The 1153433-nt window shown below is 36.7% G+C and overlaps 26 protein-coding genes, 1 non-coding gene and 3 pseudogenes across 58 annotated transcripts; 14 read left to right on the top strand and 16 right to left on the bottom strand.

The window, feature by feature from the left end:
- Positions 1-4626: 4626 nt before the first annotated feature.
- On the bottom strand, positions 4627-81339 carry LOC126778734 (neurofibromin-like). Its single transcript, XM_050502356.1, has 64 exons — positions 81055-81339; positions 80507-80650; positions 75661-75847; positions 74981-75102; positions 74196-74295; positions 73795-73895; positions 72579-72728; positions 72058-72157; positions 70602-70744; positions 69683-69876; positions 69242-69350; positions 68917-69075; positions 68563-68756; positions 67927-68110; positions 67228-67414; positions 66427-66526; positions 62522-62612; positions 62084-62298; positions 61952-62017; positions 61269-61440; positions 60678-60820; positions 60126-60234; positions 59699-59805; positions 57710-57826; positions 52597-52751; positions 51507-51670; positions 50837-50989; positions 48968-49146; positions 48401-48536; positions 47652-47742; positions 47172-47346; positions 46857-47040; positions 46332-46384; positions 46049-46249; positions 45390-45512; positions 44953-45091; positions 44338-44502; positions 43608-43709; positions 43174-43311; positions 42556-42736; positions 42104-42210; positions 41553-41629; positions 40684-40886; positions 39409-39512; positions 38098-38334; positions 37753-37839; positions 37104-37275; positions 35936-36074; positions 25837-26055; positions 24626-24705; positions 24147-24280; positions 23100-23240; positions 22472-22551; positions 20932-21107; positions 20749-20861; positions 13611-13694; positions 12615-12719; positions 11561-11690; positions 10555-10630; positions 9363-9450; positions 8677-8775; positions 7931-8104; positions 6970-7023; positions 4627-6815 (listed from the first exon to the last, which is right to left on the bottom strand). Exons 1-63 carry the CDS (start codon positions 81112-81114, stop codon positions 6979-6981), a joined length of 8463 nt encoding a protein of 2820 aa, XP_050358313.1. The 5' UTR covers positions 81115-81339; the 3' UTR covers positions 4627-6815; positions 6970-6978.
- A 7945-nt stretch (positions 81340-89284) lies between these two features.
- LOC126778733 (cytochrome b-like) lies at positions 89285-91477 on the top strand (annotated as a pseudogene).
- A 208-nt stretch (positions 91478-91685) lies between these two features.
- Positions 91686-92669, bottom strand: LOC126778909 (NADH-ubiquinone oxidoreductase chain 1-like; annotated as a pseudogene).
- Positions 92670-92762: 93 nt separating this feature from the next.
- LOC126778947 (cytochrome c oxidase subunit 2-like) lies at positions 92763-93361 on the top strand (annotated as a pseudogene).
- A 105825-nt stretch (positions 93362-199186) lies between these two features.
- LOC126778732 (uncharacterized) lies at positions 199187-204745 on the top strand. The gene is made up of 4 exons (XM_050502354.1): positions 199187-199946; positions 200029-201194; positions 201751-201886; positions 204699-204745. The coding sequence occupies exons 1-4, from the start codon at positions 199187-199189 to the stop codon at positions 204743-204745; spliced, it is 2109 nt and encodes a 702-aa protein (XP_050358311.1).
- A 2292-nt stretch (positions 204746-207037) lies between these two features.
- LOC126778731 (fatty acyl-CoA reductase wat-like) lies at positions 207038-288737 on the bottom strand. Its single transcript, XM_050502353.1, has 11 exons — positions 288672-288737; positions 288000-288122; positions 287470-287594; positions 286385-286543; positions 286059-286168; positions 284797-284864; positions 283793-283858; positions 283664-283733; positions 283013-283193; positions 207193-207510; positions 207038-207068 (listed from the first exon to the last, which is right to left on the bottom strand). The coding sequence occupies exons 1-11, from the start codon at positions 288735-288737 to the stop codon at positions 207038-207040; spliced, it is 1317 nt and encodes a 438-aa protein (XP_050358310.1).
- A 3348-nt stretch (positions 288738-292085) lies between these two features.
- LOC126778942 (fatty acyl-CoA reductase wat-like) lies at positions 292086-572742 on the top strand. Its single transcript, XM_050502696.1, has 6 exons — positions 292086-292121; positions 387250-387374; positions 388303-388461; positions 388678-388787; positions 389978-390045; positions 572576-572742. Exons 3-6 carry the CDS (start codon positions 388406-388408, stop codon positions 572651-572653), a joined length of 312 nt encoding a protein of 103 aa, XP_050358653.1. The 5' UTR covers positions 292086-292121; positions 387250-387374; positions 388303-388405; the 3' UTR covers positions 572654-572742.
- On the bottom strand, positions 475068-551626 carry LOC126778769 (neurofibromin-like). Of its 3 annotated transcripts, none has more exons than XM_050502400.1 (63): positions 551362-551625; positions 550814-550957; positions 546420-546606; positions 545729-545850; positions 544952-545051; positions 544551-544651; positions 543335-543484; positions 542814-542913; positions 541337-541479; positions 540400-540593; positions 539959-540067; positions 539633-539791; positions 539279-539472; positions 538643-538826; positions 537944-538130; positions 537143-537242; positions 533257-533347; positions 532967-533033; positions 532687-532735; positions 532004-532175; positions 531413-531555; positions 530861-530969; positions 530434-530540; positions 528447-528563; positions 523333-523487; positions 522243-522406; positions 521569-521721; positions 519707-519885; positions 519140-519275; positions 518391-518481; positions 517911-518085; positions 517596-517779; positions 517071-517123; positions 516788-516988; positions 516129-516251; positions 515672-515810; positions 515057-515221; positions 514327-514428; positions 513893-514030; positions 513277-513457; positions 512825-512931; positions 512274-512350; positions 511404-511606; positions 510129-510232; positions 508472-508558; positions 507822-507993; positions 506654-506792; positions 496553-496771; positions 495342-495421; positions 494863-494996; positions 493816-493956; positions 493189-493268; positions 491648-491823; positions 491465-491577; positions 484483-484566; positions 483487-483591; positions 482433-482562; positions 481427-481502; positions 480236-480323; positions 479550-479648; positions 478804-478977; positions 477843-477896; positions 475068-477688 (listed from the first exon to the last, which is right to left on the bottom strand). In XM_050502400.1, exons 1-62 carry the CDS (start codon positions 551419-551421, stop codon positions 477852-477854), a joined length of 8061 nt encoding a protein of 2686 aa, XP_050358357.1. In that variant the 5' UTR covers positions 551422-551625; the 3' UTR covers positions 475068-477688; positions 477843-477851. The 3 variants fall into 3 exon arrangements, with proteins under 3 accessions (XP_050358357.1, XP_050358358.1, XP_050358359.1); XM_050502401.1 differs by having other exon boundaries at positions 475068-476033; XM_050502402.1 differs by lacking the exons at positions 475068-477688; positions 477843-477896; positions 478804-478977; ... (4 more) ...; positions 483487-483591; positions 491648-491823 and having other exon boundaries at positions 484486-484566; positions 551362-551626.
- On the top strand, positions 554005-603014 carry LOC126778846 (fatty acyl-CoA reductase wat-like). 6 transcript variants are annotated; one of them, XM_050502554.1, is made up of 11 exons: positions 554005-554101; positions 594970-595144; positions 596483-596573; positions 596972-597094; positions 597419-597543; positions 597846-598004; positions 598255-598364; positions 599355-599422; positions 600360-600552; positions 601024-601204; positions 602561-603014. In XM_050502554.1, exons 2-11 carry the CDS (start codon positions 594975-594977, stop codon positions 602946-602948), a joined length of 1608 nt encoding a protein of 535 aa, XP_050358511.1. In that variant the 5' UTR covers positions 554005-554101; positions 594970-594974; the 3' UTR covers positions 602949-603014. The 6 variants fall into 6 exon arrangements, 3 of the variants coding, with proteins under 3 accessions (XP_050358511.1, XP_050358513.1, XP_050358512.1); XM_050502556.1 differs by lacking the exon at positions 554005-554101 and adding an exon at positions 593063-593121; XM_050502555.1 differs by lacking the exon at positions 554005-554101 and adding an exon at positions 593832-593904.
- A 1401-nt stretch (positions 603015-604415) lies between these two features.
- On the top strand, positions 604416-607091 carry LOC126778943 (gamma-secretase subunit pen-2). The gene is made up of 3 exons (XM_050502697.1): positions 604416-604578; positions 605587-605691; positions 606126-607091. The coding sequence occupies exons 1-3, from the start codon at positions 604518-604520 to the stop codon at positions 606263-606265; spliced, it is 306 nt and encodes a 101-aa protein (XP_050358654.1). The 5' UTR covers positions 604416-604517; the 3' UTR covers positions 606266-607091.
- Positions 607092-612569: 5478 nt separating this feature from the next.
- LOC126778841 (glucose-6-phosphate exchanger SLC37A2) lies at positions 612570-630240 on the bottom strand. 2 transcript variants are annotated; one of them, XM_050502544.1, is made up of 14 exons: positions 629778-630240; positions 626003-626172; positions 624822-624902; positions 624149-624282; positions 623517-623649; positions 623043-623191; positions 622526-622591; positions 620616-620660; positions 617120-617309; positions 615791-615939; positions 615304-615427; positions 615022-615099; positions 613795-613903; positions 612570-613508 (listed from the first exon to the last, which is right to left on the bottom strand). In XM_050502544.1, exons 1-14 carry the CDS (start codon positions 629903-629905, stop codon positions 613433-613435), a joined length of 1632 nt encoding a protein of 543 aa, XP_050358501.1. In that variant the 5' UTR covers positions 629906-630240; the 3' UTR covers positions 612570-613432. The 2 variants fall into 2 exon arrangements, with proteins under 2 accessions (XP_050358501.1, XP_050358502.1); XM_050502545.1 differs by lacking the exon at positions 620616-620660.
- Positions 614636-614707, top strand: Trnae-uuc (transfer RNA glutamic acid (anticodon UUC)). Its single transcript has one exon. It is a non-coding gene; the product is annotated as a tRNA-Glu (tRNA).
- Positions 630241-630714: 474 nt separating the features above from the next.
- Positions 630715-636319, top strand: LOC126778729 (uncharacterized). Its single transcript, XM_050502351.1, has 8 exons — positions 630715-630772; positions 631180-631324; positions 631436-631455; positions 631686-631843; positions 632852-632911; positions 633183-633241; positions 633922-633963; positions 636197-636319. Exons 1-8 carry the CDS (start codon positions 630761-630763, stop codon positions 636259-636261), a joined length of 561 nt encoding a protein of 186 aa, XP_050358308.1. The 5' UTR covers positions 630715-630760; the 3' UTR covers positions 636262-636319.
- Positions 636320-638654: 2335 nt separating this feature from the next.
- On the bottom strand, positions 638655-649625 carry LOC126778835 (tRNA pseudouridine synthase Pus10). Its single transcript, XM_050502536.1, has 12 exons — positions 649428-649625; positions 648912-649243; positions 647652-647761; positions 646860-646999; positions 645894-645995; positions 645316-645434; positions 644226-644339; positions 642773-642875; positions 642242-642348; positions 640228-640318; positions 639377-639563; positions 638655-638942 (listed from the first exon to the last, which is right to left on the bottom strand). The coding sequence occupies exons 1-12, from the start codon at positions 649548-649550 to the stop codon at positions 638758-638760; spliced, it is 1713 nt and encodes a 570-aa protein (XP_050358493.1). The 5' UTR covers positions 649551-649625; the 3' UTR covers positions 638655-638757.
- Positions 649626-650087: 462 nt separating this feature from the next.
- On the top strand, positions 650088-661477 carry LOC126778871 (sorting and assembly machinery component 50 homolog). The gene is made up of 13 exons (XM_050502605.1): positions 650088-650244; positions 651181-651291; positions 651892-652014; positions 652745-652840; positions 653138-653222; positions 654901-655030; positions 655673-655778; positions 656364-656451; positions 657604-657785; positions 658327-658479; positions 658753-658873; positions 660182-660359; positions 660930-661477. Exons 1-13 carry the CDS (start codon positions 650224-650226, stop codon positions 660931-660933), a joined length of 1398 nt encoding a protein of 465 aa, XP_050358562.1. The 5' UTR covers positions 650088-650223; the 3' UTR covers positions 660934-661477.
- A 488-nt stretch (positions 661478-661965) lies between these two features.
- LOC126778927 (NADH dehydrogenase [ubiquinone] 1 alpha subcomplex assembly factor 3) lies at positions 661966-666842 on the bottom strand. The gene is made up of 6 exons (XM_050502681.1): positions 666678-666842; positions 666246-666345; positions 665455-665513; positions 664669-664762; positions 663595-663731; positions 661966-663402 (listed from the first exon to the last, which is right to left on the bottom strand). Exons 1-6 carry the CDS (start codon positions 666737-666739, stop codon positions 663294-663296), a joined length of 561 nt encoding a protein of 186 aa, XP_050358638.1. The 5' UTR covers positions 666740-666842; the 3' UTR covers positions 661966-663293.
- A 330-nt stretch (positions 666843-667172) lies between these two features.
- On the top strand, positions 667173-681843 carry LOC126778913 (uncharacterized). 2 transcript variants are annotated; one of them, XM_050502668.1, is made up of 7 exons: positions 667173-667509; positions 669382-669577; positions 675763-675898; positions 676622-676724; positions 677220-677336; positions 679611-679730; positions 680103-681843. In XM_050502668.1, exons 2-7 carry the CDS (start codon positions 669393-669395, stop codon positions 680228-680230), a joined length of 789 nt encoding a protein of 262 aa, XP_050358625.1. In that variant the 5' UTR covers positions 667173-667509; positions 669382-669392; the 3' UTR covers positions 680231-681843. The 2 variants fall into 2 exon arrangements, with proteins under 2 accessions (XP_050358625.1, XP_050358624.1); XM_050502667.1 differs by having other exon boundaries at positions 667173-667547.
- Positions 681844-683064: 1221 nt separating this feature from the next.
- On the bottom strand, positions 683065-744766 carry LOC126778790 (multidrug resistance protein homolog 49-like). 2 transcript variants are annotated; one of them, XM_050502454.1, is made up of 28 exons: positions 744692-744766; positions 744501-744594; positions 707059-707252; positions 705413-705557; positions 704421-704521; positions 703684-703855; positions 703021-703145; positions 702641-702836; positions 701714-701938; positions 698188-698374; positions 697105-697247; positions 695947-696096; positions 695651-695709; positions 694980-695114; positions 694286-694413; positions 693703-693797; positions 693211-693372; positions 692622-692804; positions 692214-692304; positions 691163-691275; positions 690759-690888; positions 690079-690271; positions 689051-689213; positions 688459-688653; positions 687554-687763; positions 686518-686664; positions 686227-686335; positions 683065-684663 (listed from the first exon to the last, which is right to left on the bottom strand). In XM_050502454.1, the coding sequence occupies exons 2-28, from the start codon at positions 744591-744593 to the stop codon at positions 684563-684565; spliced, it is 3945 nt and encodes a 1314-aa protein (XP_050358411.1). In that variant the 5' UTR covers position 744594; positions 744692-744766; the 3' UTR covers positions 683065-684562. The 2 variants fall into 2 exon arrangements, with proteins under 2 accessions (XP_050358411.1, XP_050358410.1); XM_050502453.1 differs by having other exon boundaries at positions 744501-744766.
- Positions 744767-751058: 6292 nt separating this feature from the next.
- Positions 751059-752821, bottom strand: LOC126778938 (uncharacterized). The gene is made up of 2 exons (XM_050502692.1): positions 752634-752821; positions 751059-751403 (listed from the first exon to the last, which is right to left on the bottom strand). Exons 1-2 carry the CDS (start codon positions 752707-752709, stop codon positions 751153-751155), a joined length of 327 nt encoding a protein of 108 aa, XP_050358649.1. The 5' UTR covers positions 752710-752821; the 3' UTR covers positions 751059-751152.
- Positions 752822-758117: 5296 nt separating this feature from the next.
- On the bottom strand, positions 758118-824777 carry LOC126778791 (copper-transporting ATPase 1). Of its 4 annotated transcripts, none has more exons than XM_050502456.1 (31): positions 824485-824777; positions 824127-824178; positions 820673-820709; positions 785022-785139; positions 783836-783963; positions 783103-783233; positions 781838-782008; positions 780915-780994; positions 780358-780463; positions 779978-780138; positions 779484-779584; positions 778481-778609; positions 777993-778173; positions 776668-776765; positions 775911-776046; positions 775017-775157; positions 774575-774683; positions 774188-774347; positions 773944-774043; positions 772979-773179; positions 772348-772504; positions 771661-771814; positions 770300-770423; positions 769692-769827; positions 768914-769056; positions 768137-768229; positions 767909-768019; positions 767383-767532; positions 766641-766711; positions 765832-765972; positions 758118-760441 (listed from the first exon to the last, which is right to left on the bottom strand). In XM_050502456.1, exons 2-31 carry the CDS (start codon positions 824137-824139, stop codon positions 760324-760326), a joined length of 3699 nt encoding a protein of 1232 aa, XP_050358413.1. In that variant the 5' UTR covers positions 824140-824178; positions 824485-824777; the 3' UTR covers positions 758118-760323. The 4 variants fall into 4 exon arrangements, with proteins under 4 accessions (XP_050358413.1, XP_050358412.1, XP_050358416.1 ...); XM_050502457.1 differs by lacking the exons at positions 820673-820709; positions 824127-824178; positions 824485-824777 and adding exons at positions 763146-763184; positions 804946-805085; positions 816526-816702 and having other exon boundaries at positions 760308-760441; XM_050502455.1 differs by lacking the exons at positions 820673-820709; positions 824127-824178; positions 824485-824777 and adding exons at positions 804946-805085; positions 816526-816702.
- Positions 824778-825238: 461 nt separating this feature from the next.
- Positions 825239-830009, top strand: LOC126778936 (glia maturation factor beta). The gene is made up of 4 exons (XM_050502690.1): positions 825239-825449; positions 825745-825854; positions 827689-827776; positions 828708-830009. The coding sequence occupies exons 1-4, from the start codon at positions 825342-825344 to the stop codon at positions 828825-828827; spliced, it is 426 nt and encodes a 141-aa protein (XP_050358647.1). The 5' UTR covers positions 825239-825341; the 3' UTR covers positions 828828-830009.
- A 1621-nt stretch (positions 830010-831630) lies between these two features.
- On the bottom strand, positions 831631-842507 carry LOC126778920 (uncharacterized). The gene is made up of 6 exons (XM_050502674.1): positions 842380-842507; positions 836426-836526; positions 835626-835723; positions 834949-835124; positions 834253-834419; positions 831631-833491 (listed from the first exon to the last, which is right to left on the bottom strand). The coding sequence occupies exons 2-6, from the start codon at positions 836512-836514 to the stop codon at positions 833296-833298; spliced, it is 726 nt and encodes a 241-aa protein (XP_050358631.1). The 5' UTR covers positions 836515-836526; positions 842380-842507; the 3' UTR covers positions 831631-833295.
- A 10512-nt stretch (positions 842508-853019) lies between these two features.
- LOC126778796 (tau-tubulin kinase homolog Asator) lies at positions 853020-927043 on the top strand. Of its 4 annotated transcripts, none has more exons than XM_050502468.1 (31): positions 853020-853151; positions 886301-886571; positions 898624-898718; positions 899609-899691; positions 900431-900492; positions 900954-901092; positions 901749-901899; positions 903401-903542; positions 905277-905349; positions 906224-906353; positions 907615-907754; positions 909256-909453; positions 909728-909808; positions 910503-910640; positions 911499-911579; positions 911990-912077; positions 913220-913330; positions 914385-914453; positions 915868-915956; positions 916533-916634; positions 917152-917340; positions 918114-918261; positions 919128-919288; positions 919938-920058; positions 920924-921020; positions 921778-921852; positions 923606-923666; positions 924137-924281; positions 924791-924902; positions 925078-925304; positions 925657-927043. In XM_050502468.1, the coding sequence occupies exons 2-31, from the start codon at positions 886516-886518 to the stop codon at positions 925674-925676; spliced, it is 3384 nt and encodes a 1127-aa protein (XP_050358425.1). In that variant the 5' UTR covers positions 853020-853151; positions 886301-886515; the 3' UTR covers positions 925677-927043. The 4 variants fall into 4 exon arrangements, with proteins under 4 accessions (XP_050358425.1, XP_050358423.1, XP_050358426.1 ...); XM_050502466.1 differs by having other exon boundaries at positions 921775-921852; XM_050502467.1 differs by having other exon boundaries at positions 853060-853155; positions 921775-921852.
- An 8153-nt stretch (positions 927044-935196) lies between these two features.
- LOC126778839 (zinc finger protein 888-like) lies at positions 935197-940378 on the bottom strand. Of its 4 annotated transcripts, none has more exons than XM_050502542.1 (3): positions 940308-940378; positions 938744-938908; positions 935197-938488 (listed from the first exon to the last, which is right to left on the bottom strand). In XM_050502542.1, the coding sequence occupies exons 2-3, from the start codon at positions 938899-938901 to the stop codon at positions 937000-937002; spliced, it is 1647 nt and encodes a 548-aa protein (XP_050358499.1). In that variant the 5' UTR covers positions 938902-938908; positions 940308-940378; the 3' UTR covers positions 935197-936999. The 4 variants fall into 4 exon arrangements, with proteins under 4 accessions (XP_050358499.1, XP_050358498.1, XP_050358497.1 ...); XM_050502541.1 differs by having other exon boundaries at positions 939956-940372; XM_050502540.1 differs by lacking the exon at positions 940308-940378 and adding an exon at positions 939372-939481 and having other exon boundaries at positions 935197-938485.
- Positions 940379-940981: 603 nt separating this feature from the next.
- Positions 940982-949971, top strand: LOC126778892 (acidic fibroblast growth factor intracellular-binding protein). The gene is made up of 11 exons (XM_050502641.1): positions 940982-941175; positions 941337-941433; positions 942467-942568; positions 943329-943410; positions 943786-943931; positions 945259-945358; positions 946678-946805; positions 947519-947587; positions 948527-948613; positions 949162-949260; positions 949697-949971. Exons 1-11 carry the CDS (start codon positions 941091-941093, stop codon positions 949773-949775), a joined length of 1074 nt encoding a protein of 357 aa, XP_050358598.1. The 5' UTR covers positions 940982-941090; the 3' UTR covers positions 949776-949971.
- Positions 949972-951722: 1751 nt separating this feature from the next.
- On the bottom strand, positions 951723-978952 carry LOC126778866 (choline/ethanolamine kinase). Of its 7 annotated transcripts, none has more exons than XR_007670241.1 (10): positions 978034-978293; positions 967820-967941; positions 963583-963742; positions 962801-962953; positions 962051-962236; positions 961361-961490; positions 960362-960672; positions 958572-958606; positions 957943-958135; positions 957525-957661 (listed from the first exon to the last, which is right to left on the bottom strand). XR_007670241.1 is itself a non-coding variant. In XM_050502597.1 (9 exons), exons 1-9 carry the CDS (start codon positions 978825-978827, stop codon positions 954969-954971), a joined length of 1374 nt encoding a protein of 457 aa, XP_050358554.1. In that variant the 5' UTR covers positions 978828-978952; the 3' UTR covers positions 951723-954968. The 7 variants fall into 7 exon arrangements, 4 of the variants coding, with proteins under 4 accessions (XP_050358554.1, XP_050358553.1, XP_050358555.1 ...); XR_007670242.1 differs by having other exon boundaries at positions 958572-958600; XM_050502597.1 differs by lacking the exons at positions 957943-958135; positions 958572-958606; positions 978034-978293 and adding exons at positions 951723-955079; positions 978819-978952 and having other exon boundaries at positions 957470-957661.
- A 16194-nt stretch (positions 978953-995146) lies between these two features.
- On the bottom strand, positions 995147-1048663 carry LOC126778781 (uncharacterized). Of its 7 annotated transcripts, none has more exons than XM_050502426.1 (14): positions 1048568-1048663; positions 1033548-1034698; positions 1019813-1021112; positions 1019008-1019138; positions 1015841-1016007; positions 1015212-1015330; positions 1014277-1014350; positions 1013340-1013537; positions 1006056-1006213; positions 1005322-1005608; positions 998911-999074; positions 997390-997468; positions 995922-996572; positions 995147-995840 (listed from the first exon to the last, which is right to left on the bottom strand). In XM_050502426.1, exons 2-14 carry the CDS (start codon positions 1034688-1034690, stop codon positions 995668-995670), a joined length of 4644 nt encoding a protein of 1547 aa, XP_050358383.1. In that variant the 5' UTR covers positions 1034691-1034698; positions 1048568-1048663; the 3' UTR covers positions 995147-995667. The 7 variants fall into 7 exon arrangements, with proteins under 7 accessions (XP_050358383.1, XP_050358384.1, XP_050358385.1 ...); XM_050502427.1 differs by having other exon boundaries at positions 995147-996074; positions 996210-996572; XM_050502428.1 differs by having other exon boundaries at positions 995147-996572; positions 1019813-1020274; positions 1020467-1021112.
- Positions 1048664-1107704: 59041 nt separating this feature from the next.
- Positions 1107705-1120369, bottom strand: LOC126778873 (DNA-binding protein Ets97D). Its single transcript, XM_050502608.1, has 11 exons — positions 1120019-1120369; positions 1118071-1118169; positions 1117357-1117484; positions 1116373-1116526; positions 1115704-1115845; positions 1114932-1115057; positions 1114358-1114431; positions 1112781-1112863; positions 1111376-1111514; positions 1110441-1110594; positions 1107705-1109588 (listed from the first exon to the last, which is right to left on the bottom strand). The coding sequence occupies exons 1-11, from the start codon at positions 1120164-1120166 to the stop codon at positions 1109465-1109467; spliced, it is 1371 nt and encodes a 456-aa protein (XP_050358565.1). The 5' UTR covers positions 1120167-1120369; the 3' UTR covers positions 1107705-1109464.
- Positions 1120370-1125786: 5417 nt separating this feature from the next.
- LOC126778728 (uncharacterized) lies at positions 1125787-1131369 on the bottom strand. The gene is made up of 7 exons (XM_050502350.1): positions 1131087-1131369; positions 1130440-1130571; positions 1129362-1129511; positions 1127732-1127803; positions 1126920-1127144; positions 1126244-1126383; positions 1125787-1125906 (listed from the first exon to the last, which is right to left on the bottom strand). The coding sequence occupies exons 1-7, from the start codon at positions 1131148-1131150 to the stop codon at positions 1125787-1125789; spliced, it is 903 nt and encodes a 300-aa protein (XP_050358307.1). The 5' UTR covers positions 1131151-1131369.
- Positions 1131370-1134020: 2651 nt separating this feature from the next.
- On the top strand, positions 1134021-1146471 carry LOC126778905 (zinc transporter ZIP9). The gene is made up of 6 exons (XM_050502659.1): positions 1134021-1134308; positions 1137274-1137460; positions 1139628-1139738; positions 1140924-1141062; positions 1142771-1142889; positions 1144015-1146471. Exons 1-6 carry the CDS (start codon positions 1134213-1134215, stop codon positions 1144233-1144235), a joined length of 873 nt encoding a protein of 290 aa, XP_050358616.1. The 5' UTR covers positions 1134021-1134212; the 3' UTR covers positions 1144236-1146471.
- Positions 1146472-1153433: the final 6962 nt, after the last annotated feature.

The following is a 1153433-nucleotide window of genomic DNA, read 5'->3' as shown; positions in this document are numbered from 1 at the left end:
GGGACATGTGGCAAGCCGCTGTACTGCAGGAACTGGCTCCCGCGGTGGCAACACCAGTGCTAGTACATCGGCCGAGCGTCGTGTCGACCTGTGCGTAGTAGAACCTCCTACTGGATACCTTCAACATCGCGGTGAGTCTTATGTTTTTCACTATGATTCTAGTGCTGAGTGTTCATTAATAAAGGAAAGTTTGGCTACGAAGTTTAGCGGAAAACGTAGTTGTAATATTGTTTCGTTAACTGGTATTGGCCAAAGCAGTGTAAAATCAACAGACCAAATTTTAGCTAAAGTTATGATTAATGAGCACTCATTAGAATTGTTGTTACATGTTTTACCTGATATTTATTTACGCAGTGACATAATGATTGGTCGTGAAATTTTGAATTTAGGATTTTCGATTGTGATGACGAGTACTAGCTTTCAATTGTTAAAAAATAATGTTGTTAATAGCTGCACTATCCAAAACTCTTGGCCTGATTTTAAATGTATCGATACAGATATACCCTTTGAACATAGATCACAACTTTTAAAGATATTAAATCGTTATTCGAAATATTTTGTAACCGGTATGCCTACTACACGCGTCATGACAGGTGAATTAGAGATACGGTTAAAGGATCCGAGCAAAACGGTTCAAAGACGTCCTTATAGGTTATCGGTTGAGGAACGTAACGTTATGCGAAATAAAGTTGACGAACTTTTACAGGCAAATATAATTAGGCCAAGCTGTTCGCCTTTTGCTAGCCCAGCTTTGTTAGTTAAAAAACAGGACGGGTCCGACAGGATGTGTATTGACTGCCGGGAACTGAATGAAAATACCATTTCTGATAGATATCCCTTCCCCATCATTACTGATTTAATATCGCGTTTACAAGGAGCCAAATTCTTTACTAAACTCGATTGTGCTAGTGGATTCCATTTAATTCCATGCCATGAGGAGTCGATAGAGCGTACGGCCTTCGTAACTCCTGATGGTCAATATGAATTTCTGACTATGCCTTTTGGTTTGAAGAATGCTATAACTGTATTTCAAAGAGCTATCGTAAATGCATTAGGAAACTTGGCACGTGATTACGTCATTGTTTACGTTGATGACGTCATGATTCAGGCTGAATCGGAAGAACAGGGACTTGACAGACTTAATACCGTCCTTGAAGTTCTCACCAAGTCCGGGTTTTCTTTAAATTCTAAAAAATGCTCTTTTCTTAAATCTAAAATTGAGTTCTTAGGCTCTGAGGTAGAAAACGGTAATGTTAGACCAAATAAGCGAAAAATAGAATCACTCACTGCTTTACCACCTCCTGAAACCGTTACGCAATTAAGGCAATTCATAGGATTAGCTTCTTATTTTCGACAATTTGTTGCACAGTTTGCATGTTTAATGGCTCCACTTTATAGATTAACATCCCTCAAAGGCAATTTCATTTGGAAACCTGAGCATGAAGAAATCAGAAAAAAGTAATTTCAATATTGACTAATGAACCGATTTTAAAAATCTTTAGTCCTAGTCTTCCTGTAGAACTTCATACAGACGCAAGTTCAGAGGGGTACGGCGCTATTTTATTTCAAATTCATAACAATAAACGTCATGTCATAGCTTATTTTAGCAAACGTACATCTCCCGCGGAATCACGATACCATTCTTACGAATTGGAAACACTCGCTGTCGTAAATGCTATCAAACATTTTAGACAATACTTGCATGGACGTAAATTTTTGGTAGTGACGGACTGTAATTCATTAAAGTCTTCCCAACGTAAAGTGGATTTGACGCCTAGAGTGCATATGTGGTGGTCCTATCTTCAATGTTTTGACTTCGATGTCGAATATAGACCGGGCAAACACATGGCACATGCTGACTTTTTGTCTCGAAACCCTTTACCATCGTCATCGAACAATAGTCGCCCTTGTAGTAAAGTAGAGCACAAGCGAGTAAATATAGTCGAGCTCTCTTCAAATTGGTTAGCCGCTGAACAGCAGCAAGATAGCGAAATAATCAAAATTAACGATGATATGAATAACGGTAGGTTGGAAGATAGTTCAGCCAATACATATGTCCTTAGATCCGGTATTCTGCACAGAAAGGTACAACGTAACGGTAGGACACGGTGTCTTCCGATTGTACCACATGCATTGAAATAGTCGGTCATAAATAACATTCATGATTCCCTTATTCACCTTGGGTGGGAGAAAACGCTCGAGAAAGCGTATGATCATTATTGGTTCGAGGGAATGTCGCGCTATGTAAAACGGTTTGTAGATAGCTGTGTAACATGTAAGGTAGCTAAATCTCGATCAGGTAAAATACAAGCCGAACTTCACCCCATACCTAAGGTTACGTCGCCCTGGCATACTATTCACATCGACGCCACAGGCAAACTTAGCGAGAAAAATGATGTAAAAGAGTACGCTTTTGTTGTAATTGATGCCTTCACAAAATTCGTTTTATTATATCACACTGCTAATATTGACACAAAAAGTAGTATTCAAGGGGTAACAAATAGTGTAGCACTTTTTGGAACACCCACTCGTATCATCGCTGACCAAGAGAGGTGTTTTGCGAGCAAAGAATTTCGGGAATTTTGTGATAGCAAAAATATAAACCTTCATTTAATTGCCACCGGCTCTTCTCGTGCGAACGGGCAGGTTGAAAGAGTCATGAGCGTACTGAAGTCGATGCTTACGGCAGTAGAGATTAACTCTGAAAAATCGTGGCAGGATTCATTAGGAGACGTGCAATTAGCTCTCAATTGTACTATCAATAGGGTTACTAAATGCTCACCACTCGAGCTTATGATCGGTAGGGTAGCCAGGCCACTGTCATTGATGACCAGCGAGGTACAAAATGACGAAATGTCCATTGATTTAGACGCACTAAGAGAAAGCGCAGCTAACAATATAGGAAAATCGGCTGAATATGATAGGGAAAGGTTTAATAGTACAAAGGCAAAGCTTAATAAATTTACAGTAGGCGAGTTTGTATTAATTGAAAACGAAGAAAGAAATCAAACCAAATTAGACCCTAAATTCAAGGGCCCATTTAGGATAATAGAAGTTTTGGATGGTAACCGCTACCTGTTGAAGGCTTTGAATTCCAAACGAACCTATAAGTACGCGCATGGTAGGGTTAGGAAAATGCCAGGAGCTAAAGTAGTCATTGATTTAAATGAAAAATGTGATTTACCGATATGTGATACTGAAAAAGTTTCAGAACCTTCAACTGACATTGCTGCAAGTACTCTAGAAGAATGACTGTTGATTTGAGAGTCACAGAGATGACTGTTGATTTGAGAGTCACAGGGATGACTGTTGATTTGAGAGTCACAGGGATGACTGTTGATTTGAGAGTCACAGGGATGACTGTTGATTTGTGAGTCACAGGGATGACTATCATTGAACACTTGTAGTCACAGGGTTGACTTAAGTGTACGTGCGTATGTGTCGATTTCACAGTCACAGGGATGATTTAGTTACTGTGTACATGAATTGTACGGGGAGAACTTGCAGCAGTAGTCAATCACTTATTTTCGTTTGTGTAATCTTTCAATGTTGTTATAGAATTTGTGTTTAGAATAAAAATTATTTGATGACACAAGACTTTTATTTCAGTTATTTTAGTAGAGTGGTCAGATATGGCCGAGCGTGAATGATACTGTGCGGTATTTGCTTTTGTTCCAGATTAACACACGAGGACGCGTGTAACAGAGGATGGCCGTGTCGCATCCGGGTCAATAGTTCGGAATATCAACGATACACAAACGTCAATGTGACGTGTACAGAGCCTAGATTGGAGAGGGTAAACTTTAATAAAAGAACGTGCACTCATTATTCGAGGATTCATTACGGTACTATCGGTTGAATAAGCAAAACTAGCCTAGGAACTGTACTGTGTATATTGAAAAGTATTTAGAGTCAAGTTGTGTTGTGATTTACCTACACTGTGTAATAAAAATTACTTTGGAACATACGAAGTATTTATTTCTTGCCCGGATCCCTGCTGACGCCCCACAATGAGCGACCGTGAAGATAACGACTCTCCGATATATATGTATTCCACAAACTATAACTATAAATATGGCACACAAACCTTAATATTACACTATGATATAAGTAAATAATTAAGCGTTACATGAATCTGTTTATATAGTAACTCGCGTCTGTATTCAACTACTTAAAATATGTTCCTTATACTATGTCCTGGGTTTATTTTTTTTTTAATTTTTTTTTTTTTTTTTTTAATTTATTTTTTTATTTAGTTCACAAAACTGACTACAACTATACAATCGACAATGACATACAATAATACATTTAACTGAAAATATTTACAATTGAGTCTTCTCGATGTGGACATTACATGCTTATATGAGGGCTTAAAAGCAAAAAAAAAAATTACATTAACACACACACACACATTACAGTAATTACAGCGTAACATTAGAACAAACATAAGAAAACTTAGAAAAACTATCACCTATAAAATAAAAATAAATAACTAAAAAGCAAAACAGAATTAAACTAAACTAAAAAGTAATTAAATAATATAAAAATAGAACTAAAAATTAACCCTTTTGTGTAAACATTTTCTTTTTAATGGCCCTGATATTATCGTTAAAGATATCTATAGTATCTCTAAAACAGTTAGCAAAAGATAGCATTCTATACAGCGGATTGCTTCTTGTATGAGGCAAACAAAACGTCTTGCGATTCTGTAAGCGGCTACCGTCACGAGGCACTGCGACTGCGTGCATCAATTAGGCCATTTATTAATTTAGACAAAAAAATCACATCTGCAACCCTTCGACGCTCCTTGAGTGACCTCACATTATAATGAGTAAGACGAGATTCGTATGAAAACAGTTGGCTACATCTAAAGTCCGTGTACGATAGGTGGTACAGAGTGAACTTGGTATCCTGGACTCCAAACAGTGCCACAATACTCAAGGATACTACGTACAATACTATTGAACACAAGAATTGACAAGTTATGGTCCTTAAATATTTTCATTTGCCTAAAAACTAGACCGGATATCTTAGATGCCTTCCAAAATCTTTCCACATACGGATAAAATAGATATAGGCCTATAGTTTGTAATATCTTTTGAATTTCCGGACTTATGTATCGGAGTTACTTGAGCAATTTTCCATTTAGCTGGAAATATACCTGTTTGCAAAGAACAATTATAAATAAGTGTTAGTGGTGCAACCAATTGTTTAGCGCATTTTTTCAGGAATATCGGAGCTAGATAATCTGGGCCCCTTAAGGGACCCCTTAAGTGGATCTAAGGTAGAGAGTTGTTTGAAAACTTCATCTTCAGTAAGCTTACAATTATTAAATGGTGCATAAGAATTCCGAAATTGAGTTCGATTGTTCAAAATTAATGTCGAAGAACTATTTACTACCTCATAATTTGTGCTTTCTATTTATACCGATGCGAAATATTTAGCAAAAGCGTTGCATATATCTTTCCCTCCCTTCACTACGTGGTCATCTAGAGACATTTCGTTTGGTATACGTTTAGTGGCATTTTTTCTTTGTTGTTTAAAAAAGTTCCAAAAATATGTTCGGGTCATTTCGAATACTATCAGCTACGCGTTCTTTAAAACTATCATAGCATTTTTTAATCATCATTGTGCAACGTTTTAAAAGAAAACAAAACCTAACTGCACCTAAGTGTTATGGGCAAAATATATATCGATGTATGGATGCTTGTCTAGATTTTGTGTTTATAGAAATGTATATGTGCCGTGTGCACACATGTGTAATTATATTCAGGCGCTCTGTGACCCAGGTGTTAATCGGACGTCGAATTTAATTGAAGTTTAAGGTAAGGAAGGTATAATTGGTGACCCCTTTGGTGAACCCCGACGTGATCTCATATAACATGACCAGCTCAAGCAGTTCAGAAGCAGGAGCACAGGACACTTACTTTAACGCCTGTTCACACGGCCGATATATATAAAAATAAATTTACTTCATCCAGCATGAAAACAATAATATATATATAAATTCAAGTGAAACAATAATGGGCTCGGCTTGTTGCCGATTCGATCAACATTGATAATCGATTCCAATGACGTCAGAGTGACAGATAAACAAACAACTATTGACCTTGAATCGGCGTGACGTCATTGGTCGAAATCTAAAATACGTGTGAGAACTAAAACAAGGATTAAAGATAAATAAAGAGCTTTGACATTACATGGATATGACGTCATTGGTCGAGATATAAATAATCAATTAAGTCGTATTTAATCATTATGGATTCGCGAATAAATCATTTGGAATGTCGATGAAGTTTGTAACGGAACTAGTTGAACTTGAAATTGAAAAAAAGAGAAGTGCTACTGTGTATTTACTGTAATTATATCGGTATTAAATACATTTTGCGCGTAAATTTAGTAATTAACTAATAGCATATTAATTATTATTATATATAACGCTGTGTCCCGGTGCTAGAAGGGCCTATATCAATAACCTTTTCTTTTGTTATATATGTAAATAGAAACGAGGATTAGATGTTCTTTGTTCAATATAACATAACCCTTTTGTATAGTACTGTTGGTATGAACAATATGAACTTTATGCCGTGTTGCAAATTAATTTTATTATTTTTAAACGATTTAGCAAATGATATTTACATTTGAATCAAAAATATACTTTAGGCCTTTTAGCAATAGGGCACAGAATGCTTTGTTCCTTTCCTCGATTCATTGTTTTTTTACGTTTGTGGATATTTGCACCATTTTTTTTAAGGTCTTTGTTTTTTATATTATTAATTTTCGTTTGCAGTTTTTTCTGCAATTGCCAACGCGTCCTGTAAATTACATAATACTTATAAATAAACACTTTAATGAACAAACTTAATTATTTCGATAAAAACATTACATACATAGTAATTTGTTTATATATTTTATATTATAAAATAATTGATTTTCTTAATAATATTTGACACAGTTTTTGATACTTACATTATTAAACTACGACTCTTGATCTGGACAGAATATTGTAGGTTGGCGATTACCCTGGAAAAATTAAGAAATCGGTTATGTTAGATGTGAACGTGGAAATAAGATACAGAAAGAAAATAAGGCGTGTGCGTGTGTGCGTGTTTGTTTGTATACGTTGTGTATGTGTGTGTGTAGAAACAAGTTTGTAGTAGTGTACGCGTTGAAGCGTGCAACTGTTTCGAAAAATGTGTTTATACTAGAAACGGAATAGCTTCAGTCTTAATAAAGTTAAATCATTTCTAGGTATACTGGCACAAGCCAAGCCGCTGCCACCAGCGGTATGCAAACGTCGCGTTTGGCACTAGAAGTCGGCAGATTAGGACGGTATGCGCGATTACTACGCGTCAGTTCCTTGGAAGGAACGTTGTTTCAATGGGAATGACCCGACTGCCAGCGCCGCTGCTGTCGCTGATGAGATTCTGTTAGGGATGGAATACTACATTCCTCACTCAGATCTCATCAGCAAGGGTACGCGTAACCTAAGCAGGCGGCATATCGCGCGTGGATCAGTGGCTGCGTTAGTGGGTTTTACTGGTGGTAGAGCTTTGTGCAAGCTCGTCCGGGTAGGTACCACACACTCATCAGATATTCTACCGCAAAACAGCAGTACTTGGTATTGTTATGTTCCGGTTTGAAGGGTGAGTGAGCCAGTGTAATTATAGGCACCTACCGGTGGTAGCGCTTGACGATTCATAATTACTCGTAGAAGTCTATTTGAATAAAGATATTTTGATTTGATTATGTATGTAATAATGTATGTATGTTTGTATGCCTCGTTGGTCTAGTGGCTAGATGTAAGGCCGCAGTTCAAATCTCAAGTCAATAATAAGTTATTGGGTTTTTCTATCGAAAGAGATTGGCCGCCGTGGCCGAAACCGAGGACCTTATATGTATGTATGCACGTATGCAGGTATGTATTTACCCGGAAACCACTGGTCGAGGTCGTGCAGGTCGAGTGGCGCTCAGGTCGGTCGAGTCGATCGGGTCGGTCGGGGTCGGGGGGCGGTTGCCGCACGCAGTCGTCATCCGGGAGACAGGTTTGCACCATCATCCTCAGGCAGAACACGAGCTTGCTGCTCACCACCGTGCACTGGTTCTAGGGGGTACAGTCGATAGTGAGTGCGCACGAATTCTACTGCCTATAATATATTTTCCATAATACCAGGAAATTAAAAAAAAAACAAATATTTTTTGTTAATAAGCCTTTTTGTTATTTTTTTACCTGTGCAATGAATATATTTATTATTAGTAGACTTGATGTCACAAAAGACACGTGAACAAACATTGATTTCAATTCATAACGACAAAATCTAAATTTTTATATCGCAGACAGGAGATTGCAGATTGTAGCAACCTATTGAGTTGTAATTTAACTGCAATTCTTATATGCTATATAAACATCATCCGCTGCTAGAGATTTGGTCTCTACGAAATTGCGCCAACCCTCTCGGTTCTCCGCCTTCCAGTCCAGCACCTTCTTCAGATCCACGTGGTTAAAGGACGCTTTACATTATGATTGCCGATCCTAGGCGTCGTCTGATCCAATAGCCATCGGTCCTTCGACATACGTGACCAGGGTACTGCCACTTTAATGTACTAGTCATGCCAGCTATATTTTTAACACCGGCTCTTCTTCAAGTAATTTATTTTCTGATTTCAAGGACATACCTTGGTGAAGGGCCCCGCGAACCTCCAGAGGCCTCCGAAGCCGCAACTCTGCATGTAGTGCAGCTGCTGCTGACTCGCGTCCTCCGACGCTATCATATTCTGAAAGTTGTTTCAAAATCAAAATGTATTCAAGTAGACTATTAAGAGTGCTTTTAAGTCCATGTTACAATATAGAACCGAAAAGAATCGGCAAGATACTCGGTAGTTTCTTTTAGAGATTATACACGCACGCAGAAACAGAATCACAGTTAACCCTGCAGTCTCACCCACCTTACATCTCAGGGAGGAGGGGATGGCTCAAAAACAGCTCTGCATGGGAACGTGTTCCCGTTGCAGGTTAAGCTGAGCCACCTCCTTAGGCATTCATTTAATTTTATTTTGATGTTCCTTATTACGTGTGGCAATAAAAATTTATATTATTATTAGTTACTCTTTTCTTTTCTTCTTTTCACTGGTGGTAGGGCTTTGTGCATGCTCGTCTGGGTAGTTACCACCCACTCATCAGACATTCTACCGCAAAACAGCAGTACTTGGTATTGTTGTCTTCCGGCTTAAAGGGTGAGTGAGCCAGTGTAATTACAGACACAAGGGACTTAACATCTTAGCTCCCAAAGTTGGTGGCGCATTGGCGATTTAAGTGATGGTTAACATATCTTACAATGCCAATGCCAAAAAAAAATTATTACCTGTATGATGCTCTGTACCGCGCTCAGAATCACTTGATCGTGGCAATGCATTAGAACATGGTTGATCTTCATATCCAGGAGACTGTGGCTGTAATGATAATTAAAAATATCGATGACTCGTCTGATTATGATGGACCATGGTAGTCAATGGTACCCTACTCATCAGCGGACGTGAATAAAGTCATAGCGATTATCAATTTCATTTATAGAAATAACCAAATTGTTTGTAAACAATATGTATTCTTTTTATCATGTATTCAAAAATTTTATGTATTTTTTAATGACTTTTTTTGAATCAAATTTAAAAAAGTCCCTCTCGATTCCCACCCGACGCAAAGCCCATAACACAGGCCACATTTCCACGCTGTATGGTAATGGACAACCTTTGTGCCAAGTAAGACCCGGAGCGACTCAAAGTCAAAAATCAAAAATCTTATTCAATATAGAAGCGTTACACATACTTATTGATTGTCATAAATCTACCACCGGTTCGGAAATAAGCACCTCAGACCTGAGAAGAACCGGCGAAAGAAACTCAGCGGTTTTTTTTTCTGTCATATCCCCCCTCTAAGGCGACAGACAATCTCCCTGATAAAAGTAATTTTATGTATTGTATTGAATAATTTAGACCAAGTCACTTTGACGATTGCTGAACACACTTCATCTAGCACAGCTGTTATTCTACAGATTCATGACTAAAATTCGAATACTCCATTCATTTTTATAGGGTCGGTTTTATTTCTTCACATATATTATAAAAGCGAAAGGGAGTTTGTTTGTTACGTTATCACGTGTTACCTTTTTTTTTAACGCTGGAAAAACACATTACGCGTTTCCCCCACGGGAACAGTGGGGGGTACGTGGGGCCCGCCGGTGTCCAAGGCACCGAGTGCGCCCCGAACATCGGAATAGCCACTAAAAAACCAGCGGTACCCTTTCCGTCTTAACGAGGAGCGCCACGGAATCGTTTTTGCATGCTACCGTGACGCTGAGAGCGTCAGACCTATCACGTCTTACCTACTCAACCGAACATCATGAAATTTTACATACGAAATATCAGGGATATAGAAAAGTATATAACGTACTTAAGATTTGTCCAGTTATGGGTCATCAACGAGCTGTTATGTTATATATAAATACAGAGGTCATAATAATGGTTATATATAAATACTTAATAAAAATAAATACTTACATGACGGGAAACACTTTCGGGAACACCACTGAGCCCTCCGCCAGGTACTGGTACAGTATCCTTATTTCATCTTCATCTATATACAAGATAAATATACATGTATACTGTATGTAATGAGTGTAATGACTGCCTCTTCGTCTAGTGGCTAGCTATAACGCCACAGATCGCGAGATCCTGGGTTCAAATCCGACATCTAATCCGGTCGGGCCGATAAAAAAGTTATCGAGTTTTTCTGTTAAAGATTCTCAGTAGCGGCTCAGAGTCTGGAAGTTGGAAGTACACTTCCGTGCCTCGGAAAGCAGGTAAAGTTGTTGGTCATGTACTTGAACTGAAGTACATGACCAACAACTTTACCTGCAACTTGAAGTGAAGAAATAGAGTGCATCTGTGTTTGAATGTATATACATTGTGTGTATATATTAATGCGTTATTACAATCAAACATATATAAATCAGTATAAAAATCGTCATACATTCATCCACATATCGGTGCAATTGCTAACCTTGAGAGCAAATAACCGAACACATTCAGACAACAACACATGGGAGCTATTTAAAGCACTGCTAACGCCATCTATTGAACCGAACGAGAAATATTTTTTGTTATACAAGTAATGTTTTGTCACTAATATAATATAAATTATAAATAAAATGCGCTAGCGCGATTTAAAACACTATTAACGCCATCTGTTGTTTTCGATACGTACTAAAACTACAAACTTTATAACTTAAGACGGATAAACGGTTTCACACCGACTGTCTCTTTCTGTAATAATGTGACTTTCGAAAGAGAAGGACAAAACATTGTGCCAAAAATTACTTGAATTCCTTATCTTTCATTTTATTTTTTGACAATTAAATCATATATGTAAATTAAAAACTAATTCATTTCTCCACATCTTGTCTCGAAATCAATTATTACTAAATCGTTTATTTATTAACACGCTTATTTATTATCTATGGTATTCTGTGTTGAGTATTATTCCTTATTTATTATTATTTATTACCTGTGGTATATTTAACCAGTGTGGCGAGAACGGTCAAGACGAGCGCCTGCGTGGTGAAGTCGCAGAGCACGGACGGGTCTAGCAGCGAGTTGCATTCCGGACTGCTAGACTCTTTGTCTTGAGATGATTGCTAGCAAGGAAAAAAAAACATAAATACATGTATCGTCGAAAATATATACACTTATATATTGAAACTGGAATACAACGATATTATTTTTGTTTGATGGTACATAATATGATGAGTGAGTGGTAGACAAACCACCCGGTAGTACCCGGTGGTACCCGGAGAGGTAGACAAAGGCCTACCAAGTAAAAGTTATTGGGTTTTTCTGTCGATTCAGGAAACCCACTGGCGAAAGCGGGTTCCACGGTGGTCATGCGAGGGCAAAAACCCCTTAAAATCGCGCTATTGCGGATTTCCAATCGTATCGGATTATGAGAGTTAGAAATAGTGTGCACTTGTGTTTGTGCACACACATGCTAACTGTAATATCACTTGTGCAACTTTAAAATACTACAACATACAACTTTGAATATAATACATGTTGTGATATATATGTCAGAGATAATAAATTTAAGCGGGTATACGACGTCACTCATTAGAATAGCAACACCACACGACGTGATGTATGTCATGTAGGTTGGTATGAGACCCCTATATATAAGATGCCTATTTTATTATGTAGCCGACTGATGGAAATATAAAATATAAAGGAGTATGTCAGCAGCTCGTGTGATCGTTTGTCTAGCGACCCCGCGGTCTCTTGGTCTCTCGCTCTCAGGACAGCGCCAGCGCCGGACGGGCGCACTGACTGATTTAATAAAATCAACATATTGGACGACAATGGCGGCCATTAAAATGTCATATACTATATTTTATTTTCGATTTTACATAATTCTTACGTCTTCAAATATATTATAATATATTTTTTTCATAGATATGTGATATTGAAGTTATTCATGATACCCCGGGCAGAGGTGGTTCTATTATACCCCATACGAACAGTTCCCATTATAATCTTAAAACAAAAAAAATTAGCTGCATAATAGTCACCTTCGTAGCGGCATCCGGGCAATCGCTATCGCCAGACTTGGTGGACGAAGGGCGTTCAGTCTCGTCCGTGCTGCCGGGAGAACCACGACCGTCATCGTCTACCGGCTAGAAGATATTGGTGAAGTTATTGATTATATTTGTGGGTGCATAGGTACTCATGAGAATTTTTGTGTAAACATGTAAGCTCTTGTACTGATCTCACGCACACGTTAACACACTTACAATGACAAATCTCACGCTGACGTCATCTGACGCTCGAAATCTTACGCTCACTCGTTTAACACTCGAAGTCTCAGTTTGTATCAAGTATACAGTGTATATTTGATGTGTAAATATCTTAGCACCTCGGGCTAAGATATTTACACATCAAATATAGTAACGAGTTAAAAGAATAGAAAAAAGCGGGTTGACTTCTATAGAGGGCAAAAACACCTATTTGGTTTACTGAATAGCTTATTATAAAACGTTACAATATAATCTCAGGTTTTTCATTACGATTTCAAGTGTTTGTTTACACTCCTCGTCTCTTAAGGAGAAAGTTTTGGATTTATTCCTCGATGTTACTCCAGTGCCCGTGTAACACATATGGTACTATTTTATCCTACACAATCCCACCCTCACGATATTTTCTTATGATGTGATCTATCACAGGGTCTTTCGATCTCTAGATCGAAAGACCCTGACACTGGCTTTAAGACCTCCTCATTCCGAAGCGGTTAGAGTAAAATTATATTATTCTGGGCTTGGTGGTCACCCTCGGCTGGTGGTGCCGGTGCCTTGTTGGCCTGGGCATAAATCTGGGGTAGATACTCCAGATATTTTAATCCGCGAACTTTGGATAACAAGTGATCTGGCAATTTAGGCATCTCTATAAATCTATGTTGATTTCATTCAAGTATTTAGCACTTTTGAATAGTCATTTTAGATTATATTCAAGTAAAGCTACAACCGGTTCGGAATGTTCTACAAAAATAGGACCAGAATAGGCCAACTCACGTCGAGTCCGCTGTCAATTTCCAAGTCCCTCGCGGCGTCCCCGGTCGCACCGTGCTGCACACTGTGAGCACGACCTTCGCTATCCTGCGTTTCAAAATGGTTATTTATAATTTGAACGATATGGTTGCTTGGTACGAATTAAAGGCAAAATTTCGATACAACTTGGTTTAATATATTATTTTGTCTTACTTTTGCCCATCCATTTGCCCATTTTGAAAAGATTTCGTAGATCAGCGGTTTTGGGGACATGACATTACTAGGTACGGGCTTTGTGCCCGTCTGGGTTTGTACCACCCACTCTTCAAACATTCTACCACTAATCAGCAATAATTAGTATCGTTGTCTTCCGGTTTCAACGGTGAGTGTGCCAGTATAACTAGTCACAAGGGACACAACATCTTAGTTCCCAAGATTGGTAAAATTTAATAAGCAGGTAGCAGTTAATATTTTTTACTTTATCGAGGCCCATTTGTCCTTCCGCTAAAGAGCATATACTCTAAACAGAAAAAACCAAGTCGTTGACGACATTTTGACTTAAAATCGTAACACGAACAAACGTGGATCCAAAATTTGTGCGTATCGTGTTATTTACAGTGCCAAGTGTTATTGATAATTATCTGTAGCGTGGATAGAGCTTTGAAACTTTCAATACAAGATCTTAGTTGAGCTGAAAAAAACTGCTGTTCTAATATCGGAAATTAACAAAGTAAATATATGTTGATAACACTATTATTACGAAATGTAAAAGAAATTCGTTCGCGAATAAAATTGTCTTCAATCATTCAATATCATAATTCTGGTTCCACGTTTCATAAATTTAACTAAAATATTCGCTAGTGGGGAAATTGATAAATACCTAGCTATGGATTTACTTTTCAGATATAAGCGAATTTCGCTAAGAGCGAATGTTTTGTAGTTATCTTAGTCTATGGTTTTGGCTTTTATATTATGGGTATAGAAAATATTGTTGTTACCATTTCGCATTTAGAAAAGCACCATCCCTTTGTATATAGAACAATGGGTAGGTAAATAAAGCTATAAGTAAAACTAGTAAGGACAGCATTATCGATTATATCTGAAAGGTTTTAAGGCTTCGTGTACATGGACGCGCCTACCGCTTGTACATTGTATGACTATCAATGATACTTAACCAGCCGTTTACATGAGCAAATCCTTTGACTTATTAAAAGCGACACTGTCTTTTCGGTTTATTGGCCAGTATGGCTAGGCTGCAAGCTTCACGTCCTGAGTAGTACCCCGAGTCGGATCAATGAAAATTTAATTGTGCTTTTTTTGTTCGCTCAAAGTTGGTAGTGTTGACACTTATGCCTCGAGAAGTACGTAAATCAATTGCTCCTGTCCCTGAACTATCAAACTGTGGCGTCCACCACATGTGCATCCCACTAACATACATACTTACACACATATTATAAACATACATAAACACACGTCCAAACAAACATACTACACAACACATTCCAACTCAACATAGAATATTGGATTGACGACACAACGGACGATCGAACGTACACAGTGGACAACCCGCATTGCTTATCTCCGTTGTGACGTCGTCCTTTGTTCTGTGTTGAGGCCCCGCCTACCGGTGCAAGCGCATTGGAGCGACGGATCTTTTATATTGGCTACGAATGATCCTACCAACGTTTACGACTTACGCATTATTCATTATTCTACCACCGTCATAACCGTTACTTGCGCTTCAAAATAATTCGCTTTGTGTTTAAGTATTGTGCTCGTGTTTATGTGTACATATGTGATCTTCTATGCCTGTATAACGTTATTTCTTCTGTGTGCATATATTGTGTGTATAACGTGTATATAATATACACGTTTATGGACCATCCGCGTGAGTTTCATTTCTTATTATAATATTCTCACAGACCCTAACACACGCATCACTCACCCATAACTGGTGACCCCGAGCTGTAATTTTTAAAGAACACCATGAGCGAAAGCAGCGATTCTGCTAAGTCATGCACTTCACAAAATGGCGGTCATAACGTGACCAAGCGAAAACCACGCCCTATGCAGCGCGTTAATACTGACGGCGAACGCTCTGGAACTTTTAACGCCGGTCTTCGACTACCATCTTTTTACCCTGATGACCCGGAAGTCTGGTTCGCACAAGTCGAGGCTCTATTCGCGAACGCCGGAATTACTGGTGACTCCACCAAGTTCAATTACGTCATCGGCAACCTCGACCACCAATATTCGCGCGAGGTCAAGGATATTTTACTGGCTCCACCTGCTGCTGATAAATACAATAAATTAAAAACCGAGCTAATCAAGCGACTTTCGGCTTCTCAAGAGCGTAAGGTGAAACAGCTTCTCATGCATGAAGACCTTGGAGATAGAAAGCCATCCCAATTCCTGCGTCATCTCCAGAACCTCGCGGGCCAGAACGTGCCTGAGGACTTTCTCCGTACCATCTGGTGCAGTCGCCTGCCCGGAAACATCCAGACCCTTCTCGCATCACAGCCTCATAGCCCACTAGAGACCCTTGCAGACTTGGCCGACAGAGTGCAAGATATAGCATCCCCACCGCACCACATTGCTGCGACATCTGCGCATGGACCCAGTTTACAGTCCATGGCTGGTGAGATCGCCGAATTGCGGAGAATGGTTAAGGATCTGACCCTTGAGCTTGGCAGACGACCCCGCTCGAGGACTCGACATCAGCGCCGTGACAGAAGTGGATCATCCAGACGTTCCGAGTCCAGCTATCGGAAGTATCCGATATGCTGGTATCACCAACGGTTTAGGGACGGCGCAACGAAGTGCATAAAGCCGTGTGACTTTTCGAAGGCGGGAAACTCTCAAAGCAGTCGGTAATGACGACTACCGATTGTTCCAGCCCAACACCAGGTCGTCTATTCGTCACTGACCGCCGGACCAAGAACGAGTTCCTTATCGACACGGGCAGTGACCTGTGCGTATTTCCTCGGGCCCAACACAACCAGTGCAAGCAGACTGGCTATCAACTGTCGGCGGCTAACGGCAGTGTCATCAACACGTATGGTTTTGTTAATTTTAATTTAGATCTAGGCTTACGCAGGGATTTTCCTTGGCGCTTTATTGTTGCGGATGTAACCAAAGCTATCATAGGTGTAGACTTTCTTTGTAAATACAATTTATCTGTAGACGTAAAAAATAAGCGCCTAGTAGACAATATCACCTCACTTACTTCAATTGCTGAGCTTTACTACAATAAAGATACTTGCAATGCTTTTTCTGTAAAGGTCATGACTGGTGAATCTCGATACCATTCTATTCTGTCGCAATACCAAAGATTAATCCGACCATCCGGTATGCCTTGCACACCTAGGCATAACACCGTACACCATATACGCACCACACCTGGACCTCCCATATCTTGCACTCCCCGCAGGTTAGCTCCCGATAAGCTCACCATAGCTAAGCGCGAATTCGAGATTATGCTGAGCAACGGCACTGCACGTCCTTCAGACAGTCCATGGTCGTCGCCATTACATTTAGCTCCGAAGAAGGACAACGGATGGCGACCTTGCGGGGACTACCGCAAGCTCAACGCGAGGACAATTCCGGACATGTACCCCATCCGACATTCCACGATTTCGCGCATAATATATCAGGTTGTACAATTTTTTCTACAATCGACTTGGTTAAAGCTTACAACCAAGTGCCGGTTAGTGAAGATGACATCCCAAAAACTGCCATTACAACCCCGTTTGGTTTGTTCGAGTTCCCATTCATGACCTTTGGTCTCAGGAACGCAGGCCAAACGTTTCAAAGGTTGGTTGACGAGATGACTCGCGGGTTAGATTTTGTTTACCCTTACCTGGATGACTTCCTAGTTTTCTCCAAAAGTCAGGCCGAACACGAGAAGCATCTGCATCAACTGTTCGGGAGAATGCGAGACTACGGCATGCTGGTCAACTCAGCCAAGTGTGTCTTCGGTGCCGAGGAGGTAACGTTTTTAGGTTACAGAATTTCGGCAGCTGGTACCAAGCCCTTATACTCTAAGGTAGACGCCATCAAGCAATTCCCAGTACCTAAAACTGTCCAACAGCTGAGACGTTACCTAGGTATGTTGAATTTTTACAGGCGATTTATACCTCAGGCTGCTAAAATCCAACAGCCCCTCCACGCCTTACTCACTGGTTCAGTGAAGGGCTCCCACCCAGTCCATATATCTGGCGAAGCTCTCGCAGCATTTAACCAGAGTAAGGAGAGTCTTTGTGATGCCACTTTACTTGCACACCCAGATATCCAGGCCAAACTAGCTCTCGTCACAGATGCGTCTGACCAGGCTATGGGGGCAGTCTTGCAGCAACACAAAGATGGGATTTGGCAACCGCTAGCATTTTTCTCACGGAAACTGAGTCCGGCACAGCAAAAGTATTCCCTTCTTCCTTCCTTTCCTTCTTCTTGCTATCTACGAGGGAATCAAACACTTTCGCCACATGCTAGAGGCGCGACATTTCACAGTCTATACTGACCACAAGCCATTGCTTTACGCCTTCCACGAGAGGAAAAGTAGCAGCTCCCCTCGTCAGTATAGACACCTGGATTTCATAGCGCAGTTCACCACAGACATTCAGCATATATCTGGCAAAGATAATGTTGTTGCTGATGCCTTGTCCCGGGTGGACGCACTACAGAGCCCTGTCGCCATTGAAACACTCGCCAAATCCCAAATCAACGACCCTGAATTAACACTTCTACTCGGTGGTGAATCTTCACTCCGCCTCTAGAAGAAGACAATTGACGGTAGCCTAATGTCACTATACTGTGACGTAAGCACCCCTATGCCGAGACCATTCGTGACTAAATCACTTAGGCGTCAAGTCTTCGACAGTCTGCACTGCCTTAGTCACCCTGGTGCTAATGCGACTGCCAAACTTGTATCGCAGCGATACGTGTGGCCAGGTGTGCGGAAAGACTGCCGCGAATGGTCACGGAAGTGCCTGGATTGCCAACGTGCCAAGGTCACAAGACATGTGACAGCACCATTAGGCACCTTCGAATTACCACGAGCCAGGTTCACTCAAATTCACATTGACCTAGTGGGACCTCTTCCGCCATCTGAAGGTTTCAAATATTGCCTCACAGCTGTAGACCGTTTTACTAGATGGCCTGAGGCGATACCTATCGCAGACATAACAGCTGAGACGGTTGGCAAGGCACTGCTGTCGGGATGGATATCCCGTTTTGGCTGTCCGACAGACATCGTTACCGACCGCGGACGTCAGTTCGAGTCCGCTCTGTTTAACTGCCTGTCCAAGATAGCCGGGTTTCATCATCGACGAACCACCGCCTACCACCCCGCATGCAATGGTCTTGTAGAGCGATTTCATCGACAGCTGAAATCATCGATCATGTGCCATGCCGATAGCCATTGGACCGAATCGCTACCTCTGGTCCTCCTTGGCATGCGCAGTTGCATCAAAGAAGATCTCAACTCTTCATCCGCGGAGCTCGTATATGGCGAACCTCTTCGCCTCCCCGGAGAATTTTTCAATTCCTGTGTAGACGGTACCAAGGACCTTTCCGACTTCACCGCTCGCCTGCACAGGATAGTTAATGATCTCCGACCCTCTCCAGCCTCACGTCACGCGAATAATAAAGTCTTCGTATTTAAAGACCTCGCTTCCTCCACCCACGTATTACTCAGGGAAGACGCGGTGCGGGGATCTTTACAACCACCATACACCGGCCCTTATAAGGTTGTACAAAGCGGAGACAAAGTCTTTAGAATACTAGTCAAGGGTAAACAGGTCTCCGTCTCCATCGACCGTCTAAAACCAGCGTACATGGCCACAGAACCCGCCACAAGCATCGAAGTCCAGCACGGCAACATCAGCCAAGCTAAAGATGCTGTGTGCCCCGATGTCCGAGCAACTCGCTCGGGTCGAAAGGTCCGATTCCCGGATTTTTACCGTCCGTAGGGACGCTCTCTGATGTGGCGTCCACCACATGTGCATCCCACTAACATACATACTTACACACATATTATAAACATACATAAACACACATCCAAACAAACTGTCTACACAACACATTCCAACTCAACATAGAATATTGGATTGACGACACAACGGACGATCGAACGTACACAGTGGACAACCGCATTGCTTATCTCCGTTGTGATGTCGTCCTTTGTTCTGTGTTGAGGCCCCGCCTACCGGTGCAAGCGCATTGGAGCGTCGGATCTTTTATATTGGCTACTAATGATCCTACCAACGTTTACGACTTACGCATTATTCATTATTCTACCACCGTCATAACCGTTACTTGCGCTTCAAAATAATTCGCTTTGTGTTTAAGTATTGTGTTCGTGTTTATGTGTACATATGTGATCGTCTATGCCTGTATAACGTTATTTCTTCTGTGTGCATATATTGTGTGTATAACGTGTATATAATATACACGTTTATGGACCATCCGCGTGAGTTTCATTTCTTATTATAATATTCTCACAGACCCTAACACACGCATCACTCACCCATAAAACTAAGTCAGTCATCAAACAGATTTGAGAGTGAGGAGTAATAATAAAAATAATAATAATGTAACGAGTAAAGTGAAGTAAGGAGCAGGTTTTGGAGAGGAGGCGCTGGTGTATGTAGGTGTTAAAATTTTGGCTGGTAGAGGAGAGGTGGAGAGAGTTGATGGGGATTGCGTGGGGATATTAATGCTCGGGGTGGAATCATCCATTACGCAATTTAAATTGTTGATATATTTCCAATATAAAAAAAATAAAGGGATTTGTAGTGTCTACACAATGTTTTAAGTCCACATTTGGATATACGAACACAGTTGGCTATCGAAAGGTGCTCCATGTGTGCGTTCTTGGTATGCGCGTTCCATTCAAATATGAACTTTAAGTAAATTGTTGATACTTTAATTTCCTTTACCACGTGTAAAACATGCTGCAGTGTGATCGAATCGTACACAAGTTCTTTGACCTTCTACACTTCGATAAAAGGATAGCAATATAATAAGAAGTCTCCGAACGGACGAAGGGAGGAGAATCGTGAGCTCTGAAACTTGGGAAAGACTCGAGGACAGAAGGCAAAAGTCGGGTCCAGTAGTGGGCTGTGATCGATTTAAAAATGACGCAATAAACATCGTTACATACCCGACGGCGTTCAACGGCGGGACAGTAGTGGTCGCAATTATCCGGCAACCATTTCGGCAGCGAGCGCTCGACGGGACACCGCGACCGGACCTCCTCGCTGACGCACACCAGCGCTGTAACATACGATAAGTCAAAAGTTAAAGAACGTTCGAAGAGAAGCGGCGGTGTACTGCAGTGCGGTACCCGTGAGGTAGGCGACGGTGCGCGTGGTGAGCTGGAACTTGTCGCGGGCGGGGCGCGCGGCGAGGGCGAGCAGCGCGGACAGCACGCGGCACGCGCGCGACACCGTGCCGCCCGCCGGGTGGCGGAACCCCTTGATGAGGTGGCCCACCAGCGCGAAGTGGAAGTTGGAGCGGAAGCTGGCGGGATTGAACACGTCGGCGCGGGTTTTTTAATAGAATCGCGGCATTCGTTGCTTTATTATTATTATTATTTTACAGATAACCCAAACACATTACATGTAACGTGGATTTGATTCTCTTAATTTATTAGCACCGAAAAATAATGCTTAATCTACATAAATCTATACAAATAACTACAATTGAAAAATCTGTCTGTGATTTGAAAATACCTGCCCCTTTTAAATTTAATATGGCTATTTTCGAGTTACCGAAACCAAAACATTCATTTATTTTTATTTGTCTGTGTGTCTGCACAAATAAAATGTGCAAATAAATGTGTCTGTTAGTCTGGGATAATCTTTGAAACGGCTAAAAATTGCATCCCGGATTTGCCAGTGAGCCAGTAACTACAGACGCATGACATATAACATCTTAATTTCCGAGGTTGGCAGCGCATTGGTAATAGAAAGATCGTTTAAAAATTTTTAAATAGCTATTTTTTATGGGCGTTGGTGACCACTTACCACCAAGTGGCCTATTTGCCAGTCCGCCTACTTATTATATACATATATAAAAAGGAAAGACCGGAAACGTTGTCCGCCTGTGTAAATACAAATCGTGCAGCGCCCTCTATTGTACAACGTTCACTCGTATTTTTACACGAATATATGTGGCAACTTTCATAGTGATTGACAAAAGGATCTTGGATTTATATAATAAAGAAATATTTTATACGCCATGGGTGAGTCTCATATTGGTAAACAGGCTTGGTACTGTTGTGTAATAAATATCATTAAATCGATTCCTGGCATTGAAAATTTTTATGACCCTCCCTCAATCTTTAGAAATAAGTTTTTTAATTATGATAAAATGCATGATTAGTTTTAATTAATATTTTTTATAATTTAAATTATTATTATGATATCTCTTATTTATTTTTTACTGATTTTTATTATAATTTTTCATTTATGAATCTGGAAGTGCTATTTATACTTGTAATTGATATGCATATTATTGTTTTAAAAGTTCATTTATAAATGTTTTGTATGTATGTTGAAAGTGTGTATTTACAAATAAATACATAAAATAAATATATAGAAATATGTATTTAAGAATAATAAGGGCACAGTATGATCATACAAGCGAAACTCCACTAATTTCAAAGGGCACTTTAAACGTTGAATATGAATCACATAAAAAGTTACAAATTATAATGAAATTCCTGATTTCTGAGCTAGGCTCAAAGACCTGTATTACAGAAATCAGTGTCCTCTCATATTTTAGTGACATATCGTTCTATGTAAATAAAAAATAAATGATTATTTAATTATTTCTTACTGTATACTAAATGGGTTCGATTATATGTTTAACAATGTACTCACCTCAGTCCGACGGCGTGATCGAGTGGCTCGAAGTGCCATTCGAGGGGCTTCCGTGTTTCCATCAACACATCCTCCAATGTCTGTTGAACACAAATGATTAAATGTCATGAACGCATCTCTGCGGCTTGCAGCTTCAATTTATATGAGCTAATGTATACGGTTCTACAGCAGGATCCCAGAAAGCGTACGAAATGCTTCTGTTAATAGTATAAAAAAAATTAAACGAACGCTTGTTTACAAAAGTTTATTATACAATTAGTGAATTTATAGTTGTGGGAATGAAACGATCACCTGCTGGCTATTTTTTATACTGAAAGTTCGTAAACGAGACTTGATAAAATAACCCGCCGAGTTTCTTTCGCCGGATCTTCTCAAGTCAGTATATTTATTTTTCGAACCGGAAGTAGTTTCTAATTTGACTAACAATAAGTAGGTGTAATCTATGTTGAACAAAGTAATCAAAAGATTTGATTTTTCTGTTATATTTTCTCTTATGGTAAGTTGGTGGTGGTTAATATTTCTTTCAGCGCCAATATCTATAGCGGTGGTGACCACTTACCAGCCGATGGCTCATTTGTCAGACTGCCAGAATATTTGAACGTAAAATAATAATAACTGCTTCACGTACTTTATTATCAAAAGCTCCTTGCGAGTCCAGGGTGTGTAAATTCTGTTCCATCAGGGCGAGACCGGCCGCGTATAGCGTCGGGTCGTCCAACTGTAGAACGGATAACGCGACCCAGAACAGCGCTTTGTGGATTGGTGATTCCTGTTGGGATAAAATATGACCAATGTATATAGAGAACCGAGATCGCCAGTGGCTGGAACTCGTGAATAGTAACGGGAGATTACCGGTTCAAGAAAATCATGGCTTCATGAAATTGTGGCAACTCGTGTCCAATAAGCCCTCTCGAGAGGAGGGAATGTACCCATCAGTGGGACGTTTACTGGCTGTTAATTACTTATTAGGTAATTATTAAGTGGTAGGATTGGTCAACATTATGCAAGCTTTAAGCAAGTTTGGTTTTGAAAGGAGAGGGAGCCATAATATCTTAGATTCCATTGTAAATAAATGGTTCATACTTCTTAATAGTCCTTTAGGGACATTAACTTTTTTCGATTAATATACGTAGTTACGATGTATTTTTATTTTTTTATAGAATAGGAAGGTGGACGAGCATATGGGCCACCTGATGGTAAGTGGTCACCAAACGCCCTTAGACATTGGCATTGTAAGAAATGTCAACCATCGCTTATAGCCAATGCGCCACCAATCTTGGGAACTAAGATTTTATGTCCCTTGTGCCTGTAATTACACTGGCTTATTAATAATAATTATTATTATTAATTACATGTATGTCGGTAGATGGCACTAGTAGTAAAACGCGCTGGATAAATCCTCAGTCAGAATTATAAAATGTTTTGTTATATAATTTTATTGTTTTTCAATACAGTTCTTTATTTCAAGTGGTGTTTGATTACTCATAGGCGGTTAATAGGTAACCAAACTTTTTTATATGATCTTGAGCGTATCCATGAAACCTGACATACTGATGCAAACCATAAGAAACGCACTTATCCAAATCCATCAACCATGAACTTTAAATATAGTTTAAGACTTCGCTAGATTAACTACGAGTCTATCCATACTATTAACTATCCACAAATATCTTACTGGGTGTAACAGTGGCTGCAGTCTCGTCAGGCACATGATGATGGCCTCCAGCAGCGCCACATCGTTGAACGACTCCAATGCCTTCGCGAGCATGCGCAGGAGTTGCTTCATATCGTCATTTGTTACGTGCTTACCTGTAACATCGGAAGGAATCAGCAAACTAGCAAAGATATACTTTACTGATTCTAATTGTGAATACACATTTTTTTTCTCATTCAGCAGTAGCTGGTACATGGTTCACTTTGTGGTGGTGGCTTTGTGCAAGCCGGTAGGGGCAGATACCACCCACTCATCACATATACTACCTTCAAACAGCAATACTTTGTTGTGTTTCGGTGTTTAAAAGCTGAGTGTCCAGTGATTTAAATACACTAGAGACATAACATCTCCAATCATAAATAATATTAAGTTATAAGATAAAATAAAATATCTTTTTGCTCCCCCTGTGTATAGATCATAGATTACTTTTCTAGACTTACTGATACATCCGAACACGATCAACGCACGCGGCTGAAGCGCCGGGTTGTAGCAAAACGCAAAGTTCTTCACTAAAGATGTCCTGCAAGCAAAGTGTTCATCAAAATCTTGACCGTTTCATACCTACGCGCAATTTTTCAAAAAAAGAAACATGACAATGCGTTTTTACATGTAGTTTCTACTATATTTAAGTAAGCTCGTAATCACGGCTATTGTAATTGCGTGGAACGGAACGACCGGTAGATTTGTAACATATAAACCGATGGTCATTAAAATTATTGATAATTAAAGAGAGTCGATGAATCATTATGGCATAAAATAAATAAAAACATATAATAGTTTCGTTTTTTTCATAAATATATTTTGCTTATTATTATTATAATAATATATGGCAGCGAATTATAGAGTATACGCTCCACACGTGGGTGCATGTAGAAAGCGATGGCAAAGATATGACGGCATCGTGCCGGTAGCCGTCACGGCTTACTCTGCCGAAACACTATTAGATATTACATTAAGAAGGAATGATCAGCTCAATGATGTATTTTTAATTAAATCATAAAGTTGTTGAAGAGGAAGGCGTGGTTGGCGTGGTTGGTCGATACTTGCCTTTCACGCTAAGGTTGTGGGTTCGATTCCCACCCAGGAAAGATATTTGTGTGCATGAACATGTCTGTTTGTCCTGAGTATTTATTTATTTATTTATTTAGTGTACAGGAAACAAACAGTGAAATAATTACAATAAAATAAAAAATATAAAACAATTCTTAAACCAAAACAGTTTCCATTTATAAATTAATCATAAGTAATTACAAAACAAGACATTTTTTATATTTAATAGGTGCATGAAATTATATAATTTATTTATATAATTTAATTTAATATAAATTTAATTTTTAAATCAAGAAAACATAATTTAATAATAAATAATCAAATTATAATTAATTAATTAAAAATGCATGAGTAAATTAAGGCTCTTCAGAGTATAATATTTCTTTTACTTGCAGTTTGAATTTTTTAAGGGTATGGGTGTAATTATCTATATAAGAATGTATTTACAAAAGAAAAGTATATATGTAGTATATCAGTTGTATGGTTACCATAGTACGAGAGCTCTGCTTAGTTTGGGATCAGATGGCCGTGTGTGAATAATGTCCCAGAATATTATTATAATTAGTTACTGTTAACTAAGATATATACATATTCCACTCACCACGTGTTCAACCAGTCACAGTTCGGTATATCCTTCATACACGTCTCCATGACCTCGAGCAACGCGTCTGCGATGATCTCCAACGACTGTAGTGGAAGACATTCGCGGTCAGACTGCGAGCCGCCCGGCTGAGCCCCTGTGAGGGCACCCACTAGACCTCCGGATGCTGAAGGCGCTCCACAACTCAATTCCGAGCAAGTGTACGAATGCTCCGAGTACCTGATTTGTTTAAATAAAATATTAATTATACGATTAACGATTGCTATATTCAATTATCCCTTACGATTGTACGATCGGTGGTATTGGTGGTATTTGAGGCGTTACTCATATTACTCGTTACTCGTACTTAAGGATCAGAAGGCTACGAATGTCGAATACTAGAGTAACTGTATGAAGACAAGTAATAAAAAAATGGAAATGAAAATTAAAAACAATTTTAGTACCATTAGCAAAACAATATTTTTTTAATATCGTAATTTAATTTATTGATTTAAATTTATTTAACACAAATTATCTTAATATAAACGTTTTACATAACAATAAAACGGTTATTATGTGCCGAAAGAAAACACAGCATCGCATTTTGAAGAAGCAGTGTCGACTCACCTTTATTGTTGTACTTACTCTCGTGTGTCTCGACCCGAATCCATAGATGTTCATCCTCTACCTTATTTGAAATATCTATGGTCATATCTCACCGCAAGGCGTGAACCGGCCTGTCAAAGTCATTGGAGTATTCACCAGGAAAAACATTCCTGCGATGCTGTGTTTTCTTTCGGCACATAATAACCGTTTTATTGTTATGTAAAACGTTTATATTATGTGCCTTGTAGAAAACACAGCATCGCATTATGAAGACGACGTGTTTGATATCTGCTGGTGACAAATAACACACACGCAATGTTGAATTAGACTTTAAACATTAAATTACTAATATGTTTAAACCATAGACCTAAGAATAAAAAATTTAAAAAACTTAAGATTAATCTAAAATTCTTTATTCTGTAAAAATAACTTCTATTATAAAAATGAATAATTAATTGCCATTCTCCTGCAATTGACATTAAATTGACCAAACATAAAAGTTTTTATTTATATACCTATTATTCTGCAATTTGAGATATATAAAAGAAAATATTTTATACACTATATTTAAACCCGAATGGGTTTAATAAAATGCAACAGAAAATAATAAAATAAATGAGTATTATACTGCAATTAGAAATAAAAAACAGAAGTATAAATTATAACATATTAGTGTAGTGTAGTATATAAGCAGATGACACATGGTATTGAGGGGCAGTAATAAATTTATCTTCAAACCATAAACATTCACTTTATTTACCTAGTCCCGTCCTTACAATACGCCCCCGAGGCACAATATAAACAAAATAACAAAAAACTTAATAAACTCTTAAATAATTGAAAATAATTATAAATATTAATTATTAACAAACTAATCCTATTCTCTTAATATATAGTATTTATGAGATCAATATAATCACAATGAAGTCATCACATTAAATTATTTTAAAGTAATCAAATAAATTATAGTCAAATTCGCGTTCCTGTGTATCAATCTCTCGGCAATAATGCTTTCTTAGGGTATCAATAGCTTTCCAGTTACCTCTTTCTAAAATTTCTTCTACAGGTCTATTTTCTAGCCAAGCTAGAGAAGCTATTGCTGATCGACATGAACCTGGTGAGGCATCAATTCCTGTATCCTTTAGAACAGAACGCACCCATCCTCCTATCACAGTCCCAGAAGCTGATTTTGGAATACCTCTTATTGTGATAAACAGATGATCTATATCTTCTGTCCGTCTACTTTCAGTTGCTTGAATTAAAAGACGTATCCATCGAACTGGGCATAAATTAATTTCCTGATTAGGTAGAAGTCTCCAACCAGACTGGCGTCTGGATCCATTATCAGTTTTAGCTCCGAATACAGGCCAAAAACAAATCTCTTGCCCCTTGTCGATGAAGTGATGTTTAGATAATCTTAATAATGTCAAATCATGTAATCCGCGCCCTGATGTTAAAAGTAAAATTGTTGCAGTTTTTCTTGCAATATCGAATAATGAGTCAGCCTTGGGGTTATTTTTAAGCCATTCTATCACTTGTCTAGCATCCCAAATTGGTGGTTTAAATGATGGTGGTTTAGAATTGTTGATGGCCTTCAAAACTTATTTCACCATAAAGTCAGAAGATATAGTACAACTTTGCCCACAAAATGTTGCCACTGCTGATTTATGAACCAACATAGTACTATATGCTAAACCTTCCTTTAAAAAAGTATCTGCAAGAAATTGAGCTACGTCTTCTGGTCTGGGTTATTTGGGGTCTAATCTACTAGCATTACACCAAGCTAACCATCTCTTAATAGCTGGTTCATATGTGTCAAGAGTAGATCGACGCCAACTCCTTTTAATGAGGTCTTTTTCGGCCTGAGACCATGTGGCTATCTTGTCCGCCCATCCCCAATTTTCCAAACCTTCAGAACTAGCTGGTCTATCTGTGGAGGTGGACGCCCTGTTGTCAGGTCCACCAAAACCTTGTGTAAGTTGGGCACTGTCATGGGCTCGTCCAGAGCTCGTGCCTGAAGATCTGCCTTCCAAAAGGGTTGGTCCCAATCCGGGGCTACTAGTAGGTAGGTGCCTCTCGCCCTGTTCAGATGAGAAAGTACCCTTGGTATTAGATTTGGGGGAGAAAATAACCAGCCACAGCTGAGGTACCCAGAAACCTGACATTGTCATCCTGTTCAGGACCGCACCCCAACCGATGTCTGAAGCGTCGGTAGTCAAAAAATGCGATACGGATATCGAGTGAATGGGGGTTGTTAGATAAACGGCTCCGAGCCACCACTGTAAATCCGTCATCGCCCTCCGCGGGAAGATTAACTTTGTTTTTGGCAGATTGCGAGGGAATTGTCTTAAAAAGATCTGTAGGTGCCGACTGTGAAGTCTCCCCCTCGATATCACGAAGCATGCAAAGTTTAACTGCACTAGCAGGCATTGTAGTTGCCGTAGATTGCAAGCTTTCTTGGTTAACAGGTTTGTTAAGGTAGTAGAAATTGATGTCTGCTTCTTGGTCGGAAGAGACATGATATTCCGCTCTGTATCCCAATTTATGCCTAGAATGTCCAGGGACCTCACTGGAGTCAACGTTGACTTCGTGTAATTGATTTTCCATCCTAGGGACTCCAAAAGCTCCACAACCTCCGCGGTCTGTGATGCCAACTTGGAAGGGTCCTGGTGTACCAAGAGAAAATCGTCTAGGTACACCACAACTCGCATCCCTCTCTTGCGTAGAGCCTCCGCGACCCAGCAAGTGACTGCTGAGAAAAGCCGGGGTGCTGATGCTAGGCCGAATGGTAGTGAGGTCATTTGAAGCATTTCCTGTTTGTAAAACAGGCGCAGAAATGGTCTGTGGGAGGCAGTAATAGGTAGATGGAAGTAAGCCTGTGATATGTCGGCTTTTACCAACCAATCGCCTGGTTGAAGGAATTCTGGTATGGTGGCATGGCTGATAAATTGAAAATGTTTTGTTTTCACAAATCTGTTTAGCTGGCGTAGGTCGAAGATGGGTCTGAAGCCACCATCGCTTTTCTTTACTAGAAATACCCGGGAGAAGAAACCGGGAGTCAAAGAAACTGGTCTTTCTAAAATTCCAAGACTCTTTAACTCCTCGATTTGTAAAGTCATTTGTACAGACGGTTTTGTAGCATACTACTGTTGTAGGGTATACTAAGGGAGGTCTTTGAACAAAGGGTATCCGAGACCCCGATATTACTTTCAGAATAAAAGATGTTGCTCCGAGCTCCTCCCACTTTTTCCTGAAATCTCTTAATTGCCCCCCTCGGAACCCCTGCTTGGCGTCACTGTCTCGCTTGATCAAAGGTACGAAAGGAGGATTTTTTACCTCTACCTTTACCTTTGCCTCTGGTCTTATACTCATTACCTTGAAAATTAAGATTCCTCCGAGCAGCCTCATATCTAGGTTTCTTTGGGACAGAGCCAGAAAATGAGCTAGGAGTTTGGGGCTGAGTGAGAAGGGTTTTTTCTCTTAAATGTTGTTGTTGAATTTTTTTCTGTTAACACCAATTTAACCATTGCTGCGGGCCACTAAAATTCTGAATTAAAGTATTTAATCTAACTTGATCAAATAAACAAGTTTCTGAAGGAGGAATATTTCTAAGTGCAAGCTGTATGCACTTGTTAGGTACCTCTTTAATTAGCTTCTCCCTTCTAGTTTCTATACACTCAGCCCGCTTACCACATACAATTTGTAATATGTCCTCAGAGTTTTTAAAAAATGATGTTCCTTTACCAACTGCAGAGACAATCTTCTCTAAAAGGGTTGATGCTTTTAATTCTTCCGGGGATTTAAAAGCCCAGTCAACTACTGACTACAAACCACTACGAAGTAAATCATTACTCTCAAACATTGCATTTGATAAGGCAGCCATAACATTCTCAGTGCCTACTAAATAATCCTTTGTTTTACTGAGGTGGCACAATTAATCATTTATTGCTAAGCTAGTAAAGCCAGGTGTGGCAGAAAAAGATTGTAATGACTTAGAGTATCTAACATTACACCAGGTTGGTAAGCCAAAATTTTGTAGTAGCTTTATTTTGTCAACGCTCTCCGGAAGAGCTGGTTTTATTAACTTCGTTGCATCAATATCAATCGCTACCTGGCCTAAATTAAGAAATGTGTCCGTAGCCTGAGGAAGAATTAAAAATGACTCGTTTGAACACTGATTATTTGACACTTGTGATTGTTTTGATTGGTTATTATGAGATCCGCCGAGACTTATTGAACTTGAGAATATAGATGTTAGATAAAAATCCTACCTGATTGATAAGCGCCTTCAAGCGAGGGTCCTCTTTAGAATCTCTTCTTTTGAAAGAGGGCCTTTCACTCTCCGTCAGAGAAGAACTTGCAGACGAATCTGAGTTTTTTTTTTTTTTTTTTATATCGCCGGGAGGGCAAATGACTCTACTCCACCTGATGGTAAGTGGTAGTAGAGTCCAAACGCGACGACGGCCAGTACAGACGGGGAAAACGTTCTGCACTAGCCGCCTTCGCCTTGCCGGCCCGCAAGATGCCTCTTCACGCCTCGTTTGAAGGAACCCGGGTTGTAAGAGGAGGGGAATACGTGAGCTGGTAAGGAATTCCATTTTTTGGAAGTGCGACAAAGAAAGGAGTTGCCAAATTTCTTTGTTCGCGATGGAATTGATGTCACAGTTAGGCGGTGACATCGAGAACCAGCCCGCGTGGACTTAAGAAGGAAGGGGGAAGCAGGAATTAGAGAGAATAATTCCTCAGAGCACTCGCCGTGATACAGTCGATAGAAAGCGCTCAGTGCTGCTATCTCACGACGCAATTGTAAAGGTTCAAGGGTGTTTGTGACCTTTACGTCGCCAATAATGCGTACGGCACGTCGCTGCAACCGGTCCAAGGCCTCAAGTAGGTACTTAGCGGAGCCATCCCAAAGGTGCGAGCAATATTCCACGCAAGACCGTACCTGTGTTTTGTACAGCAGGCACAGTTGTTGTGGCGTGAAAAAGCGCCGCACCTTGTTCAGAACTCCGAGTTTCCGTGAAGCTGTTTTTATAACAGCCTCGATGTAATCCCTTGGACTAAGGTCGCAGCGAACGTCAATCCCCAGCATGGCGATTTTGCTTTGCATCACCAGCGGAGTACCACAGAGGGAGGGAAGAGGGGAAAATGTTGACTTTTTCGCCGTGAGAGCGCATACCTGTGTTTTCTTGGCATTAAACTCAACAAGATTATCAGAGCCCCATTTGGCGATGAGATCTAACGTCCTATCGAGTTCAATGACAAGATTCTCCCGCCTCTCCTCAGTTTCCGCCCGCCCAGCCACTGCGCGTCCGTGGTATCCACCATGCACTGTACTATCATCTGCATAGCAATGTATGTTCCCAAGGGAGAGCATATCATTGATATGCAAAAGAAAGAGTGTGGGAGATAGCACAGATCCCTGGGGGACCCCAGCATTCACTACATAGAATTGTGAAGCGCAACCATCTACTAAAACACGAAGGCTACGCTTGTGTAGGAAGCTGGCAATCCAGGTGCATAGCTGAGCAGGCAGACCATATGCCGGTAGCTTGGAGAGAAGACTTCTGTGCCAGACCCTGTCGAAAGCCTTGGAGATATCGAGGCTGACAGCCAACGATTCTCCATGCTTGTCGATAGCTTCACCCCAGAGGTGTGTTACGTACGCTAGAAGATCACCTGTGGACCGTTTTGGTCGAAAACCGTACTGACGATCATTAATTAGACAGTGATCTTCTAGGTAATGGATCAGTTGGTTGTTTAAAATCCGTTCCATCACCTTACAAAGTACTGAGGTGATAGCTATTGGCCGATAATTTGCCGGGTCAGACCGATCCCCTTTTTTGGGAACCGCTTGCACATTAGCTCTTCTCCAAGCCTCCGGCACACTTCCCGAAGAGAGAGAAAGTTGGAACAGGCGCGTTAACACAGGAGACAGCTCCGCTGCGCACTTCTTCAGCACTATGGCTGGTATTCCATCGGGACCGCTAGCTTTCCGTACATCAAGTGATTGCAGCTCCGCACGCACATCACGTTGCCTGATTTTAATGTCAGGCATCGTATGGCCACATGCAGGTATTGTAGGTGGCAGTGCACTACAATCATCGATGACGGAATTGTCGGCAAAGAGTTTAGCCAGGAGATCAGCTTGCTCTTGCGGACTGTGAGCTAGCGATCCGTCCGGATTTCTGAGCGGTGGCAGCGAAGGTTGGCAGAAATTGTTTTGCACAGACTTGGTCAGACGCCAGAAGCTACGGGAGCCCCTAGGATGCGAAACAAGGTCATGACCAATCTGTACAATGCGCTGTGCATCCGCTCTCGTGTATGCCTTTCTACAGGACTTGGAATTTTTATTATAGTTTGCTTTCAGTGAGTCAATGTTAGATGCCCCGCTAATGCAGCCGTTGATCCACTTGCGATATGCCGCCTGCTTAGCTGATACAGCATCGGCAACTTCACGAGTGAACCAACGGTTACGCGTACTCCTACTGACGAGATCTGAGCTAGGAATGTAGTATTCCATTCCCAGCATGATCTCGCCAGCAACAGCAGCGGCACTAGCTGTCGGGTCATTCCCACTGAAGCAACGTTCCTTCCAAGGGACCGACGCATAGTAATCGCGCATACCGTCCCAATCCGCCGACTTATAGTGCCAAACGCGACGTTTGCATACCGCTAGTGGCGGCAGTTTGGCCTGTGGCACTCTGGTAGAAATAAGGCTGTGATCCGAAGAGCCAAGAGGAGCCTGAACCACAACCTGATATTCCACCGGGTGAGAAGTCAGCAGAAGGTCCAGTAGAGAAGGTGCTTGCCCATCAATGTCTGGGATCCTGGTGGGCTGATCAACCAGTTGGGTCGTCATTTGTGAGAGCAAAAGCATGAGCAGTCCTTCCAGCATGGTCAGTTTTGAGGGATTTCAACCAGGATTCGTGGTGAGCATTAAAGTCCCCCAAAAACACCAATTCCGCGTTAGGAAATTGCTCTTGCGCAGCATCTGCCACCCGACTAAGATGGTCAAATAGTCGGCTTGTCTCCAAGTCACCATTGTGGGATCTGTAGAGGCACACGTAGACTCGGCTCTGACGAACCAGGTCCACACGTACCACCAACATGGAGAAGGAGGGGTCCTCCAAGCAGCGCAGTCGGTGACAGCAAACATCCGTCCTGACGAACAAGCATACTCCGGCTTTCGCTTTGAAGGATTCTTCAAGCGTGTAGCCGGGATAATTAAGGTAGCTGGTATCGGCAGGACGGAGTATTTGTGTCTCCGTGAGAAACAACATTGCTGGCCGTGCTGTCTCGAGATGGTGGTGGACAGCGTTGAGGTTAGTGTGGAGTCCTCGGATGTTAGAGAACTCGACCTCAAACAGCGAGGGTATGGTGGGGGTGAGCACCGCTGTACGACCGTTATTTCTTTTTTGTTGCGCCATTTGGGAGAAATTAAATGGAAAAGAGACGTGAAGCGAGCGATGTATTGCCACGATAGGGATGGGCAAAGTGTGGAGGCGTGTTTCCCCAAGTGGTTGCCAAAAGGAAAAATACACTGACCCGCCGGACGGAAGGGCCCCCGAACCCCCCCGGAAGTGGCCGCCGGGACCCCACCTACCGGTCACCAACCGGCACGACGGTCCACCCCGAGATTATGCGTGGCCTGGTGGGGCAGCCTCACGAGCTGGTTAGGCACGCTCGGGCCCCTGTACTATGCCACGGGCGGCCAGCGGAACAGCCGTTTCTTCGGGTCTCCCTGACCGGCAGGTCAATACAGTTTCCCCCGGCATTGGTTCAACAGCCGTCTCCAACCGGACCAACACCCATCGCGGCAATACTCGCTCGGGCTCTGGCTGTACGCTGGCTGACCTCGAAACGCGGCTGCAAGCCACTTCACGAGTTTTTCACCATGCGTACGGTGGTAACAAGCCAGGCGGATGTTAGCATCCTACCACCAGTAAAGTCCGACCCGTCTTCGTTAGTAATCACAACGTTCGGTTCGTTTTCGTTCATTTTATAACTTAAAAGTTATTAAAAATTTCAAATCGTACATAACTTGGCGGCGAGTAACACACGCAATGACTTTGACAGGCCGGTTCCCGCCTTGCGGTGAGATATGACCATAGATATTTCAAATAAGGTAGAGGATGAACATCTATGGATTCGGGTTAAGACACACGAGAGTAAGTACAACAATAAAGATGAGTCGACACTGCTTCTTCGTAATGCGATGCTGTGTTTTCTACAAGGCACATAATAAATGATAATGTTCGTTTCTTGACGAACATAACAATACGTACTCATAAAACAAATATAATAAATATAAAAATAAATAAAAACAGAGTACCGTTAACAAAATATACATATTATTATTTTAATATCCAACAACGGAGTATATGTATAATATACCCGCTACGCAATCACAAGGTGCCACCCTGTTCCTTCATCAGCCGTCGCTCTGTATTCTAACTCTACGTTACTAGTTACGTTAGCTACAGTCGGAAGGCCGAAAAAGAACCAAAAACTATTATAAAACTAATTTAATAAATTAAAGTTAATTTTACAATTAAATGTACAACCTACTCGATGTAAGCTTTATAATATAATAATGGTGAGAACGTTATAATAAAGAAACTTATTTCTAAATTGCAATTTAGGATTCCCGATAAATGCACATTATCGTTTGGTTCGAGGGAAATCTACGTCAGCTATCTTCCTGGAGCAGCTTCGCGTAACTAGTTCCTATGTTAATTTGTTGAGTAACTGTAACAGCCTGTTAATGTCCCACTGCTGGGCTAAGGCCTCCTCTCCCTTTTAGAGGAGAAGGTTTAGAGCTTATTCCACCACGCTGCTCCAATTCGGGTTTGTAGAATACACATTTTTTTTTTTTTTTTTTATATTCGCCGGGAGGGCAAATGACTCTACTCCACCTGATGGTAAGTGGTAGTAGAGTCCAAACGCGACGACGGCCAGTACAGACGGGAAAAACGTTCTGCACTAGCCGCCTTCGCCTTGCCGGCCCGCAAGATGCCTCTTCACGCCTCGTTTGAAGGAACCCGAAAACATGTGACATAATTTCAATGAAATTAGACACACGCAGGTTTCCTCACGATGTTTTCCTTCACCGTCAAGCGCGAGATGAATTATAATCACAAATTAAGCACATGAAAATTCAGTGGTGCTTGCCCGGGTTTGAACCCACGATCATCGGTAAGATTCACGTGTTCTAACCACTAGGCCATTTCATAACTTTCTTGTCATTTTTTTAATTGTGTTTAGTCATTGTATTATGTGCTTCATGTGGTCTCCTATAATTGAAGAAGCACAAATTTTAAAACACTATTCCACGATGTATTGTACACGTGAGTGTATCCTTTGTTGGAGATCCTTAATAAATAAATAAATGAGAGCATCAGCTGATGAAGCGCTTGACAGCATAAGTGAGCGTTATTCGTAGTATATCTCGCTTTCAAATCGCCTATAGATGTTTTAAATAAAAAGTTGTTAGTATAAGTCAGTTGTTTACCATTCTGCAGTGTGTCTGTTGTAGGGACTTCTGAACGCGGTCACGGCAGCTGACTTCACTTTAGATATACCGAACATTTGGTAGAATTTCGGCAAAGCGAACTCGTCCAATGATAACATTAAGACTCGCCGCGTCTCCTCTGTGAAATAAACATTTCACAATACATAAATACTTTTAATGCACGAATCATAAATGATAAATTTCGAGAAAGTTCCACGATTGACTCTGATGTCGAACATTCTCGAACTAATAGAACCTTGACCTTGGAATCTCTTGTTGTTCAAGCACAGCGGGTTTACAACTTACCACAGGCTACAACAAAGCTTTGATTTTCTTATTATTATATAATATTGCCAAATGCTGCCAAATGCCAAATGCAACCTTCGTCAAGTCCTCAAGTCGTCTATACCGCAATGTTTGAAGACGAAAGTCTTCAACCATGCGTCTTACCTGCCATGACATACGGTGCCGAAACGTGGACACTAACTGCGGGACTAGTCCACAAATTCAAAGTCGCTCAGCGTGCTATGGAGCGAGCTATGCTCGGAGTATCTTTGAAGGATAAGATCAGAAATGAGATTATCTGGAAAAGAACCGGAGTCACCGACATAGCTTGCAAAATTAGCAGGCTGAAGTGGCAGTGGGCTGGTCACGTATGTCGTAGGACCGATGGCCGTTGGAGCAGACGAGTCCTAGAGTGGAGACCGCGAATCGGCAAGCGCAGCGTAGGGCGCCCTCCAGCCAGGTGGACCGACGACCTTAAGAAGGTGGCGGGCACCAACTGGATGCGGAAGGCGGAGGACAGGGAGCTTTGGCGCACCTTGGGAGAGGCCTATGTTCAGCAGTGGACAACGATTGGCTGTTGATTGATTGATTGATATAATATTGTGTTATTAGTTACGTCATTTCAAAAATATTTAACTGTAAAATCTAAAATAATCGTTAAATAGTTTGTCTGCTAAAGGATATTACAAAACCGATGACTTTTTAGATTATTGCACGCTTTGACACTGAAACGATCGCCTTCAGACCATTGCAAATGAAAAATATAATTCTGCTATTGTATAATACCTATAACTGTAAAATATGACAAAAAAGTCTTAGCTTAGAGAACTTAGATTCTTTCGCCGGTTCTTCTAAGATTTGCGGTGTTTATTTCGGCACTCACCCGAGAAGCTGGGCGAGTTGCAGGTGCAGAGCGAGTGTATGATGTTGATGACGAGCCCGTGCGTGGCGGCGCGCATGGACACGGTGCCCGAGCACACGAGGAACGTCACCGTGTGGAACAGGTCCGGCAGGTGGCTCGCCACGTCCAGGCAGTTGTTGAAGGACAGCATCAGCTGGGCGGCAACACAAACCACTTCACATCACCAGGCTCGGCTTTTTATTCAATTGTATATTGTAAAATGACAATCAAATACTTGAATCATATATATTTTGGTAACATTCGTTTTTAATCTGTTATTTAATAAAAAAATATGACACGAATGTTTTTTTTTATAGACAAGAAACAAAAATGGACTTTACCCGAGTTTGTCTTGATAAATAAAAAATAAACAGAATATATTATCTACATATAAACATGCAAAGACCAGTTCAATAGCTTTTTCTCCTTTGTTAGTCAACGATTTTGTTGACAAGTTTTAGTGTTATCAGTAAAAATATTCGAATAATACATTTTCATAGATTTCTCCTCAAACTTTGAAAAATGTCTATGGTCGTATTTCGACCACTGGGCGGACACTGGTTACTTAATCAAGACGTCTTTTGGTTGAAGGTGGACGCAAAATTTGGTTCTGGTCTAGGATTGGACTTACCAAGAATCTAGCGAGGATGGCAATATCATCACACATTATATGTTGTTTCAGCTTCGCCGTCGACGATTGGCAAGTCTTAACTATAACCTATTAAAAAATATTATTAGAAACTTGAAATTATTCGAATTTAATCGTGCATTTATTGAAGCAATGTGTGCTAAATGAAAATTATAAGAGAATTTTTTTAGTGCAACGTATATGTAACGTTTCTGACGCAAAAACGTTTCAAATAGGTCTTGTACTGAATTGATGTGTTTGTACGTTGTAAGAAAATAAAAAAAATAAAATTGTCAAAAAAACAATAAAAAAATAAAAGTATTAAAAAAAATAAAAAAAAAAACTCACTGGGTTTGGACAGAGCCTGCAGGATGATAGGTGTTCGTACATGTCAAGGGTCGCAGAGATGGTCAATTGCATAATCCGCGCGCGATCAGAATGGGATCCGACTTTTTGGAAATAGAATACGTCTCCACCGCCAGCGGTGACGTCAGACATCGGCAAACTCGCGTCGATGCTCGCGAGACGTTGATACTTGTTTATTAGTATGGATTTTTGCTCAGGAGATTTATAATAATAGTACGATTATTTTAGTAATTTGATATAATGGGTCAGAGTCAATCACGCGAAATTATTCTGGCAGTTCAACATACATATAGACCAATATATACATGGTTATCAATACCCCTTCTTGCTCCTTCGCTGTCATTTTGGTTAGAGTTTGACAAAGGTCCATCCCATTCTCATAGAGCGCGGCTTATAATTATATAGTTAATGTTTATGCTATTGAATAAATCAAAATCGAATCCCTTTATTCATTAAAGACAGCGTTATTTAAGTTAAAGTATTATTTTTAATTTGGCAACAGATAAAATTTGATAGTTTTCTGTGATCTTGTTGTAAGACCGTAGGCATAGCCCTGCAAGAGTTGACTCTATGCAGTCATAACAGTTTATATTTCACTTTATATTACATACATAATACATTTATATTTATATATTTTCGTATGTATTTGAATAATCTGTGTTTTATATAAAAAAAAATTTATACACAAGTACAAACTCCCTACACCTTGGCCAAGCCATGTTGTCAGGTAGAGAATTTGTTTTAAGCCTGTCTTCAGCAAGATTATATACTTCGTGTTGTGCGATCAAATATATTAATATATAATACATACATGCTGTACTTTCTATAGTAAAAGGATCATTATTTCATTTGATCAATGGCATAAATATGAACAATCGCAATTTACCGCCTCGGGGACCCTCGATTGTTAACTCCCTCACCTTAAAACCTTTAAATCTTTAGGCAACCGTCGCAAGCGTGTTTGGGAAGAGACTGACTCCTGCTGAGCCTTTGCAAAGTTACAGAAACAGCCTGTAAATGTCCCACTGCTGGGCTAAGGTCTTCTCTCCTATTTGAGGAGAAGGTTTGGAGCTTATTCTTGCTTTGCAATGTTAGTCTCAGTTTTATCCCATGTAAAGTAGGGGTGTAACAGTACGCATGTCATCCGAGCGAACTCGCGAGTTATCTCATGCGGGTTGTAATTACGAAAAAACTATTATAGTATAAAAAATGTTTAAAAAATTAAATAAATTAAAAAAAAATAAAGAAAACAAATATGTATTCTATTTTCAAATAGTTAAAATAATGACTCACATTACACATTCTGACGATAACTTTCTTAGATACGAGCTGAACGTTCGCGGAGGCCAAGGCCACCACCGTATCCGCCATTATCTCGACCACTGGAGATCCGAGACCTAAAAACACCTTTGATTATTTGTGAACTCGTAGACAAACTCCTCAGAAGGTACTAGAAGGTACAGAAAAAGCTTTGAATATTGCCAACATTGTTGTGATGACGGATTTACGTTACAGCGGTCATACTATCAGAGACTAACAATATTAACAATATTATTAGTGCACGTTTCTGCGCACACACTACTCTCGACGACATCCGGGAAGCCGAGGTCACGTGCGCTAGCTGCGCACACGCGTAACTTGAGAACTTCTTAATAACCAAATTAATTTTATTGGTCATACCGGGGTTTGAACCCAGCATTTACAGCTCTAAAGCTTTTTAAAAAGCTAGTTCATAGACCAATGCGGTTATATATATAAATAAACACAGAGTAATTAATACTGTTTGAATGTTATTTTTAATTTTAAAAAAAGATAGACATTCTATGTCCAGTAATAATATATTTTATTATTATATTTCACAGTGGTTCATCAACCACTGTGAAATATTTTAAAATATATTAAAAATTAAAAATGTATGCAGCGTTAATTACAATAAAATGAATAATTTAGATATCTCGAAATAATCGACTGTTATTAGAGTTATTCGAGTCTATAGTCTATCCAAACCACAGAAGGAGTAAAGACAAATAAACAAGTTTAACCTTGAATTGACGCCATAACCGTACCGTAACAGCCTGTGAATGTCCCACTGCTGGGCTAAAGGCCTCCTCTCCTCTTTTTGAGGAGAAGGTTTGGAGCTTATTCCACCACGCTGCTCCAATGCGGGATGGTGGAATACACATGTGGCAGAATTTCAGTGAAATTGGACACATGCAGGTTTCCTCACGATGTTATCCTTCACCGTAAAGCACAAGATGAATTATAATCACAAATTAAGCACATGGAAATTCAGTGGTGCTTGTCCGGATTTGAACCCATGATCATCGGTTAAGATTCACGCGTTCTTACCACTGGGCCATCTCGGTACTTAACGCGATATCATTGGTCAAGCTCTTGAATTATCTATGACATTCATTATAGAGATTTAAAATGACGTTTTGAATGTCGGCGAAGTTGCTTTTAATTAAAAATCGATATTAGTAATTTTGGACTTTTCGTCGGTCTAATCCAACTTTGGTAAACTTGGCTTTTACACCATTTAACTATCAGCTCGTTCGTTATACACACCAGAGTTGACGCTTTGCTGTATGAAGCTGTCCAGCACCGTATCGATCAGTTCGGGCACCTGGCCGATGGAGACCCAGATCTTAGCCTGCACCGAGGGGTACATTTCTGTCTCCTCAATGGTTAGAGTGATCAGTTTTTCTAAAATTTGTATGTAATGGTCTACTCGCTTTTGATGCCATGGGTTATCGGACGGCTTGCAAAATCTAAAAATAAATACATGACTGAGTAATTTCCTACCTTTTGGGTGTTATTGACGGACTTAAGTGTTATTAATAAATACATTTTAGTAAGTAGACTAGACCGGGAGCTTTGGCGCACCTTGGGAGAGGCCTATGTTCAGCAGTGGACGATGACTGGCTGTTGATTGGTTGATTGAATAAGAGTGTTTTTTTATAACATGTTTACGTTATAAAAAATCATTCTTATATATCCAATTTTGGTTTTGGTTGGTAGATACTTGCCTTTCACGCCGAAGGTTGTGGGTTCGATTCCCACCCAGTACAGACATTTGTGTGCATGAACATGTATGTTTGTCCTGAGTCTGGGTGTAATTATTTATTTATTTATTAAAGGTTTGCTAGCGGACGTTACATACATTATATCTTAATAAATTTTGTACTAAAACTAGGAACATTTGTTGTACACCCATTTGAAAGCAAACACTGCATGTATAGAGTTCTTGCGCCGATTACATTTCTATAAAAGTATTTGAGTGCTTGACTAATAAGTGACAATAATTATATATCAAAAAAAAAAAAAAAAAACGAAAAGAGACGACGTTTGTAAAGCTACGTAACGAGTATTATATTAATATAAAGTAAAGTGTGAAATATATAGTGAGGTGCGAGTGAAAGTGATAATTAACTTACCTGGCTAAGTTAGCCAACCAAGGCGTCATGTATTCTAGGCACAAATGTTTCAGCTCAATGGTCAATACTCGGAAACCCTGAAAATATAAATAAAACCGTTAGGGTTACGTTAAAATTATAATTAATCTATTTCATTATATGCGTTTATATTTGTATGTAGTTTTTCATTCTCATAGTTACGCTTCTATCATATGATGCTTGAAAGAGATCGCTGTACGAATAGGAAACTGCGCAGGAGACATCACAATGCTTAACCGTAAAACAAACACAGGCGCGCACTATCTACTCTCCAGGCAATGAGGCAATTAATAAAAATATGATAATTTATAATGACAATATCCTCCAAACAAGACAAAAAAAACCCAATACATTATTTTTTAATAGTTTTACACTCCGAAGGAATTTAGAAATAACACCAGAAGTATAATTCCACAATTACATTTATTATATATTTCAAGCTCCAATCAACACGCGTACTTTCCAACCAAAAGGATGACTCACGATTGGCTGACGGTCAACGTAACGTAACAATATATTTCCAATATGTTTACCCGTATACATTCCTCCAGGAACCTGAGGGTCAGGTGCGGTTCGTTGTGAGCGAGTTTCTCGCTGACCGACTTTATGAAGATCGTGTTGTTGAAAGGAGTGCAGAGTCCTGTTCAAATTATTATATCATTAAATAAATTATATAATCTATATACGGACGGTGGTAGGGATTCTTTTATGCCCGTCTGGGTAAGTAACTTTCTCTCGTTTCATATTAGTACTCATACTGAATATTGTTGTATTCCGGTTTAAGCAGTGAGTGTAATTACAGGTACAATATTGACGTTAGTAGAATTGTTGATATTTTTTACAGTGCCAGTGTCTACGGGTAAAGATGACCAGTTACCAACAAGCATATTTGCTCGTCTGCCTTCCTGAAATAATTTAAGAAAAAATAATGCGAACTTTGATTTACGTTTAAGTGGTAAATAACATCGCCTCGCGCTGGACTCACCCGAAGTGTCCAGCAGCTGCCCCTCGATCTTGAGGTGGAAGGTGGCGATGAGCGCGCACAGCTGGTTGTAGGCGGCCGTCCGCAGCGTGGGGTCGCTGGAGCCGAGGTTCAGCAGCGCCATGTTCAGCAGCGAACACGGGACGTCCTTGGGCCGGATATACTGGTGGACCGGCATCGAGTTCTGGCACATCAAGACATAGCCAAATTAGAATTTTTTATTTTATAATGCTACATAATATATCCGAACATTGAAATCAATTTTAAATACAAATTTATTTACTAAATCTTATTAATACAGATTTTTAATTTTTTATGCAAAGTGCTTACAACTATTATGATAAACGTTTCCAAGTGACATAACATCTTAGTCCCCAAGATTGGTGGCGCAATGGCGGTGTTAGAAACGGTTAAAATTTATTACGGTCACCACCGCCCATAGGTATAGAGACCTATGGGCGGTGGTGACCAACTAACACCAGGAGCCCCTTTGCCTATTCGCTTCACTAACTAAAAATCAATTAACAATGATACTAAAACGAAATAAAATGATCTTATAAATTATCAATAGACCCTAAAATAAAGACATATATATAGTAATAAATCACACAAGTGACTTACAGGCTGACTCAGCTCCCATCTGTTCCGGATATGTATGATGGACTGCACGATGTTGTCACAGTCGTAGTGGATGAAGCTCAGAGGGGTCGACTCGTTGATGATGGACAGCGAGAACTGGTTTTCGTCCACGAGACACACCTGTAATTCAGAACATTTTCATTAGTGGAAGGACCTTGTGCGAACCCTACTCGTCAAATATTCTACCATGACAAATTTATTACGTTTCTATTTTATTTGCATTTTTATACTAAAAAAATTGACCTTGGATTGACATAAGCGAGAGTGCACTTTGATTTGCGCACATACTTGCGCACTATAATCTGATTGGCCATTTTCTGTCATGTATAGTTACCAAGACCAAAACCCGATCAGACGAAAATCAATCAAAGTATTATCTTCTTTACTACATTCTTAGTTATGATGGAAACACTCACCTCGTCAATCTCCGAAGCGTAGTAAACGTCGTTCAAGAGAACTGGCAAACCCAACACTTTCGTCTTCTCCGCTGACGTTATTTGAAGAGCCGTAGGTCCCACCTATTGATGACACATTTTTGGGTAGAACATTTTATTGCATTTATGATATAAACTTATTTTTAACGGGGAATTATGTATGATTATAAACTTTTTTAATTGCCAGCTTAAATAATAATTAAATAAATCTAAACATATTATAAAATTGTAGTTGATCGCTGTCTGTACATGGAAGATATTTGAGTAAAACTATTATCGGGGGTCTTTATCAACTATTGCGTCGAACCAACAATTGTTACAATTTTTTTTCCGTGCGTTTGTGCACGCTAATCTTCAAAACGGCTTTACGGATTTGAGTGCGGTTTTTACTAATGTATTGTGGCTAACTTCACTTAAATGCTATCAAATAACTGTTCAGTTACATTGGGTGAAACTTTAGCTAATATCAAACGTAAATAAAACTAAAAATGTTGTATATACTGAAATATTATAAGTCCGCTTATAGTTATTTCTTTAAGTTATACGCGGGTGGAAACCGCAGGCACAGCTAGTAAATACGACATCTTTATAGCAGCGGGTATGTGGCAATCTATACTTTTAGTAATGATATATATAATTAATTAAATATATTAATATCGAGTGAGACTTTAAAGGCTTCTTTGTCCAAAAATGTATATCATTATGTGCATACCTTTATGGCAACTTTGGTGTCTTTGTGCGACAATTTCAAAGCATTATTGAAGACCTTCAGATTTTCTTCCAAGTCCAAAATCGCTCCTGGTAACTTCTGCTGTTCCGGATCAACGTAATCGCTGAGGCGACTGTGGTTATCTATGAATATGAGCTTTCTATTGCCCTGGAGAGAAAACGAGATATACTTTATTAAGAATTGCCACTATACATCTTATTATTTATATAAAAAAGGTAAGTGGAACATTTTAAATTTAAAAAAAAGGCCTCGATTTTTTTTTCACAATGTTTGTACAATATATTTTTAAATGGACTACAATTGAGTGTAATGTTTGCTTACACTTCTGCTCTAAAACGCACTTTTCCCGGTTCTTTAAATTATTCAAAAGGCATTCAATGGCGTTAAAATATTTGAGTTAACATTTTTTTATATGTATGTATATATAAAATAGGTAGGTATAATCACGCAGTAAGAAATATGAGCCTTCTTTTTCACCAACTAAGATGTTATATCCCTTGTGAATATTGTATTGTATCGTTAGATCAGTGAGTTGACTTATGCCAACACCAGATGTCCAGTTGTGGTGTCGCCCTGCTTACGTGAGTAGTGACATACCCTGAGCGGCGCCAGGATGGACTCGTAGAACTTGGTGTACTCCCGCACCCAGCTGTTGCAGTTGTAGATGTAGCAAGCGTGCGCGTTGGAGTACGCCACCTTGGGGAGCACGCTGAACCACTTCTGCAGGAAGTCCGTCCTGTAATATAGAACAATGGACATTACTTCAATAACGCATAAGATTCTAATTTATAGTGCAAGATGTTCTCACAATTTTTTCACATAAAATCTTAAATCACAGTAAAAGCACACACACACACATACACACACATACACACACACACACACACACGCACACACGCACACACGCGCGCACGCACACAGTGACTCATATATCGCACCGAGCACTAATAAAGATATCTCAAAGAGACAAAACTTAAACAATAATCGATGAGTCACAATAATACACAGAACAGATAAATGTCTATCAAGCTCACCTGAACCGGTTATCCGAGTTCGTCTGTGTGAAGTCGACGATCAACTCGAACGGTTGCTGGCAGAACGGCTTCAGGGTTATAATCACGTGGTATATGAGCAAGTCCGCATTTGTTTCACTAATCCTGTAAAAATGACAAAAAAATATACTATTTTTTGTATTATTTCATATTTTCGATTAAATACGAGTTGAAAACTTAATAGTTATTCTTTTTTCTTTGATTATCTACTGACTTGCCTACGAAGTCTGTCTTTGTGTGTTTGTTTATAATAATACATTATAATCTCACTCTTTCAACGACGAATAACAATACGTTTTGGCAAATAGAAGTCTATAAGTCTACGTAGGTATGTATGTGACGCGTGACGTTCGCGTTTGTCTAACTATTCACTTTGCTTATTGAAATATCTATAGTAACATTATAAATGTAAAAGTAACTATGTCTTCCTGTTACGCTTTCAAGGCTAAGATACTGAATCGATTTTGATAAAATTTGGTACAAAGCAAGCTTAAGCCTCAAGGAATTATCCCCTAATGCACGGGCGAGTACTATTACTATATATATTACTCGTATATGTTACCTGGGTTGTTTGTTATGTTGTGTAGGTATGTTAGGTGATTTAAAATAAATTTTGAAATTAAAATAAATATACAACTTACTTGTATCTCCTAGAAATGAAATAGAAGATCGGGTTCCCGATCTTGCTGGTGCCGGCCTGGTAGAAGATATTTAAACTCTTTATGCTCTTATATTCTTCTGTCTGGTGCATATTGTGCTTGACTATAAACTCCTCGAAGTTCGTTGACGACATGTCAATGGAAGACCAGCGCGCGTACGACGAGAACAGAAGACGTGAAGCGCTGCGAGTTGAGTTTATATTAGAAAATGTGCCAAGGTCACATTGCTTAGTGGAGTTTTGTGATTTATCAAAGATTAACTTACGATTCCACAGGCTTATGTTTAGGTGGTCCCAAACAGGCGAGAAGTGTTGCCATCTGTAAATAAAAAAAATTATATTTTAAGGCGTAAAATACTGTTGGACAATCCTCAGAAGACACACACGTACATACTCAACGTACATAGTATACACGCACATGTTTATATATTAAAATGAAATGAGTAATCATACACAAGACTATTTTGATTGGTTAAAATTAGTGAATAAAAACGAATACCATAAAACGAACCATTAAAACGAATCTTTTTTTTTACATATTTGCCGGGAGGGCAAATGACTCTACTCCACCTGATGGTAAGTGGTAGTAGAGTCCATACGCGACGACGGCCAGTACAGTCGGGAAGAATGTTCTGCACTAGCCGCCTTCGCCTTGCCGGCCCGCAAGATGCCTCTTCAGGCCTCGTTCAAGGAAGATCGCTGAATATTTTGACGGATCGGTATTTTCGCTGTGAGAATGTCGCCTAAATTGTCTTTATATACCATTCATACTCAAAGTATTTAAACCTCACCTTGTCGAAGGGTCGCCGCCCGACGTCGTTGTGGTCACGGCTGCAGGACAGGTAGTCTCCGATCTTCTCCTGGTGGTTCCACAGCAGGCGATGCAGCGCCACCACGTTGACGTCGCTGATGAAGGATAGGTTGTGCCAGGTCTGGTCCACCGTCTCGCAGTCCGATGCTATCTCTATGAAGAACCTGTAAATATCTTACGTATTAAAGTTACAGTTACGTTTGGACACCGTATCTCATGTCAGGTAAGAAGGTTTTCTGACAGCCAATGGGCTGACAGGAAACATTGTCTCAAATTAATCAAACAATTCTCTTACTTTCGTCCAGCTTCAAAGTGTTCCCTCAGGAAATCGTTGAAGGGCAACATATGTTGCTCCTTGGAGAACTCCATGTGGTTCGCGATGTTCTGCAGAATCTTCGACATGAGCATGAGCCCTCTCTTGATGTGAGGTGGAATGGGTTTTTTCACTATTCCCATCTCCTGAGGGGACACTGGAAGCGAAAAGATTGGTTTTAGGCCTATAGCTATTTTTTTTTTAATTCAAAATAGGTAGATAGACTGGCAAATGGATGTCAACTGGTGGTCACCACTATCCATAGACGTTGTCAATACACAACTAACCTAAGTAAAAAAAAAAAACGTTATATCCGATTGTCCGTGTAGTTACACTGGCTCACTCATACTTTAAACAGGAACTCAACATTCCAATCCCTTCACCAAGCTGCTCATACACAGTACATATATTCACTGACATTTGGGTTACAACCATTAATGACACTGCGATTGTTAAACTCACCTATGGCTGGATTTATGTACCGTAAGAATAAAACGGTACCAACCGCTCCCACACTTGTCTGCGGAAACTGGACGAATCTCTTGCTTAGGACCTGGAAATTTAATTAAAGTTGATTAACATCAAGTATGTCCTACGGCTTCTCAGGCAAATTATCTGAAGTAATTGTTTTTAGTCCAAATATAAAAAGTACAAATGTTGACCAATCTTTTTCAGTAATCTATTCTTAAAAGTAAGTAACAGCCTATGAATATCCCACTGCTGGGCTAAGGCCTCCTCTCCTTTTTGAGGAAAAGGTCGGAGCTTATACACGGTGGTCCATTGCGGGTTGGTGGAATACACATGTGGTAGAATTTCAGTTAATTAAGACTCATGCAGGTTTCCTCACGAAGTTTTCCTTCACGCTCAACGGATGAGATGAATTATAAACACAAATTAAGCACATGAACATCCAGTGGTGATTGTCTAGGTTTGAACGCGTTCTAACCTCTAGAGCACTTCGGCTTAAATATATAAATAAATATATAGTAGACTAGTTTTCGCCTGCATTTTAAGAGGGGGAAGGGGGGAGAAGTTTGTTAACTGTTTCGGATAACCTTTTCTGTACCATCTGTCGATATGTATGCAAAATTTCATGATATTAGTTATTACGTAACAAACAAAACATAGATATATACAGTTGCCTGTTGATAATCAATGGTGTTCCAGGGACATACCCAAAAAAAACCTTGATTCAAGTAAGTCATTCATACCTGGTACAAGCAATGACACATGCTCCGCAGCTGCGAAGGGAATTTATCGGCGGAACCGATGATCCTCTCGAAGACCTCGTGTGTCAGGTTTCGGAGATTGTTCCTGTTGATTTCTATGTCGTGGGTCGGGTCCAGCCTGCATTGGATAAACGGCATGTATAAGTCCGAGCTCATATTTCTGCCATTGGTATAAGCTATTTATGATATAGTTCTCGTGGTTTGCAGCGTATTGACGGTATGAGAAACAGATTATATTCTTTACAGTGCTTCTACTTAATTGTCACCCATACATTACACATTCTAGCACCAAAGCGCAATACTTAGTATTGTCGTATTCAGTGTTAAGGGTAAGTGAGCCAGTGTAAATACAAAAGGGACATAATAATAATTTCATACAGTGCCAATGTCTATGGGCGGTGGTGACCACTTACCATCAGGTGGCTCGATTGCCAGTCATCCAAACTGTACTAAATAAACAAAAAATTACGACCAGGTTGCCTTGCAATAATAAAATTAAAGGTAAAAAAATTTGAACCATATTATTTTATTGTAAGCATATGCTCTCACCTAGCGGGGTCGACTTCGAAGCTCAAACTAGCGTTACAATCCGCCTGGTCCAGCAGCGCTGTTATCAGCGGCTCCAGTAAGCTCTGGAGGTATCCGTAGCCGTATATTTTGAAACAGAAGGCCATAATTTTGCTGCCCAGCGAATTCCCCCTGAATAACGTTTGCATGCAGTCCGAGACCTAAAAAATAATTTTACATAATTATTTGTTTTTTTGTTATAAAATAAACAAAATAAAAACGAATATCGAAGCTTATATACTCGTATATAGAAAAACAACAATTTGTATATATGGCAAGTATCTAATTATAATATATTGCATAATTATTATTCTATATATTGGTTCTTTGACATTATTTTTAATTATTTAATTCCAGTAAATAATCTTGTATATAAATAAAAATGGTTGTATGTTTGTTCTATTGCGTTCATAAACAATTGCCCAATAAAAAAAATGTTAAAATGTTTGTTCTGTAAAAAAAAAAAATAGAAATGTTCTTTGTTTTTGTCCTTCAATATAAACGTTTTATGTAGAACATTATTCTACCCGTGCGAAACCGGGGTAGCTAATATTAATATACCAATCAATAACGTCACCATAATGGATTAACTTTAAGACAAATATGTCAGAGAAAGATAGGAACAGACTTTTCATCGCCCCTGCCCTCTATCCACCAACGTGGCAGTTGTTGATAATTACAACACGCAAGATGGCGCTAGTAGGGTCGCCTTGGAACTACATCGCATTTATATCTATACATATAAACATAGTTCCTCTATTACTCGTGAAGAACATAGGTGGCACCACTTGTATTTTAAATGACGCTAATGTTGTGTTCAACGAGAAATATATAAAGCCCGGACCTCGAAATGTACCTCGTACCTTAGAATGTCCTAAAAACATTTGTTACATGAAGAACGTTTCATGGAAATTATTTTTGGGATTCATCACACGAATTGTGTATGATGAATTCGATATACTGTTGAATTAAGTTACGTAGACGAAATATGATCAATTCTATTCGTCTATTGCCGTACCGTAACAGCCTGCGAATGTCCCACTGCTGGGCTAAAGGCCTCCTCTCCTCTATTTGAGGAAAGGTTTGGAGCTTATTCCACCACGCTGCTCCAATGCGGTTTGGTGGTATACACATGTGGCAGAATTTCAGTGAAATTAGACACAAGCAGGTTTCCTCACGATGTATTCCTTCACCGTAAAGCACGAGATGAACTATAATCACAAATTAAGCACATGAAAATTCAGTGGTGCTTGCCCGGGCTTGAACCCACGATCATCGGTTAAGATTCACGCGTTCTTACCACTGGGCCATCTCGGCTTTTTTTTCGTCTATTGCGTTATATTAAATATCATGTAAATTAAATGAAAATTTTGCTGCGTGACGTACGTGTGTAACCGGATATGCCCTTGGAACGGATAGATACGACGAGATGCAACATAGATCCTATGTGTGTTTACTGGTGGTAGGGCTTTGTGCAAGCTCGTCTGGGTAGGTACCACCCACTCATCAGATATTCTACCGCAAAACAGCAATACTTGATATTGTTGTGTTCCGGTTTGAAGGGTGAGTGAGCCAGTGTAATTACAGGCACAAGGGACATAAAATCTTAGTTCCCAAGGTTGGTGGCGCATTGGCTATAAGCGATAGTTGACATTTCTTACAATGCCAATGTCTAAGAGCGTTTGGTGACCACTTACCATCAGGTGGCCCATATGCTCGTCCACCTTCCTATTCTATAAAAAAAAAAAAAAAACATATAACTCAGGCGTAAGTGACTTATCAAAAAAAAGGTTGGTCAAATATGAGCCAAGGCATTGAGACCAGAGAATTTGTATAGTAAGGGTCACTCACCGCACAGACCTCGACCTCCCGGTAGAAGATGTTCCAGAGCAGCGGCGCCAGCAGGTGCTTGGCGTCGAACAGCGACACCAGCACGCGCGCCAGCTCGTCCATCTGAGCGGAGCCCACCACGCTCGCCAGCGCCATAGCGATCGGCAGCTCACCCTGGAAATTTGCCACATTTTTATTATTTTTAATTTGCTGTTTAAATGCATTACAACAGCATACCTAAATTATCACAATAAAAACTGAGCCAGTGACAAAACCAAATGTATGGCTGTCGTTTGTTGACTAAAACTATTTATTTATTTATTTATTTATTTATTTATTTGTAATAGCACACTTACAACATACACATAAAGCATTGAAAAAATAATTTATAAAGCAATAATAGTATATCTAATGTGCATCTCAATTACAAGTGTACATAGCACTTGCAGATTCAATCTAACCAAATTCAAATTAAAAGTAACAAAAAATCATCAGTAATTTTTAAAAAAGGTCAAAATTAAATAATGTCATTGTTTCAATCATAATTAAAACTATTCGTTTTATTTTCCCATCCTAACGACATTGTTTACTTACTATGGGTAACATTACGTATTAAAATGCCTCGGTCTTAGCCCAGCAGTGGGACATGTACAGCCTGTTACTGTAAGTACCTTGGAATCGCTCCACCCACCTTAACCGATATCATGGTGACGAGCTGAACGAGCTGCTCGAAGCGGTCCGCCAGAACGGTCTCTGCCAGGGTGTCTGCTGTGAACTCTGTGCCTTGCTGCAGGATCTTTGTCGAAACTTCCATGAATGCAGCTCGCATTTGTAAATCGCGATGGTAACACAAATCTGTTTAACAAATTGCAAAATTCGAAGGATCAGTCATTGAATCAATGTGGTGTGATACCCATTACCGCAACAAGCAGAAACGGTGTTTGGAGGGGAAAATCGAGCAAAATTTCTTGCTTGCGCTATTGTTAGACTTTACTATTGCTAGATGATTGTCCTGTAAAGGCAGTCGTAAATATATTGTTAGCGTTTATCTGTGAGCCGAGATTGCCCAGTGGTAAGAACGCGTGAATCTTAACCGATGATCGTGGGTTCAAGCCCGGGCAAGCCTCACTGAATTTTCATGTGCTTAATTTGTGATTATAATTCATCTCGTGCTTTACGGTGAAGGAAAACAACGTGAAGAAACCTGCATTTGTCTAATTTCACTGAAATTCTGCCACATGTGTATTCCACCAACCCGCATTGGAGCAGCGTGGTGGAAAAAGCTTCAAACCTTCTCCTCAAAAAGAGGAGAGGCCTTTAGCCCAGCAGTGGGACAATCACAGGCTGTTAAGGTTTATCTGTGGACAAAAGCTCTGGCAGCATACACGTTGCAGCTGTCAAGGACGCGGTTACCATGGTAACTGTTATTTGTTATTTCGAATTTACCTGGTGGTAGGGCTTTGAGCAAGCCCGCCTGGGTGGGTACCACCCACTCATCAGATGTTGTGCCACTAAGCAGCAATACTTATTATTGTTGCGTTCCAGTCAGTCAGTGTAATTATAATTAATTATTAATAAGAGTCAGTGTAATTACAAACATAAGGGCATAATATCTCAGTTCCCAAAGTTCCCAAGGTTGATAGCGCATTGGCGATGTAAGGAATGTTTATTATTTCTTACCTCGCCAATGTCTATGGGCGATAGTGACAATTTATCATCAGGTGGCCCTTTACCTCGTCCGACTACTCATAATATTAAAAAAAAATGTTATTCTCACTTACCAATACTATGCGTGAGTCCGAATTTGATATTCTCGGAGAGTAAGTTGGACATGGCCTGGATGGTCGCGTTCCTCAAGGTCGCCAGACGTCCCGGGCCCTCCGTCAGCTCGACCTCGTTGCAATCGTTCAGTAAGTTCAAGAATAGAGTGAAATACCTGGAAATAATAATTATATAACTTACCGCGAAAAGTGATATATAACAAAGAACATATACTAGAAGACCATTTATTTATTACTACCGCTTCTCGTAGTTTCGCTCGCCTCATAATTTAATAAAAATTAAAGATTATTTAAAATTTTACGAAGTATTTTTTTTTTCTCTGTGTGTATTTGCAATCAGCCCCAAGGCTTTGAGCAAATTTGTTCAGTGATGCTGTCATGCGGAGTGGCTTCCCATTGGAAGCGTCTACTCATCTGCTGCCCAGAGCTACTGCCGGTCTTTTAGCTCTAGGATATGATGACGTTTTAGTCGTCTCACATACTGGTCCATGGTGAGTTGGCGAGCGAGTTCGTTTGGGTGATGGATTAACCGGTCTTTGTATTTAGCTGCCAAACTCCGAATTTCCTCTTTGATTGTTCTCATTTCAAGGTGCTCGTGAACTTCCTTGTTGGTTATGTACCATGGTACTTTTGCAATTGTCCTTATGATCTTGTTCTGTTGACGTTGGAGTATATTTATGTTGGAATCGCTTGCGCTGCCCCATAGTTACAGACCGTATGTCCAAATGGGTTTTAGGATGACTTTATATATAAGGAGTTTGTTGTCCAAAGAGAGTCTGGAGTTCCTTCCTAGCATCCAGTATAGGCTGTTGTACTTTAGCTGAAGCTCCTGTTTTTTCCATTTAATGTGATGCCTCCAGGTTAATCTACGATCAATGTGTAAGCCAAGATATCTTACATGATCACTGCTGGGTAGAGTACATTGGCCCAACTTTACAGGTGGACAGTCTCCTTTTCTAAGGGTGAATGTCACCTGTACTGATTTGGTAGCACTAGACTTTATTTTCCATTTTTGGAGCCATTCGATTACTTTGTTCAGGCCCTTTTGCAAGTTCTCTGATGCCAGTTTTGGGTCTTTATTACTTACTAATATTGCGGTGTCGTCTGCGAATGTAGCTGTGGTTATCCCTGGCGTTAGCGGTAGGTCAGCAGTGTGCAACATGTAGAGCATGGGGCCCAGGACAGATCATTGTGGCACCCCGGCATCAATCTCTTGGAACTTAGAAGTTGCGTCACCTTCTTTCACATAAAATATGCGATCCTCGAGGTAAGATTTGAATATGGGAAAGTATGAGTGGGATATATTCTGCTTGATCTTACATAGTAGGCCTTTGTGCCAGACCTTGTCAAATGCCTGCTGAATATCCAAAAACGCTGACGAGCAATATTCTCTTTGTTCTAAGGACTTTCTTATGACGTCACATACTCTGTGGGCTTGCTCCACTGTGTCATGGCGTTCTCTAAACCCAAATTGGTGATCTGGTATCGCTTTGCGTTCCAATAGTCTAGGCATAATTCTGCGAAGTATTGTCTTTTCCAGTACCTTGGATAGAATAGGCAACAGACTGATTGGTCGATAGGACGTTTCTTCAGTCATTAATTTGCCGGCCTTGTAAGTCATGATGATTTCTGAGACTTTCCACGCACTCGGGAAATACCCTATTCGTAACATAGCGTTGAAAATAATGGCGATGAAGACAATTGCCTTTCTCGGTAGTTCCAGCAGTACTTCTTTAGTTATCAGGTCGTAACCTGGTGCACTTTTATTGTCTAATCGTTTCATCGTTTTTATGACTTCCGCGGGCGACACAGGTCTAGGGGGAAGGTCCATCTGAAAGTCTTGTTTTAGAATATGATCAACATATTCTTCTGATGAGTTGTCGGGTGTTGCATTCGGTTTGAAAACACTTGTTAGATGATAAGCAAACAAGTCCGCTTTGTCCTGGCTTGTTCTAGTCCAGTCGTTTCCCTTTTTTATTGGAGTTTTTGGTAAGTTAGGTCTGTCACAAGAACGGGTGATTTTCCAGAGCGAGCAGTTGTTGGTTTTAGTCGCAGTTAACGACTCCAACTTTGCTTGCATTGTTAAATCATTGGCATTATTTATAGCTTCCTTCAATTCTACAATGGCTTTGTTAAGGGCGGCCTTGTCTTGCGGATGACGGCTTAGCTGCCAGACTCTGCGTAATCTGCGTTTTTCTTGGATCATGATCTTTATTTCCAATGGTATGTTTGTGGGCTGATTCTTATATTTAATGGCAGGCGTGCTTCTCCACGCGGCAACTTGTATGAGATTAGTAAATTGCACTACTGCTGTTTCAATTTCCTCTGCTTTTTTGAGTCTTATATTTAGATTGAGGTTTTCTTTAATGTGTTCCCTGAAGGAGGGCCAATCAGCATGCTGGTTGTATAATATTGTAGGTCTCTCGACTTCAATTATTGTTGAGCTGATAGTTAATAAGACTGGGGTGTGATCAGATGACCCATCAGAGCATTACTCGATCTTCATGTACTGCTTGTCCTTTTGTTACGAAGAAGTCAAGTGTGTCCGGGGTTCGATTATGATCGGCTGGCCAGTAGGTAGGTTCTGTTGGGGCAATTATACTTAAATGATTAATATCGACGCTCAACTTTAGTTGTCTTCCCCTAGTTGTATTTAGTCTTGAACCCCAGTGGACGTGTTTGGAGTTCCAGTCACCTCCTGCTATGAAGCGATTGCCTAGATTTGAGAAGAAGTCAGAAAACAGATCGGAATTTATTCGATGTTTTGGTGGACAGTATACAGCTGAGACATTAAAATATCCACACCTGTCTTGTATTGCGACTGTAGTTGCCTGCAATTGATCGGTTTTATATTCAGGCAGTAGATGGTGATTTATTTTGTCCCGAATAATTATAGCAGATCCAGCATGACCTGTGCCGTCAGGGTGATTTGTAGTATATGTCTGGAACCCTTTGATTTTGACATTAGTTTTGTCTGTGCAGTGTGCTTCGGATATTAGGACTATGTCTATTTTGTGCTCGGCTATTAGTAGCTCGAGCTCATCTTTATTGGGTGAGAGTCCATTTATGTTCCAAGTCGCCAGTCTTAGCCCGAGGCCTTTTAACCTTGTAGTTTGGTTATGAGTGTAGTCATGAGGCTCATTAGAGTACTCATTTGTTGTAAGATAAGGTCAAATTTCTCGTTTTGTTTGGTGAGGAGAGTTTCTAATACTGTTAGGTTTTGTTTTTCATTAGGTATGACGTTTTCTGTGGTCACTTTGTCTGGCGCGCTTCTAACAGCTTTGGCGTAAGAATATGGTTCATTTTCTTTCTTCAATGGAGGAATGGAGAAAGATTGTTGGGCAGTATTTTTTGGAAGGTTTATATCTCGAATCATGTTGTCTTTTGCAATAGAACGTCTATCAACTCTTCGGTGACCGTATTTGTTGATTTTCCTGGCAAGTATTTCTCTGTACACCACACAACCCTTGTAGTTTGCCGGGTGGGAGCCTTGGTACAGTGCACATTGGGTAGGTGTATTTCTATCACGCTTTGGGCAGTCTGAAGTTTTATGTGCCTGCGCGCATTTCACGCAGCGGAACGGTCTCATGCAGTAATTCTTTGTGTGTCCATATTGCTGACACCTCTGGCACTGTACAATTGAATTTTTTTTCTTGGGATCCTCTATGGTTACCGATTGATGGTAGATGTATTTGATTTCTTTAGCTGCCTTGTTGTTCTGGCTAGGTAGGAGATTTACAAAGAATGTTGAGGTTGGTTTTTTCTCAGGACCATATCTAGAGTTAATAATTTCCCCGACAACAGTGTTTCCAGTTTTTTCGATTTCTTCCTTTATCTCACTTTTAGGTGTTGTGTGGTGAAGATTCCGGATAACAATACGGCATAGTCGTTCTTCCTTTTTGTTGAATGTGTGACCAATTAAGCCACTTTCGCGGAATTTGGTGATGATTCTTTTGTAGGCCTGTATCTAGAGTGTTGATTCTCATTTGGTTTCTGTTTGTAATCCGATATGTGAATGAACTTTTATCTGCAACAGTTTCCACGAGTTCAGTTAATTTATTGACATCTTCTATGCCATACAATATTATGGGTGGAGGCTTGATAGGTTTTTTCTCAACTGGTTTCTTGGTTACAGTGGGTTCGTCTGTTAGTTCAAATGGTAATTGACTGAACATGTTGCTGGTGGTTATATGCTCTGGGGAGTCACTGACTTTTTTTCGTTTCGGATTTCTAGTGCCTGGTACTCTCTGCCATGATGGGGAGCATATAGTGCCTTGCAGGCTTGGTGTATTTTGTGTAGCCGTATCGCTCGGTAGTTCTGCCAAGGCTTGGGAACTTTCTGGGGGTTTACTTCCCAGGGAATTGCTTCTAGGCCTGGTGATAATCAGACTTCGGTGTAAGACCTGCTGAGTAAGCTTTTTGCTGCCAGTAGCATTCACTTTAATGGAAGCCTGGTCGCCTACTTCCATCAAGTCTTCGGTAGCCAATTTCACACTCTCCAGCCCGGATACCAGAGAGCGCCGGGGGTTAGCCGGATCGCATGACATACAATCTTTCTCAATATTTGACATTTCCATAAAAAAGAGGGGGGTTTGGGAGAAAATACACATACTACTTTCCCAAGGCAGTATTGCAGCTATTTTAGGGGGCATTTAACTTTCCTAGGCCGGCTGTGGCCTATACAGGTTAATTGACCGCCGCCTGTGGCTCGGCGTTGAAGCTCGTTTGGCACCGCCCGGGGGATACGTGTAGGGTGGCCTAGGACAGGTGGTAATTCCTACGGACGCGAGCAACTCCGTCCCCCTTTACGAAGTATGACGAATTAATTAATAATGGTAATCATGGGTCACAGACATTGGCACACTGTATGAAATATTAATCCATCTCGTACACCGCAAATTCGTTACCAACCTTAAAAATTAAGATTCTATGTTCCTTGTATCTGTGGCTACTGGCTACTGTGACTACCTTTCAAAGCTGTATTGCTGATTTGCGGTAGAATATTTTATGAGTGAGAGGTACAAGCCATAAACCATTGAGTAAGTGTATTTATTACATAACTAAACATTATATAAAATGCATAAATAAAAAATATCTGCCATGTAAATCTCACTTCAAGAAAAGCTGGCTATTGGTCTCCATGAGGTCTCCACGGTCGGACATCTTGGGCTGCAGCGGCAGACCTTTAAGCAGCGCCGCCACGGTCTCCATGCAGGCCTGGTCCAGCTCCCTGGAAATATAATACCTGATCACACTGTTGAGGATGACTACCAAACCGCTGGTGGTACAGTGCATTTAGATCGCAAGACTGAATTAGTAGTCATTTGGAGAAACATAAAAATAATGTTTTTTTTTTTGTGAATCAATCAAAGATACAGTATGTGTGGGTACCCTATGCTCTTTATTGTATCCCTGACAACGTATATACAAAATCTCATGATGATCGGTTGAATAGTTACTACTACTACATTAGTACACAAACAAACACACTCACTTTCGCATTGATAATATTAGTTATGTTTAGGATATAATACAATTTATCTTATAAGATCACACAATGTGGATCACACATGTATGGAATGAGAAATATATATATATATATATCCTATTCCAAGAATTAAATTTCATCTTGTTAATTTATGTACCATAGTACATGTACCATAATACTGGTTGTAAAATACGCCATTAGGCATGCCTAATGGCGTATGATGGCGCTCATTCAATATGTCACATTCCTAAATCTATCTACGCGCGCTATCTAGTTATTCGATACCCCATACCCCATACCCAGTAGGGTATATTTAATGTGGAACAATACCAATATTCATCAAATAAAACATAATTATGTCAAATGTGAATAATGGAAAGCACTTCCTAAATTTCATTTACCATTTGAAAAACAGAGTTACAAAGTTAAATTTAAAATAATTATTATTAAATACAATTGGTTATTAACGTAGACAGAGAAACTTACACAAGAAAGAGAACGAAAATTACGTTACAAATGGTTTAGACAGAGATAGAATTATCAAATCTTTTGTCCCTTATCGCGTGACCAGTTTTGGTGTTTGTTTCGCTACTCAAGTAGCGAAACAAACTTGACAATTGGTGCGTTCATTGTGTTTTTTATTTAATTTTCGCTTATTTTTATGTTAGAAAACGATTCTAATCCAGTGAAAAGGCCGAGAAACAATCCTTATATCGAAGGTTCATTGTCGTATTGTTTCATGTTAAAGCGACAGCATAAAGAAAATTGCCGGCGTGTGTTTTCACGCGTAAGTAAGACTATTTTGTCCCTAATTATAATTTCTCAGTGATGTGTATTTATGCCATAGCATGACGGAACCTTATATTGCATTAAAATCCTAAAGATAATAGTATTTTCCAGATTTTATCATTAATAACCTATAATTATTTATCATGTAAGTGCTGCCAGTATCAGCTAAAAAAATGTCCCAATTTTCGATAAAAAATATCGACTCGTCGACAATGTAAACAAATAAATACGGAGTCCAATAATAACCTAAAGTGCTTCGTTATATGTAAATATGTTATTTTAATTTATTCGTTCTCCTATTTATAATTTCCTAACGACAATATCATTTAACATTCTTCATTAATTTATAATATTATTAGATTCCGAGTCAAGAGGTTAACATAGAAATATATGTGGCAACCATCCTTTATTAATAATTTTATTGAATGTTTTAGATTTCAACATCTGAGGAGAATGCTAATCCAGTACCATATAAAGATGCTGAAGTACTATTGATAACGGAAACAAAAACAAACATTGCAACGGTTTTTGGGTGTAGTTGGAAACCAAAAAAATATTTTAATTACAAAAATGTATAATAAACACTAAAAAGTAAAATTTAATAACCTTATTTTGTTTTAATTAAATCCTGAAAATTATTTATCTCCCAAAACAGGGAATGCAGTTACTATGGCAACATTATACGCACACATTGACAAACTATCTCTGTTTCAATCGCGGTTTCACGGCCCCTTGGTCTATTTGCTTCTCTGTCTACGGTTATTAAATTTATCGTCCAAGTGAATTTAATTGATGGTTTTAATTAAACAAAGCTGTATGTACTACCTGGTAATGGAGGAAGCGTCCGCTCTCAGGGGCGGTGCGATTTGATGGGAGGTCCCGAGGACCCAGTCTGTGACGTACTCCACCATTTTATTGCGGAACTTCATCTCCTGGATGAAACGTTTGACGATGGAATTATTAACTGTACTGTGTTTTTAAAGGTACAGGTTAAGGTACCGTCCATTCATCAGATATTCTACCGTCAAACAGCAATACTTAGTATCGTTGCGTTTCGGTTTTAAGGGTGAGTAGGCCAGTGTAACTACAGGCACAAGGGACATTACATCTTAGTTCCCAAGGTTGGCGCATTGGCTATATAAGGTACGGTTGATATTTTTTTCGGCGCCAATGTCTATGCGCGGTTGTGACCACTACCATAAGATCATAAAAGGGGCCATTTAACAATCGGATGACTAATTTTTTAAATTACCTGTCTGACAGCTAGGTCATCTCTCCGCCTCATCATTGCGTCAACGACTTGGCAGAGCTTCGTCTTGATATGTACGGACTGCACCGTCATGTCTAGGTGATGGACGTATCTACGGAACAGTATATGTATTATTATAGGCTCGGTCAGTGGTCGAATTATTATAGAAAAGTTGAAGAAGACATACAGGAATTTGAACGTTTTCTTACGGACCAAAGCCGGTGGTCCCACGCTTGAACTCTCCAATTCGGTCGTGTTAGATTACCATTCCATCGAATTATGAGTGTGTTTGCGCACACAGCTTCCACCAACCCGCATTGGAGCAGCGTGGTGGAATAAGCTCCAAACCTTCTCCTCAAAAAGAGGAGAGGAGTCCTTTAGCCCAGCAGTGTGACATTCACAGGCTGTTACGGTTGCGCACACAGCACTAGATGTTTTACATATGTATATATATATGTATATACTCGTTCGTTTTCTTTATTTGAACACACTCATCTCTGGGACCATTTCAAGCGGGTGAAATCGCGCGAAATACATAACTATAAATATAATTACCTAACAATATCTAACATCAATCCTTCGATGGAAGTAGTGCTAAAATGTTCACAGGGCTGGTCGTTCTTCTTATTATCCAATATACTTTTCATTATGAATATCGTATGTTCGACGAATTGCGTGTTTATATCTGTTAGCATCACCTATAAGTATAATTAATATATTAAAGTATATAATACGTGTATCTAGAACGCAGATCATGTATTGTACCTTGGATTTATTTGTGTTTGTGATAAGTTATCTCGGGCTGGAAAGTTTTAAAATAAACTTGGAAACCTTTTTCTATAGGTTTCCTATAGATTTTGAGTTTGATTAGACTTTTTTTACTGGCTCTACAAGAAATATATACCACTCTATATACTGTCAATTCGCCACCAACCATCACATCTAAGATGTATTGTTAAGTTCCTTAGATTGGTGGTTTGTAAAAGCATTGGGTATGTTAGGGGTTGTTGATATGATATGATTCTAACAGTTCCAATGTCTATGGGCAATGGTAACCACTCTCCAAGGCTCATTTGCCAGGATGTCTACCTATTTTATATTAAAAAATATATTAATTGTGAGAAAGAATCAAAATGAATATCATACCTGTTGTTGCTGATCGAAGAAGTAGTCGACTGTTACTCTTATATAATCGAATAGTATCGGGTACAGTGCCGGAGACATTTCGTTGTCGACCAATTCCTTGAAGTGACTCTGTATTTGGGCGCCGAAGCGTTCCTTACTGTAGAGTAGTAATCTCAATAGCTGGCCAATGAATCTATAAAAATAAATACCATATTATAAAACAAAGTCCTCCCGTCGCGTCCGTCTGTATGAACGCGATAAATGCAAAAACGCTACGGTTTTCACCAATGGACGGAGTGATTCTTTTTTTTTATATAAAATAGGAAGGTGGACGTGCATATGGGCCACCTGAAGATAAGTGGTCACCAACGCCCATATACATTGGCATGTAAGAAATGTTAACCATCCCTTACATCACCAATGCGCCACCAACCTTGGGAACTAAGATTTTATGTCCCTTGTGCCTGTAATCACGCTGGCTCACTCACCCTTCAAACCGGAACACAACAATACCAAGTACTGCTGTTGGGCGGTACCTACCCAGACGAGCTTGCACAAAGCTCTACCACCAGTAGATTCACGACGAAGGTTTAAGTGTATAATTCATTATTTTTTTGTTTGAATTGGCAAGAAATATGACGACGTCTGTGTAGGAAGTAAAAACTACAACATTGAATTAAAAAAATATATATAATTAAACTTACTGTCTGACTTCTGTGCAAATGTTTGCTAAAACATTATACTTTCTGGTATCTGAAATAGAAATGATACTCTTTAAATTTTATTTTATGTTCAATTCAACTGCACCATTCTTTTATAATAATTATTATTCGGACTTCTTTGCTATCGCTCCTTTGTTCGATTTACTTTTGACAAGGTTCCATCCCACTCTGATAACGTCATACAAAATAATACAATGATAAATAAACAAATCAATGTTCTCATCGTGAGTGTGCAATTGAGACCACACGGGGGCCGGCTTACGTTGAAGACAAACTCCACCGAGAGCGCACAGGAACGAGGTCATGTTCGCCCATTCCTGGATTTGCATCTAAAAGAGAAAATAGTGTTTTTTTTAATCGTTATAGATTAAATACTAACGTCCGTTTGAACGTGATAACTTCTTCGTAATCTAAATGTAGGCAATATACATTTATTTATAAAAAGAAAAATACTAAGTTGAAGTAAATGAGTTCAGGTGTCGCTAAGCCAGTGGTCAGTGTGCCCCCACTGTCCCCGTGGGGAAAGGCAGTAACAAAGAACCGCGCCCGCACCTCCCCGTCGTGGTCGCTGTGCGGCGGCTCGGGCGGCTCGTCGCCCGCCACGCCCTTCGGGTACTTCTGCAGCAGCTTGCACAGCGAGCACCTGCGCACGAGCGTAAGTTTACACTGCGACTGCACCGACGCGGACCGCCTGTGCCGGTGCGGGTCTGTGCGGGTCTGTGCGAGTCTATGGGTGTATGAGCACGATACTTCCAATATTTATAATGAAAACTAAATAGAATCGCTAACTAGTGTCTCTATTTGATCCAAGTTTATAATATAATTATTTAGCAAAACGCATGGGTACGTGTAAACCAAAAGTTTGATTGTCTTTACTTCTTCTACCATAGGAATGAGCTATAAAACAAACTTTAGACAAACGTTTAAAAAACGTTTATTTCTTTTTTGAAAAGAGTTTCTTCAATACTCATTTTGGATAAAATATAAACATAATGCACAAAAACAAAAATGAATAATTTTAATCGTTTTGCCAACGGTACATAGAGGCTTAACGCCTTATCATTACAAAAATTCTCACAACAAATTTTAACAGTACTTCAAGATCATATTGCTAGTTCGTATCGTAACAAACACTATGAGTACATACATACGTGTTGGACGAGACATTGGGACAGGTTTCAAATTCAGTTGCATCATTTGACCCTTATCAAACATTAAATAAAAGCATTAAAAATGTACAATAATGATGATTTCCTCCTAACCGATTTCATACTATTCTGAAGGAGACAAGCCAACTTTTTTTTTCTTTTTTTTTCTCGCTGAAAAACACATTTATGTGTTTCCCCCACGTGAGGTGGGGGGGTATGTGGGACTCGCCGGCGCTGAAGGCGCCTGAATAACCACTAAAAAACCAGCGGTACCCACTCCGTCTTGTCGGGGGACGTCACGGGATCGCTTGCGCATACTACCGTGCCGTCCCGACGGTTGGCCCGCTTCTGCGGGCCTCCAAATCCTAGGGGGTACTCGGGGTACAGAGACCCCTGGCCCCGGCGACACTCACGGCGGGAGGAGAAGATGCGCATAGCGCCGACGTCTTCTCCCCGGTCTCCTTCGGCGAAGCGGGTCAGCGGAGGCACTCTCCTCGCGCTCCCGCTCCGCGGCCTCCTTCTGCGACATGACATTTTCGCAGAAGGAGACCATCTCCATCCAGCACCTTTCGCTACCAACCATGGCATTTATCACGCTCGGCAGCGAAAGGTCTCTGCCGATTAAAGTCGTCAGGGAAAGGCGCTGAGGCCCCCAAGCGACACACTCCATCAGAGTGCGGCATGCCGTGTCCGTAGGCGCACCACACTCGTGGCAGGAGGGCGTTTCCTCCCGCCTGACTATTCCGTGCAGGTACTTACCGAAGCACCCATGTCCAGTAAGCACCTGAGTCAGTCTGAAGGTCAGTGTGCCGCCTTTTCTCGTTACCCAGCGACTCAAGTGGGGACGGATCGCCTCCACTGTCGCCAGGCCTGCTGATGGGGACCTCAGATCCTCCTCTCACCTGCGAATCAGGGCTTGCTGGGCGAGAGTCGATGAGCTTCGGGCCAAGTTGGACAAAATGCTGCCCGAAGCTCCATCTTCCGTCCAGGGTCAGGCCCAGATACTTCATGTGGGCCTGCACCTTAATCACCGTCCCCTGGACGGTGATACACGCCCCTCGAGGGCGGCCTCGACGTGGACCGTGGAATAAGAGAGCCTTCGTTTTTGAGATAGAGACCCTCAAGCCCAACATTCCTATGCGGTCCACTGTGAGCGACGTACCGACTTCGGCCAGGCGAGCCGCCTCCTGAAAATTCCGCCCTGTCGCCGTGATGAGAGTGTCGTCCGTATAGCACAACACCCCCATTCTGGGAAGGACGGATGTCCGCAAGAGCCAGTCGAAGCCAACGTTCCACAGAATTGGGCCAAGAACTGACCCCTGTGGAACGCCACAGCCTAAGCGACGCCGGACAAGACGCCCATCGCACCCCTCCTAGAGGACTACCCGGTCCTGGAGGTATGCCCCCAACAGCCTCCTGAGATAGGGAGGCACCCCGTGGTATCGGAGTGCCTCCCCCAATAGTCTCGAAAGAAAGACTATTGAAGACGTTCGCAACATCTATCGATACTGCCAGAACTACGTCCCCTCGGGCCACCGCATCCGTGGTCCGGGTTTTCAGGGCGTCCAGGGCGTCGATAGTTGATCGACCCGCCCTGAACCCGTACTGAGCCTCTGACAGACCCGGCCCCACCTTGTCGAGGTGCTGAATAAGACGGGCAGCGAGAATTTTTTCGAAGAATTTGCCTGTATGCCGAGGAAGAATCTGGCGGTCGACCTTGCTTTGGAAACAGGACCAACTTTGCCTCTTTCCAAGGCTTCGGAAACTGCCCGCTGCACAGACATTGGTCGAACAGCTCCCGAAGCCTTACGCCTAGGTATTCCAGAGCGTCACATAGAACACGCCCTGGAATCCCGTCTGGGCCCGGCGCAGTGTTTTTGGCCCTCAAGCAGTCGAAGGCCACCTCCATCTCCAGCTCCGTGATCAGTGGTGGAGCCACTGTGTCGTCAATCATGGAGCGAGGGACCATCTGTGGAGGGACATGCTCACCTGGATGGGGGAAGAGTTCCCCGACCAGGCGCAGGAGGAGATCCGGCGACATTGTCTCTGTGCGTAATTTTCCACGCACACCGCGGAACGGACGCCCTCAGGGGTCCCGGTTCAGGCCTGCCAGTAGTTCTTCCCTAGCTTTCTCCTTGGCCTGACTTATCGCCAGCTGTAGGTCTTTTTTCAGCTGACGATAAGCGGCCAATAGCTGTCCCTCCAAGCCCGCATCAAAGCCGTTGCGCCTCCTACAACGGAAGTAAGCCCTTCGCGCCCGGCTGCACGTCGCCCGAAGCTCTGCTATTACGGGCGACCACCAATACACCTGCCGGCGCGGAGCTCTGCGCTGGAACCTAGGCATGGCAGCATCGCAGACCTCTTTGAGGGCACTGCGCATGTGGCCCGCTAGCTCTTCTGCACTGGTGCCCTCCCATCTTCCTGTGGAACCCCACCGCTGTAAGATGGCAGCCTCCCTGGCCAGCTCACGATCTAGCTGGCTAAGAGACCACCTCGGAAGCGTGGTTGGCACCCTTGAGGGTTCCACCGACCTGCGAGAGGTAGAGATCTCAAACCGGATGTACCTGTGGTCCGACAGAGTCTCCACCTCCTCCTCTACTCTCCAATTCAACACTCTGCGTGCTACAACATATGTGGCGAAAGAGAGATCCACCACGGACCCCCCCTGTTGCCGCACGCACGTGTAAACCTGCCCCCTGTTGAGTAGGGACAGGCCGGAGAGTAGTGCCCACGCCTGAATGGCCCTTCCTCGCGGATTCGTGGCAGGGTTGCCCCAGGCACGTGATTTGGCATTGAAGTCGCCCAAGACCAGTATCGGCCTCAGTGACTGCCTGGTCACCGCAGCTCTGATTGAGCCAAGATAAATTTCGAAATCCGCCAGGCCGCGGTTGGGAGAGAAGTACGTACCCACAACAACGAATTCTCTCCACGAGACTAGCCAACTGCGTGAAACATAATTTTTCTTTTTTTACACTTAATAGGCAAGCGTTTGACCGTTGACTTGCCTAGTCTTAAGCATCGACACGGTCTAAGATGTAGCAAGCGTGAATGCGCAAATACCGGTGCACTCTCTATACCCTCTATCTCATAATCTGATGGGACAGCAATCCGACACGACCGGGAAGAGTATCAAGCTTTACGTACCTTCCGAGGCATTTCCGGGGAGTTCATTGTCAGGTTATTTTTTATTGGCTTTTAACAGGGGTTTGAATCCAGTCTCTAGCGATTTGAGGCCTTATGATCTAGCCTTTAAACAAACGAGGTAGCCCAAGTGTATAAAAGCCCAAGTGTATAAAATGGTGTACTCACCAACGTATAAACGTCTCCTCCCAGGCAGGCTGAACACCGTTCACGCAATGTTCTATCTTCCTCAGCAATGCCATTATACGTTTTTGAAGAGCTGCTGAACCTAAATCATAGTGTTATATTAGTAATTGATATGGAATATTCTAGAATTAAATTTTACTATTATAGAAAAGAGATGGCAAGTACTGGCAAGTTTTCATTAGTTTAATTTGTGTTTATAATCCATCTCGTGCACGGTGGTGAGTAATGGAATAACGATGTATTAGAAGTTCCAAAACTTCTATGTTTATATTAATAATACTAGCTTTCTGGCCCGGCTCCACGCGTGTACAATAAGGGTCTATATAAACTGACAAGAGCTGATGCCAAGTGGTCACATAATTGGTTGCTAACAATTCTTGGAAACTACGGTGTCATGTCTCTTACTGTGAATGTTTTTGTAAAAGCATCCTCTGGCCATGTCCTGACTGGCTGCTTGTAAATTGATATTTTTTTTATTGAAGATGCCGACAGTACCTTATGACCTTCGTCATTCAGATATTTAAGCCACGCCCAACTTTTGTTTATGATAATTGTTTTAGATAATTTCATTTATACAGAAAATCGAGAATCGAAAGCTATAATATAAATGATATCATATATATAATATCATATGATATTCATTACTAATATCAGTCTAATAACTAACGAGTACCACTTTTCGTAAATATTTCTGGTACTCAATCAATTTTTTATAATTCAAATATGACGTTGAGTATACATTAAGTTATTTGTGTAGGTGCAAATAGCAGTGGGGGGGCGCACCGGTGGTGAGCACGGTGGAGGTGTGCGCGATCTCCTGGAACACGGCGTAGTTGGGCAGCAGCGTGTGCGCCGACACGTCGTCCGAGCCGCAGCGCGTGTCGGCCTCCTGGCACAGCAGCGCGAAGCACGACATGGCCACCAGCACCTCCTCCGTGTCGACGGACCACAGGCACATGAAGAACACCACCTGCGACGAGCGCCAGCGCGAATAAACGTGAGGCAGTATTTCATCCTACATTTGCAGGTATCCTGCACTGTATTATCTGTGGTTACATACATATTCTTAATTCAGATGTGTTTTAATATGTCGGATGCGAGTGCATCTGTTTGCTTAGACACAGATTAAAACAGAGTATAGCGATTTTTTTTTATATATAAAATAGGAAGGCGGACGAGCATATGGGCCACCTGATGGTAAGTGGTCACCGAGGCCCTTAGACAATGGCATTGTAAGAAATGTAAACCATCGCTTACATAGCCAATGCGCCACCAACCTTGGGAACTAAGATTGTATATCCCTCGTGCCTGTAATTACACTGGCTCACTCACCCTTCAACCTGGAACACAACAAAATCAAGTACTGCTGTTTTTCGGTGAATATCTGGTGAGTGGGTTGTACCTACCCAGACTAGCTTGCACAAAATCCTACCACCAGTACTACATCAGATTATCTACTCAGAATATTTAATTCCAACTTACCTCCAACTGAATATGCGCCGGTTTGCATAACAGTATCTGTGAGCCGACGTTGGCGTACTCCTTGTGCTTGGCGAGGAACTCGTTCCGGCATGTCAGCACGTCGCGCAGCCAACGCAGCACTTCGCGATAGTTCCCGATCTGTCGCTGGATCAGCTTCTGACTTATGTTGTACAGAACTTGCGAGCTGGAGTGAGGAAATTATATTGGTATAGTAGTAATACGTAACAGTAGTACTGTTTAACAGCACGTAAATATCCCCCCGCTGGGCCCAAGACATCTTAAGTTTTAAAGATTATTTAATTACGGCACTACGTAAAACTACAAAGTATATTATATCCAACTCCATGCAATTCGCTAATAATTCTGTTATATTATGCATTACAAACATTTCTTGATTAATATATATTTATTTATTTCACTTCCATAGCTCCGATAACAACTTCACCAATATTCAAATTTTTACACGAATTCGCATACAATGACTGATTATTTTGATCTCCACCAATGGTACCATTTTAAGTCAAGGTCAAAATTGTTCATTTCATCTTCACTCCTACCATAGGAGTCAGCTATAGGTGATGTTGATCCAGACTGGCTAGATTCTTAATTAGACAAAACATGACCGGTTATTCTTACCTGAAATCCCAGAAAGTGTCGACCGGCGCTTCAGGGTTCCACATGTGCACCCTATCCGGCCTGTGCAGGGCGAGCAGCGCGTCCATCGCCTCCTGGGATATCTCCTCCATCCCGGTGTGATGAACAAGTGATACGAGCCCGTTGATCAGTTCCATAGTAGACGATTGGATCTCTATCCCCGTACGGCTGCGATTCTATTGGAAATTAAAGTAAAAAAATATTAGTAAGCACAGATAAGATGCGCGTGCGCCTCTAAAGAGATAATCGCAAATTCAAGGTCAAGTTAAGGAACCAGGCAACAAGTCTTCTTATACAGGATTATATGATTCTGAAATGACTCAAGAAATAACTTACACTCAACATGAGCATGGGATCAGCGTGAACTAGTTTCACCAGCAGTAGGAGCAGGTTCCTATACGCTGTCATCTCTTCTGACTTGTTGAATTTCGATTGAACTTCCTTAGACTTTAGTGATAATGATATCATTCGTAATGGCGTGTGGACTTTATAGGCCTGAAAATAGAAAAAAAGCTTTTATTAATTATATTTGAGTGTACTATTATGGTAGTGTTTTTTTTTAATATATTGATTTAAGCCTTGGTCAGACCACTATATACTTCGTTGCTAATTAATTTTATAACAGTAAGAAATATATATTTATTTGATTTTTATATAATACCTGCGATGCTTTATTCAACGTGTCCGTAAACATTGCCCGTAGTTCCGCAGCTCTCGAGTAGAGCAGCTCAATTTGCGGCCACCACGGCAATCGAGGCTGTTTGATTATCCTGAAAACATTTCATCAAAATTATTGAATCGATACTTGTATAACTATCGTTTAAATTACGATTCACATTAACACTACATGTGAAAAAGGAAATTGAATTGTCTACGCAATATATAAAGTCAATATTTGCATGGAACGCTTGCATGCCGCGGCATACGATTGCTGACTGTATTCGGATATCCGAATGTGGACTTTAACTATTGTATATAGACTCTAATTTCCTTTACCACGTGTAAAATATAAGTCATTGACATTGCAAGAAATATTAACCATTCCTTGCAAGAATCAACGGTAGTCGGCAAGAAACAGGAATAAGAGATCAGTAGAACTCACCTGAGTAGCGAGTCGACGATGACGTAGTGGTAGGAGATGTTGGTGACGAGGTTCAGGCACACCTTGAGCGTGTCGTTGGAGTGCGGCGTGATGCGGAACAGCGACACGAAGCAGTCCGTCAGCAGGTCCAGCTCCGAGTACCCGGGGCACGGCGCGCCGCGAGCGTACGGCTTGTTGGGGTTGAACAGCAGCGACTGCGGGAGGCGCCGTGACATACATACATGCATACATACATACATACATGCATACATACATGCGTTCATAGCGGAGGCACATGGGCTGTCTGGAGGAAGTGGTCCCACCGCCCATAGACATCGGTGCCGTAAGAAATATTAACTATTCCTCAAATTGTCAATGCACCAACCTTGGGAACCAAGACGTTATGTCCCTTGTGCCTACTTTGCTCACTCACTCACATTTCATATCTGAACACAACAATATTAAGCATTGCTCTGACTATTTACAATAATGCTGTTTACAGGCGGCAGAGTAACCAACGCAGACGGACTTGCACTTGGTCCTGTGGCCAAGTACAATACCTACATATTAAGTTACTGTTTGAATAATAATATTAACTTGCATTTTAATAAATTACCATGATCAGTCAGGTCAGTCCAGACCGATTTCGGCCTCGGCGGCCAATCTCATGAGAGATTAGCCAACTACGCAGGAGATATTATAGTGCACAAGTGTGTGCGCAAACACAGGTGCACTCTCTATTCCCTAACTCTTATAATCCGATAGGGCGGCAAATCCAACACCATCAGTTCAAGCGCAGGACCAACAGCTTTACGTGCTTTTCGAGGCATGGGAGCGTACATACTTTCAACTTCCAGATTTCCAGGCCTTATATCTAGCCACTAGACCAAAGACGCAGTACACCATTATCATATATAGCGTGTAACAAACATTGACTTACCTTAAGGTCATTAATGACGGATTTGACGAGCACGAAGGTAACGTTGCCGGAGTCAGCTATGTTCAGGTAAGTCGAGGCCTTGCAGAGCTTAACGCACGTCACTATTGCTGCTTCTGTCATCTGCTTCGAATTGTTTTGGGGGCCTGAATATGAACACACATTTTACTTTAAACGAGTGAATATTTCATTGTTTGCTTAGAAATTAGAAAGTCGAGATGGCCCAGTGAATTTTAACCGATGATCGTGGGTTCAAACCCGAGCAAGCACCTCTGAATTTTCATGTGCTTACTTTCTGTTTATAATTCATCTCGTGCTTTTCGGTGAAAACATCGTGAGGAAACCTGCATGTGTCTAATTTCATCGAAATTAGACACATGCAGGTAGCAGCAGGACAATTAGAGTAGTGTATTCCACCAACCCGCATTGGAACAGCGTGGTGGAATAAGCTCCAAACCTTCTTCTCAAAAAGGGGGGGGGGCCTTAGCCGAGCAGTGGGACATTTACAGGCTGTTACTTACTTACTTTGCTTAGAAAATATCGGAAGGTACATTTGCTTGTACATTAAAGTGATAAATAAAAACAAATGTTTTTATTATTTTGAATAAATTGAAATGAAGCGATTGAATTAATTATTACTATATTTTATTAATTCAATTGCGGACAACGAGCGTATAAATTGAAAACAATTTTTATATAAAACATATAATATAAAAATGCTTATTAGGTTGTAACAATATGTTATGTAATCTTTATATGGTAAACAATATCTGTCTATCTATCTATGGCTATTTGAAAGTTACCAAAACTCTCATTCCCTTAGACAACCGCTTCTACCTAATAATTTAAATATGTATAATTCGAATAGGCACGTACGTCGAAATTGATTTTGCAGGATTTACGACACAATCCGAAATCCACGTTGGCGAAGGCACGGGTTGAGTTAGTAAGAAATAAATTAATAGATATCTGATATGCTTTCTTGTTGCTGAATTAACATTTATTACTGCAGGTTGTTAAGGCGATAACTTCTAATGACGGTAGCATGCGCAAAGCGATCCCGTGGCGCTCCTCGTTAAGACGGAAAGGGTACCACTGGTTTTTTAATGGATATTCCGATGTTCGGAGCGTATTCGACGCCTTGGACACCGGCGAGCCCCACATACCCCCCCCCCCCCCCCCATACCCGTGGGGCAAGCGCGTAATGCGATTTTCCAACGTTAAAAAAAGACGGTAGCTTCTGGTGGTCACCACGGAGGATGCGAATGGGACCAAAATCTCTTTTAGTCTGTTCTTACTACGCATGCAATTTCTTACAATGCGATGGGGCATTGAATGTAAATCTCATAAACTGGCTCCACGCCCACAATTTAGATATATTTAGAAGATTTTTCGTACGTGAAAATTTGAATGCGTTAATTCTTGGAGAAAGTAAAAGTGTGACTTTTCATAAACTCACTAAGTCCGCGCTTAACAGTGTCTACGAAGTGCTTCTTCTTCGTGTGTCGCGGACTGCACGGCGCCCCGCTGTCAGCGTTCACTATTTCTTCCAGAACTTTCTAGAAATACAAAATAAACAATAACATCCCGCTACAATAAATGTATCTCACAAATTCTAGTGACTATTACTTTATAAATCACTAAAAACTGATATTATTATATATTATTTATTTTTTTATTTTGACCTCTTGGGCTTATGTTATCCCCACTCCTAACATATTAATTATGGGTCAGTAAGAATGTTGGAAATTTCATTGATTTGAGTAATTTATATAATATATGTATATAAATTTGCGCGTGTGACAATAATAAACAATTATATTTAAATTGATCTCAATCGAAGTAAATAGTTATAATAATTTGTATTATATAAATCAAGTGTGTGCAAAATTTCAGCACAATCGGTTGTGTGGAAGTGATTTTAAAATTAATTAAATGTACAAGCGTGTATTGAAATACAAACTCTATTGCTCTACATACAGGATTCAAAATCAATAACATAATCTGCAGCGGCCACATCGCCACCCTCGACTTCTTGTTGTCCGAGAAACTATCTTGTAGGATGTCGAAGAGTGTGGCGCAGCAGTTACTTAATTCATCATTAGGCCGGCATTGGACTTCTGCGAATTCCTGCAACATAAAATAATATGTATGTTTTAAAACTGTCAGTAGAAAAAGGTCGTATAACACTTGCTTTTTTTTAATAGCTCTTTACTATATACAGCGCACGTACTCACGCTCACATAAGCATTGACATCATATTTGTTCCATTTTATATTTTTTTTTATTTCTTACTTCTCACTTTATACATTTATTTTTCTTTTTTGTTCATATAAACAGGAGTGGAGGCCTGGTGTCTTGTAGAACAGTTTATCTATTGCAAGCACCAGTATTCACACTATTTAGCTGGTATTTAAATGTTTTATGGCAATTGTTAACTTTTTGCAAAGAAATAAATAAAATATTATTATTATTATAGTTCCACAGCTGGGAAATGATCTCTTAGAATTCTCTTTGATTTGCAATTGATTCTATTGGTCGCAGGTTAAGATTGTGAGGACCTGCATATGAAATGAGATGAAATGTCCAAGTACAAGCCCACATTAGAGAAACGAGTAAACACCAACATTTCTGCATAAAATGAGAGGAAGCTTTATCCCAGTAGTGGGGCATTTACTATTAGACAACTTGCTTTTTATATAAATGATTAACTTAACTATTTACTTGATTTTACTTTATTTTTTTATAGTATAGGTTGGCGAACGATCATATGGGCCACCTGATGGTAAGTGGTCACCAACGACCATAGACATTCCCATTGTAAGAAATGTTAACCATCGCTTACATCGTCAATGCGCCACCAACCTTGGGAACTAAGATGTTATGTTCCTTGTGCCTGTAATTACACTGGCTCACTCACCTTTTAAATCGGAACACAACAATAACAAGTACTACTGTTTTGCGGTAGAATATCTGATGAGTGGGTGGTACCTACCCAGACGGGCTTGCAAAAAGCCCTACCACCAGTTTATAATTGCTTTTAAATATTAAAGCTTTATAATAAATACTATTTTTGCAAATTATATCATTCATTTTTAGGGAAACAGACAATGTGATGACACTTATAGCATATTAATGTAAAATAATGAGACATCAGTTAAGTTTCCACAGATAATTATACAATATATAATCTAACCTGCGGGTATGTGTCCATCCAATTCCAGACAGCTTTCTCCAGCGACACAACGAGTACTATACGCGCTGATTTTCTTAACAATTTAAACTTTTGAATAGATTCTGAAATACAATAATGATTTTAAAACATACATATATACGACCTTATATAAAAAGTTATAGTTAGACACTGATTTCTCTCTTTCTGACATTATCGATTTGACATTCGAAAGAAGAAGACACAGCATTGCTTAATTAATCTATTGGTCTTACAACGTTTATAGGGGAGGCCGATAAAATATACTTAAAAAACTATATAAATTCAATGATAACTAATAATTTAAATTTCTTTCTGACAATCGAGAAATATATGGCAACATTTGGTATTGATATATTTGATATTACTTATATTTACCGACTCACCTGTCAAAAGTCGTATAAGCCTCAATATGTCAACATTGACGTGCTGTATCAGCTCTATATCAGTGTAATCGGGGTTTTCTTCTGAGCTAGATGCTAATTCCTAGAAAAAAAAAACGTCAGAACTGTTTCACACAAACGTTACATACAAAACGCCGAGTGGATTTTATTGCCCCCCCTATTACATATAAATTATTATTATTATTTGTTTATTTAAGTAGGACCACCAACAGTATACAATTACACATGAAAAAACAATAATATTACACGTTGAAATTAATATGTTAAATGATCTACTAATTAAAGATAGTCTCAGCATGCACTAAACAATAAATATTATTTACTTATTTAATTTAAAACTTTTTTGACCACCACAATATGTAGTTGGAACAAAAGGCGAACTTAATGCCTCAAGGCATTCTCTGCCAGTCACCCTTTAGACTAAGCAGAAATCCGTGAAGACGGTAATTAGTTATCAAAAACATACATACATACAAATATATTATCAACAAAATAAATACAGAGCTATAATATATATAGTAAAAAAAAATTTTTTTATATTAAATTTGATACAAGCATTAAGAATTGAAATATAAATATATCTAGGCCGACGGACAGATGGGCCACCTGATGGTACGTGGTGACCACCGCTCATACACATTGGTGCCTTAAGAAATATTGACTATTTCTTAAACTGAAGTAAGTTTAAGAAATAGTGCCATTGGATTAGGCTATATAACATACACCTCGAACAAAAACCAGTAGTTTTAAGGCAATACAATACGAACCTGTAATCGTGCGCTTATCTTATTGAAAACTGCATTGAAAAAATTGAGACTGAGAGCGAATAGTACTTTACTCGCTAATTGCCTGAGGAGGGTGCTGTTGACATTGCTCTCGTTTCGGAGATCTGAAACAATTACAATTTCTTATTGACCTGATAATAATAATGAAAATAATTTTCGGCCAGGAGGACATTATTATTTTTGGACACTATTTATATTTTATTATTATTTATATTCCGCAGGACATATACAAGTGCACGCTCTATTCTATCACCCTCATAATCCGATGGGAAGGCAACGCGACACGACAGGATAGAGTTCAAGCGCAGGACCAACGGTTTTACGTGCTTTCCGAGACAGGAGTGTACGCACTTCCAACTTCCAGACTCCGGGCTGCTACTGAGAATCTTCGACGGAATAACCTAATAACTTTTTACTGGCCCGACCTGGGATTTGAACTCAGGACCTCGCAATGTGCGGCCTTATAGCTAGCCACTAGGCACTGGGCAGAGGACGCTGTATAAGACTCGCTTTATCGCAAACTAGGCAAGCAAACTTCGTTTTAGATTCACGTCTTCCAGCCTGAGCCTCAACTTTAATCCATACTTAACGTCAGTTCCATCAATTCTTTCAAAGAAATTGGGGTTAATGGAAGGTATTGGTTATATCTGAATTCAACTTACCAATAAATTGGCAAACTTCTCGCAATAAGATCTTAACGTTCATCGCTTCCTCGTATTTCGCCGTGTCCTTGGGCTGAGAGCTGAGGCATATCTCTAGTGTGTCTAAGACTATTACTAAACTATCATGGTAACCCTTCTCCAGCTCCGTTTGAGGCCGGTTGACGCATGTAGTGGTCGTTGGTTGATGCTGAAAAGAAAACAGGAGGATCGAATAGTTTTACCTGTAAAATACGTTTACTTGTGCTAGGGCTTTGCGCAAGCTCGTCTGGGTAGGTACCACCCAATCATCTGATATTCTACCGCAAAACAGCGGTACTTGGTATTGTTGTATTTCGGGTTGAAGGGTGAGTGAGCCAGTGTAATTACAGGCACAAGGAACATAACATCTTAGTTCCCAAGGTTGGTGGCGCATTGGCGATGTAGCCGATGGTTAACATCTTAAAATGCCAATGTCTGAGGGCGTTGGTGACCACTTACCATCAGGAGGCCCATATGCTCGTCCGCCTTCCTATACTATATAAAAAAAACGTAAATAACGATTCTTATCAAACGCGCCGCATTGAATCGCTGTGCATTTGTAATTGTACAAGGGAAATTGAAGTATCTACGCAGTATTTAAAGTCCATATTCGCGTACCAAGGAACAAAGTCATCTGCAATCGTATGCGCATCCCATGCAAATAAGTATGAACTTTAATAAAAAATATGAATTACATAACGGCGGTTGGCGTGGTTGGTAGATAATTGTCATTCACGCCGAAGGTTATGGGTTCGATTCCCACCCAGGACAGACATTTGTGTGCATGAACATGTCTGTTTGCCCTGAGTCTGGGTGTAATTATCTATATAAGTATGTATTTACAAAAGAAAAGTAGTATATAAAGTATATCAGTTGTCTGGTTTCCATAGTACAAGCTCTGCTTAGTTTGGGATCAGATGGCCGTGTGTGAATAATGTTCCAGGATATTATTATTATAATACAATAGTTCTGTGTTACCTAAATGTGAGATGACGTTCATCTAAACTTTAGACATCTTATATATCAAATGTTTGTTGGTGTATTATTGTTATTATTCGAATTTAGTCTTTGTATATATACACCTATACACTATTAACGTATTGATTGCTTCGTTGGTTTAGTGGATTGAGGTAAGGCCGAAGACCCGGAGGTCCTGGGTTCAATTCGAAGGTCGGGCCAATAAAAAGTTATTGGGTTATTCTGTCAGAAAATTCTTAGTAGCAGCCCAGAGTCTGGAAGTTTGAAGTGTGTTCACTCCCGTGCCTCGGAAAGCACGTAAAACCGTTGGTCCTGCGCCTGAACTCTTTCCGGCAATCCGACAGATTGCCGTTCCATCGGATTAGGGAGAGAGTTAGGGAATAGAGTGCACTTGTGTTTGCGCACACTTTTGCACTATAATATCTCCTGCGTAGTTGGCTAATCTCTCTTGAGATTGGCCGCCGTGACCGAAATCGGTCTGGAAGACATTATTATTATTATTAACGTATTAATACGTCAACGAGTAACCGACACAGACCTTTGAACTCTAATCTAGATTAATTAACAATGAACTAATTTATACACGGCTTGCGATATTCCAGTTGTAGGATCAGCGAGGATACTGTTTTAGGCCCCCCGCAATAGTTACCTAAACTTTTTTTTATGTTACAGGTAGACGGACGTAAATGGGCCACCTGATGTTAAGTGATCACCACCGATATAGACATTTTTGGAAGACAGATTTATTAATTCCGAATGACATGGCAAGCAATGTTTGAAAATTCCATCTTTTGCAGCATTGCATGGACTTCTATGGGTATATGAGACAAATCAACTGGGATATCGCATATTTATTTTAAGGAGGGAGAGAAAATATCCGTGTTCCTCGAAATGTCGAGTTAGGTCGAGCCACTTGGTGCAATATACTACTCCAATGCAGGTTGGTGGAATATACATGTGGCAAAACTTCAGTGAAATTAGACACATGTAGGTTTCCTCACGATGTTTTCCTTGACCGTCGAGCGCGAGATGAATTATAAACACAAATTAAGCACATGAAAATTCAGTGGTGCTCGCCCGGGTTTGAATCTACGATCATCGGTTAAGATTTATGCGTTCTAACCACTAGGCCATCTCGGCTTAGTCAGAGTAAATATTAAGAAATCTGTTGAAATTGGAGCAGCGTGGTGGAATAAGTTCCAAACCTTCACAAAATGGAGAGGAGGCCTTAGCCCAGCAGTGGGACATTAACAGGCTGTTACTGTACTCTGACTTGACATTTAATATTAGCTTGGAGATCAAAAAACACTACGCCAATAATAGTAACTATCTTTTGAGCCATCGAGTATACATTACAGAAGAGGAGATAGGATACCTAACACCCACACAGATTGGAAGGGCCACTCTCACACGCAGTCAACGCGGGACGAAAATTATTCATTTAACGGATCCACGGATATCGGTGTAAACGCGTATTTAATTGTCGAATGATGCAAATGATAAATAATATATTTATGGAGATAATAAAAAAAACGTTTTGAGGATTAAATATGTTGAACGTCTGGCGTCTGACATAAATAGGGCGCGCTGCGGTGATCCCCGCCGGTGTGACGTTGCTGAAACTAGCCGACAGATAACATTCTTGAGCCTAAACTTTTCTACGAGACTGTACTACTTTGTACCTTATATAACGTTTAAGCGCATTGACTTAGAAACTTGAAATTTTGTATGCTAGTCAATAAAAGATACCTAAAAGTGATAGTGACCACAAAATAAGGCGCAGAAATTTTAAACATCGTTTTTTTTACATTTTCTGACGTAAAGGGAGCGCGGTCTGTTGATCATGGCTTACATGCATATAACTCTTGAAAGCGTTGACTTATAAACTTGAAATTTTGTATGCTTGTTAATTAAAGGCATCCAAAAGAAATAGTAATCACAAAAATGGGGCGCAGAAATTTTAAACATAGTGGTTTTACATTTTCTGACGTAAAGGGAGAGCGGTTTATTGATCATGGCAAATAAGCCTAGAACTCTTGAACGCATTGGCTTAGAAACTTTAAATTTTGTATATTATTTAAATGAATATACTACAGCACCTCTAAAGACACTTCTTCGTAGCAAAGAGAAATTACCAGAAAATATTAGGATCTTCTCGGACCAAACTTCCACACAACAAAGATATCTGAAGAATCTTCAAGAGGAACTCGTCGTCAAAAAGATGGAGAAAGCGAGCTTACTATAAAATATATAAAAGGGATGCCGGCAATAGTAAAGTCTCCACCAAAAAACTCCAGAAATTAACGAACGCAATTGCTGCCAATACGTATCAAGTTATTACCAATTATGATGAACTTCTCACAAGCAAGTCACGTCTTACTTTTTTCTATCTCAATGCACGGAGCATCCGCAAACGAGGTAATTTCGACGAACTTAAATGCATCTTGCGAACCCTACCTATCACGACACATATAATCTTAATAACGGAAACGTGGATAGCCCCTGACGAACAAGCGCAACGACTTAAAATCGACAACTACACGCACTATTATAATTACAGGACTGATTCAAAAAGAGGTAGTGTATCAGCTTACATTCATAAGAATATAAAACTACTTATATCCATAAGTAATTATTGCCTCCTGGTAAATATAAAGTTAACTTGGTAACCAAATCGATTCAATATAGGAAGACCTTTTATTACTATAAAGATTTATTATAAAAAAAAAAAACAAAAAGGATGTACAACCTAGTTAACACACAAACAACAAATTTGTGCACCTCCAAAACTCTATATAGATGGTAAATTTGTAACTAATCTTGTGGAAGTTTGTCAAAAATTTAATGATTAGTTTCCCACAATAGGGACCAAATTAGCAAATGAAATACCAAAGGCATTTCATGACCGCCCCTCTTTTGCCTTACCAAAGCCACTAACTAACGCAATTCACAATCTTTCAGATTTCAGCCAAAACTCAGTTACTGAAATCTTAAAAATATATATTTTTTTTTTTTATAGAATAGGAAGGCGGACGAGCATATGGGCCACCTGATGCCAAGTGGTCACCAAACGCCCTTAGACATTGGCATTGTAAGAAATGTTAACCATCGCTTACATCACCAATGGGACACCAACCTTGGGAACTAAGATGTTATGTCCCTTGTGCCTGTAATTACACTGGCTCACTCACCCTTCAAACCGGAACACAACAATACCAAGTACTGCTGTTTTGCGGTAGAATATCTGATGAGTGGGTGGTACCTACCCAGACGAGCTTGCACAAAGCTCTACCACCAGTAACTTAAATTACTACCTACTACCACCAGTAAGTACTACCACCAGTAAGTAAACTGATAATCTCGATGCAAACTGTAGTACTGGTATAGATGGAATCAACACTAAAGCAATAAAATGTACTAAAAATATAATAGCTAGCCTTTGAGAATGCTTTAATGGAAACAATTCAAAAAAATTATATGTACATAGCACAAACTCCTCAACTAATGCTATTGTCAAGGATTTTATGGATTTAACCGGCCTATCACAAATAAACAAAGTTAATAATGTTTTTGGAAAAGTTTTAGATCTAGTTTTTACTTACTATAGTTGGTGGTACTTATCTAGATGGGCTTGCACAAACCACCCTGTATATTATTATACACCACCACCACGCCCTACCATCGTGTATATTATTATACCTATTATATTTTTTTTTAAGGTAGTTAGGCGGATGAGCCGGCCAATATAAATAAAACTTATACCAGCTTTAAATTAAGACTTAATCAAGTTATTAGTATTATTGACATTACATGTTTTTGTAAATAAATATATAATTTGATTAATACATACCAATTCATTGACTCTCTGCAATATTTTTGTTAAGCCAGCAATCACCAAAGAGAAGCGATGCCGACTTATCTGAACTAAACATGCTTTGCACTGTTCTTCATTTATACGAGAATGGAGGTTCTGAGCCCCCGTTTTGTATGGTAGCTGCAATTTGTTTTTGTTCTTTTAATATAATAAAAAAAAATAGAATTTTCCTTTACAAAAACTACAATTAATATACAAGTAATACTGTCGAATGATTTTAATATTATAAATAAATAATAAAAGAAGATTATTTAAACGTAAAGGCTATAGTTCAAAACGATATATTTAAAAAGTAGCTGCAAATCCGGTAAAAAAAAATTAATGTTGAGAAATTTTGCGTAGGCGTAGAAGTATCGTATTTAAATTGACGAAATCAAAAGTGAATAAAGCAATTGTATGTTTAAAATACGTACGTACTGAAGGGAAATAAAATATGTTAATAAATATTTAGTTAAATACATTTGTTACGAAAATTGGGTGGGTCGAGATAAATAAATTAAAAGATGTAATATTTTAATAGTTACTTGTTCTTCGAATCGGGCAATGAGCGAATTAGCCCATTCTCCAGGTTTCTGCGTTCCCATTTTGTTTGTTTTAAATGTATTTTCAATGAAAATAATTAATAAGCTAGTAGTTTGTGCGATCCATTTTTGTGCTTCGAATTTCGATCGATCAATAAAATATTTCGGTGTGGCCAGGCTTCAAAACCTATCCACCAAAAAAATCGAGATTTGACGGAGATTTTTTTTCCTGCCTGGCGTCTGATACAAAAAGAATTTAACTACTAGATTGATCATTAATGGAATAAATTATACTTCAGTCCCCAATATAATATTCTTATATATAGTAAGTAGATTTACTTTTATTATTTTATTTAAAATGTATTTCAAATTAACGTGAAGTTTAAAATTACCGTATTACAATATTATTAGTATTACAAAAAGACCAAGGGGCCATGAAACCGCGACTGAGACGCGCAAATTGACAAACTAATTGATAGTTTGTTTGTTTGTTGCGTATAATGTTGCCATAGTAACTGCATTCCCTGTTTTGGGAGATAAATAATTTTTAGGATTTAATTAAAACGGAATGAGATTATTAAATTTTACTTTTTAATATTTATTATAAAAAATTTTAATTAAAATTTTTTTTGTCTGCCAACTACACCCAAAAACCATTGCATTGTTTGTTTTTGTTTCCGTTATCAATTGTACTTCAGGATCTTTATATGGTACTGGATTAGCATTCTAATCAGATGTTGAAATCTAAAACACACAATTAAATTATTAATAAAGGATGGTTGTCACATATATTTCTATGTTAACCTCTTGACTCGGAATCTAATAATATTATAAATTCATGAAGAATGTTAAATGATATTGTCGTTAGGAAATTATAAATAGGAGAACGAATAAATTAAAATAACATATTTACATATAACGAAGCACTTTAGGTTATTATTGGACTCCGTATTTATTTGTTTACATTGTCGACGAGTTGATATTTTTTATCGAAAATTTTTTAGCTGACGCTGGCAGCACTAACATGATAAATAATTATAGGTTATGAATGATAAAAACTGGAAAATCCTATTATCTTTAGGATTTTAATGCAATATAAGGTTCCGTCGTGCTATGGCATAAATAAACATCACTGAGAAACTATATTTAGGGACAAAATAGTCGTACTTACACGTGAAAACACACGCCGGCAATTTTCTTCTTGATATCGCTTCAACATGAAATAATACGACAATGCGTTATTGTATAACATTCGATATTATATAAGGATTGTTTCTCGGCCTTTTCACTGAATTAGAATCGTTTTCTAACATAAAAATTAGCGAAAATTGAATAATAAACACTATGAACGCACCAACTGTCAAGTTTGTTTCGCTACTTGAGTAGCGAAATATATATATATTTTTTTTTTTTCTCATTCCATACTTGTGTGATCCACATTGTGTGATCTTATAAGATAAATTGTATTATATCCTAAACATAACTAATATTATCAATGCGAAAGTGAGTTTGTTTGTTTGTGTACTAATGTAGTAGTATTAACTATTCAACCGATCATCATGAGATTTTGTATAAACACCAAAACTGGTTACGTGATAAGGGACAAAAGATTTGATATTCTATCTCTGTCTAAACCATTTGTAACGTTATTTTCGTTCTCTTTCTTATGTAAGTGAGAAGGAAATCGTCATTGCGTCTATTAGTTTCTCGGTCTACGAAAATTACATTCAAAAGACGATTATTGTGTAGTACATATATTAATACTCTACTAACCAGTAGAATATTAATTTTAATGGTTTACTCGTAAGTAGAACATTTCATTGATTATGAATAAAATAGAAAATATAATTAGCTGAAAACAAATATTCTAATTTTTATTTTTCATATAAATAACTGCTTACCTAATAAACTAAAAACTTTATTTAAACATTTAAAATATTAATGGTTATTTTTCATAAAAAATTTTTTAAGTCAACTTACTAGAAAAGTAATTAAAGCTAACCATTGCAAATTATGTTTAACTTAGAAGCGTAAATAGCATAATATAAAAAATGGAATATAACTATATTTAAGTACTTAAAAATTAAAAAAAACGCACCGAACCCACAATCTTTTTTTTTGTTAAGCTTAACTAGCTATGATAGATATATTTTTATGAGTACCAACATAAATCTTATAAAGTGCCATAACAATTTACAATATTGACAATTTGATTATTTGACATAGCATGACAAATGACAATTGATTATTTGACAATTTGTTTTGTGATTGTCGTTAAGTGTCGCCGATTTGCTTAAACAAATTAATATTTACTTCAATTGTGTTAGTATCAACCGAGGAATAAACTTAACAATACCTTCCTAAACCAATATGATGGTAAGTTGTTAAAATTCTTATTGTTTTATTTTTTATTTTTACTTATACCGGGGGGCGTATCCTAATAGGATTCCAACAATATTTTTACGCTAAAATTCTTTCAGTAAGAATATTTTGCAAACAACTTTTCATATTTCGGTCGGAAAGGTATTTGTAATGATATGAAAACAGAAATGAATGAAACAAAACCTGTTCCATTGTTAGTTATAAAAACAATATATGAAAATTAAGAAGCATAAGTAGTATATGTAATTATATTTGTATATTTACAATATAATTCTTCAGTTAATCTAAGTTTATGAACTATTTAAGACTACTGTAGTGTTATATGAATTTGGTTCAAGCATATCTATAGCCAATTCTAATTAATATTACATTTATATAAACTGCACATCAATGATTGACATGTACAGACTATGTAAAAATGAATTGTATTTAATTTTTTTTTCTTATAGAATAGGTAGGTGGACGATCATATGGGCCATCTGATGGTAAGTGGTCACCAATGCCCATAGACATTGGCATTGTAAGAAATGTAAACCATCACTTACATCATCAATGCGCCACCGACCTTGGGAACTAAGATGTTATGTCCCTTGTGCCTGTAATTGCACTGGCTTACTTGTACCAACTACTGCTGTTTGGTGGTATAATATCTGATGAGTGGGTGGTACCTACCTAAACATGCTTGTACAAAGCCCTACCACCATAAAATTAATAGATTACAATATTTAAACAAAACATTAAATATTGCATTCTAAGTATCAGAATCTTGCAATTAATGTAAACAATTATTTCCCATTGTTGATGGGGCTCTAATGGTGTTTCATAGTTGCAATTTCTATGGTAAAAATGAGATAATATCAACTAGTTATTTTACAGTTCTATTATAAGTATTTATTTCCACTAACTATGATAATGTAATATTTCCAGGATTGTGTAGAAGAAAGCAACCATGATCCCCTGTCGGTGCCCATATCGACACCCTCCAGCGGTGACATCAAACCGGAAAAGAAGAAACCGAATGAGAATGTGTCTCTAGCTGATAATAGCTTATTGGTTGGTATGATATTGTATATATATATATAAGTCTGATATTTGTCAGTTAAACAGTCGAATGATAGTGTGGTTAATAAATCTCGAATTTTAATTTCATAAATGCGGCATTTATATTTATAATTCAATTTGTGATCAGTGGTGAAGAATCAAATTGTGATGTATGAATCATGTCTGCCACATGTGTATTCACCAGCCCCTTGGATCAGCATGGTGGAATCCAAACCACCCCATGAGAAGAGGCTCATTTATAATTATTTTGTATAAGAAGTGGAACATTATATAGAAGTACCATATATTTCCGAATATTATTTAATTCTCAGACAATTCACGCTCGTATGCATGATAACGTTTCAGATGTAGCGGACGCTCATATCAAAGTTAGTCCTGCATCACTCAGCTAGCGACGAGGGAACAGCCTTCCACGGAGTGGTTCCTCACGCGAGCGGCCGAGACCTTTGACAAGTGCAGGGTATGTACATTGTGCTTTTGGTGGTTTATATATAAATTGAGAAAATATGTTTAAAATATATATTTACAATTTGACAAGCCGGTTGGCGTGGTTGCCTTTCACGCCGAAGGTTGTGGGTTTGATTCCCGCCCAGGCCAGGCATTTGTGTGCATGAACATGTCTGTTTGTTCTGGGTCTCAAATCAACAGTCAATCGTTGTCCACTGCTGAACATAGGCCTCTCCCAAGGTGCGCCAAAGCTCCCTGTCCTCCGCCTTCCGCATCCAGTTGGTGCCCGCCACCTTCTTAAGGTCGTCGGTCCACCTGGCTGGAGGGCGCCCTACGCTGCGCTTGCCGATTTGCGGTCTCCACTCTAGTACTCGTCTGCTCCAACGGCCATCGGTCCTACGACATACGTGACCAGCCCACTGCCACTTCAGCCTGCTAATTTTGCAAGCTATGTCGGTGACTCCGGTTCTTTTCCGGATAATCTCATTTCTGATACTCCGAGCATAGCTCGCTCCATAGCACGCTGAGCGACTTTGAATTTGTGGACTAGTCCCGCAGTTAGTGTCCACGTTTCGGCACCGTATGTCATGGCAGGTAAGACGCATTGGTTGAAGACTTTCGTCTTCAAACATTGCGGTATAGACGACTTGAGGACTTGACGAAGGTTGCCAAATGCTGCCCATCCCAAGCGAATTCTTCAATCGACTTCCTTCTCGAAGTTGTTCCTACCGACTTGTATTATCTATCCTAGGTAGGTATATTCACTAACAACTTCGAGAGGTTTCCCCTCGACGTATATCGGTCCCAGCACGACATGCCTATTGAACATGACTTTGGTCTTCTCCAGGTTCATACCGAGACCGACACATCGGGAAGACTCGCCTAGGCTACGCAGCATTTCGGTGAGTTGTTCCAGCGACTGCGATGTGGTCCACGGTGCTGTAGCCTGATCGAAAGCCGGCTTGCTCTGGGGGCTGGAACTCGTCAAGTCGTCTGGCGAGACGGTTCGTGACGACTCTTGAGAACAGCTTATACACGTGACTCAGGAGGGAGATTGTTCTGTAGTTTTTCAAGAGGGTTTTATCACCTTTCTTGAAAAACAGTACCACCTCACTCCCGCTCCACGTTTCTGGGGTCTTGCCATGTTGAATGACGGAATTAAAGAGGCTTGCTAGCTCTTTCAGGACCGGAGTCCCGCCTGCCTTAAGCAACTCTGTTGTGATTCCGTCATCTCCCGGAGCTTTGTTGTTTTTAAGCTGTTCTAGAGCCGCCCTAATCTCGCCTTGGTCAACGACCGGGAGCTCTTCGGAGTAATAGCGCGTAAGACGGGCGCGCTGGTCATCAATACTGATTCCCACGGGTTTATCCGATCTTGAAGAGAACAACTGCCCATAAAACATCTCTACTTCTCCGACAATCTCAGGCCTAGAGGTAACGACCCCACCATTTTCAGTTTTAAGTTTTGTCAGATGCGGCCTCCCAAACTTGCGAGCGAACACTTTCGATCCCCGATTTTGCTCGATCGCAGCCTTGATGGCACGGGTATTGGAGCGTCGGAGATCGTGTCGCGTCAGCGTTTTTATAGTTCGATTTAAGGCCTTATCTGATAAAAACGATGGTAGTTCTCGTCGTTTTCTCATGAGCTCGAGTGTCTCAGCAGACAGTTTTGGTGCGTTGTTTCTTCTCTGTGGCGGAAAACACTTGCGGGATGTGTTTTGCAGTATTTTGACCAGCGTGTCGGTTTTCTCATCAATGCTGCTTACGGTTTCCAACGCGGTGAATTGATTTTGAAGTTCCATTTGGAACTTTTCAGAGCCTTGAGCAGCTTGGAGCATGGTAGGTCGGAGAGTAGACCTTATCATTCTCGATCTTTCGGCTTTGAAGTCGATATTTAGAGTGCCTCGAACCAAGCGGTGATCACTTCCGGTATTAAACCGGACACTGAAACATCTCTAAATATGTGCCTTTTATTCGAAATTATAAAGTCTATCTCGTTCCTTCTCACGTTATCGGGGCTTCGCCAGGTCCACCTCCTCTGAGGCTTCTTTTGAAAGAAAGAATTCATCAAAAAGAGCCCCTGCGCTTCGAGAAAGTTTACCAGCATTTGCCCCCTGTGATTTCTGCAGCCCAAGCCGTAAGGTCCGACTTTCGATTCACCGCTATCTTGTACTCCCACTTTAGCATTAAAGTCTCCCATAACAACATTGTAGTGGGCCCTCGAGGTGTCGTTGAGGGCCTTTGCGATGTCCTCGTACATCGCTTCGACCACATCATCAGAGTATGTCGAACTTGGCGCATATACCTGTACGACCTTCAGGGAGTACCTGTCGGAAAGTTTTAGGACAAGGTACGCTACCCGGTTCGACACACTACTGATTTCCACAATGCTGCTAATGAGATCCTTTTTGACTAGAAAACCGACACCACCCTGGGAGAGGTTATCACCTTCGCGGAAGTAGAGTAAGTTACCAGACTCTAGTTATCGTGTCCTCCCCCTGTCTTCGGACTTCAGATAACCCCAGTATATGCCAGTTTATATGACTTAACTCTACTTCTAATTCCATATATACCATAATAATTCCATATATTCCATATAAACCATATATTCCATATAAACCATATATTAAGAGGAGATTTTAAGGACAAGATTGCCTTATGGATTGCAAGGCTGAAAGTAAGTGGTCCAAGCGGATCCCCCTGCTGTGCACCAACTTGGGAAAGTATTAGGGAATTCTCGAAGAAGAGCTTAGAAGGGAACTGATAGACCTGTTAAAGAAATGGATAAAGAGAAGGAATGTTTCTACTGACCTCTTCAAGGAGTACGTCCCTTTCCACTGAGTTGAACGCGTTCTTAAGATCTAATTTTATCACTACACAATCTGCGTTCCCTGGTTCTGCTACAAATGTACGTGTTGCGTGTATTGCTCCCTCACACCCCATTTGGGTTCCGAACCCCAACTAGTGCGGCTGGAGGTATTTGGCCATATCCTCTCTAATAGCACGACACCCTAGCTTAGCCACTAAACGACGAAAGATGCTCCCCATTGCAATTGGTCTAATGCCCCCATCTTTTTTTGACAGCGCGCACAGACTCGCCCCGTACATATATGGACAAACTTCCGGATTTAATTGCCCACTAAGAAGGAAGTTACACAAATCAACCAAAGATTCAAGCAAATGTTGCCCGTTGTCCCCTGCAAAATTCGTGATCAGCTCTTTTAAATGAACTGGTTGTTCCATTGGTCTCAATACACCTTCTTATAATGTCGCACAGTCTACCGGCCGCTAGGTTCCTCACTCCCTTAGGAACATGCCTTAACACCCTTACAGATCTCCTGAGTGAAGCTAGACCATCAAGGACATTGATAGGAGGCTGTGAACCCAGAGATGGTGCACTTATACCGTCGTCGTCGGGTTGATGGGACTGCTGCGCGCTAGCGGTCCCGACAGGGAAACGAGCCACATCCTTATGTTTATGCCCTTTATGTATTTTAAGCCCATGCGAGTTAAACGTTCGCGCCGAACTGGGGCAATGAGGACATGTTAACCTTAGAAAACTCATGTTTTACAATATTATAATAATATCATTGATTTTGAATGTGAAAATTACATTTTAAAATATTAAATTAAAAAATAATATATATATATAATGAAATTATTAAAATGTCAAACAAAGTTTTGAAATTTTAAACTGTTTGTGTTCCGCTCGGGTTGAACTCTTTCCAGTTGAATAAACGCAGCACTAGGTGGCATTGTGAAATTTAGCAATTGAATCTTTAAGCTCTTGATGATTCGTTGGGTAGTTTATAAAGTTCTGTTCAGGCCACCCACACATTTATTATCACTCCTTTATAACAACACCAATTGTACTTATTAATTTAATTCCTTCACCTCCCCTCGTCTTCACGTGTGGTTCAACTGTTCGTTTTCATGTCATTAGGAAGGTCAAAGGTTTAGCGATTTAATTATCAATTTTTGATTTTGTTAAGTCTTCGTCACGTCATATGTATATTTGAACGTCCCTTTTTGTCGTCATCTCTGGGTAATCCGTTTGGATAACATTATCACAAATGAATTACACATATATATGTATTTTTAACACAACAATAATTGATAATACGCACTTATATAATTTTATTATATAAGTGCAAATCCAAATATATATATATATATATATATATATATATATATATATATATATATATATATATATAGATGTAGATTTGGATATATATAGATTATTTTAAGATATATATCGTAGACTAATTTTTGTTAGTAAAGAATAAATAAATGAATAAGATTAAGTAGCTATCAATAATCTTTTCAGAAAATCGAAGGTCGAATGACTTCGGACCAGGATTTGAAGTTGGCTGACACGCTCCGGTATTACATGCGGGACGCGCACGCAGCCAAGGCCGTGCTCGTGCAGAGACTGAGGTGGGAGACTCGGATACTTTTGTTTATTTCAACGAATAAGACATTACGTCTCAGCTCCTATGGTTGGTGGCGCTTTGATGATATAAGGGATGATTTAGATATCTTACAGTGCCGATGTCTATTGGCGGTGACAACGTCCTTACGAGAGTCCTACCAGTCTTTACGAGAGTCCGATTTAAAATTGGATTTAAAATTTTTCTTTTTTCTAAGTTGTAAAATAGATAGTAAATAAGAAATGAATAATATATTACGCCTATATTTATTTGTTTTAGGTGTCTATGAAGTCATATGAAGCAGCCAATAGGAATCTAGAAAGAGCGACGGCCAAAAATAAGGATGTCCACGCTGTAAGTATTTTTTAACAGATAAAATAAACTTAACACATCCCTGTACACACATAAATACACACTACATTACAATAATATTCGAGCACTGTCACATACGTAAAATAAGTTTTTTTTTTTAACAAAAATTTAAGGGTTCACAGATAAGCGAAGACCAAGTTCATACAACATTAATATATATGTGGGGACAAGCTAAATATTTAACTTAAATACAAAATTACATATCAGATTTAAGAGAGTGTGAGAGAGACCATGAAAATTGACACATATAGAATTTTTTATTGTGAGAGAGTTCGGTCCTCCTGGCTGGCCTAGGCCAGTCAAGGTACGGGCCTCGGGGTTGCCCCCCCTACCCGGGCTGCTCCTCCTCGACGGTCTTGACCGTCGCGTCATTTCATTCTGGCCCAAAGGGCCAGGGTCTCAGTGACCCAAAGGCTGTCTATAATTTTTATTGTGATTTTTATATTACTAACAATGCTGTATCTCGCCGCTAGATGGCGCTGCGACACGTCAATTTGTATATCGTTTGATCGCCATGACAAATTATATATCACTTGTCTTTATGATACGTAATAAATGATAATTTTTTTTAACTATATATTATACAGCTAATATTGATATAGCAATTTATAGAGTAAATTACATTTGCCGAAATTGAAATTATGGTTGACTAATTCGAACTTTACATGCTAACGGAGAATCATTTTTCTTTATTTATATTTATTTACATATTGGACGAGGAATTTATTATGACTCATTTAACTTAAAATATACTTGAATAGTAGGAGTTATTATTTTATTTTTATTAATAGCTACAGCATTTATAAGCTATGTATTACCTTGAGGTCAAATATCTTTTTGAGGTGCAAACAGTAATTACTAATTTACTATTATCCGCAATCCCATATTTAGGAACTTTATTAGTAAATTGAATTTGAGGAGTATTTGCTGTAGAAAATGCCACTTTAATTCGATTTTATACTTTTCATTTTTTATTTCCTTTTATTATTTTACTATTAACTATAATCCATTTATTATTTTTACATCAAACAGGATCAAATAACCCATTAGGGATTAATAGAAATTTAGATAAAATTCCTTTTCATCCATTTTTACATTTAATGACTTAATTGGATTTATTATTTTTATTTTAATATTAACTCCATTATCTTTAATTAATCCTTATTTACTAGGAGATCCAGATAATTTTATTCCAGCTCATCCATTAATTACCCCAATCCATATTCAACCTGAATGATATTTTATATTTACTTATGCAATTTTACGATCTATTCCTAATAAATTAAGGAGAGTAATTGCTTTAGTAATATCAATTTTAATTTTAATCATTTTACCTTTTACATTTAATAAAAAAATTCAAGGAATTCCGTAACAGCCTGTGAATGTCCCACTGCTGGGCTAAAGACCTCCTCTCCCTTTTTGAGGAGAAGGTTTTGGAGCTTATTCAACCACGCTACTCCAATGCGGGTTGGTAGAATACACATGTGGCAGAATTTCAGTGAAATTAGACACATGCAGGTTTCTTCACGATATTTTCCTTTACCGTAAAGCACGACATGAATTATAATCACAAATTAAGCACATGAAAATTCAGGGCAATTTTACCACGCATTCTTACCACTGGGCCATCTAGGCTCTCAAGGAACTCAATTTTATCCTATTAATCAAATATTATTTTGATTTTTAATTTCAATTATTATTGTATTAACTTGAATTGGAGCACGATCAGTTGAAGCTCCTTATATTATTACAGGACAAATATTAACTATTTTATATATTTTCATATTTTATTATTAATCCAATTTTAAATAAATTTTGAGATATTTTTTTTTAAATTAATTAATGAGCTTGTTAACTAAGCATTTGTTTTGAAAACTTAAGAAAAAATAATTATTCTATTAATTGATTAAATTATACTAAAATGATTTAATAGCCTAAAAATATTTTTAAGCCTATATATAATATTAAAAAATTTAAATAAATAGGTGAATATATTTTTCAACATAAATATATTAATTTATCATAACGATAACGAGGTAAAGTTCCCCGAACCCAAATAAATAAAAAGATATAAAAACTATTTTTACATAAAAATAAAGATAAATCATAACCCCTAAAATATAAATAATAATAAATAATAATCTTTTAAATAAAGTTCTAGAATACTCAGCTAAAAAAATTATAGCAAATCCACCTCTTCTATATTCAATATTAAATCCAGAAACTAATTCTCTTTCACCTTCAGCAAAATCATAGGGAGTTCAATTAGTTTCTGCTGTTAAAGAAGATATAAAACATAATCTTAAAGGTATTATTATAAAAATAAATCAAATTAAAATCTATAATTAAAGTAATTTTTGACATTATAATTTAAGTTATTCTTACTTTATAAGAAATAATAATGAATAATTTGAATTACAAGTTCAACCAGCAATTTTCAAAGTATAAACACCAATTCTTGTACAACATAAAAAAAATACCTAAATTAAACGAAATTATATTAAATATATAAGGAATTACTATCCAAATTATTAAAGATAAAATAAATCTTATAATAGGAGTAAAATAACAAACTAAATAATTAGAATAATTAAAATAAACTGATCTTTAGAAAATAATTTAATTGCATCACAAAAAGGCTGTAATAAACCTATATAACCTATACAACCTATCTTAATAGGTCCTTTTCGAATTTGAATATAACCTAAAACTTTACGCTCCAATAAAGTTAAAAAAGCAACCGCTATTATTACCCCAATAACTAATACATTATTTATATTAATATTCATTTAATTGAAATTGTTTCAAATATTTGATCCTTTCGTATTAAAATATTTATTTTTATTATAGAAAGAAACCGACCTGGCTTACACCGGTTTGAACTAAGATCATGTAAGATTTTAATGATCGAACAGATCAAAATTTTAAGTTATCCCTAAGGTAATAAGGTAAGGTAAGAAATGACAACTTGATCTAACTTTAATTATCGAAATAGAGCTTCCCCATTAATAAAACAAATTATTTTTCTTCAAGATCATACTCTTATTACTTTTTATTTTAATTACCGTTATAGTATCATACTTAATATTAAATTTATTTTTTAATTCATACATTAATCGATTATTATTAGAAGGACAAATAATTGAATTAATTTGAACTATTTTACCAGCAATTACTTTAATTTTTATCGCTCTACCATCTCTTCTTAATAACCCTTTAATTACATTAAAATCCATTGGACACCAATGATACTGAAGTTCTGAATATTCAGATTTTAATAATATCGAATTTGATTCATATATAATGAATTCAAGAGAAAATATTAATAATTTTCGATTATTAGATGTAGATAATCGAATTACTTTACCAATAAATAATCAAATTCGTATTTTAATTACAGCAACCGATGTAATTCATTTATGAACTGTTCCATCATAAGGAATTAAATTTGATGCTAATCCTGGTCGATTAAATCAAACTAGATTTTCCATTAATCGACCAGAATTTTTTATGGACAATGCTCAGAAATTTGTGGTGCTAATCATAGTTTAATACCCATTGTAATTGAAAGAATCTCAATTAAAAATTTTATTAATAGAATTAATAATTATCATTAGATAACTGAAAGCAGGTATTGGTCTCTTAAGCCACTTTATGGTAACCTAGCGCTTACCACTAATGAAAGAATTAGTTACATTATAACACAAATATATCAAATTTAAATCATTACATCATCAATCAATCATTAATAAATATTCTTTATGTTTTTTTTATATGTTAATTAATTTTTTATAATTTTTTTTTATGAATAATATAGTTATTTTTTTTAGAGTGGGAGATTATTTCTTTTAATTCAATAAATATTGTGATTTCAATTTTATTGGGTTGAATATCTTTGTTATTTATAATATTTGTTTCTTTAATTTCTTCTTCTGTTATTTTTAATAGAAAGAGATATATAAGTTTTCCTATAATTTTATTAATTATTAGACCTAATATAATTAGAATTTTTTTTAGGTTGGGATGGTTTAGGATTAGTTTCTTTGTCATGAGAAGGCCGACCGCCTCGCAACGCGGATGCGTGAAGTCCTCACGGAGTTTAGGATAGCTCGCCCAATGAAAACGGGCAAGCTTAGAGTCTTGGATCTCGACGATGCCGCGACACCAACAGAAGTCGCGTCGGCTGTTGTAGATGCGGGAGGATGTTCGGCGGAGAACGTTAACGTTGGTGAAATCCGTCGAACATCCATGTTGCTTGGCGTCGTCTGGGTTCGATGCCCTCTCTCCGCCATGGTTAAAGTCACGGCGGCGGGTCGCATTTTCCACACTGGATGGTCGCTGGGGCTTCGAGGAGCACTTCGAGCGCCTAGCCCCCCGGATCGAGATGGTAGTGGGTGACATGCACAGACTGCTGCCTAATCTCGAGGGACCGAGGGAGGAAGTTCGCCGTCTCTATGCCGGTGTCGTGCGATCGATGGCCCTCTACGGGGCACCCGTTTGGTGTCACAGACTATCGGGCGTCCGCCGCTGCAGGACTAAGATCCAAAGTTCGCAGCGGAGAGTGGCCATTCGCTAGTGCGGGGATATGTAACGAAATCAGTGCATGTAACTGTAGTGTTTTGCATTTTCCTAGCTTGTGAGTTTGTTTTTGAATTAGACTTGAATGCATCGTAGTGTGTCATATTACTTTGTTCTGTTGTTTTTAAATGTTCATTATCTGTGTCTTCCGTTAGTGTGTGTGTATAATGTAATTCATCTGCTACTTGTTGTTTAATCAGTGTTAATCTATCTTGTTTAATATATTTATTATTGCCCTTCGTTGATCCGCTAATCTTTGCTCTGTAATGTGTGTAAACTCTGGGTATAAGTTTATAAACTCTTCATACAAACGTTTTCTATAAGCGGTCTTATTAGTCTCTAATTGTGTTATTTTCAAATAAATCCTAATAATTGCTTCATTGCATTCATTTGTCCATTTCATACGTTTTCCTGTTAGTGTGTTAAGGGATGTTTTAAGATTTGTGGCGTTTTGTTGTATCTGAGTTTGGATTACTTGTAATTCTGTTCTAACTTCATCGTAAATCTGATCAATGGTTTCTTGTGATAATAATTTCTTTTGTATAATAGCTCTACGTTGGTCACCAATTCTCTGTCTGCTTACTTCCATATGTGGATATTTATCTATAAATTTTATATGTAATGAAGAAAGATATGAATTTGTGTCTGATTCTAAATTTGTAAGATATAGGTAGGTACGTAGGATGAACTTATTCATTTCCATACTCCACTTTTTACGTTTTTTTACACCACTGGCGGTGGGCACAGGTTCACTGACAAAATTTGTCTCCTGTGCAACATCTGCCAGTTGAGCACCGGTTAGTGATGAATTTGGTGAAGATGCATACAAAATTGGTGATGAAGAGGGTATTAATGGGAATAAAGATTTGGAGGATGAATTAGAAGTCTGCGTGGACTCTTCTTCTAACGATGGCACGTTAGCCTGTATATATTTTTTTGTTTTGGACCTAGTTATCATATTATTTCCACAAGTAGCTAGGGACATAAAAGTCAATCACAGCAGAGCCCTGCATTCACTGTGATAAGGGTAAATTAAATTAGAGGTCCCCTTGTCTCTAAAGTTCGCATACTAACGACTAAGCACCCCCTTAGTCATGGAGCCCTCGGCGTACGCTGTTCCACCTTGGCTTGGGTTGTATCTCTCTTGGTCTGTCTTCTCATCTTAGGCCAATCCAACATGAGTAGCTCTATTGGCATAGCCCTAAGAATCATTGAAGCGCACAAGCCCCACCATGTCGGCAACGTAAAGATACGTCGGTGGGGATATTATTATTATATAACATCTCAGTTCCTAAGTTTAGTGACACATTAAAATTGTAAGGATTGGTTAATATCTCTTACAGCAGGCAATGTCCATGGGCGTTGGTGATGTCTCACCATCAGCTGATCCATTTACGTGCCTACCATTTTTTGTTTACGTTGTACTATTTGCCTTTACTAAATAAACGTTTCTTGTTTCTCAATTATTCAGGTAACGACAGTTCACAAGGCGAATATAATGAAGCTCTCTGATGGCCTGTTCCTAGAAACCTCGCGTTGGCTCGCACAGGAGTACCCAGAGATTGAACACAACGACATGATTATCGACAACTGTTGTATGCAACTTGTTGCTAGGTAAGATTATAAAATAATATATAATACATTTAGCATACAGAAGTGAAACCGATTTTATAAAAACCTCGAATTGGTCTTTTTAAATATTGATATAAATAACTCACTAAATTACTTCGAACACATTCAACAAATCACAAGTCGCGCCGATAATGAATTAATTACCTCACTCTTTTGTCCCCAAACAAAATGGCGGTTTTAAATTAGCGTGCGTTTTTTTAGCGCTGTTGTAGAGATCAACTATTCTTATAACATATATATACATACATACATATCAGCAGTGAATCTTAACTGAAGGCTGTGGGCTTAATCCGAGCTCCGCTGGGCTTTATCTCCTGCTCATCTGTGAAGGAAAACCTACATGACTCTGATGATATTCTGTCAAATGTGTCACATCCAATAACATGCATTGGATTAGCATAGTGGCATAAGCTGACACACACAACACAGCATAATCATTTCAACTATCCAGCTTTAGTGTAATTACAGGCACGAGGGGTTATCTTAGTTCCCAAGGTTGGTGGCGCATTGGCTATGTAAGCGATGGTTGACATTTCTTACAATGCCATTGTCTAAAGGCGTTTGGGTACCACTACCCATTAGGTGGCCCATATGCTCGTCCGCCTTCCTATTCTATAAAAAAAATCCTAGCACCAAGAAGAGGTGTAGCCACTAAACCACATTAGAGCAGCATGTGACATTAACTAACTTTATATTTTTTGTTCTTTTGAATCTTTCCAGGCACAGCGATAGCTGACAAGAATGTCGCGAACCCAATAGCTATGATTAACGCTTCCATCGATATGCTAGAACACCTCGGTCACCACTTCCATGCTGACCTGATAAGACGAGCTGTTAATAAGACAATCAACGTTGACAAGGTCCTCACCTCGAACGTGGGTGGTACAGCCTCATCGACGGAAGTGGTCAACCACATTATGGGTAATATTGGACGTTGCTAAGTATTTAATTGGTGTTTATCATGATAATTTATATTACATTTGGATTTTAAGTTTTAGAAGGAAATGACCAAATGTCTCTTCGTTCAATGCATAAATCAAATTGGATTATATTCAATAAATTTTATACATAAAAAGTAAATGTTTTAAGATTTCTGAACTGTAATATATATATATATATATACTAAAAAGGATTTATTATCATGATAATTATTATTATTTAATTGGCTTCCCCTGTTTTCTAAATACCCCGTAGCTAGTATCTATCGCAGAAATCAGTTATTATTGATAAAAATAAATTGAGAAGGAACTAATTGTTACATTTCTTTTTAAAATTTTAATTTATAAATGTAAATTTGATTTCAAAGAATGGATTTATAAAAAAAACAATATGTCAATTATGATTTTAAAAATGGAACCAATTTAAAAATTTAATGTAAAAACAGATGCACAATTAATTTTAATAACAGTTTCCTGATGATTAATATAATATATAAGGTTTATTCGGATATGAGCGAAATTCTCTAATACCAAAGCGATTGTCTTAAGCGATATTTCGCTAAACATTGTATTTAATTGTACATTATATGAACACTCAAATTTACTATTTATGACGTAATTAATGTTGCCATTAACCTTCTCCTCAAAAAGAGGAGAGGAGGCCTTTAGCCCAGCAGTGGGACATTCACAGGCTGTTACGGAATGTTGCCATTATCATATGATTAAATATATGAACGCAATCATATTGATTGGTGATATGTCGGTAGGATAACCGCTTACATTTGAATCGTATCGGATCGGCTGTCGATTAATATCGCTTATCTGAACCTACCTTTATATTGACATATTTACACTTCACTAAGACTATAATTTTTGCTAAATCATATTGAAAAATGGTCTTATAAGTGTAAATAAATGAATTTATTGTGTTATTTAAAATTTCAACCAAATAACTAGATATTTTTTTATTCTGTAATAATGTTATAGTTGCCAATTGTAGTCTGTCCGATTGGTATTTATTATCTGTCATTGTTGATAGTTTTCGTTGTTTAACCATATATTATATAAAAGCTTTTTAAAGTCGATAAGTAATTGCAGTAGAATTGAAATTGAGATTTTGATATTTTTTTTTATTAAATTGTATATTTAATGAATCGCACTCTTTCTAGCGCCGTTTAAATCATTAATTTTTTTTATTTTATTTATTTATTTTATTTGGGAAACAAACAGTAACATAATACACAAATATATGATTGAAAAAGATAATACAGATACCAATTAAGTTTCCACTTACAAATAATACAGAATTAGAGCAATTTGAATACAATGATATGAATTTAATTAAATATATTAATTAACTAATCTAACCTAATATAAAATCTGAAGAGAAAAGCATTTAATTAAAATAAAATAATGTTAACAATAATAAATTAATAAAAATACATCAAATTACATCCTCTTTAAAAGTAACTCTAATTACGATTATCTAAAACATTTTTAATTAATTTTCTAAAATAATTTAGTGAGGTTACAAATAAGTCAATAGTTCCTACAAGATCGGAATATAAAACTGTTTTGTGTGAATTTGGTTCTTGTAGTAGGTACATCAAATAGACACTGGTGGCGAGAACTTAGTCTGGGACATTTAAAATTTATGTTGTATAAAAGGTAAGGGGAGTCAACTAGATTCCTTATAACTTTAAATAAGAAAACCTGATCTCTCAATATGCGTCTGTCGGCCAAAGGTGATAAATTATAGGAACAAGAATAGGAAGCACTTTGTTGTACTTTAAACTCAAGGTGTTTAACAAATTTTGTTTGAACTTTCTCTAACTTGTCAGTGTAGATATTATATTGAGGATTCCAGATTACGGACCCATACTCGAGAATTGAGCGAACATATGCATTATATAAAATAATTAAAGTTTCCAAGCCTCTGAAGTCTTTGCCAATCCTGAGTACAAATCCAAGCACCCGATAAGCCTTTGCAACAGCATGGTTGATATGTGCATTAAATGTGAGTTTAATGTACTTCATTTTACAATATGTATTATAATTAGACGAATTTTGTATATATTATCTGTAATTTTAAGTGTGATTTTTTTTCTGTGCAAAAATATGTCGTAACAAAGTTACCCGAGTATTCTGTTAAATATTTAATTTACATTGTAAACAAATAAATACGAAAAATTTAGACGGTCGTTTTATTATTGTTTTCGTATTTTCGAATTTTTTCAATAGATTTTTATATAAATTCGATAAGTGTGTATTTGCCATAATAAAAGTAAAACATTGGGCGTCTTTCGGAGACTATTGCGTCGCTATCGCTAAGCTTAGGGTATATAATTGCACGCGTTTTTTTACAAGCTTTTTTTTAATTTCACTTGTTAGTATTTTTTTTTTTTTTTTTATATCGCCGGGAGGGCAAATGACTCTACTCCACCTGATGGTAAGTGGTAGTAGAGTCCAAACGCGACGACGGCCAGTACAGACGGGAAAAACGTTCTGCACTAGCCGCCTTCGCCTTGCCGGCCCGCAAGATGCCTCTTCACGCCTCGTTTGAAGGAACCCGGGTTGTAAGAGGAGGGGAATACGTGAGCTGGTAAGGAATTCCATTTTTTGGAAGTGCGACAAAGAAAGGAGTTGCCAAATTTCTTTGTTCGCGATGGAATTGATGTCACAGTTAGGCGGTGACATCGAGAACCAGCCCGCGTGGACTTAAGAAGGAAGGGGGAAGCAGGAATTAGAGAGAATAATTCCTCAGAGCACTCGCCGTGATACAGTCGATAGAAAGCGCTCAGTGCTGCTATCTCACGACGCAATTGTAAAGGTTCAAGGGTGTTTGTGACCTTTACGTCGCCAATAATGCGTACGGCACGTCGCTGCAACCGGTCCAAGGCCTCAAGTAGGTACTTAGCGGAGCCATCCCAAAGGTGCGAGCAATATTCCACGCAAGACCGTACCTGTGTTTTGTACAGCAGGCACAGTTGTTGTGGCGTGAAAAAGCGCCGCACCTTGTTCAGAACTCCGAGTTTCCGTGAAGCTGTTTTTATAACAGCCTCGATGTAATCCCTTGGACTAAGGTCGCAGCGAACGTCAATCCCCAGCATGGCGATTTTGCTTTGCATCACCAGCGGAGTACCACAGAGGGAGGGAAGAGGGGAAAATGTTGACTTTTTCGCCGTGAGAGCGCATACCTGTGTTTTCTTGGCATTAAACTCAACAAGATTATCAGAGCCCCATTTGGCGATGAGATCTAACGTCCTATCGAGTTCAATGACAAGATTCTCCCGCCTCTCCTCAGTTTCCGCCCGCCCAGCCACTGCGCGTCCGTGGTATCCACCATGCACTGTACTATCATCTGCATAGCAATGTATGTTCCCAAGGGAGAGCATATCATTGATATGCAAAAGAAAGAGTGTGGGAGATAGCACAGATCCCTGGGGGACCCCAGCATTCACTACATAGAATTGTGAAGCGCAACCATCTACTAAAACACGAAGGCTACGCTTGTGTAGGAAGCTGGCAATCCAGGTGCATAGCTGAGCAGGCAGACCATATGCCGGTAGCTTGGAGAGAAGACTTCTGTGCCAGACCCTGTCGAAAGCCTTGGAGATATCGAGGCTGACAGCCAACGATTCTCCACGCTTGTCGATAGCTTCACCCCAGAGGTGTGTTACGTACGCTAGAAGATCACCTGTGGACCGTTTTGGTCGAAAACCGTACTGACGATCATTAATTAGACAGTGATCTTCTAGGTAATGGATCAGTTGGTTGTTTAAAATCCGTTCCATCACCTTACAAAGTACTGAGGTGATAGCTATTGGCCGATAATTTGCCGGGTCAGACCGATCCCCTTTTTTGGGAACCGCTTGCACATTAGCTCTTCTCCAAGCCTCCGGCACACTTCCCGAAGAGAGAGAAAGTTGGAACAGGCGCGTTAACACAGGAGACAGCTCCGCTGCGCACTTCTTCAGCACTATGGCTGGTATTCCATCGGGACCGCTAGCTTTCCGTACATCAAGTGATTGCAGCTCCGCACGCACATCACGTTGCCTGATTTTAATGTCAGGCATCGTATGGCCACATGCAGGTATTGTAGGTGGCAGTGCACTACAATCATCGATGACGGAATTGTCGGCAAAGAGTTTAGCCAGGAGATCAGCTTGCTCTTGCGGACTGTGAGCTAGCGATCCGTCCGGATTTCTGAGCGGTGGCAGCGAAGGTTGGCAGAAATTGTTTTGCACAGACTTGGTCAGACGCCAGAAGCTACGGGAGCCCCTAGGATGCGAAACAAGGTCATGACCAATCTGTACAATGCGCTGTGCATCCGCTCTCGTGTATGCCTTTCTACAGGACTTGGAATTTTTATTATAGTTTGCTTTCAGTGAGTCAATGTTAGATGCCCCGCTAATGCAGCCGTTGATCCACTTGCGATATGCCGCCTGCTTAGCTGATACAGCATCGGCACATTCACGAGTGAACCAACGGTTACGCGTACTCCTACTGACGAGATCTGAGCTAGGAATGTAGTATTCCATTCCCAGCATGATCTCGCCAGCAACAGCAGCGGCACTAGCTGTCGGGTCATTCCCACTGAAGCAACGTTCCTTCCAAGGGACCGACGCATAGTAATCGCGCATACCGTCCCAATCCGCCGACTTATAGTGCCAAACGCGACGTTTGCATACCGCTAGTGGCGGCAGCTTGGCCTGTGGCACTCTGGTAGAAATAAGGCTGTGATCCGAAGAGCCAAGAGGAGCCTGAACCACAACCTGATATTCCACCGGGTGAGAAGTCAGCAGAAGGTCCAGTAGAGAAGGTGCTTGCCCATCAATGTCTGGGATCCTGGTGGGCTGATCAACCAGTTGGGTCAAGTCATGTGTGAGAGCAAAAGCATGAGCAGTCCTTCCAGCATGGTCAGTTTTGAGGGATTTCAACCAGGATTCGTGGTGAGCATTAAAGTCCCCCAAAAACACCAATTCCGCGTTAGGAAATTGCTCTTGCGCAGCATCTGCCACCCGACTAAGATGGTCAAATAGTCGGCTTGTCTCCAAGTCACCATTGTGGGATCTGTAGAGGCACACGTAGACTCGGCTCTGACGAACCAGGTCCACACGTACCACCAACATGGAGAAGGAGGGGTCCTCCAAGCAGCGCAGTCGGTGACAGCAAACATCCGTCCTGACGAACAAGCATACTCCGGCTTTCGCTTTGAAGGATTCTTCAAGCGTGTAGCCGGGATAATTAAGGTAGCTGGTATCGGCAGGACGGAGTATTTGTGTCTCCGTGAGAAACAACATTGCTGGCCGTGCTGTCTCGAGATGGTGGTGGACAGCGTTGAGGTTAGTGTGGAGTCCTCGGATGTTAGAGAACTCGACCTCAAACAGCGAGGGTATGGTGGGGGTGAGCACCGCTGTACGACCGTTATTTCTTTTTTGTTGCGCCATTTGGGAGAAATTAAATGGAAAAGAGACGTGAAGCGAGCGATGTATTGCCACGATAGGGATGGGCAAAGTGTGGAGGCGTGTTTCCCCAAGTGGTTGCCAAAAGGAAAAATACACTGACCCGCCGGACGGAAGGGCCCCCGAACCCCCCCGGAAGTGGCCGCCGGGACCCCACCTACCGGTCACCAACCGGCACGACGGTCCACCCCGAGATTATGCGTGGCCTGGTGGGGCAGCCTCACGAGCTGGTTAGGCACGCTCGGGCCCCTGTACTATGCCACGGGCGGCCAGCGGAACAGCCGTTTCTTCGGGTCTCCCTGGCCGGCAGGTCAATACAGTTTCCCCCGGCATTGGTTCAACAGCCGTCTCCAACCGGACCAACACCCATCGCGGCAATACTCGCTCGGGCTCTGGCTGTACGCTGGCTGACCTCGAAACGCGGCTGCAAGCCACTTCACGAGTTTTTCACCATGCGTACGGTGGTAACAAGCCAGGCGGATGTTAGCATCCTACCACCAGGTGAGCAGATGGTCGCTCAGATATCCCTTAGTCGCCTCTTACGACACCCATGGGAAAGAGAGGGGCAGTGAAATGTATTCTTTCTCCGTCACTGCACGGATAAAGTATAGTCCAAGATAATAGTATGTGTGACTCGCGCTAACTAAATTTTAAGCTAGTTCCAGACAAGCGATTGGACGTAACCTTGCAAACACCTTTTTTAATTTTAATATCTTTTAAATATATATTTAAAAATCTATTGAAATAAGCGAGTTATAACCGCTTCTGTAGTTATAATTTTTTTTGTTCTTGTTACAATTGTTTTTAATTGTATAAGATTTGATAAAATAGTCGATTGTAAATAAATATAATAAATAGTGTGATGGTAAGTATTCACCTCTTATTATTATCTATCATTCTATCATATCATTCATCTCTTATTATCTATTATTTTTCCTCCCCTTCTTTACCGTAGTAAAGAAGGGGAGGAAGGGAAAGAAACCTTCCCCCACAGCTTTTGTACCCACTGCAGCTGCGCCAATGGAGCCAATAGCACCTCAAGCTCCGAAACCGAAGTTGGCTACCCCTCGCACGGCTGCAGTGGTAACATTGCAGCCGGAGGCGCAAGTAAAGGGTGTCACGTACGCCCACGTCCTGGAGCGAGCCGAGCAGGGTGTAAAGCTTCAGGACCTCGGTATCTGTGGCGGACTTAAAGTCCGTCGTTCTGCGACGGGTGCCAGAGTCCTGGAGCTGCCTAGGGCCCAGTCGGACCAAGCAGAAAAGCTTGCCGAGAAGCTCCGCACTGTTTTGGATGGGGTGGCTAACGTTGTCCGCCCTACAATGAAGGTGGACTTAAGGGTGACGGGCCTAGACGACTCCGTCACTAGGGAAAAGTTAATCGCCGCTGTCGCTCGTGAGGGGAGTTGCCCCGTTGAGGCAATTAAGTGCGGAAAGATGTCACGCGGACCCGGATACATGGGTATGGCTCGTGTGACATGTCCGATAGCGGTGGCGAAAAAACTGTCTGACAGCTGTTGTCTTCTGGTTACACGTTTTGGAGCAGCGTCCTTTGCGCTGCTTCAAGTGCATGGGTCTTGGCCACACCAAGGCACTCTGCCCATCTAGGGCTGAACGTGCGGGACTTTGCTTCCGGTGCGGCGTCGATGGCCACAAATCGGTGGGCTGCACGGGGAAGCTGCGCTGCGCAGTGTGCGCGGACGCAGGAAAGCCCTCCGGGCACATGATGGGGTCGAGGGAGTGCATCCCACCCATCACGAAGGGTAAGGTGGTCTTAGGCACACAGACCACCTCCAATGTCGGACGGCACCAGGACGAGGAGGAAGCTGCAATGTCGTCATGCAGAACTCAGCTTCCTTCAGACGAACCTAAACCACTGCGCCGGGGCTCAAGACCTACTGCTGCAGTCCATGGCGGAGTGGGAGATCGACCTGGCTGTGGCCTGCGAGCCCTACTACGTCCCTCCCCTACCTCATTGGGCAGGCGACTTGGACGACACCGTGGCGGTCCTCACTCGCAACGGAACAGGTCCTCCCCTCTCACTCATTGAGAGGGGCTCGGGCTACGTAGTGGCGGAGTGGGGAGAGTACGTAGTTGTGGGAACGTACTTCTCCCCTAACCGCAGCTTGGTAGAGTTCGAGACATATCTTGGATCGCTCAGAGCTGCGGTGGCCAGACAGTCGATGAAACCTATTCTGGTTCTCGGCGACTTAAACGCGAAGTCACGCGCCTGGGGCAACCCCGCCACGAACCTGCGAGGAAGGGCTGTCCAAGTGTGGGCACTACTCTCCGGCCTATCCCTACTGAACAAGGGGCAGGCTCACACCTGCATGCGCCATAACGGGGGGTCCGTGGTGGACGTCTCCTTCGCCACACCTGTCGTAGCACGCAGAGTGTCGGAATGGAGGGTAGAGGAAGAGGTGGAGACTCTGTCGGACCACCGTTACATCCGATTCGAGATGTCTACCTCTCGCAGGCTGGCGGAACTTCAGAGGGTGCCGACCACTTTGCCGAGGTGGTCTCTTGGCCAGTTAGACCGCGAGCTAGTCAAGGAGGCCGCCATTGTGCAACGGTGGGGTTCCGCGGGACGGAGGGAGGGTGCCAGCGTGGAAGAGCTGGCGGGCCGCATTAGCCGTGCCCTCAAAGAGGTCTGCGATGCGGCCATGCCGAGGACCCGTCGCAGAGCCCAGCGCCGGCATGTGTACTGGTGGTCGCCCGAAATAGCCGAGCTTCGGGCGACGTGCAATCGGGCGCGGCGGGCCTACGTCCGCTGTCGAAGACGCAACGGCCTCGATGTGGACCTGGAGGGACAGCTTTTGGCGGCTTACCGCCAGCTAAAAAAGGACTGGAGCTAAAAAAGGACTGGAGGGAAGAGCTGCTGGTGAGCCTCAACCGAAACCCATGGGGGCGAGCATATCGAGGGTTTCGCAGAAAATTCCGCACCCAAACTACCCCCGTGACGGAGACGCTGCCGCCGGAGCTCGTTCTGCGCCTGGTCGGGGAACTGTTTCCCCACCCGGGCGAGTTTGTCCCTCCACAGATGGTCCCTCGCTCTGTGATAGAAGACCTAGTGGCCCCACCATTGATCACGGAGCGAGAAATGGAGATGGCCCTCGGCCGCTTGAGGACCAAAAACACGGCGCCGGGTCCGGACGGTGTTCTGTGCGATGCCCTGGAATACCTAGGTACAAGGCTTCGGGAGCTGTTCAACGAATGTCTGCGCAGCGGGCAGTTTCCGAAGCCTTGGAAGCAAGGGAAGTTGGTGCTCTTGCCAAAAGAGGGGCGGGCACCAGGCTCCTCTTCGGCATATAGGCCGATAGTGCTGCTGAACGAGACGGGCAAATTGTTTGAGAAGATTCTTGCAGCTCGTCTCGTTCAACACCTTAACCAGGCCGGTCCGGGTCTCTCGGAGGCTCAGTTCGGGTTCAGGGCGGGCCGTTCAACGATCGACGCCTTGAACGCCCTGAAGACTCGGACCACGGAAGCAGTGGCCCAGGGGCAAGTGGTCCTGGCGGTGTCGTTAGACGTTGCAAACAGTCTCCCATTCGAGACGATCACAGAGGCACTCCGATACCAAGGGGTGCCGATCTATCTGAGGAGACTGTTGGAGGCGTACCTCCAGGACAGGGAGGTCGTATGGGCAGGAGGCGACGGAAAGTTGGTGCGGAGTCGGGTAGGCTGCGGCGTTCCACAGGGGTCGGTCCTCGGCCCAATTCTGTGGAACGTCGGTTTTGATTGGCTTCTGAAGGCACCCGTCCTTCCCGGTAGGGGGGTGTTCTGTTACGCGGACGACACCCTCATTACCGCGACGGGACGGGACTTTGGGGAGGCGGCCCGCCTGGCCGAAGTTGGAACAACTTTGACCGTGGACCAAATGGAAATGCTGGGCCTGAGAGTCTCCATATCCAAAACGGAGGCTCTCCTCTTCCACGGTCCACGGAGAGGCCCTCGGGAGGCAAGTATCACCGTCCACGACGGACGGTGATCAAGGTGCAGGCCCAGATGAAGTATCTGGGCTTGATCCTGGACGGGCGATGGAGCTTCAGACAGCACTTCGTGCAACTCGGCCCGAAGCTCATCAACACAGCTGCCGCCTTGGGTCGCCTCCTACCCAACGTGGGAGGACCGGGATCGCTATGTCGGCGCCTCTATGCTGGTGTAGTGCGGTAGATGGCACTGTACGGTGCCCCGATATGGGTCGATGCGCTCACTGCTCGCAACCGGGCCCTCCTGCGAAGGCCACAGAGGGTCATAGCGGTAAGAGCGATAAGAGGGTATCGTACGGTGTCTTGGACTGCGGCGACGCTCCTCGCGGGCGATCCGCCCTGGGAACTCCAGGCGGAGGTACTCGCAGAGGTGTATCGCTTCCGGGCCGAGGCGAGAGACCGCGGCGACCGTCCAGGGTCGGCGGATGTTGGGCGGATCAGGGCTCTAGCCCAGCAAGCCCTGATAGCCCGATGGGAGGAAGATCTGAGGTCCCCCACAGCGGGCCTGGCGACAGTGGAGGCGGTACGTCCCCACTTAAATCGCTGGCTCAAAAGAAAACGAGGCACGCTCTCGTTTAGGTTAACGCAGGTACTTACCGGACACGGCTGCTTCGGTAAGTACCTGCACAAGATAGCACGGCGGGAAATGTCACCTTCCTGCCACGAGTGTGGTGCGCCAACCGACACGGCGCAACACACCCTGACGGAGTGTGTCGCGTGGGGGCCCCAGAGGCTTTCTCTGGCGGCAGTTGTCGGCGGAGACCTCTCCTTGCCGAGCATCATCAACGCGATGCTCGGAAGCGATGAGTGTTGGTCGGAAATGGTCTCCTTCTGTGAAAATTTAATGTCGCAGAAGGAGGTCATTCTTTCTTCTCTCCAGTCTTCTTCCGCCGAAGAAGACTGGAGAGAAGAATGAGGCGCTATGCGCACCTTCTCCCTCCGCCGCAATAGGCGTCGCTGGGACTAGGGGGTTCTCAGTACCCTGGTAATCCCCATAGAGAATGGCGGCCTGCATACGCAGGCCACCCGTCAGAGCGTCGCGGTAGCATGCGCAAGCGATCCCGTGGCGCTCCTCGTTATGACGGAAAGGGTACCGCTGGTTTTTTAGTGGGTATTCCGTTGTTCGGGGCGCTCTCGGCGCCTCGGACATCGGTGAGCCCCACTACCCCCCCACTGTTCCCGTGGGGGAAACGCGTAATGCGTTTTTCCAGCGTAAAAAAAAAAAAGTATTCACCTCTTGAGTTATATTGGCAATATGCTACCAAATGACTGCTTCGTTGGTATAGTGGCTAGATATGCCGCACACCCCGAGGTCTAACCCCAGGTAAGGCTGATAAAAAGTTACTGGACTTTATGTCGATAAATCTCAGTAGCAGCCCGGAGTCTAGAAGTTGAAATTGTGTACACTCCCGTGCCTCGAAAAGCACGTAAAGCCGTTGGATCTGCGCCTGAACTCTTTCCGGTCGTGTCGGATTGTCGTCCCATCGTATTATGAGAGTGAGGGAATAGAGAGTGCACCTGTGTTTGTGCACACACTTGTGTCCTATAAAATGTCCCGCGCAGTTGGCTAATCTCTCTTAAGACCAATAAGAAAGTATATTATGTGTTCCATGAGCCGCTTAGTATAGGACCGTTTGAAACTGCGATATATGGCAGTGTAGCGTCAGAAGAACAATGATAAAAAAAATATTTTTTTTTGAAACTTGGATTTGGTATTCGTTGATGTTCATACAGGACTTTGTAACCTCCATTACACGTCTGAATAGGGTTAGTATTTTTTTGTGAGATTGGTATGCGTTTTTAGAACAGGACCCTAAATAAAAAATTACAACTGGAATTAAAAAAAGTCCTATGTCAACCACATGAAATTAAATAAAATTTTTACTAGATTTAGACTTAGCAGTTTTGTGCAAACCCGTCTGGGTACCAAATAGCAATACTTATTATTATTGTGTTACAGGTTCAAGTATGAGTGAGCCAGTGTAACTACGTACACAAGGGACATAACATCTTAGTTACCAACGCGGCGCATTTGCGACTTAAAGAAAGGTTATTGCTTCTTACAGTGCCAATATCTATATGGCGGTGGTGACCACTTACCGTCCGGTGCCAATTATATCTACTTCAAACACTCCCTTACAAGTCTTACAGATAAATAAAGCAATGGCTTTACCGATGCAAAGCTACACCTGTTTGACCCTTTCGTGTATTTAGTTTATATGTGTGAAGAGTTCGAGCGTCAGATGACGTCAGCGTAAGATTTGTTATTGTGAGTGTGTTAATGTGTGCGTGAGATCGGTACACGAGCTCGCATGCTTACACATCAACTCTCGTGTACCTTGGCACTCCCACTATTTTTATTTTTTTATTTCTCTAGATAAAGTAAATCCCGGCTTAAATAGTTCAAATTAAACCCGATTTTCTCCAATTTTAAGATAGTGACGTAAAATTCTTAAGTTAATCTAGTAATAGTTTTAATTAAAGTACTTTTTTTTCTATTTCCAGCCAACATTATACCCGTCGTTAAAGAAAGGGAAGCTATCGTATTATAAGCTATAAATTTTTTATCTGTTTTTGTTAAATGTATGGAAAATATTTTAATTTAGTTTAGTTTTAATGAAAATTGGTGGTTAATATATGGTGACTTCATAGACCATTAATATTCTGTGACGTCATAGTATTTTTGTTTTGTTTATTTAACTATCGACTATTTACGTATAGTCACAGAGTTATGATGGCTAGACCCCACTCACACGTAGCCTTGTGACGTTCTGTCAATACTATATAATCAAAGATATTAAGATGACACCATAGACAATTAAAAATTAAAATATAAATTTGGTACTTTTATATACATGTATGGACTATAATCTAACTTCTAGAAGTCAACAAGTGTTGGGATTATAACATATAAATTATATATTATCTATGTGATTTTTAAAGAACTGCCTCTTTTTAAATTAATATGGCTATTTGTGAGTTACAAGCTATTTAAATATTTTATGTGTATAATTCAAATACGCATTGTGAAAGATGAAATGCAGATTTTGAAGAATTTTCGTCACAAACTGAATTCCAAGATGGCGAGGCCGCAGCTTCTGCTAGTATGTAATAAATCCATATAAATCTGACGATCCGGTTGGCGTGATTAGTGGACGCTTGCCTTTCACGCCGAAGGTTGTGGGTTCGATTCCCACCCAGGACAAATATTTTTGCGCATGAACATGTCTGTTTGTCCTGAGTCTGGGTGTAATTATATATACAAGTATGTATTTACAAAAGTTGTAGTATATCAGTTGTCTGGTTTCCATAGTACAAGTTCTGCTTAATTTGGGATCAGTTGACCGTGTGTGAAAAATGTTTCAGGATATTATTATTATATAAATCTTTATAGAGCTATTCTGGATGGAGAAATTCGTAACTCACCGCAGAATATCGTGAAATGTCAGGTATACGACATCCTGTTATAATAATAATAATTTAAGTTATCCCTGTTAAAAGGGAAATATAAAAAATAGATTTAAAAAAATATATATTTTATTTATTTCTTCACAAAAAGTTTACAAATTGACATTTAACATTTAAATATCAATTATAAACGTGAAGACTGGTGCTTGCAATAGATAAGCTGTTGTACAAGACACCAGGCCGCCACTCCCGTTTATATGAATGAAACAATGAAAGAAAAATAAATGTATAAAGTAAGAAGTAAGAAATAATAAAAATAAAAAATGGAACAAATATGATGTCCATGGTTATGTATGCGTGCACGCAAGTATATGTGTGTGTGTTGAATTTTTTTTTTATTAATGTGTAAATTTGTTTATTTTTTCAATCTTGTTGAACGACTCCACCGATTGTCATTTATTAGATTTTGCATACACATTGTCACGGGTATGACATATAGAAAAGGACGTAGGGTATCAACACCTACCAGAACCGCCCCCCCCCCCTCCCTATTCGGGCGGAAACTATTTGGCTATAATGATTATAACATTTAATTAAGCGTGTCCTACACGAGTGACGTACGTAGTGTCTTTTTAAAGAATAGTGTAGCTCTGTATTCGGTTATTATATAATTACGTATTTGTAGTCGTTCTTATGTAATAGTGTTTTATTATATTATGTATTAAATGTTTATCATTCATGTTGTTTTATTTATTATTATATTATTTATTATATTGGGTTGGTGAAATACACATGTGACAGAATTTCAGTGAAATTAGACACATGCAGGTTTCCTCACGACGTTTTCCTTCACTGTCAAGTGCGAGATGAATTATAAACACAAATTAAGCATATGAAAATCAGTGGTGCTTGCCTGAGTTCCAACCCTTGATCATCGGTTAAGATTCTAACCACTGGGCCATCTCGGCGACAAATGTTGACATATCCCTAACAAATAGTTTTTGTCTTACATTACTTTATATTTAACGATCATATATTTTACGGTCCAGTGGACATACTTGTGGCAAATTACAATTGAAATCTTTATCAATTAATAAGATTTATTCGCTTATTTGGTCTTGCAAAATCGAGACCAAATACTGTGGATGCCATAAAAACAGAGTTTTCACATGACCATGTATCGCAAAGTACCAATTTAAAATAATACAAATAAATACTTACAAAACATGACAACAACAAAATATATAAACTTAATGACAGCCGACGTCAGTTTAAATAACCCGTACAAGTACAATGGGAGTGCTACATAATGTACTATTCTCAACACCGACTGCTTCCATAAGGCGTAACTTCTGTTCTCCATGTCCTTTTTTACGATATATTTTAGAACTCCGTAACACCAAACTAAAACGAATTCCTTCATGTCTACAGATAAAATATCACAATTGTATATTACTTTGTCAGTTTCCGATAACTTGTTGTGTAGACTCTAGAGTGTTCGCGTCGTGGAAGTTCCATTCATTGTTTGTGAAATACGCTAACGCCGACGAAAGGGATCGCACCAAATTGTGTACCTTAAATAACCTGAAAATTAAAAAAAAAAACACATAATCTAAAATCGTTCCCCTAATTTGTATGACGCAATCGCTCCCTTTTTGGTCTAGTGGTTAGCTTTTAAGATTCCAAAAGTATTTCTTGGGTTTTTCTGTCGAGAACTTCGCTTCACTTCTAATAGTTTGGAGTTAGCAGTGTGTACACTCCTGTATATAAATTTCGCTCTGCGTCTGAATGATTTCCGTTCGGATTTGCCGTCCCATCGGCTTATCACTCATAAGCCGATGGCACTTTGCGTACACATGCCTTTACTTTAATATGTTCTGCTCAGTTGGCTAGTCCAACAAAATGTCCGTGTGGCCGAAATCATTCAAGAAACCATCAACAACAAAGGATCAAGTGATTTTTTTTTTATCAATTTGGCTCTATGTTTAAAGTCTTACAAACGTATTAACAATACCTTGCTTTTTGTCCAATCAACAAACAGCATCCATCAATTATAACAGCAGGAATGTAATGTAATATTAATGTTAGTATTAAGTAGAGAAACTTATATGGGGTAGCAAATGTGCCGCAGTACCATAATGCTTTTGTAGGTACAAGAGCCCTTGATTCATTTTTCATAATATTCACGAGTTCCCCTGTAATGCGGATATTATATTTTATACGATTTGGCTCAATTTTTTTTTATTATGTAGGCAGGTGGACGAGCATCTGGGACTTGGATGGAGCACTTACCTGATGGTAAGTGGTTATCACCGCTCATAGACATTGGCGATGTAAGAAATAATAACCATTCCTTACATCGCCAATGCGCTACCAACCTTGGGAACTGAGATATTCGCTCTGTCAGTTATATCATTATAATATTTATATTGCTTACAAAAACTCAAATAAAATAAAATCTTAAGTACAAATATTTCTAGCATGAGTAAATCATGACAAAACATACGTACAACGCCTAGAGATACTCCAAGAATTACCTAAAAATTTAAAAGTAGTATAACGATAGAACTTGCAATCAACTTCGGGCTCTAGGGAGTAGACGTGAAGAAGGAGGGAGAAGGTAAATGAGGAGAATTCCTTGTAATTTCATTACCATTTTGGTAAACAATTTCTCAATATCTCAACATTTTTCGACATTTTTATATTACATAATATTTCGTTTTCGTAACGGTAGAAGTTAGCTCATCGGCTCTTCTCCAATATGAGTTTTATAATAGGATTAATTTTATAGTAATTACGGCTGCTCACACAATGAAATCCAATGATCAATTCAAGGTTAAAGTTTATTATAATTCCTGCCATTGGAATAGACTTGAGCGTGGCCACATGTCTATGGTACGGAGCCGACCGCCGTGTAACGGCACGCTGCCGCGCCGGGAGACGGAGATATTAACACATGCGAACTAAGCAACAGCAATAAATTGCGGTGCACCGTACACGGCACCGCGTTGCGGCACGACGCCGCGCCGTACTGTAGACATGGGGCCACGCCCTTAAGGTAGTTTCTGCAATTATTTTGTTGTGATTTCTTGGCTTTCTTATTGTTACGCATATTTTACCGATTGCTGGTCGAGAGATACAAATAGGCAAGCCTTCTCCCATGACTCTGATGAGCTCTTCAGCGACTGCTTTTGTGATTGCATAACTATTTGCCCATTGATCCATAAATCTTAAAAATGAAAAATAAAAATATGAATACTTATTATATTGATATATTTTATTTCACCATGGAAATCCTATAAGCTATATCTTTAACAAATTGGCAATGAGCATAACGACTAACGCTGATATTTAATAAATCGTTTCTTAAATATTGTAACCAGACATAAATCGAAGCGACGTTAGACTATCGAAAGTGCTAAATAGAAGATGGAAAATACTTTTTGATACATTTGGACGCAGTAAATAGTAATTTTATACGATCTTGTACTCACGGTTCGATCATGGCATCAAGTTTATCATCATCCACACATTCAGCGAGTTGTATCATTGTTTGTTGGTATAGGACTCTGGTAAAAATCCTCTTTAACATCTCCTTTAATACGATTCTTTATGGCGTGGGAGTACGCTGTAGAGACGTGGACAACCGATCTACGAACATAGGTAATAATAAAAAAAATGTAATAATTGCAGCACAAAGTTATATTATAGTTTTTTATAAGACGAATTGACGAATTAAAGAAGTAGTTAAAAGCTCCTTCCTCAGTTTTGAAATTAATTATATTCAAAGTGATTTTAATTTTATTAGGTACATTTTCGATTTTGTTATTTATGTTCCAGAGAAATGACTCAATGAATAATTTGAAGTAAGCACTAATTCTAATATTTATTGAAAGGGTTAGTACAATTACTTTGTTTAACATTATAAAGTATATAATAGTATAAATATTAACTAACTTTAAGTGTTTGCAAACTTGAGCTAATTTAAGCATCTCTCTGCAACGTGAAATATTACGTTGACCTGAAATAATAGTATAAAATTAAACAAATAAAAATGTTGTATTATAACGGTTGGGTTGAAACATTTCTGTCCAACGCGGTCCATTTCACCTCTTACTCTGCGTTAAAGAAAAAAATATTTAGGAAACCTGCATATGTCAAAGCCACATATGCTTCTACCAACCAATGGTGCAGTAACCCTCAATCCTTATCCTCAAAAGGAGAGGAGATTTAAGAGCCTTAGATAAACAGTGTGAGATTCACAGGCTGTTAAGCCTTAATATTAACATGAAATGTACCCGTCCAAATATTCTTTATTTATTCAACAAAAAATGTCATCGTTACCTCATCACTCAGCCTCGCCCAAGTCTTCACATCAATACCGAGGTTATCTTCGCTAGAATCGCCTTCAACAATCTCGAGTTTATTAACAAAGTTCGGTTGTTCCATAAAAAGTTCCTCGAAAAGCTGAAATGAAAATATTTTACATAATAAATATAAAAAATACTTTTTATTGACACGAAGAAGCAGTTCCTAGGGATCAAGCATATAATTAGCCGCGAGACCAAAGAAGCATTCAATACATTCATAAATTACTGTGATTATGAAAAGAAATAACATCCAATTAAAATAATCAATAGTAGCTGTTATTTGTATCTGTTTAATCTTAAAAGCTGTCATTTCTGAGATCATACTTACAGTAGCTTCTGAAAAAGTTTCAGGGATGGAGGCGTTATGATAGCTGTTAGTTAGCTTATGTACTAAGACAAGGTATAAGCTGTCCCAATTATAAATTTTAACCAATTCCATCTCGCTGTTTTAGCACAATTGAGTAACAAACAAAATATTGTTAAATTAATAAATTAGATTGCAACATACCGGATCCTCTAAACCAGCTTTAAGCCTTTCTTGAACAGCTTTCCCCTTCTTAACTCGAGCAACATGTAGACTTTTGTAACAGACGATCTAATAATAAAAACGTCACATTTTAATTACAAATAAATAGGACCGTATTCCTCTCAGAATAAGAGCAAATTTGCCTCTAATGATGACATTATATAAATATAAAATTGACAAACTGGTGAATTCGTTGCTACGTTTCCAAAAATATCAGTTAGTTGGTGCTAGATGTCTTAAATAATAAGTTAGTTTATAAACTCTAGTCTGTCTGTCCTAATAGTCACAAAACGTAACAGAGAAAGTCGAGTAGACCCGGTGAAGTCGGACCCAACCTTCCTTAAATAAAAAAATAAGGCTTAAATGGCTTGACAGTTTTTGATATAACGCCATATACTACGTGAGAAGGGTGAAAGGTTTTTGCCGAATAACTTTGTCATAATTAGCACGTAAGTTAAACAAATTTATTTATTTTGGACAACCAACAATAGATACATTAGACAGGCACAGGACAGGCAGGATTTTTTGACAAATGTTCTACTAATTATAGGTAATCACATCATTCGTAAAAACATTACATTATACATAGTTATTAAATAAAGTTTTTAGTTAAAAATTACAAGTCCATAAAAATACAAATACATTAACATCATTAAAATTATTAAAAATATTTTGAAATTATTATTAAATTTACAATTGAATATTTATATAAACTTACATATTAATTTAGAGAAAAAAAAATGAGAACAAAAGAAAAACAAATCAATTTTAAAGAACAAAAAAACAAAAAAAAAATGTCAATTCTATATAAGTTAGTGAATAATAAGTAAAATTGGGTCGATTGAAAGACAGTTCAAAGAGGGCAACTATTTATGAAATTCAAAACGTTGCGTTTGAACTGAGACAGGCTATTATGGAAAATATCCAAACATATGAACGATGATAGGTACCAATATAATCTACTTACTTTTGTTATATAAATTAAGATCACATTGCTATTTACTATTTCATGTTGATGTCAATATTCAATTATATATTCGTTTACGTCAATTAGTAGTTTTTTTAATGTTAATTTAGCCTATAATTGGTATAGATTTTGTAACACTATTTTTATATGCTGAATAAGAAAATATATTTCTAAATATATAACGTTGAAGTCTTAATGAAATAAATAAATATGACAAAAGTCATATAAAGTAATAATTATACACAGCGATTATTTTAAATTGAGCAATTCCGGCAATTTGAACGATTTCTGGGAAACTGTTATAAAAACGTTATTGGCTCACTGAAGAGTTACTGAATCAAATCAGTACCATTAAAATAAATAGACGAAATACTTAAAAGAAAAGAAAAAGAAATCAAAACTCTAAATACCTAAGGATTTTCTCGATCATGTGTTTTCCAATAAATCCTGACCCACCAATAACAAAGACCACAACGTTGTCGTAAAACTTCTGCACGGAAGAGTCTCCGCTTGAAATTGCCTTCTTAATTGCGTCATTCGTTGCTCGCGCTTCTTCTTGTATAGCTTCGATGCTCCTCATCTTGTCTATACAATAAAATGAGAAAATATTTATAAATACTGCATAATTAAGGGAATCGAACGAGTGATGCCGAGATGTTAGACGTTAAGAACGCCTGAATTTTAACCGCTGATATCGGGTTACCCAGCCAAGCATCACTGAATTTTTTTATGATTAATTTGTTTTTATAATTTATCTCGTGCTCGGCGGTGAAGGAAAACATCGTGAGGAAACCTGTATGTATCTTATTTCAATGAAATTCTACCACATGTGTATCCTGTGGCATATCAACCCGAATTAGGGCAGCGTGGTGAAACAAGCTGCAAACGCTCTCCTCACGATGTTTTCTTTCACCGTCAAGCACGAGATGAATTATAAACACAAATTAAGCACATGAAAATTCAGTGGTGCTTGCCGGGTTTGAACCCACGAGCATCGGTTAAGATTCACGCGTTCTAAACACTAAGCCATCTCGGCTATTTTCTTAGATAAATTTATTTTATTCTACGTAATTGATAAATATTATTTAAAGTTATTTAAATTAAGTCAAGTCTACAGTTCTGAAAGGCATTTTGAAGTCGATTTTGCTTTTATAAAAAAAATTCTAACCAATATTGAGGCAAACGGGGTACTGAATGAGAAACTTACCTTGCGGATTCGATCCTCGAAGCTAAATAACGAATGCAATTGACGTTAACAATAAAACGAATATATTTTTCATTTCCTTTTATATCAGTAAAATACGAGGCAAGTTTAAGTTTACATATCAATATAATGTTCCGTGAGATTTTAAATCAACAAAAACCCAATACATTACAATACACCCAATCTTTCATGTTATTACATGAAAGATTTTGTACATCTGCGAAAACTGGATTTATTATGAATATGTCATATTAAAAAAGTATTTAACTTTCCAAATATCTTTGATAAGATCGAAGAAGAAGTGAGTACTTAAATAAGCAAGACAATCGGACAATTTCAGCCACGGCGGCCAATCTCAAAAGAGATTAGTCAACTACGAAGGAGATATTATAGTGCACAAGTTTGTGCGCAAACACAGGTGCACTTTCTATTCCCTTACTCTCATAATTCGATGGGATGGCATTACGACATGACCGGAAAGAGTTCAAGCGCAGGACCAACGGCTTTACGTGCTTTCCGGGCAAGCGAATGTATATACACTTGAAACTTCCAGACTCCGGGCTGCTACTTAGAGACAGAAAAACTCAATAACTTTTTATTGGCCCGACCTGGGGTATATGGACCTGGGCTATGGGGAATCCAGGACCTCCGCGTCTGCGGCCTTATTTGTGACTACAAAATTAATATATAAATAGACCAACGAGGCTTTTAATCAATCTCTATAAAAATGCTTAAATAAAAAAAGACGCAAGTCAAATCTCCGAATCACCATTTTGTTTCTGGTTCTCAAACGATAAGTAGGTTATGTCGCGATTTGTGATTTGTTAAAATTTAAAATATATACTTTATTCATAGAGACTGTCGCAACTTTTGACTCGTCATTTTACAATTTTAATTTTATAATAAAGCTCTCTCTCCACTAATCTAATCTGATTAAGATTACCTCCTTCCCGACGTCGCGCCCTTAGGACACGCATATTCTAAGCCCTTGTGGACTCCCTACATCCAGCTGAGTATCTTAAAGACTTCATCTTTCTTCCAGATAATCAGAATTTCGATTACACTGGAAAATATATTCTTAAATTTGTACCGAGATGCCTAGCGGATGTGAAACATTGAAATTAACGGTCTTTGAAAGAATTTTAATTAAGCAAACGCATTAAATGGGTCATAAAATTAATATATATTTCTTATTAAATTATAATAATATATTAGGAACGAAGTGAGTATGAGTATACATATATGCGTAACGCACACACAAGAGATTAGAGAGTGGTGGTGGAGAGTGGACATGAGGCAAGAAAGCAGTTTTAATTAATGACATTCAAGAAAATTGTAATACGTATGTAATATGCAGTACTTGAATTGAAGGGGTAGTTAGCCAGTGTAATTACAGGCACAAGGGACATAACATCTTAGTTCCCAAGGTTGGTGGTGCATTGGCCATGTAAACGATGGTTAACATTTCTTACAACGCCAATGTCTATGGCCGTTGGTGACCACTTACCATCAGGTGGCCCATATGCTCGTCCGCCTTCCTATACTATAAAAAAAAATTAAATCACACGGAACATTATCTTAAATGTTAATCATAAACTTGCCAGGCTATATTTATCAACGTCACTTGCATTCAGTATCTAGATTCGAGAATTGAGTTCGATATTGTTCGGTCGACATAAACTAAATAACTACAAATAATATCGGAAAGTTATATATATATGGATTTTATCAGAAATTAAATTCGTCGTTTTCCAAGATTATATTAACGTTAAACTCACTAGTTACTAATTTGATTTTCTCGCGCGATACGTAAATTAATATTATTATAATCTTTGTATTTATATATATTTCTTTGTGATTACATAAAACTAAACATAAGTACTAGAAACTGTTGTCTAGAATGTTAACGTACATAATGCTCATTTGAATTGCAAATAAAATGTTTAAATTTAAATTGGATGGAAATAGAAATATGACCCAATGTCATTTCAAAGCATACGTGTTTAATAAAACTAGATTTTCATTACATAAAAAACTTCCGTTAACGTATTTATTATAGTTAGCGTTCCGTTACTAGCAATAAGTCAAATAAATTTTATTATATCAGTGGCGCACTTAGGAGGCAAGCGACTCGTAAGCCGTGACGGCAAACGGCGTGTCGCTCTCCTATACAGTCACTTCATGCCCCCTCTCCCCCGCTACCTTCTACTTCCTTGTGTTGAAATAATCGTATCAACTAAAAAGAGAACCAGAAAAAAATCTAAAACTATAATATATGTATATAATCTTTCAAAAGTCAGATGGCCCGAAAGAAATTTAACCAAAAGACGTACTTTCTTCTCGCTTGAAAAACGCCTTTCGCGTGTCCCCCATGAAGTGGGGGAGGGGTGGTCGTAAAACTCGAGCGTCACGGAATAGCTTGCGCCTCGACGGTTGGCCTCAAAAGCAAAGCGAGTCAGTTGAGGCACTCTCCTCGTGCACCTGGCCCGCAGCCTCCTTCGGCGACATGACGTTTCGAAGGAGACCATCCTCTTACAACACCTCTCGCTACCCAGCATATCTCCGCCCCTAACAATCTATGTCTGTTGTGAAAGCATTCTCCTACCTAGACGATAATATATATATATAACATTGTATTGTGTTTTGCTATTTCAAATGTGACGGAACATTGTTTTCATAATTAAACTTAAACTTGCCTTTAACTATATCGATATAAAAGGGGGCAAAAAATAAATTCGGTTTATTGTTAACGTCTCTCGCTTTCTAATTTCGAGAATCAAGTGCGACGTCGTTGGAAAGGTAAGAATGATATCCATTATTCTGTATTTGGCTAAATATTGATTAAAAGAAACGTTATGTTGGAACCGACTTCAACAACCTGCAGGGACCCTATAGACTTGACTTTTCCTTTGGACTCATTTCGAGAAAAAAACCGCGAAATAATTTTGTAACCATACACGGTGTCGCGGACCATTTAAGTTGAATCAATGGAATATCAGGGACCATGTCTGCGGTTGAGGCTTTATAGTCCAATATGAGAACGGCAACATCTTCTACACTTTGTGCACTTGTTTTTGCAACATGGCATTAATTCTTATGAAAAATATCGTGATTAGATCATAGACAGTTTTAAGTACCTTTTTATAGTTTTGTGATATTTCAACAGGTAGTTTGAAAACACTCGTACTTAAGCATTTGTTTTCGATTTGTAAATAAAGTTTATAGGTTAGGTAGGTATTTCATTACGTCGCCTCATATATTTTATTCTCATTGTTTTGTTAAATTTATAATTAGTTAGTTGCTTCATAATAAGTACTTTTTTTTAATTCACAAATTTAACTTTAAGTTTTAAGAGGATACAATTTCCTGGGAAGGTATCGTTTGCAGTCACAGTAAATAAATCACAGAGACAGAAAATCAAGTATGTCGGAATAGGGACTAATGTTTTTCTCATGGCCAATTTTACAGCTAGTTATTATACAGTTAGTTATTATATCATAAATATTTTTGTCATATTATTGTTTTAGACAAGATGAGGATCATCGAAGCTATTCAAGAAGAAGCGCGAGCAACGAATGACGCAATTAAGAAGGCAATTTCAAGCGGAGACTCTTCAGTCCAAAAGTTTTACGACAACGCTGTGGTCTTTGTTACTGGCGGGTCAGGATTTGTTGGCAAACACATGATCGAGAAAATCTTTAGGTATTTAGAGTTTTAATTTCTTTTTTTGAATAATTCTATTTGTTTTAATGGTACTGCATAGTAAGGTCCTCCAGATCGATTTCGGCCACAACAGCCTAAAGAGAGATTAGCTAACTGCGCAGGAGATATTATAGTGCACTAGTGTGTGCGCAAACATAGGTGCACTCTCTATCTCTAGCTCTCATAATCCGATGGGAAGGCTATCCGACATAACCGGAAAGAGTTCAGGCGCTAGTCGTTCAGAAAGAGGTTTCCGAGGTACGGGCGTGTACACACTTCATAACCCCGGGCTGCGGACTGAAAATTTTCTAACAGAAAAACCAAATAATTTTTTACCAATAAAAATCCCAGGTCAAGTTGGCCCGATTGAACAAAGGACCTCCAGGTCAGCGGTCTTATATCTAGCCAGTAGACCAACGAGGCAGTCAACCTGCATAGTACAGTACATATATATAGTAACTTATTTGTGGGGCAATGACGGTTTTAGAACAGGATCCCTGCCTCTGTTGCTTGGCAATAAAATAAATGCCATTCATTCGTCAACTTTATACAATATGTAATGTTTGCAAAGTTTGCCCTTATCCTGAGAGCAATTATTTTTTTCATTAGATCATCTAATGTTAGAAAAGTCTACATGTTGCTCCGAGTAAAGAAGGGAAAAGCTGTCCAAGAAAGACTTAAAGCTGTTTTGGATGATCCGGTATGTTGCGATGCGAATATGAATAGATATTATAAATGTTAAAGTTTGTGTGTTTGTTATTCAATTACGGACAAAATCAGCTTGACGGATTTGGTTATAATTTGGAATAGCCTGCTATAACACACCCCCTCACCGTCTCACGAGGCGAAGCAGTGGGAAAAAACTAGTGTTAGTATAATCTCAGATCAGCATTGCTTAAAAGCAACATGCTGCGGAAAATTTGAAGCATGTCTTTTGGAGTTTGTGTAATTTAGACACACATACACACACATGCAAGAGAAACAGAAACACAGATAATCAGAGAGCCTCTGCTTGCTGTAAAGGTTTTAGTAGCACACTGAGCCCATTAATTTAATTTTAGTTTTAATTTTATTATAGTGATCCTTATTATGTGCGGCCGTAAATAGTTTTATTTTTATTAATAAATACGAATATAGACTATTAAGAGACTAGACACAGAGACTAATAAAACTCTGCTATTCAAGCTAGCCACTTGACTAACGACGCAGAAGACAATAGTATTTATTACGTAAAATGTTTTCATTTTAGCTTTTCGAAGAACTACTTAAGGAACAGCCAAACTTTGTTAACAAACTCGAGATTGTAGAAGGTGATTCTAGCGAAGATAACCTGGGTATTGATGATAAGACCTGGGCGAGGCTGAGTGATGAGGTAACGAGCGATTTTACTAAGGTTCTCTATCAGTCAGCCAATAACGTGAATTCCATGGACCATGGTAAAAAATCTAACTAATAGGCTAAGGTATCTTCGTTTTGAGGAAATGGTTAGGACCTTACTCTACCACACTACTCCAGGGTTGGTACACATGTAGCTCTGACACACGTAGGTTTCCTCAGATGGTTTTCTTTACCGGCTAGCACGATATTAATAGCAACGTGTTGTGCAAAAATGTGCCAACTGAAACAATATATATTATTTTAAAGACATTCCATAGTGTTATGTGACAACGTTCCTGTCTGTAAAAATGGATTCCACTTTAAAATCTTAATCACTTTTATTGGTATGTCTGTGTCAATTGTAGATTAATAACTGTTAATTTTTTTATTATTATTTCAGGTCAACATAATTTTTCACGTTGCAGCGTCCGTAAATTTTCGCGAATCTCTTAAAATAGCGACTTTCACCAACATTAAAGGGACCAGAGAGATTCTAAAATTAGCTAAGGCTTGCAAGCATTTAAAGTTAGTATTTAATATAATATTTTTATATTATTATCTACTCTATAATTTTCACACTTGAGTCGCTTGGGTCGCTGGGTGGAATGGAATCACGGCATACTCACATTCAGGGTGACGTAGATACTTACCATACACGCATTGCTTCGGTAGCTACCTGCACCGGATAGCGAGGCGGGAGGTGACACCCTCCTGCTACGAGAGCGGCCCGCCTTCGGACACAGCGCGTCACACCCTGATTGAGTGTGCCACATGAGGGCCTCTGCACCATTCCCTGGCGGCCATTGTAGGCAGAGACCTCTCGCTGACGAGCGTGATAAACGTCATGATCGGTAGCGAGAGGTGCTGGAAGGAGATGGTCTCTTTCTGCGAATATGTCATGTCGCAGAAGAAGGCCGCGGAGCGGGAGCGTGAGAAAACGTTGGCGCTATTCACAACTTCTCCTCCCGCCGTAAGTGGCCACCGCCGGGGCTAGGGGTCTCTGTACCCCACAATACTAAGTATTGCTGCTTAGTGGCAGAATATCTGATAAGTGAGTGGGGGAGTACTACTCCACCCAGACGGGCCTGTACAAAGCCCTACCATCAGGTCATGTAAATGACTTATCATTTATTGTCGTTATTATTGGTTTTATGGCTGAAATTAAATATGTTTATAACATGAACAAATAATGAATGGACGAACGTTTGTGCGCTAAAGCTTTTAAATAATAGCACATTTATATAGCACATGCGAGAGGATTGAAATTGCGATTCAACGAGCAAATGCCCCGTTATTTTTGCTACCACGCTTCATTATTTCTACAGTAGCTATTTTTTATTTGAATATACGCATTTTATTTATGTACCAAATGTAAATAATTGTAATGTAAATACATGTTTTATTTTTGCATTGCAATTATTTAATTCCTATATTTATTTAATTATTACCTATGCTCCTAGATCGGTTGTCCACGTTTCTACAGCGTACTCCCACGCCACAAAGGATCGTATTAAAGGAGATGTTAAAGATGATTTCTACCAGAGTCCAATACCTCCTGAAACAATGATACAACTCGCTAAAAGTGTGGGTGACGATAAACTTGATGCCATGATCGAACCGTGAGTATATGATCGCACAAAATTGCTATTTGCTGTGGTCATATGTATCAAAAATACTGTGTCCCATTTTCTATTGATCGTAAATGACTAGCTTCAGCTCGGTTAAATTAAAACGCGTTTATATTATAAGTTGGGCATGACCTTCCAATTAAAGGTTTGTTTTGATGTTTCATAAATAATAGAACAACTATTTACATTTTTATTTTCACTTTTAAGATTTATGGATCAATGGCCAAATAGTTATGCAATCACAAAAGCAGTCGCTGAAGAGCTCGTCAGAGTCATGGGAGAAGGCTTGCCTATTTGCATCGTTCGACCAGCAATCGGTAAAATATGCGTAACAATAAGAAAGCCAAGTAATCACAACAAAAGAATTGCAGAAACTACCTTAAGGGCATGGCCCCATGTCTACAGTACGGCGCGGCGTCGTGCCGCAACGCGGTGCCGTGTACGGTGCACCGCAATTTATTGCTGTTGCTTAGTTCGCATGTGTTAATATCTCCGTCTTCCGGCGCGGCAGCGTGCCGTTACACGGCGGTCGGCTCTGTACCATAGACATGTGGCCACGCTCAAGTCTATTCCAATGGCAGGAGTTAAAATAAACATTGACCATGAATTGATCATTTGACATCATTGGCCAAGATCTAAGATTATCTGCGGTATTCATTATGGATAAATGACGTTTTGAATATAAGCGTTGTTATCAGAACTTTCGAATTAAAATAGATATAAACAGTTCCCTAAAATCGTGTTGTTTTATACATAAAAATGTATTAATAAATAACTGATTACAGTACATAATATAGTAGAACAATTATCAAATCGCATGAAGTATATAAATCTAAATTTTTATACTCCTGACATTGGAATATTGTAAACGAAATACTCATAGTGGATAAGAAGCATATTTCGTAATTATCATCACAATATACATATATTTCCGAATGTTTATTCAAATAGTTCAGCGATTGCTTTCTGTTATCTTTAGCCTTTATAATTACTGATAACGAACTTAACAACAACGTTATTTACCAAAGCTTGTTGCATTCCACATATTACTGGGATTTGATTAAATTATTTGATCAGCGTTTGAAGCTTCTATTTCATTAGTTATCCTGTATTATCCGATAGGAAATACGATACATTCCTTGTAAGAGGTTAAAGAATATCGTATATACACTCAATTTAGTCGTATATACTAGTTTTCAAGTTAAAACGTACATCTGTACATCATGAATCATACGGAATTTGTTTTATTGTTTTGTGGTTTTCTAATACGCAAAAGCAGAGAATTTTAATGAACATAATTAATTTGGTAAAATATGACTTAATTCTTAGTTATTTGCTCATATTTTACCTCATATATGCAATCAGGCAATCGGCATAGACTCTACTAACACAAACAACTAGCGTACTGCCAAATATGTTTATATACTAACTCTTCATTTATCACAGACAATTAATTATTTAATATTTTACTAACCAAATATTCCTAACAAAAACATGCCTTTTTCTTCCAGTGGTATCTGCGTACAGGGAACCAAAGCTTGGATGGGTTGACGTTAAAAATGCGTATGGACCAAGCGGGGTGAGCAGCCACCGTTTATATATACTAACAGTCTTATAATTAAAGCTTATATTAGATTAGATCTGATGTGCCAAAAACAAATCTATATAAATAGATGTTGGTGCATCTTGTTGAAATTAATAGACTTCGACACCGTTTTAATGGTCACTTAAAAATTGCATGTACATGTATTTTTCATTGAGAGAGAGAGCTGGTTCCTCTTGACTGGCCTAGGCCAGTCTGGGTACCGGCCTCGGAGTTGCCCCATAACCCGGACTGTTCCTCACCGGCAAGTTGTCTTGCCATTTAATAAAATTTAATTTAATTTATTGTAATTTTATTGAGAAAGTTCCTATATTATACATTGTTATAACACGCCGCTAGATTGCACCCATTTCTGATCAATACGCTTAACTTATGTCCACATCGATTTTCTAGATAATAGTCGGTTGCTGATATTTTATCTCAACTTCAATTTTTCCTCAAAATATTTAAGACCAATCTTTTTTACCAATTCTGAGAATAAGTTTTATTAACGATGGATTTCCCCAATTTGCCTCCTCCACCCATGAAAGCCTATTAGTGATAACGATCACATCTGCCCTGCGAAGCCCAAAAATATATGCCTAGAAGTTCTATCATTATTCTACTTATTTAATTTTACTAGGTGGTAGGACTTTGTGTAAGCCCGTCTGGGTAGGTACCACCCACTCATCAGATATTCTACCGCTAAATATCGACTTAGTATTGTTGCGTTTCAGTGTGAATGGTGAGTGAGCCAGTCTATTCACACGGGACATAATATCATAACATCTTGGTCCCAAGGTTGGTGGCGCATTGGCGATGTAAGGAATGGTTAATATCGCCAATGTCTATGGGCGTTGGTGACCACTTTTCATAAGGTGACCTATTTGCCCGTTCGTCTACCTACGACATAAAAAAAATAACTATTTTTCAGATAATACTTGGACTTGGACTAGGCGTTATACGGACTTTATTGGCTGATAACATAAAAATCGACTTTGTACCCGTGGATATCGTCACCAATACAATGATAACTGCAGCGTTGGAGACACACGACAGATATATAGCAGGAAACCAACAGCCAATTATTTATACAGTTAGTGGCAAAAGAAATCCACTGACTTTCTGTGAGTATTTTAGGAAAACGAATTATATCGCAATAATGAATGACGACTTGTTGCTATTTTTTTTTTCTTTTATTAAATTTTGTAATCAAATTTTTAACTGTGTAAATTTTGTAAGACCATGTTTAAAATTAACTTAAAAATACCTATTAAAATTGATAACACTTATTATTATATATTTACTGGTGGTAGGGCTCTGTGCATGCTCGTCTGGGTTTTTCTTCTTCTGCCGCAAAACAGCAGTACTTGGTAGTGTTGTGTTCCGGTTTGAAGAGTGAGTGAGCCAGAGTAATTACAGGCAGAAGGGACATAACATCTTAGTTCCCAAGGTTGGTGGCGAATTGACGATGTAAGGAATGATTAATATTTCTTACATCGCCAATGTCAATGGGCGGTAGTGACCACTTAACATCAGGGGGCCCATTTCCTCGTCCGCCTACCTATAACATAAAAAGAGTACTTTCCATATTACAGGGGAACTTGTGGATGTCGTGAATAATGAAGGAAGAGCTCTTATACCAACAAAAGCATTATGGTATTGTGGCGCATTTATTACCCCATACAAGTTTCTGTACTTAATACTAACACTGATATTACATTACATTCCTGCTGCTATAATTGATGGATGCTGTTTGTTGGTTGGACAAAAAGCAAGGTATTATTATTACTAATGTACGAGTGTCATTCTTATAATAAAAAAGACTCGATGAAGAAAAAATCCGTTGACGCTATGATTTTCTTCTTGACCGATTTTGTTAGTGATATATAAAATCTTTAAAAATTAGCAAATTATCTATGATCTTTTTATCTTTTTACTGGTGGTAGGGCTTTGTGCAAGCTCGTCTGGGTAGGTACCACCCACTCATCAGATATTCTACCGCAAAACAGCAATACTTGATATTGTTGTGTTCCGGTTTGAAGGGTGAGTGAGCCAGTGTAATTACAGGCACAAGGGACATAAAATCTTAGTTCCCAAGGTTGGCTGCGCATTGGCTATAAGCGATGGTTGACATTTTTTACAATGCCAATGTCTAAGGGCGTTTGGTGACCACTTACCATCAGGTGGTCCATATGCTCGTCCACCTTCCTATTCTATAAAAAAAAAAAGATCTCTGTGAGGAATATGTCAAAAGTATAAAAAATTTAAATTGTCTATGGTCTCATTCCAATATCGTTGATTACAGTCCACCACAAGGCTACGTGTGAGTAGGGTCTATGTCAGTCACAATTATCACGTAAATAATATATAGTGGAATAAAAAAAAAACAAAAAAACTAATAGTATCAAGCCGAGATGGCCCAGAGTAAAAATGCGTGAATCTTAACCGATGACCGTGGGTTCAAACCAGAGCAAGCTCCACTGAATTTTCATGTGTTTAATTTGTAATAAAAATTCATCTCGTGCTTTACGGTGAAGAAAAACATCGTGATGAAACCTGCATGTGCCTAATTTCACTGAAATTCTGCCACATGTGTATTCCACCAACCTGCATTGGAGCAGCCTTGTGGAATAAGCTCCAAACCTTCTCCTCAAAAAGGGAGAGGAGGCCTTAGCGCAGTAGTGGGACATTCACATGGTGCTACCATACCACCATACCAATAGTAAGAATAATAGCGTTAAAAAAATGTCTACGTTTAAGTAGTCAATGCCTAGTCTAGTGGATAGTTAAATAAACAAAACAAAGAACATACTATACCTATGTGCTTTGTTTTACCAAGCATATATAGTACAATAATAGTCTCCTATGTATCACTGTTCATACGGACACAAACATAAACAATATACAAATATTTCTTACTATTTTCATTTATTTGTAATTGAAGTCATAGATTATTGAGATTATTGTAAATCCTTGTTGCAAAGTATAATTGTTGTCTTTTTATACGTATGTACGAGTACAGTATTATTACGTATTATATCATATAAATTAGGAGAATGATGTTAAATATGTTTTTTAATTTTTAGGTTATTAAAGGTATACAATTTGGTGCAATCACTTTCTTCGGTTTTGACAATTTACAAAAACAATGAATGGAACTTCCACGACGCGAACACTCTGAGTCTACACAACAAGTTATCGGAAACTGACAAAGTAATATACAATTGTGATATTTCATCTGTAGACATGAAGGAATTCGTTTTAGTTTGGTCTTACGGAGTTGTAAAATATATCGTAAGAGAAGACATGGAGAACAGAAGTTACGCCTTATGGAAGCAGTCGGTGTTGAGAGTTGTACATTATATAGTACTCCCATTGTACTTGTACGGGTTATTTAAATTGACGTCGACTATTATTATATTTACATATTTTGTTATTGTTGTATTTTGTAAATACCTACTTGCATTATTTTAAATTGTAACTTGATGATACATGGTGTTGTGAAAATTGCGTGAAAAATAAAAAATCTGTCCCTCTGAAATTCTTGTTATGAAGATTTCGAACCAGTTAAAAAATAATAATTATCTATGGGATCATCGTACCTACCTATTTTTTTTCATAAGTCGTCTCGTAGACTAAGAAACAAATCTCTGTCTACGAGTCTCTACATTTGACAGTGCACCACTGTCACTGATTTAAAATGGACATATTGTCAAATTTAATAGCTGCTGCAATAGATACGTAATATAATACCTTTGAGAATCCTTAATTCCCATCCAACTATTGCTCCAGATATTATGAAATAAATAGTATCATAGTAAGTATACTTTGTGTTCTTCCAGTGTTTACTTAATTACGAAAAAGTACTGAAGTATCATCCTCTAAAATTGTTACCCAAGGGCAGAATAGAAAAAAGAAAATAAACTATTGTCGGATAATTTCGATATCGATATATCACGTAGAACATAATTATTATAAAATAGTCTGAAATATATTGTAAATTTATTGATACAAAATTAAAATTAAACACATATTGTCTACATTTTAACGTTACCTATTATTTTATTAGTTAAACACGTCGAAACAACAACAATGAGAGCTTGTGGAACCGAACCAAAAAACTAATAATAGAGTCTGCTTCGATCTCTGGATCTTCAGCTGCAACATACAAGCGACAGCACTGGATGTCAGATAATACCTTAAAACTTGTCGAACGGAGACGCACGCTAAAGTCAACAGGTGCAGGCGTTAGTGACTTAAACAAACTGTCAGCACAAATTCAAGCAGGTTGCAGAAAGGATTATAATGAAAAATGCAAAATCTTTGCAAAATATGGAATCTTTGACAGTGAATTATTTGATGCTCGATATAATGTTTATCGTAACGACCGTGATTACGAGCAGTTAGAAATGACAAAGGGAGGTGGTACTCTGATAGCGGCCCGTCGTGAAATTGATGTTGATGTGAGAAATGTTCAGTTGCCTAATTTTCCTAGTGCTGAAGTCACTTATATAAAAATTATAACTAAACGCGGTATTATTAGGAAAATTCTGCATCTTTTTTGTTGTTACTGTCCACAGAATAATTCTCAAACGGATTCACAGCTTAATTTTTTTGAATTTATATCTGATTTGATTATAGAAAATTCACAAGATGATATAATTATTACAGGTGATTTAAATATACGAGATGCTGTTTGGTCATTAAATAATAATAATTCAATTTATATTTTAAATCCCTCGGAATGTCTCCTTGTACATCAAATATTTGTTTTTATGAATTTTACTGGATTACAACAATTAAATTATATTCTTAACTTAAATAACAGGCTCTTAGACTTAGTACTTTCCAATCTGAATTGTAACATATCTCGTGTGGACCCTTTATCAGAACCTGAAGATGAACATCATCCTTCCCTTTGTATTAAAGTTGATATGAATACCATTGAGCGAAATTTAAATCCACCTATTCGTGTTGTACGTCGCTTTCACAGCGCTGATTATGATAAAATTAATTTTGAATTAGCTAAAGTCAACTGGCAACACGAATTTAAAAACAAAGATATTAGTCAAGCAGTTGATACGTTCTATCTTATCGTAAATCACATTATAGAGACATTTGTCCCGTCTAAGTGTATAAATGAGATCAATAAATATCCACGCTGGTTTACGCGACCCTTGATAAAATTAATTAATAAAAAATTAAAATTCCACAAAAAATGGAAAATTTATGGCCAACAAAACGATTATAACAAGTTCTCTGAATTACGACTACAATCAAAAAACTTAGAAGAAACGTGTTATAATGAGTTTCTGGAACGAGCAGAGAATAATATTCGTTTTAGCTCAAAACAGTTTTGGTCCTATATATATATAGATATATATAAAGACTAAAAAAGGTCATACATCTGTACCTAATGTAATGTATTTTAACTTTCAAGTTGGATACAGTGGACACGATATAGCAAATATGTTTAATTCTTATTTTCATTCAGTTTTTGAGGATAATAGTGGAAATCAAACAATGGATCACTATTCTACTAGCGCAAATCAGACTATCATCAGCTCTATCGAGATTGTTGACAAAAAAGTAGAACGATATTTATCGAACATAGATACATCCAAGGGTTATGGTCCAGATGGAATACATCCCATTTTCTTAAAAAACTGCAGTAAAGTGTTATGTGTGCCTTTAACAATGCTTTTCAAAAAATCATTGGACAATGGATTATTACCAACTATTTGGAAAAAAATCTTTAATTACGCCGATTTATAAGTCTGGAAATAAAAACGATATAAAAAACTATCGCGGTATTTCTAAATTATCAGTTATTCCAAAACTTTTTGAAAAGATTGTCTATGATACGATATTTCCATTATTAAGGCCTCTACTTACCTGTAACCAACATGGTTTTATTAATAAGCGATCCACTGAGTCCAATCTGTGTGAGTTCTTGCATACAGTATTGAGTGCTATGGAAGTTGGTTTCCAGGTAGATGTCGTATACACTGATTACTCGAAAGCATTTGATAAGATATCGCACAATTTGTTATTACAAAAACTTAACAACATCGGTATACATGGTGACCTTCTACGTTGGCTTACATCTTATCTCCGCGAAAGATCTCAAGCCGTTGCTATTAAAGGATATACGTCTAGTTTTATTCCTGTAACATCGGGTGTACCACAAGGTTCTCACCTTGGCCCTTTACTTTTTAACATTTTTATTAATGACGTAACTAATTGTTTCAAAAATTCTCAAGTTTTATTATACGCTGATGACACTAAAATTTTTAAGATAATAAAAAATAATCAAGACTGTTTTCATTTACAAGAGGATTTAAATAAATTAGGACAATATTGCATTGCTAATAATTTGCAGCTTAATGTTGACAAGTGCTGTGTAATTACATTTTCGAAAAAAAAAGAACAAATAATTTTTGACTATTCCATATTTAATACTAAATTAAAAAGGGTAACCGAGGTGAGAGACCTTGGGGTACAACTAGACAACAAACTTATATTCGATAAGCATATTGAGGAAATAGTGATGAAGTCGTATAAAATGCTTGGATTTATCTTTCGGCAAGGGGCAGATTTTAAAAATATTCATATCTTTGTAATTTTGTACAATGCTTTCGTTAGATCACATTTAGAGTATGCGTCAACTGTTTGGAATCCACAATATGCAAAATATGTCAACTTAATTGAAAATATACAAAACAAATTTATCAGGAGGTTGCGATACAAATTTACTTTTCCTGACTCTGTTTTTATGCCACTTGAAGAACGTAGAGAACAAAGAGACCAAATGTTTCTTTACAAAATATTAAATAATTTAATTGATTCTCCATATCTGCTCAGTGAGATTTTATTTAGGTGTCCTCGTTTTAACGCTCGCTCTCAGGATACTTTTTCAATACCCATTTATAAAACTAATTATTTCAAAAATTCTTTTATTCTAAGATCTTGTAATAGTCATAATAGAAAATACAACCACATTGATCTGTTTAAAAATAGTTTAAGTAAATTTTATAATCTTGTGAAAAATACTTATTAGTAATTACCCATAACCATATTTACGTTAAAATTTTACTTTGTCATAAATAGTTATATTTTATGTAACATCAAAATTAGTCCACTTCCCTGTTAAAACAGTAGTGGAAACTTAACTGGCATAAGTGTTAAAATATGATTATTATATTAAGTTGTAATATACGATATGCTGTATGTTTCCCTAATAAATAAATAAATAAATAAATAAATGTCAGGAAATCGATGCTCATGCAAATAGACATGAGTCTAGAGATCTCTACCATAAAATTCGATCCATCACAAAGACACTTCCTTCCAAGTCCTGGGCCATTGAAGATAGTAATGGTAGAGTAGTCAATGAGCTAAACCATATAACTGACGTTTGGAAGAGATATTGCCAGTCCTTGTTCCAGGACAACCAGTCGAAAAACTTTCCTGATACAGAGCCCGATTCTTCGATCGGAAGTAAAAACCGCCATTATGCATCTAAAGAAGGGGAAAGCCACAGGAAGAGATGCTATACCGATCGAAACTATAAGATCCTTAGGGGACATAGGTGTCAATATCTTCCTCAACATATGCAACAAGATATGGTATTCAGGAACATGGCCAACAGAATGGTCTCACACGGTTTTCGTTCCTTTGCACAAGAAGGGTTCAACTAAGAAGTGTAGCAACTACCGCCTTATAGCCCTCATATCTCATGCTGGTAAAATCCTGCTACACATAATCAATGAACGACTGAAGAACTTTCTGTCCAAAGAAATTGCACCAGAACAAGCCGGTTTTGTAAAAGGAAGGGGTACACGTGAGCAGATCCTCATTGTTCGCCAGATAATAGAGAAGGCACGAGAGTTTAACAAGCTTACTTATATTTGCTTTGTTGACTTCTCAAAGGCATTTGACTCAGTAAAATGGCCCAAGCTATGTAGGGTGTTACTGGACATGGGTACACCGAAACACTTAGTTTATCTTCTTAGGCGTTTTTACGAAGATGGGACTGCATCCGTGCGGGCGGTGATGTTTTATCTGAAGACTTTCATCCCAGCGCTGGAGTCCGCCAAGGATGCATAATATCACCGCTCTTGTTCAATGCTTACACAGAACTGGTAATGCGCATTGCGCTTGAGGACTGGAGTGACGGTATTGCAGTTGGTGGGCGCAAGATTACAAATTTGCGCTATGCCAACGACACGACCTTGTTTGCGTCTGACGCAGTTCAGATGGAAGAAATCCATCAGAGACATCTGGATTCTGAAGGTTTCGATCCGTACTTAAAAATTTATCTTTAAACCTTTTTAAAATTAAAATTAAACACATAACAAATAGAGAAAGAATACATTTCACTGCCCCTCTCTTTCTCATGAGTGTCGTAAGAGGCGACTAAGGGATATCTGAGCGACCATCTGCTCATCTGGTGGTAGGATGCTAACATCCGCCTGGCTTGTTACCACCGTACGCATGGTGAAAAACTCGTAAAGTGGCTCGACTCGTAAAGCCAGTGCCCGAGCGAGTATTGCAGCGATGGGTGTTGGTCCAGTGGAGACGGCTGTTGAACCAATGCCGGGGGAAACTGTATTGACCTGCCGGACAGGGAGACCTGAAGAAACGGCTGTTCCGCTGGCCGCCCGTGGCATAGTACAGGGGCCCGAGCGTGCCTAACCAGCTCGCGAGGCTGCCCCACCAGGCCACGCATAATCTCGGGGTGGACCGTCGTGCCGGTTGGTGACCGGAAGGTGGGGTCGCGGCGGCCACTTCCGAGGGGGGGGGGGGGTCGGGGGCCCTTCCGTCCGGAGGATCAGTATATTTTCCCTTTTGGCGACCATTTGGGGAAACACGCCTCCATACTTTGCCCACACCTATCGTGGCAATACGTCGCTTGCTTCACGTCTCTTTTCCTTATTTTTCGAAATGGTAGCGCAACTAAGAAATAACGGTCGTTCAGCGGTGCACACTCCCACCATACTCACGCTGTTTGAGGTCGAGTTCTCTAACATCCGAGGACTCCACGCTAACCTCAACGCTGTCCACCACCATCTCGAGACAGCACGGCCAGCAATGTTGTTTCTCACGGAGACGCAAATATTCCGCCCTGCCGACACCAGCTACCTTAACTATCTCGGCTACATGCTTGAAGAATCTTTCAAAGCGAAAGCCGGAGTATGCTTGTTCGTCAGGGCGGATGTTTGTTGTCACCGATTGTGCTGCTTGGAGGACCCCTCCTTCTCCATGTTGGTGGTACGTGTGGACCTGGTTCGTCAGAGTCGAGTCTACGTGTGGCTCTACAGATCCCACAGTGGTGACTTGGAGACAAGCCGATTATTTGACCATCTTAGTTGGGTGGCAGATGCTGCGCAAGAGCTGTCTCCTGTGTTAACGCGCCTGTTCCAACTTTCTCTCTCTTCGGGATGTGTGGAGACTTGGAGAAGAGCTAATATGCAAGCGGTTCCTAAAAAAGGGGATCTGTCTGACCCGGCAAATTATCAACCAATAGCTATCACCTCAGTACTTTGTAAGGTGATGGAACGGATTCTAAACAACCAACTGATCCATTACCTAGAAGATTACTGTCTAATTAATGATCTTCAGTACGGGTTTCGACCAAAACGGTCCACAGGTGATCTCCTAGCGTACGTAACACACCTCTGGGGTGAAGGTATCGACAAGCATAGAGAATCGTTGGCTGTCAGCCTCGATATTTCCAAGGCTTTCGACAGAGTCTGGCACAGAAGTCTTCTCTCCAAGCTACCGGCATATGGTCTGCCTGCTCAGCTATGCACCTGGATTGCCAGCTTCCTACACAAGCGTAGCCTTCGTGTTTTAGTAGATGGTTGCGCTTCACAATTCTATGTAGTGAATGCTGGGGTCCCCCAGGGATCTGTGCTATCTCCCACACTCTTTCTTTTGCATATCAATGATATGCTCTCTCTTGGGAACATACATTGCTATGCAGACGATAGTACAGTGCATGGTGGATACCACGGACGCGCAGTGGCTGGGCGGGCGGAAACTGAGGAGAGGCGGGAGAATCTTGTCATTGAACTCGATAGGACGTTAGAGCTCATCGCCAAATGGGGTTCTGATAATCTTGTTGAGTTTAATGCCAAGAAAACACAGGCTCTCACTGCAAAAAAGTCACCATTTTACCCTCATCCCTCCCTCTGTGGCACACCGCTGATGATACAAAGCAAAATCGCTATGCTGGGGATGGACGTTCGCTGCGACCTTAGTCCAAGGGATTACATCGAGGCTATTATAAAAACAGCTTCACGGAAACTCGGAGTTCTGAACAAGGTGCAGCGTTTTTCACGCCACAACAACTGTGTCTGTTATACAAAACACAGGTACGGTCTTGCGTTGAATATTGCTCGCACCTTTGGCTCCGCTAAGTACCTACTGGAGGCCTTGGACCGGTTGCAGCGACGTGCAGTACGCATTATTGCTATTTTTGGAATTCAACCTTTAGATTAATGTAGACCGATTTTTAAAGTTAGCAAAATCTTAACACTAGCCGGATTGTATATAATGGATGTAGTCATGTTTGTAAAAAAATATCCAAATTTATTCGAAAAAGCAGGTGATAGAAGAAGACTTGGATTAATAAATCCTACTAGGTTATTGATACCATCTCGCCACTGTGCTCTCTTCCGAAAAAATTCCTACATAATGTGCATCAAAATATTTAATAATATACCAAAAAGCTTAAGGGATATTACCGTTAAGGTTAGTAAGGTCTAAGCTTAAAAAATGGTTAATAGATAAAAAAAATTACTATATAAAGGAATATTTCGAAAAAACAAATTATTCAATGTTTACTGCAAAAAACAAAAAGATAAAAGCCTACACTGAACCTACTATTAATTCCGAACAGATAAATAAAAAGACGTCGGAAAAATATCTTGGTTTGATACTCGACAATAAGCTGACATGGGAACCACACATCCAAAAAATCATATCAAAATTATCATCGTTGACCAGAGCTCTTCGTGGTGTAGCGCGATGTTTACCGCGAAAAGTAAAATATCTGATATATAACTCATTGGTGAAACCACATTCGATTACTCAATTGAGATCTGGGGGACTGCGGCGAAAGTACACCCCAAGAAAATACAAACCGCTCAAAATAAGTTGATTAAAGTGTTATTTAACTGCAACTTCCTAACATCATCTGAAAAAAATTATAAAAATACTAAAATAGTAAATATCGCACAAACATATGCCTATAAAACGTGCTTTCAGCTCGAACTCCAAAACCGATTCGATTGCCTAGCAGACTGCGAGGAGGTGGACACATACAACGACAGGTTTGTGGAAATTGTCCGTACGGCTGGGTCTAAGACCTTCAAGACAAGCCGTACAAAAGGAACCAAAAACATCTCTGTCTCTACCCTACGGCATATGGAGGAAAAGGCTGAAGGTTAAACCCGCCATGTAGTTTCAAAAGGCCTTCGATACGTTCGCATTTGGTCTCATAGAACTTATCTCGAGCAGTTCGAATTTTTCTAGCAATGAGCTTATCCAATTCGTCGTACCTCTTTGGGTCTGCGGTTTTATGTGTTCGGCGTTCATCCATTAATTTCAGGATCTCCTCAGTCATCCATTGCTGTTTCTTGACTAGATGGTCAGGCTGCAGATAAGTCCGACAAATATTGCTGACCGTATCCTTGAGTATTGACCGCGTTGTCAAAGATGTTGATGGGCAGGTCATGTGCTCGTTAGCCCATTCGTTTATAGCATTTGAAACTCTTGCTTTAACTATGGATTCTTTCAACATATTTAAATCTGTGCGAAAATTTTGTTTTTGCTGAGCCAATTTTTTAAATTTACAGTGTAGTGTTGCTGCGACAGGATTATGATCAGACTTTATATCTGCTCCCGGTTATGTAACACAGTCCTTGATTGAATTTCGAAATCTTTTGTTGACCAATACAAAATCTATTTGATTACGAACTATGTTATCAGCTGCATGTTGTGGCGAGGTCCAGGTGTACAAACGACGAGGATGAAGCTTAAAGAGGGTATTTGCTAGCATAAATCCTTTCTCTTGGCAGAACTCTATTAAAGTATCACCTCTTTCATTTCTGGTTCCTAATCCATAATCCCCTGTCACCCCTGGTACAGACATGGAACCAACCTTAGCGTTGAAGTCGCCCATTATTACATTTAAATAATGTTTTTTGGTATATTGCAAGAGAGTTTCAACTTGACCATAGAACTCCTCAATTTCAGTCAAAGGCCGAATTACACTCTGGAGGAAACGTGAAATTGTATGAATTAGTGTTATTTTCATTATACGCAGTTTCAGTTACGGCAAGCTGCCTCCCTATACTAGAAAATTAATTATTTACAGAGTCTATGCTATTATTTATATTATTGTTAGGACTTAAAAGATTTTCAGCTGACGTTTTCTGTTTTGTATAATCTATAATTGATTTGATTGCATTCCAAGATTCTTTATTAGTTTTTGCATTACATAAAAGCGTTTTCTCAGTTTCTTTTAAGCTTTCTCAACAGAGAGTTACAAAAGTTCCGGTATCGCTTATATGTAACCTCGAGCATTACGTTATTTGGTTCATTTTTGTGTAGTTTATCTCTATTCCAGAACTAGACAGTATATCAACAAACCTTGATGCTGTTTCATTAGCATCGCAAGAGGGAGTGATAAAAGAGAAGTCTACTGTCTCTTACTACTTAATGCAGGCATCAAAATTAATTCTTTGTAAGAGGTTGGTTTTTTAGACTTAGAAGGGGCGAGGTCAATGCTGAGCAGTACTGAGGCATGGTAGAATCAACTACAAATACTGATGCTCGAAATACTGTTTTTAGCATAATATGGTCTAGACAGTTGTGCAACCTAGTAGGATATGTGTGCCCAGGCAATAGTTCCAGTTCAGCGGTTACATTTAGGTAAGCTGCACAGTTCCTATCAATAGAACAGGCTTTAATATCTATGTTTATATCTCCGGCAACTATCAAGTTATTTCTCGGGTTAATAAGACGAATAATATTATCAATAGAGTTTAAAAAAACTGTCTGTGCATTGTATGGACGGGGATCTATAAATAGCCAAAATGAATATGTCTGGTTCAATTTTAATAAGTAAAAAGTTGCCTCCTATTGCTTCGGGTTCCGTTATAGAACATTTTATGTCTTTTTTCACGTATATGACTATACCATCGTTTTGATTAAGGCAATTACTCGAGTAATAATAATCATAGTTAGCAATAATAGGATTAGGTTTGTGACTATTTAACCAGCATTCCGTTAATATTATAATGTCACTGTCAAACTTGAAGCGCGACAACTGAAGTGTTAAATGATCGAAATTTTTATATATACTACGAATATTTTGACAAAACATCTTAAGATAACCAGCAGAACCTATATTTAATAAGTTGCATGTTTCTGTATCACATAAATACGCAGATGCTACATTAATGTTATCTATATCCGTTGAGATAATATCATTTGAATCAATCATTGGAAATGACAGGTATTAATTTGGTACAAAATAGAATGTTAAAGAATACATGCTTTGTAAGAACTAGGAATGCTAATTGTAATAAATCTGTATTGAGATTGCTATTTGTGAAACATATTATTGTGTGTATGTGTATAAAAGTTAGTCGAGGTACATGTGAGTGAAATATGTGTACTGATACTTTGTGGAACAGTATATATAAAATAAAAACAGAGGGGTTGTTACAGTGACATAATGTGATGAGTAAATTAAGCTTAACATTAAAAAGGCATATCAAACGTAACAGATAATTAATTGCAAAGGGCAAACAACCAGGGCCAGATAGTATATACGATAGGTATTCGGGGTCAACTTTTCAGAAAGGAAGACTGGTTTGGCAGGTCCATCTAATTTCAGGTGGGTCGTGTTGAGTTTTTACTTTCCTTATGCCTATTATTAAACTGTCGAGTGCCTTTAATCATATTTATATATAAACAAACATAGTCTTTTCAAAGGTGGCGCTGCTAATAGAATTCAAATCGAATTAAGTTTAACTTATTGCATTAAATAATTAAATTTGACTCAGAATAATGATATTGTTTCTAAAGGATTTTATTTTGAATGTTGTCAAAGTAATTTAAACCCTTTAACAATAAATTAAAAATTAAAAGTGTCTTTAAAAGTTTCAAACAATCAAAACAGAGTCTACTATAAATTAAATATTGTTATAATAGCTAGATAAATAATAGTTTTTTTGAGGCTGAGCTGAGTTATGATTATACTATCATTTCTCTGATTATACTGTCAATAGTAAACACTCGAATTATGTCTATATTGAATGTATGTAATGTATGTATACTTGAATTAATTTACATGATTTTTTCATTTATTTTTCAAGATGGCATTATTTGCACTTCTTCCATATAATTGCGATGAAGACACAATATAGTCCCGTGTAAATTAAAATGATAACAAAAAAACAATGTACAAAGGTTGGGGAAGAAGAGACCCGGGGAGGAACGAAGTCCTTTGCGATATTTTTTCGTGTGCGAATGGACTTCAGGAACAGCCTTGCTACTGGATAAGTGCCGATGAGCAAACCGTTCAATTGTGACATGCTCACACGCACATTTTCGTTATTTTGCTTTGCTCTATTATTACGCATGCTTGATGCTTTATTAGTTCGTCGGCTCAAATGGGCCCCCTTGCGTCTTGCTGGCATTTTTAACTGTAACACATACATACAAATAGACCAAATCTTCAATCTTTTAGTATTTTACCAACCTTTTCAATATCATAAAACTTGTTTGTATTTCTTATCGATTAAATAAATCGTTAAATATTTTGCAAATTTTTAAATGTCAAAACGACGCGACGCTTCTCGTGAATGACGTAGACGAAAGCTTGAGGTAATGAGGTTCACTAAAAGTAATTATTTTGATATTGTTCATACAAAAATACTAAAATAGTGATTACAAAATGGGATGATGGGTTAGGAGGGTGAAAATTTGGGGTTAGGTTCAAATCCTAGGTCAGGCTAATAAAAAGTTATTGGGTTTTTCTATATAAAATTCTCAGGAGCAGCCCGGAGTCTGGAAGTTGGAAGTGTGTAGACTCCCGTGTCTCGGAAAGCACGTAAGGCCGTTGTTTCTGCACCTGAACTCTTTCCGGTTGTGTCCGATTGGTCCCATCGGATTATGAGAGTTCGGGAATATACTGCACCTGTGTTTGCGCACTATAATATCCTGCGCAGTTGGCTCATCTCTCTTGAGATTGGCCGCTGTGGTAGAACTCGCTCCGGAGGACATTTTTGTTATCGTGTTTCGTCATGTCCGACTTTGTATATAAGTGACTGTCTTTATTGTTTCAGTTAGCTGTGACATATGCTCCTTAATCATCCTATGTGATCTTACGTGATCCTTAAACACCTGCTCAGAGAATTACTTGAAATTAAAATTTAACATGACGAGTGTGCCGCACATATACTTCAATTTCGATTGAAACATAACCTATCATATAATCTTAACATCTTTATTTTTCTTTATATACGTTTATGACCTCACGTCCTTTCAATGGCTAATTACTATACAAAGCAATGTTAAATTCTCGTTACATACTTATTACCATTTTCGGTAAGGAAATTTAAAATATTTATAATATTTAGGGTTGAGTTCTAAATGTAATATATATAAGTCATATAGGATTCTGTTTTATATTATTTCCTAGGGGGCAAGACCCACTCGAAAACCCGTAAATAATTTCCATTTATCATGTTATGTTGCTCATGTTGAGAATGAATAATAAATAAGGTATATTGATCTGTACAATATTTTAATATGATAAAATAGACTGACCGAAAACTTAGTGTAAATTAATTTACATATAGTATAGTAACAGCCTGTGAATGCCCCACTGCTGGGCTAAGGTCTCCTCTCCATTTTTGAGGAGAAGGTATGGAGCTTATTCCACCACGCTGCACCAATGCGGGTTGGTAGAATACACATGTGGCAGAATTTCAATGAAATTAGACACATGCAGGTTTCCTCACGACGTTTTCCTTCACGGTTAAGCACGAGATGAATTATAAACACAAATTAAGCACATGAAAATTCAGTGGTGCTTGCCCGGGTTTGAACCCACGATCATCGGTTAAGATTCATGCATTCTTACCACTGGGCCATCTCAGCTATATAGAATAAATAAATTTAATTGAACATAATATTATAATTATGATTATTAAAAGCCTGCGTGAATAAATGCCTCAAAATTTGTTAGACGTATATATAATTTTTAGTAAATATATAAAATAAAAAAATATGTCATTGTCAATACAACACTATAATATGTTTTGTACTAAACAGCAGTACTTGGTATTGTTGTGTTCCGGTTTGAAGGGGTAGTGAGCCAGTGTAATTACAGGCACAAGGGACATAACATCTTAGTTCACAAGGTTGGTATCGCATTGGTGATGTAAGCGATGGTTAACGTTTCTTACAATGCCAATGTCTATGGGCGTTGGTGGCCACTTACCATCAGGTGGCCCATATGCTCGTCCGCCTTCTTATTCTATAAAAAAAATCACACGGAACATTATCTTAAATGTTAATCATAAACTTTATTTATATAAAAGGTAAGGCATATTTGATTTATTGCAATCAACGTCACTTTCAGTCATAATCTAGATTCGAGAATTGAGTTCGATATCGTTCGGTCGACTTAAACTAAATAACTACAAATAATATCGGAAATATATATTAAAAAAGGATTTTATTAAAACTTAAATTCGTCATTTTCCAAGATTATATTAATATTAAAATTCCGAGAAGAACTGACAACAAACTCACTAGTTACTAATTTGATTCCCTAGCACGATACTTAAATTAATATTAATCTTTGTATTTATATATATTTCTTTGTGATTGCATAAAATTAAACATAAGTACTATTATATCAATGTTATAAAATAATAGCAAAACAAGCGTGAAATTAAATTGTGACGAAAAACCTTTAAGTCTAGAATGTTAGTGTACATAATGCTCATTTGAATTGCACATAAAATATTTAAATTAAAATCGGATGGAAATAGAAATACGACCCAATGTCATTTCAAAGCATACAGTATTTAATAAAACTAGATTTTCATTACATACCTATAAAAACTTCCGTTAACATATTTATTATAGTTAGCGTTCCGTTACTAGCAATAAGTCAAATAGTTTGTTTTATATAATTGGCGCACTTGGGAGGCAAGACCGACTCGTAAGCCGTGACGGCAAACGGCGTGTCGCTCTCCTATACAGTCACTTCATGCCCCCTCTCCCCCGCTACCCTTTACTTCCTTGTGTTGAAATAATCGTCTCAACTTAAAAGAGAACCAGAAAAAATTCTAAAACTATTATATATATATATATAATCTTTCAAAAGTCAGATAGATGATCCGAAAGAAATTTAACCAATAGAAGTACTTTTTTCTCGCTTGAAAAACGCCTATTGCGTGTCGCCCATGAAGTGTGGGGGGCAGCGGAGTGCGGTGTGGAACTCGAGCGTCACTGAATAGTTTGCGTATGCGCCTTGCGTATATGGTTGGCCTCAACCTCGGTCTTCTTCAGCGAAGTGAGACAGTGGAGGCACTCTATACATTTCATCTACTATTTTATTGCAAATTCTCTAAGAACATATATTCATTAATTTTCATTGATAATGGTGTATTCCACGAACCCGCATTGGACAAGTGTGGTGGAATAACCTTCTAGAAAAGGAGAGGCCTTAGCTCAGCAGAAAGACACTCACAGGCTGTTACTGTACTGTACTGTAATTTTCATATAGGATACAATATGATGATGAAAATTAGTAACTACGAAATTTGTTGTCGAATCTTCTCCGAGTTTTAACATTGATATAATCATGGAAAATGACAAATTTTATTTCTGATAAAAGCCTACTTAAATAAATACTTTTACTGATTCCGATATTTATATACTCGTATATATTGTATTGTGTTTTGGTCTATTTTAAATCTCACGGAACATTGTTTTCATAATTAAATTTAAACTTGCCTTGAACTATATCGATATAAAAGGAGGCAAAAATATATTCGGTTTATTGTTAACGTCTGTCGCATTCTAATTTCTACTAATTTCGTGAATCAAGTTCGACATCTTTTTGGTCGTCTTTAATGCTAAAGTGGGAGTACAAGACAGCGGTGAATCGAAAGTCGGACCTTACGGCTTGGGCTGCAGAAATCACAGGGGGCAAATGCTGGTAAACTTTCTCGAAGCGCAGGGGCTCTTTTTGATGAATTCTTTTTTTCAAAAGAAGCCTCAGAAGGGGTGGACCTGACGAAGCCCCGATAACGTGACAAGGAACGAGATAGACTTTATCATTTCGAATAAAAGGCACATATTTAGAGATGTTTCAGTGATCAACAGGTTTAATACCGGAAGTGATCACCGCTTGGTTCGAGGCACTCTAAATATCGACTTCAAAGCCGAAAGATCGAGAAAGACGAGGTCTACTCTCCGACCTACCATGCTCCAAACTGCTCAAGGCTCCGAAAAGTTCCAAATGGAACTTCAAAATCAATTCACTGCGTTGGAAACCGTAAGCAGCATTGATGAGAAAACCGACACGCTGGTCAAAATACTGCAAAACACATCCCGCAAGTGTTTTCCGCCACAGAGAAGAGACAACGCACCAAAACTCTCTGCTGAGACACTCGAGCTCATGAGAAAACGACGAGAACTACCATCGTTTTTGTCATATAAGGCCTTAAACCGAACAACAAAAACGCGGACGCGACGCGATCTCCGATGCTCCAATACCCGTGCCATCAAGGCTGCGATTGAGCAAAATCGGGGATCGAAAGTGTTCGCTCGCAAGTTTGGGAGGCCGAGTCTGACAAAACTTAAAACTGAAAATGGTGGGGTCGTTACCTCTAGGCCTGAGATTGTCGGAGAAGTAGAGAGGTTTTATGGGCAGTTGTTCTCTTCAAGATCGGATAAACCCGTGGGAATCAGTATTGATGACCAGCGCGCCCCTCTTATGCGCCATTACTCCGAGGAGCTCCCGGTCGTTGACCAAGGCGAGATTAGGGCGGCTCTAGAACAGCTTAAAACAACAAAGCTCCGGGAGATGACGGAATCACAACAGAGTTGCTTACGGCAGGCGGGACTCCGGTCCTGAAAGAGCTAGCAAGACTCTTTAATTCCGTCATCCAACATGGCAAGACCCCGGAAACGTGGAGTGGGAGTGTGGTGGTACTGTTTTTCAAGAAAGGTGATAAAACCCTCTTGAAAAACTACAGACCAATCTCCCTCCTGAGTCACGTGTATAAGCTGTTCTCAAGAGTCGTCACGAACCGTCTCGCCAGACGACTTGACGAGTTCCAGCCCCCAGAGCAAGCCGGTCTTCGATCAGGCTACAGCACCGTGGACCACATCCATACTGTTCGGCAGATTGTGCAGAAGACCGAAGAGTACAATCAGCCGCTGTGTATGGAATTTGTGGACTACAAGAAAGCCTTCGACTCCATCGAAACCTGGGCAGTGCTCGACTCATTGCAGAGATGTCATATCGACTGGAGATATATCGAGGTACTGAGATGTCTGTACAATGCTGCTACAATGACTGTCCACATCCAAGACTGTAAGACGAAGGCGATCCAACTGCGCAGAGGGGTGAGACCGGGGGGGTGTAATATCCCCGAAACTGTTCACCAACGCGTTGGAAGACGTTTTCAAGACGCTGGATTGGACTGGGTATGGAGTTAATGTAAACGGCGAGTACATCTCACACCTTCGATTTGCCGATGATATCGTCATCATAGCAGAGTCGCTGGAACAACTCACCGAAATGCTGCGTAGCCTAGGCGAGTCTTCCCGGTGTGTCGGTCTCGGTATGAACTTGGACAAGACCAAGGTCATGTTCAATAGGCATGTCGTGCCGGGAACGATATACGTCGAGGGGAAACCTCTCGAAGTTGTTAGTGAATATACCTACCTAGGACAGATAATACAAGTCGGTAGGAACAACTTAGAGAAGGAAGCCGATCGAAGAATTCGCTTGGGATGGGCAGCATTTGGCAACCTTCGTCAAGTCCTCAAGTCGTCTATACCGCAATGTTTGAAGACGAAAGTCTTCAACCAATGCGTCTTACCTGCCATGACATACGGTGCCGAAACGTGGACACTAACTGCGGGACTAGTCCACAAATTCAAAGTCGCTCAGCGTGCTATGGAGCGAGCTATGCTCGGAGTATCTTTGAAGGATAAGATCAGAAATGAAAAGAATCGGAGTCACCGACAAAGCTTGCAAAATTAGTAGGCTGAAGTGGCAGTGGGCTGGTTACGTATATCGTAGGACCGATGGTCGTTGGAGCAGACGAGTCCTAGAGTGGAGACCGCGAATCGGCAAGCGCAGCGTAGGGCGCCCTCCAGCCAGGTGGACCGATGACCTTAAAAAGGTGGCGGGCACCAACTGGATGCGGAAGGCGGAGGACAGGGAGCTTTGGCGCACCTTGGGAGAGGCCTATGTTCAGCAGTGGACACTGATTGGCTGTTGATTGATTGATTGATGGAAAAGCCACCGTGTTGTAATCTATTGAGTGATATTTCTATTAGACGGTTTTTTCATATACAACACGTCAATTTAATTAGAAATAAATTATTACCAAGGACATTTTGTTTCAATAAAATTCATTTTTGCAGTTTTTTTTTGGTTGCATAGTTTAAGAGATAATTTAAAATATCAAATACGCGAGACAATTTTATTAATGTTCGGCCAATCGATCACAAGTAAAATGTTTACAGCCCAACGAAGTGGGCACGGGTCAGCTAGTAAGTAACATACAAAATAAACTGGAGGCGATCGTTTCATTCCCAAGGTGTGCAAAGTACAAACTAATCAAAGATAAATTATAGACACACAACACACGAGTCTTGCGATGTTATCACACAGTAATGTGTATATATAAGTCTACACTAATCTACACTAGTATATAAAGGGGAAGAGTTTATTCGTTTGATCTCGCTAATCTCAGGAACTACTAGTTCGAATTGTTTTTTTTTTCAGTTGGATAGCCTATTTATCGAGAAAGGTTTTAGGTTATATAACATCACGCTGCAATCAATACGAGCGGAACATCAATGAAAAATGTTGCAAAAATGGGAATTTATACCTTTTGAGAGCTTCCGTTGCACGCGCTGTGTAAACGGCTAAAGTTACATGACAATCATGTGTGACGAAATTGTTCCTCTTAAAAAGTTCTAAAAGAAGTACGCGATAGCATGTGTCTATCTTTTGAGGTTGACTCCCTATAATCTATAATCAAGGGACATACAATCTTAGTTCCCAAGGTTGGTGGCGCATTGGCTATAAGCGATGGTTGACATTTCTTACAATGCCAATGTCTAAGGGCGTTTGGTGACCACTTACCATCAGGTGGCCCATATGCTCGTCCACCTTCCTATTCTACAAAAAAAAAAAAAAACTTTTTGTATTGTATGCAATTTGTTCTAAAATAATGCATTATTTTTTCGTTTTTATAAACATGGCATTAATTATAATAATAATAATAAATAATCTTTATTGACATTAAAAGTTACAAATTATAATGAAGTTCCTGATTTCTGAGCTAGGCTCCTGTATTACAGAAATTAATTCTTATGAAAAATATCGTGATAAGATCATACAGTTTTTAGTACCTTTTTATAGTTTTGAGATATTTCAACAGGTAGTTAATAGATGGTTTGAAAACACTCGTACTTAAGCATTTGTTTTCGGTTTGTAAATTAAAGTTTGTAGGTTAGGTAGGTATTTCGTTTCGTCGCCGCATATAATTTTTTCTCATTGTTTTGTGAAATTTATAATTAGTCGGTTACTTGATAATATGTACTTTCTTTGTAAATACCCAAATTTAACTTTCAGTTTTAAAAGGTTACAATACCCTGGGAAGGTGTCGTTTGCAGTCAAAGTAAATAAGCACAGAGAAAGAAATTTAAGTATGTCGGAATAATTTTAAAGGACTGATGTTTTTTTCATGGCCAATTGTATGTTGTCCTATCGGTTATATAAATAAACCAATAAATACTAACATCCCATGAAAAAAAAATCGTAAAAATATCGTAAATAATCAAATATTATAAGTGATTTCTTTAAGTTATACGCGGGTAATAAATTGTTTTGTCATATTATTGTTTTAGACAAGATGAGGAGCATCGAAGATATTCAAGAAGAAGCGCAAGCAACGAATGACGCAATTAAGAAGGCAATTTCCAGCGGAGACTCTTCCGTGCAGAAGTTTTACGACAACGCTGTGGTCTTTGTCACTGGCGGGTCAGGATTAGTTGGCAAACACATGATCGAGAAAATCTTTAGGTATTTAGAGTTTTAATTTATTTTTAAAGAATGTCTATAAAGAATTATATTTGATTTAATGGTACTGTATCGTAAGGTCCTCCACATCGATTTCGGCCCCAGCGGCCAATCTCAAGAAAGATTAGCTAACTGCGCAGGAGATATTATAGTGCACTAGTGTGTGCGTAAACACAGGTGCACTCTCTATTCCCTAGCTTTCATGATCCGATAGGACGGCTGTTCACTACTATTACGCGTTTTGTTAAATTAAACCACACTTTACTTGAGGAGAAGACACGCTTTATTAAAAAATAAATTTGACACTATTATTTTTAAATGTACAATGTCAGTCTACAGCTTCTGACATATATAATGTATTTAGTATAAGAACTCCTTAGAATAATTATTTTACACAAATTACTATTAGACACCGGCAATCCGACACGACCGGAAAGAGTTTAGGTGCAGGACTAACGGCTTTACGTGCTTTCCGAGGTACGGGAGCAAATACACTTCCAACTTTCAGACTCCGGGCTGCTACTTAGAATTTTCTGACAGAAAAACCCAATAACTTTTTACCCATAAAAATTCCAGGTCGGGTTGGCCCGACCTGGAATAAGGGCTATGGCCGGAGTTTCTCTGCGAGATCGAATCAGAAATGATGAAATCCGCAGGCGAACCAAAGTAACCGACATAGCCCGAAGAATTGCTAAATTGAAGTGGCAGTGGGCGGGGCACATTGCTCGCAGAACCGACGGTCGCTGGGGCAGAAAGGTTCTCGAGTGAGAAAGTTACCCCATACAAGTTTCTGTACTTAATATTAACATTGATTTTACATTACATTCCTGCTACTATAATTGATGGATGCTGTTTGTTGGTTGGACAAAAAGCAAGGTATTACTATTACTTTTGTAAGAGTGCCGTACTATAAACAATGAAATTCTGCTTTATGTAAAGAAAAACGCTCGACGCTATCTTGTTGATGGTTTCTTGAATGATTTGGGCCACACGGACATTTTGTGGGACTAGCCAACTTAGCAGAACATATTAAAGTAAAGGCATGTGTACGCAAAGTGCCATCGGCTTATGAGTGATAAGCCGATGGGACGGCAAATCCGAACTTAAATCATTCAGACGCAGAGCAAAATTTATATACAGGAGTGTACACACTGCTAACTCCAAACTATTAGAAGTGAAGCGAAGTTCTCGACAGAAAAACCCAAGAAATACTTTTGGAATCTTAAAAGCTAACCACTAGACCAAAAAGGGAGCGATTGCGTCATACCAATTAGGAGAACGATTTTAGATAATGTGTTTTTTTTTTAATTTTCAGGTTATTTAAGGTACACAATTTGGTGCGATCGCTTTCGTCGGCGTTAGCGTATTTCACAAACAATGAATGGAACTTCCACGACGCGAACACTCTGAGTCTACACAACAAGTTATCGGAAACTGACAAAGTAATATACAATTGTGATATTTCATCTGTAGACATGAAGTAATTCGTTTTAGTTTGGTGTTACGGAGTTGTAAAATATATCGTAAAAGAAGACATGGAGAACAGAAGTTACGCCTTATGGAAGCAGTCGGTGTTGAGAATAGTACATTATATAGTACTCCCATTGTACTTGTACGGGTTATTTAAACTGACGTCGGCTGTCATTAAGTTTATATATTTTGTTGTTGTCAGTACTTATTTGTATTATTTTAAATTGGTACTTTGCGATACATGGTCATGTGTAAACTCTGTCGAACTGTTTTTATGGCATCCTCAGTATTTCGTCTCGATTTTGCAAAACCAAATAAGCGAATAAAACTTATTAATTGATAAAGATTTCAATTGTAATTTGCCACAAGTATGTCCACTGGATCGTAAAATATATGATCGTTAAATATAAAGTAATGTAAGACAAAAACTATTTGTTAGGGATGTGTCAACATTTGTCGCCGAGATGGCCCAGTGGTTAGAATCTTAACCGATGATCAAGGGTTGGAACCCAGGCAAACACCACTGATTTTCTTATGCTTAATTTGTGTTTATAATTCATCTCGCACTTGACGGTGAAGGAAAACATCGTGAGGAAACCTGCATGTGTCTAATTTCACTGAAATTCTGCCACATGTGTATTTCACCAACCCAATATAATAAATAATATAAAAATAAATAAAACAACATGAATGATAAACATTTAATACATAATATAATAAAACACTATTACATAAGAACGACTACAAATACGTAATTATATAATAATCGAATACAGAGCTACACTATTCTTTTAAAAGACACTACGTACGTCACTCGTGTAGGACACGCTTAATTAAATGTTATAATTTTTTTTAAATCTATTTTTTATATTTCCCTTTTAACAGGGATAACTTAATTTATTATTATTATAACAGGATGTCGTATACCTGACATTTCACGATATTCTGCGGTGAGTTACGAATTTCTCCAACCAGAATAGCTCTATAAAGATTTATATAATAATAATAATAATAAAATCCTGGGACAATTTTCACACACGGCCATCTGATCCCAAAATAAGCAGAGATTGTACTATGGAAACCAATTGTCTATATATATTTATATTAATTTTCTAAGAAGTTGTTAATATATGGTATATTAACCACCAACTTTCATTAAAACTAAAGTAAATTAAAATAATTTAAATATTTTCCATACATTTAACAAAAACAGATATATTTTTTTAAAAATTCAAAATTTATAGCTTATAATACGATAGCTTTCCTTTCTTTAGCGACGGGTATAATGTTGGTTGGAAATAGAAAAAAAGTACTTTAATTAAAACTATTACTAGTTTAACTTAAGAATTTATGTCACCATCTTTAAATTGGGGAAAATCGTGTTTAATTTGATCTTAATAAGCTGGGGTTTACTTTATCTACAGAAATAAAAAAAATGGTAGGAGTGACAAGGTACACGAAAATTTATGTGTAAACACGCGACCTTGTGTACCGATCTCACGCACATCACACATCTTACACTGACGTCATCTAACGCTCGAAAACTTACGCTGACGTCATCTAACGCTCGAACTCTTCACACATCAAAACTAAATACATGAAAGGGCCAAAAAGGTGTAGCTTTGCATCGATAAAGCCATTGCATTATTTAACAGAATTACAAGTAAGCGAGTGTGTTTGAAGTAGGTAGGTATAATTGCCACCTGATGGTAAGTGGTCACCACCGCCATATAGATATTGGCACTGTAAGAAACAATAACCTTTCTCTAAGTCGCAAATGCGCCGCGTTGGTAACTAAGATGTTATGTCCCTTGTGTACGTAGTTACACTGGCTCACTCATACTTGAACTTGTAACACAATAATAATAATTATTGCTACTTGGCACCTACCCATACGGGTTTGCACAAAGCTGCTAAGTCTTAATCTAGTAAAAATTTTATTTAATTTCATGTGGTTGACATAGGACTTTTTTTTTAATTCCAGTTGAAAAATTTTAAGCGTTATTTAGGATCCTGTTCTAAAAACGCATACCAATCCCACAAAAAAATACTGACCCTATTCAGAAGTGTAATAGAGGTTATAAAGTCCTGTATGAACATCAACGAATACCAAATACAAGTTTCAAAAAAATATATAATTTTTTATCATTGTACTTCTGACGCTACACTGCCGTATATCGCAGTTTCAAACGGTCCTTTACTAAGCGGCTCATGGAACACATAATACACTTTCTTATTGATCTTAAGAGAGATAAGCCAACTGAGCGAAACTTATTATAGGACACAAGTGTGTGCACAAACACAGGTGCACTCTCTATTCTCTCACTCTCATAATCCGATGGGACGACAATCCGACACGACCGGAAAGAGTTCAGGCGCAGATCCAACGGCTTTACGTGCTTTCCGAGGCACGGGAGTGTACACAATTCCAACTTCTAGACTCCGAGCTGCTACTGAGATTTTTTGACATAAAGTCCAGTAACTTTTTATCAGCTTAACCTGGGTCTGCGGCATATCTAGCCACTGTATCAACGAGGCAGTCATTTGGTGCTACCAATATTGCCAATATAACTTAAGAGGTGAACACTTACCATCACACTATTTATTATATCTATTTACAATCGACTATTTTATCAAGTCATACAATTAAAAACAATTCTAACAAAAAAAAATATAACTACAGAAGCGGTTATAACTCGCTTATAGCTTTTCGTTTATTTCAATAGATTTTTAAATATATATGTAAAAGATATTAAAAGTAACAAAAGTGTTTGGAAGGTTACGTCCAATCGCTTGTCTGGAACTAGCTTAAAATTTAGTTAGGCATGAGCCACATATACTAACAAGTGAAATTAAAAAAAAGCTTGTAAAAAGAACGCGTGCAATTATATACTCTAAGCTTAGCGATAGCGACGCAATAGTCCACGAAAGACGCCCAATGTTTTACTTAATTATGGCAAATACACACTTATCGAATTTATATAAAAATCTATTGAAATAATACGAAAATACGTCAACAATAATAAAACGACCGTCTTAATTTTTCGTATTTATTTGTTTACAAACTAAAATAAATATTTAACAGAATACTCGGGTAACTTTGTTACGACATATTTTTGCACAGAAAAAAAATCACACTTAAAATTAAAGATAATATATACAAAATTCGTCTAATTTTAATACTCATTGTATAATGAAGTACATTAATGATTTAAACGGCGCTAGAAAGAGTCCGATTCATTAAATATACAATTTAATAAAAAAAAAAACAAAATCTGAATTTCAATTCTACTGCAATTACTTGTCGACTTTAAAAAGCTTTTATATAATCTATGGTTAAACAACGAAAACTATAAATACTAATCGGACAGACTACAGTTGGCGACTATAACATTATTACAGATTAAAAAAAACTAGTTATTTGGTTGAAATTTAAAATAATACTATAAATTCATTTATTTACACTTGTAAGACCATTTTTCAATATGATTTAGCAAAAATTAAAGTCTTAGTGAAGTGTAAATATGTCAATATAAAGGTAGGTTCAGATAAGCGATGTTAATCGACAGCCGCTCGGATACGATTCAGATGTAAGCGGTTAACATATCACTAATCAATATGATTGCGTTCATATATGTAATCATATGATACTGGCAACAATAATTACATCATAAAAATAAATACACTTATCTGTATTCACATTTAATTGCCAGTGTTGACAAATGTTTTTTTTTCAATTATGTGATCCAAAATGTTATATATATCCCATAAGTTTGTAGTTGGACTCACTAAAATGACCATTTGCCAATTCTTTATGTAATTTTAATCCAGGTTTCTTTTTCTTTCCTTGAGTCTCTCTCATAAACGTCCCATAGTTGTAAATTTGAGTTAGTTGTAAATACAATATTTAGCGAAATATCGCTTAAACAATCGCTATGGTATTAGCGAATGTCACTCATATCTGAATATACCTTATATATTATATAACTACAGATAAATTAAAATAGCAACAATGTACTGGCAACAACAAATAATTACTACAGATAATACCATTTATTTGTAAACAAATAAGGTTTTATATAAATTACTTAATCATCAGAAAACTGTTATTAAAATTAATTGTGCATCTGTTTTTACATTAAATTGGTTCCATTTTTAAAATCATAATTGACATATTGTTTGTTTTTTATAAATCCATTCTTTGAAATCAAATTTACATTTATAAATTAAAATTTTAAAAAGAAATGTAACAATTAGTTCCTTCTCAATTTATTTTTATCAATAATAACTGATTTCTGCGATAGATACTAAATACTAGCTACGGGATATTTAGAAAACAGGAGCAGCCAATTAAATAATAATAATTATCATGATAATAAATTCTTTTTAGTATATAATTATTTTTATATATAACAGTTCAGAAATATTAGAACATTTACTTTTTATATATAAAATTTATTGAATATAATCCAATTTGATTTATGCATTGAACGAAGAGTTAATTTCCTTATAATCCGTTGGGCATTTCCTTATAAAACTTAAAATCCAAATGTAATATAAATTATCATGATAATTACCAATTAAATATTTAGCAACGTCCAATATTACCCATAATGTTGTTGACCACTTCCGTCGATGAGGCTGTACCACCCACGTCCGAGGTGAGGACCTTGTCAACGTTGATTGTCTTATTAACAGCTCGTCTTATCAGGTCAGCATGGAAGTGGTGACCGAGGTGTTCTAGCATATCGATGGAAGCGTTAATCATAGCTATTGGGTTCGCGACATTCTTGCCAGCTATCGCTGTGCCTGGAAAGATTCAAAAGAACAAAAAAAATAAAGTTAGTTAATGTCACATGCTGCTCTAATGTGGTTTAGTGGCTACACCTCTTCTTGGTGCTAGGATTTTTTTTTTATAGAATAGGAAGGCGGACGAGCATATGCGTCACCTGATGGTAAGTGGTCACCAAACGCCCTTAGACAATGGCATTGTAAGAAATGTCAACCATCGCTTACATAGCCAATGCGCCACCAACCTTGGGAACTAAGATATTATACCTCTCGTGCCTGTAATTACACTGGCTCACTCACCCTTCAAACCGGAACACAACAATAACAAGTACTGCTGTTTTGTAGTAGAATATCTGATGAGTGGATGGTACCTACCCAGACGAGCTTGCACAAAGCCCTGCACCAGTAAAGCAATTGGTCTAGCCCGTCTTGGTAAGTACCACCAATTCATCTGATAACCTAATGCTAAACAGCGTTACTTAGTATCGTTGTGTTCCAATTTGAAGGGTGAGTGAGCCTATGTAACAGGCACAAGAAACATAACATCTTATCTCAAGGTTGTTGGCGCAATGGCGTTGTATGGAATGGTTAACATTTCTTACAGCAATAATATCTTCAATATGAGCGGTGGTTACCATCAAGTGACCCTATCTTTTCAATACCCACAGTACTGAACTATACGGAAAGACAGATTATAATATTATAAGGATCTATAGCTATCAATATTGTTAACCGCACTTTCCTTATTCCAAAACGCCGAGAAGATATTATGACAAACGTCATCAGGGTTCGAATTAAATCGCACTCACCAGTGTTTCTGGTGCCGGGCTCGAACACAGCATAGTGGTCACCATAGTTCCTGCCGGAGAGCAGGCCGGCGCCACCGAACAGGCCACACACGACGTTCGATACGATCGAACCATACAAGTTTGTCATGAGCATCACGTCGAACTGATGAGGTTTGAAAGTATATTATTATCATTTTAAAACAATGAGGATGCGATGTGTCCTCAACTATTTCAAAGCTGGATAGTTGAAATTATTGTGCTGTGTTGTGTGTGTGAGCTTATGCCACTATGCTAATCCAATGCATGTTATTGGATGTGACACATTTGACAGAATATCATCAGAGTCATGTAGGTTTTCCTTCACAGATGAGCAGGAGATAAAGCCCAGCGGAGCTCGGATTAAGCCCACAGCCTTCAGTTAAGATTCACTGCTGATATGTATGTATATATGTGTTATAAGAATAGTTGATCTCTACAACAGCGCTAAAAAACGCACGCTAATTTAAAACCGCCATTTTGTTTGGGGACAAAAGAGTGTGGTAAATAATTCATCATTGGCGCGACTTGTGATTTGTTGAATGTGTTCGAAGTAATTTAGTGAGTTATTTATATCAATATTTAAAAAGACCAATTCGAGGTTTTTATAAAATCAGTTTCACTTCTGTATGCTAAATGTATTATATATTATTTTATAATCTTACCTAGCAACAAGTTGCATACAACAGTTGTCGATAATCATGTCGTTGTGTTCAATCTCTGGATACTCCTGTACGAGCCAACGCGAGGTTTCTAGGAACAGGCCATCAGAGAGCTTCATCATATTCGCTTTGTGAACTGTCGTTACCTGAATAATTGAGAAACAAGAAACGTTTATTTAGTAAAGGCAAATAGTACAACGTAAACAAAAAATGGTAGGCACGTAAATGGATCAGCTGATGGTGAGACATCACCAACGCCCATGGACATTGCCTGCTGTAAGAGATATTAATCAATCCTTACAATTTTAATGTGTCACTAAACTTAGGAACTGAGATGTTATATAATAATAATATCCCCACCGACGTATCTTTACGTTGCCGACGTGGTGGGGCTTGTGCGCTTCAATGATTCTTAGGGCTATGCCAATAGAGCTACTCATGTTGGATTGGCCTAAGATGAGAAGACAGACCAAGAGAGATACAACCCAAGCCAAGGTGGAACAGCGTACGCCGAGGGCTCCATGACTAATGGGGTGCTTAGTCGTTAGTATGCGAACTTTAGAGACAAGGGGACCTCTAATTTAATTTACCCTTATCACAGTGAATGCAGGGCTCTGCTGTGATTGACTTTTATGTCCCTAGCTACTTGTGGAAATAATATGATAACTAGGTCCAAAACTAAAAAATATATACAGGCGAACGTGCCATTGTTAGAAGAAGAGTCCACGCAGACTTCTAATTCATCCTCCAAATCTTTATTCCCATTAATACCCTCTTCATCACCAATTTTGTATGCATCTTCACCAAATTCATCACCAACCGGTGCTCAACTGGCAGATGTTGCACAGGAGACAAATTTTGTCAGTGAACCTGTCCCACCACCAGTGGTGTAAAAAAACGTAAAAAGTGGAGTATGGAAATGAATAAGTTCATCCTACGTACCTACCTATATCTTATAAATTTAGAATCAGACACAAATTCGTATCTTTCTTCATTACATATAAAATTTATAGATAAATATCCACATATGGAAGTAAGCAGACAGAGAATTGCTGACCGACGTAGGGCTATTATATTATATTATATTATACAAAAGAAATTATTATCACAAGAAACCATTGATCAGATTTACGATGAAGTTAGATCAGAATTGCAAGTAATCCAAACTCAGTTACAACAAAACGCTACAAATCTTAAAACATCCCTTAACACACTAACAGGAAAACGTATGAAATGGAAAAATGAATGCAATGAAGCAATTATTAGGATTTATTTCAAAATAACACAATTAGAGACTAATAAGACCGCTTATAGAAAACGTTTGTATGAAGAGTTTATAAACTTATACCCAGAGTTTACACACATTACAGAGCAAAGATTAGCGGATCAACGAAGGGCAATAATAAATAATAAATATATTAAACAAGATAGATTAACACTGATTAAACAACAAGTAGCAGATGAAATACATTATACACACACACTAACGGAAGACACAGATAATGAACATTTACAAACAACAGAACAAAGTAATATGACATACTACGATGCATTCAAGTCTAATTCAAAAACAAACTCACAAGCTAAGAAAATGCAAAACACTACAGTTACATGCACTGATTCCGTTACATCAACCCCTATCGATGAACAAAACATAGAGAGTATCACCCACGATCATGATATGGAGCACCTCAACAACACGCAATCAATGCTTAATACTACCTTAGAAGTAAACACTGAAATAGAGAACACATTCGTACATGCTCTAGAACAATTTCGTGATACTGAACCAACTAGCAGACCATACATACATTCCTAAACAAAGGACTTCTAAAGAGTTTTCATTAATAATGAAATACATAGATACGATGATAGTGACAAAATTTGTAAACACTGATACTGATTTTATCATTCTACAGACAATAATTTACTGTGCCGCATGGACAGCTACTAAATGTAATGGAGCAAGAATGACATTCTCAACACAAAACAACCATCAAAACAAATCATTTAGAAAACCTAGCTGGCAAAGAAGATAAGAAAATAAAATAAAGAAATTGCGAGTCAATATAGGCAGGTTAACGCAATTTATTAGAGGAAATAGAAACCGAAAAGTAGTAGCTGCAGTAGAACTCATAAAGACACAATATCAATCATACGCACAATATGAAAATACAAACACGCATATAGAACACTTCTTAGATACCTTAAAATAGAAACTCAATGCAGCAGCAGCAGCAGACTGTGAACTCACAACCTTCGGCATAAACAGCAAGTATCTACCAACCACGCCAACCGGCCCGTCGAATATATAGATTCGAGTATATATAGATATAACTGTATATGATTGTTCCATGACATTTTTTGGCTGTTAAAAATACTAACTTTTAAGAGTTTCTTGCCGGTTCTTCTCGCTGAAAATTACGTTCTGAACCGGTGGTAGTTTTATATTAAAATTGTTTAATGACGATTCAAACGTGCTTCTCGAGCTTCTTGAATAAAGCATATTTTGACTTTGACCTTGACGAAGCAACAAAAAAGAGCCTTAGTTATCTTTAGGTCTTTATATTGTAAGGTTCACTCATTCATACTCACATACTGGTGACTGTGAACTCATTTACGAAGTTTGATTTCATAGAGACTTAAATGTGATAAAAGTATGAGGAAACTAGTTGTGCCCGTGGTTTCTCCCGCGTATTACGTAAAGAAATCACTAAAAGCAGACTAATAATATTTTAGTATAGGTATACAACATTTTTAGTTTTATTTTCGAAGGATATTAATATTTATTGGTTATTACCCGGATCTAGAAAGGACAACATAAGGTTGGCCTTGAAGAAACAGCATTCCCTTGAATCTATTCCGACATTTATTATTTAAACTTAGATAATTCTGAGGTCAGAATTACCTAAGTTTAAATAATTGTTTCTCAATACATAATGTTTTGCTAAAATTTTTATTATTATTATTATTTTCATTATTTTAATTTTTATTACTATTAATTAAATAAATTCATTTTTTTCAGTAACCTGTACCTAACTAACATTTGCACAAAAACATTATTCTACAATGTAATGTAATCGTAAGTTTGTATACTTTATTGGAGATTCTTTAAAAATAAATAAATATATGTAATACACATTTCTTTTGTTTTTCGATACTATACATTTAACTAGCTATCCTACACGTATAGGATAAATTGTTGCACGGAAGTCTGTGATTTTAAAGTAAGAAGCATGAAATGTCATTCTGGTTAGAAAAAGTATATTAAGGTGTTCTTTTTCATCAGGAAACTTCCAATGATGCTTGTAGTTTCACTTAATATATTTTATTGTGACCTAAATGGGTTGACCCAAAATTTATTTTAAACATGATCATATGCACAATTTTTTCCAAAATATTCAGGTTAAACAAAACTATTTAACTAACAAAACTTTATTTTTCTACACTAATATAATAAGGCTTAAGAGTTTGTTTGGTCTAACGCGCTAAGCTCAGCAACTTCTGCCCTAAAGCCATTAGCCCATTTATCGAAGAAAGTTTTAGTCTACATACATCACGCTACGACCAATAGGAGTGGAGCACAATTAAAAATGTTGCAAAAACAAGAAAATGTATACACTTTAAGAGCTTGCGTTGCGTGCGCTGCGTAAACAGTTACACTCTTGAAAGAAAAAAATTAAATGAAGTTGTTCTAAAAAAAAACTGCGATAACATACGTCTATCTTTTAAGGTTAACTTACCTTTTCTATAGTAATCAGGATTGTTTAAAAATAATACATTATTTGCGATGTCAGTTTAATAAACCTAGCATTAATCCTTACGAAATATACCGAGGTAAAATTATAGACAGTTTTTAGTACTTTTATAGTTTTGAAATATTTCAACAGCTGGTTAAGTAACTTGTTTAAATATACAAATTTAAATTTCAGTTTTAATATACTCAGTTTAAATAGACACAATTTTCTGTGAAAATTGAAGGGACATTCAAATATGTTGGAATAGATTCAAGGGAATGCTGTTTCTTCAAGGCCAACCTTATGTTGTCCTTTCTAGATACGGGTAATAACCAATAAATATTAATATCCTTCGAAAATAAAACTAAAAATGTTGTATACCTATACTAAAATATTATTAGTCTGCTTTTAGTGATTTCTTTACGTAATACGCGGGAGAAACCACGGGCACAACTAGTTTCCTCATACTTTTATCACATTTAAGTCTCTATGAAATCAAACTTCGTAAATGAGTTCACAGTCACCAGTATGTGAGTATGAATGAGTGAACCTTACAATATAAAGACCTAAAGATAACTAAGGCTCTTTTTTGTTGCTTCGTCAAGGTCAAAGTCAAAATATACTTTATTCAAGAAGCTCGAGAAGCACGTTTGAATCGTCATTAAACAATTTTAATATAAAACTACCACCGGTTCAGAACGTAATTTTCACCGAGAAGAACCGGCAAGAAACTCTTAAAAGTTAGTATTTTTAACAGCCAAAAAATGTCATGGAACAATCATATGCAGTTATATCTATATATACTCGAATCTATATATTCGACGGGCCGGTTGGCGTGGTTGGTAGATACTTGCTTTTCATGCCGAAGGTTGTGAGTTCGATTACCACCCAGGACAGACATTCGTGTGTATGAACATGTCTGTTTCATTATGTATTTACAAAAGAAAAGTAGAATATGTAGTATAACAGTTGTCTGGTTTCGATAGTACAAGGTCTGCTAGTTTGAGATCAGATGGCCGTATGTGAATAATGCCCCAGGATATTATTATTATTATACAGTACAAACATCAACGAAAACATACTCCGTGCTCTTCTGTCATTTATATATATACAGTATTGCCTTTTTTATTAAAAAAATACCGTGAATTTTAATTTTATTTGGAAATATTATATTAATGATTACATTGGAAAATATATGTTGCTTAGTAACCACAGCGGTTCAATATTTCAGTAGCGTATTAAAGATTACGCGCCAGGGCGCAATAAAAAACACCCATAAGAATTAAGGATTAACAGACAAACATATACCATATATTCTACCGCCAAACATCAATACTTAATATTGTTGTGTTCCGGCTTAAAGGGTGAGGTAACCAGTGTTATTGTACACAATAACAGTAATTATCGTTCACATTTTTTTTCTGATCTATATGATGGTTTTTAAATAAAATTATTATTATTAATAATTACAGGCACAAGACATAACATCATAGCACCCAAGGTCGATTGCGCATTGATGATGTAACCTAATATTATGGTTTAAGACATTTATTTCTCAAAAAAGAATACAATTCACTTAATATGAGAAATACACGTTATTAATATAAGTAGATACAAAAATTATGGAACAAGTGGGTATTAGTAATTTCTTAATCTAGTTTGTTATAATTTAACATTGTCGTAGGTGGGTAAAAGAAAAAAGTAAGGATACTATTACGTACCGTTTACATGGCAAGTCCACGGCTATTACATATGATTTTTATTTATTTCTATTGTAAATACTATTACAAATTTATGCAGTGGGAACTTCGTTGCCTATTTGCAGATTGATTTTACAAAATACGTACTTTTGCAGCGTTAACTGCCGTCGTTAGTCAGCATCCCAAAGATGGAGGATGAGGTAGATGCAAGATGTAGTAGTACTCAGACTACCACATGTTGCATCTACCTCATGACCCGCCACTCCATCCCGTGTTCGAGAAGGCACCACCAACGCACCTTACTTGCGAAGGTTGACAGCGGCTGTCAGGTAACTAGAGAATGAAATAAATAGAAAAAGAAATCAACCTCATTTTTTTCAATATCATATAGCATAGTTCATTCGATTAAGTAACTTTTTCATCATCTCATCTCATAGAATACTTGCAAAAGTCATATCATTTTGAAGTGAAAATTCTTAGGAACATAGTTACATGAGAGAGAAGAAAGATATGACGTCGAAAGTGAGAGATTGTATATATTCTAAGTTTCAATTCTGTCACGTGCATTTTTTTATATACGATTAATGAATCATTCCAGGCATTTCATTTCATATATTCATTTCATAATGGAACGCTGTTCAATGAACAGTTTCAGGTAAAGGAAACAGTTTATTTTGTTTGAAAAGGCACATCATCAGTACATATGTAAAATACTTGATAATTCGAAACAATTAAGAAATATATATACTGGTGGTAGAGCTTTGTACAAGCTCGTCTGGGTAGGTACCACCCACTCATCAGATATTCTACCGCAAAACAGCAGTGCTTGGAATTGTTGTGTTCCGGTTTCAAGGGTGATCGAGCCAGTGTAATATAATATAAATAACAGGCACAAGGGACATAACATCTTAGTTCGCAAGGTTGGTGGCGCATTGGTGATGTAAGCGATGGTTAACATTTCTTACAATGCCAATCTCTATGGGTGATGGTGACCACGTACCATCAGGTGGTTCATATGCTCGTCAGCCATCCTATTCTATAAAAAAATGATATATGTACCAATTCTAGGCAACTAACCGTCTCCGCTAGACAAAAACTATTTGTAATAGATATATTTTTTTAACTGAATTTGGTTGTTAGTTTAACTAAAAAATTACCAAGAAATATATTCTAAAAAAAAAAACAATAAAACCAAATTTATTATTAAAGCTCTAGTAGTACATCGTTACTTTAATACGAATATTTACGGTCTTACTTATAAATGTTGCTCAGCGGGTAATTACATTAACAATGTTGTCTTCTTCATTCGAATATCAAAAGAATAATGATAGAAAGAGATAAAGCATTGTTTAACTAAACAGCCGCTAATTTACTAGGTACCTATCAATATACATATAACAGTATGTTTCTTATTCAGGTTTGTGATCATTTCTACAACGTCCGCGGTTCTCCTTACGAAGATTTGTGATACACGTTTTAGTATATGTACCGCCGAAGCGAGTACATTTGTGATACACGTGTGATCCTTGTTAAATTTAATTTAATTAAAATGAAATAATAATCTCGAATAGAAAATCATTTAGGAAACTATTCCCATTCGGTTCTAAGATTAAATTACAATGATTCCAATTTTAAAAATAAAATCACAAGTATGTGTGTGCTTATTGCAACTTTTTAAACCACTTCTAACGAACATATTATTTAGCTGAAGATTTACGGACACTCGACTATACGATGCAGTCATTTTTTCATATTTATAGATAGTCTGTGAAAGTTGGTTTAATGTTTAATTTCCCCAGCACCGACTCTCTAGATAGACATATTTTATACATTAAATATTTACATTATGTTTATATTATATGATTAATCATTTTAGGTTATTTAGCCTGTATTTAGGGAGACTATTGATTATTTTGATTATAAATAAAATAGGTACTTAAATTTGAAAAAAAGAACAATCTAATACAAAAGAAAGTATTTCAAAATATTTTATTTTAAAAGTTTTACTCAATAATTTATTTTATGACAATTTATATAATGTTAACAACAATATAGACTAACTCCGGGGCAACTGTTAGTGCAGCGATTCAAGAATTTAATTAAAATGTATTTTTAGGCTGTATAATATTTTCCTTTTTCATTCTAATAACCAGGCCCATAAAAACATACTTCTGAGCAAGTTCTTTCACACGTCTGTGGGTCACTATAATCTCCTATATTCTGCTCGTATTCCTGCTCTTTTAAACTAGTTCTAGCTAGATTAATCGCGTCTACTATCTTCGTCTCTTCTAATGCTATATATATCGCTTCATTAATTGTCCTCAAAAGGAGATAATTTCTGAAATGCTTTTGTTTTAATCCGAGAATTTGTTTATTTCTTAAATATCCATAAACGTTCCTTTCTGAGTCAGCTGTAATTAATGAATAATGATTAAAAATATCCACAAGAAATGCGGTTTGGTAGAATACGTATGTAGCAGAATTTCAGTGAAATTTGAATGTTTTTCCTCACCGTCAAGCACAATATGAATTATAAACACAAAATAAGCACATGAGAAGTTAGGAGTGCTTGCCCGGGTTTGATCCCACGATTATCGGTTAAGATTCACGCGTTCTAACCACTAGGCCAAAACATTGGCAGCATATTTTTAATAATGAAGCTAGCTAACTAATAAGGACATTGTATAAAGATCATATGACCACTGACCCATCTCGACTATTATCATTTCGGTATTAAGATTTAAGCTTTTTTCGGTATTAAGATTAAGATTTAAGCTAACAAAAAATATGACAAATTTCAAAAAATATTTGTTTTTTTTTTTACTTTTTATTGTTTTTATAATAAACGTAATTGATCACTCCTCAATAATACATACTAATAATTAAAAGATTAAATCTACCTCACCATCGATATAACTGCCACCCACAATCAGATACACAGTCACGCTTAACAATGAACTTGTTCTGCAAAACATTTTACAAATAAATTACAACATAAAATGTGTTATAACCGCAAACGTCGTAAAGGTAAAGTGTTCTAAATATTACAAACGCGTAAACAATTGATAATGGTTCCAATTATATATATATATATATATATATATATATATATATATATATATATATATATATATATATATATATATATATATGTCAGAGATAATAAATTTAAGCGGGAATACGACGTCACTTATTAGAATAGCAACACCACACAACGTGATGTATGTGATGATGATATGTGTCTTGTAGGTTGGTCGGTTGTCAGACGTCAAGTGTGAAAAATATAAGACTGGTGCCTATTTTATTATGTAGCCGACTGATGGAAATATAAAATATAAAGGAATATGTCAGTAGCGCGTGTAATCATTTTGTCGAGCGACCCCCTTGGTCTCTTGGTCTCTTGCTCTCAGGACTGCGCCAGCGCCGGACGTGCGCACTGACTGATTTAATAAATCCAAAAATTTAATAAATTATTGGACGACAATTGCGGCCATTAAATGTCAATCCATTTGAATCCGCGACATATATATATATATACGTATATAAACAACTCATTATTATTAGAATTCAGTGGATCACTTAGTGGTTTAAAACCCAGTGTGGGTATCACCCACTTATGGCATGTTCTACCGCCTACAATACCGAATGAGTGAGATAGTGTACAGACACAAGGGATGTCACATAGTTCCTAAGATTGGTGACGCATTGGTGACGTAAGGGATTGTGAATATTTCGTACAATACCAATGTTTTTGGGCGGTGGGGACCACTAACCATCAGGTGGACCATATGTTCGTCCGCCTACATATTCTTTAAAAAAAACTTAAATATGTCTATTTAATTTTTAATTAATGATAAATAACTTGAACACGACGTTCAAAAATAACTTATTAATTTATAACGACATATTTAAAAAATATGTTCGGAAATCCTTATTACATCCTTACATAAATAACATAAAACGTAGCTAACCGTTAATGTTGTAGTTTTTAAAACATCAACTTTTTTTCTGCTGACAGTATATTTTGCATTTATAAGAACAAAACTTGAAATAGGCATGTATAATACTCACGCTCATACGCAAGCACGAATTATCAATAAAAAGAAACAGTTCGATTAATTCAAAACGATTTATCATCGATAAATATCGACAGTAAATCAAACATTGACAGTAAATCAAATGATATACTGTCAATAAGGACAATAATAAACAATTAATTAGTAAACTTTTCTTTTTCCCATTAGTTACACACACGTTCGTATCATTCAATTGAGCACAATTTAATTCACTTTCAGAAACTGAAGGTTGAGCAGTAACAGATTCCGTATTTCTAACACCAGTACGTCCGCCATTTTGTTCAATCATGTCTAATCTTGCAAAAATTACGTCTAACGAGCGTTGTAGCTTTTCCGTTTTAGAACGCTTTTTACGCGACCTATGCACCACCGGTGCCCGTGACCTTGTTCGTGAACGGGGTTTATCACTATCACTGGACTTGTCACAAGAATTTCGGCGAGTTCGGCTACGAGAACGAAGACGCCGCGGTCTACTCGACATATTAAAACAAACACTGGTGCAAAACACGATACGTGTCAAGAATTACAAGGATAGGAACCAGAAGTGGATTTTAAAATAACGGAAATTAAAAGTTAAATAAAGAAACAAAGGAATTAAATTAGTAACGGAAAATGACTGTTTAACATTAACAGAGAAATATACCACTACGACACAGCTTAGGTGGGTGAAATTAGAGTTCCAATCTTCAGGAACAAAAAGAGGCCCATCATGGCGAGAGGGGTTCTTTTATAGCCCGGTGCCCCTTTGTTGCCGGTCTTTTTGACTGACTACAATATAATAATTTTGTACTAAATACTATTGTTAAGTATTTATGTAATTTGAACGCCAAGTTTATAACTTTGTAAAGTTTTGATTTGAAGTCTTAATTGTATTGTCGCAAATAATTAATATTTGGGACATGCTATATGCTAGCTATGACGGATGGAGATGATAAAATGACTTTAAAACCTTCTACTTCTAATGACTTAGTAGACTTGTCGACAGACTTGCAACAATTCTTTAATAAAACTTTATCTATGAGCAATTATAAACAACCTCGGGTTTATAGGTTCTTATATTCTAATAATTGGTCATGGATTGTGTTCATCTGGTATATTTTGTTTATCTAATATTAATTATGAACGAATTAATAGACGAAGTTTATTTTTAAATATAGTAATAATAACTTTTATACCTTCTATAAGTATATGATGATTTTATTTATATCTTCCAATATAGCAGCTCCTCCATCTTTGAATTTACTTGGTTTAATAAATAGTTTAGTAAGATGATCTTGGTTAAGAATATTTATGTTAATAGGAATTTCATTTTTTAGTGCAGCGTGCCTGGCCAAGTTACTTTCGTTTCATATCGAATCTCTTTCTACAATGGTTAGCGCCTCAGCGTAAGCGAATTTATAAAACAATAAGTGGTAGCCAAATTGACACGAGTAAGTCGATCGCTCACTCTACAATGAACTTAGAAAAAACCTACACTTTAGTCTATGGTGAGTGTTCCTACAAACGTCAAACTAACGTCAAAGTCGCAAATGTGTAGTTTGTGCGCGGGCTGAACTTTTGGTTTGAATTGAAGTTGGAAAAATATTTGTATTAAGTGATAAAATAGTAAGTAAATGAAATAGGGTTCTAGGTTCAGCACTATATATTAGAATGTAATAATTATATGTATTATTCAATATGTGATCCAGTAACGATCAGTATTGTTTCATAGGATTAAGTTATATTGTATATTAAGTATGATTCAATATCTGCATCCAGTATCGGGCAGTATTGTATCTTGGGATTACGTTAAATATAATATTTAGTAATTAATTAAAGTGTTAGTAGAAACTTTGGTTTTTCTCAAATCCTCCGGCTATCGTAAACGTAATTTACATCAAAACATAGCCGGGTTATTAAATAAACTAGATTTGATTGAATTGTATTTAAATGAATTATAAAATAGCTATTTTCATGTCGATGCACTTTGTTTTACTGAAACGTTTATTAAAGAAGGTGAGGAACACAATATTAGTCTACGTAACTATAATATAGCATCAACTTATTGTAGAAAACTGGAAAAGCGTGGGGGAGTCTGTATACTATTAAATAAAAACTTAGAATGCAAACTAATACAACTATGCCGTGATATGTCAACAGAAAAAATATTTGAATGCTGTGGTGTAGATATACCTCTCCTGAAATATCAAATTATTTGCTTATACAGAACACCTAACTCAAACATAAATATATTCTTTAATAAACTTAACTCATTTTTAAGTAGGCTTACCAAACAAGATAAAAAATCTATAATTTTGGCAGGTGATTTTAACATTGATGTATTAAAAAACAATAAAATCACAGAAGAATTTAAAAACATTCTATTAGAATATAATCTTAGATTAAGCATAAATGAGCCAACACGACAAAAATCTTGCATAGATAATATTGCAACGAATATTACCAAAGCTGAAACAATCTCGAAACAGTCTAATCTTTCAGATCATGATACATGCCAAATAATACAAATATCTTTAAACAATCCAATTCAAAAAAATAATTCCTGGTACATATTTAGACGCAACAATTATTGTAAAGAAAATATTCAAAAATTCATTACAAAGTATGGCTTGGTCGGAAGTTTTTGAAGCAGATGATAATTTGAACTTAGCTTTTAATAATTTCCATGAAATATTTAGCATGTTTTACTTTCTCTGCTTTCCCTTACAAAAAATTAAAAATTAATTCTAACGTTGCAAAATTAAAATGGATAACAAAGGATATTAGGAATTCTTGAATATATAAAAGAAAGTTAAGATTCTTATCCTATAAATAAAAATCAGCAGGTCTAAAAAAGACATATGATAGTTATTCTAAAATACTAAAATCATGCATCAATTGTTCAAAAACTAAAAATAATAATTAATTACTACAAACTGCAAATAACAAAAGTAAAGCGACATGGGACATAACAAAAAATAAAAAATATTGTAAAAATTTTTGTATGAATTTACCGACATTATCTTTAATAACAAGAAAATTGATGACGCATTGGAAATCGCAAAAAATATTTAATGAGCACTTTATAGATATCACAAAAAATAGAAATTTAGCAAATAATAAACCAAAGTATTCTTTTGCAATAAACGACGTTAGTGCTAGCATATTCTTGTATCCAACATCAAATGTGGAATTAGTGAATATAATAGGTAAACTCAAAAACTCTTAATCTGTAGACTATGACTAGAATAGTGAATATATATATAATATAGTCGAATCAGTGTTGTCTTGGGTAGAATCAAATGATTTATGCGCCAACATATCAAAAACGCGATTTGTCCAATTTTCAAATTTTAAAACAAAAAAATAAAACTAAAAATTGGTTATTGTGGAAAACAATGATGTAAAATTCCTTGGTGTAAAATTGGATCATCATTGTGATTGGAAACTGCATATAAGTAATCTTACTTCTAGAATAAATAAGTTTGTATATGCTCTTCGCAAACTACAACGTACTGTTGGCAAAAATGCTGCTCTCACTGCATATTATGGATATGCTGTTTCTTTATTAAATTATGGCTTAATTTTATGGGACAATTCTACTAATTTTAATAATGTTTTTATCTGTCATAAAAAGTGTGTACAGGCAATTTTTGGAATTCAACCTTTAGATTAATGTAGACCGATTTTTAAAGTTAACAAAATCTTAACACTAGCCGGATTGTATATAATGGATGTAGTCATGTTAGTAAAAAAATATCCACATTTATTCAAAAAAGCAGGTGAAAGAAGCAAGCTTGGATTAAGAGATCCTACTAGGTTATTGATACTACGTTGCCACTATGCTCTTTCAAAAAAATTCCTACATAATGTGCATCAAAATATTTAATAATATACCAAAAAGCTTAAAAGAGTTACCATTAAAGTTACTCAGGTCTAAACTTAAAAAATGGTTAATAGATAAAAAAAAAATATGAATATTTAAAAATCCAAGAATGTATTGAATGAATGAATAATTAATGAATTTGATGATTCATTCAACATTAGTAAATGGATAATTTTGGGTAACTTTATTTTTTATTAAGTTAGAAATATCAGTGTTTACAAAAACTTTATCCCCAAAGTATGGTTAACTAGGGATGCTTTTAATATAAGTGAATTAATTTCCTTGTCGGTTCTCGATAGAATCTACATTTCAAACCGGTTTTTAACCATAACGATTTGACATTTAAGGATGTCTAGCCTTTTTTTTTTTCGCTGGAAAAACGCACTGACGCGTTTCTCCCACTTGAAGTGGGGGGGTATGTGGGGCTCGCCGCCGCTGAAGGCGCCGGAATACCCACCAAAAAACCAGCGATACCCACACCGTCTTTTCGGGGGACGCCACGGGATCACTTGCGCATACTACCGTGACGTCCCGACGGTTGGCCCGCCTCTGCAGGCCTCCAAATTCTAAGGGGTTCTCGGGTTACAGACATCCCCTAGCCCCGGCGACATTTACGGCGGGAGGAGAAGGTTTGCATAGCGCCGACATCTTCTGCCCGGTCTTCTTCGGCGAAGCGGGTCAGCGGAAGCACTGTTCTCACGCTCCCGCTCCGCGGCCTCCTTCTGCGACATGACGTTTTCGCAGAAAGAGACCATCTCCTTCCAGCCCCTCTCGCTACCGATCATGGCGTTTATCACGCTCAGCAGCGAGAGGTCTCCGCCTACAATGGCCGCCAGGTAATGGCGCTGAGGCCACCATGCAGCACACTCAATCAGGGTGTGACGCGCCGTGTCCGAAGGCGCGCCGCACTCGTGGCAGGAGGGAGTGACCTCCCGCCTCGCTATCCGGTGCAGATACCTACCGAAGCAACCGTGCCCGGTAAGTACCTGCGTCAGCCTGAATGTGAGTGTGCCGTGACTCCGTTCCACCCAGCGACTCAAGTGGGGACGGACCGCCTCCACTGTCGCCAGGCCTGCCGAGGGGGACCCCAGGTCCTCCTCCCACCTGCGAAGCAAGGCTCGCTGGGCTAGAGCCCTGACTCGCTCCACCTCCGCCAATCCTGGACGGTCGCCACTCGACCTCGCTTCCACCCGGAACCGGTACACTTCCGCAAGCACCTCTCCCTGGAGTTCCCAAGGCGGATCGCTCGCGAGAGGTGTCGCTGCCGTCCATGACACTGTACGGTAACCACGTATCGCTCTCACCGCTATGACTCTCTGTGGTCTCCGAAGAAGAGCCTTGTTACGAGCAGTGAGAGCGTCCACCCAGATGGGTGCACCGTACAGTGCCATGGAGCGCACCACACCAGCGTATATTCGCCGGCAAGGTGTTTCCGGCCCTCCTACGTTGGGTAGAAGGCGGCCCAAGGTGGCAGCGGCGTTGATGAGCTTCAGGCTGAGTTGGACAAAATGCTGCCCGAAGCTCCATCTTCCATCCAGAATCAGGCCTAGATACTGGGCCAGATTCTGGGCCTGCACCTTAATCACCGTTCCCTGGACGGTGATAGACGCTCCTCGAGGGGGACCTCGACGTGGACCGTGGAGTAGGAGAGCCTCCGTTTTTGTTACAGAGACCCTCAAACCCAGCATCCTGATTCGATCCATCGTGAGCGACACTCCGACCTCAGCCAGGCGGGCTGCCTCCTGAAAAGTATGTCCCGTCGCCGTGATGAGGGTGTCGTCCGCGTAGCACAGCACCCCCATCCCGGGAAGGACGGGTGCCCGCAGGAGCCAGTCAAAGCCAACGTTCCACAAGATTGGGCCGAGAACCGACCCCTGTGGAACGCCGCAGCCTACTCGACAGCAGCCTTCTGAGATAGGAAGGCACCCCGTGATATCGAAGCGCCTCCCTTATTGTCCGGAAAGGAAAACTATTGATGGCGTTCGTCACGTCCAGCGATACCGCAAGGACCACGTCCCCTCGGGCTACCGCCTCCATGGTCCGGGTCTTCAGGGTGTTCCGGGCGTCGATAGTTGATCGACCCGCCCTGAACCCGAACTGAGCCTCTGAAAGACCCGGTCCCACCTCCTCGAGGTGCTGAACAAGACGGGCAGCGACAATCTTCTCGAAGAGTTTGCCCGTCTCATTCAGCAGCACAATTGGCCTGTATGCCGAGGAAGAGTTTAGTGGGCGCCCCTCCTTCGGCAACAGGACCAACTTTCCTTCCTTCCACAGCTTCGGAAACTGCCCACTAGAAAGACACTTGTCGAACAGTTCCCGAAGCCTCCCTCCTAGGTGTTCCAGGGCGTCACGCAGAACACGCCCTGGAACCCCGTCCAGACCCGGCGCTGTTCTGGCCCTCAGTCGATCAAGGGCCATCTCCATCTCTCGCTCCATGATATTTGGTGGAGACATATTATCATCTGTCATGGAGCGATGGGCCATACTTGATGGGACGTGCTCGCTTGGGTTAGGAAATAATTCCCCAACCTGGCGCAGGAGGAGATCCGGCGGTAGCGTTTCCGTAACAGGAGCGCCGTGTGTACGGAACTTCCCTCGCACACCAAGATACGGGCGCCCGCACGGGTCCCTGTTCAGGCCCACCAGAAGCTCCTCCCTTGCTCTCTGCTTGGCATAACTTATCGCCTGCTGCAGCTCCTTTTTCAACTGGCGATAAGCGGCCCACAGCCGTCCCTCCAAGTCCGTGTCGAGGCCGTTGCGCCTGCGACAACGGACGTATGCTCTCCGCGCCCGGTTACATGTCGCCCGCAGCTCTGCTATTTCGAGCGACCACCAGTACACCTGACAGCGCGGTACCCTCTGCCGGGTCCTCGGCATGGCCGCATCGCACACCTCCTTTAGAGCACTGCGCATGCTGCCCGCCATCTCTTCGACGCTAGCACCCTCCCTCCATCCCGCGGAAACCCACCGCTGCACGATGGCGGCCTCCTTGACCAGGTCCTTGAGCTGGCCAAGAGACCACCTCGGAAGCGTGGTTGGCACCCTCAGTGGTCTCGCTGGCCTGCAGGAGTTGGAGATCTCAAATCGGATGTATCTATGGTCCGACAGAGTCTCCACCTCTTCCTCTACCCTCCAGTCCCTCACTCTGCGTGCTGCAACAGGGGTGGCGAACGATAGGTCCACCACAGATGCCCCCTGCTGCCGCACGCAGGTGTGCACCTGCCCCCTGTTAAGTAGAGACAGGCTGGAGAGTAGGGCCCACACCTGGACGGCCCTCCCTCGCGGATTCGAGGCAGGGTTTCCCCAGGCACGTGATTTTGCGTTAAAGTCGCCGAGAACCATTGTCGGTTTCGGCGACTGCCTGGACACCGCAGCTCTGACAGAGCCAAGAAAGATTTCGAACTCCGCCAGGCCCCGGTTAGGGGAGAAGTACGTTCCCACAACTATGTACTCACCTCACCCCGCCACTACGTAGCCCGAGCCCCTCTCAATGAGTGAGAGGGGGGGACCCGTTCCGCTCCGAGTGAGGATCGCCACGGTGCCATCCAAATCCCCTACCCAGTGAGGTAGGGAAGGGATGAAATAGGGCTCGCAGACCACAGCCAGGTCAATTTGCCACTCCGCTGTAGTGTAATATGTAATATAAGTAGTATGTAAGTCAGATGGCGTATAAATATTAAGATCGTTGCACTAATTAGTCATTAATAAATCATCTTCTACCAAATACACTCGTTTCAATAACATAAGTCCCCTCATGGCGACCCTGCCATATTTGGGGCGCGCGACGCGAATTTGATCGCAGTATAGTGTTGCAGCTCCAAAATCGGACGATGAGTTGAAGAATTGGATATAAGTTCAAATTAAAGCAATATGTAGAAATTTAAGTTTATTCTTCGTTACTGTTTTACTAAAAAAAAAAAAAAAAATCTAACTATGCCGATTCAGTGTCGAGAAAGAAACAGTATTTGTAAATCAAAACGCCGCAGGCTCGAACCAGGCACAAGTTGAAGAAATACGAATGCATCTGTCTACAATCAGCATAGTTTTATTGGTTATTTGTGTGCTACTGGGCATTGCAGCACTGTACTTTATTTATAAAAAGTACAAAAAATGCCATAAAAATTGGATATCGGATGAGATCACGCAAAACAACTTAAGACGGTCATTCACCCGCGCAAGAGACATACCCAACCAGTAGAGAAGTGACGGCATTAGAATTACGAAGAAAGTGCGTGAAAACCAGGTGTTTATATTTAATATTAATAAAAAGTGCGTGAGTGTTTTGTAAAGTGATCCAATAACATTTCAGAAATAAACTTTGAACTATTAAAATGACTATTTATAAACTTTAAGGTGATTTTTTTTAACGAATTAGTGTAGAATCTAGTAAAATAAATGTATCCTATTAATATTATTTAATCGATTAAGTATGTATAATGTAAACAAAGAGTTTCATATTGCAATGTATCAGGTCGTAGCATCTACCATGGTAACTACTCGTAAGTGAGTTAATATACTTGGTATGTATTTCTTTTATAAATATGTTGTTATAAGGGAATGGAAGAAGATTTAGTTAAATGTTTAGATGAACTTAAATTGATAAGAAAATATTTAATTAAGAAGGGAAAGTTAAGATATCAAGGTAATGTTATAAAAAATAAGTTAGCGGAAACTGAGAAAATATTTGAGAAAAGTTCGAATATAATCCAATGTATCGCATTAAGAATGTAAAAAATAAAGTACTCGATCTAGTGTTTTTTAATGGTGAATCGTTAACGGTTACAGTAGATAATGCCCCTAAAGAATTAACTCGCATTGATCCACTACACCCACCCCTTAATATTGATATTGTCGTAACACACAATTTGCAGGAAAACTTGAGGTTTAATCAATATATCAAAAAATATAATTTCGCTAAGGCCAATTTTGTAGCTATAAATGAATTTCTTAAAAGTATAGACTGGAGTGAAAAATTTGCAGAGCTTCATGATATTAACACAATGGTTGATTACCTATATACGAAGATATATAATTCTATAGAACTTTACACGCCGAATTTCAAAAGAACAAAATCATTAAAATATCCACCTTGGTTCAACAAAACTCTAATAAAGAGAATAAGAGAAAAGGAAAAACTAAGATTGAAATTTAAAAAATACAAAAATGCTATGGATGGTTTGTCACTTACGCTCTTAGAAAAACGATGCGATAGACTATCTATTGAGTGTTATAATTCTTATCTTAACTTTGCAGAAGAAAAGATTACATCCAACAGTAAATTTTTCTGGTCATATATGAAAAGCAAACGCGAAAAAAATGTTAACACCTATCCAACATTAATGAAAAATGATGAAACTGTAGCGTCTGATGGCTTAGCAATTTGTAACCTATTTGCGTCACAGTTCTCTTCGCTGTATGAAGAAAACGAGAGCAAGTACGATATTGACAAAATACTGCGAACCATGGATGCTACAGTCAGTTGCAATAATAGCCTACCTTTGATCCAGCTTGATGAATCCGAAGTCATTAATAAATTAAAGAATTTAGATATAAATAGGGGTGCTGGATCTGACAATATTCCGCCTAATTTTATTATAAACTGTGCCCAAAGTCTTGCTGTACCACTAACAATTATTTTTAACAAAGCATTAGTCACCGGAATATTTCCTTCTAAGTGGAAAACTGCGAAAGTAGTCCCTATTTTCAAAAGTGGAGAAAAAAATTATGTAAAAAACTATAGGCCTATTTCAATCCTTTCTATCTTTGGTAAGGTGTTGGAGTCTCTAATATATCCATATATTTACAGTCATGTTAAATGTTTTCTTAGTACCCACCAGCATGGCTTCATAGCCGGTAGATCTACATGCACAAATCTAATAAATTACTCCGAAATCTTATTTGAATCTGTTGATAGGAACAAGAGAGTGGATGTTATCTACACAGACTTAAGTAAAGCATTTGACCTGGTTCCATGTTCAGTACTAGTCTTGAAGTTGTCCAATTATGGTATTGTCGGATCTTTACTGAGATTTCTAGCATCATATCTTACAGAAAGACATTTTTATGTTGTTGCCGGTGGTTATGAATCGGTTGAATGCGATGTAAAATCTGGAGTCCCACAAGGGTCACACCTGGGTCCACTGCTCTACAATATATTCATAAACGATCTGCCTAATTGTTTTAAATATTCTACACCATTTCTGTATGCTGACGATGTCAAACTTCTTAAAATGATTGAAGAACCAAATGACACTATTCTTTTACAAGATGATCTGACAAGATTATACCATTGGTGTAATGATAACGGCATGAGACTTAATTCAGTAAAATGTTCATGGATATCATTCACCAGGAGTTTAAAAGAATTTCAAACGAATTATTACATAGCTGGTGCCCCTATTAAATCTGTGGACAGAATTTCAGACCTGGGAGTAATCTTCGACAAAAAACTAACTTCATACCTCATATTGATGGTGTAATTAGCCGTGCCTCGAAAATGTTGGGTTTTGTAATAAGAAATGGAAGATTATTTCGAAATCCTAGAACAAAAATTATTTTATTTAATAGCTTAGTCAGGAGTATACTGGAATACGGAAGCGTTGTTTGGAGGCCACATTATGCAACACACTGCCTAAGACTTGAGAGGATACAGAAACGTTTTCTTTATCATCTTACTTTCTCGTTAGGTAAAGGGAAAATACTTCCTTCTTACAAAAAAAGATTGGAATTTTTCAAAATTCTTTCACTAAGTGATCGGAGGGATTTGTTGGATTTAAAATTTCTTTATAAAACACTTAACAACAACTATGATAACTCGTTTTTGATATCAAAAATTAAATTGAATGTTCCCATTAGATATCCACGTAAACCAATAACACCATTAGTAAGACCTTTCCGCAAAACTGTTTTAGGAAGCTAATTCACCTGTATCTCGCTTATGTGGGATTTTGAATGAGCACAGTGCTGTTTTAGTTAAAAAAATATTGTCAAAATTGTCAGCTAACTAATTTATTTTGTTTATATTTGTGTTTTATTATTTTACTATTATTGTTAATTCTTGTCATTTTTAACCTTGATTTACTAACAATTAATTATTTGTAAGTTTGTCATCTCCAACTTTATCTTTGCAAGTGGTATTCACCTTAATAGGTAATGCATTTAGTTTTAAGTTGTATTAAAATTGTATACCTTTGTACGTGTTGATGTATTTACCACTGGTGAATCTTAAATAAATAAATAAATAAATAAAATGTATTACTTCTAAAGAAATAAAGCCTAAGTCTCTTACATTCATTGCTTCAATAAGCGATGAAATAAAGTCATACCACTGACAAATTATCAATTTATGTTCTAAGCCTGCATGTCATATGAGTAGTAGTGACAGTGACAGCGAAACGTGTTCGAATCCTGAACTAAAAATGGAGTTAGATTTGAAAACAGCATGTAGTTTAATTCCTGTTATGAATAATAACGAAAACAGCATTAAAGGTATCATTGACTCTATAGAAATGTATTTGGATATGTTGTCATCATCGGGTCAAAAATTACTAATTACATTTGTTTTAAAAAGTAGGCTGTCACAGAATGCTAAATTACGAATGTTACCTGAATACAGTTCTACAAAAGACTTAATTAAGGATTTAAAAAACAAATTATTGGTAAAGAAAAGTCCTACCGCAATACAATCACGGCTACAAACTGTATCTCAAGGATATCGCACTATAGAACAGTTTGGAACCGAGATAGAGAACTTATTTGCAGATTTAATGATAGCTCAGGCAGACGGCGATGCTGAAAAATACGAAATTTTAAAACCTATTAATGAGCGATTCGCAATACAACGTTTTTCTGACGGTCTAAGAAATTCAAGACTAAGTACGATTATTGCAGCACGCAACTACAAACACCTAAACGAGGCGATTCAAGCTGCGAAAGATGAAGAGCTGTCAGCTGCATCTTAGTCGCGAGGTGAGGGTGTCATGCATTTCTCCACTCGTGGAAGAGGTAAGTCACATTCTCATTTTAATTCCCATACTAGACCACAGATTCGCGGCCAAAGATCATATTTACCACAAAATAATGCAGGTAAGCCAAATAATTCCAGTTATTTTAATAATCGAAGAAATTTTAATAATTATCCACGCGGCCAAACATATTATCATGGTAGACCTAAATTTCATAAATTGAATCGCGGACGAGATTCGAACGAGAATCCATCGAGTTCGATATCTTGTGGTAGTGGCAATAGAAACAGAGTATTTTATTCAGAAAAACTTGAACAAAATCAATCCGTAAACGCAGATAATAATAGTGAAATGCAGTTTTTTCGTGTTGAAACATAACATTTTGGCATTAAATGGCAAAGCCAAATATTTATCATTTTTTATTAACAATAGGAAATATTTTTGGTTAGTAGATACAGGAGCATCTGTAATAAAGAAACAGGCATTACCCAGTAACAGTAAAGTAATTAGAGACGAAACTACATATCATAAATGGTATTGGAGGTTAATTCAGTCCATAGGTTAAACTGATATCATCTTATTTCATCGTGATCAACAGTTTTATGTTGACTTTAGTATAAGGCTACATGTTTTCAATAACTTACCTTTAAAGGCTGACGGTATTTTAGGTTTAGATTTTCTGTGTCGCTACGTATCAAGTATCAACTTTGATAACAATTCCATTACCTTAAACAAATATGGAATGGAATGTTCCTTACCACTTTATGATTCGTTGAATTATTCTAATGAAAGTTTACTTATACCTGCGCGTTGTGAATCATTTCATTACTTACTTTTGGATAATGATTCGGAAAATGACTTTGTTATCCACAGTCAGCAATTAGCTGATAACGTTTTCCTTGCAGGTTGTATCAGTAGGATACGAAATAACAGATTACTTGTTAAAATTTTGATTTTTTTTTTTTTTATAGAATAGGAAGAGGACGAGCATATGGGCCACCTGATGGTAAGTGGTTACCAACGCTCTTAGACATTAGCATTGTAAGAAATGTCAACCATCGCTTACATATCCAATGCGCCACCAACCTTGGGAACTAAGATTTTATGTCCCTTGTGCCTGTAATTACACTGGCTCACTCACCCTTCAAACCGGAACACAACGATATCAAGTATTGCTGTTTTGCGGTAGAATATCTGATGAGTGGGTGATGATGACCAATGAACATGATGTTACTTTGCCAATGTTTCAACCGGAAATATATTCGATTCAAGATTATGAGTTATGCGACTTTAGGTCAACTGCTTATGACTTAAATAGGGCTAAAGCTTTATTAAACATTTTAAATTTAAATCACCTCAATACAGAGGAGCGCAAATCCATTCAGGATATATGTGCAAAGTATTCAGATGTTTTCTTTTTGCCAGGCGATAAATTAAATACTACCAATATTTATCAACAATCAATAGCTTTGAAACCAAATACGAGTCCGATATATGTTAAGCAGTATAGATTACCCCATTCTTTAAAAAATGAAGTTAATAATCAAATTACAGAAATGCTTAAGAATGACATTATAGAAGAAGCTAAGAGCGAGTGGTCAAGTCCAATTTTGTTAGTACCGAAAAAAAGTGATAGTGATAAAAAGTGGAGACTTGTTATCGACTATCGGAAACTTAATGACTGCATTGTGGACGATAAGTTCCCTTTGCCAAATATAAATGAAATTTTAGACTCTCTCTGTGGTTCTATCTATTTCTCACACTTAGATCTTAATCAAAGTTACTATCAGGTAGAGTTAGATAAACGAAGTAGGGGGAATACACGGCTTTTACGACAAACACTGGTCAATACCAAATGAAAAGATTACCAATGGGTCCTAAGACTAGTCCTAGCGCTTTTAGCAGAGCCATGTCAGTTGCAATGTCAGGGTTAACATTTGATAAGTGTTTTGTTTATTTAGATGATTTAGTTGTATTTGGAAAAAATTTGAGCGTACATAATCAAAATTTGATTGACGTTATGGAAAGGCTAAGAAAAGTTAATTTAAAATTAAATCCCAAGAAATGTAATTTTTTGAAGAAAGAAATTCTTTATCTAGGACATTTAGTTTCAAAAGATGGAGTTTTTAGAACCTGACCCTGCAAAAATCGAAATCCTACAAAAATATCCCATACCTACTAATACTGACGAAGTTAAAAGGTTCGTAGCGTTTTGTAATTATTATCGAAAATTTATCAAAAATTTTGCCGAAATAACATATTTAAATAAATTAACGAGAAAATATGAACGATTTGTTTGGACTGAAGAGTGTCAAAAAAGTTTCGAAAAATTAAAACAGTCTTTGACAATTCCCCCAGTATTAGAATTTCCCGATTTTTCAGAAAATAATGAATTCGTCATTCAAACTGACGCTTCAGGTACAGCAATTGGCGCTGTTTTGTGTAATCAAAATATGAAACCGGTAGCTTTTGCAAGCAGACCTCTTAATAAAGCCGAAACAAACTACCCCACTATTCAAAAAGAGTTACTTGCTATAGTGTGGGCAGTAAAATACTTTAGACCATATGTATACGGTAGATCTTTTACGATTATGACAGACCATAAACCTTTATTATATCTATTCTCAATGAAAGACCCCTCAAGTAGACTTCTTAAGTTTAGGTTAGCACTAGAAGAATACGACTTTAAAATTATATATGTAAAAGGTAAGGATAATAGCGTAGCGGACGCTTTGTCTAGAATTAGCATAACATCGGACACTTTAAAACAAATGAACGAAGAAATATTGTTAGTTATGACTAGAGGCCAAAAGAGGCGTTTAGAAAATAAAGTAGAGCAGGATAATACAATTAAAATTAGTAAACCTAACGAATCGTGGCCTGATCAACCACGAGTAGTTGAGGTACTAAAGATACCAAATGATTCAGTGGAAATGACTTTTATAAATAATGAGGAGTTAAATAAATTGAAAAATAATGATAATTTATACGAAGAGAAAGAATGTTTTATTTATAGTCTACGTAGAAAAATATTATATATTAATCTTAACTTTAGGGCACAATTTACGCGAGCCGAATTTGTGACTAAGTTAGGAGAATTTTGTAAAACTAGAAAAATAAATGAACTATGCATAGTAAAGAATAATGAAATTGAAAATATCATAAAAGAATTGTTAAAAGAAATGAAAGAACGTAAGGACTGGAGTGGTCCACGTATCTATGTTCTAAGAGGAGTTAAAAGAATATATGATGGGGAAGAAAGAAAATACATATTACATGACTTTCATTTACTACCCACCGCAGGTCATGCAGGTGTGCGTAGAATGACAAATAATATTAAAAGAAAATTTTACTGGCCAGGCTTGGATAAAGATGTTAAAACATTTTTTAGCAAGTGTGTTCAGTGTCAAAAAATGAAACATAGTAGGTATGTCAAGGCGCCCATGGAAATAACTACAACGGCTTCACATGCTTTTGAAAAGATCTATCTTGACGTCGTAGGACCTTTGCAAAAGGACATTGAAGACAATTGCTACATTTTAACACTTCAATGTGAATTGACTAAGTTCGTAGAGGCCTATCCTCTAAAAAATAAAGACACGGTAAGTATAGCAAAAGCATTAGTTAATAATTTTATATTAAGGTTCGGGATACCAAACACCATAGCTACAGATCGTGGGACAGAGTTTGTATCTACTGTAATGGAACAGGTAGGTAAAATTTTAAATATACAAAAATTGACTTCTACAGCTTATCACCACCAATCTATCGGTGCACTTGAAAATTCGCATAAAAATTTAGGTGCTTTCTTACGCATTCAGTGTGATGGTCAGAAAGACACCTGGAGTCAATGGTTATCTTTTTGGTGTTTTAGTTTTAATAATACTGTTCACACAGAAACGAAATACACACCATTCGAGCTAGTTTTTGGTAGACCTAGTGTAATACCTTGTAAAGTAAGTCAATATATTGAACCATTATATAACCCAGATAATTATGCTTTAGATCTTAAGTTTAAGTTACAAGTAGCGCAGCAAGATGCTCGTGAAAATTTAATTTTAAGCAAACAAAATCGTATATGTAATTACGATAAAAATACAAATAATGTAACTTATACAAATGGACAACTAATTTTAATTAAAAATGAAACGGCAAATAAACTGGACACACAGTGGATTAGACCATTTGTAATTTTAGAAGATTTAGGACTAAATGTAAAAATTTTAAAATGTAATAAGCCTTATATTGTCCATAAAAATAGAACTAAACCATTTAAAACCTAAATTCAATTATTATGTACCTATTCCTAAAAAAAAAAAAATTGTATCAAAACATTTTTTTTTTCAATTCACCCCCCGAGGTGTAGTGTAATAAGTAGTATGTAAGTCAGATGGCGTATAAATATTAAGATCGTTGCACTAATTAGTCATTAATAAATCATCTTCTACCAAATACACTCGTTTCAATAACATAAGTCCCCTCACCGCCATGGACTGCAGTAGCAGGTCCTGAGCCCCGGCACAGTGGTTGACATTCGCCTGAAGAAAGCTTAGCTTGTCTTTCATGATGACATGGCAGCTTCCTCCTCAGCTTGGCGCCGTCCGACGTTATCAGTGGTCTGGGTGTCTAAGACCATTTTTCCTTTTGTGATCGGTGGGTTACACTCCCCTGACCCCGTTACGTGCCTGAAAGGCCTACCGGCATCTGTGCATACAGCGCAGCACAACTTTCCGGTGCAGGTATCTGCCTTGTGGCCTTCGACACCACACCGGTAACAAAGTCCCCCTCGTTCCGCCTTAGATGGGCAGAGCGCCTTAGTGTGACCAAGGCCCATGCATTTGAAGCAGCGCAAAGGGCGCTGCTCCAGCATGCACACCTTGGCCGAGCTCCACCCAACCAGGAAGCGACCAGCTTCGAACAGCCTTTTCGCTGCTGTAATGGGGCACGTCACCCGGACCATCCCCATATAACCGGGACCACGTTGCATATCCCTACAGCTAACCTCCTCTAGGGAGCAGTCCCCTGCGCGTGCTACTGCGGCCACCACCTTCTCTTTTGTGACGGAGTCATCGAGACCCGTCATCTTGAGGTCCACCCGCTTCACAGGCCGCACAACGTTGGCCACTCCATCCAGCACAGTGCGGAGCTTCACGGCTAGCTTCTCCGCCTGCTCTGTTTGTGCCTTCGGGAGTTCCAAGACCCTGGCTCCCGTTGCCGACCTTCTGACCTTGAGTCCACCGCAGATCCCTAGATCCTGGAGCTTAACGCCTTGCTCGGCCCGCTCCAGGATGTGGGCGTAAGTCACGCCCTTTTCCTGCGCCTCCGGCTTCAATGTGACGATTACTGCAGCCGTGCGAGGTGCTGCCAGCTTAGGTTTGACCACCTGTAGCACCTTGGACACTGTCGGTGTGGCTGAGGCGGTGACTTCTGCCGGAGTAGCAGTCTTCTTCCCCTTCTTTCCCTTTTTAACCACTGTGGACCAGGACGTCTCCTGGACCACTTGTGGCGGAATCCTTTTCGGCACAATCATAGCGCTCGATGGGGCAACGATCGATGCCTGCGTGGCGGCTGGAGTCACCCGCTTAGGTGCCGGTGCGGGTTTCAGCAGAGGGGCCAGGTGGACCGCCTGTGCGTAGGTTGGTGCTGTATTCTGCATCACAACAGGCCTTTCATCCGCCGCTAGAGGTGGACGAAGAATCTTTGCAGGGGGGAGGCGCTCCTCAATCCCTGCTAGCCGAGCGTTAAGCATAACCCCGATTGATGAAATAATCGAGGCTTTGAGCTCCTCCACAACCTGCGAGTCACTTAAATTACTCGCCGACCCATTTGCTGCTGCGTTAAACTCGCGGCGATGGGCCTTCAGTTCTGACCTAAGGCCCTCTAATTCCTTACGAAGACGCTTATTGTCGGCGCGAAGCCGACGGGTTTCCTCCGCCTCGGTTCTTAAAGCCAGAGCATCCACAATGCTCTGAAGAGAAACTGCCGATTCCTTCAACTTCTTGATGAAGCCACCTATCAAATTGCTGGACTTCTGGGCAACCTCCAGAATAAGTGCCGCATTGCGGCTGATACCTCAGTGTCGACATCCATTGCCGAAAACAACAAACAAAAATCGAAATCGAACGACGCAAAAAAAAAAAACAACCAACTATAACAAAAAACAAGGTCTATAAAGACCTAATTCAAAACAACAAAACCAATCAATACGCGAAACAAAAGTCCATATACCAAGCAAGAATGTCCATATGTGTCGCATTAGAGATAACAAAACCAGTTTACAAAGCCAGATGTCGTTTATTCATCAATTCGAACAATCTTATCGCAGTAAAAAACACAACCACGCTCAACGACGTCCGAAAGGCGAATCTAAGGATGTCTACCTATTTTAAATAAAGTAAATGTATATTTTATTATTAATTATGTAACTATGCACTTAAATGTATAAACTTAAGTAAATCATTTCATTTAATTAATTATTGTTAATATTAAACTAATTTTTATTTTATATACCTATCATTTTATACATATATTAATATAATTATTTTAATGAACAATTGGTATGATCTATGAATATTTTTGCGTGCCTATCGTGGGCGAAATGTATGAGATGAGAGATTCTTATAAAGAAATCAGAACATCTGTAAAACTATGTTTCATGCAAATAAATTACGATTATTATTATTATTATTTCTATTAAACTTTTAAAGTTTCTCTTCTTTCGAAGGGTTTAAACCTAAAACGCGGGCTGCAGACAAGCGTTATAAAGTGGATGATGATATAAACTTTCGGGTGATACGGCAGGTGTTAAGGATTACGGCTTTTTGAAGTATATGGAGGATATATGTTGGCATTTGTAAGGTGTTCAGACTTTCTGTCAAGGATTTTGGCACGATACCTGTGGATGATAGGACTATTGGGACTATGTTTACTGTTTGTGCTTTCCATTGCGTTTTGCCAACATTTGTTTTTGTGTACTTATGATATGTTCGTTTACTTGAGTGTTTTTGTCATGTAGGTTTAATGGTGTAAGCTTTTTGTTTATTTCTGTTGCGTGTCTATGTAGAGGTGAGTGTTCGGATTTATCATGGAAGTATGCTCTGAGTGAGAGTATCTGCTTATTGTGTAAATTTTGTATGTCGATTAATCCCCTTCCTCCTTCTTTGCGTGGTAGTGTGAGCCTTTGAATTAAAGATTTTGGATGATGTTTCCTATATTTAGTGAAGTGAGTGTTTATAGTTGGCTGCAATTTTTTTATGTCACTTTTTGACCATTGTATTATTCCGAAAGAGTACGTAAGTAAGGGTATGGCAAATGTGTTAATAGCTTTTTTTGTGTTTTTAGAGTTAAGGTGTGTCTTTAATACGAGATTTAATCGGTGCAAGAATTTTGTAAGCAGTTCTTGTTTTGTCGTAGTTTGTAGTATATGCCTAGATTGTTTAAAACCAAGGTATTTATATGTGCTTAGTTCATCCATTGGTTCAATTTGTTCACCAGTTTCGAGTGTGTAGCTATCATTAAGGATTTTTCCTTTCGAGATTGACAGAATTTTGCACTTGTCGACTCCGAATTTCATATGAATATCTTTTGAGAACTGTTCCGTAATGCTTGCTTACTCAAGCAGCGTGTTTTTGTCAGTGGCGTAAAGTTTTATATCATCCATGTACATGAGGTGTGATAAGTTATATTGGGTGTTATTACCGTAAAGTGTGAATCCTGTATGGGTTTTATTTAACAAGAGTGAAAGAGGATTTAAGGCCAAGCAAAACCAGAGGGGGCTTAGAGCGTCTCCTTGAAAAATTCCTCGTTCGATACGGATTGGTTCAGTAGTTAGAGATTTCATGGACGATTGTTTTATTTTTAATACAGTTTGCCAGTTTTGCATCGAATTTTGAAGAAATGATATGAGGGTTGGGTTTATTTTATACAATTTTAAGACATACAATAACCAGCTATGCGGGACTGAATCAAAGGTTTTTTGATAATCAATAAACATAGTATGGATATCTTTTTTTAGATTTTACTGCACTAATTAAAATGATTGCATCAAAAGTAATCTGCTCCTTACAACCTTGGCTATTTTTTCTACACCGCTTTTGCTGTTATCCGGACGTTACCTTGATATCCGGCTGGATAGCACGCTTTGGATGCCCTACTGCTATAATCACTGACAGAGGACGACAATTTGAATCTGCGCTTTTCAAGCATCTCTCTGAAATGGTTGGTTTTGAACATAAGAAAACTACTGCTTATCACCCTGCATGCAATGGCATGGTTGAGAGATTTCACCGCCAATTAAAAGCCACCATTGTCTGTCATGAAAACTCAAATTGGACAGAATCACTTCCATTGGTGTTGCTGGGAATCCGAAATGCCATTAAAGAAGATATTCAAGCATCTTCGGCAGAAATGGTATATGGCGAGACGCTTAGATTACCTGGAGAGCTTTTTCAACCATCCACGAATAAGTCTGACGACATAACCGATTTTATGGCACGAGTTCGGATTATTGCGAAGAACCTTCAACCGCAACCAGCTTCCAGGCACTGTAAGAAATCTATCTTCATATTCAAAGATCTTGCAACGACTAGTCATGTGTACCTCAGAGAAGATGCTAACAGAGGAGCACTCCAACTGGCTTATACTGGCCCACATGAAGTACTGGCAAGGAACGACAAAGTCTTCAAAATACTTGTCCGAGGAAAACCTACCTCTGTAACAATAGAAAGACTGAAGTCTGCATACATGCTAACCGACGACGACGATCCAAGGGATATACCTCTTCGGAGGAAGAGTAGCAGGAGTGCTACTCCACCTGAAATAAAAAATCATGATGATAAAATTAAAGATAAGGAAAATAATAACAAAAAGACACGATCGGGCAGAACAGTACACATACCTGATTATTATCGCCCGTAGGACGGTCTCTGGAGGGGAGTGGTGTGGCGAACGCGACACTTACCAGATCCCTACAACCTATGTACATATAACTATACTATATATACTATAATACTTTATATACTTATATAAATTATATAATAAATACATATTATATATTATAACATATACATGTAATACACAATATAAATATTTACACTTTAAAATCATATAAATAATTAAAATATAATATAATAATTTATGTAATGTCGGAAGGCAGTTGCCGCGCGATCGTATAATAGAAATGTCTATTCTTTGATTATATACCGTTACTTTGAACAAAGAAACGTAAGCGCATCGGCTCAGCAGTCGGCCGCCTTCCGCCAACCAGTCGAATCCTAGATCTCGTACTGAACGCACGTCGCTTCTCTCTTGTAATTTGCTACACGATTTTGCACCTTAAGTCTTTGTAATAAATATCCAAAGACGCATTTAGACGCATTTATTACCATTCCATACTCCCGAAGCTTTTGAAACAGACTTCGTAAGTGATGTTGATGTGTTTCTTCATCAGGGGAAAATATGAGGAAATCGTCTAGGTATGCGTAGACAAAGTCTAAGCCTCTGGTCATTTCGTCAACAAAACGCTGGAAGGTCTGGCCGGCGTTTCTGAGTCCAAAGGTCATATATGGGAACTCATAAAGACCAAACGGTGTTGTGATGGCCGTCTTTGCAATGTCCTCAGAGAATACTGGAATCTGGTTAAATGCTTTCACGAGATCGATTTTGGAGAAAACACGACAACCCGATATGTTATGCGTGAAATCGTGAATATTCCGAATCGGATAGCGGTCAGGAATTGTTCTTGCATTAAGCATCCGATAATCACCGCATGGACGCCATCCACTTTCCTTCTTTGGGGCAAGATGCAAAGGTGATGCCCATGGACTCTCTGATGGTCGAGCTGTTCCATTTTTAATCATAGCTGCAAACTCTTCCTTGGCTATGAGCAATTTATCTGGAGCCAAGCGACGTGGCGAGCAAGATACTGGGGGTCCAGGTGTAGTCCTGATATGATGGACAGTGTTATGGTTAACAACCTTCTCGTTTCCAGCAGGACGTGTGATCTCCGGAAATTGAGGTAGCAATATATGGTAGTTTGAATCACCGAGCAATGTCTTCACTGAAGAAATCGTGCTGGATGATGATACTGATTCTGCTGAAGTCGTCAGGGTTGTGGTGCTATCGATGAGACGCTGGTTACGGCAGTCGACTATAAGACCATAATATGACAAGAAGTCGACGCCAATTATAGCCTTAGTGACATCTGCCACTATAAATCGCCATGTGTAGTCTCGACGCAGGCCAAGATTCAGCTCAAGGTGAGCAAAGCCGTATATTGAAATAGAAGTCCCATTCGCGGCATAGAGTTGGTAGTTGGTCGGAGATCTTCTTTCACGTAGTGCTGTGCGAGGGAAGACGCAGAGATCGCTCCCTGTATCAACGAGAAACTGCATCTTCGATTTTCGATCCGTTACGAAAAGGCGACCAGATATGTTATGGCTATCGGATGTCGCCATTACCGATTGCCTTGGTAGTTTTCCGACTTAAAATCGCATGGTTTCACACATTTATTGGCATTCTTTCCGTGTTTATTGTGATACCAACATAATGGAAATTTTCTGTAGTTAGACTGTGATCTCATTTGTACTGTCGGGCTACGTCGTCTTCTTGATCTCGATCTTGGTCTGTGACTGCGAGCAGAGAGAGCTTTTACTTGCTTTGTGAGCTCATCTATTTGTTTCGCCATCGAATCAATGGTTGGCTGGGGAGCAGATGTTGCAGCGACTTGAGGTGTGCACGGCACCAATTCATGTAAGCTGTCGGCTAAGTCAGCCAAAGCTTGAAGGTCATAAGTCTTCTGAGCCACAATAATTGGTTGAAGAGCAGTAGGCAGACGACTTATCCAAATAGTTTTAATAAAATCGTCTGGAACTGATGGACCTGCCAATCTTTGCAGGTGCCGGAGAAACTGAGATGGTCTCCGATCTCCTAACTCTTCGTGAACGAGTAATTGTTTTACCTCTTTCTCGCGCGAGGCTGACAGACGCTTGATAAATTCAGTTTTAAGTCGTTCGTACTTCCCTGTCTTGGGTGGTGAAATAATTATATCCTTCACTTCTGCTGCGTAACGGTGTTCCAATGTCGAAGTAACGTAATAAAATTTTGTATCGTCGTCAGTGATTCTCGACAACACAAATTTTGCCTTCCAGTTGTGTAAACCAAACTGCAGGTTCTTCTGCCCAGAACGGTGGTGGTCGCACTCCGACTCGAAATATGTCGGTCGTGTCGTGAGGTGTAAATGGTCGTCGTGACTCGGCATTTACGTTCGAGTTACCTCCATTTTGTGGTTCCATTTTATTCCACCAAATAATCTAGTGTTCCTTACTTGTGCTGGTTAACTAATGCTCTTCGTTTTCAGCTTCTTTGTTTTCAGCGGGGTCACCAATTGCGGCTAATATATTATGTTTAGTTAAATGATTGTATATTTCTTCACTTATGCAAGCTGATAAAATTTTATATATGGTTTGTAAGAAAGTTATTGGTCGGTATTTATCTGGATTTGTGTTATCATGTTTATCTTTAGGTACTAAGTATGTGATTCCATGTGTTATATATTTCGGTAGTAAATGTGGTGATTGAATGAATGTAAAGTACTTATGTATGTATGAGTGTATGCTACTAAATTTCTTGTACCAATAGTTGTGAATATTGTCTGAGCCTGGAGATTTCCAATTGTGTATTCGTTTGATGACATTTATAAATTTTTCTATTGGTATGAATTTGAACTCCATCTCTGGAATATGTATAGTTGTTTCGTTATCCCAGTCTGCAAGTTCATTATGTTCTATGGGGTTTTCCCATGTCTTAGCCCAGAATTGTCGAAATATTTCAGGGGTAGGTATTTCTAGATTTTGCTCATTATCTTTGCATTAGATAATAAATTTCTATAGAAGATTTTTTCATTGTTAGCAAATGTTTTGTTTTCTATTTTACGGGCAGTACACCTCAAATATCTCTTAAGTCTACTGCTGCTGCTGCTGCATTGAGTTTCTATTTTAAGGTATCTAAGAAGTGTTCTATATGCGTGTTTGTATTTTCATATTGTGCGTATGATTGATATTGTGTCTTTATGAGTTCTACTGCAGCTACTACTTTTCGGTTTCTATTTCCTCTAATAAATTGCGTTAACCTGCCTATATTGACTCGAAATTTCCTTATTTTATTTCCTTATCTTCTTTGCCAGCTAGGTTTTCTAAATGATTTGTTTTGATGGTTGTTTTGTGTTGAGAATGTCATCCTTGCATTTCTAAATAATTTGTTTTGATGGTTGTTTTGTCTTGAGAATGTCATTCTTGCTCCATTACATTTAGCAGCTGTCCATGCGGCACAGTAAATTATTGTCTGTAGAATGATAAAATCAGTATCAGTGTTTACAAATTTTGTCAGTATTATCGTATCTATGTATTTCATTAACAATGAAAACTTTTTAGAAGTCCTTTGTTTTTTTTTTTATATGCGCCGGTATGGCAAATGACTCTACTCCACCTGATGGTAAGTGGTAGTAGAGTCCAAACGCGACGACGGCCAGTACAGTCGGGAAGAATGTTCTGTACTAGCCGTCCCCGCCTTGCCGGCCCGCAAGATGCCTCTTCACGCCTCGTTTGAAGGAACCTGGGTTGTAAGAGGAGGGGAACACGTGAGCTGGTAAGAAATTCCATTTTTTGGTAGTGCGACAAAGAAAGGAGTTGCCAAATTTCTTTGTGCGCGATGGAATTGATGTCACAGTTAGGCGGTGACATCGAGAACCAGTTCGCGTGGACTTAAGAAGGAAGGGGGAAGCAGGAATTAGAGAGAATAATTCCTCAGAGCACTCGCCGTGATACAGTCGATAGAAAGCGCTCAGTGCTGCTATCTCACGACGCAATTGTAAAGGTTCAAGGGTGTTTGTGACCTTTACGTTGCCAATAATGCGTACTGCACGTCGCTGCAACCGGTCCAAGGCCTCCAGTAGGTACTTAGCGGAGCCATCCCAAAGGTGCGAGCAATATTCAACGCAAGACCATACCTGTGTTTTGTATAACAGGCACAGTTGTTGTGGCGTGAAAAAACGCCGCACCTTGTTCAGAACTCCGAGTTTCCGTGAAGCTGTTTTTATAATAGCCTCGATGTAATCCCTTGGACTAAGGTCGCAGCGAACGTCCATCCCCAGCATGGCGATTTTGCTTTGTATCATCAGCGGTGTGTCACAGAGGGAGGGATGAGGGTAAAATGGTGACTTTTTCGCTGTGATAGCGCATACCTGTGTTTTCTTGGCATTAAACTCAACAAGATTATCAGAACCCCATTTGGCGATGAGCTCTAACGTCCTATCGAGTTCAATGACAAGATTCTCCCGCCTCTTCTAAGTTTCCGCCCGCCCAGCTACTGCACGTCTGTGGTATCCACCATGCACTGTACTATCATCTGCATAGCAATGTATGTTCCCAAGGGAGAGCATATCATTGATATGCAAACGAAAGAGTGTCGGAGATAGCACAGATCCCTGGGGGACCCCAGCATTCACTACACAGAATTGTGAAGCGCAACCATCTACTAAAACACGAAGGCTACGCTTGTGTAGGAAGCTGGCAATCCAGGTGCATAGCTGAGCAGGCAGACCATATGCCGGCAGCTTGGAGAGAAGACTTCTGTGCCATACCCTGTCGAAAGCCTTGGAGATATCGAGGCTGACAGCCAACGATTCTCCATGCTTGTCGATAGCTTCACCCCAGAGGTGTGTTACGTACGCTAGAAGATCACCTGTGGACCGTTTTAGTCGAAACCCGTACTGACGATCATTAATCAGACAGTGATCTTCTAGGTAATGGATCAGTTGGTTGTTTAAAATCCGTTCCATCACCTTACAAAGTACTGAGGTGATAGCTATTGGTCGATAATTTGCGGGGTCAGACCGATCCCCTTTTTTGGGAACCGCTTGCACATTAGCTCTTCTCCAAGCTTCCGGCACACATCCCGAAGAGAGAGAAAGTTGGAACAGGCGCGTTAACACAGGAGACAGCTCCGCCGCGCACTTCTTCAGCACAATGGCTGGTATTCCATCGGGACCGCTAGCTTTCCGTATATCAAGTGATTGCAGCTCCGCACGCACATCACTTTGCCTGATTTTGATGTCAGGCAGGCCCTTCGTTGATCCGCTAATCTTTGCTCTGTAATGTGTGTAAACTCTGGGTATAAGTTTATAAACTCTTCATACAAACGTTTTCTATAAGCGGTCTTATTAGTCTCTAATTGTGTTATTTTGAAATAAATCCTAATAATTGCTTCATTGCATTCATTTGTCCATTTCATACGTTTTCCTGTTAGTGTGTTAAGATTTCCTGTTAGGATGTTTTAAGATTTGTAGCGTTTTGTTGTAACTGAGTTTGGATTACTTGCAATTCTGATCTAACTTCATCGTAAATCTGATCAATGGTTTCTTGTGATAATAATTTCTTTTGTATAATATAATATAATATAATAGCTCTACGTTGGTCAGCAATTCTCTGTCTGCTTACTTCCATATGTGGATATTTATTCATTTATTTAGTGTACAGGAAACAAACAGTGAAATAATTACAATAAAATAAAAAATATAAAACAATTCTTAAACCAAAACAGTTTCCATTTATAAATTAATCATAAGTAATTACAAAACATTTTTTATATTTAATAGGTGCATGAAATTATATAATTCATTTATATAATTTAATTTAATATAAATTTAACTTTTAAATCAAGAAAACATAATTTAATAATAAATAATCAAATTATAATTAATTAATTAAAAATGCATAAGTAAATTAAGGCTCTTCAGAGTATAATATTTCTTTTACTTGCAGTTTGAATTTTTTAAGGGAGAGATGAAATATATCACATTCAATAAATGTTTTATTGTACTGTTTAGATGATCTATTAATAAATGCATTTGCTGCACATTTAGTCTTTGTCAATGGAAAATCAAAAATAGATTTGTTGCGACTACCAGGGCGAGGACACTTGATATTTATTTTAGAAAGGAGATAAGGGGAATCAAATATGTTGTGGATCAATTTATATAAAAACACCATATCACGTTCAAGTCGTCTCTGTTCAGTTGTCGGTATCCTTTCTATTTGATTCAAATTATTTATAGACGAAAATTTTAAATATTTTAAAAACTTTTCCTGAATATTTTCGATGAATTCTATATATTTACTATACTGTGGATTCCAGACAGTGCAAGCGTATTCTAGAATAGGTCTCAAAAATGATTTATATAAAAGAGCAAAAGTTGAAACACGCTTAAACTCTCTGGAAATCCTCAGCACAAATCCTAGCATACGAAACGCTTTAGAAGTTATGGAATTTATGTGTTCATCGAAAAGAAGTTTAGAATCGAGTGTTATTCCAAGATCTTTGACCACTGATACACGTTTTATATCATCTTCCTTAAATTGGTAGTTGTAAATGATCACTTTTCTTTTTCTGGTATATGTTATACAATTACATTTCTTTATATTCAAAAACAGCGAATTGGTAGTACAATAATCGCTAAGTAAGTTCAAATCTTTTTGCAGACTAATACAATCATCAACACTCTTAATAATTTTATAAGTTTTTGTATCATCAGCATATAATAGAAATTTAGAAGATGCAAATACCGAAACAACATCATTTATATATATATATATTAAAAAACAGTGGTCCAAGATGTGAGCCTTGAGGGACTCCAGATGGAACGGGTAGAAAAGATGAGCAACATCCTTTCACAGTCACGGCTTGACTTCTATTCAATAAATATGACTTGATCCATCTAAGGAGGTCACCATGTACACCGATGAACTCCATTTTTGCTATTGAGATATAATGAGAGATTTTGTCAAACGCTTTGGAGTAATCGGTGTACACAACGTCCACCTGATATCCTTTGTCCATTGCAGTCAAAACATAGACAGTGAATTCACACAAATTAGTTTCAGTTGATTTCTTGTTAATAAATCCATGCTGCTGGTCAATAATTATGGGACGTATGCTTGGAAAGATTTTGTCATAAATTATACGTTACGTTATTATCTCCCTTTTTAAAAATAGGCACAACATAAGACTGTTTCCAAATTGAAGGCATAGTACATGTATGAAGGGAAATACAAAACAATAAATGTAAAGGAATAGATATAGTCATATAGCATTTACTTAGAAAAAGAGGTGGTATACCGTCGGGTCCGCTACCTTTTTTAATATTTAAGGTTTTCAAATACTTACGAACATCAGCAAGTGAAATATCAACAGATGACAAATTAATTGTATTAGCATATCCACTATTATTTTGACTGTTACAGGAAAAATTGTTAAGATGTGTACTATGTTCAAAGGATGTATAGAAATATTCATTAAATAGATTGCTTATTTGCTGACCGTCACTTGTTGAGATATCGTTATAATATAGCCGCTTAGGTATGTCATTTGTATTCTGTTTGTTCTTGACAAATGTCCAAAAACACTTAAGAGTTTCTCAAAATATTATTTTCCGCAAAATCAAGATAGTTATCGTAGCATGTCTTTTCAACCCTTTTTTGTCTATCACGAAGTAATTTAAAAGTACTGTAATCACTGTAATTATCATACATTTTCCATTTTTTGTGATATTTTAGTTTTTCTTTAATAATTTTAATAAGTGCAGGAGAATACCACGCTGGATACTTACTAAGATCAACAACCACTTTAGAAGGAATATTCATTGTAATTATATCATTGATTATGTAATAGAATTTCTCAACGGATGTGTCAATATCATAGTAATCAGAAATAACCGACCAATCAATGTTAGCCAATAATTCATTAATTATTTTATAGTCAGCTTTATGAAAAAGTTTAACAATACGAGGAGGGCTAAGAAAGCTACTAATGTTAATATCTATTAACATAATATCCAACGTGGGATGGTGTAAATCTTCCTTTACTAAAGGTGTTTCACAGCGCATAACCCTACAATTTGAGTTACTGAAGACAAGGTCTAATTGGCGATTATTGATGTTTGAAACTAAGTTATATTGGGAAAAGTTATTTAAGGACATGAAGGAAGACATTGCATTGACCATTGAGTTTCCAATATTCTCACAGAGCTCAGCGGATGTGGACGAAGGAGACCAAATAGCACTGGGAACATTAAAATCACCAACTATTAAAAATATATCTTTCGGATTCAATATCACTAATTCAGAGATACGTTCATAAAAGTTCAACTGATCTTGAAATTGTGAATCCGACTGAGGAAAATAACAACAAAAAAATCTACAATTAACGGGCTTACCTTTTGTCCTTAAAGCTACGCATAATGAAAAAACGTCACAGGAAACAATATCGTTTGACGGCAAAAAGACAGGGTCTTTAACAACGAGTCCGTTACGCACCGCAATCATGACATCGCCTCCCATTTTATCGTTACGTTCATTGTAGTTACGATCACATCTATAGACCGAGTAGCGACTATCAAAAATTTCTGAGTCAAAAATTCCAGGTAATAACCACGTTTCAGTTAGACAAATTATGTCATGTTCACAATTTAATATATTTGAAAAAAACTCAGAAGTTTTTGTTCTGAGACCTCGCACGTTTTGGTACAAAATCGCTATTTTGGATACCATTGCGAAATAAGTAATTTATAAATCATATAAGACTTAAGAATTATACTAAATACATTTAAACTGACCATTTCATCTAAATTAATTATAATAATTCTCCTTTCCAAAATTATACAAATAGAATAAACCTTAAACAGATTTAGCAGTTTCATCTCCCTCTCAAAGCCTAATAAAATTACAATTAAATAGAAAAGCCAACATAATTTTAGTAAATTTATAAAGAAGCCACCAAACGTACTTATATATATGTTGGATAAATTAATTGCGCGTATTACAATTTTTTTAAATCACATTCGTTAAGTATATGAATAACAGGGCTAGTGTCAGTTTTTCTAGCCATAATAGAACAGTTTTTTACCCAAATATACGTATATTTTTTATCACGAGCTATTTCTTTTGTTTTACGAAGAAGCGCCTTATTAGCACTTGTTAGATGATCGTTAAAGTAAACACGATTAGTATTTCCCACGTAGTAGCGTAGTATTTTTTTCAGAAGACGTACTCTTATCAGTTTTTTGCTTGGACCGCTTTGTGACATTGCGAATTGGGGTATCAGATTTGTTGTCCCGAGAATTATTTGAGGTACACGATGAACACCGCCAGGAGAGTCTAAGATCATCGTCCGATTTTAGTTCTTGATCTTTTAGCTGTAGCATACAAGCTACAAGGAATTCCCTTTCGCAAGATGTACATACAATAGGATCTTCAGCATCATTTATTGATTTGCTACAGCAGGCGAACTCCATATTATTACTTCGTAAACAAAAAAAAAAAATAGATGCGCACAAGTGAGATTTGAACCTGTGTCGACTGCGTATGCGGTGCGTTCGAAACCTCTGTTCCAACAACTGTTTAAGTTGACCTGGCAAAAATAGTTATCAGTTTTGTACGTTGTTTATGTGTGGTCAATGACCTATCGGTTGCGGTATGTTTTTTTCAATATGAAGCTCATTAACGTCTTGACGCACGAAGTAGATCACGATGCACTTGACCAACGTTAAACATATGTAAATCACTTTTATATTTACAAAGTTATTGTTGAAAACTATTATATTTTGACAAATAATATTAAAGCACCAATAGTTAATACGTCTTGTCGCTATGTAACAAACAGCGCAACTGTTTATTTTTTTATTAATTTATCTATAAATTTTATATGTAATGAAGAAAGATATGAATTTGTGTCTGATTCTAAATTTGTAAGATATAGGTAGGTACGTAGGATGAACTTATTCATTTCCATACTCCACTTTTTACGTTTTTTTACGCCACTGGTGGTGGGCACAGGTTCACTGACAAAATTTGTCTCCTGTGCAACATCTGCCAGTTGAGCACCGGTTGGTGATGAATTTGGTGAAGATGCATACAAAATTGGTGATGAAGAGGGTATTAATGGGAATAAAGATTTGGAGGATGAATTAGAAGTCTGCGTGGACTCTTCTTCTAACAATGGCACGTTCGCCTGTATATATTTTTTAGTTTTGGACCTAGTTATCATATTATTTCCACAAGTAGCTAGGGACATAAAAGTCAATCACAGCAGAGCCCTGCATTCACTGTGATAAGGGTAAATTAAATTAGAGGTCCCCTTGTCTCTAAAGTTCGCATACTAACGACTTAGCACCCCCTTAGTCATGGAGCCCTCGGCGTACGCTGTTCCACCTTGGCTTGGGTTGTATCTCTCTTGGTCTGTCTTCTCATCTTAGGCCAATCCAACATGAGTAGCTCTATTGGCATAGCCCTAAGAATCATTGAAGCGCACAAGCCCCACCATGTCGGCAACGTAAAGATACGTCGGTGGGGATATTATTATTATATAACATCTCAGTTCCTAAGTTTAGTGACACATTAAAATTGTAAGGATTGGTTAATATATGTTACAGCAGGCAATGTCCATGGGCGTTGGTGATGTCTCACCTCACTCTCTCATCAGCTGATCCATTTACGTGCCTACCATTTTTACTAAATAAACGTTTCTTGTTTCTCAATTATTCAGGTAGCGACAGTTCACAAGGCGAATATAATGAAGCTCTCTGATGGCCTGTTCCTAGAAACCTCGCGTTGGCTCGCACAGGAGTACCCAGAGATTGAACACAACGACATTATTATCGACAACTGTTGTATGCAACTTGTTGCTAGGTAAGATTATAAAATAATATATAATACATTTAGCATACAGAAGTGAAACCGATTTTATAAAAACCTCGAATTGGTCTTTTTAAATATTGATATAAATAACTCACTAAATTACTTCGAACACATTCAACAAATCATTATTGGCGTATTAATTCATTATTGGCGTGACTTGATCACGCCAATAATGAATTAATTACCTCACTCTTTTGTCCCCAAACAAAATGGCGGTTTTAAATTAGCGTGCGTTTTTTTAGCGCTGTTGTAGAGATCAACTATTCTTATAACATATATATACATACATATCAGCAGTGAATCTTAACTGAAGGCTGTGGGCTTAATCCGAGCTCCGCTGGGCTTTATCTCCTGCTCATCTGTGAAGGAAAACCTACATGACTCTGATGATATTCTGTCAAATGTGTCACATCCAATAACATGCATTGGATTAGCATAGTGGCATAAGCTCACACACACAACACAGCATAATCATTTCAACTATCCAGCTTTAGTGTAATTACAGGCACGAGGGTTTATCTTAGTTCCCAAGGTTGGTGGCGCATTGGCTATGTAAGCGATGGTTGACATTTCTTACAATGCCATTGTCTAAAGGCGTTTGGTTACCACTACCCATTAGGTGGCCCATATGCTCGTCCGCTTTCCTATTCTATAAAAAAAAAATCCTAGCACCAAGAAGAGGTGTAGCCACTAAACCACATTAGAGCAGCATGTGACATTAACTAACTTTATATTTTTTGTTATTTTGAATCTTTCCAGGCACAGCGATAGCTGACAAGAATGTCGCGAACCCAATAGCTATGATTAACGCTTCCATCGATATGCTAGAACACCTCGGTCACCACTTCCATGCTGACCTGATAAGACGAGCTGTTAATAAGACAATCAACGTTGACAAGGTCCTCACCTCGGACGTGGGTGGTACAGCCTCATCGACGGAAGTGGTCAACCACATTATGGGTAATATTGGACGTTGCTAAGTATTTAATTGGTGTTTATCATGATAATTTATATTACATTTGGATTTTAAGTTTTAGAAGGAAATGACCAAATGTCTCTTCGTTCAATGCATAAATCAAATTGGATTATATTCAATAAATTTTATACATAAAAAGTAAATGTTTTAAGATTTCTGAACTGTAATATATATATATATATATATATATATATATATATATATATATATACTAAAAAGGTTTTATTATCATGATAATTATTATTATTTAATTGGCTTCCCCTGTTTTCTAAATACCCCGTAGCTAGTATCTATCACAGAAATCAGTTATTATTGATAAAAATAAATTGAGAAGGAACTAATTGTTACATTTCTTTTTAAAATTTTAATTTATAAATGTAAATTTAATTTCAAAGAATGGATTTATAAAAAAAACAATATGTCAATTATGATTTTAAAAATGGAACCAATTTAAAAATTTAATGTAAAAACAGATGCACAATTAATTTTAATAACAGTTTCCTGATGATTAATATAATATATAAGGTTTATTCAGATATGAGCGAAATTCTCTAATACCAAAGCGATTGTCTTAAGCGATATTTCGCTAAACATTGTATTTAGTATGTACATTATATGAACATATATATATAGTATGTACATTATATGAACACTCAAATTTACTATTTATGACGTAATTAATGTTGCCATTATCATATGATTAAATAAATGAACGCAATCATATTGATTAGTGATATGTTAACCGCTTACATCTGAATCGTATCCGAGCGGCTGTCGATTAACATCGCTTATCTGAACCTACCTTTATATTGACATATTTACACTTCACTAAGACTTTAATTTTTGCTAAATCATATTGAAAAATGGTCTTACAAGTGTAAATAAATGAATTTATAGTATTATTTTAAATTTCAACCAAATAACTAGTTTTTTTTAATCTGTAATAATGTTATAGTCGCAAACTGTAGTCTGTCCGATTAGTATTTATAGTTTTCGTTGTTTAACCATAGATTATATAAAAGCTTTTTAAAGTCGATAAGTAATTGCAGTAGAATTGAAATTGATATTTTATTTTTTTTATTAAATTGTATATTTAATGAATCGGACTCTTTCTAGCGCCGTTTAAATCATTAATGTACTTCATTTTACAATATGTATTATAATTAGACGAATTTTGTATATATTATCTGTAATTTTAAGTGTGATTTTTTTTTCTGTGCAAAAATATGTCGTAACAAAGTTACCCGAGTATTCTGTTAAATATTTATTTTAGTTTGTAAACAAATAAATACGAAAAATTTAGACAGTCGTTTTATTATTGTTGTCGTATTTTCGTATTTTTTCAATAGATTTTTATATAAATTCGATAAGTGTGTATTTGCCGTAATTAAAGTAAAACATTGGGCGTCTTTCGGGGACTATTGCGTCGCTATCGCTAAGCTTAGGGTATATAATTGCACGCGTTTTTTTACAAGCTTTTTTTTAATTTCACTTGTTAGTATGTGTGACTCGCGCTAACTAAGTTTTAAGCTAGTTCCAGACAAGCGATTGGACGTAACCTTGCAAACACCTTTTTTAATTTTAATATCTTTTAAATATATATTTAAAAATCTATTGAAATAAGCGAGTTATAACCGCTTCTGTAGTTATATTTTTTTTTGTTCTTGTTACAATTGTTTTTAATTGTATAAGATTTGATAAAATAGTCGATTGTAAATAAATATAATAAATAGTGTGATGGTAAGTATTCACCTCTTATTATTATCTATCATTCTATCATATCATTCATCTCTTATTATCTATTCTTTTATTATTATTATTATTTTTCTTTACCGTAGTAAAGAAGGGTAGGAAGGGAAAGAAACCTTCCCCCACAGCTTTTGTACCCACTGCAGCTGCGCCAATGGAGCCAATAGCACCTCAAGCTCCGAAACCGAAGTTGGCTACCCCTCGCACGGCTGCAGTGGTAACATTGCAGCCGGAGGCGCAAGTAAAGGGTGTCACGTACGCCCACGTCCTGGAGCGAGCCGAGCAGGGTGTAAAGCTTCAGGACCTCGGTATCTGTGGCGGACTTAAAGTCCGTCGTTCTGCGACGGGTGCCAGAGTCCTGGAGCTGCCTAGGGCCCAGTCGGACCAAGCAGAAAAGCTTGCCGAGAAGCTCCGCACTGTTTTGGATGGGGTGGCTAACGTTGTCCGCCATACAATGAAGGTGGACTTAAGGGTGACGGGCCTAGACGACTCCGTCACTAGGGAAAAGTTAATCGCCGCTGTCGCTCGTGAGGGGAGTTGCCCCGTTGAGGCGATTAAGTGCGGAGAGATGTCACGCGGACCCGGATACATGGGTATGGCTCGTGTGACATGTCCGATAGCGGTGGCGAAAAAACTGTCTGACAGCGGTTGTCTTCTGGTTGGATGGAGTTCAGCCAGGGTACACGTTTTGGAGCAGCGTCCTTTGCGCTGCTTCAAGTGCATGGGTCTTGGTCACACCAAGGCACTCTGCCCATCTAGGGCTGAACGTGCGGGACTTTGCTTCCGGTGCGGCGTCGATGGCCTCAAATCGGTGGGCTGCACGGGGAAGCTGCGCTGCGCAGTGTGCGCGGACGCTGGAAAGCCCTCCGGGCACATGATGGGGTCGAGGGAGTGCATCCCACCCATCACGAAGGGTAAGGTGGTCTTAGGCACACAGACCACCTCCAATGTCGGACGGCACCAGGCCGAGAAGGAAGCTGCAATGTCGTCATGCAGAAATCAGCTTCCTTCAGACGAACCTAAACCACTGCGCCGGGGCTCAAGACCTACTGCTGCAGTCCATGGCGGAGTGGGAGATCGACCTGGCTGTGGCCTGCGAGCCCTACTACGTCCTTCCCCTACCTCATTGGGCAGGTGACTTGGACGACACCGTGGCGGTCCTCACTCGCAACGGAACAGGTCCTCCCCTCTCACTCATTGAGAGGGGCTCGGGCTACGTAGTGGCGGAGTGGGGAGAGTACGTAGTTGTGGGAACGTACTTCTCCCCTAACCGCAGCTTGGTAGAGTTCGAGACATATCTTGGATCGCTCAGAGCTGCGGTGGCCAGACAGTCGATGAAACCTATTCTGGTTCTCGGCGACTTAAACGCGAAGTCACGCGCCTGGGGCAACCCCGCCACGAACCTGCGAGGAAGGGCTGTCCAAGTGTGGGCACTACTCTCCGGCCTATCCCTACTGAACAAGGGGCAGGCTCACACCTGCGTGCGCCATAACGGGGGGTCCGTGGTGGACGTCTCCTTCGCCACACCTGTCGTAGCACGCAGAGTGTCGGAATGGAGGGTAGAGGAAGAGGTGGAGACTCTGTCGGACCACCGTTACATCCAATTCGAGATCTCTACCACTCGCAGGCTGGCGGAACTCCAGAGGGTGCCGACCACTTTGCCGAGGTGGTCTCTTGGCCAGTTAGACCGCGAGCTAGTCAAGGAGGCCGCCATTGTGCAACGGTGGGGTTCCGCGGGACGGAGGGAGGGTGCCAGCGTGGAAGAGCTGGCGGGCCGCATTAGCCGTGCCCTCAAAGAGGTCTGCGATGCGGCCATGCCGAGGACCCGTCGCAGAGCCCAGCGCCGGCATGTGTACTGGTGGTCGCCCGAAATAGCCGAGCTTCGGGCGACGTGCAATCGGGCGCGGCGGGCCTACGTCCGCTGTCGAAGACGCAACGGCCTCGATGTGGACCTGGAGGGACAGCTTTTGGCGGCTTACCGCCAGCTAAAAAAGGACCTGCAGCTGGCAATAAGTCGGGCCAAAGAGAAGGCGAGGGAAGAGCTGCTGGTGAGCCTCAACCGAAACCCATGGGGGCGAGCATATCGAGGGTTTCGCAGAAAATTCCGCACCCAAACTACCCCCGTGACGGAGACGCTGCCGCCGGAGCTCGTTCTGCGCCTGGTCGGGGAACTGTTTCCCCACCCAGGCGAGTTTGTCCCTCCACAGATGGTCCCTCGCTCTGTGATAGAAGACCTAGTGGCCCCACCATTGATCACGGAGCGAGAAATGGAGATAGCCCTCGGCCGCTTGAGGACCAAAAACACGGCGCCGGGTCCGGACGGTGTTCTGTGCGATGCCCTGGAATACCTAGGTACAAGGCTTCGGGAGCTGTTCAACGAATGTCTGCGCAGCGGGCAGTTTCCGAAGCCTTGGAAGCAAGGGAAGTTGGTGCTCTTGCCAAAAGAGGGGCGGGCACCAGGCTCCTCTTCGGCATATAGGCCGATAGTGCTGCTGAACGAGACGGGCAAATTGTTTGAGAAGATTCTTGCAGCTCGTCTCGTTCAACACCTCAACCAGGCCGGTCCGGGTCTCTCGGAGGCTCAGTTCGGGTTCAGGGCGGGCCGTTCAACGATCGACGCCTTGAACGCCCTGAAGACTCGGACCACGGAAGCAGTGGCCCAGGGGCAAGTGGTCCTGGCGGTTAGACGTTGCAAACGCCTTTAACAGTCTCCAACAGTTTAATATTCGAGACGAGCACAGAGGCTCTCCGATACCAAGGGGTGCCGATCTATCTGAGGAGACTGTTGGAGGCGTACCTCCAGGACAGGGAGGTCGTATGGGCAGGAGGCGACGGAAAGTTGGTCCGGCGTCGGGTAGGCTGCGGCGTTCCACAGGGGTCGGTCCTCGGCCCAATTCTGTGGAACGTCGGTTTTGATTGGCTTCTGAAGGCACCCGTCCTTCCCGGTAGGGGGGTGTTCTGGTACGCGGACGACACCCTCATTACCGCGACGGGACGGGACTTTGGGGAGGCGGCCCGCCTGGCCGAAGTTGGAACAACTTTGACCGTGGACCGAATGGAAATGCTGGGCCTGAGAGTCTCCATATCCAAAACGGAGGCTCTCCTCTTCCACGGTCCACGGAGAGGCCCCCCTCGGGGGGCAAGTATCACCGTCCACGACGGACGGTGATCAAGGTGCAGGCCCAGATGAAGTATCTGGGCTTGATCCTGGACGGGCGATGGAGCTTCAGACAGCACTTCGTGCAACTCGGCCCGAAGCTCATCAACACAGCTGCCGCCTTGGGTCGCCTCCTACCCAACGTGGGAGGACCGGGATCGCTATGTCGGCGCCTCTATGCTGGCGTAGTGCGGTCGATGGCACTGTACGGTGCCCCGATATGGGTCGATGCGCTCACTGCTCACAACCGGGCCCTCCTGCGAAGGCCACAGAGGGTCATAGCGGTAAGAGCGATAAGAGGGTATCGTACGGTGTCTTGGACTGCGGCGACGCTCCTCGCGGGCGATCTGCCCTGGGAACTCCAGGCGGAGGTACTCGCAGAGGTGTACCGCTTCCGGGCCGAGGCGAGAGACCGCGGCGACCGTCCAGGGTCGGCTGATGTTAGGCGGATCAGGGCTCTAGCCCAGCAAGCCCTGATAGCCCGATGGGAGGAAGATCTGAGGTCCCCCACAGCGGGCCTGGCGACAGTGGAGGCGGTACGTCCCCACTTAAATCGCTGGCTCAAAAGAAAACGAGGCACGCTCTCGTTTAGGTTAACGCAGGTACTTACCGGACACGGCTGCTTCGGTAAGTACCTGCACAAGATAGCACGGCGGGAAATGTCACCTTCCTGCCACGAGTGTGGTGCGCCAACCGACACGGCGCAACACACCCTGACGGAGTGTGTCGCGTGGGGGCCCCAGAGGCTTTCTCTGGCGGCAGTTGTCGGCGGAGACCTCTCCTTGCCGAGCATCATCAACGCGATGCTCGGAAGCGATGAGTGTTGGTCGGAAATGGTCTCCTTCTGTGAAAATGTAATGTCGCAGAAGGAGGTCATTCTTTCTTCTCTCCAGTCTTCTTCGGCGGAAGAAGAAGAATGAGGCGCTATGCGCACCTTCTCCCTCCGCCGCAATAGGCGTCGCTGGGACTAGGGGGTTCTCAGTACCCTGGTAATCCCCATAGAGAATGGCTCCCTGCATACGCAGACCACCCGTCAGAGCGTCGCGGTAGCATGCGCAAGCGATCCCGTGGCGCTCCTCGTTATGACGGAAAGGGTACCGCTGGTTTTTTAGTGGGTATTCCGTTGTTCGGGGCGCTCTCGGCGCCTCGGACATCGGCGAGCCCCACTACCCCCCCACTGTTCCCGTGGGGGAAACGCGTAATGCGTTTTTCCAGCGTAAAAAAAAAAAGTATTCACCTCTTGAGTTATATTGGCAATATGCTACCAAATGACTGCCTCGTTGGTATAGTGGCTAGATATGCCGCACACCCCGAGGTCTAACCTCAGGTAAGGCTGATAAAAAGTTACTGGACTTTATGTCGATAAATCTCAGTAGCAGCCCGGAGTCTAGAAGTTGAAATTGTGTACACTCCCGTGCCTCGGAAAGCACGTAAAGCCGTTGGATCTGCGCCTGAACTCTTTCCGGTCGTGTCGGATTGTCGTCCCATCGTATTATGAGAGTGAGGGAATAGAGAGTGCACCTGTGTTTGTGCACACACTTGTGTCCTATAAAATGTCCCGCGCAGTTGGCTAATCTCTCTTAAGATCAATAAGAAAGTATATTATGTGTTCCATGAGCCGCTTAGTATAGGACCGTTTGAAACTGCGATATATGGCAGTGTAGCGTCAGAAGAACAATGATAAAAAAAAATTTTTTTTTTTTGAAACTTCGATTTGGTATTCGTTGATGTTCATACAGGACTTTGTAACCTCCATTACACGTCTGAATAGGGTTAGTATTTTTTTGTGAGATTGGTATGCGTTTTTAGAACAGGACCCTAAATAAAAAATTACAACTGGAATTAAAAAAAGTCCTATGTCAACCACATGAAATTAAATAAAATTTTTACTAGATTTAGACTTAGCACTTTTGTGCAAACCCGTCTGGGTACCAAATAGCAATACTTATTATTATTGTGTTACAGGTTCAAGTATGAGTGAGCCAGTGTAACTACGTACACAAGGGACATAACATCTTAGTTACCAACGCGGCGCATTTGCGACTTAAAGAAAGGTTATTGCTTCTTACAGTGCCAATATCTATATGGCGGTGGTGACCACTTACCGTCCGGTGGCAATTATATCTACTTCAAACACTCGCTTACAAGTCTTTCAGATAAATAAAGCAATGGCTTTACCGATGCAAAGCTACACCTGTTTGACCCTTTCGTGTATTTAGTTTATATGTGTGAAGAGTTCGAGCGTCAGATGACGTCTGCGTAAGATTTGTTATTGTGAGTGTGTTAATGTGTGCGTGAGATCGGTACACGAGCACGCATGCTTACACATCAACTCTCGTGTACCTTGGCACTCCCACTATTTTTATTTTTTTATTTCTCTAGATAAAGTAAATCCCGGCTTAAATAGTTCAAATTAAACCCGATTTTCTCCAATTTTAAGATAGTGACGTAAAATTCTTAAGTTAATCTAGTAATAGTTTTAATTAAAGTACTTTTTTTCTATTTCCAGCCAACATTATACCCGTCGCTAAAGAAAGGGAAGCTATCGTATTATAAGCTATAAATTTTTTATCTGTTTTTGTTAAATGTATGGAAAATATTTAAATTTAGTTTAGTTTTAATGAAAATTGGTGGTTAATATATGGTGACTTCATAGACCATTAATATTCTGTGACGTCATAGTATTTTTGTTTTGTTTATTTAACTATCGACTATTTACGTATAGTCACAGAGTTATGATGGCTAGACCCCACTCACACGTAGCCTTGTGACGTTCTGTCAATACTATATAATCAAAGATATTAAGATGACACCATAGACAATTAAAAATAAAAATATAAATTTGGTACTTTTATATACATATGTATGTATGGACTATAATCTAACTTCTAGAAGTCAACAAGTGTTGGGATTATAACATAAAAATTATATATTATCTATGTGATTTTTAAAGAACTGCCTCTTTTTAAATTAATATGGCTATTTGTGAGTTACAAGCTATTTAAATATTTTATGTGTATAATTCAAATACGCATTGTGAAAGATGAAATGCAGATTTTGAAGAATTTTCGTCACAAACTGAATTCCAAGATGGCGAGGCCGCAGCTTCTGCTAGTATATAATAAATCCATATAAATCTGACGATCCGGTTGGCGTGATTAGTGGACGCTTGCCTTTCACGCCGAAGGTTGTGGGTTCGATTCCCACCCAGTACAAATATTTTTGCGCATGAACATGTCTGTTTGTCCTGAGTCTGGGTGTAATTATATATACAAGTATGTATTTACAAAAGTTGTAGTATATCAGTTGTCTGGTTTCCATAGTACAAGTTCTGCTTAATTTGGGATCAGTTGACCGTGTGTGAAAAATGTTTCAGGATATTATTATTATATAAATCTTTATAGAGCTATTCTGGATGGAGAAATTCGTAACTCACCGCAGAATATCGTGAAATGTCAGGTATACGACATCCTGTTATAATAATAATAATTTAAGTTATCCCTGTTAAAAGGGAAATATAAAAGATAGATTTAAAAAAATATATATTTTATTTATTTCTTCACAAAAAGTTTACAAATTGACATTTAACATTTAAATATCAATTATAAACGTGAAGACTGGTGCTTGCAATAGATAAGCTGTTCTACAAGACACCAGGCCGCCACTCCCGTTTATATGAATGAAACAATGAAAGAAAAATAAATGTATAAAGTAAGAAGTAAGAAATAATAAAAATAAAAAATGGAACAAATATGATGTCCATGGTTATGTATGCGTGCACGCAAGTATATGTGTGTGTGTTGAATTTTTTTTTTATTAATGTGTAAATTTGTTTATTTTTTCAAGCTTGTTGAACGACTCCACCGATTGTCATTTATTAGATTTTGCATACACGTTATCACGGGTATGACATATAGAAAAGGACGTAGGGTATCAACACCTACCAGAACCGCCCCCCCCCTCCCTATTCGGGCGGAAACTATTTGGCTATAATGATTATAACATTTAATTAAGCGTGTCCTACACGAGTGACGTACGTAGTGTCTTTTTAAAGAATAGTGTAGCTCTGTATTCGGTTATTATATAATTACGTATTTGTAGTCGTTCTTATGTAATAGAAAAAGCCGAGATGGCCCAGTGGTAAGAACGCGTGAATCTTAACCGATGATCGTGGGTTGAAACCCGGGCAAGCACCACTGAATTTGCATGTGCTTAATTTGTGATTATAATTCATCTCGTGCTTTACGGTGAAGGAAAACATCGTGAGGAAACCTGCATGTGTCTAATTTCACTGAAATTCTGCCACATGTGAATTCTACCAACCCGCATTGGAGCAGCGTGGTGGAATAAGCTCCAAACCTTCTCATCAAAAAGAGGAGAGGAGGCCTTTAGCCCAGCAGTGGGACATTCACAGGCTGTTACGGATACGGATTATGTAATAGTGTTTTATTATATTATGTATTAAATGTTTATCATTCATGTTGTTTTATTTATTATTATATTATTTATTATATTGGGTTGGTGAAATACACATGTGACAGAATTTCAGTGAAATTAGACACATGCAGGTTTCCTCACGACGTTTTCCTTCACTGTCAAGTGCGAGATGAATTATAAACACAAATTAAGCATATGAAAATCAGTGGTGCTTGCCTGAGTTCCAACCCTTGATCATCGGTTAAGATTCTAACCACTGGGCCATCTCGGCGACAAATGTTGACATATCCCTAACAAATAGTTTTTGTCTTACATTACTTTATATTTAACGATCATATATTTTACGGTCCAGTGGACATACTTGTGGCAAATTACAATCGAAATCTTTATCAATTAATAAGATTTATTCGCTTATTTGGTCTTGCAAAATCGGGACCAAATACTGTGGATGCCATAAAACAGAGTTTTCACATGACCATGTATCGCAAAGTACCAATTTAAAATAATACAAATAAGTACTTACAAAACATGACAACAACAAAATATATAAACTAATGACAGCCGACGTCAGTTTAAATAACCCGTACAAGTACAATGGGAGTACTATATAATGTACTATTCTCAACACCGACTGCTTCCATAAGGCGTAACTTCTGTTCTCCATGTCTTCTTTTACGATATATTTTACAACTCCGTAACACCAAACTAAAACGAATTCCTTCATGTCTACAGATGAAATATCACAATTGTATATTACTTTGTCAGTTTCCGATAACTTGTTGTGTAGACTCAGAGTGTTCGCGTCGTGGAAGTTCCATTCATTGTTTGTGAAATACGCTAACGCCGACGAAAGGGATTGCACCAAATTGTGTACCTTAAATAACCTGAAAATTAAAAAAAAAACACATTATCTAAAATCGTTCCCCTAATTTGTATGACACAATCGCTCCGTTTTTGGTCTAGTGGTTAGCTTTTAAGATTCCAAAAGTATTTCTTGGGTTTTTCTGTCGAGAACTTCGCTTCACTTCTAATAGTTTGGAATTAGCAGTGTGTACACTCCTGTATATAAATTTCGCTCTGCGTCTGAATGATTTCCGTTCGGATTTGCCGTCCCATCGGCTTATCACTCATAAGCCGATGGCACTTTGCGTACACATGCCTTTACTTTAATATGTTCTGCTCAGTTGGCTAGTCCAACAAAATGTCCGTGTGGCCGAAATCATTCAAGAAACCATCAACAACAAAGGATCAAGCGATTTTTTTTTTATCAATTTGGCTCTATGTTTAAAGTCTTACAAACGTATTAATAATACCTTGCTTTTTGTCCAATCAACAAACAGCATCCATCAATTATAACAGCAGGAATGTAATGTAATATCAATGTTAGTATTAAGTAGAGAAACTTATATGGGGTATCAAATGTGCCGCAGTACCATAATGCTTTTGTAGGTACAAGAGCCCTTGATTCATTTTTCATAATATTCACGAGTTCCCCTGTAATGCGGATATTATATTTTATACGATTTGGCTCAATTTTTTTTTTATTATGTAGGCAGGTGGACGAGCATCTGGGACTTGGATGGAGCACTTACCTGATGATAAGTGGTTATCACCGCTCATAGACATTGGCGATGTAAGAAATAATAACTATTCCTTACATCGCCAATGCGCTACCAACCTTGGGAACTGAGATATTCGGTCTGTCAGTTATATCATTATAAAATTTATATTGCTTACAAAAACTCAAATAAAATAAAATCTTAAGTACAAATATTTCTAGCATGAGTAAATCATAGCAGTTCTACATAACTTTCAAAATTGGGGATAAAAAATATGTTACAGATCACAAAGATTTGGTACTTAGAATAAATCCTTATAACACGAAAATAATTATTTCGAAGGCAATTCGCTTCATACAATACTTACCGAAAGTCAGTGGATTTCTTTTGCCACTAACTGTATAAACCATTAGCTGTTGGTTTCCTGCTATAGATCTGTCGTGGGTCTCCACCGCTGCAGTTATCATAGTATTGGTTACGATATCCACAGGTACGAAATCGATTTTTATTTTCAAATTATTCCAAAACACACGTACAACGCCTAGAGATACTCCAAGAATTACCTAAAAATTTAAAAGTAGTATAACGATAGAACTTGCAATCAACTTCGGGCTCTAGGAAGTAGACGTGAAGAAGGAGGGAGAAGGTAAATGAGGAGAATTCCTTGTAATTTCATTACCAGTTTGGTAAACACTTTCTCAATATCTCAACATTTTTCGACATTTTTATATTACATAATATTTCGTTTTCGTAACGGTAGAAGTTAGCTCATCGGCTCTTCTCCAATATGAGTTTTATAATAGGATTAATTTTATAGTAATTACGGCTGCTCACACAATGAAATCCAATGATCAATTCAAGGTCAAAGTTTATTTTAATTCCTGCCATTGGAATAGACTTGAGCGTGGCCACATGTCTATGGTACGGAGCCGACCGCCGTGTAACGGCACGCTGCCGCGCCGGGAGACGGAGATATTAACACATGCAAACTAAGCAACAGCAATAAATTGCGGTGCACCGTACACGGCACCGCGTTGCGGCACGACGCCGCGCCGTACTGTAGACATGGGGCCACGCCCTTAAGGTAGTTTCTGCAATTATTTTGTTGTGATTTCTTGGCTTTCTTATTGTTACGCATATTTTACCGATTGCTGGTCGAGAGATACAAATAGGCAAGCCTTCTCCCATGACTCTGACGAGCTCTTCAGCGACTGCTTTTGTGATTGCATAACTATTTGCCCATTGATCCATAAATCTTAAAAATGAAAAATAAAAATATGAATACTTATTATATTGATATATTTTATTTCACCATGGAAATCCTATAAGCTATATCTTTAACAAATTGGCAATGAGCATAACGACTAAGCTGATATTTAATAAATCGTTTCTTAAATATTGTAACCAGACATAAATCGAAACGACGTTAGACTATCGAAAGTGCTAAATAGAAGATGGAAAATACTTTTTGATACATTTGGACGCAGTAAATAGTAATTTTATACGATCTTATACTCACGGTTCGATCATGGCATCAAGTTTATCATCATCCACACATTCAGCGAGTTGTATCATTGTTTGTTGGTATAGGACTCTGGTAAAAATCCTCTTTAACATCTCCTTTAATACGATTCTTTATGGCGTGGGAGTACGCTGTAGAGACGTGGACAACCGATCTACGAACATAGGTAATAATAAAAAAAATGTAATAATTGCAGCACAAAGTTATATTATAAATTTTTATAAGACGAATTGACGAATTAAAGAAGTAGTTAAAAGCTCCTTCCTCAGTTTTGAAATTAATTATATTCAAAGTGATTTTAATTTTATTAGGTACAATTTCGATTTTGTTATTTATGTTCCAGAGAAATGACTCAATGAATAATTTGAAGTAAGCACTAATTCTAATATTTATTGAAAGGGTTAGTACAATTACTTTGTTTAACATTATAAAGTATATAATAGTATAAATATTAACTAACTTTAAGTGTTTGCAAACTTGAGCTAATTTAAGCATCTCTCTGCAACGTGAAATATTACGTTGACCTGAAATAATAGTATAAAATTAAACAAATAAAAACGTTATATTATAACGCTTGGGTTGGAACATTTCTGACCAACGCGGTCCATTTCACCTCTTACTCTGCGTTAAAGAAAAAAATATTTAGGAAACCTGCATATGTCAAAGCCACATATGCTTCTACCAACCAATGGTGCAGTAACCCTCAATCCTTATCCTCAAAAGGAGAGGAGATTTAAGAGCCTTAGTTAAACAGTGTGAGATTCACAGGCTGTTAAGCCTTAATATTAACATGAAATGTACCCGTCCAAATATTCTTTATTTATTCATCAAAAAATGTCATCGTTACCTCATCACTCAGCCTCGCCCAAGTCTTCACATCAATACCGAGTTTATCTTCGCTAGAATCGCCTTCAACAATCTCGAGTTTGTTAACAAAGTTCGGTTGTTCCATAAAAAGTTCCTCGAAAAGCTGAAATTAAAATATTTTACATAATAAATATAAAAAATACATTTTTAAAAATATAAATGAGAAAATATTTATAAATACTGCATAATATTAAGGGAATCGAACGAGTGATGCCGAGATGTTAGACGTTAAGAACGCCTGAATTTTAACCGCTGATATCGGGTTACCCAGCCAAGCATCACTGAATTTTTTTATGATTAATTTGTTTTTATAATTTATCTCGTGCTCGGCGGTGAAGGAAAACATCGTGAGGAAACTTGTATGTGTCTTATTTCAATGAAATTCTACCACATGTGTATTCTACCAACCCGCATTGGAGCAGCGTGGTGGAATAAGCTCCAAACCTTCTCCTCAAAAGGGAGAGGAGGCCTTAGCCCAGCAGTGGGACATTAACAGGCTGTTACTGTACTGTAAATAATATTTATCGATTACGTAGAATAAAATAAATTTATCGAAGAAAATAGCCGAGATGGCCTAGTGGTAAGAACGCGTGAATCTTAACCGATGATCGTGGGTTCAAACCCGGGCAAGCACCACTGAATTTTCATGTGCTTAATTTGTGTTTATAATTCATCTCGTGCTTAACGGTGAAGGAAAACATCGTGAGGAATAATATTATAATAAATTTAATATTATTTAAAGTTGTTTAAATTAAATCAAGTCTACAGTTCCGAAAGGCATTTTGAAGTCGATTTTGCTTTTATAAAAAAAAATCTAACCAATATTTAGGCAAACAGGGTACTGAATGAGAAACTTACCTTACGGATTCGATCCTCGAAGCTAAATAACGAATGCAATTGACGTTAACAATAAAACGAATATATTTTTCATTTCCTTTTATATCAGTAAAATACGAGGCAAGTTTAAGTTTACATATCAATATAATGTTCCGTGAGATTTTAAATCAACAAAAACCCAATACATTACAATACACCCAATCTTTCATGTTATTACATGAAAGATTTTGTACATCTGCGAAAACTGGATTTATTATGAATATGTCATATTAAAAAAGTATTTAACTTTCCAAATATCTTTGATAAGATCGAAGAAGAAGTGAGTACTTAAATAAGCAAGACAATCGGACAATTTCAGCCATGGCGGCCAATCTCAAAAGAGATTAGTCAACTACGAAGGAGATATTATAGTGCACAAGTTTGTGCGCAAACACAGGTGCACTTTCTATTCCCTTACTCTCATAATTCGATGGGATGGCATTACGACATGACCGGAAAGAGTTCAAGCGCAGGACCAACGGCTTTACGTGCTTTCCGGGCACGGGAGTGTGTACACTTGAAACTTCCAGACTCCGGGCTGCTACTTAGAGACAGAAAAACTCAATAACTTTTTATTGGCCCGACCTGGGGTATATGGACCTGGGCTATGGGTAATCCAGGACCTCCGCATCTGCGGCCTTATTTGTGACTACAAAATTAATATATAAATAGACCAACGAGGCTGTTAATCAATCTCTATAAAAATGCTTAAATAAAAAAAGACGCAAGTCAAATCTCCGAATCCCATTTTGTTTCTGGTTCTCAAACGATAAGTAGGTTATGTCGCGATTTGTGATTTGTTAAAATTTAAAATATATACTTTATTCATAGAGACTGTCGCAACTTTTGACTCGTCATTTTACAATTTTAATTTTATAATAAAGCTCTCTCTCCACTAATCTAATCTGATTAAGATTACCTCCTTCCCGACGTCGCGCCCTTAGGACACGCATATTCTAAGCCCTTGTGGACTCCCTACATCCAGCTGAGTATCTTAAAGACTTCATCTTTCTTCCAGATAATCAGAATTTCGATTACACTGGAAAATATATTCTTAAATTTGTACCGAGATGCCTAGCGGATGTGAAACATTGAAATTAACGGTCTTTGAAAGAATTTTAATTAAGCAAACGCATTAAATGGGTCATAAAATTAATATATATTTCTTATTAAATTATAATAATATATTAGGAACGAAGTGAGTATGAGTATACATATATGCGTAACGCACACACAAGAGATTAGAGAGTGGTGGTGGAGAGTGGACATGAGGCAAGAAAGCAGTTTTAATTAATGACATTCAAGAAAATTGTAATACGTATGTAATATGCAGTACTTGAATTGAAGGGGTAGTTAGCCAGTGTAATTACAGGCACAAGGGACATAACATCTTAGTTCCCAAGGTTGGTGGTGCATTGGCCATGTAAACGATGGTTAACATTTCTTACAACGCCAATGTCTATGGCCGTTGGTGACCACTTACCATCAGGTGGCCCATATGCTCGTCCGCCTTCCTATACTATAAAAAAAATTTAAATCACACGGAACATTATCTTAAATGTTAATCATAAACTTGCCAGACTATATTTATCAACGTCACTTGCATTCAGTATCTAGATTCGAGAATTGAGTTCGATATCGTTCGGTCGACATAAACTAAATAACTACAAATAATATCGGAAAGTTATATATATATATATATATATATATATATATATATATATATGGATTTTATCAGAAATTAAATTCGTCGTTTTCCAAGATTATATTAACGTTAAACTCACTAGTTACTAATTTGATTTTCTCGCGCGATACGTAAATTAATATTATTATAATCTTTGTATTTATATATATTTCTTTGTGATTACATAAAACTAAACATAAGTACTAGAAACTGTTGTCCAGAATGTTAACGTACATAATGCTCATTTGAATTGCAAATAAAATGTTTAAATTTAAATTGGATGGAAATAGAAATATGACCCAATGTCATTTCAAAGCATACGTGTTTAATAAAACTAGATTTTCATTACATAAAAAACTTCCGTTAACGTATTTATTATAGTTAGCGTTCCGTTACTAGCAATAAGTCAAATAAATTTTTTTATATCAGTGGCGCACTTAGGAGGCAAGCGACTCGTAAGTCGTGACGGCAAACGGCGTGTCGCTCTCCTATACAGTCACTTCATGCCCCCTCTCCCCCGCTACCCTCTACTTCCTTGTGTTGAAATAATCGTATCAACTAAAAAGAGAACCAGAAAAAAATCTAAAACTATAATATATGTATATAATCTTTCAAAAGTCAGATGGCCCGAAAGAAATTTAACCAAAAGACGTACTTTCTTCTCGCTTAAAAACGCCTTTCGCGTGTCCCCCATGAAGTGGGGGAGGGGTGGTCGTAAAACTCGAGCGTCATGGAATAGCTTGCGCCTCGACGGTTGGCCTCCTACCCGGTCTTTTTCAGCAAAGCGAGTCAGTTGAGGCACTCTCCTCGTGCACCTGGCCCGCAGCCTCCTTCGGCGACATGACGTTTCGAAGGAGACCATCCTCTTACAACACCTCTCGCTACCCAGCATATCTCCGCCCCTAACAATCTATGTCTGTTGTGAAAGCATTCTCCTACCTAGACGATAATATATATATATATATAACATTGTATTGTGTTTTGCTATTTCAAATGTGACGGAACATTGTTTTCATAATTAAACTTAAACTTGCCTTTAACTATATCGATATAAAAGGGGGCAAAAAATAAATTCGGTTTATTGTTAACGTCTCTCGCTTTCTAATTTCGAGAATCAAGTGCGACGTCGTTGGAAAGGTAAGAATGATATCCATTATTCTGTATTTGGCTAAATATTGATTAAAAGAAACGTTATGTTGGAACCGACTTCAACAACCTGCAGGGACCCTATAGACTTGACTTTTCCTTTGGACTCATTTCGAGAAAAAAACCGCGAAATAATTTTGTAACCATACACGGTGTCGCGGACCATTTAAGTTGAATCAATGGAATATCAGGGACCATGTCTGCGGTTGAGGCTTTATAGTCCAATATGAGAACGGCAACATCTTCTACACTTTGTGCGCTTGTTTTTGCAACATGGCATTAATTCTTATGAAAAATATCGTGATTAGATCATAGACAGTTTTAAGTACCTTTTTATAGTTTTGTGATATTTCAACAGGTAGTTAATAGGTAGTTTGAAAACACTCGTACTTAAGCATTTGTTTTCGATTTGTAAATAATTTTGTAAATAAAGTTTATAGGTTAGGTAGGTATTTCATTACGTCGCCTCATATATTTTATTCTCATTGTTTTGTTAAATTTATAATTAGTTAGTTACTTCATAATAAGTACTTTTTTTTAATTCACAAATTTAACTTTAAGTTTTAAGAGGATACAATTTCCTGGGAAGGTATCGTTTGCAGTCACAGTAAATAAATCACAGAGACAGAAAATCAAGTATGTCGGAATAGGGACTAATGTTTTTCTCATGGCCAATTTTACAGCTAGTTATTATACAGTTAGTTATTATATCATAAATATTTTTGTCATATTATTGTTTTAGACAAGATGAGGATCATCGAAGCTATTCAAGAAGAAGCGCGAGCAACGAATGACGCAATTAAGAAGGCAATTTCAAGCGGAGACTCTTCAGTCCAAAAGTTTTACGACAACGCTGTGGTCTTTGTTACTGGCGGGTCAGGATTTGTTGGCAAACACATGATCGAGAAAATCTTTAGGTATTTAGAGTTTTAATTTCTTTTTTTGAATAATTCTATTTGTTTTAATGGTACTGCATAGTAAGGTCCTCCAGATCGATTTCGGCCACAACAGCCTAAAGAGAGATTAGCTAACTGCGCAGGAGATATTATAGTGCACAAGTGTGTGCGCAAACATAGGTGCACTCTCTATCTCTAGCTCTCATAATCCGATGGGAAGGCTATCCGACATAACCGGAAAGAGTTCAGGCGCTAGTCGTTCAGAAAGAGGTTTCCGAGGTACGGGCGTGTACACACTTCATAACCCCGGGCTGCGGACTGAAAATTTTCTAACAGAAAAACCAAATAATTTTTTACCAATAAAAATCCCAGGTCAAGTTGGCCCGATTGAACAAAGGACCTCCAGGTCAGCGGTCTTATATCTAGCCAGTAGACCAACGAGGCAGTCAACCTGCATAGTACAGTACATATATATAGTAACTTATTTGTGGGGCAATGACGGTTTTAGAACAGGATCCCTGCCTCTGTTGCTTGGCAATAAAATAAATGCCATTCATTCGTCAACTTTATACAATATGTAATGTTTGCAAAGTTTGCCCTTATCCTGAGAGCAATTATTTTTTTCATTAGATCATCTAATGTTAGAAAAGTCTACATGTTGCTCCGAGTAAAGAAGGGGAAAGCTGTCCAAGAAAGACTTAAAGCTGTTTTGGATGATCCGGTATGTTGCGATGCGAATATGAATAGATATTATAAATGTTAAAGTTTGTATGTTTGTTATTCAATTACGGACAAAATCAGCTTGACGGATTTGGTTATAATTTGGAATAGCCTGCTATTGCTAACACACCCCCTCACCGTCTCACGAGGCGAAGCAGTGGGAAAAAACTAGTGTTAGTATAATCTCAGATCAGCATTGCTTAAAAGCAACATGCTGCGGAAAATTTGAAGCATGTCTTTTGGAGTTTGTGTAATTTAGACACACATACACACACATGCAAGAGAAACAGAAACACAGATAATCAGAGAGCCTCTGCTTGCTGTAAAGGTTTTAGTAGCACACTGAGCCCATTAATTTAATTTTAGTTTTAATTTTATTATAGTGATCCTTATTATGTGCGGCCGTAAATAGTTTTATTTTTATTAATAAATACGAATATAGACTATTAAGAGACTAGACACAGAGACTAATAAAACTCTGCTATTCAAGCTAGCCACTTGACTAACGACGCAGAAGACAATAGTATTTATTACGTAAAATGTTTTCATTTTAGCTTTTCGAAGAACTACTTAAGGAACAGCCAAACTTTTAACAAACTCGAGATTGTAGAAGGTGATTCTAGCGAAGATAACCTGGGTATTGATGATAAGACCTGGGCGAGGCTGAGTGATGAGGTAACGAGCGATTTTACTAAGGTTCTCTATCAGTCAGCCAATAACGTGAATTCCATGGACCATGGTAAAAAATCTAACTAATAGGCTAAGGTATCTTCGTTTTGAGGAAATGGTTAGGACCTTACTCTACCACACTACTCCAGGGTTGGTACACATGTAGCTCTGACACACGTAGGTTTCCTCAGATGGTTTTCTTTACCGGCTAGCACGATATTAATAGCAACGTGTTGTGCAGAAATGTGCCAACTGAAACAATATATATTATTTTAAAGACATTCCATAGTGTTATGTGACAACGTTCCTGTCTGTAAAAATGGATTCCACTTTAAAATCTTAATCACTTTTATTGGTATGTCTGTGTCAATTGTAGATTAATAACTGTTTATTTTTTTATTATTATTTCAGGTCAACATAATTTTTCACGTTGCAGCGTCCGTAAATTTTCGCGAATCTCTTAAAATAGCGACTTTCACCAACATTAAAGGGACCAGAGAGATTCTAAAATTAGCTAAGGCTTGCAAGCATTTAAAGTTAGTATTTAATATAATATTTTTATATTATTATCTACTCTATAATTTTCACACTTGAGTCGCTGGGTGGAATGGAATCACGGCATACTCACATTCAGGGTGACGTAGATACTTACCATACACGCATTGCTTCGGTAGCTACCTGCACCGGATAGCGAGGCGGGAGGTGACACCCTCCTGCTACGAGAGCGGCCCGCCTTCGGACACAGCGCGTCACACCCTGATTGAGTGTGCCACATGAGGGCCTCTGCACCATTCCCTGGCGGCCATTGTAGGCGGAGACCTCTCGCTGACGAGCGTGATAAACGTCATGATCGGTAGCGAGAGGTGCTGGAAGGAGATGGTCTCTTTCTGCGAATATGTCATGTCGCAGAAGGAGGCCGCGGAGCGGGAGCGTGAGAAAACGTTGGCGCTATTCACAACTTCTCCTCCCGCCGTAAGTGGCCACCGCCGGGGCTAGGGGTCTCTGTACCCCACAATACTAAGTATTGCTGCTTAGTGGCAGAATATCTGATAAGTGAGTGGGGGAGTACTACTCCACCCAGACGGGCCTGTACAAAGCCCTACCATCAGGTCATGTAAATGACTTATCATTTATTGTCGTTATTATTGGTTTTATGGCTGAAATTAAATATGTTTATAACATGAACAAATAATGAATGGACGAACGTTTGTGCGCTAAAGCTTTTAAATAATAGCACATTTATATAGCACATGCGAGAGGATTAAAATTGCGATTCAACGAGCAAATGCCCCGTTATTTTTGCTACCACGCCGTCATTATTTCTACAGTAGCTATTTTTTATTTGAATATACGCATTTTATTTATGTACTAAATGTAAATAATTGTAATGTAAATACATGTTTTATTTTTTGCATTGCAATTATTTAATTCCCATATTTATTTAATTATTACCTATGCTCCTAGATCGGTTGTCCACGTTTCTACAGCGTACTCCCACGCCACAAAGGATCGTATTAAAGGAGATGTTAAAGATGATTTCTACCAGAGTCCAATACCTCCTGAAACAATGATACAACTCGCTAAAAGTGTGGGTGACGATAAACTTGATGCCATGATCGAACCGTGAGTATATGATCGCACAAAATTGCTATTTGCTGTGGTCATATGTATCAAAAATACTGTGTCCCATTTTCTATTGATCGTAAATGACTAGCTTCAGCTCGGTTAAATTAAAACGCGTTTATATTATAAGTTGGGCATGACCTTCCAATTAAAGGTTTGTTTTGATGTTTCATAAATAATAGAACAACTATTTACATTTTTATTTTCACTTTTAAGATTTATGGATCAATGGCCAAATAGTTATGCAATCACAAAAGCAGTCGCTGAAGAGCTCGTCAGAGTCATGGGAGAAGGCTTGCCTATTTGCATCGTTCGACCAGCAATCGGTAAAATATGCGTAACAATAAGAAAGCCAAGTAATCACAACAAAAGAATTGCAGAAACTACCTTAAGGGCATGGCCCCATGTCTACAGTACGGCGCGGCGTCGTGCCGCAACGCGGTGCCGTGTACGGTGCACCGCAATTTATTGCTGTTGCTTAGTTCGCATGTGTTAATATCTCCGTCTTCCGGCGCGGCAGCGTGCCGTTACACGGCGGTCGGCTCTGTACCATAGACATGTGGCCACGCTCAAGTCTATTCCAATGGCAGGAGGTAAAATAAACATTGACCATGAATTGATCATTTGACATCATTGGCCAAGATCTAAGATTATCTGCGGTATTCATTATGGATAAATGACGTTTTGAATATAAGCGTTGTTATCAGAACTTTCGAATTAAAATAGATATAAGCAGTTGTCTGGAATAGTGTTGTTTTATACATAAAAATATATTAATAAATAACTGATTACAGTACATAATATAGTAGAACAATTATCAAATCGCATGAAGTATATAAATCTAAATTTTTATACTCCTGACATTGGAATATTGTAAACGAAATACTCATAGTGGATAAGAAGCATATTTCGTAATTATCATCACAATATATATTTCCGAATGTTTATTCAAATAGTTCAGCGATTGCTTTCTGTTATCTTTAGCCTTTATAATTACTGATAACGAACTTAACAACAACGTTATTTACCAAAGCTGGTTGCATTCCACATATTACTGGGATTTGATTAAATTATTTGATCAGCGTTTGAAGCTTCTGTTTCATTAGTTATCCTGTATTATCCGATAGGAAATACGATACATTCCTTGTAAGAGGTTAAAGAATATCGTATATACACTCAATTTAGTCGTATATACTAGTTTTCAAGTTAAAACGTACATCTGTACATCATGAATCATACGGAATTTGTTTTATTGTTTTGTGGTTTTCTAATACGCAAAAGCAGAGAATTTTAATTAACATAATTAATTTGGTAAAATATGACTTAATTCTTAGTTATTTGCTCATATTTTACCTCATATATGCAATCAGGCAATCGGCATAGACTCTACTAACACAAACAACTAGCGTACTGCCAAATATGTTTATATACTAACTCTTCATTTATCACAGACAATTAATTATTTAATATTTTACTAACCAAATATTCCTAACAAAAACATGCCTTTTTCTTCCAGTGGTATCTGCGTACAGGGAACCAAAGCTTGGATGGGTTGACGTTAAAAATGCGTATGGACCAAGCGGGGTGAGCAGCCACCGTTTATATATACTAACAGTCTTATAATTAAAGCTTATATTAGATTAGATCTGATGTGCCAAAAACAAATCTATATAAATAGATGTTGGTGCATCTTGTTGAAATTAATAGACTTCGACACCGTTTTAATGGTCACTTAAAAATTGCATGTACATGTATTTTTCATTGAGAGAGAGAGCTGGTTCCTCCTGACTGGCCTAGGCCAGTCTGGGTACCGGCCTCGGAGTTGCCCCATAACCCGGACTGTTCCTCACCGGCAAGTTGTCTTGCCATTTAATAAAATTTAATTTAATTTATTGTAATTTTATTGAGAAAGTTCCTATATTATACATTGTTATAACACGCCGCTAGATTGCACCCATTTCTGATCAATACGCTTAACTTATGTCCACATCGATTTTCTAGATAATAGTCGGTTGCTGATATTTTATCTCAACTTCAATTTTTCCTCAAAATATTTAAGACCAATCTTTTTTACCAATTCTGAGAATAAGTTTTATTAACGATGGATTTCCCCAATTTGCCTCCTCCACCCATGAAAGCCTATTAGTGATAACGATCACATCTGCCCTGCGAAGCCAAAAAATATATGCCTAGAAGTTCTATCATTATTCTACTTATTTAATTTTACTAGGTGGTAGGACTTTGTGTAAGCCCGTCTGGATAGGTACCACCCACTCATCAGATATTCTACCGCTAAATATCGACTTAGTATTGTTGCGTTTCAGTGTGAATGGTGAGTGAGCCAGTCTATTCACACGGGACATAATATCATAACATCTTGGTCCCAAGGTTGGTGGCGCATTGGCGATGTAAGGAATGGTTAATATCGCCAATGTCTATGGGCGTTGGTGACCACTTTTCATAAGGTGACCTATTTGCCCGTTCGTCTACCTACGACATAAAAAAAATAACTATTTTTCAGATAATACTTGGACTTGGACTAGGCGTTATACGGACTTTATTGGCTGATAACATAAAAATCGACTTTGTACCCGTGGATATCGTCACCAATACAATGATAACTGCAGCGTTGGAGACACACGACAGATATATAGCAGGAAACCAACAGCCAATTATTTATACAGTTAGTGGCAAAAGAAATCCACTGACTTTCTGTGAGTATTTTAGGAAAACGAATTATATCGCAATAATGAATGACGACTTGTTGCTATTTTTTTTTCTTTTATTAAATTTTGTAATCAAATTTTTAACTGTGTAAATTTTGTAAGACCATGTTTAAAATTAACTTAAAAATACCTATTAAAATTGATAACACTTATTATTATATATTTACTGGTGGTAGGGCTCTGTGCATGCTCGTCTGGGTTTTTCTTCTTCTGCCGCAAAACAGCAGTACTTGGTAGTGTTGTGTTCCGGTTTGAAGAGTGAGTGAGCCAGAGTAATTACAGGCAGAAGGGACATAACATCTTAGTTCCCAAGGTTGGTGGCGAATTGACGATGTAAGGAATGATTAATATTTCTTACATCGCCAATGTCAATGGGCGGTAGTGACCACTTAACATCAGGGGGCCCATTTCCTCGTCCGCCTACCTATAACATAAAAAGAGTACTTTCCATATTACAGGGGAACTTGTGGATGTCGTGAATAATGAAGGAAGAGCTCTTATACCAACAAAAGCATTATGGTATTGTGGCGCATTTATTACCCCATACAAGTTTCTGTACTTAATACTAACACTGATATTACATTACATTCCTGCTGCTATAATTGATGGATGCTGTTTGTTGGTTGGACAAAAAGCAAGGTATTATTATTACTAATGTACGAGTGTCATTCTTATAATAAAAAAGACTCGATGAAGAAAAAATCCGTTGACGCTATGATTTTCTTCTTGACCGATTTTGTTAGTGATATATAAAATCTTTAAAAATTAGCAAATTATCTATGATCTTTTTATCTTTTTACTGGTGGTAGGGCTTTGTGCAAGCTCGTCTGGGTAGGTACCACCCACTCATCAGATATTCTACCGCAAAACAGCAATACTTGATATTGTTGTGTTCCGGTTTGAAGGGTGAGTGAGCCAGTGTAATTACAGGCACAAGGGACATAAAATCTTAGTTCCCAAGGTTGGCTGCGCATTGGCTATAAGCGATGGTTGACATTTTTTACAATGCCAATGTCTAAGGGCGTTTGGTGACCACTTACCATCAGGTGGTCCATATGCTCGTCCACCTTCCTATTCTATAAAAAAAAAAAGATCTCTGTGAGGAATATGTCAAAAGTATAAAAAATTTAAATTGTCTATGGTCTCATTCCAATATCGTTGATTACAGTCCACCACAAGGCTACGTGTGAGTAGGGTCTATGTCAGTCACAATTATCACGTAAATAATATATAGTGGAATAAAAAAAAAAAACAAAAAAACTAATAGTATCAAGCCGAGATGGCCCAGAGTAAAAATGCATGAATCTTAACCGATGACCGTGGGTTCAAACCAGAGCAAGCACCACTGAATTTTCATGTGTTTAATTTGTAATAAAAATTCATGTCGTGCTTTACGGTGAAGAAAAACATCGTGATGAAACCTGCATGTGCCTAATTTCACTGAAATTCTGCCACATGTTTATTCCACCAACCTGCATTGGAGCAGCCTTGTGGAATAAGCTCCAAACCTTCTCCTCAAAAAGGGAGAGGAGGCCTTAGCGCAGTAGTGGGACATTCACATGGTGCTACCATACCACCATACCAATAGTAAGAATAATAGCGTTAAAAAAATGTCTACGTTTAAGTAGTCAATGCCTAGTCTAGTGGATAGTTAAATAAACAAAACAAAGAACATACTATACCTATGTGCTTTGTTTTACCAAGCATATATAGTACAATAATAGTCTCCTATGTATCACTGTTCATACGGACACAAACATAAACAATATACAAATATTTCTTACTATTTTCATTTATTTGTAATTGAAGTCATAGATTATTGAGATTATTGTAAATCCTTGTTGCAAAGTATAATTGTTGTCTTTTTATACGTATGTACGAGTACAGTATTATTACGTATTATATCATATAAATTAGGAGAATGATGTTAAATGATATGTTTTTTAATTTTTAGGTTAATTAAGGTATACAATTTGGTGCAATCACTTTCTTCGGTTTTGACAATTTACAAAAACAATGAATGGAACTTCCACGACGCGAACACTTTGAGTCTACACAACAAGTTATCGGAAACTGACAAAGTAATATACAATTGTGATATTTCATCTGTAGACATGAAGGAATTCGTTTTAGTTTGGTCTTACGGAGTTGTAAAATATATCGTAAAAGAAGACATGGAGAACAGAAGTTACGCCTTATGGAAGCAGTCGGTGTTGAGAGTTGTACATTATATAGTACTCCCATTGTACTTGTACGGGTTATTTAAATTGACGTCGACTGTTATTATATTTACATATTTTGTTATTGTTGTATTTTGTAAATACCTACTTGCATTATTTTAAATTGTAACTTGATGATACATGGTGTTGTGAAAATTGTGTGAAAAATAAAAAATCTGTCCCTCTGAAATTCTTGTTATGAAGATTTCGAACCAGTTAAAAAATAATAATTATCTATGGGATCATCGTACCTACCTATTTTTTTTCATAAGTCGTCTCGTAGACTAAGAAACAAATCTCTGTCTACGAGTCTCTACATTTGACAGTGCACCACTGTCACTGATTTAAAATGGACATATTGTCAAATTTAATAGCTGCTGCAATAGATACGTAATATAATACCTTTGAGAATCCTTAATTCCCATCCAACTATTGCTCCAGATATTATGAAATAAATAGTATCATAGTAAGTATACTTTGTGTTCTTCCAGTGTTTACTTAATTACGAAAAAGTACTGAAGTATCATCCTCTAAAATTGTTACCCAAGGGAAGAATAGAAAAAAGAAAATAAACTATTGTCGGATAATTTCGATATCGATATATCACGTAGAACATAATTATTATAAAATAGTCTGAAATATATTGTAAATTTATTGATACAAAATTAGAATTAAACACATATTGTCTACATTTTAACGTTACCTATTATTTTATTAGTTAAACACGTCGAAACAACAACAATGAGAGCTTGTGGAACCGAACCAAAAAACTAATAATAGAGTCTGCTTCGATCTCTGGATCTTCAGCTGCAACATACAAGCGACAGCACTGGATGTCAGATAATACCTTAAAATTTTTCGAACGGAGACGCACGCTAAAGTCAACAGGTGCAGGCGTTAATGACTTAAACAAACTGTCGGCACAAATTCAAGCAGGTTGCAGAAAGGATTATAATGAAAAATGCAAAATCTTTGCAAAATATGTCAGGAAATCGATGCTCATGCAAATAGACATGAGTCTAGAGATCTCTACCATAAAATTCGATCCATCACAAAGACACTTCCTTCCAAGACCTGGGCCATTGAAGATAGTAATGGTAGAGTAGTCAATGAGCTAAACCATATAACTGACGTTTGGAAGAGATATTGCCAGTCCTTGTTCCAGGACAACCAGTCGAAAAACTTTCCTGATACAGAGCCCGGAAATAAAAACCAAGAGCCAGACATTCTTCGATCGGAAGTAAAAGCCGCCATTATGCATCTAAAGAAGGGGAAAGCCACAGGAAGAGATGCTATACCGATCGAAACTATAAGATCCTTAGGCGACATAGGTGTCAATATCTTCCACAACATATGCAACAAGATATGGTATTCAGGAACATGGCCAACAGAATGGTCTCACACGGTTTTCGTTCCTTTGCACAAGAAGGGTTCAACTAAGAAGTGTAGCAACTACCGCCTTATAGCCCTCATATCTCATGCTAGTAAAATCCTGCTACACATAATCAATGAACGACTGAAGAACTTTCTGTCCAAAGAAATAGCACTAGAACAAGCTGGTTTTGTAAAAGGAAGGGGTACACGTGAGCAGATCCTCATTGTTCGCCAGATAATAGAGAAGGCACGAGAGTTTAACAAGCCTACTTATATTTTCTTTGTTGACTTCTCAAAGGCATTTGACTCAGTAAAATGGCCCAAGCTATATAGGGTGTTACTGGACATGGGTACACCGAAACACTTAGTTCATCTTCTTAGGCGTTTTTACGAAGATGGGACTGCATCCGTGCGGGCGGTGATGTTTTATCTGAAGACTTTCATCCCAGCGCTGGAGTCCGCCAAGGATGCATAATATCACCGCTCTTGTTCAATGCTTACACAGAACTGGTAATGCGCATTGCGCTTGAGGACTGGAGTGACAGTGTTGCAGTTGGTGGGCGCAAGATTACAAATTTGCGCTATGCCGACGACACGACCTTGTTTGCGTCTGACGCACTGAAGAAACGGCTGTTCCGCTGGCCGCCCGTGGCATAGTACAGGGGCCCGAGCGTGCCTAACCAGCTCGCGAGGCTGCCCCACCAGGCCACGCATAATCTCGGGGTGGACCGTCGTGCCGGTTGGTGACCGGAAGGTGGGGTCCCGGCGGCCACTTCCGGGGGGGGGTTCGGGGGCCCTTCCGTCCGGAGGATCAGTATATTTTCCCTTTTGGCAACCATTTGGGGCAACACGCCTCCATACTTTGCCCATCCCTATCGTGGCAATACGTCGCTCGCTTCACGTCTCTTTTCCTTATTTTTCGAAATGGTAGCGCAACTAAGACATAACGGTCGTTCAGCGGTGCACACTCCCACCATACTCACGCTGTTTGAGGTCGAGTTCTCTAACATCCGAGGACTCCACGCTAACCTCAACGCTGTCCACCACCATCTCGAAACAGCACGGCCAGCAATGTTTCTCACGGAGACGCAAATACTCCGCCCTGCCGACACCAGCTACCTTAACTATCCCGGCTACATGCTTGAAGAATCTTTCAAAGCGAAAGCCGGAGTATGCTTGTTCGTCAGGGCGGATGTTTGTTGTCACCGATTGCGCTGCTTGGAGGACCCCTCCTTCTCCATGTTGGTGGTACGTGTGGACCTGGTTCGTCAGAGTCGAGTCTACGTGTGCCTCTACAGATCCCACAATGGTGACTTGGAGACAAGCCGATTATTTGACCATCTTAGTCGGGTGGCAGATGCTGCGCAAGAGCAGTTTCCTAACGCGGAATTGGTGTTTTTGGGGGATTTTAATGCTCACCATGAATCATGGTTGAAATCCCTCAAAACTGATCATGCTGGAAGAACTGCTCATGCTTTTGCTCTCACACACGACTTGACCCAACTGGTTGATCAGACCACCAGGATCCCAGACATTGATGGGCAAGCGCCTTCTCTACTGGATCTTCTGCTGACTTCTCACTCGGTGGAATATCAGGTTGTGGTTCAAGCTCCACTTGGTTCTTCGGATCACGGTCTTATTACCAAAAGTGCCACAGACCAAGCTGCCGCCATCAGCGGTATGCAAACGTCGCGTTTGGCAGTATAAGTCGGCAGATTGGGATGGTATGCGCGATTACTATGCGTCAGTCCCTTGGAAGGAACGTTGCTTCAGTGGGAATGACCCGACAGCTAGTGCCGCTGCTGTTGCTGATGAGATCATGTTAGGAATGGAATACTACATTCTAGCTCAGATCTCATCAGTAGGGGTAGGCGTAACCGTTGGTTCACTCGTGAATATGCCGACGCTGTATCATCTAAGCGGGCGGAATATCGCACCTGCGTTAGCGGGGTATCTAACATTGACTCACTGAAAGCAAACTACAATAAAAATTCCAAGTCCTGTAGGAAGGCATACACGAGAGCGGATGCACAGCGCATTGTACAGATTGGTCATGACCTTATTTCGCATCCTAGGGGCTCCCTTGGCTGGCTTCTGGCGTCTGACCAAGTCTGTGCAAAACATTTCGGCCAACCTTCGTTGCCACCGCTCAGAAATCCGGACGGATCGCTAGCTCACAGTCCGCAGGAGAAAGCCGATCTCCTGGCTAAACTCTTTGCCGACAACTCCGTGATCGATGATTGTAGTGCGCTGCCACCAACAATACCTTCATGTGGCCACACGATGCCTGACATCAAAATCAGGCAACGTGATGTGCGTGCGGAGCTGCAATCATTTGATATACGGAAAGCTAGCGGTCCCGATGGAATACCAGCCATAGTGCTGAAGAAGTGCGCGGCGGAGCTGTCTCCTGTGTTAACGCGCCTGTTCCAACTTTCTCTCTCTTCGGGATGTGTGCCGGAGGCTTGGAGAAGAGCTAATGTGCAAGCGGTTCCCAAAAAGGGGATCGGTCTGACCCGGCAAATTATCGACCAATAGCTATTACCTCAATACTTTGTAAGGTGATGGAACGGATTCTAAACAACCAACTGATCCATTACCTAGAAGATCACTGTCTAATTAATGATCGTCAGTACCGGTTTCGACCAAAACGGTCCACAGGTGATCTTCTAGCGTACGTAACACACCTCTGGGGTGAAGTTATCGACAAGCATGGAGAATCGTTGGCTGTCAGCCTCGATATCTCCAAGGCTTTCGACAAGGTGTGGCACAGAAGTCTTCTTTCCAAGCTGCCGGCATATGGTCTGCCTGCTCAGCTATGCACCTGGATTGCCAGCTTCCTACACAAGCGTAGCCTTCGTGTTTTAGTTGATGGTTGCGCTTCACAATTCTATGTAGTAAATGCTGGGGTCCCCCAGGGATCTGTGCTATCTCCCACACTCTTTCTTTTGCATATCAATGATATGCTCTCTCTTGGGAACATACATTGCTATGCAGACGATAGTACAGTGCATGGTGGATACCACGGACGCGTAGTGGCTGGGCGAGCGGAAATTGAGGAGAGGCGGAAGGATCTTGTCATTGAACTCGATAGGACGTTAGAGCTCATCGCCAAATGGGGTTCTGATAATCTTGTTGAGTTTAATGCCAAGAAAACACAGGTATGCGCTCTCACAGCGAAAAAGTCACCATTTTACCCTCATCCCTCCCTCTGTGGCACACCACTGATGATACAAAGCAAAATCGCCATGCTGGGGATGGACGTTCGCTGCGACCTTAGTCCAAGGGATTACATCGAGGCTATTATAAAAACAGTTTCACGGAAACTCGGAGTTCTGAACAAGGTGCGGCGTTTTTTCACGCCACAACAACTGTGCCTGTTATACAAAACACAGGTACGGTCTTGCATTGAATATTGCTCGCACCTTTGGGATGGCTCCGCTAAGTACCTACTGGAGGCCTTGGACCGGTTGCAGTGACGTGCAGTACGCATTATTGGCGACGTAAAGGTCACAAACACCCTTGAACCTTTACAATTGCGTCGCGAGATAGCAGCACTGAGCGCTTTCTATCGACAGTATCACGGCGAGTGCTCTGAGGAATTATTCTCTCTAATTCCTGCTTCCCCCTTCCTTCTTAAGTCCACGCGAGCTGGTTCTCGATGTCACCGCCTAACTGTGACATCAATTCCATCGCGCACAAAGAATTTTGGCAACTCCTTTCTTTGTCGCACTTCCAAAAAATGGAATTCCTTACCAGCTCACGTGTTCCCCTCCTCTTACAACCCGGGCTCCTTCAAACGAGGCGTGTAGAGGCATCTTGCGGGCCGGCAAGGCGGGGACGGCTAGTACAGAGCATTCTTCCCGACTGTACTGACCGACGTCGCGTTTAGACTCTACTACCACTTACCATCAGGTGGAGTAGAGTCATTTGCCATCCCGGCGCATATAAAATATATATATATATATATTTATATTTTATGTGCGCCGAAATAATATATATATATATTAATAATAATATATATATTATTAATAATAATAAAAATATATAATATATATATATATATTATATATATATATATATATATATAATATATATTATATATATATATATATATATATATATATATATATATATATATATATATATATATATATATATATATATATATATATATATATATATATATATATATTTATTATATATATATATATATATATATATATATATATATATTTTATTATATATATTTTTTATTCAAATTTTTCCAATATATGTTGAAAATAAAATAACTGGAGATCGCCAAGAATGACCTCACGGCCAGGATCGATTTGTACGAGATAAGTTCCAATCATAGACGTTTTTGTTATATCGTTTCCACACTTGTAGGATTACTTCCTTATCTCTTGAATATATTATCCAACGAGTAGCAGAAAGACATTGTACTTTAATTTTTTCTATAAGAACAACGCGTTGATGACATTGCGTTAGATTACTGTAAAACTGCATTAACTCTTCCATACACGTTATCGCTGAGTAGGGTACGATATTATGTTCAGTGCATATGTACTGGTTATCGCTGAGAATTTCTTGAAACGGAGACGCGACCGGCAAGTATTTTGAACCTTTCACCATAAGGAAGGGATATTCGGGAATAATGATAAAAGTTTCATTTTTAACTTGATCCAAAATAGATAATGAATACATTTTATAATAATTAAATACATTATTATCAGTAAGAGGGACTTCCATAATAAATGTTATCTGGTTTCCTTTTACATACGCTTTAACAGACAATGTTCGTTCTATCTTAGTCATATTACTTTCAGTAACAGGATATATTAAACTATGAAATTTTTCTATAGAAGTAAATATACATATAAAACAATTCGGTTGTATTAATTATAGATTGATGTAGCACAGAAATTTTACTAAAAGCTAAAGCTGTTTCCATCTCATCGAGAGTTATATATATTGAACGGAAGTTATTAATGAACATGCTATACATACCCAAAACATAAGTGGAATATATTGCATTTTCTTCTTTGGTTGCTTTGTCCTTCAACATTAGTTCTACGCGTTTTAAACGTTCGTTAATGATTAAAGAATTGTTATATAAATTTTCTGTACTATTAATAGAATAGTCCAACTTTTTGGAAACCAGTGTAATTTTGTTATCAAGTAAATTTTGTTTGCCGTTAAATTTATTAATAAAATGATCATAGCGAAGCGCGTCTTCGTGTTCTAAGTTACCAGTTATTGATTTTATAATAGAACACAATGGGTTAAGCAAACCTCTACGAAATCTTTTAGTTGGTAAAATTTGTTTTACTTTTTCTATAGTTATGTCTTTTAAGTAGAGTTTCCTTTTCATCGACATTTACAGCTATAGAAGCATTGTCGTCTGATCCTATTGCATTTAATTTAATACGGGAAAGAACATCTGCATTTGTATTCTGTTTACCTTTTTTATAAATTACTTCAAAGTCATATTCTTGTAAACGTAACCGCCACCGGGTTAACTTACTATATGGCTCCTTAAGAGAATATAAACAAGCTTATGGACGGTGATCAGTGTAAATTGTAAACTTTCGGCCATATAAGTATGGTCGGAAATGTTTTATCGCCCAAACTATTCCTAACAGCTCACGCTCAATTGTACTGTAACGTGACTCAGAGTCACTAAGGGTTCTACTACTACTGGCATAAGCAATAGGATGGTCACTACGCCTTTTCGTAGGAATTCTGATTTATCAAGTTGTACTTTTAAATTTGTAGTACGTAATCTATCAAAAAACTATTCTAAGGCTTTTAATATGTTCTTCTAAGCTAGCTGAAAATATAATTATATCGTCAAGATATACCATGCAATGTATACCCTGTAAACCTTTGAGAACGCTATCCATCGCCCTTTGAAACGTCGCGGGGGCGGTTTTTAAACCAAATGGCATTCTTAAGAACTCAAAATGGCCTGATTGAGTACTAAAAGCGGTTTTTTGTCGCGCTTATACACGCTTTTACCTAATTTATCAAATAAGTCTGTAATATTCGGAAGAGAGTATTTGTCATCAATAGTTATTTCATTCAGTCGTCGGTAGTCTACAACCATTCTATACTTTACTTCCGCAGAGGCATCCATTTTCTTGGGAACAAGATGAACGGGGGCACTCCATGGCGAGTAAGATTCCTGAATTACGTTATTATCAATAAGTCTCTACCTGTCTTTTGATCTCTTCCGTTTGTGTAGGGGCTTGTCTATAGGGCATAATATATATAGGATCCTCATTGCGCGTTCTAATAAAATTCAAAGTCAAAGGCAATTCGCAATAGAAAATATCTTTATATTCTTTACAAAGAGAAAATATTTTTCTCTTCTTCGTTCATGTGATCTAACCTTAACTTATTAGATTTTTTAATAATAATTGATTTTCTCCGAATTCTCTTCCATTTTTCATACCATTAATTGACCTTGCCCTCGATTTTTTCATACTTTGATACCTTGAATGGGGATTTAATAGTCAATGTCATGGATTCGTTTAAGGTATTTTGAATGACTGTTTTTGGATAACCATTAACACATTTTACTATCACACTTTACTATCACACTTGGCATTCTCACGCCCTTACAAAATTCAGTAAAATTAATTATTGCATCACCGGAATGCTGATTTGTTGGTAAGGATACCCTTAATTCAGAACGCGGTGGAAGTTCAAGAATATATTCTTTGTCATTATATATTATAGGAATCATTGATAAATTTGTTTTCAATATTCGTTCGATCGTTACCAATCAATCCATCATATTTTACATCTACGTCATACACATAAATTCAAATGGTTCATATGAAATAAAATTGTTGAAATAGTAATATGCCTTTTCAGGGCTAATGAAAGAACGCGTACTTCCAGTATCTATCATAAATTTCGCATCTATTTCTGCGTTATATATATGGTAGTTTTAGGTGTTTTTCGCAAGTTAACTCTATCGGTTCCGTAGATTTGAGGCTAGTATTGAAAAATTTTCTACCTTATTTTCATTATCAAGGTTACTAGAATTTTTTTTGGTAATGTTTTCGTCTGTCTCTTCATTGTAATATGTTATGTTATTATAGTTATGTTCATAGGGCTTATTTTCTGAAATGTAGAGGTCGGGGTCATAATAATTTTCATTGTCATAGTAATTGTAGTCATATGCACATGTCTCATTAATAGAGAAAGTCGGTTTATTTTGCACTACGGTTCTCATTCTGTCCTGTTCCGTCGTGATGTAAGTTAGGCCTATAACCAAATTGTGTTTGGGGTCTATAATTATTACTATTAAAAGGTGGACGGTAAGCTAACTGTTGCATAGGTCGGTGTCCGTATTGAGGATTAATTCTAGGCTAGGCTATTTTTTAATGATTTTATTTTTTGAGGGCTATTTTTGGAATTCAACCTTTAGATTAATGTAGACCGATTTTTAAAGTTAGCAAAATCTTAACACTAGCCGGATTGTATATAATGGATGTAGTCATGTTTGTAAAAAAATATCCAAATTTATTCGAAAAAGCAGGTGATAGAAGCAGACTTGGATTAATAAATCCTACTAGGTTATTGATACCATCTCGCCACTGTGCTCTCTTCCGAAAAAATTCCTACATAATGTGCATCAAAATATTTAATAATATACCAAAAAGCTTAAGGGATATTACCGTTAAGGTTAGTAAGGTCTAAGCTTAAAAAATGGTTAATAGATAAAAAAAAATACTATATAAATGAATATTTCGAAAAAACAAATTATTCAATATTTACTGCAAAAAACAAAAAGATAAAAGCCTACACTGAACCTACTAATAATTCCGAACAGATAAATAAAAAGACGTCGGAAAAATATCTTGGTTTGATACTCGACAATAAGCTGACATGGGAACCACACATCCAAAAAATCATATCAAAATTATCATCGTTGACCAGAGCTCTTCGTGGTGTAGCGCGATGTTTACCGCGAAAAGTAAAATATCTGATATATAACTCATTGGTGAAACCTCATTCGATTACTTAATTGAGATCTGGGGGACTGCGGCGAAAGTACACCTTAAGAAAATACAAACCACTCAAAATAAATTGATTAAAGTGTTATTTAACTGCAACTTCCTAACATCATCTGAAAAAAATTATAAAAATACTAAAATAGTAAATATCGCACAAACATATGCCTATAAAACGTGCTTTCAGCTCGAACTCCAAAACCGATTCGATTGCCTAGCAGACTGCGAGGAGGTGGACACATACAACGACAGGTTTGTGGAAATTGTCCGTACGGCTGGGTCTAAGACCTTCAAGACCAGCCGTACAAAAGGAACCAAAAACATCTCTGTCTCTACCCTACGGCATATGGAGGAAAAGGCTGAAGGTTAAACCCGCCATGTAGTTTCAAAAGGCCTTCGATACGTTCGCATTTGGTCTCATAGAACTTATCTCGAGCAGTTCGAATTTTTCTAGCAATGAGCTTATCCAATTCATCGTACCTCTTTGGGTCTGCGGTTTTATGTGTTCGGCGTTCATCCATTAATTTCAGGATCTCCTCAGTCATCCATTGCTGTTTCTTGACTAGATGGTCAGGCTGCAGATAAGTCCGACAAATATTGCTGACCGTATCCTTGAGTATTGACCGCGTTGTCAAAGATGTTGATGGGCAGGTCATGTGCTCGTTAGCCCATTCGTTTATAGCATTTGAAACTCTTGCTTTAACTATGGATTCTTTCAACATATTTAAATCTGTGCGAAAATTTTGTTTTTGCTGAGCCAATTTTTTAAATTTACAGTGTAGTGTTGCTGCGACAGGATTATGATCAGACTTTATATCTGCTCCCGGTTATGTAACACAGTCCTTGATTGAATTTCGAAATCTTTTGTTGACCAATACAAAATCTATTTGATTACGAACTATGTTATCAGCTGCATGTTGTGGCGAGGTCCAGGTGTACAAACGACGAGGATGAAGCTTAAAGAGGGTATTTGCTAGCATAAATCCTTTCTCTTGGCAGAACTCTATTAAAGTATCACCTCTTTCATTTCTGGTTCCTAATCCGTAATCCCCTGTCACCCCTGGTACAGACATGGAACCAACCTTAGCGTTGAAGTCACCCATTATTACATTTAAATCATGTTTTTTGGTATATTGCAAGAGAGTTTCAACTTGACCATAGAACTCCTCAATTTCAGTCAAAGGCCGAATTACACTCTGGAGGAAACGTGAAATTGTATGAATTAGTGTTATTTTCATTATACGCAGTTGCAGTTACGGCAAGCTGCCTCCCTATACTAGAAAATTAATTATTTACAGAGTCTATGCTATTATTTATATTATTGTTATGACTTAAAAGATTTTCAGCTGACGTTTTCTGTTTTGTATAATCTATAATTGATTTGATTGCATTCCAAGATTCTTTATTAGTTTTTGCATTACATAAAAGCGTTTTCTCAAAGTTTCTTTTAAGCTTTCTCAACAGAGAGTTACAAAAGTTCCGGTATCGCTTATATGTAACCTCGAGAATTACGTTATTTGGTTCATTTTTGTGTAGTTTATCTCTATTCCGGATACAACGTAGAAGTCCAGTGGTTATCCATGGTTTAAGTGGTTTTTTTTACTAGGTATACGGCTAATTTCAGAGTTCCGCTTAACAGAACTAGACAGTATATCAACAAACCTTGATGCTGTTTCATTAGCATCGCAAGAGGGAGTGATAAAAGAGAAGTCTACTGTCTCTTACTACTTAATGCAGGCATCAAAATTAATTCTTCGTAAGAGGTTGGTTTTTAGACTTAAAGGGGGCGAGGTCAATGTTGAGCAGTACTGAGGCATGGTCCGTTATGGTAGAATCAACTACAAATACTGATGCTCGAAATACTGTTTTTAGCATAATATGGTCTAGACAGTTGTGCAACCTAGTAAGATGTGATGTGTGTGCCCAGGCAATAGTTCCAGTTCAGCGGTTACATTTAGGTAAGCTGCACAGTTCCTATCAATAGAACAGGCTTTAATATCTATGTTTATATCTCCGGCAACTATCAAGTTATTTCTCGGGTTAATAAGACGAATAATATTATCAATAGAGTTTAAAAAACTGTCTGTGCATTGTATGGACGGGGATCTATAAATAGCCAAAATGAATATGTCTGGTTCAGTTTTAATAAGTAAAAAGTTGCCTCCTATTGCTTCGGGTTCCGTTTTCGACATTTTATGTCTTTTTTCACGTATATGACTATACCATCGTTTTGATTAAGGCAATTACTCGAGTAATAATAATCATAGTTAGCAATAATAGGATTAGGTTTGTGACTATTTAACCAGCATTCCGTTAATATTATAATGTCACTGTCAAACTTGAAGCGCGACAACTGAAGTGTTAAATGATCGAAATTTTTATATATACTACGAATATTTTGACAAAACATCTTAAGATAACCAGCAGAACCTATATTTAATAAGTTGCATGTTTCTGTATCACATAAATACGCAGATGCTACATTAATGTTATCTATATCCGTTGAGATAATATCATTTGAATCAATCATTGGAAATGACAGGTATTAATTTGGTACAAAATAGAATGTTAAAGAATACATGCTTTGTAAGAACTAGGAATGCTAATTGTAATAAATCTGTATTGAGATTGCTATTTGTGAAACATATTATTGTGTGTATGTGTATAAAAGTTAGTCGAGGTACATGTGAGTGAAATATGTGTACTGATACTTTGTGGAACAGTATATATAAAATAAAAACAGAGGGGTTGTTACAGTGACATAATGTGATGAGTAAATTAAGCTTAACATTAAAAAGGCATATCAAACGTAACAGATAATTAATTGCAAAGGGCAAACAACCAGGGCCAGATAGTATATACGATAGGTATTCGGGGTCAACTTTTCAGAAAGGAAGACTGGTTTGGCAGGTCCATCTAATTTCAGGTGGGTCGTGTTGAGTTTTTACTTTCCTTATGCCTATTATTAAACTGTCGAGTGCCTTTAATCATATTTATATATAAACAAACATAGTCTTTTCAAAGGTGGCGCTGCTAATAGAATTCAAATCGAATTAAGTTTAACTTATTGCATTAAATAATTAAATTTGACTCAGAATAATGATATTGTTTCTAAAGGATTTTATTTTGAATGTTGTCAAAGTAATTTAAACCCTTTAACAATAAATTAAAAATTAAAAGTGTCTTTAAAAGTTTCAAACAATCAAAACAGAGTCTACTATAAATTAAATATTGTTATAATAGCTAGATAAATAATAGTTTTTTTGAGGCTGAGCTGAGTTATGATTATACTATCATTTCTCTGATTATACTGTCAATAGTAAACACTCGAATTATGTCTATATTGAATGTATGTAATGTATGTATACTTGAATTAATTTACATGATTTTTTCATTTATTTTTCAAGATGGCATTATTTGCACTTCTTCCATATAATTGCGATGAAGACACAATATAGTCCCGTGTAAATTAAAATGATAACAAAAAAACAATGTACAAAGGTTGGGGAAGAAGAGACCCGGGGAGGAACGAAGTCCTTTGCGATATTTTTTCGTGTGCGAATGGACTTCAGGAACAGCCTTGCTACTGGATAAGTGCCGATGAGCAAACCGTTCAATTGTGACATGCTCACACGCACATTTTCGTTATTTTGCTTTGCTCTATTATTACGCATGCTTGATGCTTTATTAGTTCGTCGGCTCAAATGGGCCCCCTTGCGTCTTGCTGGCATTTTTAACTGTAACACATACATACAAATAGACCAAATCTTCAATCTTTGAGTATTTTACCAACCTTTTCAATATCATAAAACTTGTTTGTATTTCTTATCGATTAAATAAATCGTTAAATATTTTGCAAATTTTTAAATGTCAAAACGACGCGACGCTTCTCGTGAATGACGTAGACGAAAGCTTGAGGTAATGAGGTTCACTAAAAGTAATTATTTTGATATTGTTCATACAAAAATACTAAAATAGTGATTACAAAATGGGATGATGGGTTAGGAGGGTGAAAATTTGGGGTTAGGTTCAAATCCTAGGTCAGGCTAATAAAAAGTTATTGGGTGTTTCTATATAAAATTCTCAGGAGCAGCCCGGAGTCTGGAAGTTGGAAGTGTGTAGACTCCCGTGTCTCGGAAAGCACGTAAGGCCGTTGTTTCTGCACCTGAACTCTTTCCGGTTGTGTCCGATTGGTCCCATCGGATTATGAGAGTTCGGGAATATACTGCACCTGTGTTTGCGCACTATAATATCCTGCGCAGTTGGCTCATCTCTCTTGAGATTGGCCGCTGTGGTAGAACTCGCTCCGGAGGACATTTTTGTTATCGTGTTTCGTCATGTCCGACTTTGTATATAAGTGACTGTCTTTATTGTTTCAGTTAGCTGTGACATATGCTCCTTAATCATCCTATGTGATCTTACGTGATCCTTAAACACCTGCTCAGAGAATTACTTGAAATTAAAATTTAACATGACGAGTGTGCCGCGCATATACTTCAATTTCGATTGAAACATAACCTATCATATAATCTTAACATCTTTATTTTTCTTTATATACGTTTATGACCTCACGTCCTTTCAATGGCTAATTACTATACAAAGCAATGTTAAATTCTCGTTACATACTTATTACCATTTTCGGTAAGGAAATTTAAAATATTTATAATATTTAGGGTTGAGTCCTAAATGTAATATATATAAGTCATATAGGATTCTGTTTTATATTATTTCCTTGGGGGCAAGACCCACTCGAAAACCCGTAAATAATTTCCATTTATCATGTTATGTTGCTCATGTTGAGAATGAATAATAAATAAGGTATATTGATCTGTACAATATTTTAATATGATAAAATAGACTGACCGAAAACTTAGTGTAAATTAATTTACATATAGTATAGTAACAGCCTGTGAATGCCCCACTGCTGGACTAAGGTCTCCTCTCCATTTTTGAGGAGAAGGTATGGAGCTTATTCCACCACGCTGCACCAATGCGGGTTGGTAGAATACACATGTGGCAGAATTTCAATGAAATTAGACACATGCAGGTTTCCTCACGACGTTTTCCTTCACCGTTAAGCACGAGATGAATTATAAACACAAATTAAGCACATGAAAATTCAGTGATGCTTGCCCGGGTTTGAACCCACGATCATCGGTTAAGATTCATGCATTCTTACCACTGGGCCATCTCAGCTATATAGAATAAATAAATTTAATTGAACATAATATTATAATTATGATTATTAAAAGCCTGCGTGAATAAATGCCTCAAAATTTGTATATATAATTTTTAGTAAATATATAAAATAAAAAAATATGTCATTGTCAACACAACACTATAATATGTTTTGTACTAAACAGCAGTACTTGGTATTGTTGTGTTCCGGTTTGAAGGGGTAGTGAGCCAGTGTAATTACAGGCACAAGGGACATAACATCTTAGTTCACAAGGTTGGTATTGCATTGGTGATGTGAGCGATGGTTAACGTTTCTTACAATGCCAATGTCTATGGGCGTTGGTGACCACTTACCATCAGGTGGCCCATATGCTCGTCCGCCTTCCTATTCTATAAAAAAAATCACACGGAACATTATCTTAAATGTTAATCATAAACTTTATTTATATAAAAGGTAAGGCATATTTGATTTATTGCAATCAACGTCACTTTCAGTCATAATCTAGATTCGAGAATTGAGTTCGATATCGTTCGGTCGACTTAAACTAAATAACTACAAATAATATCGGAAATATATATTAAAAAAGGATTTTATTAAAACTTAAATTCGTCATTTTCCAAGATTATATTAATATTAAAATTCCGAGAAGAACTGACAACAAACTCACTAGTTACTAATTTGATTCCCTAGCACGATACCTAAATTAATATTAATCTTTGTATTTATATATATTTCTTTGTGATTGCATAAAATTAAACATAAGTACTATTATATCAATGTTATAAAATAATAGCAAAACAAGCGTGAAATTAAATTGTGACGAAAAACCTTTAAGTCTAGAATGCTAGTGTACATAATGCTCATTTGAATTGCACATAAAATATTTAAATTAAAATCGGATGGAAATAGAAATACGACCCAATGTCATTTCAAAGCATACAGTATTTAATAAAACTAGATTTTCATTACATACCTATAAAAACTTCCGTTAACATATTTATTATAGTTAGCGTTCCGTTACTAGCAATAAGTCAAATAGTTTGTTTTATATAATTGGCGCACTTGGGAGGCAAGACCGACTCGTAAGCCGTGACGGCAAACGGCGTGTCGCTCTCCTATACAGTCACTTCATGCCCCCTCTCCCCCGCTACCCTTTACTTCCTTGTGTTGAAATAATCGTCTCAACTTAAAAGAGAACCAGAAAAAATTCTAAAACTATTATATATATATATAATCTTTCAAAAGTCAGATAGATGATCCGAAAGAAATTTAACCAATAGAAGTACTTTTTTCTCGCTTGAAAAACGCCTATTGCGTGTCGCCCATGAAGTGTGGGGGGCAGCGGAGTGCGGTGTGGAACTCGAGCGTCACTGAATAGTTTGCGTATGCGCCTTGCGTATATGGTTGGCCTCAACCTCGGTCTTCTTCAGCGTAGTGAGACAGTGGAGGCACTCTATACATTTCATCTACTATTTTATTGCAAATTCTCTAAGAACATATATTCATTAATTTTCATTGATAATGGTGTATTCCACGAACCCGCATTGGACAAGTGTGGTGGAATAACCTTCTAGAAAAGGAGAGGCCTTAGCTCAGCAGAAAGACACTCACAGGCTGTTACTGTACTGTACTGTAATTTTCATATAGGATACAATATGATGATGAAAATTAGTAACTACGAAATTTGTTGTCGAATCTTCTCCGAGTTTTAACATTGATATAATCATGGAAAATGACAAATTTTATTTCTGATAAAAGCCTACTTAAATAAATACTTTTACTGATTCCGATATTTATATACTCGTATATATTGTATTGTGTTTTGGTCTATTTTAAATCTCACGGAACATTGTTTTCATAATTAAATTTAAACTTGCCTTGAACTATATCGATATAAAAGGAGGCAAAAATATATTCGGTTTATTGTTAACGTCTGTCGCATTCTAATTTCTACTAATTTCGTGAATCAAGTTCGACATCTTTTTGCTCGTCTTTAATGCTAAAGTGGGAGTACAAGACAGCGGTGAATCGAAAGTCGGACCTTACGGCTTGGGCTGCAGAAATCACAGGGGGCAAATGCTGGTAAACTTTCTCGAAGCGCAGGGGCTCTTTTTGATGAATTCTTTTTTTCAAAAGAAGCCTCAGAAGAGGTGGACCTGGCGAAGCCCCGATAACGTGACAAGGAACGAGATAGACTTTATCATTTCGAATAAAAGGCACATATTTAGAGATGTTTCAGTGATCAACAGGTTTAATACCGTAAGTGATCACCGCTTGGTTCGAGGCACTCTAAATATCGACTTCAAAGCCGAAAGATCGAGAAAGACGAGGTCTACTCTCCGACCTACCATGCTCCAAACTGCTCAAGGCTCCGAAAAGTTCCAAATGGAACTTCAAAATCAATTCACTGCGTTGGAAACCGTAAGCAGCATTGATGAGAAAACCGACACGCTGGTCAAAATACTGCAAAACACATCCCGCAAGTGTTTTCCGCCACAGAGAAGAGACAACGCACCAAAACTCTCTGCTGAGACACTCGAGCTCATGAGAAAACGACGAGAACTACCATCGTTTTTGTCATATAAGGCCTTAAACCGAACAACAAAAACGCGGACGCGACGCGATCTCCGATGCTCCAATACCCGTGCCATCAAGGCTGCGATTGAGCAAAATCGGGGATCGAAAGTGTTCGCTCGCAAGTTTGGGAGGCCGCGTCTGACAAAACTTAAAACTGAAAATGGTGGGGTCGTTACCTCTAGGCCTGAGATTGTCGGAGAAGTAGAGAGGTTTTATGGGCAGTTGTTCTCTTCAAGATCGGATAAACCCGTGGGAATCAGTATTGATGACCAGCGCGCCCCTCTTATGCGCCATTACTCCGAGGAGCTCCCGGTCGTTGACCAAGGCGAGATTAGGGCGGCTCTAGAACAGCTTAAAACAACAAAGCTCCGGGAGATGACGGAATCACAACAGAGTTGCTTACGGCTGGCGGGACTCCGGTCCTGAAAGAGCTAGCAAGACTCTTTAATTCCGTCATCCAACATGGCAAGACCCCGGAAACGTGGAGTGGGAGTGTGGTGGTACTGTTTTTCAAGAAAGGTGATAAAACCCTCTTGAAAAACTACAGACCAATCTCCCTCCTGAGTCACGTGTATAAGCTGTTCTCAAGAGTCGTCACGAACCGTCTCGCCAGACGACTTGACGAGTTCCAGCCCCCAGAGCAAGCCGGTCTTCGATCAGGCTACAGCACCGTGGACCACATCCATACTGTTCGGCAGATTGTGCAGAAGACCGAAGAGTACAATCAGCCGCTGTGTATGGAATTTGTGGACTACAATAAAGCCTTCGACTCCATCGAAACCTGGGCAGTGCTCGACTCATTGCAGAGATGTCATATCGACTGGAGATATATCGAGGTACTGAGATGTCTGTACAATGCTGCTACAATGACTGTCCACATCCAAGACTGTAAGACGAAGGCGATCCAACTGCGCAGAGGGGTGAGACAGGGGGGTGTAATATCCCCGAAACTGTTCACCAACGCGTTGGAAGACGTTTTCAAGACGCTGGATTGGACTGGGTATGGAGTTAATGTAAACGGCGAGTACATCTCACACCTTCGATTTGCCGATGATATCGTCATCATAGCAGAGTCGCTGGAACAACTCACCGAAATGCTGCGTAGCCTAGGCGAGTCTTCCCGGTGTGTCGGTCTCGGTATGAACTTGGACAAGACCAAGGTCATGTTCAATAGGCATGTCGTGCCGGGACCGATATACGTCGAGGGGAAACCTCTCGAAGTTGTTAGTGAATATACCTAGGACAGATAATACAAGTCGGTAGGAACAACTTAGAGAAGGAAGCCGATCGAAGAATTCGCTTGGGATGGGCAGCATTTGGCAACCTTCGTCAAGTCCTCAAGTCGTCTATACCGCAATGTTTGAAGACGAAAGTCTTCAACCAATGCGTCTTACCTGCCATGACATACGGTGCCGAAACGTGGACACTAACTGCGGGACTAGTCCACAAATTCAAAGTCGCTCAGCGTGCTATGGAGCGAGCTATGCTCGGAGTATCTTTGAAGGATAAGATCAGAAATGAAAAGAACCGGAGTCACCGACAAAGCTTGCAAAATTAGTAGGCTGAAGTGGCAGTGGGCTGGTCACGTATATCGTAGGACCGATGGTCGTTGGAGCAGACGAGTCCTAGAGTGGAGACCGCGAATCGGCAAGCGCAGCGTAGGGCGCCCTCCAGCCAGGTGGACCGATGACCTTAAAAAGGTGGCGGGCACCAACTGGATGCGGAAGGCGGAGGACAGGGAGCTTTGGCGCACCTTGGGAGAGGCCTATGTTCAGCAGTGGACACTGATTGGCTGTTGATTGATTGATTGATGGAAAAGCCACCGTGTTGTAATCTATTGAGTGATATTTCTATTAGACGGTTTTTTCATATACAACACGTCAATTTAATTAGAAATAAATTATTACCAAGGACATTTTGTTTCAATAAAATTCATTTTTGCAGTTTTTTTTTGGTTGCATAGTTTAAGAGATAATTTAAAATATCAAATACGCGAGACAATTTTATTAATGTTCGGCCAATCGATCACAAGTAAAATGTTTACAGCCCAACGAAGTGGGCACGGGTCAGCTAGTAAGTAACATACAAAATAAACTGGAGGCGATCGTTTCATTCCCAAGGTGTGCAAAGTACAAACTAATCAAAGATAAATTATAGACACACAACACACGAGTCTTGCGATGTTATCACACAGTAATGTGTATATATAAGTCTATACTAATCTACACTAGTTTATAAAGGGGAAGAGTTTATTCGTTTGATCCCGCTAATCTCAGGAACTACTAGTTCGAATTGTTTTTTTTTTCAGTTGGATAGCCTATTTATCGAGAAAGGTTTTAGGTTATATAACATCACGCTGCAATCAATACGAGCGGAACATCAATGAAAAATGTTGCAAAAATGGGAATTTATACCTTTTGAGAGCTTCCGTTGCACGCGCTGTGTAAACGGTTAAAGTTACATGACAATCATGTGTGACGAAATTGTTCCTCTTAAAAAGTTCTAAAAGAAGTACGCGATAGCATGTGTCTATCTTTTGAGGTTGACTCACTATAATCTATAATCAAGGGACATAAAATCTTAGTTCCCAAGGTTGGTGGCGCATTGGCTATAAGCGATGGTTGACATTTCTTACAATGCCAATGTCTAAGGGCGTTTGGTGACCACTTACCATCAGGTGGCCCATATGCTCGTCCACCTTCCTATTCTATAAAAAAAAAAAAAAACTTTTTGTATTGTATGCAATTTGTTCTAAAATAATGCATTACTTTTTCGTTTTTATAAACATGGCATTAATTATAATAATAATAATAAATAATCTTTATTGACATTAAAAGTTACAAATTATAATGAAGTTCCTGATTTCTGAGCTAGGCTCCTGTATTACAGAAATTAATTCTTATGAAAAATATCGTGATAAGATCATACAGTTTTTAGTACCTTTTTATAGTTTTGAGATATTTCAACAGGTAGTTAATAGATGGTTTGAAAACACTCGTACTTAAGCATTTGTTTTCGGTTTGTAAATTAAAGTTTGTAGGTTAGGTAGGTATTTCGTTTCGTCGCCGCATATAATTTTTTCTCATTGTTTTGTGAAATTTATAATTAGTCGGTTACTTGATAATATGTACTTTCTTTGTAAATACCCAAATTTAACTTTCAGTTTTAAAAGGTTACAATACCCTGGGAAGGTGTCGTTTGCAGTCAAAGTAAATAAGCACAGAGAAAGAAATTTAAGTATGTCGGAATAATTTTAAAGGACTGATGTTTTTTTCATGGCTAATTGTATATTGTCCTATCGGTTATATAAATAAACCAATAAATACTAACATCCCATGAAAAAAAAAATCGTAAAAATATCGTAAATAATCAAATATTATAAGTGATTTCTTTAAGTTATACGCGGGTAATAAATTGTTTTGTCATATTATTGTTTTAGACAAGATGAGGAGCATCGAAGATATTCAAGAAGAAGCGCAAGCAACGAATGACGCAATTAAGAAGGCAATTTCCAGCGGAGACTCTTCCGTGCAGAAGTTTTACGACAACGCTGTGGTCTTTGTCACTGGCGGGTCAGCATTTGTTGGCAAACACATGATCGAGAAAATCTTTAGGTATTTAGAGTTTTAATTTATTTTTAAAGAATGTCTATAAAGAATTATATTTGATTTAATGGTACTGTATCGTAAGGTCCTCCACATCGATTTCGGCCCCAGCGGCCAATCTCAAGAAAGATTAGCTAACTGCGCAGGAGATATTATAGTGCACTAGTGTGTGCGTAAACACAGGTGCACTCTCTATTCCCTAGCTTTCATGATCCGATAGGACGGCTGTTCACTACTATTACGCGTTTTGTTAAATTAAACCACACTTTACTTGAGGAGAAGACACGCTTTATTAAAAAATAAATTTGACACTATTATTTTTAAATGTACAATGTCAGTCTACAGCTTCTGACATATATAATGTATTTAGTATAAGAACTCCTTAGAATAATTATTTTACACACATTACTGTTAGACACCGGCAATCCGACACGACCGGAAAGAGTTTAGGTGCAGGACTAACGGCTTTACGTGCTTTCCGAGGTACGGGAGCAAATACACTTCCAACTTTCAGACTCCGGGCTGCTACTTAGAATTTTCTGACAGAAAAACCCAATAACTTTTTACCCATAAAAATTCCAGGTCGGGTTGGCCCGACCTGGAATAAGGGCTATGCTCGGAGTTTCTCTGCGAGATCGAATCAGAAATGATGAAATCCGCAGGCGAACCAAAGTAACCGACATAGCCCGAAGAATTGCTAAATTGAAGTGGCAGTGGGCGGGGCACATTGCTCGCAGAACCGACGGTCGCTGGGGCAGAAAGGTTCTCGAGTGAGAAAGTTACCCCATACAAGTTTCTGTACTTAATATTAACATTGATTTTACATTACATTCCTGCTACTATAATTGATGGATGCTGTTTGTTGGTTGGACAAAAAGCAAGGTATTACTATTACTTTTGTAAGAGTGCCGTACTATAAACAATGAAATTCTGCTTTATGTAAAGAAAAACGCTCGACGCTATCTTGTTGATGGTTTCTTGAATGATTTGGGCCACACGGACATTTTGTGGGACTAGCCAACTTAGCAGAACATATTAAAGTAAAGGCATGTGTACGCAAAGTGCCATCGGCTTATGAGTGATAAGCCGATGGGACGGCAAATCCGAACTTAAATCATTCAGACGCAGAGCAAAATTTATATACAGGAGTGTACACACTGCTAACTCCAAACTATTAGAAGTGAAGCGAAGTTCTCGACAGAAAAACCCAAGAAATACTTTTGGAATCTTAAAAGCTAACCACTAGACCAAAAAGGAAGCGATTGCGTCATACCAATTAGGAGAACGATTTTAGATAATGTGTTTTTTTTTTTAATTTTCAGGTTATTTAAGGTACACAATTTGGTGCGATCCCTTTCGTCGGCGTTAGCGTATTTCACAAACAATGAATGGAACTTCCACGACGCGAACACTCTGAGTCTACACAACAAGTTATCGGAAACTGACAAAGTAATATACAATTGTGATATTTCATCTGTAGACATGAAGGAATTCGTTTTAGTTTGGTGTTACGGAGTTCTAAAATATATCGTAAAAGAAGACATGGAGAACAGAAGTTACGCCTTATGGGAGCAGTCGGTGTTGAGAATAGTACATTATATAGTACTCCCATTGTACTTGTACGGGTTATTTAAACTGACGTCGGCTGTCATTAAGTTTATATATTTTTTGTTGTCAGTACTTATTTGTATTATTTTAAATTGGTACTTTGCGATACATGGTCATGTGTAAACTCTGTCGAACTGTTTTTATGGCATCCTCAGTATTTCGTCTCGATTTTGCAAAACCAAATAAGCGAATAAATCTTATTAATTGATAAAGATTTCAATTGTAATTTGCCACAAGTATGTCCACTGGATCGTAAAATATATGATCGTTAAATATAAAGTAATGTAAGACAAAAACAATTTGTTAGGAATGTGTCAACATTTGTCGCCGAGATGGCCCAGTGGTTAGAATCTTAACCGATGATCAAGGGTTGGAACCCAGGCAAACACCACTGATTTTCTTATGCTTAATTTGTGTTTATAATTCATCTCGCACTTGACGGTGAAGGAAAACATCGTGAGGAAACCTGCATGTGTCTAATTTCACTGAAATTCTGCCACATGTGTATTTCACCAACCCAATATAATAAATAATATAAAAATAAATAAAACAACATGAATGATAAACATTTAATACATAATATAATAAAACACTATTACATAAGAACGACTACAAATACGTAATTATATAATAATCGAATACAGAGCTACACTATTCTTTTAAAAGACACTACGTACGTCACTCGTGTAGGACACGCTTAATTAAATGTTATAATTTTTTTTAAATCTATTTTTTATATTTCCCTTTTAACAGGGATAACTTAATTTATTATTATTATAACAGGATGTCGTATACCTGACATTTCACGATATTCTGCGGTGAGTTACGAATTTCTCCAACCAGAATAGCTCTATAAAGATTTATATAATAATAATAATAATAAAATCCTGGGACAATTTTCACACACGGCCATCTGATCCCAAAATAAACAGAGATTGTACTATGGAAACCAATTGTCTATATATATTTATATTAATTTTCTAAGAAGTTGTTAATATATGGTATATTAACCACCAACTTTCATTAAAACTAAAGTAAATTAAAATAATTTAAATATTTTCCATACATTTAACAAAAACAGATAAATTTTTTTAAAAATTCAAAATTTATAGCTTATAATACGATAGCTTTCCTTTCTTTAGCGACGGGTATAATGTTGGTTGGAAATAGAAAAAAAGTACTTTAATTAAAACTATTACTAGTTTAACTTAAGAATTTATGTCACCATCTTTAAATTGGGGAAAATCGTGTTTAATTTGATCTTAATAAGCTGGGGTTTACTTTATCTACAGAAATAAAAAAAATGGTAGGAGTGACAAGGTACACGAAAATTTATGTGTAAACACGCGACCTTGTGTACCGATCTCACGCACATCACACATCTTACACTGACGTCATCTGACGCTCGAAAACTTACGCTGACGTCATCTAACGCTCGAACTCTTCACACATCAAAACTAAATACATGAAAGGGCCAAAAAGGTGTAGCTTTGCATCGAAAAAGCCATTGCATTATTTAACAGAATTACTTGTAAGCAAGTGTGTTTGAAGTAGGTAGGTATAATTGCCACCTGATGGTAAGTGGTCACCACCGCCATATAGATATTGGCACTGTAAGAAACAATAACCTTTCTTTAAGTCGCAAATGCGCCGCGTTGGTAACTAAGATGTTATGTCCCTTGTGTACGTAGTTACACTGGCTCACTCATACTTGAACTTGTAACACAATAACAATAATTATTGCTACTTGGCACCTACCCATACGGGTTTGCACAAAGCTGCTAAGTCTTAATCTAGTAAAAATTTTATTTAATTTCATGTGGTTGACATAGGACTTTTTTTAATTCCAGTTGAAAATTTTTAAGCGTTATTTAGGATCCTGTTCTAAAAACGCATACCAATCCCACAAAAAAATACTGACTCTATTGAAGTGTAATAGAGGTTATAAAGTCCTGTATGAACATCAACGAATAGCAAATACAAGTTTCAAAAAAATATATAATTTTTTATCATTGTTCTTCTGACGCTACACTGCCGTATATCGCAGTTTCAAACGGTCCTTTACTAAACGGCTCCTGGAACACATAATACACTTTCTTATTGATCTTAAGAGAGATTAGCCAACTGAGCGAAACTTATTATAGGACACAAGTGTGTGCACAAACACAGGTGCACTCTCTATTCTCTCACTCTCATAATCCGATGGGACGACAATCCGACACGACCGGAAAGAGTTCAGGCGCAGATCCAACGGCTTTACGTGCTTTACGAGGCACGGGAGTGTACACAATTCCAACTTCTAGACTCCGGGCTGCTACTGAGATTTTTTGACATAAAGTCCAGTAACTTTTTATCAGCTTAACCTGGGTCTGCGGCATATCTAGCCACTGTATCAACGAGGCAGTCATTTGGTGCTACCAATATTGCCAATATAACTTAAGAGGTGAACACTTACCATCACACTATTTATTATATTTATTTACAATCGACTATTTTATCAAATCTTATACAATTAAAAACAATTGTAACAAGAACAAAAAAAAATTATAACTACAGAAGCGGTTATAACTCGCTTATAGCTTTTCGTTTATTTCAAAAGATTTTTAAATATATATGTAAAAGATATTAAAAGTAACAAAAGTGTTTGGAAGGTTACGTCCAATCGCTTGTCTGGAACTAGCTTAAAATTTAGTTAGGCATGAGCCACACATATTAACAAGTGAAATTAAAAAAAAGCTTGTAAAAAGAACGCGTGCAATTATATACTCTAAGCTTAGCGATAGCGACGCAATAGTCCACGAAAGACGCCCAATGTTTTACTTAATTATGGCAAATACACACTTATCGAATTTATATAAAAATCTATTGAAATAATACGAAAATACGTCAACAATAATAAAACGACCGTCTTAATTTTTCGTATTTATTTGTTTACAAACTAAAATAAATATTTAACAGAATACTCGGGTAACTTTGTTACGACATATTTTTGCACAGAAAAAAAATCACACTTAAAATTAAAGATAATATATACAAAATTCGTCTAATTTTAATACTCATTGTATAATGAAGTACATTAATGATTTAAACGGCGCTAGAAAGAGTCCGATTCATTAAATATACAATTTAATAAAAAAAAAAACAAAATCTGAATTTCAATTCTACTGCAATTACTTGTCGACTTTAAAAAGTTTTTATATAATCTATGGTTAAACAACGAAAACTATAAATACTAATCGGACAGACTACAGTTGGCGACTATAACATTATTACAGATTAAAAAAAACTAGTTATTTGGTTGAAATTTAAAATAATACTATAAATTCATTTATTTACACTTGTAAGACCATTTTTCAATATGATTTAGCAAAAATTAAAGTCTTCGTGAAGTGTAAATATGTCAATATAAAGGTAGGTTCAGATAAGCGATGTTAATCGACAGCCGCTCGGATACGATTCAGATGTAAGCGGTTAACATATCACTAATCAATATGATTGCGTTCATATATGTAATCATATGATACTGGCAACAATAATTACATCATAAAAATAAATACACTTATCTGTATTCACATTTAATTGCCAGTGTTGACAAATGTTTTTTTTTTCAATTATGTGATCCAAAATGTTATATATATCCCATAAGTTTGTAGTTGGACTCACTAAAATGACCATTTGCCAATTCTTTATGTAATTTTAATCCAGGTTTCCCTGAATAGCTAGGCAAATTAGTGCTAGGCCTTGAACACAATAGCCTATGGGGTCAAAATCGACCTTGAGTCTCTCTCGTAAACGTCCCATAGTTGTAAATTTGAGTTAGTTGTAAATACAATATTTAGCGAAATATCACTTAAACAATCGCTATGGTATTAGCGAATGTCACTCATATCTGAATATACCTTATATATTATACAACTACAGATAAATTAAAATAGCAACGATGTACTGGCAACAACAAATAATTACTACAGATAATACCATTTATTTGTAAACAAATAAGGTTTTATATAAATTACTTAATCATCAGGAAACTGTTATTAAAATTAATTGTGCATCTGTTTTTACATTAAATTGGTTCCATTTTTAAAATCATAATTGACATATTGTTTGTTTTTTGTAAATCCATTCTTTGAAATCAAATTTACATTTATAAATTAAAATTTTAAAAAGAAATGTAACAATTAGTTCCTTCTCAATTTATTTTTATCAATAATAACTGATTTCTGCGATAGATACTAGATACTAGCTACGGGGTATTTAGAAAACAGGGGCAGCCAATTAAATAATAATAATTATCATGATAATAAATTCTTTTTAGTATATAATTATTTTTATATATAACAGTTCAGAAATCATAGAACATTTACTTTTTATATATAAAATTTATTGAATATAATCCAATTTGATTTATGCATTGAACGAAGAGTTAAGCCGTTGGGCGTTTCCTTATAAAACTTAAAATCCAAATGTATTATAAATTATCATGATAATTACCGATTAAATATTTAGCAACGTCCAATATTACCCATAATGTTGTTGACCACTTCCGTCGATGAGGCTGTACCACCCACGTCCGAGGTGAGGACCTTGTCAACGTTGATTGTCTTATTAACAGCTCGTCTTATCAGGTCAGCATGGAAGTGGTGACCGAGGTGTTCTAGCATATCGATGGAAGCGTTAATCATAGCTATTGGGTTCGCGACATTCTTGCCAGCTATCGCTGTGCCTGGAAAGATTCAAAAGAACAAAAAATATAAAGTTAGTTAATGTCAAATGCTGCTCTAATGTGGTTTAGTGGCTACACCTCTTCTTGGTGCTAGGATTTTTTTTTATAGAATAGGAAGGCGGAATATCATCAGAGTCATGTAGGTTTTCCTTCACAGATGAGCAGGAGATAAAGCCCAGCGGAGCTCGGATTAAGCCCACAGCCTTCAGTTAAGATTCACTGCTGATATGTATGTATATATATGTTATAAGAATAGTTGATCTCTACAACAGCGCTAAAAAAACGCACGCTAATTTAAAACCGCCATTTTGTTTGGGGACAAAAGAGTGAGGTAAATTATTCATCATTGGCGCGACTTGTGATTTGTTGAATGTGTTCGAAGTAATTTAGTGAGTTATTTATATCAATATTTAAAAAGACCAATTCGAGGTTTTTATAAAATCAGTTTCACTTCTGTATGCTACATGTATTATATATTATTTTATAATCTTACCTAGCAACAAGTTGCATACAACAGTTGTCGATAATCATGTCGTTGTGTTCAATCTCTGGATACTCCTGTGCGAGCCAACGCGAGGTTTCTAGGAACAGGCCATCAGAGAGCTTCATCATATTCGCCTTGTGAACTGTCGTTACCTGAATAATTGAGAAACAAGAAACGTTTATTTAGTAAAGGCAAATAGTACAACGTAAACAAAAAATGGTAGGCACGTAAATGGATCAGCTGATGGTGAAACATCACCAACGCCCATGGACATTGCCTGCTGTAAGAGATATTAATCAATCCTTACAATTTTAATGTGTCACTAAGCTTAGGAACTGAGATGTTATGTAATAATAATATCCCCACCGACGTATCTTTACGTTGCCGACGTGGTGGGGCTTGTGCGCTTCAATGATTCTTAGGGCTATGCCAATAGAGCTACTCATGTTGGATTGGCCTAAGATGAGAAGACAGACCAAGAGAGATACAACCCAAGCCAAGGTGGAACAGCGTACGCCGAGGGCTCCATGACTAAGGGGGTGCTTAGTCGTTAGTATGCGAACTTTAGAGACAAGGGGACCTCTAATTTAATTTACCCTTATCACAGTGAATGCAGGGCTCTGCTGTGATTGACTTTTATGTCCCTAGCTACTTGTGGAAATAATATGATAACTAGGTCCAAAACAAAAAAATATATACAGGCTAACGTGCCATCGTTAGAAGAAGAGTCCACGCAGACTTCTAATTCATCCTCCAAATCTTTATTCCCATTAATACCCTCTTCATCACCAATTTTGTATGCATCTTCACCAAATTCATCACTAACCGGTGCTCAACTGGCAGATGTTGCACAGGAGACAAATTTTGTCAGTGAACCTGTGCCCACCGCCAGTGGTGTAAAAAAACGTAAAAAGTGGAGTATGGAAATGAATAAGTTCATCCTACGTACCTACCTATATCTTACAAATTTAGAATCAGACACAAATTCATATCTTTCTTCATTACATATAAAATTTATAGATAAATATCCACATATGGAAGTAAGCAGACAGAGAATTGCTGACTGACGTAGAGCTATTATATTATATTATATTATACAAAAGAAATTATTATCACAAGAAACCATTGATCAGATTTACGATGAAGTTAGATCAGAATTGCAAGTAATCCAAACTCAGTTACAACAAAACGCTACAAATCTTAAAACATCCCTTAACACACTAACAGGAAAACGTATGAAATGGACAAATGAATGCAATGAAGCAATTATTAGTATTTATTTCAAAATGACACAATTAGAGACTAATAAGACCGCTTATAGAAAACGTTTGTATGAAGAGTTTATAAACTTATACCCAGAGTTTACACACATTACAGAGCAAAGATTAGCGGATCAACGAAGGGCAATAATAAATAATAAATATATTAAACAAGATAGATTAACACTGATTAAACAACAAGTAGCAGATGAAATACTATAATGTATTTCATACACTAACGGAAGACACAGATAATGAACATTTACAAACAACAGAACAAAGTGATATGACACACTACGATGCATTCAATTCTAATTCAAAAACAAACTCACAAGCTAAGAAAATGCAAAACACTACAGTTACATGCACTGATTCCGTTATATCAACCCCTATTGATGAACAAAACATAGAAAGTATCACCCACGATCATGATATGGAGCACCTCAACAACACGCAATCAATGCTTAATACTACCTTAGAAGTAAACACTGAAATAGAGAACACATTCGTACATGCTCTAGAACATTTTCGTGATACTGAACCAACTAGCAGACCATACATTCCTAAACAAATGACTTCTAAAAAGTTTTCATTAATAATGAAATACATACGATGATACTGACAAAATTTGTAAACACTGATACTGATTTTATCATTCTACAGACAATAATTTACTGTGCCGCATGGACAGCTGCTAAATGTAACGGAGCAAGAATGACATTCTCAACACAAAACAACCATCAAAACAAATCATTTAGAAAACCTAGCTGGCAAAGAAGATAGGAAAATAAAATAAATCTACATACATCACGCTACGACCAATAGGAGTGGAGCACAATTAAAAATGTTGCAAAAACAAGAAAATGTATACACTTTAAGAGCTTGCGTTGCGTGCGCTGCGTAAACAGTTACACTCTTGAAAGAAAAAAATTAAATGAAGTTGCTCTAAAAAAAAACTGCGATAACATACGTCTATCTTTTAAGGTTAACTTACCTTTTCTATAGTAATCAGGATTGTTTAAAAATAATACATTATTTGCGATGTCAGTTTAATAAACCTAGCATTAATCCTTACGAAATATACCGAGGTAAAATTATAGACAGTTTTTAGTACTTTTATAGTTTTGAAATATTTCAACAGCTGGTTAAGTAACTTGTTTAAATATACAAATTTAAATTTCAGTTTTAATATACTCAGTTTAAATAGACACAATTTTCTGTGAAAATTGAAGGGACATTCAAATATGTCGGAATAGATTCAAGGGAATGCTGTTTCTTCAAGGCCAACTTTATGTTGTCCTTTCTAGATCCGGGTAATAACCAATAAATATTAATATCCTTCGAAAATAAAACTAAAAATGTTGTGTACCTATACTAAAATATTATTAGTCTGCTTTTAGTGATTTCTTTACGTAATACGCGGGAGAAACCGCGGGCACAACTAGTTTCCTCATACTTTTATCACATTTAAGTCTCTATGAAAACGAACTTCGTAAATGAGTTCACAGTCACCAGTATGTGAGTATGAATGAGTGAACCTTACAATATAAAGACCTAAAGATAACTAATCTCTTAAGGCTCTTTTTTGTTGCTTCGTCAAGGTCAAAATCAAAATATACTTTATTCAAGAAGCTCGAGAAGCACGTTTGAATCGTCATTAAACAATTTTAATATAAAACTACCACCGGTTCAGAACGTAATTTTCACCGAGAAGAACCGGCAAGAAACTCTTAAAAGTTAGTATTTTTAACAGCCAAAAAATGTCATGGAACAATCATATACAGTTATATCTATATATACTAGAATCTATATATTCGACGGGCCGGTTGGCGTGGTTGGTAGATACTTGCTGTTTATGCCGAAGGTTGTGAGTTCGATTACCACCCAGGACAGACATTCGTGTGTATGAACATGTCTGTTTCATTATGTATTTACAAAAGAAAAGTAGTATATGTAGTATAACAGTTGTCTGGTTTCGATAGTACAAGCTCTGCTAGTTTGAGATCAGATGGCCGTATGTGAATAATGCCCCAGGATATTATTATTATTATACAGTACAAACATCAACGAAAACTTACTCCGTGCTCTTCTGTCATTTATATATATACAGTATTGCCTTTTTTATTAAAAAAATACCGTGAATTTTAATTTTATTTGGAAATATTATATTAATGATTACATTGGAAAATATATGTTGCTTAGTAACCACAGCGGTTCAATATTTCAGTAGCGTATTAAAGATTACGCGCCAGGGCGCAATAAAAAACACCCATAAGAATTAAGGATTAACAGACAAACATATACCATATATTCTACCGCCAAACATCAATACTTAATATTGTTGTGTTCCGGCTTAAAGGGTGAGGTAACCAGTGTTATTGTACACAATAGCAGTAATTATCGTTCACATTTTTTTTCTGATCTATATGATGGTTTTTAAATAAAATTATTATTATTAATAATTACAGGCACAAGACATAACATCATAGCACCCAAGGTCGATTGCGCATTGATGATGTAACCTTATATTATGGTTTAAGACATTTATTTCTCAAAAAAGAATACAATTCACTTAATATGAGAAATACACGTTATTAATATAAGTAGATACAAAAATTATGGAACAAGTGGGTATTAGTAATTTCTTAATCTAGTTTGTTATAATTTAACATTGTCGTAGGTGGGTAAAAGAAAAAAGTAAGGATACTATTACGTACCGTTTACATGGCAAGTCCACGGCTATTACATATGATTTTTATTTATTTCTATTGTAAACACTATTACAAATCTATGCAGTGGGAACTTCGTTGCCTTTTTGCAGATTGATTTTACAAAATACGTACTTTTGCAGCGTTAACTGCCGTCGTTAGTCAGCATCCCAAAGATGGAGGATGAGGTAGATGCAAGATGTGGTAATACTCAGACTACCACATGTTGCTTCTACCTCATGACCCGCCACTCCATCCCGTGTTCGAGAAGGCACCACCAACGCACCTTACTTGCGAAGGTTGACAGCGGCTGTCAGGTAACTAGAGAATGAAATAAATAGAAAAAGAAATCAACCTCATTTTTTTCAATATCATATAGCATAGTTCATTCGATTAAGTAACTTTTTCATCATCTCATCTCATAGAATACTTGCAAAAGTCATATCATTTTGAAGTGAAAATTCTTAGGAACATAGTTACATGAGAGAGAAGAAAGATATGACGTCGAAAGTGAGAGATTATATATATTCTAAGTTTCAATTCTGTCACGTGCATTTTTTTTATATACGATTAATGAATCATTCCAGGCATTTCATTTCATATATTCATTTCATAATGGAACGCTGTTCAATGAACAGTTTCAGGTAAAGGAAACAGTTTATTTTGTTTGAAAAGGCACATCATCAGTACATATGTAAAATACTTGATAATTCGAAACAATTAAGAAATATATATACTGGTGGTAGAGCTTTGTACAAGCTCGTCTGGGTAGGTACCACCCACTCATCAGATATTCTACCGCAAAACAGCAGTGCTTGGAATTGTTGTGTTCCGGTTTCAAGGGTGATTGAGCCAGTGTAATATAATATAAATAACAGGCACAAGGGACATAACATCTTAGTTCGCAAGGTTGGTGGCGCATTGGTGATGTAAGCGATGATTAACATTTCTTACAATGCCAATCTCTATGGGTGATGGTGACCACGTACCATCAGGTGGTTCATATGCTCGTCAGCCATCCTATTCTATAAAAAAAATGATATATGTACCAATTCTAGGCAACTAACTGTCTCCGCTAGACAAAAACTAATTGTAATAGATATATTTTTTTAACTGAATTTGGTTGTTAGTTTAACTAAAAAATTACCAAGAAATATATTCTAAAAAAAAACAATAAAACCAAATTTATTATTAAAGCTCTAGTAGTACATCGTTACTTTAATACGAATATTTACGGTCTTACTTATAAATGTTGCTCAGCGGGTAATTACATTAACAATGTTGTCTTCTTCATTCGAATATCAAAAGAATAATGATAGAAAGAGATAAAGCATTGTTTAACTAAACAGCCGCTAATTTACTAGGTACCTATCAATATACATATAACAGTATGTTTCTTATTCAGGTTTGTGATCATTTCTACAACGTCCGCGGTTCTCCTTACGAAGATTTGTGATACACATTTTAGTATATGTACCGCCGAAGCGAGTACATTTGTGATACACGTGTGATCCTTGTTAAATTTAATTTAATTAAAATGAAATAATAATCTCGAATAGAAAATCATTTAGGAAACTATTCCCATTCGATTCTAAGATTAAATTACAAGGATTCCAATTTTAAAAATAAAATCACAAGTATGTGTGTGCTTATTGCAACTTTTTAAACCACTTCTAACGAACATATTATTTAGCTGAAGATTTACGGACACTCGACTATACGATGCAGTCACTTTTTCATATTTATAGATAGTCTGTGAAAGTTGGTTTAATGTTTAATTTCCCCAGCACCGACTCTCTAGATAGACATATTTTATACATTAAATATTTACATTATGTTTATATTATATGATTAATCATTTTAGGTTATTTAGCCTGTATTTAGGGAGACTATTGATTATTTTGATTATAAATAAAATAGGTACTTAAATTTGAAAAAAAGAACAATCTAATACAAAAGAAAGTATTTCAAAATATTTTATTTTAAAAGTTTTACTCAATAATTTATTTTATGACAATTTATATAATGTTAACAACAATATAGACTAACTCCGGGGCAACTGTTAGTGCAGCGATTCAAGAATTTAATTAAAATGTATTTTTAGGCTGTATAATATTTTCCTTTTTCATTCTAATAACCAGGCCCATAAAAACATACTTCTGAGCAAGTTCTTTCACACGTCTGTGGGTCACTATAATCTCCTATATTCTGCTCGTATTCCTGCTCTTTTAAACTAGTTCTAGCTAGATTAATCGCGTCTACTATCTTCGTCTCTTCTAATGCTATATATATCGCTTCATTAATTGTCCTCAAAAGGAGATAATTTCTGAAATTCTTTTGTTTTAATCCGAGAATTTGTTTATTTCTTAAATATCCATAAACGTTCCTTTCTGAGTCAGCTGTAATTAATGAATAATGATTAAAAATATCCACAAGAAATGCGGTTTGGTAGAATACGTATGTAGCAGAATTTCAGTGAAATTTGAATGTTTTTCCTCACCGTCAAGCACAATATGAATTATAAACACAAAATAAGCACATGAGAAGTTAGGAGTGCTTGCCCGGGTTTGATCCCACGATCATCGGTTAAGATTCACGCGTTCTAACCACTAGGCCAAAACATTGGCAGCATATTTTTAATAATGAAGCTAGCTAACTAATAAGGACATTGTATAAAGATCATATGACCACTGACCCATCTCGACTATTATCATTTCGGTATTAAGATTTAAGCTCATCACGGGATCCAATATGTCACCACTGTGTCTGTTATTACACTGGCTCAACGAGTTATTTGACAATAGATTAATCGTGATCGATTCGATCCAATATCCCAGTCTACCAGCATAAAGTCCTAGCAACGGTTAAAGGAATTGATTTCAAGAAATTAAAATAATCAGTCATTTATGGTCAAACTGAAATGCATTTGATGACATTTATTAATTAAAGACATTTTATATAGTAGTTATAAGCAAAAACAAAAACGGATTTCGTTATATAACAGTTTTATTCGTTTTCTATTTGTGCATTCACTAATTAAATGAACCGAATAAATCTATTCGCAAGCTTTATTTGAATTGTCACCGATAATTTATAATAAACCAACACTATCACACACGACACAGTATTTGTATCCGAACATCACTAAAAGTATTCACAAAATAAGAATTTAAACGTTGATGCTCATTTCTATAAACAAATTACCCCCTTATATTAACTTATATTAAAATAGGCTAATAACAGTTCGCACGATACTTCTTAGTAGTGCAGTCGTGTTTTTTGTAGTTGTCTTTGAAGAAGATTTAATAGAAATTCGTGTGTATGCGAAAGACATAATGCCTAAACAATTTTAATTAGCAAAACTACTAAAGAAAGAAAATATATTAAACATATCTCGAATAAAATATATAAGCCCGTATGAAATTTTAATTCAATTTGAAGAAGACAGTGCAAAAAAATTAATGTCATGTAATAACTTAATAGAAATAGGATGGAGAATGCACAATAGATATGAAGTAGGAATATTATATCGTTTCATAAAGAATGTAGAAATTGAGTTAAGCGAAGAATATATCAAAGAAAATATTACTAGTGACAGAGATTTACTATCTGTAAAACGATTGATGCGGAGAAATGGCGAATCGGACTGGTTAACGAGTGAAGCAGTTCGATTAGGATTAAAGATTCATCTTTACCCCCATATATATTTATATATATATATATATATATATATATATATATATATATATATATATGCTTATATGATATGTCCTAAGTGTGGATCTAATCATGCTAACTGTGAGTTAATAAATCTTAAATGTGTTAATTGTTTAGGATCTCATCTACCATTGAGCAGGGATTACCCTATATTCAGAAAAGAAAGAAAAATACGTGAAATCATGACTGAATTTAATTGTACGTATAAAAAGGCTTTAGAAATATCGCTCAGAGTATAAAAGGGCAGCTAGGTGCATTCCGTCAGTTTTTAGCATAAGAGAAAATTCATATTGCTGCTGTATGTGAAACGTCGCTAGACTCAGAAACGAACCTTACAATTAATAAATATATCAATTATCGAGTGGATAGACAAGAGAAGGCGTTGCAGTTCTTACTCATCGTTCTGTTAAAGCTCAAATGATACATTTAAATTCTAGACCTAATTTAGGCATTGAAATAATTTTTGTAAAAATGTATAATTGTTCACATATTAATAATATAATTGTAGTATACTGTCCTTCCTCCGTAAGAACTAGTCAGAGTGATTGGGACCATTTATTTTCTTTAGTTGATAAAAACACACTAATTCTGGGAGTTCAAAATTGGTCTAATAGGGTTGATCAACGAGGTATTCAAATATATAAATCTATATTAGATAGTAATTTTGCAACATTAAACGATTCATCGCCAACTCGTGTTAGACTGGTTAACGGCATTCTACAAGAGTCTTCTCCGGATATATCAATAGTATTATCTAACGTGTTTGAGAAATTTCATTGGAAAGTGACTAATGAGACATCAGGAAGTGATCACCTTATTATCAAAATGACAACTGTTATTAACCCCATATTAACCTCTTAAAAAACGAAATTTTAAAAAAGCGAACTGGCCATGTTATCGGGAATATCTTGATCGCATATTCTCCGACCTAAGATTACCAAAAAATCCTCAACAGGCTTACGTATTTTTTATATCATATTTAAATGAAGCAGCGGATACGTATATTCCAAATAGTTACATAAATCAAAATCCAACACGTAATTTTACCCCGAAACCATATTGGAATAGTAAATTATCAAAATTAGTTGCAGAACGTCGACTGTCTCTTACTAACTTTAGAAAAAAACCCACCAGCAAGTAATCTCGATGTTCTACAAAAAAAAAATATCTCAACTACAAAAATTCGAAAAGCTGATTCTATTTCGTGGCATAAATATTGTTCGTCATTGAATCAAACTTCTTCCTCAACTGAATTGTGGCAACGTATGCGTTGGATTAAAAGCTATAGAACTACAAAGTCATATATTGTTTTTTATTTTATTTTTTATATTCGCCGTGAGGGCAAATGACTCTACTCCACCTGATGGTAAGTGGTAGTAGAGTCCAAACGCGACGACGGTCAGTACAGACGGGAAAAACGTTCTGCACTAGCCGCTTTCGCCTTGCCGGCCCGCAAGATGCCGCTTCACGCCTCGTTTGAAGGAACCCGGGTTGTAAGAGGAGGGGAAGACGTGAGCTGGTAAGGAATTCCATTTTTCGGAAGTGCGACAAAGAAAGGAGTTACCAAATTTCTTTGTTCGCGATGGAATTGATGAACAACTGACTCACGATGTTTTAAAATCCTTAACCCCCGATTATGTTTTGCCACTCAAGCCCTATTTTGATATTCACAACAGCAGTTTAAAAATTCCTATCTCTATGCAAGAGATTTTATTAGCTATTAAGGCTACTGACACGGCTCCTGGTTGTGATGGTATATCATACACAATGTTAAAAAATTTACCAGAAAAAGGTATTCTCATTTTGCGCTATTTAATGAATTTCGTATTTTTAACAGACTCCAAGAGTGCTCTTCAGCATTTGACTAAATGACCACCAGTTATCGGGGTATTTCAATAGCCTACACTATCCTAGATCAAATTGATAAATTAAATAAAACCACAAAATCTGTGTCTTTTCAGTAGATACCATCACATATTGAAATAACTGGCAATGAGATAGCGGACCAACTGGCATTAAACTCAATTGCGTATTTACTTTAAAAACTACGTTAACTATTGATAAATGTATAACTTTTATGACATTTTCTAACAGCAATGAGGCGAAAATATTATACAAATTAACCAACAAATGTTTACAATTAAGGAAATAAGTGTATTGTATAACTAACAGCGTCATAGTCACAAATGGTGACTGATCTCTTAAAAAAAAGGCGAATAAGGCAACGCTTATATTAAAATACTAGCTAATCTGTTTAGCTTCACACGATAAGAAGAAAAAAGTATTACGGATAGGATTGGCGTAAAGTCCGTTCTTAATGAGCGTCTACGTCAAAGAGTAAATATGACAAATTTCAAAAAATATTTGTTTTTTTTTTTTTACTTTTTATTGTTTTTATAATAAACGTAATTGATCACTCCTCAATAATACATACTTATAATTAAAAGATTAAATCTACCTCACCATCGATATAACTGCCACCCACAATCAGATACACAGTCACGCTTAACAATGAACTTGTTCTGTAAAACATTTTACAAATAAATTACAACATAAAATGTGTTATAACCGCAAACGTCGTAAAGGTAAAGTGTTCTAAATATTACAAACGCGTAAACAATTGATAATGGTTCCAATTATAATATATATATATATATATATATGTCAGAGATAATAAATTTAAGCGGGAATACGACGTCACTTATTAGAATAGCAACACCACACAACGTGATGTATGTGATGATGATATGTGTCTTGTAGGTTGGTCGGTTGTCAGACGTCAAGTGTGAAAAATATAAGACTGGTGCCTATTTTATTATGTAGCCGACTGATGGAAATATAAAATATAAAGGAATATGTCAGTAGCGCGTGTAATCATTTTGTCGAGCGACCCCCTTGGTCTCTTGGTCTCTTGCTCTCAGGACTGCGCCAGCGCCGGACGTGCGCACTGACTGATTTAATAAATCCAAAAATTTAATAAATTATTGGACGACAATTGCGGCCATTAAATGGCGATCCATTTGAATCCGCGACATATATATATATATATACGTATATAAACAACTCATTATTATTAGAATTCAGTGGATCACTTAGTGGTTTAAAACCCAGTGTGGGTATCACCCACTTATGGCATGTTCTACCGCCTAAATACCGAATGAGTGAGATAGTGTACAGACACAAGGGATGTCACATAGTTCCTAAGATTGGTGACGCATTGGTGACGTAAGGGATTGTGAATATTTCGTACAATACCAATGTTTTTAGGCGGTGGGGACCACTAACCATCAGGTGGACCATATGTTCGTCCGCCTACATATTCTTTAAAAAAAACTTAAATATGTCTATTTAATTTTTAATTAATGATAAATAACTTGAACACGACGTTCAAAAATAACTTATTAATTTATAACGACATATTTAAAAAATATGTTCGGAAATCCTTATTACATCCTTACATAAATAACATAAAACGTAGCTAACCGTTAACGTTGTAGTTTTTAAAACAACAACTTTTTTCTGCTGACAGTATATTTTGCATTTATAAGAACAAAACTGGAAATATGCATGCATAATACTCACGCTCATACGCAAGCACGAATTATCAATAAAAAAAAACAGTTCGATTAATTCAAAACGATTTATCATCGATAAATATCGACAGTAAATCAAACATTGACAGTAAATCAAATGATATACTGTCAATAAGGACAATAGTAAACAATTAATTAGTAAACTTTTCTTTTTCCCATTAGTTACACACACGTTCGTATCATTCAATTGAGCACAATTTAATTCACTTTCAGAAACTGAAGGTTGAGCAGTAACAGATTCCGTATTTCTAACACCAGTACGTCCGCCATTTTGTTCAATCATGTCTAATCTTGCAAAAATTACGTCTAACGAGCGTTGTAGCTTTTCCGTTTTAGAACGCTTTTTACGCGACCTATGCACCACCGGTGCCCGTGACCTTGTTCGTGAACGGGGTTTATCACTATCACTGGACTTGTCACAAGAATTTCGGCGAGTTCGGCTACGAGAACGAAGACACCGCGGTCTACTCGACATATTAAAACAAACACTGGTGCAAAACACGATACGTGTCAAGAATTACAAGGATAGGAACCAGAAGTGGATTTTAAAATAACGGAAATTAAAAGTTAAATAAAGAAACAAAGGAATTAAATTAGTAACGGAAAATGACTGTTTAACATTAACAGAGAAATATACCACTACGACACAGCTTAGGTGGGTGAAATTAGAGTTCCAATCTTCAGGAACAAAAAGAGGCCCATCATGGCGAGAGGGGTTCTTTTATAGCCCGGTGCCCCTTTGTTGCCGGTCTTTTCGACTGACTCTACAATATAATAATTTTGTACTAAATACTATTGTTAAGTATTTATGTAATTTGAACGCCAAGTTTATAACTTTGTAAAGTTTTGATTTGAAGTCTTAATTGTATTGTCGCAAATAATTAATATTTGGGACATGCTATATGCTAGCTATGACGGATGGAGATGATAAAATGACTTTAAAACCTTCTACTTCTAATGACTTAGTAGACTTGTCGACAGACTTGCCACAATTCTTTAATAAAACTTTATCTATGAGCAATTATAAACAACCTCGGGTTTATAGGTTCTTATATTCTAATAATTGGTCATGGATTGTGTTCATCTGGTATATTTTGTTTATCTAATATTAATTATGAACGAATTAATAGACGAAGTTTATTTTTAAATATAGTAATAATAACTTTTATACCTTCTATAAGTATATGATGATTTTATTTATATCTTCCAATATAGCAGCTCCTCCATCTTTGAATTTACTTGGTTTAATAAAAAGTTTAGTAAGATGATCTTGGTTAAGAATATTTATGTTAATAGGAATTTCATTTTTAGTGCAGCGTGCCTAGCCAAGTTACTTTCGTTTCATATCGAATCTCTTTCTACAATGGTTAGCGCCTCAGCGTAAGCGAATTTAGAAAACGATAAGTGGTAGCCAAATTGACACGAGTAAGTCGATCGCTCACTCTACAATGTACTTAGAAAAAACCTACACTTTAGTCTATGGTGAGTGTTCCTACAAACGTCAAACTAACGTCAAAGTCGCAAATGTGTAGTTTGTGCGCGGGCTGAACTTTTGGTTTGAATTGAAGTTGGAAAAATATTTGTATTAAGTGATAAAATAGTAAGTAAATGAAATAGGGTTCTAGGTTCAGCACTATATATTAGAATGGCATAATTATATGTATTATTCAATATGTGATCCAGTAACGATCAGTATTGTTTCATAGGATTAAGTTATATTGTATATTAAGTATGATTCAATATCTGCATCCAGCATCGGGCAGTATTGTATCTTGGGATTAAGTTAAATATAATATTTAGTAATTAATTAAAGTGTTAGTAGAAACTTTGGTTTTTCTCAAATCCTCCGGCTATCGTAAACGTAATTTACATCAAAACATAGCCGGGCTATTAAATAAACTAGATTTGATTGAATTATATTTAAATGAATTATAAAATAGCTATTTTCATGTCGATGCACTTTGTTTTACTGAAACGTTTATTAAAGAAGGTGAGGAACACAATATTAGTCTACGTAACTATAATATAGCATCAACTTATTGTAGAAAACTGGAAAAGCGTGGGGGAGTCTGTATACTATTAAATAAAAACTTAGAATGCAAACTAATACAACTATGCCGTGATATGTCAACAGAAAAAATATTTGAATGCTGTGGTGTAGATATACCTCTCCTGAAATATCAAATTATTTGCTTATACAGAACACCTAACTCAAACATAAATATATTCTTTAATAAACTTAACTCATTTTTAAGTAGGCTTACCAAACAAGATAAAAAATCTATAATTTTGGCAGGTGATTTTAACATTGATGTATTAAAAAACAATAAAATCACAGAAGAATTTAAAAACATTCTATTAGAATATAATCTTAGATTAAGCATAAATGAGCCAACACGACAAAAATCTTGCATAGATAATATTGCAACGAATATTACCAAAGCTGAAACAATCTCGAAACAGTCTAATCTTTCAGATCATGATACATGCCAAATAATACAAATATCTTTAAACAATCCAATTCAAAAAAATAATTCCTGGTACATATTTAGACGCAACAATTATTGTAAAGAAAATATTCAAAAATTCATTACAAAGTATGGCTTGGTCGGAAGTTTTTGAAGCAGATGATAATTTGAACTTAGCTTTTAATAATTTCCATGAAATATTTAGCATGTTTTACTTTCTCTGCTTTCCCTTACAAAAAATTAAAAATTAATTCTAACGTTGCAAAATTAAAATGGATAACAAAGGATATTAGGAATTCTTGAATATATAAAAGAAAGTTAAGATTCTTATCCTATAAATAAAAATCAGCAGGTCTAAAAAAGACATATGATAGTTATTCTAAAATACTAAAATCATGCATCAATTGTTCAAAAACTAAAGATAATAATAAATATATACAAACTGCAAATAACAAAAGTAAAGCGACATGGGACATAACAAAAAATAAAAAATATTGTAAAAATATTTGTATGAATTTACCGACATTATCTTTAATAACAAGAAAATTGATGACGCATTGGAAATCGCAAAAAATATTTAATGAGCACTTTATAGATATCACAAAAAATAGAAATTTAGCAAATAATAAACCAAAGCATTCTTTTGCAATAAACGACGTTAGTGCTAGCATATTCTTGTATCCAACATCAAATGTGGAATTAGTGAATATAATAGGTAAACTCAAAAACTCTTAATCTGTAGACTATGACTAGAATAGTGAATATATATATAATATAGTCGAATCAGTGTTGTCTTGGGTAGAATCAAATGATTTATGCGCCAACATATCAAAAACGCGATTTGTCCAATTTTCAAATTTTAAAACAAAAAAATAAAACTAAAAATTGGTTATTGTGGAAAACAATGATGTAAAATTCCTTGGTGTAAAATTGGATCATCATTGTGATTGGAAACTGCATATAAGTAATCTTACTTCTAGAATAAATAAGTTTGTATATGCTCTTCGCAAACTACAACGTACTGTTGGCAAAAATGCTGCTCTCACTGCATATTATGGATATGCTGTTTCTTTATTAAATTATGGCTTAATTTTATGGGACAATTCTACTAATTTTAATAACGTTTTTATCTGTCAGAAAAAGTGTGTACAGGCAATTTTTGGAATTCAACCTTTAGATTAATGTAGACCGATTTTTAAAGTTAACAAAATCTTAACACTAGCCGGATTGTATATAATGGATGTAGTCATGTTAGTAAAAAAATATCCACATTTATTCGAAAAAGCAGGTGAAAGAAGCAAGCTTGGATTAAGAGATCCTACTAGGTTATTGATACTACGTTGCCACTGTGCTCTTTCAAAAAAATTCCTACATAATGTGCATCAAAATATTTAATAATATACCAAAAAGCTTAAAAGAGTTACCATTAAAGTTACTCAGGTCTAAACTTAAAAAATGGTTAATAGATAAAAAAAAATTATGAATATTTAAAAATCCAAGAATGTATTGAATGAATGAATAATTAATGAATTTGATGATTCATTCAACATTAGTAAATGGATAATTTTGGGTAACTTTATTTTTTATTAAGTTAGAAATATCAGTGTTTACAAAAACTTTATCCCCAAAGTATGGTTAACTAGGGATGCTTTTAATATAAGTGAATTAATTTCCTTGTCGGTTCTCGATCGAAAATACAGTCTTAAGGGCGAAAGTTAGAGCTCATAAAGTCTCCGTTATACCTAATGCAGTTGATGCCTATACCTTTACACCAGACCCAAGCCAAAGAGACCCAAATGTCATAACCATTGTTATAATTTCAAGATTAGTTTATAGAAAAGGTGTGGATCTAATGGCTGCTGTCATTGCTGCATTGTGTCCAAAATATCCTAATATCAGGTTTATAGTTGGAGGTGATGGTCCAAAAATGTGGTTACTACAAGAAGTAAGAGAGCAAAAAGGTTTTCAACATTGTGTTACATTGCTAGGTAGTCTTAAGCATTCGGAATTCGGAAGTTAGGGATGTTTTAGTCAAAGGTGACATTTTTTTAAACACTTCTTTAACTGAGGCTTATTGTATGGCAATTGTGGAAGCAGCGTCATGTGGATTAAAAGTTGTGTCGACAAAAGTAGGGGGTATACCTGAGGTCTTACCTCAAAACATGATATACTTAACAGAACCTGATGTAACAAGCATTGTAGAAGGAATAGAAATGGCTATGAAAGATTTAAAGGATGGCAAAATTTTATGTCCCTATGAATGTAATAATTTGCCGTGGAGTACCGGCTTAGAATAGTACTCCCCCAATCTCATCCCGTGGGTGTCGTAAGAGGCGACTGAGGGACGGGGAAAAGGGGGGATGGGCATGGGGCGCGGTGAATTGATTTTGAAGTTCCATTTGGAACTTTTCGGAGCCTTGAGCAGCTTGGAGCATGGTAGGTCGGAGAGTAGACCTCATCATTCTCGATCTTTCGGCTTTTAAGTTGATATTTAGAGTGCCTCGAACCAAGCGGTGATCACTTCCGGTATTAAACCTGTTGATCACTGAAACATCTCTAAATATGTGCCTTTTATTCGAAATGATAAAGTCTATCTCGTTCCTTGTCACGTTATCGGGGCTTCGCCAGGTCCACCTCCTCTGAGGCTTCTTTTGAAAGAAAGAATTCATCAAAAAAAGCCCCTGCGCTTCGAGAAAGTTTACCAGCATTTGCCCCCTGTGATTTCTGCAGCCCAAGCCGTAAGGTCCGACTTTCGATTCACCGCTATCTTGTACTCCCACTTTAGCATTAAAGTCTCCCATAACAACATTGTAGTGGGCCTTCGAGGTGTCGTTGAGGGCCTTTGCGATGTCCTCGTACATCGCTTCGAACACATCATCAGAGTATGTCGAAGTTTGCGCATATACCTGTACGACCTTCAGGGAGTACCTGTCGGAAAGTTTTAGGACAAGGTACGCTACCCAGTTCGACACACTACTGATTTCCACAATGCTGTTAATGAGATCCTTTTTGACTAGAAAACCAACACCACCCTGGGAGAGGTTATCACCTTCGCGGAAGTAGAGTAAGTTACCGGACTCTAGAGTTATCGTGTCCTCCCCCTGTCTTCGGACTTCAGATAACCCCAGTATATGCCAGTTTATATGACTTAACTCTACTTCTAATTCGGCGAGGTGATGGTCCAGCCTCATCGAGCGTCCATTATACGTTGCCATGTTCAGTCGTTTTATACGGTAGCCTGCCGTGAACCGGTGATTCTTAGCACCCCCTGCCCTGCCGATACCGCGACCGCTACCTTGGTCGGGCCTAGCGGGCTTGCCGGTAACTGGGGGCCTTTTTTTGGGCGCATCTGCCATTAATGGAGGGGTTTGCCCATACTCGCCGCGCTGGGCAGGCGTGTTGGCGAGCGCAGTAGGGGGGGTAAGATGTTTATGGGAGGGAAGGCATCTGTGCATACAGCGCAGCACAACTTTCCGGTGCAGGTATCTGTCTTGTGGCCTTCGACACCACACCGGTAACAAAGTCCCCCTCGTTCCGCCTAAGATGGGCAGAGCGCCTTAGTGTGACCAAGGCCCATGCATTTGAAGCAGCGCAAAGGGCGCTGCTCCAGCACGCACACCTTGACCGAGCTCCACCCAACCAGGAAGCGACCAGCTTCGGACAGCCTTTTCGCTGCTGTAATGGGGCACGTCACCCGGACCATCCCCATATAACCGGGACCACGTTGCATATCCCTACAGCTAACCTCCTCTAGGGAGCAGTCCCCTGCGCGTGCTACTGCGGCCACCACCTTCTCTTTTGTGACGGAGTCATCGAGACCCGTCATCTTGAGGTCCACCCGCTTCACAGGCCGCACAACGTTGGCCACTCCATCCAGCACAGTGCGGAGCTTCACGGCTAGCTTCTCCGCCTGCTCTGTTTGTGCCTTCGGGAGTTCCAAGACCCTGGCTCCCGTTGCCGACCTTCTGACCTTGAGTCCACCGCAGATCCCTAGATCCTGGAGCTTAACGCCTTGCTCGGCCCGCTCCAGGATGTGGGCGTAAGTCACGCCCTTTTCCTGCGCCTCCGGCTTCAATGTGACGATTACTGCAGCCGTGCGAGGTGCTGCCAGCTTAGGTTTGACCACCTGTAGCACCTTGGACACTGTCGGTGTGGCTGAGGCGGTGACTTCTGCCGGAGTAGCAGTCTTCTTCCCCTTCTTTCCCTTTTTAACCACTGTGGACCAGGACGTCTCCTGGACCACTTGTGGCGGAATCCTTTTCGGCACAATCATAGCGCTCGATGGGGCAACGATCGATGCCTGCGTGGCGGCTGGAGTCACCCGCTTAGGTGCCGGTGCGGGTTTCAGCAGAGGGGCCAGGTGGACCGCCTGTGCGTAGGTTGGTGCTGTATTCTGCATCACAACAGGCCTTTTATCCGCCGCTAGAGGTGGACGAAGAATCTTTGCAGGGGGGAGGCGCTCCTCAATCCCTGCTAGCCGAGCGTTAAGCATAACCCCGATTGACGAAATAATCGAGGCTTTGAGCTCCTCCACAACCTGCGAGTCACTTAAATTACTTGCCGACCCATTTGCTGCTGCGTTAAACTCGCGGCGATGGGCCTTCAGTTCTGACCTAAGGCCCTCTAATTCCTTACGAAGACGGTTATTGTCGGCGCGAAGCCGACGGGTTTCCTCCGCCTCGGTTCTTAAAGCCAGAGCATCCACAATGCTCTGAAGAGAAGCTGCCGATTCCTTCAACTTCTTGATGAAGCCACCTATCAAATTGCGGCTGATACCTCAGTGTCGACATCCATTGCCGAAAACAACAAACAAAAATCGAAATCGAACGACGCAAAAAAAAAAAAAAACAACCAACTATAACAAAAAACAAGGTCTATAAAGACCTAATTCAAAACAACAAAACCAATCAATACGCGAAACAAAAGTCCATATACCAAGCAAGAATGTCCATATGTGTCGCATTAGAGATAACAAAACCAGTTTACAAAGCCAGATGTCGTTTATTCATCAATTCGAACAATCTTATCGCAGAAAAAAACACAACCACGCTCAACGACGTCCGAAAGGCGAATCTAAGGATGTCTACCTATTTTAAATAAAGTAAATGTATATTTTATTATTAATTATGTAACTATGCACTTAAATGTATAAACTTAAGTAAATCATTTCATTTAATTAATTATTGTTAATATTAAACTAATTTTTATTTTATATACCTATCATTTTATACATATATTAATATAATTATTTTAATGAACAATTGGTATGATCTATGAATATTTTTGCGTGCCTATCGTGGGCGAAATGTATGAGATGAGAGATTCTTATAAAGAAATCAGAACATCTGTAAAACTATGTTTCATGCAAATAAATTACGATTATTATTATTATTATTTCTATTAAACTTTTAAAGTTTCTCTTCTTTCGAAGGGTTTAAACCTAAAACGCGGGCTGCAGACAAGCGTTATAAAGTGGATGATGATATAAACTTTCGGGTGATACGGCAGGTGTTAAGGATTACGGCTTTTTGAAGTATATGGAGGATATATGTTGGCATTTGTAAGGTGTTCAGACTTTCTGTCAAGGATTTTGGCACGATAGCTGTGGATGATAGGACTATTGGGACTATGTTTACTGTTTGTGCTTTCCATTGCGTTTTGCCAACATTTGTTTTTGTGTACTTATGATATGTTCGTTTACTTGAATGTTTTTGTCATGTAGGTTTAATGGTGTAAGCTTTTTGTTTATTTCTGTTGCGTGTCTATGTAGAGGTGAGTGCTCGGATTTATCATGGAAGTATGCTCTGAGTGAGAGTATCTGCTTATTGTGTAAATTTTGTATGTCTATTAATCCCCTTCCTCCTTCTTTGCGTGGTAGTGTGAGCCTTTGAATTAAAGATTTTGGATGATGTTTCCTATATTTAGTGAAGTGAGTGTTTATAGTTGGCTGCAATTTTTTTATGTCACTTTTTGACCATTGTATTATTCCGAAAGAGTACGTAAGTAAGGGTATGGCAAATGTGTTAATAGCTTTTATTGTGTTTTTAGAGTTAAGGTGTGTCTTTAATACGAGATTTAATCGGTGCAAGAATTTTGTAAGCAGTTCTTGTTTTGTCGTAGTTTGTAGTATATGCCTAGATTGTTTAAAACCAAGGTATTTATATGTGCTTAGTTCATCCATTGGTTCAATTTGTTCACCAGTTTCGAGTGTGTAGCTATCATTAAGGATTTTTCCTTTCGAGATTGACAGAATTTTGCACTTTTCGACTCCGAATTTCATATGAATATCTTTTGAGAACTGTTCCGTAATGCTTGCTTACTCAAGCAGCGTGTTTTTGTCAGTGGCGTAAAGTTTTATATTATCCATGTACATGAGGTGTGATAAGTTATATTGGGTGTTATTACCGTAAAGTGTGAATCCTGTATGGGTTTTATTTAACAAGAGTGAAAGAGGAAAGGTTTTAGTTTTAGTTTTTTTTTATTTAAGGCCAAGCAAAACCAGAGGGGGCTTAGAGCGTCTCCTTGAAAAATTCCTCGTTCGATACGGATTGGTTCAGTAGTTAGAGATTTCATGGACGATTGTTTTATTTTTAATACAGTTTGCCAGTTTTGCATCGAATTTTGAAGAAATGATATGAGGGTTGGGTTTATTTTATACAATTTTAAGACATACAATAACCAGCTATGCGGGACTGAATCAAAGGTTTTTTGATAATCAATAAACATAGTATGGATATCTTTTTTTGATTTTACCGCACTAATTAAAATGATTGCATCAAAAGTAAGCTGCTCCTTACAACCTTGGCTATTTTTTCTACACCGCTTTTGCTGTTCGGCTAATATATTATGTTTAGTTAAATGATTGTATATTTCTTCACTTATGCAAGCTGATAAAATTTTATATATGGTTTGTAAGAAAGTTATTGGTCGGTATTTATCTGGATTTGTGTTATCATGTTTATCTTTAGGTACTAAGTATGTGATTCCATGTGTTATATATTTCGGTAGTAAATGTGGTGATTGAATGAATGTAAAGTACTTATGTATGTATGAGTGTATGCTACTAAATTTCTTGTACCAATAGTTGTGAATATTGTCTGAGCCTGGGGATTTCCAATTGTGTATTCGTTTGATGACATTTATAAATTTTTCTATTGGTATGAATTTGAACTCCATCTCTGGAATATGTATAGTTATTTCGTTATCCCAGTCTGCAAGTTCATTATGTTCTATGGGGTTTTCCCATGTCTTAGCCCAGAATTGTCGAAATATTTCAGGGGTAGGTATTTCTAGATTTTGCTCATTATCTTTGCATTAGATAATAAATTTCTATAGAAGATTTTTTCATTGTTAGCAAATGTTTTGTTTTCTATTTTACGGGCAGTACACCTCAAATATCTCTTAAGTCTACTGCTGCTGCTGCTGCATTGAGTTTCTATTTTAAGGTATCTAAGAAGTGTTCTATATGCGTGTTTGTATTTTCATATTGTGCGTATGATTGATATTGTGTCTTTATGAGTTCTACTGCAGCTACTACTTTTCGGTTTTTATTTCCTCTAATAAATTGCGTTAACCTGCCTATATTGACTCGAAATTTACTTACTTTATTTTCTTATCTTCTTTGCCAGCTAGGTTTTCTAAATGATTTGTTTTGATGGTTGTTTTGTGTTGAGAATGTCATCCTTGCATTTCTAAATAATTTGTTTTGATGGTTGTTTTGTCTTGAGAATGTCATTCTTGCTCCATTACATTTAGCAGCTGTCCATGCGGCACAGTAAATTATTGTCTGTAGAATGATAAAATCAGTATCAGTGTTTACAAATTTTGTCAGTATCATCGTATCTATGTATTTCATTAATAATGAAAACTTTTTAGAAGTCCTTTGTTTTTTTTTTTATATGCGCCGGGATGGCAAATGACTCTACTCCACCTGATGGTAAGTGGTAGTAGAGTCTAAACGCGACGTCGGCCAGTACAGTCGGGAAGAATGCTCTGTACTAGCCGTCCCCGCCTTGCCGGCCCGCAAGATGCCTCTACACGCCTCGTTTGAAGGAGCCCGGGTTGTAAGAGGAGGGGAACACGTGAGCTGGTAAGGAATTCCATTTTTTGGAAGTGCGACAAAGAAAGGAGTTGCCAAATTTCTTTGTGCGCGATGGAATTGATGTCACAGTTAGGCGGTGACATCGAGAACCAGCTCGCGTGGACTTAAGAAGGAAGGGGGAAGCAGGAATTAGAGAGAATAATTCCTCAGAGCACTCGCCGTGATACTGTCGATAGAAAGCGCTCAGTGCTGCTATCTCGCGACGCAATTGTAAAGGTTCAAGGGTGTTTGTGACCTTTACGTCGCCAATAACGCGTACTGCACGTCACTGCAACCGGTCCAAGGCCTCCAGTAGGTACTTAGCGGAGCCATCCCAAAGGTGCGAGCAATATTCAATGCAAGACCGTACCTGTGTTTTGTATAACAGGCACAGTTGTTGTGGCGTGAAAAAACGCCGCACCTTGTTCAGAACTCCGAGTTTCCGTGAAGCTGTTTTTATAATAGCCTCGATGTAATCCCTTGGACTAAGGTCGCAGCGAACGTCCATCCCCAGCATGGCGATTTTGCTTTGTATCATCAGCGGTGTGCCAAAGAGGGAGGGATGAGGGTAAAATGGTGACTTTTTCGCTGTGAGAGCGCATACCTGTGTTTTCTTGGCATTAAACTCAACAAGATTATCAGAACCCCATTTGGCGATGAGCTCTAACGTCCTATCGAGTTCAATGACAAGATCCTTCCGCCTCTCCTCAATTTCCGCTCGCCCAGCCACTACGCGTCCGTGGTATCCACCATGCACTGTACTATCGTCTGCATAGCAATGTATGTTCCCAAGAGAGAGCATATCATTGATATGCAAAAGAAAGAGTGTGGGAGATAGCACAGATCCCTGGGGGACCCCAGCATTTACTACATAGAATTGTGAAGCGCAACCATCAACTAAAACACGAAGGCTACGCTTGTGTAGGAAGCTGGCAATCCAGGTGCATAGCTGAGCAGGCAGACCATATGCCGGCAGCTTGGAGAGAAGACTTCTGTGCCAGACCCTGTCGAAAGCCTTGGAGATATCGAGGCTGACAGCCAACGATTCTCCATGCTTGTCGATAGCTTCACCCCAGAGGTGTGTTACGTACGCTAGAAGATCACCTGTGGACCGTTTTGGTCGAAACCCGTACTGACGATCATTAATTAGACAGTGATCTTCTAGGTAATGGATCAGTTGGTTGTTTAGAATCCGTTCCATCACCTTACAAAGTATTGAGGTAATAGCTATTGGTCGATAATTTGCCGGGTCAGACCGATCCCCTTTTTTGGGAACCGCTTGCACATTAGCTCTTCTCCAAGCCTCCGGCACACATCCCGAAGAGAGAGAAAGTTGGAACAGGCGCGTTAACACAGGAGACAGCTCCGCCGCGCACTTCTTCAGCACTATGGCTGGTATTCCATCGGGACCGCTAGCTTTCCGTATATCAAATGATTGCAGCTCCGCACGCACATCACGTTGCCTGATTTTGATGTCAGGCATCGTGTGGCCACATGAAGGTATTGTTGGTGGCAGCGCACTACAATCATCGATCACGGAGTTGTCGGCAAAGAGTTTAGCCAGGAGATCGGCTTTCTCCTGCGGACTGTGAGCTAGCGATCCGTCCGGATTTCTGAGCGGTGGCAGCGAAGGTTGGCCGAAATGTTTTGCACAGACTTGGTCAGACGCCAGAAGCTACGGGAGCCCCTAGGATGCGAAATAAGGTCATGACCAATCTGTACAATGCGCTGTGCATCCGCTCTCGTGTATGCCTTCCTACAGGACTTGGAATTTTTATTGTAGTTTGCTTTCAGTGAGTCAATGTTAGATACCCCGCTAACGCAGGTGCGATATTCCGCCTGCTTAGATGATACAGCGTCGGCATATTCACGAGTGAACCAACGGTTACGCCTACCCCTACTGATGAGATCTGAGCTAGGAATGTAGTATTCCATTCCTAACATGATCTCATCAGCAACAGCAGCGGCACTAGCTATCGGGTCATTCCCACTGAAGCAACGTTCCTTCCAAGGGACTGACGCATAGTAATCGCGCATACCATCCCAATCTGCCGACTTATACTGCCAAACGCGACGTTTGCATACCGCTGATGGCGGCAGCTTGGTCTGTGGCACTTTGGTAGATATAAGACCGTGATCCGAAGAACCAAGTGGAGCTTGAACCACAACCTGATATTCCACCGAGTGAGAAGTCAGCAGAAGATCCAGTAGAGAAGGCGCTTGCCCATCAATGTCTGGGATCCTGGTGGTCTGATCAACCAGTTGGGTCAAGTCGTGTGTGAGAGCAAAAGCATGAGCAGTTCTTCCAGCATGATCAGTTTTGAGGGATTTCAACCATGATTCATGGTGAGCATTAAAATCCCCCAAAAACACCAATTCCGCGTTAGGAAACTGCTCTTGCGCAGCATCTGCCACCCGACTAAGATGGTCAAATAATCGGCTTGTCTCCAAGTCACCATTGTGGGATCTGTAGAGGCACACGTAGACTCGACTCTGACGAACCAGGTCCACACGTACCACCAACATGGAGAAGGAGGGGTCCTCCAAGCAGCGCAATCGGTGACAACAAACATCCGCCCTGACGAACAAGCATACTCCGGCTTTCGCTTTGAAAGATTCTTCAAGCATGTAGCCGGGATAGTTAAGGTAGCTGGTGTCGGCAGGGCGGAGTATTTGCGTCTCCGTGAGAAACATTGCTGGCCGTGCTGTCTCGAGATGGTGGTGGACAGCGTTGAGGTTAGCGTGGAGTCCTCGGATGTTAGAGAACTCGACCTCAAACAGCGTGAGTATGGTGGGAGTGTGCACCGCTGAACGACCGTTATTTCTTAGTTGCGCTACCATTTCGAAAAATAAGGAAAAGAGACGTGAAGCGAGCGACGTATTGCCACGATAGGGATGGGCAAAGTATGGAGGCGTGTTGCCCCAAATGGTTGCCAAAAGGGAAAATATACTGATCCTCCGGACGGAAGGGCCCCCGAACCCCCCCCGGAAGTGGCCGCCGGGACCCCACCTTCCGGTCACCAACCGGCACGACGGTCTACCCCGAGATTATGCGTGGCCTGGTGGGGCAGCCTCGCAAGCTGGTTAGGCACGCTCGGGCCCCTGTACTATGCCACGGGCGGCCAGCGGAACAGCCGTTTCTTCAGTGCGTCAGACGCAAACAAGGTCGTGTCGTCGGCATAGCGCAAATTTGTAATCTTGCGCCCACCAACTGCAACACTGTCACTCCAGTCCTCAAGCGCAATGCGCATTACCAGTTCTGTGTAGGCATTGAACAAGACTGGTGGTAGGGCTTTGTGCAAGCTCGTCTGGGTAGGTACCACCCACTCATCAGATATTCTACCGCAAAACAGCTATACTTGATATTGTTGTGTTCCGGTTTGAAGGGTGAGTGAGCCAGTGTAATTACAGGCACAAGGGACATAAAATCTTAGTTCCCAAGGTTGGTGGCGCATTGGATATGTAAGCGATGGTTGACATTTCTTACAATGCCAATGTCTAAGAGCGTTGGTGACCACTTACCATCAGGTGGCCCATATGCTCGTCCGCCTTCCTATTCTATAAAAAAAAAAAAAAAGAGCGGTGATATTATGCATCCTTGGCGGACTCCAGCGCTGGGATGAAAGTCTTCAGATAAAACATCACCGCCCGCACGGATGCAGTCCCATCTTCGTAAAAACGCCTAAGAAGATGAACTAAGTGTTTCGGTGTACCCATGTCCAGTAACACCCTACATAGCTTGGGCCATTTTACTGAGTCAAATGCCTTTGAGAAGTCAACAAAGCAAATATAAGTAGGCTTGTTAAACTCTCGTGCCTTCTCTATTATCTGGCGAACAATGAGGATCTGCTCACGTGTACCCCTTCCTTTTACAAAACCAGCTTGTTCTGGTGCTATTTCTTTGGACAGAAAGTTCTTCAGTCGTTCATTGATTATGTGTAGCAGGATTTTACTAGCATGAGATATGAGGGCTATAAGGCGGTAGTTGCTACACTTCTTAGTTGAACCCTTCTTGTGCAAAGGAACGAAAACCGTATGAGACAATTCTGTTGGCCATGTTCCTGAATACCATATCTTGTTGCATATGTTGTGGAAGATATTGACACCTATGTCGCCTAAGGATCTTATAGTTTCGATCGGTATAGCATCTCTTCCTGTGGCTTTCCCCTTCTTTAGAAGCATAATGGCGGCTTTTACTTCCGATCGAAGAATGTCTGGCTCTTGGTTTTTATTTCCGGGCTCTGTATCAGGAAAGTTTTTCGACTGGTTGTCCTGGAACAAGGACTGGCAATATCTCTTCCAAACGTCAGTTATATGGTTTAGCTCATTGACTACTCTACCATTACTATCTTCAATGGCCCAGGTCTTGGAAGGAAGTGTCTTTGTGATGGATCTAATTTTATGGTAGAGATCTCTAGACTCATGTCTATTTGCATGAGCATCGATTTCCTGACATATTTTGCAAAGATTTTGCATTTTTCATTATAATCCTTTCTGCAACCTGCTTGAATTTGTGCCGACAGTTTGTTTAAGTCATTAACGCCTGCACCTGTTGACTTTAGCGTGCGTCTCCGTTCGACAAGTTTTAAGGTATTATCTGACATCCAGTGCTGTCGCTTGTATGTTGCAGCTGAAGATCCAGAGATCGAAGCAGACTCTATTATTAGTTTTTTGGTTCGGTTCCACAAGCTCTCATTGTTGTTGTTTCGACGTGTTTAACTAATAAAATAATAGGTAACGTTAAAATGTAGACAATATGTGTTTAATTCTAATTTTGTATCAATAAATTTACAATATATTTCAGACTATTTTATAATAATTATGTTCTACGTGATATATCGATATCGAAATTATCCGACAATAGTTTATTTTCTTTTTTCTATTCTTCCCTTGGGTAACAATTTTAGAGGATGATACTTCAGTACTTTTTCGTAATTAAGTAAACACTGGAAGAACACAAAGTATACTTACTATGATACTATTTATTTCATAATATCTGGAGCAATAGTTGGATGGGAATTAAGGATTCTCAAAGGTATTATATTACGTATCTATTGCAGCAGCTATTAAATTTGACAATATGTCCATTTTAAATCAGTGACAGTGGTGCACTGTCAAATGTAGAGACTCGTAGACAGAGATTTGTTTCTTAGTCTACGAGACGACTTATGAAAAAAGTAGGTAGGTACGATGATCCCATAGATAATTATTATTTTTTAACTGGTTCGAAATCTTCATAACAAGAATTTCAGAGGGACAGATTTTTTATTTTTCACACAATTTTCACAACACCATGTATCATCAAGTTACAATTTAAAATAATGCAAGTAGGTATTTACAAAATACAACAATAACAAAATATGTAAATATAATAACAGTCGACGTCAATTTAAATAACCCGTACAAGTACAATGGGAATACTATATAATGTACAACTCTCAACACCGACTGTTTCCGTAAGGCGTAACTTCTGTTCTCCATATCGTCTTTTACGATATATTTTATAACTCCGTAACACCAAACTAAAACGAATTCCTTCATGTCTACAGACGAAATATCACAATTGTATATTACTTTGTCAGTTTCCGATAACTTGTTGTGTAGACTCAGAGTGTTCGCGTCGTGGAAGTTCCATTCATTGTTTTTGTAAATTGTCAAAACCGAAGAAAGTGATTGCACCAAATTGTATACCTTTTTTTTTTTTTTTTATATCGCCGGGAGGGCAAATGACTCTACTCCACCTGATGGTAAGTGGTAGTAGAGTCCAAACGCGACGACGGCCAGTACAGACGGGAAAAACGTTCTGCACTAGCCGCCATCGCCTTGCCGGCCCGCAAGATGCCTCTTCACGCCTCGTTTGAAGGAACCCGGGTTGTAAGAGGAGGGGAACACGTGAGCTGGTAAGGAATTCCATTTTTTGGAAGTGCGACAAAGAAAGGAGTTGCCAAATTTCTTTGTTCGCGATGGAATTGATGTCACAGTAAGGCGGTGACATCGAGAACCAGCTCGCGTGGACTTAAGAAGGAAGGGGGAAGCAGGAATTAGAGAGAATAATTCCTCAGAGCACTCGCCGTGATACAGTCGATAGAAAGCGCTCAGTGCTGCTATCTCACGACGCAATTGTAAAGGTTCAAGGGTGTTTGTGACCTTTACGTCGCCAATAATGCGTACGGCACGTCGCTGCAACCGGTCCAAGGCCTCAAGTAGGTACTTAGCGGAGCCATCCCAAAGGTGCGAGCAATATTCCACGCAAGACCGTACCTGTGTTTTGTACAGCAGGCACAGTTGTTGTGGCGTGAAAAAGCGCCGCACCTTGTTCAGAACTCTGAGTTTCCGTGAAGCTGTTTTTATAACAGCCTCGATGTAATCCCTTGGACTAAGGTCGCAGCGAACGTCAATCCCCAGCATGGCGATTTTGCTTTGCATCACCAGCGGAGTACCACAGAGGGAGGGAAGAGGGGAAAATGTTGACTTTTTCGCCGTGAGAGCGCATACCTGTGTTTTCTTGGCATTAAACTCAACAAGATTATCAGAGCCCCATTTGGCGATGAGCTCTAACGTCCTATCGAGTTCAATGACAAGATTCTCCCGCCTCTCCTCAGTTTCCGTCCGCCCAGCCACTGCGCGTCCGTGGTATCCACCATGCACTGTACTATCATCTGCATAGCAATGTATGTTCCCAAGGGAGAGCATATCATTGATATGCAAAAGAAAGAGTGTGGGAGATAGCACAGATCCCTGGGGGCCCCAGCATTCACTACATAGAATTGTGAAGCGCAACCATCAACTAAAACACGAAGGCTACGCTTGTGTAGGAAGCTGGCAATCCAGGTGCATAGCTGAGCAGGCAGACCATATGCCGGCAGCTTGGAGAGAAGACTTCTGTGCCAGACCCTGTCGAAAGCCTTGGAGATATCGAGGCTGACAGCCAACGATTCTCCATGCTTGTCGATAGCTTCACCCCAGAGGTGCGTTACGTACGCTAGAAGATCACCTGTGGACCGTTTTGGTCGAAACCCGTATTGACGATCATTAATTAAAGAGTGATCTTCTAGGTAATGGATCAGTTGGTTGTTTAAAATCCGTTCCATCACCTTACAAAGTACTGAGGTGATAGCTATTGGCCGATAATTTGCCGGGTCAGACCGATCCCCTTTTTTGGGAACCGCTTGCACATTAGCTCTTCTCCAAGCCTCCGGCACACTTCCCGAAGAGAGAGAAAGTTGGAACAGGCGCGTTAACATAGGAGACAGCTCCGCTGCGCACTTCTTCAGCACTATGGCTGGTATTCCATCGGGACCGCTAGCTTTCCGTACATCAAGTGATTGCAGCTCCGCACGCACATCACGTTGCCTGATTTTAATGTCAGGCATCGTATGGCCACATGCAGGTATTGTAGGTGGCAGTGCACTACAATCATCGATGACGGAATAGTCGGCAAAGAGTTTAGCCAGGAGATCAGCTTGCTCTTGCGGACTGTGAGCTAGCGATCCGTCCGGATTTCTGAGCGGTGGCAGCGAAGGTTGGCAGAAATTGTTTTGCACAGACTTGGTCAGACGCCAGAAGCTACGGGAGCCCCTAGGATGCGAAACAAGGTCATGACCAATCTGTACAATGCGCTGTGCATCCGCTCTCGTGTATGCCTTTCTACAGGACTTGGAATTTTTATTATAGTTTGCTTTCAGTGAGTCAATGTTAGATGCCCCGCTAATACAGCCGTTGATCCACTTGCGATATGCCGCCTGCTTAGATGATACAGCATCGGCACATTCACGAGTGAACCAACGGTTACGCGTACTCCTACTGACGAGATCTGAGCTAGGAATGTAGTATTCCATTCCCAGCATGATCTCGCCAGCAACAGCAGCGGCACTAGCTGTCGGGTCATTCCCACTGAAGCAACGTTCCTTCCAAGGGACCGACGCATAGTAATCGCGCATACCGTCCCAATCCGCCGACTTATAGTGCCAAACGCGACGTTTGCATACCGCTAGTGGCGGCAGCTTGGCCTGTGGCACTCTGGTAGAAATAAGGCTGTGATCCGAAGAGCCAAGAGGAGCCTGAACCACAACCTGATATTCCACCGGGTGAGAAGTCAGCAGAAGGTCCAGTAGAGAAGGTGCTTGCCCATCAATGTCTGGGATCCTGGTGGGCTGATCAACCAGTTGGGTCAAGTCATGTGTGAGAGCAAAAGCATGAGCAGTCCTTCCAGCATGGTCAGTTTTGAGGGATTTCAACCAGGATTCGTGGTGAGCATTAAAGTCCCCTAAAAACACCAATTCCGCGTTAGGAAATTGCTCTTGCGCAGCATCTGCCACCCGACTAAGATGGTCAAATAGTCGGCTTGTCTCCAAGTCACCATTGTGGGATCTGTAGAGGCACACGTAGACTCGGCTCTGACGAACCAGGTCCACACGTACCACCAACATGGAGAAGGAGGGGTCCTCCAAGCAGCGCAGTCGGTGACAGCAAACATCCGTCCTGACGAACAAGCATACTCCGGCTTTCGCTTTGAAGGATTCTTCAAGCGTGTAGCCGGGATAATTAAGGTAGCTGGTAAATGCAGGACGGAGTATTTGTGTCTCCGTGAGAAACAACATTGCTGGCCGTGCTGTCTCGAGATGGTGGTGGACAGCGTTGAGGTTAGTGTGGAGTCCTCGGATGTTAGAGAACTCGACCTCAAACAGCGAGGGTATGGTGGGGGTGAGCACCGCTGTACGACCGTTATTTCTTTTTTGTTGCGCCATTTGGGAGAAATTAAATGGAAAAGAGACGTGAAGCGAGCGATGTATTGCCACGATAGGGATGGGCAAAGTGTGGAGGCGTGTTTCCCCAAGTGGTTGCCAAAAGGAAAAATACACTGACCCGCCGGACGGAAGGGCCCCCGAACCCCCCCGGAAGTGGCCGCCGGGACCCCACCTACCGGTCACCAACCGGCACGACGGTCCACCCCGAGATTATGCGTGGCCTGGTGGGGCAGCCTCACGAGCTGGTTAGGCACGCTCGGGCCCCTGTACTATGCCACGGGCGGCCAGCGGAACAGCCGTTTCTTCGGGTCTCCCTGACCGGCAGGTCAATACAGTTTCCCCCGGCATTGGTTCAACAGCCGTCTCCAACCGGACCAACACCTATCGCGACAATACTCGCTCGCTTAATAACCTAAAAATTAAAAAACATATCAAACATTTAAAATCATTCTCCTAATTTATATGATATAATACGTAATAGTACTGTACTCGTACATACGTATAAAAAGACAACAATTATACTTTGCAACAAGGATTTACAATAATCTCAATAATCTATGACTTCAATTACAAATAAATGAAAATAGTAAGAAATATTTGTATATTGTTTATGTTTGTGTCCGTATGAACAGTGATACATAGGAGACTATTATTGTACTATATATGCTTGGTAAAACAAAGCACATAGGTATAGTATGTTCTTTGTTTTGTTTATTTAACTATCCACTAGACTAGGCATTGACTACTTAAACGTAGACATTTTTTTAACGCTATTATTGTTACTATTGGTATGGTGGTATGGTAACAGCCTGTGAATGTCCCACTGCGCTAAGGCCTCCTCTCCCTTTTTGAAGAGAAGGTTTGGAGCTTATTCCACAAGGCTGCTCCAATGCAGGTTGGTGGAATACACATGTGGCAGAATTTCAGTGAAATTAGGCACATGCAGGTTTCATCACGATGTTTTTCTTCACCGTAAAGCACGAGATGAATTTTTATTACAAATTAAACACATGAAAATTCAGTGGTGCTTGCTCTGGTTTGAACCCACGGTCATCGGTTAAGATTCACGCATTTTTACTCTGGGCCATCTCGGCTTGATACTATTAGTTTTTTTGTTTTTTTTTTTTTATTCCACTATATATTATTTACGTGATAATTGTGACTGACATAGACCCTACTCACACGTAGCCTTGTGGTGGACTGTAATCAACGATATTGGAATGAGACCATAGACAATTTAAATTTTTTATACTTTTGACATATTCCTCACAGAGATCTTTTTTTTTATAAAATAGGAAGGTGGACGAGCATATGGACCACCTGATGGTAAGTGGTCACCAAACGCCCTTAGACATTGGCATTGTAAGAAATGTCAACCATCGCTTATAGCCAATGCGCAGCCAACCTTGGGAACTAAGATTTTATGTCCCTTGTGCCTGTAATTACACTGGCTCACTCACCCTTCAAACCGGAACACAACAATATCAAGTATTGCTGTTTTGCGGTAGAATATCTGATGAGTGGGTGGTACCTACCCAGACGAGCTTGCACAAAGCCCTACCACCAGTAAAAAGATAAAAAGATCATAGATAATTTGCTAATTTTTAAAGATTTTATATATCACTAACAAAATCGGTCAAGAAGAAAATCATAGCGTCAACGGATTTTTTCTTCATCGAGTCTTTTTTATTATAAGAATGACACTCGTACATTAGTAATAATAATACCTTGCTTTTTGTCCAACCAACAAACAGCATCCATCAATTATAGCAGCAGGAATGTAATGTAATATCAGTGTTAGTATTAAGTACAGAAACTTGTATGGGGTAATAAATGCGCCACAATACCATAATGCTTTTGTTGGTATAAGAGCTCTTCCTTCATTATTCACGACATCCACAAGTTCCCCTGTAATATGGAAAGTACTCTTTTTATGTTATAGGTAGGCGGACGAGGAAATGGGCCCCCTGATGTTAAGTGGTCACTACCGCCCATTGACATTGGCGATGTAAGAAATATTAATCATTCCTTACATCGTCAATTCGCCGCCAACCTTGGGAACTAAGATGTTATGTCCCTTCTGCCTGTAATTACTCTGGCTCACTCACTCTTCAAACCGGAACACAACACTACCAAGTACTGCTGTTTTGCGGCAGAAGAAGAAAAACCCAGACGAGCATGCACAGAGCCCTACCACCAGTAAATATATAATAATAAGTGTTATCAATTTTAATAGGTATTTTTAAGTTAATTTTAAACATGGTCTTACAAAATTTACACAGTTAAAAATTTGATTACAAAATTTAATAAAAGAAAAAAAAATAGCAACAAGTCGTCATTCATTATTGCGATATAATTCGTTTTCCTAAAATACTCACAGAAAGTCAGTGGATTTCTTTTGCCACTAACTGTATAAATAATTGGCTGTTGGTTTCCTGCTATATATATCTGTCGTGTGTCTCCAACGCTGCAGTTATCATTGTATTGGTGACGATATCCACGGGTACAAAGTCGATTTTTATGTTGTCAGCCAATAAAGTCCGTATAACGCCTAGTCCAAGTCCAAGTATTATCTGAAAAATAGTTATTTTTTTTATGTCGTAGGTAGACGAACGGGCAAATAGGTCACCTTATGAAAAGTGGTCACCAACGCCCATAGACATTGGCGATATTAACCATTCCTTACATCGCCAATGCGCCACCAACCTTGGGACCAAGATGTTATGATATTATGTCCCGTGTGAATAGACTGGCTCACTCACCATTCACACTGAAACGCAACAATACTAAGTCGATATTTAGCGGTAGAATATCTGATGAGTGGGTGGTACCTACCCGGACGGGCTTACACAAAGTCCTACCACCTAGTAAAATTAAATAAGTAGAATAATGATAGAACTTCTAGGCATATATTTTTGGGCTTCGCAGGGCAGATGTAATCGTTATCACTAATAGGCTTTCATGGGTGGAGGAGGCAAATTGGGGAAATCCATCGTTAATAAAACTTATTCTCAGATCGGGTAAAAAAGATTCGTCTTAAATATTTTGAGGAAAAATTGAAGTTGAGATAAAATATCAGCAACCGACTATTATCTAGAAAATCGATGTGGACATAAGTTAAGCGTATTGATCAGAAATGGGTGCAATCTAGCGGCGTGTTATAACAATGTATAATATAGGAACTTTCTCAATAAAATTACAATAAATAAAATTAAATTTTATTAAATGGCAAGACAACTTGCCGGTGAGGAACAGTCCGGGTTATGGGGCAACTCTGAGGCCGGTACCCAGACTGGCCTAGGCCAGTCAGGAGGAACCAGCTCTCTCTCTCAATGAAAAATACATGTACATGCAATTTTTTAAGTGACCATTAAAACGGTGTCGAAGTCTATTAATTTCAACAAGATGCACCAACATCTATTTATATAGATTTGTTTTTGGCACATCAGATCTAATCTAATATAAGCTTTAATTATAAGACTGTTAGTATATATAAACGGTGGCTGCTCACCCCGCTTGGTCCATACGCATTTTTAACGTCAACCCATCCAAGCTTTGGTTCCCTGTACGCAGATACCACTGGAAGAAAAAGGCATGTTTTTGTTAGGAATATTTGGTTAGTAAAATATTAAATAATTAATTGTCTGTGATAAATGAAGAGTTAGTATATAAACATATTTGGCAGTACGCTAGTTGTTTGTGTTAGTAGAGTCTATGCCGATTGCCTGATTGCATATATGAGGTAAAATATGAGCAAATAACTAAGAATTAAGTCATATTTTACCAAATTAATTATGTTAATTAAAATTCTCTGCTTTTGCGTATTAGAAAACCACAAAACAATAAAACAAATTCCGTATAATTCATGATGTACAGATGTACGTTTTAACTTGAAAACTAGTATATACGACTAAATTGAGTGTATATACGATATTCTTTAACCTCTTACAAGGAATGTATCGTATTTCTTATCGGATAATACAGGATAACTAATGAAACAGAAGCTTCAAACGCTGATCAAATAATTTAATCAAATCCCAGTAATATGTGGAATGCAACAAGCTTTGGTAAATAACGTTGTTGTTAAGTTCGTTATCAGTAATTATAAAGGCTAAAGATAACAGAAAGCAATCGCTGAACTATTTGAATAAACATTCGGAAATATATGTATATTGTGATGATAATTACGAAATATGCTTCTTATCCACTATGAGTATTTCGTTTACAATATTCCAATGTCAGGAGTATAAAAATTTAGATTTATATACTTCATGCGATTTGATAATTGTTCTACTATATTATGTACTGTAATCAGTTATTTATTAATACATTTTTATGTATAAAACAACACGATTTTAGGGAACTGTTTATATCTATTTTAATTCGAAAGTTCTGATAACAACGCTTATATTCAAAACGTCATTTATCCATAATGAATACCGCAGATAATCTTAGATCTTGGCCAATGATGTCAAATGATCAATTCATGGTCAATGTTTATTTTACCTCCTGCCATTGGAATAGACTTGAGCGTGGCCACATGTCTATGGTACAGAGCCGACCGCCGTGTAACGGCACGCTGCCGCGCCGGAAGACGGAGATATTAACACATGCGAACTAAGCAACAGCAATAAATTGCGGTGCACCGTACATGGCACCGCGTTGCGGCACGACGCCGCGCCGTACTGTAGACATGGGGCCATGCCCTTAAGGTAGTTTCTGCAATTCTTTTGTTGTGATTACTTGGCTTTCTTATTGTTACGCATATTTTACCGATTGCTGGTCGAACGATGCAAATAGGCAAGCCTTCTCCCATGACTCTGACGAGCTCTTCAGCGACTGCTTTTGTGATTGCATAACTATTTGGCCATTGATCCATAAATCTTAAAAGTGAAAATAAAAATGTAAATAGTTGTTGTATTATTTATGAAACATCAAAACAAACCTTTAATTGGAAGGTCATGCCCAACTTATAATATAAACGCGTTTTAATTTAACCGAGCTGAAGCTAGTCATTTACGATCAATAGAAAATGGGACACAGTATTTTTGATACATATGACCACAGCAAATAGCAATTTTGTGCGATCATATACTCACGGTTCGATCATGGCATCAAGTTTATCGTCACCCACACTTTTAGCGAGTTGTATCATTGTTTCAGGAGGTATTGGACTCTGGTAGAAATCATCTTTAACATCTCCTTTAATACGATCCTTTGTGGCGTGGGAGTACGCTGTAGAAACGTGGACAACCGATCTAGGAGCATAGGTAATAATTAAATAAATATAGGAATTAAATAATTGCAATGCAAAAATAAAACATGTATTTACATTACAATTATTTACATTTGGTACATAAATAAAATGCGTATATTCAAATAAAAAATAGCTACTGTAGAAATAATGAAGCGTGGTAGCAAAAATAACGGGGCATTTGCTCGTTGAATCGCAATTTCAATCCTCTCGCATGTGCTATATAAATGTGCTATTATTTAAAAGCTTTAGCGCACAAACGTTCGTCCATTCATTATTTGTTCATGTTATAAACATATTTAATTTCAGCCATAAAACCAATAATAACGACAATAAATGATAAGTCATTTACATGACCTGATGGTAGGGCTTTGTACAGGCCCGTCTGGGTGGAGTAGTACTCCCCCACTCACTTATCAGATATTCTGCCACTAAGCAGCAATACTTAGTATTGTGGGGTACAGAGACCCCTAGCCCCGGCGGTGGCCACTTACGGCGGGAGGAGAAGTTGTGAATAGCGCCAACGTTTTCTCACGCTCCCGCTTCGCGGCCTTCTTCTGCGACATGACATATTCGCAGAAAGAGACCATCTCCTTCCAGCACCTCTCGCTACCGATCATGACGTTTATCACGCTCGTCAGCGAGAGGTCTCCGCCTACAATGGCCGCCAGGGAATGGTGCAGAGGCCCTCATGTGGCACACTCAATCAGGGTGTGACGCGCTGTGTCCGAAGGCGGGCCGCTCTCGTAGCAGGAGGGTGTCACCTCCCGCCTCGCTATCCGGTGCAGGTAGCTACCGAAGCAATGCGTGTATGGTAAGTATCTACGTCACCCTGAATGTGAGTATGCCGTGATTCCATTCCACCCAGCGACTCAAGTGTGAAAATTATAGAGTAGATAATAATATAAAAATATTATATTAAATACTAACTTTAAATGCTTGCAAGCCTTAGCTAATTTTAGAATCTCTCTGGTCCCTTTAATGTTGGTGAAAGTCGCTATTTTAAGAGATTCGCGAAAATTTACGGACGCTGCAACGTGAAAAATTATGTTGACCTGAAATAATAATAAAAAAATTAACAGTTATTAATCTACAATTGACACAGACATACCAATAAAAGTGATTAAGATTTTAAAGTGGAATCCATTTTTACAGACAGGAACGTTGTCACATAACACTATGGAATGTCTTTAAAATAATATATATTGTTTCAGTTGGCACATTTTTGCACAACACGTTGCTATTAATATCGTGCTAGCCGGTAAAGAAAACCATCTGAGGAAACCTACGTGTGTCAGAGCTACATGTGTACCAACCCTGGAGTAGTGTGGTAGAGTAAGGTCCTAACCATTTCCTCAAAACGAAGATACCTTAGCCTATTAGTTAGATTTTTTACCATGGTCCATGGAATTCACGTTATTGGCTGACTGATAGAGAACCTTAGTAAAATCGCTCGTTACCTCATCACTCAGCCTCGCCCAGGTCTTATCATCAATACCCAGGTTATCTTCGCTAGAATCACCTTCTACAATCTCGAGTTTGTTAACAAAGTTTGGCTGTTCCTTAAGTAGTTCTTCGAAAAGCTAAAATGAAAACATTTTACGTAATAAATACTATTGTCTTCTGCGTCGTTAGTCAAGTGGCTAGCTTGAATAGCAGAGTTTTATTAGTCTCTGTGTCTAGTCTCTTAATAGTCTATATTCGTATTTATTAATAAAAATAAAACTATTTACGGCCGCACATAATAAGGATCACTATAATAAAATTAAAACTAAAATTAAATTAATGGGCTCAGTGTGCTACTAAAACCTTTACAGCAAGCAGAGGCTCTCTGATTATCTGTGTTTCTGTTTCTCTTGCATGTGTGTGTATGTGTGTCTAAATTACACAAACTCCAAAAGACATGCTTCAAATTTTCCGCAGCATGTTGCTTTTAAGCAATGCTGATCTGAGATTATACTAACACTAGTTTTTTCCCACTGCTTCGCCTCGTGAGACGGTGAGGGGGTGTGTTATAGCAGGCTATTCCAAATTATAACCAAATCCGTCAAGCTGATTTTGTCCGTAATTGAATAACAAACACACAAACTTTAACATTTATAATATCTATTCATATTCGCATCGCAACATACCGGATCATCCAAAACAGCTTTAAGTCTTTCTTGGACAGCTTTTCCCTTCTTTACTCGGAGCAACATGTAGACTTTTCTAACATTAGATGATCTAATGAAAAAAATAATTGCTCTCAGGATAAGGGCAAACTTTGCAAACATTACATATTGTATAAAGTTGACGAATGAATGGCATTTATTTTATTGCCAAGCAACAGAGGCAGGGATCCTGTTCTAAAACCGTCATTGCCCCACAAATAAGTTACTATATATATGTACTGTACTATGCAGGTTGACTGCCTCGTTGGTCTACTGGCTAGATATAAGACCGCTGACCTGGAGGTCCTTTGTTCAATCGGGCCAACTTGACCTGGGATTTTTATTGGTAAAAAATTATTTGGTTTTTCTGTTAGAAAATTTTCAGTCCGCAGCCCGGGGTTATGAAGTGTGTACACGCCCGTACCTCGGAAACCTCTTTCTGAACGACTAGCGCCTGAACTCTTTCCGGTTATGTCGGATAGCCTTCCCATCGGATTATGAGAGCTAGAGATAGAGAGTGCACCTATGTTTGCGCACACACTTGTGCACTATAATATCTCCTGCGCAGTTAGCTAATCTCTCTTTAGGCTGTTGTGGCCGAAATCGATCTGGAGGACCTTACTATGCAGTACCATTAAAACAAATAGAATTATTCAAAAAAAGAAATTAAAACTCTAAATACCTAAAGATTTTCTCGATCATGTGTTTGCCAACAAATCCTGACCCGCCAGTAACAAAGACCACAGCGTTGTCGTAAAACTTTTGGACTGAAGAGTCTCCGCTTGAAATTGCCTTCTTAATTGCGTCATTCGTTGCTCGCGCTTCTTCTTGAATAGCTTCGATGCTCCTCATCTTGTCTAAAACAATAATATGACAAAAATATTTATGATATAATAACTAACTGTATAATAACTAGCTGTAAAATTAGCCATGAGAAAAACATTAGTCCCTATTCCAACATACTTGAATTTCTGTCTCTGTGATTTATTTACTGTGACTGCAAACGATACCTTCCCAGGAAATTGTATCCTCTTAAAACTTAAAGTTAAATTTGTGAATTAAAAAAAGTACTTATTATGAAGTAACTAACTAATTATAAATTTAACAAAACAATGAGAATAAAATATATGAGGCGGACGAGCATATGGGCCACCTGATGGTAAGTGGTCACCAACGGCCATAGACATTGGCGTTGTAAGAAATGTTAACCATCGTTTACATGGCCAATGCGCCACCAACCTTGGGAACTAAGATGTTATGTCCCTTGTGCCTGTAATTACACTGGCTAACTACCCCTTCAATTCAAGTACTGCATATTACATACGTATTACAATTTTCTTGAATGTCATTAATTAAAACTGCTTTCTTGCCTCATGTCCACTCTCCACCACCACTCTCTAATCTCTTGTGTGTGCGTTACGCATATATGTATACTCATACTCACTTCGTTCCTAATATATTATTATAATTTAATAAGAAATATATATTAATTTTATGACCCATTTAATGCGTTTGCTTAATTAAAATTCTTTCAAAGACCGTTAATTTCAATGTTTCACATCCGCTAGGCATCTCGGTACAAATTTAAGAAAATATTTTCCAGTGTAATCGAAATTCTGATTATCTGGAAGAAAGATGAAGTCTTTAAGATACTCAGCTGGATGTTGGGAGTCCACAAGGGCTTAGAATATGCGTGTCCTAAGGGCGCGACGTCGGGAAGGAGGTAATCTTAGTCAGATTAGATTAGTGGAGAGAGAGCTTTATTATAAAATTAAAATTGTAAAATGACGAGTCAAAAGTTGCGACAGTCTCTATGAATAAAGTATATATTTTAAATTTTAACAAATCACAAATCGCGACATAACCTACTTATCGTTTGAGAACCAGAAACAAAATGGTGATTCGGAGATTTGACTTGCGTCTTTTTTTATTTAAGCATTTTTATAGAGATTGATTAACAGCCTCGTTGGTCTATTTATATATTAATTTTGTAGTCACAAATAAGGCCGCAGACGCGGAGGTCCTGGATTACCCATAGCCCAGGTCCATATACCCCAGGTCGGGCCAATAAAAAGTTATTGAGTTTTTCTGTCTCTAAGTAGCAGCCCGGAGTCTGGAAGTTTCAAGTGTATACACTCCCGTGCCCGGAAAGCACGTAAAGCCGTTGGTCCTGCGCTTGAACTCTTTCCGGTCATGTCGTAATGCCATCCCATCGAATTATGAGAGTAAGGGAATAGAAAGTGCACCTGTGTTTGCGCACAAACTTGTGCACTATAATATCTCCTTCGTAGTTGACTAATCTCTTTTGAGATTGGCCGCCATGGCTGAAATTGTCCGATTGTCTTGCTTATTTAAGTACTCACTTCTTCTTCGATCTTATCAAAGATATTTGGAAAGTTAAATACTTTTTTAATATGACATATTCATAATAAATCCAGTTTTCGCAGATGTACAAAATCTTTCATGTAATAACATGAAAGATTGGGTGTATTGTAATGTATTGGGTTTTTGTTGATTTAAAATCTCACGGAACATTATATTGATATGTAAACTTAAACTTGCCTCGTATTTTACTGATATAAAAGGAAATGAAAAATATATTCGTTTTATTGTTAACGTCAATTGCATTCGTTATTTAGCTTCGAGGATCGAATCCGTAAGGTAAGTTTCTCATTCAGTACCCTGTTTGCCTAAATATTGGTTAGATTTTTTTTTATAAAAGCAAAATCGACTTCAAAATGCCTTTCGGAACTGTAGACTTGATTTAATTTATCGATTACGTAGAATAAAATAAATTTATCTAAGAAAATAGCCGAGATGGCTTAGTGGTTAGAACGCGTGAATCTTAACCGATGCTCGTGGCTTCAAACCCGGGCAAGCACCACTGAATTTTCATGTGCTTAATTTGTGTTTATAATTCATCTCGTGCTTGACGGCGAAAGAAAACATCGTGAGGAGAGCGTTTGGAGCTTGTTTCACCACGCTGCCCTAATTCGGGTTGATATGCCACAGGATCCACATGTGGTAGAATTTCATTGAAATAAGACACATACAGGTTTCCTCACGATGTTTTCCTTCACCGCCGAGCACGAGATAAATTATAAAAACAAATTAATCATAAAAAAATTCAGTGATGCTAGGCTGGGTAACCCGATATCAGCGGTTAAAATTCAGGCGTTCTTAACGTCTAACATCTCGGCATCACTCGTTCGATTCCCTTAATATTATGCAGTATTTATAAATATTTTCTCATTTATATTTTTAAAAATGTATTTTTTATATTTATTATGTAAAATATTTTAATTTCAGCTTTTCGAGGAACTTTTTATGGAACAACCGAACTTTGTTAACAAACTCGAGATTGTTGAAGGCGATTCTAGCGAAGATAAACTCGGTATTGATGTGAAGACTTGGGCGAGGCTGAGTGATGAGGTAACGATGACATTTTTTGATGAATAAATAAAGTATATTTGGACGGGTACATTTCATGTTAATATTAAGGCTTAACAGCCTGTGAATCTCACACTGTTTAACTAAGGCTCTTAAATCTCCTCTCCTTTTGAGGATAAGGATTGAGGGTTACTGCACCATTGGTTGGTAGAAGCATATGTGGCTTTGACATATGCAGGTTTCCTAAATATTTTTTTCTTTAACGCAGAGTAAGAGGTGAAATGGACCGCGTTGGACAGAAATGTTTCAACCCAACCGTTATAATACAACATTTTTATTTGTTTAATTTTATACTATTATTTCAGGTCAACGTAATATTTCACGTTGCAGAGAGATGCTTAAATTAGCTCAAGTTTGCAAACACTTAAAGTTAGTTAATATTTATACTATTATATACTTTATAATGTTAAACAAAGTAATTGTACTAACCCTTTCAATAAATATTAGAATTAGTGCTTACTTCAAATTATTCATTGAGTCATTTCTCTGGAACATAAATAACAAAATCGAAAATGTACCTAATAAAATTAAAATCACTTTGAATATAATTAATTTCAAAACTGAGGAAGGAGCTTTTAACTACTTCTTTAATTCGTCAATTCGTCTTATAAAAAACTATAATATAACTTTGTGCTGCAATTATTACATTTTTTTTATTATTACCTATGTTCGTAGATCGGTTGTCCACGTCTCTACAGCGTACTCCCACGCCATAAAGAATTGTATTAAAGGAGATGTTAAAGAGGATTTTTACCAGAGTCCTATACCAACAAACAATGATACAACTCGCAGAATGTGTGGATGATGATAAACTTGATGCCATGATCGAACCGTGAGTACAAGATCGTATAAAATTACTATTTACTGCGTCCAAATGTATCAAAAAGTATTTTCCATCTTCTATTTAGCACTTTCGATAGTCTAACGTCGTTTCGATTTATGTCTGGTTACAATATTTAAGAAACGATTTATTAAATATCAGCGTTAGTCGTTATGCTCATTGCCAATTTGGCAAAAGGCAAAGATATAGCTTATAGGATTTCCATGGTGAAATAAAATATATCAATATAATAAGTATTCATATTTTTATTTTTCATTTTTAAGATTTATGGATCAATGGGCAAATAGTTATGCAATCACAAAAGCAGTCGCTGAAGAGCTCGTCAGAGTCATGGGAGAAGGCTTGCCTATTTGTATCTCTCGACCAGCAATCGGTAAAATATGCGTAACAATAAGAAAGCCAAGAAATCACAACAAAATAATTGCAGAAACTACCTTAAGGGCGTGGCCCCATGTCTACAGTACGGCGCGGCGTCGTGCCGCAACGCGGTGCCGTGTACGGTGCACCGCAATTTATTGCTGTTGCTTAGTTTGCATGTGTTAATATCTCCGTCCTCCGGCGCGGCAGCGTGCCGTTACACGGCGGTCGGCTCCGTACCATAGACATGTGGCCACGCTCAAGTCTATTCCAATGGCAGGAATTAAAATAAACTTTGACCTTGAATTGATCATTGGATTTCATTCTGTGAGCAGCCGTAATTACCATAAAATTAATCCTATTATAAAACTCATATTGGAGAAGAGCCGATGAGCTAACTTCTACCGTTACGAAAACGAAATATTATGTAATATAAAAATGTCGAAAAATGTTGAGATATTGAGAAATTGTTTACCAAACTGGTAATGAAATTACAAGGAATTCTCCTCATTTACCTTCTCCCTCCTTCTTCACGTCTACTGCCTAGAGCCCGAAGTTGATTGCAAGTTCTATCGTTACACTACTTTTAAATTTTTAGGTAATTCTTGGAGTATCTCTAGGCGTTGTACGTGTGTTTTGGAATAATTTGAAAATAAAATCGATTTCGTACCTGTGGATATCGTAACCAATACAATGATAACTGCAGCGGTGGAGACCCACGACAGATCTATAGCAGGAAACCAACAGCCAATTGTTTATACAGTTAGTGGCAAAAGAAATCCACTGATTTTCGGTAAGTATTGTATGAAGCGAATTGCCCAATAATTATTTTCGTGTTATAAGGATTTCTTCTAAGTACCAAATCTTTGTGATCTGTAACATATTTTTTATCCCCAATTTTGAAAGTTATATAGAACTGCTATGATTTACTCATGCTAGAAATATTTGTACTTAAGATTTTATTTTATTTGAGTTTTTGTAAGCAATATAAATTTTATAATGATATAACTGACAGACCGAATATCTCAGTTCCCAAGGTTGGTAGCGCATTGGCGATAATAGGAATGGTTATTATTTCTTACATCGCCAATGTCTATGAGCGGTGATAACCACTTACCATCAGGTAAGTGCTCCATCCAAGTCCCAGATGCTCGTCCACCTGCCTACATAATAAAAAAAAATTAAGCCAAATCGTATAAAATATAATATTCGCATTACAGGGGAACTCGTGAATATTATGAAAAATGAATCAAGGGCTCTTGTACCTACAAAAGCATTATGGTACTGCGGCACATTTGATACCCCATATAAGTTTCTCTACTTAATACTAACATTGATATTACACTACATTCCTGCTGTTATAATTGATGGATGCTGTTTGTTGATTGGACAAAAAGCAAGGTATTGTTAATACGTTTGTAAGACTTTAAACATAGAGCCAAATTGATAAAAAAAAATCACTTGATCCTTTGTTGTTGATGGTTTCTTGAATGATTTCGGCCTTACGGACATTTTGTTGGACTAGCCAACTGAGCAGAACATATTAAAGTAAAGGCATGTGTACGCAAAGTGCCATCGGCTTATGAGTGATAAGCCGATGGGACGGCAAATCCGAACGGAAATCATTCAGACGCAGAGCGAAATTTATATACAGGAGTGTACACACTGCTAACTCCAAGCTATTAGAAGTGAAGCGAAGTTCTCGACAGAAAAACCCAAGAAATACTTTTGGAATCTTAAAAGCTAACCACTAGACCAAAAAGGGAGCGATTGCGTCATACAAATTAGGGGAACGATTTTAGATTGTGTTTTTTTTTAATTTTCAGGTTATTTAAGGTACACAATTTGGTGCGATCCCTTTCACAAACAATGAATGGAACTTCCACGACGCGAACACTCTGAGTCTACACAACAAGTTATCGGAAACTGACAAAGTAATATACAATTGTGATATTTCATCTGTAGACATGAAGGAATTCGTTTTAGTTTGGTGTTACGGAGTTCTAAAATATATCGTAAAAAAGGACATGGAGAACAGAAGTTACGCCTTATGGAAGCAGTCGGTGTTGAGAATAGTACATTATGTAGCACTCCCATTGTACTTGTACGGGTTATTTAAACTGACGTCGGCTGTCATTAAGTTTATATATTTTGTTGTTGTCATGTTTTGTAAGTATTTATTTGTATTATTTTAAATTGGTACTTTGCGATACATGGTCATGTGAAAACTCTGTTTTTATGGCATCCACAGTATTTGGTCTCGATTTTGCAAGACCAAATAAGCGAATAAATCTTATTAATTGATAAAGATTTCAATTGTAATTTGCCACAAGTATGTCCACTGGACCGTAAAATATATGATCGTTAAATATAAAGTAATGTAAGACAAAAACTATTTGTTAGGGATATGTCAACATTTGTCGCCGAGATGGCCCAGTGGTTAGAATCTTAACCGATGATCAAGGGTTGGAACTCAGGCAAGCACCACTGATTTTCATATGCTTAATTTGTGTTTATAATTCATCTCGCACTTGACAGTGAAGGAAAACGTCGTGAGGAAACCTGCATGTGTCTAATTTCACTGAAATTCTGTCACATGTGTATTTCACCAACCCAATATAATAAATAATATAATAATAAATAAAACAACATGAATGATAAACATTTAATACATAATATAATAAAACACTATTACATAAGAACGACTACAAATACGTAATTATATAATAACCGAATACAGAGCTACACTATTCTTTAAAAAGACACTACGTACGTCACTCGTGTAGGACACGCTTAATTAAATGTTATAATCATTATAGCCAAATAGTTTCCGCCCGAATAGGGAGGGGGGGGGCGGTTCTGGTAGGTGTTGATACCCTACGTCCTTTTCTATATGTCATACCCGTGATAACGTGTATGCAAAATCTAATAAATGACAATCGGTGGAGTCGTTCAACAAGCTTGAAAAAATAAACAAATTTACACATTAATAAAGAAAAAATTCAACACACACACATATACTTGCGTGCACGCATACATAACCATGGACATCATATTTGTTCCATTTTTTATTTTTATTATTTCTTACTTCTTACTTTATACATTTATTTTTCTTTCATTGTTTCATTCATATAAACGGGAGTGGCGGCCTGGTGTCTTGTAGAACAGCTTATCTATTGCAAGCACCAGTCTTCACGTTTATAATTGATATTTAAATGTTAAATGTCAATTTGTAAACTTTTTGTGAAGAAATAAATAAAATATATATTTTTTTAAATCTATTTTTTATATTTCCCTTTTAACAGGGATAACTTAAATTATTATTATTATAACAGGATGTCGTATACCTGACATTTCACGATATTCTGCGGTGAGTTACTCCATCTCAAATTTCTCCATCCAGAATAGCTCTATAAAGATTTATATAATAATAATATCCTGAAACATTTTTCACACACGGTCAACTGATCCCAAATTAAGCAGAACTTGTACTATGGAAACCAGACAACTGATATACTACAACTTTTGTAAATACATACTTGTATATATAATTACACCCAGACTCAGGACAAACAGACATGTTCATGCGCAAAAATATTTGTCCTGGGTGGGAATCGAACCCACAACCTTCGGCGTGAAAGGCAAGCGTCCACTAATCACGCCAACCGGATCGTCAGATTTATATGGATTTATTATATACTAGCAGAAGCTGCGGCCTCGCCATCTTGGAATTCAGTTTGTGACGAAAATTCTTCAAAATCTGCATTTCATCTTTCACAATGCGTATTTGAATTATACACATAAAATATTTAAATAGCTTGTAACTCACAAATAGCCATATTAATTTAAAAAGAGGCAGTTCTTTAAAAATCGCATAGATAATATATAATTTTTATGTTATAATCCCAACACTTGTTGACTTCTAGAAGTTAGATTATAGTCCATACATGTATATAAAAGTACCAAATTTATATTTATATTTTTAATTGTCTATGGTGTCATCTTAATATCTTTGTTTATATAGTATTGACAGAACGTCACAAGGCTACGTGTGAGTGGGGTCTAGCCATCATAACTCTGTGACTATACGTAAATAGTCGATAGTTAAATAAACAAAACAAAAATACTATGACGTCACAGAATATTAATGGTCTATGAAGTCACCATATATTAACCACCAATTTTCATTAAAACTAAACTAAATTTAAATATTTTCCATACATTTAACAAAAACAGATAAAAAATTTATAGCTTATAATACGATAGCTTCCCTTTCTTTAGCGACGGGTATAATGTTGGCTGGAAATAGAAAAAAAGTACTTTAATTAAAACTATTACTAGATTAACTTAAGAATTTTACGTCACTATCTTAAAATTGGAGAAAATCGGGCTTAATTTGAACTATTTAAGCCGGGATTTACTTTAACTAGAGAAATAAAAAAATAAAAATAGTGGGAGTGCCAAGGTACACGAGAGTTGATGTGTAAGCATGCGAGCTCGTGTACCGATCTCACGCACACATTAACACACTCACAATAACAAATCTTACGCTGACGTCATCTGACGCTCGAACTCTTCACACATATAAACTAAATACACGAAAGGGTCAAACAGGTGTAGCTTTGCATCGGTAAAGCCATTGCTTTATTTACCTGTAAGACTTGTAAGCGAGTGTTTGAAGTAGATATAATTGCCACCGGACGGTAAGTGGTCACCACCGCCATATAGATATTGGCACTGTAAGAAGCAATAACCTTTCTTTAAGTCGCAAATGCGCCGCGTTGGTAACTAAGATGTTATGTCCCTTGTGTACGTAGTTACACTGGCTCACTCATACTTGAACCTGTAACACAATAATAATAAGTATTGATATTTGGTACCCAGACGGGTTTGCACAAAACTGCTAAGTCTAAATCTAGTAAAAATTTTATTTAATTTCATGTGGTTGACATAGGACTTTTTTTAATTCCAGTTGTAATTTTTTATTTAGGGTCCTGTTCTAAAAACGCATACCAATCTCACAAAAAAATACTAACCCTATTCAGACGTGTAATGGAGGTTACAAAGTCCTGTACGAACATCAACGAATACCAAATCCAAGTTTCAAAAATATATATAATTTTTTATCATTGTTCTTCTGACGCTACACTGCCGTATATCGCAGTTTCAAACGGTCCTACTAAGCGGTAGTACTAAGCGGCTCATGGAACACATAATACACTTTCATATTGATCTTAAGAGAGATTAGCCAACTGCGCGGGACATTTTATAGGACACAAGTGTGTGCACAAACACAGGTGCACTCTCTATTCCCTCACTCTCATAATCCGATGGGACGACAATCCAACACGACCGGAAAGAGTTCAGGCGCAGATCCAACGGCTTTACGTGCTTTCCGAGGCACGGGAGTGTTCACAATTCCAACTTCTAGACTCCGGGCTGCTACTGAGATTTTTCGACATAAAGTCCAGTAACTTTTTATCAGCCTTACCTGGGGTTAGACCTCGGGGTCTGCGGCATATCTAGCCACTATACCAACGAGGCAGTCATTTGGTAGCATATTGCCAATATAACTCAAGAGGTGAATACTTACCATCACACTATTTATTATATTTATTTACAATCGACTATTTTATCAAGTCATACAATTAAAAACAATTGTAACAAGAACAAAAAAAAATTATAACTACAGAAGCGGTTATAACTCGCTTATAGCTTTTCGTTTATTTCAATAGATTTTTAAATATATATGTATAGATATTAAAAGTAACAAAGGTGTTTGCAAGGTTACGTCCAATCGCTTGTCTGGAACTAGCTTAAAATTTAGTTAGGCGCGAGTCACACATACTAACAAGTGAAATTAAAAAAAAGCTTTGTAAAAAAACGCGTGCAATTACATATATACCCTAAGCTTAGCGATAGCGACGCAATAGTCCCCGAAAGACGCCCAATGTTTTACTTTAATTACGGCAAATACACACTTATCGAATTTATATAAAAATCTATTGAAAAAATACGAAAATACGACAACAATAATAAAACGACCGTCTAAATTTTTCGTATTTATTTGTTTACAAACTAAAATAAATATTTAACAGAATACTCGGGTAACTTTGTTACGACATATTTTTGCACAGAAAAAAAAATCACACTTAAAATTACAGATAATATATACAAAATTCGTCTAATTATAATACATATTGTACAATGAAGTACATTAATGATTTAAACGGCGCTAGAAAGAGTCCGATTCATTAAATATACAATTTAATAAAAAAAATAAAATCTCAATTTCAATTCTACTGCAATTACTTATCGACTTTAAAAAGCTTTTATATAATCTATGGTTAAACAACGAAAACTATAAATACTAATCGGACAGACTACAGTTGGCGACTATAACATTATTACAGATTAAAAAAAACTAGTTATTTGGTTGAAATTTAAAATAATACTATAAATTCATTTATTTACACTTGTAAGACCATTTTTCAATATGATTTAGCAAAAATTAAAGTCTTAGTGAAGTGTAAATATGTCAATATAAAGGTAGGTTCAGATAAGCGATATTAATCGACAGCCGATCCGATACGATTCAGATGTAAGCGGTTATCCTAGCGACATATCACCAATCAATATGATTGCGTTCATGTATTTAATCATATGATAATGGCAACATTAATTACGTCATAAATAGTAAATTTGAGTGTTCATATAATGTACATACTAAATACAATGTTTAGCGAAATATCGCTTAAGACAATCGCTTTGGTATTAGAGAATTTCGCTCATATCTGAATAAACCTTATATATTATATTAATCATCAGGAAACTGTTATTAAAATTAATTGTGCATCTGTTTTTACATTAAATTTTTAAATTGGTTCCATTTTTAAAATCATAATTGACATATTGTTTTTTTTATAAATCCATTCTTTGAAATCAAATTTACATTTATAAATTAAAATTTTAAAAAGAAAAGTAACAATTAGTTCCTTCTCAATTTATTTTTATCAATAATAACTGATTTCTGCGATAGATACTAGCTACGGGGTATTTAGAAAACAGGGGAAGCCAATTAAATAATAATAATTATCATGATAATAAATCCTTTTTAGTATATATATATATATATATATATATATATATATATATATATATATATATATATATATATATATATTACAGTTCAGAAATATTAAAACATTTACTTTTTATGTATAAAATTTATTGAATATAATCCAATTTGATTTATGCATTGAACGAAGAGACATTTGGTCATTTCCTTCTAAAACTTAAAATCCAAATGTAATATAAATTATCATGATAAATACCAATTAAATACTTAGCAACGTCCAATATTACCCATAATGTTGTTGACCACTTCCGTCGATGAGGCTGTACCACCCACGTCCGAGGTGAGGACCTTGTCAACGTTGATTGTCTTATTAACAGCTCTTCTTATCAGGTCAGCATGGAAGTGGTGACCGAGATGTTCTAGCATATCGATGGAAGCGTTAATCATAGCTATTGGGTTCGCGACATTCTTGTCAGCTATCGCTATGCCACCATATGGGCCACCTAATGGGTAGTGGTAACCAAACGCCTTTAGACAATGGCATTGTAAGATATGTCAACCATCGCTTACATAGCCAATGCGCCACCAACCTTGGGAACTAAGATAACCCCTCGTGCCTGTAATTATACTAAAGCTGGATAGTTGAAATGATTATGCTGTGTTGTGTGTGTGAGCTTATGCCACTATGCTAATCCAATGCATGTTATTGGATGTGACACATTTGACAGAATATCATCAGAGTCATGTAGGTTTTCCTTCACAGATGAGCAGGAGATAAAGCCCAGCGGAGCTCGGATTAAGCCCACAGCCTTCAGTTAAGATTCACTGCTGATATGTATGTATGTATATATATGTTATAAGAATAGTTGATCTCTACAACAGCGCTAAAAAAACGCACGCTAATTTAAAACCGCCATTTTGTTTGGGGACAAAAGAGTGAGGTAATTAATTCATTATTGGCGCGACTTGTGATTTGTTGAATGTGTTCGAAGTAATTTAGTGAGTTATTTATATCAATATTTAAAAAGACCAATTCGAGGTTTTTATAAAATCGGTTTCACTTCTGTATGCTAAATGTATTATATATTATTTTATAATCTTACCTAGCAACAAGTTGCATACAACAATTGTCGATAATCATGCCGTTGTGTTCAATCTCTGGGTACTCCTGTGCGAGCCAACGCGAGGTTTCTAGGAACAGGCCATCAGAGAGCTTCATTATATTCGCCTTGTGAACTGTCGTTACCTGAATAATTGAGAAACAAGAAACGTTTATTTAGTAAAGGCAAATAGTACAACGTAAACAAAAAATGGTAGGCACGTAAATGGATTAGCTGATGGTGAGACATCACCAACGCCCATGGACATTGCCTGCTGTAACATATATTAACCAATCCTTACAATTTTAATGTGTCACTAAACTTAGGAACTGAGATGTTATATAATAATAATATCCCCACCGACGTATCTTTACGTTGCCGACATGGTGGGGCTTGTGCGCTTCAATGATTCTTAGGGTTATGCCAATAGAGCTACTCATGTTGGATTGGCCTAAGATGAGAAGACAGACCAAGAGAGATACAACCCAAGCCAAGGTGGAACAGCGTACGCCGAGGGCTCCATGACTAAGGGGGTGCTTAGTCGTTAGTATGCGAACCTTAGAGACAAGGGGACCTCTAATTTAATTTACCCTTATCACAGTGAATGCAGGGCTCTGCTGTGATTGACTTTTATGTCCCTAGCTACTTGTGGAAATAATATGATAACTAGGTCCAAAACTAAAAAATATATACAGGCGAACGTGCCATTGTTAGAAGAAGAGTCCACGCAGACTTCTAATTCATCCTCCAAATCTTTATTCCCATTAATACCCTCTTCATCACCAATTTTGTATACATCTTCATCAAATTCATCATCAACCGGTGCTCAACTGGCAGATGCTGCGCAGAAGACAAATTTTGTCAGTGAACCTGTGCCCACCACAAGGTGGCGTAAAAAAACGTAAAAAGTGGAGTATGGAAATGAATAAGTTCATCCTACGTACCTACCTATATCTTAAAAATTTAGAATCAGACACAAATTCATATCTTTCTTCATTACATATAAAATTTATAGATAAATTAATAAAAAAATAAACAGTTGCGCTGTTTGTTACATAGCGACAAGACGTATTAACTATTGGTGCTTTAATATTATTTGCCAAAATATAATAGTTTTCAACAATAACTTTGTAAAAATAAAAGTGATTTACATATGTTTAACGTTGGTCAAGTGCATCGTGATCTACTTCGTGCGTCAAGACGTTAATGAGCTTCATATTGAAAAAACATACCGCAACCGATAGGTCATTGACCACACATAAACAACGTACAAAACTGATAACTATTTTTGCCCGGTCAACTTAAACAGTTGTTGGAACAGAGGTTTCGAACGCACCGCATACGCAGTCGACACAGGTTCAAATCTCACTTGTGCGCATCGTTACATTTTTTTTTTTTTTTTTGGTTACGAAGTAATAATATGGAGTTCGCCTGCTGTAGCAAATCAATAAATGATGCTGAAGATCCTATTGTATGTACATCTTGCGATAGGGAATTCCACGTAGCTTGTATGCTACAGCTAAAAGATCAAGAACTAAAACCGGACGATGATCTTAGACTCTCCTGGCGGTGTTCATCGTGTACCTCAAATAATTCTCGGGACAACAAATCTGATACCCCAATTCGCAATGTCACAAAGCGGTCCAAGCAAAAAACTGATAAGAGTACGTCTTCTGAAAAAAATACACATAAGGTAAATCTCACTGCGCTACAAATATCAAGAGATGAAATTCGAAATATTATTAAATCTGAGTTTAAAGTGGCTTTTTCTGAATTTCAAAATATCCTTGAGGATGTTAAAAAGGAAATTTTGTCACTCCAAAACTCTGTGAAATTATTAAGTGATACTCATGATGCGATTCTTAAGAGACTAGAAACAGCCGAGAATGGGATAAAAAAGTGTGATGCATTATATTCCGATGTAAAAAACTGCCAATTATCTATGATAAACCTCCAAAATGAAATTAATAATAAAGAACAATGGTCCAGGCGTTCTAATGTTGAGATTATTGGCCTTCCCGAATCCAAAAACGAAAATTTAATGGCAACAATGAATAAGTTATCGGAACTGGTGGATCACTCAGCTTACAGTCATTCGGACATCGATTTTATAACCCGCGTGGTCCCTAAAAACAATGATTCTAAAAAACCAAGACCCGTAATTATTCGATTTTTGTCTAGATGGAAGAAGGATGATTTCCTTGCTAGATTACGAGCAAAGAAGAATATCAGGGCTTGCGACCTTGGCTACGTGGGAAATACTAATCGCGTTTACTTTAACGATCATCTAATAAGTGCTAATAAGGCGCTTCTTCGTAAAACAAAAGAAATAGCTCGCGATAAAAAATATACGTATATTTGGGTAAAAAACTGTTCTATTATGGCTAGAAAAACTGACACTAGCCCTGTTATTCATATACTTGACGAATGTGATTTAAAAAAATTGTAATACGCGCAATTAATTTATCCAACATATTATATATAAGTACGTTTGGTGGCTTCTTTATAAATTTACTAAAATTATGTTGGCTTTTCTATTTAATTGTAATTTTATTAGGCTTTGAGAGAGAGATGAAACTGCTAAATCTGTTTAAGGTTTATTCTATTTGTATAATTTTGGAAAGGAGAATTATTATAATTAATTTAGATGAAATGGTCAGTTTAAATGTATTTAGTATAATTCTTAAGTCTTATATGATTTATAAATTACTTATTTCGAAATGGTATCCAAAATAGCGATTTTGTACAACTATTGGTACAAGAAATTTAGTAGCATACACTCATACATACATAAGTACTTTACATTCATTCAATCACCACATTTACTACCGAAATATATAACACATGGAATCACATACTTAGTACCTAAAGATAAACATGATAACACAAATCCAGATAAATACCGACCAATAACTTTCTTACAAACCATATATAAAATTTTATCAGCTTGCATAAGTGAAGAAATATACAATCATTTAACTAAACATAATATATTAGCCGCAATTGGTGACCCCGCTGAAAACAAAGAAGCTGAAAACGAAGAGCATTAGTTAACCAGCACAAGTAAGGAACACTAGATTATTTGGTGGAATAAAATGGAACCACAAAATGGAGGTAACTCGAACGTAAATGCCGAGTCACGACGACCATTTACACCTCACGACACGACCGACATATTTCGAGTCGGAGTGCGACCACCACCGTTCTGGGCAGAAGAACCTGCAGTTTGGTTTTCACAACTGGAAGGCAAAATTTGTGTTGTCGAGAATCACTGACGACGATACAAAATTTTATTACGTTACTTCGACATTGGAACACCGTTACGCAGCAGAAGTGAAGGATATAATTATTTCACCACCCAAGACAGGGAAGTACGAACGACTTAAAACTGAATTAATCAAGCGTCTGTCAGCCTCGCGCGAGAAAGAGGTAAAACAATTACTCGTTCACGAAGAGTTAGGAGATCGGAGACCATCTCAGTTTCTCCGGCACCTGCAAAGATTGGCAAGTCCATCAGTTCCAGACGATTTTATTAAAACTATTTGGATAAGTCGTCTGCCTACTGCTCTTCAACCAATTATTGTGGCTCAGAAGACTTATGACCTTCAAGCTTTGGCTGACTTAGCCGACAGCTTACATGAATTGGTGCCGTGCACACCTCAAGTCGCTGCAACATCTGCTCCCCAGCCAACCATTGATTCGATGGCGAAACAAATAGATGAGCTCACAAAGCAAGTAAAAGCTCTCTCTGCTCGCAGTCACAGACCAAGATCGAGATCAAGAAGACGACGTAGCCCGACAGTACAAATGAGATCACAGTCTAACTACAGAAAATTTCCATTATGTTGGTATCACAATAAACACGGAAAGAATGCCAATAAATGTGTGAAACCATGCGATTTTAAGTCAGAAAACTACCAAGGCAATCGGTAATGGCGACATTCGATAGCCATAACATATCTGGTCGCCTTTTCGTAACGGATCGAAAATCGAAGATGCAGTTTCTCGTTGATACAGGGAGAGATCTCTGCGTCTTCCCTCGCACAGCACTACGTGAAAGAAGATCTCCGACCAACTACCAACATTATGCCGCGAATGGGACTTCTATTTCAACATACGGCTTTGCTCACCTTGAGCTGAATCTTGGCCTGCGTCGAGACTACACATGGCGATTTATAGTGGCAGATGTCACTAAGGCTATAATTGGCGTCGACTTCTTGTCATATTATGGTCTTATAGTCGACTGCCGTAACCAGCGTCTCATCGATAGCACCACAACCCTGACGACTTCAGCAGAATCAGTATCATCATCCAGCACTATTTCTTCAGTGAAGACATTGCTCGGTGATTCAAACTACCATATATTGCTACGTCAATTTCCGGAGATCACACGTCCTGCTGGAAACGAGAAGGTTGTTAACCATAACACTGTCCATCATATCAGGACTACACCTGGACCCCCAGTATCTTGCTCGCCACGTCGCTTGGCTCCGGATAAATTGCTCATAGCCAAGGAAGAGTTTGCAGCTATGATTAAAAATGGAACAGCTCGACCATCAGAGAGTCCATGGGCATCACCTTTGCATCTTGCCCCAAAGAAGGAAAGTGGATGGCGTCCATGCGGTGATTATCGGATGCTTAATGCAAGAACAATTCCTGACCGCTATCCGATTCGGAATATTCACGATTTCACGCATAACATATCGGGTTGTCGTGTTTTCTCCAAAATCGATCTCGTGAAAGCATTTAACCAGATTCCAGTATTCTCTGAGGACATCACAACACCGTTTGGTCTTTATGAGTTCCCATATATGACCTTTGGACTCAGAAACGCCGGCCAGACCTTCCAGCGTTTTGTTGACGAAATGACCAGAGGCTTAGACTTTGTCTACGCATACCTAGACGATTTCCTCATATTTTCCCCTGATGAAGAAACACATCAACATCACTTACGAAGTCTGTTTCAAAAGCTTCGGGAGTATGGGATGGTAATAAATGCGTCTAAATGCGTCTTTGGATATTTATTACAAAGACTTAAGGTGCAAAATCGTGTAGCAAATTACAAGAGAGAAGCGACGTGCGTTCAGTACGAGATCTAGGATTCGACTGGTTGGCGGAAGGCGGCCGACTGCTGAGCCGATGCGCTTACGTTTCTTTGTTCAAAGTAACGGTATATAATCAAAGAATAGACATTTCTATTATACGATCGCCCGGCAACTGCCTTCCGACATTACATAAATTATTATATTATATTTTAATTATTTATATGATTTTAAAGTGTAAATATTTATATTGTGTATTACATGTATATGTTATAATATATAATATGTATTTATTATATAATTTATATAAGTATATAAAGTATTATAGTATATATAGTATAGTTATATGTACATAGGTTGTAGGGATCTGGTAAGTGTCGCGTTCGCCACACCACTCCCCTCCAGAGACCGTCCTACGGGCGATAATAATCAGGTATGTGTACTGTTCTGCCCGATCGTGTTTTTTTGTTATTATTTTCCTTATCTTTAATTTTATCATCATGATTTTTTATTTCAGGTGGAGTAGCAGGAGGAAGAGGTATATCCCTTGGATCGTCGTCGTCGGTAAGCATGTATGCAGGCTTCAGTCTTTCTATTGTTACAGAGGTAGGTTTTCCTCGGACAAGTATTTTGAAGACTTTGTCGTTCCTTGCCAGTACTTCATGTGGGCCAGTATAAGCCAGTTGGAGTGCTCCTCTGTTAGCATCTTCTCTGAGGTACACATGACTAGTCGTTGCAAGATCTTTGAATATGAAGATAGATTTCTTACAGTGCCTGAAAGCTGGTTGCGGTTGAAGGTTCTTTGCAATAATCCGAAGTCGTGCCATAAAATCGGTTATGTCGTCAGACTTATTCGTGGATGGTTGAAAAAGCTCTCCAGGTAATCTAAGCGTCTCGCCATATACCATTTCTGCCGAAGATGCTTGAATATCTTCTTTAATGGCATTTCGGATTCCCAGCAACACCAATGGAAGTGATTCTGTCCAATTTGAGTTTTCATGACAGACAATGGCGGCTTTTAATTGGCGGTGAAATCTCTCAACCATGCCATTGCATGCAGGGTGATAAGCAGTAGTTTTCTTATGTTCAAAACCAACCATTTCAGAGAGGTGCTTGAAAAGCGCAGATTCAAATTATCGTCCTCTGTCAGTGATTATAGCAGTAGGGCATCCAAAGCGTGCTATCCAGCCGGATATCAAGGTAACGTCCGGATAACAGCAAAAGCGGTGTAGAAAAAATAGCCAAGGTTGTAAGGAGCAGATTACTTTTGATGCAATCATTTTAATTAGTGCGGTAAAATCAAAAAAAGATATCCATACTATGTTTATTGATTATCAAAAAACCTTTGATTCAGTCCCGCATAGCTGGTTATTGTATGTCTTAAAGTTGTATAAAATAAACCCAACCCTCATATCATTTCTTCAAAATTCGATGCAAAACTGGCAAACTGTATTAAAAATAAAACAATCGTCCATGAAATCTCTAACTACTGAACCAATCCGTATCGAACGAGGAATTTTTCAAGGAGACGCTCTAAGCCCCCTCTGGTTTTGCTTGGCCTTAAATCCTCTTTCACTCTTGTTAAATAAAACCCATACAGGATTCACACTTTACGGTAATAACACCCAATATAACTTATCACACCTCATGTACATGGATGATATAAAACTTTACGCCACTGACAAAAACACGCTGCTTGAGTAAGCAAGCATAACGGAACAGTTCTCAAAAGATATTCATATGAAATTCGGAGTCGACAAGTGCAAAATTCTGTCAATCTCGAAAGGAAAATTCCTTAATGATAGCTACACACTCGAAACTGGTGAACAAATTGAACCAATGGATGAACTAAGCACATATAAATACCTTGGTTTTAAACAATCTAGGCATATACTACAAACTACGACAAAACAAGAACTGCTTACAAAATTCTTGCACCGATTAAATTTAATTAATACGAGATTAAAGACACACCTTAACTCTAAAAACACAAAAAAAGCTATTAACACATTTGCCATACCCTTACTTACGTACTCTTTCGGAATAATACAATGGTCAAAAAGTGACATAAAAAAATTGCAGCCAACTATAAACACTCACTTCACTAAAGATAGGAAACATCATCCAAAATCTTTAATTCAAAGGCTCACACTACCACGCAAAGAAGCCTCCTTCTTTGCGTGGATTAATAGACATACAAAATTTACACAATAAGCAGATACTCTCACTCAGAGCATACTTCCATGATAAATCCGAACACTCACCTCTACATAGACACGCAACAGAAATAAACAAAAAGCTTACACCATTAAACCTACATGACAAAAACACTCAAGTAAACGAACATATCATAAGTACACAAAAACAAATGTTGGCAAAACGCAATGGAAAGCACAAACAGTAAACATAGTCCCAATAGTCCTATCATCCACAGGTATCGTGCCAAAATCCTTGACAGAAAGTCTGAACACCTTACAAATGCCAACATATATCCTCCATATACTTTAAAAAGCCGTAATCCTTAACACCTGCCGTATCACCCGAAAGTTTATATCATCATCCACTTTATAACGCTTGTCTGCAGCCCGCGTTTTAGGTTTAAACCTTTCGAAAGAAGAGAAACTTTAAAAGTTTAATAGAAATAATAATAATAATAATCGTAATTTATTTGCATGAAACATAGTTTTACAGATGTTCTGATTTCTTTATAAGAATCTCTCATCTCATACATTTCGCCCACGATAGGCACGCAAAAATATTCATAGATCATACCAATTGTTCATTAAAATAATTATATTAATATATGTATAAAATGATAGGTATATAAAATAAAAATTAGTTTAATATTAACAATAATTAATTAAATGAAATGATTTACTTAAGTTTATACATTTAAGTGCATAGTTACATAATTAATAATAAAATATACATTTATTTAAAATAGGTAGACATCCTTAGATTCGCCTTTCGGACGTCGTTGAGCGTGGTTGTGTTTTTTACTGCGATAAGATTGTTCGAATTGATGAATAAACGACATCTGGCTTTGTAAACTGGTTTTGTTATCTCTAATGCGACACATATGGACATTCTTGCTTGGTATATGGACTTTTGTTTCGCGTATTGATTGGTTTTGTTGTTTTGAATTAGGTCTTTATAGACCTTGTTTTTTGTTATAGTTGGTTGTTTTTTTTTTTTTGCGTCGTTCGATTTCGATTTTTGTTTGTTGTTTTCGGCAATGGATGTCGACACTGAGGTATCAGCCGCAATGCGGCACTTATTCTGGAGGTTGCCCAGAAGTCCAGCAATTTGATAGGTGGCTTCATCAAGAAGTTGAAGGAATCGGCAGCTTCTCTTCAGAGCATTGTGGATGCTCTGGCTTTAAGAACCGAGGCGGAGGAAACCTGTCGGCTTCGCGCCGACAATAAGCGTCTTCGTAAGGAATTAGAGGGCCTTAGGTCAGAAATGAAGGCCCATCGCCGCGAGTTTAACGCAGCAGCAAATGGGTCGGCGAGTAATTTAAGTGACTCGCAGGTTGTGGAGGAGCTCAAAGCCTCGATTATTTCGTCAATCGGGGTTATGCTTAACGCTCGGCTAGCAGGGATTGAGGAGCGCCTCCCCCCTGCAAAGATTCTTCGTCCACCTCTAGCGGCGGATAAAAGGCCTGTTGTGATGCAGAATACAGCACCAACCTACGCACAGGCGGTCCACCTGGCCCCTCTGCTGAAACCCGCACCGGCACCTAAGCGGGTGACTCCAGCCGCCACGCAGGCATCGATCGTTGCCCCATCGAGCGCTATGATTGTGCCGAAAAGGATTCCGCCACAAGTGGTCCAGGAGACGTCCTGGTCCACAGTGGTTAAAAAGGGAAAGAAGGGGAAGAAGACTGCTACTCCGGCAGTAGCGGTGGTCAAACCTAAGCTGGCAGCACCTCGCACGGCTGCAGTAATCGTCACATTGAAGCCGGAGGCGCAGGAAAAGGGCGTGACTTACGCCCACATCCTGGAGCGGGCCGAGCAAGGCGTTAAGCTCCAGGATCTAGGGATCTGCGGTGGACTCAAGGTCAGAAGGTCGGCAACGGGAGCCAGGGTCTTGGAACTCCCGAAGGCACAAACAGAGCAGGCGGAGAAGCTAGCCGTGAAGCTCCGCACTGTGCTGGATGGAGTGGCCAACGTTGTGCGGCCTGTGAAGCGGGTGGACCTCAAGATGACGGGTCTCGATGACTCCGTCACAAAAGAGAAGGTGGTGGCCGCAGTAGCACGCGCAGGGGACTGCTCCCTAGAGGAGGTTAGGTGTAGGGATATGCAACGTGGTCCCGGTTATATGGGGATGGTCCGGGTGACGTGCCCCATTACAGCAGCGAAAAGGCTGTCCGAAGCTGGTCGCTTCCTGGTTGGGTGGAGCTCGGCCAAGGTGTGCGTGCTGGAGCAGCGCCCTTTGCGCTGCTTCAAATGCATGGGCCTTGGTCACACTAAGGCGCTCTGCCCATCTAAGGCGGAACGAGGGGGACTTTGTTACCGGTGTGGTGTCGAAGGCCACAAGGCAGATACCTGCACCGGAAAGTTGTGCTCCGCTGTATGCACAGATGCCGGTAGGCCTTTCAGGCACGTAACGGGGTCAGGGGAGTGTAACCCACCGATCACAAAAGGAAAAATGGTCTTAGACACCCAGACCACTGATAACGTCGGACGGCGCCAAGCTGAGGAGGAAGCTGCCATGTCATCATGAAAGACAAGCTAAGCTTTCTTCAGGCGAATGTCAACCACTGTGCCGGGGCTCAGGACCTGCTACTGCAGTCCATGGCGGTGAGGGGACTTATGTTATTGAAACGAGTGTATTTGGTAGAAGATGATTTATTAATGACTAATTAGTGCAACGATCTTAATATTTATACGCCATCTGACTTACATACTACTTATTACACTACACCTCGGGGGGTGAATTGAAAAAAAAATGTTTTGATACAATTTTTTTTTTTTTAGGAATTGGTACATAATAATTGAATTTAGGTTTTAAATGGTTTAGTTCTATTTTTATGGACAATATAAGGCTTATTACATTTTAAAATTTTTACATTTAGTCCTAAATCTTCTAAAATTACAAATGGTCTAATCCACTGTGTGTCCAGTTTATTTGCCGTTTCATTTTTAATTAAAATTAGTTGTCCATTTGTATAAGTTACATTATTTGTATATTTATCGTAATTACATTTACGATTTTGTTTGCTTAAAATTAAATTTTCACGAGCATCTTGCTGCGCTACTTGTAACTTAAACTTAAGATCTAAAGCATAATTATCTGGGTTATATAATGGTTCAATATATTGACTTACTTTACAAGGTATTACACTAGGTCTACCAAAAACTAGCTCGAATGGTGTGTATTTCGTTTCTGTGTGAACAATATTATTAAAACTAAAACACCAAAAAGATAACCATTGACTCCAGGTGTCTTTCTGACCATCACACTGAATGCGTAAGAAAGCACCTAAATTTTTATGCGAATTTTCAAGTGCACCGATAGATTGGTGGTGATAAGCTGTAGAAGTCAATTTTTGTATATTTAAAATTTTACCTACCTGTTCCATTACAGTAGATACAAACTCTGTCCCACGATCTGTAGCTATGGTGTTTGGTATCCCGAACCTTAATATAAAATTATTAACTAATGCTTTTGCTATACTTACCGTGTCTTTATTTTTTAGAGGATAGGCCTCTACGAACTTAGTCAATTCACATTGAAGTGTTAAAATGTAGCAATTGTCTTCAATGTCCTTTTGCAAAGGTCCTACGACGTCAAGATAGATCTTTTCAAAAGCATGTGAAGCCGTTGTAGTTATTTCCATGGGCGCCTTGACATACCTACTATGTTTCATTTTTTGACACTGAACGCACTTGCTAAAAAATGTTTTAACATCTTTATCCAAGCCTGGCCAGTAAAATTTTCTTTTAATATTATTTGTCATTCTACGCACACCTGCATGACCTGCGGTATTTTCTTTCTTCCCCATCATATATTCTTTTAACTCCTCTTAGAACATAGATACGTGGACCACTCCAGTCCTTACGTTCTTTCATTTCTTTTAACAATTCTTTTATGATATTTTCAATTTCATTATTCTTTACTATGCATAGTTCATTTATTTTTCTAGTTTTACAAAATTCTCCTAACTTAGTCACAAATTCGGCTCGCGTAAATTGTGCCCTAAAGTTAAGATTAATATATAATATTTTTCTACGTAGACTATAAATAAAACATTCTTTCTCTTCGTATACATTATCATTATTTTTCAATTTATTTAACTCCTCATTATTTATAAAAGTCATTTCCACTGAATCATTTGGTATCTTTAGTACCTCAACTACTCGTGGTTGATCAGGCCACGATTCGTTAGGTTTACTAATATTAATTGTATTATCCTGCTCTACTTTATTTTCTAAACGCCTCTTTTGGCCTCTAGTCATAACTAACAATATTTCTTCGTTCATTTGTTTTAAAGTGTCCGATGTTATGCTAATTCTAGACAAAGCGTCCGCTACGCTATTATCCTTACCTTTTACATATATAATTTTAAAGTCGTATTCTTCTAGTGCTAATCTAAACTTAAGAAGTCTACTTGAGGGGTCTTTCATTGAGAATAGATATAATAAAGGTCTATGGTCTGTCATAATCGTAAAAGATCTACCGTATACATATGGTCTAAAGTATTTTACTGCCCACACTATAGCAAGTAACTCTTTTTAAATAGTGGGGTAGTTTGTTTCGGCTTTATTAAGAGGTCTGCTTGCAAAAGCTACCGGTTTCATATTTTGATTACACAAAACAGCGCCAATTGCTGTACCTGAAGCGTCAGTTTGAATGACGAATTCATTATTTTCTGAAAAATCGGGAAATTCTAATACTGGGGGACTTGTCAAATACTGTTTTAATTTTTCGAAACTTTTTTGACACTCTTCAGTCCAAACAAATCGTTCATATTTTCTCGTTAATTTATTTAAGGGATATGTTATTTCGGCAAAATTTTTGATAAATTTTCGATAATAATTACAAAACGCTACGAACCTTTTAACTTCGTCAGTATTAGTAGGTATGGGATATTTTTGTAGGATTTCGATTTTTGCAGGGTCAGGTTCTAAAAACTCCATCTTTTGAAACTAAATGTCCTAAATAAAGAATTTCTTTCTTCAAAAAATTACATTTCTTGGGATTTAATTTTAAATTAACTTTTCTTAGCCTTTCCATAACGTCAATCAAATTTTGATTATGTACGCTCAAATTTTTTCCAAATACAACTAAATCATCTAAATAAACAAAACACTTATCAAATGTTAACCCTGACATTGCAACTGACATGGCTCTGCTAAAAGCGCTAGGACTAGTCTTAAGACCCATTGGTAATCTTTTCATTTGGTATTGACCAGTGTTTGTCGTAAAAGCCGTGTATTCCCCCTACTTCGTTTATCTAACTCTACCTGATAGTAACTTTGATTAAGATCTAAGTGTGAGAAATAGATAGAACCACAGAGAGAGTCTAAAATTTCATTTATATTTGGCAAAGGGAACTTATCGTCCACAATGCAGTCATTAAGTTTCCGATAGTCGATAACAAGTCTCCACTTTTTATCACTATCACTTTTTTTCGGTACTAACAAAATTGGACTTGACCACTCGCTCTTAGCTTCTTCTATAATGTCATTCTTAAGCATTTCTGTAATTTGATTATTAACTTCATTTTTTAAAGAATGGGGTAATCTATACTGCTTAACATATATCGGACTCGTATTTGGTTTCAAAGCTATTGATTGTTGATAAATATTGGTAGTATTTAATTTATCGCCTGGCAAAAAGAAAACATCTGAATACTTTGCACATATATCCTGAATGGATTTGCGCTCCTCTGTATTGAGGTGATTTAAATTTAAAATGTTTAATAAAGCTTTAGCCCTATTTAAGTCATAAGCAGTTGACCTAAAGTCGCATAACTCATAATCTTGAATCGAATATATTTCCGGTTGAAACATTGGCAAAGTAATATCATGTTCATTGGTCATCATCACCCACTCATCAGATATTCTACCGCAAAACAGCAATACTTGATATTGTTGTGTTCCGGTTTGAAGGGTGAGTGAGCCAGTGTAATTACAGGCACAAGGGACATAAAATCTTAGTTCCCAAGGTTGGTGGCGCATTGGATATGTAAGCGATGGTTGACATTTCTTACAATGCTAATGTCTAAGAGCGTTGGTGACCACTTACCATCAGGTGGCCCATATGCTTGTCCTCTTCCTATTCTATAAAAAAAAAAAAAAATTAAAATTTTAACAAGTAATCTGTTATTTCGTATCCTACTGATACAACCTGCAAGGAAAACGTTATCAGCTAATTGCTGACTGTGGATAACAAAGTCATTTTCCGAATCATTATCCAAAAGTAAGTAATGAAATGATTCACAACGCGCAGGTATAAGTAAACTTTCATTAGAATAATTCAACGAATCATAAAGTGGTAAGGAACATTCCATTCCATATTTGTTTAAGGTAATGGAATTGTTATCAAAGTTGAGACTTGATACGTAGCGACACAGAAAATCTAAACCTAAAATACCGTCAGCCTTTAAAGGTAAGTTATTGAAAACATGTAGCCTTATACTAAAGTCAACATGAAACTGTTGATCACGATGAAATAAGATGATATCAGTTTAACCTATGGACTGAATTTTACCTCCAATACCATTTATGATATGTAGTTTCGTCTCTAATTACTTTACTGTTACTGGGTAATGCCTGTTTCTTTATTACAGATAATGATGCTCCTGTATCTACTAACCAAAAATATTTCCTATTGTTAATAAAAATGATAAATATTTGGCTTTGCCATTTAATGCCAAAATGTTATGTTTCAACACGAAAAAACTGCATTTCACTATTATTATCTGCGTTTACGGATTGATTTTGTTCAAGTTTTTCTGAATAAAATACTCTGTTTCTATTGCCACTACCACAAGATATCGAACTCGATGGATTCTCGTTCGAATCTCGTCCGCGATTCAATTTATGAAATTTAGGTCTACCATGATAATATGTTTGGCCGCGTGGATAATTATTAAAATTTCTTCGATTATTAAAATAACTGGAATTATTTGGCTTACCTGCGTTATTTTGTGGTAAATATGATCTTTGGCCACGAATCTGTGGTCTAGTATGGGAATTAAAATGAGAATGTGACTTACCTCTTCCACGAGTGGAGAAATGCATGACATCCTCACCTCGCGACTAAGATGCAGCTGACAGCTCTTCATCTTTCGCAGCTTGAATCGCCTCGTTTAGGTGTTTGTAGTTGCGTGCTGCAATAATCGTACTTAGTCTTGAATTTCTTAGACCGTCAGAAAAACGTTGTATTGCGAATCGCTCATTAATAGGTTTTAAAATTTCGTATTTTTCAGCATCGCCGTCTGCCTGAGCTATCATTAAATCTGCAAATAAGTTCTCTATCTCGGTTCCAAACTGTTCTATAGTGCGATATCCTTGAGATACAGTTTGTAGCCGTGATTGTATTGCGGTAGGACTTTTCTTTACCAATAATTTGTTTTTTAAATCCTTAATTAAGTCTTTTGTAGAACTGTATTCAGGTAACATTCGTAATTTAGCATTCTGTGACAGCCTACTTTTTAAAACAAATGTAATTAGTAATTTTTGACCCGATGATGACAACATATCCAAATACATTTCTATAGAGTCAATGATACCTTTAATGCTGTTTTCGTTATTATTCATAACAGGAATTAAACTACATGCTGTTTTCAAATCTAACTCCATTTTTAGTTCAGGATTCGAACACGTTTCGCTGTCACTGTCACTACTACTCATATGACATGCAGGCTTAGAACATAAATTGATAATTTGTGAGTGGTATGACTTTATTTCATCGCTTATTGAAGCAATGAATGTAAGAGACTTAGGCTTTATTTCTTTAGAAGTAATACATTTTATTTATTTATTTATTTATTTAAGATTCACCAGTGGTAAATACATCAACACGTACAAAGGTATACAATTTTAATACAACTTAAAACTAAATGCATTACCTATTAAGGTGAATACCACTTGCAAAGATAAAGTTGGAGATGACAAACTTACAAATAATTAATTGTTAGTAAATCAAGGTTAAAAATGACAAGAATTAACAATAATAGTAAAATAATAAAACACAAATATAAACAAAATAAATTAGTTAGCTGACAATTTTGACAATATTTTTTTAACTAAAACAGCACTGTGCTCATTCAAAATCCCACATAAGCGAGATACAGGTGAATTGCTTCCTAAAACAGTTTTGCGGAAAGGTCTTACTAATGGTGTTATTGGTTTACGTGGATATCTAATGGGAACATTCAATTTAATTTTTGATATCAAAAACGAGTTATCATAGTTGTTGTTAAGTGTTTTATAAAGAAATTTTAAATCAAACAAATCCCTCCGATCACTTAGTGAAAGAATTTTGAAAAATTCCAATCTTTTTTTGTAAGAAGGAAGTATTTTCCCTTTACCTAACGAGAAAGTAAGATGATAAAGAAAACGTTTCTGTTCTCACTTTTGAAAATAGGGACTACTTTCGCAGTTTTCCACTTAGAAGGAAATATTCCGGTGACTAATGCTTTGTTAAAAATAATTGTTAGTGGTACAGCAAGACTTTGGGCACAGTTTATAATAAAATCAGGCGGAATATTGTCAGATCCAGCACCCCTATTTATATCTAAATTCTTTAATTTATTAATGACTTCGGATTCATCAAGCTGGATCAAAGGTAGGCTATTATTGCAACTGACTGTAGCATCCATGGTTCGCAGTATTTTGTCAATATCGTACTTGCTCTCGTTTTCTTCATACAGCGAAGAGAACTGTGACGCAAATAGGTTACAAATTGCTAAGCCATCAGACGCTACAGTTTCATCATTTTTCATTAATGTTGGATAGGTGTTAACATTTTTTTCGCGTTTGCTTTTCATATATGACCAGAAAAATTTACTGTTGGATGTAATCTTTTCTTCTGCAAAGTTAAGATAAGAATTATAACACTCAATAGATAGTCTATCGCATCGTTTTTCTAAGAGCGTAAGTGACAAACCATCCATAGCATTTTTGTATTTTTTAAATTTCAATCTTAGTTTTTCCTTTTCTCTTATTCTCTTTATTAGAGTTTTGTTGAACCAAGGTGGATATTTTAATGATTTTGTTCTTTTGAAATTCGGCGTGTAAAGTTCTATAGAATTATATATCTTCGTATATAGGTAATCAACCATTGTGTTAATATCATGAAGCTCTGCAAATTTTTCACTCCAGTCTATACTTTTAAGAAATTCATTTATAGCTACAAAATTGGCCTTAGCGAAATTATATTTTTTGATATCTTGATTAAACCTCAAGTTTTCCTGCAAATTGTGTGTTACGACAATATCAATATTAAGGGGTGGGTGTAGTGGATCAATGCGAGTTAATTCTTTAGGGGCATTATCTACTGTAACCGTTAACGATTCACCATTAAAAAACACTAGATCGAGTACTTTATTTTTTTTCATTCTTAATGCGATACATTGGATTATATTCGAACTTTTCTCAAATATTTTCTCAGTTTCCGCTAACTTATTTTTTATAACATTACCTTGATATCTTAACTTTCCCTTCTTAATTAAATATTTTCTTATCAATTTAAGTTCATCTAAACATTTAATTAAATCTTCTTCCATTCCCTTATAACAACATATTTATAAAAGAAATACATACCAAGTATATTAACTCACTTACGAGTAGTTACCATGGTAGGGGCTACGACCTGATACATTGCAATATGAAACTCTTTGTTTACATTATACATACTTAATCGATTAAATAATATTAATAGGATACATTTATTTTACTAGATTCTACACTAATTCGTTAAAAAAAAATCACCTTAAAGTTTATAAATAGTCATTTTAATAGTTCAAAGTTTATTTCTGAAATGTTATTGGATCACTTTACAAAACACTCACGCACTTTTTATTAATATTAAATATAAACACCTGGTTTTCACGCACTTTCTTCGTAATTCTAATGCCGTCACTTCTCTACTGGTTGGGTATGTCTCTTGCGCGGGTGAATGACCGTCTTAAGTTGTTTTGCGTGATCTCATCCGATATCCAATTTTTATGGCATTTTTTGTACTTTTTATAAATAAAGTACAGTGCTGCAATGCCCAGTAGCACACAAATAACCAATAAAACTATGCTGATTGTAGACAGATGCATTCGTATTTCTTCAACTTGTGCCTGGTTCGAGCCTGCGGCGTTTTGATTTACAAATACTGTTTCTTTCTCGACACTGAATCGGCATAGTTAGATTTTTTTTTTTTTTAGTAAAACAGTAACGAAGAATAAACTTAAATTTCTACATATTGCTTTAATTTGAACTTATATCCAATTCTTCAACTCATCGTCCGATTTTGGAGATGCACACTATACTGCGATCAAATTCGCGTCGCGCGCCCCAAATATGGCAGGGTCGCCATGAGGGGACTTATGTTATTGAAACGAGTGTATTTGGTAGAAGATGATTTATTAATGACTAATTAGTGCAACGATCTTAATATTTATACGCCATCTGACTTACATACTACTTATTACACTACAGCGGAGTGGCAAATTGACCTGGCTGTGGTCTGCGAGCCCTATTTCATCCCTTCCCTACCTCACTGGGTAGGGGATTTGGATGGCACCGTGGCGATCCTCACTCGGAGCGGAACGGGTCCCCCCCTCTCACTCATTGAGAGGGGCTCGGGCTACGTAGTGGCGGGGTGAGGTGAGTACATAGTTGTGGGAACGTACTTCTCCCCTAACCGGGGCCTGGCGGAGTTCGAAATCTTTCTTGGCTCTGTCAGAGCTGCGGTGTCCAGGCAGTCGCCGAAACCGACAATGGTTCTCGGCGACTTTAACGCAAAATCACGTGCCTGGGGAAACCCTGCCTCGAATCCGCGAGGGAGGGCCGTCCAGGTGTGGGCCCTACTCTTCAGCCTGTCTCTACTTAACAGGGGGCAGGTGCACACCTGCGTGCGGCAGCAGGGGGCATCTGTGGTGGACCTATCGTTCGCCACCCCTGTTGCAGCACGCAGAGTGAGGGACTGGAGGGTAGAGGAAGAGGGGGAGACTCTGTCGGACCATAGATACATCCGATTTGAGATCTCCAACTCCTGCAGGCCAGCGAGACCACTGAGGGTGCCAACCACGCTTCCGAGGTGGTCTCTTGGCCAGCTAAATCGTGAGCTGGTCAAGGAGGCCGCCATCGTGCAGCGGTGGGTTTCCGCGGGATGGAGGGAGGGTGCTAGCGTCGAAGAGATGGCGGGCAGCATGCGCAGTGCTCTAAAGGAGGTGTGCGATGCGGCCATGCCGAGGACCCGGCACAGGGTACCGCGCTGTCAGGTGTACTGGTGGTCGCTCAAAATAGCAGAGCTGCGGGCGACATGTAACCGGGCGCGGAGAGCATACGTCCGTTGTCGCAGGCGCAACGGCCTCGACACGGACTTGGAGGGACGGCTGTGGGCCGCTTATCGCCAGTTGAAAAAGGAGCTGCAGCAGGCGATAAGTTGTGCCAAGCAGAGAGCAAGGGAGGAGCTTCTGGTGGGCCTGAACAGGGACCCGTGCGGGCGCCCGTATCTTGGTGTGCGAGGGAAGTTCCGTACACACGGCGCTCCTGTTACGGAAACGCTACCGCCGGATCTCCTCCTGCGCCAGGTTGGGGAATTATTTCCTAACCCAAGCGAGCACGTCCCATCAAGTATGGCCCATCGCTCCATGACAGATGATAATATGTCTCCACCAAATATCATGGAGCGAGAGATGGAGATGGCCCTATATCGACTGAGGGCCAGAACAGCGCCGGGTCTGGACGGGGTTCCAGGGCGTGTTCTGCGTGACGCCCTGGAACACCTAGGAGGGAGGCTTCGGGAACTGTTCGACAAGTGTCTTTCTAGTGGGCAGTTTCCGAAGCTGTGGAAGGAAGGAAAGTTGGTCCTGTTGCCGAAGGAGGGGCGCCCACTAAGCTCTTCCTCGGCATACAGGCCAATTGTGCTGCTGAATGAGACGGGCAAACTCTTCGAGAAGATTGTCGCTGCCTGTCTTGTTCAGCACCTCGAGGAGGTGGGACCGGGTCTTTCAGAGGCTCAGTTCGGGTTCAGGGCGGGTCGATCAACTATCGACGCCCGGAACACCCTGAAGACCCGGACCATGGAGGCGGTAGCCCGAGGGGACGTGGTCCTGGCGGTATCGCTGGACGTGACGAACGCCATCAATAGTTTTCCTTTCGGGACAATAAGGGAGGCGCTTCGATATCACGGGGTGCCTTCCTATCTCAGAAGGCTGCTGTCGAGTAGGCTGCGGCGTTCCACAGGGGTCGGTTCTCGGCCCAATCTTGTGGAACGTTGGCTTTGACTAGCTCCTGCGGGCACCCGTCCTTCCCGGGATGGGGGTGCTGTGCTACGCGGACGACACCCTCATCACGGCGACGGGACATACTTTTCAGGAGGCAGCCCGCCTGGCTGAGGTCGGAGTGTCGCTCACGATGGATCGAATCAGGATGCTGGGCTTGAGGGTCTCTGTAACAAAAACGGAGGCTCTCCTACTCCACGGTCCACGTCGAGGTCCGCCTCGAGGAGCGTCTATCACCGTCCAGGGAACGGTGATTAAGGTGCAGGCCCAGAATCTGGCCCAGTATCTAGGCCTGATTCTGGATGGAAGATGGAGCTTCGGGCAGCATTTTGTCCAACTCAGCCTGAAGCTCATCAACGCCGCTGCCGCCTTGGGCCGCCTTCTACCCAACGTAGGAGGGCAGGAAACACCTTGCCGGCGAATATACGCTGGTGTGGTGCGCTCCATGGCGCTGTACGGTGCACCCATCTGGGTGGACGCTCTCACTGCTCGTAACAAGGCTCTTCTTCGGAGATCACAGAGAGTCATAGCGGTGAGAGCGATACGTGGTTACCGTACAGTGTCATGGACGGCAGCGACACCTCTCGCGAGCGATCCGCCTTGGGAACTCCAGGGAGAGGTGCTTGCGGAAGTGTACCGGTTCCGGGTGGAAGCGAGGTCGAGTGGCGACCGTCCAGGATTGGCGGAGGTGGAGCGAGTCAGGGCTCTAGCCTAGCGAGCCTTGATTCGCAGGTGGGAGGAGGACCTGGGGTCCCCCTCGGCAGGCCTGGCGACAGTGGAGGCGGTCCGTCCCCACTTGAGTCGCTGGGTGGAACGGAGTCACGGCACACTCACATTCAGGCTGACGCAGGTACTTACCGGGCACGGTTGCTTCGGTAGGTATCTGCACCGGATAGCGAGGCGGGAGGTCACTCCCTCCTGCCACAAGTGCGGCGCGCCTTCGGACACGGCGCGTCACACCCTGATTGAGTGTGGTGCATGGGGGCCTCAGCGCCATTACCTGGCGGCCATTGTAGGCGGAGACCTCTCGCTGCTGAGCGTGATAAACGCCATGATCGGTAGCGAGAGGGGCTGGAAGGAGATGGTCTCTTTCTGCGAAAACGTCATGTCGCAGAAGGAGGCCGCGGAGCGGGAGCGTGAGAACAGTGCTTCCGCTGACCCGCTTCGCCGAAGAAGACCGGGCAGAAGATGTCGGCGCTATGCAAACCTTCTCCTCCCGCCGTAAATGTCGCCGGGGCTAGGGGATGTCTGTAACCCGAGAACCCCTTAGAATTTGGAGGCCTGCAGAGGCGGGCCAACCGTCGGGACGTCACGGTAGTATGCGCAAGTGATCCCGTGGCGTCCCCCGAAAAGACGGTGTGGGTATCGCTGGTTTTTTGGTGGGTATTCCGGCGCCTTCAGCGGCGGCGAGTCCCACATGGGGTATGTGGGACATTTGGACAAAAACGCACTGACGCGTTTCTCCCACTTCAAGTGGGAGAAACGCGTCAGTGCGTTTTTCCAGCGAAAAAAAAAAAGGTAGACATCCTTAAATGTCAAATCGTTATGGTTAAAAACCGGTTTGAAATGTAGATTCTATCGAGAACCGACAAGGAAATTAATTCACTTATATTAAAAGCATCCCTAGTTAACCATACTTTGGGGATAAAGTTTTTGTAAACACTGATATTTCTAACTTAATAAAAAATAAAGTTACCCAAAATTACCCATTTACTAATGTTGAATGAATCATCAAATTCATTAATTATTCATTCATTCAATACATTCTTGGATTTTTAAATATTCATAATTTTTTTTTATCTATTAACCATTTTTTAAGTTTAGACCTGAGTAACTTTAATGGTAACTCTTTTAAGCTTTTTGGTATATTATTAAATATTTTGATGCACATTATGTAGGAATTTTTTTGAAAGAGCACAGTGGCAACGTATTATCAATAACCTAGTAGGATCTCTTAATCCAAGCTTGCTTCTTTCACCTGCTTTTTCGAATAAATGTGGATATTTTTTTACTAACATGACTACATCCATTATATACAATCCGGCTAGTGTTAAGATTTTGTTAACTTTAAAAATCGGTCTACATTAATCTAAAGGTTGAATTCCAAAAATTGCCTGTACACACTTTTTCTGACAGATAAAAACATTATTAAAATTAGTAGAATTGTCCCATAAAATTAAGCCATAATTTAATAAAGAAACAGCATATCCATAATATGCAGTGAGAGCAGCATTTTTGCCAACAGTACGTTGTAGTTTGCGAAGAGCATATACAAACTTATTTATTCTAGAAGTAAGATTACTTATATGCAGTTTCCAATCACAATGATGATCCAATTTTACACCAAGGAATTTTACATCATTGTTTTCCACAATAACCAATTTTTAGTTTAATTTTTTTGTTTTAAAATTTGAAAATTGGACAAATCGCGTTTTTGATATGTTGGCGCATAAATCATTTGATTCTACCCAAGACAACACTGATTCGACTATATTATATATATATTCACTATTCTAGTCATAGTCTACAGATTAAGAGTTTTTGAGTTTACCTATTATATTCACTAATTCCACATTTGATGTTGGATACAAGAATATGCTAGCACTAACGTCGTTTATTGCAAAAGAATACTTTGGTTTATTATTTGCTAAATTTCTATTTTTTGTGATATCTATAAAGTGCTCATTAAATATTTTTTGCGATTTCCAATGCGTCATCAATTTTCTTGTTATTAAAGATAATGTCGGTAAATTCATACAAATATTTTTACAATATTTTTTATTTTTTGTTATGTCCCATGTCTTTTGTTATTTGCAGTTTGTATATATTTATTATTATCTTTAGTTTTTGAACAATTGATGCATGATTTTAGTATTTTAGAATAACTATCATATGTCTTTTTTAGACCTGCTGATTTTTATTTATAGGATAAGAATCTTAACTTTCCTTTATATATTCAAGAATTCCTAATATCCTGTTATCCATTTTAATTTTGCAACGTTAGAATTAATTTTTATTTTTTTGTAAGGGAAAGCAGAAAAAGTAAAACATGCTAAATATTTCATAGAAATTATTAAAAGCTAAGTTCAAATTATCATCTGCTTCAAAAACCTCCGACCAAGCCATACTTTGTAATGAATTTTTGAATATTTTTTTTACAATAATTGTTGCGTCTAAATATGTACCAGGAATTATTTTTTTTGAATTGGATTGTTTAAAGATATTTGTATTATTTGGCACGTATCATGATCTGAAAGATAAGACTGTTTCGAGATTGTTTCAGTTTTGGTAATATTCGTTGCAATATTATCTATGCAAGATTTTTGTCGTGTTGGCTCATTTATGCTTAATCTAAGATTATATTCTAATATAATGTTTTTAAATTCTTCTGTGATTTTATTGTTTTTTAATACATCAATGTTAAAATCACCTGCCAAAATTATAGATTTTTTATCTTGTTTGGTAAGCCTACTTAAAAATGAGTTAAGTTTATTAAAGAATATATTTATGTTTGAGTTAGGTGTTCTGTATAAGCAAATAATTTGATATTTCAGGAGAGGTATATCTACACCACAGCATTCAAATATTTTTTCTGTTGACATATCACGGCATAGTTGTATTAGTTTGCATTCTAAGTTTTTATTTAATAGTATACAGACTCCCCCACGCTTTTCCAGTTTTCTACAATAAGTTGATGCTATATTATAGTTACGTAGACTAATATTGTGTTCCTCACCTTCTTTAATAAACGTTTCAGTAAAACAAAGTGCATCGACATGAAAATAGCTATTTTATAATTCATTTAAATACAATTCAATCAAATCTAGTTTATTTAATAACCCGGCTATGTTTTGATGTAAATTACGTTTACGATAGCCGGAGGATTTGAGAAAAACCAAAGTTTCTACTAACACTTTAATTAATTACTAAATATTATATTTAACTTAATCCCAAGATACAATACTGCCCGATGCTGGATGCAGATATTGAATCATACTTAATATACAATATAACTTAATCCTATGAAACAATACTGATCGTTACTGGATCACATATTGAATAATACATATAATTATGCCATTCTAATATATAGTGCTAAACCTAGAACCCTATTTCATTTACTTACTATTTTATCACTTAATACAAATATTTTTCCAACTTCAATTCAAACCAAAAGTTCAGCCCGCGCACAAACTACACATTTGCGACTTTGACGTTAGTTTGACGTTTGTAGGAACACTCACCATAGACTAAAGTGTAGGTTTTTTCTAAGTTCATTGTAGAGTGAGCGATCGACTTACTCGTGTCAATTTGGCTACCACTTATTGTTTTATAAATTCGCTTACGCTGAGGCGCTAACCATTGTAGAAAGAGATTCGATATGAAACGAAAGTAACTTGGCCAGGCACGCTGCACTAAAAAATGAAATTCCTATTAACATAAATATTCTTAACCAAGATCATCTTACTAAACTTTTTATTAAACCAAGTAAATTCAAAGATGGAGGAGCTGCTATATTGGAAGATATAAATAAAATCATCATATACTTATAGAAGGTATAAAAGTTATTATTACTATATTTAAAAATAAATTTCGTCTATTAATTCGTTCATAATTAATATTAGATAAACAAAATAAACCAGATGAACACAATCCATGACCAATTATTAGAATATAAGAACCTATAAACCCGAGGTTGTTTATAATTGCTCATAGATAAAGTTTTATTAAAGAATTGTTGCAAGTCTGTCGACAAGTCTACTAAGTCATTAGAAGTAGAAGGTTTTAAAGTCATTTTATCATCTCCATCCGTCATAGCTAGCATATAGCATGTCCCAAATATTAATTATTTGCGACAATACAATTAAGACTTCAAATCAAAACTTTACAAAGTTATAAACTTGGCGTTCAAATTACATAAATACTTAACAATAGTATTTAGTACAAAATTATTATATTGTAGAGTCAGTCGAAAAGACCGGCAACAAAGGGGCACCGGGCTATAAAAGAACCCCTCTCGCCATGATGGGCCTCTTTTTGTTCCTGAAGATTGGAACTCTAATTTCACCCACCTAAGCTGTGTCGTAGTGGTATATTTCTCTGTTAATGTTAAACAGTCATTTTCCGTTACTAATTTAATTCCTTTGTTTCTTTATTTAACTTTTAATTTCCGTTATTTTAAAATCCACTTCTGGTTCCTATCCTTGTAATTCTTGACACGTATCGTGTTTTGCACCAGTGTTTGTTTTAATATGGCGAGTAGACCGCGGCGTCTTCGTTCTCGTAGCCGAACTCGCCGAAATTCTTGTGACAAGTCCAGTGATAGTGATAAACCCCGTTCACGAACAAGGTCACGGGCACCGGTGGTGCATAGGTCGCGTAAAAAGCGTTCTAAAACGGAAAAGCTACAACGCTCGTTAGACGTAATTTTTGCAAGATTAGACATGATTGAACAAAATGGCGGACGTACTGGTGTTAGAAATACGGAATCTGTTACTGCTCAACCTTCAGTTTCTGAAAGTGAATTAAATTGTGCTCAATTGAATGATACGAACGTGTGTGTAACTAATGGGAAAAAGAAAAGTTTACTAATTAATTGTTTACTATTGTCCTTATTGACAGTATATCATTTGATTTACTGTCAATGTTTGATTTACTGTCGATATTTATCGATGATAAATCGTTTTGAATTAATCGAACTGTTTTTTTTTTATTGATAATTCGTGCTTGCGTATGAGCGTGAGTATTATACATGCATATTTCAAGTTTTGTTCTTATAAATGCAAAATATACTGTCAGCAGAAAAAAAGTTGTTGTTTTAAAAACTACAACGTTAACGGTTAGCTACGTTTTATGTTATTTATGTAAGGATGTAATAAGGATTTCCGAACATATTTTTTAAATATGTCGTTATAAATTAATAAGTTATTTTTGAACGTCGTGTTCAAGTTATTTATCATTAATTAAAAATTAAATAGACATATTTAAGTTTTTTTTAAAGAATATGTAGGCGGACGAACATATGGTCCACCTGATGGTTAGTGGTCCCCACCGCCCAAAAACATTGGTATTGTACGAAATATTCACAATCCCTTACGTCACCAATGCGTCACCAATCTTAGGAACTATGTGACATCCCTTGTGTCTGTACACTATCTCACTCATTCGGTATTGTAGGCGGTAGAACATGCCATAAGTGGGTGATACCCACACTGGGTTTTAAACCACTAAGTGATCCACTGAATTCTAATAATAATGAGTTGTTTATATACGTATATATATATATATATATATATATGTCGCGGATTCAAATGGATTGCCATTTAATGGCCGCAATTGTCGTCCAATAATTTATTAAATTTTTGGATTTATTAAATCAGTCAGTGCGCACGTCCGGCGCTGGCGCAGTCCTGAGAGCAAGAGACCAAGAGACCAAGGGGGTCGCTCGACAAAATGATTACACGCGCTACTGACATACATATTCCTTTATATTTTATATTTCCATCAGTCGGCTACATAATAAAATAGGCACCAGTCTTATATTTTTCACACTTGACGTCTGACAACCGACCAACCTACAAGACACATATCATCATCACATACATCACGTTGTGTGGTGTTGCTATTCTAATAAGTGACGTCGTATTCCCGCTTAAATTTATTATCTCTGACATATATATATATATATATATATATTATAATTGGAACCATTATCAATTGTTTACGCGTTTGTAATATTTAGAACACTTTACCTTTACGACGTTTGCGGTTATAACACATTTTATGTATCTGATTGTGGGTGGCAGTTATATCGATGGTGAGGTAGATTTAATCTTTTAATTATTAGTATGTATTATTGAGGAGTGATCAATTACGTTTATTATAAAAACAATAAAAAGTAAAAAAAAAAACAAATATTTTTTGAAATTTGTCATATTTACTCTTTGACGTAGACGCTCATTAAGAACGGACTTTACGCCAATCCTATCCGTAATACTTTTTTCTTCTTATCGTGTGAAGCTAAACAGATTAGCTAGTATTTTAATATAAGCGTTGCCTTATTCGCCTTTTTTTTAAGAGATCAGTCACCATTTGTGACTATGACGCTGTTAGTTATACAATACACTTATTTCCTTAATTGTAAACATTTGTTGGTTAATTTGTATAATATTTTCGCCTCATTGCTGTTAGAAAATGTCATAAAAGTTATACATTTATCAATAGTTAACGTAGTTTTTAAAGTAAATACGCAATTGAGTTTAATGCCAGTTGGTCCGCTATCTCATTGCCAGTTATTTCAACATGTGATGGTATCTACTGAAAAGACACAGATTTTGTGGTTTTATTTAATTTATCAATTTTATCTAGGATAGTGTAGGCTATTGAAATACCCCGATAACTGGTGGTCATTTAGTCAAATGCTGAAGAGCACTCTTGGAGTCTGTTAAAAATACGAAATTCATTAAATAGCGCAAAATGAGAATACCTTTTTCTGGTAAATTTTTTAACATTGTGTATGATATACCATCACAACCAGGAGCCGTGTCAGTAGCCTTAATAGCTAATAAAATCTCTTGCATAGAGATAGGAATTTTTAAACTGCTGTTGTGAATATCAAAATAGGGCTTGGGTGGCAAAACATAATCGGGGGTTAAGGATTTTAAAACATCGTGAGTCAGTTGTTCATCAATTCCATCGCGAACAAAGAAATTTGGTAACTCCTTTCTTTGTCGCACTTCCGGATTTGGAAAATGGAATTCCTTACCAGCTCACGTCTTCCCCTCCTCTTACAACCCGGGTTCCTTCAAACGAGGCGTGAAGCGGCATCTTGCGGGCCGGCAAGGCGAAAGCGGCTAGTGCAGAACGTTTTTCCCGTCTGTACTGACCGTCGTCGCGTTTGGACTCTACTACCACTTACCATCAGGTGGAGTAGAGTCATTTGCCCTCACGGCGAATATAAAAAATAAAATAAAAAACAATATATGACTTTGTAGTTCTATAGCTTTTAATCCAACGCATACGTTGCCACAATTCAGTTGAGGAAGAAGTTTGATTCAATGACGAACAATATTTATGCCACGAAATAGAATCAGCTTTTCGAATTTTTGTAGTTGAGATATTTTTTTTTTGTAGAACATCGAGATTACTTGCTGGTGGGTTTTTTTCTAAAGTTAGTAAGAGACAGTCGACGTTCTGCAACTAATTTTGATAATTTACTATTCCAATATGGTTTCGGGGTAAAATTACGTGTTGGATTTTGATTTATGTAACTATTTGGAATATACGTATCCGCTGCTTCATTTAAATATGATATAAAAAATACGTAAGCCTGTTGAGGATTTTTTGGTAATCTTAGGTCGGAGAATATGCGATCAAGATATTCCCGATAACATGGCCAGTTCGCTTTTTTAAAATTTCGTTTTTTAAGAGGTTAATATGGGGTTAATAACAGTTGTCATTTTGATAATAAGGTGATCACTTCCTGATGTCTCATTAGTCACTTTCCAATGAAATTTCTCAAACACGTTAGATAATACTATTGATATATCCGGAGAAGACTCTTGTAGAATGCCGTTAACCAGTCTAACACGAGTTGGCGATGAATCGTTTAATGTTGCAAAATTACTATCTAATATAGATTTGTATATTTGAATACCTCGTTGATCAACCCTATTAGACCAATTTTGAACTCCCAGAATTAGTGTGTTTTTATCAACTAAAGAAAATAAATGGTCCCAATCACTCTGACTAGTTCTTACGGAGGAAGGACAGTATACTACAATTATATTATTAATATGTGAACAATTATACATTTTTACAAAAATTATTTCAATGCCTAAATTAGGTCTAGAATTTAAATGTATCATTTGAGCTTTAACAGAACGATGAGTAAGAACTGCAACGCCTTCTCTTGTCTATCCACTCGATAATTGATATATTTATTAATTGTAAGGTTCGTTTCTGAGTCTAGCGACGTTTCACATACAGCAGCAATATGAATTTTCTCTTATGCTAAAAACTGACGGAATGCACCTAGCTGCCCTTTTATACTCTGAGCGATATTTCTAAAGCCTTTTTATACGTACAATTAAATTCAGTCATGATTTCACGTATTTTTCTTTCTTTTCTGAATATAGGGTAATCCCTGCTCAATGGTAGATGAGATCCTAAACAATTAACACATTTAAGATTTATTAACTCACAGTTAGCATGATTAGATCCACATTTAGGACATATCATATATATATATATATATATATATATATATATATATATATGGGGGTAAAGATGAATCTTTAATCCTAATCGAACTGCTTCACTCGTTAACCAGTCCGATTCGCCATTTCTCCGCATCAATCGTTTTACAGATAGTAAATCTCTGTCACTAGTAATATTTTCTTTGATATATTCTTCGCTTAACTCAATTTCTACATTCTTTATGAAACCATATAATATTCCTACTTCATATCTATTGTGCATTCTCCATCCTATTTCTATTAAGTTATTACATGACATTAATTTTTTTGCACTGTCTTCTTCAAATTGAATTAAAATTTCATACGGGCTTATATATTTTATTCGAGATATGTTTAATATATTTTCTTTCTTTAGTAGTTTTGCTAATTAAAATTGTTTAGGCATTATGTCTTTCGCATACACACGAATTTCTATTAAATCTTCTTCAAAGACAACTACAAAAAACACGACTGCACTACTAAGAAGTATCGTGCGAACTGTTATTAGCCTATTTTAATATAAGTTAATATAAGGGGGTAATTTGTTTATAGAAATGAGCATCAACGTTTAAATTCTTATTTTGTGAATACTTTTAGTGATGTTCAGATACAAATACTGTGTCGTGTGTGATAGTGTTGGTTTATTATAAATTATCGGTGACAATTCAAATAAAGCTTGCGAATAGATTTATTCGGTTCATTTAATTAGTGAATGCACAAATAGAAAACGAATAAAACTGATATATAACGAAATCCGTTTTTGTTTTTGCTTATAACTACTATATAAAATGTCTTTAATTAATAAATGTCATCAAATGCATTTCAGTTTGACCATAAATGACTGATTATTTTAATTTCTTGAAATCAATTCCTTTAACCGTTGCTAGGACTTTATGCTGGTAGACTGGGATATTGGATCGAATCGATCACGATTAATCTATTGTCAAATAACTCGTTGAGCCAGTGTAATAACAGACACAGTGGTGACATATTGGATCCCGTGATGAGCTTAAATCTTAATACCGAAATGATAATAGTCGAGATGGGTCAGTGGTCATATGATCTTTATACAATGTCCTTATTAGTTAGCTAGCTTCATTATTAAAAATATGCTGCCAATGTTTTGGCCTTGTGGTTAGAACGCGTGAATCTTAACCGATGATCGTGGGATCAAACCCGGGCAAGCACTCCTAACTTCTCATGTGCTTATTTTGTGTTTATAATTCATATTGTGCTTGACGGTGAGGAAAAACATTCAAATTTCACTGAAATTCTGCTACATACGTATTCTACCAAACCGCATTTCTTGTGGATATTTTTAATCATTATTCATTAATTACAGCTGACTCAGAAAGGAACGTTTATGGATATTTAAGAAATAAACAAATTCTCGGATTAAAACAAAAGAATTTCAGAAATTATCTCCTTTTGAGGACAATTAATGAAGCGATATATATAGCATTAGAAGAGACGAAGATAGTAGACGCGATTAATCTAGCTAGAACTAGTTTAAAAGAGCAGGAATACGAGCAGAATATAGGAGATTATAGTGACCCACAGACGTGTGAAAGAACTTGCTCAGAAGTATGTTTTTATGGGCCTGGTTATTAGAATGAAAAAGGAAAATATTATACAGCCTAAAAATACATTTTAATTAAATTCTTGAATCGCTGCACTAACAGTTGCCCCGGAGTTAGTCTATATTGTTGTTAACATTATATAAATTGTCATAAAATAAATTATTGAGTAAAACTTTTAAAATAAAATATTTTGAAACACTTTCTTTTGTATTAGATTGTTCTTTTTTTCAAATTTAAGTACCTATTTTATTTATAATCAAAATAATCAATAGTCTCCCTAAATACAGGCTAAATAACCTAAAATGATTAATCATATAATATAAACATAATGTAAATATTTAATGTATAAAATATGTCTATCTAGAGAGTCAATCAATCAATCAACAGCCAATCGTTGTCCACTGCTGAACATAGGCCTCTCCCAAGGTGCGCCAAAGCTCCCTGTCCTCCGCCTTCCGCATCCAGTTGGTGCCCGCCACCTTTTTAAGGTCATCGGTCCACCTGGCTGGAGGGCGCCCTACGCTGCGCTTGCCGATTCGCGGTCTCCACTCTAGGACTCGTCTGCTCCAACGGCCATCGGTCCTACGACATACGTGACCAGCCCACTGCCACTTCAGCCTGCTAATTTTGCAAGCTATGTCGGTGACTCCGGTTCTTTTCCGGATAATCTCATTTCTGATCTTATCCTTCAAAGATACTCCGAGCATAGCTCGCTCCATAGCACGCTGAGCGACTTTGAATTTGTGGACTAGTCCCGCAGTTAGTGTCCACGTTTCGGCACCGTATGTCATGGCAGGTAAGACGCATTGGTTGAAGACTTTCGTCTTCAAACATTGCGGTATAGACGACTTGAGGACTTGCCGAAGGTTGCCAAATGCTGCCCATCCCAAGCGAATTCTTCGATCGGCTTCCTTCTCGAAGTTGTTCCTACCGATTTGTATAATCTGTCCTAGGTAGGTATATTCACTAACAACTTCGAGAGGTTTCCCCTCGACGTATATCGGTCCCGGCACGACATGCCTATTGAACATGACCTTGGTCTTGTCCAAGTTCATGCCGAGACCGACACACCGGGAAGACTCGCCTAGGCTACGCAGCATTTCGGTGAGTTGTTCCAGCGACTCTGCTATGATGACGATATCGTCGGCAAATCGAAGGTGTGAGATGTACTCGCCGTTTACATTGACTCCATACCTAGTCCAATCCAGCGTTTTGAAAACGTCTTCCAACGCGTTGGTGAACAGTTTCGGGGATATTACATCCCCCTGTCTCACCCCTCTGCGCAATTGGATCGCCTTCGTCTTACAGTCCTGGATGTGGACAGTCATTGTAGCGGCGTTGTACAGACATCTCAGTACCTCGATATATCTCCAATCGATATGACATCTCTGCAATGAGTCGAGCACTGCCCAGGTTTCGATGGAGTCGAAGGCTTTCTCGTAGTCCACAAATGCCATACACAGCGGCTGATTGTACTCTTCGGTCTTCTGCACAATCTGCCGAACAGTATGGATGTGGGCCACGGTGCTGTAGCCTGATCGAAAGCCGGCTTGCTCTGGGGGCTGGAACTCGTCAAGTCGTCTGGCGAGACGGTTCGTGACGACTCTTGAGAACAGCTTATACACGTGACTCAGGAGGGAGATTGGTCTGTAGTTTTTCAAGAGGGTTTTATCACCTTTCTTGAAAAACAGTACCACCTCACTCCCGCTCCACGTTTCCGGGGTCTTGCCATGTTGGATGACGGAATTAAAGAGGCTTGCTAGCTCTTTCAGGACCGGAGTCCCGCCTGCCGTAAGCAACTCTGTTGTGATTCCGTCATCTCCCGGAGATTTGTTGTTTTTAAGCTGTTCTAGAGCCGCCCTAATCTCTCCTTGGTCAACGACCGGAAGCTCCTCGGAGTAATGGCGCATAAGAGGGGCGCGCTGGTCATCAATACTGATTCCCATGGGTTTATCCGATCTTGAAGAGAACAACTGCCCATAAAACCTCTCTACTTCTCCGATAATCTCAGGCCTAGAGGTAACGACCCCACCATTTTCAGTTTTAAGTTTTGTCAAACGCGGCCTCCCAAACTTGCGAGCGAACACTTTCGATCCCCGATTTTGCTCAATCGCAGCCTTGATGGCACGGGTATTGGAGCGTCGGAGATCGCGTCGCGTCAGCGTTTTTATTGTTCGGTTTAAGGCCTTATCTGACAAAAACGATGGTAGTTCTCGTCGTTTTCTCATGAGCTCGAGTGTCTCAGCAGAGAGTTTTGGTGCGTTGTCTCTTCTCTGTGGCGGAAAACACTTGCGGGATGTGTTTTGCAGTATTTTGACCAGCGTGTCGGTTCTCTCATCAATGCTGCTTATGGTTTCCAACGCGGTGAATTGATTTTGAAGTTCCATTTGGAACTTTTCGGAGCCTTGAGCAGCTTGGAGCATGGTAGGTCGGAGAGTAGACCTCATCATTCTCGATCTTTCGGCTTTTAAGTTGATATTTAGAGTGCCTCGAACCAAGCGGTGATCACTTCCGGTATTAAACCTGTTGATCACTGAAACATCTCTAAATATGTGCCTTTTATTCGAGATGATAAAGTCTATCTCGTTCCTTGTCACGTTATCGGGGCTTCGCCAGGTCCACCTCCTCTGAGGCTTCTTTTGAAAGAAAGAATTCATCAAAAAAAGCCCCTGCGCTTCGAGAAAGTTTACCAGCATTTGCCCCCTGTGATTTCTGCAGCCCAAGCCGTAAGGTCCGACTTTCGATTCACCGCTATCTTGTACTCCCACTTTAGCATTAAAGTCTCCCATAACAACATTGTAGTGGGCCCTCGAGGTGTCGTTGAGGGCCTTTGCGATGTCCTCGTACATCGCTTCGACCACATCATCAGAGTATGTCGAAGTTGGCGCATATACCTGTACGACCTTCAGGGAGTACCTGTCGGAAAGTTTTAGGACAAGGTACGCTACCCGGTTCGACACACTACTGATTTCCACAATGCTGCTAATGAGATCCTTTTTGACTAGAAAACCGACACCACCCTGGGAGAGGTTATCACCTTCGCGGAAGTAGAGTAAGTTACCGGACTCTAGAGTTATCGTGTCCTCCCCCTGTCTTCGGACTTCAGATAACCCCAGTATATGCCAGTTTATATGACTTAACTCTACTTCTAATTCGGCGAGGTGATGGTCCAGCCTCATCGAGCGTCCATTATACGTTGCCATGTTCAGTCGTTTTATACGGTAGCCTGCCGTGAACCGGTGATTCTTAGCACCCCCTGTCCTGCCGATACCGCGACCGCCACCTTGGTCGGGCCTAGCGGGCTTGCCGATAACTGGGGGCCTTTTTTTGGGCGCATCTGCCATTAATGGAGGGGTTTGCCCATACTCGCCGCGCTGGGCAGGCGTGTTGGCGAGCGCAGTAGGGGGGTAAGATGTTTATGGGAGGGGGGACGCTGCTGCCCATCCCCCCTTTTCCCCGTCCCTCAGTCGCCTCTTACGACACCCACGGGATGAGATTGGGGGAGTACTATTCTAAGCCGGTACTCCACGGTATCTAGAGAGTCGGTGCTGGGGAAATTAAACATTAAACCAACTTTCACAGACTATCTATAAATATGAAAAAGTGACTGCATCGTATAGTCGAGTGTCCGTAAATCTTCAGCTAAATAATATGTTCGTTAGAAGTGGTTTAAAAAGTTGCAATAAGCACACACATACTTGTGATTTTATTTTTAAAATTGGAATCCTTGTAATTTAATCTTAGAATCGAATGGGAATAGTTTCCTAAATGATTTTCTATTCGAGATTATTATTTCATTTTAATTAAATTAAATTTAACAAGGATCACACGTGTATCACAAATGTACTCGCTTCGGCGGTACATATACTAAAATGTGTATCACAAATCTTCGTAAGGAGAACCGCGGACGTTGTAGAAATGATCACAAACCTGAATAAGAAACATACTGTTATATGTATATTGATAGGTACCTAGTAAATTAGCGGCTGTTTAGTTAAACAATGCTTTATCTCTTTCTATCATTATTCTTTTGATATTCGAATGAAGAAGACAACATTGTTAATGTAATTACCAGCTGAGCAACATTTATAAGTAAGACCGTAAATATTCGTATTAAAGTAACGATGTACTACTAGAGCTTTAATAATAAATTTGGTTTTATTGTTTTTTTTTAGAATATATTTCTTGGTAATTTTTTAGTTAAACTAACAACCAAATTCAGTTAAAAAAATATATCTATTACAATTAGTTTTTGTCTAGCGGAGACGGTTAGTTGCCTAGAATTGGTACATATATCATTTTTTTTATAGAATAGGATGGCTGACGAGCATATGAACCACCTGATGGTACGTGGTCACCATCACCCATAGAGATTGGCATTGTAAGAAATGTTAACCATCGCTTACATCACCAATGCGCCACCAACCTTGCGAACTAAGATGTTATGTCCCTTGTGCCTGTTATTTATATTATATTACACTGGCTCAATCACCCTTGAAACCGGAACACAACAATTCCAAGCACTGCTGTTTTGCGGTAGAATATCTGATGAGTGGGTGGTACCTACCCAGACGAGCTTGTACAAAGCTCTACCACCAGTATATATATTTCTTAATTGTTTCGAATTATCAAGTATTTTACATATGTACTGATGATGTGCCTTTTCAAACAAAATAAACTGTTTTCTTTACCTGAAACTGTTCATTGAACAGCGTTCCATTATGAAATGAATATATGAAATGAAATGCCTGGAATGATTCATTAATCGTATATAAAAAAAATGCACGTGACAGAATTGAAACTTAGAATATATATAATCTCTCACTTTCGACGTCATATCTTTCTTCTCTCTCATGTAACTATGTTCCTAAGAATTTTCACTTCAAAATGATATGACTTTTGCAAGTATTCTATGAGATGAGATGATGAAAAAGTTACTTAATCGAATGAACTATGCTATATGATATTGAAAAAAATGAGGTTGATTTCTTTTTCTATTTATTTCATTCTCTAGTTACCTGACAGCCGCTGTCAACCTTCGCAAGTAAGGTGCGTTGGTGGTGCCTTCTCGAACACGGGATGGAGTGGCGGGTCATGAGGTAGATGCAACATGTGGTAGTCTGAGTATTACCACATCTTGCATCTACCTCATCCTCCATCTTTGGGATGCTGACTAACGACGGCAGTTAACGCTGCAAAAGTACGTATTTTGTAAAATCAATCTGCAAATAGGCAACGAAGTTCCCACTGCATAGATTTGTAATAGTGTTTACAATAGAAATAAATAAAAATCATATGTAATAGCCGTGGACTTGCCATGTAAACGGTACGTAATAGTATCCTTACTTTTTTCTTTTACCCACCTACGACAATGTTAAATTATAACAAACTAGATTAAGAAATTACTAATACCCACTTGTTCCATAATTTTTGTATCTACTTATATTAATAACGTGTATTTCTCATATTAAGTGAATTGTATTCTTTTTTGAGAAATAAATGTCTTAAACCATAATATTAGGTTACATCATCAATGCGCAATCGACCTTGGGTGCTATGATGTTATGTCTTGTGCCTGTAATTATTAATAATAATAATTTTATTTAAAAACCATCATATAGATCAGAAAAAAAATGTGAACGATAATTACTGCTATTGTGTACAATAACACTGGTTACCTCACCCTTTAAGCCGGAACACAACAATATTAAGTATTGATGTTTGGCGGTAGAATATATGGTATATGTTTGTCTGTTAATCCTTAATTCTTATGGGTGTTTTTTATTGCGCCCTGGCGCGTAATCTTTAATACGCTACTGAAATATTGAACCGCTGTGGTTACTAAGCAACATATATTTTCCAATGTAATCATTAATATAATATTTCCAAATAAAATTAAAATTCACGGTATTTTTTTAATAAAAAAGACAATACTGTATATATATAAATAACAGAAGAGCACGGAGTAAGTTTTCGTTGATGTTTGTACTGTATAATAATAATAATATCCTGGGGCATTATTCACATACGGCCATCTGATCTCAAACTAGCAGAGCTTGTACTATCGAAACCAACAACTGTTATACTACATATACTACTTTTCTTTTGTAAATACATAATGAAACAGACATGTTCATACACACGAATGTCTGTCCTGGGTGGTAATCGAACTCACAACCTTCGGCATGAAAAGCAAGTATCTACCAACCACGCCAACCGGCCCGTCGAATATATAGATTCTAGTATATATAGATATAACTGTATATGATTGTTCCATGACATTTTTTGGCTGTTAAAAATACTAACTTTTAAGAGTTTCTTGCCGGTTCTTCTCGGTGAAAATTACGTTCTGAACCGGTGGTAGTTTTATATTAAAATTGTTTAATGACCATTCAAACGTGCTTCTCGAGCTTCTTGAATAAAGTATATTTTGACTTTGACCTTGACGAAGCAACAAAAAAGAGCCTTAGTTATCTTTAGGTCTTTATATTGTAAGGTTCACTCATTCATACTGATATACTGGTGACTGTGAACTCATTTACGAAGTTCGTTTTCATAGAGACTTAAATGTGATAAAAGTATGAGGAAACTAGTTGTGCCCGCGGTTTCACCCGCGTATTACGTAAAGAAATCACTAAAAGCAGACTAATAATATTTTAGTATAGGTATACAACATTTTTAGTTTTATTTTCGAAGGATATTAATATTTATTGGTTATTACCCGGATCTAGAAAGGACAACATAAGGTTGGCCTTGAAGAAACAGCATTCCCTTGAATCTATTCCAACATATTTGAATGTCCCTTCAATTTTCACAGAAAATTGTGTCTATTTAAACTGAGTATATTAAAACTGAAATTTAAATTTGTATTTTTAAACAAGTTACAGTGCTCTTAAAGTGTATACATTTTCTTGTTTTTGCAACATTTTTAATTGTGCTCCACTCCTATTGGTCGTAGCGTGATGTATGTAGACTAAAACTTTCCTCGATAAATGGGCTAATGGCTTTAGGGCAGAAGTTGCTGAGCTTAGCGCGTTAGACCAAACAAACTCTTAAGCCTTATTATATTAGTGTAGAAAAATAAAGTTTTGTTAGTTAAATAGTTTTGTTTAACCTGAATATTTTGGAAAAAATTGTGCATATGATCATGTTTAAAATAAATTTTGGGTCAACCCATTTAGGTCACAATAAAATATATTAAGTGAAACTACAAGCATCATTGGAAGTTTCCTGATGAAAAAGAACACCTTAATATACTTTTTCTAACCAGAATGACATTTCATGCTTCTTACTTTAAAATCACAGACTTCCGTGCAACAATTTATCCTATACGTGTAGGACAGCTAGTTAAATGTATAGTATCGAAAAACAAAAGAAATGTGTATTACATATATTTATTTATTTTTAAAGAATCTCCAATAAAGTATACAAACTTACGATTACATTACATTGTAGAATAATGTTTTTGTGCAAATGTTAGTTAGGTACAGGTTACTGAAAAAAATGAATTTATTTAATTAATAGTAATAAAAATTAAAATAATGAAAATAATAATAATAATAAAAAAATTAGCAAAACATTATGTATTGAGAAACAATTATTTAAACTTAGGTAATTCTGACCTCAGAATTATCTAAGTTTAAATAATAAATGTCGGAATAGATTCAAGGGAATGCTGTTTCTTCAAGGCCAACCTTATGTTGTCCTTTCTAGATCCGGGTAATAACCAATAAATATTAATATCCTTCGAAAATAAAACTAAAAATGTTGTATACCTATACTAAAATATTATTAGTCTGCTTTTAGTGATTTCTTTACGTAATACGCGGGAGAAACCGCGGGCACAACTAGTTTCCTCATACTTTTATCACATTTAAGTCTCTATGAAAACGAACTTCGTAAATGAGTTCACAGTCACCAGTATATCAGTATGAATGAGTGAACCTTACAATATAAAGACCTAAAGATAACTAATCTCTTAAGGCTCTTTTTTGTTGCTTCGTCAAGGTCAAAATCAAAATATACTTTATTCAAGAAGCTCGAGAAGCACGTTTGAATCGTCATTAAACAATTTTAATATAAAACTACCACCGGTTCAGAACGTAATTTTCACCGAGAAGAACCGGCAAGAAACTCTTAAAAGTTAGTATTTTTAACAGCCAAAAAATGTCATGGAACAATCATATACAGTTATATCTATATATACTAGAATCTATATATTCGACGGGCCGGTTGGCGTGGTTGGTAGATACTTGCTGTTTATGCCGAAGGTTGTGAGTTCACAGTCTGCTGCTGCTGCATTGAGTTTCTATTTTAAGGTATCTAAGAAGTGTTCTATATGCGTGTTTGTATTTTCATATTGTGCGTATGATTGATATTGTGTCTTTATGAGTTCTACTGCAGCTACTACTTTTCGGTTTCTATTTCCTCTAATAAATTGTGTTAACCTGCCTATATTGACTCGCAATTTCCTTATTTTATTTTCTTATTTTCTTTGCCAGCTAGGTTTTCTAAATGATTTGTTTTGATGGCTGTTTTGTGTTGAGAATGTCATTCTTGCTCCGTTACATTTAGCAGCTGTCCATGCGGCACAGTAAATTATTGTCTGTAGAATGATAAAATCAGTATCAGTGTTTACAAATTTTGTCAGTATCATCGTATCTATGTATTTCATTATTAATGAAAACTCTTTAGAAGTCCTTTGTTTAGGAATGTATGGTCTGCTAGTTGGTTCAGTATCACGAAATTGTTCTAGAGCATGTACGAATGTGTTCTCTATTTCAGTGTTTACTTCTAAGGTAGTATTAAGCATTGATTGCGTGTTGTTGAGGTGCTCCATATCATGATCGTGGGTGATACTTTCTATGTTTTGTTCATCGATAGGGGTTGATGTAACGGAATCAGTGCATGTAACTGTAGTGTTTTGCATTTTCTTAGCTTGTGAGTTTGTTTTTGAATTAGACTTGAATGCATCGTAGTATGTCATATTACTTTGTTCTGTTGTTTGTAAATGTTCATTATCTGTGTCTTCCGTTGGTGTGTGTGTATAATGTATTTCATCTGCTACTTGTTGTTTAATCAGTGTTAATCTATCTTGTTTAATATATTTATTATTTTTTATTGCCCTTCGTTGATCCGCTAATCTTTGCTCTGTAATGTGTGTAAACTCTGGGTATAAGTTTATAAACTCTTCATACAAACGTTTTCTATAAGCGGTCTTATTAGTCTCTAATTGTGTTATTTTGAAATAAATCCTAATAATTGCTTCATTGCATTCATTTGTCCATTTCATACGTTTTCCTGTTAGTGTGTTAAGATTTCCTGTTAGGATGTTTTAAGATTTGTAGCGTTTTGTTGTAACTGAGTTTGGATTACTTGCAATTCTGATCTAACTTCATCGTAAATCTGATCAATGGTTTCTTGTGATAATAATTTCTTTTGTATAATATAATATAATATAATAGCTCTACGTCGGTCAGCAATTCTCTGTCTGCTTACTTCCATATGTGAATATTTATCTATAAATTTTATATGTAATGAAGAAAGATACGAATTAGTGTCTGATTCTAAATTTGTAAGATATAGGTAGGTACGTAGGATGAACTTATTCATTTCCATACTCCACTTTTTACGTTTTTTACACCACTGGTGGTGGGACAGGTTCACTGACAAAATTTGTCTCCTGTGCAACATCTGCCAGTTGAGCACCGGTTGGTGATGAATTTGGTGAAGATGCATACAAAATTGGTGATGAAGAGGGTATTGATGGGAATAAAGATTTGGAGGATGAATTAGAAGTCTGCAAGGACTCTTCTTCTAACGATGGCACGTTCGCCTGTATATATTTTTTAGTTTTGGACCTAGTTATCATATTATTTCCACAAGTAGCTAGGGACATAAAAGTCAATCACAGCAGAGCCCTGCATTCACTGTGATAAGGGTAAATTAAATTAGAGGTCCCCTTGTCTCTAAAGTTCGCATACTAACGACTAAGCACCCCTTTAGTCATGGAGCCCTCGGCGTACGCTGTTCCACCTTGGCTTGGGTTGTATTTCTCTTGGTCTGTCTTCTCATCTTAGGCCAATCCAACATGAGTAGCTCTATTGGCATAGCCCTAAGAATCATTGAAGCGCACAAGCCCCACCATGTCGGCAACGTAAAGATACGTCGGAGGGGATATTATTATTATATAACATCTCAGTTCCTAAGTTTAGTGACACATTAAAATTGTAAGGATTGGTTAATATCTCTTACAGCAGGCAATGTCCATGGGCGTTGGTGATGTCTGATCTAAATGGATCGTGCCTACCATTTTTTGTTTACGTTGTACTATTTGCCTTTACTAAATAAACGTTTCTTGTTTCTCAATTATTCAGATAACGACAGTTCACAAGGCGAATATAATGAAGCTCTCTGATGGCCTGTTCCTAGAAACCTCGCGTTGGCTCGCACAGGAGTACCCAGAGATTGAACACAACGACATGATTATCGACAACTGTTGTATGCAACTTGTTGCTAGGTAAGATTATAAAATAATATATAATACATTTAGCATACAGAAGTGAAACTGATTTTATAAAAACCTCGAATTGGTCTTTTTAAATATTGATATAAATAACTCACTAAATTATTTCGAACACATTCAACAAATCACAAGTCGCGCCAATGATGAATTATTTACCTCACTCTTTTGTCCCCAAACAAAATGGCGGTTTTAAATTAGCGTGCGTTTTTTTAGCGCTGTTGTAGAGATCAACTATTCTTATAACATATATATACATACATATCAGCAGTGAATCTTAACTGAAGGCTGTGGGCTTAATCCGAGCTCCGCTGGGCTTTATCTCCTGCTCATCTGTGAAGGAAAACCTATATGACTCTGATGATATTCTGTCAAATGTGTCACATCCAATAACATGCATTGGATTAGCATAGTGGCATAAGCTCACACACACAACACAGCACAATAATTTCAACTATCCAGCTTTGAAATAGTTGAGGACACATCTCATCCTCATTGTTTTAAAATGATAATAATATACTTTCAAACCTCATCAGTTCGACGTGATTCTCATGACAAACTTGTATGGTTCGATCGTATCGAACGTCGTGTGTGGCCTATTCGGTGGCGCCGGCCTGCTCTCCGGCAGGAACTATGGTGACCACTATGCTGTGTTCGAGCCCGGCACCAGAAACACTGGTGAGTGCGATTTAATTCGAACCCTGATGACGTTTGTCATAATATCTTCTCGGCGTTTTGGAATAAGGAAAGTGCGGTTAACAATATTGATAGCTATAGATCCTTATAATATTATAATCTGTCTTTCCGTATAGTTCAGTACTGTGGGTATTGAAAAGATAGGGTCACTTGATGGTAACCACCACTCATATTGAAGATATTATTGCTGTAAGAAATGTTAACCATTCCATACAACGCCATTGCGCCAACAACCTTGAGATAAGATGTTATGTTTCTTGTGCCTGTTACATAGGCTCACTCACCCTTCAAATTGGAACACAACGATACTAAGTAACGCTGTTTAGCATTAGGTTATCAGATGAATTGGTGGTACTTACCAAGACGGGCTAGACCAATTGCTTTACTGGTGCAGGGCTTTGTGCAAGCTCGTCTGGGTAGGTACCATCCACTCATCAGATATTCTACTACAAAACAGCAGTACTTGTTATTGTTGTGTTCCGGTTTGAAGGGTGAGTGAGCCAGTGTAATTACAGGCACGAGGGGTATAATATCTTAGTTCACAAGGTTGGTGGCGCATTGGCTATGTAAGCGATGGTTGACATTTCTTACAATGCCATTGTCTAAGGGCGTTTGGTGACCACTTACCATCAGGTGACGCATATGCTCGTCCGCCTTCCTATTCTATAAAAAAAAAAATCCTAGCATCAAGAAGAGGTGTAGCCACTAAACCACATTAAAGCAGCATGTGACATTAACTAACTTTATTTTTTTTTGTTCTTTTGAATCTTTCCAGGCACAGCGATAGCTGGCAAGATTGTCGCGAACCCAATAGCTATGATTAACGCTTCCATCGATATGCTAGAACACCTCGGTCACCACTTCCATGCTGACCTGATAAGACGAGCTGTTAATAAGATAATCAACGTTGACAAGGTCCTCACCTCGGACGTGGGTGGTACAGCCTCATCGACGGAAGTGGTCAACAACATTATGGGTAATATTGAACGTTGCTAAATATTTAATTGGTAATTATCATGATAATTTATATTACATTTGGATTTTAAGTTTTATAAGGAAATGCCCAACGGCTTAACTCTTCGTTCAATGCATAAATCAAATTGGATTATATTCAATAAATTTTATATATAAAAAGTAAATGTTCTAAGATTTCTGAACTGTTATATATAAAAATAATTATATACTAAAAATAATTTATTATCATGATAATTATTATTATTTAATTGGCTGCCCCTGTTTTCTAAATATCCCGTAGCTAGTATTTAGTATCTATCGCAGAAATCAATTATTATTGATAAAAATAAATTGAGAAGGAACTAATTGTTACATTTCTTTTTAAAATTTTAATTTATAAATGTAAATTTGATTTCAAAGAATGGATTTATAAAAAACAAAATATGTCAATTATGATTTTAAAAATGGAACCAATTTAATGTAAAAACAGATGCACAATTAATTTTAATAACAGTTTCCTGATGATTAAGTAATTTATATAAAACCTTATTTGTTTACAAATAAATGGTATTATCTGTAGTAATTATTTGTTATTGCCAGTACATTGTTGCTATTTTAATTTATCTGTAGTTATATAATATATAAGGTATATTCAGATATGAGTGACATTCGCTAATACCATAGCGATTGTTTAAGCGATATTTCGCTAAATATTGTATTTACAACTAACTCAAATTTACAACTATGGGACGTTTATGAGAGAGACTCAAGGTCGATTTTGACCCCATACGCTATTGTGTTCAAGGCCTAGCACTAATTTGCCTAGCTATTCAAGGAAACCTGGATTAAAATTACATAAAGAATTTGCAAATGGTCATTTTAGTGAGTCCAACTACAAACTTATGGGATATTTATAACATTTTGGATCACATAATTGCGATCAATTAAAGCTATAAGCGAGTTATAACCGCTTCTGTAGTTATATATTTTTTTTTGTTAGAATTGTTTTTAATTGTATAAGACTTGATAAAATAGTCGATTGTAAATAAATATAATAAATAGTGTGATGGTAAGTGTTCACCTCTTAAGTTATATTGGCAATATTGGTAGCACCAAATGACTGCCTCGTTGATACAGTGGCTAGATATGCCGCAGACCCAGGTTAAGCTGATAAAAAGTTACTGGACTTTATGTCAAAAAATCTCAGTAGCAGCCCGGAGTCTAGAAGTTGGAATTGTGTACACTCCCGTGCCTCGGAAAGCACGTAAAGCCGTTGGATCTGCGCCTGAACTCTTTCCGGTCGTGTCGGCTTATCGTCCCATCGGATTATGAGAGTGAGAGAATAGAGAGTGCACCTGTGTTTGTGCACACACTTGTGTCCTATAATAAGTTTCGCTCAGTTGGCTAATCTCTCTTAAGATCAATAAGAAAGTGTATTATGTGTTCCAGGAGCCGTTTAGTAAAGGACCGTTTGAAACTGCGATATACGGCAGTGTAGCGTCAGAAGAACAATGATAAAAAATTATATATTTTTTTGAAACTTATATTTGCTATTCGTTGATGTTCATACAGGACTTTATAACCTCTATTACACTTCTGAATAGGGTCAGTATTTTTTTGTGGGATTGGTATGCGTTTTTAGAACAGGATCCTAAATAACGCTTAAAAATTTTCAACTGGAATTAAAAAAAAGTCCTATGTCAACCACATGACATTAAATAAAATTTTTACTAGATTAAGACTTAGCAGCTTTGTGCAAACCCGTATGGGTAGGTGCCAAGTAGCAATAATTATTGTTATTGTGTTACAAGTTCAAGTATGAGTGAGCCAGTGTAACTACGTACACAAGGGACATAACATCTTAGTTACCAACGCTGCGCATTTGCGACTTAAAGAAAGGTTATTGTTTCTTACAGTGCCAATATCTATATGGCGGTGGTGACCACTTACCATCAGGTGGCAATTATACCTACCTACTTCAAACACACTCGCTTACAAGTAATTCTGTTAAATAATGCAATGGCTTTTCCGATTCAAAGCTACACCTTTTTGTCCCTTTCATGTATTTAGTTTTGATGTGTGAAGAGTTCGAGCGTTAGATGACGTCCGCGTAAGTTTTCGAGCGTCAGATGACGTCAGTGTAAGATGTGTGATGTGCGTGAGATCGGTACACAAGGTCGCGTGTTTACACATAAATTTTCGTGTACCTTGTCACTCCTACCATTTTATTTATTTCTGTAGATAAAGTAAACCCCAGCTTATTAAGATCAAATTAAACACGATTTTCCCCAATTTAAAGATGGTGACATAAATTCTTAAGTTAAACTAGTAATAGTTTTAATTAAAGTACTTTTTTTCTATTTCCAGCCAACATTATACCCGTCGCTAAAGAAAGGGAAGCTATAGTATTATAAGCTATAAATTTTGAATTTTTAAAAAAATTTATCTGTTTTTGTTAAATGTATGGAAAATATTTAAATTATTTTAATTTACTTTAGTTTTAATGAAAGTTGGTGGTTAATATACCATATATTAACAACTTCTTAGAAAATTAATATAATTATATATAGACAATTTGGTACTTCTATATACGTATATGGACTATAATCAAAAAAGAAAAAAGAAAAATAGTATATGTAGTATATCCGTTGTCTGGTTTCCATAGTACAATCTCCACGCTTATTTTGGAATCAGATGGCCGTGTGTGAAAATTGTCCCAGGATTTTATTATTATTATTATTATTATTATTATTATATAAATCTTTATAGAGCTATTCTGGATGGAGAAATTCGTAACTCACCGCAGAATATCGTGAAATGTCAGGTATACGACATCCTGTTATAATAATAATAAATTAAGTTATCCCTGTTAAAAGGGAAATATAAAAAATAGATTTAAAAAAAATTATAACATTTAATTAAGCGTGTCCTACACGAGTGACGTACGTAGTGTCTTTTAAAAGAATAGTGTAGCTCTGTATTCGGTTATTATATAATTACGTATTTGTAGTCGTTCTTATGTAATAGTGTTTTATTATATTATGTATTAAATGTTTATCATTTATGTTGTTTTATTTATTTTTATATTATTTATTATATTGGGTTGGTGAAATACATATATGGCAGTGAAATTAGACACATGCAGGTTTCCTCACGATGTTTTCCTTCACCGTCAAGTGCGAGATGAATTATAAACACAAATTAAGCATATGAAAATCAGTGGTGCTTGCCTGGGTTCCAACCCTTGATCATCGGTTAAGATTCTAACCACTGGGCCATCTCGGCGACAAATGTTGACATATCCCTAACAAATAGTTTTTGTCTTACATTACTTTATATTTAACGATCATATATTTTACGATCCAGTGGACATACTTGTGGAAAATTACAATTGAAATCTTTATCAATTAATAAGATTTATTCGCTTATTTGGTCTTGCAAAATCGGGACCAAATACTGTGGATGCCATAAAACAGAGTTTTCACATGACCATGTATCGCAAAGTACCAATTTAAAATAATACAAATAAGTACTTACAAAACATGACAACAACAAAATATATAAACTTAATGACAGCCGACGTCAGTTTAAATAACCCGTACAAGTACAATGGGAGTACTATATAATGTACTATTCTCAACACCGACTGCTTCCATAAGGCGTAACTTCTGTTCTCCATGTCTTCTTTTACGATATAGTTTACAACTCCGTAACACCAAACTAAAACGAATTCCTTCATGTCTACAGATGAAATATCACAATTGTATATTACTTTGTCAGTTTCCGGTAACTTGTTGTGTAGACTCAGAGTGTTCGCGTCGTGGAAGTTCCATTCATTGTTTGTGAAATACGCTAACGCCGACGAAAGGGATCGTACCAAATTGTGTACCTTAAATAACCTGCAAATTAAAAAAAAAAACACATTATCTAAAATCGTTCTCCTAATTGGTATGACGCAATCGCTCCCTTTTTGGTCTAGTGGTTAGCTTTTAAGATTCCAAAAGTATTTCTTGGGTTTTTCTGTCGAGTACTTCGCTTCACTTCTAATAGTTTGGAGTTAGCAGTGTGTACACTCCTGTATATAAATTTTGCTCTGCGTCTAAATGATTTCCTTTCGGATTTGCCGTCCCATCGGCTTATCACTCATAAGCCGATGGCACTTTGCGTACACATGCCTTTACTTTAATATGTTCTGCTCAGTTGGCTAGTCCCACAAAATTTCCGTGTGGCCGAAATCATTCAAGAAACCATCAACAAGATAGCGTCGAGCGTTTTTCTTTACTTAAAGCAGAATTTCATTGTTTATAGTACGGCACTCTTACAAAAGTAATAGTAATACCTTACTTTTTGTCCAACCAACAAACAGCATCCATCAATTATAGTAGCAGGAATGTAATGTAAAATCAATGTTAATATTAAGTACAGAAACTTGTATGGGGTAACTTTCTCACTCGAGAACCTTTCTGCCCCAGCGACCGTCGGTTCTGCGAGCAATGTGCCCCGCCCACTGCCACTTCAATTTAGCAATTCTTCGGGCTATGTCGGTTACTTTGGTTCGCTTGCGGATTTCATCATTTCTGATTCGATCTCGCAGAGAAACTCCGAGCATAGCCCTTATTCCAGGTTGGGCCAACCCGACCTGGAATTTTTATGGGTAAAAAGTTATTGGGTTTTTCTGTCAGAAAATTCTAAGTAGCAGCCCGGAGTCTGAAAGTTGGAAGTGTATTTGCTCCCGTACCTCGGAAAGCACGTAAAGCCGTTGGTCCTGCACCTGAACTCTTTCCGGTCGTTTCGGATTGCCGTCCTATTGGATCATGAGAGTTAGGAAATAGAGAGTGCGCCTGTGTTTACGCACACACTAGTTCTCCTGCGCAGTTAGCTAATCTCTCTTGAGATTGGCCGCTGGGGCCGAAATCGATGTGGAGGACCTTACGATACAGTACCATTAAATCAAATATAATTCTTTAAAGACATTCTTTAAAAATAAATTAAAACTCTAAATACCTAAAGATTTTCTCGATCATGTGTTTGCCAACAAATCCTGACCCGTCAGTGACAAAGACCACAGCGCTGTCGTAAAACTTCTGCACGGAAGAGTCTTCGCTGGAAATTGCCTTCTTAATTGCGTCATTCGTTGCTCGCGCTTCTTCTTGAATATCTTCGATGCACCTCATCTTGTCTAAAACAATAATATGACAAAACAATTTATTACCCGCGTATAACTTAAAGAAATCACTTATAATATTTGATTATTTACGATATTTTTACGATTTTTTTTTTTCATGGCAGTTAGTTTCATGTTAGTATTTATTGGTTTATTTATATAACCGATAGGACAACATACAATTGGCCATGAAAAAAACATCAGTCCCTTAAAATTATTCCGACATACTTAAATTTCTTTCTCTGTGTTTATTTACTTTGACTGCAAACGACACCTTCCCAGGGTATTGTAACCTTTTAAAACTGAAAGTTAAATTTGGGTATTTAAAAAAAAGTACATATTATCAAGTAACCGACTAATTATAAATTTCAAAAAACAATGAGAAAAAATTATATGCGGCGACGAAACGAAATACCTACCTAACCTACAAACTTTAATTTACAAACCGAAAACAAATGCTTAAGTACGAGTGTTTTCAAACCATCTATTAACTACCTGTTGAAATATCTCAAAACTATAAAAAGGTACTAAAAACTGTATGATCTTATCACGATATTTTTCATAAGAATTAATTTCTGTAATACATGAGCCTAGCTCAGAAATCAGGAACTTCATTATAATTTGTAACTTTTAATGTCAATAAAGATTATTTATTATTATTATTATAATAATTAATGCCATGTTTATAAAAACAAAAAAATAAAGCATTATTTTAGAACAAATTGCATACAATACAAAAAGTTTTTTTTTTTTTTATAGAATAGGAAGGCGGACGAGCATATGGGCCACCTGATGGTAAGTGGTCACCAAACGCCCTTAGACATTGGCATTGTAAGAAATGTCAACCATCGCTTATAGCCAATGCGCCACCAACCTTGGGAACTAAGATTTTATGTCCCTTGATTATAGATTATAGTGAGTCAACCTCAAAAGATAGACACATGCTATCGCGTACTTCTTTTAGAACTTTTTAAGAGGAACAATTTCGTCACACATGATTGTCATGTAACTTTAACCGTTTACACAGCGCGTGCAACGGAAGCTCTCAAAAGGTATAAATTCCCATTTTTGCAACATTTTTCATTGATGTTCCGCTCGTATTGATTGTAGCGTGATGTTATATAACCTAAAACCTTTCTCGATAAATAGGCTATCCAACTGAAAAAAAAAAAAAACAATTCGAACTAGTAGTTCCTGAGATTAGCGGGATCAAACGAATAAACTCTTCCCCTTTATATACTAGTGTAGATTAGTGTAGACTTATATATACACATTACTGTGTGATAACATCGCAAGACTCGTGTGTTGTGTGTCTATAATTTATCTTTGATTAGTTTGTACTTTGCACACCTTGGGAATGAAACGATCGCCTCCAGTTTATTTTGTATGTTACTTACTAGCTGACCCGTGCCCACTTCGTTGGGCTGTAAACATTTTACTTGTGATCGATTGGCCGAACATTAATAAAATTGTCTCGCGTATTTGATATTTTAAATTATCTCTTAAACTATGCAACCAAAAAAAAACTGCAAAAATGAATTTTATTGAAACAAAATGTCCTTGGTAATAATTTATTTCTAATTAAATTGACGTGTTGTATATGAAAAAACCGTCTAATAGAAATATCACTCAATAGATAACAACACGGTGGCTTTTCCATCAATCAATCAATCAACAGCCAATCATTGTCCACTGCTGAACATAGGCCTCTCCCAAGGTGCGCCAAAGCTCCCTGTCCTCCGCCTTCCGCATCCAGTTGGTGCCCGCCACCTTTTTAAGGTCATCGGTCCACCTGGCTGGAGGGCGCCCTACGCTGCGCTTGCCGATTCGCGGTCTCCACTCTAGGACTCGTCTGCTCCAACGACCATCGGTCCTACGATATACGTGACCAGCCCACTGCCACTTCAGCCTACTAATTTTGCAAGCTTTGTCGGTGACTCCGGTTCTTTTCATTTCTGATCTTATCCTTCAAAGATACTCCGAGCATAGCTCGCTCCATAGCACGCTGAGCGACTTTGAATTTGTGGACTAGTCCCGCAGTTAGTGTCCACGTTTCGGCACCGTATGTCATGGCAGGTAAGACGCATTGGTTGAAGACTTTCGTCTTCAAAAATTGCGGTATAGACGACTTGAGGACTTGACGAAGGTTGCCAAATGCTGCCCATCCCAAGCGAATTCTTCGATCGGCTTCCTTCTCGAAGTTGTTCCTACCGACTTTTATTATCTGTCCTAGGTAGGTATATTCACTAACAACTTCGAGAGGTTTCCCCTCGACGTATATCGTTCCCGGCACGACTTGCCTATTGAACATGACCTTGGTCTTGTCCAAGTTCATACCGAGACCGACACACCGGGAAGACTCGCCTAGGCTACGCAGCATTTCGGTGAGTTGTTCCAGCGACTCTGCTATGATGACGATATCATCGGCAAATCGAAGGTGTGAGATGTACTCGCCGTTTACATTAACTCCATACCCAGTCCAATCCAGCGTCTTGAAAACGTCTTCCAACGCGTTGGTGAACAGTTTCGGGGATATTACACCCCCCTGTCTCACCCCTCTGCGCAGTTGGATCGCCTTCGTCTTACAGTCTTGGATGTGGACAGTCATTGTAGCAGCATTGTACAGACATCTCAGTACCTCGATATATCTCCAGTCGATATGACATCTCTGCAACGAGTCGAGCACTGCCCAGGTTTCGATGGAGTCGAAGGCTTTCTTGTAGTCCACAAATTCCATACACAGCGGCTGATTGTACTCTTCGGTCTTCTGCACAATCTGCCGAACAGTATGGATGTGGTCCACGGTGCTGTAGCCTGATCGAAGACCGGCTTGCTCTGGGGGCTGGAACTCGTCAAGTCGTCTGGCGAGACGGTTCGTGACGACTCTTGAGAACAGCTTATACACGTGACTCAGGAGGGAGATTGGTCTGTAGTTTTTCAAGAGGGTTTTATCAACTTTCTTGAAAAACAGTACCACCACACTCCCACTCCACGTTTCCGGGGTCTTGCCATGTTGGATGACGGAATTAAAGAGTCTTGCTAGCTCTTTCAGGACCGGAGTCCCGCCTGCCGTAAGCAACTCTGTTGTGATTCCGTCATCTCCCGGAGCTTTGTTGTTTTAAGCTGTTCTAGAGCCGCCCTAATCTCGCCTTGGTCAACGACCGGGAGCTCCTCGGAGTAATGGCGCATAAGAGGGGCGCGCTGGTCATCAATACTGATTCCCACGGGTTTATCCGATCTTGAAGAGAACAACTGCCCATAAAACCTCTCTACTTCTCCGACAATCTCAGGCCTAGAGGTAACGACCCCACCATTTTCAGTTTTAAGTTTTGTCAGACGCGGCCTCCCAAACTTGCGAGCGAACACTTTCGATCCCCGATTTTGCTCAATCGCAGCCTTGATGGCACGGGTATTGGAGCATCGGAGATCGCGTCGCGTCAGCGTTTTTGTTGTTCGGTTTAAGGCCTTATATGACAAAAACGATGGTAGTTCTCGTCGTTTTCTCATGAGCTCGAGTGTCTCAGCAGAGAGTTTTGGTGCGTTGTCTCTTCTCTGTGGCGGAAAACACTTGCGGGATGTGTTTTGCAATATTTTGACCAGCGTGTCGGTTTTCTCATCAATGCTGCTTACGGTTTCCAACGCAGTGAATTGATTTTGAAGTTCCATTTGGAACTTTTCGGAGCCTTGAGCAGTTTGGAGCATGGTAGGTCGGAGAGTAGACCTCGTCTTTCTCGATCTTTCGGCTTTGAAGTCGATATTTAGAGTGCCTCGAACCAAGCGGTGATCACTTCCGGTATTAAACCTGTTGATCACTGAAACATCTTTAAATATGTGCCTTTTATTCGAAATGATAAAGTCTATCTCGTTCCTTGTCACGTTATCGGGGCTTCGCCAGGTCCACCTCTTCTGAAGCTTCTTTTGAAAAAAAGAATTCATCAAAAAGAGCCCCTGCGCTTCGAGAAAGTTTACCAGCATTTGCCCCCTGTGATTTCTGCAGCCCAAGCCGTAAGGTCCGACTTTCGATTCACCGCTGTCTTGTACTCCCACTTTAGCATTAAAGACGAGCAAAAAGATGTCGAACTTGATTCACGAAATTAGTAGAAACTAGAATGCGACAGACGTTAACAATAAACCGAATATATTTTTGCCTCCTTTTATATCGATATAGTTCAAGGCAAGTTTAAATTTAATTATGAAAACAATGTTCCGTGAGATTTAAAATAGACCAAAACACAATACAATATATACGAGTATATAAATATCGGAATCAGTAAAAGTATTTATTTAAGTAGGCTTTTATCAGAAATAAAATTTGTCATTTTCCATGATTATATCAATGTTAAAACTCGGAGAAGATTCGACAACAAATTTCGTAGTTACTAATTTTCATCATCATATTGTATCCTATATGAAAATTACAGTACAGTACAGTAACAGCCTGTGAGTGTCTTTCTGCTGAGCTAAGGCCTCTCCTTTTCTAGAAGGTTATTCCACCACACTTGTCCAATGCGGGTTGGTGGAATACACCATTATCAGTGAAAATTAATGAATATATGTTCTTAGAGAATTTGCAATAAAATAGTAGATGAAATGTATAGAGTGCCTCCACTGTCTCACTTCGCTGAAGAAGACCGAGGTTGAGGCCAACCATATACGCAAGGCGCATACGCAAACTATTCAGTGACGCTCGAGTTCCACACCGCACTCCGCTGCCCCCCACACTTCATGGGCGACACGCAATAGGCGTTTTTCAAGCGAGAAAAAAGTACTTCTATTGGTTAAATTTCTTTCGGATCATCTATCTGACTTTTGAAAGATTATATATATATAATAGTTTTAGAATTTTTTCTGGTTCTCTTTTAAGTTGAGACGATTATTTCAACACAAGGAAGTAGAGGGTAGCGGGGGAGAGGGGGCATGAAGTGACTGTATAGGAGAGCGACACGCCGTTTGCCGTCACGGCTTACGAGTCGGTCTTGCCTCCCAAGTGCGCCAATTATATAAAACAAACTATTTGACTTATTGCTAGTAACGGAACGCTAACTATAATAAATATGTTAACGGAAGTTTTTATAGGTATGTAATGAAAATCTAGTTTTATTAAATACTGTATGCTTTGAAATGACATTGGGTCGTATTTCTATTTTCATCCGATTTTAATTTAAATATTTTATGTGCAATTCAAATGAGCATTATGTACACTAACATTCTAAACTTAAAGGTTTTTCGTCACAATTTAATTTCACGCTTGTTTTGCTATTATTTTATAACATTGATATAATAGTACTTATGTTTAATTTTATGCAATCACAAAGAAATATATATAAATACAAAGATTAATATTAATTTAGGTATCGTGCTAGGGAATCAAATTAGTAACTAGTGAGTTTGTTGTCAGTTCTTCTCGGAATTTTAATATTAATATAATCTTGGAAAATGACGAATTTAAGTTTTAATAAAATCCTTTTTTAATATATATTTCCGATATTATTTGTAGTTATTTAGTTTAGTCGACCAAACGATATCGAACTCAATTCTCGAATCTAGATTATGACTGAAAGTGACGTTGATTGCAATAAATCAAATATGCCTTACCTTTTATATAAATAAAGTTTATGATTAACATTTAAGATAATGTTCCGTGTGATTTTTTTTATAGAATAGGAAGGCGGACGAGCATATGGGCCACCTGATGGTAAGTGGTCACCAACGCCCATAGACATTGGCATTGTAAGAAACGTTAACCATCGCTTACATCACCAATGCGATACCAACCTTGTGAACTAAGATGTTATGTCCCTTGTGCCTGTAATTACACTGGCTCACTACCCCTTCAAACCGGAACACAACAATACCAAGTACTGCTGTTTAGTACAAAACATATTATAGTGTTGTGTTGACAATGACATATTTTTTTATTTTATATATTTACTAAAAATTATATATACGTCTAACAAATTTTGAGGTATTTATTCACGCAGGCTTTTAATAATCATAATTATAATATTATGTTCAATTAAATTTATTTATTCTATATAGCTGAGATGGCCCAGTGGTAAGAATGCATGAATCTTAACCGATGATCGTGGGTTCAAACCCGGGCAAGCACCACTGAATTTTCATGTGCTTAATTTGTGTTTATAATTCATCTCGTGCTTAACGGTGAAGGAAAACGTCGTGAGGAAACCTGCATGTGTCTAATTTCATTGAAATTCTGCCACATGTGTATTCTACCAACCCGCATTGGTGCAGCGTGGTGGAATAAGCTCCATACCTTCTTCTCAAAAATGGAGAGGAGACCTTAGCCCAGCAGTGGGGCATTCACAGGCTGTTACTATACTATATGTAAATTAATTTACACTAAGTTTTCGGTCAGTCTATTTTATCATATTAAAATATTGTACAGATCAATATACCTTATTTATTATTCATTCTCAACATGAGCAACATAACATGATAAATGGAAATTATTTACGGGTTTTCGAGTGGGTCTTGCCCCCTAGGAAATAATATAAAACAGAATCCTATATGACTTATATATATTACATTTAGAACTCAACCCTAAATATTATAAATATTTTAAATTTCCTTACCGAAAATGGTAATAAGTATGTAACGAGAATTTAACATTGCTTTGTATAGTAATTAGCCATTGAAAGGACGTGAGGTCATAAACGTATATAAAGAAAAATAAAGATGTTAAGATTATATGATAGGTTATGTTTCAATCGAAATTGAAGTATATGCGCGGCACACTCGTCATGTTAAATTTTAATTTCAAGTAATTCTCTGAGCAGGTGTTTAAGGATCACGTAAGATCACATAGGATGATTAAGGAGCATATGTCACAGCTAACTGAAACAATAAAGACAGTCACTTATATACAAAGTCGGACATGACGAAACACGATAACAAAAATGTCTTCCGGAGCGAGTTCTACCACAGCGGCCAATCTCAAGAGAGATGAGCCAACTGCGCAGGATATTATAGTGCGCAAACACAGGTGCAGTATATTCCCGAACTCTCATAATCCGATGGGACCAATCGGACACAACCGGAAAGAGTTCAGGTGCAGAAACAACGGCCTTACGTGCTTTCCGAGACACGGGAGTCTACACACTTCCAACTTCCAGACTCCGGGCTGCTCCTGAGAATTTTATATAGAAAAACCCAATAACTTTTTATTAGCCTGACCTAGGATTTGAACCTAACCCCAAATTTTCACCCTCCTAACCCATCATCCCATTTTGTAATCACTATTTTAGTATTTTTGTATGAACAATATCAAAATAATTACTTTTAGTGAACCTCATTACCTCAAGCTTTCGTCTACGTCATTCACGAGAAGCGTCGCGTCGTTTTGACATTTAAAAATTTGCAAAATATTTAACGATTTATTTAATCGATAAGAAATACAAACAAGTTTTATGATATTGAAAAGGTTGGTAAAATACTAAAAGATTGAAGATTTGGTCTATTTGTATGTATGTGTTACAGTTAAAAATGCCAGCAAGACGCAAGGGGGCCCATTTGAGCCGACGAACTAATAAAGCATCAAGCATGCGTAATAATAGAGCAAAGCAAAATAACGAAAATGTGCGTGTGAGCATGTCACAATTGAACGGTTTGCTCATCGGCACTTATCCAGTAGCAAGGCTGTTCCTGAAGTCCATTCGCACACGAAAAAATATCGCAAAGGACTTCGTTCCTCCCCGGGTCTCTTCTTCCCCAACCTTTGTACATTGTTTTTTTGTTATCATTTTAATTTACACGGGACTATATTGTGTCTTCATCGCAATTATATGGAAGAAGTGCAAATAATGCCATCTTGAAAAATAAATGAAAAAATCATGTAAATTAATTCAAGTATACATACATTACATACATTCAATATAGACATAATTCGAGTGTTTACTATTGACAGTATAATCAGAGAAATGATAGTATAATCATAACTCAGCTCAGCCTCAAAAAAACTATTATTTATCTAGCTATTATAACAATATTTAATTTATAGTAGACTCTGTTTTGATTGTTTGAAACTTTTAAAGACACTTTTAATTTTTAATTTATTGTTAAAGGGCTTAAATTACTTTGACAACATTCAAAATAAAATCCTTTAGAAACAATATCATTATTCTGAGTCAAATTTAATTATTTAATGCAATAAGTTAAACTTAATTTGATTTGAATTCTATTAGCAGCGCCAGCTTTGAAAAGACTGTTTGTTTATATATAAATATGATTAAAGGCACTTGACAGTTTAATAATAGGCATAAGGAAAATAAATTCAACACGACCCACCTGAAATTAGATGGACCTGCCAAACCAGTCTTCCTTTCTAAAAAGTTGACCCCGAATACCTATCGTATATACTATCTGGCCCTGGTTGTTTGCCCTTTGCAATTAATTATCTGTTACGTTTGATATGCCTTTTTAATGTTAAGCTTAATTTACTCATCAAATTATGTCACTGTAACAACCCCTCTGTTTTTATTTTATATATACTGTTCCACAAAGTATCAGTACACATATTTCACTCACATGTACCTCGACTAACTTTTATACACATACACACAATAATATGTTTCACAAATAGCAATCTCAATACAGATTTATTACAATTAGCATTCCTAGTTCTTACAAAGCATGTATTCTTTAACATTCTATTTTGTACCAAATTAATACCTGTCATTTGCAATGATTGATTCAAATGATATTATCTCAACGGATATAGATAACATTAATGTAGCATCTGCGTATTTATGTGATACAGAAACATGCAACTTATTAAATATAGTCAAAATATTCGTAGTATATATAAAAATTTCGATCATTTAACACTTCAGTTGTCGCGCTTCAAGTTTGACAGTGACATTATAATATTAACGGAATGCTGGTTAAATAGTCACAAACCTAATCCTATTATTGCTAACTATGATTATTATTACTCGAGTAATTGCCTTAATCAAAACGATGGTATCATATACGTGAAAAAAGACATAAAATGTTCTATAACGGAACCCGAAGCAATAGGAGGCAACTTTTTACTTATTAAAACTGAACCAGACATATTCATTTTGGCTATTTATAGATCCCCGTCCATACAATGCACAGACAGTTTTTTAAACTCTATTGATAATATTATTCGTCTTATTAACCCGAGAAATAACTTGATAGTTGCCGGAGATATAAACATAGATATTAAAGCCTGTTCTATTGATAGGAACTGTGCAGCTTACCTAAATGTAACCGCTGAACTGGAACTATTGCCTGGGCACACATATCCTACTAGGTTGCACAACTGTCTAGACCATATTATGCTAAAAACAGTATTTCGAGCATCAGTATTTGTAGTTGATTCTACCATGCCTCAGTACTGCTCAGCATTGACCTCGCCCTCGCCCATAGACTTAGAAGTCTAAAAAACCAACCTCTTACAAAGAATTAATTTTGATGCCTGCATTAAGTAGTAAGAGACAGTAGACTTCTCTTTTATCACTCCCTCTTGCGATGCTAATGAAACAGCATCAAGGTTTGTTGATATACTGTCTAGTTCTGTTAAGCGGAACTCTGAAATTAGCCGTATACCTAGTAAAAAAAAAACACTTAAACCATGGATAACCACTGGACTTCTACGTTGTATCCGGAATAGAGATAAACTACACAAAAATGAACCAAATAACGTAATTCTCGAGGTTACATATAAGCGATACCGGAACTTTTGTAACTCTCTGTTGAGAAAGCTTAAAAGAAACTTTGAGAAAACGCTTTTATGTAATGCAAAAACTAATAAAGAATCTTGGAATGCAATCAAATCAATTATAGATTATACAAAACAGAAAACGTCAGCTGAAACTCTTTTAAGTCCTAACAATAATATAAATAATAGCATAGACTCTGTAAATAATTAATTTTCTAGTATAGGGAGGCAGCTTGCCGTAACTGCAACTGCGTATAATGAAAATAACACTAATTCATACAATTTCACGTTTCCTCCAGAGTGTAATTCGGCCTTTGACTGAAATTGAGGAGTTCTATGGTCAAGTTGAAACTCTCTTGCAATATACCAAAAAACATGATTTAAATGTAATAATGGGCGACTTCAACGCTAAGGTTGGTTCCATGTCTGTACCAGGGGTGACAGGGGATTACGGATTAGGAACCAGAAATGAAAGAGGTGATACTTTAATAGAGTTCTGCCAAGAGAAAGGATTTATGCTAGCAAATACCCTCTTTAAGCTTCATCCTCGTCGTTTGTACACCTGGACCTCGCCACAACATGCAGCTGATAACATAGTTCGTAATCAAATAGATTTTGTATTGGTCAACAAAAGATTTCGAAATTCAATCAAGGACTGTGTTACATAACCGGGAGCAGATATAAAGTCTGATCATAATCCTGTCGCAGCAACACTACACTGTAAATTTAAAAAATTGGCTCAGCAAAAACAAAATTTTCGCACAGATTTAAATATGTTGAAAGAATCCATAGTTAAAGCAAGAGTTTCAAATGCTATAAACGAATGGGCTAACGAGGACATGACCTGCCCATCAACATCTTTGACAACGCGGTCAATACTCAAGGATACGGTCAGCAATATTTGTCGGACTTATCTGCAGCCTGACCATCTAGTCAAGAAGCAGCAATGGATGACTGAGGAGATCCTGAAATTAATGGATGAACGCCGAACACATAAAACCGCAGACCCAAAGAGGTACGACGAATTGGATAAGCTCATTGCTAGAAAAATTCGAACTGCTCGAGATAAGTTCTATGAGACCAAATACGAACGTATCGAAGGCCTTTTGAAACTACATGGCGGGTTTAACCTTCAGCCTTTTCCTCCATATGCCGTAGGGTAGAGACAGAGATGTTTTTGGTTCCTTTTGTACGGCTGGTCTTGAAGGTCTTAGACCCAGCCGTACGGACAATTTCCACAAACCTGTCGTTGTATGTGTCCACCTCCTCGCAGTCTGCTAGGCAATCGAATCGGTTTTGGAGTTCGAGCTGAAAGCACGTTTTATAGGCATATGTTTGTGCGATATTTACTATTTTAGTATTTTTATAATTTTTTTCAGATGATGTTAGGAAGTTGCAGTTAAATAACACTTTAATCAATTTATTTTGAGCGGTTTGTATTTTCTTAAGGTGTACTTTCGCCGCAGTCCCCCAGATCTCAATTGAGTAATCGAATGTGGTTTCACCAATGAGTTATATATCAGATATTTTACTTTTCGCGGTAAACATCGCGCTACACCACGAAGAGCTCTGGTCAACGATGATAATTTTGATATGATTTTTTGGATGTGTGGTTCCCATGTCAGCTTATTGTCGAGTATCAAACCAAGATATTTTTCCGACGTCTTTTTATTTATCTGTTCGGAATTAATAGTAGGTTCAGTGTAGGCTTTTATCTTTTTGTTTTTTGCAGTAAACATTGAATAATTTGTTTTTTCGAAATATTCATTTATATAGTAATTTTTTTTATCTATTAACCATTTTTTAAGCTTAGACCTTACTAACCTTAACGGTAATATCCCTTAAGCTATTTGGTATATTATTAAATATTTTGATGCACATTATGTAGGAATTTTTTTCGGAAGAGAGCACAGTGGCGAGATGGTATCAATAACCTAGTAGGATTTATTAATCCAAGTCTGCTTCTATCACCTGCTTTTTCGAATAAATTTGGATATTTTTTTACAAACATGACTACATCCATTATATACAATCCGGCTAGTGTTAAGATTTTGCTAACTTTAAAAATCGGTCTACATTAATCTAAAGGTTGAATTCCAAAAATAGCCCTCAAAAAATAAAATCATTAAAAAATAGCCTGGCTTAGAATTAATCCTCAATACGGACACCGACCTATGCAACAGTTAGCTTACCGTCCACCTTTTAATAGTAATAATTATAGACCCCAAACACAATTTGGTTATAGGCCTAACTTAAATCACGACGGAACAGGACAGAATGAGAACCGTAGTGCAAAATAAACCAACTTTCTCTATTAATGACACATATGCATATGACTACAATTACTATGACAATCAATGCTGCTATCTCGCGACACAATTGTATAGGTTCAAGGGTGTTTGTGACCTTTACGTCGCCAATAATGCGTACTGCACGTCGCTGCAACCGGTCCAAGGCCTCTAGTAGGTACTTAGCGGAGCCATCCCAAAGGTGCGAGCAATATTCAACGCAAGACCATACCTGTGTTTTGTATAACAGGCACAGTTGTTGTGGCGTGAAAAAACGCCGCACCTTGTTCAGAACTCCGAGTTTCCGTGAAGCTGTTTTTATAATAGCCTCGATGTAATCCCTTGGACTAAGGTCGCAGCGAACGTCCATCCCCAGCATGGCGATTTTGCTTTGTATCATCAGCGGTGTGCCACAGAGGGAGGGATGAGGGTAAAATGGTGACTTTTTCGCTGTGATAGCGCATACCTGTGTTTTCTTGGCATTAAACTCAACAAGATTATCAGAACCCCATTTGGCGATGAGCTCTAACGTCCTATCGAGTTCAATGACAAGATTCTCCCGCCTCTCCTAAGTTTCCGCCCGCCCAGCTACTGCGCGTCTGTGGTATCCACCATGCACTGTACTATCATCTGCATAGCAATGTATGTTCCCAAGGGAGAGCATATCATTGATATGCAAACGAAAGAGTGTCGGAGATAGCACAGATCCCTGGGGGACCCCAGCATTCACTACATAGAATTGTGAAGCGCAACCATCTACTAAAACACGAAGGCTACGCTTGTGTAGGAAGCTGGCAATCCAGGTGCATAGCTGAGCAGGCAGACCATATGCCGGCAGCTTGGAGAGAAGACTTCTGTGCCATACCCTGTCGAAAGCCTTGGAGATATCGAGGCTGACAGCCAACGATTCTCCATGCTTGTCGATAGCTTCACCCCAGAGGTGTGTTACGTACGCTAGAAGATCACCTGTGGACCGTTTTGGTCGAAACCCGTACTGACGATCATTAATCAGACAGTGATCTTCTAGGTAATGGATCAGTTGGTTGTTTAAAATCCGTTCCATCACCTTACAAAGTACTGAGGTGATAGCTATTGGTCGATAATTTGCCGGGTCAGACCGATCCCCTTTTTTGGGAACCGCTTGCACATTAGCTCTTCTCCAAGCTCCCGGCACACATCCCGAAGAGAGAGAAAGTTGGAACAGGCGCGTTAACACAGGAGACAGCTCCGCCGCGCACTTCTTCAGCACAATGGCTGATATTCCATCGGGACCGCTAGCTTTCCGTATATCAAGTGATTGCAGCTCCGCACGCACATCACTTTGCCTGATTTTGATGTCAGGCAGGCCCTTCGTTGATCCGCTAATCTTTGCTCTGTAATGTGTGTAAACTCTGGGTATAAGTTTATAAACTCTTCATACAAACGTTTTCTATAAGCGGTCTTATTAGTCTCTAATTGTGTTATTTTGAAATAAATCCTAATAATTGCTTCATTGCATTCATTTGTCCATTTCATACGTTTTCCTGTTAGTGTGTTAAGATTTCCTGTTAGGATGTTTTAAGATTTGTAGCGTTTTGTTGTAACTGAGTTTGGATTACTTGCAATTCTGATCTAACTTCATCGTAAATCTGATCAATGGTTTCTTGTGGTAATAATTTCTTTTGTATAATATAATATAATATAATAGCTCTACGTTGGTCAGCAATTCTCTGTCTGCTTACTTCCATATGTGGATATTTATTTATTTATTTATTTAGTGTACAGGAAACAAACAGTGAAATAATTACAATAAAATAAAAAATATAAAACAATTCTTAAACCAAAACAGTTTCCATTTATAAATTAATCATAAGTAATTACAAAACAAGACATTTTTTATATTTAATAGGTGCATGAAATTATATAATTCATTTATATAATTTAATTTAATATAAATTTAATTTTTAAATCAATAAAACATAATTTAATAATAAATAATCAAATTATAATTAATTAATTAAAAATGCATGAGTAAATTAAGACTCTTCAGAGTATAACATTTCTTTTACTTGCAGTTTGAATTTTTTAAGGGAGAGATGAAATATATCACATTCAATAAATGTTTTATTGTACTGTTTAGATGATCTATTAATAAGTGCATTTGCTGCACATTTAGTCTTTGTCAATGGAAAATCAAAAATAGATTTGTTGCGACTACCAGGGCGAGGACACTTGATATTTATTTTAGAAAGGAGATAAGGGGAATCAAATATGTTGTGGATCAATTTATATAAAAACACCATATCACGTTCAAGTCGTCTCTGTTCAGTTGTCGGTATCCTTTCTACTTGATTCAAATTATTTATAGACGAAAATTTTAAATATTTTAAAAACTTTTCCTGAATATTTTCGATGAATTCTATATATTTACTATACTGTGGATTCCAGACAGTGCAAGCGTATTCTAGAATAGGTCTCACAAATGATTTATATAAAAGAGCAAAAGTTGAAACACGCTTAAACTCTCTGGAAATCCTCAGCACAAATCCTAGCATACGAAACGCTTTAGAAGTTATGGAATTTATGTGTTCATCGAAAAGAAGTTTAGAATCGAGTGTTATTCCAAGATCTTTGACCACTGATACACGTTTTATATCATCTTCCTTAAATCGGTAGTTGTAAATGATCACTTTTCTTTTTCTGGTATATGTTATACAATTACATTTCTTTGTATTCAAAAACAGCGAATTGGTAGTACAATAATCGCTAAGTAAGTTCAAATCTTTTTGCAGACTAATACAATCATCAACACTCTTAATAATTTTATAAGTTTTTGTATCATCAGCATATAATAGAAATTTAGAAGATGCAAATACCGAAACAACATCATTTATATATATATTAAAAAACAGTGGTCCAAGATATGAGCCTTGAGGGCCTCCAGATGGAACGGGTAGAAAAGATGAGCAACATCCTTTCACAGTCACGGCTTGACTTCTATTCAATAAATATGACTTGATCCATCTAAGGAGGTCACCATGTACACCGATGAACTCCATTTTTGCTATTGAGATAGAATGAGAGATTTTGTCAAACGCTTTGGAGTAATCGGTGTACACAACGTCCACCTGATATCCTTTGTCCATTGCAGTCAAAACATAGTCAGTGAATTCACACAAATTAGTTTCAGTTGATTTCTTGTTAATAAATCCATGCTGCTGGTCAATAATTATGGGACGTATGCTTGGAAAGATTTTGTCATAAATTATACGTTCAAAAAGTTTTGGAATTGAACTTAATTTCGAAATAGGACGATAATTTTTGATATCATGTCTATCTCCCTTTTTAAAAATAGGCACAACATAAGACTGTTTCCAAATTGAAGGCATAGTACATGTATGAAGGGAAATACAAAACTATAAATGTAAAGGAATAGATATAGTCATATAGCATTTACTTAGAAAAAGAGGTGGTATACCGTCGGGTCCGCTACCTTTTTTAATATTTAAGGTTTTCAAATACTTACGAACATCAGCAAGTGAAATATCAACAGATGACAAATTAATTGTATTAGCATATCCACTATTATTTTGACTGTTACAGGAAAAATTGTTAAGATGTGTACTATGTTCAAAGGATGTATAGAAATATTCATTAAATAGATTGCTTATTTGCTGACCGTCACTTGTTGAGATATCGTTATAATATAGCCGCTCAGATATGTCGTTTGTATTCTGTTTGGTCTTGACAAATGTCCAAAAACACTTAGAGTTTCTCAAAATATTATTTTCCGCAAAATCAAGATAGTTATCGTAGCATGTCTTTTCAACCCTTTTTTGTCTATCACGAAGTAATTTAAAAGTACTGTAATCACTGTAATTATCATACATTTTCCATTTTTTGTGATATTTTAGTTTTTCTTTAATAATTTTAATAACTGCAGGAGAATACCACGCTGGATACTTACTAAGATCAACAACCACTTTAGAAGGAATATTCATTGTAATTATATCATTGATTATGTAATAGAATTTCTCAACGGATGTGTCAATATCATAGTAATCAGAAATAACCGACCAATCAATGTTAGCCAATAATTCATTAATTATTTTATAGTCAGCTTTATGAAAAAGTTTAACAATACGAGGAGGGCTAAGAAAGCTACTAATGTTAATATCTATTAACATAATATCCAACGTGGGATGGTGTAAATCTTCCTTTACTAAAGGTGTTTCACAGCGCATAACCCTACAATTTGAGTTACTGAAGACAAGGTCTAATTGGCGATTATTGTTGTTTGAGACTAAGTTATATTGGGAAAAGTTATTTAAGGACATGAAGGAAGACATTGCATTGACCATTGAGTTTCCAATATTCTCACAGAGCTCAGCGGATGTGGACGAAGGAGACCAAATAGCACTGGGAACATTAAAATCACCAACTATTAAAAATATATCTTTCGGATTCAATATCACTAATTCAGAGATACGTTCATAAAAGTTCAACTGATCTTGAAATTGTGAATACGACTGAGGAAAATAACAACAAAAAAATCTACAATTAACGGGCTTACCTTTTGTCCTTAAAGCTACGCATAATGAAAAAACGTCACAGGAAACAATATCGTTTGACGGCAAAAAGACAGGGTCTTTAACAACGAGTCCGTTACGCACCGCAATCATGACACCGCCTCCCATTTTATCGTTTTTGTAGCGACTATCAAAAATTTCTGAATCAAAAATTCCAGGTAAAAACCACGTTTCAGTTAGACAAATTATGTCATGTTCACAATTTAATATATTTGAAAAAAACTCAGAAGTTTTTGTTCTGAGACCTCGCACGTTTTGGTACAAAATCGCTTTTTTGGATACCATTGCGAAATAAGTAATTTATAAATCATATAAGACTTAAGAATTATACTAAATACATTTAAACTGACCATTTCATCTAAATTAATTATAATAATTCTCCTTTCCAAAATTATACAAATAGAATAAACGTTAAACAGATTTAGCAGTTTCATCTCTCTCTCAAAGCCTAATAAAATTACAATTAAATAGAAAAGCCAACATAATTTTAGTAAATTTATAAAGAAGCCACCAAACGTACTTATATATAATATGTTGGATAAATTAATTGCGCGTATTACAATTTTTTTAAATCACATTCGTTAAGTATATGAATAACAGGGCTAGTGTCAGTTTTTCTAGCCATAATAGAACAGTTTTTTACCCAAATATACGTATATTTTTTATCGCGAGCTATTTCATTTGTTTTACGAAGAAGCGCCTTATTAGCACTTGTTAGGTGATCGTTAAAGTAAACACGATTAGTATTTCCCACGTAGCCAAGGTCGCAAGCCCTGATATTCTTCTTTGCTCGTAATCTAGCAAGGAAATCATCCTTCTTCCATCTAGACAAAAATCGAATAATTACGGGTCTTGGTTTTTTAGAAGCATTGTTTTTAGGGACCACGCGGGTTATAAAATCGATGTCCGAATGACTGTAAGCTGAGTGATCCACCAGTTCCGATAACTTATTCATTGTTGTCATTAAATTTTCGTTTTTGAATTCGGGAAGGCCAATAATCTCAACATTAGAACGCCTGGACCATTGTTCCTTATTATTAATTTCATTTTGGAGGCTTATCATAGATAATTGGCAGTTTTTTACATCGGAATATAATGCATCACACTTTTTTATCCCATTCTCGGCTGTTTCTAGTCTCTTAAGAATCGCATCATGAGTATCACTTAAAAATTTCACAGAGTTTTGGAGTGACAAAATTTCCTTTTTAACATCCTCAAGGATATTTTGAAATCCAGAAAAAGCCTCTTTAAACTCAGATCTAATAACATTTCGAATTTCATCTCTTGATATTTGTAGCGCAGTGAGATTTACCTTATGTGTATTTCTTTCAGAAGACGTACTCTTATCAGTTTTTTGCTTGGACCGCTTTGTGACATTGCGAATTGGGGTATCAGATTTGTTGTCCCGAGAATTATTTGAGGTACACGATGAACACCGCCAGGAGAGTCTAAGATCATCGTCCGGTTTTAGTTCTTGATCTTTTAGCTGTAGCATACAAGCTACATGGAATTCCCTATCGCAAGATGTACATACAATAGGATCTTCAGCATCATTTATTGATTTGCTACAGCAGGCGAACTCCATATTATTACTTCGTAACCAAAAAAAAAAAAAATAGATGCGCACAAGTGAGATTTGAACCTGTGTCGACTGCGTATGCGGTGCGTTCGAAACCTCTGTTCCAACAACTGTTTAAGTTGACCGGGCAAAAATAGTTATCAGTTTTGTACGTTGTTTATGTGTGGTCAATGACCTATCGGTTGCGGTATGTTTTTTCAATATGAAGCTCATTAACGTCTTGACGCACGAAGTAGATCACGATGCACTTGACGAACGTTAAACATATGTAAATCACTTTTATATTTACAAAGTTATTGTTGAAAACTATTATATTTTGGCAAATAATATTAAAGCACCAATAGTTAATACGTCTTGTCGCTATGTAACAAACAGCGCAACTGTTTATTTTTTTATTAATTTATCTATAAATTTTATATGTAATGAAGAAAGATATGAATTTGTGTCTGATTCTAAATTTGTAAGATATAGGTAGGTACGTAGGATGAACTTATTCATTTCCATACTCCACTTTTTACGTTTTTTTACGCCACTGGTGGTGGGCACAGGTTCACTGACAAAACTTGTCTCCTGCGCAGCATCTGCCAGTTGAGCACCGGTTGATGATGAATTTGGTGAAGATGTATACAAAATTGGTGATGAAGAGGGTATTAATGGGAATAAAGATTTGGAGGATGAATTAGAAGTCTGCGTGGACTCTTCTTCTAACAATGGCACGTTCGCCTGTATATATTTTTTAGTTTTGGACCTAGTTATCATATTATTTCCACAAGTGACTAGGGACATAAAAGTCAATCACAGCAGAGCCCTGCATTCACTGTGATAAGGGTAAATTAAATTAGAGGTCCCCTTGTCTCTAAGGTTCGCATACTAACGACTAAGCAGCCCCTTAGTCATGGAGCCCTCGGCGTACGCTGTTCCACCTTGGCTTGGGTTGTATCTCTCTTGGTCTGTCTTCTCATCTTAGGCCAATCCAACATGAGTAGCTCTATTGGCATAGCCCTAAGAATCATTGAAGCGCACAAGCCCCACCATGTCGGCAACGTAAAGATACGTCGGTGGGGATATTATTATTATATAACATCTCAGTTCCTAAGTTTAGTGACACATTAAAATTGTAAGGATTGGTTAATATATGTTACAGCAGGCAATGTCCATGGGCGTTGGTGATGTCTCACCATCAGCTGATCCATTTACGTGCCTACCATTTTTTGTTTACGTTGTACTATTTGCCTTTACTAAATAAACGTTTCTTGTTTCTCAATTATTCAGATAACGACAGTTCACAAGGCGAATATAATGAAGCTCTCTGATGGCCTGTTCCTAGAAACCTCGCGTTGGCTCGCACAGGAGTACCCAGAGATTGAACACAACGACATGATTATCGACAACTGTTGTATGCAACTTGTTGCTAGGTAAGATTATAAAATAATATATAATACATTTAGCATACAGAAGTGAAACCGATTTTATAAAAACCTCGAATTGGTCTTTTTAAATATTGATATAAATAACTCACTAAATTACTTCGAACACATTCAACAAATCACAAGTCGCGCCAATAATGAATTAATTACCTCACTCTTTTGTCCCCAAACAAAATGGCAGTTTTAAATTAGCGTGTGTTTTTTAAGCGCTGTTGTAGAGATCAACTATTCTTATAACATATATATACATACATATCAGCAGTGAATCTTAACTGAAGGCTGTGGGCTTAATCCGAGCTCCGCTGGGCTTTATCTCCTGCTCATCTGTGAAGGAAAACCTACATGACTCTGATGATATTCTGTCAAATGTGTCACATCCAATAACATGCATTGGATTAGCATAGTGGCATAAGCTCACACACACAACACAGCATAGTCATTTCAACTATCCAGCTTTAGTGTAATTACAGGCACGAGGGGTTATCTTAGTTCCCAAGGTTGGTGGCGCATTGGCTATGTAAGCGATGGTTGACATTTCTTACAATGCCATTGTCTAAAGGCGTTTGGTTACCACACCCCATTAGGTGGCCCATATGCTCGTCCGCTTTCCTATTCTATAAAAAAAAATCCTAGCACCAAGAAGAGGTGTAGCCACTAAACCACATTAGAGCAGCATGTGACATTAACTAACTTTATATTTTTTGTTCTTTTGAATCTTTCCAGGCACAGCGATAGCTGACAAGAATTTCGCGAACCCAATAGCTATGATTAACGCTTCCATCGATATGCTAGAACACCTCGGTCACCACTTCCATGCTGACCTGATAAGACGAGCTGTTAATAAGACAATCAACGTTGACAAGGTCCTCACCTCGGACGTGGGTGGTACAGCCTCATCGACGGAAGTGGTCAACCACATTATGGGTAATATTGGACGTTGCTAAGTATTTAATTGGTGTTTATCATGATAATTTATATTACATTTGGATTTTAAGTTTTAGAAGGAAATGACCAAATGTCTCTTCGTTCAATGCATAAATCAAATTGGATTATATTCAATAAATTTTATACATAAAAAGTAAATGTTTTAAGATTTCTGAACTGTAATATATATATATACTAAAAAGGATTTATTATCATGATAATTATTATTATTTAATTGGCTTCCCCTGTTTTCTAAATACCCCGTAGCTAGTATCTACGCAGAAATCAGTTATTATTGATAAAAATAAATTGAGAAGGAACTAATTGTTACATTTCTTTTTAAAATTTTAATTTATAAATGTAAATTTGATTTCAAAGAATGGATTTATAAAAAAAACAATATGTCAATTATGATTTTAAAAATGGAACCAATTTAAAAATTTAATGTAAAAACAGATGCACAATTAATTTTAATAACAGTTTCCTGATGATTAATATAATATATAAGGTTTATTCAGATATGAGCGAAATTATCTAATGCCAAAGCGATTGTCTTAAGCGATATTTCGCTAAACATTTTATTTAGTATGTACATTATATGAACATATATATATAGTATGTACATTATATGAACACTCAAATTTACTATTTATGACGTAATTAATGTTGCCATTATCATATGATTAAATAAATGAACGCAATCATATTGATTAGTGATATGTTAACCGCTTACATCTGAATCGTATCCGAGCGGCTGTCGATTAACATCGCTTATCTGAACCTACCTTTATATTGACATATTTACACTTCACTAAGACTTTAATTTTTGCTAAGTCATATTGAAAAATGGTCTTACAAGTGTAAATAAATGAATTTATAGTATTATTTTAAATTTCAACCAAATAACTAGTTTTTTTTAATCTGTAATAATGTTATAGTCGCCAACTGTAGTCTGTCCGATTAGTATTTATAGTTTTCGTTGTTTAACCATAGATTATATAAAAGCTTTTTAAAGTCGATAAGTAATTGCAGTAGAATTGAAATTGAGATTTTATTTTTTTTATTAAATTGTATATTTAATGAATCGGACTCTTTCTAGCGCCGTTTAAATCATTAATGTACTTCATTTTACAATATGTATTATAATTAGACGAATTTTGTATATATTATCTGTAATTTTAAGTGTGATTTTTTTTTCTGTGCAAAAATATGTCGTAACAAAGTTACCCGAGTATTCTGTTAAATATTTATTTTAGTTTGTAAACAAATAAATACGAAAAATTTAGACGGTCGTTTTATTATTGTTGTCGTATTTTCGTATTTTTTCAATAGATTTTTATATAAATTCGATAAGTGTGTATTTGCCGTAATTAAAGTAAAACATTGGGCGTCTTTCGGGGACTATTGCGTCGCTATCGCTAAGCTTAGGGTATAGATGTAATTGCACGCGTTTTTTTACAAAGCTTTTTTTTAATTTCACTTGTTAGTATGTGTGACTCGCGCCTAACTAAATTTTAAGCTAGTTCCAGACAAGCGATTGGACGTAACCTTGCAAACACCTTTGTTACTTTTAATATCTTTTACATATATATCTAAAAATCTATTGAAATAAACGAAAAGCTATAAGCGAGTTATAACCGCTTCTGTAGTTATAATTTTTTTTTTGTTACAATTGTTTTTAATTGTATGACTTGATAAAATAGTCGATTGTAAATAAATATAATAAATAGTGTGATGGTAAGTGTTCACCTCTTGAGTTATATTGGCAGTATGCTACCAAATGACTGCCTCGTTGGTATAGTGGCTAGATATGCCGCAGCCCCCGAGGTCTAACCCCAGGTAAGGCTGATAAAAAGTTACTGGACTTTATGTCGATAAATCTCAGTAGCAGCCCGGAGTCTAGAAAATGGAATTGTGTACACTCCCGTGCCTCGGAAAGCACGTAAAGCCGTTGGATCTGCACCTGAACTCTTTCCGGTCGTGTCGGATTGTCGTCCCATCGGATTATGAGAGTGAGGGAATAGAGAGTGCACCTGTGTTTGTGCATACACTTGTGTCCTATAAAATGTCCCGCGCAGTTGGCTAATCTCTTAAGATCAATAAGAAAGTATATTATGTGTTCCATGAGCCGCTTAGTATAGGACCGTTTGAAACTGCGATATATGGCAGTGTAGCGTCAGAAGAACAATGATAAAAAAATTTTTTTTTTATGAAACTTAGATTTGGTATTCGTTGATGTTCATACAGGACTTTGTAACCTCCATTACACGTCTGAATAGGGTTAGTATTTTTTTGTGAGATTGGTATGCGTTTTTAGAACAGGACCCTAAATAAAAAATTACAACTGGAATTAAAAAAAGTCCTATGTCAACCACATGAAATTAAATAAAATTTTTACTAGATTTAGACTTAGCAGTTTTGTGCAAACCCGTCTGGGTACCAAATATCAATACTTATTATTATTGTGTTACAGGTTCAAGTATGAGTGAGCCAGTGTAACTACGTACACAAGGGACATAACATCTTAGTTACCAACGCGGCGCATTTGCGACTTAAAGAAAGGTTATTGCTTCTTACAGTGCCAATATCTATATGGCGGTGGTGACCACTTACCGTCCGGTGGCAATTATATCTACTTCAAACACTCGCTTACAAGTCTTTCAGATAAATAAAGCAATGGCTTTACCGATGCAAAGCTACACCTGTTTGACCCTTTCGTGTATTTAGTTTATATGTGTGAAGAGTTCGAGCGTCAGATGACGTCAGCGTAAGATTTGTTATTGTGAGTGTGTTAATGTGTGCGTGAGATCGGTACACGAGCTCGCATGCTTACACATCAACTCTCGTGTACCTTGGCACTCCCACTATTTTTATTTTTTTATTTCTCTAGATAAAGTAAATCCCGGCTTAAATAGTTCAAATTAAACCCGATTTTCTCCAATTTTAAGATAGTGACGTAAAATTCTTAAGTTAATCTAGTAATAGTTTTAATTAAAGTACTTTTTTTTCTATTTCCAGCCAACATTATACCCGTCGCTAAAGAAAGGGAAGCTATCGTATTATAAGCTATAAATTTTTTATCTGTTTTTGTTAAATGTATGGAAAATATTTAAATTTAGTTTAGTTTTAATGAAAATTGGTGGTTAATATATGGTGACTTCATAGACCATTAATATTCTGTGACGTCATAGTATTTTTGTTTTGTTTATTTAACTATCGACTATTTACGTATAGTCACAGAGTTATGATGGCTAGACCCCACTCACACGTAGCCTTGTGACGTTCTGTCAATACTATATAATCAAAGATATTAAGATGACACCATAGACAATTAAAAATAAAAATATAAATTTGGTACTTTTATATACATGTATGGACTATAATCTAACTTCTAGAAGTCAACAAGTGTTGGGATTATAACATAAAAATTATATATTATCTATGTGATTTTTAAAGAACTGCCTCTTTTTAAATTAATATGGCTATTTGTGAGTTACAAGCTATTTAAATATTTTATGTGTATAATTCAAATACGCATTGTGAAAGATGAAATGCAGATTTTGAAGAATTTTCGTCACAAACTGAATTCCAAGATGGCGAGGCCGCAGCTTCTGCTAGTATATAATAAATCCATATAAATCTGACGATCCAGTTGGCGTGATTAGTGGACGCTTGCCTTTCACGCCGAAGGTTGTGGGTTCGATTCCCACCCAGGACAAATATTTTTGCGCATGAACATGTCTGTTTGTCCTGAGTCTGGGTGTAATTATATATACAAGTATGTATTTACAAAAGTTGTAGTATATCAGTTGTCTGGTTTCCATAGTACAAGTTCTGCTTAATTTGGGATCAGTTGACCGTGTGTGAAAAATGTTTCAGGATATTATTATTATATAAATCTTTATAGAGCTATCCTGGATGGAGAAATTCGTAACTCACCGCAGAATATCGTGAAATGTCAGGTATACGACATCCTGTTATAATAATAATAATTTAAGTTATCCCTGTTAAAAGGGAAATATAAAAAATAGATTTAAAAAAATATATATTTTATTTATTTCTTCACAAAAAGTTTACAAATTGACATTTAACATTTAAATATCAATTATAAACGTGAAGACTGGTGCTTGCAATAGATAAGCTGTTCTACAAGACACCAGGCCGCCACTCCCGTTTATATAAGATTAATGAAAATCTTTAAAGATCCAAGCTTGACAATATTAGTTTTCAATAGTATAATAAGGAGTATCCTAGAATATTGTTCAGTTGCTTGGAGTCCTGGGTATGAGGTGCACTCTGATAGAATAGAACGTGTACAAAAACGTTTTCTATATTACTTAGCGTACACAGATCTAAATGCTAAGAATTTTAACTCTTACGATGCACGCCTAATTAATTATAAAGTGCAAACTCTTAAATATAGAAGAGAAGCTGCTGACTTTCTTTTTTTATACAAATTATTGCACGGATATATTGATGCACCTGATCTACTTGCTAAAATTAGTTTCTACATTCCGCGTCAAGGTAGCCGTTTACAAAATCGTAAAATATTTAGCCTACCTGATGTCAAATCAAATCTTGGTCAACATTCGCCAATTTACCGTATTTGCTCGCTTGCGAATTGTAGTCGTCAACACCTAGATGTCTTTAGTGAATCTGTTGGTTCCCTTAAGAATAAACTTAAAACAAAATCACATTAGTTTATGTAATAATTAAATAATTAACTAGTTAGTAATTGCACAAGTACTGTTCTTGTTAAATAAGTTTTTTTAAAGCATGCTAGGTTTACATCCAGAAGACTGCAACTTATTAACACTCTGTTTAGCGTAGATTTTATTTTGTATGCACTAGTTGTAAGTCAGTTTTGTAAACTTAAATAAAAAAAAAAAAAAAAATATGAATGAAACAATGAAAGAAAAATAAATGTATAAAGTAAGAAGTAAGAAATAATAAAAATAAAAAATGGAACAAATATGATGTCCATGGTTATGTATGCGTGCACGCAAGTATATGTGTGTGTGTTGAATTTTTTTTTTATTAATGTGTAAATTTGTTTATTTTTTCAAGCTTGTTGAACGACTCCACCGATTGTCATTTATTAGATTTTGCATACACGTTGTCACGGGTATGACATATAGAAAAGGATGTAGGGTATCAACACCTACCAGAACCGCCCCCCCCCCTCCCTATTCGGGCGGAAACTATTTGGCTATAATGATTATAACATTTAATTAAGCGTGTCCTACACGAGTGACGTACGTAGTGTCTTTTTAAAGAATAGTGTAGCTCTGTATTCGGTTATTATATAATTACGTATTTGAAGAACGATTTGAAACGTGAAGAACGACTGTTCTTATGTAATAGTGTTTTATTATATTATGTATTAAATGTTTATCATTCATGTTGTTTTATTTATTATTATATTATTTATTATATTGGGTTGGTGAAATACACATGTGGCAGAATTTCAGTAAAATTAGACACATGCAGGTTTCCTCACGACGTTTTCCTTCACTGTCAAGAGCGAGATGAATTATAAACACAAATTAAGCATATGAAAATCAGTGCTGCTTGCCTGAGTTCCAACCCTTGATCATCGGTTAAGATTCTAACCACTGGGCCATCTCGGCGACAAATGTTGACATATCCCTAACAAATAGTTTTTGTCTTACATTACTTTATATTTAACGATCATATATTTTACGGTCCAGTGGACATACTTGTGGCAAATTACAATTGAAATCTTTATCAATTAATAAGATTTATTCGCTTATTTGGTCTTGCAAAATCGAGACCAAATACTGTGGATGCCATAAAAACAGAGTTTTCACATGACCATGTATCGCAAAGTACCAATTTAAAATAATACAAATAAGTACTTACAAAACATGACAACAACAAAATATATAAACTTAATGACAGCCGACGTCAGTTTAAATAACCCGTACAAGTTTTTTTTTTTTTTTTATAGAATAGGAAGGCGGACGAGCATATGGGCCACCTGATGGTAAGTGGTCACCAACGCTCTTAGACATTGGCATTGTAAGAAATGTCAACCATCGCTTACATATCCAATGCGCCACCAACCTTGGGAACTAAGATTTTATGTCCCTTGTGCCTGTAATTACACTGGCTCACTCACCCTTCAAACCGGAACACAACAATATCAAGTATTGCTGTTTTGCGGTAGAATATCTGATGAGTGGGTGGTACCTACCCAGACGAGCTTGCACAAAGCCCTACCACCAGTAATAGTAAGTACAATGGGAGTACTATATAATGTACTATTCTCAACACCGACTGCTTCCATAAGGCGTAACTTCTGTTCTCCATGTCTTCTTTCACGATATATTTTATAACTCCGTAACACCAAACTAAAACTAATTCCTTCATGTCTACAGATGAAATATCACAATTGTATATTACTTTGTCAGTTTCCGATAACTTGTTGTGTAGACTCAGAGTGTTCGCGTCGTGGAAGTTCCATTCATTGTTTGTGAAATACGCTAACGCCGACGAAAGGGATCGCACCAAATTGTGTACCTTAAATAACCTGAAAATTAAAAAAAAAAAACACATTATCTAAAATCGTTCTCCTAATTGGTATGACGCAATCGCTCCCTTTTTGGTCTAGTGGTTAGCTTTTAAGATTCCAAAAGTATTTCTTGGGTTTTTCTGTCGAGAACTTCGCTTCACTTCTAATAGTTTGGAGTTAGCAGTGTGTACACTCCTGTATATAAATTTCGCTCTGCGTCTGAATGATTTCCGTTCGGATTTGCCGTCCCATCGGCTTATCACTCATAAGCCGATGGCACTTTGCGTACACATGCCTTTACTTTAATATGTTCTGCTCAGTTGGCTAGTCCAACAAAATGTCCGTGTGGCCGAAATCATTCAAGAAACCATCAACAACAAAGGATCAAGTGATTTTTTTTTTATCAATTTGGCTCTATGTTTAAAGTCTTACAAACGTATTAACAATACCTTGCTTTTTGTCCAATCAACAAACAGCATCCATCAATTATAACAGCAGGAATGTAATGTAATATCAATGTTAGTATTAAGTAGAGAAACTTATATGGGGTAGCAAATGTGCCGCAGTACCATAATGCTTTTGTAGGTACAAGAGCCCTTGATTCATTTTTCATAATATTCACGAGTTCCCCTGTAATGCGGATATTATATTTTATACGATTTGGCTCAATTTTTTTTTATTATGTAGGCAGGTGGACGAGCATCTGGGACTTGGATGGAGCACTTACCTGATGGTAAGTGGTTATCACCGCTCATAGACATTGGCGATGTAAGAAATAATAACCATTCCTTACATCGCCAATGCGCTACCAACCTTGGGAACTGAGATATTCGCTCTGTCAGTTATATCATTATAATATTTATATTGCTTACAAAAACTCAAATAAAATAAAATCTTAAGTACAAATATTTCTAGCATGAGTAAATCATGACAAAACACACGTACAACGCCTAGAGATACTCCAAGAATTACCTAAAAATTTAAAAGTAGTATAACGATAGAACTTGCAATCAACTTCGGGCTCTAGGGAGTAGACGTGAAGAAGGAGGGAGAAGGTAAATGAGGAGAATTCCTTGTAATTTCATTACCAGTTTGGTAAACAATTTCTCAATATCTCAACATTTTTCGACATTTTTATATTACATAATATTTCGTTTTCGTAACGGTAGAAGTTAGCTCATCGGCTCTTCTCCAATATGAGTTTTATAATAGGATTAATTTTATAGTAATTACGGCTGCTCACACAATGAAATCCAATGATCAATTCAAGGTCAAAGTTTATTTTAATTCCTGCCATTGGAATAGACTTGAGCGTGGCCACATGTCTATGGTACGGAGCCGACCGCCGTGTAACGGCACGCTGCCGCGCCGGGAGACGGAGATATTAACACATGCGAACTAAGCAACAGCAATAAATTGCGGTGCACCGTACACGGCACCGCGTTGCGGCACGACGCCGCGCCGTACTGTAGACATGGGGCCACGCCCTTAAAGTAGTTTCTGCAATTATTTTGTTGTGATTTCTTGGCTTTCTTATTGTTACGCATATTTTACCGATTGCTGGTCGAGAGATACAAATAGGCAAGCCTTCTCCCATGACTCTGACGAGCTCTTCAGCGACTGCTTTTGTGATTGCATAACTATTTGCCCATTGATCCATAAATCTTAAAAATGAAAAATAAAAATATGAATACTTATTATATTGATATATTTTATTTCACCATGGAAATCCTATAAGCTATATCTTTGCCTTTTGCCAAATTGGCAATGAGCATAACGACTAACGCTGATATTTAATAAATCGTTTCTTAAATATTGTAACCAGACATAAATCGAAACGACGTTAGACTATCGAAAGTGCTAAATAGAAGATGGAAAATACTTTTTGATACATTTGGACGCAGTAAATAGTAATTTTATACGATCTTGTACTCACGGTTCGATCATGGCATCAAGTTTATCATCATCCACACATTCAGCGAGTTGTATCATTGTTTGTTGGTATAGGACTCTGGTAAAAATCCTCTTTAACATCTCCTTTAATACGATTCTTTATGGCGTGGGAGTACGCTGTAGAGACGTGGACAACCGATCTACGAACATAGGTAATAATAAAAAAAATGTAATAATTGCAGCACAAAGTTATATTATAGTTTTTTATAAGACGAATTGACGAATTAAAGAAGTAGTTAAAAGCTCCTTCCTCAGTTTTGAAATTAATTATATTCAAAGTGATTTTAATTTTATTAGGTACATTTTCGATTTTGTTATTTATGTTCCAGAGAAATGACTCAATGAATAATTTGAAGTAAGCACTAATTCTAATATTTATTGAAAGGGTTAGTACAATTACTTTGTTTAACATTATAAAGTATATAATAGTATAAATATTAACTAACTTTAAGTGTTTGCAAACTTGAGCTAATTTAAGCATCTCTCTGCAACGTGAAATATTACGTTGACCTGAAATAATAGTATAAAATTAAACAAATAAAAATGTTGTATTATAACGGTTGGGTTGAAACATTTCTGTCCAACGCGGTCCATTTCACCTCTTACTCTGCGTTAAAGAAAAAAATATTTAGGAAACCTGCATATGTCAAAGCCACATATGCTTCTACCAACCAATAGTGCAGTAACCCTCAATCCTTATCCTCAAAAGGAGAGGAGATTTAAGAGCCTTAGATAAACAGTGTGAGATTCACAGGCTGTTAAGCCTTAATATTAACATGAAATGTACCCGTCCAAATATTCTTTATTTATTCAACAAAAAATGTCATCGTTACCTCATCACTCAGCCTCGCCCAAGTCTTCACATCAATACCGAGGTTATCTTCGCTAGAATCGCCTTCAACAATCTCGAGTTTATTAACAAAGTTCGGTTGTTCCATAAAAAGTTCCTCGAAAAGCTGAAATGAAAATATTTTACATAATAAATATAAAAAATACTTTTTATTGACACGAAGAAGCAGTTCCTAGGGATCAAGCATATAATTAGCCGCGAGACCAAAGAAGCATTCAATACATTCATAAATTACTGTGATTATGAAAAGAAATAACATCCAATTAAAATAATCAATAGTAGCTGTTATTTGTATCTGTTTAATCTTAAAAGCTGTCATTTCTGAGATCATACTTACAGTAGCTTCTGAAAAAGTTTCAGGGATGGAGGCGTTATGATAGCTGTTAGTTAGCTTATGTACTAAGACAAGGTATAAGCTGTCCCAATTATAAATTTTAACCAATTCCATCTCGCTGTTTTAGCACAATTGAGTAACAAACAAAATATTGTTAAATTAATAAATTAGATTGCAACATACCGGATCCTCTAAACCAGCTTTAAGCCTTTCTTGAACAGCTTTCCCCTTCTTAACTCGAGCAACATGTAGACTTTTGTAACAGACGATCTAATAATAAAAACGTCACATTTTAATTACAAATAAATAGGACCGTATTCCTCTCAGAATAAGAGCAAATTTGCCTCTAATGATGACATTATATAAATATAAAATTGACAAACTGGTGAATTCGTTGCTACGTTTCCAAAAATATCAGTTAGTTGGTGCTAGATGTCTTAAATAATAAGTTAGTTTATAAACTCTAGTCTGTCTGTCCTAATAGTCACAAAACGTAACAGAGAAAGTCGAGTAGAACCGGTGAAGTCGGACCCAACCTTCCTTAAATAAAAAAATAAGGCTTAAATGGCTTGACAGTTTTTGATATAACGCCATATGCTACGTGAGAAGGGTGAAAGGTTTTTGCCGAATAACTTTGTCATAATTAGCACGTAAGTTAAACAAATTTATTTATTTTGGACAACCAACAATAGATACATTAGACAGGCACTTAAATAGAGGTTTAAAAGATTTTTTGACAAATGTTCTACTAATTATAGGTAATCACATCATTCGTAAAAACATTACATTATACATAGTCATTAAATAAAGTTTTTAGTTAAAAATTACAAGTCCATAAAAATACAAATACATTAACATCATTAAAATTATTAAAAATATTTTGAAATTATTATTAAATTTACGATTGAATATTTATATAAACTTACATATTAATTTAGAGAAAAAAAAATGAGAACAAAAGAAAAACAAATCAATTTTAAAGAACAAAAAAACAAAAAAAAAATGTCAATTCTATATAAGTTAGTGAATAATAAGTAAAATTGGGTCGATTGAAAGACAGTTCAAAGAGGGCAACTATTTATGAAATTCAAAACGTTGCGTTTGAACTGAGACAGGCTATTATGGAAAATATCCAAACATATGAACGATGATAGGTACCAATATAATCTACTTACTTTTGTTATATAAATTAAGATCACATTGCTATTTACTATTTCATGTTAATGTCAATATTCAATTATATATTCGTTTACGTCAATTAGTAGTTTTTTTAATGTTAATTTAGCCTATAATTGGTATAGATTTTGTAACACTATTTTTATATGCTGAATAAGAAAATATATTTCTAAATATATAACGTTGAAGTCTTAATGAAATAAATAAATATGACAAAAGTCATATCAAGTAATAATTATACACAGCGATTATTTTAAATTGAGCAATTCCGGCAATTTGAACGATTTCTGGGAAACTGTTATAAAAACGTTATTGGCTCACTGAAGAGTTACTGAATCAAATCAGTACCATTAAAATAAATAGACGAAATACTTAAAAGAAAAGAAAAAGAAATCAAAACTCTAAATACCTAAGGATTTTCTCGATCATGTGTTTTCCAATAAATCCTGACCCACCAATAACAAAGACCACAACGTTGTCGTAAAACTTCTGCACGGAAGAGTCTCCGCTTGAAATTGCCTTCTTAATTGCGTCATTCGTTGCTCGCGCTTCTTCTTGTATAGCTTCGATGCTCCTCATCTTGTCTATACAATAAAATGAGAAAATATTTATAAATACTGCATAATTAAGGGAATCGAACGAGTGATGCCGAGATGTTAAACGTTAAGAACGCCTGAATTTTAACCGCTGATATCGGGTTACCCAGCCAAGCATCACTGAATTTTTTTATGATTAATTTGTTTTTATAATTTATCTCGTGCTCGGCGGTGAAGGAAAACATCGTGAGGAAACCTGTATGTATCTTATTTCAATGAAATTCTACCACATGTGTATCCTGTGGCATATCAACCCGAATTAGGGCAGCGTGGTGAAACAAGTTCCAAACGCTCTCCTCACGATGTTTTCTTTCACCGTCAAGCACGAGATGAATTATAAACACAAATTAAGCACATGAAAATTCAGTGGTGCTTGCCGGGTTTGAACCCACGAGCATCGGTTAAGATTCACGCGTTCTAAACACTAAGCCATCTCGGCTATTTTCTTAGATAAATTTATTTTATTCTACGTAATTGATAAATATTATTTAAAGTTATTTAAATTAAATCAAGTCTACAGTTCCGAAAGGCATTTTGAAGTCGATTTTGCTTTTATAAAAAAAATTCTAACCAATATTGAGGCAAACGGGGTACTGAATGAGAAACTTACCTTACGGATTCGATCCTCGAAGCTAAATAACGAATGCAATTGACGTTAACAATAACACGAATATATTTTTCATTTCCTTTTATATCAGTAAAATACGAGGCAAGTTTAAGTTTACATATCAATATAATGTTCCGTGAGATTTTAAATCAACAAAAACCCAATACATTACAATACACCCAATCTTTCATGTTATTACATGAAAGATTTTGTACATCTGCGAAAACTGGATTTATTATGAATATGTCATATTAAAAAAGTATTTAACTTTCCAAATATCTTTGATAAGATCGAAGAAGAAGTGAGTACTTAAATAAGCAAGACAATCGGACAATTTCAGCCACGGCGGCCAATCTCAAAAGAGATTAGTCAACTACGAAGGAGATATTATAGTGCACAAGTTTGTGCGCAAACACAGGTGCACTTTCTATTCCCTTACTCTCATAATTCGATGGGATGGCATTACGACATGACCGGAAAGAGTTCAAGCGCAGGACCAACGGCTTTACGTGCTTTCCGGGCACGGGAGTGTATACACTTGAAACTTCCAGACTCCGGGCTGCTACTTAGAGACAGAAAAACTCAATAACTTTTTATTGGCCCGACCTGGGGTATATGGACCTGGGCTATGGGTAATCCAGGACCTCCGCGTCTGCGGCCTTATTTGTGACTACAAAATTAATATATAAATAGACCAACGAGGCTGTTAATCAATCTCTATAAAAATGCTTAAATAAAAAAAGACGCAAGTCAAATCTCCGAATCACCATTTTGTTTCTGGTTCTCAAACGATAAGTAGGTTATGTCGCGATTTATGATTTGTTAAAATTTAAAATATATACTTTATTCATAGAGACTGTCGCAACTTTTGACTCGTCATTTTACAATTTTAATTTTATAATAAAGCTCTCTCTCCACTAATCTAATCTGACTAAGATTACCTCCTTCCCGACGTCGCGCCCTTAGGACACGCATATTCTAAGCCCTTGTGGACTCCCAACATCCAGCTGAGTATCTTAAAGACTTCATCTTTCTTCCAGATAATCAGAATTTCGATTACACTGGAAAATATATTCTTAAATTTGTACCGAGATGCCTAGCGGATGTGAAACATTGAAATTAACGGTCTTTGAAAGAATTTTAATTAAGCAAACGCATTAAATGGGTCATAAAATTAATATATATTTCTTATTAAATTATAATAATATATTAGGAACGAAGTGAGTATGAGTATACATATATGCGTAACGCACACACAAGAGATTAGAGAGTGGTGGTGGAGAGTGGACATGAGGCAAGAAAGCAGTTTTAATTAATGACATTCAAGAAAATTGTAATACGTATGTAATATGCAGTACTTGAATTGAAGGGGTAGTTAGCCAGTGTAATTACAGGCACAAGGGACATAACATCTTAGTTCCCAAGGTTGGTGGTGCATTGGCCATGTAAACGATGGTTAACATTTCTTACAACGCCAATGTCTATGGCCGTTGGTGACCACTTACCATCAGGTGGCCCATATGCTCGTCCGCCTTCCTATACTATAAAAAAAATTTAAATCACACGGAACATTATCTTAAATGTTAATCATAAACTTGCCAGGCTATATTTATCAACGTCACTTGCATTCAGTATCTAGATTCGAGAATTGAGTTCGATATCGTTCGGTCGACATAAACTAAATAACTACAAATAATATCGGAAAGTTATATATATATATATATATATATATATATATATATATATATGGATTTTATCAGAAATTAAATTCGTCGTTTTCCAAGATTATATTAACGTTAAACTCACTAGTTACTAATTTGATTTTCTCGCGCGATACGTAAATTAATATTATTATAATCTTTGTATTTATATATATTTCTTTGTGATTACATAAAACTAAACATAAGTACTAGAAACTGTTGTCCAGAATGTTAACGTACATAATGCTCATTTGAATTGCAAATAAAATGTTTAAATTTAAATTGGATGGAAATAGAAATATGACCCAATGTCATTTCAAAGCATACGTGTTTAATAAAACTAGATTTTCATTACATAAAAAACTTCCGTTAACGTATTTATTATAGTTAGCGTTCCGTTACTAGCAATAAGTCAAATAAATTTTATTATATCAGTGGCGCACTTAGGAGGCAAGCGACTCGTAAGTCGTGACGGCAAACGGCGTGTCGCTCTCCTATACAGTCACTTCATGCCCCCTCTCCCCCGCTACCCTCTACTTCCTTGTGTTGAAATAATCGTATCAACTAAAAAGAGAACCAGAAAAAAATCTAAAACTATAATATATGTATATAATCTTTCAAAAGTCAGATGGCCCGAAAGAAATTTAACCAAAAGACGTACTTTCTTCTCGCTTAAAAACGCCTTTCGCGTGTCCCCCATGAAGTGGGGGAGGGGTGGTCGTAAAACTCGAGCGTCACGGAATAGCTTGCGCCTCGACGGTTGGCCTCCTACCCGGTCTTTTTCAGCAAAGCGAGTCAGTTGAGGCACTCTCCTCGTGCACCTGGCCCGCAGCCTCCTTCGGCGACATGACGTTTCGAAGGAGACCATCCTCTTACAACACCTCTCGCTACCCAGCATATCTCCGCCCCTAACAATCTATGTCTGTTGTGAAAGCATTCTCCTACCTAGACGATAATATATATATATATAACATTGTATTGTGTTTTGCTATTTCAAATGTGACGGAACATTGTTTTCATAATTAAACTTAAACTTGCCTTTAACTATATCGATATAAAAGGGGGCAAAAAATAAATTCGGTTTATTGTTAACGTCTCTCGCTTTCTAATTTCGAGAATCAAGTGCGACGTCGTTGGAAAGGTAAGAATGATATCCATTATTCTGTATTTGGCTAAATATTGATTAAAAGAAACGTTATGTTGGAACCGACTTCAACAACCTGCAGGGACCCTATAGACTTGACTTTTCCTTTGGACTCATTTCGAGAAAAAAACCGCGAAATAATTTTGTAACCATACACGGTGTCGCGGACCATTTAAGTTGAATCAATGGAATATCAGGGACCATGTCTGCGGTTGAGGCTTTATAGTCCAATATGAGAACGGCAACATCTTCTACACTTTGTGCGCTTGTTTTTGCAACATGGCATTAATTCTTATGAAAAATATCGTGATTAGATCATAGACAGTTTTAAGTACCTTTTTATAGTTTTGTGATATTTCAACAGGTAGTTAATAGGTAGTTTGAAAACACTCGTACTTAAGCATTTGTTTTCGATTTGTAAATAATTTTGTAAATAAAGTTTATAGGTTAGGTAGGTATTTCATTACGTCGCCTCATATATTTTATTCTCATTGTTTTGTTAAATTTATAATTAGTTAGTTACTTCATAATAAGTACTTTTTTTTAATTCACAAATTTAACTTTAAGTTTTAAGAGGATACAATTTCCTGGGAAGGTATCGTTTGCAGTCACAGTAAATAAATCACAGAGACAGAAAATCAAGTATGTCGGAATAGGGACTAATGTTTTTCTCATGGCCAATTTTACAGCTAGTTATTATACAGTTAGTTATTATATCATAAATATTTTTGTCATATTATTGTTTTAGACAAGATGAGGATCATCGAAGCTATTCAAGAAGAAGCGCGAGCAACGAATGACGCAATTAAGAAGGCAATTTCAAGCGGAGACTCTTCAGTCCAAAAGTTTTACGACAACGCTGTGGTCTTTGTTACTGGCGGGTCAGGATTTGTTGGCAAACACATGATCGAGAAAATCTTTAGGTATTTAGAGTTTTAATTTCTTTTTTTGAATAATTCTATTTGTTTTAATGGTACTGCATAGTAAGGTCCTCCAGATCGATTTCGGCCACAACAGCCTAAAGAGAGATTAGCTAACTGCGCAGGAGATATTATAGTGCACAAGTGTGTGCGCAAACATAGGTGCACTCTCTATCTCTAGCTCTCATAATCCGATGGGAAGGCTATCCGACATAACCGGAAAGAGTTCAGGCGCTAGTCGTTCAGAAAGAGGTTTCCGAGGTACGGGCGTGTACACACTTCATAACCCCGGGCTGCGGACTGAAAATTTTCTAACAGAAAAACCAAATAATTTTTTACCAATAAAAATCCCAGGTCAAGTTGGCCCGATTGAACAAAGGACCTCCAGGTCAGCGGTCTTATATCTAGCCAGTAGACCAACGAGGCAGTCAACCTGCATAGTACAGTACATATATATAGTAACTTATTTGTGGGGCAATGACGGTTTTAGAACAGGATCCCTGCCTCTGTTGCTTGGCAATAAAATAAATGCCATTCATTCGTCAACTTTATACAATATGTAATGTTTGCAAAGTTTGCCCTTATCCTGAGAGCAATTATTTTTTTCATTAGATCATCTAATGTTAGAAAAGTCTACATGTTGCTCCGAGTAAAGAAGGGGAAAGCTGTCCAAGAAAGACTTAAAGCTGTTTTGGATGATCCGGTATGTTGCGATGCGAATATGAATAGATATTATAAATGTTAAAGTTTGTATGTTTGTTATTCAATTACGGACAAAATCAGCTTGACGGATTTGGTTATAATTTGGAATAGCCTGCTATTGCTAACACACCCCCTCACCGTCTCACGAGGCGAAGCAGTGGGAAAAAACTAGTGTTAGTATAATCTCAGATCAGCATTGCTTAAAAGCAACATGCTGCGGAAAATTTGAAGCATGTCTTTTGGAGTTTGTGTAATTTAGACACACATACACACACATGCAAGAGAAACAGAAACACAGATAATCAGAGAGCCTCTGCTTGCTGTAAAGGTTTTAGTAGCACACTGAGCCCATTAATTTAATTTTAGTTTTAATTTTATTATAGTGATCCTTATTATGTGCGGCCGTAAATAGTTTTATTTTTATTAATAAATACGAATATAGACTATTAAGAGACTAGACACAGAGACTAATAAAACTCTGCTATTCAAGCTAGCCACTTGACTAACGACGCAGAAGACAATAGTATTTATTACGTAAAATGTTTTCATTTTAGCTTTTCGAAGAACTACTTAAGGAACAGCCAAACTTTGTTAACAAACTCGAGATTGTAGAAGGTGATTCTAGCGAAGATAACCTGGGTATTGATGATAAGACCTGGGCGAGGCTGAGTGATGAGGTAACGAGCGATTTTACTAAGGTTCTCTATCAGTCAGCCAATAACGTGAATTCCATGGACCATGGTAAAAAATCTAACTAATAGGCTAAGGTATCTTCGTTTTGAGGAAATGGTTAGGACCTTACTCTACCACACTACTCCAGGGTTGGTACACATGTAGCTCTGACACACGTAGGTTTCCTCAGATGGTTTTCTTTACCGGCTAGCACGATATTAATAGCAACGTGTTGTGCAGAAATGTGCCAACTGAAACAATATATATTATTTTAAAGACATTCCATAGTGTTATGTGACAACGTTCCTGTCTGTAAAAATGGATTCCACTTTAAAATCTTAATCACTTTTATTGGTATGTCTGTGTCAATTGTAGATTAATAACTGTTTATTTTTTTATTATTATTTCAGGTCAACATAATTTTTCACGTTGCAGCGTCCGTAAATTTTCGCGAATCTCTTAAAATAGCGACTTTCACCAACATTAAAGGGACCAGAGAGATTCTAAAATTAGCTAAGGCTTGCAAGCATTTAAAGTTAGTATTTAATATAATATTTTTATATTATTATCTACTCTATAATTTTCACACTTGAGTCGCTGGGTGGAATGGAATCACGGCATACTCACATTCAGGGTGACGTAGATACTTACCATACACGCATTGCTTCGGTAGCTACCTGCACCGGATAGCGAGGCGGGAGGTGACACCCTCCTGCTACGAGAGCGGCCCGCCTTCGGACACAGCGCGTCACACCCTGATTGAGTGTGCCACATGAGGGCCTCTGCACCATTCCCTGGCGGCCATTGTAGGCGGAGACCTCTCGCTGACGAGCGTGATAAACGTCATGATCGGTAGCGAGAGGTGCTGGAAGGAGATGGTCTCTTTCTGCGAATATGTCATGTCGCAGAAGGAGGCCGCGGAGCGGGAGCGTGAGAAAACGTTGGCGCTATTCACAACTTCTCCTCCCGCCGTAAGTGGCCACCGCCGGGGCTAGGGGTCTCTGTACCCCACAATACTAAGTATTGCTGCTTAGTGGCAGAATATCTGATAAGTGAGTGGGGGAGTACTACTCCACCCAGACGGGCCTGTACAAAGCCCTACCATCAGGTCATGTAAATGACTTATCATTTATTGTCGTTATTATTGGTTTTATGGCTGAAATTAAATATGTTTATAACATGAACAAATAATGAATGGACGAACGTTTGTGCGCTAAAGCTTTTAAATAATAGCACATTTATATAGCACATGCGAGAGGATTAAAATTGCGATTCAACGAGCAAATGCCCCGTTATTTTTGCTACCACGCCGTCATTATTTCTACAGTAGCTATTTTTTATTTGAATATACGCATTTTATTTATGTACTAAATGTAAATAATTGTAATGTAAATACATGTTTTATTTTTTGCATTGCAATTATTTAATTCCCATATTTATTTAATTATTACCTATGCTCCTAGATCGGTTGTCCACGTTTCTACAGCGTACTCCCACGCCACAAAGGATCGTATTAAAGGAGATGTTAAAGATGATTTCTACCAGAGTCCAATACCTCCTGAAACAATGATACAACTCGCTAAAAGTGTGGGTGACGATAAACTTGATGCCATGATCGAACCGTGAGTATATGATCGCACAAAATTGCTATTTGCTGTGGTCATATGTATCAAAAATACTGTGTCCCATTTTCTATTGATCGTAAATGACTAGCTTCAGCTCGGTTAAATTAAAACGCGTTTATATTATAAGTTGGGCATGACCTTCCAATTAAAGGTTTGTTTTGATGTTTCATAAATAATAGAACAACTATTTACATTTTTATTTTCACTTTTAAGATTTATGGATCAATGGCCAAATAGTTATGCAATCACAAAAGCAGTCGCTGAAGAGCTCGTCAGAGTCATGGGAGAAGGCTTGCCTATTTGCATCGTTCGACCAGCAATCGGTAAAATATGCGTAACAATAAGAAAGCCAAGTAATCACAACAAAAGAATTGCAGAAACTACCTTAAGGGCATGGCCCCATGTCTACAGTACGGCGCGGCGTCGTGCCGCAACGCGGTGCCGTGTACGGTGCACCGCAATTTATTGCTGTTGCTTAGTTCGCATGTGTTAATATCTCCGTCTTCCGGCGCGGCAGCGTGCCGTTACACGGCGGTCGGCTCTGTACCATAGACATGTGGCCACGCTCAAGTCTATTCCAATGGCAGGAGGTAAAATAAACATTGACCATGAATTGATCATTTGACATCATTGGCCAAGATCTAAGATTATCTGCGGTATTCATTATGGATAAATGACGTTTTGAATATAAGCGTTGTTATCAGAACTTTCGAATTAAAATAGATATAAGCAGTTGTCTGGAATAGTGTTGTTTTATACATAAAAATGTATTAATAAATAACTGATTACAGTACATAATATAGTAGAACAATTATCAAATCGCATGAAGTATATAAATCTAAATTTTTATACTCCTGACATTGGAATATTGTAAACGAAATACTCATAGTGGATAAGAAGCATATTTCGTAATTATCATCACAATATATATTTCCGAATGTTTATTCAAATAGTTCAGCGATTGCTTTCTGTTATCTTTAGCCTTTATAATTACTGATAACGAACTTAACAACAACGTTATTTACCAAAGCTGGTTGCATTCCACATATTACTGGGATTTGATTAAATTATTTGATCAGCGTTTGAAGCTTCTGTTTCATTAGTTATCCTGTATTATCCGATAGGAAATACGATACATTCCTTGTAAGAGGTTAAAGAATATCGTATATACACTCAATTTAGTCGTATATACTAGTTTTCAAGTTAAAACGTACATCTGTACATCATGAATCATACGGAATTTGTTTTATTGTTTTGTGGTTTTCTAATACGCAAAAGCAGAGAATTTTAATTAACATAATTAATTTGGTAAAATATGACTTAATTCTTAGTTATTTGCTCATATTTTACCTCATATATGCAATCAGGCAATCGGCATAGACTCTACTAACACAAACAACTAGCGTACTGCCAAATATGTTTATATACTAACTCTTCATTTATCACAGACAATTAATTATTTAATATTTTACTAACCAAATATTCCTAACAAAAACATGCCTTTTTCTTCCAGTGGTATCTGCGTACAGGGAACCAAAGCTTGGATGGGTTGACGTTAAAAATGCGTATGGACCAAGCGGGGTGAGCAGCCACCGTTTATATATACTAACAGTCTTATAATTAAAGCTTATATTAGATTAGATCTGATGTGCCAAAAACAAATCTATATAAATAGATGTTGGTGCATCTTGTTGAAATTAATAGACTTCGACACCGTTTTAATGGTCACTTAAAAATTGCATGTACATGTATTTTTCATTGAGAGAGAGAGCTGGTTCCTCCTGACTGGCCTAGGCCAGTCTGGGTACCGGCCTCGGAGTTGCCCCATAACCCGGACTGTTCCTCACCGGCAAGTTGTCTTGCCATTTAATAAAATTTAATTTAATTTATTGTAATTTTATTGAGAAAGTTCCTATATTATACATTGTTATAACACGCCGCTAGATTGCACCCATTTCTGATCAATACGCTTAACTTATGTCCACATCGATTTTCTAGATAATAGTCGGTTGCTGATATTTTATCTCAACTTCAATTTTTCCTCAAAATATTTAAGACCAATCTTTTTTACCAATTCTGAGAATAAGTTTTATTAACGATGGATTTCCCCAATTTGCCTCCTCCACCCATGAAAGCCTATTAGTGATAACGATCACATCTGCCCTGCGAAGCCAAAAAATATATGCCTAGAAGTTCTATCATTATTCTACTTATTTAATTTTACTAGGTGGTAGGACTTTGTGTAAGCCCGTCTGGATAGGTACCACCCACTCATCAGATATTCTACCGCTAAATATCGACTTAGTATTGTTGCGTTTCAGTGTGAATGGTGAGTGAGCCAGTCTATTCACACGGGACATAATATCATAACATCTTGGTCCCAAGGTTGGTGGCGCATTGGCGATGTAAGGAATGGTTAATATCGCCAATGTCTATGGGCGTTGGTGACCACTTTTCATAAGGTGACCTATTTGCCCGTTCGTCTACCTACGACATAAAAAAAATAACTATTTTTCAGATAATACTTGGACTTGGACTAGGCGTTATACGGACTTTATTGGCTGATAACATAAAAATCGACTTTGTACCCGTGGATATCGTCACCAATACAATGATAACTGCAGCGTTGGAGACACACGACAGATATATAGCAGGAAACCAACAGCCAATTATTTATACAGTTAGTGGCAAAAGAAATCCACTGACTTTCTGTGAGTATTTTAGGAAAACGAATTATATCGCAATAATGAATGACGACTTGTTGCTATTTTTTTTTCTTTTATTAAATTTTGTAATCAAATTTTTAACTGTGTAAATTTTGTAAGACCATGTTTAAAATTAACTTAAAAATACCTATTAAAATTGATAACACTTATTATTATATATTTACTGGTGGTAGGGCTCTGTGCATGCTCGTCTGGGTTTTTCTTCTTCTGCCGCAAAACAGCAGTACTTGGTAGTGTTGTGTTCCGGTTTGAAGAGTGAGTGAGCCAGAGTAATTACAGGCAGAAGGGACATAACATCTTAGTTCCCAAGGTTGGTGGCGAATTGACGATGTAAGGAATGATTAATATTTCTTACATCGCCAATGTCAATGGGCGGTAGTGACCACTTAACATCAGGGGGCCCATTTCCTCGTCCGCCTACCTATAACATAAAAAGAGTACTTTCCATATTACAGGGGAACTTGTGGATGTCGTGAATAATGAAGGAAGAGCTCTTATACCAACAAAAGCATTATGGTATTGTGGCGCATTTATTACCCCATACAAGTTTCTGTACTTAATACTAACACTGATATTACATTACATTCCTGCTGCTATAATTGATGGATGCTGTTTGTTGGTTGGACAAAAAGCAAGGTATTATTATTACTAATGTACGAGTGTCATTCTTATAATAAAAAAGACTCGATGAAGAAAAAATCCGTTGACGCTATGATTTTCTTCTTGACCGATTTTGTTAGTGATATATAAAATCTTTAAAAATTAGCAAATTATCTATGATCTTTTTATCTTTTTACTGGTGGTAGGGCTTTGTGCAAGCTCGTCTGGGTAGGTACCACCCACTCATCAGATATTCTACCGCAAAACAGCAATACTTGATATTGTTGTGTTCCGGTTTGAAGGGTGAGTGAGCCAGTGTAATTACAGGCACAAGGGACATAAAATCTTAGTTCCCAAGGTTGGCTGCGCATTGGCTATAAGCGATGGTTGACATTTTTTACAATGCCAATGTCTAAGGGCGTTTGGTGACCACTTACCATCAGGTGGTCCATATGCTCGTCCACCTTCCTATTCTATAAAAAAAAAAAGATCTCTGTGAGGAATATGTCAAAAGTATAAAAAATTTAAATTGTCTATGGTCTCATTCCAATATCGTTGATTACAGTCCACCACAAGGCTACGTGTGAGTAGGGTCTATGTCAGTCACAATTATCACGTAAATAATATATAGTGGAATAAAAAAAAAAAACAAAAAAACTAATAGTATCAAGCCGAGATGGCCCAGAGTAAAAATGCATGAATCTTAACCGATGACCGTGGGTTCAAACCAGAGCAAGCACCACTGAATTTTCATGTGTTTAATTTGTAATAAAAATTCATGTCGTGCTTTACGGTGAAGAAAAACATCGTGATGAAACCTGCATGTGCCTAATTTCACTGAAATTCTGCCACATGTTTATTCCACCAACCTGCATTGGAGCAGCCTTGTGGAATAAGCTCCAAACCTTCTCCTCAAAAAGGGAGAGGAGGCCTTAGCGCAGTAGTGGGACATTCACATGGTGCTACCATACCACCATACCAATAGTAAGAATAATAGCGTTAAAAAAATGTCTACGTTTAAGTAGTCAATGCCTAGTCTAGTGGATAGTTAAATAAACAAAACAAAGAACATACTATACCTATGTGCTTTGTTTTACCAAGCATATATAGTACAATAATAGTCTCCTATGTATCACTGTTCATACGGACACAAACATAAACAATATACAAATATTTCTTACTATTTTCATTTATTTGTAATTGAAGTCATAGATTATTGAGATTATTGTAAATCCTTGTTGCAAAGTATAATTGTTGTCTTTTTATACGTATGTACGAGTACAGTATTATTACGTATTATATCATATAAATTAGGAGAATGATGTTAAATGATATGTTTTTTAATTTTTAGGTTAATTAAGGTATACAATTTGGTGCAATCACTTTCTTCGGTTTTGACAATTTACAAAAACAATGAATGGAACTTCCACGACGCGAACACTTTGAGTCTACACAACAAGTTATCGGAAACTGACAAAGTAATATACAATTGTGATATTTCATCTGTAGACATGAAGGAATTCGTTTTAGTTTGGTCTTACGGAGTTGTAAAATATATCGTAAAAGAAGACATGGAGAACAGAAGTTACGCCTTATGGAAGCAGTCGGTGTTGAGAGTTGTACATTATATAGTACTCCCATTGTACTTGTACGGGTTATTTAAATTGACGTCGACTGTTATTATATTTACATATTTTGTTATTGTTGTATTTTGTAAATACCTACTTGCATTATTTTAAATTGTAACTTGATGATACATGGTGTTGTGAAAATTGTGTGAAAAATAAAAAATCTGTCCCTCTGAAATTCTTGTTATGAAGATTTCGAACCAGTTAAAAAATAATAATTATCTATGGGATCATCGTACCTACCTATTTTTTTTCATAAGTCGTCTCGTAGACTAAGAAACAAATCTCTGTCTACGAGTCTCTACATTTGACAGTGCACCACTGTCACTGATTTAAAATGGACATATTGTCAAATTTAATAGCTGCTGCAATAGATACGTAATATAATACCTTTGAGAATCCTTAATTCCCATCCAACTATTGCTCCAGATATTATGAAATAAATAGTATCATAGTAAGTATACTTTGTGTTCTTCCAGTGTTTACTTAATTACGAAAAAGTACTGAAGTATCATCCTCTAAAATTGTTACCCAAGGGAAGAATAGAAAAAAGAAAATAAACTATTGTCGGATAATTTCGATATCGATATATCACGTAGAACATAATTATTATAAAATAGTCTGAAATATATTGTAAATTTATTGATACAAAATTAAAATTAAACACATATTGTCTACATTTTAACGTTACCTATTATTTTATTAGTTAAACACGTCGAAACAACAACAATGAGAGCTTGTGGAACCGAACCAAAAAACTAATAATAGAGTCTGCTTCGATCTCTGGATCTTCAGCTGCAACATACAAGCGACAGCACTGGATGTCAGATAATACCTTAAAATTTTTCGAACGGAGACGCACGCTAAAGTCAACAGGTGCAGGCGTTAATGACTTAAACAAACTGTCGGCACAAATTCAAGCAGGTTGCAGAAAGGATTATAATGAAAAATGCAAAATCTTTGCAAAATATGTCAGGAAATCGATGCTCATGCAAATAGACATGAGTCTAGAGATCTCTACCATAAAATTCGATCCATCACAAAGACACTTCCTTCCAAGATCTGGGCCATTGAAGATAGTAATGGTAGAGTAGTCAATGAGCTAAACCATATAACTGACGTTTGGAAGAGATATTGCCAGTCCTTGTTCCAGGACAACCAGTCGAAAAACTTTCCTGATACAGAGCCCGGAAATAAAAACCAAGAGCCAGACATTCTTCGATCGGAAGTAAAAGCCGCCATTATGCATCTAAAGAAGGGGAAAGCCACAGGAAGAGATGCTATACCGATCGAAACTATAAGATCTTTAGGCGACATAGGTGTCAATATCTTCCACAACATATGCAACAAGATATGGTATTCAGGAACATGGCCAACAGAATGGTCTCACACGGTTTTCGTTCCTTTGCACAAGAAGGGTTCAACTAAGAAGTGTAGCAACTACCGCCTTATAGCCCTCATATCTCATGCTAGTAAAATCCTGCTACACATAATCAATGAACGACTGAAGAACTTTCTGTCCAAAGAAATAGCACTAGAACAAGCTGGTTTTGTAAAAGGAAGGGGTACACGTGAGCAGATCCTCATTGTTCGCCAGATAATAGAGAAGGCACGAGAGTTTAACAAGCCTACTTATATTTTCTTTGTTGACTTCTCAAAGGCATTTGACTCAGTAAAATGGCCCAAGCTATATAGGGTGTTACTGGACATGGGTACACCGAAACACTTAGTTCATCTTCTTAGGCGTTTTTACGAAGATGGGACTGCATCCGTGCGGGCGGTGATGTTTTATCTGAAGACTTTCATCCCAGCGCTGGAGTCCGCCAAGGATGCATAATATCACCGCTCTTGTTCAATGCTTACACAGAACTGGTAATGCGCATTGCGCTTGAGGACTGGAGTGACAGTGTTGCAGTTGGTGGGCGCAAGATTACAAATTTGCGCTATGCCGACGACACGACCTTGTTTGCGTCTGACGCACTGAAGAAACGGCTGTTCCGCTGGCCGCCCGTGGCATAGTACAGGGGCCCGAGCGTGCCTAACCAGCTCGCGAGGCTGCCCCACCAGGCCACGCATAATCTCGGGGTGGACCGTCGTGCCGGTTGGTGACCGGAAGGTGGGGTCCCGGCGGCCACTTCCGGGGGGGGGTTCGGGGGCCCTTCCGTCCGGAGGATCAGTATATTTTCCCTTTTGGCAACCATTTGGGGCAACACGCCTCCATACTTTGCCCATCCCTATCGTGGCAATACGTCGCTCGCTTCACGTCTCTTTTCCTTATTTTTCGAAATGGTAGCGCAACTAAGACATAACGGTCGTTCAGCGGTGCACACTCCCACCATACTCACGCTGTTTGAGGTCGAGTTCTCTAACATCCGAGGACTCCACGCTAACCTCAACGCTGTCCACCACCATCTCGAAACAGCACGGCCAGCAATGTTTCTCACGGAGACGCAAATACTCCGCCCTGCCGACACCAGCTACCTTAACTATCCCGGCTACATGCTTGAAGAATCTTTCAAAGCGAAAGCCGGAGTATGCTTGTTCGTCAGGGCGGATGTTTGTTGTCACCGATTGCGCTGCTTGGAGGACCCCTCCTTCTCCATGTTGGTGGTACGTGTGGACCTGGTTCGTCAGAGTCGAGTCTACGTGTGCCTCTACAGATCCCACAATGGTGACTTGGAGACAAGCCGATTATTTGACCATCTTAGTCGGGTGGCAGATGCTGCGCAAGAGCAGTTTCCTAACGCGGAATTGGTGTTTTTGGGGGATTTTAATGCTCACCATGAATCATGGTTGAAATCCCTCAAAACTGATCATGCTGGAAGAACTGCTCATGCTTTTGCTCTCACACACGACTTGACCCAACTGGTTGATCAGACCACCAGGATCCCAGACATTGATGGGCAAGCGCCTTCTCTACTGGATCTTCTGCTGACTTCTCACTCGGTGGAATATCAGGTTGTGGTTCAAGCTCCACTTGGTTCTTCGGATCACGGTCTTATTACCAAAAGTGCCACAGACCAAGCTGCCGCCATCAGCGGTATGCAAACGTCGCGTTTGGCAGTATAAGTCGGCAGATTGGGATGGTATGCGCGATTACTATGCGTCAGTCCCTTGGAAGGAACGTTGCTTCAGTGGGAATGACCCGACAGCTAGTGCCGCTGCTGTTGCTGATGAGATCATGTTAGGAATGGAATACTACATTCTAGCTCAGATCTCATCAGTAGGGGTAGGCGTAACCGTTGGTTCACTCGTGAATATGCCGACGCTGTATCATCTAAGCGGGCGGAATATCGCACCTGCGTTAGCGGGGTATCTAACATTGACTCACTGAAAGCAAACTACAATAAAAATTCCAAGTCCTGTAGGAAGGCATACACGAGAGCGGATGCACAGCGCATTGTACAGATTGGTCATGACCTTATTTCGCATCCTAGGGGCTCCCTTGGCTGGCTTCTGGCGTCTGACCAAGTCTGTGCAAAACATTTCGGCCAACCTTCGTTGCCACCGCTCAGAAATCCGGACGGATCGCTAGCTCACAGTCCGCAGGAGAAAGCCGATCTCCTGGCTAAACTCTTTGCCGACAACTCCGTGATCGATGATTGTAGTGCGCTGCCACCAACAATACCTTCATGTGGCCACACGATGCCTGACATCAAAATCAGGCAACGTGATGTGCGTGCGGAGCTGCAATCATTTGATATACGGAAAGCTAGCGGTCCCGATGGAATACCAGCCATAGTGCTGAAGAAGTGCGCGGCGGAGCTGTCTCCTGTGTTAACGCGCCTGTTCCAACTTTCTCTCTCTTCGGGATGTGTGCCGGAGGCTTGGAGAAGAGCTAATGTGCAAGCGGTTCCCAAAAAGGGGATCGGTCTGACCCGGCAAATTATCGACCAATAGCTATTACCTCAATACTTTGTAAGGTGATGGAACGGATTCTAAACAACCAACTGATCCATTACCTAGAAGATCACTGTCTAATTAATGATCGTCAGTACCGGTTTCGACCAAAACGGTCCACAGGTGATCTTCTAGCGTACGTAACACACCTCTGGGGTGAAGCTATCGACAAGCATGGAGAATCGTTGGCTGTCAGCCTCGATATCTCCAAGGCTTTCGACAAGGTGTGGCACAGAAGTCTTCTTTCCAAGCTGCCGGCATATGGTCTGCCTGCTCAGCTATGCACCTGGATTGCCAGCTTCCTACACAAGCGTAGCCTTCGTGTTTTAGTTGATGGTTGCGCTTCACAATTCTATGTAGTAAATGCTGGGGTCCCCCAGGGATCTGTGCTATCTCCCACACTCTTTCTTTTGCATATCAATGATATGCTCTCTCTTGGGAACATACATTGCTATGCAGACGATAGTACAGTGCATGGTGGATACCACGGACGCGTAGTGGCTGGGCGAGCGGAAATTGAGGAGAGGCGGAAGGATCTTGTCATTGAACTCGATAGGACGTTAGAGCTCATCGCCAAATGGGGTTCTGATAATCTTGTTGAGTTTAATGCCAAGAAAACACAGGTATGCGCTCTCACAGCGAAAAAGTCACCATTTTACCCTCATCCCTCCCTCTGTGGCACACCACTGATGATACAAAGCAAAATCGCCATGCTGGGGATGGACGTTCGCTGCGACCTTAGTCCAAGGGATTACATCGAGGCTATTATAAAAACAGTTTCACGGAAACTCGGAGTTCTGAACAAGGTGCGGCGTTTTTTCACGCCACAACAACTGTGCCTGTTATACAAAACACAGGTACGGTCTTGCATTGAATATTGCTCGCACCTTTGGGATGGCTCCGCTAAGTACCTACTGGAGGCCTTGGACCGGTTGCAGTGACGTGCAGTACGCATTATTGGCGACGTAAAGGTCACAAACACCCTTGAACCTTTACAATTGCGTCGCGAGATAGCAGCACTGAGCGCTTTCTATCGACAGTATCACGGCGAGTGCTCTGAGGAATTATTCTCTCTAATTCCTGCTTCCCCCTTCCTTCTTAAGTCCACGCGAGCTGGTTCTCGATGTCACCGCCTAACTGTGACATCAATTCCATCGCGCACAAAGAATTTTGGCAACTCCTTTCTTTGTCGCACTTCCAAAAAATGGAATTCCTTACCAGCTCACGTGTTCCCCTCCTCTTACAACCCGGGCTCCTTCAAACGAGGCGTGTAGAGGCATCTTGCGGGCCGGCAAGGCGGGGACGGCTAGTACAGAGCATTCTTCCCGACTGTACTGGCCGACGTCGCGTTTAGACTCTACTACCACTTACCATCAGGTGGAGTAGAGTCATTTGCCATCCCGGCGCATATAAAATATATATATATATATATTTATATTTTATGTGCGCCGAAATAATATATATATATTAATAATAATATATATATTATTAATAATAATAAAAATATATAATATATATATATATATATTATATATATATATATATATATATATATATATATATATATATATATATATTTATTATATATATATATATATATATATATATATATATTTTATTATATATATTTTTTATTCAAATTTTTCCAATATATGTTGAAAATAAAATAACTGGAGATCGCCAAGAATGACCTCACGGCCAGGATCGATTTGTACGAGATAAGTTCCAATCATAGACGTTTTTGTTATATCGTTTCCACACTTGTAGGATTACTTCCTTATCTCTTGAATATATTATCCAACGAGTAGCAGAAAGACATTGTACTTTAATTTTTTCTATAAGAACAACGCGTTGATGACATTGCGTTAGATTACTGTAAAACTGCATTAACTCTTCCATACACGTTATCGCTGAGTAGGGTACGATATTATGTTCAGTGCATATGTACTGGTTATCGCTGAGAATTTCTTGAAACGGAGACGCGACCGGCAAGTATTTTGAACCTTTCACCATAAGGAAGGGATATTCGGGAATAATGATAAAAGTTTCATTTTTAACTTGATCCAAAATAGATAATGAATACATTTTATAATAATTAAATACATTATTATCAGTAAGAGGGACTTCCATAATAAATGTTATCTGGTTTCCTTTTACATACGCTTTAACAGACAATGTTCGTTCTATCTTAGTCATATTACTTTCAGTAACAGGATATATTAAACTATGAAATTTTTCTATAGAAGTAAATATACATATAAAACAATTCGGTTGTATTAATTATAGATTGATGTAGCACAGAAATTTTACTAAAAGCTAAAGCTGTTTCCATCTCATCGAGAGTTATATATATTGAACGGAAGTTATTAATGAACATGCTATACATACCCAAAACATAAGTGGAATATATTGCATTTTCTTCTTTGGTTGCTTTGTCCTTCAACATTAGTTCTACGCGTTTTAAACGTTCGTTAATGATTAAAGAATTGTTATATAAATTTTCTGTACTATTAATAGAATAGTCCAACTTTTTGGAAACCAGTGTAATTTTGTTATCAAGTAAATTTTGTTTGCCGTTAAATTTATTAATAAAATGATCATAGCGAAGCGCGTCTTCGTGTTCTAAGTTACCAGTTATTGATTTTATAATAGAACACAATGGGTTAAGCAAACCTCTACGAAATCTTTTAGTTGGTAAAATTTGTTTTACTTTTTCTATAGTTATGTCTTTTAAGTAGAGTTTCCTTTTCATCGACATTTACAGCTATAGAAGCATTGTCGTCTGATCCTATTGCATTTAATTTAATACGGGAAAGAACATCTGCATTTGTATTCTGTTTACCTTTTTTATAAATTACTTCAAAGTCATATTCTTGTAAACGTAACCGCCACCGGGTTAACTTACTATATGGCTCCTTAAGAGAATATAAACAAGCTTATGGACGGTGATCAGTGTAAATTGTAAACTTTCGGCCATATAAGTATGGTCGGAAATGTTTTATCGCCCAAACTATTCCTAACAGCTCACGCTCAATTGTACTGTAACGTGACTCAGAGTCACTAAGGGTTCTACTACTACTGGCATAAGCAATAGGATGGTCACTACGCCTTTTCGTAGGAATTCTGATTTATCAAGTTGTACTTTTAAATTTGTAGTACGTAATCTATCAAAAAACTATTCTAAGGCTTTTAATATGTTCTTCTAAGCTAGCTGAAAATATAATTATATCGTCAAGATATACCATGCAATGTATACCCTGTAAACCTTTGAGAACGCTATCCATCGCCCTTTGAAACGTCGCGGGGGCGGTTTTTAAACCAAATGGCATTCTTAAGAACTCAAAATGGCCTGATTGAGTACTAAAAGCGGTTTTTTGTCGCGCTTATACACGCTTTTACCTAATTTATCAAATAAGTCTGTAATATTCGGAAGAGAGTATTTGTCATCAATAGTTATTTCATTCAGTCGTCGGTAGTCTACAACCATTCTATACTTTACTTCCGCAGAGGCATCCATTTTCTTGGGAACAAGATGAACGGGGGCACTCCATGGCGAGTAAGATTCCTGAATTACGTTATTATCAATAAGTCTCTACCTGTCTTTTGATCTCTTCCGTTTGTGTAGGGGCTTGTCTATAGGGCATAATATATATAGGATCCTCATTGCGCGTTCTAATAAAATTCAAAGTCAAAGGCAATTCGCAATAGAAAATATCTTTATATTCTTTACAAAGAGAAAATATTTTTCTCTTCTTCGTTCATGTGATCTAACCTTAACTTATTAGATTTTTTAATAATAATTGATTTTCTCCGAATTCTCTTCCATTTTTCATACCATTAATTGACCTTGCCCTCGATTTTTTCATACTTTGATACCTTGAATGGGGATTTAATAGTCAATGTCATGGATTCGTTTAAGGTATTTTGAATGACTGTTTTTGGATAACCATTAACACATTTTACTATCACACTTTACTATCACACTTGGCATTCTCACGCCCTTACAAAATTCAGTAAAATTAATTATTGCATCACCGGAATGCTGATTTGTTGGTAAGGATACCCTTAATTCAGAACGCGGTGGAAGTTCAAGAATATATTCTTTGTCATTATATATTATAGGAATCATTGATAAATTTGTTTTCAATATTCGTTCGATCGTTACCAATCAATCCATCATATTTTACATCTACGTCATACACATAAATTCAAATGGTTCATATGAAATAAAATTGTTGAAATAGTAATATGCCTTTTCAGGGCTAATGAAAGAACGCGTACTTCCAGTATCTATCATAAATTTCGCATCTATTTCTGCGTTATATATATGGTAGTTTTAGGTGTTTTTCGCAAGTTAACTCTATCGGTTCCGTAGATTTGAGGCTAGTATTGAAAAATTTTCTACCTTATTTTCATTATCAAGGTTACTAGAATTTTTTTTGGTAATGTTTTCGTCTGTCTCTTCATTGTAATATGTTATGTTATTATAGTTATGTTCATAGGGCTTATTTTCTGAAATGTAGAGGTCGGGGTCATAATAATTTTCATTGTCATAGTAATTGTAGTCATATGCACATGTCTCATTAATAGAGAAAGTCGGTTTATTTTGCACTACGGTTCTCATTCTGTCCTGTTCCGTCGTGATGTAAGTTAGGCCTATAACCAAATTGTGTTTGGGGTCTATAATTATTACTATTAAAAGGTGGACGGTAAGCTAACTGTTGCATAGGTCGGTGTCCGTATTGAGGATTAATTCTAGGCTAGGCTATTTTTTAATGATTTTATTTTTTGAGGGCTATTTTTGGAATTCAACCTTTAGATTAATGTAGACCGATTTTTAAAGTTAGCAAAATCTTAACACTAGCCGGATTGTATATAATGGATGTAGTCATGTTTGTAAAAAAATATCCAAATTTATTCGAAAAAGCAGGTGATAGAAGCAGACTTGGATTAATAAATCCTACTAGGTTATTGATACCATCTCGCCACTGTGCTCTCTTCCGAAAAAATTCCTACATAATGTGCATCAAAATATTTAATAATATACCAAAAAGCTTAAGGGATATTACCGTTAAGGTTAGTAAGGTCTAAGCTTAAAAAATGGTTAATAGATAAAAAAAAATACTATATAAATGAATATTTCGAAAAAACAAATTATTCAATATTTACTGCAAAAAACAAAAAGATAAAAGCCTACACTGAACCTACTAATAATTCCGAACAGATAAATAAAAAGACGTCGGAAAAATATCTTGGTTTGATACTCGACAATAAGCTGACATGGGAACCACACATCCAAAAAATCATATCAAAATTATCATCGTTGACCAGAGCTCTTCGTGGTGTAGCGCGATGTTTACCGCGAAAAGTAAAATATCTGATATATAACTCATTGGTGAAACCTCATTCGATTACTTAATTGAGATCTGGGGGACTGCGGCGAAAGTACACCTTAAGAAAATACAAACCACTCAAAATAAATTGATTAAAGTGTTATTTAACTGCAACTTCCTAACATCATCTGAAAAAAATTATAAAAATACTAAAATAGTAAATATCGCACAAACATATGCCTATAAAACGTGCTTTCAGCTCGAAATCCAAAACCGATTCGATTGCCTAGCAGACTGCGAGGAGGTGGACACATACAACGACAGGTTTGTGGAAATTGTCCGTACGGCTGGGTCTAAGACCTTCAAGACCAGCCGTACAAAAGGAACCAAAAACATCTCTGTCTCTACCCTACGGCATATGGAGGAAAAGGCTGAAGGTTAAACCCGCCATGTAGTTTCAAAAGGCCTTCGATACGTTCGCATTTGGTCTCATAGAACTTATCTCGAGCAGTTCGAATTTTTCTAGCAATGAGCTTATCCAATTCATCGTACCTCTTTGGGTCTGCGGTTTTATGTGTTCGGCGTTCATCCATTAATTTCAGGATCTCCTCAGTCATCCATTGCTGTTTCTTGACTAGATGGTCAGGCTGCAGATAAGTCCGACAAATATTGCTGACCGTATCCTTGAGTATTGACCGCGTTGTCAAAGATGTTGATGGGCAGGTCATGTGCTCGTTAGCCCATTCGTTTATAGCATTTGAAACTCTTGCTTTAACTATGGATTCTTTCAACATATTTAAATCTGTGCGAAAATTTTGTTTTTGCTGAGCCAATTTTTTAAATTTACAGTGTAGTGTTGCTGCGACAGGATTATGATCAGACTTTATATCTGCTCCCGGTTATGTAACACAGTCCTTGATTGAATTTCGAAATCTTTTGTTGACCAATACAAAATCTATTTGATTACGAACTATGTTATCAGCTGCATGTTGTGGCGAGGTCCAGGTGTACAAACGACGAGGATGAAGCTTAAAGAGGGTATTTGCTAGCATAAATCCTTTCTCTTGGCAGAACTCTATTAAAGTATCACCTCTTTCATTTCTGGTTCCTAATCCGTAATCCCCTGTCACCCCTGGTACAGACATGGAACCAACCTTAGCGTTGAAGTCACCCATTATTACATTTAAATCATGTTTTTTGGTATATTGCAAGAGAGTTTCAACTTGACCATAGAACTCCTCAATTTCAGTCAAAGGCCGAATTACACTCTGGAGGAAACGTGAAATTGTATGAATTAGTGTTATTTTCATTATACGCAGTTGCAGTTACGGCAAGCTGCCTCCCTATACTAGAAAATTAATTATTTACAGAGTCTATGCTATTATTTATATTATTGTTATGACTTAAAAGATTTTCAGCTGACGTTTTCTGTTTTGTATAATCTATAATTGATTTGATTGCATTCCAAGATTCTTTATTAGTTTTTGCATTACATAAAAGCGTTTTCTCAAAGTTTCTTTTAAGCTTTCTCAACAGAGAGTTACAAAAGTTCCGGTATCGCTTATATGTAACCTCGAGAATTACGTTATTTGGTTCATTTTTGTGTAGTTTATCTCTATTCCGGATACAACGTAGAAGTCCAGTGGTTATCCATGGTTTAAGTGGTTTTTTTTTACTAGGTATACGGCTAATTTCAGAGTTCCGCTTAACAGAACTAGACAGTATATCAACAAACCTTGATGCTGTTTCATTAGCATCGCAAGAGGGAGTGATAAAAGAGAAGTCTACTGTCTCTTACTACTTAATGCAGGCATCAAAATTAATTCTTCGTAAGAGGTTGGTTTTTAGACTTAAAGGGGGCGAGGTCAATGTTGAGCAGTACTGAGGCATGGTCCGTTATGGTAGAATCAACTACAAATACTGATGCTCGAAATACTGTTTTTAGCATAATATGGTCTAGACAGTTGTGCAACCTAGTAAGATGTGATGTGTGTGCCCAGGCAATAGTTCCAGTTCAGCGGTTACATTTAGGTAAGCTGCACAGTTCCTATCAATAGAACAGGCTTTAATATCTATGTTTATATCTCCGGCAACTATCAAGTTATTTCTCGGGTTAATAAGACGAATAATATTATCAATAGAGTTTAAAAAACTGTCTGTGCATTGTATGGACGGGGATCTATAAATAGCCAAAATGAATATGTCTGGTTCAGTTTTAATAAGTAAAAAGTTGCCTCCTATTGCTTCGGGTTCCGTTTTCGACATTTTATGTCTTTTTTCACGTATATGACTATACCATCGTTTTGATTAAGGCAATTACTCGAGTAATAATAATCATAGTTAGCAATAATAGGATTAGGTTTGTGACTATTTAACCAGCATTCCGTTAATATTATAATGTCACTGTCAAACTTGAAGCGCGACAACTGAAGTGTTAAATGATCGAAATTTTTATATATACTACGAATATTTTGACAAAACATCTTAAGATAACCAGCAGAACCTATATTTAATAAGTTGCATGTTTCTGTATCACATAAATACGCAGATGCTACATTAATGTTATCTATATCCGTTGAGATAATATCATTTGAATCAATCATTGGAAATGACAGGTATTAATTTGGTACAAAATAGAATGTTAAAGAATACATGCTTTGTAAGAACTAGGAATGCTAATTGTAATAAATCTGTATTGAGATTGCTATTTGTGAAACATATTATTGTGTGTATGTGTATAAAAGTTAGTCGAGGTACATGTGAGTGAAATATGTGTACTGATACTTTGTGGAACAGTATATATAAAATAAAAACAGAGGGGTTGTTACAGTGACATAATGTGATGAGTAAATTAAGCTTAACATTAAAAAGGCATATCAAACGTAACAGATAATTAATTGCAAAGGGCAAACAACCAGGGCCAGATAGTATATACGATAGGTATTCGGGGTCAACTTTTCAGAAAGGAAGACTGGTTTGGCAGGTCCATCTAATTTCAGGTGGGTCGTGTTGAGTTTTTACTTTCCTTATGCCTATTATTAAACTGTCGAGTGCCTTTAATCATATTTATATATAAACAAACATAGTCTTTTCAAAGGTGGCGCTGCTAATAGAATTCAAATCGAATTAAGTTTAACTTATTGCATTAAATAATTAAATTTGACTCAGAATAATGATATTGTTTCTAAAGGATTTTATTTTGAATGTTGTCAAAGTAATTTAAACCCTTTAACAATAAATTAAAAATTAAAAGTGTCTTTAAAAGTTTCAAACAATCAAAACAGAGTCTACTATAAATTAAATATTGTTATAATAGCTAGATAAATAATAGTTTTTTTGAGGCTGAGCTGAGTTATGATTATACTATCATTTCTCTGATTATACTGTCAATAGTAAACACTCGAATTATGTCTATATTGAATGTATGTAATGTATGTATACTTGAATTAATTTACATGATTTTTTCATTTATTTTTCAAGATGGCATTATTTGCACTTCTTCCATATAATTGCGATGAAGACACAATATAGTCCCGTGTAAATTAAAATGATAACAAAAAAACAATGTACAAAGGTTGGGGAAGAAGAGACCCGGGGAGGAACGAAGTCCTTTGCGATATTTTTTCGTGTGCGAATGGACTTCAGGAACAGCCTTGCTACTGGATAAGTGCCGATGAGCAAACCGTTCAATTGTGACATGCTCACACGCACATTTTCGTTATTTTGCTTTGCTCTATTATTACGCATGCTTGATGCTTTATTAGTTCGTCGGCTCAAATGGGCCCCCTTGCGTCTTGCTGGCATTTTTAACTGTAACACATACATACAAATAGACCAAATCTTCAATCTTTTAGTATTTTACCAACCTTTTCAATATCATAAAACTTGTTTGTATTTCTTATCGATTAAATAAATCGTTAAATATTTTGCAAATTTTTAAATGTCAAAACGACGCGACGCTTCTCGTGAATGACGTAGACGAAAGCTTGAGGTAATGAGGTTCACTAAAAGTAATTATTTTGATATTGTTCATACAAAAATACTAAAATAGTGATTACAAAATGGGATGATGGGTTAGGAGGGTGAAAATTTGGGGTTAGGTTCAAATCCTAGGTCAGGCTAATAAAAAGTTATTGGGTTTTTCTATATAAAATTCTCAGGAGCAGCCCGGAGTCTGGAAGTTGGAAGTGTGTAGACTCCCGTGTCTCGGAAAGCACGTAAGGCCGTTGTTTCTGCACCTGAACTCTTTCCGGTTGTGTCCGATTGGTCCCATCGGATTATGAGAGTTCGGGAATATACTGCACCTGTGTTTGCGCACTATAATATCCTGCGCAGTTGGCTCATCTCTCTTGAGATTGGCCGCTGTGGTAGAACTCGATCCGGAGGACATTTTTGTTATCGTGTTTCGTCATGTCCGACTTTGTATATAAGTGACTGTCTTTATTGTTTCAGTTAGCTGTGACATATGCTCCTTAATCATCCTATGTGATCTTACGTGATCCTTAAACCCCTGCTCAGAGAATTACTTGAAATTAAAATTCAACATGACGAGTGTGCCGCGCATATATTTCAAGTTCGATTGAAACATAACCTATCATATAATTTTTACATCTTTATTTTTCTTTATGATAATAAATATAATTATTTAATATACGTTTATGACTTCACGTCCTTTCAATGGCTAATTACCATACAAAGCAATGTTAAATTCTCGTTACATACTTATTACCATTTTCGGTAAGGAAATTTAAAATATTTATAATATTTAGGGTTGAGTTCTAAATGTAATATATATAAGTCATATAGGATTCTGTTTTATATTATTTCCTTGGGGGCAAGACCCACTCGAAAACCCGTAAATAATTTCCATTTATCATGTTATGTTGCTCATGTTGAGAATGAATAATAAATAAGGTATATTGATCTGTACAATATTTTAATATGATAAAATAGACTGACCGAAAACTTAGTGTAAATTAATTTACATATAGTATAGTAACAGCCTGTGAATGCCCCACTGCTGGGCTAAGGTCTCCTGTCCATTTTTGAGGAGAAGGTATGGAGCTTATTCCACCACGCTGCTCCAATGCGAGTTGGTAGAATACACATGTGGCAGAATTTCAGTGAAATTAGACACATGCAGGTTTTCTCACGATGTTTTCCTTCACCATAAAGCACGAGATGAATTATAATCACAAATTAAGCACATGAAAACTCAGTGGTGCTTGCCCGGGTTTGAACCCACGATCATCGGTTAAGATTCATGCATTCTTACCACTGGGCCATCTCAGCTATATAGAATAAATAAATTTAATTGAACATAATATTATAATTATGATTATTAAAAGCCTGCGTGAATAAATGCCTCAAAATTTGTATATATAATTTTTAGTAAATATATAAAATAAAAAAATATGTCATTGTCAACACAACACTATAATATGTTTTGTACTAAACAGCAGTACTTGGTATTGTTGTGTTCCGGTTTGAAGGGGTAGTGAGCCAGTGTAATTACAGGCACAAGGGACATAACATCTTAGTTCACAAGGTTGGTATCGCATTGGTGATGTAAGCGATGGTTAACGTTTCTTACAATGCCAATGTCTATGGGCGTTGGTGACCACTTACCATCAGGTGGCCCATATGCTCGTCCGCCTTCCTATTCTATAAAAAAAATCACACGGAACATTATCTTAAATGTTAATCATAAACTTGCCAGACTTTATTTATATAAAAGGTAAGGCATATTTGATTTATTGCAATCAACGTCACTTTCAGTCATAATCTAGATTCGAGAATTGAGTTCGATATCGTTCGGTCGACTTAAACTAAATAACTACAAATAATATCGGAAATATATATTAAAAAAGGATTTTATTAAAACTTAAATTCGTCATTTTCCAAGATTATATTAATATTAAAATTCCGAGAAGAACTGACAACAAACTCACTAGTTACTAATTTGATTCCCTAGCACGATACCTAAATTAATATTAATCTTTGTATTTATATATATTTCTTTGTGATTGCATAAAATTAAACATAAGTACTATTATATCAATGTTATAAAATAATAGCAAAACAAGCGTGAAATTAAATTGTGACGAAAAACCTTTAAGTCTAGAATGTTAGTGTACATAATGCTCATTTGAATTGCACATAAAATATTTAAATTAAAATCGGATGGAAATAGAAATACGACCCAATGTCATTTCAAAGCATACAGTATTTAATAAAACTAGATTTTCAATACATACCTATAAAAACTTCCGTTAACATATTTATTATAGTTAGCGTTCCGTTACTAATAATCAATGGTCCTCCTGGCTGGCCTAGGCCAGTCTGGGTACGGGCCTCGGGGTTGCCCCCCCTACCCGGGATGGTCCTCCCCGACGGTTCATCCGTCGTGTCAATCCGTTTAGGCCCATAGGGCCAGGGTCGTTGTGACCCAGCGGCTGTCCTTCTTCATCGGTAATCTTTTGTTCACTAGTAATGTCTTCCTACCGTGTCTCCAGATCGTCGTCGTCCTCTTCACCGATGCCCGCATCGGCGCTGATGGTCGGCGACAATAGGAGCTCACGAGGTAACGGACGCCCCTCAGGTGGTCTGGCATGAAGCGGTGCTATACCGTGGAGGTGTACGCTCGCACTGCTATCTGCCTTAGCAAATAGCGAGCGAGCGAGCTTGCGGACGAACTCCTCCACGGTGGGCGTCCTGGTGTCTCGATGGATGACATCATTTCTGACGTACCTCGGAGCTCCTACAATCAAGCGTAGGCATCGGTTCTGTTGGATCTGAATCCTCCGCTTCTGGTACGCTGAGCAGAGTGCGTACCAGGCGGGGGCCGCATACGTCAGGCGTGAGCGAACGTAGGCACCGTAGACCCTCAGTCTGGTCTTCAATGGAAGCCGCGACGTGAAGAGGGTGTGCAGCTTAGACCGGGCAGCCGCGGCATGACTCACCACCTTGTTAACGGTGGGTATCATGCGCAGCCTGCGGTCCAAGTGACACCCCAAGTAGCAGACTGAGGTCTGCCATCCCACGTCCTGGCCTCGAAAGGTGAGCCGACGCATCGGCATATCAGCACCGACAAGCAGAGCGGCCGTCTTATCAACGTTGACAGCCATCCTCCACTTGTCTAGCCAATCCGGTATCAGATCCAACACACGTTGCATCCTGTTTATTGCGACGATCTGGTGGTAGGACGACGAAAAGAATGCGCTGTCGTCCGCGTACAGGGCCAGCATCACATCCTCTTCACCCTCACGCAGATGGTCGCGGAGGGTAGGGATGTCGTCCGTGTACACCGCGTATAGACGCGGTGACAGGCAGCTACCCTGGGGTACTCCGGCTCGAATGGGGCGCGGCTGAGAATCCGCGCCTTCCACCGAGACATAGAAGCTTCGGCCTTCCAAAAACGACGCCACTACTCGCACATACGCGAGAGGCGCCGAAGTGTTCAAGAGCTTAGCCAGGAGTCCGGCATGCCACACCCGGTCGAAGGCCTTCTCCATGTCGAGAAAGACCCCGACGGTGGGATGCCCTTTGTTTCGCTCACTGGCTAAGTGGCTAAGAACTCTCGCCAGCTGGAGCGTCGTTGAGTGGTCGCTGCGGAATCCGAACTGCTCCTCGCGCAGGGGCAGGTGAGGCGCGAGTCTCCGCAGCAACAGACGCTCGAACAGCTTGGCGATATGCGAGAGTAGCGTGATAGGCCGATAGCTTGCCGGGAAGCGACGATCCTTCCCGGGTTTAGGGAGGGCGATAACCTTCCCTCTCTTCCACGCCTCGGGGAAGTGTCCGGTCCGGAGTATCCCGTTAAAAGCACTCGCGAGCGCTACGAGGCAGTTGTTGGGTAGCTGCATCAACGCGGCGTTGGTAATTCCGTCGGGGCCTGGCGCCTTCCTCTTCGGTAATCGGAAGACGGCCTTCCGCAGCTCGGACAGAGAGATATAATCGTCTCCCTGGAGCGGCGGGATTGGGGCCGACAGGAATACCTCCACTTGCCTCTGGATCGCCGCGTGATGATGGACGACATCGATCTATGATAAGTCCGGTGGGTTGGGGGTGAATTGACCCTCCAAGTGTTCCGCCAGGATCTCTGCTCTGTCGCTGGCGGAATATCTTCTGTTACCCGCTCGATCTAGGAGCGGGTAGACAGGCGAGTCATGTCCGGTAAGCTGTTTGCAGAGGTGGTACAGCGTAGTGTCGTGCTCGGATGCTCGATCGATGGTGGCCTCCCAGTAGTCATCCTCGAGAGCCACGAGCGCACGCGACACTTCCTCTGCAATCCTATTGAGGTCACGCTTCACCCTCGGGCAGCGTGTTCGCACCCACAGTCGGCGAAGAACTCGTTTCTTCCTCAGCTTCGCTCGGAGCGAGCTCGGCAGCTGGTCCTGACGACTTCTCGGCGTGCTTCCTTGAGAGGTGGCTGCTTCTTTGGCTTTCTGGATCGCCTCAGAAATTTTAGAAGCAGCTCCTTCCACATCTTCAGTCGTCGCGATCGGGACCGTGAGCTCAAACTCCGAGAGCTCTGAGGAGTAGCGCCCCCAGTCGACCCGCAAACGAGGGGAGCGGGGCACTGTGAAGTCGCGCTGGAGGGCGATTGTGACCACAATCGGCAGGTGCTGTGTGTTGAGGTCGTAGTTCACCTCAACATCGATGGGTGCATCTAGTCGGTGGCGCAGCACGATGTTCAGGACGTCCGGCTGGTACGTAGGGTTAGTCGGTATGTGGGTCGGCGCTCCTGGACCCAACACACCGTAACCCTGTCGTTCGCTATCCTCGAGCAGGTGCCTACCCGCCTGGGTGATGACGCGCGAGCCCCAAGCGTGGTGCTTCGCGTTCAGATCACCCACGATCAGTGTAGGCATCGGCGAGTCGATAAGCGATTGGACATCGGTGCTGCAGAAAACCTGTCCGGGTGGCTTGTAGGCGGCATACAGCAGCAGCTCCGTCTCACCAGCATGCACACGCACCCCCTGCGTACGTAGGCTCACAAAAGGTGCATGTGCAAGTTCTTCGTGTATGATATCCCTCCTCACCAGGGCTGCAGTTCCTCTGAATGGGCAGCCCCGGGGAGAGACTTCATCTCGCCGATACACGAAGAAGTTCGGGATTCGGCGCTCGATTTCGGCCGAGAGCTTCGTCTCGCCCAGGAGGATTACGTGAATATCCTGCGACTGGGCGAGTAGGGTCAGCTCCCGGATATGGCCACGTATGCCACCTGGGTTCCAATATAGTATTCTCAGCTGGAATTAAGCTTCGCAAGAGCGGCTATTCCAGCTGAGATGGCAGGTATTATGTCCTGGCCTTGTGTATAGGCGACCAGGATCGCTGTCAGTGCCTCCATGAAGACCCGGACGATGATGGTGGTGTCCGGGCCTTTCGCACTGGCCGAGGTTGTCATCTGCACAGGGGGAGGCACTTCTTGCCTCACCACCGGCCGCGTGGCGGCAGCCGGAGCGGACTTTGGCTCCGTCGCTGCCTTCCTGGGCTGCGGCGTCGATGCCGCCGCAGGCTCAGTCCTGGGTGGCCTAGCTGCCCTCTTCCTTTTCCTCTTTCTGCTAGGCGCCTTTATAGGTTGGTCCCTGGCCGTCGGCTGGTTGGCTGGAGGCGCCAGAGTTGTTGGGGGCGCAAGCTTGGCTCGCACCTCCGTGGCTTTCTTCACAGGAGGTGGCTGCTTCGTTCGCTGGTCGACTACTATCGTCGCTTTGGGTTCTGCGACGATAGGGCGACCGACCACCTGCTTAGGTGCTACCGGGGGGACACGCTCCCTGTCCCCCTTTGGCTGTGCTCTCGGTACGTTCGGGCGAGGGGCGGGCACGTTAATGCCCCTCCTTCGTGCTTCTTTCTTAAAGACCGGGCACCTCTGGTCCTTTGCTGTGTGCGCCTTAGCACAGTTTGCGCACGTCGGTGGTTCTGGCAAAGGTCTCGGGCAGTCCCGTGCCAGGTGTTCGCCGGCGCAGCGAACACACTTTTGTTGCCTGTGGCAATTGGCCGAGGAGTGGCCAAATGCCTGGCAGCGGTGACACTCTCCAGGCCTCAATCAGCAGGCCGGGCATGCACAGGAGCTCAGTAGTCTTATATAGTGATGTGAGCTCCTGCTCCTTCAGGTGCACCAGCTGGACGAAGTAGGTGCACCCATGTCGACCTCTTCCGCCTGGGATCGCCTTCGCGCTCTGCGCAGGGAACCCTAAACTGTGCAGGGCGGCGATCACCTCTTCCGGGGGTGTGTCGAGTGGCAGCCTCCTAATGGCCACCTTGGTTGGCAGTTCCGCGGCTGGGCTATAGCAGAACCAGGATATAGTCTTATCCTGGTTCATAGCCTCAGTCAGATGGCGCTGGATGACCCGAAATTCCTCCGCGGATCCGGGCAAGAAGCGCACTCCCTTTCCTAAAGGGCGTGCGTTCGGGGCGTGTCCTAATTTATTCTTTAGCACCTCGAAGTGCCTCGTCCAGTTCGGTAAACGTTCCGTTACTAGCAATAAGTCAAATAGTTTGTTTTATATAATTGGCGCACTTGGGAGGCAAGACCGACTCGTAAGCCGTGACGGCAAACGGCGTGTCGCTCTCCTATACAGTCACTTCATGCCCCCTCTCCCCCGCTACCCTCTACTTCCTTGTGTTGAAATAATCGTCTCAACTTAAAAGAGAACCAGAAAAAATTCTAAAACTATTATATATATATATAATCTTTCAAAAGTCAGATAGATGATCCGAAAGAAATTTAACCAATAGAAGTACTTTTTTCTCGCTTGAAAAACGCCTATTGCGTGTCGCCCATGAAGTGTGGGGGGCAGCGGAGTGCGGTGTGGAACTCGAGCGTCACTGAATAGTTTGCGTATGCGCCTTGCGTATATGGTTGGCCTCAACCTCGGTCTTCTTCAGCGAAGTGAGACAGTGGAGACACTCTATACATTTCATCTACTATTTTATTGCAAATTCTCTAAGAACATATATTCATTAATTTTCACTGATAATGGTGTATTCCACCAACCCGCATTGGACAAGTGTGGTGGAATAACCTTCTAGAAAAGGCGAGGCCTTAGCTCAGCAGAAAGACACTCACAGGCTGTTACTGTACTGTACTGTAATTTTCATATAGGATACAATATGATGATGAAAATTAGTAACTACGAAGTTTGTTGTCGAATCTTCTCCGAGTTTTAACATTGATATAATCATGGAAAATGACAAATTTTATTTCTGATAAAAGCCTACTTAAATAAATACTTTTACTGATTCCGATATTTATATACTCGTATATATTGTATTGTGTTTTGGTCTATTTTAAATCTCACGGAACATTGTTTTCATAATTAAATTTTAACTTGCCTTGAACTATATCGATATAAAAGGAGGCAAAAATATATTCGGTTTATTGTTAACGTCTGTCGCATTCTAATTTCTACTAATTTCGTGAATCAAGTTCGACATCGCTGGAAAGGTAAGAATTATATCTTTTATTCTGTGTTTGTCTAAATATTGATTAAAAGAAACGTTATGTTGGACCGACTTCAACAACAATCTCTGCAGGTCCCTGTAGACTTGACTTTTCCTTTAGACTCATTTCAAGAAAAGAAACCCGAAATAATTTTGTAACCATACACGGCTTCGCAGACGATTTAAGTTGAATCAATGGAATATCAAAGACCATGTCTGCGGTTGAGGCTTTATAGGCCAATACGAGAACGGCAATATCTTCTACACTTTGTGCACTTGTGTTTACTGGTGGTAGAGATTTGTGCAAGCTCGTCTGGGTAGGAACCACCCCCTCATCAGATATTCTACCGCAAAACTGCAATATTATTGGTATTGTTGTGTTCCGATTTGAAGGATGAGTGAGCCAGTGTAATTACAGGCACAAGGAACATAACATCTTAGTTCCCAAGGTGGGTGGCGCATTGGCGATGTAAGCGATGGTTAACATTTCTTACAATAGCAATGTCTATTCTATAAAAAAAAATACTACACGTCGCTATTACCAGAGTATAGCTGGCTATACCAGGCTATATATTGACCCGAAAAATGAAAATACTTTTTCGTGGAAGTAGGATTTGCAAAGTTAGTCGGAAAAAAACGGTCGACCGAATACGTTTCTTACAAACGCTGCCTTAACGATTAGAGATATATGATTGAGTTCTTGAGAAAAGTTGTAGAGCTTAATAATGCCTACAAAAAAGTCCGTGACGGTATATATCTAACTTTTATATTTAAGTCACAAAAAGTAGTTTTTTATATTAAAAAAATAATTGAAGTTCACGTTTATTGGTCATTTTATCAAGAATTATGATAATATGACCGGTAAACGAGACCTAACAACTTATTATTCTTATCGAAATAAGTAAACTTATCGTCTCAAGTGCTTAAAACAAAAGACTTTTCCCTTTTACTGCATATAATTTGGACCAATTGTTAAGGAGACAATACGACATAAGTATGGAAAAGCCGTGAAAATGCCGTGGAGTACCGGCTTAGAATAGTACTCCTCCAATCTCATCCCGTGGGTATCGTAAGAGGCGACTGAGGGACGGGGAAAAGGGGGGATGGGCAGCAGCGTCCCCCCCCCCATAAACATCTTACCCCTACTGCGCACGCCAATACGCCTGCCCAGCGCGGCGAGTATGGGCAAACCCTCCTTAATGGCAGATGCACCCAAAAAAAGGCCCCCAGTTACCGGTAAGCCCGCTAGGCCCGACCAAGGTAGCAGTCGCGGTATCGGCAGGGCAGGGGGTACTAAGAATCACCGGTTTACGGCAGGCTACCATATAAAACGACTTCACATGGCAACGTACAATGGACGCTCGATGAGGCTGGACCATCACCTCGCCGAATTAGAAGTAGAGTTAAGTTATATAAACTGGCATATACTGGGGTTATCTAAAGTCCGAAGACAGGGGGAGGACACGATAACTCTAGAGTCCGGTAACTTACTCTACTTCCGCGAAGGTGATAACCTCTTCCAGGGTGGTGTCGGTTTTCTAATCAAAAAGGATCTCAATAGCAGCATTGTGGAAATCAGTAGTGTGTCGAACCGGGTAGCGTACCTTGTCCTAAAACTTTCCGACAGGTACTCCCTGAAGGTCGTACAGGTATATGCGCCAACTTCGACATACTCTGATGATGTGGTCAAATCGATGTACGAGGACATCGCAAAGGCCCTCAACGACACCTCGAAGGCCCACTACAATGTTGTTATGGAAGACTTTAATGCTAAAGTGGGAGTACAAGACAGCGGTGAATCGAAAATCGGACCTTACGGCTTGGGCTGCAGAAATCACAGGGGGCAAATGCTGGTAAACTTTCTCGAAGCGCAGGGGCTCTTTTTTATGAATTCTTTTTTTCAAAAGAAGCCTCAGAGGAGGTGGACCTGGCGAAGCCCCGATAACGTGACAAGGAACGAGATAGACTTTATCATTTCGAATAAAAGGCACATATTTAGAGATGTTTCAGTGATCAACAGGTTTAATACCGGAAGTGATCATCGCTTGGTTCGAGGCACTCTAAATATCGACTTCAAAGCCGAAAGATCGAGAAAGACGAGGTCTACTCTCCGACCTACCATTTTTTTTTTTTTTATATGTCCGGGATGGCAAATGACTCTACTCCACCTGATGGTAAGTGGTAGTAGAGTCCAAACACGACGACGGCCTGTACAGTCGGGAAGAATGTTCTGTACTAGCCGTCACCGCCTTGCCGGCCCGCAAGATGCCTCTTCACGCCTCGTTTGAAGGAACCCGGGTTGTAAGAGGAGGGGAACACGTGAGCTGGTAAGGAATTCCATTTTTTGGTAGTGCGACAAAGAAAGGAGTTGCCAAATTTCTTTGTGCGCGATGGAATTGATGTCACAGTTAGGCGGTGACATCGAGAACCAGTTCGCGTGGACTTAAGAAGGAAGGGGGAAGCAGGAATTAGAGAGAATAATTCCTCAGAGCACTCGCCGTGATACAGTCGATAGAAAGCGCTCAGTGCTGCTATCTCGCGACGCAATTGTAAAGGTTCAAGGGTGTTTGTGACCTTTACGTCGCCAATAATGCGTACTGCACGTCGCTGCAACCGGTCCAAGGCCTCCAGTAGGTACTTAGCGGAGCCATCCCAAAGGTGCGAGCAATATTCAACGCAAGACCGTACCTGTGTTTTGTATAACAGGTACAGTTGTTGTGGCGTGAAAAAACGCCGCACCTTGTTCAGAACTCCGAGTTTCCGTGAAGCTGTTTTTATAATAGCCTCGATGTAATCCCTTGGACTAAGGTCGCAGCGAACGTCCATCCCCAGCATGGCGATTTTGCTTTGTATCATCAGCGGTGTGCCACAGAGGGAGGGATGAGGGTAAAATGGTGACTTTTTTGCAGTGAGAGCGCATACCTGTGTTTTCTTGGCATTAAACTCAACAAGATTATCAGAACCCCATTTGGCGATGAGCTCTAACGTCCTATCGAGTTCAATGACAAGATTCTCCCACCTCTCCTCAGTTTCCGCCCGCCCAGCCACTGCGCGTCCGTGGTATCCACCATGCACTGTACTATCATCTGCATAGCAATGTATGTTCCCAAGGGAGAGCATATCATTGATATGCAAAAGAAAGAGTGTGGGAGATAGCACAGATCCCTGGGGGACCCCAGCATTCACTACATAGAATTGAGAAGCGCAACTATCTATTAAAACACGAAGGCTACGCTTGTGTAGGAAGCTGGCAATCCAGGTGCATAGCTGAGCAGGCAGACCATATGCCGGTAACTTGGAGAGAAGACTTCTGTGCCAGACCCTGTCGAAAGTCTTAGAGATATCGAGGCTGACAGCCAACGATACTCCATGCTTGTCGATAGCTTCACCCCAGAGGTGTGTTACGTACGCTAGAAGATCACCTGTGGACCGTTTTGGTCGAAACCCGTACTGACGATCATTAATTAGACAGTGATCTTCTAGGTAATGGATCAGTTGGTTGTTTAGAATCCGTTCCATCACCTTACAAAGTACTGAGGTGATAGCTATTGGCCGATAATTTGCCCGGTCAGACCGATCCCCTTTTTTGGGAACCGCTTGCACATTAGCTCTTCTCCAAGCCCCCGGCACACATCCCGAAGAGAGAGAAAGTTGGAACAGGCGCCTTAACACAGGAGACAGCTCCGCCGCGCACTTCTTCAGCACAATGGCTGGTATTCCATCAGGACCGTTAGCTTTCCGTATATCAAGTGATTGCAGCTCCGCACGCACATCACGTTGCCTAATTTTGATGTCAGGCATCGTGTGGCCACATGAAGGTATTGTTGGTGGCTGCGCACTACAATCATCGATCACAGAGTTGTCGGCAAAGAGCTTAGCCAGGAGGTCAGCTTTCTCCTGCGGACTGTGAGATAGCGATCCGTCCGGATTTCTGAGCGGTGGCAGCGAAGGTTAGCAGAAATTGTTTTGCACAGACTTGGTCAGACGCCAGAAGCTACGGGAGCCCCTAGGATGCGAAATAAGGTCATGACCAATCTGTACAATGCGCTGTGCATCCGCTCTCGTGTATGCCTTCCTACAGGACTTGGAATTTTTATTGTAGTTTGCTTTCAGTGAGTCAATGTTAGATGCCCCGCTAATGCAGCCGTTGATCCACGCGCGATATGCCGCCTGCTTAGATGATACAGCGTCGGCACATTCACGAGTGAACCAACGGTTACGCGTGCCCTTATTGATGAGATCTGAGCTAGGAATGTAGTATTCCATTCCTAACATGATCTCATCAGCAACAGCAGCGGCACTAGCTGTCGGGTCATTCCCACTGAAGCAACGTTCCTTCCAAGGGACTGACGCATAGTAATCGCGCATACCGTCCAATCTGCCGACTTATAGTGCCAAACGCGACGTTTGCATACCGCTGATGGCGGCAGCTTGGCCTGTGGCACTTTGGTAGATATAAGGCCGTGATCCGAAGAACCAAGTGGAGCTTGAACCACAACCTGATATTCCACCGGGTGAGAAGTCAGCAGAAGATCCAGTAGAGAAGGCGCTTGCCCATCAATGCCTGGGATCCTGGTGGGCTGATCAACCAGTTGGGTCAAGTCGTGTGTGAGAGCAAAAGCATGAGCAGTTCTTCCAGCATGGTCAGTTTTGAGGGATTTCAACCATGATTCATGGTGAGCATTAAAATCCCCCAAAAACACCAATTCCGCGTTAGGAAACTGCTCTTGCGCAGCATCTGCCACCCGACTAAGATGGTCAAATAATTGGCTTGTCTCCAACTCACCATTGTGGGATCTGTAGAGCCACACGTAGACTCGACTCTGACGAACCAGGTCCACACGTACCACCAACATGGAGAAGGAGGGGTCCTCCAAACAGCGCAATCGGTGACAACAAACATCCGCCCTGACGAACAAGCATACTCCGGCTTTCGCTTTAAAAGATTCTTCAAGCATGTAGCCGGGATAGTTAAGGTAGCTGGTGTCGGCAGGGCGGAGTATTTGCGTCTCCGTGAGAAACAACATTGCTGGCCGTGCTGTCTCGAGATGGTGGTGGACAGCGTTGAGGTTAGCGTGGAGTCCTCGGATGTTAGAGAACTCGACCTCAAACAGCGTGGGTATGGTGGGGGTGTGCACCGCTGAACGACCGTTATTTCTTAGTTGCGCTACCATTTGGAAAATTAAAGAAAAGAGACGTGAAGCGAGCGACGTATTGCCACGATAGGGGACGGAAGGGCCCCCGACCCCCCCCGGAAGTGGCCGCCGGGACCCCACCTTCCGGTCACCAACCGGCACGACGGTCCACCCCGAGATTATGCGTGGCCTGGTGGGGCAGCCTCGCGAGCTGGTTAGGCACGCTCGGGCCCCTGTACTATGCCACGGGCGGCCAGCGGAACAGCCGTTTCTTCAGGTCTCCCTGTCCAGCAGGTCAATACAGTTTCCCCCGGCATTGGTTCAACAGCCGTCTCCACTGGACCAACTCCCATCGCGGCAATACTCGCTCGGGCTACCATGCTCCAAACTGCTCAAGGCTCCGAAAAGTTCCAAATGGAACTTCAAAATCAATTCACTGCGTTGGAAACCGTAAGCAGCATTGATGAGAAAACCGACACGCTGGTCAAAATACTGCAAAACACATCCCGCAAGTGTTTTCCGCCACAGAGAAGAGACAACGCACCAAAACTCTCTGCTGAGACACTCGAGCTCATGAGAAAACGACGAGAACTACCATCGTTTTTGTCATATAAGGCCTTAAACCGAACAACAAAAACGCTGACGCGACGCGATCTCCGATGCTCCAATACCCGTGCCATCAAGGCTGCGATTGAGCAAAATCGGGGATCGAAAGTGTTCGCTCGCAAGCTTGGGAGGCCGCGTCTGACAAAACTTAAAACTGAAAATGGTGGGGTCGTTACCTCTAGGCCTGAGATTGTCGGAGAAGTAAAGAGGTTGACTCACTATAATCTATAATCAAGGGACATAAAATCTTAGTTCCCAAGGTTGGTGGCGCATTGGCTACAAGCGATGGTTGACATTTCTTACAATGCCAATGTCTAAGGGCGTTTGGTGACCACTTACCATCAGGTGGCCCATATGCTCGTCCACCTTCCTATTCTATAAAAAAAAAAACATTTTGTATTGTATGCAATTTGTTCTAAAATAATGCATTATTTTTTCGTTTTTATAAACATGGCATTAATTATTATAATAATAATAATAAATAATCTTTATTGACATTAAAAGTTACAAATTATAATGAAGTTCCTGATTTCTGAGCTAGGCTCCTGTATTACAGAAATTAATTCTTATGAAAAATATCGTGATAAGATCATACAGTTTTTAGTACCTTTTTATAGTTTTGAGATATTTCAACAGGTAGTTAATAGATGGTTTGAAAACACTCATACTTAAGCATTTGTTTTCGGTTTGTAAATTAAAGTTTGTAGGTTAGGTAGGTATTTCGTTTCGTCGCCGCATATAATTTTTTCTCATTGTTTTGTGAAATTTATAATTAGTCGGTTACTTGATAATATGTACTTTTTTTTTAAATACCCAAATTTAACTTTCAGTTTTAAAAGGTTACAATACCCTGGGAAGGTGTCGTTTGCAGTCAAAGTAAATTAGCACAGAGAAGGAAATTTAAGTATGTCGGAATAATTTTAAGGGACTGATGTTTTTTTCATGGCCAATTGTATGTTGTCCTATCGGTTATATAAATAAACCAATAAATACTAACATTCCATGAAAAAAAAAATCGTAAATAATCAAATATTATAAGTGATTTCTTTAAGTTATAAGCGGGTAATAAATTGTTTTGTCATATTATTGTTTTAGACAAGATGAGGAGCATCGAAGACATTCAAGAAGAAGCGCGAGCAACGAATACTGGTGGTAGGGCTTTGTGCAAGCTCGTCTGGGTAGGTACCACCCACTCATCAGATATTCTACCGCAAAACAGCAATACTTGATATTGTTGTGTTCCGGTTTGAAGGGTGAGTGAGCCAGTGTAATTACAGGCACAAGGGACATAAAATCTTAGTTCCCAAGGTTGGTGGCGCATTGGATATGTAAGCGATGGTTGACATTTCTTACAATGCTAATGTCTAAGAGCGTTGGTGACCACTTACCATCAGGTGGCCCATATGCTCGTCCGCCTTCCTATTCTATAAAAAAAAAAAAAGAATGACGCAATTAAGAAGGCAATTTCCAGCGGAGACTCTTCCGTGCAGAAGTTTTACGACAACGCTGTGGTCTTTGTCACTGACGGGTCAGGATTTGTTGGCAAACACATGATCGAGAAAATCTTTAGGTATTTAGAGTTTTAATTTATTTTTAAAGAATGTCTTTAAAGAATTATATTTGATTTAATGGTACTGTATCGTAAGGTCCTCCACGTCGATTTTGGCCCCAGCGGCTAATCTCAAGACAGATTAGCTAACTGCGCAGGAGATATTATAGTGCACTAGTGTGTGCGTAAACACAGGCGCACTCTCTATTCCCTAGCTTTCATGATCCGATAGGACGGCTGTTCACTACTATTACGCGTTTTGTTAAATTAAACCACACTTTACTTGAGGAGAAGACACGCTTTATTAAAAAATAAATTTGACACTATTATTTTTAAATGTACAATGTCAGTCTACAGCTTCTGACATATATAATGTATTTAGTATAAGAACTCCTTAGAATAATTATTTTACACACATTACTATTAGACACCGGCAATCCGACACGACCGGAAAGAGTTTAGGTGCAGGACTAAAGGCTTTACGTGCTTTCCGAGGTACGGGAGCAAATACACTTCCAACTTTCAGACTCCGACCGACCGACAGACTAAATTTCAGGCTGCTACTTGGAATTTTCTGACAGAAAAACCCAATAACTTTTTACCCATAAAAATTCCAGGTCGGGTTGGCCCGACCTGGAATAAGGGCTATGCTCGGAGTTTCTCTGCGAGATCGAATCAGAAATGATGAAATCCGCAGGCGAACCAAAGTAACCGACATAGCCCGAAGAATTGCTAAATTGAAGTGGCAGTGGGCGGGGCACATTGCTCGCAGAACCGACGGTCGCTGGGGCAGAAAGGTTCTCGAGTGAGAAAGTTACCCCATACAAGTTTCTGTACTTAATATTAACATTGATTTTACATTACATTCCTGCTACTATAATTGATGGATGCTGTTTGTTGGTTGGACAAAAAGTAAGGTATTACTATTACTTTTGTAAGAGTGCCGTACTATAAACAATGAAATTCTGCTTTATGTAAAGAAAAACGCTCGACGCTATCTTGTTGATGGTTTCTTGAATGATTTGGGCCACACGGACATTTTGTGGGACTAGCCAACTGAGCAGAACATATTAAAGTAAAGGCATGTGTACGCAAAGTGCCATCGGCTTATGAGTGATAAGCCGATGGGACGGCAAATCCGAACGGAAATCATTCAGACGCAGAGCGAAATTTATATACAGGAGTGTACACACTGCTAACTCCAAACTATTAGAAGTGAAGCGAAGTTCTCGACAGAAAAACCCAAGAAATACTTTTGGAATCTTAAAAGCTAACCACTAGACCAAAAAGGGAGCGATTGCGTAATACCAATTAGGACGATTTTAGATAATGTGTTTTTTTTTAATTTTCAGGTTTCTGTTTTCTGGTAGGTGTTGATACCCTACGTCCTTTTCTATATGTCATACCCGTGACAACGTGTATGCAAAATCTAATAAATGACAATGGGTGGAGTCGTTCAACAAGCTTGAAAAAATAAACAAATTTACACATTAATAAAAAAAAAGTTCAACACACACACTTATACTTGCGTGCACGCATACATAACCATGGACATCATATTTGTTCCATTTTTTATTTTTATTATTTCTTACTTCTTACTTTATACATTTATTTTTCTTTCATTGTTCATATAAACGGGAGTGGCGGCCTGGTGTCTTGTAGAACAGCTTATCTATTGCAAGCACCAGTCTTCACGTTTATAATTGATATTTAAATGTTAAATGTCAATTTGTAAACTTTTTGTGAAGAAATAAATAAAATATATTTTTTTTAAATCTATTTTTTATATTTCCCTTTTAACAGGGATAACTTAATTTATTATTATTATAACAGGATGTCGTATACCTGACATTTCACGATATTCTGCGGTGACTTACGAATTTCTCCATCCAGAATAGCTCTATAAAGATTTATATAATAATAATAATAATAAAATCCTGGGACAATTTTCACACACGGCCATCTGATCCCAAAATAAGCAGAGATTGTACTATGGAGACCAGACAACGGATATACTACATATACTATTTTTCTTTTTTCTTTTTTGATTATAGTCCATATACGTATATAGAAGTACCAAATTGTCTATATATAATTATATTAATTTTCTAAGAAGTTGTTAATATATGGTATATTAACCACCAACTTTCATTAAAACTAAAGTAAATTAAAATAATTTATATATTTTCCATACATTTAACAAAAATAGATAATTTTTTTTAAAAATTCAAAATTTATAGCTTATAATACGATAGCTTCCCTTTCTTTAGCGACGGGTATAATGTTGGCTGGAAATAGAAAAAAAGCACTTTAATTAAAACTTTTACTAGATTAACTTAAGAATTTATGTCACCATCTTTAAGTTGGGGAAAATCGTGTTTAATTTGATCTTAATAAGCTGGGGTTTACTTTATCTACAGAAATAAAAAAAATGGTAGGAGTGACAAGGTACACGAAAATTTATGTGTAAACACGCGACCTTGTGTACCGATCTCACGCACATCACACATCTTACACTGACGTCATCTGACGCTCGAAAACTTACGCTGACGTCATCTAACGCTCGAACTCTTCACACATCAAAACTAAATACATGAAAGGGCCAAAACGGTGTAGCTTTGCATCGGAAAAGCCATTGCATTATTTAACAGAATTACTTGTAAGCGAGTGTGTTTGAAGTAGGTAGGTATAATTGCCACCTGATGGTAAGTGGTGACCACCGCCATATAGATATTGGCACTGTAAGAAACAATAACCTTTCTTTAAGTCGCAAATGCGCCGCGTTGGTAACTAAGATGTTATGTCCCTTGTGTACGTAGTTACACTGGCTCACTCATACTTGAACTTGTAACACAATAATAATAATTATTGCTACTTGGCACCTACCCATACGGGTTTGCACAAAGCTGCTAAGTCTTAATCTAGTAAAAATTTTATTTAATTTCATGTGGTTGACATAGGACTTTTTTTTAATTCCAGTTGAAAATTTTTAAGCGTTATTTAGGATCCTGTTCTAAAAACGCATACCAATCCCACAAAAAAATACTGACCCTATTTAGAAGAGTAATAGAGGTTATAAAGTCCTGTATGAACATCAACGAATAGCAAATACAAGTTTCAAAAAAATATATAATTTTTTATCATTGTTCTTCTGACGCTACACTGCCGTATATCGCAGTTTCAAACGGTCCTTTACTAAGCGGCTCATGGAACACATAATACACTTTCTTATTGATCTTAAGAGAGATAAGCCAACTGAGCGAAACTTATTATAGGACACAAGTGTGCGCACAAACACAGGTGCACTCTCTACTCTCTCACTCTCATAATCCGATGGGACGACAATCCGACACGACCGGAAAGAGTTCAGGCGCAGATCCAACGGCTTTACGTGCTTTCCGAGGCACGGGAGTGTACACAATTACAACTTCTAGACTCCGAGCTGCTACTGAGATTTTTTGACATAAAGTCCAGTAACTTTTTATCAGCTTAACCTGGGTCTGCGGCATATCTAGCCACTGTATCAACGAGGCAGTCATTTGGTGCTACCAATATTGCCAATATAACTTAAGAGGTGAACACTTACCATCACACTATTTATTATATCTATTTACAATCGACTATTTTATCACGTCATACAATTAAAAACAATTCTAACAAAAAAAAAAATATAACTACAGAAGCGGTTATAACTCGCTTATAGCTTTTCGTTTATTTCAATAGATTTTTAAATATATATGTAAAAGATATTAAAAGTAACAAAAGTGTTTGGAAGGTTACGTCCAATCGCTTGTCTGGAACTAGCTTAAAATTTAGTTAGGCATGAGCCACACATACTAACAAGTGAAATTAAAAAAAAGCTTGTAAAAAGAACGCGTGCAATTATATACTCTAAGCTTAACGATAGCGACGCAATAGTCTCCGAAAGACGCCCAATGTTTTACTTTAATTATGGCAAATACATACTTATCGAATTTATATAAAAATCTATTGAAATAATACGAAAATACGTCAACAATAATAAAACGACCGTCTAAATTTTTCGTATTTATTTGTTTACAAACTAAAATAAATATTTAACAGAATACTCGGGTAACTTGGTTACGATATATTTTTGCACAGAAAAAAAAATCACACTTAAAATTACAGATAATATATACAAAATTCGTCTAATTTTAATACTCATTGTATAATGAAGTACATTAATGATTTAAACGGCGCTAGAAAGAGTCCGATTCATTAAATATACAATTTAATAAAAAAAAATATCAAAATCTCAATTTCAATTCTACTGCAATTACTTGTCGACTTTAAAAAGCTTTTATATAATCTATGGTAAAATAACGAAATTAATCAACAATGACAGATAATAAATACTAATCGGACAGACTACAGTTGGCGACTATAACATTATTACAGATTAAAAAAAAACTAGTTATTTGGTTGAAATTTAAAATAATACTATAAATTCATTTATTTACACTTGAAAGACCATTTTTCAATATGATTTAGCAAAAATTAAAGTCTTAGTGAAGTGTAAATATGTCAATATAAAGGTAGGTTCAGATAAGCGATGTTAATCGACAGCCGCTCGGATACGATTCAGATGTAAGCGGTTAACATATCACTAATCAATATGATTGCGTTCATATATGTAATCATATGATACTGGCAACAATAATTACATCATAAAAATAAATACACTTATCTGTATTCACATTTAATTGCCAGTGTTCACAAATGTTTTTTTTTTCAATTATGTGATCCAAAATGTTATATATATCCCATAAGTTTGTAGTTGGACTCACTAAAATGACCATTTGCCAATTCTTTATGTAATTTTAATCCAGGTTTCCCTGAATAGCTAGGCAAATTAGTGCTAGGCCTTAAACACAATAGCCTATGGGGTCAAAATCGACCTTGAGTCTCTCTCATAAACGTCCCATAGTTGTAAATTTGAGTTAGTTGTAAATACAATATTTAGCGAAATATCGCTTAAACAATCGCTATGGTATTAGCGAATGTCACTCATATCTGAATATACCTTATATATTATATAACTACAGATAAATTAAAATAGGAACAATGTACTGGCAACAATAAATAATTACTACAGATAATACCATTTATTTGTAAACAAATAAGGTTTTATATAAATTACTTAATCATCAGGAAACTGTTATTAAAATTAATTGTGCATCTGTTTTTAAATAAAATTGGTTCCATTTTTAAAATCATAATTGATATATTGTTTTTTTTTTATAAATCCATTCTTTGAAATCAAATTTACATTTATAAATTAAAATTTTAAAAAGAAATGTAACAATTAGTTCCTTCTCAATTTATTTTTATCAATAATAACTGATTTCTGCGATAGATACTAGATACTAGCTACGGGGTATTTAGAAAACAGGGGCAGCCAATTAAATAATAATAATTATCATGATAATAAATTCTTTTTAGTATATAATTATTTTTATATATAACAGTTCAGAAATCATAGAACATTTACTTTTTATATATAAAATTTATTGAATATAATCCAATTTGATTTATGCATTGAACGAAGTGTTAAGCCGTTGGGCATTTCCTTATAAAACTTAAAATCCAAATGTAATATAAATTATCATGATAATTACCAAATAAATATTTAGCAACGTCCAATATTACCCATAATGTTGTTGACCACTTCCGTCGATGAGGCTGTACCACCCACGTCCGAGGTGAGGACCTTGTCAACGTTGATTGTCTTATTAACAGCTCGTCTTATCAGGTCAGCATGGAAGTGGTGACCGAGGTGTTCTAGCATATCGATGGAAGCGTTAATCATAGCTATTGGGTTCGCGACATTCTTGCCAGCTATCGCTGTGCCTGGAAAGATTCAAAAGAACAAAAAATATAAAGTTAGTTAATGTCACATGCTGCTCTAATGTGGTTTAGTGGCTACACCTCTTCTTGGTGCTAGGATTTTTTTTTATAGAATAGGAAGGCGGACGAGCATATGCGTCACCTGATGGTATGTGGTCACCAAACGCCCTTAGACAATGGCATTGTAAGAAATGTCAACCATCGCTTACATAGCCAATGCGCCACCAACCTTGGGAACTAAGATATTATACCCCTCGTGCCTGTAATTACACTGCCTCACTCACCCTTCAAACCGGAACACAACAATAACAAGTACTGCTGTTTTGCAGTAGAATATCTGATGAGTGGGTGGTACCTACCCAGACGAGCTTGCACAAAGCCTTGCACCAGTAAAGCAATTGGTCTAGCCCGCCTTGGTAAGTACCACCAATTCATCTGATAACCTAATGCTAAACAGCGTTATTTAGTATCGTTGTGTTCCAATTTGAAGGGTGAGTGAGCCTATGTAACAGGCGCAAGAAACATAACATCTTATCTCAAGGTTGGTGGCGCAATGGCGATGTATGGAATGGTTAATATTTCTTACAGCAATAATATCTTCAATATGAGCGGTGGTTACCATCAAGTGACCCTATCATTTCAATACCCACAGTACTGAACTATACGGAAAGACAGACTATAATATTATGAGGATCTATAGCTATCAATATTGTTAACCGCACTTTCCTTATTCCAAAACGCCGAGAAGATATTATGACAAACGTCATCAGGGTTCGAATGAAATCGCACTCACCAGTGTTTCTGGTGCCGGGCCTGTGTTCGAACAGCATAGTGGTCACCATAGTTCCTGCCGGAGAGCAGGCCGGCGCCACCGAGCAGGCCACACACGACGTTCGATACGATCGAACCATACAAGTTTGTCATGAGCATCACGTCGAACTGATGAGGTTTGAAAGTATATTATTATCATTTTAAAACAATGACGATGAGATGTGTCCTCAACTATTTCAAAGCTGGATAGTTGAAATTATTGTGCTGTGTTGTGTGTGTGAGCTTATGCCACTATGCTAATCCAATGCATGTTATTGGATGTGACACATTTGACAGAATATCATCAGAGTCATGTAGGTTTTCCTTCACAGATGAGCAGGAGATAAAGCCCAGCGGAGCTCGGATTAAGCCCACAGCCTTCAGTTAAGACACTGCTGATATGTATGTATATATATGTTATAAGAATAGTTGATCTCTATAACAGCGCTAAAAAAACGCACGCTAATTTAAAAACGCCATTTTGTTTGGGGACAAAAGAGTGAGGTAAATAATTCATCATTGGCGCGACTTGTGATTTGTTGAATGTGTTCGAAGTAATTTAGTGAGTTATTTATATCAATATTTAAAAAGACCAATTCGAGGTTTTTATAAAATCAGTTTCACTTCTGTATGCTAAATGTATTATATATTATTTTATAATCTTACCTAGCAACAAGTTGCATACAACAGTTGTCGATAATCATGTCGTTGTGTTCAATCTCTGGATACTCCTGTGCGAGCCAACGCGAGGTTTCTAGGAACAGGCCATCAGAGAGCTTCATCATATTCGCCTTGTGAACTGTCGTTACCTGAATAATTGAGAAACAAGAAACGTGAGACATCACCAACGCCCATGGACATTGCCTGCTGTAAGAGATATTAATCAATCCTTACAATTTTAATGTGTCACTAAGCTTAGGAACTGAGATGTTATGTAATAATAATATCCCCACCGACGTATCTTTACGTTGCCGACGTGGTGGGGCTTGTGCGCTTCAATGATTCTTAGGGCTATGCCAATAGAGCTACTCATGTTGGATTGGCCTAAGATGAGAAGACAGACCAAGAGAGATACAACCCAAGCCAAGGTGGAACAGCGTACGCCGAGGGCTCCATGACTAAGGGGGTGCTTAGTCGTTAGTATGCGAACTTTAGAGACAAGGGGACCTCTAATTTAATTTACCCTTATCACAGTGAATGCAGGGCTCTGCTGTGATTGACTTTTATGTCCCTAGCTACTTGTGGAAATAATATGATAACTAGGTCCAAAACTAAAAAATATATACAGGCGAACGTGCCATCGTTAGAAGAAGAGTCCACGCAGACTTCTAATTCATCCTCCAAATCTTTATTCCCATTAATACCCTCTTCATCACCAATTTTGTATGCATCTTCACCAAATTCATCACTAACCGGTGCTCAACTGGCAGATGTTGCACAGGAGACAAATTTTGTCAGTGAACCTGTGCCCACCACCAGTGGTGTAAAAAAACGTAAAAAGTGGAGTATGGAAATGAATAAGTTCATCCTACGTACCTACCTATATCTTACAAATTTAGAATCAGACACAAATTCATATCTTTCTTCATTACATATAAAATTTATAGATAAATATCCACATATGAAAGTAAGCAGACAGAGAATTGCTGACCGACGTAGAGCTATTATATTATATTATACAAAAGAAATTATTATCACAAGAAACCATTGATCAGATTTACGATGAAGTTAGATCAGAATTGCAAGTAATCCAAACTCAGTTACAACAAAACGCTACAAATCTTAAAACATCCCTTAACACACTAACAGGAAAACGTACGAAATGGACAAATGAATGCAATGAAGCAATTATTAGGATTTATTTCAAAATAACACAATTAGAGACTAATAAGACCGCTTATAGAAAACGTTTGTATGAAGAGTTTATAAACTTATACCCAGAGTTTACACACATTACAGAGCAAAGATTAGCGGATCAACGAAGGGCAATAATAAATAATAAATATATTAAACAAGATAGATTAACACTGATTAAACAACAAGTAGCAGATGAAATACATTATACACACACACTAACGACACAGATAATGAACATTTACAAACAACAGAACAAAGTAATATGACACACTACGATGCATTCAAGTCTAATTCAAAAACAAACTCACAAGCTAAGAAAATGCAAAACACTACAGTTACATGCACTGATTCCGTTACATCAGCCCCTATCGATGAACAAAACATAGAATGTATCATCCACGATCATGATATGGAGCACCTCAACAACACGCAATCAATGCTTAATACTACCTTAGAAGTAAACACTGAAATAGAGAACACATTCGTACATGCTCTAGAACATTTTCGTGATACTGAACCAACTAGCAGACCATACATTCCTAAACAAAGGACTTCTAAAAAGTTTTCATTAATAATGAAATACATACGATGATACTGACAAAATTTGTAAACACTGATACTGATTTTATCATTCTACAGACAATAATTTACTGTGCCGCATGGACAGCTGCTAAATGTAACGGAGCAAGAATGACATTCTCAACACAAAACAATCATCAAAACAAATCATTTAGAAAACCTAGCTGGCAAAGAAGATAGGAAAATAAAATAAATCTACATATATCACGCTACGACCAATAGGAGTGGAGCACAATTAAAAATGTTGCAAAAACAAGAAAATGTATACACTTTAAGAGCTTGAGTTGCGTGCGTTGCGTAAACAGTTACATTCTTGAAAGAAAAAAATTAAATAAAGTTATTCTAAAAAAAAAACTGCGATAGCATACGTCTATCTTTTAAGGTTAACTTACCTTTTCTATAGTAATCAAGATTGTTTAAAAATAATACATTATTTGCGATGTCAGTTTAATAAACCTAGCATTAATCCTTACGAAATATACCGAGGTAAAATTATAGATAGTTTTTAGTACTTTTATAGTTTTGAAATATTTCAACAGCTGGTTAAGTAACTTGTTTAAAATACAAATTTAAATTTCAGTTTTAATATACTCAGTTTAAATAGACACAATTTTCTGTGAAAATTGAAGGGACATTCAAATATGTCGGAATAGATTCAAGGGAATGCTGTTTCTTCAAGACCAATCTTATGTTGTCCTTTCTAGATCCGGGTAATAACCAATAAATATTAATATCCTTCGAAAATAAAACTAAAAATGTTGTATACCTATACTAAAATATTATTAGTCTGCTTTTAGTGATTTCTTTACGTAATACGCGGGTGAAACCGCGGGCGTAACTAGTTTCCTCATACTTTTATCACATTTATGTCTCTATGAAAACGAACTTCGTAAATGAGTTCACAGTCACCAGTATGTGAGTATGAATGAGTGAACCTTACAATATAAAGACCTAAAGATAACTAAGGCTCTTTTTTGTTGCTTCGTCAAGGTCAAAATCAAAATATACTTTATTCAAGAAGCTCGAGAAGCACGTTTGAATGGTCATTAAACAATTTTAATATAAAACTACCACCGGTTCAGAACGTAATTTTCACCGAGAAGAACCGGCAAGAAACTCTTAAATGTTAGTATTTTTAACAGCCAAAAAATGTCATGGAACAATCATATGCAGTTATATCTATATATACTCGAATCTATATATTCGACGGGCCGGTTGGCGTGGTTGGTAGATACTTGCTTTTCATGCCGAAGGTTGTGAGTTCGATTACCACCCAGGACAGACATTCGTGTGTATGAACATGTCTGTTTCATTATGTATTTACAAAAGAAAAGTAGAATATGTAGTATAACAGTTGTCTGGTTTCGATAGTACAAGGTCTGCTAGTTTGAGATCAGATGGCCGTATGTGAATAATGCCCCAGGATATTATTATTATTATACAGTACAAACATCAACGAAAACTTACTCCGTGCTCTTCTGTCATTTATATATATACAGTATTGCCTTTTTTATTAAAAAAATACCGTGAATTTTAATTTTATTTGGAAATATTATATTAATGATTACATTGGAAAATATATGTTGCTTAGTAACCACAGCGGTTCAATATTTCAGTAGCGTATTAAAGATTACGCGCCAGGGCGCAATAAAAAACACCCATAAGAATTAAGGATTAACAGACAAACATATACCATATATTCTACCGCCAAACATCAATACTTAATATTGTTGTGTTCCGGCTTAAAGGGTGAGGTAACCAGTGTTATTGTACACAATAGCAGTAATTATCGTTCACATTTTTTTTCTGATCTGATATGATGGTTTTTAAATAAAATTATTATTATTAATAATTACAGGCACAAGACATAACATCATAGCACCCAAGGTCGATTGCGCATTGATGATGTAACCTAATATTATGGTTTAAGACATTTATTTCTCAAAAAAGAATACAATTCACTTAATATGAGAAATACACGTTATTAATATAAGTAGATACAAAAATTATGGAACAAGTGGGTATTAGTAATTTCTTAATCTAGTTTGTTATAATTTAACATTGTCGTAGGTGGGTAAAAGAAAAAAGTAAGGATACTATTACGTACCGTTTACATGGCAAGTCCACGGCTATTACATATGATTTTTATTTATTTCTATTGTAAACACTATTACAAATCTATGCAGTGGGAACTTCGTTGCCTATTTGCAGATTGATTTTACAAAATACGTACTTTTGCAGCGTTAACTGCCGTCGTTAGTCAGCATCCCAAAGATGGAGGATGAGGTAGATGCAAGATGTGGTAATACTCAGACTACCACATGTTGCATCTACCTCATGACCCGCCACTCCATCCCGTGTTCGAGAAGGCACCACCAACGCACCTTACTTGCGAAGGTTGACAGCGGCTGTCAGGTAACTAGAGAATGAAATAAATAGAAAAAGAAATCAACCTCATTTTTTTCAATATCATATAGCATAGTTCATTCGATTAAGTAACTTTTTCATCATCTCATCTCATAGAATACTTGCAAAAGTCATATCATTTTGAAGTGAAAATTCTTAGGAACATAGTTACATGAGAGAGAAGAAAGATATGACGTCGAAAGTGAGAGATTATATATATTCTAAGTTTCAATTCTGTCACGTGCATTTTTTTTATATACGATTAATGAATCATTCCAGGCATTTCATTTCATATATTCATTTCATAATGGAACGCTGTTCAATGAACAGTTTCAGGTAAAGAAAACAGTTTATTTTGTTTGAAAAGGCACATCATCAGTACATATGTAAAATACTTGATAATTCGAAACAATTAAGAAATATATATACTGGTGGTAGAGCTTTGTACAAGCTCGTCTGGGTAGGTACCACCCACTCATCAGATATTCTACCGCAAAACAGCAGTGCTTGGAATTGTTGTGTTCCGGTTTCAAGGGTGATTGAGCCAGTGTAATATAATATAAATAACAGGCACAAGGGACATAACATCTTAGTTCGCAAGGTTGGTGGCGCATTGGTGATGTAAGCGATGATTAACATTTCTTACAATGCCAATCTCTATGGGTGATGGTGACCACGTACCATCAGGTGGTTCATATGCTCGTCAGCCATCCTATTCTATAAAAAAAATTATATATGTACCAATTCTAGGCAACTAACTGTCTCCGCTAGACAAAAACTAATTGTAATAGATATATTTTTTTAACTGAATTTGGTTGTTAGTTTAACTAAAAAATTACCAAGAAATATATTCTAAAAAAAAACAATAAAACCAAATTTATTATTAAAGCTCTAGTAGTACATCGTTACTTTAATACGAATATTTACGGTCTTACTTATAAATGTTGCTCAGCGGGTAATTACATTAACAATGTTGTCTTCTTCATTCGAATATCAAAAGAATAATGATAGAAAGAGATAAATTGTTTAACTAAACAGCCGCTAATTTACTAGGTACCTATCAATATACATATAACAGTATGTTTCTTATTTAGGTTTGTGATCATTTCTACAACGTCCGCGGTTCTCCTTACGAAGATTTGTGATACACATTTTAGTATATGTACCGCCGAAGCGAGTACATTTGTGATACACGTGTGATCCTTGTTAAATTTAATTTAATTAAAATGAAATAATAATCTCGAATAGAAAATCATTTAGGAAACTATTCCCATTCGATTCTAAGATTAAATTACAAGGATTCCAATTTTAAAAATAAAATCACAAGTATGTGTGTGCTTATTGCAACTTTTTAAACCACTTCTAACGAACATATTATTTAGCTGAAGATTTACGGACACTCGACTATACGATGCAGTCACTTTTTCATATTTATAGATAGTCTGTGAAAGTTGGTTTAATGTTTAATTTCCCCAGCACCGACTCTCTAGATAGACATATTTTATACATTAAATATTTACATTATGTTTATATTATATGATTAATCATTTTAGGTTATTTAGCCTGTATTTAGGGAGACTATTGATTATTTTGATTATAAATAAAATAGGTACTTAAATTTGAAAAAAAGAACAATCTAATACAAAAGAAAGTATTTCAAAATATTTTATTTTAAAAGTTTTACTCAATAATTTATTTTATGACAATTTATATAATGTTAACAACAATATAGACTAACTCCGGGGCAACTGTTAGTGCAGCGATTCAAGAATTTAATTAAAATGTATTTTTAGGCTGTATAATATTTTCCTTTTTCATTCTAATAACCAGGCCCATAAAAACATACTTCTGAGCAAGTTCTTTCACACGTCTATGGGTCACTATAATCTCCTATATTCTGCTCGTATTCCTGCTCTTTTAAACTAGTTCTAGCTAGATTAATCGCGTCTACTATCTTCGTCTCTTCTAATGCTATATATATCGCTTCATTAATTGTCCTCAAAAGGAGATAATTTCTGAAATTCTTTTGTTTTAATCCGAGAATTTGTTTATTTCTTAAATATCCATAAACGTTCCTTTCTGAGTCAGCTGTAATTAATGAATAATGATTAAAAATATCCACAAGAAATGCGGTTTGGTAGAATACGTATGTAGCAGAATTTCAGTGAAATTTGAATGTTTTTCCTCACCGTCAAGCACAATATGAATTATAAACACAAAATAAGCACATGAGAAGTTAGGAGTGCTTGCCCGGGTTTGATCCCACGATTATCGGTTAAGATTCACGCGTTCTAACCACTAGGCCAAAACATTGGCAGCATATTTTTAATAATGAAGCTAGCTAACTAATAAGGACATTGTATAAAGATCATATGACCACTGACCCATCTCGACTATTATCATTTCGGTATTAAGATTTAAGCTTTTTTCGGTATTAAGATTAAGATTTAAGCTAACAAAAAATATGACAAATTTCAAAAAATATTTGTTTTTTTTTTTACTTTTTATTGTTTTTATAATAAACGTAATTGATCACTCCTCAATAATACATACTAATAATTAAAAGATTAAATCTACCTCACCATCGATATAACTGCCACCCACAATCAGATACACAGTCACGCTTAACAATGAACTTGTTCTGCAAAACATTTTACAAATAAATTACAACATAAAATGTGTTATAACCGCAAACGTCGTAAAGGTAAAGTGTTCTAAATATTACAAACGCGTAAACAATTGATAATGGTTCCAATTATATATATATATATGTCAGAGATAATAAATTTAAGCGGGAATACGACGTCACTTATTAGAATAGCAACACCACACAACGTGATGTATGTGATGATGATATGTGTCTTGTAGGTTGGTCGGTTGTCAGACGTCAAGTGTGAAAAATATAAGACTGGTGCCTATTTTATTATGTAGCCGACTGATGGAAATATAAAATATAAAGGAATATGTCAGTAGCGCGTGTAATCATTTTGTCGAGCGACCCCCTTGGTCTCTTGGTCTCTTGCTCTCAGGACTGCGCCAGCGCCGGACGTGCGCACTGACTGATTTAATAAATCCAAAAATTTAATAAATTATTGGACGACAATTGCGGCCATTAAATGGCAATCCATTTGAATCCGCGACATATATATATATATATATATATATATATATATATATATACGTATATAAACAACTCATTATTATTAGAATTCAGTGGATCACTTAGTGGTTAAAAACCCAGTGTGGGTATCACCCACTTATGGCATGTTCTACCGCCTACAATACCGAATGAGTGAGATAGTGTACAGACACAAGGGATGTCACATAGTTCCTAAGATTGGTGACGCATTGGTGACGTAAGGGATTGTGAATATTTCGTACAATACCAATGTTTTTGGGCGGTGGGGACCACTAACCATCAGGTGGACCATATGTTCGTCCGCCTACATATTCTTTAAAAAAAACTTAAATATGTCTATTTAATTTTTAATTAATGATAAATAACTTGAACACGACGTTCAAAAATAACTTATTAATTTATAACGACATATTTAAAAAATATGTTCGGAAATCCTTATTACATCCTTACATAAATAACATAAAACGTAGCTAACCGTTAATGTTGTAGTTTTTAAAACATCAACTTTTTTTCTGCTGACAGTATATTTTGCATTTATAAGAACAAAACTTGAAATAGGCATGTATAATACTCACGCTCATACGCAAGCACGAATTATCAATAAAAAGAAACAGTTCGATTAATTCAAAACGATTTATCATCGATAAATATCGACAGTAAATCAAACATTGACAGTAAATCAAATGATATACTGTCAATAAGGACAATAATAAACAATTAATTAGTAAACTTTTCTTTTTCCCATTAGTTACACACACGTTCGTATCATTCAATTGAGCACAATTTAATTCACTTTCAGAAACTGAAGGTTGAGCAGTAACAGATTCCGTATTTCTAACACCAGTACGTCCGCCATTTTGTTCAATCATGTCTAATCTTGCAAAAATTACGTCTAACGAGCGTTGTAGCTTTTCCGTTTTAGAACGCTTTTTACGCGACCTATGCACCACCGGTGCCCGTGACCTTGTTCGTGAACGGGGTTTATCACTATCACTGGACTTGTCACAAGAATTTCGGCGAGTTCGGCTACGAGAACGAAGACGCCGCGGTCTACTCGACATATTAAAACAAACACTGGTGCAAAACACGATACGTGTCAAGAATTACAAGGATAGGAACCAGAAGTGGATTTTAAAATAACGGAAATTAAAAGTTAAATAAAGAAACAAAGGAATTAAATTAGTAACGGAAAATGACTGTTTAACATTAACAGAGAAATATACCACTACGACACAGCTTAGGTGGGTGAAATTAGAGTTCCAATCTTCAGGAACAAAAAGAGGCCCATCATGGCGAGAGGGGTTCTTTTATAGCCCGGTGCCCCTTTGTTGCCGGTCTTTTTGACTGACTCTACAATATAATAATTTTGTACTAAATACTATTGTTAAGTATTTATGTAATTTGAACGCCAAGTTTATAACTTTGTAAAGTTTTGATTTGAAGTCTTAATTGTATTGTCGCAAATAATTAATATTTGGGACATGCTATATGCTAGCTATGACGGATGGAGATGATAAAATGACTTTAAAACCTTCTACTTCTAATGACTTAGTAGACTTGTCGACAGACTTGCAACAATTCTTTAATAAAACTTTATCTATGAGCAATTATAAACAACCTCGGGTTTATAGGTTCTTATATTCTAATAATTGGTCATGGATTGTGTTCATCTGGTATATTTTGTTTATCTAATATTAATTATGAACGAATTAATAGACGAAGTTTATTTTTAAATATAGTAATAATAACTTTTATACCTTCTATAAGTATATGATGATTTTATTTATATCTTCCAATATAGCAGCTCCTCCATCTTTGAATTTACTTGGTTTAATAAATAGTTTAGTAAGATGATCTTGGTTAAGAATATTTATGTTAATAGGAATTTCATTTTTTAGTGCAGCGTGCCTGGCCAAGTTACTTTCGTTTCATATCGAATCTCTTTCTACAATGGTTAGCGCCTCAGCGTAAGCGAATTTAGAAAACGATAAGTGGTAGCCAAATTGACACGAGTAAGTCGATCGCTCACTCTACAATGTACTTAGAAAAAACCTACACTTTAGTCTATGGTGAGCGTTCCTACAAACGTCAAACTAACGTCAAAGTCGCAAATGTGTAGTTTGTGCGCGGGCTGAACTTTTGGTTTGAATTGAAGTTGGAAAAATATTTGTATTAAGTGATAAAATAGTAATTAATGAAATAGGGTTCTAGGTTCAGCACTATATATTAGAATGTAATAATTATATGTATTATTCAATATGTGATCCAGTAACGATCAGTATTGTTTCATAGGATTAAGTTATATATATTAAGTATGATTCAATATCTGCATCCAGCATCGGGCAGTATTGTATCTTGGGATTAAGTTAAATATAATATTTAGTAATTAATTAAAGTGTTAGTAGAAACTTTGGTTTTTCTCAAATCCTCCGGCTATCGTAAACGTAATTTACATCAAAACATAGCCGGGCTATTAAATAAACTAGATTTGATTGAATTGTATTTAAATGAATTATAAAATAGCTATTTTCATGTCGATGCACTTTGTTTTACTGAAACGTTTATTAAAGAAGGTGAGGAACACAATATTAGTCTACGTAACTATAATATAGCATCAACTTATTGTAGAAAACTGGAAAAGCGTGGGGGAGTCTGTATACTATTAAATAAAAACTTAGAATGCAAACTAATACAACTATGCCGTGATATGTCAACAGAAAAAATATTTGAATGCTGTGGTGTAGATATACCTCTCCTGAAATAACAAATTATTTGCTTATACAGAACACCTAACTCAAACATAAATATATTCTTTAATAAACTTAACTCATTTTTAAGTAGGCTTACCAAACAAGATAAAAAATCTATAATTTTGGCAGGTGATTTTAACATTGATGTATTAAAAAACAATAAAATCACAGAAGAATTTAAAAACATTCTATTAGAATATAATCTTAGATTAAGCATAAATGAGCCAACACGACAAAAATCTTGCATAGATAATATTGCAACGAATATTACCAAAGCTGAAACAATCTCGAAACAGTCTAATCTTTCAGATCATGATACATGCCAAATAATACAAATATCTTTAAACAATCCAATTCAAAAAAATAATTCCTGGTACATATTTAGACACAACAATTATTGTAAAGAAAATATTCAAAAATTCATTACAAAGTATGGCTTGGTCGGAAGTTTTTGAAGCAGATGATAATTTGAACTTAGCTTTTAATAATTTCCATGAAATATTTAGCATGTTTTACTTTCTCTGCTTTCCCTTACAAAAAATTAAAAATTAATTCTAACGTTGCAAAATTAAAATGGATAACAAAGGATATTAGGAATTCTTGAATATATAAAAGAAAGTTAAGATTCTTATCCTATAAATAAAAATCAGCAGGTCTAAAAAAGACATATGATAGTTATTCTAAAATACTAAAATCATGCATCAATTGTTCAAAAACTAAAGATAATAATAAATATATACAAACTGCAAATAACAAAAGTAAAGCGACATGGGACATAACAAAAAATAAAAAATATTGTAAAAATATTTGTATGAATTTACCGACATTATCTTTAATAACAAGAAAATTGATGACGCATTGGAAATCGCAAAAAATATTTAATGAGCACTTTATAGATATCACAAAAAATAGAAATTTAGCAAATAATAAACCAAAGCATTCTTTTGTAAATAAACGACGTTAGTGCTAGCATATTCTTGTATCCAACATCAAATGTGGAATTAGTGAATATAATAGGTAAACTCAAAAACTCTTAATCTGTAGACTATGACTAGAATAGTGAATATATATATAATATAGTCGAATCAGTGTTGTCTTGGGTAGAATCAAATGATTTATGCGCCAACATATCAAAAACGCGATTTGTCCAATTTTCAAATTTTAAAACAAAAAAATAAAACTAAAAATTGGTTATTGTGGAAAACAATGATGTAAAATTCCTTGGTGTAAAATTGGATCATCATTGTGATTGGAAACTGCATATAAGTAATCTTACTTCTAGAATAAATAAGTTTGTATATGCTCTTCGCAAACTACAACGTACTGTTGGCAAAAATGCTGCTCTCACTGCATATTATGGATATGCTGTTTCTTTATTAAATTATGGCTTAATTTTATGGGACAATTCTACTAATTTTAATAATGTTTTTATCTGTCAGAAAAAGTGTGTACAGGCAATTTTTGGAATTCAACCTTTAGATTAATGTAGACCGATTTTTAAAGTTAACAAAATCTTAACACTAGCCGGATTGTATATAATGGATGTAGTCATGTTAGTAAAAAAATATCCACATTTATTCGAAAAAGCAGGTGAAAGAAGCAAGCTTGGATTAAGAGATCCTACTAGGTTATTGATACTACGTTGCCACTGTGCTCTTTCAAAAAAATTCCTACATAATGTGCATCAAAATATTTAATAATATACCAAAAAGCTTAAAAGAGTTACCATTAAAGTTACTCAGGTCTAAACTTAAAAAATGGTTAATAGATAAAAAAAAATTATGAATATTTAAAAATCCAAGAATGTATTGAATGAATGAATAATTAATGAATTTGATGATTCATTCAACATTAGTAAATGGATAATTTTGGGTAACTTTATTTTTTATTAAGTTAGAAATATCAGTGTTTACAAAAACTTTATCCCCAAAGTATGGTTAACTAGGGATGCTTTTAATATAAGTGAATTAATTTCTTTGTCGGTTCTCGATCGAAAATACAGTCTTAAGGGCGAAAGTTAGAGCTCATAAAGTCTCCGTTATACCTAATGCAGTTGATGCCTATACCTTTACACCAGACCCAAGCCAAAGAGACCCAAATGTCATAACCATTGTTATAATTTCAAGATTAGTTTATAGAAAAGGTGTGGATCTAATGGCTGCTGTCATTGCTGCATTGTGTCCAAAATATCCTAATATCAGGTTTATAGTTGGAGGTGATGGTCCAAAAATGTGGTTACTACAAGAAGTAAGAGAGCAAAAAGGTTTTCAACATTGTGTTACATTGCTAGGTAGTCTTAAGCATTCGGAAGTTAGGGATGTTTTAGTCAAAGGTGACATTTTTTTAAACACTTCTTTAACTGAGGCTTATTGTATGGCAATTGTGGAAGCAGCGTCATGTGGATTAAAAGTTGTGTCGACAAAAGTAGGGGGTATACCTGAGGTCTTACCTCAAAACATGATATACTTAACAGAACCTGATGTAACAAGCATTGTAGAAGGAATATAAATGGCTATGAAAGATTTAAAGGATGGCAAAATTTTATGTCCCTATGAATGTAATAATTTGCCGTGGAGTACCGGCTTAGAATAGTCCTCCCCCAATCTCATCCCGTGGGTGTCGTAAGAGGCGACTGAGGGACGGGGAAAAGGGGGGATGGGCATGGGGCGCGGTGAATTGATTTTGAAGTTCCATTTGGAACTTTTCGGAGCCTTGAGCAGCTTGGAGCATGGTAGGTCGGAGAGTAGACCTCATCATTCTCGATCTTTCGGCTTTTAAGTTGATATTTAGAGTGCCTCGAACCAAGCGGTGATCACTTCCGGTATTAAACCTGTTGATCACTGAAACATCTCTAAATATGTGCCTTTTATTCGAAATGATAAAGTCTATCTCGTTCCTTGTCACGTTATCGGGGCTTCGCCAGGTCCACCTCCTCTGAGGCTTCTTTTGAAAGAAAGAATTCATCAAAAAAAGCCCCTGCGCTTCGAGAAAGTTTACCAGCATTTGCCCCCTGTGATTTCTGCAGCCCAAGCCGTAAGGTCCGACTTTCGATTCACCGCTATCTTGTACTCCCACTTTAGCATTAAAGTCTCCCATAACAACATTGTAGTGGGCCTTCGAGGTGTCATTGAGGGCCTTTGCGATGTCCTCGTACATCGCTTCGAACACATCATCAGAGTATGTCGAAGTTGGCACATATACCTGTACAACCTTCAGGGAGTACCTGTCGGAAAGTTTTAGGACAAGGTACGCTACCCGGTTCGACACACTACTGATTTCCATAATGCTGCTAATGAGATCCTTTTTGACTAGAAAACCGAAACCACCCTGGGAGCGGTTATCACCTTCGCGGAAGTAGAGTAAGTTACCGGACTCTAGAGTTATCGTGTCCTCCCCCTGTCTTCGGACTTCAGATAACCCCAGTATATGCCAGTTTATATGACTTAACTCTACTTCTAATTCGGCGAGGTGATGGTCCAGCCTCATCGAGCGTCCATTATACGTTGCCATGTTCAGTCGTTTTATACGGTAGCCTGCCGTGAACCGGTGATTCTTAGCACCCCCTGCCCTGCCGATACCGCGACCGCTACCTTGGTCGGGCCTAGCGGGCTTGCCGGTAACTGGGGGCCTTTTTTTGGGCGCATCTGCCATTAATGGAGGGGTTTGCCCATACTCGCCGCGCTGGGCAGTCGTGTTGGCGAGCGCAGTAGGGGGGGTAAGATGTTTATGGGAGGGAAGGCATCTGTGCATACAGCGCAGCACAACTTTCCGGTGCAGGTATCTGCCTTGTGGCCTTCGACACCACACCGGTAACAAAGTCCCCCTCGTTCCGCCTTAGATGGGCAGAGCGCCTTAGTGTGACCAAGGCCCATGCATTTGAAGCAGCGCAAAGGGCGCTGCTCCAGCACGCACACCTTGGCCGAGCTCCACCCAACCAGGAAGCGACCAGCTTCGGACAGCCTTTTCGCTGCTGTAATGGGGCACGTCACCCGGACCATCCCCATATAACCGGGACCACGTTGCATATCCCTACAGCTAACCTCCTCTAGGGAGCAGTCCCCTGCGCGTGCTACTGCGGCCACCACCTTCTCTTTTGTGACGGAGTCATCGAGACCCGTCATCTTGAGGTCCACCCGCTTCACAGGCCGCACAACGTTGGCCACTCCATCCAGCACAGTGCGGAGCTTCACGGCTAGCTTCTCCGCGTGCTCTGTTTGTGCCTTCGGGAGTTCCAAGACCCTGGCTCCCGTTGCCGACCTTCTGACCTTGAGTCCACCGCAGATCCCTAGATCCTGGAGCTTAACGCCTTGCTCGGCCCGCTCCAGGATGTGGGCGTAAGTCACGCCCTTTTCCTGCGCCTCCGGCTTCAATGTGACGATTACTGCAGCCGTGCGAGGTGCTGCCAGCTTAGGTTTGACCACCTGTAGCACCTTGGACACTGTCGGTGTGGCTGAGGCGGTGACTTCTGCCGGAGTAGCAGTCTTCTTCCCCTTCTTTCCCTTTTTAACCACTGTGGACCAGGACGTCTCCTGGACCACTTGTGGCGGAATCCTTTTCGGCACAATCATAGCGCTCGATGGGGCAACGATCGATGCCTGCGTGGCGGCTGGAGTCACCCGCTTAGGTGCCGGTGCGGGTTTCAGCAGAGGGGCCAGGTGGACCGCATGTGCGTAGGTTGGTGCTGTATTCTGCATCACAACAGGCCTTTTATCCGCCGCTAGAGGTGGACGAAGAATGTTTGCAGGGGGGAGGCGCTCCTCAATCCCTGCTAGCCGAGCGTTAAGCATAACCTCGATTGACGAAATAATCGAGGCTTTGAGCTCCTCCACAACCTGCGAGTCACTTAAATTACTCGCCGACCCATTTGCTGCTGCGTTAAACTCGCGGCGATGGGCCTTCAGTTCTGACCTAAGGCCCTCTTATTCCTTACAAGACGGTTATTGTCGGCGCGAAGCCGACGGGTTTCCTCCGCCTCGGTTCTTAAAGCCAGAGCATCCACAATGCTCTGAAGAGAAGCTGCCGATTCCTTCAACTTCTTGATGAAGCCACCTATCAAATTGCTGGACTTCTGGGCAACCTCCAGAATAAGTGCCGCATTGCGGCTGATACCTCAGTGTCGACATCCATTGCCGAAAACAACAAACAAAAATCGAAATCGAACGACGCAAAAAAAAAAAACAACCAACTTTAACAAAAAACAAGGTCTATAAAGACCTAATTCAAAACAACAAAACCAATCAATACGCGAAACAAAAGTCCATATACCAAGCAAGAATGTCCATATGTGTCGCATTAGAGATAACAAAACCAGTTTACAAAGCCAGATGTCGTTTATTCATCAATTCGAACAATCTTATCGCAGTAAAAAACACAACCACGCTCAACGACGTCCGAAAGGCGAATCTGAGGATGTCTACCTATTTTAAATAAAGTAAATGTATATTTTATTATTAATTATGTAACTATGCACTTAAATGTATAAACTTAAGTAAATCATTTCATTTAATTAATTATTGTTAATATTAAACTAATTTTTATTTTATATACCTATCATTTTATACATATATTAATATAATTATTTTAATGAACAATTGGTATGATCTATGAATATTTTTGCGTGCCTATCGTGGGCGAAATGTATGAGATGAGAGATTCTTATAAAGAAATCAGAACATCTGTAAAACTATGTTTCATGCAAATAAATTACGATTATTATTATTATTATTTCTATTAAACTTTTAAAGTTTCTCTTCTTTCGAAGGGTTTAAACCTAAAACGCGGGCTGCAGACAAGCGTTATAAAGTGGATGATGATATAAACTTTCGGGTGATACGGCAGGTGTTAAGGATTACGGCTTTTTGAAGTATATGGAGGATATATGTTGGCATTTGTAAGTTGTTCAGACTTTCTGTCAAGGATTTTAGCACGATAGCTGTGGATGATAGGACTATTGGGACTATGTTTACTGTTTGTGCTTTCCATTGCGTTTTGCCAACATTTGTTTTTGTGTACTTATGATATGTTCGTTTACTTGAATGTTTTTGTCATGTAGGTTTAATGGTGTAAGCTTTTTCTTTATTTCTGTTGCGTGTCTATGTAGAGGTGAGTGTTCGGATTTATCATGGAAGTATGCTCTGAGTGAGAGTATCTGCTTATTGTGTAAATTTTGTATGTCTATTAATCCCCTTCCTCCTTCTTTGCGTGGTAGTGTGAGCCTTTGAATTAAAGATTTTGGATGATGTTTCCTATATTTAGTGAAGTGAGTGTTTATAGTTGGCTGCAATTTTTTTATGTCACTTTTTGACCATTGTATTATTCCGAAAGAGTCCGTAAGTAAGGGTATGGCAAATGTGTTAATAGCTTTTATTGTGTTTTTAGAGTTAAGGTGTGTCTTTAATACGAGATTTAATCGGTGCAAGAATTTTGTAAGCAGTTCTTGTTTTGTCGTAGTTTGTAGTATATGCCTAGATTGTTTAAAACCAAGGTATTTATATGTGCTTAGTTCATCCATTGGTTCAATTTGTTCACCAGTTTCGAGTGTGTAGCTATCATTAAGGATTTTTCCTTTCGAGATTGACAGAATTTTGCACTTGTCGACTCCGAATTTCATATGAATATCTTTTGAGAACTGTTCCGTAATGCTTGTTTACTCAAGCAGCGTGTTTTTAGTGGCGTAAAGTTTTATATCATCCATGTACATGAGGTGTGATAAGTTATATTGGGTGTTATTACCGTAAAGTGTGAATCCTGTATGGGTTTTATTTAACAAGAGTGAAAGAGGATTTAAGGCCAAGCAAAACCAGAGGGGGCTTAGAGCGTCTCCTTGAAAAATTCCTCGTTCGATACGGATTGGTTCAGTAGTTAGAGATTTCATGGACGATTGTTTTATTTTTAATACAGTTTGCCAGTTTTGTATCGAATTTTGAAGAAATGATATGAGGGTTGGGTTTATTTTATACAATTTTAAGACATACAATAACCAGCTATGCGGGACTGAATCAAAGGTTTTTTTGATAATCAATAAACATAGTATGGATATCTTTTTTTGATTTTACCGCACTAATTAAAATGATTGCATCAAAAGTAAGCTGCTCCTTACAACCTTGGATATTTTTTCTACACCGCTTTTGCTGTTCGGCTAATATATTATGTTTAGTTAAATGATTGTATATTTCTTCACTTATGCAAGCTGATAAAATTTTATATATGGTTTGTAAGAAAGTTATTGGTCGGTATTTATCTGGATTTGTGTTATCATGTTTATCTTTAGGTACTAAGTATGTGATTCCATGTGTTATATATTTCGGTAGTAAATGTGGTGATTGAATGAATGTAAAGTACTTATGTATGTATGAGTGTATGCTACTAAATTTCTTGTACCAATAGTTGTGAATATTGTCTGAGCCTGGGGATTTCCAATTGTGTATTCGTTTGATGACATTTATAAATTTTTCTATTGGTATGAATTTGAACTCCATCTCTGGAATATGTATAGTTGTTTCGTTATCCCAGTCTGCAAGTTCATTATGTTCTATGGGGTTTTCCCATGTCTTAGCCCAGAATTGTCGAAATATTTCAGGGGTAGGTATTTCTAGATTTTGCTCATTATCTTTGCATTAGATAATAAATTTCTATAGAAGATTTTTTCATTGTTAGCAAATGTTTTGTTTTCTATTTTACAGGCAGTACACCTCAAATATCTCTTAAGTCTACTGCTGCTGCTGCTGCATTGAGTTTCTATTTTAAGGTATCTAAGAAGTGTTCTATATGCGTGTTTGTATTTTCATATTGTGCGTATGATTGATATTGTGTCTTTACGAGTTCTACTGCAGCTACTACTTTTCGGTTTTTATTTCCTCTAATAAATTGCGTTAACCTGCCTATATTGACTCGAAATTTCCTTATTTTATTTTCTTATCTTCTTTGCCAGCTAGGTTTTCTAAATGATTTATTTTGATGGTTGTTTTGTGTTGAGAATGTCATCCTTGCATTTCTAAATAATTTGTTTTGATGGTTGTTTTGTCTTGAGAATGTCATTCTTGCTCCATTACATTTAGCAGCTGTCCATGCGGCACAGTAAATTATTGTCTGTAGAATGATAAAATCAGTATCAGTGTTTACAAATTTTGTCAGTATCATCGTATCTATGTATTTCATTAATAATGAAAACTTTTTAGAAGTAGTTTGTTTTTTTTTTTTTATATGCGCCGGTATGGCAAATGACTCTACTCCACCTGATGGTAAGTGGTAGTAGAGTCCAAACGCGACGACGGCCAGTACAGTCGGGAAGAATGTTCTGTACTAGCCGTCCCCGCCTTGCCGGCCCGCAAGATGCCTCTTCACGCCTCGTTTGAAGGAACCTGGGTTGTAAGAGGAGGGGAACACGTGAGCTGGTAAGAAATTCCATTTTTTGGTAGTGCGACAAAGAAAGGAGTTGCCAAATTTCTTTGTGCGCGATGGAATTGATGTCACAGTTAGGCGGTGACATCGAGAACCAGTTCGCGTGGACTTAAGAAGGAAGGGGGAAGCAGGAATTAGAGAGAATAATTCCTCAGAGCACTCGCCGTGATACAGTCGATAGAAAGCGCTCAGTGCTGCTATCTCGCGACGCAATTGTAAAGGTTCAAGGGTGTTTGTTACCTTTACGTTGCCAATAATGCGTACTGCACGTCGCTGCAACCGGTCCAAGGCCTCCAGTAGGTACTTAGCGGAGCCATCCCAAAGGTGCGAGCAATATTCAACGCAAGACCATACCTGTGTTTTGTATAACAGGCACAGTTGTTGTGGCGTGAAAAAACGCCGCACCTTGTTCAGAACTCCGAGTTTCCGTGAAGCTGTTTTTATAATAGCCTCGATGTAATCCCTTGGACTAAGGTCGCAGCGAACGTCCATCCCCAGCATGGCGATTTTGCTTTGTATCATCAACGGTGTGTCACAGAGGGAGGGATGAGGGTAAAATGGTGACTTTTTCGCTGTGATAGCGCATACCTGTGTTTTCTTGGCATTAAACTCAACAAGATTATCAGAACCCCATTTGGCGATGAGCTCTAACGTCCTATCGAGTTCAATGACAAGATTCTCCCGCCTCTTCTAAGTTTCCGCCCGCCCAGCTACTGCACGTCTGTGGTATCCACCATGCACTGTACTATCATCTGCATAGCAATGTATGTTCCCAAGGGAGAGCATATCATTGATATGCAAACGAAAGAGTGTCGGAGATAGCACAGATCCCTGGGGGACCCCAGCATTCACTACACAGAATTGTGAAGCGCAACCATCTACTAAAACACGAAGGCTACGCTTGTGTAGGAAGCTGGCAATCCAGGTGCATAGCTGAGCAGGCAGACCATATGCCGGCAGCTTGGAGAGAAGACTTCTGTGCCATACCCTGTCGAAAGCCTTGGAGATATCGAGGCTGACAGCCAACGATTCTCCATGCTTGTCGATAGCTTCACCCCAGAGGTGTGTTACGTACGCTAGAAGATCACCTGTGGACCGTTTTGGTCGAAACCCGTACTGACGATCATTAATCAGACAGTGATCTTCTAGGTAATGGATCAGTTGGTTGTTTAAAATCCGTTCCATCACCTTACAAAGTACTGAGGTGATAGCTATTGGTCGATAATTTGCCGGGTCAGACCGATCCCCTTTTTTGGGAACCGCTTGCACATTAGCTCTTCTCCAAGCTTCCGGCACACATCCCGAAGAGAGAGAAAGTTGGAACAGGCGCGTTAACACAGGAGACAGCTCCGCCGCGCACTTCTTCAGCACAATGGCTGGTATTCCGTCGGGACCGCTAGCTTTCCGTATATCAAGTGATTGCAGCTCCGCACGCACATCACTTTGCCTGATTTTGATGTCAGGCAGGCCCTTCGTTGATCCGCTAATCTTTGCTCTGTAATGTGTGTAAACTCTGGGTATAAGTTTATAAACTCTTCATACAAACGTTTTCTATAAGCGGTCTTATTAGTCTCTAATTGTGTTATTTTGAAATAAATCCTAATAATTGCTTCATTGCATTCATTTGTCCATTTCATACGTTTTCCTATTAGTGTGTTAAGATTTCCTGTTAGGATGTTTTAAGATTTGTAGCGTTTTGTTGTAACTGAGTTTGGATTACTTGCAATTCTGATCTAACTTCATCGTAAATCTGATCAATGGTTTCTTGTGATAATAATTTCTTTTGTATAATATAATATAATATAATAGCTCTACGTTGGTCAGCAATTCTCTGTCTGCTTACTTCCATATGTGGATATTTATTTATTTATTTAGTGTACAGGAAACAAACAGTGAAATAATTACAATAAAATAAAAAATATAAAACAATTCTTAAACCAAAACAGTTTCCATTTATAAATTAATCATAAGTAATTACAAAACATTTTTTATATTTAATAGGTGCATGAAATTATATAATTCATTTATATAATTTAATTTAATATAAATTTAACTTTTAAATCAAGAAAACATAATTTAATAATAAATAATCAAATTATAATTAATTAATTAAAAATGCATAAGTAAATTAAGGCTCTTCAGAGTATAATATTTCTTTTACTTGCAGTTTGAATTTTTTAAGGGAGAAATGAAATATATCACATTCAATAAATGTTTTATTGTACTGTTTAGATGATCTATTAATAAATGCATTTGCTGCACATTTAGTCTTTGTCAATGGAAAATCAAAAATAGATTTGTTGCGACTACCAGGGCGAGGACACTTGATATTTATTTTAGAAAGGAGATAAGGGGAATCAAATATGTTGTGGATCAATTTATATAAAAACACCATATCACGTTCAAGACGTCTCTGTTCAGTTGTCGGTATCCTTTCTATTTGATTCAAATTATTTATAGACGAAAATTTTAAATATTTTAAAAACTTTTCCTGAATATTTTCGATGAATTCTATATATTTACTATACTGTGGGTTCCAGACAGTGCAAGCGTATTCTAGAATAGGTCTCACAAATGATTTATATAAAAGAGCAAAAGTTGAAACACGCTTAAACTCTCTGGAAATCCTCAGCACAAATCCTAGCATACGAAACGCTTTAGAAGTTATGGAATTTATGTGTTCATCGAAAAGAAGTTTAGAATCGAGTGTTATTCCAAGATCTTTGACCACTGATACACGTTTTATATCATCTTCCTTAAATCGGTAGTTGTAAATGATCACTTTTCTTTTTCTGGTATATGTTATACAATTACATTTCTTTATATTCAAAAACAGCGAATTGGTAGTACAATAATCGCTAAGTAAGTTCAAATCTTTTTGCAGACTAATACAATCATCAACACTCTTAATAATTTTATAAGTTTTTGTATCATCAGCATATAATAGAAATTTAGAAGATGCAAATACCGAAACAACATCATTTATATATATATATTAAAAAACAGTGGTCCAAGATGTGAGCCTTGAGGGACTCCAGATGGAACGGGTAGAAAAGATGAGCAACATCCTTTCACAGTCACGGCTTGACTTCTATTCAATAAATATGACTTGATCCATCTAAGGAGGTCACCATGTACACCGATGAACTCCATTTTTGCTATTGAGATAGAATGAGAGATTTTGTCAAACGCTTTGGAGTAATCGGTGTACACAACGTCCACCTGATATCCTTTGTCCATTGCAGTCAAAACATAGACAGTGAATTCACACAAATTAGTTTCAGTTGATTTCTTGTTAATAAATCCATGCTGCTGGTCAATAATTATGGGACGTATACTTGGAAAGATTTTGTCATAAATTATACGTTCAAAAAGTTTTGGAATTGAACTTAATTTCGAAATAGGACGATAATTTTTGATATCATGTCTATCTCCCTTTTTAAAAATAGGCACAACATAAGACTGTTTCCAAATTGAAGGCATAGTACATGTATGAAGGGAAATACAAAACAATAAATGTAAAGGAATAGATATAGTCATATAGCGTTTACTTAGAAAAAGAGGTGGTATACCGTCGGGTCCGCTACCTTTTTTAATATTTAAGGTTTTGAAATACTTACGAACATCAGCAAGTGAAATATCAACAGATGACAAATTAATTGTATTAGCATATCCACTATTATTTTGACTGTTACAGGAAAAATTGTTAAGATGTGTACTATGTTCAAAGGATGTATAGAAATATTCATTAAATAGATTGCTCATTTGCTGACCGTCACTTGTTGAGATATCGTTATAATATAGCCGCTCAGGTATGTCATTTGTATTCTGTTCGGTCTTGACAAATGTCCAAAAACACTTAAGAGTTTCTCAAAATATTATTTTCCGCAAAATCAAGATAGTTATCGTAGCATGTCTTTTCAACCCTTTTTTGTCTATCACGAAGTAATTTAAAAGTACTGTAATCACTGTAATTATCATACATTTTCCATTTTTTGTGATATTTTAGTTTTTCTTTAATAATTTTAATAAGTGCAGGAGAATACCACGCTGGATACTTACTAAGATCAACAACCACTTTAGAAGGAATATTCATTGTAATTATATCATTGATTATGTAATAGAATTTCTCAACGGATGTGTCAATATCATAGTAATCAGAAATAACCGACCAATCAATGTTAGCCAATAATTCATTAATTATTTTATAGTCAGCTTTATGAAAAAGTTTAACAATACGAGGAGGGCTAAGAAAGCTACTAATGTTAATATCTATTAACATAATATCCAACGTGGGATGGTGTAAATCTTCCTTTACTAAAGGTGTTTCACAGCGCATAACCCTACAATTTGAGTTACTGAAGACAAGGTCTAATTGGCGATTATTGATGTTTGAGACTAAGTTATACTGGGAAAAGTTATTTAAGGACATGAAGGAAGACATTGCATTGACCATTGAGTTTCCAATATTCTCATAGAGCTCAGCGGATGTGGACGAAGGAGACCAAATAGCACTAGGAACATTAAAATCACCAACTATTAAAAATATATCTTTCGGATTCAATATCACTAATTCAGAGATACGTTCATAAAAGTTCAACTGATCTTGAAATTGTGAATCCGACTGAGGAAAATAACAACAAAAAAATCTACAATTAACGGGCTTACCTTTTGTCCTTAAAGCTACGCATAATGAAAAAACGTCACAGGAAACGATATCGTTTGACGGCAAAAAGACAGGGTCTTTAACAACGAGTCCGTTACGCACCGCAATCATGACACCGCCTCCCATTTTATCGTTACGTTCATTGTAGTTACGATCAGATCTATAGACCGAGTAGCGACTATCAAAAATTTCTGAATCAAAAATTCCAGGTAAATAACCACGTTTCAGTTAGACAAATTATGTCATGTTCACAATTTAATATATTTGAAAAAAACTCAGAAGTTTTTGTTCTGAGACCTCGCACGTTTTGGTACAAAATCGCTATTTTGGATACCATTGCGAAATAAATAATTTATAAATCATATAAGACTTAAGAATTATACTAAATACATTTAAACTGACCATTTCATCTAAATTAATTATAATAATTCTCCTTTCCAAAATTATACAAATAGAATAAACCTTAAACAGATTTAGCAGTTTCATCTCTCTCTCAAAGCCTAATAAAATTACAATTAAATAGAAAAGCCAACATAATTTTAGTAAATTTATAAAGAAGCCACCAAATGTACTTACATATAATATGTTGGATAAATTAATTGCGCGTATTACAATTTTTTTAAATCACATTCGTTAAGTATATGAATAACAGGGCTAGTGTGTAATATACGTATATTTTTTATCGCGAGCTATTTCTTTTGTTTTACGAAGAAGCGCCTTATTAGCACTTGTTAGATGATCGTTAAAGTAAACACGATTAGTATTTCCCACGTAGCCAAGGTCGCAAGCCCTGATATTCTTCTTTGCTCGTAATCTAGCAAGGAAATCATTCTTCTTCCATCTGGACAAAAATCGAATAATTACGGGTCTTGGTTTTTTAGAAGCATTGTTTTTAGGGACCACGCGGGTTATAAAATCGATGTCCGAATGACTGTAAGCTGAGTGATCCACCAGTTCCGATAACTTATTCATTGTTGTCATTAAATTTTCGTTTTTGGATTCGGGAAGGCCAATAATCTCAACATTAGAACGCCTGGACCATTGTTCTTTATTATTAATTTCATTTTGGAGGTTTATCATAGATAATTGGCAGTTTTTTACATCGGAATATAATGCATCACACTTTTTTATCCCATTCTCGGCTGTTTCTAGTCTCTTAAGAATCGCATCATGAGTATCACTTAAAAATTTCACAGAGTCTTGGAGTGACAAAATTTCCTTTTTAACATCCTCAAGGATATTTTGAAATCCAGAAAAAGCCTCTTTAAACTCAGATTTAATAATATTTCGAATTTCATCCCTTGATATTTGTAGAGCAGTGAGATTTACCTTATGTGTATTTTTTTCAGAAGACGTACTCTTATCAGTTTTTTGCTTGGACCGCTTTGTGACATTGCGAATTGGGGTATCAGATTTGTTGTCCCGAGAATTATTTGAGGTACACGATGAACACCGCCAGGAGAGTCTAAGATCATCGTCCGGTTTTAGTTCTTGATCTTTTAGCTGTAGCATACAAGCTACATGGAATTCCCTATCGCAAAATGTACATACAATAGGATCTTCAGCATCATTTATTGATTTGCTACAGCAGGCGAACTCCATATTATTACTTCGTAACCAAAAAAAAAAAAAAAAATAGATACGCACAAGTGAGATTTGAACCTGTGTCGACTGCGTATGCGGTGCGTTCGAAACCTCTGTTCCAACAACTGTTTAAGTTGACCGGGCAAAAATAGTTATCAGTTTTGTACGTTGTTTATGTGTGGTCAATGACCTATCGGTTGCGGTATGTTTTTTCAATATGAAGCTCATTAACGTCTTGACGCACGAAGTAGATCACGATGCACTTGACCAACGTTAAACATATGTAAATCACTTTTATATTTACAAAGTTATTGTTGAAAACTATTATATTTTGGCAAATAATATTAAAGCACCAATAGTTAATACGTCTTGTCGCTATGTAACAAACAGCGCAACTGTTTATTTTTTTATTAATTTATCTATAAATTTTATATGTAATGAAGAAAGATATGAATTTGTGTCTGATTCTAAATTTGTAAGATATAGGTAGGTACGTAGGATGAACTTATTCATTTCCATACTCCACTTTTTACGTTTTTTTACGCCACCTTGTGGTGGGCACAGGTTCACTGACAAAATTTGTCTCCTGCGCAGCATCTGCCATTTGAGCACCGGTTGATGATGAATTTGGTGAAGATGTATACAAAATTGGTGATGAAGAGGGTATTAATGGGAATAAAGATTTGGAGGATGAATTAGAAGTCTGCGTGGACTCTTCTTCTAACAATGGCACGTTCGCCTGTATATATTTTTTAGTTTTGGACCTAGTTATCATATTATTTCCACAAGTGGCTAGGGACATAAAAGTCAATCACAGCAGAGCCCTGCATTCACTGTGATAAGGGTAAATTAAATTAGAGGTCCCCTTGTCTCTAAAGTTCGCATACTAACGACTAAGTACCCCCTTAGTCATGGAGCCCTCGGCGTACGCTGTTCCACCTTGGCTTGGGTTGTATCTCTCTTAGTCTGTCTTCTCATCTTAGGCCAATCCAACATGAGTAGCACTATTGGCATAGCCCTAAGAATCATTGAAGCGCACAAGCCCCACCATGTCGGCAACGTAAAGATACGTCGGTGGGGATATTATTATTATATAACATCTCAGTTCCTAAGTTTAGTGACACATTAAAATTGTAAGGATTGGTTAATATATGTTACAGCAGGCAATGTCCATGGGCGTTGGTGATGTCTCACCATCAGCTGATCCATTTACGTGCCTACCATTTTTTGTTTACGTTGTACTATTTGCCTTTACTAAATAAACGTTTCTTGTTTCTCAATAATTCAGGTAACGACAGTTCACAAGGCGAATATAATGAAGCTCTCTGATGGCCTGTTCCTAGAAACCTCGCGTTGGCTCGCACAGGAGTACCCAGAGATTGAACACAACGACATGATTATCGACAACTGTTGTATGCAACTTGTTGCTAGGTAAGATTATAAAATAATATATAATACATTTAGCATACAGAAGTGAAACCGATTTTATAAAAACCTCGAATTGGTCTTTTTAAATATTGATATAAATTACTTCGAACACATTCAACAAATCACAAGTCGCGCCAATAATGAATTAATTACCTCACTCTTTTGTCCCCAAACAAAATGGCGGTTTTAAATTAGCGTGCGTTTTTTTAGCGCTGTTGTAGAGATCAACTATTCTTATAACATATATATACATACATATCAGCAGTGAATCTTAACTGAAGGCTGTGGGCTTAATCCGAGCTCCGCTGGGCTTTATCTCCTGCTCATCTGTGAAGGAAAACCTACATGACTCTGATGATATTCTGTCAAATGTGTCACATCCAATAACATGCATTGGATTAGCATAGTGGCATAAGCTCACACACACAACACAGCATAATCATTTCAACTATCCAGCTTTAGTGTAATTACAGGCACGAGGGGTTATCTTAGTTCCCAAGGTTGGTGGCGCATTGGCTATGTAAGCGATGGTTGACATTTCTTACAATGCCATTGTCTAAAGGCGTTTGGTTACCACTACCCATTAGGTGGCCCATATGCTCGTCCGCTTTCCTATTCTATAAAAAAAAATCCTAGCACCAAGAAGAGGTGTAGCCACTAAACCACATTAGAGCAGCATGTGACATTAACTAACTTTATATTTTTTGTTCTTTTGAATCTTTCCAGGCACAGCGATAGCTGACAAGAATTTCGCGAACCCAATAGCTATGATTAACGCTTCCATCGATATGCTAGAACACCTCGGTCACCACTTCCATGCTGACCTGATAAGACGAGCTGTTAATAAGACAATCAACGTTGACAAGGTCCTCACCTCGGACGTGGGTGGTACAGCCTCATCGACGGAAGTGGTCAACCACATTATGGGTAATATTGGACGTTGCTAAGTATTTAATTGGTGTTTATCATGATAATTTATATTACATTTGGATTTTAAGTTTTAGAAGGAAATGACCAAATGTCTCTTCGTTCAATGCATAAATCAAATAGGATTATATTCAATAAATTTTATACATAAAAAGTAAATGTTTTAAGATTTCTGAACTGTAATATCACAATATCATAATATAATATATATGTAATATATAATATAATATATATATACTAAAAAGGATTTATTATCATGATAATTATTATTATTTAATTGGCTTCCCCTGTTTTCTAAATACCCCGTAGCTAGTATCTATCGCAGAAATCAGTTATTATTGATAAAAATAAATTGAGAAGGAACTAATTGTTACATTTCTTTTTAAAATTTTAATTTATAAATGTAGATTTGATTTCAAAGAATGGATTTATAAAAAAAACAATATGTCAATTATGATTTTAAAAATGGAATCAATTTAAAAATTTAATGTAAAAACAGATGCACAATTAATTTTAATAACAGTTTCCTGATGATTAATATAATATATAAGGTTTATTCAGATATGAGCGAATTTCTCTAATACCAAAGCGATTGTCTTAAGCGATATTTCGCTAAACATTGTATTTAGTATGTACATTATATGAACATATATATATAGTATGTACATTATATGAACACTCAAATTTACTATTTATGACGTAATTAATGTTGCCATTATCATATGATTAAATAAATGAACGCAATCATATTGATTAGTGATATGTTAACCGCTTACATCTGAATCGTATCCGAGCGGCTGTCGATTAACATCGCTTATCTGAACCTACCTTTATATTGACATATTTACACTTCACGAAGACTAATTTTTGCTAAATCATATTGAAAAATGGTCTTACAAGTGTAAATAAATGAATTTATAGTATTATTTTAAATTTCAACCAAATAACTAGTTTTTTTTTAATCTGTAATAATGTTATAGTCGCCAACTGTAGTCTGTCCGATTAGTATTTATAGTTTTCGTTGTTTAACCATAGATTATATAAAAGCTTTTTAAAGTCGATAAGTAATTGCAGTAGAATTGAAATTGAGATTTAGTTTTTTTTTACTAAATTGTATATTTAATGAATCAGACTCTTTCTAGCGCCGTTTAAATCATTAATGTACTTCATTTTACAATATGTATTATAATTAGACGAATTTTGTATATATTATCTGTAATTTTAAGTGTGATTTTTTTTTCTGTGCAAAAATATGTCGTAACAAAGTTACCCGAGTATTCTGTTAAATATTTATTTTAGTTTGTAAACAAATAAATACGAAAAATTTAGACGGTCGTTTTATTATTGTTGTCGTATTTTCGTATTATTTCAATAGATTTTTATATAAATTCGATAAGTGTGTATTTGCCATAATTAAGTAAAACATTGGGCGTCTTTCGTGGACTATTGCGTCGCTATCGCTAAGCTTAGAGTATATAATTGCACGCGTTCTTTTTACAAGCTTTTTTTTAATTTCACTTGTTAATATGTGTGGCTCATGCCTAACTAAATTTTAAGCTAGTTCCAGACAAGCGATTGGACGTAACCTTCCAAACACTTTTGTTACTTTTAATATCTTTTACATATATATTTAAAAATCTTTTGAAATAAACGAAAAGCTATAAGCGAGTTATAACCGCTTCTGTAGTTATAATTTTTTTTTGTTCTTGTTACAATTGTTTTTAATTGTATGACTTGATAAAATAGTCGGTTGTAAATAAATATAATAAATAGTGTGATGGTAAGTATTCACCTCTTGAGTTATATTGGCAATATGCTACCAAATGACTGCCTCGTTGGTATAGTGGCTAGATATGCCGCAGACCCCGAGGTCTAACCCCAGGTAAGGCTGATAAAAAGTTACTGGACTTTATGTCGAAAAATCTCAGTAGCAGCCCGGAGTCTAGAAGTTGGAATTGTGAACACTCCCGTGCCTCGGAAAGCACGTAAAGCCGTTGGATCTGCGCCTGAACTCTTTCCGGTCGTGTCGGATTGTCGTCCCATCGGATTATGAGAGTGAGGGAATAGAGAGTGCACCTGTGTTTGTGCACACACTTGTGTCCTATAAAATGTCCCGCGCAGTTGGCTAATAAAAAATTACAACTGGAATTAAATTAAAAAAAGTCCTATGTCAACCACATGAAATTAAATAAAATTTTTACTTTTAGACTTAGCAGTTTTGTGCAAACCCGTCTGGGTACCAAATAGCAATACTTATTATTATTGTGTTACAGGTTCAAGTATGAGTGAGCCAGTGTAACTACGTACACAAGGGACATAACATCTTAGTTACCAACGCGGCGCATTTGCGACTTAAAGAAAGGTTATTGCTTCTTACAGTGCCAATATCTATATGGCGGTGGTGACCACTTACCGTCCGGTGGCGATTATATCTACTTCAAACACTCGCTTACAAGTCTTTCAGATAAATAAAGCAATGGCTTTACCGATGCAAAGCTACACCTGTTTGACCCTTTCGGGTATTTAGTTTATATGTGTGAAGAGTTCGAGCGTCAGATGACGTCAGCGTAAGATTTGTTATTGTGAGTGTGTTAATGCGTGCGTGAGATCGGTACACGAGCTCGCATGCTTACACATCAACTCTCGTGTACCTTGGCACTCCCACTATTTTTATTTTTTTTATTTCTCTAGATAAAGTAAATCCCGGCTTAAATAGTTCAAATTAAACCCGATTTTCTCCAATTTTAAGATAGTGACGTAAAATTCTTAAGTTAATCTAGTAATAGTTTTAATTAAAGTACTTTTTTTCTATTTCCAGCCAACATTATACCCGTCGCTAAAGAAAGGGAAGCTATCGTATTATAAGCTATAAATTTTTTATCTGTTTTTGTTAAATGTATGGAAAATATTTAAATTTAGTTTAGTTTTAATGAAAATTGGTGGTTAATATATGGTGACTTCATAGACCATTAATATTCTGTGACGTCATAGTATTTTTGTTTTGTTTATTTAACTATCGACTATACGTGTATGGACTATGATCTAACTTCTAGAAGTCAACAAGTGTTGGGATTATAACATAAAAATTATATATTATCTATGTGATTTTTAAAGAACTGCCTCTTTTTAAATTAATATGGCTATTTGTGAGTTACAAGCTATTTAAATATTTTATGTGTATAATTCAAATACGCATTGTGAAAGATGAAATGCAGATTTTGAAGAATTTTCGTCACAAACTGAATTCCAAGATGGCGAGGCCGCAGCTTCTGCTAGTATATAATAAATCCATATAAATCTGACGATCCGGTTGGCGTGATGAGTGGATGCTTGCCTTTCACGCCGAAGGTTGTGGGTTCGATTCCCACCCAGGATAAATATTTTTGCGCATGAACATGTCTGTTTGTCCTGAGTCTGGGTGTAATTATATATACAAGTATGTATTTACAAAAGTTGTAGTATATCAGTTGTCTGGTTTCCATAGTACAAGTTCTGCTTAATTTGGGATCAGTTGACCGTGTGTGAAAAATGTCCCAGGATATTATTATTATATAAATCTTTATAGAGCTATTCTGGATGGAGAAATTCGTAACTCACCGCAGAATATCGTGAAATGTCAGGTATACGACATCCTGTTATAATAATAATAATTTAAGTTATCCCTGTTAAAAGGGAAATATAAAATATAGATTAAAAAAAAATATATTTTATTTATTTTTTCACAAAAAGTTTCCAAATTGACATTTAACATTTAAATATCAATTACAAACGTGAAGACTGGTGCTTGCAATAGATAAGCTGTTCTACAAGACACCAGGCCGCCACTCCCGTTTAATGAATGAAACAATGAAAGAAAAATAAATGTATAAAGTAAGAAGTAAGAAATAATAAAAATAAAAAATGGAACAAATATGATGTCCATGGTTATGTATGCGTGCACGCAAGTATAAGTGTGTGTGTTGAACTTTTTTTTTATTAATGTGTAAATTTGTTTATTTTTTCAAGCTTGTTGAACGACTCCACCCATTGTCATTTATTAGATTTTGCATACACATTGTCACGGGTATGAAATATAGAAAAGGACGTAGGGTATCAACACCTACCAGAAAACACATATTCGGGCAATTGAAATCTTTATCAATTAATAAGATTTATTCGCTTATTTGGTCTTGCAAAATCGAGACCAAATACTGTGGATGCCATAAAAACAGACTTTTCACATGACCATGTATCGCAAAGTACCAATTTAAAATAATACAAATAAGTACTTACAAAACATGACAACAACAAAATATATAAACTTAATGACAGCCGACGTCAGTTTAAATAACCCGTACAAGTACAATGGGAGTACTACATAATGTACTATTCTCAACACCGACTGCTTCCATAAGGCGTAACTTCTGTTCTCCATATCGTCTTTTACGATATATTTTATAACTCCGTAACACCAAAAACGAATTCCTTCATGTCTACACATGAAATATCACAATTGTAGATTACTTTGTCAGTTTCCGATAACTTGTTGTGTAGACTCAGAGTGTTCGCGTCGTGGAAGTTCCATTCATTGTTTGTGAAATACGCTAACGCCAACGAAAGGGATCGCACCAAATTGTGTACCTTAAATAACCTGAAAATAAAAAAAAAAACACATTATCTAAAATCGTTCTCCTAATTGGTATGACGGAATGGTTCCCTTTTTGATCTAGTGGTTAGCTTTTAAGATTCCAAAAGTATTTCTTGGGTTTTTCTGTCGAACTTCGCTTCACTTCTAATAGTTTGGAGTTAGCAGTGTGTACACTCCTGTATATCAAAAGTTTCGCTCTGCGTCTGAATGATTTCCGTTCGGATTTGCCGTCCCATGAGTGCCGTCCTTATGAGTGCACTTTGCGTACACATGCCTTTACTTTAAAATGTTCTGCTCAGTTGGCTAGTCCAACAAAATGTCCGTGTGGCCGAAATCATTCAAGAAACCATCAACAACAAAGGATCAAGCGATTGTTTTTATCAATTTGGCTCTATGTTTAAAGTCTTACAAACGTATTAACAATACCTTGCTTTTTGTCCAATCAACAAACAGCATCCATCAATTATAACAGCAGGAATGTAATGTAATATCAATGTTAGTATTAAGTAGAGAAACTTATATGGGGTAGCAAATGTGCCGCAGTACCATAATGCTTTTGTAGGTACGAGAGCCCTTGATTCATTTTTCATAATATCTACGGGTTCCCCTGTAATGCGGATATTATATTTTATACGATTTGGCTCAATTTTTTTTTATTATGTAGGCAGGTGCACGAGCATCTGGGACACCTGATGGTAAGTGGTTACCACCGCTCATAGACATTGGCGATGTAAGAAATAATAACCACTCCTTATATCGCTAATGCTCTACCAACCTTGATATTATATTTTATACGATTTTGTTCAATTATGTAGGCAGGTGCACGAGCATCTGGGACACCTGATGGTAAGTGGTTACCACCGCTCATAGACATTGGCGATGTAAGAAATAATAACCATTCCTTATATCGCTAATGCTCTACCAACCTTGGGAACTGAGATATTCCGTCTGTCAGTTATATCATTATAAATTTGATATTGCTTACAAAACCTCAAATTAAATAAAATCTTAAGTACAAATATTTCTAGCAAGAGTAAATCATAGCAGTTCTACATTACTTTCAAAATTGGGGATGAAAAATATGTTACAGATCACAAAGATTTGGTAACACGAAAATAATTATTGGGCAATTCGCTTCATACAATACTTACCGAAATTCAGTGGATTTCTTTTGCCACTAACTGTATAAACAATTGGCTGTTGGTTTCCTGCTATAGATCTGTCGTGTGTCTCCACCGCTGCAGTTATCATTGTATTGGTCACAATATCCACAGGTACGAAATCGATTTTTATTTTCGAATTAGCCCAAAAAACACGTACAACGCCTAGAGATACTCCAAGAATTACCTAAAAATTTAACAGTAGTATAACGATAGAACTTGCAATCAACTTCGGGCTCTAGGGAGTAGACGTGAAGAAGGAGGGAGAAGGTAAATGAGAAGAATTCCTTGTAATTTCATTATCAGTTTGGTAAACAATTTCTCAATATATCAACATTTTCATATTACATAAGATTTCGTTTTCGTAACGGTAGAAGTTGGCTCATCGGCTCTTCTCCAATATGAGTTTTATAATAGGATTAATTTTATATTAATGACGGCTGCATCCGAGAGTTGGCTCCCTGTACGCAGATATCACTAGAAGAAAAATCATATTACTGTTAGGATTATGCCAATAAGAGTAGTAGTTGTCCGGGGGTTTACCGTAGTTGTAGATATAACGAAGAGTTAGTATTCTTCTAAGCTTTGACTAATTCCACATGTATGTGAGGCAAATATCTTATCGACTTGGAGTAGAGAAAAAACAAACAAAATTAAATATTCCATGCTCATAGCTATCTATATCTATATTATACACGCACATCCGTCATATTATGTACTACAAATTGTTCTTGATTACAATATTTTATGCATCCACTTAACTACCTATATCAACTTAAATTCCAAAGTTCAGATAACAACGCTAATATTTAAAATGTCATTTATCTCGAATCTATAATTAATACCATAGATAATCTTAGATTTTTTATTTTTATTTTAATAAATAGGATTATTGAACAGCCAACGGTGTATACAATTTTGTTTCTTATTCTTAGTACAATCTTAAATATAAAAATTGTATACTTCACTTATTGGCTAACTTAACATGCATAGGAAGATCTCCGCCAATTATGTCCAATGATCAATTCATGGTCAAAGTTTGTTTTAATAATAAATATATAATTTAAAAAATATTTTTACAAATATAAAATTGAATTAGAAATACTACATTTGAGGAGGAAAAATTTGCTTGGTCGACTTTAATCTGTTTCAATATAATTACTTTTTGTTAACTACTACTAACAAAAACATATATATAATGTTGTTAGTCAAAATAATTTTTATGTTCTAATTGTTATTGTTATTATAGGTGCACTGTTTTTAAATTTTATAATAGACTATACAAATATGTATTGATTTGTTAAGATAAGAAATATTAATAATAGGTTATGTTGTTAATTGTACAAAAACGGACTGAATTATTAGTTATGCTCAAAGGTAATATAAATTAATACTAAAATAAAATAATTGTTATTAAGCAAAATGTGTATTAATTATGGCTGATTCCACAATAAAATTCTCATTTCCTTCATGAATCATTTCAGGAAATTGTAGATCCTCGACACTATTTAAGGCAGTGTCCTCTTCAAACATATTGTCTTGCCTAGAAAGTGCTATGTTGTGAAGCACTGCATATGCCACAATAATAGGTGGAGTATTTTGTATATTTAAGCCTAGTCCGACATGTAGGCAAGGAAATCTCCGTTTAAGCACACCAAAAAGCCGTTCAATAGTAATAGGTTTCTTGATTAAATTTGAGCTTTATTGTATGATTCTTCAGCCAGTGTAGATGGATTTAATACAGGGGTTAGCAAATAATGACATGTCAATGACATATGCATACGAACTTTCTTTCTTTTTTTCTTTCTTTCTTAACGACTAATCGACATATTATTCTGCAGCACCGATCCTGCTGTTGATTTCTGCATTCAATTCGCACTTAGATGTAACAGTGCTCCCCAAGTAACGAAACTGATCGACCTGCTTTAGTACGTCATCTCCAAGTTTGATGACCAGTGTTTTACGGCCGTGGATATCCAAAGACATTACTTCTGTCTTTTTGACACTGATCTTTAGGCAAAACTTGCGGCAGGACACATGAAACTCGGATATGAGCTTTTGCAGGCCATCTGGGGATTCTGCCACAAAACATAAGTCATCCGCATAAGTGATCTCAGTAAACATTGCGTGAGATATTTTTGTTCGGGCCATTAACCTGGCTAAATTGAAAAGGCTGCCATCAGTGCGGAAATGGATGCGAACTCCCGCGGGAGTCTTCTGTAGGAGATCGCTACAATTGCAAAGTACAGGGCAAACAGGGGAAAAAGTCCGACTGTTCACCGTCAATAGTGACGCAGCTCCTCATTCCGTCATGCAGTAGTCTCACTAGTCGCACAAACTTCTCCGTGCATCTCAATTTTCCTAGAACAGTCCAAAGAGCTTCACAAGGCACGCTATCAAATGCCTTCTCAAGTTCGACAAAGCAAAGAAAGATACATGTTACGACCCTGCTCTCTGCTTTTCTCTAGCCGTTGACGCACTGAGAAGATAGCCTCACATGTACCCGGTCATGTCGGAAGCCAAACTGGGTTTCAGGCAGAATCTTTTCCGAAAGTTCTGTAAGGTGGTTTAAAAGAATTCTGGCGAGGACTTTTCCGGGGACCGATAATAGTGAAATACCGCGGAAGGAGTTGCAGTCAGAACGGTCCCCCTTTCCCTTATACAGTGCCCTGATGATAGATGCTTTGAACGTATCAGGGACTTGTTCTTTTTCCCAAATATGGGTTAAAAGTTCCCATAGAACCGAATGTAACTTATCACCACCGTATTTGAGTAGTTCTCCCGGTATGAAGTCTATGCCAACCGCGCGCTTATTCTGTTGTTATCTGATGGCTGAAACAACCCCATCACGTGACAGCGGCTCATCCAGCTTGATAAAAGTAGGGAGCTGAGGTAAGGAATAAATTTATTCCAGATTAAATGTTCGGTCTACATTGAGCAGAAAGTTAAAGCGTTCTGCCCAACGCCTGAGTACTTCCTCCCTGCTTTTAAGAAGCCCATCGCCAGATGCTGGACGAAGTGGCACTTTTCACAAGCGGAATGTACCGAGCAACCTTCGAACCTCACTGTAGAACTCTCCTAGCTGATTAGTGTCTGCAAGCCACTGCACTTGTCGCGCTATGTCCCGCCACCTTAATCTCTCGAGATAGCTTTCGCAGCTCCACGTCACCTTGCTTGATCCCCACTACGCCTTGGCCTGGCTGTGTTCTGCTACGCACCTGTAAAAAACGCCAATGCTTGTCAATTGCCTCAGTAAGGACTCCGTCATTCTCATCATACCAATCCTCGTTCTTGCAGACTTTTAGACCTGTAGTAGCAGTAGCAGTATCTAATATTTGAGAAGACAGAGAACCCCAATCAGCTTCAACATCACCGGTTCTTTCATTTGATATAAGTGCGCTGGTCAAGGCTTCAGCATATTTCTTCTTAGTTTCGAAATCTTGTATGCAGGTTTCGCTCTTTCGGATCTTCGGGAACGAAGAAGACGGAGATTTAGCTTAGTGACTACAAACCCAGTGGTCGGTCCAACAGTGGGAACCGCACATGACGCGGGTGGTTTGGACTTCGGAGATATCTTTTTGGCGCACGATAGCGTAATCAATCAAATGCCAGTGTTTGGATCTTGGATGCATCCATGTAGTTTAGTGCTTGGCTGAAAGTCTGAACATTTTGAACATTCGTGATCGCTAGGTTTAATTGTGCTTTTAAATCTAAAATGTATTTTTAAGAATACTCAAATAAGTTCTGATTTGATTTCACTCCCCAGTTTAACTACAGGCATAAGGGACATAACATCTTAGTTTCCAAGGCTTCTCGACGGTTTTGGGTTTGCAGTTACCACTTACCACCAGGTGGCTCATTTATTTAGCATTTAATTGACATTGACAGGTGGTAAATAAAAAACAAATTTATATTTTATTTACAATATTTATTAAGGACCAAATAAGACATATCGGCTAATTTGTACTGTACGTATAAAAAGTTTCATTTAAACAATGAATTTTTTATCATCGATTTAAAATACATAAAATATTTATTTACAACTGATCCACTTCTTTCTGTTTAACAATTTATAATATATTTTCTCTAAAAAAAAATGTTAATTTCTAAAAAATATTGTATTCATATATGTAGGTCGAATATTTTAGACCAAATATTTGAAGCTATTTAAATATTTATAATGTTTCATCATGTATATGTCATAATAGAGAAACGATTTATAAATGGCGGCCGATCTCATGCTATTACGGTTAGAAAAACAACCCAAATATTTTAATGATGATAAATAGCTTACTTTTTGTATTTCAAGTGCGATAATTAGTATCGTCATTGTTATATATAGAGAATATTTTTTAACAAAAGCTTACCTAATAACCGCCTACAAGAAATCAAACACCACTTGAAACAAAGAATTGTGATAATGACACTTTATTTTTAATGAGTGTTATGCTGTTGGCCCTCCTGGCCTTTACAGCGTCCTCCATCTTGAATTTGAACCGTCTCGGGCTACGAGATCGCACTTCGGCTCAGAACGTAGTCGGTGGGATGGTGGGAAACGAAGCACCGTACTTAAAGCCACGAGCGGTGTCGTGACGTCACTACTCGTTTCCGCCGGCGAAAACAGGGTAAGTATGTGGTGTGGTCTAATTGGGGTTTGGCCAGCGCGATTACGAAAAGCACAATGTACTAGTGATGCCATCTACCGACAAACATCATAACTACTTACATTAATCGAACAAATGCACTGTCTGTAATTAACTTCATTATTTTCTTTTATAAACGAATACACTATTTGTAATAAATTTATTTGTATATATTTTTTTTCAATAACGCCTAACTCAACCTATAACTCATTATACACAAAAAATACATATTAATATACATTTTTCTATTTTTTTATTTATAATTTGTCAAAGGACGATTGTAGAGTATTACTCTTATTATTTTATTTTTAATCCAGATTATTATAATTATTTAAACTCTCTTCTTTCTTCTCTATTTATTCTAACTCTAATAAATTTAGTATTAATAATAATATGTAGTTTAAAAACTACACCTTTTATTTTGCTGACCGTACTAACATAAGAACATTCCGCCATTTTTAAACCTTTTCTCCTTTTGTGGCAATAGCCACGCGTTGAAAAGAAATTAACAGCTATTGCACCGAGTAATAAATTCTATGTATTTATGTATAATTAATATTTCTATGTAACTAAAAAAAGCTGTAAGTAAATAAGCATTTTTTATATAGTTATTCTTTATATAAGCTTTATATGACTATTATTTATTCAGTCCATATAGTTTGAGGTGGTACGGTGGGAAAATCGCGTTAGTATAATATTTAATCAAATTTGCTGTCAGCTAATAGATTTGCACAATTTATAATTAACGGCCTTATAAACGTCGTTTAGCGGCTGTTTCTGACATCAATGATTTGTAATTAGAAAGAAAGAGACGGAATTGTTTAACTAATAACCCGCTAAACAAATTTATAAGGCCCTAAAGTAATCCACACTAATATTATACACAAGAATTATAATGTATTTCAGGCAATTTAAAATAACAACGTCTTAATCGCTAAGAGTTTTAAAAGTCAAAATTTTACAAAGATAATTTATAAAATATCGAAAATTAAATGATTTGTGTGCTAGTTTTTTTCCTTATTTAATTATAATATCGCGATTTGTATGGAATAAAAACATCGCCATCTAGTGACAATAATCGGAATTCCACACAAATCGCGTTTAACATAAAAACGAATGAATAATTAAAAAAACTAGCACCTGACATAGCTATTATAAAAGCATCGTTTAATTTAATGTCATATAATATAAAAATATAATTATTCATTGATGCTGTTAAAACGTGAGTGTTAGCGACAAAATCGCTAAAATATAGAAACTAAGTTTTCGAATGTTGTCGAGCATTATTCAATAAATAGCAACACTTAGGAAGCGTTCACATGTAACGTAAAGTCAGCTGGACCACTTTGAGCCTCTATTGTGAAAGTACAGCCTATTTTAACCACCAGAGGAATAAACCCAAATAAACGACTTTGTCACCGATATCAATTGACGCGAGATCTCGAATAATCTATGATATTCACTATGGATTCACAAAAAATGGCGTTTTCAATGTCCGCGAAGTTGTAATCGGTACTTCGAAAGTTAAATTAATGTGGTTATAACTAGTTAAGTGGAATAGTGTTGTGTTATAAATAACGGTAAATTAATCAAGAGCTGTTTGTAGTGAGTAACACAGCAGAACTATTAGAAAATTACATGCAATTTGTAAATCTACGTTTGTTTAACTTTGCTACTACTCCGATTGGAATAAGATATAGAGACATTGCACTCACACAGCGTTAGCTGATCGGCTTTTTGACGAGCGGTTCTGCTAGCCAATCAGAGTCCGCGGCGTAATGGCGTAGTACTACAATAGACAAAGCAGTACTGCACACAGCGTAGTTGTGTTATATCGTTTGGCGTGAACGAAAAATTTAATAGTAACGGCGTAATGCTCGCTCACAGTCTGGCTGGCTTTACAATAGCTGTGAACGCTCGCTTAATATTAATTTGGTATTAGAATATAAAAATTAAATCACGTCCGTCCGTTGAAAGAATGCGTTCGTGACGTTTGTCAGTTGGTAATAACCTTGAATGCATTACAATAGACAGTTGACATAAGCTTGCAACATCGCAAATTTGATTTAAAAGCAACAAAATTATAACGTCTAGTCTAAGTTGCTACATTTTAAAATGATATTTTTTATAGACGATGATCTGGAGGTAAGTGATCACCACCGCCCATTGGCATTGTATAAAATATTAAGCATCCCTTACAACGTCAATGCACCGTCAATCTTAGGAACAAAATACTGCAGTTTTGCGGAAGAATATGTGATGATGTGATGATGGGTGGTACCACCAAACTAGATATGCTAACGCTAAACAGCAACACTTTGTGTTGTTGCGTTCCAATTTCAAAGGTGAGTAAGCCAGTGTAACTACAGGCACAAAGGAAATATCGGCTTGGGTTCCAAACCTAGTAGAGCATTGGCGATGTAAGGAATGTTTAATATTTCTTAAATAGCAAATATCAATGGACGGTGGTGACCACTTACCATTAATTGACCCGTTTTCTCGTCCTCCTATCTATAACAAAAAAACCTACCCAGGCGGACTTGCAAAAAACCTACCACCTAGTAAATAAGTACAATATTATTTGTTAGTGGTCTAATAATATCGATTGTAAGACATATAAGAAATGCTTCGCCTCTTCAAAGTTGGTCCATTCGATCCGTGACCTGTCACGAACGCATCCTTTCTGAAGCCGGATATTAGACTACATAACGTACTCAAGCCATATAATCATGGCATACAATTTTAATTCATTTTAACTACAAGAAAAATCTTATATTTTTTTTTTTTTTTTATAGAATAGGAAGGCGGACGAGCATATGGGCCACCTGATGGTAAGTGGTCACCAACGCTCTTAGACATTAGCATTGTAAGAAATGTCAACCATCGCTTACATATCCAATGCGCCACCAACCTTGGGAACTAAGATTTTATGTCCCTTGTGCCTGTAATTACACTGGCTCACTCACCCTTCAAACCGGAACACAACAATACCAAGTATTGCTGTTTTGCGGTAGAATATCTGATGAGTGGGTGGTACCTACCCAGACGAGCTTGCACAAAGCCCTACCACCAGTGAAATAATATATAGAATATTTCCCTATAAAATACACGATGTTTTTCATAACTATATATAATTTATATAATATTATTAGCCCTAATGAGAATAATTTGTGGAAAACATATATGAATATGCATGTTCCGAACATGTTCCGTTTTTCTAACCGTACTTCCCATTTTTTTTTTATTGATAACACTAAAGTTCGGCGATATCTTCCAAAAAAAAAGAGAAAAACAATTGATAGAGAAGGTAAATTTCCTAATATTCCCTGGTGGTAGTCGGTGGAGATCTCTCGTTGCCGAGCGTGATTAACTCCATATTCGCCTAGGAGTTGTGGTTGAAAATGGTCTTTTTTTGCGAGTGTCATGTCGCATGAAAGAAAGCGATCCGATGACGCCCCCCGAACAAACGGAGAGGGAACTGCTGCTGGAATTCCAGCGCCGTTGAGTACCTTCAGTCCCACATACCCACCTTCATATGGGGGAAACGCGTAAATGCATTTATCTAATGAAAAAAAAAATACCTAAAGATACTAAACTTGCTTATTTACATATATATGTCGCATCCGGGTCAATAGTTCGGAATATCAACGATACACAAACGTCAAAGTGACGTGTACAGAGCCTAGATTGGAGAGGGTAAACGTTAATAAAAGAACGTGCACTCTGTATTCGAGGATTCATTACGGTACTATCGGTTGAATAAGCAACACTAGCCTAGGAACTGTACTGTGTATATTGAAAAGTATTTAGAGTCAAGTTGTGTTGTGATTTACCTACACTGTGTAATAAAAATTATCTGGAACATACGAAGTATTTATTTCTCGCCCGGATCCCTGCTGACGCCCCACAATGAGCGACCGTGAAGATAACGAGTCTCCGATATCAGAAGTGGGATCTCGACGGGCTGAGAAACCGCTAAATCATGAAGAATTATGGCGACAACTTATTGAAAAACAGAACCAAAATATGATGGCGCTGATCTCTACGCTACGACCGCATGAATCAAGTCGTCGCTTCACTCTACCGGAATTCAACCCTGATAAAGAAGAAAGTGACGCGAGATCTTGGTGTGCAACAGCGGATATTTGTTTCGAAGACAACTTACATAGTGAAAAACTCATTAACTTACATAGTGAAAAATTAAAAGACAACGAGTCATTAGCTGCATGCGCGAGTCGGATTATTACCTCATTGATGAGCCGTTGGAAAGATTGCACCAAAGAACAGATCGCCGTAGCAACCGCCCTAGCGCACATTTCTCAACACGACTCACGATTACAACGCCTTGCTTTTACAACGGAAATTACTTCCTGCCAGCAAGTACAAAAAGAATTGCAGGCTTTCTCGTATCAAAAGCGAAAAGCTCCTGCAGCAGAGGCGTTGTCAACAACGGATAGCAAGCGAGCAAAATTTTACAAGCAGCCTACATTAAAGTGTTTTGGCTGTGGGAAATTGGGTCACCGGCAGGCTGAGTGTAGATCGAAGCCCAAAAACTACAAGCCAAAATCTCCTGTGAAGACTGACGTGGCTTCCACTTCTCATCGTGTAGAAAAATCAACGAGCATCAGATGTTTCAAGTGTGGAGTATTGGGACATGTGGCAAGCCGCTGTACTGCAGGAACTGGCTCCCGCGGTGGCAACACCAGTGCTAGTACATCGGCCGAGCGTCGTGTCGACCTGTGCGTAGTAGAACCTCCTACTGGATACCTTCAACATCGCGGTGAGTCTTATGTTTTTCACTATGATTCTAGTGCTGAGTGTTCATTAATAAAGGAAAGTTTGGCTACGAAGTTTAGCGGAAAACGTAGTTGTAATATTGTTTCGTTAACTGGTATTGGCCAAAGCAGTGTAAAATCAACAGACCAAATTTTAGCTAAAGTTATGATTAATGAGCACTCATTAGAATTGTTGTTACATGTTTTACCTGATATTTATTTACGCAGTGACATAATGATTGGTCGTGAAATTTTGAATTTAGGATTTTCGATTGTGATGACGAGTACTAGCTTTCAATTGTTAAAAAATAATGTTGTTAATAGCTGCACTATCCAAAACTCTTGGCCTGATTTTAAATGTATCGATACAGATATACCCTTTGAACATAGATCACAACTTTTAAAGATATTAAATCGTTATTCGAAATATTTTGTAACCGGTATGCCTACTACACGCGTCATGACAGGTGAATTAGAGATACGGTTAAAGGATCCGAGCAAAACGGTTCAAAGACGTCCTTATAGGTTATCGGTTGAGGAACGTAACGTTATGCGAAATAAAGTTGACGAACTTTTACAGGCAAATATAATTAGGCCAAGCTGTTCGCCTTTTGCTAGCCCAGCTTTGTTAGTTAAAAAACAGGACGGGTCCGACAGGATGTGTATTGACTGCCGGGAACTGAATGAAAATACCATTTCTGATAGATATCCCTTCCCCATCATTACTGATTTAATATCGCGTTTACAAGGAGCCAAATTCTTTACTAAACTCGATTGTGCTAGTGGATTCCATTTAATTCCATGCCATGAGGAGTCGATAGAGCGTACGGCCTTCGTAACTCCTGATGGTCAATATGAATTTCTGACTATGCCTTTTGGTTTGAAGAATGCTATAACTGTATTTCAAAGAGCTATCGTAAATGCATTAGGAAACTTGGCACGTGATTACGTCATTGTTTACGTTGATGACGTCATGATTCAGGCTGAATCGGAAGAACAGGGACTTGACAGACTTAATACCGTCCTTGAAGTTCTCACCAAGTCCGGGTTTTCTTTAAATTCTAAAAAATGCTCTTTTCTTAAATCTAAAATTGAGTTCTTAGGCTCTGAGGTAGAAAACGGTAATGTTAGACCAAATAAGCGAAAAATAGAATCACTCACTGCTTTACCACCTCCTGAAACCGTTACGCAATTAAGGCAATTCATAGGATTAGCTTCTTATTTTCGACAATTTGTTGCACAGTTTGCGTGTTTAATGGCTCCACTTTATAGATTAACATCCCTCAAAGGCAATTTCATTTGGAAACCTGAGCATGAAGAAATCAGAAAAAAGTAATTTCAATATTGACTAATGAACCGATTTTAAAAATCTTTAGTCCTAGTCTCCCTGTAGAACTTCATACAGACGCAAGTTCAGAGGGGTACGGCGCTATTTTATTTCAAATTCATAACAATAAACGTCATGTCATAGCTTATTTTAGCAAACGTACATCTCCCGCGGAATCACGATACCATTCTTACGAATTGGAAACACTCGCTGTCGTAAATGCTATCAAACATTTTAGACAATACTTGCATGGACGTAAATTTTTGGTAGTGACGGACTGTAATTCATTAAAGTCTTCCCAACGTAAAGTGGATTTGACGCCTAGAGTGCATATGTGGTGGTCCTATCTTCAATGTTTTGACTTCGATGTCGAATATAGACCGGGCAAACACATGGCACATGCTGACTTTTTGTCTCGAAACCCTTTACCATCGTCATCGAACAATAGTCGCCCTTGTAGTAAAGTAGAGTACAAGCGAGTAAATATAGTCGAGCTCTCTTCAAATTGGTTAGCCGCTGAACAGCAGCAAGATAGCGAAATAATCAAAATTAACGATGATATGAATAACGGTAGGTTGGAAGATAGTTCAGCCAATACATATGTCCTTAGATCCGGTATTCTGCACAGAAAGGTACAACGTAACGGTAGGACACGGTGTCTTCCGATTGTACCACATGCATTGAAATAGTCGGTCATAAATAACATTCATGATTCCCTTATTCACCTTGGGTGGGAGAAAACGCTCGAGAAAGCGTATGATCATTATTGGTTCGAGGGAATGTCGCGCTATGTAAAACGGTTTGTAGATAGCTGTGTAACATGTAAGGTAGCTAAATCTCGATCAGGTAAAATACAAGCCGAACTTCACCCCATACCTAAGGTTACGTCGCCCTGGCATACTATTCACATCGACGCCACAGGCAAACTTAGCGAGAAAAATGATGTAAAAGAGTACGCTTTTGTTGTAATTGATGCCTTCACAAAATTCGTTTTATTATATCACACTGCTAATATTGACACAAAAAGTAGTATTCAAGGGGTAACAATTAGTGTAGCACTTTTTGGAACACCCACTCGTATCATCGCTGACCAAGGGAGGTGTTTTGCGAGCAAAGAATTTCGGGAATTTTGTGATAGCAAAAATATAAACCTTCATTTAATTGCCACCGGCTCTTCTCGTGCGAACGGGCAGGTTGAAAGAGTCATGAGCGTACTGCAGTCGATGCTTACGGCAGTAGAGATTAACTCTGAAAAATCGTGGCAGGATTCATTAGGAGACGTGCAATTAGCTCTCAATTGTACTATCAATAGGGTTACTAAGTGCTCACCACTCGAGCTTATGATCGGTAGGGTAGCCAGGCCACTGTCATTGATGACCAGCGAGGTACAAAATGACGAAATGTCCATTGATTTAGACGCACTAAGAGAAAGCGCAGCTAACAATATAGGAAAATCGGCTGAATATGATAGGGAAAGGTTTAATAGTACAAAGGCAAAGCTTAATAAATTTACAGTAGGCGAGTTTGTATTAATTGAAAACGAAGAAAGAAATCAAACCAAATTAGACCCTAAATTCAAGGGCCCATTTAAGATAATAGAAGTTTTGGATGGTAACCGCTACCTGTTGAAGGCTTTGAATTCCAAACGAACCTATAAGTACGCGCATGGTAGGGTTAGGAAAATGCCAGGAGCTAAAGTAGTCATTGATTTAAATGAAAAATGTGATTTACCGATATGTGATACTGAAAAAGTTTCAGAACCTTCAACTGACATTGCTGCAAGTACTCTAGAAGAATGACTGTTGATTTGAGAGTCACAGAGATGACTGTTGATTTGAGAGTCACAGGGATGACTGTTGATTTGAGAGTCACAGGGATGACTGTTGATTTGAGAGTCACAGGGATGACTGTTGATTTGTGAGTCACAGGGATGACTATCATTGAACACTTGTAGTCACAGGGTTGACTTAAGTGTACGTGCGTATGTGTCGATTTCACAGTCACAGGGATGATTTAGTTACTGTGTACATGAATTGTACGGGGAGAACTTGCAGCAGTAGTCAATCACTTATTTTCGTTTGTGTAATCTTTCAATGTTGTTATAGAATTTGTGTTTAGAATAAAAATTATTTGATGACACAAGACTTTTATTTCAGTTATTTTAGTAGAGTGGTCAGATATGGCCGAGCGTGAATGATACTGTGCGGTATTTGCTTTTGTTCCAGATTAACACACGAGGACGCGTGTAACAGAGGATGGCCGTGTCGCATCCGGGTCAATAGTTCGGAATATCAACGATACACAAACGTCAATGTGACGTGTACAGAGCCTAGATTGGAGAGGGTAAACTTTAATAAAAGAACGTGCACTCATTATTCGAGGATTCATTACGGTACTATCGGTTGAATAAGCAAAACTAGCCTAGGAACTGTACTGTGTATATTGAAAAGTATTTAGAGTCAAGTTGTGTTGTGATTTACCTACACTGTGTAATAAAAATTACTTTGGAACATACGAAGTATTTATTTCTTGCCCGGATCCCTGCTGACGCCCCACAATGAGCGACCGTGAAGATAACGACTCTCCGATATATATGTATTCCACAAACTATAACTATAAATATGGCACACAAACCTTAATATTACACTATGATATAAGTAAATAATTAAGCGTTACATGAATCTGTTTATATAGTAACTCGCGTCTGTATTCAACTACTTAAAATATGTTCCTTATACTATGTCCTGGGTTTATTTTTTTTTTATTTTTTTTTTTTTTAATTTATTTTTTTATTTAGTTCACAAAACTGACTACAACTATACAATCGACAATGACATACAATAATACATTTAACTGAAAATATTTACAATTGAGTCTTCTCGATGTGGACATTACATGCTTATATGAGGGCTTAAAAGCAAAAAAAAAAATTACATTAACACACACACACACACATTACAGTAATTACAGCGTAACATTAGAACAAACATAAGAAAACTTATAAAAACTATCACCTATAAAATAAAAATAAATAACTAAAAAGCAAAACAGAATTAAACTAAACTAAAAAGTAACTAAATAATATAAAAATAGAACTAAAAATTAACCCTTTTGTGTGGACATTTTCTTTTTAATGGCCCTGATATTATCGTTAAAGATATCTATAGTATCTCTAAAACAGTTAGCAAAAGATAGCATTCTATACAGCGGATTGCTTCTTGTATGAGGCAAACAAAACGTCTTGCGATTCTGTAAGCGGCTACCGTCACGAGGCACTGCGACTGCGTGCATCAATTAGGCCATTTATTAATTTAGACAAAAAAATCACATCTGCAACCCTTCGACGCTCCTTGAGTGACCTCACATTATAATGAGTAAGACGAGATTCGTATGAAAACAGTTGGCTACATCTAAAGTCCGTGTACGATAGGTGGTACAGAGTGAACTTGGTATCCTGGACTCCAAACAGTGCCACAATACTCAAGGATACTACGTACAATACTATTGAACACAAGAATTGACAAGTTATGGTCTTTAAATATTTTCATTTGCCTAAAAACTAGACCGGATATCTTAGATGCCTTCCAAAATCTTTCCACATACGGATAAAATAGATATAGGCCTATAGTTTGTAATATCTTTTGAATTTCCGGACTTATGTATCGGAGTTACTTGAGCAATTTTCCATTTAGCTGGAAATATACCTGTTTGCAAAGAACGATTATAAATAAGTGTTAGTGGTGCAACCAATTGTTTAGCGCATTTTTTCAGGAATATCGGAGCTAGATAATCTGGGCCCCCTTAAGGGACCCCTTAAGTGGATCTAAGGTAGAGAGTTGTTTAAAAACTTCATCTTCAGTAAGCTTACAATTATTAAATGGTGCATAAGAATTCCGAAATTGAGTTCGATTGTTCAAAATTAATGTCGATGAACTATTTACTCCCTCATAATTTGTGCTTTCTATTTATACCGATGCGAAATATTTAGCAAAAGCGTTGCATATATCTTTCCCTCCCTTCACTACGTGGTCATCTAGAGACATTTCGTTTGGTATACGTTTAGTGCCATTTTTTCTTTGTTGTTTAAAAAAGTTCCAAAAATATGTTCGGGTCATTTCGAATACTATCAGCTACGCGTTCTTTAAAACTATCATAGCATTTTTTAATCATCATTGTGCAACGTTTTAAAAGAAAACAAAACCTAACTGCACCTAAGTGTTATGGGCAAAATATATATCGATGTATGGATGCTTGTCTAGATTTTGTGTTTATAGAAATGTATATGTGCCGTGTGCACACATGTGTAATTATATTCAGGCGCTCTGTGACCCAGGTGTTAATCGGACGTCGAATTTAATTGAAGTTTAAGGTAAGGAAAAGGTATAATTGGTGACCCCTTTGGTGAACCCCGACGTGATCTCATATAACATGACCAGCTCAAGCAGTTCAGAAGCAGGAGCACAGGACACTTACTTTAACGCCTGTTCACACGGCCGATATATATAAAAATAAATTTACTTCATCCAGCATGAAAACAATAATATATATATAAATTCAAGTGAAACAATAATGGGCTCGGCTTGTTGCCGATTCGATCAACATTGATAATCGATTCCAATGACGTCAGAGTGACAGATAAACAAACAACTATTGACCTTGAATCGGCGTGACGTCATTGGTCGAAATCTAAAATACGTGTGAGAACTAAAACAAGGATTAAAGATAAATAAAGAGCTTTGACATTACATGGATATGACGTCATTGGTCGAGATATAAATAATCAATTAAGTCGTATTTAATCATTATGGATTCGCGAATAAATCATTTGGAATGTCGATGAAGTTTGTAACGGAACTAGTTGAACTTGAAATTGAAAAAAAGAGAAGTGCTACTGTGTATTTACTGTAATTATATCGGTATTAAATACATTTTGCGCGTAAATTTAGTAATTAACTAATAGCATATTAATTATTATTATATATAACGCTGTGTCCCGGTGCTAGAAGGGCCTATATCAATAACCTTTTCTTTTGTTATATATGTAAATAGAAACGAGGATTAGATGTTCTTTGTTCAATATAACATAACCCTTTTGTATAGTACTGTTGGTATGAACAATATGAACTTTATGCCGTGTTGCAAATTAATTTTATTATTTTTAAACGATTTAGCAAATGATATTTACATTTGAATCAAAAATATACTTTAGGCCTTTTAGCAATAGGGCACAGAATGCTTTGTTCCTTTCCTCGATTCATTGTTTTTTTACGTTTGTGGATATTTGCACCATTTTTTTTAAGGTATGGGTTTGGTATTATTAATTTTCGTTTGCAGTTTTTTCTGCAATTGCCAACGCGTCCTGTAAATTACATAATACTTATAAATAAACACTTTAATGAACAAACTTAATTATTTCGATAAAAACATTACATACATAGTAATTTGTTTATATATTTTATATTATAAAATAATTGATTTTCTTAATAATATTTGACACAGTTTTTGATACTTACATTATTAAACTACGACTCTTGATCTGGACAGAATATTGTAGGTTGGCGATTACCCTGGAAAAATTAAGAAATCGGTTATGTTAGATGTGAACGTGGAAATAAGATACAGAAAGAAAATAAGGCGTGTGCGTGTGTGCGTGTTTGTTTGTATACGTTGTGTATGTGTGTGTGTAGAAACAAGTTTGTAGTAGTGTACGCGTTGAAGCGTGCAACTGTTTCGAAAAATGTGTTTATACTAGAAACGGAATAGCTTCAGTCTTAATAAAGTTAAATCATTTCTAGGTATACTGGCACAAGCCAAGCCGCTGCCACCAGCGGTATGCAAACGTCGCGTTTGGCACTAGAAGTCGGCAGATTAGGACGGTATGCGCGATTACTACGCGTCAGTTCCTTGGAAGGAACGTTGTTTCAATGGGAATGACCCGACTGCCAGCGCCGCTGCTGTCGCTGATGAGATTCTGTTAGGGATGGAATACTACATTCCTCACTCAGATCTCATCAGCAAGGGTACGCGTAACCTAAGCAGGCGGCATATCGCGCGTGGATCAGTGGCTGCGTTAGTGGGTTTTACTGGTGGTAGAGCTTTGTGCAAGCTCGTCCGGGTAGGTACCACACACTCATCAGATATTCTACCGCAAAACAGCAGTACTTGGTATTGTTATGTTCCGGTTTGAAGGGTGAGTGAGCCAGTGTAATTATAGGCACCTACCGGTGGTAGCGCTTGACGATTCATAATTACTCGTAGAAGTCTATTTGAATAAAGATATTTTGATTTGATTATGTATGTAATAATGTATGTATGTTTGTATGCCTCGTTGGTCTAGTGGCTAGATGTAAGGCCGCAGTTCAAATCTCAAGTCAATAATAAGTTATTGGGTTTTTCTATCGAAAGAGATTGGCCGCCGTGGCCGAAACCGAGGACCTTATATGTATGTATGCACGTATGCAGGTATGTATTTACCCGGAAACCACTGGTCGAGGTCGTGCAGGTCGAGTGGCGCTCAGGTCGGTCGAGTCGATCGGGTCGGTCGGGGTCGGGGGGCGGTTGCCGCACGCAGTCGTCATCCGGGAGACAGGTTTGCACCATCATCCTCAGGCAGAACACGAGCTTGCTGCTCACCACCGTGCACTGGTTCTAGGGGGTACAGTCGATAGTGAGTGCGCACGAATTCTACTGCCTATAATATATTTTCCATAATACCAGGAAATTAAAAAAAAAACAAATATTTTTTGTTAATAAGCCTTTTTGTTATTTTTTTACCTGTGCAATGAATATATTTATTATTAGTAGACTTGATGTCACAAAAGACACGTGAACAAACATTGATTTCAATTCATAACGACAAAATCTAAATTTTTATATCGCAGACAGGAGATTGCAGATTGTAGCAACCTATTGAGTTGTAATTTAACTGCAATTCTTATATGCTATATAAACATCATCCGCTGCTAGAGATTTGGTCTCTACGAAATTGCGCCAACACTCTCGGTTCTCCGCCTTCCAGTCCAGCACCTTCTTCAGATCCACGTGATTAAAGGACGCTTTACATTATGATTGCCGATCCTAGGCGTCGTCTGATCCAATAGCCATCGGTCCTTCGACATACGTGACCAGGGTACTGCCACTTTAATGTACTAGTCATGCCAGCTATATTTTTAACACCGGCTCTTCTTCAAGTAATTTATTTTCTGATTTCAAGGACATACCTTGGTGAAGGGCCCCGCGAACCTCCAGAGGCCTCCGAAGCCGCAACTCTGCATGTAGTGCAGCTGCTGCTGACTCGCGTCCTCCGACGCTATCATATTCTGAAAGTTGTTTCAAAATCAAAATGTATTCAAGTAGACTATTAAGAGTGCTTTTAAGTCCATGTTACAATATAGAACCGAAAAGAATCGGCAAGATACTCGGTAGTTTCTTTTAGAGATTATACACGCACGCAGAAACAGAATCACAGTTAACCCTGCAGTCTCACCCACCTTACATCTCAGGGAGGAGGGGATGGCTCAAAAACAGCTCTGCATGGGAACGTGTTCCCGTTGCAGGTTAAGCTGAGCCACCTCCTTAGGCATTCATTTAATTTTATTTTGATGTTCCTTATTACGTGTGGCAATAAAAATTTATATTATTATTAGTTACTCTTTTCTTTTCTTCTTTTCACTGGTGGTAGGGCTTTGTGCAAGCTCGTCTGGGTAGTTACCACCCACTCATCAGACATTCTACCGCAAAACAGCAGTACTTGGTATTGTTGTCTTCCGGCTTAAAGGGTGAGTGAGCCAGTGTAATTACAGGCACAAGGGACTTAACATCTTAGCTCCCAAAGTTGGTGGCGCATTGGCGATTTAAGTGATGGTTAACATATCTTACAATGCCAATGCCAAAAAAAAATTATTACCTGTATGATGCTCTGTACCGCGCTCAGAATCACTTGATCGTGGCAATGCATTAGAACATGGTTGATCTTCATATCCAGGAGACTGTGGCTGTAATGATAATTAAAAATATCGATGACTCGTCTGATTATGATGGACCATGGTAGTTAATGGTACCCTACTCATCAGCGGACGTGAATAAAGTCATAGCGATTATCAATTTCATTTATAGAAATAACCAAATTGTTTGTAAACAATATGTATTCTTTTTATCATGTATTCAAAAATTTTATGTATTTTTTAATGACTTTTTTTGAATCAAATTTAAAAAAGTCCCTCTCGATTCCCACCCGACGCAAAGCCCATAACACAGGCCACATTTCCACGCTGTATGGTAATGGACAACCTTTGTGCCAAGTAAGACCCGGAGCGACTCAAAGTCAAAAATCAAAAATCTTATTCAATATAGAAGCGTTACACATACTTATTGATTGTCATAAATCTACCACCGGTTCGGAAATAAGCACCTCAGACCTGAGAAGAACCGGCGAAAGAAACTCAGCGGTTTTTTTTCTGTCAAATCCCCCCTCTAAGGCGACAGACAATCTCCCTGGTAAAAGTAATTTTATGAATTGTATTGAATAATTTAGACCAAGTCACTTTGACGATTGCTGAACACACTTCATCTAGCACAGCTGTTATTCTACAGATTCATGACTAAAATTCGAATACTTCATTCATTTTTATAGGGTCGGTTTTATTTCTTCACATATATTATAAAAGCGAAAGGGAGTTTGTTTGTTACGTTATCACGTGTTACCTTTTTTTTTAACGCTGGAAAAACACATTACGCGTTTCCCCCACGGGAACAGTGGGGGGTACGTGGGGCCCGCCGGTGTCCAAGGCACCGAGTGCGCCCCGAACATCGGAATAGCCACTAAAAAACCAGCGGTACCCTTTCCGTCTTAACGAGGAGCGCCACGGAATCGTTTTTGCATGCTACCGTGACGCTGAGAGCGTCAGACCTATCACGTCTTACCTACTCAACCGAACATCATGAAATTTTACATACGAAATATCAGGGATATAGAAAAGTATATAACGTACTTAAGATTTGTTCAGTTATGGGTCATCAACGAGCTGTTATGTTATATATAAATACAGAGGTCATAATAATGGTTATATATAAATACTTAATAAAAATAAATACTTACATGACGGGAAACACTTTCGGGAACACCACTGAGCCCTCCGCCAGGTACTGGTACAGTATCCTTATTTCATCTTCATCTATATACAAGATAAATATACATGTATACTGTATGTAATGAGTGTAATGACTGCCTCTTCGTCTAGTGGCTAGCTATAACGCCACAGATCGCGAGATCCTGGGTTCAAATCCGACATCTAATCCGGTCGGGCCGATAAAAAAGTTATCGAGTTTTTCTGTTAAAGATTCTCAGTAGCGGCTCAGAGTCTGGAAGTTGGAAGTACACTTCCGTGCCTCGGAAAGCAGGTAAAGTTGTTGGTCATGTACTTGAACTGAAGTACATGACCAACAACTTTACCTGCAACTTGAAGTGAAGAAATAGAGTGCATCTGTGTTTGAATGTATATACATTGTGTGTATATATTAATGCGTTATTACAATCAAACATATATAAATCAGTATAAAAATCGTCATACATTCATCCACATATCGGTGCAATTGCTAACCTTGAGAGCAAATAACCGAACACATTCAGACAACAACACATGGGAGCTATTTAAAGCACTGCTAACGCCATCTATTGAACCGAACGAGAAATATTTTTTGTTATACAAGTAATGTTTTGTCACTAATATAATATAAATTATAAATAAAATGCGCTAGCGCGATTTAAAACACTATTAACGCCATCTGTTGTTTTCGATACGTACTAAAACTACAAACTTTATAACTTAAGACGGATAAACGGTTTCACACCGACTGTCTCTTTCTGTAATAATGTGACTTTCGAAAGAGAAGGACAAAACATTGTGCCAAAAATTACTTGAATTCCTTATCTTTCATTTTATTTTTTGACAATTAAATCATATATGTAAATTAAAAACTAATTCATTTCTCCACATCTTGTCTCGAAATCAATTATTACTAAATCGTTTATTTATTAACACGCTTATTTATTATCTATGGTATTCTGTGTTGAGTATTATTCCTTATTTATTATTATTTATTACCTGTGGTATATTTAACCAGTGTGGCGAGAACGGTCAAGACGAGCGCCTGCGTGGTGAAGTCGCAGAGCACGGACGGGTCTAGCAGCGAGTTGCATTCCGGACTGCTAGACTCTTTGTCTTGAGATGATTGCTAGCAAGGAAAAAAAAACATAAATACATGTATCGTCGAAAATATATACACTTATATATTGAAACTGGAATACAACGATATTATTTTTGTTTGATGGTACATAATATGATGAGTGAGTGGTAGACAAACCACCCGGTAGTACCCGGTGGTACCCGGAGAGGTAGACAAAGGCCTACCAAGTAAAAGTTATTGGGTTTTTCTGTCGATTCAGGAAACCCACTGGCGAAAGCGGGTTCCACGGTGGTCATGCGAGGGCAAAAACCCCTTAAAATCGCGCTATTGCGGATTTCCAATCGTATCGGATTATGAGAGTTAGAAATAGTGTGCACTTGTGTTTGTGCACACACATGCTAACTGTAATATCACTTGTGCAACTTTAAAATACTACAACATACAACTTTGAATATAATACATGTTGTGATATATATGTCAGAGATAATAAATTTAAGCGGGTATACGACGTCACTCATTAGAATAGCAACACCACACGACGTGATGTATGTCATGTAGGTTGGTATGAGACCCCTATATATAAGATGCCTATTTTATTATGTAGCCGACTGATGGAAATATAAAATATAAAGGAGTATGTCAGCAGCTCGTGTGATCGTTTGTCTAGCGACCCCGCGGTCTCTTGGTCTCTCGCTCTCAGGACAGCGCCAGCGCCGGACGGGCGCACTGACTGATTTAATAAAATCAACATATTGGACGACAATGGCGGCCATTAAAATGTCATATACTATATTTTATTTTCGATTTTACATAATTCTTACGTCTTCAAATATATTATAATATATTTTTTTCATAGATATGTGATATTGAAGTTATTCATGATACCCCGGGCAGAGGTGGTTCTATTATACCCCATACGAACAGTTCCCATTATAATCTTAAAACAAAAAAAATTAGCTGCATAATAGTCACCTTCGTAGCGGCATCCGGGCAATCGCTATCGCCAGACTTGGTGGACGAAGGGCGTTCAGTCTCGTCCGTGCTGCCGGGAGAACCACGACCGTCATCGTCTACCGGCTAGAAGATATTGGTGAAGTTATTGATTATATTTGTGGGTGCATAGGTACTCATGAGAATTTTTGTGTAAACATGTAAGCTCTTGTACTGATCTCACGCACACGTTAACACACTTACAATGACAAATCTCACGCTGACGTCATCTGACGCTCGAAATCTTACGCTCACTCGTTTGACACTCGAAGTCTCAGTTTGTATCAAGTATACAGTGTATATTTGATGTGTAAATATCTTAGCACCTCGGGCTAAGATATTTACACATCAAATATAGTAACGAGTTAAAAGAATAGAAAAAAGCGGGTTGACTTCTATAGAGGGCAAAAACACCTATTTGGTTTACTGAATAGCTTATTATAAAACGTTACAATATAATCTCAGGTTTTTCATTACGATTTCAAGTGTTTGTTTACACTCCTCGTCTCTTAAGGAGAAAGTTTTGGATTTATTCCTCGATGTTACTCCAGTGCCCGTGTAACACATATGGTACTATTTTATCCTACACAATCCCACCCTCACGATATTTTCTTATGATGTGATCTATCACAGGGTCTTTCGATCTCTAGATCGAAAGACCCTGACACTGGCTTTAAGACCTCCTCATTCCGAAGCGGTTAGAGTAAAATTATATTATTCTGGGCTTGGTGGTCACCCTCGGCTGGTGGTGCCGGTGCCTTGTTGGCCTGGGCATAAATCTGGGGTAGATACTCCAGATATTTTAATCCGCGAACTTTGGATAACAAGTGATCTGGCAATTTAGGCATCTCTATAAATCTATGTTGATTTCATTCAAGTATTTAGCACTTTTGAATAGTCATTTTAGATTATATTCAAGTAAAGCTACAACCGGTTCGGAATGTTCTACAAAAATAGGACCAGAATAGGACAACTCACGTCGAGTCCGCTGTCAATTTCCAAGTCCCTCGCGGCGTCCCCGGTCGCACCGTGCTGCACACTGTGAGCACGACCTTCGCTATCCTGCGTTTCAAAATGGTTATTTATAATTTGAACGATATGGTTGCTTGGTACGAATTAAAGGCAAAATTTCGATACAACTTGGTTTAATATATTATTTTGTCTTACTTTTGCCCATCCATTTGCCCATTTTGAAAAGATTTCGTAGATCAGCGGTTTTGGGGACATGACATTACTAGGTACGGGCTTTGTGCCCGTCTGGGTTTGTACCACCCACTCTTCAAACATTCTACCACTAATCAGCAATAATTAGTATCGTTGTCTTCCGGTTTCAACGGTGAGTGTGCCAGTATAACTAGTCACAAGGGACACAACATCTTAGTTCCCAAGATTGGTAAAATTTAATAAGCAGGTAGCAGTTAATATTTTTTACTTTATCGAGGCCCATTTGTCCTTCCGCTAAAGAGCATATACTCTAAACAGAAAAAACCAAGTCGTTGACGACATTTTGACTTAAAATCGTAACACGAACAAACGTGGATCCAAAATTTGTGCGTATCGTGTTATTTACAGTGCCAAGTGTTATTGATAATTATCTGTAGCGTGGATAGAGCTTTGAAACTTTCAATACAAGATCTTAGTTGAGCTGAAAAAAACTGCTGTTCTAATATCGGAAATTAACAAAGTAAATATATGTTGATAACACTATTATTACGAAATGTAAAAGAAATTCGTTCGCGAATAAAATTGTCTTCAATCATTCAATATCATAATTCTGGTTCCACGTTTCATAAATTTAACTAAAATATTCGCTAGTGGGGAAATTGATAAATACCTAGCTATGGATTTACTTTTCAGATATAAGCGAATTTCGCTAAGAGCGAATGTTTTGTAGTTATCTTAGTCTATGGTTTTGGCTTTTATATTATGGGTATAGAAAATATTGTTGTTACCATTTCGCATTTAGAAAAGCACCATCCCTTTGTATATAGAACAATGGGTAGGTAAATAAAGCTATAAGTAAAACTAGTAAGGACAGCATTATCGATTATATCTGAAAGGTTTTAAGGCTTCGTGTACATGGACGCGCCTACCGCTTGTACATTGTATGACTATCAATGATACTTAACCAGCCGTTTACATGAGCAAATCCTTTGACTTATTAAAAGCGACACTGTCTTTTCGGTTTATTGGCCAGTATGGCTAGGCTGCAAGCTTCACGTCCTGAGTAGTACCCCGAGTCGGATCAATGAAAATTTAATTGTGCTTTTTTTGTTCGCTCAAAGTTGGTAGTGTTGACACTTATGCCTCGAGAAGTACGTAAATCAATTGCTCCTGTCCCTGAACTATCAAACTGTGGCGTCCACCACATGTGCATCCCACTAACATACATACTTACACACATATTATAAACATACATAAACACACGTCCAAACAAACATACTACACAACACATTCCAACTCAACATAGAATATTGGATTGACGACACAACGGACGATCGAACGTACACAGTGGACAACCCGCATTGCTTATCTCCGTTGTGATGTCGTCCTTTGTTCTGTGTTGAGGCCCCGCCTACCGGTGCAAGCGCATTGGAGCGACGGATCTTTTATATTGGCTACGAATGATCCTACCAACGTTTACGACTTACGCATTATTCATTATTCTACCACCGTCATAACCGTTACTTGCGCTTCAAAAATAATTCGCTTTGTGTTTAAGTATTGTGCTCGTGTTTATGTGTACATATGTGATCTTCTATGCCTGTATAACGTTATTTCTTCTGTGTGCATATATTGTGTGTATAACGTGTATATAATATACACGTTTATGGACCATCCGCGTGAGTTTCATTTCTTATTATAATATTCTCACAGACCCTAACACACGCATCACTCACCCATAACTGGTGACCCCGAGCTGTAATTTTTAAAGAACACCATGAGCGAAAGCAGCGATTCTGCTAAGTCATGCACTTCACAAAATGGCGGTCATAACGTGACCAAGCGAAAACCACGCCCTATGCAGCGCGTTAATACTGACGGCGAACGCTCTGGAACTTTTAACGCCGGTCTTCGACTACCATCTTTTTACCCTGATGACCCGGAAGTCTGGTTCGCACAAGTCGAGGCTCTATTCGCGAACGCCGGAATTACTGGTGACTCCACCAAGTTCAATTACGTCATCGGCAACCTCGACCACCAATATTCGCGCGAGGTCAAGGATATTTTACTGGCTCCACCTGCTGCTGATAAATACAATAAATTAAAAACCGAGCTAATCAAGCGACTTTCGGCTTCTCAAGAGCGTAAGGTGAAACAGCTTCTCATGCATGAAGACCTTGGAGATAGAAAGCCATCCCAATTCCTGCGTCATCTCCAGAACCTCGCGGGCCAGAACGTGCCTGAGGACTTTCTCCGTACCATCTGGTGCAGTCGCCTGCCCGGAAACATCCAGACCCTTCTCGCATCACAGCCTCATAGCCCACTAGAGACCCTTGCAGACTTGGCCGACAGAGTGCAAGATATAGCATCCCCACCGCACCACATTGCTGCGACATCTGCGCATGGACCCAGTTTACAGTCCATGGCTGGTGAGATCGCCGAATTGCGGAGAATGGTTAAGGATCTGACCCTTGAGCTTGGCAGACGACCCCGCTCGAGGACTCGACATCAGCGCCGTGACAGAAGTGGATCATCCAGACGTTCCGAGTCCAGCTATCGGAAGTATCCGATATGCTGGTATCACCAACGGTTTAGGGACGGCGCAACGAAGTGCATAAAGCCGTGTGACTTTTCGAAGGCGGGAAACTCTCAAAGCAGTCGGTAATGACGACTACCGATTGCTCCAACCCAACACCAGGTCGTCTATTCGTCACTGACCGCCGGACCAAGAACGAGTTCCTTATCGACACGGGCAGTGACCTGTGCGTATTTCCTCGGGCCCAACACAACCAGTGCAAGCAGACTGGCTATCAACTGTCGGCGGCTAACGGCAGTGTCATCAACACGTATGGTTTTGTTAATTTTAATTTAGATCTAGGCTTACGCAGGGATTTTCCTTGGCGCTTTATTGTTGCGGATGTAACCAAAGCTATCATAGGTGTAGACTTTCTTTGTAAATACAATTTATCTGTAGACGTAAAAAATAAGCGCCTAGTAGACAATATCACCTCACTTACTTCAATTGCTGAGCTTTACTACAATAAAGATACTTGCAATGCTTTTTCTGTAAAGGTCATGACTGGTGAATCTCGATACCATTCTATTCTGTCGCAATACCAAAGATTAATCCGACCATCCGGTATGCCTTGCACACCTAGGCATAACACCGTACACCATATACGCACCACACCTGGACCTCCCATATCTTGCACTCCCCGCAGGTTAGCTCCCGATAAGCTCACCATAGCTAAGCGCGAATTCGAGATTATGCTGAGCAACGGCACTGCACGTCCTTCAGACAGTCCATGGTCGTCGCCATTACATTTAGCTCCGAAGAAGGACAACGGATGGCGACCTTGCGGGGACTACCGCAAGCTCAACGCGAGGACAATTCCGGACATGTACCCCATCCGACATTCCACGATTTCGCGCATAATATATCAGGTTGTACAATTTTTTCTACAATCGACTTGGTTAAAGCTTACAACCAAGTGCCGGTTAGTGAAGATGACATCCCAAAAACTGCCATTACAACCCCGTTTGGTTTGTTCGAGTTCCCATTCATGACCTTTGGTCTCAGGAACGCAGGCCAAACGTTTCAAAGGTTGGTTGACGAGATGACTCGCGGGTTAGATTTTGTTTACCCTTACCTGGATGACTTCCTGGTTTTCTCCAAAAGTCAGGCCGAACACGAGAAGCATCTGCATCAACTGTTCGGGAGAATGCGAGACTACGGCATGCTGGTCAACTCAGCCAAGTGTGTCTTCGGTGCCGAGGAGGTAACGTTTTTAGGTTACAGAATTTCGGCAGCTGGTACCAAGCCCTTATACTCTAAGGTAGACGCCATCAAGCAATTCCCAGTACCTAAAACCGTCCAACAGCTGAGACGTTACCTAGGTATGTTGAATTTTTACAGGCGATTTATACCTCAGGCTGCTAAAATCCAACAGCCCCTCCACGCCTTACTCACTGGTTCAGTGAAGGGCTCCCACCCAGTCCATATATCTGGCGAAGCTCTCGCAGCATTTAACCAGAGTAAGGAGAGTCTTTGTGATGCCACTTTACTTGCACACCCAGATATCCAGGCCAAACTAGCTCTCGTCACAGATGCGTCTGACCAGGCTATGGGGGCAGTCTTGCAGCAACACAAAGATGGGATTTGGCAACCGCTAGCATTTTTTCTCACGGAAACTGAGTCCGGCACAGCAAAAGTATTCCCTTCTTCCTTCCTTTCCTTCTTCTTGCTATCTACGAGGGAATCAAACACTTTCGCCACATGCTAGAGGCGCGACATTTCACAGTCTATACTGACCACAAGCCATTGCTTTACGCCTTCCACGAGAGGAAAAGTAGCAGCTCCCCTCGTCAGTATAGACACCTGGATTTCATAGCGCAGTTCACCACAGACATTCAGCATATATCTGGCAAAGATAATGTTGTTGCTGATGCCTTGTCCCGGGTGGACGCACTACAGAGCCCTGTCGCCATTGAAACACTCGCCAAATCCCAAATCAACGACCCTGAATTAACACTTCTACTCGGTGGTGAATCTTCACTCCGCCTCTAGAAGAAGACAATTGACGGTAGCCTAATGTCACTATACTGTGACGTAAGCACCCCTATGCCGAGACCATTCGTGACTAAATCACTTAGGCGTCAAGTCTTCGACAGTCTGCACTGCCTTAGTCACCCTGGTGCTAATGCGACTGCCAAACTTGTATCGCAGCGATACGTGTGGCCAGGTGTGCGGAAAGACTGCCGCGAATGGTCACGGAAGTGCCTGGATTGCCAACGTGCCAAGGTCACAAGACATGTGACAGCACCATTAGGCACCTTCGAATTACCACGAGCCAGGTTCACTCAAATTCACATTGACCTAGTGGGACCTCTTCCGCCATCTGAAGGTTTCAAATATTGCCTCACAGCTGTAGACCGTTTTACTAGATGGCCTGAGGCGATACCTATCGCAGACATAACAGCTGAGACGGTTGGCAAGGCACTGCTGTCGGGATGGATATCCCGTTTTGGCTGTCCGACAGACATCGTTACCGACCGCGGACGTCAGTTCGAGTCCGCTCTGTTTAACTGCCTGTCCAAGATAGCCGGGTTTCATCATCGACGAACCACCGCCTACCACCCCGCATGCAATGGTCTTGTAGAGCGATTTCATCGACAGCTGAAATCATCGATCATGTGCCATGCCGATAGCCATTGGACCGAATCGCTACCTCTGGTCCTCCTTGGCATGCGCAGTTGCATCAAAGAAGATCTCAACTCTTCATCCGCGGAGCTCGTATATGGCGAACCTCTTCGCCTCCCCGGAGAATTTTTCAATTCCTGTGTAGACGGTACCAAGGACCTTTCCGACTTCACCGCTCGCCTGCACAGGATAGTTAATGATCTCCGACCCTCTCCAGCCTCACGTCACGCGAATAATAAAGTCTTCGTATTTAAAGACCTCGCTTCCTCCACCCACGTATTACTCAGGGAAGACGCGGTGCGGGGATCTTTACAACCACCATACACCGGCCCTTATAAGGTTGTACAAAGCGGAGACAAAGTCTTTAGAATCCTAGTCAAGGGTAAACAGGTCTCCGTCTCCATCGACCGTCTAAAACCAGCGTACATGGCCACAGAACCCGCCACAAGCATCGAAGTCCAGCACGGCAACATCAGCCAAGCTAAAGATGCTGTGTGCCCCGATGTCCGAGCAACTCGCTCGGGTCGAAAGGTCCGATTCCCGGATTTTTACCGTCCGTAGGGACGCTCTCTGGGGGGAAGTGATGTGGCGTCCACCACATGTGCATCCCACTAACATACATACTTACACACATATTATAAACATACATAAACACACATCCAAACAAACTGTCTACACAACACATTCCAACTCAACATAGAATATTGGATTGACGACACAACGGACGATCGAACGTACACAGTGGACAACCGCACTGCTTATCTCCGTTGTGACGTCGTCCTTTGTTCTGTGTTGAGGCCCCGCCTACCGGTGCAAGCGCATTGGAGCGACGGATCTTTTATATTGGCTACGAATGATCCTACCAACGTTTACGACTTACGCATTATTCATTATTCTACCACCGTCATAACCGTTACTTGCGCTTCAAAAATAATTCGCTTTGTGTTTAAGTATTGTGCTCGTGTTTATGTGTACATATGTGATCTTCTATGCCTGTATAACGTTATTTCTTCTGTGTGCATATATTGTGTGTATAACGTGTATATAATATACACGTTTATGGACCATCCGCGTGAGTTTCATTTCTTATTATAATATTCTCACAGACCCTAACACACGCATCACTCACCCATAAAACTAAGTCAGTCATCAAACAGATTTGAGAGTGAGGAGTAATAATAAAAATAATAATAATGTAACGAGTAAAGTGAAGTAAGGAGCAGGTTTTGGAGAGGAGGCGCTGGTGTATGTAGGTGTTAAAATTTTGGCTGGTAGAGGAGAGGTGGAGAGAGTTGATGGGGATTGCGTGGGGATATTAATGCTCGGGGTGGAATCATCCATTACGCAATTTAAATTCTTGATATATTTCCAATATAAAAAAAATAAAGGGATTTGTAGTGTCTACACAATGTTTTAAGTCCACATTTGGATATACGAACACAGTTGGCTATCGAAAGGTGCTCCATGTGTGCGTTCTTGGTATGCGCGTTCGTGAGCTCTGAAACTTGGGAAAGACTCGAGGACAGAAGGCAAAAGTCGGGTCCAGTAGTGGGCTGTGATCGATTTAAAAATGACGCAATAAACATCGTCACATACCCGACGGCGTTCAACGGCGGGACAGTAGTGGTCGCAATTATCCGGCAACCATTTCGGCAGCGAGCGCTCGACGGGACACCGCGACCGGACCTCCTCGCTGACGCACACCAGCGCTGTAACATACGATAAGTCAAAAGTTAAAGAACGTTCGAAGAGAAGCGGCGGTGTACTGCAGTGCGGTACCCGTGAGGTAGGCGACGGTGCGCGTGGTGAGCTGGAACTTGTCGCGGGCGGGGCGCGCGGCGAGGGCGAGCAGCGCGGACAGCACGCGGCACGCGCGCGACACCGTGCCGCCCGCCGGGTGGCGGAACCCCTTGATGAGGTGGCCCACCAGCGCGAAGTGGAAGTTGGAGCGGAAGCTGGCGGGATTGAACACGTCGGCGCGGGTTTTTTAATAGAATCGCGGCATTCGTTGCTTTATTATTATTATTATTTTACAGATAACCCAAACACATTACATGTAACGTGGATTTGATTCTCTTAATTTATTAGCACCGAAAAATAATGCTTAATCTACATAAATCTATACAAATAACTACAATTGAAAAATCTGTCTGTGATTTGAAAATACCTGCCCCTTTTAAATTTAATATGGCTATTTTCGAGTTACCGAAACCAAAACATTCATTTATTTTTATTTGTCTGTGTGTCTGCACAAATAAAATGTGCAAATAAATGTGTCTGTTAGTCTGGGATAATCTTTGAAACGGCTAAAAATTGCATCCCGGATTTGCCAGTGAGCCAGTAACTACAGACGCATGACATATAACATCTTAATTTCCGAGGTTGGCAGCGCATTGGTAATAGAAAGATCGTTTAAAATTTTTTAAATAGCTATTTTTTATGGGCGTTGGTGACCACTTACCACCAAGTGGCCTATTTGCCAGTCCGCCTACTTATTATATACATATATAAAAAGGAAAGACCGGAAAACGTTGTCCGCCTGTGTAAATACAAATCGTGCAGCGCCCTCTATTGTACAACGTTCACTCGTATTTTTACACGAATATATGTGGCAACTTTCATAGTGATTGACAAAAGGATCTTGGATTTATATAATAAAAAAATATTTTATACGCCATGCGTGAGTCTCATATTGGTAAACAGGCTTGGTACTGTTGTGTAATAAATATCATTAAATCGATTCCTGGCATTGAAAATTTTTATGACCCTCCCTCAATCTTTAGAAATAAGTTTTTTAATTATGATAAAATGCATGATTAGTTTTAATTAATATTTTTTATAATTTAAATTATTATTATGATATCTCTTATTTATTTTTTACTGATTTTTATTATAATTTTTCATTTATGAATCTGGAAGTGCTATTTATACTTGTAATTGATATGCATATTATTGTTTTAAAAGTTCATTTATAAATGTTTTGTATGTATGTTGAAAGTGTGTATTTACAAATAAATACATAAAATAAATATATAGAAATATGTATTTAAGAATAATAAGGGCACAGTATGATCATACAAGCGAAACTCCACTAATTTCAAAGGGCACTTTAAACGTTGAATATGAATCACATAAAAAGTTACAAATTATAATGAAATTCCTGATTTCTGAGCTAGGCTCAAAGACCTGTATTACAGAAATCAGTGTCCTCTCATATTTTAGTGACATATCGTTCTATGTAAATAAAAAATAAATGATTATTTAATTATTTCTTACTGTATACTAAATGGGTTCGATTATATGTTTAACAATGTACTCACCTCAGTCCGACGGCGTGATCGAGTGGCTCGAAGTGCCATTCGAGGGGCTTCCGTGTTTCCATCAACACATCCTCCAATGTCTGTTGAACACAAATGATTAAATGTCATGAACGCATCTCTGCGGCTTGCAGCTTCAATTTATATGAGCTAATGTATACGGTTCTACAGCAGGATCCCAGAAAGCGTACGAAATGCTTCTGTTAATAGTATAAAAAAATTAAACGAACGCTTGTTTACAAAAGTTTATTATACAATTAGTGAATTTATAGTTGTGGGAATGAAACGATCGCCTGCTGGCTATTTTTTATACTGAAAGTTCGTAAACGAGACTTGATAAAATAACCCGCCGAGTTTCTTTCGCCGGATCTTCTCAAGTCAGTATATTTATTTTTAGAACCGGAAGTAGTTTCTAATTTGACTAACAATAAGTAGGTGTAGTCTATGTTGAACAAAGTAATCAAAAGATTTGATTTTTCTGTTATATTTTCTCTTATGGTAAGTTGGTGGTGGTTAATATTTCTTTCAGCGCCAATATCTATAGCGGTGGTGACCACTTACCAGCCGATGGCTCATTTGTCAGACTGCCAGAATATTTGAACGTAAAATAATAATAACTGCTTCACGTACTTTATTATCAAAAGCTCCTTGCGAGTCCAGGGTGTGTAAATTCTGTTCCATCAGGGCGAGACCGGCCGCGTATAGCGTCGGGTCGTCCAACTGTAGAACGGATAACGCGACCCAGAACAGCGCTTTGTGGATTGGTGATTCCTGTTGGGATAAAATATGACCAATGTATATAGAGAACCGAGATCGCCAGTGGCTGGAACTCGTGAATAGTAACGGGAGATTACCGGTTCAAGAAAATCATGGCTTCATGAAATTGTGGCAACTCGTGTCCAATAAGCCCTCTCGAGAGGAGGGAATGTACCCATCAGTGGGACGTTTACTGGCTGTTAATTACTTATTAGGTAATTATTAAGTGGTAGGATTGGTCAACATTATGCAAGCTTTAAGCAAGTTTGGTTTTGAAAGGAGAGGGAGCCATAATATCTTAGATTCCATTGTAAATAAATGGTTCATACTTCTTAATAGTCCTTTAGGGACATTAACTTTTTTCGATTAATATACGTAGTTACGATGTATTTTTATTTTTTTATAGAATAGGAAGGTGGACGAGCATATGGGCCACCTGATGGTAAGTGGTCACCAAACGCCCTTAGACATTGGCATTGTAAGAAATGTCAACCATCGCTTATAGCCAATGCGCCACCAATCTTGGGAACTAAGATTTTATGTCCCTTGTGCCTGTAATTACACTGGCTTATTAATAATAATTATTATTATTAATTACATGTATGTCGGTAGATGGCACTAGTAGTAAAACGCGCTGGATAAATCCTCAGTCAGAATTATAAAATGTTTTGTTATATAATTTTATTGTTTTTCAATACAGTTCTTTATTTCAAGTGGTGTTTGATTACTCATAGGCGGTTAATAGGTAACCAAACTTTTTTATATGATCTTGAGCGTATCCATGAAACCTGACATACTGATGCAAACCATAAGAAACGCACTTATCCAAATCCATCAACCATGAACTTTAAATATAGTTTAAGACTTCGCTAGATTAACTACGAGTCTATCCATACTATTAACTATCCACAAATATCTTACTGGGTGTAACAGTGGCTGCAGTCTCGTCAGGCACATGATGATGGCCTCCAGCAGCGCCACATCGTTGAACGACTCCAATGCCTTCGCGAGCATGCGCAGGAGTTGCTTCATATCGTCATTTGTTACGTGCTTACCTGTAACATCGGAAGGAATCAGCAAACTAGCAAAGATATACTTTACTGATTCTAATTGTGAATACACATTTTTTTTCTCATTCAGCAGTAGCTGGTACATGGTTCACTTTGTGGTGGTGGCTTTGTGCAAGCCGGTAGGGGCAGATACCACCCACTCATCACATATACTACCTTCAAACAGCAATACTTTGTTGTGTTTCGGTGTTTAAAAGCTGAGTGTCCAGTGATTTAAATACACTAGAGACATAACATCTCCAATCATAAATAATATTAAGTTATAAGATAAAATAAAATATCTTTTTGCTCCCCCTGTGTATAGATCATAGATTACTTTTCTAGACTTACTGATACATCCGAACACGATCAACGCACGCGGCTGAAGCGCCGGGTTGTAGCAAAACGCAAAGTTCTTCACTAAAGATGTCCTGCAAGCAAAGTGTTCATCAAAATCTTGACCGTTTCATACCTACGCGCAATTTTTCAAAAAAAGAAACATGACAATGCGTTTTTACATGTAGTTTCTACTATATTTAAGTAAGCTCGTAATCACGGCTATTGTAATTGCGTGGAACGGAACGACCGGTAGATTTGTAACATATAAACCGATGGTCATTAAAATTATTGATAATTAAAGAGAGTCGATGAATCATTATGGCATAAAATAAATAAAAACATATAATAGTTTCGTTTTTTTCATAAATATATTTTGCTTATTATTATTATAATAATATATGGCAGCGAATTATAGAGTATACGCTCCACACGTGGGTGCATGTAGAAAGCGATGGCAAAGATATGACGGCATCGTGCCGGTAGCCGTCACGGCTTACTCTGCCGAAACACTATTAGATATTACATTAAGAAGGAATGATCAGCTCAATGATGTATTTTTAATTAAATCATAAAGTTGTTGAAGAGGAAGGCGTGGTTGGCGTGGTTGGTCGATACTTGCCTTTCACGCTAAGGTTGTGGGTTCGATTCCCACCCAGGAAAGATATTTGTGTGCATGAACATGTCTGTTTGTCCTGAGTATTTATTTATTTATTTATTTAGTGTACAGGAAACAAACAGTGAAATAATTACAATAAAATAAAAAATATAAAACAATTCTTAAACCAAAACAGTTTCCATTTATAAATTAATCATAAGTAATTACAAAACAAGACATTTTTTATATTTAATAGGTGCATGAAATTATATAATTTATTTATATAATTTAATTTAATATAAATTTAATTTTTAAATCAAGAAAACATAATTTAATAATAAATAATCAAATTATAATTAATTAATTAAAAATGCATGAGTAAATTAAGGCTCTTCAGAGTATAATATTTCTTTTACTTGCAGTTTGAATTTTTTAAGGGTATGGGTGTAATTATCTATATAAGAATGTATTTACAAAAGAAAAGTATATATGTAGTATATCAGTTGTATGGTTACCATAGTACGAGAGCTCTGCTTAGTTTGGGATCAGATGGCCGTGTGTGAATAATGTCCCAGAATATTATTATAATTAGTTACTGTTAACTAAGATATATACATATTCCACTCACCACGTGTTCAACCAGTCACAGTTCGGTATATCCTTCATACACGTCTCCATGACCTCGAGCAACGCGTCTGCGATGATCTCCAACGACTGTAGTGGAAGACATTCGCGGTCAGACTGCGAGCCGCCCGGCTGAGCCCCTGTGAGGGCACCCACTAGACCTCCGGATGCTGAAGGCGCTCCACAACTCAATTCCGAGCAAGTGTACGAATGCTCCGAGTACCTGATTTGTTTAAATAAAATATTAATTATACGATTAACGATTGCTATATTCAATTATCCCTTACGATTGTACGATCGGTGGTATTGGTGGTATTTGAGGCGTTACTCATATTACTCGTTACTCGTACTTAAGGATCAGAAGGCTACGAATGTCGAATACTAGAGTAACTGTATGAAGACAAGTAATAAAAAAATGGAAATGAAAATTAAAAACAATTTTAGTACCATTAGCAAAACAATATTTTTTTAATATCGTAATTTAATTTATTGATTTAAATTTATTTAACACAAATTATCTTAATATAAACGTTTTACATAACAATAAAACGGTTATTATGTGCCGAAAGAAAACACAGCATCGCATTTTGAAGAAGCAGTGTCGACTCACCTTTATTGTTGTACTTACTCTCGTGTGTCTCGACCCGAATCCATAGATGTTCATCCTCTACCTTATTTGAAATATCTATGGTCATATCTCACCGCAAGGCGTGAACCGGCCTGTCAAAGTCATTGGAGTATTCACCAGGAAAAACATTCCTGCGATGCTGTGTTTTCTTTCGGCACATAATAACCGTTTTATTGTTATGTAAAACGTTTATATTATGTGCCTTGTAGAAAACACAGCATCGCATTATGAAGACGACGTGTTTGATATCTGCTGGTGACAAATAACACACACGCAATGTTGAATTAGACTTTAAACATTAAATTACTAATATGTTTAAACCATAGACCTAAGAATAAAAAATTTAAAAAACTTAAGATTAATCTAAAATTCTTTATTCTGTAAAAATAACTTCTATTATAAAAATGAATAATTAATTGCCATTCTCCTGCAATTGACATTAAATTGACCAAACATAAAAGTTTTTATTTATATACCTATTATTCTGCAATTTGAGATATATAAAAGAAAATATTTTATACACTATATTTAAACCCGAATGGGTTTAATAAAATGCAACAGAAAATAATAAAATAAATGAGTATTATACTGCAATTAGAAATAAAAAACAGAAGTATAAATTATAACATATTAGTGTAGTGTAGTATATAAGCAGATGACACATGGTATTGAGGGGCAGTAATAAATTTATCTTCAAACCATAAACATTCACTTTATTTACCTAGTCCCGTCCTTACAATACGCCCCCGAGGCACAATATAAACAAAATAACAAAAAACTTAATAAACTCTTAAATAATTGAAAATAATTATAAATATTAATTATTAACAAACTAATCCTATTCTCTTAATATATAGTATTTATGAGATCAATATAATCACAATGAAGTCATCACATTAAATTATTTTAAAGTAATCAAATAAATTATAGTCAAATTCGCGTTCCTGTGTATCAATCTCTCGGCAATAATGCTTTCTTAGGGTATCAATAGCTTTCCAGTTACCTCTTTCTAAAATTTCTTCTACAGGTCTATTTTCTAGCCAAGCTAGAGAAGCTATTGCTGATCGACATGAACCTGGTGAGGCATCAATTCCTGTATCCTTTAGAACAGAACGCACCCATCCTCCTATCACAGTCCCAGAAGCTGATTTTGGAATACCTCTTATTGTGATAAACAGATGATCTATATCTTCTGTCCGTCTACTTTCAGTTGCTTGAATTAAAAGACGTATCCATCGAACTGGGCATAAATTAATTTCCTGATTAGGTAGAAGTCTCCAACCAGACTGGCGTCTGGATCCATTATCAGTTTTAGCTCCGAATACAGGCCAAAAACAAATCTCTTGCCCCTTGTCGATGAAGTGATGTTTAGATAATCTTAATAATGTCAAATCATGTAATCTGCGCCCTGATGTTAAAAGTAAAATTGTTGCAGTTTTTCTTGCAATATCGAATAATGAGTCAGCCTTGGGGTTATTTTTAAGCCATTCTATCACTTGTCTAGCATCCCAAATTGGTGGTTTAAATGATGGTGGTTTAGAATTGTTGATGGCCTTCAAAACTTATTTCACCATAAAGTCAGAAGATATAGTACAACTTTGCCCACAAAATGTTGCCACTGCTGATTTATGAACCAACATAGTACTATATGCTAAACCTTCCTTTAAAAAAGTATCTGCAAGAAATTGAGCTACGTCTTCTGGTCTGGGTTATTTGGGGTCTAATCTACTAGCATTACACCAAGCTAACCATCTCTTAATAGCTGGTTCATATGTGTCAAGAGTAGATCGACGCCAACTCCTTTTAATGAGGTCTTTTTCGGCCTGAGACCATGTGGCTATCTTGTCCGCCCATCCCCAATTTTCCAAACCTTCAGAACTAGCTGGTCTATCTGTGGAGGTGGACGCCCTGTTGTCAGGTCCACCAAAACCTTGTGTAAGTTGGGCACTGTCATGGGCTCGTCCAGAGCTCGTGCCTGAAGATCTGCCTTCCAAAAGGGTTGGTCCCAATCCGGGGCTACTAGTAGGTAGGTGCCTCTCGCCCTGTTCAGATGAGAAAGTACCCTTGGTATTAGATTTGGGGGAGAAAATAACCAGCCACAGCTGAGGTACCCAGAAACCTGACATTGTCATCCTGTTCAGGACCGCACCCCAACCGATGTCTGAAGCGTCGGTAGTCAAAAAATGCGATACGGATATCGAGTGAATGGGGGTTGTTAGATAAACGGCTCCGAGCCACCACTGTAAATCCGTCATCGCCCTCCGCGGGAAGATTAACTTTGTTTTTGGCAGATTGCGAGGGAATTGTCTTAAAAAGATCTGTAGGTGCCGACTGTGAAGTCTCCCCCTCGATATCACGAAGCATGCAAAGTTTAACTGCACTAGCAGGCATTGTAGTTGCCGTAGATTGCAAGCTTTCTTGGTTAACAGGTTTGTTAAGGTAGTAGAAATTGATGTCTGCTTCTTGGTCGGAAGAGACATGATATTCCGCTCTGTATCCCAATTTATGCCTAGAATGTCCAGGGACCTCACTGGAGTCAACGTTGACTTCGTGTAATTGATTTTCCATCCTAGGGACTCCAAAAGCTCCACAACCTCCGCGGTCTGTGATGCCAACTTGGAAGGGTCCTGGTGTACCAAGAGAAAATCGTCTAGGTACACCACAACTCGCATCCCTCTCTTGCGTAGAGCCTCCGCGACCCAGCAAGTGACTGCTGAGAAAAGCCGGGGTGCTGATGCTAGGCCGAATGGTAGTGAGGTCATTTGAAGCATTTCCTGTTTGTAAAACAGGCGCAGAAATGGTCTGTGGGAGGCAGTAATAGGTAGATGGAAGTAAGCCTGTGATATGTCGGCTTTTACCAACCAATCGCCTGGTTGAAGGAATTCTGGTATGGTGGCATGGCTGATAAATTGAAAATGTTTTGTTTTCACAAATCTGTTTAGCTGGCGTAGGTCGAAGATGGGTCTGAAGCCACCATCGCTTTTCTTTACTAGAAATACCCGGGAGAAGAAACCGGGAGTCAAAGAAACTGGTCTTTCTAAAATTCCAAGACTCTTTAACTCCTCGATTTGTAAAGTCATTTGTACAGACGGTTTTGTAGCATACTACTGTTGTAGGGTATACTAAGGGAGGTCTTTGAACAAAGGGTATCCGAGACCCCGATATTACTTTCAGAATAAAAGATGTTGCTCCGAGCTCCTCCCACTTTTTCCTGAAATCTCTTAATTGCCCCCCTCGGAACCCCTGCTTGGCGTCACTGTCTCGCTTGATCAAAGGTACGAAAGGAGGATTTTTTACCTCTACCTTTACCTTTGCCTCTGGTCTTATACTCATTACCTTGAAAATTAAGATTCCTCCGAGCAGCCTCATATCTAGGTTTCTTTGGGACAGAGCCAGAAAATGAGCTAGGAGTTTGGGGCTGAGTGAGAAGGGTTTTTTCTCTTAAATGTTGTTGTTGAATTTTTTTCTGTTAACACCAATTTAACCATTGCTGCGGGCCACTAAAATTCTGAATTAAAGTATTTAATCTAACTTGATCAAATAAACAAGTTTCTGAAGGAGGAATATTTCTAAGTGCAAGCTGTATGCACTTGTTAGGTACCTCTTTAATTAGCTTCTCCCTTCTAGTTTCTATACACTCAGCCCGCTTACCACATACAATTTGTAATATGTCCTCAGAGTTTTTAAAAAATGATGTTCCTTTACCAACTGCAGAGACAATCTTCTCTAAAAGGGTTGATGCTTTTAATTCTTCCGGGGATTTAAAAGCCCAGTCAACTACTGACTACAAACCACTACGAAGTAAATCATTACTCTCAAACATTGCATTTGATAAGGCAGCCATAACATTCTCAGTGCCTACTAAATAATCCTTTGTTTTACTGAGGTGGCACAATTAATCATTTATTGCTAAGCTAGTAAAGCCAGGTGTGGCAGCAAAAGATTGTAATGACTTAGAGTATCTAACATTACACCAGGTTGGTAAGCCAAAATTTTGTAGTAGCTTTATTTTGTCAACGCTCTCCGGAAGAGCTGGTTTTATTAACTTCGTTGCATCAATATCAATCGCTACCTGGCCTAAATTAAGAAATGTGTCCGTAGCCTGAGGAAGAATTAAAAATGACTCGTTTGAACACTGATTATTTGACACTTGTGATTGTTTTGATTGGTTATTATGAGATCCGCCGAGACTTATTGAACTTGAGAATATAGATGTTAGATAAAAATCCTACCTGATTGATAAGCGCCTTCAAGCGAGGGTCCTCTTTAGAATCTCTTCTTTTGAAAGAGGGCCTTTCACTCTCCGTCAGAGAAGAACTTGCAGACGAATCTGAGTTTTTTTTTTTTTTTTTTATATCGCCGGGAGGGCAAATGACTCTACTCCACCTGATGGTAAGTGGTAGTAGAGTCCAAACGCGACGACGGCCAGTACAGACGGGGAAAACGTTCTGCACTAGCCGCCTTCGCCTTGCCGGCCCGCAAGATGCCTCTTCACGCCTCGTTTGAAGGAACCCGGGTTGTAAGAGGAGGGGAATACGTGAGCTGGTAAGGAATTCCATTTTTTGGAAGTGCGACAAAGAAAGGAGTTGCCAAATTTCTTTGTTCGCGATGGAATTGATGTCACAGTTAGGCGGTGACATCGAGAACCAGCCCGCGTGGACTTAAGAAGGAAGGGGGAAGCAGGAATTAGAGAGAATAATTCCTCAGAGCACTCGCCGTGATACAGTCGATAGAAAGCGCTCAGTGCTGCTATCTCACGACGCAATTGTAAAGGTTCAAGGGTGTTTGTGACCTTTACGTCGCCAATAATGCGTACGGCACGTCGCTGCAACCGGTCCAAGGCCTCAAGTAGGTACTTAGCGGAGCCATCCCAAAGGTGCGAGCAATATTCCACGCAAGACCGTACCTGTGTTTTGTACAGCAGGCACAGTTGTTGTGGCGTGAAAAAGCGCCGCACCTTGTTCAGAACTCCGAGTTTCCGTGAAGCTGTTTTTATAACAGCCTCGATGTAATCCCTTGGACTAAGGTCGCAGCGAACGTCAATCCCCAGCATGGCGATTTTGCTTTGCATCACCAGCGGAGTACCACAGAGGGAGGGAAGAGGGGAAAATGTTGACTTTTTCGCCGTGAGAGCGCATACCTGTGTTTTCTTGGCATTAAACTCAACAAGATTATCAGAGCCCCATTTGGCGATGAGATCTAACGTCCTATCGAGTTCAATGACAAGATTCTCCCGCCTCTCCTCAGTTTCCGCCCGCCCAGCCACTGCGCGTCCGTGGTATCCACCATGCACTGTACTATCATCTGCATAGCAATGTATGTTCCCAAGGGAGAGCATATCATTGATATGCAAAAGAAAGAGTGTGGGAGATAGCACAGATCCCTGGGGGACCCCAGCATTCACTACATAGAATTGTGAAGCGCAACCATCTACTAAAACACGAAGGCTACGCTTGTGTAGGAAGCTGGCAATCCAGGTGCATAGCTGAGCAGGCAGACCATATGCCGGTAGCTTGGAGAGAAGACTTCTGTGCCAGACCCTGTCGAAAGCCTTGGAGATATCGAGGCTGACAGCCAACGATTCTCCATGCTTGTCGATAGCTTCACCCCAGAGGTGTGTTACGTACGCTAGAAGATCACCTGTGGACCGTTTTGGTCGAAAACCGTACTGACGATCATTAATTAGACAGTGATCTTCTAGGTAATGGATCAGTTGGTTGTTTAAAATCCGTTCCATCACCTTACAAAGTACTGAGGTGATAGCTATTGGCCGATAATTTGCCGGGTCAGACCGATCCCCTTTTTTGGGAACCGCTTGCACATTAGCTCTTCTCCAAGCCTCCGGCACACATCCCGAAGAGAGAGAAAGTTGGAACAGGTGCGTTAACACAGGAGACAGCTCCGCTGCGCACTTCTTCAGCACAATGGCTGGTATTCCATCGGGACCGCTAGCTTTCCGTATATCGAGTGATTGCAGCTCCGCACGCACATCACGTTGCCTGATTTTGATGTCAGGCATCGTGTGGCCACATGAAGGTATTGTTGGTGGCTGCGCACTACAATCATCGATCACAGAGTTGTCGGCAAAGAGTTTAGCCAGGAGGTCGGCTTTCTCCTGCGGACTGTGAGCTAGCGATCCGTCCGGATTTCTGAGCGGTGGCAGCGAAGGTTGGCAGAAATTGTTTTGCACAGACTTGGTCAGACGCCAGAAGCTACGGGAGCCCCTAGGATGCGAAACAAGGTCATGACCAATCTGTACAATGCGCTGTGCATCCGCTCTCGTGTATGCCTTTCTACAGGACTTGGAATTTTTATTATAGTTTGCTTTCAGTGAGTCAATGTTAGATGCCCCGCTAATGCAGCCGTTGATCCACTTGCGATATGCCGCCTGCTTAGCTGATACAGCATCGGCAACTTCACGAGTGAACCAACGGTTACGCGTACTCCTACTGACGAGATCTGAGCTAGGAATGTAGTATTCCATTCCCAGCATGATCTCGCCAGCAACAGCAGCGGCACTAGCTGTCGGGTCATTCCCACTGAAGCAACGTTCCTTCCAAGGGACCGACGCATAGTAATCGCGCATACCGTCCCAATCCGCCGACTTATAGTGCCAAACGCGACGTTTGCATACCGCTAGTGGCGGCAGTTTGGCCTGTGGCACTCTGGTAGAAATAAGGCTGTGATCCGAAGAGCCAAGAGGAGCCTGAACCACAACCTGATATTCCACCGGGTGAGAAGTCAGCAGAAGGTCCAGTAGAGAAGGTGCTTGCCCATCAATGTCTGGGATCCTGGTGGGCTGATCAACCAGTTGGGTCAAGTCATTTGTGAGAGCAAAAGCATGAGCAGTCCTTCCAGCATGGTCAGTTTTGAGGGATTTCAACCAGGATTCGTGGTGAGCATTAAAGTCCCCCAAAAACACCAATTCCGCGTTAGGAAATTGCTCTTGCGCAGCATCTGCCACCCGACTAAGATGGTCAAATAGTCGGCTTGTCTCCAAGTCACCATTGTGGGATCTGTAGAGGCACACGTAGACTCGGCTCTGACGAACCAGGTCCACACGTACCACCAACATGGAGAAGGAGGGGTCCTCCAAGCAGCGCAGTCGGTGACAGCAAACATCCGTCCTGACGAACAAGCATACTCCGGCTTTCGCTTTGAAGGATTCTTCAAGCGTGTAGCCGGGATAATTAAGGTAGCTGGTATCGGCAGGACGGAGTATTTGTGTCTCCGTGAGAAACAACATTGCTGGCCGTGCTGTCTCGAGATGGTGGTGGACAGCGTTGAGGTTAGTGTGGAGTCCTCGGATGTTAGAGAACTCGACCTCAAACAGCGAGGGTATGGTGGGGGTGAGCACCGCTGTACGACCGTTATTTCTTTTTTGTTGCGCCATTTGGGAGAAATTAAATGGAAAAGAGACGTGAAGCGAGCGATGTATTGCCACGATAGGGATGGGCAAAGTGTGGAGGCGTGTTTCCCCAAGTGGTTGCCAAAAGGAAAAATACACTGACCCGCCGGACGGAAGGGCCCCCGAACCCCCCCGGAAGTGGCCGCCGGGACCCCACCTACCGGTCACCAACCGGCACGACGGTCCACCCCGAGATTATGCGTGGCCTGGTGGGGCAGCCTCACGAGCTGGATAGGCACGCTCGGGCCCCTGTACTATGCCACGGGCGGCCAGCGGAACAGCCGTTTCTTCGGGTCTCCCTGACCGGCAGGTCAATACAGTTTCCCCCGGCATTGGTTCAACAGCCGTCTCCAACCGGACCAACACCCATCGCGGCAATACTCGCTCGGGCTCTGGCTGTACGCTGGCTGACCTCGAAACGCGGCTGCAAGCCACTTCACGAGTTTTTCACCATGCGTACGGTGGTAACAAGCCAGGCGGATGTTAGCATCCTACCACCAGTAAAGTCCGACCCGTCTTCGTTAGTAATCACAACGTTCGGTTCGTTTTCGTTCATTTTATAACTTAAAAGTTATTAAAAATTTCAAATCGTACATAACTTGGCGGCGAGTAACACACGCAATGACTTTGACAGGCCGGTTCCCGCCTTGCGGTGAGATATGCCCATAGATATTTCAAATAAGGTAGAGGATGAACATCTATGGATTCGGGTTAAGACACACGAGAGTAAGTACAACAATAAAGATGAGTCGACACTGCTTCTTCGTAATGCGATGCTGTGTTTTCTACAAGGCACATAATAAATGATAATGTTCGTTTCTTGACGAACATAACAAAACGTACTCATAAAACAAATATAATAAATATAAAAATAAATAAAAACAGAGTACCGTTAACAAAATATACATATTATTATTTTAATATCCAACAACGGAGTATATGTATAATATACCCGCTACGCAATCACAAGGTGCCACCCTGTTCCTTCATCAGCCGTCGCTCTGTATTCTAACTCTACGTTACTAGTTACGTTAGCTACAGTCGGAAGGCCGAAAAAGAACCAAAAACTATTATAAAACTAATTTAATAAATTAAAGTTAATTTTACAATTAAATGTACAACCTACTCGATGTAAGCTTTATAATATAATAATGGTGAGAACGTTATAATAAAGAAACTTATTTCTAAATTGCAATTTAGGATTCCCGATAAATGCACATTATCGTTTGGTTCGAGGGAAATCTACGTCAGCTATCTTCCTGGAGCAGCTTTGCGTAACTAGTTCCTATGTTAATTTGTTGAGTAACTGTAACAGCCTGTTAATGTCCCACTGCTGGGCTAAGGCCTCCTCTCCCTTTTAGAGGAGAAGGTTTAGAGCTTATTCCACCACGCTGCTCCAATTCGGGTTTGTAGAATACACATTTTTTTTTTTTTTTTTTATATTCGCCGGGAGGGCAAATGACTCTACTCCACCTGATGGTAAGTGGTAGTAGAGTCCAAACGCGACGACGGCCAGTACAGACGGGAAAAACGTTCTGCACTAGCCGCCTTCGCCTTGCCGGCCCGCAAGATGCCTCTTCACGCCTCGTTTGAAGGAACCCGAAAACATGTGACATAATTTCAATGAAATTAGACACACGCAGGTTTCCTTACGATGTTTTCCTTCACCGTCAAGCGCGAGATGAATTATAATCACAAATTAAGCACATGAAAATTCAGTGGTGCTTGCCCGGGTTTGAACCCACGATCATCGGTAAGATTCACGTGTTCTAACCACTAGGCCATTTCATAACTTTCTTGTCATTTTTTTAATTGTGTTTAGTCATTGTATTATGTGCTTCATGTGGTCTCCTATAATTGAAGAAGCACAAATTTTAAAACACTATTCCACGATGTATTGTACACGTGAGTGTATCCTTTGTTGGAGATCCTTAATAAATAAATAAATGAGAGCATCAGCTGATGAAGCGCTTGACAGCATAAGTGAGCGTTATTCGTAGTATATCTCGCTTTCAAATCGCCTATAGATGTTTTAAATAAAAAGTTGTTAGTATAAGTCAGTTGTTTACCATTCTGCAGTGTGTCTGTTGTAGGGACTTCTGAACGCGGTCACGGCAGCTGACTTCACTTTAGATATACCGAACATTTGGTAGAATTTCGGCAAAGCGAACTCGTCCAATGATAACATTAAGACTCGCCGCGTCTCCTCTGTGAAATAAACATTTCACAATACATAAATACTTTTAATGCACGAATCATAAATGATAAATTTCGAGAAAGTTCCACGATTGACTCTGATGTCGAACATTCTCGAACTAATAGAACCTTGACCTTGGAATCTCTTGTTGTTCAAGCACAGCGGGTTTACAACTTACCACAGGCTACAACAAAGCTTTGATTTTCTTATTATTATATAATATTGCCAAATGCTGCCAAATGCCAAATGCAACCTTCGTCAAGTCCTCAAGTCGTCTATACCGCAATGTTTGAAGACGAAAGTCTTCAACCATGCGTCTTACCTGCCATGACATACGGTGCCGAAACGTGGACACTAACTGCGGGACTAGTCCACAAATTCAAAGTCGCTCAGCGTGCTATGGAGCGAGCTATGCTCGGAGTATCTTTGAAGGATAAGATCAGAAATGAGATTATCTGGAAAAGAACCGGAGTCACCGACATAGCTTGCAAAATTAGCAGGCTGAAGTGGCAGTGGGCTGGTCACGTATGTCGTAGGACCGATGGCCGTTGGAGCAGACGAGTCCTAGAGTGGAGACCGCGAATCGGCAAGCGCAGCGTAGGGCGCCCTCCAGCCAGGTGGACCGACGACCTTAAGAAGGTGGCGGGCACCAACTGGATGCGGAAGGCGGAGGACAGGGAGCTTTGGCGCACCTTGGGAGAGGCCTATGTTCAGCAGTGGACAACGATTGGCTGTTGATTGATTGATTGATATAATATTGTGTTATTAGTTACGTCATTTCAAAAATATTTAACTGTAAAATCTAAAATAATCGTTAAATAGTTTGTCTGCTAAAGGATATTACAAAACCGATGACTTTTTAGATTATTGCACGCTTTGACACTGAAACGATCGCCTTCAGACCATTGCAAATGAAAAATATAATTCTGCTATTGTATAATACCTATAACTGTAAAATATGACAAAAAAGTCTTAGCTTAGAGAACTTAGATTCTTTCGCCGGTTCTTCTAAGATTTGCGGTGTTTATTTCGGCACTCACCCGAGAAGCTGGGCGAGTTGCAGGTGCAGAGCGAGTGTATGATGTTGATGACGAGCCCGTGCGTGGCGGCGCGCATGGACACGGTGCCCGAGCACACGAGGAACGTCACCGTGTGGAACAGGTCCGGCAGGTGGCTCGCCACGTCCAGGCAGTTGTTGAAGGACAGCATCAGCTGGGCGGCAACACAAACCACTTCACATCACCAGGCTCGGCTTTTTATTCAATTGTATATTGTAAAATGACAATCAAATACTTGAATCATATATATTTTGGTAACATTCGTTTTTAATCTGTTATTTAATAAAAAAATATGACACGAATGTTTTTTTTTTATAGACAAGAAACAAAAATGGACTTTACCCGAGTTTGTCTTGATAAATAAAAAATAAACAGAATATATTATCTACATATAAACATGCAAAGACCAGTTCAATAGCTTTTTCTCCTTTGTTAGTCAACGATTTTGTTGACAAGTTTTAGTGTTATCAGTAAAAATATTCGAATAATACATTTTCATAGATTTCTCCTCAAACTTTGAAAAATGTCTATGGTCGTATTTCGACCACTGGGCGGACACTGGTTACTTAATCAAGACGTCTTTTGGTTGAAGGTGGACGCAAAATTTGGTTCTGGTCTAGGATTGGACTTACCAAGAATCTAGCGAGGATGGCAATATCATCACACATTATATGTTGTTTCAGCTTCGCCGTCGACGATTGGCAAGTCTTAACTATAACCTATTAAAAAATATTATTAGAAACTTGAAATTATTCGAATTTAATCGTGCATTTATTGAAGCAATGTGTGCTAAATGAAAATTATAAGAGAATTTTTTTAGTGCAACGTATATGTAACGTTTCTGACGCAAAAACGTTTCAACTAGGTCTTGTACTGAATTGATGTGTTTGTACGTTGTAAGAAAATAAAAAAAATAAAATTGTCAAAAAAACAATAAAAAAATAAAAGTATTAAAAAAAATAAAAAAAAAAAACTCACTGGGTTTGGACAGAGCCTGCAGGATGATAGGTGTTCGTACATGTCAAGGGTCGCAGAGATGGTCAATTGCATAATCCGCGCGCGATCAGAATGGGATCCGACTTTTTGGAAATAGAATACGTCTCCACCGCCAGCGGTGACGTCAGACATCGGCAAACTCGCGTCGATGCTCGCGAGACGTTGATACTTGTTTATTAGTATGGATTTTTGCTCAGGAGATTTATAATAATAGTACGATTATTTTAGTAATTTGATATAATGGGTCAGAGTCAATCACGCGAAATTATTCTGGCAGTTCAACATACATATAGACCAATATATACATGGTTATCAATACCCCTTCTTGCTCCTTCGCTGTCATTTTGGTTAGAGTTTGACAAAGGTCCATCCCATTCTCATAGAGCGCGGCTTATAATTATATAGTTAATGTTTATGCTATTGAATAAATCAAAATCGAATCCCTTTATTCATTAAAGACAGCGTTATTTAAGTTAAAGTATTATTTTTAATTTGGCAACAGATAAAATTTGATAGTTTTCTGTGATCTTGTTGTAAGACCGTAGGCATAGCCCTGCAAGAGTTGACTCTATGCAGTCATAACAGTTTATATTTCACTTTATATTACATACATAATACATTTATATTTATATATTTTCGTATGTATTTGAATAATCTGTGTTTTATATAAAAAAAAATTTATACACAAGTACAAACTCCCTACACCTTGGCCAAGCCATGTTGTCGGGTAGAGAATTTGTTTTAAGCCTGTCTTCAGCAAGATTATATACTTCGTGTTGTGCGATCAAATATATTAATATATAATACATACATGCTGTACTTTCTATAGTAAAAGGATCATTATTTCATTTGATCAATGGCATAAATATGAACAATCGCAATTTACCGCCTCGGGGACCCTCGATTGTTAACTCCCTCACCTTAAAACCTTTAAATCTTTAGGCAACCGTCGCAAGCGTGTTTGGGAAGAGACTGACTCCTGCTGAGCCTTTGCAAAGTTACAGAAACAGCCTATAAATGTCCCACTGCTGGGCTAAGGTCTTCTCTCCTATTTGAGGAGAAGGTTTGGAGCTTATTCTTGCTTTGCAATGTTAGTCTCAGTTTTATCCCATGTAAAGTAGGGGTGTAACAGTACGCATGTCATCCGAGCGAACTCGCGAGTTATCTCATGCGGGTTGTAATTACGAAAAAACTATTATAGTATAAAAAATGTTTAAAAAATTAAATAAATTAAAAAAAAATAAAGAAAACAAATATGTATTCTATTTTCAAATAGTTAAAATAATGACTCACATTACACATTCTGACGATAACTTTCTTAGATACGAGCTGAACGTTCGCGGAGGCCAAGGCCACCACCGTATCCGCCATTATCTCGACCACTGGAGATCCGAGACCTAAAAACACCTTTGATTATTTGTGAACTCGTAGACAAACTCCTCAGAAGGTACTAGAAGGTACAGAAAAAGCTTTGAATATTGCCAACATTGTTGTGATGACGGATTTACGTTACAGCGGTCATACTATCAGAGACTAACAATATTAACAATATTATTAGTGCACGTTTCTGCGCACACACTACTCTCGACGACATCCGGGAAGCCGAGGTCACGTGCGCTAGCTGCGCACACGCGTAACTTGAGAACTTCTTAATAACCAAATTAATTTTATTGGTCATACCGGGGTTTGAACCCAGCATTTACAGCTCTAAAGCTTTTTAAAAAGCTAGTTCATAGACCAATGCGGTTATATATATAAATAAACACAGAGTAATTAATACTGTTTGAATGTTATTTTTAATTTTAAAAAAAGATAGACATTCTATGTCCAGTAATAATATATTTTATTATTATATTTCACAGTGGTTCATCAACCACTGTGAAATATTTTAAAATATATTAAAAATTAAAAATGTATGCAGCGTTAATTACAATAAAATGAATAATTTAGATATCTCGAAATAATCGACTGTTATTAGAGTTATTCGAGTCTATAGTCTATCCAAACCACAGAAGGAGTAAAGACAAATAAACAAGTTTAACCTTGAATTGACGCCATAACCGTACCGTAACAGCCTGTGAATGTCCCACTGCTGGGCTAAAGGCCTCCTCTCCTCTTTTTGAGGAGAAGGTTTGGAGCTTATTCCACCACGCTGCTCCAATGCGGGATGGTGGAATACACATGTGGCAGAATTTCAGTGAAATTGGACACATGCAGGTTTCCTCACGATGTTATCCTTCACCGTAAAGCACAAGATGAATTATAATCACAAATTAAGCACATGGAAATTCAGTGGTGCTTGTCCGGATTTGAACCCATGATCATCGGTTAAGATTCACGCGTTCTTACCACTGGGTCATCTCGGTACTTAACGCGATATCATTGGTCAAGCTCTTGAATTATCTATGACATTCATTATAGAGATTTAAAATGACGTTTTGAATGTCGGCGAAGTTGCTTTTAATTAAAAATCGATATTAGTAATTTTGGACTTTTCGTCGGTCTAATCCAACTTTGGTAAACTTGGCTTTTACACCATTTAACTATCAGCTCGTTCGTTATACACACCAGAGTTGACGCTTTGCTGTATGAAGCTGTCCAGCACCGTATCGATCAGTTCGGGCACCTGGCCGATGGAGACCCAGATCTTAGCCTGCACCGAGGGGTACATTTCTGTCTCCTCAATGGTTAGAGTGATCAGTTTTTCTAAAATTTGTATGTAATGGTCTACTCGCTTTTGATGCCATGGGTTATCGGACGGCTTGCAAAATCTAAAAATAAATACATGACTGAGTAATTTCCTACCTTTTGGGTGTTATTGACGGACTTAAGTGTTATTAATAAATACATTTTAGTAAGTAGACTAGACCGGGAGCTTTGGCGCACCTTGGGAGAGGCCTATGTTCAGCAGTGGACGATGACTGGCTGTTGATTGGTTGATTGAATAAGAGTGTTTTTTTATAACATGTTTACGTTATAAAAAATCATTCTTATATATCCAATTTTGGTTTTGGTTGGTAGATACTTGCCTTTCACGCCGAAGGTTGTGGGTTCGATTCCCACCCAGTACAGACATTTGTGTGCATGAACATGTATGTTTGTCCTGAGTCTGGGTGTAATTATTTATTTATTTATTAAAGGTTTGCTAGCGGACGTTACATACATTATATCTTAATAAATTTTGTACTAAAACTAGGAACATTTGTTGTACACCCATTTGAAAGCAAACACTGCATGTATAGAGTTCTTGCGCCGATTACATTTCTATAAAAGTATTTGAGTGCTTGACTAATAAGTCACAATAATTATATATCAAAAAAAAAAAAAAAAAAACGAAAAGAGACGACGTTTGTAAAGCTACGTAACGAGTATTATATTAATATAAAGTAAAGTGTGAAATATATAGTGAGGTGCGAGTGAAAGTGATAATTAACTTACCTGGCTAAGTTAGCCAACCAAGGCGTCATGTATTCTAGGCACAAATGTTTCAGCTCAATGGTCAATACTCGGAAACCCTGAAAATATAAATAAAACCGTTAGGGTTACGTTAAAATTATAATTAATCTATTTCATTATATGCGTTTATATTTGTATGTAGTTTTTCATTCTCATAGTTACGCTTCTATCATATGATGCTTGAAAGAGATCGCTGTACGAATAGGAAACTGCGCAGGAGACATCACAATGCTTAACCGTAAAACAAACACAGGCGCGCACTATCTACTCTCCAGGCAATGAGGCAATTAATAAAAATATGATAATTTATAATGACAATATCCTCCAAACAAGACAAAAAAAACCCAATACATTATTTTTTAATAGTTTTACACTCCGAAGGAATTTAGAAATAACACCAGAAGTATAATTCCACAATTACATTTATTATATATTTCAAGCTCCAATCAACACGCGTACTTTCCAACCAAAAGGATGACTCACGATTGGCTGACGGTCAACGTAACGTAACAATATATTTCCAATATGTTTACCCGTATACATTCCTCCAGGAACCTGAGGGTCAGGTGCGGTTCGTTGTGAGCGAGTTTCTCGCTGACCGACTTTATGAAGATCGTGTTGTTGAAAGGAGTGCAGAGTCCTGTTCAAATTATTATATCATTAAATAAATTATATAATCTATATACGGACGGTGGTAGGGATTCTTTTATGCCCGTCTGGGTAAGTAACTTTCTCTCGTTTCATATTAGTACTCATACTGAATATTGTTGTATTCCGGTTTAAGCAGTGAGTGTAATTACAGGTACAATATTGACGTTAGTAGAATTGTTGATATTTTTTACAGTGCCAGTGTCTACGGGTAAAGATGACCAGTTACCAACAAGCATATTTGCTCGTCTGCCTTCCTGAAATAATTTAAGAAAAAATAATGCGAACTTTGATTTACGTTTAAGTGGTAAATAACATCGCCTCGCGCTGGACTCACCCGAAGTGTCCAGCAGCTGCCCCTCGATCTTGAGGTGGAAGGTGGCGATGAGCGCGCACAGCTGGTTGTAGGCGGCCGTCCGCAGCGTGGGGTCGCTGGAGCCGAGGTTCAGCAGCGCCATGTTCAGCAGCGAACACGGGACGTCCTTGGGCCGGATATACTGGTGGACCGGCATCGAGTTCTGGCACATCAAGACATAGCCAAATTAGAATTTTTTATTTTATAATGCTACATAATATATCCGAACATTGAAATCAATTTTAAATACAAATTTATTTACTAAATCTTATTAATACAGATTTTTAATTTTTTATGCAAAGTGCTTACAACTATTATGATAAACGTTTCCAAGTGACATAACATCTTAGTCCCCAAGATTGGTGGCGCAATGGCGGTGTTAGAAACGGTTAAAATTTATTACGGTCACCACCGCCCATAGGTATAGACCTATGGGCGGTGGTGACCAACTAACACCAGGAGCCCCTTTGCCTATTCGCTTCACTAACTAAAAATCAATTAACAATGATACTAAAACGAAATAAAATGATCTTATAAATTATCAATAGACCCTAAAATAAAGACATATATATAGTAATAAATCACACAAGTGACTTACAGGCTGACTCAGCTCCCATCTGTTCCGGATATGTATGATGGACTGCACGATGTTGTCACAGTCGTAGTGGATGAAGCTCAGAGGGGTCGACTCGTTGATGATGGACAGCGAGAACTGGTTTTCGTCCACGAGACACACCTGTAATTCAGAACATTTTCATTAGTGGAAGGACCTTGTGCGAACCCTACTCGTCAAATATTCTACCATGACAAATTTATTACGTTTCTATTTTATTTGCATTTTTATACTAAAAAAATTGACCTTGGATTGACATAAGCGAGAGTGCACTTTGATTTGCGCACATACTTGCGCACTATAATCTGATTGGCCATTTTCTGTCATGTATAGTTACCAAGACCAAAACCCGATCAGACGAAAATCAATCAAAGTATTATCTTCTTTACTACATTCTTAGTTATGATGGAAACACTCACCTCGTCAATCTCCGAAGCGTAGTAAACGTCGTTCAAGAGAACTGGCAAACCCAACACTTTCGTCTTCTCCGCTGACGTTATTTGAAGAGCCGTAGGTCCCACCTATTGATGACACATTTTTGGGTAGAACATTTTATTGCATTTATGATATAAACTTATTTTTAACGGGGAATTATGTATGATTATAAACTTTTTTAATTGCCAGCTTAAATAATAATTAAATAAATCTAAACATATTATAAAATTGTAGTTGATCGCTGTCTGTACATGGAAGATATTTGAGTAAAACTATTATCGGGGGTCTTTATCAACTATTGCGTCGAACCAACAATTGTTACAATTTTTTTTCCGTGCGTTTGTGCACGCTAATCTTCAAAACGGCTTTACGGATTTGAGTGCGGTTTTTACTAATGTATTGTGGCTAACTTCACTTAAATGCTATCAAATAACTGTTCAGTTACATTGGGTGAAACTTTAGCTAATATCAAACGTAAATAAAACTAAAAATGTTGTATATACTGAAATATTATAAGTCCGCTTATAGTTATTTCTTTAAGTTATACGCGGGTGGAAACCGCAGGCACAGCTAGTAAATACGACATCTTTATAGCAGCGGGTATGTGGCAATCTATACTTTTAGTAATGATATATATAATTAATTAAATATATTAATATCGAGTGCGACTTTAAAGGCTTCTTTGTCCAAAAATGTATATCATTATGTGCATACCTTTATGGCAACTTTGGTGTCTTTGTGCGACAATTTCACAGCATTATTGAAGACCTTTAGATTTTCTTCCAAGTCCAAAATCGCTCCTGGTAACTTCTGCTGTTCCGGATCAACGTAATCGCTGAGGCGACTGTGGTTATCTATGAATATGAGCTTTCTATTGCCCTGGAGAGAAAACGAGATATACTTTATTAAGAATTGCCACTATACATCTTATTATTTATATAAAAAAGGTAAGTGGAACATTTTAAATTTAAAAAAAAGGCCTCGATTTTTTTTTCACAATGTTTGTACAATATATTTTTAAATGGACTACAATTGAGTGTAATGTTTGCTTACACTTCTGCTCTAAAACGCACTTTTCCCGGTTCTTTAAATTATTCAAAAGGCATTCAATGGCGTTAAAATATTTGAGTTAACATTTTTTTATATGTATGTATATATAAAATAGGTAGGTATAATCACGCAGTAAGAAATATGAGCCTTCTTTTTCACCAACTAAGATGTTATATCCCTTGTGAATATTGTATTGTATCGTTAGATCAGTGAGTTGACTTATGCCAACACCAGATGTCCAGTTGTGGTGTCGCCCTGCTTACGTGAGTAGTGACATACCCTGAGCGGCGCCAGGATGGACTCGTAGAACTTGGTGTACTCCCGCACCCAGCTGTTGCAGTTGTAGATGTAGCAAGCGTGCGCGTTGGAGTACGCCACCTTGGGGAGCACGCTGAACCACTTCTGCAGGAAGTCCGTCCTGTAATATAGAACAATGGACATTACTTCAATAACGCATAAGATTCTAATTTATAGTGCAAGATGTTCTCACAATTTTTTCACATAAAATCTTAAATCACAGTAAAAGCACACACACACACATACACACACATACACACACACACACACACACACACACACACACACACGCACACACGCGCGCACACACGCGCGCACGCACACAGTGACTCATATATCGCACCGAGCACTAATAAAGATATCTCAAAGAGACAAAACTTAAACAATAATCGATGAGTCACAATAATACACAGAACAGATAAATGTCTATCAAGCTCACCTGAACCGGTTATCCGAGTTCGTCTGTGTGAAGTCGACGATCAACTCGAACGGTTGCTGGCAGAACGGCTTCAGGGTTATAATCACGTGGTATATGAGCAAGTCCGCATTTGTTTCACTAATCCTGTAAAAATGACAAAAAAATATACTATTTTTTGTATTATTTCATATTTTCGATTAAATACGAGTTGAAAACTTAATAGTTATTCTTTTTTCTTTGATTATCTACTGACTTGCCTACGAAGTCTGTCTTTGTGTGTTTGTTTATAATAATACATTATAATCTCACTCTTTCAACGACGAATAACAATACGTTTTGGCAAATAGAAGTCTATAAGTCTACGTAGGTATGTATGTGACGCGTGACGTTCGCGTTTGTCTAACTATTCACTTTGCTTATTGAAATATCTATAGTAACATTATAAATGTAAAAGTAACTATGTCTTCCTGTTACGCTTTCAAGGCTAAGATACTGAATCGATTTTGATAAAATTTGGTACAAAGCAAGCTTAAGCCTCAAGGAATTATCCCCTAATGCACGGGCGAGTACTATTACTATATATATTACTCGTATATGTTACCTGGGTTGTTTGTTATGTTGTGTAGGTATGTTAGGTGATTTAAAATAAATTTTGAAATTAAAATAAATATACAACTTACTTGTATCTCCTAGAAATGAAATAGAAGATCGGGTTCCCGATCTTGCTGGTGCCGGCCTGGTAGAAGATATTTAAACTCTTTATGCTCTTATATTCTTCTGTCTGGTGCATATTGTGCTTGACTATAAACTCCTCGAAGTTCGTTGACGACATGTCAATGGAAGACCAGCGCGCGTACGACGAGAACAGAAGACGTGAAGCGCTGCGAGTTGAGTTTATATTAGAAAATGTGCCAAGGTCACATTGCTTAGTGGAGTTTTGTGATTTATCAAAGATTAACTTACGATTCCACAGGCTTATGTTTAGGTGGTCCCAAACAGGCGAGAAGTGTTGCCATCTGTAAATAAAAAAAATTATATTTTAAGGCGTAAAATACTGTTGGACAATCCTCAGAAGACACACACGTACATACTCAACGTACATAGTATACACGCACATGTTTATATATTAAAATGAAATGAGTAATCATACACAAGACTATTTTGATTGGTTAAAATTAGTGAATAAAAACGAATACCATAAAACGGACCATTAAAACGAATCTTTTTTTTTACATATTTGCCGGGAGGGCAAATGACTCTACTCCACCTGATGGTAAGTGGTAGTAGAGTCCATACGCGACGACGGCCAGTACAGTCGGGAAGAATGTTCTGCACTAGCCGCCTTCGCCTTGCCGGCCCGCAAGATGCCTCTTCACGCCTCGTTCAAGGAAGATCGCTGAATATTTTGACGGATCGGTATTTTCGCTGTGAGAATGTCGCCTAAATTGTCTTTATATACCATTCATACTCAAAGTATTTAAACCTCACCTTGTCGAAGGGTCGCCGCCCGACGTCGTTGTGGTCACGGCTGCAGGACAGGTAGTCTCCGATCTTCTCCTGGTGGTTCCACAGCAGGCGATGCAGCGCCACCACGTTGACGTCGCTGATGAAGGATAGGTTGTGCCAGGTCTGGTCCACCGTCTCGCAGTCCGATGCTATCTCTATGAAGAACCTGTAAATATCTTACGTATTAAAGTTACAGTTACGTTTGGACACCGTATCTCATGTCAGGTAAGAAGGTTTTCTGACAGCTAATGGGCTGACAGGAAACATTGTCTCAAATTAATCAAACAATTCTCTTACTTGCGTCCAGCTTCAAAGTGTTCCCTCAGGAAATCGTTGAAGGGCAACATATGTTGCTCCTTGGAGAACTCCATGTGGTTCGCGATGTTCTGTAGAATCTTCGACATGAGCATGAGCCCTCTCTTGATGTGAGGTGGAATGGGTTTTTTCACTATTCCCATCTCCTGAGGGGACACTGGAAGCGAAAAGATTGGTTTTAGGCCTATAGCTATTTTTTTTTTAATTCAAAATAGGTAGATAGACTGGCAAATGGATGTCAACTGGTGGTCACCACTATCCATAGACGTTGTCAATACACAACTAACCTAAGTAAAAAAAAAAAACGTTATATCCGATTGTCCGTGTAGTTACACTGGCTCACTCATACTTTAAACAGGAACTCAACATTCCAATCCCTTCACCAAGCTGCTCATACACAGTACATATATTCACTGACATTTGGGTTACAACCATTAATGACACTGCGATTGTTAAACTCACCTATGGCTGGATTTATGTACCGTAAGAATAAAACGGTACCAACCGCTCCCACACTTGTCTGCGGAAACTGGACGAATCTCTTGCTTAGGACCTGGAAATTTAATTAAAGTTGATTAACATCAAGTATGTCCTACGGCTTCTCAGGCAAATTATCTGAAGTAATTGTTTTTAGTCCAAATATAAAAAGTACAAATGTTGACCAATCTTTTTCAGTAATCTATTCTTAAAAGTAAGTAACAGCCTATGAATATCCCACTGCTGGGCTAAGGCCTCCTCTCCTTTTTGAGGAAAAGTTCGGAGCTTATACACGGTGGTCCATTGCGGGTTGGTGGAATACACATGTGGCAGAATTTCAGTTAATTAAGACTCATGCAGGTTTCCTCACGAAGTTTTCCTTCACGCTCAACGGATGAGATGAATTATAAACACAAATTAAGCACATGAACATCCAGTGGTGATTGTCTAGGTTTGAACGCGTTCTAACCTCTAGAGCACTTCGGCTTAAATATATAAATAAATATATAGTAGACTAGTTTTCGCCTGCATTTTAAGAGGGGGAAGGGGGGAGAAGTTTGTTAACTGTTTCGGATAACCTTTTCTGTACCATCTGTCGATATGTATGCAAAATTTCATGATATTAGTTATTACGTAACAAACAAAACATAGATATATACAGTTGCCTGTTGATAATCAATGGTGTTCCAGGGACATACCCAAAAAAAACCTTGATTCAAGTAAGTCATTCATACCTGGTACAAGCAATGACACATGCTCCGCAGCTGCGAAGGGAATTTATCGGCGGAACCGATGATCCTCTCGAAGACCTCGTGTGTCAGGTTTCGGAGATTGTTCCTGTTGATTTCTATGTCGTGGGTCGGGTCCAGCCTGCATTGGATAAACGGCATGTATAAGTCCGAGCTCATATTTCTGCCATTGGTATAAGCTATTTATGATATAGTTCTCGTGGTTTGCAGCGTATTGACGGTATGAGAAACAGATTATATTCTTTACAGTGCTTCTACTTAATTGTCACCCATACATTACACATTCTAGCACCAAAGCGCAATACTTAGTATTGTCGTATTCAGTGTTAAGGGTAAGTGAGCCAGTGTAAATACAAAAGGGACATAATAATAATTTCATACAGTGCCAATGTCTATGGGCGGTGGTGACCACTTACCATCAGGTGGCTCGATTGCCAGTCATCCAAACTGTACTAAATAAACAAAAAATTACGACCAGGTTGCCTTGCAATAATAAAATTAAAGGTAAAAAAATTTGAACCATATTATTTTATTGTAAGCATATGCTCTCACCTAGCGGGGTCGACTTCGAAGCTCAAACTAGCGTTACAATTCGCCTGGTCCAGCAGCGCTGTTATCAGCGGCTCCAGTAAGCTCTGGAGGTATCCGTAGCCGTATATTTTGAAACAGAAGGCCATAATTTTGCTGCCCAGCGAATTCCCCCTGAATAACGTTTGCATGCAGTCCGAGACCTAAAAAATAATTTTACATAATTCTTTGTTTTTTTGTTATAAAATAAACAAAATAAAAACGAATATCGAAGCTTATATACTCGTATATAGAAAAACAACAATTTGTATATATGGCAAGTATCTAATTATAATATATTGCATAATTATTATTCTATATATTGGTTCTTTGACATTATTTTTAATTATTTAATTCCAGTAAATAATCTTGTATATAAATAAAAATGGTTGTATGTTTGTTCTATTGCGTTCATAAACAATTGCCCAATAAAAAAAATGTTAAAATGTTTGTTCTGTAAAAAAAAAAAAATAGAAATGTTCTTTGTTTTTGTCCTTCAATATAAACGTTTTATGTAGAACATTATTCTACCCGTGCGAAACCGGGGTAGCTAATATTAATATACCAATCAATAACGTCACCATAATGGATTAACTTTAAGACAAATATGTCAGAGAAAGATAGGAACAGACTTTTCATCGCCCCTGCCCTCTATCCACCAACGTGGCAGTTGTTGATAATTACAACACGCAAGATGGCGCTAGTAGGGTCGCCTTGGAACTACATCGCATTTATATCTATACATATAAACATAGTTCCTCTATTACTCGTGAAGAACATAGGTGGCACCACTTGTATTTTAAATGACGCTAATGTTGTGTTCAACGAGAAATATATAAAGCCCGGACCTCGAAATGTACCTCGTACCTTAGAATGTCCTAAAAACATTTGTTACATGAAGAACGTTTCATGGAAATTATTTTTGGGATTCATCACACGAATTGTGTATGATGAATTCGATATACTGTTGAATTAAGTTACGTAGACGAAATATGATCAATTCTATTCGTCTATTGCCGTACCGTAACAGCCTGCGAATGTCCCACTGCTGGGCTAAAGGCCTCCTCTCCTCTATTTGAGGAAAGGTTTGGAGCTTATTCCACCACGCTGCTCCAATGCGGTTTGGTGTTATACACATGTGGCAGAATTTCAGTGAAATTAGACACAAGCAGGTTTCCTCACGATGTATTCCTTCACCGTAAAGCACGAGATGAACTATAATCACAAATTAAGCACATGAAAATTCAGTGGTGCTTGCCCGGGCTTGAACCCACGATCATCGGTTAAGATTCACGCGTTCTTACCACTGGGCCATCTCGGCTTTTTTTTCGTCTATTGCGTTATATTAAATATCATGTAAATTAAAATGAAAATTTTGCTGCGTGACGTACGTGTGTAACCGGATATGCCCTTGGAACGGATAGATACGACGAGATGCAACATAGATCCTATGTGTGTTTACTGGTGGTAGGGCTTTGTGCAAGCTCGTCTGGGTAGGTACCACCCACTCATCAGATATTCTACCGCAAAACAGCAATACTTGATATTGTTGTGTTCCGGTTTGAAGGGTGAGTGAGCCAGTGTAATTACAGGCACAAGGGACATAAAATCTTAGTTCCCAAGGTTGGTGGCGCATTGGCTATAAGCGATGGTTGACATTTCCTACAATGCCAATGTCTAAGAGCGTTTGGTGACCACTTACCATCAGGTGGCCCATATGCTCGTCCACCTTCCTATTCTATAAAAAAAAAAAAAACATATAACTCAGGCGTAAGTGACTTATCAAAAAAAAGGTTGGTCAAATATGAGCCAGAGACCAGAGAATTTGTATAGTAAGGGTCACTCACCGCACAGACCTCGACCTCCCGGTAGAAGATGTTCCAGAGCAGCGGCGCCAGCAGGTGCTTGGCGTCGAACAGCGACACCAGCACGCGCGCCAGCTCGTCCATCTGAGCGGAGCCCACCACGCTCGCCAGCGCCATAGCGATCGGCAGCTCACCCTGGAAATTTGCCACATTTTTATTATTTTTAATTTGCTGTTTAAATGCATTACAACAGCATACCTAAATTATCACAATAAAAACTGAGCCAGTGACAAAACCAAACGTATGGCTGTCGTTTGTTGACTAAAACTATTTATTTATTTATTTATTTATTTATTTATTTATTTGTAATAGCGCACTTACAACATACACATAAAGCATTGAAAAAATAATTTATAAAGCAATAATAGTATATCTAATGTGCATCTCAATTACAAGTGTACATAGCACTTGCAGATTCAATCTAACCAAATTCAAATTAAAAGTAACAAAAAATCATCAGTAATTTTTAAAAAAGGTCAAAATTAAATAATGTCATTGTTTCAATCATAATTAAAACTATTCGTTTTATTTTCCCATCCTAACGACATTGTTTACTTACTATGGGTAACATTACGTATTAAAATGCCTCGGTCTTAGCCCAGCAGTGGGACATGTACAGCCTGTTACTGTAAGTACCTTGGAATCGCTCCACCCACCTTAACCGATATCATGGTGACGAGCTGAACGAGCTGCTCGAAGCGGTCCGCCAGAACGGTCTCTGCCAGGGTGTCTGCTGTGAACTCTGTGCCTTGCTGCAGGATCTTTGTCGAAACTTCCATGAATGCAGCTCGCATTTGTAAATCGCGATGGTAACACAAATCTGTTTAACAAATTGCAAAATTCGAAGGATCAGTCATTGAATCAATGTGGTGTGATACCCATTACCGCAACAAGCAGAAACGGTGTTTGGAGGGGAAAATCGAGCAAAATTTCTTGCTTGCGCTATTGTTAGACTTTACTATTGCTAGATGATTGTCCTGTAAAGGCAGTCGTAAATATATTGTTAGCGTTTATCTGTGAGCCGAGATTGCCCAGTGGTAAGAACGCGTGAATCTTAACCGATGATCGTGGGTTCAAGCCCGGGCAAGCCTCACTGAATTTTCATGTGCTTAATTTGTGATTATAATTCATCTCGTGCTTTACGGTGAAGGAAAACAACGTGAAGAAACCTGCATTTGTCTAATTTCACTGAAATTCTGCCACATGTGTATTCCACCAACCCGCATTGGAGCAGCGTGGTGGAAAAAGCTTCAAACCTTCTCCTCAAAAAGAGGAGAGGCCTTTAGCCCAGCAGTGGGACAATCACAGGCTGTTAAGGTTTATCTGTGGACAAAAGCTCTGGCAGCATACACGTTGCAGCTGTCAAGGACGCGGTTACCATGGTAACTGTTATTTGTTATTTCGAATTTACCTGGTGGTAGGGCTTTGAGCAAGCCCGCCTGGGTGGGTACCACCCACTCATCAGATGTTGTGCCACTAAGCAGCAATACTTATTATTGTTGCGTTCCAGTCAGTCAGTGTAATTATAATTAATTATTAATAAGAGTCAGTGTAATTACAAACATAAGGGCATAATATCTCAGTTCCCAAAGTTCCCAAGGTTGATAGCGCATTGGCGATGTAAGGAATGTTTATTATTTCTTACCTCGCCAATGTCTATGGGCGATAGTGACAATTTATCATCAGGTGGCCCTTTACCTCGTCCGACTACTCATAATATTAAAAAAAAATGTTATTCTCACTTACCAATACTATGCGTGAGTCCGAATTCGATATTCTCGGAGAGTAAGTTGGACATGGCCTGGATGGTCGCGTTCCTCAAGGTCGCCAGACGTCCCGGGCCCTCCGTCAGCTCGACCTCGTTGCAATCGTTCAGTAAGTTCAAGAATAGAGTGAAATACCTGGAAATAATAATTAAATAACTTACCGCGAAAAGTGATATATAACAAAGAACATATACTAGAAGACCATTTATTTATTACTACCGCTTCTCGTAGTTTCGCTCGCCTCATAATTTAATAAAAATTAAAGATTATTTAAAATTTTACGAAGTATTTTTTTTTTTCTCTGTGTGTATTTGCTATCAGCCCCAAGGCTTTGAGCAAATTTGTTCAGTGATGCTGTCATGCGGAGTGGCTTCCCATTGGAAGCGTCTACTCATCTGCTGCCCAGAGCTACTGCCGGTCTTTTAGCTCTAGGATATGATGACGTTTTAGTCGTCTCACATACTGGTCCATGGTGAGTTGGCGAGCGAGTTCGTTTGGGTGATGGATTAACCGGTCTTTGTATTTAGCTGCCAAACTCCGAATTTCCTCTTTGATTGTTCTCATTTCAAGGTGCTCGTGAACTTCCTTGTTGGTTATGTACCATGGTACTTTTGCAATTGTCCTTATGATCTTGTTCTGTTGACGTTGGAGTATATTTATGTTGGAATCGCTTGCGCTGCCCCATAGTTACAGACCGTATGTCCAAATGGGTTTTAGGATGACTTTATATATAAGGAGTTTGTTGTCCAAAGAGAGTCTGGAGTTCCTTCCTAGCATCCAGTATAGGCTGTTGTACTTTAGCTGAAGCTCCTGTTTTTTCCATTTAATGTGATGCCTCCAGGTTAATCTACGATCAATGTGTAAGCCAAGATATCTTACATGATCACTGCTGGGTAGAGTACATTGGCCCAACTTTACAGGTGGACAGTCTCCTTTTCTAAGGGTGAATGTCACCTGTACTGATTTGGTAGCACTAGCCTTTATTTTCCATTTTTGGAGCCATTCGATTACTTTGTTCAGGCCCTTTTGCAAGTTCTCTGATGCCAGTTTTGGGTCTTTATTACTTACTAATATTGCGGTGTCGTCTGCGAATGTAGCTGTGGTTATCCCTGGCGTTAGCGGTAGGTCAGCAGTGTGCAACATGTAGAGCATGGGGCCCAGGACAGATCATTGTGGCACCCCGGCATCAATCTCTTGGAACTTAGAAGTTGCGTCACCTTCTTTCACATAAAATATGCGATCCTCGAGGTAAGATTTGAATATGGGAAAGTATGAGTGGGATATATTCTGCTTGATCTTACATAGTAGGCCTTTGTGCCAGACCTTGTCAAATGCCTGCTGAATATCCAAAAACGCTGACGAGCAATATTCTCTTTGTTCTAAGGACTTTCTTATGACGTCACATACTCTGTGGGCTTGCTCCACTGTGTCATGGCGTTCTCTAAACCCAAATTGGTGATCTGGTATCGCTTTGCGTTCCAATAGTCTAGGCATAATTCTGCGAAGTATTGTCTTTTCCAGTACCTTGGATAGAATAGGCAACAGACTGATTGGTCGATAGGACGTTTCTTCAGTCATTAATTTGCCGGCCTTGTAAGTCATGATGATTTCTGAGACTTTCCACGCACTCGGGAAATACCCTATTCGTAACATAGCGTTGAAAATAATGGCGATGAAGACAATTGCCTTTCTCGGTAGTTCCAGCAGTACTTCTTTAGTTATCAGGTCGTAACCTGGTGCACTTTTATTGTCTAATCGTTTCATCGTTTTTATGACTTCCGCGGGCGACACAGGTCTAGGGGGAAGGTCCATCTGAAAGTCTTGTTTTAGAATATGATCAACATATTCTTCTGATGAGTTGTCGGGTGTTGCATTCGGTTTGAAAACACTTGTTAGATGATAAGCAAACAAGTCCGCTTTGTCCTGGCTTGTTCTAGTCCAGTCGTTTCCCTTTTTTATTGGAGTTTTTGGTAAGTTAGGTCTGTCACAAGAACGGGTGATTTTCCAGAGCGAGCAGTTGTTGGTTTTAGTCGCAGTTAACGACTCCAACTTTGCTTGCATTGTTAAATCATTGGCATTATTTATAGCTTCCTTCAATTCTACAATGGCTTTGTTAAGGGCGGCCTTGTTTTGCGGATGACGGCTTAGCTGCCAGACTCTGCGTAATCTGCGTTTTTCTTGGATCATGATCTTTATTTCCAATGGTATGTTTGTGGGCTGATTCTTATATTTAATGGCAGGCGTGCTTCTCCACGCGGCAACTTGTATGAGATTAGTAAATTGCACTACTGCTGTTTCAATTTCCTCTGCTTTTTTGAGTCTTATATTTAGATTGAGGTTTTCTTTAATGTGTTCCCTGAAGGAGGGCCAATCAGTATGCTGGTTGTATAATATTGTAGGTCTCTCGACTTCAATTATTGTTGAGCTGATAGTTAATAAGACTGGGGTGTGATCAGATGACCCATCAGAGCATTACTCGATCTTCATGTACTGCTTGTCCTTTTGTTACGAAGAAGTCAAGTGTGTCCGGGGTTCGATTATGATCGGCTGGCCAGTAGGTAGGTTCTGTTGGGGCAATTATACTTAAATGATTAATATCGACGCTCAACTTTAGTTGTCTTCCCCTAGTTGTATTTAGTCTTGAACCCCAGTGGACGTGTTTGGAGTTCCAGTCACCTCCTGCTATGAAGCGATTGCCTAGATTTGAGAAGAAGTCAGAAAACAGATCGGAATTTATTCGATGTTTTGGTGGACAGTATACAGCTGAGACATTAAAATATCCACACCTGTCTTGTATTGCGACTGTAGTTGCCTGCAATTGATCGGTTTTATATTCAGGCAGTAGATGGTGATTTATTTTGTCCCGAATAATTATAGCAGATCCAGCATGACCTGTGCCGTCAGGGTGATTTGTAGTATATGTCTGGAACCCTTTGATTTTGACATTAGTTTTGTCTGTGCAGTGTGCTTCGGATATTAGGACTATGTCTATTTTGTGCTCGGCTATTAGTAGCTCGAGCTCATCTTTATTGGGTGAGAGTCCATTTATGTTCCAAGTCGCCAGTCTTAGCCCGAGGCCTTTTAACCTTGTAGTTTGGTTATGAGTGTAGTCATGAGGCTCATTAGAGTACTCATTTGTTGTAAGATAAGGTCAAATTTCTCGTTTTGTTTGGTGAGGAGAGTTTCTAATACTGTTAGGTTTTGTTTTTCATTAGGTATGACGTTTTCTGTGGTCACTTTGTCTGGCGCGCTTCTAACAGCTTTGGCGTAAGAATATGGTTCATTTTCTTTCTTCAATGGAGGAATGGAGAAAGATTGTTGGGCAGTATTTTTTGGAAGGTTTATATCTCGAATCATGTTGTCTTTTGCAATAGAACGTCTATCAACTCTTCGGTGACCGTATTTGTTGATTTTCCTGGCAAGTATTTCTCTGTACACCACACAACCCTTGTAGTTTGCCGGGTGGGAGCCTTGGTACAGTGCACATTGGGTAGGTGTATTTCTATCACGCTTTGGGCAGTCTGAAGTTTTATGTGCCTGCGCGCATTTCACGCAGCGGAACGGTCTCATGCAGTAATTCTTTGTGTGTCCATATTGCTGACACCTCTGGCACTGTACAATTGAATTTTTTTTCTTGGGATCCTCTATGGTTACCGATTGATGGTAGATGTATTTGATTTCTTTAGCTGCCTTGTTGTTCTGGCTAGGTAGGAGATTTACAAAGAATGTTGAGGTTGGTTTTTTCTCAGGACCATATCTAGAGTTAATAATTTCCCCGACAACAGTGTTTCCAGTTTTTTCGATTTCTTCCTTTATCTCACTTTTAGGTGTTGTGTGGTGAAGATTCCGGATAACAATACGGCATAGTCGTTCTTCCTTTTTGTTGAATGTGTGACCAATTAAGCCACTTTCGCGGAATTTGGTGATGATTCTTTTGTAGGCCTGTATCTAGAGTGTTGATTCTCATTTGGTTTCTGTTTGTAATCCGATATGTGAATGAACTTTTATCTGCAACAGTTTCCACGAGTTCAGTTAATTTATTGACATCTTCTATGCCATACAATATTATGGGTGGAGGCTTGATAGGTTTTTTCTCAACTGGTTTCTTGGTTACAGTGGGTTCGTCTGTTAGTTCAAATGGTAATTGACTGAACATGTTGCTGGTGGTTATATGCTCTGGGGAGTCACTGACTTTTTTTCGTTTCGGATTTCTAGTGCCTGGTACTCTCTGCCATGATGGGGAGCATATAGTGCCTTGCAGGCTTGGTGTATTTTGTGTAGCCGTATCGCTCGGTAGTTCTGCCAAGGCTTGGGAACTTTCTGGGGGTTTACTTCCCAGGGAATTGCTTCTAGGCCTGGTGATAATCAGACTTCGGTGTAAGACCTGCTGAGTAAGCTTTTTGCTGCCAGTAGCATTCACTTTAATGGAAGCCTGGTCGCCTACTTCCATCAAGTCTTCGGTAGCCAATTTCACACTCTCCAGCCCGGATACCAGAGAGCGCCGGGGGTTAGCCGGATCGCATGACATACAATCTTTCTCAATATTTGACATTTCCATAAAAAAGAGGGGGGTTTGGGAGAAAATACACATACTACTTTCCCAAGGCAGTATTGCAGCTATTTTAGGGGGCATTTAACTTTCCTAGGCCGGCTGAGGCCTATACAGGTTAATTGACCGCCGCCTGTGGCTCGGCGTTGAAGCTCGTTTGGCACCGCCCGGGGGATACGTGTAGGGTGGCCTAGGACAGGTGGTAATTCCTACGGACGCGAGCAACTCCGTCCCCCTTTACGAAGTATGACGAATTAATTAATAATGGTAATCATGGGTCACAGACATTGGCACACTGTATGAAATATTAATCCATCTCGTACACCGCAAATTCGTTACCAACCTTAAAAATTAAGATTCTATGTTCCTTGTATCTGTGGCTACTGGCTACTGTGACTACCTTTCAAAGCTGTATTGCTGATTTGCGGTAGAATATTTTATGAGTGAGAGGTACAAGCCATAAACCATTGAGTAAGTGTATTTATTACATAACTAAACATTATATAAAATGCATAAATAAAAAATATCTGCCATGTAAATCTCACTTCAAGAAAAGCTGGCTATTGGTCTCCATGAGGTCTCCACGGTCGGACATCTTGGGCTGCAGCGGCAGACCTTTAAGCAGCGCCGCCACGGTCTCCATGCAGGCCTGGTCCAGCTCCCTGGAAATATAATACCTGATCACACTGTTGAGGATGACTACCAAACCGCTGGTGGTACAGTGCATTTAGATCGCAAGACTGAATTAGTAGTCATTTGGAGAAACATAAAAATAATGTTTTTTTTTTTGTGAATCAATCAAAGATACAGTATGTGTGGGTACCCTATGCTCTTTATTGTATCCCTGACAACGTATATACAAAATCTCATGATGATCGGTTGAATAGTTACTACTACTACATTAGTACACAAACAAACACACTCACTTTCGCATTGATAATATTAGTTATGTTTAGGATATAATACAATTTATCTTATAAGATCACACAATGTGGATCACACATGTATGGAATGAGAAATATATATATATATATCCTATTCCAAGAATTAAATTTCATCTTGTTAATTTATGTACCATAGTACATGTACCATAATACTGGTTGTAAAATACGCCATTAGGCATGCCTAATGGCGTATGATGGCGCTCATTCAATATGTCACATTCCTAAATCTATCTACGCGCGCTATCTAGTTATTCGATACCCCATACCCCATACCCAGTAGGGTATATTTAATGTGGAACAATACCAATATTCATCAAATAAAACATAATTATGTCAAATGTGAATAATGGAAAGCACTTCCTAAATTTCATTTACCATTTGAAAAACAGAGTTACAAAGTTAAATTTAAAATAATTATTATTAAATACAATTGGTTATTAACGTAGACAGAGAAACTTACACAAGAAAGAGAACGAAAATTACGTTACAAATGGTTTAGACAGAGATAGAATTATCAAATCTTTTGCCCCTTATCGCGTGACCAGTTTTGGTGTTTGTTTCGCTACTCAAGTAGCGAAACAAACTTGACAATTGGTGCGTTCATTGTGTTTTTTATTTAATTTTCGCTTATTTTTATGTTAGAAAACGATTCTAATCCAGTGAAAAGGCCGAGAAACAATCCTTATATCGAAGGTTCATTGTCGTATTGTTTCATGTTAAAGCGACAGCATAAAGAAAATTGCCGGCGTGTGTTTTCACGCGTAAGTAAGACTATTTTGTCCCTAATTATAATTTCTCAGTGATGTGTATTTATGCCATAGCATGACGGAACCTTATATTGCATTAAAATCCTAAAGATAATAGTATTTTCCAGATTTTATCATTAATAACCTATAATTATTTATCATGTAAGTGCTGCCAGTATCAGCTAAAAAAATGTCCCAATTTTCGATAAAAAATATCGACTCGTCGACAATGTAAACAAATAAATACGGAGTCCAATAATAACCTAAAGTGCTTCGTTATATGTAAATATGTTATTTTAATTTATTCGTTCTCCTATTTATAATTTCCTAACGACAATATCATTTAACATTCTTCATTAATTTATAATATTATTAGATTCCGAGTCAAGAGGTTAACATAGAAATATATGTGGCAACCATCCTTTATTAATAATTTTATTGAATGTTTTAGATTTCAACATCTGAGGAGAATGCTAATCCAGTACCATATAAAGATGCTGAAGTACTATTGATAACGGAAACAAAAACAAACATTGCAACGGTTTTTGGGTGTAGTTGGAAACCAAAAAAATATTTTAATTACAAAAATGTATAATAAACACTAAAAAGTAAAATTTAATAACCTTATTTTGTTTTAATTAAATCCTGAAAATTATTTATCTCCCAAAACAGGGAATGCAGTTACTATGGCAACATTATACGCACACATTGACAAACTATCTCTGTTTCAATCGCGGTTTCACGGCCCCTTGGTCTATTTGCTTCTCTGTCTACGGTTATTAAATTTATCGGCCAAGTGAATTTAATTGATGGTTTTAATTAAACAAAGCTGTATGTACTACCTGGTAATGGAGGAAGCGTCCGCTTTCAGGGGCGGTGCGATTTGATGAGAGGTCCCGAGGACCCAGTCTGTGAGGTACTCCACCATTTTATTGCGGAACTTCATCTCCTGGATGAAACGTTTGACGATGGAATTATTAACTGTACTGTGTTTTTAAAGGTACAGGTTAAGGTACCGTCCATTCATCAGATATTCTACCGTCAAACAGCAATACTTAGTATCGTTGCGTTTCGGTTTTAAGGGTGAGTAGGCCAGTGTAACTACAGGCACAAGGGACATTACATCTTAGTTCCCAAGGTTGGCGCATTGGCTATATAAGGTACGGTTGATATTTTTTTCGGCGCCAATGTCTATGCGCGGTTGTGACCACTACCATAAGATCATAAAAGGGGCCATTTAACAATCGGATGACTAATTTTTTAAATTACCTGTCTGACAGCTAGGTCATCTCTCCGCCTCATCATTGCGTCAACGATTTGGCAGAGCTTCGTCTTGATATGTACGGACTGCACCGTCATGTCTAGGTGATGGACGTATCTACGGAACAGTATATGTATTATTATAGGCTCGGTCAGTGGTCGAATTATTATAGAAAAGTTGAAGAAGACATACAGGAATTTGAACGTTTTCTTACGGACCAAAGCCGGTGGTCCCACGCTTGAACTCTCCAATTCGGTCGTGTTAGATTACCATTCCATCGAATTATGAGTGTGTTTGCGCACACAGCTTCCACCAACCCGCATTGGAGCAGCGTGGTGGAATAAGCTCCAAACCTTCTCCTCAAAAAGAGGAGAGGAGTCCTTTAGCCCAGCAGTGTGACATTCACAGGCTGTTACGGTTGCGCACACAGCACTAGATGTTTTACATATGTATATATATATGTATATACTCGTTCGTTTTCTTTATTTGAACACACTCATCTCTGGGACCATTTCAAGCGGGTGAAATCGCGCGAAATACATAACTATAAATATAATTACCTAACAATATCTAACATCAATCCTTCGATGGAAGTAGTGCTAAAATGTTCACAGGGCTGGTCGTTCTTCTTATTATCCAATATACTTTTCATTATGAATATCGTATGTTCGACGAATTGCGTGTTTATATCTGTTAGCATCACCTATAAGTATAATTAATATATTAAAGTATATAATACGTGTATCTAGAACGCAGATCATGTATTGTACCTTGGATTTATTTGTGTTTGTGATAAGTTATCTCGGGCTGGAAAGTTTTAAAATAAACTTGGAAACCTTTTTCTATAGGTTTCCTATAGATTTTGAGTTTGATTAGACTTTTTTTACTGGCTCTACAAGAAATATATACCACTCTATATACTGTCAATTCGCCACCAACCATCACATCTAAGATGTATTGTTAAGTTCCTTAGATTGGTGGTTTGTAAAAGCATTGGGTATGTTAGGGGTTGTTGATATGATATGATTCTAACAGTTCCAATGTCTATGGGCAATGGTAACCACTCTCCAAGGCTCATTTGCCAGGATGTCTACCTATTTTATATTAAAAAATATATTAATTGTGAGAAAGAATCAAAATGAATATCATACCTGTTGTTGCTGATCGAAGAAGTAGTCGACTGTTACTTTTATATAATTGAATAGTATCGGGTACAGTGCCGGAGACATTTCGTTGTCGACCAATTCCTTGAAGTGACTCTGTATTTGGGCGCCGAAGCGTTCCTTACTGTAGAGTAGTAATCTCAATAGCTGGCCAATGAATCTATAAAAATAAATACCATATTATAAAACAAAGTCCTCCCGTCGCGTCCGTCTGTATGAACGCGATAAATGCAAAAACGCTACGGTTTTCACCAATGGACGGAGTGATTCTTTTTTTTTATATAAAATAGGAAGGTGGACGTGCATATGGGCCACCTGAAGATAAGTGGTCACCAACGCCCATATACATTGGCATGTAAGAAATGTTAACCATCCCTTACATCACCAATGCGCCACCAACCTTGGGAACTAAGATTTTATGTCCCTTGTGCCTGTAATCACGCTGGCTCACTCACCCTTCAAACCGGAACACAACAATACCAAGTACTGCTGTTGGGCGGTACCTACCCAGACGAGCTTGCACAAAGCTCTACCACCAGTAGATTCACGACGAAGGTTTAAGTGTATAATTCATTATTTTTTTGTTTGAATTGGCAAGAAATATGACGACGTCTGTGTAGGAAGTAAAAACTACAACATTGAATTAAAAAAATATATATAATTAAACTTACTGTCTGACTTCTGTGTAAATGTTTGCTAAAACATTATACTTTCTGGTATCTGAAATAGAAATGATACTCTTTAAATTTTATTTTATGTTCAATTCAACTGCACCATTCTTTTATAATAATTATTATTCGGACTTCTTTGCTATCGCTCCTTTGTTCGATTTACTTTTGACAAGGTTCCATCCCACTCTGATAACGTCATACAAAATAATACAATGATAAATAAACAAATCAATGTTCTCATCGTGAGTGTGCAATTGAGACCACACGGGGGCCGGCTTACGTTGAAAAAAAACTCCACCGAGAGCGCACAGGAACGAGGTCATGTTCGCCCATTCCTGGATTTGCATCTAAAAGAGAAAATAGTGTTTTTTTTAATCGTTATAGATTAAATACTAACGTCCGTTTGAACGTGATAACTTCTTCGTAATCTAAATGTAGGCAATATACATTTATTTATAAAAAGAAAAATACTAAGTTGAAGTAAATGAGTTCAGGTGTCGCTAAGCCAGTGGTCAGTGTGCCCCCACTGTCCCCGTGGGGAAAGGCAGTAACAAAGAACCGCGCCCGCACCTCCCCGTCGTGGTCGCTGTGCGGCGGCTCGGGCGGCTCGTCGCCCGCCACGCCCTTCGGGTACTTCTGCAGCAGCTTGCACAGCGAGCACCTGCGCACGAGCGTAAGTTTACACTGCGACTGCACCGACGCGGACCGCCTGTGCCGGTGCGGGTCTGTGCGGGTCTGTGCGAGTCTATGGGTGTATGAGCACGATACTTCCAATATTTATAATGAAAACTAAATAGAATCGCTAACTAGTGTCTCTATTTGATCCAAGTTTATAATATAATTATTTAGCAAAACGCATGGGTACGTGTAAACCAAAAGTTTGATTGTCTTTACTTCTTCTACCATAGGAATGAGCTATAAAACAAACTTTAGACAAACGTTTAAAAAACGTTTATTTCTTTTTTGAAAAGAGTTTCTTCAATACTCATTTTGGATAAAATATAAACATAATGCACAAAAACAAAAATGAATAATTTTAATCGTTTTGCCAACGGTACATAGAGGCTTAACGCCTTATCATTACAAAAATTCTCACAACAAATTTTAACAGTACTTCAAGATCATATTGCTAGTTCGTATCGTAACAAACACTATGAGTACATACATACGTGTTGGACGAGACATTGGGACAGGTTTCAAATTCAGTTGCATCATTTGACCCTTATCAAACATTAAATAAAAGCATTAAAAATGTACAATAATGATGATTTCCTCCTAACCGATTTCATACTATTCTGAAGGAGACAAGCCAACTTTTTTTTTCTTTTTTTTTCTCGCTGAAAAACACATTTATGTGTTTCCCCCACGTGAGGTGGGGGGGTATGTGGGACTCGCCGGCGCTGAAGGCGCCTGAATAACCACTAAAAAACCAGCGGTACGTCACGGGATCGCTTGCGCATACTACCGTGCCGTCCCGACGGTTGGCCCGCATCTGCGGGCCTCCAAATCCTAGGGGGTACTCGGGATACAGAGACCCCTGGCCCCAGCGACACTCACGGCGGGAGGAGAAGATGCGCATAGCGCCGACGTCTTCTCCCCGGTCTCCTTCGGCGAAGCGGGTCAGCGGAGGCACTCTCCTCGCGCTCCCGCTCCGCGGCCTCCTTCTGCGACATGACATTTTCGCAGAAGGAGACCATCTCCATCCAGCACCTTTCGCTACCAACCATGGCATTTATCACGCTCGGCAGCGAAAGGTCTCTGCCGATTAAAGTCGCCAGGGAAAGGCGCTGAGGCCCCCAAGCGACACACTCCATCAGAGTGCGGCATGCCGTGTCCGTAGGCGCACCACACTCGTGGCAGGAGGGCGTTTCCTCCCGCCTGACTATTCCGTGCAGGTACTTACCGAAGCACCCATGTCCAGTAAGCACCTGAGTCAGTCTGAAGGTCAGTGTGCCGCCTTTTCTCGTTACCCAGCGACTCAAGTGGGGACGGATCGCCTCCACTGTCGCCAGGCCTGCTGATGGGGACCTCAGATCCTCCTCTCACCTGCGAATCAGGGCTTGCTGGGCGAGAGTCGATGAGCTTCGGGCCAAGTTGGACAAAACGCTGCCCGAAGCTCCATCTTCCGTCCAGGGTCAGGCCCAGATACTTCATGTGGGCCTGCACCTTAATCACCGTCCCCTGGACGGTGATACACGCCCCTCGAGGGCGGCCTCGACGTGGACCGTGGAATAAGAGAGCCTTCGTTTTTGAGATAGAGACCCTCAAGCCCAACATTCCTATGCGGTCCACTGTGAGCGACGTACCGACTTCGGCCAGGCGAGCCGCCTCCTGAAAATTCCGCCCTGTCGCCGTGATGAGAGTGTCGTCCGTATAGCACAACACCCCCATTCTGGGAAGGACGGATGTCCGCAAGAGCCAGTCGAGGCCAACGTTCCACAGAATTGGGCCAAGAACTGACCCCTGTGGAACGCCACAGCCTAAGCGACGCCGGACAAGACGTCCATCGCACCCCTCCTAGAGGACTACCCGGTCCTGGAGGTATGCCCCCAACAGCCTCCTGAGATAGGGAGGCACCCCGTGGTATCGGAGTGCCTCCCCCAATAGTCTCGAAAGAAAGACTATTGAAGACGTTCGCAACATCTATCGATACTGCCAGAACTACGTCCCCTCGGGCCACCGCATCCGTGGTCCGGGTTTTCAGGGCGTCCAGGGCGTCGATAGTTGATCGACCCGCCCTGAACCCGTACTGAGCCTCTGACAGACCCGGCCCCACCTTGTCGAGGTGCTGAATAAGACGGGCAGCGAGAATTTTTTCGAAGAATTTGCCTGTATGCCGAGGAAGAATCTGGCGGTCGACCTTGCTTTGGAAACAGGACCAACTTTGCCTCTTTCCAAGGCTTCGGAAACTGCCCGCTGCACAGACATTGGTCGAACAGCTCCCGAAGCCTTACGCCTAGGTATTCCAGAGCGTCACATAGAACACGCCCTGGAATCCCGTCTGGGCCCGGCGCAGTGTTTTTGGCCCTCAAGCAGTCGAAGGCCACCTCCATCTCCAGCTCCGTGATCAGTGGTGGAGCCACTGTGTCGTCAATCATGGAGCGAGGGACCATCTGTGGAGGGACATGCTCACCTGGATGGGGGAAGAGTTCCCCGACCAGGCGCAGGAGGAGATCCGGCGACATTGTCTCTGTGCGTAATTTTCCACGCACACCGCGGAACGGACGCCCTCAGGGGTCCCGGTTCAGGCCTGCCAGTAGTTCTTCCCTAGCTTTCTCCTTGGCCTGACTTATCGCCAGCTGTAGGTCTTTTTTCAGCTGACGATAAGCGGCCAATAGCTGTCCCTCCAAGCCCGCATCAAAGCCGTTGCGCCTCCTACAACGGAAGTAAGCCCTTCGCGCCCGGCTGCACGTCGCCCGAAGCTCTGCTATTACGGGCGACCACCAATACACCTGCCGGCGCGGAGCTCTGCGCTGGAACCTAGGCATGGCAGCATCGCAGACCTCTTTGAGGGCACTGCGCATGTGGCCCGCTAGCTCTTCTGCACTGGTGCCCTCCCATCTTCCTGTGGAACCCCACCGCTGTAAGATGGCAGCCTCCCTGGCCAGCTCACGATCTAGCTGGCTAAGAGACCACCTCGGAAGCGTGGTTGGCACCCTTGAGGGTTCCACCGACCTGCGAGAGGTAGAGATCTCAAACCGGATGTACCTGTGGTCCGACAGAGTCTCCACCTCCTCCTCTACTCTCCAATTCAACACTCTGCGTGCTACAACATATGTGGCGAAAGAGAGATCCACCACGGACCCCCCCTGTTGCCGCACGCACGTGTAAACCTGCCCCCTGTTGAGTAGGGACAGGCCGGAGAGTAGTGCCCACGCCTGAATGGCCCTTCCTCGCGGATTCGTGGCAGGGTTGCCCCAGGCACGTGATTTGGCATTGAAGTCGCCCAAGACCAGTATCGGCCTCAGTGACTGCCTGGTCACCGCAGCTCTGATTGAGCCAAGATAAATTTCGAAATCCGCCAGGCCGCGGTTGGGAGAGAAGTACGTACCCACAACAACGAATTCTCTCCACGAGACTAGCCAACTGCGTGAAACATAATTTTTCTTTTTTTACACTTAATAGGCAAGCGTTTGACCGTTGACTTGCCTAGTCTTAAGCATCGACACGGTCTAAAGTCCACACGCCATTACGAATGCGCAAATACCGGTGCACTCTCTATACCCTCTATCTCATAATCTGATGGGACAGCAATCCGACACGACCGGGAAGAGTATCAAGCTTTACGTACCTTCCGAGGCATTTCCGGGGAGTTCATTGTCAGGTTATTTTTTATTGGCTTTTAACAGGGGTTTGAATCCAGTCTCTAGCGATTTGAGGCCTTATGATCTAGCCTTTAAACAAACGAGGTAGCCCAAGTGTATAAAAGCCCAAGTGTATAAAATGGTGTACTCACCAACGTATAAACGTCTCCTCCCAGGCAGGCTGAACACCGTTCACGCAATGTTCTATCTTCCTCAGCAATGCCATTATACGTTTTTGAAGAGCTGCTGAACCTAAATCATAGTGTTATATTAGTAATTGATATGGAATATTCTAGAATTAAATTTTACTATTATAGAAAAGAGATGGCAAGTACTGGCAAGTTTTCATTAGTTTAATTTGTGTTTATAATCCATCTCGTGCACGGTGGTGAGTAATGGAATAACGATGTATTAGAAGTTCCAAAACTTCTATGTTTATATTAATAATACTAGCTTTCTGGCCCGGCTCCACGCGTGTACAATAAGGGTCTATATAAACTGACAAGAGCTGATGCCAAGTGGTCACATAATTGGTTGCTAACAATTCTTGGAAACTACGGTGTCATGTCTCTTACTGTGAATGTTTTTGTAAAAGCATCCTCTGGCCATGTCCTGACTGGCTGCTTGTAAATTGATATTTTTTTTATTGAAGATGCCGACAGTACCTTATGACCTTCGTCATTCAGATATTTAAGCCACGCCCAACTTTTGTTTATGATAATTGTTTTAGATAATTTCATTTATACAGAAAATCGAGAATCGAAAGCTATAATATAAATGATATCATATATATAATATCATATGATATTCATTACTAATATCAGTCTAATAACTAACGAGTACCACTTTTCGTAAATATTTCTGGTACTCAATCAATTTTTTATAATTCAAATATGACGTTGAGTATACATTAAGTTATTTGTGTAGGTGCAAATAGCAGTGGGGGGGCGCACCGGTGGTGAGCACGGTGGAGGTGTGCGCGATCTCCTGGAACACGGCGTAGTTGGGCAGCAGCGTGTGCGCCGACACGTCGTCCGAGCCGCAGCGCGTGTCGGCCTCCTGGCACAGCAGCGCGAAGCACGACATGGCCACCAGCACCTCCTCCGTGTCGACGGACCACAGGCACATGAAGAACACCACCTGCGACGAGCGCCAGCGCGAATAAACGTGAGGCAGTATTTCATCCTACATTTGCAGGTATCCTGCACTGTATTATCTGTGGTTACATACATATTCTTAATTCAGATGTGTTTTAATATGTCGGATGCGAGTGCATCTGTTTGCTTAGACACAGATTAAAACAGAGTATAGCGATTTTTTTTTATATATAAAATAGGAAGGCGGACGAGCATATGGGCCACCTGATGGTAAGTGGTCACCGAGGCCCTTAGACAATGGCATTGTAAGAAATGTAAACCATCGCTTACATAGCCAATGCGCCACCAACCTTGGGAACTAAGATTGTATATCCCTCGTGCCTGTAATTACACTGGCTCACTCACCCTTCAACCTGGAACACAACAAAATCAAGTACTGCTGTTTTTCGGTGAATATCTGGTGAGTGGGTTGTACCTACCCAGACTAGCTTGCACAAAATCCTACCACCAGTACTACATCAGATTATCTACTCAGAATATTTAATTCCAACTTACCTCCAACTGAATATGCGCCGGTTTGCATAACAGTATCTGTGAGCCGACGTTGGCGTACTCCTTGTGCTTGGCGAGGAACTCGTTCCGGCATGTCAGCACGTCGCGCAGCCAACGCAGCACTTCGCGATAGTTCCCGATCTGTCGCTGGATCAGCTTCTGACTTATGTTGTACAGAACTTGCGAGCTGGAGTGAGGAAATTATATTGGTATAGTAGTAATACGTAACAGTAGTACTGTTTAACAGCACGTAAATATCCCCCCGCTGGGCCCAAGACATCTTAAGTTTTAAAGATTATTTAATTACGGCACTACGTAAAACTACAAAGTATATTATATCCAACTCCATGCAATTCGCTAATAATTCTGTTATATTATGCATTACAAACATTTCTTAATTAATGTATATTTATTTATTTCACTTCCATAGCTCCGATAACAACTTCACCAATATTCAAATTTTTACACGAATTAGCATACAATGACTGATTATTTTGATCTCCACCAATGGTACCATTTTAAGTCAAGGTCAAACTTGTTCATTTCATCTTCACTCCTACCATAGGAGTCAGCTATAGGTGATGTTGATCCAGACTGGCTAGATTCTTAATTAGACAAAACATGACCGGTTATTCTTACCTGAAATCCCAGAAAGTGTCGACCGGCGCTTCAGGGTTCCACATGTGCACCCTATCCGGCCTGTGCAGGGCGAGCAGCGCGTCCATCGCCTCCTGGGATATCTCCTCCATCCCGGTGTGATGAACAAGTGATACGAGCCCGTTGATCAGTTCCATAGTAGACGATTGGATCTCTATCCCCGTACGGCTGCGATTCTATTGGAAATTAAAGTAAAAAAATATTAGTAAGCACAGATAAGATGCGCGTGCGCCTCTAAAGAGATAATCGCAAATTCAAGGTCAAGTTAAGGAACCAGGCAACAAGTCTTCTTATACAGGATTATATGATTCTGAAATGACTCAAGAAATAACTTACACTCAACATGAGCATGGGATCAGCGTGAACTAGTTTCACCAGCAGTAGGAGCAGGTTCCTATACGCTGTCATCTCTTCTGACTTGTTGAATTTCGATTGAACTTCCTTAGACTTTAGTGATAATGATATCATTCGTAATGGCGTGTGGACTTTATAGGCCTGAAAATAGAAAAAAAGCTTTTATTAATTATATTTGAGTGTACTTATTATGGTAGTGTTTTTTTTTAATATATTGATTTAAGCCTTGGTCAGACCACTATATACTTCGTTGCTAATTAATTTTATAACAGTAAGAAATATATATTTATTTGATTTTTATATAATACCTGCGATGCTTTATTCAACGTGTCCGTAAACATTGCCCGTAGTTCCGCAGCTCTCGAGTAGAGCAGCTCAATTTGCGGCCACCACGGCAATCGAGGCTGTTTGATTATCCTGAAAACATTTCATCAAAATTATTGAATCGATACTTGTATAACTATCGTTTAAATTACGATTCACATTAACACTACATGTGAAAAAGGAAATTGAATTGTCTACGCAATATATAAAGTCAATATTTGCATGGAACGCTTGCATGCCGCGGCATACGATTGCTGACTGTATTCGGATATCCGAATGTGGACTTTAACTATTGTATATAGACTCTAATTTCCTTTACCACGTGTAAAATATAAGTCATTGACATTGCAAGAAATATTAACCATTCCTTGCAAGAATCAACGGTAGTCGGCAAGAAACAGGAATAAGAGATCAGTAGAACTCACCTGAGTAGCGAGTCGACGATGACGTAGTGGTAGGAGATGTTGGTGACGAGGTTCAGGCACACCTTGAGCGTGTCGTTGGAGTGCGGCGTGATGCGGAACAGCGACACGAAGCAGTCCGTCAGCAGGTCCAGCTCCGAGTACCCGGGGCACGGCGCGCCGCGAGCGTACGGCTTGTTGGGGTTGAACAGCAGCGACTGCGGGAGGCGCCGTGACATACATACATGCATACATACATACATACATGCATACATACATGCGTTCATAGCGGAGGCACATGGGCTGTCTGGAGGAAGTGGTCCCACCGCCCATAGACATCGGTGCCGTAAGAAATATTAACCATTCCTCAAATTGTCAATGCACCAACCTTGGGAACCAAGACGTTATGTCCCTTGTGCCTACTTTGCTCACTCACTCACATTTCATATCTGAACACAACAATATTAAGCATTGCTCTGACTATTTACAATAATGCTGTTTACAGGCGGCAGAGTAACCAACGCAGACGGACTTGCACTTGGTCCTGTGGCCAAGTACAATACCTACATATTAAGTTACTGTTTGAATAATAATATTAACTTGCATTTTCAACCATCGAATATAAGTAATAAATTACCATGATCAGTCAGGTCAGTCCAGACCGATTTCGGCCTCGGCGGCCAATCTCATGAGAGATTAGCCAACTACGCAGGAGATATTATAGTGCACAAGTGTGTGCGCAAACACAGGTGCACTCTCTATTCCCTAACTCTTATAATCCGATAGGGCGGCAAATCCAACACCATCAGTTCAAGCGCAGGACCAACAGCTTTACGTGCTTTTCGAGGCATGGGAGCGTACATACTTTCAACTTCCAGATTTCCAGGCCTTATATCTAGCCACTAGACCAAAGACGCAGTACACCATTATCATATATAGCGTGTAACAAACATTGACTTACCTTAAGGTCATTAATGACGGATTTGACGAGCACGAAGGTAACGTTGCCGGAGTCAGCTATGTTCAGGTAAGTCGAGGCCTTGCAGAGCTTAACGCACGTCACTATTGCTGCTTCTGTCATCTGCTTCGAATTGTTTTGGGGGCCTGAATATGAACACACATTTTACTTTAAACGAGTGAATATTTCATTGTTTGCTTAGAAATTAGAAAGTCGAGATGGCCCAGTGGTAAGAACGCGTGAATTTTAACCGATGATCGTGGGTTCAAACCCGAGCAAGCACCTCTGAATTTTCATGTGCTTACTTTCTGTTTATAATTCATCTCGTGCTTTTCGGTGAAGGAAAACATCGTGAGGAAACCTGCATGTGTCTAATTTCATCGAAATTAGACACATGCAGGTAGCAGCAGGACGATTAGAGTAGTGTATTCCACCAACCCGCATTGGAACAGCGTGGTGGAATAAGCTCCAAACTTTCTCCTCAAAAAGCGGGGGGAGGCCTTAGCCGAGCAGTGGGACATTTGCAGGCTGTTACTTACTTACTTTGCTTAGAAAATATCGGAAGGTACATTTGCTTGTACATTAAAGTGATAAATAAAAACAAATGTTTTTATTATTTTGAATAAATTGAAATGAAGCGATTGAATTAATTATTACTATATTTTATTAATTCAATTGCGGACAACAAGCGTATAAATTGAAAACAATTTTTATATAAAACATATAATATAAAAATGCTTATTAGGTTGTAACGATATGTTATGTAATTTTTATATGGTAAACAATAAAGTATATTCTATCTATCTATGGCTATTTGAAAGTTACCGAAACTCTCATTCCCTTAGACAACCGCTTCTACCTAATAATTTAAATATGTATAATTCGAATAGGCACGTACGTCGAAATTGTTTTTGCAGGATTTACGACACAATCCGAAATCCACGTTGGCGAAGCCACGGGTTGAGTTAGTAAGAAATAAATTAATAGATATCTGATATGCTTTCTTGTTGCTGAATTAACATTTATTACTGCAGGTTGTTAAGGCGATAACTTCTAATGACGGTAGCATGCGAAAGCGATCCCGTGGCGCTCCTCGTTAAGACGGAAAGGGTACCACTGGTTTTTTAATGGATATTCCGATGTTCGGAGCGTACTCGACGCCTTGGACACCGGCGAGCCCCACATACCCCCCCCCCCCCCACTATACCCGTGGGGCAAGCGCGTAATGCGATTTTCCAACGTTAAAAAAAGACGGTAGCTTCTGGTGGTCACCACGGAGGATGCTATTGGGACCAAAATCTCTTTTAGTCTGTTCTTACTACGCATGCAATTTCTTACAATGCAATGGGGCATTGAATGTAAATCTCATAAACCGGCTCCACGCCCACAATTTAGATATATTTAGAAGATTTTTCGTACGTGAAAATTTGAATGCGTTAATTCTTGGAGAAAGTAAAAGTGTGACTTTTCATAAACTCACTAAGTCCGCGCTTAACAGTGTCTACGAAGTGCTTCTTCTTCGTGTGTCGCGGACTGCACGGCGCCCCGCTGTCAGCGTTCACTATTTCTTCCAGAACTTTCTAGAAATACAAAATAAACAATAACATCCCGCTACAATAAATGTATCTCACAAATTCTAGTGACTATTACTTTATAAATCACTAAAAACTGATATTATTATATATTATTTATTTTTTTATTTTGACCTGTTGGGCTTATGTTATCCCTACTCCTAACATATTAATTATGGGTCAGTAAGAATGTTAGAAATTTCATTGATTTGAGTAATTTATATAATATATGTATATAAATTTGCGCGTGTGACAATAATAAACAATTATATTTAAATTGATCTCAATCGAAGTAAATAGTTATAATAATTTGTATTATATAAATCAAGTGTGTGCAAAATTTCAGCACAATCGGTTGTGTGGAAGTGGTTTTAAAATTAATTAAATGTACAAGCGTGTATTGAAATACAAACTCTATTGCTATACATACAGGATTCAAAATCAATAACATAATCTGCAGCGGCCACATCGCCACCCTCGACTTCTTGTTGTCCGAGAAACTATCTTGTAGGATGTCGAAGAGTGTGGCGCAGCATTTACTTAATTCATCATTAGGCCGGCATTGGACTTCTGCGAATTCCTGCAACATAAAATAATATGTATGTTTTAAAACTGACAGTAGAAAAGGGTCGTATAACACTTGCTTTTTTTTAATAGCTCTTTACTATATACAGCGCACGTACTCACGCTCACATAAGCATGGACATCATATTTGTTCCATTTTATATTTTTTTTTATTTCTTACTTCTCACTTTATACATTTATTTTTCTTTTTTGTTCATATAAACAGGAGTGGAGGCCTGGTGTCTTGTAGAACAGTTTATCTATTGCAAGCACCAGTATTCACACTATTTAGCTGGTATTTAAATGTTTTATGGCAATTGTTAACTTTTTGCAAAGAAATAAATAAAATATTATTATTATTATAGTTCCACAGCTGGGAAATGATCTCTTAGAATTCTCTTTGATTTGCAATTGATTCTATTGGTCGCAGGTTAAGATTGTGAGGACCTGCATATGAAATGAGATGAAATGTCCAAGTACAAGCCCACATTAGAGAAACGAGTAAACACCAACATTTCTGCATAAAATGAGAGGAAGCTTTATCCCAGTAGTGGGGCATTTACTGTTAGACAACTTGCTTTTTATATAAATAATTAACTTAACTATTTACTTGATTTTACTTTATTTTTTTATAGTATAGGTTGGCGAACGATCATATGGGCCACCTGATGGTAAGTGGTCACCAACGACCATAGACATTCCCATTGTAAGAAATGTTAACCATCGCTTACATCGTCAATGCGCCACCAACCTTGGGAACTAAGATGTTATGTTCCTTGTGCCTGTAATTACACTGGCTCACTCACCTTTTAAACCGGAACACAACAATAACAAGTACTACTGTTTTGCGGTAGAATATCTGATGAGTGGGTGGTACCTACCGAGACGGGCTTGCAAAACGCCCTACCACCAGTTTATAATTGCTTTTAAATATTAAAGCTTTATAATAAATACTATTTTTGCAAATTATATCATTCATTTTTAGGGAAACAGACAATGTGATGACACTTATAGCATATTAATGTAAAATAATAAGACATCAGTTAAGTTTCCACAGATAATTATACAATATATAATCTAACCTGCGGGTATGTGTCCATCCAATTCCAGACAGCTTTCTCCAGCGACACAACGAGTACTATACGCGCTGATTTTCTTAACAATTTAAACTTTTGAATAGATTCTGAAATACAATAATGATTTTAAAACATACATATATACGACCTTATATAAAAAGTTATAGTTAGACACTGATTTCTCTCTTTCTGACATTATCGATTTGACATTCGAAAGAAGAAGACACAGCATTGCTTAATTAATCTATTGGTCTTACAACGTTTATAGGGGAGGCCGATAAAATATACTTAAAAAACTATATAAATTCAATGATAACTAATAATTTAAATTTCTTTCTGACAATCGGGAAATATATGGCAACATTTGGTATTGATATATTTGATATTACTTATATTTACCGACTCACCTGTCAAAAGTCGTATAAGCCTCAATATGTCAACATTGACGTGCTGTATCAGCTCTATATCAGTGTAATCGGGGTTTTCTTCTGAGCTAGATGCTAATTCCTAGAAGAAAAAAAAAACGTCAGAACTGTTTCACACAAACGTTACATACAAAACGCCGAGTGGATTTTATTGCCCCCCCTATTACATATAAATTATTATTATTATTTGTTTATTTAAGTAGGACCACCAACAGTATACAATTACACATGAAAAAACAATAATATTACACGTTGAAATTAATATGTTAAATGATCTACTAATTAAAGATAGTCTCAGCATGCACTAAACAATAAATATTATTTACTTATTTAATTTAAAACTTTTTTGACCACCACAATATGTAGTTGGAACAAAAGGCGAACTTAATGCCTCAAGGCATTCTCTGCCAGTCACCCTTTAGACTAAGCAGAAATCCGTGAAGACGGTAATTAGTTATCAAAAATATACATACATACAAATATAATATCAACAAAATAAATACAGAGCTATAATATATATAGTAAAAAAAATTTTTTTTACATTAAATTTGATACAAGCATTAAGAATTGAAATATAAATATATCTAGGCCGACGGACAGATGGGCCACCTGATGGTACGTGGTGACCACCGCTCATACACATTGGTGCCTTAAGAAATATTGACTATTTCTTAAACTTACTCCACCTGCCATTGGATTAGGCTATATAACATACACCTCGAACAAAAACCAGTAGTTTTAAGGCAATACAATACGAACCTGTAATCGTGCGCTTATCTTATTGAAAACTGCATTGAAAAAATTGAGACTGAGAGCGAATAGTACTTTACTCGCTAATTGCCTGAGGAGGGTGCTGTTGACATTGCTCTCGTTTCGGAGATCTGAAACAATTACAATTTCTTATTGACCTGATAATAATAATGAAAATAATTTTCGGCCAGGAGGACATTATTATTTTTGGACACTATTTATATTTTATTATTATTTATATTCCGCAGGACATATACAAGTGCACGCTCTATTCTATCACCCTCATAATCCGATGGGAAGGCAACGCGACACGACAGGATAGAGTTCAAGCGCAGGACCAACGGTTTTACGTGCTTTCCGAGACAGGAGTGTACGCACTTCCAACTTCCAGACTCCGGGCTGCTACTGAGAATCTTCGACGGAATAACCTAATAACTTTTTACTGGCCCGACCTGGGATTGGGATGGGATTTGAACTCAGGACCTCGCGATGTGCGGCCTTATAGCTAGCCACTAGGCACTGGGCAGAGGACGCTGTATAAGACTCGCTTTATCGCAAACTAGGCAAGCAAACTTCGTTTTAGATTCACGTCTTCCAGCCTGAGCCTCAACTTTAATCCATACTTACCGTCAGTTCCATCAATTCTTTCAAAGAAATTGGGGTTAATGGAAGGTATTGGTTATATCTGAATTCAACTTACCAATAAATTGGCAAACTTCTCGCAATAAGATCTTAACGTTCATCGCTTCCTCGTACTTCGCCGTGTCCTTGGGCTGAGAGCTGAGGCATATCTCTAGTGTATCTAAGACTATTACTAAACTATCATGGTAACCCTTCTCCAGCTCCGTTTGAGGTCGGTTGACGCATGTAGTGGTCGTTGGTTGATGCTGAAAAGAAAACAGGAGGATCGAATAGTTTTACCTGTAAAATACGTTTACTAGTGCTAGGGCTTTGCGCAAGCTCGTCTGGGTAGGTACCACCCAATCATCTGATATTCTACCGCAAAACAGCGGTACTTGGTATTGTTGTATTTCGGGTTGAAGGGTGAGTGAGCCAGTGTAATTACAGGCACAAGGAACATAACATCTTAGTTCCCAAGGTTGGTGGCGCATTGGCGATGTAGGCGATGGTTAACATCTTAAAATGCCAATGTCTGAGGGCGTTGGTGACCACTTACCATCAGGAGGCCCATATGCTCGTCCGCCTTCCTATACTATATAAAAAAACGTAAATAACGATTCTTATCAAACGCGCCGCATTGAATCGCTGTGCATTTGTAATTGTACAAGGGAAATTGAAGTATCTACGCAGTATTTAAAGTCCATATTCGCGTACCAAGGAACACAGTCATCTGCAATCGTATGCGCATCCCATGCAAATAAGTATGAACTTTAATAAAAATATGAATTACATAACGACGGTTGGCGTGGTTGGTAGATACTTGTCATTCACGCCGAAGGTTATGGGTTCGATTCCCACCCAGGACAGACATTTGTGTGCATGAACATGTCTGTTTGCCCTGAGTCTGGGTGTAATTATTTATATAAGTATGTATTTACAAAAGAAAAGTAGTATATATAGTATATCAGTTGTCTGGTTTCCATAGTACAAGCTCTGTTTAGTTTGGGATCAGATGGCCGTGTGTGAATAATGTTCCAGGATATTATTATTATAATACAATAGTTCTGTGTTACCTAAATGTGAGATGACGTTCATCTAAACTTTAGACATCTTATATATCAAATGTTTGTTGGTGTATTATTGTTATTATTCGAATTTAGTCTTTGTATATATACACCTATACACTATTAACGTATTGATTGCTTCGTTGGTTTAGTGGATTGAGGTAAGGCCGAAGACCCGGAGGTCCTGGGTTCAATTCGAAGGTCGGGCCAATAAAAAGATACTGGGTTATTCTGTCAGAAAATTCTTAGTAGCAGCCTGGAGTCTGGAAGTTTGAAGTGTGTTCACTCCCGTGCCTCGGAAAGCACGTAAAACCGTTGGTCCTGCGCCTGAACTCTTTCCGGCAATCCGACAGATTGCCGTTCCATCGGATTAGGGAGAGAGTTAGGGAATAGAGTGCACTTGTGTTTGCGCACACTTTTGCACTATAATATCTATTGCGTAGTTGGCTAATCTCTCTTGAGATTGGCCGCCGTGACCGAAATCGGTCTGGAGGACATTATTATTATTATTAACGTATTAATACGTCAACGAGTAACCGACACAGACCTTTGAACTCTAATCTAGATTAATTAACAATGAACTAATTTATACACGGCTTGCGACATTCCAGTTGTAGGATCAGCGAGGATACTGTTTTAGGCCCCCCGCAATAGTTACCTAAACTTTTTTTATGTTACAGGTAGACGGACGTAAATGGGCCACCTGATGTTAAGTGATCACCACCGATATAGACATTTTTGGAAGACAGATTTATTAATTCCGAATGACATGGCAAGCAATGTTTGAAAATTCCATCTTTTGCAGCATTGCATGGACTTCTATGGGTATATGAGACAAATCAACTGGGATATCGCATATTTATTTTAAGGAGGGAGAGAAAATATCCGTGTTCCTCGAAATGTCGAGTTAGGTCGAGCCACTTGGTGCAATATACTACTGCAATGCAGGTTGGTGGAATATACATGTGGCAAAACTTCAGTGAAATTAGACACATGTAGGTTTCCTCACGATGTTTTCCTTGACCATCGAGCGCGAGATGAATTATAAACACAAATTAAGCACATGAAAATTCAGTGGTGCTCGCCCGGGTTTGAACCTACGATCATCGATTAAGATTTATGCGTTCTAACCACTAGGCCATCTCGGCTTAGTCAGAGTAAATATTAAGAAATCTGTTGAAATTGGAGCAGCGTGGTGGAATAAGTTCCAAACCTTCACAAAATGGAGAGGAGGCCTTAGCCCAGCAGTGGGACATTAACAGGCTGTTACTGTACTCTGACTTGACATTTAATATTAGCTTGGAGATCAAAAAACACTACGCCAATAATAGTAACTATCTTTTGAGCCATCAAGTATACATTACAGAAGAGGAGATAGGATACCTAACACCCACACAGATTGGAAGGGCCACTCTCACACGCAGTCAACGCGGGACGAAAATTATTCATTTAACGGATCCACGGATATCGGTGTAAACGCGTATTTAATTGTCGAATGATGCAAATGATAAATAATATATTTATGGAGATAATAAAAAAAACGTTTTGAGGATTAAATATGTTGAACGTCTGGCGTCTGACATAAATAAGGCGCGCTGCGGTGATCCCCGCCAGTGTGACGTTGCTGAAACTAGCCGACAGATAACATTCCTGAGCCTAAACTTTTCTACGAGACTGTACTACTTTGTACCTTATATAACGTTTAAACGCATTGACTTAGAAATTTGAAATTTTGAAACATAGTGGCGTAAAGGGAGAGCGGTTTATTGATCATGGCACATAAGCCTAGAACTCTTGAACGCATTGGCTTAGAAACTTTAAATTTTGTATATTATTTAAATGAATATACTACAGCACCTCTAAAGACACTTCTTCGTAGCAAAGAGAAATTACCAGAAAATATTAGGATCTTCTCGGACCAAACTTCCACACAACAAAGATATCTGAAGAATCTTCAAGAGGAACTCGTCGTCAAAAAGATGGAGAAAGCGAGCTTACTATAAAATATATAAAAGGGATGACACGACACATATAATCTTAATAACGGAAACGTGGATAGCCCCTGACGAACAAGCGCAACGACTTAAAATCGACAACTACACGCACTATTATAATTACAGGACTGATTCAAAAAGAGGTAGTGTATCAGCTTACATTCATAAGAATATAAAACTACTTATATCCATAAGTAATTATTGCCTCCTGGTAAATATAAAGTTAACCTGGTAGCCAAATCGATTCAATATAGGAAGACCTTTTATTACTATAAAGAATTTATTGTAAAAAAAAAACAAAAAGGATGTACAACCTAGTTAACACACAAACAACAAATTTGTGCTCCTCCAAAACTCTATATAGATGGTAAATTTGTAACTAATCTTGTGGAAGTTTGTCAAAAATTTAATGATTAGTTTCCCACAATAGGGACCAAATTAGCAAATGAAATACCAAAGGCATTTCATGACCGCCCCTCTTTTGCCTTACCAAAGCCACTAACTGACGCAATTCACAATCTTTCAGATTTCAGCCAAAACTCAGTTACTGAAATCTTAAAAATATTTTTTTTTTTTTTTTATAGAATAGGAAGGCGGACGAGCATATGGGCCACCTGATGCCAAGTGGTCACCAAACGCCCTTAGACATTGGCATTGTAAGAAATGTTAACCATCGCTTACATCACCAATGCGCCACCAACCTTGGGAACTAAGATGTTATGTCCCTTGTGCCTGTAATTACACTGGCTCACTCACCCTTCAAAACGGAACACAACAATACCAAGTACTGCTGTTTTGCGGTAGAATATCTGATGAGTGGGTGGTACCTACCCAGACGAGCTTGCACAAAGCTCTACCACCAGTAACTTAAATTACTACCTACTACCACCAGTAAGTACTACCACCAGTAAGTAAACTGATAATCTCGATGCAAACTGTAGTACTGGTATAGATGGAATCAACACTAAAGCAATAAAATGTACTAAAAATATAATAGCTAGCCTTTGAGAATGCTTTAATGGAAACAATTCAAAAAAATTATATGTACATAGCACAAACTCCTCAACTAATGGTATTGTCAAGGATTTTATGGATTTAACCGGCCTATCACAAATAAACAAAGTTAATAATGTTTATGGAAAAGTTTTAGACCTAGATTTTACTTACTATAGTTGGTGGTACTTATCTAGACGGGCTTGCACAAACCACCCTGTATATTATTATACACCACCACCACGCCCTACCATCGTGTATATTATTATACCTATTATATTTTTTTTTAAAGTAGTTAGGCGGATGAGCCGGCCAATATAAATAAAACTTATACCAGCTTTAAATTAAGACTTAATCAAGTTATTAGTATTATTGACATTACATGTTTTTGTAAATAAATATATAATTTGATTAATACATACCAATTCATTGACTCTCTGCAATATTTTTGTTAAGCCAGCAATCACCAAAGAGAAGCGATGCAGACTTATCTGAACTAAACATGCTTTGCACTGTTCTTCATTTATACGAGAATGGAGGTTCTGAGCCCCAGTTTTGTATGGTAGCTGCAATTTGTTTTTGTTCTTTTAATATAATAAAAAAAAATAGAATTTTCCTTTACAAAAACTACAATTAATATACAAGTAATACTGTCGAATGATTTTAATATTATAAATAAATAATAAAAGAAGATTATTTAAACGTAAAGGTTATAATTCAAAACGATATATTTAAAAAGTAGCTGCAAATCCCGTAAAAAAAAATCAATGTTGAGAAATTTTGCGTAGGCGTAGAAGTATCGTATTTAAATTGACGAAATCAAAAGTGAATAAAGCAATTGTATGTTTAAAATACGTACGTACTGAAGGGAAATAAAATATGTTAATAAATATTTAGTTAAATACATTTGTTACGAAAATTGGGTGGGTCGAGATAAATAAATTAAAAGATGTAATATTTTAATAGTTACTTGTTCTTCGAATCGGGCAATGAGCGAATTAGCCCATTCTCCAGGTTTCTGCGTTCCCATTTTGTTTGTTTTAAATGTATTTTCAATGAAAATAATTAATAAGCTAGTAGTTTGTGCGATCCATTTTTGTGCTTCGAATTTCGATCGATCAATAAAATATTTCGGTGTGGCCAGGCTTCAGTACCTATCCACCAAAAAAATCGAGATTTGACGGAGATTTTTTTTCCTGCCTGGCGTTTGATACAAAAATAATTTAACTACTAGATTGATCATTAATGGAATAAATTATACTTCAGTCCCCAATATAATATTCTTATATATAGTAAGTAGATTTACTTTTATTATTTTATTTAAAATGTATTTCAAATTAACGTGAAGTTTAAAATTACCGTATACAAAAAGACCAAGGGGCCATGAAACCGCGACTGAGACGCGCAAATTGACAAACTAAGTGATAGTTTGTTTGTTTGTTGCGTATAATGTTGCCATAGTAACTGCATTCCCTGTTTTGGGAGATAAATAATTTTTAGGATTTAATTAAAACGGAATGAGATTATTAAATTTTACTTTTTAATATTTATTATAAAAAAATTTAATTAAAATTTTTTTTGTCTGCCAACTACACCCAAAAACCATTGCATTGTTTGTTTTTGTTTCCGTTATCAATTGTACTTCAGGATATTTATATGGTACTGGATTAGCATTCTAATCAGATGTTGAAATCTAAAACACAATTAAATTATTAATAAAGGATGGTTGCCACATATATTTCTATGTTAACCTCTTGACTCGGAATCTAATAATATTATAAATTCATGAAGAATGTTAAATGATATTGTCGTTAGGAAATTATAAATAGGAGAACGAATAAATTAAAATAACATATTTACATATAACGAAGCACTTTAGGTTATTATTGGACTCCGTATTTATTTGTTTACATTGTCGAAGAGTTGATATTTTTTATCGAAAATTTTTTAGCTGACACTGGCAGCACTAACATGATAAATAATTATAGGTTTGTTAAGAAATAATCGCAAGACCTCCCCGAACATCGAGCGCTACCAAGAAATACCATACCGTGAGAAATAATCACACCATGCATTCCTTGAAGCTAGCACCTGTTGCCAGCGTCGCTGCTTTGTTTCGCAAGACCTCCCGAACATCGAGTGCTACCAAGAATTACCATACCGTGGGGACCATTCAGTGATTCACCGATTTCGTTATAAATATGTAATTCAGACTACAGATCTTCACTTTTTGTTCTGATATCGAACAGACTGTCACGTATTAGAAATTAGAAATAATTAATTGTTAAATTTAATTACTTAAATAAACGTATAAGTTAAATTCGTTCGGTTTCATTCTGCATCCTCAACGGCAGCCCTACGTAATTGGTTATGAATGATAAAAACTGGAAAATCCTATTATCTTTAGGATTTTAATGCAATATAAGGTTCCGTCGTGCTATGGCATAAATAAACATCACTGAGAAACTATATTTAGGGACAAAATAGTCGTACTTACGCGTGAAAACACACGCCGGCAATTTTCTTCTTGATATCGCTTCAACATGAAATAATACGACAATGCATTATTGTATAACATTCGATATTATATAAGGATTGTTTCTCGGCCTTTTCACTGAATTAGAATCGTTTTCTAACATAAAAATAAGCGAAAATTGAATAATAAACACTATGAACGCATCAACTGTCAAGTTTGTATGTATATATATTTCGCTACTTGAGTAGCGAAATATATATATATCTTTCTCATTCCATACTTGTGTGATCCACATTGTGTGATCTTATAAGATAAATTGTATTATATCCTAAACATAACCAATATTATCAATGTGAAAGTGAGTTTGTTTGTTTGTGTACTAATGTAGTAGTATTAACTTTTCAACCGATCATCATGAGATTTTGTATAAACACCAAAACTGGTTACGTGATAAGGGACAAAAGATTTAATAATTTTATCTCTGTCTAAACCATTTGTAACGTTATTTTCGTTCTCTTTCTTGTGTAAGTTAGAAGGAAATCGTCATTGCGTCTATTAGTTTCTATAGTTACGAAAATTACATTCAAAAGACGATTATTGTGTAGTACATATATTAATATTCTACTAACCAGTAGAATATTAATTTTAAGTGTTTACTCGTAAGTAGAACATTTCATTGATTATGAATAAAATAGAAAATATAATTAGCTGAAAACAAATATTCTAATTTTTTATAATTAATCTAAATAATTGCTTACCATAAACTAAAAAACTTTATTTAAACATATAAAATATTAATGGTTATTTTTCATAAAAAGTTTTTTAAGTCAACTTACTAGAAAAGTAATTAAAGCTAACCATTGCAAATTATGTTTAACTTAGAAGCGTAAATAGCATAATATAAAAAATGGATTATAACTATATTTAAGTACTTAAAAATTTAAAAAAACGCACCGAACCCACAATCTTTTTTTTTTTGTTAAGTTTAACTAGCTATGATAGATATATTTTTATGAGTACCAACATTAATCTTATAAAGTGCCATAACAATTTACAATATTGACAATTTGATTATTTGACATAGCATGACAAATGACAATTGATTATTTGACAATTTGTTTTGTGATTGTCGTTAAGTGTCGCCGATTTGTTTAAACAAATTAATATTTAATTCAATTGTGTTAGTATCAACTGAGGAATAAACTTAACAATACCTTCCTAAACCAATATGATGGTAAGTTGTTAAAATTCTTATTGTTTTATTTTTTATTTTTACTTATACCGGGGGCGTATCCTATTAGATTCCAACAATATTTTTACGCTATAAATCTTTCAGTAAGAATATTTTGCAAACAACTTTTCATATTTCGGTCGGAAAGGTATTTGTAATGATATGAAAACAGAAATGAATGGTGAAAGAAGTTTTTACCGGGATTAGAAATCGTGACGTGGAGTTAGTGTTTTTTTTGTTTTGTGTTAACGCGATAGTTTACGCTATCAGTAATTACTTCAAGGCGATAAAGGATTATTAGTTTGAGAATAATTCTGATGTATTTAGTCATGAATATATTAAAAATATATATATTTTGTATTAAAAAAAAAAAAAAAACTGAAAGTAGTTTTTATACAATATAATTAAGTCAAGTCAAAATGAAACAAAAGCTGTTCCATTGTTAGTTATAAAAACAATATATGAAAATTAAGAAGCATAAGTAGTATATGTAATTATATTTGTATATTTACAACATAATTCTTCAGTTAATCTAAGTTTAAGAACTATTTAAGACTACTGTAGTGTTATATGAATTTGGTTCAAGCATATCTGTAGCCAATTCTAATTAATATTACATTTATATAAACTGTACATCATTGTTTGACAAGTACAGACTATGTAAAAGTGAATTTTATATCATTTTTTTTTTCTTATAGAATTTCTTATAGAAACGCCCATAAACATTGGCATTGTAAGAAATGTAAACCATCACTTACATCACCAATGCGCCACCAACCTTGGAAACTAAGATGTTATGTCCCTTGTGCATGTAATTGCACTGGCTTACTTGTACCAACTACTGCTGTTTGGTAGTAGAATAACTGATGAGTGGGTAGTACCTACCTAAACATGTTTGTACAAAGCCCTACCACCATAAAATTAATAGATTACAATATTTAAACAAAACATTAAATATTGCATGCTAAGTATCAGAAATTGGCTAATTCTACTTTATATGTTCAAGATCTTTGTAAGCCCACTTACACAATAAAGAATATTTGAATTTGATAATTTGTGAGGTACATAATGTAACTTTGTAAGTTGGAATCTTGCAATTAATGTAAACAATTATTTCCCATTGTTGACGGGGCTCTGATGGTGTTTCATAGTTGCAATTTCTATGGTAAAAATGAGTTAATATCAACTAGTTATTTTACAGTTCTATTATAAGTATTTATTTCCACTAACTATGATAATGTAATATTTCCAGGATTGTGTAGAAGAAAGCAACCATGATCCCCTGTTGGTGCCCATATCAACACCCTCCAGCGGTGACATCAAACCGGAAAAGAAGAAACCGAATGAGAATGTCTCTCAGCTGATGCTGATAATAGCTTATTGGTTGGTATGATATTGTATATATATATATAAGTCTGATATCTGTCAGTTAAACAGTCGAATGATAGTGTGGTTAATAAATCTCGAATTTTAATTTCATAAATGCGGCATTTATATTTATAATTCAATTTGTGATCGGTGCTGAAGAATCACATTGTGATGTATGAATCATGTCTGCAACATGTGTATTCACCAGCCCCTTGGATCAGCATGGTGGAATCCAAACCACCCCATGAGAAGAGGCTCATTTATAATTATTTTGTATAAGAAGTGGAACATTAATTATATAGAAGTAAATAATCATAAAATAACGAACTTAAGGACATTTCATCAAGACATGTAACAAACAATTCAAATTAGTTACTTCTGCCTTTAAAATAACAAATGCCACAGTAACTGAACGCAATAAGTTGGATAAACAAAAGGTTTCCGTGACAGCTACGATATACGATTGTCCACAAATAATCTCTATATATAAATATATATAAATATATTTTATTATTTTTGTTTTTAGGTTTATATTTCCGACACTCTAAGCAAAAAGGAAAAAGTAAAATTCACTGTACACATGAAGACAACGCTACCGGAGTTCAAAAGGCGGAGTATTTCGTTGTGAGACAGCACGAGGAGTTTTATTTATTTATATACTCTTTATTGCACACCAATATAGACAAAAATAATAGGAGTAAAACAAAAACAAAGAAAAGAAAAATGTACAATAGGCGGCCTTATCGCTAAAACAGCGATCTCATCCAGGCAACCTTTGGTAGAGGAGAGAGATAGGATGGTAGGGGTGTACAAATTATTTAATACATAAAAAAAAAATAGATACAATATATATATGTATATATACGATACATAAATAAATATTCCATAAATATATAATTATATAATAATATAATATACATACACATTATAAATATATACATTTACATACTATAGATACTTACATAATAAATAAAATATTTAATTGCAGTATTTCTTCATGAAGCAAGATAGTGCTCTTTTATCATTTTTTTAAAAAAAGTAATAGTTGGTGCACGTCTTGCTTCTAGTGGAAGAGAGTTCCAAAGACGAATTGAATGGACTGTAAATGAGTCACTATAAAAAGATGTTGTATGAGGTGGTATTTTTAAAATCAAATTCTCTTCAGAACGAAGATTATGGCTATGTGAAGAACTAAGAAATTGAAAACGTTCTTTTAGATATGAAGGAGAAGACGGATTGAACAGAATACAGTACAGAAGTTGAAGGATGTGAGTATTCCTGCGAAACCGGATTGCGAGTTTGTCTGGCTGCATGACAGATACGAGGAGAATGAAGAGTATGCTGGTTATAATTTGAGTTTTATTTATCTGTGGTTTTTTACGTTTTGAATTTAATACCGGTAGGTGGACTGACAAATGACACTGTAAGGAAAATGAATTCATACAACGTCAACGTGACCACCGACCATGGTAACTTAGGTGTTATGTCCTTAATGCCCGTAGTCACACTGGCTCACTCACCCTTCACACTGGAACATAAAAATACAGTGTCGTTATTCAATGGATACAGACGCTTGCCCAGCAATATAAAGTGGTGAGCAAATATCACTGAATTTTCATGCACTTATATATATATATATATATATTTGAGTTTATAATTTATCGCTTAATCGTCGCTGAAGGAAAACATTGTGAGGAAACCTGTGTCGGATTGTAGTAGTGTAGTGGAATAAACTCCAAACCTCCTCCTCAAAAGGAAAGGAGGTCTTTGTTCAACAGCAAGACATTTACAGGCTTGCAGGTGAATAGGTCACCTTCACTCATAGACACTGGCACTGATAGCGGGGAAATACCGGGATTATCCAGTGGCGGACATAGGCATTGCACAAAATCCTAGATATACGAGGTATTTTTATTTTATATTGAATAGGAAGGCGGACGAGCATAGGGGCCACCTGATGGTAAGTGGCCACCAACGCCCATAGACATTGGCATTGTAAGAAATGTTAACCATCGCTTACATCACCAATGCGCCACCAACCTTGGGAACTAAGATGTTATGTCCCTTGTGCCTGTAATTACACTGGCTCAGTCACCCTTCAAACCGGAACACAACAACACCAAGTACTGCTGTTTTGCGGTAGAATATCTGATGAGTGGGTGGTACCTACCCAGACGAGCTTGCACAAAGCTTTACCATCAGTAGTTAGTGTTGAAATAATTCTCGTAATAAATGTACAGGTCCGGTCGATGACCATGACGACGGACGAGATCTACCTCGGGGCGATGGTGAGGGATTTGAACGACTTCTTCGAGCAGGAGACGGCGTTCTTGCAGGAGTACTATTCGCATTTGAAGGAGGCCGTCGCCAAGGTCGACAGGATGACCTCCAAACATAAGGGTGAGTACTCACCGTAACAAAACATTTCGATAGAATCAGTGAAGGACCATCAGAAGTAAACTTGCAATACCAAGTTTACGACTACACAAATTAAATAAGGAGAATTCAAGCTCCCGGACGGGCAAATAAAAAGTTTTTTTTTGTCGAAAATCCTCAGTAGCAATCTGGAATCTGGAAATTTGTACCGTGCCTCGGAAAGCACGTAAAGTTGGTCCTGCACCTGAACCGTTTCCATTCGTCTCGGATTACCGTACCGAGTAGGTGAATAAATAGTGCATCTGTCTTATGTACACACTTGAGCACTATAATATCTCCTGCGCAGTTGACTAATCTCTCTTGAGATTGACCGCCGTAGCCGAAATCTGTCATATCGCCATCATCATCATCATTAACCATATATTTCCGAATATTATTCAATTCTCAGACAATTCAGAAAGCCGAGATGGCCCCAGTGGTAAGAACGCGGGAATCCTAACCGATGATCGTTTTTTAACTTATATTTTTTAACTTTACAAATTTTAAAATACAATACAGTAATAAAAAATAATTACATTTTTTTTTTAGATAATAATATTTATCAATAACAATTTTAAAATTTAATTTAATTTAAATAGTTTTTTAACATTATATTTAATATTTTATTATTATAATTAAGTAATAAGTAGCTATCAATAATCTTTTCAGAAAATCGAAGGTCGAATGACTTCGGACCAGGATTTGAAGTTGGCGGACACGCTCCGGTATTACATGCGGGACGCGCACGCAGCCAAGGCCGTGCTCGTGCGGAGACTGAGGTGGGAGACTCGGATACTTTTGTTTATTTCAACGAATAAGACATTACGTCTCAGCTCCTATGGTTGGTGGCGCTTTGATGATATAAGGGACGATTTAGATATCTTACAGTGCCGATGTCTATTGGCGGTGACAATGTCCTTACGAGAGTCCTACCAGTCTTTACGAGACTCCGATTTAAAATTGGATTTAAAATTTTTCTTTTTTTTAAGTTGTAAAATAGATAGTAAATAACAAATGAATAATATATATATAGGCCTCTGCATCTTTGACAGATGATTTAAGCGGCATCGCGAAGGCACTTGCGTTCATGACTGAAAAGACCAATGCGAGAGAGGATCCTCCGGCCGCACTTCCGACAAGTGTATGCGCCCCCAGATGGGCGGGGGTTTGAAGCCCGCTCATAACGCCTAGTGCGTTTTTCTTTTAGTAATTTAAACCAGTCATTGTCATGCTTTGATTGACCTTCGTGAGTAAGGCGTCGCCACTTGGCACGGTCCTCTGCCAGTTCCTCCCATCGATTGCTAGGGATGTTAAACGCAACCATATCACGCTTAGCGCAATCTTTGTAACGGAGCATAGGCCGCCCAACAGACCTCTTTGCATCCACAACCTCTCCCAGTAGTATTCGCCTTGGAAGACGGGTCTGCTCCATTCGATGCACGTGTCCCAGCCACCGTAACCGTTTTTTTTTGAGAGTGGCCATGATGCTAGGCAGCTGTGCCTCGCCTAGAACAGACTCTTTTGTCACGCGATCCTGCCATGTGATGCCCAGAATGTTCCGAAGACAACGCAAGTGAAATGTGTTTAGTCGGCGTTCTTGTTTTGCGTACGTTGTCCACGTTTCTGCTCCATACAAGAGTGTGCTTAGGACACATGATTGGTAAACAAGCATTTTCGTTTTTACCGTAAGGTGTCTGTTATCCCAAGCCCTTGAACAGAGCCTCCCGAACGTAGAGGCTGCTTTGCCGATGCGGAAGTCGATCTCTGCATCAAGCGAGAGATTGCTCGACAAATGCGACCCAAGGTAGCAAAATTTGTTAACCACCTGTAAAGGTGCGCCGTTAAGCAAGATGACTGGTTGCTCTAAACATCCTTGCGCTAAAATAACGGACTTCTTGCAGTTTATGGACACTGAAAAGAGGTCGCACGCTCTGGCAAATTTGTCCATTAGACTCTGAAGTTCAGCTTGGTCATGAGCAACGAAGGCAGCGTCGTCAGCGAAGAGGAGACTATCTACAAATAGGTCCTCCATGTAGCGTTTGGACTTGAGCATTAAGATGTTGTACAGCCTACCATCGGTTCGCGTGTGTAAGTGGACGCCTTGCTGTTCATCTCCAAAAGCAACCTTCAGAAGCACTGAGAAGAATATTCCGAACAAGGTGGGGGCCAGTGCACAACCTTGACGAACACCACGGCGTACGTCGAATGGCGTGGATGCGTTGCCATTGTGTAGGACGGTGACTTCCATACCTTCGTGGAACGATTGCACTATCCTTAGGAGTTTTGGGGGGCATCCAATTCTGACAAGAACCGAGTACAACCCCTCTCTGCTCACGTAGTCAAAATCCTTATTTAGGTCTACAAATGCAATGACTAGGGGGGTATGTTGCTCCCTACACTTTTCTTGTAGCTGTCTGAGTGAAAATATCATGTCGACAGTTGACCGTTGGGACCTAAAACCACATTGTGCCTCAGGGTATACGCGGTCGGCGAGCCTTTGTAGTTTGCCTAAAATGGCCCTGGCAAAGGCTTTACCGACGATGCTAAGAAGAGATATTCCGCGGTAACAGTTGCAGTCGCCACGATCGCCTTTGCCTTTATAAAGAGTGACGATGTTAGCATCTCGCATATCCTGAGGGACGTAGTTTTCTTCCCAGCACTTAGCCAGGTGGTTATGAAGGATGGGCAAGAGGCACTCAAGCTTGACGACTTCGGTGACAACATCGTCTTTTCCGGGGCTCTTTCCGCATTTGAGCTTCTTGACGGCCAGATAAAGTTCCTCTACTGTGGGTGCAACGTCTAGCTCGTGCCAAGTTGCCAGATTCGGGACAAGCTCCATTGCTTCTGGCTGAATATCCACTGGGCACGAGTAGAGCCCCTTGAAGTATTCTACCCATCTTGCCATCTGACGGGTGCTGTCTGTTATAACAGAACCGTCGGTTTCCTTGAGAGGTGCCGTCTTTTTTGGAGTAGGTCCAAGAGCTCTTTTGATGCCCGCGTACACCCCGCCAATATCCCCCGCGATTGCGCACGCTTGGATGCTTTGGCAAAGCTCTGTCCAATACGCATTTACAAAGAAGCGCGTGCTACGCTGGAGTGAGGCTTTTGCCTTCGTGAGATCTTTACGCGTCGCATCGCAAGGGTTAAGGCGAAAATTTAAAGCGGCTTGGCGTTTCGAGTCAATCAAGGGAAGTAAGTGCTCCTCGTTTTCTTGAAACCAGTCGTAAGATTTTGCCTTTTGATAGCCAAAAATCTTGCCTGCAGTGTCAGTGAGAAGAGACTTGACTTTTTCCCATTCGACTCGCGCTGATGCCGTACTATCCCAAGTTGCAACTTCTTCGCGGACGAGTTCCCCAAATGACTCCACTACTTCCATGTCACGAGTCTTGAAAAGATTTATCTTTTTTCGACCGGGTGGCTTGGAAGAATGGACTCTTCTAGGGACAAGTCGAACTTTAGTAGCAACGAGGCTGTGATCGGTGTCACAATCGGCACTGTGAAACGCCCGCGTGTGGAGCGTTTCCCGTAGATCCCTCCTTCTTGTAAGAGCAAGGTCTAATTGGTGCCAGTGTTTAGATCGAGGGTGCATCCACGAGACTTTCCGCATCATTTTGCCTTTAAAAAAGGTGTTGGTAACACACAGCTGGTGCCTTGAGCAAAACTCCAACAGTCGTTGTCCGTTGTCGTTAAGCTTGCCTATGCCGTGTGCACCGAGGCATTCAGGCCAGGCTGATGTGCCCTGACCGACGCGGGCATTAAAGTCACCCAAAATATGCAGTCTGTCAGTTGGATTCACCCTGCGCACTGTCTCATCGAGCTGGCCGTAAAATAGATCCTTGGTCTCAAGTTTTGAACTAAGCGTCGGTGCGTAAGCGGAAATTAGCGTGACAAAGCCGCTTTTTGTGTTTAGACGCAAGACCATAATCCGCTCAGAAACGCCTTCTATGGCGTTGATGAGATGGTTTCGAACCGCGAAACCTACACCGTGCTCTCGTGTTTCCAAGGAACTCTTGCCCTTCCAGTAAAAAGTATAGTTAGCTTCACGCAAAGACCCTTCGTCTTCAGTTCTGGTCTCTTGTAAGGCTACAATATCGATATTGAGCCTTTTGAGCTCCACGTCGATACTGTAAGTTTTGCGCAGTTTTTGGGCGCAATCGGAGCTTCCGTAGGTGTTCGGGAAGCCTGTCCTCATCGTTCGGACATTCCATGTCGCAAAGCGCATGTAAGCAGCGTTGGTGTGGGTTTTGAGATTTTTGTTTCTTTGAGCAGGTGGTTAATGTCACAGCGTCAACGTCTAGCTGTAAGGCTTGTGTTCCGTTCACCCAGGCGGAACAAGTTAACGCTGAGGCGGATCAGTACCTTATTGATCGGGGGCTGCCCGACTTAAAGCAGGCGGTAACTGATCAATGGATCTACGATGGATCCTCCTACTGTCAAGAGTGGCCCCTGGCGTCCGCACTTACGCCTATTCGTGCTGACTTATAACCGGTGACTGCCACTCTCCGTGTTGTTTTCCACCTGCAAGACAGGTGAGCGAAGTGTCCTCTCCGTGGATGCTGCTACGCCTGGGCCAGGCGACTTTATGGCAACACGGGCTTGCCCAGTACCCATGCCACCCTCTCCTCCTCCCCAGCAGGATCCGCAGGAATGACGAGTCAATACGTGTGGTGCTGGTTTGGCCGCAGGTGACTGGCTTACGCCTAAACGGAGGCACCGCTCCGGGTTTAATATTAGTTTTCCTTCTTCTTTGGCGTGACGCTGGGATAATTTTGGGAAACAACGTATCAAGGAGAGGGGTGAGGATACTGTGATCACGGAAGATACAGGAATGTGACACTGGTAGCTAGAGCAGTCCGGGGTCGCGTACCCGTAGTGATTCCACCCAGCTATCGGACAGATAACTGGTAGATCCACCCTCTGGACAAATTAAATTATGTAGAATTTAAATATCTTGCCATATTAGCCTGAAATTGAAACCCAAATATACACCTTTAACACATTTAATTAAGACTATAGTCATTTTTTGCATTTATAGATTTTTTTAAGTTTTGATTTATCGTAATTATACTACAATATAGCATACTAATATTTTATTATCAATTAGAGTATACGTAAGTGAGTAACAACTTTTTTTTTGCACGTTTAGTTAGTCTATAATTGGTATTCACTTTGTAACACTACTGTTATATACGGATTAAAAAAAAAAAAACGTATTTCGTATAAATTTGGCTTGGTAATAAATTAATAGAAATATAAATTATAATTTAAAAAAAAAACATCAAAAATCTAATTTGATACGTTTTGTTAAAAACTCTAACAATGCAAACAATTTCACCTTTTTTTTTTAATAAGATATATCTTAGTCGTGATTTTCCTTCATTTTCTTCTTAATTGCCAGTAACTTCTTGAACTGATTTATCAAATAATCAGGGGGCAATTTCGGGTATTCCGCCTTGAAGGATCCAGGGCCAACTTCCACAAACGGATAAGCGCTTAACCGTCTATTTCCTGAAAACATTGTATCTTCATTATGATTCCTTAATTCTTTCTGAAACAACATGATTATATGCATATTATAAATTGAAACTCAAATAAACTTAATTATATAATTGTACGAGTCGGTTGGATTTGACGAGCCGGTTGGCGTGGTTGGTAGAACACTTGCCTTTCACGCCGAAGGTTGTGGGTTCGTTTCCCACCCAGGACAGATATTTGTGTGCATGAACATGTCTGTTTTTCCTGAGTCTGGGTGTAATTATCTATAGAAGTATGTATTTACAAAAAAAAAGTAGTATATGTAGTATATCAGTTGTCTGGTTTCCATAGCACAAGCTTTGTACAAGCTTAATTTGGGATCAGATGGCCGTGTGTGAAAAATGTCCCAGGATATATTATATTAGCATATGATCATAAAGAGTAGCGTTTGGTTCTTTGCAATAGAGTCTACACTACAACAGAACATACATGAAAAATCTTGTAAAATAAAGATTCAAATTAGCTTATTAGAATACAACCTATTTAGATTTTTTTATATGGTATACAATAAGTGTTACAGGCACAGTTATATAACAACTTATAAACATATGTTTAATTGTATCCCAGCTTAGCACGGTTCAAATAACGGTCAATAATATAGTCATAAATAAATATAGGTACATAAACATAGGTCATAAATAAAATGTCTTTATGTATAATTACAACTAAATATATCAATTAATTTTGGCTTTGTACGAGCCCGGTAGGTACGTATCACACACTCCATGAATAACATATTACGCCTATATTTATTTGTTTTAGGTGTCTAGCCGCATATGAAGCAGCCAATAGGAATCTAGAAAGAGCGACGGCCAAAATAAGGATGTCTACGCTGTAAGTATTTTTTAACAGATAAAATAAACTTAACACATCCCTGTACACACATAAATACACACTACATTACAATAATATTCGAGCACTGTCACATACGTAGAATAAGTTTTTTTTTTTTAACAAAATTTTAGGGTTCACAGATAAGCGAAGACCAAGTTCATACAACATTAATATATATGTGGGGACAAGCTAAATATTTAACTTAAATACAAAATTACATATCAGATTTAAGAGAGTGTGAGAGAGACCATGAAAATTGACACATATAGAATTTTTTATTGTGAGAGAGTGGTAGGATGCTAATCTGGTGGTAGGATGCTAACATCCGCCTGGCTTGTTACCACCGTACGCATGGTGAAAAACTCGTGAAGTGGCTTGCAGCTGCGTTTCGAGGTCAGCCAGCGTACAGCCAGAGCCCGAGCAAGTATTGCCACGATGGGTGTTGGTCCAATTGGAGACGGCTGTTGAACCAATGCCGGGGGAAACTGTATTGACCTGCCGGTCAGGGAGACCCGAAGAAACGGCTGTTCCGCTGGCCGCCCGTGGCATAGTACAGGGGCCCGAGCGTGCCTAACCAGCTCGTGAGGCTGCCCCACCAGGCCACGCATAATCTCGGGGTGGACCGTCGTGCCGGTCTCTAATTCCTGCTTCCCCCTTCCTTCTTAAGTCCACGCGAGCTGGTTCTCGATGTCACCGCCTTACTGTGACATCAATTCCATCGCGAACAAAGAAATTTGGCAACTCCTTTCTTTGTCGCCCTTCAAAAAAATGGAATTCCTTACCAGCTCACGTGTTCCCCTCCTCTTACAACCCGGGTTCCTTCAAACGAGGCGTGAAGAGACATCTTGCGGGCCGGCAAGGCGATGGCGGCTAGTGCAGAACGTTTTTCCCGTCTGTACTGGCCGTCGTCGCGTTTGGACTCTACTACCACTTACCATCAGGTGGAGTAGTCATTTGCCCTCCCGGCAAATATAAAAAAAAAAAAAAAGAGTTCGGTCCTCCTGGCTGGCCTAGGCCAGTCAAGGTACGGGCCTCGGGGTTGCCCCCCCTACCCGGGCTGCTCCTCCTCGACGGTCTTGACCGTCGCGTCATTTCATTCTGGCCCAAAGGGCCAGGGTCTCAGTGACCCAAAGGCTGTCTATAATTTTTATTGTGATTTTTATATTACTAACAATGCTGTATCTCGCCGCTAGATGGCGCTGCGACACGTCAATTTGTATATCGTTTGATCGCCATGACAAATTATATATCACTTGTCTTTATGATACGTAATAAATGATAATTTTTAACTATATATTATACAGCTAATTCAAAGTCGCTCGGCGTGCTATGGAGCGAGCTATGCTCGGAGTATCTTTGAAGGATAAGATCAGAAATGAGATTATCCGGAAAAGAACCGGAGTCACCGACATAGCTTGCAAAATTAGCAGGCCGAAGTGGCAGTGGGCTGGTCACGTATGTCGTAGGACCGATGGCCGTTGGAGCAGACGAGTCCTAGAGTAGAAACCGCGAATCGGCAAGCGCAGCGTAGGGCGCCCTCCAGCCAGGTGGACCTTAAGAAGGTGGCGGGCACCAACTGGATACGGAAGGCGGAGGACAGGGAGCTTTGGCGCACCTTGGGAGTGGCCTATGTTCAGCAGTAGACAACGATTGGCTGTTGATTGATTGATTGATACAGCTAATATTGATATAGCAATTTATAGAGTAAATTACATTTGCCGGAATTGAAATTATGGTTCACTAATTCGAACTTTACATGCTAACGGAGAATCATTTTTCTTTATTTATATTTATTTACATATTGGACGAGGAATTTATTATGACTCATTTAACTTAAAATATACTTGAATAGTAGGAGTTATTATTTTATTTTTATTAATAGCTACAGCATTTATAAGCTATGTATTACCTTGAGGTCAAATATCTTTTTGAGGTGCAAACAGTAATTACTAATTTATTATCCGCAATCCCATATTTAGGAACTATATTAGTAAATTGAATTTGATTTGATTTGCTGTAGAAAATGCCACTTTAACTCGATTTTATAATTTTCATTTTTTATTTCCTTTTATTATTTTACTATTAACTATAATCCATTTATTATTTTTACATCAAACAGGATCAAATAACCCATTAGGAATTAATAGAAATTTAGATAAAATTCCTTTTCATCCATTTTTTACATTTAATGACTTAATTGGATTTATTATTTTTATTTTAATATTAACTCCATTATCTTTAATTAATCCTTATTTACTAGGAGATACAGATAATTTTATTCCAGCTCATCCATTAGTTACCCCAATCCATATTCAACCTGAATGATATTTTATATTTACTTATGCAATTTTACGATCTATTCCTAATAAATTAAGGAGAGTAATTGCTTTAGTAATATCAATTTTAATTTTAATCATTTTACCTTTTACATTTAATAAAAAAAATTCAATCGTATACTGAAACGTCACTTAACGAATGACAAGTGTCAAATATACCGCTCAAATTATTTAAGACGCCGTTAAATTTGAGAGTGGTCGCCAGCTATCTTGAATCTATTTTCGTTGTATTATAAACTTTAAAAATGTCGTTATCTTCACTCTCTTCACTTTCCGACGATGAAACGACATCTCGTAGCAGTCGTAGGAATGAAGAAAAGTTGAACGCTTTTGAAAAATATGATGATAACCAGTTTCAAAGTCGGTTCCGTGTTTCTAAAGATACCGTGTTGTACCTAGAGTCATTGTTTGGCGAGGACATCGCGCCTTTGACGAAACGAAATCGAGCATTACAGCCAAGAGACCTCATTTTGATAGCACTTCGATATTACGCTACTGGCAGTTATCAAAAAGTGATAGGAGATATATTCCATGTTGAACAAGTTACTGTTCACCGTGTGGTACAAAAGGTTAAGGCTGCAATTGCAAAACTTAAATGTCATTTCATTAATATGCCCGATTCCCAAGAACGCATAGAAGTAGCAAACGACTTTTATTCCATAGCAGCATTTCCGAGAGTTTTGGGAGCTATTGATTGTACACATATAAAAATCAATTCACCAGGGACGTTTATTTACATAAGTACTAAAAGTAACTTAAATGGAATTCAATGATTTTTTTAAAATTTAATATTAATTGGTTGCAGGGGGAAATCAAGCTGAAAGGTTTCAGAACAGAAAAGGGTTTTTTTCATTAAATGTACAAATGGTGTGTGATACAAAATTATGTATCCGGAATGTGATAGCAAGATGGCTAAGCTCCGTACATGATAGTACAATTTTTAATGACTCCATTGTGTGCTCAATTTGAGCGTAGTGGTTATGCCAATTTTGTACTTTTAGGGGATAGTGGATACCTATGTCGACATTATTTGCTAACCCCTGTATTAAATCCATCTACACTGGCTGAAGAATCATACAATAAAGCTCAAATTTTATCAAGAAACCCTATTGAATGGCTTTTTGGTGTGCTTAAACGGAGATTTCCTTGCCTACATGTCGGGCTAGGTTTAAATATACAAAATAGTCCACCTATTATTGTGGCATATGCATAACATAGCACTTTCTAGGCAAGACAATATGTTTGAAGAGGACACTGCCTTAAATAGTGTCGAGGATCTACAATTTCTTGAAATGATTCATGAAGGAAATGAGAATTTTATTGTGGAATCAGCCATAATTAATACACATTTTGCTTAATAACAATTATTTTATTTTAGTATTAATTTATATTACCTTTGAGCATAACTAATAATTCAGTCCGTTTTTGTACAATTAACAACATAACCTATTATTAATATTTCTTATCTTAACAAATCAATACATATTTGTATAGTCTATTATAAAATTTAAAAACAGTGCACCTATAATAACAATAACAATTAGAACATAAAAATTATTTTGACTAACAACATTATATATATGTTTTTGTTAGTAGTAGTTAACGAAAAGTAATTATATTGAAACAGATTAAAGTCGACCAAGCAAATTTTTCCTCCTCAAATGTAGTATTTCTAATTCAATTTTATATTTGTTTTGTTCCCTTTTTTCCCTATTTATTATATATTTTTTTTCCATTTTAGCACATTGCGATTTTGTTTTGAAATATTGGTCTTTTATAAACCCTCGGGCAATGCATTTCTTTTTTCTATTGTTTTGTTCTGCCTTATCTGAAACTATAAATATATATTTTACAACATTTACAATTATCACCAGTATCAGGCAAGAAATAGTTTATGTGAAATAAGGATTTATTAAACACATTATTCATATTATGGAATAAATACCATTGCTTGGACCATGTTCTTGGCTATCCAGTACAATTTCTTTTTGCTTTTGAGTTATTTTTTTGTCTAAAAAGAGAATTACTTTAATGTAAATATATCATCATACAACATGAAAGAAACTAATAGTTATTTACCATTTACTTGTGAAGTTGATGGGACAGCTTCTGTAGTATTGCAATTAAAACCACTTTCATCTAAAACAATTTTGTTATTCTATTTAATTTTACATATTTATTTAAATATACATTATTGAAGAAGATCAATACAAGCTGATTTTAATCAGTTTATATGATATTTATTTATTTATTTTATAATAATATAATGATTAACTACTAATTTAAAAATAATATAGTTGTCAGTTCATGCCGTCACGTAATACAGTTTCTCTATGAGTACTGTCATGGATTCCTTCTTCACCCTCTTTTTGTGTATCGCCTAAAGTTATATAATAATAATAATAAATAATTTATTTTGACCAAAATGATCTTATCATATACAATCATAATACGTTATATTAACGGTTATTTTTTTCTATATCATTTATGTGTTATGTTTATAATATTTAGTAAATATTACCAAAATAAAAAGCAGCGTCATCATAAGGGTTGTGCAATGGTTGTAGCTGTGGAGCAACCATTGCTCCAGCATCCAGACGAATCCATAAGATCTGTAACATTATCACCTAAATTAGCTCTTCAATTGGGGTTTGAACCCAGTAGAAACCTTGTTGAAAGGAATTTGAGGAAATGTCCAGGAAAATTACATTTAGGATTACCATCTCAACTATTCGTTTACTGCAATATAGCTGTACCACAAATTGTAGGAGATGTAATGACTCCGCTTCTGAGGATAATACCATTAGACCCATCGAAATACATTTACGGAGCAAATAAAATGCTTGTTTTTTCACCACCTCATTATTTACCTGTAATGCGAAGAGAATTTGATACTATCGAAATAGATATAAGACAAAGCAATGGTCAAATGATACCATTCCAATTTGGGACAGTGTGTGTTAAACTACATTTCAGAAATCCCATACTTTAATTCATATCAAGGCTAAAATATTGACTCAAGATAACCTCGAACTGACGGAATCTACAGTTGTCGCTCCAGTTAATAATTGGTTACATTCACTCTTCAGTCAACTGGATGTCTATTTAAATCAAAAACTTATATCACCTCCTAATAACACATACGCTTATCAAGCTTACATCGAAAACTTATTAAACTATGCTCCTGATGCCAAATCATCGCATCTCACATGTGGTCTTTGGTACGAAGATGATGCTGGAAAAATGAATTCAACCGATGACAGCAATAAAGGATTTCTAACACGACAAAAGTTAGCAAGTGAAAGTAAGGAAGTAGAAATGATTGGTCACCTTCATGGTGACTTATTCAATCAAGAAAAGTTTTTGATTAATGGGGTTTATATGTGTGTAAAATTAGTTCGCTCTAGAGAAAATTTTAATTTAATGGCTTCCACGGTTGTTGATCTTAAGTTAAAAGTATGTATTACGGATGCAACCTTGATTATTCTTAGAGCACGAATAAATCCATCTGTGTTACTTGCTCACCAAAAAGTGTTAGCATCTACCACAGCTAAATATCCTATTACACGAGCTGAAGTTAAAGTTTTAACTATACCATCAGGTGTTCAAGGAAAAACTCTTGATAACATTTTCCTAGGACAAGTACCTAAAAGATGCGTAGTTGGTTTGTGAATAATGCTGCATTCAATGATAGCCTCACAAAGAACCCATTCAATTTTGAAAACTATGATAAGAATACGTTTTGTTTGTATATAGATGGACATCAAATACCAGCAAAAGCTTTACAGCCATCATTTGAAAGTAATATTTATACAACGGTCTATCAAACATTGTTCTCCGGGACTGGCATACATTTTCTTAATGAAGGTAATGGGATATCTAGAGAGCAATATGCTAAAGGGTATTGTCTGCTAGCGTTTGATTTAATCTGACTACACACCTGATTTATCTGCTAACTCAGCAAGTCATCGGAACCTTATAAAACATGGTAGTGTAAGGTTAGAAGTACGCTTTGAATCAGCTTTAACACAAACTATTAACTGTATTGTTTATGCTGAGTTTGATAATGTCATAGAAATAGACAAAGACCGTAACGTTTCAGTCGACTACAGTAGTTAACAAAATAATGTTTTTAGATATAAGTGTGCATAATTTTTATTATTGTGTTAGTATGTACTCATTTTGTGCTATTCAATAAAGTATATCTAAATTTAAAAATATGTCTTTGTTTTATTTATCTCTATATCCTTGCAACCCTATAGATAGAGACGAGTAAACGAGTATATACCATTTATAATGTAGTGTCAATACTCTGGACCACATTACTTGCTTATCTATATTTGAACATGAATACAATAGAGATAGAAAATTACTTGAGACAAATTAATTCAAGTTTTGAATATAATGTGTATGCAGCAAAGCGTTTGCCGATTTATGTAGTAATACCTGCATATATCATAAGCAACTTAGATAGCGACAATAAACCAGGCTCTCACTGGCTCACCATACATATAGATGGAAATGGATTTGGACAATACTTTGATTCATATGGTCGACCAGCTCATGGTTATCATCGCATGTTTTTGGAATTCTAAAATGTGGAACTACAATAATAACCGAATCCAAAACGATTTTACCTCAGTTTGTGGCGAGTACTGTCTATTGTATTTGTATTGTAAATATCGAGAAATGAGGTTGAATGACTTTCTTCAACTATTTGATGGTGACACTATGTGCAATGATATAATATTATCTGGTTTATTTAAACACTGTTTTCATGTGAATAAATGAAATACTTACCTATAGAATGCTTGTTGATTTATTCCTACCCATAGTGAGTTAAAGTTCAGACAGTAAAGAGTTTAAAATTAAACTGATGCTCATATAATTTTAACAAGTAGTTTACATAATATGAACAGCTAAAATTATTTCGTCAAGGAACACAAATCAAATCAGGGATTAAAATAGTTAGTTACCTCAAGTTAAAAATAAATTTATTAATGAAAATGTTATACGACATCCTTCTTAAAAAAATATTTTTTTTGATGTTTCTTTTTCAGAAATTTCTTTAGTTATATATCATAAATAACTTTTCTTGTTGCTTCGTAGCTTGAATTTGTGTTTTTTTGTGTAGTATTTTACTCGATATTCAGAGTGTTTCCAATATTCATCTAGTGGTACATTTGTTAGTTTTTTCAAGTCATACATTTCCATTTTAATGAGATGAGTGCTTGTCTTTGCATCGTCTTCATTTGCGAGCTGATTTGCCAAAAACAAATCTATATAAATAAATGTTGGTGCATCTTGTTGAAAATAGACTTCGGCACCGTTTTAACGGTCACTATAGAAGTTGCTATGTACATGTATTTTTTATTGAGAAAGTTTTTATATTATACATTGTTATAACACGCCGCTAGATGGCGCCCATTTCTGATCAATACACTTAACTTATGTCCACATCGATTTTCTAGATAATAGTCGGCTGATATTTTATCTCGACTCTTCAATTTTTCTTCAAAATATTTAAGACGGATCTTTTATACCTGATCTGAGAATAAGTTTTATTTACAAGGGATTTCCTCAATTTGCCCCCTCCACTCTTGAAAGCCTATTGGTGGTAGCGATCACATCTGCCCTGCGAAGCCCAAAGATGTTCTATCGTTATTCTACTTATTAAATTTTACTAGGTGGTAGGTCTTTGTGTAAGCCCGTCTTGGTAGGTACCACCCACTCATCAGATATTCTACCGCTAAATAGCAATACTTAGTATTGTTGCGTTTCAGTGTGAAGGGTGAGTGAGCCAGTGTAGATACACGGAACATAATATCATAACATCTTAGTTAATAATGCTGGTGGCGCATTGGCGATGTAAGGAATGGTTAATATTTCTTACATCGCCAGTGTCTATGGGCGTTGGTGACCACTTATCATAAGATGGCCCATTTGCCCGTTCGTCTACCTACGACATAAAAAAATAACTATTTTTCAGATAATACTCGGACTTGGACTAGGCGTTATACGAACTTTATTGGCTGATAACATAAACATCGACTTGTGGATTTCGTGACCAATACAATGATAACTGAAGCGTTGGAGACACACGACAGATATATAGCAGGAAACCAATCGCCAATTATTTATACAGTGAGTGGCAAAAGAAATCCACTGACTTTCTGTGAGTATTTTAATAAAACGAATTATATCGTAATTATGAATCTGACGATCTGTTGTTTTTTTTTTCTTTTGTTATATTTTGTAATAAAATTTTTAACTGTGTAAATTTCGTAAGGCCATGTTTTAAATTTACTTACAAATAATAATAATAATTATTATTTATATTATTGTTATTAGTACTTAAGACGGAATGACGTAAGTATTCATTTTTACACGTTATTTAACCTCTGTTCTCAAGGAAATAACTATAATATGTCTTATTGAGAACAAAATGTCTTTAAGCCTCTCACGCCTCTCGACGTATTAGAAATAATACAAAACTGTAATAATAAAAGAGAAACGTTGTTGTTGTCAACTAGCGTTGGGATTATGATATATATAAATTATATATTATCTATGTGATTTTTAAAGAACTGCCTCTTTTTAAGTTAATATGGCTATTTGCGAGTTACAAGCTATTTAAATATTTTATGTGTATAATTCAAATATGCATTGTGGAAAGTTGAAATGCAGATTGTGAAAAATTCTCGTCACAAATTGAATTCCAAGATGGCGAAGCCGCGGCCTCTGCTAGTATATAATAAATCCTTATAAATCTTTATTATGCTAATCTGGATGGAGAAATTCGTAATTCACCGTAGAATGTCGTGAAATGTCAGATATATGACATCCTGTTATAATAATAATAATAATTTATGTTAACCCTGTTAAAAGGGAGATATAAAAATAGATGCAAAAAATAATAATGATATTTTATTTATCAACTAAACAATGTGAAGACTGGTGCTTGCAATAGATAAGCTGTTCTACAAGACACCAGGCCGCCACTCCCGTTTATATGAACAAAAAAAGAAAAATAAATGTATAAAGTGAGAAGTAAAAATAATAAAAATATAAAATGGAACGAATACAGTCCATGCTTATCGAAGTTGAGTATGTGTGCGCGCACGCGTGTATAAGTGTGTTGAAGTTAATTTTAAAGTTTTTTTATTAATGCGTAAATGTGTTTACTGTTTCAAACTTTCAAGTTGAACGACTCCACCGATCGTCATTTATTAAATTTTCCATATTCATTGTCAGGTGAAACAGAAGGTGGGCCAGGATAGCGAAAGAAGTGTTGGGTGGTTATAAACAATATTTATTTAAACAGGCAGAGTAACCACCCTGCTCAAGTTTTTTTTTTTTTTTTTATATATAGAAAAGGAAGGCGGACGAGCATATGGGCCACCTGATGGTAAGTGGTCACCAACGCTCTTAGACATTGGCATTGTAAGAAATGTCAACCATCGCTTACATATCCAATGCGCCACCAACCTTGGGAACTAAGATTTTATGTCCCTTGTGCCTGTAATTACACTGGCTCACTCACCCTTCAAACCGGAACACAACAATATCAAGTATTGCTGTTTTGCGGTAGAATATCTGATGAGTGGGTGGTACCTACCCAGACGAGCTTGCACAAAGCCCTACCACCAGTAATAATTATGATTGTTCATTGTAAATACATCGCTTTTTATACAAAAGTTAAATCATTATAATGTCGGTAGTTGTAAAAATCATATCACGAAGTTAAATAACATTAAAACAAAATTTATAATCAAATTAACTCGTATAAATATTAGGTTATTCTAAATTATATACGCGTTAGTCGTAGCGTAACCTTCTCCTCAAAAAGAGGAGAGGAGGCCTTTAGCCCAGCAGTGGGACATTCACAGGCTGTTACGGTTACGGTGTTACGGTAGTCGTAGCGTTGAGTTTAACACAGGGGTATGACATATAGAAAAAGACGAAGGGTATCTAACACCTGCCAGAAATTTTCGGGCAGAAACTATTTGACTATAATTATTATAACAATTAATTAAGCGTGTCCTACACGAGTGACGTACGGAGTGTCTTTTTAAAGAATAGTATAGGTCTGTATTCGTTTATTATGTAATTACGTATTTGTATTCGTTTTTATGTAATGGTGTTTTATTATATTTTGTACTGAATATTTATCATTCATTTTGTTTTATTTATTTATTAATATAACAACATTAATTTAAAAACTAAATTATTAATATAAAAACATTGTACAAGTACAAAAAGACATGCGACCTTACCTATAACGTTTAGCTGGTGATTAGTTGTCCCAGACGGGCTAAAAACTGTCGACTAAGGAAATCTCAAAACCCAGGAGTCAATGATCGCTGAGTATATAGACTTAGAAGCGCATATCGTCCAGACTTATTTTTGGGTCTTCTTCTTCTTCAGGAAAAGTCGTGAGATGTACACGAACATGATTCGGAGTCATAAGGTATTTGAAAGCAGGTCGAGATGGTGCCAGAACTACGGGGGGAATAAGAATATGTCCTAAGAATGGTCATATTCTTACAACTTAATAATATCTAGTCAATGTCTAGTCAATATGGTTTTCGTCAATAATCTAGTCATTATCCGCAACTTTTGTTTTAGTTACAAAAATTAATACAGAAATAGATCAAAAAAATATATGTTTAGAAATATTCATTGATATAAAAAAAGCGTTCGACACAGTAAGCCACTCTTTACTTTACTAAACTAAAATACATTGGGATAACTGGGACAGCGTATACTGTCCACTATTTACTGGAATCTTATCTTCACAATAGAACACAGGTTGTTAAAATAGGAATTTTCACAAGTAGTTCCCAAAACATTAGCTGCGGAATTCCTCAGAGCTCCATTTTGGGACCATTATTATTCTTAACCTATGTCAATAATGTTACCAAAATTGGATTAACCGGTCACCTTTCCTTGTACGCCGATGATACATGTCTCTTTTACTTTGGTAGAAATATCAATGAATTAGTAGACCAAGCAAACACTGATCTTATCCAATATAATAACTGGTGTCAATGTAATGTTCTTACAATTATTGCTCAAAAAACATCATATATAATACAAACAAAAAAAAACAAAGTTATTTTAGATTTTCAACCTTTAAAAATAAACAATAACGTACTTAATAGATCGCATACAGAAAAATACCTAGGCCTACTTTTAGATGAGAAACTTAGTTGGAAACCTCATGTAGAGAATATTAAAAATACATTAATTTCATTGACTGGTGTATTACGTAGAATGATGAGCCATTCTATGTATCCCACATAAGATACGAATAATTATATATAACGCATTAATGAAATCTAAACTAGATTATTTAATTGAAATTTGGGGCTGTGCTCTAAAAACTAACCTTATAGTTTTACAGATCGGCCAAAACAAGTTAATTACAGTATTATTCAACTACGACAGACTGACAAACCCTACGACAGACTGAATTATTCCAAAAAACTAAAAATTTAACCTGAAACAAACATACACAAATAAAATATGCGTCTTAATTTAAAAAAAAAATTTCGGAGACATTCATACCGAAATATCGTTCACACAAAGAATGTACACGCACAGCTTAAGGAACACAAAAAAAAAATCAGACAGCCCGTACAAAATTTGGCAAGAGAAACATTCGTTTCGATGGAGTAACTTTATTCAATAATTTGCCTGCTGATATAAAAATTGTTCGAGCACGCCTGCTTTTAAATCAAAGTTAAAAAAAAATATTTCTAAAAATATTTACGATTAAAACAACACACTCAAATTTCAAAAAACATTCACATCACATATACACACACACGCACACACACACACACATATCCACACGTACATATAAAACACAAACACATATACAACACCAAAAACATTATTAAGGAATAAAAATCTGGTTTTTTTTAAATTTTTTTTTGTTCTTTTTATTGTTAGTTTCTAGAATCTCCATTTCTTTTTCTGGTCATTGATTTGTACTGTATTTTGTTATAACATTACATTTTCTGTCAATTTTATTATTTAAGATTATCCACCCTTTTAACTATGTGAAATTTGTTAAATTGCTCTTTAAGTGAACTGTATGTTCTTTGAGTAATAATAAAGATCTTTAAACTGAACTTCAAATGTATTAAAGTAAATATATTTAGTTTTTTGACTACCTAACTAACTATCAAGTATGAATGTAAATAAGATAAAGATGTTTCTTATACTGTTATGAAAGCTATTGAGATGCGACCATAGACAATTTATTACTTTTTTATATTTCGACATATCCCTAACGAATAGTTTTTTTTCTATCATTACTTTTACGATATCTTTATATTTTACGATGATATATTTTACGGTCTAGTAGAAATACTAATGACAAATTACAATTAAAATCTTTTACAATTAATTATGTTTATTGCCTCATTTGGTCTTGCGAAATCGAGACGAAATACTGAGGATGCCATAAAAACAGTTCGACAGAGTTTTCACATGACCATGTATCGCAAAGTACCAATTTAAAATAATACAAATAAGTACTTACAAAACATGACAACAACAAAATATATAAACTTAATGACAGCCGACGTCAGTTTAAATAACCCGTACAAGTACAATGGGAGTACTACATAATGTACTATTCTCAACACCGACTGCTTCCATAAGGCGTAACTTCTGTTCTCCATATCGTCTTTTACGATATATTTTATAACTCCGTAACACCAAACTAAAACGAATTCCTTCATGTCTACACATGAAATATCACAATTGTAGATTACTTTGTCAGTTTCCGATAACTTGTTGTGTAGACTCAGAGTGTTCGCGTCGTGGAAGTTCCATTCATTGTTTGTGAAATACGCTAACGCCAACGAAAGGGATCGCACCAAATTGTGTACCTTAAATAACCTGAAAATTAAAAAAAAAGTTAAAAAAAAACACATTATCTAAAATCGTTTTCCTAATTGGTATGACGTAATGGTTCCCTTTTTGATCTAGTGGTTAGCTTTTAAGATTCCAAAAGTATTTCTTGGGTTTTTCTGTCGAGAACTTCGCTTCACTTCTAATAGTTTGGAGTTAGCAGTGTGTACACTCCTGTATATCAAAAGTTTCGCTCTGCGTCTGAATGATTTCCGTTCGGATTTGCCGTCCCATGAGTGCCGTCCTTATGAGTGCACTTTGCGTACACATGCCTTTACTTTAAAATTTTCTGCTCAGTTGGCTAGTCCAACAAAATGTCCGTGTGGCCGAAATCATTCAAGAAACCATCAACAACAAAGGATCAAGCGATTTTTTTTATCAATTTGGCTCTATGTTTAAAGTCTTACAAACGTATTAACAATACCTTGCTTTTTGTCCAATCAACAAACAGCATCCATCAATTATAACAGCAGGAATGTAATGTAATATCAATGTTAGTATTAAGTAGAGAAACTTATATGGGGTAGCAAATGTGCCGCAGTACCATAATGCTTTTGTAGGTACGAGAGCCCTTGATTCATTTCTCATAATATCTACGGGTTTACCCTGTAATGCGGGTATTATATTTTATACGATTTGGCTCAATTTTTTTTTATTATGTAGGCAGGTGCACGAGCATCTGGGACACCTGATGGTAAGTGGGTACCACCGCTCATAGATATTGGCGATGTAAGAAATAATAACCATTCCTTATATCGCCAATGCTCTACCAACCTTGGGAACTGAGATATTCCGTCTGTCAGTTATATCATTATAAATTTTATATTGCTTACAAAACCTCAAATTAAATAAAATCTTAAGTACAAATATTTCTAGCAAGAGTAAATCATAGCAGTTCTACATTACTTTCAAAATTGGGGATGAAAAATATGTTACAGATCACAAAGATTTGGTAACACGAAAATAATTATTGGGCAATTCGCTTCATACAATACTTACCGAAATTCAGTGGATTTCTTTTGCCACTAACTGTATAAACAATTGGCTGTTGGTTTCCTGCTATAGATCTGTCGTGTGTCTCCACCGCTGCAGTTATCATTGTATTGGTCACAATATCCACAGGTACGAAATCGATTTTTATTTTCGAATTAGCCCAAAAAACACGTACAACGCCTAGAGATACTCCAAGAATTACCTAAAAATTTAACAGTAGTATAACGATAGAACTTGCAATCAACTTCGGGCTCTAGGGAGTAGACGTGAAGAAGGAGGGAGAAGGTAAATGAGAAGAATTCCTTGTAATTTCATTATCAGTTTGGTAAACAATTTCTCAATATATCAACATTTTTCAACATTTTCATATTACATAAGATTTCGTTTTCGTAACGGTAGAAGTTGGCTCATCGGCTCTTCTCCAATATGAGTTTTATAATAGGATTAATTTTATATTAATGACGGCTGCATCCGAGAGTTGGCTCCCTGTACGCAGATATCACTAGAAGAAAAATCATATTACTGTTAGGATTATGCCCAATTAGCCAATAAGAGTAGTAGTTGTCCGGGGGTTTACCGTAGTTGTAGATATAACGAAGAGTTAGTATTCTTCTAAGCTTTGACTAATTCCACATGTATGTGAGGCAAATATCTTATCGACTTGGTGTAGAGAAAAAAACAAACAAAATTAAATATTCCATGCTCATTGCCCCACAAATGAGTTACTATATATATGTACTGTACTATGCAGGTTGACTGCCTCGTTGGTATAGTGGCTAGATATAAGGCCGCTGACCCGGAGGTCCTGGGTTCAATTATTTTTTATTAAAAATCCTTTTAATAATGATATGAATTTTTATGGGTAAAAAGTTATTGGGTTTTTCTGTCAGAAAATTCTAAGTAGCAGCCCGGAGTCTGGAAATTGGAAGTATGTATGCTCCCGTATCTCGGAAAGCACGTAAAGCCGTTAGTCCTGCACCTGAACTCTTTCCGGTCGTGTCGGATTGCCGTTGTCTAATAGTAATGTGTGTAAAATAATTATTCTAAGGAGTTCTTATACTAAATACATTATATATGTCAGAAGCTGTACACTGACATTGTACATTTAAAAATAATAGTGTCAAATTTAATTTTCAATAAAACGTGTCTTCTCATCAAGCAAAGTGTGGTTTAATTTAACAAAACGCGTAATAGTAGTGAACAGCCGTCCTATCGGATCATGAAAGCTAGGGAATAGAGAGTGCGCCTGTGTTTACGCACACACTAGTTCTCCTGCGCAGTTAGCTAATCTGTCTTGAGATTGGCTGCTGGGGCCGAAATCGTTTTTTTTTTTTTTTTATATCGCCGGGAGGGCAAATGACTCTACTCCACCTGATGGTAAGTGGTAGTAGAGTCCAAACGCGACAACGGCCAGTACAGACGGGAAAAACGTTCTGCACCAGCCGCCTTCGGCTTGCCGGCCCGCAAGATGCCTCTTCACGCCTCGTTTGAAGGAACCCGGGTTGTAAGAGGAGGGGAATACGTGAGCTGGTAAGGAATTCCATTTTTTGGAAGTGCGACAAAGAAAGGAGTTGCCAAATTTCTTTGTTCGCGATGGAATTGATGTCACAGTTAGGCGGTGACATCGAGAACCAGCTCGCGTGGACTTAAGAAGTAAGGGGGAAGCAGGAATTAGAGAGAATAATTCCTCAGAGCACTCGCCGTGATACAGTCGATAGAAAGCGCTCAGTGCTGCTATCTCACGACGCAATTGTAAAGGTTCAAGGGTGTTTGTGACCTTTACGTCGCCAATAATGCGTACGGCACGTCGCTGCAACCGGTCCAAGGCCTCAAGTAGGTACTTAGCGGAGCCATCCCAAAGGTGCGAGCAATATTCCACGCAAGACCGTACCTGTGTTTTGTACAGCAGGCACAGTTGTTGTGGCGTGAAAAAGCGCCGCACCTTGTTCAGAACTCCGAGTTTCCGTGAAGCTGTTTTTATAACAGCCTCGATGTAATCCCTTGGACTAAGGTCGCAGCGAACGTCAATCCCCAGCATGGCGATTTTGCTTTGCATCACCAGCGGAGTACCACAGAGGGAGGGAAGAGGGGAAAATGCTGACTTTTTCGCCGTGAGAGCGCATACCTGTGTTTTCTTGGCATTAAACTCAACAAGATTATCAGAGCCCCATTTGGCGATGAGATCTAACGTCCTATCGAGTTCAATGACAAGATTCTCCCGCCTCTCCTCAGTTTCTGCCCGCCCAGCCACTGCGCGTCCGTGGTATCCACCATGCACTGTACTATCATCTGCATAGCAATGTATGTTCCCAAGGGAGAGCATATCATTGATATGCAAAAGAAAGAGTGTGGGAGATAGCACAGATCCCTGGGGGACCCCAGCATTCACTACATAGAATTGTGAAGCGCAACCATCTACTAAAACACGAAGGCTACGCTTGTGTAGGAAGCTGGCAATCCAGGTGCATAGCTGAGCAGGCAGACCATATGCCGGTAGCTTGGAGAGAAGACTTCTGTGCCAGACCCTGTCGAAAGCCTTGGAGATATCGAGGCTGACAGCCAACGATTCTCCATGCTTGTCGATAGCTTCACCCCAGAGGTGTGTTACGTACGCTAGAAGATCACCTGTGGACCGTTTTGGTCGAAACCCGTACTGACGATCATTAATTAGACAGTGATCTTCTAGGTAATGGATCAGTTGGTTGTTTAAAATCCGTTCCATCACCTTACAAAGTACTGAGGTGATAGCTATTGGCCGATAATTTGCCGGGTCAGACCGATCCCCTTTTTTGGGAACCGCTTGCACATTAGCTCTTCTCCAAGCCTCCGGCACACTTCCCGAAGAGAGAGAAAGTTAGAACAGGCGCGTTAACACAGGAGACAGCTCCGCTGCGCACTTCTTCAGCACTATGGCTGGTATTCCATCGGGACCGCTAGCTTTCCGTACATCAAGTGATTGCAGCTCCGCACGCACATCACGTTGCCTGATTTTAATGTCAGGCATCGTATGGCCACATGCAGGTATTGTAGGTGGCAGTGCACTACAATCATCGATGACGGAATCGTCGGCAAAGAGTTTAGCCAGGAGATCAGCTTGCTCTTGCGGACTGTGAGCTAGCGATCCGTCCGGATTTCTGAGCGGTGGCAGCGAAGGTTGGCAGAAATTGTTTTGAACAGACTTGGTCAGACGCCAGAAGCTACGGGAGCCCCTAGGATGCGAAACAAGGTCATGACCAATCTGTACAATGCGCTGTGCATCCGCTCTCGTGTATGCCTTTCTACAGGACTTGGAATTTTTATTATAGTTTGCTTTCAGTGAGTCAATGTTAGATGCCCCGCTAATGCAGCCGTTGATCCACTTGCGATATGCCGCCTGCTTAGCTGATACAGCATCGGCACATTCACGAGTGAACCAACGGTTACGCGTACTCCTACTGACGAGATCTGAGCTAGGAATGTAGTATTCCATTCCCAGCATGATCTCGCCAGCAACAGCAGCGGCACTAGCTGTCGGGTCATTCCCACTGAAGCAACGTTCCTTCCAAGGGACCGACGCATAGTAATCGCGCATACCGTCCCAATCCGCCGACTTATAGTGCCAAACGCGACGTTTGCACACCGCTAGTGGCGGCAGCTTGGCCTGTGGCACTTTGGTAGATATAAGGCCGCGATCCGAAGAACCAAGTGGAGCTTGAACCAAAACCTGATATTCCACCGGGTGAGAAGTCAGCAGAAGATCCAGTAGAGAAGGCGCTTGCCCATCAATGTCTGGGATCCTGGTGGGCTGATCAACCAGTTGGGTCAAGTCGTGTGTGAGAGCAAAAGCATGAGCAGTTCTTCCAGCATGGTCAGTTTTGAGGGATTTCAACCAGGATTCATGGTGAGCATTAAAATCCCCCAAAAACACCAATTCCGCGTTAGGAAACTGCTCTTGCGCAGCATCTGCCACCCGACTAAGATGGTCAAATAATCGGCTTGTCTCCAAGTCACCATTGTGGGATCTGTAGAGGCACACGTAGACTCGGCTCTGACGAACCAGGTCCACACGTACCACCAACATGGAGAAGGAGGGGTCCTCCAAGCAGCGCAGTCGGTGACAGCAAACATCCGTCCTGACGAACAAGCATACTCCGGCTTTCGCTTTGAAGGATTCTTCAAGCGTGTAGCCGGGATAATTAAGGTAGCTGGTATCGGCAGGACGGAGTATTTGTGTCTCCGTGAGAAACAACATTGCTGGCCGTGCTGTCTCGAGATGGTGGTGGACAGCGTTGAGGTTAGTGTGGAGTCCTCGGATGTTAGAGAACTCGACCTCAAACAGCGAGGGTATGGTGGGGGTGTGCACCGCTGTACGACCGTTATTTCTGTTTTGTTGCGCCATTTGGGAAAAATAGAATGGAAAAGAGACGTGAAGCGAGCGATGTATTGCCACGATAGGGATGGGCAAAGCGTGGAGGCGTGTTTCCCCAAGTGGTTGCCAAAAGGAAAAATACACTGACCCGCCGGACGGAAGGGCCCCCGAACCCCCCCGGAAGTGGCCGCCGGGACCCCACCTACCGGTCACTAACCGGCACGACGGTCCACCCCGAGATTATGCGTGGCCTGGTGGGGCAGCCTCACGAGCTGGTTAGGCACGCTCGGGCCCCTGTACTATGCCACGGGCGGCCAGCGGAACAGCCGTTTATTCGGGTCTCCCTGTCCGGCAGGTCAATACAGTTTCCCCCGGCATTGGTTCAACAGCCGTCTCCAATTGGACCAACACCCATCGCGGCAATACTCGCTCGGGCTCTGGCTGTACGCTGGCTGACCTCGAAATGGCGGCTGGTGGCTGGCGGCTGCAAGCCACTTCACGAGTTTTTCACCATGCGTACGGTGGTAACAAGCCAGGCGGATGTTAGCATCCTACCACCAGATGAGCAGATGGTCGCTCAGATATCCCTTAGTCGCCTCTTACGACACCCATGGGAAAGAGAGGGGCAGTGAAGTGTATTCTTTCTCCGTCACTGCACGGATAATGTGGAGGACCTTACGATACAGTACCATTAAATCAAATATAATTCTTTAAAGACATTCTTTAAAAATAAATTAAAACTCTAAATACCTAAAGATTTTCTCGATCATGTGTTTGCCAACAAATCCTGACCCACCAGTGACAAAGACCACAGCGTTGTCGTAAAACTTCTGCACGGAAGAGTCTCCGCTTGAAATTGCCTTCTTAATTGCGTCATTCGTTGCTCGCGCTTCTTTTTGAATATCTTCGATGCTCCTCATCTTGTCTAAAACAATAATATGACAAAACAATTTATTACCCGCGTATAACTTAAAGAAATCACTTATAATATTTGATTATTTACGATATTTTTACGATTTTTTTTTCATGGCATAACATGAAACTAACTTCATGTTAGTATTTATTGGTTTATTTATATAACCGATAGGACAACATACAATTGGCCATGAAAAAAACATCAGTCCCTTAAATCTATTTACCATCTATCTATCAAATCTATTGACATACTTAAATTTCTTTCATTGTTCTTTATTTACTGTGACTGCAAACGAGGTGTCGTTTGCAGTCACAGTAAACCTAAAATACCTAACCTATAAACTTTAATTTACATACTTATTTACAAACCGAAAACAAATGCTTAAGTACGAGTGTTTTCAAACTATCTATTAACTATCTGTTGAAATATCTCAAAACTATAAAAATTTACTAAAAACTGTGTGATCTTATCACGATATTTTTCATAAGAATCAATTTCTGTAATACAGGAGCCTAGCTCAGAAATCAGGAATTTCATTATAATTTGTAACTTTTAATGTTAATAAAGATTATTTATTATTATTATTATAATTAATGTCATGTTTATAAAAACGAAAAAATAATGCATTATTTTAGAACAAATTGCATACAATACAAAAAGATTATAGTGAGTCAACCTCAAAAGATAGACACATGCTATCGAGGACTTCTTTTAGAACTTTTAAAGAGGAACAATTTCGTCATACATGATTGTCATAACTTTAACCGTTTACACAGCGCGTGCAACGGAAGCTCTCAAAAGGTATCAATTTTCCCATTTTCGCAGTTTTTAATTTAAAATTTCTGTAATTTTTTAATATTTTTTCAAAGCAAAAATGTTAAATAATGATTTGAACTAATAAAAGATAGTGCCAGGATTTATATGAACTCTGGTAATAGCGACGTGTAATATTTTTTCTTTTATAGAATAGGTAGGCGGACAAGCATATACCTGATGATGATATACCTGATAATAAGTGGTCAACAACGCCTATAGACATTGGCATTGTAAGAAATGTTAACCATCGCTTAAATCGCCAATGCGCTACCAAACTTGGGAACTAAGATGCTAAGTCCCCTGTGCCCGCAATCACACTGGCTTACTCACCTTCCAAACCAGAACACAACCATACCAAGTACTGCTGTTTTTCGGTAGAATATCTGAGGAGTGGGTGGTACCTACCCAGACGAGCTTGCACAAAGCCCTACCACAAGTAATATATCGTTGGATAGATATTTTTAAGCTGAACAGACTCGAAAAATTAGTCCACATATTATGATATGTCATGATTCAATGCTTAATTGGTATTTTGTTTGCATTCTAAAGTTGAATTTAGATTTTTTTCTTTCGATAGTTTTTTTTGAGGTAAAAAGTAAACACTCAAATCATATTGTGTGTTGAATAATGTGTAATTACTTGTATGTATGTATGTGTAATTTATATGAATTTTTAACTAATTTTAGTTTGGCTTATTTACACTTGCTGCAGTTTCAGTTTCTCGACTTTCCATCATAAAATTGTTAAAGATAGAGACACGATATAAATCCCGTGTAAATTGAAACGATAACAAAAAGAAAGAATTTAAATAATATTTACATATATATACAATTGAGGTTATATCATTGACCGTACACAATGCTTACTGTCAAATCTCACACTCGCACACTCACTCACGCACACAAAACGATTAATGCTTTTTCGTTACGTGGAAAAAAAACCATCTTGCATTACATCATCATTATCATCATCATCATCAACCCTTCGTCGTCCACTGCTGGACATAGGCCCCTCCAATGGCACGCTACTGGGCTCAATCCTCAGCTCTCAATTACCATCCGCTGATAGCCCCTTATGCGAATATCTTCACTCCACCTAGCCGGTGGGCTATGTCGATAACTTTGGTTCTCTATCGGATCACCACATTTGAGATTCGATCCTCCAGAGAAACTCCGAGCATAGCTCTCTCCATAGCTTGCTGAGCGACCTTAAAATGATGAACTAATCGCACTGTCAGTGTCCACGTCTCGACTCCATACGTCATAACCGGTAAGACGCACTCGTTGAAGACTTTAGTCTTCAAGCATTGCGGTATTCGTTACGAAAATATCCGACCAAGTTTTCTATACGCTGGGATGTAAGGGAGCACAATTAAATGTAACTGCTCCCAGCCAACCTTACCTGCACGCGGTGCATCCTGCCGACTAACAAACGAGGCTCTGGCGAACGACTAATGGCAGTATAACCATTCGATAAAGGTGTAGCTAAATTCCGCAGACGGGTGAAGGGCAGCAGGTGACGCTCACCTGTACGACGAGCTACGTTCAGCGATTACCAACCAACACGGGTTGGTGATTATGGGACAAAAACCTCGATGGCACACACTTTTACGCATTACATAATATTTTGAAATAAAAACTCCCAAGTTCAGAGAGGTTAAAAATTACGTAGTAATTCATTTTTTAATTTTTTTTTATCCAATATATGTACTACTTTTTGACCGCCTCATTTAAGTCATAAAAGAGAGCCAGAAGCACCGGAACAGAAATTAGTTTGCTAGACTTGCAGAGAAGAGAATGAAACTTACTAATTAACGAATGTAACTCGAATAATATCTTTGTTTATATATATACATATTATTGGTAGGCGGACGAGCCTATGGGCCACCTGATGGTAAGTGGTCACCAAAGCCCATAGACATTGGCACTATAAGAAATATTAACCATTGCTTACATCGCCAATGCGCCACCAACCTTGGGAACTAAAATGTTATATCCCTTGTAATTTCTGATAAAATCCTTTTATATACATGTATTTATGTATATATGTATATTATTAGTTATATACGATATTATTTGTAGTTATTTGGTTTAAGTCGATAGAACGATATCGAACTCAATTCTCGAATCTAGATAATGAATGCAAGTGACGTTGATTGCAATAAATCAAATATGCCTTACCTTTTATATAAATAAAGTCCGGCAAGTTTATGATTAACATATAAGATAATGTTCCGTGTGATTTAATTTTATTTTATAGAATAGGAAGGCGGACGAGCATATGGGCCAGCTGATGGTAAGTGGTCACCAACGCCCATAGACATTGGCATTGTAGGAAATGTTAAACATCGCTTACAACGCGCCAATGCGCCACCAACCTTGGGAACTAAGATGTCCCTTGTGCCTGTAATTACACTGGCTCACTACCTCTTCAAACCGGAACACAACAATACCAAGTACTGCTGTTTAGTACAAAATTTATTATAGTATAATTAATAATAATATATATATATATTTATTTATTTTATATATTTACTAAAAAATTATATGTACGTCTTACAAATTTTGAGACATTTATTCACGTAGGCTTTTAATAATCATAATTGTAATATTATGTTCAATTAAATTTATTTATTCTATACAGCCAAGATGGCCCAGTGGTAAGAATGCGTGAACCTTAACCGATACCACTGAGTTTTCATGTGCTTAATTTGTGATTATAATACATCTCGTGCTTTACGGTTAAGGAAAACATCGTGAGGAAACCTGCATGTGTCTAATTTCACTGAAATTCTGCCACATGTGTATTCCACCATCCCGCATTGGAGCAGCGTGGTGGAATAAGCTCCAAACCTTCTCCTCAAAAATGGAGAGGAGACCTTAGCCCAGTAGTGGGGCATTCACAGGCTGATATTATACTATATGTAAATTAATTTACACTAAGTTTTCGGTCAGTCTATTTTATCATACTAAAATCTTGTACAGATCAATACACCTTATTTTTTATTCATTCTCAACATGAGCTTTAACATGATAAATGGAAATTATTTACGGGGTTTTCGAGTGGGTCTTGCCCTCAAGGAAATAATATAAAACAGAATCCTATATGACTTATATATATTACATTTAGAACTCAACCCTAAATATTATAAATATTTTAAATTTCTTTACCGAAAATGGTAATAAGTATGTAACGAAAACTTAACAATGCTTTGTATAGTAATTAGCCATTGAAAGGACGTTAGGTTATACACGTATATTAAATAAGAATATTTATTATCACAAAGAAATATATAAATGTAAAGATTATATGATAGGTTATGTTTCAATCGAAATTAAAGTATATGCGCGGAACACTCGTTATGTCAAATTTTAATTTCAAGTAATTAAAGCAGGTATTTAAGGATTACGTAAGCTCACATAGGATGATTAAGGGGTATATGTCACAGCTAACTGAAAAAATAAAGACAGTCGCTTATATACAAAGTCAGACATGACGAAACACGATAACAATAATGTCCTCCGGAGCGAGTTCGACCACAGCGGCCAATCTCAAGAGAGATTAGCCAACTGCGCAGGATATTATAGTGCGCAAACACAGGTACAGTATATTCCCGAACTCTCATAATCCGATGGGACCAATCGGACACAACTGGAAAGAGTTCAGGTGCAGAAACAACGGCCTTACGTACACACAGTTCCAACTTCCAGACTCCGGGTTGCTACTGAGAATTTTCTATAGAAAAACCCGATAACTTTTTATTGGCCCGACCTAGGATTTGAACCTCGGGGTCTGCAGCCTTATATCTACCACTAGACCAACGAAGCAGTTAACGAAACACAACACAAAATTAAATGTTTACTAACCTTGTAAATATTTAACTAATATATACAACATTATATATAAAAATCTCGTGTTATGAACGCACTCCTCCGAAACGGCTCGACCGATTTTTCTGAAATTCGTTATGTATATTTGGGAAAAAAAGATCATAAAGTATATTTCATACCGCTAGCTGATAAGGGTGTCCCTATCCAGAATTTATTTTTCTATTTTTTTGACATTTTTTTTTTGTATTTTATTTAGATTTAGCGTCAAAAAATACATATAACCTCAAATTTTCACCCTCCTATCCCATCATCCCATTTTGTAATCACTATTTTAGTATTTTTGTATGAACAATATCAAAATAATTACTTATAGTGAACCTCATCGAACTTTCGTCCACGTCATTCACGAGAAGCGTCGCGTCATTTTGACATTTGAAAATTTGTAACGATTTATTTAATTGATAAGAAATATAAACATGTTTTATGATATTGAAAAGATTGGTAAAATACTAAAAGATCAAATACATTGTCAATTAAATACAACAATTTGGTCTATTTATACGTATGTGTTACAGTGAAAAATTCCAGCAAGACGCAAAGGGGCCCATTTGAGCCGTCGAACTAATAAAGCACGCAAGCACGCGTAATAATAGAGCAGAAAGAACAAACGAACAAATCCAACAAAATAACGAAAATGTGCGTGTGAGCATGTTACCACTGAACGGTTTGCACATCGACACGTATCCAGTAGGAATGTTTAGGCTGTTCCTGAAGTCCATTCGCACACAAAAAAATATCGCAAAGGACTTTGTTCCTCCCCGGGTCTCTTCTTCCCTAACCGTACAAAGTTTTTTTTATCATTTTCATTTACACGGGACTTATATCGTGTCTTCATCGCAATTATATGGAAGAAAGTCAAGAAACCGAAATTGTAGCAAGTGTAAATAATGCAATCTTGAAAAACAAGTTAATAAATCATGTAAATTAATTCAAGTATACATACATTACATAAATTCAATATAGACATAATTCGAGTGTTTACTATTGACAGTATAATCAGAGAAATGATAGTATAATCATAACTCAGCTCAGCCTCAAAAAAACTATCGAAAGAAAAAAAAAACAAAATCAATGACCATTATTTATCAAGCTATTATAACAATATTTAATTTATAGTAGACTCCGGTTTGGTTGTTTGAAACTTTTAAAGACACTTTTAATTTTTAATTTATTGTTAAAGGGTTTAAATTACTTTGACAACATTCAAAATAAAATCCTTTAGAAATAATATCATTATTCTGAGTCAAATTTAATTATTTAATGCTATAAGTTAAACTTAATTCCATTTGACTCTACTCCACCTGATGGTAAGTGGTAGTAGAGTCCAAACGCGACGACGGCCAGTACAGACGGGAAAAACGTTCTGCACTAGCCGCCTTCGCCTTGCCGGCCCGCAAGATGCCTCTTCACGCCTCGTTTGAAGGAACCCGGGTTGTAAGAGGAGGGGAACACGTGAGCTGGTAAGGAATTCCATTTTTTGGAAGTGCGACAAAGAAAGGAGTTGCCAAATTTCTTTGTTCGCGATGGAATTGATGTCACAGTTAGGCGGTGACATCGAAAACCAGCTCGCGTGGACTTAAGAAGGAAGGGGGAAGCAGGAATTAGAGAGAATAATTCCTCAGAGCACTCGCCGTGATACAGTCGATAGAAAGCGATCAGTGTTGCTATCTCACGACGCAATTGTAAAGGTTCAAGGGTGTTTGTGACATTTACGTCGCCAATAATGCGCACTGCACGTCGCTGCAACCGGTTCAAGGCCTCCAGTAGGTATTTAGCGGAGCCATCCCAAAGGTGCGAGCAATATTCCACGCAAGACCGTACCTGTGTTTTTTACAGCAGGCACAGTTGTTGTGGCGTGAAAAAACGCCGCACCTTGTTCAGAACTCCGAGTTTCCGTGAAGCTATTTTTATAACAGCCTCGAATCCCTTGGACTAAGATCGCAGCGAACGTCAATCCCCAGCATAGTAATTTTGCTTTGTATCACCAGCGGAGTACCACAGAGGGAGGGAAGAAGGGAAAATGCTGAGTTTTTCGCTATGAGAGCGCATACCTGTGTTTTCTTGGCATTAAACTCAACAAGATTATCAGAGCCCCATTTGGCGATGAGCTCTAATGTCCTATCGAGTTCAATGACTATTATTGTTGTGTTCCGGCTTAAAGGGCAATGGAGCCAGTGTAACTACAGGCACAAGAGACAATTTAGTTCCCAAGGTTGGTGGCGCATTCGCGATGTATGGTTAATATTTTTATAGTGCCAATGTATATCGGTGGGGGTGACCATTTCCCGATATTATAAAGAAAACAAATAACGGACCACCTTTTTATAATAAAAAGTTCTGTCTTATAATGTGGGACGAATTTTCGATAAGCCACCACTGACACACGAAATCCGTAGACATAAACTAAGAAAACAATAATAAATAAACGCATAAAAAAAATTCGCAGGGTGGTGCTTTATGCATATATGTATAATGATAATCAATAAGTCGCAAGGCCAAACAATGTCCGTTTGTGGCTTAGTTTTAGGCACACCATGTTTATCACTAGTATACGTGGCATGTTTCTCGGGTGGGCAAACCATCGAGCTTATTTGTGTTGGCTAAAGACGGACTGACAAAAAATATCGTACACTCAATTGCTCTTCGAAATACATTAACTGCTTTAGGATAAAAATATATTACTTTTTTCAATTTAGATTTAACTTTTAATCAAACAATGAATATTTCCATTACATTAATGAAATACATTGAAATGAGAAAATGAATAGTTTGTGTTTTTTGTTTTTATCGGCGGTTATCGTCTATAACGCTCCTACGCTACTTTTTCTGTCATAGATCCCAAACCCACACACTTACAATAGATTCGTTACTTTTTATTTTAAAACCAAAATATTCAGTAAATATAATTTATAGGGCAGAACAACGTTTGCCGGGTCAGCTAGTTATATATAAAATTCTCGTGTCACGGTGTTTATGGTCGCACTCCTCCGAAACGGCTCGACCGATTTTTTTATGTATATTTGGTAGGTATGACAAAAGGTTGAAAAGTATATTTCATAACGCTAGTAATTTGTTTATGTTTTACAATAAACAATATTATCCCAATTTAATATAATAAATGTGATATGAGTTTCTATTTTTATGACATCGCAACAGTGTTTATAAATATATTTCGATATAATTACAGTTTCATTTGATGATTTTATTTAAAAAACTGATTTAAAATAATTATTTTTCATATTCTTCACGGTTTTTTTTAATTCAATCCATAATAAATCCTCTTCAGTGTCGGATTAACCACGTAGCAAATACAGGCAACTATCTGCTAAGGGGCAAGTTGCCCAAAAAAATAGTCGTGGAAATAATATATATATTTCAAAAAATATCAAAGCTACGTTTTTTTTAATCTCTGCATAATAATAGGTCAAAGATCATCGTCTTTTTTGAAATATCTCTCAGGTTTTTTTATCGCCATTAAATAAGGAGATTAAATTACTGCTGACGGTAAAATGAGTGACTAACCTACCCAGACGAACTATGAAGAGAGTCGTAGCGTACTTACCTTCTGTTTTTTGAGAATTAATCGCTCTACGTGGCCTGGCGTGTAAATCCTTTAACGCCTGTTTTGAAAATTACTTTAACTTGAAAATGTAACACGATGATAATGCCTAATTGATAGAAATCTGTTAAAAAAATGGACGAATTTGAAGCTCATGAAATTCCTAAAATAATATTGTAAGTTATTTATGTATATTTTATAAAATTATTTTAAAATATAACACGTTTGTATTTGACAATGAACAACATTTTTTTAGGTATTTATAATAATTATGTAGGTGGACTGGCAATTTTGCCACGGTAAGTTAACATCGCCCATAGATATTGGTGGTATTATTTTTAACTACATTATATTATCGTCACCTTGAGAACTAAGAATTATTTTATATTTAATTTAAGTCTGGGCCTGTAATTGCACTGGCTCTCTCATCCTTCAAACCGTAACACGACCATACTGAATAAGAATAATTTATAAATTTATTCATGCTGACGTAAAAGTGAGCGGAAGTATTAAATATTCATATTTAATATATTTATAAATGAACGTCAATTAAATTCCTAAATTATATCGTATAATAAGATTTTCATAATTCATGATTGATGTAAAACACATACGTATTAATTCTTTAATGTGATTAATTAAAATTGTTTGTAATATTTAGGGTTCACTAATTAGAAATGTAATAGAACATGACGCTCTCTTGCCCCATGTCCACTGTCCACCACCGCTCTCTAAGCCCATGTGTGTGTGTTACGCATATATACTCATACATACTCATACTTCGTTGCTAATACATTATTATAATTTAATAAGGAATATATATTAATTTTATGACCCATTTAATGCGTTTCTTTAATTAAAATTCTTTCAAAGGCAATTAATTTCAATGTTTCACATCCGCTAGGCATCTCGGTACAAATCGTGACTACGTGAATTGGGGCAAGCATTAAGAATATATTTTTCAGTGGAATCGAAATTCTAACTATCTGGAAGAAAGATGAAGTCTTTAAGATACTCAGCTGGATGTTGGGAGTCCACTTAAGGGCTCAGAATACGCGTGTCCTAAGGGCGCGACGTCGGGAAGGAGGTAATCTGACAAGTGGAGAGGGAGCTTTATTATAAAATTAAAATTGTAAATTGACGAGTCAAAAGTTGCGACAGTCTCCATGAATAAAGTATATATGGCTTTTAAATTTTAACAAATCACAAATCGCGCCATAACCTACTTATCGTTTGAGAACCAGAAACAAAATGGTGATTCGGAGATTTGACTTGCGTCTTTTTTATTTAAGCATTTGTATAAAGATTGATTAACAGCCTCGTTGGTCTATTTATATATTAACTTTGTAGTCACAAAGCAGAGATGGCCCAGTGGTAAGAAGGCGTGAATCTTAACCGATGATCCTGGGTTCAAACCCGGGCAAGCACCACTGAATTTTCATGTGCTTAATTTGTGATTATAATTCATCTCGTGCTTTACGGTGAAGGAAAACATCGTGAGGAAATCTGCATGTGTCTAATTTCACTGAAATTCTGCCACATGTGTATTCTACCAACCCGCACTGGAGCAGCGTGGTGGAATAAGCTCCAAACCTTCTCCTCAAAAAAGGGAGAGGAAGCCTTTAGCCCAGCGGTGGGACATTCACAGGCTGTAACGGAGTCACAAATAAGGCCGCAGACCCGGAGGTCCTGGATTCATACCCCAGGTCGGGCCAATAAAAAGTTATTGAGTTTTTCTGTCTCTAAGTAGCAGCCCGGAGTCTGGAAGTTTCAAGTGTATACACTCCCGTGCCTCGGAAAACACGTAAAGCCGTTGGTCCTGCGCCTGAACTCTTTCCGGTCATGTCGTAATGCCATCCCATCGGATTATGTGAGTAAGGGAATAGAAAGTGCACCTGTGTTTGCGCACAAACTTGTGCACTATAATATCTCCTTCGTAGTTGACTAATCTCTCTTGAGATTGGCCGCCGTGGCTGAAATTGTCCGATTGTCTTGTTTATTTAAGTACTCACTTCTTCTTCGATCTTATCAAAGATATTTGGAAAGTTAAATACTTTTTTAATATGACATATTCATAATAAATCCAGTTTTCCCAGATGTACAAAATCTTTCATGTAATAACATGAAAGATTGGGTGTATTGTAATGTATTGGGTTTTTGTTGATTTAAAATCTCACGGAACATTATATTGATATGGAAACTTAAACTTGCCTCGTATTTTACTGATATAAAAGAAAATGAAAAATATATTAGTTTTATTGTTAACGTCAATTGCATTCGTTATTTAGTTTCGAGAATCGAATCCGTAAGGTAAGTTTCTCATTCAGTACCCTGTTTGTCTAAATATTGATTAGAAGATTTTTTATAAAAGCAAAATCGACTTCAAAATGCCTTTCGGAACTGTAGACTTGATTTAATTTAAATAACTTTAAATAACATTTATCGATTACATAGAATAAAATCAATTTATCTAAGAAAATATCCGAGATGGCTTAGTGGTTAGAACGCGTAAATCTTAACCGATGCTCGTGGGTTCAAACCCGGGCAAGCACCACTGAATTTTCATGTGCTTAATTTGTGTTTATAATTCATCTCATGCTTGACGGCGAAAGAAAACATCGTGAGGAGAGCGTTTGGAGCTTGTTTCACCACGCTGCCCTAATTCGGGTTGATATGCCACAGGATACACATGTGGTAGAATTTCATTGAAATAAGACACATACAGGTTTCCTCACGATGTTTTCCTTCACCGCTAAGCACGAGATGAATTATTAAAACAAATTAAAAATAAAAAAATTCAGTGATGCTTGGCTGGGTAACCCGATATCAGCGGATAAAATTCAGGCGTTCTTAACGTCTTCCATCTCAGCATCACTCGTTCGATTCCCTTAATATTATGCAGTATTTATAATTATTTTCTCATTTTATTGTATAGACAAGATGAGGAGCATCGAAGCTATACAAGAAGAAGCGCGAGCAACGAATGACGCAATTAAGAAGGCAATTTCAAGCGGAGACTCTTCCGTGCAGAAGTTTTACGACAACGTTGTGGTCTTTGTTACTGGTGGGTCAGGATTTATTGGAAAACACATGATCGAGAAAATCCTTAGGTATTTAGATTTTTGATTTCTTTTTCTTTTTTTTTAAAGTATTTCGTCTATTTGTTTTAATGGTACTGATTTGATTCAGTAACTCTTCAGTGAGCCAATAACGTTTTTATAAGTTTTCCAGAATCGTTCAAATTGCCTGAATTAAAAAAAATTGATCACAATTTAAAAAAATCGCTGTGTATAAATATTACTTTATGTCTTTTGTCATATTTATTTATTTCATTAAGACTTCAACGTTATATATTTAGAAATATATTTTCTTATTCAGCATATAAAAATAGTGTTACAAAACCTATACTACAATTATAGGCTAAATTAACATTAAAAAAACTACTAATTGACGTAAACGAATATATAATTGAATATTGACATTAACATGAACTAGTAAACAGCAATGTGATCTTAATTTATATAACAAAAGTAAGTAGATTATATTGGTACCTATCATCGTTCATATGTTTGGATATTTTCCATAATAGCCTGTCTCAGTTCAAACGCAACGTTTTGAATTTCATAAATAGTTGCCCTCGTTGAACTGTCTTTCAATCGACCCAATTTTACTTATTATTCACTAACTTATATAGAATTGACATTTTTTTTTGTTTTTTTGTTCTTTAAAATTGATTTGTTTTTCTTTTGTTCTCATTTTTTTTTCTCTAAATTAATATGTAAGTTTATATAAATATTAAATACTCAATCGTAAATTTAATAATAATTTCAAAATATTTTTAATAATTTTAATGATGTTAATGTATTTGTGTTTTTATGGACTTGTAATTTTTAACTAAAAACTTTATTTAATGACTATGTATAATGTAATGTTTTTACGAATGATGTGATTACCTATAATTAGTAGAACATTTGTCAAAAAATCTTTTAAACCTCTATTTAAGTGCCTGTCTAATGTATCTATTGTTGGTTGTCCAAAATAAATAAATTTGTTTAACTTACGTGCTAATTATGACAAAGTTATTCGGCAAAAACCTTTCACCCTTCTCACGTAGTATATGGCGTTATATCAAAAATTGTCAAGCCATTTAAGCCTTATTTTTTTATTTAAGGAAGGTTGGGTCCGACTTCACCGGGTCTACTCGACTTTCTCTGTTCCGTTGTGTGATTAGTACACTGCCTCACAGACAGACTAGAGTTTATAAACTAACTTATTATTTGAGACATTTAGCACCAACTAACTGATATATTTGGAAACTTTGCAATGCATTCACCAGTTTGTCAATTTTATATTTATATAATGTCATCATTAGAGGCAAATTTGCTCTTATTCTGAGAGGAATACGGTCCTATTTATTTGTAATTAAAATGTGACGTTTTTATTATTAGATCGTCTAATGTTACAAAAGTCTACATGTTGCTCCGAGTTAAGAAGGGGAAAGCTGTTCAAGAAAGGCTTAAAGCTGTTTTAGAGGATCCGGTATGTTGCAATCCAATTCATATTGTTTGTTACTCAATTGTGCTAAAACAGCGAGACGGAATTGGTTAAAATTTATAATAGGGACAGCTTATACCATGTCTTAGTACATAAGCTAACTTAAAGCTATCATAATGCCCCCCCCCCCTCAAACTCTTTCAGAAGCTACTGTAAGTATGATCTCAGAAATGACAGGTTTTAAGATGAAACAGATACAAATAACAGCTACTATTGATTATTTTAATTGGATGTTATTCCTTTTCATAATCACAGTAATTTATGAATGTATTGAATGCTTCTTTGGTCTCGCGGCTAATTATATGCTTGATCCCTAGGAACTGCTTCTTCGTGTCAATAAAAAGTATTTTTTATATTTATTATGTGAAATATTTTCATTTCAGCTTTTCGAGGAACTTTTTATGGAACAACCGAACTTTGTTAACAAACTCGAGATTGTTGAAGGCGATTCTAGCGAAGATAACCTCGGTATTGATGAGAAGACTTGGGCGAGGCTGAGTGATGAGGTAACGATGACATTTTTTGATGAATAAATAGAGAATATTTGGACAGGGTACATTTCATGTTAATATTAAGGCTTAACAGCCTGTGAATCACACACTGTTTAACTAAGGCTCTTAAATCTCTTCTCCTTTTGAGGATAAGGATTGAGGGTTACTGCACCATTAGTTGGTAGAAGCATATGTGGCTTTGACATATGCAGGTTTCCTAAATATTTTTTTGTTTAACGCGGAGTAAGAGGTGAATTTGACCGCGTTGGACAAAAATATTCCAACCCAACCGTTATAATATAATATTTTCATTCATTTAATTTTATACTATTATTTCAGGTCAACGTAATATTTCATGTTGCAGCGTTGTTAAATTTTCACGACTCCATAAAATCGGCGACTTTTACTAACATTAGAGGGACCAGAGAGATGCTTAAATTAGCTAAAGCTTGCAAACACTTAAAGTTAGTTAATATTTATACTATTATATACTTTATAATGTTAAACAAAGTAATTTACTAACCCTTTCAATAAATATTAGAATTAGTGCTTACTTCAAATTATTCATGAGTCATTTCTCTGGAACATAAGTAACAAAATCAAAAATGTACCTAATAAAATTAAAATCACTTTGAATATAATTAATTTCAAAACTGGAAGGATTTTTTTATTACTTCTTTAATACGTCAATTCGTCTTATAAAAATTTATAATATAACTTTGTGCTGCAATCATTACATTTTTTTTATTATTACCTATGTTCGTAGATCAGTTGTCCACGTCTCTACAGCGTACTCCCACGCCATAAAGGATCGTATTAAAGGAGATGTTAAAGAGGATTTCTACCAGAGTCCTATACCTCCTGAAACAATGATACAACTCGCTGAATGTGTGGATGATGATAAACTTGATGCCATGATCGAACCGTGAGTACAAGATCGTATAAAATTACTATTTACTGCGTTCAAATGTATCAAAAAGTATTTTCCATCTTCTATTTAGCACTTTCGATAGTCTTACGTCTGGTTTACAATATTTAAGAAACGATTTATTAAATATCAGCGTTAGTGGTTATGCTCATTGCCAATTTATTAAAGATATAGCTATAGGATTTCCATGGTGAAATAAAATATAACAATATAATAAGTATTCATACTTTTAATTTTCATTTTTAAGATTTAAGGTACAATGGCCAAACCGTTACACAATCACAAAAGCAGTCGCTGAGGACCTCGTCAGGGTCATGGGAGATGGCTTGCCTATTTGCATCGTTCGACCAGCAATCGGTAAAATATACGTAATCATAAAAAAACTAAGAGCTTTTTGCAGAAACTACCTTAAGTCTATTTCAATGGCAGGAGGTAAAATAAACATTGACCATGAATTGATCATTTGACATCATTGGCCAAGATCTAAGATTATCTGCGGTATTCATTATGGATAAATGACGTTTTGAATATAAGCGTTGTTATCAAAACTTTCGAATTAAAATAGATATAAGCAGTTGTCTGGAATAGTGTTGTTTTATACATAAATATATATTAATAAATAACTGATTACAGTACATAATATAGTAGCACAATTATCAAATCGCATGAAGTATATAAATCTAAATTTTTATACTCCTGACATTGGAATATTGTAAACGAGTTTTACTCATAGGACTACTATGAGTAAAAGTCGTTTACAATATTACAATATAGATGCATATTTCACTAATTTTCATCACAATATATATTTCCGAATGTTTATTCAAATAGCTGATCATCGGTAAACGTTAGTTCAGCGATTGCTTTCTGTTATCTTTAGCCTTGATAATTACTGACAATGAACTTAACAACAACATTATTTACCACACCTTGTCTCAAATGCCTTATCACCAATAATTTCTTTTATTTCAGTATTTCTTGTATTATTCATTTGCTTTTCTTTTTTCTTTTTTGTTATGTTTGAGTACTTATCGTTTTATTCGTTGTTGCAGTATATAGTATGTGTATTTTTATATTTACATTTAATAATTGGTTTTGTTTTAATTAAATATTAATATTATTTTATTCATACCACCACCTACCCCATATCCTATCTGTAATTACTTACACTTGGTTGCCTGGAAGAGATCGCTATGTAGCGATAGGTCGCCATAAGTGTACATTTATTTCGGCAATATACATGTTTTGTATTTTTCTCTTTGTGGTGTGATGTACAATAAAGTATTAAAGCAATAAAGTATTAAAGTAACTAAATATTCCTAACAATTACATGCCTTTTTCTTCCAGTGGTATCTGCGTACAGGGAACCAAAGCTTGGATGGGTTGACGTTAAAAATGCGTATGGACCAAGCGGGGTGAGCAGCCACCGTTTATATATACTAACAGTCTTATAATTAAAGCTTATATTAGATTAGATCTGATGCGCCAAAACAAATCTATATAAATAGATGTTGGTGCATCTTGTTGAAATTAATAGACTTCGACACCGTTTTAATGGTCACTTAAAAAATTGCATGTACATGTATTTTTCATTGAGAGAGAAAGCTGGTTCCTCCTGACTGGCCTAGGCCAGTCTGGGTACCGGCCTCGGAGTTGCCCCATAACCCGGGCTGTTCCTCACCGGCAAGTTGTCTTGCCATTTAATTAAATTTAATTTTATTTATTGCAATTTTATTGAGAAAGTTCTTATATTATACATTGTTATAACACGCCGCTAGATTGCACACATTTCTGATCAATACACTTAACTTATGTCTACATCGATTTTCTAGATAATAGTCGGTTGCTGATATTTTATCTCAACTTCAATTTTTCATCAAAATATTTAAGATGAATCTTTTTTACCCGCTCTGAGAATAAGTTTTATTAACGATGGATTTCCCCAATTTGCCTCCTCCACCCATGAAAGCCTATTAGTGATAACGATCACACCTGCCCTGCGAAGCCCAAAAATATATGCCTAGAAGTTCTATCATTATTCTACTTATTAATTTTTACTAGGTGGTAGGTCTTTGTGCAAGCCCGTCTGGGTAGGTACCACCCACTCATCAGATATTCTACCGCTAAATAGCAACTTAGTATTGTTGCGTTTCAGTGTGAATGGTGAGTGAGCCAGTCTATTCACACGGGACATAATATCATATCATCTTGGTCCCAAGGTTGTGGCGCATTGGCGATGTAAGGAATGGTTAATATCGCCAATGTCTATGGGCGTTGGTGACTACTTTTCATAAGGTGATCTATTTGCCCGTTCGTCTACCTACGACATAAAAAAAATAACTATTTTTTCAGATAATACTTGGACTTGGACTAGGCGTTATACGGACTTTATTGGCTGATAACATAAAAATCGACTTTGTACCCGTGGATATCGTCACCAATACAATAATAACAGCAGCGTTGGAGACACACGACAGATATATAGCAGGAAACCAACAGCCAATTATTTATACAGTTAGTGGCAAAAGAAATCCACTGACTTTCTGTGAGTATTTTAAGAAAACGAATTATATCGCAATTATGAATGACGACTTGTTGCTATTTTTTTTTTCTTTTATTAAATTTTGTTATCAAATTTTTAACTGTGTAAATTTTGTAACACCATGTTTAAAATTAACTTAAAAGTACCTATTAAAATTGATAACACTTATTATTATATATTTACTGGTGGTAGGGCTTTGTGCATGCTCGTCTGGGTTTTTCTTCTTCTGCCGCAAAACAGCAGTACTTGGTAGTGTTGTGTTCCGGTTTGAAGAGTGAGTGAGCCAGAGTAATTACAGGCAGAAGGGACATAACATCTTAGTTACCAAGGTTGGTGGTAAATTGATGATGTAAGGAATGGTTAATATTTCTTACATCGCCAATGTCTATGGGCGGTGGTGACCACTTAACATCAGGGGGCCCATTTCCTCGTCCGCCTACCTATAACATAAAAAGAGTACTTTCCATATTACAGGGGAACTTGTGGATGTCGTGAATAATGAAGGAAGAGCTCTTATACCAACAAAAGCATTATGGTATTGCGGCGCATTTATTACCCCATACAAGTTTCTGTACTTAATACTAACAATGATATTACATTACATTCCTGCTGCTATAATTGATGGATGCTGTTTGTTGGTTGGACAAAAAGCAAGGTAGTATTATTACTAATGTACGAGTGTCATTCTTATAATAAAAATGACTCGATGAAGAAAAAATCCGTTGACGCTATGATTTTCTTCTTGACCGACTTCGACCATACGGTCATTTTTGTTAGTGATATATAAAATCTTTAAAAATTAGCAAATTATCTATGATCTCTGTGAGTAATATGTCAAAACTATAATATTAAATTGTCTATGGTCTCATCCCAATATCGTTGATTACAGTCCACCACAAGGCTACGTGTGAGTTGGGTCTATGTGTCTATGACACAATTATCACGTAAATAATATATAGTGGAATAAAAAAAATCAAAAAAACTAATAGTATCAAGCCGAGATGGCCCAGAGTAAGAATGCGTGAATCTTAACCAATGACCGTGGGTTCAAACCAGGGCTAGCACCACTGAATTTTCATGTGTTTAATTTGTAATAAAAATTCATCTCTTGCTTTACGGTGAAGAAAAACATTGTGATGAAACCTGCATGTGCCTAATTTTACTGAAATTCTGCCACATATGTATTCCGCCAACCTACATTGGAGCGTGGTGGAATAAGCTCCAAAACCTTCTCCTCAAAAAGGGAGAGGAGGCCTTAGCGCAGTAGTGGGACATTCACAGGCTGTTACCATACCAGCATACCAATAGTAACAATAATAGCGTTAAAAAAATGTCTACGTTTAAGTAGTCAATGCCTAGTCTAGTGGATAGTTAAATAAACAAAACAAAGAACATACTATACCTATGTGCTTTGTTTATAAGGCCGCAGACCCGGAGGTCCTGGGTTCAATTCCCAGGTCGGGCCAATAAAAAGTTATTGGGCTTTTCTGTCAGAAAATTCTCAGTAGCAGCCCGGAGTGTGGAAGTTGGAAGTGTGTACACTCCCGTGCCTCGAAAAGCACGTAAAGCCGTTGGTCCTGCGCCTGAACTCTTTCCGGTCGTGTCGGATTGCCGTCCCATCGGATTATGAGAGTTAGGGAATAGAGAATGCACCTGTGTTTGCGCACACACTTGTGCACTATAATATCTCCTGCGTAGTTGGCTAATCTCTCTTGAGATTGGCCGCTGTGGCTGAAATCGGTCTGGAGGACATTATTACCAAGCATATATAGTACAATAATAGTCTCCTTTGTATCACTGTTCATACGGACACAAACATAAATATACAAATATTTCTTTCTATTTTCATTTATTTGTAATTAAAGTCATAGATTATTGAGATTATTGTAAATCCTTCTTGCAAAGTATAATTGTTGCCTTTTTATACGTATGTACGAGTACAGTACTATTACGTATTCTATCATATCAATTAGGAGAATGATTTTAAATAATATTTTTTTTTAATTTTTAGGTTATTAAAGGTATACAATTTGGTGCAATCACTTTCTTCGGTTTTGACATTTTACAAAAACAATGAATGGAACTTCCACGACGCGAACACTCTGAGTCTACACAAAAAGTTATCAGAAACTGACAAAGTGATATACAATTGTGATATTTCGTCTGTAGACATGAAGGAATTAGTTTTAGTATGGAGTTACGGAGTTATGAAATATATCGTAAAAGACGATATGGAGAACAGAAGTTACGCCTTACGGAAACAGTCGGTGTTGAGAGTTGTACATTATATAGTACTCCCATTGTACTTGTACGGGTTATTTAAACTGACGTCGACTGTTATTATATTAACATATTTTGTTATTGTTATGTTTTGTAAATACCTACTTGCATTATTTTAAATTGTAACTTGATGATACATGGTGTTGTGAAAATTGTGTGAAAAATAAAAAAATCTGTCGACTGTTTTTAATTTTAATCATTCTACCATCCCTCTGACATCCTTGTTAGGAAGATTTCGAATTAGTTAAAAAGTAATAATTGTCCATGGGATCATCGTACGCGTACCTAATTTTTTATAAGTTTTTTATAATTCATCTCTACAATTTGACAGTGCACAACTGATTTAAAATTGACATTTTGTCAAATTCAATAGCCGCAGCAACAGATACGTAATATAAATATAATAATACCTAATCGCTTAATGCCTTGTCTCAAATACGCCTGTCAGACATGGCCGCAAACAAGAAATAACATGGAAAAAATTTGGATCTGCCAGCGCGCCATAGAACGGAGCTTTATGAACATAAAATAAGAGTTAGATTAGAGAATAAGAAAATAAGGAAAATTACCTCAAAATTGGAGCTCAAATGGAAATGAACAGGACATTTACAAAGACTGGACTTTAACAGATAGACTCAAGTGGTGACCAACTGGACACCTAAATATAAAAAACGAAGGAGAGGTAAGCCCCTGAAAAGATGGAATGATGACATCATCAAAATATCTGTGCATCTTTGTCCTAGAATAACAAAGCAGAAAGAGATGGAAGGAGTTCCTTACACCGACGAGAAGTTAGTGTTATTTAAATAGTCAGTGTTTGGAATAAATAAAAGCTTTTTACTTTTACTTAATACCTAATTCATTTATTACAATTCATAATCATTAATTCCTATCCACACTAACTATTGCTCCAGATCTTATGAAATAAATAGTGTGTTGCCAGTCTTCTCGACTGACTCCTGATAATAGTATACATATTTTGTGTTTTTCCGGTGTTTACTTACTTACAAAAAATGACTGAAGTGTCATCCTATAAAATTGTTACTCAAAGGAATAATAGAAAAACAAGGAAAGACAAACTATTGTTGGATAGTTTTGATATCGATATATCGTTATGTAGAACATAATTAAGATAGCCTTAAATATATTGTAAATTTCTTGATATAATGTCTACATTTTAACGTTACCTATTTTATTAGTTAAATACGTAAAAATTACAACGTACGAAATCATTAGCATAAAATTATAATGTATATAACATTATATATATAATATTATTTACACTGTTATATCCTGCTTAACTCAATAGTAGTTTGTATTTTAGTGTTGTAACTATATAACTTATAATGTCAATTCCAGATTAAATAACTTTATCTAATAATAAAATCTTGAAATAAATTAAATAATAGAATATATTATACTTTTATTTTTCCACCATTAGATTAAAGGACAAATGTAGTGCATTTCAATTACGATATCTATTCTGACTTTAATATTTTCTTGTGGTGTAAACAGTCAAGTTTATCGCAAATATTAAACAAAAAAGCTTGCAACACTGGTATAATCACAAATGACAAACCGTAAACGTCCGCCTTCTAAGTTCTTGACTTTTTGTGTTTCTGACAGTAAATGAAAATAACAAATTTATTACTTCGTATACACAACATCATTAAAAACTTTAAAATAAAATGGATTTGAACAGAATGAGTAATACTAAAAAGCTTCAACTGTGTAGATGGTACTTTAAAGGTAAGATTTTTATTTATTCATTATTTATCGTATAGTTTTAATAGTCCTACACAATGGGTGGTGAAAATGGTACTAGTTAAAAATAATATAAAATGGAATACTTATGATGTGCTTTTTATAAATTTAAGCATAATTACAAAGTTGTTTTTTATAATACTTTGAGGCTTTGCGTCGTTTCATCTGAGTCGTAGGTCGGTCATATCAGTTATTTAAATTTTAAGGGCTGAGTTAGCCAGTGTATAGGCCCAAAAAATTCAAATTCTTATGAAATTAACAAAAGAAAATACCTTCCATTCGTTTGCTAACATTTCATTGTTTATTTATTGCAAACAACCAGTTTTGTAGTTAGTTTCATACTTCAATATTTATTCTTGCTAATTGCCTCTTTCGTAGCTATCTTATAAAGCGGCAGATCCCAACGAGGGTTACAATCCAGGTCGGACCAATAAAAGAGTTATTCAGTTTTTCTGTCAAGAAATTCTGTAAAGGACCATAACTCAGAGTTTAGAAGATGACAGTTTTTACAATAAATAATATAATTACTAATATTATTCTGGTTGTATTAACACAAACATAATATCTTCTACACAACAGATTAGTCTCCTAGAAGAAAGGCTGTTATGTTTAATAATTTTATAATAATTATTAATTATTATAAAATTATTACACGTCTCTTTTATAGAATATTTTATAGAATAGGGAGGCAGACGAGCATATGGGCCACCTGATGGTAAGTGGTCGCCAACACCCTTAAACATTGGCATTTTAAGAAATGTCAACCATCGCTTACATAGCCAATGCATCACCAACTTTGGGAACTAAGATTTTATGTCCGTTGTGCCTGTAATTACAACGGCTCACTCACACCCCTTAAACGGAAACACAACAATATCAAGTACTGCTGTTTTGCAGTAGAAAATCTGATGAGTGGGTGGTACCTACCCAAATGAGCTTGCACAAAGCCCTACCACCGATAAAATAAATTAATAATGTCTTTGTACTTTGCAGTTGGATTTGTGCTGCTGCCATTTGTGTGGGCGGTGAACTCGATCTGGTTTTTCAAGGAGGCGTTTATTAAACCACCATTTGATGAACAGAAGCAAATAAAAAAATGTATGTTAACTGTAATGACATTATTTTTGTATTATCTGCGCTAAGGCTAGACCCATCTATAACTTATTTTAATCTCAGAAGTAAAGACAAATAAATGACTTTGATGATATAATTGACTGAGATCATGATTAATGATATTAATTATTAATTTGCATTGTTATTGAAATTTTGGAATTAAAATTAAAGTATATATAAGAAGGTAAGTGTCGTAGTATAAATAAATATATATGGCCTTTCATAAAAATTGTTTAGTGGGTCAAATGGCAAATGAATAAAATGAGAGAGATCGAAATCAATGATCTGTCAAAAACTTTTTGTAGTGTATAATGCAGCAGATTTATCAAAAATTGCATGGAATATGAAAATCTATGGTTTGGTTTAAGTAAAGTTAGGGTCAGTTGAAATATTTTTGCATGTATTTTATATAATTACAGATGTGATAATGAGCGGTGCAGGTGCGTTGACTTGGGCGGTGGCATTAGTGTCATGGGCAGTTGCGTTCCAGGTGCAGCGTGTATCCTGGGGTGCCACGGGTGATGCTCTATCTTTTATAGTGCCTCTAGGACGTGCTTAGTGAACTTATAAATATAATCTATCACAATTTAATTAGTGTAAAATGATTTGTGAACCAAGATTTGGAGACTATTTAACACATTTAATTTTAATTTTTGAATACTTTTTAGTGCAGGGGGAGTCATAGTTGCTTGCTATTTGGTATAGTTAGTTGATACAAGTAAATACTTCTATATGAGGTGGATTCTTATAATTCTGGTTTGTAAATTAAAGAGCTGAGATGGCCCAGTAGTTACAACATGTAGATATTAAACAAAAGACAACAGATTTAAACCCATAACCAGCTCAATTAAATTTGAATGTGCTTAATTTCTTGTTACACATTATCTTATAAATATATCTCGTTTAACATATATGTATGTTATTCACTCATATAAGATTATTATTTTTCATATTCATCAATAATGTAGCAATTGGATTTAGCTCTAAAACTTCTTAATATCAGCGCCCCTACCAAGCTGCACTTATAGACTATTTTAAATACAAATAACATACAAATACTACTCAAATAACTGAACAAATAACAAAATAATGAGTACATTGTTAATTTAAAAGGTGCGCATATGAAATTTGATTATGTAAAAATGCACCGCACTTTCTTAACCACCATTAACTGTAAACATCACTTTAAATGCTTTCAAAATTATACATTGTCTCCGAATTAGAAGCCATGACCTTTTCATTTGCACATTCCTTCGTTAACTATCAATCTATAAATGTATTCTATCAGTTTATAAATGTATTGTGAATAAAAAAAAATATTTATTTATTTTTAGTGAGTAAGCAAATTGTATATAAGGCTATAAAAATAAAACCATTAACATACATCTAGTGTTTTATTTGCACATTATGTACAATATATGTATTATTTTATAAAACTTATAATGCTGTTCCTATCATTTTCACATTGTTGATTTACAAGATGCTGTCCTAGGAAATTTTAAAATTATTACTATAGTAAGTCTTATTGTGTAGCTATTCAATCGATATACAAAATTTTCTATTCAATGTAGAACATATATAGGCACAGCAATATGAATTGAAATATTTTCTATTTATTTCAACTCATGACCAAGGGAGGAAATGCTCAGAGGTTGGCAGCACTGGTTTACGGTTTACCTGACAAGCGCGTTGACAACTGACACTTCATTCTTCATTGCGTTTGTGGATTTTGCTGCGAAAACTTTATACTTACTTTATAAAACGGTTCTCGGGCAAATTTTTTGTTTAAAACCTGTAGCAAAGTAAATTTATAACCATGTTATTAGTGTTTAATAGCTATAATGTGTGTTGCTCATCGTCTTCCTCGAAGGAAGAGGTGGGCATAGCATCTCCTCCGCCTAATAAGCTAAGGAAACGTCAGATAAGTCACCTGGACCCATGAGTCGATTCATTCATAAATCAGGTTAATTATATTTCTACTTATTTAACTCATAATCGCATCATTCGCCGCATACAGTTCTATACACTTTAAACTCATATAAATAAATACGCGTCTCCGCGGGGTGAGGGCGGTGTCGTTTGAAAGGGGAAAACAACCCTTATCAACCCCAAATTCGAAATGCGAATTTTAAACGCAATCCTCCTTGCAATCTTATATTGCCTAACCAGGTTGAAAAACACCATTCAATAGAAATGCTACTCTCGGAGAGAAGTTTAATCCTTCGTATGCCGGAGCGCATATATGCGCTCGAACGTTATCTCACAGTTCAAATTTTTTTGTTTTACACTACACTAGAGAAACAAATACCTAGCTCTTTTTTATCCATAGTAGTTGATATATATTCGTCTCCCTCTCTCTTTTTTATTAGATTACCATTTCGACCAATCAGCGACGACGAAATTCACGTCGCAAATTCGCGCGCCAACATCATTTTTTTGTATGTTCGCAGCCATATTTGTGAAAATTTCGTAAATTGCAAAATGTTTTTCGAATATAATTAACAACAATAAAGTGATTTTATTCATGTTAACAAAGGTTCTCGGGTAAGCGTAGTATTTGTATATTCTATTTATAAAATAGCTTTTTGTATTTCTTCCGCAAAGATTTTAGTTTACCCTAAATAAAACTAATATTATTATTTTTTTAAACTTATCAGTCAATTATAATAATTATAATTTATATTTTAATTATTTAAATACAGTTATCATATTAAATTAATTTCATACGTAGGTATTCATCAATCTTTTTTAAAACATTTTTGTATCAATAAGATTCAGGTGTCAGTTTCAGGTTGTGTTCGGCTCCTACTATTTGTGAACTCATTTTATAACTGCAATGTTTCATATACAAGAAAATGAATAAAATATAAACATATCAGACTGAGAACACCTTATATGGACAGATACATTTTTAACATTTTATGGTAAAAAGAAAACTTATTTACCCAATTTTATACAAATACTAAAGAGTACAGACATTCGAAATATTTTTTGCAACGTGGGATAAAAGCATAATGGAAAAGATTTTCATCATACCGATGAATTTGGTTGGTAAGCAAGAGATTCCTCTCGAATCTCGACTTCAGGATTGCTATGAAGTTACGATAGCGAACAGTATAAATTTTAATTTGGAGAGCGCAGTCACAATGATGAACATTGGAATATAAAGACAATTTAAAGCGCCAAAACCTTTCTTTATAATATATGTAACAAAAACACTCTGATGTCAGCCCTAGATTATGACTAAATTCAATCAATCTTCCAGCTTTGGTCTCAATAAACTAAAGTATTTAATAAAATCATGGGTCACTTCGTGTTTTTTTTAACCGATAAAAAATAATTATTTAATATTTATAATCATTGATAGACCCTTTAAGTTATAATGTAATTATACATACAATATTTTATTTTTCGCCATGAACTGGATTCACTTTCTGCTAAATCAAATTAAAGATTAGCAACTTTGCTCTTAATTAAGATAATTTAGCAGAGCTTTGAGGACAATTTTTGACGAGGCTGCTGTATATACAAGTACCTTATCCGATGACGTTACCTTATTCTTGTCAATATTTTGCGTTTACATATGTAATAAAAAATACTATTTCAGCTTTAAGGAAGTTCTTAAACTTTTATGCCAAAGTGGGCGGATATAGTACATGTTCAATGGAGCCAATGCACGATTTAAATACAAGAGTTAAACGAAGTATTGTTTTATATATATAGAACAATTTTTACCAATTATAAGTTCACAGTCGAGAATAATCCTAAAAAATCTTACAGTCAGCGATAACATAATTCCATACAATATTTTTTTACGTCATTAACCATATTCGTAAAATCTAAATTGTGGTTCTATGGTATTTTCACTTTGTGTTAAATCTAATACAATTAACGTAATTAAAATTGTGTTGTAAAAAAGTAAAAACAATCATAATAAATGAGTAAAACACTGAGACTTTTATTCAACAAATATTTTAAATAATCTGGATATGAAAGCTAGTGATAAAAAAGAGTATACAAAAACTTTCGATAATATTGTCAAAATAAAGTTTACGCCCGGTTATAACAAATCATAGCGTGCGACCTATGAAAGAGACAGAAAAAATCTATCTCTTTCATAGGTATGTTCTTTCTCTTTCGTGATGCGGCATACGAAGGGTTAAAGCCTCCTAGGGCTCCTAAATTTCGCAAATTTTATTATTTCCAGGGTCGCTTCAGGTGCCGACAAATGCAAATCTTTGAGAAGCTTTCAGAAGTGCAAACGGAAAAAATAATGTAATTTCTTTGGAAATACTTCGAGATCTGCATCGGTGGTTAGAAATAGTGAAAAACAGTTTAACAGCATTACACAAAAGAAGAGTGACATATTTCTTGACAGCCGATGCAGCAAATGCGGGCTGGGGAGCTTACCGCAACAAATACATGTCAACTAAGAAAGCCAGTCAAAAAACATGGCATGCAAATCTGAAGAAAATGTATGCAGTGTGCGTAGCATTCCATCACCACCAAAACATTAAAAAATGCTCATATCTCTTCAGCTCGTATACAGTCAGACAATCGGACTTTAGTATCTTATATCACACAACAACTTGCAGAGGAACAATATCGATAGCTCTTCTGAAATTAATCACCAAGCTTTAAGAGCTCGCTTAACAGTTAGCTCTGTCAGCAGCCTACTTTTCGAGGAAGTTAAATGGCATTGCTGATCGATCCATACCAGAATGACAACAATTATCCCAGGCCATGAATATGCAAAATCAACAATTTTTATGTTGAATAAAACAGCATTACAACAGTCTTGCTGGTTGATTATTTTTAATGAAAACTAGGATTAAATTTTCGTTTTACAGAGCTAGGCTAGGGGAAGTTTAAATAATAAGACGCTAAAGAGGTTTATCGTCAATAAGTTCGGAACACGTTCATATTTTCAACAGTTTTGTTACATTTTGTTTTATGTTATTTACTGTTATTTTATAAAATATTCTTTTACAAAGACAATTACAATCATGTAGAAAATTAGATTTTTGATTAAATGATAAGTTAGTCGAGTATATGTGGAATTATAAAATATTTTTTGTTTTATTTCTATCAAGTTGAATCCAAAACTCAATGGATATCCGAAGGGGCAAGTGGTACAAAAGGAGTAGTAAACCTCACACATAACGCCCCCTCCCTCCTTAAATCAAAATGCGAATTTCAAACAAATCCATTTATTTTACTCCATATGTATTTATTAGCTTTCTTTAATTATATTTTTTTCAATATCTCGATGATTCACTTCTGTCAGACAACCCGTGTCGGACACAGGCCACATTTTTATTGCCTCTTCACTCTACGGCTTTAGCCCATTTCAATGTTAGAAATAAAAGAAATGCAAGAGTTTGAAGATTTACAGATGATATGGTGATTTTATAATTAAAGTTAAATAGTTACATTTTTTTTACACATACATACATCAATAAAAAACATACAATAAATATATTATGAAGTTACAATATATATATGACGGCGTGGTATCGATCACGTGGGGCAATTCGTTGTCAGAGCCGTCATCAGACATGTTGTAGGCGCAAAGTAATAGTTCAGTCTCGTACAACTGTTGTTTATTTGTTCGCATACAATCGATAATCACAAAATAAAAACAATTAACCACGCCGATTATAGTGGTTGGAATCGCAGTAAGTTCGATACAAGAAGATGACCGTTGGCCTGGAGTCCCTTTCGCAAGTCCCTCGCCCGAGAACGTTCAACAAACCTCAAGTATCCGATGTCAAACCATTAACAACTCATAACGTACTACTTGACGTTTCCGAGCACCGCTTATAGATGGCGTTGTACTTAAATTATGGCGTCTTATCTTTGATTCTGCGACATATATATATATGTATATATGTGGTAGACAAGATATTGATGCACCTTTTGCTTAGTGTTGAAGAAAACTTTGAGTGAAAATCTGCATATTATTGAATTCCAGGTAGTTTGTATTAAGAAGGTTTGAACTCTGCTATGATTTTTATTAATAAAAAAAAACAAACAAAGTTGTATAGTCAGAGTCCAGGGGATTCCCCTTTTACTAGAAAAACCCCGGCTCCGTCAACAATGCATAAATGTAGAAATAAAACAATTGTTTGAAATGTCACACACAGTCGATATAGAAATTTAATATAAATATAAATCTACAAACAATACAGATTACCAAGATTATGACGAAAACAGTTTTTTTTTTAATTATTAAGAAACAAATACCTTTAATTCTTTATATCAAAATTCTTACAATACAAGCTTTTATTTAGCGGGAATTTCGAACAAAGTACGTTAAATTAGAATAATTATATTGTATTCTCATCAGCATCAAAAATACACAAAATTTTTAGATCAAACGGTTGTCTAGATATGGTCGAAATGTAAGATTAGCCCCACACATACTTATAAGTGCAGGTATGTAACAGTTTTGCTAAAATGACATTCTTGACAGAGCAATATTTGTTTTTAATCTGAAACATCTCGTATGCCGTGATAAACGGCAATACCCTATCTTATGACGTCATCACCGTTCGTCGCCGCTCCATACTCTCTTGAGTGTGTGGCGCGTATACTGTATATTACTTTCATACGTTGCTATATATTATTATAATAACAAGAAAAAGACTTTTTTTTTATTGTACTTAATACTTATTTATTGGTTTTCATTTCTAGACGACTATATTTTGTTTACCATCTTAACCACACTTGAATACATTTTAAAATGCTGTCAAAATACAGATTATCCAATGCTGTCAGTTATTTTTTTTTAATAATGAAAATAAAAGCTTGTCAAAAGAGGGCAGTTGTCGAATAAATAGAAACATTACAAACAACACTAATATTTACACTTAACTTTATTTTAAAGTCAAATCGACTTTCATTCTTTTAATTTGTTTACTAAAATATCACATAGTTTTTCGACATGATATATAAAAATGGTAAAATACTATCATTAATAAACCGCCGCTAAGAAAATGTTCCCGACAGGTATGTGATCATGGAGGATGCGACTTGATGCAAGTTTAAAGTGAAGAACTTACTAATGTTATAAATGAGAAAGTAAGATTGTTACGTTTTCAAGACTTAACCTCTTAAATGATCATTATGAAATTTTATATACGCGTTGTCAGTACGTAACACTTGAACAAAACTCGTGTTCGAATCTAAAACTAGTTTACGATAAAAATTATTATCGTTACTAAATAAGAAAACACAATATTATATATAATCCAACGCAATTACAAGGTTATGTAGACTTTATTATTAGAGTGTCACTCGAGGCGTGATCAATTGACAGCCCACAGGGACTCATTCTCTCAGCGGAGGAACTTTGGAGTGTAGAGGTAAGGTCGATATTTATGTATAATAAAAAAGACTCCCTTAACATATATGAAAATTTAAGTGTCACAGCTGGATGCATGTAATTTGAAGGTACGTTAATACTCGTTAGATTAAAACGGATTTAATTAAATAATTTTAGATAATGTGTAAATGAAATGACTCGGTTAATAAAATTTATAAATCTCAATTTAAAAACACAAAAATATTAATATCAGACCATATAGCTACATTAGCGATGTTGTAATGTATGGAAAGCTCATATTCTGTTCGGTTGACAGTTTTCCCCTGTATGACAAACTTCCTACCTCAACACTCCATAGGCCATATTTAAAATTGGGCTATCACTTAGTAATACTGATTACTATTCAATACGAACTGATCTTGGTGAAGATAGTCTTCTCTCCTGCCATATCTTGACAATTTCAATTTTGGCTATCCTGAAAATACAAAAACATCAATTATTTATTGAAATACTTCATTGACACAGACTAAATAATTAAAAAAAATTTACAATTTACACATATAATGTGAGGCAGAAGAAGCTAGTGATAGATTGAGTTGAAATACAGCACTGGCTTTCAGCTGGCAATAACAATAATAAACAATTGATGAGCAGATAGATGCACAGATAATAAATATTCATAATATATAATACTACTATATAGTAATTAATATATTATTGTAAATTTGAGCATGCTACGGTGATGACGAAGCCCTCGGTACCTCACGAGCAGCATCAGCGCCATGAGGTCACACGCGATCAGCATGTAAAACACCGCAGACCAACTGCCGCCAGACACGATGCCAGCCACCATCGGACCCACTGCCGCGCCTGGAGTTTTTAATATAAATGTATAGTCAAGAAAAATTAAGCAGAAAAAGTGCGTTATATAGGTACTGTTTTTTTTATATGTCAGTAATTAAAAATGCTTCAGAAAAATTATGCTCTACCCCAGAAAATTTAAGAAATATTTTGAAAAAAGATCTTATAATATTTGTCGAAAAATTTAAACTAATAATAAAAATATTATATTAACCAATCTTCTTAAATTACCATATAAAGTTTAATATTGAAATAAATGTATTAATTTTTTAATACATTTCTATCAAAAACATTTTATCATATTATAAACAATTTTAATTATTTTCTACAATTTCTATATTATATTAATAAATTTTAGGCTTTTTTTTTGTAATGCCTAACAGAAAACACCCACCGACACACGGCACATCTTAATCGAAAAAGTATAATATATTAATTATAATTGTAAAATAATAATTGTTTAATTAATTTCCATAATTATTCAAAAAGTATGTGTCCGAAAGAGTCAGGCCCAAGTCGGTTTAATTAAAAAAAAAAAAAAAAAATACCGACAAAATTTCCTAAACCATACATAAAGATACACGGTTACCGTCTCATGTGCCATATATATTTTTGTACGTTAATAATTCCAACATTTTTTTTTGTTACATTTTACTTTAAAAATAACTTTCATCTAGGTCGTTCAAGATTACTTCGCCTACAATTTATTTAGTATTCTACTATTTTAGCATTTCATTCAACTCCCGTATGGTCTAGTGGCTAGGATACCTGGCTTTCACCCAGGAGGCTCGGGTTCGATTCCCGGTACGGGAAATCATTTTTTTTTCTTAATTTTATATTTATAAACTTCTTTTTTCATATTTTATTATTTTTTTCATTTATATTATTGTTTTAGGTTTTTTTTTTTGTTGTTGTTCAAAATATATACAGAAATACGTTTATATATAAATTTGTAGCTAGAAGAGAGAAGCGTAAACGGGCCTCTTGATGGTGAACGGTAACTACATATACTCATCAGACCATCAACGCTATCAACCATAGGAACTAAGACGTTAAATCTGTTACACTCACCCTTCAAAGCACACATTCATGGCTGGCACGTGGCCCTAATATTGTTTGTTACTCACCAATGCTGCCGGTGCCGTCGATGATGGCGGTGACCGTTGCGAGCGCCTGTGCGTCGCCGGCAAGACTACTGTGCGTGCCTGAAGCGTATTATTTTACATATAATACAATTAAACCTATTATACAAATAACGATTCGTTTCGCTTACGGATCGTAGAATTATCTAATGGTTTTTTATTGAAAAATCTGTCATGTTCATATATTGACTAATATTCTTGGAATGTTAGACAGGATACACACATACCAACAGTTTGAATAAAAAGCTTGTAAAACATGGTAGATACCGAGTTCCGCGCTGACAGCGGTGGTGATGAGCGCATAGGGGCCGTTGACGAGCACGCCCGCCACCACCAGCAGCGCCACGTTCAGCACGTATGAGCTGGCCCCCCACGACTGGTACGCCAGAAGCTGGAACGATACGTCACGATTAAAACTCAACTGCCTAATTATCCCATTTTTTGGGGGGAAAAAATTTAGACATTCACGACCGTATTGGTTCTAGAGAATGCTGTGCTGGGATACCTTCCAGTTATCCCACTATCATAAAGTTTGTTATGCTAAAGGCTAGATGCACTTAACAAAAATATTTTAACTGGCTCTTATAACATCCATTGAATTGGTTTGGAGTTTTGCCGAATGCGCTCCGAGCACCACACGAAAAACGTACAGGTTTTAATGGATAAGAATGACATAACCCAGATTCCTCCCAAGGGAGCCAGGTATCTTCAGAAGGTTCAGGTTATTCCCATACGTATATAATATAAGTCTCACAGCGGGCGCGGCGAGCGCGTAAAAAGCGGCGCAGACGAGCGCGGGCGCGCCCACGCAGTCCGCCAGCAGCCCCGCCAGAGCCGCGCCCATCACTCCGCCCACGTCGAACGACGTGCTTAGCTCACCCGACTGTTTCGGAGTCAGCGTCGCTGGAAGACAAGGAGCCAATTAGGAGTATTCCCTGATGTTTTTAAACACCAAACGATAGTTCTAAGATTCAAGTTTGTTTTGTTTCCCTTATCTCGAGAAGAAAATATCCTAAGGAGCAGGTGTCGGTATCCTATGTCCTTTTCTGTACCACTGACAACTTGTATGTATGGTAACCTTCATGATGGTCGATTGAGTAGTTAAGACGTGAAAGCGTAACAAACAAACAAACTCACTTCGTTTATAATATTAGGATAAATGAATAAAGAAAAGAAAATACAATTATTTTATTTGAGCTCACGTGTAACTTTTGAGGTGCTTTTGTGAAATTAAATTTTTCTAGAGCTTTGTGCAAGCTCGTCTGGGTAGGTACCACCCACTCATCAGATATTCTACCGCAAAACAGCATTACTTGGTATTGTTGTGTTCCGGTTTGAAGGGTGAGTGAGCCAGTGTAATTACAGGCACAAGGGACATAACATCTTAGTTCACAAGGTTGGTGGCACATTGGTGATGTAAACGATGGTTAACATTTCCTACAACGCCAATGTTTATGGGCGTTGGTGACCACTTAGTAATTAGGTGGCCCACATGCTCGTCCGCCTTCATATTCTATATAAAAAAAAAACTGGCGTGCTTTATAATCTTAGATATTGTACTGCAAAACAACAAAACATAGTATTGTTGTGTTCCGGTTTGAGTGAGATTGTAACTTCTAAGGGACATAATATGAGAGTTCCCAAGGCTGGTGGCGCATAGGCAATGTAAGGAATAATCCATCTACCTATTATATATATATATATATATATATATATATATATATATATATATATATATATATATATATATATATATATATATATATATATATATATTTTAAATATATATATATATATATACAGTACAGTAACAGCCTGTGAATGTCCCTTCTGGACTAAGGCCTCTTCTCCCTTTTTGAGAAGGTTTTGGAGCTTATTCCACCACGCTGCTCCAATGCGGTTTGGTGGAATACACATGCGGCAGAATTTCAGTGTAATTAGACACATGCAGGATTCTTCACGATGTTTTCCTTCACCGTAAAGCACGAGATGAATTATTATCACAAATTAAGCACATGAAATTTCTTTTTTATAAATATATATACAAATAACTAAATATTATTGATAAATACAATTTACTTACTCGATGATTTAATGTACAAAGGCAGCCAATAGAGGAACGTATAGCTGACCAGCTTCGCGAAGAAGAGCGAGAGGGAGAATTCAATCACTCCGGGTATAGCCAGCGCGCGAGTGAGCGAGACAGCGCCTTGAGAGCGAGTCGACCGCCGTGATAGTAGAGCTGTCTCTTCTGTTGGATCATCTTGTTGATACTGGAATCGATATATTTATAAAAAAATCGTTTATTTGTTTTTATTTCAACTAACGTCCTTATTATTATTTTTTTAAATATAGAGCACTTGACTGTTATCACACCCGATGGAAAGTGAAGATAGAGTCTAAGGTGGAGCGCGCTTGCCTAGAAGATGCCTATTCAATCTCGACTTGAAAGTACCCATATTGTAGGTGGTGGGGAAACCGGAGGTCTGGAAGGTATTCCAGACCTTAGCAGTGCGTATCAGAAACGAGGAAGCAAATCGTTTCGTACGTGTCTTAAATACGTCAACTACGTTCGGGTGCAGAACTTTACGATGCCTCGCAGTTCTGTGGTAAAAAGGTGACAGACAATGCCTTCCAATGCCGTTATATGTGATTGATAATGTTATGTAATTGTTCGAAAACCAAAAGGAATTTACCAGAAATTGTGACGTAACTTGAAACTTCTATTTCCGGATCACACATAGTGATTCCGTTTTCGGACAATGTATAATGCTTTTAAAACGGCTCCCAAATATGTTTCGAAATTTAAATTATAAAATAATCGTTATGTAATGTTTGTCTAGTAGGATATATATATATATATTTGTTGCGCGCGACTTCGAGGTGAGCCGTAAGCGATAGCTGCGAAGATCTAAAGTAAGGAGGCTTTCGTACGGCGATGACGGAAGGGCACGGAATGACATACGGGGAACGTGCAAGCTGGCTGCTTGTCATATTTTTAAATAAGCAGTTATTGTAATTTTCTTTTGTAATTAAAAAACGGTATTGCGAACGGAACAATTGTATAGAAAATAAGTGTTTTATTTGCTCAAATAGTAATAAAAGTTTGTTTGCTCAAAAAGTATTCTACCGAGTTGAAATATGATAGTTCCTGGTATAGTATCATTATCCTACATAGGATGATGCGGACGAGCATATGGGCCAACTGAATGATCACCAATGCCCATAGACATTGGCATTGTAAGAAATGCTAACCATCGCTTACATCGCCAATGCGCCAGCGATGTAACCATCGCTTACATCGCCAATGCGCCACCAACCTTTGGAACTGAGACGTTATGTCCCTTGAGCATGTAATTACACTGGCTCACGAACCCTTTTAACCGGAACACAACAATACCAAGTACTGCTGTTTTACGGTAGAACATCCGATGAGTAAGTGGTACCTACCCAGACGAGCTTGTACAAAGCCCTACCACCAGTAAGATTAATTAACTTATAATTAAACCTATTAAGTTATCACTTAAAACTAATTGATATATAGCAGTAAACATGCAATTTAATACACAATAAATAATAAATATTCAAAACGTTAAGCAAACAGTGAAGAAAATAAAAGAATTACTAAAACAACAAACACTCGTTAATATTATTTTCGTTATTGTCAGTCATTATATTTCTTGTTGTTATTTTTACAAGAGCCATAAATAAATACATTTAATATTTAAGACATATGTTTCCTAAAAAAGAACAGTCCACTTAAACTTAGGAAATACCATTACATGTAAAGTACTATACCATAACTCATGTCTACATTTTGTATCAGTAAATAACTCTTTAACCTTTTTGAATACATTAATTGAATTTTCATTTATAACGGTTTTTTGGTAATGAATTGTAAAGCTGTGCTCTTTCAAATGATATAGTTTTTTGTGCCATTTGTTCGGATTTTGGGGAAAAATTCGAACAATTGTTCGAGTAGGGGGTAAATGGAATAAGAAATATTAAGTGTTATATTTTGGACATCTAAAGTGGTGGCAAATATCCAAGTATATGGAAAAATGCAAGAGCAGTTCCTATTTTCAAAAGCGGCGATATAAAAGACATTAAAAATTATCGGCCAATATGTATATTGACAGTTTTTTCAAGTGTTTAAATCTTTGATTTGTCCGGTAATTACATGGCACATGAAGCCAGTAATGATAGAAAATCAACATGGCTTTTTTAAAAAACGTTCCACCATATCAAATTTGACTGTAATTGTTGATGATTTATCAATGGCAATGGACAATTCAGAACAAATAGACTCTACTGCACACTGCAACAAATAGACTGCATTTATACTGATTTGGCCAAAGCGTTTGACGCTGTGGATCATTACATTTTGCTGAAAAAACTTAGCGGCTACGGTATCGATGGTAACCTTATAAGATGGTTTGAATCATACTTGATGGGCCGTAAAATGAACTTGGTTATCGGAGGCTACCAGTCGCACACATTTACTGTGACTTCAGGAGTACCACAGGGTTCTACTCTTGGGCCAATATTATTTGATATTTTTGTGAATGACATAGTGGAGTGTTGAAATTAAGTTTTATATCCCATGTAGATAATATAATTAAAAAATCATTCAAATTATTAGGATTTATTTTAAGAGCTTTAAAATAAATAAGAAGCAGACTTGAATATTGTTCGGTCGCATGGAGTCCTCACTATCAATTACATAAAGATAGAAAAAATAAAAAATAAAAAATTTTTTTACGTCATCTGGCTTACAAACACAATGTTTTCAAACACAATGAGCGTTACAAAGATAAGCTAAAGTTATATAAAGCTCTTTCACTATCTGATCGTAGAGAAATAATGGATTTATGTTTTTTGCACAGTATTGTAAATGGAGGTATTGATCGTCCAAATTTGTTGAGCAGAGTTAAATTGGCGGTACCATGGTATAACGCTAGAAGTTTCATTAAAAATAAGCAAATCTTTAGTCAAGGGTTTGCGAAAAGTTTTAGTTTTATGCTTTTTTGAGGAGAAGGTTTGAAGCATATTCCACTACGCTGCTTCAATGCGGGTTGGTAGAATACGCATGTGGCTGAATTTCAATGTTTCCGATGTTTTCCTTCACCGTCAAGCACGAGATGAATTATAATCACAAATTAAGCACATAAAAGTTCTGTGGTGCTCCGGTTTAGCTTACGTAATTTATCTAGTGACTAGATCACTTAAAAACTTAATAAAAATAATAATATCCAGGGACATTATTCACGGCCATCTGATCCCAAACTAAGGAGAGCTTTCACTATGAAAACCAGACAACTGATATACTACATATACTACTTTTCTTTTGTAAATAAATACTCATATAGATAATAAATGAACTAAGATTTCATCATCATGGAACGAACGTGACCAATCAGATGTTAGGTACTCTATATCTTTTTCTGTGAACCTGACTACGTGTGTGCAAAATTTCACGATAATCAGTTCAGTAGTTGAGACGTGAAAGACAAACGAACTCACCTTTACATTTATAATATTAATAAGGATATAAGGTTAAAATATTAGTTCTAGCTTACCGGTGATGTATTAGCTGAGTGTCGAGACGGTCTCAAGCTCGCCGCCTGCAATCATGCTGTTATTTAATGATGGTGGATGGTGAAACTTACCTTTGGTAAATTTGTAAGGTAAGTGTGATTTATTGTGAATTAGTTATGTTAGTGAAAACATAAATATAACTAAAAACGTGATTGAAATGATATGTGCAATCAGTTAGTTTTCTATAATATTTTCCAATGACAGAAGGAGTACAGATTAAAAAAAACTTAGATATAGATAGCTCTGCTATATTATGCATAACAAAAGTTCTTAATTAATAAATATTTATTTATAATACAAAACTATCCCACTTAACTACTTATAACAATTCTAAATTTACTTCTAAAGTTTCAATAGGGACTTCACCGACGGTCAAAATTTAATTTTTCACGCATCCATAATAAATACCATAGATAATTTTAAATCTAGACCAATCTATAGTCAAATCAAAGTCGAAGTTGCTTACTTGTTTACTCCTCTTATATACGTATATGATGAATGGATATAATGGAATATGATACAAATATATGTATGTTGATATAATATACAGGGTAACTGGTGAATTACTATTAATATTTAAGGATACTCGGTACATGATTCTCATTCGAATTATGTAAAAAAATAGGTACTTAATTTTTGACCAAATTTACATAAATTTAAATAAATGAAGTGTGACACAAGCCGGCGGCGCGTGCGGCGCGGTGTTGTACTGTCCGCTCGCCCCCCGCAACACCTGCCGCGCGGCCAATTAGTCGGACGAGCGCCGCCGTAAGGTTCTCTAAGGGTATCTCGGTGGACTGTGTGGAATCTACTTCACAAAAAAGGGCTACACCCGTATCATTTTCGACATGTTCAAGAACTCAGTGCCAACGATTACGAGCCACGAATAAAGTTAGTGTAGTTATGTAGGTAAATAAGTAGTTTCATGATTGACAATCGTTGTAAATAAGTATGATTCCATTTTTAAATACGCCGGAAATACCAAGATAGATAAACAGTTCATATTAATTTTTGTCCCGAGTTCACATCATTTACCTAGTCAACAAATTTGTTGCTTAAACGAGTGAAATATCTTGATATTTTTGCCTGTCCGAAGCCAGAATTAAAGTAAGAAGGATTAGATCATGCTTGTTTATCAAAGATAGCCTGCTACCCTGTTAACACGTGACGGCGTTTGGACGTAGGTATACTACCGCGTGATAACTAAATGTACCTACATACCTGTTTTGTGTCGACAGCACAGCTAGGGTGTCCACGCGATGCGTAATTAATTACATAATTTTTGGTTAACTTTACTTAGAAGTTTATCAATATTTATGTTATATGTATTTTTTTTTGTCATATATGATCGTCAAATATCACGTCCTTAAATATTGATGGTAATTCACCAATCGCCCTGTATATTGTTTGACCTTTTTTTATCTGGATAAATAGATTGTGACAGGAAAATGGATTAGAATCTTATGAAATACATTTATAAAATATTTTCAACGTTATATTTTTACCTTTTGCCTCAAAAAATAAATCAATATACATAATACTTGTATCAGAATATACAGCGCTTTTCGGAGATTATATTATATAATATAAGTAGCTGCGCTTCGCAGTTTCACTAAGACTATTAACGTGAGAAACGGAAACATGTTCTTGATTTTTAATCAAAACAACCAATGAGCTAATTTATTGGATCTTGGGAAACTATCAACTAGTTCAGTTTCGACAAATTCTATTACAATTTTAATTTATATATATATTTATTTAATTTCAAAATTCAAAGATCACTAAATACCACTCCGGTCATAAACCATTGCAAAATGCCTTATAAATGACAACAGACTGTACTATATACACTAATATTATATTATTATTGTTAGAAATGTATGAATAATACCTGATCACCGACAATTACTTGCGTGGCTTCATCTTCATCGTCTGATCTGTGTGAGGTTCGGCTTGGCTGGAAATGTAAAAATACCATAGACATTAAACACTAAAATTACTGGTGGTAAGGCTTTTTGCAAGCTCGTCTGGGTAGGTACCACCCACTCATCAGATATTCTACCGCAAAACAGACGGTGAGTGAGCCTGTGTGATTACAGACACAAGGGATATAACATCTTAGTTCCCGAGGTTGGAGGCGCATTGGCGATGTTAGGAATGGTTAACATTTCTTACAATGCCCATGTCTACGGGCGTTGGTGACCACTTATCATCAGGTGGCCTATAGCTCGTCCGCTCGTCCATATACATTATAGATATATAATATAAAAAATCAGTAATATTTGTGTAGCGTGATGCTACATTCAATAACTAAAATAGTCAAAAGAATACGGAGTTCCACAAGGAACATTATTAAGTCTCAAATTATTTCTCATATACGTTAATGATACAAGTGAAAACATACTTACAGATTGTCTATCAGTCGAAAGACCTACGTTCCTTGGTTCTGGCACTAGAAATAGGAACACTAAGAACGCTACAACGCCCATCACTAGCGCTGGATACACGAACGATAGTGACCAATCACTTTCGACATATTCTGCTGCCATTATTGTACCTAAAAAAAGAGATTCATAGTGACTGACTACGTTTTTATAACCAATACAGACAAATAATCAAAGCATTTATTTTTAATGTATAAAATTTACAGCTATGATATGTTGGATGATATTTTGGATTTACATTATTTATTCTTAGCCTAAATAAATTAAGTTACAATAGAAAAAAAATTACACAAAATTGGTAGATAAAAATAGACAAAGAATATGTAGAACTATAAATAAATAACTTAAGTTAACGGTGTGAGAACACACGTGTGTTTTTGTATTTTTATGTTCAATTATTTATGCAATTGATGCAAATAAATTCCAATGAGTTAATACCCAAAATGTTTCCGAGGGAAGTATGGGAATTCCACAATCCGAAAATGAGTCCCTTTTTGGCGTTGCCAAACCATTTGCCAACAATGGCCACGGTTCCAGGCCATCCTGTGGTTTGAGCTATACCGGCACCAGCCTGAAGGTACAAAATTACATGATAAAATACACTTTTTAAGAATAATACGTGTCAGAAGGCTACCCATAAAACAATTAAACGCCAAATAATGCATATCAGTAAGGAAAATAATAGTTTAAAAAAAAACAGCTAGTTTTTTTTTTTTTTATATTTGCCGGGAGGGCAAATGACTCTACTCCACCTGATGGTAAGTGGTAGTAGAGTCCAAACGCGACGACGGCCAGTACAGACGGGAAAAACGTTCTGCACTAGCCGCCTTCGCCTTGCCGACCCGCAAGATGCCTTTTCACGCCTCGTTACCCGGGTTGTAAGAGGAGGGGAACACGTGAGCTGGTAAGGAATTCCATTTTTTGGAAGTGCGACAAAGAAAGGAGTTGCCAAATTTCTTTGTTCGCGATGGAATTGATGTCACAGTTAGGCGGTGACATCGAGAATCAGCTCGCGTGGACTTAAGAAGGAAGGGGGAAGCAGGAAGCAGGATATTTTTCAAATATCTTACCTGTACAATAAGATAGAACGATATATCGTGTATATCTAGGGTTCTACCTAAACCGAACAAGTAACAGAATATCGCAGACACCAACATCCCCAGTGAGAGAAAATATCTGAGATCCACTCGCTCCGCGATCATACCTAAGAAGTAGACAAAGTTTATTAAAATACTAGTTTATTTCTTTTCATAATTGTAATGATTTATCTTCCTCTTGTGATTCATTTATTTATTTAATACTTGTTGCACAACATATAAATAAGATAAAAGAAATAGGAAACACTCAAAAAAAAAAATGGTTAACAAATTCGGTCTTATCGCTTATAGCGATCTCTCAAAGACAACCTTCGGTGAAAGAATTTTTGTATTCATGTTTTTTTTTAAATTGTAAATACAGTGTAAACTCTATATAACGACACTGAAGGGAGAGTATAAGATACATGCAGGTTTCCTCACGATGTTTTCCTTTACCGTCAAGCATGAGATGAATTATAAACTCAAATTAAGCACATGAAAATTCAGTGGTGCTTGCGGGTTTGAACCCACGATCATCGGTTAAGATTCACGCGTTCTAACCACTGGGCCATCTCGGCTTATATATATAGCTTATTATATTTGATACATAATATTTAGAATGGTAAACCCACAACATATAAATACATATTTATATACATAAACTTACCAGAAACAAACATGGCGCCAGCGTATGAGAAAAGGAAGGCCGAGTCCAGGGTACCAAGTAGAGTGTTAGCATCATTTGTGTCTGAAACAACACTAATGTTAGCTTTATATTAAGTTACTATGTCTGAAGGGCCTTTTGAATAACATTGCCTATGATCAGTGTGAATAGTCTTAATATTTTTTTAATGATATCTTCCAGACTATATTTAAAAACGGTAGCCATTTTCAAGAGACACTATACACTCCAAGCCCGCCGACTCAGGTAAGCGGCTATTTTATCGGCTTCATCACATCTCGTTACTAGTTGGGATGCTTTGTCGGCGGCACGAAATATGCAACTTCTTTTGGCAATTAATTGATTGCTTTCGAGTGTAAAGTTTCCGCGCGTATGCAAATCGCAGATAAGCCACCGCCATATTTATCTGGTTTGTAGACTCACTCAGGTGCACTCTATATGCCCTTGCTCTCACAATCCGAAGGTACAACCCGTCTGTTAAGTACGACGTTATGTTAAGGCACAAGGGACCTATCAACATAGGTCCAAAACATTAAATAAATAATATTTCATACACTGCCAATGTCTATCAAAAGGCGGCAGTGACCACTTACCATAAAGTGGCTTAATTGCCAGTTAGCCTAGCTACATTTATATAAAAAAAATGCAATATTTGACCACATACTAACAATTAAAGTTTATATAAATTTCCTAAACTGGCTTTCAAGAAAGTTATTTAATTATAGAAGCTTGTGTAAGAAACGAAAATAAAATTTTTCTTCGAATTTTTTTAGAGTGACCCACTTAATAATCACCAGTAGATCGGTTTTGTGAAAACAAAATCAACTCTCAACGCAGTACACAAGCCCGATATCTGATAGTAATATAATAATAATATCCTGGGACATTTTTAACACACGGCCATCTGATCCTAAATTAAGCTTGTACAGAGCTTGTACTATGGCAACCAGACAACTGATATACTACATATACTATTTTTCTTTTGTAAATACATACTTTTATAGATAATTACACCCAGACTCAGGACAAACATATGTTCATGCACACAGATATCTGTCCTGGGTGGGAATTGAACCCACAACCTTCGGCGTAAAAGGCAAGCATCCACCAAGACGCCAACCGGCTCGTTAAATATGCGACATTGACTATAATAATTATATACTTACTAAACGGAGGCCAGTTACACCATTGCTCGTCACCCGGTCTAACATCCGGCGGAGGTGTCAACGCACTGCAGTTTTGATGGAGGACACTCTTCACTACGGATATCGGTTTCCTCGTCAAATGATATGTCATATACGTGAAGTATGTTAGGATGAGGACGCTTGCTTGATACCTGAAAATAAAAAATAATTGACATTGTTTAATATATAAGCAATATATATATATACCTAATTAAAAGATAATTTGTTTGCTTTTTTTTAGTTGTATGTTTGTTAAGGACATAGGTAACCTAACACCTGATCTGACACAACGTATGACGACGTATGAGGGATCAGTTCAATTTCCATGTCAGCATATAGTAAGATTTCAGAATGTTCGAATATCAAATTAATTTTATTCACAAATAAATTAAAAAGAAGAGGTTCGAAACGAGATCCTTGAGAAACACCTGATAACATAAACAAATAAAGAATATGCCTTCATTGAAACCGCTTGACTTCGATCTCGTAAGAAATCAACCATCCAAATATTTAGCGGCTTTTAGAAATCTACGAAGTAGAAGCTTTAGAGTAGCCTGTATACAAAATATCGACCTGATGACCATTCTCCAAGTCAGTAACTTCGTATTTACAAATTCGTTTAAATCATTTGCAGTAGTCTTACTCATAAAACAATGTTGTTCAATAAGGAGTTATAACAGGAAAAAAATCGATTTACAAATTCGTTTAAATTATTTTCAATAGTTTTCTTACTCATAAAAACGTGTTGTTGTTCAATAAAGACTTATAACGGGAAAAAAATTAATATGATAAATTTGACCATTATGAGACGCCTGGCAGATGTGGAATATTAAGGAAAATAATATATTATAATCAAATAAATAAAAACCGTAGTTTCAATGTAAATATAGTTATTATTTTAATAATATATAGCAACGAAGTTTGGCGATAAAGATCAAGCACACGAGAGAGTAGGCAGCGGAGAGTGTATGACGTCATAAGATAGCGTCATGCCGTTTACCGTCGCGGCATACGTCTGTGTTACTCCCGAGGCACCAATATATGTTTCACATCAAAAATACATAATAGTTATTTAATCAATAGACAAACCAAACATAGCAATTATAAACAATGCGATAGTACCGACTAACCGATAAATAAATAATCAAATAATGAATTACTCATATACATATATGTATATAAAATATAATGTTTCTTTGTTCGTATACTGTATCACACTAGTCATATATAACATGCTTGGTAACGATGAAAAATAGCGTGGTGGAATAAGCACCAAACCTTGTCCTCAAAAGATGATTCTTTAGCCAAACAGTGAGACACAGGATTTAAAAAAAAAAAATTACGTCAGTTAATATTTAATTATTACGTTATGTAATTCTTACAAAACCAACTTAAATGTATAGTAATGGATGAGCATTAGTTACTATATAAATATAATAGAAATATATAAATAAACGATAGTTCAGCATATGTCAATGTTTACGATGATAAAGGTATATAACAAAATGTTTTGGGTGTATCGCTATGCAGAACCAGGACGAATTATACTAACTAATAACGATTACGTTTCGATACGACTGCGATATAGACAGTCTGTCAGAAATAGTGCCTGGATTTGGCAAGGGAGGATGAAGCTCGCAAATCTTTGATAAATTCTATTTCGGTACGGATAGTAAAAACGAAGACAAAAAAAATTAAAAATAAAACAGACCAGAAATTCAGTAACTACTCTCTAACATCAATCATATAATATAATTACATTTATATATCCTTAATGAAAATCAAAGAATTCCAAGACTTTTTGATCGTCTATATGATGATGCCCTCTGACCGAAATCGGCCATGGCTGCAAGTCTAAAGAGAGGTTAGCTGCTTCGTTGGTTTAGTGGTAGATATAAGGCCGCAGATCATGAGATCATAGGTTCAAACTCCATGTCGGGCCAATAAAAAGTTATTGGGTTTTCTCTCGAAGAATCTCAGTAGCAGCCCGGAGTCTGGAAGCTGGAAATGTGTACATTCCCATGTCTCTGAAAGCACGTAAAGCTGTTGCCCTGCACCTGGACCTGAACTCTTTTAGGTCGGCTTGCCATCCCATCGGATTATGACAGTGGGGGAATAGAGAGTGCACCTGTGTTTGTGCACACACTTGTGCACTATAATATGTGTTGCGCAGTTGGCTATACCTTGAGATTGGCCGCCGTGGCCGAAATCGGTCTGGAGGACATTATTATTATAGCTATATGCACATTCGAAAAGACAATAGTCAAACGAAAATTATTATTATAGTTTATAAATAACTAAAAGAAATATTAAATACCAATAGATGCTTATCAATATAACATTTATAAACACTTTGATAAAATTATTATCAAATATCAATTCTTAGAATTGATATTTAGTCAAATTATGGTAAAGTTAAACTATTTGACATATACTTAAATACAGATATCTTTAATATTTATAATCTTAATTGCTAATGATAAAAATTTATGAATATATAATTCATATGTTTGTTGTATTACTTGCTGATATTCTTATGTTTGTTATTGTTGAATTACTAGCTTTCGGAAACACGGGATTATACACACACTTCCAACTTCTAGACTCCAAGCTGCTACTGAGAATTTTGGACAGAAAAACTCAATAACATTTTATTGGACCGACCTGGTAATGAACCCAGGATTTCCGGGTCGTATTTAGCCACTAAACTAACGAGGCAGTCGCATACTCAATTGTATATATAGCCTATTCAGAACCATTCAAGTAAAGATATTATTCAAAAAAACATAACAGTATAAAGCATGTAATTAACTGAATAATACATCTCTTTACATAAACATGGTATATTCTTTGTTGTATTCTAATTTATTTAACTTGTATGCACACGAAATTTCTACTTATAAATGTGTTGAGTAGTTTTAATCGTTATCAAAAGTTAATTTGTTTATTTATAGTATATTCAAATAGAGGAATAATGATAAGCAAGCCATACATTATGTATTCCATGCCTTTTGGTCTATATCTCTGCTATAATATGCACTATAAACTGTTCTTGATGTATACATATTTATTCATAATACTTAAATACTTTATACCACAAATATCCACACTAATTTTAGTAAAGTTCCAATAATAACATCGCCAACATTAAAAGCCCCAATTTTTACTAATCCATAATATATATAGTGGATTGTTGAAAATTTCAACAATTATATCTATTGAATACTAAACTTGTTTATCTTAACTCATTTGGTTGAAAAAGGCAATAGATATTGGAATTGTAATAAGTATAAACTTATATTTGGATTTAAGTTGTTATAGTACTTGAAATTGCATTGGCTCTCATCTTTATTGATGTTGGGTACAAAAATAACCAATAAATGTAGTACTATTAAACAAAGTTAAACTATAATTTAAATAAATACATATTAGTACATGCCAGAATTATTTAAAGCAATAATAGGAACAATATATTATATTCTTTGATTAGTAAATAATCACTTCCTTATTAATTTATATTTTTCTTTTAAGAGTATATTTGATAATCATAAATATTTGACCTTAGATATGGCCTCTAGTAAGACCTGACTTGTTAGCATGAAGAAACTGTTACTGTTAGAATTCTTAACTTTGTAATTTATTTATTTATTATGAATATTTAAACACTTGATTTAAATACACACATGTTCTAAGTTAAATTATTAGTAAATATAATAAGTTGACCTTTTAAATAAATATCTAAAAACAAACAACTTACCATCGTAATTTATTAATTTGAAATCGAGGACACAGCCAGGAATTTAATTTTTGTAAACATTGGACACCGATAGGAGCATCCCTGTTTACACCGCTCATTTTAAAAAATTTCAAGCAATATCCTCTCATAAATGCTTTGAATATATTCAATTGAAATATTTCCTTATCTTAAATTTGTTTCAATTCACACTCACATGCACAACGATCTAATACAAAGTGATTGTTTATAAAATTCTTTCTTTGTTAACAAGCGAACTTCTAAATGCAAGTGATATATCCATATTCTAAGTAATATGCTATTTATTTTTATCAAAAATAGCTTTACTACGTGGATAGCGTACGCTTTTAACTTTTTCGAATTTTATTATATGTAAAGAGTAAATAATTTTCGTATTTTTTGCGTGAACTAAGTTTGGAGGCGGTCGCACTTTCGACACGTCCTAATATCAAAATGTCAAACTTCAATGTCACCTATCAACATCGCGTTCCGTTTTTTTGTTTTACAACACTGATGTAATGATATTTACTTATCATTACTTTGTACAAACTTATTTTATCTTAAAATTAATTGCTTTTAGACACGACAGAATTGTTAATTATTATTTCAATTTACTATCAAAGCATCACCATTTGTACTTAAGCAAGTAACATATTTTTTATAATATTATTTTCAAATGAAAAACAAATAGTTAAAAAAAAAAATTATGTACATAAGTTTATTCTCAGAATGCCTGTAAGCTAAAAGGGTTCGTTATGAAACTAATGCAAGTCTCATAGTTACGAATTGTAACTACTGTGACAATGAAATTTCATATATACAATGTTTATTATAACGATATACAACATATTACAACGATAATGCTATAAAAATAAAATAAATCATTTTAATGTTTATTTCTTAACTTAATAAGTATATGTTAATGGTCTGTGTAATTACATTTGTTAATTGCTTATTGTGATTAACGATTTAGTAATGGAACAACAATGTTTTACTGTGTGAGTAAACAAAATACACATTAGCATAATATTTTGAAATATCTATCAATCTAATATTAGAGAAAAAATAATTGGATTCACATAAAACGTTTTAATCGGATCGTTTGTGATTTATTTTTTAATATGACTTCGTAATAGTCATTTCGTCTAATTTTATAAATATATATGTCTATAATATATAAACCTAAATAATATACACAGTTTAAATGACCTAAGCATGATCGCGCGGAATGGAAAGAATGCTAGCAGCATAAAGCATTTTTTCGTTGTATTGCAATTCCTTTTCTCGGGCGACAAATGAATTTGAATGAATATTATTAATCCTTTTCAAAGAAAAGTCTTTCCTAGAGTTTCCTTTAAAAGACTGCGTACTACTATTTAAAAAAAACGATATGCTTACATTTTAGCTAAAAGCAATAACAGTGCTGTGGGCAACCACAGGAATGGCTAGTATCAGCATTAGACGAGCCGGTTGGTTAGACCGAATGGTGAAATACCACAAGAATAATTTTTTTGAGGATCTGAGGAACTTGCCCGTTGTCCATATAAAAGGTATAAATTTTAGTGGCAATAAGGTTTTTTAAATATATACCACTTTATGTATGTAAATACAAATTAGGTATTTACGACCTGTACCTGTTATTTATATAAATTATTTCGTAGCGAAAATCGAACGTGACCGTGCACATCAAAACACATAAGGTAACAAACACTTGCCAATGCCAGACAAATACATTAATTACTGCGCATTAGGAACATATGGGATGTTTTAAATTTCTTAGTTCCAATGTCTATGGGCTGTGGCGACCATTTACCGTCAAGTGGCCCGTTTGCCGACTGTTTAACCATTAAAAAAACGCTATTTATATCATTATGGCTTAAAAATGATTTGGTTTAAAATGCCATATTTCAGGGCCACGATAACAACTTCTATTATGACATGGATGCCGGAGAATATTACGCAGATACAGAACGCTTTGACGATCATTTGGATGAGGAAAATATTATCGTTGTAAGCAACCCAGTGGAAGCAAGACTGCCGAGTGCCAGTATAAGCGTTAGGCTACTTAAGTAAATTAATCCATATATTGCTATATATCGTTGTCACTATGTCTTTAGTCTTATTTATATACCAATTCAGAGTTATCGGGTATTACCCCTATACATAGCTTTCCAGCGTACTGTCTAGTCAAAGACATTGAGATTATCCCATAGACAATTTACTACTTTTTACTATTTTGGCCGAAAAGCCGAGATGGCACAGTGGTAATAACGCGTGAATCTTAATCGATGATCGTGGGTCCAAGCCCGGGCAACCACCACTGAATTTTCATGTGCTTAATTTATGATTATAATTCATCTCGTGCTTGACGGTGAAGGACAACATAGTGAGGAATCTGCATGTGTCTAATTTCACTGAAATTCCGCCACATGTGTATTCCACCAACCCGCATTGGAGCAGCGTGGTGGAATAAGCTCCAAACCTTCTCCTCAAAAAGAGAGAGGATGCCTTAGCCCAGCAGTTGAACATTCACAGGCTGTTACTGTTATTGTACTATTTGGCACATCCCTAATACTCTATTTTTTATTATGTTGTTTTATAGCAGATCTGGACAAAATGTAATCAGACTAATGATAAATGATTACGATTCAATGTGTATTCTTCAATCATGATTACAGATTAAATTCGATTCTGAAGAGAATCGAGGGAACCCTCTGGGGCAATTGACTCACTTACTTACGTTACTTTTTTAATTACTTTCTAATAAACAAAACTGTCAATAAGACATGCTCTTATGCATATTGTCGTCACTATATATCTTTTGTCTTGTTTATTTAAACCATAGACAATTTAGTACTTTTTAAAGATTTAAATTCCTAACATGTGTTCGCGCCCACAATTATACGCTATATGTACTACGCAGATGGCCAGTCTTATCTGAGAATGGCCATGGCTGAAATATATAAGGGAATATCATCAATTTATGATCTTCAATCGACGTCAAAGTTTTGTATTTAAATTATTAAAGCAAAGTAAATAATGAATCGAATCACCAATAAAATTAATACGATTTACAGATCCATACTAGAAAACAGAGCTAAGGCCGGTCGGTTAATGCCGACTACGAAAAAAAATATGTAAGTTGTTTTTTTTATTTTTTTTATTAAACATAACAAATTACTACTTTCAAGAAACGGCATCACGATAGTCGCAAGTATTAGGTCGGAAAACTCCAGGATGACAATCTACCACATTAGCAACGGCTGAGTTGCGTGGTGAAAAAAAAAATTCCAAACATTAAGATAGAGAACAAAGGCCCAGCATTAACTTCTCTAAAAAGCCTATAGTATGATATCTATGATTATAAAATATTAGAAGTATCAAATAATTTTTGCATATTTCTTTTAGACCCTGGTCAACAACGAGTAAAAAGTCGATGGCATCAAGTCCGGACGCACCTAAAGACGGTATATTATTATATTTCCTATGGTTTTGCATTATATTGTTATCTCCGTTAGTCTTCTATTATTATATTTTATACGTATTAATTATTAGAGAGGTATTCCACACAGACCCTACCCACACGTGCCCCAAATATTACAGCCTCTTAATAGTCTTAATATTTAATTCATGATTGTGTTTGCACATTCTTCGATTTATTAGATCGACTATTCTGAATTTATTCAACGTAATATCTATTAGCAATATGTCAAAAGTATAAAAAGTACTAAAAATTGTCTATGATCTCATCTCGATATCTTTCATAAGATACAGTCCGCCTCAAGGCTGCGTGTGAGCAAGGTCTATGACAGTGAACTTGATGATTAAGAAGTAAATAGTATATAGGTGCATAAACAAAGACTAAAGACCAATAATGATAATAAGACGATATCATGAATTATTGTTGATGATTACTTATTTTACAGAAATATTTCTAAGCCAGTTGACCAATTAAATCCTCCTTGCTTGGTTTTAACTTGCCTGTATTTTTTGTCTTTCATTAGCAAATAATCTGAGCCCGGTTTATTCAATCAAAAGTCAAAAATGTAATATTTTACAAATATCTCATTTTACAAATATTTTACAAATATCTATATATATTTCTTTAGCTGCTAGTTAATTTTTTAATCATTCAATTTTTTTAAAGATAAATCAAGTTCTGCCTCGGTATCGTCAACAGTGGCACCAGGTAAGATAATAAATACGTCATTCCTTTTTTTTAACGCTGGAAAAACGCATTACGCGTCTCCCCCACGGGAACAGAGGGGGGAGTATGTGGGGCTCCCCGGTGTCCAAGACGCCCAGTGCGCCCCGAATATCGGAATACCCTTTCCGTCTTAACTTAATCCTATCGATAAAATTGCTCTTTTTTAACTTGTTATATCAAGACTAATAGACTTTTCAAGGAAGAAATTCCTGGTCAATGAAGAAATAGTCAAAAAATACAAAATGTTACAGATCAATCAAATTAAAATTTTAATTTTTTTATTAGTAATCCTAAAGTTTGATTTCATAGTATATTCCAACCTACCTACCTATCTCGCCGGCAGGTAATGATGGGGGGGGGGGGACAGCCGCTTGAGTAATCTAATAATACTACTCAACTCAACATAACGTCGGCCGCTGGTACTCCCATTTTGGGGTTTCACTGCCCAGAAGTAACATGCTTCCTTGTGCCATGTATATATTATTGAAATATATTAAATTGGAAGTCATTGGTATTGTCGGTAAAGCTTTAAAAATGTTTAAATCGTACCTCGAGAACAGATTACAGATAGTAAAAATTGATAGTAACTCCCAAAGTCCCCATTACCCATATCCTATGGCGTTCCGTAAAGATCAATACTAGGCCCTCTGCTTCTCTTAGTATATATTAATTACATGCACGAACTTGGCTTAAACGGTAATATCACTCTCTACGCTGATGACACATGCCTCTTTTACTTTGGTTCGTCAATTCACGACCTAATAGCTCAGGCCCAATACGATCTCGATGTCCTTCATGAGTGGCTTCAGTACAATTTATTGACTATTAACATTTCTAAAACTAGCTGTATACTATTCAAAGCTAAAAATAAATACCAAATTACACACCTCTCTCAATAAATAACAGACCCTTACAAGAAAAAACTCATGAAAGATATCTTGGCTTATACATGGATACTTATTTAACATGGAACGTTCACATAAATCACTTAATAAGTAAATTGATCTCACTCCATACCTACTTGCGGATTAATGTTCGGTGCATACTACGTAAACTACGTTTCACAATTTATAATTCCCTAATAAAACCACATTTATTATATCTAATCGAAATCTGGGGAAGTGCTGCCAAAACACGATTGGAAAAACTACAAGTCCTACAAAATAAAATAATAAAAATGTTATTTAAACAATTATATAAATGCAGCACCTGCATTTTCGTACGTAAAACTATTAATAAAAATGTCCATACCGAACTACAATTTAATAGCAGCAAAAATCTGGGCGCCCCTGCCCTCGACGCGCGAGTCTCATTGTTTTGCCTAAAACTCGTACCAAGTTCGGTCAAACCGCATTAACATATGACGGTGCGCGTCTTTATAACAAGATACCCTCAGACATTAAAAATATTGACTCGTTCGATATATTCAAAAAGCGACCGTCACATTATATTATTACAAAAATACCTGTTTGAGTATGTAGAATGGAATAAGAGTGGTTTTCAAATCGTGGTGATGTTTTGTGTGTTATTTCAAATTGTGCTTGATGATTTGTGTGTTATTTTCTCCATTGAAAAATGAAAGTACGACAACGAATGTCTGTTAATTGTTTGTATTTTTTCTTCAATTGTGTTCACATGTAAGTGATGTAATTGTCTTTATGTGAATAAATAATCTTTAAACCTAAATATATATAGTGTCAACGTATTTCTATATATGTGTAGTTATAAGTAAATAGGACACTCACCCTAATCTCAATTTACAATTTTTTTACCGCAATGGTTGTATGGAAGAAATCGCTACTAAGCAATAAGCAAAGGAGAAAAGTTAAACAAACCTTAGATTTACATATTCTATGCGATTCGCTAACAGCTCTGCTGTATAATGCACTACAAACAGTTCTCGATTGATATATTTTTATTTATAATACAAACATTATTCTTATTCAATACTTATATCCCCGTTAATTTAAATTCCAAAGTTCCGATAAAAACTTAGCCGACATTCAAGACGCCATTTTTTCGCGAATCCATAATGAATACCATAGATAATTCAAGATGTCGACCGATGATATCGCGTCAATTCAACATCAAAGTTGTTTATTTCTTTACTTCTGTGATTTGAAAAAACTAGATAATCATAAATATTATGATAAACTCATAGACAATTATAATATTTATTAATTAAATAAACATATTCTTAACGATATATTTACAGTGATATCAGATAGTACTGGCGATTCAGCTGTGACCAATCAAGCCGAAGAAAAAACGACTGTTTGAAAAAGTTCATAACCAAGAAATGTTCTATCATCAAATAAATGAAATATATTAAAAAATACAGTTTTTTTATATTAATACATTATTTTAACCAATTAATCTATATTTATTTTTTGGTATATAATAGACTTAAATATCTTTTGATCGATCATGGCCATGCCATCGACCATGGAAGTTTGCATATGTACTTTAACATATTTACGGTGGTTTTTATATAATCCACTTTATGGCAATGATAATGACAATTTCCGAACGAAGGAGCGTTAGCAAAGAACTTCTAAAAATAATTATTCAACAGAAAATAAGATTTGAGTATATTGTGTCTATGTAGATATATATGATATGTAGACACAATATACTCAAATCTTATTTTCTGTTGAATAATTATATATATTATATAGGTGAATGTTTGTATGTATATATTCAAATATGACCTCTTTTTCTGTTTACTTATTTATCTGTTACATATTATTCAAATATATTTAATAATAATGTTATCAACAATATTTTGTACAATCACCTAAAAAGAGTTTGCTGACGCTGCCGCTACCAGGCGGACCGCACGTGTCTTAGTTTTTTTATTGAATAGTAAGGCAAACGAGCATATGGGCCACCTGATGGTAAGTGGTCACCAACGCCCACGGACATTGCCATTGTAAGAAATGTTAACCATCGCTTATATCGTCAATGCGCCACCAACCTTGGGAACTAAGATGTTATGTCCCTTGTGCCTGTAATTACATTGGCTCACTCATCCTTCAAACCGGAACACAACAATACCAACTACTGCGGTTTTGCGGTAGAATATCTGATGGGTGGGTGGTATCTACCCAGACGAGCTTGCACGAAGTTCTACCATCAGCGAAAATGTGTTTTTTGAGTGAAAAGGTGAAAATTCGGATTACACAATTAGGTATTTGAACACGGAGAACATATTCTATTATTTTTTCTTTAGACACGAATCGCATATATTTTCATATTTATATGCGGTTTATTTTGTTAACACACGACTAAGCTATAATCGGACTCATGTAAAATAACTAGAAATTTTAAGTTACATTCTATTTCCAGCGAACACCTTTTTTATCGTGGGGAAGTCCTCATGGATACCCTCCGTATCGGATGATACGATGGAGAATTATGTCGGACGATCCACATTAGACGAAGTTGCGGGTACGCTCGCACGTTCTTCAGCGCCTGTGGCTGTTCTTTTGTCGAACCCTTCGATGTTAAATACACCTGTTGTTGTGATGTGCCGTTTATACTCACATACTTCACAAACACGTGGGGGCGGGGGTATGTGGGGCTCGCCGAGTGCGCCCCGAATATCGGAATACCCACTAAAAAACCAACGGTCCCCTTTGCGTGTTAACGAGGAGCGCCACGGGATCGCTTTCGCATGCTCTCGTGACGCTTTGACGCATACTTCTCGACCTGGGGGACCCTATACTTTAGACCATGAACTTCCCCTTTTCATTGCCAGGAAGTATATCCAGCGAAACCCTAGACTAACTAGAATTATATACTTTTTTATATATTTTGCGCATCGTTTAAAACAAAGTCACATTTATCAGAATTTGTAACGTGGTTGTTTTGTATTTTTTTTTTTCTTATAAATTATTGTATTGCGTACCATACCGAATTTTATATTTACAGCTATGACGTCACACACGATATATGTAGAGATCTCTTTAAAATATTTGTTTTTTCAAAACTTCATCAAACTTACTTGTAAAAAAAAATAACAACCCTTCAAGGACGACAACTGGCACATAACAATAGTTGTTAACAAAGAAAAAAAAACAGACACAGAAAAGTTACTATGGTAATATTAAAATTTTATTTCAACTCGGAAATTAATATATTAAGGCATATCTAATTAGCCAACTCGAGCAAATAATAGAACACTAATAATAATAATGTCCTCCAGGCCGATTGCGGCCACGGCGGCCACTAATCTCAAGGGAGATTAGCCAACTACGCAGGAGAGAGTTGCCAGCTTAAAAAATAAAACTTACTTGTAATTAAACACACACACATACGACGTTATTATGTTTTATCTATGTGTGTATTATTTTAATTTCCAATCAGGATATGTATACATTGAACTGTATGACTTTATAATTATAAGGATGAAAAAACTACAGTTTCTTGTCAGTTTCATCTCGGTAGAAATTACATTTAGAACCGGTGGTAGCTTTACATTTAATTCAATACTGTAACGTGAGACGATTCAAGAGTGTCCATATTGATATGATATGATTGATTTATAGTAATAAAACAAGGCATATTGTGTACAAAATATTTAATTTAACTTTTAATTAAATATTTAAATATATATATATATAATATTTAAATTTTAATTATAATAAAATAATATTATTAATATACGTCAATATCAATAGTATTTGAATTTGGAACATTCGTTAACGTTTACAAATAGTAAGTAACGTTTCAAGGCGTAAGTATCGACGCCATCCTCTCGTCCTGTGCTGCGGGTCACTGCGCGGCGCGCGGCGGCCAGGCGAGGTGCACGGCGCGCACGTCGAGCGCCAGCAGGTCGGCGCGCGCGAGCAGCGCGTGCGGCAGCGCGGGCGCCGAGCGGCCGAGCTCGCCGTGCGCCCACTCCTTCACGTACGTGCCGGCCGACGTGCGCGCGCGCAGCGCGAACAGCTGCGGGTGCTCTGCGCACGACACGACATCCAGTACATATTCAAATATATATTATACCATTCGATTATATATTCAAGTGAATTAGTTGTAGATTGCACGCGTTTTGATTTGACTTCATATTTTATTTAAAACATAATTGTTTAGGTTATATAATAATAATTAAAGAATTAGAAATGCGACAAAACAGTCTAATACGTGGCAATACTGTCACCGTCTGTAGGTACCACCCCCTCATCACTTACACTACCGCTAAAAACTACGAAAAAATAAACAACATACTTAATACTGTTGTATTACAGTTTGATAAAACAATGAGTCAGTGTAACTAGAAAGAAAGCAATCTTAGTTCCCGAGGTCTCACGCAAATTTATGACCACTTACCATCAAGTACTCCATTTGCTAGTGGACTTACCTCTATTAAAACTATTACATGCCTCCAACGTACCTGGTATCAACGAGGCCGTCAGCTCCAAGATTTCCCGGTTCCTAGTGAGTAGAGGCCGCCTGTGTAACACTCTGATCGGCGTTTTCTGTTGTAACGCAATTTTGACGTCTTTATTCGTCGTGTTCGTGTACGTATTTATACGTTCGATATCCTCCGGCGTAACACGAATCGGTGCGGTATGGTCCTCCTGAGGATTAATAATAATTAACATTATAATTATAAAACTAGTTTCCACCCGCGTATAAGGGGGGTGGGGGTTGTCGCTACCTTTTACTCGAGTATTTAGGGAATCTGTGGTTAGTGGAGTTAAATAAAAGATAGACACGGTATTAGGTAGGTATATTCCCTAATAAGTTTACAATAAGACGCGCGACATATATATATATATCGGAGAAGAATCATTCTCCTCGTAGATTCGTCCTCAGAGGTTATCAAGTTAAAGTTACTTACTAATAACCGCCACGGGATCGCTTTCGCATGCTACCGTGACGCTCTGACTACAAGCTACTACACTAACCAACCCCGTTAGACACATTTTCTATGTGTTCAGCGCCATCTAGCGGCAAGTTATAACAAATTAATAGTGTAGTAAAGCTTTGTGCAAGTCCACCTGGGTAGGTATCGACCGCTCATCAGATATTCTACCGCTAAACAGTACAATACTTGGTATTGTTGTGTTCCGGTTTGAAGGGCGAGTGAGCCAGTGTAACTACAGGCACAAGGGACATAACATCTTAGTTCCCAAGGTTGTAAGGAATGGTTACATCGCCAATGTCTATGTGCGACGGTGACCACTGACCATGAGCCCATTTGTACTTCCGTTGCTGAGCATCGTTTGTTTTTAAACTCACGTCAAATTTGGAGTGCGACAATTTTATACAGAGCGCCTCGTACGTTTTACTCTTCGTTTCTTCACCCTTCTTCAGCTGTACCAAGTCTTCTCTGAAAAAAATAACCATAAAATCAAAATATCGAATACATTAAAACACTTTATTTGACGAGCCGGTTGGTGTGGTTGGTAAATACTTGCCTTTCATGCCGAAGATTGTGGGTTCGATTCCCACCCAGGACAGACATTAGTGTGCTTGAACATGTCTGTTTGTCCTGAGTCTGGGTGTAATTATCTATATAAGTATGTATTTACAGAAGAAAAGTAGTATATGTAGTATATCAGTTGTTTGGTTTCCATAGCACAAGCTCTGCTTAGTTTGGGATCAAATGGCAGTGTGTGGAAAATGTCCCAGGATATTATTATTATTATTATTATTATTATTAATTTATATTTATTTATTTATTTGAAAGGCACATTAACATATATCTGATATATGTACTAATTATATATATTTATATATAGCAAGAAGCAATTTTCATGTGCCTAATATATACGAATATGTTACTATTAGCGACTGTCTCGTTGGTCTTGTGGCTATAAGGCCGCAGACCCGGAGGTCCGCGGTTACAATTTCAAACGCAAATAAACTAAATTACCATTAGAAGTAATTCCAAGGTCCCGTTTAGTCTTTATTTATTTTATTTTATATTATCCGGGAGGGCAAATGACTCTACTCCATCTGATGACAAGTGGTAGTAGAGTCCAAGCGCGACGACGGCCAGTACAGTCGGGAAGAATATTCTGCACTAGCCGCCTTCGCCTTGCCGGCCCGCAAGATGCCTCTTCGCGCCTCGTTTGAAGGAATTCGGGTTGTAAGAGAGGAACACGTGAGCTGGTAAGGAATTCCATTTTTTGGAAGTGCGACAAAGAAATGAGTTGCCAAATTTTCATCGTGCGCGATGGAATTGATGTCACAATTAGGCGGTGACATCGAGTGCCAGCACGCGTTGACTTAAGACCAGCACGCGATCTATCGCTATTCTGATAGAGAACCGATTTGTGTGTGATAATATTTTATTTATTTATACGTAACAATCTACCACTTTAATATTTGATATTACTCTTTGTCACGTTTACATGGCCGTCCGTCACTGTCACATGGAGGCCTCTGAAAATCAGTGCTAGGTCAATATTATGCCAGCTTCAACTGAGAGGTTGTCCATTTTGGATGCCACACCACTTTACAGTTAATTATTGTTAATATTTATTTATTTATTTATTTTTTTCTCTTTTCTTTGTGTTTCCATAATAATGCAATTCCCATTTTGCATCCAATGATATTTAATAGATATAGATTAAATAAAATTAGATGCAAAATATTTTTGTAAGTTAGTTAATTTTTTATTTATTTTTTTCTACGACATAAATTAACTTAAACTCTGTGTTACTTTTGTCATTTCTTTTTTATCTTCTTATTTTTACTCATGTGGTGTGATCCAAATAAAGACTTTATCTATCTATCTATCCATCTATCTATCTATCTATTTACAACTTTATGGCGGTACATTTACCCCGAGCGCTCTGCTCTGCGGCTTTTTGTGAAAAACTGTTATGGTTGGTTCACATTATGTTGGACCGAGATATCGTTCCGACGTGTCCGTTGTATTTTGACATCAACGTCACATTATTTATATTGGTTATGGTTTAGTAAGCCTATAGCAGTTATAACAACTTGAAGTTCACGTACATAACTTTAATTTCAAAACAACTGTCTTTTATTTAAAAATAATATCGCTATTCGTGAGTTACAAGTCATTTTAATAATTTAAATATTTTATTCAGTAACAGCGATCATTCCACTGCTGGGCTAAGGCCTCCTCTCCCTTTTTGAGGAGAAGGTTTGGAGCTTATTCCACCATACTGCTCCAATGCGGGTTGGTGGAATATTTTATTCATATAAATCAAATAGGCATTACGTATTTTCACTTTCATTTGCTATTAACATTGCGCAACGTTCAACGGGGTCCACTTACTTTGTAATTGTTGACATTTCTTTCACAATAACTTCACCTCCTTTCGATATTTCCTCGCATACTTCCTTTAATTCTTCCACGGTCAGCTGTCTCGTTGGATCGCTTATCTGAAAGTAAACATTTTTTCAACACACACGTGACCACATGCAAACAATACGCACACACGTGTAACACTCGACATTGATGTCCTCAGGACCGATTTCGGCCACGGCGGCCAATCTCAAGAGAGATTAGCCAACTACGCAGGAGATATTATAGTGTACAAGTGTGTGCGCAAACACAGGTGCATTCTTTATTACCTAACTCTCATAAACCGACACGACAGCAAAAAGTTCATGGGTAGGACCAACGGCTTTACGTGCTATCCGAGGCACGGGAGTGTACACACTTCCCTTTCCAGATTCCGGGCTGCTGACTGAGAATTTTCGACAGAAAAATCCAATCAGTTTTTATCGGCCTGACCTAGGGTTTGATCACATCTCGGGAACTGCGGCCTTATCTGGCCAATAGACCAACCAGTCACATAAATACCTCGACAGCAAAGGGTCTCCCGTCACCAAGACACCGCACGTCCACGTCTTCCCTGCCCGCCGCTATAAACTTGAATCTACGGTCAGCGTCCTCGGGATCGAATCTGGAAATGTTTTATATAATTATTTATTCATTCCCGAAATCAAAAACCAAGTAACAGAACAAAATTACAACAGAGTTAATAATTGAAACCCAAAGTCACAAAGTATTTAATATTACCAATGTAATAATGAAATTAATATAAAAACTCAAAACAATCAGACGAAACGACGACATAACAACGACAACGCAAATTTGAACGAGACGCGAAAGCTAATATGTATGGGCAGAAGGTCATTTAACTCCGGAAAATTTGGACATCGCGATTCAGAAATTAACGTATTTAGAACACCGCCATCTATGAGCGAATGGCCGCAATATATGACAACAAAAATAGAAACGTTTTTATAACTTTAGATAGACTTAACCGATTTTAATGAAATAAAGAATAATAGGAACATTGAAATACTTCTTATATATAATAATTTAGTTATTAATCTCGACCTTTATCAAAGATAAGCGCGGACAAACAGACATAAATAAAATAACAATTGTTTTTATTTTGGTTTCTTGCAAATAGGCATGTTAACTTAAAAGAGGCTTTATTTTGAAATCACATACAAACAGACAGACATTTATTTGTATATATTATATGACATATAAATAAAACCGAAATAGGATTACACAATTAGCTTAAACATATATTGAATTATGAACTTGAATACGGTAGGTAAAGTAAAACTATAAAGAGATTTAATCAATGAGTCTGTGTGTGTTTTTGTGCTTTTGTGTTACTTATATATATTTTTATTATTACATATTATTTTGAAGCCGAAAAAAAAAAGCCGAGATGGCCTAGTGGTAGATGATCGCGGATTCAAACTAAGCACCGGTGATTTTTCATATGCTTAATTTTTGTTTATAATTAAGGAAAACATCGTGAGGAAACCTGCATGTGTCTAACATCACTGAAATTCTGCCACATGTGTATTCCGATATGGACAAATCTAACTAAGGTAATCGTTTCATTAATTAGAACAAGGCACGTATAACGAATCTAATATAATTAACAATAAAATAATAAGATGAAAAACAAGATATGTGGCGTGCCTTCTTCTTCTACCCGACACATTTGACAAGTGCATTGACAAATAATTTCAGGGTACGAAATGTTGGCTATGTCTAAATGAGACAGCCAACATTTCATATTCTCTATACAAATAGCCGATTTCAAATTCTCTAAGAACATATATTCGTTAATTTTCACTGAAAATAGAATATTCCACCAAACCGCACTGGAGAAGCGCGGTGGAATAAGCTCCAAACCTCAAAAAAAAGGGAGAGCCCTAGCCCAGCAGTGGGATATTCACAGTAACCATATATTATTTCACGTGTAGCTGTAATCCGAACTTACTTGTAACATTTATTCAGTGGTCCGAATATGATTTCCTGTACCGATGACGGCAACACTCTTTTTCCCTCCAAAATCCACGGCGATTGCGGGAGATTGCGACTTAATTTGATGTATCTGGAACATATCATTATTTCACTCTCTATATAAAATATAAAGCCGATTCCAATGACAGGAGTTAGGGTAAAAAAAAAAAAAGGAAAAAAAGAAAACAACTGTGACCTTTAATTGATATCCTATCATTGGTCGATATATATATAATCTGTGGTATTCATTATGGATTCGTGTAAATGGTGTTTTCAGTATCGGCAAAGTTGTAACCGGAACTTTACAAGTAAAATTAAGTTGATTATAAGCAGTTGAGTGGAATAGTGTTGTATTATAAATAAAGATGTTAATCGAGAACGGTTTGCAGTGCATAATACTATACTATACAGCAGAGTTATTAGCGAAACGCATGGAATACGTAAATCTATGGTTTGTTTATTATTTCTCCTTTGCTTATTGCTTAGTAGCGATTTCTTACAATACAACCATTGCGTAAATTCATAAAGTGAGATAAGGGTGAAGGGGAGGATAAGATTTAATTATATTGCACATATATATAAATACGTTATCAGTAACAGCCTGTTAATGTCCCACTGCTGGGCTAAGGCCTCCTCTCCCTTTTGAGATGGTTTTGAGCTTATTCCACCACGCTGCTCCAATGCGAGTTGGTAGAATACACATGTGGCAGGATTTCAATGAAATTAGACACATGCAGGTTTCCTCACGATGTTTTCCTTCACCGTCAAGCACGAGAGGAATTATAAACACAAATTAAGCACATGAAAATTCAGTGGCGCTTGCCCGTGTTCGAACTCACGATCATCGGTTAAGATTCACGCGTTCGAACCACTGGGCCATCTCGGCTTTTTTTATAAATACGTTAACACTATATATACTATAATAACAGAATATATATGGCACAAGGAAGCATGTGAATTCTGGGCAGTGAAACTCCAAAATGGGAGTACCATTGGCCAACGTTAGGTCCCTACTTCACACCACACCCTATCTAAACCGAGCTGAGTTGAGCCCCCCCCCCCATTACCTGCCGGCGAGGTAGAGCGGCGCGTGCGCGCATGCTGCGCCCACACACGCGGCGCGCGAGTGCGGCGCCCGCAGCGCGTCGCCCGCCGACAGCGACCACAGCGTGGCCAGCTCCAGCGCCTGCACCACGTTACTTAATCGAACACATTGCCCCACCAGCGATTGGTCACAAGTAAATGGCCTGTAGACCTTGTGACCTACTTTTTATTACCGTAACAACAAGCTCGTCTGGGTAGGTACCACCCACTCATCAGATATTCTACCGCAAAACAGCAGTACTCGCTATTATTGTGTTCCGGTTTGAAGAGTGAGTGAGTGAGTTTGAAGAGTGAGTATTTAAAGGCACGAGGGACATAACATCTTAGTTCCCAAGGTTGGGGGCGCATTGGCGAAGTAAGCGATGGTTAACATTTCTTACAATGCCAATTAATAAATTTAAATCACTGTATAACTAATTAATTAGAATTTATAACTTATATTTTATAATTATTATTAATTGTTTAAACTGCTTTGTATGTTCCCAATCAAATTATTAATTTATCCTTATGTCATATTTTCTATTTAAATTATATAATTAACCTGTTCAACGGATCGTCTCGTGAATTCCGTTACGAAGCGTCTCTTTTGTTTGCTGCGCTCCGCAAACAGCTGCGGCGACACCGTTTTTAATATTTCCAATTCCTACAAAATAAAAAAACTTGATACTTTAATAATGATGATGTCCTCCTAACCGATTTCGGCCACGGCGGCCAACGCGACCGAAGAGAGTTCAGGCGCAGGCTTTATGTGCTTTCCGAGGCACGGGATTTTACAAACTTCTAGACTAGGGACTACTTGACCCGATCCGGGGGGTTGAATCCAGATTATGGACATAAGGCCGCAAATTCAGAGGGAATTTGCGGCCTTATGTCCATATTTATTTCTTACAAATATTTTACTTGAGGTATTGTGGTGGTAGGGCTTTGTGCAAGCCCATATTGCAAGCATCAAATATTCTACCGCGAAGCAGCAAGGCTAATTGTTGTGTTCCTGTTTGAAGGGTGAGTGAGCTAGTGCACAAGCACAAGTGACATAACATCTTAGTTTTCTTACAATGCCAAAGTCTGTGTGGTGGTGACCACTTACCATGAGCTGGTCCGCTTATCAGTCCACCTACCTAATACAATATAAAATGTACGTAATCCGTCTAAAAAATTTAACCCTTTTGGGTTTGCAAGATTCGGATAATTATTATTCAGAACTTTTTTGCTAACGCTCCTTCATTCGAGAAGTTATTTTCAATATACTTTAACAAAGTCTCATCATTATAGTGCTTGGACTGTAGCATAATTTAACTCATGTCCCACTGCTGGGCTAAGTCCTCCTCTTCCTTTTGAGGAGCTCTCCACCACGCTGCTCCAATGCGGGTTGGTGGAATACACATGTTTACCACCAGAATTTCAGAATTTCAGTGAAATTAGACACATGCAGGTTTCGTCACGATGTTTTCCTTCACCGAAAATCAAGAGAAATCAAATATAATCACAAATATAATACAATATTAACCTGTAATTCATCGACATAGTCTATATTAACAGTGATGAGTAATGGAGAAATAGCACCAGAGTCCAGTGTCTTGTTGATATATGCACCGAGTTTCACTCCAAACGACCACTTCCAAGCTTCCTTTAATGGTGTCAGTGTTTCTGTAAGAAGATATTATAATTTTATAGACACTTACTAAATGAAAAAGTAATTAAATAACAAAATATATGAATTTATAATAATAATAATAATATCCTGGGACATTTTTCATACACGGCCATCTGATCCCAAATTAAGCTAGTACAGTACTTGTACTATGGAAACCAGACAACCGATATACTACGTATAATAATTTTTCTTTTGTAAATACATTCTTATATAGATAATTACACCCATACTCAGGACAAACAGACATGTTCATGCACACAAATATCTGTCCTGGGTGGGAATCGAACCCACAACCTTCGGCATGAAAGGCATCAACCAACCATGCCAGCCGGCTCGTCTCATATTTATTAAATACATGATTATTTCTAACAGTTTTAACATAAAAATTATATATATTAACATAAGTCAACTTCATTAAGCCTCAAGATATATGTGTAAATGAAACATTAAATCAGGGAATTGAAGAATGAGTAGAGACAAACAAACCTTTTAAGAAACCATATAAAGGAGAGCAATTAGTAAATCGCATGTAATATGTATATCTAGGGATTGTTTATCGTTACTTCTTCGATTGGAATAGAATAAAGATTAAGTACAAGATCTTGAAAACGTTAAAATTAACAAATGAATAGAAATTTATCTTACTTGCGTCATACTGAGGAAATTCATCAATGAGGTGCAAAGTGACAGCCTTTTCTCGTAATAATGTTGCTATCGGTGCAGATAGGGCACAAGCAAATGTGTTACATTCATATCTGTGAAGTGAAGCATATATTTATTAAGACAAAAATACATAGTTGGTGGTAGGGCTTTGTGGAAGTCCATCTGGGTACCACCCACTCACTACATTTTTTTTTTTTATAAAATAGGAAGACGGACGAGCCTATGGGCCACCTGATGGTAAGTGGTCACCAAACGCCCTTAGACATTGGCATTGTAAGAAATGTCAACCATCGTTTACATAGCCAATGCGCCACCAACCTTGGGAACTAAGATTTTATGTCCCTTGTGCCTGTAATTACACTGGCTCACTCACCCTTCAAACTGGAACACAAAAATAATAAGTACTGCTGTTTTGCGGTAAAATATCTGATGAGTGGGTGGTACCTACCCAGACGAGCTTGCACAAAGCTCTACCACCAGTAAACATATTTAACTGCCAAACATAAGTATTGTTGTGTTTTGGTTAGAAGGGAGAGGGAATCAGTGTAACTACAGACAAGAGGGTATATAATCACGTACATTAGAGATATAAGGAATGATTAATAGTTCATATGGCACCAATGCCTATGGGCGGTGGTGAATTATCATCAGGTGATCCATTTGTCTATATGCTTACTTATGATAATAAAAAAAGTACAATAAATAATGACAAGTATATAAAAAATATACAGTTAATTGATAAGAATAAAATCAAGGACATTATATAGTGTATGGTTATGGGCTCGTTTGTTGTGTCGGTACCACCTTCTCAACGATTATTCTAGAAAAAAGACATGACATACAAGACACCCTGGTTGACAGCGCACTGACAGCAGTGATAAGAGTTCTGCAACCTATCTATGATGAAGATTCATAAGCACATATGCAACCTCTATTCTCAATTATGCAGCATTCAGACACAACCAGAACTGGCTCAGAACCAAAAGTTTTACATGCTTTCTGATGCACAAGAGTGTACACACTTCCCGAGGCAGAGGAGAAGAAAAAGCCAATATCTTTTTACTGGCCCAAAATGGGGTTTAATCCCATGACCTTGGGATCTGTGTGTAGATATAGCATTATACATTTTGTTACTATGCCGTGTTATAAATGTAAGCCTTGTATATAATAATCAATGAAATAATTAATAGTAAATTATTTTTAATGTTATATTTTTGAGGTATTTTACAATTTGATTCTCACCCTTTTTTATCTAATATTTCCTTGACCATTTGGTAGCATTCCTGCCAGTTATCCTGTTGTAGAACACCTAAACAGCTGACGCATATATTTAATTTGCGTTTCTTGTGCGGTGGAGACATACTGCCATTACTATCTAATATAGCAGCAGTTACATCTATTGAGCCATTATTTGTATTATTTTCCTTACTATCTATTGAATTATCGGTATTTTCATCACTATTTCTTACATTACTACTGTGTGAGGCACTGTTTTCATCACTTTTATGTGCAGAAACATCATCAGTCATGATTTTATCAGTATCAATGCGCTCGACTTCATTTTCTTCATGGAACTAAAACAACAAAATTAAAAACTACTGAATATTTAACAAAATTATGTTTGTATGTAAAATTACTCTTTTATATTTAAATTTAGAATTCAATTGTTTTTTTTTTAGATGTTTTGCAGTAGCAATTTATATTAAATGATAATAAAAAGTAAGTTGAATTAATTCAAAGTAAAATATGAAAACAAACTTTGGTAACAAATTTTGTTGCATTTTCAAAAGCATTCGGGTTTTTAATTCCAATATAGCGAATACAACACGCTTCACAGCATCCTAAGCTCTTACAGAATTTGTATATGGCTTTTTGATCCATATTTACATATACGTAAAAATTAAATTAACCGCACGCGGTTTTCAATAACAATTATAACAACACAAAATCCACGGCGAAGACTGACTGAATGTCAATCAGTCAGCCAATTCAGCTTGCAGTTTGAGGACATTGTCAATATGTTTCTGTCAAAGGTAATATGAAATTATGTTAAATGGGATGTAAATTGGAACAAATTTGATATTTTAACCTTTTTTTCTTCTTTGTAAAAAATCTTGATATTGAATTTGCAAAATCATAAAATATTTTATTAACTTTTATTTAATTAAATGTTTTTTAATAAGGAGAATTTCATAAATGTTTAAAAAGTTGCCATATTTGAAAAATATCGGCTGATTGATAGAATAAATTAAAAAAAAGGAATATTACAAAATCGGTAAGTAAGTTATTAAGAATTAAAAGTCATTACCACCGTACGTGAAGTTTAAATAAATAATCGTAATTCGTATGTGGAATAATTTTGTGTACCTAATAGTTATGCTTTTGACATTTAATAAAGTTGCCATCAGTAAACTTTAAATGATTTGAAGTTGTGCCTATGAAGTATTTCTGTCAAAACTGTGTATTTATGTAATTAAAAATAGAAAAATTCTAAATTAAATTTAAACAATAATTTTGTAATATAAATTCACTGCCATAACTTTTACTGTATAAAATGGGAACGGTACATGCTAAGGTAAGTAATTTACGTTTGACTTTCAAAATAGTAAAAAAGGTTATAATTCCATTTATAAATAAAATAATAATTAATTTCTAAACGTTGAAAATCGCTATCAACATATTTAAAAAATAATAAGGCAAAATTTGTTATTTTCAATAATAAATAAAAAATTAAACATCTCACTTAAAATTAAAGTAAATGTCCTATTGCTAGGCAAAGGCTTCTCTTGAGAAGATTTGGAATTTATTTTACCACACTGCTTCAATGCTTGTTGGTTGATAATTGGCAGACACAAGCAGATTGTGTTTATTTATTATAAACACAAACAAAGCACATAAAAATTCATTGGGGCTTCTCTGGGCTTAATACTATAAAAATTCACTTGTTTTGCCTACTGGGCAAAAATAAATGCAAGAACTAACTCCAAAAGTTTATCACATTTTTGTATTATCCATAATTATTCATAAAAAGGTTTTTTTTTATTATTATTCATAATTATTAAAAAAACCTTTCCCGACGTAGATGCTCTCCAAGAATGGATTTTATGCAAATCGTATCCAAAATATATATTTTTTTTTTTTTTATAGTAAAGGAAGGCGGACGAGCATATGGGCCACCTGATGGTAAGTGGTCACCAACGCTCTTAGACATTGGCATTGTAAGATATGTCAACCATCGCTTACATATCCAATGCGCCACCAACCTTGGGAACTAAGATTTTATGTCCCTTGTGCCTGTAATTACACTGGCTCACTCACCCTTCAAACCGGAACACAACAATATCAAGTATTGCTGTTTTGCGGTAGAATATCTGATGAGTGGGTGGTACCTACCCAGACGAGCTTGCACAAAGCCCTACCACCAGTGGATTTTTCTTCATATCTATCTGCGGGAAGCTGCAACTATTAGCTAGTACACCATATTCACACTAATTCTAAATTATTTATGTAGGCTGAACACAATGGCAATAATGGCTCTTTGGGTGGACTATTTGAGTTTGACGAACCCATGGAATTTGAAGAGCCTTTATCTAAGCCCAATATAAAGCTGAATGGTGTACGGGTAAGTACGAAATTGTATATAAATAACATTTTTACTATGATAATGTGCTCCTGAATAATTTTGGTACAACGGTCAATCTCAATAGAGACCAGTGCAACATAGGTGCACTTTCTAGTACATACATATAATCATTTATTTAACACCATGCTTTTTGAATCATCTGATATGTCTCTGAATGTGTAAATATTTTCTTCCTATTAGAATATGGGAGTGTCTTTGTGAATGACTGACTTGATTAAATTTCGATAAATGAAATATTATTCTACAGTCATCATGTTAAGAAATAATATTATATGTTTATCCTTTAGACAGGTCGTTGTTGTGATTGGTAGATATTTGCCTTTCACAACGAGGGTTGTGGGTTCGATTCCTACCCAGGACAGACATTTGTGTGCATGAACATGTCTGTTTGTCCTGAGTCTGGGTGTAATTATTTATATAAGTATGTATTTATAAATGAAAAGTAGTATATGTAGTACATCAGTTGTCTGGCTTCCATCGTACAAGCTCTGTTTACTTTGGGATCAGATGGTCGTGTGTGAATAATGTCCCAGGATATTATTATTATTATCCTCTTAATAAACATTTAAATGCTTTCAGGCTCGCGTTGACCGCGTTCATATTGACGGCCTAAGCAGAACGAAAGACGATATCGTACGGAGCACAGTCGATGACTTGTTCCACGCAACTGACTTCGAAGATGTCATATTGAGAGCTCATAAAGTATGATATTTACGTACTAACCAGTTTTTTTTTAGTGATGCATATAGTTTTCTGTCAAGGAAATCTGGCTTTATCTGACTGGAAATACAAGGCTTTTTATTATTATTATTTTTAATTGGCCAGTTTGTGAAAGTGGGACTGTCCCACTAAAAAACGATATTTATGGTCACATGTCTAACGGCAGGAAAGTCTTCAACTTCTTAGCAAAAGTAATTGAAAATATCACAATGTTGATATGAATTCATGGGAATTTTCATAGCACTAGCCGAGATGGCTCAGTGATAAGAACGCGTGAATCTTAACCGATGATCGTGGGTTCAAACCCGGGCAAGCATCACTGAATATTCATGTGCTTAATTTGTGATTATAATACATCTCGTGCTTGACGGTGAAGGAAAATATCGTGAGGAAACCTGCATATGTCTAATTTTATTGAAATTCTGCCACGTGTGTATTTCACCAATCCGAATTGGAGCAGCGTGGTGGGTTAACTCCAAAAAAAACTTTCTTCTCAAAAAAAGAGAGAGGAGGCCTTAGCCCAGCAGTGGAACATTCCCAGGCTGATATAAGTTAAATAAGGTTCTGATTTTTTTTTTCCCAATATATCCTCCGTATAAACATAAAACTTCTTATTCTTAACACTATATTACTAAAAATCTGCTCATAGTAAAATAATTATCTTAAACATTTTATGATATTTTTGCTCAATAATAATCTTGCCTTCCGCCAGGTACGACGAGCCCTTGACTCAATGGGATGTTTTAAAGATATCGGTGTTTTTATCGACGTTTCAAGCGGTCCTGGGGCGACTCCTGAAGGCTTAGAGGTATATAAGAATGTATTCATTTAATATTAGCAGCGGATGTCTGACCACGCCCAGTGTTTGCTCACGCAAGTGCAGCCAGTGCGCAGAATGTTCGAGAATGTTCGTTTATGCACTGCTTTGCGCCTGCTTGTTCGATGCTCTTGAGTAGGTTTCAATTAATTATTTCAAATTCTATTTCATTGTATTCAATGTTGCTATTTGATAATAATCGCAATAAAATATCTATAAAATATGAACACGTCATGAGATGAAATTGGTAATAACTATGTAGTATGTATATACTCTTACCTTTGTCAGGTAACATTTCAAGTGAAGGAGCTGTCTCGTGTTGTCGGGGGTATCAATACAACTGTCAGTGAAAATGAAGGAAATCTCGTTTTGGGTGAGTCAAATATATATATTGTGATACAACTATCGGTGCTTTTGCAATTATTTTATATTCATAATATTTATTATTATTTACTGAAATTCTCTATTGACCAATAATATGTGTGTAATAATATTTTAAAGATGACCATAATTATTATCAACAGCCATGTTTGTGACAAATAAAGATTATTAAAGATTGTTATAAATTGCCGAGATGGCCCAGTGGTTAGAACGCGTGAATCTTAACCGATGATCGCGGGTTCAAACCCGGGCAAGCACCACTGAATTTTCATGTGCTTAATTTGTGATTATAATTCATCTCATGCTTGACGGTAAAGGAAAACATCGTGAGGAAACCTGCACCTTTCTAATTTCATTGAAATTCTGCCACATGTGTATTCTACCAACCCGCATTGGAGCAGCGTGGTGGAACAAGCTCCAAACCTTCTCCTCAAAAGGGTGAGGAGGTTAGCCCAGCAGTATAACATTAACAGGCTGTTACTGATATTAATTCTCTCAATTATCATCAGTTTGCATGCTCCACATTGACCGGATGTCTTTGATGACCATATTTATAATTATCATTCTACGGTTGCCATACAGTTTGTTTAATTTATTTTCAATCAAAACGAATCCTAGTCTATTCCAACTACAAGAGAAGTAAAAACCAATAAACTACTTTGACCATGAACTGACGCGATGTCATTGGTCCGTAAAAGTACCGTAACAGCCTGTGAATGTCCCACTGCTGGGCTAAAGGCCTCCTCTCCTATCATTGGTCGATCTTGAATAATTATGGTATTTACTATGCATTCGCTAGAAAATGGCGTTTTTAATATCCAGCGAAGTTGTTATCGGAACTTTGGGAGTTAAATTAAAGCGGTTATAATTAGTTAAGTGGAATGTTTTGTATTACATGTGAGAGAACGGGAGAAAAAACAAATAGTAAAACCAATTTATAAGAAAATAAAGTATATTTAATACAATAGCAAGTTATTATACTTATTTCTAAACACTGATTACAATGAATTCGATACATAAAATAGTTAAGTTAAATTACATAATTAACGGAATAAATACAAAAATACGCTCACCTGGGTAATTACCAAATAAACAGTTCAGAGCGCCGATAGTGCCGCGTTCAACACTGAACCGCTTCTGATCTGTTGACATCTGTCGAGCCTTATATAACGATTTGTCATTTGAATCAATTGAACAACCGTGTTAAAATAAGACCGGAACTTGATTAAAAATTATTGTCTCCCACATATAAATAAAGATATATTAATCAAGAACTGTTTGTAGTGCGTTATATAACAGAGCTATTAGTCCCATGGAATGTAAATCGATGGTTTGTTTATCTTTACTCCTTCGATTGGAACAATGTATAAAACCGGTTTTGAGCCGGCGTGGTTTGTGAATGCTTGCCTTTCAAGCCGAAGGTTGTGGGTTCGAGTCCCACCCAGGATAGATATTTGTGTGCATGAACATGTCTGTTCGTCCTGAGTCTGGGTGTAATTATCTATATAAGTATGTATTTATAAAAGAAAAGTAATATATGTAGAATATCGGTTGTCTGGTTTCCATAGTACGAGCTCTGTACTAGCTAAATTTGGGATTAGATGGCCGTATGTGAAAAATGTCCCAGGATATTATTATTATTGTATTATAAAATCGTAGTTCGATTGCAGGGGTTAAACTACCGAACGTGTTGGGTCGCGGGGAGAGGGTCGCCGCGGAGTACAGCGTGGGGCATCGTAGCTCGTCTAACTTCAACATATCCGCGATGAAGCCCTACCCGCACAGCCCGCTCACCCCCGTGTGAGTTACACGCACAATTTGTTTATAAACTTTATTGCAGTTACGTAACTTTTCGGGCCCCAATGCGAAAACTGGGAAGGGAACAACCTTGGGCATTAAGATGTTATGTCCCTCGTACTTATCCAGACGGGCTTTGCTAACTAATGGGACTTTTTTTTAATAAAAAATAATATAATAATTATAATAAAATCATTTATTTCGAACAAACATGGATCATAAATACAAATAAATAGTAAAAAGTAAAAAATTACAATAATAATATTTTACAGATTTCACATATTATAAATTAGATTAAATTAATGCGAATTAAATTATAATACCAAATTAAACTTGATTTAATTAATTTAGATTTGATTTAAATAATTTTATAATTTAATAATAGCAATGCCCGTCTTAAGGAATTACTAATTGTATTCCTATTTACCCCTCCAATTAAGCGTAAAGCTTGTTCTAGCAGTGGAGACAGTAATGTGTAAAGGAATCGAACTTTAATATATGGCTGGTTACTGATTTATCTGTTCTCTAGGGTCATGTTTTTGTTGCAACCAATTTTTTGTTTTAATTTGATTAAAAGTTCCTTACAATACCACATTAAAATAATCTCGCCATCTATATTTAGTAAAGATAAATATCATTCGACAGTTTGTCAGCCACAGTGTACCAACAGAATCACGAATACCCGTGGTCGGGATACAAACTGCTGGACCGGGGTCTGTTATTGGACATCGCTTTCCGGACTTCCCCTGCGGTAAGTTCAACTAGCCGGTAAATAACCGTTAACCAGATTGTCGAATGTCATATCGCAATTAAACGTACTCCGAAATGCGGCAGCGGCGAGCGAACAGCATCGCTTTGTTTATTTATCTGTTCTCGCAAAATAGTTTTGAGGGTCAGCGTGCGTAAGCGATTCCGTGGCGCTCCTCGTTAAGACAGAAAGGGTGACGCTGGTTTTTTTTTTTTTATAGAACAGGAAGCGGACGAGCATATGGGCCACCTGATGGTAAGTGGTCACCAATGCCCATAGACATTGGCATTGTAAGAAATGTTAACCATTGCTTACACCACCAATGCGCCACCAACCTTGGGAACTAAGATGTTATGTCACTTGTGCCCGTAATTACACTGGCTCACTCACCCTTCAAACCGGAACACAACAATACCAAGTACTGCTGTTTTGCGGTAGAATATCTGATGAGTGGGTGGTACCTACCCTTTTAGTTTTGTTTATCTTTATTCCTTCTTGATTCGAAAATAATAGATAAATCTACTATCCGTAAATAAAACGGATCGTTCTAGAATACGATCGGATATAAGGCGATTGTGATTTTTGTAGACGAAACATAATCTGCAATGGGAGGGGATCGTCCGCGACACTTCGGTTCTCAGCAAGTCGACGAGCTTCAAAGTGCGGGAGAGCAGCGGTGAGTCGAATAGCTTTATAGTTGTCTCAGTAAATGCCTCAATATGTCTTCTCTCGTGCTATCATTAAAAGTTCGCCATGCGAATGAAGGAGAAGGAACGTATATTTGCTATATTCGAGAAGTAATATTCTTATATAGTTTCGAACCGTTTTAAACGGAATAAAATGTGAATATATTCATGATTTATTGCTTTTTTTCAATTTTTTTTTTAAATCATAATAATATCTTCAACAAAAACAATAATATGTATTCTAAAAATATTGATGTTGTCGTGCACTTTGTTAAGTCTGAATGTGCTTTTATTGTTACATCTGGAAGTTGATTGACCGCTGATTATCTTTAATAAATGAAATAAATAAAGAAATTAAAAAAATAAATAAATAGATATGTATAAAAAACCTAGGGGACAGGATTGAAACTGCGATCTTTGCTTTAGGTAGCTATATAGAGGATAAGAAGTCCAGAATAGAAATGCTCTAAAAACTCGTAAATTATTGCGTTGATCGCGCGTATGTTTTTGGAAGTTATCATGTATTTTCAAAGATTTCGTTAAAATTGGAAGTTATCATGTATTTTTGAAGCTTTCGTTAAAATTGGATGTTATCATGTATTTTTAAAGATTTCGTTAAAATTGGAAGTTATCATGTATTTTTAAAGATTTCGTTAAAATTGGAAGTTATCATGTATTTTTAAAGAGTTCGTTAAAATTGGAAGTTATCACGTATTTTTGAAGCTTTCGTTAAAATTAGAAGTTATCATGTATTTTTAAAGATTTTGTTAAAATTGGAATTTATCATGTATTTTTAAAGATTTCGTTAAAATTGAAAGTTATCATGTATTTTTGAAGCTTTCGTCACAATATTCGGCTTAAATAACTGTGTTGCTACTTCTGTTAACTGTTGTTAAGTTTGCATAATTCGATGGAAAACAGTAATTGGCTCATCGTCTGTATATTGTATTTTTAATGTCAACATATTTTGTTGTTGTTGTTCATGCTGTTGTTTTCCTTAAATAAATGAATAAACAAACTGATATATGGTATGACTACAATATTGTTATTTCATACGAGCCATCAGCTTAATACTTTTCTCAATTTTATGGCTGAAAAATCCCCTTATCTCAATGTTTCTCGTATATGTTAAACTCACAAAGGTCCCCAAATGAAATCGGTCATCCGCCACATCGTGACGGTGGACCATCGCGACGAGGCCGTGTTCCCGACGCGCGGCACGTGGGTGCAGTTCACCAGCGAGCTGGCGGGGCTCGGGGGTGGTGTTGCCAATATACGCACGGAGTTGCAGGCGGAGGCGAACAAGGAGGTCGCACCCGGTGTTGTGAGTATAGGACCTTTATTAAGACGATTGAGGAAAGCAGGGCGTTGTTTTTTTGTTTTATCTTAAATGTACGTGACTTGTTGTTTCCGGTTGAGTTTCTACTCGGAGATCACGCTAACTCAATCGTGGAAGTAAAAAAAGGCCGACTAATGTTTTTTTTTTGGGTTAAGTGCAGATATTAATACCATTAGCATTTTAGCGAGAATCCAACCCGCTTTATTATTTGACATATTAATAAAATAAAAGTAAAAAGCCTGTAAATTTCCCACTGCTGGGCTAAAGTTTTGAGGTAAACGTTTGGAGTTTATAATATATATAACGTGATACCAATGGTTTGGTGGTTACATATGTAGTGAATTTTTATAGGAAACATGCAGGTTTCCTTAAAAAGGTCTTCTCCACCACCTATAATGAATTATAAACACAAATCAAGCACATGCAAAATCATTGGTGCTTACCCGGATTGGAAGCCCCAAATTTCGTTTCTCTTTTATTAATAGACCAGTAAACTTAAGGATATAATAAAATGTCCCGTTTTTAGGTGATCCAAGCGTCAGGGGCTCTCGGTGTACTCCACGATGTGTACGGTACGGACATACCCGACCACTTCTATTTGGGGGGGCCGGCGACCGTGCGCGGGTTCAGACAACGAGGCGTCGGGCCGCACTGTGACAACCATGCGTTAGGTGGAACGGTGAGTTCACAATAATACCCATTTGTGGTATGACCAATGCGACCATGCGTCGCGTTTCGAGTGAGACAGTCCTACTTTAAATTGCTTCGGTCCTGTTTGTTTTTTCCAATATACTCTAATATATATTTTTTTAATTTAATAAAGAATTTCTGATATTTTGAAGACATTTTTAATCTAACCATTAGCATAGCATAGCAGTAACCAGTGCGTCAACAGTCCTCCTATGGTTTATCTAAAATATACATAAATAGTAAATATATATTTCCTAAACAGGCATATTGGGCGTCAGGACTACACGTCTACGCTCCTCTTCCATTCCAACCGGGCAAGGGGGGGTTAGGGGAACTGTTCCGATCGCACTTGTTCCTGAATGCCGGCTGTCTCGCACATCCCGGTAAGTTGATTAACGGCCTTACTTATAACGTTGTCCAGTGGGTGGATTAGTTAAACAATGCTTTGTCTTTTTCAACCCGCATTGGAGCAGCGTAGTGGAATAAGCTCCAAAACCTTCTCCTCAAAAAGAGGAGAGGAGGCCTTTAGCCCAGCAGTGGGACATTCACAGGCTGTTACGGTTACGGTTGTCTTTTTCTTTCGAATGTCAAATCAATAATGATAGAAAGGGAGAAACTAGTTTAATTAAACAGTCGCTAGGCAACGTTTATAAGTAAGGCTGTAAAGGTTAATTAATATAATTGAATTTGAATTTAATTATAAGCTTTTATTAGAGAATATATAGCATTAAAAAGAAAATCAGAGTTATAAAAAACGTGAGAGCAGGACAGCCTATGACGGGCTTTGTCGCTCTTATAATGTCATATTGACGTTTGGTCACATCAAAGTATTGTAATACAACAAAGGAGGATATAATTTAAAACGGCGAAATATTAGACGGGCCGGTTGGCGTGGTTGGTAGATACTTGCTTTACACGTCGAAGGTTGTGGGTTCGATTCCCACCCGGGACAGACATTTGTGTGCGTAAACATGTCTGTTCGTCCTGAGTCTGAGTGTAATTATCTATATAAGTATGTACTTACAAAAGAAAAGTAGTATATGTAGTATATCAGTTGTCTAGTTTCCATAGTACGAGCTCAGCTTAGTGTAGGATCAGATAGCCATGTGTGAATAATGTCCCAGGACATTTATTTTTAATTACTTTTAGCAAATGAAGAATGTAATTTGCTTCAAAACAATAAAATCACAACATTTACATATATAATATTATTATTTGTTTTATTTTTTATTTATTGATATAAGAAATGTCATCTATGCAGATGGTTCATAATATTAATAACAACAAAAAATTACGATAAGAGTACAGTGTGATACACCATTATAGGCATTTACATATTAAAATCCAATTTTTAATTGGTATATATTAAAACTGATGATACGCTAGTACAATTAAGGGATAAGGGACACTTTCCTTCTAATAATACACGCATATCGCAAATGTAATCGGATTACAATTTGTAATCAGCGATCACGATTACAGATTAAAGTTAATCATATTCGGTGATTAATAATCTGTAATAAAGTTTATCTTTAATCAGATTATCGATCTGATAACTAACGCAGCTCCAATTCCGTCCTAAATGATACTACTGTATCTTTTTAATCGATTTAATCTCACAATTCGGTAATGAAATATGAGAACCGCTCGCTACGCACACGCAATAAGTAATCGGTGGCGCGGTTCGGCAGAGGAGAGCGCGTCGGCGCTGGAGGGGCTGTGGGAGGCGCGCGTGGCGTGCGGCGCGGGCGTGGCGCTGCGGCTGGGCGGCGCGGCGCGCGTGGAGCTCAACTACTGCGTGCCGCTGCGCGCGCGCGCCGGGGACGTGCCCGCGCCCGGCCTGCAGCTCGGCGTCGCCGCGCACTTCCTGTGAGCGCCCTCCGCCCCCGGGATGAAGGAGCTCCTTTGACCTTGAATTGACATCTACATAGTGTAACGGCCTGCTAGTGTCCCACTGCTGGGCTCAAGCCGGCTTCTTATAGGCAAGCGTGCTACATCCTAGACCGTGCCGATGCTTAACATCAGGCAAGTCGACGGTCAAGCGCTGGCCTATTAATTGTAAAAAAAGCCCTCCCGTTCGAGAAAAAGGTTTCTTCCACGACGCTGCTCCCAAGCGGATCGGCGGATTCGTGAAAATGTAACGTTTTTAATGTTGGCGAAATTGTTATCGCAGCTTTGGAGCATGTGTACATAAGCAGTTGAGTGGAATAGTGTTGTATTATAAATAAAGATGTTAATCGAGAACGGTTTGCAGTGCATAATACTATACTATACAGCAGAGTTATTAGCGAAACGCATGGAATACGTAAATCTATGGTTTGTTTATCTTTATTCCTGTTATGTCAATTCAATGTCAAAGTTGTTTTATATTTACTCCAGGCGTTGGATATATATATACGTAGATACAGATAAAAATACAGTACCTAATTTTTGTTTCAGGTAATTTAAATAATTTTTTTTTTTTCGATTTTTTTATTAATATTCGTTATACAGATAACAAAAGATGTCGCCATGTTCAATTATTTAAAGTATCAAGTACAGAAGTTGTTTTGTTCACAATATATATATTTAATTTTTTAATGAACGTAGTAAAATTTATCACATAAAATGACGTGTTGAAAGTCGTCATGAGTAAAATCGAGTTTCTGATATGCTTATAAAAGTAAGATTTGTTAATCTAACTTAATGCTCATTGGTCGCGTATTACGTCATCGGCTGCCATCGACCAATCACAATGTGTGGCTAGTGCGTAATTTTTTTTACATGTACGATAGCGTATTGAAATTAACGCCATCTAGTGACAGTAATCTGAATTAACGGATTAAAGTTATTTAAGTCAATTTGACGTTTATCAGAAACTGGAGGTTCATTTCAAATTAATTTATTGTTGTAATTAATTTACAATAGAATGTTGTTTAAATTATAAGTGTAATGTATTATGTTATAAAATAGTGTTAGTTTTGTTGAAATAAAATCAAATTTTCAGGATTTTTTTATTTTTATTTATGCTGAGCTGACGTCGGTGAGTAAATGCATGGACTTAAAAATTAAAAAAAAAATCCTCTAACTTAAAATATATAACCATAATAAGAGAACAATAGCAGTAAATTATTAAAATCGGAGCCAAAAAGGCGTTTCTATGTATATATACAGGTTACAATTACGTGGCCTCGAGTTGTGAACTCGTGGGGAGCCTCGCGTAACCTGTAACAGACCACTTAAGGATATGCACTACCAAGGTGTGGGGACGAGGAAGATTTTCACAATGGTCTTAGAAGGTAAGATTCCCACAGAACTCGGTTATCCCCTAAAACCAAAAATGAATGCAAGCTTTGTAGATTATAATATACGGACATAACAGCCTATTCATTATATTATATAACCCTTTATATATATGGGTGTGTATTTGTTACTAAAAAATGTGTTCTCAATAAAAATAGGTTATTTTTTATGTAAAATAAATATAAATAAAACAAATACTTTAATAAACTATATTTCACTGTATAACGTAATATTTACATAACGTATATTGTACAATATTTTTAATATCATTTGTGAAATAATTTATATTTATAATTATCTATGCTAAAACTATTCTGAACGAAATAAATTAATAAATTTAACCCTAATAATCCCTAAGCAGCATTTCTGCAACAGGAAAATTCCTTCCGATTGAAAAATTATATTGTTGAGAATATTAAATAATTGATGACATTACTATGTAATGTCACTAATAGAGATGTCACTATCAAAATGAATTCAATATAAACTGACCACAGACAATGAATTTTTTTTTATTTAACATGGCACTGTTAAAATATCACACAGTATTATATCCTTTGTGGTGGTATTGTAGTCTACTGGTAGTATACTGGATACTACCAGTAGACTACAATACTAAGTATTGCTTATTCGGTAGAACATGAGATGAATGAATCGTGCGGTAACCACATGTCGCAGAATCAAAGATAAGACGCCATAATTTGAGTACAACGCCATCTATAAGCGGTTCTCGGAAACGTCAAGTAGTACGCTTGAGTAAGGTCGAAAGCCGATGCGTCGGCTCACCTTCCGAGGCCAGGACGTGGAGTGGCAGACCTCAGTCTGTTACTTGGGGTGTCACTTGGACCGCAGGCTGCGCTTGATACCCACCGTTAACAAGGTGGTGAGTCATGCCGCGGCTGCCCGGTCTAAGTTGTACACCCTTTTCACATCGCGGCTTCCTATGAAGACCAGACTGAGGGTCTACGGTGCCTACGTCCGCTCGCGCCTGACGTATGCGGCCCCCGCCTGGTACGCACTCTGCTCAGCGTACCAGAAGCGGAGGATTCAGATCCAACAAAACCGATGCCTGCGAATGATTGTAGGAGCTCCGAGGTACGTCAGGAATGACGTCATCCACCGAGACACCAGGACGCCCACCGTGGAGGAGTTCGTCCGCAAGCTCGCTCGCTCGCTATTTGCAAAGGCGGATAGCAGTGCGAGCGTACACCTCCACGGTATAGCACCGCTGACATCGGACACTTGAAGTTTGTTGAACGTTCTCGTGCGAGGGACTTGGGAAGGGACTCCGGGGCGAACGGTCGTCGTCTTGTATCGTGTCCAACCACTTTAATCGACGTGGTTAAATGTTATTTTGTAATTATCGATTGTAAGCGAACAAATAAACAGTTGTACGAGATTGAACTTTTACTTTGCGTCTATAACATGTCTGATAACGGCTCCGAAACGAATTGCGCCACGTGATCAATACCACGCCGTCATACATATATATTATATCTTGTTGACATTTATACGGATGTTTTAATTGAGACCTTTCTCGAAAACATTTTGATAGTGCAGTTTGGTTTGCAACATATCATTTTCATTCATATCAATGTGGAGGGGAGGCAGTAGAGCTCCGGCTATCGATCTGAAATAATAAAAAAAAAAAATTAGAAAAAAAATTGGGCTAACTGATAATGGGAGATAGGACAGGAAATTTTAGATTAAATTATTTTATACAGAACTGTATTGCTTGTATATATACAGGGTGTTGAAAAGTCTACTAAGCTTGGACAACAAAACAAACCCACACCGCTAGGAAATAAATTAGGTAACTTACCTCCCCTCTGCGTTTAAGAAGTTGAAAGTGGAACAAGCATGCTCGGTTTGCAATATCTCAACATTCAGTTTTGCTTCCCTTGACGCCTTGAATACGGAATTTATAACTTTTCTATCATTCGTTTCTAAGCCTATTATCTGTAAAAGAAAACAATATTAGTAATAAATAATAACTTAATAAATATATTTTAAAATAAAAATACATATTTAAAAACAGAATGGCATATGAAATTTCAACAGTGTTCTAAGGGACATTGCACTGGCCCATTATGATCTGATGAAGTAATGTCGTCCGGACAGATTTCCGCTACGGCGGCCTATCTCAAGTGATTAGCCAACTACGCAGGAAATATAGTGCACAAGTGTGTGCGCAAACACAGGTGCACTCTATTCCCAACTCTTATAATCCGATAGGACACGATCGGAAAGAGTTTAGGTGCAGGACCAACGGATTTTCGTGCTTTCCGAGGCACCGGAGTGTACACACTTCCAACTTCCAGACTACGGGCTGCTGCTGAGAATTTTCGATAGAAAAATCCAATAACTTTATTTGCCCCACCTGGGATTTGAACCTAAGACCTCCGGGTCCTTAACCTTACTGGGTCTTACATCAAGGCAGTCAATTTGATTGTATGTTGATGAAGTATTAACCGAGTTAAACAAAATAATATTATACATGAACAAATTCCAAAAGATATTTTTTTCATATAACACAAGAATCTAACTGACTGACTGACTAGTGGTAGGGCTTTGTGCAAGCTCGTCTGGGTAGGTACCGCCCACTCATCAGATATTCTACCGCAAAACAGCAATACTTGATATTGTTGTTTTCCGGTTTGAAGGGTGAGTGAGCCAGTGTAATTACAGGCACAAGGGACATAAAATCTTAGTTCCCAAGGTTGGTGGCGCATTGGCTATAAGCGATGGTTGACATTTCTTACAATGCCAATGCCTAAGGGCGTTTATATACATATCATATAGACAGGTTGACCAGTTTTCACCTGGTAGGCCATTTGATCGTCAGCCTTCCTACAAATAAAATTTTACAAAAAATATCAGAGATAGATATTCTTACCAATAAATCAATCTTAGGTTCCAAAAGCTTAAAAAACCGAAGTGAAGCCTCGTTGATTTCACTCGATGTACGTATTTGCCACGACAATATTGTCCTGAACAAGATGGTTTACAGAGATAAGGCACTTTTACATAGGCAGATTTATACCATATTGTGAAGAGAACAAAATTAGCTTTCAATTGATATATGATTCATAAAAATATTTTATGAACATATAAAATTTTAATCTTTTTTTTATTTAATTTAATTAAAAATATTTACAGCCATATTTTTATGTGTATTGGCAATACACCAAAAGCTTAAGCTTAGCTTTATCCATTAATAAATTTATTTTCAATAAAATATTTACAGAAATATTAACGAGCTAATATTTATACTATTTGAGGATTTTCATTATATTATTACCAATAGCTATATAATAAGTACTCTAATAGCAATTAAATATTCATATTTCTTAAAAATTGCCTAAGTCCCTCAAGATTCCTTTCCAATGCAAAGCTACCCATAACACAGGCCGCATTTCTAAGCTGAACGGCAATGGACAACCTTTGCCCATTAAGTTAGGCCCCGACCATCAGATCCCTCTCTCTAAAGCGACGACATATAATAATTGTATTTTGATAGTATAAAATAGACATCACCCCCTGGATTGTACACCTTGACAATCAGCATATATTTGAACACACAGATCATACATATTTATGTATCCAGAAGTAAATAAATGTACATTGATAGACACAACCTCCGTTGGTTTCACTATTATTATAACTATAAAATAAAACTTACCTAGGAAATATAGCAATTGGTCCTAACACTGTGATTCCATTGTTAATTCGAAAACCATACTGAAACAAATATATTATTTATTCATTCATTTAATATATAATACTATCTACTATACAAAATTATAAGTAACAGCCTATAAATGTCCCACTGCTAGGCTAAGGCCTCCTCTCGCTTTTGAGGAGAAGGTTTTGCAGCTTATTCCACCGTACTGCTCCAATGCAGGTTGGTAGAATACACATATGGCAGAATTTCAGTCAAATTAGACACATGCAGGTTTCCTCACAATGTTTTCCTTCACCATCAAGCACGAGATAAATTGTAAACACAAATTAAGCACATGAAAATTCAGTGGTGCTTGCCTGGATTTGAACCCACGATCATCAGTTAAGATTCATGTGTTCTAACCACTAGGCCATCTCGGCTACAATATTATATTACATAACAAACATGATGTAATGTATCAAATGTCTTTATATACTGTTCAAAGGAGTCTAGTCAAATGTACAGATTACATCAAAGTGCACAAGTGTGTATCCCTATCCTCAGTGGAGTACCCCACATTCTCATAGTCAGACATAATCGGAACGTGTTTAGGCGTTTCGCTTTTCTAGGTAGGGAGTGTGAACGTCCGCCAACTTACTCGGTAATTATGAAGAATTTCTAGAAAACATCGGTTAATAACTTTTTTTGGCCAATATGGGGCTTTTCCCAAGATATTTGATACTCTTTACTTACTTTTAAGCCTTAAGTTTTGGCTAAAACAAGAGGGATTTCACTTTTTTTTTACTTACGCTTCCATATGCATCTATCATGAGGCCTAGGTCTTGGTCCTGGTTTAAGATTTTTACTGTTGTTTTTCCATCACCCTCATATGCAGCTTTATTTCTTACACTATAAAAACAATATATATAATAAATATATATTTATATATAAAACTATTATTATTCAGACTATAGATTTTGTATACTAAATATGTATTATAATTAAATGATATATTTTCCACGTAAGAATCAACGAAATTCTGACTTTTTATTATCTATATAATCTTGTACAGAATAATAGGTATACCTTACTTATTAATGTTTTTTTTTCAATACCATTAAATAATGCGCGTAGTATTATTAATTTTTTTATAATGAAAAACGCATGCAGAATATATAAAAAATATTTGAATTAACAAAATGTAGTATGAGAAAAACGATATGAAAATAAACTATTCTAACCTTAAAAATAGTGGATTTCTTTTAAATGTTTCTCCTACTTGTCGAAAACTTCTTAACAGCATTTTTAATGATTAAGAAGTTTAACTAATTTCGGTAATAAAGTATTGCGCACATTTATTTTTAAAATTAAAATGCCTTTGGCATAGCACAAAAAGTCATATTGACACTTTGAATTTTGACAGCTTAAAGTTTCAGTAATGAACTGAAATACAACCGATTAAAAATTACTTAGGTATATATACTTTCATAATTTATTTTGCAAAACAAATGAAAAAAACGTGTTAGATTGTAATAATAATTAAAATAATATTTGTTTGCAAAAACCATTTTATTGTATGGCGTAAATTGAAATAGTGATGACGTCAATCAGTATAACTTGACACTTATTAAGTTGTCACCTTTGCAGCATTGCAGATGCGCGGTATTTCAAAATTTATAAAACCCAGTTCATTGATTTTTGCTTAATTTAGTTTTCATTATTTATTTACTCGCAATATTTTTGTCTTCCCTCTAAATCTAATTAAATCAATCTAATATAAACTGCAAAAGTTTTTTAGTGTCTTTAAAGAGAGAAAAAGTTTAGAAGATATTTGCTTACATGTATCATTCGTGATAATTTTGATATAATTGGAAGATGGAATGTGCTGTAACATCAACCCAGGTTATTTGCCCTCAAAAGGACCGTAATGAAGTGTATAAAAGTGACTATGACCTGGACTTTTGGAAGGAAATAAAGAAACGCTGGATGGTGCTTGGAGTCTTGACGACAATGGCTCTTGCTGTTTTGGCGCCGAATTACGGGGCTCCCGGAGGCAACTACAAGCATGCTCACGTAGATATTTCTAGAACGCATTGCACCCATTCGCCCATGTAACTACATTATACTTTTCTCACTTTTTTAAAGCTCGTATTTAAACATCATTTTTATATCAGAGATTTATATGTATAAAAAAAACAACTGGATTCACATTGAATGTGTTAAAAATAATAGTACTTGATGCATTCATTATTATATTTATCCAAAGCAATCGAGAATAAACAAAAGCCACTAAGCAAGAAGTATTTCTTGTAATATATAATAAATATTAGTAATAAATAATTTAAAATTCAAATATTATGTATGACTGAATTTACTTTTATTATTATAAGTCCAGTAGAGTTTTTTCTATTAATATATTGTTTATAGAATCCTGGAATTTGGAAGTTAGCAGTGGTTAAACTCGAATGACTCAGTAAATATGCCATTGCTCTGGATCCTGAAACTTTCCGGTCATGTTGAATGTAGACCATCAGATTATCAGAGTTAGGGAATAGAGATTGCACTTGTGTTTCTGCACTATAATGTATCTTACAAAAGTCGGCTAGTCTCCGTTGAGAATAGTTAACAAGGCTAAGAATACAGACTTGATTTTATTAGATAATTTCTAATACAATAAATAAGTATATAATTTAAATAAGTAAATTCAGCATGCTTTAATTTTTTTATAATTTTAAAAGCAATTTCATATAAACTTATAATTAAAAATTTCGTGCTTTTTCACAATTCATCCTGACATTATGACTCGGATCATTATATATAATTCTAAAAAGCTATTATGTAATGGAATCATATTAAATATATGATAAATATTTTTATTTCACACAATTTTTTGCTTTACACTTACATATGCTTTAAAATAATTCAATATTGATAACAAATTTACTCATTATTGAAACATTTTTTTTTTTTGTTTTACTAGAAAATACTGGCCCATTACAAATGGAATAAAATTTATTTAAATTCATAGCCGAGTATAGATTGTTAAAGTTCAAACAGAATCAGAAAAATGCTTTCTTTGCCTAATTATTTACTGTAATGCTAAGAATTATGCACATATAATAGATTTTTATTCAATATTAACATTTCTTGAGAGCCAAGACCGTTCAGTTAATAGAAAGTATCCAGAAAAAGATCCAGAGAAAGATCATGGTTTGAAATTCTGGCAAGGATAGTTATCCTTAACTAACTTTTTCCTTGAGCTTCATTTGATTGATTTGTCGGTGAATGAAAATATACTTAGGAATCTCATGTAGATTTATATTATGCCATATCTATATACTGTTATTAACTGCCTCGTTGGTCTAGTGGCTAGATGTATGTAGCTCCCGAGGTTCGATCCCCGGGTAGGGTCGATAAAAAAAATTGGGATTCTATCGAAAAATTCTAGTAGCAGCCCGGAGTCTGGAAGTGTGTGCACTCCCGTTTCTCAGAAAGCATGTAAAACCGTTGGTCCTGCGCTTGAACTGTTTCCGTTCGCATCTGATTTGTTGTCCGATTATGTGACTGATTGGAGAGAGTACACATACTTGTGCAATTTGTGCACTATAATATTTTCTGTGAAGTTAGCTAGTCTCCCTCGAGAATGGTCGAAATGGCCGAAATCGGTCCGGTCAGATAATTTGCCAGCAGAGGGGGAATTATAGGCAAGGGCAGCTACGAATATTCTTAACAGAAGAAATTTCTCCAGCTGTTTCATTTATATGCTTACATTATATACAATATATTTATAGTGTGAAAACATAATGAAATTGGAAACCTTTTTTTTTTCGAAATTTATCCTTAGTGATACATTTTAAATAAATATTTTAAAAATAATTAATATAAAAATATAAGTAATTTTAATATTTTTTTTATTATATCTAATAATACAGTTATTTCCTGCAGGTATATTTCACATGGAATACATAAGCCACATTCCTCGGACGTACATATATTATAATGCGGGTCGCACACGCGTGCATGCATGTCGCATCCGCATGTACGCTTTGACAGCGCTCCATGCACATGTCGTTGCATTCGTTCTGTCCGCTGTCACTGTTAACGCACTGTCAGTTGCGCTGGATAGACGAGTTATTGAAGGGTAAGATATTCATTGGGATACAATAATTATACTTAAATGACATTGCAAAATTTAAAAAGGTGATATTTGAGAGTGAAAATAAATATAGAGAGAGTGACGTATAGCTAGCTGTCTGTCTTATGCCGTTCTTGCTTGTGAGCTGGTGGAGCTGGGCACCATATGGGTTGTTACTGTTAAGAATGTGTCAAATAATCAACGCATTCGCATTCTCCAAACTTTTCATATCCTCATACGCTACGCCATCATACATTGTGTTAGTGAACCCGCTAACGGGGTCCTCGGCATTACATATGATGATAACCTTGAACCCACGTCGTGGGTTGTTGGTATACGGTAAGTACTCTACTAATAAATTAGATATTTTTCGGGTCGTTTTCCTATAAAAAATATCTTTGGAGGTGTTCCCGTGTTTAGTGATAGTGAAAACGTGCATTCAATGAAAAATGAGTAAGTTAACAAAAAGTTATTTCACTCGCTCCGATCCTGTAACCAACCTGTAACCACCAACCCGCACTGGAGCAGCGTGGTGGAATAAGCTCCAAGCCTTCTCCTCAAAAAAGGGAGAGGAGGCCTTAGCCCAGCAGTGGGACATTTACAGGCTGTTACAGTACTCTACTGATCCTGTAACACTGATCTTCTACCTTTTTGTAGTTTTCATGTTGTTTGCTAATAATAATCGATTCATTGAAAATTGCCTTAAAATGTATTCTATAGTATTTTACGATTGTATTTTTGTTTTGCACGTCCTAATAAAACTCACCTTGTCATGTAATAAATAATTTATTATTATTTCGAAGCAATTACACAAAGTCCATTCTTATTCGTGATAGTCAATTCTGCTGTCTTCAATTTTTCTTGTTGAATTCGTAATGGTGTTCCTTTTCTATTTGAGTTTTATGCTTCTGTGCTGTATATCTGAAGGTTTAACAATTCTTCTGCTAACCCTACGCTAGTATAAAAACTATGTATTACATATATGTAAGCTAAATTTTTATTATTATTTCATTATCTTAAGGATTAGAAATAAATAATAATAAGTGTGTGGGGATGGGATCTATGACAGAAAAAAGGAAAGACAGCGCTTGTAGACTATTCATTTTCTCATTTCAATGTATTTCATTAATGTAATGGACATATTCATTGTTTGATTAAAAGTTAAATGTTAATTGAAAATAAGTAATATATTTTTATCCTAAAGCAGTTAATTAATTTCGAAGAGCAATTGAGTGCACGATATTTTTACACGTAAAGCCGTTAGTCCTGCGTCTGAACTCTTTCCGGTCGTGTCGGATTGCCGTCCCATCGGATTATGAGAGTTAGGGAATAGAGAGTGCACCTGTTTGCGTACACACTTGTACACAATACTATCTCCTGCGCAGTTGGCTAATCTCTCTTGAGATTGGCCGCCGTGGCCGAAATTGTCAGATTGTCTTGTTTATTTAACTACCCCCCCCCCCTTCTTCAATCTTATCAAAGATATTAGCATGAAAACATAGACAGTTAAGTACTTTAATATATATATGTTCTGCGCAGTTGGCTAATCTCTCTTGACATTGGCCGCCGTGGCCGAAATCGGTCTGGAAAACTTTTATTATGAGTATGATAGTTAAATCTAAAATTTAGTTTTAATCCAACGGTATACCATCATAACGGTTTAATTCTGATGGGAACAAATATAGAATAGTCAAAGTTGACTTGAATCGGGAACGTATCGTAATTGTTATTGATTAGTAGAATTAGCCCCCAGCTAGAGAGCTGGCCGCGCCAATTCCAATATATAAATATTTAGCATCAAGAAGTTGATTTTATAAAAATCTTGAATTGGTCTTTTATAAATATAACATTAAATCATATAAATTGATGTAAATAGCTAACTCAATTAATCTTAAAAATCCAAACAACATATTTTAACACATTGAACAAATCACAAGTCGCGCCAATAATACATTAATTATTATTATTATATTATATTATTATTATTATATACATATATATATATATATATATATTTTTTTTTTTTTTTTTTTTTTTTTTCAGCCTTTTGCCGTCCACTGCTGGACGAAAGCCTCCCCCATAGAACGCCAACCATCCCGATCTTGGGCAGTCCGCATCCATCCCGAACCTGCCACCTTTTTTAAATCGTCGGCCCATCTTGTCACAGGGCGTCCTACACTACGTTTGCCTAAGCGTGGTCTCCACTCCAACACGTGTCGGCTCCATCGGCCATCAATGCGCCTGGAGACATGACCAGCCCACTTCCACTTCAGCGAGCTAATTCTAAGCGCGATGTCGGTGACTTTAGTTCTCTGGCGAATGTCCTCATTTCGGATTCTATCTGCCAGAGAAACCCCAAGCATCGCGCGTTCCATTGCTCGCTGAGCGACCCTAAATTGGTGGACCAGTCCTACGGTAAGTGTCCACGTTTCGGCACCGTAAGTCATTACAGGTAGGACGCACTGATTGAAGACCCTGGTCTTAAGCGACTGTTGGATCGACGATTCAAAAATATGACGTAACCTCCCGAATGCCGCCCAGCCCAAACGTATTCTTCTTTTAGCCTCCTTCTCAAAGTTGTGCCGGCCAAGTTGTATAGTTTGGCCCAGGTAGATATATTCCTGCACAACTTCAAGTGGAGAGCCATTTACGACCACTGGTCTCGGGGATACATGACGGTTTGCCATAATTTTGGTCTTTTCAATGTTCATCCCGAGACCTACTTATCTTGAAGAATCGCTCAGGCTGTTTAGCATCTCTTCCAAATCCTGCAGAGTCTCCGCCATGATGACAATGTCGTCGGCAAATCGCAGATGTGTAATGTGTTGGCCATTTATATTAATGCCGCGTCCGTTCCAATCGAGCGTCTTGAAGACGTCCTCCAATGCATTGGTAAAGAGTTTCGGTGATATTACATCTCCCTGTCTTACCCCGCGATGCAATTGGATTGGTCTTGTGCTCTGATCTTGTACTTGGACGGTCATGGTTGCGGCTTCGTACAAACACTTTACCACCTGGACATACCGACAGTCAATTAGGCATCTCTGCATGGATTCCAGAACAGCCCAGGTCTCGATGGTATCGAAGGCTTTTTCGTAGTCCACAAACGCTAGGCATAGAGGCTGATTATATTCCTCGGTCTTCTGTATTATTTGCCTTAGTGTGTGTATGTGGTCTACGGTACTGAAGCCTTTTCGAAACCCAGCCTGCTCCACGGGTTGGAAGTCATCGAATTTTCGGGCAAGACGATTCGTGATTACCCTCGAAAACAATTTGTAAACATGGCTTAAAAGTGAAATGGGGCGGTAGTTTTTCAGAAGAGCTTTATCGCCCTTCTTGAAAAACAGCACCACCACACTTCTGCTCCATGTCTTCGGTGTTATACCATTGTGGAGGACGGAATTAAAGATGTTAGCCAGCTCTCTCAGAACTGGTGTGCGTCCTGCTTTGAGAAGCTCTGAGGTAATTCCGTCATCTCCTGGAGCCTTTTTGTTTCCAAGTTGCCCGAGAGCAATCTTAATCTCGCCCAAATCGATGTCGGGAAGATCGTCTGATAGATGGCGTGTTAGTCTGGCTCGTGGGTCATCCGCACTGTGGGACTCAGGTGGAGGTACTCGTGATGAGTATAAATCGCCATAGTACTTTTCGACTTCAGCTAGAATCTCTGGTTTTGAGGTGACGGTTGTGCCTTGTATGGTTCTGAGTTTTGTCAGGTGACAACAGGAGGTATGTGACTGCAAAAACCTTTGAGCCCCTATTGAGTGCTATAGCATCTTCAATATTCCGGGTATTCGCTCGTCTTGTGTGACGCCTTATTAGTTTTTTAACCTTCCTGTTAAGTGCCTGACACTCAGATGGCGTCATGTTCTGCTGTTCTCGTCTCCTCGTCATCTCGTTCAGAGTTTCGCCTGAGAGCTTCGACTTACGTCCATTGCTCTTTTGTCGAAAGTAATTCTGGCCTACCTCGCGGATGACACGCACCAGACCATTGGTGGCGTCGTCAATGCCCTGCCTGGTTTCCAACATGGCAAATCGGTTCTGTAGTTCCAGCTGGAAGCTTTCGCAACCAGCTTCGACCTGAGGCAGAGTTGGTCTAAGAGTCGACTTCATTAACCGCGATCGTTCTATTTTGGTGTTAATATTATTATATTATATTATTATTATTATAATACATAAACAGGTATAGTAAATACCTGTTTATCCATTAACAAAATGGCGGTTTTAAATTAGCGCGCGTTTTTTTTTAATAACTATTAAACATTCCAAAAGCCAAACGAATTAAATATTCAAGAAATAACAAAATATGTAGCACCAAAGCAAACAAAACAACGAGTAGATTTTCTACCTTAATAAAGTTTTTCTTTTTATTTTATTTTCTTTCGTTTTCTACACCTGCAAAACAACCCGCAAAGTGGGTCTTCGGTATCTAGGAAGAAGATAAATTTTTTTGAAAATTAGTATAAATATAAATATGTCTAAACATAAAAACCAAATTATATGCGTATACTAAGAAAGTTTTGTTTAAATGGTCATACAATTTTATTGTCGAATTTTATTATGGCATTCTTACGAAGAAAAACTTACTTTTAAAATGAGCCCACTACGTGGGTTCCCGTGCCCGCAATTTTGGCGTTGAATGGGTTAAAAAGTACCTGTGAATGGGTTAAAAACTAGCCCGGGGTCCTGGCGCACGGCACTACCTGGTCCTACGATAGCTACGCCACTGTTCGGATATCTGTTATGAGCACGTATTAAATAAACAAGGCAAAAGACATAGCGACATTAATTATAAAAAATTAACTATAATACTTTCAATTTTGTTTTATTATCGTATAATTGTAGATTATATCTTAAAACTCTATTTAGATAATTATTATTACAATGACATCCGGCACAGAGCCTATTCATACATAACTAATTAATTGTCTATGGCGTATCCCATAGGCAATTACTATGTTAAGCAAGTTATTGGGCATATTTTCAAGATTTTTGCTTCCGGTGCCTTTAAGAATTTTTCTTTTATTATACAGGGTTACAGGGTAATATGTCACGATCCTTTTAAAGGGTTATAGTTCAGGACAATAGCTATCAAATGACCCCCAAAATGCTTATGCAAAAGTGTATCGTTTTCGAGTTATTAATTTTTTAATATTTTTTTTATTTAAAGGATGTTTAAGATTCTAAAATTCAATAAAAAAAAATATCAACGTATTTTCAAAGATGGTATTACTAACTACCACAATATTCGATATTGGTCTCAAAAAGAACAGGGAAACCCTCACAAAAAGCGATTAAGCGGTTTCCAAAGACAATAGCATTTCTTAGAATTTCCTACCTGGTCTCTTTGTTATCTAATTTTCTCCTGAGTTTATGATTGTTACTGTACTTTTTATGTACCGATGGATAGCTAAGGAAACGCAGATGTTTTTAAAATGATCCGCACGATAAGAGCCATAGTGATTTTTACAAAAAATTGCGAGTAACTTAAAGAATCAAAATTAAAAATCGAAAAGTTGTACAGTTTTGGATCTGTAATTTAAAAATGCTTGAAGATTGTTTTTGTTTTATAACTGGTTATTATTAACTGGTTATTATTAATTTTTTTTGTATTTCTTGCTAGGGTACATCCCTAGCAAGAAATACAAAAAAAATAGGGAAAATACGTTGATTTTTTTTTATTGAATTTTAGAATCTTAAACATCCTTTAAATAAAAAAAATATTAAAAAATTAATAACTCGAAAACGATACACTTTTGCATAAGCATTTTGGGGGTCATTTGATAGCTATTGTCCTGAACTATAACCCTTTAAAAGGATCGTGACATATTACCCTGTAACCCTGTATGTATTGATAATTTAATGCCGAGTTACATTATTATCGATCAAAATAATTGTATATATGTAAGTACAGTACAGTAAAAGCCTGTTAATGTCCCACTGCTGGGATAAGGCCTTTTGAGGAGAAGGTTTGGAGCTTATTCCACCACGGTGCTCCAGTGCGGGTTGGTGGAATACACATGTGGCAGAATTTCTGTGAAATTAGAAACCTTTTCCTTAAAAAGGGAGAGGAGGCCTTTAGCCCAGCAGTGGGATATTCATAGCTGTTACGTTATATTTATAGTATTACGATATGAAAGTTTTATACAGACGGGAGGGGTTCCTAGAATAAATATAATTGAATGGTATTTCAGTGCGATATTAGCGTCTCTGGCGCGCCCATGCGCGTGGCTGCCGCTCTCGCTCAGCAGGGATGGTGTCACGGCATCGTTAGCTGCCACTAGCTATGCGATGTCATTCCTGTTCTCGCCACTTGCTCATCTTTTGTTGGTAAGTCTAATTTTATCATTGCAGCTTTCAAGATCTTTCATAACATCATCATCTAGTGACGTGACAAAACTTCTCAGGCCCCAATGAAAAAAAGTGTGAACATGGATTGTCGACCCAAAATTTTTTTTTCTCTTTTATATATATATCCTATGCTTGAGTGTGCAACTGGTGATAGAGCTTTGTGCAAACTCGTCTGGGTAGGTACCACCATCTCATCAGATATTCTACCGCAAAACAGCAGTACTTGATATTGTTGTGTTCCGGTTTGAAGGATGAGTGAGCCAGTGTAATTACAGGCACAAGGGACATAAAATCTTAGTTCTCAAAGTTGGTGGCGCATTGGATATGTAAGCGATGGTTGACATTTCTTACAATGCCAATTTCTAAGGGCGTTGGTGACCACTTACCATCAGGTGCCCATATGCTCGTCCGCCTTCCTATTCTATAAAAAAAAGTGCTATAAAGATATTTATCTTTCTTTTAACATAGACAGAATTAAATTCCTCGTTTTCCTAGATTTATTGATCAATACTCGTTCGATTGCAATAGGCTAAGGGTCTTTTCCGAACCGGTGGTATTTTCTAGTTTGACTATCAATAAGTAAGTGTAATGGTTCAATGTTGAATGAATTGTTTTGATTTGATTTTGGATGTCTCGTGTCCAAGGTCATGGGCAATGTCGAGGCTTTCCGAACTGTAGTTAATAAGGAAGTGGTACTTCCAGTGTGGACGTGTACCGCTGCCATCCTTGCGAGGAGTAGCTATTACGGTGTCAGCAGCTCTTGTGCCATTCGCGATCGGGAGTTTGTCTCCGAAAATGGAAATCGGTATGTAGTTTGCCCCATTTTTTACTTGGGTGTATGTTTTTTTATATAATTGCCGGTAAGAAGAATGATTCCACTCCACCTGATGGTAAGTGGTACTTGGACTCTACTGAGTCCAAACGCGACGACGGCCGATACCAAAGGATGTTCTGCAGTAGCCGCCCCCGCCTTGCCGGCCCGCAAGGTTTCTCTTCACGCCTCGTTTGAAGGAACCCAAGTTATAGAGGCTGGTAAACAATTCCATTTTTTATTATGAATAAAGACCGGTTACAGCCTTGTCCTTGCTTTGTCCCTGCTGGGCGAAGGCATCCATTTCAGGAGGAGGTTTTGGAGTTTATTGCACAACTCTTCTCCAATGTGGGATGTGGGTAATTTTCATTCGACACACGCAAGTTTCTTTAGGATGGTTTTCTATTCTGGCAAGTCCTATTGGCGACTGTATGTTTTAAAAATAAGTATTTATATATATGTACGGGTTTTAAATAAAAAATATTTCAGATGTGACAATAAACAAGATATCAGCTCTAGCAATACTGTACAGCGAGTGTTGCTCGCTGCTGAGAGAAGCAGAAGGCAGTTTGTACGTTATTGATGTAATGGCAACACTGTTTTTAGGTAAGTCGATCCTTTAATTTATTTAAACAAATAAATAAAATTGAAGTATCGGTCTGTGATTTTTATATTTGGCTATTAGCGAGCTACCAAAACGACCATATTTTTTTTCGTTTAAACGATCGCTGCTACCTAATTAAAATATTTTTTTATATATTCAGTGTCTATATTTCAAGTATATCCGTAGAGCTTTGAACATGCTTAGTCTATTTTCGTGTTTATTAAGTTATATAATACATAAATAATACATATATATATATATATATATATATATATATATATATATATATATATATAATTCCAATAGGTGTTAAAAAGGTAGAAGTAGTTTGAATGATTTCGGAGAAAAACCAAATTTCACGCCGGCGAAGCCGCGGGTTATGCTAATTAATTAATAAAATGAATGTTTATCCTCTAGGCGTTTTTATTGACTATATACAAATCTTAAATTGTTTTAAGTATAAGTATTATTATGAAAATATAATAAATTATAATTTGTGCATAAGTTTATGCCAACATTTACCACGGACAATGCTTCAGACAGAATGAGTGCCGAATAGACCAATGTCATGCCTGTATTATAATTATCAGCCATATTCACTCGATGAAAATAAAGCTGACAACTATAATACAGGAACTATACCGCAGCCCCAGAAAAAGCAGAACTGATCAAAGCTTTTACTGGTGGTAGGGCTTTGTGCAAGCTTGTCTGGGTAGGTACCACCCACTCATCAGATATTCTACCGCAAAACAGCAGTACTTGTTATTGTTGTGTTCCGGTTTGAAGGGTGAGTGAGCCAGTGTAATTACAGGCACAAGGGACATAAAATCTTAGTTCCCAAGGTTGGTGGCCCATATGCTCGTCCGCCTTCCAATTCTATAAAAAAAAGCTGGAAAATGACAAAAAAATTGATACCACAATTCACACAAAGAACGACATCTTTAATAATAATAATATCTTGGGACATTTTTCACACACGGCCATCTGATCCCAAATTAAGTTTATACAGAGCTTGTGCTATGGAAACCAGACAACTGATTACTACATATACTATATTTCTTTTGTAAATACATACTTTTATAGATAATTACACCCAGACTCAGGACAAATAGACATGTTCATGCACACAAATATCTGTCCTGGGTGGGAATCGAACCCACAACCTTCGGCGTGAAAGGCAAGCATTCACCAACCACGCCAGCCGGCTCGTCGAGACATCTTTAAACAAGTCCTTGTCGACGAAGGAAGAAAGAAAGAGCATCAATATAAAACGTTTACCTGTGTATTCAAAGTTGTTTTAATTCCACTCAAATACATTTATCTACTTTAATTTAACATCAAAAAGTTCCAATCTAACTTTTACGAATCCGTAATGAATACCACAGATTATTTATACCACATTTTTTGACTGCCTTGTTGGTCTAGTGGCTTGATGTAAGGCCGCATACCCGGAGGCCCTGGGAATTGAGGTCGGGCCAATAAAGAGTTGTTAGGTTTTTCTGTCAGAAAATTCTCAGTAGCAGCCCGGAGGCTGGAAGTTGAAATTGTGTACACTTCCGTGCCTCGCAAAGCATGTAAAGCCGTTGGTCCTGCGCCTGAACTCTTTCCGGTCGTGTCCGATTGCCATCGATTATGAGAGTTGGGGAATAGAGAGAGCACCTGTGTTTGTGCACACACTTGTGTACTATAATATCTCCTGCGTAGTTGGCTAATCTCTCTTGAGATTGGTAGCCGTGGCCGAAATCGATCTGGAAGATATTATTATTATTATTATTTATGTTACAGATTAAAGTGTATATAAGTAGTTAAGTGTAATAGTCTTGTATTACAAATATATTAATCAAGAACTGTTTGTAGTGCATAACAGCAGAGCTATTAGCGAAACGTATATGTAAGTCTATGGTTTGTTTATCTATGCCCCTTTTTTCGATTGGAATCTGTTATGTACATTTCTAATATTTTATACATAATGTTACGTGTTTATGTATGTTTGTTGTTAGAATAACTGATGAGTGTGTAGGACTTGCAAAGGGACCAACAATGATTACGGTAGTATGCGCAAGCGATACCGTAACGTCCCTCGAAGAGGCGGAGTGGATTCCGCTGGTTTTAGTAGGTATTCCGGCGCATGTTCGGTGTCAGTGAGCCCCACATATACTCCCCCCTCAATTTACGTGACGTAAACGCGTTTATCCAGCGAGTAAAAAAGGACTATCAACGATGCGTAACGAAACACATAATTTTTAATTTCAACAGTGTAATTTATTTATCCCCAGTTATAAGCTGGCTGACGACAGTGGCCGCGTCCAGCTATCTGTACGTGAAGTGTGGACTTCTCACGCTGACCGAAGCCCACGTTTTGTTGCTGGTAGCTACGCCGAAGTCAACTCATATTGGTAAAAGAAAACTTTTTATATGTATCGTATCCTAATTTTTTTTCACTGATAATCGAGGTTTCTGTTATCTAGTGTTATCCGATCCATTGGCGTATCATTCACCATCACAATCTCCGACTTATCCGGTTAGAGGGATAGGTGGGGTTTTCCTGTAATAAAAACAAACTTGTTGCTCAATAGATTAATGTCCAGATTCTTTATTCAAGGAATGATGCGTTTTTCTCACGGATCGTAGAAGTGTACGAGCGTTACACAGACGTTACCATTGGCATGTTAGTTATGGATTAAGGACGAAAATAGATAACGTCGATTGAAAAATTCTATGATGTTTTAGAAACTTTTGTAGAATACATGGTAACCCTGCGCCAGCAGAGTGGGCGGCGCCCCCGTGCGCGGCGGCGGGGCTGGCGCGCCTGCCGGCCGTGGTGGGCGCGCCGACGCAGGCGCTGCTGCTGGCGGCGCTCGCCCCGCCGCGTCCGCGCGACCAGCTGCCCACCTAGAGAGCTCACTTCCAGCTGGCCTTCCTGCTCACGAGTGTTGAAAATTTGTTTTATGCATCGAAAGTAGACTGAATTTTTTACCTATTGTCATTTTTTTTCAAATCGATTGACGTCAATGTGTATTCTGTTGGCCCTAATGGTCTCGACTGCGTCCCCGGGCGAGAGGGTGAGTCATCAGTCAGAGTCAGTTAATTACTCAAACCGGATGCGGTCCCGACTCGCACATAGGAATCCTAGGAAAAATAATTCTCTACATCTTAAGCAGATTTATGTGTATAAACCTTATTTATATAAACAAACAGGACAGAATCTGCTTGGTTTTTATAATTTAACATAGTCGGCTACAAAACCAATAGCTTTGAAATTTATTACTATTGTTATAAATTAAAAATTGAGGCAATTTTTGGGGCCTTAAGTAGATCTTAATAATTCATTACAATATAAACAGCTATTATATAATAACACTATAGTCGAATCCAATGGAAGAGCAAAGATATTGGTCGTGATCTAAATCATGTGGTATTAATAACGGATTCGTGAAAAAATGGCGTTTTGAACGTCGACGACATTATCAGAACTGGAAGTAAAATAATTGTGGATAATTTATCTTTATTTATAACACAACACTATTCCAGTGTTGTGTTATATTAATAATAAAGATAAATTAATCGAGAAATATTTGTGGGGAATGTAGCAGAGTAAATCGTTTATCTTCAGCCATTTGAATATTATAGTTCAGAAATCCGGGCTGTATTGTTGTTATATGAAATATTTTATATTATAAAAAATGTGATAAATTTTTCATCCAACTTTACCAATTTTTGCTGCAATATCCATTTTTGACTTCTAACCAGTTTATAGCAATATTATCTATAGCAATGAACTACTTGTGGTATAAGGGTGTGGTATATGGATTGGTGCTTAAGCTTGAGGAGCTAAGTTTTTCAATCAAAAGTTAATCTCCTTATTCCATACAGAAGCGATACATTTTATTGGGCTTTTGTTCAGAAATGCTTAGCAGCAAACCAAAGTTTAGAAGTAATTATACTTCGATGCCTCAGAAAGCACGTGACGCCATAATTCCTGCCAATTAACTCTTAAATCGTTTCGGATTTGCCGTCCCATTAAGTGAAGCAATAGAGTACACCTGTGTTTGCGCACATACTTGTGCACTATAATATGTCCTGCGCAGTGCTTAGCTTAGTCTATCGAGAATGGCCTTGAGAGTGAATCTTGTACGTCGTAATCCTCTGGTCCTCTCTATGATAGCTTATTCGAAGTTCCACCAATAGTAACGTAATGCATTCACTCCGTCTCATTATGCTCAAGTTTTCAATATTTATATAACATTGCTTAAGTATTTTTCCATCCTTTAGGGCTATTCTGTACGAACAAACTCTTAACTCGTGGTAGAAAAAGGTCTTAAAGGTCAAATAGTGATATGCGACATTGGCCGTAATAATGATAACATTTCAAGAATAAACGCGTCAAAATAGTATACCACCATAAGTCGGTTGGCAACATTTCACTGGTGAGTTAAGTGAGTTCTTACAGAATAGCACCGCTGTGCTGTTACTTAACTGATAATTGTTAATAAAATATTTTTAATGTAATTTTGTTTCATTTTTGTTTCGACTCCTATTTATCCTGTCGTGTTTAAGTTTAAAAATGGAAAACAAATCGTCAGAAGAATATATCTATATGGGAAACGGCCATTTATTTGGAGTACACGGAACGTATTTAGCAAATTATTAATGTACAAAAGTCTGTCTCATGTCGATTCTCCTTGGGAATGCTTTTGAAGGTGGGTTGCAACTCTGCCACTATACGGATGGATTATATTATATTATACGTGAATTGATATTTCTTACTAAAAAAAAACCTTTGTTTTTACGATGTCTACGGGTTTAATGGGGTTAAAGGAACAGTCTGTCAATGCTCGGCATATTTTAGGGGTCGGAGCTTATTCCACCACGATTGACTACTGACCCGCTCCAATGATTGATATTTCGATAAAGCGTCGCAACACGCTAACCCGCTCATCTCTAAGGCGTGCATGTATAGCCCCTTAGAGCTACCTAAAATGACCCGTAGGCGACCTAAGCACGTCCTACTCGATCCCGTCGATAGACTCACCATACACGACCAACATGCACTTGTTAGGGAACACAAACAACACACACCGACCCCGCCGGCGGGGTCGACGACCCTCTTACGTTACGTCCCGTCAACGCTTAGGTGTATGACGGCGCTTATAATGCACACGTCCCTCCCTCCCGATTTCAACGGAGTCCTAAGCCGAGGTCCGGCATCACAGGAGGCACCCTTGGAACGTCCGTCTCTCTTGAGCCACACAGGCTCCCAACATCCGGCTGAGTTCAACTCGCCCATCCCGCCCGGTGACGCTGTAGAGGCCAGTAAGGCCAACAGTATTACACAATCCGAAAAAAAATAAAATAAATCCAATGATTGATGGAGATACGCATGTGACTGATTTTCAAAAAATACAAATAGATAGATAAAAATATATATATATATACTGTTTTGGTTTTGGTAACTCGCAAAAGTTCATATTAACTTAAAAATGACAGTTATTGTGAAACCACAGACAGATACTTTATTTATTTGTATAGTTGATTTTTACCGTACAATCGGTTATTTCTTATCTGTCTAATTTTTTTTTGGTTGAATTGGATCTCTTTAAGGCATCACGGAATCATGCCTTTCTATACTTAATTCTATTTTGACTTTTTGTATGTTTTATATTTCTAACACGTATAATTACGTTATAAATAATAAACAAAGATCGGGAAATTAGAAAAAAACAATATGTATTCTTAGTTTAGATTCCTTTATTACATATTAATTTTATCACATTGTTATTATGTCAATCGCTCATTTTAAAATACAACACATAAGAAGTTTTACTTATAATTAAATTTAAAATCACAGTCAAATATCTTAAAATCTATGAATATAAGTATTTTTTATAACATTTAAAATTAAATCAATATATGATCGAATAATATAATAAATTATAATTTATACATAAAATAATTATGTACTATAAGAGTAGTTATTCGCTTGGAGATTATGATATAGACGTATTTTTTTTTTAAATTTAATAAATATTTATCATTGACAGATGCACATATATAGAAATACTGGATGTAGTTAATATGGACAAAACTCGAGTAAGGCGTAAGAAAATTACGTTTGAAGGATTGATTTTTAGAAATAGCAAGTTATCAAGTGTATTCTGAATTCTACACTGAATAATGTGATTTTTTAAATTGTATACCTATATGCTATGCATCCAGACCAGTAAATAATAAAAAAGTAATTTACGGACAAAAACTAAGTACTTCTTCACATCAATAGCCAAGAAGATTATAATATATAATAATTAAAAAAAAGAATATTAGCAATGACATTTTTTTTAGGGAATTACTAATATTCCTATTCACCCCTCCAATAAAGCGTGAAGCTTGTGTTAGGGAGTGGTGACGACGATTTTTGCATCACTAGGCAGCCCTTGAACCGTTTATTGAAAGATTTAATTTTATTAAACTAAGAGATTGTCTACTCGTAAGATATTATTTAAGGGTATTCTTTTTTTGATATTTTATTAATATTTTTAGTGTCATTTATTGATTAATTTTCTAAGACACATATCCTACGTTAATAAGAGTAACAGCCTGTAAATATCCCATTGGACAGCAAGACTAAAAACAAATTCGAAACACACCGCAGAAAAAGGTCTTAAATGTCTGATAGTGATATGCGACATTGACCGATATATTGATAACATTTTAAGAATACACGCATCAATATAGTATATCACCTTAATTGGGTTGTCAATTATTTACTGGTAAGTAATGAATTGAGTTCTTACAGAATAGCACTAGTGATTTCCCTTCCTTTTTGAGATTTTGTGCTTATTATTATATATGTAATATTTACTTGAATACTGGTTCGTAAATATTCACGTGGCAGATTCAAATATATTAAAAAAAAAAGTATTTAAATAATATTTTTGCTGGACTTATAAACTTTGGATTAAAAAAGTAGTTTTAATTTTTTTTTTTTTTTTTGTACAGGGCACAGCATACGTACTATAACATTATTATGGCAGAAAGTGAAAGAGAGCTATACTTAAGAAGAAAAGAGTAATATACCTTCCATTATTACCCCATCCCAAACATTCGTTTGAGATTTATTTTGACATTAAACCAAAATGACGCCCATTATTACATAGTAGTGACGTAATGGCAACTAAATATCTAAGTATCTAAGGCTAAATTTAAAGTAAATTAACTAAGATGGCGTCTGTTATGAGCTAGCCTCCAACGGTCCCTGCTGTTGTAATAATTCCCAATATAAGCCTCGTTTTCGGACCAATTCCTCGTGCGAACCGCTTTCAGCGATGACGCCTGGAAACAAAAATATAACTCAATGTATGTTGAAACACAGAAGCGTCAAATGGAACGTAGGTGGAAAGGACGAGAAATGTGAGAAAGGTAGGGTAGCAGAGTGGAAAGGGCAGTAGTATAATGAATATTGTAAGGTTAATTGACGTTTTTTATTTTTTAATTATTTTGCTTTCTATACCATGACATATATACATTAGATGCAGGAAAGCGGACCCTGGCGTTACTAGTTCGAGAAAACGCTAGGCAGAAGAAGAAGAAGCTTTTATACCATGACTGTTTCAATAAAATTTGACTAAGCATACAGATATTTTATACTTTTTTGTAGTTACAACTCTTTTGGAATTTTCTAAATCAAAAACAAAAGAACACATTTTCTTAGGAGTTGAATTTATATCTTTTGTGTTTTTATATAAATAAGACTGTAAGTTCAAGTTTCGATTCGATTATGTTTTATTGTTATGATTCGTCTTTAGCCTTTGTTTATACAACTATAATAATAATAATAGTGTCCTCCAGACCGATTTCGGCCACGGTTGCCAATCTCAAGAGAGATTAGCCAACTACGCAGGAGATATTATATTGTGAGCGCAAACACTTGAGCACACAGGTGCACTCTCTATTCCCTAACTCTCATAATCCGATGAGACCGCAATCCGACACGACCGGAAAGAGTTCAGGCGCAGGACCAACGGCTTTACGTGCTTTCCGAGGCAAGGGAATGAACACACTTCCAACCAATAACTTTTTATTAAAAAAAAAACCAATAACTTTTTATTGGCCCGACCTGAGGATTGAATCCAGGACCTCCAACTTTACATCAACCAACAAGGCAGACATAATTATGTATTATACAACTATATACTATTAACGTATTAATTAGCACTGTGTTAACTGACATCTTATGAAAGATGAGATCGTAGACAATTTAGTACTTTTTATGGTTTTGACATATTATTAATAACTGATTCGATGTAGCTAATAATTCAATTTATACGTGACATTGGCAGAATATTTTGCTCAAATTGCGTAGATACGCGCCAGAAATGGTAAAAAATGGACTGATAATAAATCGATTGCTAAAATGCTTAATAGCCAATTAATATCTAAGTCTATAAAGTCGATAAAGTCGAGATGGCCCAGTGGTAAAAACGCGTGAATCTTAACCGATGAATGTCGGTTCAAAACCGGGCAAGCACTTCTGAATTTTCATGTGCTTAATTTCTGTTTATAATTCATCTCGTACTTTTCGGTGAAGGAAAACATCGTGAGGAAACCTGCATGTGTCTAATTTCATCGAAATTCTGTCACATGTGTATTCCACCAACCAATGGTGGAATAAGCTCCAAACCTTCTCCTCAAAAAGGGAGAGGAGGCCTTAGCCCAGCAGTGGGACATTTACAGGCTATTACTTACTTATCTAAGTCTTGGTCAGTGACCCTTTCTCTTCTTAAAGAGAAATTGGAGTTTAATTAATGTTTTTATTCTAATAGCTTATAAGCGTTTTAAATTGCAGAATATTGCAAATATAAGTTTTGCTAATGGAATTAAAATTATTTGACGTACCTCTATCGACGACGCATATTATGTCAGCGTGTCGCACTGTAGCCAGGCGATGGGCGATTATGACTGTTGTCCTGTCTTTAGCTGCAGTTTCTAAGGCTGCTTGTACCACCTGGAAATTTGTGTAACTATATATTTCTGATGCGTGGGTGGTACCTACCCAGAGAGCAGTACTTGCGCAAGCCCTTACCACCAAGTGAATTAATGACTTTTTACTAATCCAGGACTGAATTATGCATTTATGTTTTTTTATCTGTTTTCATTTTTTTTAATGTAATATTAGAATGGACATACCTTTTCACTGGCTGCATCAAGAGCAGATGTAGCCTCATCCAGTAGGAGTACCCTGGGATTCCTCAGCAGCGCTCTAGCGATGGCTACCCTTTGCTTCTGTCCCCCAGACAAAGCAGCACTACCAGCTTCCAATACTGTGTCGTAACCCTGAAAATTTATATAACGATTACATTTAATTATTAATTGAAAGTTGTTGCTTTTCAAATTAAATAATTCATTATTACTTAATTAATTAATAATTTCATTATTAATTGTAAATTGTAACTAAGAATTGTATGATTGAATTGATTTTTAATTTAAATAAATGATAATTATTATTATTCGAGTCGGCTTATAAGGAGACTTGAATCATCACGTAACAGTATTGAATTAAAGGTAAAGCTATCACCGTTTCGGAATGTAAATTGTCTAGCAATCGGCAAGATACTCAAGCAGTTACTATTTTTAATCCTTTCATTTACAATTCAATAAAATAAATACATATCCTGCTTGGAAAACAACAAATACAAACTAAACGCTTTTTTTCATTTACTAATATAATCATGTGTTGAGTAATATGCGTTATTTATCAATGTCTTTTTTGACATGAGATTTGTACCTATTAATAAGCAAAGTTAAATATAACTGTGGAGGATTATAGAAACAAACACCGCGCCCGTGAAGGTTTTATTGAGAAAGTTGGTGTTATAAATTTATTTTTACTTCTTGTGTTTGTACAACGTTTTTGGTATTTTTTTTACTTCTATAAAGAAACTGGCATAACTTACATAATTAAAATTGATCATCGAAATTGAACATAATTAAAATATGTTTTTTCCTTAAATTTAAGGGAGTATATTTGTTATAACTGGGACGCCCAATTTCAAAATAGTCTACACTTCACGAACCACTAGACCAGAAAGACAGTAAAAAATCTGATCAATAAAATTATAAAGCTGACTGACTTTGCTCTTTGACTATATTATATTATGTAGGTTAAGCATTTTCAAAATGTCATCCTTTAAGGGGGTAAAATGGAGGATGATATAATACTGACCAGTGGTAAGCTGGCAACGAATGCATGAACGTTTGCAAGCTTAGACGCAGCGATGATCTCCTCGTTGGTGACTTGTCGCGTGTTGTCGCCGTACGCGATGTTGTCCCGGATGGAGCGCTCGAACATGACGGGCTCCTGCTGCACCAGGCCCAGCTGAGCGCGCAGGCGGGACATCGAAATGTCCCGCTTTATGTCGCGGTCGTCCAGTTTCTGTAATATATTATTACATAAATATATTTCCGCTGAAAATTTATGTCCAAGCTTCTTAAATGTTTTATATGATTCTCGTGCTTATAAAATAGTCCCATTTTATTTATTATACAATATTTAAGTACCTAACGCGAACGCAAAATATATCTATCGCAATTTTTTTTATTCGGCTTGAGACGACCACAGTAACAGTAACAGAATGTAAATGTCCCACTGCTGGGCTAAGGCCTCCTCTCCCTTTTTGAGAAGAAAGTTTTGGAGCTTATTCCACCACGCTGCTCCAACGCGGGTTGGTAGAATACACATGTGGCATAATTTCAATGAAACTAGACACATGCAGGTTTCCTCACGATGTTTTCCTTCACCTTCAAGCACGAGTTGAATTATAATTATAATATACAAATTAAGCACATGAATATTCAGTCGTGCTTGCCCGGGTTTGAACCCACGATCATCGGTTAAGATCCACGCGTTCTAATCACTGGGCCATCTCGGCTCTTGGAGCGTATCACATCATAATCGAAATATATTTTTTTTATCGATAACATCGAAGTTCCTCTTTCAATTGAAATCAAACGGTTAACAAACAAATAAAAAACTGAAATATTTTTGCCTTTGCCTAATAATATAGAAATATAAATAAATATTAAAAATGAAAAAAAAAACCTTTATATGTATAAAATTATTTATCATACCACAACTCCTTGGTGGGGATCATAGTTCCTCATCAGCAAGTGCATGATAGTAGACTTCCCGCAGCCAGATGGTCCGACCAGCGCCAAGGTCTTGCCAGGGGGCAGGTTTAGGTTCAAGCCACTTAACACTGGCACGTTGGGTCTTGTTGGATAGCGGAAGTGGATATCTTGGAAGTCCAGTTTTCCTGTAGCTATCTGTATGTCAAAAAATATAAGAATATGAATTTCACGTTTGTGACGTCAATTGTCTAAATTTAAAGCGGGTCAAACTGCGAAGCGCCGCTACTTATATAATAATATTATATATTAAAGCCTTCTCCGAAACGCGCTCCATCTTCTGGTATAAGTTTTATCTATATTGATTAAGTAGTTTTTTCAGTTAGGCATTACAATAAAAACACCCCCTCATTTGTTAGCATAGAAGATAGACTTTTTCTTTTCTCATTTGAATACAATTTGATGTTATTCTTATGTAACATGATTACACATAGAAAAGTTAATTGACGCTCAAGATAATGCAATGCAAGGCCAACTTATATGCCTTAATATCTGTATTATATCATATAAAACGTCATCATGTTTTAAAAATTACCCAATCCGGATCATCAACTGCTGTTTCCTCGTTTTGTATAACCGGCTTGCGCTGGAGAGCACGGATGATGCGTGCTCCGGAGCGACGAGCGGCCGCGAAGTTCGGTGCGAATGATAGAGCTTCAGCTAACATCCATGCTCCGTATATTAAGGCTTCAGATACCCTGAGAGAAATAAATATATTTTAAGAAAGAATATAATTGATTCCATTTCTTACGATTCATAACATTTCATTTGTCATATGTTATATATATTCAAGAAAGTCCTTGTCCTAACAAGTAATTTTGAATCATTTAAAAGGTTAATTTTAATGTAAAGCTCACCTCGGTTCAGAATGGAGATTCTACAGAGAAGAAACGGTAAGAATTTCTCTTGTTATTCTTTTTCATCCATCAATGTAAATATATTTTTATTTATTTAACATCCTTTCCGTTTTAAAAGGTTTGACAAGATTGCATACCTTGGTTGTCCTAGGTCGATGGAAAGTCTCCCTACTAGTTGTATTTTTTCATAATTGGAATATTTTACAGGATTTTTTTTGCGATTTAAGTGTTGTGTGGATTTCACAAAGGACGCGACTACTAAAAGATCATTAAGTTTTGCCGCTCAAAGCTCGATTCTACTCGGTCTTTATCCCTAAAGAATTAAATCTAAATCTCCTGTTTGGAGCTTATTTACCACGCCGCTCCAACGCGGGTCGATAGATGTGATATAATTTCATTCGACACATATAGCTTTCCTCAAAATGTTTTACTTCATCGTTCAGCACGAAATGTTATTGAAGACAAAAGTTAAACGTTTGCTTTTGTTTTTATAAATGGTAATTTTTTGACAGTCAATAAGCAACTGTGTTTGATCTGTCTATAGTTCTTTTTTCTTTTCTCTTTCCGACATTATTGATTTGATATTCGAAAGAAGAAGACACAGTATTGTTTAACTAATCACCCGCTAAATAAAATTTATAGATAAAGCCGTAATAGAAAATCAATACTAAAATGAAAGTTAATATAATATGGCGCAAAAACTCACAATATAGCATATTCATAACTCAAGTCCTCCCTCGCGATGAGGTACCCGCCGTACGCGAGCGACACGGCGTAGCCCAGCGTGGGCGCGCACAGGCACAGGCCGTACACGGGCCCGCGCACCCAGCGCCCGCCGTTCTGCGCGTCCGCCGCCGCCAGCGCCGCCTGGTAGCGGGCCAGGATCGCGTACTCTACACCTGAATGTTTAATTTCTTATCATTCTACAATAAAGAGTATTTTAATCGTAAAAAGTTTCACCTCAGATACCTAAAATCTATTGATAAATTTTAGCAACTAGTGACTTTTTTAAACTCAGGCCAGCGTTCGACCGTTGACTTGCTTGATGTTAAGCATCGACACGGTCTAGGATGCTAGGAGCTCGGTTTCCTAGAAGAAACATGTTTACTCTGGATTTAAAAACACCAACCACCACCAACGTTGTACGTATTAGGAAATACAGATTCAGGCGAAGTGTTCTACAGTTTTGTAGTACGAATTATAAATGTGGATTCGAAGCACTTCGTACGTAGGTGGGAAATGTGCACCATGTATGGCGCTTTGGTCGCGTTCATGACTAACGAGGTAGTCAATTATTATCAGTTATATTTCGAAGTCGTAACATCTCAATGTTAAAATTTCTCTCCAAATTCAGGTAATATTCTGAAAATTGGTAATATTTCTTACCTAAGCTATGTACTGTGCGGACGTTAAGAACAGCTTCTGTTGCTAGTCTGGATGCGCTTTCCAGTGCACGTTGCTCCTTTATTTCTGACTTCTTCGTTATCCACCCTTCAAGGCATATTCCACCAATGACCTTGTAAATAATACAGTATATAAAATTTTGTGATGCATTAAATAACCAACTAATAATAATCTGCTGTATACCACATTATTATATAATAAGCTGGGTAATTGCCCAGTAAATGAAGGTGCAGCGTATTGGATGGAAAAACACGTGGCAGAATTTCATCAGACTTTTCCATCACTGCTGAGCTGAAGTAAACTCACTTAAGTGATGTTTCTCCTAATTCTATCCGAGAGCTTACCTCCGATAAATATATAATGAAGTTAAAGCACATTATACTTACGCAGGGTACACTGACTAAGCTAACAAGGGTCATCTTCCAGGAGTATGCCAAAGCTAGACTCACGCCTAGGACCATCGTACTGACTCCTTGCAACATGGTGCCAAGACGAGTACCTGTGAACAAGTTTAAATTATTAAATCGGAGATTTTTCTCACTTATAATATCATCGTTATCCCATGAAATACTTTGTATTTCTGTGCTTCGTTTCGTGGTGGGTAAGCCAGGATAATTAGAAACCCGGGTGAAAGTTACAAATTTAAAATTCAATGTAGAATCACTTACTTCTAGGCAGTCAGAGTAAAAACTGCTATTGTTCGGAAAATACCCTGACCTGAGAAAAACCGGTGAAAATACTCAGCGGGTATTTTTGAAGATTTTTTATTTTTATTTTATATAGTTTTAAATATAATAAAGATATACGCTTTACTGGTTTATATAAATCCTAAGGTCTGCTATGTTAAGTTTTTGAGGTAAGAAATTCAGGAACCGATTGGTGTTTAGTTATAAAAATAAATCAGTATTTTTGATCCTCTAGGATCTTATTAAGTAAGTAATGTTTGTATTAAATACTTAATTATAATTATTTGAAACAAGAAAGTGGTGTCTTTTTAGTCTTTATTTATTTATTTTTACTGGTGGTAGGGCTTTGTGCAAGCTCGTCTGGGTAGGTACCACCCACTCATCAGATATTCTACCGCAAAACAGCAATACTTGATATTGTTGTGTTCCGGTTTGAAGTGTGAGTGAGCCAGTGTAATTACAGGTACAAGGGACATAAAATCTTAGTTCCCAAGGTTGGTGGCGCATTGGCTATAAGCGATGGTTGACATTTCTTACAATGCCAATGTCTAAGGGCGTTTGGTGACCACTCACCATCAGGTGGCCCATATGCTCGTCCACCTTCCTATTCTATAAAAAAAAAAAAAAACAGAACTAACTTATCGTTACAATAAAAGTGCATTACCAGAGTAATTCAATCAAAAGCTTAACTTGCAAAAATAATACAGGTTTCTGTTAATTTAGGCATTATAAATTCCCAAAGGTATCGTACCTGTAGCGCCTTGAACTGCTGCGCAGTCAGAAGCAAGTCGCGCGCACAGCGCACCCACAGAATTGGTCGGGATGTCGAACCAGCCTTGTTCCTTTAATAAAAAGACATATATTTTTAGATACGTTCTCAATGATTGATTAATGATCAACGCACAGACTAAAAAATAATACATGGAGACCTTCCTTTTCTATGTTCTATAAAATCGCAATAAGATAGACGAATAATCTTAAAAATGATACAAATTATTTAAGTAAAATTACAAATATATATTTTAATCAATTGTAAATTTAATTAACATAGCTTAAATATGAAAGTTATAGGTATGTAAACTCACGCAGCACAGCTAGTATAATTATAAAATGGTCATATAATATTCTATATATAATATGTAAAACCAACAAAGTTTACCTGCACCAAAAAATTTTCGAATGTCATGACCCGCAGTCTGTCCGTAAGCTTCGCACCCGCCAGGCCAAACAGCCACGCTTGCAGGAATGTCACCAGACCACTAATAGCCGCTGCACAGGCAAACATACCCGCGTAGAATTGTGACTGACGCAGAATTTCATCAGGGTCTGGCCACGAGAACATCTAGAAGGAATACTTAAGCTGGAATCGGTCTTTTTAGGAATTTACCGTTTTATTTTTAAAGCCGCAGCTTCTAAGATAAGGACCTTAATTATAAATTTGGTCAGCAATTGTCAGTTTTTCCAGAGCGAAAGTGTTACGCTCCCGTGCCTCGGAAAGCACGTTGGTTCTGAGCCTAAACTCTTTCCAATCGTGTCAGATTTGCCGTTCCATTAGTGCACAAGCGCACTCTCACTCGGTCACTTTGCGCACAAATTTGTGCACTATATGTCTTGCAGAGCTGATTATTATATACAAAACATGCCGTGGTTTAAATCGTTCATGAGGACATCATCATCTCACAGTCAACCTTTAAACTTTTAATATGTTTAGAGATATCAAAAGTTTATTGTATCTTATATAAACTTACCCCATATAACTTAGAGAAGAGCAACGCAAAGATAGGCATTGTGGCTCCGATTAGCAGAGACGCTAGTCCTCCACCAGCTAAAAGCGGCCACTCCTTGCTGTTCAACTTCAGGAGTTGCCAAGTTGATACATTCACCTCTTTTTCAACAATAGCGTCCTCTTCCTGAAACATAAGTAATTAATAAGGTCACTTAAAACTTTTGAATTCTCCTCGCAACTAGCAAAACCCGCCTCTTGGCCTTCGTGGAATTTAGTTCGTGACGCAAATTCTTCACAACCTGCGATTTTAACATACATTATGCCTATTTAAATAATACATATAAAATGTTTAAATTATTAAATAGCAGCGGAAGTCTAACATAAAAAAATGGTTGTTTTGGTAACTCGCAAATATCCGTATTAACTTGAAGAGAGGCAGTTATTTTGAAATCACAGACAGACACTTCAATTTCATTCATTTGTATAGATTTGCGAAAACATAATCGATGTTTACCTGTTCCGGTACTATATTTGTTGCGGGCATAACTGGAGTTGCCATGGACCCAAGGCGGAAACTGCCTCGGACGAAGCTATCTCTTCTGAAGGATTCTATAAAGTTAAGTTACAAAAGAATTAGCAGGTATTGATCTAATTTGTTGGAAACATCTCGCTCTTGAGTATTGCAAGTGCCATGTTCGAGAGCGAGAGGGAATGGCTAGCTCAGCTGCGAAGTGGTCATCGCGATAATATAGGCCGTTAAGAGTTGGCGATAGTTCCGCTAACCTTCTTCATCAAAAAGGATTAGGAATATGCATATGTGCACCTTTTCCCAGTTGAAAATGAGAGTGTTTTCAGTACCCTGATCTACGCACTAAGGGTTACCTTCTTGACCTGGATTGTAATTTTTTTTCTATAAAATGGGTAGGCTATTGGAAAAATGGGCCACCTGATGATAAATGGTCACCGCTAGAGACATCGGTGGCGCAAGAAAAATTAAACAATCCTTCTATCGCCCATGCGTCACCATCCTTGGGAACTATGGTGTCCTTTGTGCCTGTAGCTACACGGCATCATCATCTTATAAATATTTTTTTTACCTCTGCGAGCTATGGAGCAAACGCTGCTATTTCGTCGGACAACGCTTCGTTTCCTTTCAGTTTCAGCTTTAAGAACTTCATTATGAACATCATCCTCATCAAGAGATTCGGGTACAGCATCTATGCTCCTGAAAAACAAATTATCAATACCATAAATGTTAGCCGTGATATCGCAGTGGTTAGAAGACGTGAATCATAACTGATGATCGATGTGTATTTGTTTGAAGAAACCTGCATGTGTCGAATGGAAATCTGACAAGTACTTTTTTTGAATGGACGGTTTGAACTTACTCCATTGCGCTGCTTCACTGCGGGTTGGTGGGTACACGTCGCGAATTTTCGTCCGCTACATGCAGAATTTTCTCACAATGTTTTCCTTCACCATCGACAGTAAAAAGTAACAGTCTGTGAATGTCCCACTGCTGGGCTAAGACCTCTTCTCCCTTTTGGAAGAGAAGGTTTGGAGCTTATTCCACCACGCTGCTCCAATGCGGTTTGGTTGAATACACATGTGGCAGAAATTTAGTGAAATTCGACACATGAAAGTTTCCTCACGATGTTTTCCTTCACCGTTAAGCACGAGATGAATTATAAACACAAATTAAGTACATGGAAATTCAGTGGTGGAAAGATTCTTGTTTTCGAATCTATCAGCTTACTATGACAAATAATATATTACATAAATATTCCTTACCTTTGTGTCATATCGTCTTGCAGCAGCTGCCAATAAGCGCCTTTCTTTTCAAGCAGTTCCAAGTGTGTTCCTTGTTCTAGAACTGCACCCTGTTCTATGTATACGATACGTGATGCATTTACTATCGTTGATAATCTAAAAATAACAATAAAATTTTAATAAAAAAATTATTACTCGGTGGCAGGGTTTTGCAAGCCCGTCTTGGTATCACCAACTAATCACATATACAACAACCAAACAATAATACACGATATTGTTGTCCCGGCGTGAAGAGTGAGTGAGTCAGTTGTTAGTTATGATAAAAGAAGCCTACGTCCTTCCTTGGGGCTCAAGCTTACTTTATACCAAAATTTATCAAAATCGGTTCAGTGCTTTAGCCGCGAATGCGTGACAGACAGAGTCACATTCAGATGTATAATATTGGTATAGATGTATGTTTTTATGTAACACATATGTCAACTCTGATATATAAATAATTCCACCCACTGCTAGAAGGTTGACTGGAATAGATCCATGGGATAAGTCCGCCTTAGTACATATTATTTTTCATGTTATGTATGTAAAAAAAAAAAAAACCAAATATCAATGTTAGATTTCTCGTTCTCTAATTTCCGTCTTTTAATAAGGACATTAATTGTTTAAAATTATTATATAATGTATTTTTTACCAACCTATGTGACACCACTAATGTTGTCCGTCCTCTGCTTGCGGCATCCAATGCTGCTTGAACCTGGAGTAATTAAACTAATTATTAATACTGATAGTCAACGTAGCATCGAACAAAACAACTGCCATAACAATTCAACGGTATATGTTTTTTGTTAAATCTAAAAATCGTTTACTTTCAATCATAAAAAAAGGCTTGAAGCGATCGATTAATTCCCAATGCAGGTTTTTTTTTATTGTATGGCAGGACGTCTGCCGGGTCCGCTAGTAATGGTATATTTTCTGATTGTCTAAAGCTCACCTGTCGTTCAGAAGTTGGATCCAAAGCAGAGGTGGGTTCGTCCAATAATAGAACCGATGGTTTCCTCAATAACGCACGAGCTATCGCCACTCTTTGCTTCTGACCCCCAGAGAGTTGAGCTCCTTTCTCCCCGAGGATTGTGTCATAGCCCTAACGCAAACAAGAGAAATAAATAAAAATGTTTTATTTAAATAAACAATGTGTATTATAAAATTAAGTATGTATGGTTCTACAGGTTGTTATCCGTATATATTTTATAAAAAACAGTTTAGGGGTGTATTTAATTTTTGTTTCTACCTCTATTTGTAAAGCTTGTGTAAAGAGTTGGTGAGACAATAGTTGAAGAGGTCAGGATCGAACCATCGACTGCCACATTGCTAGACGATGCGCTATCAATGCTTAAAGTTAAAGAAATATTAATTTATTCCAAAAAATGTCATAATTATCTGACAGAGCTTACTAAAAATATAAACAATTTTCTAGGCAAGCTACATCCTAGACCTTGTCGATGCTTAACATCAGGCAACGATCAAACGCTAGGCCAGCGTAAAGATAAAAAAATAGTCCATTTTAATCTGTGGATATCTTAAGAATAAACTAGAAATGTTTTGTGTTAAGCACCTACTAATATCAGCGGCATTAACAAAACAACAATAGTAACACATAAGATAGGAATTCAGTTCAACAGAATACATGTTAGGAACATTGGCTAACAGACGTTGAACAAAGGTTTACCAAAAATTTATTAATTCTTATAAAATACCGCCGATGACAAGTAATGTGTGGTAAAACCCTAAACGCAAGTAAAAAGCGATAATGCCAAAAAAATGAGTCGCAAGGAAAAAATTATATGACCCTCAAGTCACGGATTATATCCTCTTTTGTGGGTGGATCCCCAAACTGCAGGCTAATTTGAATATAAATTGTACCTCTTTTATTAATTAAGATATTTTTATTTTACTTAGCTGTAATTATCTCTACTAATATTATAAATAAGTAAGTCTTTCATCTGTTATGCTTTCACGGCTTAACCGCTGAACTGAATTCGATGACATTTGGTATGAGGCATGCTTGAACCCAATCATAGGCTACTTTTTAAACACCAAAAACACGAGTGAAACCGTGGGTGAAAACTAGTGATTTATAAGTATGACTTACATTTGCAAGTTTTACGATAAAGTGATGCGCGTGCGCAATCTTGGCGGCTTCTATCATGCTCTCCTCACTGGCGTCCTCAACCCCCAACATAATGTTCTCCCTAATGGTACCACTAAACAGCACCGGTTCTTGGCCTACGACACCTATAAACAAATCAGAATTATAAATAAATAGTTTACTATGAATAGCATTTATTAATCGCATCACCAGCATCCAGCATATTATAAATGCGAATTTGAGTTAATAAAAGCCAAGATCGCCCAGCGGTAAGAGCGCGTGGGTTCAAACCCGGGCAAGCACCACTGAATTTTCATGTTCTAATGTATATGTATATGTTATTTGTGATTATAATTCATCTCATGCTTGACGGTGAAGGAAAACATCGTAAGGAAACCTGAATGTGTCTAATTTCACTGAAATTCTGCCATTGTGTATTCCACCAAGCTCTGGAGCAGCTCCAAAATCATCACAAAAAGGGAGAGGAGGCTTTAGCCCTAGCAGTGGGACATTCACAGGCTGTTACTTAATGTAAGTTACTTACGCTGCCACGTTTTAACTACTCAGTAGATCATCATGAAATTTTGCATACACATTATCGGGAGAATACAGAAAAGGACATAAGATACATAACACACTTCTCACTTACTCGTGGGCGACACGCGGCGGCGATTAGTATTATATATATTTCACTTGTGTCTTATTATAATATAAATATCTCTATTACAAAACGCAGTTAAAAAAAGTATACAACAAAAGTAAATTAAAATAATGTCAATAATAATTTATCGGATCCGAGATTTTCCAGTGGTTAGAACTTAGAACGCGTGACTCTTAAGCGATGATCACGGGTTCAAACCCAAGCAGCAAGAATTATCAGGTGCTTAATTTGTGTTTATAATTCATCATGCGTGGAAATCATCGTGGAAGAACATGTGTCAAATTTCACTGAAATTCTGCAATGTTCCACAAACCTGCTCCAAGCTCCAAGCCTTATCTCAATTATCCCAGCTGTGGGTCATTCACTGGCTGTTACTTTATAAATAAAAGATTATATAATTCGTATTTATCGAATTGTCCACTTACCAATACTCCTCCGGTAGTGGTGTAAGTGTAATGTATTCAGTTTATGACCGTCAACGGATATACAGCCACTGTCCGGTTCGTACGCTCGTTGTAACAGTTGCAATAAAGTCGACTTCCCACATCCGGATCCGCCGACAAGCGCTACCGTCTCACCCGCTTTTACTATCAGAGAAAGCCCACGCAGAACCTAAGAATTAAATTTAAAAAAATAATGTAATTGTATAAAAAGCCGAGATGGAATGGAGGCGCTTAATTAGTGATTATAATTCATCTCATGCTAAACGGTGAAGGAAAACATCGCGAGGAAACCTACATGTGTCGAATTTCACTAAAATTCTGCCACATGTATATTCCACCAACCCGCATTGTAGCAGCGTGGTGGAATAAGCTCCAAGCGTTCTCAAAAGGATAAGAGGCTTTAGTCCCGCAGTGAGACATTCACAGACTGTTACATTTATAATTGCATTTATACAATTTGCAGCAATAAAAAATATATTCATATTAATTTAATTATCAAGAGATATGTGGTCTGTGTGTTATTACACAATATATGTACGTCGACTCTTATAATTATAATTATAAATATATTGTGATTTTTTAATTAGTTTTTACATCCATGAATGTGCACATGTTATGCAAATAAAGAATATTTTATATGGCGGGACGACACGTGTGGAGCATTGAATTAATGTTTATTGAAAAAAAATCTAATTGGAGAAAACTAATAAATAAATGTGGTTGTAGTTTTCTTGAATTTGCTCAATAGAAATTTTACCGCCAAACAGCAATTACTATTGTCGTGTTCCGGTTTAAAGGGTGAGTGAGCCAGTGTAACTACAGGTGCACGGGACATAACATCTTAGTTCCCAAGGTGGCGCATTGGCGATGTAGCGAACATTTACGGTAATTTAATACTAGAAAAAAAATTAAATAATCATTCCAAGCTTCCGTTATAATAAATCAATCGTTTTTAGGGCTATGTATACGTAATTTTAATAAAATTCCCTCATCTATACTTGAATTGCCACAAAGCAGGCTTCAATTAGTTATAAAAAATATCTTATTAGTAAAGTCTATTACTCTGTTGCTGAATATATATCTAACAAGAATTCGTGGATTGAATGATTGCTGGATCTCATGCATGCTAATTGTATGTAATTGATACCAAATTTGTATTTTTGTAAAAAAAAGCGTTACTACAGATTTTCTCTTCAGAAAAAAGCCGAGATGGCCCAGTGGTAAGAACGCGTGAATCTTAACCGATGATCGTGGGTTCAAACCCGGGCAAGCACCACTGAATTTTCATGTGCTTAATTTGTGATTATAATTCATCTCGTGCTTTACGGTGAAGGAAAACATCGTGAGGAAACCTGCATGTGTTTAATTTCACTGAAGTTCTGCCACATGTGAATTCTACCAACCCGCATTGGAGCAGCGTGGTGGAATAAGCTCCAAACCTTCTCGTCAAAAAGAGGAGAGGAGGCCTTTAGCCCAGCAGTGGAACATTCACAGGCTGTTACGGTACGGTTACGGTACAGATTTTCTTGCCGGTTTTTTGGTAGAATCCACATTCCGAACCGGTGGTAGCGCTTGACGATTCATATATACTTGTAAAAATATATTTGAATAAAAAATATTTTGTTTTTGTTAATGCTTCTCACAGTAATATTATAAAGCAACGTATTTACCTAGTATATGCGCCACGCACATCCAATGGAGTGGAGAGCGCATCATAAGAGATAGCTGCCGTTTGCTATCACGGCATTTGGGTCTTACACTCGCGCCTCAATAGGCAATTTACATTTAAAAAAAAAACAATAATTGTCTATGTCGTTTCTTTATTAATCCTCATAATTCTTTACGTCATATATCAGAATTTGTTTACGAATGGAAACTTTATTAACATTATACTTTGCGGTTATCTATGTGTCATGAAAATACTGGAAATATTATGATTAATATCGCATTACAAGATGTATTGTAATTAGGTATGAATCGAAATATATAAGGCAAGAGGAAAATTGAAAACAATATGGTAGTATCATGTGTGAAACATGATCATGAATGATATAAGATTATGCAATAAGGGAATATAACTAAGGTTATGCCTTTATTTTATTTATTTCCTGTAACTATTTAATATATATATTTTTCATATGTTAAAATATTGTACGAAACTTTATAATGTAAGCAATAATATTCATTACGTGGAAATTTTTATGAGGTAACGCATCCAGACTTAATTTATGTGTTTTTTTATATAATTTATTTTAATATAATTTTAAGGGCCCTGGTACGATAACTAGCTAGCTTTAGTTGTGAACCCTGATTCGGAGTATAAAAGACGCGGCGCATTGCTGCGATATGGTTCGCTTCCACGGTTCGTGTAAACATATTAACTAATAATCACCTACAAACTAATTAGCAAGTTCCTGCGATGCGTCGTGCGTACTTGCATATTTGTGCATCGTCTCATCGCACTTTTGTGTCGGTACTTAATTGGACCAGTCGTGAATGACGTAATAAAAATGCTATCGCTACAAAGCGCACAAGCTGGGACTTTACGCGGGTAAGTTGGAAAGGGCGAATTACAGCGAGGTGTCTATTTAAGTCTCACGTGTTATATAACAGCATAATAAATTGAAGCCACTTTCTCACAATATTCTTAATATGTCACATGAAGATCCACTATGCCTGTAATACACTGGTTCACTCAGTACAAAGTATTGCTGTTTGGTGATAAATTATGGTTAATCCGACTCATACGAGCTTGCTCAAAGCCGAGCTATAGATTAATTGTAAATGACCTATTTTTATAATAAGCAAATGTAATAAATTTCGATTCAATATGGAAAGGGAGGAAGAGAAATGTTGATAGCACTATCACCATTCCATGTAACCATGATTTATGCATTAGCTGTTTTTAATATTGATTCGTATAAAATAAAATGAAATGAATTATATTTATTTCACAACACGAAGCAAAAAAATAATCATTTAAAGTTAATTAATCAATATAAACCGTTTAACAAAACATTCTTTGTGAGATCACTCGTACGGACAGACGCAGTGGTCGTAATTACTATCGACTAAATTTAAATGTACCAATTATACATTATATCAAATCAATAGAAAAGAAATATAATTGAAATATTAAATAATAGTAAATGACGTGCGTGTACTAGCTAATTGTCCTGGCTTCGCATGGTAGATGAAAAGAAAAATATATTTTGGATAGGATTTGCGTAAAATCCGTTCTCAATGAGCGTCTACGTCAGGGAAGGCAACTGTGACAAATTTCAAGTCAATCGGGCAGATAGCTTAAGAGATCTCGTGATGAGTAGTATTTCGCTTGTATATATAGCGAATCATAAGAAGAAAAATAATTAAAATATAATATTGTAAACATATCATCAGTATGTGTATGTGTGTGCACGTGTGCGTGGGTGCGTGTGTGTTTATTAATGTATATATTTATTGTAAGCCCTTTTTAAAATGTTAGGTTTTAGTAGGATTATTATTTTACCTTGACATCGGCTCTTGAAGGGTAATTAAAGTACAAGTTCTCGAAGACAATATCTCCCTTGAGCCTCTCCGGTTTGATCCCTGAGTCCTCTAGCGCGTTAATATTCGACTGCCGCTCCAACAATTTGAACAGCGATTTAGCTGCTCCTCTCGCTGTCGAAAATATTTCCAAGTGTGGATTGCACATTGCAATATTCTGTGCAGCCATAAATGTGCAGAATAAAACCTAGAAAAGACGATACATTATCTATAATACAAATTTTGTCTCACTTTGAGGATGGGGATCGAATCCATTGTCCTTTTCTGTACCCCTGTGTATGTATTTGCTGAGTAGTAAAAGCGAAATAAACAAATAAACTTTCGCATTTATAATATAAGTAAGAATTTTCTAAAATTGTTTGAAAACTTGATTTCTTTGTTAAATTTAGGTCAAAACTGTTAATATTTTTTGTCTGTTTGAATGTATTCTTGGATGGTCTGACGGGCCGGTTGGCGTGGTTGGTAGATAATTGACTTTCACGCCAAAGGTTGTGGGTTCGATTCCCACCCAGGACAGCCATTTGTGTGCAGGAAAATATCTGTTTGTCCTGAGACTGGGTGTAATTATCTATATAAGTATGTATTTACAAAATAATAGTATATTTAGTATATCAGTTGTCTGGTTTCCATAGTACGAGCTCTGCTTAGTTTGGGATCAGATTGATGTGTGAATAATGTCCCAGGATATTATTAAATAATATCGAAAATATGGTTTAGATGTGACTGGCGGTAGGTGGCGCATCTATCAGGATCATATTTTTAATGAAACGTAGTCGTGCAATATTTTTATTCAAATAGGCTTTCACAAGTACTTATAAATCGTTAAGCTACCACCACAACCCAGGTTGTTTCATTACTAGTAATGTAGAAGTCTTGTATTTATTTTTACCGTCACTAAGACTCCAGGATGGTACACCCTCTCGTCAGCATCTAACGGCATGTCATATACACAGAGAGCGGCTCCGTAAGCGAACACGACAGCATTTAAGCTGTACGTCAGCAGCCAGCCTAGGCCCGCGCCGGCGCCCGACCACGCGCAACGCTTGCGCGCTGCGGCGCTTGCGCCGTTCAGAGCCTCAGAGTATCTAAGTTAAAATAAATGCTTTATTAAAATAAATAAATATATTTAACATATAAAACATAAATAAATTAGTAAAATTACAATATTAAAAATACAATAATATTTATAAAATATTCATAAATACATAAAAAATATTTTTATTTCTATTCAATATATATACATACAAATAAAAACAGATAAAAACTTACTTTGTAACTTCCACTTTCTCTCCAGAGTAAGCTCTGACGGTTCTTATGGCGGAAAGAGCTTGCTCAACTATTCTACCTGCTGTTCCATATGAGACCACTTCCTCCGAAGAACAACGAGTTTGATTCTAAAGGACGAATGTAGAAATTACTCATTTATAAAACACTAGCAAAATTTATATAAAGACCATCACCTGACATGTTATTATAAAGTACTGAGATCCAACAAAGTGTTTTTTTTTAATTATATAGATAGGACGGGCATATGGGCTACCTGGTATGGTGGATGGTAAGTGGTTACTATCGGCCATAGACTTTGGCGTTGAAGGATATATTTACCATTGCTTACATCCACCTTAGGATCTAAGATGTTATGTCTCTATTGCGGAAAACAACAATAATAAGTATAGATGTTGGCTCTAAAATATGGTGGTACCTAACCAGTTGGGCTTGCACGAACCCCACCATACCTCAACTAAAATGTGTATATATGCACCAATTTTCATTTACCTTTTTTCTGTAATGTTGAATTGCTTTCCGATTTTTTTGGCGAAAAATGAACCACCCGTCATCAGAGAAAGCGATAAGATGGCGTGATATAATATATAAATATTATAGAATAAATGGTTCAATACAAACAATTTGTTTATTATTATTATTATTTACCTTAGCAACCGTTGCCGCGACGAACAACGCTATTGGCACAATTGCCAAGCCCGCTAGCGTAAGTTGCCAGCCATGAACCAATGCAACTGTTGAAGCCATGATAACACTGCCAGCCAGATACGCGGCCATCGCAACATGCTCACCGACACCCATTTTTAATTTGTCTACGTCTCTGTTGAAAGAAATATTAGAATTAATTTATACATAAATATAAGCTTCGTACTCGTTTCCAAAAATTAAATATATAGTATTTGTTTTTTTTTTAAAGTTAAACTTTAAGTTTTAAGTAATTGTTTTTGTTTTTCTTTTTTTTACTTCTGTTTGTATTTTCTTTTTTCTTTGTGTGTGCAATAAAGTTGTTTAATAATAATAATAATAATATGACACATGCCTGCTAATCCAACATGAGAATAGCCGCCATTTCCGAAATCGCTAAAGACATTGTCGACTACAAAAAACCGGCAAATATTTCTCTTTAACGGCAGTAATTGAGTGGAGCACATCGCTCACATATCTGAAAGGTTCTCGAGTGGACACCACGAAACGGAAAACGCAAAATTCTCAGTCGGACAGTCTCTCTAGAAGGTGGACCATGCGGGTAGCATAAGACCAGCCATCGAGGAAATCCTTGGGGACTTTTGTCCAGTAGTAGACGTTTTCCGGCTGATATTATAATACTGATGAATCTGCAGTATCTCCTGCAATATAACATTAAAAATAGATAATTTTCAACTTACTCGGTGAGAGCCGACGCAAAGTTCATCGTCGTATTTGTATCAAAGAATGCTGTTTCTTGACTAAGCACAGACCGTAAAAGCTTCCATCTTAACCTTGTTATCTAGAAAGTAAATTGTTTTTTTACATAAACATGGCAGTAGGGTTATGTGCAGACATAGTTATATTTTAAACAGCCATATCAGTGACAATTAGTACCAGTAAAGACTAGCTGTTTGGTAGTAGAATAATAGTGAGTGATACTTGGTGGTAGGGCTTTGGGTAGGTACCGAACGGGCTTGAACAAAACCCCACCAATAATCGCCAAGCAGTATATTCCGGTTGGAAAGGTGAATGAGCCTGTATAACGACTATAAGCATATCATAGTTTTCAAAGTTTGTGGCGAATTACCGATTTAAGGAATGGTTAATATTTTATAAAGCGCTAATGTCTATAAAGCCGAGATGGCCTAGTGGTTAGAACGCGTGAATCTTAACTGATGATCGTGGGTTCAAACCCGGGCAAGCACCGCTAAATTTCAATTGCTTAATTTGTGTTTATAATTCATCTCGTGCTTGACGGTGAAGGAAAACATCGTGAGGAAACCTGCATGTGTCTAATTTCATTGAAATTATGCCACATGTGTATTCTACCAACCCGCATTGGAGCAGCGTGGTGGAATAAGCTCCAAACCTTCTCCTCTAAAGGGAGAGGAGGCCTTAGCCCAGCAGTGGGACATTAACAGGCTGTTACTGTACTGTTACTGTAATGTCTATAGGCGATGGTGACCACTTATCATCAGATGGCCTTTCCACCAATAGAATACAACTGAATTTTCATAATGCAACTCATATATAGTCGTAAAATTATTTAATAATTAGTAATAGTCGTTATTTAATTTTACATCGCAAACATTCTTTGATAGTTGTGTTAAGCGATACTATGGAAAAATTTGTAACGTTTTTTGGGATTCTCATTATCACTAAATCACACCCATCTGTGTCGCTTACTTACCATCCTAGAAGCTGCCCAGTTAGCTAGTGTGACGGCACCAGCTGCCGCTACCATTTGGCATATCATGATAACGACACTGGCGAGAGCGAAGGCCACTGAGTCATCGACAAGGGCGTCCATATGTAGAGTTCTATTTCCGTCATCTCTGAAATTATTGAAAAAAATATATGCGTTAATAACCTATTTTTATGGCTGACATACGGCCGAATACTGAAACGTTACTTAAATATTAAAGTGCAACTTCATTTCACTCATAATTCATTCACATTCGCATAGTCGCAAATCGCGAAGATCGAGATAAACACGACTTATCTTAAAGACGAACATTCTGGAACTGTGCGGCAGATAAAGCTGTTGAATGATTCCTAAGCTAAGCTTTCTCAGCCCCGGTATGTGATTGCGGCACTGGTTTTATGTTAGTATTAGGATACGAGAGAATAGATATATATTACAGCCGTTTCATAAAAACAGTACATGCATATAATAAAAAAACAGCACTAGAAAACGACTCAAATAATATCTGCCTAAAAATAAAAACTTGTAGCACAATAAACTGTTAAACTCTTTCAAAATAATAGAAAGATAATAAAAACAATAGGTACACGTGTAGATTTGTTTATTCAAAACTAGTGTTCGTCCGCAGCTTTGCCCGCATGATAGGTTATGCGGAGATGTTAGTGTTGGAGGGAAGAGTTGAGAAGCTTGCTATATACCAAAATTCATCCAAATCGTTTCAGTGTTCTAACCAAGACAGCGTTATTAAGTATAAAAAATAGATATAAAATAATATATAGTCCGTCTAACTTAGGCCTATACTCCTTATTAATAGATTAGAAGTCAGATGTCAATATATTTTTAAATAAGCTTGCAAAAGTCGAGATGGCCTAGTGGTAAGAACGCGTGATACTTAACCGATGAACGTGGGTTCAAACCCGGGCAAGCACCACTGAATTTTCAGGTGCTTAATTTCTGTTTATAATTCATCTCGTGCTTTTCGGTGAAGGAAAACATCGTAAGGAAACCTGCATGTGTCTAATTTCATCGAAATTCTGCCACATGTGTATTCCACCAACCCGCATTGGAGCAGCGTGGTGGAATAAGCTCCAAACCTTCTCCTCAAAAAGGGAGAGGAGGCATTAGCCCAGCAGTGGGACATTTACAGGCTGTTATTGTATTGTATTGCAAAATTTATATCATCATAAGAACTGATCTCTGTTTTAAAATTTGTTTTTATTGTGTTATTACATAGTTTTCTTTTAAAGAATAGAAAGGCGGACGAATATACGGGTCCTGACGGTAAGTGGTCACCAACGCCCATAGACATTGGTATTGTAAGAACGACTTGACGAGCTTGGCTTACCACCAGTAACTGTTTAGTAGTTTCTAGCATTGTTGTAATATTAATACCACTTATAATTTATTTTATATTAGTTTTATTTCCGCATGTCGTACCTCTAAGTATGGCAACTTTTACCCTTAGACATATTCATTTGTAATTATTACTGTATGTCATGTTGGTAATAAAAAATAAAAATAAATAAATTAAAAATGGGCTAACCCCAAAAATATCCAACTTTCTTTAATGTGCTAAATTTCCAGAAAATAATGTAAATATAATTAAATTCTTATCAGCTAGCTATACTTACAATTTCTGTCCTCCACCAAAAATTTGTAGTATTAGATCCTTTGCTGGCGGTTCCTTTGCATTGTGACGTTGGATAAATAGTGCCGTCAGTTCTCCGTAAATCAAAACCGCTGCCACCAGACCACCAGAACAAACCCCTCCGAGAAGAGCTCCTATAATCGTGGCCGTCACTTCGCTCCATGTCGAATATCGCCACTGAAACAATAGAAATAATGCTTTATTATATTTATAAATCAGTTACTATCAATTATTTATTCTTTTAGTACAAGATCCGAATTAGTGTTCACTTTTACCCATCTGCTTACCGGGTGAAAATATTTTTTTCTTAAATGTTACATTGAAATAAACATGTCCTGATTAGGTTGCCCAGAAAAATATGGTCATGATTATTTTAAATTAATTATTCTATTCTTTTTTTTTTAATTCTTCATCCAAGCACACGAGTGTTACTTTTTTTTTTGTATAAAATAATTATAATAGTGATGTAGCCTATATAGTTTTTTATTATTCATATAATATTTTTTTTATCATCATGTGGTATTTGGTTTAATTATGTTAGGTGTTTCAATAAAAAAATACTATTATAGTATTTTAGTTAACAGTACGTGTCCATATAAAGATTATCATGTATAAACGACTCAATTATATAATATAACTGAACATACATATTATCAGTTTCTTATAAATAATTTAGGTGGTTTTAGATAATTTTTAGTTACTTATTACAAAAAAGACTCCTCTTTTATTAATAGACTACATTTTGCCTCTTTGTATCGTTAATACAGTTGGCGTGAAGCCGGTTGGCGTGGTTGGTAGATTGCCTTTCACGCCGAAGGGTATGGGTTCGATTCCCACCCACGACAGACATTTGTATGCATGAACATGTCTGTTTGTCCCGAGTCTAGGTGTAATTATCTATATAAGCATGTATTTACAAAAGAAAAGTCGTATATGTAGTATATCAGTTGTCTGGTTTCCAAAGTACAAGCTCTGCTTAGTTTGGGATCAGATGACCGTGTGTGAATAATGTCCCAGGATATTATTATTATTATAATCATCTTCGACAATCTTCATTCAATATTCAAACGTTTTAACCACTGAACCATCACGACTCCTGAGTACGCAAGTGGCATTTTTACAAAGGAATTTTAATTAGTTAATTGATTTAGAAATTATAAACGCATTGATATCCAGTTTATCGATATCGCCAGTAGCGAATACGTTATGGAGTATGACGGAAATATTTTATAATAACATTATTTACATAGTAAATAATAGCATATACTTACATTAAAGATTTCAAATATGTATAAAACTTTAATTAAAAAGTTCCCTACTCAAATAACCTATTCGTTGAAAACGTTCCAATGAGTGACCTCTGTCGCACATTCGCGAGGAGTTGGATATCATGCTGATTTCCTGATTATGCTGCAGCATCAGATCAGTAGAAAAGCAATAGGAAACAGCTAATGATCTTCAAATTGATGAAGAGAATTTCTTTAATCGAATTCTCGGGCAAGTAAAATTTCGAAAGAGAAAACTAAAAATCGGTTCATCCGTTTTGAAAATTAAAATCAAAGAAACACCCAGCCCTGACAAGAACCGGTGAAAGAAACACATCGGATTTTTTTATCATGTTTCGATTACAAATTTTCAGTGCTTAAAAATAGCCACGAGGAGGTCAATTCATTCCCAAGGTGAGCTATCATCCATAAATTCATTAATTGTACTTTAGCACATAAGTGTTCCTTTACATTTTTTTTTTAAATTTAGCAACTGAGGCATTTTGAACGCTTTCTGAGATCCTGTTGTAGAACCGTAAATATTGCCCCACAAAGAGTTACTGACTCTATGCAGTCGAGTAACGGGAGTAATTAGTTTGTGTTTGTTCCTTGTACCAATGTTATGTGTATTACATTTTCTCAAGAAACCATTAATATTTTTCCGTACATACATAGCATTACATAATATGTATTGAGAAGCAACAGTTAATAAAAAAATTCTTTAAATTTCTGTTTTAAAGACGCATGCATGCACACATTAAACTTATAAGAACTTTTTAGCGCCGATGATTAAATAAAAAAATATATATATATAATACAAATCATGACCGTGTGGAATGGTGGCAAGAATCCTAACAGCATGTCACCGTTTAGTCGGTATTCCGATTCTCTTGGTAAAAAATTACAGAGCCCTTGGTGTTTTTTTAGTTGCAAGTAAGTAGGTACCACCCACTAACTACGTCTACCACCAAACAGAAATAATGTATGTATTGTTGTGTTCCGGTTTGCATTACTGATCCTGAGCTGAGTCGTATGTAACTCCTAAACGGATGAACCGATTTTTAGTGTTAATATCATTTTTGTACTGTAAACTGTAACTGTAACAGCCTGTTAATGTCCCACTGCTGAGCTAAGGCCTACTCTCTCTTTTGAGGAGAAGGTTTGGAGCTTATGCCACCACGCTGCTCCAATGCGGGTTCGTAGAATACACATGTGGCATAATTTCAATAAAATTAGACACATGCAGGTTTCCTCACAATGTTTTCCTTCACCGTCAAGCACATCGGATCAAGAAACGACGACAAATGTAATAATAATTTTTTTTGTACGACCCAAAAAAATGATATGTGATTCTAGCGAAATTAAATTATTTTTTGAATCGATAATACAAAAATGTATTCGTGTGTTTATTATGCTTTCACGTTTTAACTACTCAAGTCTACTATAGGAGGTTGTGGAGCTTATTCCACTACGCTACTCCAATACGGGTCGGTGGATACATATATGATAGACTTTCGATTTTCTTTCCATTGAAAGAGTACCAAGCATGACACGAATTAATTTAATTAATTTTATAAATCTGTGGTGCTGTAAATGTAAATTTGAAACCGCCATATTCATTTAAGTTACATGTGTTTTATTTTATTGATTAGAAAGTCAGCGTTAAATATTAAGAAATAGACCGCCTCGTTGGTCTAGTGGCTTGATGGAAGGGCGCAGACCCGGAGGTCCTGGGTCCAATTCCCAGGTTGGGCCAATAAACAGTTATTATTTTCTGTCAGAAAATTCTCAGTAGCAGCCAGGGGTCTGGAAGTTGGAATTGTGTACACTCCCGTGCCTCGAAAATCACGTAAATTTATGAGAGTTAGGAAATAGAGAGTGCACCTGTGCTTGCGCACACACTTGTGCACTATAATATCTCTTGCGTAGTTGGCTTATCTCTCTTGAGATTGGCCGCCGTGGCCGAAATTGGGCTGGAGAACATTATTATTTATATTTAGAAATACATGTTCTTATTGCTTATATAAAACAAATATATACCAATTATAGGCTAACTTAAAATAATAATAATAATATCCTGGAACATTTTTCACACACGGCCATCTGATCCCAAATTAAGCTTGTACAGAGCTTGTGCTATGGAAACCAGACAACTGATATACTACATATACTTCTTTTCTTTTGTAAATACATACTTATATAGATAATTCAAATAAAAAGTGTCTTATTGACGAAAAACAAAAAAAAACTTTCTTTTTGACATTAACAGAAACTAGTAAATATAGATGCAATTGTGAATCTAGAGATCAAAAGTTAAAAATTATGTAAACACAAACAAATATTAAATTAAATTAAAATTTTCATTTTTTAAATTTCTTAACCAAAACAATTTCAATGGAATTTGTATATGTAAGAGGTATTTTTGTTAATTCATATAACTTTATAAAGTGTGTTTTGAGTTTGGCTTTATTTCACATTAACGATTTATAAAATATATCAGTCAACATTTTTTGTCATTTATTCTAGCATTTTCCAGCTCTGTTCAGTGGAGCGTTTATAATTAAATTCGTTCTCGACAGCTTACATTTAAAACTTTGAGCATTAATTACACTCGAATTAAGCCTAGGAGTCACAATGTTTAATTCTTGTCAAATTTTAGCACCTACCTTTATCTCATGCTATAATTTTATGTAAAAAACAGTCTGTAATATTTCTACGGTGAGTTAGTTTTACGAGTATAATGGCGTAAAAAGGCATCGTAATTGCTTATTTTATGAGTCACACGGTCTTTGTTCGATAAAAGTTTTAAGTTTTTTTTTGTATTCGTTCTAATCTATCTTAATATGTTTTATAATATGGATTCCAAGATACTATACAGTAATCTAACTTGCATTTTATTAATGAAAGTAATATTATTAATAATGTACTGGATTTTTAAGTGTTAGTAGATCTGATTATAAAGTATTTACTATATGCTCACGAAATCGTTTATGTGTTCTAACTACTGAGCTAATTATATATATATATAAGTAATAATAAGTAACTGCTCCTAAAGTAACCTCCGATTTCGGCCACGGCAGCCAATCTCAAGAGAGATTAGTAGCTGCGCAGGAGATATTATGCTATGCTATCTCAATTATTTTGCACTTAACCATTTATTAATTGAAACAATTAAAGTGTTTTTATTATTATTGCTTTGATAAACATACCTTTAATTAAGTTTTCAGTACAATCAACGGCTCGTATTTCAACGATTATGAATGTTTTTTATTATAGAATAGGAAGTCGGACGAGCATATGGGCCACCTTATGGTAAGTTGTAAACAACGCCCATAGACAATCGCATTGTAAGAAATGTTAACCATCGCTTACATCACCAATGCGCCACCAACCTTGGGAACTAAGATGTTATGTCCCTTGTGCCTGTAATTACACTGGCTCACTCACCCTACAAACCGGAACACAACAATACCAAGTACTATTGTTTTGCGGTAAATCAATCAGTTTGTCAATCATATGAAACGTTATTGTTTTTAATTGTATCATAGATATTGAACAGTCACACAATTTTTTTTTTTTTTGCAATGACCTTTTGCTATTGCTTCAAATTTCCTCAACAGCGTCACCGGGCGAGGGTTGAATCTTGATACTCAGCCAGATTTTGGGAGCACACTTAAGAGTTCAGAATACGCGTGTCCTAGGACGCCTTATGTGAGGCCGATTTTCGGCTTAAGACACTGTTGACGTCGGGGGAGAACGATTCATTGATTTGCTTGTGAAAATAATTCTAGAAACAAGTAAAATAATAATAAAAATACTTTACTGAGTAGTCGTTAAAATTTCACCCCCACGCTTCCAGCAGCGCTACCAAGGTTTTATAAATTCTGAACGATATTTTTTATACTCGAAGATATTTTTACTCTCAGTTAATGAGCCACCTGATAGTAAGTGGTCACTACTGCAAGAAATATTAACAATATCTTACATCGCCTATTTAACTATAATATTTAAATTTTAAGTTAGCCTATAATTGGCAAATATTTGTAACAGTATTTTTATATAAGCAATAAGAAAATGTATTTCTAAATATAAATAATAATGTCCTCCAGACCGATTTCGGCCGCGGCGGCCAATCTCAAGAGAGATTAGCCAATTACGCAAGAGATATTATAGTGCACAAGTGTGTGCGCAAACACTGGTGCACTCATTATTATCTAACTCTCATAATCCGATGGGACGGCAATCCGACACGATCCGAAAGAGTTCAGGTGCAGGACCAACGGCTTTACGTGCTTTTCGAGGCACGGGAATGTACACACTTCCAACATCCAAACACCGGGCGGTTAGAATTTTCGACAGAAAAACTCAATACCTTTTTTATTGGCCCGATCAGGGTTTTGAACCCAGGGCCATCGGGTCTGCGTCATGTCTGCTTACATCTAGCCACTAGACCAATGAGGCAGTCATATACGTAAGTATTACAGTTTAAAAGATTGAAGAAGACATCCCTTTGACAGCACACAGACGTTGTTAACTTAAAAGAGGATTTTATGACAAAAGAAATAGCGATTGTTAATTGTACTTGTTTAAAAACATATTAATTGTACATTTAATGAGAATTGTGTGATGATGTACTCGTCATATGATAGAACCGTGACTTTATATTGTTTTTGATTAAAACTGATGTGTTGTTCGTTAATAACAATAAAAATTATTACTGTGTTCTTAGTTATAGAGTTCCGTTATTTTATATTTTATTGAGATCTACTTAAGAGTAATTTATTGGTACTTTTTAAATTATATTTTTTTTATAGTATAGGTAGGCGGACGAGCATATGGGCCATCTGATGGTAAGTCACCAACGCCCATAGACATAGGCATTGTAAAAAATGTTAACCATCTCTTACATCGCCAATGCGCCACCAACCTAGGGAACTAAGATTTTATGTCCCTTGTGCCTTTAATTTGTGCCAGTGTTATTACCACTCAAACCGGAACACAACAACACCAAGTACTGATGTTTTGCGGTAGCATATCTGATGATTGGGTGATACCCACCCAGATGAGCTAGCACAAAGCCCTACTACCAGTAAAACATTTATGAGTTTTAAATAACATATTTGTATGTTCTTTTGTTATAGTCTTGTCTCGTTGGTCTAGTGGATATAAGACCAAAGATCTTGGGGTTCAAACCCTAGGTCGGACCAATGAAAAGGTTCAATCGAAGATTCTCGGTAGCTGTCAGTCTTGTAGTTGGTGTGTGAACTCTTTTCAGTCGTGTCGGATTGCGCTCTCTCTTGAGATTGGCCTGCGGTCAAGAGGTCATCATCATTTCATTTTTAATACCTGTACATTACAAGATTTTTTTACTTTGTAATAGCTTAGCAATACGTGAAGGGTCGTAGTTCAATTCTGAAACCTTTGGTGCTAAATGATCTATTTTGAGCTATTCTGTAGGAACCAACTCGAAACTCGCCGCAGAAAACGGCCGTGAAATGTCATGTGTGATATACGACATTGACAATGATTATAACATTTCAAGAATACACGCATCAAAACAGTATATCACCATAAGTCGGTTGTCAACATTTCACTAGTGAGTAATGAAGTGAGTTCTTACGGAACAGCACTGCTGATCTACGGAACAATGCTATCTTAATTATTTTGCACTTGACCATTTATTAATTGAAACAATTAAAGTGTTTTTATTATTATTGCTTTGATAAACATACCTTTAATTAAGTTTTCAGTACAATCAACGACTCGTATTTCAACGATTATGAATGTCAATCATATGAAACGTTATTTTTTAAATAGTATCACTATTAAAACCAATCTGACTCTGGCTTAGTGGAATAGAGTTATACAAACCTACCCTTTCCGTCTTAACGAGCAGCGCCACGGGATCGCTTGCTTATGCTACCGTGACGCTCTGACGGCCGGCTCGCCTATGCGGGCCTCAACCGTAAGACACCCCTTATATACAGATTTTAGTATACATATTTAAAGTTAATAACAAAATAAAAATAGAGCAAATAAAATATGTAAATTTTAAGGCTTGCTACGCTTATACTGTTTCAATATTTGTAAACATTTTATTTAAATTTCATATAATTTACCGTAATAAATCCTTAACAATCTGTGCCCGCTTGGCACAGATAAAATAATTGAAATTATATTGTTCCAACAGTTCAAGTTTGTGGGAATTTATATAATAATAAATCCATTATTGTAATGCTGTTTATCAATGAATTTCAAGGTTAATTATATATACTTATATAAGGACGTAATATTCACGCTTGTCACGTCAATAATCTGAATTATAAGCTGATGAAACTGCGAAGTAGGAAGCGCAGCCGCTTATACAATGATACGTCACTACATGTGTATTGTAGAACAAAGCTTCGCTTCTGTCCGTTTGTACTCAAAAACTACAGGAAGGATTTTTATACGGTTTTCACCAATGGATGGAGTGATTGACATGACATGAGGAAGGTTTTGGTGTATAATTCATTATGGTTTTATGTGAATTGACTGAAATATCACGATTATTATTGAAGATGTTGAAAAAATAGGCTTGTTGTAAGATTTACTGGCGGCCGCGTAAATCAATATGGTTACACGATATAATCGTTTTATGTAGTATGTTGTATGTTATTCTACCCGTGCGAGCCGGGACAGGTATTTGGTATGGTATGGTAACAGCCTGTGAATGTCCCACTGCTGGGCTAAGACCTTCTCTCCCGTTTTGAGGAGAAGGTTTTGGAGCTTATTCCACCACGCTGCTCCAATGCGGTTTGATGGAATACACGTGGCAGAATTACAGTGAAATTAGACACATGTAGGTTTCCTCACGATGTTTTCCTTCACCGTAAAACAAGAGATGAATTATAATCACAAATTGAGCACATGAAAATTCAGTGGTGCTTGCCCGAACCGTTCAAGCCACTGGGCCATGTCGGCTGACGGGTATTTATATCAAATCAATTCAACTAAAACCACTGCCTAAACGCGCTGCATCTTTTAGTATAGTTTTATTTATACTCGTTTAATAGTTTTTTCAATTCAATTACAATAAAAACCTCTCCTCATTTATTAGAATAGATAAATATTATATAAAAAGTGTCCTCATTGACTTATTTGTTTGTCAGGAGAGAGACTTGACATGAAGACTCGTTAAGAAGAAGATTCGTTATGTAATGCACAACCTACGCAAAGAAGTAAACTTAAGTATGTTTTTTTTTAGGACTATGCCCTTCATCTACATCTTATTGTCATGTTTAGCATGTTTTAGAACACATATATAAATTAATATGGTCATTCATATACACTATTGGGATCGAATAAACATGATCTTTACTACCTACCCGTCTGGTTAGGTACTAGGAGCACAGTCATTATATATTTTTCTACAAATCAGCAATACTATACTTGGTTGTGTTGTATATGAGTAAGCCAGTGTAACTATAGCTACAAGAGACATAACATTTTAGTTCTCAAGGTTGGTGGCGCATTGGCGTTGTAACAAGTCAGTCTATTGGTGGACCACTTACCATCAGGTGGACCATAACTTAAACTAACGTATTTATAAAAAAAAAACTACGATAACCTTGCGAAAAAAGAATAGTAATATCTATATTGTCCCAAAAAGATTTATTATTTATTAATTTGATTTAATAATAACTTTTAGATACAATATTGTGTTTTAAAAACGTTTTTGAGCAATAATCATTCTATTTCTATGTATGCCACGTTAATTGCTACTCTTTTAAATTATTATTAGCGTGATTTATTTTTCAAATATTTAAAGAATTAACTTTATCTATGTTTGATAAAAATGATGCATTGTTCTTTTAATAATTATATATTTTATCCTATCGTTGTGCATAAATTATAGTTTGCCATTAATTAAACATTGATAACTTATATCTAACAATAAAAATTGATCCTATCCTACTTAAAATATTTAATTATATTATTATAATTAGCAACACATAAAAAAATTAACGTTTTTAGTTTAATAATGACAAGGCTGTATGATGCAATACCTTTGCCTTTTTTAAGGAGGAAATAAAGAATAAATTAAAAATAATGACATAGTAAATAATTATTTATCATAGAGTTTAATAATTTCGCTTAAAATGTCGTCATACAAAATAACTTCTAATATCTTTTTGTTTTTTTTTTCAAAGTGCGTTTAATAGCGTGAAGTTATTATTCATTGATTTAAATCAAGGTTGTGTTTAATTGCAAACAATTTTTTCATTTAATTTGATTTATTATATTATAATAATAATGTATAATTAAATGTATATTATATTCTATTGCATTCCGCATCTGTTGTACGTTGTTACGTTTATATAAAAAACTCGACTCTGAAGATTTTTGTAAATTGTAAATCTTCTATAAGTATATATATGTATTTTGATCCTAAATCTGTATCCTATATATATTTATGTATTATATTTACATAGTTACTGTTTTCAATTTAATTAACTTATTTATTATTTATGCGTCTTCCTCCCTTTTTTTTAAATAGGTTTTGTTATATTTTTTTCTGCAGATAGTTTATTTATTAAAATTTGTTTAAAATTCAAATGTATAGCAAATATAGTTTCTCAACTGACTATATTCTTATTGAAAGCACACAGACCGGAATGCGGACCATCCGTTAACGGATGTAACCATAAACGTACTAATAGGCATTGGAATTTTGGAAACTATATTATAAAAAAGTTTTATGTTAATTGTTTTAGTGAATTTGCGTGAATCCGGAACTAATAAACAATTGAAACAGTCTATGTTTAGTCGATTATAAAAAGAAGGAATTTATAAAAATATATATTTTGTCTATTTCTCCGCCATTAATAATAATAATAATAATAAATAACTTTATTCACCAAAAAGAAACAAAGACAAAAAAAATCATTAGGTATATTAATAATAATAATATCCTGAAACCAGACAACTGATATACTACATATACTATTTTTCTTTTGTAAATACATACTTATATAGAACTATTATATTATATTTAATTACACCCAAACTCCAGGACAAACAGATATGTTCATGCACACAAATATCTTTCCTGGGTGGGAATCGAAGCCACAATCTTCGGCGTGAAAGGCAAGCGTCCACCAACCACGCCAACCGGCTCGTCATTTTGACGAGGCTGACGATTTTGACGCCATTTGTATGTTTAAGCGGCTGTAAAGCTGTCAAAATTCGACCGTTATCTTTATTGAAGATTTGAGGATAACATAACTTAATTACTTTTTTCTATTCTTATTTCCAATGTATATAATGTAATGTGTTTTTTTTTAATTTTGTATTGAATTGTTCGTCAATAACAAAACAAAATCCTTTGACAAACAGACGAGAAAATGGTAGATAACTATTTTTTCTTTGCTTATTTATATATTAATCTGTGTTTATCTGAATTTGAATCTCGGAAATTCAGTTGAAATCTACGTGCTATATCCACTGAATCATTAAGGTTCCAATACGCCTACGTATGATATAAATAATTTGTGTTGGTTGTCTAGAAATATGTTAATACCTTTAATAGTATTATTTACATATGTGATACGTAGTAATAATTACGTATAGAAAAACCAATTAAAATAAACGTGTTATAACACAATATATAATAATGTACATAAAATAAATAACAGCATGTAAATATGTACCCCTGAGTTATGGCCTTCGCTCTTTCAGAGCGTCACGGTAGCATGCGCAAAAATCCCGTGGCGCTCCTCGTTAAGACGGAAAGGGTACCGCTGGTTTTATAGTGGGTATTCCGATATTCGGGGCGCACGTGACGCCTTGGACACCGGCGAGCCCCACATAACTGTATCCGTAGGGGAAAAAAAGTTTGAAGTTTTGACATAACAGATTAAAAATATGATGAATTAATTTCGGCTTTTGGTGATATACAACTATTGTTGCGGCGCTTCACTATCTATCATCGCGGGGTGCGGGGACGCGCCTACCAACTTTACTTCACTTGTCGTCTCGACTCGCGTGCGCGACACACATCAGTTCTTATAATTATTTATCATTAATACAAGTATTCAATTTCCAAAGTCTTCATTATTTTTACCAAAACAAAAGCAGCTATCGAAGCTAACAAATGTGGCTCATTAGCTGGGATAGCTATATCCCGCCGTGGACTTTTTTAAAATAAGCCGTGCCAAAATGCACGATCTCACGCCGTTAGTTTATTTGTCTTAAAATGATAGCTAAATTATTATTTTATACCATATACAATAATTGATGATTTATTCTTGTTTAAAGATTTATAAAACACGATTAAGTACGTCTGTGTCTTATAAGGAAATATAAGTTTTACACGTGTGGAGGATACTGTAGTAAACAGCATATTATAAAGCGAGATGATTGCCTAATCGCTTTGCAGTAAAAAGCCAAGAGCTAGATGGTTTAGCGTTATGGGTTCTGCATTATAATTTATGTTTTATGAGAAAGATGGTTAGCTTGTATTTACTTATTTATTTAGGATTCCCGACATGACATAAAAGTTGCCACACTTATGGTTAACTACGACATCCCAAGACACTAAGCATCTTAATCAGTAATGAAAAAAACATAAACTTAAATTTAAAACAATAAAATAATAAATAAATACTTTAGAATTAAAAAAAAAATCAATAAAATGTTTATATCATATAAGAAAATTCAATCAGTGTTTAGGATAATTATAATATAAATACTTTATAATAAACATTACAACATTAGTGCCAGTGACATTTATTGTTTTTTTTTAATAGCTTAAGTGTACTAGACTACAAGTACACATTACTCATGTTATTCTCATGACAGCTGATAGATATGTCCCTTTCTGTACCCATGAGAACGTGTTTGCAAAATTTCATAAACGGTTGACTAAATAACACGTGAAAGGGTAACAAACAAATTAACTTTAATATTTGTAATATTAATAAGAATGTTAAGTGTAGTGTACACATTACCAACACATATCTACAATAATGTATTAATTAGTATTTTATAATATGAATATATATTATCTGTGTATCTATTCATCTGTCAGCTCGGATGACACACATCGCGGAGCGCGGGAAAATAGACTATATATATATTGGTATTGGCGCGAAGTGACGACGGTGTGTGTGCAGCGAGCTGATATATAAAATATAATATGTAACGATATTACTACGAGTTGAGTTAAAGCACTGTTAAACATTACATTCATTTTATGGCATAATGTAAGACTTTAGCGTGTCTTTTAAATTTATTTATAGTTTTGGAAAATTAAAACGATTTTTTAAATATATGGTTTGTAATTCCGAATTTAAATTATTTTTATTAAATAGATAAATTGTAATACCGACTTATTGTGATATATTATTTTGATGCGTGTATTCTTGAAATTTTATGATTATTATGGTCAATGTCGCATGTCACTTTCTGAGATTTCACGACCGTTTTCTACAGCGAGTCTCGAGTGTACTTACAGAATAGCAATATGGAAGTCGTTTTTCAAAATTTCAGGAGTGAGATACAAAGTGAGTTAAGAACTCACTCACTTAATAGAAATTTTGTTAGTTAAAATAAGTAATTATGATGGCATAAAAATGAAAAAAAAAAAACCAGACAGCTCAGCCAAATATCGAAATAAATATAGCCAATGTCACTCGGGATGGTGTGAGCATTCTAACAGACACATCCAAAATCTGTTCTGACATTTAAAATATAATGGAATGTCGAAACTCATGTATACTGAAAACATTACACTCCTTTTTTGGGCAGTCGTGTAAAAATAAGGCTGCAGTATGCATAGCTTAAGCTTAGTCGGAAAGCTAATTGGCTTAGCTGTTGTACGATACCCATGAAGTGCAGCTTCAATTCCTGCGTTGCTAAAAAATGTTACAGTATAATTGATAACACTCCTCCTCAAACTTTTTTAATTCGAAGACACTATACTTTTATATTTTGTACGATACATCGTCGGATTTTTAGATATATTGGGGTCTACCCTTTTCGACGTAACATCTTAGTTCTTAAGGTTACATTGGAGATGTAAGGTGGTTAATATTTCTTACAATGCCAAAGTCTGTGGGTGGTGGTGACTTGACATCAGATGGCCCACTTGTCACTGCGTACCTTATACAATAAAAACTATAAAGTACTCACTCAAGCTTAGTTGATTAGAAGAAAAGAGAAGAAATTGAATAAATATTTCAATAGTACAATTAAAAGTGATTATATTATTTATTACTACTATTTATATTCTATCGAAAGCTGTCCAAATTTGACGAAATTTTACGTCGTCATTTTTCGACGTTTTGACGTCGTTTGTCGTCACTATTTAGTCCCGATTTTGGAAGTGAGCTGGGCTTACACTCCTTTGAAAGCACTTAAAGCGTTTTGTCCAGCGCTTGCTCTCCGGTTGAGTACGATCGCCGTTCCATCGGATTATGAGAAAGATTACGAATTGATTGTATGAACTATTAAGTCCGCTGTGCAGTTGGTTTGTTTCCGTTAAGCAATGTAACCTCACCGAATTCGGGAGGACGTCATCATCATAATATTATTATTACAATAAAGATTATTTCACAACTGGACCCTAAATAACATCAATTACTATAATATTACCAGTTTTAAAACAGCATTTTTGATATTGAACTTTAAAACTTATTATTTGTATAATTTTCCTTCACAGACCAACTAGTTTCCGTCCGATTGTGATGGGAGTTATGTTATATAACGGCTCTTGTATGTGATGTTGGTGATCTCCTCCGGACCGATTGCGATCAATCCTATGGGGCACTAGCCAAGTGGGCAGGACCAACGGCTTTACGTGCTTTCGGACGCACGGGAGTGTACACGCTTCCAACTTTTATACACCGGGCTGCTACTGAGAATTATTCGACAGAAATAACTCAAAAACTTTTTACTGGCCCGACCTGCGTTCTTGTAGCCACTACTAGACGAGGCAGTCATCAGGCTCTTATATGTATATTATAAACAGCTATGTATGTGTAAATGATTGCATAATATAATATCATATTACTCGCTTGAATGGAGGAAGGAAAAACAGCAAAACATTTAACAATAATAACGAACTTATATTACATAGATAATGGCGTATAATATGTTTATTAAAAAATTTGTATCGCTAAAACACTTAATGTCATTTTTCTTTTTATAGAAATAAAGTACAGCTTATCAGTAGTTAAGTATAAAAACAGGCACGAAGGTGTCATGGTTTATAGCCAATCGAAGTAAAGACAAACGCTGCAAGGAGAGGGCGAGTACTCGTCATCAGGAATTTTCCTCAAATGTACAGCATATGCAGCGCTTAGCTAGAAATGAAAGTACCCAAAGTAGGATTCCCAGATAGCCATGCGTTTAGAAGATAAAATTTTTAACGCGTCTCTTACAACCTATATATAAGCCGTTTATGTTAACATGTTTTGCAAACAACGATTGGCGCATTGGTAAGAGCTCGGACTCGTGCGATGGATGCACGTTCGACTTCACGTGCGGATACTCATTTTCTGGCTTTTTTTCCAATTTTTTAATATACGTCACAATTATGCGAAGTGATAAATAGTTTATTGATAAATAATTTATTCCCTAATACAGAAATTTGAGCTAAGCCCTGTACATGCTATGAATTTGAGCGTAATGATGTTGAAGGCCTCTCCATGTTAGACTTATATATTACATACGATTACTAATAGCTATACTATGGTGTGCACTACAAACAGTTCTTGATTAATATATATCTATTTATAAATAACACGACACAATTCCACTTAGCTAGTGTAGCGTGATGTTTTGCGATCCATTTTATCATTTTCACTTTTATATATTGATAATTGCACCGCATACATTTGACTGCTTCGTTGGTCTAGTGGATATAAGCAGATCCCGAGGCCATGGGATCTTATCCCAGATCGGCCCAATAAAAAATATTGGGTTTTTCTGTTCAAGCATATCAGTGGCAGTCCGGAGTCTGGATTGGAAGAGTATACACTCCTGTGCATCGGAAAGCATGTAAAGCCGTTGCTACTGCACCTGAACTCTTTTCTCCCATCGGATTATGAGAGTTAGGGAATAGAGAGAACATCTGTGTTTGCGCACACACTTGTGCACTATAATATGTCCTGCACAGTTGCTAATCTCCATTGAGATTGGCCGCTGTGGCCGAAATCGGTCAGGAGAACATTATTGCATCGCTAATACTAACAAAGTTATTACTAGGCAACAATAAAATAAATGTATAATTAATTAAATAGAAAAACTGAAAGAATTAATAGCTAATTTTTATTACAAAAAAATCTAAAATCCAGACAAAAGAATGACTTTTTGCAACCTAATGCTGAATAATTACTTTAGTGCTACAAATTAAGGAAGTCTATAAAGCCGATCTTCAGAAACTTAAGTGAAGGCAAATTATTATAACAATAATTATACATTGATAATGTTTTTGAAGGTAACGCAATTGCGAACTAACGATAAGTTCAAACTACAGACAGAGTAAAGACAATTAAACAACTCGTCGAGTCGGGCGAGATTTTGATAAACTATCAAATTCATTATGGATTCGCGAAAAATTTTAGTAAAGTTACTATCGGAAATTTGGAAGTACAATCTATATAAGTATGTATTTACAAAAGAAAAGTAGTATATGTAGTATATCAGTTGTCTTGTTTCCATAGTACGAGCTCTGCTTAATTTGGGATCAGATGGCCGTGTGTAAATAATGTCCCAGGATATTTATTTATTTATTTATAAAATCAAAGTTGATATAAGTATAGTACAGTACAGTACAGTAACAGCCTGTTAATGTCCCACTGCTGGGCTAAGGCCTCCTCTCCCTTTTTGAGGAGAAGGTTTGAAGGTTATTCCACCACGCTGCTCCAATGCGGGTTGGTAGAATACACATGTGGCAGAATTTCAATGAAATTAGACACATGCAGGTTTCCTCACGATGTTTACCTTCACCGTCAAGCACGAGATGAATTATAAACACAAATTAAGCACATGAAAATTCAGTGGTGCTTGCCCGGGTTTGAACCCACGATCATCGGTTAAGATTCACGCGTTCTAACCACTGGGCCATCTCGGCTTTTTCGTTATAAGTAGTTAAGTGGAATGTTTTGTATTATAAATAAAGATATATTAATCAATAACGGTTTGTAGTACATAATCTAGCAGAGATATTATCAAATCGCATGGAATATGTAAATCTATGGTTTGTTTAATTTACTTCTTCTTGGATATCAATGAATATAGTTAAATGACTCATCGAGCGCGTCATAAAATTACAAACAAACAAATGAAATATAAAGACTTCCTTAAGTATGTTGTTTAGGAACTGTTATTTTATACATATAGTAAGACATTACGCGTTTGTATACTATTTTTACAAAAAAAATTAGGAGAATCGGAGATATATTTTTAAACAACACACAGTATTTTCTTGTAATCCATTGCGGTAATGAAATAAATAACACAAAAGCTATGCGTGTTTGAAAACGGTTCGGAGTTTTTATTTTTATTTCTAAACAGGTCGCGTTTAATCGTCGTTCGCGCTAAGCCGTAGAGCTTCCATGAATAAAGTATATATAGATTTTGAAATTATAAACATTGATAAATGTGTGCAATGTCAATGTAACAGCCGAGATGGTTCAGTGGTTAGAACGCGAGAATATTAACCGATGATCGTGGGTTCAAGCCCGGGCAAGCACCACTCAATTTTCATGTGCTTAATTTGTGTTTATTATTCATCTCCTACTTGACGGTGAAGGAAAACATCGTGAGGAAACCTGCATGTGTCTAGTTTCACTGAAATTCTGACACATGTGTATTCCACAAGCCCGCATTGGCGCACCGTGGTGGAATAAGCTCCCAAACTTTCTTTTAAAAAAAGGAGATATCCTATTTTGGAAAGGATTTGCGTAAAATCCGTTCATAGTGAGCGTCTACGTCGGAGAAGGAGTAACTGTGACATATATCAAGTCAATCGGGAGATGTATATATATAATTATAGATAGGCCTTAAAATGATAATGAAATGACAATATGACAAATTTCATCCATAGTCGATTATATAATGAATTCTGTGTCGTGTGGTTTCGCCCGTATGCGGTTAAATTTACGATTACGTGCCCATTTGTTGTTCTGCGTACGCCTGTGAAGGGTTTTGGTCCCAATAGAAATATCAAGAGTTCTGATGTGGAAGTTCTATTGGTGCCGCGGGAGTAAAACTCGTATATCATAACGGGAAACATGACGCTCTCCTATGACGTCATGCCTCACCGTCCCCCCTTTAGCGTCTCTACACTATAATAAGTTCTATTCTTTTTATTTCATTAAATCCATATTAATTTAGCAGTTTTCTTAATTACAAATTAATCTTTCAATTAGCCTAAGCTTCAATATTTCATCTGTTGGGCGTCACAAGATGGTCTAATTGATTTAACACGTTTTTTCTGTATATATATTTTTATGCCTTATATAAACGTTATGCTTTTTTCGTGTTATAAGAAGGCGGACGGGTAAATTTCGGCCGTTAGAGCGTCACTGCGCATGCGATCCTGTGGCGCTCCTCGTTAAGACGGAAAGGGTACCGCTGGTTTTTTAGTGGGTATTCCGATGTCCGGGACGCACTCCACACCCCCTACTGTTCCCGTGGGGGAAACGCGTAATGTGTTTTTTCCAACGATAAAAAGACGATAGGCGGACGGGTAAATAGGCCAGCTAATGTTAATTGGTCACAACCCATATAAATTGGTGATGTAAGAAATATTGATCATTCCTCACATCGCTAGTGCGCCACCAACCTTGAGAACGAAGATATTGCGTCCCTTTTGTCTGTTTAACTAGCTCACTCACTCTTCAAACCGAAACGCAACAATTTGAAATATTGCTGTTTAGGTAGAATACCTGATGACCTACCTACCCATAGCCTTGCACATTGCACCGAGTGTTTGTTCTACCCGTGCGAAGCCGGGACGGTTTGCTAGTAAGAGATTAAAATGATAACACCGACAGAATTTGGACTTAGTGAACTTAATCCAGCGGTCAAACGAGTTATGATTTTTTTGTCGGATTGTATCAAGTTTTTACGAGTAAAAAATGACTCAGAACGGAGTAATTTACATAATTTGAAAAAATGATAATAGCCATTTTCGTAGAGTTAATTTGCGCTAAAGCAAGCCTTATGTCCATTGTAATAAGACCTGACTTGTTTGAATGTTAGAACGAGTTATTTCCTTTTATTTAAGCGACGTTAAAATTAGGTGGACGTTCGCAATGTGTCTGAAAGTGATATTCTGTATTTATCATCATCATCATTAATTTGCCTTCATTCATCTCCCTATTGCAATCGAAGTTAGAGTATAGATAACAAACATTTCAATATTCCACGCGTTTCGCTAAGAGCTCTGCTGTATTATGACGAGCCGGTTGGCGTGGTTGGTGGATGCTTGCCTTTCACGATATTTGTGTGCATGAACATGTCTGTTTATCCTGAGTCTGGGTGTAATTATCTATATAAGTATATATTTACAAAAGAAAAATAGTATATGTAGTATATCAGTTGTCTGGTTTCCATAGTACAAGCTCTGTACAAGCTTAAGCTTAATTTGGGATCAGATGGTCGTGTGTGAAAAATGTCGCAGGATATTATTATTATTATACACTACAAACAGTTCTTGAATATATCCTTATTTATAATACAACACTATACCTCTTGACTACTTACAACCTATGTATTTTTAGGAGGTATTATGATTGCAGGCGGGTGCTCAAACACGGACACTCTTTAATATCTCATCATTATTATCCGATGGGAGAGATCAGCAGTGCGATTGTAAGATGACTTCCCTCGCCCGTGTAATGTTGACAAGCGACTTATGGTGATATAATATTTTGATGCGCGTATTCTTGAAATGTTATGATTATAATGGTCAATGTCGCATATCACTTTATGACATTTCACGACCGATTTCTGCAGTGAAATAAATTAATAATTCATTCTATATTATTGACGCGACTTGTGATTTGTTGAATGTGTTCAATTGCGTTATTTGGAGTTATTTACTTCAAATTCTTTGGCTTAGTGTTCTATTATAAAGACGGTATTTTTTTCTGGATGCTAAATGTCTATGTATAGTCATTTTGGACGTTATTATGTGTTAGCTATGTTTACTGTACTGTACTGTTTCATTTTAAAATTTATAAATTGGGTTATATATTTTCAAAACAATTTATTAGTATATATATATATAAATACTAATAAATTTATAACAGACATGCAGGTAATTTCACAAATGTGAAATTACCTTCATGTCTGTTACATCTAAACCACTGAACCGATTTTGATAAAATTTGATATAAAGCAACTTTGAATCCCATGGAATTTTACTCGTGTTGTACTTTTTATAACAAACCCCCCATACACACACACAAACACACACACGCACGCACACACGAAGCCAACAGCAACTAGTGTTCAATGAAAATTTTATATTAAAGTCAACGAACTCTGATAAATATTTCAAATGTACAACAGGGAAACAAGGTTTTATCGGCGACATATTACTTCTGCGAATAGGCGGTTTTTTATATAACAACATAGGGAATCCCGCAATTTTTTATAGCGGAAATAAGAATCTTTACAAGAAACGATATCAATATGTTAATAAAATTATTAACATACCAACAGACTTACGTTGCCCTGTCTGTGTATATGTGAACGGATTGTAACGAACGATCAAAAACAAAATATAGTTTTATTCAAACATACATTTACAAATAATTATTTATCGTCAAGTGCTACCATCGTTGATTTATAAGTCTAAACTCTAGCCAGAATGTATACTGAAGTTAAACTATTGACGCCATCTTGTTTTTAATATAAGGGATCAATCGGGGTGCGATTATAAATAAACTAACAAGTTGCCTTTGCAAGTTGCTCGCAGGAATACCTACTTAAAATACCAGGTACCCATTCCGTCTCTTCGGAAGCGTCACATAATCGCTTGCGCATGCTACCGTGACGCCTTGAAATAAAAACACAAACTTAACCTAAAATATTATAAACTATCAAAATTATATGTTTATTGGAAACAGGTTTTTGCCTGCGTCTTCGTGCGTGTTAGAGAGAGATGTTAGATGCAAATAGTAGCCTATGAGCTTGTTTGGATTTCAAGCTTGTTTCATAGCAAATTACATCAAAATTGATTCAGTTATAAAGCTGTAAAAACAGACAGAGCTACTTTCGCATTTATAATAATAATAATATAATATAATGTAATATCCTGGGACATTACTCGCACACGGCCATCTGATCCCAAACTAATCAGAGCTTGTACTACGAAACCCGACAACTGATATACTACATATACATACTTATATAGATAAGTACACACATACTCAGGACAAACAGACAGATGTTCATGCCCACAAATGTCTGTCCTGGGTGGGAATCGAACCCACAACCTTCGACGTGAAAGGCAAGTATCTACCAACCACGCCAACCGGTCCGTTAATATTAGTAAAAAGTTGTTAGACTCTTTATTCGTACGGTTTTTGAGGATATCAATCAACAAAAATCTAAATACGTACGAGAACATGACGTCGATACTGTCTGGTGAAGTCTGACCCGGTTTTGAGATCCGGTGTTTACTGATTATTATTAATGTTTGTTACGTTTTTGTATTTATTAAAATAACAGTGATCGTATGTTAAGTAAGGGGGGGGGGGGGAGATTTTGGTGTTAGGGGAGGGGTTTGTTATAAATAAGTGGCCTATGTCCTTCTTTGGGGTTCAAACTGGCTTCATACTAAATTTCATTAAAATCAGTTCAGTGGTTTAGACGTGAAAAATCGATAGACAGACAGAGTTACTTTCGCATTTATAATTTAATTGATTGCGATTAAGTTAAAGTTAATCGAATAAAAAAAGATAAAATATAATATTCAAGTATTTACAAGCATTTTAGAATATTTCATTCAATAAATTTTAAGCATAGGTTGTTCGCAGACTACGTCCGATTAATGATCCTGGCTAAAAAAAAAAACAGAAATATTTTCTTTACAGAGGTTGCCTGGAAGAGATCACTGTAAGTGATAAGGCCATCTTTGCATATTATATGTACTGCTTGTTCTTTTATATGTTTGTAAATTGTATGCAATAAAGGATTAATAAAATAAAAATAAATTTATTTTCTAACAGCAAACGTCATGATGCTCTCTTAAGACGTCAGACACTAATACATACTTTGTGCACAAAACTCAAAATTTAATGGTTTTCTATAAATACTTCAAAGAACCATCAATATTAATATTTCAGTGCCAAGCGTCCTATGACGGTTATAGGAAAAGCTGTACTCTTGCCACCATTTGTGCAGTAGCTATTTTTAATTTTGATTTGTATATTTATCACGAAGCTTGTCAAAGAAATTTTTATATAATTTCATATAGGTTTTTTAATTATTTTTTTATTATTTTACATCAACTGCTATCCTGTGCAGCCGATTTCTATAATAATACATCGATGCACAGACAAATTTATTTTATATTCGTATTTAAACATCCAATTAAGCGTACAGCTTGTTCGGAGTGGGAAGGACAATCGCCCAAGAGTTTTAGATCGAGTCGACTTTATTTAAATCTTTAAATATATTACATTTCTAGATATATAGTTAAAGCATTGCGCCATTGACGCTTATATAATATATATAACATAGAAATTTTTTTTAAATATAAACACAACATTCTATTTACTAATTAGAGCTTCAATTATTTAAATTTTATCCCAAAGAAAAATATAGCACACACGTAAACAATACTGTGTCCAATTCATGAAGCTGTTATCTAAATTTATAAAGCTGTGTGCGTGACTTTGTATGCTGCTAATGTATACATACACATACACATGTATAATGCTGTTATGCTGCTAAATTAAAACGTTGCTAGCTACCGTAAACTATCTATGCTAAGTAGGTGCGATTTGCAGTTTCACTCTCTTTAAATTTAGACTATGACGTATCTAGAGCGAATTTTTATTATCTTTTTATACAGTAAAAGCTTTAACGAAACGCGCTGCATCTTTTGGTATAAGTTTTATGTATGTTTTATTAGTTTTTTCATTTTGGTATCACAAAAAAAAAAAACGTTTATTAGTCTAAAAAACTTCTAAAAGTGGAACTAAGCTTTATATAGGTTAATAATAAAATAATATGGCCGCCACGGGACGATGTGTATCTACGGCCGGATATTAAACGAATACGTTTTTTTTCTTAATAACGTATTTATCTTATATATGAAATTTTATAATCAATGTTACTAGAACTGTTAATAAGACAAAAACTTTTTTGTTTTTTTTTTTTTTCTAATTTCTAGTATTAAATTTATTTGTGTTTTTTTTTATAATGATTAATATTGTTACATGTACATATAAAATACTTGCGTAAATATAATGTATATGTTTATCAAAAATATTACACCCCGTCTTATTGCTTCTACTGGTAACAGTAGAGCTGGTTAATTTTTCGCCCAGAAGATCGAATTGCGATTCAAAACGCTGCTAGCATTCTTGCCACCATTCCACGCGGTCACGTTTGTACAGTAACTATTTTTGATTTTTATTTGTATTTATTTAAGATTTAATCTTTAAGTTGTATAGTTTTTACAATCTATAATAAATAATAATAAACACGATATCAATATTCTTAGATATTGAAGTATGTTAAAATTAGGTCGAATGGTTGATTGACGTCCCCCATTAACCTTCTAGGGTGTTTTTGTCAAGATCGGTTTAGATTATTTAAAAGGCTTGTCTGGGTTTTATCACTATTTGCCAAACGGGAAGTAAAAACTATTTATTATAGTTAAGAATATAACACAGCGCTTGAGCGAAACGAATTTACGCTGAATTGTGGCTTGAGCGAAACGAATGCAGACATGTCGCACATTTGAATTACCTATACAATTATATTATAATAGTATTTAAAATGCAAATACAATATTAGGCAAAATAGGTATTTTTCATTTAAATACCTTTAAAAAAATATCATTTATTATTTTCATAGAAATAATTCTCGAGATGTATCTTCTATTTGCAAAATGGAAAATACTGTTAAGTTTTGCCATTATACCAGTTTCATTTCAAATAAAATTAACTAAAAGTGCTTGTATTGGTTACTAGAGGCACTGTGCAAGCCACACCCAAAGGTTCCCAGGGTACTGTGACCTGTGAGAATGGAGGTCCGCATAGATAGGTCCGGGCCAGCCGTCAGGGCGTCACGGTAGCATGCGCAAGCGATCCCGTGGCGCTCCTCGTTAAGACGGAAAGGGTACCGCTGGTTTTTTAGTAGGGAATTCCGATGTTAGGAGCGCACTCGGCGTCTTGGATACCACCGAGCCCCACATAACCCCTACTGTACCCTAGGGGGAAACGCGTAATGCGTTTTTCCAGCGTTAAAAAAATAAATAAAATAAAAAGGCGCTTTGCAAGCCAGGAGGCACTTAAAAGCTCAGAATAATAACTCATGAATACTTGGAAACTGGACCTCAGTTATGCCAATCATCAGGAAAAAAATGAGTTAAGTACTACATGTTTCAAGATTCAGATTCCTGAGCAACTAGTTAGGAGTAGCGCATTATACCATCATTGACGCAAAACTCAAAAGATGGACAGTAGTCTGGCAATACTTGCGTTACCCAGCAATAAAAAGGTGTTTTTAAAATACAACACGTGTTTACCAAGCTCAGTATCAGTAAAAACACTTTTTCATATGGTTGTACGATAACGCAGGAGAAAGGTGTAAGTTTTTTAAAAATTAAAAAAAAACTAAAGGGAATTTCGGTGGACAGATAAACCAAAAATATAAAAATCAATTATATAACTTGAGTTAACGCTCATGTTCGTTTGTTTGTATAGGTGTGTTTATTTTTAATTTGTTCATGTGTGTTTGTGTGTATATTAGTGTGTATAGGTGTGTATATTTTTTTTATTTGTGTAGTTCTCTGTGTAATGTTGAGCTGTGTAGTTATTATAAGCTTCTATATCTGCTACATCTACGCTTAAAATATTAAAATATAATTTAGCTTAATTTTTAAGTAATGTATTTTATGGTTGTTTCAAATTCAATTGTTTTACTTCCTTATTTTGCTCATATCACAGATAACTCTAGTATGTCTACATTGTATGTATTATATTTATATGATTTGGTTTTAAATATGATTTATGTATTGTTAGGAATATATCAAATCATTAAAAATGACTAAATTGTCTATAAGTAACAGCAAGTAACAGCCTGTGAATGTCCCATTGCTGGGCTAAAGCTTTCTCTCCTTTTTTGAGAAGGTTTGGAGCTTATTTCACCACGCTGCTCCAATGCGTATTGGTGGAATATACATGTGGTAGAATTTCAGTTAAATTAGATAAATTCAGGTGTCCTCACGATGTTTTTCTTCACCATAAAGCACGAGATCAATTATAACTATATACTTGTCCGGGTTTGAATCCACAATCATCGGTTAAAATTCCCGCGTTCTAACCACTAGTCCATCTCAGCTATTGTCTATGATGTCATCTTAATATCTTTGATTAGTAGACCTACTCAAGACTACGTGTGATTAGGGTTTATACCGGATAACTCTGACAATTAAAACGTGAATTGTTTAATAAACAAGACAAAAAATATATAGCGACAATAATACATAAGTAAATGTATATCGTTTGTACTCTAATAAAGTATTCAGATTTTAATGTAATTTAAATGTAATGTTCAAAATATTATATTTATATATTGATTTGATATTTATGTAATATGTACTTCGAGAATAAGAATTAATTGCATATAATGTGCCAAAAACGTCGGCGCTTAAAGATTTATTTTTAGAAAGATCTGTTAAGCTATTTTCATGATCGTGAAAATCGGTAGATCTTAAGACGGCTTGCCACGTGATAATAGTGATTTTTAAATGGGACTGATAATATCTTCGTTATTACACTGGCTGACTCATCTTTTATATTATAAGCTCAACAACTATGAAGCGCACATAACCGCCACGTGGTTTCTTATTATCTCCTGCTCCGAATATTGATGTCTTTAGAAAAAAATCTTAATATCGTAGGCAAAAACCCGAGTCATTTCCGTATTTATTTATTATATACTATATCCTTATTCTAACTTAATATTATAAATACGAATGTGAGTCTGTTTGTTTGTTCCGCTGTCCCACCTAAACCATGCAACCGATTTTAAAATTTCTTTCACCAATGGAAAGCTATATTATCAGCGAGTAACATAGGCTAGCTAGCTAGGCATTTTGTCCCCGTATTCTTACGGGAATGAAAACTACTCGGGTGAAACTACGGGAAAAGTGCTAGTATATATATATACTAGCACTTTATATATATATATATATATGCGAATAAGTTTGTTTGTTACGCTTTCAGGTCTCAACTACTTAACCGATCGTCATGAAGTTTTGGATACACGTTCTAAGGGGTACACAAAAGGACATAAGGTACCTTAAACCTGCCGCCCCCCCACGTGCGCCCTAAGCCGCGAACACAAACAAGTTACATATAAAAATAAGCAAAAAACAATATGCTTAAATAAATTATGACAGCTGAAGTTTAGTTTGATTATTGTCAAGCGTTTATCTTGTAGGGGCTTAACCATACAAAAAGTAAGGTATATTTTCGAGTTTTTATACAGCATTCTTGCTTTTCCGGATCCCTGTATTTAGGGATATTTATTAAACAAATTAAGCTTCGGTCCGGACAATTATTATAATTAAAAAAAAAAACAATTGTAATCCTGATATTTTGATTGTGATGCTATAACTACTACTACTACTACTGCTACTACTGCTACTGCTATAACTATAAACGATGAAAATAATAGAAAGATAAAAAAGGAACAACACGTGGGTACTTGAAAAGTTCGAAATAAAAAAAAAAGTTGCACTTAAAAATTCCTATTTGTACAGTTGATTTCTAAGTCGCAGGTATAGAAGTCACCTTAAGTATATATATATATGTTATGTACGTGTGTAGGAACTGGTTTAAGCCGGACGAACGAGTTCAAGTTGAAGGCATCGCCCCATTTGCCAAGACCTGACATTTAATATTGATTTAGTATCATTTTATTTATAAGTTATTTTTATAAGCAAAATATCAAACATATTGATTAGTTGATTATTTAATTTTTTTTTAAGCTGATCGAAGGATTAAAATAATTAGAATTTTATCCAAGGATTTTTTTAACCAATGACAGAATATTATGATATGAATAAAAAAAAAGGATTATTACGTATAATATGATTTTTCGTGTGTCAGTTAAAAAAAATGTAGACAACAGTACATATCACGTAAAACCATAGTAAAGAACCATTCATATAATTATGTAAATACAAAAAAAACCATCATAATTTGACGAGTCATTTAGCTGAAATATTACGACGCAAACACCAGAATTTAACATAAAAGAACAAACTATTTGTGCGTTTGAATAAACAATATGGCTTGACTTCTATAGCAAGTGTTTATTACGGTTTCGAAAACCTGCTACGTGTATTCATCGACCTGCATTGGAGCAGCGGGGTGAAATAAGCTCCAGACCTTCTCTTCAAAAAAGGAGAGCAAGGCTTAGCCCAGCTGTGGGACATTTACAGGCTGTACTTTATTATTATCAGGGATAAGAAGCAGATATGGCCCAGTGGTTAGAACGCGTGAATCTTTAACCGATGGTTCCAGCCCGGGCAAGCAACACATCTCGTGCTTGTGGTGAAGGAAAACATCCTGAGGAAACCTGCATGTGTCTAATTCCACAGAAATTCTGCCACATGTGTACTATATTGGAGCAGCGGGGTGGAATAAGCTCCAAACCTTCTCCTCAAAAAGGAAGCCTTAGCCCAGCACTGGGACATTCACAGGCACAGTTACTTACTTTATTATTACTAATATTACATTGTTAACAATGATATTTTAATATAATGAAAAATTCTTAAATATATTTAATGTAAGTAATATTTTTTTCTTTTATCACTCTTTGTTATATCATCATGAGTATTTCCTGCCTTGAAGGTCTGGTGGGTGCACACATAATTTATGAATCAGAACACTTATTTAAAGCGCTGCGTGTTCCGGTTTCAAGTTTAAAGGTGATTGAGCTCAGTGAGCAAGTGTAATTACAGGCACAACGGGCACAATATAATATAAAGCTCCATGATTCGCGCATTGACTTGCAGAGTCATTTATGTATACTTCTTAACCCCTATGGGCGATGGTGACCACATACCAGAAAGTTTTTAACTGGTTATGGTCATTTAAAAAAAATATATCCGTCAAACTCTATACTCATCAAACTAATTACTAATTATAAATAACTAGCATAACCCGAGACTTTGCCGGCTTTGAATTCAGTGAGTGACGGAATCCAAACCTTCCATTTTAACGTACAAAATGTATAAATACGTTATAAATAAATAAAAAATATGTTGGTTTTGGTAAAATAGCCAAAATAATTTAAAAAGAGACAGTCGATCTGCTGTCACAGACATACATTTCAATTTTATTTATTTGTTTAACAGCTCTAACAAGCACTTTTGAATCGTAATTTTTCGGAATATTCTACAAATAAGAACCGGTAAAAAACTTAGTACATTACATCAATCATTATATACACTTAAATGTATATATCCTGTAGTAATCTACTACCTTTTGTCATTTTTATATTCTTGTACAGTTTAATATGTCTCATTTATTTATATAACGGGCGGTTGGCGTGGGTCGTAGATGCCTTTCAGGCCGAAGGTTGTGGGTTCGATTCCCACCCAGGAGAGACATTTGTGTGCCTGTCTGTTAGTCTGGGTGTAATTATCTATCCGTAACAGCCTGTGAATGTCCCACTGCTGGGCTAAAGGCCTCCTCTCCTCTTTTTGAGGAGAAGGTTTGGAGCTTATTCCACCACGCTGCTCCAATGCGGGTTGGTAGAATTCACATGTGGCAGAATTTCAGTGAAATTAGACACATGCAGGTTTCCTCACGATGTTTTCCTTCACCGTAAAGCACGAGATGAATTATAATCACAAATTAAGCACATGAAAATTCAGTGGTGCTTGCCCGGGTTTGAACCCACGATCATCGGTTAAGATTCACGCGTTCTTACCACAGGGCCATCTTGGCTTTTTTATATAAGTATGTATTTACAAAAGAAATATGGTATATTTAGTATATCAGTTGTCTGGTTTCCATAGTACGAGCTCTGCTTAGTATCGTATCTTAGTATAGTATTTTAAGAATCAGATTGCCGTGTGTGAATATTATCCCAAGATATTATTATTATTATTATACATGTGCTCAAATTCATATTTAGTAAATGTATGTTAATTATTTTCTATATAAAGAAAAGAATGACCAAATAATTAGTAAATAATGCCCATTAGACATGAATGCTACCTACGTATTTTTCTTGACCTTCGCCATTATGAGTCACGCAATTCTAAAAAGGTCAAAACAAAAATAAATTGTGAATGTGATCTATATACAAAAAATTGAGACTTTTTTTATTGAAATATCGACACGCGTTAATTGTGGAATTACACTTATTGTGCTGAATTTTTCACAGATACAAAAGATTTATAATTATCATTCATTCTGTATTCATTGTGTTGTTGAGCGCAATTTATTCTGCTAATGACAACGTGCAAAAGAGATGTCACATATTAGAACAATCTGTTTCAAATTTTGAAGAATTCGTGAATGATGAATGCGATAACCACTAATTAATGGAAACTATGAAATACTACAGCAGATATCTACAACATGATAAGTAAATGAATTATTTAATTGAATAGCATAATTATAGTTTAATTAATATATTAATTTAATAAATGGAGAATATACTAATTAGTAGAAGTTTCGTATTTACTGGACGTTGGATGTCAGAGGGAAGATATTCTTTTAAAGATTCTAGAAAAATAAAAATATATAAACAATTGAACTTTAATCTAAGCTGTACAAATAGAGTTGTTGAATTTTTACTTCAACTAAATATATATTACACAAGCGATTTTGCAATCCGCTCCACAATGATGACTTAAAACTTTTAAGTAAATAATGATAACATTGAAATCTGTTTAATTTTAAATAATTCTTATTGTGACAAAAGTCTGAATGTATTCAGCTGTATTCTGCCTTAATTTTATTTTGAATTTCGCCACGTATAGTTTATATTATATGTCTGTTGATTTATTATGGGTTCATTAAATTAAATTTAAAAAATATATATATTTTTATTACTTATTAATTATTATGTATAGCCGTGGATTTCGCGCCAATGATAGTTATGAAATAAAATTAATAAATTCTGTCAATCACATATTTAAAAAAGGAATTTAAAAAATAAAGCTTAGGTGGTAAGTATTTAAAAAAGAAATTGGTTTGATTTGGTTTTTATTGTTGCCAATAATTAATAAGGTCCTCCAGACCGATTTCGGCCACGGCGGCCAATCTGAAGAGAGATTAGCCAACTGCGCAGGAAATATTATAGTGTGTGCGCAAACACAACCTGTGTCTATCTATTCCCTTACTCTCATAATCCGATGAGACGGCAATCCGACACGACCGGAAAGAGTTTAGGAGTAGGACCAACGGCTTTACTTGCATTTCGAGGCACGGGAGTGTACACGCTTCCAATTTACAGACTCCTGGCTGCTATTGAAAAATTTTTGGACATACAAAACTCAATAACTTTTGACAAGAGGTTTTTTACCTCCGGGTCTGCGGCCTTACATCTAGCTACTAGACCAACAAATAAAAATGTATTTAAAAAAAGCAATGATTTCACACAAGCTTGCAGTTCTTAGAAATTCATAAAACACAAAAACACGGAAACAATATTACCGTCGTCCCGCCAAATGGTAACTACGTATATATGTCGTTGTAAGTAGCAAAAATTATGGAATTCATCTTGTTTAAGTAGGAACAATTTAAAGGTTTATTTTCTAAATTTATTAGCGTGGGAATATACAATTATTGTAATTAAAACAATACGGTTTAATCAGAAATTAAATAAATCATTAAAACCGAGCCGACATGGCCCAGTGGTGAGAACGCGTGAATCTTAACCGATGATCTAGGGTTCAAACCCGGGCAAGCAACACTGAATTTTTATGTGCTTAATTTGTGATTATAATTCATCTCGTGCTTTACGGTGAAGGAAAACATCGTGAGGTAACTTGCATGTGTCTAATTTCACTGAAATTCTGCCACATGTGCATTCCACCAACCCAATAATAAATAATAATGAATGAATAAGCTCCAAACCTTCTCCTGAAAAAGGGAGAGGAGGCCTTAGCCCAGCAGTGGGACATTCAAAGGCTGTTACCTGCCATAAAAACCGTCATGATGGTGATGATTTTTGATAGTCATGAATATGTATATTAATATAAATACATTACATACTCGCGATATAAAACAAAGTCTATATATATATATATATATGTCTAATGCGATATACTCAAATTTACTAAACTGATTTTAAGATGGTCTTTCATGAATTGATGGAGTGATATATGAAAAAGGTTTTGGTGTATCATATATAATTTAACTTACAATATTGATTTCTAGTAAACTATGTATGTTGTTAGTGAGCAGTTGCCTAGGTGATACGACCGGTTAAAACCCGTGTTGTATTTGAGTTGGAAGTACTACTGAGAAATATATTTAGAAACCAAGGGCGTCTTAAGGGCTTTGGAAACAACGTTCGTCTATTTTAATCGCAAATATAACATACTAGCCGAAGGGCCCTCTTTCCCCAGGGCACTTAGGGCACGTGCCCAGGGTCCCGTCATCGATAGGGGATATAAAATTCAATGTCACGGCCATGGAGGGGGTATTATCCTAATTTGCCCAGGATCTCCAATAGGTTAAAGACCTGATTAGCCGAGATGGCTCAGTGGTTAAAAACACCTGAATCTTAACTGAATTATGAATTTTCATGTGCTTAATTTGTGTTTATAATTCATTACTTGCTCAGCGGTGAAAGAAAACATCAAAGAAACGCCATATATCTACCCGCATTGATGTAGCGCGGTGGGACCTTCTTTTTAACCTTCTCCTTAAGGCTTAGTCCAGCCGTGGGATATTGATAGTCTATTGCTTGAAATTTAGTATAACAATGTAACGGATTGTTAAAATACCTGTCCATTTCATTTAATTCTTAATCTGGACTCTGGCTGTTTGGGAAATTTGTAACAGAGAAAAAAAAAAGTTTTATTATACTGAACCTATTTGAACTGTCTTTAATCGAGGCTTTGTGCAAGCCCCTCTGGATACCACCCACTCAACTGATATTCTAGCCATCTGTTGTGTTCCAGTTTGAAGGGTGAGTTAGTAGAGAGGCACGAGGGTCATAACATATTAGTACCCAAGGTTGACGATGTAAGGGACCGTTAATATTTCTTACAGTGCCAATGTCTGTGGGTAGTGGTATAAAATAGATAACGGTCACCTCGTGTTACCAAGACGCTGTCACATACTAGTGCCTTATACCTTTATTGACGTGATAGTTACGGCAAAATTGTTTATAACCTAACAATTAGTTGTCAGCATGATTAGTCATTGCAGTTTTTTTTTTCAAACGGACTTTTAGACCAAGGAACTTATGACTCAAATTAAATAGTAATGAATACCCAATACGGAAATACGTCACTATTTCGTATAATGTTAACAGTTATCCTGTTTATATCGGACAACAAAAAAATGTTATTATTTGTTTTTTATTTATATTTTAAGTACTGTTTCATGTCAGTTTCGCAATTTAATTGATTTTTTTTTAATCTAATTAATAATTATGTATGAATATTATTTATTAGACGAAAAAAAAACATTAATTCGTTTTTTTTAATTGTTATAATCTACTTCAAAACTAAGTTTGTTAGTCTTCGAAATAAAAAAAGAAAAAAATATATGAATATTTTAAAAGGGCTGTGTAAAATTATAGTTAATATTAATTATTTTAATTTATACAAAATAAACTACCTGTACAATACAGATGTATTTTTGTCGATGCTAGTTTACAAGAAAAATAAGAGACCACAATATCTAAATAGATACCGATATCTTTTACAAAACTGTCAACGACATCTAACTTTAACAGATAAATCAAGAAACTTCTAAACAAACAAATAATAAAATATATATAACAAAACAAAAAATATTTAAATGTTATACATGCTTGCTCGAAATTGTTCTAGTTTATAAGCATGGTAGCACAGAGATTGCGTGAACTGAATCATAATAGGGAAATCTACTCGAATATTTGTCATCTATGCAAAGTTGAGTTTAGCATTAATAGATATTTTGTGCAGAAAATCCCCGGTCGAATCAGGAAAACGTTAATACCTATCATTAGGAATTAATATTTAAGATACGCGATGGAATTTCTTTTTCCTCATACACAGTGAGCTAGTTTAATCATACTAATAATGATGAATTTCAACGGACCTCAAGCTTTTTGCTCTTTCGCGCATAATCTGACACGATCGGAGAAATCAGGGCGTTAATTCTAGTAAGTAATTGTCCCTTCGCTATCGAATCGATGCGTGATCGTTGCCGTTTATCCGTTTTCCTATATAATAAATCCACTATTGACATAAAAATAAGCAATTAAGTTTGATTTTGACACAACATTGTTACCATCACATCGGTTTGGGTGCAATCCGAATAAATATAGAATAGTTAAAGATAGATCACTATTATTAAAGAACTATTTTATTTAATTGAATCGGGAAAAACCGTATAGTCCTTAGAGTTAGATTAGTAGATTAATAATTGGCCTCCAGGTGCAAAACCACCTTAGACCAAGCACTGAACTTATATATAAATGGCCGCAGATTCCGAGGGCCGTGGTTCAAATCCCAGGGCCAATAAAAAGTTATCGGGTTTTCTGTCAAAAAAAATCAATAGCAGCTCGGAGGCTGGAAGTTGGAAGTGTGAACACTCACGTGCCTCGGAAGAGATATGAAGTATGCAAGAGGATTTCACCACGAAAAAGAAATATCCTCCGTAGTTGAAATCAGTCAAAAGGACAGTATCAAGATTGGAATTGGCTCCAGTTCTAATGGAAGGTATGTAGACTACGACACACATGCCGCTGATACGTCCATATCACGTGTCGACGGCGTGAAGTTTTTTTTATATCTTTAACTTAACAACGATATGAGTTAGATAAAAAAGAAACAAATAAATAGAAACGACATTTAATAACTGGTTGGACGAGATGACTTCGAAGCTTATCTTGTATTTTTTTAATGCTCATAAAATATCGAAGTCACAACCAGGCTACAAATTTCCAACTAATTGAAAAGGTCACTTCCCTTAAGGGGTGGTTGGAAGTTAACCACGACTCTATATCAAAAACCAATGCACACATTGGTTTTTTTTTTTTTGATAGTACATATATGCGGACGAGCATGGTTTTTTTTTAATAGTATACAGAGGCGGACGAGCATATCGGCCACCTGGTGGTAAGCGGTCACCAAGGCCCATAGACATTGGCACAGTAAGAAATATTAACTATCGCTTACATCGCCAATGCGCCAACAAACTAATCGTAAGATAAAAAATCTCACTCACCCTTGAAACCGTAACAAAAAAATACCAAGTATTACTGATGAATCGGGATATCTACCCTGACGGGCTTGCACAAAGCCTACCACCAAGTATATAAGTGTATCATTATGATCATCATCTTGTTCTCGTATGATACTTGTGATATATGTGTATTTGTGATTATAATTCATCTCGTGCTATACGGTGCAGGGAAACATCGTGAGGAAACCTGCATGTGTCTAATTTCACTGAAATTCTGCCACATGTGTATTCTACCAACCCGCATTGGAGAAGCGTGGTGGGATAACTTCATAACTTCTCCTCAAAAAGGGAGAGGAGGCCTTAGTCCAGCAGTGGGACATTCACAGGCTGTTACTATGTGTAAACAACATACAAAATCAAAATATTTTTTGTTCAAAAAGACTTTTACAAGTTAGGTACTTGTAAAAGTCTTTTTACTAAAGTCTAAGAATCGTCAAACGCTACCAGTTCGAAATGTGGACTCTACTAAGAACCGGCAAGAAACTCAGTTTTCCTTCACCGTCAAGCACAAGATGAAATATAAACACAAATTAAGCACACGAAAATTCAGTGGTTCTTGCTCAAGTTTGAACCCACGATCATCGGTTAAGATTCACGCGTTCTAACTACTGGGCAATCTCAACTTTTGTTTAAAAATATAATAACTAACTGGCATCGTAGGCAACGTTTCTTCATTTTATTTATTTCAAACATATAACTCAAAGCAATTCATACGACTTTATATTTAATCACACGCTTTGGAACAGATAAAAAATATATTTATTTTTTAATTTGTTACGATTGTTTTTTTTTTTGTTAATTGTTAATTTAATTAATTTGGTGATAATAAGGTTTTTCTAGTTCCTCATTTTAATATATAATGTATACAAAAATATATACAAGCCAGATATTGTTTTCTTGATTGATAAATACACCAAATATATGGCAAAAATACTATATTGCTACTGGGGATGTAAAACAGCTGAACAAAGTAACAACCGCACTGACAACGAGCAATCGCGGGTGCAATTTCTTATAATAATTATGAATACAATTTTGTCAAGTATTACATTTATATTTTTGTAATATTAAAGGCGTAAAAGCGAGCTTTAGTATTGATGTTTAACTAAACATATCCTTTTATTAGCTGCATTGGACGCTTACTTACAATGTTTTTACACTGGAAAAATCGTTACGGGAAGGAATTTAGACACTGGGATAATCGTTAAAAATTACTAGATGTTTCGTACAAAAAGAATTTGATTATAGCCCAAAATTGCCTAGACTGAGTTACAATGTTACTCCTTGCAGGTGTCAACCACAGGAGTACAGACCGATAAACAACATTGATCTTGAATTGCAGCGATATCATTGGTCGAGATCTTGAATGATCTATGGTATTCATTATGGATTCGCGAAAAAATGGCGTTATGAAATTTGAGCGAAGTTGTTATCGGAAATTTATAAATTTAGTATAAAATTTAAAGTAGGTACTACTTCCAACTTTAAATGGAATATCCTCATTGTAAGTATCAAAAGTAAATATATATTAATCAAGAACTGTTCATAGTGCATAATACCGCAGAAGTAGTAGTTAATCGCATGAAATATGTGAATATAAGGTTTGTTTATCTTTACTCCTGCTTCGATTGGAATAGGGTATTTATCAGTATAGTAATACAAAAAAACTGGTCTTTTTATAGCTTACTAATTTGAAAAACCGCGTTAGTTAGGCCGTTCATTAGAAAGGTTATAAACTTCATAGCACCATGCGATCATTGCACTGTGAATCAAATTCGCAACGCAGAAAGCGACGCGAATCCTTACGATACAATTTCATGCGGCAAAGCATCTTACTGCCATGGTACTAATAAACATATTTACGTCACAAACAAACAAGTTTTTGCGGATCCAATAAAAAAGTTATAGGGTTTTTCAATTAATCAATTCTAAGTAACAGGCTGAAGTTTGGTAGTTAGCAGTACAGGTGATTGCATTGGCTGTGTCACTGTGCCCTCCTTTGATAATGACCGCTGTGACTGAAGTCAGGAGTACATCACCATCACTATATTACATAGTCCAAAAAAAAGAACCTACGACTGAAATCTTAGATCACTATTCACCATTGAGCTATCGAGTCCAATTATGAACAAGAATTTTTGTTATGTATTATGAAATAGTGCAAAAAATTTTAATCGAAACAAATCTTCGAGAATTGAATTGGTATTTCTAAATTATTTATAAAATAATTATTCTACAATAAGAAAAACTGTAGGTTTTTAACCTCTGCTAAAGTAAAAAGATAAAAATATACAATCTTCGTTATGGTTCGTCCGTTGGATATTTGGTAATTTTTGTTTGAAATTATTTACAATTCATCAATTGGTTGAATCATGTTGATAATTTTTTATTTTTTATTGTACAGTAATAGCCTGTTAATGTCCTACTACTGGGCTAAGGCCTGCTCTCCCTTGTTGAGGAGAAGGTTTAGAGCTTATTCTACCACGCTGCTCCAATGCGGGTTGGCAGAATACACATGTGACATAATTTCAATGAAATTAGACACATGCAGGTTTCCTCACGATGTTTTCCTTCACCGTCAAGCACGAGATGAATTATAGTCACAAATTAAGCACATGAAAATTCAGTGGTGCTTGCCCGGGTTTGAACGATCATCGGTTAAGATTCACGCGTTCTAACCACTAGGTCATCTCAGCTTTTTTTATTGACAACATTAAAATTTCGACCATGGGCAACATAATGGCGATTGTTATATATACGTACATCTTTACGTCCGGAAATTTATGGAGAACAGACTTACACATTTTTTAAAATAGCACAATTCGTTTAATTGTCAATATTTTCAACAGAAAATAATTTTATGTATTGTTATCACGAAGCTTGCAATATTTTTTTATATGCTTCCATTTAAATTTATATTTGATATATGTAAAATATTAATATATTATAAAGAGGTACATTTATAATAATTAGATTTTGTGTAGAACTTTCATTATTATAATAGTTAAAAATTTCCATAGATCGCTTTTATACTTTTGTTTTATATAATTAAAAAAAAACACGAAAACTCGACTCTAGGTAAAATAACAGTAACAGTAACAGCCTGTTAATGTCCCACTGCTGGGCTAAGGCCTCCTCTCCCTTTTGAGGAGAAGGTTTGGAGCTTATTCCACCACGCTGCTCCAATGCGGGTTGGTAGAATACACATGTGGCAGAATTTCAATGAAATTAGACACATGCAGGTTTCCTCACGATGTTTTCCTTCACCGTTAAGTACGAGATGAATTATAAACACAAATTAAGCACATGAAAATTCAGTGGTGCTTGCCCGGGTTTGAACCCACGATCATCGGTTAAAATTCACGCGTTCTTAGGTAAAATGTGTAATAAGAATTATGAAAAATGTAAACAACACGTTGAGTCATGAGTCATATGAGAAACAAATTCCGTTAAACAAATATTAATTAGCAATATAAATAAAAACATACCAAGTCGAAAAATCCTATGCTATGGTCTTTTTTCACACCCATATCATAAGCCTTCCCCTTGTGGCTCACAAACCTCTTGCTTTGAGCCTTCATACTGATGAATGTTAAAAAAAAAAACAAGAAAAAAATGTCACTTCAATTGAATAAAACCTTTGTCAAAAAACACTTCAAAAACTTAAAAAAAAATCTACCTCTCGACTTTTAACGTTTAAGAATCGAAGGAACTTTATTTTTTTAATTAACTCTGCCGCGTGCGTCTGTCTCACACGCGGCCGCGGGATATACTGGTCACATTTGAATTCAACAACATTAATAAAATAAACTGGGTACTGGGAAACCCCTGCCGGCTTTCTCGCTTTATAATTTAAAAATGGAATACTTATTTCTGCGTAAAGGGAAAACCGTTAGTTATCTTTCCAATCTCAATTATCTCAAGTTAAATGTTTAATATTTGTTAGATTTAACTTGTCGAAGTACGTGTTCGTAATTAGTTCTATATTTAAAATTCAAAATATTTAATTATTTAATTTTTGTATACTTATTTTTTTATGTGAAAATCAATATACTGCTTTAAATATAAACCCTCATATATACTGCTATAAATATAAATTATCCTCATGTTTTCCTTCACCGAGCACGAGATGAATAAAAAAAAATAGGTACTCGCCCGAATTCGAACCCGCATCATCGCTAAAGAGACGCACGATTCAACCACTGGGCCATTTCAGCTATTTTTTTCTGGTGTCCACTATTTAATGTTTTATTTTTAATTATTGTTATTAGTTAGATATGTAATGTTTGGAATCTGTTAAAATCGGTAATTATATGAATATTGAATTTGAATTATATAATATAAAAAAAATTGTGTGTGTGTGTGTGGTTTATCAGCTGTCGTGACAATTGGAACTCCCTGTACTCGGTGGTGTCGTGAGCCATTTATTGTTATTTAATTGTTCTGTGTGTAATCAGCCACTATTTTTATATTGTTTAAACTTTGATTTATAAAGGGTTATGTTATTTTCTTACTTATTAAAAATTATAAAGCGTTGTTTGCAATACGTTTGTCCTTTTTTAAAGCTGTTTCTACTTCTGACCCTAAAAATACAATTTCTGCTAACTTTTCTCGAAAGTTATTTTGAAGAATTGAAATATCGACGATTTATAATTAAACATCGTCCAGAGGGTGTATTTAGAGCTATCTGTCCGACAGCTGGTTAGATTCACTACGGTTACGCAGCCCCGGAATGCTCAAGCTACTAGTGTCACACTCCAGTATCTTTCGATCACAGTATCCTTACCCCTCTCCTTGAATCGCTGTTTCCAAAAATTATCGTAGCGTCACGCTCTCATGTCATTCCCATCCTTTGTTTCCTTCCTTTCGGCATACATACTACGTTCATAGTAGAGCTACAGCGTCGCTCTCTGCCCCACTACGACACAGACCTCAACATCTAGTCTCTAAAAAAAGAAGGAAAAACAACGTTAAACTCGGAGCGGTGCCTCCGTTTAGGCGTAAGCCAGGCACCTGCGGCCAAACCAGCACCAAACGTCATTCCTGTGGTCCTGCTGGCGAAGAAGAGTGGGTGGCACGGGTACTGGGCAAGCCCGTGTTGCCATAAAGTCATCTGACCAAGGCGTAGCCGCATCCGCGGAGAGGACATTTCGCCCTGCAGCCTTGCAGATGCAAAACAACACGGAGAGTGGCTGTCACCGGTTATAAGTCAGCACGAATAGGCGTAAGTACAAGACCTGAGACCAAGGACCAGTTCTACGACCAGCTCGAAGAAACAGTGCACGGGGTGCATTCAACTGACAGACTGCACATTTTAGGTGATTTTAATGCCCGCGTCGGTCAGGTCACATCAGCCTGGCTTGAATGCTTCGGTGCACACGGCATAGGCAAACTAAACGACAAAGGGCAACGATTGTTGGAGTTTTGCTCAAGGCACCAGCTGTGTGTTACCAACACCTTTTTAAAAGGCAAAACGATGCGGAAAGTCTCGTGGATGCACCCCCGATCTAAGCATTTACATCAATTAGACCTTGCTCTTACAAGAAGGAGGGATCTGCGGGAAACGCTCCACACGCAGACGTTTCGTAAAGTACGACTCGTTCGTAGGAGAGTCCATTCTTCCAAGCCATTTGGTCGAAAAAAGATAAATCTTTTCAAGACTCATGACACGGAGGTAGTGGAGTCAATTGGGGCACTCGTCCGCGAAGAAGTTGTAACTTGGGACAGTTCGATACCAGCGCAAGTCGAATGGGAAAAAGTTAAATCTCTTCTCACTGTCACTGCTGGCAAAGTTATTGGTGGTATATATCAAAAGGTAAAATCTTACGACTGGTTTCTAAAAAACGAGGAGCACTTACTTCCCTTGATTAAGTCTAAACGCCAGGCTGCTTTAAATTTTCGCCTTAACCCTTGCGATGCGACACGTGACGATCTCACGAAGGCAAAAGCCTCACTCCAGCGTAGCACGCGCTTCTTCGTAAATGCATATTAGACAGAGCTTTGCCAAAGTATCCAAGCGTGCGTAAACGCAGGGGATATTGGCGGGGTTTACGCAGGCATCAAAAGAGCTCTTGGACCTACTTCAAAAAAGACGGCACCTCTCAAGGAAATCGACGGTTCTGTTATAACAGACAGTGGATATTCAGCCAAAAAGCAGCGGAGCTTGTCCCGAATCTGGAAACTTGGTATAGCTAGTCGCCACCCACCTACCGTAGAGGAACTTTATCTGGCCGTCAAGCAGCTCAAAGAAGGAAAGAGTCCTGGTAAAGACGATGGTGTCACTGAAATTGTCAAGCTTGAGTGCCTCATGCCTATCCTTCACAAACACCTGGCCAAGTGTTGGGAAGAAAGCTACGTCCCTCTGGATATGCGAGATTCTGACATCGTCACTCATAATAAAGGCAAAGGTGATCGAGGTGACTGCAACTGTTACCGCGGAATATCCCTTCTTAGCATCGTCGGTAAAACCTTTGCAAGGGCCATTTTAGGCAAGCTACAAGGGCTTGCCGACCGCGTATACCCTGAGGCACAATGTGGTTTTAGGTCCCAACGGTCAACTGTCGACATGATTTTTTTCACTCAGACAGCTGCAAGAAAAGTGTAGGGAGCTACACACCCCCCTAGTCGTTGCATTTGTAGACCTAAACAAGGCTTTTAACTCTGTGAGCAGAGACTTGTACTCGGTTCTTGTTGTTTGTGTCAGAATTGGATGCCCCCGAAACTCTTAAAGATGGTGCAATCGTTTCACGAAGGTATGGAAGCCACCGTCCTGCACCATGGCAACACATCTACGCCATTCGACATACGCTGTGGTGTTCGTCAAGGTTGTGTACTGGCCCCTACCTATTTCGGAGTATTCTTTTCGGTACTTCTGAAGGTTGCTTTTGGGGACAAGCAGCAAGGCATCCACTTTCACACGCGAACTGATGGCAGGCTGTACAGCATCTCGATGCTCAAGTCCAAACGCTTCGCTGATGAAGCTGCCTTTGTTGCTCATGGCCAAGCTCATCTCCAGAGTCTAATGAACAAATTTGCCAGAGCGTGCGATCTCTTTTCATTGTCCATAAATTGCAAGAAGACCGTTATTTTAGCGCAAGGATGTACAGAGTAACCAGTCATCTTGCTTAACGGCGCACCTTTGGAAGTGGTTAATAAATTTTGCTACCTTGGGTCGCAATTGTCAAGCAATCTCTCGCTTGATGGCAAAGCAGCCTCTACGTTCGGGAGGCTCTGTACAAGGGCTTGGGATAACATACACCTTACGGTAAAAAGGAAAATGCTTGTTTACCACTCATGTGTCCTAAGCACACTCTTGTATGTAGCAGAATCGTGGACAACGTACGCAAAACATGAACGCCGACTGAACACATTTCACTTGCACTGTCGTCGAAGTATTCTGGGCATCACGTGGAAGGATCGTGTGACAAACGAGTCTGTTCTAGGCGAGACATAGCATCACGGCCATTCTAAAAAAATACGGTTACGGTGGCCGGGACATGTGCATCGAATGGAGCAGACCCGTCTGCCAAGGAAAATACTACTCCGTTTCAAAGATTGTGCTAAGCGTTATATGGTTGCGTTTAACATCCCGAGCAACCAATGGGAGGAGCTGGCTGAGGACCGTGCCAAGTGCCGTCGCCTTATTCATGAAGATCAATCAAAGCATGACGATGCCTAATTTGAATTACTAAAAGAAAAACGCACAAGGCGTGATGGGCGGGCCTCAAACCCTCGCCTATCTGGGGGCGCATACACTTATCGGGAGTGTGGCCGAAGGATCCCCTCTCTCACATCGGTCTCTTTAGTCACGAACGGAAGTGTATCCGCGATGCTGCTTAAATCATCTGTCAAAGATGCAAAGGCCTATATATATATAAAAAGTTTAAATCAATGTTTACATCTTATAACGACGATATGATCTAACGACAGTATGAGCACTAATTGACAATTAGTGAATTTATTTTTATATAAAAATTAAAAACCGCAAAAATCTATCTTATCAAAAAAGTTTAGGTACAAACATTGTTTTGATCGCTATATATTTTTTTTATTTAACAATCTTTCCATCGAATGCTTGTGGCGTAAAACATATTTTAAAAAAAAGCGACGATGAATTACATTACATTTTGGCGCGAAGTGAGTCCTTAGACGTGGTTTGGCCGTTTCTGAAAAACAATTACGGTGACAAAGGCTATTTATCGTTTTAGTGGGGTTTTGTATATATTATTATACATTTGAAGTAATTGTTTATTTTTAATTACGTTACACCGGCACAACAGTTAAATTTAACAGTATATCACTTATAATGCAATGGAACGAAGCGTTCAGGCACGTTTAAGTGCAGGACGTGTGCTTTTCGAGGCAAGGCGAAAGTGAATTTGTTTATTTGTTTGTTACGTTGTTCTTAGTTGTTTTGTTCACATGTTCAACCGTTTGCGTACACGTTGTCAGGGATACAGAAAGGATAACCTAATACCTCCCCCCCTCTTCACCAGCGAAGTCTCAGGCGGAAACTAATAGAGAATTATATGAAACCGAACCAATGACCTCTCGACATATCATACACTGGGATTTTACTGCCATTTAATAATATGAATACAAACCGATGTTGATAATTAATCAGTGTCGAGCTACTGCTTAACATGAATTATGATACGACAGGATTATTTTATTCATCGTTAAGTTTACATCGAGAATACACGAGTGCGCACTTTATTACATGATAATGACATTAAGATTTATTTATATTTCAAAATAATAATGTTATATAATACGGGGACTTTAAAAAGTATCACACATTTGTGTTTTCAACCTGATGGTAAGGGATACCCATAACATTGGCGCTGTAAGAAGTATTAAACAATCCTTATATTGCCCATGGAATAACCTTGGGAACTAATGTTAGTGTAGTTACATTGATTCATCATTCAAACCAGAACACAACAGTGGAATAGGCGGTACGAAACGAGCTTGCACAAGGCTCTACCAAGTGTTGTGATTTAGTAATAATTTCAAATGTATATTGATGAACACTTGCGTATTTATTTTCAAAAACTACTAGTTTTAAATTACCAGTGTGCAAAGGTATCATCTGAGAAGTACCAGCGAAAGAAATTTTAACTTTTAATTTTATGTTTCACAATAATAATAATAATAATATATTTTTTAATTTCGAAAATGTCTAAAAGCGATCATTTTATTCCCAAAGCGTGTAGTTATTTATAAAGTCATTAGTTTTGTAAAATCCTTAAGCATACAATAGCGCCTTAACGATTCTTTCAAATTGAATATTTTTACTGGGATCCTGGTATAAAAGTGTGCTACAAAAGATTTACTGACCCTGTGACATCGGCTACAGGAAGTTACAAGTTTATGCTTGTTCCAAGTGTTAAAAACACGTACGTTAAAGTTTCTGGAACAATCTTTTGTTCGTGCATACATATTAAAAAAGCAGGAAACGAGAAATATCACTTTAGAGTAGAGTAGTACTTAGCTGAGTAAAAAATCTTGTCGAATTTTATCCAAAAAACAAAATGAACGATTTTTAACTACACGCGATGCTTACTTATGAGTAGCAACTTATACATAATTATAACTGGTCAGGAAAATAATAACACGTATTAAAAACAGTCTAAAAAGCAGGCTTTTTTTTAAAGTTAAGTCTGTAGTTTATGACACAAATGCTCAATTTTGGGTTCCTAGGCTACCAAAATAACACCTTCTAAATAGTGGACTAAACGCTCTCATAGCCTCGTACTATGAGAGCGTTTTGACCACTTTTAACTTACTAAATTAATATTGAAAGAACGGCGTGTTCCGGTTTAAAATATGAGTGAGTCAGTGTAACTGGTAATAGGCACAAGGTATAAAACATCTTAGTCTTACATTCCAATGTTGGTGGCGCATTGGCAATCTAAGTTGATGGGTGTTGGTGACCACTGGTACATTTGTCATATTTGCTCAACCGTTTAGTCCTGTTTTCAGACAATACAATACTCACTTTTTTAAAATCATTAAAATTCGTAGTATCAGAAAAAATATGTTTTATAACATATTTATTTATTATCAAAATATATTACGATAAACAATGTTACATCAAATTTGTGTAACAAAATTGAAAGAAAGTAAGAAAATTAAGAATTATTTTTTCATTAAAGTTTCTTTTAATGTACTAGCAGCCGCGCTCGCTGCTTCAAACGCAGCATTCAAGAACTTGGGGCCTTCTGTCGCTAGAGTATTCGTGAACTCTTCGACGGTCTTCTTCTGTTCGCTGGCCAATTTAGTGATTGCTTCTTTAAATTTCTCAATTTCGACGTTCTTTGAATCGGCGATATTTTCGAAAAGCTTGCGAGCTTTCTCCTCGGTTACGTTAACGCCGTCAACGATTTTTGCTGCGAAATAAATGATTACATTGGTTTATCAGCCAAGGTGGCTCAGCGGCTAGAATAACCAACCTGGCAAGCATTACTGAGCTCATCTGCTGAATGTATCTATATAATTCACTACGTGTTCGGGGAAAAATAAAATCTTGAGGAATCCTGCATGTATCGATTCGATCCTTTTGTATCTATCAACTCGAATTGGAGCACTTTCCCTCAATAGGAAAAGAATTCTTTGCTCACCTGTGAGACAATTGGATTGGAATTGGTATAAGACTTGGGCAAAATGTTTTGGTTAAAACTAATGAATTTTGCAATACTATCGATAATATGGTTACTATCGAATGAATTATTATCGTTAGTATTGCTGTTATCGATAGTATTGCTCATGGTGAACTATCGATACTATCGATAAAACCGATAGTATTCACACGTGACTATAATAACGATATAGTATCGATACAATTGTTTACACTTTAACTATCGACAAACAATATATATCGATAGTCGACTTTCGACATGAAACACTAGTGTGTGGTAATTGGTTCCAATTCATAAGCAATATTGTTGACTGCCTTTTGGTCTATAGTAGCTTACAATACTGGACGGACAAGTAAAAAGTTATTGGGTTCGTTAAGAAAGTCTCAACAGCAGTCCGAAGCGTGGTAGCTGTAACATTCCCATGCACTGAAAAGCATTTATGTTCCGCCTGATTTTAATAACTAAATTCTTATTAATCAATTCCTTATACCATAGTGGTAACAGCCTGTGAATGTCCCACTGCTGATCTAAGGTCTCCTCTCCCTTTTTGAGGAGAAGGTTTGGAGTTTATTTTACCACATTGCTCCCGCATTGGAGCTGCGTGGTGGTCGTGGAATACATATATGGCAGAATTTCAGTGAAATTAGACACATGCGGGTTTCCTCACGATGTTTCCCTGCACCGTATAGCACGAGATGAATTATAATCACAAATTAAGCACACGAAAATTCAGCCCGGGTTTGAACCCACGATCATCCATTAAGATTCACGCGTTCTTACCACTAGGCCATCTCGGCTATTATATACCTGATGCGGCTAAAATGTAATGACTCTTGTGACTTTAATTACACTGGCTCACTTCTGGCTTACCCAAACATAACAATATATTAAAACTTGGCATAGGATTGAGAATTCAATAGTACCGAAATAGAAGAAGGCCGCCAAAGTTATGTAACTTTTTTTTAAAACGAACACACTTACAGTCTTTCATCCATTTTATAAGATTGTCAACGGAATTCCGTCGTTCATTTTTGAGTTTATTGAAGGCTTCCTCCATAATAGAATGTAATATAAAAAAGATTTACAAATAAATGGACGTAACTAATATTCCTTGGCCAAGATGATTTGTCATTTTTTTTCAGACTTCATGTTCTTATATATATTGTATACGAATATAATAGTGTGTTTATATTTAAACACGGTTACGTCAAACGTCAAATTAAAATGACAAATTATATCTTTTTTTTATTTACATAAGAATTATTTATATTGAGGTCTATATTATTCATAATTAAAAAATAGCTTACAAATCGTGATTACGTGGAATGGCGGCAAAATTATAGCAGATTATCGTTGAATTAGTATTGTGATTTTCATACCAGTGGGGGTTTAAGACGGTGGACTTGTAAAAATTGTAATCAGATAAATGATTAACGATTATGATTACTGTAATTAATAATCACGATTACAGTGTAACCTAAGTAATCGAAAGAGTAAAATGAGTGAGCGAGTCAGGTGCCCTAGGGCATTCCCGCGCGCCCTCTTCAAAATCAATCAAAGTGAATCTGTCAAACCAATCATTTTACCCAATTCAGTAAGACAGGCGTTATATGTTAGTACATTGCACTATTATTTCAATTTCCAAGTGTTTCAACTGCGATCGACAAAAATAAATAATTTTAATGGGAGACGGATATTGGGGCCATTTGTTCGTTTTAATTCATTTCGTTTATAAGGTCCTGAGGGGTTGGACTCCTTAAATATGTATTATTAAATATGTATTAACCTGAATTTCTTGTAGTTATACTTTTTAAAATGTGTTGGTCTCAGTGCTAATTATGTTTAAAAAAAATTGAACCAATTAGTTACTTAACATTAATTATCTCTCAATCCAACCACTCCTAAATAAAAAAGCACTCCAATAAATATATTTTATTAATCATTTTGTGAATTAACACATCTGATTTCATTTATAATCTGTTGATTTACAGTTTTGAAACGAGTTACAAAAACAGTAACATCCTGTTTCGAATGCCTCGATAAAATGCCTAATAACTGTATAAACTGAACTAAGCTTAAATCTTCCCTGTTAGGGCATAATCTTTCATAGGAATTAACAAATAATTCATCCGTTACATATCTGCCATCGATAATTTTACAAATATTGAACCATTTCCGGACGATTGTGAATTTCGCGCCAAAACTGCCGCTGGCACCGCGTAGCGTTGTATATATGTCTTCTATGTGCATATTTTAATAATTATATATATGATTATTATATGAAAGATCGTTATGTTAAAAATTTAAATTTATATAAATCAGTATGGCTATGTTAATAGTTTTTTATTTTTGGTTTTGTTTAAAACATATATGAAATACTCTTTGTTAAAGAAATTTGTCGAACCAACTATATGATTTTTTTTCCATAGTAAATTGTGTTTTAATATAACAAATAATAATAATAGCTTTATTTGTTTTATAAGACTGAGTCGGCAAATAGTTATATAATAGTTTTTCTGTCGAGATATTCCTAGAAGTGCCCGGAAACAGAATTTAGTATCCCGTGATTATATACTTTTTTAGATCGGATCGGCCGACTCATCGGATTATGAGAAACAAGGAGTAGAGAATGCACTTTTGTTCATGTGTACTGTAATATTATGTAAAATGGAGTTTGCTAGTCGTCTTGGCCCGTTATCAGTCAAGAGGACTTGATTATTGTATTCTTTCCTGCCTAGTACTGACCATAGAGTAATCGGTCAAGCCCTCTTGACCGATAACGGCCTACATTACTCATAATAATATAAGGAGATAAGGAGGGCCTTCATTACTTCATAAGTTGTTTATTTACTCTATGGTCAGTCTAGGTTCTATGTAGGAAATAATACAAAAAGCTACTTACAAAATTATTATTTAAAATATGAATAACACATCACGACATCCTTTCAAGTCCTGTATCCTTTCAACACATGTATTTGTGATTCCATTTTTTTTTAAATAGGTAGGCGGAAGAGCAATTTGCCTAGCTGATCGTGAGTGGATACCACCGTCCATAGACATTGGTGTTGTAAGAAATAATAACCATTCCTTACATCATCAATGAGACTTGAGAATTAAGAAGTCATGTCCCTTGCCTTTACTGGCTCTCACCCTGCATACAACACACAAAAATACTAACTATTGTTATTTAGCGGTTGAATATGATGGGTAGTAACTCCAAGACCGGCTTGCACAAAGCCAACCAATTAGTATTGTTATTTTGAAAATAATCTTGACATTACACGAATTAAAGAAGTAAAATACATTAACAGTTCAGAGTAATTTCAAAAACACTACGTCACAGTTTCCATTTCGCGCTAGCGGTGGATTTGGCGCGAAAATAATAAGCGTTTAGAAATGGGTTCATAGTTTAAGAATTTTGCAATATTTAACACGCGGCTAGAAACTAGTATATAATATTAACACGATCAAGTGAAACTACAAAGAAAACTACAAGCGTATTGAATATTTTATTTAATCAAAAATAAAGTATTTGTATAAATAAATATTGATATTTATTAAATTACAATGTACAGTCAGAAACTATATCGTTTCAAATTTTATTCGATTAAGATTTAATCATTCAAGGCTTTTCTTAGTTATGTGTCGTTTAGATGGAGTTTTTTTTTAATATAAAAATTAACAACGCCCGACTTTAATTCAGCGTACAGGTGCAATTCTACTAATAAATTGTCAGTTTAACACAATTGAATCGAAGCGTAATTGTTGCGATTTACCCGTTTTTCTATTCCTTAATTTAATTATCGACTATTGTTCATAAAAGTGACATAAAAGTTAACAATAAAGTTTGGTTTAATAATAGTCAAAGTTGGATTGGAATTGAATCGGGAACGTATCATAATGGTTACAGATTAGTAGAATTGGTCCCCATGTTCGTATCCACTCCTATGGGTACGACAATGGCCCAAGGGCACAACATCGAACCAGCGACTTTTACGAAGCGCTAATGTACTTCTTTCAGAGAGATTTTTATTTGGTTTTTAATAAAACACCACTAAACAACGTTTCTAAGTAAAGCCAATACACATGATATATATTCATATATATTATCAATTAGGAATATTAAGGTGCGTATACATTAAGTTCATTCTCGAAATGTGCTCGCGCGTCAACTATACACGCTTACCTTTAGGTTGAACTTAGTGGAAATGCGAACAAGAAAACTGAATTGACATAGCCTTTGTGTATATAGTTATATGTAATTTTTTTTTAATTTGGCACCCTCCAATCATAATTGATTACGACAAATTGAGCCTTCGTTTAATTACAAGCAAATCTTAATTTATTAAATATATATAAAGATTTCCTTTTTAACCATAAAACCGATAAGTATAGTTTTGCTATCGGTATCTGCATTTATTCTTACATCTAAAGGTTTTGTAAATTGGGAATTACAAAATCATTAATATTACAAAATGACTAAATAAAAACACGTCGATTTATTATGGAGTAAAATTCTCCATTGGTTTTTGTAAGCCTGCTTTTTGTGCCTGATCGATTATATGCGGTCATATTCACCATGCTCGCCCTGAGGAGTATGAGCCACTGATACACTATCAATGCTCATTCGACCATAGTATTTGAGCCCTTCTGCTTATAATTACACTGGTTCTTGTAACAACACAGGGTATTCATGTGGGTAGAATAATTTACAGAGAGTATTTTAGGCAAATGGGTGACTGCTGCCAAGTGGTCACCAGCTCCCATATACATTGGCTTTGTAAGAAAAATCAACTATCGCTTACATCGCCAAAGCGCCACAAACCTTGGGAACTAAGATGCTACGTCTCTTGTGCTTGTAATTACACTGGCTCACTCACATTACAAAGCGGAACGCAACAATACCAAGTATTGCTATTTAGCGGTTTAAAATCAAATGAATGGGTGGTACCTACCCAGACGAGGCACTAAGCCCTACCACCAAGTTAGCAAGTGTTTAGTTACCATTTTATTACAATTTAGTTTGCTTTTCCATTTATTATGTATAGTATATTGTAATATCTCACACTAAGCATGCGCTTTACGCTTATTTGGATTTATAAGGATTATTAATTGCATGGCATGGCATTGTTATTATTATTTTTTTCTATATTGTCAGTATAATTGTGATAATATGGCATAATAGATAAAGATTTTACGAAAAAAGTATCAAATCTACATTTATTATAACAAAAATGATTCATAACAGATAAGATGGATTCATTGTTAAACATATTGAACAAATAAAACCGGTCAGAAGAATAGGCTTACTATTGTTAAATTGAAAAGCATTGTGGTTTAAAGTTTCATCTTGGAAGGAAATGGGGACAGTACACAAAATGTAACACCTGATGTGTCTGCCTCCCATCGACGCACAGAAAGAAAACACCTCCAGTTAGTATTTACAGTGTTATGCGACGATGGGTTCTCAAATGCTTACCCTTGAATCGGAACACATCAATGCAATGTATTTATGGTGTAAATAACTGGTATTTAGCGGTAGGGCCTAGTGCAAGTCGGGTAGGTACCACCCACTGGTAACATATTTTACCGTCACATATTGTTGTTCTGGTATTCCTACCCGAACACAGCAATATGTGTTATATGTCTATATTAATTATGGGGATAATTTGGCAACGCATTGGCAGAACGATTATCATAACAAAATGCCATTTTATTTAGAATTTTTGTCAAATTTTATCTAAGAGGAGTATCGATGAATAATTCGTTTGAAATATGTATCATATTTGCACAATTAGTTATATATTGATTAAATTTTAGCATAATGAGGTAGATTCATAGAAGCAGTTCCGATCACGATTCACAATCAGCGCAGTGTTCCTTCCACCCATCTCTATCTCTAATCATAACTTAGTCACTCCCTTCTTCCACATATTCTCATACAATCCTTCTTATCTTCCTCTTGACTTATAAACAATGATGATTTCGACCACGACTGTCATTCTCCAGAGAGATCAGCTATCTGCGCAAAGTATATAACACTGTAGTACTCCAGCGCAAACTCAAGCGATATCACTATTCCGTTACTCTCATAATTCGGGGTGACCGTAAAGAGACGCAAGACCGCAGGCTTTTCGTGCTTCCCGAGGTACGGGAGAACCACTGTCAACACTGTCACCAAGCTGCGATTCCGAAGACTAAGTAATATCTACTGAAAAGCCAATAGCATATTGGTCAGTCTTGTCTTTTGAGCCCAGATTGTAAGGATCTACTTATGAGCTAGCCAAGACTGAGGTAGCATAGTAATCCACATAACTCTTAACTCTTTGTATACATCTCTTTCATGTTGCTAACTCCGCATTTCATGTACATAAAAAATACTATATATCATTAACAAATAGATCGTAAATAAATAGCCCACAAAACCAGTGTCTATGATACAAAAAAAAAATATACAAAATGAAATAACTATAAGATTTTTTTTATATTATCTGTGCACACATATTATCCTTTAATACAGATTAAAAAGGTAAAAAAGACACATATGGGCAACGTTTTATATATTTAATGTATTCCTAAAATAAAGCTATGTTAGCCTCGGTTAACTTGTTTTTTAATAGATGCCTATATCGATTTTGATTAAATTTTAACATAAATGAAATAATAATATTCACTAGACTTATAAAAATAACATATTCTATATTATTACATTTAGCATTTTTGTACCAAAATCAATATAAAACGCGTTCTGTTTCTGCAAATCTTGTATGTCTGTTTCAGTCAATCATTACTCACGAATTACTTTATTAAAGTTATATCGTAGCGTAATAAATGCCATTTATGTCCATCTGCTTAGAGAATGCAACCCTGACGTCTGTATGTTGGTCACGACCCGTGTTGCACTACAAACATAAACAATTGACGTAGCCCAGTAACGGCGTTTTAATTTTTTTGGTATTGTTGTTTTAAGTTGATATAATTATATTTTTATTATTATCCGTTGTCAGGACAATGGATTTATATTCGATGACCGATCCTTCAGGAACCCGTCTCTAAACAGTCGGACATAGTGAGTCAACCGAATCAAAATGGGCGCAGTCGAACGCAAGTTAGGGCTCGTTACACCGAAAATAACACACTTACAAATGATTTATTATTTACAAAGTTATATTTTATTTTTTATTGTAAGAAATATTAGAAAAGTTTTATTTAAAAAAAAATACTATATTTTGCGACAACCCTTGAGAATTGGCTCACGACATAAAAGTTGACTCATAATTAGCACTCATTACATTATCGGCTTTATTTAAAAACGTTATTTACCGGCTGTTCAGTTAAACATTGATTTCTCACTTTCTGTCACCATTGATTTGACATTCGAAAGAAGGAGACAGCATCGTTTAACTTAACATAACCCCTAAATCACATTTTTAGTAAAGCCGTATTTATTTTTTTCTTTTAATATCGTTAAAAATTATACATAATTTTAGTTTAATTATATAAATAATTGTGCTCCCTTAAACATCATTATGTACATAGTATTCATTTACATTTCTATTTACTTTTATACAATATATGTATATAAATGGCACGTCAAATATTGGTTTAATTAAAAAAAAACGTCAAAACATACCATATTCATTAAGCAAAATTATAAAAAAAAATACTAATTCGAGAAAAAATACCACCAATTTAAAAAAAAACTCGATAACGTACAAAAATATATAAGAAATTTCAATATTTGACGTGAAAAATAAACATTATAATTTGTAAAAAACTTAAATGAAGATCAAAACAACGAGTTTAATTCTTAGACAAATTTACTTTAAAACATAATCAATGTGTCTCTAAGGAAGGAAAATTGGTATATTTTCTCAAAACACGAACTCGGTCACTATAATCATGAAACGATTCGTTTCGCTTACGAGTACGATTATAAACGAAGCGTCCCAATAAAATACGATTACACAAAGGAACCGATTTTATGTTGTCAACAATTATCACGAATTGTCATTTTGAAGAATTGGAAACAGCTGCATATGTCAACTATTTCTTTGGCGGCAACACTTGAATTATAATCGATTGTGCTTACAAATCTTTCCGAATATAATCTATGCAAATGACAAGAGGAGAAATGATAAACGACTTTGATCTTGAATAAACATGACATAAGTCGACATCTTAAATAATCTGTGGTACCCAAAGACAAATTACTGGAATACTGGAAGTCAAATTAAAGTGGATATAATAATAATAATAATATCCTGGGACATTTTTCACACACGGCCACCTGATCCCAAATTAAGCTTGTACTATGGAAACCAGACAACTGTTATACTACATATACTACTTTTTCATTTGTAAATACATACTTATATAGATAATTACACCCCGACTCGGGACAAACAGACATGTTCATGCACACAAATGTCCGTCCTGGGTGGGAATCGAACCCACAACCTTCGGCGTGAAAGGCAAGTAACTACCAACCACGCCAACCGGCTCGTCAAATAAGTAGTTAAGTGGAACAGTGTTGTATTATAAATAAAGAAATATTAATCGCGACCTGTTTGTATCACATAATAAAGCAGAGATATTTGCGAATCGCATGGAATATTTAAATATAAGGTTTGTTTATTTTTCCTCCTGCCATTGGAGTTTATTCTAGAAGTTATCCGTTTAAGCTGGGCGCGTCCCTCGTCGGTCGTTTCGGTATGAACGATACTGTCAGCATGTCATCCTCTTCTTGCAATAGACATCCATTTGCTGATTTACTGCGGTAGAGTAATCTGTGAATACGAAATTAATATTATTAATGCGAAACTGAGTTTATTTATTTGTTGACCTTTGACGTCTTAACTACTGAACCAACCGACATGAAATTTTGCATACATTTTGTCAAGGGTATAGAAAAGGTCATTGGATATCTAACTCCCCCCCCAACACAGTAAACATCATAATTTTCAATTTTAATTGTACTTCTTACTCCAAAAGCTTTTATGTCCTTCTTTCATTTTATTTTTGTATTATATGAATCGTTCATTTATGGCTTCGTTACATTCTTAATATTCATGAAATTAATTGTTTAAATATTTATAATGGCAACACTATTAAATATAATCAATAAATTAAAGTAATTTTTTTAAATGTTCTATTATATTGATATATGTATATTGTGACAGATAATATATATACACTATATATACTAAATATATAATTAATTTGAAGAATGTATTTGAGCGTGCTAACCTAAGAGTCTTCTAGTAAGATTTGAAAATAAAAACTTCGCGTTAGATAGCACTTTCATTGAGAGATGTTATATGTTATATAACATCACGAAACGAAACCCGGGACCAGTGCATATAGTATAAGACGAGCCATTAGACAAGATTCTAAAATGAACGGTTAGCAAAAAAATAAACACTATTTTGGGCCTGCAATTCTCTTCGATTTCTCTAAAGATTAAATGTCATTATTTCAGTGTTGATTCGAACTATGTATTGTATATAGGTCAGTTTGCCACGTTCGTCTTGTGGCTTGATGTAAAGCCGCAGACCCGGAGGTCCTGGGTTCAATTCCCAGGTCGGACCAATAAAAAGTTATTGGGTTTTTCTGTCAGAAGAAATCTCAGTAGTAGCCCGGAGTCTGGAAGTTGGAAGTGTGTTCACTACCGTGCCTCGGAAAGCACGTAAAGCCGTTGGTCCTGCGCCTGAACTCTTTCCGGTCGTGTCGGATTTCCGTCCCATCGGATTATGAGAGTTAGGGAATAGAGAGTGCACCTGTGCTTGCGCACACACTTGTGCACTATAATATCTCCTGCGCAGTTGGCTAATCTCTCTTAAGACTGGCCGCCGTGGCCGAAATCGGTCTTGAGGACAATATTATTATTATAGGTCCGTTAACTTAATCTGGCACATTTAACACGTTGCGTTTCTGTAGTGCATGCATACACGCATCGCATGCGTATCATGAAAGTCTATCTGTCTCTCTCACGCGCAGTCGAGCTTATGAGTATGAAGGGGATAATTATTGTTTTGCTTTTGCTACTGTTTATAAATACAGAGTGATATTTTAATTTTTTTTTGCTTTCGCCGTTATGTGTGAGGCGTATTATTGTGTGGGAGTGATAGGATATTAGATTATTAAAAAGAACATTACTTTTGTAAGAATAAAAAGCCTCCAGTGTGGTGGCGTGTGAGTATAGATAGCAATGGGGTGAGCGAGAAAGAGTAATAAGCGACGCAATTTTCAATTATTTACTTTAACTCAGCTTATATTCAATAAATTACATATAATAATAAAATTTTAATTAATTTTGGCATAATTTAAAATTGTGCATTGCATGCAATGCAATATTGTCATATATATATGTATATATATATATAAGGAAATATTATTATTAGGACAGTGGAATATATTTGATACAGTTACAATTTACTAAAGGATTTTTTTTTCTTATGTTTCTCGATTAAGGTATAAATGGATATATAACAAATTTTACTTATAAGGATAAATCACAAAACTTCTGCGAAGACGTTTTTCAAAAGAAAGTATTCTTACTTTCTCAATTGGATTGAAGGTGTATTAATTACATATTTTATACGGGTTTTATATCGCCATAGATCTATTTTTAAAAATAAAACATATGTATAATAAATTTGACATAAGTAATATTATTGAAAAAAAAATTTATCATTTTCAAATTAAAATATAAATAATTAAAAAAAAAAACGAAAGATTCGGAAATAAAGTTTGAATTATCAGTATTATTGCTAAATATTAAATGCACATAAACCCAATCCAAATTCACACACATATAAACACACAACAAAATATAACATGCTCGAAATTTCAAATCACAAATACCCTTTACCATTAATGATACATGACAAACATAACTTTGCCTCTCTGAAGTTAGTTGCTTGTAACACACGTGTCCATTCTTAAAGTATAAAATGCCTCTTTGTTATTACACTCTTATAACATTTTTTGTAACTATAACTTAACTATAAATCAAGTTGAATGAAATCAAAATATACTTTATTCAAGTATGCTTTTGAATTACTTTTTGAATCGTCATTAAGCAATAGTAAATTAAATACATAAATAAATTTATTTTTGGTGGTAGAGCTCTGTGCAAGCTCGTCTGGGTAAAACGGCAGTACTTGGTATTGTTGTATTTCCATTTGAAGGGAACTAGTGAAATTACAGGCATAAAGGAAATAATATCTTAGTTGCCAAGGTTGATGATGTGACCAATGTCTATGGTCGGTGATGACCACTTACTACCAAGTGGCCCATTTGCTCGTCCACCTAAATATTCTATAAAAAAATGCAATCTTAGAAATTATTCTAACCCGTCATTAATTGTTAATTGCGCATGCGTATTAAATAGCAAATATATATATAGAGGTATATAAAAATAACTCACATAAAACCATCACCGTCATATGACGCACACAAAGAAAATAATTTAATCATTATTATTATTACCATAGTTTTAACAGTGCGGATTTCAGCGAGTCTCTCTTTCTGTCAGACAGAGTTATAAATTTGCGTGAGAAATGAAACTATATAGAACAACGTTTCTCATAGAGGTGGCGACCAGCATCGGACCACGAAAGTCACATATGGGGTCGCAACACTAATATCCTGGGACATTATTCAGACACGGCCATCTGATCCCAAACTAAGCAGAGCTTGTAGTGTGGAAACCAGACAACTGATATACCACATATACTATTTTTCTTTTGCAAATACATACTTATATAGATAATTACATCCAGACTCAGGACAAACAGACATGTTCATGCACTAAAATGTCTGTCCTGGGTGGGAATCGAACCCACAACCTTGGGCGTGAAAGGCCGGTATCTACCAACTACGTCAACCGGCCCGTCACATGACATTAACAATAACAGCCTGATAATGTCCCACTGGTGGGCTAAGGCCTCCTCTCCCTTTTGAGGAGAAGGTTTGAAGCTTATTCCACCACGCTGCTCCAATGCGGGTTAGTTTGCCACATATCTGGCAGAATTTCAATGAAATTAAACACAAATTAAGCACATGAAAATTCAGTGATGCTTGTTCAAATTTGAACCAACGATCATCGATTAAGATTCACGCGTTCTAACCACTGGGCCATCTCGGATTAATTTGTTCGCAACAGCATCTCCTCATTGTTTTATACGTACTTTTTAATGATCGAGTTTCGTGGCCGTTCACTGAGATTTTAATAATTATATTATGTTATAAAGATTTGTATTTTACCTATTTATAACACAAAGACGTATTCAGGATAAAAGGTTTGAGAAACGCTATTCTAGTGCTTAGACATAAAAGTGCTTTTAAAAAGCTAATCAGTATGGCTATTCTGTAAGAGCCAACTCGTAACTCACCGCTGAAATCGTTTGTGTAATGTCGGTAAGTGATACGCGATATTGACCGTTATAATCATAACATTTCAAGTACACACGCGTCAAAATAGTATAACACCATAAGTCGGTTGTCAACATTTCACTGGTGAGTTAAGTGAGTTCTTACTGAATAGCACTTATGTTAATTATTGTACTTATTTAGCGGGTTTGTTAAACAATGCTGTCTTCTTCTTTCGAATGTTAAATCAATGATGATAGAAAGAGATAAATCAGTGTTTAACAAAACAGTCGCTAAACAACGTCTACAAGTAACGTTAGTTTAAAAATATGTATTAATTAGAAGTTTGTTTATTATTCCTTATATATATATATATATAAAATAAGTTCGTGTCATGTAAGTTTGCCGCTCTGAAACCAGGTAGCTAGGTTAAGCTTCATTATATATTATTGAAGTGATTTCGAACTTTGCTTTCGTATAAATTATTCTTTTTCATTTATAAAATCGGTAGGCGTGTTCGCAAATGGGCCACCTGATGGTCACCATCGCCCATATATATTGGCGCTATAAGATATTACTTACATCACCAATGCACCACCGATCTCGAGAACTAAGATATTGTTGTGATATTGATGTCCCTTGTGATTGTTAAAAATAATGACACACGTATCATTTCTGACACCAACTATACACTGTATCGAGAGAGCGAGCAAGCAAGCTTCGAACTAGAATGAGCAAATGAAATAGCATGATTACCCGCCACGCGTGAGCTCTGGTCTTAAATCGGCGCGCTATCAGAATGGGACGGAACTTTGTCAAAATAAATAAAAAATACAGTTCTCGAATGAAGTGGCGTTAGCAGAGAAGTTCTGAAAATTTTTCGACTACGACAAATCCAGATGCTTATGCTTTAAGCAAACATGCTTGCGTATATATATTTGTTTTTATGCTTAAAGTCTAAAATCGAATTAAATCTATTCCGATTAATATTATTAATATCATAAATGCGAAAATTACTCTGTCTGTCTGTTATGCTTTCAAGGCTAAAATACTGAACCGATTTTGATAAAATTTGGTGTAAAGCAAGCTTGAACCCCAAGGACGAAAATAAGCTGCTTATTTACCGAATACCCGCCGCTTCCCGACCAACACGCGGGCGAAGCCGCAGGCGAATACTAGCCACTGATACATTCAGTAACAATAACAGCCTGTTAATGTCCCACTGCTGGAGTAAGGCCTCCTCTCCCTTTTGAGAAGGTTTGGAGCTTATTCCACCTCGCTGCTCCAACGCGGGTTGGTAGAATACACATGTGGCATAATTTCAATGAAACTAGACACATGCAGGTTACCTTACGATGCTTTCCTTCACGAGATGAATTATAAACACATATTAAGCACATGAACTTTCAGTGGTGCTTGCACGGGTTTGAACCCACGATCATCGGTTAAGATTCACGCGTTCTAACCACTAGGCCATCTCGGCTGATACATTCGTACAATCCTAAATGTCTAAAGTATTGCACTAACAAATCACAAGCATTATCTAAGTTTGTAAACAAGTAACAATACGACGCAAGTTTGCCGACGTCACGGCTGGCAGCGGACGACGCGTCTCAATTCAAAAAGGTCGTATCCCATTCTCAACGCGAGCGAATTATACGACACAGCACAAACTTCACAGCGGCAAAGTTACATTACGCGAACTATATATTAAATAAATAATTAAAATATATACATCGGTTATATACCTATTAATTATTGTAATATATATACATGTAAACGGACCAGATTTTTATGTACGTACTTGGCTAATGGCGACGTCCTATCAATGGGGTCCACCTTCTCGTCCAAGCCTCGATGAACGGACACCGAGTCCAATTCCTCTATATGTATTGATTGGAGATATTCAGGCGTCCTCAGCTGTTCAGCTGTCGGTTTTTTGAAACTGGAATAGAGAAATCAGTATTTATCAACATAATTTTTATTTATATCAAAAATATTGGTTTACAAGGCGCTAAATCCGTTGAAATGCAATTGAATTAAAAAAAGTAAGCGATGTTTGTTTTTAAGTCATTGATCCTTATTAAAGCGAAAGTGACTTTGTTATTTGTTCATTTCTTCCACGTCTTAATTACTTAACCGTTCATTATGAAATTCTGTATACACGTTTTCAGTGTAGAGAAGTACAAAAGTATCTAAGGTCGCCTCAAACGCCCGCTTTCATCATCATCAGCCTTTCGTCGTCCACTGCTGGACATAGGCCTCTCCAATGGCACGCCACTGAACTCGATCCTCAGCTCTCAATTTCCATCCGCTGCCAGTCACTTTACGAATATCCACCTAGCCAGAGGGCGCTATTCTAGCGGATATATATAGCTAGCATATAAGCCACTAGGTTTATTATGTACTAGACTCCACCTGAGGCATTATTAGAGGGAGCAGGAGGTATGCTTTGTCCTTATCTTTAACCTTGACAACATTTATGCAAAATTCCATGAAAATCAGTTGAGTAATTAAGACTTGAGTGCGTAAAAAACAAACAAACCAGTTCACTTTCGCATTTATAGTATTAGTATGGATCGAAGACGACCGTCAAGGATTTTTAACACTTACGTTTTAAGTAATAAGCTTGAGCAAACAACTGATACGGAACTCATCGCCATGGCTGCTGACGCCATCCACGGCTGAAAATCATAAAGTTTCGATGAACTTATTTTATTACAAATAACACACGTACGCAAGCCGAGATGGCCCAGTGATAAGAACGCGTGAATCTTAACCGATGATCATGGGTTCAAGCACGGGCAAGCACGGGCAAGCACCACTGAATTTTCATGTGCTTAATTTGTGATTATAATTCATTTCGTGCTTTACGGTGAAGAAAACATCCTGAGGAAACCTGCATGTGTCTAATTTCATTAAAATTATGCCAAATGTGTATTCTACCAAGCCGCATTGGACCAGCGTGGTGGAATAAGCTCCAAACCTTCTCCTCAAAAGGGAGAGGAGGCCTTAGCCCAGCAGTGGGACATTAACAGGCTGTTACTGTGTTATACCAATTTGTATGTGTCGTGTGAAATTTGTATGTGTCTAATTTCACTGAAATTCTGCCACATGTGTATTCCACCAACACGCACTGGAGTAGAGTGGTAAAATAAGCTCCAAATCGTCAATGCGCCACCACCTTGGGAACTAAGATGTTACGTCCCTTTTGCCTCTAGTTACACTGACTCACTCCCTTCAAACCGGTACACAACAATAATATTACTGTTTGTTTTCAGAATATGTGATGAGTGGGTGGAACCTACCCAAACGGGTTAACATCGCATAATTTAACTTTATAATCTAAAATAACCTGTAACTGCAGGCCGTAAGCGGCGAAGGCCCCGCTCGCGAGCGGTATACCGAGCAGATTGTAGACGGAAGCGAAGAGGAAGTTCAGCCGAATCCGCCTCACCGTAGTCCTCGACAGCTCGAGGCACGCCACCACGTCCAGGAGATCATTCTGGAATGCATACACGTCATCAGTACCTTAACATTATAAATACCAGTTTAGGATTAGTTCAGAATTTTATTACACTGAACAGAAGTGGATTGAGGAGGTGGACAGGCTACCTGACACCATCCACGCCGGTACGAGTCGACAAATAAATTAAGATGAATAAAGATAGACAGAAGATATCTAATTATCGTATTGTACTGTAGCATCGTGGTGGAATTAGTGCCTTTTCCTAATTCATTATTTACTAGATGCAACCGCAACTTCGCCTGTATCAGAGAGGGGGGATCAAGATAAAATATATTTGTACCTAAGTCTTTAGGTTAGAGTTAGGTACTATTTTACTTTGGCTGTGAGGTAGTTTAGGGTGTGGTGGCAGTACCCGCATAAGCACGAGGTCGGCGGCCTCGACGGCGACGTCGGTGCCGCTGGCGATGGCCACGCCCACATCCGCCTGCGCCAGCGCCGGGGAATCGTTCACGCCGTCGCCCACCTGTGGACATTATTTATACAGTAAGCTGTATATTGACCTAGATAAACCATATCATATTTATTTATTTTTTTATTATAATATATGTTTTTAATTTCTATTGGCACAACACGATCTTACCATGGCAACTTTCTGCCCTTCCTCTTGAAGCTTCTGTATCTTGGCCACCTTGTGGGAGGGCAGCACCTCCGCGTACACTTTGTTTATACCGACCTGTAAAATGTATTGTTTTAGAAAAAACTACTCAAAGAAAACAGAAATAGAACCTTCCAGATAACCTTTGGATATAAAGTAACAACAGTAATTAATAGCCTAAAATGTCCCACTGCTGGACTAAAATGCACATACGGGACACCTCAAGATGTAGTTCTTTAACACTAAGCAAAATTTTGTATTGTATTTTTGTCTTTTGAGAATTGTCTTTGACCTTTTGTCTGCTTATATATCACTTACCAGTAATTTATTTACGGCTTTTAGCCGGTTTGACAGGTGAGTTAGCAAGTGATAATGTAAACTGTAAACACATAACTAATCATTATGGAAATAGCAAATATTTAATTTGATAGAAAATAGGGGAGACAGGCACACATTGATATTTACTGGTTGTAGAGCCATATGCAAGCTCGTCTGGTTAGGTACCACCCACTCATCAGATATTATACCGCAAAACAGCAGTACTTGGTATTGTTGTGTTCCGGTTTGAAGGGCGAGTGAGCCAGTGTAATTACAGGCACAAGAGACATAACATCTTAGTTCCCAAGGTTGGTGGCGCATTAGTGATGTAAGTGATGGTTAACATGTCTTACAATGCCAATGTCTATGAACGTTGGTGACCACTTACCATCAGGTGGCCCATAAGTTCGTCCACCTTCCTATTCTATATAAGTAAAAAAGTACCTGTCTCGCTATCGCTACAGCCGTCTTTCTATTGTCTCCTGTGAGAAGACACACCTCCAGCCCCATCTTCTTGAGGCAGTAGACTGCGAGGTGGGCTTCCGGCTTCACCTCGTCCGCTACGCCAATCGTACACACTAGTTGGTCTGAAAATTTAATATTTATCATTAAAGTCATATCCGCAGCTGTGCTTCCTCCACGCCTCACTTAAGGTGTTAGATATAGAAAAAGTAGCCCATCTTGTCTTGGGGTTCAAATTTGTCTACCCGTGAAAACGTAACAGACAAACATACTCGAATTACTTTTACGTCTGACGTTTAATGACTCTGTCTGTCTGAAGATGGTGAAACACAAGTAGCAGCAATTGGTAAGGGCTAACAAACTGTAGTGAAGATGTACTATGTATGTACTATGTGTAAATAACATATAATGACCTACAGGCAGATTTCGGCCACGGCGGCCAATCTCAAGAGAGATTAGCCAACTGCGAAGGAGATATTATAGTGCACAAGTGCACTCTCTCTTTCCTCACTCTCAAAATCCGATGAGACGGCAATCCGACACGACCGGAAAGAGTTCAGGCGCAGGACCAACGGCTTTACGTGTTTTCCGAGACACGGGAGTGTACACACTTCCAACTTCCAGACTCCGGGCTGCTACTGAGAATTTTCTGACAGAAAAAGCCAATAACTTTTTATGTGTGAATTGAACCCAGTACCTCCGGGTCTGCGGTCTTACATCATGCCATATCATCATATAACATATATTATATATATAATACCATTGATAGCCGCCAATACAGCGGTTCGTCCGAGTTCCTCGTCCCTCTGCAGCGTCTCCTGAACTCTTCGCGGCACGGAGACCCCGTTCCGCGCCATCCATTCACGATTACCTATTAATACTATTTGCTCGACCACCTGCGGACAGATTAAAAATATTTATTAGATTAAAATTTATTTCTGATCATTTTCAAATCTTCAAACATATGATACTCATCACCAACTACTGTTTTATTGTCGAAGATAAACATCACATGCATAGAACTAATATGAAACCATTATTATATATATTTTTGCAATGAATATATATAGTTTTAAAGTTTTCCAAATTGTAATAAGCTTGGGCAATGAGCAACTTACTCGGTGGGAGGACTTGGTGCAAGCCTGCCTGGGCAGATACTACCAATCCATCACTAATTCCGCTGCTAAACAACAATATTTACTTCTCTTTTCACTTATTATTTAAACCAGAACACATCAATATGAACTATTGTTTTTGTTGTTGGTCGTTTCAATCCAGGGTAGTCAAAAAATAATTCCTACCACCGATAAAGCAACTGCTCAATCGAGTTGGTTCAACGTCAGCCTAGTAGGCGAGGTGCGGACTCACGTCTCCAGTGGCGGGGATGAGTGCGTGCAGGCGGGCGGCGGCCTGCGCCGAGCGGAGCGCCGCGTCGCCCTGCCCGCCCACCACCTCCACCGGGACTCCGTGCAGCTCGATCGTTGAACCTTCCCTGACCGTGATTAAGACGAAATTTCGCTCGATTATTGAATCAAAATTTAAGACACCGTTTTAATTACTAGCTCAATGCAAAAATTATAATCATATATTTCTAAAATTTTATATTATTTGTAAACATATTTGTCATTAATGTAGGTTACATTTACTACAGTAAATAAATAAACATATAACGGGAAAACTTTAGCACGAATTATTGATACTGGCCTTACTGGCTAAGCTTTTTCATTTGTAAGCAATACAAAACAATACATAGATTTACTGGTGGTAGAGCTTTGTGCAAGCTCGTCTGGGTAGGTACCACCCACTTATCATATATTGTACCGCAAAACAGCAGTATTTGGTATTGCTGTGTTCCGGTTTGAAGGGTGAGTGAGCCAGTGTAATTACAGGCACAAGGGACATAACATCTTAGTTCCCAAGGTTGATGGCGCATTGGTGATGTAAACGATGGTTAACATTTCTTACAATGCCAATGTCTATGGGCATTGGTGACAACTTACTATCAGGTGGCCCATATGCTCGTCTGCCTTCCTATTCTATAAAAAAAAAGACTATTCCAACCACAGGAGGAGTAAAGACCAATAAACAACTTTGATCTTGAATTGAAACGATACCATTGGTCGAAATCTTGAATGATCTATGGTATTCATTATTATTGGAACTTTATAAGTAAAATTATAATGAATATAAGTAATTAAGTGGAATAGTGTTGTATTATGAATAAATCGTGTTATTAATGAATCATATTAATCAAGAACAGGGCTGCCGGGGACTAGGGGCCGTGGTTTAGTTGCGCGAATCATGAGCGAATCATGATGCCATAATCGCCACGCTTGGCAGACGGGTTGGCGATCGCAGTAAGTTAGTCATAGTACTCAGAGAGACGCTGCTGCTCGTTCTCTGGTGTATATTCCCGCGGGTCGACTTCTACGCCCCCCACGGGATGAGATGGGGTGGTGATATTCGTCACCGTCACCGACTTAGAACGAGTCGCGGGAAGCCGTTAGATGCGGGCAGCGCAAGATCGGCCAACGTGGAAATCCTTGGGGGAGGCCTTTGTCCAGCAGTAAACGTCTTTCGGCTGATATGATGATGATGATGAATCAAGAACTATTTGTAGTGCATACAGCAGAGTTATTAGCAAATCGCATGGAATTTGTTTATGTCTAATTACTTTTTCGATTAGAAAAGGCTATGAAACATAAGCTAGTTTACATAGTAAAATTCACCTCGCGTTTGCTAAAGCTGCTTTTAATTGAGGCGATTGTTGAAAATCATTCCTTAGAGTAATCTTAGCGCGCAACCCGCAACCAGGCGCGGCTGCAAACCCGCTGCAAGTGGCCCGTGCATCACCCACAACTCCAGAACACCATTGAACTATCGCTGTAATTAGATATATATTTTTATATTACATACACTTTAGACAATATTTATATTTCATGTTTTTTCAAATTATTTAATCCGGCTCGAAGGATTAATATTGAAATATAATTGAGTTTTTGAGAAATTTAAATCCCATTATAACAAAATCATTTACATGAGCACTTATAATTAATTTTTTTGACGGGCCAGTTGGCGTGGTTGGTAGATACTTGCCTTTCACGCCGAAGGTTGTGAGTTCGATTCCCACCCAGTACAGACATTTGTGTGCATGAACATATCTGTTTGTCCTGAGTATGGGTGTAATTATCTATATAAGTATGTATTTACAAAAAAAAAAATAGTATATGTAGCATATCAGTTGTCTGGTTTCCATAGCACAAGCTCTGCTTAATTTGGGATCAGATGGATGGTGTGTGAATAATGTCCCACGATATTATTATTATTAAATATAACAACTCGTATAAATACAGAAAAACTATTTAAAAAAAATCAATTCTCGTTAATAAATAAAATATACACAAATAATCTCTTACCGGAAGCAACGGGATGTTCCGAGTTTAATTCGGCGGAGAGTATGCAAGCCAGTACTTCCGGTAACATCGACGGCTCGCCCGTTAGTAGTGAAACTCTTGCGACGGTTGTACTGCCTCGTGTGATCGTACCAGTCTTGTCGAAGATAACTGTTTTAATCTGTTTTATTGAGAATAAATAAATATTATTTGCTGGTAGGGGTTTGTGAATGTCCACGGGTAGGTATGACCCACACACCATATATACGAACGTCAAACAGCAATACTAAATATTTTTGTGTTCAAGTAAAAAACCAGTGTAACAAGGGACATTATATCTTACATCCCAGGGTTGGCGACGCGTTGGTGGTGTACGAGATGGTTAAAGTTTCTTACAATACCAAAGTCTGTAGGCGGTGGTGACCACTTACCATCAGATGGCCCATGAAACTCAATAAATTGAAAAAAACCTCAATAAATTGAAAATTGTTAATGACCGTGGTATGCCATTGAACCGATCGCAAATAAACATAACAAAGCACTTTCAAGTCTGAGCGCTGAATAAGGGTGCTTATGTACATTGGTATATAAATTAATATAAATATAAGGGAAACAAATGTCTCTCCGGACTATACTATTAGCGTGTCCGACTGACCTTGTGCGCGTTCTCCAAGGGCTCCGCTCCCTTGATGAGCAGGCCGAGCCTGGCGCCCACGCCGGTGGCCACCATGATAGCGGTGGGCGTGGCCAGGCCCAGCGCGCACGGACACGCGATGGCCAGCACTGACAGCGAAAAGTGGAACGCCGTCTGCACGATCAGCTCCCACTCCGTGAACCCTGAATCCCGGTACATCTCCTGTAGGAGGTAAGTGCATCTTTTAAAACTAACCGCCTGTGAATGTCCAAGTGCACATAGCATCTAGCGCCTCCTCTGCTTTTGAGGAGATGATTAAGCTGCTCCAATACGGGTTGGTGGATATATGTGACAGAATTTCAGTGAAAATAGATACGTGTAAGTTTCCCCGCGATTTTCATAACCCGCCTCCCCTCTTTCAAAGTCGATTCGATTGACAATACTAATTTCATAAACACAAGTAACAATATCAAATATTCTACGAAGTGGGAGGGGTAACTCATCATATATACTATATTTTGACGAGCCGGTTGGCGTGGTTGGTAGAACACTTGCCTTTCACGCCGAAGGTTGTGGGTTCGATTCCCACCCAGGACAGACGTTTGTGTGCATGAACATGTCTGTTTGTCCTGAGTATGGGTGTAATTATCTATATAAGTATGTATTTACAAAAGAAAAGTAGTATATGTAGTATATCAGTTGTCTGGTTTCCATAGCACAAGCTTTGTACAAGCTTAATTTGGGATCAGATGGCTGTGTGTGAAAAATGTCCCAGGATATTATTATTATTATTATACTAACGCGTGTAGCGTTACACAGTATACTTGTGTTCCGGTTGGAAGGGTGAGGTTGAGGGTTCTCAAGTGGGTAACGTATTGACGATGTAAGGAATAGTCAATATTTCTTATGGCACCAATGTCCATGTCGTATTCTACCAATATCTATATCTCAAAAATAAAAAAATCACCTCGACTTCGTCTACTCACCGGCGTTATATCTTTAATCCTGTCGATGTTGATAGCTCCGCTGATGATCCAGCAGACCAGGGTCAGTATCGAGAGGAACACCACCATCGGAACGAAATACCTGAAACCGATACATTTAAATATTAACAAATATCCGCCGGTACACCCGTATGACAGACTTCGAGAGACTTCGTTGGACATTTTTCTTTGGAAAGTGTAAATTTTTTGAACGAATGATCAATTGAACATTTGAGGGTGGCGGTACCCGGCGATGGTGTCGGCGAGGCGCTGCACGGGCGCCTTGCTGGCCTGCGCGTCCTCCACGAGGCGCACGATCTGCGCCAACGTGCTGGCGTCGCCCGTGTGCGTGGCGCGCAGCAGCAGCGCGCCGTGCTGGTTCATGCTGCCGCCGATCACCAGCGAGCCTGCGACAAAACCTCTCACGTGCTTATTAAGCTAATTAATCAGATATTAAAAAAAAAAACTAAAATGTTTTTGTTATCCTTATTTTTCGCTATTTATAAGCTGTATTATACTTAATCTCACGCCTTTTACGATAAATATTATAATTATTTTAAGTCACACAATTGACATAAATACGAAAAAAAAATATTTTACTTTAATTAAATATTTTAATTAGAATAAAACCTACCTTTAGACTTCGTGACCGGCATCGACTCCCCGGTTATTAAAGACTCGTCACACGTGCTCTGCCCAGATATAACTTTACCGTCAACGGGTATCTTCGCTCCGGGTACTACCTGGGTATAATTTCGATATTATATTTTATGATTATTATATATACCTTATTTAATGAATAACCAGCGAAATTAAAATATATATATATATAATAAAATCTCATCTGAGCACTTTATACACAATATTTTAATATATAACCTAATATTATAAATGCGAAAAGGAATTTGTATATTTGTTTGTTACGCTTTCAAGTCTTAATTAATCAACTGATGATAAAAATATTGCATTTCCGTTGTCAGGGGGTACAAAGCTTACCTAAAAGCTACGCCCCCCTCCCTTACACACACAAGTACGCATAACGTACATACACGACACACCACGAATCCCTCACTAACCTTAAGAACGTCTCCTTGCTCAACTAAGTCGACGGGTATGTTCTTCTCGCTGACCTCCCGACCTTCCTGATCCACGGTCACGAGGACAGCCTCCGTCGGTTTCAAGGACAACAGCTTCGACAGTGCTTCGGATGTTTTACCCTGGATAAGAATGGTAATGTATTTGTTAATAATAAGAAATTGAATATTGGGAGTGTATCCACAGATTTCAGCTGAATGGAATGGAACCTCAGCATATACATTTTTCTTTTTTTTTAATTATAGGTTAAATAGTATAGTAGTAATAATAGGATTGGCAAAAAGGCCATCTGACGAAACCAAAACGTGATGTTATTTGTATTGGCTCGGTCACTTTTCAAGCCTGCAGCAGCTGCAGCACTGCATTGTAAATACACATACATTTCTAACAAACCCACGCATCGCTGCAGCCGCACAACTGTTCAACGATCAACTGAGGGCGCGCGTATACTTTTTCTTCTACAAAACATTAATGAACCAGATTAAAAGATATATTGATTTAGGTTGAATCGTCAAGTAATAAGAGATTCGAAACCTCACAAGTGGATATATATATTATTAATTACCACTACACATTATAAAACAAAGTGCCACGCGTCTGTCTGTGCGACCGCGATAAACCCAAAAACCACTGAACGGATTTTCATACGGTTTTCACCATTGGATGGAGTAATTCATGAGGAAGGTTTAGGTGTATAATTCATTATCAGTTTTTGTAAATTGGGTGAAATATAACGATGATTGTTGAGTATGTCAAAAAAAAATTCATACCGGCTGACAAATAAACCAAAAGAGTTATAAAATTATCTATTACGTTATAAACGTTTAATGTAGCTAGTATTCTATGTTATTTAAATTAAAAAAAAAATGTTGTACCTTAGCTATGTGTTCCAACCATCTCCCCAAGGACACGAAGACCAGCAACATGGGCGGCGTGTCGAAGAAAGTGAGGGGGCTCGTGTCTTTCTGCAAGGCCATCGCTGCTATCACGACGGCTAGCGAATAGGCATAACTAGAAAAAAATACAATTCATATATATTTTTAGTATATTCATAGCTCTAAGGCAGACCGGCAAATGAGGTAGCTAATGGTAAGTGGTCACCACCGACCATAGACATTGGCACTGTAAGAAATATTAACCATCTTACATCGACAATACTACTAAAATAAAAACCGGAACGCAATGATATTAAGTATTGCTCTTTGACGGTAGGTATGTGATGATTGGGTGGTACCTACCCCGACGGGCTTACACAAAGCCCTACCACCTGGTTAATATGATAAATAAAATTTTATAATTAATCTTATGTTCTTCGTTAAGCGAAAGCATCATTTTTTTTTTTACACATAATAAGCAATTATTTGACCATTGACTTGCCTGATCTTAAGCATCGACACGGTCTAGGATGTAGCTCGCTTGCCTAAAAGAAACCTGTTCACTCTGGATTTAAAGACACCAACGTTGTATCTATCAGGAAATACGCTCAGGCAAAGCATTCCACAGTTCCGCAGTGCGAATGAAAAAGCATCATGACGAAACCTGATGTGTTGGTTGGTGGTGTGGTGGTGGCGAATATCCAACCCCTTGAATCAACATGCTGTTCTTCACCCAGCAGTGGGACATATATCTCACCTTATTGTCGTAGTCATAGATATAAGTACGTCCATATTAGAGGTGCCATGTTTCAGAGCTTTGTACGCTTGTTTGTAGAAATGCCACCCGCCGATAAACTGGAAAACAAAGTTACTTTACTTTACTTTACACTTTATTGTACACCACACCAAAAAGAGAAAATACAAAACATGTATACTGCCTAAATAAATGTACAATTATGGCGACCTTATCGCTACATAGCGATCTCTTCCAGGCAACCAACGGTGTAAGTTATTACTGAAAGGACATGAGGTAGGTGGTGGTATGAATAAAACAATACAAAGCTATTATAAATAAGAATAATAATAAACCCGATAAAGATGAATGTGTGCGAGACATATAATATTATAATGCACAAGTGTGCGCAATAACACAGTTGCACTCTCTTTAAAAAGCCGAGATGGCTCAGTGGTAAGAACGCGTGAATCTTAATCGATGATCGTGGGATCAAACCCGGGCAAGCTCCACTGAATATTCATGTGCTTAATTTGTGATTATAATTCATCTCGAGCTTTACGGTGAAGGAAAACATCGTGAGGAAACCTGCATGTGTCTAATTTCACTGAAATTCTGCCACATGTGTATTCCTTCAATCCGCACTGAAGCAGCGTGGTGGAATAAGCTCCAAACCTCCTCCTCAAAAAGGGAGAGGAGGCCTTAGTCCAGCAGTGGGTCATCTCAGGCTGTTACGACTCTCTTTATCTATTTTACTATCACTGGCTTGTAGATAACAGGGATAAAACGCCAGCTCGCGTCATTAAAATAATTGAGTTGGCTGTCAAGAAAGTTGTCTGAAGTCTGGAAGTTTACAATCCCGAGTCTCGGTGCGCACAAAAATGCAGATTATGAGAGTTAAGGAATAGAGAGTCCGCCTTTGAGTTGCGCACACACTAATAAACTATAATATGTCCCGCGCATTTGCCTAATCTCCCTTGGGGATGGGGCCACAGTGGCCCAAAATCGGTCAGGAAGACCCAATCATCATTACTTACCACTTGATGAGTTCTGACGTCTAAGACAAAGATCGTGTCAGAGTTACCGATATTTTAAGTAATTTTAAGTTGGAAGATGAAATGAAAGCCTGGTTCGTATCTTTTATAGAGAGGTATATATTTACGTTTCAATTACTTGCTAGTTGCTTAGCGTCGTATCTTGTGACGGAAACGGAAAACAAGCGTTCCGCCACAGGCTTTCAATCTTTGTCAGTGTCAAAATGACGCTTCGAGCGTTTAAATATAAGTATGTATTATATTATAAAATTATTATTATATCATATATGAAAAAATAAACGTTGATATCCTCACCTGCACGGGCGTGGCCAGCAGTCCCATGAGCAGGTTCTCGAGGCTGAGTCCGGGCAGCACGCAGCACATGTCTGCGGCGGAGTGGTCCATGGCCCACATGAAGTAGGCCATCAGCGCCATGCACGGCGCGCCGAAGATCAGCGAGATGAGGAACGCGCCGCGCCACTTCCTTATCTCCTCTCTGTCGTATTGGAAACACGAGGCTTTACAGAACATTCATAGAATTACAATTCACCGAAAACGATTCGTCGAATAAATAATTCTTCGTTTTTAAATAAACACATACTTATATACATAAAAACCCAGATTCGTGGCGGGAATCGAATCCGCAAACTCGCAACGGAAGGTAGGTTCAATGTCGACTGCACCAACGGGCCAGCATAATTGCATGATAAACGAATTTTGAGAATGCTGAATGAATGAATGAACGAATGAATGCTGAATGAATTAATGAATGAATGAACATATAAATAAACGATAGAACTCACTTGTGCTCCAAGTAGTCGGTGCTGCTGCGGTTCTGCGAGCTGAGAACGGTCGCGTCGAACCCGAGGTCGTTCACGGCGTCGCATATTTTACGAGCCCCTATTAATTCTGGATCATATTTAATTTTCGCTCTGTAATGACAAAACGTAAATAAACATAAAGAGAATACCTATATCGTATGACTAGCTGCGCGTCCCGACTTCGTACGGGTAAAATTTATACAAAGACACCCCTTCCAATTCGCCCCCTTGAAGTTGAAAATTTCAAAAATCATTCTTATTGTCTACCTCGCGAATATTTGCTAATTTTCAAGTCAATCGGAGCTATAGTTTCCGAGAACTCGTGATGAGTCAGTCAGTGGTATATCGCCAACATCCCGTGTTAAGTCAGTCAGTGAGTGGTGTGTAGATGTATATATTCGCTTCCATATATATGGCAGTTATGACCATTTACTCCCAGGCGAAATAACAATGATTATACTCCCGTACCTTGAAGAGTGCATACACTATTGGCTAATCTATGAGAATGGTCAATGTTACCGAAATCGTTCGAGAAGACATTGCGAAAACCAGTATAACTTGAACTACCAATATATATAATATAATAAGGTCCTTCAGACCGATTTCGGCCACGGAGGCCAATCTCAAGAGAGATTAACCAACTGCGAAGGAGATATTATAGTACACAAGTGTGTGCGCAAACACAGGTGCACTCTCTATTCCCTAACTCTCATAATCCGATGGGACGGCAATCCGACACGACCGGAAAGAGTTCAATCGCAGGACCAACTGCTTTCAATACTTTCCGAGGCACGGGAGTGTAAACACTTTCAGTTTCCAGACCACGGGCTGCTACTGAGAATTTTCTGACAGAAAATCCCAATAACTTTTTATTGGCCCGACCAGGGAATTGAAGCCAGGACCCGGGTCAGCGGCCTTATATGTAGCTACTAGACCAACGCGTCAGTCATATATAATATAATAATACATATATAGATATACTCACTTGCATGTGGTGAGGGCCACTGAACAGGAAACAACGCCGTTCATTTTAAGTACAGATTTCTCTATTTTGTTGACGCACGAGGCGCACGTCATACCTTTTATCTGAAAATATCGTTTATTTATAATAAAATTGAAATTAAAAACCACACGATTACATTTTGACCAATCTCAATATTAATATCCTAATTGATATTATAAATGCGAATGAGAGTTTGTTTGTTACGCTTCCACGCCTAAACAACTAAACCGATTTTAAAAATTCCTTCGCAAATGAAAAGATACATTATTAGCGAGTAACATCTACTAACGGCTAATCGGCATTTTTTCCCCGTATTCTCACGGGACCGGAAACGACGAGGGTAAAACCGCGGGCAAAACGCTAGTTTTTTTTACATTTATAGTAGGCAGTCAACCAGCATTTTGGAGTAAGCTCCAAACGTTCTCCTTCGAGGAGGGATCTTAGCCCAGCAGTGGGACACTAACAAGCTTACTTACAGATAAATTTAAATCCCTCGGCGCTCCGCTATCGCTGATAAGTTCAGACGGAAAGCCCAGCTCGGTTATCGAATCTGTTATCGCTAGGGCCGATATCTTAGCTGGTTCATAGCGAACCTCCGCTTTGGCCGCTAAAAGTGCTATAACGATCGAATGGACACCTGTAATAAGAAAAACGGACTTTAAAGAAGCAATATTTTTATGGTGATCGCAATTGGCACAGCAGTTGCACCAATAGCATATATAATACCAAAAAACTGCAGGTCTTGGAATGATTCATTTCGTTTTCAATCTCTCAGACATAATATTGATTCACGCGGGATCTCGGAAGGAAATATGTCACCAACTCTAATCAAACCGCCACAGTGACAGCCGCTTACCGTTCAACTTGGCGCAGTGCTTCTCTATGGCGGCGACGCACGACGCGCACGTCATCCCGCGCACCTCGAGCGTGCAGCGCGATATCTCCCCTTGGACTGATATTCCCTAAAAGTTATTTATTTATTACGTCATCAATATATAAAATTATATAAATGAAGCTAATTTATATTAATGGTATGAAGTAAGATTGAAACCCAAAGGAAATTGGCTACTTTTCAATACCTGACACTCATTCTTTTCCGCCTATATTATAAAGTCCCATAAATTATTATGAATGTTTTTTTATAGAATAGGTAGGTTTTTTTTTATAGATAGGATGAGCTACTTGACGGTTAGTGGTCACCAACGCCTATAGACCTTGGCGTTGTTTGAAATTTTAACCACCGCTAATAACGCCAATGCGCCACCAACTTTGGAAACTAAGATGTTATTTTTGTTTGTAGTTACACTGGCTCACTCAACCTTCAAACCAAAACTCAACAATATCAAGTACTGCTATTTTTACCTACCCAGACGAGCTTGCACAAAGCTCTACCACCAGTAAAACTGTACTTACATTCTGTTGTGTCCTACTTTTGGGGGGCGATGCAGTGACACGATCTCCCGATCCTTCTTCGTTTTTAATCTGTGATGATTCTGCAACAACATGATGATGATGATGAAACGACATACACAAATAAATTTTATATATACGCGCGACAACGTTCCCATACTACAACGATAAATAAAATTATTTGTAAGAAGTCGAACCGTGAAAGCCCAGTGGTTAGAACGGTCGAATCTTTACCGATGCCGGGCAAGCACCGCAGAAATTTCATGTTTTTAATATCTGTTTATAATCCATCTCGTGCTTGACGGTGAAGGAAAACATCGTGAGGAAACCTGCATGTGTCTAATTTCACTGAAATTCTGCCACAGTATTTCACCAAACCGCATCGGAGCAGCTTTTTGAAATAAGCTCTATAGCCTTCCCCTTAAAAAAGGAAAGAAGGCCTTAGCCGAGCAGTGGAACATTTACAGGCTGTTACTAAATAAGTCACGCTCGAACTGTCGAAGCGTACGAATCACTCGTATATATTAAATTCGATTGATTTTTTCTACTATAACATCTACGTCATCTGTTACGCACATACATCTATGGAAATGGTTATTGTGACGTCACACATTTTTTTTAAATAATGTCTGGATTTGTCCTTCTCATTAATAGAAGTTTACACAACGCATGCATTGACGGTAAGGAAACACATCTTGAAGAACCCTATTTGTCAAATATCCAAGAACCAGTGGACCGCCGTGGTCGAGCCCCCAAGAGTTCTCCTTAACAAGCAGTGGTTTAACCCAGAAGTTGGACGTGAAGTGCAGCTGTTGCTGCTGTTGCAAATCTCTTTATTGCACTCAAATTCCAATAAAAGATGCTGTGTATGTGTACTATGTTAGGCAACTGTATATATGTATGTTCTTTTATATTCATAAACGTACCTTTCACTTGTTCGTCGTTAACACTGACGATGGTCACATCAAAGCCCAGCGAATATATGGCGTCAGCTATTTGTTTAGGGGTTATCGAAGCCGGCGTGTATTTCACTAGCGCTGTATTGTCAGACAGACTGACAGTGGTGTGGACCACGCCTGGCATCTCCGTAAGGCTACCTGAGAAATTTATTTGTAATTATAAATAATAAACCCTATATACAAGTTTTGAGCCCCCGTGTTAAGGCAGCACAGTTGTCCGTTATAAAAAGGCAGATATATAAAAAGGTAGCCTTTCCTTGCTGTTCAAGCTTCCTAACAAATTTCATCAAAATCGGTTCAATTTTCCAGCCGTGAAGGTATAACAGAGTTACTTTGGCATTTATAATAATAGTATGAATTATAATATGATATATATTTTTTCCTTTTCTCTAAAATCATATGTTAGCGTACATAAAATTATTCAATCGTAAATTTAATAATAATTTAAATGATGATATAAAATATAAAATAGGTAGGCGGACGAGCGTATGGGCCACGTGATGTTAAGTGGTCACCAACGCCCATAGACATTGAGATTGTAAGAAATGTTGACCATCGCTTACCTCGCCAATGGACCACCAACCTTCGAAACCAAGATGTTATGTCTCTTGTGCCTGTAATTACACTGGCTCACTCACCCTTCGAACCGGAACACAACAATACCAAGTACTGCTGTTTGTTTGATAATGTATATATGTTTTATGGGCTTGCAATATTTAATGATTAACCTCATTTAATGTCTATTTATATTGTGATGCTCTTTATGAATGATTTGACCTATAATTAGTAAAACATTTATCGAATAACTTTTCAACCTCTGTTTAATTGTCTATCTAATGTTTCTATTGTTGGTTGTCCTAAATTAATAAATAATTAAGATAATAAAATAACGATACGGAAGTGCTTATTTCACAAGAGCCTATATTTTTTTTTAATCCAGCATTTGACCGTTGACTTCCCTGATGTTAAGCATCGAATACGTTCTAGGATGAAGCGCGCTTGCCTATTAAACCTGTTTACTCTGGATTTGAAGACATCAACGTTGAACCTATCAGGAAATACGGACCCACAGTTTCGGGCGAATGTTGAATTGCGAATGATGAATGTAGGTTCAAAGCGCTTCGTACGTAGGCGGGGAAATCCCAGTGTGTACCTATGGCGCTTTAGTCGCGTTTGCCTGACCGTTCGATAGTAAACAAGACTAAACTTTGACTATAGAAAAAATTACGTACCTTCGATAGTATTAACACAGGACTGACATGTCATCCCAATAACGGAGATCAGCACTGAGCTGACGCTGGGCGGATTCGAGCTCGTCATATCTATCAGCAAATCTGTTGGTATCTCGCGCGGGAGAAGATTCCTGGAAATAATAAATTTTATCATAAGTAACAGCCTGTGAATGTTCCACTGCTGGGCTAAGGCTTGCTCTCCCTTTTAGAGGAGAAGGTATGGAGCTTATTCCACCACGCTGCTCCAATGCGGTTTGGTGGAATACACATGTGGCAGAATTTCAGTGAAATTAGACACATGCAGGTTTCCTCACGATGTTTTCCTTCACCGTAAAGCAAGCTATATGATATATATCATATTATAATTTTATCATGAGCCAAGATGGCCCAGTGGTTGGTGGCGAGCATTAGTAATATTCACCGTATGTTATTATGTATTATGTAGAATAAATATTTTTAAAACCTAATATGCAATGAGTACTCAGACGGTCTTGCACAAAGGCATATCAGCTTTATATTATAATATGGTAAAATTCCGTAAGCTCCGTAACAGCCTGTGAATGTCCCACGGCTGGGCTAAAGGCCTCCTCTCCTTTTTGAGGAGAAGGTTTCAATACTAAATTGAGAGCTTTCATTAGAATACTAAAAAGTTTTAAATTAACATTATAACATATCTAGGTTTTTTTAAGGCAATGTAACATCGGTCTACTGAGTAGACCATGAGTAGACCAACCTCGATTCTTCGTCGTTGCTATCAACCGGCGCTTCGAACCCCATATCCTCTATATGAGACCGGATCGCCTCCACAGAACACAGGCGAGGGTCATATCTGAAGTATCCTGCGTGTTCAGATAACTCCACCTGGAAAAAATGTAATTGCCTTGTGTTACAATATACGCCTTCCTATTCTATAAAATATATATATATATATATATATATATATATATATATATATATATATTTTATAGAATAGGAAGGCGGACGAGCATATGGGCCACCTGATGGTAAGTGGTCACCAAACGCCCGTAGACATTGGCATTGTAAGAAATGTCAACCACCGCTTACATAGCCAATGCGCCACCAACCTTGGGAACTAAGATTTTATGTCCCTTGTGCCTGTAATTACACTGGCTCACTCACCCTTCAAACCGGAACACAACAATAACAAGTACTGCTGTTTTGCGGTAGAATATCTGATGAGTGGGTGGTACCTACCCAGAAGAGCTTGCACAAAGCCCAACCACCAGTAAAAAAGTTACCATCAATACAATCACTTGGCTGACAGTATCCCATTTATAATATGTTGTCGGCACAGTTACACGAATAAATATTTGACTACTCCTGTCCTTTTCGCTCTGATTTTGTTATATTGCCATCCCATCAAATTATATTAATCCATCTGTGTTGTACACAAATTATTACACTACAATATCTCTCGCACATGTAGACTAGTCTTTGAAAAGATCAAGGACTTTATTTCATAGTATGTGGTATCCAATGAAAGGTTCAGAGTTCAAATCGATAGTTCATCTCATGTGTAGCGATAAAGATCCGGGAAAGCATTAAGGAAACTTGCTTGGAGGTTTGCTGTCTAGATAATTTAACTAATATTCGTGTTAATCCAAATTTAGAGGAAATTAATTAAAAAAAAAACAAGTTATGAGATTCGATTTTAATGAATAACCTGTAAACATATTAAAGTAATTATCTATTGTTCTCGCTTACAACTTCCTATATTGTTAAAGAAAAATAATAAAATCCTTTTACCAAACGCGTAATAAATGATTGAACATTAAAAGGAATAATTGGCTTAAAATATTTTATGATGACGATAAAATTTTACGAAAAAGATTCGGTCTTCTGAGTAGGCCTTTGGTCTTATCAGTAGACCGTCGATATGTTGACATAGATTCACTTACTTTGACTTGCTGGATGCCGGACAGTTCACGTACGGATTCCTCGATGCTCCGCACGCAAGACTGACATGTCATGCCATTGATTGGCACCCGCACCGCCACAAGATCCGGCCCCGGTTCTCTGTAAACAAAGAAACTTACAATTAAAACTTGTTATGGGTATTATATTGATGAAGACAGTTCCAGGAGGATTGCCTGTTAAGGATAAGAAGTGTCTTTTGATTTTCGGTGAGCAGTGATGGTTTTAGTAGCGGCCCAAACAACCTCGCTAGAGGGGCCTGACCCACGAAAAAAACTGTTAACGATGAACGGATAGCTCAATGTGTAAAATACATACTACAAAACCGTCACAGTGTTTTAGAGCGCCTGTTAACGATAGGCTTGTTTTAGCAAAACCGATTATTACATTTCAAGAATAAGATGCGAAATGGGCGTAGAATAGGTGTGCTGGAGCTTAATTTGTCCGTATTTACAAAAACCGGTACTCGCCCGGTAGTTGTCGACAGTAAATAAGAAAATCATATTTTGATCTTCTCTTATTTCCATTTTTTTTTATTGAAAACAATAAAGCTCATCGATATCTAACAAACAAAAAATAAAAAAACGAAAATCGGTTTGACAAGGTTTTTTGAACAGCCGTGGGATGAAAGGCCGTAACTTACTAATATTATAATTGTGAAAGTGAGTTTTTTTACATAAACATTGCCAGGAGTACAGAAAACTTCATAGGATATCTAACACCTCCCCCCTTCCTCATGCGGACGAAAGCGCGGACGGTAACCAGTCATTAATATATCTAGAAAAGTTTAACTGGCGTCTGACTAGATTGCGTTTATTTATAGTTAGGAGTTTTATTAGTTATATATATATAACTATTAGATAAACATGAAATAGGAAACATCGAAAGATAAAAATATACGCAAGTCTAGGAGTTTTACGGATAATAAATTTATTATTAGAAAACAAAACGAAGACATTAAAATTCATTGACTTAAGAGCCTAAATGGTCCGTTGGTTAAAACATGTAAATCTTAATTGACGTTTGAGGATTCAAGTCCGTCACATATCATACAATTGCTTGACTAATAAAGTTTAAATAAAAAAATAAAAACTCAATATTTATACATATATTTTAAATTTAGAACCGAACGTGTTAGCAAATAGTTTAAAGCTAAGAGCACGGTTTTAATAGCTTGTTTTGTTAGCGTTCCTTATCTCTGTTCGTCCTCGGTCGGAGGATCGCACGAGACGAATATCGGGTGATATCGGAATGGAGAAGTCACACTATAACAATTATCGTTTTTTTTTTTTTTTCATTTATTTATACACAAACAGCCTGAACATACAGCCAAAGCCTATTCCAAAATGTACTTATTTATTTGGCAATCCAACTTTTTACATACATACCTTATTATGTTAAGTATTATATAATATGTAACTTAAACAAGAATACGATTACACATTTATTTAATAGACAGTAAGTAGACTAAAAATATTAAGAGACGAGAATGTGTTTTGTTTTTGTGAGTATGTATTGCACTTATAGTATTATATGTATTTTATATACACAGTGTCCAATGTTTATATCATACTATTTTTAACAATGATCATATTAGACGTTTGAAGTGAAAAGAGATTTAATCTAGGAGTGAGTTGCGCTTGCGCATACAAATGAACGATACACTTATCTATTTCAACCTTCTGATAATGTGATGGGACGACAATACTACGTCGGGAGTTTTATTAGTTATATATATAACTAATAGATAAACATGAGATAGGAAACATCGAAAGACAAAAATATACGCTAGTCTAGGAGTTTTATGGATAACAAATTTATTATTAGAAAACGATCATCACAACGAAGACATTAAAATTCATTGACTTAGAGCCTAAATGGTCCGTTGGTTAAAACATGTAAATCTTAATTGAAGTTTGAGGATTCAAATCCGGGAAAACACCACAGACATAGTGACACATATTACCATCAACCCGCATTGGAGAAGCGTGGTGATATAAGCTCTTAAGAAAAGAAAAAAGACTATCGTTAGCCTAGTAGTAGGACACATATGTATAGTATGATCACCGGCTGTTACTACTACATACAACTATTATAATAATAATAATGTCCTCCAAAACGATTTCGGCCACGGCTGCTAATCTCAAGAGAGATTAGCCAACTGAGCAGGAGATATTATAGTGCACAAGTGTGTGCGCAAACACAGGTAAACTCTCTATTCCCTAACTCTCATAATCCGATGGGACGGCAATCCGACACGACCGGAAAGAATTCGGGCGCAGGACTTCTTTACGTGCTTTTCCAGGAACGGGAGTGTACACATTTACAACTTCCAGACTCCGGGCTGCTACAGAGAAATTTCTGACGGAAAAAACTTTTTATTGGCCCGACCTGGGATTGAACTCAGGACCTCCGGGTCTGCGGCCTTACATCAAGCCACTAGACCAACGAGGCAGTCATATGAATTATATACATACATTTATTATTATTATTCTGATGTGTCTCCCGACTTAACAAATATGCAATCGTTTGTGGGTGTTTGCGTGATAACGTTGAGCGTTATCAGAGTTTTGTAGTATCGATATCTTATTTACTTTTAAGAAAGAAAAAAAGTATCTCATGGTCGGACATACATGTACAAATATATAAGGATTATGTATGTATATTAAATCAAAACATAATTTATCTCAGAAATACTTTTGAATCGTTATTTTATAAGTTAATATTTATTTATATTGATATTATAAATACGAAAGCAACTATGTCTGTTTAGCTTTCAAAGATAAACCACTGAACCGATTTTGATGAAATTTCGTATAAAGCAAGCTTGAATACCGAGGACGGTAATTTTTTTACCTACTCACTCCTAACACGCAACGAATCCGCAAGCCAATACTGGTTTAATATAAAACAAGTAGACCGTCAACAATCTCAATATTACTTTTGAAAACATTAAATTATATAGGCTAGTTAATTAAATACAATTACATTATTATATATCCTTATAAATTTTACAATCACTTACAAACGAATAAACAATGGTTTTGTCTTTTTCTATCTTATGTCAAATTATTGTAGACAGAAAGAGAGGATCCCAGGAAACAAACGAAAATATTCATATTTGAATTTGGCAGTTACCTTGTATGACGTAGACGCTCGCTTAGAACGGATTTTACGCAAATACTATGCAAAATACATTTTTCTTCTTATCTAACCGTGCGATTAACTAGTATATAGTATTATAATACCTGACTTTTGAGATAAAATAATAATATTATTATATTAATATTTTAATATTTAAGTCGAGATGGCCCAGTGGTAAGAACGCGTGAATCTTAACCGATGAACGTGGGTTCAAACCCCGGCAAGCACCTCTGAATTTTCATGTGCTTAATTTCTGTTTATAATTCATCTCGTGCTTTTCGGTGAAGGAAAACATCGTGAGGAAACCTGCATGTGTCTAATTACATCGAAACTCTGCCACATGTGTATTCCACCAACGCACATTGGAGCAGCGTGGTGGAATAAGCTCCAAACCTTCTCCTCAAATAGGGAGAGGAGGCCTTAGCCCAGCAGTGGGACATTTACAGGCTGTTACTTTTAATATTTTTATCTACCCCTACAATTCAGCTTTTAGTTTGTGTTAGAAGTGGGTACGTCAATAGTTGGACTATTCCAATCCATCGTTTAGGAATGTGCTAAAGGATATTACAAAACTAGTGACGTTTGATATGACCTTGCTAAAGAATACTATACTGGTGGTAGGGCTTTGTGCAAGCTCGTCTGGGTAGGTACCACCCACTCATCAGATATTCTACCGCAAAACAGCAATACTTGATATTGTTGTGCTCCGGTTTGAAGGGTGAGTGAGCCAGTGTAATTACAGGCACAAGGGACATAAAATCTTAGTTCCCAAGGTTGGTGGCGCATTGGATATGTAAGCGATGGTTGACATTTCTTACAATGCCAATGTCTAAGAGCGTTGGTGACCACTTACCATCAGGTGGCCCATATGCTCGTCCGCCTTCCTTTTCTATATAAAAAAAAAAAAAAAAAAAAAAAAAAAAAAAAAAAAAAAAAAAAAAAAAAATATTAATTTTAATTTAAAAAAATGTTACGAAATCTCCAAATCTGAGTCCAACAATCCGTTTAAATTCTTTCGCCGGACCGTGGTGTTTATTTCCGAACCGGTGGTACGTTTTTGAAAATCAGCTGCGTTTTCACCAGAGATGTGTAAAGATGCGTACCGACGGACCTATGAAATAATGAATGAGGGATCGCTTAGCTCCTGTGGAAACGGCTTAGCGGAGCGAGATTTTTTATATGCTAGGTAAAAAAAAGCGATTCTATTATTTCTTAATAAATAGATCCCTCGGTGCGCACCTTCGCACATCTCTGGTGGAAACGCAGCCCTAATACGAAACTTGAACGCATCTAATTTGAATACAGTATTTCATCATAATCTTTTTATTTACAGCAGGATCTCAGAAAGATATCAAAATACTGTAGAGCTATTCTGAAATTAAATGTCAAAAAGTGATACGCGATATTGACCCTAATAATCATAACAGTTCAAAGACAGACGCGTCAAAATAGTATATCACAATAAGTCGGTTGTCAACATTTCACGGGTGAGTGACGAAATGAGTTCTTACAGAAAAGCAATGGTGTTGCTTAATTAAAAAAAAAATTGTTTGCTAAAGGTTATTATACAATTAGCGAATTCATAGATAGCACCGCGTGGAATTTCAGATATTAAGTAAAATTAGAAGTTCGAGCTTGCTGCGAACGAATTAAATCAAAATCGGTTCAGTAGTTTAACCGCTAGCCGACAGATGGAGCTACTTTCGCATTTATAACATTAGTATACATTTTAAAACTAACAAAAAATCTAAGTGAATTTCTTTCATCGATAAAATAACTTGAATGTTATTAATCTAAGTTTAAGTAAAAGCGAGGTTACATTACGAGCAACAATAACCTTGTGAAGTGGAACTATCACACGGTGTGTTTTATGTTGAACGTAATTATGAATTGAGAAACAAACTGTACTTAGTATATAACTGGTTCACACAGCATCTGTTTGAAATGATTTATCTCTTTCTTTCATTATTGATTTGACATTCGAAAGAAGAAGACAGCATTGTTTAACTGATCACCCGATAAACAGTTTTTACGTAATACATACACTTTATTTAAATTATTTTTAAAATAATCGGCTTTTGATTATTAAAGATAAGCAGGCAGACTGATAAATGGTACATGATGGTAAGCGGTCACCACCGATAGGAATTTATAATAATCCTGGGACATTATTCACACACGGCCATCTGATCCCAAATTAAGCTTGTACAAAGCTTGTGCTATGGAAACCAGATAACTGATATACTACATATACTACTTTTCTTTTGTAAATACATACTTATATAGATAATTACACCCAGACTCAGGACAAACAGACATGATCATGCACACAAATGTCTGTCCTGGGTGGGAATCGAACCCACAAATATAATATAGGTCGTTAGGATAAGCTTATAACACCTAAATTCTGACTTTGGAAACTCAATAAAACTTTCCCGAGACAGTGTTTTCAATATTAAAGTTTTACAATTATTTATAACTTTGCCCATTAATAAATATAAATTTCATGTCAAGAAAAACTTTGATAAATAACGCATATTACTCAAAACAGTAACAGCTTGCGAATGTCCCACTGCTGGGCTAAGGCCTCCTCTCCCTTTTTGAGGGGAAGGTTTGGAGCTTATTCCACCACGCTGCTCCAATGAGGGTTGGCAGTACACATACGTGGCAGAATTTCAGTGAAATTCAACACATGCAGGTTTCCTCACGATGTTTTCCTTCGCCGTCAAGCACGAGATGATTTATGATAAAAAATTAAGCCCATAAAAATTCAGTGGTGCTTTCCCGGGTTTGAACCCACGATCATCGGTTAAGATTCACGCGTTCTTACCACTCAGCCATCTCGGCTTTAATCAACACATGATTATGTAATTGTTATAAAAGCGTTGAGTTAATATTTGTTGATTTCCAAGCAGGATATGCATATATTTCACTTATATCAAGTGTTCACATTCCATTGCCCGTTCAAAACATACCTTTTATGTCCCAATGTGTAGAACGAACTATGCTAGAAATCGCTTATTGGTAAGAGCATGTGACAATTATAATAAACGCTACACTAATATCTTCAAAGAAAAAGTATTTAAGTCTTTAAAGCCTTAAAAAACTGTATATGTGCTTAATATTCTTATCGTTTTTCTTTGTTCTGCTTTTGTAATTATTTTTTAATACTTTACTTTATATATTTTAATTAATTGTTAAATAAATTGTTCTTGTTAGGTTCACTCCATGTTTGAATGTAAAAGTGGAAATTCTGTTGGCTTATGTGAGAGTTATTTTGTTATCAAATGTTTATGTGTTATACTCGTATTATGTATGTTACCCAAAATAAATAAATATTTAATTGTATCCGATTGATTCCGTAATTAGAAGGATGAAATATTTTTTTTTTATATGTCCGGGATGGCAAATGACTCTACTCCACCTGATGGTAAGTGGTAGTAGAGTCCAAACGCGACGACGGCCAGTACAGTCGGGAAGAATGTTCTGTACTAGCCGTCACCGCTTTGCCGGCCCGCAAGATGCCTCTTCACGCCTCGTTTGAAGGAACCCGGGTTGTAAGAGGAGGGGAACACGTGAGCTGGTAATAATGGTTCATCTCCGTAGAATCTACATTTCGAAACGGTGGTAGCTTTACATTTAAGTCAATACTGTAACGTGACGATGTAGGTGCCTTTGTCAGATTATTTTCTTAAAGAACATTTTCAACAGATCATTATTTATATCTAAAAAACATCTAGATCAGTAAAGGTTTGAAACCGGAAAAAAAACCGCTTCAAAATCGGTCCATTTGTATCAGATTCGTTTGCATACACACATTACTGATAACACACCCTCTTTTTACGTTGTCGATTTAAAAAAACGAATACATATGAACTCAACAAACTTTATACTGTAACGTCGAGGTACAGTTTAACTGAAATTGGTCCGAAAATCGTGTTGCTAGGACATACTAAGCATGTTTAGATTGCAATACTGATACCTGAGACCTGTTTCGTGTACTTTACTTCGTATGTATTGAGGCTGATCTCCGTCTTCCGAATGAGTGACAAATACCGCGTCTATATATCGTATATAAGCGAAATACCAATTATCACGAGATCTCCTAAACTATCCGCTCGATTGACTTGAAATTTGTCACACTTCTTCCCCAACGTAGACGCTCATTGCGAACGGATTTCACGAAAATCCTATCCAACATACGTTTTTCTTTTAATCTACTAGTACGTGAAGAAACCTGCATGTGTCTAATTTCACTGAAATTCTGCCACATGTGTATTCCACTAACCCGCACTGGAGCAGCGTGGTGGAATTAGCTCCAAAACCTTCTTAAAGAAGTGAGAGGAGGCCTTTAGCCCAGCAGTGGGATATTTACAGGCTGTTACGGTTACTACTAGTACGAAGCCGGAACGACTAGCTAGTCTTATATATATAATTAATACTCACATAAGCTAGTGATCACCTTTTCAAGTCACTGATTTAAAAATTGAATTAAAAAAAATTACGATTTTTACGAAGAGATTATTATTAATAACGTTTTTATTTTTTTAATTAAACACAACTTCCTCGTATATGTATGTGTGTTACGTCTGTCTGTGTCTATTTAAGTCTCGATATGGACAATACTCAAAAGCCATTATGACGTAACAAGCCGTCTGTTATACGTACGGTGTGCAAATTCCAAGCAATTCAGCGATTGAAGCGCTGTTTGTTACTCATAAATTATTATTATATATATTTTTATAATAAAAAAACAGCCACTGAATAAGTTATTTGTATAAATGAGAACAGTTTTATAATTAATATTTAAATATCAATCAATGTAAACGTAAAAACTAAGTTTAAATATATTATTTGAAGTAGATTACTAGATAACAATAACATCAAATTGATTTCGAATTAAAATGCAATTATCAAATAAATGTATCGATGTTATACACATATACAGACGACTCGACTAAAATTTTTAAATTTAAAAAGCGAACAAACAAGGAGTATCACAGATAGAATTTTTTTTTTAATAAAAAATAGTAACATTGTTAATCTTCATTTCAAAAAAGTTAAACATAAACGTCAAACGTCAAAAAACAAACTTTGTTATTAACAAAGGTGTCGGTTCGCAGCGCTTCAGCGGTTGAAATTTATCGTAACCGTAGTGTCGTGTGGAGTTGCAATGGAAATAGTTTTAACGATAAAATAAAAAACCTAACTACATAATTATGTATATAATACGATTAATTGAATCGTTTATAGGGCATCGGGAGTCTATAGATCAGTGGTTAATAAGGACGGTTTGGATGTCAAAGATCACAAATTACTTCTGATCTGATACTGCGGTTAGGCTAACTGAGATTTCGAGCGTCAGATGACGTCAGCGTGAGATTTGTTTTCGTGAGTACCTTGGTAATTATATAAGTTTTTTGTTGCTACTATATACTTAATTCGTTGTATATCATGTGCCGTGGTGCAAACGATTGCAGGTTCAATCGGGTAGGCATCACTGAAGCAAGTCCTTAATTCGTTTCAATAATTCATCTCGCAATAAAACATCGTGACCAATGCGTCGTAATTTTACCTCGTTTCCGCCAACACACATTGCTGCAGCGAGGAAGATTCTGAAGATTCGGATGGGGTCAATTCGAAAGTACAAAGTATTAGTGTTTAATGATAGAATAAAATTAATAAAAAAATTAAAGTAACAGCCTGTAAGTACACTCTTGAACTTAAACTTATGAACGAATGAATTGGAAACACGAATTTAGCATATCAAAATTCAGTGATGCTTGACGTCTTCGAACCTGCTATCTTCGTTTAAGGTACAATGTTCTAACCACTGAGCTATATCAGACCAGAATAAATGTGGATAGTTCTCACAGAGCTTTATCGCTCGATTAGAACTATTATTTAACAAATAATAAGTTACTTTATTTAATAAATGCATAAGTTGATGAGTAAGCACGGAAAGTACCTAAGTATATTATCGGATATCACGAATCGTGATGTTACAAAAAACCCATCACCGTATACGAATGATATATATATATATATTACTTCTTACTTATATACTTTGTTAAGATGGTGTTCAGTTATATATATGCAATATATTTTAGTAAACATTAGCTGACTTGGTGCAAGCCCGTCTGGGTATGTACCACCCACTTATATAATCTTCCTCCAGACAGCGATACTTAGTATCGTTGTGATTCGGCTTGAAAGGCGAGTGAGGCAGTGTAACTAGGTGCACAACGAATATCTTAGTTCCGAAGGTTGGTGGAGCATTGAAAGTTTTAAGGATGATTAGTATATCCTACGGCGCCAATGTTGACGGGCCGGTTGGCGTGGTTGGTAGATACTTACCTTTCACGCCGAAGGTCGTGGGTTCGATTCCTAGCCAGGACAGACATTTCTGTGCATGAACATGTCTGTTTGAACTGATTCTGAGTGTAATTATCTATATAAGTATGTATTTACAAAAGAAAAGTATTATATGTAGTATATCAGTTGTCTGGTTTCTACAGTACAAGCTCTGCTTAGTTTGGGATAAGTGAGCCGTGCGTGAGTAATGTCCCAGGATATTATTAATGTCTATGGGTAGTGACTACTTACCATCAGGTTGCCCATTTACCCGACCACCTTTAATATAAAACCAACGTTATTTAAAAACCAAATGCAATCATATATTAAACTCCCATTTCGAATATAATGGATATATTCGAAAACTCATATTGTAACCCTTTTTAATTGACCTTTACAATGAATGTCACGGATACAGTGCTTGAATAATTTCATTATCAATACGATGTTTGTTGTTTTACGGGTAAGTAATATTGTTTTTTTTTATCCCGGAAAAAGGCAAAGGAACAACGCTATGAGCAATAATAATAGTAAATAAATTGTCAAAAAAATCAGTGCGTTTTCGTTTCCGAACCGGTGGTTGTCTTTACTTTGATTACCAATGAGTGCAATGTTTTTATATTTAACAAGAATTCGCCTGGTGGTCAAAATTAGGCCATAATCATTATTGAAAACTAGTTTCGCATACGCAGCTTCAACCCCTCAGCTTCGCATACGCAGGGTATTAGGGAAATTGTTAGATGTTAGATATAAAAAAAGTAGTGTAAAAGTAACCCTTGGAGTTCAAGCTTACTTTATATTTCAACTTTCGCATTTATAATATTAGTACATATTTAAAGAAAACATTAATGAATTTGTATAATTTTTAATAATTAAATAATATCACTCACCAAAAAGTTTCCATATAATTTTCTAACATATTACATAGATAAAAAAATAACCTATCACACTTGACAGCTAGACGACCAATGGCGTCGTTCGCGCGAAAATCTAAACATGACTACTTTATTTTAACTGCACAAGTATTTAAACATAACACAAAGATAATAGCTGTTTATATTAAATATTATAAGCAATTGAGAACCATGGGACTATTGTTTAGTAATTAACGCGGTTATAATACATAATAGTTTTATAAGGCATCTTGTGAATGAAAATGACAGCTTCTTTTTTTTTAACCTTGCAACGCGTTCGAAGGCGAATTTATTTTTTAGTCATCCTTGTAATTAAGTTCAAAAGTTTAATTTAATTTCTGTTTAGTTTATTAATAAATAATTATTTTTTAGTTAAATTAAATAGAATTATTGATTTCAAGATTATTACCACACTTTATTTTTATTTCTTTTGTAATAGTTAAAAATAAAAAAGTTATTCAGCGAACAGAATTAGTTTACATTAAATATTTCTGTTTTAAGGAGCAGTTTATACTTCTTACAGTGGCTTCAATCAAAGCTTCTTCCTTCCAAAAATACTATTTACCTAAGATGCCGAACCGAAAATTGTTTGAAAACATCGTCGCCATGTTTATCTCAGGCGCCCCCATAAAATTAACGACGGAAATGCAAAACGCAGTTTTTATCGCTTTCCGTTAAGGATTAAAACCAGTTTAAAATTCAATTACTCCAAAAATAACGTTCAACTCGTTCGTGTAACGACAGGTCAATGTTCCATTAAATGGAATTACCATGCAATATGATAGAGCCTATATTTATACGAATATTATAAATGCAATATTCCACACTATCCTCGGCCTATCCAATCCATCCATCAACATTAAACTTTATATATTATAAATAATCGGAAAGCATGTGGATTCCTTGTCATAATTATCATTGTAACGTTTGTGAAACGCTATGTCGTTTGAGATATTTACAGACAAATCAATAACCTGCTGTGATATTTTGTAAAAGGTTTAGCGTTGTCTGTGAAACGAATAATTTGTTTTTCGATATCAAATAACTTCCAAGAAGGTATCGTGCAACGAGGTTTGAACATGTATTTTTTAATTTGATTATCTGTAGTCTGCATCATGGAGGTTGTATTATTTTCTAACTCAGCTTACATGTATTAATGAAATTCATAAATAAACAACATACAAAATAAAAATATGTACATAAATGTCTATTTGACTAATATATATTATATTTGCGTACTATATATTGTTTAAAAATATATAATATATAGTGCGATCGGCAAATCTCAGTCATGTGTCAACCTGACGAAAATGTTGTGCCTGCAATTACACAGGCTCACTTACCCTTCAAACCGAAATACAACAATATCGAATAATGTTATTTTGCGGTAGAATATCTGATGAGTGGGTGGTACCTACCCAGACGGGCTTGCATAGAGCTCTACCACCAGTTAACCTTACGTAGATCTTACCTGGATTGGGGATATTGATTAAAAAATAATAGGTAAGTTTTTCTATGGGCGTTGGTGACCATTTACCATCAGGTGGCCCATATACTCGTCCGCCTATCTATATTATTAAAAAAAAACTTGGTACATCATGAGTGCTATAATGACAAACGTCGCCCGGTGCGAAACCAAGGTAACAAAAATTAACACAATAATAAGGGAGCGCCTCCAACAAAATAGTTATTAATGAATACAGGAAAATTCACTTAACAAAGTAAATAAACCTTGAGTGAATACATTAAACGTGTACGGCCTACATCGTTAACGACATAATCGCAATTGTTCTTATTCAGGGTGAATGTGGCAACACACTCACAAACGCAGAGGTCTTAAATACGTTTTAAATGGATTGCATTATAATGTTTATTCCGACAAACGACAATCACAACCGAAACCTAAAGATGGTGTACCTTCTTGTATTAATTTAAGGTATAAAATTAAAAAAAAAAAAAAACAGTTTTGTATTGCGTCTATTTATTAGACTAGACTAAATACAATATAGAATTTGTTAAAACATATTTATGTACATAATATTCGTTCTAAATATGGAAGATTTTACATTGCATCATTATTAGGGCCTGTGCAAACGGCACAATGGTTTCTCTTGACCTTGTAGTTTATTTCGTCAAACGGCAATCACCATTGATTCATTTGAATGGTATTCGTAGAACTCCTGCAAAAATATGCCGAAAAAGACCTATGAAAAGAGACCTAATCATCACGTTAATGTTGATGCTAACCAGCTCCTTGACGACACCGACTTAATGTGAAGATTGGAAGACAAAGCCTCTACGAGTTGGTGTTCAGTGACTCTTACGTGGAGAATTTTGAAAAACGTTGAATTATGTATTTATTTATTTTTAAACAGAAATTTGTATATGATACAAATTTTCAAAATTCACGCTTCTAACTTTGAAAATGACGGATTTCTATACAATCGTTCATCGTTTATTTCATTCCTTTAGGGGTGGAATTTCTTAGAGCGTGTTTTCATCATAAAATGCATCAACTGTCAAAATTTAAACCCCTGTGGTCTTTAACCCCTGTGGTTTAGGCTCTGCATTGATGAGTCAGGACAAGTCATTATATATATATTTTAGTCTAATAATATAATAACAGTGAATCTTAATCGACGATGTGCTTAATTTGTGTTTATAATTAATTTTGTGGTGGTATAAGGACCAAACCTTGTCCTCGAAGGAAGAGGATAAATTAGCCCATCAGTGGGACAATTACAGGCTGTTACTTAAGTAGTTAAAGATCATAGTACTACTAACGATTTAACTTTTTTTATTAGTACTTGAAGAAAAAGGCACATTTATTTCTACCAAGCGTAGGTGATGAAGAAATTTAAAACGATATTTTTTTTTTGCAATTACTGTATAGTAAGACCTTTTTACACAATTAAACACCTCTGTATAAATTATCGCATGTATCAGCGAATTAATGAATTAATAAATTGAAAATAACCTCTCAGTAAATAAATTTGAATATCAGGTTAAAAAAAGTATTAATAAACAACACATTTCACACAGATTATATATAAATTTTATTATGTGTATGTAAAAAGGAGTAATCTTTTATTTCATTTTAAATAGATAGACAGGCAAAATGGTCACCTGATGGTATGTGATTACCACCGCTCGTAGACATTTAATAGAATTAATTTTTATAGAATAGGAAGGCGGACGAGCATATAGGCCACCTGATTGTGGTCACCAACGCCTATAGACATTGGCATTGTAAAAAATGTTAACCATCGCTTACATCACTGGTGGTAGGGCTTTGTGCAAGCTCGTCTGGGTAGGTACCACCCACTCATCAGATATTCTACCGCAAAACAGCAATACTTGATATTGTTGTGTTCCGGTTTGAAGGGTGAGTGAGCCAGTGTAATTACAGGCACAAGGGACATAAAATCTTAGTTCCCAAGGTTGGTGGCGCATTGGCTATAAGCGATGGTTGACATTTCTTACAATGCCAATGTCTAAGGGCGTTTGGTGACCACTTACCATCAGGTGGTCCATATGCTCGTCCACCTTCCTATTCTATAAAAAAAAACATCACCAATGCGCATGTTTTGCGGCAGAAACTACTTAGATTTTCTATCTTTAATAGCAATCAAAACAAACACATTAGTCTTCTCGATTGCGTCAGGTAAAAGCGGAGGATAAATTACTTCCTTATGTGATTATTAGCATTACGGAAAAAAACTTTATTTCTTTATTTAAAACGCATTAACAATTATATATGATATCATAGAAAAATTGCATAAACATTAAAATAGCAGTAGAAGTTAACATAAACAAACCATAGATTTACATATTCTATGCGATTTGCCAACAGCTCTGCTATATTAAAAAAAAAAAGCCGAGATGTGTCCAGTGGTAAGACCGCGTGAATCTTAAACGACGATCGTGGGTTCGAACCCGGGCAAGCACCACTGAATTATCATGTGCTTAATTTATATATAATTCATCTCGTGCTTGACGGTGAAGAAAAACATCGTGAGGAAACCTGCATGGGTTTAATTTCATTGACATTCTGCCACATTTGTATTCCACCAACCCGTATTGGAGTAGCGTGGTGGAATTAGCTCTAAACCTTCTCCTCAAAAAAAAAGGGGAGAGGAGGCCTTAGCCCAGCAGTGGGACAAACACAGGCTGTTACTTACTGCTATATTATGTACTACAAATACATATTAAAAACTTCCTTTCATCGCCGACGCGTCACTAACCTTGGAAACTAAGATGTTATGTCCCTTGTGTCTGTAGATTCATTGGCTCATTAAACCTTCCAGCCGAAATACAACATACTGAATATATAATATACTGAATATTGCTATTTGGTGGTAGAATATCTGATGAGTATGGGTGCCTGAGAGTGGAGACCACGCCTCGGCAAGTAAAACGCCAGCTAGGTAGAGTGACGATATACGCAAATTGGCTGGCAGCAGATGGAAATTGAGAGCTGAAGATCGAGCTCAGTGGCGTACCATTGGAAAGGTCTACGTTTACGACGAGAAAGGGATGATGATGGAAGAAGATACCAAAAACAACAAAGTTACAGACAACAGGTTTGTTGTGAGATTCGTTTATTTAAAAAAAAAATATATTATGTATTTAATTATATATTATTAGATGTATATAAAATCAATTACTCCATACGAGTATACTCTTATCAACACTTTTGAATCGCCATCGTTTTAAATTCAATGTACGGCTTGATGATTTACTTATTATATTATGTATATATATATATATATATATATATATATATATATATATATATATATTATCCTGTCAATAATAAAATATATATATATATATATATATTATTGACAGGATACACAGTAGTTATGCTATGATATATACTAATATATGATCCATTTGAGAACGAGAAACGACGAAAACTAGCTATTCCATCCCATACTTGAAGTGGAGGGGTATGTGGGACAGTCCACGACACCGTACGGTACCCAATAATGCTCTCACCGCTGAGTCTCTGCTGCCTCCGCAAGAGAGCCCTGAGGGTAACAAGTCTATACTAATATTATAAATGCTAAAGTAAGTTGCGCTTTCACGGCTAAGCCACTGAACCGATTTTGATGGAATTTGATACAATGTAAGCTTGAACCCAGAGAAGGGACATAGGCTGCTTTTTTATAAACACCACCTCCTCATACGCTAACACGCGGGCGATAACTTGTATATATAATAAAAAATATAACAAAATCAGATCACGTTGTTTCGCATTAAAAATACATAAATCCACATAACTGGTTACGTATGTATTACTTCATTGAATGTTATAAAATGTAGGTTACTTAAATCACTTTCAACAAGTAACTACTTCCGGAATCGAAGGCCGCACATACCTTACGAAGTCAACCTCACAACGGATCGAAGTATACAATTTTGATTAATGAAACTATAATAATGGTGGGACTGGGGGGGGGGGGTCAGCAGCCAGGGTAATTACAGGCACAAGGGACATAATTTCTTAGTTTCCAAGGTTGGTGACGATGTAAACGATGGTTAATATTTCTTACTAATGTCTATGGGCGTTGGTGACCACTTACAACCAGGTGTCCCATATGCTCGTCCACCTACCTATTTTATATAAAAAAGCTGTTATATTTATTTATGTAACATTTACTGTTACATAAAATCTGTTTAGCTAATATTTATTGTGTTATGTGATAGTACATGCTGAGACTGCGTGTAATTATTAGAATATTACTGGTGGTAGGGCTTTGTGCAAGCCCGTCTGGGTAGGTACCACCCACTCATCAGATATTCTATCGCAAAACAGCGGTACTTGTTATTGTTGTGTTCCGGTTTGAAGTGTAAGTGAGAAAGTGTAATTACAGGCACAAGCGACATAACATCTTAGTTCCCAAGGTTGATGGCGCATTGGCGATGTAAGCGATAGTTAACATTTCTTACACTGCCAATGTCTAAGGGCGTTGGTGAGCACTTACCATCAGATGGCCCATATGCTCGTTCACCAACCTATAATATATAAAAAAAATATTTACCAAGATAATTTCATAATGTAATGTTGTTTTTAGATATGATATTGTGTCTACAGTTGGTTGCTCTAATAAAAAAATAAATAGCATGTATCAGAGATCAATGACGTCACAATATCTTGTACATCGATACAACAACTAATAATAATCGGGAACCGCAATTTGAAATCAATCGGACCTTTGAAAGTTTTTAAGACCATTTAGTACAATAGGAAGTGAGCTGATGATCTTCAAACGCACGAACAGATATTCATAATTACAAGCGGCGTTTACCTATAATTAGTTGTTTCGCTATTCTATGGGTTTTTTTTTAATGTATTAATTCTTATATTTAGTGTCTATAACCGTTGGTAAGCCTTAATAAATAAAATAAAATAAAAACTACCTCGATCACATGAGAAAAAACCGCATCAACATCGGTCTATTCTTTTGGGATACGATACAAATTCTTTTTACATCAGCTTTTAAAAATGGCGATTCCAAAGTGATATTTTACAGGCAGTTTGAATTGGATAAAAATATTTTGATTATTCGTTTAATCCCCTCTTACGGCCGATATAAGCATTTCAGAATTAATTTCGATATGCCGCTCTGCCCTGGAATTCACCCCCACAGACGATATTAAATACCTCGTTAACAGCGTCGGCGTTGACCGCCCACGCAGAACACTAAAGAATTTATAAATAGAAGATAAAAATGTGATTTAAGTCATATTGCCATACTGATTTACATATTAAATTATATTTAATTAAAATATATAGGCAGACTGGAAGTGGTCACCATCAGACATTGACTTTAAGAAATATTAACCACCCCTTACATCAGCAATGCGTCCCCAACTAGTAAGATTGATTGATGACCAAGACGCTATTTCCTTTGTGCCTGTAGTAACACTGGCTTGCTCGTCCTTCAAATTGGAACACAGCAATACCAAGTATTGCTGTTTACTGATAATGTAAAAGCCGAGATGGCCCTGCGGTAAGAACGCGTGAATCTTAACCGATGATCGTGGGTTCGAACCCGGGCAAGCACCACTGAATTTTCATGTGCTTAATTTGTGATTATAATTCATCTCGTGCTTTACGGTGAAGGAAAACATCGTGAGGAAACCTGCATGTGTCTAATTTCACTGAAATTGTGCCACATGTGAATTCTACCAACCCGCATTGGAGCAGCGTGGTGGAATAAGCTCCAAACCTTCTCCTCAAAAAGAGGAGAGGAGGCCTTTAGCCCAGCAGTGGGACATTCACAGGCTGTTACGGTTACGGTACGGTTACGGATAATGTATTCCTATGGACTTTAATATTTAACCTACAGTATTGCTGTTTAGCGGTGGATTATATGATGAGTGGGTGGTACCTGCTAAACCTAAACTGAAGTCATATCGTTAACAAAATTTAATAAAGTAATTTATTATTTTCATTACATAACTTAATCAATTTATTATCATATCGGATGACATATTGGTTACGTGTATCCACCGTGTTATAATAATTAAGTTCGTGTCAACAATTATTGATAATAATCGTTAAAAAATTATGTTAATTCTTGCTATCATTTGATAACAAATAAAAATATCTTTAGATTTAAAAAAAATAATAATTGTACGAGGGAAACCGTACATTTAAGGTAAAACCACACCTAAAACCAACAACGTGCTTATAACAACAACAGTTTATAAATAATTAATAAATTTTAAGTATAAGTTATTTGCGTGTGCCAACAACTTATACGCTCGATTAATGATACGGGTTAAAAAAAAAAAAACATAAATATTTCTCTTTACTGAGGTTGCTTGGAAGACATCACTGTAAGTGATAAGGCCGCCATTGCATATTATATGTACTGCTTGTTCTTTTATATGTTTGTAAATTGTGTGCAATAAAGGATAAATAAATAAATGAAATAAACTTGTTATATCTACCCCAAGCTGCAATAGCTGAGGTGGATTTCTAATTCGTAACAGCCTGTGAATGTCCCACTGCTGGGCTGAGGCCTCCTCTCCCTTTTTGAGAAGAAGGTTTGGAGCTCATTCCACCACGCTACTCCAATGCGGGTTGGTGGAATCCACATGTGGCAGAATTTCGGTGAAATTAGACACATGCAACGTGTATGCAAAATTTTATGATGATCGGTCGAGTAGTTTAAACGTGAAATCGTAACAAACAAACAAACACACTTTCACATTCATAGTATTAGTAAGTAGTTAATATTTTTTAAGATATATAATAATATATTATAACTTTCCAATAACGTCAAGTATAAATGTTATCTTATCTTGAGAACGAACGCCCAATCTTGGATTACATTATTATATGTTTTCAAGTAGATACTGTACCTCTCTATTTCAATATATCTTGTTACGATATATATTAATTTGGATTAAAATATACTATATCACATCGGTATCAAGAGCCGTTTGACTGCCTCGTTGGTCTAGTGGCTTGATGTAAGGCCGCAGACCTGGAGGGCCTGGGTTGAATCCCCAGGTCGGGCCAATAAAAAGTTATTGGGTTTTCCTGTCAGAAAATTCTCAGTAGCAACCCGGAGTGGAAGTTGGAAGTGTGTACACTCCCGTGCCTCGGAAAGCACGTAAAGCTGTTGGTCCTGTGCCTGAACTCTTTCCGGTCGTGTCGGATTATACATTCTAATCTCTCTTGAAATTGGCCGCCGTGACCGAAATCGGTGTTGAGGAAATTATTATTATTGTTTCCACCATTGACCGAACGCTAGTTATAATAAAGATTTATCTTTAATCTGTATATGTATATAGATTTTTATTGAGGGCTTTTCGCTTTTAATATTATAAAAGTATTGTAAATCTTATGACAGTATGATATTGGCGGGACCATAAAAATGGAACGATATCAATTTTAGCGTTTTTTTATTTATTTTGGTTGGTTGCGCAATGACGATGTAAGGAAAGATTATATTTCTAACAGTATCATTATATATAGGCATCATATATGGTGACTACTTACCATCGGGTGGCCCAATTGCCCGTCCACTTGCCTATATCAAAAAAAAAATATTTTTTTCTATTTCTTTCTAAAGCTCGTCGATAGCTACCAAACAAATAAAACAAGCATTTGAGAACTAATTGGTTAAGGTACTGAACTAATTTATCTTTGCCTATTTATACACAGACAAAAAAAAAACTATATTAGTTCAAAAGTAATGTCAAACTGGCACTTATTGACCCTCCTCTCCGTTAAAACACCCTCAAGACATCTCTGTTATCACAAATTTATTAATCACAATTACCTATCGAAAAACGCCAACTAAAATTAACATCAACGATTTAATAATATAATGGGTTTATCAGTGGGTTTAGCTGTAGTCAACTGTGTCCCCTTCTTTCGTATGTCAAATCAATAATGACAAAAAGAGAGAAAGCACCGTTAATTTATGAGAACCTGGAACACTGTTTACACCAGATGATAACTTAGACTCACCCATTATCCTCGTTCTCCAGCAGCCGGTACTTCACGTTTCTTGAAAGCATTTTGTTTACACTTATAATTCACTTCAACTTTCCATATTTAAACTTGTGGACACTTCACTATGTACAATTATATTATTTATGTCTCAATCACTTTCAAATATATATATATATATATATATATATATATATATATATATATATATATATATATATTCTATTATATGTTTAAGACTGTATTTGATATTTATATATTAAATTATATATTGTATTAAATATTATAGTTATAAGTCTGTTTTAAATATGCAAAATATTAAATGGGGACAGCGGAGTAAAATTACACTGGCTCACTGATAACACAGCACAAAAGATGATTTTTATTTTATGGTGTACTATTAGTACATACTACAGCTTATTCCAATGAAGATAACTATATATCCTTGACCTTTAATTGACATGACACTGGTCATGATCTAAAACAATCCATGATATTCATTATGGATTCGCGGAAAAAAAACGTTACGACGTTGAATATGAAGCTTTTATCGCAATATTGGAAATTAAATTAAATTATATATTAGTAGTTAAGTGGAATAATGTTGTATAATTAATAAAATTTTAAAATGACTGATATACAACGACACTCGAAAAACATCAGGTTAAGGGTTTGCCTGAAATTTTGCAGTGTTCAGTGGAACATAAGTAAGAACTAAGAAATATGTTTATACTCATCTCCTAAGGATGTTAAATTGGAGATGAAAGCTAGTTATAAATAAAAATATATTTATCAAGAACTGTTTGTAGTGCATAAGAATATCAATATAAAGTTAATTCATCTCTACTTCTACCATTGCAATATAGTATAGACGAGTTTGCACGAATTCCAGTGTATTATATTTTATTTATTCATTCCGTCTGACTACGTTAATACTTTCAGCGCATAAATAACATAAAAATTCAACTCAATGAATTAAAAAGTAATTCAAGTTGTGTAAACAATACTGTATTATTGAAAACTTAAAATAAATATGAATATTAAAAACAATTTTAGTCCAAAACAATACACCTATAAACCCACAATCACACTAAATAAAAAAAAAAGTTTTTTTCAATAGATAATTATTAAATTAAAAACACTAAGAGATCAATGGACACGGTTGAATTTCAACACTCGCTACTACGATATGAGGATTCTTATCTTACAAACGTAAGGCTAACCGCATACGTACAGATAATAATATTTTTTTATAATTTAAAAAAAAAACTTTTATTTTACTCGTCACCGTGGTTTTTTTTTTTTTTTAATTTTCTATACATATAAGATAAAAAACGAAAATAAATTGCACCTTTTCTAAAACCCACACATCAGAATGTAAAAATTTAAATTAAATTATGATAAAATATAAAAAAAATATTTTTTTCTCTCTTCGTTTGTTTTAATTAAACTTACATTTAAAGTTAATAAATATTAGAAAAATATAAAATTATATAGGAGATATTTACTGGTGGGGCTTTGTGTAAGCTCATCTGGGTAGGTACCACCCACTCATCAAATGTTTTACCGCAAAACAGCCGTACTTGATATTGTTGCGTTCCAGTTTGAAGGGTGAGTGAGCCAGTGTTATTACAGACACAAGGAACATGACATCTTCGTTGCCAAGGTTGGTGGCGCATTAGCGATGAAAACGATGGTTAACATTTCTTACAATGCCAATGTCTATAGGCGTTGGTGACCACTTGCTATCAGGTGACCCAAATGGCCGTACGCCTTCCTATTCTATATAAAAAGAAGATTTATAATCCGACATACTATTGATACCAACTAAATAATATACATCAAATTTTAAAATTAATAATTTAATAAATTTTTAAATGTCTTCGTTCGCCAGCACCTTTAATATATATAAATTCAATACCAAACCGTTTTGGGACGTGTGAAAAACCGTGCGCAAAGGTTTATATCACACACATAGATAAATATTGTTTATTAACCTACTATGTATAATAAAATGTATATGCGAACTCGCCTGTGACCTTATTTGTCTTTGTAACATTATTTAATGCATCAGTTGGATTCCTGGTAGCTAAATATTTATCATCGTGTGACGTCACGGGAATCGCGAGCCTAGGTAGCTTGTAAGGTAATTTTTATTTTAAAAGGGTTTAGTCACAGGGTGATCATGTCACTCCCATAAGAATAACTAAACATAATTAATACAATGCGAGTCTACGTCGGGAAGGAGTAACTGTGACAATTTTTAAGTCAATCGGGCGGATAGTTTTGGAGATCTCGTGATGAGTGGTATTCGTATATATATATATATCATCATCATCATCATCACCCTTTTCGCGTCCACTGCTGGACATAGGTCTCTCCAATGGCACGCCACTGAGCTCGATTTTCAGCTCTTAATCTCCAACCGCTGCCAGCCACCTTGCGTATATCGTCACTCTACCTAGCTGGAGGGCGTCCTACGCTACGTTTGCCAAGGCGTGGTCTCCACTCCAGAACGCGTCTACTCCAACGGTCGTCGGTTCTGCGACATATGTGTCCAGCCCACTGCCACTTCAGCTTACTAATCCTTTGGGCTATGTCGATAACCTTGGTATGTATATATATACGTCTTTTTTATATAAAAAAATGTATTTGAGCGTTTATTTAAGCGTTGTTATGATTAGGAATTTTTTTTTTCTGGCATATCTGGTGCATATTTAGTTAAAGTAGATGTAAGCCATGTGTTGGCTGTATGTCACTCGCGCTTTACCAGCTAATTCACTGACGCCATAATTCATAACTGATAAATACATTCAGCTCTTTCTTCAAAAATAAAGAATATTCATACCAACTTTCACCCCCTCCATTTATCACTACCTAAGAGGTTAAGTTTTCAATATTTCCTTAGTGCTGACCTATTGTAAAAAGAACCCTGCATCTTTTTATGGACATAGTAGTTGCGTGAATCTTAACCGATGATCGTGGGTTCAAACCCGGGCAAGCACCACTGATTTTCATGTGCTTAATTTGTGTTTATAATTCATCTCGTGCTTGACGGTGAAGGAAAACATCGTGAGGAAACCTGCATGTGTCTAATTTCATTAAAATTATGTCAAATGTGTATTCTACCAACCCGCATTGGACCAGCGTGGTGAAATAAGCTCCAAGCCTTTTTCTCAAAAGGGAGAGGAGGCTAAGGCCTCCTCCAGCAGTGGGACATTAACAGGCTGTTACTGTGTTATACCAATCAGTCAGGAAGTTATCATTTTATATACATATGTATAACTGTAGGAGATCCGAATAAATAATCCCAAGCCAAGGGGGCCGCCCAATACATATAAAAAGTATATCACAAATGAGTATCAAGCGATGCCACGTGTTTGACCCAGTGTTGATATCAAAGTGAAAGTCATTACGCGAACGGAATTGTCTGCAACGGTTACGGCGAATGGCGTTCACTTTGTAGGTACCATTAAAGAAATCGCTTTTAAGCCAATTAACTTAAAATAGTTCTTATTATTATTATTATTTTTGTTGCCTCATATAGGCTAACGTTTGAACGTTGACTTGCCTAATGTAAAACACAGTCTAGGATGAAGTACGCTTGCCTAGAAAAAACCGGTTTACTCTGGATTTCTTAGTTACTCTTACATGAGGTACAGATTTCAAATTTATTTGATGGACACAATGTATGTAGCCGAGACTTAACCGGACAATTCTGGTTAATGCTGGTTGGAAAAGTATGGGCAAGCACTACTGTTTCCAGACCTGGAATTAGAGATCCAAGAACCCTGGGCACTTCACTTTTGAGACGCTCCCTATTTAGAAGCGATTAGAGCAAAATTATAGTATTTTTGGCGGTACACAAATCTGGGGCTGACTGTTTCGAATACTTTTGATTTGTGTTTATAATTCATATCGTGCTCGACGGTGAAGGAAAACATCATGAGAGAACTATATCATGAAGAGGTAAATTTTATAAGTTTGTATGTAGCTAATAATCTCCGAAATTACTAATCCGATTTCAAAAATTTTTTCACCAACATTTAGAATGAACCTTCAGGATGGACATAGACTATACATATATTATACCGTAAAGTATGTTATTCGTGGAGACCAATTTTGCAACGAAAAACGTCGAGCGAATGATTTACTTAAAAACGTTACGACAAGAATATGATATATAAATGCTTCCATAAATCAATCCTAAGAATATAAATACGAAAGTAATTTGGTCTGTCTGATAGCATTTCACTGCTAAACAAAACATGCTCGAACCCTGAGGAAGGTCATAATGCTACTTTTATACTTGAGAAATCCCCAACACAACGAAAACTAGTTCTATACATACATAAAAACCTATCAAGACTTATTATTTGACGAGCCGGTTGGCGTGGTTGGTAGATACTTGCCTTACACGCCGAAGGTTGTTGGTTCGATTCCCACCCAGGACAAACTTGTGTGTGCATGAACATGTCTGTTTGTCCTGAGTCTGGGTGTAATTATCCATATAAGTATGTATTAACAAAAGAAAAAGTAGTATATGTAGTATATCAGTTGTCTGGTTTTCATAGCACAAGCTCTGCTTAATTTGGGATCAGATGGTCGTGTGTGAATAATGTCCCATGATATTATTATTAATTAACGTTCTTACAATTTTACATACATCTATGCATACTCAGTATATATATAAACAATTATACCGGACAGACAATCGAATCATATTTAAGTCTAATAACAATGTGATTATTAATATGTATTGTCACATATTTGTTTATATAACTGTAACACAATAAACGCTTTCTATTTGATAGCTGATATGAACAACGTGAAACGAGATTTCATTAAATATCTACGATAAAACAAAATCGCGTCTGTATGTCCGTTTGAATGCGCTAAACTATTAAATGTATTTCGATACGGGTTTCATTAGTGTACGCAGTAATTTAAGAGGAAGGTTTATATGTATAATTTATTAAGGTTTTGTGTATCGTTGAAATATTATGATAATTGAAGATGTCGGAAACGATCAAAGCTGGGAGCTATACTGTCTTACGCCGCGTAAACCACGAGTTATATATATTAGATCCTTAGATATGAAATTAGCGTTTTGTACTGACCACTTTGATCTGAAATACCACCTCTTTGGTTAAGAATTCCAAATTGAAATTTAGAAATTCATTTAGCTGGTAAATTTGAGTTTTGAAAACAGTCATTCATTTCAATATTAGGTATATTACCGTAATGTAGACCTTTTTATTTCGCTGGAAAAACGCGTTACGTGTTTTCCCCACCGAAACAGTGGTGGTGGGGGGGGGGTATGTGGGGCTCACCGGTATCCAAAGCGCTGATGCGCCCCGAACATCGGAATACCGACTAAAAAACCTGCGGTACCCTTTCCGTCTCAACGAGGAGCGCCACGGGGTCGCTTGCGCATGCTACCGTGACGCTCTGACGATTTAATGTAGACCTTTATTCAACCCGTGCGAAAACGGGACGGGTAGCTAGTTGGCGATAGTCAATATAACATTTAAGGGATACAAGAATCAAAATAGTGTATCAACATACGTTGGCTTTCAACATTTCACGAATGTGATAATAAATAAGTTCCAATATAACTGCTGAAGGAAATACCAAAAATTGGAATAGTACGAAGTTAGTTCTTACAGAATATCAAAGATGGTGACAACGCTTAAATTCGTTTATAATGACAGACAATTAAAAGCTAGTTAGGGTCTTTCCATTCATAAACCATACTAAGTGGACATATTTAGGAATGAGGATATAAGAGAGGGGAAACTACATGCGTCTCATATATATATACACTGGCCTCCAAAAAAATCGACCCACCTACATTTTTTGTAAAAAAGCTATCGTATGGTTTTAAACTACCACATATTTATATTTTTAAGATTGATAATGAAAAAATGCAATTGTAGGATTGTACAAAAACAGAAATAGTGCGCAAAAAATAGGTTTTTAGGTAAATATGTGACAAAACACGAAAACACAAAATTTTACGCAATTTTATTTTTTTGTGTACAAAGCGATTATGCCGTTTGTTTTTAAATTTGGGTGCCTAAATCTTACTTTAATAGGGAGTGTTTCCTCCTCTTGACCTAATCACTGCCTGCATACGCCTATTAAGTGACCTGATTAGCTTTTTAATGTCTTCCTGTGGGGTCCGTTGCCATTCTTCAGTTAGGGCAGCTTCCAGTTGATTCAGGGTTTCTGGAATTGGATTTCGTGCTCGAACCGTACGTTTTAGCTGGTCCCAGAGGTGCTCTATCGGGTTTAAGTCCGGACTATTGGCTGGCCACTGCATAACTGGAATTTCGACTTCCCTGAGATAGTCTTTAACAATTCTAGCGACGTGAGGTCGTGCGTTGTCGTTCATAAGTTGGAAATTATCCCCAATATATCCAGCGTAAGGCACCATGAGGCAGTCATGAGGCTCCAGAATGTCCGTTATGTAAGTTTCAGCATTAACAGCACGATTACGGAAAAAAACCAGCTCTGTGCGTCCCGTCAAAGAAATACCTCCCCAAAACATTGTAGAGCCTCCACCAAATCGGACTGTTTCTCGAATGCAACACTGAGAGTAGCGTTCTCCTGGCCTTCGCATGACGTTACGTCGTCCATCAGAGCCTACTAGAGACATTCGGCTTTCATCACTGAACAATACTGTCTCCCATTGGTCCAGTGTCCAATCGACGTTCTGCCTAGCAAATTGTAGTCTTGCTTGTCGATGGGATGCTGTGAGTTTTGGTCCAGTTGCTGGCTTGTGAGGGGTTAAGTTTTGCTCTCGAAGTCTTCTTCTTACAGTATTTTCACTCACAGACACTCCACGACTTTCTCGGAGTCTACCTTGAACGTCAACAGCCGAAAGATGTCGGTTTCTTAAAGACGTCAAACCAATAAAACGGTCATCGGTCGGGTTCGTGACACGCCCCCTGCCAGATCCTGGTCTCCGGCGATACTCCCCAGTCTCCAAGTAGCGTTTGTACACTCTTCGCACCGCTGAACGACTTAATTTTAGTGTTCTAGCCACATTTCGCTGACTTAACCCCTCATGAATAAGAGCTACGACTTGAGCAGCTTCTGCTTCAGTAGTATCCATTTTTTATGTTTAAACTTATTAAAATTATTGTTTCAACAAAGTTTCATACACTTAATCAATAATAATCATCGAACCGAGATGACTCCGCGTTAAGAACTGGAAATAAACTAACCATGCACTTTGTGCACAAAGTAACGTTTTCTTATCAATACTTTAAAAATATTCCAAATATCCTCAATAACACTTACAACTCCTCCAAATCAATATCAAGTGGGTAATAAAATGTTAAATGTATGTCCCATAAGTAAAACAATCCACCTAGGTCGTCGCATAGTTATGATAACAACTTTGTAAGTAAAAAAATACGGGTGGGTCGATTTTTTTGGCGGCCAGTGTATATCCTGGGACATTTTTCACACATGGCCATCTGATCCCAAATTAAGCTTGTTATACTACATATACTACTTTTCTTTTGTAAATACATACTTATATAGAGAATTACACACAGACTCAGAACAAACAGACATGTTCATGCACACAAATGTCTGTCCTGGGTGGGAATCGAAGCCACAATCTTCGGCGTGAAAGGCAAGTATCTACCAACCACGCCAACCGGTTCAAAATAACACACGAATAACATTTATTACACGAACTAAAACAATATCATATAACGTACATATATATTTACTTTTATCATGTACAGACTTGTCGTCACAAATTTATCTTAAGTACCTAAATATCTCGTGTCTGTACAATGTTTGTCACTGTTATTATTAAACAAGAAAAAAATGTAAATAAAGGTACATAATATCATTTTGTTAGTAATAATATATATACTTATATGTCAAAGGGGAGAGGTGACAGTACAAGCTATTTTAAACGAAATGGAAGGGGGAATTTTTGTAAGGAGATCGAAACGGAAACACTTTAGATATATGAACGGTCGCTAATGTACGTATTTCAAAACGAATATAATTTATATTAATATCATAAAGAGGTAAAGTTTGTGAGGTTGTAGGGGGTAATTTCTGGACTTACTGAACCGATTTTGAAAATTCTTTTACCAATAGAAAGGCATATTATTTGTGAGTGTTATATTAACCCGAAAAATGAAAAGACTTTTTCGTGGTAGTCGGATGTCGTGGCAGACGCGACTTTTGGCAGTCAGGAAATAGATCATAGCACTCAGTGCTAACCGAACCACAATCATAATTTCATCACAAGTAAAAATGTTTACCGCCCAATGAAGTGGGCACGGGTCAGCTAGTTACATATAATGTAATAAATCATAGTATTTAGTAATATATCCTACCTATATAAAAGGTCTCCTCATTATCATATAGATATATATTAAGAATAATCGTCATGAAACTCAGTATTTACTCCTTAATACTTTTTATTATTGCATAGTTAGGCGGATGAACATATGGGCCACCCGATGATAAGTGGTTACCAACGCCCATAGACATTGGCATTGTAAGAAATGTTAACCATCGCTTACATCATCAATACGCCACCAACCTTGGGAATTAAGATGTTAATGTTCCATGTGCCTGTAATTACACTGGCTCACTCATCCTTAAAACCGGAACACAACAATACCAAGTACGAATTAAAGATTAACATATATATTTATTAGAAGACTAATGACGTAACAGGCGTTACCTTAAGATTCTTGTAATCAGTATGTTGTACTGACTACATCGTTGATCTAGTGACTTGATGTAAGGCCGCAGACCCGAAGGTCCTGGGTTTAATTCTCAGGTCGGGCCAGTAAAAAGTTATTGGGGTTTTCTGTCAGAAAATTCTCAGTAGCAGCCCGGAGTCTGGAAATTAGAAGTGTGTACGCTCCCGTGCCTTGGAAAGCACGTAAAGATGTTGGTCTTACGCCTGAACTCTTACCGGTCGTGTCGGATTGCCGTCCCATCGGATTATGAGAGTTAGGGAATAGAGAGAGCACCTGTGTTTGCGCACACACTTGTGCACTATAATATCTCCTGCGCAGTTACTAATCTCTCTTGAGATTGGCCGCCGTGGCCGAAATCCGTCTGGAGGACCTTATTATTATTATTATGTTGTAATATGACGCTTCAAAAGTACTTCTCGCGAACTAAAGAAATATCTGGATTTTGTTGAGCTTAATGCTAACAAAAGATGAATATGACCAATTCTCCACACACAATGTGTATTTATTCATCTATATATCAAGAAAAAATAAGCAATAACAATATTTATCTACGCATAACGTAATCTCAAAAATACTTAAGGATAAATATATAAGAAATACATATACTATTAAACGTGTGTGCGTGTACGTCTCTGTGTGTGCGTGTTGTTTGCGTACGTGAAAATTAACAACTAAAACACGTAACTTAAATACTTTTCTTAATCTTTTATGTTTGTGTGAGAAGTTAATATATAAAGGCAATTAGTATTAAGCCAAGATGGCCTAGTGGTTAGAAGGCCTCCTCTCCCTTTTGAGGAGAAGGTTTGGAGCTTATTCCACCACGCTGCTCCAGTGCGGGTTGGTGGAATACACATGTGGCAGAATTTCAGTGCAATCAGACACATGCAGGTTTCTTCACGATGTTTTCTTTCACCGTAAAGCACGAGATGAATTATAATCACAAATTAAGCACATGAAAATTCAGTGGTGCTTCCCCGGGTTTGAACCCACGATCATCGGTTAAGATTCACGCGTTCTTACCACTGGGCTATCTCGGCTTTTTTGTTTACTATAATTAATTTACATAATTATCTTCGTTTAATTCAATTCCGCAACACCCAAGTGAACACATCTCAATTTCAAATTAATAGTTTTAATTTAAAACGTTTTATCGGGCAGTCTTTTGAAATCGATACAAAATATCTTGAGGATAAATATTAAATTAAGGATAATTTTTTTAATAATAATAGCACTACTTCCTAATTATTTTATTAATAATAAATTCATTAGAAGCTTGTTAATTGGAAACTAATATATCTAAGAATATATAATAGCCGAGATGGCCCAGTGGTAAGAACGCGTGAATCTTAACCGATGATCGTGGGTTCAAACCCGGGGAAGCACCACTGAATTTTCATGTGCTTAATTTGTGATTATAATTCATCTCATGCTTTACGGTGAAGGAAAACATCGTGAGGAAACCTGCATGTGTCTAATTTCACTGAAATTCTGCCACATGTGAATTCTACCAACCCGCATTGGAGCAGCGTGGTGGAATAAGCTCCAAACCTTTACCTCAAAAAGAGGAGAGGAGGCCTTTAGCCCAGCAGTGGGACATTCACAGGCTGTTACGGTTACGGTTATATCTAAGAAAGTGTTACGTAACGCCAACATTTCTTTTAAGGCCAACTTGGCCAGTAAAAGTCAAAAGTCTTCATTCAATACAGAAGCGTCACACTTACTTATTGATCGTATTAAATCTACCACCGGTTCGGTAATACCTGAGAAGAAATTGCAAAAGAAACCCAGCTATTATATTCCAGTATATGGAACAGGTTAGGCTCTCCGAAAATCGCAGGTTCAAATCCAACCGGCTTAATATAATTACAAACTAACATAATTACATTAAAAGGTTGCTTTATACATTCCAAAAACAAATGTTTAATATTGTTTTCTATTTAAGGTCTAAGGGTTATGTAAAAATGTCCTACATAAATAACGCCCTCCAGACCGATTTCGGCCACAGCGGCCAATCTCAAGAGAGATTAGCCAACTGCGCAGAAGATATTATAGTACACTAGTGTGTGCGCAAACACAGGTGCTCTCTCTATTCCCCAACTCTCATAATCCGATGGCAATCGGACACGACCGGAAAGAGTTCAGACACAGGACCAACGTCTTTACGTGCTTTCTGAGGCACGGGAGTGTACACACTTCCAACTTCCAGACTCTACTACTACTGAGAATTTTCTGACAGAAAAACCCAATAACTTTTTATTGGCCCGACCTGGGAATTGAACCCAGGACCTCTGGGTTAGCGGCCTTATATCTAGCCAATAAACCAACGAGGCAGTTAACTCGTTATGTGTTATATTTATATAGTTAACCAACCGGGATGACATGTTTACTTATATCTTGTATAATTTCTAGAACATTCTTTTGTAACAAGACATGGTATTTTTATTTATTTATCCTTATAGCTCTGGATGTACCTGTATGCTACTTCCTGTATTAGTTCTAGCTGTAACATCAATACTTTCGCGGTTTGATAGGTGAGTGACCCAGTGTGATTTCACGGGATATCTTCGATCGCATATTGGCGACGAATTATAAACATTTACAAACACACAGACTAAATCAATTTAGTCAAATATCATTATTAGATCTGGGCATCTATAAAAATTTAGTTTAAAAAAAAAATACTTTTTGAATGTTAAAATCGAATTTCATAAATTAATTATCTTTTAAAAATTAAAAAAGGTATGTTTTTTTTAGATTAATTACTATAATTTATTTCTAAATGCAATATTCTCATATATAAATGGGTACTAGGTTAAACCCCGACTATATTATATTAAAAAAATCCTTTAACCATGAAATAATACTGGCAAATTGCACACACAGACTATAAAAACATCACAAATGCACATTGTCTTATAAAAAATCAATTACGAAACAATTTCCCGCGTAAAAGTACTCGTAACTTTTTTAATTTCACACGATATTAAGCGAAGACTTTCAATAGAAAGCCAAGTCGATGTCCGCTGTGGCGTAATCGCGAATTAAAACTGACTGACTTCGCTGAGTACCGGCCGCTTGAGAAGTTACGTGATGTACGACATATATCGATATCGATGAAACTGTCAATATTTTTCGGTTTATAATTTAAGAACAATTGAATACACTAAAATGTATATCGTAATGTAGACTTAAGAAAATTAATATATACATTTTTAGTAGGTTACATAAGTAAATAATTAAGCAATGTTACTTGACCGCAGCTTAACAAGTATAATAGTTAGTGTTCCAATACGTAAAGTACTTTTACGTGCTTTCCGAGGCACGGGAGTGTACACACTTCCAACCTCCAGACTCCGGGCTGCTACCGAGAATCATCGACAGAAATCAATAATATGTAATAATAATAATGATTTATTCCAATAACTTTTTATCGGTCCTAACTGAAGTTTGAATCTAGGACCTCGAGATCTGCTTATCTTACTAAGAGACGAAGTATTTTTTATCAACCATATTTTTTTATAACAACAGAATTAAACCAATGTTATCATCACATGCCCTTTATATAATTTGTCTAATCTACTCCTATCAATAGAGAAAATTGTTTTTTTTTATATAGAATAGGGAGGCGGACGAACATATGGGCCACCTGATGGTAAGTGGTCACCAACGCCCAGAGACATTGACATTATAAGAAATGTTAATCATCGCTTACATCACCCATGCGCCGCCAACCTTGGGAATTAAGATGTTATGTCCCTTGTGCCTGTAATTACACTGGCTCACTCACTCTTCAAACCGGAACACAACAATATCAAGTACCGCTGTTTTGCGGTAGAATATCTGATGACTGGGTGGTATCTACGCAGACGAGCTTGCACAAAGCCCTACCACCAATAAAAATTATCTAAATAAAACTATACATTAATGTAAACAAAAAAACAAAAATTAAAGAAAAAAAAAATATTTAAAATCTATTAAAATGTATCACAATCAAAACAAATACACAACAATTCGCCTACCACCAGAAACGTCGATAAAAAACAAAAACTATCGAAGCCTAACGTCACTAGATATATTACGCAGCAATGAAACCACTTGAGATATCCACACGGCCTTATAAAATAAGACATTCGATAACCGACTCTCCGATAATGTAACATAAGGTGTAAATCAATCTGTTAGTATTGCGTTATAACGTATTATGTATTAGAGTTATATTCATATAGGAGTCTCAGTGTTATTGATACACGTTTTTTATAACTGAATTATCAATCAAATGTATTTCTTTGAAAAAAAGAGACAGTAAATAGAGACAGAGATAATAATATCCTGGGACATTATTCACACACGGCCATCTGATCCCAAACTAAGCAGAGCTCGTACTATGGAAACCAGATAACTGGATTCCGAAACAGCCTATGAATGTCCCACTGCCGGGCTAAAGGCCTCCTCTCCTCATTTTGAGGAGAAGGTTTGGAGCTTATTCCACCACGCTGCTCCAATGCGGGTTGGTGGAATACACGTGTGATAGAATTTCAGTGAAATTAGACACATGCAGGTTTCCTCACGATGTTTTCCTTCACCGTAAAGCACGAGATGAATTATAATCACAAATTAAGCACATGAAAATTCAGTGGTGCTTGCCCGGATTTGAACCCACGATCATCGGTTATAATTCACGCGTTCTTACCACTGGGCCATGTCGGCTTTTTTTCAGACAACTGATATACTACATATACTACTTTTCTTTTGTAAATACATACTTATATAGATAATTACACCCAGACTCAGGACAAACGGACATGTTCATGCACACACAAGTCCGTCCTGGGTGGGAATCGAACCAACAACCATCGGCGTGAAAGGCAAGTATCTACCAACCACGCCAAGCGGCACTTCAATATATAATATATTAGATAGCAAATATATTTTTATTAAATTTCGAACTTAATGTACGAAATTTTATTTTATAATTAAAATAAAGTTTTTTGTAATTATTTAAAAAAAAAAAAAAAGGTTGGCACTGTCGTATGGACCACCCGTTGATAAACAGGCTTTGGCTATGTAAGAAATATTAAGTATGGTTATATAAAATTAAAAGTGTAAAATTACGATGTAAAAGTGCTTGTTAAATAATATATTCTTACAAATCATAAGTAAAAATAACTTTTTTAAAAAGAATACATAAAAAAAATATTTGACTTCATAATAAAAAATACACAAATAACAAACAAAACAATCGTTAATTTCTTTAAATGCTAACAAAACCAAAAATGACAATTCAAGTAATTGTATGTTCGAAGCACCCAAACTTCGCGCCAAAAGCCCGGCGATGACGCACTATTTTTTTTTAAATATATTCCGGCGCAAGGTACTGTTACATTCGGCCGAAGATTGTTAAAAATACATACAATATTGACTTTACAACTACAAGCGTAATCTTTTCTAAGTTGATATACCCGTAGTCGAGTCACAGTTTAACTGAAATTGGTCCGTAAATCGTGTTGCTAGGACATACTAAGCATGTTTAGATTGCAATACTGATACCTGAGACCTGTTTCGTGTACTCTACTTCGTATGTATTGAGGCTGATCTCCGTCTTCGGAATGAGTGACAAATACCGCGTCTATATATCATATATAAGCGAAATACCAATTATCACGAGATCTAAACTATACGCTCGATTGACTTGAAATTTGTCACACTTCTTCCCCAACGTAGACGCTCACTTTTGTGATTTGATAAAGCCGGGACGATTAGCTATTATACTATAATAATATATTTTTTTTATAGATTAGGAAGGCGGACGAGCATATGGGCCACCCGATGGTAAGTGGTCACCAACGCCCATAGACATTGGCATTGTAAGAAATGTCAACCATCGCTTACATATCCAATGCGCCACCAACCTTGGGGACTAAGATTTTATGTCCCTTGTGCCTGTAATTACACTGGCTCACTCACCCTTCAAACCGGAACACAACAATATCAAGTATTGCTGTTTTGCGGTAGAATATCTGATGAGTGGGTGGTACCTACCCAGACGAGCTTGCACAAAGCCCTACCACCAGTAAATTTACAGTTCACCTACCTATATCATTGAAAAACACACTTAGTGTCCTGAATCACGGTAACGTTTGGTTAGCAGTAATGTATCCTTTATACATTTATGTTATTTGTTGTATTGTTTTAGTTTTGACATTTTTAACATACCGTTCGTATTTCGAAACTATGTTTGATTTTAATTACCATGTAATGGTACCAAGTGGCAACTGCCAACCGGAAATGCTTTTCGTACCGTGAGTACACAATAATAATATTTTTTTCCTACTAAATCTGACCTACAATTTAATTAATTAATATTAATATTACGATAATTATTGCTTGTAAATAATAAGTTTACTTTAAATAAGACTAAGTAAATATGTACAATAATATTGTATAAACAGTCCTCCGCCCAAAGGTTGCCAGAAACTTGGATGAAGTTTTTGCTTCTTTGAATTTCTTCTTTTTTTTTGGAGTGCAATACATTTATTTATTTATTTATTGGGAAACATGCAGCGTAATATATTACATAAACATCTGTAATAATATAATAATAAGTTTTACAAATGCCAAAAAAGATTCCACTTTTACATTGAAGCATGGTGTGAACTTCACAACTAGTGATTTAAAAGAAAAAACAATAAATTTATTAACAATATAAGTGTGAAATAAAGTTTTTTAAGGCTTCTGATAACTTAAATAGATTTTCGGTTTATATTTATATTACTGTATTTATTATTAATATAACATTTTTATAGCATATTTTCGTCCATTTGTATATGTTAGCACCATCGTACCTTAACCTATACAATAAACAGATAAATAATATATGTCCATAAAAAAAGGATAAAGAGAGTCACTAAAGAGAAGAAGCTACCATAGATTTCTAGCATAGTTCGTCTTACAAAATCGGATATAAAAGGTATAATGCATTAATAAATAGAATTACTTACTGTGGTTTTTCTTTGTCCAAAATTTCCGTCGTTTCGCCTGTAATGAAATAAAAGCATTATCGCACAATTGATCAAACAAACATTGATTATATTTTTGATAGTACGTTAAATACTAACGTCGCGTCTAGACCAGCGGCACTCATCCTGCGGGCGCCGGTCTCTTGTGGTTGGCCCACTTAATATTACTTTATTTTGAACTATTTTAAATTTCAAACGTTTTTATTAACACCTAAATAATTTGAATCAAACAACTGCTTGCGGCCACGGACACGGCATAAATCCGTTCATAGTTATTTAATTTGTAACAATCCCGAAACCCAAGAAATTATTATCTAAATATTTTTTGTTTGCGGCCCGCGACACCGTGACTGACACATGTGTTGGCCCCTATAAAGAAAAGCTTGAGTATCGCTGGTCTAGACCGACATTCGACTTTGACTGCCGATCTAAAGATCATTATTCAGGATATAGTATATTATAGTGCACACACTCGCAAACACATTTTTTTTATAAGCGCCGGGATGGCAAATGACTCTACTCCACCTGATGGTAAGTGGTAGTAGAGTCCAAACGCGACGACGGCCAGTACAGCCGGGAAGAATGTTCTGTACTAGCCGTCCCCGCCTTGCCGGCCTGCAAGATGCCTCTTCACGCCTCTTCAAACCCGGGTTGTAAGAGGAGGGGAACACGTGAGCTGGTAAGGAATTCCATTTACTATATTCTAACCACTGGCGTTGAAAAAAAAACATCGTGAGGAAACCTGCATGTGCCTAATCTATTACAACTTTAGGCGTATGGGTTGTCAGCTGTTAAGTATTAGAGAGTAGCCTGTGTCTGCTGGAAGTCACAGTTAGCCGCCTACCGTGTACCGAGCGCTCAAATACGCACATCAAAAATAATATAAGCTGTCAAACTGATGAGAAAAACGCCATTAACTGTTTTGCTTTGCCTATTTATGTATAGATTATACAGCTAATTATCCGGTTTGAAGGTTGAGTGAGCCAGTGTGTTACAGACGCGATGGCGGCCCAGAAGTGAACATCCAACTATGCAAGACGTTATAGTGTAAGAACACACAAACGCAGATGCACTCTCATATGATGGGATGTTAATATATAATGAAATATATAAAGAATTACAGATACGTCATTGCATCAAGATTATTATGATTTAATATACAACAATAAATATATTTAGACCAACAAATGATATAAATATGCTTAAAGTATATTTTTACTTTCGAAATTATGACTCATTTAGCCTTATATAACGATTTCTAAGTTTTTATGCTCCAAACTTGTACAATTGTTTATCGATGGTATGGTTCAGAGAGCCGAGGACCCAGTGGTTAGAACACGTGATCTTCAACGAAGATTACGGGTTCAAACCCAAGCAAGCGCTGATTATTTATGACTCTAATTTGTGTTTATAATTCAAGTCGTTAAGGAAAACATTGTGACGCAAAAAAAACACCTATGTAGCCAGTAATCCACAAAGAAGCAGCGTGGCGAATTAGCCCTAAATCTCATCAAAAGTGTAGAGGATGCCTTAGCCCAGCAGTCCCACTGCACATTTACAGGATGTCACTTACTACATTGTTATAATTCGGCCATCAAAACGGGGTTTTAGATTTTTGTTATCGTGAGATCTGATAAAAACACGGCAGTCAAATAAACTCAACTCTTATCTGTCAAGTATATGCCATGGTTATTTTACACTATATTTATATTACGAGGGGAAGTCGGGAAGACCGCGGAATGGAGAGGAAAGCGTGGGCGTACTGATATGGTACCATTATTATTCGGAACCAATTAAAACTATCACCAACAACGTTTTAACCCTATTACTCCATTTGTGAGTAATTAATCAACTTATTTGTTGAAAAGAAAAAAAAATCTTGACCAAGAGAGAAAGTCTACTCAAAGCAAGTGTTATGGAAGAAGGGACTGATTGTATTTTTTTTTTTTTACTATTAATAGGCCAGCGTATGACCGTTGACTTGCCAGATGTTAAGCATCGACACGGTCTAAGATGTAGCACGCTTGCCTATAAGAAACCTGTTTACTCTGGATTTGAAGACACCAACATTGTACCTATCGGGAAATACGGACTTAGGCAAAGCATTCAAAAGTTTCGCAGTGCGAATGATGAATGTAGACTCAAAGCGCTTCTTGTATATTTTAATAAGCTCGAGAATCGATTGACGATGGCTGCTCTGGACGGCCGGTTAACGGCACCGTGAGATATCACCTTTAGACCGTAAGATCCACAATTTTGAGGATCCTACATGATAATCATGGCATGACAATTCAGTCCAAGATTGGTGCCAATAATGATCACGTCACATCAGAAGGAACAGCGAACTTATACATCTAAGCACTGCTTGCAGCTGCCTGATGACGATCCTACGCCAATTTTGAAGCAAATCGTGACTGAGGATGATAAAGTTCATCATTTTAAACTTGAGTGACAGTAAAAGTCCTCGTCAGGACACAAAGGGAGGGAGGATGAGACACTACCTTAATAGGTATCAAACAGGAGTATTTTTCTCATATAATAGGTAGACAAACTTGTGAATGGACCACTGGATATTAAGTGGTCATAGTAGAGACATTGATCTAAGAAATATTAACCATTTCTTACATCACCAAGCACCAACCTTTGTTAAAATGTTATGTCCTTTATGCCTCTAGGTTTACTGGCGGATAAAATACTTAAAAAACTGAAACAATGCAATTATAGTAAGTATTGCTTTTTGGCGGTAGAATGTCATGAGTAGATGGGTACTTACACAGATGAGATTACACAGTGCCCTACCGACAAGTATTATACTCCTATGCCTTTAAAAATAATTAAAGCCACTATCTCTTCATTATCATGTCCAATTACCGTTGGACTTTGGAGAGCCTAGTGCTCTAATGGTAAGAATAACAAAATTATTTGTGCATATGTGAATACACACTTGTGCACTAACTACCGACTGCAGACATTATATCTCATACGCTGGAAGTATTTCAAAATTGATATAGGACCGTTGATATGAATACTTTCATTAATTAATCAAAAAATCGACTTGACGACAATCAGAATCGTAAATTATGTAGAAACAGTGACAATACTTATCCCCGAGATATTTATCAGTAACACTTAAAATTATCTTTAAAGATAAAATATATCCTATATTTTAACTCTAAATCGTCAAATAGCCGTGAAAAATATGCTACTTGAATATATGTATAATTGTTGCATATTTTAAACGAAATTAAAAAAATATATAGTATGTTAATTTACATTGTACATTTTTGTAAATTGTTATCTAAGTCAATTTAAGTACTTTATTTAATGTATATTAAAAAAAGGTTTAATTTAATAAGGTTTTTTATTTTAAGATTGTGTTGACCACACAATGAATACATAATATTACGTACATTCGAAATAAAGTTCATATACTTACTTGGAGTATCCATTATTAATTCTTTATTAATTCATTCCATTTATTTTAAAATCTGGAACAAAATAGTAATAATAAATATATATTTTTAAATATTTCTTCCAAGCTTACAGACAAAGCACATTGTACTCTTCGTTAATCTCAATCAATGGCTTTTTTTTTAATTATTATTTAATTATTTTAAAATATATAATTATTTAGCACAATAATCATTAAGAAAGTGCTATTTATATATAGATCATCTTACTTTCGTTTTTTTTATTGACAATGCGATCTGTCAAAACAGTGAAAGTATTTTTGAATGTGTAGTTATAAATTATAATTATCGAACCAAATAAGTAAGAAACATAAAATAACTTACACAAAGTTTGTATGAGAAAGTTATTGACCTCTAAATAGGACACATAAACGCCACAATCGCAAATAAATCGCGGAATAAAAGATAAATTTAAAAATACATTGCACTTTTTAAATAACTAAACATATCACATATGTTATGCATTTCTAGGCACAGCACATACAAGTTTATAATCTCCCTATTCTTAAATATTTATACTGAATCGAAAAACGAGGTATTTTTTAAACAGAATCCTAATTTAATGGAATTCTTTTGATACGAACGATTTGACATACAATACAATAGGCATTTTTTTCTGTCAAGCGTTTGACATTTCATTTATCTAATACTAAAATATGTCAGCTGTTAGCATTCCGTTTCTTTTTCTAGTAATTTGAACATATTATACATGACTTATTTTTTACATAAAACATACTTAAGCTTAGAATTATCCATTATTTCAAACGATAATAATCGAATATAATTATATTTTGTAAATAGCTTTAAGTAGTTCATTTAATATTATTGAGTTAATTCACGTAGTCTTTCTAAATCTAAAAAATATATAAAACCTGTTTTTGCAAATTGTGGGACTTTGATAAGTAATGATTAATAATTGCGATTTTATTTCGATTTACCTTATTATATTTTTAATAGTAAACTATAACTATAGAACTAGTTTTATGGACATCTTAATATACGATATTTGATTATAAACAGTAATAAGAATATTTGACACTAGCAAGTTTATTATCTGCTAATCAGCTTCAGCTGCCGCCTGTCAGATATTATATTGTTGACGCATGAATAGTTTTAGTTTAGGTGGAGTTTCCGCAATTTGTAAACTAATTTTTATCTCTATTATTTTTAAATATTAAAAGATGTCTGGTCAAAACGTGAACGTTTGTGATATTGGCGATGAAGTTAAGGACGTATTAAAAAAGTTCCGATTTCAAAAACACACAACAAATTCTGCGTTGATACTAAAGGTAACTATTTATTATTTTTGAAAAGTTACAATGTATTTTCATCTCACAAAATGTCTTACAAAAGTAATTTGCTGCGTGATAGTATAATTAGAATAATGAAAAAAATAATTTATAGCATTTTAAGACGTTTAAACTCGTTAATTTTTGTAAGGATTCGTTCTCAAAAATAATTCCATTTAGAGATGAAAGTAAAATTGCCAGCAGTTAATCATCGATGTGAATGTTTATCGCTAATGATAACATTAAACCTTATCAGTATTTTATTGTTTCTTTTTAATTAAAGATTATTATTTAGGTAAACAGAGAGAAACAAGCATTGGAAGTGGACGAGGAACTTGATAATGTGGAGCTTGAAGAGCTACAGGATATCCTGCCATCACATCAACCACGGTTCATTGTTTACAGGTGATAACAATTATTCTTATTATTTTAATGTATAGTATATAAACAGGATAATATTTTAAAAAGACTTACATTACAAATGTAATTAATAAAATGTTTAGTCTTTGTTTCGCCGACATTAGTTGAGACTATCCAAAGACTTATGACCTAACTTACTAATAATGTATTGCAGGTGACAGGTAAGAGTCGTTGAATTTGCTTAATTTGTGTTTATAATTCATCTCCTGCTTGGCCGTCAAGAAAACATATGTCATATGAAAATGTACCTCATATATTATATCCACCAACTTATATTGAAGCAGCCTAATGGAATAACCTCCTCTCCTTTTCTCTAGCCCTCCAGTGTGACACTTTTTTTTTATATATTTTCGGGAGGTCGAATGACTACTTCAACTGATGGTAAGTGGTAGTAGAGTCCAAACGCGACGACGGCCAGTACAGAGGAGGAGGAGGGGAACACTTGAAGCTGGCAAGGAATTCCATTTTTTGGAAGTGCGACAAAGAAAGGAGTTGCCAAATTTATCTGTGCGCTATGGAATAGATGTCACAGTTAGGCGGTGACATTGAGAGCCAGCACGCGTAGACTTATGAAGGAAGGAAGGGAGAAGCAGAAATTAGAGAGAATAAAATTAGAAAGCGCTCAGCGCTGCTATCTCTGGACGTAATTGTAAAGGCTCGAGGGTGTTTGTGACCATTACGTCGCCAATAATGCGGACCGCACGTCGCTGCAACCGACCCAAGGCCTCCAGTAGGTACTAAGCGGAGCCATCCCAAAGGTGCGAGCAATAATCAACGCAAGACCGTACCTGTGTTTTGTACAACAGGTACAGTTGTTATGACGTGAAAAAACACTGCACCTTGTTCAGAACTCCGAGTTTCCGTGAAGCTATAACAGCCTCGATGTAATCCCTTGGACTAAAAAGTCACAGCGAACGTCAATCTCCACCATGGCGATTTTGTATCACCAGCGGAGTGCCACAGAGGGAGGGAAGAGGGGAAAATGGTGACTTTTTCGCTGGAAGAGCGCATACCTGTGTTTTCTTGGCATTAAACTCAACAAGATTATCAGAACCCCATTTGGCGATAAGTTCTAACGTCCTATCGAGTTTAATGACAATATTCCCTCGCCTCTCTTCAATTTCCGCTCACCCAGCCACTGCGCGTCCGTGGTATCCACCATGCGCTGTACTATCGTCTGCATAGCAGTGTATGTTCCCAAGAGAGAGCATATCATTGATATGCAAAAGAAAGAGTGTGGAAGATAGCACAGATCCCTGGGGGACGCCAGCATTCACTAAATACTAGAATTGTGACGTGCAATCATCAACTAAAACACGAAGGCTACGCTTGTGAAGACTACATTTGCAAGCTGTTACTTTTACAATTTTTTAACGAACAATATACTTTTCGATAAAATGCATATCATTACATCATATTATCAATAAAAACACTCCACTGGTGGTAGAGCTTTGTGCAAGTTCGTCTGGGTTGGTACCACCCACTCATCAGATATTCTACCGCAAAACAGCAGTACTTGGTATTGTTGTGTTCCGGTTTGAAGGGTGAGTGAGCCAGTGTAATCACAGGCACAAGGGACATAACATCTTAGTTACCAAAGTTGGTGGCGCATTGTTGATGTAAGCGATGGTTAACATTTCTTACATACCAATGTCTATGGGCGTTGGTGACCACTTACCATCAGGTGGCCCATATGTTCGTCCGCCTTCCTATTCTATAAACAAAAGCTTTGTGGTAAATAATAATACATAATAAACAAAATACTTTGTTGTCTCTTTCGTGATGTGAAAATTAAAATTTGTAAAATTTAATGTTTCAGTTATAAATTGGAACATAGTGATGGACGAACATCATTTCCCATGTGTTTCATATTCTACACTCCACGTGATGCTCATATGGAACTTCAGGTAAATATACATATTGTGCTCGGTAGTGTAGAAGCAAGTCTATTATTATAATTAAACCTAGGTCAAATGAGTCTAGTAAAGATAATGACGGCCTCGTTGGTCTAGTGGCTTAATGTAAGGCCAATTCCCAGGTCGGCAGTTGAACCCAATTAAAAGTTATTGGGTGTTTCTGACAGAAAATTCTCAATAGCAGCCCAGACTCTGGAAGTTAGAAATGTATTCACTCCCGTGTCTCGAAAAGCACGTAAAGCCTTTGGTCCTGCGCCTGAACTCTTTCCGGTCGTGTCTGATTACCGTCCCATCGGATTATGAGAGCTAGGGAATAGAGAGTGCAGCTGTGCTTGCGCACACACTTGTGCACTATAATATCTCCTGCGTAGTTGGGTAATCTCTCTTGAGATTGGCAGCCGTGACCGAAATCGGTCTGGAGGACATTATTATTATTATTATTACTAGTAAAGTTAGCGAGTGTTTACTGTTATACTACCAAAACGTATGTGGACTACGCACAAAGTTGCACCAACTAGCTGCCGAAATTAGTGCTTCGCAGATTCAACTGTTAGGTATGACCATTGTCCTGTCTGCGTTTATAGCAAAATAGTTTTCCCCAGCGTATCGTAAGTGCGATAGTGAGAATGGAGCAGGTATTAGGTAAAAAGGGATCTTTGACTTTCCTTGAGGTCGAAGCTTGCTCAACGACGCACAAGACAATACAGAATATTTATTATATAGATGAGATCAATAAAGGAAAAAAAAAAACGATTTTTAACAGTATCCCCGTCCACACAAGATTTTTTTGTCTTTTTTTCTTCTATGCGCCTCTCTTTTCAAAGCTGAGTTTAGAAGCCCCTGGGCTCGGGGCCCTGGTGCACTGCACCATCTGGCCCTACGATAGCTACGCCACTGATAGTTTTGCATTGATCGTTTTCAGGTTATGTACGCGGGTACTCAACGTGCACTGGCTGCAGCCGTCGGCGCTCCTCGGCTGTTAGAAGTGAGAGAGATAGATGAACTTACAAGCGAATGGCTTATCGAGAAACTAAGGAAATAGGACTCTAGGCCAATATCTACAGTCATGTTTCGTAAGATTAATTTATAGTAATTTGAAAGTGTTGCCCGTTATTGCTATACTTTTATATATATACAACTCGTAAAGCTATTGTAATATTCGTGGTATAAAAAAAACACACGCACACAATGGACCAAATTCAATTGAATCATAATTTCGCTGTACACATTCCATGATTTTATGCATTGATACATTATTGATAAATAAAATTATCTTAAATTTATCTTATATTTATAAAAAAATTATCTTAAAATGATAGTAATCATAAAATTAAACGAATATTCAAATATTATAATTGCTTTTGCACATTGATGTATGTATGCTTTAGTCTGTAGCTTTAGTATATATAGTAATTAGTAATTGTACTCAGTAATCAGAACCTAAAATCAGGCAGTTATCGTACCAAGCCCGAAAAATTATCGTATATTGATGAAAATTATCGTACATCAGGATAATACATCAAAAAAAAACCCAAAAATATATTTTAAATCAGTTTTCATTATAGTTTAAATGAGTAGAAAAAAATAATAATCAAGAACCAATGAATATGCGAATTATTGTAATGATCAAATTCAAAAAGACAGTAACTGCTAACACTCCGCATCAAACCAAGATATTGATATCGATCGCTGATTAAAAAACAGTACAATGACCCAATGACAGTAAAAAAAAAAATTGTAATTGATTATTGTGATTACCAAAATATCATAATGAAAATTATAGTACGATAGTAGTGTACCAGCGTACATCGTACGTTGTTATGAAATTATCGTACTTGTACGATATTTATCGTACGGTTGTGAACCCTGATTGTATTGTATGTATGAATGATATTGTATCAAATTGACCAATCTTAAATACGTAAGACCTATTACTCAGATGTGCTGTCAAATACTTAATTAAATCGACCAATCAAATTGCACGAGACATTACAGTTCTAATCCTGTCAAAACGTTATCGACCAATCAAAATACAAGATTCTTACAACTGCCATAGTAACTGTCAAAATGACCAATCATAACCCGCGAAACCTACAGCAAATTAGTGTTGATACTATTTATAATTTGATTAGGATTATTTTCATTACCTGAAATGTTTTTCACGTCGTTGACAATAACACTATGACATTAAAAAAAAAAGTATAGTAATTATAATAGTTTTTTTTAATAACAAAATACAGGTCTGTTTTATAAGCATTTTGATAGTACGTATATTGCAAAACGAAGCGTTTTATAGATATTGTGAAGTGTGAACATGATTGAAAATACCTTTGTAAAGCTTATTTCGATCACAGAGAAAAGATAGATAAAGAAAAACAAAGAATTTGAATTAACTTGATCATTGGTTGAAATCATGAATAATATATCGTGTTGTTGGTGTAGGTTGTATCAGAACTATGGAAGAAAAATTTAAGTTGATGTAAGTATCAAGAACTGTTTGTAGTGCATAATATAGCAGAGCTGTTAGTGAATCGTATGGCATATGTAAATCTAAGGTTTGTTTATCTTTACTCCATCAATTGCAATAGGCAATAGGTTTTTCTCGTTTTTTACATTCCGATTAACATTTGTTTTTAAATTAATTATAGTTCTTAATAAACTTTTAGTAATTGAATTAATTAAAAAATATCTGCCAATTATTAAAATGATTCTTCATATTTAAAAGACATCAATTTAAGTATAGTTTATTTTTTTATAATTTTTTTTTATATATGCTTGCTTAATTTAAATGAAAGTAATATATTAAATATTATTTTATGAAGATTATTTTTAAAGATCATTAAACATAAGATAATTGAATCTGATGATCTACCAGTATGCTTTTAAAAAACTTTTTGTGTTGTGCTTATTTGTTGAGTTATATATATATATATATATTTGACACTTCATTTTAGTAGAAATGCAACTTAATAAATATAAATGAACTGTGCTTGGTGACTGTTTAGTTACACTGATTTCTCTCTTTCTGATATTGATATCATCATTGAATTGAAATTCGAAAGAAGAGGACATCATCGAAGCCAAATATTTTTTGGATATTTTTTTTGTGCTTGAAATTACGAAAGGGTTCTGGATATTTTTGTATCTGGATATATATGTTGATTACATCGTATATATGTATATATATATATATGAACTGAAGTTTAAAATTTATAGTTTTATCTTTTTAATGAATTTGTAAATTATTATATAAAACAAAAGGCACTTTTTTTTAATAATATCTAATTTTTTTAATGTGTTTGTCTGTGATTGGATAAATATAATTTTTTGATATTTGAATTTTTCGAATGAGCTGAGATTTATGGCTAGATCTTAGCCTTATAATATTATATTATAATCCATCATATATTACTTGGTGGTATGGCTAGGTAGATACCACCCACTTATATATTTTACCACCAAAAAGCAATACTTAGATGCTCAAAGGACAAACATTTTAGTTCCCAAGTTTGGTGGTGCATTGGCAATGTAAGGAATGTTTTATTTTTCTTATAGTGGCAATGAATATGGATGGTGGTGACCACTTACCATGTCATAGCCCATTTACCCATCCGCATAGTAACTTAAATCCCCTGGTTGGTTTCGCATTGTTGATGTAAGGGATGGGTATTATATGGTGGTGACCACTTACCATCAGGTGGCCAATTTGACAGTCAGGTTACCAAATACAATAATAAAAAAACTATAATATAATATTTAAAGTTAAAAAAAATCAAGAATTATTTGAAGTTTGAAAAATTATTACTTATTATATCGAAAACAATTCATGATGTTATTATAAAGTATGAATATAATTTCTTCCCTTTTTCTCCTGCATTTATATGATCATGACAATTTGTATTGTTCAAGTATTAGTAAGTATTAAATTAAGGCGAATAAATTAAATTAATAAAAGTTTTGATAACAAATTTATTTATAATAAATTATTTTGTGTATATTTTATGTATAACAATGAATAAATCTTATAAAATATATTGTTTTTATTTACCACGTAATCTTAATTATTAATAATATTGTTCAAAAGTTAACATAGATTGTGGGTTCAAACCCCATAAAGCACCACTGAATTTTAAAGTGCTACATTTGTGTTTATAACTCATCTCGTGCTCGACGGTAAAGGATAACATCGTCAGGAAATCTGCATGTGTTAGATGATAATCTGCCTCATGTGTATCCACAAATCGCATTCAAAATGGTGGCAACCACAACTGTTTTCTAAACGAATTTCAAATGCACACTGCTACACTTCCTATAGTAATTAAAATGATAATATATTTATGTTTTTATTTTATTATTATTATTTTTTATTATTAGCTCAAACAAAATTCTAATCACGATTGCTAACAGACTAGATTGTGTATTTATAAACCGCTGTTGTAAAGTTTCAGCTGGACCAGTAAATTGCATAAGAAGTTGATAGTAGTGTTTATTTTATTTTATTTTTTGTAATTTTGTATATGAGTCTTGTTACTTAAATAAATAAAATATTCCGTAATCCGTAACAGCCTGTGAATGTCCCACTGCTGGGCTAAAGGCCTCCTCTCCTGTTTTTGAGGAGAAGGTTTGGAGCTTATTTCTAAATCCTAATAATAAAATATTATTATATAAGATTATTAATAAATATTTTAACTATAGAACAAAAACTGTGCTTTGGTTGCGCTGAATAAAAGTTAATAACGAAAATAAAAATTAACAAATAATGAAAATTATACATTTTTGAAGAATGACCTATTCGTATCTAGCAATTCTGAGTTATGTAGCGAGCTAAGTTGCGGGTAAAGCGCTGGTATTAAATAATACTATAACAATTTAAGTAGATACAAGTACCTTGTTGAGTGGAATGGTGTTGTATCGATAAAGATGTATTAATCAAGAACTGTTTGTAGTGAACAATATAGCGGAGCTGTTACATAATCGCATGGAATGTAAATCGATGGTTTGTTTATCTTTACTCCTTCGTTTTTATATGTATGTATGTATGGATACACGATATCTTCTCATCCCAAATACCGCAGTGTCTCAAGTCGAGAGTCAATCTTCGACCAGTGTGTGTTGCCAGTGATAACTTATGGATCAGAGACGTGGTCGCTCACAATGGGCCTCATAAGAAGGCTCAAGGTCACTCAAAGAAATGGAGAGGGCTATGCTCGGAGTTTCTCTGCGAGATAGCCCGAAGAATTGCTAAATTGAAGTGGCAGTGGGCGGGGCACATTGCTTGCAGAACCGACGGCCGCTGGGGCAGAAATGTTCTCGAGTGGCGACCACGAACCGGAAGACGCAGCGTTGGCAGGCCCCCTACAAGGTGGTCCGACGACTTAGAACGAGTCGCGGGAAGCCGTTGGATGCGGGCAGCACAAGATCGGTCAACGTGGAAATACTTGGGGGAGGCCTTTGTCCAGCAGTGGTCGGCTTTCGGCTGATATGATGATGTATGGGTATAGAAGTAGCTTTTACTGAAACTTGATTCCCATAACCTTAGCTTCAGAACATTCACAGCCTGTTAAATCGATTCCTTCTTTTAACATGTCGGAGTACTGTAATGTGGCTAAAACTTCGTAGCCGCACTTGGCCGCTAATATTTGTGATGTTTTCGCCGTGAATACTGTGCACGCTGCCTTTATACCATATGCCTTGCAGAGTTGTTCCCTGTAAATGGAAATTACTTTTAAATATTTGTTTCATGTACATAAATAAATTATTTCGCCGTGTCTGTGAGGTAAGAGCTTACTGGTGGTAGAGCTTTGTGCAAGCTCGTCTGGGTAGGTACCACCCACTCATCAGATATTCTACCGCAAAACAGCAATACATGATATTGTTGTGTTCCGGTTTGAAGGGTGAGTGAGCCAGTGTAATTACAGGCACAAGGGACATAAAATCTTAGTTCCCAAGGTTGGCGGCGCATTGGCTATAAGCGATGGTTGACATTTCTTACAATGCCAATGTCTAAGGGCGTTTGGTGACCACTTACCATCAGGTGGCCCATATGCTCGTCCACCTTCCTATTCTATAAAAAAAAGGTATAGTTTAGTCCTTATAATGGTCTTTTGTGCCGTTTAGTATTTGTTTCATAATAAAGGGCAACGAAGATGTGGACCCAAATAATTTATTAATTATACAAAAAAAAACAATAAATAAACAAAATGTATTTTGCTTTTTCTTATTAAAAAAAATCTAAATTAAGGAAAAACATCTTAAGTTTAAGTTTTCATCTAAAATATCTTTTGTCAGTACATTGTTCATACAATGGCAATATTCATTGGCAAAGATGGCTAACGCGATCAAGAATATTAACCCTAATCATTAATACTTTGGTTCGCCGTGTTCTTGATTGAAAAGTCAAATAAGGCCACTTGTCAAGGCAAACAATTTGCACGTTTGTCCAGCTTTATAATAAGGTTAGTATTTACCTGGCTTCTATCACCCTAGCTCCTATATTCTGTCCCCTGTGTCCTGGTAAAACGGTCAATCCACTGGAGGATAAATATGTATCGACTTCATATTTTGAAAACACATCAACAAGGCCTTCAGCACGTGTTAATGTTTTTAAAATCTTCTTCCACTGTTCACCTTTTACCTGCAATAGAACATGAATTCTGGTTAAGGGAGACGTTGGGGAACTGGTGAAGAGGAGATTATAACAGTTATCACAGATATTCTGGTCTACAATTTAAAAATACTTATGGTTTTTCATTTTTTTTATAGAATAGGAAGGCGGACGAGCATATGGGCCACCTGATGGTATGTGGTCACCAACGCCCATAGACATTGGCATTGTAAGAAATGTTAATCATCGCTAATATCACCAATGCGTCGCCAACCTTGGAAACTAACATGTTATGTCCCTTGTGCCTGTAATTACACTGGCTCATTCATCCTTCAAACCGGAACACAACAATACCAATTACTGTTTTGCGGTAGAATATGATGAGTGGGTGGTACCTACTCAGACGAGCTTGCACTAAGCTCTACCACCAGTAAATGTAAATAGACCCGATCATGCACGGGCAAATTGATCACCTGGTCACCGTTGCCCATAGACGTTGACGTTGCTTGCAAAGCCCTACTACCTAGTAAACCGCTCAAGGCAAAATGACTTCGTTTACCTTCTCGATGTCCTCTTTTTCATCGTCTATACGATATACCGTTAGTATGTTGAAGGCCACCAGCTCCTTTGGCTCCCCATTCTCTTCTGTAAAACAAGCTATCGATATTTTCTGATCCAGCATAGCCATCCAGTTATTTCGAATAGTTTCAATTGAGTCTGGATCACTTTTCAAATCTGTAAAAGAATTATATATTAAAGAAATATTAATAATTTTTTGTTATTTTATGTTACGTTTCACTCTTTCGCAGTATATTTTGTCTGCGATATTTGTTGATGGCAAAATTGTTACTTCCTTTCATACAGTTTTTACGTTCAAAATGCGTGAAAAAGATATATTTGTCGCAATTTATAAGAAACTAGCTGTTTATGTAACTTTTTGTAATTCAAAGATTTTATCAAACGGTTTAGCAGTTTTTGAGTTTACCTATGCATTAAAAAAAACATACAAAAAAATCAAATTTATAATATTAGTACAGATTAGCGACATCTAGTCTGTTTTGATTGTTTGAAAATAAAATGATTGATTCGGTTTTTCGATTTTTAGAACAAATTAGACCTAGGGCTTGATAATGTCGAAATAACTCTAATGAAAGCAGAGTAGAGTAAACATTAGAATATATTGAATAGATTCACAGGAAGGAAAAGACGAAACAAAAAATTAAAATCTAAAGTTACCCAAAATTTGACATAGGGGCTCATCACGCAAGAATGTCTCCTGCATCAAACTTAAACACTGTTCTTTGTAAGCTTCATCCATATCACGAATTTGGTACCTGATATTAAAAAGAAGAAAATATTCAAATTAATACATAAATATATTGATTATATAAAGACAATATAATTAATGAAAACCAAAATAAATAAGAGGTAAAGTAAATAAAACATACTAAATTTCTTTATCTAGTAAAGCTTAGTAAAATTACAAGGGATTACAGAGCGGTGGTGACGCGGCATGACGGCATAATAGTGTCGATTTTTGGTTATACACCTATATACTATTTACCAAACGATTGTCATTATCTTATGAAATATATCGAGATGAGACTATAGACAATTTTTAGTACTTATTATAATTTTGACATATTCCTAAAATAACAATTAGTCTAAAATCTAAATAAGAAAAGTAAATTGTTAAAAGCAAGCCAAACGTCTTTGTGCACTGTACTGTTTTTTTTTCATCTGGTATTTTAAGGGCCTTTATAGGCAGCCTTAAAAAAAATAGCGGGTCCAACTGGACTCGTAAAGCAAAAGACAGGATTGAATAGAAATAGGGGAGGCCTTTGTCGGAAGACAAGCTGTAGGATATTAACGACCGTGAGCCGATATTTTACTTTAAAAGTTTAGGGCACATTCAAAGAAAGAAAAAAATATATATATTATTTGTATAATTAAGGACAGCAATAGACTTTATTTCTTATAGGCCGACACATATAATTTAAACAATTTTATTTATCATTGCATTATTTAAAACTTACATTAATCCAGGTACACCATTCCTCTCCTTTCCTTTGAATCGTCCCCATACTTTCCCTAATGGCACTTCATCAGGTCGCTGCCAAGGCATTTTTCTGTCAGTCTGTAATTGACAGGCAAACTTAAATGTAAACATTATGTCAACTTAAAGCGTGTAAATGTCCCATTGCTGGGTTCCCATTTTTGAGGGCAAGACTTGAAGCGTCCAATGCTGATCGGTACACGTCATGTGGAAGATTTTCATCCGACGTGTCATGCAAATTGAATCACGTTTCTTCTAAGCAGAGCAGAGATTAATTATAAACATGAAATACAACACGATACCACCGGGCATTGTCATCATTAGTAATATTGTAAATGCAATAATGAGTTTGTTTATTTATTTTTTTGTTACGTTTTCTCGCCTTAATTACTCAACTAATCGTCATACATTTTTGCATACACGTACAGAAAGGACATAGGATACATAACAGCTCCCCTTTCCCCATAAGGATAAATGTTCTTCTGGTAGCAATAGTAATTTGGATATTGGACATATAGAACTGTCTGTAGCCACTGTTGAAAAGTATCTGCAAAGGTTGGATCTTAATAAAGGATATGGCCCTCATATCACCTATATTTCTAAAACTTTGTTACAGATCACTTGCCTATCCAATTTTTATTCTGTTTAAAAAATCACTACGTAGCGGTGAAATTCCGGAAATATGGAAGAGATCATTCGTTATTCCCATCTATAAATCTGGAGATAAACATAACGTTCAAAACTATAGGCCAATATCCAAATTGTGCACAATTGCAAAATTGTTTGAGAAAATTATCTATGACAGCATCTTTCCCTTCGTGAGGGGTACATTGATTAATGAACAACATGGTTTTGTGAATAGAAGATCTACTGAGACAAATGTTTGTAAGTTGACACATCATGTTGCCATGGCTATGGATAGGGGCTATCAGGTTGACGTTGTGTATACTGACTACTCTAAGGCTTTTGACAAAATATCTCATACAATCTTATTGCATAAACTAGAGCAAGTTGTCAAATCCAATAAATTTTAATTATAAACTGAATAATGACAATATTACCCGAGTAACTGAGGTGAGAGACTTGGGGATATACCTAAACAGCAAATTAACGTTTAAATTCCATATAGATTATATAGTTGCCAAGGCATTTCAAATGCTTGGCTTTATACTCAGGGTTAGTAAAGATTTTAAAAATGACACAACCTTTGTCCTTTTATATAATTGCTTTGCCCGTTCATTGCTGGAATATGGTTCTGTAGTCTAGAATCCACAATATGAAACTTATATTGATACAATAGAAAAAATTCAACATAAATTTGTTAAATATCTTAATTCTAAATGTTTCACTCTGAATCGTAATCCACCTAAAATGATTTCCTAACTGGATCCTCGTACAATACGAGATCAAAGTTTTTTATTTAAAATAATTCATAACTTGAATGGTAGTCCATATTTTTTAAGAAAAATTCACTTTAGATGTAAAAAAGTGAACACACGCAATAGTGCTTTATTTCACTTACCCTCCACTCGAACCAATTATGCTCAAAATGAATTTATATATCGCTCTTGTAAGAGCTATAATAGGAAGTTTATTGACTTGGACATGTTTTCTTGTACGCTCAATACATTTAAAAAAAGAGAATAAGAGTTTGTGTGCATTTGTAAACTTAGTCAATGTTTTTTGTTGATTTTATCTATTTAATTTTTATTATATAATATTGTTTTGCTGTTGTTAACTGTTTAAATCTTCATAATTATTATTTATAATTTACAAAATTGCTTGTTATCTGTCATACATGAATTAGTTTTAAGTGGAAACTTGATTGGTGTGTGAACGAGTTAATTTGTTGTATAATATATGTGGTGTGTACTGTATGTTTCCCAAATATAATAAAAATAAAATAAGAATATACAAAAACAGAAGTTGCATATCGATAGACGAACAAATTGATTTCATGGGAAGAAAGAAATGAAGAATACGATAAAAATCACTGCGACATTTATCGAATATATAATTTTATTATATAAAAGCCGAGATGGCCCAGTGGTTCGAACGCGTGTATCTTAACCGATGATCGTGGGTTCAAACCCGGGCAAGCTCCACTGAATTTTCATGTGCTTAATTTGTGTTTATAATTCATCTCGTGCTTGACGGTGAAGGAAAACATCGTGAGGAAACTTGCATGTGTCTAATTTCATTGAAATTTTGCCACATGTGTATTCTACCAACCCGCATTGGAGCAGCGTGGTGGAATAAGCTCCAAACCTTCTCCTCAAAAGGGAGAGGAGGCCTTAGCCCAGCAGTGGGACATTAACAAGCTGTTACTGTTACTGTTATAATTTAATTTAAACCTACAAATTCTAAGCAATTAAACAGCAAGAAAGATCATTGTTTTAACCATATCCTCATTTCTATTTATGTAAGTACATTAGATATTACATAAAATGGGACTCTTAAGTATCATAGATTAAAAAGAGAATGATTTCAAAGATATCTTATCTACAATGATTCAAAGAAGCTTTGACTACTATATAAAAAAAAAAAATCATATCAAGTCAGGTGCTCGAGTTATTAAGATACGAGTAAGACAAGGCCACGGCCGAAAGTTAGTTAGTTAGTATATGACTATATATAATTGTCTTATTGCTTTTACTAGTGACAGAAGAGCTGGTTCATTTTTCGCGCAAAAATGTCAAAAACGATTTTCAGGGATACTAGATAAGCGTTGTTTGATTTATATAAATGTGGTAATTATTATTTATATAAATGTGGTAATTATTATTTATATAAAATTACCGTAACCGTAACCGTAACAGCCTGTGAATGTCCCACTGCTGGGCTAAAGGCCTCCTCTCCTCTTTTTGAGGAGAAGGTTTGGAGCTTATTCCACCACGCTGCTCCAATGCGGGTTGGTGGAATACACATGTGGCAGAATTTCAGTGAAATTAGACACATGCAGGTTTCCTCAGGATGTTTTCCTTCACCGTAAAGCACGAGATGAATTATAATCACAAATTAAATGAAATAAAAATAACTGAAATGTTAATTGTAAAAATAAAATTTAATAATTAAATTTAATAAAAGTTTGTTAACTGAAAAAATAAAATTAACTGAAATGTTATGTGAAGTGAAAGTCTCGACCAAAGAGCGCAAATAGAATCTCGCTCTACCCTGAAGGATCCGAGTCGGCGTTGCGAGCATTGGTTGAATTAAGCACAAACACTCGATTGTGCTTGCTCGGGTTTGAGCCCACAACCTTCGGTTAAGATTTATAAATTCTAACCACTTTTTTCACCAAGTGGATAAAAGTTAACTAAAAATCAACTCGGTTGTACAAATTACCTAATGTGAATATTTAGAGATTTAATACGACAATTTATCAAATATCATATTCATATATCATTCATCCAAAAGAAATTGCGCTTATTACCAGCGACCGATGCGCCCCGTTCGCTAATGAATTAGGCGGTCCGAGCGGAGTAGTGATTTTTTTTTTGTAAAATAGGCAAATGAACAACCGCCCATAGACGTTGCCGCTGTAAGAAATATTAAGTGTTGCCAACTTTATTTTATAGGGCGAATCGTACAACAGGAACTATAGTATTTTGCAGAAAAGTGTAGAAAAAAATAGTACCCATTGAAATTTATAAAAAAACTAGTACTCATACGAGAAAAACGTTATAATAATAATGTCCTCCAGATCGAATTCGGCCACAGCGGCCAATCACAAGTGAGATTAGCCAACTACGCAGGAGATATTATAGTGCACAAGTGCACTAGTGTAAGTGTAGTGTGCAAGTGTGTACGCAAACACAGGTGCACTCTCTTTTCTCTAACTCTCATAATCCAATGGCAATCGGACACGACCGGAAAGAGTTCAGGCGCAGGACCAACGGCTTTACGTGCTTTCCGGCACGGCACGGGAGTTCACACACTTCCAACTTCTAGACTCCGGGCTGCTACTGAGAATTTTTTGACAGAAAAACTCAATAACTTTTTATTGGGAATTGAACCCAGGACCTCCGGGTCTGCGGCCTTACATCAAGCCACTAGACCAACCCTCGTTGGTCTAGCGGCTTGAAACTTGAAATAGCTTTTCGGTCAGAAAACTTTCCGAAAGAAAAACGTATAAAAATTATGTATGATATTTTTTTTCTACATACGGTCTATAAGGTCTTTCGTCTTCGTACCAAAAATATACAATTCTAACTAAACAGTAAAACAAACATTCAGATATGATGACGTCGGAAGGTATTATCACGTATTTAGTCGGTACACTAATTTCTTATATCGACAAAATGAGTTTAATGTTATTCTTCTATTTTGTTACGAAAATTTAAAGTTTTCGAACACATGATCGGATATTGTATCAGTTCTAACCCCGGATTATGCCTGGGCCTGCAATGCCTGGGCCTGCAATGCCTAGGCCTCCAACCCAGGCAAAAAATTCTACTTTAACCGCTTCGGAATGGGGGTGCTTTAAATGCCAAATAATTGAATCGTAAGGAGTAATCCTAAGTACCGATTATTTTTTGATCAAGTTTTTCATCAGAATCGGTTGACACTGTAAAAACTTATACAACATAGTTACATACTTCTGTTTTTCAATATATTGTATGCTTAAAATAAGTAAAATTGAAGTATCTGTCTGCGATTTAAAAAACAACTGCCTGCCGTAAAATTAAAATGACTATTTGGAAGTTACAAACTGGTAATAAATCTTGACGATACAAAAGTACGTATAAAAGTATATTTGAATTTAAAATGTTTATTATGTACTTACATCAAGCTCCTCTGTAGACAAAGAATTTAGAAATATCAACTATCATTTTAACAGTTTTTTTTTAAATATATGGTTAATCATAAGCAACGCTTTATTTACATAAGAATTTTTTTTATTGGGGACTTCTTTTTTTTTTTATATTTGCCGGGAGGGCAAATGACTCTACTCCACCTGATGGTAAGTGTTAGTAGAGTCCAAACGCGACGACGGCCAGTACAGACGGGAAGAATGTTCTGCACTAGCCGCCTTCGCCTTGCCGGCCCGCAAGATGCCTCTTCACGCCTCGTTTGAAGGAACCCGGGTTGTAAAAGGAGGGGAACACGTGAGCTGGTAAGGAATTCCATTTTTTGTAAGTGCGACATTAAATGTAATAAATATATATTAAATAAATATATACAAATCTAAATTAAATATAACTGCAGTACATACGAGTATCTATTAAAGTAAGTAAATTGAAACAGACCATTCTTATTCGTTTGACATTTATTTCATGACGTCCAATTATAATTTCTGACTCCGATAAGTCATTAAATCCTTTCCGAATAAAATTCACCAGACACTAAATAAAATAATAGAAAACTAACTCAAGAGTCCGATCGAGTAGTCGTCGTGCGTAAACACATTAGGTGTATGAAAAAAAAATGTGATAGGCCTATTAAATAGTAACTATTAAGGTGGTAGCTTTACAATTAATATAATCTTGTATAATAAGGATTCAATCAGGAGGAAAAGGATCTTAATGGTATAAATCATATTTTAATTATTAAATAAATATAATTAATAAGGCTGTTTGAAGACATACTCGAGATAGATCAATATTTAAAAAATAACGAACAACTTCTGCATTATTTAAAATGTAAAAAAGTATAAAAACTCCATACTTAAGAACTCCTTTTAGAGTTAGACTTAAGATAGAAGATAATAAATAAATTACAAGTTACAATATATAGACAAATTGTACGACTAAAATAAATATACTCACTTATTGTATTAAAATGAAAAAAAAACACACAAGCATTCTTTCGTTATTTGTCGTAAACAAATCAAAAACAAAGTTTCGTTATATTAATATAAATTCTACGTAAATAAATCAAATATTTTTCATGGTTACATCATAATAATACAAAAAATATATAATAAATACTTACATTATATAAAATCGCTATAATTCACACAGAAAACGATGTTAAAGCGTTTGTTTTTGTTATCAAACTATTAAAAATCATTAAATACGTCTTGTTGTAGCCACCTTTTTTACCGGACTACGAAGTACGAGATGCGAATGTGATTTATAGTCTGTACCGCGTTATTTTGCTGGTTTGTTATCTTAAAATATAACTTATCACAACACGATAAGAAGTTGATTCTTGCGTATAATTGATATTCAAATTTGTAGCATCTACTTATTACGCATGTGTGCGCTTACACATTAGTATTTAAAAATATATATTATAGATATATTTAGATTCAGAATATTTTTGGGACTTCAAAAAAAATTTTTGAGGTTACATGTTTGACGCGTATGTTTTATAATGTGAAACTATTGGCGCGCTTAGACGGTAAGACGTATGCCGTGACGGCACACGGTTGATGCTCCTTTATGCAGTCATACCTTCATCTTGTTGCTATATATTATTATAATAATATATATTTATTTTATTATTTGTCAATTTCTATATTCAACATCTGCCGGGCGTTTGTAACGGCCACATTTTATCGACATGGGTTCATTAGTTTATTAATGATATCATTCTTTGAATAACGTTATAGTTATTATAATTAATCTAATATTATCGTATTTTGACATTTCATGATCGTATTGTGTTCTAGTATGTTCTTGCAGAATAGCACCTTTGTTCGACGTCCGAGTGAGCGAATAGTATGTGAGCCATTTTGATGTAACTGAGTTGTCACGGCGTGAATTATATTATAATGTAAATAAGATACTCGCTTTAATATACGTAACAAAATACAATAGTTTAATATATAAAATTAGTATTCGCCCGCGTGTTAAGGGGAGGGGCGGGTATTAGGTAAAAAAAGTTACTTGCATCATTCCAAATTTTATCAAAATAATTTCAGTGTTTTGGCCGTGAAAGCGTAAGAGACTGGCAGAGTTACTTTCGCATTAATAATATTAACAAAAGTAAAGATAAAATTGTAATTAAAAGCAATCTGTACCATATACATTATGAGTAAGTTTTCTGTAAGAACACTCGAAACTCACCGCAGAAGACGGTCGATAAAAAAAGTGATATGCGACATTGATCATAATAATTGTAACATTTCAAGAATACACGCATCAATATAGTATATCCTTCAAACGAGGCGTAAAGAGGCATCTTGCGGGCCGGCAAGGCGAAGGCGGATAGTGCAGAACATTCTTCCCGACGGTACTGGCCGTCGTCGCGTTTGGACTCTACTACCACTTACAATCAGGTGGAGTAGTCATTTGCGGCTCCCGGCTTATAAAAAAAAATTACACAGGTGAGAAATGGAATGAGTTCTTACAGAGCAGCACTGTTGTAAATACATACTTAAAAGTGTATGCCCTTACTTCTTTCTTTCTGTCATCATTGATTTGACATTCGAAAGTAGAAGACATCGTTATTCACCTGCTAAACTTTCGTAACTAAGACCGTTAATTTCGACGTCATTTAGAGTGTAATGGAAACAACTTCCTCTAAAAGGGCCATTCGATACGAGCAGTGTTCTCAATTGTCCTTGAGTGTGTATTGATTTTAATTTGTATATCATTGGATGTTCGTTTTATACCCGGCGTCTATATTTAACCATACTCTATTACTTGTAACCGATTGGTATTGAGTTACGATTAACGAAGCGTTATAGTATTCGATTTTACGTCATATAAGTGAACTAGGAATTAGCTCGCTGAAGTGGAAGTGTGCTGGTCATGTCTCCAGGCGCATTGATGGCCGATGGAGACCACGCTTAGGTATTCGTAATGTAGGACGCCCTGTGGCAAGGTGGGCCGACGATTTAAAAAATGTGGAAGGTACGGGATGGATGCGGACTGCCCAAGATCGGGATGGTTGGCGTTCTATGGAGGAGGCTTACGTTCAGCTGTGGACGGCAAAAGGCTGAAAAAAATGAGATTTTTTTTTCGACCCGGTTTCAAGAATGAATGTCAGTGTAGCAACAGGCACAACTTAGGTCCCAAGGTTGATCGCGTATTGGTGATGTATCTGTCCTATGATGGTAAACCCAATAAATGCCCCCTATGCTATTCTGTATATCTATTTGAAATTAAAAAAAACAAAGAATTCAGCTCTAGTTCCACCACGACAAACGCGAGTTGAAGACAGGTGCTATCACGATGTTTCACTTCACCAAGTACGAGATGAAATCATTTAAGAAGTCAGTGGCGTTGTCAGTGGCAAGCCGGACTTGAACCCGCTATCTTAGGTTAATGTTCATGAGTTTGAACTACTCGACTCGACTCATTATGTATACATTTTTTTTTATATTCACCGGGAGGGCAAATGACTCTACTCCACCTGATGGTAAGTGGTAGTAGAGTCCAAACGCGATGACGGCCAGTACAGACGGGAAAAACGTTCTGCACTAGCCGCCTTCGCCTTGCCGGCCAGCAAGATGCCTCTTCACGCCTCGTTCGAAGGAACCCGGGTTGTAAGAGGAGGGGAACACGTGAGCTGGTAAGGAATTCCATTTTTTGGAAGTGCGACAAAGAAAGGAATTGCTAAATTTCTTTGTTCGCGATGGAATTGATGTCACAGTTAGGCGGTGACATCGAGAACCAGCTCGCGTGGACTTAAGAAGGAAGGGGGAAGCAGGAATTAGAGAGAATAATTCCTCAGATAACTCGCCGTGATACAGTCGATAGAAAGCGCTCAGTGCTGCTATCTCACGACGCAATTGTAAAGGTTCAAGGGTGTTTGTGACCTTTACGTCGCCAATAATGCGTACGGCACGTCGCTGCAACCGGTCCAAGGCCTCAAGTAGGTACTTAGCGGAGCCATCCCAAAGGTGCGAGCAATATTCCACGCAAGACCGTACCTGTGTTTTGTACAGCAGGCACAGTTGTTGTGGCGTGAAAAAGCGCCGCACCTTGTTCAGAACTCCGAGTTTCCGTGAAGCTGTTTATATAACAGCCTCGATGTAATCCCTTGGACTAAGGTCACAGCGAACGTCAATCCCCAGCATGGCGATTTTGCTTTGCATCACCAGCGGAGTACCACAGAGGGAGGGAAGAGGGGAAAATGTTGACTTTTTCGCCGTGAGAGCGCATACCTGTGTTTTCTTGGCATTAAACTCAACAAGATTATCAGAGCCCCTTTTGGCGATTAGCTCTAACGTCCTATCGAGTTCAATGACAAGATCCTTCCGCCTCTCCTCAATTTCCGCTCGCTCAGCCACTGCGCGTCCGTGGTATCCACCATGCACTGTACTATCGTCTGCATAGCAATGTATGTTCCCAAGAGAGAGCATATCATTGATATGGAAAAGAAAGATTGTGGGAGATAGTACAGATCCCTGGGGGACCCCAGCATTTACTACATAGAATTGTGAAGCGCAACCATCAACTGAAACACGAAGGCTACGCTTGTGTAGGAAGCTGGCAATCCAGGTGCATAGCTGAGCAGGCAGACCATATGCCGGCAGCTTGGAGAGAAGAGTTCTGTGCCAGACCCTGTCGAAAGCCTTGGAGATATCGAGGCTGACAGCCAACAATTCTCCATGCTTGTCGATAGCTTCACCCCATAGGTGTGTTACGTACGCTAGAAGATCACCTGTGGACCGTTTTGGTCGAAACCCGTACTGACGATCATTAATTAAACAGTGATCTTCTAGGTAATGGATCAGTTGGTTGTTTAAAATCCGTTCCATCACCTTACAAAGTACTGAGGTGATAGCTATTGGCCGATAATTTGCCGGGTCAGACCGATCTCCTTTTTTGGGAACCGCTTGCACATTAGCTTTTCTCCAAGCCTCCGGCACACATCCCGAAGAGAGAGAAAGTTGGAACAGGCGCGTTAACACAGGAGACAGCTCCACTGCGCTCTTCTTCAGCACTATGGCTGGTATTCCATCGAGACCGCTAGCTTTCCGTACATCAAGTGATTGCAGCTCCGCACGCACATCACGTTGCCTGATTTTGATGTCAGGCATCATATGGCCACATGAAGGTATTGTAGGTGGCAGCGCACTACAATCATCGATCACAGAGTTGTCGGCAAAGAGTTTAGCCAGGAGGTCGGCTTTCTCCTGCGGACTGTGAGCTAGCGATCCGTCCGGATTTCTGAGCGGTGGCAGCGAAGGTTGGCAGAAATTGTTTTGCACAGACTTGGTCAGACGCCAGAAGCTACGGGAGCCCCTAGGATGCGAAATAAGGTCATGACCAATCTGTACAATGTGCTGTGCATCCGCTCTCGTGTATGCCTTCCTACAGGACTTGGAATTTTTATTGTAGTTTGCTTTCAGTGAGTCAATGTTAGATGCCCCGCTAATGCAGCCGTTGATCCACTTGCGATATGCCGCTTGCTTAGATGATACAGCATCGGTACATTCACGAGTGAACCAACGGTTACGCGTACCCCTACTGACGAGATCTGAGCTAGGAATGTAGTATTCCATTCCCAACATGATGTCGTCAGCAACAGCAGCGGCACTAGCTGTCGGGTCATTCCCACTGAAGCAACGTTCCTTCCAAGGGACCGACGCATAGTAATCGCGCATACCGTCCCAATCTGCCGACTTATAGTGCCAAACGCGACGTTTGCATACCGCTAGTGGCGGCAGCTTGGCCTGTGGCACTCTGGTAGATATAAGGCCGTAATCCGAAGAGCCAAGAGGAGCCTGAACCACAACCTGATATTCCACCGGGTGAGAAGTCAGCAGAAGGTCCAGTAGAGAAGGTGCTTGCCCATCAATGTCTGGGATCCTGGTAGGCTGATCAACCAGTTGGGTCAAGTCATGTGTGAGAGCAAACGCATGAGCAGTCCTTCCAGCATGGTCAGTTTTGAAGGATTTCAACCATGATTCGTGGTGAGCATTAAAATCCCCCAAAAACACCAATTCCGCGTTAGGAAATTGCTCTTGCGCAGCATCTGCCACCCGACTAAGATGGTCAAATAATCGGCTTGTCTCCAAGTCACCATTGTGGGATCTGTAGAGGCACAAGTAGACTCGACTCTGACGAACCAGGTCCACACGTACCACCAACATAGAGAAGGAGGGGTCCTCCAAGCAGCGCAGTCGGTGACAACAAACATCCGCCCTGACGAACAAGCATACTCCGGCTTTCGCTTTGAAGGATTCTTCAAGCGTGTAGCCGGGATAATTAAGGTAGCTGGTATCGGCAGGACGGAGTGTTTGTGTCTCCGTGAGAAACAACATTGCTGGCTGTACTGTCTCGGTATGGTGGGGGTGTGCACCGCTGAACGACCGTTATTTCTTATTTGCGCTACCATTTGGAAAAATAAGGAAAAGATACGTGAAGCGAGCGACGTATTGCCACGATAGGGATGGGAAAAGTATGGAGGCGTGTTTTCCCAAATGGTTGCCAAAAGGGAAAATATACTGATCCGCCGGACGCAAGGGCCCCCGAACCCCCCCGGAAGTGGCCGCCGGGACCCCACCTTCCGGTCACCAACCGGCACGACGGTCCACCCCGAGATTATGCGTGGCCTGGTGGGGCAGCCTCGCGAGCTGGTTAGGCATGCTCGGGCCCCTGTACTATGCCACGGGTGGCCAGCGGAACAGCCGTTTCTTCAGGTCTCCCTGTCCGGCAGGTCAATACAGTTTCCCCCGGCATTGGTTCAACAGCCGTCTCCACTGGACCAACACCCATCGCGGCAATACTCGCTCGGGCACTGGCTGTACGCTGGCTGACCTCGAAACGCGGCTGCAAGCCACTTCACGAGTTTTTCACCATGCGTACGGTGGTAACAAGCCAGGCGGATGTTAGCATCCTACCACCAGATGAGCAGATGGTCGCTCAGATATCCCTTAGTCGCCTCTTACGACACCCATGGGAAAGAGAGGGGCAGTGAAATGTATTCTTTCTCCGTCACTGCACGGATAAAAATCTCAAATATATACACAGTAACATACATTTCCTGGTGGTAGGACTTTGTACAAGCTCGTCTGGGTAGGTACCACCCACTCATCAAATATTCTACCCCAAAATAGCAGTACTTGGTACTATTGTGTTCCGGTTTGAAGGGAGTGGGCCAGTGTAATTTCAGACACAAGGAACATAGCATCTTAGTTTTCAACGTTGGTAGCGCATTGACGATGTAAGCGATGGTTAACATTTCTTACAATGCCAATGTCTATGGGCGTTGGTGACCACTTACCATCAGGTGGCCCATATGCTCATCCGCCTTCCTATTCTATAAAAAAAATTATATATACGAATGAAAATCAAATGAAGTCAATCACTGTTTCATCATGAAGAACTGACGATGATGATTCATTACATTATATTTTGACTGTTAAAGTAACGTATGAAGTAAATACACAGAAAAAACACAGTAAATAGACAGATAGACGAAAATAAACAACGGTTCAATTCTTGGAAGTTCGTGTATTGGCAGGTGTTGTTGGTATGTTCGATGTGTAGTGATGTGCTTGAAACTATCGACGTTATCTATCCATGTAAGAGTGTCAGTTTGTATTTGTTTTTTTAAATGAGGTTTGTTAATATTATGCTTTTTGCACTGGTATTTTGAATTGGTCTTTATAAAAACAGAAATCATTCAAATTGATGTAAATATTCAATCGATTACTCTTAAAAATCCAAATCACACATTTGAACACATTCAACGAATCACAAGTCACGCCAAAAATGAATTAATTACTTTACCTTTATGGGCATAGCAAACAATCAAACAAACAAAATGGCGGTTTTAAATTAGGATCGATGAATCTCTTAAGTATATAATAAAACACAATTAATTTAATTAAGATATAATTACATATGTGCAATTAAAACATTATAAGTAAACTTTTTACGACTAATTTGGTAGTAAAATAATAAATATAAACAAATATTTGTGGTATGTAAAGTATTTTTAGGTAACAGCCTGTATATATCCCACTGCTGGGAGAAGTCTTGGAGCTTACTGCACCACGCTGCCCTGATGATATTCATCCGCCACATGCAGGTTTCCTTACAATGTTTTCCTTAACCGTCGAGAACGAAATGAATTACAAACACAAATAAAGCACGTGATAATTCAGTGGTGCGTGCTCTGGTTTGAACCCATAACCATCGGTTAAGATTCACGCATTGTTAAACATTTGCCGAAAATATGCTTAGAGCAATGGTTGTCTCTTGGGTTTTTTAAATTGAAAAAATACTGACCGGCAGAAAAATCCCATAGATTATTCCAACCACAAGAGCAGTAAAGACAAATGAACAACATTGACCTTAAATTGAGGTCTAGATCTTGAATAATATATGATTTGTTATGAATTCGTGAAAAAATTACGTTAAAAGTTATCGGAAAGAATATAAAATTGTGCTATAGTGTTGTCTTATAAATGAAGTCATATTAATCAAGAACTGTTTGTATTGTATAATAATAATGTCTACCAGACCGATTTCGGCCACGGCGGCCAATCTCAAGAGAGATTAGCCAACTGCGCAGGAGATATTATAGTGCATAAGTGTGTGCAAACACAGGAGCACTGTCTATTCCCTAGCTCTCATAATCCGATGGGACGGCAATCCGACACGTCCGGGAAGAGTTCAGGCGCAGGACCACCGCTTTTCGTGCTTTCAGACGCACGGGTACATACTACTGACTTCCAGACTCCGGGCTGCTACTGAGAATTTTCTGACAGTAAAATCCAATAACTTTTTAATGGCCCACCTGGGAATTGAACCCTGGACCTCCGGGATATATTTAGCTACGAGACCAGCGAGGCAGTCTAATGTAGCAGAGCTATTACATAATCGGATGAAATGTGTAAATCTACTATTCGTTTATACATTTATTCTTCCGTTGGCTATTATAGCGTTACTACGAAGTTGTGGTCAAAAATTTTTAATATTATAAATTTTATCTAAAAATACTGTTTGTATAATAATATATCTAAAACCGAATCAGACTTTACTAATAAATCTCTAATATCAATAATTAATACGAGAGTTAATTTTCAAACAGGCAAATTTCCCAGCATTGACATATAACATAGATTATAAAAGGAAAATGGTTAAATTTCAAATATTTATGATAACAGATAACAAATAAAAAACTTATGATAATAAAGGATATCTAGATATTAACCTATTCGTTATCTATGACGCGTTATCTTTTACCAAAATAGGGAAAATACTTTAGTTTATAAAAAAACGTGATAAATTTTAAGTTGTGTTTTTTCCTTAAAATATTCATTTGTTCGGGATTAGAAATTAGTAATTGTACATGATTAATTTACTTCAGGTGTAAGACTGAGTAAACTACGAGTAATCGTCGAGGGATTTGAAGATGTTTGGTGATTTTAAGTGTTTATGGGTTTTATGTTATTAATGTAGGGTATGACGTAAAATCATTTTAGTTATCTTGTTAGAGGTTTGTGCAAGCCCGTCTGGGTCAGTTCTATTCTCTTACTACTGGTGGTAGAGCTTTCTGCAAGCTCGTCTGGGTAGGTACCACCCACTCATCAGATAATCTACCGCAAAACAGCAGTACTTGGTATTGTTGTGTTCCGGTTTGAAGGGTGAGTGAGCCAGTGTAATTACAGGCACAAGGGACATAACATCTTAGTTCCCAAGGTTGGTGGCGCATTGGTGATGTAAATGATGGTTAACATTTCTTACAATGCCAATGTCTAAGGGCGTTGGTGACCACTTAACATCAGGTGGCCCACATGCTCGTCCGCCTTCCATTACTATAAAACAAAAAAAAAACTCATTTTATTTGGGCCTGTTGGTTTTCTAAAGATGTCTATTTATTATCTATTATTGTATGAGACTCAATATTGTGCCGAATATGCATGATTTAGATATACTATAATTAACTGGCATTGTGATTTATCTTAACTCCATTTTTATTTTATATATCTTTGTATACCTTTATATATATATATAAAGGTATAGAGAGGTATAAATATTAATAGAATTACATATTAATTACTTGTTAACAAATATATTTGCGTGCCTATCGTGGGTGAAATGTATAAGATACTTATTAAGAAATCATAACATCTGTAAAACTACATTTCATGCAAACAACGTATGAAATTGGCGTTTTGTACGGGAGGAATATAAAGTCATTTTTTTTTTTTTTTGTAAAATATATTTAATTAATCAAAGTATGCACCGTTGTTATCTATGCACTTTTGCCATCTCATAGGTAGTTCATTGATCCCTTTACTAAAAAAACCATGGGGGCGAGAATCAATAAACTCTTTGAAGGCGGTTTGGACTGCCGCATCGGAGTTGAATTTTTTTTCTTGTAAGAAGTTGTCCAAATTCCGGAAAACATGGAAACAAGGTCCGGGGAGTACGGTGAATATCGCAGACATTCCAATTGTAGCTCATCTAACTTAGTGTTTGTTTGTTGTGCAGTGTGTGCTCGGTTGTTTAGCAGCTAGTTCTTCCTTCATTGGTTGCAGTTGCTGACAATAGATATCTGCCGTAATCGTTTGGCCAGATTTTAGAAATCTGTAGTGAACGACACCGGCGCTAGTCCACCAAACACTCACAAGTAACTTTTTCTGAGTCAATTTTCGTTTAGGGCAGAATTTGGCTGAGTCTCCAGGGTTCAGCCGTTGTGACGAGCGCTTCCGATTATAGTACAGTATCCACTTTTCATCACAAGTACTGATTCGATTTAAAGTCCCTTCATTATTGTGTCGGTTGAGCAAAGTAACACAGCAGTGGACATGTGTTTGCAAGTTCAATTCACTCAATTCATGAGGTACCCATCGTTCAAGTTTTTTTACTTTCCCGATTTGCTTCAAGTGGATTAATACAGTTTTATCACTTACCCCGAGGCCTGCATCTATCTCTGAAGTGCTTTGTGATGGATCCGCTTCCACAATAGCCTTTAATTCTTCATTTTCTACTTTGGTCTCCAGCCGTCCACGGAGTTGGTTTTGAAGGTCGAAATTTCCAGAACGAAAACGTTGAAACCAAAAATGTACCGTGCTTTCTTTTGCGAAACCAGCGCCGTACACATAATTAATCCTTCGAACTATTTCTACAGCATTGGTGCCACGGTAGAACTCGTACTCGTAAATATATCGATATTTCATGTTTTCCATTATGCGGTAATAAGCGACGCCAAAGAAAAACATAATGAGGAAAAAACAAATGAATTACTGTTATCAAAACTCAAATGTACCTGCCCAATGAATTTATAAGCTTGAATTTAGAATTTTTAACCAAGGAGGAGATATTTCAGATCAAAATGGTCAGTACGACAAAACGCTAATTTCATATGTAAGAACCTAATAGATTGTTACATGTACATTTTTAGATTGTTAAAAAGAGTAACTACTTAGTTTCTCGCCGGTTTTGCTCAGTAGAATCCACATTCAGAACCGGTGGTAGCCTTATATTTAAATTAAAATTTGAAAAATGACTTCAAAAGTGCTCAATTTAAATAAAATATATTTTGACTTTGAATGGCTGAAAAAAAATTGTCAAGTATTCTGATTGCCGAATAACAATTGTTGGATCTTTTTATGCTTAGCATATTTTGTTTTATGTTCGGTTGAATCGTTTTCACATCACTATAGCGCGAGTAATTTTATATTTCCCCAATCCCGATTTACTTTCACGAGATCATAAAACTTACTCAGACGTTAGCGGGACATCGAGCGGACCGGCCGCCATTTTAAAAATAGCCGACGCGATTTTCATAGTGAAGTTCTAGAAATAGTTTATTTTGTGTGTATGTTATTGGACAATGATTTTGAATGGGTATGTGAGTATATTTTATAAATTTACCCGTTTGGCGCTAATTTTTAGTGACGCGTGCAATTTTCGTCGGATAAAGAATACAGAGTCATTTTTAGATGTTTTTTTATGACATAAAAGTTTGTGGCAATGTTTATTTTATCTGTGATACTAAAATTAAAACTTTTTCGCAAACGGTATTAATCAAATATAATGAAATGTATTTTAATTTATATATGTTTACTAGTGGTAGTTTATTTTAACTCTAGGTTAACAAACTCCAATGTTACGAATATAAAACTGTGTAACTTTTGTTGTGCACAAATTTCTTTGTCATTTAAATCGGCTATTTAATACTATTACTTTGTAAAATTATTTAAAAGAATATATTTTAAAGTTTTATATTTGTTATCACAAAAATCAATACATAAAAAATTACAGAAGATGTTTTGAAATGTCTAAGAAAACATAACGATATTATGGAATAAAATAATTGGATAATATTTCAAAACGTTGGCAGTGCAAGTTATTTACAACATTAATTTCATCTCTAAGAATAATACGATTGCGAGTCAGTCGACTTTAAAATTTTCAATTAAACTTTTTAAGCGACCTTGGACGAAAGTTGGACGTGAATTTTTGGATTTTTCTTAAAAATTCTTAAATTTTCTGGTATTGCAACAACTGCCACCAATGCTTACAAGATTTAATTTCATGTCATAATAAATTCATCTAGTGATCCATAACAACAAAAATAAAAACAACTATAACCTGGTTTTATACTAATAATAATAATAAAGGAATTTATATAACTAAAGGAGAAACACAGAAGGAAGTACAAACAAAATTCTATTTTATAATATACATAGAAATAATTTTTAACGAAATAATTCACTTCAGCCGTAAATAAAACTATGCAAAATGAAATAAAACTTGATTTCATTAAATGTTGCCAAATTATTCGGTGAATACAGTACGTATAATACGTATACGTATTACGTATAAGATTGGTACGTGTTTTGTTAAATTTTGCAAAGCATTCGATAATGTTTATCATATATAATAATGATTGAAATAGGTAAATTACATATATATGTAATTTACCTATTATATTGTATGTATATACATACACATTTGGTTTTCTTAGATCGATTATTATGAATAGAATAATGAAAATTTTCGACTTTAAATAAAGTAAAATAAGCACAAGCAGATTCAATTAGGGAGTTCCACTGGGGTTTGTTGTAAAACCAATTTTGTTTTGTTTTCATAATATTTCATGGTAAAGACGATATACATATACAGAATTCACAATATTTCATATATGATATTACCTTTATGAGTAATTTATATATAAGAGAATCTGTGTGATCTAAAGAGTCAATGCCCTCTATCGTGCAGTTGTCTTTGCACTACCCTGAGACGTTTGTCTGGCTTGGCATTAACGATGTTCAAAGTCGTTTAATCAAATGGCTATACATATATTAAAGATACTATTGTATTTACCGAACATTTATTCGGTCTGAATCACAGCATGATTCCTAACAATACTCCTAAATCTTATTCCAGGTTATCCCAAAGATATGTTAATGATTATTTTAAGATTAGATCAGAACAATATTTGAATCCAATAACACGTTTAGATTTAAAAAAGGTTTAGATTTCTGTGGGTAATGTTGATTTCTAAGCCGAGATGGCCTAGTGGTTAGAACGCGTGAATCTTAACCAACGATCGTGGATTCAAACCCAGGCAAGCACCACTGATTTTTCATGTGCTTAATTTGTGATTTTTATTCATCTCTTGCTTGACGGTGAAGGGAAACATCTTGAGGAAACTTGCATGTGTCTAATTTCACATGAAATTATGCCACATGTGTATTCTACCAAACCGCATTGGAGCAGCGTGGTGGAATAAGCTCCAAACCTTCTCCTCAAAAGGGAGTGGAGGCCTTAGCCCAGCAGTGGAATATTCACAGGCTGTTACTGTACTGTTGATTTCTAAAAATGAACCAACATGTAAGATATAATTTAGAACAATAGTGAAATCTTACAAATTGTCGAAAACTATGAAAGAGTAATTACAATTACATAATTTTTCCAATTTCGTTTAAGATACTCGTAATAAATAGGATCATAGAAAAAATTATTTAATAAAAATAGTTAATCTCTCGTCATTTGTTTTTTTTTTATATTTGCCGGGAGGGCAAATGACTCTACTCCACGTGATGGTAAGTGGTAGTAGAGTCCAAACGCGACGACGGCCAGTACAGACGGGAAAAACGTTGTGCACCAGCCGCCTTCGCCTTGCCGGCATGCAAGATGGCTCTTCACGCCTCGTTTAAAGGAACCCGGGTTGTAAGAGGAGGGGAACACGTGAGCTGGTAAGGAATTCCATTTTTTGGAAGTGCGACAAAGAAAGGAGTTGCCAAATTTCTTTGTTCGCGATGGAATTGATGTCACAGTTAGGCGGTGACATCGAGAACCAGCTCCCGTGGACTTAAGAAGGAAGGGGGAAGCAGGAATTAGAGAGAATAATTCCTTAGAGAGAGAGAATAATTCCTCAGAGAAAATTATTCTGTATATAGACTATTTCATTGGTCTTGACTTGCATCATGTAAGTAGGCATATATGATGCAAGTCAGCCAGCGGATCATAAGACACCGAATTCGACTCCGATTTAGGAGTTATTTAGTTTGGTTTTCTACTAAGAAAACCCCATTAGCGGCCTATGAGTTACAAGGCACTTACGAGAACTCACTTAAGAAAACTCTCGGTAAGTAATCAGGCGAAGAACCAACTGTATCGGCTTTTTGATGAGTGTTTCTCTTCTAACTTCCTAACTCCAGATTTATTCGAAGGAAATTACAATATATTTTATGGACTCCAACTGAACTTGTATGGATCTAATCTCCTTACACAATGATGATGTGTACCTGACCGATTGCGGCCATGGCGGTCAATCTGCAGAGACACTAGCCAACTGCGCAAGACATATAACAGTGCACAAGTGTGTGTGCAAACAAATATGCACTCTCTATGCTATTACTCTAATAATCCGATGGGACGGCAAATCCAGAGTTCAGGCGCGGGACTAACCGCTTTACGTGGTTTTCGAGGCGTGGATCTCACTTCCAACCTCTAAACTCAGGGCTGCTATTGAGAATTTTACAGGTTTTGATCCCATCGAGGTAGTCTCCACACATATTTACCAGATAGACTTGAGGTTGAAAAACATAGCAATAAAAAAGGGAATTCATTATTTCGATCTACAGGACTTTAAAAAACGAAATTGAAATAATACAGACTGAGATCAAAAGATGAAAAACTGTTCATAATTAATCGTTACACGAGTGACCATTTGGCAAAAACACCCCAGATCATATCTTTGTTTAATAATAGACTAATGGACAAATGCGACAGCGTAATATTAAGTAATTTTCACCTTTATTCCGTTAGCCACAAAAGCAACAGATGTAGCAAAGTTAGTGTGATCGTAAATTTGTTTTTTACAACTATCTTGTGCAAGACAAGACTTTTTAACTGATTGACTTTTTAACTGTGTCAACAGGCTATAACAATTATTTTTTTTAAATTGGTATGCGAACAGGCAAATGGTCAGTGGTCACCACCGCCCATAGATATTGGCGCTGTTAGAAATATTACTATTCCTTACATTGCCAATGCGCCACCTACACAACCGGAACACGACAATAATATGCGGTATATATACTGTTTGGAGGTAAAATAAGTAAATTTTTCATTTTTAATATTATATTGTTCCTATTATTAATCCCTCGATAATATTATAATATGTTTTCATAACCTAAAACAGATTACACAAAGTTATTAACGCATATATATATTATATCATATTATACAAATTTAAGATTGAAATTCATTGTAACATATATCTAATCTGCCATAGAGGGATATCAATACAAATATGACTCATTTTTACGTGACTGCCCAAAAAACGAGTGTAATGTTTTCAGATTTCACGTATATATGCGATTTTCTTTATTCCACCATAACCTTTAAATAACTGAATTGGTTTCGATTTAAGTGTTACGATGCAGATTATCATCCGCACCATGCAGGTTTCCTCACGATGTTTTCCTTCACGGAGCACTGGTGGTAGAGCTTTGTGCAAGCTCGTCTGGGTAGGTACCACCCACTCATCAGATATTCTGCCACAAAACAGCAGTACTTGGTATTGTTGTGTTCCGGTTTGAATGGTGAGTAAGTCAGTGTAATTACAGGCATAAGGGACATAAAATCTTAGGCCCCAAGGTGGGTGGCGCATTGGAAATGTGAGCGATGGTCAACATATCTTACAGTGCCAATATCTAAGCGTCTGGCGTTGGTGACCACTTACCATCAGGTGGCCCATATGCTCGTCCTCCTTCCTATTCTATAAAAAAAGCACGAGATAAATTATAAACACAAAAACTTTTTTGTATTTAATAGTCTAATCTTGAGCCCCAAGAACGGAACAGAAACAGTAATGGCTACCCCGCGAAACAGCTATTAAAATATACATTGATTAGCGTATTATAAGATCGTACCAAATGCACTTTGAAAATAGCAATAATTTATCAAATTATTATCAACGGAGTAAAGTGCACGCAAAACAGATTTCAGACGTACATTAATATTATTTGTCGTTCTTCATCGACCATTGTATGTTAGCCATTAAAACAATAATTTGTAATATATATACTCTTACGAACCAGAAGTGAAAATGTTTTTTTTTAAAAAGAATACATAAAAAAGTATTTGACTTTATAATAAAAAATACACAAATAAGAAACAAAACAAACATTTATTACTTTAATTCGAAGCACCCAAACTTCGCGCCATCGTGATATTCTTCTTCTATGACGGGCGATGATCGACTTTCCTTTTTTTTAAATATATTTTACAATTCCGGTTAAGCACAAGGAAGTGATACTTTCGGTCGAAGATTATTAAGAATACATATTATTTTTCAAACATGGAACTTTTATATTATGAACAATATTTTAATCTATGGATTCTTAATTAGATCATAATGCTATTTACTACTTTATATTCCGTTGTAATTAATGTCAAAATTATGTATTTCGTTAACATACACTGTTATTTAAGTTAAAGATTTGTTTTTTTTTTTCGTTTTTCGTCTGTCAACAACTTATAAAATGTCTGTAATCGGTATTATACTTTGTAGAACTATTTTTATATACGCATTAAGAAAATGTATTTCTTAGTATATACCGATGGATTTCGAATAAATAAATGATGGAGTCGGGATAGTAAAATGTTAAGTTCGACAACACGCAATATTGAATGAACAAATTGCATAGTTTATGATGATCGAAGAACACAATACAAAAAATATCTATCAGTTATTGGGATTTGCAATATGAAATGAACACATTATTATAGACCGCAATCTCGTTGTTTATTATACGTGACAGAAATAAAACAGATACAAAAATAATAGTAAAATAGAACTAATTATAAAAAGTATGCGTATCCTTTGAAAACTTTTAAAATCAGACAAACAAATAAGGAAAACAGCATTGATGACTCAAAAATAGCTACGGTATCTATTTATATACATATCGCCATAGAATCCCATTGAAATGTAATTTCGCTTCCAGCACTCCTTTTATTTCTCGCTGGAAAAACGCAGTTACGCGTTTCCCTGTCTAGAAGTGTGTCTGTGAGACTCGCAGGCGCCTAGTATGTGGGGATACTCCATTAAAACACCAGCGGTAACCACTCCGTTTCCTTGGGTATAAACACGGGATTATACTACCGTGACGACCCGACGATTGGCCCAGATTCCAGCCCTCCTGTCTCTAATGAAACCAATGCGACGTGTATATTGTTTTGTAAAAGTTGCACCATTCAGTGTTTCAACTAAACAAACAAACGACACAATATAATTCGTAAATAGTGATGTTTTTTTACGTCGTTTGTTCAGTGCAGTATTTCCTGTAGCGGCCCCAATATTCACCATTATTTTCTTGATATAATAGGCAATGTAAAATAATATAAACACACGTTTAATAAAAAAAGTTAAGAATTTAAATTAAAAACAAATAAAATTGTTTATATCCATTCATTAACATTTAATGTCAATACAAAAATAATTGTCCCGATTCTTAAAGAAAAACTCTTAAACGAGAAAGCGGTTTCTGGTGGAAACATATGTGGTATGTCCTTATTCTAAATACGCAAATTAGTGCAATGCACTTTGTTATTTTTGTACTTCTGGATTACTTTCGGGGCGTTATAAATAATATGAGTCTTGTGAATAATAATGTTTTATATCACGTCGTGTAATTTCCGGCAGGTCCACATTGTCTCAATTCGTTGCTGTCATGAGAACTGAATAAGGATTTAATTTTGTGTTAATGGCTCATTGGCACTGCTTAGAACGCGTGATTCTGAAGTTAGCGGGTTTATACTGGTCCTAGGGCTTATACTTTGTGCAAACCCGTCTGGAAAGGTACCATCCACTTATCAGATATTCTACCACGAAACAGGACACTTAGCATTGTTGTATTCCGGTTTGAAGGTTGACTGGGCCAGTGTAATTACAGGCACAAGAAATATAACATTTTAGTTCCCAAGGTTGGTGGCGCATTGGCATCGAAAGGAAAGGTTAATATTTTTTACAGCGACAATATCTATGGGCGATGGTGGCCTCCAAAACCTTATGTAGAATGGATGGAGGTCTTTGCCTATCTGGGAGACATTTACGGGATAAACATTTAATTATTTAACGGAACATTCACTAATAACCCAAGAAGTAATTAGATTAAATGTGTTCAAAGTTTATTTATAAAATTATGTTTTGATAATTAATCTTGTTATTAAATATGATTTACGATATGTAACTACTCGGTAGTTTGAAATATATTTACGAAATGTATGTAAAAGATAATATAAATTAGTTATTTACTTTTTTAATATTTTATGCAAATATTTGATCAACGTTATCTGTGGTAAACAACTATTCATATTTAAAGTGACTTTTTGGAGAGAAATAACACTTTTTTTTCTAAAGGCGTGTCTTACGGTTAAGTCTCGTATGTCGTTCTTAAACAGTCGTGTATCCCTTCTGACTAAACGTAACAGCCTCTTATTGTTCCACTGCTGAACTTGCTTCTCTCTTTTGTGGAGAACGCTTAGTCTTTTTCCACTATGTTCCAATGTGGGTGGAAGCATATGTGGCAAATTTGCATGTGTTGTTTCCAACCCACAGTGGCGCATCTAAGATTTGACGCACCAGCCGCAAAATTCCGCCCCTTAAATTTAAGAATAATAACGCATTATATTGTTAAAATTTAAATGGTCAATTAGGTTTAGGTAACTAACTAATAATGAGTTTTAGAGGTTTTATGACGTAGGTTCTTAAATTTCCTTTACAAAATAAATACGAGCCGAGCACGAGATAAATTATAATCACAAATTAAGCACATGAAAATTAAGTTGTGCTTACCTGGGCTGGATTAACGCGGTTTACGTGGAGTGGTAACATACATTCGAAAAAACAAACGATTTTCCCAAAACTTCTGACGTTCCAACATGTTATTAATATCAGGAACTTGTAACCTCTGGTTTCTGAGTACACGGGGTTAGTAGCTTTTTATTAGGACAATGGACTCGTTTTTATATTAACAAATGAATCTCAAAAAATATTAAAATAATTTTAAATTGTAGAATGTCCATTTAAACAAGATACGTTTGTTTGTTACAGGATATTATTAAACTCGGTGTGTTTCAATCATATCGGTTGTTATTTTAATTTTAATTTTCGTTACTAACAGTAACAGCCTGTTAATGTCCCACTGCTGGGCTAAGGCCTCCTCTCCCTTTTGAGGAGAAGGTTTTGGAGCTTATTCCACCACGCTGCTCCAATGCGGGTTGGTAGAATACACATGTGGCAGAATTTCACTGAAATCAGACACATGCAGGTTTCCTCACGATGTTTTCCTTCACCGTCAAGCACGAGATGAATTATAAACACAAATTAAGCACATGAAAATTCAGTGGTGCTTGCCCGGGTTTGAACCCACGATCATCGGTGAAGATTCACGCGTTCTAACCACTAGGCCATCTCGACTAGATGATATTTCGTTACTAGATAGCGTTGTATTATGAATAGCGCAAGTTTGTAATTATTACTATTAAAATTATCTGTGTAAATTTGTAGTATAAATCAGTTATTACTTACGATAAAGGCTTTAAGGCTTTTACTTTAGTAACAGACGACCTTATGTAATTTTATAAAAAAAAGTTATCCGCGTTTCGAAATGTAGATTTTCAGTAGCTACCTAATTATATATATCTGTACACAATCCCTTACTGAGCACGGGAGCTCTATGATATCATATTTAACGCCATAATTATATAAAAATAAAAGGGATTAAATAAATAATTATTTGAAATGGAGAGAGCTGTGCTCGGAGCTATTCTTTGTGATGAAATCTGAAACAAAATTATTCCTCAGAGACCCAAAGTTACCGACATTGTTCAGATAACATAACATAACATAACAGGTCATCTACAGGTTCTTGAGACCAGACCGCGTGTCGGCAAACGTGGTGAAGGGCGCCCTGTTGGGATGATATTCGTAAAGCGGGTAGGGATTGGAGGAGGCTGAAGATCAGTGGCGTGCAATGAGAGATACCTATGTCCAGCAGTGGACTGGCACAGTCTGATGATGATGATAAAACAAAAGGACGTTGCTCTCCCATTAAAACGTTCAAAAAATCATAATAATAACACTCCCATTAATGTGAGCCGTCCGTCAATCAGTCGTCAGTTCATCGTTCTATTTCTGTTGTTTCAGAATTTATTGTTTATATGTGTATCTGGGACGTGAGGTGTAAAATTGAAATACGCTTTAGAAATATAAAAACACGACGTACATAATCCCATTTAAACGTGAAACTCAAAAATGTTTAACGAATCTACACGCAAGCTTACACACGCATAAACAAACTGTTAGGATTATATAAAAACTATAAAAAGTACTAAATTGTCTATGATCTCATCCGAATATCTTTCGTAAGAAATTATTATGGAATATTGACAGTCCGCCACAAGGTCACGTGGGAGTATGTCCTACGTCAGTTACTGGTGGTAGGGCTTTGTGCAAGCTCGTCTGGGTAGGTACCACCCACTCATCAGATATTCTACCGCAAAACAGCAATACTTGATATTGTTGTGTTCCGGTTTGAAGGGTGAGTGAGCCAGTGTAATTACAGGCACAAGGGACATAAAATCTTAGTTCCCAAGGTTGGTGGCGCATTGGCTATAAGCGATGGTTGACATTTCTTACAATGCCAATGTCTAAGGGCGTTTGGTGACCACTTACCATCAGGTGGCCCATATGCTCGTCGACCTTCCTATTCTATAAAAAAAAAAAAAACTAAGTAACATGTAATACGTAAATAGAGTACAGTTGAATTATAATAACGACAATACACAAAGAGGAACACATACATGACATGCCACAGGACAATCTTTTAGACGGCGTGTTTTTGCTTTAAATTTGTAATAAGTATTTTCCTTATTCTTTCTTTTAATTTAAATTTTGTATTTTATAAAAATGTCTGTATATAAATATAAATAAATACATTTAATTATTGAAAATAAAATAAATGATTAACTAAAGAGGTACACTATTAATTATATAATAAATAAAACTTATTATAAAATTAATTGCGTGTTTCAAGAAAAACAGTACAGTAACAGTTACAGCCTGTGAATGTCCCACTGCTGGGCTAAGGCCTCCTCTCCCTTTTGAGGAGAAGGTTTGGAGCTTATTCCACCACGCTGCTCAAATGCGGATTGGTAAAATACACGTAGCAGAATTTCAGTGAAATTAGACACATGCAGGTTTCCTGACGATGTTTTCCTTAACCGTCAAACACGAGATGAGTTATAAACACAAATTAAGCACATGAAAAGTCAGTGGTGCTTGCCAGGATTTGAACTCACGATCATTGGTTAAGATTCACGCGTTCTAACCAATAGGCCATCTCGGCCTCCTCCTTCAAGAAAAAATAAAACCAAAAAACTAAATGCAATATAGTACACTGAAAGACAAATAAATAAAGAAAAATAAAGTTGAACAATGGGAAAAATTATTCATAACAATAATAATAATAATAATATCCTGGGACATTTTTACACACGGCCATCTGATCCCAAATTAAGCTTGTACAAAGCTTGTGCTATGGAAACCAGACAACTGATATACTACATATACTACTTTTCTTTTTGTAAATACATACTTATATAGATAATTACACCCAGACACAGGACAAACAGACATGTTCATGCACACAAATGTCTGTCCTGGGTGGGAATCGAACCCACAACCTTCGGCGTGAAAGGCAAGTGTTCTACCAACCACGCCAACCGGCTCTATAATTTAGTTTAACTTTTTTTTTATTTTTAATTGAGTTTAAAGTAGTTTTAAGCGGTTATAACCGTAAATTACCGGCCTACCGATGTAAAAGTTATTCTGATGACCCCTCATACTATTGTCATACCCACTCCTAACACAAGTTGTACGCTTAATTGGAGGGGAAAATTTAAGCTTCCTTAATAAACGCACTATCTTATGCTAATCTATCTTTTTTTCAAGATGGGATAAATAATGGCAACCCGTATCTTTAGTGTTGTGATCACTTAACCAATGGAATTATATGTATTACGATATGACCGTAGACCCTTATTCAACACGTACAAAGCCGGAACGGATAGCTAGTACATTATGGTTAGACTCTCAAGAGCCCAATCTAAGAGTTCTCTATAAGTAAAACATATCCTAAAATGTTTTTGAATCGTTTCAATGTATTAAATAATATTTAAAGTGTGTTTATAAAAACCGAATGTGTTTTATCACTTTTTTTAAGAAAACAAACACAACGGGCGGTGACGTGCCAGTTGTCGTTGTTGGTAGATGCCTTTAACGCCGAGGGTTGTGGGTTCGATTCCCATCCAGGACAGACATTTGTGTGCATGAACATGTCTGTTTGTCCTGAGAGATAAGTATGTATTTACAAAAGAAAAGTAGGATATCAGATGTCTGGTTTCCATAGTACAAACTCTGCTTAATTTGGTATCAGATGGCCGTGTGTGAATAATGTCCCAGGATATTATTATATTATTACAACATCTATTATATTATGTATTTACATTTAGTCCCAAATTAGACAATTTATATAAATAATTAATTCATAAAAGGGTATTTGAATTCTAATGTACAAACAAAGCTGAAAGAATATCACTCCAAGCAAATAGAACAGGCATTATATTTTAAGTTGAGTAATTTATTTAATATATTTTTAGTAGTTGATGGTAACGATTTTGTGTAATCGCATTTGGATAGGTACCGCCAACTCATCAGATATTCTACCGCCAAACAGCATTAGCTTAGTATGGTTTTGCTACGGTAGTAAGGGTGACTGAGCTAGTGTAACTACAGGCACGAGGGACATGACATCTTAGTTCCTAAGTTTAAGGCGCATTGGTGATGTGAGAGATGGTTAATAACATCCGGTAACCCATATTTTTTTAGCATAGGTAGGCGGACGAGAAAATGGGCCACCTGATGGTAAACCAAAGCCTATAGACATTGACATTGTAAGAAATGTTAACCATCGCTCACATCGCCAATGCGCCACCAACCTTGGGAACTAAGATGTTATTTCCCTTGTGCCTGTAAATATTTATCATTTGCCATTTAAGAAAAAATGTGATGATAATATGACGAATAGTTTGTGTCTATAGCGCCTAACGTCTATAGGCGGTGGGGACCAATTACCAGTTTATGCCTATTTTTATTTCAAATAGGTATTCATATCTGAAATGAAAAAATCTATCTTTTCCACAAGCCGCTAGTTTTTCTAAAGAAAACAAAAATAATACAATGAAATTAGTTTTGCTTCACTTAACACACAAAACATAAGGCGACGCCAAGTTTTGGCCTGAATACCGCTATTTTCAGAAGGCCATCGACCTGAAGTCAGATTGTACAAACACGCCAGCAGTCATCAATACCTATTGATATTATTTCAAAGCTAACTACTAACCCAATTATGATATAAGTGAAGCACCAGAGCAATGTAATTGCCAGCCAAGATATTCGTTCGTGATTAACAAGGAAATGAGCATGCCAATTTATTTAAGCACGCCAAAATAAAGCCAAATGATTTTGTATCTTGATTGATATATTTTGATGACACTATAAGTGGTTTTAATTTTGTTAATTGAAGAATGCGGGATTATTTGGGACAAAGTTCAGGTAAAGAAACATCCATAGAAATTTTCCACTACCGGCTGAAAGACGAGATCAATATTCAAGGTGACCACTTACCATCAGGTGTCCACTTGCCCGCTTACCTATTTCATAAACAAGTGATGATAATATTTATCAGTATTCATTTCTGTAATTATAATTTGAGGTATTCCATACAGATGAAACTTGGAATGCGACGTAGAACTCCATTTCGTGTATTTATCACACGTAACTGTGGAGTCTGATTATAGCTAGTCTAATACTAACTAGGACTAGCTGTGCCCGCGGCTTCACACGCTCGGAATTCAGTTTTTGACAATAGAAGATAGGAAGTACATTAAAATGCGCTCGCGGATAAAGCTATTCGGCGTTTTTCTTCTGACTTGCTTAACTACTGAAATGACAATATTTGAGATTTAAATCTTTTTAATAAATATATATATGTCAATTCTGGATAAAGTATTTATTTATTCAAGCACACCAAAAATACATATATATCAAGAAAAGTAACGTATTTTACATATTTCTGAATACACATATTCGCATACGGCGTAGCTTTCTAATGGTGAAAGAATTATTTAAATCGGCTTAATAATCTTAATCATTCATCTTAATCAGAAGTTTATTTACAAGCGAACAAATCATTCCTCTTTATGAGTTTAGTGTAGATAAGTAGCAAAGTATTTCGACTTTTTAAAATAACTTAAATTAAATATAGGTATTATTTATTACTAACCGGTGTACGTGACTTAGCCCGCGTTAAAAAAATCCATTTTGTGTTATGTTACTATTTTTCATCCGCCATACTCGTTTTTTTTTAATTCATTTAAACAGACACACAGTTTCAATTGCATTATACGACTAGTATATATAGAAGACAAATTTAATTAAATTAATTAATCTTTAAATTACGATGACTTTTTTCACTGTAATCACATTTTAATGAAACAAAGCCTAAATGTTGATCCAAGCTAAGCTTAATCTTCCTTTAAAAAGCCCAGAATGTCCGTTCCTTAGTTTCGGAGATTAGCGTGTACATACAGGCAACCAAACGAAAAATTTAAAAAAAAAGTTTTCTTTGTTGTTTGTTTATCGTCCACACTAGTTTTGATGAATCTGTTCAAGGTACAGACACATGTTCCACTGCTTTATTATACGTATAAATATTTATAAATGGCGAACTATACCAAATAATAATAAAACATTGTATAAAGACATACAGATAAAAAATACATGAACGTGTATAAATAAACGCGATAATTGATTTAAAAATATTCAGAGCTGCTCGTCAATCGCCGAGTTACAATTTTAGAAGAGGAATACGCATTGAAATGACTTGTATGCATACAAGTTGTTGATCGCGGTTCTGTTTATGAATTCATATGTTTTTTGACGTGAAACGTCTATTTCTCTATCCTTGGGAATAAGACCGTATCGTACGCCGTGACGGCAAACGTCAGAACGCTCTCGTATGACGTCATGCTCTCCGCTGCTCTCTACTCCTTTGTGTGTGAGGCTCGTATACTTTTCACTTCGTTGCTATATATTATTGAAACAATAAAAAAATATACAAATTTTACTGAGCGAACTCGGGTTTTTTTTTTTAATTTATTCCAAATATGAAAATTATTTTATTGTGCCTGCGTGTTTTTATTAAGAGTCAACATCAGAAATTCCATATTAAGATTATCCGTACCGTGTGCTTTCTTTTGAGTTGGGATCCTTGAAGAGATGCTATTTACCAAGGATTCTGGATTCATAGGCTAGTTTGTATTTGTCCATGATCGGGTTAGCTTTATTCGTATTAATAGTTTGTTGAACAGCGAAGAATTTTCTAAAATAGTCGAACGGTATTCGCGTTTTACTCTTATGTAAACACGAAAACTTTTGGGCTATTTTGATACGATTACGTAAAACAATGTGTGTATCCAGTTGTAGTTTAACGTTAGGAGATCATCGCATTTAGATATTATGTTCCGTATAAAAGAAAATAATAGAAAAAAAAATGTTTTATTGATAACAATTAAGTATCACAAACTAATTGCCCCCTGTAACTAGGCTTATACTTGTGTTTGTGGGTACCCTACTCTTCCACCATGACAAACAAAAGACTATGTATACACTGCGGGACGAGATATGTGGTGGTTTACACACGGCCATCTGATCCCAAGCTAAGCAGAGCTTGTACTTTCTTTTGTAAATACATACTTATATGTATAGATAATTACAACCAGACTCAGGACAAACAGACACGTTTATGCACACAAGTGTCTGTCCTGGGTGGCTTCAGCGTGAAAAGCAAGGATCTACCAACCACGCCAATCGGCCAATTATATTTGTCATGAGTCGTTGACAGAAGTTATAAATGAAAAATGTATTTAAAAATATGTCAAATATGTCAATTATAGTAATGTAATGTTATGTAATCGCACCCTTTTAAACTAATGTTTTGAAATTACTTACATACTTTTTATTTTTGTCTCGTTAATATCTTTTCATATTTTTACATTTTAATAATTTTTCATAGTTTTTTATCACTACCTACATTGTTTAATTTTATGAATAACTTTTCTTGTTTCGAGTTTTATTATATTTTATTTATTTAAAAATTGCATTGTGTTTTCTCGTTGTATAACTGTAAATGTAATGTAAAAAAGCTGGTGAAACTGTAATTACGCTACTACATATAATAATAATAATATCCTGGGACATTATTCACACACGGCCATCTGATCCCAAACTAAGCAGGGCTCGTGCTATGGAAACCAGACAACTGATATACTAAATATACTATTTTTCTTTTGTAAATACATACTTATGTAGATATTTACAACCAGATTCAGGTCAAACAGACATGTTTATACACACAAATGTCTGTCCTGGGTGGGAATCGAACTCAAGACCTTCGGCGTGAAAGGCAAGTATCTACCAACCACGCCAACCGGCTCATCAAATATACATAGTAGTAATATACTATAACATTCTCCGAAATGCGCTGCATCTTCTGGTATAAGTTTTATCTATATTGTTTTAATAGTTTAATGTCCCACTGCTGGGCTAAGGCCTCCCCTCCCCTTTGAGGAGAAGCTTTTTCCACCACGCTGCTCCAGTGAGGATTGGTAGAATACACATGTGGCAAAATTTCAGTGAAATTAGACACATGCAGGTTTTCTTACTATGTTTTCCTTCACCCTCCAGCACGAGATGAATTATAATCACAAATTAAGCACATGAAAATTCAGTGGTGCTTGCCCGGATTTGAACCCACGATCATCGGTTAAGATTTACGGCCATCTCGGCTATATACTTTTAGTATAACCTGCGCAATTGGCTATTCTCCCTTGAGAAATCGGTCAGGAGAAATGACCATTCCAGATAGGTGCTAATGACACGACCGAAAAAAAACATTACTAAAATTGTGACTGTTGTACATTTCTGACAACTGTTCACGGATATAATGTAACAAGGTCGGCCAACAGCTTGTCGGTAAGAAAATCGTACAATGACCAAGATTTTTTTTTTGTTAAAAGGCAGACGATACCAGCTGAGCTATTGTGTAAGAACTCACTTCATTCACCCGTGAAATAATGGCAAGCGACTTATGGTATTATACTATATCGTTTTTTTCTATGGAATAGGAAAGCGGACGCGCATCCTACGCCCATAGACATTGGCATCGTAAGAAATGTTAACCATTGCTTACATCACCAATGCGCCACCAACCTTGGGAACTAAGATGTTATGTGCCTGTAATTACACTGGCTAACTCACCTTCAAACCGGAACTCAACAAAACCAAGTACTGCGTTTTTGCAGTAGAATATCTGATGAGTGGGTGGTACCTACCCAGACGAGCTTGCACAAAGATCTACCACCAGCTTATAATTATTAGGGCCAATGTCGCATATCACTTTCTGACATTACACGACCTTTGTCTGCGGAGTTTCGAGTTTGTTACAGAACAGCCCTTCTGATTAGCAATCGACACTTGCATTGCAAGAAGTGCTTAATCATAGCTGCTGCCCACCAAAGGTTCTAAGACGATAATCCTTTTGCAATGCTTATATATATATTGGCTTACTGAGCTAATTTGGAACACATCAATACAAAACTGTCATACACATAACCTCAGCATGTTTTAAGAAGAAATAATTACAACAATAGTAATATAATTTAAGTAACAGCCTGTGAATGTCCCACTGCTGGGCATAAGCTATGTTTGAGAAGGCTTAAAGCTTACTCTACCACGCTGTTTTAATGCGGATTAGTGGATATACTCTATGATATTTTCCTTCAACTCAATGATTAATTATTATAAATACTAATCAAAACTACATTAAAAATATGTGACACGTGCTCGGTTCGAAGCCGTAATCGTCGGTCAAATTCACCTATTATAAGCATACATAAATATTATATATAACGAATACAATATACAAACGTAATGTGTGTCACTACAAACCACCGACCATTGATCTAGGAAAGCAACTAGTCACCTGAAATTTAATGTCAATGACCGCTGACGTATATTGCCTAGATAGATGTATTGCTCAGCTAAATAGGTCAGCTGTTTGAGTCATTGTTATCCGGATGTCAGAGATTGGAGTGTTCGTTTCTTTTAAGCTTTATGAAAAGCGACTAATGTGAAATGAGTTTTCTTGGTACACATAATATATTATATACTCAGTAAATATATCTACGTTTTCTTGGATATGTATATAATATTTGCTTAGTATAATATATACAGCGCACAGCCAAATTAACTTAACTTTACTGGTGGTAGGGCCTTGTGCAAGCTCGTCTGGGTAGGTACCACCCACATATTCTACCGCAAAACAGCAGTACTTGATATTGTTGTGTTCCCGTTTGAAGGGTGCGTGAGCCAGTGTAATAACATGCACAAGGGACATAACATCTTAGTTCCCAAGGTTGGAGGCGCTCTGGCGATGTAAACGGTTAACATTTCTTACAATGCCAATGTCTATGGGCGTTGGTGACCACTTACCATAAGTTGGCCCATATATTCATTTGCCTACCCATATATTATAGCAATGCCCGTTTCTTTAAGGGATTACTCATATTCCTATTTACCTCACACCCATCGAACTGGAACACAACAATACTTAGTAACTATTGCTATTTGGCGGTAGAATATCTGATAACTGGGTGGTACCTACCCAGCGGGTTTGTTCAAAGCCCTACCACCAAGTGACTTACATAATTTGCCCCCCATAAGACCAAAAGCTGGATAATCCCCTCATAATATATCATATGTAAGTAATATAAAACATTACTTTTGTTTATACGGCGTGTTAGCTATCATGCAATCCGACTGCACTATACAGGTGTTCTGGCTTTGACCTATTTATATTTTCGTAGATTCACACTCTAATAACGTTGAAGGTAACTCTACTGTTGTATGTCTATCAGTTGTATAATAAATATACTCGTTACTCCTCAAGTGGGGAGTTATTTTGTATATTTTCATATGATATAATATGTTTACAATGTGAGAAAAAAAGATAAACTTTTTTCAGAACGAAACAGATATTGCAGACGTTGAGTTAAACAGAATAATAAATACTTAAATAAAAAAAAAAACAATAATAATCTAACAAACAAAGAAAAAAGTGTAAGATTTAATATACAAATATAAGTTAAGAAAAATATGGCCGCCATAGCACGCCAATCAGATGTATTACAGTAAAATTGATGGTTAATGAACGACTTTAAAATAAGACCAATAAATAAATATAGAGAAGTATATAATGTACAGATATATTTCTGTTTTTAAAATTATATGTAGCAGCGAAGTATACACAAGGGATGGAAAGCGCATGACGTTATAATACAGCGTCATGCCGTTTGGCGTCACGGCGTACGAGTCGGTCTTACACCCAAATTGCGCCATTGGCATCAAAACAAATATGTATGTATGTAATTTTGTATCGTCAATACTTTAGATCTACTTTCGTTTCAGAAACCTGCGTCTAGCGAAATGAAACAGGAAAATATTCGCGTAGTTGTCAAATAAAACAAGAGTAATAAATTTATTTATTAAGGATCTCCAACAAAGGCTTACACTTACGAGTACATTACATCGTCGAATAATATTTTCAAATACATATGCACCTTCAATTATAGGAGACCACGTCAAACGCATAATATAATTACTTAACAGAATTAAAAAAATAAAATGAAAAGCAATGTTAAATAGTGGCACTCAATAAATGAACATAGGAACTGCAAGGTAACCAATTGTTATTAAGATTATTTTGTGCAAATGTACAAATAAGATTTACAATGAGATTATTCATTCATTTTTTTCGATCAATATTCCGTTGGAGCCCGAGCTTAAACACTAGTATATTTATAATAAAACTATTATTTCTTTTTAATAGTTGTGGTCATGCCGATATATTAGCGTTCATTAAATCGAAGATAAAGATCTTACATTAAAAAATAAACCTGGATATCTGTAAGTATTTTTAAGTTAAATCGAAATTTCTTTGTTTGTAATGTTGGCAACTCTGCTGACAGCTGCTGCTCCCTTGGGAATGAGGACGGGCCCTTAGTGGTACATGTCACTGGCATAATAACCTCGTCTGTATAAGGAAATCTGCGAGGTATATTTCCGAATTTGCTAAATATTAAAACCATAATAAACATTGGCTGAATCTTGAATTTTCAAAAACGATTAGCGTATTTTCTATTTTATGTATATTCTGAAATTAGAAAGGTTAGAAAAGTAAAGTAACAGTAGCATTTTTGTTTCTATTGAGCCTTGTTTATTCAATTATACATTATTTACGTGTCAATTCTCACTGAGTTAACTAACATAGATCTTAACAGAAACTCATCAAGAACTAACTTCCCGTTCCGGCTAATTTTGGATAGGATTTGCGTAAAATCCGTTCTTAGTGAGCGTTTACGTCGGGGAAGGTACTGTGACAAAATTCAAGTCAATCTGGCAGTTTAGGAGATCTCGTTATGAATGGTATTTCGCTTATATGTATAAAGATATTGGTATGAGACCATAGATAATTTATTACTTTTTAAAGAATTGACATATTCCTAATAATAGTCAATAAATGTTCCAATCGAAAAAAATTTTGGAACTTATTTTCATCACGTCACTCCAACGGTAGGAACAACTTCGAGAAGGAAGCCAATCGAAGAATTCGCTTGGGATGGGCAGCATTTGGCAACCTCCAGTCGTCTATACCGCAATATTTGAAGACGAAAGTCTTCAACCAATGCGTCTTACCTGCCATGACATACGGTGCCGAAACGTAGACACTAACTGCGGGACTAGTCCACAAATTCAAAGTCGCTCAGCGTGCTATGGAGCGAGCTATGCTCGGAGTATCTTTGAAGGATAAGATCAGATATGAGATTATCCGGAAAAGAACCGGAGTCACCGACACAGCTTGCAAAATTAGCAGGCTGAAGTGGCAGTGGGCTGGTCACGTATATCGTAGAACCGATGGCCATTGGAGCAGACGAGTTCTAGAGTGGAGACCGCGAATCGGCAAGCGCAGCGTAGGGCGCCCTCCAGCCAAGTGGACCGACGACCTTAAGAAGGTGGCGGGCACCAACTGGATGCGGAAGGCGGAGAACAGGGAGCTTTGGCGCACCTTGGGAGAGGCCTATGTTCAGCAGTGGACAACGATTGGCTGTTTATTAATTGATTGATTGACCTGGGGATAGAACCCAGGACCTCCGGGTCTGCGGCCTTACATCAAGCCACTAGACCAATGAGGCAGTCATGTTGATTGTACTCGGTGCGTTTTATCTATTTATTAGTTACTAGTTTTCCCTTATGGCGTTGACTGCATGTGAGGGGGCAGTTGTTAGGTATATATTTTTTAAAAGTGCAAGTATCCTTGGGCTAAGAAAAGAGGATTTATTAGATAAGATAAACCGGAAATGTCGTAATTAATATTGACGCTAACGTTGTCGTTACCTGAATTGTGTTAAATGTATTTCTCGGTAAATGAGCTTGCCAACTGTATCCCGGAAAAATATATACTGATTTTGCGTAAATGCTATAAATAAATTGGCGTCTTAGTGACAGTTAGAAGTTTTGGTTTCGATAGTTTTTTTATCTGTTAAAGAAAACGCCACAATACGTTTTAAAATATTTAATTATCGCAGTATAATCAGAAATTTAGTTGTAGAATTACATAGTTTTCACTCGTCATCATTAAACGATTCAAAATTTGAAACCGAATAATCTCATATCATATGTTTATAGTTATCTATTTTATACGTGACATTGGCAGAATATTTTACGTTCAAGTAGCGTAGATACACGCCAGAAAAGGAGAAAAAAATAATAGAAATTTAGCAATTGCTCTTTAGTAAATTTTTCATGTCCTTGATTTGTGTTTATTATGAAGCAAAACATCGTATACTACCCATTGGAGTGACGTGATGAAAATAAGTTCCAAAATGTTGTTCAAGATTGGAACATTTATTGACTATTATTAGGAATATGTCAATTCTTTAAAAAGTAATAAATTATCTATGGTCTCATACCAATATCTTTATACATATAAGCGAAATACCACTCATAACGAGATCTCCTAAACTACCAGATTGACTTGAATTTTGTCACAGTACCTTCCCCGACGTAGACGCTCACTAAGAACGGATTTTACGCAAATCCTATCCAAAATTAGCCGGAACGGGAAGTTAGTTCTTGATGAGTTTCTGTTAAGATTTATGTTAATTAACTCGGTGAGAATTGACACGTAAATAATGTATAATTGAATAAACAAGGCTCAATAGAAACAAAAATGCTACTGTTACTTTACTTTTCTAACCTTTCTAATTTCAGAATATACATAAAATAGAAAATACGCTAATCGTTTTTGAAAATTCAAAATTCAGCCAATGTTTATTATGGTTTTAATATTATGTATTATCTGTCCTAGGTAGGTATATTCACTAACAACTTCGAGAGGTTTCCCCTCGACGTATATCGGTCCCGGCACGACATGCCTATTAAACATGACCTTGGTCTTGTCCAAGTTTATACCGAGACCGACACACCGGGAAGACTCGCTTAGGCTACGCAGCATTTCGGTGAGTTGTTCCAGCGACTCTGCTATGATAACGATATCGTCGGCAAATCGAAGGTGTGAGATGTACTCGCCGTTTACATTGACTCCATACTCAGTCCAATCCAGCGTCTTGAAAACGTCTTCCAACGCGTTGGTGAACAGTTTCGGGGATATTACATCCCCCTGTCTCACCCGTCTGCGCAGTTGGATCGCCTTCGTCTTACAGTCCTGGATGTGGACAGTCATTGTAGCGGCGTTGTACAGACATCTCAGTACCTCGATATATCTCCAGTCGATATGACATCTCTGCAATGAGTCGAGCACTGCCCAGGTTTCGATGGAGTCGAAGGCTTTCTCGTAGTCCACAAATGCCATACACAGCGGCTGATTGTACTCTTCTGTTTTCTGTACAATCTACCGAACAGTATGGATGTGGTCCACGGTGCTGTAGCCTGATCGAAAGCCGGCTTGCTCTGGGGGCTGGAACTCGTCAAGTCGTCTGGCGAGACGGTTCGTGACGAACCGTCTCGCCAGACGACTTGACGATCTAGAGAACAGCTTATACACGTGACTCAGGAGAGAGATTGGTCTGTAGTTTTTCAAGAGGGTTTTATCACCTTTCTTGAAAAACAGTACCACCTCACTCCCGCTCCACGTTTCCGGGGTCTTGCCATGTTGGATGACGGAATTAAAGAGGCTTGCTAGCTCTTTCAGGACCGGAGTCCTGCCTGCCTTAAGCATCTCTGTCGTGATTCCGTCATCTCCCGAGGCTTTGTTGTTTTTAAGCTGTTCTAGAGCCTCCCTAATCTCGCCTTGGTCAACGACCGGAAGCTCCTCGGAGAAATGGCGCATAAGAGGGGCGCGCTGGTCATCAATACTGATTCCCACAGGTTTATCATAATTCTCTTTCGGACGTTTCTAAGTTATGTTATTTTAATTTATTCGCGTAAGACATTTTAAGTCCCATTAAAGATAATAAAAACTTATTTATCATCATTTTACAACGTTTGTGAAATCGTTAATTTTTTCATTGCGTTCCAAACTACAGATCATTCTATATTTACAAATGACGGGCGTTTTATTACTATTAACAAAGGATAAAATATCTAATTATAAACCATTGTTGTGTTTACAAGTTTCCTTTGTAAAGAGAGATGACTATTACATTATATATACTTCACCCGCGACTTCATTAGCGTCATTCAAAATGACTACCAATTTTTCTAGCTCGATTCAAAAATGAAGGATTTGTATACAAACTCTCACACCTTTTATCACTATATTATTATTTATAATCAACTGTGCGAATGGAACCTGTATACAACTTTTCACGGTGCTGTGGTGGTGGTGTCCCAGGAGTTTGGGCTTTGCGTTGTTATGTCAGGCAGTCAGTTATTCTTATATGTTATAGATAAATAGCTGTTTCTGTTTCACATTCTGCACAGTACACCACAGGCTGTATGAATAGAGTCTATGCCTGATTCCTGAGTGTTTAATAAGTATATAGAGAATGAGTTGATAAACATAACTTAACTACGCAATAGTTGGGCTGCTGAAATCCAATTAAAAATATTTAACATGATATACAATTATAGTCCGTTTTGATTCCACCATCCGCTTCGAATGTAAACAACCACAGCAGTATAACAAAAGAGACTAAGCCCTAAGCGTTAATATCATTGCCAGTTGAAAAAAATATTTTTTTAATTATATATATGCTATACTGTAATGTTGTTTTTAACTGTGTGTTATTTTTACTTTTAGTTTTTGTTTATTTAACTGTACACTGTTTACCTGTTAACTCTCGCTGATTCAACTGACATAGACCCTAATCACACGTGGCCTTTTTTTATAGAATAGAAAGGCGGACGAGCATATGGGTCACCCGATAGTAAGTTGTCACCGACGCCCATAGACATTGGCATTGTAAGAAATGTTAACCATCGCTTACATAACCAATGCGCCACCAACCTTGGGAACTAAGATGTTACGTCCTTCAAACCGAAATACAACAATACCAAGTACTGCTGTTTTGCGGTAGAATATCTGATGAGTGGGTGTTACCTACCCAGACGAGCTTGCACAAAGCTCTACCACCGGTGACGTACTGTCACAGATTAAATGTAATCATAGATATCGGTGAAACCATAGACAATTTTGTATTTTTTTAAGTTTAACATATTGCTAATAAATTGCTTATGTAAGCACCGCCCAAAAATAATACAATTTTACTCTTACGCTTCGGAACGGGACGCCATCAAATGTCAAAGTGCGTTGTGGCGTTGCATCTCCGGACCTGGCTAATAGTAATAAAATTGAAAGTATATTCTCCGGAAACCAATGTCAATACACATTTGATAATATTTTATCCTAAGGATGCTTCACTAATAAACAAATTATATAAAAATGCTTGCGGTGCTTGCCTACACATTTAATCAAATTTTTTAGTCAATATATATTCCCCTCCAATTAAGCATACAACTTCTGTTAGGACTTTGGAATGGGGACGACAATTGTCCAAAGGTTAATGGTCAGCCAATTCGACGATACATATATATAAATATCATATATGTATGAATAAATAATGTTAATAATTTGATGAAAACTTTATATAGAACATTAATAATATTTTTTTCACAATTCTTATATATTCTATAGTTAACAAACGGTGATTATTTACATTGCTAATAGAGTACTTTCGGTTTTTTATATTTCATCAATAATCAACTTTATATCTATAAGAATACAGACTATAATAACAAAACATGAATTTCCAGTAGTACCACGCGCACAATTTTGACACTTGGCGATTATCCAAAATGGCGGTGAGATACCGAAGTGTATAGCGGCACTCAAAGTTTATTAAGAATCGGTTATTTATCTATTTAAGAAAAAAAATTCAACATTATTTTGACATTTTGTTTTTTTTTTTTTTTTTTAACATATTTGATAAAACAATGTTTCTTCTAGCGAGGATTCGTTTATTTTTTCTCAACTACATTTTGGACTTTTAATTTTCATAATTTTTTTGATTATTTCTCTGAGATCATTAAGTTTTAGTACATAATTATATTTAGTTTTATTTTAAGTCATCATCATCATAAACCTTTGTCCATTGTTGGACATAGGCTTCTCCAATGGCTCGCCACTGAGCTTGTTATTCCGTTCTCAGTTTCCATGTTGAACTGTCGCTTCAGCTTACTAATACTTATGTTTATCCTTTAGTAATAAATCTTTGTGCTGTTTGCACTTGGACCTTGGAGTGAAGTAGATCTCGTGTTTTTGCCACCTTGGGACTCGAGGGCTGATTATTTTTTTGCGGAAATGCTGTTAGTATTCTTGCCATCATCACAGGCGGTCGTGTTATATTGAGCAACTATTTTAATTAAATGTCTTATATTTTACGAATAATATTTGGTAAATTATATAATATTATAGTTTGGCAATCACTGGGATTTACTCTAAATTAGTATAAATGTGGATCAGTTAATTATAATCGTGTAACTTGAGACATAACTGAACCACATTCTTCTCAGTCGGTTAATTGGGCGTGAAATATCATAAATAGTTTTATTCACTGCTGTGAATAGTTTTGTTAGAAAGTAATAAATAGAAACGTTTTATTGTAGCTATGTTGTATGTGTGGAAAAGCGTCTGTGATCGCGCATTCGCTTCCTGGTCGAGGTAAAAACGAAACTTTTGATAATATAATATAAGATAAATAAAGATAGAATATATATTTGTTCAATATAAATATTCGCTTCAGCTCGGTATTTTTTTTTTTTTTTTGTAAAAATGACTGTCTAAATATTTTAAATCGATCAAAGCCATAACGTTAAATTTATCTTTAATCTGTAGTTCAGTGATGTTATTGAACTGTCACATTGCTTATTCACAGATACTCAAAAATACAAACAAGAAAAAAAAACTAAGCTCAATAGATACACAATGAAATAATAAAGTTTCCAATTTAGACTAAGGAATTTTTAAACTTACCTATTTAAAAAAAAATGAGTATATTTACGCTAACGATAAGCAATTTAAGATTTAAATGAAATTTATTACACCGGAATCATTGGACACAATTCAATAACACTGAAAGTGTTTGCGCTAAACGCGATTTGTTTACATAATATTTGCAAATGGCGGCACAATGAAGTTTTTATGTAATTGTCGCTTTATTATTATATGCTAATATTTTTGTACTATGAAAAGTTCTATTGATTTTACAAATAGATTATAATTAAATTTCGTTATTTTTATAATTAGCAATGACTCTTTACTTGGGTTGGTTGTGTTTTGTTCAAGCTGGAAAAGCATGAAAAGACCTGTCTGGCTATTGAAGCAGGAATAGAGATTGCACCTGTATTTGCATACTTAGTTCTGCAGTATATTCCTGGCGATGATGGTTAAGCTTTGAAATTGACTGCCTTAACCAAACTGTTGCCTCGAGAACATCAATTTTTTTTTTTCGTTCAAAAACATGAGCACGACCACATACAATACTAATTATATTTATTACAAGTTAATGTATTGTTCTTGTTCTCTTGCTTAATTATTTATCCTGGACAGTAAATTAAGATTCAAAACAATCTGTAAAAACATAAAACAAAATAAAGAAAGACAAACAATGAATATTTATTTTACCTATTCAAATAAATAACGTTTATCTCTAAATATGTTACGTTCTTACAAAACGAACTAAAAAATCTGGCATCAGTTCAGAATATTTATATATAATCTATTTTTTACTTATGGAAGATGAAAATTTCATCCAACGTTTAAACAAAAAAACACAAATAAGACATTTCTTTGTTCACTTCACCCTTCGTCTTTATATTTAAAAAGTTAACTGAGTCAGTCACGTAATTCAGACAATATTAAAGATATTACAGATAAAAAATATTGTAACGAAAATAAATAGCGTACAATAAAAAAATATTGTAAAACATATTGCAATATTTTTTATTTATCTGTGCAAGTTAAAAAAACTTCTGTTTCATCACGAAACAGAATGAATTTAAATAAAATCTTTGTTTAAGTAAAATTGTAGAAAAAAACGTCGATTTTAAACGGGATATATTTCATTGGTGTTTTCTTAAACAAAGCGAAGACATGTTTACTAAAAAGCAGAACCGCGAGTCATGTATTAAAAATTCTCATTTGAATCAATGTTACAAAAAAAAACTTCGCTGGCGATCTTAAACAAAAATATAGCTATGGTTTTTGCTTGAATGTAATTTCATACTGGTTAAAACTGTCAATAAAAAATGTTAAGGTGTTAATGATGTCCTCCTGACCGATTTCGGTCACAGCAGCCAATCTCAAGAGAGATTAGCGAACTACGCAGGACATATAATAGTGCACAAATGTGTGCGCAAACACAGGTGCACTCTCTATTCCATCACACATAATCCAATGTGATGGCAATCTTACACCACCGGAGAAAATTCAGGCGCAGGACCAATTTACATACTTTCCGAAGAATGGAACTTCAAACTTCTACACTCCGGGCTGCTACTGTGAATTTTCCACTAAAAAAGCCAATAGCTTTTTCCTTCGCCCGACCTGGGGTTCGAGTCGGCACCTCGGAATTTGTAGCCTTATATCAAGCCATTAAGCTAATTAAGCAGTCAATGTGTTGAAGATGTTATTAAGTATTAGGATAGGACAAGTAGTGAGAAAACAATTGAACATTTAATTAATGTGATATCAACTACCATTCTTGATTACCTAATCTATGATATTCATATTCAACATAAAAATGTTATGTATGTCGGCGCAGTTGTTATTGGAACTTTGGGAGTTACACTTAAAGTGGATATAAATAGTTATTTTTATGTATAGATAGGCGGACGAATATATCGGCGACCTGATGGCAATTGGTCACCAACGCCCATACACGTTGGCATTGTAAGAAATGTTAACCATCGCTTACATCGCCAATGCGTCACCAGCCTTGGGAACTACGATGATATGTCCCATATGCCTGTAATTAAACTGGCTCACTCACCCTTCAAATCGGAACACGACAATATCAAATACTGATGTTTTGCGGTAGAATATCTGATGAGTGGGTGGCACCTACCACCAGTATGTTAAAAGAAATAGTGTTATGTTATAATAAAGATATATTAATCAAGAACTGTTTGTAGTGCATTATATAACAGAGTTATTAGCCAATCACATCAAAGTAAGACTTTATTCTTTCGATTGGATTAGGTTTGAATCTGGATTTCAGATAAAATAACTCCTCTTATGCTCGGATTCAAGAATTGATTTGTTAAATTATCTACAAGGCCTAATTCCAAAATGTCGAATGTTCGTAACGTAATAAAGGAACTATTCTAACGGCTCGACAGTTTTAAATAAAAAACCGTTGATTCTTTAAATATTGGGAGCCGTCATTAACAGTTTGTAATTTTAAGCTGTCTTCGAAATTAAAATTGTATTAATTTAGTGATATTTTTTTCTCATTGTATAATGTTTCGAATCTTTGTCTTGGTTTTGTAAGTAATGTTCTTAATGATTATATATGTGACTGAATTAAATATATCTACGTATGTTTGATTGGGTTATGTTTGAAAACAAATGTCAAGCGAAAAGAAAGCGGCCACGCAGTTAATAAATAGTAACGGCCTGTAATTATACAATAGCTGGGCCTAGGCCTCCTCTCCATTTGAAGACAAAGTTTCGAGCTCGTCTTCCACATGCAGTTTTTCTCACGATGTTTTTCTTTACACGAGCACGAGATGAATAATAAACACAAATAAAGCACATGAAAATTCTGCGGTGCTTGCCTGGATTTGAACAACATTTCATCGGTTGAAATTTTCATCTCCTACTAGGCCATTAAAGCTATATTAACGAAGTATAATATAGTATTGTGCCACTCACACATAAGGGAGTAGAGAGCGCATGACGTCATAAGAGGGCGTCATGGCGTTTTCCGTCACGGAGTACGAGTCTGTCTTACCCCCGATGCGCCAATAGATGCTACACATAAATAAAATAAAATTGAAAACACGTTTATATTCTTTGTAATAACAATATTAATAGTAATTCTATTATTATATACGAATGCGCAATGTTTAGTCTGGATCGCAAAGCCGTGTCTAATTTAGTATCAACTTTAGCGAAACATTTAAAATAAATATATTCAAAAGTCGACGAAGTATTATGATGTAATATATGACTTCCTCGATCTCAGTGTTTGTAGTTTAATTACATTTTTTTTTCAATGTCACGATTTGTCCTTTTCATTGGGTGGCAGCCATTTGTATGTGACGTAATGTATTATTTTGTAATTCTCGTGTAAAATGTTAAAATTTTTGTGTAAATTTACAAGTAATATATACTTTTTTTAATAATATTTATTTATTTTTCATTTTAAAATATAAATCATACTACGTGCGAAGTATTACGACTTCACATAGGCTTTTGTTCTTGCTTTCTTTTTGTGTGTATGAGTAATTTGAAATACAAAAAGTCAATATCCCCTGAAAAATATATTTAAATTAATACATTCATACAGCCACAGTGTATTTTCGATAATGCCGCTATACATTTATTATGATACCGTTTGTACCCGCGGCTTCATCCCCCTGAAGAAGAGTGTTAGGCATATTTTTTGTGCTCCTCGTGTACGCAAAACTTCATAATACTCGGTTTAATAGTTAAAATGCTTAAACGTAACAAATAAACGAACTTACTTTCGAATTTATAAAATTAGTTATAATTTCCGTACCGAACCGTAAACTGTCATTTATTGCCCAGAACTTACGAGTTTTAGGCGGTATGAGAAATGGTTTATTCTTCATATAATTCCGATAACTAAGCAGTGATTAGGTCATCAAGCAAGACCCCAATCTCCGCTACCTGTAAAACAAATAAATAAAAACTGTGAACACTTTGCCAATCTATCTAACCCCCCCCCCCCCTTTATATATAAACTTTACACTTAACAATATATATTATATTATATATAATATAAACCTTCCTTATTATAATTTATCGTTAATAAATTCCAAATAATTGCAAAAAAACTATTTTCGGAATCCAATCATGCAGTCCTTTGATCTCGTGCGCGTAATGAGTTTGTTTAAGTGAAGTTCCTTTGTTGAATGATAAAGAAAAAATACGTACAGAGCGTTAACCTTTTGATTAATTTAACACACATATATATAAAGAACCAAAACTGAAGTTGCGGGTTCAAATCCATCAAGCATAGTTTTATTAAGCCTACGATGCCGTCTTATCCGGTTTGGCATCAAAAACTGCATGCTTTTGTGATGCTACGAAACTAGTAGTTTATACAATTAACTGTATAACAAAAGATTACTTTGTCAATAATCTATTTTAAAATAACAGTGGGAGTTGAAACAGAAACGCTGATATGCCCCAAATAAATCCGTGTCCCAGTTAAATTGATATATGATCACGATTGACAATTCATAATCGTTGTTACCCGTTAAGAATCTTTATTTTAACCCCTTAGTTGAATTGCCTAGACGTGGGACATTTACAATAATAATAATAATATCCTGGGACATTATTCATACACGGCCATCTGATCCCAAACTAAGCAGAGCTTGTACGATGGAAACCAGACAACTGATATACTACATATACTACTTTTCTTTTGTAAATACATACTTATATAGATAATTACACCCATACTCAGGACAAACAGACACGTTCATGCACACAAATGTCTGTCCTGGGTGGGAATCGAAACCACATACTTCGGCGTGAAAGGCAAGTATCTACCGCTAAGTATCAAGTAGCTACGCCAACCGGCCCAGAATGATATTTTACTTTAGTGAAACTGTATTCACTTCACTTACAAACTTCACTTGTCTAAGTGTAAGACTGCCTATGAATAAAAAAAAAATATAGTATATATATAAAAGATGGAGATGATCCGAGATGGCCCAGTGGTAAGAACGCGTGAATTTTAACCGATAATCGTTGGTTCAAACCCGGGCAAACACCACTGAATTTTCATGTGCTTAATTTGTGTTTATTATTATTCATCTGGTGCATGACGGTGAAGGAAAACATCGTGAGGAAACCTGCTTGTGTCGAATTTCACTGAAATTCTGCCACGTGTAAACCACCAACCCGCATTGGAGCAGCGTGGTGGAATAAGCAAACTTTCTCCTCAAAAGGGGAGAGGAGGCCTTAGCCCAGCAGTGGGACATTCACAGGCTTTTACTGTATATTGTATATTAAGCATCCAGAAGTAAAACTGGTTTTACAAAAACCTCAATTTGGTCTTTTAAAAGTATAACACTTAATCATATAAATTGATGTAAAAAACTCACTGTTTTCAACAAATCACAAGTCTCGTCCATAATTAATTACTTAATTACTTTACCTTTCAATCCGCTTCAAAAGTAATAATAAATATTTATATTAATATTATTATTAAGCAGCTGCTTATCATCGCATCGCCCGCTGCTTCGCCCGCGTCAAATACACAAACAAACATGCATAATACACCCAACATTTCGTATTTTACTGGTGGTAGGGCTTTGTGCCAGCTCGTCTGGGTAGGTACCGCCCACTCGTCAGATATTCTACCGCAAAACAGCAGTACTTAACATTGTTGTGTTCCGGTTTGAAGGGTGAGTGGTGTAATTACAGGCACAAAGGACATAACATCTTGGTTTTTTTTTTATAGAATAGGAAGGTGGACGAGCATATGGGCCACCTGATGGTAAGTGGTCACCAAACGCCCTTAGACCTTGGCATTGTAAGAAATGTCAACCATCGCTTATAGCCAATGCGCCACCAACCTTGAGAACTAAGATTTTATGTCCCTTGTGCCTGTAATTACACTGGCTCACTCACCCTTCAAACCAGAACACAACTATATCATGTACTGCTGTTTTGCGGTAGAATATCTGATGAGTGGGTGGTACCTACCCAGACGAGCTTGCACAAAGCCCTACCACTAGTAAAGAAGGTTCCCAAGGTTGGTGTTGCATTGGCGATGTAAGCGATGGTTAACATTTTTTGCCAATGTTCCTTGTTGTAAGTGTGAAGTTGAAGTACTCCGATATATATGAACTATGTTTAATAACGATCTCAATTAGGATTACACGTGCGTTAGAGGCGAAGTTCCGATAGTGACTCTTGAGCGCGTTAGCGTGCAGGGAACATTATACAAACAAATCAAAAATGCTAACGTAATAAATAACAAATGAACGTATAGGCACAATTTCTTACAATGTCAATGTCTATGGGCGTTGGTGACTACTTACCATCAGGTGGCTCGTCCGCCTAACCATACATTAAAAAAAAATAAAAACAAATTATTATATTTGTTATATTATTATTCTAGTAATTAAAGAAAAATGGATATACTAAATTATTGTAATGGCTCGTTATATACTATATTAGGTGGAGTATTTCCATTTGTTAGGACACCAATTGTATTTGGCAAGACGTGAAAATGCCACATATATGTGCCTATGGATAAACAAGCAGCAAGTCATAGGAAAAAAAACTAAACAATTTTATGCAAACTGTATTAAACCTGAAAACTAATGAATAGGTAACCTTAAAAGTAAAAATTAAAAAGTAATCATTTATAAAATTCAAAACATAAATATTAAGTTTAAAATAACAGAGTGAAATAACATCCGAGCTAAAAAATTGCAACCTCATACCAAAAAGTATTCAATAATTGTAATTATTAAATTTATGAAACCATCTAAAACAATCAAACGAGATGAAACATAAATTGACTTATTAAGCACACGGCACACCGCCATCCGTGGACTACCGCAATGGCCGCAACAAACATACTGAACTTTAAATTTTGATAACAAATTTTTGATGAAATAAAGACTAAACGTTACCTTGAAATACCTCTTATAATAATTCAATTACTTCAATTTGCAAATTTTAGCCGTTATAAAGATGACCCCTGGACAATATATATATATATATATATATATATATATATATATATATTGTTTTGGTTTTAATAACTCGCAAAAAACTGTATAAATTAACTTAAGAGGCAATTATTTTAAAATCAAAGACAGACATTTAATTTTATTTATTTGTATAAAGTAAAGATTTACAATGGGCTTGTAATCAAACTCACGCTTGACCGAAAGCTACTAGGCCTTTTTTTGCATAAAAGGTTTCAATAACACCTTAGAATGTTATGTCTTCTATATGTTTTCTTATTTTTTACTATAATATATATATTATTAATTGTCGTTGTAGTTTGTTGTAATTTGTTGTTATTCATAGGTATGAAAAAAATACAATTGGTTTTTGTCTTTAATATTATAAAATAAGTAGCTACATTTGTATTCTTTTTCATGGTTAATTATTAATATTATATATATATATATTATATATATATAATATATATATATAATATATTATATATATATATATATATATATATATATATATATATATATATATATATATATATATATATATATATATATATATTATATATATATAATTAACCATGAAAAAAATCGCGCCAAAAAGTTTATAATAACTGAAGTATTTTCTTTTTATTCCATTTTAATCCATTTAGGATTACATTAACTCTGTATTTATTCTCATTAATTATCATAACCTTAGCAGCACATTTTAATAGATAATAATTAATGCGTTACTTTAAAGCGTATGACAGCTTGACATCATTCGCCATTAAAACGCTTTCCCGCCAATTTGCGCTATCAAAAATATAGAGAATAATTTATTATTATTTCATAGTTGTTTCTTGTACAATCATTAAAAAATCATTTTCTTTTGTTGCAGGTTCAACAAAACCACTACGAAATACGAAAAAACTATTCAAGTCTTCGATTACCTAAATTCTTTTTATCGAAAATATTTTTCATTAATTAATTTAATTAAAAAAGAGAATGCTGACCATTTGTAGTGCGAAAAATTTGTTTTGTGCTCTCGGTAGTTAGATAAAGTGTAGAAAAAGATAAATATATACATATATAGTGGCTGAGGAAAAGAAAGAGATGTCGCTTGTTGCACCAAGAAGGGTTCAGTTGGACTGGGCTCATTCCATACCATGGTAAGTTGCTTGCTTTTAAAATCAAATAACTAAATATTCGGTTTTAAGACAATTTTGAAGACAAAAAAGATTGCCATTTTATAGAACTAACATTTTTATCAACTTATTATACATGTAGAATATAAATATAGTACAAAGTAAGACATGGGTTCTAAATGAAATCCAACTGGCACAATTGTTCATTTAGTAATTATTTATAAAATTTAATAAAACTACTTTGATTTAAAAAAAAAATATAAATTGTATTGATATTACAAGGAATAAAACCTGCAATTTTAAGAATCTTGTTATTAATAATATTCTGAAAAATAAAAAAAAACGAATGAGTAATAATTATATCATTCAATACGTAGCTAATCAAGTAAAAAATTAAATCTTATTGCGGTTAGCAGGAAGTAATTTATTTTAATTTGTAAAGCATATAAAAACTACAGTACTGTATAAGTAATTACATGTGTAATTATTGAATGAATGTGTGAGAGAAGAAACAAGGCATAGACTAAAAAGTAATAAATAAATTGCTAACCGCACAAATAAATATCTATGAGCAATTTAATTTAGGATTTAGGCACATAAAATAAACGTCGATATTTCATTACACTTTAGAGTAGCTTAGAGCCTAGAGAAAAGAGCATATAACCACATTACCCGTGCAAAATATTATAATATAAGGTTAAAATTTTTATTTTTGAGATAACTTGGCAAGTATTGAAAAAACCTCTTATAAATGCATTTTAACCTCGTATTTATTTAAGATTTTTGGGTATAAAAGATTCATACAAGTTGCATGTCTCCGCGTATCACATTGCACATGTTTTTTGATAATTTAGTATTATAAATTTTATATTTGCTATATTAAAAATATTTAACTGCAATGTTCCAATTAAAATTAAAAAAAAAGTGAAAATAAACTACGATAGAGGTCGTTGCCCTCACTGTAGCTATCTTCTGACAGCTTACGAAAAAACCCGTCCCGTCAGCTGTGCGACTGGAGCGCACTTCACTACGTCAAAAAGACCTGTCATGGCTCCGCTATCGATCTTCGTTCCGTGCTAAAATCACGAGAAAAAGCGAAAAATATGTCGCACAACGCGATGAAACACGTCAACCGCATCGCGAGAGAGTTTTTAATGACGAAACAATAAAATACGACAAAATAGTTTTCTCGTTCAGTGTTTTTTCAGTGAGTTTTCAACGTATCTAAATTTATTCGGACCGACCTATCTCGTTTTTCTGGGTGAGTATTGCATTATTCCCACGCATTTAAATTGCGAAAGTAATTTTTAGATACTTGGTACAATAACACGAAATTATCGGGCGGTTTTTAATAAGAAAAATCTTCGAGAATTGTTAAAAATCGATTATATGTGGGTGGGATAATACGAAATATATCTTTCTCGTTTCCGTATAACCCGACCGATTAAAAAAGTGACGTAACGCTATGATACTGCATAGCGTCATAGTGCAGACAATTGGGTCGGGTTGCTATAGTCATCTCTTTTTAGCATTGATACCCGATATTTTTTTTCTGATTTTCTTTGAATTATTGATATTTTCCTAAATAAAACTAATGTAAATAATTTGTTTAACATAATCAGGGAAATACTAGATGTAGTTCAATGCCTATAATATGAATAAAAAGACTAAAAATCTATAAATATAGATCGATTAAAATGTTACTAATAGATGGATTTTATATTGTTTTTGTAATAAATATTCTTATTTATAATACGCTACGTTCGTAATACAGCTTTTAATATAACTTAAAGTTTTTACCATTCCATCTGTTTCGTAAACGTTTCATAATATTTATATGTATTGATTATCAATTTATCACCTTTTTAAAAAAATTAATTATGAGGTATATGAAAAAGTTCTTAAAGACTGATAAAAATAATTATCTGTATTTTATTTTTTCATGCACGTCAGTCTTCTGATGACAATTTTTTATAATTTAAATATTTAACTTAAAATTTCGAGATATTTTTGTAAAACCATCATGTGCCATTTTATGATTTTTGATGGCTTTTTTTTTTTATTGAATATAATAAAGCACATAAGAAAATGTCAGCCTGATTTTTAATAGTCATCTCCCAACTGACATAAATATTTTTAATGTAAGAAATATTATTAAAACATATTATTATAAAACATTATTATTAAAGTGCCCTTTGTGCCTGTGATTACACTGACTCACTCGCCCTTTGAATAAGAACTTGGTTGAATAAGCAATTGCTGTGTCCATTAAGTCTGCAGAATTGATTAGCTTAATACTTAACCAATTGCACTTGAAAGCCTTAAAGACAAGTTAAGTGTATATTTAAACAAATGAGGGATTTATTTACTTAATAAAATTATTTAATATTGTGTGATAGTGTAATTGAGAGATGAGATGGAGTAGTGGCTTAAGATATTCGAACGCTAAACTGCAATACTTAGTATTTTTAAAAGAATGGTTAATATTTCTTACATCGTCAATGTCTATGGACGGTGGTGATCACTTAACATCACGTAAGCACTGCTGAATTGTCATGATGTGCTTAATTTGTGTTTATAATTCATCTCTGCTCGGCGGTGACTGAAAAATCGTCATTGTAAGGAAATCTGCATGTGCTTCAATGCGTATTGGTGAATACCCATATGGCAAATTTTCATTGATTGTGGTGGAATATTCTTCTAAATTTCTCCTCAAATAGTGAGAAGACCTTAGCCCAGCAGTGGGACATTAATGGGCTCTGTGTTTTTGTTTAAATTGAAAAATCCAATAGTTCTTCAACTAATTGAATTTAAACTGTTCTGTACATATTGTATTGAGTATAGTGCCAAACCCTCCCCTCTTCAAGCATCAGCGTAATGACTTAGATATACCATTGAATGGGTACTAAAGGTATCGGAAGAAGTTGATTTGGTTATAATGGCCTTATAGAAGATTGCACTCCATCATTGTCGGTAATTTTACAAGTGACATCCTTGTATAGATGCACAATACTCTGAGCCGTTATTCATTCTATGACTTGTATCTGACAAGTGGCTCAACTAAACATGTATAAATTAATTTTATAATAATAATTTCTACTACAATAAAAATAGACTAGTAATATTATAGGAAAAATACTTTAAACTATACAAATTTTTAAATTTATTTAAGTAAGGCTGACAAGCAATTGTTCCACCAGACCCTCTTCTTACACCTTTACACCGTAAAACGATCAAGCATGAGATGCACTCATCATTCAAATTGGATCAGCTATACAAAGTGGTCAAAGAAGTCCTGTTTGACAGTTGACTGAATTAGGGGGATCACCTACTAGTTAGTATCTATGTTATTATTGTCACAGATAATATACCCATTATTAAAAACAGAGTATCTGCACTATGTAGTCTATTTTAATCTGTAATTTGCATTATTTTCCTGATGTCTCAGGTTACTGTTACGGCATTCCCATAATTGATATGGTCTTGCTTACAGTCAAGTTCATTGATAGTCTTTATAAGTATAAGAAATGGCCCAGTGGTAAGAACACGTGAATCTTAACCCACGATCGTGGGTTCAAACCCGGGAAGCACCTCTGAATTTTCGTTTGCTTAATTTGTGATTATAATTCATCTCGTGCTTGACGGTGAAGGAAAACATCGTGAGGAAATCTGCATGTGTCTAATTTCACTAAAATGCAGCGACATGTGTATTCCACCAAACCGCATTGGAGCAGCGTGGCTCTAATATAAGCTCCAAACCATCTCCTCAAAAAGGGAGAGGAGGCCTTAGACCAGCAGTGGGACATTCAGAGGTCGTTACGAATTTATAAGTATAAATAATTATTGATAAGGGTGTAGACAAAAAAAAGTTTCAGTAGCAGAATTTGGAATTGGATAGTTTTTTATTATATAAAAAATTAGACAGACGACCTTTTAACGACCTGTTAAGTTTTCCTTACAAGTTAGTTGGCTAACTAACTTTGGGAATTAAGATGTTATGTCTCCTATTACATATTTACTTTAAGTTACACTGGCTCACTCACACTTCAAACCGGAGCACAACAATACTACAATACTATTGCTGTTTGGCGGTAGAATATATGATGAGTGGATGTTACCTATCAGGACTGCCTTGTTGGTCTAGTGGCTTGATGTAACGCCGCAGACCCGGAGGTCCTGGATTCAATTCCCAGGTCGGGCTAATAAAAAGTTATTGGGTTTTTCTGTCAGAAAATTCTCAGTAGCAGCCCGGAGTCTGGAAGTTGACACTTCCCGTCAACCGTTGCCCGTCTCCTTATATCTCTCCGTTGGTGTTGGATTGTCGTCCGATCGGATTAGAATTGATAATGCACTTGTGTAATACGTCTTGCTAGATAGCTAGACTTATGACAGCCCTCAAGACCGAAATCGATCAGGGGAACCAACTGTTACGTCAAGCTGGGAACAAGCTGTTACGTGTGATTACTGCAACTCAATAACCCCATGATTTTAAACCAGGTTTTTGGAATTAGCGGCTTCACAAGCTACTACTAAACAGAAATAGGTCAAAACGTCATTCCATTAAGATTTATCTTAACAATGAGTCCAAGTGTTAAGGGCTCTTAGATGACTGACATGTATAACATGATTAGGAGCTAATTTAGGTCAAGTGAATCTTAAAAGATTGGGGGCCAGACCCAAGGACAAGCACTGATTATTTCATGGTCTTTATATTGTGCTTATAATCTTGTATTTAGCGGTGAAGGTATGAGGTAACGTCCAGAGCTAGTCATTAAGGTAAAACAAATAACAGCCAGTAAATGCTCCAGTGCTGAGCTGAGGCCCACTTGAAGAGAAGGTTAGCAACCAATTAAATTCCAATAAATATTTGTTATATGTTTGTTACGCTTTCACTTCCTTACGCCTCCCCCCCCCCCCCCATATCACACGTGGTTGTAAACTAGTGGTGTTTAGAAATAACTCGTATTTGTGGTGTAGTGTGATATTTTTTATAATTATAGACTGGATATAAGGTTGCACACCTCTTGAACATATTAGATAGGTATCGTAACCATCTATGTATATATATACATGACTTTAGATAAAGTAATATAAAACTGTAGTATATAATATATAACTAATCGCCCCGGCTGCCCACGGGTAGATAAGAAGTAAAATGTATTTTGGATAGGGTTTGCGTATAATCCGTTCTTAGTGAGCGTCTACGTCGGAGAGGGATGTGACAATTTTTTTCAGAGTGTCACGGTAGCACGCGCAAACGATCTCCTGTGGCGATTCTCGTTAAGACGGGTAGGGTACCGCTGGTTTTTTAGTGGGTGTTCCGATGTTCGGCGCGGACTCCGGCGCCTTGGTTGGTATATGTTTTTTTTTTTAATTGTGATAATAATTTTTGTATATGTCATAACTTTTTGTCTTGTCTCAACAAGATTGAATTTAAACTTGCGGTAGCTTCTGATTAGAGGCGATAATAAATCGTCAAAAAACTCTAGTTTTTATTTTTCATAAAATTACATAAGTTTTTTATTAAATTCAATTTTAATTATTATTTATATTGAAAATCAATATTATCTTATCATATCCACAATCGTCATCGTAATTTCCCATTTTAATCATTTTTTTTAATGAGATATATTTATTAATTGGCAAAGGTATTTGCAGAATCTGATCATGGAAACGAACACCTCGCCCAGGTTAGGTCGTATCGACCACAAATACGCCTCGATCGTAAAATAACTATTGTTAGACTTTTCTAGCCACTATAAACAACTTCAAAGAATTTTAAGAAAATGTTTCTATATAAAAACTTTAAAGGTTAATCGGGAGAAGAATATACTTCATTGATTATATTAGCCCGTTTGTGATGGGATTTATGCTTGATGCTTCGGTTACACTAGCGTTGCTCATCACTGCTTCCATCATGGGTCGATTCGTGATGTTATATAGTATATAACATTTCTAAATAAATTGACTTGCATAGAACTATTTTTGCTGGTTTGACTGTTAGATCCTGAGATTTTTAAGATTTTGAACGCGTTAGTTCAAACAGACTTCCGCTTCATACTGACATTGCCAGATTTTTGTGCGCACAGATAGCGAATTGAAACGCGATTGAAAAATTGACCCTAAAATAAATAAATTTTGCCAGTAAAAGTTATTCGGAAAACTTTGCTAATAGTAATATATTTGCTATAGGGCATTCTGTTCAAGTTTCTGTCAGAAAATTGCTCGCGTCTTAGGAATTTTACTTTGTCATATTTTAACAGTTTTTTCAATTAATATTAAATTGGCTTTGTCTTAACAAATATGGTGGTCCCTTTATTATTAAATCACGTATTCGTATCAAATATTCAGTACAAATAATTTATATATAAAGTATACATACATATGTGTGTGTATATATATATATATATATATATATATATATATATACATGGCTTTTTGCAAGTTGGCCTTAGTATCTACCACTCACTTATCATATATTCTACCGCCAAGCAGCAATACTTTTTATTGTTGCGTTCCGTTTTGGCGAGTGAGCCAGTGTTACCACAGGCACAACGGACATAACATTTAAGTACCCATGATATGTGGTTCATTGGAGATGGAAGGGATGGTTAATATTTCTTTACAATGCCAAAGTCTATGGGGGTGGTAACCGCTTATCACCAGGTGGCCCACGTTTAAGTCAGCCTTCATAACAATGTGCCTTATGTCTGCACTTATACATAAGGGTCCATAAAGAGAATTGTCGTCGAACCACCATATGTACTCGTTTTAAGAATTGATATAAACAATTACTTCCTCACAGCTTCTACCTATAAATAGCCTGATCCAATCACAAGGGCAGTTAAGATAAATAAACAACGCTGACATTGAATTGACATGATATCATTAATCTTGAACAATAAATAATCTGTGGTATTCATTATGGATTTGTGAAAAAAAAGCGTTTCGTATATCGGCGAATTTGTTATCGGAACTTTGGAAGTAAAATTAAAGTGGATATAAATAGTTAAGTGGAATAGTGTTGTATTATAAATACAGATAAATTAGTCAAAAACAGTTTACGGTATACGTAAATCTAAGGTTTGTTTATCTTTCCTGCTTCGATCGCAATAGGCTACACTGAATATGATCTTCAAGAGAAACTACTTAAGTATATAAGTAAAATAAGAACAAACATACCATGCAGGTTCAAGTAAATAGCTACAAATAAGGAATATCAAGCGAATGGAGTCGCCTGAACAGTTTTATTACATCGATACTATTAGCATATTTAAACGCGAATATTATTGATTTTTTACTTCCAATAGCAAACAATAAACATTGTAATTAAATAATAAGAAAAATACACTGGCCTCCAAAAAAATCGACCCACCTACATTTTTTGTAAAAAAGCTATCGTATGGTTTTAAACTACCACTTATTTATATTTTTAAGATTGATAATGAAAAAATGCAATTGTAGGATTGTACAAAAACAGAAATAGTGCGCAAAAAATAGGTTTTTAGGTAAATATGTGACAAAACACGAAAACACAAAATTTTACGCAATTTTATTTTTTTGTGTACAAAACGATTATGCCGTTTGTTTTTAAATTTGGGTGCCTAAATCTTACTTTAATAGGGAGTGTTTCCTCCTCTTGACCTAATCACTGCCTGCATACGCCTATTAAGTGACCTGATTAGCTTTTTAATGTTTTTCTGTGGGGTCCGTTGCCATTCTTCAGTTAGGGCAGCTTCCAGTTGATTCAGGGTTTCTGGAATTGGATTTCGTGCTCGAACCGTATGTTTTAGCTGGTCCCAGAGGTGCTCTATCGGGTTTAAGTCCGGACTATTGGCTGGCCACTGCATAACTGGAATTTCGACTTGCCTGAGATAGTCTTTAACAATTCTAGCGACGTGAGGTCGTGCGTTGTCGTGCATAAGTTGGAAATTATCCCCAATATATCCAGCGTAAGGCATCACATGAGGCTCCAGAATGTCCGTTATGTAAGTTTCAGCATTAACAACACGATTACGGAAAAAACCAGCTCTGTGCGTCCCGTCAAAGAAATACCTCCCCAAAACATTGTAGAGCCTCCACCAAATCGGACTGTTTCTCGAATGCAACACTGAGAGTAGCGTTCTCCTGGCTTTCGCATGACGTTACGTCGTCCATCAGAGCCTACTAGAGACATTCGGCTTTCATCACTGAACAATACTGTCTCCCATTGGTCCAGTGTCCAATCGACGTGCTGCCTAGCAAATTGTAGTCTTGCTTGTCGATGGGATGCTGTGAGTTTTGGTCCTGTTGCTGGCTTGTGAGGGGTTAAGTTTTGCTCTCGAAGTCTTCTTCTTACAGTATTTTCACTCACAGACACTCCACGACTTTCTCGGAGTCTACCTTGAACGTCAACAGCCGAAAGATGTCGGTTTCTTAAAGACGTCAAACCAATAAAACAGTCATCGGTCGGGTTCGTGACACGCCCCCTGCCAGATCCTGGTCTCCGGCGATACTCCCCAGTCTCCAAGTAGCGTTTGTACACTCTTCGCACCGCTGAACGACTTAATTTTAGTGTTCTAGCCACATTTCGCTGACTTAACCCCTCATGAATAAGAGCTACGACTTGAGCAGCTTCTGCTTCAGTAGTATCCATTTTTTATGTTTAAGCTTATTAAAATTATTGTTTCAACAAAGTTTCATACACTTAATCAATAATAAACATCGAACCGAGATGACTCCGCGTTAAGAACTGGAAATAAACTAACCATGCACTTTGTGCACAAAGTAACGTTTTCTTAACAATACTTTAAATATATTCCAAATATCCTCAATAACACTTACAACTCCTCCAAATCAATATCAAGTGGGTAATAAAATGTTAAATGTATGTCCCATAAGTAAAACAATCCACCTAGGTCGTCGCATAGTTAAGATAACAACTTTGTAAGTAAAAAAATACGGGTGGGTCGATTTTTTTGGCGGCCAGTGTATGTTTTAAAATTGAATATAAAGCACTATTTATTGTGTTTAATGTTGATTTGATTGGTGGCTAGATTTTCTTGGGAAGTTATTGGTTATTTAGTATGCCAAATTGAGACAGACTGATAAAAAACAGAAACGGATAGTATGTTAAGGGCGTGACCCATTTTTTCAGGTAAGGTCAGTAGGTGGAAAAACCTTCAAAAGGTACACGGGCTCCTGGGGAGAAAGTGGGTTCGATGGCTGTCTTCTGCCCGGAATGGTTACGGAATCTTTCTGACATGACGCATAACTCTAAAAGGGATCTGTTGTAGTTGAGTTAATACCTGACCGGTTATAAAAGAATAAATTCAGTTGTCAATAACGTGATATTTTTAATATACAACAGGATGGAAGAGACACGTCTCAATTTCAACATACCGAGTTCCTCCTCTCATGGAAAGGCAGAAACTTCTCTCGAGCCTAACCTCTTTAGCGGCGTTTCACACGTATCCAACAGAGTTTTCTTTGGGGAGAGAGAGTAAATCTGTTGGATTACAAGCAATTAAAACACACTTGAAAAAAAAAAGTAGAAACGCGGAAAAAACGCAATTAATGTAGGATTTCAGTTATCTTAGTGATAACTGAAATCCTACATATTGGTTTTCTACGTTTGATATTTCGCAAGTATTATAATTGCGAAACGGTTCTTTTCCTTGGTTTTCCGTTGACGGATTGATATTTTGCATGATAATGATTATGTCCTCCTGACCGATTTTTTCCACTGCGGCCAATCTCAAGAGTTATCCGTCGCTGGACTTATAATGCACAAGAGTATGCGCAACCACAGATACGCTTTATTCCCTCAATCTCAATCTGATGGGACGTTTAGATAAGACCGGTAAGAGTTCAGGCGCAGGAGCTACGGCTAGACGTGCTTTCTGCGGCACTTAGTATTTCGTACTTGTAAAATTCATACAAAAGCTACCATTTCCAATTTCCCACTTTCTTAGGGAATGCTTACGTTTTAATTAATTTCAGATTTTTAGACTGTGTTTTAGTCAGGACAAATGATTTTTTAAGTATAGATTAGGTTTACTAGTGATTCATGATCGTGTGAGTGAGCCTTCGTTATGGTTAATACTACACATTAATTAAAGCTGACATCACACTATGATCTGTCAAACGTTACGCCCTATTTGCTTGTAATACACTGAGTCATTGAAATTAGTTGAAAGCGAAGATTTTACAAATAATTTACTTTTGACAAGGCGACGATGACAATTATATCTACGGATACACAAGTGTACTGACTATTGCCTTACACTCAGAACCCCATGGGTTCACGACCAGAGTCATTAGGCCCATCGCCAATTTTACGTGCTTTCCGAGGCACGCGAGTGCTAACACTGCTAAATAGCAAACTTCAGGGTGCTGCTGATGGATTATCGATACAATGATTTTATGGTGCCTAGAGTTAAGATATCAAAATCATTATGAGACAGCCTAGAGACTTACCAGTCACTCTAGTCATCATAAATCGTCACCATAAATTATTATTGGTGTTTATAATTAATATCGTGTTTGGTAGCAGAGGAGGTAGTAAACATCGTGAGAAAACTAACATATGTCCCACATATGTATCACCCTGCATTGGAGCGTGAGGAATAAGATAGCTTAAGATAACTTCACCCCAGCAGTGTTACATTTGTGTTACACACATTGCTGTCACTTTACACTAAATATACAGACGACGAGAACCTCCTCCTTTGAAATTCTTGAGAGGGTTTTTATGAAGACTTAACTCTAATTATGTTTGACCTCCCGCGAAATGAATATGCAGAACCCTCCTTTGTTCCTCTGAATAGTGCGCAAGACAATATTGAGATTCTCTTTATGAATAATAACCTCAACGTTTTGATGGCAGTTTAAGTCATTAAAACAACACTTTTTATATAAAAAATAAATGAAATTTATCTGTCTGTGATTTCAATATAATAGACAGAAATAAAAAAATAATTATTGTTTATGATTTAAGAATTTATAAAGCTTTAAACATAAAAGTATATACTTAAACTAACAACTCCCCTCACCTTGTAGTTCCTATGTTCATTTATTGAGTACGACTATTTTACATTGCTTTTTATTTTTTTAATTCTGTTTAGTCATTACGTGTTTTGTTTGCTTTTTATTGTTTATATTACGTGTTTGACGTGGTCTCCTATAATTGAAGGTGCATATATATTTGAAAATATTATTTGATGAAGTAATGATCTCGTATCACCTTTGTTGGAGATCCTTAATATTTTATTTTTTATCCTTAATATTTATGTTGATATGTTAACCCAAACAGACTAACAGACAGAATATCTTAGAACTTCGATAACTTAGAAAAAAAATAATGATCGTTTTGGCTTTAATAACTCACAAACAGCAATCCTTACTAATATTATAAATGGGAAAGTGAGTTTGTTATGATTTCACGTCATAAATACTCAACCAGTTATCATGAAATTTTGCATACGCGTTAAGCGGTACAGAAGGATAGAGTATATACGTCGTGAGATAGCAGCACTGAGCGCTTTCTATCGACTGTATCACGGCGAGTGCTCTGAGGAATTATTCTCTCTAATCCCTGCTTCCCCCTTCCTTCTTAAGTCCACGCGAGCTGGTTCTCGATGTCACCGCCTAACTGTGACATCAATTCCATCGCGTACAAAGAAATTTGGCAACTCCTTTCTTTGTCGCACTTCCAAAAAATGGAATTCCTTACCAGCTCACGTGTTCCCCTCCTCTTACAACCCGGGTTCCTTCAAACGAGGCGTGAAGAGGCATCTTGCGGGCCGGCAAGGCGAAGGCGGCTAGTGCAGAACGTTTTTCCCGTCTGTACTGGCCGTCGTCGCGTTTGGACTCTACTACCACTTACCATCAGGTGGAGTAGAGTCATTTGCCCTCCCGGCGAATATAAAAAAAAAAAAAATAACAATTCTGCCTCCAAATTCCCCCTTACACGTGGGCGACACTTATCTAAAGCACGTAAATTCGCGCTTCTTTCTTCGTTTTTTTTTTTTCAATTATTTTATTAAGACATAAACAGTATATAATGTAGCCTAATGTATGATTATATTCTTTTCAGGGAACAAGAACCAGGCTGTGGAAGGGAGCCGTCTTTCAAGGGGGAGACACACAGATTACACACACACACACAGTTACAGAACCGAAACCAATCAGGTAACCTATTTCAATTTGACACTGCACTCCGTTGCCTCTAGTGTTCTACGAGCTTTAATAAATTGCCCTATGCTTCGGCTCGATACGTCATAAGTGCCATTTATAGTTTTATCTTAATTACACCTAACTACCTAGAGATGGCCCTGTGGTAAGAACGCGTGAATCTTAACCGATGATCGTGGGTTCAAACCCGGGCAAGCACCACTGAATTTTCATGTGCTTAATTTGTGATTATAATTCATCTCGTGCTTTACGGTGAAGGAAAACATCGTGAGGAAACCTGCATGTGTCTAATTTCACTGAAATTCTGCCACATGTGAATTCTACCAACCCGCATTGGAGCAGCGTGGTGGAATAAGCTCCAAACCTTCTCCTCAAAAAGAGGAGAGGAGGCCTTTAGCCCAGCAGTGGGACATTCACAGGCTGTTACGGTTACGGCAACCTAGAGATTATGTTACAAATTCTTCAATATCAGATGTTCTCTTTATGTAATTTTGCTCGGATGTTTGCAATTAACTGTACGTATAAATATATCAAGAAATATTATATACTAGTGTCCAGTGTCTTGATTCCGATTAATTTGAAATCGTTCCAAAAAGTCTGCATCCCGAACCATTGATAGTTTCTCGTGGAACTTTATGATTTTTACAAGGACATTATTTGTTTATAACAAAAAGCAACAGCTTGTTATTGTCCCACTGATAGGACCTTCCCTCTTTTTAAGGGGAAACTTTGATGCTTATTCCACGATGACAAGTCCTTCCTTGCAGTTCAAGGTTGCTTCATAGCAAATTTCATTTTTGGTTTAGTGATTTCGCCGTGAAAGCCTAACAGACAGATATATTAGTATAGACATTATAATAATATTGTTATATTTAATCTATTTGTAGAATCTTCATCATCATCAGCGGATACAGCATCCCAGGGCTCGGGTTCGGCGCCCGCGGCCCGCTCCAGGAGACATGAACCCCAGGTAATCATTTTATATATAAATCTTACCTTACTATTATATATAAATACGTATTACGTATATAAAGATGTACATTTTGTTTGTCTGTTGATTATACGTATCACAGCTAAAACTATATTTCAAAATTGATGTAATATATTTGTTTTTATATTGTATAGGTAGGCAGAAGAGCGTATGGGCCACCTGATGGTAAGTGGTCACCAACGCCCATACACATTGGCACTGTAAGAATTGTTAACCTTCGCTTACATCATCAATGCGCCACCTTAAAAACTAAGATGTTATGTCTCTGGTGCCTATAATTACACTGGCTCACTCACCTTTCAAACCGGAACACAACAATACCAAGTACTGCTGTTATGCGGTAGAATATCTAATGAGTGGGTGGTACCCAGACGAGCTTGTACAAAGTCCTACTACCAGGAAATGTATGTTACTGTATATATAAATATATATATCTGCGTCGACTTAAACAAGATGCTTGATCTGATTTCTCTTTCTTTCTCTTGATTGATATCTCGATGCTGTTCCCTATGTGTAACCAAAAACCTGCCTTACTTCTTCGCTTAGAATAGGCAATATTATTATATATGCTATCACAGTGTAATTAATTCCATTATACGTGTAACTGGCATGTATGTAACGTAGGTGTGTATGTGCAGGGTGAGGGGGGGGCTGGATTACCGCTTGTGGATAGATAGAAGTAATGTTTACTTAAGTATTTTTATTTTTTTGTTCACAGAGAGAAGAGCGGCAGGTCGAAGCCGCCAGCGTTCGGAGAGTTCAACCGAATCCTTTATTGAGGTATTTCGAAGATTTTTGTTTCATTCGAATACATTTTTATAATTTTCATTTGGTCTTATTTTTATTATTTTAACTGCCTCGTTGGGTTTAGTGGCTTGATGTAAGGCCGCAGATTCGGAGCTCCTGGGCTCAGGTCGAGCCAATAAAATGTTATTGGGTTTTTCTGTCAGAAAATTCTCAGTAGCAGCCCGGGGTCTGGAAGTTGGAAGTGTCTACACTCCCGTGTAGTCTGCACCTGAACTCTTTCCGGTCGTGTCGGATTGCCGTCCCATCGGATTATGAGATTTAGGGAATAGAGAGTGCAGGGTCTCAATGACCCAGTGGCTGTTGTCGTCACCTTAAAAAAATCCGATTATCGTCACTAGATGGCGCTGTTTTCATACTGTATATTTAACATAAACTCACAATAAATATACCGTTCTCTTAATTTGTATAATAAGTAATATTATTATTGTTATTAGATCTCGTACACTACCAAACTTCGGTAAGAATCGCTCACGAGACGCGTCTCGCTGCGACACCTCGCGTCGCGCGCACCACATCACGATGGCGACCGAGGACCTGCTGCAGCCGGGACACGTCGTCAAGGAGAGGTGGAAGGTGAGGCATACGACATGGCTTAAATCCTTGATTCATTGGTGCCAATATGAGCAGGTCTGAAATTGTAACAGCCTTGCGGCTTCGCTCCGGACACATTCCGCTGAATAGTTTTGCCTCCTTAATTGGTAAGGCGGTGTAATCTGCTTGCGCAGATTGCAATAAGAATGAGGATGTATACCATATATTGGCAGAATGTGTCCGAAATGAAGCAGAAATAAATGTTTTATTAATAAGATTTAATATTAATTTATTAGATATAGGAGCTTTTAACAGCATACTGGCCTATCCTGTCTCGGATCAGGCTAGAATGTTATATAGAGAAGTACAAGCTTGATTAAGACATAGAATTATTTAAATTTTGTTATTTATAAGGTTGATTTTGTACTGGATCTTTTATGTTTAGTTATTCCTATAGGGGTGGCATGATCACTCGGTGACCAAATCCCTCTAAAATAAAGATTAGAAAAAGAAAAAAAAAACATGGTTAAAAATTGCGGGTAAAGCCGTTAGATTTTACATTGTGCCTGTAGTTACACTGGCTCACTCACCCTATAAACCAGAATATAACAATATTAATTATTGCTGATTGGCGCTAGAATAAAGTCCTACCACCAAGTGACGATATTTGTAAAAAAAATAAGTCTCGTTGTAACCAGGTAGTGAAGAAAATTGGTGGTGGCGGTTTTGGGGAGATCTATGAGGGTCTCGACCTCGTGACCCAGGAACAGGTCGCCTTAAAGGTGGAATCAGCTAGACAGCCAAAGCAAGTTCTGAAAATGGAAGTCGCCGTCTTGAAAAAGTTGCAAGGTAATATAAAAATAATAAAATATATATTATAAAAACACTGACCATCAAGGAATGTTGTCATGCATAAAAAGGGGGTTCGTGGCTCGGAGGTCACAAGCACTCCTCACTAGTGTAGGGCAACTCAAGGTTAGTGCGCCTGCCATCCTCAGGGCAACCTGAATACGCGAGGGCCGAACTTAATTCATCCACTGTACATTTAGTATAAGTTACATCTTTAAAATTTTAGTGCCAATGTCTAGATGACAACTTACCATCAGGATGATTGATTTGTAAAGTAAAAGCATTTTTAATTCTCTTAGTTATCGATTTTTTTTATAGAATAGGAAGGCGGACGAGCATATGGGCCACCTGATGGTAAGTGGTCACCAAACGCCCTTAGACATTGGCATTGTAAGAAATGTCAACCATCGCTTACATAGCCAATGCGCTACCAACCTTGGGAACTAAGATGTTATGTCCCTTGTGCCTGTAATTACACTGGCTCACTCACCCTTCAAACCGGAACACAACAATATCAAGTATTGTTGTTTTGCGGTAGAATATCTGATGAGACGGTGGTACCTACCCAGACGAGCTTGCACAAAGCCCTACCACCAGTAAATATTTTCATAAAAGAATATATATATAAATATATATATATATATATATATATATATATATTTGAGTTCTATTAAATAGGAAATGTATTATTGGTTAAAGGTATGTTATAAGTTCCAAAACTTTTGGAAGTTTTGGGGCTACTCCATATGGATTTGTGGATATACAAAAATCATAATTGACGAGCCGGTTGGCGTGGTTGGTAGAACACTTGCCTTTCACGCCGAAGGTTGTGGGTTCGATTCCCACCCAGGACAGACATTTGTGTGCATGAACATCTGTCTGTTTGTCCTGAGTATGTGTGTAATTATCTATATAAGTATGTATTTACAAAAGAAAAGTAGTATATGTAGTATATCAGTTGTCTGGTTTCCATAGTACAAGCTTTATACAAGCTTAATTTGGGATCAGATGGCCGTGTGTGAAAAATGTCCCAGGATATTATATTATAATCCATGGTAAATAGGTGGGGAACGCTTTGCGAATGCTTGGGGTGCTGTCGTACCCACTAACTACCACTAACACAAGCTCTCTTAATATGGAGGACAATTGTATTTAGTTTTTTTGTTTCTAATGTATCAGGTAAAGAGTCGAGATGCCCTAGTGGTTAGAACTCGTGAATCTTAACCGATGATCGTGGGTTCAAACCCGGGCAAGCACCACTGAATGTTCATGTGCTTCATTCGTGTTTATATTTCATCTCGTGCTTGACATTGAAGGAAAACATCGTGAGGAAACCTGCATGTGTCTAATTTCATTGAAATTCTGCCACATGTGTATTCTACCAAACCGCATTGGAGCAGCGTGGTGGAATAAGCTCCAAACCTTCTCCTCAAAAGGGAGAGGAGGCCTTAGCCCAGCAGTGGGCCTTTAACAGGCTGTTACTGTTACTGTACTGTTACAGGTAAAGAACACGTCTGCCGCTTCATCGGCTGCGGTAGGAACGCGCGCTTCAACTACGTCGTGATGCAGCTGCAGGGCCGCAACCTGGCCGAGCTGCGGCGCGCGCAGCCCCGCGGCGCCTTCTCGCTCTCCACCACGCTGCGGTGAGCGAGCCGGCTGGTGGCGCCGTCTAGCGACCCACCGCTACTCAGCGCTCTCGATATTAATCCTTTACATAAAATCGATAGGAAAAAAAACATTAAAATGTACTAAAGTTTTTGAGTCTGTCCGCTGAGCGAGTGCGTTTCAGACGTCTGTCAGTTTGTCGCGTCTTGTGATATACTGCGTAAACAAACGGTCATAACCTCGTAACAAGCGCTGTGTTGATTTTAACTTTTTTTTTTTTTTTAATATATATATTTACTTATCGCTAAATGATAACATTTAGTTTAAGATAACATTCAGTATTTATATAGATTTTAATTGTTATTTGTTAGTAATGATAAACTATTATTATATTTTTAACATTAAAAATATCAAGTCGTATTTATATTTTATTCGAGTAGAATGTCACAAGCACTTTAGATTCGACATTTTACAATTTCAGTTCTTATATAAAACTATCCGTTCGAAACGTAGATTCTACCGAGAGGTACCGGCAAGAATCTTAATGTTACTTTTTAAAAATCAAAAGATAAAATGTTATAATCGATTGTTTTAAGGTAGATGATGTATATCATGTTTTATTAGAATGTAATAAATATAGAGACCCTAGTTGAGCATTGATAAATAGATTTCAGCTATGTCGGTTAAATGTCGGAGTTATGCAAAGTGCTTGACGGTGAAGGAAAAACTTGGGAGAGGCCTATTTTTTTTTTTTTTTATAGAATAGGAAGGCGGACGAGCATATGCGCCACCTGATGGTAAGTGGTCACCAACGCTCTTAGACATTGGCATTGTAAGAAATGTCAACCATCGTTTACATATCCAATGCGCCACCAACCTTGGGAACTAAGATTTTATGTCCCTTGTGCCTGTAATTACACTGGCTCACTCACCCTTCAAACCGGAACACAACAATATCAAGTATTGCTGTTTTGCGGTAGAATATCTGATGAGTGGGTGGTACCTACCCAGACGAGCTTGCACAAAGCCCTACCACCAGTAGTAGGCCAAAGCAATACGCTGTATGATTGTCAATATGCAAACTAATTATAAAAACTATAAGATAAAATTTGATATTGAGATAGATTAAGATACGATTTGTTTGAGATGCCGCAAGGATAAAAAAAAATGTAATAATCATCATTCAAATCAAATCAGAACATTTTTATTCAAATCGACTTTTACAAGTATGAATCATCAAGCGCTGCCTATTCGGTTTTCTATCGAGAAAAACCGCCAAATATTATATATGTATATATATATATCCTGTATGAAAATTAACGAATACCTCAAGCTTTCTAGCATTTATAAAATCATGTACAGTATAATAAGGATTGACGGGACGCTTGGCGTGGTTGGCATATACTTGCCTTTCACGCCGAACGCTGTGGGATCGATTCCCACCCAGGACAGACATTTGTGTGCATGAACATGTCTGTTTGTCCTGAGTCTGGGTGTAATTATCTATATAAGTATGTATTTGCAAAAGAAAAGTAGTATATGTAGTATATCAGCTGTCTGGTTTCCATAGTACGAGCTCTGCTTAGTTTTGGATCAGATGGCCGTGTGTGAATAATGTCCCGGGATATTATTAAATTATTTATTAATATTTTTTTAACAAATTTAGTTATTGGTGAATCTTGACACTGACTTGTGATGTTCTCACAGCTACCGGACTTTGTGATATTTTTTTCTTTCTTAATTAAATGTTTTTTTATCTTTATCCTTTCCAGACTCGGACTTCAAATATTGAAAGCAATAGATTCCATACATTCAGTTGGTTTCCTACACAGAGATATAAAGCCTGTAAGTACCTCAAAGTGGTATTGGTACCACCTAAATCTTCATATATTATTTTTAAATTTTACTAGTGGTATGTGGTATCTTCTATTATCCTCTGACTATATTAAAATAAGTACCGGCCGGTGAATGTCCCACTTTTGTGATAATGGCATTAGAGGAGATTTTGGAGCTTATTTTACCACGCTGCTACAATGACGAGCCGGTTGGTGTGGTTGGTGGACGCTTGCCTTTCACGCCGAAGGTTGTGCGTTTGATTCCCACCCAGGATATTTGTGTGCATGAACATGTCTGTTCGTCCTGAGTCTGGGTGTAATTATCTATATAAGTATGTATTCACAAAAGAAGAATAGTATATGTAGTATATCAGTTGTCTGGTTTCCATAGCACGAGCTTTGTACAAGCTTAATTTGGGATCAGATGGCTTATTGTATGGATGGATTATTATAATGAGGGGTTGGTGGATACTAAGAGGGTATCTTAGAATACATCCTCCCATCTGGTTAGGTATCCCTATGGTGGGGGAAGTAAGCGAGTCTTATTCCCCAGTATTCATCGGCGTGATAGTCGTGCTGAGACTAAAAAGTTCAGCAAATGACCTTGAACCTCAACCAATCAAATAAAATTGCCTGTAGGAAGCGGAAATTTATAATCGAAATGTAATAAACTCGAAATGGATCTAGTAATGAAATGAATTATATAACGGGCTTGCTTATTTAGGTTGCTTATCTGTTTAGTTAAACACATATTTCTCTCTTTCTATTATTATCGATTTGACATTCGAAAGAAGAAGACAGCATCGTTTCACTAATGACCCGCTATGCTAATTTTTTAACTAAGGTGTTTAAGAAATAATGTGTGTTCTTGTTTCAAATTACAGAGTAATTTCAGCATCGGTCGTCACCCGTCGAATTGTCGTAGGGTCTATATGCTAGATTTCGGTCTAGCCAGGCAGTATACGACGAGCAACGGGCAGGTTCGACCGCCGAGGGCCGCTGCGGGTTTCAGAGGTACTACTTTGATTATAAGGATGTAACCACATCGATATCGGTAGAGCTTTGACAAATCATCATATTCAGTCCAAATTAATCCACTGCTGGACATAGGCCTCCTCGTAGGCGCGCCAATTCTCCCGGTCCTGTGCTAGTCTCATCCATTGTGCACCCGCCATTTTCCTAAAATCGTCTGACCATCGGGCGGGTGGTCTGCCCACTGGTCTTTTTGCTTCTCTAGTACAGAAACAGCCTGTTAATATCCCACTGCTGGGCTAAGGCCTCCTCTCCTTTTTGAGACGAAGGTTTGGAGCTTATTTCACCACGCTGCTTCAATGTGGGTTGGTAGAATACACATGTGGCATAATTTCAATGAAATTAGACACATGCAGGTTTCCTCACGATGTTTTCCTTCACCGTCAAGCACGAGATGAATTATAAACACAAATTAAGCACATGAATATTCAGTGGTGCTTGCCCGGGTTTGAACCCACGATCATCGGTTAAGATTCACGCGTTCTAACCACTGGGCCATCTCGGCTTCTCATCATAGGCTTTGACAAATACTAGTCGATAAATATCGATCGACCTGAGCTCGCCATTAGTATCGTTAAAAACGTAATCAATCAAATCATTGTTTGATCAAACGTCCCTGACAAAAATCTTTATTCAATGTAGCACACTCCCTTAATGTGCGTTACACTTGCTTAATGATGTCATAAAACTACCATTGGTTCGGAAATAAACACATCAGAGCTGAAAAGAACCGGAAATACTCAGCGATTTTTATATATATATATATCATATTTTATAATTATTGGTGTTATACAATAATCTTTATATATATAATTTTTCTGTACGTGTGTTTGACACTAAATCCTCCAAAACGGCTAGACCGATTTGGATGAAATTTTGTGCGTATATTTCAATGCGTTCCTGGTTGTTTTGAAAAACATTAAGACCCGGTAGGTGGCGCTGCTGTCGGTATGTCACCAAATGAAAAAATGTCTATGGCATGACGTCTGCCGGTTCCGCTAGTATAATTATATATTTATTAAATTGACTTGAAGATAATCGTTTCATACCAGTAACTTTACTGGTGAGTAAGAACTTTCTTACAGTGCCAATATCTATGGGCGATGGTGACCACTTGCCATCAGCCCATTTGCCCATCCACCTACCTATTTTATAAAAAAAGCCCGCAATAGTCCTCATAAAACCCATTTGAATATATTGATATATAATGATTTTGATATAATCGAACATTTTATCATTTCAGGCACAGTCCGCTACGCTTCCATCAATGCCCACAAGAACAAGGAGATGGGGAGACACGACGATCTCTGGTCGTTGTTCTACATGCTGGTCGAGTTCGTCAACGGGCAGCTACCCTGGAGGAAGATTAAGGACAAGGAACAAGTGCGTTATATATATATATATATATATATATATATATATATATATATATATATTAAATTTTAGTTAGTTACTACCTTTTGTTTCTGTTTTTGTTTTATGTTCTTTATTTAAATATTTTTATTTTCTGTTCTTAATCTATTTTTGATTTGTATATTTTGTAATTGTGTTTGTGAATGGCGTGTTCTCCTGTAATTGGTTGTGCATAGTTTGTTTTAATATAATGTAAAAAGTGATTTGACTGTGTCTTATGTAGAACTGTTGGAGATCCAAATAAATAAATAAATATTAATACTGGTTATAGTCGTAGTTGTTATATACATTGTTATATACATTGTTATATACCGAATAAGGAGAGGATAGCGAGTAAAGATAAATAAACCTAAGATTTGCTAATAACTCTGCTTTCTTACCACTGGCCCAGTGGTAGAACGCGTGAATCTTAACCGATGATCGTGGGTTCAAGCCCGGGCAAGCACCACTGACTTTTCATGTGCTTAATTTGTAATTATAATTCATCTCGTGCTTTACGGTGAAGGAAAACATCGTGAGGAAACCTGCATGTGTCCAATTTCACTGAAATTCTGCCACATGTGTATTCCACCAACCCGCACTGGAGCAGCGTGGTGGAATAAGCTCCAAACCTTCTCCTCAAAAAAAGGGAGAGGAGGCCTTAGCCCGGCAGTGGGACATTTACAGGCTGTTACTGTTACTGTTATGTACACTACAAACAGTTCTCGATTAATATATCTCTATTTATAATACAACACTACCGCCGATTGGAGGTACCAGCGCAATGTTTTCTATCGCAAAACAGCAATACTTTGTAATACTACAGCCATAAGTGACCACGTAATACCCCGTAACCTCTAGATATGTAACTGCGATAAGTATAAACCACTCTTCATCGTCAATGAGCCAACCGCGGGATCCAATAAATACGAAGATGTTATATCCTGTGCCGTCAGCACATCGCCATTTTAGTTGTACTTCATATTATCATGATGACGTCAAATCATAAAAAATCTTCAAAAAAAATAAATCACGTATAATGTATTGATCAGTCAGTACAGGGTACTCAAATAATTGTGACGTGTCTCAAATAAAAATATATTATTTCTTCGGTCTTTGAGTATTAGCTAGCCTCATACCTGGATTCGTCTCTGAATATATATACGCCTCAGTATCTCAAGATAGCCTACACGCTTAAATCCCTTGTGTCTGTAATTACACTGGCTCACTCATCCTTCGAACTGAAACATAAGAGGCACAAGGGATATAACATCTTAGTTCCCAAGGTTGGTAGCGCATTGGCGATGTAAGCGATGGTTAACATTTCATATAATGTCAATGCCTATGAGCGTTGGTGGCCAATTACCATCACGTGGTCCATATGCTCGTCCGCCTATCTATTCAATAACAAAAAAACATAATATATTGGTGCTTAGTGGTGTGATGTGATATCCAAACTTACATACTTACCATCCATTACATTGTTGCACAGGTCGGTCTGATGAAAGAGAAATATGATCACCGCCTCCTTCTGAAGCACTTACCATCGGAACTGCGCCAGTTCCTAGAGCACGTCCAGCAGCTGGAGTACGCGGACACGCCGGACTACGCCATGCTGGCTTCCCTGCTGGAGAGGTGCTGCAAGCGACGCGGGATCCGGGAGACGGATCCTTACGACTGGGAGAAGGATGTTAGTACTGATATTTGTGACCCGCATTAATATAATGGAAATGAATAACGAATAGTTTTTGTGTGTCAGTAACTGATGGTTCTTGAGTTACGAGTAACGAGTCGTTAAAGTAGTTCCCGTATATTTTTTAAGTCACAGGCATACGACTTCGAAGACGAGAAGTATTAAGATATGTTAGGAATTCTTGAGATTAATATTTGAAAAGTAATATTAGTGTACGGTAGTATTTATAAAAAAAGTCATCCGCGAAATAAGCTGCGTGTGTGTGTGTCAGAGTGCGCCGGCGGGCCGCGCGCGCGCCGTGCTGGCCAGCGGCGCCGACCACCAGCCCTCGCCCGACCACCAGCCCGACCGCGTGAGTAGGCTCCCCGGGGGTGTTGGTTCCGTTATGTTCTTGCACGAGCCGAGTGGTGGATAGGACGCGTCTATCTTAATAATCGCGGGTGACCCAAGCATGCACCACTGACTTTTCTAAAAATATTTTGTGTTTACAATTCATCTCGTGAGGGAAACTAGAGGCATGTGTCTAATTTACCTGAAGTTCTGCCACTTGTGTATCGCCAATCCGCAATAGTGGTGGAATAATCTCGAAACCTTCTCATTAGGAGAGGACGCCTTAGCCTTAACGTAAATAATATAAAAATTATTACATAAATAACATTGAATTACTTTTTTAATTTTAAGGTCAGTATATAAAATTACCTTACCTTTTTTTATAGAAAAGAAAGGCGGACGAGCGTATGGGCCACCTGATGGTAAGTGGTCACCAACGCCCATAGACATTGGCATTGTAAGAAATGTTAACCATCGCTTACATCGCCAATGTGCCACCTTGCGCAACCTTGGGAACTAAGATGTTGTTATGTCCCTTGTGCCTGTAATTACACTGGCTCACTCACCCTTCAAACCGGAACACAACAATAACAAGTACTGCTGTTTTGCGGTAGAATATCTGATGAGTGGGTGGTTCCTACCCAGACGAGCTTGCACAAAGCTCTACCACCAGTAAAACCTGCTTATAATCAATGTAATGAACAAATTTCGTACAGACACGTCGACGCCTCGAGACGGAGGCTACGACGGCGGTGGCTACGGACACACAGACGAATCTACAGAAGGAGAAGGCCGCGGAGAAGAGACCGCAGCCCGCGTCGCCGAGACACGTGCCGCCCCATGTTAACGGATACGTATGTGTCGAGTGGAATCGTTTATTAGTTACGCTTACACGACTTTACTCACTTGATCATCATGAAAAATTACTGACCTATTGGTGCAGTGGACAGTGATCCAGCCTCCCGCTCTGATATTGCGGGTTCGATTCTCTGAGTTTGGGTGTATAATGTACAAAAAGTATCTATTATGTATTTATACATTTATTAAAAAATATATATTATATTATTGCATACACGCTGTATATCCTGTGGAAATAAATAAATAGAAAAAAAAAACTATTTTAAAAACAACCTTTTGTAAACGAAATCTTGATGCAATGCTGTTTCGTTGAGCAGTTCTTTCGTTTAGAGAAGCTACAGAAGATAGAAGTAAGGTAGCTACTGGTGGTAGGGCTTTGTGCAAGCTCGTCTGGGTAGGTACCACCCACTCATCAGATATTCTACCGCAAAACAGCAATACTTGATATTGTTGTGTTCCGGTTTGAAGGGTGAGTGAGCCAGTGTAATTACAGGCACAAGGGACATAAAATCTTAGTTCCCAAGGTTGGTGGCGCATTGGATATGTAAGCGATGGTTGACATTTCTTACAATGCCAATGTCTAAGAGCGTTGGTGACCACTTACCATCAGGTGGCCCATATGCTCGTCCGCCTTCCTATTCTATAAAAAAAAAAAAAATCTATTCACTTACAACGAGTGTTCGTGCTATCCGAGGCACGAAATGTAAAAAGTACCAACTATCACACTGATCTCCTATTGAGAGTTTTATCGATCTGAGGCTTAAAGTCAGGACCTCATACAGGACTTCGATTTGCACTCTCATAAACTATAATATTTCTGTCCGTGTTGGTGTAATTTTTTTTTTGTTCAACAGTCAAACACAGACAAACCTACGGTTGAAAAAGAAGTGGAAGTGAGAACGACTCCTGCTCCATCACCAGACAGACACGCAAAGGTAATAAATATGATAGCTAAGCATATCATACTACAAAACGGTAGGAATCTATTAATCCAGCGACAAAATAGAATTAGAACGATTATTTGTATATAGACTATTGCAATCTAAGAACGAGTATAAACAAACCATAATACATATAAATATTTCTCGATCAATATATATTTATTTATAATAAAACACTATTACACCTAACAACTTATATATACTTTAATTTCACTCCCGTAGTTCCGATAACTTAGCCGACATGAATACCATAGATAATTCAACATATCGACCAATGATATCGCGGCAATTCAAGGTCAAAGATGTTTATTTGTCTTTGCCTCCTGTTTTTGGAATATTTGTGTGTTTACAATTTTATCATTGTTTAGCACACATCGAGATGTAAATTACTGTTTCGTTTCCAGGAGACCAGCACGTCAGCCGTGACCGGCCCGGCCAACAGGCCGGAGCGCCAGAGCGTGCCGCCCTGCAAGCCGCGCGCACCGCAACCGGGTACATATACGACTACGTTAAGAGTCTTCATGTGTTCGGCGATGAAGGAGACTGTACATCTGCTATATTTCTATTTACCAATCTGTATTGGAGTTGGTGGACTAAGCTCCAAAGTTCATCCTCAAAAGTAGAGATTTAAGCCCAGCAGTGGGACGTTTTCAGGTTGTTACTTAACGTAATAAGCCGAGATGGCCTAGTGGTAAGAACGCGTGAATCTTAACCGATGATCGCGGGTTCAAACCCGGGCAAGCACCACTGAATTTTCATGTGCTTAATTTGTGTTTATAATTCATCTCGTGCTTGACGGTGAAGGAAAACATCGTGAGGAAACCTGCATGTGTCTATTTTCATTGAAATTCTGCCACACGTGTATTCTACCAACCCGCATTGGAGCAGCATGGTGTAATAAGCTCCAAACCTTCTCCTCAAAAGGGAGAGGAGGCCTTAGCCCAGCAGTGGGACATTAACAGGCTGTTACTGTTTACTTAACGTAATCTATTTAGTATTAATAATGTGTAGTAATATTTTATATATTTTTTATTAATTATAATATTTTTCTAGATATCTATTGTGGAATTACATAGTTTTCACTCATCATCGTTAAACGTTTCAAAATTTTAAACCGAATAATCTCATATCATACGTGTCGTCTATTTTATACGCGACATTGGCAGAATGTTTTGCGCTCAAATGAAGTAGATACACGTCAGAAAAGAAAAAAAAAAGCGCATTAGTCTGTTGTGTCTATATATTTATTAAGGGCTATAAGATAGCTATTCGTAGTAAGCTTACTTTTGTGTGGTTAAGTGTATTGTATGTAGTCTTTAAATATGAAAATTACTTTATGCTCAAATCGCTCCCAGCTATTTATTATGTTAAATTTTGGTTTTGAATAAGATTTATATTCATTTTTTTTTTTTATAAATAATGATATTTTGTCATATATGTAGCACTAGTGTATTGTGCTGAAGCGCTCTCCCTCAGACTCGGTCGCTATCTCAGTCTCAATTCCACTTAAAAATAATGTTTTTGCGTCATATAAGCTTAAGAATATGTACAAAAGGATATGTAATAAATTGTTATTTCAAAGTCACATATCTGGCTACTTTATAAATGGTTCGAAGTAACGCGTGCCCCCCCAGCGCACGCGGCGGGCGGCCCCGCGCTGCTGCGCCTGCGCGTGGTGACGGCGCCGCCCACGTGCGTGCAGGAGCTGGCGGCCGCGCCCTCCGCGCCCGCCGCGCCCTCCACAGGTAGCTGCCAATGCAATAATAATAATAATAATACTTTATTTCGGATTAAACAATCCATATTAAATTAAAATTAACATTAAATTCAAATAAAATTAAAAAATAATAACAAATAAATTAAAATAAATAATTAAAATTAAATAGATTAGTAACGAATGCTACGTTAGTACTTAATCCTAGAATTAGACCCGCTTCACATGTACACCATTCCAGTGTTCCCAGAAGTGACTGTCCAATTTACAAACCAATGTGCTGAGGAGGGTGTTGGTACTTTTCGAAGTTCTGCTCATAATGGAGGCGACACGCTTGCGTATTATAGAGAAAAAATCGTCCACGCGAGCATCAGCGAACATTGCCGACGCACTAGTATCGAGGTTTCCTCAACACCGCCCTCAACACATTGTTGTACTATGGGGTTATATTCATCGCGAACACGATCGGTGTTGTGAAGTACTTCCACTTCGAAAGCAAAAGTTTCTACTTAGCTTAGTATTATCTTACTCTTAGCTTACTCTTAGCTTACTCTTAGCTTACTTAGTAGTCGGAAATGATTATAGCGATGGCAATGACGATGAAATCTTCCAGACCGATTTCGGCTCCGGCGGCCAATCACAAGTGAGATTAGCCAACTGCGCAGGAGATATTATAGTGCACGAGTGTGTGCGCAAACACAGAAACACTTTCCACGAAACGAAAATCTATCCACTATTTGATGTTACTCTCACATGAAACTATAACATAATGAGTATAGTAATAATGATGAGCACCCGCTCATGCTGGCGTGCTTGCCTTTCACGATGAAGGTTGTGGGTTCGATTCCCACCCAGGACTAATATTTGTGCGCATGAACATGTCTGTTTATAATTACACCCAGACTCAGGACGAGTCTGGGTGTAATTATCTATATAAGTATATATTTTCAAAAGAAAAATAATATATGTAGCATATCAGTTGTCTGGTTTCCATAGTACAAGCTCTGCTTAGTTTGGGATCAGATGGCCGTGTGTGAATAATGTCCCAGGATATTATTATAATTATGATTATTTAACTTCACCAGCTGACGCTAGCAGTCCGCGCATCGTCGCCGACGTGGACAGCATGCACTCCGACACACACTTCAAGAGAGGTAACCACGATTCGATAACCTACCATCAACCGTCAATATCAGTGTTGTTACAAGCATTGTGATGGCGATATTAATGATCACCACAATCTATGCATAATTCGAATTTATATTCTTTGATAGCGTTACTAGATGAACGTTGAAATAATCAACTAAAATATATTTTAAGCCGAAATGGCTTAGTGGTTAGACCGCGTGAATCTTAACCGACGATCGTGGGTTCAAACCCGGGCAAGCACCACTGAATTTTCATGTGCTTAATTTGTGTTTATAATTCATCTCGTGCTTGACGGTGAAGGAAAACATCGTGAAGAAACCTGCATGTGTCTAATTTCATTGAAATTCTGTCACATGTGTATTCTACCAACCCGCATTGGAGCAGCGTGGTGGAATAAGCTCCAAACCTTCTCCTCAAAAGGAAGAGGAGGCCTTAGCCCAGCAGTGGGACATTAACAGGCTATTACTGTTACTTTACTGTGTATATTTTCATTTCAAATAGATAAGCACACTGGCCAATGTGCCGTCTGATGGTAAGTGTTCACCATAGTCTATAGACAGTGGCAGTGTAAGAAATATTAATTGTCCCTTATTCGGAACATAACATAGTATTGCTGTTAAGTATTGGCGGTAGAATCAGATGAGATGGTACCTTCTTAGACGGGCGACAAAGCCCTACCACCAAATTGGCTTAAGAGATTTAATATATACATTTTTACCAAAGTCTTGATGCTAATGATTTTTCTTCAAATTTAGCAAGTTTCTATCTACCCTCGAAATACATCTACTACAATCTAATATGGGTAGCCATCGGAACCGGAAACGCTAACATAGCAATAAAACGTATTCACGTTTGATGGTGGAGTAACTATTCGGTGGTACCAACCCAGATGGGCGCCAAAATTGTCACGGGGTTCTCGTGTTTACGGGGTTCGTTCCATCAAGACCGTTACATTAATAAAACTCGTCATAAAGATTATAAAATTTTAATTATAAAATTGACAACATAAAAAAAAATCAGGGTGTGGGCCGTTGACAGTATCTGGTCAATTAAGTTAACATTAATACAATAAAATATTACAAGTTAGTTGTAGGTGAGTTGGCATCGGTAAAAATTAAGTGATTTAAATAGACAAGCAGGATAGTGCAAACCCTGAACGCAATGTCAAAATGAGTGAACAAATAAATAAAAGCACCAGCAGCAACACCAGGTCACTGGACAAGCAGCCTCTCTTTTATAAAACAGCAGAGCCTCCAACAGCTCCAAATCAGCAACAAATCCTCGGTTGAGTCCACCGAAAAATATTATATTTCTTTGTAATGCAATATGCAAAGTATATATAAAATTAAGAAAGATCCCTCGTCATTTTTTGTCGCCTTAGAGGTTTGTAAGAGAAAGTAAATATAAAATTTGTTTTAGGCGCCCGTCGCAACGCGCGTGCGCGCGCCGACCAGAGCTACACGCAGTTCGCCGTCATGGACGACGAGAACGTGTCTGCGCTGCAGCAGGTAAGCCGGGGGGTCCGCTGTGCCGCGTCGCTGAGAGCCGGTGGCAAAGCTCTATCTTGTATTAAATTTTGTAAGTGATTTCAATAGAATTATACTCAAGGTCGAGCGAAGGAATCGACCTCAGGTATGTCGTCATTTCGGTGTCACGAGAAGCGTTATTTGCCATCTTTGGTGGCCAAAGTGGCACAAATTAAGCACATGAAAATTCAGTGGTCCTTGCACGGATTTGAACCCACGATCATCGGTTAAGATTCACGCGTTCTTACCACTGGGCCATCTTGGATTTTTTTACCTTCTCCTCAAAAAAGGGAGAGGGAGGCCTTTAGCCCAGCAGTGGGACATTCACAGCCTGTTACGGTTATATTAATTTGGTAGTCTTGTGCCTGTCCCGCTGTCAATAGATAAACAAAAAAAAAATATCTGAATGTCTGCTCTCTCTACTTGAGTTAGGATAAGAGTGAGACAGTAGTGTATGTGTTTGCGCACGCGCACTGTGATATAGTTGTAGCAGTTAGATTGTCCTTAAGACTCTTTGTAGAGCTATTTATTAATATGAAAATTATATTTTTATTAAAGGTGACGAAAGGTGGCGCCCTCACACTAGTGTCGCTGTGGAAGTCACAGTTCGACGACTCAGAAGAGACCACAGATAATGAATGGAAGCAGGAACAATTACAGGTAATTAAAAAATATATATATATTATAAGAATACAAGCTGATAACCGTGATTTGTTCGTGTTAAATTTGTATAATAATTTAATTATAATTATATAATAATAGTCACAACTAGTTAATTAAATGAAGTTTATAAACTGCTTATAAATTGGTTTTTAATGTTCAATTTTACTTCTTAAGTGTAATTATATTAACATTAAAATCACGATCTTCGATTACGTTCAACTTGTTCCATTCATCGAGCAATCTCGACTCGAACACTAAAATCTATACTTATAAAATCATTTCCCCTGACTGACCATTGGCTGTAAAGCCAAAATTACTTAGTCTAGAAAGCTTTAATTTGTAACACAGTATGTAAAATAAATTTTTACGATGTCAGCATCCGCTTAGAATAATTTCTTGAAAATTTCAGCTTTAAATGGGGGAAATAGGAGGGGTAACTTTTATAGTTTTCCTCGTAAGAAGTCGGGATAGGCGGCTAGTATGTTATATAAATAGAATTCCATAAATTTGTCAGTCGCCCGAACATCGCAACACGCGTGCGACGTCCGCCGTGTCGAGTTGCTCGAACGCGCCGCGCACGCAGCTGCCGCTGACGCACACGCAGCACACGCAGCACACGCAGCAAACGCAGCTGACGCAGCCGACGCAGCCGACGCAGCACACTCCGCCGCGCGTGTCGCCGCAGATCAATGTGCCCAATGAGGTGATTAGAACTTTTTTTTTTTATTTGGGAAACATACATTCATTCTTAAAAGTAAAATATTAACATCAGCACACATACCAGTCAAGCTTCCACTTATAAATATCACATAATAATAATAAAAAAAATCGTGAGAGGAGGGGAAATTTAAATTAAAGAATTATACATATACTATTTTTGGTATGTAACATGTCTATTTTTGGTAGTCTCACTCCATATTCGTGTTAGAATTCGACCAACTCCTTGTCCCAGTTGCTAGTTTGTAAGGCTTCAGCTCCTGAGGTCCTAGTTTTAAATCCCTGGTCGAGCGAATAAAATGCTGTTTGCGGGTATAAATACTCAATAACTCTGACTTGAGTTCGTAGTTTTTATTTCCTGTCCACCTCTGAAAGAACGTAAAGTAATTGGTCCAGTTTCTTAACTCTAAAATATTGGATATCCCCACTCTATTCTGACTAATATTATAAAGTGAATACATTTATTTTTATATTACACTCGTCACAATGCCTTGCACGTTTCAACTACTCAATTAGCATAAAATTTGTTCGTCATGTTTTCAGAGGTATAGAAAGCGACGTAGGGTAAAACTTGAATCTCCCCTTAAAGCAAATCGCCCCCCCTCCCTCGCCGCACTCGCAACTCGCGGAATAGTATATACACATGCTTACACTTATGTTTCCTGTACATTTGGCCATGTAAAGGCAGCTGAGCGTAATGAACGAACAGACATTCGGATTGAATATATTACTAATCTAATAATAGCTATTTATAATTAGGTAGAAAAACCGGAAAAGGCTGAAAAACCGGAAATAGCGGAGAAGCCTCCTGTGAAGAGCACAAAGTGTTGCTTGCACAGCGCAGGTATCGACGCTTTCCCCAGACTACAGCCGGCGCTGCCAAGGAGTTGGACACTACCTGCGATAGGTGAGTTCGCAATTGATTCGTAGATTAAATCTAAAATAATAGTAATAAAAACTTTATTTAAATAGTTTTTGTACATACATTCAAAAATACCCCGGCACCTTAAGCTAGGAAGACCTTAAGGAAGGAGTGTCTTAGGGGCCAATGCCATCTCATAGTTATTACATTGTATATAAAACGACGAAAAATAATATTAGAAAAATAAACATACAAAAAAAAAACCATTCGCATATCTATTTTTTCCTTGACGGTCAGCAAAATAGTTTGCAAAAATAAATCGGCTTGAATTGGATTATTTATTCAAAATAAACATTTCATTGCATAATTCGTGCCCAATAAGAATGGGACGGATTTTTTTTAATAAATGAAAAATGTCAATTAACGAACGAAGGAGCGTTAGCAAAGAAATGATCTGACTTTTGTATAAGCAAAACGTAGGTTATGATTTTAGCAAATCATGTTTATATAGGTGTGTACGTGAGTGTTAGTACGTATTTATGATCTTACCTTCTAAACTCATTAATAATTTAACGACTAAGAGAATCGTATACTGATACATCTCACGTATTGTTTTGCTTATGCGATATGTTTAAAAATGGTAAAGTTGGAATAAGCGAAGCTGAATTTGTGAAATTCATGATGAGTTAGCGTATAATCGCGATGGAGTGTTAACGAGTGTCATTATTTGGAGTTGTTATTTTTTGGGACAGAAAAAACACCGTGTTGGCTTTTTATTGTACACCGTGTTGGCTTCCTATAAAATATAATCTCTTCACGAGTAAATATCCAAACGAGTAACGTCTCGTCCTTCGGTCGTCTCCCGCGCCTCGTACCGCACGGACTGTACTGAGGCCCCCGCCGTCCCCCAGGCAGCCGCGTGCGGCAGCTGCGCGCGCCGCTGCTGCAGCAGGCGTCGTTCTCCGACGGCTCGGGCGGCGCGCTGCGCTACCGCCTCGACGTCATGCGCGGCGTGGCGGCGCGCGACCCGCCCGACGCGCCCGCGCCGCGCCCGCGCGCCGCCAGCCTGCCCGTGAGTCGCCCCCTCGCCCCTCGCCCCGCCGCCCCCTCGCCCCTCGCCCCGCCGCCCCGCCGCCCCCTCGCCCCTCGCCCCGCTAGTGCCGCGCTCCCGGTAGCAGAGCTAATATAACTACAGGCTCGAGGGACGTAATCGTTCCCGATGTTCGGTGGCGCATTGGCGAAGAAAAAATGGAAATGTCTATGACCACTTAACATCGGGTGGCCAATTTACTCGTCACACGTGTAGCTTAAAAAAAGCCTAAATCCGACCTAGAAACCTTTATGTTTGTCTACGTATAGATAATACTGCAGATGTCAACAAATTTTCTCATAATACAGTCATTTAACGGTAATCTGTATTCACTTTAATCTTATTAGAGTTCAGATTGTAATCTTTATATATCTTGTTAAATAATTATTAATCTTAGCTTAATTTTCAGTAATAGATGTTCCACAGGGTACTTTATTTATTTTAGACTTTTTTTTAATTTTATTAAATAGTTTTATATCAATCTCTTAAATTCCCTGAACAGTTAAAAAGTACTTCCGTTTTATATTTTCATAAAGTGTCTAAAAATGCCACTGATGTAAATGACTTAATATATTGACAAATATATACAAGATTTAAAATTTGGTAAGTTTGTGATACGATCAACTTCCAGAGCCTGTCCCGTTCGTCGAGCTCGTCCCAGCCGCCGGCGAAGCCACCTCCCGAGACGACGGTCTCTAGCCGCCTTGAGATACGCGTTCGTCCGCCGGACAGCACCTCGCCCATGCACTCCGGTAAACACCGACTCGCATAACGTTGAAATAAATACAGTAGACACATAGCTGAACCACATACAATACCCTTACTACCCGACACACATGCAAACGATACCCATACAACCAACACACATACATCATTAAATTTAAATACAAAATATACAATTAAAACAATAAAAATTCAATTAGATTAGACTTTAATTTAATAAGACATGCGTATACACACATACACGTACATATTTATAATTCTTATGTGAGTATAATTTAAAGTAATTTAAGTAAAGTATGATCAATTGTAACATTTTTTTTTTTAAAGGATTATATGATTTACATATTTTGCATTCAGAATTATGTATATTGTATAATTATTCTAACTTTGCCTATTTAATAAATTTTAATCCTATGTCAAAAATCATAGCTGAGGCAGTAAATGAATATATATATATATATATATATTATATATTATAAAAAGTGTGGAGTTAGTATTTGTTTGTTTGTATACAGGATATATAAATTCAATTATGTATAGTCTCAGCCGAGATGGCCCAGTGGTTAGAACGCGTGTATTATAACCGATGATCGTAGTTTCAAACCCGGACAAGAAAACCACTCAGTTTTCATGTGCTTAATTTGTGTTATAAACACTATTTTTATTATTATGCTTATATTATTATGCTTGACGGTGAAGGAAAACATCTTGAGGAAACCTGCATGTGTCAAATTTCACTGAAATTCTGCCACATGTGCATTCCACCAACCCACATTGGAGCAGCGTGGTGGAATAAGCTTCAAACCTTGTCCTCAAAAAAGGAGAGGAGGCCTTAGCCCAGCAGTGGGACATTCACAGGCTGTATAATAAAACCATATTGTTTATTACCATCAGTCAAAATCCACTCCGTGGTGAGTGGGGGCGAAGTGCGACTTAACCACGACGAGACATCCGTTTACTACGACGCTACGGAACACCAGCGAGACAAACGGTATTTATAAACACAATATTATTATATATTTATAATAAATATACCTTATATATGAAAATTTATGTTCATATATTTGTTCGAGATAGATCGACTTTGACACCATTTGACGGACCACCGTGAGCAACTTATGGATTTTTCATGGCAAAAGTTCTAATGCTTTGGAATTATGAACATTTGTTACACAGGTAGAACTGGTGACGGGTCAGGAAACCCCATGAGCTTGGACTTTGTTTTGACAAATGCAAACTTGCTAATATTCGTTGATTTTCAAGATATGTATACATTCAATTGTATTTAATTGACTTATTAATTGAAAGGGTGAAAAGAGTAACTACAGAGCTTCTTACCGGTTCTTCTCGATATTTATATTTCAAATATAATATAACGATATAAGCCTACATGAATTAATAATAATTTGATTTGTACCATATATTAACACTCGGGTGATATATTACACTGGCAAACCCGTATTTTTATCGGTGGTAGATTGTGTGCAGTTACATCTGGGGGGGGGGGGTACCTCCACTCATAATTTATTCTATTTAAATGTCATTACTCTGTATTGCGTGTTCCGGTTTGAGGGATGAGTGAGCCAGTGTAATTACAGGCACAAGGGTTGTAACATATTAGATATCTTATAGTTAAAGGTGTGTGTCTACCCAGAGGGGTTAACATGACGACCGAACGACTCGAGTGTATGAGTTTGTTTGTTTCCCAAAAAGCTAGGCGCTATCCATTGATATATGTCTATCAGCAGGTCCTCTACGAGGAGTGGCGAGAAGAGTCAGAGTCCAGCTGTGGAGAGGACGCGCTTAGACGCAATACCTGATAGGTAACTAATTTAACAAACCTACCTCTACTGCCTACAACTAGTGATTAAGGAGCTTGATAAATATTTCATTAATAGTATATTAAATTTATTTTATTTAATTTTTCATATTTCATTGATTTTGTTATCATTTATAAATAAGTATGTCGTAATATTTTACTGTTGAGTGGTAACTGTCTTTTTAGTATTTGTAAGTTGGCAACATGGTCTTTTAAAAAAGGCGGTAAATAAGAGTTGTAAACATGGTGGGACGTAATAAATCGCTGCCGAGTTGGATATTTGTTTTTTTTTATTATCAGTATCGTCCACGAGCCACCTAAGTCCACCATAATAGTAAATCATATTATACGCTACACGCGCGACTACGCTCACGTTTAAATTCAGAATTGCTTAACACCAATTTCCATAATTATTTCCTCTATAAATGATTTTTCTACAAACTCTTCCTTCCTTTCCTTCCAAAACTCCCCAAGCATTTCTAATACTATATCTGCACCTGTGTTTGCGCACACACTTGTGCACTATAATATCTCCTGCGTAGTTGGCTAATCTCTCTTGAGCTTGGCCGCCGTGGCCGAAATCGGTCTGGAGGACATTATTATATCACAATGAAACCAATGTTTCCAGACGAACATGACATACTAGACGAAAATTAATTTTGCTTTAAAAAATACAAAAACAATAATCACGTCTATGTAATTCAAATATGACAAACTATAGCGCGATTTAAATTACTACTAACGCCATCTATTATCCAATAATAAAAACTATTATCATATATAAGCAAAACCTTTTTTTATATCAATGAAGGAACAATCTGGAGTACAAATGAATAAACTTGTAGTTGCTTTGTAAACTGAGTTTTTAATTTATCATGTTTTATTGCGAATATTTTTATATATACATATATTTAAAGAATAACGAAACTCTTACCTGTAAACAAATACATGACATTTCCACTTGCTTGCTTTTCATGCCTAAGGTTCGATTCCCACCCAGGACATACATTTGTCTGCATGAACATGTCTGTTTGTCCTGAGTCTGGGTTTAATTATCTATATAAGTATGTATTTACAAAAGAAAAGTAGTATATGTAGTATATCAGATGTCTGGTTTCCATAGTATAAGAACTGTACAAGCTTAATTTGGGATCAGATGGCCGTGTGTAAAAATGTCCCAGGATATTATTATTATTATTATATATAAGCAAAATTTCTATAATTATTTTTAATATGATTTTATTATTTTAAGGCTTAGAAATAAATAAACTTAAAGTTGCTCTGTACACAAAGAAATTACATTTCCGTTTTTCCTCACAATTCCTTAATACATTTTTTTTCTAAATTATTAATATTTTTAAAACATCAATTTTTTTTTTCATTAAATGTCATTTCTAAATTTTTTAATTATCACATGAACTATTACACAAAACTTAAATGCCAGTATCAATGCAAACTTATCAAACATTAAAGAAATATTACAATTATTTCTTTACTCGTATAATAATACTGTTTACTGTTATAAATATAAGCAACTTGACGTTTCGCCCACCAATGACAGATCTAAATAGTGTTTGTCAGCTTAAGTCGTTTGTTTGTTTGATACGCAAGTCTTCATTCTGAAATAGTCGCAAGATTTGATTTCATTATATTTAATGTTTCGTAAGTAATTCGTACAAATGGGCTTTATTTCAATGAAGTATTTTTCGATTTTGTTTTTTTTTTTTTTTTGTTTATTCGACGCTCTTTTTTTGCAGGAGTACGTCTGTCGTTCGTCGGGAAAACCCGAGCGGCGACGGGACACACAGCTTGAGGGATGTGAGTATATATATATATGTTATTAATTTTTCATCTTCATCATCATTATCAGCTCGTGTCAGTCCACTGCTGGACGTAGCCTCCCATGGTACGCCACTGATTTTCAGTCCAATCCCAGTCCGCTATCTAATGAAAATAATCGCCCCACTTTTGTTTTTACAAGGTTTAAAAATATTCTGAATTTTGTGCCACTCTGCCGGGCAAAGTTAAAGAGATTTGAAAGTTAGTCCTACAAGATGTGAATTTTATGACAATTTTTGAGTTCCTAGATTGATCAGTAGATGGCGTTGTTTGATTTATTCGTTTTTCTGGATCACGCTACACTATTTTAAATGTAATATTATTAGGTTCGTCATCGATTTTAATACAATGTATTATTCTCGGGGACGAGCGGTGTTCGATTCAATAATTCTACAGCCTATTTCAATCCAAAGTGCCGCCCTAATGACCACCCGCGGCTCGTGTTCCAGCGCTCGTCCGGCAGCGGGTCCCGCATCCCCGTGGCCAGCGCGTGCGCGCGCGGCGAGCTGGCGGCCGGCGCCGACCACCGCCTCGCCAAGTGCGCGTCGTGGAGCGGGGACGCGCCCGACCCCGCGCACGCGGACCTCACGCCCGGTCAGCCCGCCCGCACACCGCGCGCGCACTACACGCTGACACCTACACCGCGCACGCACACTACACGCTTTTACTTAGCACCGCGCGCACACTACACGCTGACACCTACACCACACACACACACACACAAATCGCTCGCTTTTACACCACGCGCTCGCACTCACACTACTCTTTCACTCTTACGTCTCCTACGTACTATACGATTCACTCGCATACAACGATATAATTGTTTGACTCATACGAGCAACTCACACTCGTCACACACATCGTCGTTACACTCTCTCATGCAACTCCAACAACATTCACACGAATTTTTCGTAGTCATTCAACTCACTCGAACATTCAACTAATTTTTAATTCCGCGAACATTCTCACAATTCATTCGTACTCGTTTTACTCAGTAACCCCACCGCTCGATTCAGTACTCTAGTACAGTATTGTTTCTATTTTGTATTATTAAAATATTACGATGTCTAATCAGTAAGTCTAATAGAATATAATCATTGCAGCGTTACGGCGACGGAGACAGAACGCAAACGACAAATACGCACTAGACCCAGCCCGGGAACTGAACCTGCGATTCGCGAGACCTCGCCACCGTCACCAGCCACCGCATAACAGGTGAGTCTCGGTCGTATGTAATGTGTCAACTGACGTCTGAATAAACTGTGAAAACGGTCAGAGTAGTATTTGATTAGCATTTAAAAGATATCTAGTCGGTGTTACCAAGCGGACGCGCAGCTTTATGTCTTAGAAATATATATGGACCGTCTAAACTAAGTAACTCCGCCTGCAGCGCCACCAGCCGCTGCCGCAGCGCGGCGGGCGGCGCGTCGGGCGCGTCGTCGTCGTCGTCGGGCTCCCCGCCGCCCGCGCCGCCCGCGCCGCCCGCGCCCGCCGCCCCCCCCGCGCCCTCCGCGCCCGCGCCCCCCGCGCACAACGCGGCCCGCGCGCGGCGCTTCCGCCCCGCCGCCCGCGACCCCGCGCACGACGACCTGCCGCCGCCCGTCTACGGCGCCGTCGGTGAGCTCGCATCGGATACACTCCTAATAAGCATTCTCCACAATATAACCCTCAAAATGTTATTGTATAACCATCGCTATATATATATCCGCTCGACTTATATTTGTACGAGCCCGTGTGAGTCGGTACTGCTCATAACATATTCTACCGCCAAAGGTGAAAAGAAAGATGAGTGAGACAGTGTAATGAGTGATGATGTAAGCGATGGTTAATATCTCTTCCCAATATCTATGGGCGGTGGTTGACGACTTACCATCAACTATCCGAAATGCCAGTCTGCCTACTTTGAATTAAAAAAAAAGATCACCCACGATCAGACACCGCCGATATACAATCCATTCAATAATTTCAGGTTCAGCACACAGGCTGTGACGAAACGAGGATCAGTCCACGGGGGCGAACAGAAATAAATAAATCACATAGACAAGGTGATCTAACTGCAATGTGAGCGGACGAAAAGGATTATTAACTGGCATAATCACACTCATTAACCTAACACTAACGGCCCCACTCATAAACCGTAGCGGGCGGATAGAACCAATGCTGTCTCCTTCTTTCGAATGTCAAATGGATAATGACAGAAAGAGAGAAATATGTTCAACAAAACAATCGCTCAGAACCGTTTATAAGTGTGGCATAAATTGATTTAATGGTTAATTAAGCGAAGCTACGCTATAAAATTACTAATGATAATTTTCACATATAAAAAAAATGTCTAAAAAGTACAAAATAAATTCTAGAATTCAATAATTGTTTGCGGGACTTAACACATCGGTGGGTTTCGATTGGCTACGGAACCCACTATCCGGTTGAACGGATTTCGTAAATAAATTAGGTTAATAAGTGAAAATTAAATTCGTGGCGCGAAGTTATCTATACGATTTTAAATCTTACTGTGTTGTTAATAAAGATCATTGTTCTGATCGAATAATATCAAATGATAAATCTTCATGAACAAATTGAATAAATAATCATCATATTATATTAATAAGCAAACACCGGCATCCGTCGCTTGCGTTACATCAAAATCGTTACAGCATAATATATATCCGGATGTCGAAGGTTCGTTATAACTAACATAAAATATTTATTTTTATATAAAAAAAATCTCTTGTAAAAAGTATTTTCTTCGTATAATCGCTTGCCATTTCTAGTAGATTTGACGGGACTCAGACTATTATTAACCTTATTGCGTTGGTAATAAGGTCGTTAATAGTGCTATATGATAATTTAACAGCTTTAGAGAAATACTGGATATGTTAATACTTTAAATAACTATCATACAACAAAGGTATGTCACTAAAAAAATGGTTCGAATTAAATTTAGTAAAAATTCTTAAGTGTTCGTGGCGTTTCAATAATAAACATATTTCTATGGAGAATGTAATGTTTATTAGTTTGTATATTTCTTGACTGCTCCCGTGGAGCGCTTTATAATTCTCGCCAATAATGCTTTTAATATTGAAAACTTCATCAAAAACGGTTCGCTTCTCTATGTTTGAAATGTTTTAAACGTATTTTGTTAACATTCAAATCATGTGTAAATGTATAAAAAATAACTAAATAAATATACGCTTTAAGAAAAGTCGAAAAATATCAAAAAATATATATATATTCAGTATTTCTCTAAATTTGTGTTAAAATTATCAATTTTAAGTAAATTTAAGGGAATAATTAAATATAAATATTAAAAAAAAAAAGTTAGATCTCGTAGATAGGACTTGCCTTTAAAGCTGGTAGATGCTGGATTGAACGTTAAAAAAATCTATTTAAAAAAAAATATCGAAGAAATTATCGTTCAATTTTTTCCCTGTCAATGCAAAAGTGTCATTATGTTACTTCTAATAAAAATATAAAAACTTGATAAAAAATGCCTTGAAATTTAAACCTAAGTGACGTCATAAACTTTTTCAATATGGCGGACGGGAACGGCTTTCAGCTTCAATTTTGGCCCTAAATCAATTTCGTAGTAGTATTAACTTTACCCTACTTAGAATAAAGCAGTACATAACTTAGACCGGCTAAGTTAATAATAATAAGAATAAGTACAGTTACGACTTTCATAATAATATAGCTGTTACTTTAAAAGGTCGTAAGTGAATGACCGTAATTGAGTTTGATTTTATAGGAAAGTAAAAAAAACGCGCTTCATACCTTTTGTTATACAGTTTCCAACGTAACTTTAATTAAAAATAATACTGTAACATAAAATTTAAAAAAATATAAATTTGAACTTAATTTAATACACCAAACAAACAGCAATTATGCGATAGATATTAAATATATATAAGCAACTTAAGGCATAATACGATTTGCTTTTGCCATAACGGTATTATCGTTAAATAAAAAAAATATTATCGACGCGTTCAGTTTAAAAGCTTGTTAATGTCACTTTTGCAATGACATTTAGATCCAACACGCTAGTTAAGGATGGAGGTTAAAAGAAATACATCACTTTAATCATACAGGGACATACGAACGGTTTTATATTTTAAAGACTTACTTACGCTCACTATATCATTTAAAATTTTTCTTTTTAAGATGTGTCTATAGTATTTCAATTTACATTTCTTAAAAGAAATTTATTTAATATAATTAAATGCATAATAAACTTTTTTGTATTATATTCGTGTATATTTTAAAGGTGCGCGCGATTTTTTTTCGTTTTGAATTGTGGTGCCTTCGGTGTTTCTCAATAGATTATTGCTACGCGCTGTGTGTGTAGCGCCTTTTGTAAATACAGATAGTTCAATGTTGTCGAAGTGTTTTTTTTTTTTTTTTAATTTATTAATTTTTTCACGAATATTGTAATTTTTATTTTTTAACGATACCGATTCTTTTAAGGTCGGGAGAAATGTTATCATGTGGTATATAGGGACTGTTTTTTTCGAAAGTCTAAGGAAAGAGTTGTTTATTATATAATAATTCACGTTTAAGATATTTTTTTTATTATTTCGAACTGAAAAAACTGTTACGCGAACAGTTGATATATTACTTCAAATGTTACCAGGTTACGAATATTAACGTATTCGGTTTTGAATTACAACATATCAGAGTGAAAAACATCCATTACTTCTTCTTCCTGCCCTTATCCCACTACGTGGGGTCTGAACAATATGTATTTTCCTTTTACTTCTTTCTGTCACTCGTTTCATCTCAGTACTTACCCCTTTCATATACACATCCTCCCCCTATCCCCTTTATCCATCAACATTCATACTCATCACCCTTTTAGTAACATGTTTTCATCCTTCCTCATAACATGCCATGGGCGAAAAACATTCATAAACAACATAAGAAAAAAATGAATCGGGTATTGTGATAATTCGTACAACACTGCCTGCGTAATAGAAAAAAAGGTATTGATAACTAGAAAATTCTTATATAAATATTTGCATCAATAGATGACAAATTTATGTAATGTTGAAATATAACTCTTTCGACAAATTAAAAAAAAAAATACTTGTAATGAATTCGATGTGTTGTTTTTTTTTTTTTAATAATGGAATTTGGACTCAAAATGGTGGATCAATGCGTGGTGTAAATGTAAACGGTCGTTTGAAATTGTACAATTTAATGCTTAAGTATGTTTCAATTGAAAAAAAAATATAGTTATTAGTGTTGCACTACTTCCGGTTTCACCCGCGTCTTTATAATGTTATATCATAATGTGCTGTGTAATAAGGTTTTATTCTGTTTTAATAATGAAACGAAATATTGTAATTATATATTTAATACTGCAAGATTGCGCCTCTGTATGGCGTATTACGGCATTTACATATTTGTTTTCGATATTTTCTTACATACCTACCCTATTATTATATTGACAATTCTATAAAAAAGTGTAAATTTATTGAACTATTCTATATATATTATACTTAGACGCCATTAAACTCTAGTCTCTGCTGCTTAGTATATAGAAAATGTATGTAATAAATGATTAACTGATTAATTAAAAATATATAGACCTAAGAGTTATTATAATAATTACAAGAGCGTTTGAGCGGTTTCTGCGTTGTCCGCCATTTGTAATTCGGCAGCTGACAGTTGGAATGACAGCTGTCAAAGTTGCAAATGGCGGGAAAATGTTAAGCTGAATTTAATTGCTTCGGGAATCTTCGTGAACGATCGACGCAGGGAACGACACATTAGTTTTTTAAACTCTCCTCTACGTCGACCGTCCACGGAGTCTCAAACACATTCTAGTCTACGAACAGCTTCCGTCTCATAGATTTATCGACGACAAAGTGAAAAAAAGTTGAGACAGTTATTTTTGTCAGAAAAATTGAAATAAATTATGTATAAAGTTGTTATTATATTGTAGGCCCTTTTTTAAATGTATTTTTCGAGCTGCGCAACTGTCGTTGTGTGGCGCGCTGTAAGTTGCGGCGATGCGCTGTTTTTTTTTTAAAGTATGCACGCTCGGTTACGTTTATTTTGCCATATTTTTTATATTTACCGAAATATGCACAATGAAATTTAAATAAAAGGTATTTGCCCTTAAATTGTAGTTTTATTTGATTTTAAAATTTTATTGAGTGTGATATATATTTGGTTAGAAAAAAATTATTCAACGAAAGAATATAGAATTTTAAGAGTAAGCTAAGATATTGCTACATTATGAAATTCAAGCTTGAGTATGAAAGAACGATTAATAATTGTATGTTTTCCTTTATAATTATTATTACTAAGTAACCGAATAAGGTGAAATATATAGCAAAGAAATGTTCTGGTTTTATGTCAGAAACTTTTTCTTATTAAGCTGTAAATCCACGTTGAAAAAGTAGCATGGTCAAAGAAACATTGCTACGAATGTTACGAACTTTTACGAGTGCTATGAACTATGGACAGTCTATAGACATAATATAAACGTTTTACATAACAATAAAACGGTTATTATGTGCCGAAAGAAAACACAGCATCGCATTATGAAGAAGCAGTGTCGACTCACCTTTATTGTTGTACTTACTCTCGTGTGTCTTAACCCGAATCCATAGATGTTAATCCTCTACCTTATTTAAAATATCTATGGTCTGTCATCGCAAGGCGGGAACCGGCTTGTCAAAGTCATTGGAGTATTCACCAGGAAGAGCATTCCTGCGATGCTGTGTTTTCTTTCGGCACATAATAACCGTTTTATTGTTATGTAAAACGTTTATATTATGTGCCTTGTAGAAAACACAGCATCGCATTATGAAGACGACGTGTTTGATATCTGCTGGTGACAAATAAACACACGCAATGTTGAATTAGACTTTAAACATTAAATTACTAATATGTTTAAACCATAGACCAAACAATAAAAAATTTAAAAAAACTTAAGATTAGTCTAAAATTCTTTATTCTGTAAAAATAACTTCTATTATAAAAATGAAAAATTAATTGCCATTCTCCTGCAATTGACATTAAATTGACCAAACAGAAAAGTTTTTATTTATATTGTGCCGTCAGCACATCGCCTTTTTAGTTGTACTCCATATTTGGCGTGACGAAATCATAACAATTTATTATTAGATTTTTATAATACATTAATCAATCAGTCAGTACAGGGTACTCAAACAATTGTGACGTGTCGTAAATAAATATAGCAATAAATGATGAATTGTGCCACTTCAGTAAAACAAAGGATTATTTAGTAGGCACTGAGAATGTTATGGCTGCCTTATCAAATGCAATGTTTGAGGGTAATGATTTACTTCGTAGTGGTTTGCAGTCAGTAGTTGACTGGGCTTTTAAATCCCCAGAAGAATTAAAAGCATCAACCCTTTTAGAGAAGATTGTCTCTGCAGTTGGTAAAGGAACATCATTTTTTAAAAACTCTGAGGACATATTACAAATTGTATGTGGTAAGCGGGCTGAGTGTATAGAAACTAGAAGGGAGAAGCTAATTAAAGAGGTACCTAACAAGTGCATACAGCTTGCACTTAGAAATATTCCTCCTTCAGAAACTTGTTTATTTGATCAAGTTAGATTAAATACTTTAATTCAGAATTTTGGTGGCCCGCAGCAATGGTTAAATTCTCTTGGGTTAACAGAAAAAAATTCAACAACATCATTTAAGAGAAAAAACCTTTCTCACTCAGCCCCAAACTCATTTCCTAGCTCTGTCCCAAAGAAACCTAGATATGAGGCTCCTCGGAGGAATCTTAATTTTCAAGGTAATGAGTATAAGACCAGAAGCAAAGGTAAAGGTAGAGGTAAAAAATCCTCCTTTCGTACCTTTGATCAATCGAGACAGTGACGCCAAGCAGGGGTTCCGAGGGGGGCAATTGAGAGATTTCAGGAAAAAGTGGGAGGAGCTCGGAGCAACACCTTTTATTCTGAAAGTAATATCGGGGTCTCGGATACCCTTTGTTCAAAGACCTCCCTTAGTATACCCTACAACAGTAGTAGCACAAAGTTATGCTACAAAACCGTCTGTACAAATGACTTTACAAATCGAGGAGTTAAAGAGTCTTGGAATTTTAGAAAGACCAGTTTCTTTGACTCCCGGTTTCTTCTCCCGGGTATTTCTAGTAAAGCCAGGTGTGGCAGCAAAAGATTGTAATGACTTAGAGTATCTAACATTACACCAGGTTGGTAAGCCAAAATTTTGTAGTAGCTTTATTTTGTCAACGCTCTCCGGAAGAGCTGGTTTTATTAACTTCGTTGCATCAATATCAATCGCTACCTGGCCTAAATTAAGAAATGTGTCCGTAGCCTGAGGAAGAATTAAAAATGACTCGTTTGAACACTGATTATTTGACACTTGTGATTGTTGTGATTGGTTATTATGAGAGCCGCCGAGACTCTGCATATCGATGTTAGATAAAAATCCTACCTGATTGATAAGCGCTTCCAAGCCAGGGTCCTCTTTAGAATCTCTTCTTTTGAAAGAGGGCCTTTCACTCTCCGTCAGAGAAGAACTTGCAGACGAATCTGAGTCCGACCCGTCTTCGTTAGTAATCACTACGTTCGGTTCGTTTTCGTTCATTTTGTAACTTAAAACTTATTAAAAATTTCAAACCGTACACAACTTGGCGGCGAGTAACACACGCAATGACTTTGACAGGCCGGTTCCCGCCTTGCGGTGGCAGACCATAGATATTTTAAATAAGGTAGAGGATGAACATCTATGGATTCGGGTTAAGACACACGAGAGTAAGTACAACAATAAAGGTGAGTCGACACTGCTTCTTCATAATGCGATGCTGTGTTTTCTACAAGGCACATAATAAGAAGTAATGTATTCGGCAATCAATGCTGGTTTTGAGCTTCTTGAAAATATCTCGAAGCTCGCAAGAGCTATCGCATGACTTACCAAAGGCCTTTTATTGTGTCTGTCATTTTTTTTTTTACGCTGGAAAACGCATTACGCGTTTCCCCCACGGGAACAGTGGGGAGGTATGTGGGGCTCGCCGATGTCCGAAGCGCCGAGTGCGCCCCGAACAACGGAATACCCACTAAAAAACCAGCGGTACCCTTTCCGTCATAACGAGGAGCGCCACGGGATCGCTTGCGCATGCTACCGCGACGCTCAGACGGGTGGCCTGCGTATGCAGGCCTCCATTCTCTATGGGGATTACCAGGGTACTAATGTAGCGGAGTTGTGGTTGATGTTGTAGATGAGGTTTGATTAAAACAGTTTCTTCCACTACTAATTTATTTCTTGTAGAAATAATAACATTAAGATAGGCACAGCACAGAGTAGAATGAGAAGAACGAAGTATGAAGATAAGTTTTAATGCAAGAAGGAAGTATGACTTATTACAAAGACTTAAGGTGCAAAATTGTGTAGCAAATTACAAACTAGAAGCGACGTGCGTTCAGTACGAGATCTAGGATTCGACTGGTTGGCGGAAGGCGGCCGACTGCTGAGCCGATGCGCTTACGTTTCTTTGTTCAAAGTAACGGTATATAATCAAAGAATAGACATTTCTACTACACGACCGCGCGGCAACCGCCCTCCGACATTACACAAATCATTATATTATATTTTAATTATTTATATGATTTTAAAGTGTAAATATTTATATTGTGTATTACATGTATATGTTATAATATATAATATGTATTTATTATATAATTTATATAAGTATATAAAGTATTATAGCAAAAATATATAAGATATTATATGATTATATATATTATGTTCCACTTATACAAGCTATACAGGTTGTAGGGATCTGGTAAGTGTCGCGTTCGCCACACTGAGAACCCCCTAGTCCCAGCGGCGCCTATTGCGGCGGAGGGAGAAGGTGCGCATAGCGCCTCATTCTTCTCCCCAGTCTTCTTCGGCGGAGCAGGTTTGCAGCGGCGTCCTCTTCCTGCTCCCGCTCCGCGGCCTCCTTCTGCGACATTACATTTTCACAGAAGGAGACCATTTCCGACCAACACTCATCGCTTCCGAGCATCGCGTTGATGATGCTCGGCAAGGAGAGGTCTCCGCCGACAACTGCCGCCAGAGAAAGCCTCTGGGCCCCCACGCGGCACACTCCGTCAGGGTGTGTTGCGCCGTGTCGGTTGGTGCACCACACTCGTGGCAGGAAGGTGACATTTCCCGCCGTGCTATCTTGTGCAGGTACTTACCGAAGCAGCCGTGACCGGTAAGTACCTGCGTTAACCTTTAGGTTAGCGTGCCTCGTTTTCTTTTGACCTAGCGATTTAAATGGGGGCGTACCGCCTCCACTGTCGCCAGGCCCCGCTGTGGGGGACCTCAGATCTTCCTTCCATCGGGCTATCAGGGCTTGCTGGGCTAGAGCCCTGATCCGCCGACCCTGGACGGTCGCCGCGGTCTCTTGCCTCGACCCGGAAGCGGTACACCTCTGCGAGCACCTCCGCCTGGAGTTCCCAGGGCGGATCGCCCGCGAGGAGGGCCGCCGCTGTCCAAGACACCGTACGATACCCTCTTATCGCTCTTACCGCTATGACCCTCTGCGGCCTCCGCAGGATTTGTGAAAGCCCTGGGTAGGTACCATCCACTCATCAGATATTCTATCGCTAAACAGCAATAGTATTGTTGCATTCCAGTTTGAAGGATGAGTGAGCCAATGTAACGATAGGCACAGCGGACATGACATCTTAGTTCCCAAGATTGGTGGTGCATTAATAATAATGTCCTCCACACCGATTTCGACCACCGCGGCCAATCTCAAGAGAGACGAGCCAATTACGCAGGAGATATTATAGTGCACAAGTGTTTGCGCAAACACAGGTGCACTCTATTCCCTAAGTCATAATCCGATGGGACGGCAATCCGACACGACCGGAAATAGCTCAGGCGCAGGATTAACGGCTTTACGTGCTTTCCGAGACACGGGAGTGAACACACTTCCAGACTCCGGGCTGCTACTGAGAATTTTCTGACAGAAAAACCCAATAACTTTTCATTGGCCCGACCTGGGAATTGAACCCATGACCTCCGGATCTGCGGCCTTACATCAAGCCACTAGACCAGAAAGGATGTCAACGGTGGCGCATTGACGATACCTATAATGTACTGCTGACGCTACTTCAGTCATTTTTAAAATAAAAAACCTCTCTTGAGAGATTGGTAGCGTTAGCAACACATACATTTCCTCTTGTTTTCCGAGTATCGATCTGGTTTCCACGTCAAGACTATTTTGATTTAACATTATAATTATTATATAGAAAATAAATAAGAACATGAAACACGCTTGTCACGTCAATAGCCTAAAGGTAAAACTGCGAAAAGCAGCTTTCTCAAAGTTTCTTCAAAGTTTCTCCGAAACTTTCTTTTGTTATAAGTTTTATGTACGTATTTTAGTTTACTAGTTTTTTTCTTAGCCTTATAAGGTCTCATTTATGAACATAGATAGCTGTTGGAATTAAAGTGTAAATAAGTAGAATTCTTTAAAATAAACAATTTTTAATTCTTTCATCGTCACTTACACGAAGTAAAAGTGAGTTAACTAAATAATATAAACATAATTCCATATCTTAATATTAAACATTAATCGAGTTAGTTTATTTTACAAAACCACATAAATTATATTCGAACAATGAAATCTACAATAACGTCTCCGCCAAAGTGAAAATTGGCAATATTTAGTGTTGGCGAGTGTTGGTAACAAGTTTTTAAACATTTTTTTTTTACAATATTTTCTCTGATTAATAGCAAAGTTGCAAATACAGATATTGACAATTATTTCAGAGGAGACGCAGCATTACTTTATCAATGAAACAGTGTATTTGTAAATATTTATAATCATACATAGGTATGTTAGTTTGTCTCGCGTTTAATAGTATATTATATAGGTGAACACAGGCCTTCATGGAAACTTGATTCAAATATAGGATATAACATTTCATTTCAATTGATTGTCTGTAGTACAAATAGAATAGTGCATTTTTCTCTTTGAAATACCAATTGTCTTCTGACCCTAGTATATAATCCTCTAATAAGAAACTCCAATAAAATGACTTCATAGAATCATTTATATAGCTACGGCTACACATTTGCCTAAACGAGATGGCTATAACATAGAATTCCAAATCGCTTAACACAAGTGTGACCATAGCAAAAAAATAAAAATATTTTGTTTATCTTTGGCTTCTTAATGTTTTAGATAATGCATTTTTCATTTCCATATTAAGTTTGCGGCAAATGGAAACAGTGGTGGATTTACCAACAGGCTGAGTCAGCTTCAGCTAAGGCCGGCAGATTTCAGGAGCAGCTAATTTAGGGACCAATTTTTTTAAATTATATATTTTACTCCTGAGACACCATGACCATAAAGTCTTAAGACCTTACCAATGATTTTTCCTCTATCCTTTTCACTGTGCATGAGAGTTATATAAGTTATTTTTTGTGAAACCTAAATAAGGGGGCAAAACTTCAATATAGTAATAATGAGTGGAAATACCCTAAAGGGTATTCCCCTAAAGGGGATTACCCCTGCGACTTGTTCTGACAGATTGCACAACATAGAAGTTATAAGTCTCTGATATACACCCACACTGCACATGTGCACACCTGGCGATATAAATATTTAAGAGATTTTCAATTTTCCCTACCCTACCCAATAATAATATCCGAATCCTATTGGAACAGTTTTTATAATTACTTGAATTTAATTATAATTTAGCTAATTATTTCACATTGTTTTTATTTTGTACACCGCTTACATTAAAAGGTTACTAATATTTTGGAGGGGCCTGAGAATTAAGGATTTCTCAAAAGAGTGGCTATTCCGGCCCGTTTCTGTATCTCTACGCTAGTATAATTGAAGATATAATAAAAGACGATACAATATTCCAGAGGGAAGTGAGATCAGGTATTTCTAGAAGTCATAATCACCAATGGGTTTAAAATACTGCATTTGTCTAAACAACGATTTGGACATTGCACGGAATTAAAATACATAAACCTTGTCATATAATTAATAAATTAATACAGCCTTCACCACACTGGTCTGTCTGAATGTGATAAACTCAAAAGTTACCGAACAGATTTTCATACGGTTTTCACAAATAGACGAAGTGATTCATGAAGGCCTAATAAAAGAATATTATTTCACACTGCTTTGCTTTTTGGTTAAATCAAGTATTTATTGATGTAGTGTGACCAACTGACAGACATTTGAAACTCATTTTCTTTGCAGCTGAACTGTAATAACAAGTCAAGCGAGCCTGCACTGATTAAAAGAGGCCTTATTTTAAAACAATTTGTTTTAAATTTGTATATTAGTATAATTTACTCTGTAATAGGAATTTGATCACACTGGCCCCTCAAACTATCAATCAATGATGGCATTGGAACTTTCAACGACTGAATCTTCGTCTCACTGACTATTGTCACATCTTTCTTTATATCGCTGTGATATCTCTTAACATGGTTATCCAGTAATGACTTACGGACAGACATGTAGGAACAATATGTACATTTAAATGGCTTATTGCCAGTATGTATCGTCTCATGGCACAGCAGGCTCTCCTTTCTAGCTGCTTTATAATCACAGAAGCTGCATTTCAATCCGTTACCCAAGTGTAGAGTCGTGAAATGTTTTTGCAATTCATATTTATGCCTACACGAATACGGGCAAAGCGTGCATTTGTACGCATAGTGACATTTCTGGTGCATAACATACTGACATTTGTAAGTCGTTGAGAAACTACAAATTGTGCAGAATAAGACCTTATCCGATTGACTCCGTTTATTGTGTAACGCAATCTGATCCTTCGTTTTTGTTGAGAAATCACAGTTTACACATTTATAGGGACGGTTCTGACTGCCGGTGTGGTGTCTTTGAAAATGTCTTTGAACCGCTGCTTTGAACTTCGAAGTATAATTACACATATGACACAAGAACGGTCTCTCCTTATCTTCAGATTCTAAAACTTGTATACTATTCCAATCTAAGCAGTTCGGGTCGAGTGTGTACTGGTTTTGTGTGTCCCTTTTATCGAGTGTCTCCTGGGTTATGTAGTCAGATTTTTCCTGTATATCCAAGGAGGGTAACTGTATGTCTTCAGACATTTTATTTTGAATAACACCCGATCCATATATCCTGTTATAGTGTGACACTTTGTGCTGTTTACTTTCACACATATAAACTGTTTCAAATTCACAGTACTCGCATTTCAATGGCGCTTCTTGCTTGCTCCGTTGCTTGTGAATGTTCAACCTCCAACGTACCATCGTTGAAAAATCACAAAAATCACACTTGTTCGCTTTCTCTGTAACCTCGTTGTGGATCTTCGCTAAATGTCTTGTTATGTGACCTTCAAATTTCGTTACGAACGGACACTTGTCGCATTTATAGAATACACCCTCATTGTGGACTTTACTGTGTTTGACGAAATTATGCCTGTACGCTGTTGCATATGTGCAGTGCGGGCACTTGAATTGTTTCTCTTGTTTGTGTTTACGTTTGTGTGCGTTTAAATTCCATTTGAAGTATGATGAATAATCGCATTCATCGCATTTATGCATTGGCAGAGTTTTTTTGTCCTTTTCCGATACACTCGAATCATCTGATTGATGTTTTATCATGACATGCCGTTGGAGGGAAGTAGGGTACTTAGTCGTGTATTCGCAGAGTTGGCATGAAAACGGCTTCGAGTCCTTGTGACCAGCCACATGAAGATCCAAGCAATTTTTGTAAACCGTTGTGTAATCACATTCTTCGCAGTTAAGTACCTTTGTAAATTTACGCTTTTTTCCCTTTCGTCTACTCTTACTGCTGAAATAAGAAAAATATATTTTAAAGTAAAGAATATAAATATAATATTCTGAAGTTATTGTTTTCTTCTTCCTTATATATTAAAATAAGTCATTTATACATTTGAAGAATAGTAATGCTCTAAGAATTGATGCTTACGATGATGGGTACTCCTTAGGGATTTAGCTTGGCAATTAGTTGGTGGCAGATTCTTATTTGGCTATCACTAAGTAAGTGTAATTATGAATCTAATAACAATAATAAAAATGTTCTTACCGTACACTAGATTTTTTATCCTCGCTGTTACTGAATTCATTCTCTTCCTCCACTTCCACTTTCACCCAAACACTCGCAAACATGTTCATCATATCCGTCTCTTGATCTTCTGATTGAATTACCGATGGACTTTCTTCTTTTGATTTATTTTCTGTCATTTTTATTCTAAAAACACAATTTGAATTAATATTCAATTCATTACTAATGTAATTTTTTTTTTATAGAATAGTAAGGTGGACGAGCATATGGGCCACCTGATGGTAAGCGGTCACCAAACGCCCTTAGACATTGGCATTGTAAGAAATGTCAACCATCGCTTATAGCCAATGCGCCACCAACCTTGGGAACTAAGATTTTATGTCCCTTGTGCCTGTAATTACACTAGCTCACTCACCCTTCAAACCGGAACACAACAATATCAAGTAATGTAATGATACAATACATATGATGTATCATTAAACTATAGTACCTAAGCAGTTTCTCGACGAGTTATCTCATTAGAATCTTCATGTGAACTAGGATTAACCATAAATTTAATTTAAATCTACTTAATTATATATCTATATATGTGTTTGGTTTTGTTGTATAAATAATTGCTGAGCATAAAAGATTACCAGAGAATACCTACATTAAGTCTGTTTTTTGTAACATCAATGCTTTGCGATTTAAAAACTTAAATAAATAAATGATATGGCAATTCAAAAGTGAACAGTGAAATTATTTATGGACTTAAAATAAGAAAACTATTTAAATACTTTAATGACACAGATATTAGTTGCCCTGTAACTACGGCAACAGTGGGACAAAATAGTTTATCTTCCAATCAGTTTTTACATTAGGCATTTAGTAACATATATAATAAAGCATTGTTTATAATGTAACATAAGTTAATAGAAACAAGATCATGGTCAAAAACTATTTAATTATTATCAACTTCACTTGAATTAAATTTGTTTGTATGTAGATTGAAGAGGTATATAAGGTTCAACAAGTTGTAAACAGTAAAACATAAACAATTTATGTTTACAATTAATCTATATTTATATGTATATATATTTAATTCATAATAAAAATGTCCACAATCATTTAATTTTCCAAACACGAAATGGTTTTCATCCCCTTCAGCAAGATTTAGTATACGTACATAAATAAATCTCAAGGTCATATAAATTATAATTGTAATACAAACTTATATTATAAGTTTTTAATTACCTTATTTAATAAGATAAACGTTGTCACTGATCACCGGTGGATTAAAGAACAGGCGTTCACATTAAGTATGTTCCTTTTTTCATTATTGTTTTGAGGATTATTTTATGGTAACCAAAAGATAACTTAATTACAAGTACTAACACGATAATATATTATTAATAATAGCACGTATATTATTAAAATTTTAAGTACTTAAATGTTTTTTAAACCGCTATTATATTTCATTGCAACTGGAATCATTTGTTGTCATTTATGATAGGCATTGTTAGTATGTATTTAAAGGCCATTATAGCAAATTTTAACGTGGCGTATTATTTTGCAGTATTTAATAAACATACAGCGAAATACTTACTGATGTATTTACAAAACAAAGCTAAATAAAAATATTAAGTTTTTTAGTAATCCAATGTTGAAAAAAATCAATTATGCTTTTATTCGTTCAAAAATAATGGCAAATCGAATGTAATTTTTAAATATTTTTGTAATAGATAGTCATTAAATTAAATTTATCTAAAATAATTGAATTGTAAGAAGCATTTTTTTTATTTTGTTATTGAAAGAAGTCATTAATTATGAAAATTTTTCTATATATCAATATTTCTTACAAAACCTCACTTCTGAACTTTATAATTATTATATAATGTTATAATTATTGTGCAAGCTAACATTTTTATGATGATATTTTGATATAATAATTGTGTATACAAATGATATAACGATCAACAACAACAAATACTCGTATTTAATTGTTATATGAAATGTTTTTATTTGACTAATAATTAATCTGTATAATTATGTCATGTAATATTTATGCGTAATTTATATTCTGACTAGGATTTAATGTGTTGTTTTATTATATATAGGTATATATACTATTTCTCTAAATTATGATAGAACGTAAAATGTTTAAATTAAGTGATTAATTTTTATATCAATCTAAAATACAAATATGTCGAAATATGTGTTCGATACAATTAATCGTGATTATGGCAACACTTGAAAAAAAAGTCAAGGTACTGTCATTAAAATTTTGACATAATAATAATATTTCTAAATTTTAGCAGGTATTTCCAAAAGTGACCAAAAATAATAATTGAACATTAAATAATATTTATATATCCACAAAGCGTTAAAAATGTATACAGAAGTAGATGTTTTCGTTAGTAATTTTACTTTAATAGATCCAGAAATATACCAGCTGTGGATTGAAGGATGTTCCTGTAAGTATTAAAAATATATTATATAAAATTGTTTATAAAACGTGATTATTTATTATCTGCCCCTGCCTATTTGGTCTAGTGGTTAGCTTTTAAGGCCGTAGACCCTGAGGTCCTGAGCTTAATTATAAATGTACAATTAAAACCATTATATATTATTTTAGCAAGTGAGGCTGTAACTACATTACACCAGCGTGCTGTGAGTAAACAAACTGGAGCTACTGTTGAACTTATTGCTAGCGATGTTCTGGATCATTACAGGTAAGAAATCTATTCAAACTAAAGGAGTAAAGATAAATAATCCTTAGATTTATGTATTACTTGTGATTTTCTAATAGTTCTGCTTTATTTTACTGGTGACAGTGCTTTGTGCAAGGCTGTTTGGGTAGGTACTAACTACTCATCAGATATTCTACCACAAAACAGCAGTACTTGGTATTGTTGTGTTCTGGTTTGAATGGAGAATGAGCCAGTGTAATTACAGGCAGAGGTTGGTGGCGCATTGGTGATGGTTATCATTTCTTACAATGCCAATGTTTCTTGGTGTGACTACTTACAATCAGGTGGCCCAAATGCTCGTCCGTCTAGCTATACTATAAAAAAAAAATCAGTTCTCGTTTAATTCATCTTTATTTATAATACAACACAATTCCACTTAACTATTTTAATATCACTTACTAATTTCCGATAATGAGTTTGCTGAAAGTCAAGATGCTATTTTTTCGCCATTTATAATTTAAGATCTTAACCAAGGATATAGCATCAATTCCATGTCAAAATTGTTTATTTGTCTTTAAACCTTTTGTGGTTAGAACAGGCTATAGGATAGGAAGCTCAACAAGCTCACTTATTAAAAACATAACACTCAGGCCTTCATAAAGCCCTAACATTGCATGACCTTTTGAAATACATAAGTAATCATCAATTAGAAGCCGAGATGGCCCAGTGGTAAGAACGCGTGAATTTAAACCGATGATCGTGGGTTCAAACCCAGGCAAGCACCACTGAATTTTCATGTGTTTAATTTGTGATTATAATTCATCTTGTGCTTGACGGTGAAGGAACACATAGTGAGGAAACCTAATGCAGGTCTAATTTCACTGAAATTCTGCCACATATGTATTCCACTAACCCGCATTGGAGCAGCGTGGTGGAATAAGCTCTAAAACCTTCTCCTCAAAAAGGAAGAGGAGGCCTTAGTCCAGCAAAGGGACATTCACAGGCTATTACTATTACTGAAGCAATCATATTTTCTTAAGTATATAACTTTTATGAGCTAAAATATTTGTTGTAGGACCTTCGCATTATTAGAGAGGCTTCTGACGGTGCCGTCGAAGCTTTCTGAACAGATGGTGTTTCAAATCGACGAACCGACAAAACATATGCTCATTGAAAAGTGAGTATGTATATATATATATATATATATATATATGGAGATGAGGCATAGCCAACTGTGCAAGAGAGGGTACCTGAACCCTTGAAAGTGTCTGCAAACATATGAACTATTTTCACCTATAATTCAATGGAATGGCAATCCATCACAACCAGAAACAATTCAGAAGTTACACTCATCATGCTTTCCGTTTTACTGGTGGTAGGGCTTTGTGCAAGTTCGCCAGGGTAGGTACCACCCATTCATCAGATATTCTACCGCAAAACAGCAGTTCTTGTATTGTATTGTGTTCCGAACAGATTTTACATTTCAATATGGTAGCTTTACATTTAATTGTAATCCTGTAATTTGTTAATTCAAAAGTGCATATATAAGCCCGTTTGAATATACATATTGTTTTTATAAATTTTGTTATTATTTTAAACGTATTTCGGTTTAGATCTTCCTGCTCTTATCCCACTACGTGGAGTCGGCACAACATGTATTTTCCTTCTGCTTCTTTCTGTCACTCGTCATCTCAGCACTTACCCCTTTCATACACAATCCATCCACACTTTCTTCGGCCTCCCCCGTCCCCTATATCCATCAACATTCATACTCATCACCCTCCTCATCACATGCCCATACCACGCCAATCTATTACTCTTCAACTTTTCATCTATTTGTGCTACTTTCGTACTTCCTCTGATATACTCGTTTCTTATCTTGTCTATTCTAGCTATGTACTGTTCAGATATATTAAAGTCACATTTATACTTTTCAGGTATTATGATTTAGATGATGCGGTCATAAGAGAACTTCTTGGTCGTAAACTGTCTTCACGGCACCGGAAGGATCTTGATGAGGTGTGACCTATCATTCTTCTTGGTGGTAGAGCTTTTTGCGAGTCCATCTGGGTAGGTGCTCATCGTCATATATTCTCCTGCCAAATAGCAATACTTAATATTGTTAAGATCTGATGTGAAGGGTCAGTGAGCCATTATAGCTACAGGCACAAAAGACATGCCACTTTTGTTCCCACGGTTGGTGGCACATTGACGATGTAAGAAATGGTTAATATTTCCTACAGCGCCAATGGTCACCCTTCAAACCGGAACGCAACAATACTAAGCATTGCAGTTTAGAGTTGAAGATGTGATGACGGACTTGCATAAAGCCTTACCGGCAAATGGAGTTTTTCTTCGAGGACAGCGAGTCGTTAACTGGCGACGCGTGCGCAGGTGGCGGAGCGCTCCGGGGCGCCGCTGCGCTGCTGCCGGCGACAGTTCGACAACGTCCGCCGAGTGTTCAAGGCGGTCGAGGAGATGCCGGGGAACGTCGTGGCGAACATACGATCAACGTTTCTCATATCCGAACCTCTCGCTAAGTATGTTTGTTTATATATATATTATAAAGCTGTTATGGCTCAGTGGTTAGAAAACGTGAGTCTTAGCCGAAGACTTCGGATTCAACCCGGGCAAGTACCACGGAAGTTTATCTCATTTCTCAAGACGACGGCGTTTTAGCCGAGAGTCCACAGGAGGCACTCTCACGACGTTCGTATACCGTCGAAAAGGTCAGTAAGGACAGCAGCGGGCACAATTCGAAAAATATCTTACTAATTGAAGTGACATCCTGTATGACCCACAGTTGAGCTGGAGCTCACGCCATCACGCGGCTCCTATGCGAGGTGTGGCACAATATCAGTAAAATTAGACACATGCAGGTTTCCTCACAATGTTTGCCTTCGCCGTCGAGCAAGAGATGATTTATAAACAAACAATGATTAAATCATCATTAATTATAATATGGCAAAACAAAAGCATATATTGTACATTCACACGGACACATAAACACACACACACACACACGAACACACACATACACAGGTATATAGATTAGAATTATTTAATTAATGTTACTTTTAGAATATATATACTTTTAGGATCTATTAATTGATATTGGTAACTTCTTGTTTGTCCTGGTGGAAGAGTGGGGAACGAAGGAACACGCGTGTAAACTCACTACTAGCCCTTGCAACTATTTTGTAATGCCTCAATTGTTAACAATAAAACACTTTTCATATTCAAACACAAACTACAGTGGCGCTTGTTCAACTTCGCAATAATAACAATTTATTGAGAAGAATCATACCATGTTTTAGTAAACAAATCAAACAGCGGTATTTGGTATTGTTGTGTTCCGGTTTGAAGGGTGAGTGAGCCAGTGTAATTACAGGCACAAGGGACATAACATCTTAGTTCCCAAGGTTGGTGGCGCATTGGCGATGTAGGCGATGGTTAACATTTACAATGCCAATGTCTATATAATGGGCGTTGGTGACCACTTATCAGGTGACCCATATGCTCATCCGCCTTCCTATTCTATAAAAAAAATACATGTGCTAGGCTAATTATAGTTGATACACGAAAATAATTCTATTGACTTCCAAACTAGGCGATGAACCTATATCTTGGAAATCAATTATGAAATTAGCTGCTAGTATTGTTTGAGTTAAGACAATTTTCAATCCTAAATAATATTATAAAAGCGAAAGTTTAATTCGGTTGTTTGTTGAGCTTTCACATCATAATTTATCAATCCTCATGAAGAAATTTATCCACGTTGTCAGGGATACAGACAATATCATAGGTACCTAATGCCCCCCCCCCCCAATACGTGGGTGAAAATTGTTATATATCGATATTTTTCAGAAAATACGGCGCGGTCGTCTTCATAGCCTGTATGAGATTCGAAACGACGAAGCGCAAACTGCAATATCTATCATTTAATGATTTCTTTCAGTGTGCACAAGTAAGTAATTAATTGTAATTAATAAGATATTATCGTTTACTTTTTACCTTTGCCTATTAATTAATAAATATCTCATGTCAAAAGAACTTTGATAAATAAAGCAAGCAAGCAACCCAAGATTTAGTAAATGGTAATAAAGTGGACCAACTCAACTTTATTACCAAAGTCGAATTTACCCCAAGCCGTGGAGTGCCGGCTTAGAATAGTACTCCCCCAATCTCATCCCGTAATTGTCGACTGAGGGACTGGGAAAAGGGGGGATGGGCAGCAGCGTCCCCTTCATAAACATCTTACCCTTGACACGCTTGCCCAGCGCGGCGAGTATGGGCAAACCCTCCTACATGGTAGATGCGCACAAAAAATGACCCCCAGTTACCGGCTAGCTCGCTAGGCCCGACCAAGGTAGCGGTCGCGGTATCAGCAGGGTAGGTGGTGCAAAGAATCACCGATTCATGGTAGGCTACCATTAAAAACGACTTTAAGGACCGGGAGCTTTAGCGCACCTTAGGAGAGGCCTATTTTCAGCAGTGGACAATGATTGGCTGTTGATGATGATGTAAAAAGTTGAGTTAGTATTTGTTGATTTCCATGGAGGAAATTATATTATAAATTTAAAATGAAACCGTTTAAAACCCGGCTGTTGAGTTTGTTGCCGGATCATCTCGGTAAGCTACCAAAAAGGTAAAGCTACCAAAGGAACTTATATTCTATATGTTCCTTTGGTAGCTTTATAATTAATTCAATAGTACGACGACGATCCGAAAATACCCTTATCTACCCTTATCTTATTTAAATATTTGATTTAATTTCTGTTATTTTGTGACTATTTATTTTGACGTTATATTTTGACATTACGAATAATTTCTTGTCACTGTGTACAGTACAGTACAGTACAGTAACAGCCTCTGAATGTCCCATTGCTGGGCTAAAGCCTCCTCTCCTTTTTGAGGAGAAGGTTTGGAGCTTATTCCACCACGCTGCTCCAATGCGGCAAAATTTCAGTGTAATTCGACACATGCAGGTTTCCTCACGATGTTTTCCTTCACCGTCAAGCATGAGATGAATTATAAACACAAATTAAGCATATGAAAATTCCGTGGTGCTTGCCCGGGAACCCACAATCATTGGTTATGATTCACGCGTTCTAACCACTAGGCCATCTCGACTCTTGTGACAGACATCTAATTTTTTTCTTACCTAGTATTTTTTATCTGTGGCAATAAAAACGACTCTACTTCTCCTATACCAATCGAAGGGGTATCGATAGACAATCCTTAGATTTATACATACCACGTTATTTGTTACGCATTGCTTTGCAGGCGATCATGGGTAGCTGGACGTACAGCTGCACAGGTCCAGAGTATTACGACACGGAGATGGACCGGGAGTTCCTTCTGGAGCTACGCGAATTGAGGATACTTCTGGATAAAGAGAAAGAACATAAGCAGTAAGCTATTTTCTTTTATTCACCTTCGCCCGTGAGTCGTACTTGGTGATAGGGCTTTGTGCAAAACTAAAGTGGATATAAGTAAATAAGTTCAATGGTGTTGTATTATAAATAAAGATATATTAATCAAGAAGAGTTTGTAGTGCATAATACGGCAGAGCTGTTAGTGAAACGCATGGAGTATTTAAATTTAAGTCTCTACTTCATCGATTGTAATATTGTATAAATGAATGGATATATGTACTCACTAATCTTATGAACTCGAAACAAATACGCAGAAGATATAGTGGAAACGTGTTTTTAATATATATCCCATAACTTTCATAATGCGATAGGTCGGTTAGTCGTCTGGTAAGAGTTCAAGCGCAGGATCAACAGTTTTACGTGCTTTCCAAAATTTGGGGTTGTAAATGACACAAGAAAATTATAAGATTAGAAGCTATTCTGTAAGAAAAAACTCGAGACTCACCGCATAAAACGGTCGTGTAATGTCGGAAAGTGATACGCGATATTGACCGTTATAATCATAACATTTCAAGGACACACGCGTCAAAATAGTGTATCACCATAAGTCGGTTGTCAACATTTCACAGGGGAATGATGTGAGTTAGAGAGTAGCACTGCTGGACCCAGGACTTTGGAGTGCAGTCTTATAAACTGTACAATAGATAAACGACACAGTTCTTTATAATTATAATATAATTTGTTTCCAGTTTGATATGTATGCGATTAAAACCGAAATTACTGGAGAAATCGTATCAGGAATTGGAGCTTAATTTTAGGTGAGTTTTTATATAGTAATGTGACGGCCTGTGAAAGTCCCATTGTTTTATTTATTATTAGGGAGACGGGTAGTTTATGCCATAACGCTGTAACTATGGACGGCAGAATATCCCCTTACTATGTTTCACCAAAACAGTATTTGACAATTTTACGGGTGGATAAACAGATACAGTGGATTTAGTTATTCTGGTTCTGTAAATATCAATAGTAACAGCCTGTGAATGTCCCACTGCTGGGCTAAGGCCTCCTTTTCTTTTTTTTTTTTTGAGGAGAAGGTTTGGAGCTTATTCCACCATACTGGTCTAATGCGGGTTGCTGGAGTACACATGTGGCAGAATTTCAGTGAAATTAGTCTCATGCTGGTTCCCTCAAAACGTTTTCCTTCACCGCAAAGCACGAGATGAATTGTAATTTATATTTATCACAATCACAAATTAAGCACATGAAATTTCGGTGGTGTTTGAACCCACGATCATTGGTTAAGATCCACGCATTCTAACCACTGGGCCATCTCGGCTATATCAATGGCGGGTAATATGTTAATAACCCTTGGTCAGACTTTGTTTGTTCGCTAGTAAAATATTAAATAAATGTTTTTCATTTGGTGGTAGGGATTTGTGCAAAACCGCTCCGTACTACTACCATCTGGGTAAATAGCACCCACTCATCAGATATTCTACCGCCAAACAGTAATAATTAGTATTTTCTGTTCCGGTTTGAATTACACTAGGGATGTCACATCATGTTACCAAGGTTGCTGGCACATTGCCAGTGTCTATGGGTAGTGGTGACCACTTACAATCAGGTGGCTCATGGCATGACAGTGCTAGGCTCCCGCCAGGAGTATGATTAGCGTTTATTCGTATTAGGACATCGTCTGCGTTCAATAATAAATATTTATTACTGTAATTAAATAATTTGGACTTTATATATAATAGATTATACACGCGCGCGTTGGTCGGCCTCGCGTGTAACCTGCACAGAGGGCGTGAACTGCGGTCCTTATTTACCGATTTACTTGAAAGGTAAGGACGTACTTATATTATAAATGGGTTCAGTTTTTTTAATTAGTTTTTTCCTGTTTCAAGCGATAGATGAATCTTATGTCTTTATTATTTTGTATTTATATTAATTTGTAAATATTTATTTATTTTATTGAGGTACACAAAAAGAATGTAATCAGGACATAATACTTTTAATATTTTTTACAATTTTAAGCAAAATTACACTCCAAAACCTGTGCTCATAAAAATAATATGGGTCAGTCAGTTGCTTATATTATAATTAATTAAATATTAAAGTATACATACGTGGTTAAACAAGGCCCTACCGTAAGTTTTCGTCAGGGCGTCACGTTAGCATGCGCAAGAGATCCCGTGGCGCTCCTCGTTAAGACGGAAAGGGTACCGCTGGTTTTTTAGTGGTTCCGATGTTCGGGGCGCACTCGGCGCCTTGGACACCGGCGAGCCCCACATACCCCCCCATTGTTCCCGTGAGGGAAACGCGTAATGCGTTTTTCTAGTGTAAAAAAGGCCCTGCCGTGTATTATTATAGTTATCATCGAATGTTACAGGTGCATAGAGCCGTTGAGGATGGGTGGCTGGCCCAAAACTGATTTGGCTCAGTTTCTCAGCGCTTACGAGCAGTGTGCATTACAAATGGACGTTTTAAGGTAAGTTCGAAAATAATTATCGGTAATTCTCACCTTTGAAGATGAAAGTTTTCTTTTATTGGTATTAGGTAGGTGCACTGGCAAATGGGCCACCTGATGGTAAGTGGTCACCACCTCCCGTAATATTGGCGTAATGAGAAGTATTAAACATTTCTTACATCGACAATGCGCCACCAACCTTGGGAACTGAGATGTTATGTCCCTTGTGCCTGAAGTTGCACTGGCTCACTTTCGTTCTGACCGGAAGTCCTGTTACCTGTTATCCTGAATGAATGATCAATAATTTTAATGAATAAACATTCCCATTATTATAAAAACAATACTAACGTTATTCTAGTAATAATATATATAAAAAAAAACAGATAATTATAGAAGATAATTTCAGAACATATTAAAAAACAAGTCGAATAATTTTGTATATAATTTTCTTTTTCAGGGAAGCAGACTTGAAGAGTGTCTGGGAGAGATATATGCGAGTGGTCAACCAGTGTTTATTAACTATGTATCATTTGTAAATAGGGTTATATACTAGCTGCTATATATATTTGTTGATAGTTTAACAACAGCGCCATCTATCGGCTTACATAGCTAGAATTATTATCGTGACAAAATAATTATACAGTGTGAATATTAGTTGGTTAAGTTGTTTAAAGTAACTCGCAAAAACACATCAACGATTATATATTTAAAAATTAAAGCATATAATATACTTTTTAGGGTTTTATTTCTTATATTTTGTATAACAGTCATATTATAATAAAAACTGTTTGTCTTTTACTTTACTTGGTGGTAGGGCTTTGTGCGAGCCCGCCTGGGTAGGTACCACCCACTGATATATATACCTACCTTTTATATATATATATATATATATATATATATATATATATATATATAAAAGGTAGGCCGACGAGCATATGGGCCACCTCATGGTAAGTCACCAACGCCCATATACATTGGCATTGTAAGAAATGTTAACCATCGCTTACATCGTCAAGGCGCCACTAACCTTGGGAACTAAGATGTTATGTCCCTTCTGCCTGAAATTGCACTGGCTCACGCACCATTCAAACCGGAATACAACAATATCAAGTACTGCTGTTTTGCGGTAGAATATCTGATGAGTGGGTGGTACCTACCCAGACGAGCTTGCACAAAGCCCTACCACCAGTAAACAAACAAACAGCAAAACAGTATTATTGCGTTCTGGTTTGAATAGTGAGACAGTGTAACTACAGGCACAAGGGACATAACACCATAGTTCTCAAGATTGTTCGCCTATTGGCGATGTAAGGTTAATATTTCTTACAATGCCAAGTCTGTATTGACTACCGGTCATTACCCACTTGTCAGTCTGCCTACCTAATACTAAATAGCATGTGATGAGTGTAATAAATAATAATTGATAGTCATCATCGAATTTGATATATATAGGGAAGTACAGACAGCATATTAAAGGCGATAACCCTTATATATACTATGATAGACCCAGAATGGACACAAAAAATTGGATTACAGCTGAGCGTTTCAATAGCTTAAGCTTTGTGTGTGCAAGTGAGATGACACGGCAATCAACTGACATTTATCCTAATATTATAAATGCGAAAGCGAGTTGGTTTTTTTTGTTACGCTTTCCTACTGAACTTCACGATTGAATTCAATCGATTATTATTAAGAAATTTAACATATACGCGTTTAGGGGTATCCCTACTTTCTGTATAGAAAAGGACATTATGTTAGGTACATAATGGTCCCCCCACAGATGCGATGCAATTATTAAATTATAAATGTCGCTTGATCTTGCATGACTTATAAGTCATTATTATTAAAGCTACTAATAAATAGTTTTGCTTAATTAATATCAATTAGTTTATTATAAGTAATAATAATTAACGTTAGGAGATTTTGTAAATATAATACAGAATTGAAATTAATAAAAACTACTGTAAAAATTCTGTAGTAGAATTCTCTAAGAACTCAAGACTCACCCCAAGCGGTCTTGAAATATCAGAAAGTGGTATGCGATACTGACCTTTATAATCATAACATTTCAACGACACTCGCGTCAAATTAGTATAACACCATAAGTCGGATGTCAACGGTTTCATGGTTGAATGTGAAAGAAGTGACTTCTTAATAACTGCTGGTCACGCAATGATTTCTAGAATAATTATCCTGTTGAATGGCAATTCGTATTGGAGGAACCAGTGGAGTAATGGGCTTTTAAAACTTATTAGAATATTTGTTCTCTTAACTATACAAACATTACTTGAAACTCTTAACTGCACAAACATTATTTGGACATCTTACTGGAGGACATCAATATTTTAAGAATAAATTTTATCCACATATAAGCCGTAAATATATGCACCCAGTACGCGGTTCGAGGGGGAGAGGGTAGTGAGGACAGGAAAAAGATACACGATATTCGCGTTAAGGATTTTTTTTAAATAAAAAAATCAAAATATTTTAAATAATTTTAATTAAATTCCGTTACTAGATACAGGTCGATACGAAAAATTTGCCTAACTAACATAAAGCTGCGTCCCCACAAATGGAAAATCTGCAATCGTGTCTGTAATTACCTTAAATTGTCATAAAATTTGTACAATATATTTATGTTAATATAATAATTATTCGTGACTTTTTGAAGAACAAACACATTAATTGCCAACTGTGTTCGCGGAAACGCACTATATCACAACAAATATGTTTAATTTCAATCGAATTGGTACAATATAAACAGACAAATGTTTAATTATTTTCAGTTATTTAGTATATAATCTTTGAATGATTTATATTCAAAAATCATTTAAAAATATATAAAATATCCGTTATACTCTCGTTTATACCTTGTACACAATTTATAGAAATCACTATTTATTTAAATATAAAATGAATTTGTACAAATACGATACGAGTTATTCTATATAGTAACATTAAATCGATAATTTTAGAAAGCACAAAAACAAAATTATTAAAAATAAAAAAAAACAAACTGTCATCATACAAAATGTCACCGTTTCATAATTCTTACAATCACAATCGATCTAAAACGATTATGATGTTCAGCTAATTAAATTAACAATACTTAACAATAGAAAGAAATTTTGTTATTATAATTTCTAAAATCATCTTTATTTATGAGTTATGTATAAAACTCTTTCGACATTAATAGCGGGCGTTTAGTTGAATATTCCTCTCATTCTGCCATCACTGATTTGACATTCGAAAGAAGAAGACAGCACATTTAACTAATTCACCCCACTAACAGTATTAATAGATAAAGCCTTTTATTATTATATATTAAATGCCAAAATTTCATTAATATTGATTAAATTAATCAAATATATGTTTATATGTTGATAATAATATACATAAGTATAACACTCGACCAGCTATTGAGCGGTGTAAAGTTTCTGAGTTATAGCGCCATCTATTGGCGTGTTACAAAATACATAATCCATGAAAATTTTCATATATATGCATATGCGAATTATATTAATCCCAATTCATTTTTATATATAAGAACAGTATGTCTGAGTTACCATATAATTTATTTGAAATGTTAGTGTTTAAATGAAATTCTATACATCATAATATATTACATAGAAGGGCTATTTACAATAATTTCAGTAATATTATTATAATTAATACTTAAATCGAGTTTAATAATTTTCAATTTAAATATAAGTAACTATTTAATGACTAATTTAAATATTACTAAAGCAGCTTATATATGTATAAAAAATCTTTGGTTTAATATAAAAGATTTAACACAAAGATATTTCCATGAGCGATAGCAATGGATATATTTCGCCATCTCTTTCCAATTCTCGATTATAAAGTAACAAATGTATACAGACAGACATCACTTTTTTAACTATTTATTGTGGAAATCTGATAATTAAATATTGAACGAGTAGCCAATATATGAATTGGACGATAATAATAAACTTCCCATGTCGAATTATTTAGAAATTAAATTTAAAGATACAGAAAAATAGCCAGACGAGATAGAACACTCTAGAAAGAGAGAAGCAACGAGACCAATACAGGTTTTCTTTATTTTCTGTAAAATATCCTGTACAACAGCTAGAAAAATAAATAGCTATATTGGAAATGCGCAATCTTTATGGTTAAAACCTATTTTTTCACTTATATGTTATATTTAAGGCGACAATTGTACACATTTGAAATTGAGAACGCACCATTTTTTGTTTATGATTTTTACTTTTTTTTACTTGATAATAGACTGGCAAAAGTCCCACAAAAGAAGACCTAACAAAAGTTATATCTGTCTGTATATATTCGCTGTAAATAAGACAAATAGCTGCTTCAAATTTATTAAGACCTAAGCTAAATTAAATCACAAAATCGAGTTATACGTAAGTACTACAAAAATGCTTTTTTTTTAATTTTTTTCTTCTTTTAGGGAATGTGAAATATTCAGTGTTGGCTTCATACTTATTAAGTTTACTTTAGACGGCATTTGGGTACATAGGACTTTGTGGTACCACCGATACTGTCATTGAACATCAGTACTTTATATTGATATGTTCCGGCTTAAGGGTGAGCTAGTGTTATATTTACAAGGGACACATAACATTTTAGATATTTCCGTTTGAGTGTTTGTACTTCTAGTAAAGACAATCTGTGTGATGCTCGCTTCATTATAAGATAAAAATATTCTCTAACAATTTCTAAAATCTGTCAAATCCATTAATAAATTAATTAACGAATTTTAAGTACAAATATTATTTATGATTTTTTTACATAACGCCGTCTAAAGTTTTTATTCGAGATGCCACAAAAATATACACAAACTAACATTATAATTATTTATATAATATAATACGTATTAATTACGCTAATTATTTAGATACAGTGATTTATTTTAACATTAATTATAATAAAAAATCATTTTATTTATTATACAATTTTTTTTTTCGTCTAGCAAACTCCAAGGCACGTTTTTTTTCACCTGGCAATTTATTAACATTTTTTTCGGTGTAAACACTTTAGATATGCGTGCAAAGATTTAAATATTATTTAATTATATTATTAAACATTATAAATTCATAAATCGAACGAAATTTTAAATCGTAAAACTATGATATATAAACTACACTAAAATGGTAATACAAAGAAAAAAAAGTCTTGTAGTTTATCAAATTTAAATAGATTTAAACATTCTTTACGTTATAAAATTTCATTTTAACAAAAAATTAGTGTTTCCTGTTTTTTATTTCATTACGGGAATGTTTAAAAAAAACTTGTGCGTTAATACTGCATTTTTAATTAGCATATTTACAGACAAACTATTGTCATTTTTATTACGATTAATATTCATATACTTATTCTTTTTTTTTTTTTAATATTCGAAGCGAAGGTCGCGTGTCATATTTACTACGCCTGTATATAGAAATAATTACAATAAGCAACAGATCATTACAGTAAATATTGTAAATTACCACTTAATATATATATAATATCAAATGATATTATATAAATACACAAACATACGTATACATGCAAAATGAATACCAAAAAAAAATTAAAATCTATATACAGCGTGTTCAAAATAAAAAATATCACAACAAAATCGCAATTAACAATTTCCGCTAACGATTTCACACACGCTGAATGATCAGTTCATTTCTGTCACGTTCGCACCTCCAATTTTAGACAAGGACCTACTCGCAATTAACTCAAATGTCCACTTCGCAGATTTTCCTCTTCTGCGGGAAGCCGTATTTGTCTTTTTTTATTACCTCCTGCTTTAAGCGGAGGTAGGTATCTAGCCTGGATAGCGCGTACTCCTAGAAGGAAAAAATATATATTGCTACAGTCACTGTATTTTCTATTCTATTCTATTTTAACTGGTGATAGAGCTTTGTGCAAGCCCGTCTGGGTAGGTACCACCCACTCATCAGATATTCTACCGCAAAACAGCGGTACTTCGTAGTGTTGTGTTCCGGTTTGAAGGGTGAGTGAGCTAGTGTAATTACGGCACAAGGGACATAAAATCTTAGTTCCCAAGGTTGGTGGCGCATTGGCTGTATAAGCGATGGTTGACATTTCTTACAATGCCAATGTCTAAGGGCGTTTGGTGACCACTTCCCATCAGGTGGCCCATATGCTCGTCCGCCTTCCTATTCTATAAAAAAAAAAAATCATTTGATTCGCTCACAACTGGATACACCTATCCAATGAGAAGGAGTACAGATAAACAAACCATAGATTAACATATTCCATGCGATTCGCTAATAACTCTGTTGTATTATTTAACCTTCAGTGTCATATTTAAGTAACACTACTTTTTTTTAATATCAGCGGGCGAAGCCCTAACTTTAACTGCCGGTGAGCTAAAAACTTGTGTGTCTTAGTTTTGAAATTCTGTATAATAATAATAATATCCTGGGACATTAATCACACACGGTCATCTTATCCCAAGCTAAGCAGAGCTCGTACTATGGAAACCAGACCACTGATATACTACATATACCACTTTTCTTTTGTAAATATATATTTATTATACACTACAAACAGTTCTCGATTAATATATCTGTATTTATAATACAACACCATTCCAATTAACAAATTCACCATGATTCAAAACCCCCTTTACTGTTCCATAATAAATACCATAGATAATTTAAGATATTAAGAACAGCGTGGAAATGCATCCTGCATTATGGGCAGCTTTGCGTCGGGTGAGATCTAGTGGTACTATTTTAAATTTGATTTAAAATAAATAAATTGACATAGTTATCTTTTGTAATAATAATAATTGTATAATTAATATACAATAGTTGACCTCAATATAGACCCTTGTGAAAAAATTATTGATTCATATAATTAATAAGAACAGTTACTATATATATAATTATAAAATGAAATAACTTAATATTGTGTATAAATAAGTTATCAAAATAAAAAAAATATGAATTCCGGCTCGCCTGCGTAATTATTTCGTAAGCTCTACGATAACCTAAAATAACATCGTTAATGTAATGAGATAATTAAAAATAAATAAACTATTATCAAAGGCCGTTGTTTATTTTCTTAACAATACTTAATTATTGAAAAGTTTTTAAATCGTACGTAATATTTATAATTAGTTCAATGTTCCTATAATGACTACCTTACTACCCGTGATGATAAGGTATCGGTTTATCTATTCTCTCGCTCGCACACTATCGCCATCTTTCTTATAACTTTTATTTGAACCTGATAGCCGGTTTCTTCCAGTAGGCATTCATTTTTAAAATTATAAAAGTAACAGCTATAATTCGGACTTAAGGAAATTGAATTGATTAAAATATACTTGTTACTAGGGCTCTGTGTAAGTCCGTCTGTGTAGGTACCGACCATTCATCAAACTATAGCATAATATATATATTATATATATACATATATATAGAAATGTATACATATACATTTCCATAGCACAAGCTCTGTACAAGCTTAATTTGGGATCAGATGGCCGTGTGTGAAAAATGTCCCAGGATATTATTATTATTATACACTAACAGCCTGTTAATGTCCCACTGCTGGGCTAAGGCCTCCTCTCCATTTTGAGGAGAAGGAGAGCTTATGCCACCACGCTGCTCCAATGCGGGTTAGTAGAATACACAGACAGAATTTAAATGAAATTAGACACATGCAGGTTTCCTCACGATGTTTTCCTTCACCGTCAAGCAGGAGATGAATTATAAACACAAATTAAGCACATGGATATTTAAGTGGTGTTTGCCCGGGTTTGAACCCACGATCGTCGGTTAAGATTCACACGTTCTAACCACTGGGCCATCTCGACTTATTATATATATTATATGTTATAATAAGCCAAAGAGGCAAATGAGTTGATGTTAAATGATCACCACCGCCCATAGACATTGGCATTGTAAGAAATGTTAACTATTGCCAACAATTACATCGCCAATGCGCCACCAACCTTGGGAACTGAGATGATATGTCCCTTGTTGTTTAGCAATATTTAGTATTGCTGTGTTCAAGTTCGGCAACCTTTAAAGTGAGTGTGCTAGTGTTAGCTACACAGCTACAAGCACAGGATAATACATCTTAGTTTCCAAGCTAAGGAAATGGTCAATGCTATAAGCGGTAGTAACCATTTACCATCAGGTAACCCGTTTGCCATGTCGCTTACATATATGAATCAATGAAATAACACAAAGAACCAACTTACCCAGTATCCAAAGGGTATCTGACTCTTGGATGCATTCACAATCGACCATAGACACCAGAAGAAGTGACTGGCCAAAGCGAAAGCGTCCACTTCGCATAGCAGCTGATTTATGTCATCGATTGAGGGCTCAACATCTTTGTCCTCTGAGAGGTTGGTGTGGTAATGCTTTAGGTACTCCTTGATGAATATCTCCTGAAAATAGTGGGGATGGGGTGAGACTTTTTGGTGATTCGAATAAAACAATATGTAAAGCGGATAGACTTATTGGGTAGATACAAATGTTTTATTTAGAAATATTATGTCAATATATATTAGCTTTGAAAGGTCTGAGAATAATACATATTATTATTCGTATTATTCAGATAATATTATTAGAAAACGATTAATTCATTAAAACACGATCAATGAATTTAATTTTTAAATTTAAAAAAAAAAAACATTAAAAATAGCAAATTTGAAAATAATTTAATTACCAAAAATACCGTTGAATTTAAGTTTAATAAAATATTTAAGACGAATTAATTAAACATTTAGGATCACAGATTAAATAATGCAAATTAAACTCATTTCCTTCCGAGAAAAACGCGACGCCATTTTGTCATAGACAAGGGCAGAGTCATTCCATAGTGTATGGTCCATCTCCGGCGGCCATATTTTATGCGGCAGCTAAAAACCAAGCATAAACAAACACAAGCTGCGTAGTGATTGTTTTAGGCCAGTTTTATTAGATATGTCAATATTTATATTAATATTTAAAAAAAAAAACGGATTTTTCCAAATAAAATATATATTCAACGTTCATTCAATTATTGACATAGCTAATAATGTATTCATTATACGGATGGTCAAACTTAACAAAAAATATCTTTCTAAATTTGTCTTCTTAAATCTGATTCCATATATGACCTCTATCAAACACCATTTATAGTGATATTAAAAAAAAAAAAACATTTCACGCAAAACTATCATATTTACACATGAATATATGATTGATACAAAAATTAATATAACTTAAATATATTTTTTATCATTACAATTTTTGATGTAACTTTTGGTATTTGATAGAGGTGTTTTTAAAATCAATTGATATAACGAACCTCACCGCTTTATCGCGGACGGTGCTTCCGTTCTCTGCAACTTTAAAAAATATGATCAAAGCGATGGTCTAACGAACGATTTTGTATAAGCAACTGTCAATTTACAAAAATTACAGATAACAAATAATTTAATCACATCAAAAACCTTATTTGTATGATATCAAGTTATACCTATTATATTATTTACAAACCTTATATACTATAAGAGAATTCAGTATGAAAAAAAAAAGTACTATCACACTATTTTTTTTTTATAATATAGGAAGGCGGACGAGCATATGGGTCACCTGATGGTAAGTGGTCACCAACGCCCATGGACATTGGCATTGTAAGAAATGTTAACCATCACTTACATCACCAATACGCCACCAACCTTGGGAACTAAGATGTTATGTCCCTTGTGTCTGTAATTACACTGGCTCACTCACCCTTCGAACCGGAATCCAACAAATACCAAGTATACTATCAATAACAAGTTCACTGTACTATCATACTTTAAAAAAAAAAACAAGACAGAATAGACTTTCTAGAAGACACGGCTTCCACCACAGACCGACATATATTAATTTATGAGACGTATTTCGATTTTTGTACATGGCAATATTAATTTAAAAAAATATTAAGAAGGTAATGTCATGGTTCTCCTCAAAATCTCCTCAAAATGAGGAGAGGAGGCCTTTAGCCCAGCAGTGGGACATTCACAGGCTGTTTCGGTTCGGTCATGGTTCGACTATCAACAAATATGTTAAACTATAAAATATAGCGGCTTGTAATATAGAAACCACTTTGTTCTCCAATTAAAAAAAACGCACTAAGTTTGAATTAATTATGCGATATTTTATTTATGGGGGGGGGGGGGATGTGACCCCATCTTTAGCTTCATCTTATTTTACCTTTAGTGTCATTCTATTTAAGTAGCACTGCTTTTTTTTAATATCCGCGGGCGTAGACTTTACTGCCAGTGAGCTAAAAACTTGTGTGTCTTACATTTGACATTCTATATAACAATAATAATATCCTGGGACATTATTCACACACGGACATTTGAACCCAAGCTAAGTAGAGCACGTACTATGGAAACCAGACAACTGATATACTACTTTTTTGATAATAACACCCAGACTCAGGACAAACAGACATGTTCATGCACACAAATGTCTGTCCTGCGTGGGAATCGAACCCACCACGCCAACCAGCCCATCAATATGCACTCTCAATCTCACTATCTAGTTATACCATCCTAACACAGTCCCAACAACACACACACTCACACGACACTAAACTCACACACATACTATTTGTAATGTATTATAGAGACAGTTGATATCGTTTACAATATCGCTCGTTCAAAAATAGCCCTTATTGTAATGACAATAAGGTTGAATCCTTATCAAGCTATTCATTTCTCGCAAAATCAAAGCCACGTTATAAGAAAATTCGAAGCGTACGAAGGTGTTAGTAAAATGATTCTGAGATATGAAAATCTAAATATTATATTTCCTTGTAGATGGGAGACGTATTTCGATTTTTGTACATGGCAATATTAATTTAAAAAAATATTTATTACAAATGACAATACCAAAATCTCTTTGGAATTCGACTCCACTTATACATATAAAAAATATTGCAAAGGCATCCTGAAAAATTGGACCACTGGACCACTCTTTAAAGAGAAACAATTGTAAACAGTATTATAGATCATGAAATTGTCATTTCAATCTTGAGATCATCTCCCATCAAACACCACCCAAGATAAAACCCAAAAAAAAAATCACCAAAAAAAATCAAAGCTCACCTTCTGCTCCAAAGTCGGAGAATTCTCTTGATTCTCATAATAGAAGGGGTGTTCGGGGTTCGTGTAATCGTACGACCACTCCTGGAAATGATTTGCTATATCGAACCCCCTATAATTGTATGCGCAGTACTCGAAGTCAATGAGAACCAGTTTCGGCTCGCCCGAGTCAGAAATATGACTGTGTATCGAATCCGACGTGTTCGTGTCATCGTATTGTGTCAACACGTATTGATTCTTCTTTGCCTCGTCGTACGTGTACGCCTCGTCGTCCGATGTTGATTGGATCTCGTCTTCCAAAATAAGAATATTACCTGAAAACGGAAAAAAAAACGGTCGTTTACTATTTAGATTTCACCCATCTATGTCGGAAACACTCAACAACACTCAACAATGTTATCGGAAGGGCAAATGGGCCACCAAGCTTGGTAAAGGTGATTGGCGATGTCAGAAATATTAAGCATTTCATACAGCGCCACCAAGCTTGCGAACGATGTCCCTTTTGTGCCTGTAGTTACACTGGTTCACTCACCCACCCATCCAAGTGGAACGGAACAATACTAAGTATTGCTATTTTGCGCTAGAATAACTTTGCGTTACAATTTGAAGGGTGAGTGAGCCAATAAAATCACAGCCATAATAATAATATCCTGAGACATTTTTCACACACGGCCATCTGATCCCAAATTAAGCTTGTACAAAGCTTGTGCTATGGAAACCAGATAACTGATATACTACATATACTACTTTTCTTTTGTAAATACATACTTATATAGATAATTACACCCAGACTCAGGACAAACAAATGTTCATGCACGCAAATATCTGTCCTGGGTGGGAATCGAATCCACAACCTTCGGCGTGAAAGACAAGCATCCAACAACCACGCCAACCGGCTCGTCAAATAGCTTTCTCTCTTGTAAGTTCTGCTCACTAAACAATCCACTATCATCAACCTACTGGTCAGCCTTCTATGTCTTCTGAAAATATATTTCCACTTACCCTCTTGCATGTCGTTATGACAGAAGACCACAGGCGATTCGACTGACGCGAGGAACTTCTTCAACCACTCAACCTCTTTATCATAATCGACTGACTTGAGCTGCTTTATTATGCTCTGTTCTTCATCATTCTAGAAATTAATGAACACAGATAATAATGTTAATATAATAATGCTTAATCTAATTTTAAATGTATTTATGTTCGGCAAAAAATCCCTCGTCAGAAGAATTCAAGATATTGGTAAATGTCCCACTGCTGGGAATGAATCTCCTCTCCGATTAAAAAGATCGTTTCCAATGACGGTGGAACACGAGATGTATTATAAACACGAATTAAGCTGACAGGATTCGAACTCGTGAATCTTTTAAAGTATATTTGTAGACCATTTTTATCCCTCGGTGTATATAACATTAGCGATCTAAATAATACTATGATGATGTCCTCCAGAACGATTTTGACTTCGGCGGCCATTCTTAAGGGACATATTATACGCAAACACAAGTGGACTCTCTATTGCCTCACTCTCATGAGATGGGACGACAATTCCGTATCAATTTCCAAATTCAAAGCTATGACAGAAAAATGCACCCGCCGCCCGCACCTCCCTCAGTCCCTCAGTCGTCATACCCCGCGCCCCTGAACCACGCAGGCGAGGACTGTAGGCTGTCAATACATATCATAGTAGCATACCTTGCCAGTCGCATTCTGAGCCAGCCTCTCCTCCTTGACCGTCTTCATCCACTTTCCCATTGTCTTCCACAACCAGTTCGGTTCCTTAGAGAGCGGCACGTCCATCGAATGTATCGCGGCCATCTTCTCTGCTATCTTCATGGATAGTGCCGGTTCTGATAATTCTTTTGTTAGAAGTGAACGTGCCTGAAACATTGTAAATTTACGATCACTTAGTTAGAAGAGGTAGGCAGACTGATAGATGGTCTACCTGATGATAATCTGATGGGATTACGTGCTTTCCGACGCACGGGAGTGTACACACTTCCAACTTCCAGATCCCGGGCTGCTACTGAGAACTTTCTGACAGAAAAACTTTTTTTTATTGGCTCGACCTGGCAATTGAACCCAGGGTCCCATGGTCAGTGGCCTTATATCTAGCGACTTGACCAACGAGGCAGTCAACTAAATATTAAACATGCCTTAAATCGCCAATGTCCTAATCCTCGGGAATTACGATGTTATGTCTCTTGTGCCGAAAACATTGCGTTTTGAATGTCGGCGTAGTTGCTTTGGAAGTAAAGTCAAAGAGCATATAAGTAGTTAAGCGTAATAGTGTTGTATTATAAATAAAGATAAATTAATCGAGAACTGTTTTTAGTGCATAATACAGCAGAGCTGTTAGCGAATCGCAAGGAACATGTAAGGAGTATAATAAATTTGTTGATAAATCATTTTGAAAAGTTGTAATATTTAACAGATTATACATACTGGTATATATTCTTCGATCCTCCCCCCGGAGAACACGCCATGCAGCTTGGGACCCAGCCTCCTCTCAGACAGCAGAGTGAATATCACAGATTCGGTGACTATAGCGTCCATCGCGCGCTCGCCATGAACTTGTCCGTATATTCTCAGCAACACCTTCAAGCACCATAATGCAGTGGTTTATTTGAACATTAGAGATAATCCATATTGGAGTGCTTTAAGCTAAAGAGCCTCCTCTTCCTTAGAGGAGAGGTAACGCTTCCTTAGAGGAGGTGTATACGCGTATGACAAAATTGCATTAAAATTAGTCACGTGCAGGTTTCCTCACGATGTTTTCCATCACATGAAATTAAGCACACGGTAATACAGTGGTTTTTGTCTGGGGATAAACCTGCGATCGTCGGTTAGATTTAGGTTATAACCGCTGGGCCATCTCGGTTCAAAAGCGAGGGCAAGCAGTACAGTCGGACCTCTAGCAATAAACTCGGTCTTGGGTGAACTTGAGTGTAGACAGCCTGTTGTTACTTTAAAAATTAGAATACAAATAATCGTTTTTCTTATAGGAAAATAAAAAAAACTCGGGTTGTGTGTGTGTGTGTGTGTGTGTGTGTGTGTGTGTGTGTGTGTGTGTGTGTGTGTGTGTGTGTTGTTGGGTGTTTGTATGTATATATATATGTGTGTGTGGGTGTTTGTATGTATGTATGTATGTATGTGTGTGTGTGTTTTTGTGTGTGTTGTGTTTATGTATGTTGTCTGTATAGCAATAAAAGAATCGAATATCTTACCTTTTTCGGTTCGTCCATTGAAAACGAATGGGAACTCAAAATGGGTTTCTTCGACAGTCGACTCTCCTCCGTCTCCGGCGAGTTCTCTCTCGCGTACCCCCCTAACTTTGACGTGTCTGGCGGTAGGGCGACGTAGTAGAGGAAGTTGGATAGTCCACCACTGAAACAAACAGTAACATTTAAAAAAAATATATAAATGACGATTCAAAAGTACATTGAAGGAATTATAGGAATTAATATATATATATATATATATATAGATATATTTTTATATATATATATATATATATATATTTTTATATATATATATATATACATATATTTTGCATAGTTGCAATGTAAAATAACTATTTACTATAAAACCAAGTTTCGCGACGAGTCTGTCTGTATGTACGCGATAAACTCATACACTATCGAACGGATTTTCATACGGTTTTCACCAATGGACGGGGTGATTCATAAGGAACGTTTAGGTGTATAATTCATTAAGATTTTGAGTACGTTGGCTGATATACGACGATAAATATTGAAGATGTCGTTCAACTTCTAGATTCCGGTCTGCTATTGAAAAATTTTCGACGGTAAAAAAAACCCAATAACTTTTTAACGGTTACAACCTAGGACCCCGGGATCCTCAGCCCTACATTTACAGTTAATACAAAATATATATCAAAGAAAAAAAAAATCTAATCATTATAATATTTGACTTTAAACATTTAATATAAAAATAATAAGTTTTTTACTTTTACATATAATAAATATAATATAATAATAATTTGATCCCAAATTAAGCTTGTACAGAGTTTGTGCTATGAAAACCAGACAACTGATATACTACATAAACAACATTTCTTTTGTAAATAAATACTTATATAGATAATTACACCCAGACTCAGGACAAACAGACATGTTCATGCACACAAATATTTGTCCATATTTATAGTACCTAATAAATTTATTATTATTGACCCGAAAGAAAATATCTGCGTCTCCCTTATAAGTAAACTCATTATTGTGCTGTCCGTATCAATCCTATGTTTCCACTGACCCAGTCTCGGATTCCATTTATCATAGGACGTGAAGAGATTACGCAAGTGGTGACGCTTCGTTAATATTTATCACTAATAAAATAAATGCGATAGTTATTTTGTCTGTATGTAATGTAACAGCTTCGCAATGTCCCACTGCTGGGCTAAAATATCTCCTATTCTTTCGAGGAATTTGTTCACGATCTTTTCATTCGCATATATATATATATATGTCGACCCAGGACCTCTGGGTCGACGGCCTTATATCTAGCCACTAAACTAACGAGGCAGTCAGTGTGCTTACACTACCTACCATTGCCATTTTACAGACGATGCCACGAAACAGCTATATATTGTATTTCTAAATGTCGGTTTTAATGGTGAGAAAACCTACACTGGTAGGTATCCTCTTGCCATCTCACTCTTACTCAAGGGGTCTAACCTCAGATCCTGTGATTGACTACGAAATGACGGTGGTTTATTTTTTTATAAACTGATATTCTACCACAAAGCAGTACTTGGTATTGTCGTGTTCCGGTTTGAAGGGTGAGTGAGCCAGTGTAATTCCAGGCACATGGAACATAACATCTTAGTTCCCAAGGTTGTATTGTATATGTAAAGATGTAAGCGATGGTTAACATTTCTTACAATGCCAATGTCTACGGGCGTTGGTGACCACTTACCATCAGGTGGTCCATACGCTCGTCCGCCTTCCTATTATATATAAAAAAAAAAATGTACGTTAATTAAATACATGTAAATCAAAATATATCTTGCACGAAAACCAAACTATTGTATATATAATCTTTTATATTATTTGAAAGATAATTAGAAAGCGCACGAAAGTAGACGACGTAATAACTAGAATTCGGAAACTCAAGTGGAAATGGGCAGGTCATATAATAAGAGGTACTGAGAAATGGAACAAAACTTTGGTTTTCTGGTATCCCAGGAACGCTAAAAGGAAACGCGGAAGACCGTTTCGAAGGTGGGAAGATGAAATTAAAGCAATAGCAGGGAATACATGGACCAGGATCGCACTAAATAAAATAGAATGGAAAGGAATGGAGGAGGCCTTTGCCAAATGTGGCTAACAGACTGCTGTTGAGTTGAGTTGTCGATGCCAATTCACCAGAGTGATAATTTCAGTAATGAAAAATGTAGCAAAAATGTGTCTGATTAAAGGCTTATTTATTTATTTTATTTATGGAGTAATTTATTATTAATTAGCAATGCTAATTTACTAACATGCATTATATATATTGTTAGATGGAATTTTAGCCATGACAAGTTCTTATATAGATCCAGGAAATCGTTTTTTATAAACATAACAGATTAAATATTATGCCATTAGAAAAAAAAAACATTGTTCAAATTCGATTAAGGAAAACCGTCATTTATTCAGACGGCTATCCGCTGTCCGATAAAAAGTTTAAAGTAAAAAGTACACAATGTTTTAAAAATGGATATTACTGATCGCTCTATGAAGGTGGATTGTGGTTTAAATTATAAACGAAAGAACTATTCCGCTGTCACGTTCAATAATCTGTACTAAGACGCAGGACGCTGGTGACCAGTCACCATCAGGTGACCAGATATATCAAAACTATAAAATGTACTAAAATTTTTTTACGATCTCATCTCGACATCTTTCATAAGATACTGACATTCCGCCCCAAGGCTGCGTGTGATGCAAGATCTATGTCAGTTAACTCAGTATAATAAGTGAATAGTATATGGTAGTAGTATATAATAATATAAATAAAGACATATAATAACAATAATACACCTAATATTTAAATAAAATAAATAAATCCTTAAAACGACAAAAATATAAACAATCTCGTCATCTATTACTTGCATTACATCACCAGAAAGACTCCCCAAGTTCATTCGTTTGTTTACGTTTTTTCCTCGTCCATTGTGAAAATCGAAATGACTTAAGTCCATTAATAGCTTTTTTTGAGACAATATTATTGTTAATTTTTTTTTTACCAAACGTCGCCAATGGCGTGTTTTATATAACTATTGAAATACGAGCGAATTGTCATTAAAAAACGCCACCAGCTTTCCAAGTGTTTTTCAAAGGCGCCATTGTGTTACATGAAATTTTCAATTCTTTGTCCGTTGAAAAAAACAACCTTGCCGTACAATCGTTAGTTTTACGTATCTATTTCAAATGATTTATTTATTGTTATTTATATTATATACGTATATATGAATATTTAACTCACACTTGTGACGTTAATAGTTTAATTTGCTAAGAAACTGTGAAGCACATCTATGCTTATAATCTTACTAACATTATAAAATGCGAAAGTTTTTGAGGACGTATAAATTTTGTTACTTCTTCACGCAAAAATTACTGAAACAATTTGGATAAAATGATGAATGGAGATAGTTTACACTTTGACCTAACACTTAGACTACCTAACACCCCCTTCTCCCCCCAACGCGGGCGCAACCGCCAAAGTCTAAAACAACATGTACCAATTAAAATTTTAAAATGATTTTCACATTATAACTAATTTTAAAAATAATAAATTTAGTAACTTATTTATGTAAAAAAAAAAAACATTATTTTTTCAATTGTTTTTTTAATAACAAAAGTTAACAATACTGTGTACACTGTACATAAGTATAATTTAATACAAAGTGTGGCCTCTGTTGTTCAAAACTTATCGGCACCTATTATTCATAAGTCGATGATGATGATGATGATTTATTTTCTTTTTCTTTGATTGTTTCCTACTTCTCTCATTTCATGTATATGTTGTGCAAAAAGTGTTAAATAAATAAATAAGTCGATGAGTCTCTTTCTGTAATTCAGCGGCAATCATGAATAAATACCAAATTCATTTAGCAAAGAAACACACTTAAATACGAGCAAATGCATTCGTTTTTAATCTTTTGAAAAAATTAAAAAGTAATCGAAGTTTTTTTTACGACCTACTATATATACTATATAACGTATTATATACTAATATAATACGTTATATATCTTTTCAGTATTATTGTTTTATGTATTGTAGTGTTTATGTATCGTTATGTGAATCGAAGGTTGTCTGGAAATCGCTAGTGAGCGATAAGGTATTTTGCGCTGCATATATTTTTATGTTTATTTATTTTAACTTATATATAAGTAAATTATGTAATTTGGTGTAGAATGAAGAGTTAAATAAATAATCTAAATGAAGTATAAGCATCACCTGATCCGTCTAAAGTCCAGGTCCGTGGGATCGACACTCTTCCAAGCACCGTGGAGATAGTTCCTGCAGATCCTACCAGCCACCTCTCTCATCTCCTCTTCGGTACCGCACAATTGGAGTTTCTAGAAAAAAAAGCAATAAACTTATTATTTTATTGGGTCGTAATAACGCCGTAATACTATAAATAGTATATATTTCTTGAATAAAGAAACAGGGTAAGTATCATATCTTGTCGAAACGTGTTGACAACACGAATGTCACCAACATGCTATTAATATGTTTACACCGAACTAATAGCGGCGGGATCAATGAAATGGTAATTTATTTGATCACTAGATATTTATTTTCGGAATGTGTATTATTTTTGACCCTTATGGCATCTAGAGTTACATCGCGCGGGGAGGAGAGTCGGACTCAAGTAAGACGTTGGGAGCCCACGTAAGGACTCCGAGTACGCGCGTCCTAAGGGTGCCTCAGTGGCCGGAGCACAACTCTGGACGCCGTCGTCGTCGGGACTTCGGGAGGGAGAAATGACGTCTGCATTGAACGCCGTCCGTCATACGCCTGAGCGACGATGGGATAATTAAGATTTTTTTACTGTGTGAATGTATGCTTTTGGCCCTACTGGTCTTTACAGCGTCACCGGGCATTGTGGCGAGTACTGGACTCCGCCTTGAAATTTGAGTCGGGTTTCGGACGGAGCGTTTGCGACCGTTATCCTTTTGTCTTTATCGTCCAGGACGTGCACTGGACGCCTGAGTGTATGTGGAAGGTTACCTCTGAGGGAGGTGTACGAAATTTAGAATAATCACTTCCACACCATATGCCATTCCACAGTATATATAATACTCAGTAGCGAATCTAGACAGCGCGATTCAGGTATGTAACAGATTCAATCAACGCCATCTATCGGTACCGAGGAGCAATATACGTCATTATATGGAATGTAATGAATTAAGCATTTTCCAATGATGCGTTAAAAATATTCCATAAAAAAACCAATTGTTTTAATGATACGTCATGCGTACGTCATATAAAAATATATGTTGTTTTTTTATTTTATCTAAATACCTTACCTTGTCAGAAAAGTGTGTAAATAAGATAAAACAGTGACACACACACAAGTCATAGCATTACTCAGGTCATAAATATATCTTATTTACATCCACAAGAGCCGAGATGGCCTAGTGGTTGAACGCGTGAATCTTAACCGATGATCGTGGGTTCAAACCCGGGCAAGCACCACTGAATATTCGTGTGCTTAATTTGTGTTTATAATTCATCTCGTGCTTGACGGTGAAGGAAAACGTCGTGAAGAAACCTGCATGTGTCTAATTTCATTGAAAATCTGGCACATGTGTATTCTACCAATCCGCATTGGAGCAGCGTGGTGGAATAAGCTCCAAACCTTCTCCTCATTATGGAGAGGAGGCCTTAGTCCAGTAGTGGGACATTAACGGGCTGTTACTGTACATCCACAAGTTGAGCTACACTTGAGCGACTAGGCGAGGCGAATGCGATAACGTACCATATGTAAATGAAAAATACACAAATAAAAAAAGTCTAAGCAACATGTACTATATTCAATTTACGAATGGTTTTTGACATCATAACATTTGTATTTCATTATATAAATAATAAACTTAGTTTCTTATCGATGTAAAAAAAAAACAATTGTTCTTTTTTAATTGCTGTATTAATAACATAAATTAAAATTATTATGTGTACTTTATCATACATTGTACAAATTAAGATACCTAAGCAACTAAATTTTTTTTAAAACAAAATTAATCTATTGTAAAAGAATGGCGTAATTTAATACAAAGTATGGCTTCTTCACGCCGCACGGTTTGGGGGGTAACAAAAACACCACTTGAAGTTTTCTATCTCTCGGGCGGTTAACATCGGCAGCCTGAGTAACTATCAGTCCGGAGTAAGTAACATTTTGCTGGTGGTAGGGCTTTGCGCAAGCTCGTCTGGGTAGGTACCACCCACTCATATGATATTCTACCGCAAAACAGCAGTACTTGGTATTGTTGTGTTCCGGTTTGAAAGGTTAGTTCTCAAGGTTGGTGGTTAACTTTCTTAAAATGCCAATGTCTATGGGAATTGGTGACCACTTATCATCATTTGCTCATTGGCTCATTTGCTCGTCTACCTACCTATAATATAAATTAAAAAAAAATTATTACCATGATGCAGCTTAGATTTTTCTGACGTGTGTATTACAACAGCAGCGACTTACGTGCATAAATAACTTTTTAATTAAGCAACTCCTTGTTGAAATTAAAACAAAGAGATTGAGCAAGTTCGATTATTTTTTTTTTACAAAACCAACTGTTACGCAAGGGAAGTATTGCTGTAAAAACAACATAAAAATACTTCAAACCTCCTTATGAGGAGAGGAAGTTTGCCCAGCAGTGAAAAAATATAATGATCACATTGATCGGAAAGTCATAAACTACGGCTGCTACCGTAACAGCTAAGGCGGGGTTAGCACGGGTAGGAAAATTTATATTGGATCTTGGTAGGTAGGAAAATTTGGATTGGATTTAATTGGAGATCTCGCGATGAGTCAAACAGTGGTATACGACGCGTTAGCATTAAAAAAAAATACCATTAGAGCCTCTCATTACTAAGTACGAAGGGCGGGTAGTTTTAAATTTATACTATTGACGTGACAAGCGTGAATTTCATGTTCTTGTAAAACATCAATTTCAAATGATATGTACCTATTTATATCTGTCACTCCACGACCACGGCGGAGTGTACACACTCCTAACTTCCATACTCCGGGTTTCTACTGAGAATCTTCCGATAGAAAAACCGAATATCGTTTTATCGGCTTCGGGATCTGCGGCCTTACATCTCCAAGACCAACAAGGCAGTCCTACCAACTATTACGTCATAAATATGTATATCACAAATGACAATTTAAGTATCGTATTGAATAATCCTCGGCACGCGCCCGATTGCCATAATACCAGATAACATTATTATTATCTATTAAGGCTATTGACTGATTATTTCAAATTAAAGGCCATATAGGCGTTTTATATTTTACAACCTGAAATTAAAACGTGATAAAGAAATACCTTCGTTAAATAACTGATATGATATATGTATGATAATGTCCTCAAGACCGATTTCGGCCACGGCAGCCAATCTCAAGAGAGATTAGCCAACCACGCAGGAGATATTATAGTGCACAAGTGTGTGCGCAAACACAGGTGCAATCTCTATTCCCTTACTCTCATAACCCGATAGGACGCTAATCTGACACGACCGGAAAGAGTTCAGGCGCAGGACTAACGGCTTTACGTGCTTTCCGAGGCACGGGAATGTAAACACTTCCAACTTCCAGACGATGCTACTGAGGATTTTCTGACAAAACAACCCAATAAGTTTTTATTTTCCCGACCTGGGAATTGTACCCAGGACCTCCGGGTCTGCGGCCTTACATCAACCCACTAGACCGCGTTATACGCCAGGCCCTACAGCTAAGGTCTCAATATATGTGCAGAATTTTACCATAAGATGTGCCCCCCCCCATTCGAAAAAACTTAGAGCAATCTATTAAAGGACACCAGACAACTACGCCGAGGATAAGCACTATAATCGTCATCATCGTCGTCGAAGGATCTCTCTCTTTCACAATCCGATGAGACGACGTTTGATCGGAGAGAAGTTTCCAAACCTCCTAAAAAGGATAAACTAGGTCGGACAGTTACAGGCTGTTAGTTTACTTTATGATAATTATCGATTTTGGACTTTGACTTTTTCATCATAGGCGTCCCCAATCTCAATCGCCATCCGCTGCCATCCACCTTTCGTATATCGTCAACTTGACTTTTTAGGAAAATTAAAATCACTTGCTACTTTGAAGTGGTAAGTCATTGCTCATATTACACATGACGATAAATTCAGTTCCAATATTTTACAACCTTGGATAAGATAACTTTAATCTTAAGCACGTCTTTAAATCGTAAAACAGTATATAATATATATCATTTTTATGAGTCCAAATCGATATTATCGAATAAGTAGACCATTATCTTGCAATAACTTGGTTGTCGACCTGTCTTGTATCTTTTTATATATAGTAAATGAGATATCGTTTGTATAAATATGTGTATATTAGATCTGGTAACTGCCTCGTTGGTCTAGTGGCTAGATGTAAGACCACAGACCCGGAGGTCCTTGGTTCAAATCCCAGATCGGGCCAATAAAAGGTTATTTAGTTTTTCTTTCGAAAACATTATCTCTCCCGTGCCTCGGGAAGCACGTAAAGTCGTTGGTCCTGCGTCTGAACTCTTTCAGGTCGTTTCGGATTGCCGTCCCATGGATGAGAGTTAAAGAATAGAGAGTGCACCTGTGTTTGTGCACACATTTGTGCACTATAATATGTCCTGCGCAGTCAGCTAATGTCTCTTGAGATTAGCCGCCATGGCCGAAATCGTTCAGATCTGTTAACAACAATAAAGGCTTACATATATATATATATATATGGACATTAGACTTCCACTGATTTATTTACTTATGTCAGACGTAAATAGTTTATTAAAAAATAAAGCGACAAAGCATCTAAACTGTAATGGCCGTTCATTAAATACTAACAATTAAAAGTGAATTCAAGCGCATCAAAATCAACGCAATTATTCAATTTTTCACATCAATCTGAATAGTGTTGATTGAAAGTGACTCGAACAATACCAGTATTTATGTCGTGAGCATTAAAAGTCACAATTGCGTGGAGTTATCCACGTCATCTTAATGGAAGATGACGTGATTTTAATATAAAAACATTATATTTTAATGAAACAATTGCTTTGAATTAAATAAGTGCTGGTTATAACATAAGACTGCAAGACCGGATGCCTTTGTCTACAATCTTTAAAAAAAAATTGCATTCTATACATCTGATCTTTATTATACTTTATGTACACTTTATATATATATATTTAATCTATATTAATATTATAAATGCGAAAGTAACTGTCTGTTACGCTTTCACTAAACTACGCCATTAAACCGATTTTGATGAAATTTAGTATGAAGCAAGCTTGGAATGAAGGACATAGGCTATGTATATAATGGTAACTTTTATATATGTATTTTATTTAGTTATATTTTGTTTTATATTTAGTATATATAACTTAGTTCTTGCTAATAACGGTTATGCAAAACATAAGCTCATTATTTATCATATGAGACTAATCATTTGTTGAACCGATTATATATTAAATTAATAATAATAACATAATATATACATATCATAGAATAACCGATATCATAAATCATAAGAGTAATTTGAATAAATTAAATAATATGATTTTATATTTACAAAATTATATCTATGATAAGTCTTGGAATTAATATACATTGATACAAGATATACACGTATCAAAGGAAAATCGCTTTTTCGATGATTCCCGATAGAATCTACATTACGAACGGGTAAATTTCATCAAAATCGGTTCAGTGGTTTAGCCGTCAAAGCGTAACAGACAGACAGAATTATATCGAATTTATAATACAAATACAGATTATATATTTGTAATATTTATATTATATAATAGAAAATATATTTATATACAACATCGACGATTGACATATGATAGGTTATTACATTGTTACATTTATTACCTAAGTGATATTATATAACTGTTAAGCGATAAATATATATTTTCGTTCGATAAGCAATATAGAGATGGTTATAGGATATAATATCCAATAACCCAGAACTGAAAACTTTATCGTAAACACGTGGGAGACTCGACTAATTATTGGATTATATTAATTAATTTAATATCTGTAACTAGCTGCTCGTCCCGTCACAGAATGCCATCACCATCACGGATTCTAACGACATCGGCAGTTAAAATATAATTAATTTAATTAATTATACACGTATTATGTCACAAGATAACAAATTCGATAGTTATGTGTTTCTATTAACAAAGTAGAACAGCAATTCACGTTTTAAGCAATTACTAATAATGATATTTACCCTTCAAATTAAGCGTAAAGCTTGTGGGGGACGAAAATAGCCCATGGGTCAGAAATGGACCTGAAACTTTGCATCGGTAGACGACCCACAAATCATTAACATTAAGTCTATGTCAAACTGACATAAAAAGAATATCCCTTTAATATTAAGAACAATTTCATTATTTTTTTAATTATTATAGAATATATAGCCGGACGAGCATATGGGCCACCTGATGATTAGTGGTCACCAATAAACGAAGGAATAAGGGAAACGCCCATAGAAATTGGCATTGTAAGAAATGTTAACCATCGCTTATATCACCAATGCGCCACCAACCTTGGGAACTAAGATGTTATGTCCCTTGTGCCTGTAACTACACTAGCTCACTCACCCTTCAAACCGGAGCACAACAATGCCAAGTATTGCCGTTTTGCGGTAGAATATCTGATGAGCAGGTTGTACCTACCCAGACATACTTGTAAAAAGCTCTACCACCATAATTTCTAATCAAAATATAAAGGGTGAAAACTTAATATGGGGAAGCAAAGCAACCTTTACTGTTTTAAAATAGACTAAGAGACTGTCCACAAATTGTAAAGATAAAAAAACAGTACAGTCAGCAAAAAAAAAAATCAATACTTTTTAACACTCAATCATTTTTGTTATAAAAATCAAAAAGTCTATACAACCAAGAGAGGCTACGGTTATACGGTCTATAATAAATGGATTATCTTAATATCTGCAATAAGTGGTCCAGAGAAATTTGTGAGTCTGGTCTATGCCGGATGCCGTTACAATAATTAAATTTAAAGAGTATTATAAGCCGAGATGGCCTAGTGGTTAGAACGCGTGAATCTTAACCGATAATCGTGGGTTTAAAACCGGGCAAGCACCACTGAATTTTCATGTGCTTAATTTGTGTTTATAATTCATTAAGTGCTTGACGGTGAAGGAAAACATCGTGAGGAAACCTGCATGTGTCTAATTTCATTCAAATTCTGCTATATATGTATTACACCAACACGCATTGGAGCAGCGTGCTGGAATAAGCTCCAAAACGTTCTCTTCAAAAGGGAGAGGACGCATTAGCCCAGCAGTGGGACATTCACAGGCTGTTACTGAGTAAAGAGTATTAAGACATATTAGATACAAGAGCATTAGTATAATAATAATATAGAAATTACAGAAAAAAAACAAAAATTTTGGCCATTTAATAAAATATAGTTTTCACCCGCGTGTTGGACAATACCAGGTAGCTGATACGTCCAAAAAAGCTGCTTTATAGAAATTTTCATCAAATTCACTTCAGATGTTTAGCGGTTAAAGCGTAACGAACAGACAGGCCAAAAGGTTTTTTAACATTTATAATAATATGTAAATCATAAACAAATATTGTGTATCCATAAATCCGCATTGGATCTAGGTGGTGGCATAAGGGCTTATTATACCTTCTCCTATGGTGGTAAGGCTTTATCCAAGACAGTCTTGTCAATACCGCAAAACAGAAATACTTAGTATCATTGTATTCCGGTTTGAAGAACCAGTGAGCCAGTATATCTACAAGCACACGGGAAACAACATCTTATTCATCAAGGAATAGTTGATATTTCTTTTGAGAGAATAATTCCTCAGAGCATTAGCCGTGATACGTCCGATAGGAAGCGCTCAGCGCTGCTATCGCTCGTCGCAATTTTAAAGGCTCGACGGTGTTTGTGACCTTTACGTCGCCAATAATGGGAACACATTGAAAATTTATCAACAGAAAATCCTATAATCCTCAAGTCAAGCTAATATTGTGTAGCTTGACTTGAGGAATTTTACTAACAAACTCGGTATCTCTACTTAGAACTTAACTAATAGACTAGTAATTGTATTGATTGTATTCAGAGATATAAATAAATATTGACATTATGACATAAAATTAATAATAATATTCTGGAACATAATTCACACACGGCCATCTGGTCCCAAACTAAGCAGAGCTTGTACTATGGAAACCAGACAACTGATTTACTACATATACTACTTTTCTTTTGTAAATACATACTTATATAATAAATATATAATTACAAACAGACATGTTCATGCACACAAATGTCTGTCGTGGGTGGGAATCGAGCCCACAACCTTCGGCGTGAATAGCAAGTATCTACCAACCACGCCAACCGGCCCGTCACGTCACAGTGTAGTACGAGTTTAACTATATAAAATGATCTCTATTGAATTTTTCCTTCGTCATTTGTAATTAAAATTTATTATTATATATCACCTTTTATTTACATATGTAATTTATGTATTTTAAGCTTTCATCAAATGTAAATATTATCATAATTCTTGTTGCACTTATTGTCATTTTGTTAAAATTAAAAGAAACATTATAATGAAAACAAAACGAGGACATTGCACCTAGCAATGGTCTCCACAAAAGGTTACTGGTTTGACTCTATGAGGCCTAGGTGGCAAGGCTTTATGCAAGCCCATCTGGGTAGGTACCACCCACTCATCAGATATTCTACCGCTTATCACCAGGCCCATCGACCCGTCTGCCAGCCTATAGCATTAAAAAAAAGCCAAGCACTACTGATCGTGAGTTACCAAGTGCTATCTGTGTATTTTATCGCAGGCCGTTTTGACTCCAATGGTATTCTGGCACATTTAATTTAAATAGCAATGTTTGTTTGTTCGTTTGTTCAGGTCAAGTCTTGCAAACTAAATTATTCCCCTTATCCTACGGAGTTGAAGTTTACCACATTAGTTCAGTTCCAATGTGAGTACATTTTTATGGTAACCATTAGCTGATGCTACACTTAAGATTAGCGGTAGATAAGGGAATTCCGAAAGAGCCAACATCGGAGACAGGAAACGTTATATATAAAAGCTTGCTTTTAAAAATGTTGTTATACAATTAAATTAATTAGTTTAAGCGCTTTGCAAAAGCGATAGTGTTATAGCTTGACTTGAGGATTACAAGTTTTCCTGTTGATAAATTCTCAATTTGTTCGCATTATTGGCGATGTAACGATAACAAACACCCTTGAGCCTTTAAAATTGCTTCGAGAGATAGCAGCACTGAGCTCTGAGGAATTATTCTATTGCTTTTGTTTTTAGTAATGTTATGTTAAATGTTGTTTTCTCTCTTTTTGTAATAAATGATTTGACATTTGAAAGAAGAAGATATAATTGTTGACAGTAGATAGCCTTGTTTACCTAATCACCCACTAAACTACACAAGTCATTAAGTGATTGAATTTTAACGATTTCCATATTAGTAATAAGGTTCTATATGAGATAAATGAAAGTAATAATTTAGTTTCATCACATTATCTATGGTTTTATTAAATTAACATATTTGTTTATTTTTTAAATGTAATTTATTGTACATTGTACGAACTGACAAACTTTCTAATAATTAGGGTTAGTTATGAGTGTCTGCCGAATAGAAAGTTACTATTTACAATTTATGTATAAATAAAGATATAAGCATAAAGAGAAAGAAACATTTTTATTGCCATAAATTATATATAAAATGATAATATAAATTTATTATATTTTAATAATATAAATGAAACATAAAATGTTTGGCAATAGGAATAAGCTCAACATAGCTGAGTTGAAACGGCACTGGTTTTCAGTTGGTTTAAAAACACAATTTACAATATAAATAATAAAAGGTAAAAAATTAAAAGGGTATTTTTATTTGTCTATGATATTAAGAAAAAGAAAATCAGTAAGTCATAATAATAAAAAAAAAATAACTGTTTTTTCTAGTTTTTCTACCAAATATACATATTGCCATAAATGTACATATTTATACTATATTTTACTTTACTCATTTAGTGAAAATACATACTAAATACAAAGTTACACATATTTATATATACATATATGTATATAAATTAAACATTATATACTTGTCACATATTGTCTTCACATTGTTTAGTTTAATCATGAGATAAACAAGCATATTTAAATAAAATATATTTTTTATCACAGACATTGTTGAGGAAGACGATAATTGTTATATAATCACTTGATTTTATGGTATACGGAGTGGAAAATTATTTCCGTTTAATTATTAGTGGTGTTAAACAGGTAAGGTCATCATTTTCTGATAATAGTTAATAAAACATGAAGGTAACCACCAAGGTTATGCTAAGAAAAAAAAACTGAATTTTCTCTGTATTTTAACGATAAAAAGAAGAATTAAAAGACTGCAACATACCCAATATCGGCTCCGGTTCATATCAATGAATCTTCTATAATTATTTTTAACACACACTAATATATTTTTAATATATAAAGACATTAATTATTTTTTTTTAATTTGTCTGTACCTGCGCGAACGTAGTGTGCGCGAAATTGTGATATTATTGCGAGTACGGAGATGACACGAAAGAAAACGTTCCGTGCATAAATTTCGTACTTTCATAGATTCATTAGAAAATTATTTTGTACTTAAGTTAGCGGTACACCTGACAGAATTTTCCCTATGTACTATTGATTTCATTTGTGACATAAAAAAATGTTGCCCGTATTAAATAAAACCTATATTTAGAATGAAAATATTTATAAAGTAGTATATACTTTGTTTACATATTCAATTTAAATAACAAGTTTATTTACTTATCAATGAATCATATCAAAACAAATTAATTTATAAAGTTATTTCAAGGAAATGACGTGCGAATTAGGTTTATCATATTTCACCGTAATAACACATCCTAATTGTATCATTTTTTTAATTTACTCAAACATACTTTATTTTTTTTTAAATTATTCTTGGTAATATTTTTATAATGTAGCTTTTTATTGATTTTATTGCTCAAGTTTTTTTATCGTAACACGATTTCACTAACACAGTGTATTTTTATATGTTTATTGAAAGTTTAAATCGCTGTAGTTATCTCCTTGCAATACGTCACAGGGTGGTATGATGTTCGTATCAAAAAAAGATATTTTAAAAAGATCACTATAACTATTTTATTCTTTGCTAAATAAATAAATTACCTTCGCCATTGTTTTTATATTTCTTCAGTGTATTCTAATATTCAATATGGATAATTTTTAATTCAATTGTAAGAAATCACCGACTTTATAACGCAAGTATTACGTGTGTACTCCACAAGTTAAAAATATCAACTGAAGAGCGAGACAAGGCCGATAGAAATTCAATAGGACAATATAATAGCGATTATCGCGAGTGCGAGAGAGATGAGTGATGCGAATTATTACGAGCCTTGGCGAATATTGACGAAATGCATCCCTTGTTGTCCAACGTGTCTGCACGTCACAATAAACCGACCAGTTTAAAGATGCAACTATTTTGTAGTATAATTACTCACTATCTTTATTCAAAAGGTTATATTATTGTGTATATGTAAGTTAATGTGATAATATTTCTTATACATTTAAATGCGTAAATAACAACTAATACTTGCTACAGTTTGTCGTGTTATTAAAATAACGGGTTCATATTGAACTTGACTTTGTGTTATGTTAAACCATTGTTTTTCCAAGAATTAGAAGTTTTGTTTAAGGATTAATTATAATTGCTTTGTAACATATATTTTTTTGTTATCGGACGGTGTCATTTCATTGAAGTAAAGATAATGTATCAGTAGGTATACGTGTTTTTATCATTTACTGTCAGACCCTTGTTTGTAAAGATTACTGACATTTGTGTGTTTAGTCTAATAATAAAAACGTAATAAGTATGTAATTAATAAGTGCTACATAATATCATGGAACAATAATAGAAAGTGTTCGAACGGTATTTGCTAATTCATTTGGCTTTTGTTACAACATTTTGTATCTAATACATGAACTTAAGTTTTAAACATTTCGTTCCATCTTTACACAGAGCATGCCATTAAGACCCTCTGTCTTCTTTGTAACCGAAATGAAAAAAAAAACATTTGTTTTTTTTTTTATCCGGTCAAATGGCTGTCCTTTGTTTTGAATGAAACGGCTGTGAACAATATTGATTTATGATATTTACTTGAATTGCGAAAATATAGCAATATAGTTTCCTTCGTGATTGCTGTCAACATTTAAAAATTATTATATCGGTAATCGTTAAAACATTATTTATCTCAATTCTACTACAATTCACAATAGATATCTAGCTGAAACACAAAGCGCAAACTTTAAAAACTCAATTTTTTTTATTGGAACCCTCAGGTAACATTTTCATTAGTTATGGTACCTACGTACGTATAATGATTAAAAAAAAACCGCTGAATTTCATTCGCCGATTCTTCTCAAGTGAGTTATTTCTAAACCGGTGGTATATTTTTGACAGTCAATAATTTTTTTTTTACTTTGACTTTGATTAATCAATATTTACGTCCTACTTTGCGATGCAAGCTGTGTATATAAATGTTAACTCTATTGTATGTTGTATGAACTATAAATGTGTCAACTTGTTCGGTTTTTATTACTATATTTAAATTAAAATATATATATATTGGGTCCTTACATATGAAATTGCCGTTTTGTACGGAATAAATATAAAGTCAATTTTTTTTGTAAAATATATTTAATTAATCAAAGTATGCACCGTTGTTATCTATGCAATTTTGCCATCTCATAGGTAGTTCATTGATCCCTTTACTAAAAAAACCATGGGGGCGAGAATCAATAAACTCTGAAGGCGGTTTGGACTGCCGCATCGGAGTTGAATTTTTTTCCTTGCAAGAAGTTGTCCAAATTCCGGAAAAAATGGTAATCTGTTGGAGCTAGGTCTGGGGAGTACGGTGGATGTCGCAGACATTCCAATTGTAGCTCATCTAACTTAGCGGTTGTTTGTTGTGCTGTATGTGGTCTTGCGTTGTCGTGAAGCAGCAGTGGCCTAGAGCGATTGACCAATCTCGGTCCTTTAGCAGCTAGTTCTTCCTTCATGGTTTGCAGATGTTGACAATAGATATCTGCCGTAATCGTTTGGCCAGATTTTAGCTGTAGTGAACAACACCGGCGCTAGTCCACCAAACACTCACGAGTAACGTTTTCAGTTGTCAATTTTCGCTTAGAGCAGGATTTGGCTGGGTCTCCAGGGTTCAGCCATTGCGACGAGCGCTTCCGATTATCATACAGTATCGTCTTTTCATCACAAGTAATGATTTGATTTAAAATTTCTTCATTATTGTGTCGGTTGAGCAAAGTAACACAGCAGTCGATGCGTGTTTGCAAGTTCGATTCACTCAATTCATGAGGTATCCATCGTTCAAGTTTTTTTACTTTCCCGATTTGCTTCAAGTGGATTAATACAGTTTTATCACTTACCCAGAAGCCGCAGCTATCTCTGAAGTGCTTTGTGATGGATCCGCTTCCACAATAGCAAAATAATTTTAATTCTTCTTTTTCCACTTTGGTCTCCGGCCGTCCACGGGATTGGTTCTGAAGGTCGAAATTTCCAGAACGAGAACGTTGAAACCTAAAACGTACTATGCTTTCTTTTGCGACACCAGCGCCGTACACATCATTAATCCACGGTAGAACTCGTACTCGTAAATATACCGATGTTTCATGTTTTCCACTGTGCGGTAATAAGAAAAAAATAATGAAGAAAAAACAAATGAACGACTTTGGATCTTTTCAAAACTCAAATGTACCAGCTAAATGAATTTATAAATTTGAATTTGGAATTCTTAACCAAAGAGGCCTCTTTTCATTTCAGATCAAAGTGGTCAGTACGACAAAACGCTAATTTCATATCTAAGGACCTAATATTATGTTTTTTTTTGTTACTGTTATCTTTTGCTTCTAACTGTCAATAATTTTAAAAATTAAAACGATCACTTAAGTCTTAACCTTGATTTCCTGTCGATCAAAAATTTATGTTTATTTTGTTTATTAGGATCTCCAACAAGGAATACACATGACAAGCAAACTTTATTTTAAATATTGCTTAAGATTTATTTATATGTGCTTAGATTAATGGCAACATCTAAGTTGTTACTTTTTGCGAGTTCAATGTCTTGTCTACATATTCGAGGTATACCAGAATTGTGTCCGAGGTTGGTTTCAAATGTGGGTATTTCAAAGGAGTTGTAACCACTAAGTCGGGGCAAACGAGACGCTGTATGAACAGTTAAAGATGAGATTAAATCGTTGCCGTCAATGCTATAATTAAATAGCTTGTGAAGGAAAACAAGATCGTTTATCTTTCTACGACAAGCGAGTCGGGGATATATGGTACGGATTCAATCTATTTTCTTTATGTTGAATTATTAAAGATTTCCGTAAACAGAAATGCCCTTTGAACTATATAATTTGGACCAAAGATCATAAGAATCTTAAAACCTTACCCTTGTTCAATTTATTTATGGTTTACGAAGTTTTTACTTATTGGCATCATGTAATATTCTGTTAGTCACATAAGTCATCCTTCACACAGACCGTCCTAATCTTCGGCGTAAGTTTATTTATTTTTAATGTTTTGTGTGAAGTATAATTCTGTTGATAATTTTTGTAGGTAATATCATTAAGATATGGTCGAGTGCAAGGGCCATTGTTGTAAATAAAAAAAAATGATTTGTCAATTGCGCTAAAGGTTAATATATAGATATTAGGAAACCTTGGGAAGATATTTCGTCTCTAGGCTATTTATTTCTTAATTAATTTAAGAAATACACTTAATTTATTATCCATGTTATACCTATTTTAAAATTGCCATTGATAATTATTTTCGAATAATACCGTAACCCGTAACAGCCTGTGAATGTCCCACTGCTGGGCTGAAGGCCTCCTCTCCTCTTTTTAAGGAGAAGGTTTGGAGCTTATTCCACAACGCTGCTCCAATGCGGGTTGGTGGAATACACATGTGGCAGAATTTCAGTGAAATTAGACATATGCAGGTTTCCTCATGATGTTTTCCTTCACCGTAAAGCACGAGATGAATTATAATCACAAATTAAGCACATGAAAATTCAGTGGTGCTTGCCCGGGTTTGAACCCACGATCATCGGTTAAGATTCACGCATTCTTACCACTGGGCCATCTCGGCTCGAATAATAAAATTTCGCTAATTCTAGATATATTTTTGATACAAAAATCATCTAATATGTAAGATGTTTATAATAAATCCTAACATTCGTAACCCCTCGCTTATAAGTACCAAAATATATATTAAAAAAATAAGCTCCAATTACCTCGCAGATGCATGCATATGCTCCTATCATCGACATATTCAACAATTCTTACAATATATTTAAAAAAAAAAAAACACCGATCACCTATCGGTCGGTATTTTACTAGTAAGTGTGTCGCACTTTATATAATTTAATAAAATATATTGTTAGTAAAATAAATATCTATAAAATAAATTATTATTTTTATTTAAATAAATTTTCGTTCATAATTTGAATTTAAATTTTTTTTTTAGTAATGGCATTAATGGGTTGTGCCTTTATATTGTAATTAATTGAAAATAAGATACAAAAATATATTATAACGATTCGTAACAATTATAAAGTAGTGTATCAATAATTGATATTAGTCATTAGTCAGTCCGTACGTCATGTTTGTTCATAACATGGAAAATTTTAACAAATGAAATAGTTATCTTTAGGCCTCACACATCGCATTCTTTGCCTTATCTTAGTTACAATGCATTTAAATTTAGAACTAATATTGTGAATAGGATATCAAATAAATAAACGACGACACCATATTTATGTTTTTTTTTTCTTAATTTGTTTTTATGCATAGATAAATAATTATTAGAATTAAACAAAAAATATTTATTGTTATGTATATTGTATTGGTTGATGTTATTTCATACATGATATATAAATATATAGTGATTATAAAAATATATATTTTAATTGGTAACGACTGGTGGTAGAGCTTTGTGCAAGCTCGTCTGGGTAGGTACCACCCACTCATCAGATATTCTACCGCAAAACAGCAGTACTTGTTATTGTTGTGTTCCGGTTAGAAGGGTGAGTGAGCCGGTGTAATTACGGCACAAGGGACATAAAATCTTAGTTCCCAAGGTTGGTGGCGCATTGGCTGTATAAGCGATGGTTGACATTTCTTACAATGCCAATGTCTAAGGGCGTTTGGTGACCACTTACCATCAGGTGGCCCATATGCTCGTCCGCCTTCATATTCTATAAAAAAAAAAACTGAGTTTCTTACCGATTCTTCTCGGTAGAATCTACATTCCGAACCGGTTGTAATTAAGAATACCCTTGTAAAATAACAATTTCAAAGTACTTGTAGTAATAGAAATCGCAAAAAAAAATAAAATAATGTAAACAGCCTGAGAATATCCCACAGCTCGTCAAAGGGCCCTTCTTTCTTTAATATATATATTTATAAATATATAGTATATTTTATGATAATGTCCAACATTACCGAATGAATTTAAATTTAAAAAAAGCCGAGATGGCCTAGTGGTTAGAACGCGTAAATTTTAACCGACGATCGTGGGTTCAAACCCGGGCAAGCACCATGAATTTTTATGTGCTTAATTTGTGATTATAATTCATCTCGTGCTTTACGGTGAAGGAAAACATCGTGAGGAAACCTGCATGTGTCTAATTTCATTGAAATTATGCCACATGTGTATTCTACCAAACCGCAATGGAGCAGCATGGTGGAATAAGCTCAAAGCCTTCTCCTCAAAAAGAGAGAGGAGGCCTTAGCCCAGCAGTGGGACGTTCACAGGCTGTTACTGTACTGTATGTCCAACCTTAAATTTATCATTATGTAAAAGTTTCATAACAATCAGATTTGTTGTTTTTTGTTTGAAATAACGATAAAATATCACTTGAATGTAATTAATTAATTACATTTATTAATAATAACTTAAGTAATTAATAATCATTAAGGTTTTAAGTATATTAGTAAATGTTGTCGATTTTGGTGATTAGTTAAACGATGCTGTGTCTTTTTCTATCGTATGTTAAATCAATAATGATAGAAAGAGAGAAATTAGTGAGTAAATGCCAAACAAAGGTAGCTTATTAGTAAATGTGAACTTAACTAATTAATAATGAACATTCTTTCAGAATAACTTGTTTCAAAATGACATGGGACCCAATTCTACTAATGTACAACGTTTAAGATTATAGCGTTCGGAAGTTACGGCTAAATAAAAATGTCCGGCGTTAATTAATAATAAACGTAAACAAGTTTTTTTTAAAGAATAGTTATCAATAAGATATCATAACAATTACACGTGACATTGGCAGAATGTTTTGCGCCTCAAATAGCGTAGATACACGCCAGAGAAGGGAAAAAAAAACAAACAATTACCTAGTCGCTAGATGAAGGAGGTAACAGACTTCATTACAGATCCTACATTTAGCATCCAGAAGGGAAACTGATTTCATAAAAACCTTGAATTGGTCTTTTTTAAAAAAATAACACCAAACCATACAAAGTGATATGAATTAACTCACTCAATTACTCTTAAAAATATAAATAATACATTTAAAAAAATCACAAGTCGCGCCTGTAATTAATTAATTAATTTACCTTTCTGTCCACCGACAAAATGGCGGTTTTATATTAGAGCGCGTCTTTTTTTTTTAACAACTCTTGTTTGGATCAAGGAGACTAAGTATACGTCATATATTTAGTGGCATTGCTAGACAGATAAAGGCGGTGCAGTGTTGCATTGGTTATGGATACCTTTACTTCCTGTCGAGTTTTGTGTGATAACCGTTGATTCTTCTGTATTATAGCGGAGTAATTGCTCTCGCGGCTCTGGAACAATTATTTATTGAAATAAAACTTAACTATTACATAAACGAACAAAACGTACAAAAATATTTTATAATAATAATATAATAATATCCTGGGACACTAATCACACACGGCCATCTGATCCCAAGCTAAGTAGAACTTGTTCTATGGAAACCAGACAACTGATATACTACATATACTACTTTTCTTTTGTATTTTTTTTTACGTTCATAGGTCTACAAAATAAAATGTCAATCAAAAAATTCAAATGATTACATTTCTCTTGATGTAGATACGACATGCGCTTTTGATTAAGTGTAAAATAGCGTCTAGTCTATGACAGCAACAAAGATTTTTTAATAGTTAAACAATCTAAGCTATCGAAACTTGTACTGTGTGAAATATGTTAAATTGCTCTGTAAGGGAACTGTATATTCTTTGAGTAATAATAAAGATCTTTAAACTGAAACTATCGAAACAGTTTTTTTTTTTTACTTTTTTTTAATGAGGCTATAGAACTATCGGTAAAAATATCATAATTAAATGTATAAAAATACATACTTATACAGATAAATCTAGTATATTAATGTCGCATTGCTGGACTAAGGTTTCCTCTCCTTTTTAATCAGGTATACTCAGGTATGAATAAGAAGCTTGAATGAACGTAATTTCTCAAAAAGAATCCAACTCACAACATGATCCAAAATGAATTAAGTATACCAAGATAGAAGTAAAGGTCGATATTTTCGATTAGCAAAAACATCTCAAGTAAAACACGAATAGATGACGTTTTATGTACCATTCTCTTTGGATCATATTTTAAAATTGTTAGTCCAAGTAACTGGCCCAACACGATTATGTTAAAAAGAATCCAAGCCGCATGGATCGTTTTACATTAATGATATTTAAATCAAATCAATGCACAAATTAAATCACAAAAACGAATCGAGCCGCTTGGATCTATTTCCCTAAATACATTTCCGTATTTCAAATAAGTGTTGATGAAAAAAACAAAAATGATCCAATACACATAAATGTATAAAATAATAATGTATCTATAATTTAATTAAATCGAATTTTCGCATTTATTATAAAAAACTAAAACATTTCAATTTATTACTTGATGATATCATTAAAAATATGTTATTTAGTCATATTTTGTTACCTGTTTAAAAAATACCTGTACTAGTTGTGACGCATTTAACAATAATATTAAATACTGTACTGGTGAAGAAAAACAAAACGAAATGAAGAAAGAATGAAACAGATAAAACGAGCTGAGAATTTAAGAAACAATTTTAATACAGATTAAATAAAAGCGAAATTGCAGGAAAGTATAACCTTCGACTTAGAAAAAACGCTTCCACTACCGCGAATCCCTACAAGTATATTTTTTTACAAACGTCAATTATGGCTGTATAACTGCGGAATTCATTCAGTCTCCGATAATAATAGTCACTGCTATGAATGGCTAGAAGGCGAAGCAGGTCGAGCTGCCCAAGAAGTGGGATCGTGTTTAATAAAATATATATAAAAGAATATAAATCCGAAAGTAAAAAAAATAGTTTTGTGTAGTGACTGTTGTGGGGGACAAAACCGTAATATAAAAATTGTACTTTCGCTAAAGGCATTATTAAATTAACACAAAACATTAAATAATTTAATTTTTTTTAACTGCTATTTTATTACGTTTTATACTTATTCATTATTATTTTTTATTGATATATTTTTAAACTATTATAACATTTATTTTATACGTCAACAATTTTATAATCTTGATTACACAATATGGATACTAGTCACAGTGCGTCTGTTTCTGACAATGACAGTTACTACTCTTTTTCTTTGTCTTCAGACGATAGTTTCCATAGAACTACATTGCCCTTAAACAGTCTTCTTGGTACAAAATTTGCCTCTTTCTCTAAAAACTTTAATGTCTTACACCTAAATGCACAAAGCGTCCCTGCACATTATACTGATATGTTAGCCTCCTTCGATGTTGCGAATATTCATGCGATTTTGGTATCGGAGACGTTTCTAAAACCATCTCTTCCTTCGACATCTTTCTCGATCCCAGGGTTTCACTTAATTTGCAAAGATCTTACAGGCAAAGATGGCCGTGGGGCTGGTATCTATTTACGTAGTCATATTCCTTTTTCGATTCTTAGCAAATCGTACTCTGAGTCGTCGGAACATATCCTTTTGGAAGTTTTTTCAACTTAATCTTCGCTCCCAGAGTGACAACAAATTAAGTGCGCCTTCATGTAATTCCAAACTATATGCAAACTCCTTCACAGCAAACGCAGTAAGAATACACATCCATCAAAGATCCGTCAATCCTCTTCAATTTTCATCTTCAAAATTCGTACTAAAAACTATTACCTGTCTCTGTAACCCTAGCTATTTACTTCCTTCACATTTCATTCTGTCCACTCTTAATGTTATAAAGGTTTGTATTGTGAATAGATATATGTATATATGTATTTATGTATGATATTTGTTGTATGGTATATATATGTATATATTTATCTTTGTATATGTATTATTTACATTTATATATATGTATGTATAATGCACTCGCCCGTTAGGTCCGCAATTTTATTTATATAGCATGGCTTCTCTTGAACTTTTGTTTTTCTTTCTTTTCCTTGTGTGTTATTATTATTAAACTCAATACATACACAATAACATAATCAGCCTCAAATATCTCGAATCCGGTTACACATTTATGCCTAATGAGACAGATTTTCATAATTGTGACATAAATGAAATATCACGAAAGAATTTATTTTAATTTAGTAGATGAATGTATTGCAGTCATAAAAAAAAACAAAAGAATCCTCTACAAGTCCAAAGAATGGAAAAGAACGACTTTTTAAGTACGAGAAAATTAGAAAAAAATATAGTAAATAGGAAAATTTTCTCAGATAAGATCAAAGCTAACTAGCTACAAAGGGAATTTTGCTGAAGAAAGAAGAGAACAAATATTAATACACTATTTATATGGAAATTCAAAACGAAGAACAGTTTCAACAATTTAATAAAGAGAAAAGGGAAGTCTTTGGAGATATCAGAAAATGATTTTACTGTACTACGGCCTAAAGGAAAGGAAATACCTCAAGCAAAATTGGACGATTAAAATCCTTATTTGAGTATATTCCTAAAGAATGTCTAGATTTTTACAAATCGCTATCGACAATAGACGGGATGAAGATTCAATTAGACAATAGCATAATAGCATTATCAAAAAAGTCATTTATAAGATACTCATTTAAAAAATGTCATAAATTACTATTTCTATGGTAGAAAATGCGTAAGCAAATTAATATTTCGATACTAATAATCAAATAAATATAAAATAACTAGTTGTTTTTTTGATTACTTATTAAAGTGTTAATTAGCTACATTAGATTGTTTTTGCTGAATTGAATATTTACTTGCACTCATTGAAAATAGTTTTTATCAAAAATGATCCAAACATACATTTATTTTAATATCTCGAGAAATATAAAACCAAGATTAATTAAACTTTTTTGTATGAAATATGATACATTAATACAAATGGTATCTCCAGGTAGCAAAAAATACAAACAAGCACATCTATGAGCAAATACAGGTAAAATTTTAAACTTGAATAACTCAAAAGTAATATTTTGTGGGTTGGATTCTTTTTGAGAAACTACGTCCAATTTTTCCGAGACATGCAGGATACCTTTACCGCACAGTGGTGCTTGCCTGGGTGTGAAGATGCAATCATCATTTTCTAACCGCAGGGTTATCCAGTTTTATAATAATTTAAATCCACTGGGCACTGATTTGCTACTTTAAGAGGAGCGAAAGAAAAATATAGATTCCCAACTAAATAGCATGGACAGAAATTATTAATAACAAAAAATTACGAAGCAGTAAAATTCTAACCAATAACTTATGACGTTCTTCTAAATTCTGTAAGCGTTTCTCGAGAAACGTCATTCGCTTCTGAAAATCGTCGGCAATGCAGTTGCAAAGACTGACGGATTCCCCGAAGATGCGCATCTTGCATTTCAATTCGAATAAATCGTCTCGGAATCTTAAACGAGGTTAAGATAAGTAAATGCATCGTAGCGATCTCAATCCAGGTGTAGAAGTCAAGACTGGCTGCGGAACACTGAGAACCGGGAGCTTTAGCGCATCTTGAAAAACACTTATATCCAAAAGGGGTTACGATTTCCTAATGATGATATTTGAAACGCTCTGAACATCAATTTATCTTTCGTTTCAATACAAGTCAGACGTTTTAATCTGGCTGGTGATAAGCTTGACCTAATTATTAACCAGAGCTATATACCATCAAAGTTTTTTTAGCAACGTTTAAAGAAAATTTGTGACTGTCTTGTTGGTTCAATAGACTTTAAGATTACAAATACCACAGTCCTAGGTTCCAACGCAATTAAAAGTTATTGGGTTTTTCTGATGAAAAATTCTCCGTAGCAGCCTAGCTTTTGGAAGTTGATAGTGTTTATTTCTTGGGTTGTAAAGGTAGTACATCGTGAGGATTCTGCACCTGAACTGTCGTTTTCTTCCCATCGGATTAGAGATTCAAGGAATAGAAAGTGCGCATATATTTGCACACACACTTGTGCGCCATAATATTTCCTGTGATGGCTAGTCTTCTAAAACTAAGGATAATTGAATTGTACACTTTTATTATACTATATTTCTTACGTTTTATTTAATAATTATTATTTATAATTTATAATTAAAATATTTTATCTCAAGTTTATTTGACGGTGAACCATGAAGAAATCCCCAATGCTGCTAGCTGGAAGCTAAATATTAAAATATATTTAGCACCCAAAATTGGAACAGATTTAACAGAAACCTCGAATTGTTCTTTTTAAAAATAAACATCAAATCAAATAAATTGATGTAAATAACCCACTCAATTTCTGTTAAAAGTCGAAATAACACATTAGAACACATTCAACAAATCACAAGTCGCGCCAATAATGAATTAATTATTTTACCTTTCTGTCCACTAACAAAATGGCGGTTTTTCAACAGTGCTGTTGTATGGATCAAGGAATCTCCTTACTTTAGATTAATTTACCTATTTACAGATATAGGTAGTGACGTCTTGGACATATAAGTGGAGGCGTCTGAAGTTCCATGGTACGAATCAGATGTCAAGTCATATCTGAGTGGAGGCGCACTGTAATCACCGCTAGTCGAGGACTCTTCCTTAAAGCAACACGTCAACGAACTTCTAATCTTCATTTTTAAACACTTAAAATTTAAAGTTAATTATTTGTACACAAGTAAAAAAAACTATGTAAGTTTTATAGGTAACTAGCATTAGGTAATGGCGGAGATGTTATAAAAACCAGCCTATGTCCTTCGACGGGGTTTAATTCCAGCCATATTGTTTCAAGCAATCAAATGACCCATAGGCTCTGTTGACTTTAAGCACAAATTAAAATATGTGAGTAAATACAGTCAAACAAATATAATCAATACACGAGTGCAAAAAGTAAAGGCCAAGTTTAGCCATACAATGTCATTTAAATCTTGGCTAAAGCGTTAAAAAAAATCGTTTAACGCCTGAATATATATTATAGCAATATCATAACATATTAAAAGCTAAGTAACAAATAAAAAATGATATTCTATATTTATACGTACAATTCGAAACGATAATTTGAATAATATTAAAAATAATTAATTATGTAATTTTATTTTGACGGATCACATACAATTTACACTGTTTTTTGAAGCTTGCGAAGAAGAATAAATTGTTAGAATTATCGAAACGGAAAGGAGTTTTTTATGTATTTTTTTTTTCATTAAACTGGCAACATCGGCCGCCTGTTCGCAGCACAAAATAAAAATTTTACTTTTAACCCTTGTAGCGTTGTATCGGATCGAATATGCGGTTTGAAAAAATTGCAATATATTAATGATTTCTCAAATAATCTCGGCAGACCCATTGCCCGTAAGATAGCGGGTAGAGTGAGACTTTTTTGACGCGAGAGGGCTGTGAGCACAGCTCCAGCACTCATGGCTCGTTCCCTCCCGATTTCAACGGAGTCCTAAGCCGAGGTCCGGCCTCACAGGAGGCACCCTTAGGACGCCCGTCTCTCTTGAGCCCAGTGTGGCTCCCAACATCCGGCTGAGTTCAACTCGCCCATCACGCCCGGTGACGCTGTAGAGGCCAGTAAGGCCAACAGTACTAGACAATACGAAAAAAAAAACATGGCTCGTCATATTGACGGAGGTTAGTATTTACGTGAACTCTTTACTAGGTTATTGTTGATTCGTTTCATATATATGAATAAGAAAAAAGAAAACAAAAATAAAACAACAACAAACAATCAAACTTAAGGAATTGCTGGTTGCTAGTTCAGTACTTTCATTAAATTTATTTTAAAATGAATGAAGCCTTGGCTGAGAATGTCGATGTTATGAGAATTGATGTATTTGTTATTTTGTATTGGTTTACTAAGACCGAATATATTGTTTATTTGTCATTTGAAGTGTCTGTATATTTTATTTTATGAACTTGAAACTTTAAAACTTAAAATGATAAACCTTATGGTGACACTCGACATGGTATGGTACATGGTGGTAGGGCTTTGTGCAAGCTCATCTGGGTAGGTACCACCTACTCATCAGATATTCTACCGCAAAACAGAAGTACTTGGTATTGTTGTATTCCGGTTTGAAGGGTGAGTGAGTCAGTGTAATTAAAGGCACAAGGGACATAACATCTTAATTCCCAAGGTTGGTGGCGCATTGGTGATGTAAGGGATGGTTAACATTTCTTACAATGCCAATGTCTATGGGCGTTGGTAAGCACTTACCAACAGGTGGCCCATATGCTCGTCCGCCTACCTATATTATAAAAATAAAAAAATAAATTGATATTTGTATTTATTTATTGATGCATAAAAGACAAAACCAAAAGGAAACTTGGCTTTTATTAACTTAAAGAATTGTACATAATAAGCTGACAATATGTAACATTTGACAGGATAAAAGAATAGTATAATTTCTTCATAAATTCACCCCCTCTATCTTTTTCTAACACACAGCTGTAATCTTTTAAATAATATGGAGTTCGTCTTGTCCTTGCGGATCTCCTTAGATGTTGATCATCAGATATGCTTGCCGCTGTAGATTGTATATTGTCTAGATCCTTATCCTCCGAGCTCAGAACTCTATCTTCAGAGTCATAAAAAACATCTAAGATGTCCTCTTGTTCTTTCTGACTTTTTGTATTTGAGTCATTTAATTCTTCTTCTATATTTGATTCATAGAGTTTTCAACAGGAGAAAGAAGTGGAGCTATATTTCGACTTGAAACTGTTGATTCGCGTCCATTTCTATGCTTTACAAAAGAGTAATAGGGGTTACTTTGTAATAGTTTAACCTCTTCAACATATGGATCATATTTATTACGGATATTTTTTTTCATTAACACAGGTCCAGGAACTAACCAAGAAGGTAAAGATTCTCCATTAGATGATCTGCGAGGATGATTAAATAGCCGTTCGTGAGGAGTTGTATTGATTGACACAGAAGTGAACGAATTGCATGTAATGACATTGGCAGAACATGCTCCCAGTTTTCAATTGGCATTTCTCTTGCGCGAAGAGCAAGTTGTAAAGTTTTCCAAAAAGTACCATTGAGACGCTCGATTTGACCATTTCCACGTGGATTATAAGGTGTTGTTCTGCTACAAGCGATTCCCAAGGAACTTAAAAAATCTGTAAACTCTTTAGAAATAAAAGCAGATCCTCTATCGCTATGCATATAAAGAGGTGTTCCGAACATGTAAAATAAATCTTGTAAACATCTTATAACAGTTGAAGTTGTCATTTCCTTACAGGCATATGCGAAAGGAAATCTACTGTATTCATCAATTATTGTTAATAAGTATTTATTTGAAGTATTCGTCGGTAAAGGTTCTTTGAAGTGAATGTTTAGTCGCTCAAATGGTGCTGTTGCTTTTATTAGTTGACCTTTGGATTGTATAAAGCGAGGTTTAACTTCGGCACATATTGGGCAAGACAGTGTAACAGACTTTATATCATTTACCGAATACGGTAAATTTTTCATACGAATCCAATGCATCATTCTTACAATGCCAGGGTGGCAAAGAGAGTTATGCAACTCACGTAATTTATCAGTATTCATGTGAGCACATACTCTTGATAAAGCATCAGCAACTGTGTTTTCTTTACCCGGACGATATCAATCAATCAACAGCCAATCGTTGTCCACTGCTGAACATAGGCCTCTCCCAAGGTGCGCCAAAGCTCCCTGTCCTCCGCCTTCCGCATCCAGTTGGTGCCCGCCACCTTCTTAAGGTCGTCGGTCCACCTGGCTGGAGGGCGCCCTACGCTGCGCTTACCGATTCGCGGTCTCCACTCTAGGACTCGTCTGCTCCAACGGCCATCGGTCCTACGACATACGTGACCAGCCCACTGCCACTTCAGCCTGCTAATTTTGCAAGCTATGTCGGTGACTCCGGTTCTTTTCCTGATAATCTCATTTCTGATCTTATCCTTCAAAGATACTCCGAGCATAGCTCGCTCCATAGCACGCTGAGCGACTTTGAATTTGTGGACTAGTCCCGCAGTTAGTTAGTTAGTCCCGGACGATAACTTATGTCATATTTAAAACAATATAATTCGAGACGCCATCGTTCAAGCTTTTCATTTTTTATTTTACTGCAATGATTTTGATTGAATATAAATGCAATAGGGCGTTGATCTGTTAAAAGTAAAAAGTGTTTACCAGTTAAGTAATGACGCCATTTGCGAAGACTCTACAATGGCACATGCTTCTTTTTCAATTGAAGGTTGTCGTTGTTCTGAATTTGAAAGGGTTCTAAGACGTTGATCATCAGATGTGCTTGGTTCGGTTCTACATCAAATCTGTCAGGTCGGAGATAGCGAGACATTGTGGCTTGAGAAAAAAAATGTGTAGTATCGACAAAATCATCTTGAGACATATTTTAAGTTAATAAAATTGATACATAAAAGACAAAACCAAAAGGAAACTTGGCTTTTATTAACTTAAAGAATTGTACATAATAAGCTGACAATATGTAACATTTGACAGGATAAAAGAATAGTATAACTTCTTCATAAATTATACGTCATTTATCGATATAAATAATTAAGTGTTGTATTATAATTAAAGAATAATTAAGAACTGTTTTAGTGCATAATATAGCAAAAGTCGAGATGGCCCAGTGTTAAGAACGCGTGAATCTTAACCGATGATCTTGGGTTCAAACCCGGGGAAGCACCACTGAACTTTCATGTGCTTAATTTGTGATTATAATTCATCTCGTGCTTGACGGTGAAGGAAAACATCGTGAGGAAACCTGCATGTGTTTAATTTCACTGAAATTCAGCCATTTGTGCATTCCACCAACCTGAATTAGAGCAGCGTGGTGGAATAAGCTCCAAAATCTTCTCCTCAAAAAGGGAGAGGCCTTAGCTCAGCCGTGGGAAATTCACAGGCTGTTACTGGTATATATCAAAGCAAAATAAAATTTATTTCTTTAAAAATATCTTAATGTTGCCAGTACGAAAAAAATTAATTAAAAAATGGAACATTAATGGATTTAAAATAAGGAAATAAAACAAGTAATTTATGCAAAGTATCTCCACTTTATTGATCCCAAATTTTACAATTATAGATATGAATATACAGAATATTGACTAAATACTTACTTTTACATAATCTGTAACTTTTTTAAAAAGTAGACTTAATTTTACAACTAAGATCAATTCAAATTAGAGAGTCGACCATTTTGGTACTTTTTTTCAACCAATATGGTCAAAAATCTAATTATTAATTAAAATATAATTACGAATAAAATGTACATTTTTAGGTAGAATACAAAAAAAATGCCTGTTAATATATATACTTACATATATAACAAAAGTCTGTGACAAATTAAAATAAATATGTCCTACCTATGTACATAATATTTATAAATAAAATAATTGTCGTTCGCCATTTTTAATGTTTAATTTAAGTAAATTGTCGGGTAACTCTTTCTAGGAACTGGTGTTTTTTTATACTGTCAAAATGATTATTTTTAATGTTATTTTTTTTAATGCAGATTTTTATGGCACCGAGACTTAATTTGTGAACCCAAAGTTACTTTACTTTTTGCCTTCTAAGCACTTGCAGTTTGGAGTGTGTTCATGTTTACCGACTAATTCTTCGAAAGAGGGGTTGCTTGATACAGCGGGAGCAATGTACTGAGGGTCAGTGCGGCTTCCGGATGTTTCGTAATTAATAAGCTGTGGTTTCGTCGTGTAAGTAAAAATTTCCGGTTTTGTCGTGTATGAATAAACTTTAGGCTTGGTCGTGTAAGTAAATATTTCCGGTTTTGTCGTGTATGAAATAATTTCAGGTTTGGTCGTGTATGAAAAAACTTTAGGCTTGGTCGTGTAAGTAAATATTTCCGGCTTTGTCGTATATGAAAAAACTTTAGGCTTGGTCGTGTAAGTAATTATTTCCGGCTTTGTCGTATATGAAAAAACTTTAGGCTTGGTCGTGTAAGTAACTATTTCCGGCTTTGTCGTATATGAAAAAACTTTAGGCTTGGTCGTGTAAGTAATTATTTCCGGCTTTGTCGTGTATGAATTAACTTCAGGCTTGGTCGTGTATGAATAAACTTCAGGCTTGGTCGTGTAAATACCTATTTCCGGCTTTGTCTTGTATGAAATAAATGAGGGGTTTGTATGGTAACTTTCGATGATTTTCGGTATCGATCCTTTATTCGTAATTATTTTTAAAATTTCTGGTTCTTTCTTGATTACTGTCTGAGTAATTGTGTAGTTTTTTACGATTGGCTCGATGTATTTGATGTTAATTTCAATACCTCTACGCCTTAACGATATCGTATTGAAGCCATATACATATTTGACACCGTCTGTTATTATCACATTAGTTATGATAGTGTATTGAGTGAATTTTGCACTTTCGATTATCCCAATAGCCCATTGGTACCATTCTAGGTCGAATCTGTAGAAGGCTGCGATTTGATTACCAGTTTCACACCCTGAAAAAAAAAATTAAGTCAATTTCGAAATCATATACAATTTTCATTTTAAGCTTCTTCCTAAGAAGCGGAGGTTTTTGCCCAGCTGTGGGTTGTAACTTTTTACTTTTTATCTAATTTGAACCGAAGTATTTCAATTAGTATGAATAAGATAATTCTCATGCTTAGATAATTATTTAAAATGGCATTCCTTTTTGATCACTCGCTTCTATTTGGCTATATACAATCTCTCTAAGCTTTAAACTCTTGAGAAAAGGGCATAGTTCGTGGGATATTAATAGGTCAGGTATAATTCGGGTATGTGGCGGAGTTTTAATTTCAGCAGACATTAAGGTCTGTCGGTAGATGTTAAGGTGATTTTAGCGAACGGAGTATGGTGGAATGAGGATCTATTTAACAAAAGGCCTTTGGCTAGAAGTTGGATCAGGTTTACTATTAGGGACATTATGTTCTTGGAAAACGGAATGATTGAGAACTATATACATGACAGCGAAACTGTGTGCCGTCATCGATTTAGGCTATTAAATTTGAGAGGAGATTGATAGTAGACTTTTTGTTGTTGTCACTCTGGCGGAACGTGAAATGGACAGCCATATCATGGTTGGACGTCATCGACGGATCACCGTTAATTTTAATTGCGTTTGAATTATAATATAAGATGTATTTACCTAATAACTGTACTGATATGCCAATTTCAATAATAGAAAAATTCCATATTATATAACAAACTGCTCTCATCATAATTATTAAATGGTCTATTCTTTGATTTTCTTTGTAATCTAAAATATTTATATACGTATATGTAAATATTTCTTACCTGAGTCCCAAGAGTAAACGCCTCTGAACACGTACTGACCATCGCCGCCTGTACATGCGAGCGCACTACCGACATCGACCTGAAAATGAACAGAAACGTTGTTATATTTCACTTCCTACATTTCTGGCGGCATTGTACAAAACTTTCGTGGGCCCGTCGTTGTAAGACGTGAATCGTTACCGCTGATTCCGATTCATCTCGAGACGATTGATCGTGTGATCGGCGTTGAAGAAAAACATAGTGGGGAAACTTAAAGTTTATCCATCAACTCACGTCGAAGCAGGGTGATGGATAAAGTTTCAAACCTTCTCCTCAAAAAGAAGAGCAAGCCTTAGTTTAGCAGCGGGATATTGAAACGCGGTTACTAAACTCCACACGCCAGTTATATCACCGCTGTTTACTACTACTCCACACGCCAGTTATATCACCGCTGTCTGTCAGTTGAGGGAAAAAGGGCGATCAAACCAGTACAGGCCATTTGCCCGTAAAATAATAAAAAATATATTTGATATTGGCTTAATAACAATCCTTAAGGTATAAATCTATAAATAAACTATAAATCTTGTCAAATCAATTTTATATTAAATGTTCCAAGGAAATTCTAGAAGTTCACATCGGATGTTGGTGGTAAATTTATTCCAAATGTCAAGTATGTTAAAACAACAATGGTTTGCAAATTGTGCAATATGATTAGAAGATTCTTGTGTTCACGATTTTTTTTCTTTTTCCGGCGAGTATCCACGCTATTTGAGCGTAAAACTTCACGATTTTACAAACTGACTCAAAGTCAATGTCAGAATCATTACACATTATAGAAGAGTTACATTTGCTTTTGACTGTCAAACATCTACCACCAGTTCGGAAACACGTCAGACCTAAGGATGCCTTTATATCACATACAGTTTTTTTTTTTTTTATAGAATAGGAAGGTGGACGAGCATATGGGCCACCTGATGGTAAGTGGTCACCAAAGGCCCTTAGACATTGGCATTCTAAGAAATGTCAACCATCGCTTATAGCCAATGCGCCACCAACCTTGGGAACTAAGATTTTATGTCCCTTGTGCCTGTAATTACACTGGCTCACTCACAGTTATATATAATTAGTAATTATTACATGTTCGATACTAAAGGCTAATGTGATATTATAATATATAAATACAACTTTTCAATAGACCCTGCGGCAGGCCCAAGAAGCGCTGGTTTGATGTCGTGAGGGACGACATGAGAGACCACGATCTCACTAAGGATGCTTTAGATCGGGCAAAGTGGAGGAATAGATACAGGAAAGCGGACCCTGGCGTTAGTAGGCCGGGAAAACGCTAGGCAGAAGAAGAAGAGTCTATTCCAATAAAAAGTGGAGTAAAGACCGATAAACAAATTTGAACTTAAATTGACGCGATATTATTGGCCGAGATCTTGAATTATCTATGGTATTCAATATGGATTATAATTCTAAGATTTGTTTATCTTAACTCCTTCAATTTGAATAAGCTATTGTGATAATATTAAAGAAACATACCTTGCAGATATCATTCAATGGGTTTGAAGGTTGTCCACAAACGCAGCTGTCTTTATCGTATTTGTCTATTAGATTGGGGTAGTTCGAGCTCAACTTAGCTTGGCACTCTCCAGGTCTGAGCAGAGATACGTTCACGCTGTGCATGATGCTGCCGGAGAGGTGAGCTGAAAACATTACCAAAGGTTTTTAATGTAAAATGTTAAACACTTGAAGTTATATATATATATGTATATTTGATTGAAACATAAACGATAATTGATACATAATAATCATTTACGAGTTTTAATGTTTTAAAAGAAATATGTGCAAAACAAGCTGATTCATATAATATGTTTTCCTTAAATTTTGAATAGTGGATATGTTTGAATTTCAAAAGCTAACCGAAGACAAGTTTAAATAAATATTTATTTATAAACATGACTTTGAAGTTTTGAGGTTATCATGTTCATTTAACTTGATCGGTTAGAAATATAATAGAATTCATGTCATTAGTATTATTTATTACGTTTCTGTGTATATATTTTTTATTGTAAAACTTATGTAGTTAAGCTCACGGTCACCTATTTGAATGTTAAATTAAAAAAAAAAACTGTCTGTTTTTATTGACAACAGAGCAGATGCGTAAATTTATTACCGGGTCGTCAAAATATATCCTTACTTAAATAATATCGGAGATATTCATATATTGCTAATGAAATTCGTTTTTATTTTAAATTTAATGCAAATATATTTTTTTTAATAATTTCCAAACCGGTCGTAAATTATTGTCAATCAATTAGCAAGTGTAATGCTTGTATTTTAAATAAAACATTTAACCACAAAAGAGCAAAGTCATAAACAACTTTTATATTTATTAATTATCTTTATTAATCTGTGGTATTTTCAGAAAAAAAGGCGTTTTGATTGTCAGCGAAGCTTTTTTATCATAACTTTCCAAGTAAAATTAAAGTGGAAATAAGTAGACATATGAATCAATTATAAAACAAAGCATATAGATAAAATAATTAGGAATGCCTTTAAAATTTGTCGGTTTTATTAAAAGAATATGTCATGATTTCAAAAGCAATTAAGCTATTATCTTGCTATATTTCACACTTGTCCGTAATACCATTGAGTACGCATCACCAGTTTGGAAACCGAATTACAAAACTCACGTAAACAAACTTGAACGAATACAGAGAGGTTTCATTAGATTAGCCTACAAAGCTGAAAGCTGTCATTATCGTACAGATTTACGCGCTTACTACATTTTAAGCTAGACACTGTCGGTTGTCGGTCAATTAGTGATTTAACGTTTTTGTATAAACTAATCCATAGACAAATTGATTCACCAAAACTGCTATGCAAAATCTGCCTTGGAGTTCCAAGAACGCGCCCATTGTTTTCTAATTAACATTTTCGATTCCTAGATATAATACAAATTCAGGTAAATTCTCACCTTTATCATTGTAATACCCTCCAATTAAATCAATTCATCGATATCATGACTTCGACATTCTCAGTCAAAACCTCATTCATTTTAAGAAAAAAAAAAAAATGAATGTACTTAACTAGCAGCATTGCAGTTTTATCTATTTAATTCCTTATGTTTGTTTGTTATATATTCTTTATATTTAATTTTTGTTTATTTTTTGTGACCTTTATTAATTTAAATTGAGTGTAATGTCATACAATTTTATTGTTGTATGTGCCTGTAATGGTGTATCACAATGCACCAGCTCAATTACGTTATTTTTATTTTTATTTATATTAATTTGTTGATTGTGTTTTTTATATCAATAAATAAATAAAAAAGAATTGTTTACATTAAAGGTTTATTTATTACTATTCCTGCTATATTTAAATCTGCTACGTGTTATTATATTTATTTACTATAAAAAGAAATATCACATATATTGCTTGTCTGGACAGGTGTCTAGTCAAGCATGTATGTATGGTGTCAGGTGTAAAACAAAATAAATTCGTTCCTAAACTGGCAGAAAAGCAAAAATAACAGATAAATAATATTCATACTAATAAACGTAAAATGTAAAAAATACTTGTCGAAGGTCACAAATTATAAAGCCAATAAATTATGCGATTTGTTTGTCATTGGAAATTGATTGAAAAGTGTAATAAATAATAATTAATATATACGTTTAATTTAAATGCAAAATAAGTTTTAAAAAAAGTATAAATATATGATTATTGTTATTTGCAATTTTCGATAATTTTTTTTTTTATAACAGCAATATTACTAATAGGTGGGATGGCCACACGATTATAATATTTAATAGTTTTCTTTTAAAATGTAAATTAACAAATCAATATAAATATAACAAAATAAAATCAATAAAACCATTTTTATTTATTTTTCTGTTCCGTTCCTTACATACAATGCGTCACCAATCTTGGGAATTAAGTTTTTTTTGTTATAGAATAGGAAGGCGGACGAGCATATTGGCCACCTGGTGGTAAGTGGTCACCAACGCCCTTAGACATTGGCATTGTAAGATATGTCAACCATCGCTTACATAGCCAATGCGCCACCAACCTTGGGAACTAAGATTTTATGTCCCTTGTGCCTGTTAAACTGGCTCACTCCCCCTTCAAACCGGAACACAACAATACCAACTACTGCTGTTTTGCGGTAGAATATCTGATGAGTGGGTGGTACCTACCCAGACGAGCTTGCACAAAGCCCTACCACCAGTGATGAAGAATAATAAGTGAAGATGTTACGTCCCTTGTGTCTGTAGTTACACTGAGCCACTAACTTCTTTAAAATTGCTTCAATCGTTTAGCCGTGAAAGCGTAACAGACATACAGAGAGAGAGTTACTTTCGCATTTATATTCAATATATATAGTAATTTGCACTTCGATTCTATAGATACGCCACATTAAATGTATATATTATAACGGTGTTTGATATTTACCAACTTAAATCCTAGCTTAGATCTTGATTTGCATTTAATGTAAAATACGATAAAAATATTTACTTTAAATTAAAACATTATTGAGAAAATATAATATATACTAGTTACCACGCGGCTTTACCTACATAGAGGAGGTTCATCGTTCATTCTAAGTCTCATCCAAATCCGTTCAGCATTTTTTGCGTCCAGTCCAAATATAAAAAAACTTTCATACTTAAAAGAATAGAAATAATATTATGTAACAATTCGTTGATGTCCCACGGCTGGGCAAAGGTAACGATAATGTTTGTACCTTTCAAGGCACGGAAAATCAGCGTCGAACATTTGCAGGTGTTCGATTCCCCCGGTGTTTGATAGTCTTATGTTTGTTTTGTTATGTATATATCTGTTAGCAATGTGTGTTTAAATTAATGTCTATTATATATACTCTTCCTTATTCAACCACTTCAAATGCAAACGCACCGTATTGCGCCATGTCACGTCTTAATAAAACCTAATGATTTTTCTTAATTATAAACATTGCTGAAGGTTAACACAATCAATGAATTGGCCAATCAAATATATTTCGTAATTAGTTAAAAGTGGTATGTCACATTATTTGTACATCTCTATTTAATTAACTTCAAAATATTTATAAATTACGTAATAATTATTTACACGCCAATCCGTCGCGATTTGTGTATTTATATATAATACTAGTTACCAACCCCTGTTTTTACGGGTTGAATATGGGTCATAGAGCGTTTTTATTAAACGATAAAAACACTACAAATAAATATTGATAATTTCCACTTCGAGAAACTTCTCTGGGCAATGCAGAATAACTAACCAGTTTAATTTGTAAGAGCGTAAACTTTATAAGCGTAAATTTTATAAATATATATTCAAATAAAGGTTTTTATACCTATACATAATTGATAATTATCAAAATCTTTTTTTTATAGAATAAGTACGAAGACCAGTATATGGGCCACATGATGGTACGTCCAACGTCCATAGACTTTGGCATTGTAATAAATGTTAACCATCGCTCACATCGCCAATGCGCCACTAACCTTGGTAACTAAGGTGTCCCTTGTGCCTGTAATTACACTGGCTCATTCACCCTTCAAACCGGAACAAAACAATACCAAGTACTGCTGTTTTGTGGTAGAACATCTGGGTGGTACCTACCCAGACAAGCTTGCACAAAGCCTTACCAGTAAAAGATTTATAGAATCGGCTTATAGAATAACACTTTTATAGGATGTTATTCTACGAACAATGAAGTAACGAATCGTATATTGATCGTATCGTGTACAAAAAGAATTTATTTTTATTCTGTTCACATTCTTTTGTCAAAAAACATGACAATTCAAAAGTGCTTATGAAGCCTTTAAATAAGCGTTTACTTGAATAAAGATTAATTTATATATTTTTTTTTAATTGTTAAATTATATTAGCATACATAACAATCTAAAAACCATCCATGTTTATAGATAGTTAAAATAAAATTGAATCAAATTTAAATATAAACGACTACCCAACCAATTTGAATAATTTTGCTTTTAAGTTTATTAATGTATTTTTTTTTTTAACTTTTTTTTCAATAACAGATAATAAATTAATACTTAACCGTTTTATGGTAATGATATTGATGTTTATTTAATATAATTATTCTTCGTCTTAAATATTATATATTTCAAAGTATGATATTGATGATAATAATATTCAGGACGAATGTGTCTGATTTTTGCATGTGTTTTGTGTCTAGATTTTTATTACTGTTACATTCGTATTATTAATGAGTTATTTGTATTAATATAATAAAGTTAATCAGTTTTTTTGGACGCGCAAATATTTTTGCGTTTGATAGCCTAATTATTGAAAAAAGGTTTTATTGTATATAGGATCGTCTCTAACATGATGTTTTGACACACGCGGGCGTTCGGGGTCACAAACAGCGAGCGGAGTTTACAAAGAAGTAGCTAGTATTTAAAATGAGTAATACGCAAGAAATTGCGTGTTCGTCAAATCCCAAAACGCAAGACTGCAAACTTTAAATTACTATTTGTTAATAAGCCATGTCTCTCAGATATCCTAACTCATATTATAAATACAAATGTGAGTTCGTTTGTTTGTTACGCTTTCACGCCTAAGCCACTTAACCGATTTAAAAAATTATTTTACCAACGGAAAGCTTCATTTTGTCCCCGTATTCTCACGGGAACGGGAATTACGCGAGTGAAACCGCGTGGAAAACGCTAGTAACAAAATATAACATATTATATATTATTATTATATACACATATATAATAACAAACATACAGACGTGTCGTATAATCGATCAATCAATATTAACATAGATATGGTATGCGAAATTTACATTGTCATATAAGTTTATAATTCTCAGAAATATCGAAAATATTATCATAATTTCCTTCACCGCCGAGCACGAGATGAATTATAAACACAAATTGAGCAAATGAAAATTCAGTAATGCTTACCCTGATCAACATTATCTTTGAACCCACCATCATCGGTTAAGGTTCACGCGTCCTAATCACTAGCCCTGCATTGGGACGTATAAATTTTTAAAACAAATGAGTATCGGAATCAGAAAGCGACTTACGTAAGTTAAGCGACAACCGTGTATTTACATAAGTAGTATAAACAAAAATGTTTTTAAGCAATAAAACAATATGAATACAAGCATACGGTTTTACCAATCGCTAATATTTTGAGTAAGCAGTGTTACTTTCGCCCTGCTGTGAAAGACAACGTGAGGTAACCTACATGTGTTGGAGGAAACGTGATAAATGCCTCGTAATGCTACGTTCCGCATTACGGAAACTTTTTTCCTTATATAAAATAGGTAGATTGGTTACCTGATTGTAAGCAGGCATTGTAACCAGTCACCTATAGACACTGGCGATTGCCAATGCGCCACCAACTTTCAGAACACTTTTTTGGCATTTATACTTCAAACCGGAACACAACAATACCAAAACTGTTTGGTGGTCGAATATGTGATAAATAAAATAGATCAACGATATATAATCCGATTAGAGACGAAAAAACAGCTTGACTTTTTGACTTTTTGAATTTTTATCCTCAACGATCATAAGCCGTTCTTTGCTTTTAAATGGCGGAAAAATATACCAACCGCTTTTGACGTTAACAATGTGACAACGATCGTCACGGAAAAAAATGAATTTGAAAAAGCGATCCAACCTTAATACGCTTGTAATATTAAAGGCCAATCGCGCAGCAGCAGTGTGGAATATTCTTCAATCCTTTATTTAGAAAAGGTCTGCAAACAGCAGTACCTTGCAGATTTACTAACTAACAGAACTACTTGTATCTTTTACCGTTATATATGTGTTTGATGTACAGATACTTGATATTTTTGGATATCTATTTGTGATTACATCAAATATTGGCAAATATGTCAATTATTTTTGATAATAACGATATTCTGGCAACACTTTTAATCAAAATAAAAAAAATTCTCACCTTGTAACACGTCCTTGCCCCATCCAGTAACGATGCAATATCCAATGCCGTTGTAATATTCTTCTATAGTTTCTTCAGCCCTGGGCAAGCATATGGGGTTGATATTCTTGGCGAATCGCAAGTTTTCAGCGAGTACTAAGATTGCGGAGTCGTATGCGGCACTTCCTCTTACGTAGAGGGGATGAAGTAGGATCGTCTTGACTTGAACGATTTGGAATGGTAGAGGCTCATCATCGATTCCAAGTTTCCATTCACCACCCTTGATCAGCACGTTCTTAGCGTCCAAGCTAGAAAGATATATTAAGTATAAAGATGTTGATTTATGCTTTTTTGTGTTATAGATAGAGCCACCTGGTTTTATGGATGGTTACCTAGATATTGGTAATATAAAGCATTAAACATTCCTTACATCACCAATGCGCCACCAACTTTGGGATGTTATGTCCCTTGTGCCTGTACTTACACTACTATTTGGCGATGGAATATCTGATGAGGTGGACCTACCCAGACGGGCTTGCAGAAATCTCTACTACTGTTTATTAACATCTAAATAATCAAGGGATTTGGTCAATCTATAATCCATAAAGTCTAACGCAGTTTTTATATTAAACGAATCGCTATTCGTAAAAAATAAACTTCCAAAACACGATCGTGAAATGATCGTTTTATATATTAAATATATATTCTGAAATGATTCTTGATAAGAAAAATGTTCTTGTTATAAAATATCTTACCCGTCAACACAAGCAGCCGATGTCACAACAACATCTGGTCTTGTGATCACACCGCCGCAGAGAAGGCTCTTGTTGGTCTGGAGCAGCACCATCGCTTGCCAAGGAATTTCGGCGAAATCTACTTCCAATTTATTACGATCGCCATATGGCCTTTGACCCTGGGGAAGAAGACAAACATGAGCTACACGCGTACATCATTGAATTAACATTCGCTTGTCGATATTATTTAATCCGGATGAAATATATTTCTTTAACTATTTATTTACTTTAACTACACCATCTTCTAATCATTAATGGCCTTATTTATAAACATCACACAATGTTTTCTCTTCTTCTCCCTAATGTCAAATCATTAGTGTCAGAAAGGGAGAAATCAGTGTATAACTGAACAGTCGCTAAGTAACGTTTATAAGAAAGACATATTTACGAACTTATTTATATATTTACTAATAAGTATTTAAGCATTTAGTTTATTATTTATTAACTAATTTACCTCTTTCTCTCATTATTCATTTGACATTCGAAAGAAGAAGACACAGAATTTAACTAATCACCCGCTAAACGTTTTTTTTTTTATAGAATAGGAAGGTGGACGAGCATATGGGCCACCTGATGGTAAGTGGTCACCAAACGCCCTTAGACATTGGCATTGTAAGAAATGTCAACCATATCTTATAGCCAATGCGCCACCAACCTTGGGAACTAAGAATATCTGATGAGTGGATGGTACCCACCCAGACGAGCTTGCACAAAGCCCTACCACCAGTGAAATAAGTAATTTTTATAAGTAAGGCCGTTATCTTTATCAGTTTAACTTACAGGCACTTTTGAAAATAGTTTTAAATATAGAATCTTATAAGAATTAATTTAAATAATTACGTTTAAATTAAGGAGTAAAAGTTTTTAATTCACTATTTTAATATTTTAAAACATTAAAATAAATTTATACAGATATAATATAATAAACTAAATTCTTCGCTTAGTATAAATGATAAATGTAACAAACATTTAGTAAGCCGAGTTATATTCTACAGTATACCCGAGTTGTCGTGTCATCAATTATTTAACCTTCATAACATACACGAAGGTTGTTTAAAAAGAGATTATATATTAAATATTAAATTTAAAAACTGTTTTAAGCTTAATAACATTTCTAAAATGCTTATTAATCGTATATGGCAACACATTGCGACACCTAACCAGACATCTGATGTATTAACTGTTGAAATGATGTTGTAACATTAAAATTCTTAGCACCGAATATTCTAAGGTCAAATGTTATGTGTTAAATACACATGGTTCTTTCCAATTTATAATATAATTAACATACTGATATCTGGTATAATGAGGGCGAAGCGAAGTCAGATTTTAAAGGAGTGATCCACTTTAATTACTGAAAGGCTGTGTCGTCGTAGACTTATTTTTATTTTTTTATTTATTAATCCTTTATTGCACACACTTTACAAATATTTAGTAACATATAATAGCAAGTAGAACATGTAGTATGCAAAGGCCTTATCACTTACAGTGATCTCTTCCAGGCAACCTCTGTAAAGATAAATGTTAATGTGTTTTTTTAGCCAGGATCACTAATCGGGCATAGTGTGCGAACAACTTATACTTATACTGGTGGTAGGGATTTGTGCAAGCTCGTCTGGGTAGGTACCACCCACTCATCAGATATTCTACCGCAAAACAGCAATACTTGATATTGTTGTGTTCCGGTTTGAAGGGTGAGTGAGCCAGTGTAATTACAGGCACAAGGGACATAAAATCTTAGTTCCCAAGGTTGGTGGCGCATTGGATATGTAAGCGATGGTTGACATTTCTTACAATGCCAATGTCTAAGAGTGTTGGTGACCACTTACCATCAGGTGGCCCATATGCTCGTCCGCCTTCCTTTTCTATAAAAAAAAAAAAAACTTAAAATTTAAGAAGCTTGATACAAATATGTAATATACCAACCCACATACATATATATACATATACACTTATACATACATACATACATGCATACATACATACATACAAACAAACTTATATAAGAAATAAATAACCATGGAAGTAATTTTAACTGCTTCATACTATTTATAAACAAAACTAATTTTTTTTATATGCCACACTAACGACTACTCTAATTACGCCTTTTATTAAAAAGAGATTTTGTAATAACTGTTCTTTATTCAAACATTTATATTTATTTATTTACGTAAAATTGTGAATTGGCTTTTTTAAAATAATTTATAATTAGATGGCAGACGAGCAAACAGCCTACACGAACTCTAAAAAATATAACCGATTAAAAAATACTATATTTAATTTCGATTTTAAAAGTATATTTATCAATCAGCTGGTATATAACATGCCAATATTATAAAGGCCATTATTTATTTTTTTATATAATTTAAATTGTCAAAATAATAATATACTAACTAAACTCGATTATTTGGCATATTAAATCAAATTTATTCAACATAGAAGTATTACTGTTTGCCAAATTAGAAACTACCACCGGTTCGGAAACGAAATACCCTGACCTGAGAAGAACCGCCGTGGAGTACCGGCTTAGAATAGTACTCCCCCAATCTCATCCCGCTCTCATAAACATCTTACCCCCTACTGCGCTCGCCAACACGCCTGCCCAGCGCGGCGAGTATGGGCAAACCCCTCCCTAAATGGCAGATGCGCCCAAAAAAAGGCCCCCAGTTACCGGCAAGCCCGCTAGGCCCGACCAAGGTAGCGGTCGCGGTATCGGCAGGGCAGGGGGTGCTAAGAATCACCGGTTCACGGCAGGCTACCGTATAAAGCGACTGAAAATGGCAACGTATAATGGACGCTCGATGAGGCTGGACCATCACCTCGCCGAATTAGAAGTAGAGTTAAGTCATATAAACTGGCATATACTGGGGTTATCTGAAGTCCGAAGACAGGGGGAGGACACGATAACTCTAGAGTCCGGTAACTTACTCTACTTCCGCGAAGGTGATAACCTCTCCCAGGGTGGTGTCGGTTTTCTAGTCAAAAAGGATCTCATTAGCAGCATTGTGGAAATCAGTAGTGTGTCGAACCGGGTAGCGTACCTTGTCCTAAAACTTTCCGACAGGTACTCCCTGAAGGTTGTACAGGTATATGCGCCAACTTCGACATACTCTGATGATGTGGTCGAAGCGATGTACGAGGACATCGCAAAGGCCCTCAACGACACCTCGAGGGCCCACTACAATGTTGTTATGGGAGACTTTAATGCTAAAGTGGGAGTACAAGATAGCGGTGAATCGAAAGTCGGACCTTACGGCTTGGGCTGCAGAAATCACAGGGGGCAAATGCTGGTAAACTTTCTCGAAGCGCAGGGGCTTTTTTTGATGAATTCTTTCTTTCAAAAGAAGCCTCAGAGGAGGTGGACCTGGCGAAGCCCCGATAACGTGACAAGGAACGAGATAGACTTTATCATTTCGAATAAAAGGCACATATTTAGAGATGTTTCAGTGATCAACAGGTTTAATACCGGAAGTGATCACCGCTTGGTTCGAGGCACTCTAAATATCAACTTAAAAGCCGAAAGATCGAGAATGATGAGGTCTACTCTCCGACCTACCATGCTCCAAGCTGCTCAAGGCTCCGAAAAGTTCCAAATGGAACTTCAAAATCAATTCACCGCGTTGGAAACCATAAGCAGCATTGATGAGAGAACCGACACGCTGGTCAAAATACTGCAAAACACATCCCGCAAGTGTTTACCGCCACAGAGAAGAGACAACGCACCAAAACTCTCTGCTGAGACACTCGAGCTCATGAGAAAACGACGAGAACTACCATCGTTTTTGTCAGATAAGGCCTTAAACCGAACAATAAAAACGCTGACGCGACGCGATCTCCGACGCTCCAATACCCGTGCCATCAAGGCTGCGATTGAGCAAAATCGGGGATCGAAAGTGTTCGCTCGCAAGTTTGGGAGGCCGCGTCTGACAAAACTTAAAACTGAAAATGGTGGGGTCGTTACCTCTAGGCCTGAGATTATCGGAGAAGTAGAGAGGTTTTATGGGCAGTTGTTCTCTTCAAGATCGGATAAACCCGTGGGAATCAGTATTGATGACCAGCGCGCCCCTCTTATGCGCCATTACCCCGAGGAGCTCCCGGTCGTTGACCAAGGAGAGATTAGGGCGGCTCTAGAACAGCTTAAAAACAACAAAGCTCCGGGAGATGACGGAATCACAACAGAGTTGCTTAAGGCAGGCGGGACCCCGGTCCTGAAAGAGCTAGCAAGCCTCTTTAATTCCGTCATCCAACATGGCAAGACCCCGGAAACGTGGAGCGGGAGTGAGGTGGTACTGTTTTTCAAGAAAGGTGATAAAACCCTCTTGAAAAACTACAGACCAATCTACCTCCTGAGTCACGTGTATAAGCTGTTCTCAAGAGTCGTCACGAACCGTCTCGCCAGACGACTTGACGAGTTCCAGCCCCCAGAGCAAGCCGGCTTTCGATCAGGCTACAGCACCGTGGACCACATCCATACTGTTCGGCAGATTGTGCAGAAGACCGAAGAGTACAATCAGCCGCTGTGTATGGCATTTGTGGACTACGAGAAAGCCTTCGACTCCATCGAAACCTGGGCAGTGCTCGACTCATTGCAGAGATGTCATATCGATTGGAGATATATCGAGGTACTGAGATGTCTGTACAACGCCGCTACAATGACTGTCCACATCCAGGACTGTAAGACGAAGGCGATCCAACTGCGCAGAGGGGTGAGACAGGGGGATGTAATATCCCCGAAACTGTTCACCAACGCGTTGGAAGACGTTTTCAAAACGCTGGATTGGACTAGGTATGGAGTCAATGTAAACGGCGAGTACATCTCACACCTTCGATTTGCCGACGATATCGTCATCATGATGACTTATGGATCAGAGACGTGGTCGCTCACAATGGGCCTCATAAGAAGGCTCAAGGTCACTCAAAGGGCAATGGAGAGGGCTATGCTCGGAGTTTCTCTGCGAGATCGAATCAGAAATGATGAAATCCGCAGGCGAACCAAAGTAACCGACATAGCCCGAAGAATTGCTAAATTGAAGTGGCAGTGGGCGGGGCACATTGCTCGCAGAACCGACGGCCGCTGGGGCAGAAAGGTTCTCGAGTGGCGACCACGAACCGGAAGACGCAGCGTGGGCAGGCCCCCTACAAGGTGGACCGACGACTTAGAACGAGTCGCGGGAAGCCGTTGGATGCGGGCAGCGCAAGATCGGCCAACGTGGAAATCCTTGGGGGAGGCCTTTGTCCAGCAGTGGACGTCTTTCGGCTGGTGATCGTCATCATAGCAGAGTCGCTGGAACAACTCACCGGAATGCTGCGTAGCCTAGGCGAGTCTTCCCGGTGTGTCGGTCTCGGTATGAACTTGGACAAGACCAAGGTCATGTTCAATAGGCATGTCGTGCCGGGACCGATATACGTCGAGGGGAAACCTCTCGAAGTTGTTAGTGAATATACCTACCTAGGACAGATAATACAAGTCGGTAGGAACAACTTCGAGAAGGAAGCCGATCGAAGAATTCGCTTGGGATGGGCAGCATTTGGCAACCTTCGTCAAGTCCTCAAGTCGTCTATACCGCAATGTTTGAAGACGAAAGTCTTCAACCAATGCGTCTTACCTGCCATGACATACGGTGCCGAAACGTGGACACTAACTGCGGGACTAGTCCACAAATTCAAAGTCGCTCAGCGTGCTATGGAGCGAGCTATGCTCGGAGTATCTTTGAAGGATAAGATCAGAAATGAGATTATCCGGAAAAGAACCGGAGTCACCGACATAGCTTGCAAAATTAGCAGGCTGAAGTGGCAGTGGGCTGGTCACGTATGTCGTAGGACCGATGGCCGTTGGAGCAGACGAGTCCTAGAGTGGAGACCGCGAATCGGCAAGCGCAGCGTAGGGCGCCCTCCAGCCAGGTGGACCGACGACCTTAAGAAGGTGGCGGGCACCAACTGGATGCGGAAGGCGGAGGACAGGGAGCTTTGGCGCACCTTGGGAGAGGCCTATGTTCAGCAGTGGACAACGATTGGCTGTTGATTGATTGATTTGATTGAGAAGAACCGGCGAAAGAAACACAACTATACAAATAACAAAATGGCGATCGGTTGAAAGGTATGTTGGTAAACTTATAATAAGATGTATGTATGTTAATTTTAATAGTGTTTGGTCGAACGGTATCCAAGTCTATTAAAAATAGACTTACCAACATTATTTTTCTAGTAACCCTTACAAACAATGTCATTTTGTCTAAATTGACCACTTGCTACCAATTCCTGTTAAAGTTGTATTGGTTCCAAGCAAAATTTAACCTTCATTTTATAATTATAATAATTTTTCATAGTGTTGCATTTATTTAATAATAATAAACATTCACATCGTATTAATAATTTTCGATAAATTATTCGATTAAATTATGCATCTGTGATTTATTTTATAGCGACAAAAAGATGACTGCAGACGAATACTAAATTCCAACACAGGTGTTCAATAGAATTTAACGAGTTTTTCAACATGACGGTTAAAAAAACAAAAACTTAAGTGACAGACACATTCTTTATATATTCTTTGTTGCTGACAGGAATCAAATTCCATCAGATCATGATCAGATGTCTGAATTGTCATGTAGATGACATGTATGGTTAAAAAATTAATTCATTTTTAAAATACGTTTCTATTGTGTCGTTTTCTCGTTGTGTATTTATATATAAAGTTATCAACAGAATATTCCACTGCGTCATAACCACCTTACATTTTTAACAAGGCTCGCAGTACAAGATACTACATAAATAATAAACACAAGTTAAGCTCGTAAGTAAGCATCGTAACTTAATTGTTTGGATCTCACGAACTTCAGCTTTTAGACCCGTGTGCTAAAACATGACCATAGACTATTCCAACCACAACAGTAAAGACAAATAAACAGCTTTGACCTTGTGCTGAGGCGATACTATTGGTCGAGATCTTGGATGACATATATACACTATGGATTCGCGTAAAAATGCTTACATGTCCTCATGTGTAAAATGTTTTACATGTCCGAGAAGCTCTAATCGAAAGTTTGGGTGTAAAATTAACAATGGTTATGTGTTGTTAAGTGATATATTGTTTTATCATAAATTATCTTGTTCAAGAACTGTTTGTAGTGCATTATACAGAAGAGCGTGCGAATCGCATGGAATATTTAAATCTAATCAAAAAGGTTTGTCTCTTTTCCTTCGATTATAATATGGTGTATATATAGTTAACGAAATATAACTTACATTCAAGACTCCGCACTTTCCGTCACCTGTGTATGGTGTCAGGAACACTCTTTGTATGGATTCTGAAATTTCGTTATCATGTCCTAAGTTCACTTTTTCGTTCTGCAGTGTATTTTCGAATTTATCAATGCTGTTCTGAAAAATATTAATTTCTTCCATTCCAATTTCTTTTATTTTAGTGTCTTCAGTTTGATTGACCTATGAATAAGAAATATATATAAAATGCTATATATATGAGCGGCTTAAAATTATGATTTATGTACTGTTACAAATTTAAATAATCCCATTAATTTATAATGAGCCGAGATGGCCCAGTGGTAAGAACGCGTGAATCTTAACCGATGATCATGGGTTCAAACCCGGGCAAGCACCACTGAATTCATGTGCTTAATTTGTGATTATAATTCATCTCATGCTTTACGGTGAAGGAAAACATCGTGAGGAAACCTGCATGTGTCTAATTTCACTGAAATTCTGCCACATGTGTATTCCACCAACCCGCTTTGGAGCAGCGTGGTGGAATTAGCTCCAAAATCTTCTCCTCAAAAAGAGGAGAGGAGGCCTTTAGCCCAGCAGTGGGACATTCACAGGCTGTTACGGTTACGGTATTAATTTATAATGAAAATATCAATTTATATATCAAAAAGGAAATAAATTAATAAAACTCATTTTAATACATGGCTAATATGTTTTTTTTTCTGACGGTATAACATTAACACAAACTAGCATGTTAAATTTTGTAGCGTCAGAAGAACGCTTACAGTTTTCCTCGTTGTTGAGTCTTCATGTAAAAATATTATGTACTTTTATTTATACATAATGTAATAAGTGTGTTGCTTATTAATGTCATATCTCATCAACGTAGGGATTTTTTTTAAATATGCCTTTTATAATTAAGGAATTATTTATATATATTGTGCAAATCATTGATTCGTACCTGTTTATAAATACCGATATCCTTTCTAATGTCCGGCGTGTAATTTTTTTGTTTCTCTAAAACGATGATTGAACCTGTACCAATTAAACATTGTTTAAAACATTACAGCGCTTTTAACCACCTTAATACTGCTGGATAACAAACGCATCGTTAGGTCTTCAATATGCTAACATTGCTTTATGGTTAGTCCTTATTAGTTTTTTTTTATTTAATTGGATAGCCACTGATAAACATTCAATAACTATTTACCATGCATGAGCTGGCTCAGTTTAAGAAATATTAACCATCCCCTTAAATTGTCAATGCGCCATCAAATTTGGGAAATAAGATGTTAATCCCTTGTACCTGTGGTTATATTCGCTCAGACTTGGCAGTAAGTGCCAACATAAAATATAATAGTCTTAACAATTTTTAAACGTATGTATTAATTCCTTGTATAATATATATTAAAAAAAGAAAAGCGTTCGATTGCTCGCCACAGACGCTGAATAATTTTGGCGTGAAGTTTGCGTGATTCGGAAATACAATTACGGTGTCATAAGCTATTTGTCGTTATATTTGTTACCATTTAAAGTGCTAACGTTATTATTTTTTATTTGTTTATTTTTAATTATAAAGTCAGATAATTATTTCTGGGGACTAATTCTACTAACAAATTATCACTTAATCGCAATCGAATCGAAACTTTTTCTATTCTTTACTTCAATTATTGAATTTTAATAAAAAAGTTAAAAAATAATTTTTATTTTGACGTGTTGGTATATTTTAACATAATTTCGATCCGAATGAATAAAGAATTATCAAAGATGGATTGGAATTGAATGGCGAACGCATCGTAATCGTTATAGATTAGTGGGATCGCCTCCTGTATTCTTTTTATAAAAACACATTTTCTCTTATAGTCTTTTATAGATGGTATAATGTATAAAACTGACCTTTTTCTCCCGTGATGCGTTGATTTCTTTCTATCTCGTATTCGGTGTTGGGATTGGAAGTGCTTGTTTGATACACAGGCGTGCTTCGGGGTGTTGCGAAAGGTGTTGGTTTCGTTGTCCTATTTTAAAACATTGAAATATATATTAATTGCAGTTTATGGTGTGTCACCACCATAGAAATTCGCGGTTTATAAAATAATAACCGTTCCTCACGTCGCAATTGGCCAACAATCTTGGGAATTAAGATGTTATGTCTCTTGTGGCTGTAGTTACTGGCTCGCTCGCCCTTCTAACACAACAATACTAGGAACTGCTGTTATAGAATATCTGATGAGTGGGTACTACCAGAAGGACTTGCACGAAGCCCTGCCATCTACCATCAAGTAACAAAGTAGCTATATTCTTCAATCGTAGGCGTTTTGTATGTGTAATTAAAACAAATAGGAAACAGTGCGATAAATGTTTAAATTGAAGCATTTTTATTTATTGAATAATATTAATTGTACATATTCATATGAAATAACGCATGTGACGTGTAAATAAAAAAAATACATTCATATATTAAATGAACCGTAAAAGTTCATCTGTCCTGAGGGGGTCGGCTATTTATTGACATTAGAAATACTTACGAGTAGACATATTTGTTCAAAGTTCCGGTTGTCGGTGTTCTGACTGTCGACTTCGGTTCGAAAATGCCGGGCGACCACTTGCCGAGCTGGTTGGCCGGCCAAGGATCAGTGTAGTAGGGATCACGGCAGCATTTGCCGATACGACCAGTCTCGATGTCTTTGCAATCCTGGGTAAGGAATTATCAATTTAATAACATAAAAAAATAAAATATATATAAAAAAAACCGTAAACAAGTTGCGTAAATGTTTGAGCCAATGAGAATAAAATTAAGGTTTGCGTCGGTTCACAATCGTTGTCTACCGTTGAGCGATTGTTACAATTTCGCGTGAATTAAAGTAAAATTCATGAAGAATTAGAAATGTTACAAGTACTTAAATTGCCTTTATTTCATTTAACGGATCGCCATCAAAGTATACACGAAGTGAATAACGATATATATATATATATATGTCTGCATTAATAGTGCTGTTTCTCTTACAGACAATCAATTCATGCTTAAGGTTTTTTGAAGGGCTATTCTGTAAGGACAAACTCGAAATTCGCCGCAGAAAACGGTCGTGAAATACTAGAAAGTGATATGCGACTTTGATCTTAATAATTATAACAATTTAAGAATCAAAATAGTATATCACTATAAGTCGGTTTTTAATATTTGACGGGTATATGAATTTAGTTCTTTTTGAATTGCAGAATTTAAATAAATGAATAACTTCGCTTTTTTTTTATAGAATAGGAAGGCGGACGAGCATATGGGCCACCTGATGCTAAGTGGTCACCAAACGCCCTTAGACATTGGCATTGTAAGAAATGTTAACCATCGCTTACATCACCAATGCGCCATCAACCTTGGGAACTAAGATGTTATGTCCCTTGTGCCTGTAATTACGCTGGTCACTCACCCTTCAAACCGGAACACAACAATATCAAGTACTGCTGTTTTGCGGTAGAATATCTGATGAGTGGGTGGTACCTACCCAGACGAGCTTGCACAAAGCTCTACCACCAGTGAACAAAGCTTAGCAAAGCTATATAGCTAGCTAGCTTAGCAATATATAAAAATAAAAGAAACATAATAAAAAAGGGTTTTCAAACAGTGGTGACCACAGACTAGTCTGCCATGAAGTCGCCTTTAATTTTTTTTTGTTATAACTTCATTAAAGGGCTACCAAATATATGATTTTTTTTTAATTGTTATCAATTCTATTAAGAGCGATGCGAACGATATGTTTAACATTTCTTACAATGCCAGTGTCTATGGGTGTTGGTGACCACTTACTATCAGGCCCATAAGCTCGTCCGCCTACCTATACTATAAAAAAAGCTTTAAACTAAATTTTGTAGAACCCCTCTCACATAGAAAGAATAAATATTATTTATAATATAATCCATGTGTATGTGACTGACGTCCTAAACGGCTGAATCCCTTTTGGCGATTTTTTTGGTGCGCGATTGGGTTTGTGCCTGGACAGTGTGGAGCAGTAAGTATATAATATATTCACTGTAAGAACCCCGAGTTCACAGCCAACAGACGCAACGACTGTAACATATATATCAGTAGATTCTCCTCAAAAAGGGAGAGGTAGCCTTAGCCCAACAGTGGGACGTTCACAGGGTGTTACAGTTACAGTTATATAAAATTCTCAGCAATCATGTCTTGAAATAATGTCACTGCTAAAATAGAATAATTGTTTCGTTAAACACGTCAGACATTTTGCAAATAGGTTTAAAATGGCTGGATTTTTTATCTTTAATTGTTATTTTTGAATCTGTTTATGGCTGTTAAGCTTTAATATTACAAGTAAAACACGTTAGGTGCCGTCTTGAATAAAAATTGTCATGGCGAGCGGTTTAATTAGTAATAAAATTAACATCACATCTACATATATAAAACATGTTATAAAACAAAGCCCGCCGCGTCTGTCTGTTCGAACGCGATATATTCAAAAAGTACTGAACGGATTATCAAACAGTTTTAACTAATAGATGGATTGATTCACGAGTAAGGTTTTGGTGTATAATTCATTAAAGTATTATGTTAATTGGCTGAAATATTACGTTGATTGTAGATGACGGAAAAAACATGACAACGAAAGGAAGCTTTACTGACGCGCGATCTTTATTCTAATCGTGTGGAGCTAGGGCGAGTGATTCGTTAAACAATGCTCTGTCTTCTTCTTTCGAATGTCAAGTCAATAATGACAGAAAGAGCGAAAGCAATGTTTAACTAAACAACCCTTAAGCAACGTTTATAAGTAAGGATAATGTTTAATAACAAATTATTTTCGAGGATTTCTTTATTATCTGTTCCAAAAACGCGGATAAACCCGCGAGAAACAAATAGTTAATAAATAAAACGATTATAACTGTATTTTTATATGATTGTTATAAACGTTGGGAAAAATATATAATTAATTATATATTTAGTAAATATAAAATAAATGGCTATTTCATAACAGGCTTCGACGATGTCAATGACATTAGATGTTAATTAAAAATAATTAGTTTTTTTTTTATATGCAAACTAATACGCTAATTTGAATAATTATTATTAAAAAAATCATTAATTTCCGAATAAGTTAAGCCACATCTGTATATCTCGTGATATACTTTGTATGTTATAATATTTTATTACTTAGATATTAAGCGTGTGATTCGTTAAACAATGCTGTCTTCTTCTTTCGAATGTCAAATCTATAATGATGGAAAAAGATAACTTATTGTTTAACTAAACAGTCGCTAAGCAACGTGTTTAATAATGCCATATATGTAGATACAACGAAAGCTTATTACTAGTTCGGTGCAGAATCATAGAAATAGTTTTAAAAATTGTAATCTTCATATTTCGTTATTAAATTGTTGTGCAAAAATAGCGATTTCGTCCACTTTTTTGTATAACACAGGAACACTTCAAAACGTTGAAATTTTCGATAGTTTCAATCGACTTTAACGAAATAAAGACGAAACGGTTTCGTGTAACGACCTTTATAATAATTCATTTGTATTTTAATTTATATTTCTATCCGTTTTTAAGAATAACCCAGATAAACAGACAATTTGATACCACCAGTCAATTCAATAACTGTTTTGAGTGAAAACATTAAAAAAAATACGCAAAGCAATTAGAGCTATTAAATTTTAATTGAATTAATTAAAAAAAAAAACTTACAGTAAGTGGTACTCTGTAAACGTTTTGTTGTTTGGTCAAGACGACAGATGTGTTTGAGATAACACCGTCAGCCGTGCAGAATTCAATCGGAGTACATTTCAGCGCTGCAGCACAGCCCACTGGGATGTTAACTGTATTGATATGAAATCTTTATTAAGTATATTTATGTGGATTCAAAAAGCGTGATGGTATAAGCTCCAAAACTCAAGGAGAAGCCCAGTGATGAGATGTTTTAGCTGCTTTATATATACGTAGAATATAAACAATTACTCGTATAATATTGTTCATTATTGAACTTAATTGTTTTTTACATTTACTTATATGATAAATATAAGCTATATACAAACAATATATAAATAAACAAAGAGTAATACTTGCTGTACTTATAAGTAAACTTGACATGCAAACAAGACACTATGAATATTAAATAATAATAAAAAAATAATAATTTGGAAAATAAATGAGCTCAGTTTTAAGGGTTTTTATGATGATTTTTTTATGTTATAGGAAGGCGGACTGGCAAATGGGATACCTGATGTTAAGTTGTCATTACCGCCCATAGACATTAGCACCAATGCGCCACCAGCTTTATAGACGAAGATGCTATGTCCTGTGCCCTGTAGTTACACTAGCTCACTCACCCTTTAAGCCGGAACGCAACAATTCTAAGTAATGCTGTTTAGTGGTACAATATCTGATCGGTGGTACCTACCCAGACGGGCTCGCAGAAAGCCCTACCACAGTAGAAATTAAATTTCCGATGACTAAACCAACTAAAAACATTAAAGATTAATGAGTTACTTACTTGGGATAGGGTTTATTTGTTCTTGATATGGGCCCAAGTTCAGAAAACCTTCGGTGTCTATCGGGTTAGGAACTATTGTCTCTTTGTTATTTGACGGCTCTCCAATCGGAGGGAGGTATCCAGGGGCAGAGGTAGACGAGACAGGAGGGGGTAGGTAAGTTGGCTTGGCGGTTGTAGGTCTGACAGGCCTGGGAGTAGTTGCGAAAGTTGGAGTCGGGTAGATTGTTGAGCTGACGAAAGTATCACTCTTGTCATTGTCTACTGGAGGCAAATATGGTATACCAGGTTTTAAATTGGATCCAATAGCACCAGGACGGTATACACCCGGATTTACGCTACCAGCTAGTGAAGAGTCAGTTCCGAAGAAACTGTTTTGTCCAGTCGCCTTAAAACCATTGGTAGATCCGTATTGTTGGGTTGATTGCCCAATATTTGAACCTAAACCAGTAGATCCAACTGTACCTCTGTTTGTTGATCCAAGGCTTGATCCAACTGCTGTACCGCTCTGAGCTCCATAAGTTCCTTTTGCTCCGTAAGATGACGAGCCAACATTGGTTCCAAATCCAGTTTGGGTTGACTGTCCCTGAACTCCGAAGGCTAAACCAGATTGTGATGGTGCAAAGGTTGAACCAAAACCAGTAGATCCGACTGTACCTCTATTTGTTGATCCAAAGCTTGATCCAGCTCCTGTACCGCTCTGAGCTCCATAAGTTCCCTGTGCTCCGTAAGATGAAGAACCAACATTTTTTCCAAATCCAGTTTGGGTTGTCTGTCCCTGAACTCCGAAGGCTAAACCAGATTGTGATGGTGCAAAGGTTGAACCAAAACCAGTAGATCCAACTGTACCTCTATTTGTTGATCCAAGGCTTGATCCAGCTCCTGTACCGCTCTGAGCTCCATAAGTTCCTTGTGCTCCGTAAGATGAAGAGCCAACATTTTTTCCAAATCCAGTTTGGGTTGTCTGTCCCTGAACTCCGAAGGCTGAACCAGATTGAGATGGCACGAAGGTTGAACCAAATCCAGTGGATCCAACTGTACCTCTGTTTGCTGATACAAATGATGTACCGCTCTGAGCTCCATAAGTGCCCTTTGCTCCATAAGATGAAGAGCCAACATTGCTGGCAAACCCAGTTTGGGTTGACTGTCCCTGAATTCCGAAGGCTGAACCAGTTTGTGATGCATAATTGTTTTGACCAGCGTATGATGAACCCTGGTTTAGTGTTGACCCGGCTTCTTGGTTAGTGACTTGGAATATTTCTACCTTGCAGCAAATTTCGGTGTCGACGTTGCAGTATTGTTTCTGTAAGAAAAAAATAACTTTAATTACAACCTACTTAATTACATTCAAGTAATTGTGACAATCAAACATAAAACGATTTTTAAAAAAGACCGATAATGCCTATTTACTATCATTTTATGCGAATTCATCTCAGAAACGAGACTAAGATTGGCAATAGTTAGGAAGTATTGTAACAGGAAGCCGTCTTATCGGATTGTGAGATTGAGGGAATAGCAAGTGCACCTGTGTTTGCGCACACACTTGTGCACTATAATATGACCTGTGTAATTGGCTAATCCTTTAGGTCTTATAAAAGTGTCTCAGCGGCTCTACAGCCTATTCCAATTACAAAAGGAACAAACCCAAACAAACAACTTTAACACCGATATCATTGGTCACCAATAGCAATTGACGCGATATCATTGGTCGAATTAAATAATCTATGATATTCACGCGAAGTTGTAATCGGAAATTCGAAAGTTAAATTAATGTGGTTATAACTAGTTAAGTGGATTAGTGTTGTGTTATAAATAAAGGTAAATTAATCAAGAACTGTTAATAGTGATTAATACGGCAGAACAATTAGAAAATCACATGCAATTTGTAAATATACGGTTTGTTTATCTCTATTCCTACTCCAATTGGAATATAGTATATAATGAAACACGGATTTCTTCCTTTCTGTCATTATTAATTTGACATTCGAAAGAAGAAGACTCGGCATTGTTAAACTAATCACACGCTATACAAAGCTTATAAGTAAGGCTGTAAATCATTATGTCAACTTATAATGAACGTTATTTTGCTCTAAATTTAATATTAAATAAATCAGTTTTATATATTTTTTAATCCAAACAGTTACAAGTAAATGTCAACTGAATATTTTTATAGAAAAAGGTACCGAACTGTTTTATGTCTTTGCCTATTTATATATACCAATAAAATTAAAAAAAATAGCTAAAATTCATTCATTCATCGACAATGTTTACTATTTATAATAAGGTTTGTGCACGTGTTTTAAATACTGGTAACACGCACGTTTGCAATTCGAACGAAAGACGCGGAAAATAAGACAATATAAAAAACACGAGAAAAAATGGCTGCGTAAGTATGCAATTAAATAAAAAAATAGTTACAATCATTATTATATTTATAGTGTGTTTTTATATATTCTTATTTGGTAAGCACGTTAGGAAAACCCAAATATTACTTCAATTCAACAAAGTAAACTGAATAAAATTGAAACGTCAGAAAAAGTGAATGTCTGTTCAATACAGTGCATTTTTGTGAATAAACTAATGGGCAAAAGGTGGTTACTTTCTTTCAAACTGTTACCCAATTAACGTGTAGAAATCAATTAAAAATATATGTTAATCAAGTTTATATAATCGTCATTCTGTATTATTTAAATTTTATTTAGAAAATGGCTCTATAAGTACTAAATACCACTGGTGGTAGGGCTTTGTGCAAGCTCGTCTGGGTAGGTACCACCCACTCATCAGATATTCTACCGCAAAACAGCAATACTTGATATTGTTGTGTTCCGGTTTGAAGGGTGAGTGAGCCAGTGTAATTACAGGTACAAGGGACATAAAATCTTAGTTCCCAAGGTTGGTTGCGCATTGGTGATATAAGCGATGGTTGACATTTCTTACAATGCCAATGTCTAAGGGCGTTTGGTAACCAATTACCATCAGGTGGCCCATATGCTCGTCCACCTTCCTATTCTATATAAAAACAATCTAGATTAAAAAACTCTTTTACAATAATATATCCTAATATGTAGCTAGTTTTAGATCGCTGATATGTTAAGGGGGTCATATTTTGGTGGTAAAGCTTCTTGCAAGCTCGTCTGTATTTACGATCGATACGTATTAGGTAGGCGAACTGGGAGTGGGCCACTTGATGGTAAGTTGTCATCACCATAGCATACCGCCAAACAACTTTGGGTAATAAGTCACTTTGCCTGTAGTTGTAGCGAACTCACCCTTCAAACGGAACAACAATATTGAGTATTGCTGTTAGGCGGTAGAATATCTAACGAGTGGTTGGTACTTAATCACGTAACTACACTTTTCACTGGTGGTAGGGCTTTGTGCAAGCTCGTCTGGGTAGGTACCACCCACTCATCAGATATTCTACCGCAAAACAGCAATACTTGATATTGTTGTGTTCCGGTTTGAAGGGTGAGTGAGCCAGTGTAATTACAGGCACAAGGGACATAAAATCTTAGTTCCCAAGGTTGGTGGCGCATTGGCTATAAGCGATGGTTGACATTTCTTAGAATGCCAATGTCTAAGGGCGTTTGGTGACCACTTACCATCAGGTTGCCCATATGCTCGTCCACCTTCCTATTCTATAAAAAAAAAAAAAAACTTGTGACCTTTTATATGTACCAGATGTCTCTTGTATGTATGTATTTTCTTTTTTATTGGTAACCGAATTCAACTACTAAACGTTGTCAAGGGTGCTAATATATTTGTATCTTAAAATCTCATTAAAATTAACATTACGCTATGCCTTGAGGGGTAGACTCATTTTGCAATTTACTAAAGAGTGAATATACGATTGAATGTGAACTTTATTTACATATTATTAGAGTTTGTTTTCGGTTATAAGAGGCCAGAGGTCAAACGATGACACGAATTTTCAATCTTACGCTGTACTTGTTTACGGTGGTACCATCGCGTTGATAATAGTTTAATTAAATTTATTTTATTCTTAAATATATAATAATGACAAACGGTGGCATCGTTTGTTTATTTATTTAACTTTTTAACTCAGAAACAACTTCACGTTTACTCAAGCTTTTTCTGCCAGTTAAACTTTAAGCTAAGCAGGCATAAGCAATACTTTTTTAAATTGCTAAGTAAAAAGACGCGAATACAGACATGTGTACAGTACAGTACAGTATAAGCTCTCTTTCTGTTTCTGTCCATTTTATATCTTTCTTCTCTCTCATGTGCCTGTAGTGCGTCTTAAAACTTGAACAATTATCGTCGTAAAATTTATTATCATTTATAAAAAAAATTCAAATAAAGAAAAATAATCAAATTTTAACACAATACCACACGACAGTACAATGCGTAATGTCCCGATATTATAAATGATGCAGTTACGCGGGTCGCGGGTTTGATTACCCGCCGAGTACATATGTCAATGACGTTGAAATTATGAAATCTTTATTAATATGTTTTGATATGTATATATTATCTATCATACTAATTAAACATATGTTTAGCATTTTCGCATTATATAATAATTTAAAATCAATTTTGTAAATAGCTATGTGCTTATTTTGGTATAACATAGTGGCCTAGTGGTTAGAACGCGTGAATCTTAACCGATGATCGTGGGTTCAAACCCGGGTAAGCACCACTGAATAGTCATGTGCCTAATGGGTGTTTATAGTTCATCTCGTGCTTGACGATGAAGGAAAACATCGTGAGGAAACCCACATGTGCCTAATTTCACTGAAATTCTGCTACATGTGTATTCCACTAACCCGCATTGGAGCAGCAGAGTTGGATGGTGGAATAAGCTCGACACCTTCTCCTCAAAAAGGAGAGGAGGCCTTAGCCCAGCAGTGGGACACTCACAGACTGTGACCGGTACTTGCACAAAGCCTCACCACCAAGTTACCAAATAAACGATTTCAAATTAATTTCTACACACGATCAAAGCCGATACTGGTTAGCCATCAATTAAATTTCTAAACGTAGATTTACGATCGAATTCAATAGCACTCAGGTATATAAATCAATTGAACATATTATAATATGCTTATGTACATTAGCATAGCCCTGTAAATAATAAGATTTAATGAGACATGAATACTTAGGTTTGTTTGAATATCTGTATATAATAATTGTAAATAATGGACAGCGTGCGACTGACATTTAAATATGTTTTCGCGGTCGCTTGTGACGCTTTTAAATAATGATCAGATATGTGAAATTCTATAAACGACCTGTGGCCCAATTGTTAGATGCGAGTCGTAAAGGTTGTCGGTTCAAACCAATGAGCGTCACTGAAATTAAAGTTTTTTTTTAATTGTGTTATATTGTAAGTGTTCAGTACTTATATATTGTAATTGTAATATAACCGCCTGTTACACTGGCTCACTTGCCCTTCAAATCAGAACGCAACAATACTATTGCTGTTTAGCGGTAGAATATCTAAGTGCGTGAAGTTCTACTAAGTCTTCAATTAACTAATTTTAAACTCAAAAATTCCTAACGATAATGATAATATCCTGGGACATTATACACACGGCCATCTGATCTCGAACTAAGCGGAGCTCGTACTATGGAAACCAGACAACTGATATACTACATATACTACTTTTATTTTGTAAATACATACTTATATAGATAGCACCCAGACTCAGGACAAACAGACATGTTCAAACAAATGTCTGTTCTGGGTGGGAATCGAACCCACAACCTTCGGCGTGAAAGGCATCTACCAACCACGCCAACCGATCCGTCTTAAATAATGCAAATCCTTAAAAAGTAATACTATCACCAATAAATGTTAACATTGCGAATACAAATATATAAATCGTGACAAATCTTACTCATGTAAATTTTTAGCGAAGTCATATATCGCAATATTATATACTAACTTGTTATAAGGCTTTGCTTGTTATATTAAAAAAAAATGATTTTATTGCTTTTATATGATATATATAGAGGCTCGTCTCGGGGGTAAGATCGTACGCCGTGACGGTAAACGGTATGACGCTCTTTTATGACGTCATGCCTCGCCACCGCTCCCTATTCCCTTGTGTGTGCGTGTCGCGTATGCTATATATTAATATTGATTGTGTGTGTTGGGTGGGGAGGTGTTCAGTATAAAGAAGTAGTATGTTCCTCTTTGGGGTTCAAGCTGGCTTCATACAAATTAAAAGATTAATTTCAGTGTTACGATTTCATAATGATCGGTTGAGTTAAGAAGTAAAGTGTAAAAAATAAACAAACTCACTTCCGCATTTGTAATATTACTTAAGAGAAACAAATATTATATTAATAGTTAAAAAAAAAAAACACTAACAGTCTACTAGACCGTACATACTAAGTATATTTCCAAGTTGTATAAGTAGATATGGAATAGGGTAAATTTTTACCCCCATTAAGAGGGATAAAGGGCCTCAGTCCAACAGAGGGACATTCACAGATATTTGAATTTAAATTTAATAATTAATAGAATATAATAAATAATAAAAGTCCTTTAAAATATATATATAAAAATTAATAAGTATATATATATATGTAAATCTGCTTTTACGAATTGAAATTGGCAACGCGTTTCGTAATATGTAAATAGTGTGACATGATTTAATACATATATAACAATATTTGTCTGTGATTATGTATGTGTATATCTTGTTAAATTTTAATACATTTTACTTAAAAACTATACAAAGTTGTTACATACATGACTCATATAATCTAAATTTCATTATGTTGAAAATGCGAAGCGAAACTAAGCTATGCATTAAGGTACTCCAGACCGATTTCGGCCACGGCGGCCAATCTCAAGAGAGATTAGCCAACTACGCAGGAGATATTATAGTGCACAAGTGTGTGCGCAAACACAGGTGCACTCTCTATTCCCTATCTCTCATAATCCGATGGGACGGCAACCACGACCGAAAAGAGTTCAGGCGCAGGTAAAATCTTCTGGGTTAAGTTTCATGTGTTTTAGTTTAGTAGTTTATTCAGTTAGGCATTCGAAAAGAAAATATCTTATGTTAATATAGATTAACATTGTATTTGAAAATATGTATTCCTTTGTATTATGAAATGTATAATAAGATGTTTTTATATATAATTCTAGGAAATGCAATAACAATACAATCCGTCCGTGCGTTTAAACGATTGCAAATTTTTTTTTATCTACCTACAATTATGGTATAATTGAAAAGTTTTTATCGTAAAATTTAATATTAATAGCTTATGTTACATTTAAATATATAAATAAACAACGATCAATTGATAATAATAATTATGATCAAGAAAATATTTACGTATATATTTCAACTATGACTTATGACGAGCCGGTTGGCGTGGTTGGTAGATACTTGCCTTTTCACGCCGAAGTTGTGGGTTCGATTCCCACCCAGGACAGACATTTGTGTGCATGAACATGTCTGTTTGTCCTGAGTCTGGGTGTAATTTTCTATATTATTACGTATTTACAAAAGAAAAGTAGTATATGTAGTATATCAGTTGTCTGGTTCCCATAGCACAAGCTTTGTACAAGCTTAATTTGGGATCAGATGGCCGTGTGTGAAAAATGTCCCAGGGTATTATTAAAAAAAAAAACACAGGATTAAAAACAAAATTGACAACGGATTGACAGTGATATTATTTGTCGGGATAAGACATGCTAGCAGCATTTCTCCACTGAATCCTTGTTCCGATTACGTATTTTAAGCATATATATACATATATTTGAATAGTCAAACTGACTGCTGAGCGTCATGCCGGTTAGTTTTTAAGCAGAATCTACGATAAGAACCGGTAGTTGATTGTTATCGTCAAGTGCTTGCGCCTATTTGTTACTTGATATTTATTTGGTTTGTGATCCAAGAAAGTTTCGTAGTTTTCTCTGATTACAAACGAACAGACTAAATCTAGATAAAACTAGTTTTAACCTGGTTTTTAATCAAATTGATTTCTAAGCCTAGACATTTATACATACGTACTTTCTGTTTATATATCTTTACAATAGTCTATGTAATCAAGCGGGTGAGATCTATATACTGCGAAGCGTTTATTCTTATATAATAATATTATATACTAAAATCTCCGAAAGGCGTTCCATCTTCTGTTATAAGTTTTATGTAAATTGATTTGGTAATCTTTTCAGGTAAGCAAAAAAATACTCCTCATTTATTATTATGTATATAAGAAGTTTATGCATTACATAAACAATATTATTATATTATATACTAAATCGAAAATATATAAGAACAAACTCAGGAAGATAAACCGTAAAACGTTTTATCTGTGTAATAGTTATATCATTTACGATACAGGGAAATTATTCAAAACAAAAACTCGTAATTATAAAGTGTGGGATTTCATTGTGAATTGTTTTATATTCTTAATTATGTGTATATAAGTTATTAATATAGTCGTTTGCAAATTAATTTTGTTTATCCATTGTTTTGTATATTACTCATGACTAAGTCTTGAATACAAATACATATATTTTTTATCGATGCTGTATTTTGTCATATGAGACGCGTGGGAAGCGTTTAGGGGATTTTTGTAAATGGATCATTTTTTTTATGTTTTAGATAGGCGGACGGACAAATAGACCACCTGATGTTTTACTGGTGGTAGGGCTTTGTGCAAGCTCGTCTGGGTAAGTACCACCCACTCATCAGATATTCTACCGCAAAACAGCAATACTTGATATTGTTGTGTTCCGGTTTGAAGGGTGAGTGAGCCAGTGTAATTACAGGCACAAGGGACATAAAATCTTAGTTCCCAAGGTTGGTGGCGCATCGGCTATAAGCGATGGTTGACATTTCTTACAATGCCAATGTCTAAGGGCGTTTGGTGACCACTTACCATCAGGTGGCCCATATGCTCGCCCACCTTCCTGTTCTATATAAAAAAAAAAGTGGTCACCACCGCCCATATTGGCGATGTGAGAAGTATTAAACATTCCTTACATCGCCAATGCCAATAGAATAACTATTAACCACATCAGTAATTTAATCATCTAAGGTTGTGCGATCTACCAAAAAAAAAACTATAAAACTCCGTCAAATTACTTTAATGGTAATTATTAATTGAATTAAGCACTGGGTCGTTGACTCTATATCACTATATATGAAACAAAATCCTCCCGATACGTCTGTCTTTCTGAACGCAAAACACGAAAAATATTGAACTGATTTTGATACGGTTTTCATGAACGAACGGAGTGATTAACGATTAAGTTTTATATTTATAATTCATTAATGTTTTGTGAAAATTAACTGTAATATGATAATAATTGTTGAATATGCCCGGAAATATGATGACGTCTGGGAGTTTTATTTACTTAACCAATAGAGTTATACGTATTACGATATAAGCTTTATATATTATTCTAGCCGTGCGAAACCGGGGCGGGGAGCTAGTTTAGTAAATAAGATTATCTATTACGTACACATAACACACATATAGGCTGTCCGGCCGGATTTGAATCCATTTTGAACTTCAGGATAAGCCATAAAACCATCGAGTTAAGCAATTGGAGTGTTCATTGTGTAACGATTTTGTAAATAAAGTTAAATTATTGATCAGATATTAAAAAGTTATAGCATATCTTTCAAACGACTGGTCCACACTTTTAGTGACCCAGGAGCTGGCTTACTTAACCCAAAGACTGACTAGAGCTGTTCAGAGAGATAATAATGCAATAGGACGGCGAATATTTTATCTGTATAGTTTTTTTTAAATAGTATATTCATTAAATAATTATCTAGTAATTAAAATAAACGATATGTGTATTCTTTAAACATATATATATTATGATTGATAAACGAAAATATTATTTTTTAGCACAAAGCTTTCAGCAATGCGTGTGACCCGGCAAAGACTCGTTTGACGACTCGAATACCTCTTAAAAGTAACACTGAGGTCGACTGTGGCGAAACAGTGTAAACAACGTCACGTGTACCGTTAACAAAACAATACACATATCGTTTAGCATATAAATCTCAATCGAATTAATTTAATCTTAATTATATATATTTGATACAAAAAAAATTTTTAATAGATGTAGTTCGAAATTATTAAGCAATGTTTTAAAACTATTATAATTTTTATAATATTTGAATAGAAATAATTAAAATTTAAATTTGATTAAATATATTTTTCTGCTGACCGTACAAGTCATATTTTATACGAACATGAATGTTTTCTTTGGTGTTACTCAATAAGTCTAGACTTGACCGGTTATTAACATACCTGCACTATTCATCCCTAAGTGTTAACTTAAGTTACTTAAGTACCCAATTAAGTCACTATAATACTTTCCCAAAGACCGCGGGTTCATATAAGACGAACTTTAAACGAACAGACATACTATACTATAATGTAAATAATGTATTATATACGAAATATGTCGAGATGGCCCAGTGATTAAAAAGCGTTTATCTTATCTGACGATCGCGTGTTCAAAGAAAAGCAAAACTAAATTTTCATGTGTTTTATTTTTGTGTATGATTTAACTCGTACTCGGCGGTGAAGGCAGACATCGTTAGGAAACCTAAGCCTAAATTCACTGAAATTCTGTAGCTATGGAGCTTCTGGCCGGTTCTTCCAAGTGTTAGTGTGTTTCTTCTAAGTTACTTCTAATATTTATGTTTATTTGTTTATTACGCTTTCACATCTTAACTACTCAACCGATCATTATGAAATTTTGCATACACGTTGGTAGGGTTATAGAAAACGACGAACATTCGCGTGTATAAGGACCCTATATCCTTACAAAAGAAAAATATATTTTGGATATGATTTGAGTTAAATCCGTTGTTAGTGAGCGTCTACGTCGAAGGAGTAACTGTGACAAATTTTGAGTCAATCGGGCGGATAGATTAGGATTATATATATATATATATATATATATATATATTATGTTATATATAATATGTTAGAATTAAGATGGCTCATGGCATTGTATTTGTACATAACGACTTGAACATAATATTTACATACCTGACGACCTACAGAGTTAAAATTTCTGTTATCGTGTAGTCATTCTTAATTTTGTATTTATATATGATGGCTCAGTGGATAGAGCATGTGATATGTTCGTGGATTCAAATACATGTATATGTGCGTAAAATATAAATTTGATATTTAAAGCGTTTTAATTCGTTACAAGTTAATTTTTTGCTGAAAATTTTAACGACAAAAACATACTTAGTAAGCGTAAAATATAATTCTATTTTTTGTCCACATTATATTAATTACTAAGAAGCGAAGAGAATCTTATTCATTTCCTGGATCTCGGTAAAAACTAGAAATCACTAAATCCTAATGTTTTTTATAAATAAAGGCAAAAACTGACGATAAACTATTAAAAAATATAACATTTTTAAAATGTTGAAACGGTACAGTGGATTCAATTTAATACAGATAATTAATAAATAGTTCAACCCTGGCAACACGGCTTTAAGTTTTAATTTTGACAGTTATTGTTGATAATAAATATGTGGGGTCCAATTTCATTTTATATAAACTTTATATTAATTAATGTGCAACAAAAAGTATTTACTAATATATGTTAGGTCCTTCTAAATCAAAAGTCTGCCAAAACAATAGCTGTTCGTTTTTATTTTGAAGATGGCAATGGTATGTCTTGCAATGCCATTTGCATTTAAACTAACGGGGGATAAATAAAAATATTTTGAACGACAATGAAGCATCCTGGTTAGTTGTAGCCTTGACATTTACATAATATAAATTTGTCCGTACGTACTTGCAAACTTGGTTATATTATTAAAACGTTACTAAGCGAATTTGTATTTTAAAAGTATATATGCTTATGAATTTAAGCCGGGCACGAATTGTTTTTTAAACAGCCAAGTTATAATCTTAAGACCTCTGTCAGAAGATTTAAGCCACAGATTAAAATTAAATAAATATTAATGCCACATTCCGTTTATGGAGTGTGCAGGTACGCGGGTGGAAACTAGTATATAAATAAAGTAAATAGGCTCAACGTTAACATTATTACAGTCGGCTATAATGAAGAAAGAAGAATAAAGATTAAATCGAATCAATAGATAAAATATTTTCTTATTCAAAGGTATACAATAAATTGCGCAAATATAATCAGCTTGCTTTATTAAATAAGGAATTTCTTTGATGCAGAAGTTTTCTCAATCATTAGCCAATTTTAATAGAAGTAGTATTAAGAAATATAAACAGTATGCGACGATTGGCGCCATTTTGAATTTTGATTGATCAGAAAAGATGCTTTGTGTTCGTAAATACTTTTGATAAGCCATTCATGTGTAATGTTGACGACACGCATAATATATTTTTTTTTATTATTATTATATTAGGTAGGCAGACTGGCACATGAGCAAAGGTTCTCTTAAGGATTTTTTTTTGAGTTTATGCAGCGACACGTGACTCTAGTTTGGCTTAGTGAATTTGTTTCTTTGCAATGATACGAAATTAATTATAAAGAGTTTAGAGGATTTAATGTCGGCCTCACAAGATATGCGGAATCTGAGCCTTTTTAAACGTTATCAAGGCGATTTCGGCCAAACAGTCATTTCGAAATAATTGTGTTCTATATATCTAAGCTATCCCGGCTCTAGAAATCTATACTAAAAAGCATTCGTTAAGTTTCGATTTTAAGAAAATGTGATGGATTACGAAGCTTATCTAACTATAAATGTATAAAAAATGTCAACCACCCGCTAGCATAACGAATCGTTTAAATATAGTAATTACTAGACTTGATAGTAACCATTCAATACTATCAAGTCGGTTCAGAGAGAGCTCGGAAATAGATGGGATAATATTGTGTCTGAACCACACGTGTTTTGTTTTATCATAAAAATTATTTGACCTCTCAAAAATGACATTTACAAGTCAAATGTACTTGGCCTTTGCATAAAAGATTTTTTTTACACCATGAAGCGAGCTCGGATTATGTTGGTAATATTTAATTGGTTATTGTTATTTCTTTTAATTGCCGAGTCTAATTGCGTCAAATGGCAGCACTATTTTATGTGTCAATATATTTTTTTTTAAATCTACTCAATTAGACAAATGCCTAAATTGTACATATAATTTATTACAAGGATGTTTGTGCCCAAAATGCTTTTAAAAATATTAATCGTGCGTGACATATTTGTTAATACAGGTGATAATATGTACATGTTTTGTCCGTCTGTCTATATAATGCTATTAATAAAAATATTTTTTATAAATATTATTATCTTTGAAGTATCTAAGGCGATAACTTAGTAAAATTAACTAACTATAATAACAACAATAATATAATTTATTTTGATCACTTACTTTTTTTTTTTTTGTTAATCGATTTTGAATTTCAATCCCTGTCTATTGGAATGAAGAAAAAAAAATAAAGGTTCAATAAAGAAAGGCTATCACGATAAAGATATAATCTTATATTATTCAAATGTCTTGAGATTTATAATTTAAATTAGAAAAAAAAGTTTTGTTTGTAAAACCGGTATTTATCTATTTATTGTGCTTATTAATAACAATTTTGAATATTGTTTATGGAGAAGTCCTATTAACCTTTTGAGTTCGCGTTATTGTTTTTTTATTTTATTACGAATCAAATGAATGTACATTGGCCTTATTTCTTTTAATGATTTTTATTTATTGTTCGACCTAAGCAAATATAAATAATTCTTGGTATATAAATTAGCATTGTTTTAAATATAACTAAAATACTCACCCTAGGGTTGCTACGAAGGTATGCCACACCGTTGTTGCACTGAGATTTGATTACACAGGAGTAACCTTCAGTCGCACAGGTCTGCTGCAAGCCACTTCCACTAACGCTTCCAGAACTTTGGAAGGCGGTGTTGAAGTTTTGTTGTGATTGTTGTGTTTGCTGTTGGTAGTCGAATTCGTTTGCTTTTTCACCCTGAATCTGGTTGACGTTGGATACAGAGGTCGCGATCTGAGGGGTTAAACTGGCGTAACCAGTAGAAACCTTGTTTCCAGATGCAAAACCGCCGCTGTACGAATTGCCGAAGCTTTGAGCGTTAGCATTTGCGTTATAGCTTTGAGAGTTGGCTGCATCAAAGCCAGCAGTTGCTCCAAATCCAAATCCTGTTTGGCCAGCCTTAAAACCTCCATTCAGGAATGGGTTGTTCGATAAATCAACCTTCCCTTTGTTGGACGCGCTGAATGACGACGATTCGTAAGACGAGGACTGAAAGTTAGAGGGCTTAATAACTCCAACGTTTTGTTCTGCAGCCAAAGTAGCAAGGTCACCGTTCAAGAATGGGTTACCTGCCAAGTTTAATGCGCTATTCGCACCAGCACCGCTGGAACCAGTGCTCGAATAGCTAGAGCTGGAAGATTTGCTGAATTTTTCAAATTTACCGCTGCTAGCAGCGCCACCTTTAAATGGTGAGTCCTGGTTCATCCACCAGTGAGGACCATTGCCTGGTAAAGTACCTTCAAAGACATTTTTTGCTAAGCCTGAGTAAAATTTGAACTCATTGTTACTATTTGCAGACGCGGCCGCGTTGTAGGCGTCTGCATTACCGTATCTTTCAACAACTTTGCCGTCTTTAATCTTGAGACCAGCACAGCCCTTTTCTGATGAACATCCTTCGAAGGACTGTTGCGTATGGACCTCGGCACCTGGCACAGCTTGAAGATCAGCGAAAAGCGCTTGAGGTGATTTGAGGTTTCCGGTGCCACAGGTTGTGCAGCGCTCAACTCTCGCTTGGGGTTCGGATTCTTCAGCTTCGACAGCTAGCTCTTTGGATTGTGGCAGTTCCTTTACATCTTCTATGTTTTCTGGGTGTGCATGGACGATCAGTAGAAGGCTTATGGCCACCACTGTCTTAAGTAGTGGCTTCATAACTATATCTGAAACAATGAAATATATTATAAGTAATTAGCATGTAGTATATTTATCGTTTAGATAAATATATATCTATGTTATGTCTATGCTATATAGTTCTTGTTATGAATGTGTAGGTATTAATAAACATACTACTTCAAAATCTTAGAGATCTCAATTTTTTACATGTCGAGCAGTAAACAAATATTTAAATAAAAAAAAAATCTGGCTGTTTTTTTTATTTACTTAGGCATGTAAAAATTATTTGTCGAAGAAAAAAAAACTATCTATCTATCGGGGTTTGCGGTTACCTAATGATTGTCTCGAAGAAATCGCCAAAAAGCGACTAATGTTGTAAGCGTATAAAAAATATACATAAATACGTGTTTTTTTTTAAAATATTTGAATCACAATTACAATAAAAGTTTATAGAAAATTTATGTTTTACTAAAAAACGCGCTGGTTGTCGGTGCCATAACTTTTTTTATTTAAACTTGACAGAATATTTGATCATCAAATCCGTCTATAGTTCAAGGTTGTATATTTTAATACTAATTAACAAACCACGTAACACTAGAATTTAATATAAAAAACCATTATTTATATCGATGTAAGGTTCAAAATAGCACGTTATTTGCTTTTCTGGACGTAAATATTACCGATAGTTTGTAAATACAATAGGTGTATATATATATGGTATTATTGTACGCAGTTTGAATTATTGAGAGTTAAACTTTAACCTCATACAAATAAAGTTTATATTTAATTGTATTTATGTGTAATCAGCTTACTTCTCTACTAGCTTAAACATACCGGTTTACCTCTAGTTTAAATAAAAAGGAAGTTGATTAAAATTTACTGCCGACATTTGAACTTCCAAATATATTTTGTTTACAGTTAATAGTATCTTGGCTAGACCGTCAATTTGATTCGTTGATCTAGTGGTTAAATATGGTTGAAGATTTTGATGTCGCAGGTTCAAATACGCGGGTGCACCTGTGTGCACACTTATGGGTTTTATTTAGTGCACAGTTCTCAGTAGCTCTTCGGAATGTCATGTAAATCGATCTAGAAAATCGATTACCAATTCTTTTATTAGCTTGCACAAAGCTTTACCACCATTTATTTTTGAAGTACAGTCGAGATTGAAAATAAAATTTCTATTTAAAAATATGATATCCTCATATGTCTGTTTGTTCGTACCTTCAATGGATTTGACAAACAATTGATATTAATAGACTTGTGACAAGCGAGCCTTGGTCCCCGCCCCACGCTTACATGTTGATTTGTAATTCATGACTCATTGCTTGCCTTGCTTCAAGAGGGAAATTACATTACAATAAATTAGTTTATATCACACTAATAGTACATATTTACTTATGTGATTAGAAGAAACTTCACAAAGTTAATACATTTCAGGGTATTCGATTCTATAATAAAATTCCGCAAATCATTTTACATTTACCGACTAAATTTATAACTCACGTTTTATTTTTTTTACATGATTATAATAACCAATATTTTAACTTTGACATTAATTTCTCTCTTTCTGTCTTTATAAAACTGTTCATTCTCGTTCATCTTTCTCTTTCACTCAAAGTAACTTTGATTCAGATCACCGACTTATGGTATATACTATTTTGATACGTATATTCTTGAAATCTTATAATTATTATGGTAAAAGTCGCATGTCACTTTTTGACATTTCACGACCATTTTCTGCGGTGAATTTCGAGATCGCTCTCACAGAATATCTCTGCAGCTAAATTTGTATATACCCAGTAAAGAGTATCTAGTCTGCGCGATTCAGAAATATTAAATGTTTGATCAGCGCCATCTATCGTTATCACATCGTAACATTCGCACTTAAACAAGGTATTTAAATAATAATTTAAAACAAACTAATTCGTCTGCATCCTAATCGATTTCGTTGTCTATATTCGGATAGATATAATTTTTGGAAGGATAGCCGTGAGCGTGGGTCGAAAATGTATGGTTATGTAACACGTAATTGTGTGTTCAAGCTTGTTTGAGTTATATTTTATTTGATCGTTACAAACAAACTAACAAAAAAGTTATAAGTTGTTAATTGATACTTAAAAATAATATAGATATTAAAATGGCGTAGTTTTGAGACCAAGTATTTCCGCAAATTAATATCAATTGTTATATCAATTTTGATTAAACTTTAATGAGGTTAAATTTCTTAGAGGATGTGTAGCTTTTCGTTTAATTAATATTGTAAATGTATAAAATTAAAACATGTACAGAGCAATGCAAAATAATATAATTAATTTAATAAAAAAAAAACAATCCAAAAGCGCTTGGACTTCTCTTTAAAAGAGAGAACCTTAGCAACTGAGCTACTTGCATTAAGTATATTTTGACTTTAAATTTGAATGGCTCAACCTGGGGCTTGAATCCAAGAACTTGATATATACAGCTCTATAAGAGGTACGAGATAAACACGCCTGCCTGGCAAGCTAGCCTGATCGAAAACAATACGTTCTTAAAAGCATACATAGGAAGTAACCTTCACTAATACGAAATTCCACAATAAATCACGCAACGACATGAAATAATGTTTATTGATAAGCGTCTCACTGTTTGAGGACGAAAATCACGGTCAAGTAAATATTATATATTATATATGTCGTTATAAATAACACATAATATATAAGGTTTGACATGTGTGTGATCTTCAAAACGCCTACCTAAATATATGTAATGGAGTGCGTAATGAATAAGTGTCTTGTTAATGGAACAGCGAAACCAGACAGTTAACTGGTGGTAGGGTTTTGTGCAAGCTCGTCTTGGTATGTACAACTCATCAGATATTCTACCGCAAAACAGCAGTACTTGGTATTGTTGTGTTCCCATTTGAAGGGCGAGCGAGCTAGTGTAATTACAGGCACAAGGGACATAACATCTTAGTTCCCAAGTTTGGTGGCGCATTGGCGATGTAAGCGATGGTTAACATTTCTTACAATACCAATGTCTATGGGCGTTGGTGACCACTTACCATCAGGTGGCCCATTATGCTCGTCGTCGAAATAATAATAAATTATATGTATACATTGACATTAATATTTATAATATTTAAAGAATTCAAACATCAAAATAGTATATCACCAAAAGGCGGTTGGCACATTTCACGGTAATGCAGTAAGCTCTAACAGAACCAGTGCATTTGACAGTGTATTTTAGAAATCCACTTCAAGCAATGCCGAGCTGTATGGTCAGAGACATACTGAATGGTTGCTTTTTCTAACGCTGGATGTCTGGAAATGCATTCAGCTCATCACATGCAACGGGAAGCTCAAGCGATAAGCTTATTAAAAAATAATCTTCTATTCACTAGATTCCCACTAGGGTGGACCTATATTCTGATTCACAGTGGAATGGGGACGTCGGGACGAGGAAAGCTTCAGGTGCGATACTGATTCCTTAAATCATTGTCATCCATATCATTATCATTAACACTACAGCACAATACAAATGAATAAAAAAATCATATGTAAGATTGCGATTAAGCTTCGCACATCATAATAAAATTACATAAATGATTTAGATTATGTAATATCAATATCCTGTTTCGAGACAAGCGCGATACGAAATTCCTTTTATGAAAGGAAAAATAACAAATTTCTCGAACCATTTAAGCATAGTGATTCAAGTTGGCAACACCGCCCACGCCATAGCTCAGCGTTTATATCATCACTTTCAATAACCTTGAGCCTACGCCATTACTAGATACTATATTTGCAGGAGCTCTTCAAGTTATTTTAGCACAAAGTTTTGCCACATTTTTATAATATCATTAAATAATAGTTAGGTTAGTTTTCTGACGATACGAAATTGTATGTCAATTGTTTTTTTTTTTAATTTAAAATAAGAACGCATACTGGCACTGTGAGAAAGGAATATTAAGCTCTTGTATTTCCAATATGGCAACCTTGGGAAATGAGATATGTCATTTACCTTGAGTTTTCATATTTATACTCTATTTAGGGTGAATCCCTTGATACAAATACTAAGTATTGCTGTTCGGCGTTTGAATATCTTATGAGTGGTGGTATGGTGGCTACTCAAATGGGCTTACCCAAAGCCCTACCACCAGAGCCGGATTACAGCTTAGGAGGTTCTGACAGCATAGCAATGAAGGCGCCTTTTATTTTCCAAATAAATTGAACAGTTGTATTCGCTAATGAAAGTTGATTCCGTTTATTTTGATTTGAATAAAATAACTAATTGTTGATCAAGAAGGAATGTTTTAAAACACATATGAGGATATAGTATATGCACACCGCGATAAGTACATACGCGGGCGAGGCGACGCCAATTTCACGATATATAATTCAGTAACAGCCTGTTAATGTCCCACTGCTGTGCTAAGGCCTCCTTTTCCTTTTGAAGAGAAGGTTTAGAGCTTATTCCAACACGCTGCTCCAAAGCGGTTTGGTAGAATACACATGTGGCAGAATTTCGATAAAATTAGCCACATGCAGGTTTCCTGACGATGTTTTTCTTCGCCGTCAAGCACGAGATGAATTGTAAATAGCGTTCTAAGCACTAGGTCATCTCGGCTTTTTCAATATATAATAGTATATTATATTTATAGTCGGAAGTCATTATGAAGGTCAGAATAGAATACATGACCTTAAATATTCGAATTTATAAAGAAACGTCTTCGAAATATTCAATATCGGGGCCTTTCTTTAAAGTACACTTAATTCGGTATTTCATTGACGCGGGACGAGTTCGTAACGAGCCTCGATGACGCAATCGCTGTGATGCGACACTATCGATGAATATATTATCGATAATTTTATTTTTGTCGATAATTTTATTCGATAAAATATATAAATTAGATTTGTGTGTATAATCATCTGTCGCTTTAACTGGTATTTTATTGAATATTTATACAAATAATGCTATTAAATTAGATCTTCTAAGATTATTAATTTTATATTTATGTTTTAACAGATAATATCCTTTGTTTTGCTTGTTCGTAGGGTAGTTGTTTAGAATAAGCTCCAAACCTTCACCTTAACAAAAAGGAGAGGAGGCCTTAGCCCAGCTGTGGGACATTCACAGGCTGTTACTTTAAACGATATTTGAAACAATTAATTTTGTTTGGATTTTAACTGTATTCGTAAAATTACACGTACATGCCTCAGTAGGCAATACGTTATTATAATCGTTATCAAGTAAAAAGACGAACAAAACGATTATTTAAATTCAATTAAATATGTTTTTTTTTTAAATCTAAATATAAATATTATCGTTACATATATATTTTTATTTTACATCACTACGTAGTAATGTGGGAAAAATCTTTTGTTTAAACAATTACCATTAAGTTTACTTATGATGGCTACAAATTACAATATAAGCGGACATGAAACGACCTTGTTATATACATGTATATGAAATGTATAACATACGATAATGGATTTATTAAAAAAAAACGCTATATACTGTGATTACAATGGAAAATATAAAAAAATAAACTTTTAAAATACACAAATTGATCTCCAAGGTTTAATTTTCTAGTCAAAGCCTTTAGAAAACACTTCCTGTCTTCATTTCGTACTAGTTTTTCGCCCACGTGTTCAGACAGGTTAGGTACAAAAATACTCGCATTGGAGCAGCGTGGTGGAATGAGCTCCAAGTCTTTTCCTCGAAAAAGGAAAGGAGGAGGTGGGACATTCACTAGAATCTACATTTCAACCGTTGATAGCCTTAAATTTAAATTATCTCATAACAATAACAATTAATTAGTACTTGTTACAAGTACTTGCAAGCTCACTTGAATAAAGTATATTTTTAATTAATTGTATTATAATACATAACATAAATAATGCCACACTTAAAGGCTAACTTAGCATGCATAATCTTAGACTTTATTTATTACACATTAATTAAGTTTATATTACCAAAAAAACCTTATTTATATTTATAGCAGCAACAGAGAATCTTATTTAATTGTCTGTCTGTTGAGCTTTTTCATTTTTTTAAGCCGCAGCTAAAACTTATAATGAACTCATCGTGTAAAACGCATTGATGGTAATTTCAAAATGAATAACATAATCACAGCGTGTTCAATGATTAAAGCGTAACATTAAAATTATTATTTAATTACACAAAAAAATTGCATATGATGAAACATAAGTCCTGATAGTATGCGCAGCTGTTTGCTTATCATATTTGGCATGATCACATTTGTATATAGATTGATTTGTATTATATATATTTTGATTGATTGTCTACATGACCGATATTGGCGGCCATTTTGAAGCGTCACATCTTCGCAGGACATATGTTTAATGTGCACACTTCTTTGGGCTTCTATTCAGATTATTAAAACGAAATAACTTTTTTACCATCCTGACCCTTTGAATCCTTGACTTCAGAATCTACGAAGGCACGATTTTTTTTATATTTATAGAAACAAATTAATTTTAATCTATATTATCGATAAATTATCGTTACATGAAATATTTCCGATAGGTACATCACTATTATCCTTTCCTGGAACAACAGCTGTTGTCATATAGAATGTGAGACTCACACATACATAAACGATAAACAATATTCATGATTTTTGAAGATAATATCACACCTTGAGAAATACAATAATATTAATATTAACCTAATTCTTCGATACTCAACAACGGCATTGTTGTAGCAAATAATAAAAAAATAAAAATTAAGCCCTCTCGTTTTCGACCTTTGCCATAAAAAAAAGTAAAGTCATGTATGTGCACGGCCATTTTAAAATTCCAAATTGGCAATCCGTACTCATATTATTAATGCGAAAATAACTGTCTGTTTGTTAGCTTATAACGTCTAAAATGTAATGAAACCTAGGACCTAGATAAAGACATTGGCATTTTTAAGAAATATATTTGACGCGGATGAAATTAGATATTAAGTATGTAAAAATTATACTTGTAACTAGCTTCTCGTCCCAACGACGATTTTTTTATACAATCTCGAAACCCGATCACAGCGCCACCTATCGAGTCCAATCTAAGCCATCCAGGTAACCAGGTAAAAATCGCTCCAGCCTTTTAGAAGGAATACAGACGATCATTTGCTTAAATTTTGTCACGATACTATTGAAATAGACTGTAACGTGATGTCAAGTTACAAATATACGGTTGCATGTTTATGAGAAATAAAAGAAATCAACGGCTCTATAGGTTAAATGCGAGGTGACCCTAAGATATTGGAAAAAAAATTATATAACATGCTAATTCGGTGTATAAATTCCATATTTTTCACATTGTTTTCATTTGACGTAACACATAAATAACTGTCGATGACATGTAATTTGTACGTTTTCCTTTGCCAATGCGTTATTACGTAATTAAAAAAGGTAAAAATAAAAAAAAAAATCAAATTCGAAGTTAAAATCTCGTTCCTTAAATCTCTTTTACCTATAACGAATTAATTCAAGTAAAGAAGCGAGCAAGAGCTAATAATTTGAGCCGTTCCTTTTAATACCCACCACGGTACAATTCAAAAATATAGTTTATTTTTTAATTTACGACCTTATGTCCACTAGATTGCGCCATATTGAATTTAGTGACGTCACATTGCCTACATCCATGGGACGCCGAATTATAATAAGTAGCTTAGAAGTTATTCAGGCACATATGTTTATATAAAGGTTTAGCTTATATCAAATATCAACAATTACGGCACGCCGCGCGTTTATTACTTTTTTATTTGTCTAAAATATTTTATATACAATTTTGAATAAATATTTATTATATATAAGTTTGAAGAATGAAATGTGCGTATAAAAATCATCTACAATTTCACCCGCACATCTAAAAGGTGAATATAAAAGTAATATAAACATTTAATTACAAGCACAATGATTATAACAGCTTAGTACCCCAGGTTAGTGACGCATTGGTAATGTAAAGGATTGTTAATAATTATAAGAGGGGTACTACCAATAAGTGATCCATTTGTAAAAATACCTATTTTCAATAATAACAAAAAAATACACCGGCAAAGGCCCGTCAACAGTTTATTATATCTATATATTTAAGTTATGTAAAGTGATTGATATTTTATCATTATTAGCAATTCGTGTGGCGCGGATATATGAGATATTTTGAAAGGTATGACGGTGAGAGATCACGAATTCGACCCCCAGGTCGAGACATTCAAAATCTAATATATTAATGACGAAATCTAAAGACAGGTCTAGTTTTTATTTTCTAGGTCATCTAACGTAAGTGTGAATAATATTCTTTTGTGGGTCAAATTGACACGGCGACAGCCTAATAACCGTGATATATCATATGATACATCTCTACGTCGCCATTTTGGTCAAAATTTTGTGGTTTTTCTTTCCTGCTATTTTTTATGTTAGCATTGTTAATATTTTAGAAATAATTTGTAATGTAAAGTTTTTAAGTTATTTTAAACATTTAGATTTTTTACTTGGTAGGGCTTTGAGCAAGTCAGTCTTATGGTACCTACTCATCACATTCTACCACCAAACTATAGGCATATGGGGCATCATTCAGGCTGGACAGTGTCTACTTATACCTACACGTTATAATAATATAAAATATATACGTTAAATACTTAAATATATATATAAAATTTATTAAGCTTACTTCAAAAAAATCCTATATATAACCAACACCTATATTTTGTATAGATAAACATAAACTGGCATTTTAAAGCCTAGCTTAGTATACAATATATTATAGACAGTATAAGAAAATCCAAAATCTTAGACACAGATAATCTTATGAAACATTAGTGTTCATTTTTATAAAAAAATTAATTCGTGAGCGCATTAAGACAAGCTTGAATTTCTGTATATAATATCGCCTATTGTTTAATAATGGCGTCCTTGCCTAAAGATTATGCTAATTGTTATATTTTCGTCATATATTTCGTTATATATTTAAAATTTAGATCATTTTCTTTAATTTGAATAAGCAAAATAGAACGATCAAGGCAAACTACAAGTTTGTGAAATTGCGTACAATCTCATCTTTAATTTGTGCTTACGAAATCTTTGTTTTTTTTTTTTTTAAATTAATTATTCAAATAGGTTGTATATGCTATTTTCTTAATTAAACTTTTAGAGGTCACAGGTGATGGTTTAACATTGAGGTTATAAATATGACAGAAATAATAAAACAGTAAATTTAAACGCTAATCTCAGAAAATAACGGTTTGGATTGGACATTTTTTTAAACAATAGCTTGCAATTAATTTTATGTACTAATGTTAAAATCTTCTCCGAACCGCGCTGCATCTTCTTGGTATTGGTTTTATTTATAAAAGTTTAGTAGTTTTTTTCAAATATTGTAAAAATATCTCAGATGCAGATACACTTAAAAAGCAATTCGAAGGGATATATTTTAATTTTAGAATAAACCCATATATGCTCAGAGCTTTCTGGCACATATTTTTGTAATTTTCACGTTTATTATTAAATAACCTAACACGTTTCGTCTTGATAATTCTCTTTTGTGGGACATAATCGTTCCAATGGGAAAATAAGGGTTAAAGCATTTGAGATATAAGAATCCTAATTCAAACTAATTACTTTATATTAATAAATTTGCAAACATTTAATTCTTACTTTTATTTAGATTTTTTGATTGATTACATTAACACCAAATTGCAATAGGCATTGAGCTGTTTTGTCTTTGCCCATCTATAAACGTAATAACAAAAAAAAACTAAATCTTATTCATCTGTTTTTACATAAAAGTTAAAAGATCACCCACCTTTTACAATGAACAATTTGTAAAAATTTCACTTTTATATATATAATTTATTGTGTCGATACCACCAAATGCGGCCGTCCGTCCTTTCGTAACGTGTTATGAAAGTAACACACGTAATCCGTATGTCACATGAACTTTATCTCTGTATATATAGAAGTCATATTTGTGTTATACGCCTTGATAAGTAAGATAAATATGCTTGGTGATCTTGGGAAAAAATTACACCCATCCACCCATCAAAGATTGTATGTGTGCGTTTTATTTTTGTGTGTGTTATGTTTCGTTTATTTTGTTATAGGGCTTCTTGAAAGCTGCTCTAGGGATGGATAACTATGGAATTACGACCACTGAACATTAGTATAGTTAAATTTTCATCTTCAGACTTTCAAGTCTGTTTTTTTTTATTTCTGCGACGAGGGCTATAATCTTTGGGATCTAAATAAGTGACTCATTGACGATATAGTATGGTTAATATTACTTTCAGTGTCAGGCAGTATACATTAAATTAAAAAAAAGAGAACAAACGGTCATATTGATGTCAGGTAGTTTTTCAGGTTCAAATCCCAGTTCGAGAGCGGGCAATTTTACTAATATATAATGCTATCTATTCCGATCTAACTTCAACCGAACCGCAATTGATTTGTTGTTTTAGTAGAAGGGGAAAACGAATAAACGGCAACGACTAGCTTAGATTGGATTGCGACAAAACTTATTTATTAAAAAAAAACCACGCATTTCATATAAAACATTAAGGGTTTCAAGCCCTGTATGTATGTGTTGTACAGATACACACACCCATACAGCTAAACTTTAATTACTCGGTGAGGTCAAGTATTAAAGATCTTTAGATAACGGAAACTTGTCTAGCTTCCTATTATAATCGGAATTTTATACGAATTTGACGTCAGACAAAAAAAAACCCACTATCATTGTCCATGTTAATTTTTTTTTGTTGACCGTACATCAATTTGTGTTTATCCGTTTATATAACATAAGCTACTTATTTTTACCCATTTTTTTTAACTCATATTCAAGGTGAGTATTATGTGTATATCACCATAATCGTACTATATACGATTTACGTCTCAACTTCGTACGATTAAAATTTTTTATAAAGAATCTCCATCCATCTCCACCCCCCCCCCCAAAACACAAATTATAAGCTGAAACAAACATGTTTCATCTTTGAATATGACTTTGCATTGAAAATGTCCAAATGATTATAATTATATATCTGGGAATCAAATATAGTGGGTTCATATTCAGTTTTCTTTAGATTCCTACTTGGTAGTACTTAAGGTATATTATAAAAAGTATTTACTTCACATTAAATATTTAAGAAATAAATTAAATATTAATTCATTAATAATACTTAGAACAGTTATCTTGATTCTTGAGTCTAATAAAATAAAAATAAAAAAAAAACAGCGGGAAACCACATCATAATTTAAAAAAAACATGTTTTTTTTAATTAAGAACCGTATAATAGTAAAAACTTCAAATTTGAATTCGAGTTTAATACAAAGCGTTTATTTCGTAGGAATTCCCAATATATTATTCTTAAACTTATTTGCATGTTTTAGTACGAAATTCGTATCCGGCTGATGTCACAAGGGTATTGGAATTTATGTATATGTAAAGTTGTTCGCGCGTCCGTACGTAATATTTAATGTAATTTTTAAATGACTGTCTGATAACACTAAGCCGAACATAACAAACTTTTTGTTGCAATTTCTTTCTACCGTAATTTTTATTTACTATATTGTAAGTATACAAAATGATTTTAAATTATTTCTCTAAATTTAATAAATAACGATTGTAAATGATTGATTATAATTTTTTTCTGTGTTATTAACAAATTTATTTTATATTCTATCATTACAGATTATTATTTTAATAAATAAAATCGATATAATTATTTTAACGACTTTATTGTATTACATTTTCTAGTTATCATCATATTATAATCTAATGTAAAAATATATATAATCTAAATATATACATATATATATATATCATATTATAAATATATAATATAATTATAATATGAGTCATTTCGTTCAATAAATATAGAATTAATAGTTTATTTTTTTATTAGAAAATGACAATACTTTAAAATGAATTAATATTGTTTAAGCTTAAGTTTATTTTATATTAAAAATAATTTTATATCAAATTTAATTCTTATATTCACTGATGTTATGTTATGTTTTTTTTAATATATGTAATAGGACGAGCAAATGGTCCATCTGATGGTAATGGTCACCAACATCCATAGACATTGGCATTGTAAGAAATGTTAACCATCGCTTACATCGCCAATGCGCCTACAACGTTGAAAACTAAGATGGTATGTCCCTTGTACCTGTAATTACACTGGCTCACAAATCCTTTAAAGCAGAACACAATAATACCAAGTACTGCTGCGTTGTTGTAGAATAAACAAATTCTATTTTCAATATCTTTTTTTTTTATAAATTATTCATTATAAAATGAGGTAAACTTGTAGCGTTCGAAATATGCTAAATAATTAAATATTAGTTGACTTCGGTTCAAACAAAAATGGCTGAATTAGACCACGGACAACAATACTAGATTTAAAAAGACAAAATTCCATAATATTAATCATAATTTTTTTATAATAAGTGTTTTTTTTTGCAAACATTATTTTTAAAATTGGAATTTTTCCTCTTTTCTGGCGTGTATCTACACTATTTGAGCGCAAAATATTCTGCAAATATCACGTAATATTAAGCTCTTTATTATTATTATATTTGAAAAAAATATATATGTATGTATGTATATAAATATATATATTACAATTATCGAATCCGTGTCTCCGGGGTCAATTTATATAATACATACTTATAATAAAACGATCGTACGTATATATATTATGTATTTATTTATGTACTATCTGTTTATATAGTTCTAAAAGATTTATCACTCTGTTAGTGATTATTAAAAATTAATTTCGAATCAATTTCGTTTGTTCGTACATAACCTAAAATTATTGTATATAATTTATTGTAATTCTAAAAAGGTTCTACCTAATTTTTGTTTTATTTGGTATATTTATTTCTACATAACATATGAGTTTCCATTATTAACTTTTTGAAATAGAAAGAAGAGAAGGAAGCCGTTTTTTTAATAGTAACAACTGATATTCTTGTCGGTTCTCTGTATCTATTATACATTCCAAACCGAAAATAGATTTAATTCAATACGATTCAAAAGTGCATTTATGAATATTTTGTTATGTATGTTATATAGATAGATTCAATACATTCGTTCTTTCGTTCAGTTATTCATTCAAATATACAATATATATAGCTTACAAGAACAGCTCCTTGAGTATCTCATAAACTTGTTATCATATTAATATATTGTAAACATTACGCGTAATATATATATGTATATATGCTTACAACAAAGATACATATGTATCTGTCTTTGTCTAGAATATATGAATTAACTTTTTATTTTATTCAGATTATACATAATTAGCCTATTATAAAATAATTGTGTTATTATTAAATAATATTTTATGAGATTTTTAAAAATAAGGTAAACTTGGGACCTAGTAAGCCCCTTTTGTAATTGGGTCTCCGTTACTTGAATAAAAAAAATATTATATATTTATGTATCTCATTTTTTTATCCTAATATTATATTCATAATATTATAATGTTATAAATATTTGTTACAACAAAATATGTTAAGAAAAAAAACTTGATATTAAAAATATTCTTAAATGCTTTATGGAAAAGATTTCAACGGGTGCGAAGTATTTTGGGAGTTTTTATCAAATCTAAAGTAAATTATATAGTGTAACATATTTACATTACATACAGATTGCCTGTTTTTGAAATTCATCTCTGTATTTAGATAAATTTATCGAATTAAAAAAAAATGAAAATATTAAATTATTAATTTATAAATAAGATTTTAATATGAAATTACCATTTAATAAATTGTATCTGAATTTATTGTATTTAGATTTTTTAAATTAAAATAATAAAATTATACATCGAAATAATACAAAAAAAACGTGCATGTTTTTCTGTTGTGTCTGTGAACCTAACAATAAACAATAAAAAAAGAAAAAAAATCAACTCACATTAAAACGCAATTGAACTTAACACAACACTAATCCAAAAAGCACAATATCCCTGTGTCTGTGACGCTGCGTCTCCACTAACAAGCGTCTGATCGGTAACAACCAACGGTATGTGAAAATCCATTCTTATATACTTAAGTTTTGAAACGCGTATTGACCTTTACAGCTGTCAAGCGCTTTAAAGCGACAGACTCGTCACTCATTAAGCGTTGGTTTTTTTTTTTTAATTTGTCATACTAGTTTCAAGTTTTCCTGAATCTTACTTAGTTTACATAAATCGATTCATAGAAAATATCTTAGATTAGTAACAAGCTTTACGCGATAATGTCCGCGTACCGTACTCTACAAAGTGTCCTTAGGGATAAACATTACTGTTTCGTAAATGAGTCGCTGTTTTATTTATTTATCCAGTATATTTATTTATAATTATTATATAACATATGACCAAAATCCAAATTGCTTTACACAATTAGTTTAAACATATAATAATAATAATGTCCTCCACATCGATTTCGGCCAAGGGGGTCCAATCTCGAGAGAGATTAGCCAACTACGCAGGAGATATTATAGTGCACAAGTCTGTGCACAACCACGTACACTCTCTGTTCCCTAGCTCTCATTATCCGATGTGACGGAAATCCGACAGGATCGAAAAGGGTTCAGGCGCAGGACCAACGGCTTTACGTGCTTTCCGAGGCACGGGAGTGTGCACACTTCCAACTTTCAGACTCCGGGCTGCTACTGTAAATTTTCTGACAGAAAATCCCAATAACTTTTTACTGGCCCGACCTAGGAATTGAACCACTACATCTAGCCACACAATCTAGACACAACTAAAACTCTGACTTATATTATTTTGCTTATTGCAGACACTTTATTATCTTGATTAATTATAAATTAACTTAAGTATTTAAGCTTAGTTTGTTAATCTTATATATAAAAAGATAGATAATCCTGTGAACAAATTGTTTGGATTTTAACATATTATATAGTAAATAATTGTAAGATAAAATAATCAGTATCTATTATAAAACAAAGTGCCTCACCGCGTCTGTTTGTCTGTGATAAATTTAAAAACTACCGATCGAATTTTCAGACGGTTTTCAATAAGAGAGTGGTTCACGAGAACGGTTTAGATGGATAATTCATTTCATTCGTGTAAATTGGCTGAAATCTGACAATTGTTATAGATGTCGGAAAAAATTATGTCGATTGGAAGCTTTACTTGCGTGGGTCATATAAATCAATAGAATTTTATTTATTACGGTATATATATGTGTATTCTTATTCTACCAGTGCGGAACCGGAACACGTAGCTTGTGTATAATAAAAGAAACAGAATACTATAAAGTAACATTACAATACTATAAAGCTTTTATAAGCATACTTGAATAAGTGAATTGATTTATATTGAATATTAGGATCGAAATGTAGATTCTACTGCTGAACGAATAAGAATCTTAGTATTTACTCGTTTTTTTTTAAATCTGTTAAACATATTCAACAATATACAATTTGACTGCTTCTCTCTAGTGGCTTTAAGGCTACATATCCCGAGATCTGAGAACATATATATTTTACATTCAATTATCTTATTTTATCCTCAATGTAATATGTATTAAGTAATAAAGAAGTTATTTATTAATATATTATGCAGACGATATCAAATTATAAACCGGCAAATTTAAGAATTTTTGCGGATCGTTTTACATAGAACCGAATAACTTCATCCGGGAAGGACGTTTCGACTAAATCTTGGAATTGGATAAAATTGACATTTAAAATAATCTTATGTACATATGCTATGTACAATTTATATGTCCTTATCTGTGTGATAAGCCTTATCAATTAATTCATATTTTTATATATGTTTGTTTGTTCTTATTTCACATATTAATCCGGATATTTATATTTTAAATTAGAATTCTAAAATTGCTGTCGAGTTTCATTCGCTGGTTCTTCTCAGGTCAGGGTATTTTTTCCAAAACTGTAAAATTATCAGTAGCAGATCAGAGTCTGTAACTCCACAATATATAATCCAGTACCGCGGAGAGCAATTAAAGCTGTTAGTCCTGCGCCTAAACTGTTTTCAGTCGTGTCGGATTGCCGGCCCATCGAAGTAGGGAGCGAGGGAATAGAGAGTGCATCTGTGTTTACGCAAACACGTGTCTTATTTAATATTTCTTATTCTTATTTTTTCTTTCTATATTCTTATTTAATATTGTAATATTGATAAGGTGAGCACAAAAGCTTCTAAGATGTTGGGCTTTGTGTTAAGAAATGCCAAACTATTTAAAAATGTTAAAACTAAAATGTTTCTCTACAACAATATGGTTCGTACTATTTTAGAGTACGCATCGACAGTCTGGGGACCACTATGGCAAATATATTGTAAGATTAGAAAGAATACAAAAAAGATTCTTATGGCTTTTAGTGAGGATTTTATTAAAAAAAAAACTTCCTACACAGACCGCCTAACACATTACAAAATGACTTCGTTGAATAAACGCAGAGATCTGTTTGATCTGCCGTTTTATATAAAATTATCAACAATATAGTACACTGTCCAGAATTGCTTATAAAAATCCGACTTTGAGTTCCTGCTAGACATCCTCGATCTCCGATAACGCGCCCGCGTGGTGTGGTAGAAGAACGTGGGCACGTTCTTTTGTTTTTTGTATTAATGAACTGGTTTCCATTTTTCATTCACATGTTGTGTTTACTTTTAATTGATCTCTACTCCAATAATAAGTCTGTTTCAATTGTTTCTTTAAATGTATTAGTGTAAGTGATTGTAAGTAAACCTAGTAAATAAAATAAAATATTCTAATTTGACGGTCCGTTTGGCAGAGTTGGTAGATACTTGCCTTTTACGCCGAAGGTTGTGGGTTCGATTCCCACCCAGGCCAGACATTTGTGTGCATGAACATGTCTGTTTGTCCTGAGTCTGGGTGTAATTATCTATATAAGTATGTATTTACAAAAGAAAATAGTATATGTAGTATATCAGTTGTCTGGTTTCCATAGTACGAGCTCTGCTTAGTTTAGGATCAGATGGCCGTGTGTGAATAATGTCCCAGGATATTATTATTATTATATTATTAATATGTGCAGTTATATTAGCTATTCCTCGTTGATATATTTTATGAAGCAATTGGGAGAGAAATCACAGGCTAAGCATGAGCCGACCATTGATACCTAATTAAGATAAACGAATTATGATTATATCGCCTGCAATTTTTCAAATGTTTTTCATACAATAAGCAGTAAAATTACAAAGATTGCAATAATTACAATCGACATGCTTTAAAATTATTACTGAATAGCTTTATTTTATACAACGAATATACTTAAATTATTGACAGCCATTCAATAGCGGATAATGGACTGTCCCACTGCCTGGGTAAAGAGGTCATGATGGGGTTATTTCACGGTACTGTAATGCTTCAGAGCGCCACGGTAGCATGCAATAGCGATCCCGTGGCGCTCCTGGTTTTTTAGTGGGTATTCCGATGTTCGGGGTGCATTCGGCGCCTTCGACACCGGCGAGCCCCACATAGTCTCCCCCCCCCAATGTTCCCGTGTGGGAAACGCGTAATGCGTTTTTCCAGCGTTAAAAAAAACGGTACTGTGCAGGTTTGATAAACATATGGCAGTATTTCCGACACACGCACAGCATAATAAATTCTTATAAAAAATTGTCGCTTTAACGCAATCAAATGGGCATTAAATCGTTTCAATTTATTATTAATTTTTTCTTATTCATTAACTTAATTATCAACTATTGATACGAATGTTGGCAATTAAACTATGATACATTACGGTATATCGGGTGACTAGATATAAGCATTCCCGAGTTCCTTGGTTCAAGCCCCAGGTCGATAAAAAAAATATTGGGTTCCGTATTGAGGGAATAGAGAGTGCACCTGTGTTTTCGCACACACTTGTGTAATATGTCCTGCGCGGTTCGCTAATCTCTCTTGAGATTATTTTGGAGGACATCATCATCATCGTATCGGTTTGTTCCCGAAAAGAAGTGATGCCAAGTGCAAAATAAGCAGTGCCCAGGTTCAACCTTTATTTCGGAAAAATCTTGCTATCTACCAACTAGTGTGTATCTCCCGGGAGGTCTCGAGTCTCGAAGTCCCGCGACAAACTAAACGATTTCATGAAATCTGTTTTTGAAAATAAAAAAAATTAATTAATGTCAATAAAAGTTATTGTTAAAAATTTAACACTTATGATTATAAATATTTGATCCCAATTAATTATGTACAAATGTTAATTATGTATATTTAAAACGGTGATTTTATATATGTATGTGTACTTTAAATGCGCTATAAGAGGCCACATATACCGAGGTCATTCCTGTCGAACATTATCCGTAGGAGCCCGGAGCTTCGAGAATTGGAGTATATTCCTCCTCGAAAAGCACGAAAGCCATTGGTCCGTGTCGGATTGCCGTCCCATCGGCCATCATTATAATAATGAATAAATAAATTAAACAAATATTCCGAATTTATTACCTAATGGTATTTCAATTTAATTCGTATCACATTCACAATAATATTAACTCATGTTGTTATCTAAAATCTTTATATATTTGAAGATATATTTACTAGAAGTAAGGTTAAACTTATAATACTAAGTTATCCATTACGTAAAGTCAAGTCAATACATCGTTGCCGGGGTAGGGTAGTCGACTCTAGAATAAATTACTGCAGACCAATTAACATTTAATAATAACTAATTTTAACGCTCATATTAAATAAGATAACAAATAGAATTATTAGTAATAGATTATATTTATATATTTTATTGAAAATACTAGAAATAAACTTATTACTTAAACCGTTGGTTGCCTGGAAGAGATCGCTATGTAGCGATAAGGTCACCAAAATTGTATGCTACTTTTATTTAGGCTGTATCCATGTTTTGTATTTTTTTGTGGTGTACCGTAACCGTACCGTAACAGCCTGTGAATGTCCCACTGCTGGGCTAAAGGCCTCCCCTCCTCTTTTTGAGGAGAAGGTTTGGAGCTTATTCCACCACGCTGCTCCAATGCGGGTTTTTCATTTCATTTCATTCACTTCAGTGAAATTAGACACATGCAGGTTTCCTCACGATGTTTTCCTTCACCGTAAAGCACGAGATGAATTATAATCACAAATTAAGCACATGAAAATTCAGTGGTGCTTGCCCGGGTTTGAACCCACGATCATCGGTTAAGATTCACGCGTTCTTACCACAGGGCCATCTCGGCTTTTGTGGTGTACAATAAGGTATAAAGTAAAGTAAGGAAACTCAGTGGTTACTCATTTTGTTATATATCTTACTTATTATATAATATATATTAGTTATTATAAATATATACAATAACAAATTGGTATGATTATGAATTATGTATAGCCAACCAGCAATAATAATAAGTATGGTCGTGTTCTGGTTTGAAGAGTGAATGAGTCATTGTGTGGTGGCGCCATGGCGATGTAAGGGATGGTTAATAATTCTTACAGTGCCGATGTCTATGGTGGTGTCCATTTACCATCAGGCCCATATGTCCGCCTTCATATTTTATGACAAAAAAATCTCGCTCGAGTAAATTTATTGACATTTTAACAACCCATATTACGCAGACAATGTCGGAAGACGAACTTTTTCGTCATTGAATTACAGAAACTACGTCCATTTTCAATATCAGTATCTGATAAGTTCAATGGCCAATTTTTTCGAAATATCAGAAATGGGCTGGCAGCTGCTATGTATTTTGCCGTTATTTTATAAGGTTTCGGCTGTAAAATGATTTTAAACTGATCGTGGGCTCTAGTGCAATAATGATAAAGACATTTTCAACCTTTAGATTTTTACGTTTGTTTTATTAGTATATATTACAAATTTTCCAATGTTTTTCGTAAATTTGAAATTTAAAATAGATTCCGTAGAAAAATAGATTCCGTATCTAACTAAACTTTTTTATTAATATTAAAAATAATTAAAGAAAAGGTTAAAGTAGTAGTCAATGCTTAACTTTATCAGAGTTCTTTCTTCTTTATTTGGATTCAATTAGTCGTAATTGAAACTGATTTGACGGAGATTTGACTTAATATTCTCGTGCAACACGAGAATATTAAGTCAAATCTCCATTATTGCTTTATAAATAGCGCATTATACATTGCTTAGCACGTTACATACGAATTAATTCAATTTAACATCAAAGCTTAGATAAAATATCGCTTTCATAAAATATACAAAAAATATTTTATTTTAATAAAAATAGCTATTGCTGTATTTTATATTTAATAAAAAAAAAGCTTAATAAATAATGCTAATAAATAAATATTAGCTGGTGATACAATAACAGGAAATGTCAAATCGTTTTGAAATCAAATAATATTTTTTTAATGAAATTGAAGTTTTTTATTATATTTTAACCTTTTAAAATATGCTTTAATATAGAATTAAGTATTGTTTTTGCGTGAATATATTTTAAATATTAAAAATAAAATTAATCGTTATGCAATTGTTAAAAATATATATTTACCAAGAGAAACAATAATTCAATTTTATTTAATATATTATATGTATCTATGAAAATTGATAGTCGAAAAATTAGAATGATATATTTTTTATACAGAAATAAAATTCAATTAAAAAGAAATAATCAAACAAAAAATTACGAATTTAACGACATTTCATCAAGACAGGAACGTAACAATTCCAATTAGCTAATTATGAGATAAAATCATTTTATACTATCGGTATCTCACACGAACAGATAACAATTGCTACCTACTTTTTTTCTCCCAGTAGATACCTTCAGAAAGGTACCCGGCTCCGTTTAGGAGCGGGACTGGGTTATGTGAAATACTTACTCACTAAACCACTCCGATGGTCATCCTCAGCACGGATTAAAGAGGCTGCGGGGTCGTGTTGATATAATGCATCCGCTGCCGCGGATACCGGAGGTCTCCTCAGGGGAGATAACAATTGCTATGGTAGCCGCACGTAAAAAGAATAGGAAAAACTATTGAGGGTAGAGGCAAGGACGAGGAAAAGGCCTGTGTATGAAAAAGTGTCCGCGGAAATACGTTAAATTAAGTTGGCGCTACAATAAAATAAAATATAATAATTTATATAAAATAAAGTACTGGTGGTAGGGCTTTGTGCAAGCTCGTCTGGGTAGGTACCACTCACTCATCAGATATTCTAGCATATATATATCAGATAGGTATTGTTTTGTTCCGGTTTGAAGGGTGAGTGAGCCAGTGTAATTACAGGCATAAGGGACATAACATCTTAGTTCTCAAGGTTGGTGGCGTATTGGTGATGTAAGCGATGGTTAAAATTTCTTATAATGCCAATGTCTATGGGCGTTGGTGACTACTTACCATCAGGTGACCCATATGTTCGCCCGCTTCCTATTCTATAAAAAAATAAATAAAAGAAAAATAAAATATCATCCAGGTAAATTCTAAAAACAGCGCCATAAGTTACTAGAGGATAAGTTATAAGGATAGATGAATAAATTAAGAAATATGTATTGTTCTATTATTTAAAAAAGTTTTATAACACTAAAAAATCATTAAACGTATTTAAAGTTCACGAAAAGTAATTCACTCCATGTTTTCTCACAGCAGTAAATAATTGAAGTTTTGTGTACTGGGGAGGGGGGGGGGGGTCTTGTAATATCTGAAATATCACCTCTTTGTTTAAGAATTCCAAGTTCAAATTTATAAATTCATTTTGCTGGTACATTTGAGTTTTGAAAACAGTCATTCGTTTGTTTTTTCCTCATTATTTTTTTCTTTGGCGTCGCTTATTACCGCTCAATGGAAAACATGAAATATCGGTATATTTACGAGTACGAGTTCTACCGTGGCACCAGTGCTGCAGAAACAGCTCGAAGGATTAATGATGTGTACGGCGCTGGTGTCGCAAAAGAAAGCACGGCACGTTTTTGGTTTCAACGTTTTCGTTCTGGAAATTTCGACCTTCAGAACCAACCCCGTGGACGGCCGGAGACCAAAGTGGAAAATGAAGAATTAAAGGCTATTGTGGAAGCGGATCCCATCCATCTCAAAGCACTACAGAGATAGCAGCTAGCTTCGGGGAACTAATAAACCTGAATTAATCCACTTGAACAACATTGAATTTTGTAACTCAGCACACTAATCCGTTTAAAACTGCTACTTACAGCTTAGACCTGGACATTTTTTCAGTTTGTCCCAAAAAAAGATAGTTCTATTCTATCCTTACCATTCGTCCATAGGAAAAACAATAGAGGCAATGACAGCTACGACGTGCATACTGCCGTGATTAGCTAACTACGCAGGACATATTATAGTGCGCAAGTATGTGCGCAAACACAGGTGCACTCTCTATTCCCTAACTTTCATAATCCGAAGGGCCGCAATCCGACACGACCGGAAAGAGTTCAAGCGCAGGACCAACGGCTGCTTTCCGAGGTACGGGAATGTACACAATTCTAACTTCCACACTCCAGGCTGCTACTGAGGAATTTTTGACTGAAAAATTCAATAACTTTTTATTAGCTCGATATGGATTTGAACTCAGGACATCCGGGTCTGCGGCCTTACATCTAGCCATTAGACCAATGAGGCAGTCACTAAATCATGAAACTCGGTCCAGTAGTTTAGCCATGTAATCGTAATTATAATATTAGTATATATCTACTAATTCGTCCTTGAACTTATGTAAAGGTTTTTACCATGTAAAACTATGAGAAAAGGTTAGTTTCATTCAATAGATCATGTCAGTTTTGGAATACCTATTCAATTCGTAACAGACACGCCCTACTGTCACGGCGCGAGATATATTAATCATGTTTCTGTTGATTTTGAAGATGAACTATTGTGATACTGTTATACGGTGTTGTGTGTTTAAATCAATATATATTATATTATTCGAGTAAGCTTTTACGAGTGTTATAAAAGCTGAGATGGCCCAGTGGTAAGAACGCGTGAATCTTAACCGATGATCGTTTGTTCAATCCCGGGCAAGCACCGCTGAATTTTCATGTGCTTAATTTTTTATTATAATTCATCTCGTGCTTGACGGTGAAGGAAAACATCGTGAGGAAATATGCCACATGTGTATTCCACCAACTCGCATAGGAGCAGCGTGGTGGAATAAGCTCCAAACCTTCTCAAGCAGGGACATCCACAGGCTGTTACTAGTGTTATCAACACTCGATTAACTGAAATTTATTGAATCACAAGAATTAATACACAATGCTCTATTTACACTTAGAGGGCAATACATATATATACAAATTAAACATCTTTACGCTGTTGTATTTTTCTCACGCTGTAGAGTTTTTTTTTATTATAATAGGTAGGATGGGCAAATGGGCCACCTGATGGCAAGTCACCATCGTCCATAGACATTGGCACTGTAAGAAATATTAATTTCTTATATATAATATATATATATATATATATATATATATATATATATATATATATATATATATATATATATATATATTTGTATGTATATGTGTATGTATGTGTATGTATGTATGTATATGTGGTTAGTGGGATGTAGATATGTGTAGTCTATTAAATATTTAGTATCTCCTTTTTATATGTAAATGCACTTACCTGTTCTCTTACAAAATTCTTTCACCAAAGGTTGTCTGTTAGAGATCGCTATAAGCGATAAGACCGCCTTTGCGCACCATTTTTTATTTTCTTTTTCTTTGATTGTTTCCTACTTCTCTCATTTTATGTATATGTTATGCAAAAAGTGTTAAATAAATAAATAAATAATATATTCCGTAAATCGTCATACACTACCAACCTTGGGAACTAAGACATACTAAAATGATATATCCCTTGTGCCTGTAGCTGTAACTCACTCACCCTTCAAACCGGAACACAATACAAAGTTTTACCGTTTAGCGGTAGATATATAAGATACTTAGACAATAAATAAATATATAAAAAATATATATATTCGTAAGCAAAGGTATTTGAAATCGTTTTTTTTACATCAAAACCAATCGATGTTTTACTGACACACATCTTCTTCTTTTTCTTGTGCCTCTCTACTACTGGAGGTTGGCCGTCAGCTCAGCGAATTTTTTGCGGTCTCGCGCCAAGCGAAATAGTTTTTCCACGCTGGCGATCTTTGTCCATTCACGGATGTTGCGCAACCAGGACTTTTTTCTTCTTCCATCGCGTCGTTTGCCCTCTACTTTTGCCCATCATTATAATTTGGAGCAGTTGGTATCGCTCGTGTCTCAAGACGTGACCTCGTGTCTCAAGACTGACACACATAAAGTTTTCAAACAAAAACTAATCTTTAATCAATATATTTTGACTCCATAAATTCAAGGTCACTTGGCCTGCTAACGCTACTTTGATCTTGTAGTCGATAAGCCAAGCATGAGGCCTGATATCCACTAAAGCGGAGATGAATGAAGGGAATTGTCTCGTGATTTTTTTTTATAGAGTACGAAGGCGGACGAGCATATAGGCCACCTGATGGTAAGTAGTCACCAACGCCCATAGACATTGGCATTGTAAGAAATATTAACCATCGCTTACATCATCATCGTTCTGGGTAGATACGACCCACAAACATCATATTTTCTACCGAGAAACTGTGATGACATTTGAGTGAGTGAGCCAGTGTAACTACTGGCTCACTCATTCACTGGGGCAAGGTTGGTTACGCATAGACAATTTAAAAAATGTTTAATATATCATACAGTGCCAATGTCTATGTGTGGTGGTGACCACTTATCATCAGGTATTTAAAAAAACTGAAAAAGGAATGGAATTATATTTTAATAACATTTTATTTAAATATAACTGTAATTGTAATAGACCAATGTTTTATTTCGAGTCAACTGTTTAGTATGTGGGTGGGATAATGTCGTAGTGGGTGGTGACCTTAGGTGTTGAGGTGCCATTGTGTTTTTGATTAAATGTCTTAACTTCGATCTTGACAGAGGTTGAATGTTACTCGGTCATAGATATTGTATTTATTTTTTTATCTATGGAACTTTCTTGATGTTATATTTTTTAAATTCGTTATTTTATTGTTTTTAATCAGGCTTCTTAAGATAATATTTTTGTATTATTTTCAATAAATTAATTACATTTTAAGCATTTTTTTAAAAATAATATGTAAAAATTATAGAAAAAACACGTCTAAAAGATTGTCCTATGGAATCGTACACAAGACGCTGCCACTATTGCCTCTGAACCGCTAGACTGTTTTTTTTATTAGTTCTGTTGTTACACAATTCCAAAGTAAATAAATCATACAAAAGATGAACCGATAGAGTTTAAACGTTTAAAAAATAATAATGACTAGCCGATTTTGGTCGGCACCGTTTTAAACGGAGAACAGCGAACGCAACATTGGATAATATTATAATGTTCGCGTGACTCACAATACAGGCACTCTCGCTTTGACCCAGGAAGGTTGACTTTGTGGAGTCGGTAGACTTATACAAATAATTAAGGAAACAATTTGATATAATTTTATGTATATCAAGTTATTTTCAACTTGTTGAAAGCTACGAGTAATTTCATTCAAATTAAAATTGAGTGTGCATTACATGCCAAAGCCGAGATGGCCCAGTGGTAAGAACGCGTGAATCTTAACTGATGATCGTGGGTTCAAAACGGGCAAGCACCACTGAATTTTCATGTGCTTAATTTGTGATTATAATTCATCTCGTGCTTGACGGTGAAGGAAACCTGCATGTGTCTAATTTCATTGAAATTCTGCCATGTATTCCACCAACCCGCATATTGGAGCAGCGTGGTGGAATAAGCTCCAAATCTTCTTCTCAAAAAGGGAGAGGAGGCCTTAGCCCAGCAGTGGGACATTCACAGGCTGTTACTGTGATGCATACGTTGTGTTGTGTTGGCAGCGTTTGTGTAGGTGCCTGTTTAAAGTCAGCTGCAAGTCGAGTATGACCTTTTCAAATTTCAGCTGCATTTATATGTATTTTAATTCTGATATTAACAAGTTTTTAAGATATAAAAAACTTTTTAGGCTATCGTTTTCATATTCTTTCATTTTATTGATACAATTATTGAAGTAAGGGCTATCTATGTTTAGAAAAGTGTTCGTTGAAATGCGTTCAATTAGGATCAAACAACAGCGAGGAGTGTGAGGGGGCGAGACTACCTTCGCACTTTGAGGAGAGCTCCGCCGAGCCACGAGCGGAGCAAAGGCCGCAGCCTATCCCGTGCTTTGCTCCGAAAAATAAGAAAATAAAAAAAGGATCAAACAACAATGTCAAAGGTTTTTAGTTTAAAAGAGATATATAAGCAATAAAGACTTCCGCTTATATATGGAAAACAATGATAAGCAATAAAATTTGTGTATTATTTTTCGAAGAAGCAGTTATTTTAGTTTATGGACGTGTCGGTTGGCGTGGTTGGTAGATCGTTGCCTTACACGCCGAAGGCTGTGGGTTCGATTCCCACCCAGGACAGGCATTTGTGTGCATGTAATTATGTATTTACAAAAGAAATGCAGTATATGTAGTATATCAGTTGTCTGGTTTCCATAGCACAAGCTTTGTACAAGCTTAATTTGGGATCAGATGGCCGTGTGAAAAATGTCCCAAGATATCCCAGGATATTTTATATTAAATGTTTTTAAATATATTAACTACTACCATTGGCCGTGGCTTCTTTTCCTGACAAGATGTATTCAAAATATCACAACGATCGGTTGAATAGTTAAGACTTGAAACCGTAATAAGCTCTTTAACATTTATAAGTAGATTTCAAAATTAGAATTAACATTATTTTAAACTTATATTTGTCAGTTAATAAATATACTACGTTTAGTAACACTGCAAATAAAGACTACAGAGGTCGCATCCATGACGACAATCCTCCTTGGTAAGCGTTTTATGGATGGGTTTTCTGGGGTGCGTGACATCACGAACGGACGCAAGCCCGAACCGATGCGTCTTAGAATAGACTAAAAAAATATATTTTTTTTAATAGTTGTCTTGACTTTCACTGAACGCCAATCACGTTATAAGCAGCCTTAAATATTTATTTGTTTTTAATAATACATTTGAAATGTTGTAAGCATGCTTAAGCTTGTTTTTAAATTTATAGCTATGAAAATATCAACGGAAATTGTGATATTTGTATCAAATCGATAAAGTTTGATGACGCAAACGGAATTGTAAAAGTATTATTGGAAATTTTTGATTATGAATTATAAAATATTAAGTAAATATATGCTTAGCATTTAATTTAAATTTAGGTTTTAATAATTTTCAAATAATATTTGGTTTGAATAGAGCTGTAATCATAAATAATAGTTGTCAAATTATTATTTTTTTCTAAGGGGGGCAAAGACGACTCATTGGAACATATGGGCTAAAACTCAAGTGTATGTGTGATTACTTTTTAAACGTAAAATGTTCCATCAAAATCGATCCAATAATTTTTATTAAATTTCTTATTTTATTTATTTATTTATTAGATCACGAATAAAGTACACACAGATGATAGCACACAGTTCATAAAATAAAAAAAAGAAGTGGTACCCTCAATTACAGGTAATAACTCCATGAACAATAAACTAAAATAACTAAAAAATAAAACATAAAAAAAAAAAAAAAAAATGAACAATAAGGCAACATACACATTATAGTACAAAGAAATAAAAGACAAATCAAAATTTTAAGTTACAAAAAAGAATGAACAAAAATTTAATACTCGAACAAACAAACAAATTATCGAACAAACAAAAAGCCCATTATATTTGAGTTTAAACTATTATTCGATACGACTTGCGCTTATTTTTGTTCAATTCTATATCTATAAAAAGCCGACATGGCCTAGTCGTTAAGAGGCGTGAATCTTAACCGATTATTGCAGGTTCAAACCCAGGCAAACACCACTGAAAACCGTCGAGGCTATATGGTAAAGTTAAATTGATCAAATATCAAAGTGTGGGGTCTATTAATCTCAAATAGACATACAAACACACGCATATATATATATATAGATGAGAGAGGAGATGGAATTGTGACATTGAACTTTCGTATCGAGTTCGCTTATAGTTTCAAAATATATATAAGCAATACATATATACATATAGCAAATAGTCGATTATGTCAAGGTTGTTTTGGGGGATATATATCTAAAAAATGTCTGAATAAAATTCCATTAAAATCTGCTTTTAAAGATATATTGTAATTACCAATTTATTAAAAAATAAAATAAACAATCATTATTGTTTACTATTATTATTACTGGCAAAAAGCCATCTGATGGAAAATAGCCACACCTATGTACCTTGGAAACTGAGACGTCCCTTGTGCCTGTAGTTACACATAACAATAAGCATTACTGCTTGGCGGTAGAATATGCGATGAGGAGGTGGTACCTACCCAGATTTGTGCAGACAGGGCTGCAAGTACTACTACCAAGTCATCTTTGTGCAATTGTCTCCCCATTTAAGGAAGACTAAGGAACTGCACAAATGTTCTGTTAAGTTAAAATTTCAAACTCTTTGGCCTTACCTGATATCCATAGATCTCCCTTAAGATTCCTACTAGGCAATCGAGTCAGTTATACCTGGAAATAAAATTAGAGCCGTTTGTCTTGTGCCTAAATTTTTTTCCTGGCGGATTGTCATCCCATCATTACACGTTACATATTACGCGTCACAAAAGTTACGATCAAACGTTACACATAAAAACGTAATCTTATTTATCCTTGAAATGTTTCTCACATCGCGGCAAACGAAATGATAACTGGTATACTTAAGTCTAAAATAGCAGACATGTTTTTTTTAAATTGATACTCCATCTAGTGTAGGATTAAATAATATGTCCAATATATCAAAATAATCGTCTTATGTTATCTGTTATTGTAAAAAAGCCACTTAAAAGTATATCAAGCTACCGTCCAAGTTAAGCGCGAGGCTATAGCTATTCATTTTTTATTTGTTTTAAACGAATGCAGTTCGAATTAGTATAATTTTTGCATAATTTCTGTACACAATTATAATTTATTTGATCAGTATATAATTATTGTTCCACGGTATATATACAGAATAGCGAATAAATTTATTTTTTACTGGTGGTAGGGCTTTGTGCAAGCTCGTCTGGGTAGGTACCACCCACTCATCAGATAATCTACCGCAAAACTGCAGTACTTGGTATTGTTGTGTTCCGTTTTGAAGGGTGAGTAAGCCAGTGTAATTACAGGCACAAGGGACATAAAATCTTAGTTTCCAAGGTTGGTGGCGCATTGGATATGTAAGCGATGGTTGACATTTCTTACAATGCCAATGTCTAAGGGCGTTGGTGACCACTTACCATCAGGTGGCCCATATGCTCGTCCGCCTTCCTATTTTATAAAAAAAAAAAAATACACAGCGCGATTCAGAAATGTGACGTATTGGAGCAGCGTTGTGGAATAAGCTCTAAAACTTTCTCAAAAAGGGAGAGGAGGCCTTTACCCAGCACTGAGACATTCACAGGTTGATACTAGCATTCCATATCATACTATAGCACTATCAATTAGTGGTTGCCGCCGTTATATTTCTATTGTTGCTAAGAGCTATGCAATAAAGTTTCATCAAGGTTGAATACATTGGAATTTTTTTAATAGACATAGCCAAATATAGATTCAGGTGGTAATTTGGGTAAAAGTATATATGTAAAAAGGGGGCGAAGTAACGTAAGGAGGTGGAGTGTTAGATACCATATAGCCTTTTGTGTTCACCTGCCAACGTTTATACGAAATTTCTCGTTAAGTAGTTAAGACGTAATAAAGTAACAAAACAATTAACAAACAAACTCCTTTTCGCATTTATATTACTAGATCAAGTCCGCGGATTCGCTTGCGTGTTAAGTGGGCATGTGTTATGTATAAAAAATACCCTTAGCCCTTCCTTGCGGTTCATGCCAAGTTCATAAAAAAATCTTCAAAACCGACTCAGCGGCTTATCCGTGCAGGCGGCAGACGGTCAGAGTTACTTTTATAATACTAGTATATCTTAGTAGGGATGGAAAATGGTAGCCAAGAGAGAGAGAGAATATACATACAATTATACAATAATAAAATAAATTTATATATAATTATTATACCATCTTAAGTCTAACTTATATATATATACAATGAATTTGCTTGTTACCACGTCTTAACTACTTAACTCTCAACCACCTCACAAATGTTTTTTCGTATGTTTGTCTATGCGTTCCTAAGCTACTCCGATTGCGATGAAATGGTTTGCTTTTCTGCGTGCTTTTAAGTTTTTGGCTGAAAAATGGGGTTTTTTTGTACAAATATAAAACTTCTTCCTATTAGAATAAGGGTCTACTAATACTAAAGCTATATTCCCTATAATAATCAAAGTATTTTATTTTGTTTATTTTTTTTTTAAGTTTTAAGGCTCTTGCCCGGCTGTGGACGTTTTCCAGCTGATGATAATGACGATAAGGACAAATATATAAAAATAAACATTGTTCTAATTTTTTAACTTACAAAATAGATATCTTAAATTTAAAAAAATGTATTTTGAAATCACTGACAAAAACTTTAACTTTATATATATTATATAGCCCACTACATATGACAGGCGAAACCGCGTAATATAGTATATATAAATAAGAAAATACATACTTATATTACATATAGATATATATTACATATTATATTTAATGGTGTTTTAATGTCCTTGCCAAAAGTATGCGAGGCGCCAATACCGCCTACGCTGTCCGTAAGTCCGGGTCCATATCCATAGATTTAAAATTTAAGGCGAAAATAATAATGGGCTTAATCTTATTATATTATAGAATATTTTGTATTTATCCGAACTATGATAATAGTATCGTCCGCGGTTTTTCGCCCGCGTGTTATTCATTCAAATTTAAAAAAATATATCCGAATAACGGATATCTGCCACCTTTTTTTTATCTTTCAACTTATTGCCGTCTACGGGTGGACGAAAGCCTCCCCGATAGAACGCCAACCGTCCCGATTTTGGGTAGCCTGAATCCATCGCGTACCTGCCACCTTTTCCAAATCATCGGTCCACCTTGTCGCAGAACGTTCTACACTACGTTTGGCTAACCGTGGTCTCTCAACAACATGTACAAATTAAAACGCTGAAGTGGAAGATATATGACCAGCCCGGTCATGTATCCATGTGCATTGATGGTCGATGAGGCCGACACATGTTAGAATGGCACCCTTAGAAGAAGAAAAATAAATATAATAAAAATATCAAAGCAACTTAAGAAAATAAAAAAGTAAACATGTTCTTAAGAATTTAGATCCGGTTCGCTTCGTCTTAAATTAAAAAAAAAGTTCGTCTCTATTTCGAGTAGACTATAAAAATGTTAATTTCATGCAATAAAGAAATGTAAGATAACGCGTTCATTCTGCATACTTTTTAAATTGGACTTGTTATTATATCATTATAAACTGGTTCAGATTCTGGTCTAGTGGTTATCTATAGGGTCAATGTCTTCTCTCCAAGCTGCCGGCATATGGTCTGCCTGCTCAGCTTTGCACCTGAATTGCCATCTTCCTACACAAGCGTAGCCTTCGTGTTTTAGTAGATGGTTGCGCTTCACAATTCTATGTAGTGAATGCTGGGGTCCCTCAAGGATCTGTGCTATCTCCCGCACTCTTTCTTTTGCATATCAATGATATGCTCTCTCTTGAGAACATACATTGCTATGCAGACGATAGTACAGTGCATGGAGGATATCATGGACGCGCAGTGGCCGGGCGAGCAGAAGTTGAGGAGAGACGGAGGGATCGTGTTTTTGAACTCAATGGGACGTTACAACTCATTGACCAATGGGGTTCTGATAATCTTGTTGAGTTCAACGCCAAGAAAACACAGGTGTGCGCACCGTTTTCACACCGAAAAAATCACCATTTTCCCCTGTTCCTTCCGTCTGTGGCATTACGCTGATGATACAAAGCAAAATTGCCATGCTGGGAATCGACGTTCGATGCGACCTCAATCCAAGGGATTATATCAAAGCTATTATCAAAACAGCCTCACGGAAACTCAGGGTTCTGAACAAAGTGCGGCTTTTTTTCATGCCGCAACAACTGCTCCTGTTATACAAAACGCAGGTGTGGTCTTGCGTTGAATATTGCTCGCACCTTTGGGATGGCTCCGCTAAGTACCTTCTTGAGGCCTTGGATCGGTTGCAACGACGTGCGATTCGCATTATCGATGACGCAAAGGTCGCTAACACCCTCGAGCCTTTGCAATTGCGTCGAGAGATAGCAGCGTTAAGCGTTTTCTATAGAATGTATCACGGCGAGTGTTCTGAGGAATTGTTCTCCCTCATTCCCGCTACCCCTTTCCTTCACAAGTCTACGCGTGCTGGTTCTCGATGTCACCGCCTTACTGTGACATCAATTCCATCGCGCATGAATAAATTTGGCAACTATTTTCTTTGTCGCACCACTAATGAAATAATAAAATGGAATTCTTTACCACCACACGTGTTCCTTCAAACGAGGCGTAAAGAGGCCTCTTGCGGGCCGGCAAGGCGGGGACGGCTAATGCAGAACATTCTCGACTGTACTGGCCGTCGTCGCGTTTGGACTCCACTACCACTTACCATCAGGTGGAGTGAAGTCATTTGCTTTCCCGGAATATATAAGAATAAAATAAAATAGGGTCACAGAATCCAAATTCCTTGGTTCAAGGCCAGCTTCATGCTTACTAGCTGAGTAATCTTGAGCCTAGAGCCTTGGCAAATTTTGGGACTAAGATTTTTTAATAAGCATAAGTAAATCATTTAATTAATTTAATTTAATTGATTATTGTTATTTCTAGACCACTGCCAGAATAATTGTCTACTTTTTATCGTTGCTCTAATGGTGTACGAGGTGCACTTTAGTAAAGCTCCGAATTGACATGATTTTTTTCATCTTCAAGAATAATCGTCATATTTCAGCCAATTCACACAAAACATTAATGAATTTCACGGGTGGTAGAGCTTTGTGCAAGCTCGTCTGGGTAGGTACCACTCACTCATCAGATATTCTACCGCAAAACAGCAGTACTTGGTATCGTTGTGATCCAGTTTGACGGGTGAGTGAGCCAGTGTAATTACAGGCATAAGGGACATAACATCTTAGTTCCCAAGGTTGGTGGTGCATTGGCGATGTAAGCGATGGTTAACATTTCTTACAATGCCAATGGCTATGGGCGTTGGTGACCACTTACCATCAGGTGGCCCATATGCTCGTCCGCCTTTCTATTCTACATAAAAAAAAATTTATACACCTAAGCCTTCCTCCGTTCAATATTCTAGTTTATCGCTTCAGACATACAGACACGGGCAATTTGTTTTATATAAGGGATTTCGATTTGAAGTCAGGTTTATTAAAGTAATATAAATATGACATATACAATTTCTACACCTTCTTAGTACACGGAGAGGTTCCATTAATCTATCTAATAAACGACACGTACAATATATTATAAAGAGTGAAGGCTTGACCTTTTATGATAAGATTTGTAGTGTATGAATAAATTTAATTATTTAATGTTAAGCTATAAAATACATTGATCTTGTCAAAGTCACTTCAATGTTTATGACTGTTGTAAGAGATTTTGCAGCATACTTCTAATGTCATCTTGAACTTTTTAAAATTAAAAATAGGTTAGTAGACAGATGCTACCTCTTGGTAAGTCACTGCAAGGAGTATTAATCACACCTTATTTGTCTAATGCGTCATAAATCTTGGGAATTAACATGTTATGTCCTTTGTGCCTGTAGTTACACTTCCCCACTCACCCTTTCAACCTATATATAAATTAGTATGTAGTATTGTTTGGCGTTAGAATATATAATGAGTTGACTGCCTCGCTGGTCTAGTGGCTAGATGTAAGGTCTCAGACGCGGAGGTCGTAGGTTCAAGTCCCAGGTCGGACCAATAAAAAGTTATTAGATTTTTCTGTCGATAATTCTCAATAGTCGCACGGAGTCTGGAAGTTAATAGTGTGTACACTCCCGTGCCTCGGAGAGCACGTAAAGCCGTTGGTAATGCGCCTGGACTCTTTCCGTTCGTGTCGGATTGCCTTCCCGGAAATCGGATTATGAGAGTTAGGGAATAGTGAGTGCACCTGTGTTTGCGCAAACACAGATGCACTCACTATTACACACTACACTTGTACACTATAATATGTCCTGCCCAATGGGCATCCTCTCTTGAGATCGTCCGCCGTGGCCGAAATCATTCTGGAGGACAATATGTAATAAGTGGATTTTACATACAAAGACCTTAGAGTACCAGTAAAAAAAATATTTATATCATAATTATTAGTTCGTTATTATTGATTATAATAGTTTTGAAGAGCCTTTTGTCGTGGTCGGTAAATTGCCTTTCACGCCGAAAGTTGTGGGTTCGATTCCCACCCAGGAAAGACATTTGTGTGCATGAACAGGTCTATTTGTCCTGAGTCTGGGTGTAATTATATATTTACAAAAGAAAAGTAGTATATGTAGTATATCAGTTGTCTGGTTTCCATAGTACAAGCTCTGCTTAATTTGGGATCAGATGGCCGTGTGTGAATGTCCCAGGATATTATTATATTATATTATTATTAGATACTATTGTCGAGACGGGGAAAGAAGGCATTGCTGGACGAGTAGCCCATGACTTAATATTAGTAAGGTAACTAACATTTCCGTTGAGCTATTGTAGTATTCATGAAATAAAACAATTAATTCGATGTATAATGTTTATTGGTCAGACACGAACGAACTATCAAAATACTATTTAAAATAATTCTTTTTTAAATTAACATTATTTTTAAATAATGGCCACGTTACAAACACTATAATTTTATATAAAGCTTTTTTAAAAACCATTCTTAATTAATGTATATTATTTGGTTTCCCGATAAACCATTTTGCCAGCTTTGAGTCTGCTTAGCTATATTAAATTAATATAGTAATTAACTTTTCTTAATTAGGTTTGCAATTAGTATGGTTTCCTAATGATGTTTTCTCGCTGACTACGAGATGAATTATAAACAAAAATTAAGAAAATGAAATTTTAGTGATGCTTACTCGGGGTAAGTACGATACATACGAGTATGATAGACACATCACGAGTAAGTTTGAACGGGTCTTCGAACTGGGCCATCACGGCACAAGTCAACCATTACATTTTTACAGGAAAAATACATATAAATACATTTAATTTTTATTTTTAAAAGGTTATTAGTTATTTACATTGACCATAATTTCCCATGTACTAACATTCCTATTCACCTTCCAATTAAGTGTAAAGCTTATGTTAGAAGAGGACGACAATAGCACAAGGAATAAGTATCGAACCTGCGACGTTATATTGATTGTTTCAATGTTATTTTGTTTTAAGTTTGCATAAATAATACATAATGTGTTGTATTTAATTAATTCCGAAAAGTATACCCCTCAAAAGCCTTAATGTAAAAACCAATATTATTGAACTTAGTCATACATTGCGACGAACATCCGGTGTTCGACTAATTTCGGTTTAACCTCAAATAAATTTCATCTTACACGGTGGCTACCACGAATGACGGTCAAGGCTGACGCTGATTCACACACTCTTTATATTTACAATATGTATCATATTTTGTAACAACAATCGTAACAGTATTTCCCTATTGCGTAAGAGCTAACCCAGTTAGAAAAACGTGAATTTGAATCGATGATCACGGGCTTTAGCCCAGACAAGCACTACTGTGTTTTATATGGTAGGGCTCTGTGCACGTCTGGGTAGGTACTACCCAGCACAAAACACCAGATTTCTGACATTTTAAAATTTTCTCACAATGTCAGGTTGCGGGTTCAACAATCATTACATTTGTATGTGTTTATTGTGCTCAGCAGTAATGGAAAACGTGTCGACCTATCGTCGGATGAAATACCGACATATATGTGTCACCAAACTACATTTGAGCATATAGGTGGAATAGTCTCCAAGGGCTTCTCTTCAAGAGCAGAGGAGACCTTATTCAGTAGTGAAACAATAACATTACCATATTTTGTAAGCGTAGCTTACCATTAAATCAAACCTCGAATTCAAACATGTTAAGTTAAATAATTAAGAAAATGTAAAAAAAAATGATGATATGTAATTGATAATATTTACGTATATAAATAAGCATTGCATGTTTATCGAGAAAACATCTCACTGTTTCCTTGTTGACGTCCGGTTGATGGTCGCGGAACTCTAGTGTACAATCGATCACTCGTGTGGTTCGAGACGTTGGTGTATCATTCTATTTCATGTAAATATATAATTAATATATAAGGCTTATGTTAAAAAATAATAAGTAAGACATATTATTACACAAGATTATATTTGAGATAAAAAAATGCAGTAACTTTAATTGTTTTTTTGTGCTCTCTCTATTCTCTCACTTTCATCATCGGGTGGGAGGGCAATTCAACACGACCCAGAATTCAGGCGCCGGACCACAGCTTTACGTGCTTTCCGGGGCACGGGAGTGTCACTGCCAACTTCAACAGACGCCGGACACGTGAAAGCATAACGAACAAACAAATTAACTATCGCATTTATAATATATTATATATATATACATCGCATTTATAATATATTTATTCAAAGAACTAAACTTCGGTTGCCCACCGTATATCCTTGTTACAATTTTATAAAACAAATGTATAATGACAGCATAAAGTGAACATCGCTGTGACTGACAAAAATAAGATGAAGCCGGATCAACTATGAATAACTTATGGCTTTGTTACGGTAAGGTCTTCGATTGAATAGAACGCAAGAACAAAGAGTCGTCGGTTCAAATCCGGGATATAGGTATATACTTATATTATAAATGCGAATAACTCTGTTACGCCTTTTCGACTAAACCTTGACGATGTTTAGTACGAAGTAAACTTGAACACAGAAAAGGACTTATATATTTTTTTATTCCTCTACACCTGCCCCTCCCAAGACGCGGCGCAATATGTTGAATGGTACTTAGTTTTGATTAAAGGAGTTAATAGTCACGGCAGTTATGTACATTTGGAAGTTTAAATATTATATAAGGAGTGTTATGAATTGAAGAATAAAATAGAGAGGGAACTGAGATGTTATGTCCTTTGTGCCTGTAGTTACACTGGCTCACTCACCCTACAAACCGGAACGCAACAATACTGAGTATTGCTGCCAAGTGGCAGAATATTTGATGAGGATGGTACCCACCCAGATGGGTTTGCACAAAGCCCTACCACCAGGTAAATGCTGGAGAGAGGCGTCTTGGCCTGAGAATGACGAAGACCTAAGCGACCTCCACTAGGAATCGTAGACGGCAGTAGTTTTGTGGAAGCGATTTCAAAAGTAATAGTTATAAAAACTTGTTAACAATACGTTTTATTAATACCTAAGTTGGTTTTTTCCTCATTTCCTATATTTTATTCATTTTTAACAATAAAATATTAATATTTATTTTTATTCTAGATACCTATAAACCTTGACAGCCTGTTTCGATGCTACTTAAACATATTCAAACTAATATATATAATAAAAAAATACGTCAAACAAAAAAAAAACAAAATAATACGCAGGCAAGCTCTCAATAAACAAAACAAAACTTATTTAAAATAATAAATATGATTTATAAATGGTTTTTTAAACAAACGAATTAAATTTATGAATTGGTAAAGTTTAAAGATAAAGTAAAAAAAATCTGCGGATTTTTATTATAGACTATAATACTCGCGTCACTTTGCTGACCTTCAGAAGGCTGATTCATTTAAAAAACAATCGATTTCTGACAGCAGTGTGTGCTAATCAATATGTAAAAGATATTTAACTTCGCTACGCATTCTGTGAGACGTGTGATTATTTCTCTCATAGAATTCCCAAAAACGTGAGCTATTGGCTATTTGTCATTTTTTTTTTTTATTGTTAGACAACCTGGCAAATGGGCAATTGATCGTGACTGATCACCACAGCTCATAGTTGGTACTGTAAGGAATATTAACTATCCCTTAAAATCAATTCAAATATGACGAGCCGGTTGGCCTGGTTGGTAGATACTTGCCTTTCACGCCGAAGGTTGTGGTTTCGATTCCCACCCAGGACTGACATTTGTGTGCATGAACATGTCTGTTTGTCCTGAGTCTGGGTGTAATTATCTTATATAAGTATGTATTTACAAAAGAAAAGTAGTATATGTAGTATATCAGTTGTCTGGTTTCCATAGCACAAGCTTTGTACAAGCTTAATTTGGGATCAGATGGCCGTGTGTGAAAAATGTCCCACGATATTAAAATAGGTTTCGGGTTAAAGAAACTTTATTTCTCATTAAGAATGAAAGGACATATGTATTTTTTTTATTCCTCTACACCGGCCCCTTCCAACACGGAGGCCCAATATGTTAAATAGTATTTAGTTATGATTAAAGTAGTTAACAGTCAAAGCAATTATGTACATTTGGACGTTTAAATATTATATAAGGAGTTATATAATATTACTATTATTATTTTATTTCACTGACAGGAGAACATAAGATATTTTTTTATATATGATATATGATAATTTGGAATATAGATTCTATGGTGAAGATTATAATAAAGATATATTCATCAAGAACTGTTTGTAGTGCACAATACAGCAGAGCTGTTAGCGAATCGCATGGAATATGTATAAGGTTTGTTTATCTATACTCAACTGGTGGTAGGGCTTTGTGCAAGCTCGTGTGGGTAGGTACCACCCACTCATCAGATATTCTACCGCAAAACAGCAATACTTGATATTGTTGTGTTCCGGTTTGAAGGGTGAGTGAGCCAGTGTAATTACAGGCACAAGGGACATAAAATCTTAGTTCCCAAGGTTGGTGGCGCATTGGCTATAAGCGATGGTTGACATTTCTTACAATGCCAATGTCTAAGGGCGTTTGGTGACCACTTACCATCAGGTGGCCCATATGCTCGTCTACCTTCCTATTCTATAAAAAAAAAAAAACTACTCCTTCGATTGGAATGGGGTATACAAACGGAAGATTCTATTGCTATCAAACACACCAGGCGTTATTATTCGTCAATTTGTGTTCCCTTGGATAAATGAGTCACAAATTTGGAATACACGCTTTTAACCATAATGTATTAATTGCTCAATATATGATCAAAAAATATTATTTTTTAATGGTGGTATGGCTTTGTGCGAGCTCGTCTGGGTAAGTACCAACAGGAGACCCATATGCTCATCCGCCTAGCTATATGAAAAAAGAAATAACATCTATATCCTCTGCTGAAGACTGAAGGGCTGGTTCAGTTTTCCCCAGAGGTTCACGAGGTAATGCTTGTGCCATTCAACGCAGTCATGATTTGTACAGTAGCTATTTTTAATTTTAATTTGTATATACTTAACGCCATGATGTAAATAATTCTTATGTAAATATTAAATACATTATCGCTCAAGGTTTTGTTATGTTGTTACAACAAAAGGGGTTTTTAAGTATTTTTTTTCTATGTTGATTCATGTGGGCTTAGAGTATTATGTTTTATAATTGTTGGACTTGCTTGACTTTGATAAGCGTGCCTCGGAGAGCACGTAAAGCCGTTGGTTCTACGCCTAAAATCTCTCTAGTCGTGCTGGAGTGCCGTCCCGTTGGATTATGAGAGTTAGGGAATAGAGACTGCACCTGTGTTTGCGCACACACTTGTACACTATAATATGCCCAGCGCAGACGGCTAATCTCTCTTGAGATTGGGCTTTGGGCCGAAATTGGTCAAGAGAACATCATCTGTAATGCCTGTTTTCATATAATCCACAAAACTGACTTTACATTTTCTATATCAATATTTATCAGAACACTATATTTTATTTACAAATAAATAGTTTAAGAACAAACTTTGCAAATATTCGTTTTTTATTTCAAATGATGTCTTTGTTGCGTTTGCAGTTGAAACGCTTAGATCTTAGAGTGATAGTGCAAAAACTTTTATTGACGTTTTTACTAGTGACTGTCTGGTTCATTTTTCGCCCAGAGAATCTAAATTGGGATTCAAAATGCTGCTAGCATTCTTACCGATTTTTAATTATTATTTGTATATATTTTAAAATAAATGTAAATAATTATTATATATTATACTTAATTATATAATAATAATAATAATATCCTGGGACATTATTCACACACGGCCATCTGATCCCAAAATAAGCGGAGCTCGTACTATGGAAACCAGACAACTGATATACTACATATACTACATTTCTTTTGTAAATACATACTTATATAATATTTATACATAATAAAATAAAATAACATACATTTGTTATACCTTCAGGACCTAGTGTTCTATATTGGCTATAGTTATTAAAAATTTAAAAAATATCTCAAAAAATTGTTTCTTAATACTTAATGTTTTGTTTTGATATTTTTTTTTTAGTTTTATTTATTGTTAAGTTTTTATTATATATATTATTAGTTATTTTTTTACTATTTAATTACAGTTTATATTTTGTTTTTTAATATGTACTTAACTCACATTTAAAGAACTTAGTCTTAGTTTAAACATTGTTTACATTTTTTTATAGTTCCTGTGTTTATTTATTGAGTATCACTATGTAACATTTATATTTATATTTTTTTAATTTCTGTTTAGTCATTATTTATGCGCTTGCTGTGGTCTCCTTTAATTGAAGGAGCACACATATTTTAAAACATTATTCGACGATGTATTGTACTCGTAAGTGTGTATCCTTTGTTGGAGATTCTTAATAAATAAATAAAAATACTTTAATTCAATTCAATTAAATAAATTGAGAAATTAACTAAACATGCACCGATAATGTTATCTTACTTATATTGACTTACATTATTTTTCTTGTTTTATCTTTAATCCGAACTAATCATTATAAAGAAAGTTTGCTACGCTGTCCAGGGGCGTTGCTGGGCGGTTAGAAATAATTACCCTAACACGGAGGTTCATATTCAAAAATAAACTTAGTAAGAATATAAATAGTAGGTGACCATTTTGTCTCTTTGTTTACTTTTGTCTATTACTTAAAAAACTACCGAATATCCAAAAAATATATTCTAAGTATTATATCGTTTAATAAATAAGCGTTAAAATTGTTATATTTTTAATGTGCAGCTTATAGGTGTTTACCTTCAGGGGCCTTGGTGCACCTCACTGTCTACCCCTCCGATAGCGCCACTGACGCTGTCATGTCTTAACTGCTCAGTAACAGCCTGTGAATGTCCCACTGCTGACTAAGACCTTCTCTCCCTTTTTGAGGAGAAGGTTTGGAGCTTATTCCACCACGCTGCTTCAATGCGGGTTGGTGAAATACACATGTGGCAGAATTTTAATGAAATTAGACACATGTAAGTTTCCTCACGATGTTTCCTTCACCGTCAAGCACGAGATGAATTATAATAACAAATTTAGCACATGAAAATTCAGTGATGCTTGCCCGGGTTTGTACCTTCGATCATCGATAAAAATTCACGCGTTCTTACCACTGGACCATCTCGGCTATTATATCTCAGCTAATGTCTTAACTGCTCAAATAATCATAATTAAAACTTTCAAAAACGTTGTCTGGGGTACAGAAAATGTTACAGGCTACCTAGCACCGTCCTTACACGCGGACACTTCGGAATCTATTTGTCAATACATCCGTGTCCGAAATCCACGGTAGCGGATATGGAACACAATTATTACGATTAATTATTATGACATACATAAAGACATAGACAACAATAATAATTGAATTTCTTTGTAATAATAATTAACAATTAAAGTGTAATTGTGATAATTCGATATAATTGACGAGCTTCACAATGGATGTTTGTGTTACACAAGATATAACTAGTAAAATTGATTACTTTACTTTGTTGATTTGAGTTCCATAAAAAAAGGCTTCGTGTAATAATCGTGTAATGTTTAAAATGTGTAACTTAATCCAGACGGAAATCATTAAATTGAAACAGTGAATATTTTTTTTTCAGCTTATCGCCGTCGACTACTCTATGAAAACCTCCCCTATAGAATGCCAACCAACCCAATCTTGGGCAGCCCGCATCCATCCCGTACTTGCCACTTCTTTCAAATCGTCGGTCCACCAGCCGCAGGGCGTCCTATACTACGTCACCTGAGCGTGGTCTCCACTATAACACGTGTCGGCTTCATCAGCCATGCACCTGGAGACATGAGCAGCCACTCACTCCAAGAGTTACCTGGTTACCAAAGTTTTAGCGCTTTGTGCAAGCTTGTCTAGGTAGGTACCACCCACTCATCAGATATTCTACCGCAAAACACCAGTACTTGTTATATTTGTGTTCCGGTTTGAAGGGTGAGTGAACCAGTGTAATTACAGGCACAAGGGACATAACATCTTAGTTTCAAAAGTTGGTAGCGCATTGGCGATGTAAGCGATGGTTAACATTTCTTACAATGCCAATGTCTATAGGCGTTGGTGACCACCTACCATCAGGTAGCACATATGCTCGTCTGCCTACCTGTTCAATAAAAAAAAAATCTACCGAATTGTCAATTCATCTAGTTGGAGAGCAAAACATTATTCGGGTTTCATAAAGGAAACAAAACATTCAACAAAAACAACAAAATAAAAAAAAATCCAAAAATAAATTAAATATAAAACTCAAACTAAAGGTTTAAAGGAAGATACAGGAAAGATAATAGCAATAATTATTATTATCAACAAAAAAGAAGAACTTGTGTGTAAATATTTTATTAATTTAGGCAAACGACGACTGTACGTATCTAGTGAGTACTAAGCGGCTACTTTTACAAATGCCACGGCTCTTCTCTTGCTTGTCCTCTGCTGAGCTTGCAGATTCGAATGCAGACCAGCCACTGTATACTTATCTTCGTAAGATGAGTCATCTTTATAGTCTGAATTGCTTATAATCTTATGTCCTCTTGCTTCATAGCTAAAAATCATATACGATATATATTTTCAAATAACAGCCCACTATCATTTCTCAAGAACTTTGCATTCCTGAATTACTAATAAATACGGAAATAACTTCATAAATAACACATGAAAAGAAATACGCTATTTTACAAAAAATATACAGTTATCATGACGACAGTAGTATTTTAACATAGTTGACGTCGTATGAGAATTCAGATATTCTACCGCAAAACAACTGTACTTGGTGTTGTTGTGTTCCGGTTTGAAGGGTGAGTGAGCCAGTGTTATTACAGGCGCAAGGGACATAACATATTAGTTCCCAAGGTTGGTGGCGCATTGGTGTATAAGAAATGGTTAATATTTCTGACGGGTGGTGACCCGTTACCATCCGCCTATCCGCCCGCCTACCTAATATAATGAATAAAAGTTCATATGTACGAAATACTCAATATTGCCTGATATCATTTCAAAATTAAGATTTTAAATTATTCCCAAAACTCGTTCTTATATTTTGTGACATTATTCTAAAGGTCGATTAATATGCACTCATCATAATGCGTTATGTTAGTTGAGTTTTAAGTAAATCACATTTTTATTTTTAGAAAAATATTATCATTTTTCAAATAAAAATATGACCTTACTGGTAGTAGGGCTTTGTGCAAGCTCGTCTGGTTAGAAACCACCACTCATCAGATATCCTGCCGTAAAACAGCAGTACTTGGTATTGTTGTGTTCCGGTTTGAAGAGTGAGTGAGCCAGTGTAATTACAGGCACAAGGGACATAACATCCCAATGTTCCCAACTTATCCAAGGATTGTGGCGCATTGGCGATTTAAGCTATGGTTAAAATTTCTTACAATGGGCGTAGGTGGCCCATGTGCGCCAACCTATTCTATATAAAATACACATTTTTTTGGCAGACTGTGAAGTTGAAACTCTTAAATTGATATCATTTTAACTGAATTTAAAATAGGTACATGGCAAATGAGCCACATGATGGCATTTTAACCACCGCCCACCGACATTGGCTGGAATCAGGCCCGTTTTCCCATATTATATATACATAAATAAAACGCCGTAAATAAATAATCATTAAAAATTTAGAAATTCGACTGACACCTTTAACATATAAGTAAGTAGATAAGTATTTAGATGAGAAATAAATAGTCGACTCGAGTCGATTGTTCGCGGTCACATGATTCACACCTAACAAAGAGATGAAAATAAAATTCTATGTAACAAAATCATGTAAAGGTCGTCTTAGTCACTAATTTCTTAGTATATCTTAATTAAGTTATGAAATATAATGTATAAATATATTATAATTAATTCAGGATTGGTGAAGTTTTATCTAAAATTATATTAAAATGTAATAATATTCTATTGCACAAGATTATATTATATATATGATAAAAAAGTAGGAATTTATATATGTTAATTTTCATGCATCATAAATACTGATTTTATTGTTATTACCTCCTGACCCGATAAACGTTATCCTATCTTAGCTATGCATATTCAATACGAATTGGAATAAATAATAATAATAATTTAAAAAAATAACGTATACTTTTGGGTTCGGCGGCATTCGGGTTGCGTCATATTTTTGAATCGTCGATCACACACAGTCCACAGTTGCTTAAGACCAGGGTCTTTAATCAGAGTATCCTACCTGACCTGATCCTAATGACTTACGATGCCGAATTTTGGACACTCGCGAAACGTAGGACTGGTCCACAAGTTTGAGGTCGCTCAGCGAGCAATGGAACGCGCGATGCTTGGCGTTTCTGTAACAGATAGAATCTCGAAATGAAGACATTCGTCAGAGAACTAAAGTCACAGACATCGCGCGTAGAATTAGCTCGCTGAATTGAAAGTGGGCTGGTCATGTCACCAGGCGCATCGATGGCCGATGGAGCCGACACGTGTTACTCGTGTTGTAGGACGCCCTGTGGCAAGGCGGACCGATGATTTGAAAAAGGTGCGGGATTATACGAAACTTATATAATAAAGATATTATTATATAAGTAGATAAGTTTTCAGTCGTTTTAAATTTGGACTATGAATTTTATGTATATAGGTATATGTTAAGCGATTAACGTTTTTTTTCATATTATCTGTGTGTCTATTTTGATTATATTAAATAAATTTTATTACGTTTTGATGGTTTCCTATAAGCCAATTAAGCTGGATACATTAATACTTGGATATTGTCGTATTTAATCGTTTTTAAAAAAAAAAAATAATAACATAATACTCCCGGAAACTACGAACGAAGCGAATTTTTAATTGTCCAAAAGAATATCGCTAAATTATGTAATTATATTTAAATAACATTTATTTAATATATATAGTGCGAATACATTAATATATGCTTAATTAATCTTGACATTTGTTTATATGTTAATTCTGGTCTGTCAGGAGAAAGACCTTATGCTTGCTGAGCGTTGCCTTGTGAACTAGCGTTACCAATTTAATGATATGAGTGTTTAATGAAAACGAGTTACCATAGAGTTTCTTCTCGGTTTTGCTCAGTAGAACCGACAAGAAAACATGTTCTATTAAATTTATGTATCCTGTTTTAAGTTCAACGACCTCCAACTCCAAGCTCCACACTAATATTATAAATGCAAAAGTATCTCTGCTTGTTACGCTTTCACGGCTAAATTCGGTGTGGAGCGAGCTTGAACCCCACGAAAGGAAATACTTTTTATGTACCTTACATCAGACGAAACCCCACATATCAGTTGTATGGTTTCCATGGTAACAGTGAATGTCCCTCTGCTGAGTTAAAGGCCTCCTCTCCCTTTTTGAGGAGAAGGTTTGGAGCTTATTCCACCCCGCTAATCCACATAGGAATACACATGTGGCAGAATTTCATTGAAATAAGACACATGCAGGTTTCCTCACGATGTTTTCCTTCACCGTAAAGCACGAGATGAATTATAATCACAAATTAAGTACATGAAAATTCAGTGGTGCTTGCCGGGGTTTGAACACACGATCATCGGTTAAGATTCACGCGTTCTTACCACTGGGCCATTTCGGTTTTTTGGGCCACCTCGGCTTTTCATAGCCCTGCCTAATTTGAGATCAGTTGGCCGTGTGTGAATAATGTCTCAGGATATTTATTTATTATTATTACTTTAGAGCCTTGAAACTCTTTTAAGATGTGGTGTTTTAGGGTTTTTTTGTATAAAGTAAAAGACAGAATGTCCTTAATGCTATTAGATAATTCATTGTATAACCGTGCTCCTTCATATAATATACTTTTTTACCGTAGTTGGTTCTTGGTCGTACGAGACATATATTATTCATTCGTTTAGTTATACGTTTCTGCGTTTGAATACTTCGTTACTGGGACAACAAGAGGATCGGCGTCGCGACGCTGACGTGACGTCGACACGTCCATGAATGTTTGTGTTTGTGGTGTGTTGTCTTATATATCAACTACGTAATAATTGCTCACCCCTAGTACGGTTACTACCCGTCCCGCCCGCTCTCTGACCATGCCATGAGACTAATGGTCAAGAGATCCTGATCTTGGGAAGTCGAAAACTTGATAAAAGTTTTCGTTAATAGTTTATTAAACTAATAAAAATATTAAATGTATTTGAAACAATTTTTAAGGAATTACTATATAATTAAGCTTACAGCTTATGTTAAGAATGGGGATGACCATATCCCAAGGAGCCAGGATCAAATCTGCGACTTTTACAACTCCAGGACCGTAAATTATTGCGTTATTGACATTATTATTATTTATAACAGCCCAGCAGTAATCTTAATTATTTGCCAAATAATTTATCTACCAGACAAAAATGAAAATATAATATTATATTAATACGAATCATTAACAAATATCAAATTAATATGATTTGTAACAAATAAGCATCCTTGAAATTGCAAAATTATCAGAAAGTTTCACCATAAACAAATCAACGAATTTCACATGGAAATATTCATATTAACTACTAAATATTCATATGTTTATTATTCATTTTATTTAAATAATGTGGAACGTTGAACTTAAGGACTTTGGCGCTTAATAAGAGGTTATGTCCAGCAAGGAACCACAATTGAAATGATAAGACCGCCCCTTACATGCATCATATCTTCTTCTAGAGAAGATGAAGCTTTTGCTAGCAGTAGCATATTTTGAGTGTTCAGTTTAACCTTTCTGGTATAAAATAGGTAGGCGAACGGGTTTATGCCACCTGATGTTAAGTTGTCACCACCGTCCATAGACATTGGCGCTGTAAAAACTATTAACCATCAATAACATCGTCAATGCGCCACCAACTTTCGGAACTAAGATACTATAATATCCAGGGAAATTATTCACACACAACCTTGTGTGTGAATATTTTCCCTGGATATTATAGTATCAAATCCCAAACTAAGCAGAGCTTGTACTATGGAAACCATACAACTGATATAATACATATAATTCTTCTTTTAAACGTGCTTATATAAATAACATCCAGACTAGAAAATACTAGAAATAGACCCAGACAGACAGGACAAACAGACATATTTATGCACACAAATGTATGTCCTCGAAATCGAACCCACAACCTTCAGTGTGAAAGGCAATCCACCAATCACGCCAACCGGCCCGTCAATGTCATTATTAATTATTTTATGTTTAAAACATTAATGTATATAAAAAATTGGTCCGTCCATGGGCACAGATGACTTCAGACGATAGATCCAGTCATGTCAACGTCACAGACTCAAATATCCTCGGATTATACGCGAAAAATATTTTATTGATTACGTCATCAATTTAATTATACTTTTATTTTTATCTATTGTTTTGTTAACAAAACTTAGTATCACTATTTTAATCATCATCATAATACGTTATTAAATCAAATCACCAAAATATTTTTATTCAAATAGATTTATAAGTACTTATGTATCGTGAAGCGCTAACACCGATTCGGTATGTGGATTCTAGTAAGAAGAACCGGAAAGAAACGCAGTTTGATACTTTTAACGTAAAGCTCACCTTATATACAATATTTCGTGTTGTGCAATAATTAAATAAATATCTCAAAGATCGTCTGGCGATTGGTTTACCCCGCTCTAACATAAAAAAAAGAAGATTTCTTATTATGATAAATCCGTCTTTATGTATATATTATATTATATACAATAGATTTACAAGAACAACAACATCACAGATGAATCTTACAATAAAAACAATTTTGGCTACCATTCAATGTTATGTAATATCATTTTGTATTAGTATTTCCTGTTGGTAGTTATCCAAGAGATATATTGCACCTTTGACCTAAAAATATTAATTGACGTCCTTTTTTCTTCACTTAAAGTACGTAGACAGACCAATGCGTCACCAGGAGAACCTTGAGAAATAAGATTCTGTCCCTTTTGAATGTAGTTACATTGGCTTACTCACCCTCTAAATTGGAACACACAATATTAAGTGTAGCTGTTTGGCGGTAGAATACCTGATGAGTAGGTGGTATCTACCGACGGGCTTGCAGAAAAGCTACCAAGTAAAAGCTTACCTTGAGCTTAGTAACTAAATAATCTTCTACTAAATAACGATGCCTTATGTCGGTGAAAGTGCTGTCAACATTTTATATATTTTATCTGTGGCATAATTGTGGTTTATCGACAGACGTTTACAAATTTAGAACAAATTAAAATTTCACTGTAGAACACGGTCATGAAATGACAGAAAGTGATATGCGACATTGATTGTAACAATTATAACATTTAAAGGACACACGCATCGTGTAAATAAGCTTGAAGTTCATCACAATGCAATCCTTTGACTCGAGTGTTTACCGATTTGATTTGATATTTAAATATTAATAAATTAATTGTTTTCTTTAATTATATAATCTATGATGTTTGAACAAATTAAAACCAAATTAACACAGTTGAATACTTACTAATATAATTGCTATTGTATATGTTGTTTGTTTGTTTTAAAAAAGCCGAGATGGCCCTGTGGTAAGAACGCGTGAATCTTAACCGATGATCGTGGGTTCAAACCCGGGCAAGCACCACTGAATTTTCATGTGCTTAATTTGTGATTATAATTCATCTCGTGCTTTACGGTGAAGGAAAACATCGTGAGGAAACCTGCATGTGTCTAATTTCACTGAAGTTCTGCCACATGTGAATTCTACCAACCCGCATTGGAGCAGCGTGGTGGAATAAGCTCCAAACCTTCTCCTCAAAAAGAGGAGAGGAGGCCTTTAGCCCAGCAGTGGGATATTCACAGGCTGTTACGGTTACGGTACTGTTATGTTGTTTGTGATACTGGTGGTAGAGCTTTGTACAAGTTTGGGTAGGTACCACCCACTCGTCAGATATTCTACCACAAAACAGCATTACTTTGTATTTTTGTGTTCCGGTTTAAAGGGTGAGTGAGCCAGTGTAATTAAAAGCACAAGGAACATAACATCTTAGTTCCCAAGGTTGGTGTCGGTTAAAATTTCTTATAATGCCAATGTCTATGGATGCTTGTGACTTACCATCTTCCGCCTACCTATTCAATAAAAAATATATATACATATTAATGGCTTGAAATAAATAAATAAAAATCATCTTCCATCTTTTATCGCCCGCCAAATAATAAACTAGTTACTATTAACGTGACATTTAAAACGAGACAGTGAAACTTAAATTATGAGCAAATAAATAACAAAAAACAAAAAGAGGACTTTTTTTTAAATAACATATTTAAAATATTCTTGTGAATCCTCAATTAACAGGCTAGGCAGGCAACCTTGACTGTCAGGATGCAACTTAGTATAATAACGATATAAAAAATAATGACCGATGAACCGAATCAAACAATATTAAAATTCGGATAAAAGTCAAGAAAAGATGACGTATCATCGATCAATTAATCTTAAATCGATTAACGTTTAGTAAAGCTTTGCCAATTATAATTTTAATTTCATGTTAAGAAATCTTTGATTAATAAGGCTTGTATCACTCATCACGAGATCTAAACTATCTGCCAGATTGACTTGAAACTTATGTAGACGCTCAGTAAGAACGGATTTAACGCAAATCCTGACCAAAATACATATTTCTACTTATCTTTCTGTGCGAAGCCGGGAAGATTAGCTATATGATTATATGGATGAAAAAGCAGAGATGGCCCAGTGATAAGAACGCGTGAATCTTAACCGATGATCGTGGGTTCAAACCCGGAATGCATCACTGAATTTTCATGTGCTTAATTTGTGATTATAATTCATCTCGTGCTTTACGGTGAAGGAAAACATCTTGAGGAAACCTGCATGTGTCTAATTTCAATGAAATTCTGCCACGTGTATTCCACCAACCCGCACTGGAGCAGTCTGGTGGAATAAGCTCCAATCCTTCTCCTTAAAAAAGAGAGAGGAGGTCTTTAGCCCAGCAGTGGGACATTCACAGGCTGTTACAGATGTTAAAAAAACGTTGATTTAGGATTAGTTTATTTTTCTGAAATTCGTAGCACACGAGCATGACACTCCATCCAGGTATTTGCTACGAGAACCATTAACTTTACAGAAATAATTACTTTATTTCATTTTTTTTGATAAAATAAAATTTAAAAAGAAACTTGGTATTGCTTCAATTATTTAAATAATAATAACAATTAAGACAAAGGTAATGTTCAAATTTTAATTTTATTTTATTAATGTTAATTTAAAAAAAGAAACATTTCAGAATTATTTAAAAAAAAAAGTTAACGAAAGAATTACTTTTTTATTCCTATTCACCCCTCTAATTAGACCTAAAGCTTGTGTTAGTGGGATGAAAATTGATCCAGGGGTCAAGATCGAACTTGAGATTTACTGAGATTTTACAACTGGATATGAATAGCAATTTGGTAATAAAAATAAATAATTTAAGATTAAATTTATACATATATTAAAATTATGGCTTTTTGGCATAATATAATATGATATCGCTAAAAAAAGAGCACAGACTTGAAACGGGATTGTTGACTGGTTTTAGGAATAATTATACAACTTTCAAGCTATTAAATTTTGTAACTTTTTCCTTAAAATCTTCACTAATATTATTGAAGAATACGATATAAATGCCAATAATATACAACTAAATCAAATTCTATTACAGCAATTTGTTTAATAATTACAGAGCCGGATTTAGGTAACATCTAGCTTTGAGGCATCTATATTATATATATATTTAGACACAAAAAAAATGGTATAGGCAGGCGGATGAGCATATGAGCCACCCGATGATAAGTGGTCACCAACGCCCATAGACATAGGCACTGTAGACATTTCTTATAATGCCAACGTCTATTAGCGTTGGTGACCACTAACCATAAGGTGGCCCATATGCTCGTCCGCATTCATATTCTATAAAAAATATATATATATAAAAAGCACGTATGTAAATAGTATTTGATTATATTTAATAAACATGCGTATTAATTATTTAAGTGTACAGATGTAATTTTGTAGCTAATTCTTTTATATAGAATCTACATTTAAACCGGTGGTAGTTTTACATTTAATATGTTATTGAATCAATGAATTAAGCTCTCCTTTTTTTACGCTGGAAACACGCGTTACGCGTTTCCTCCACAGGAACAGTGTGGGGGTATTTGGGACTCACCGGTGTCCAAGGCGAGTCCCAAATACCTTAACGAGGAGCGCAACGGGATCGCTTGCGCATGCTACTGTGACGCTTTGTAAATGAAGCTCTCCTGTCGCCAGTAGTAGCCATAATATATAAATATTATATATTTATATTGAAAAATTAATTAATTAGTGAACCGAGCGAATAATGTTGGATGACATTCTGTATTGAAATTAATATTTACTCAAATGAACGTCAGGGTTATGTCTGATATCACATTTTAAAACTGAAATTATATCGTAATGTCCTTTGAAAACTACGATTAATATTGTTCACACATAATACGTGATAATTGGGTACCTGGTCAGGCGGGTTCGCAAAAAGTCCTACCACCGTGTAGTCAAACAGGCTAAGAAAATTTTTCGGACAATTATAAGCGGAATAAGTAAAATATGTAAACACAAGTATACTCTATTTCTTCAATCTTATACTCCGACGGGATGACAATCCGATACAACTAGGGTGGGATCAGTAGAGGCAATAAGACGAGATGTTATATTTTTGTACTGACAAATAAATTCATTAGTTTACCGACCGATTAATTAATACACCAATACAAGTAATACATTTTATTATTAGCTAATATCCTTAAACTTCTGAGATCTTAATAAGATTTAAAACTAAATCTTATTAAAAATATATATATGTCATAAATCATTAATTCGATGACAGTCGTTAAGTTTTTTTTTAATAAAAGCGCGGGAAAACTATTTTTTATCTTTATCACTAAGCAATAAAAATGACGTTCAGAAACCGTTTATATTTTTATTAAATCACATACAATATAAAAATGTAATTATTAAATCTATTAATTAAAGTAAAAAAATAACCATTTCTAACATAATGCCCGATGACATTTATATTGAAATGAATATTTACTCAAATGAATGTCAGTTTTGTATGATATCACTTTTTAAAATTGAAATTATACGTTAATATCCTTCGGAAATTTAATATGATTCACATAGGAAAAGAAATCTTTACCATTGCTTATATCCTTGCTTATAACTTTTCGTCATATTATGTATCATATATATAATAATGCAATGTTTTAGTGAAGGACAAATGAGTCAAATGCAAATATGAGTGCAGTTTTAATATTTTTTATCTTATGAAATTTATTATGTAACCAAGCTTCAGGTTAAAGGTAACTTTAAATAATATTAAATAAGACTAGTTAATAACAATTATATTACTCCTATTTTTAAAACAGCAATTACAATATGTTCGTGTCACAGTCACACATTTTTTCATTACTGTCAATGTCAAAATTACAATATTATTTTTTTAATTTATTTCTAAAGACTTCAAATTAAAAAGTATTTATTACATTAATAAAAATCTGTAATTAAATATAACTCAATAATTGGAATGATTTTATCCAATCTATAACGATGCTTAATAATTACTTCTAAATATGGTAAGGCTTACCATACTTTATTTATTATTTCTAAATTGTTTTTTTTTTTTACTGTAGCGATTAAAGAACAGGTTATTTAATTCAGATAACGTTATAATATAATGATGGAAAGGAGGAGCTTTTAGCTGTTGATTACAAATAAAAATAAATAAATATATTGACTGCCAGAGGTCCTGGGTTCAATTCCCAGGTCGGGCTAATAAAAAGTTATAGGGTTTTTCTGTTAGAAAATTCTCAGTAGCAGCTCTGAGTCTGAAAATTGGAAGTGTGTACACTCCCGTGCCTCGGAAAGCACGTAAGGCCTAAAAAAAACCACGTCCTGCGCCTGAACTCTTTCCGGTCGTGTCGGATTGCCGTCCCATCGGATTATGAGAGTTAGGGAATAGAGAGTGCACCTGTGTTTGCGCACACACTTGTGCACTATAATATCTCCTGCTCAGTTGGCTAATCTCTCTTGAATTGGGCGCCGTGGCCGAAATCGGTCTGGAGGACTTTATAAAAATATGAAAAATTCACGCAAGCCGGTGCTCTATAAATGTTACTTTAAGAAACAAATTATATACAAACATCGGATGTCGCTTCTCGATATTTATTTAAAAATGCGATGGATGTTCGTGGAAATATAAGAGAATTTTCTAGAAATAACGTACTGTTCATTTATAGGAAGATCGCAATACCAACGTTTTTACGTAGATGTTCAGGACGATGTCAATACGTGTATCTGTTACCTAATGTTGAACTTATAATAAGAGTTTCTTAAAAGAACCCAAAAGACTATCAGGTGTCATATTCAAATAACTTCACGTGTCAAATCTGACACAATAATTTAATGTGAACTGTAATTCAAAACGTACCCGTTGATATTCTGATATAAAAAATTAATACCTAAATGATATAAATTTTACATATTTTTCTGAATCTAAGACCACAGCATATACAGCCGTACAAGCTAGCTAAGCCAAAAAGGATACACAAGATAAATAAACTTCTTTGTACTGTTTTAGATAAAAAAAAAAACTATTGTTACAATTTTTTAACCTTAATATTTACAAGTACTATAAAACGCTTCAATGCGTTTTGGAGGTCAGAATAAAATCCATTTAACGATACGATATTTATGTATCAACCAATAATATCCCTGTTGGATATAAACCTCTCCTAGAGTGGGTAAATATTCCCGCTTTCCGAATCCCTACTTGGTGGTATGGCCTTGTGAAACCCTTGGTAGGTATCACCCACTCATCAGATATTCTACCGCCAAACAGCAATACTTAGTATTGTTGTGTTCCGGTTTGAAAGGTGAGTGAGCCGGTGTAACAGTCACTAGGGACATGACATCTTAGTTCCCAAGATTGGAGGCGCACTGACAATGTAAGGAATGATTAAAATTTCTTAGAGTATCAATGTCTTTGGGCAATGGTGGCCAATTACCATCGAGTAAACACGTCCGCTGACCTATTTGATAAGGAAGAGTGATATTATATATCTTGAATCTTAAGACGCGGATGTGAGGCTTTTGAGACAACTTTGAGAATATCAAAACAAAGGATGATAAAAAATGTTACTAGTCTTTACACTATAAATATTATATTAACACTATATCCGAAGGATCATCAACAGATAATCGTGTCGTACGGTGTAAAAACGACTCAGAACTCTCTGACTTCAATCTTTATATAAAATAGGATGCGAGTGGAGCCTTGAACTTTTTAAGAAATGCAGAGAAGTGGTCTGAGATCCCTTTCAAATTTTATATAAAAATATTTCATATCACATTCGCTTAGGTCGAAGCGGAGATGTGACAAGCTACTGGATGGAATTTTCCGCTTCAATGTAAAAACTAATTCTTTGTTTTTTTATTATAGAATAAGTAGGCGGACGAGCAAATGGGCCACCTGATGGTAAGTCACCAACGCCCATAGACATTGGCATTAAAAGTAATGTTAATCGCTTACATTGTCAATGCACCACCAACCTTGACAACTAAGATGATATGTCCCTTGTGCCTGTAATTACACTCTTCACTCACTCTTTAAACCGGAACACAACAATACCAAGTTCTGCTGTTTTGCGGTAAAATATCTGATGAGTGGGTTGCACCTACCCAGACGAGCTTGCACAAAGCCCTACCACCAGTAAAAACTCATATTGCCTTTACTTCTAATTAGTAATGTATGTTTGCTTTACTTAATCATTTAAATCATATTTTATTGATTACATAAATTATTAGGTATATAGATGATAAAATGTAAGTAGGATTCGTTGATTTCCATACAGGATAAATAATAATTATATTTTGTTATCTGTGCAATTAACTCAAAAATACTACTACAACTTCTGATTAAAGTAAGAGATGATTAATATTTCTTAAAGCGCTCATGTCTATAACCAATTACCATTAAAGATCATTTGAAAAAGTTAAATGACGATTTCGGATGAGAAATTTCAGGGGGATAATAGATAATGGAAGTCGTTGCCAAATTTAATATATTTGTTATTTATTTATATTTGTTAAATATTTGCCAAATTTTTACCCGGCAGATAAGGACAGCTTAGAACAGGATTTGTTCGTACAACACGATCCCGTAGCTCTACCTATCCGATCAGACGGCCATCGGAGGGATTTTAGTCAGAATACAAAACCCTAAACCTAAGGGAGCCAGGTTTTGTAGGTTTCCCCCGTATAACCTTCCTAGTAACAGCCTGTAAATGTCCCACTGCTGAGCTAAGGCCTCCTCTCCCTTTTTGAGGAGAAGGTTTGGAGCTTATTCCACCACGCTGCTCCAATGCGGGTTGGTGGAATACACATGTGGCAGAATTTCGATGAAATTAGACACATGCAGGTTTCCTCACGATGTTTTCCTTCACCGAAAAGCACGAGATGAATTATAAACAGAAATTAAGCACATGAAAATTCAGAGGTGCTTGCCCGGGTTTGAACCCACGTTCATCGGTTAAGATTCACGCGTTCTTACCACTGGGCCATCTCGACTTTATAACCTTCCTTTTTAAATGTATTTTTTGTAAATATTAAATGATACATCGCGTTTAAACAATTACTTATCATGAAATACACAAAGGTTGCATACGTAAATTCCGGGAACAATATTGAGTGAAAAATAAATTTAAAGCGAGCGAAGTCACAGTAACAGCTAGTATTATAATAAACCTTCCTGGTAATGTAAAAAAATCACCAATAATGTTGAAACTAAGTAATTGCAAGGTTCAATTATTTCTAAGACTTTTTTTCCGCCATTTCGCAGTATCTGTTTTGTTTGTATGGCTCGGCAATAATTATTTTGCGTTCAATCTTTATTAGTTAAATCCACAAGGTAGTTACACAGCTATGACGTCATTCATGTGTAATTGAACTCAAAGTAATCAATAGATTATTAATAAAGAAAAGAACTTTATCTATACATATATACAAATAAATAGAATTGAAGTGTCTGTCTGTGATTTCAAATTAACTGCCTTGTTAATATGGCTATTTGCGAGATAACAAAACCAAGACAATTACTTTTTTTATTTTTTTCCGTCTGTTTGTCCAAGGTTATATTTAAAAATTTGAATTATTTGACGGTCCGGTTGGCCATATTGTAGATGCTTGCCTTTCACGCCGAAGGTTTTGGGTTCGATTCCCACCCAGGACAGACATTTGTGTGCATGAACATGTCTGTTTGTCCTGAGTCTGGGTGTAATTATCTATATAAGAATGTATTTACAAAAAAAAGTAGTATATGTAGTATATCAGTTATTTGGTTTCCATAGTACAAGCTCTGCTTAGCTTGGGATCTGATGTCCGTGTGTGAATAATGTCCTAGGATATTATTATTAAATAATTGTAATATTATTAGAAATATTTCAAGGTACCGTTTAGTCTTTATTTCAACAAAATCGGTTGAGTGTAAATTAAGTTATATTCCTTGTGTGTATTTTTATCGTTTTAGTATATGTTGCGGACATTGGTCGATAGATGGCGATGTGCTAAATACGTCATATATACATATTAGAATTCGCGTTTCGTTCAAATTTTGTTATTTCGTTGTTTTCTTTGATTGTTATGAGGTTTTTCATTAATTTAATTTTATTATTGCATGTGTCATTGTCATTGTGCTTAATTTGTGATTAAAATTCATCTCGTGCTTGACGGTGAAGGAAAACATCGTGAGGAAACCTGCATGTGTCTAATTTCATTGAAATTATGTCACATGTGTATTCTACCAACCCGCATTGGAGCAGCGTGGTGGAATAAGCTCTAAAACCTTCTCCTCAAAAAGGGAGAGGAGGCCTTAGCCCAGCAGTGGGACATTAACAGGCTGTTACTGTATGTGTCATTTTATCCAAGAAAAACAAAAGTAAAGAAAAAAATATTTTTTAACAACAGTGCCAGCATCTTGGGTACAATACCACAGGACAATTTTTTTAGACGGCGTGTTTTTGTATATTTGTAATGTTTGTTTTGTTTTTATTTTTAATTTTATATATTATAAAAATGACTGTACATAGATTAAAAAAAAATTAATAAATACATATTATTGCATTGATAATATTAAATAATAAATAATGAATATGTGGAGGACTACATCTACTTTGGCCACTTGATATCATTCAAAGAGTGCATGCAGTGAGATAGACAGAAGAATCAAAGCACATGGAACAAATACTGGAGAGAGATATTCAAAGGAACTCTACTAACAAGATTAAAAACCAACGCAATGAACATATGCTTAATGCCTTGTCTCAAATACGCCTGTCAGACATGGCTGCTAACAAGAAATAACATGGAAAAAATTAGGATCTGCCAGCGTGCCTTAGAACGAAGCTTTATGAACATAAAACTCAGAGATAAAGTAGAGAATAAGAAAATAAGGAAAAATAGCAAAGCAAGAGATGTCATTAAACAAATATTAGAACTCAAATGGAAATGGACAGGAAACTTACAAAGACTGGACTCTAACAGATGGACAAGTGGTGGCCAACTGGACACCCAGAGATAAAAAACGAAGGAGAGGTAGGCCCCTGAAAAGATGGAATGTTGACGTCATCAAAATAGCTGGGAATCTTTGGCCCGGGATAATAAAGCAGAGAGAGAGATGGGAGGAGTTGGAGGAGGCTTTTACTGCAAGTAGCGGTATTTAAACCGCCGAGGAGTAAATAACATTACTAATATAGGATGTAAGTACAGTAATAACAAAACAAACTAACTAACAAAATTTCAATTATTATTTTTTTAATAGTCAGTCTTTGTGGCTTTAAGTTGCAACTATAAACTCGGTTGTAATTTTTTTAATATTAACTCCTTAGCTTCTGTTAATAAATTGGTTTGAATTTTATAATTAAAAAGATAAATAAAATAAAATAAATATATTTATAATCGCACTAATATCATAAAAAAGAAAGATTGGATGTGTTGTATAGATTTAATAATATTTCAAGCTTTATCACAACTAAAATATAACATAATAAAAATATTTTAGCCTTTTCATCCTGTTTAACTGGATTTTCGATTATGACACGGGCGAGGCGCTAATTTATAATATTTTATGAATATTATTTCTCTTAAAGTAATATTATATTTAAAAATATTAGGACTCAAATTAAGAATCTTGCTAAAAGGTCAACACTACACGTGCAAAACAAATTAGAAATAAACACATGTAGCGCTTCGTGTTTTATTTAATAATTTGTATATAAAAATAGAAACAAATTAGCATGTTAAATGGCAATAATAGAAAGAATATAAAAAAATACCAAGATAATAAACAAAACCAGTACTAACAAGAACGTGTTCTTAGAACAGGATATACGTCATATTTCAAAATAGACACCATAATAAAGTGTTTTTTTCTTATTATCTCACTGCTGGGCTGAAGCCTCTACCTATGAGGAAAAGGTTTGCAGCTATTCTATCAAGCTGCTCAAATGCGGGTTGGATACACATATAGCGGAATTTCAGTGAAATCATATGAATTATAAACACAAATAATCCCGTAACCATTGGTTAAGATTCACGCGTTTTAGCCACTGGGCTTTCTCGGCTCGACGATATCGACACCGTAATATTTCTTCTAAATTGTTTTTGACCATTTTAAATATTATTTACAAAAAAAACGCAACCGATTATTTACCTTAAATTAATAAAAGTAGATGCTAATTTGTTTTCATTTAAAAATACAACTATATATTTCTTTTTATTTGTTTATTTATAAAAGCAACACATCAGAACATTTACAGAATTATCAACAAAAATATGTTAGAACAGCTTAATACACCATTACAGGCATTTACAACAATACAATTGTGTGACATTACACTTATAAAATAAACAATTATAATACGCTCACCTTTAATTAACGAAATTACAAAAAAACAACAAGAACAAAATATAGCAATCAAACTTTAAAAAAATAAAGCTACATTGCTGCTGCTAATTCAGTGCTGTCATTAAAATTTTCTTAAAACTTTTGTGGCTCTGGACAAGTATTTCGATGCCATAAGATGTGTCTATGGTCTCTCTACACTGTCGTAGAAGCAAACACCTCTGTGTAAAGAATAAATGTGGTTTTTCTTTTCCAATATTTCCAATCAAAATTCAAACAAAACACAGATTATTTAAATACTGTCATGTAGGATGGATATTTTTTATTGTTAAAGGTATAAGAGCAGATCTAACTAATGGTAAGTGGTACCGTAAGTAGTAGTATTAACAGCCTGTTAATGTCCCACGGCTGGGCTAAGGCCTCCTTTCCCTTTTGAGGAAAAGGTTTTGGAGCTTATTCCACCACGCTACTCCAATGCGGGTTCGTAGAATCACATGTGGCAGAATTTCAGTGAAATTAGACACATGCAGGTTTCCTCACGATGTTTTCCTTCACCGTAAAGACCGAGATGAATTATAATCACAAATTAAGCACAGGAAAATTCAGTGGTGTTTGCCCGGGTTTGAACCTACGATCATCGGTTAAGATTCACGCATTCTAACCACCAAGCCATCTCGGCTTTTAATGGTAAGTGGTACTTCCAACATAAAATTGATGCGTCGCCAGCCTCGAACAAGCCGGTATAATTGATGTTTGAAACAATATTCACCAACTAAATCTTAAGAAATGGACGATAGTTCGGAATTGATTGCAGAATCAATGAAAGAACGACAAACGTAATAGTGAAATGCATGTGTTAATCCTTAACCTATAAAAATACAAATACCATAATATATATACATAAATAATTGTTAGTATGAGTTACCTTTAAATTTTTTAAACCATTTGATATATAAAAAAACGAAGTTATTTTTAAATAAAAAGTACTTATAATATTTATTTAATAAATTGAAATATTGGACATTTTAATGAAATTTCATTGTAATCATATAGGAATTTAAAAAAATTTAATTAATAGCTTAAATAAATGGTGCTACAGAAATACCAATATTGAAGAAAATCATTGAATGCTATAAAATTAATAAATCATTGTTTTTTAATAAATTTCTAGTCTAGAAATGTTATATTACAGCCTTATTATAAAATTATTTTGATTTAAAAATTCTTCATTACATTAATTTTTTTTCTTTATTCTAAGTATAATGAAATATAGAAATCGTCTAACTTAACCAGTATTAAAAATCATCAATTTTATTTGTAAGTACCTGATTATGAATCTTTGATTCATACTACACTATTTACATACGTAATAATTTTATTAAAAAATAATGAAATGGCCTAAACAGAATCGGAATGTTCAACAAAAAATACGCAATTTAATATATACTAGTTAGTATTTAAAAAAAGAACAGCTTAATTTGTATAATCAAACAAAAAAACAGCTTAGTCATTATTGCCAGTTGTAAAATAACGGTTACACTTGTATTTTTGATGCGAAGTCATGACAGGGTCTTGTACTCGTTGAATAATTTCCGGCTTCAAATTTATTTATCGCTTGTATATAGACTGCAACATTGAATATTGCTGCCTACTGTTTTTACTAATGTTTTTGTATGATCATGATTCATGATTGTGAACGTGAGATATTAATTTGATCAAGTGTGAGTGAATGTCTCGATCTAACAAATTGATGGGACGAGATGACATGACCGGAAAGAGTTCGGTAGCATTGTAAGCACAGCAAACTTCACAATTTAGGGCTGTTTTTTTATATAAAATAGATAGACGAACAGAGAAATTAGTCACCTAATGATAACGGTAAATGATTCGTGCTCATAAACATTAGCGCTGTAAGAAATGTTAACCGTTTCATACATCGACATTGGAAACTCATGTTGTGTCACTTGTGTGTGTACACTTTAAATCGGAACACAACAATACTTATTATTGCTGTTTGGCGGCAAAATATGTGTCCCGACGTATCAAATTTGCTACTGAATTTTATGCTTCAACCCGGGGTTTGATCAAAGGACTCAGACTTTGCAGCCTTATATATTTATTTTTTTATATTATCTGTAGCCTAATAATTTAGTAATTCCAATATATAATTACGTTATATAGAATAACGTTAATTCATGAAGTGTATTCAAGTGATTATTCGTGTAATGACATCAGCGTATGACTTTAAATGTAAAGCGTACAAACATTACGAAGGTACGCCTTTATTATGTAACCGTAATGACATATATAATCATATAATTAGAGCAAATACTATATTTAGGAGTAATGACGATATATTTACATACAATAATGGTCGGATATGCGAAGGGCATTCAATACAGAACGCACGAAAAATATTTAGTACCATAAAAATAAAAATTTACATTTTATTGGGGATTCTTCGAGTTCGTTTTTCGAGTAGTATCGTTTATTCGACAATTTTAACGGGTAAGTCGCTGAATAATGCTTCGTAAAAAGTAGACAAGCAAATGTACCATCTGATTGTAAGTCATCCTTTTATTCGGCGGTAGAGCCTGTAGTCACCACCACCCACCATCAGACGCTCACAAATCAGATATTCTGCCGCAATACATATTATTGTGTGTTTGGTTTGAAGGGTGACTGGTGAATGAGCCAGTGTAACTGGCACAAGGGAAAAAACATATTAGTTGTCGATGTTGATATTAGTGAAACTACTTACCACCAAGAGGCCCATTTGTCCACCATCCATATAAATACAGAAAAAAAAGATAAAAATATGTTATTATTCAAGGAAATAAACTTAAGAGGGGGTAAATAATTCTTATTAATTAATAATCGCTTATTTTATTTCGCAAAAGAAAATTCAAAGTAAAAATAAAATATTATTTTTGTTGACAGATTAAGCCGAGATAGTCCAGTGGTAAGAACACGTGAATCTTAACCGATGATCGTGGGTTCAAACCCGGGCAAGCACCACTGAATTTTCATATGCTAAATTTGTTATTATAATTCATCTCATGCTTGACGGTGAAGGAAAACATCGCGAGGAAACCTGCATGTGACGAATTTCACTGAAATTCTGCCACATGTGTACTCCAGCAAACCTCAATGGAGCAGCATGGAGAAATAAGCTCAGAACCTTCCCCTCAAAAAGAAAGAGGAGGCCTTAGCCCAGCAGTGGCACATTTATTTATAGACTTGAGTCAGAACAGAAAGAGAAAAAATGACGTCTAATCTTCATATGTCTTTGATTTATACTCGTTCCGTAGACAAAAATGGGTAATGAATTGTATTTACAAATTATTAGGACTTTTTTTAAACCCCTTCGTTTTATTTTTATAACAATAAAAAGCTTTGGCGCTTACTACATTTTCCTTCAAAAAAACAGCTCTTGTCGCATGTTATTCAAACATTTATTTGTTTCTTTAATCAATCGCTACGGCGCTGCTAAGACGAGAGGACTAAGGTTATTTTTGACAGCGCTTTGCATTAATTAAAATGTTTTATTTAAAAGAACTATACCATATTCTTCAGAATAATTTGTTAAACTATGTGCAACACGAAAAATAATAATTAAATACAATAATAACGGTCGTTTCAGATAAAAAAGCACAAACATAAATTGAATCACGTATTAAGAGGGGCGTAAAGAACGCGCGGGTGAAATCTGAAATGTTGCTAGCTTTAGGCGCAATCTTAATCCATAAAATATTTAATAATATACAATAGACATAGTGAATAATTCTGGAACTCACCGTTCGGCATTTAAATATCAAATATTCAGCGTTGATTCATAAAATGACGGCATAAAACATCGTACCAGCCTGTAATTGTTCACACCATCCCGAGTGACACAGATAATAATTTAAAAAAAAAACAATAAGGCAGCTATACGGATTCGATTCGTCTTTTGGCAGAGGTTGTTTTTTAATTTTCATTATTTTATAATCTTTACTAAAATGACTTAATGCACACTAGGCGCCCAATGTGGCAAAATATCTCCTAAAAACCAGCGATAGCAACTTTTTGTCTTGGGGATGAATCGCTCAGTTACTCGTGCTTTGAGCAAGCTCGTCTGGGTAGGTACCACCCACTCATCAGATATATTTTTTATTTTTATTTATTTAATCGATACACCACAGTATTTGAAATATGGCACTTAAAACAAGAATACGATAAAATGACAGATACAATTTCAAACACTTAATAGGTATCTACAGCATTGATAGTTACGTTAGCCTCCAATAACAATTTTTTTAACAATACTCTATTTAATAAATACTACAGACTGCAATATAACACGCTTATTAATTATTTGACATTCAAACAATTAGCAAAAAAATAAAAAAATAAAAAAAATGAAGTAAAAAAAATAAAAATAACTAACAATAATTACAAACAATGATAATATAAGATTTTTAGAGATAATACCGTAATTTACAAAGTTCTAATATTAAGTAGAATATAACAAACTAAATATAACAGTAAAGATATCACAATCACAATAAAGCTCCCAGCGTTAATTTTTTGCGAAAAAGAGGTAGTGAGTCGTGAAAAATGTCAATGCCATCACTGTTGACTTTATTATATAAGTTTATGAGGTGGTTGAGTGATCTGTTGCATCCAAGTGGTTATTCAATAATTTATAGAGAGTAATTAGAGAGGCAATTTCGCGGCGTTTTTCTAGAGTGCACAGTCCAAAATATTTTAAACGTGATTCATAGTCGGCCTTATAAGGGCAACTGTTACTTCTACTAGCCAGTAATTTTGTAAATTTGTGTTGTATGCGTTCTAACCTTTCAATGTAAATCTTTTAATGCGGATTCCATACTACAACCGCATATTCTAAAGCGCTACGTATAAACGAATTGTACAAAGTTATGATAGTTGCCGGTCTCTTAAAATCATTGCAGTTACGTCTGACAAAACCGAAGCTTTTCCAGGCCTTCGTGGCAATATGATTTATGTGAGTGTTAAATTTAAGTTTGGCGTCGATCATAACACCTAAATCACGAACAACCGAAACTTCCCCGAGCGGTTTGCCCTGTAAGCTATACTGATGTCTTATTATGTTTTTATTTCGCGTAAACTTAATAAACTGGCACTTATCGACATTTAGTTCCATTCCATTCAAATCACACCATTTTTGTATGGAGTTTAGATCGTCTTGGAGCAATTTGCAATCATTCATGTATGTTATAGAGCGGTAAATCTTTAAATCATCAGCAAAGATAGAACATTTGCTGTTCTTGATACAGTGTGCAATGTCATTGATAAAGATGATAAATAATATTGGGCCTAGGTGTGATCCCTGTGGAACACCAGAGGTCGCAATAAACTCGTGAGATTTGTAATCACCGAGTGTAACTCTCTGTACTCGATCAGATAAGTACGATCGGAACCAAGATAGCAGGGGGTCATGAATGCCGTATAACCTAAGCTTGTAGATTAAGATTTTATGATTAACTTTGTCGAACGCGCTACTGAAGTCGGTATAGATCGAGTCAACCTGTTGTTTATTGTCTATGCACCCAGAAATGTAATGTATGTAAGTTGTGAGATTTGTAGTGGTTGACTTACGCTGGCAAAATCCATGCTGATCACTTGTAATCATGGTATTGATATATTGGGACAAAATTGGGGTAATTATACTTTCAAAGGTTTTGGATAATACGTTTAACATTGAAATCGGTCGGTAGTTTCTTACATCGCTCTTTGATTTCTTTTTATGAATTAATATATTTATAATATTTTGCATCAATATTTAGCCAACAATAAATCAAATATTGTATAAATTTTCTGCTTATACCAAATATTTTTTATGAAACATCTATTGGCCCGTGCCTCGGAAAGCACGTAAAGTCGTTGGTACCTGAACTCTTTCCGGTCGTTTCGGATTGCTGTCCCGTCGGGTTATGAGAGTTACGGAATAGAGAGTGCACCTGTGTTTGCCCACACACTTGTGGACTATATGTCCTGCGCAGTTGGCTAATCTCTCTTGAAATTGGTCGCCGTGGTCGACAATTTCATTCAGTCGACAATTGGTACGACATTGTAATATTCACAATTACTCTATGCCGTGACAGCAAACGATATAACGCTCTCTTATAACGCTATGCCCCCGCTACACAGGGGCCGAATTCTACTAATTTATAACGATTACGATACGTTCCCGATGCAATTCCGATCCAACTTTTAATCATCTGTATTTATTCGAATCGGAACCGAATCGATAATATGTTAACATATAACGTTATGTCAAAATCAAACGTAATTGTTAACTTAATTGGTAATAATCGATAATTAAATTGAAGAATAGGAAAACGGAAAAACGCCAATGATCACGCTTCGATTCGATTGCGATAAAGTGACAATTTGTTAGTAGAATTGTTCCCTGCTCTAACTCGTGTGGTGCGTGGCGCGTATTCTATATACTTCTCTGCTATATATTATAATTATTCATTTATGTATTTGGCTTTCAAGCAGTTGCACATAACATATATACAACACATGCCTTACATCTACATTAGCTACAATATATACATTTTAAAAGAACATAACAATCCCAAACACAAGATGTTAAAATTTTGCTTAAAATTATTTTAGCAATAAGTCTAAATGAAGGTAACATATTTTTATGATATGGAAGGATGTACATAAGTTACACTTATTGGAAATCTATATTTATATTTATTAATTGTTTTTTTCTAATTATGAATTCTTTGACTGAAGTCCGAATTGCTCAAATTTCAAACTAAAAAAAAAACATTATTCCAATAAATTTATGTATATTTCGTGAATCTTCAGATTATGAGATTAAGGGAATAGAGAGTGTACACACTTGTGTACTATATATCGTAGAATTTGGCTAATCTCTCTTGAGATTGGCTGGTTAAGCTACAACACTGTTGATGAATAATGAATATGGATACAAAAGAAATTACGCACACACGTGTTCGCGCATGCACATGCCTAGTTACTATCATACCATAAGAAATCTATCAATGAATATTTATTATAATGTATTTATGCATAGAGAACGCCAGAAGGAAAACTGATTTTATAAAAACCTCGAATTCATCTTTACAAAAATAGAACATGGATATGGACCCAAATTATTAACTTGACTACTCATAAAAAAATAAAAACGAGTCGTGCCAATATTTCATTAATTACTTTACCTTTCTGTCTACCAACAAAATGGCGGTTTCATATTGGCGCGCGTCTTTTTTTTAATAACGCTGATGTAGAGGTCAAGCTATATTAATTATATATAATTAAAATAGTTTTTAAGTTAAACCTACCTTTATTTCGTCAATATTAAAGAATAATTGTAACCAATTATTTTAATAATTTAAAGACACATATTGAACGATCTTCGCACCTAATTTATTAAAAAAAAAAGAAACCTCACGTTACGAAATAGTCTGTTCTTTGTTAAATCAGTTAAAAATGTGCCAATATATGATAATAATATACGATCTGTTTCATATCATATATAATTTATCGTTTCTTGTGATTTATCAAATATACTACTAAATTTTCCTATTTTGGTTAAATTTTTAATTTGCCTAATATTTTTACGTCATATTTTATCTATTGGGAGATTGGAATGGTGCAATTTTTATGTTATTTCGTGTCGGATCTTCTGTCTCAACCGCTGTCTTAGGTGAGCGATGGGGTTGCACCTTCCTACGTAGTCCATGTCCTTCCTCGGGGTTCAATTTTGCTTCATATAAAATTTCATCAAAATCGTTACGGTTTTTTTTTTTATAAATAAATCCCGTTTAACCGTGAACGCGTAACAGACAGCCAGGCAAACATAATATAGCGTGTATAATTAAGCTCTTCTTAAACTATAATGATTATTGTGTAAATAATTTACCGTCACGCTAAGCTAAGTGGCGGTTTTACGAAATATAACACGTGACGAACAAATGAACATAATTTAAAGGTGATCTCAGATAATTAGTTCAGCTGTGCTATTCTCTATGCTCACTTTTCTCACTCATTTAATTTGTTTTTATTTAAAAAGATAAATATGTATTTAATATTAATAAAAAGTATTTATATTTAAGCCTTAAATAAATACATAAAAAAAACAACGGTACAAATCGTGACTGCGTGGAATAGTGGCAAGAATGCTAGCAGCGTTTTGAATCGCAATACGATCCTCTGGGCGAAAAATTAACCAGCCAATCACCAGTAGAGGCAATAAGACGAGTGTTATATTTTTAATGAAAATTTTTGCACTATTACTCCAAGGTACAAACGTTTTAAGTTCAAACGGAACAAATATATAATTATGAATAAAATATCAATATTAGGTCCTTACATATGAAATTAGCGTTTTGTCGTACTGACCACTTTGATCTGAAATATCTCCTCTTTGGTTAAGAATTCCAAATTCAAATTTATAAATTCATTTAGCTGGTACATTTGAGTTTTAAAAACAGTCATTCATTTGTTTTTTCCTCATTATTTTTTTCTTTGGCGTCGCTTATTACCGCACATTGGAAAACATGAAATATCGGTATATTTACGAGTACGAGTTCTACCGTGGCATCAGTACTGCAGAAACAGCTCGAAGGATTAATGATGTGTACGGCGCTGGTGTCGCAAAAGAAAGCACGGTACGTTTTTGGTTTCAACGTTTTCGTTCTGGAAATTTCGACGGCCGGAGACCAAAGTGGAAAATGAAGAATTAAAGGCTATTATGGAAGCGGATCCATCACAAAGCACTTCAGAGATAGCTGCAAGCTTCGGGGTAAGTGATAAAACTGTATTAATCCACTTAAAGCAAATCGGGAAAGTAAAAAAACTTGAACGATGGGTACCTCATAAATTGAGTGAATCGAACTTGCAAACACGCGTCGACTGCTGTGTTACTTTGCTCAAACGACACAAAAATGAAGGGATTTTAAATCGAATCATTACTGATGCTGAAAAGTGGATATTGTACGATAATCCGAAGTGCTCGTCGCAATGGCTGAACCCTGGAGACCCAGCCAAATCCTGCCCTAAACGAAAATTGACTCAGAAATAGTTACATGTGTGTGTTTGGTGGACTAGCTTCGGTGTCGTTCACTATAGCTTTCTAAAATCTGGCCAAACGGTTTAGGCAGATATCTATTGTCAGCAACTGCAAACCATTAAGGAAGAACTATCTGCTAAACAACCGAGATTGGTCAATCGCTCTAGGCTACTGCTGCTTTACGACAACGCAAGACCACACACTGCACAACAAATAACAACTAAGTTAGATGAGCTACAATTGGAATGTCCTGACCTTGCTCCAACAGATTACCATTTTTTTCGGAATTTGGACAACAAGGAAAAATATTCAACTCCGAGCGGCAGTCCAAACCGCCTTCAAAGAGTTTATTGATTCTCGCCCCCATGGTTTTTTTAGTAAAGGGATCAATGAACTACCTATGAGATGGCAAAAGTGCATAGATAAGAACGGTGCATACATTGAATAATTAAATATATTTTGCAAAAAAAAATTGACTTTAGATTCCTCTCGTACAAAATGCCAATTTCATATGTAAGGACCTAATATTTGCAACGTTTGTTCGCCTCAGCTTTTTCAATGGCGGCTCTGGGCCCTTAACATTGTTCCCCTGGGCCAGTATAATACACTGCCAGTTTGTCACCATATATAGCGTCCACCACTAAAGCCCGTTCTCGTTACCATTAGTCGTAATGAAGCGAAGTCACTGACACTAGTTGCAATTCATTCATTTGTTTAAAATAGGTAGCCTGATTGTTCCACTTGATGGTAAGAGGTTTTCACCGCCTATAGACATTGACACTGTCTGTCTGTTTGTCTGTAAGGAATATCCACAGCCTTAGGGGTTAAATTTTCAAAAAATCCTTCCTTAGTACTAACCTGCTTTGTAAAAGGAACCCGTATGCAAGTTATCATGGTGCTAGCAACAGTAGTTTGGGCTGTTGTGTTGGCTGCGTTGATATGTCAATCAGTCATATTCTTTTATGTAGATATTACTGCACAATTGTTGTGATGTTATTTAACAGTTAAATTTCTACCTATTGTTATATATGGTATTAGAAAATTATAGATTAAGGAAATAAAATTGTTGAAACGCTTATTGGTAAATAAATATCACAACTTATGTGCTTAGGAGTGTTTTTAGTACGTTACCCGTGTTGTGGGCGAAGATCAATATGTGATCTATTTCATCCGTCTATTAAAATAAATAAAAAGGAGGACCTTAACATATATAGAAATCTTTGAATAAATATATTGATTTTCTTCGTCAAATCATAAACAATTTAGAAAAAGTGTAGCAATATTTAAATACAAAAAATTATAAAATGCTAATAAGATTGATTCATAAATATTTATTTAATATATTTCTGCTTTAGACAGCTATGTGACTTTGCTCGTTGTCTTTAGCTATTTATTTTACTATGAGTATAACTAAAAAGAAGGGTTCACTTCAGTCTTAAAAAAGTAACGTAATATTAAATGTCCCACTACTGGGCTGTGGCGTTCACTTCTTTTTGAGAAAGTTCGATGCTTACCAAGCTTCCCCAATGCGGATACAAGTGAAAGATTTTCATCTAAATTCTAATACATGCAGGTTTCCTCACGATGTTGTTTACCGTAGATCACAAGATGAATTATAAACACAAATTAAGCACATGACATTCAATCATCGATTTAGGTTCATGTCTTCTAATTACTGAGCCATAACAGCTCAATCATTCATCAATCATACGTTTAGTGTTAAATATTTAAATATTATTCTACCGAAAAGATTTGACCTGCAATTTGGCAAAACCTGCTTAAATTCACTAAAATATAAATTATGCAATGGTTTGACAATATTTTGTCTTCTGTCTTTTATATCATATTTATAACCCGAGATTTAAATCGATCTTTAATAATGTACCAATCAGTTGATCAATCTTCAACCTGCGCCCCAATAACGAATTTTCACACCCTTACTAAATTATGCATCTGTAATTTTAAAGCTTAGCTCTATCTGACAATGTCAAATATTTTTTCACTCAAAAAATCATTTAATGTCTTTTTTTTTGTAAAATAGTAAGACGGACGATCAGGTTATCATGAGTGGTCACCACCGTACTACTACTATACTACCTACTGGTGGTAGGGCTTTGTGCAAGCTCGTCTGGGTAGGTACCACCCACTCATCAGATATTCTACCGCAAAACAGCAATACTTGATATTGTTGTGTTCCGGTTTTAAGGGTGAGTGAGCCAGTGTAATTACAGGCACAAGGGACATAAAATCTTAGTTCCCAAGGTTCGTGGCGCATTAGCTATAAGCGATGGTTGACATTTCTTACAATGCCAATGTCTAAGGGCGTTTGGTGACCACTTACCATCAGGTGGCCCATATGCTCGTCCACCTTCCTATTCTATAAAAAAAAAAAGTAAGAAATACTAAACATTCCGTAGATCGCCAATGCGCCACCAACGCCATTATATTTTAAAAACAATAACATATTTCTTAAATAACCTACCCAGACGGACTTGCAAAACTACACAAGCTTTACAAAGCTTTATATCCAGATTAAAATTAAGGTTGAAATAATAATCAAATTAAATCCTATTATAAATGTTTTCAGATTAAATTGATTATGTTAAGATTAACTATAAATTTCTTAACTTAGTATAGTAAAATATAAAATTTGAATTATAAATAGTTAAAAAATTTTTAAATATAAAATATCCTAAAATCAAATTAACAGACAATTCTACGTTAGATTTACTAGTGTTGATATAATTTTGTAAGATTCATTGAATAAATTAATCAATCAATAATTTAAGCATGGCAACACTAAATTATATTGAACTTATCGTGTTGAAAGTTTTATATCGAACTTTGAATATTTAAATAATTGCTTTTGATTTCTTAATACGTATCGAATTAATTGTATAAGATAATTGTGTTTATAACATACGTACTTGGTGGTAGGGCTATGCTTAAACCCGAATGGGTCAGTATACATATTCTACCGCCAAACAGAATTACTTAGTATTGTGTTCCACTATGAACAGATAATGAACCAGCAGCTGGGGTAGAGCGATAGGAACGATTGCTAGGCACCAAGTATCAAGAGGCGCGAACATGTCAAAAACAATTTCCAAGGATACATAAGCGTTGCTTTATTTATATAAATGTGGTATTTATTATTTATATAACATTAACTGAAATGTTATGTGAAGTGAAAGCGTCGACCAAAGGTGTTAATAGAATATCTCTCTCTACCTTAATCGAGGACCACGGTCGGCCAGGTCACAAGGAACATATCTTAGACCCTAAGGATGGTGGTGTATGACTGGTGGTCCATTTTCGAGTCTGAGTACCTATTTTCAATATAATATATATATTTAAAACAAGTCTTTGAAACTTATTCCATGTGGGTTGGTGTACACTATACAAATGATGCAGCATATCAAGCGTGCATGTTCTTTGTATTAACTTCCCTCACCACCAAACAAAACTATTTTTAAAAACAAAATAATTAAACATGAAAAACTGCACTGTCTGTGTATCCTGCTTATGGAGTTTAGACACTTCATAATGCTAAAAATTGCAAGTTATAAATATTCTGACACACAGATTATCATAACAATACTTTTTTTTTTTATTTCCAAATAAATTATGTTTCTTACAACACCAAGGTCACAAGAATTCATCATGACCAATATCGTTTGTTAAAAATTAAATAATGTATTCGACTCATTAGCGTTTGATTTGTTAATTTTTACAAGTCCATGTAAGGTTGCTTTGAAAAGAATGACAAATATTTAAAATTGTTTGTTAATAAATGTCAGATTTATTTGCGAAAAAAAAATGTGTCCGACGTTATATTTGGCGACCCACGGTTTCATTCGAGATGTTGGAGTGTTTTTGTATGTAGTATAGAACAGCGTGTAAAATATCCCACGGCTGAGCTAAGGTTCCACCACGTTGCTCCAATGTGTACTACATTACTTCATCCGTTATACAATAATTTGTGCGTAGTAATAGCGGCAGGCTGTTAGACTTTTAGGATTAAAATTTGAAAATTGCGTTTTTTACTAAAGAAATTTTTTTACGAAAAAAAAATCAAAATCTTATTTAAATACAAATTTTGAGCTAAATTGTTAGAGCCGTTTCCGTGATACTCGAACTGACTACAAGACCGACTCGTTAGTCTAGTGGCTAGATAGAAGGCCGCAGATCCCGAAGTCCTGAGTTCAAACTCCAGGCCGTGCCATTAATGTTATTGGCTTTTGCATAAATACTCATCATCACAGAGCTTGAAAGTCGGGAGTGAAACTCCCGTGTCCCCGGACAGCGAATTCAGTCTTGCACCTGAACTAGTCTTATCGATATTGCTGCTGATCGGACCAATAAAAAAATAACCCTCGAGTATTTAGTAACAGCACAGTAGCAGCCCGTTAATATCCCACTGCTGGGCTAAGGCCTCCTCTCCCTATTGCAGAGAAGGCTTGGAGCTTATTCCACCACGCTGCTCCAATGCGGGTTGGTACAATACACGTGAGAATTTCAATGAAATTAGACACATGCAGGTTACCTCACGATGTTTTCCTTCACCGTCAAGCATGAAATGAATTTTAAACACAAATTAAGAATATGAAAATTCAGTGGTGCTTGCCCGGGTTTGAACCCACGATCATCTGTTAAGATTCACACGTTCTAACCACTAGTATTTTCTATGTAGGAGTATTTCCTATGGATTAATTTAATAACATAATTAAAATGTATATAAATAAAATAACAATAAAAAACATCAATAAACTTTATTTGTACATAATTCCTTATAATAAAAATAAAACGATCCTTTAACGTTCAAATCATTGTTTGAACAAACATTGAAAAAAAAACAATTTTAAATGGTTTTTGAAATAAACGTGTAATATTTTTTATACAACCTTACCTCTAATATAAAGATATATTTTAACATCTAAATATATATAATGCGTGCAGTTCATTGCGTTTGTTGCTGACTGTACTAACAGTTAGGCTTACACTTAAGCTCACAATACACTGTATTGTTGTATTTCGATTTGAAGGACAAGTGAGCCAGTGTAATAAAAATTCCAATGACATGAGCAATAAAGATAAATAAACGACCATGACCTTATATAATCTGTGCTGTTCAATATGGATTCGCGAAAAAATGGCGTTTTTAATGTCAGCGTAGTTACTATCTGAAGTTTGGAAGTAAAATTAAAATGAATATAAGTAGTTTTATAATAATAATAGTAATATCATGAGATATTATTCACACACGGCCATCTGATCCCAAATTAAGCCTGTGCAGAACTTGTTCTATGGAAACCAGACAACTGATATACTACATATACTACTTTTCTTTTGTAAATACATACTTATATAGATAATTACACCCAGACTCGGGACAAACAGACATGTTCATGCACACAAATGGCTGTCCTGGGTGGAAATCGAACCCACAACCTTCGACGTGAAAGGCAAGTATCTACCAACCACGCCAAATGGCTCGTCAAATAATGTTGTATCATAAATAAATCGCATGTCAGTAAAATCGCATGGAATATGTAAATATAAGATTATATATTATTATATAAGGACAGTAACTAATGAACTATTTTTTATTTATAGTCGGTTAACAAAAACAATATTGTTTTAACGTTTCTTAGCTATGGTTAGTGTGCCTAGAGCGAGTTTTTTTTTACTTATTCGATAGCGTTGACTTTCAACTGCGATAGAATATACTATTTTAATATACAACCGCGCTTAGGCGGACTTAGGTACATTGCACACTCAAAGTTCCTCCCGACGTCAACAGTGTCCTACGTGGAAGTTCGACCTCACAGGACACGCCCTTGGGACACGCATACTCTTAAACCTTAAGTGAGCCCGCAGCATCTAGCTGAGTATCTTTAAGATTCAACCCCCACCATTATCAAAACCTTTCAGGCCAACAGCAAGCAGTCATTTAAAAAATATATATTGAATATTTTTTACCTTCTAATTATTGTCACTAGATGGCGCTGTTTTCATTCCATACAATTATCGATAATACCACAGTATAAATATATATATTTACCGTGACAGCACTATCGATTAAATAAATAAAACTCACATTAGACACAGTTTCTTTCTTAAATTAAATTTGATAGTAAATATAGAAAGTTAAAGTTTAAACAAAATGTTCACAATTGCTTTGATTTCGTAATATCGGAATTAAAATCATTATCATTATATAAATATATCAAATTATCAATGATAATATCTTAAATGCGAATAAAAAACTGTTTGTTTGTTCATCACGTCTAAACTCGAAATAAAATCGAACGTGACGAAATTCGACATAGAAATGTAAGTTAGTTTATATAAATTTTAAGTAGCAGCGTGGTTATGTCCCACTGCTGGGCTAAGATACGTGTGGCATATTTTCATTCGACGCAGGTAAGTTTTATAAGGATTCTTGCCGGGTTTCAACCCGCAGTCCTCGATTAAGATTTACTTGGCTTCTTAGTTTGTATATTATAATGTCTACGTCATAGCATCATTGTCTTCGGTTAGCTTAGCGTCGTACACCTCCTTCACCAGCTCCGCGAGCTCGCCCGCTCCGTAGCCGAGCAGTTGCCGTAAGTCGCACACAAACTTGTAGACGAATCTGTAACGACAAATTTAATTAATTAGATTTATTTTAAATGTCTGACTACGCACAGCCTTTTTAATAGCCGAGATGGCCCAGTGGTAATAACGCGTGAATCTTAACCGATGATCGTGGGTTCAAACCCGGGCAAGCACCTCTGAATTTTCATGTGCTTAATTTTGTGATTATAATTCATCTCGTGCTTTACGGTGAAGGAAAACATCGTGAGGAAACCTGCATGTGTCTAATTTCACTGAAATTCTGCCACATGTGAATTCTACCAACCCGCATTGGAGCAGCGTGGTGGAATAAGCTCTAAACCTTTTCCTCAAAAAGAGGAGAGGAGGCCTTTAGCCCAGCAGTGGGACATTCACAGGCTGTTACGGACTACGCACAGCCTAAACCGTACCAGGATGAAATTTTGCTCAGAAATTCTCACTTTCCTGGGTAAGCCACCAAACCGATTTGGATGAAATTTATTATGAAGCTAATTTGACTCTTAAGGACGTACTTTTTATACAGCTAACATCTGCCCACCCACCAACACGAGCAAAAACTATACATCATCATCCCGTTTTCATGCAACACTGGTCATAGGCCTCCAATGGCACGCCAATGAGCTCGACTGTTATCTGATCCCAAGCTAAGCAGAGCTCGTACTATGGAAACCAGAGAACTGATATACTACATATACTACTTTTCTTTTGTAAATACATACTTATATAGATAATTACACCCAGACTCAGGACAAACAGACATGTTCTTGCACACAAATGTCTGTCCTGGGTGGGAATCGAAAATTGTGGAAGGCAAGTATCTACCGACCACGCCAACCGGCTAGTCTGGAATATATAAAGATATTCTGTATACCTCTTCCCCGCGACCTTCGCTATCATGTCCCCGTCGTAGTAGTACCGCAGCGCCCGCGACAGCTTCTCGTAGTTCATCGCCGGCTTGTGTTTCCGCTTCCCCCACAGACGAGCCACCCGCTCTGGCTCCAGCAGCTTGAATTCACCTTCCGTACCTGATATTCACAAATATACTTAAATAACAAAAAAAAGCTGATATAAGAATTTGAATCGTCTTTTCTTATTAGAAATAGATTGGCACACGGGCAAATGGGCCATGATGGTGAGTGGTCACCACCGTTCATAGACATTAACGCTGTAAGAAATATCAACCATACCGTATCATCCTCAATGCGTCACCATGAAGTCTCTTGTGCGCGACACAACAATATTAATTATTGCTGTTTGGCGGTAGAAAATATGATAAGCGAATTGTACCCAGGATGGGTGGTATCCAGACTTAAATTAATAAAGACAGCAAGCTACCTTTATAACAAAACAATTTTATTATTTTCATTATTGAAACTGTAAAATAATTATGATAATACTGTATGTCTCTATTCAAGTATGTGCGTTCGAGAGTACGTGTATGTGCGTTCGAGAGTACGTGTATGTGCGTGCGCGTGTACGTGTATGTGCGGCCACGTGTGCGTGTGTGCGTACGTGTCAAAAACTAATTTCTCAGTATACATTGAATGAATACCTAAGTAAAAACTTTTCCTCATAATAATCTAAGCGGCCACCGCGTAAAAGGCTACTCTTAAAATATAAGTACAAATGTACACTCTATTTACCTTTTTGATATTAGATATATAATAAACAATTGGTCTGGCGGTCTATGACTTGATCAATTCTTTTTAAAATAACCGTGAAGTTTGTAGTAACGACAAAACAATTTTATGGAAAAGAGAGATGAAATTAAAAAAAAATAACATTTACATTCCAGGAGGAACTAACCGTGCCATCTTATGACGTCGAAGTATTCAGCGCTGGTCAGCAACTCGAGGAGGAACTGCCACAGTTGTATCTGACCATTGTTCCCGTTCCTGGACGTGACGTACGGGCATATGTCTTCATCTGACGGACGAATTATTAACTGGAAATATACATTACTTTGTGGTTGGACCATGTGTTAACCTGTGTGGGTTCCAACCAATCTTCACATGTTCTACAGCTAAACATCAATAGTGGCAGAGAGTGTCACTACAGGCACAATGTATATAACATAGTTTTCGACGTAATTTTTTTTAAACGACGGGCCGGTTAGCTTCTTTGGTAGATTCCTTTCACACCGAAGCTTATGGATTCGATTCCTACCCAGGACAGACATTTGTGTGCATGAACATGTCTGTTCGGCCTGAGTCTGGGTGTAATTATCTATATAAGTATGTATTTACAAAAGAAAAGTAGTATATGTAGTATATCAGTTGTCTGGTTTCCATAGTACGAGCTCTGCTTAGTTTGAAACCAGATGGCCGTGTGTGAATAATGTCCCAGGATATTATTATTATTTTACCCATAATAGTCCAGCGTTTGACCGTTGACTTGCCTGATGTTAAGCATCGACTAGGATATAGCACGCTTGCCTAGAAGAAACCTGTTCACTCTGGATTTGAAGACAATAAATGATAAATATTTCTTACATTACCATTCTCTATGGGAGTTGATGAACACCAGGTGACTCATTCGTCTAACTTATAAAAAAAAAACCATGCAAATTTATAAATGATTTTTATAAATTTTTCAATAATGGTTACTGTCGATTACGACCACTGGGCGAACTCACATAATAAGGTCCAATAAGGTCATTCAGACCGATTGCGGCCACGGCGGCCAATCTCAAAAGAGATTAGCCAACTGCGCCGGAGATATTATAGTGCACAAGTGTGTGCGCAAACACAGGTGCACTCTCTATTCCCTAACTCTCATAATCCGATGGGAAGGCAATCCGACACGACCGGAAAGAGTTCAGACGCAGGACCAACTTTACGTACTTTCCGAGGCACAGGAGTTCCACCAGGCACACTTCCAACTTCCAGACTCCGGGCTGCTACTGAGAATTTTCTAATGGAAAACCCCAATAACTTTTTATTGGCCCGTCCTGTGAATTGAACTCAGGACCTCCAGGTCAGTGGCCTTATATCAAGCCACAAGACCAACGAGGCAATCAGTCACATAATATATTATAAATATTTATATTAAAAGTTTTTCTTTAGATATATTTTTTTAACTTTTAGGTTTCTGTGGAGGGGGGGGGGGAGTTATGTACGTTATGTATGTATTCCTAATACATGTATGCAAAATTTCATAACGATCGGTTAAGTAGTTAAGAGGTAACATAACAAACAAATTAATTATTTACCTGTTTCGGCTTTTTCTTGATAGCAGACTGCGGCATCTCCAGTACATCCTTAACCGCTGTCTGTTCCTCGTTCTGCACAACGGCTGTAAACAAATTGTTATATATTATATAAACATATATATGTAATTAGTTACAAGAGAGTGACTACTGAGTTTCTTGCCGGCGCTGCTATCCCCTTGGAGAAGGAGTAAAAGTAAACAAACCATAGATTTACAAATTGCATACGATTTTATAATTGTTCTTTTGTATTACTCACTATAAACAGTAACAGTACAGTAACAGCCTGTTAATGTCCCACTGCTGGTCTAAGGCCTCCTCTCCCTTTTGAGGAGAAGGTTTGGAGCTTATTCCACCACGCTGCTTCAATGCAGGTTGGTAGAATACACATGTGGCATAATTTCAATGAAATTAGCCACATGCAGGTTTCCTCACGATGTTTTCCTTCACCGTCAAGCACGAGATGAATTATAATAACAAATTAAGCACTTTTTTTATAGTATAGATAGGCGGACGAGCATATGGGTCACCTGATGGTAAGTGGCCACCACCGCTCATTGGGATTGTAAGAAATGTTAACCATCGCTTACTTTGCCAATGCGCAGCCAACCTTGGGAACGAATATGTCATGTCCCTTGTGCCTGTAATTACACTGGCTCACTCACCCTTCAAACCGGAACACAACAATACCGAGTACTGTTGTTTTGCGGTAGAATATCTGATGAATGGGTGGTACCTACCCAGACGAGCTTGCACAAAGCCCTACTACCAAACATGAAATTTCAGTGATGCTTGCCCGGGTTTGAACCCACGATCATCGATTAAGATTCACGCGTTATAACCGCTAGGACATCTCGGCTTATATACACTATAAAAAGTTCTTGATTTACCGTTATTTATAATACAACACTATTCCACTTAACTAGTTATAACCACATTAATTTAACTTTCGAATTTCCGATTACAACTTCGCGGACATTGAAAACGTCATTTTTTTCGCGAATCCATAGTGATTACCACAGATAATACAAAATCTCGACCAATGACATCGCGTCAGTTCAAGGTCAAAGTAGTTCATTGGTCTTTACTTCTCATGTAGTTGAAATAAGTATATACAACTTGCATTTCAAATCGTTATGTATAATTGCAACCTGACGATTCAGAAGTATTGTCTTATATAAAGTATTATATGCTTTGTTTTCGTATTAGGTATAAAAAAGTAACCTATTGCTGTCCAAGCTTGCTTACTGGGTCGTAGCATTATAAAAACAAATTCTTCAGTTTGTACTTGGTGTTAGGACTTTGTGGCAGCCCGTCTGGGTACCACCCACTCATCATATAATATACCACCAAACAGCAATAGTTAATATTGTTGTGTTCCGGTTTGAAAGGTAAATGAGCTAGTGTAACAAGCATAATAGACATACGTTGGTAGTGCATTGATTATGTATGTTAATATTCCTTACATGGCCAATGTGGCGGTGGTGACCACTTACCATTTTTACAGTCCTTTTACCAATTTTATGAAAATAACACATAGAAAAATTACATAATACGAAATCTCCTTTTTTCTTTATTACCTATAAATTTACATTTCCGTAGTAACTCAAAGTGTGTCCAGAACAGGTCCCCAGGGTCTGATGGTACTTTTTCTCTGAAAACAAAAATATAAATTAATATTTATATTAATGATATACATTTATATGTAATATTTCTTTCATCGCCAATGTCTACGGGCGGTGGTGACCACTTAACATCTAATGGTCCTCTACATATAACATTAAGTACCTCGTTGGTCTAGTGGCTTGATATAAGGCCGCTAACACGGAGGTTCTGGGATCAATTCCCAGGTCAGGACAATAAAAAGTTATTGGCTTTTTCTGTCAGAAAATGCTCAGTAGCAGCCCGATTTTTGAAAGTTGTTCACTCCGTGCCACGGAAAGCACGTAAAGTCCTGCGCCTGAACCTGTCGGATTGCCCATCGGATTATGAGAGTTAGGGAATAGAGAGTGCACCTGTGTTTGCGCACACACTTGTGCTACTCTCTTGTGATTCGGTCTGGAGGACATTACATTTAACATAAAAATACATATATAATTCAAATAGACGTTATGTCAGTTAAAATATCAGATTTAAATTAAAAATTAAAATTACTTGAAATGCAAGTTCGAAAGACTGCAAAGTTCTGGGCCAGGGATCGCCCAATCAGACAAGCGCACACCTCGGAGATTGAACTGACGAACCGCCCACTGGATCCACAGCTTTACATGTTGGACCGACCTGGGTATAGAAGAGGATATATACTTTATTTGCACAAACCATGAGGTCATATATGATAACGCCGTTGGTTCGGCGCCATTTTATCATGTAACATCGGAGAATAGATAATGGAACTGCATTTACGCACACACGCCTAAACTATAACTGGCTCATTTGTGTAGTGGCTAGATAAGGATCCCGATGTTCTGGGTTCAAACCCGAGGTCGGGCTGATGAAAAATTATTAGATTTTTCCTGTGGAAAAATTCTCAGCAGCAGCCCGGGGTCTGGAAGTTGGAAGTGTGTACTCGTGCTTTAAAGTTCACGTAAAGCGGTTAGCCCTGCGCCTGAACTCTTTCCGGTCGTGTCGGATTGCCGTCCCATCGGATTATGTGATGAAGGAATGGAAAGTATATCTATGTTTGCGCACACTGGAGCACTAAAATATAAAATGCGTCTTGTGCTTATATATAATATGCCAAATCGTATTAAAGTTAATAAATTTATTTGTATAAAAACGGCATCAACTTTACTAATACCAACAGTTATACACAAAAAAATATATATTATTTAACACAAGCAACATATGTACACAAAGTAAGTAAGATATAGGCCCTTTTAGGACCAAGACACAGAATTATAAAAGTAAAAAATTTATTCCGGCTGACCATTCGGCCGGATCATCCGGTATTCTGGCCCGGCTGTGGTCGGTGCGGAAGTTAGCGTCGACCACCCATTTAACAGCGGCCGCGTGCGGCTGTTCCACTTCCGGCTGGGGCTCCGGAGTTTGGGGGACCAATTCTTCCATATCTGCAAAGACTCTTCATGTCATCATCATAATATATCTGCTTTCTATCAAATTAATTTATGCTTGGCAAAAATGGCTAAAAATGGCTAAAATATAGCAAGTACAATTAGATTTCTGTATGTCTGTGTGTCTGCGATAAATTCAGAAACTACCAAACGGATTTTCATACGGTATCACCAATGAATGGAGTTATTCATGACGAAGGTTTTAGTGTATAATTGGTTGATTTTGTGTAATTTGGCTGAAATATGACGATAAATGTTGAAGATGTCGGAAAAAATCATGCCAACTGGGAGCTTAACTGGTCGCGTAAACCATTAGAGTTATATGTCTTACGGTTTAAACGTTTTATTTAGACCATTGGATTGGATTAGATTTAGACCATTATTCTACTCGTGTGAAGCCTTGCCACCCGAGCTAGGTAAATAATATTTAAACAAAAACGATATTATAGTTATTAAAAATGACATCTACTCTGCTCTGCTCTACTCTACTCTTCCATAACGATGTGTAGTCACAATCTACTTACACTCTTCTTCCTGGGGAAGCTGCAAGAGCTCCTCATCAGGCTTGAGGACATCCATTATATTGATTTTCTTTTGAAAGGATCGTATCTGTACGTTAACTTGGACGACGCCGGAACCACGTATGCATTGCTCGACTAGAGTTTTATGGTTTTCCAACTGAAATAAAAATTATATATAATGTATTATTATATATATAATATAATAAATAATATATATATATAATAATATATATATTATATATATAATGTATTATTATGGATATGTGTGTATGTATATATATATCATATTCGTATGTATATTTTTGATTATAAATTACCGCCTCCACGAATTTGAATGAAATTTTGAAAAAAAATTGAAAAATTTGAATTGAAAGAATGCCTTCAGGCATTCAGGCCGCCTGCAAACAACACAATGTGGTGGTCAAAAATTTTTTTAAATAAATAAATACTATTTGTATTACATAATATATAACTAGCAACAAATCACATTGAATATGTAAATATGAGGATTATTTATCTCTATACCATCTTAAGATTGGAATAGGCTGTAGAATTTTTAGCGCACTTAGACACTTTTTAATAGACGATTCATACACACGACCGTGCTATCCGAGGCACGGGAGAATAAACACTGATAACTTCTCGACTCTAAGCCTGTCCCGGTGTCTGCGGCCTTATAGCCACTAGACCAACGAGGCGAGTTAGAAAAGCATAAATAAAAGAATATATTCAGGCCTGGTTCGAACCAGGTCTACCCTGAGATTTTCCTTCAGCGCCCTTCGACACTTCCACTCATAAATTGCATTTCAATTTATCTTATATAAATAATAATTAACACACTTATATAAACAACGCTTATGTATCCTTGGAAATTGTTTTAGACATTTTCGCGCCCCTTGCTACTTGGCGCTGAAAGATCTCTTCTCTCGCTCTACCACGGAGCCGGCTGATGGTGGTGCTGATTATATTAAGATAATTTTTTCATACCATTTTAGCATCTTGAAGCCAGAATGTGTATTCAGACAGATCGGTGTTCAGACGTCTCTCTAGCATCGATTTCAAGCGGGACAGCCTCGTCCGTATGTCCATGAGCTGAACTACTTCTATCAACTCCTCTGAAAGATTTTACAATGTCGAACTTAAAATATTTATTAAATATAATTACAGATATATAAGGAGTTACATAACTGAAGCCGAGATGGCCCAGTGGTAAGAACGCGTGAATCTTAACCGATGATCGTGGGTTCAAACCCGAGCAAACACCACTGAATTTTCATGTGCTTAATTTGTGATTATAATTTATCTCGTGCTTGGCGGTGAAATAAAACATCGTGAGGAAACCTACTGTACAGTACAGTAACAGCCTGTTAATGTCCCACTGCTGGGCTAAGGCCTCCTCTCCCTTTTGAGGAGAAGGTTGAGGTTGAGAGGAAACCTGCATATGTCTAATTTCACTGAAATTCTGCCACTTGTGTATTGCACCAACCCACATTGGAGCAGCATGGTGGAATAAGCTGCAAACCATCTCCTCAAAAAGGGAAAGGAGGGCTTATCCCAGCAGTGGGGCATTCATAAGCTGTACTGTACATAACTAATTAGCCACTAACTTTGGGAACTAAGAATCAATACTATTAATGTCACAAGTGTGAATTTCATGTTTTTCTAAATAAATAAATTGTTTTATAATTTTAAACAACTTACCACTCGAATCCGTGCTCTGCATAGTGTCTTCATCATCATTTGTATCGGTGAAAACTGTCAATGGACCTTCGAGTATTTCCGTTCCCGTCTGCATGAGGCCTGTACAAAATTTTATATTTATATTATTATTATTTATTTATTTATTTGGATCTCCAACAGTTGTACATAACACACATTCAAATCACTTTTTACATTAACTTATAACAAACTATGCACAACCAATTACAGGAGAACACACCATTCACAAACACAATTACAAAATATACAAATCAAAAATAGAATAAAATAAAAAGAAAATCAAAAATATTCAAATAAAGAACAAAAATCAAAAACACAAACAAAAGGTAGTAACTAATTAAATTTTTGAACAATTTTTAAATTAATTATATATTATATAGAAAAAAATATTACTTAGTTATGATGGTATGTGTTTATTTTAGGATTATAATCAATTAAATTGTCAAATTTGATAATATAGTAAACGCTAAGGGCTTTGTGTAAACCCATCTGGATAGGTACCACCCACTCATCAGATATTTAACCACCAATGCTTAGTATTGTTGTGTTCAGGTGTGGGGTATGGGTGAGCCAGTATAACTACAAACACAAGGGACATAACATCTTAGTTCCCAAGGTGTGGCATTGACGATGTAAGGGAATAGTCAATATTTCTTACACTGCTAAGTGAAAGGCATGTTTGTAGATACATACAACCACACCAAACGGCCCATCGAATTATAAAATTATTAAATTAATATTGGCCCACAAAAGTATTACTGACTCTATGCGGTCAATTTACAGTTATAAGTTTGTGTTTATATAATTTACAGGTTCCTACGTATTCTCACAAATTACATAATATTTAAATATTAACTTTGCCATTAAACAGCAACATTAATATTGCTGGCTATACAAACATATGTATTAGATTTTAACTGTATTTTCTACTTATTTATTATTATTTTTCCTAGTTTTATTTTATTGTATGTAATATAGTATATTTTTATTGACGGATCGGTTAGTGTGGTTGGAAAATACTTGCCTTTCACGCCGAAGGTTGTGTGTTAGATTCCCACCCAGGCCAGACATTTGTGTGCATGAACATGTCTGTTTGTCCTGAGGTGTTATTATCTATATAAGTATGTATTTACAAAAGAAAAGTAGTATATCAGCTGTCTGGTTTCCATAGTACAAGTTCTACTGAGTTTGGGATCAAATGGCCATGTGTGAATATTGTCCTTGAATATTATTATTATTTATTTCATTTTTAGTGAGCTGTGAGAAATCTTTAATGGATAAGAATGCCTTTAAAAGTTTGACTTTTTTTTTCTTCTGTAATCAGTACCATAACACATATCCAAGTGTTGGCTGTTGAATTTCTACCCTTACTTACACAATTGTCAGGACCTGAGAGTCTAGTTTCTTTTTGTAGAGATCTTTTTATGTTTGCACACATAATTTAAAAAGATTTGTGCCCTAAGTTTATCCCGTTCAAGCTTGCTGCCCTCGGCTTACACTTACTACCAGCTTGTATATTCACCACTGCATATAATGATGTTATATAAATAACGAATATTAATTATGAGCTTGTTTAAGTAAACATAATTAACTAGATGATAAGTAGTGCATTTACAAATTAGAAGTAAGTCAAGATAAATTATTACCAAATTGCTGGTTTATCTTTTAATTAAACATGAAAATGTTTGAAAACAAAACTCATAAACCACACTTGTTGTTTGACATTTGTTGTTGAGAATTATTTGTTTATATTTTCATAAGTTTTTGCATTGAATACAGCATTAAATCTAATTATAGGTACGATAGATAACAATATTTATAATTTTAAGTTAGTTTTATAATATAAATAGTATATAACGATACAATTATAAATATATATATAATTGTATTGTATCAGCATTATTCATTTCAAGGTTTTATTTAGTCTTACCTAGATCGGATTCCGTGACGTACTGCGGTATGACTGATAGAGGATCAGACGTTTCAACACATTCTGCATCCTCAGCAAAACCATTTTCACTATTTTCCATCTTTATAGCTCGAACATTTAATAATTCATTTATATCCGTAACTTCCATTTTACACAACAAAAATATTTACTTCGCCTACCGATTCACTGTTAATGCATATACTAATTACGTGACAGTCGTTATTAATTATGATGTCGAAATAAAAAAAATCTATTATGTAGCTGGATTACTTGTTTATAAAGTTTTGATAAATATTATTTGAAAATTTTTAGGAAAAGGAAATTGATTAGAACCACTTCCGCGTGCGCCAAAACGAGATATCATAGACAATTGACGTTGACATTTCCTTTATTTAATATTGCTGCTTTCAAAAACAGTTTTTGATTAAATATACATTACGATAAGCGTGTAGTGAGCAAAGTGGTAACAAGTTGACACATACATAATAATAATAATAATAATAATCATGCGTGCTTCGCTAGTAAAATACATATTTACAGAAAGGAATACTAAAATAAAATGGAAAAACACGTATTATACGTTCCAAATGCCAACATTTTGAAACATATTGTATGCTTTTTATTATTTGACAATGATTACGTAAAAAAAGCCCGCTTGCTTAAAAAAAATATATAAACAAAATAATATGGTATTGCTACTTTAGCATGTAGGCTATCTTGAGATACTGAGGCGTATATTGTTGAGAGACGGATCCAGGTATGAGGCTAACCAATACTCAAAGACCGAAGGAATAATATATTTTTATTAACGACACGTCACAATTGTTTAAGTACCCTGTACTGACTGATTGATTGATTAATGTATTATAATAATCTTATAATAAATTGTTATGTTTTCGTCATGCCAAATATGGAGTACCATTAAAAAGGCGATGTGCTGACGGCACACTACCAACCTAAATTTATGTATTAAACATCTTGAAATAAATTATTTATTACAATTTATTATTCGGTTTCATTATACGTTTTATTTAATAACAATGGAAAAAATAACAACGAAACCTTAGTGCGTTATTGTCTAAAAAGCTGTTAGTATTATTATATCCTTTAAATAATAAACAAACGTTCGACTTGAAAGTTTTTGTTTCATTCGAGCTTGATGTATCGTTAAATTATAGTGATAACAGAAATTTTGTAATAAAGAGTGTAACGTTTCCTCATTTTAGAGAACATAAGATTTTAAAAATTTGACTGTAAAAGACGAAATTCTTCAACCAATGCGTCTTACCTGCCATGACATACGGTGCCGAAACGTGAACACTAACTGCGGGATTAGTCCACAAATTCAAAGTCGCTCAGCGTGCTATGGAGCGAGCTATGCTCGGAGTATCTTTGAAGGATAAGATCAGAAATGAGATTATCCGGAAAAGAACCGGAGTCACCGACATAGCTTGCAAAATTAGCAGGCTGAAGTGGCAGTGGGCTGGTCACGTATGTCGTAGGACCGATGGCCGTTGGAGCAGACGAGTCTTAGAGTGGAGACCGCGAATCGGCAAGCGCAGCGTAGGGCGCCCTCTACCAACTGGATGTGGAATGCGGAGGACAGGGAGATTTGGCGCACCTTGGGAGAGGCCTATGTTCAGCAGTGGACAACGATTGGCTATTGATTGATTGATTGATTGATTGATTGATTGATTGATTGATTGATTGATTGATTGATTGACTGTAAAAGTAGGGAATGTGATAAATTATATTAAACCAATACATATATACTATTTCTGCTAAAGAATTGATCAAATCGTTATATTAAATACATATTTTTGTTTTCAATCAGACACTTAGCAATTCCGATAGATCGTCTGATTTCTAATATACAAATTTTACCTAAAAATAAAAATTTTATTTTGTTTCCTGAGACGTCTGTAGTCCAGTATGAGAGAGTACATTGTACTCGTTCCACCGCTGGCCGCTAGATGTCTCCGTTTTCCCTCCAAAGGTGAATGCTCAGTGGGGCCCTCAACTTACTTTGCAATGTGTAGTTCTACAAGCCGCCATAATTTTTTGTCATTGGGAGTTCATAATGATGATGGCTCACCTGGACTTCAGACGTCTCAGGAAACATATTAAAATTTTTATTTTTAGGTAAAATTTGTATATTATGAGTTCCGTTTGACGTCTGAAGTCCATTATGAAAGACTTGTTTGTTATTTCCTGGTGGCTTGTGAATGAAATTTTATTAAAATTAACAACGCAATAATGTGTTAAAGCGGCATTTATTGAAATTAGTAGTTATGTAATTTGAACTACGTGCGAGATCTTACAATGAAAAATGAAAATTATATTCAAATGAATAAAATTAATTGAAAATAATTAAACAGTAACTAACCAGTGTCTTGTTAAGAGATTATTTAGAAGATAAAAATTGGGACAAGGATTTTTCTGAATATTCAATCACGGTAGATTGAATTGGTTTACAATAGAATTTTCTAAATGTACTTTCATGTTATCAATTGGCATTATCCAGAATATAGTTAATATGATACTTTTCCAGCCAGTTCAAAAATAAGACCGCCGATCTGAAGCTACCTGGTGAAGCATGGATGCTAGCTTCAGACAACACCTTCCTTACCCAGCCACCAATTATAGTCGGTGTGGCTGGCTTCACGGGGTCTCTAGTAGTGATAAAAATATTTGATATAGACCCTCTGAAGTTTGCCGATATTTCTTTTAAAGTTCTTACCCAACATACCGGATCAATATTCCTTTCAGGTGCAGCTGAGAGTGTCCAGTCTGATTGACAATGTGACCTGGAATCTGTTTTGGATCCAAACGTGGGTGTTAGTGTAATTGAGTATGAATTGTTCACGAAATGATTTGCATCACAATTTAAAACGGTCAGATCGTGCACTCTGCGACCTGATGCTAACAGCAAAAGCGTGGCGGTGCGTTTTGTAACCTCGTAGAGGCAAGTAGGATCGGGGCAAAGATGATTGATGACTTGACCCTTGCATCCCAAATAGGATCTTTGGCGTAGGAGGTTTTACTATGAAGACAGCTTTCATCACGTGCTTTACTATGTGGCTGGAGAAAATCTTCGCGCTGGAGATAGTCTCTTAGATCATTGATATTACGCTCTTGTGCACTAATACGGTATGGTAAGCTAAGTTGTGCTTTATGTGTAGGTGGGCTAAGTAGCATGCTACCTCAGCCAGCGTGGGCATGCGCTGATCGATGCCACTGCTTTCACACCAGCGCGACTACTTCGTCCAAACCAAGGTGTAAGTTTTAAGCGTAGAAACGCGCCTGCAGGATGACAAAAGCTGTCTCTCTTCCACAAACCAATTGGGGGTCAACCATTTCCACCCGAAATGAGCCAGGCTTCCAGGTACAGTCTGTCCACTTGAGCCGGAGGACACCCTGTGCATGTGTCTATGAGATTCGTCTCTAAGTCTTGAATCTTCCTCGGCCGATTCAGAGATCTGTTTTTGAGGCCTGGGCGCCCGAATGGTTTCTTTCACTCGGGCGTTATTATTATGAATTATCTTGATGCTAAGTTTAGGTGTTGCAGCACACTGGCTGGGTAGAAAGAAGATCCAGGCCAGGTCGTAATGCCAGTGCCTGCTGATGGCCTCGTGAAAGCAAGCGTTCAAGAAAGACAACCCTCTCTAAAACCACTCGAGTCATTTACTTCTAAAGTTTTGTTTACTTTGTCTGTGGCTTTCAGGCCCCCCTTTTGACTTGAGCCAGAATTGTTATAGTTGCGATGAGTAATAAAATATTTTTATCCTTATGTTTAACGGTGGTATTGATTCCCGACTTTGCAGAGCGAAAACGAAAATTCTTGTCTTTAGAGATTTTCTCTTTCTATGTCTTCCCGGACGTACTTGTAGGCTTAACCCTTAATAGGCTTGACAATAGCACGACGATGAAGCTCCAATACCTCAGAACGTTTTCCGCAGATTATATGAAATATATGTGTGATACATTTGTATAGGGTGAATCGCTACCGAAAAGTTCTTTCAGTTTTTCATAAATAGATGAAGGCGCGAGCTGCGATTGGGCTTCTGCCGACCAATCGATGAGACTGTACAGCTTGATTTGCAACGCTGCAAAACTACGCTCCATTTTAAACCAACGTAGTGGAGCATTAGGATCATCAAACTTTCGCAATTCTTCAATTACTTTTAGTTCCACGAAACCAGGGAACGCGACGTACTTCTTTTGTATATCGGTATAGCGCACAGAGTTCCAGTCCTCTGAATCCAAACGTCGCACCGACATCATTTTAGCAACGCGCTTGTTGTTGGCCCTAGCAATCGTTGGTTCTTTGATGGCAAGAACTAACTCCGCTATGTCACCTACCACTAGATTATTAATATTTACAGGTAGGTTACCGCCACCATTGTCAGGAATAGGCTTAACGAGAAAAGGTTTCACTGGTGGTAGAGCTTTGTGCAAGCTCGTCTGGGTAGGTACCACCCACTCATCAGATATTCTACCGCAAAACAGCAGTACTTGTTATTGTTGTGTTCCGGTTTGAAGGGTGAGTGAGCCAGTGTAATTACAGGCACAAGGGATATAAAATCTTAGTTCCCAAGGTTGGTGGCGCGTTGGCTGTATAAGCGATGGTTGACATTTCTTACAATGCCAATGTCTAAGGGCGTTTGGTGACCACTTCCCATCAGGTGGCCCATATGCTCGTCCACCTTCCTATTCTATAAAAAAGGTGCAGATGTTGCGAGAGTGCCTCAAACCTTTGATCTAATTCGTCATCTTGCACCGTGGAGCCTAAAAGGCAGCTGCGCGAGCGGCGCGCGCGCTTCGATGTAAGCTACGGTGACTTCTTACTCAATACACTTTCATCACTATCACTATAATTAGGGCTCGATGAACATCTAAAACGAACCGTCAAATGCGCGGTGCCCAGAGTACCTTCCGACATCGTATCGTTAACGATACCGGCGCGTGGAACCGAATTGGCGCTTATTATTATCAGTAGTCACGTTTTCTTGGTCGTTAATTTCCATAAGAATCACGACCACGAATGGGAAAAACGAAGACAGAATGTTTTACTTCACTTCTCAAATATTTAAAATGTCTTAAACAATTTTCGATAACCAGCTAAAGCGCGCGGTATGAAGAACAACGCAACAATGACGAAAAATTATGGCGGCTTGAAGAACTACACATTGCAAAGGAAGTTGAGGGCTCCACTGAGCAGTCACTTTTGCAGGAAAAACGGAGACATCTAGCGGCCAGCGGCGAAACGAGTACAATGTACTCTCTCATAATGGCTTCAGACGTCAAACGGAACACATAATAGTTTTAACCACAATTGTGTAAATAAAATATCTTCAGCCCTTAAAATAGAAACTCATAGCAGAGCAAATGACGTCAGATTTTTTAATACTGCTCTTATTAAGTAATGATTTAACTACGGTATAAGAAGTAATTATTTAAATAATTAATTTTAGTTTTAAAAACACTAACGATAAAGTCGTCGACTTTACTATATAAGCGTTGTTTAGCAGCTGTTCAGTTAAACGCTGATTTCGTTCTTTCTGTAATTTTTTATTTGACATTTGAAAGAAGGCACAGCATTATTTAAATAATAGCCTGCTAGGCTATAAAAGAACAATTCAAAACAACGTTTATATTATAAGTAAGACCGTATTTGTTTTACAGCTTATTTATCTGTTGCTATTTAGTTATTTCTTAAGAAAAGTTATACATTCTTTTTAAATAAAACTAATTTTACTTAAAGCAATTTATTTTTCCTTTAAAACACCGATGACATGAGTATAAAGTATTTGATTTGCTGTCGGTAGGTTGTTTGATTTTGAAAGTCCCACGTCTAAGTCTGCGTAGAAAAGTTGATTTTGTGTCACCTAGAAGTAATCAAAATTTGTCATATGTAATATTAATTTAAATAAATATTTATTTTTCTTATAAATTAGTTTATATTTATAGTGTTGTTGTTGTATGACTTTTGTCTCGTTTATTCAACTATACACTATGGAAGAGTTACTTGTCACTGACGTGAGTTGAGGCGAACTGTCAGTGTCAATACTTATAATTACAAAACACTCACCTTACTTAGCTTATGAAAGATATTGTGATGATATCATAGACATTTTTAGTTCTTTTTATTGTTTTGACATATGTTTGTCGTTGACAATTTTTTTTATTGAAACTAACTTTTTAACATAATTTAGATATACTTACATAATTGTATGTATTGTCTTCTTTGGAGACATTTCGAAATCGTATCCGACGTCGGATCGTAAAATGAATTAGAAAACCGCAAACAATTATTGCAATAAGTGCTGTAGTCAAGTAAATAGCGATATGATGAGGTTTACTGTCTGAAATTTAAATTTATTATTAATTAATAATAACTCGTGTTAAATGAAGTCCTTTCCTGTCTTTTTTTCGGTTGGAATAGGTAATAGTAGGATCGTCACTGTAGCATCCGAAAGTAATCCCGTGGCGCTCCTCGTTAAGACGGAATGGGAACCGCTAGTTTTTTAGTGTGTATTCCTATGTTCGGGGCGCACTTGGCGCCTTGGACACCGGCGAACCCCACGCGTTACACGTTTTTCCAGCGATAAAAAAAAAAAGAAAAAGGTAATAGTAGGATAAAGGGAAAAGAAAAAAAATCTCTTTGAATTTCTCTTATCAGCTCACAAATATAAGACATTTGGTAACCAATAAGCAAGACTAATGCTTCTTAAGTCATAAAGATTTTGAATTCGTAAGACATATATATATAGTCATGTCAAATTATTTCATTACCTAATTGTATAACAGAATTAAAACTACTATAAAAGTACAACTAATTGATGAATCTAATTAATATGATAGTATTGTGTTAGTGACTATAAATTAACTTCAACTTTACCGGCAACGAAATGATCTTCACACTCGGAGCCAATACAAACGCGATCATTAGCAGAAGCTGCATTCGGACTGCGTTCTGATTGGTTTGACAATTGGTAACAGTTTGGTGGCGTCCCAGTGAAGTTCGAATAGCACGAACATGAAAAAGTATTTCCAATACTTCTACACTCCGCATTTGGACCACATGAGGGCACGCATAGGCTCCTCATATCTATCTTTCGATCATCTGAAAAATAAATTAATATAAAGAAACATTAACAAATCTTACGCTGACGTCATTTGACACTCGAAATCTTACGCTTACTCGTTTGACACTCGAAGTCTCAGTTGTTACATGTGTAAAAATTATTGAATAGTATACAAGTGTATAAACAAAGACTAAAGACCAATAATAACAATAATACAATATTTAGAGTCGATTCCAGCAGCGCCATTCTGTAAGAACTCACTTTATTACTCGTCGTGAAATATTGGCAACCGACTTATAGTGTTATACTATTTCGACGCGTGTATCCTTGAAATGTTATCATTATTATGATCAATGCTGCATATCACTTTCTGACATTTCACGACTGATTTCTACGGTGATCTTCGAGTATGTTCTTACAGAATAGCTTATGAAATGATATGTCAGATTATCAAAAGTCTTTGTCATATCAAAGAAAAATTGCATTGCTGTGCAAAGATCGATTAGAATTAAATCGAGAACGTATTTTAATCGTTATAGCTTAGTAGATTTGTCTCCTAGCTTGATTTTGGAGCATCTGGGTAGTTAGTCAATTTTATTATTTACCTTTAATAACATATACTCACGTATAATTTCCTTATCTTGACTTCTGTCAACCGCAATAATTATTTCGCAAGATTGTAGGCATACGTGTCTATCTAATTAGAATAAAAAATACATATTATTACAAATATGTTAGGAATCTGTCGAAACTATATAAAGTAGTAAAAATTGTCTACGATCTCATTTCGATATCTTTCCGAAAATACAGCCTGTTCCAACCACAAGAAGAAAACCCAAATAAACGACTTTGACACTGATATCATTGGTCACCGATATCAATTGACGCGATATCATTGGTCGAGATCAGGAATAATGTATGATATTCACTAGGAATCCCGAAAAAATGGTTTTTTCAATGTCCGCGAAGTTGTAATCGTAACTTCAAAAGTTAAATTAATGTGGTTATAACTAGTTATATTGTTGAGCCGGTTGGCGTGGTTGGTAGAACACTTGCCTTTCACGCCGAAGGCTGTGGGTTCGATTCCCACCCAGGACAGACATTTGTGTGCATGAACATGTCTGTTTGTCCTGAGTCTGGGTGTAATTATCTATATAAGTATGTATTTACAAAAGAAAAGTAGTATATATCAGTTGTCTGGTTTCCATAGCACAAGCTCTGTACAAGCTTAATTTGGGATCAGATGGCCGTGTGTGAAAAATGTCCCAGGATATTATTATTATTATAGTTAAGTAGAATAGTGTTGTATTATAAATAAAGGTAAATTAATCGAGAGCTGTTTATATTGCGTAATATAGCAGAACAATTACAAAATCGCTTGCAATTTGTGAGCCGAGCTGGCCCAGTGGTAAGAACGCGTGAATCTTAACCGATGATCGTAGGTTCAAACCCGGGCAAGCACCACTGAATTTTCATGTGCTTAATTTGTGCAATTCATCTCGTGCTTTACGGTGAAGGAAAACATCGTGAGGAAACCTGCATGTGTCTAATTTCACTGAAATTCTGCCACATGTGTATTCCACCGCATTGGAGCACCGTGGTGGGATAAGCAAAACTTCAAAACTTCTCCTCAAAAAGGCAGAGGAAGCTTTTAGCCCACCAGTGGAACATTCACTGGCTGTAACGGTATGCAATTTGTAAATCTACGATTTGTTTACCTTTATTCCTACTCCGATTGGAATAGGGCTTAGTATTGACAGACCGCGTCAAGGCTACGTGTGAACAAGGTTTATGTTAGTCATCTCAGTGACAAGTAATACGTTAATAGTAGGTATATAGGCATAGACAGAGAAACTGAGCTTAATTTCTCCGTCTACGTATATAGGTAAATAAGCAGACTATATATATAATATAGATCAATTATAACAATAATGGTGTGATGAAGTGTAGAAGTAAGGAGAAGTTTTTTTTATGGATTTCTTTATTTTTATTAGGATTCTTGAATTGCTAGAATGTCGTTGAAATTAATATTTATGCGCTTATTAACAGAATAATTTGAAAATAACGTCCTTTGAAGGTGGGTGTCAATTTTTCTCTCTCTGATTTCGTTTTACTCACCGAATGCAGCAGTGCCTTTTAAATTTCTTCATCATTTCATTTTGAGGAACACTTTTTACAATTAAAGTACTTCTCCTTACGACTACACTCTGTAGTGCTTAAACAATTTAAAAGCCAAAAAACTAAAAAAAACTTACCCTTTATGCGATCTGTTACAAGTTTCAATTGAAAAACAGGTTTTGTTATATTTTTGTTATCTTCAAATATTATAGCAACGTACAATGTTGAACCATTGTAAACGGAAAATAGGTGCAAATTAAAGTTGAAATTTGTGGAATTATTTTCATCTAACAAAATATAAATATATAATTAATTATTGACACTAGTAATAAAAACAAATCTACCTGATTAGGGTTGCCAGGTGGAAGCTTCAGCTATTGGTTTTTGACGCCATGTTCGGCCAAATATTCAATATGTAAATCTTATAATAGTTTAATTTGTCAGTACTATAACCTTGTTAAATGCGTAAATACTACGTAATCCTACTAGAGCTACCAGAAAGAGCGGTGCTAATAAAAAAATTAAGCTTGCAAGATTTAAACAAAACACTCTAACAATTTTTTTTATGTTACAGTTTGGCGGACGCGCTAATGGGCCACCTGACATTAATTAGTCCGCCCATAGACAATGGCGGTGTAAGAAATATTAACCAATTCTTAAATCGCCAATACACCACCAACCTTGGGGACGAAGATATTATGTCCTTGTACATGTCGAGATGGCCCAGTGGTAAGAACGCGTGAATCTTAACCGATGACCGTGGGTTCAAACCCGGGCAAGCACCACTGAATTTTCATGTGCTTAATTTGTGATTATAATTCATCTCGTGCTTTACGGTGAAGGAAAACATCGTGAGGAAACCTGCATGTGTCTAATTTCACTGAAATTCCGCCACATGTGAATTCTACCAACCCGCATTGGAGCAGCGTGGTGGAATAAGCTCTAAACCTTCTCCTCAAAAAGAGGAGAGGAGGCCTTTAGCCCAGCAGTGGGACATTCACAGGCTGTTACGGTACGGTACATGTAGTTACACTGGCATATTCATCCTTTAAACCGTAACGCAACAATACTAAGTACTGCTGTTTAGCGGTAGAATATCAAACAAGTGGGTGGTACATACCCAGGGCGCCACCCAAAAGGCTTTGGCCGTGAACAGAAAGTGAAAGACAAAAATAAAAAAGTAAAACAAAAGTTTGAAATTAAAAAAACACTTACTTGAATAAATTAGTATGGCGTCTTTATAATTGGTTGTATTTTTTAAAGTAATTGACACATCCATGGTGTCGTGTTCGTTATATTCAATTGTCTGATTTTCATATACCTTAGCACGGGTACTTCTAACACGGCCTAAAAAAAGTTTAGTCTATTGAATCGCTGGAAAAATTAGGTAAATATTCGAATGAATGTAAAGATAAATAAGCCTTACATTTACATAAATCATGCGACTTCTTAATAGATCTGATTTATATCTTTATTTGGTTTAACATTTTTTCATTTAACTTCCAAAGCTTCGGTAACAACTTCGCTAAACTCCAAGAAAAGACATAGACTACTTCAATAGTAATTTTTATATAAATTCAATAAAAATTTAAGATAAATATAAAAGTCCCCGAGCCTAATTAGTCTTAGTAATGAATCACTTATTTCTTGCTTTTTTGTAATTATTTAGTTCTTGAACTGACGAAATAAAAAAAAACTATACATAAACGTTGTTTGCGAGCTTTCGGTTAAAAACAGATTTATCTCTTTTTTTCATGATTGATGTGTCATTCGAAAGAAGAATACACAGCATCGTTTAACTAATCACTTCCAAAAACCATTAATAGTAAGACCGTATATATTAAACAGTTATGTGAACTTACCATAATAAAATAGAATTACAGAGTATAACAAAATTTTACTCAATAAATCACTAACGAATTGCATTTTTAAGTTTTTAATGCAAGGACAAAGTCAAGTGTTTTAAAATATACTCATGGATGACTAAATTATTCACACTATTTAGAGTTTTTGTAAAGACAAACTCGATATTCACCGCAGAAAATCTTGCGTCCGAAATTGATATGGGATTATAATAATTATAACATTTAAATGACACACGTGTCAAAATCGTTTATCACAATGTTTTAAACAATTCACGAGTAATACTCGACGTGTTCCTAAAGAATAATACTGTGATAATGCTCAATTATACATGTGTATTAAGGAAAATATAATTTATGTCCTGACCGCAACTTAATTTAAAAACATCGAATTATTTCACTGCAAACCAAAAATAGGTCCGTAACGTAAGTTGTAATCACAAATTAACATAATTTTTGGGCAGTTTGAACTTTTACAAACAATTATAATAAATATTGAAGTAATTAAATTTTCCGGATATTATAATTAATCTCTATCATCTATTGACAGAATAATAAAAATACGTGTAGTATTAATATTATGGTTTGAAATTTAATTTAATGTTTACGGTGATATAAAATTTCTTTCCTTTATAGATGATGATAATGATTACAAAAGTATATGTTTATAAAACTTAAAATGAACTAAACTATAAAAAATAATAATGAGACCCGTCATTTCTAATTATCCGGACAAAGGCCCGACTCCGTTCAGTCCCTGAATATCCCTGAGACTTTTTTTAAACTGTAGTGCGCTTGCCGCAGCGCCGCAGACAGTTGCGTTTGGCAATTGTTTTATTTTAAAAACAATCAAGACCTATCTTATTAGCCTAGTGAAATAACGTGCCAATCACTTAACAAATGGTAGGATTATATCAAATCACTAGATGTTTTTAGTAATAAAACATAATAGATAAGAATATTCGACATCTCACGTGATTTTATGGTGTCCTAGGGATTTCTCAAAATTCCCGGTATCCTCATTATTCTACGACATATCTATATGAAATTGGCCGATAATCACGGAGCAATATTCAAAATGGCCAGGGAGTGTGATAAATAATTTATCACTTGGATCGATGTTATTCATAATTTATTTATTTATTTACAAAATATTAAGATTTATTTTTATTCTTGACACCCATAAGTCTTGTTAGCGTGTTTGGGTGTTGCTTACACTAACAAACATAAACTCTAGACAAACTAACATGATATATAATTAAAACACACACACATACACATCAAACCTAATAAAAGAAAACAAAATAATATGCAGGTGAGCTTTCACTAAATGAAGCAAAACAAAGCTATTTTAATATTGTATGTATTATGAGCGTATACTTACAATATTAAATATTATTACAAAAGTATCATTCGTTATGATATTAAACCGTTTAGCAAATATTTTTTGAGTTTATACTTAATTTTATTATATTTTGTCAATTTTGCTTTAAAATCTAATGGTAGTACGTTTGCTAGTTTGAGATAATTTGTAGTTCGTTTTCCATAAATGTCGTTTGCTTTAAATGTGATTAGCTCGTGTCTTGTTATAGCCCTTGTTGTGATATTATGTGTTATTAAGCTTTTGTTGTAGTCGAAATTATTTTGACAAATGCGTGCATGTTTAACTTTTTTGTGTACTGACTGTACTTTACAGTGTTCGAATACTTCTTCGTTGTCGTTTTGATTAAATTTATCTTTTATTTTTGAAGGTATTATTATTTTTAGTGTCCTCTTTTGTCATCTCCTCCTCTTCATAATTTATAATGCCCGGGCATTATAAATAATACCTTCATTTATCACTTGGTCAAAAACATATACATTGTCGCTTTCCGATCCATTTAAAATATATTTGTGAAAATAACAGCCTGTTAATGTTCCACTACATGGCTAAGGTATCCTTTTTTTAAATTTAAAATAGCGTGCAAGTGAACAACCTTAGTAGAGCAATGATAAATGCTCACAAACGCCCATTAATATTAGCACTACAAGAGATAATAACCATGCCTTACATCGCCAATGCGCCAAAAAAAAATTATTAGTATTGCTGTTTAGCCGTAGAATATGTGATGAGTGAGTTACCACACTAACCATCCAGTGACCACCAAGTGGGGAAGGTATTTTTTTTTAAATATATAAGCTAGCGCTTGACTTATCACACTTGATGGAAAGTGATGATACAGTCTAAGATGGAGCGCGCTTGCCTAGAAGATACCTATTTACTCTAGACTTGAAGGTACCAATATTGTAGGTGGTGGGAAAAACGGAAGTCGGGAGGGTATTCCAGATCTTAACGGTGCGTATCGTAAGCTGGTACTTAGCAGAACCGTCCCATTAATGGCTGCAGTACTCCATGCACGATCTAACTTGAGTTGATATATAGTCAGAAGCTGTTCCGGTGTGAAGTACTGTTTGACCTTATTGAGGATACCAAGTTTTTTGCCAGCAGTTTTAGGTATCGACAGGTGGAGCTGTGATTATAATAATAAAGACTTTATAAACAAGAAAGTGCCAACATTAAGAACACAAATGCTGACTCTCGTAAACAAGACATCGACTGAGACTAATCTTAAAATATTACAAGTACAAATTTAAGAAATTCATCGAATAGGTATAATATTTGTAGTAAAATTAATGAACACCTATAAAATAACAATTAATTATTCATTGGAAATTTCGTATGCTGCTCATAAGTCAAAATGCCACAAAGAATTGAATAATGTTAATATTTTTCGTTCATTTTTAGTGTCGTTCTATGATAATCTATATATTTTATTACGTAGCAAGTCTTTTGACATTATCTGTCTGTAGACATGGTTGATCTCTTTGTCTACATAAATAGAAAGAAATTAAAAAGTATAGTGTCAAGTTGTCATAAGCATTTGATGTGTCGTGTTGTCAAAATTTTAACAAATTTGTTGTAGACTTTCTATAAAATATTTTTAACTGAAAATAAATGGAAAATACCAAGTGTTTCTAAAAAAAATCATGAACTGTTCATAAAGTGTACGTTAGTTAACTGCTTAACGCATACCGAGATAAATTAGTGTGGTTTGTTTTATTTAAAAAAAGACAAAATTTACAATAATGGATGGGACTTGGGTACTGATCCTTCTAGCTTTAGTAATGCTAGTTGGGTCTTATGTTGCCGGGAGTATACCTCTAAACGTGAGCATGTCAGAGGTAAGTGTTTACATATTTAAAAAAAAAAACAAAACTATGTTTTAATGAAAAACAACAACAATAAAAATAGCAACAGATGTTCGTCTACGAAATTGTCGCCCCTAAGTTTTATAACTCTTGAATTATATCTTTTAATAGCATATTTAAGAATACATAACATTAATATTGGTAATATAAATTTTAACTTATGGCTTATATTGAACGAATAACATGGATACATGCTTTAATTATTATTTAAATAGCTATTTGTATAGCTATTTAAATAATAATTAAAGCAGTATGCAGCTGCTTAAAGCAGATTTCTCGACCATTAAAGCTGTGAAACCATCCATAGTGGAATTATACCTAATTTCTTTGTTCAGATGATAAAGTCTAGCTGAAGACTTCAGCGTTAAATGTAAGCAAGCACTGAGAACTTGTTGACTGTTGCTTTATATTTCTATCTATAAAAACAAATTTGGTCCTGACAAACTATCAATGCACAGCTAAAACCACGGAGTATCTCGAATACTGAAATTTGGAAAATAGGTTTAGTTTATAACAAATGCAACTGCTAAGAAAAGATTTTATTAAATTTCAACTTTAAGGAGAGGAAATGGGAGGGGTGTCTTGTATGAATTTAACCCGTACAAAATTGAGATATATATGTAATTTGATTGATGAATGGCAGTTGAAATCTGGCATTCTGATAACTTATTTAATTGGAAACACAATAGGTTTAAGATTAATAATGTTGTAAACATCGATGATTTTAAATGTATCAGTTAGTCATCTTTCTTATAATGTCAGAATATACTAATTGTGTCCAATAAATCAAAAGGTTATTTAAATATGGAACTTTTATTCTGTGGCTATGACACAATAATTACTATGATAATAGGTTATGTAAGTATTGCATAGCATTTGCAATATATTTGTCAAACCTATTACTAAATAACATATTTGTAATTCATTTTAAATTTTATTTATTGCCTTTTAAACATATAATATATAATACACACATATAATATTGTTATATCTACTTCCTTCAGCGACCTGCCCTGACTTCGTCTGGGTTGAACATTTATATATTTTTAGACATCATATGTGGGTATAATTTATTTTAATAATGAGTAAAGTAAATCGAATCACAATTATTTTTACAATACTCGTCAAATGGTTACTTTTGTACGAAAAAAATTGACACTTATTGTAATTTTTCTAGGCATCACTATTTTTTTTTTAACAAATTGCCTGTTACACTCTGATATTGTAGGTTTCAATAGATGAAAGATTTTTTAAAATTGGTTTAATAGTTTTTAAGTTAATCCATTACAAACAAACAGTATATAACTATTGGTTTGATTTTTTTTTAAGGAATTATTTTTCCTAATTACCCCTCAAATTATGCGTAAAACTTCGAACGTAATGTTCGAACCTACGACAATGCTGAACCCGTAAACAACTCAATTGACGCTATACAATGTTCCTATAGGAATTGTCAATTTTATAACATTTTTATACTATTTGTGGCATTTGAAATGATACGAAGGTATATATATTTTTTATTATATACAATATTAATATATTCTTTATTCATGTAGGTTTTTAAAAACATTCGTTATTTTCATGTTACATGATTAAAAAATAATGTTAAGTTGCTGCTTGTTCATCTTTGAAGACAATACAAACTGTATTGTTATATTAAGTAATAGCCTACTTATTCCTTAAAAACCGGTATACACCTCCGATGTTGCAAGTGTCCATGGGTGGTAGTCACTTTCCATCGGGTGAGTCTTCAGCCTGTTTGGCTCTTTCATAAACAAAAGCCGACTGGCAAGTGGGCCACCACATGATGGTAAATGTACACCACTAGACATTGATATTGTAAGAATATTAACCATCCCTTCATCTCCATGCGAAACCTTGGGAACTAAAATTATAGATCCCTCTTGTCCATACTTACATTAACCCACTCTCTAATCAAACCGGAACACAACAATGCCAGGTATTTCTGCTTTGTATATATATGATCACTGGGTGGTATCTACCCAAGCGGGTAAACCTCTGCCAACAAGTAAATATGTCTAAAAGAAAAGTAATTTATTTCTTTTAAGATTTCATCACGAAGTTAACATGTTGCCGTTTGCACAATTTTATATATTACATATTGTTTCGATATCACAAGAGTTACAAAACGTGACAATAACGTTTGTTTTTTTAATCTACATTTGTTTTTTTTTATAACACTAGACTGTCTTTTTATTATAAAGTTTGTTAGGATGAATGGATCTTTGTTTTTCGTTCACGGAAAAATTATTGAACAGATTTGGATTTTGGAACTTTGCCTTAATTCCTTCACAAGTGCGCGTAGCCGCAAGCGAAAGCTAGTGGTAAATAAAATGGTTATTTCCTTTTGTTTTTATTGATGTGTTATTTATTTTCCCTAGTGGTTTAACATATAAGGTAAATTATATATATAATTACGAGCATATGGGCCACCTGATGGTAAACTCCACCAACGCCCATACACATTAACTTTATAAGAGATGTCAACCATCGCTTTCATCGCCAATGCGCCAACCAACCTTGGGAACCAAGATGTTATGTCCCTTGTGTCTGTAATTACACTAGCTCACTCACCCTTCAAACCGGAACACAACAATACCAAGTACTGCTGTTCTGCGGTAGAATATCTGATGGGTGGGTTGTACCTACCCAGACGAGCTTGCACAAAGCTCTACCACCAGTAAAAATCTCTATTTATTCATATAATATAAGCAAGTATGACTTTCTATTTACATAACAATATCTATATATTACTCATATAATAAGGGTGTAAATAAAATGTTTATATCGCCAGTAAAGTCGTCATGATTTTGATAAATTTGCAACCGGACCTATAGTTTTGGAGGTCTCGTAATGAGTCAGTCAGAGAGTAGTATTCTCCTATATATATATAAATAAAATTTCTTCTTTTTCATAGGATAAGTTGCTCAAAGTGACAGTATTTGGAGCCGGTCTGCTTGTCGGGACAGCATTGGCTGTGATCATTCCGGAGGGGGTGCGAGCTCTGTTCGCCGAGCGTACTGTTCTCGTGACGAAGGACTACACGCCCGAACCGAGTCGACAAGATGATCTTCATTCTGTTATTGGAATATCGCTTGTGTTGGGTATGCCTGCATTCTATTCTTCAGTCTTTTTTTTTTTTATAGAATAGGAAGGTGGACGGGCATATGGGCCACCTGATGGTAAGTGGTCGCTAAACGCCCTTAGACATTGGCATTGTAAGAAATGTCAACCATCGCTTATAGCCAATGCGCCACCAACCTTGGGAACTAAGATTTTATGTCCCTTGTGCCTGTAATTACACTGGCTCACTCACCCTTCAAACCGGAACACAACAATATCAAGTATTGCTGTTTTGCGGTAGAATATCTGATGAGTGGGTGGTACCTACCCAGACGAGCTTGCACAAAGCCCTACCACCAGTAAGTCTTTATCTGATTAATAATAATAATAATATCCTGGAACACTATCCACAAACGGCCATCTGATCCAAAACTAAGCATAGCTTGTAGTATGGAAACCAGACAACTGATATACTGCATATACTACTTTTTTTTTGCAAATACATACTTATATAGATAATTAAACCCAGACTCAGGACAAACAGACAATGTTTATGCACACAAATGTCTGTCCTGGGTGGGAATCGAACCCACAACCTTCGGTGTGAAAGGCAAGTATCTATTATATAGTATTTTTTGATGTTGAGCTTGGCCGCCGTGGCCGAAATCGGCCTGGAGGACATTATTATATCACAATGAAACCAATGTTTCCAGACGAACATTGCATACCAGACGAAAATTAATTTTGCTTTTAAAAATACAAAAACAATAATCACGTCTATGTAATTCAAATATGACAAACTATAGCGCGATTTAAATTACTACTAACGCCATCTATTATCCAATAATAAAAACTATTATCATATATAAGCAAAACCTTTTGTTATTTCAATGAGGAACAATCTGGATTACAAATGAATAAACTTGTAGTTGCTTTGTAAACAAAGATTTTAATTTAAGATGTTTTATTGGGAATATTTTTATATATTGTGTTTAAAATGGTCCTGTAACTCTTTTGGTGTACAAAAAAGGATATTCTCTATTTTATTCTATCAACCAAGCCAACCGGCCCGTTTAATAAATAACCGTGAATCCTTGTTATTTTATTTATTTGGGTGTTTGCGGTTATCCGGTAGTACTGTACCACAAACAACAATATCTAAATACAGAAATTGAGCTAAATCGTTAGTCCTGATACACGTAATAAATCTGTATATATAAATATATCTATAAAATAATTTCTCATTTAATATTGTATATATAATAAATAAATTAACAGGAAAATATGAATATTTATAATATAGGTAGGTTTATTGCAGTTTTCTTTTTCAAACTGGTTTTCGCAAACATGTTGTGTTTTCAATAATAATATAAATTGCTTATTAATCTATTCATATCAAAGTAATAATAATGTGTACTTCGATTGTCTGCTGGGTAGTTTAGGAGGCTGTAGATTTCGAGATAGTGGGCTTAAATCCAATCACCACGACTGGTCGTAGTCGTGGCCGTCTAATGCCCTATGTCCACTTGAATAAAATATTACACGCAAGAGTTAACTTGAGATGCGAGCGGAATGCTCCTTTCTCTCATTTGCGCTGTCACCGCGCTCGCTATCGACTATCGTCATCCGAGCGAAGCCTTAAGTTAACTCTTGCGGGTGGTGGGGTTTGATTTTGATAGGTACGTTATCCAGGTCGACTTTCGGTTTAAAGATCTCAAAGATAATTTTTCACTTAAAGAGTACCTTAACTAATATTTTTTTAAGGTCCTTCAGACCGATTTCGGCCACGGCGGCCAATCTCAAGATAGATTAGCCAACTGCGCAGGAGATATTATAGTGCACAAGTGTGTGCGCAAACACAGGTACACTTGCTATTCCCTAACTCTCATAATCCTATGGGACGTCCCACACGACCGAAAAAGATCAGGCACGGGACCAACGGCTTTACTTGCGCACTAACGCACGTGGGAGTTTACACACTACCAACTTTCAGACTCCGAACTACTTTGGTATTATATATATATATATAACTTTTACATAATATGAAAACGTTGCTATATATTATATTAAATTCTCATACTTGAAGAATCTTAAAAAGGCTTTAAAATCCCTTTCTATAGGATTTGTTTTGTATAAATTCAGAAGGAACAAGCACACATAACTTAACAATTTATTATATTAGTTAAATGTAAACCCATTTTTTTTCAGGTTTTGTCTTCATGTTAATAGTAGACCAAATGTCTTCAAAGTATAATGATGCAAGTAATCCCACTGAGAAGAACATCACCGCTACCGTCGGACTGGTGGTACATGCGGCTGGTGAGCGTTTTGTACCATTTATTGTAAATAGCTAATGATCGGCATGCATTAGATTTCGTTTTGTATTTTTCGTGCCTTTTATTGTTTTGTTGACATGACATGTCAACTGTTAATGACATTGTCAAAGTTTCAACTAAGTCGGATGAATAATATAGGATCGATTACGGGACTAAAAACGACTAAAAGGGACGGGCAATTGGGCCACGTGATGGTAACTGGTTACCACCTACCAAAAAGGATGGCGCTGTAATAAATATTAACCATTCCTTATATATAAAACATCGTGAGGAAACCTGCATGTGTCTAATTTCATTGAAATAATGCCACATGTGTATTCTACCAACCCGCATTGGAGCAGCGTGGTGGAATAAGCTCCAAACCTTCTCCTCAAAAGGGAGAGGAGGCCTTAGCCCAGCAGTGGGACATTAACAGGCTGTTACTGTTACTGTTACATTCCTTATATTGCGAATACGCCACCAACAGTGAACTAACGACATGTTCCTCGTGCCTGTAGTTAAACTGGCTCACTCAAGCATTAATCCGGTTTAAACGCAATACTCAGCTAATGCTGTTTATCGGTAGATTATCTGATGAGTGGGTGGTACCTACCCAGGTGGTACCTACCCAGACGAGCTTGAGCAAAGCCCACCAAGTCAAGAAGTCTAACATAATCCATGCGATTTGCTAATAGCTCTATTACGTTATGTACACGGCTTTTGAAGCCGAGATGGCCCAGTGGTAAGAACGCGTGAATCTTAACCGATGATCGTGGGTTCAAACCCGGGCAAGCACCACTGAATTTTCATGTGCTTAATTTGTGTTTATAATTCATCTCGTGCTTAACGGTGAAGGGAAACATCGTGAGGAAACCTGCATGTGTCTAATTTCATTGAAATTCTGCCACATGTGTATTCTACCAACCCGCATTGGAGCAGCGTGGTGGAATAAGCTCCAAACCTTCTCCTCAAAAGGGAGAGGAGGCCTTAGCCCAGCAGTGGGACATTAACAGGCTGTTACTGTTACTGTTACACAGCTTTTGATTAATATATATTTATTTGTGATACAACACATTACTCCATTTAACTACTTATATCCACTTTAATTTTCGAAATTCTGATAATAATTTCGCTGACTGAAGTTAGCTTAGCAGCATATATTCTTCTAATGTATTTATATGGTTTTTAGCTGACGGTGTAGCTCTCGGGGCTGCCGCTACCACTTCCCATGCGGACGTCGAGCTGATCGTTTTCCTAGCGATAATGTTGCACAAAGCGCCCGCCGCCTTCGGTCTTGTTACGTTCTTACTGCACGCTGGCTTGGAAAGGTAATTTAGATAGATAAATAGATTCAGCTTCATCGCAAACAACGCACTGCGTCACATTCCCTCCCGATTTCAATGGCGTCTTAAGCCGAGGTCTGGCCTCACAGGAGCCCTTAGGACGTCCGTTTCTCTTGAACCCTTCGCGTGGCTAACAACATCCGGTTGAGTTCAACTCGCCCATCCCGCCCGGTGACGCTGTAGAGACCACTTGGGCCAACAGCAATACACAGTCCGAAAAAAAAATCTGCGTCACAGATATACACAAATATACCAAATATAAGATTAGAAGAAATAAAATATATATCTTCTATAAGTAAATTAAACTTATTTAATAAAAATAATAAAATGTCCAATGTTAGTTTATTATTATATATATAATTTTTTACATTGACTATAATTGTCAATGTAAAAAATCATTTATATATTTTACCACACTGTTATATAAGTTAAAATTTTGTCAATTAGAGTGTACTTAAGTGAGCAACAACTTTTATTTGTATGTCATGTTAGCCTATAATTGGTATATACTTTGAAACATTACTTTTATATACGCATTAAGAAAATGTATTTCTTAGTATATAACTTTGGCTTCTTAATAAATAAGTAAATAAATATATAAAATTGTGACTATACAAAAGTCTGATCACAAAGCGTATTTGGTTAGCGTCGTTGCCTCATTTATTCTAGAGAGCCGTGCCTTCGTGTTGGGTTAACGCGTGAATACGTTTTTCCAGCGATAAAAAACCTCTTTTTTATGGAGAAGTTTGTGTGGTATTTCCACACACAAATGCGGGGATTAAAGGGTATCTGTGTGTGCCCTGATATATATTCTACCAATCAGATGAATTATTAAGACAAATTAAAATCTCATGAAGGCTCAGCCTAGTTTCGACCAAAACAAAGGTTTTCAGTGTAAGTCGTAAAAACTTAGAAAATTATCGTGAAAAGATTTGTCTTAAAGGGACTTTGAGCACTAAACGGCCACAACCAGGGTGACTGGTTAGTCACCCTGGTTGTGGCCGTAACATCATTAATGAGAAATTTAGCATACCTTAGAAATAGGAAGCACAGCTTGTATGTCATCCTTTTCAATATCAAGCCTTGTGTTAACTCGGTGTTCATGTGGTGTTTCTTCAGTGGTTGAAGTAGCACTTGGTGTGGCAGATACCTTCGCTGACCAGCTAATGCGGGCTGTACCGCGACCAGAAAATATGAAAGGCACACTTGGCCGCAACGATCTATTTATTTATTTAAATACACAATATAGAATTATTATTACTGGTGGTAGGGCTTTGTGCAAGCTCGTCTGGGTAGGTACCACCCACTCATCAGATATTCTACCGCAAAACAGCAATACTTGATATTGTTGTGTTCCGGTTTGAAGGGTGAGTGAGCCAGTGTAATTACAGGCACAAGGGACATAAAATCTTAGTTCCCAAGGTTGGTGGCGCATTGGATATGTAAGCGATGGTTGACATTTCTTACAATGCCAATGTCTAAGAGCGTTGGTGACCACTTACCATCAGGTGGCCCATATGCTCGTCCGCCTTCCTTTTCTATAAAAAAAAAAAAAAAAAGAATATAAACAACACATACAGAAACGATCACGTCCTGGACGTTCGTCTAGTGCACAAGGTTAAGATAGATTCGCAAATGATAAATTTGTAGGTTGTATATAATTTGAATGTCTTGTTGTTCCCGTTTTGCTCAGAAACCGTATAAGGAAGCATCTCCTGGTATTCTCGTGCGCCGCGCCGCTCCTTGCCGTCCTCACGTACTTCGGTATCGGAAACGAGAGCAAGCAGACGTTGAGTGACTTCAATGCTACCGGTAAGAACTGGTCTTTCGATCTTGTATATAAATTGTCATTAATAACGCAGACGAGGGAATGAACCTTACCAACTTTATTGCAAAGCTAATCATGGGGGGGGGGGTTGAGATGTTGTGTCAAGAGATATGTGATAGGCCTGTGATAAAACTGGCTCATTTACCATTTAAACGATCCGTCGTACTAGTGGCTAGCTTACAAGGCTTCCAGAGGTCCTGGGTTCGAACCCCGAATCGCGCCAATGTAATATTATAAGGTTTTTCAGTCAATAAATTCTCTGCAGCGGCCCGACGTATGAAGTTGGTACTTATACTCGCTTACTAAGAAAAACACGTATAGATCTTGGTTCTGCCCCTTATCGAACCTCTTTCCGGTCGTATCGGATTGTGAATATGAGAGTGAGAAATGAGAGTGGATCGTGAGCTCTTTAATATCTCCTACGGAGTAACCTCCGTTGAAAATGGTCGTCTGACCAAAATCAGTCAAGAGAAGATCACCATTTGAAATAGAACAATAATTCAGAGCATTGCTATCTTTGGTATAATAACTGGCGAATAAGTGGTGACTCTCGGGGACCATCACCTAATTTTGTGGTGCCTACCACCGCTAAATAAATTCGAGGTGGCTTATTTTTCGTATGAAATAATAATTACTAAAACCGATGCTTATTAAAAAGATTTATAATTGTTATAAAAAACATACATACAAATTGGATCCTCAATCGATTGTACATTAATAATACATATATGCAATTATACACCTATTTATAATTTACTATTATTATAATTTAAAAATATAAGCTGAGATGACCTAGTAGTTAGAACGCGTGAATCTTAACCGATGATCGTGAGTTCAAACCCGGGCAAGCATCACTGTATTTTCATGTGCTTAATTTGTGATTATAATTCATCTCGTGCTTGACGGTGAAGGAAAACATCGTGAGGAAACCTGCATGTGTCTAATTTCACTGAAATTATGTCACATGTGTATTCTACCAACCCGCATTGGAGCAGCGTGGTGGAATAAGCTCAAAACCTTCTCTTCAAAAAGGGAGAGGAGGCCTTAGCCCAGCAGTGGGACATTAACAGGCTGTTACTGTATAATTTAAACAAAATCTTTTCTTTCAGGTATTGCGATGTTGTTTTCGGCGGGAACGTTTTTGTATGTAGCAACAGTGCACGTGTTACCTGAACTCACACATCCGCATTCACACACACATACACTGTTACCCCTCCAAGATGGCGTCCCCACAAAGAAAGGTTTTGGCGGTTTACAGCTCTGCGAGGTTATAATATTAGCGATCGGTGCAATGTTTCCAGTACTTCTGACTATGGGACACGAACACTAGTTTATTTAAAAAAATAACGGACTTCTTATAGAAAAAAAAATCAAAATTCGAATTTCGAATTCGGAGCAAATAAGAATTTATCGTTGATAATCTGAGCCCGTGACTTCTGTTGCATTTGGATTTGATGTTTTTCTTTTTTTGAAAAACATCAAATTACAGGCAGTGACTAAGCTGGTGATGTTTGCACAAACCAACAGATTACATATTAATAAAAAAATGACGATTTGGTCAAATAAAAAAAAAAATAGACACAAAAATCTATTGGTGCGTTTCAAAATAATCTTTAGAGCTAGTCATTAATCACAGACTCTCATTCACCGTAGAATACAATCTTGAAATGCCAAAAGGTTATATGCGATATTGGTAATAATTATAAAATTTAAAAGACAAACGCATCAAAATAGCGTATCAACAGAAATCACTATACGACATTTCACGAGTGTGATATGATGTGAAGTTCTTTCGGAATAGCATTGCAATCTGTGCTTAATAATTTCAAAAAGTATTATGTATAAACGAACTCATATTGAACGACTGTCATGCCCATAGAGGCTTTAACATTATGACGTTATGTACATTCGAAAACGATAACACGTCATCAATTGACGTTTAAAAATTTTAGTTTTCTTTTAAGTGTAGATATTTCGCGATTACATTCGTTTTATTCTGATAAAAATATAATAAAATCCACTGTTCATAATTACAATGGAAGAGATGCTTCATTAAAAGAAGTTGAAATATCATAGCGCCAGTGGCGCCACGTGGCCAATTTTTCAATTTAAAGCATTCCAATTTTCAAAGTCTGTCTCAGATATGAGAAACGCCCATTAAATAGTGAAAATGATCATTAAAAATGATGGTCTTTTCGGTACATGTGACCGCAGACGTGCAACGTTTGAAATGTTCTTGTTGATAAAATATCTTATTAGCGTCAATAGTACAACTGTAAACAGGTTAACCAGTGATATAGAAATCGTTGGTTCTATCCACACTCCTACAGGCTTGAACAGGATATAATGGGAATATTGGTAATACAGTGAATATGTGATAATGATAATTAAAAAAACGCGTTAATCCCCATTACAAATGACTCGTTTGATTCAAACATTGCATCTAAATAATAAAGCTTTCTGATTGGTCGTTATTGCTCGTCTGCGATTGGTCAGTCGACGTGTTTAATTGCTCATTGGTATTCAATTTACCAAAACAAGATTCCTATTGTATGAATTTATTATGTATTTTGAAATTATTTGCTTATTTAATTATAATTTAAATTAAGATATTATAATAATTATCTTTTAAATTTTATCAACATTTGTGATGTAAAATTTTGACCTTCTCTTCTAAATATTTGAAATCGACGTCAATCAAACAATTTCAACTTTGATATATAAGGCTGTGTATGTCATTGACTGGCTCGTCTAGTGGCTAGATGGGTATAGCAGTGTTTCCCAACTAATGTCTAAAATTTTTAACCTTTAAAAATTGTTGTTCCCTTAAGAAATATAAATAATAAATTTTAGGAAGAAATCACTATGAAATTATGGTGAATCCCCGACGAAGTTTACTTGACGACTCTAATTACCCAGTTGATATTTTGGTAATGTCAAACGAAATTATACCTGATAATTATTTACAGCATTTTTTTAAGAATTTGCCTTTTGTTGTTAAATTTGTCACCGATATCATTGCATTTAAATAACTCAAAGCGAAAGGGTTAACGTCGTGTCGAGTCCATTTTTAAATTGCCCCCCTTAACTATCAAATTGCTCCTTTGTGGGGTGTGGACCCCACGTTGAGAAACACTGGTGTATAGTGTGGTATACACTCCCATGCAGAACCAGGAAGTCACGTGCTTTACGTTAGGCCGTTGATCCTGCGTCTGAACTCTTTCCGGTCTTTTTTGTCGATTATAAGAGTGAGGAAATAGAGAGTGCACCTATGTTTACGAACTTGAGCACTATAATATGTCCGGCGCAATTAGCTATTCGCCCTTGAAACTGGCCACCGTAGCCGATATGAAGATTAATATGTGTTTAATTATAATACAAGATGGATGGACCTCATAATTTTGGTGTTGTTTTTTCTTGGACCAAAATAGTGCTAAAAAGCGTATCAACTTCGAACTGTATCTAAATGTAGGATAAAATTTTATGTCACAATTTTAAACATTTTTAATCTGTAGCATATTTTTTTAAAGAATCTTGCTTATTATTATTATTTCTTTTTAATTATTTTTTTTTAAAGAAAATAGCAAATATATTTTGTAATATATGTAGGAAGTTAGTTAAGTTTTTTTTTTTAAAACAGTATTTCTTTTATGATAAATATATTTGAAAATAGGATACTGGACGTTGTATGACACGTCAGGTTTTGTTTTAACGGCTTCGATTACCGTGTCGAAAATCGAAATCGAAATAGTAATTTCTTTGCTTGTAACTGTTTGGAATTCTTGAAAAAATATCACCAACAGTTAAACAACATATCATAAATTTTTGTTCATAATTAATTCAGTATTTTTATCACCAACATGATTCTATTTCAATCGAAGAGGAATAAGACAAACAAACCATAGATTAACATTCCATGCGTTTCGCTAATAGCTCTGCTATACAAACAGTTCTCGATTAGTACATCTTTATTTATAATGCCAAACTATTATATTACACTTACTTATATGCACTTCAATTTTTCTTCCAAAGTTGCAATAATAACTTTGCCGTCATTTCTTTTTGCCGACCAATTATATCACGTCAGTTCAAGGTTAATGTTGTTCGTTTATATTTACTTCCATATGTGGTTGACATTTTTTTAGGAATTCGAATTAATAATTCAAGATTGAATATCTAGGGTGGTTTAAAGAGGAGGAGTTAAGAACAAAATATATCGATTAATTAGTTTTTTTTTTTTTTTTAAAAGTAGGCAGACTAGCAAACAGTGCTCTTAAATGTAGGCACTGTAAAAATATTAATCATCCCTTACTTCGTTAATGACGATGTAGTGTGACCTAACCTTGGGAATTAGATGTTACGTACATTGTGCCTGTGTACACTGGCTCACTCACCATTTAAACTAGAATAGAACGATACTAAGTATTACTGTTTGGCTATGGAATATATGATAATTTGGTTGTATCTAACTATCTACCCAGGCAGGATAATCTTGGTTTAACCATGCATGCATGATATTATTGCAACAGTTATAAGAGGTAGGTATTGTCCACAGGTCAGGTGTATCTGAAGGGAGATAACGCGTATCTCCCTTCAGATACAGTGGTCAATATTTTGACGATATTGCTCAGCGCAAACTCTGTCCAATGGCGTACTATTTCCGAATCGGCCGCATATTGAGATGATTCGTTTATGAAAACGTGAGGTAGCTTTAAAATTACTGTCAAATTCGAATGACAGCGGTTTCAACGTCAAACGGATGTTAATACTCACTGTCAAGTGAATGTCATTCTAAAAGCATACTTTTTTATAATATATTTATATACATAATTGTAACGACCGTTATTGTATATAATAATAATCGTCAAAAATATGTGTAATTGACAATTCAATTTCGCTATTCTGTTATCGCTTAGGTTAGTTTATATTAAAAACAATATAGTACAGTTTAAAATTTTATGACATCTTTAAATCTGTTTCGATTTATTATAAACTAGCGGTCATTACAATTTAAGACTTGAGTGGAAGCAGTGTTGCTGAATAGTTGACCTCGATCTCAGGTCGATCGATATCAATAGTACTATCGAAATTATAGTCTTGTGTAAATACAATTGTGTAGTAATTATAGCTCTCCGTACAAAATACTATTGATAACAGCAATACTATCGATACTAGGCGTCATAGGCGTCATGAGCGGGCTTCAAACCCCCGTCTGGGGGCGCGTACACTTCTCGGGAGTGCGGCCGAAGGATCCTCTCTCATTGGTCTCTTCAGTCATGAACGCAAGTGCCTTCGCGATGCCGCTTAAATCATCTGTCAAAGATGCAGAGGCCTATATTATTATTATCGATACCACCACGTATTCACACGTGACTATAATGTCGATACACTATCGGCAAGTTTTACTGGTGGCAGGGCTTTGTGCAAGCTCGTCTGGGTAGATACCACCCACTTATCAGATATTCTACCGCAAAACAACAGTACTTGGTATTGTTGTGTTCCGGTTTTAAGGATAAGTGAGCCAGTGTAATTACAGGCACAAGGGACATAACATCTTCGTTCCCAAGGTTGGTGGCGCATTGGTGATGTAAGTGATGGTTAACATTTTTTACAATGCCAATGTCTATGGTCGTTGGTGACCACTTACCATCAGGTGGAACATATGCTCGTCCGCCTTCCTATTCTATAAAAAAAGCAACACTACGTGGAAGAAGGTGTTATGAAACAGAAATATAATTCTAAGCAATTGTCAGTCTTATGTTATTAAGTTGATTACTAATTATTGTACGTATGCTATTCATCCATTACGTTTAGCTCTTAAAGCTTTAAAACGTGAGAGCCGAATGTAGCATCATGTGTATGGTGACTTGAAATGTTCATTATTGTAAAAAACTCAAAATGTTTAATAATTTGACAGTACATACGTCTTCAATTATCCCGTAACATGTTATATAAAACATATTAGAAGTTATGTATAGATTTTTTTTGTATATAATGGAATTATAGCAATAATTCGTTAAGAAAATCAGGAAATGTAGTTATTAATTGTTGCTATCAAAGAGAGATTAAAAATTAATCTCTTTTTATAATAATTATTTTGTGATAACGGTTTTTTTAAATGTACTGATAGTGTTTATTAAAATTAAGTAGTAATTTTATTACGTATATTTTTCTTGCTTTGCTTTTTTAAATTTTGAAAATGATAAATAAAATTATTAAGTGTTAAATCCGGAAAGTTTTTTTTTTTATTATTTTTGGTAGACTGGCAAGTAGGTGGTTAGAAATATTACAATCTTATTTCGCCAATACGCCCTAATTTTGGGAACTAAGATGTTATGTACTTTGTGCCCGGTCAAACTGGCCCTTTAAACCAGGACAACAATACTAAGTGTTGCTGTTAAGCGGTAGAATATCTGATGACTGGGAGGTACCTACCCAGGCGGGCAATCAAAATAATTTATAAATTTTAACACTTTATATGTATACTCTTAAGTTGCAGCTTTTTATAATCCGAAACAGCCTGTGAATGTCCCACTGCTGGGCTAAAGGCCCCCTCTCCTCATTTTGAGGAGAAGGTTTGGAGCTTATTCCACCACGCTGCTCCAATGCGGGTTGGTGGAATACACATGTGGCAGAATTTCAGTGAAATTAGACACATGCAGGTTTCCTCACGATGTTTCCCTTCACCGTAAAGCACGAGATGAATTATAATCACAAATTGAGCACATGAAAATTCAGTGGTGCTTGCCCGGGTTTGAACCCACGGTCATCGGTTAAGATTCACGCGTTCTTACCACTGGGCCATCTCGGCTTTTTTAGCTTTTTATAATAAAAAAGTAAAATTAAGATTTAAAAGAATGTACTAAATAATTGTTTTTTTTTCTATTATCATTTTCTAAAGGATTTGTTTTTATAAATATGTGATTTTTGCGTGAGATTTAAGTTGTAAGTTTTGTAGATTTTCATTGTTTATTGCAAATGTTTATATTTTTTTATATAAACGATGTGTCAAAAATAGATTAAATTTTGACAGGCATCCTTCCAAAACTTTGGTAAATGTTTTTATAGTTATAAGTATTTTAAGAATGGGTCTATTTGTTGTTACATATTAAGACATAAATAAATCGCTTTTAAAAAATATTTTCTTGGTTTTATTATATTAGTAAAAACACCTTTGTCTATACTAACAAATGAGGATATGATTCAAAGTCAATGTCAAAAATCTTTATTCAATATAGAAGCGTTATATTTTCTTATTGATTGTCATAAATCTACCACCGGTTCGGAAATAAGCACCTCAGACCTGAGAAGAACCGGCGAAAGAAACTCAGCGGGTTTTTTTTTAAATCTCATTTCTTTACAAGAAGTGCAATACATATACAACCCTAACCAAATTATATATACCTTTTTTTAAATTTGAGATAACCTGGAGGCGATCGTTTCATTCCCAGGGTGTGCAATCATTTAAAAAGTCATCAGATGTGTAATATCCTTTAAGCACACAACCGTTCCTTAACGATTCTTTTAAATATCACAATTGAATATTTTTGAACGTTTTCTGGGATCCTGTTGTAAAAGCGTATACATTGACCAATAAAAGACTTACTAACCCTGTATAATCTGGTAATAATGGTTGTAAGTTTATACTTGTTCCTGGTGTTAACAGTATGTACGTCACAATTTCTAGGAAAATATTTATGTTTTTTCGTACATACAAATATATAAGCGACAGTCATTATTTTAATTTCTTTAAATTTACATCTAAGATTTTTTGTAATGCATAACTGTAACACAACTAAACTATCATTTATAAGGGAAGATGCAGCGCGTTTTAGAGGTTTTTGTATATGATAGTATATAAGTGTATTTCGCAGTTTCACACGCGTTAAATTTAGTCTATTCTTCATACTAAACATTATGGCGCATCCACACAAGATGATGTGGCTGCTACTTGCCCACTCTAGCCGATAACAGTTCGCTCGTGGGGACGTTGGGTACAACTTATATTACCGTCTACATTATATGAAAACGTCGCTCAACTTCTTACATTATGACTACAATATTACAGCATCTGCTGTTTAGGCTCGCAGCCGCTAATCACCCGTTAAAAAATGTTTAAAAGGCCTTACAAACAGCCTCGGATGCCTAGGCTTATAAGGAACCACCCCGCCAGCTAAAAATAACACGGTATAACTCTAATAGCTTTCAAATGGAGGTGTCTGAATGTCAGTGCCTAGAGGCCTTCGATCTGTATATCCGGGCCTGCTTATAATGCCTATAAAAGGTATTTGCTTATTTTTTTTTATCCACAAACGGTGCATACCACTCCAAATTGATTTGACTGAACATCGATAAAAGCAGGTAAATTTAATAGATGTCCCCCTCGGCAGGCCTAGTGACAGTGGAGGCGGTCCGCCCCCACTTGAGTCGCTGGGTGGAACGGAGTCACGGCACACTCACATTCAGGCTGACGCAGGTACTTACCGGACACGGTTGTTTCGGTAAGTACCTGAACCGGATAGCGAGGCGGGAGGTGACACCCTCCTGCCATGAGTGTGGTGCGCCTTCGGACACAGCGTGCCACACTCTGATGGAGTGTGCCGCTTGGGGACCTCAGCGCCTGTCCCTGGCGGCCTTAGTCGGTGAAGACCTCTCGCTGCCGAGTGTGATAAACGCCATGCTTGGTAGCGAGGGTGCTGGTTGGAAACGGTCTCTTTCTGCGAAAATGTCATGTCGCAGAAGGAGGCAGCAGAGCGGGAGCGTGAGGAGAGGGCCTCCGCTGACTCGCTTCGCCGAATAAGACCGGGGAGAAGGCGTCGGCGCTATGCGCATCTTCTCCTCCCGCCGTAAGTGTTGCCGGGGTTAGGGGGTCTTTGTACCCTAAGAACCCTCTAGGATTTTTAGGACGGGCCAACCGTCGGGGCGTCACGGTAGTATGCGCAAGCGATCCCGTGACGCCCCTCGAAAAGGCGGTGTGGGTATCGCTGGTTTTTTAGTGGGTATTCCGGCGCATGCTCGGCGCCGGCAAGTCCCACATACCCACTTGAAGTGGGGGAAACGCGTAAACGCGTTTTTCCAGCGAAACAAAAAAAAAGGTAAATTAAATAAATAAAACACGACATATCGAAAATTCATTTATTTGACTAGAAAATATCACTCCATACTATTTGTTGCTAAATATTTATTGCTAAAGAATGAAAATATCATCCAAAATTATGCTAACAATAATTAAAATAATTTTTATCATATCTGAAATACGTTAATTATCGATATAAATACAGAAAAACCATAAAAAATTCGCTTAATTAAAAATGAATATTGAAGCTGGTAACAACATATACAAAAACCTATTGCCTTAAAATCCAATATAGTTTCGTGAGAATTTTGTTTGATTTGGACTTTCGTGTGGGGATACCTTATAATTTTTTACTTTATGGGTTATTTCTAATTGGTATATCTCTCACAGCAAAAAAGTCACCATTTTCCCCTCTTCCCCTCTTCCCTCCCTCTATGGTACTCCGCTGGTGATACAAAGCAAAATCGCCATGCTGGGGATTGACGTTCGCTGCGACCTTAGTCCAAGGGATTCGGAGAACATCGAAGCTATTATAAAAACCAGCTTCATGGAAACTCGGAATTCTGAACAAGGTGCGGCGTTTTTTCACGCCACAACAATCTTTACAATTGCGTCGAGAGATAGCAGCGCTGAGCGCTTTCTATCGACTGTACCACGGCGAGTGCTCTGAGGAATTATTCTCTCTAATTCCTGCTTCCCCCTTCCTTCATAAGTCTACGCGTGCTGGCTCTCGATGTCACCGCCTTACTGTGACATCAATTCCATCGAGCACAAAGAAATTTGGCTACTCCTTTCTTTGTCGCACTTCCATAAAATGTAATTCCTTACCAGCTCACGTGTTCCCCTCCTCTTACAACTAGGGTACCTTCAAACGAGGCGAGAAGAGACATCTTGCGTGCCAGCAAGGCGGGGGCGGTTAGTGCAGAACATTCTTCCTGACTGTAATGGCCGTCGTCGCGTTTGGACTCAACTACCACTTACCATCAAGGGGAGTAGTCATTTGCCCTCCAGTTAAATATATAAAAAAAAATCGACAATCATATTCAAAGAATAAATATAATAGAAACTCAAATTTGCGTCAAAACAAATAAAACTTTATATAAAAGTTGCTATGCTGAAAAACTAACTATACTTGTTGCTAACTCGGCCCGAAGCTCATCAACACAGCTGCCGCCTTGGGTCGCCTCCTACCCAACGTGGGAGGACCGGGATCGCTATTTCGGCGCCACTATGCTGGCGTAGTGAGGTCGATGGCACTGTACGGTGCCCCGATATGGGTCGATGCGCTCACTCCTCACAACCGGGCCCTCCTACGGAGGCCGCAGAGGGTCATAGCGGTAAGAGCGATAAGAGGGTATCGTACGGTGTCTTGGACAGCGGCGACGCTCCTCGCGGGCGATCCGCCTTGGGAACTGTAGGCGGAGGTGCTCGCAGAGGTGTACCGCTTCCGGG

This window comes from Nymphalis io, chromosome 27 (genome assembly GCF_905147045.1).
Source record: "Nymphalis io chromosome 27, ilAglIoxx1.1, whole genome shotgun sequence".
Lineage (NCBI taxonomy): Eukaryota > Metazoa > Arthropoda > Insecta > Lepidoptera > Nymphalidae > Nymphalis > Nymphalis io.
Note: the sequence above shows the minus strand (reverse complement) of the source record. Positions and strands in the feature narration are given on the sequence as shown.

What these genes read in the sequence shown, in the direction of transcription:
- LOC126778943 (XM_050502697.1), top strand. Translation starts at nt 604,518, where the DNA reads ATGGATTTGAACAGAATGAGTAATACTAAAAAGCTTCAACTGTGTAGA. An exon ending in GTGTAGATGGTACTTTAAAG is followed by an intron (nt 604,579 to 605,586) that starts GTAAGATTTTTA and finishes TGTACTTTGCAG; the next exon opens with TTGGATTTGTGCTGCTGCCA. An exon ending in ACAGAAGCAAATAAAAAAAT is followed by an intron (nt 605,692 to 606,125) that starts GTATGTTAACTG and finishes ATATAATTACAG; the next exon opens with ATGTGATAATGAGCGGTGCA.
- LOC126778936 (XM_050502690.1), top strand. Translation starts at nt 825,342, where the DNA reads ATGTCTGGTCAAAACGTGAACGTTTGTGATATTGGCGATGAAGTTAAG. An exon ending in CCACGGTTCATTGTTTACAG is followed by an intron (nt 825,855 to 827,688) that starts GTGATAACAATT and finishes TTAATGTTTCAG; the next exon opens with TTATAAATTGGAACATAGTG. An exon ending in ATGCTCATATGGAACTTCAG is followed by an intron (nt 827,777 to 828,707) that starts GTAAATATACAT and finishes GATCGTTTTCAG; the next exon opens with GTTATGTACGCGGGTACTCA.
- LOC126778927 (XM_050502681.1), bottom strand. Translation starts at nt 666,739, where the DNA reads ATGCTGTTAAGAAGTTTTCGACAAGTAGGAGAAACATTTAAAAGAAAT. An exon ending in AGAAATCCACTATTTTTAAG is followed by an intron (nt 666,346 to 666,677) that starts GTTAGAATAGTT and finishes TTGTTTTTATAG; the next exon opens with TGTAAGAAATAAAGCTGCAT. An exon ending in TTCTTAAACGCAGAGGGGAG is followed by an intron (nt 663,403 to 663,594) that starts GTAAGTTACCTA and finishes TTATTATTTCAG; the next exon opens with ATCGATAGCCGGAGCTCTAC.
- LOC126778796 (XM_050502466.1), top strand. Translation starts at nt 886,516, where the DNA reads ATGTCGCTTGTTGCACCAAGAAGGGTTCAGTTGGACTGGGCTCATTCC. An exon ending in TTAGACGCAATACCTGATAG is followed by an intron (nt 921,853 to 923,605) that starts GTAACTAATTTA and finishes CTTTTTTTGCAG; the next exon opens with GAGTACGTCTGTCGTTCGTC. An exon ending in GGACACACAGCTTGAGGGAT is followed by an intron (nt 923,667 to 924,136) that starts GTGAGTATATAT and finishes CTCGTGTTCCAG; the next exon opens with CGCTCGTCCGGCAGCGGGTC.
- LOC126778905 (XM_050502659.1), top strand. Translation starts at nt 1,134,213, where the DNA reads ATGGATGGGACTTGGGTACTGATCCTTCTAGCTTTAGTAATGCTAGTT. An exon ending in TGGAATATCGCTTGTGTTGG is followed by an intron (nt 1,137,461 to 1,139,627) that starts GTATGCCTGCAT and finishes ATTTTTTTTCAG; the next exon opens with GTTTTGTCTTCATGTTAATA. An exon ending in CTGCACGCTGGCTTGGAAAG is followed by an intron (nt 1,141,063 to 1,142,770) that starts GTAATTTAGATA and finishes CGTTTTGCTCAG; the next exon opens with AAACCGTATAAGGAAGCATC.
- LOC126778728 (XM_050502350.1), bottom strand. Translation starts at nt 1,131,150, where the DNA reads ATGCAATTCGTTAGTGATTTATTGAGTAAAATTTTGTTATACTCTGTA. An exon ending in TGTAATTCTATTTTATTATG is followed by an intron (nt 1,130,572 to 1,131,086) that starts GTAAGTTCACAT and finishes AACTTTTTTTAG; the next exon opens with GCCGTGTTAGAAGTACCCGT. An exon ending in CGCCATACTAATTTATTCAA is followed by an intron (nt 1,129,512 to 1,130,439) that starts GTAAGTGTTTTT and finishes ATATTTTGTTAG; the next exon opens with ATGAAAATAATTCCACAAAT.
- LOC126778841 (XM_050502544.1), bottom strand. Translation starts at nt 629,905, where the DNA reads ATGAGAGGATATTGCTTGAAATTTTTTAAAATGAGCGGTGTAAACAGG. An exon ending in CAAATTAATAAATTACGATG is followed by an intron (nt 626,173 to 629,777) that starts GTAAGTTGTTTG and finishes TTTTATTTTCAG; the next exon opens with GTATCAAGCAAGCGTCCTCA. An exon ending in TTTCGACTGATAGACAATCT is followed by an intron (nt 622,592 to 623,042) that starts GTAAGTATGTTT and finishes TTACATTTCCAG; the next exon opens with CCAAGCCGAACCTCACACAG.
- LOC126778920 (XM_050502674.1), bottom strand. Translation starts at nt 836,514, where the DNA reads ATGCCTTGGCAGCGACCTGATGAAGTGCCATTAGGGAAAGTATGGGGA. An exon ending in AATGGTGTACCTGGATTAAT is followed by an intron (nt 835,724 to 836,425) that starts GTAAGTTTTAAA and finishes TTTTAATATCAG; the next exon opens with GTACCAAATTCGTGATATGG. An exon ending in GCCCCTATGTCAAATTTTGG is followed by an intron (nt 835,125 to 835,625) that starts GTAACTTTAGAT and finishes ATTCTTTTACAG; the next exon opens with ATTTGAAAAGTGATCCAGAC.
- LOC126778835 (XM_050502536.1), bottom strand. Translation starts at nt 649,550, where the DNA reads ATGGATCAAAAAGCCATATACAAATTCTGTAAGAGCTTAGGATGCTGT. An exon ending in CAACAAAATTTGTTACCAAA is followed by an intron (nt 649,244 to 649,427) that starts GTTTGTTTTCAT and finishes TTGTTGTTTTAG; the next exon opens with TTCCATGAAGAAAATGAAGT. An exon ending in CCGCTCTACCTCGCCGGCAG is followed by an intron (nt 644,340 to 645,315) that starts GTAATGGGGGGG and finishes GATATGTTCCAG; the next exon opens with ATACATCAAATTAAGTCGCA.
- LOC126778791 (XM_050502456.1), bottom strand. An exon ending in AGCAACGACGAAGAATCGAG is followed by an intron (nt 783,234 to 783,835) that starts GTTGGTCTACTC and finishes TATTATTTCCAG; the next exon opens with GAATCTTCTCCCGCGCGAGA. An exon ending in GCAGCTTTAGCAAACGCGAG is followed by an intron (nt 770,424 to 771,660) that starts GTGAATTTTACT and finishes AATCACGGTCAG; the next exon opens with GGAAGGTTCAACGATCGAGC.
- LOC126778729 (XM_050502351.1), top strand. An exon ending in TCCGGACGCACCTAAAGACG is followed by an intron (nt 633,242 to 633,921) that starts GTATATTATTAT and finishes ATTTTTTTAAAG; the next exon opens with ATAAATCAAGTTCTGCCTCG. An exon ending in ATCGTCAACAGTGGCACCAG is followed by an intron (nt 633,964 to 636,196) that starts GTAAGATAATAA and finishes ATATATTTACAG; the next exon opens with TGATATCAGATAGTACTGGC.
- LOC126778942 (XM_050502696.1), top strand. Translation starts at nt 388,406, where the DNA reads ATGATACAACTCGCTAAAAGTGTGGGTGACGATAAACTTGATGCCATG. An exon ending in CTTGATGCCATGATCGAACC is followed by an intron (nt 388,462 to 388,677) that starts GTGAGTATATGA and finishes TTCACTTTTAAG; the next exon opens with ATTTATGGATCAATGGCCAA. An exon ending in ATGCGTATGGACCAAGCGGG is followed by an intron (nt 390,046 to 572,575) that starts GTGAGCAGCCAC and finishes ACTATTTTTCAG; the next exon opens with ATAATACTCGGACTTGGACT.
- LOC126778871 (XM_050502605.1), top strand. Translation starts at nt 650,224, where the DNA reads ATGGGAACGGTACATGCTAAG. An exon ending in CACAGCCCGCTCACCCCCGT is followed by an intron (nt 655,031 to 655,672) that starts GTGAGTTACACG and finishes ATCATTCGACAG; the next exon opens with TTTGTCAGCCACAGTGTACC. An exon ending in CGGCTGTCTCGCACATCCCG is followed by an intron (nt 658,874 to 660,181) that starts GTAAGTTGATTA and finishes GCGGTTCGGCAG; the next exon opens with AGGAGAGCGCGTCGGCGCTG.
- LOC126778732 (XM_050502354.1), top strand. Translation starts at nt 199,187, where the DNA reads ATGGAGCCAATAGCACCTCAAGCTCCGAAACCGAAGTTGGCTACCCCT. An exon ending in CATCCCACCCATCACGAAGG is followed by an intron (nt 199,947 to 200,028) that starts GTAAGGTGGTCT and finishes GTCGTCATGCAG; the next exon opens with AAATCAGCTTCCTTCAGACG. An exon ending in CGGAGCTCGTTCTGCGCCTG is followed by an intron (nt 201,195 to 201,750) that starts GTCGGGGAACTG and finishes AGTCTCCAACAG; the next exon opens with TTTAATATTCGAGACGAGCA.
- LOC126778839 (XM_050502539.1), bottom strand. Translation starts at nt 939,394, where the DNA reads ATGTTACAAAAAACAGACTTAAT. An exon ending in TTACAAAAAACAGACTTAAT is followed by an intron (nt 938,909 to 939,371) that starts GTAGGTATTCTC and finishes TTGTGTTTTTAG; the next exon opens with AATAAAAATGACAGAAAATA. An exon ending in GATAAAAAATCTAGTGTACG is followed by an intron (nt 938,489 to 938,743) that starts GTAAGAACATTT and finishes TTCTTATTTCAG; the next exon opens with CAGTAAGAGTAGACGAAAGG.
- LOC126778873 (XM_050502608.1), bottom strand. Translation starts at nt 1,120,166, where the DNA reads ATGGAAGTTACGGATATAAATGAATTATTAAATGTTCGAGCTATAAAG. An exon ending in CGTCACGGAATCCGATCTAG is followed by an intron (nt 1,118,170 to 1,120,018) that starts GTAAGACTAAAT and finishes AATTTTGTACAG; the next exon opens with GCCTCATGCAGACGGGAACG. An exon ending in GCTTCCCCAGGAAGAAGAGT is followed by an intron (nt 1,115,846 to 1,116,372) that starts GTAAGTAGATTG and finishes GAGTCTTTGCAG; the next exon opens with ATATGGAAGAATTGGTCCCC.
- LOC126778769 (XM_050502400.1), bottom strand. Translation starts at nt 551,421, where the DNA reads ATGGGAACGCAGAAACCTGGAGAATGGGCTAATTCGCTCATTGCCCGA. An exon ending in AAACATAAGCCTGTGGAATC is followed by an intron (nt 516,989 to 517,070) that starts GTAAGTTAATCT and finishes CTCAACTCGCAG; the next exon opens with CGCTTCACGTCTTCTGTTCT. An exon ending in GCCCGGATGCCGCTACGAAG is followed by an intron (nt 482,563 to 483,486) that starts GTGACTATTATG and finishes TTTCCTTGCTAG; the next exon opens with CAATCATCTCAAGACAAAGA.
- LOC126778731 (XM_050502353.1), bottom strand. Translation starts at nt 288,737, where the DNA reads ATGTTGCTCCGAGTAAAGAAGGGAAAAGCTGTCCAAGAAAGACTTAAA. An exon ending in AAGGCTTGCAAGCATTTAAA is followed by an intron (nt 286,544 to 287,469) that starts GTTAGTATTTAA and finishes CTATGCTCCTAG; the next exon opens with ATCGGTTGTCCACGTTTCTA. An exon ending in CATCGTTCGACCAGCAATCG is followed by an intron (nt 284,865 to 286,058) that starts GTAAAATATGCG and finishes TTTTTCTTCCAG; the next exon opens with TGGTATCTGCGTACAGGGAA.
- LOC126778734 (XM_050502356.1), bottom strand. Translation starts at nt 81,114, where the DNA reads ATGGGAACGCAGAAACCTGGAGAATGGGCTAATTCGCTCATTGCCCGA. An exon ending in TCTTCGATCAGCAACAACAG is followed by an intron (nt 60,821 to 61,268) that starts GTATGATATTCA and finishes TTATACTTATAG; the next exon opens with GTGATGCTAACAGATATAAA. An exon ending in TTCATTTCTAGGAGATACAA is followed by an intron (nt 45,513 to 46,048) that starts GTAAGTTGTATA and finishes TCATTTTTACAG; the next exon opens with GATTAGTGAAACAAATGCGG.
- LOC126778846 (XM_050502554.1), top strand. Translation starts at nt 594,975, where the DNA reads ATGAGGAGCATCGAAGCTATACAAGAAGAAGCGCGAGCAACGAATGAC. An exon ending in AAGCTGTTTTAGAGGATCCG is followed by an intron (nt 596,574 to 596,971) that starts GTATGTTGCAAT and finishes TTTTCATTTCAG; the next exon opens with CTTTTCGAGGAACTTTTTAT. An exon ending in AAAGCTTGCAAACACTTAAA is followed by an intron (nt 597,544 to 597,845) that starts GTTAGTTAATAT and finishes CTATGTTCGTAG; the next exon opens with ATCAGTTGTCCACGTCTCTA.
- LOC126778790 (XM_050502453.1), bottom strand. Translation starts at nt 744,593, where the DNA reads ATGAAGGCTCAAAGCAAGAGGTTTGTGAGCCACAAGGGGAAGGCTTAT. An exon ending in TTTGCGTCGGCTCTCACCGA is followed by an intron (nt 703,856 to 704,420) that starts GTAAGTTGAAAA and finishes TTCTTTCAACAG; the next exon opens with AGACGTAGACAAATTAAAAA. An exon ending in GCTTAGTCAGTGTACCCTGC is followed by an intron (nt 690,889 to 691,162) that starts GTAAGTATAATG and finishes ATTATTTACAAG; the next exon opens with GTCATTGGTGGAATATGCCT.
- LOC126778892 (XM_050502641.1), top strand. Translation starts at nt 941,091, where the DNA reads ATGTATACAGAAGTAGATGTTTTCGTTAGTAATTTTACTTTAATAGAT. An exon ending in ACCGGAAGGATCTTGATGAG is followed by an intron (nt 943,411 to 943,785) that starts GTGTGACCTATC and finishes ACGCGTGCGCAG; the next exon opens with GTGGCGGAGCGCTCCGGGGC. An exon ending in ATATCCGAACCTCTCGCTAA is followed by an intron (nt 943,932 to 945,258) that starts GTATGTTTGTTT and finishes GATATTTTTCAG; the next exon opens with AAAATACGGCGCGGTCGTCT.
- LOC126778938 (XM_050502692.1), bottom strand. Translation starts at nt 752,709, where the DNA reads ATGGAGGAAGCCTTCAATAAACTCAAAAATGAACGACGGAATTCCGTT. An exon ending in TATAAAATGGATGAAAGACT is followed by an intron (nt 751,404 to 752,633) that starts GTAAGTGTGTTC and finishes TTTATTTCGCAG; the next exon opens with CAAAAATCGTTGACGGCGTT.
- LOC126778913 (XM_050502668.1), top strand. Translation starts at nt 669,393, where the DNA reads ATGGAATACATAAGCCACATTCCTCGGACGTACATATATTATAATGCG. An exon ending in GATAGACGAGTTATTGAAGG is followed by an intron (nt 669,578 to 675,762) that starts GTAAGATATTCA and finishes ATGGTATTTCAG; the next exon opens with TGCGATATTAGCGTCTCTGG. An exon ending in CACTTGCTCATCTTTTGTTG is followed by an intron (nt 675,899 to 676,621) that starts GTAAGTCTAATT and finishes TGGTACTTCCAG; the next exon opens with TGTGGACGTGTACCGCTGCC.
- LOC126778866 (XM_050502596.1), bottom strand. Translation starts at nt 978,117, where the DNA reads ATGTCTTTATATATTAAAAATATATTAGTGTGTGTTAAAAATAATTAT. An exon ending in TCATAACGACATGCAAGAGG is followed by an intron (nt 960,673 to 961,360) that starts GTAAGTGGAAAT and finishes TTCCGTTTTCAG; the next exon opens with GTAATATTCTTATTTTGGAA. An exon ending in CTCCGACTTTGGAGCAGAAG is followed by an intron (nt 957,662 to 960,361) that starts GTGAGCTTTGAT and finishes CACTATTTTCAG; the next exon opens with GAGATATTCATCAAGGAGTA.
- LOC126778781 (XM_050502425.1), bottom strand. Translation starts at nt 1,034,690, where the DNA reads ATGAAGCCACTACTTAAGACAGTGGTGGCCATAAGCCTTCTACTGATC. An exon ending in ACAAATAAACCCTATCCCAA is followed by an intron (nt 1,019,139 to 1,019,812) that starts GTAAGTAACTCA and finishes ATATCAATACAG; the next exon opens with TTAACATCCCAGTGGGCTGT. An exon ending in CGTTTACTCTTGGGACTCAG is followed by an intron (nt 996,573 to 997,389) that starts GTAAGAAATATT and finishes TTTTTTTTTCAG; the next exon opens with GGTGTGAAACTGGTAATCAA.